Genomic DNA, 1,113,218 nt, shown 5'->3' with positions numbered 1-1,113,218 from the left:
ACTCCTCAGGAAATGAAGCCAGAGTCTCAGAACTGGCCACCCACTTCAGGATGATCATGGGAGTTGCAGTTCCAGGCATAAAGGAAATCAGAACGTGTTGACCTGTGTCATCTCCAGAAACACCCACTCCCACTTTCTGCATTGGAGGCTATAGCTGAACACAAAGCTAGGCACTTAACACAAAGAACACGAAGCTAGGCACTTAAGAGTTGGCCATCAATTTTCAGGATGATCATTGGAGCTGCAGTGCCCAAATGAAGGGCATCAGAACATTTGGGCCAGATAATCTCTTGCTGGGTGACCTTGGGCCAGGCCTACCTCACACAGTTGTTGTGTGAATAAAATGGCAGGGGGGAGAATTATGCTAGCCACTTGGGGTTCCCATTGCAGGGAAAGGTGGGGTATAATATCTTGTTATTAATTTAACTTGGGCTACAGTTCACAAAAACGGATGGTCGCTCTTGCTGTTCTTCATCTGTTATTGCTGCAGCCGTTTTGGCAGGAGGCAGAACTGCTCATTCAGTATTTTAACTACCATTAAATACTGCTAGCGATGGAGTTAGCACGTGGAGCGAGCAGAGGCAGATCCCCTTGTACAAAATAAAACATGATCCCAGTTTCCAGTCCCCACTCCCATCTGCAATCGGGGGGTATTAAGGTGTATTAAGAAGGTACATGAAGCACTCTTGAGTTTTCAGAAAAGGCAACATATAGACACTTCTGCTATGTATTGCTATCACCACGTCATCACCATGGGGTTAGCTGGAAAGTGTTAACACTTTTTATACATGCCCTTTTTAAGCAAAGAAACCCCAAATTATGTATTTTTTATATCTGTCATATATTGTCACCTGCTGGGAACAAGGCAAACTACCACAGGACTTTCGCGATGCAATCATCATCACTCTACACAAGAACAAAGGGGAAAAGTCAGACTGCTCCAACTACTGGGGGATAACCCTGCTCTCCATCGCAGGCAAAATCCTTGCCAGAATACTCCTGAACAGACTGGTGCCCACCATTGCAGAAGAACTCCTCCCAGAGAGCCAGTGCGGCTTCAGAGCTAACAGGAGCACCACCGACATGGTATTTGTTCTCAGGCAGCTCCAAGAGAAATGCAGGGAACAGAACAAGGGTCTATATGTGACTTTTGTGTTGACCTTACCAAAGCTTTTGATACCGTTAGCAGGAAAGGCCTGTGGCAAATCTTGGAACGTTTAGGATGTCTCCCAAGGTTCCTCAGCATGATCATCCAGCTACATGAAGACCAGCGAGGCCAAGTCAGACACTGCAACGACCTCTCGGAGCCCTTCCCAATAGGCACAGGTGTAAAGCAAGGCTGCGTTCTCGCGCCAACTCTCTTTACGATCTTCTTTAGCATGATGCTCCAAAGAGCCACAGTAGATCTAGATGATGACGATGGTGTCTACATCCGCTATCGCACTGATGGCAGCCTCTTCAACCTGAGGCGACTAAAGGCTCACTCCAAGACAATGGAAAAACTTATCTGAGAGCTACTGTTTGCTGATGATGCTGCACTCGTCTCCCACTCGATTTCTGCTCTGCAGCATATCACATCCTGCTTTGCAGAGGCTGCCAAGCTATTCGGCCTAGAAGTTAGTCTGAAGAAGACAGAAGTTCTCCACCAGCCTGCACCCCAGGAAGATTATCACCCTCCCTGCATCACTGTGGGTGAATCAGTTCTGAAGACAGTTCAGCAGTTCAGCTACCTGGGGTGCATCATCTCCTCAGATGCCAAGATCGACAAGGAGATTGACAACAGGCTGGCAAAGGCAAACCGTGCATTTGGCCGACTGCACAAAAGAGTGTGGAGCAACAGCATCTGAAAAAAGGCACAAAGATCAATGTTTACAAAGCGGTTGTGATGACAACCCTCATCTACGGCTCCGAATCGTGGGTTTTATACCATCATCACCTGCGACTCCTTGACCGCTTTCATCAGCGCTGCCTTCGCACCATCCTCAACATCCACTGGAGTGACTTTGTGACCAACACTGAAGTCCTCAAGAGGGCGGAGGTTACAAGCATCGAGGCACTGCTGTTGAAGACGCAGCTGCACTGGGCAGGGCATATTTCTAGGATGGAAAACCACCGCCTTCCCAAGATTGCTCTGTATGGCGAACTTTCCACTGGCCATCGAAATAGAGGGGCACCAAAGAAGAGGTACAAGGACTCCTTGAAGAAATCCCTTGGCACCTGTCGCATCAACCATCACCAGTGGTCTGACCTAGCCTCAGATCGCAAAGCATGGAGGCACACCATCCACCAGGCCGTCTCTTCCTTTGAGAACGCACACATAGCTGGTCTTGAGGACAAAAGGAGATTGAGGAAGAATCGCACTGCTACAGCACCAACCCCAAATCAGACTTTTCCCTGCAGCCACTGTGGCCGGACCTGCCTGTCCCGCATTGGTCTTGTCAGCCACCAGCGAGCCTGCAGCAGACGTGGACTACTGCACCCTTCTTAAATCTTCGTTCGCGAAGTCAAGCCGAGAGAGAGAGATCTGTCATTAATTATAGAAATACAGCTTAGGATCATGATCCAAAAATCCTTCTCTAAATGATTCGCCCATGATCCAAATATCCTTATAAACTCTTAGGGGCTTGTGCAGGCTAATTTCCTTGTGACCCCTATGGGCTCCGTTCTGCTCATCAGGCACTGGGGAGGGAAGGGGTTAAAATTTACAAATGAATATTTTCAGCATATCTAGAGAATCCCCTCAGTCTGCAGCCATCCCAGCTGTATCTGTGGGTGGCCCCATTTACTGCTTTCCTGAGAGGCACTTGACCATGATCTTTTGTATTACAGGGAATTATGATTATGTTGACAGTGCCCTTTATCTGAGAACTTATTAGCGACTTAAGAGCACAATTGTGTATTATTTCAGACACCTGTTTCTTCCTTTATTGCACTATATGACCAGCGGCAGCCAAAAGTAAACATTTAGGACTTGTCTTCTGCAGTGTTTAACAAATAAGATCAGTTAGGGCACTGTCAAGCCAAAGTTTAAGCTCTTCTAGTATCCCTTTGACTTTAATAACTGCAAGCACATGCTTAACTATTAGATATAATACCATTAGAGATAATAGGACTTAAATATACTTAAACTTTAGCTGAATTGGGCCCTTAAAAAAAAGTTATCCAACTCAGTTGTTACTAGTTTGGGGCCTAATTAACAATGATAACTTTAATAGGTGATGTTCTAAAGAGGAAAGTTTTAGCTTGACAAAAGAACCGGTAACACATTCTATCAGGCCTTGTTAATGCTAGATGGATTTAGTTCTGAGGTGGATTCTCTGCTAGATGCATACATAAAATAAGAAACGGTCTAGACAAGGGAGCTGGGAGCTCTTATTTACCTCTTTTCCAAATGTAAGATTAAAGGGCTGTCCAATGCGACTGAAAGGCAGCAAATTTAAAATGATAAAAGGAAATACTTAACACAATGCATAATTACCATATGGAATTCATTATCCTAAGGTATTGCCAAGGCCAAGAGTTTAGTAGGTTTGAAAAAAGAAGCAGACGTTTATATGGGTATTGAGAACATCTGTGGCTACATTAGACAGGATAAAAAAAAAATTTCAAGGGATATAAAAAATCATCCTGCTTCAAGGCACGGAATAACAACTTACTGATGGTGGGGATTAGGGGGCAACTTCCCTTTCTGTGCAGGTTCTTTGGTAATTGTCCATTCCAGGATTTTATGCACTTTCCTTTGAACTTGAAGCATTTGGTTCCTGGCAGCTGGTAGCAAAGGGATGCTAAATTAGGTGGACCATTGCTCTGGTGTTGGGCTATGCAGTGTTTCTAGCGTGAGATAAGATGTTGAAAGCATTGTCTTAGTGATGAAGATAAACACTGTTGTGCACATGATGATAAAGAACAAGAGAAAACAGTGGCCATCCTCAGATTCCAGTGTGACTCGCTGGTAAATATGCAATAACAATTTTTGCAGTTCCAAAGTGTCCACATGAACACATGCTAGTATTTGTTTGAGTTTATTAGTTACCTATTATTGTTTTCTGAGCTATTTATTTAAAATTATGCGCGTTATTTGCTTTTTTAAAAAAGACGCTGAAATGGAAAGTTTATTGGTGATGTATGCCCAAAATGTCAGGCTGAGATGGTCATGTCCCTATTTGCAGAAACAGTGATTGACATTCAGCTCTGCTCTGGGAGGCAGCTGCTCTCTTGCATATTGTATCAACCTGTGCTGGATTGAACCAGCTCTGACTGTTGTAGGTGAGTACAACAGAGAAGACTGCAGCCAAAAATAATACCCAAAGTGAGGATAACATACTGGTGAATAAGAATGAGAGATCTCAAGGTCATTTGGATGTGGATGGTGGTCATCATTGTAGTAGTACTTTCAACTCAAGTGTTCCAAAGGCTTCACATACAGAAGAAGAAGAAGATGACTATGACGAAGATGACGATGATATTGGATTTATATCCTGCCCTATAATCTCAAAGTCTCAGAGTGGTCACAATCTCCTTTTACCTCCCCCCCCCCCGCCGCCAACAGACACCCTGTGAGGTGGGTGGGGCTGAGAGAGCTCTTACAGCAGCTGTCCTTTCAAGGACAACTCCTACAAGAGGTATGGCTGACCCAAGGCCATTCCAGCAGCTGCAAGTTGAGGAATGGGGAATCAAACCCGTTTCTCCCAGATAAGTGCCTGTGCACTTAAGCACTACACCAAATTGACTCTGGAAATTATTATAATAATAACCTAGATCAGCCTGAGCCCCCCATTGCAGATGTGTGCAGGAGGCACAGAGGCTGAGAGAGTGGTTTGCCTATGGCCATCTAGTGAGCCCATGGTAGAAGGCAAGATTCAGACGAGAAGGCACCATGTTTCATAGCTGTACCAACTCTTATAGGCTTCTAAATGCCATATAATATCAAATACCTTTCTCGGTTTTTATACTGACAGTATTATTTTCTATTCCTGTTTTGTGATTCACAGTATTTAAGTTCCTCCTCAAATCCCTTTAGGGCTAGGATTTTATGTATGTATGTATTTATTTATTTATGGTATTTCTGTCTCACCCTCCACCACAAGTTGGCTCAGGGCAGGTCACAACAGATAGATAATTAATAACAATACATACAATTTAAAATCTGTAAACCCAATGGTATGACACATGATGATGAGCTAAAATGAACAAGGGTCCCTGGTGTAAGCTGTAGTTGTGCCCAAGGCATTTGAAAGTGGGCAAAGTGTTTGCTGGTGGACCAACTTAATAAAGTTCGCAGTGCATTAGTAGGATTAATAGGCAGTCTGTATTGTTGCTTCTTTTCAATAAAAGTTTGTTAATCAGGAAAAAAACAGGCAGAGAAATCCTCAGATTAGATTAAATCATCTTCTCCAGGTTACTAAAAATTAACAGTGTTGCTTCTCAAGATGGCATAACTACAGCTTTCTCATCTTTTCATATGCAAATAACATGGTTCAGTTGAGCCATTTCACACATTTTACAAGCAGGGCTTTTTTTGAGCAGGAACACAGTTCCGGCAGGCTTGGTGTCAGAGGGTGTGGCCTAATATGCAAAAAAGCCCTGTGTGAAACAATGGTGATGTCAGGGGTTGTGGCCTAATATGCAAATGAGTTTCTGCTGTTTACAAGACAAGACAATAATTCCACTACATTGTAGAATGTCCAGTGATAGAGCTGAGGCTGAGGCTGAGCCTATATAAATAGGAGCTAGCTTAATTATCAATAAAACAGATTATCAGGCTGAGAGCAGTTAAAATGGTCGGTATCACATGAACATAAGAGAAGCCATGTTGGATCAGGCCAATGGCCCATCCAGTTCAACACTCTGTATCACACAGTGGCCAAAATACACACACATACACAAAACATACACACTGTGGCAAATAGCCACTGATGGACCTCTGCTCCATATTTTTATCCAATCCCCTCTTGAAGCTGGCTATGCTTGTAGCCACTGCCACCTCCTGTGGCAGTGAATTCCACATGTTAATCACGCTTTGGTTGAAGCAGTACTTCCTTCTATCTGTTTTAACCTGACTGCTCAGCAATTTCATTGAATGCCCACGAGTTCTTGTATTGTGAGAAAGGGAGAAAAGGACTTCTTTCTCTACTTTCTCCATCCCATGCATAATCTTATAAACCTCTATCATGTCACCCCACAGTCGACGTTTCTCCAATCTAAAGAGCCGCAAGCGTTTTAACCTTTCTTCATAGGGAAAATGTTCTAAACCTTTAAGGAACAAGTCTAGCCCCCCCATCCCAATAGTATCTCCAAATCCAGGGCTCTCTCTCCTACTACAAGACAAATTATTTGTTTAAAATATTACCCCCAGCCAATGTTCCCTCTAAGCTGCAGAGGTCTTGTGAGCAAAAATTCTACTTTGTGAGCTACTGGTATTAAAGTTGTGAGCTAATGGCATTAAAGCTGTGAGCTACCGGCATTAAAATTGTGAGCTGCTGCATAAATTACTGTGCTCTGGGGTCAATTTTCCTGAGCTAAGACAAAAATGTGTGAGCTGGAGGTGGAAAAACTGAGAGCTAGCGCACACTCTCAGCTTAGAGGGAACACTGCACCCATGTGTTTGTGGCATCTTACAGTGAAACCCAGCAGTTAAAACCCTATAAACAAAACTGTAATTGGCAGCAAAAGAGCACAGTCAGCAACAAATACAGTAAGCACAAATCCAAAGAGAAATTGAGACACTCCATGAATGCTTGCCCTTTAGCTGCCAATGAATGGAGACCAAAGAGGGAAACATGCAGAGTAGTTGACTCCTCCATTTTAGCTTCAGAACAGTAACCCTGTAAAGTCGGCTAAGCTGAAAGCCTGATGGGCCCAAGATCATCTATTGAGTTTAGGGTTGCCAGCCTCCAGGTGGGGCCTGGAGATTTTTACAACTGATCTCCAGCTGACACAGATCAGCTCCCCTGGAGAAAATGGCTGCTTTGAAGGGTGGACTCTATGGCATTGTGCCATGCTGAGGCACCTCCCCTCCCCAAACCCTGGCCTCTCCTAGATTCACCTCCAAAGTCTCCAGGTATTTCCCAACACAGACCTGGCAACTCTACTTCCCTGGCATAATGGGGATTGGAACCCAGCTGTCTCAGATCCTAATATAGCACTCTAACTAGCACTTTGAATTGGACCTGGAAACAAACTGGTAGCCATTTTAAAACTGTAGGCAATACATCAGCAGTAACAGAATTCAGGGAATAAATGGACAACCTCATCCTGAATAGGTTGTAATGTCCAAACTGTTTTCAGAGGCAGCATCATGGAGAGCTAACTGCTGCAATCTAATCTGGAAGTAATTAGAGTGTAGATTACTGTGGCTAAATCCTGTTTTCCAGGAAAGGGCTGCAGATGGGAAAAGGTGCTACATGCTATAGTGGAGATTTGCCTCTGCATTAGTAAGTTTGGGTCAAATGGCAGCCCCAAAGTAAGAACATTTGCCTTCAAGGGGAGTACTACCCCATCTAGAACAACCCGTCTCCCAATGCACCAGTCATCACCCACATCAACAACTACCACCCTTCTTGCCTGGATTGGGCCTCAGTTTATTAGTTCTCATCCAACCCATTCCCATGTTCAGGCATTGGTTGGAGAGCAGCTTCCTCTCTAGATCCAGGTGGAAAGGAAAGACTGTTATGTGTCATCATAAAAAGGTGGGCATTAATTCCTGTGGGGAGAAAATAGAGCTCCACATGTGTGGCTCTTGTGATAAAATATTTCTTCCACTCCTGACAATGGATGGTTGGCCTGGACAGACAAAATCCTTTGAAAAGGGCTGTAATGAATAGAGAGATGCACTCCACAAAGACCCCTACAATATGCAGCTCTCTTTCAGCATGCAGCCCATCCATCAAAATGGCAGTCATTTTGCTAAATAAAAGTTTATCTAATCTAACCCAGACTGTTATGTGACATATTTACCAAAGATACTTCTGTTAATCTTCACTTTGAAGACAGTACAAGACTTGAAGCATGCTTTAATAACATTCATGCAAGTATGCTCACAGTCATATCTAATAAAACTATTCTAATAAAACTGTGGACTAGACTAGTGTGTATAGTACATACTATCTGCTGCCATAGATATTATCCTATTTATGCAATTTCTGCATTGTTTAATATGCTGTGTTAATGCTTATGCTTGGCGGCCCCAGATTTTAACTTGGTTTTAATTCCCACAATCCTAATTCTATTACACTGCTTACTGGCTAGCCTACCCTACTGACTGTATTGATTTACAGTGGGTAATCTCCCTTGAGTCTCAGTAACAAAGGCAGACTCTAATGTAAATGAACAAACAATATTATTTGGTTTCCTCAACTTTATGAAAAATTATTTCCTCATCATTTTGAATTTCTTGCACTGTTCTTCCAACAACCCTATATGGTTACTAATTTGTATTATTAATTTAGGTTGCCAATTCTCAGTTGGGGGCGGGGGATCCCCTGGTTTGGAGGCCCTCCCCCCATTTCAGGGTTATCAGAAAGCGGCGGGAGGGGAGCTGGACTTCTGGGGTTGGAAAATGCCAAGCTGAACTGCTTCTCAGAAGGGGAGCAGGCTGGAACTTCTGTTCAGGGTAGTGGAAGGCAATCTAATGCTTACTGCCTACTTTTCTCAGTTAGAGATCAGTCCAAGATATGCACAGGAAACTTTGAGATTTACCTTGGCTAAAAGGGAGTCCCGGGGGGGGGGGGCTCCTTTGAGGGATCTCCGGAGATGAGTTGCATTTTCATCATCTGCAGAAGTTTCCAGAGTCATTTATTTGACATAAGCTCAACAGGATCCTAATCTTCTTTGATACTGCTAAACATCTAAAACTATACAAGACCGGTGTTGTTCTGGATAACTACAGAAAAGGTACAGATTGCTATCTTTCATTCTGGGACTAATTAAAGTTAAACAAAATAAAATCAGAAGGTGGGAAATTGAAATCTAGAAAGCTTGGAAGAAGGGGAGAAGGGGCAAAATTTGGACTTTGTAAATTTAAAGGACAGTGCTAAAAAGTGGAAAGGGATTTATTGTTTTGTCTACCTGCAGTTTTGGAGAAAAAGCCCCATTGTCATAGACTTGCAGCTCCCACAGCCAACACAGGAAATACGTCAAGCATCATGAGATCTCTCTACCAGCGAAAACAAGCTTTGGTGGCATGCAAAGCAGGAAGTATCGGATGGAAAAGGGAAATCATTAAAGCAGCCAGCCTACTCTAGGACTATAATATCATAGAAAAACATTGGCGGCCATTACTAGGAGGCTAAAAATTAAATAAATTTTTAAAGTGTTCAGGACGTTAAAAATTGGTGGAGCCGACATAGGTGACGATTATAAGGTAAATATTATTGGACATTACTGCTAATAACTATTTTAGAAGCCTCTAGAGGAAAAAGGAAATTTTTTTTAAGTGAGGCAGAAAGTTGTGGCCACCATTTTGGAAAAAATAAAAACTTTAAAAATTAATATCTTAGCCCAGGAGGTTCTGAGGACAGTGAAATTAGGCTTATTGAAAAGAGCAACCCTCACTCTTTTAAATCTGATAGTTGAAATTTAATTTGGAGAGGTCAAAATTTTCAGTGTTTTTACATGTCAGACCATAAGCAAACCCGTGCAAGGACTGCTTCACTGGAGAAAATGCAGGACCAATTAGATGCAATGGAAGCCAGGATAATGAAAGGGATGAAGGAGATGATAACTGCTTCCAAAAAAGAAATTAGAAAAGATATTGAAGAGCTAAAAAAAGATATAGAGGATCTCAGAAATGAGACTGTGGTGACATAAAAAAAAGTGCAAGAGGTGGAAGGGAGAGTGAAAGTACATGATTCCACCTTGTTAAAAATACAAGAAAAAGTGGCAATTCATGACTGCAAATTGATGGAGACCCAGATACGTCTGAGAGGAGTACCTGAGGATGAAGAAACTGATTTGAAAGAATATATAATAAAAATAATTGCAGAATTTTTGGAGGAAGATCCTGAAGGGACTAGAAACATGTATGACTATATGTATAGAGTGAACTCACTATATGCCAAAAAAATAATCTACCAAGAGATGTGGTTATAAGATATATGACAAAAGAAATGGTGGGAAAAATCATGAATAAAAACTTTGAAAAGGCATTCATAGTGGGAGGCAGCAGAGTAAGAATTATGAAGGGGTTGCCAAGACAAGTGATAAATGACAGAAGAGCATATAAGAAATTGACAGAAAAATTACGGGACAATGAAATGAGGTATAGATGGATAATACCTGAAGGTTTGAGCTTTGAGCTACAAGGAAAAAGGATTACAATTACAAGCACACAGGAACTGCATGGATTTCATGAAGAACATAAAGAATTTGCACCATGATGGATTACAAATTATTATCTTGGAATGTAAATGGACTAAATTCACCACAAAAAAGAAAGGCAACGTTTCATTGGATTAAAAAGCAAAATTGTAATATAGTTTGTTTACAAGAAGTACATATCAAACAAAAGGATTACAATTTTTTATGGAATAAACAATTGAGACTAGAATTTCATTCATTGGCTGAACAGAAGAAAAGGGGAGTGAACAAGAATTGGACCTGAAACTAGTGTTTAAAGATAAAGATGGAAGATTTGTAGTGGTAGAAATAATATTAAATGCAAAAAAAAAACGTTGTTACTGGGACTGTATGCACCAAATGAAGCAAAGGATGCTTTTTAAAAAGACATTATACAACAATTTGATGAAGTGATATATGATCAAGTTTTGATAATGGGGGACTTTAATGGAACAATTAAGAACACACTGGATAGGTCGGGGGGGGGATGATAAGGAAGGAAAATTGCCAAAGTCAGTTTTTGAATTGGTCAAACAAGAAAACTTGGAGGATATATGGAGGAAATTTAATCCTGAAGTGTGGGACTATACCTTTTTTTCAGCAAGACATAAAACTTTTTCCAGAATTGACATGTTGTGGGGTACTAAAGATTTAGGCCTTATAACAAAGAAAATAGAGATTTTACCTAATAATGTGGATTACAAAATTGTCTAAAAAGTCGATAAGATGGAGATTGAATGAAGATTTACTACAGAATAAAGAAATAGTGACATCACTAGAAAATGAAACTGAAGCTTTCTTCCAAATAAACGATAAAGAAGATATAGAATTTCAGATGGTGTGGGATGTTTATAAAGCAGTAATGAGAGGAATATTGATTACATTGAATAATAAAGACAAGAGGGCAAAAGAAAAACAGATGCTGGACATTCAAAATGAAATAAAGAAAAAAAAAGGGAGCTGAGAAAAAGGCCAGGGAAAAAGAAAATTATGAGAGAGATTACAATATTACAAACACAAATGAGAAATTTGTTAAATAACTGGAATGGAATTTGAAAAGATTGCAGCAGAAATCTTTCGAGGGAGCAAATAAACCTGGAAAATATTTGACCTGGCAATTGAAGAAAAAGAGAGAAAGTAAAATTATTAATAAAATTGTGGTGGAGGGAAGAGAGGTGGTAGATCAAGAAGGAATAAAAAGAGAATTATTTAAGTATTATGCCAAATTATTTAAGGGTGTTAAAATAAATAAAGAAAAGATGGATGAGTACTTACAAAAGATTAAAACAGCACCCTTAGCAGAAAATATGGGAAAGGTCTTGAATGATCCAATTGAAAAAATAGAAATATTATAGAATATTATGAAAGACATCCAGAAAAGGAAGTAGCATTATTCTTTGCGGATGCAGAGAAAGCATTTGATAGTGGCAAAATAGAATTGAAAACTACTGAAGAGTTGAATAATAAATATGATTGGTTCCAAATGCAACAAATAAAGAGCTTGGTGAAAAATGATATTAAAACTGAAGGAATAAGAAGAGAGCAAACAGAAATGGAAAAAGTTCTGCTTGGAGACAATGAAAAATTAATTTCAAAATTATATAAATTACTTTTAAAATGGTCTACGGAAGGTGAAGTAGTGAACTCTCAAATGATTAAGTGGGCAATTAATGTAAATAAAGAAATACAGATGGAAACTTGGGAATATTTGTCGAAGAATTCTATAAAGCTTTCGACGTGTCATAGTATTAAAGAGAACTGTTTTAAAATTATGTACAGATGGTATATGACTCCTAAAAAGTTGGCAAAGATGAACAACAAGATGCCAGATAGATGTTGGAAATGTAAAAAACATGAAGGTTCTTTCTACCATGTGTGGTGGACTTGTGAAGGAGCAAAAAAGTATTGGCAGATGATTCAACAAGAAATTTCTAGGATCTTGGGATACGAATTTTAAAAAGTTGCAGAGACTTTTCTGTTGGGATTACAAATGGAAAAATTTCCAAAAGAAGATAGAACTATAATCTGGTACTTGCTTTCAGCTGCTAGGACACTGTATGCGCAGTTGTGGAAGCAAGAAAAAATACCAGAAAAATGGGATTGGATTGTAAAAGTTATGACATGGAGTGAAATGGACAAATTAACAAGAATTTTAAGAGACTATAACTTAGGAGTTTTTAAGATTTTAAATGGAAAAAGTTTAGAAGATATGTCGAAAAAGAGTGAAAAATAAAAGGACATTGGACAATTTTTGATAATGATTACGTTTTAGAAGGAAGAAGAATATTAATCTTTGTTTTTATTAGTTAAGGGTACCTTTAAATGTTAGTATTTTAAGTAAATAACACTGGTGGTGGTCAAGTAACGGGGGACGGGTGGTTAGAAAGTAATATATGGGACACATAAAAAAGAAGTTATTAACGATGCAAGAAATAGATATTGTTACCATATGTTACTAAATAAAATTGTTTTAAACATAAAGAAAGCTGTGGGGGGGAGCTTATATTTGTTATATAGGTATTTGATATCCCTGACATTGCCCTGTGTACAGTGTTAAGGTTATAGTTCAGAGTTTTATGTTAAATATTTATATATTTGAAAAAAATAATAAAAGTTTGAGTTATTAAAAAAAGAAAGCTGAGGGACGGTTTTGAATGTCCATTGGGCATTCCATTATACCCTATGGAGACCGGTCCCCATAGAGTATAATGGAGAATCGAACTATGGGTATTCGGGGCTGTGGGGGAGCTGTGTTTTGAGGAAGAGGCACCACATTTTCAGCATAGCATCTGGTGCCTCTCCTCAAAACAACAACAACCAAGTTACAAAAAGATTGGACCAGGGGGTCCAGTTCTATGAGCCCCAAAAGAAGGTGCCCCACCCTCCATTATTTCCAATTAAAGGAAGGCATTTAAAAGGAGCTCCATCGAAAGGAACTCCCTTTGGAATTCAGTAGTGCTTGTCACAACCTTGCTCCTGGCTCCACCTCCAAAGTCTCCTGGGTCCACCCGCAAAGTCCCCAGATGTTTCCTGAGCCGGACCTGACAATTCTATTCAGGAATAATGTCTCCTTTTAAAATGATTTGAAATTAAATCTAAATATAATGCAAACATATCTTCAAATTGAACATAACACTCTTATGATAAGCTGCTTTTCTTTGTGTAAAAAACCTAAGGGGAAAATATCTTCATTAGTTATCAGGTAATACAGTTCTATTATGACTCTTGATAAGGGGTGAGGGGAGAGACTGCCAAGTGATCATAGATATCATCTGCTGTTCCATCTGGATGACCTTTCATTCCTATTTTATACCTAAGAACTACCTCATATCTGCAATTGGCTCAGTATCGTAGTTATAAATTACACAGACATTTACTTTTCTCCTCCTGAAGAATACTGATTTGTTCAGTAAAACTACCAGCCTTTGCTTCTGGTTGAGACCATGTTGTCATCTTCTACTGTGGAGAGAAGCCAAGGCAGTTATATGAAAAGAGGGAAAAGGGCAACTGGAGTGGAAAGGACAATGGGAAAGAAGTAGTGCTCAAAACAACGCTTGGTTTTGAAAGTTTATCATATCTGCATGTTGTAAAAGATGATCCTGCTTGGGATCATGGCCACTATAAACTATTGAAAAATGGAAACTGTCGTTTTCCCCAAATATAATTGTTATTATTTTTTTGCATTCAAATATAACATTTAGAACTTAACAAAGACATTTCCACAACACAATATGTTGTACATATGTGAGGCAAAATGAATTTGGACCATATAGACTTCAATGTTCCTAGTACATACAGGTTCAGTTATATATCAACCAAAAAGCATAAAATGAAACCGTACAAATAAAGGTTAACAGGATCCTACTAAAGAGATATAACTACTGTTTTAGGAATTTCATTTTGTTCCATTTGGTATTGCAGAATTGGGAACCAGACTGCCATAAAGTTTGATGATGAAGTTGGATGTTCAATATAATATTATCTGTTATCTTAGACGTAATATGGGCATCCCACATTTTTTGTATATGCCAAAGCATCAAGTCAAGAAGTAGCTCTGACTTCTACCACGTGGCAACTGCTGTTTGGACAAAGTGTTACTACAAAAAATCAGGTTTGGGGAAAAATTCTTTATGGCCAAACTGTCATTTTCTAAAACAGTAAAATAACTGTAAATAACATTAAGAAATCTACACTTATGTTGGTAACCTACACTGCATAAATTGCACAAAATTTTTATTCTACTCTATATTAATTCCTTGCTATGGTTATAGCAGCTGATAAGCTATGTACACCTAAATTATATGGGAAACTTTCCTTATAAATTAGTGATTCAAATTAGCATTTTGGAAACTTAAATTTCTGGTCTTCAGCACCATAGAGGCAAGGTAATAGTGCAAGTTGGACCTCCATATTGATAATAAGAGGCATCATGCTCAAGTAACTGAAGAGCGGAGGAATGGAGCTAAGGAATGTAAGATGGCTGAAATGATAGTTGGAAAGTAACTGTTCAACACTACATGAAAGGGGAAGAACTGAGAACTGTTCTGTCTCCCCAATATATACCCATCTCTGTCTCTGTTTGTCCGATTGACAGGTCATTAATATTTATAAGGTGCTAGTCTCAAAATCCTGTCCCTTTCCACAGCGTTCCACACTTTAACCTAACCCAGAAAATTACTAACGATGAAGATGTGTGTAGCAGAGCTGGCTGCGTTCTCAGTGATTCCCCTGGGGTTCTATGGGACAAAGCTCATGTGATGGGGGCAAAATCTGCCTGCCATCTCTGATTCTGAGCAACTGGCTCCTGCTAATCGGAATCCTATGTGTAGCATGGCAGTTCAATGCATGAGCTGTGAGCTGGTCCAAATATTAGGCCATCTCTGTGCAGTCTTACAAAGTCAGTCTCTTATGTATTGATTTACTCTTTTTACTCTCTCTTTTTTTAAACACCCACCCCGCTTTCTGCTTTGGAGGCTGTAACTGTTCCCCCGGCAGGCACAATTCAGCAGAACATAAAGGGAGGCATTTAACAGTTGGCCATCCAGAGGGGATGGGCATACCTTGCTTAGGGTGACAGTACTTTGAACCAGCCATGGAAAACAGGCAATGCCAGGCACTGTTAGAGTTGCCAGGTCCAATTAAATAAATATCTGGGGACTTTGGAGGTGGAGCCAGGAGACTTTGGAGGTGGAGCCAGGAGCAAGGTTGTGACAAGCATAATTGAACTCCAAAGGGAGTTCTGGCCATCACATTTAAAGGGACCGCACACCTTTTAAATGCCTTCTCTCCACTGTAAATAATGAATGATGGGGGCACCTTCTTTTGGTGCTCATAGAATTGGACCTCCTAGTCCAATCTTTTTGAAACTTGGATGGTCTTTTGAGGAGAGGCATTGAATGCTACACTGCAAATTTGGTGCCTCTGCCTCAAAAAAAACAGCCCCCCAAAGCCCCAGATACCCAGGGATCGATTCTCCATTATACCCTATGGCAATCAGTCTCCATAGGGAATAATAGAGTGCCCAGCAGACATCTTCCTCCCCACCTCTTGCTTTCTGATGACCCTGAAGTGGGAGGAGGGCCTCCAAACCAGGGGATCCCCTGCCCCCACCTGGGAACTGTCAGTTTGTCTCTGACCACAGCTTCTGGGTGGGAAGAGTTCTTTATCTCATTCTCAAGGACTGGAAGCTTAAATCAGTTTAAGGAAACAGAGAGTGAAGTTTTGAAGAGCAGACTTGCCCCTCCACTTCTGCCTGAGACTAGGGGGGTACTGATTGATGGGACTATGAGGAATGGGTTAGGAAAAAGAGGGGTCTAAGGATGAGGAGGGTACTCTCTGTTCTCTTCTTTCTCCCCTCCCCCTATCAAAATGAATCTGAAAAGCAATTGTCTTTTCCACGTTGGACTTTAGGAGTGGTGTGTCTTACAGTAACACAAAGTTATTTATTTACTTCATTTATATTCCTCCTTGCTTTCTCCCCAGTTGTGACCCAAGGAAGCTACGGAATAACTGCTCCAATCACTCTCCAAAGTCAAAATAGTTCTGGGGAAGGGAAAAGGTATTTACTGTTACTGTTAAATAAAGTAGTTTTGTTAAGTAACAGTAAGTATAAATGAAAAGTGGAAAACTTAAAGGGATTTAGGATTGATTGTATTTGGCTGATTCATGAGGAAATGGGATTTAACTCTGGTACTGTGGGGAAGAAGAGTGACTAATCCATTTAATCATTCCCAGACTTTTCCTGGAATAGTCTGTGAAAGAGCAGCAGGAAATCCAGGTCTTGCTCTCCGGCTCAACAATTCATACTGGCACTATATTGGACTGCATATTGTTGCTAATTTGTAATCTCGATACAAGGGGACTTCTCTCCCTCATTCACTAGCTCTTGAAAAAATATGTTACCGTATACATATGCAATGTAATTCACATTTGAGTTAATGGGATTTGCATGCAATCCTGTATACACGTATTTCAGAACAAGTTTCCTATTGAAATAAAAGGGACTTATGAGTAAGCATGCATTAGATGGAACTGTAAGCATTAGATGGAACTGTAAACAAGAGGAGCGTATTTCTTTGCCTCTCAGCTTTTTAACCTTCCTCCTGATTTCTTGTCCTGTTGTTTCCTTTCCAGGAAAGAAGCTGCAGATTTTGAGAAGACTGACAATTGTAAAATAAGAGCCCCTGTGTTGATCTCCTACGACCTGTCCCTTGGGTTAGAGAGATCAGAAGATGCTTCTGGGGGGAAACAAAAACTGATTTATTTTTCTATTTTGGGGGGTGGGGTGGTGGTGGAATCCATACCTTTTGGTTACCACCTTTTGTTACACTAAGCATAAGGATGTGAGCTGAAGTGCCCAATTCACCTTCTAATTTAAAAGTGATGGTCACTAAATGATGGGGCATGGCTCCTTCCACCTTCTCCCTGGAAAGGCTCTTTGAAGATGATACCAGCCTGTGATGTGAACAAGCAATAATGTGTAATTACTCTTCCTCTGAAAACCTAAATCAGAGCTTCTCCTGGGCAGTGCAGGATTAAACTCTGTGGAGGCCTCTAGGCAGTCAACATTGGGGGGTGGGTTGCACATTATCTCAGAGTCTGAGCATTCCCCCCACCACCCGCAGCTCCTGCTGCAGCCTGCAGGCACCTTCTCAAAAGCCCCTTTGACAAAGCTGCGGGGGAGAGGCAGAGAGAGGCAAACTTGATGACAATGGCAGCAACCGCACCAGGCAAGTTGGGCAAAGAGTGGCTCAGTTGCTGGCTGCGTGTGTAGGCTGGGAGGGCTGCAAGCAGGCAGACAGCTGCGGGGGGGAGCCAGCCCAGGGCCCCTAAAGGTGTGGGGACCCATAGGCCAGTGCCTACTTGGCCTGTTTGTTAATCCGGCCCTGCTCCTGGGGATGAGAAAGGGTAGTAGAATGGGCCCTGACAGAGCTGGATGAAAAGATCTAAACCTGGGGTTTTGAGGGCTGGATCTGACATAAATGAGACCTTGTTGGGCCGGGCCAAGTTGGGGTGGGACCGTGCCTTGTTGGGTTGGGCCAAGCCATACCGCGCCAGTCCATGTGTGTACTTCTTTGATTAGGTAGCAGAGATATAAATTTTATAAAGAGCACAGACAAACCCAAATATATATATTTAAAAACTTAAAACATGCTTAAAACGTTAGCACTCATTAGTTTTAAAGATGCTTTCTTTGTATTTCTCCCCTGGGATCCAGGGAACTGGGCAAAGGAAGCTGTGGCTCTTTCCTTCCTTCTCCAGGGGACTGGTGTGTGGGGGGGAAGGAGCCTCAGCTAATAGAAGGAAGAGAGGCTGGGCTCAGTAGCAATTGAGAGAGCCTGGCAAAGCAAGCTATTCCTCCCCCCCTTCCTCCCCAAGGGAGGCGCCTCAGACACTGGAGAAAACAGAGGTTTTGCTCTGTAGCACCTGTGCAATTGAGCAAGCCTTGCAAAGCAAGCTGTGATGCAGAAGGAAGCAAGATATAGGGAGAAAGAAGCAGATGACAGCCAGTTGCTTGGGGGCCTGATAGGAGCCCTCCAGGGGCCTGATTTGGCCCCTGAACTGCATGTTTGACACCCCTGATCTAAACCTTCGAGTTATCCTTTCACTATATTTCTGCCAACAATAACACTGGTTATTCCCTTTCTCAGAAGATGCTTGTATACAGGGCTTTTTTGTAGCAGGAACTCCTTTGCATATTAGACCACACACCCCTGATGTAGCCAATCCTCCTGGAGCTTACAGTAGGCCCTGTACTAAGAGCCCTGTTAGCTCCAGGAGAATTGGCTACATCAGGGGTGTGTGGTCTAATATGCAAACGAGTTCCTGCTACAAAAAAAGCCCTGATATATATGATATATATCAGTGGAATGTGTAGACTTCTTGTGAGGTCTAAAGGTTTCTTGGGGAACAGATGGAGTCAGGAGTTCTTGCTATTCGCCATTGCATAGCAAGGCTGGACTTCCTCGGTGGTCTCCATCCAAGTACTAACCAGAGCCAACCCTGCTTAGCTTTTGAGATCTGAGGAGACTGGACTAGCCTGGACTATCCATGTCAGGTCCTCTATGGTAGGTAGTCAGGCAGGTAGATAAAGAGAGGGGGGAGTGGGTGGGAAATAAGAGGAAACTAGCAGGAGACATCTCTGGGATACCTGCAGCAGTAGCCAGTTTCCAAAGAGCTGTGAGAAGTCAGCTGCCCCTGCTAGACTTCCTTCTTGCTCTACTTGCATGTGCCGAAGTGAAGGCCCCCTACTAGGTTCAGGGTTATTAATTCCATTATTATTCCATTATTAATTCCATTTGATGTTTAAGTTGCATTGTATTGCTGTGGCACCCGAGGTGGTGTTGCCACTTGGCTAGTTCTGAGCTGTGCTGGCGGAACGTCTCTGAGTGGCAACAGTCCTACATTAACATCCAAATACATTTTCAGTGCAAATGAGCGTTGGGCTCTTTCCCTGTGGAAATGCAAATGAGTGTTGGGCTCTTACCCTGTGGGGAGGCAGGGCAGACCAGTGCATCAACTTGAGGTACCAATTTGCTGTGATCTTATTAAGTCTTATAAAATGCTTTTGAGGCCTCCTGTCTAAACACCCAGACAGGAGGCCTCACAGGAAAACCCGAAGATAGTTTCAGGCCATGATGCGATAGATGACAGCCCTTCACGCTCTGTCATAACTACAGCAGAACAGTAGGGTGTCGTCTTTTCCTGTGTGTGCTGCGTTCCAATTGATGAGATCTGAAGCTAAAGGCTTGCTTGTTTATGGCATTGCTTGCTATGCAGCCTACGGGTCACGTGGCAAATAACTGCTTTGGAAATTCTGGCATCTCTTCCAGTGACAGCAGCTAAGGGAGCCTTAAATATCTGGATTGAAGTATAGCTAGAGAATTCCATTGTATCCTTGTCCCCAGAGCAAAAGAGTGGCATTTGTGCCTTTTCTGTTCACCCGCTGCCTGTTTTTCTCATACTAGCAGTACTCTCCAGTGGAAAAAGAGACACATCTGCTACCTTTCTCAGTGTTTGTAGCCTTCGGTGTCTCAGCTCTTCCTCATCCCGGTGTCCTACAAATTATGGTCAGGGTCGAACACTCAAATGCCTTCTGTGCGTCCAGGCACTCCAAAATGCTGTACAAAGAGAAACTGAATTCTGTGACCTGTATAAATTATGCTCATTGGATACATTTGCATAAATCAATATTTTTTGTGATCACCTCCCCAAGGCCAGTTTAAAGAGAAAAAGCCCTCATGGCTTGTTTTCAATTAAAAATGTGTCTTGGTTGAATTAAGAATCCTACATCTCATCTCATCTAGATAAGTGTACAAAAGCATCAATTTTTTTGGGGGGGGGGGTTATCAAGTAACAGCTGACTTATGGAGTCATGTGACTCATGTGACCTTATGGAGTTTTCAAGGCAAGACATGTTCAGAGGTGGTTTTGCCATTGTCTGCCTCTGTGTTACAGCCCTGGACTTCCTTGGAGGTCTTCCAGCCAAATACTAACCAGGGGCTGACCCTGCTTAGCTTCTGAGATCTGATGGAACTGGACTAAGCTACTATCCGGGTCAGAGCACAAACATAGAACAATGCTTGAGTCCAGTGGCACTTTTACAACCAACAGAGTTTTATTCAAGGTATAAGATTTCATGTGCATGCACGCACATGAAAGCTTATGCCCAGAATTAAACTTTGTCTTAAAGGTGCCACTGGACTCAAGCTTTGTCCTGTTGCTTCAGACCAGGAGTGGCTAAACTGAGGCTTGGGAGCCACATGTAGCACATGTGGCTCCTGGAGGTCGAGAAGGAACTTAATGCAGGCTTACTCTCAAGTAAGCATGTTTAGCATTGGGACCTCAGTCAGCCTCGGAGTGCTGACCCCATAGGTAGGCGACTATTTCTGCTGTGTGTGAAGCAGGGAAGGAGGGGAAAATAGGCAGGTTTGCAAGCTCTTCTCATCCACCACAGAGGTCTCCAGGAGATCTAGAGCAGGGAAGGATAGCTCAAGAGCGCCACTGGAAAGAGGAACAGAATTAAAGAGGGTGGCGCAGAGTTCCCCCTTAGTTTCCTAGTTCTTGTAGGAGCTGTATTTACTAACCTTGACATCAAGGCAAAGTAGGCTTCCCAACCCTCCCGCCCTGGCGGGGGACCCCAGGATTTCCACCCTCTTCCCCTGCTCCCCAAAAAAACGGAAGCGGGGGGAGGGGGGAAACGGCGCCAGGGAGCATGGCGAGCTGCCCGATCATGGAGCGGGTGAGGCCGCCGCGCCACAGCCACCCCCTCCCCGCCCACCGCAGCTGCTCCTCCGAGATGAGCCCAGGCTGAGCCCATCTCGGAGGAGCAGGCAAAACCAGAAAAGGGGAGGGTGAGGCAGGCCAGGAGCATGGCGAGCTGCGAATCCGGGCCCTTCTAGGACCCGGACTTGCGGCTTGCCACACCCCCGGCCCACCTCCAGCCCCCCCTCCGCTTCCACCCCAGAGGCGGAGCGGGCGAGGCTGCCGCGCCGCTGCCGCCTCTTCTCTGCTCGCTGTGGCTGCTCATCCGAGATGGGCTCAGGCTGAGCCCATCTCGGAGGAGCAGCCACGGCGAGCGGAGAAGAGGCGGCAGCTGTGGGGCAGCTCGCCACGCTCCCCGGCGCCGTTTCCCCCTCCCCCCTAGCTCCACCCCAGTGTCTCCTGGCTCCACCCCCAAAGTCCCCAGATATTTCTGGGGTTGGACTTGGCAACCCTAAGGCAAAGAGAGATGCATAATGATGCAGACTTCCACTGGTGCCAAAAATAATTCCCTAACCTTTCCCTATGCTGTTCTTCTGGGAATTGTTATTCCCAGCCAGAAACTTATTTGCATATTTGGCCATACCTCCTGACACCAAGCCAGCTGGAACTGTATTCCTATGCGTTCCTGTTTAAAAAAAAAAAAAAAAAGCCCTGTTCCCAGCTTTTGTTTTTAAAAGAACTCCCCTTTTAGCATGATCGTGTTGTAAAGTGCATACATATGTATTTTATCTTTCTGTGCTAAGAGAGTATTAAACGTTTTAATAAAGGTGTGTGTAACATTTGTTCATGTCTTGCGACTCTCAGACATCTCATGTTTATTCTGTGTCACTCTTATGCTAAACAAGTTTGGCCATCCCTGCTTCACAGCAACCCACCTGAATTTGCTTTTCCATTATTAGGTATATCTTTGCATTAAGTAGTTGTAAGCTTGATACAGAAATGTATAAAAGTGGAAATACAACATTTTTTTTTTGCTGGTATCCAACCAGTGTAAGTTGGCTGCTTCTGCTTCAGTTACAGAAGGTTTGAGTGTTGTGTTGGTATGAGTGAACTGGTGCCAACATGCTAAATAGTGTATCAGAAGGCAACCTATTATGTATTTATTTATTGCTTCAAAAGGGATATTGAGGTGGTTACATCATGCAGTTAGTCCCAGTCCTGGAAACGTCTTGTGTTTTGGATGCACCCAGCCAGTTAGTTGGTGGTCTCCAAAAGGAGCGTCTGTATCTGTTCTATCAAGAGACTTGAACGGTTGTGGAATAAGTACCGTGCAGAGTAGCAAAGATTGGAGTTTGAAAGATCTTACTCCCTTCTAGCCTTCTTGAAAGTAGATGTGAAAGATATACCTCACACTCAAAGAAGTGTTCTTCAGAGACCATCTCCTGGGAAGAATGCAGACATACCACCTATGCCCTGTCAATAAGATTCTGCTTTCAGTTCTATCATTTGTGGGTTAGCATCTGGTACCCCCATTTTTCAAGTTGTTCCTCCAGAGCTATAAATACCAATAAAGGGAGTTTTGACTCTAAAAGCTTATTCCCTGGAAATCTTGGTACATATGAAGCTGTCATACTGAATCAGACCCTCGCTCCATCAAAGTCAGTATTGTCTACTCAGACTGGCAGCGGCTTTCCAGGGTCTCAAGCTGAGGTTTTTAACGCCTACTTGCCTGGACCCTTTTTAGTTGGAGATGCCAGGGATTGAACCTGGGACCTTCTGCTTACCAAGCAAATGCTCTACCACTGAGCCACCGTCCCTCCCCATGGTAATCTTTAAAGTGCTACTGAACTCAAATTTTGCCTTAATTTTTTTATCCTTAATACAGATATAACTTTCATTCCAAAGTCTTGCTCTCCAAGGCAGATACTACATTACATTGATCTTGGTCCACTTGAAGAGAGATGCAAGGGTCACACTCAGGACCGGTGCTGGGTTTGCTGGCACCCTAGGCTGGGAGGGTGGGAGCTGCCCCCTCCCAGTTGATTTAAATTGCCTCTGCCCTTCCTGCACCTGGGAAAGATCCCACAATCAGCTGATCAGTGGAGCCTTTAAATCATCCAGGAGGCCAGTGTCTGCTGCTGGGCGCTCTCCCAATCATGAGTAGTACCAGCAGAAGCAGCCAGGCCAGCTCCCCCTCCATTTAACGAGCCTGCCAACCAGCATCTTTAAATCACACAGGAAGGGTAGTGGATGCTTCCTGCTGCTCTTCCCGTGCAGTTTTAATTGCCTGGGAGGGAGGGGACAGCCTTTAAGCTGTGGTGGAAGTGCTTGAAGGCCACCCCTGCCAGCAACATGATCAGGAGTGCACCCAGGAGCAGGCATGGGTCTCCCAGGTGATTTAAAGGCCCTAAAAATTAGCTGATCTTTCCTGGGCACCAGAAGGGCAGCAGCTGCTCCTGGGTGCCCTCCTGCATGATTTAAATTGCCTGAAAGGAAGGGGGCAACCTTCACTCTCCCAGGAGGCAGTACCCCCCCCAGGGCCACACCCTAGGTGACAGCCTAAGGTTGCCTAGAGGGGACATCAGCCCTGGTCACACTATGGGTCATACTTGCAATGTCAAATATTATCCAGGATTTGGACAGTCCAAAGTCTTCAAAGGAGATATCTCACTGTATTGTATTTTGTTTTTTCCTTCCTTCCCTCCCCGTTAAAAACTATCCTTGGAACAGGTGAGGAGATCAAGCTGGTGTTCCAATGCAATGAGCCCTGAAAGTGTGTGCCAAAATCCATTCTGATCTCTCCATATATTTACTGCATTACTTATTGACAGAATGCCACAGCCCCATTAAACTAGTGGCTTCACTTCACTCAAAAGAGACAACCGAAAAAGGTGGCATATGACCCAAGTGCTGAATACTTAACTTGAAACAATTTTCTCCAGGCTGGATTGGCCAGGGATTCTGGAGGGGTCCCCCCCTCATCTTCTGGGCATGGAGCAAGGGTCACTGGAGGTGTGGGGAGGGGAGAGGTATTTGTGAAGTTCCTGCATTGTGCAGAGGGTTGGAGGTCCCTTCCAACTCTGTGATTCTATATTTCTAACTATGGCTGATCAACCATGCAAAAGACTGTGGATTTGAGTCCCATCGGAGGTGAATACCTGTGGCCTTGTAAATGGTCTTGGCTAGGAGTGAGGTAGCATTGCTGAAGCAAGATAAATTCCTCCAAAGGAGACCGCTGGGAGCCCCATGCAAACTGTTCCTTACTGAGCTCCAAAGAGGAGTCTGAGTACAAATAAAAATTAATATGCTCAGTCAATTCATCTTTCTCCCCGTACACCAAACTGGGACAGGCCAAAGGAGAGTATCTGATGCTTGTAAAGGTCTTTAAGTGCCAAAGGGGTTTGGCAGACTATTTCAGACAGAATTCCATCTATTTGGCATTCTTGGTATTTGTTGATTCCACCCCCCTCCCACCCCCCAATTGCAAATGGTGTTTTTGCATCAGCTCTGTGCAGAGGCTATAGCACAAAAACTACTGACCGTAAGTAGCTTCGGTAGCAGGCTCCTACTTAGCATATCTTTTATTCAGAGGCTTGGCCCACAGAAAAAAGTTGCGGATTTAAGCCTCCCTTTTCTCCGCCTGCTTGTCCATCCCTTATTAATTAACTCTTCAGTTTGTGGTCTTTTCCCAGCATGCTTGCCGTACCGCTCCTTTAAGTCAGAGAGACAAAACCAGCTGCAGCCCCAAGGTGGTCTCCGACTGTTACAATCTGTGCTCCTTTCTGGCAGTTATTTAGTACCCCTTTTAGGTTGTTCTCCCCACCCCTGCCTTTTCCTTTGTCTCATTTTTTTCTATTGGGGGGGGGGGAAGCCCATCTAGATTTTCCCCTAGAGTTCCCTTACTCTGTGTCATTACTTCAACCTGCGAGATCAGCAAGGATCCCTGCTTATAGAGCCTTAGGATCTGTGGTGGGAACAAAAAGAAAATAACAATCTAGCTAATCAATTCAGAAAATCATTTGGGTGGCAACCCCACTGACAGCCTATTTTCTTCCTTTCCACTTAGATATCAGACCGGCTGAGAAGGGCTCTGGGGAACAAGGGGAGGCATCGAGAGCTGCTTCTCTGTAAGCACATATGTGTCTTTCATCAGCTGGGCTCAGGGAATAACCACTAGCTGGAGTGATGGAGGGGGAAGCGAGAGCATCTTTGGAACAGATAGGCTAAAGCGGTGCCTTTCATTCTGATGAGAGGGACCTCTGCCCAACAGAGGTGGCAATTTTAGCTGGGCGATAACGTTATGCTGCTAATAATATACCTACCTGCTGTTGTAGAGAAGGGAAGAGAACTGAATGGCAAATATATACTAGCTTGAGTCAATGTTTGGAATTTTGAATACGGGAGCACTGAAAAGGAGCAAGGCTGCAGCGCTCAGTTCCTTTAGAATAAGCCACACAGTGATAAGGTTGACTTCAGTGTAAATCAAACCACTGAGGATTCCCCACCTTATGGAATGGCCTGCCAGAGGAGGTCAGGAAAGGTCCCATTCTCCTGGTTTTCTGCAAAAGGTGCAAAACTGACATTTAAGAAGGCTTTTCTGCGCAGAGGCAATTGAGTTACGCTGTACTAAACAATTCACAAAGTGACTTGGATAAATTATTAGGGACTGTGATCCATACTGCTGTATATAGATTGGTGAAACTAGGATCCAACCAGTGTTCCCTAGAAGCTGAGTCAGTGTGAGCTAGCTCAGTTTTTTTAGCCTCCAACTCACACATTTTTGTCTCAGCTCAGGAAAAATGGCCGCAGAGCAAACTAATTTTATGCAGTAGCTCACAACTTTAATGCCAGTAGCTCACAACATAGAATTTTTTGCTCACTAGACTCCACAGCTTAAGAGGGAGTATTGGATCCTATTGTGTTATTTTTACACATTTAATGTGCCATGGTAATTCTTATGCTCTGTTTCAGTTCTGTTTTTAGATTACTGGTTGTTTCTCTATAACCCTAATTCCTATTGCACTGTTAATTGAATGTGTCACCCTGTGGGTTGTATTGACTCTATTGTAATCTGCCTTAAATCCAAATGAGAAAGGTGGACTATAAATAATGTAAGCAAACAAATAAACAATAAATACATGATGCTACTACTAGTACGCTACTACTAATAAATTCAGGCATGTTAATGGGAACAAGACTGGATCTATAGCAGCTTCTCTCCATCACATTCTTCTGCTTCGAAAGGGACATGTACTCCCCACCCCCCACCCCCGTAAAAGGAATCTGGTATTGCCGTTCAGAGACTCCTTTAGAGTTTAAATCCTCTTTTGACGTATGAAAGCATTAGGCCGCACATCAGAATGTCAGGATGCTGCAGCCCGTGGGAACAAGCAACCCCCGTCACATCTGGAAAACCTTGTGCGTGGCATTAATTGCTCCCTCTGGAGACCAGGAGGCTATATGCAGACGAGGTCATCCTTTGGCTGACTGACAGGGAAGTGTCAAGTTTATATGGGCTAAGCCTTTTCTGCTATCCAGGGATGAGATGATTAATGTGTTATTCTAAAGATATTAGGCGCTTAGTGCTCTGCTGCTTGCGAGCGCCATTTGTCTCAACGAGGGGTTTTGCTCTGCAAAGTAGTTTGAGGATCAAGCTGGCCATCTGGTGTTAAAAAACCATTCTGCTAAAAACTTAATCCTGCCAGTGTGCTACAGGAATGAAAGGCGTTATAGGTTTCAGCTAGTTTAATAGCTCCTCTTCCCAGGGAACCTTGGGAATTGTAGTTCCGTGAGACTAATGGAGGATTCATTAAGCAGTTTCCATAATTGTTTGGAGAATACCAGGACAATTAAAGTAGAGTAGAAAAATCGTGTGCTGTAGATATGCCCTAACTTCCAAAGATCATTGCAAGCTTTAAACTCTTGTTTCTTTTTTACTTCCAAGTCAACTTATGGTTACACTGTAGGGTTCTCAAGGCAAGAGATGTTCAGAGGTGGTTTGCCATTGCCTGGCTTTGCATGACAGCCAGGCCTGTAGCTGGGGGGAGGGCTGCCCCAACTTCCTGTAAAGGCTCCCCGAGCCAGCAGAGCAGAACAGGAGGGTGAGAGGCGTAGGGTTGCCAAGTCCAATTCAAGAAATATCTGGGGACTTTGGGGGTGGAGCCAGGAGACTTTGGGGTAGGGCCAGGAGACATGGGGGCGGAGCCAGGAGCAAGGGTGTGACAAGCATAATTGAACTCCAAGGGAGTTCTGGCCGTCATATTTAAAGGGACAGCACACCTTTTAAAATGCCTTCCTTCCATAGAAAATAATGAAGGATAGGGGCACCTTCTTTTGGGGCTCATAGAATTGGACCCCCTGGTCCAATCCTTTTGAAACTTAGGAGGTATTTTGGGGAGAGGCACTAGATGCTATACTGAAAATTTGGCGCCTCTACCTCAAAAAACAGCCCCCCCTCAGAGCCCCCAATACCCGCAGATCAATTCCCCATCATTCCCTATGGGAATCATTTATGGAGGTGCATAATGGCTGTGGGGGTGGGGCTTCCCCCACTGGCCAGCTGGCTGGGGGAGGGGGGAAGCCTGTAAAACCGGGGGATCCCTCGCTGGGACCTGGGGATTGGGAAGCCTAGAGAGGCGGACACAGCAGGTCTTTGTATACTTGCTGTCGGTTGGCTGTGAACACAGGAAGGCCCAGCCTGCAGCCTCCACTCCTCACTCTTGTCCACTACCATTACAGCCTGCCTGCCTTCCCTCGGCAGCCACACCATCATGCTCTGCCTCGCCTAGCCTCAGCATCCCAACCTGCCTGCCTACCCTTAGTGTGCTGCTTGAAGGTAAGGTTGCCAAGTCCAATTCAAGAAATATCTGGGGACTTTGGGGGTGGAGCCAGGAACAAGGGTGTGACAAACATAATTGAACTCCAAAGGAGTTCTGGCCATCACATTTAAAAGGCCATCACATTTAAAAGGACAACACCTTCCTTCCATAGGAAATAATGAAGCATACAGGCACCTTCTTTTGGGGCTCATAGAATTGGACCCCCTGATCCAATCATTTCGAAACTTGGGGGGTATTTTGGGGAGAGGCACTAGATTCTATACTGAAAATTTTTGGTTCCTCTACCTCAAAGAGCAGTCCCCCCCCCAGAGTTCCCGATACCCGCAGATCAATTCCCCATTATTCCCTATGGGAATCATTCTCCATAGGGAATAAGAGTGCCCAGTAGACATCCCCCCTCCCTCCCGCTTTCTGATGACCCTAAAGCGGGGGAGAGCCTCCAAACCTGGGGATTGACAACCCTCTCTCTCAAACACACACACTTACTGGGTCTGGTTCCTTCACAAGGACATCTGAAAAGAACGGGCTACGCTGCTCCCTCTCTCACACACACATACACTCTTAATTGCTCTGAAACGAAAGCAAAACAAATGAGGGACTGTGCTGCTGACCCTTCCCCATGAAGTACTTCCTGCTTCCTTATTTAAAGGCGCACACACAAACACACACACATTTTGAAAGGGACCTGTTTGCAGGTTTCTAAAGCTGCCAGAGATCTAGAGGTGCGTGGTGGCTGTGGGGGTGGGGCTTCTCCCACTGGCCAGCTGGCTGGGGGCAGGGGAAGCCTGTAAAACTGGGGGATCCCCCGCTGGGACCTGGGGATTGGGAAGCCTACTTGAAGGGCACTTAGTGTAATTACTACTGATCAAAGCCACCAAGTAACACACTTCTTACAGTTTGCAAATATATATTACACAGATTGTGCCCGATGTTCACACTGAGAACAATGTTTACACTGAAGCCCAATGTTCACGCTGAAAATGAGAAGCTTAATGCTGTGATTAGAGAATGTAGAACAGGGTTCCTAAACAACTGAGCCATTAAAACTGAAGAAGGAATTGAAACGTCATCAAAATCTAGAGAGACGTCTTTTTAAGAAAGTGGCTGCATTGAAGCTACGTTCCTTAGGAGCACCCACCTTGTGAATTTCAGTTGGACTATTTCCAAGTTTGGACTTATATCTATTCATTTGGGGATGAGTTTTTTTTGGCCCCCTTGGGGTTTCTGTTACTTTAAAAGGCCCTAGCACCGTTGGCCTCTATCAATATTGTATTGTTTATTATGTGTTGTACACAATCCTTGTAATATATTTTTGCAAACTGTAAAACGGTGTATTACTTGGTGGCTTTGATCAGTCTGCCTTCCCTTGGTAGCTGCTGCAGCCACGCCATTGTTCGCTGCCTCACTGGCAGGCCCATCAGCTGCCACACATCCATGTGCCACACACCATCCCAGGCTAGCCCACCTTCCCTCAGTGGCAGCAGCAGCGGCATCATCATCCGCCACTTCAGTGGCCAGTCCCTCAACAGTGTCATGTCCATGTGTTGCCTCGCCAGCCAACCCCTCACCAGTTGTGCGTCTGTGTGCCACCTTGGCCGCTGGCTCCTTCTTGTGTGCAGAGACTTCCACAGCAGAATCCAAGTGCAAAAGAGAGCAGTGTTCTGAACCTTCAGAATCCCTCTTTGGGTGGTGGTGTCACCTGGGAGAGAGAATACCACTCCCCTTCCGGAGGGAGGGAGGAGAGTCAAGCCTTGCAGGGGCAGGTAACCTTAATCAAATTACCTTCAACTGCATCACATTTAATTTAAATTATTAAATTACCTTTAATTTGATTAGCCAGTGCCCCCTCATAAATTTAAATGCCTCCTGTCTAAAATAATACTAGCTATGGGCCTGATAAAGAGCCCCGTGGCGCAGAGTGGTAAAGCTGCAGTACTGCAGTCGGAGCCCTCTGCTCATGGCCTGAGTTCAATCCCAGTGGAAGCTGGCTCAGGTAGCCGGCTCCAGGTTGACTAAGCCTTCCATCCTTCCGAGGTCGGTAAAATGAGTACCCAGCTTGCTGGGGGGAAAGTGTAGATGACTGGGGAAGGCAATGGCAAACCGCCCCATAAAAAATCTGCTGTGAAAATGTTGTGAAAGCAATGTCACCCCAGAGTCGAAAACGACTGGTACTTGCACAGGTGACTACCTTTACCTTTTTTATGGGCCTGATAGCAGCCCGAGACTTCTCTGATGGTAGGGTTGCCAATCCGAGGTTGGGGGCAGGGGATCCCCTGGTTTGGAGGCCCTCCCCCACTTCAGGGTCATCCGAATGCAGAGGGGAGGCAAATGTCTGCTGGGCACTCCATTATAACCCATGGAGATTGGTTTTCATAGTGTATAATGGAGAATCAATCCATGGGATTTGGGGGCTTGGGAGGTGCTTTTTGAGGTAGAGGCACCAAATTTTCAGCATAGCATCTGGTGCCTCTCCTCAAAACACCTCCCCCCCCAAATTTCAAAAAGATTAGGCCAGGGGGTCCAATTCTATGAGCTCCCAAAGAAGGTGCCTCTATCCTTCATTATTTCCAAATGGAGGAAAGACATTTAAAAGGTGTGCGGTCCATTTAAATGTGATGGCCAGAACTCCCTTCAGAGTTAAATTGTGTTTGTCACACCCTTGCTCCTGGCTCCACTCCCCAAAGTCTCCTGACTCTACCCCTGAACTCCCCAGATATTTCTTGAGTTGAACCTGGCAACCCTATTTGGTGGTCACCCATTTAAGTATTTACCAGGGCTGACCCTGCTAAGTTTCCAAGATCTAACAAAATTGGGCTAGTTTGGGCTAACTTAACTAAATGCCTTTCTGCTATCATTTCACAATTGGAGACCATCCTTCCATGAGATGATAGTATTATTCGTCACTGGACTCACTGACTTTCAGGGAAATGAATTTTAGATGCGCATACACACACAAAAAAATTCTGCTGACTTTAACTTTTATTACACATGGTTCTTTATAATATTTGTTAGTCACTAGTTTTTAAAAAATGAATTTATGACTGTAACTCCCCACACCCTATCCAACTGAAGTAAAATTCTCAGAGACTGTATTCCTCATGCAAGGAATCCAGATATCCAGATTTCAGACAGATAGGAGAAAGTATTTTCATTGTACACAATTCTTGTCACCAGAGTAAACAGAGAGAGACATTTGGCCAGCCAAGAAATTAGACTGGTACAAACAACTGGATTAAGGAATCGTTATGTATGAAATGGGCAGTAGTAGGGGAATCAATGGAGTGAGGGGAGCCAAACCCTGCCTTATCCCATGCCTTGGGTCACTCTTACATAAGGCAGGGGTGGCCAACAGTAGCTCTCCAGATTTTTTTTTTTTTTGCCTTCAACTCCCATCAGCCCTAGCCATTGGCCATGCTGGCTGGGGCTGATGGTAGTTGTAGGCAAAAAACATCTGGAGAGCTACCGTTGGCCACCCCTGACATATGGCATTTTTGTCCTGTCCAGGTGCCAGTACTAGAATGAAGCCAAGCAGGAAGGGAAATGCTAAAAGATATAGAGCAGAGAAGGTAATAAAGAGGACAAGAATAGGCTTTAATTTTCCTCACCTGCACATTCCATAGAACCCTCACTCCCCTGCTTTCTGGTCATGTGAACAGGATGTTGCCAGGTTTTCCCCTCATGGCTAATAGCAGCTGGGAACATGGTGTAGGATGGACAGGTTAGCCTTCTCTCAAATTGCCTCCTGCATGTTATTTTTTTAAAGGAAAAGCCACTCCGAAATCTCAGATGCATCCTCAACACCAGTCTCTTAGGTCTCATATGCTTTGCCCTAGTCTTGTCTGTTACAGATTGTGGTGCATTAAGATGGCATGGCAGATGTTGCTTTTTGTGAGGACAGGAAAATGTGTCCTTTGCCTCCATTCTTCCAAGTCCTACCCCATGTAGCCTGCAGCACATGAATTAAAAATTAAAGTTATTTATTAAAATATTTATGGACTGCCTTCCTCCCAACACCAAAGGGGGGGCAAGGTGAGTGCGCTTTTATGCCATCACAAGCAAGTAAAACGTAGGGCTGGCACAGTCTGAGAGAAAACAGTAAGCAAACAGAAACCGCCTTGCTTTATATAGAATCAAAATATATACAGTGAATGTCCTACTGGCTTTGATAGAGCTTTCAGAATTAGGGTGAGAAACAGGTGGCAGCCCTGGGCCTGGTTGATGATCTCATTCCAGCTTCCAGCCACCATTGATGGGACCTTCAGAATACAGTTGCCAAGTCCAGTTCAAGAAATCTGGGGACTTTGGGGGTGGAGCCAGGAGCAAGGGTATGACAAGCATAATTGAACTCCAATGGCAGTTCTGGCCACCACATTTAAAGGGACCACACACTTTTTAAATGCCTTCCTTCCATTTGGAAATAATGAAGGATAGGGGCACCTTCTTTTGCGGCTCATAGAATTGGACCCCCTGGTCTAATCCTTTTGAATATTGGGGGGTATTTTGGGGAGGGGCACTGGATGCTATGCTGAAATTGTGGTGTCTCTACCTCAAAAGACAGCTCCCCCTGAGCCCCAGATACCTGCAGATCAATTCTCCATTATGCCCTATGGGAATCGGTCTCCATAGGGAATAATGGAGTGCCCAGCAGACATTTCCTTCCCTTTTGCATTCTGATGACCCTGAAGTGAGGGAGGGCCTCCAAACTGGGGGATCCCCTGCCCCATACTGGGGATTGGCAATCCTACTTCAGAAGAAGGGTAAGAAGCAACCATACAGCCACTCTTCCAGCATGCTTGGGCCTAGCATTTCCCCTCTTCGCTGAACAATTTGGACTTGACTTTAACTAGCTTTTAATTTATATCGATCCATGTGAGCTATTTTGGGAGTATCCCTGGCTAAAATATAGTGTAACGAGTCAGGAATCTGATTGGTGTAAACAGTAATTGCAAATTATAAATTTACTAGATCATGTCACCTGTTTGATGGCAAGATTTGCATGTAACTGTGGCAACTAGTAAGCGCTGGTTACTTACGTCTCTGAGCTAGTGTATCTTCACTTCTCCCCTTCCCTAGTCTCTCTGAAAGCCTTGAATGGATAACAAGATACCAACAAAAATAACCATGAAGCTTTCCAAAATATTGCTTGTTATGTTTCATGTTCTGAGTTATAACAATAGTATATTAAAGAAAGGTTTTGTTCAGCTAATGTCTGATTGCACGTAACTACACTGAATTACTGATCAGGCTGCCAAAGTGACCAGCTTTTAGATATTCACAAAAACTTCTACAGATCTTATTCCTGCCATTAAAACTATAGTAATATTACAATAAGTGGAATTATATAGTGCAAAGAAAAGCAATAAAGTTTGCATCCCTTAAGAATACTAGGTAGGAGATTGTCGTAGCTTGATCAGAGATTAGACATCCATTTTAAGAAATCACCACTAAAACATTTTAATGTGTTTTATTGTTGGATTTGTATTGTCTTAAGCAAATTAATGTATGACTTTTTAAAAAATTCTGTAAGCCACCCTGAATGATGTTTGCAACAGAAAGGCAGAGTATAAATTCCTAGCTAACTACATTAAAATGCTGCATCTCTGTGTTTTCTAAAGCAAATGTTTCACCCATTCAGACCTTTTAATGTCTTTTTAATGATGAAACATGTCTGACTTTAAATCCTGTGCATTTTTAAATGCCTGTCCAATGTTCCAGTGGACTTGGATGCCGATCATAAAACTCCAAAGTTACTACATTTCATGGCAACAGCATCCGTCTCTTTCTTTTGCATTTCCAAAAGCAACTGGTTGATTCTTGCATTCTAAGACCTTGGAGGAAATTCTGTGATTAGCTTTATGGATTATAATTATTAGTACATCATTTTCTAAATGTTTATTTGAACTCCTTATGGGAGCAAAATTATTTTTATGTCCCTGTTGTGTCTGTGTTGGTTTTTTCCCAGTTTTTCTTGCAGTAATATTGTGTGTGGTGGAACATGGCCTAATTGTGACTATGCTGCCTTTGGGAAACACCTTTATCCTTGGTGTAGCAGAGTGGTTAAATTGTCAAATTGGCCTGGTGAGGAACATAAGAGATAGGGTTGCCAATCCCCAGGTAGGGGCAGGGGATCCCCTGGTTTGGAGGCCCTCCCCCGCTTCAGGGTCATCAGAAAGCGGGGGGGGGGGAGGAAATGAATGCTGGGCACTCCATTATTCCCTATGGAGACTGATTCCCATAGGGCATAATGGAGAATTGATCTGGGGCTCTGGGAGGGCTGTTTTTTGAGATAGAGACACCTAATTTTCAGCATAACATCCAGTACCTCTCCTCAAAATACCCTACAAGTTTCAAAAGGATTGGACCAGGGGGGTCCAATTCTGTGAGCCCCAAAAGAAGGCACCCATATCCTTCATTATTTCCAAATGGTGGGAAAGCATTTTAAAAGTATGCGATCCCTTTAAACGTGGTGGCCAGAACTCCCTTTGGAGTTCAATTATGCTTGTCACACCCTTGCTCCTGGCTCCACCCCCAAAGTCCCCAGATATTTCTTCAATTGAACTTGACAACCCTAATAAGAGAAGCCATGTTGGAACAGACCAATTGCCCACCCAATCCAACACTCTTGTCACACAGTGGCCAAAAAACCAGGTATCATCAGGAGGTCCACCACTGGGGCCGAGACATTAAAAGCCCTTCCACTGTGGCCCCCCAAGCACCAAGAATACTGAGCATCATTGCCCCAGACAGAGAGTTCCATCTATACCCTGTGGCTAATTGCCACAGATGGACCTCTGCTCCATATGTCTATCCAATCCCCTCTTGAAACAGTGCATTAGAACAGGAGCCCCAACCCTTGGGCCATGGACCAGTCCTAGTCCGTGGCCTGTTAGCAACCAGGCAGTGTGTTGTATAATTATTTCATTATATATTACAATGTAATAGAAATAAAGTGCACAATTGTATCATCCTGAAACCATCCTCCCCCCAGCCTGGTCCACTAAACCAGTCCCTGGTGCCAAAAAGATTGGGGACCATTGCATTAGAATCTCTGTCCTGCTTAACTCTGGTCATTAGAAGCCAGCCCAAGCAAAGGACTTCAGACTTTCGGAGGATGATTAGAAGCAAGGAGAACACCATTAAGTGCCTTTGAATGTGTCCTTAGGCGGTCTCAGGATAATGGAGCCGATGATGCTTCCTCCAGACTTTATGTTAATGTGTGTAAAGTACACAACTTATGGCAGGGGTGGCCAAACTGTGGCTTGGGAGCCGCATGTGACTCTTCCACACATATTGTGGGGCTCCTGAAGCCCCCACCCCCGTGTCAGCCAGTTTGGAGAAGGCATTTTTCCTCTTTAAATCACTTATTCAAGCCAAGCCAGCTGGTGGCTTGGAGAATGCATTTAAAATTAAAGTTGCTTTCTTTCAACTTCGTCCTCTCCCATCTATTTGCTTTCCTTCCTTCCTTCCTTCCTTCCTTCCTTCCTTCCTTCCTTCCTTCTCTCAAACATCTGAGGTTTATGTCTTGGGGCTCTCAAACATCTGACATTTATTCTGTATGGCTCTTTCAGTAAGCAAGTTTGGTCATCCCTGGCGACCTTGTAGGGTTTTCAAGGCAAGAAATTAACAGGGGTGGTTTTGCTATTGCTTTCCTATTGCTTAGCAACCCTGGTATTCCCTGGTGGTCTCCCATCCAAATACTGACCAGAAGCTGGCCCTGCTTAGCTTCTGAGGTCTGATGCAATCAGGCTAGCCTGGGTTAGGGCAGGGTGCCAGACTTCGTAGATTCGGGGGGAAAGGGTTGTTGTCAACTCCTTGATATGAAAACTGTGCCCAAATATTCCCTCTAAGCCGGAGGTGGCCAGACTGTGGCTCAGGAGCCACACGTGGCTCTTGAAGCCCCCACCTTCCCATCAGCCAGCTTGTAGAAGGCATTTGTCTCTTTAAATCACTTATCCAAGCCAAGCCAGATGGCAGCTTGGAGAAGACATTTACAGTTGCTTTCTTTCCACATCTCCCTCACCATCTATTTGCCTGCCTGCCTTTGTCTTGCAGCTCTCAAACATCTGACATGTATTATGTGCGGCTTTTACATAAGCAAGTTTGGTCACCCCTGCTCTAAGATGTGGAGTCTCGTGAACAAAAATTCTACTTCATGAAAAGTTGTGAGCTACTGCATAAATCTGTTTGCCCTGGGGTTATTTTTCCTCAGCTAAGACAAAAAAGTGTGAGGCGAAGGCTAAAAAACTGTGAGCTAACTCGCACTAACTCAGCTTAGAGGGAACACTGGCCACAGCTACATCCTCATAGGAAGGGCAGCCCCTGCTGCTTGTCTGCTTAAAGGCACAGGAGGCTGCTAGCAGGACCCTTATTTGCGGCCTAGTCCAAGAGCCGCTGGAATTTCTGGGCGGCTTGAATGCGATCCCTTGGAAGCTGCTCCCGTCTCCCAGTTGTGCTTTGTGGAGCTGCTGCCTGAAAGGTAAGCCTTTGCCATTCTCATTCCATCAAGATTAATGCCGAAGAGGACATGGAGAGGCCAGCCGGAAACCCTTCCTCCAACTCTCTAAACACATTAGGTGGAAGCAAATGAGATTAATCCAAAAAGGAGGCATTTTTCAGTAACGTTGAGATCAGGGGGTAAGACTGAGGGAGAAAGCCGGGCGACCCTCTTTAGCAAAGCGTTCCCGTTCTGTTCTGCTTTCCTTTCTTTTGGGAGGGACGTCGGGCTGTTCCAAGCTCGGAGCCGCTTTGCAGGAGGGAGCAATTGGAAGAAGAAAAAAAAAATCCGCCCCGTTTTAAATTCTGGTCCTTTGAACGGGCCTTTCTCTTCTAGTAAGTCGCCATAAATTCGTTCGTATTTAACAGTGTCACAAGACGCTTTGTTAGGGTGGCCACCAACTGGCTTGATTCAAATGCGAGAGCATGTTTTGTTAATGGAGTGGGGAAGGGCGGGGTTGGAGTTTGTGTCAACCCCGAAGCCGATTATTTTCCACTCCAGCCGAGTTAGAAACTGGCAGGCGGCTCGGCAAGTCCCGGCGGTGCGTCGTGTGCAGTTTTCCTTCAGAAACTGGAGCGGGCCGAGCTTGGGCGGTGGAAGGAGGGGGGAAAAGGCCTGAGCTCCGGGCCAATGGGTGGAGAGAGGGGTGTCGGGTTCGGGAGAGGGGAGGCGGGCTCAGAGGTGGGAGCAGGTGGCGGGTTGTTGATCTGCTCAGCTGTTGGGCCTGGCCCGAACAGCGAGAGACAGACAAAAGCAGCTGAGAGGAGGGGAAGCAAGCAAAAGAGTCTCATTTCCCCCTCTCAGGCTCCTCTCTACCTTCACAGGTTCGTAACCATGGCGAAAGCAGCCGCCGGAGAGCAATTGGCTTGGGGCGCAGACCTCAGGCAGCGCCCCCTGGGGCCTGGTTCTCCAACACGGCCTCTGCAAGGATGTGGGTTGCGCGCCTTCTGGGAGCTGTTGGAGAGAGTCATCTGCTACCCTGCAGGGCGGCTGATGGGCCTTAATGGAGCCACAAGGCAGTTTGGGGTTGTGTTTTTTTTTTGCCGATCCCCGCTCATGCAAGCATGCTGCTGTCTGCCAGCAGGAGCTCTGGCAGCGCGCTGCGGGAGGCGCATGAGTTGCTGTGCATGCAAAATACGGCAGGCCGCGTCCCCTCGGGTGGGACAGCTGTGCCCCCAGCCAGGGCTTGTAGTCAGAAAGCTTTGTGATCTGTCAGTCGAAGGGCTTGGGTGATGCCCTTTGGGGGTTGCCAGCAGGCCAGGGACTCCAGTTCGGGTCAGCGGCCCAAGCCCGTGCCAACTGCAGTTTATCTTTCCAGGACGAAACCGTTCTGGTCCCCAGCCAGGAGCTGCAGTTGATGTTATGAGCATCGTTATTATTGATCCTCCATTAGGTGCATTAACGCCTCCGACTACAGAAGGGGAAAATACCAAGAGGAGGTTTAATTTGCTCAAATGGTTCCAGACAAGGTTAATAGAATTCGTCGATACACATCCATTTGTCTTTCATTTGCAATTTGATGTCATTTCAGAGGGGGAAATTTATACCTGACGGTTTAGGGCATGCACTTTTTTTTTTTTTGCCTGTAATTCCACTAGGCATCAGGGTGAATCAGACAACCACTAGCCAGTTTGGTTATGGCTTGAAAGCTTCTCCTGTGGTACTTCTAGCTACATAGAGAAGTGATTGTATGCTGCATATCCAAATGCCTACAATTGCACTGAAATCTGGATGGGATTATGGAGTTTATTATAGGGTGACATGTAGCATGATTGGAGCTACTGGATGGTTAACTTTAGGCAACTGTGTCATGGGTTATGGATTCACACCACTGCAAATTTCAGAGTACAGAAATCAGGTGATATGATCACCATCTTGAAGGGCTGTCATATAGAGCAGGGTGGCCAAACAGTGGCTTGGGAGCCACATGTGGCTCTTTCATACGCATTGTGTGCAATGTTCCCTCTAAGCTGCAGAGTCTTATGAGCAAAAATTCTACTTTGTGAGTTACTGGTATTAAAGTTGTGAGCTACTGGCATGAAAGTTGTGAGCTACTGCATAAATTAGTGTGCTCTGGGGTCATTTTTCCTGAGTGAAGACAAAAATGTGTGAGGTGGTGGCTAAAAATCTGTGAGCTAGCTCATGCTAATTCAGCTTAGAGGGAACACTGTGTGGCTTTCAAAGCCCCCGTCGGCCAGCTTGGAGAAGGAATTTGTCTCTTTAAATCACTTTGCCAAGCCAGCCAGAGTCTTAGAGAATGCATTTAAAGTTGCTTTCTTTCCACCTCTCCCTCCCCATCTATTTGCCTGCCTGCTCTCAAACATTGGGCATTCATGTCTTGCAGCTCTCAAACATCTGATGTTTATTCTATGTGGTTCTTACATTAAGCAAGTTTGGCTACCCCTGATATGAAGGATGGTGCAGAATTATTTTCTGTTGCCCCAGAAGGTCAGACCAGAACTAATGGTTCGAAATTAAATCAATTGAGTTTCTGGCTCAATATAAGGAAGAACTTCCTGACAGAGCAGTTCCTCAATGGGACAGGCTTCCTCTGGAGGTGGTGGGCTCTCCTTCCTTGGAAGTTTTTAAAAAGAGGCTGGATGACCTTCTGATAGCAATGAAGATCCTGTGAATTAGGCAGATTGTGAGAAGGAGGGTAGGAAGAAGGTGTGTGGGAGAGGTGTTTGTGAAGTTCCTGCATTGTGCAGGGGATTGGACTAGGTGACGCTGGAGATCCCTTCCAACTCTATGATTCTAAAGTGTCTTGCGGCACTCCTCTATAGTGCAATCCTGGGCAGAATGATTTAAGTTTAAGCTTTCAGTCAACTTAGGTGGGAGTGGTAATTTTGTGAAGGATCACACTGGTCATCTTTCACAGCAGTATAATTGGCTATTTATTTATTTTATACTTATTTATAATTTCAATTTATATACCGCCCTTCCCTGAGTTCATAGGTTAACAACAAAAAGTACAATATAAAACCAGATGTAAAGCTATCAAGTTCAAATTAAAGATCATTAGATGGCGTCAAATAAATACAGTATGTATTACTGTTCCGCAGGCAGGAGAAAGCAGTGTAGGGTGGGGGGAGTGAGTGCCAGATAAGGTGGGAACTGTCACTGTCCTCAGCCAGAAGCCTGCCAGAACATCTCTGTCTTACTTGCCCTGCGGAACTGCATAAGGTTCCAACATGGCTTTTCTCTGATCCAACATGGCTTATCATGTTCTTAGGTCCCATAGGGCATGATTGTTATCTTGCAGAGTTCCAACCAGCTAGGAGACAGGGCTGAAAAAGGCCTGGCTCTGGTCGAGGGCAGCCAGATGTCTTTAGGGGTCTCCAGTAGATTATTTTCAGTGGAGCATAGAGCTCTTTGGGGGACATACCAGAGGAAGAAATCCCAAAGATACATAGGTCCCAGCAGAGCTTTTTTTTGTAGCAGGAACTCCTTTGCATATTAGGCCACACACCCCTGATGTAGCCAATCCTCCAAGAGCTTACAATAGGCCCAGGAAGAAGAGCCCGGTAAGCTCTTGGAGGATTGGCTGCATCAGCGGGATGTAGCCTAATATGCAAAGGAGCTCCTGATACAAAAAAAGTCCTGGGTCCCAGACAGCTCAAGGCCTTAAAGGACATTACCAAAACCTTGAACCTGACCCAGTACTTAACTGGGAGCTAATGCAGCTGGCACAGTACAGGCTGAATATATGTAGTCCATGGCAACCCAGTCAGGACCTACGCTGCTGCGTTCTGGACCAGTTGGAGTTCTTGGATCAGACTCAAGGGCAGGCCAGCATAGAGTGAGTTACAGTAATCCAATCTAGAGGTGACTATTGCATGGATTACTGTGGCTAGGTCAGGGCGAGACCGGAAAGTGGCCAGCTACCCAGCTTGGCGCAGCTGGTAGAACACCAGTTTGGCAACATTTATGATCCATGCCTCCATGGATATCCAAGACAACGCCCAAACTCTTGACGGATACCCATGGAATAGCGTTTTGGTGGGACAGGGAGAGTGGCTTGGTGTGCAGCTTTAGCCAGGGCTTTTTTGTAGGAAAAGCCCAGCAGGAACTCATTTGCATATTATGCCACACACCCTGACATCACCATTGTTTAACACAGGGCTTTTTGTGGGGAAAATCCCAGCATGAATTCATTTGCATATTAGGCCACACCCCCTGGCATCACCATTGTTTCACATGGCTTTTTTCATAGGAAAAGCCCAGCAGGAACTTATTTGTGTATTAGGCCACACACCCCTGATGCCAAGCTAGCCAGAACTGCGTTGCTGTGTGTTCCTGCTCAAAAAAATAGCTATTCCACTTAGGGTTGCCAACCTCAAGATGGGGCCTGGAGATCTCTTGGAATTACAGCTGATCTCCAGAGTAGAGAAATCAGTTCCCTTCAGGAAAATGGCTGCTTTGGAGGCTGGACTCTATGGCATTATACTCTGCTGAGGTTCTTTTCCTCCCCAGTCTTCACCATCAGCACCACCCTGATCTTAAGGAATTTCCCAAGCCAGAGCTGGTAGTCCTAATTTGTTAAAATGTTATACTGGCAAGCCTTCTTTTTAATAAATATGCTAAAATTTGGGGGAGGGGCTGGAATACATCATCTTCACATAAATGAACAGAAAGAATGGGAAAATCCATGAAAGGCCTGGAAGATGATTCTTTGCCAATTTTCTTTACCTGCTCAGCTTGTGACCAGCATTTACCACTTCAAGTGTAAAAAGTTCCAACAGCAGTCCCAGGCTTGACGAATGATATAGCAGGGGAGTCTCTGGTTTTAAACCCAGCTTCTAAATATTTAACGTCAGAATAATCAAAGTTACCAAATGGTTTGTGGCACAAGATAGGAGGGAAGGTGTTAGTCCTTGCTGGCGCAAACACAGTTTGCACAGTTGATGCAGCCTGGACGGAGGCAAGTGAAGTATGGGCGAAGGAAGGGAAGGATTGTATTTTATCCAGCAATAAAACATTGCAGGAGATGCAATTTAGCTGCAGCCAAAATGCTACCTTTGGGAAATACCTCTATCTCCTTGGCAGCAGTTGAACGACAGCTGACTTTTTCTGTGTCTGCAAACAGCCCCTTCTCTGAAAGGGCCCTTCCTTTAAGTTTAAGCAATTAACCGCCACACATCTCCCAGAAACTGATCCCTTCCCTGGGACACTCTCTGGCTTGTGCATGCAATCACTTCCCTCAGAAAGGTCACCCAGTAAAACAATGACGGGTTCATGGCCGTGAAATACAGGGCTAGAATGTACTTGCAAGCTTGATGTGATCCAAGACAGCCCGGCCCATGCAGTCTGCAGCTGGCCTCTCTTCTGATTAAGTGAGGCCGCCAACAATGCCTACCAGTCCTGGCAAACATGAAGCTGTCTTGTTTGAGGCAAATTGTAGGGCTGGCCTTGTAGAATTTTCAGCCAGCATCTTTAAATGTTTTTCTGCCAGGCCTGGTTGATAACCATGTTCTTCATAAGAGCCTGTTCTTCAGCACCACTCACTTCCAGCTGTTGTAAACATCTGAGCTTTCCACATTTACATTTTCTGCCATTATCCAGAGAAGTACAGAGCAGGATTGGGAGCCATTAAAATACTGCAAAATTTGGCCTATACATTGAGTTGCTAACTCGGGTTTGGGGAATGCTTGGAGATTAGGGGGTGAGGGCAGGGTTTGGGAAGGGGACGGACTTCCATGGAACATAATGCCCTGTGCAGAGGTGTCAAACTCATTTGGTTGGAGGGCCAGATCTGATACGGATGTCACTTTGTTGGGCTGGCCATGTGTGTCAAAATGTAATGCCAGGTATGGCAGATAAAATCTTTATAAAGGACACAGGAAAACCCAATTCACAATATTTTTTAAAAAAAATACAAACCTGCTTAAAACATTAATGCTTCTACAGTATTTCCTGAAAGCATCTCCCTGCTGCCCACCCTCCCACTGCCACCGCTGATTACACATTAATACTGGGACAGCCTACAAGGACATAATGCACAGCCTCTGCCATCTGGCAGTGAAGGTAAGAAGAAGATGATGAAGAAGATGATGATATTGGATTTCTATCCCGCCCTCCACTCCGAAGAGTCTCAGAGCGGCTCACAATCTCCTTTACCTTCCTCCCCCACAACAGACACCCTGTGAGGTGGGTGGGGCTGAAGGGACTCTCACAGCAGCTGCCCTTTCAAGGACAACCTCTGCCAGAGCTAAGGCTGACCCAAGGCCATGCTAGCAGATGCAAGTGGAGGAGTGGGGAATCAAATTAGGTTCTCCCAGATAAGAGTCCGCACACTTCACCACTACGCCAAACTGGCTCTCCAGTTGCCTGTGGGCTAGATAAGAGTCCCGGACAGGCTGGTTCCAGCCCATAGGCTGTATGTTTGATACCCCCTCAAAGCAGCCATTTCCTCCAGGGGAACTATCCCTGTAGTCTGGATAGTTGTCATTCCAGGAGGTCTCTACCTGGAAGTTGGTAGGCTTACATTAATAGCAGACCTTTTGCTTAGATACCATCATGTCATGAACAGTGTTTCCTCTAAGCTGAGTTAATGTGAGTTAACTCACAGATTTTTATGCTCCAGCACACACGTTTTTGTCTTAGCTCAGGAAGAATCAGTAGCTCACAACTTTAACACCAATAGCTCACAAAGAATTTTTGCTCACAAGACTCTGCAGCTTAGAGGGAGCATTGGTCATGAAACACCTACTTCTCCAGCTGCCTGCTTTTGAAGACATGCAGTACAAATCCCCCCTCTATTTTGTTTTCTTTTTATTTTCATTCCTCAGTTCTTCTTGTGATGCTTTTAAGCATCCAACTTTCCAGTCACTCCTCAATTTTCCAGTTAATCCTCACCCAACTTTCCAGTTACTCCTCAATTGTCTCACCAGCCTCCGGCCTCCACAGTGTCTAAGATTTCATAAGAACATAAGAGAAGCTATGTTGGATCAGGCCAATGGCCCATCCAGTCCAACACTGTCCAACCTCCAAGCTGGACATGGAGATCTCCCAGAATTACAACTGATTTCCAGACTTCAGAGCTCAGTTCCCCTGGAGAAAATGGCTGCTTTGGAGGTGAACTTATGGTTAACCTGTAGGGTTTTCAAGGCAAGAGGTGGTTTGCCACAGCCTGCCTCTGCATAGAGGCCCTGGGCTTCTTCGGTGATCTTACGAGGTCCGATCCTACTTAACTTTCATGACCTGACAATATTGGGTTCCATCCTGGGCCATCCAGGTCAGGGTTAGCATGCTGTAACGCATTTAAAGTATCCAGAGTGATTCACATACATGATCATAGTCAGGGCTTTTTTTTAAGCAGGAACCCACAGGAACACAGTTCTGGCAGGTTTGGTGTAAGGGCATGGTCTAATATGCAAATGAGTTCCTGCTGGGCCTTTTCACCGAAAAAGCCGTATGTGAAACAATGGTTATGTCAGGGGTTGTGACCTAATACGCAGATGAATTCCTGCTGGACTTTTTCTACCAAAAAAGCCCTGATCATAGTTACCCTGCAATAGCCCAATGAGGCAGGGTCAGTATCAGTGTCACTGTGTTGCAGAGGTGTGTGATACAGTTGAGAGAAAAGAGCACACTTTGTATGATGATCATGGATTAGGTTTGTGCTGGAATCCCCTGGTTGATTTGGTAAGCCATGTTCACAAGTTCCAATGAACGTACACTGTACATTGTACAATCCATGTACAGTGTACACTTTATGTTTGTATCTTTATACATGTTTGTAAAGTTGAGTGATTCTCATGCTACATTCAATACATGTATAGCTGAACACCCTGACATGGATGGCCCGGCATAGCCCAGTCTCAAGATCTCAGAAGCTAAGCAGGGGTCAGCCCTGGTTAGTATTTGTATGGCAGACCTCAAGGAATACCAGAGTCATGAAGCAGAGGCAGGCGGGCAATGGCAAACCTCCCTGAATGTCTCTTCTTTTGAAAACCCAGTGTAGTCATTGAAGCAGAAATAATCGTTTTTCTGATACTCCCGTGCTTTCTCCATAATCCAGCGAATGTTGACAATCTGATCTCTAGTTCCTCTACCTCTCCGAATCCCAGCTTGAACTTCTAGTAGTTCCTGATCTACATACATACCTCCCCCTAAATTCACAGGATCTTCATTTCTGTCAGATGGCCATCTAGCGTCTGTTTAAAAACCTCTAAGGAAGGAGAGCCCACCACCTCCCGAGGAAGCCTGTTCCATCGAGGAACCGCTCTAATGGTCAGGAAGTTCTTCCTAATGTTGAGCTGGAAACTCTTGATTTAATTTCATCCCATTGGTTCTGGTCCTCTTTTGCCCTGAGTTGGAACCTGGAGAGGTTAACAGTTTCCTGGGTGGGACAGAGCTGGCCTGTGGCACTTCAGTTGCATGATTTATCAGAGCAAGTCAAAAACTAGGACTGAGAATTTCCAGAGGGGGCTTGTAGATTTCCCAGAATTTATCTTTTAATTTCCTTCACTTACACTTCACCTTTCTCCCAAATCAGACAGGCTTATACTGTTTGCCTCTCTTCCATTTTGTCCTCACAACAATCCTGTGAGGTAAATTAGGCTGAAAGAGTGTAGCTGAGGGATGACATGATAAGAGATTTACAAGATTATGTACAGGATAGAAAAGGTAGAGAAAGAAGTACTGTTCTCCCTTTCTCACAATACGAGAACTCGTGGAGCTTCAATGAAATTGCTGAGCAGTCAGGTTAGAACTATTAAAACGAAGTAGTCCTTCACCCAAAGGGTGATTAACACATGGAATTCACTGCCACAGGAGGTGGTAGCGGCTGCAAGCATAGACAGCTTCAAGTGTGAATTGGATAAACATAAGGAGCAGAGGTCCATCAGTGGCTATTAGCTACTAAAGGAACTCTCTGTCTGGGGCAGTGATGCTCCGTATTCTTGGTGTTTGTGGGGGAGCAACAGCGGAAGAGCTTCTAGTGTCGTGGCCCCACTGGTGGACCTCCTGATGGCACCTGGGTTTTTGGGCCACTGTGTGACACAGAGTGTTGGACTGGATGGGCCATTGACCTGATCCAACATGGCTTCTCTTATGTTCTTAACTGGCCCAAGGCTACCAGTTTCCATGGCAGAGTAAGGATTTGAGCCTGGATCTCCCAACACTCTCACTGCTACACTTCACTGGCTCCCATTAAATTAACCTCCAAGAATTGCAAATAATCTCCAGACTGCGGAGAGAACTCCATGGCATTCTACCCTGTTGAGGTCCCTCCCCTCTCCACACCCCACCTTCCCGAGGCTCCACTCCCAAATCTCCAGGAATTTCCCAACCTGGAGCTGACAACCCTACCCTAGGCAGGATCCTGTAGTTGTTGCCAGAGAGGAAATGCTAGGATTCTGGGAGCGATCCCTGTTGTACAACAAGCAGTGTCTGGAGGAAAAATAGGTTTTCCTCTCCCCCCCTCACTGGGTTGCCAACTCCAGGAAGGGAAATTCCTGGAGATTTCGGGGGTGGGGCCTGAGGAGGGTGGGGTTTGGGTGGAGAGGGAGCTTACGTAGGTATAATGCAATGAAGTTCAACCCACAAAGCAGCCATATTCTTCAGATTAACTGATCTATATTGTCTGGAGATCAGTTGTGATTCCAGGAGGTCTCCAGGCTCTATCTGGAGATTGGAAACCCTGCCACAGGGGCCTATTCATGCTACAGATGTCGGATCAGTTTTATGCCCGTTTAAATATATCCAGAGAGCCAGTTTGGTGTAGTGGTTAAGTGTGCGGACTCTAATCTGGGAGAACCAGGTTGGATTCCCCACTCCTCCACTTGCACCTGCTGGAATGGCCTTGGGTCAGCCATAGCTTTCGTAGGAGTTGTCCTTGAAAGGGCAGCTTCTGGGAGAGCTCTCTTAGCCCCACCTACCTCACAGGGTGTCTGTTGTGTGTGTGGGGGAAGGTAAAGGAGATTGTGACCGTTCTGAGACTCTGAGATTCAGTGTATAGGAAAGGAAAGATCCCCTGTGCAAGCACCAGTCGTTTCCGACTCTGGGGTGATGTTGATTTCACAACGTTTTCACGGCAGACTTTTTATGGGGTGGTTTGCCATTGCCTTCCCCAGTCTTTTACACTTTCTCCCCAGCAAGCTGGGTACCCATTTTACCGACCTCAGAAGGATGGAAGGCTGAGTCAACCTTTGGCTACCTGAATCTAGCTTCTGCCGGAATTGAACTCAGGTCGTGAGCATAAGAACATAAGAGAAGCCATGTTAGATCAGGCCAATGGCCCATCCAGTCCAACACTCTGTGTCACACAGTGGCAAAGAAAAAATTATATGTACACTGTGTATACATATACACACTGTGGCTAATAGCCACTGATAGACCTCTGCTCCATATTTTTATCTAACCCCCTCTTGAAGGTGGCTATGCTTGTGGCCGCCACCACCTCCTGTGGCAGTGAATTCCACATGTTAATCACCCTTTGGGGGAAGAAGTACTTCTTTTTATCCGTTTTAACCTGTCTGCTCAGCAATTTCATCGAATGCCCACGAGTTCTTGTATTGTGAGAAAGGGAGAAAAGTACTTCTTTCTCTACTTTCTCCATCCCATGCATTATCTTGTAAACCTCTATCATGTCACCCCTCAGTCGACGTTTCTCCAAGCTAAAGAGCCCCAAGCGTTTCAACCTTTCTTCATAAGGAAAGTGTTCCAGCCCATTAATCATTCTAGTTGCCCTTTTCTGGACTTTTTCCAATGCTATAATATCCTTTTTGAGGTGCGGCGACCAGAACTGCACACAGTACTCCAAATGAGACCGCACCATTGATTTATACAGGGGCATTATGATACTGGCTGATTTGTTTTCAATTCCCTTCCTAATAATTCCCAGCATGGCGTTGGCCTTTTTTATTGCAAACGCACAGTGTCTTGACATTTTCAGTGAGTTATCTACCACGACCCCAAGATCTCTCTCTTGGTCAGTCTCTGCCAGTTCACACCCCATCAACTTGTATTTGTAGCTGGGATTCTTGGCCTCAATGTGCATTACTTTGCACTTGGCCACATTGAACTGCATCTGCCACGTTGACTCCCACTCACCCAGCCTCAACAGATCCCTTTGGAATTCCTCACAATCCTCTCTGGTTCTCACCACCCTGAACAATTTAGTGTCATCCGCAAACTTGGCCACTTCACTGCTCATTCCCAACTCTAAATCATTTATGAACAAGTTAAAGAGCATGGGACCGAGTACCGAGGCCTGTGGCACCCCACTGCTTACTGTCCTCTACTGCGAAGACTGCCCATTTATACTCACTCTCTGCTTCCTATCACTCAGCCAGTTTTTGATCCACAAGAGGACCTGTCCTTTTACTCCAAGCTTTCTAAGGAGCCTTTGATGATGAACTTTATCAAAAGCTTTCTGGAAGTCAAGGTAAACAACATCTATCGGGTCTCCTTTGTCCACATGTTTGTTCACCCCCTCAAAGAAATGTAACAGGTTAGTGAGGCAAGATCTTCCCTTGCAGAACCCATGCTGAGTCTTCCTCAATAACCCGTGTTCATCAATGTGCCTACTCATTCTGTCCTTGATAATGCTTTCTACCAACTTTCCCGGTATTGAAGTCAGACTGACTGGCCTGTAATTTCCCGGATCTCCTCTGGAACCCTTTTTAAAGATGGGGGTGACATTTGCTACCTTCCAGTCCTCAGGAACGGAGGCAGATTTCAATTAAAGATTACAGATTTTTGTAAAGATTACAGGTTTTTTGGTCATCCAAGGGCCCCACTGCCTCCCTGGCTGGTTTCCTACTTCTAATATATTTGAAGACATTTTTATTGTTGGTCTTTATGTTTTTTGCAATATGCTCCTCATAGTCCCTTTTTTCCTGCCTGATCACAGTCTTGTATTTGATTTGCCACAGCCTGTGTTCCCTTTTATTAATCTCACTTGGACTGGTTTTCCACCGCTTAAAGGAGTCCTTCTTACCTTTTACAGCTTCCATTACTTTGTTTCTTAACCATGCAGGCCTTTTCTTATGCCTGTTTGTGCCTTTCCTAACTTGTGGTATGTATTTTATCTGAGCTTCTAGGATTATAGTTTTAAATAGTCTCCAAGCTTCCCCAAGGGTTTTGACCGTATTTACCTTTCCTTTCAGTTTCCTCCTCACATGCCTCCTCATCCCAGAGAATTTACCCCTTTTAAAGTTAAACGTGGTTGTGACGGCCTTTGTGGGCAACTCCCTATTTATACAAACGGTGAAATCAATAACATCATGGTCACTGCTCCCAAGTGGCGCAAGAAGAAGAAGAAGAAGATATTGGATTTATATCCTGCCCTCCACTCCGAAGAGTCTCAGAGCAGCTCACAATCTCCTTTATCTTCCTCCCCCACAACAGACACCCTGTGAGGTGGGTGGGGCTGGAGAGGGCTCTCACAGCAGCTGCCCTTTCAAGGACAACCTCTGCCAGGGCTATGGCTGACCCAAGGCCACTCCAGCAGGTGCAAGTGGAGGAGTGGGGAATCAAACCCGGTTCTCCCAGATAAGAGTCCGCACACTTAACCACTACACCAAACTGGCAATCACTTTTACGTCTCTCACCAAGTCTTGGGCATTACTTAGGACCAAATCCAGGATCGCCCCACCCCTGGTAGGTTCTGAGACCATCTGCTCCATAGCACAGTCATTGAGAGCATCATGAAACTCAATCTCTTTCTCTCGACCAGAACACATATTGACCCAATCAATCTGCGGGTAGTTAAAATGAGTACTGCTAAAATGAGTACTCTCTGCTAAAATGAGCAGAGAGTTCAGACCACAGTACTGCAGTACTGCTGCTTTACCACTCTGCACCATGGGGCTGCTGGTTATATCTTCTTTTTTTGATCAGGAATGCATAGGAACGCAGTTCTGGCTGGCTTGGCATCAGGGGTGGGGCCTAATATGCACATGAGTTCCTGCTGGGCTTTTTCCACAACCCCGCCCACAGTATATTATGTCTTGTTTGAAAGAACCTTGGGAATTGTAGTCTACTGTGGGTTCTGAGGTTCCTAGTTAGCCCTTCCCCCATCACCAAACTCCTGTTCCCAGAGAGAAGGTAGGATAGATACACTCTGAGGTGGTCTCTGAGTTATACAGTCACTTGCTTTGGAGCGGGAGCCAGGGGGTGGGGTGGGGTGGGATGAATGCATGCCCTTCTGTTCTTACCTTCCACCTTAACCCCAGGATGAAACGCATTTCCCTTTCAAATCAGCGGACCCAGGCAATGGCAGATAGGATGAGCCACTCAAATGTGAAAGCCCCAAGTATGAGGGATTCCAATCTGATTGTTGACTTTGATTGAAATGCAAGGCAGGGGGATTGGGAAGGAAAAGGAGGGGGGGGACTGCTATTCACTCAGCCTCCTCCAGGCCTGGCTGCTCGAGGGCAAGCCCGTCCTGTGAAAGAGGCCTTTGTGTCAACCTCCCCAGGCCCTCTTGTGCCGCATGCCAGCAGGTAGCAATTGTTCAGATCCCTTGAGCAGGGTCAGAGTGGAAGGAGGCAAGAAATGGCTTCTGTGGAAAAATACAACAGGAATGTGCAGAGAGGGGTCTCCTCTATGGCAACAGCCCTGCAATCGCAGCCAGAACAGCTTAACCCACTCTCAAAGGAAATTTCCTCCATTGTTAGCTTCTTCTGGGTGGGGAAGGCTCTTGGTATCTGCTTAAGGGGGAAAAATATAAAGCCAGGACTTGGGATAAGAGAGAGGACAATGGAGCTTATCTAGTTCTGCCTGTTGGCCCGGAGCAAGAAAGGGCATAGTTAAAGTGGGCAGAACCCACCAGATGAAGATGAGTCAATGCAAAGGAATTCCAGAGGGGTTGCTCTGTTTGTCCGTAGCAGCAAAACTGAAGAAGATTTCAGGAGCACCTTGAAGTTTAACAACATGTCAGCAATTAAGGTTGCCAGATCCAGGCTGGGAAACTCCTGGAGATTTGGGGATGGAGCCTGGGGAGAACAGGGACCTCCCTCGGTGGGGTACAGAGACACACCCTCCACCCTCCGGATTATCAGTTTTCCTCAGGGGAACTGATCTCTGTAGTCTGCAGACGAGCTGTAATTCCAGGGGGTCCCAAGGTCCTACCTGGAGGTTGGCATCCCTTAATGGAAATGGGCTTGTAGAAAAAAGAGAAAGGAGCTCTAACTCTTACGTGTTATCTCTCCCCCCCCCCATGCCCCTTTTTGTTGCTTTATATACATTCAGCTCCTTTAGTTGGACACTGTGGATTTGATGAAGTGAGCACTGACTTACAAAGGTTTATGTTGGAATAAATCCCATTAAAGGTGGATTGCATTGAATTCCTGTTCTTTCATATTTCATATTTTTAATACTGTTTTTATTTCAGTGTCCTGTATTTTTGTAATGCAGGTTTGTTTGACAGATTACCTTCTTTAGAGGTGAAATATTTTCTTACTCCTTCACTGTATCAATCCAACATGAAGAGAGAGCCACTGTGGTGTGATGGTCAGAATACTAGACTAGGATCTGGGGGACCTAGGTTTGAATCTCCACCCCACTCCTGCTGGGTGACCTTAGGCCAGGGGTGGCTGAACTGTGGCTCAGGAGCCGCATGTGGCTCTTTCACACATGTTGTGTGGCTCCCAAAGCCCCCAGCACCCCATTGGCCAGCTTGGAGAAGGCATTTGCCTCTTTAAATCACTTATCCAAACCAAGCCAGTTAGCGGCTTGGAGAATGCATTTAAAGTTGCTTTCTTTCCACCTTTACCTCCCTCATCTATTTGCTTTCTTTCAACCTTGTCCTCCCCCATGTTTCCTTCCTCCCTCCAACATCTGACGTTCATGTCTTGTGGCTCTCAAACATCTGATGTTTATTCTATGTGGTTCGTATGTTAAGCAGCTTTGGCCACCCCTCCCTCAGACCAATCACAAGCTCTCAGCCAAACCTACCTCATAGGGTCATTGTGAAGATTAAATGGAGTAGAGCAGTGTGGGCTACTTTGGGTTCCAGTGAGGAATAAAGGCGGGGTATAATAAATTAAAACACTAATCAAATGAGCCACTTTGATAATATAAAGGGTTATATCAATGCATATATGCACACTTCCCTCGAAGAAATACTGCTTCTTTACTCACAGTTCCTGGGAGGCAGGTGATGCACTCACATTTCTGCACCAACAGGAAAGCATTAAGGATATCTATCAATTGTTTCACAGCTTGGATTGCCAACTCTGGTTCTGGAAATGCTTGTAAATATGGGAGTCATGTTTGCAGAGGGTGGAGATCAGAAGAGATGGGATGCCCCAGAATCCACCCAGGGGAACTAATTTCTGTAGTCTGGAGAACAGCTGTAATTCCAGGAGAACACCAGGCCCCAGGAGGAGGCAGGCAGCTGCAGCCCTAAGAAAAGCCACACTTCCTGCTAGGGTTGCCAAACTCCAGGTGGAAGCTGGAGATCTTCTGGGATCACATCTCCTGGTGCCTGAGAAATCAGTTCATCTGGAGAAAATGGCCACTTTGGAAGGTGGACACTGACATATACCCTACTGAAATCCCTCCTCTCCCCAAACCCTGCCCTCCTCAAGTTCCACCTTCAAAATCTTCAGTTACTTCCCAACTTGGAGCTAGCAATGCTACTGATTGCATTGTAAGTACACTCTGTGTGTGTGTGTGTGTGTGAGAGAGAGAGAGAGAGAGAAGTTGCCCAGTTTATCCTAATTTCATGCATGTTTCATGCAACAAGTCCTACTGGATTTAATAGTATTTGCTCCCAGAAAGGAGGATGCATAAGGACTGGAAGCTTTCATTTCTGTTTTCTTTTCCCTTTCCTTGATTGTGCAATGGCCTCAGGTGTGTCCATAAAAACGGGCAATTAAGTATCAAATTTCCATCATGTAACAGGAAGCTGAACCAGCTTGTTTTTTGTATTTGTTCCTTATCAGCAGTGGCAGTTCTGGATCATCAGCCATTCCGTACCTGCCAGCATGTTTGCAGTGACACTGTGATCTCTGGAGAAAGCCTTTGCAGTTGTCTGGAGTGCTCAACTCAAGGAAGGAGCAGTCAACAGTGAGTGAATTGCTAGGGTGTCTTTTCACGAAGCAGACATGCAGTCTATGGCTGTACCTGTAACCAAGCGAGTTTTCCTGGTTTCTTCTGGATTTTCTTCTGGATTAACTTTCCTAAGGTTGTTTGCTGCTGAATCAGGCTAAAATGTAGGAGAGGCAGGAGAAAGTAACAATAGTGAGTTATGTGAATGATAAGAAGGGAGCTCAACTCACCCACAGGTGACATAGGATATTAGACAACCACCTTTATGTCCTTGGTTCTCTCCCATGTGTGGTTTGCACTATCACAGGTTAATATATCTAAATTTGTTATTGAGGGGATTGGTGTTGGGTACTGGAGAGTGGGCTGCTTTAGGGAAACCAAGCTGCAGATTGTCATTTAACTACAAAATTTGGAAGTCTGCAATTGTAAAGCTCTCTGACTTTGGCACTTTTGCACACTAAAGAACACACTTTCAATGCACTTTGCAAATGGATTTTGCTGTGTGAAATGGCAAAATCCACTTGCAAACAGTCACTGAAGTGGATTGAAACTGCATTATTTAGCATATGTCAAAGTACCCTTATATTTAACTTGGTAGGACAATGGCTCAAGTGACCTTATTGATGTTTTGTTATGAATGCTGAGATCCGATGTATATCTGTGGAAAGGTGTGCTTGAAATGCTACCAAATATTCTGAACTATGTGCTGGGTATGCAGGGCGAAAGCTCATGTCCTGTGTGTTGGTCATGCAATAGGAATCCTGTTACTCTTATCTGTTTTGAAAAGTTTAAATCAGGGAGGGACTATTGCTCAGCAGTAGAGCCTCTGCTTGGCGTGCAGAAAGTCCCAGGTTCAAACCCCAGCATCTCCAGTTAAAAGGACTAGGCAGTAGGTGATGTGAAAGACCTCTGCTTGAGACCCTGGAGAGTGGCTGCTGATCTGAGTAGACTTGATAGACCAATGGTGTGCTTTAGTATAAGGCAGCTTTATGTGTTCAAATATCACTTGATCTCAGCCTCTGCTGGAGAATGATAAGAGAGATGTGATTTGGGTGGCCACTTGGACAAATGTTTAAAGAAGAAAGTTTTAGAGCAGAGGTGTCAAACATGTGGCCCAGGGTCCAGATCAGGCCCCCACAGGACTCCTATCAGGCCTGTGAGCAGCTCTGTTTCCTTTCCCCTCTCTCTTGCTTCCTTCTGTGTCGCAGCTTGCTTTGTCGGGCTTGCTGAATTGCACAGGAGCTACAAAACATCTATTTGCTCCATTGGTTGAGGCTCCTCTAGACAAACACATAGCCCTCAGTCTGTGTCATGGTACCTTCACATGAAGCAGCTTATGTACAAGAGCTCACAATGCTAGGGTTCCAATCCCCAGGTGGGGGCAGGGGATCCCCCGGTTTGGAGGCCCTCCCACTACTTCAGGGTCATCAGAAAGTGGGGGGGGGGAGGGAAAGGTCTGCAGGGCGGCACTCCATTATTCCCTATGGAGACTGATTCCCATACGGTATAATGGATAATTGATCTGCAGTTATCTGGGGCTTTGGGGGGGGGCGCTATTTTTTTGAGGTAGAGGCACCAAATTTGCAGCATAGCATCCAATGCCTCTCCTCAAAACACCCTCCAAGTTTCAAAAGGATTGGACAAAGGAGTCCAATTCTATGAGCTCCAAAAGAAGGTGCCCCTCTCCTTCATTATTTCCAATGGAGGGAAGGCATTTAAAAGGCTTACAGTCCCTTTAAATGTGATGGCCAGAACTCCCTCTGGAGTTCAATTATGCTTGCCTTGCTCCTGGCTCCACCCCAATGTCTCCTGGCTCAACCCCTAAAGTCCCCAGATATTTCCTGAATTGGACTTGGCAATCCTACGCAATGCCCAGCCATTTCATGTTTTCCTCTGGGTCTTAGGCTCAAAGCATTGACCATTGGATTTCTGTAATGAATGTCAGTAAAACAAAACTAGGTTTGTAACTTACAGATACACATCTGAACAACACCTGAATAGCATTCGCAAGATTGCTACAGCACATACATTGGCCCTTTTCAGACAGCCTATGCATTCTGTTTTAGTAACTACTCACTAACGGATCATTCTTGCCATTTCAGACAGATTTGCTTTAGTAACTGCCTGCTAACGGAATATATTTACCTGTTCACACAATCCCACTTGTGTCCCGTTAGCAGGACATGACTGAGTCATTATTAATGAAAAGCAGTTTCTTCCGCTATCGAACCCTGCCTCGCCCTTCTGAATTGCTATGCTGAGCTGTGTGAAATGGCCAATTGTCTCCAGATTTTGATGCAATAATTCAGAGCAAGAGGTGTCAGTTATCAGAGACTGTTAAATAGACAAAATATTTCAAGAATGCTAATGTTTTAGGCATGTTTTATTTTAAGTTTTAATCAAATATTTGTGTCTGTCTCTGTCCTTTATGACATTTATATCTCTGCTACCTGGCATTACGTTTTATGACACACGTGGCCCAGCCCGACAAGGTCTCATTTATGTCAGATCTGGCCCTCATAACAAATTAATTCAGCATATCTGTTTTAGAGGGTAGCTGTGTTGATCGGCAGCAGAAGAGCTAGGTTCAATAGCGCCTAAGTGGCTGGCAAGTTTTTTGGGATATAAGCTTTCAACAGTCAAAGTTCCCTTCATCAGATACCTGATGAAGATACCTCAATAATCTTGTTGGTTTCTAAGGTCTAGCTTGAAGAAGAAAGTATTCTTGTCATGACTTCCCACTTAATGTATCTCATGCTGCCACCAGGAATTTAATTCCAGACAGTTTGTTTAACATTCCTAACTGAATTGTGCCCAAGCTCTAAGCAGGGCTGGCCCTAGACTGTCTGGCACCCTAGGCAAGGCTAACCCCCTGCACTAATAATGACATGTGGGGAATGCCCAATTTGGTGCCCTCAGAAGACCAGCAGCCTAGACAATCACCTAGTTTGCCTAGTAGCAGGGCCAGCCCTGGCTCTAAGGCTTTGTCATTGGACTATGTGGCCCTGAGGATGAGACTTATAATTTAATATCATAGGACTCCAGGATAAGATAAAACAACTTAAAACTTTATTTGTACAATAAGCGTATTGGTTTCAAGATGTTTATAGCTTAAACTAACGGGCTGTGAAGTTACCTCTAAGGTAAAGTACCTAGGGGTAGAGATAACAATGAAAAATATTGATTTGTTTAAGAATAATTATGAGAAGTTATGGCGTAGAATAGAGGAAGATGTGCTAAAATGGAACAAGCTCAATTTGTCATTGCTGGGCAGAATAGCTGCAATAAAAATGAATAATGGATGGCCAGCCTGACTGCGTCCCAGGGAACCTGGACCGGGCATTGCAGGCCGTGGCAACCTGGCTTAGGCTGAGTGGGCTGAAGCTGAATCCGACGAAGACAGAGGTCCTTTGCATGGGCCGCGGTGCTCTGGGAGGGGAAATACCTCTCCCGGTTTTTGATGGCGCGCCGCTGAAAGCGGCGCACCAGGTCAAGAGCCTGGGAGTTCTACTGGAGCCTTCACTATCGATGGAGGCCCAGGTAGCTGCCACTGCCAAGTTGGCATTTTTCCACCTGAAGCGGGCAAGGCAGTTGGCTCCTTTCCTAGAGCGCCGGGACCTAGCAACAGTGATCCATGCGACGGTCACCTCAAGATTGGACTACTGTAATGCCCTCTACATGGGGCTGCCTTTGTGTCGAACCCGGAAGCTGCAGCTAGTGCAGAACGCAGCGGCCAGGCTGTTATTAGGACTCCTGAAATGGGAGCATATACAGCCAAGGCTGCGCGAACTGCACTGGCTGCCAGTTATATACCGGGTTCGCTACAAAGTGCTGGTCATTACCTTTAAAGCCCTATATGGCCGAGGACCTGCCCACCTGAAGGACCGTCTCTCCCCATACGAGCCCCAAAGAGCACTGAGGTCAGCAGGGAAGAACAAGCTGACTGTCCCTGGGCCAAGGGAGGCAAAATTACAAACCACACGGGCACGGGCTTTCTCCGTGGCAGCCCCGTGCCTGTGGAATCAACTCCCGGAGGAGGTGCGGGCCCTGCGGAACTTAGATCAATTCCGCAGGGCCTGCAAGACCATCCTCTTTAGGCAGGCCTTCTCAGAATGCTGACAGAGGATGGCTGAACGGAGGATCCAACAAAGTGATTCTTTAATGATTCTTGCCACCATTTAAATATGTAATAGCGCCCGGAACACCTCTGCTGCTGTTAAGCTATAGATTATATATGTTATAGATTATATATGTTGGATTAGTTCTTAAAATGTATTAACTATGTATATTATTAACTATGTATAATTTTAATGCTGTTTTATAATTTTAATGTGTTTTAATCACTGTATTTATATTATGTCTTATTGAATGTTGTTAGCCACCCTGAGCCTGCCCAGGCGGGGAGGGTGGGATACAAATAAAATTTAATTAATAATAATAATAATAATAATAATAATAATAATAATAATAATAATAATAATAATAATAATAATAATATTCTATCTAAGGATAATATATCTGTTTCAAACTATTCCCATTGTGAAAGATGCTAAACAGTTCGATAAATGGCGAAGGAAAATTTCAGAATTTGTGTGGGCTGGGAAGAAACCAAGGATTAAAATGAAAATCTTGACAGATGCAAAAGAGAGAGGTGGATTCCAATTACCAGATTTGAAATTGTATCATGAAGCAGTTTGTTTAGTATGGATGAAAGAATGGATAACGTTGTTGAATAAAAAACTTCTAATGTTGGAAGGCCATGGAAAAAAATTTGGCTGGCATTTATACTTATACTATGGAAAAAAGAAGATGGATGGCCTTTTCTCTCACCATTATATAAGAAGTAATCTACTAAATGTATGGATAAAGTATAAGAAATATGGTGATGAGAGGAGACCTTTGTGGATAGTGCCAGCTGAAGTGATAAAGATAACGGCTAAAACAGCCAAAGAAAAACAGCTATCATACAATCAGCTACTAAAAATACAAAGTGGAAAAATAGAACTGAAAACTGCAGAAGAACTGAGTTACAAGTATGATTGGTTTCAAATGCAACAAATAAAAAGTTTGGTGGAGAATGATATCAAAACTGAAGGAATAAGGAAGGAGCAAACAGAAATGGAAAGAGTTCTGCTTGGAGATAATGAGAAATTAATTTCAAAAGTATACAAATTACTTTTACAATGGTCTACAGAAGATGAAGTAGTGAAATCTCAGATGATAAAATGGGCAATTAATGTAAATAAAGAAATAAAGATGGAATCTTGGGAATATTTGTGGAAAAATTCTATGAAACTCGCAACATGTCATAGTATTAAAGAAAACTGTTTTAAGATGATGTATAGATGGTATATGACTCCAAAAAAATTAGCAAAGATGAACAACAAGATGCCAGACAGGTGTTGGAAATGTAAAAAGCACGAAGGTTCTTTCTACCATATGTGGTGGACTTGTGAAAGGGCTAAAATGTTTTGGCAAATTATTCAGCAAGAGATTTCTAAGATTTTGGGTTATGAATTCAGTAAAGTGGCAGAGACTTTTCTGCTGGGATTACAAATGGAAAAATTTCCAAAAGAAGACAGAACTTTAATATGGTACTTGCTCTCAGCGGCTAGGACATTGTATACGCAGCTGTGGAAGCAAGAAAAAATACCAGAGAAATGGGATTGGATTACAAAAGTTATGTCATGGAGTGAAATGGACAAATTAACAAGAAAATTAAGAGACTATGATTTGGAACTTTTAAAGTTGGAGTGGAAGAAATTCAGAAGATACGTAGAAAAAGAGTGGAAAATAAAAGGACATTGGACAATCTTTGATAATGATTAAGGTTTTTAAAATAAGAATATAACTGTTGGTTGTTGTTTTTTTCTTTAATAGTTAAGCGTACCTTTAATATTTGTTTCCTTTAAGTAAATAACACTGGTGGGGGTCAAGTAACGGGGGGAGGGGTGGGGGAAAAGTAAGATATGGGGTAGAAAGTTTTTTCTTTTACTTTAAGTTTTTATAAGTTGTAGATATAGTTTTGCTACCATATGTTACTAATAAAATTGTTTATTACTAAAAAAAAGATGTTTATAGCTTAATTCTTCAGTGAATAATAATAACTTCTGATGGAGGTGTCACTCTATCTCTTCACAAATTCCTCTCTCTCAAATCCTCTTTTGTCTTCCTAACTCAACTTTCTGACAGCTTTGGTCTCTCTCACACTCCTGACAATATTAGGTTTGGGTTCTCTATCTAGCTCCTAATATGCCCTCTAAAGTATTCTACTTTTCTTTCCTAGAATCTTAAGGCCTTTCACAGCACTAGGATGGGATTCTAATCAGAAGGCTGCTTCTCAGGTGCTGTAAACTGCTGACTGACCATGACTGACTGTTAGGCTTCCCAACCCCCCAGCCCTGGCGGGGGACCCCTGAATTTGCAGCCTCCTCCCCCGCTCTCCAAAAATCTGGAAGCTGGGGGGGGGGGGACTGCGCTTCCCCCTCACAGTGCCCGGCCGCCGCCACCGCAGCAACACCAGCGCCGCCACCACCAGCGCCGCTGGCCCAGGCACAGGCAGCAGCCGCAGCCCGCCACCGCCATCGCTGCCGCTGCGGCCGAGCTACAACCCGCAGCGGCGGGAGCAGCGCACCAACCCCAACCCGCAGCGGCGGGAGCAGCGCAGAGCCTCGTTTCCCCCCCACACTCGGAAGCCCCCCCCACTCAGCGCCGCCGGCCTGGACACAGGCAGCAGCCGCAGCCCGCCACCACCATCGCTGCTGCTACAGCCCGAACTACAACCTGCAGCGGTGGGAGCAGCGCACCAACCCCAACCCACAGCGGCGGGAGCAGCGCGGAGCCTCATTCCCCCCCCCACTCGGAAGCCCCCCCCACTCAGCGCCACCGGCCCAGGCAGCAGCTGCAGCCCGCCACCGCCGCAGCTGCTGCCGCTGCGGCCCGAACTACAACCCGCAGCGGCGGGAGCAGCGCGGAGCCTCATCCCCACCCCCACTCGGAAGCCCACCACCGAGCGGCCAGGCGGGAGGAGGCAGCGGCGCCGACGCGCGGAGAGAAGCGAGGAGGGGAGAGGAGGGGGCGCTGGCCGGACGCCTGCACTGAGGGTCAGGGCGAGTCCCCATTGCAAGCCCGCTGTCAGCTAATTACAAGGGAGTCACCCTCCATAATATAAAACCACCCTCATGTGAATAATCCTTTTAGCCGCTGCAGCAAGACCCTGTTGAAATCTCGGAGGAAGATGTGGCCATGCTGGGGTGTGTGTGGTCATGCTTTCCTGATATCGCAGCAGGAAGAATGAAGAATGTCAATAGCCAGGCAGGAACCATATCAAAGGCTGGCTGTGCCAGTAAAATGACTCCCTGTCAGGCAGCAGCCTGATTGCAGGAGTCGTTTAATCAAGATCTGCTAATCTGGTGAAACCTCAGTTCTGGAGGAGGTATATAACCGGGACAGAGAGACTCTCTCTGTCATCACAACCGCCCAGATCCTTCTCCGTCTTCATTGATTACGCTTGGTGAGTGTTTTTTTCCCTCTAAACCACAACTCGGAACCTCTTAAGGCCCGCCTGCCTCATATAGCGAATTTCATAGCTATTCTGAGACTTTTCATTTTTAGAAGAGATGGGCTAAAAGGGGGACACGATAGAGGTAGGGTTGCCAATCCCCAGGTGGGGGCAGGGGATCCCCTGGTTTGGAGGCCCTCCCCCTGCTTCAGGGTCATCAGAAAGCGGGGGGGGGGGGAGGGAAATATCTGCTGGGAACTTTATTATTCCCTATGGAGATGTATTCCCATAGGAAATAATGGAGAATGGATCTGTGGGTATCTTGGGCTCTGGGGGGGGCTGTTTTTTGAGGTAGAGGCCCCAAATTTGCAGCGTAGTATCTGGTGCCTCTCCCCAAAACACCCTCCAAGTTTCAAAAAGATTGGACAAGGGGGTCCAATTCTATGTGCCCCAAAAGAAGGTACTCCTATCCTTCATTATTTCCTATGGAAGGAAGGCATTTAAAAAGTGTTCAGTCCCTTGAAATGTGATGGCCAGAACTCCCTTTGGAGTTCAGTTATGCTTGCCACACCCTTGTTCCTGGCTCCACCCCAATGTCTCCTGGCTCTGCCCCCAAAGTCCCCAGATATTTCTTGAATTGGACTTGGCAACCCTATATCACTATGAGTTTGTCTTTGTTTTAATTGCATTTTTGGTGGTTTCTTTAATAATATGCAGGATTTTACTGTACATTGTTTTTAGTTTGTTTATTAACTGTTTCAAGCTTTCAGAAAGAGGGTTAACTGTATTAAGCAAAAGGTTGTATTAACCGAAATACCTTTATTAAAAAGTTTATTATAAAAGACACAACAAAAATGGGAGAGTGGTTGAACTGAAAAAAGTGACGGGGAAAGTGCAAAAACAAAATACAAGAAAAAGCACTCAACACAGTCCTCTTTCCCTTTTCCACCTGCCAACTAGCAAATGGTACCTTACAATTTCTGAGCCTGTACAGATTGCAAACCCAATAGACTTATATAAATTCTGAGGTGTAAGGCATTGCACCACAGCTTTCCTTTAGATATTGTGGTTGGTGTATTGTAGTTGGTGTACTTGCCTACTAAGAGGAAGGAATTAAAAGCTACTGAAATCTCTCCCATCATCAATATTATCTAATAATAGTCAACAAGGCCTGATCTGTGGGTACTTATCTAAAGACTGGGGGTCACAAACAGACTATGGACTTTTTTTGCAAACAAAACCATAAAAACAGGTGGTGGTGAGATCACCTCAAACAGAGGAGCATTTGTACATATACACACAATGTACCAAGCAGCAAAGGAGTAGATGGGTAAGCAGAACAGCAAGAGAGGACTGGTGGCAGGATGGCTAGAAGGAAGTAGGTGGAAGGGGAGAAGTGGTGGTTAGGCAGAGCTCAAAGGAGAGTGGTGGGTGGCCAGGCAGAGCACCAAGGAAGGCGGAAGATTGGCAGAATAGTGAGGGGGTTGGCTGACAGAGTGGTGAGGAGGGGATGGCAAGGAGGTCAGAAAAAAGGGGGTCGTGGGTGGGCAAGTAGGAGGTGGAAACAGTGTTGTGTGTCAGCTGCTTTGAACCATGAGGAAAGGAGGGCTATAAACATTTTAAATAAGGGTGAGGGGGAGTTGAGTGTGGAACAAAAAGAGCAGCTGGCAGTGGAAGGAAAGGGTAGTTGGGAAGGTATCAGAAGTCAAAGCAGAAAACAGGGACCAGTGAGGAGGTTTCCCTGTCTCTCACGGGTAAATTTCTGAGCAACACCCACTGATCTCCACAAAGTGGTGCTCCTGGGGGAAAGGTAGGCTTCCCAACCCCCCCGCCCTGGCGGGGGGCTGTCGCATTTGCAGCCTCCTCCCCCGCTCTCCAAAAATCCGGAAGCGAGGGTGGGGAGAGAACATGCGTGTAGGAATCATGTCGTTGTAGAGCTCCTGCAGGTTTAGAAACCTGCAAACAGTTTTTAAAATGTGTGCCCCTTTAAGGCTGCACAGGAAACAGGAAGGGCTTCGTGGGAAAGGGTCAGTAACAGTTTTCATGGAGAACGGCCCCTCCCTTTCTTTTGCTTTCGTTTTCACGGCAAGCAAAGTTCTGCTGGAAGAAGACCAAGTAAGTATTTGTGTGTATGAGAGAGGGAGGGGGCAGGGGATTCCCTGGTATGGAGGCCCTCCCCACCTTTAGAAAGCATGGGGGGGAGGGAAATGTCTACTGGGCACTCTATTATTCCCTATGGAGAACGATTCCCATAGGGAATAATAGGAAATTGATCCGTGGGTATTGGGGGCTCTGGGGGGCTATTTTTTGAGGTAGAGGCACCAAATTTTTAGTATAGCATCTAGTGCCTCTCCCCAAACCCCCCCCCCCAAGTTTCAAAACAATTGGACCAGAGGGTCCAATTCTATGAGCCCTAAAACATGGTGCCCCTATCCTTAATTATTTCCTATGGAAGAAAGACATTTAAAAAGGTGTGCTGTCCCTTTAAATGTGATGGCCAGAACTCCCTTGGAGTTCAATTATGCTTGTCACACCCTTGTTCCTGGCTCCACCCCCAATGTCTCCTGGCTCCACCCCCAAAGTCTCCTGGCTCCGCCCCCAAAGTCCCCAGATTTTTCTTTAATTGGACTTGGCAACCCTACTGACTGTTAACTGCTGTTACTCCACTGAGAGTTCACTGCTGACCTCTGTCTGTCTCTGTCTTTCTCTCCTCCACCACATACTTCTTAGCTCCACCCACACTCTGTCACCAACCAGTCACCTCACTCACTCATTTCCCCTCTTTTACCCCCTTTTCTCTACTGCAGCTTGCCAACAATTAAAGTAACACACATAAATAAATTCAAATCATTACAGTCCTATTCTTGAATTGTTTGTCTTCGGTGAAGAGTATGGAGCTCTGTTCTGCACTGAAAATAATGAAGATTTCATTTTCCTTACCTGGATAACCAAGGCAAGCCTGGTCTTGTTAGATCTCGGAAGCTAAGCAGGGTTGACTCTGGCAAGTACTTGGATGGGAGACCTCCTTGAAATACCAGCAGTTGGGATGGCAAGGGCAGGCTTTATTTAGCCACCTTCCTGAATATCCCCCAGGACCCCAGTAGGGGTCAGTCACCAGAAGTTGACATGACACTCACACATGTGTACACAGACACATGCACATGTAAATACAAAAATAAATCATTTTCATCCTTGTGGTGATGTTTTCCAGCTGTGTCAAAAAAAAGATGCGTCCGGTGACTCAAAGAAGTGGATGGGAGGCAGTCCTCATTTTCAGCTGGGTTTCCCTTTGTGCGTCCCTACCATTGTGGAGCGATCGGGACTCCCTCATTGAAAAGGAGAATGCTCATCGGACTGGGGGCAATCTTGTGCTGGGAAAACATGAGGAACATGTGAACCAGAAGCTCATGCGCCTCAAGAAGGCGGAAGTGGATGAAGCGATGCGCACAGGGCTCTTTCCACCCGGCATGCATTTCTTCAAGGCTAAAGCCCTCATTGATCAGAGTGCTGTGTTCAGCATCTTAAAGCAGATGCCAAAAGGTAAGTATAACTGACCCAGAATTCCTGGGCATATGTGGGTGCTGTGTTCTGGAGGGTCATGATTGCTAGAAGAAATTGTATAAAGAGTTCAGTTAAAAAAAGAGAGAAAAAGGTGCCAAATTGGCTCAACTGGTTATGTGTAGGGCTTTTTTTTGAGCAGGAACACACAGGAACACAGTTCTGGCTGGCTTGGCATCATGGGGTGTGGCCTAATATGCAAATGTATTCCTGAGAAGATATAAGAGATTGTAAGTTGCTCTGAGTCTCTGATTCAGAGAGAAGGGTGGGGTATAAATCTGCAGCCGCCTTCTTCTTCTGTTGGGCTTTGTGCACAAAAAAAAAGCCCTGGTTAGGTGTACATAATGTACCTATCCTTTCAGCTGCATGGGCCTTACTTTCAATTAAGCTTGTGTAACTGGAAGAACATTCAAGCTCAGTAGAAGTGGCAGCTTGCCTACAATTGCTAGAATTTACGATAGAATCCAAGAAGCACCAGACCTGGACGTAAATGTAATGGTGAATGGGACCGTTGGGTCCCAGTTTTCATTCTTCTCTCAGACTTCCTGATTTGATATTCTCATCTTACCTGCATTCATCTAGATCCATGTCTTCTCCAGCCCTCTCTTTCCCATTCTGCCCCCTGCTTCCTTTGGCTTGCTGCCTTCTCCAAAATCCAGTGTGTTTCTCCTTTCATAGCCTGTTGTGTTGTTTTTCTGCTCTGAAACTGATCTGCTTTCCTGCTCTAGGATCACTGAAGTCAACTGCTGCTGAAGCTCCTTTGCCCATCCCATCTCCCCCTAGCATTGCGGAGGCACAGGTGGTCACAAGGCTGGCCCTGTCTGGCACCCTAGGCAAGGCTAACTTCTGGTGCCCCCGCCTCACTGATAATGTCACCAAGTCACATGGGGATGCCCAATCTGGTACCCTCAGAAGGCTGGTGCCCTAGACAATTGCCTAGTTTGCCTAGTGGCAGGGCCAGCCCTGGCTGGTCACTGTCACAGGCTTCATCACCATAGGGCTTTTTTTGTAGAAAAAGCCCAGCAGGGACTCATTTGTATATTAGGCCACTCCCCCTGATGTCACCATTGTTTCACACACGGCTTTTTTTGTAGAAAACGTCCAGCAGGGACTCACTTGTATATTAGGCCACTACCCCTGATGTCACCATTGTTTCACACAGCTTTTTTGTAGAAAAAGCCTAGCAGGGGCTCATTTGTATATTAGGCCACTCCCTCTGATGTCACCATTGTTTCACACAGGGCTTTTTTTGTAGAAAAAGCCCAGCAGGGACTCATTTGTATATTAGGCCATTCCCCCTGATGTCACCATTGTTTCACACAGGGCTTTTTTTGTAGAAGAAGCCCAACAGGGACTAATTTGTATATTAGGCCACTCCCCCTGATGTCACCATTGTTTCACACAGGGCTTTTTTTGTAGAAAAAGCCCAGCATGGACTCATTTGCATATCAGGCCACACCCCCTGATGCCAGGCCAGCCAGAACTGCTCTCCTGTGTGTTCTGCTCAAAAAAAGTCCTGACCACCACCAAACCCCATCATACACTACAAACTAGATAGCTTCAGTTTTTCTAAGTGTTGGTCATATGTGTTGTGTTGGTGTGTGCCATGGTTCCATTTGCTTCTTGCACAGGAGGTGTTTTACACCTACACGACTATGCCATTCTGAGTGCCGAGTGGCTGGTAAAGCATGCCAGCTACCTCCCTGATTGTCATATCTGCTTCTTCCCTTCGGGGGATGTCCGGTTCAAGTTCTCTGAGTCTCGTCCTCTTAAAGAAGTGCTGCCTGGTTGCTCCGACTGGATATTGCTAGAGACCTACCGTCAGAATCTGCCTGATGTGACTGAATTTGATAACAGGTGGGTGAGTGACTGGGATTGTCGTAGGTGAATTGCACTGTTACGGGGCCCATCTTTTTTAGAACAAGAGGATTATTATTGTTGTTGTTAATAATTGTTGTTGTTCACAGCAACAATAATTTATTCTTACTGTTTTCACTATGTGTTCTACAAGTTATTCCCATTTAATCATCTGCTTAGATGTTTATTTAAAACACTTCTATGCTGTGTTTGGTGTAGTGGTTAGTTGCAGGGACTCTTATCTGGGAGAACCGAGTTTGATTCCCCACTCCTCTGCTTGCAGTTGCTGGAATGGCCTTGGGTTGTCCCTATCACAGAGGTTGTCCTTGAAAGGGCAGCTTCTGTGAGAGCTCTCTCAGCCCCAACTATCTCACAGGATGTCTGCTGTGGGGGAGGAAGGTAAAGGAGATTGTAAACTGCTCTGAGACTCTGAGATTCAGAGTGAAGGGCAGGGTATAAATCCAATATCATCTTCTTTCCACCCAAATAGGGCACCCAATGTGGTAAACATCAATACATTGCAACATTAAACTGACATTTGAAATAAAGTATATATAAAATAAATCAATTGAAACATATAAGAAGAGTTGGTTTTATACCCTACCCTTCACTTCCTGGAGTCTCAGAGCGGCTTACAATCTCTTTCCCTTCCTTTCCCCACAACAGACACCCTATGAGGTAGGTGGGGCTGAGAGAGCTCTGAGAGAACTGTGAGGTCACCCAGCCAGTTGCATGTGGAAGAGAGGGGAATCAAACCCAGTTCTTCAAATTAGAGTCACTACACCAAACTGGCTGTCTCACATAAACTCACATATGTTACAGATACATTACTGTAAACATAATCACAACCACTCGGTGAAGGAACCATTATGTCAAAGTTGTAATATAAAAGTAGCAATAGTAGTAGTACTTTATTATTTTTTATGTAATGTGTTTCCCAGGTGGTCAGATTTCCTCACAATGTTTGTACAGCCAGCTTTGTGTAGTGGATAGTGTGCAACTGGGCTTTTTTTTTTTGTAGGAAAAGCCTGGCAGAAACTCATTTGCATATTTGGCCACACACCCCGATTTCACCATTGTTTCACACAGGACTTTTTTGTAGAAAAAGCCTAGCAGGAACTTATTTGCATATTAGGCCACACACCCCAATGTCACCATTGTTTCACACAGAGCTTTTTTTGTAGGAAAAAGCCCAGCAGGAACTCATTTGCATATTAAGCCACACCCTTGACAGCACCATTGTTTCACGCAAAGCTTTTTGTGGGAAAAGCCCAGCAGGAACTCATTTGCATATTAGGTCACACACACCGACGGTGCCATTGTTTCACACAGGGTTTGGGGGTTTTCTAGAAAAAGCCCAGCGGGAACACAGTTGCATATAAAGCCACAGCCCCTGACACCAAGCCAGCCAGAACTGCGTTCCTGCTCAAAAAAAGCCCTGGTGTGCGAGACTATGGGCTGGGAGAACTGGGTTCAGGTTCATCCTGTGCCATGAATCTGGTTGGGAGACGCTGAGCAAATCAGTCAGTCTCAATGTAACCTACTTTATAGGTTTGTTGTGAGGGTAGAACTGAGAAGGGGAGACTGATGGATGCCACTTTAAACCCCCTGGAGGAAAGGTAGGATACCGATATACTAAATAAACAGTGTAGGCACTGGGAATCAATAAAGTCAAAGATATACATGCTCAAATAAACCTTGCATAAAGCGCTTTTGAGCCTCTTTTTTGCCATTTCATACATACATAAATGTGGTTCAAGCAAAGTAGAAGAGAATCATCTTTTAATCACATCTGTGCAAGGTCAAAATCAGTTTTGCAAAGAAACTACTAGAGATGAAAATCAGAGGCAGTAAAATGGTGCCCTCGTCTGGAATCTTCCATCCAAAGCAGTCGCTACAGATTGCTTTATGGCACAGTGTTAGGGGGCTGACTAGTTTAGTCTGCTAAGGCAAAAAAAAAAAATCTATTTTGACTCTCCCTTCTCCCATGTACCTTATTTTTTTCAGTATGAGCATATAATGAGAAAGAAGTGAGAACCAGCAGTTTTGATTACTGTGATGTGTGAATGTTGCTAAATAACTTTACACAAACACTAGGATAACTTTGGCATATAAGAACATAAGAGCCCTGCTGGATCGAACCAGTGGCCAATCTAGTCCAGCATTCTGACTCAACACAGTGGCTAACCAGTTCCTGTAGATGGGCAACAACAGGGCATAGAGGCCAAGCCATTCCTTTTATGTTGCCTTCTTGACTGCCTCTGAATGTGGAGGTTCTGTTCTGTCATCGTGGCTAATAGCCACTGATACACCTATCCTCTCTTATCTATGACTATGGCTATCAATACATCCTCTGGCAGGGAATTAATCACTTCCTGTGAAAATAAATATTTCCTTACTCTTTCCTGGAAGTAAGACCTATAGATTACAGGGCTGAGTAAGATTTACAATTAGTCTTAATTCTGAGTGGAGAAAACATGCTGTGTGCCTGGGCCTTGTACTTAGTATCCCTCCCCACCAGCAAAACATTTCCCCGACTGTAATGGACTTGAAGATATCTTGTAAAGTTCCCACCCTTTAGCCTCCTCTGGTACTTTCTGATAAGTTAAGCAAAAGATGCCTCCCGGTTTCTAGGGTGATGCTTGCTATGTCACCACATAAGCAGTTCTCTTCAGAACAGGTCTGAAATGCCAGTTACTCCTCCACATAAACCAGCACGAAATGCTGCTGCTGTGTGCAGTTCTCTAGCTATGGTTCATTTCCTTTCCATTATGTGGCATTGTTTACGGAGTAGTTTCTTGCACTGGCCTGATCTTTTGTGTGCTAATGTAACGAAAGCCCCCCCATTGTCATGCACAAGAGGGCAGAGTTAAGGTTGCTGTGGAAACCTTAACTCTGAATTCCATGACTGGTGGGCACATAAACCCCCCCACCCTCACCCTGGATGTGGCATGGCTGTCTGATTTGTAGTCTCTTTCCTCACCCTCCCCTATCCCTTTTAATAAAAGTAATAAACAACCAAATGGAGTGAGAAATAACAGCCGCCCAAAGCACAAGAAGGGACTCCTTAGGTAAGATAACAGCAGCTGGCATATTAAACGTGTGGCAAACAGACTCCATTTTGTGGTCTCCCATCCCATCTGCTGACCAGGCCCAACGCTACTTTGTTTTACGAGAATTGGCATCACTGCCTCTTGCAAGCTGTAGGAGAACCATTTTCCTGATGAACAATAAAGATTTCTCGAGAACAAGATAATAAGTATGAATTCAATTCAAGTTCTCACATGTGTAATGATGTGTACTTTTAATTGGCGAGGCTGTGATTAGGCAAGGCACCAAACATCAACTAATCGTTGGACATGGTCACTGTTGTCATAGCGAAGGAATGAGGCCTAGACCCAGAGCGAGTGACTTGATTAAGAGCCCTGACAGAGAGACAGCGCACGCCAGAATGTCACACAGATACAATTTGCATATTTTGTCACAGCTGATGGGCATGTTGTTCTTGTTTTTGACACCGACAGATTCTGGAATGGATGACCCCCAAATGTGAAAGATCTTGTTGTTGCGTCTGTAACAACACTGTAAAATGGGCATGTAAACCAAGAACTTAAATTTAGTTTGGGACTCCCCCCACCCCTCTTAAATATCTGAATCTGTGGTACTTAACTGCTAGCAAAGTATGCTGGCACACGAAAGCTTATACCTTGAATAAAAGTTTTTGGTCTTAAAAGTGCCACTGGATTCTAACTTTATTCTTTTGCTTCAGATCAACATGGCTACACACCTAGATCAAATTATCTCCTGTAATCATTAACAAAAACCAGGAAGCAGGAAAGTTAGAATTACTGGTATGAGCTGTTCATTGTGCCAGCATGAGATACTAGAAAGACAGTTTCTAGTTGGGGCTGCCAGATCCAAGATGGGGCTGCCAGATCCAAAACTCAAAAGCAGCCATCAGAATGCTCAGTTTGAGGACAAATCAGATATAGGGGCCTATCTAACTGGTGTCAAGCTGACGCCATGATGTCACTTCCAGTCTGTGCCAGAAGTGACATGACTGCATTGACACAGCACCAGTTTTCCCCCAGCCCCATGACATTTTCCCCTCACTGCCCTGTCAAGCAGTGGTAGAGAATGGGGGTCTTCAGTGGGAGCTCTCCTGTTATAGCTGAGCTGGGAGACCTGGCCACCCCGATGACACAGGAGAACAGAATAAGACATTAAAAAAGAGTGAGACAAATGCCAAAAAATTTAACAAGCATCTAAATGTGAGGCATCCTTTGAGCTTGAGGCTCATGCCCAATCCCCCCTCCTCGGATTGGCCCTAGCTATGTAATCCGTGTGTGCTTGCTAGGGAATAAGTCCAGGACTTTTTTGAGCAGGAACGCACAGGAATGCAGTTCTGGCTGCCTTGGCTTCAGGGAGTGTGGCTGAATATGCAAATGAGTCCCTGCTGGGATTTTTGTACAAAAAAAGCCCTGAATAAGTCCCTTCAAACTTTATTGTGTTCACTTCTGAATCTTTAAGTGGGGGTAAGTAATAATACCTTTTTGTTTGTACATGGTTGGTCGTACATGAGTGGGAAGAATTTAAACTTTCTGTTTTTTCTGCTTCCAAAGGCAAAAGTAATCCAGCTATTGTGAAACTATAGCTGTCTCTTCTCCCCTCCCTCTTTCTTTCCTCAGTTTGTTGAGGAACCTGACTCTGGTATCAGATGCCCCAGAGGTGACCTATTCATCCCAGGCTTCTATTTGGAGCAGATTTGAAAATGTCTTCATCACAGCCTCTGGTCTTATCTGCTACGCACCTGTGTTCAAGGACTATTTCTATCAGGGTCTGTTGGAGCTCTATGAAGATAACATACAGTATGTGGAGATCCGAGCCATGCTGCCACCGGTAATATGCTGTGGTGTCTCCATTCTTATTTTAAATCATTGATGCCCAGGGCTCTCCTTCTGAGCCTGGGAACTGGTTACAGTTGAAGAAGATATTGGATCTATATAAAAAAGGTAGTCCCCTGTGCAAGCACCAGTTGTTTCTGACACTGGGGTGATGTGCCGCCCTATACTCTGAATCTCAGAATCTCAAAGCAGTCACAATCTCCTTTACCCACACAACTGGGGTGATGTGCCACCCTATTCTCTGAATCTCAGAATCTCAAAGCAGTCACAATCTCCTTTACCTTCCCCCCACCCACACAACAGACACCCTGTGAGGTAGGTGGGGCTGAGAGAGCTCTTTCAGCAGCTGCCCTTTCAAGGACAACTCTTGGGTGAGCTATGGCTGACCCAAGACCATTCCAGCAGCTGCAAGTGGAAGAGTGGAGAATCAAACCCGGTTCTCCCAGATAAGAGTCTGCCCACTTAACCACTACACCAAACTGGCTCCCTCTGGTTGCCAGGTTCCCTCTGGCCATGAATGGGGAATGGGGGTTGGGGCTGCCACAGATCCAGGTTGGGAAACTCCTGGATATTTGGGAGTGGAGTCTGTGGAGGATAGGGGACCTCAGTGAGGTACACTGTCATAGAATCCACTTTTCAAAGCATCCATTCCCTCCAGAGAGATGAGCTGTAATTCCAGGGGATCCCCAGATCCCACCTGGAGGTTGGTGTCCCTATACCAGTACTTGAGAAATCCTTTCAGCTGTGTTAGTCTGCAGTTAATGAAAACTGGCTAAAGTCAGTTTTCTGTATAGACTAATTACTGTGACAATATGATCTTAGAATCATAGAGTTGGAAGGCGCCTCCAGGGTCATCCAGTCCAACCCCCTGCACAATGTAGGAAATTCACAAATACCTCCCCACCACCCCCAGTGACCCCTGCTCCATGCCCAGAAGATGGCAAAAACCTCCAGGATCCTTTCCCAAACTGGCCTGGAGAAAAATTGCTGACTGACCCCAAAGTGGCAATCAGCATTTCCCTGGTCTTGTAAGAAAGGGCCACAAGAATGCAACTCTTCCTACCCTCCCTCTCATGATCTGCCTAATTCACAGGATCTTCATTGCTGTCAGATGGCCATCTAGCCTCTGTTTAAAAACCTTCAAGGAAGGAGAGCCCACCACGTCCGGAGGAAGCCTGAAGAACTGCTGTCAGGAAGTTCTTCCTAATCTTTAGTTGGAAATTCTTCTGATTTAATTTCTGCCCGTTGGTTCTGGTCCAGCCTTCTGGGACAACAGAAAACAATTCTTCATCATCCTCTATATGACAGCCCTTTCAAGTACTTGCAGATGGTGACCATATCACCTCTCAATTGTCTCCTCTCCAGGCTAAATCTTGCCTGTAGGCTTTGCTCAGACCTTATTCAGATACCACTTAAAACTAATGTGAAGTAGTTAAACCCTTATAAACTGATTCAGTGTTTCTCATCAATTCCATATGTCTTCAAGCCTGATCTACAGTTTGGCCTCAGTTTTTTCTTCATGGTAATGGGGTTTCTGCCTTGGCCAGCAGGGCCTTCTAAGTCTCCTGGCTCCCCCAGGCCCTGTATACCCTACTAGCTGCTTATGCAGCACAATCTGATTACTTGGCAGGATTTATTCCTTCATTTATCTACAATATTTTAGACTAGTTTTCCATAGGGTTGCCAGTCCCCAGGTGGGGGCAGGGGATCCCCTTGTTTGGAGGCCCTCCCCCCGCTTCAGGGTCATCAGAAAGCAGTGTGTGTGGGGGAAGGAAATGTCTGCTAGACACTCCATTATTCCCTATGGAGTCCGATTCCCATAGGGTATAATGATCCATAGGCATCTGGGGCTCTAGGGGGGCTGTTTTTAAATGTGATGGCCAGAACTCCCTTTGGAGTTCAATAGTGCTTGTCATACCCTTACTCCTGGCTCCACCCCCAAAGTCCCTAGATATTTCTTGAATTGGTACTTGGCAACCCTAGTTTTCCAGTGGCCTACAGCGCTACATAATATTTTTTTTTTAAATCAATAAAACAATGTTTGTAAAAGCATCTGCAGAGTGGTGTAGAAGTTAAATTGTCAAGTTCTGATCTGGGAGACCCAGAATCGAATTCCCACCCTGTCATGGAAGCTTATTGAGTAACTTTGGGCCAGTCTCACTCAGCTTAACCCACTTCACAGGGTTGTGTTGAGGATGAAATGGAGAGGAAAATGATCAGAACTGGCAGCCACCTAGCACCCTGTAGAAAATGGAGGCTGGGAATGTGTGAGGGGGAGTGATGGTGCAACTATCTGATATTATTTCTGGGGAAAATCTGGAAGTGACATTTTGTGCCACTCTAGGAATCACCCAAAGCTCTATAGTAAAACCATAGACTTCCCTGTAGTTTCTAGAGTGACATGGTATCACTTCCAGGTTTTACCAGAAGTGATGTCACATCTTCACAGTGACTATGATTTTTTAAAATTAACTTTCTCCTGCTAGCCAGTAGAGTGGTGACAGGAACTTGGGGTTACCAGTAGGACATCTCCCACCATAGTAGGATACCTGGCAACCCTGAAAACAATGTAAGCTGCTTTCGGTCTCCACTGGGGAGAAAAGTAGAGTATAAATGAAACAACTAAATCAGTAAGTGAATAAGTGCTGAGATAAGTAACAAGTAAGCCTTGCAGTGCTTATGGAAAGCTGTCAGAAATGGGCTCATGAGTCACTTGAAAGCCCGGCTTTTCACTGCTACAGATCTAATTTCTTGCAGTGAGGGCATATGAAACTGGGCTTGAGCACTTGACTGCAACAGGCAGCTGATCTAATACATGCCATGGCCCTGGGCCAGATTCTTTTAGGGCAGAGGAGAACACAGGATGGCTCACAGAGCTCCTGTATCAGTGCAGTTTTGATGAAACACCCCTTTTCATTTGTTGCTATCACTGCAATTTCAAAATGATAATGACCTTCTGATCTAGTACAACACTTCCCCCATTCCTTAGAAGTTTAATTTATTTGCTTTCTCTTGTCTCCTAACCCTGAGGAGGAGTTTGCTTTCTAATCTTACTAATTTGTCATTTATTTAGAACATTGATCCACTGCCTTTTTTAAATGCCTGAGGCAGCTTACAACAGTTGCCTTTTCCTGCAGCTGGCAAGGGGGTGGGGAATGCTTAATGAAAAGATAATCCATCAGGAATGTCTCCTGCCCAAACCCCAGTGAAATGGAGACAACCTGTTCTTTCACAAGCCCTACGAATTTCAATAGAAGGTGCATAGAAGTTCCTAGTGGGTGACCCTGGTTCTCCTTACCTGCCTTTCCACTTGGCCTTACCTTTGTGCTTGTTCTGTCTACAGGTTTATGAATTGGATGGGACGGAACATGACAAGAGCTGGTCTGTGGCTGCCTATCAAGAGGTGGCGGAGAGGTTTACCAAGGATCACCCTGATTTTGTCGGTGCAAAGATTATATATTCGGCACACAGGTAAGGGATGTTTAGATAGGTGTGCCAGAGAGGATGAGCCTGTATGTAGGTTGAAATCAATCAGACATTATTGTTGAAAGCCTAGGCCATTGAACAGAAAGGGGAAGATAAATTCAAGAAGATTATTTTAAACACTGAGAACCGAACCAGCTGGGCTGGGAGACAGCTACTGGGAAGATTAGTGTTTGGGGGGAGGCGGTTTGCCTTTCCTAAACTGCTAAACTACTGGGGAGCATTAACTGAGGTTGCTTTGTGAGAGGGCAGAGTTTGAGGGTGAGTGGGTGCTTGTAGGCTGCTGGAGAGTGAGTGTTTTTGTCTGAGTCTGTTTCGGTCTTTTGTCTGGTGGTCTGTGTTCATTGAGCACAGCCCCTGTTTGCTTGGGGCTGATGGCAGGCCCCACCCTCTGGAGTTGCCACTGGGAGGTGGGGACTGTGGGCCTCTGAACTGCAGGGTTCCTCCTAAGCAGAGGGTCTTAGCCTGAGGATCAGGTCTGAGGACCATGCATCATCTATAGAATCATAGTGTTGGAAGGGACCTCTGGGGTCCTCTAGTCCAGCCCGCTGCACAATACAGAAACTTCACAAATGCCTCCCCCCCACACACAAATACATCCCCCCTGACCCCTGCTCTTTGCCCAGAAGATAGCAGAAACCTCCAGGATCCCTTGCCAAAGGGGCCTGGAGAAAAAATGCTGACTGATCCCAAAGTGTCAGTTTCATGAACAGGAGCAAACAATGGGGTAGAAATCTTTTAACTATTTTCCTCTCAGATATTCAGTATCTCAGCTATAAGGGGTTCCCCCCCCTTTACTTTACAGTCCAATATTGTCTATGGTAGAAGAGTTAAAGCTCTTCTGAGGAGTAAATCTATCAATACGCAAAAGACAAATGTCATACTGTAGTAGGATTTAAAATAGTCTGTGCACAGAGCATCCAGGCAGCATAGAGCGGTAGTTAGTGTTGGACTAGAATCTGCGAGACCCAGGTTTGAATCTCGACTCATGCCATGAAAGCTTGCTGGGTGACCTTGGGCCAGTCACACGCTCAACCTAATCTACTTCACAGGGTTGATTTGAAGATAAAATAGTGGTGAGGAGAAAGATGTAAGTCTCCTTGGGTCCGCACTGGGGAGCGAGGTGGGATAGAATGGGGAAGAAAATAGCTTTGAGTTTAGCAGCATTCTTACATTTATATCTTGCTCTTCCATCAAGAATCTCTGGGTGGCATTCGGAGTTCTCTTTTCCCTGTTTCATCCTTATAACAAAGCTGCGAGAAAGTGACTCTCCGGAGGTCACCAGGTGAAATTTATGGTCAAGTGGGAATCTGAACACAGCTCCGCCTGGTCATAATCTGATACTCACACCATCCCTGACTCTCTTGTTAGTCTGCTTTTGTAATGACCTAACAAAAAACATTAACAGATGCCCCATCTTTATTACATAATTTGATGACTGGGTTTCCAATCACTGAACATGAGAAATAATATAAAATTTCTGTTTTTCTAAGCACGCTGTTTTAACAAGAGCCTTTTAGCTAATGAATTTTTACACACAGCATCCCTTTCCCCAGCTATTGATTCAGGATTTGCAGACAGGATTTGCAAACAATTCCTGACATTAACAGTCCCAGATGGAAGCAGTGACTACCAGTATTTTCCCTCTTGATAATTTTCTTTTTCTGTTCATTTTCAGAAACCTGAACATTTCCCAGATTAAAGAAGATGTGTATACAGCCATGGCACTCAGGGCCAGATTCCCAGACACTGTGGCAGGCTTTGACCTGGTAATCTCCTGTATTTCTGAGCTGGATTCATATTTTATGTGGGAAGAATTACCGGGTGTGAGAACATGAGCCAGTTTAGTATAGTGGTTAGGAGTGTGGACTCTAATCTTGGAGAACTGGGTTTGATTCCCCGCTCCACCACATGCAGCTGCTGGTGTGACCTTGGGTCAGTCTCTCAGAGCTGTTCTGCTCAAGATCAGTTCTCCAAAGAGCTTTCTCGGCCCCACCTACCTCACCGGATATCTGTTGTGGGGAGGGGGAGGGACAGGAGATTGTAAGACGCTCTGAGATTCCGAGTGAAGGGTAGGGCATAAATCTGATCTCTTCTTCTTCTTGGTGAGTTGTAAGGCATACTTGGGCTGCAGTCCTTTCACATGAAAGCATAAATGGCATGTAAGATAACTTTGATTGCATGGCAGAGTGTCTAGCAAAATTTGGAATAGAATATAATGGATGCAGCATCCTAAATAGCCCTGACTAGTCTGATCTTGCCAGAGCTTGGAAGCTAAGCTGGGTCAGTCATGGTTTATACTTGAATGGGAGACCACCTAGAACAGGGGTGGTTTATACCTCCCAAATTGCTAGAGTGTCCGGGAAAAGCCATAGAGTTTTCCCGGAAACACCTAGAGCGGCCAGCAAGCGACCAGCGCGATGACACCACTTCTGGGTGACATCATCGCATCTCACGTGCAACGAGTCCCCCACTGGAAGCCACAGGGGACTTGGGAACCCTAAATGGCACACAGTTACGAAGTATAATGGATGCATGACACTCATTGGTAACCCTTTCTACTAATGTTTAGGAAGTGAGAAACAGAGTTTGGAATCTGAGGGTCATCCAGGGCCATAACCTAAGCATCACCCCCCTCCGAAAAGCCACATCATAGTACGTGCCAGCAGTTGTAACCAAAGTACACCATGGCTGCCATCACGCACACTAAATAATGCATTTTCAATCTACTTTCCAACTGTATTTTGCCAGTTCACACAGTAAAATCCAGGAAAGTGCACTGAAAAGTGCATGATTTAGTGTGTGGGTGATCGCAGCCTGTGACAAATGTGCTAGCAAAACATGACAGTGGCCTAATTCACATGGAAAAAACTAACTGAGATTAATAGAACTTGCTTCCATCTAAACATGGTTTGGCTCAAGCTGCCTGTGATTCTTCAGCAAGTTTTCCTGTGCTCACCTCATTTAATTTCTTAGGCTGCATCTGACAAATTAGGTTCTGGACCCCAGAGCTGATGTAACAAAAGTGCATTACTTGTGCAGCTCTGACTTAGATAGCCCAGGCAAGTTGAATCTCGTTGGATCTCTGAAGCTAAACAAGGGTTGACTGTGGTTGGTACTCGGATGGGAGACTTCCTTGGAATACCAGCAGCCGGGAGGGGAGGGGCAGGATTTATTCAGCCACTTCCCTGAATATCCTCCAGGCCCTCGGTAGGGGTCAGTCATCAGAGGTCACCATGACTTTCAGGCGCAGACACACACACACAAATATATACAAAATTACCAAAAAAGATATGACTTGTGCAGCCTATTCCTGTTCATGCTTAAAAATGTATAGGATTGAAGATTTTTCAATATTGCTGGTCTTTGTTGTTATTTGCTACAAAAAGGGAAGCATTCTGAAAGCTGAGTCTAGTGATTTAAGGGTAACTGTCTCCTGCCCAGGCTATCCAGCATACCAGTTAAGATCCGCCTCTATAACCCTGCTCTCTACCAGTTAAGCATACCAGTTAAGTTCTGCTCTCTACAGCCTGAGGTTAGGTGGGGGGCAACTAGAGACAGGGTAATTTCTGTAGTGGCATCTTGCCTTTGGAACACCCTTCCCCTCGAGGCTCCTTTAGCACTTGCTTTCCTTTCATTTAGGCATCCTTTTAGCCAGGCTTTTAATGAGGAGCTTTATCTTAACAACTAATAGGCTGCTTCTTTTTTATGGATACTTTTTATTCTGCTTGTGTTTTAATTGTTTTCATTTTAATATTGTGTTTTTAATGGTAAGCTGCCTTGAGCAGGACTGTGAAGAGGTTTGCATAGAAATATCCTACGTAAATAAAACCACCACATTCATATTATCTGTAGGGCTCTTTGAGCTGATCTAGAACCTGTTCAGGAGAAGAGGAGATTTTGTGCATCCCACATTGTGATTGTTACTGAAATAAATGATGTAATAATATCAGGAATTCTATGAAGATTGTCCCAGCAGAGCTACAGTTAGGGCTTTAAAAAAAAGTTTTTGTTTTTATTTTTTTAAGCAGGAACGCAGTTCCGGCTGGCTTTGCACCAGGGGGTGTGGCCTAATATGCAAATGAGTTCCTGCTGGGCTTTTCCACAAAAAGCCCTGTGTGAGACAGTGGTGCTGTCAGGGGGTGTGGCCTAATATGCAAGTGTAGCCTAATATGCAAATGAGTTCCTGCTGGGCTTTTTCGCAATAAAGCCCTGTGTGAAACAATGGTGCTGTCAGGGGTGTGGCCTATTATGCAAATGAGTTCCTCCTGGGCTTTTTCAACTAAAAAAGCCCTGGCTACAGTTATGTAACAAGTCTGCTTAACCCCATTGCCATTTTGACAAAACCACACTTTCAATTCCCTACCTCGAAAGTATGGTTCCCTATATATATCCTTATGTTACCAAGTATCTTGCAGGAAGTGTGTGTGTGTATTTAATAAAAGTAAGCTGCTACCATTACTTTAGCGCAAATCTTTTATTTAATTTTTAATCTTTCCTTTTCTTTTCAGGTTGGCTGGGAGGATGGTGGAAAATCCCTTTGGGAACTAAAGGAAGCCCTGACCATTCCACAGTCTCTAGGAAAGAATTTGCCATACTTCTTCCATGCTGGTGAAACTGGTGCGTAAGAAGATGTTACACTGCTGATTGAGGGACAACAGATAGGAGAGGAAGGCTGTATTTATGGGGTCATATCTAAGTGAGTAAACCTTGAGCTGGCTACCTGAACCCAGCTTCCACCAGGATTGAACTCAGGTCGTGAGCAGAGAGCTTGGACTGCAGTACTGCAGTTTTATGTAAAAATGAGAAAGCTGCCTCCTTGTATTAATCTGGCAAGGAGAATTTGGTGGCCATCAGGCACTGGGTGAAATGCCAGCTCTGTGGAACAATCAGGAAGGCAGAGCAGAAAGGAGTGTTTTGTTGAAGCTGCTGCTCTTGCCACAGTTATAGAAGAGACAGTCCCAGAATGCTTATTGGTCAGGAAGACTTGAAGGATATTTGTAGCACAGTCATTTGCACAACAGGAAAATGTTCCCAGGGTCTTGCAGGCCAGCTTCTATGGACAGATATTTCTGCCTTTTTTAAAAAACTAAGATGTATCTGAAGACATGATACGGAGTGCAAGATTCAAGTCCAGTAGCACCTTAAAGACCAACAAGATTGCTTGCACAAGACTAAATGGCATTCTCTTCATCCAGTGGGGTGCTTAGTTGACTGATCTTTGCAGCCATCTTTGCAGAGCAATAATGCAATGACCTGTGTGGTTCAACAATGGTAGCATCACTATTAATTGAATCTGTTTCCCTTAGCACCTCACTAATGACAGCTTGAAGTATAATTGGCGTTATCTGTCAGCTTCTGTGGAGGCTTCTCTGTTTTGTAAAAAATTGTGTGTCTGCGATCTGTTCTCATGTTATCCCTCCTGAACCCCCACCTTACTGAAATTTTGGGACAGAAAGGTGTCTAAAGACTTATTTAGAATATTTATACCCTGCAGTCTTTGTCATTATACTTTGTCAAAAAGGCTGCTTCTGTCACAGTCTGTGTGCCTCATCTGCATGCGCATTTCTAGAATGCTTTGCCATAGTAGGTTTGGGGCCAGTACTACAATCCATCTGTGTAGCAGGCAAGTGCTCCCCAAGGACTCTGGTAAACTTCAGCTCAAATGTCACTGTGCTTTCAGTTTTTACAAAGATGTGAGAGAGGAGCTGCGCAGAAGATTGCTGGGGATTCAGGAACATGGTAGTTAGGTTTGTGTAGTAGTGGCGGCATAAGCTGTGAGGTTGAACTGAGGTGCAGTTATTGCTAATTGAAAACTTTTCCAATCTAGCCACTGATAGTAATTCTGTCAGTCCCTGCAGAAGGACTTTCCTCTTAACAGCAAACACCAGAAAAAGTGGTATTCTCAGGATTTTGTTGGGTAGGGAGGAGTTGATTTTGATGTTCAGTGGGTCCGAGATTCCTTGATGGATCTTGAGCTTTGTGTGAAGCCGGTCTTTGTAATACCTCTTCTGATACCCATTTGCCTCAGTTTATTGGAGTGCGGAGTAGCAAATGCCATTATTCATTTTAAAAACAGAATGCTATTTCATTGCACTCACATCTGCTCACAAAAATTAAAAATACATTGTGGTCTAACAGCTAAACGTGCCTCTCCCTTGTGCAGATCAATAAGTATGTATGGCACACAGAACTATGATACATGGGGCCAGAGCTTTTTTTGTAGCAGGAACGCCTTTGCATATTAGGCCACATACTACTGATGTAGCCAATCCTTCAGGAGCTTACAGTAGACCCTGTAAGAAAAGCCCTATAAGCTCTTGGAGGATTGGCTACATCAGGGGTGTGTGGCCTAATATGCAAAGGAGTTCCTGTTACAAAAAAAAAAAGCCCTGGATGGGGGAACTTCTTAAGGGGGGGGAAGGGAAAATGGGACAATTGGTGCTCAGAATTGCCCAAGACTACCTTTGCAAGATCTCAGATGGCATTTTAGGTTGTCTCTCCACACTCCAAAAGTTTTCTGTGGAATATGCTGACTGGCTTAGAGAAGTAAGAGACAGCAAGGATACAGAAGTAAAGGCAACATGGGGAGGAGGGTGGGAGGAGAGGAGGAGGAGAGGGTTTGTCCCTCCCCATGAGTCCTCACTATTTCGTATTATAGAAAACCAAGCATAAAAGGTCATAACAAGACTACATAACCAGAGTTCCAGGTTGGCAATAAATAACAGAAGCCACAGCCCTTGGTCATAATCCTAGTTTAAAAAACCCTTTGAAAGAGGACTGTCTTATGTGCAGTGGTGGTCTGGCCATTTAATTTGCAGGGAGATTTCCCAGTGGGCTACTGTTCCAGGGAGCTACTGGCAGCCAGGAGCTAGCAGACCTGAGCTGCAGCAACCCTGCCTGATCCTCAGCCTGAACCTCCCCCCTCCTCACCCCCATAGTCCATGGCAGTTATTGTCAGTTCACCGACTGTCTCCTTTTGCACTGCTTCCAGTTTTTTGGGGGAGGGTGATACAGCGGACAAACTCATGCTTATTGCTGGCCCCACTGAGTTGAGTGGCTCTGTGGTGTGAGCTTGTAGCACAGCAGGGGCTACTCAGTTTGACTCTCTAGGGCCATTTTTCACTTCCTGGTCTGCTCCTGCTTACATGGTTTTCAAAATCTAGAGCAGAGGCGGCCAAACTGACTTAAAGTAAGAGCCACATAGAATAAACATCAGATGTTTGAGAGCCACAAGACATGAACATCAGATTTTTTAGAGCTGCCAGGAAGGAAAGAAGATAGATGGAGAGGGGGGAGGGAGACATGGAAAGAAAGCTACTTTAAATTTAAATGCATTCTCCAAGCTGCTGGCTGGCTTGGCTTGGAGAAGTGATTTAAAGAGAGAAATGCCTTCTCCAAGCCAGCCAGTGGGGTGGTGAGAATTTCAAGAACCACACAATATGTATGAAAGAGCCACCTGTGGCTCTGTTGATCTCTTCCATAAAGCCACAGCTGAAAAAGCATGGATAGAGAGAATGTTTTTAAAGGTGAATCTCCACCTGGAGTGTATAATTATGAATTCAGGAATGCAGTTGGGAACCCATGTCCTGACTCATGGACTGGTTTTTTTTGGTACTTTTGTGTGTGTGTGTGTACCTAGAAGTCATGGTGACTGGGGGCCTGGAGGATATTCAGAGAGGGGGCTGAATAAAGCCTACCCCTGCCCTCCCAACCTCTGGTATTCCAAGGAGCTCTCCCATCCAAGTACTTACTAGAGATGACTCTGCTTAACTTCCAAGATCCGACAAGGTCAGGCTTGCCTGGGCTATCCAGGTCAGGGCTCTGACTCACTGATTTTGTTTCACGTATTTCAGCCCTCAGATGAAGCGTTGTAGGGCCAAACTGAATGTGAAGGCATCCACAGGATCAACCTGGGGGTGGTGCCATCTTTTAAATCCTAATGTGGGCCTTTTAAAATGCTGCCAGGGCCAAACCCTGAAATCTTGTTCACCCCCCTCCCCCTTCACACTTTTTCAACTGCTAGAACAGCTTGCCATCCTGTGGCCATTTTGGGACTTAAATCAAGGGTACTTGGTCCCACTGCACTGCCCCCAGAGTGTTCAGGACTTATGTTCAAGATAGAATACATTTGGCAGACTGGGTTGGATCCAAGCAGCTTTTCCTCTTGTAAGAAAGGAAGAAGGGGTTTCTCTTGTACCTAACACAATGCAGGGGACTTTTGGATCTGTGTGGAGAAAAGCCCAAGTGGGACTTAGGCTACAGTAAGGGGAGGATCCAGTGAGACTGAGTAAAAAGGCTGCCTGAATCCAACCTGTATGAATTTGAGACTATATCTGTGTCCCATTTTGTGATTGTGTACTAACGTAGCTGCTCTTTGTATCACTCAGACTGGGAGGGCACTCCTGCAGATAACGATGTCTTCGATGCTGTGCTGTTGAACACCAGCCGGATTGGCCATGGGTTTGCCCTTGCCAAGCACCCAGTTGCCAGGAAGTTGACTCTGAAGATGGATATTCCAGTAGAAATCTGCCCCATCTCTAACCAGGTACAGCTCAAACAAAAGGCTCAGCCTTGGAAATTTTTTCATTGCCATATGAGCAGGGCTCATTTTGTAGCAGGAGCTCATTTTCATATTAGGCCAATCCTCCAAGAGTTTACAGTAGGCCCTGTACTAACAGCCCTGTAAACTTTTGGAGGATTGGCTACATCAGGGGTGTGTGGCATAATATGCAATGAAGCTCCTGTTACAAAATGAGCCCTCCATATGAGACTTATATATCTGCAGTGAAAAATGAGCATGTAAACAGAGCCGGCACCAGGCTATAAGGTGCCCCAGGCAAGGCCCCATCCCGTCCCCTGGTCTCCCACCCCCACCTGTGGGCAAAGTGCACACCCCATGCTCTGGTCTTCTCCCCCCACCCCCCACAGGGGTGTCTGAGAGGTGGGGCGAAGCTCTCTTCCTTGATGTGCCCTGGTGCAGCCTAGCTGCATGCATTGTGATCCGGACGCATGCACACCACCTTTGCCTCTGCTGCCCCCTCCCGGATGACTTAAAACACGCAGGAGGATGCAGGTGAAAGTGCCCGCTAATCAGCTGATCAGCAGAACCTTTATCTGTGAGCAGGAAAGGCAGTGGCTCTCCCTTCCTTGCTCACTCCCTCCACCTGTCACCCGGGTGGTGGTACCTAATTTGCTGCCCTCCCAGGCCACACCTATAGGCAACTGCCTAAGTTCACCTAATGGACACACTGGCCCTGCATGCGAAGAATTACAAGAGTCAGGTGTCAGGATTACGGGCAGGGGTTGTAGGTCAGAGGGCTTGCCATTTGGGGTATTTTAAGGATGGTATGTATCAGCAATGACAAACCATCTTTGTTAGTCTCTTGACTTGAAAACCCTTTGAGGTTGCCATAAGTTAACTACTGTAACTTGACAGTAGTTTAGTTTGCATACCTGTACATGTATCTGTGCAAACTCCTGGAAGAAAGGCTGAAAGAAGGAGGGAACCTGAGGAAGCAGACAGCCTCACAGATTGAGTTGAGGGGGTCTTTATTGCCTGCAGGCGAACAAGGACATCCCCAAGAAGTGAGTGATATTAATTTGTATTCTTTTGAAAGTTGTTATCAGTGCAGTATTTGGGTTTTCATAGAGTAAGGGCAACAGAACAAAGGGAAGCAGTGAAGAGTAAGAAGAGTTTTTGGCTGGGCTGAAAGTTCTGAAGAGGAAGCCTGCAACCCATTGCTCACTTATTGGGAATAAACTCCCAGAACTCTGTAAGACATATTTATGTGGAAATTAGTTCCATTGAACTCAGTGAGACTTCCTTCCACATACATAGGTTGCATAATTGTGTGTCATTTTGCTTGGATTGTGCTTTTTGCCCACAGCCACAGGAGGCTTAAAACAAGAACATTTTCAAACGGTTTCCAAATTCTCTGCTATTTATGTGTGGAGGTTGTAAAGTCCTGATTATATAATGCAAATGTTGAATACAGTGTGACTGTGTTTTACCAGTGTTTTGTTATCTCTTCTTTAAGGTCCTGCAGTTAGTATCTGATCTGAGAAACCACCCTGCTGCTGTTCTGATGTCAGAAGGCCACCGTATCGTGGTGGGTTCGGATGATCCATCAGTCTTTGGAGCAAAGGGCGTGTCCTATGACTTCTATGAAACGTTTATGGGCATAGGAGGGATGTCTGCTGATCTGAGGACTTTGAAACAACTGGCCCTCAACTCACTAACGTAAGTGTTGTACTTCCTATACACTGGCATGCTTGGACTTTTTTTGCCTACCTGGGCAGTCTCCTTTATACTTCATGGGTTAAAGATCCAGATCTGAAAGTCATGTCCCATTCTATACTTGAAAACCTGTCCTTTCTGCAAAGCTACATGCTAAACTTTGCATCAAGGGAGTCCCTTTGACTTCTCTACACAGAGTGATTAAAATGTGGAATTTAATGTAATGGTGGCCACAGGAATAAACAGCTTTAAAAGGGGATTAGGTAGATTCGTTAGATCTATCAGTGGCTACTAATTATGGCGACTGAAGGGAACCTCCATGTTGAGAGGCATGGAGGGCAACATCAGGGGAAGGTTTCAGCCTCTATGCCCTGTTGTTGGCCCTCCGGAGGAACTGATTGGACACTGTGTAAGACAGGATGCTGGACTAGATGGACCATTGGTCTGATCTAGCAGGGCTCTTCTTATGTTCTTTTCTGAAGGAGATTGTATAATATCCCATTGCTGGAAATTAAGCAATGGTACATAATGGTATATTTAATTCTAGCTGGAGAAGCATTTCCTTTCTGTGCGTCAATCTGGAATGATATTCATGATGAACAGCACTGGGGAAGGATTTGGAAGGATAATGGTCTGTTAGGAGAGGGATTGAGGAGTTGCTGGAGAACCCTAGAAGTTGAAATTCTGGTGCCAGAGGAAGTTCCAGCTTGAAATCTAGTCTGAAGTCCAGCTCTGCAAAAGCTCTGGCTTACAGCTTGCAGTCTGAATCTGTAGATTATGGGCATTTATTTTTGGAAACTGTTGCCCTAAATATTTACATCTTTACATGCAAGATTCCAACGTTATTTAAAGTAAGGCTGAACATGGCATACTTGGGAGCAAGCTTCACTGAATTTAGAAGGGCTTACTTCTAAAGACATATACAGGATTAGTCAATGTATTTGCTTAGAATCAGCATGGTAAGAATACTGCCAGGTCTGCAGCTTATGGATTTGTCCAGCTGTGTTAAGAACATAAAAGAACATAAGAGAAGCCATGTTGGATCAGGCCAATGGCCCATCCAGTCCAACAGGTGCTATCAGGAGGTCCAGGTGCTATCAGGAGGTCCACCAGCTGATCTGAGGCCCGAACTCCAGAGTACCTCCAACTGTTGCCCCCCAGGCACCAAAAATACAGTGCATCACTATCTCAGACAGAGGTTCCACACAGGGCTCATTTTGTTGCAGGAACTGCTTTACATATTAGTCCACACCTCCCTGATGTAGCCATCCTTCAAGAGCTTACAGTAGGCCCTGTACTAAGAGCCCTGTAAGCTCTTGGAGGATTGGCCATGTCGGGGTGTGTGTGTGTGTGGCTGAATATGCAAAGGAGTTCCTGCTACAAAATGAGCCCTGGCTTCCATCTATACCTTGTGGCAAATAGCCACTGATTCACCTCTGCTCCATATGTTTATGATCTAGAGAATCTCTCCTGTTACATACCTCAGAGTCTGAACATCTCAAGTAGGGTGAGATATTGTTTTGCTGGCAAAACAATTCCCAGACAATTCATATCTCTTGGCCTCCTGTTTCCTTTACCACCTCATATTCATGCAGATTTCTTTGAACTGCAGTGCACTCAGTTCAGTGTTGAAGCAGTTCAGGGTGAGAGATGGGACTATGCATATACTGTTGTTATAATCAGAGGTAAACTATAGAGACAGCATTTAAAAACTGACTCTGTATGTGCATGCTTACTCAGAAATAGGTCCCATTGATGACAGGATTTCAGTCCTCAGCACTTTAATCTGGGAGGGAGTGAGTCTCATGAATTCTGTGGAACTTACTTCCTAGGTTGCATATACCTTCCTTGCAACACAAAGAATGAATTGTTTGCTTTTCATTTCCTGCTCTCCTCTGACTTTTGACCTGGTCATTCAGCTCCCCAAGCACCTTTCTTTAGCTTCCCTTCTCTGACGCAGCCTCTTTTCCTCTTCACAGACACAGCTCCTTGCTACCCGATGAGAGAGCCAAGGCACTGGAGATCTGGCAAAAAAAGTGGGACAAATTCATTGTTCTTCTTTCTGACCCTGTTCCAAAGGAACTATAGGAAATAACGTCTTCTCTCTTGAAGCCCATAACAAGCTGGAGTTAGAGACACAGCAGCTGGACTGCGATCACATGCACTAAATAATGCATTTTCAGTTGCGTTTCAGTGTACTTTCCAACTGGATTTTGCCAGTTCGCACAGTAAAATCCAGTTGGAAAGTGGATTGAAAGTGCATTAATTAGTGTGTAAGATAGACATGCCCAGGACTTTTTTTGTAGGAGGATCTCCTTTGCATATTAGGACACACACCCCTGATGTAGCCAGTCCTCCAAGAGCTTACAGTAGGCCCTGTAAGAAGAACCCTGTAAGCTCTTGGAGGATTGGCTACATCAGGAGGTGTGGCCTAATATGCAAAGAAGTTCCTGCTACAAAAAAAGCCCTGGACGTGCCCTACATTTGTTGATTTCAATACACTTAGGCGAGCCTAACTCTGCATAAGGCTGAGCTGGAAGTGTATTGGCAATGCTTAAAGAAACCTCAAAAGCCAGCATATCCAGTGATTGGGCTGGGTCTTCAATAAAAAGGTAAAGGTAGTCCCCTGTGCAAGCACCAGCCGTTTTTGACTCTGGGGTGACGTTGCTTTCACAACATTTTCATGGCAGACTTTTTACAGGGTGGTTTGCCATTGCCTTCCCCAGTCATCGACACTTTCCCCCCAGCAAGCTGGGTACTCATTTTACCGACCTCGGAAGGATGGAAGGCTGAGTCAGCCTGGAGCCGGATACCTGAACCAGCTTCCGCTGGGATCAAACTCAGTTCGTGAGCAGAGGGCTCCGACTGCAGTACTGCACCTTTACCACTCTGTGCCATGGGGCTCTATTGGGTCTTCAATACGGTGCTCTGTTTTTTTGCCTCTTCCTATGTCTTGCAGAAATAGAACAAACTATGCAAATCAAGCACATAAGGGCACATTTCCATCATTTGCATTGCTTATACCAATCACAGATATTTTTTTCCTGGTGTAAAATTTACATACAGGAAGCTACATTAATGGCTGGTTTCAAACTGTGAAATTGACCCAATATTATCCGGTAGGGAAAAAACCCACTTGAGTTTGGTCCATTTCTGGCCTATCAGACAACAGCCACAGAAGGGACAGGATCCCAGCAGCGGTCCATGGTTGGCCATTCACACTGCTAGCAGGCTCAACCACGGACTCCCTGTGGAATGGGCTGTTTGTTTGTTTTTTTTAAAAGTCCCCTGTGTGTGCATCCAAGCAGAGAAGCGCACAAGCGCTTCTCTAATTGGGGTTAGGAAAAGAAAAACCTATCGTGCTGGAAATGGCTTGGCGCGATCACACAGCTCTTCCGCTTATGAGTCACCCTGGGGCATTTAGACAGCAGCCAATTATGCGACCTAGATCCAATTCAGGGGGATGCTACCGGGAAAATCCAGGTAGCTTTTTAATGCAGATAGGAGGCGTCTGGAGATGGGGTGAGAACGCGTGCCGCTCGGAGGGCAGACATGCTTGTGTGATTGTGCAGCTTTAATCCGACTGGGAGGCAGGGCTGGGTCGGGCCAAATCTCCTGTGTGAAACCACCCATACTGAGACAGACCATTGGTCTATCAAGGTCAGTATTTTCTGTTATGACTGGCCATGGATCTCTTGGGGCTTCAAGAAGAGCTATTTGATATTACCTCCATGTACCATGGCTCAGTGGTACAGTATGGTCTGCTTTGCATGCAGAAGGTCTCAAGGTCAATCCCCGGCATCTTTAGTTACAAAGGCTCAGGTAGGAGATAATATGAAAGACCTCTACCTGAGCAATTTAACTAGAGAAGCTGGGGATTAACCTCTGGACCTTCTGCATGTGAAGCAGACCATACTGTACCACTGAGCCATGGTCCCCTCTCATAAATCTATATTTCCTTTGTATAGAATGTTTATTGTTTCAATGTACAGGTCTCAGGTCATTGTGAGAAGTGCTGTCCCCCAATTAAAGAAACTTTTATCTATTTGTCATGTGATTATTGATTAAACCTATATACATTTGCACATGAATACAGCAGTTGTTTTGAAGAAGGTAAAAAAGCATTCTGCCTTTGTTTATGGGTGATGCATGCACTTGTTTAAGCAGAGACAGTCCTCGGAGAAACCTCTTGTTACCTGTGGGTTTTGTATGTACTGCTACTAAAGATAATGAACTTGAAAATATGCTGCCCTTATAATGGGGGGCATTCTTTTATCCAAAGATTTTATATCAACCCTGTCCTGGATAGCCCAGGCAAGCCCATTCTCATCAAATCTCAGAAGCTCAGCAGGGTCAACTGCAGTTAGTACTTGGATGGGAGACCTCCTTGGAATACCAGCAGTTGGGAGGACAGGGCAGGCTCTACTCAGCCACCTCTCTGAATATCCTCCAAGCCCTCAGTAGGGGTCAGTCACCAGAGGTCACCAAGACTTCCAGGTGCAGACACACACAGACAATTTTTTTAAAAAAAGATTTAAAATCAATTTAACTAATTAACCTGCTGTGCTAGAAGTAGGCATCTTTTTTGGCCTGACTGCTGAATGACATGCAAAGTCTACCTGGGCGTTTTACTGAAGCCTTCACTATCAATGGAGGCCCAGATAACAGCCACTGCCAAGTCAGCATTTTTCCATCTGAGGCGGGCGAGGCAGTTGGCTCCTTTCCTAGAGCGTCAGGACCTAGCAATGGTGATCCATGCGACGGTCACCTCAAGACTGGACTACTGTAACGCTCTCTACATGGGGCTGCCTCTGTGCCAGACCCGGAAGTTACAGCTAGTGCAGAATGCGGCGGCCAGGCTGCTACTTGGTCTCCCAAGATGGGAGCATATACGGCCGGGGCTGCGCGGACTGCACTGGCTGCCGATTGTATACCGGATCCAGTACAAAGTGCTGGTCATTACCTTTAAAGCCCTATATGGCCAAGGACCGACTTACCTGAGGGACCGTCTCTCCCCATATGAGCCCCAGGGAGCACTGAGGTCAGTAGGAAAAAACAGACTGACTATCCCTGGGCCAAAAGAAGTTAAACTTCAAAACACCCGCACTCGGGCCTTTTCCGCCGCGGCCCCACACCTCTGGAATCAGCTCCCAGAGGAAGTACGGGCCCTGCGGAACTTAGACCAGTTCCGCAGGGCCTGCAAGACTACCCTCTTTAAACAGGCGTTTATCAATGACTGAATTATGGGTGCACAACAAAGGAAACGCCAAAATGGTCTGGTCTAGGGATCCACCACCACTACACCATCTGACAGACATAGCGTCAAACAATAATGTTTACTGCCAGACTTAATAGTGTTAGATTTAGAAATGTTTTAATTTATTATTTATTTTAATTTTTATTTATTACATTTGATTTATATCCCGCCCTCTCCGCAAGCGGACTCATTGATTGGTTTTAATGTGATTTTAATGTTTTAATGTGATTTTAATGTCTTATTATTGTATTGTTCACTTTTAAATGTTGTTAGCCGCCCTGAGCCTGCTTCGGCGGGGGAGGGCGGGATACAAATAAAATTTTACCTTACCTTACCTTACCTTACCTTACCTCTCAAGGTGCTCCTGTGCCAACAAACAGAAGTGAGAGAGAGAGATAATGGTTGCACTGGCTACAGGGAACTGAGGGGGAGTGATAGTAGCAACTGCTTCTTCATTGAGGTGATGGCACTGCATAAGTGGGCACGGCATTCTCTGTCCCCAGCTCCAGATGTGAACAGCTGGAACAGCAACACTGCTTGCCCATGCAGTACATTGGCAGTATAGCTTCTAAGATCTGATGAGATTGGGTTCGTTTGGGCTATCCAGGTCAGGGCTTGGAGTTTCAGGGTTTAAGGTTTCAAAAGTCAAAGCTCCCTTTGTCAGAAAACTTATACAGTATTTTGAAACTCTTGTTGGTCTTTAAGGTGCTACTAGACCAGGGGTGGCCAAACTTGCTTAATGTAAGAGTCACATAAAATAAACATCAGATGTTTGAGAGTTGCAAGACATGAATGTCAGATGTTTGAGAGCTGCAAGGCAGGCAGGCAGGCAGGAAAGCAAGTAGGGGGAGGACAGGGTGGCGGGGGCTTTGAGAGCCACATGTGGCTCCCAAGCTACAGTTTGGCCACCCCTGTACTAGGCTCAAGTCTATAACAGATCAACATGGCTGCCCTCTGAAACTATATTCTCAGTGGAGAATTTCCCCACATTTGTGGAATTCTCTTCCTATTTGTTTAATTTGGTTTTATATCCTGTATTAATGGTTTTATATCCTGTATTAATTTGGTTTTATATCCTGTACTCCCCATAATGCGGGTTCAGGGCGAGTCACAGCAAAGGAACAAGTTTAAAATTAAAACAATTTAAATTTAAAACAGCACATAACCATCTATGGTGCCCACAAATGACTTCCACTGGGCAGGGTGAAACAGATTAATACTGCCCAATTCACCAGATGCCAAGATGGTTCTTGAGGACCATTCATCCAGCCAGTGTAGACAGGGGAGACCAAAATCTTCAAATGTCTACCACCTCACCAAAGGCCTGATGGAACAGCTCCATCTTGCAGGCCATCCAGAATTGCACTAGATTAAAAATGTATCAAGTTCTGAGCATCTCCTGGTGTCTTCATGATGGCTTGTAAAACAACGCATTCCATTTTATGTAGATGTTTTGCAATTTGTATTTCACCCATTTTATAAGCGTTGTTAACTTAACCTTGAGACTGAAAGGATAAAAATCTAAAATAAACGGCAACAGAGATTGTTAACGATGCCATTTGGATCCAGTGGCTAAACTTCAAAGCAAAAATTGCCAGTATCAATGAGATTTGCATGGGCAAAGGGAAACTGCATAGTCTGTTGGCCTTCACAACATGACACTTTCCTTTAAAAAAATCCTGTTCCTTTCTAAAATAACTGTTGCATACACCAGTGAGCAGAATCCATTAATATAAAAATTAAAATAGCTATGACTTGACCTTGAAAACTTGAAACAGTTTTGATCATATGCATTTTTTTTCATATAAGCTGACAAATTCCATGTTGTTAGCGGTGGAGGTTCTTACACAGATTCGTTTTCACAGAAACAAGGATAGCAAGCTACACCAGTCAATAAGATTTGTGAAATAATCTGTGAGCAGCATTATAGACATAACTGGCAGGACAATATAGTTAGGATGACTAAGTCCTAAGCATCCTTGAACCTGAAATTCATACTAGTACCAAACCTGTATAATGGAATCTCGGTTTCTTTGGAGTTATTTTTATTATAATATTGTGTCTGTAAAGATTTATGTAATCATAGCATGTTTGCAAAGATGCTTCCGGCTATGAGTTGCAATTCAATACTGTATACAATTTCAATTTCAATACTTCCTCTCCAGAAAATGACATCATACATAAGTCATGGTGGTATCTGTAATACCCAGTGATTATGACATAATAGCCCTGTCTGTTAAATCACTATGACTTGCATCCAATCAGAAAGTGTCATGCAAATTAACCATGGAGGTTGGGAAGAAGAATGGTTGATTTCACATTGCAGAATAGCATGGAAGGGCAGAATGAATTAAGCCATGAGGTAAGGTGGCAAACACAACTTCAGTGGCATACAGGAATGGACAGAGAATCGGTAGTTTTAATGGAGAGTTGGATGAATGACATTGGGTAAACAGCCATGGCTCTTAACCGGACATACGCTATTGCCCCCAGTACATAACAACATTATCATCAGTTTGGTGTAGTCATTAAGTGTGTGGACTCTTATCTGGGAGAACTGGGTTTGATTCCCCATTTCTCCATTTTCAGCTGCTGGAATGGCCTTGGGTCAGCCATAGCTCTTGTCCAGTTGCCCTTGAAAGGGCAACTTCTGTGAGAGGTCTCTCAGCCACACCCACCTCACAGGGTGTCTGTTGAAGGAGAGGAAGATAAAGGAGATTGTGAGCCACTCTGAGATTTGGAGTGGAGGGCAGGATATAAATCCAATATCATCATCTTCAAATTCCCCCTCCCCAGTTTATTATAATATATGCCACCTTTCCCACAGACCACCATGACTCAAGGCAGCAAAAAAACAAAAACAAACCCTTACCTGCAGGTGTCAGACAAGTAAAACTTGAAACAGACAAGGGGAAAGAAAGCTGTACAACTTTCTCGCAAAATGACGTGAGTCATATGAAATTAAATTGCAACAAACAAACCCATACCTTGCCTGAAGGAAGGCTTTATATTAGTTAGGGAAAGAAGACAGCATGGGGTCTCTTTGGGGAGGGCTTTCTATAAAGTTGGAGCTGCTCCTGAAATAGGGTTGCCAGGTGCCCCCCTGCCCGTTGGTGAGGGGGTGGGGGGAAGGGTTGCCAGCTCCAGATCGGGAAACTCCTGGAGATTTGGGGACGAAGCCTGCACAGGGCAGGGACTCACCTCATTGGAGCACAATGCCATAGACCCCATCCTCCAAAGCTTCCATTTTCTCCAGGGAAACTGATCTCTGTAGTCTGGAGATGAGCTGTAATTCCCCAGTCTTTTTTTAAACCTTCTCTATCCCATGTTTAATTTTGTAAACCTCTGTCCTGTCACCCCTCAATCATTTCTCCAGGTCAAAAAGTCCTAACCCAGGGGCATCAAACTCATTTATTATGAGGGCCAGATCTGACATGAATGTGACCTTGTCGGGCCAGGCCATGAGCATCATAAAATGTAATGCCAGGAAGCAGAGAGATAAACTTTATAAAGGTCATAGACGAACACAATTAAAGATTTTTTTAAAAAACTTAAAACATGCTTTAAAACAGCGCTTATTGGTCTTAAAGGTGCTTTCTTTGTATCTCTCCCATATGATCCAGGAAGCTGCGCAAAGGAAGCCCTGGCTCTTTCCCTCCTTCCTTCCCCAGGGGACTAGAAAGGGAGGGGGTGCCTCAGCCAACGGAAGAGAGGCTTGGCTTAGTAGCTCTGCTGTGCTATTGAGAGATCCTGGCAAAGAAAGCTATCCCTCCCTCCTTTCCTTCTCAAGGGAGGAGCCTCAACCAATGGAGAAAATAGACTCTAAGCTGTGATGCAGAAGGAAGCAAGAGAGGGAGAAGGAAGCAGACAACAGCCAGTTACTTGGGGCCTGATAGGAGCCCTTTGAGAGCCTGATTCGGCTCCTGGGCCACATGTTTGACACCCCTGCCCTAACCTCTTTACCCTTTCTTGATAGGGAAAGCATTCCATCCCCTTAATCATCTTAATTGCCCTTTTTCGGCACCTTTTTCAATACCATAATATTTTTAAGGTATGGTGACCAGAACTGTACACAATACCTCAAATGGGGCAGCACCATAGATCTATATAGGGGCATTGTGATACTGGCTGATTCGTTTTCAATCCCCTTTCCTAATAATTCCCAGCCTAGCCTTTGCCTTTTTTTTTATTGCAGTCATGCACTGAGTCAACATCTTCTGTGAGCTTTCTACCATGACTACAAGATCTCTCTCCTGGCCAGTTACTGCTAGTTTGGACGCCATCAACATATATTTCCACTTGGGATTTTTGGCTCTGGTGTGCATAACTTTGCAGATGCCCATGTTGAACCTCATTTGCCTTGTTGATGTCCACTCGCCCAGCCTCAACAGATCCCACTTGTGCACCGTATAGTCCTCCCTGGTTCTCAGTGCCCTGAACAAGTTTGTGTCATCTGCAAACTTAGCCACGTCACTACTCACTCCCAACTCCAGATCATTAATGAAAAAGTTAAAAAGCATCGGACCTAGTACCGAGCTGTGCAGTACCCCACTGCTTACCACTTTCCACTGTGAAAATGGCCCATTTATACTCACTCTCTGTTTCTTGTTAACCAGTTTTTCATCCACAAGAGGACCTGTCCTCTTATCCCATGACTGCTGAGTTTACTTAGGAGCCTATGATGAGGAACTTTATCAAAAGCTTTCTGGAAGCCTAGGTAAACAACATCTACCGGGTCACCCTTGTCCACATGTTTATTCATCCCCTCAAAGAACTCTAAAAGGTTAATGAGAGAAGATCATTCCTCACAGAATCCATACTGATTCTCCCTCAATAGCTTTCATTCATCAATGTACCTACTAATTCTATTTTTAATAACTTATTTCTTACCTGATATCAACATTAGACTTACTGGCCTGTACTTAGGGGTTACATTAGCCACCTTCCAGTTCTCAGGAATGGAGGCAGATTTCAGTGATAGATTCCATATTTTTGTCAGGAGATCTACAAGTTTACATTTTAAAAAATGTGTGTGTCTGCACTTGGAAGTCTTCTGGTGACTGACCTCTGCTGGAAGCCTGGAGGATATTCAGAGAGGCGGCTGAATAAAGCCTACCCTCTCCTCCAACCACTGGTATTTCAAGGAGGTCTCCCATCCAAAGACTTGCCAGAGTCAACCCTGCTTAGCTTCTGAGATCTGATGAGATTGGGCTTGCCTGGGCTATCCAGGTCAGGACTATAAGTTCACATTTAAGTTCTTCCAGGACTCTTGGATGTATGCCATCTGGGCCTGGTGATTTCTCAGTTTTTAATCTGTCTACCAAGTCATAGGACCTCTTCTCTCATCACCTCAATCTGATTTAAGTTTTTCAAACCTCTCTTGAAATCGGTGGTTCTGGAGTGGGCAATCATCTCCTATCTACCATAGCGAAGGCAGAGCACTTTTACACACACTAAATAACAAACTTTCAATCCGCTTTAAATGGCAAGATCTGCTTGCAAATGGTTGCTGAAGTAGACTGAAACGGCATTATTTAACATGTATAAAATATGAAATATCACAGAGGCAAAAATGCATTCAGCTTTCTCTGTCGTCATATGCTGATTCTTCCACTCCTTTCATCCTTTGAGCCCAGCCTAGCAATTGGAGCTGTAAGTGTAGAGCTGCACAAACAAAGATGGAGCCTTGCCAGTTAGCCTGTTAGGAGAGAGAGTGGATGGGCAAATGTTCCCTCCTGTGCTGCTCTCCTTTCTCTGCCATACAGTTTATTGATGGGATTTTAGTCCACAGCCCTGGCCCAGCTGCTACCACTGTGTGTTTTTGTAAAGTGCTTTCAAGTTGCAGACAACGTATGGCGACCCCAGAGGGTTTTCAAGGCAAATGATTCCACAGAGGTGGTTTGCCATTGCCTTCCTCTGCAGAGTCTGTCTTGGTGGGCCCCCATCCGAGATCCAAACCTACGTAGCTTCCAAAATCTAGCGTTGCTTGCTCTGTGTTGAGAACTACCCTGAAATGTTGGGGTGGAGCCTGGGGAAGGCGAGGTTTGGAGAGAGAATGGACTTTAGCAGAGTACAGTGCCATAGAGTCCACCCTCCAAAGCAGCCATTTTCTCCAGGGGAACTGAACTTTGTAATCCAGAGCTCAAGTGTAATAGTGGGAGATTTCCAGGTGCCACCTGGAGGCTGGCAACCTGAGACCTGATGATCCATACTATCCTGTACTATACTGTTTCACTACATGGTGGGCATGGGCCAGAGGGAATTGACCTCCTGACCCAGCAAAGTGTTTATTCCTTCTGATTTTTCTATGAGGTTTTGTGTCCCTTACTGTTCTTGTAATCTCAAGGCACTTTGTCCCTGATAGCCCCTAATTTCAGAGACAGCAGGATTGAGCAGTATAAAGTTAAACTGCCCAGTGGGCTTTGCCTGCCAGGGTGTATTAAGCCACTCCAAGACAGCAGATTGCCCGAAAGCGTTATTGTCTCGGCTGCGTTTTCAAAATGATACCGTGCCTCCCCGGGTCAGCTTGTTTTTTGAAAATAAATAAATACAATCTCCTTCCCCCCAGCATTACAGGGAGGCAATTCGATGCTCAGGTATAGACTTGCTTGTGATTTGTGTGTGCTCCTCCGAATGCAATCACTCCAGGGAGAATGATGCTCCTTCTCTCGATAGCCCCGACCTCCATTACCGAAAAGGCTGAACTCCACATTAGTCATGTGGAGTAATGGGAATGAAATCAACCTGACCCTGCTAGTGAAGTAGAGCCTCTCTCCCTCTGGTGTTTCTTCAAACATCAAAAGAGCTGTTCCAGCTCAGCATTTTAGGAGCCTGAAAGGACAGTTACCCCATGCCAATTCCATTTCTTTTTATTGATGGGATCCGTGGGCAGTAAATGCTCGCGACAGCCTGCGCCGGAATTGAAGGCTTTTGTAACGGCAAGGGAAATGTGCATCTTGATGGGGTTACCAGCTCTTGCGATGATCTTAATATCATAGTCTTTTCATAGTTTTATGGCCTGGAATTTGCAGAGGCACAGATAAAACCTCCTTGCCATAAAAGTAGGGAATTGTGGCCATCAAATAACAATAAAAAGAACCATACTGCTATGGAAGTTTAAAAAAAACAATCTAAGGTTTGCATGTGTAAGTTTTGTTCTTTAGTTTGGATATTTGGGACCAGGCCTTGAATTCAGCAGGAGCTTATAGAAGTACAGCTCCTGAACCTTTCTGAGGGTTCCTCCTCCTCCTCCCTACCTTCCTATCTTGTCCATTGAATAGTAGGTGCAGCTGCATAACAATCCCTGGATGAGCTCCACCACCTATTTTTCTACAAGATGACCCCTGTTTGGGACTTCATACGGGATATTACACTGCTCAGTGTTTTTAGAATTTTTAGATGCACCATCTCTCTCTGCAGTGGAAACTTTAAAATCTAGGCCACAGTTCTCCCAATTAGAGTTGACAACTCCAGTTGGGAAATTACTGGAGTTTTGGGGATACAACCTGAGGGCAGCAGGGTTTGGGGAAGAGAGGGATCTCATCCGGTATAATGCCATAGAGTCCCTCCCCCTCCAAAGCAGCCATTTTCTCCAAAGGAGTTTTAGGAGTTTTTTTTACCCTCCAAGAACAGAAATTAATACTGACATCCTAAGAAAAGTTATCCCCTTTTAATTCCATTTAAACCAATGGGCTTTGAAAGATGTAACCCTTTTTAGTATGGCACTGTAAAAGTGGTGCATTTATTTATTTATTTATTTGTTACCTGAAAATCTGGCAAATCAAATTTTGTTGTAACTAGCTTTCAGTTCCTATTTTTTTGGGGGGGGGGAATTGGGGGGGGAATGGAATGTCTATTTCAAAAACAGCTATTAAAATAATTTTAATGTATTTAATCAGAAAAAAACCCTTGCATTTAATATATAAATACTGTGGCTGTTTTTCTGTTCTCCCCCCCAGACATTATATTTATTTAGCATTCACTATGTCCTTTATATGGTAAATGGAGGGAAGACAGCACGATATAGCCTGATCTTGTCAGATCTTGGAAGCTAAGCAGGGTCAGTACTTGAATGAGAGACCACCAAGGAAGACTTGTCAAGAGGAAGGGGCAAACCACCTCTGCTTCTCACTTGCCTTCAAAACCTCTGGCTGGGATGGCCATAAGTTGGTTGCAACTTGACAGCACTTTGTGCACACACGAAACACGAACATAGATTAATTAATTATTGTATGGCACTGTGAGTAGTATAGCCAGGAGATCCTAAGATTGTCTGGCAGCCAGAAGTTCTAGCTCTGTTAGTGTAGGGGTCCCCAACCCCAGGCCATGGACCAGTACAGCAACCAGGCCATGAGTTGTATAATTATTTCATTATATATGTAGTAGTAGTAATAATAATAACATTGGATTTATATCCTGCCCTCCACTCTGAATCTCAGAGTGGCACACAATCTCCTTTATCTTCCTCCCCCACAACAGAAGACACCCTGTGAGGTGGGTGGGGCGGAGAGAGCTCTCACAGAAGCTGCCTTTTCAAGGACAACTCTGTGAGAGCTATGGCTGACCCAAGACCGTTCCAGCAGCTGTAAGTGGAGTGGGGCATCAACCACGGTTCTCCCAGATAAGAGACCATACACTTAACCACACACTTAGTCAACCTCCAAAATAAAGTGCACAATTGTATCATCCCAAAACCATGCCCCCACTACCCTGGTCCATGGAAAAATTGTCTTCCACAAAACTGGTCCCTGGGGCCAAAAAGCTTGGGGTCCACTGTGCACCACCACTAGGTGGCGAACTAGATTTGTTTTTAAGGCAAGAGACATTTCAGAGTTCCAGAGTTGGTTTGCCATTGCCTGGCTCCATTCCATGACCCTGGTACTCCTTAGAGGTCGCCTGTACAATACTAGCATGGGCCAACCCTGCTTAGCTTCCAAGATGTGACAAGACTGGGCTAGCCTACGGTATCCAGGTCAGGGCAAGTGAAGAGATGTGCTGGTGGAATGGGTGCATTGAGTTTTGTTTAACTTAGTGTCAGGGTATGTTTGTGAGCACTTTAAAGTGCTGAGTTCAGCATGAATTCACTCGTTCTATTCTTGCAGTACAAAAGTGACCTCTTCTGGCAGACTAGAAAAATACTGAATATCTGGATTTGAATCAGGTAGAGACAGCTGTCCAGCTGGCATGCATTCACACTAGGGCAAAGCTGGTATAAAACCAGAAAGCAGCATCAAACATGTGACATCAATTGTGTTGTGTCCTGTGTGCTTGTGCAGTAAGGAACAGTAACCAAGCCTGACTTGAGAGAGCAAATTTGGTGTCGTGGTTAAGTGCGCGGACTCTTATCTGGGAGAACCGGGTTTGATTCCCCACTTCTTCACATGCACTTGCTGATGTGCCCAGGGATAGAATTCTAGCAGGAGCTCCTTTGCATATTAGGCCACATATCCCTGATGTAGCCAATCCTCCAAGAGCTTACAAGGCTCTTAGTACAGGGCCTACTGTAAGCTCTTGGAGGATTGGCTACATCAGGGGTGTGTGGCCTAATATGCAAAGAGCTCCTGCTAGAATTCCACCCCTGGATGTGACCTTGAGTCAGTCACACGTTCTCGCAGAGCTGTTCCTCTCAAGAGCAGTTTCTGTCAGTTCCACCTACCTCACATGGGTTGAGGGGAGGGAAAAGGAAAGGAGATTGTGAGCTGCTCTGAGGCTCCTTTGGGTAATGAAGGGCAGGGTATAAATCCAATCTCCTCCTCCTCACATGCACAATGCACATATTTTCAAACAGACTTTCCCCATTTTCCTGTTTTTAGCTATACACATGAAACATTTTATCTAAATACTGTAGCATGTAAATCAGCCTTTTAAAAATGTGTTATCAGGGCCCATAATCCCACTAGCTCAACCCGAAGTTCCCTTAAAGACAAGATAAAGTTGTTTTGGAACAACAAAGCCCTCTTTACCGCAGATGATCTCCCTTTCAGCCCTAAGTCGGAACATTTTGGGAACTGTAGGAGGCCTATAAATATGGCCATAATAAGGGGAATAAGCTTATAACTCAATGCCATGGGAAAACAATTCAAGACATTTCACTAGGAACTATAGGTAGGTTTAAGACCAGTGTTCCCTCTATGCTGAGATAGTGTGAGCTAGCCCACAGTTTTTTTAACCTTTAATTTTTGTCTTAGCTGAGGAAGGATGGCCCCAGAGCAAACTGATTTATGCAATAGCCAAATGGCTCGCTCACAGTTTTAATGCCAGTAGCTCACAAAGTAGAATTTTTGCTCAAAAGACTCCAATCTTAGAAACAACATTGTTTAAGACTAACCAATATCCCAGGCTAACTTGATATCATCAGAACTTGGAAGCTCAGCAGAGTCAGCCCTGATTAGTACTTGGATGGGAGACCACCAAGGAAGTCCAGAGTTGCTAGGCAGAGGCAAGCAATGACAAACCCCACCTCTGAATGTCTCTTGCCTTGAAAACCTATAGGGTCACTGTAAGTTGGCAGTTACACTTTCCACCTTCTCTCTCTCTCGGCTTGACTTCGTGAACGAAGATTTAAGAAGGGTGCAGTAGTCCATGTCTGCTGCAGGCTCGCTGGTGGCTGACAAGACCAATGTGGGACAGGCAGATCCGGCCACAGTGGCTGCAGGGAAAAGTCTGATTTGGGGTTGGTGCTGTAGCAGTGCGATTCTTCCTCAATCTCCTTTTGTCCTCAAGACCAGCTATGCGTGCGTTCTCAAAGGAAGAGACAGCCTGGTGGATGGTGTGCCTCCATGCTTTGCGATCTGAGGCTAGGTCAGACCACTGGTGATGGTTGATGCGACAGGTGCCAAGGGATTTCTTCAAGGAGTCCTTGTACCTCTTCTTTGGTGCCCCTCTATTTCGATGGCCGGTGGAGCCCACTTTATTTGAATCCCAGGAAAGTTTTTGCCACAACAAATGTTAGTCTTTAAGATGCCTCTAGACTCCGCTGGTTTCTTTTGTTGCTCTGCAATAAAACAGTACATTCAAGTTCACTAACACTTTAGAGACCAACAAACCTCTTGGTATTTCCCAAGCCAGAGCTGGCAACCTGAGGTATAAATTTTCAAGAATATTCCTCCTTTCACCATTTGGTTAAAAGGTAAAGGTAGTCCCCTGTGCAAGCACCAGTTGTTTTCGACTCTGGGGTGACATTGCTTTCACAACTTTTTACGGGGTGGTTTGCCATTGCCTTCCCCAGTCATCTACACTTTCCCCCCAGCAAGCTGGGTACTCATTTTACCAACCTCAGAAGGAAGGCTGAGTCAACCTCAAGCTGGCTACCTGAACCAGCTTTCGCTGGGATCAAACTCAGGTCGTGAGCAGAGGGCTCCACTGCAGTACTGCAGCTTTACCACTCTGTGCCATGGGGCATTCAAGAATATTCCTCCCTTCACTATTTGGTTACCCCAATCTAATTCTTACAGGGATCTAGTCTCAGAATATCTTCATTATGACCAAAAGGAACCCCCCCTGTAAAACAGTGAGTGAGCAAGCTTTTGAGTTTCACAGAATTCTTCCTGAAGCTGGTGGTAGAAGGGGAATAAAAGATGTCATTGGGGTTGATCCCTCTCTTAAAAAAAAGGAACTTCTGAAGAATTTTGATACTAGTGACCCCCCCCTTAAGACCAACAAAGATCTAAGCTGTAAAACTAGAACGAAACTTTGTTGGTTTTTAAAGCTGCCACATGGGCTCAAAACTTTGTTCTGTTCAGACCTCATTTTGGACAGGAGCTGACAGAAGTGGAGCTCTGGAAGCTCTTCTTTCTTTCTTTCTTTCTTTCTTTCTTTCTTTCTTTCTTTCTTTCTTTCTTTCTTTCTTTCTTTCTTTCTTTCTTTCCTTCCTTCCTTCCTTCCTTCCTTTCTTTCTTTCTTTCTTTCTTTCTTTCTTTCTTTCTTTCTTTCTTTCTTTCTTTCTTTCTTTCTTTCTTTCTTTCTTTCTTTCTTTCTTTCTTTCTTTCTTTCTTTCTTTCCCCCCACTTGCTTCTGGGCTCCATTGTTCAACCCCCCCTGTGAGAATTTTGCTGAACTCTAACATTTGACAAACTTTCTAATATCCACCCCCCCCCCTAAAAAAATGGAGAAATAACCAAAACATATCAAGCAGACAGGTGGAAATCTTCATCATGCCACTGAGGCCGCATAAAGGTAAAGATAGTCCACTGTGTAAGCACCAGTAGTTTCTGATTCTGGGGTGGCATTAAATCACGTTTTCATGGCAGCCTTTAGAGGGTGAAGAAGAAGAATTGCAGATTTATACCCCGCCCTTCTCTCTGAATCAGAGACTCAGAGTGGCTTACAATCTCCCATATCTTCTCCCCCCACAACAGACACCCTGTGAGGTGGGTGGGGCGGAGAGGGCTCTCACAGCAGCTGCCCTTTCAAGGACAACCCCTGTGATAGGGACAACCCAAGGCCATTCCAGCAGGTGCAAGTGGAGGAATGGGGAATCAAACCCGGTTCTCTCAGATAAGAGTCCGCACACTTAACCACTACACCAAACTGGCTACACTACACCAAAGGGTGGTTTGCCATTGCCTTCCCCAGTCATCTGCACTTTACCTCCAGCAAGCTGACTACTCCTTTTACCAACCTTGGAAGGATGGAAGGCTGAGTCAACTTTGAGCCAGCTACCTGAACCCAGCTTCCACCGGGATCAAACTCAGGTTGTGAGCAGAGCTTGGACTGCAGTACTGCAGCTTACCACTCTGTGCCACAGGGCTCTACATAGGCCGCATATGAGAAAGTAATTTTAAAAGCATGATGGGACAATATTCCGTCTAAGCTGTGGAATCTTGTGAGCAAAAATTCTGCTTTGTGAGCTACTGGCAATTTGACTGCTGCATAAATTAGTTTGCTCTGTGGCCATCCTTCTTGAGTTATGACCAGGGATATTTTTCTAGAAAAAGCCAAGCAGGCACTCATTTGCATATTAGGCTACACTCCCTGGCATCACCATTGTTTTGCACAGGGCTTTTTTGGTAGAAAAAGGCTGGCTGGAGCTCATTTGCATATTAGGCCACACTCCTGATGCTGAGCCAGCCGGAACTGCGTTCCTGTGCGTTCCTGCTTTTAAAAGCCCTGGTTAAAACTAAAATGTGTGAGTTGAAGGCTAAAAAAACGGTGAGCTAGCTCACACTAACTCAGCTTAGAGGGAACACTGGATGAGAGTAAGATTTTATTATGGCAACTATAAGAAGCATTTTAAAGTAGATGCTGAGCTGATGTAATTTATTCCACCTTCCGGTGATGTCACGGGTGTGTGTGGCATATGCAAATGAGTTGTGCTAATGATCTCCGGCACCTCTTTTTCTACTAACTGACCCCTGGTTCTGTTCCTTCAGATCATCACAGCTACCCACAGTGAATCTATCTTCTGAAGAAGAATTCTGTGCAACTGTAAAGCTTCCTTCACCTTTCTAAAAAAAAAATAACTCTTGGCGTGAATAATAGCCGGATCTGGTGAATCGTCCTCAAAGATAGTTTTGCTTTAAAAAAAGAAAGAAAGAAAACTAGGCTTGCTGGGAATTGTAGTTCCTTTCACCCCCCACGCACGCACCTCCCCAGCTCCATCAAGCCATGTGACTTCCAGATTTGGGTCTGTGATTGGCCGAACGGGGTGGGGGGAATATGGGGCGGGCATAGAGCCACTGCCGGTATTGGAAGAGCCGCTGCAGGCAGGCGGATGGCTGTGCGCTGCCTGCTCAATGAGAGCAGAGCAGCGCTGCAGAGATGGTTGCCCGAACTTGGGGGACGAAGCGGGACTAACTTCAGCCGCCTCCACGGGGTTGCCAGCTGCAGCCGCCCTGCGCGGAGGGCCTCTGGGGAGACCCGGGTGAGGGAAGCCGTCTGCACTTTTGCTCTCTTCCGTCGCTTGGCAATTTAATCCTGCCATTTCCTCCTTGGCCTGCGGAGGTTCTCCTGCCCCACTGATCTCCTGTCGCCCGGGGCTTCCTCCCCACCCCCTATTCTGTACGGAAGGCGGAGAGAAAGCGCATTGCTAATCTGCAAAATGCCGTATGCTGGGCCGGTTTGTGCAGGGGATTCCGAAGTTGGATGGAGGCTGGGCGCGAAACAATCCAGACTGATGGCAGTGGGCCATGTTGCTGAATGTTCTAGGACAGGGCTGAATTTGTTGCCATCAGAATGACTTTTTGTGGCATCTTAAGGGGATGTGGATTGGCAATGGCATCATGAACTTTGGTGACAGGCCATGCCCTTGGAGGCTTGTTTCTCTCTGAAAGGGCACAAAACTCATATTGATTTTTTTGGGGAGGGTGGGATGTAACTCGAAATAATAGGTTGTATGAGCTTGGGTTATTAGCAGTGTTCCCTCTAAGCTGTGGAGTCTTGTGAGCAGAAATTCTACTTCGTGAGCTACTACATAAATTAGTTTGCTCTGGGGCCATTTTTCCTGAGCTAAGACAAAAAATGTGTGATCCAGAGGCTAAAAAACTGTGAGATAGCTCATGCTAATTCAGCTTTGCTTGTTCATTTTCCAAACAGGATTTTGTTTGGCTACTTGGCTTTTCCTTATTCCAGTCCCCCCCCACCCAAACATCTGATTCCTGTAATATTCTCTCTCCCCTGCCCCCCAGTTCTGCCCTGATGTACTTTATCATTACACCCCTTTGTCCTTCCAGTCCCTCAGAAAAGATATAAGGCCTAATCTATGGCAAGCACAGCTACCAGTGAACTCTGACTGTTAAATGTGGGCCCTGCGTTTAGTATGCCTGTGTGTGTGCCTGTACCATATGCCAAAGCAATCCAGGAATGGCTACTTGCCCTTTTGGACAGCTTGGAAGGTTTTAGGGCCCTGAAGAACAAGACTACATGGACCTTTGCTCTGATAAGGGCTTGATAATTTACCTGTCTTGGCAGTTTCTTTCCCTGGCAACTTCCAGTATACTGTTACTTTAGTTTAATAGGTTCAGGTGGGTAGCCAAAGTCTGAGTCCAATGGCACCTTTTAGACCAGCAAAGTTTAATTCTGGATATAAGTGTCCATTCCCAGAATTAAATTTTGTCTTAAAAGTGCCATGACTAGACTCAGACTTCGTTCTAAGGTCTTAGTCAGCTTAGACTGGAGTAACTGTATAGGATTAGTGCATTAGGTGAAGACCAGTGTTCCCGCTAAGCTGAGTTGGTGTGAGCTAGCCCACAGTTTTTTAGCCTCTGGCTCACACATTTTTGTATTAGCTCAGGAAAAATGGCCCCAGAGCAAACTAATCTATTCAGTAGCTCATAACCGTAATGCTAATAGCTCACAAAGTAGAATTTTTGCTCACAAGACCCCACAGCTTAGAGGGAACGTTGGTGAAGAGCCTTCTGAGTAGGTATGGTGCAGTGCTTAGGGTGTTGTGTTAAGGCCTGGGAGACCCAAGTTTGAATCCCCACTCTTCCATGGAAGAGCTTTCTGGTGACCTTGGACCAGTTAGGCACTTAATCTTCTTCACATGGTTGTTGTGAGAATAAAATGGAGAAGGGACTGATGTAAACTGCTTTGGATCCTTATTGGGGAGAAAGGTGGGGCCTAAACAAAGTAAATAAATGAATCTCTGTTCTGTCTCTAACCAAGCTTTCACTTTCTGATGGAATCTTGTCTGACCAAGCCAAGTAGGGAATATGCAATTTCTTGGTGTGCCACAACTGAAATAAACTACAGGTCTGTGCTGTAAGACCAAATCTGACATATATAATATCTAATTTGAGATTTATTATCTTAATTTACACTCCCCCCTTTATTCCACACTGGTTAGTCGCCCCCCCCCCCTTCTCTAAGAAGACATCAGTCTCTCCGCAAGAGAGCCGGTAGGGTGGTTAAGAGTGTCAGAACCAGATTTGGGATACCAGATTTGAATCCCCTTTCATGCTTTGGAAACTTGCTAGATGACCTGGGGCCAGTGATACACACTCAGTCCAGTCTTTCTCTCAGGGTGCAGTCATACCACAGGCTTGGCCATGCCTCTGATTTCTCCGGAACTGGAGAAATACGATCACACACACCACCCTAATCCCGCCTCACCCCATAGTTGAGTGATCAGACTGCTGCTGCACAGTCACCGCAGAGAGGTTGGGCAGGCAACTTTGTTTTTAAAAAAGTCTGCTTTTCGCATGCGCATAACCACTTACCATTGGGCAAGTATGCAGTTGTGTGCACATTGCTAACAGTGAAAAAATGGCAGCTGGGGGCCTCCCAAGTGGCTCAAATGCACTAGGAGTGATCAGATGTCTCCCCATCTATTTGTTTTCCTCCCTCCCTTCCTGTATTGCAGCTCTCAAACATCTGATGTTCATGTCTTGCGGCTCTCAAACATCTGACACTTATTCTGTGTGGCTGTTATGTTAAGCAGGTTTAATCACTCCTGGTTAAGAGTTTCATCTGCATAGAGTTTTCTCCTTTTGTAATCTCCTTCTTCCAAGAAGAATGTTACTGAGTTCTTGTTTACCCTAAATGCTGTCTTGCAGTTCTTCCCACCATCCCTGTAAAATCATATTTGAGGGTCATGCATCTTTCACCTGAGCCGGGCCTTCTCAATGGCTACCCTGAAGTTATAGGATTACTGATATCAGGAGGTTTGGGAATCCCTGGCCTTTAGAAAGCAGAGTAAAGTCTACTTGTCTGGCAGGGCTTTGGGGCAATTTGTACTATTAGTTTCCTGCTTTCAGGTTTCAGGGGATGTTCTTGTGAACTGCCTTGAGATGGTATGGAAAATGGAGTGGAAATGGTTTTGAATAAAAAAGAATGGAAAGTGTCCACTCCTTTGTTTCGTTGCCTTACTAAAGGTCATTTTTCCTCCGCCTTAACATACCTCAGTGGTAGTATTTCATGGTCTAATTTCCTTAAATCTTTCTCCATCATAGACTTCCTCTCCCACTTTTGGGTTCCTCTTTGATATCGATGGAGTGCTTCTCCGGGGACAGTACGTGATTCCTGCCGCCAAGAAAGCCTTCCGGAAACTCATAGATTCCACGGGCCAGTTTTGTGTGCCAGTTGCGTTTGTCACCAATGCTGGGAACTGTTCTCGGGATGGCAAGGCCAAAGAACTGTCCAGTGCTCTGGGATTTAAGGTAGGGAGACTGTTTGTGTTACTCTAGGCCACTGCTGTGGAAGATCTAAGCTGTAAGACTAGAATTCTACAGTTGCTCTTAAAAAAAAAATGTGTGGGATCCTCACAAAAGGAAAACGCTAGTTGTTCAAGCTTAGAGCCTTTCTGTGCAGTTAGATTTTAGTACAGATACAAAAACAGTTTCTATCAAGCTTGTCATGCAGAATCCAGATGTTTTCAAGGGAAGCGCTTCTGCAGTGAATATGCCACTTTTCTTGTCTCTCAATAGCCTGTATCTTAAAGAAATATGTGGTTCTTCTCATAACGCACACACATCATTATTGTGATTACCGCGTGTGGCAAAAAGCTCTTCCATTAGCAGAACAGATTCAGGTGGGTAGCTGTGTTGGTCTAGCAACAGAAGAAAGTCTGAGTCCAGCAGCACCTTTAAGACCAACAAAGTTGAATTCTGAGTATCAGCTTTCGTGTGTATCTGATGAAGCATGCATGCACACACAATCTTATACCCAGAATTCAACTTTGTTAGTCTTAAAGGTTTCCCGTCCAAATACTGGACTCAGACTTTGTTCTGTTAGCAGAATAGTTGAATACAATCCATTGTATGTGATACCATTCACATATGAAGGTGCTTTGGCAATTGACTGGGAACCAGTTTGCTATAGCGATTAGCAGGGGTGGAATTCCGGCAGGAGCTCCTTTGCATATTAGGCCACACCCCCTGATGTAGCCAATCCTCCAAGAGCTTACAAGACTCTTTTTTGTAAGCTCCAGGAGGATTGGTTACATCAGAGGTGTGTGGCCTAATATGCAAAGGAGCTCCTGCTAGAAATCTACTCCTGGCGATTAGAGTGTCAGCCTAGGATCTGTCTTGAAAGCTTGTTGTGTGACCTTGAGCCAATCACACACTTAAAGCCTAAGCTTACTCCTGGGATTGTTGTTGGGATAATATGGAGGAGAGGGGAAGGATATAAGCCATTTTGAGTCCCCATTGTGATAGTGTAATGCAGTGGTCCTCAACCTTCTTGGTACCGGGGAATGGCACCAGAGCTGGCCCACCCATCGCAGCCCCAGGGACCAAATTCAGCCCTGCACCATGCTGCTGTGCAGACTTACCACCCCACCCCCCAGTGCTGTGCAGCCTTCCCCCCTTTCCCTTCCCCTCCCCTTGTGGCGCCGCGCAGCCTTGCTGCTCCCCCCCATGCTGTGCAGCCTCACTCCCCCCCCTCACGGCGCCTCCTCCATCTTCCGTTGTTACAATTTTAAGGCTGGGAAAGGAGCGGTGAAGCGCCGCCTTCCCCGGCAAGGGCAGCACCACTTCTTTAGTGGGTCACCCGCCGCTGCTGCGGAGGTATTCTGAGCTGATCGGTGGTGGTGGTGGTGGTGGGGGTGTCAGCCTTTAAAGAGCCGGGGAAGGCGGCGCTTCACTACCTCTTTCCTGGCCTTAAAACTGTAACAACAGAGGATTCAGGAGGCACCGCGAGGGGGGAGCGGGGGGCGAGGCTGTGCGGTGCTGCAGGGGATGGCCAGTCTTCACAGCTCAGTTGAGAACAGGCCACAGCCCAGTAGTGGTCCGCGGTCCGGGGGTTGAGGACCCCTGGTGTAATGTAATGATCCCCACTCCACATGCAGCTGCTGGGTGACTTTGGGTCAGTCACAGTTCTTTCAGAGCTGTCTGTCAAGCATTAGCCCTACCTTCCTCAGGGTGTCTGTTGTGGGGAGAGAAAGGGAAGAGATTGTAAGCTGCTCTGAGACTCCAAGTGAAGGAAAAGGAAAGGAAAAGTCCCCTGTGCAAGCACCAGTCGTTTCCGACTCTGGGGTGATGTTGCTTTCACAACGTTTTCATGGCAGACTTTTTACAGGATGCTTTGCCATTGCCTTCCCCAGTCTTTTACACTTTCCCTCCAGCAAGCTGGGTACTCATTTTACTGACCTTGGAAGGATGGAAGGCTGAGTCAACCAAATGAAGAGCAGGGTATAAATCCACTCTGAGACTCCCAAGTGAAGGATAGGGTATAAATCCAATCCCTTCTTCTTGGATATCTGTCTCTAAAGATATTAGCTATTTCTGGGTTGAGCCATTTCAATCACCATGTGATTATATTTGTAATGGAATTACTGAGGGACTGCATTCCCCATCTTCCCTGACTCTGACCTCAGTAACAGTTGTCTTTTTTCCTGAGAGGAGGAGACCGAGCAAAGAAGAAGGGAGGGAAAGGAGAGAGGAGAGGTTTGATGGGAAAACTGCAGGAGATACAGGCCTTTGAGAGCCACAAGGACCCCAGTTCTGCTGAAACAGATAATTTGGACTTCTCCCGTCAGACTGAAGTCCCAGTAGAGACTTACTATGTTAACCATGCTAGCATAGTCCCGGAAAGAAGGGCCTGGCACCGAGGAGAGCATTGCTGCAGCTTACCTGGCAAACATAAAAGGCCTAGTTAAATAAGTCTTTGGAACCCAGTTATTACTCTCCACCCCTTCTCAGTGGAAGCTTCCCTGTTTGCTTACCTCATTAAAGTTCCTTTGTTGCTGCTGTTGACTACACGTCCCTACAGTGGCTGGAACCCACCAGGGTTGGTAATAGAAGCACCACCCTTCAAGAGCCTTATGCACTTGCCCCAAAACTTATTTGACCAGGCACACTACGAAATTGTACCGGTATTATATTTTCATAATGTGAAATTGCCACTGATTGCACATCAAGCGGCATATACAGAGCACTGGTATCAAAGCATCATTTTGAGCACAGCCATTGACATGTTCATGAATGTGTAATGAGCCGCTTTGCGTTTTGCATGTGAACTTGACTGTACTCGGCAGTGGATTGTGTGTGTTTGTGCATCACTCATTCAGTAACATTTCTGAACTTCAGTGGGCAGCTGTGCTCAGGCAAAAATGGAAACACCGCCAGATTATATGTTGACACGTGCCTAGCAATGTTCCCTCTGAGCTGCAGAGTCTTGCAAGCAAAAATTCTAATTTGTGAGCTACTGATATTAAAGTTATGAGCTCCTACATAAATTATTGTGCTCTGGGGTCATCCTTCCTGAGCTAAGACAAAAATGTGTTACCTGGAGGCTATAAATCTGTGAGCTAGCTCATGCTAACTCAACTTAGAGGCAACACTGGTGCCTAGCCAGGTTGACTTCCGAGCTACCTTTCTGGATGTAAAATCTGAGTGAAGAACAGGTTTTGAGTATTCTTGTGGGAATTAGTCATCTGAATGTCACCCAGGTCTGTCTTGTTGAGGATCCGGAGAGTGCAGCTGGGGTTTTTGCATGAGGGAAAGGAGGACACTCGACTTGCTGACTTCTTCTCTCTTTCAGATTTCTCCCGAACGGGTGATCCTCTGCCACAGCCCTTTGCGCCTATTCCGCAAGTTCCATGACAAGTGCATGCTGGTATGCGGCCAGGGCCCTGTGGCACAGAATGCCAGGGAGTATCCTTTGCTGCTTTAAAAAAATGTCTTCATAAACGTACTTTTTGCCTTGTCACATCTGACTTATGGCGGGATTTCCAAGGCAAAGACTTCAGAGTTTGTCTGCTGTTGCCTTCCTATGCTTAGCGACCCTGGTGTTCCGCAGTGGTCTCCCATCCAAATACTTACCAAGACTGACCCTGCTTAGCTCCTGAGATCAGGCAAGTGTGAAATCATAGATCAGTCATCAGTGTTGCAGCAGATATAAGGCTTGGCCTGTTACTGTACTTACTGAACTATTATCATCGTAGAAGGCATCCTCAGAAGCAGAAGTGTATAATAAAACAGATGTGGACTAAGAGTGAGACAACCGGGGCTCATTGAGTGACTTGGGCCTAGTGATGACCTTGGCGGTTACTACATCACAGAGTTGTTGCAATGGGATAACACTAGATATGTTGTTCTGAGCTCCCCAGAGAAACAGTTAGGTATAACTGTGAGAACTGACAAAGATTTTATTCTGAGAAATGACTGACTGGATCAAAACCTGTCAAGATAATGCAAAAACCTAAAGATGCTTCCCCAGGCCACCTGCATCTTGGCTTCTCTTGAAGAGTTTATATTAATTTTTGTTAAAGTTCTCAAGAGTGGCTTTTCACATGAAGCTGTCTTGCATTGAATCAGACCCTTGGTCCATCAAGGTCAGTACTGTCTACTCAGACTGGCAGCGGCTCTCCAGGGTGTAAGGCAGAAGTTTTTCACAGCACCTATTGCCAGATCTTTTAACTGGAGATGTCGGGGATTGGACCTGGGTCCTACTGCGTGCCACAGCCCTTCCCCCCTCCACTTCATCCTCACAACAGCAACCTTACGAGGGAAGGTTAGGCTGAGAGATTATGATCCGCCCAAGGTCACCTGGCAGGCTTCTGTGGTAGAGTAGGGGATCTGAATCCAGTTGTCCCAGCATGGTATAATGGTTAAGAGCAATGGAGTCTAATCTGGAGAACCGAGCTCGATTTGAATCTCCTCCAGATGAAACCAGCTGGGTGACCTTGGGTCAGTCACAGCTCTCTCAGCCCAAAAGATGTCTAGCTCGCCACCTAATGGTGCATAATTCTAAAAGAGCTAGTACTCCAGGCAGCCAGACAATTTTAGGATCTCCTGGCTATACCATGCGCAATGCCATATGATAATTGTTCCAGATGCTCATCCAACACTTTAACCACTTCACCACACCAGCCTTCAGAGGCACTGATTGATTGGGGTATTATAGAATAAGCACTTGGGCTTTCTCATAGGAATACGGAAATGTTAATAGTACATCCATGTGACTTAGTTGAAACGTACCTGCACATGGTGTCCAATCATCACCAGAAAAATGAAAGGCAGATTCTAGAAAACTCTGAATTCTACATTTCTCCTATTGGGCATGAAGTGAATCCCGCTGTAGAAAGGTTATTCGCATAGTTTCTAAAGAGATAAAATTTGATACACATGTAGGCTAATACCTCCTAGGTATATTCAGGTAGGTAGCTGTGTTGATGTGAAGCAACAGAACAAAGTTTGAATCCAGTGGCACCTTTAAGACCCATAAAGTGCACACAAAAGCTTACACCATGAATAAGACTTTGTGGATCTTAAAGGTGACACTGGACACAAACTTTATTCTGCCCCCTACACATGTATGTTATTAGAAAAGCATAAAATTCACAACAGAGAACTATAATCCAGCATTGAGCCAGTTGTGATAGGGAATGGTGGTTTGTGGTGGCTCTGTTATCCCTTCACACAGTGGAATCAGATTAGGGAGAGTCAGGACTTATTTTTGTAGAAAAAGCCCAGCAGGGACTCATCTGAATATTAGGCCACAACCCCTAGCATCAAGCCAGCTGGAACTGCGTTCCTGGGTGTTCCTGCTCAAAAAAGGGAAATGTATGTGTATTTCCAGTAGCAGTGAGGAATGTAATTGAATTGACTAGTGTAATCTCGCTATACTTTCTGTGCTGTCTTTGACTGTCTATGAGAAGTGGCCTTTTAGAAGATGTGATGGCAGTCTCAGAGTAGAGGTTTTTATGGGTTTCTGCTACAAGGTGTTTTAGTTTCTGAATATTTCTCTTAGCCCAAAGAGCAGGTTGTTTTCTTCCTTGACTATCTGAAATAGCCTGGGATTCCAGCACGTCATCACCATTGAAGATGTAAGGAAGGCGTTTCCTTTGCTTGATATGGTTGATCAAAGCCTAAGGCCAAAAGTACTGGCAAGTATCAATCTAACTGCAATATCCATGTACTTGTGACCACTGTGGGGCATCTTGCTGACTTGGTAGGATTAAGTATTCTACTGGCTATTTTTAGCTGGTCTATTTTGCTGTTAGGGTCCATCACAGGAAATGCTTCCATTATCATCTTCATCTATATGCCGAGAACTATAATGAGTGAAATCTTTGTCCCAGGTGCCCTTGGTTTCTACAGTCCTGCATACCAGAAAGTCAAAGTCACTAGTAAGCAGAGTAAAGAAAAAAATCCTCTTCCAAAGACTCTTTAGATTCCTTACAAAACCCATTTTCCCTAGGACTTTCACTTGGATAGCAAGTATTACGGCTTACTCTCAAAAAATCTTGGCCTATTCTCTTGGATGCTGTGAAATGACAAGCTTTTTCCTCTCTCTCCTTCCTTTCACCAGCCTCCTCCCACCACCGATTTCCCCACCATAGAGGGTAAGTGACTGTTTGTCGTCTTTGAATTTTCTTTTCGGTACAAGCTAGTGGAACAGGTTCTGTGTGAAATCAGCCAGTATGGATGGTCCTTGTGAAATCATCACCTTTCTCTTTGGGAGGAATTGTATGTATTAGCTGTATGAATTGCTCCAAACCAGTGTTTTCTACAGTAGAAGAAGAGGGAAGAAGACTGCAGGTTTATACCCCGCCCTTCTCTCTGAATCAGAGACTCAGAGTGGCTTGCAATCTCCTATACTCCCCCCATAACAGACACCCTGTGAGGTGGGTGGGGCTGAGAGAGCTCTCACAGCAGCTGCCCTTTCAAGGACAACTCCGGTGATAGCTATGGCTAACCCAAAGTAATTCCAGCAGCAGTAAGTGGAGGAGTGGGGAATCAAACTCGGTTCTCCCAGATAAGAGTCCGCACACTTAACCACTACACCAAACTGGCCGCATACTTAACCACTACACCAAACTGGCACCAAAGGAAGCAGTTGGGGGGGCACAATAGGTAGTTAACACACTTGCCCCTGGTTTTCTATTGAAAACCCTTGTGATTATTCTGTCCCCCCCAATCAGAGTTTTCATATTTTGGAGCCCAGTTGAGGGGTAGAGATATTTACAGGGGAGAACTGGCAAGTAAATGAAAGGTTACACACACACTTTCTTTCTTCTTATTATCTCTGGCAAACACCCTACAGTAGGAGAATATCCCTTGGTATATTTTTGCCTTTCCTTGCAAATATCTACAGCCCCATCTGAGGTGTTACATACATGGGTTAATTTGTATCCTTGACTGGAGTGTCCTCAATACAACCAATGGTATAGAACCATTTATAAGAGAGCCAGTTCGGTGTAGTGGTTAAGTGCGCCGACTCTTATCTGGGAGAACTGGGTTTGATTCCTCACTCTTCCACTTGCAGCTGCTGGAATGGCCTTGGGTTAGTGATAGCTCTTGTAGGAGTTGTTCTTGAAAAGGGCACAGCTTCTGTGAGAGCTCACTCAGCCCCACCTACCTCACAGGGTGTGAGGGGAAGAAGATAAAAGAAATTGTAAGCCGCTGAGACTCTGATCCAGAGAGAAGGGCAGGGTATAAATCTGTGGTCATCTTCTTCTTCTATAAAGAAGCTCCTATGAAATGTTGGATTACCAAACTGATGGATGTATTTTGACAGCCCAAATGATTGTGGCAAGTTTATGAGAACTGGAGCCGCCTGAACAATGTGAATGCAAATATTAGCCCCTTTTCCAAGAGAAGCACGCTGTTATTCTGTAATGCAAAACACCTTGTTCTAAAAATTCTCTGTATTTTTAATATACATTTTAGGGGTAATCCTGTTTGGGGAGCCAATTCGGTGGGAAACGTGTCTGCAGCTGATTATTGACGTGATCCTCAGCAATGGGAATCCAGGGGTTGAGCTCTCATCTGTGCCATACCCACATCTGCCTATTCTGGCCTGCAACATGGATCTCTTGTGGATGGCAGAAGCCAAAATGCCAAGGTGACATAAATGTTCTGGGGGGGGGGGGGCGGGGGTCTCCATCCTTTCAAATCTAGAACAGATTCATGGAGGATAGGCCTATCCATAGCTACTAGCCTTGGTGATTCAATGAAACCTTCGCATTCAGAGGCCTCTGAATCTCAGAACCAGGTGGCAACATCAGCAGGAGGTCTCAGTCTCTATGCCTAGTTGTTGGCCCTCCAGAGGAACTGGTTGGCTACTGTGTGAGACAGGATGCTGGACTAGATGGACCATTGGTCTGATCCAGCGGGGCTTTCCTTTTAGAATCATAGAGTTGGAAGGGACCTCCAGGGTCATCTAGTCCAACCCCCTGCATAATGCAGGAAACTCACAAATACCTCCCCCTAAATTCACAGGGTTCTTAATCCCTTTCTCAGGTGCTGATACATGTTGCTTAGATTGCTGAAATCGGCACTGATTCCCAACTAGCCTTATGCCGCTCTTACTCCTCTTCTCTGTGGGGTTTCTGTCGGATTTCACACTATCTGCCCCGGGGCTGCAACTCATTCCGCTTCTTTCGCACAGCAAACAAGATCCTCTAAAAACCAGTTTCTGTTTGCCGTGCAAAAAAGGTGAAGGGAGTTGCAGCAGTATGAAATCTGATGGAAGCCACCCGGAGAAAAGGAGCAAGAGAGTGGCATAAGGCTAGTGGGGAATTGGTGTGGGTTTGAAAGCAAGATGTAGAATTGGCTTGACCCAATGTGGTGGCTTCTTGCATAGGTTCCTGTGCACAAGCTATGGTTTTCAGACTGCCACCTGTTGGCTGTTCCCCCTCTCAGGGTGGCTGTGTCAACAAGGCTATATGACAGGTGGCAAGTTCTTGTGTTCCAATGAGGTATATAATGCCAGTGATGGTCTTTCCTGGTCAGATTCGGCCACGGCACTTTCCTTGTGTGCCTGGAGAGCATCTACAAGAAAATGACGGGCAAGGAGCTGAAGTACGAGGCCCTGATTGGCAAGCCCAGCACCGTCACTTACCGCTACGCTGAACACGTTATCAAGCGGCAGATGGAGAGTTGTGGCTGGAAGTCCCCTCTGCGCCATCTGTATGCTGTTGGGTAAGCAACCTCTTTTTCTGGAGTAAGAAAGAGGAAAATTTTGACCGTAGTTGCTGAGCGTATACCTTCTTGGGTGGTTCAGGCTAGTCTGATCTCATCAGATCGAAGGAAGGAAAGCAGAGCTGGCTGAGTATGTGGATGGGAGACCACTAAGGAAGTCCAGGATTGCTATGCAAAAGCAGGCAATGACAAACCATCTCTGTTCATCTCTTGCCTCGAAAACCCCTTGAGGGGTTGTCGTATGTTGATGCAACTTGATGACATCTTCCACTCTCCCCTTGGAGCCAGTTTGGTATAGTGGTTAAGAGTGGCAGACTCTAGTCTGGAGAACTGGGTTTGATTCCCCACTCCTCCACATGCAGCTGCTGGGTGACTTTGGGCCAGTCACAGTTGTCTCATCTGTTCTCTCGAGCAGATCTCAGAGCGCTCTCAGTACCATCTACCTCGCAGGGTGTCTGTTGTGGGGAGAGGAAGTGAAAGAGAAACCCTAAAATAAAACATGCTTAAAGTATTAGCACTCTTGCAATTCTGTGGTATCAAAGCAAGCTCACCCTCCCCCAAAAGAGGAGCCTCAGTTAATGAAGAAAATAGAGGCTTTGCTCTGTAGCTCCTGTGCGATTGAGAAGACTGCAGATTTATACCCCGCCCTTCTCTCTGAATCAGAGACTCAGAGTGGTTTATAGTCTCCTAAATCTTCTCCCCCCCACAAGACACCCTGTATGGTGGGGCTGAGAGGGCTCTCACAGCAGCTGCCCTTTCAAGAACAACTCCTGCGATAGGTATGGATAATCCAAGGCCATTCCAGCAGCTGTAAGTGGAGGAGTGGGGAATCAAACCCGGTTCTCCCAGACAAGAGTCCGCACTCTTAATCACTACACCAAACTGGCTGTCCTGACAAAGCAATCTGTGATTCAGAAGGAAGTAAGAGAAAGGGAGAAGGAAGCAGACTTGCTTGCGGGCCTGATAGGAGCCCTCCAGGGGCTTGATCCGGCCCACAGGCTGCATGTTTGACACTCCTACCTTAATCTCAATTCCCCCAACCCTCACATTCCTTTTGTCCTTTTTATTTACTCTGTGATTGGCTACTCACAGGGACAACCCAATGGCTGATGTTTACGGGGCAAACCTCTACAACCGTTACCTCCAAGCTCAGGCTGAAGTAAATGTGACTGCGATGGCTGCTGATCCCAAGGTCGAGGAATGCCCCAAGGTGAAGAAAGATCCCGCTGTCTCGCTCAGCTGTGTGCCAAGCTGCCAGTCTATTCTGGTCTGCACTGGGGTCTACAATCACCGTGGAGATGTGCCGGCTGACTGTAAGATGAGCACGATGGAGACGGTATTCCACGGGCACCGGGACTTCCACTTTGACCCCAGCCTGGTAGAGGCTTCTCACGTTGTTCGTGACGTGGATGATGCAATCGAACTTGTCTTTCAGAAAGAGAACTGGAAAAGGGAGTGACGCGCGCCTGCTGTTTGCAACTCACTTGGAGATGCAAGGGTAGAGCTCAGTTAATTCTTTAACCCAAGCCAAAGTAAAAGAAGATTCTCCACTTTTGTTTTTTGTTTTTGGTGGGATTGTAAAAAACGAAAAAAGCAAAACCTGAGCCCTGACCCTAATCTTAGTGAATGAGGGATTCATTAGGGCACATATATAACCTGATTTGAAATCCTGGCATCAGTTACCACCAGATTAAAACCACAGTTTTTTGCTAGGTAACCTGATGTTTCCCACCCTGAGCCTTGTGGTGCAGGGGAGGGTGGGGTAAAGTAAAATAAATAATAAATAGGATGGGTTCAGCAGTAGAAGGGATTAGTCTGTCTGGGTTCAAGGGCAAAGCCATTGCTCCTTGTGGGTTTTTCATATCTTGTTCCCAAGTACAGTCAACCGACCACAGTCCTGTGAACCCAATTTCAGGGGGAAATTGACTTCTTTACCTAAAGACAGTGTGAGATTTTGGTGCCATTTCTACAACACATCTAAATGTAACATAGTTTTTCTTTACCAGAGCTATCAAGTCCTTCCAGAAGGACTGCTTCCATTTTGGGGTCTCTCTGTTCCAGAAGTGCCTGTGGGTACTTGTAGTGCGCAAGTACTCAACGTGTTTGAAGAACTGATTTATGAAACATCTTGTACCTGAAAGCCCAGTAGAGAACCTCTCACTAGAGTAGAACAAGCCATGGGGAGGATCCCCTCCGTCCCCTACACCTTGCCCATCAGCTGTCTGGCTTGCGTTTCTCTGCAGGGCCCAGCTAAACTCTCAGGGGACAAGAAATTTCACTTGCCTCTTCCTGCCCACTCTGCCCACCCCACACTCAGTTGTTTATTTGCCAGAATCCAGTCCTTCTCTCCTACCTTTCCTCCCAGTTGTCCACCTGCAATGCTGCCACTTTGGAGGCAGTGACAGTAGGGGTTCCCATAGTGGAATCTCATTCCTCTTTCTCACCTGCAGCCTTGGTGCCTTCTGTGTGCATTTCTCCAGGTTGCTACCTGCATTGCTCACCTGCTTCTGTGCCTCTAGCGCTCCTTTCTCAGCTGCAGGGAGGCGGGCTCTAATTCCTTCTCCCTCACCTGCACCGGTGCTAGGACACAGGTTTGCAAAAGACTCTTGGCCCTGATCTGCTGATTTAAGTATTGCAAAAGGGAGCCATGTTGAGGATTAGATACATTGATTCTGCTTCGGTGAACAAAGTGAAAGCAGGATAGCTGTTAGGCATCATAAGCCTGCCCTCATGGCTGGCTGCCCCTCAACCTCTTATCTTGTCTTCCCTGAACCATTTATCTTGAATTATTGCCAGCTGTGTGCGTCATTGTCCCTTCTGTTCTTTGGGAAACTGTGCGTCTTGGCAGTACTGAACTTAGTGTGCAAGCACTGGACTGCTAGAGGTCTGTCTGGCAAAAACCATCATTATTCATCCTAAATTGCCCATTTCAAGAGTTGGGGGGGGGGGGAAGACACCCATTAAATCCTAAAATAAATGGATTTAGTCTCTTCCGAATACTAATGTGTATGTGTGAGCCTGCTTTGCACCTTTTTCCCCAAATGGCAATATTAAGTCTGTCCAAAGCAATCCTTTCTCTTTGAAGTAATTGAATTCTGGCCGGGTCTGCAGTAATTCCTGATGGTGTTCTAGTGTTCTTTTGTTTAGGGCAGTGTGGGTACTTTGACAGTTTCCTTTAGAAATGATGGGTCTGGACCCAGAATCATGCATGTGTAGCAGTGATCAGATACAAGTTTACTGAATTGGCTAACGAGGAGATACTTCTGTTCCTTATTAATATATAAGCAGTGCCCCAAGTTCTCACCATGGGTATGTAACATATCCTCTCTTTCTTATATCTGTATAACACATTAAATGTTGTTGGTTGACATGGGAGATTGGGGAGGCAGAGATACTGTACAGTTAGAAACTGTACCTTTTAGGTTTGACTTGTGAAAGGACTAATGTATCTTTAAGGTCTGGCGGGTATGGAGTGTTAACTTCCTATTTTACAATGTTGACCTGACTAATGTTGTAGTAAATAAAAACATTTCTTGTGCTCTTTTCTGGGCAGGAAATCCTGTTGAAGCTGCTGGTAAAGGCTTGTTCTATACCTATACTAGTAATAAGGCTTGTTGTGAGGGAAAATACAACAGGTGCTAGAAATTTTCTGTGGGTGAGTTTCATGGCCTGGGGGGGGGGGGGCTGGGGAGGGAATGGAAAGATAGAGAGAGGCAAGGTATGTTAAGAAGGCATCTGTTTGGAAGGGAAATGAAGAAAGTGGCGAAATGTGGGGTAGGTTATCAAAGAAAGGGTATCTTGAGAAAGAAGAGATGGAGGGCAAAAGAGATAGGGGTAGATTTCAGACCAGTCACAGGCTGAAAGTCTGACTGGTCTAAAATCACCCAGTCAATCTCCACAGTAGGAACCTGGGTCTGGCAGATCCTGCCCTGAAGCGCTGCCTGGCTGGTTCCCAATATTAACACTGAATTGTAACACAAAGCTGATAACTTCGAAGAAAATAGAAATACTCCTGAGGAAAACTTTTGATGAAATAAGCCTACATCCAGGTGTTTATTGGACGGACTTTTCTTTGTAATCTTGTAAAGTTGTACTTCTTTGTAATGTGTTCAAAAGAATTTATATGACTTTTTAAAATGTTTTACTAAATGTTGTTAGCCAATATCACAGGGGTGGTTTTCTTCCTGAACAAGAGCAAGCAGCCAGGCGTAGTTAAGTCATACCAGTCAGGTGGCGTCAAGTCACCCAGAGGGTCCTGCCAGGCTTAGGGTAGGAAACCTCCATGTAGAGGCTAAAGATTTCCTGGTATCACAACTGAACTCCAGACAACCAGTCTCTCCCCTTGGAGAAGATAACTATTTTGGAGGGTGGACTCTACGGAATTATATTTAGCTGGGACCTTTCCCCTCCCCAAAGTCTGGCTTCTGTAAACTCCACCACAAAATCTCCAGGAATTTCCCACTAACCTAGAACTGGCAGCCCTAGTCAGTACTATCCCCAATGAGTTCTCCCTCAAAGGCCAAACAAGGCCTTTTACTGACAGAACCAAGCTTGGCTGTAGGTTGCCAGGTCCAACTCAGAAAATACCTGAGGACTTTGGGGGTGGAGCCAGGAGACTTTCCCATTCTGCCCCTCCAATAAATAAAAACACAGCAATACAGTTCCCCTGAATACAGTCTTTAGTGCAGTTCCCCTGAATACAGCAGTTGACTGCACTTCCACTAAATGAAAGTAAACACATACACACTCCCACACTCACAGAGCAGCCAAAATCAGTTTGCAAGCACACACTTTTGTGATCTCACTGGAGCAATGTACTCACTGTGGTAATTTAGTCACTGGAACTGCTGAATGTAACCATCTGCTGCATTTCAACCAATTTCTTCAGACTAACAGGAACATGAAAGCAGAGCAGCTCTGCTCGCATCTCTTCCTTTTACACAATAACCAGGAAGACCCAGGAGCCCTCAGTCAATCAAGGGAGGCTTTCTCTCCTCTGCAAAGCAATGCCACAATCCTCAGTCAATGGAACACAACAGACCTTGAGTAGCAGTTGATGCAGTGGACACCACAGCCAATGGGAGAGCAGGAAAGTGCCAATACTATAGGGCTTTTATATATATATAAAAAAAGTTATATAGTTAATTTTATACAGGAGAACTAGCAGTTAGTATGTTGGGCTTGAAGCCAGGGAGAGCTGGGTTCAAATCAGCAGTTGGCTGTGAATCTCACTGGGTGGCCTTGGGGTAGCCATTCTATTTCAGCCTAGCCTACTCCACATGACGATTTTGAGAATAAAATTAGCAATGGGAGATCCACAGGTGCTGTCTTAGCTCAGTGTTGGGCTAAAAATGTAGTACTGGGAAATAATGTGTGGCCTGGGAATTTGCCAGGTCTGAGACCATACCCCATACAGGCTTTTCTGTATATTTGCATTTGGGGGTGTGGTACAGTGCCATTCAATGAAATGTTAGTGCACTGTATATTGTACTGCACAGGAGATGGGCAAAGGTGTCTCTCCAAAGAAGCAGCATTATACCTTGTGCATAGAGAGAATTTATGTTGCACTTACATCCAAGTGCTGTGTAAGAATAGACCAATTGGATATTTGTACCTGCCGGCAGGCTTTCAAAGACAGAGAAGTAGAGAGGTGGAAAAATAGATAGCAGGGACACATCAGGGTCTTGAATAAAGGCAGGAAGCTTTTGACACATAACACAAAAATTTGTTTTCAAATGTTCTTTAAAGACTGAGAAGGAAGGGGTTGTATGAATAGCAGGCAAAACAGAATTCCATGGAGAAGGGGTGCACATTTAGATGTGATGCTGGTTTTTTGCTCCAAAAGTTCAAATCAGGGCTCCTGGGCTATTTCGTGTTGGAAAACACTGGGGGGAGAAAGCACATTTAAACCTCACCTCTGTACTATAGTCCTAATTGGAACTGAGCTTGTGTATGATTTAAAACAAATGCTGCGGGCTTTGTTCCTGAAACTCAATGAGCCTCGGACAAAGGAAAAGGGTAAGAAAGGTTCCTTAGGTTAGAAAGTGGCAGAAAATGAGAAATACAGTAAATGTGGGCAGAAGTATGCAAACGAAGTTTTGAAAGTGAATGCTTGCTGAGAAAAGGAAATCGGTGGAGAAAAATGGTGAGTTGAAGCTGGAAGAACAAAGAGATGGGAAAACTGGAAGACCACAGTGAAGTGCATTACTGCTAAGTGTCGAGTGAATTAAAATAATCCCTAGTTACCACATTGGCTTCCTTTCCTTTGTGACAGTGATTTGAGTTTACTGCAGTTCTTACCATCATAGATATGTCATCCATCCTTCCACTTTCTAACCTAGAAATATGTTCTTCTCCTACTCAAGTGGTAATTGGTGCCTGCGCACACTCTGAACAGCATCAAATCGTCTTACTCTTCCTTTTGTGCTCCTTCTGAAGCTGCCAATTCCTGACAGCTCTAGCAAGATGTAATTAGGGCTTTCAGCTTTATTTTTAAGCCTTCCTCCCCCTCAAATCTTCCAGCCTTCTGTTTTTCTTGACAAACCATTTGTGTGTGTGGTTTTTTTCATCTATTTCATTGCCCCTTGCTTCTTCAAGCAACTTGGGGACGCTTGCTTAACATCTGATTGATTTAAAAACGGTCTTGCTTTGTTCTGAAATTTTACCAACAAGGAAGATTATCTGAGTTTGCCCTTGAAGATCCGACTTGGGTAAAAGATTCCAGTGTGCTTTACTGATTCTAATTGATGATGACTTAGAGGGCAGGAAGCCTCTAGGCACCCTTTGAGCATGCCTGGACCTAGCCCAAGCTCCGAATCCTTTCTCTAAGTACCATTTGTACTGAATTTTAATATATATATATTTAAAATTCCCATAACCTGCTTTTTTCATTCAGTTTTGGCTCCTCAGCAGGATCAATAAAGTAATTTAGAGTTAAGCAATATTACTGAATTATTCCTGTAATCCAAGTCACTGCTTGTTGGCTCAAGATCTGGCCCTGAAAGAATAAGCAGGACTTAATTTAAGTCAGGCACTCTGCCGGCCTTGGGTTTAGAACCTGTTTTTAATGTCAAGATTCAGCTCTACAAGTGCATGAAATAACACAGAGGATGGAACTTCTGAGAATGTGCAGACTGCCTTTTGTTCCCTCTCTGATTACAACTGGTCTGCACACTGCTCTGATGGAGGGGTGGAGGTGTTCCTAGACCAGATGGTATGGCTTCTTGGTAGATGTGAGCACTATGGCCCCTTAGTGTTAGAAACCAAGCGCTGAAAATTATACAAACAGGAGTTCTAAGAAGCATTCAGCCCTGACCTGGATAGCCTAGGCTAGCCAGATCTCAGAAGCTAAGCAGGGTCAGCCCTGATTAGTATTTGGATGGGAGACCACTAACGAATACCAGGGTTAGATCCAGGTGGGCAGCTGTGTTGTTCTGAAGCAATAGAACAAAGTTGGAGTCCAGTAGCACCTTTAAGGCAAACAAAATGGCTAGCCACCCCATAAAAAGTCTATAAAAATGTCATGATGCGACCTCACCCCAGAGTTGGAAACGACCTTTACCTTTAAGCTTTTTGTGTGCTAAAAGCACACTTCATCAGATAATGAAATGGGGTACAGTTAGCAGTGCTCCATACAAAGTTAGTATAAAGTTAGAATCCAATGGCAAACCACCTCTGAATGTGTCTTTGCCTTGAAGATGGCTGCAATGTGACAGCAAAAAGAAAAAAAGCATTCGAGCTTTACAGCTAATTTTTTTGTCTTCCTGTCTTATTTCCTTTGATCATATTACATTATTAGAAGTAGGTAACTGCATGTTTCGATTTTACAGATAAGCATCCTGCTCCAGTAACAGGTCATAGTACAGAAGCAGGCGTTCACACTAACAGCAGTCATGTTTACAGATGTATGTTCTCATTTTGGCACTCATCCAGGCCATGCCTGATAATACAAATCCTCCCAAGGCAGGGGGCACTGGTTATGTGCAAGTTCCTGTGCAAAAATTAGGGCTGAACTAAAGCCAAGGATTTGCCCAAAGACATCCATGACCAAAGAAAGAATGTTCCTCTCTCTCCCCTCTCTACAATATAGTAAATACTCAGGCCTACTTTAGAAATCTGTGGAACGCACAGCCTGATCCAAGGTGCCCCCTTGAGCTCTGTAGGTCTTAATCCGAAGTATGTATGTGTCAAGATTGCAATGTTTAAGGTATGTTTGGTCCCAAGTGTGCTTTGAACATTTAACATGTGCTAATTATACTTGGTATTATCTGCTGTGATATGTGCTGTTCATGTACACGGTGCACTATACTGTGGGCCAGCTATCCCAACAGTGAGCGCATTTGTTAATTTATATCCTCCCTTTTCACCAGTTGTGTTTCAAGGCAACTTAATAACAGACACAAACCACACATAGCCATTAATATATATATTTTTAAAAATGTTCTGAAACAGAGCACAGAAGTAAATCCAGTAAAAAAGCAGAGATACTTACAAAAGCAGGTTCACAACTTGACGATACTCTTGAATCTGTGCCGACAAATGATGTTCAAAGCATCATGCATGGCATGTAGCATCTTTACTCAACGTCACAGTTTGCGAACCAGCTGCGGCTTTCCCCTGAAAATGTCCATAGTTGTCCAGTGTGCTAATTCTATTTAGGTTAGACTACCGCAATATGTTCCACAAGAGGTTGCCCCTGAAGATTATTTGAAAATCTCAATTGATTCAGAATGCCTCTCTAAGATTACTACATGGCATAAATTGTAGAGAATGCATCATGCTATCTTGGGTGGGGGGGAGAAACTCTCTAGGGCAGGGGTCCCCAACCCCCAGGCTATGGACCAGTACCAGTCTGTAGCCTGTTAGCAACCAGGCTGTGAGTTAATTATTTCATTATATATTACAATGTAGTAATAATAATAAGACATTGGATTTATATCCTGCCCTCCACTCCGAATTTCAGAGTCTCAGAGCAGCTCACAATCTCCTTTACCTTCCTCCCCCACAACAGAAACCCTGTAAGGTGGGTGGGGCTGAGAGAGCTCTTACAACAGCTGCCCTTTCAATGACAACATAGCTCCTGCGAGAGCTATTGCTAACCCAAAGCCATTCTAGCGGCTGCAAGTGGAGGAGGAGTGGGTAACCAAATTCAGTTCTCCCAGATAAGAATCTGCACACTCAGCCACCACACCAAACTAATAGAAATAAAGTGCACAATTGTATCATCCCTAAACCATTCCCCCACCTGGTCCGTGGGAAAATTGTCTTCCACAAAACCGGTCCCTGGTGCCAAAAAGGTTGGGGACCGCTGCACTACGGCCTTTTCTGCTGTGGCACCTCATATTTGGAATTTTCACCTGTGTCATTGTTTTACCTGCTTTTGAGTTTGTAAGCAAAGACATTTTCATTTTTCTGGGCATCTGGTGATGCTTGCTGTATGCTTCGTACTACTGGGATCAGACCTTCTGCTCACCAGTAGCACTCCTGTTTTGTCAGGATTAAACTTGTTTGTTAGTCTGCCCCCACCCCAAAATTGCCTACAGACACTGGTTCAACCTCCCTGGGATCATCTGGAGGTGTGAGATAGAGCGGAGATTCAGCTGAGTATTGGAGACAGCCCAGCCCAGTTTTTTGGGTGACCTACTCTAGAGGTTTTATGCAGATTTTAAAGAGCATGGGGACAAACAGGAACCTTGTGGCACCCCATAGGTCAGGGGTGGCCAAACGTGCTTAATGTAAGAGCCACACAGAATAAACATCAGATGCTTGAGAGCTGCAAGGAAGGAAGGAAGATGGGGAGGGAGGGAGATGTGGAAAGAAAGCAACTTTAAATGCATTCTCCAAGCTGCCTGGATGATCCAGTGCCTTGAGAAGTGATTCAAAGAGAGAAATACCTTCTCCAAGCCGGCCAGTGGGGGCTTTAAGAGCCACACAATATGTGTGAAAGAACCACAGTTTGGCCACCCCTGCCATATATCAAAGGGCTAAGCAGCAATCCCCTAGTCACTACCTTCTGAACCTTACCTTCCAGGTAGGACTGAACCACCACAGAATGGTGACTCCCAATCCCAGCCCTGATAGGTGGTGCCAGGGATCGTCTTGTAGAAAAATAGGTAGTGGAGCTCATTAGCATATGCGCCCCCCCCAGCCAAAAGCAACCCGATGCAAGAAAGGAGAGCCCTGGGCGAGCAAAGCCTGCTTGGGTTGGCTAGAGATCCAGTCAGCCCAAGCAGGCCTCGCTCACCTGGGGCTCTCCTGGGTCACCCCCCTCCAGTCAAGCCACATAATCACATAAGTGGAGAAAGGGTAGCGTGGGCTTCGCCAAGGGTTAATGAGGGCTGCTGGGTGGCTGGCTGGCTCTCCGTTCTCCTAATCCAGGGATTGTTATGCAGTTGTACCTACTATTCAGTGGACAAGGTAGGTGGGGAGGAAGAGGGGGAACCCAGAAAGATTCAGGAGCTGTGGTCCTGTGAGCTCCTGCAGAATCTGAGGTCTGGGTGGTGCAGAGAGAAGCACAGCATTCCATGATCGATGGCATCAAAAGCTGCTGAGAGATCCAGGGGAAGCCCGAGTTGTACTACCTCTGTCATCACCCTCTCTATTAGGCAATTTTCAATTCTTGCTTCTGCTCTTGTTCATTCTGCTACTAATTTGGTATTTATTGCTTTTGGGGGGGAGGGTTTTTTTTTAATTTTTACCATGAAGTTTTGGTTGAAAGAGGATAGAAATGCCTTCAAATAATAAATGGGTCACCAACCCCCATGCAGAGCGGCTGCAGCAACAGCGAGTAGCAGAGCGTCTGTGAAATGAGGATGAACGTGTGCCAAAGCTGATGTCATTGCATTACGAATCTTTGCCTGCACCACAAAACTTGGCCTCTCTTGCTTTCCCTGTAGCCCACTGGGCTGCCCGATTAAGAAACAGCCCCTCCTTGCCAGCTCCGTTTCCTGCAGCACATGATGCTTTCTGAGCGAGGCCAGAGGCCGTTAGGAATCAGCTCATGGAAGAAGTCTCACAAAGCCGTTATCTACACCAGAAGAATCTACAAGGTGTTCTAGTGAAGGGTCCTATAACACAAGCACAAAGCTCTGTTTCTAAGTTCTTGAGACAGCATTCCTTTTCTCTATAGTCCTTCCCTTTTAGCTGAAGCTCAGCGCCATGGCCTCGTGCCTTTGGCAATGAAGCTTCTTGATGCTTTCAGTGCAATTGGGCTCCCCTGCAGAATCATAGAGTTGGAAGGGACCTCCAGGGCCATCTAGTCCAACCCCCTGCATAATGCAGGAAATTCATAAATACCTCCCGCTAAATTCACAGGATCTTCATTGCTGTCAGATGGCCATTTAGCCTCTGTTCAAAAATCTCCAAGGAAAGAGAGCCTTTGTGCTCAGTCTTGTTCTATGAGAGCCAGTTTGGTGTAGTGGTTAAGTGTGTGGACTCTTATCTGGGAGAGCCAGGTTTGATTCCCTGCTCCTCCACATGCACCTGCTGATGTGACCTTGGGACAGCCACAATTTTTTTCAGAGTTGTTTCTGTCAAGAGCCCTCTCAGCCCCACCCACCTCACAGGGTGTCTGTTGTGGGGGAAGGAGATAAAGGAGATTGTAAGCCGCTCTGAGTCTCTGATTCAGAGAGAAGGGTGGGGTATAAATCTGCAGTCTTCTTCTTCTTAAATAGGGTTGGCCCTGGCTAGAATTTGGATGGGATTCCAATAAGGAATAACAGGGCTGTGATGCAGAAGCAGCAATGACTACCTCTGAATGTCTGTTGGCTTGAAAAGCCCTATGGGGGAGTCACTGTAAATCATCTGTGATTTGATGTGAAATGCACACACACACACACTTACAAACAGGGTCACATATGCAGTTCAAATGTATTTTGTAGACTTTGTGAGGGGAATCCCCTGAATATTGCAAACCAGAGGGCAGGCTCGGATCTACTCTGGTTTTGGGGCTGAAGTTCGACTATAATTGAGGAGGGTTCCATTCCACTCTGTAAGTGGCACATAGTCTGATGAGGAGAATGAAGTTGTAAAGTGTGTTTTGGACACAACAGGGAGAAAGGTAGGGTATAATTATCACCTATAAATGCCACATGGTGCTGCCAATGGTGTGATCTGGCACTTAACCACAAAGTTCAGGGCTTGTTCACTCAACAGGCTCATTCAGCATGCCCAGATCCATTCGTATGAATGGATGCAATTCCTTTTCCTCAAAGGGTACTCAGACACTTGTGATATGGTTGTTGCAACGACTTAGATTTAGAGATGTGGTCAAATTAAGATGTGATCTGAAGCCCCAGTTGATTTCCTGGCAGTCCAGGGCAAAAAGTGCCTCATCTACAGGGTCACAGTTACTATATTCTGCAGTAATTGATCCTCGGTGGCCCTGAATGCCTGTGGAAACGAGCTAGGTTAGAGCTGATGTTCAGTGATCTTTTTAAAAGGCACTTTCCGTTTTAAATAGCCTCTCATGAGTTTTTTTAGTAGCAAACTTTTTATAGTCTGCATTCAGGGCTGGTCCTGCCACTAGGCAATTGCCTAGGGCGCCGGCCTTCTAAGGGTGCCGAATTGGGCACTCCCCATGTGAGTCAGTGATGTTATCATTGCGGGGTGTGTGTGTGTGTGCATGCGTGCCAGAGGTTAGCCTTGCCTAGGGTGCTAGACAGTGTAAGGCCAGCCCTGTCTGCATTTTGTAAGGTGATGTAACTGTTCTCAGCAGGGCTTTTTTTTTTAAAAGCAGGAATGCACAGGAACACAGTTCCGGCTTTTTCTACAAAAAGCCCAGTGTGAAACAATGGTGATATCAGAGGGTATGGCCTAATATACAAATTAGTTCCTGCTGGGCTTTTCTGTAAAGAGGCCTCTGAGAAACAATGGTGATACCAGGGGTGTGTTGCCTAATATGTAAATGAGTTCCTGCTGGGCTTTTTCCTACAAAAAAGCCGAGTTTGAAACAATGGTGATATCAGAGGGTGTGGCCTAATATGCAAATGAGTTTCTGCTGAGCCTTTTCTACAAAAAGCTCTCTGAAACAATGGTGATATAAGGGGTGTGTGGCCTAATGTGCAAATAAGTTCCTGCTGGGCTTTTTCCTACAAAAAAAGCCCTGGCTCTCAGAATGACTGTGAAGCCCCCAAGGGCTTTGTGCAATTATTTCATATAAAACACAATCTCCTGTAACTGAAGGGGGGCTACCGATATCCTTCCCGCACAAAAGTGGGTCAAGGCAAAAGGGGGCTCCTCTCTCCCCGACAGCCTCTGGTGATTAGAGGATATTGGGGGGGGGGGGGGGCGGCGTAATTAATCCTTTTAAGGGCAGGCGCTTCAGCTGGCCTCCTTGAAGGTAGACCGGAGAGCCGGCGAGGCGCTCGCCTAGGCAACAGCAGCCGCTTCCCCCAGTCAGATCCGTGACTCATCTGCTGCTGCTGTTCCCAGCCGCCCACCCAGTTGCCATGAAGCGAGATGCGAGGGGGTGGGCGATCCAGAGGCAGCTGCTGCTGCTCCCAGGTATCCGCCTGACAAAGCGGGGCCCTCCTTCCCCGCCGCCGCCTGCTTTCCCCGCACTCGGCGCAGCAGCGAACCCAGCAACAGCAGCAGCAGCAGGCTCGGCCGGGACACGCGCGCCCCCTCGGCCGCCTCTCCGGGCCCACCTACCCAGCAGCAGCAGCCGATCCTCCGCTCTCGGCCAGGATCCGCGCGGGGGTTTCTCTTCGGTCCGCCCAGATCGCGCCCCCCGCGCAGGCACCACCCCTCCTCCGCCCGCCCCCTCGCCGCCTCCTCCTCCTGGGCTTTGTCCGGCCGGCTCCGCTCTCCTCCCTCGCCGCCCCCCAGATCCGCTCCGGGTTTGCGCCGCTCCCGACGCCAGGCAGCAGCAGGGGAGATCCAGGCCGGGTCTGGGCTTTCGCTCAGCCCCCTCCTCCCCACCTCCTCTGCCCCTCCCCGGCGCCTCCATCGCGCGGCGCTCGGCGGGGCTGGCTTGAGCCGGGCAGGCTGCTCGCTGGGGGGCCCCGGCTGGCCGGCCGGCCGGTGGTCGCGGGGGGCAGGAGGACGACAATGCACCGGGCGGTCTCCAGCCAGCGCTCGGTCTCCTCCTCCTCGGGCTCCTTCCAGGCTCCTCCGCCGCCTCCCCCCGCCGCCGCGGACCTGCAGCCCCTCTTCCTGGGCGGCGGCGGCGGCGTCAGCAGCAGCGGCACCCCCAGCAGCAGCAGCAGCTCGAGCGGCGGCACCCGACGGGGCAGGCGGGGCTCGGTGTCCAGCTCGGCCTCCTCCAGCCGCAGCCGGAGCAGCACCAGCGAGGAGGAGGAGGAGGAGGAGGAAGGCGAGGAAGCCAAGCCCCTGGTGCCGGCCGCCGCCCCCCCGCCGCCGCCCGCCGCCTGCGCCTCGCCGCCCTCCAGCAGCAGCCCCTCCTCCGGCTGCAGTATGACTGCCGGCGAGCTGTACGGGGCGCCGCTGGGCGGGCCGGGGGCGGCCGTCGGGGGGCTGCTGGGGGCGGCGGGCGGCGGCTCCCCCCGCTGGGGCTACAAGGCGCTCTCCCTGGTGCTGCTGCTGGGCCAGGGCGCCCTGCTCGACCTCTACCTGATCGCCGTCACCGACCTCTACTGGTGCAGCTGGATCGCCACCGACCTGGTGCTGGCCGCCGGCTGGGGGATCTTCTTCTGCCGCAACAGCCGCGCCCGCCGCCGCCTCCAGCGGCCGCCCGGAGCAGCCGGAGGAAGCCACCCGCCGGCGCCGCCGCCTCCGCCTCCCTTGCACCCCCTGCTGGGCCACCCGGCGCCCGGGGGCAGGTGCGGCGGCGCCAAGGCAGGGGGCGCTCCGCGGGGCGGGGACTTCGCCTACGCCCACTTGGCCTGGCTCATCTACGCCATCGCCTTCACGCCCAAGGCGGCGCTCATCCTGGGCACGTCCATCCTGGAGCTGGTGGAGCTGCGCCTGCCGCTGGGCGCCACCGGCTTCCGTGTCACGTTGGCCCTCTCGGCGCCGCTCCTCTACTGCCTCCTGCGCGCCATCGGCACCGAGGGCCCCGGCCAGCTCCTCCTGCCGCCCCCCCAGCACCGCGCCGCCGCCGCCTTCCTGGCCACCTGCTTGGACCTCCTCGACAGCTTCACCCTCCTCGAGCTGCTCCTCCTGCAGCCCGGCCGGCCGCCACTGACCCTGCCGCCGCCCCTCCGCTACCTGCTCATCGCCGTCTACTTCCTCTGCCTCGCCTCGCCCGTCCTGTGGCTCTACGAGCTCAGCGCCCCCCGGCCGCCCGGCGCCGCCCGCCTGGCCCTCCACTGGCTCCTGCCCGCCGGCCTCCTGGACGCGCCGCTGCTGGCCCTGCGCTGCCTCCTGCTCGTGCGCTACCAGCAGCCCCTCTCCGTCTTCGCGCTCAAGAACCTCTTCTTCCTCGCCTGCCGCGCCCTCGAGGCCCTCGAGGCCTGCTGCCTCCTCCACGCCTCCGCCGGCTGCGGGAAGGCCAAGCGCGCCCCCGCCCCCTCCGCCGGAGCCGGGCCCGGCCAGCTCAGCCACTGCGCCTCCGACAACGACATGGGGCCCCACGGCTATGTCAACACCCTGGCCGTCACGGCGCAGAGCTGAGGGCCGGACCCCGGGGGTGGGTGGATTTGGGGCCCGGGCTTAAGCCGGTCGCTTGCCCCTGGAGGCCTGGCCCTGCAGCCGCCGCTTGACCTTCTTCCTTGCCCCCCCCCCCTTCCTGCTTTATTTTAGGGATAGCTCCAGGTTGGTTCCTATTTATAATTCTCCTGTTTCCTACATGATTCTCCCCTGAGTCCAGTTTCTCGGACTGATCTCTCCCTCCCCCCCCCCCCACACACCAGACCCCAAACTTATATTTCCTTGTGGGTCAATTGCAGGGGGCATCTCTAATCTGGATGGGGGTTTTGCCCATTTTGCCCAAACCCAGAGATCTCTGTCCTCTTTATAGAGCCACCAGATCCCCTTTCTGCTCCTTGCCCATGGTGTTGTTTGACTAACCTCTGCTGAACAGTTGGTATCAGGGCCAGCACTAGACTGCCTGGCACCCTAGGCAAGATTATCTTCTGCCTCTCCTGCCCTGATAATGTCACTGAGTCACATGGGGCACCCAATTTGGTACCCCAGAAGGCCGGCGCCCTAGGCAATTGCCCCTGGCTGGTACCTTAGCCAAATATCATCTATAGAATCCAGGAGTGGGTGCAGAGAGCTGCTGGAAGCTGACTCCAGCCTTGGAGGAATGGGGTTTCCCTGGCAAAGTCAGAAATGGTCCCCAAAGGGGCAGGTACTGACTCTCTTATGCCCGCACTGTTCTAGTTCTGTGGTACCAACCATATTGGAAGGGCAATGGAAGTCTACATTTTGCATCATAGTCTTTGCATTTTCACTGCTGCCCTTTGCCTTAACCCCTTCCCATCTTCCCCTAGACCCCATTCATTGTATAAAGTTGTATTTGTTTTCAGTTTGTGGCAGGCTGTTGTAAGTCAAAAAGGTGAACCAGGACCACACCTGATTTCAGAGATGCTGTGGCATCCATCCTTCCCAAACCGTTCAGTGGACTCAAGTCAGGACAGGATCCCCTTCTCCTGCCAACTGGTTGAGCTCCCCTGCCACAGACCAGGCCTTGTACTTTTCATGTCCTGCTTCCTAAATCCCAAATTCTCGTAATTCACTGCTACCGCTTTGCCTTCTTTCCCATTGTTGTGTGGGACTGTAGGAAGATGAAGTGCCTAACTGCACTCTGTTCAGCATATTCCTGAGCTGGTTTGATCCAGAGCAGAGAGGAGGTACAAACATCTTCCTCCACCTTTTCAGCCTTGGTCAGGTATCTCTCTTTGGCCTGAGGTGCCTCCTATTACCACCACCACTGCCTATAGGGTGAGGGTGGGGGACAGCTATCTTCTCGAACAGAATCCCACTAGAACTCTCACTTGCCTGCTCTTCTACCTGTTCTGTGTTCTCTCTTGGGCTGCTTCTAGCATAATAGAAAGGAGCTCAGCCCAACTCAGTGCGGTACTTCTATGCTGGTGCTAAGTTGGGCCTATTTCTTGCTGAAGTGGTAAATTTAGGTCTGGGCTGACTACAACACACAGACACACACACACTCAGTACACAATCAGTATATCCAAAGGGGAGGGATGGTGGCTCAGTGGTAGAGCATCTGCTGGGTAAGCAGAAGGTCCCAGGTTCAATCCCCGGCATCTCCAACTAAAAAGGGTTCAGGCAAGTAGGCATGAAAAACCTCAGCTTGAGACCCTGGAGAGCCGCTGCCAGTCTGAGCAGACAATGACTTTGATGGACCGAGGGTCTGATTCAGTATAAGGCAGCTTCATATGTTCACACACACAAGACTTAGATGGTTTTTGCATAGAAAACAGCAAGGAATACTTTTAGCCTCCTTTCTGGCAGACATTCTGTAAATGGGTTTTTTGTTTGTAGCATTGTGTCATGTTAAAACCTTCAGTCTGTACAGCCCTCATTTACCATCTTGGTGAGAAAAAAGTCTTGGCCATTTAAAAAAAATAATCTGTGCCTCTGCTTAGCATTGTTGCTCATGGTGCCACATCTGTGCCAGCTGTTAAAACCAAGGGCGCTGTTTTGCTCAGCCGTTCTCCCTTCCTAAGCTCCTTCAGGTAGCTACTTGGAGGAAAACACCATACAAAGGATCAACACCCCTTAGCAAGAAGAAATATGTCAGCAGCTGCCTCTTTGCAGGAAATGGCATGTTGGCAACCTGCTATCTCCAATGCTTTTAAAAGTCCAGGCCTGTTTTATAAGATCACAAAAATTTCAGCTGCTCTCCTCTTCTTTTTAGCAATGTCACTGGGGTCCCCTCTGGGTTTCAGTTTGTATTTAGCACATGTCTGCTGGACACCAATGCAGTTTTAGGCCCACATAATACTCGACAGTTTCTAGTGGTGGTGATTTAGGAAGAGACTGTGCTGGCAGCGATTGCCACATGTTAGGCCATGGATTGTGTGACTCTCACCCCTGTCAGCAAGGATTCACATTTAATCCTCCTCTACTTTGTTAAAAAAAACCTGCAACAGTTACCATATGTTTCCTGGTTGAGAACACCCTCATGACAAAGTTTTTGGGACTATAGTAGTGGTATCTGGAATCTTAAGAAGAAAGGGCCCATCTTTTTTCTTTGCTGAAAATTTCTACCTCTGTGTTTAAACCTCGTTGCATTAGGTGCGGACTTTGTGCAAACGGGACATGGATGCCTGATTTTTATCTTGAGAAGGGCCTTTAAAAGCCCTTCTTGACTGAGACATATAACTCACTGGTGACAACAGGGTGTATCAACAATCTCCACTGGCCGGGGGCTCTAGTTTTCTCCAAGGTAGACTTGCATGATTTAAGACATCGGTGCTCTGTTTTGAGGACAGCCTTCCCTTGCTTTGTGAGGTCCACAGCGATTGACTTAGAGGCCAATGGGCTTTCCCCCTGGAACGAACAAGGCAAAACGAAAGACTGCTCGCCCCGTTCTCTTGTTCTTTGATATTTATTTATTGGTGGTGCGTGGTATGTGCTGTGTGTTGATATGGAATGAAAACTGGCAGAGAGGCTGCATTAGAAAAGGTCTCGAGCAACAGCTTGGGTTTCTTGACAACCTCCAATCCTGTTCCCATATGGCAGTTTTCTTTCTTGTGGCTGCATGAAGCTACACAAATGTAACTGTGTGTGGGGGGGAGGGGGGACATGCTCTTTGTGACCAACTTCAGTTATCTCTCCCCCAACCCAAACTTAAAGCTGTACCAGTAAAGGCCAATTATAAAGCCAGGGGTTTATTTGGTTGAAAAAGTCTAGCAGGAACTCATTTGCATATTAGGCTACACCTCAACACCAACATTGCTCCACACAGGGCTTTTGTGTAGGAATAGCCCAGCAGGAATTCATTTGCATATTTGGCCACACCTCCTGACACCAAGCCAGCTGGAACTGTGTTCCTGCTAAAAGCAAAAAAAACCCAGAAAAAGCCCTTTGTAGAGCTGAACCAGTAATTCATGACCGCAAGATCAACCTCTGCCCAGTTTTGCTTTTAAATTTTGTTTTTAAAAACGGCAGCTCTGAAGACTCAGCTGTTGGGTTAGGCATGCTCCCATGGCATGACTTGTTTCCAAGATACCCAAGCAGGAAAGGGGAACAGAATGCAAGCTGATCAGTGTATCCAAAGCCTGTTCTGGAATGGGGTGCTCCTGGGGAACTCTCTGCCCCTGCCTTGTACACAACACATTCCTCCTCTAATTGAAACTACTTTATGGGGAAGGGGTGGTCTAAAATGCAGAGCAAGAAGCCAGTCCTCAGGCACAGCTGTCCACTGCTGTTTACATTCTGCCTTTCCTTTCTGTACTCGGCCCGGGGAAGTGGGATTTTTTAAACTGAGCATGAAACTCAATTCCTGGAGAAACTAGCCAAAGCTGGAGTTTCTCTGAGCTACTTGCTTGTGGACTGCAAGCCAGCTGAGAGCTGTGGTTGAAGTAAAGACCAGGATTTAACTTTCTCTGCAGCACTGTCTGCTTTCACAGCAGAGCTTTCTGAAGGTTGATGATGTGATATTGTGGCCAGGGGCCTTCCTCTCTGTAACTTCTATTTGTCTGGACAATCTTGGTGCTGTGAGTGACTGTGATTGTAAAACTAAGTACTGTGGACTCTGCCCTCTCCCTTCTGTGCTCTGAGATACTTTTTTTCGGGGTGGGGGGATGCTAGTTTCCTACCAGAGAGAAAGAATATTTTGTTGCTTCCTCCCAAAGAGGGAATCCTCATTGAAAACAGACTGCTCCTCAGGAACAAAAAAAGCCCATAAGCCATTACAAGGATTATTTATATTTTAGACAGGCAACTGTACACCCACTTTTAGTATATAGCGGATTCTCTGCAAGATAGAATACTGCTGCCGTAAGTGGATAGAAAGGCAAGCTTGCCTACCATGAACACTGGGCAGTGGCAGAACAGGTTAGAAACAGATCAAGATGGGTAGCCATGTTTGTCTGTAGCCATAGAAACGAGAAAGAACATAAGAGAAGCCATGTTGGATCAGGCCAATGGCCCATCCAGTCCAACACTCTGCATCAAACAGTAGCCAAAAGAACCAGGCACCATCAGGAGGAGGTCCATCAGTGGGGCCAGGACACTAGAAGCCCTCCCACTGTTGCACTCCCCAAGCACCAAGAATAGGATTTTCGGCCCCAATGTGCATTACTTTGCACTGGGTCATGTTGAACCTCATTTGCCATGTTGATGCCCGCTTGCCCAGCCTTGATATCCCTTTGGAGTGCCTCACAATCCTCTCTGGTTCTTACCATCCAAAGAGTCTTAAAGCACCTTAAAGACTAACAAAATCTGAAGTGAGCAGCGACTCACAAAAGCTCACACCCTGCCATAAATTTGCTTAGTCTTTAGAGGTGCTACTGGACTCTTGCTCTTTTCTACAGGTTAGAAAAGGAATTTGCAGAACTTCCTTAAGAGATAAAGAAATCAATGAACGCAGTCCACCCGTGCAATTAAAGTTAGATTTGATGGAGGCACATAACTAACTCTTTAGCCTTATCTAGAAGCGAGTCACCTTCAAATCCCTAAGTGGATAAGAGGGAAACACGAACAAATGAGTGTTATGCAAGGAAGTCTCCTGCCTGCACCATTACTGGGGCTATATATCGAAAACCTTAGAAAAGTAAGTGTGGGGCAGGAGAGGGGATGAAAATAACACTTCCCCTGCATATTGCAGACAGCTGGGTGGAGGATTGCTCTAAGAAGGCTCTACTGCTACAAAGCAGGAACCAGCTGGCTTTGAAGACAGCTGGTATTATTAACCTGCAGCATCAATAATGTGAATATTTCATGAATGATGATTTATCAACATTGTGCAAAGAAGTACATTTCCTTCATAAAAATTTCCATTCACATTTAGTTTTGAATACATGAAGCTGCCTTCAACTGAATCAGACCGCTGATCCATCTAAGTATTGCCTACTCAGACCAGCAGCCGCTCTCCATAGTCTCAGGCAGAGGTCTTTCACAGCCTGGTCCTTTTATAGCGGAGGTGCCGGGGATTGAACCTGGGATCTTCTGCATGCCAAACATGCCCCGCCACTGAGCCACAGCTCTAATTAGGTCCTAATTTCCCTAAGTTTTGAACACAATGTCAGTAGTAACTCTTGGGTTAACTGTCTCAAGCCCCACAGATTTCCCCCTTGTTATTCAGCTGCGCTAGCATTAATGGAATAATTACTGACCTCTATTTAGGTATGCAAGTTCTTCCCCATCGTTTTGCTATTCACAAGAGCTTTCACTTCTTAGAGCAAGTTATTAATTTTTAGAGGAAGCAGCTATAAATGGAGCAGGACTCAGGGGCATGAGCAGTTAGGAAAGAACAGGGTAAGGAAACCTAGCATCCCTCCCAAGTTAACAGAGCATATATTTTTTTGAAAAATCAAGATTTTGGTCATAAAAATAAAAATGAGTAACAACTTTTTATCTTGACATGTTTTATTACCTTTTGGGAAAGAAAATCAGGTGAGTGATACGATTTCTGCAACTAAGAAAACCTCTTCTCCCACATACTTTTTTTTTCTGCTCAAAAAGGTCACTGGTAACCAGGGCTTTTTTTGTAGCAGGAACTCTGTTTTGCATATTAAGCCACACACCCCTGATGCAGCCAGTCCTCAAAGATCTTACAATAAGCCCTGTAAGCTCTTGGAGGATTGGTTACATCAGGGGTATGCAAAGGAGTTCCTGTCAGAAAAAAAGCCCTTCCAGTAACCAACCTGCTTTTATATCTGTGGGGAACCTTTGTAAGCACTTGTGGAAGGGGGAGCAGGCTGAGAGGTGATCTTCTCAAGAACAAGGCACTGAACTAATCCATCTACTGCCTGCCATCTTTCTCCTAAAGATGAACTTCTCTCCCCCATGATAAGAACCCCTGCCCCTTCACTCTCACCCTCGGAGCACAGAGGGGGGGGGTAGACAATTAGGAAGGAGGGTGGTTCCTCAGCCCAGGAACTGTAGCAGGGGGACAGCTGGTGAGTCGGAGCCCTGAACTCACCAGACACCACCCCAGCCAGGGAAAGGTGCAGACTCCCACTAAAAGTGACTGTGGTCACTAGCTGAGCCCCACTGCCTGGCTGCTGCAGGAGGACAGGTGCCTCAGAAGGCCCTGAAGCACCAGCACTGTTCCCAGCGCTCCTCCTCTCTCTGCCTAATTGCCCAGTGCCAAGTAACAAGAGCTGTGTATGAGCTAGAGGTATATATCCATTCTGTTCCCATTGAGCAGAATGGGAGCTTTCTTATTGGCAGCCAGAGCTGCCTGTCAAGCTTTGGAGGGCTATTACAGGTGTTTCCAGACTGCGGAAGTCCATCCCCTGCCCCCGTTGCCTTGACAATTCATCAGCACCAGCCTGTCTAGCTCATGTACCCGTGCCTCAAACCTCACAAACATACATGGAAAAAATGGTGGTCCATGTGAGATGCGACCTCATGAACTAAGGTCTCACGAACTGGTTCGTGGTGAGGCTTGTGCTCATCCCTAGACGCAATCTGATTGTCATTCTGGGCTATCTTTGCTTGACAATCCTCACACTTTTTGAAAAGAACCATCCTACTGATTCTGTAGGTAAGAATTTTGAAGTTCATTGAAAACCTCACTGGAATTCATATTTGAGGCCTTGAAATGCTTGCACTGCCTCTGTCACTTGAGCCTTTGGGTAGGAAAGACAGAGGGAAGGAGCAGCACACCTGGAGCCTAGAAACTTCTTTAATATCTTGGAAGCGTATCTCTGTGACAGAAGACACAACGATGTGTCTCTACAAACAGTGCCTGTGGAATACCAGTCTCAGCTTTACTGAGTCACTGCCATTCCCTCCAAGCATGATGTATTCTGGGTAGAAATGCTGTATTCAAGGCTAACACTTTGGCAACCATTCATTCACCTTCCAGTGAGCAAATACAACTGTACATTATTTTCCTTGCAAGGAAAAAGAAACACATAAAAGTAGAAAAAACCAATAAGTGTAGACTAACTAGCATACAGCATACCAAAATTACTCTCTGTACTTACAAATATTTAACAAAAAGAGCTAGAGAAGTGCTTACAAAATACATTGTTGCATAATCAAAAGCTATTAACAGCTGCCAGTGGAAGAGGCAGAGAAACACTTCAGGTTTGCTGCATAAACCTATGGGACAAGCACCAAGTGTGCTAATATTTTATTCAAACACAGTGTAATTTCCAAGCCAAAAGACCAGTGGGGCAAGGAGAATGTAATGAAATACATTCTTCTCCCAAATCACACCATGGGAGCTGCTGCTCAGTAAGCTTGTATTGAATTTGTCAACGATGTGCATGAAGTCCAAGTAACCTTTCAGCTTCTTATAAGCAGTGATTAATCAACTTTGGAAGTCCATCTCAAGGAGATGTGAAGAACCTACTTTGGTCAAGGGCAGTCCACAATATGGCTTTGCCAAAAAAGAGTGCAATACATTATATTAAGCTGTATCAGATCCATCATCAGTTCCCATCTACATCCAGCTTTCCTTTGTGTGTGTGTGCCTGTGTGCATGCATGGAAATCATGGTGATTTCCGGCAACCCCTACTGAGGCATGGAGGACATTCAGAGAAGTGGCTTGATACAGGCTGCCTCTGCCTTCTGGGTCCTGGTATACGAAGGAAGTCTCTCACCCCAAGTACTTGCCAAGGGTGGCCCTGCTTAGCTTCTGACATTGGGCTTGAATTCAGCAATGTTTGAAAGACTAGCTAAGTGGCTAGAAAGTTAATCCCCCTCTTCTTGTACTGCTCAACTGTTCCCTCTCATCTGCCTGCATCCCTGGCCAAGTCAGCATCCCGGTGCACAGCACACATTACACAATGAACAAAAGGCACCCCCATTGTAAAAAAACCCCTAGGTGCTTGTAGAAGACTGCTTAAGCAATCTGAATTATTCTTCAACTACAACTTGATTATGAAGTCTGCCAAATTCAGTCCCTGGAAAAATCCTTAACTCGGGCTGGAGACAGAAAATTAAGTACTGCAGTACTTAAAATGAAACTGAACAATTACTCCATGCAGGACTTCAGATTGATACAGGAGTGTTTTACCTTATTGATCCTAAACTGAAATAACCCAGAGTTCAAGTGCTTCCTGGGGAACAAGACTCAACATCTGTCTTGAAGGACTTTTCTTACAACAATCGATTATTTGTTACTACATGGACTAAGCCAGCTGCAATATCCACAGTTCTTGCATTCTACCATCAGTGCAGGATCAGACCATCTAGTTCAGCATCCTGTCTCAGAAAGTGACCAGCCAACTGCTTTGGAGGGTCAACAAACAGAGCCAGCCTCATGGGTTCTACCTCTGCCCCACTGAATGTTCTTGTGCTCCCAAGTGGCAGTGTGCCATGTCAATTTATCTGCATAAATCTATATGTAAGATTGTTCGCCATTCACAGATAGATTGAGGGAACGTGAGATATTCTAGAAGATGCTGTCAATAAAACGTGTGGATGAGTTCAGCGCCACTGCCAGAAGGCTGCTATTCATCAGATGTGTCCATCAGACTTCACACACAAAACGTGTGCTATAAAGACACCTACCCAAAGCTGCCTGAGGGAGCCAGGAATGTTTGCATTCTTAACCTATAGCCAAAACCACAAATCCTGGTCAGCAACCTCTAGAGAGCACCCATTCTCCCTGCTTTGCAGCTCCAACAGGAGTTCTGCTGAATGTCCTGGAAAAACAGCTGCTGCTGAAGACTCTTCAGGCTGTCCAAGACATCTGGAGAGATATGCTCAGCATCTCTGTGGCTTTCCTGATCTTTTCCCTCCTCCTCCTCCTCCTCCTCTTCTTCAACAGGGCCATCTGAAGGCAAAGGAGAACATCTGGAAATGTAACCCTGGTCCGATTGCATTGACTGCCTCTGATCTTTGCGCATATCCTCGAAAACCAGGGGTGGCTCTTGTTCATTAACAACTTCCTGGCTGATAGGCGGTTCTGAAAACACAACGCTTTGGTGATAGAGAGAAAACATTAGTCCCTCCAGCTGTTGCCTTACATCATCTGGTAGGGGCTGGGCATTGGAGGATAGTTCTTCTTGAAGAACAACACTGTTCCTCCTTGGCATGCTCATCTCCAGCATTGGGTCTCCTCCTTCCAGCCAATCTTCGCTGGTCAACAGCTGATGGCTGATCACCTCTCTTTCTTCTGCAAGATCAACTAGCTCTACTACCTGGACTGGAGAAGTCTCGTCTTTTGCAGGAATGATCAGGGTTTGGAATGCCGGATGTTCTTGTGGAAGAAGCTGGGGAAGCAGCTTACAGGTTCCAAGCTCATCTTCATTGATGCAGAGGTTGACCAGGCAACAGCTGTTGGGCTCAGGCTCCCGTGGGAGTAGTTGCCGTTTCAAAATCCCCCCCCTGTCCAGCGTTAAATCCTCACAAAGCTCCCCATTCAGAGACTGCAGGTCATCCTCTCCCTCACAGCTAGTGTTTTCTTTTTCGAACCAATCAGGGTGCTCGACCTGCCATTCCTTGAACCTCTGCACAGCTTCTTTCAGTTTCCTGCCGCTCTGGCTTTCGGCAAACTTTTCAGCAGAGATCTCTGGAATCTGATGGACCCGCCCTGGCTCAAACTTCTCCATATCCTGAATCAGGAAGTAAACTTCTTCAAACTTGTCCATCAGCTGGTACTTGGAGGTGACGTTGAAGGGGTCTGGGATATCCCTTTCGTTGCTTATGCCCTCGAAATAGCAGACCAGGTATGTGCCGAAGCAAGCTGGCTGCTTGAAGTCTGGCAGGATCAGATTCAGAGCGGGAGTGAACATGTCTCCCATGGGCAGCAGGTTATCCTGTCTGAGAGAGACAGACCCTTCCTTATGCCCGAGCATGGCTTGCCACTTGGCTTGCGTACCTCGAGAACACAAGATAATGATCTTGGAGGAGTGGGCTTCCATTTCGTGCTTTTGGCGGGTGAGCCAGCGCATGGCTCCCACCTTGGAAATCTCATGATCCTCCAGCAGGTCCAAGACCGCCTCAGTTCCACACTCCGTGAACATGAACTGAGCAAACTTGATCACAATGTCGACATAGAGCTTGTGATCGGCAGAGTACACAATCCAAACCTTGCTGGGCTTCAGGAGTGGGGCGGGCTGTGACATGTGCAGCAGATCTGGAAAATGGGAGATATTACAAAACCTCATTAGGGTCACTGCACTCCATATATGGCAAACAAGGGAAGAAAGGGACAAGTACGTCAGGTAAGGTATAGCTTAACACAGGTTAAACCAACCACATTTAGTAGTTAAGAGGATGACCCTCCACATCTCAGTTCATTCACACATTGGTTTAAGATCAACAAGGATAGCAGAGATAATATTTGTTCCAGGAACAGAGGGAATCCTACGGTTGCATAACAGGCAGTGTGTTTTGAGGCCACTAAGCAGTAAAAAAAACCCCCTTTATTAAGAGGCTAAATAAAACCAGAATGGGGAGTGCAGAAGGTAGGGGTCTTCCAGAAAGCAAGACTGTGTTTCTCCCTCCCTAGCTCTCTCACACACTCATATGGAGAGGCCTGGCTCCAGCATCTTTGTTCTGCAAGTGATTCTCTCCAGTGGTAGAAAGATGCTCCTCTGCCACACAGCATGCTCCTCTGATGTTAGGCATTCCCAATAGGCCAGTGGTGTTCAAGTGGCTCCAGGAGAAAAGCATGTGTGGAGCAAAGCCACAGTCCAAGTCATAGTCTCCAGCCCTGGGTTTCCTTTTATATTCACCTTGCAAAAATATTCCAAATGCCTCAAATCTATGAAACGAACTACCCTTCCAAGTTCATGTTCGGCGCAAAATCATGTACTGCCTGTTATTTAACAGCATTATATCCAACATAGAATAAAGCAGTATTTTAATCCCTCTAGTGCTAGAGATATTCCTAAACCTTTAGGACACAGCAGTATCCTTTCTACTGCAATCCAGGAAACTCTGCTACTTTTTTGTACTAAAAATTAAGTGCCCAGCAGTGCAACCCAATGCAGTTACTCCAGTCTAAGTCTACTGCTCTCTACAGACCAAGACTGGAGTAACTCTACACTATTATGAAATGGCACACCCTAAGCAGGGTTACTTTGAAGTCAGTGGATATAACATTACTTAAGATTGTGCTGAAAGCTTAACTGATTACTGATTAGTTTTAAAAAAAAGTTTTCTTGAAGAACAAAATTACAGACCAAAAAGAACAAAATTACAGCCAGGCCCATCTTCATTATATCAGTGGAAACCCAGCATTTCCCACAACTTTGTTTCATGATGTAAAGAGTCGCAGGTGCCCATAATATTTCACAACCTTGCTGAAAAGTAATAAAGGATACAAGACCTCACAGCTCTTGATAGCTCTCTGGTTTTAGAAACTTAACCTTGCCCCCATTCTGATAATTTAACCCAGGGTCCTAGACTGTAAAACTGAACTAGAGAGGCAAAATTCCCTTACCATGGTGTGCACCATCATCACTACTTGTTCCAGAAAGTGGTCCTGGGCAGGGAAAAAACAAAATAAGGAGAACATTTAATCTTGATCTAGGAATGACAATTTTGTTGAAGGCTATGAGGTGTTAGCAGTTCTAGGACCCAGCAGCCAGCCAGCCAGCCAGCCATCAGCTGAATTGTTTGAGAGGTGAGCTTGGAGGAGTGGAACGAAGAAATGATGAGCAATTTATCACTCAGTTTGTTCTCAGTGCCAAAGTCTTTGTCCTTGCTCTCCTTCAAGCTTCCCTGACCTTGAAAACATGCACAAGGCTCCTGTAATGTATGTTTCTTTATGCAATGTAAGTAACCACTCAAGTACCCTGGATTTAAGCCCAGGGAATAAAACGGACAATTAATATGGAGGTAGTAAGGCAGAGAGGTAGATTACTTCAAAAATTTGAGGAACTAGAGACTTGGAACATACAGTAAAGAATCAGATCTAGCATATCATTCTGGCAAAAAGACCGGACTATTCTCACTGCAAATGCATTGGAATGCTGATCTATCTTAAAGGTTCATTGTGAAGATACCAAGATAGACTGAGTTTTGTTGAACAATGAATAATAGATAATGGGGTTTAAGATAGTTTTGGACCAAGTAAGGAATTCCAGTTGCTCACTTTACACCAAACTACTGCAGAAAGCTGAGTACCCAACAACAGGCTGTTCTATGGTTATGCGTGTAAATGACAAGGTGACTGACCCTCCCTGCCCCGTTTTTAGCACGCTTCATACCTTTATATCTCCGAGCATGGCAAAAAACCCAAGCAACGATAGTCCCGACTACTAAAAAGCAGACAAGAGTGCTGCACCAGGACACCCATACTGAAGAATCTGCAACACGGGAAGATATTTTCATCACTGTATTTATCAAACAATGACATTCTGACAAAAATGGTTCAGAACGAATGGGGAGGGAGCACCTTCACTCAAAGCGCAAGCTGGGATCCAGTTAAATAACATATGTCATCAGTGTAAATAAAACTATGTGGGCTAGCAGATTTTAAAAAGAAGGGCTGGATAAATATCCAGGGCTGCTAGTTTCTGTATCAACATGAAGTTTTCAGGGTTTTTTTGTAAACAATACTTTCTCCCACGATCTCTCTTCTCTCAGTCTGCGTTGAACTAGACTAGCTTAGGTCTGTGATCTTTTTCCTTATATGGTTTATTCCTCCACTCTGGCTATTACTTGAAATTGTTCCCTGTATGAACAGCGAACTGCTATGCTTCAAGACCCTGACCGGGTTCAGACATGCATGAAACCCTAGTTAACAAACCTTAGATTATTTATAACGAGTTGTCTGAACTCTGTTGTCTAGCTACATGTAGTCAGTTGGGCTTTCTTATACAATCCCAAGGTCTCCCCCCCACCCCCCCTGTCAAGTCACAGCTGATTTATGGTGAGTGATGCTGTGAGGATTTCAAGGCAAGAGACATTCTGAAGTGGTTTGCCGTTGCCTGCCTCTGCGTTGCAACCCTGGACTTCCTTGGTGGTCTCCCATCCAAATACTAAACAGGGCCAACCCTGTTAAGCCTCTGAGATCTGATGAGACTGAGCTAGCCTGGCCCATCCAGGTAAGGACAAAGCTGGTTTAACCCACCAGTTACTCTTTCACATTAAATACAGGCATGGAATCCTGCCCAACCCCCAGCTTGTCACTTGATTAGCCTAGGAAAAGTGCCTTACAAAGCCTCCTCAAAAACTTAAAATACAGCATGTTGCCATAGGTGGTGTTTTTAATCCGTGCTCATCTGACAGGCACAGAAACACTGGCATACTGCATCCCAAGGGCAGCTCGAAGCATTCTCCTCCTCCCCAAAGGACCCTTCTCCTGTGACATTCTACAGGTCAGGCAGGTTTCCAGAGGCAGCACAACACTACAGCAGTCTGCCTTGACGCTAAGGTGGGCAAACAGTGACACAGATGTGGGAGAGCATGCAGCATCTTCTGTCTATGCAATACGGACCTCCCCAGATGTGCCTTGAAGCTGCTAGGTATGAAGCAGGTTGCAGAAACAGCCTCTGCCACTTGCTTCAGTGCCAATGAAAATGGCATGGGAGTGAGCAAGGAACATTCCTCCTTAAGTCATCCATGGAGTAAACTGCTTCTCTCTCCAGTCCTGCCTTGCCACTATCATAGTGCAAGGCATGCTCTGGAGCCTGCATGTGGAATGAGGATGCAACCATGGGATGAAATCTGTGGGTAAGTAGGTGGGTTCTTGAAAGTACGGGCAAAATTGTACATGCCTGATGTTCTGGTCTGAGGAAAGGGTTAATGTGAAAAGCTTTAACAATAAGGCCTTGTGGGATTTCAGCTTCTCTCTGCCTTCATAGTGTCAGCCCTCAATGATAAATGACTTGTTGACACAGTAAAGCCTTTGCCTTCGGCTGGTGTTTTAATGCAGGTAGGCTTCTGAACAGAAGGCTGGAGAAAATGGAACCAGAATTTGTTGAAACAAACCAGGACTGATCAAGTGGAATCCTGGTTTCACAAACTACAGTTAAAACAGGCCACATTTTTGTGCTATGCCGGTTCAGATGTAACCATGGTCCAATCAAACAAACTATGGTTAGTGTGAACGCATGAATGCGGGCCACTCCACTAACTATGGTTAGTGCGGTGACATTAAAACAAGATCTGAACAATGACTTTAAGCGGGTTTAATTCAACCACAGTTACGTTTCATCAATGGTTTATGTGTGACGTATGGCTTGTTCCCTGGTACCATTCTTCCAGTAACACAAGCTGGGATGCTGGCACTGGCAGAGGCAGACTGGGATCTCAGTGACTGCTTGCAAGAGAAATGCCAGTTCCACAAGTTAACCCAGGTTAAAATAAACCATGGCTTTGCGTTATGCGAAATTAACCCAAGTCTCCACACTACAAAACAATTTCTGCTACTCTTGTGAACAGAAAGGGATTTCTGCCTCATTTCAATTATTTTGAGGCAGCTGCTTACGTGACTCTTGGGCTAAAGCTTCATCTTTTAGAGGCAGGTGTCTGTGCCAGTCCTCCAGATATTCCATGTTTCCTTGGTGCCCAGTTTCTTTCCCACATTTATTGTTTTGCTACCTGACGTTACTTTAACATTTATGTACATAAAAACTGTGCACTTTAGCCAGGACAGTGCAGTTCTTAAAGAGGTTCTGCCTCTGGTGGGCCTTTAAATAGAAGTGATAGCCATCCTCTGGCTGTACGAGCTTAAACAAAAGTCGTACCAGTTGTAGGCATTCCGTCATCATTTTTTGTAGGGAGGAAAGCAGGTGGAGGACATGGGATGGAAGCAAAATGCCTTCGACAATCTGTGCCACAAGCAGCAAAGAATGGCTGGATCTGAATGCAAAAGAAAGGAGAGGACAACTTTAGCAGTTACTCTGATTTGATCCCCAGTTAACCTGATGCAAGTTCTGAAACCAGAGCAGAAATTGCTGGCTTGTGTCTCCAGCATGACAACTTTTACTAGGAAGGTCACCAAGGGTATGTTCTTTGTTCAGGATCCCTCAAGTTAGAAACCATTCCATTTTTTTCCTTTTCAAATTTAAGCAATGCCCAGAAATGACACTAAATGTAGAGCACCATTTCAGGTTATACTGTGGAAGAGGACAAAGGGGAAGGATGGTGGCTCAGGGGTAGAGCATCTGCTTGGTAAGCAGAAGGTCCCAGGTTCAATCCCCGGCATCTCCAACTAAAAAGAGTCCAGGCAAATGGGTGCGAAAAATCTTAGCTTGAGACCCTGGAGAGCCGCTGCCAGTCTGAGTAGACAATACTGACTTTGATGGACCCAGGAGGGTCTGATTCAGTAGAAAGCAGCTTCATATGTTCAAAGCTTCCACTGGTCATAGCAAAAATTTTAAGACACGTTTAAGATGAAATCGCAATCTGCACTTTCGTTGTGACAATTTTTTATGCCTCATAACCAGAAATAAGATGCTTTTGAGCAATAATTACACACGTCTGAAGCAGGGGGTTTTTTTGGAGCAGGAACTTCCTTGCAGGTCAAAATACCCCCGATGTAGCCAATCCTCCTGGAGCTTACAGTAGAAGAATTGGATTTATATTGGAATATTGGATTTCTATCCTGCCCTCCACTCTGAATCTCAGAGCAACTCACAATCTCCTTTATCTTCCTCCCCCACAACAGACACCCTGTGAGGTGGGTGGGGCTGAGAAAGCTTTCACAGCAGTTGCCCTTTCAAGGACAACTCTTGCAAAAGCTATGCCTGACCCAAGGCCATTCCAGCAGCTGTAAGTGGAGGAGTTGGGAATCAAACTTGGTTCTCCCACATAAGAGTCTGCACACTAAACCACTACAACAAACTGGCTCTGTACTAGTAGTCCCTGTACTAAGAGCCCTGTAAGCTCTTGGAGGACTGGCTACATCAGGGATGTGTGGCCTAATATGCAAATGAGTTCTGGCTACCAAAAAAGCCCTGGTCTGAAGCAGAAAATGAGAGGAGATCCAATGCTGCCATTCATAAATGGTGCCCCTGAAACCAAATGATGCATTCCAGTGCTTTCATATTAAGCTTTCACTCCGCTGAGTGACTTACAGGTAACTAAAAGAGATTAAACAAAGAAAAAAAAGGAAGAGAAATTCCTTTGAATTATTGTACATTAAGGAAACAACCCATCGCAAGACAAACAAACCAAGCAAAACAGGAAAATACAGATCTTTAATCAGATAACCATTGTGATCCTTGCCACACTTAACCTGATATAACGGGGCAGATCATGGTTCTTCTAGCCCCTTTGTGGTTCTCCAGCCTTTCTGCTTAGAAACGGATATAGTATGATGATCATTCACATGAACTCTCCCCCATCCTTCATTTGAAGAAATGCATCAGGCAACCTACCTCCACTTTGTATGAGCAACAAGCCTTCAAGTTTCTCTCTATTTCTATGGTGACATTCAGCCGCGGCTGCAGCTCTTCCTGCAGAAGCCAGGTTGAAAAAGAGTATGAGATTAAACCAGAAGACAGCCCATACAGTGGCACTAAAGAAAAATGATGGATAATGTGAAAACACCGCTGACATTCCTACAGGTGCTTTGTGAGTTCAAGTGGGTTTAGGAACAGAAACGGGGGCCTAGCGCAGAGGACAAGTAGAATTTATTACAAACGCTATGACAAGAACAAATAGAGAGTCTAGTGATGCCTTTAAGACAGTATTTTATCCCAACGTAAGCTTTTTTGGACTGTAGCCCACTTCTGCAGATATAGTAAGTGGCTCCTCACTATGCAGTAATTGCACTGAAAGAAGAGGGCTCTAGTCCCTGAAAGCTTACATTGGGATAAAACAAGTGTTAATTCTTAAAGTGCCACATGATTTTTTTTTTAATACAACAGGCTAAATGGGTGTGGTTCTGGAATTCTGACAGAAATAGTGTACCAACAGCCCCAAACCCAAAACTCCTTAAAAATGCATTCATGAGTGCGAGTTCAGCATCAGGTAAGGACATCAAGGCACTGTACATTATCCTTCCCAGTTTTGGGGTCAGATCCCATCTTTAATCTTAAGTGCTTTAAATGACAAAACCAGTCATGACAGTAGAAAGCCAGCAGGAGGCTGGGGGCTACCCAATACTTTGCAGAGAGTGCCACATGTATCGTTATCTGGCCACAGGCCAAGTTTGTGGGTGTGAGTTCAATGCATAGCATCCTTAGCTCTCAGCAGCCAGGTTTGTTCCTTTAAGGTCTCCTCACTGCGGGAAGGGGGGAGAGAGAGAGGTATTTGGATGAGACCTTAAGGTACCTGCTGTTTTGTTCCCATGCCAACAGCTTCTCTGCTGCTGCAGAGACTGAGGTAGAAGGGCATCAGGCTGAGGAGGGGGGAAATGATTCCTTAGAAGGGACTCTTTCCCCATATGACAAGCAGATATCCTTGCATATTGAGGATACTCTCTAGGGCTGGGGAAGGGCAGGAGACTCCATCATGTAGCAAAAAGGGAGATGTTCAAGTATGTGCTCTGATACAGACACTGAAAAGCAGCTCTCAGTAGCACTAATAACTAGAAATTTATTCATTAATTTATGATACTTATGGCCAACCTTTCTCACTGGGACTCAAGGTAGAAAGCGAGTCAATACAATCAACAAGATGGGATTAAGGTGGCATTTAAGCTGTGAGGACTGGAGCCCACGTTCTGATGGCAACCCCAAGTGATTGATTACCTCTGAGATCTCTTTTGTGCTTGTCTTGCATTCCTTTTCATCTTGAAAACTGATCACACGGATGCAATACCTGGCTGGATCCAGTGCTGGGTTAAAGCTCACCACAACAGAATCATCACCTAGGCTTGTCCCTTCAATGTCTGGCTCCCACAGGCTACCTATATGTAAACAAAACCATTACAAACGCCTGAATATAAAAAATGAGTTTAATTTTACTCTTAGTTGAAAGATCATGAAACAGCCTACAAAGATTAAAATATAATGATGGAATAAAACTAATAATAAAAATCCTAGCATAAAATCTACCAAACAAAACAGTCATCTCTGCAAATCAGCACTGCAGGGCTGTAAACGTCCAACAAAAAAAGAGTGGTGAGATAAATCACAAGAAATAGCCATTAAAACTACTATTACTGTAACAAGGAACATCTCAGTGGACTGCTAAGTCATTTTCTACATGTCAAACTGTAAATGACCACCACTTGTGATGAAATACTACCTATTTGCAGACATGGAGCAGTCATTTTCATGGCAGGATTCGTGCAACCTGCAACAAAAAGCGACTTGTTAGAAGAGTTGCGCTTATTCATGGAAAAGATATGGGAGAATAAGTAGTAATGCCTAGCAAGAAGAGATCAGACAAGGATTGTCAACACATTAAGGGTCTGATGGAAGTAGGGAGCCTCTAAGATACCTGTGAGGACCAAAAAAGCAGTGGCTAGATCTGAAGCTTGGTTTGGCAATAAAACTGCAAATTTTCTACTAAAAGACAACTACAGTGAGTGAGCTAGGTTACTCAGGTCTGCCTCCATCCTATTATGCAAAACATTTATATGAAGGATTTTAATGAAAGGGAGCTAATGGATAAAAATGGGAGAAATGAACAGTGGTTCAGTCAATAATGGCCAGTTTACACACCAACTGAATAAGAACATTGCAAGATTTGCCCCCCCCCCTTTAATAGATTAGGCACTGTATGTTACCTAAACCATGAAATAACATAACAGATCACTGAGGCTAAAGATCTCCTCCAGATTAATATCAAGATGAGCAATCAAATACTTTAGTTTAGCAAAAAGCTACTAATACCACGGTTCTAAAAGATCACTTGAAACAGGTCCTGTTGGTTTGGGATTGAGATGTGGCCAGAGATGCAGAAACCTGAATGCCCACTGGCATCTAGAATCCAGCAATGGTAAGGAAAAAGAGACTCTGACCTCATAAGTTTTTCTTTCCTTGACAATCCCAGACTGCATAGAATCCTTCCAATGCAATTAATGGCTAGTATCAAAGCTGCACAGGATTAGGAAGGGTGCACAGATGGTAGACAGGGAGGGAGACTATCTATGAATCAGTGGCAGTAGCACTGCCAGTGGCAGCTTCATATTCCCACTGAGGGACTGGATCTGTGAAGTCCTCACATATAAGGTACCAGCAGAAGTCACTCATGGTGACTCACCATAGAGCTCAAATTATATTGTATGTGACCAGAGCATCTGAGGAAAAAAGCCAGGGCTGCATTTAGACACTGCAGCTTTTATTGTTTTTATGCTGCCATGGTTTTTATTGTTGCTATTATTTCATTCTTGACCAGAATTTTATGCTGTGGATTTGTACTGCCATTAATGTTTTGTTACAGACTCCATCGATGACTATGTTTATGAATGCAGGATATAAAATGTTACTTTAAAAAAACAAAAAGAAAACAGGGCAAAATTTACTCAGGTAACTTTTCTTTGAAAACAAAGAGTAAAAATTACTCAGGTACCTTACCAAATTGTTAGTGGTCCAAAACTGCATCCCTTTCTTCAGCTATGAACTCTTCAATGTCTTGACTATTGTAACATCTCTTTTCTTATTCTTCCCATTTCATACTCAACTTTTTCTGTATCTGAGAAGTACCTTCACACACACTTGCCTCTCAGCCTTCCTGTCCTACAAGTTACTTCTCCAGTCCCATCCTTCTCAGGCTTCTTTCATATTTACCTCTGAGCAAGATCTGTCTTAACACTTTCTGTGTTTAAGCTGCAGGTGCTATACAAGTAATAGAATACTGGTATCTTCATCCAGGAACATCTGAGTCTAAGCCCTATTCTACAGTGTATCAGCTTGTAAAATAAGTCTACAGCAACAAATGTCACCATCATCATTACAAGAAGAGTTCTTACCTGGTACTGTATATGACTGGTTTCTGTAATTTTGGTCACCATCAGTGCTTAATTTGGGCAGGTGATGGACAGTGACTTGGTATCTCTGACCTGGCTGCACCACAAAATGATTGAAAGAGAAATTCCACTGAAAGACACAAGCATACATATCATAAGAACATAAGAGAAGCCATGTTGGATCAGGCCAATGGCCCATCCAGTCCAACTCTCTGTGTCACACAGTGGCCAAAGAAACCCAGACGCCATCAGACTTTTACATTCAATCTCACCCTGTTTCCCTCCTCTTTACAGCCCCTATGCCAATGGCTTTGCATGCACAGGCACAATGATCATCAGCTGAGCACTGGTGATTGAAGAGGACCCCCCTTTCTCCATTAGCAGAGAAGCTGGTTGGATCAAGTCTATACAAAATGGGGCTCTTTCATATATTCTTAAATGCATCTGTACACTGTTGATTTCCTGCTACATTAGGCCCATGACAGCAAAACAAATTCACAAAGAGGATAGGGGAAGAGGCAGTTAGTGAGCAGCCACATATAGGGATTAATCTTTTTAGATCCGCTTAGACTGACACTGATTTCTCCCTGTCCCATTCCATTCTTCCCATGCAGGGCAGAGCATCCTCTTCCATTGTACTTACCTAGGTCCCACATGCTTCTCTAAATGAATCCTACAAATACATCTCTTCTACAGTCTTTACCAAAAGCAATGCTATGGGAATCCAACAATCTTCCCTGCTATTTCATTTTAATTACAAGACAGCTGAAAAAGCCTCATTTTGCTCCCCGCAATAGAAAAAAGGGACACTTTTGCTGACTAGCAGTGTAATATATTGCTGTTATTGAAACCCAGTTGTCTTTGCAAGTACTTTTTAAAAGGGCTGCCGCTGACCTAATGCTCTGTCTGTCTGTATAGCTCTCCCTTTCTACTTCTGTAAACAGACCACCAACTGAGATAAGGGTAATGGTGGGGAAAAGGATTCAAGGAGGAGAGAGAAAATACAAATTCTGCAGCATGTTCTGATGAAACTACTTGTGCAGTTTTATGCATGTTTTTGATATTGTAAATACATGTCTTAGTTTTGATTTTTTTTTAAAAAGAGTGAATACTGGGAGAAGGTGGAAAAATAGTTTTAAAAAATGTAATATTTTCTATTCTCACTTACCGGACGTCCATCATCTGGTCTGACTTGGTCTAAAAGGTTGTTCTGAAAATCGAACTGAACACAGACATGCCGGTTACTGGTCACCTGCAGTACATTTAACTCTGCTCCTTGAAGGATTCGAATACTTCCTGGTTGTAGTGGGGAGGCAGAAAGAAAATAGAATGGAGGTAATTTTCAGAGAAAGATAGAACCAAGTGGGCAGCTGTGTTGGTCTGAAGCAGTTGAACAAAGCAGGAGTCAAAATGCACCTTTAAGACCAACCAAGCTTTATTCAGAACGTAAGCTTTCGTGCGCTAAAAACACACTTCTTCAGACGAGGGGATCAGGTATAGTATAGTATAGTATAGTATAGTATAGTATAGTATAGTATAGTATAGTATAGTATAGTATAGTATAGTATAGTATAGTATAGTATAGTATAGTATAGTATACTATATCTGATCCCCTCGTCTGAAGAAGTGTGTTTTTAGCGCACGAAAGCTTACGTTCTGAATAAAGCTTGGTTGGTCTTAAAGGTGCATTTTGACTCCTGCTTTTTTCAAAGAAAGAATTTGTTTTTTCCTTCTCACCTGTATGGAGAGGAGAAAAGCATTCATACTGCAGCCTCAGCCCATGGCAAAGTTAAACAAAGGGGGGGCAGGCTCAGTTTCTCAAGTGTGACTGCTTTAAAATGCAGAACAGCCCCCTCCCCCCCAAAAAACCCCTTTGCTTTTACCCTATGAAAAGATGCATGCTTAGCTTGCAGCTAGGAATCAGTTTATTCTGGGTCTTGGTATTGGTATCATGCAACCATGCTGCCCACAAACCCATCTCATGAGCAGTTGCTGTTACGAATAATGTGCCAATGAATAGTACTATTCAGACAGCAGAGACTTAGCACAACTCTTCCTAACCCAAAATTGACCTGCTCAAATCTTAGCAATGTTGAAGATTGAAACAGATACCATGGATAGCACCACAGGAGATAGGATCTTTGTTCTTGTTTTACGTCTGCTAGCCATTAGTTAAGCAGCAAGGACTGCAAGGCTCTTAGCGAAAGGAATCATAAGAGATGTCTAGAAAGGAGTGGGAAGAACTGAAACACCTGACCCATCACAGAAAATGTCTGTCACCCATTTACCAGAACACCAGATATTACATTTTATCACAGCCATCCTCTAAGAAACATGGGGTGGTATACAAGGGTCTCCCTCTTTTTGTCATAAAAACCCTTTGAAGAAGGCGGTTGGACTAGATGACCAACTCTATGCGTCTAAGGCTGGGCTGAGAGAATGATTGCGTAAGGCGTTTCCCAATGGCAGGGTCGTGACCCCTGCCAGACTAAAGCTGTCCTATAGGAACAAAACATGAAAATATACTGTGCTTAGCAGCAGCTAAATTATGAAAACTTCCTTGCTTCTATAGTGAAGATACTTGGTCAATATATACAGCTTGCTGTGGATCAGAGAGGATGTTTTGCTTGCAGAAAGTTTAAGGGAAGTTAGATAAGGCGCTTCTTTAGCAATAATGTGGCAAGCCAAATGTGTCATTAGGAACTTAGCACTGAACTCTGTCTATCTTTGAATTCCATCCTGAACACCAGATATTACATTTTATCACAGCCATCCTCTAAGAAACATGGGGTGGTATACATGGGTCTCCCTATTTTTGTCATAAAAACCCTTTGAAGAAGGCAGTTGGACTAGATGACCAACTCTATGCGTCTAAGGCTGGGCTGAGAGAATGATTGCGTAAGGCGTTTCCCAATGGCAGGGTCGTGACCCGACACCGGGCAACACAGACCTCAATGCCGGGTCACGGGGCCTTCTGTTGAATTCCACCCTGGCTGGTGGAAGTCAGGGGACACAGCTGCACTTGCATGGGGGCCTCCTGACTTCCCCCTGGCCAGCAGAAATTTCATGTTTTCCCAGGCTGCCATTTCATGGTTTCGTTTCTTTCTCTTTCTGTCAGTCAGTCTTTTCCCATCTTCCTTCCTTTTTTCTTTTTCTTTCTTTCTTCCTTCATTCCCCCCCCCTCTCTCTGTCTGAGTCATTCTTTTCCCCTGCCTCCTTCCTTCCTAATCTGAGTAGACCAGCAAGGGGTGGGGAGGAGAAGCTTGAAATGTCCTGCCATTTCATGTTTTCCCAGGCTGAGAACATTTTATATTTTTATTAGTTTTCTGCTGTGTGATTCTTGTGATTTTTCTTGATGTTTTATTTTTAAAACTGCATTGCAAAATCCCACTATTCTCCTACATTTCCCAAACAAAATTTTGCAAGAGTTTTAAGCATGTTTGTGCATCATTTCCTGTCTCCCAGCTCCACCCCCAAGGTCTCCTGGCTCCACCACCAAATTTTAGTGGGCCATGAAGGAGAAGTGTAAAAATAACCGGGCCACAAGGGGAAAAGTTTGGGAAACCCTGGGCAAAGCACAATTCTTGTCTCCCCTCAAGGGTTAATGTATATAATAACAGGCCAGGTTCTTCCTAATTAACTATTTTGGCCTGCCGGGCACCTTGTCAGTTCCAAGGCCAGAGCCCTTGGCATCTCACCAGAATGCATTCTTAGTGGTGGGAGGTGGGAAGACAAGAAGTGGTGATGTAAGACTCTGGAAAATTCTCCTGGAGACATGCCACCATCACCTGACTTGAGGGGTCAGAAATATAATTGCAATATCCCTCCAGGGGCTGAGATTTTTTGAACTGTAGGTCTGGCTCTATACTTGGCAATTTGCTGCAACTGTAGACTATGATGTTTAGAGGCCTTCACTTGAATGCAAGGTTTGTGCTACGTAACAAGATTCTTTAACAGTGTTAGGTAGTTAAAGCTAGCTTTATTGTTTTGTGTCCTGTGCGGTTTTTGGTAGTTTGTTGGTTATATTCATATTGACTTGTCTATTCTTCCAATAAACTTTATTTTAAAAAAAATTCAGTCTGATTACTTGTGTGCTCTTGCCCTGGGAACTCACGGGGTCAGTCTGCTGACATCCTTGACAGATCGACTCAACGTCACACACATAGCAGACTTGAACCTGGCGCTCTCTGGTCTTCTATCACACACTGGATCTCTCCAAGCAACAAAGAAGCTTGGACATTCTGAACAAGGCTTTGATGCCCAAGAGTACCTCTTGGTTTTGATAACTATGCAGGCATCTAGTTTCACTATCGATAAATTGCAGATTAACTATTCTTGACTTGCAGTTAGATATACTTGTTTTTGACCCAAAGTGTGACACAGCTGCATAATCTTATTTTTGTTGTTTTGAAGAACGGTCATCAGTGTTTTGATGCACCACTTCAGTAGGGTCAACAGCTTCTTTAAATGCCTGGCTTTCAAGCTATTTATTAAACTGCTCTTACTTACCATCAGTTGCCACCTTCCACTGTATATTCAGCACAGGAAGCAGTTCTCCCCCCTCACCAGGGAGAACCTCTGCACGGACATCAAGAGATCTTGGAGCTGAGGGAGTCCATTGTGAACCCACAAGCCAGGTCTTATCCAAGCAGCTACCTACCAATTAAACCAAACTTTAACGTTAATTATACCCCATTTCTAAGAGGGCAACTGAAACACTTGATCAGAACTGAGAGCTGACAGCCTCACCCCAATGTAGTACACCACAGGAAGCTATCTAAAAAACTCCAAGTAAAAAATATAGTATGGAAAAGACTGGGTTGAAACACCTTACCAATACACTATTTTCAACATGAAGGAAATGTTTATTTGTGTGAAACACAGCATTCAAAAATAGCATTTTGCTCTTTCTGAAAAGGTTCATTGCATCTACAGAAATGCAGGTCCAGGAAAAAAGCCAGAAAACTTTGGAACAAAAACTGGTTCAACAGGAAAAATTAAAAGTTTGGGGGTGCCCAAGAAAAAAACCCCATGGGTATTAAATACTTTCTTTTTTTGAATGAGTGGTTTTAAAGGGAAGCTATATTTACTCAAAATTTGTAAAAATCTACAACGGGGTTCCCAAGCTTTTGGAGCCTGTGGGTACCTCTGGAATTCTGACATGGTGTGGTGGGTACAGCCACAAAATGGTTGCCACAGTAGGTGGAGCCAGCCACAAAACAGCTACAGCAGTTTACCTTCTGTCATATGTTGTGCCTTTGTGCTTGGGTGGCAGCTGCTTCCAAAGCAATGTTTTAAAATGCCGTCAATCAAATCTCCAATGGCCAATCAGAAGCCTTAGTGGGCAAAAGCCCCACTAGACTACACTGACTTTCTAAAAACACTTGGTGGGCACCATGGCACCCATGGGCACCACAGAAGAGGTAGTCAAACTTGCTTAACGTGAGAGCCGCACAGAATAAACATCAGGTATTTGAGAGCCGCAAGACATGAATATTACATACACGTCTTCATTAAAACTCGTAATATTTTCTTCGTATATAAAGTTAAAATACATATGTATGCACTTTACAATATGACCATGATAGGAGACTTAAAAAAAACAACTGGGAATAACAGTCCCCATAAAACCAGCATATGGAATGGTTAAGGAATTATTTCTTAACACCACATGTACCATATAAATCCCTGAGAAGAAAACACACATGTACCATATAAGTCACTAACCACTGTTTGCATTATTATGCGTTTCTTTTTCTTGACACCAAGGTTAGTAAATACAGCTCCTACCAGAGCTATGAAACTAAGGAGGGAACCCTCCCTCAGCTCTTGCATTTTCTTTCCTCACTCTTGGTCTCCAGACGACCTCTGCGGTGGTGAAGAGCTTGCAAGCCTACCTATTTCCCCCTTATTCCCTACTCCACACATGACAGATATAGTCACTTACCTATGGGGTCAGTACTCAGAGTATGACTGAGGTCCCAATACTAAACATGCTTACTTAGGTAGGTTCCTCCTTGACCTCCAGGAGCCACACAATATGCATGAAAGAGCTGCATGTGGCTCCCAAGCCACAGTTTAGCCATCTCTGCCTTATAGGAACAAGCGATTAGGTTGCGTCAGACACGCTCCAAACAGAGAATGGACCTTACTGGATTTTAGCCCACCATATTCCTAACATTCAGAACAACAGATGATACTTTAAAACACCCCTTATCTTCCGACTTATTCTCATGCCATCATCTGCCTTCCATGCCTACCTCAGATATGCAAGCTCTATGTCAAAGTAGTTAGGTTGATAGACTAAAGGCATAGCATAAGACTCCTGCTCTAAAATGAATGAGATAAAGGCAAATTAAAAAAGACACTTACTGTTTCTCACAATGCAGTGCAGACCCTGCAGGAAAGAGAACAACCATGTCACTGAGCAGAACCAATGCTTACTCACACTTGAAGCAGCTACACTGAGACAGCATAATGCAGTTAACAAGCTACATTATGTTCATCACAAGAACAAACTTCTGAAGTCCTTTAGCTTGCTCATACCCTGGAGCCTGGGTCCAATAACAAAAGGTCCAGGGTCTGGTGAGAAAGTGATGCTTGCAATGTCCTAATTGGATGAAACAAGATGTAGTTTGTCCTCTTGTTTACAAAGCAGGATTAAACTGTCTTGCAATCCAGGCAAGAGAACAAACCAAATGCTGTTTCTTGGAAGCTGGGACACCTTCAATATCTGAGACACATGCAAAGGGGAAAAGGAGGAGACACGCTAACTCGAGGAATTCATGAGACAAAGCACTGATGTGTGTACTGGCTTAGCAACCCTTTTTTCCTCCACAGCTGCCCTTGTTATGCACCTGGATTTACTCACATGCCAATAAACAAGTCATTGCAAAATTGCTTGTTTTGAAGAAGGGTCCAGTGATTTCATGCTTATAGTAGAAGAAGGCTCTGGAGGCAAAGCAACTACAAAAAGGGTGACTTGGAATGCCCTTCTTATGCACCTGGATTTACCTGTGTGCCTGTGAAGAAGTCTGATATCATGCCAACTTGGGAAAGAATTAGAATCGGCACTGGCACTGGGCCAAAGCTTCAGAACTCAGTTGCTCAACTGAGGATTCTGGTTTGCATTCTGATGGATGAGATTTTAGGATCTGGGCTTCGCACTGGTTTGAGCCCAAGATCCTGTCTGTGATATGATAGTTCCTCCATTCAATCCAAAGGAGACACTTTCAGCCCAAGTAACAAGCTCAAGTGGATACCTTAGACCAGGGGTGTCAAAATCTACAGCATGCAGGCTGGAACCAGTCCTCCCAGGCTTTTAATCTGGTTCTATGAGTGGGGTTCTCTTTTCTTCCCCTTCCTGCCCATCCTCTCTGTTCTGAGCTTGAGCTGCCTCCAAGTATAGGGAGCAGAGGGCTGGGTGCCTCCAAGAGCAGAAAGCAGAGAGAGGGGCCGTCAAACTTCCCAGCCTCAGCTCCAGTCTTTGTAGTTCTCCTCATAGGTAGGATGGGAGGGGGGTTCTTTCTGCTGTGATCTTTGTGCTTCCTTTTTTATTTTAAAAATTGCTTTGCAAAATCCCACTCTTCCCCCATCTTTCCAATTTAGGCAGGCACCTTTTGAGGGCAGGGGAGGCGATGGTTGGGACCAGCAATGGTTAAAATATAGAGCTCTGCAAACTCAAGGAACTCCAGTTTTGCAGGAAATCTTAGTTTAACACCCCGCCATCCCATGAGGACCTGCAATGGAATAAAAGCAGAACAAGGGCTGAAGACAAAATATTATCTGAAACCACCCTGGGGGAAAAAAAACCCAAAGCCCAAGTCCCTGAGGAGCCACAGCCACTCTGAGTAGACTGGGTGGGGGGGAGTTTGCAATACTCAGCCCATTTCATGTCTCCCCCCTCGGTCTTAGGCTTAGGCCATTTATATTTTTGAGAGTGGGTGGGGGTTGGGACCAACCACAGTTAATACAGTGTTCAGATAAGAGTCCGCACACTTAACCACTACACCAAACTGGCTCTCCTTTAAAAAGCAGTAGACCCTGGTAATTAGCATCATGAATACAGTGGGAAGGCAATAAGTAAAATAAGTGGAGTCAGGCAGGGGCATGAGCTGCCAGGCATGATGGCACAAAATCTAAGCTACACCTGAGTAGCAGGACAACTCCCCAGTAAACTAATGGGTGAAACTCTCCGAACATGCAGCTGTATGTTTTCTAGCAGTTGTCCTAGTGCCTTACAAAAAAACTGCTCCCCAGGATACTTTCCCCTCCACTGGGACCTGATCCCTTACATAGTAAGGTGAGCTCTTGGGCTCATAATAAGGAGAACCAGTTTGGTGTAGTGGTTAAGTGCACGGACTCTTATCTGGGAGAACCAGGTTTGATTCCCCATTCCTCCACTTGCAGCTGCTGGAATGTCCTTCAGTCAGCCAAAGCTCTCGTAGGAGTTGTCCTTGAAAGGGCAGCTTTTGTGAGAGCCCTCTCAGTCCCACCCACCTCACAGGGTGTCTGTTGCGGGGGGGCGGGGAGGTAAAGAGATTGTGAGCCACTCTGAGATTCAGAGTATAGGGTGGGATATAAATCCAATATCATCATCATCATCTTCTGAGTGAGCTTTTACTCCCAAGCATGCTGTGTAGGTATCTGGGTAACAGGATTGAAGCGCTCATGATTCCATCTTGTGTTGTCTGTTAAAAATGTGTCTACTGAAAGGGGGGGGGGTAATAGAGCCCCTACCTGCAGAGTTCCCAGAAGTGTGGTAAGCACAGGACTCCTGCTAGCACTCTTCAACTGCATAGGATGCTGTACTTCTTTTGTTCCTTTCCTTGCCCTGTTTGGTGCCATGTATTGGTAGATTTCCACAGCATGCTAACATGGGTGCTTTGTCAACAGACTTCTCTTTGATGAAGGAGCATCAATAGTGTCAGCACAAGTGTTCCCTCTAAGCTGTGTGCCGCTCTGCAGCAACCGGGAGCCACACAGGGTCTTGTACTACCCATTGCCCATTTTAAGATTACAGTAGTTATATTCTGCTCAGGATATGAACTGCTATTTTGCTCAGTGGCGGGGGGGGGGGGAGGAATTAGAGGGAATGCTGCTGTGGTTATGTTCTCAGCTCACAAGAGGTGGGTCTTAAAAATCCATTTAAAGACAGGATCCAATTTACTTATCTCATGGTAAACATAGCACTTGAATACTCAATGAGAATACTATAGTGTAAAGCAATCAATGAACAACTTTACTACTATATTTCCAAGACGTTCCTCTGAGGAGTTCTGTGAACCTTAAATAGGGTTCCCACACACTATTCATATCCAGGCAATTTATGAGTCTGGACCTCTTTAGCATCAGAAGCTGCACTGCACCATTTTTCTTCAGGAACTTTATGACACAACAGAACAGAAAACCTGAAGACTCTAAGGCGACAAATGATGCAGAGATCACCATGAATGTTTACTTCAAAATAAATGAATCAGAAAGTATCTAATCTCTTTCTACTATCCAAGTTCCTAGTAACTTATTTTTAGTTCATCAAGATGGTAATTTAACCTTTAATCACACAACGGAAACAGCCAGATGACAGAAGCAATAACCAAGAGCATACGTTCTCATGCAACTAATTAATTGTAATTGAGCTTGTGCAGGAGAACTTCCATAGAGATCGTGCCCTGTATAACTAGCAGCTATGTCAAAGCTTAAATTGCTATTGTTAAGATGCCAGAGTAATCTGTGTAATTGTATCATTTATTGAAGAAAAAAGGTCAACTGTAATGTGCATATTTTCATATCAACGTTCTGAACAAGTGCCAAAACACAATGATGAGAGGTTGTTGTAATGAAACATTTGATTGCTCATTCATTTATATGATGATTCACATATCTAGAATGTACCTTAAAACCAAAGTGGGGGAGGGCGAGATATAAATACATTTTTTATCTTCCAGATCAATCTATTGTTGACCTAAAAGTGGCAGTCCTCAAACAGAGAAGCTTCAAGGGGAGATAACAAAGTAAGATTGCTGAATTTGCATTAATGTACAAGTTCAAAATAATGCATTCCACCCCCACCCCCGCCCCGGGCTGATAATAAGAAGTTTATTTCACTACAGATGCTGATTTTCTACCCCCAAGTATTCCCCCTCTGCTCCAGTCAAGCTGATTACAATATGCACTGTCTCTCTCCGAGTTCCTACTCTGTAATACCCTTCCCACTTTATGACTAAGATACCTGAAGGATTCATCAATTTCCATTCTAACATATCTGATGAAGGGAGCTTTGATTCTCAAGAAAGCTTATACTCAAAAAACCTTGTTCTCTTAGGTGTTACTGGACTGGAATCTAGCTGTTCTACTGTAGACCAACACAGCTACCTTCTGAAATTATCTTTGGATCTAGTTCTAAACATGGTGTTGGAGTACAGATCAAAACATTAACACAGTGGGATAATGTATAGATAGGGGAGATTTTTTTACAAACCTTGGGTAATCCCAAGCAACGGTACACAGACTGCAGTTTCCATTCCAAGAAACCCTGATAAACAATGATGCAGAAGATGGCAGCAGTCAGGGAGTAGGAGAAGAAAAAGAACGTTGGAGGTGAGTTGAGGAAGGAAAAAGGTGGCAAGGCCAAACTGTGGTGCTGGAAGGGAGAAAGAGTGGGAGATACTGGGGAAGAAAAGAAAGTAAAAGTAATTTTAGGAAGATGGAATTTCTGTTCTTATTTATCCCCACAGGTGCCCTGGCATATATACTTTATTCCAAACTTTTTCGGTAATAAACAATTTTTATTAGTAACATATGGTAGCAAAACTATATCCACATCTTATAAAGACTTAAAAAAGAGAAATTCTTCTACCCCATATCTTACTTTTCCCCCACCCCTCCCCCGTTAGTTGACCCCCGCCAGTGTTATTTACTTAAAAAAATCAAATATTAAAGGTACCTTTAACTATTAAAAAACCAAAAATTATACTTTTGTTTTAAAAAGAAAGAAAAACTTAATCATTATCAAAAATTGTCCAATGTCCTTTTATTTTCCACTCTTTTTCTATGTATCTGAGCCGCCCTGAGCCACTTGTGGGAAGGGCGGGGTATAAATCTTAAATAAATAAATAAATAAATAAAATATCTTCTGAACTTCTTCCACTCCAACTTAAAAAGCTCCAAATCATAGTCTCTTAATTTTCTTGTTAATTTGTCCATTTCACTCCATGACATAACTTTTATAATCCAGCCCCATTTCTCTGGTATTTTTTCTTGCTTCCACAGCTGAGCATACAATGTCCTAGCAGCTGAGAGCAAGTACCATATTAAAGTTCTATCTTCTTTTGGAAATTTTTCCATTTGTAATCCCAGCAGAAAAGTCTCTGCAACTTTGTTAAATTCATATCCCAAAATCTTAGAAATATCTTGCTGAATCATTTGCCAAAACATTTTAGCTCTTTCACAAGTCCACCACATATGGTAGAAAGAACCTTCATGCTTTTTACATTTCCAACATGTGTCTGGCATCTTGTTGTTCATCTTTGCTAATTTTTTTGGAGTCATGTACCATCTATACATCATCTTAAAACAGTTTTCTTTAATACTTTGACATGTTGCGAGTTTCATATATTCCACAAATATTCCCAAGATTCCATCTTTATTTCTTTATTTACATTAATTGCCCATTTTATCATTTGAGATTTCACTACATCTTCTGTAGACCATTGTAAAAGTAATTTGTATACTTTTGAAATTAATTTCTCATTATCTCCGAGCAGAACTCTTTCCATTTCACCTTATTTCAAACTTGATCCCAGGATTTAGATCTACATAGGAGGACTGGAGATGTTTCTACAGATCTCAGGGGAACTCCTAGCCTTGCAGAAAAAATCAGGACGGGGAGGAGGGACTGCATGGCTAACAATTCACTTTCCAAACACTTAAAGTACCACCTGTGCATGTTTGACAGCACTGAGGGATAGAAGCTCCAGGTGGCATTTTGGGTTGTCAGACCAGTGTCTTATAAGGTATAGGGGAAAGGGGAAGAATAAAGAAAGAACAGAAGAAAGAATTACAACAAAAGGTAAATGGGTGAAGAGCAGAGAAAGAATGGAGGAAAAGAAATAACATGAAGCTGTGGAGGGGCATGAGAGAGCTAGAAAGAAAGAAATCCAAGTGGGTAGATGAGGGAGAAAAATGAGGAAGGTAGGTTAACAGAATGGCAAGGAGCATACAAGAAGGAAGAGAAGTCAGGGCTAGTGGGGGAAGGAGGGTTTTTTCCCCTCTGCCGTGACTTTACCTTTAGGGGTTAGATAGATGTTCAGGCTGTCACAGAAAACACTCTTTAACCACCAAGACTGGTTGCACAGATGGAAACAGCTTCATCTTTACCATCACTCTCAGGGGTTAGAAAGTGGTAGGTGTGAGCCTGTTTTGAAGGCCACACTCTTCAGAAGCCCCGTGGATGGCTGGAAGAAATATGTTGCTCTTGGTTTACCTGAGGACAGCTGCAAAGGTGAGATGATTCTCTCCTCTGCAACCATCCTTGGGCAGCAAAAAATATCCAATCTGCTATTCACAGCTGCTGCTGCTTCTACCCAAAACTATGAGAGGAAAGTGTCCATACTGGATAAATATCAAGTGTTTTATTCCTTTAGTATCCATTATGGTCAGCAGTAAAAAAATTACAATTCCACATTGACAGACACTTGCTGTGCCCTGCCCCAACATCCTTAAATTGTCAGCACGGTTTGCCTTCGACCATTTATATTATCGACTGCGGTTTTAGCAAAAATTACAAAAAGGAAACTACTGTCACAGAGGCTGTTTTGCAACAGTTATCCTTGTGCAACACTGCATAAGCTGCTGTTCTTGGTTGGTTGGGACAGGTGCCAACAGCAAGCTGTTCTTTTGTCTGTGAAGCCAATTCTAACGAAAACACAGTGAAGCAGGAGATTTAAACTCAAGCTTGTATGTTTACTGGCAATGTTAGTTCATAGTAACTGCTTTTCTCCTCTTTCTCCTTCGCCTTCGGTTAACCTCAATGAAATAATTTAACTGAACTTATGCTCGCGGAGCGAACTACTTAAGGCTAAAGGATTTAGAAGGGTAGAAGATTTGTTAATACTAGATAAGTTAAAACCATTACATGAATTTCAAGAAGTCGTAGGAATACAATACTGGCTTAAGGCTACAGGATTGTATACTAAAGTTAAGAAGGAAGTGGAGAAGAGTAACTTAAATGAAGAAGAACCTATGGAAAAGTTTTATAAATTAATGGGTAAAACAAAAAAAGGATTAGTAGGCATCCTATATAGGAGCATGAACTTAGGTAACGAAGGAGCAATAAGCTACCTTCAACGGTCATGGAGTTTAGAAGGCCAAATAACGAAACGAACAGGGGAGAAGATAATGGAAGGTTTAAAAAAAGTTAAGATACACAAGGTTAGAGAAATGGAATTGAAATTTTTCACTAAATGGTATAGAACTCCGGCTACTTTAGCCAATATGTTTCCTGGGTTGAGCCCTAAGTGTTGGCACTGTAAGAAAGAAAAGGGATGGTATTCCCACATGTGGTGGGAGTGTCCTGAGGCCAAGAAACTATGGGATATGGTAGTGGGAATGATAAAGAAATTCTTTCAGGTAGAGCCGAGAATTAACTTTGAACTAATGCAGATGAGTTTATTAGGGAATGAAAAAATAGGGAAGAACAACCAACATTTACTAAAAGCAATGATATCAGCGGGTAAAGCGGTAATAGCGGCAGGATGGAAGGATAAAAGTAAATGGAAGGAAAGTACTTGGCATAACTATCTCTTTGATTTTGTCCAGTCAGATATAGCCGCTATAATGTTGCAAGAAGAATCATGGGAAGAAAGAAGATCAAAAATTAAAGAAAAGTGGCTGACGTATCTGAAATGGGCGAAGGAAGAAAGGAGAGTGGACATTCAGTGGAAGCTTTGAGTCCTTTGTCCCTGGCTGGAAGAAGAAAAGGATGAATAGACTAAGGGGGGTGGGTTGGGGGTAAATGTAAAATGGATATCAGAAACCATGTAGAGAAACGGATAATGTATTAATAATAAAAATATACATATTAAAAAAAACTGAACTTATGCTCGCTATCAAAATGCTTCAGAATCAATAGGCATATTGAGCAAATTAATGCATAACAAAGCTAGCTGTGTACGTTATTTGAATGGTTTACCTTGAGGGCAACATTTTGTTTTTGTAGATAACAGCCCTGAAAATGATATAGGCTACTACAAGTAAATTGTTCAGTAAGAACTGCATGGGCCAAGTATCAATATAATCAACAACAAAGTCTCTAGTCTCCAAACATAAAATCAAATATGTGCCATCTTTTATTGAGCAATCCACTGAGGCGACTGTTCAATGTTAGAATCATAGAATCGGAAGGGACCTCCAAGGTCATATAGTCCACCCTCCTGCACAATGCAGGAAATCCACAAGTACCTCCCCCCTACACACATACCCAGTGTGACTCCTGCTCCAAGTTCAAAAGATGGCAAAAAAACAAAAACAAAACCCTCTCCAGGATCCCTGGCAAAATTGGCCTGAAGAAAAATGGCTGCCTGACCCCAAAGTGGCAATCAGCATTTCCCTAGGCGTGTAAGAAAGGGCCACAAGAAGTAAGTACAACCCTTTCTGCATTCCTTCTCATGATCTGCCTAATTCACAGAATCAGCATTACTGGCAGATGGCCATCTAGTCTCTGTTTAAGGGCCTCCAAGGAAGGAGAGCCCACCATCTCCTGAAGAAGCCTGTTCCACTGAGGAACCGCTCTGTCAGGAAGTTCTTCCTAATGTTGATCCGGAAACTCTTGTGATTTAATTTCAACCCATTGGTTCGGGTCTGACCTTCTGGGGCCACAGAAACAACTCTGCACAATCCTCTATATGACAGCTCTTCAAGTACTCTTTGTCATCTCCTCTCCAGGTTTAGGGCAGATTACATCATTAAAATTCTAACAATAGGCTGATTTTAAAATCTGCAATACAATAAGATAACAAAACAATAATAAGATGGCATTTTAACAAAATCAAATTATGTCTCTGGTCATTTTACAATAAAGGAAGGTACGATACAATATAATGGGTCTATATAATGTCTAAGGTCATAAGAACATAAGAGAAGCCATGTTGGATCAGGCCATTGGCCCATCCAGTCCAACACTCTGTGTCACACAGTGGCAAAAATTTTTTATACATACACACACACTGTGGCTAATAGCCACTGATGGACCTCTGCTCCATATTTTTATCTAAACCCCTGTTGAAGGTGGCTATGCTTGTGGCCGCCACCACCTCCTGTGGCAGTGAATTCCACATGTTAATCACCCTTTGTGTGAAGAAGTACTTCCTTTTATCCGTTTTAACCTGGCTGCTCAGCAATTTCATCAAATGCCCACGAGTTCTTGTATTGTGAGAAAGGGAGAAAAGTACTTCTTTCTCTACTTTCTCCATCCCATGCATTATCTTGTAAACCTCTATCATGTCACCCCGCAGTCGACAATTCTCCAAGCTAAAGAGTCCCAAGCGTTTCAACCTTTCTTCATAGGGAAAGTGTTCCAGCCCTTTAATCGTTCTAGTTGCCCTTTTCTGGACTTTCTCCAATGCTATAATATCCTTTTTGAGGTGTGGCGACCAGAACTGCACACAGTACTCCAAATGAGACCGCACCATCGATTTATACAGGGGCATTACGATACTGGCTGATTTGTTTTCAATTCCCTTCCTAATAATTCCCAGCATGGCGTTGGCCTTTTTTATTGCAATTGCATACTATCTTGACATTTTCAGTGAGTTATCTACCACGACCCCAAGATCTCTCTCTTGGTCAGTCTCTGCCAGTTCACACCCCATCAACTTGTATTTGTAGCTGGGATTCTTGGCCCCAATGTGCATTACTTTGCACTTGGCCACATTGAACCGCATCTGCCACGTTGACGCCCACTCACCCAGCCTCAACAGATCCCTTTGGAGTTCCTCACAATCCTCTCTGGTTCTCACCACCTTGAACAATTTAGTGTCATCCGCAAACTTGGCCACTTCACTGCTCACTCCCAACTCTAAATCATTTATGAACAAGTTAAAGAGTACGGGACCCAGTACCGAGCCCTGCAGCACCCCACTGCTTACCGTCCTCCACTGCGAAGACTGCCCATTTATACTCACTCTCTGCTTCCTATTACTCAGCCAGTTTTTGATCCACAAGAGGACCTGTCCTTTTACTCCATGACTCTCAAGCTTTCTAAGGAGTATTTGATGAGGAACTTTATCAAAAGCTTTCTGGAAGTCAAGGTAAACAACATCTATCGGGTCTCCTTTGTCCACCCCCTCAAAGAAATGCAACAGGTTAGTGAGGCAAGATCTTCCCTTGCAGAACCCATGCTGAGTCTTCCTCAATAACCCGTGTTCATCAATGTGCCTACTCATTCTGTCCTTGATAATGGTTTCTACCAACTTTCCCGGTATTGAAGTCAGACTGACAGGCCTGTAATTTCCCGGATCTCCTCTGGAACCCTTTTTAAAGATGGGGGTGACATTTGCTACCTTCCAGTCCTCAGGAACGGAGGCAGATTTCAATGAAAGATTACAGATTTTTGTTAGAAGATCCACAAGTTCAATTTTGAGTTCTTTCAGAACTCTCGGATGTATGCCATCCGGACCCGGTGACATTAGTTTTTAATTTGTCTATCAGTTGTAGGAACTCCTCTTTTGTCATCTCAATCTGACTCAGGTCTTTCAACACCCCTTCCAAAATTAGTGGTTCTGGGGCGGGCAAAAAGTTCTCGTCTTCCACAGTGAAGACGGAGGCAAAAAATTCATTCAGCTTCTCAGCCATCTCCCTATCCTCTTTCAGTAATCCTTTTATCCCATGGTCATCCAAGGGCCCCACTGCCTCCCTGGCTGGTTTCCTACTTCTAATATATTTGAAGAAATTTTTATTGTTGGTCTTTATGTTTTTTGCAATATGCTCCTCATAGTCCCTTTTTGCCTGCCTGATCATAGTCTTGCATTTGATTTGCCACAGCCTGTGTTCCCTCTTACTAATCTCACTTGGACTGGTTTTCCACCGCTTAAAGGAGTCCCTCTTACCTTTTACAGCTTCCATTACTTTGTTTGTTAACCATGCAGGCCTTTTCTTATGCCTGTTTGTGCCTTTCCTAACTTGTGGTATGTATTTTATCTGAGCTTCTAGGATTATAGTTTTAAATAGTCTCCAAGCTTCCCCAAGGGTTTTGACCGTATTTACCTTTCCTTTCAGTTTCCTCCTCACATGCCTCCTCATCTCAGTGTATTTACCCCTTTTAAAGTTAAACGCGGTTGTGGCGGTCTTTTTGGGCAACTCCCTGTTTATACAAACGGTGAAATCAACAACATTATGGTCACTGCTCCCAAGCGGCGCAATCACTTTTACATCTCTCACCAAGTCTTGGGCATTACTTAGGACTAAATCCAGGATCGCCCCACCCCTGGTAGGTTCTGAGACCATCTGCTCCATAGCACAGTCATTGAGAGCATCTAGAAACTCAGTCTCTTTCTCTCTACCAGAACACATATTGACCCAATCAATCTGCGGGTAGTTAAAATCACCTATTACGACACAGTTTTTACGTTTAGCCGCTATCTTTAAGCCTTCCATCATATTATAATCGTCCTCTCTCTTTTGATTTGGTGGGCGATAACAAACTCCCATAGTTAAATTTCCTTTTGGGCCCTCTTATTTCAACCCAAAGCATTTCTAAAAGTGAATCTAATTCTCTGACCTCAGTCTTACTGGACCGTATATCCTCTCTGACATACAGAGCCACCCCACCATACAGAGCCACCCTGCCAGTATTACTTCAAATTAGACTGGTGGGCCATTTAAGCAGGACCTTTCAAATTTTCCTCATAGGACTCAGTCCTCACTATCTTCATTGCCTTCCTTTGGACACCTTCCAGCTTGTCTATATCCTTCTTGAATAGTGGTACCCAAAACTGAACACAATATTCTAGGTGAGGTCTAACCAAAGCAGAATATAGCAACACCTTCACTTTGCTTGATCTGGACATTCTTGAAGTTAAAAATTCAGGACTCTAACATACCCCCCCCCCAAAAAAAAAGAACATGTCACCTGGATGACTCCAGAAACACTGATACTGAGGACCAGCACTCAAAAACCACTTCAGTTTCCATGTAGCACTGTAGGGCCAACCAAACCACCACAAAGCAGTATGCAAGATTTAAAGTTTTTCAGAACTCTACATCATGCAAGCTATTAAAAAAAAAAAAGAGGGAGGAAACACGTTTCTCATCATCTTTTGTCTATATTGTTTGTAGAACGCAGATATTATTACAATAAAGTGATGGAGCTGGTCACTCAGGTTGTATTAACATTTGACTTTAACTAAATTTGGTAAACTTACTAGGGAAGGGGGAAGAAACCCCATGAGCATAGTTTGCTCCATTGACTCTTTAGCTAGTGCATGAACTACAATCAATCTTCAGTTTTGTTCATTATGACTAATACTTTCCCCTTGTGCTTGCAGTCTTCTAAAGGACCTGCGTGTTTCCTTCGGAACTAGTGAGATATTTGATCAAGAAATGGTCTCCATATTTTATATTAGAGGCTGCCATGATTTCATTTTTTTTGCCTCAGAAGCCCCAAGGTACAATCTTGATACCAAGTTCACCCATAATCTATTATTTGAATCTACTTAATATTCAACCGAATATAGACAAGGGGCCTTAAGATCAGGGCCTGAAGCATCTCCCACCACCCCTTTTTTTAAGCATTCAGCCTGATGAGGTCTTGAATACTTGAAGGCCTATACATTGTTCTTCCATGTTTAGATCCAAATATTTCCTCATACAAATCCCTTTAGTTGGAGTTACAAAGTAATGCTGATTATCTTAACCAAATTTACTGAATTTGCAAACTTGTCAAAGTGTATCCAGTTTGAATTGACAGTGATATGCAACACAAAACAAGGGAAGAAGGTGAAACCAGCAAACAGAATAATAAACCAGTGCAGTGTTGCAAACTGACAGTAGTTGTACACCACCACACAGGATATTGCATTGCTGAAATTGCTCCAGCCTGTGTAACTGCAAGTAGCGCAATTTTTCTGTGAAAGTCAGATGTTGAGAAAAAAGATGCAGAAGTGGCTGGCTGGCAGAAGGATGCCATTTTATCAAAGTTGTCAAAACAATGGATTGCAGTATGGAGAATCCAAATCACGAATACACTGCTTTCAGGCACAACAACACAACAATAAGAGTAATTTAGTGATAGCCAGTCATACACAAAACTCAAATTCCAAATACACATTCCTAATTATGGATACACAGATTCCAGAAATGAATTCCAAATATATTAATACATGGACAACGGTGGGTTGATCCAAAGTGCACAGTTTCAAATCTTCATCAGGTCCAAGATGAATGGATAAATATATAATCTTGGTATCACTTTGAAATGGGACCTGGACTCCAGAGAACTTACAGTCTTAATAATTGTTATCACTTTTGGAGTGGGGCCAAAGCAGGCTCCAAAGAGCTTGTTATCTTATAAACAAGCACTTGTGTTTGTATGCGAATCACCACAAAAATTCACACGTAGCCGAAGCCTACGCTAATTACATAGGGAACGATGACAACATTTATGTCATTTTATCAAAGTCAGCAGGTCTAGAGACTGCCTGCATTGGTATGATCTTGAAAACTAAGCAGGGTCGGCCCTGGTTGGTAATTGGATGGGAGACCACCAAGGAATTCTAGGGTCACAATGCAGAGGCAGGCAATGGTAAACCCACCTCTGCTAGTCTCTTGCCCTGAAAATTCTACAGGGTCACTGAAAGGTAGCTATGACTTGACAGCACTTTACACACACACACACACACACACACTATTTTTGGGGGGGGAGGAGCAAAGACACTATAGAGAATGCTGCCAGAGCACCAACCTTTCACCCACAAGATGGAACATTAAGAAACGAAACAGATTAGTCTGACTGAGTTGTCACTATCGATAAGTATGCAAAGTTCAGGTACATGGAACACAACAGCCAGAACAGGGGGATTACAAATATAATATTTAGCCTGCTGCCCAAAGAAAAATAAGGTAAGTGCCAGCTGAGCCTCAGAGAGGAAGACATTCCAAGGTACTACTGAAAAAAAAGCCCACCCTCTGCTCACTACCCACTTCATCTATGAAGATGCAAACACGGATCTGATAGGCTGCAGGCTTGACTGCAGGACATTTAGAACTTTAAAGTTGACAACCAGCACTTTAATGTTGTGTCTGCAAACAGTCGGAAATACAGTACATATTTTTCAGCACAGGAATGATATGACCCCTGTATTCAGTCTTCAAAAACCTCACTGCTCGAATTACCAAACAATTTTTAAAGCCAGCTGAACATAAAAGCACATTTCAGTAATCTAACCTGGATGTGATCAGAGAGCAGACTGCTATGGCCGAAGCACACTTTTCAAGGAAGGGCTGCAGGTAGCTTATTCAGCAAAGGTGGTAAAAGGTGTCGCACAGGAAACCTGAGCCTCCTGCAGCGGGACAAGATCCAGCAGCACCTTCAAGCAACACATTTGCTCCTCCTAGGAGAGTACAACCTCTTCCAGGGCATGCTGGCTTTTCAGTCTTCAAGCAGTTTGTCACTGATTAACAGCACTTCAGATACCTGTGGACTGAGCTTGTTTATTGGTCCTCATCTCTTCCATTAACTTCTCCAAGTATTTATGCAGGGCTTCCACAGACCCATCCAACTCAGTTAAATAGAAAATAGAGCTGGATGTCATCTGTATATTGGTGGATGGGTGGTGCCAAAATTCTTAAGGGTAACAGGTTGGTCAAGAACAAAACCTCAAAATGCTGGAGAGTGAATTCTCATAACCCAGGGTACAGTGCTACCACCAGTCTCCTTTTACTAAGCCACCAGCCAAGGGACTGAATCTCCAGCACTCCCAGATCTAAATCAAGTAGTCAGCTTTGCAAGGTGAGATACTTGCAAGCTGAATTCCAAAACAATTACTCTGGTAGTTGTAGCCAATAGGCCTAAAGTACTGAATTTTGATTTAAGTCCCCAAACCTAAGAATATGACAAAATAATATTTTACTACAGGAATGTGCAGAGATAACATAAGGGCAGTGAATAACAAGGATAAAACAATAAAAGCTAAATATCTAACCTAAGGCACTACTACAAGCATTGGTTCTGTAATCCAGATGTTACTTGACCAGACTGAGTCCAACAGAGTTTCAACCCCCAAGACAGGTGCCCAACACTCCTTCTAAGCTGTGGAGTCCTGTGAGTAAAAATTCTACTTCATGGGCTACTGCCATTAAAATGGTGAGTGAGTGATTTGGCTACTGCATAAATTAGTTTGCTCTTGGGCATCCTTCCTGAGCTGAGACAAAAATATGTGAGACAGAATCTAAAAAACTGTGAGCTAGCTCACACTAACTCAGCTTAGAGAGAACACTGCAAGTGTTCCAGCCAGCAAAGTCCAACCCAGTCCAAAATTCAGAGATGACCCAAAGACAGATATGATCTAGACAAAGGGAAAAACCTATTTTATTTATTGGAATTCTATTCCACCCTCCCCAAATGGACTAGAATGAAGGTTTCATTCATTATCTGTACTGGTATGATTCTAATTGACCAATCAAATGTATTGCTATGCAGATCACCTTAACCCAGGGGTGTCGAACTCATTTGTTATGAAGGATGGATTTGACATAAATGAGACCTTGTTAGGCCAGGCCATGTGTGTCATAAAATGTAATGCCAGATAGCGACATATAAACTTTGTAAAGGGCACAAATGCAATTAATTTTTTTTATTTAAAATAAAACATGCTTAAAACATTAGCATGCTTGCAATATTTTGTTTTACAGTCTCTGATAAATGCAGGGTAGATAAAAATCAAGATTTTTTAAAAATGGTTTTTTAAAATTTAAATCAGATTTTTAAAATTTAAATCAATTTTTAAAATAAAATGCTTTTTGAGGAAAATATATTATCATCCAAATGTTATTCCACCATGAAATAAGGATTAGTTTTTAATTCTGAAGCATAAGGCTGTATATTCATGCAATGTTTAAATTTTTGGTAATATATTCTATTAATCCATTCGAAACTTAAGTGTGAGGAGGGAGGAGCAAGCAGTAAAAATGAAAGTCAAACTTTTTGAGCAGAATACTCCACAAGATGGGAAACTACTAAGGAAGTCCAGGGGTTGCAACACGGCCAGGCATCTATCTATAATGTGTTTCTAATAGTATTAAAAATCAATATTTTCATATAACTGTAAAACTAATATGAACAGTAGTTATTCTAAAAATGAAATCTTCATCTAATTGTGAATATTAAGGTTATACCAGCAAAAATGAGGAAAGGAAGGGGAGGGAAGGAAAACAGTAGAAAATTGATTTAAATTAAGTCTTACTGACTAGTGATTTAAATCAATTTGATTTAAATCAAACCCACTTTGGATAAATGTCACCTCTTGCTATGAATTATTGCATCAAAAACTGCAGACAATGTGCTGTACCAGTCTTGAACATGCTGTTCAGGTGTGCACATCTGTAAGTTGCAAACCTACTTTTGATTCATTGACATTCATTACAGAGATCTCACGGTCAATGCTTTGAGCCTAAGACCCAGAGGAAAACATGAAAAAGCTGGGCATTGTGAGCTTTTGTACAGAAGTTGCTTCATGTGCTAGTCAAGAACATGTGAAGGCGTTATGGCATAGACTGAGGGCTATATGCTTTAATTTTTCTGCAACAGGGGGATATGATGGAACGTTACACAACATTATAGCATTAACGCCACAGGGCTGAGCAGCAACCCCCCCAGCGTCACATTCTGGAATTCACCAGTCAAGTAAGAAGAGAACCACTTTAGCACAATATTCCCCACTCCCAACTCAACCAGCCTAGAAAGGATGCATGGAGCCAGAGAAACGGGGTTTAAAAGAAGAGTTTGGATTCGTATTCCGCCCTTCACTACCCAAGTGAAGGAGTCTCAGAGCGGCTTACAATCTCCTTCCCCTAACAGACATCCTGTAAGGTAGGTGGGGCTGAGAGCTCTCTCCCAGAACTTGTGGTTGACTCAAGGTCACATCAACAGGTGTATGTGGAGGAGTGGAGAATCAAACCCTGTTCTCTCAGATAAGAATCAGTGCACTTAACCACTACACCAAACTGACTCTCTATAAAAGGTCTGTCCTGTGCTTTTTAAGATTAGTACCCTGATGTATGCCAGTGAGTCTGGTTGGACACCTGTGTGGAGTATACTGGGCCATCTGGTCCTGAAACAGCTAGAGTCTTCTCTCATCTCCATGCTAAACCCTCCCCACATAGTTCCTGCACTGGGATTGTCAGCAACAATAAGAAGTTGGGGCCGATTAGATGTTGCAGCTGGAACAGGGGACTGTAAACAGTTGGGGGATTTCCTTTTCCTCAGTGCAATTTTTACTGCTCCAAAATACTCCACCAATCTTTTCCTTCTCTTCAGCTACCCATTTTAGGAAAGGAAAGGTCCCTTGTGCAAGCACCAGTCGTTTCTGACTCTGGGGTGATGTTGCTTTCACAATGTTTTCACAGCAGACTTTTTACGGAGTGGTTTTGCCATTGTCATCTACGCTTTCTCCCCAGCAAGCTGGGTACTCATTTTACTGACCTCAGAAGGATGGAAGGCTGAGTCAACCTCGAACTGGCTACCTGAAAACTCAGCTTCCACCAGGGATCGAACTCAGGTCGTGAGCAGAGCTTAGGACTGCAGTACTGCAGCTTTAACACTCTGCGCCACGGGGCTCTTGAGGGGCCCATTTTAAACCATTGCTAAATAACTGCAAAATGCCATGGCTCCTAAAAAGCCAGAGATGTGATGGTGGGGGAGGGAAGGAAGACATGCAGTAGCTCCCACCAACATATTCTCAATGGAGAAAAACCTTGAAATGTGGGGAACTACCAGAAAAATTCCCATTAGCTACTTTACTTTCTCTTTTGTAATGAGTGAAATGTTTTCAAGGCAATAATTTATTCAAATAATGTACTATGATGCCATGTAAGACACTGTATCATCAATAAGATTGCCAATCGCCAGCTGGGAGCAAGGCATCATCTGGTTTGGAGAACCCCACATCAGTGTTATCAGAAAGTGCTGTGGGGGGCGAAGAATGTTCGTTGAGCACGCCATTATTTCCTATGGAGACCGGTCCCCATAGGGTATAATGAAGAATTGATCTGTGGGTATCTGGGGGGCTTTTCTTGAGGTAGAGGAACCAAATTTTCAGCATAGCATCTGGTGCCTCTCAAAAACCCTGCCACATTTCAAAAAGATTGCACAATGGGTCCAATGCTCTGAGCCCCAAAAGAAGGTGCCCCTATCTCCCAGAATTTCCAATTATGGGTAGGCATTTAAAGGAATGCGGTTCCTTTAAATGTGATGGCTGGAACTCTCTTCACAGCTTAATCTTGCTTGGCACACCTTGTTCCACCCCCAAAGTCCCCAGATATTTCTTGAGTTGGACACGGTAACTGTATTAGAGAATGACAATTCCTATGCATCCTGTAGGCTTATACATTTTGAAAAATATATTTTTTTGCTTAAATGTGTTCATAATTAATATGCTATGTGTATGATAATGCACTATGGAATAATTCAATGTTTTTACTATGTATCTATCCAACTACACTGACAGCCCTAAGTGTAACTGTGTGGAATTAGTTTCAGGCAGGTAGGCATGTTGGCCTGCAGTAGAAGGACAAGATCCAAGTCCAGTAGCACTTAATGACCAACAAGATTTCCACGGTATAAACTTTCAAGAGCCAAAGATTTCTTCACCAGAGAGGAATGAATGGAGATTTGTCTTTTGAAAGCTTACACCTTGTAAATCTTGGTGGTCCTTAAATGCTACCAGACTCAAATTTTGCTGTATGAAATTTTATTAGCTGGAAAGAAACACTTCCTTTTATTTATTATGAGGTCTTTTTCGATTTTCAACTTAGTATATAGGGGCTGAGGTAAGAAAAGTGTCAGCAATTTGGATGAATTTGCAGTTTTGCTTATGACTAAGGCAATTATACCTCTAAATTTCAAAATATAGCAAACAGTGCAATTTAATATGCTGACCAATGTATAAAATGCGTATTTCTTAATAACATATTTGAATTTCCCTCAAAATGGAGGAAAATTTGTTCTTTTCTTACAACTTCAAAGTTTCTGGAGATTTTTACAACTTTATTCTCAGACATCAGCAGGCTTCTGTGTCTTTTCAGAATTTTCAGGTTAATGTTTTCAGATACCTAAGGAGTCCTTCAAAGCATGCATAAATCTCAATTTTGCTTGTAAATGGCCCCATTTCACTGCCTTCTTGAAAGACCTGAATCATGGAGTTTGCTACTAGAAGAAACAAAACTGGGGTCCACAAGGAAGTTAGGAGGGGGAGAAAAAAGAGAAACACAGTTTGATAGTTCCCTTACACCTCCAGGATTCTATTACTTCTCAGGCCAGGGCCTGAACAGGCTATCTGCCCATCTTCCTCCCCCCGCCCCTGCTTACCACCTCTTACATCCTACATCTCCTAGACCACGCTCAATCTTCTTAAATCTTTTAAAAAATGTTTTTCTCCTCCACGTGTTAAGTTTTCAATCATATTTTTCTACGTATGTAGGGAGCCCTTCAAGTATACCCCTACCTTATCTACAGATAGCCTGTTTTTGCTAGTTTCAGACTGCTGTCAAGTCACTCACTTTATAACTAGATATAAGAAGCTAAGCTCAAAAAGGAAAAAGGGAAGGAAAGAATGTGGAAACCTCACTATGTAAAACTCCACAAATAGGATTCTATAAACTCTAAGGTGTTTGAGCAGGCTCTCCCCTGTCCCTTTCCACTTTAACTCTCAACATCCTGTACTCCTGGAGCATATTCAGTGCTTGGCAGGCCAATTTTGAAGGTCCCCCCTCCTTTTAACGGTTAGGAACTTGGCACTGTAACCCCAACTGCACAGCTTTTATCATCCACGTGGTGTCCACCTGTGATAATATTTTTAGATTTATTCTAAGAATTTACAAGGAAGCCTAGAACTTTCAGAGCACTTCAAACATACATGATCTTGTAGCCCCACTAACAACTCCATAAAATAGGCTAATACTAATATCCTTGCATTAGTGGCTCTGAAAAACAATTCCTTTGACGCTTCTCCTGTTAGTTTTGGGGAGAAACAAGGACTTCCTGACAGGTAGTCTCCAAACCACTGCTACACGACCCTCCAGCAACCGAAGCCAGGAAGCTTCTCCAGTTAGTTTGGGGGAGAGAAAAGGACTTCCTGACAGGTAGTCTCCAAAGCACTGCTACTCAACCCTCCAGCAACCGAAGCCAGGAAGCTTCTCCAGTTAGTTTGGGGGAGAGAAAAGGACTTCCTGACAGGTAGTCTCCAAAGCACTGCTACTCAACCCTCCAGCAACCGAAGCCAGGAAGCTTCTCCAGTTAGTTTGGGGGAGAGAAAAGGACTTCCTGACAGGTAGTCTCCAAAGCACTGCTACACGACCCTCCAGCAACTGAAGCCAGGAAGCTTCTCCAGTTAGTTTGGGGGAGAGAAAAGGACTTCCTGACAGGTAGTCTCCAAAGCACTGCTACACGACCCTCCAGCAACCGAAGCCAGGAAGCTTCTCCAGTTAGTTTGGGGGAGAGAAAAGGACTTCCTGACAGGTAGTCTCCAAAGCACTGCTACACGACCCTCCAGCAACCGAAGACAGGAAGCTTCTCCAGTTAGTTTGGGAGAGAAAAAAGAACTTCCTGACAGGTAGTCTCCAAACACTGCTACTCGACCCTCCAGCAACCGAAGACAGGAAGAGGTTCCTCAAAACTCACCGTCTGAGAGCAGTTGAAAGGCGGCTGGGTGTTCAGAAGCCTCAGCCCCGCCAAGACGGGCACCCATCCCCAAAGAAGTACAAGGCACAGCGGGGCAATCACCCCCATCCCGCCGACGGCTGCCACTTCTCTCGCTCGAGGCCACCAGCCGCGCTGCCTCACCCGCCGACGGCTTCCGGGAACAAACCTGGAAGAAGGCGAGGGGCGTGGCTTCACGAAACCCACCTGAGGAGGAGCATAAGGGAAGGAGGCGGGTCTTTAGGGAGAAGAGCGGGGCGGGGCCGAAAGAGGAGGTGGGCGGAGCAGACACTAGAACGGCGGGAACCATCTTTTTTTTTTTTTTTTACCTGACGGAAAGAGGAGTGGGCGGGGTTTCGAGGGCGCAGATCACTCAAGGACTTCTTGACAAACCTTTGACGGGGAAAGGCGGTAAGGGGGTGTGGTCAAGTAACGTTAACGGTTCTTCTGATGCGAAAATTGACAGTTGGGGAGCTCTTGAGGCGCACGCTCGATTGTTCCTTTTCGCGCTCGCGCCTTTTCAGGGACTGGCTAATATTTGCTTTCACCTGGACGCCCCATCCCCCCTTTCCCGCCTTTTATTGTGTGGCGGTAGGTGGCGTCTCTTAAAATATATGCGAGTCAGCCATACATATCTACCCCCAGTTGACTTCTTTTAGAGAAGTCGCTTGCTCAGATTGGGTCCCCTTCCTCCTCACGCCTGTTAGCGAGCAAGAGAGTTGACTTTCTTTCTTAAACTCCGCATTGTCTTGGAGCCAAGTCAAAAGCACATAATCATTTAGTATTTTTGAAAGTTGAGGGATGGGGTGGGCTGTGAAGAGCTGTTTCGCACGGACTACTTAAAGGACACGGCAAAGACTGTTAACGATAGGACGTTTTGGTAATCGTTAATCTATAGGGCCGCCATAAATCGAAAACGATTTGACCGCAGTTAACAAATATGCATTTGTAGGACCGAGACTGTGCACGTTTACTCGACTTGTGCTCAGTTAAATTAAACTCTTAAGTAAAAGCACGGACCTGTGCTCCCCATTGTTCCCTCTAAGTTGCAGAGTCTTGTGACTTGTAAGCAAAAATTCTACATTGTGAGCTACTGTCATTAAAGTTGTGAGCTACTGCATAAATTAGTATGCGTTGGGGCCATCCTTCCTAAGCTAAGACAAAAATGTGTGAGCTGGAGGCTAAAAATCTGTGAGCTAGCTCACACTAACTCACCTTAGAGGGAACTGTCTCCCACCCACTGTGTAACCTATCATTGTTGTGAAAATAAACTGGAGGAGGAGAGAGCGATTTTGTAACCTGTTCTGGGTCCTAAATGGGAAGAAAAGGGCATAAATATCCAAATAAAATTTTATCCTAAGGTTTTGTGTAAATTGGGATTAGAAATGGGCTCCAAGCAAGCTTGGCTGAGGAAAGTGCACTGGAGGGTTTTAAGATTAAAGATGTATTGGTTTGCCCTCCTCTGCTTATGAGCAGCAACACAGGACTTTCTTGGTGGTCTCCCTTCCAAATTCTAACTAGGGCTGACTGTCCTTAACAGTTAAGATCTCAGAGATCAGGTTAGCCTAGCTTAGGGGTGGCCAAATTTGCTTAACGTGAGAGCCACATAGAATAAACATTGGATATTTGAGAGCTACAAAACAGCAAGGAAGGAAAGGAAATAGATGAGGAGAGGGAGTTGGAAAGGAAGCAACTTTAAATGCATTCTCCAAGTCGCTGGCTGGCTTAAAGCAAAGTGGTTTAAAGCGATGGTGTAAGGAGGAAGGGTTTAAGTTTGTTAGGCACTGGGATGCTTTCTGGAACAAGCCGGAGCTGTACAAAAGAGACGGTCTCCACTTGTCTCCGGATGGAACCAGGCTGCTGGCGCTTAAAATCAAAAAGGTGGCAGAGCAGTTTTTAAACTAAATCTTGGGGGAAAGCCGACAGGAGATGGAATGTCTCTGGTTCGGGAGGACTCGTCTCAAAGAGATGAAGGGTTGGCTTCTATTTTTCTACCGAGTAACGGATCAGAGTTGTCCACTGTGATGGTGACAAACAGTATGGACTGTCTGCTAGAGTCTCGAGGCGGCAGGAGAGAAGTGGCGGGCCTAGCTTGCTTGGGAAATTATAAATGTTTGTATGCAAATGCTAGAAGTGTCCGAAGTAAAATTGGTGAATTGGAATGTTTAGTGTTGGGAGAAAACATAGACATTGTGGGAATTTCAGAAACTTGGTGGAATGAGGAGAATCAGTGGGACACGGTGATTCCTGGATATAAGTTATATCGGAAGGATAGGGAGGGAAGGGTTGGAGGTGGGGTGGCTCTGTATGTCAGAGAGGATATACGGTCCAGTAAGACTGAGGTCAGAGAATTAGATTCCCTTTTAGAAATGCTTTGGGTTGAAATAGAGGGCCCAAAAGGAAATTTAACTATGGGAGTTTGTTATCGCCCACCAAATCAAAAGAGAGAGGACGATTATAATATGATGGAGGGATTAAAGATAGCGGCTAAACGTAAAAACTGTGTCGTAATAGGTGATTTTAACTACCCGCAGATTGATTGGGTCAATATGTGTTCTGGTCGAGAGAAAGAGATTGAGTTTCTTGATGCTCTCAATGACTGTGCTATGGAGCAGATGGTCTCAGAACCTACCAGGGGTGGGGCGATCCTGGATCTGGTCCTAAGTAATGCCCAAGACTTGGTGAGAGACGTAAAAGTGATTGCGCCGCTTGGGAACAGTGACCATAATGTTATTGATTTCACCATTTGTATAAATAGGGAGTTGCCCAAAAAGACCGCCACAACCACATTTAACTTTAAAAGGGGTAAATTCTCTGAGATGAGGAGGCATGTGAGGAGGAAACTGAAAGGAAAGGTAAATACGGTCAAAACCCTTGGGGAAGCTTGGAGACTATTTAAAACTATAATCCTAGAAGCTCAGATAAAATACATACCACAAGTTAGGAAAGGCACAAACAGGTATAAGAAGAGGCCAGCATGGTTAACAAACAAAGTAATGGAAGCTGTAAAAGGTAAGAAGGACTCCTTTAAGCGGTGGAAAACCAGTCCAAGTGAGATTAATAAAAGGGAACACAGGCAGTGGCAAATCAAATGCAAGACTGTGATCAGGCAGGCAAAAAGGGACTATGAGGAGCATATTGCAAAAAACATAAAGACCAACAATAAAACTTTCTTCAAATATATTAGAAGTAGGAAACCAGCCAGGGAGGCAGTGGGGCCCTTGGATGACCATGGGGTAAAAGGATTACTGAAGGAGGATGGGGAAATGGCTGAGAAGCTGAATGCATTTTTTGCCTCCGTCTTCACCGTGGAAGATGAGAAGTGTTTGCCCACCCCAGAACCACTAATATTGGAAGGGGTGTTGAAAGACCTGAGTCAGATTGAGGTGACAAAAGAGGAGGTCCTACAACTAATAGACAAATTAAAAACTAATAAGTCACCGGGTCCGGATGGCATACATCCGAGAGTTCTGAAAGAACTCAAAGTTGAACTTGTGGATCTTCTAACAAAAATCTGTAATCTTTCATTGAAATCTGCCTCCGTTCCTGAGGACTGGAAGGTAGCAAATGTCACCCCCATCTTTAAAAAGGGTTCCAGAGGAGATCCGGGAAATTACAGGCCAGTCAGTCTGACTTCAATACCGGGAAAGTTGGTAGAAACCATTATCAAGGACAGAATGAGTAGGCACATTGATGAACACGGGTTATTGAGGAAGACTCAGCATGGGTTCTGCAAGGGAAGATCTTGCCTCACTAACCTGTTGCATTTCTTTGAGGGGGTGAACAAACATGTGGACAAAGGAGACCCGATAGATGTTGTTTACCTTGACTTCCAGAAAGCTTTTGATAAAGTTCCTCATCAAAGGCTTCTTAGAAAGCTTGAGAGTCATGGAGTAAAAGGACAGGTCCTCTTGTGGATCAAAAACTGGCTGAGTAATAGGAAGCAGAGAGTGAGTATAAATGGGCAGTCTTCGCAGTGGAGGACGGTAAGCAGTGGGGTGCCGCAGGGCTCGGTACTGGGTCCCATCCTCTTTAACTTGTTCATAAATGATTTAGAGTTGGGAGTGAGCAGTGAAGTGGCCAAATTTGCGGATGACACTAAATTGTTCAGGGTGGTGAGAACCAGAGAGGATTGTGAGGAACTCCAAAGGGATCTGTTGAGGCTGGGTGAGTGGGCGTCAACGTGGCAGATGCAGTTCAATGTGGCCAAGTGCAAAGTAATGCACATTGGGGCCAAGAATCCCAGCTACAAATACAAGTTGATGGGGTGTGAACTGGCAGAGACAGACCAAGAGAGAGATCTTGGGGTCGTGGTAGATAATTCACTGAAAATGTCAAGACAGTGTGCGTTTGCAATAAAAAAGGCCAACGCCATGCTGGGAATTATTAGGAAGGGAATTGAAAACAAATCAGCCAGTATCATAATGCCTCTGTATAAATCGATGGTGCGGTCTCATTTGGAGTACTGTGTGCAGTTCTGGTCGCCGCACCTCAAAAAGGATATTATAGCATTGGAGAAAGTTCAGAAAAGGGCAACTAAAATGATTAAAGGGCTGGAACACCTTCCCTATGAAGAAAGGTTGAAACGCTTAGGGCTCTTTAGCTTGGAGAAACGTCGACTGAGGGGTGACATGATGGAAGTTTACAAGATAATGCATGGGATGGAGAAAGTAGAGAAAGAAGTACTTTTCTCCCTTTCTCACAATACAAGAACTCGTGGGCATTCGATGAAATTGCTGAGCAGACAGGTTAAAACGGATAAAAGGAAGTACTTCTTCACCCAAAGGGTGATTAACATGTGGAATTCACTGCCACAGGAGGTGGTGGCGTCCACAAGCATAGCCACCTTCAAGAAGGGGTTAGATAAAAATATGGAGCAGAGGTCCATCAGTGGCTATTAGCCACAGTGTGTGTGTGTGTGTGTGTATATATATATTTATATATATATTTGGCCGCTGTGTGACACAGAATGTTGGACTGGATGGGCCATTGGCCTGATCTAACATGGCTTCTCTTATGTTCTTATGTTCTTATGATGAATGCCTTCTCCAAGCCAGCAGTAGGGGTTTGGGGAGCCACAGAATAGGTGCATTCACATTACGCTAAGTAATACATTTTACATCCGGATTTTTACTGTGTAAGAATAGCAAATATAAAATGCATTATCTAGTGTAATGTGAGCACACCAAATATGTGTAAAAGAGCCACATATGGCTCCCGAACCACAGTTTGGCCACCCCTCGCCTTGCCCATCTAGGTCAGGGCTGCAACTATGAGGAATGCACGCCTCCTCTGTAGATTCTTAGCTTAGGTTTGCCGTTCTTACTAATGAAAAACATGGCAATAATTATTACATGACTTTTTAACATGCTTATATGAAATGATTTATACAGCAACTCACCTATTATTTCAGAAAAAGATTCACAAGAAACTATTAAAGAGCCTCTTTCTAATTGGAACACACCCTTCTCCTTTCTGTTGATTTTTAATAGGGTGGCTGTATAAATCTATTTTCATTTCATATAAACTGGGCTTTGTTTTGGGGGGAACACGGTGGAATGGAGTTCCAGAACATCTTCGTGGAAACAAAATCCTCAAAAAAGTTTAAAAGTTCATTATGGACACCTGTGCATTTCTCCTTCATTTCCCTTTTGAGAATTCCGGCACCTCTTTCCAGAAAAAAAGCCCTGCATATCAACATGCTAAAAGACATGTAATGGAAAAGTCATGGAATGATTAAGCCCCTCCCTTTCATGGATTTAGTCTGTCTTTTAAAAAATAAGCAGGGAAAATCTGTTCATGGATTTTCAGCTTCACATCTGCTTAGGCCACACAGCTGTTTTCTTGGTAATCCTTCATGTGTCAGACGGTTCTTCCTTCACTTGTGGTGGGCCTTCTGTTCTTTCTTTGCTGCTGCTGTGCTTAAGCAGTAGATGCTTGTTCAACAATGTGTCATTGGAAAATAAAAACTCCAACTCATCACAAAGTTCTATAGTATGTGGCTTGTAAACTATGTTGTAGTGTTGATGTCTGCAAGTCTCTATTGAAAGCAAATAGGTAAACACAGCTTCAGATATTTTACCCTATATGGTACCTGGTTAGTCTTAAAGGTGTCAGTTGCTTTCTTTTTAAACTTTGCTACAGCATGTGAACACAGCTACTAATTTGAAATTATTATGGAAGGCGCTGCATTTTGTTCTGGTTTGGGTGTGGCTGTCATTGGTTAGACTGCATTTTATGATAATTCTAATCTCACTTGTTTCTGTATTGAAGGGTAGGGTTGCCAATCCCCAGGTGGGGGCAGGGGATCCCCCGGTTTGGAAGCCCTCCCCCCGCTTCAGGGTCGTCAGAAAGCGGGGGGAGGGAAATGTCTGCTGGGAACGCTGTTATTCTCTATGGAGATTTATTCCCATAGAAAATAATGGAGAATTGATCCACGGGTATCTGGGGCTCTTGGGGGGCTATTTTTTGAGGTAGAGGTACCAAATTTTCAGTATAGCATCTAGTGCCTCTCCTCAAAATACCCATCAAGTTTCAAAAAGATTGGACCAGGGGGTCCAATTCTATGAGCCCCAAAAGAAGGTGCCCCTATCCTTCATTATTTCCTTTGGAAGGAAGGAATTGAAAAGGTGTGCCATCCCTTTAAATGTGATGGCCAGAACTCCCTTTGGAGTTCAATTATGCTTGTCACAGTCTTGATCTTGGCTCCACCCCCAATGTCTCCTGGCTCCACCCCAAAGTCTCCTGGCTCCACCCCCAAAGTCTCCTGGCTCCACCCCCCAAGTCCCCAGATATTTCTTGAATTGGACTTGGCAACCCTATTGAAGGGGGACCCCTGAATAATTAATGAATACCCCTATAATAATGAATAAAAGCATGCTTATGCCTTCAGAAGAGAATGTCTGATGCAATGTTTGAGGCAGCTGTCCGTTAGAGGCCAGATAGTCTCAGTGGGTGCGGATTCAAGGTTGTAAAGTAGATAACAAAGAGGCCTCAGAGAAGCTTCTTGCAAGAGCTGATAACATATGGAGACAGAAGGCAGAAGGAGAGCAAGGGGATGGGGGATGTTGAGTTAGATAAGCCTGGGGACCTGCCTGCTTGTTTTGGGGTGTGAATAAAAATGGTCTGAAGGAGAATAACTTTAACTTAGTCATATTGGGCCGATGGCTGGCTAAGTTCTGCCTTGAAATCAAAGTAAAATTTGTTTCAACACAGCAATATGCGGACCTCGTTAATTCTCTGCTTCAGTATCTTTCAGATCTGCATCTGTCTATTGTTGTTTGTTCATATGGCTTAAAGCTAATGGGCGCTTCTAGGAGATGCACTGGTTAGTTGCACGGTGTACCTTATTAAATAATACTGGGCTCAAAAAGACTTCTGGAACAAAATGTGCAAATTTGTATTTGTCCTGCACTGCAACTCATTTTATACTATAAATAGCAATTAAAGTTCTCAAAAGTTATGTATATTAATTTTTGCATGTATATCACTTTGGCAGCACATATACTAAAATTGGACTGTTAAAGAGAAAATTAGCATGGTCCCTGCGCAAGGATGACATGCAAATTCATGAAGTGTTCTATATTTTTTCTGACACTAAATTGCAAGAATATAACATCCAAAGGAAAAGAAGCGTACCCTTGGAGATCAGTGTGGTAATACTTAATAAGCCTGCTAATAAGATAACAGTAGACATTGACCTATGAGATAGTTCCACATTCCCAGCCTCATCACTTAAAATTTTATCTTGGAGCATTGCAGGTTGGGAATGGAATAACTCACAGCATGAAGTGATTTTCTATCCTCAGCCCATATATTGCTTCTAGAAGAGACCTGAGTTAAGGGGATTTTTGGAGCTAAGGGCTTTCATTCATTCTGTCTTCCTGCTGTGGGTTCTGTGGGGTAGCCTAGGGCTTGCCTTGTCTGCCTGATTGCTGAATCCCTGGACTTAAAAGTAACTCAGATGGAACCCATGGGAATTAATGCTATGGTTCTATATTTGGAAGTTTCTTTTTCTCTAATATGATGATTACAAATGCCTGTTTTCCTCCCAGTTTAACTCCTGGAGATTTGGATGAAGTATAGTTCAGTTTTTATATATAGCTGGAGTATGTGAGGAATAATTCCAGGAGATGCTAGATCAAATTATGTGAGGAGGGGTGGTAATAAATCCAAATGGTAAAACAAAAAAGATTTGGTTTGATGTAGAGTGCAAAAACAACAGGAGGCAAGTCAGGAAAGGCTACTATAAGTTAAGAAATCAAATAATTCTGCTATGCGAAGAATATGTCTTAATTCGAAGTGTAGACATAGGAACCTTCTTAGGCACAAGAAGTATCATGGTGTCTGGCAATCTTGGGCTGATCTGATTCAGGCATCCACCAGTAAGGATATGATCCTTTTGGTGGATTGTTAACAGGCCATTAGCTCCAAGGAAACAAAATGTGGATAATTGTATTTTCTGCAAGAAATGGGTGGAACAATTTATGTCTTTACACATGGTTGATGCATCTTCCCTATCATTGACTATTGAGGCTATGTTGGACTATAAAGACAGAGATATTACGTGGTTCCAAGTTATAGAAGCTCACATCTTGAACCTCATTGCTGGTTTAAAGGCAGGGAAGGAGGCAGGGCCGGATTGGATATCACCCAGCTTAATTAAGGATTTTGCCTATTGGTGGTCCCCAAATTTGACATACTTGTTTCAGACCACTGATTATTCTCAACAACTTCCTGTGACCTGGCAGGAGGCGCTATAGTGGTCCTATTTATAAAAAGAAGGGAATAAACTTGACCCAAAGCTATAAGCTTGTCATCTTTAGTCAAGCAATTTACTTAGTAAGTTGAAAACTTAGATTTGGAATATCTGTTGGGAATTGGATTTCAAAGAGTATGTCAACAACTGACCATTGTGTGGCCTTGCACATACGGCTGAGAAATATACTAGACCCAAACAGGGTAGGTTAAATGTTGCTTTTTCTCTTCATTTAACAAGAGTTTATCTAATGAAAGGTAATTAAACGTCTTATGACTAACTCTTTCATTTCAAATATGGTATAGTTATCTCCTCACGTTATCATATTTTGAATAGTTTTAATTTCTCAAATTTCTGTAACTGCAAGTTTCTACCTTTTTATCACAGGGACTGAGGACATTCTGATCTACACATGGTACTCCTTCACAAACACAGATCTCCTTTTACTTCAGTGGAAGAAACAGGTTTGTTCACAAAGAAATGTGCATGCAGAGGTATCCCACCAATAAATGGTAAAACCTTGTTGACTTGTTCCAAATGCATGTTCGAACTCCTACAAAGCTCTGGATTGGGGATCTGTAGAGCAGCCCTCCATTTTTATGCTGATACTTACATCAATAGTTTTTTTATTGGAAACCATGTTTCTGAAACATTTATTTTGGTGTTTCTTCCTACAACATATCTATCTGCATCAAGGAGGGTCTATGAATGAGTGAAATTTTCAGATTCAGTTCTGAACTCAGCCTCTAGCACCTCCAGTTAAAAAGGTGTTTAGATCACTGGGAAGTACATCCATTAAACCGTGGAGAATTATTGTAAATCAAGATAAACTATACTGGATTAAGGAGACTCCTAGTCTGATTCAATATAATGCTGTTTGCATTCAGTGAAATGTTGATGTTAACACTGCTTGGTGTAACATGATTTTGTGACTTGGTGGTAAGTATGCCCCATTCTGAGCTTGTATGTGTTGGCTTGTTCCAAATGCATGTTCGAACTCCCACAAAGCTCTTAGGATTGGGCTGTTTTAGTCAGTTGACCAGCAACTTTTTACTACTAAGTGGGCAAATTATAGCTGGGATCCTAAATATATCTTGCATTGATGAGAGTGCAATTGGAAGTCCACTGCAGGCATATATTAAGTAATGTATCGCTATATTGTGGCAGGAAAACTGGCCTGTTGCATCAGGTGTCAAGAGGAGCGGATAAGTATAAACAGAATTAGGATAAACCAATCTAGACATTGTTAAAAAATTTATTAGCAATTTTTAAAATAACATAATTCCTCAGTTAAAAATGCGATCATACAGGAATATACATTTGTCTCACACCAAGGCAATTCTCTAGCTCATTTGTAGACCATTCACTCTGTTTATTTAAAATATGTGAGAAGGTGAGACTGGTTTTTTCACCTGTGGCAGGCTTGCATTATAGTTACAAACTGTACAGCTGTAATTTTACAAGGGCAATTAGGTCATCATGATTTCAGTAGATTTATTAGAACTGGGCCTAAAACTGGACCTGCTAAATGCTTATGTCTGGGAATGCTTTTAAGAAAGGTAATAGTATTATCACGGTTTGGGGAGGAGGAAAATGTGGAAGAGGAATTTACCTTTTGGCTGACTTGCACCTTTGAGTGTTCAGTTAATTAATAGCTCCAAGCAATGGGAGAGAAGTTTATATGCAAAAATCTTAATCATATCAAATAATTTATACTTGATAGCTCAAGGAAATAAAATTGAAGGGTGGATCTTGAAAGATGTGCAGGGCCCATCTTGTACTAGTATGAAGGGAAGCGCAGGTGCTCAGATTTTGTGGGGATTAGCCGACCATTTGTTCAATGGTGTAAGGATAGACATAATTATGCTTTGTTTGTAAGGATCTGTTCCTGCAGTCTATGATTGCTGAGATCAGTGAGAACATAGATTAAATCATTCTGTTTCAAACTCTACATTATCTTGGATTTTGAGCGGAATTACAATGTAAACTCTTTGTTCCTTGATTTGCTAAATTTCACCCCTTTTTATATACATATTGAAGGAAGGCACAGTGTAACCTCATTCATCCAGACACCTTAAAGTCATCAGACCTGTCTGCAGTAGAGGCATCTTTGACATAGAAATAGCATTGTAAAACATAGAAGTATCTATTGGTAAGGGAATATAACATGCTCTTAGAAGATTGTTGATGTGGAAGCGCTGGGTAATTGAGGTTATAAGCATAGCATCTCTTGTGTGTGTATTTCAGTGAGATATTAACTCAACCATGATACCTTGAAATCTTGTCATATTTACAGGGTTTGGGAACCTCTTTAAACATTAGTGCTGCAAGAGGTTTAGCAGCCAATTGTATATCTCTAGAAAACTTCTAAAAGTATATAATTAGTTGAGGAGCTAAATGGTCAAGGGATTAATGTGGTATTTAATAAGTTGCCTCCAGCAGACATTTCCCAGATAACAGCTATGTTATTTGTAGCAGCAAATAGACAAAAAATGGTGTCACATTAAAGACTAACTTGTGTGATATGGAACACACTTTTGAAGCAGAACACCTGTGTGTTCTGGAGAGAGATGAGGAGAGTGACAGAAGATCTAGGGAGTATGCTCTAGAGGCAGGTTAAGGAAATGGAATCAAATAGATGGTGGGCTGAAAAAACTGAGGGAACCATGGGTGGTGATTAGGGTTATCAGGTCCCCCCCTCCCTGCCACTGGTGGGAGATGGGGTGTAGGGTTGCTAGATCTAAGTTGGGAAACTCCTGGAGATTTGGAAGTGGAACCTGTGGAGGACAGGGACCTCTGTGAGGTACCCGCCAAAGCATCAGTTTCTCCAGAGGAACTGATCTCTGTAGGCTGGAAATAAAGATGTAATTCTGGGGCATCCTTAAAAAGTGGGATTGAAGCACAATGTCACGGGGGATTTGGGAACAGACACTGTACAGTATTGGCAGGGAAGGACTAGGGAATAGTGGGCCAGGGAACTATGGGTTAGCTAAGAGCTTCTTTTCCTTTAAGAGTTGCATAGAATGGGAATTATGTCAGAGCCTTGTGGCCCTAAAAGGTGTCATGATGACTGTTAGCAGTAAAGGAAAATTTTTCTCTGCATTATAAAGGAGATTGATGGGGGGGTTACTGTTAATGTCAAGAGCTCTTTTAAGTAACAGGTGATTATGGGTCTGATACATGCCTATAGCAACTTGATCATTAACTTTCTATTCTTGAGATGGGAGGTTCTCTGTTTCTTCAGGTTCTTTTACTCTAAAGCCCAACATAGATAAGCAGTCTCCATTCAAAGTGGGGCAGCAGGAGATTCATATAAGAGTACAAGGAAAGTATTGCATTCAAATATACACTGTCACAAACTGAGATGCAATAAGATGATCAGAGACTGTTCCCGCTTAATCACAGCTTCTGACAGTGTGCAATTTATTTTCTGCCTTTCTTTCATGGAACTGAAGGCCACATACCTGAGTTCTCAGGAGAGCTCATATTCAGGCACTTACCATACCCAGACCTCAGCAAAGTTGCTTTGTCACATGCCTTCAGATCATATCTCAGGACATTTAGCCACAGTATGTGTTCCAAATGTATACAGCACAATCCTCCAAGACTTTCTCTTATATGACTCCCAAGACATTTCTATGGGCTTTGATAACATAAAGTTTTGACAGACTATGACCATTGTCCTCAGTAACCACCATTCAGGATACAGATCAAGATGGATAGCTGTGCTAGTCTGTCTGTAGCAGCAGAAAAGAGCAAGACAGAGTCCAGTAGTATCTTAAAGACTAACAAAATTTGTGGCTGGGTATGAACTTTGATGAGTCACTGCCCTGAAGAACTGAGCAGTGACTCTTGAAAGCTTATCCTCTGCCACAAATTTTGTTAATCTTTAAGATGCTATTGTTCTTTTCCACCATTCAGGATATTAGACTGAAAACATCCTCATAAAAACATTCCATAGTGACATCAGTAAGGGTGGCTTATAATACCCAGTAGTAAAGTGGCTTACCCCCATGGCTAATTCTCCCAAACAGCAAAATCAGGTAACCCATAGCCAAGGAGGATAAGGACCCACAGTGTATATACATCCTTGGGAGGTCCACCCCTCTTTTTTGGTCATCAAGTCACAGCTGACTTGTTTTCAAGGCAAGAGACATTCAGAGGTGGTTTGTCATTGCCTGCCTCTGTGTAGTGCCCCTGGTAATCCTTGGTCTCCCATCCAAATACCAGCCAGGGCTGACTCTGCTTAGCTTCTGAGATCTGGCGATATGAGTCTATCCTAGGTTATCTGGGTCAGGACATGTGGTTCTCTAGGCAAAAAAAAAATATGGAACAGGATATTGGGAATTATTAAGAGTCCTGACACTGCAACAGATACCATGGAGGGGATTAGCCCAACAGGATGAATTTCTCCCCTTTCAACAAGGGGGGCGGAATCTCCCAGGTAGCCCAGTCAGTGTAAATTTCCCTCTTCGGTTATATTGCCCAGGTTGGGAGGTTGGCTTCACAGGCAGCTCTGAAATCTCCCCCTACCAATCAATAATGTGGTAGTTCTCAGGTTCAGGGCTCACTGTGTAGCATACTGTCTGATTGAATGTGGGTGGGTGAAGCTGTCATCCCCACATTGTATTGGCCAGGTTTGAAGCTGGCTGAGTAACTTGTTTTGTGATATTCATAAGTAAAAGTATGGTAGCTACGCAGCCAGCAACCAACTATCCCTCTACAAGTTTGCAGCTAGTGATTCAGTGTGGGGGAAACAAGAATTGACTCTTTACCTGAGCTCTGGTTGCCCACCCTATTTTATTGTTCATTTCAATGAGCTGAGAAACTGAATTTCCCCATCTTTGCAGCCCTAATGTGTATGGCACTATTTTCTACATTGTTTCATTGTGTAGCTACTTCCTTCTTAGGGGCCAGTCCAATTATTTCCAGCTGTTCCATTTTAATTGTACCAATTTCATTTCATTTTGAATCTGTATAATATCAAAAACTTCTTAGTCAAAATTGTTATTAGTAAAATAGAAGTTAGTGCCCAAATGATTTGTTATTGTCTTGTATACATGGCATAATTATTTTTGTATAAATGCTGTCATCACATTTTTTCTTTCTTTCTGCAATTGGGGTTGGATGGTTTGGCAGATGTTAACAGTTTGGTACTCTAACTGATGGCTGTTATGCCTGATTAACCTACATATCAGAAATGGTAATATATGCAATAATTCTTGCTTTGTATTGTAAAGCCATAACTTACCCTAGAATTTCTGCTAGAGAATAATCAGCCACAACTATTCATTCATCTAACCTTGTTATTTCATGCTTAAGACATGTTATATGTTAAAACTATAATGAGTAATAATACAGTTAGATGTAAAATCTTACAGAATATGGTTTAAATGTGACTCCTCCTTTAGGTGATGTTTTTGTTTTTGTTTTAAAATGTTTATTAAACACAAAGAGAAACATTTCAGCAGCTCTGGTCAGATAGTGAACTGTGTTCTTGCTTGAAAAATTGTCCCCCTGATGTTCAAATCGTATTTTCATGTTAAGTACAAATGTTTCACAGAATGATCTCAAACTCTCAGTCAGAAAAAGACACAGCAGCCTGGCTGAGACTCATACATCTGTTATATTGGCATCAGTCTAAAGAAAGCAATGATACATTGCTTTGGAAATTATCAAGAAATGTAAAAAAGAAATGCATTTGCCCTTTTTTGTTGTCGTCATCATTGTTGTCATAGTTATCAAAGGGGTGGGGCTAGGGTTAGGGTTAGAAAACAAAGCAGAAATAGATGCGGTCCTGTACATAGTGCTCCTTTGGCTGTTTCTTCAGACTTCGATGCAGTGCGGGGTAGGGGTAATAAAACAGGTTGGATCCCTTGCAGTAGCAGCAACAACTGCATCATGGAAACCATCAACATCTTCATTGTATGTGTTCACCTGAAGAGGCTGACAATGCAGAAAAGTTCTGTGGCTAAGGGAACGCCAACTCTGGATCATCAATCCCATTCCCCCATCCTTTCAACCACACAGAATAAGGATGGAAAAGAAAAATGCATCCATTATGAGTGGAGTAATGGCCAAAGGTAATGGGGGAAGATGGAGGTCTTGGTATTTGCAAGAAATGTCTTTACTCTGCAGTGTAGACTGTTGTTGAACTGCAGAAGTGGATAAACTCAAGGAGTAAAGTTTCCCCCACCCCTTCTAGCAAACAAAGTCTTTAGCGTCAGTAGAGCTTCCATCTGCAATGCAGTGATTGTATCCAGCATGCAAGCCCAACACAAAGGAAAAAGAAATGATATTTGATCAAACCTCTCTCTCCCCCCCACTTTACTTAATATGCTTTGGACTCTGCCCCACTTGAAGGAGGCAGTAGCTCTTTGCTCATACCCGTTCAGTCTCTCTTTCTGTGTATGGGTCCAGTAGCACCTTTAACACCAACAATGTTTAATTCTGGGTATTGTTGTCTTGTTGCCACTGGACTCAAACTTTGTTCTGTTGCTTCAGATCAACATGACTACCCACTTAAATCTACCTGTGTATGTTTGTGTTACAGCCACTTGAAATAAAATGGCAATCACCCACTACTGCACTGGCACCAGCAAGGTTTAACCAGTCTGTTGACTTCTCAGTAACAAACAGGTACATTTGAGTCCACAGTGTCATTAAACAATGTATGCTGATAACAGTTTGTTTTGACAACTGTCTTGTGTGATTTCCAATAGAATAGTACTCATTATTGAAGGAAGTGATGTCATCTAATGTCTGAAGAAACTTCTTCCTCAATCACAGACTGAAATATGAAACTAATACCTCAAATGCCCAATGTAATAGCAGAAGAACCTACTTCGAATAAATCACTCCTGTTCAGTGGCATTGAGCATTCATGGTTCTAACTGTTTCTATAAAAACAAAAAGTGCCCAGTATCTCCTGAAATTGTTTATTTACTAACTGTAGAGACTTCTATAGATGTCCATTTGTTTTGATAGAAATTACAGCACCAGTATAGACTTTAAAAGAAAGCATTAAGTCTAGTTGGTGTTTATATGTTCTAGTTCATGTAAGAATTTATATAAATAAGCCATCAGGTACATTAATAGGAATGCATGGAGAGTATGCATGGATGGACAGCATGAATAGAATGGAATACACTGTCTCATCAGTATGTGTAGTCTCCAAGCGATGCTGGAAAGTGAGTGCAAATTGACCATGTAGTTCATAATTATTCAATCAATATATATAATATCTCCATGGAGACTATGAATTCTGCTGCAGTAATTAAAAAATCTCAGATGAATTCAAATCCTGTAATATCCTATTGACTGGGCAGTGTACAACATTCCTTACTTATACTGTCACTTTGAGCCAACTAGATGTTTGCTTCTTTCAAGAATGGGGTCCCTGGACCAAACTCAAATTCCTCATAGCCACACAGCAGCTGTGAGGAATGGCTGTTAAAAAATAAAGCAGACCCTGTTTGGTCTTGGAATGCTGCTGTGGCAGGAGGCAGGACTTCCACACCAAAACAGTACTGGGAGGGGGAGTTGTATGTTTAAGTGCTATCAAGTCGCTTCCAGCTTATGGCAACCTGATGAATCCATTACCTCCTGAACATCCTATCATTAACAGCTTTGCTTAGGTGTTGCAAACTGAAATCTGTAGCTTTCTTGATTGAGTCCATCCATCTCGTGTTGGGTATTCCTTTTTCCTGCTGCCTTCAGCAATTCCTGGCATTATTGTAATACTTCCCTATTTTTGTTGCACATGTAAATAACTTCCCCCAGCATGGTCTCGACATTAAAAATGGCTGGGGGCATTTAGGAGCCATGCCAAAATGGGCTTTGCTTTATTTTTTAATAGCCATTCCCCATAGTTGCATTGAAGCTGAGCCCAAGTTGCATCTGGGAAACCCAGACTGAACTCTTTTAAAAAGCTAATATCTAGTTTGGCTCCTTCTGGTTCATGCTTTCATGTAAATGCTCAGTCACATCCCAACAACTTTATGACAAAGCAGCATGGTACTTAAATGACTGAGTGCATGAAAGACCTTTTCTCTGGCTCACATACTACAAGAAATACAATAGTACCACATACAGCCAGTTAACCCCTGATTTTATAGCACATAGAGAATGTCTGCAAGGGAATGTGTAACAGTCAGTACCTTGAACAACTGTGGTAAGGCGGTAACCTTACAAACGTGTGTCAGGTACCACTGTAACTCTAAATTTATCCTCCTGCAGTGTTTTCATGACCAGTGAAAAATAAATGCTATGAACTGTTTTTTTCTTGCATTTGGAATGTATTCTTATGGCAAGAGTGGGGATTCTAGTCCACTTTAGGACTAGTTCACACATCCATGTACACTACTTGATGGGATTCCTTGGTTTTTTGGGGGATGGGTGGGTTGGGGGAAGGTGCTTTGTGCTGAAGAGAGACACTACCTGGGCTTTGGTAGCAGGAACTCATTTGCATATTAGGCTACACCCCCTGATATAGCCAATCCTCCAAGAGCTTACAGGGCTCTTCTTACAGGGCCTACTGTAAGCTCCAGGAAGATTGGCTTCACCAGGGGTATATGCAAAGGAGTTCCTGCTACCAAAAAAGCCCTGGACACTACCATTAGTGGAATAGATCTGTGGGATTGATGAGCTCTTAGTTGCCACTTAAGAGCTCAGAGATGACTGTATTAACTGACTGAATCAAAATGATTTGGGCCCTAAACTGACATTACTTGAGCGTGATGTGAAAACAACTACAGCACAATTTCCCCCCAAACAACATGGGATGATGTGCAAGGAGCCCATAAAGCATTAATTCCTCACCTGCATTGTTTCTCCCAAAACTAGGGTAACCCTGGCATCAGAAGGAACCACATGGTTGACTCCTCCTACTTGGCTTGGGAATTCAGACATTATCTTCATACCAGAGGAAGAACTCATATTGTAGCTACTGCTACTTTGCAAAGGTAACATTAGAAAGGTCCTTTTGTGTTTTTGACAATGTAGGTGTGACTCAAGAAATATCTGGGGTCTTTGGGGGTGGAGCAAATGTGTGACAAGCACGATTGAACTCCGAGGGTTGTTCTGGCCATCACTTTTAAAGGGACCACATGCCTTTTAAATGGCTTCTCTTCTTTGAAAATAATGGATAGGGGCACCTTCTTTTGGGACTCATAGAATTGGACCCACTAGTTCAATCTTTTTTAAACTTGGGGTGTGTTTTGAGGACAGGCACAGGAAGCTATGCTGAAAATTTGGTGCCTGTACCTCAAAAACAACCTCCCGCAGAGCCCCAGATACCCATAGATCAATTCTCCTATGGGAATCAGTCTCCATAGGGTATAATGGAGTGCCCAGCAGACATTCCCCTACCCGTGCTTTCTAATAACACTAAAGCAGGGAGAGGGCCTCCAAATGGGTGGGGAGATCCCTAGCCCCCAACTGGGGATTGGCAACCCTATGATAATGTGAGGGTATATGAAAGTTGTATCAGTAAAGTTTGAGCAGTTTGCTTTTTTTGTGTGGGTATTTGTTTTTATTCAGTTTTTATTTCTTGTGCAATTGTATTTGTTTTTTAAATAAGCCACATTGTCCCATGGATTGAGAAAAAATGGAATATAATAGTTTAAATAAATATTGAGTGATTATGGGTCATGTACACCTGGTGCTACAGATAGTATGATGAACCTATAGGTGAGAACTGGCCTATGCTGATTATGAATACAAAGATTGCTATTTTAGAGTAATTAAATCATAGTGAAAGTACATGATCCAGTGAATGCAAGCCTAGGAATGGAGTTACAAATATATCTAATTTTCTAAAACCAAGAGAAGCAAAGCAAAAAAAGTTATTTTATGTGTAACTGGTCTTGTTTTATTCAGTTTTGAAATGTGAAGTATAAACAACAGCATAATTCTCTGCAAGTCTGTCAGTTATTATGGATTTTTCTTGTATGTGTGATTTGCATTTTTCTTTTCAAAGTATTAGTTAACCGGAGGGCATAATTCTTGACTAATTTTACATTAGAGCCTTACAGCCTTGATACAATGTTGTGGCTCTCTGTTGCTAAAATCTATGCGATTTGGGAGTAAGACTCCCAGTTCCAGCGCAGGACACGTTAGTGGCTACAATCCATCATAGAATCAAATTTGCTCATGACAGTTGATGGCAAAAGTGCAGTTAGTTCTGTATTGGATTGTCTCTTTTTTAAAGTTATAGACAGATATAAATAGACGTTTTACTTGCTGATAAGTATGGGACATACAAGTATGAGTACTCAGCTTGCTGGGGGTAAAGTGTAGATTACTGAGGAAGGCAATGGCAAATCGCCCCATAAAAAGTCTGCTGTGAAAACGTCGTGATGCGACGTCACTTCAGAGTCGGAAACGACTGGTGCTTGCACAGGGGATTACCTTTACCTTTTTAAGTATGGGAAAAATATTAATAGAGATTTCAGAGCTGCAACAAGTAATGATCTGTTATTTTCCTGGCACCTTCCCCCCCCCCCCCAGATGCTTTGTAAGGTCCCCCCCCCCCCGGTATGACACAATCCAGAATGCAGAAAACTTATAGGGCACCATCGGAGTTTTTAAATAATTTGCTTTGTTGGTTTTAACTTATATATTGTTTTAATACATGTTGTACATCACCCAGAGCCTGGTGTGAGCTGGGATGGGGCGATTAATCAAGTTTAAGAAATAATAACAACTATAATAACAACAGTGAACATCTCCATTGGAGCTGCTGCAGCAAAAGTTGGTGTGCAGGATTAGAGTGATAGATCAGGTATATAAACTCTCCCCCCCCTAAACTTGAGAGGATTCTGCCTGACACTCAAGATGCTGGGCGCCTATAATATGATATATAAACCAACTGACTTCAGAACAGTTTTTAAAAGTTCATTTGAAAAGATTCCATTGTAAATGGTTTCTTATCTGTGGCGTGTAGGAATATTAAACGTTGGATGGGGAGCCCAACTGGACAGGTAGCTCAATATAAGCTGAAGCCATATGTATTCTATCCAAAGAATCCCCAGCAAATATCCATTTATCTTAATATATTTTTAAAATGAATTTTCATAGCCTCCACAGACATTTTAATCCTACACAGTTGTCATACTCGTGTTGGTTTTCACCCACTGTAATGTAAATCTAACTTTCCCTGTCTCTGCTGAAATGTACTATATTTACATGTGCATCCCTTCCTGGCTTGTGAAATCTCTACACAACATGGTGCTTTGTGCATGATTCCTAGGACTGAATTAAGCTTCTGGGGCTGCCCATGGGCTTCCTGTTGTTGAAATGCAAACTATGGGCATAACCCTAATTGCGAGTAGCACTCTCTGTTACAACACCTTTGTTTGGGGCTGGTTGTAATCCAGTCCCTTCCCCTTCTCCAACAGATGATTGCAGCACTCAGAGATTACCAGTCATAATCAGTTTGTAGCTGGTGGCAGCTATATTCAGATATGGGGTGATTTGTGGATATTGCATTGCTGACTGTATATATTTCTGGATTTGGGCCATAGTAAACAATTGCCACCTGGTTTTGTTGTACAGTCAACATGTGCCTTTTCACTTCATTAGCCATTTTTCTCTGTAGCCTCATGGTATCTTCAGTGGCTCTTTGCATTAGTTACAATTTTGTAAAGCTTCTCCAATTTGTGAATATCCCTGTAAAGTGGTTCTAAAAATGACAATTACTTCCAGTATATTTTATACATTTTTGCCAACCATGTAGTCTGCAATGATACTTGCCTTTAGCCATATTATAAAAATATATATTTTTTTAAATTTTCCATAATATTTAAATATTTCTCAGCATACTACCTTTTTGTGAGTTCTTCTGCATGCATCTTATACTTGTATATCTGGCTCTTTTTTCCTATGAACAACATATCTGTTTTAGATTTAATTTTATTTTTATTATCAGTTTACCTCTCCAATTTATCTGGATTGTTTAACAATGCTTTGTCTATTCTCTAAAGCATCTATAGTACCATCTGCAAATTTCATGTGGCAGAAGCATATCTCTGAACTATGACTAGCTCCTAAAGGCATCTTAATTTAATAGTTCTTTCCTGTTTTGGTGTCAATATGTTAATTAATTCACTCTATTAGGAATTTTTGTCCATACTAGAGGAAATCAGATATCCCCCTCAGTCTTTCCTAGAGTTGCTGATGCCAGCTCAGTTTACAGAGACAGATCTACCTGACTATCCTGGCATGTGGACTTTGCCACCTTTTATTGAGGAAAGAAACTGTGCAAAGGAGTGGAAATCTGGATAAAAATTCCCAGTGCCAGAAAGCAAGATGCTCTTCCCATCTCAAGTCATTGTCGTGCATGTTAAGGGGAGTGCAGAAAAAGGAAAGTGAACACAAGATATGCAAAATCAGTCAACGTTCAACCTGTCAGTGGGTTACAGAATAGTTACTTAACACCAGGTACACTTTGTTCATTGTACAAATTAAAAAAAATAATGAAAAAAATTTAGAATCCCATTTGCCCCAACCACACGTAAAAAAGCACTTAAAAGTTCAAAGGTAAAGCTTGGCACACTCCAAATACGAAATGATTTACTTTACATGCAGCAAAATATGCAAGAATTGTTATTTTCCCCTTAAACAAACTTAATTCATTATATTCGCTTGGCACAATTGCAATTCATTTTAAAAAAATAGTTCAAAAATACTGAAACTGACCTGAATTCAAGTATTACGGTTTCTTCAACAGAAACATTATCAATGCAATAAAACATCACACGGAATATATTGAAACGTAGCTCCTTCTCACTTTTTTTGTATGTTTAATCCCCTTGGGTTTTTTTCTATACAATTTTAATGCCAACACAATTCACAAATTGTATTCAAAATCAATATTATTGCATTGTTTTTGCATATCTTGTGGAACAGAAAATGCAAAGAGTTACTGATTCCCCTTTCAGAAGCAGAGACAGTGGGTTTTTTTGTTTTTGTTTTTTTTGCACTCAAATGACCCCAGATACAGTTCTCCTGCAGTTATAACCAGGAAGTGAAGAACTGTATGCACTTACACACTTTCAGGCGTGCATTCGCTCTCTCACTCAGTCCTGCTCACTCGCTCACTCACCCGTAAATAACCTAGCATTAAAAAGAATCCAAATCGATCATTCATATGTGCAAGACTATATCAAGTGCATTGCCTACTATCTTTAAATTATAAAACAACAACAAAAAAGGAGTTTCCCATTATTTCAAATAAAATTACAAATTCTGGTGTACATAATGGTTGGCAAAACTCTTCTAATATCATTATTAGCTTCTACCAAATTTCAATGGAGGAAAACAAAATTTTAAATAGTACAACGTAATCAAACCAATTTTAAACATTTGCAAAGGTGAAAAATTAAAATAAAATAAAAGGTATGTGATTACAAAACTTTTTGTAAACACTTCCTTTACCCCTCTCCCTCAAAAAATAAAATACAATAAAACAAAAGTATTCAAAAATAAAAATTGGAACATGCTTTCAAGAAAATATCAAACGGCAAAAACAAGGAGAGATCTACATAAGCCCATCACCACCTCTCTTCGAAATGGGCGGGTTGCCTGAACTCCGATTTGGCAGAGCTGGTTTCCTGCTCTTTGAGCAGCTGGCCCAGCAGACTGCCTGAGCTCTGATTGGTTGGCAGGAAGACTGCCTGAGCTCTGATTGGTTGGCAGAGAAAACTGCCTGGGAGTCTCTGCATTTCTATCAACAAACATCTGCAATATTGCCACCTGCATCTCCTGTACCCTTAGAGCTTCTGCTTCCTCCTCCTCAGCAAAGTGCAGGGATCCACAGCAGAAGTCTACTATTCCACTTGCAGATCAAAAGGGCCTTGGCTTTATGGAGACGTTGAGGCTCATACAGAATATGTGCAAAATGATTTTTTTGTACAAGCAAAGTTGAAAGACACCCGTTTGATGCAGTGTCCTTTTGACTAAAGTCATCCGCAGGAAGCTGAGGTTTTCCTTCATATTCAGGAAGCAGCCGTTGTTCCTTGTGCAGGGACTGAAAGGAGGAGGGTGCTCACTCTCCTCTTTCTCCTTCATGGACACATGCTGGGGTTGTATATTCACTCTTGAAAAGCTCTTTTACACCACCCAACTCTGCGACTCGTCCCAACAGAAACGAATGAAGAACGCTGTTCTGGTTACTCCAGGTCACGAGAACAGTGAGGCACTTCTGAAACAAACCCATTAGGAACATTGAAACAAATTAAAAAACCAGCATTACTTTCAGCCTTGGCAACTACAGGCTGCTGATATAAATCCTGCTGTCCTTAGACTCCTCTTGACTTTTTTTACAATCTGGGTTCTGGGCTGCTGCTTCTTCCTCTCCCATACAGTCCTGCCCTGAGTCCCTGCAGTTAACAAAAGGCAAGAGTTTGCCATTGGGGCTTGGCTTGCTGTTACCATTGAGAATATTGTCTGCAGCATTCTCCATTTCTTCTATCGTCAATTCACAGGCATCCGCTAACTCTTGGGTCGTGACCTCAATGAACTTTGGATCTTGAGCAAACTGCACCAGTCCTTCGGAAATCAAGACCTTTAAGGAGCCAGGAGATCAGATGGGGGAAAAAGGGTGGAAATTGATATTAGCATCACTTGTTATAGCCAGGGACAAAACAAGATCAGTGAAGTTCCCTTAGCAGTAACAGTAGGTGCGATCAGATGAACAGTTTGGCCTGCTATAGCTGCCCTTCCCCTCCAGATTAAGTGGGCATGATCACACGAGCACACCTGGCCCCTATGCCCCACTTCTTTGTACCTTCCACTAAAATGACTGCCACGTGGGTTAAATAGCCACCATCTGATTCAAGTGGCTTCCCCGGTGAAGTGCTTCCATGGCGGGTTCCCAGCCATCTGATCACCCTGACTTGCCATCGAAATACGAGTGATATGCTTGTTCCATTCCATTTCCAGCATGTCTTCCCCACCCCCACTCTGACGCGTTCTTCAGTGCCCCCATGGAACCAACCAGGAGCGCTTGTGCACTTGTCTGCTTCTGTGCACACATAGCAAGAATTTGGAAAGAAAACACCCAACCCAACTGTGGGCCCGTGTTTATGGCGTGTTAGTGATGTGGATGACCAACCATGGGCCTGCAGTGCTGTGATGCTGGCTTAGCAGCGGCTGTCTGATCAATGCAAAGTAGGGCAAAATCAAGCGGCCTTTTAAAAGCCGAGATCCTGCTACAGCAACCTTCTTGTCTGATTACACCCAATGTGTATGAGTGTGGTGGTGGTTTTGTGCTTTACCATAAAATTACCATCATCTTTCATCCTTTTCCTTAACACCCCCCCCCCCCCGGGATAGTCATACTGGTTAGAGGACTCTTATTTTGATCCTTTTACTTCCTGTCTTCTGTCCTTTAGTTCCTGACAATTGTCCTTTAGAAATGCCCCATATCCACTACCCTTACAAATGCAATTTTATGATTATATGTCTGCCAAGGCAACACATAGTTCTGCACTTAAAATCAGTACTTCTCCCTCAATGCCATTAACACATTCTAACCAATCTCCTAGCTTCAGAACAGACAATGTAGTTTACTTAATAGCCCTAACAATATTAAACCACTTTGTTGCATACTGTAATTATTGCTATAGATGGTAGCCGATAAAGCTATTGCTTTAGGGAATTTTCTAGTTAAAGCAATCCTAGTTTGGGAAGAAGGGGCTACAATAGCAGGAAAATTAAGAAACCATGGGTGCAATAGAGTTGTTGTAGCATGGTGAAGTATACTACAACATAGAAAGTCCCAAGTTTAAATCTTACCTCTGCCATGAATGCACTAGTTGGCCTAAGTCAAGCCACTCTATCAGGCTTATCTGTAATATGTGGATAATTATACTTACCTTAAATGGTTGTTGCAAGGAGTCCCATGAGATGATGAATGTGAAACCATTTGAATAATTGATGATGCCATACTATTTTGTTAAATATGCATTTTCACAATCCCATCTTTGTACTGGGATTACTATAATTGTCATTACTACTGTTAGCATTACAACTATTACTGACATCACATTTAAACTGTGGAATCCCTCCCCCAGGAGATTCATCTGTCTCCCTCTGTCATTGCTTTCTGTCAATCAGTGCAAGACTTTTTTTGTTTCATCTACAATATCTTAGTGAGCCTTCATGTTTGTTTTAATTGCTGTGTGTTCCCTTTAAGCTGAATTAGTGTGAGCTAGCTCACAGTTTTTTTACCCTCTGGCTCACACATTTTTGCCTTAGCTCAGGAAGGATAACCCCAAACTAATTTATGCAGTAGCCAAATCGCTCGCTCACAACTTTAATGCCAGTAGCTCACAAAGTAGAATTTTGGTTCACAAGACTCTGCAGCTCAGTGGGAGCATTTAAGTAATTTTTTTAACAAGTTGATTTTTAAATGACTTTTTAAAAATATTCTCTGCCTTGAGGGCCCTAAATGGATGAAAAGCCAAAATGCAAACATTTTAAATAAATGCATACATAAAAACTCACCGCTTCTACAAGGCTGTTAGCGCTGCCATGAAATTGTCTCCTGCACTCTGTAGTCTGGCTGGGAACTGTGAGGGAGACTGGCCTCACTTTTCGAGTGCTGCTAGAGCGAGTGCCATCCGAATATAAGGAGCTGCCCTGTACTGATGGGAAGCTACTATTGAGTTTCTCATTAGATTCCTCTCCATCACTCTGTAAGGTTTTAATAGGCTGCTGTGGCCAGCTTTCTGTACATGGTGTAGTGAGGGGTGTGGCACATGATCGAGAGGCTCTCACAGGCGAATGGCGTCTTTGAAGAAGAGGACTCATACCTGTAACTGCTAGTGCCTATAAGGGAGAAACAGAAGATGGGAAATGACAGTGGCTTCAGGGTCAACATAATATGGAAGAGAAGTTGTTTGTTTGCTACGTACGTCTTAAGAGAAGAACACAGGTGTAGCTCTTTTTGAGAGAGAATTCTAGAGATATGTACCAATAACTGATAAAGCTTTGCTAGAGGCAGTCATTGAAATGCACCTTTAGAAAGATGGAACATGAAGCATGCCCCACCCTAAAGATTTCAACAGATGCAGATGTTCATATGTGTGGAGACAATCCTCAGGTATAATGGCCCTATACTATAGTATATAGGACATTGAAAGTAAATAACCAACGAACCTGGGAGCTAATTAACAGCCAGTGCAGCTGAGCAAAGACAGGTGCAGTTTTATGCAGGAGAATACAAGCAGGTATGCTCCTGGTGCCCATCTCCAGTTAGCAGATGTACACCAGATTACATATTGGCTTCAGTTTCCTAACCAACTTCAAATTTAATACTAAGCAGAGAGCAGTAGAGGTACTGCAACCATAAGATTAGAATAGCATGAGTGACAATGACATTTCCAGGAAAGAGCTGGACAGGATAATTGATACACTGGAACTTCTGACCATGACTGCCATCTGCTAACTAACTGGAGCTGTGTTCAGAATGCTACAGGTTCTCTAGCTCAGGGGTCCCCAACACCCAGGCTGTGGGCCAGTTTCCAAGTGGGCCGTGCAGCCGCCTGCCCACTCCCCGCGCAGCCTCATCGTCCCCCATTTATACCACTTTAAGGCCGGGGAAGGTGCCATGAAGTGCCTTCCAGGCCAACCTCCCCCGCCCCCTGCTGATCAGCTGATCCAACCAGTGGGGAAAACTGTGGCAGCGGCGGCAAGCACCACTGAAACAGCTGCACTGCCGGTTTTCCCGGCTGATTGGGTCAGCTGAGCGGCAGGGTGGGGAGGTCGGTATGGAAGGCGCTTCACCTTCCTTGGCCTTAAAGTGGTAAAAACAGGTGGCGGTGAGGCTGCGCGGGGGTGGGCAGCAAGGCTGCGGGGGGCGAGGCAGAGGAGGAAATGGGGGGGAGGAGGTGCCATGGGGCGGGCGGGGGGCAGCTGCCGGCTCTGGAGCCGTGGGGCTGGTCCCTCGGACTAAAAAGGTTGGGGGCCACTGCTCTAGCTGACCATTCAAGAGAAGTAACATCCCGTTGCTAGATGCTTAGTATAGAAGACATCTCACCTGCTGATGTACCAAATGCAAAGGTAGTACTGTCTTTTGTGGGCCTACTGCACTTGGATTTTTCTGTCTTTTTAGACATTCCAGGTGAAAGGATGCTCTTCGATCTGAAAAACCAAATGCACAGAAGTATGAGGGTGAAACGATAAAACAGGTTAGAAGACCTTCCCAGACCATAGACTGATGCCCTGTCTTTCACACTGGTCCAATGTGACATAATCTCCAGCCCTGGTTTGCCTCATACTGCTAATATAAGAACAATGCATTTGCAAGGAAAAATGGCTAAATGACAGGGAACATTCAGTTCTTTACTCACCTGCCCCATTTGCCTAGAAATGCCTCCCTGGTCTATATGATATTTTAGCCCATTCTTACAAGATACAAACAAAATATGTCCTTTAATAAATAAACAGCAATTGTTACAAAACAATCATAATCATAATGTGTCAAACACTCCTAACATCAATGAACTATTTGTGAGTACTTTCACTGAATAATCTAGTGGACTGATTAATTAGCATTACAACCCTAAACTGAATTACACCTTAGAAAGGTCTAACTCTTTAGGATGACACTGTACGCTATGGTTAGTAAACCCTTTAGCTTGGGTTACTATATCTCTTTTGTATTTACTGGTATTTTTAAAATTACTGTTTCCCCCATCTTTTTAGTTTATTGAAAGTAAGTATTGGTTGGACATCTATTGAGTTATTTATACCCCACCTTTCTCCACAATGGGGACCCAAAGTGGTTTAAATCATCCTCTGTTTTTTCCTCACAAAAGCCCTTGGGGTTGGCCAGGCTAAGGGTAATGGGAATTTGAATTTGAGCTTCCCAGACCATAGACTGATGGTCTTTCACACTGGTCCAATGTGACACTGACTATTTTATCTGCATTTCTAATATATTAATTCTGTGGACTTAATGAAGCTGCAAGATCTATATGTATGGTTTTCATATACTTTTTGACATTGGAATAAGTTATACTGTAGTTTCTGATGTATTGAATCACTGATGAAGACAATTTGTTAAACACTGTGCTTGGGCTTCTGCTTTAGCATATTAGCAGTATTTTACATGTTGTAATTATTATTGTTCTGCAATACTTATACCAATGCAGAAAACAAATATACCAATGCAGAAAAAATAGACAATCACCAACATTAGCAGATTAGCAGCAAGCCTTGTCAGGGGTAAATAATTAATGTCCTCTGGAATAAACAATTTTTGCATTGCATTAGAAGGCCAATAACAATGGGGTAAGGTAAACTTCTATGGGAAGGAAGTTTGTCTGGGGTAAGATATCTACATGGAAGAACCAATAGGTTCAAGATGGGTTAAGCATCTTCCCTGACAACTGTCCTTTAGAAATGCCCCATATCCACATTATCCTCACAAATGCAATTTTAGGATTATATGTCTGCCAAGGCAACATGTAGTTCTGCATTTAAAATCAGTTTAAAGATTCTGGGATAGAGGTCAGATTATCTTAATGCAGGGACAGATCTATTAGTGTAGCTATTGCTGAAGTGTCTGGACCAATGTTCCCTCTAAGCTGCAGAGTCTTGTGAGCAAAAATTCTACTTTGTGAGCTACTGGCATTAAAGTTGTGAGCTACTGCAACAATTATTGTGCTCTGGGGTCATCCTTCCTGAGCTAAGACAAAAATCTGTGATCTGGAGGCTAAAAATCTGTGAGCTAGCTCACGCTAACTCAGCTTAGAGGGAACGCTGGTCTGGACTGTACCATTTCATATCATAAATGATAGAATGTTTGTCTATTACAAAAAATGCATTCCACATAGAAAATGTGATGCTAGGGAGCAGATTTCTAGCTTCTCTATCTAGTCCTCTACAGGTAGGAACTTTTTTTTTAAAGGAAGGATTCATCATGTGTGTCCCCACCTGTAGTCTGAATTGGTACAGTCTAGACATTTGTATCTGTGAAAATTAGGCCAACCCTGCATTGAGCAAAGGTTTTTAATCAGTAGCAAGGCTAATCATCACTACAGATGCAGAGTATTTTTCAAATAATCACGTCAGATTGATAGACCCACAGTGTTCTCACCATCACACACAGTTTCAAAGCCATAGTAAAAATAAGTAGGCATATAAGCTCCTTAGTAGCTTTTTGAAGGAAGAAAATAAAGCACAAAAAGCAAATCTTGCAGAATTTAATGATATGTGCCAGGGCATGACATGCTAGGAATATTACTTAGTGATGAGGAACGCAAGAATCCCCGCTTTGGAGAGTGTCTGGTATCTTCCCCTTTGCTGTTTTCAGGAGGAGTTAGCTGTCTGTGTTCATCGTCTTGGTATGAGAGCCTATAATGGAAAAAGAGTCTTTTAAAACAAAGAGGTTTATATTAGCTAGCCCTGCCTTACAACTTGATCCCTGATTGGAGGGAAGGCATTGCTCCCCCCTCCCCTACCTGATAGAGTTTCTGTTACCAAGCTATCTATCCAAGAAAGACTTCTGTGAACTGAGTTCTCACCTTTTTCTTTAAATAACTGCTTGTGTGGGCTTGATTCAGATAGGGACTGCAGTGTGAGAAAAGGGGTTCAAGCCTTCCCTCACTGTGGTGTTTTCCCAGCCTGAAATGGCCCCAAGAAGCTTCAGTTGGGCCAAACATCCAGGTATCCATATCCATATCTGTGTGTTTCTCCAACAGGGCAAATATGAGATCTACAGAGCTGTTTCAGGTTGAGAAAATAGCATGTATATGAGGGCTGATTCTTCCCTTTCCTACAGCTACAGTCATGATCCAAATTGGATCCCATTGTGCATAAATTTAAAGTGGGAAAACCAACTGAAAACCCTGTTCCTTGAATTTCTAGATCAGGGGTGGCCAAACTGCAGCTTGGGAGCCATATGTGGTTCTTTCACATATATTGTGTGGCTCTTGAAGCCCCCACTGCCCCATCGGTTAGCTTGGAGAAGGCATTTAAAGTTAAAGTTGCTTTATTTCCCCTTTCCCGTCCCCCATCTATCCTTCCTTCCTTCCTTCCTTCCTTCCTTCCTTCCTTCCTTCCTTCCTTCCTTCCTTCCTTCCTTCCTTCCTTCCTTCCTTCCTTCCTTCCTTCCTTCCTTCCTTCCTTCCTTCCTTCCTTCCTCCCTCCCTCCCTCCCTCCCTCCCTCCCTCCCTCCCACATCTAACGTTCATGTCTTGCAGCTCTTAAACATCTGACGTTCATTCTATTTGGCTCTTATGTCAAGCAAGTTTGGCCACCCCTGTTCTAGATCATCTTTTAGTGTATAAGTAGAGGGCAAGTTTGCAACACTTTACTCCCCCCATATTAGTGAATGACAGCCATATGGAACAAAGTAAACCTGTCCCCTATGTATGGTGATTCCAGTATTTGTAGTTAGATGCAGGTTTTGCTCCCTCTGTTTTCCAGATAGCAGCCTATATTTTATCTCATAATAGGATGTCTTGATATAATATTGGATTGAAGCACATTTGCTTTCTTATTACAGGAATATGCATGCTCATGCACTTGGATTGAAGCACATTTGCTTTCTCATTATAGGGTTGTTACAGTATTCTATGCTAACCTGCTTATTTATGACTCCATGTGGTCACTATCAACCTATGTCTGCATTGCAGCTATTCCAAGCTTTGTGTAGGAGTATCCATAGCAAAATAATGTGGCACGTGATGTGACAGTATTTTCGATAGTACTAGTATGACTCAACACTTTCCAGAAGTCTGGACACTACTGGGCAAGTGAATTCACCTTACCAGACAAACAGTGAAGTCACACATCAAATTGAGTTATCCCTGTGATCCTTCAAGCCATGCACAGTCCAAAATAATGTATTGTAACTGTCAGAGTTTTTGACAATCACCCTGTTTTCAGTCTCAAGCAGATGGTGAAACCAGTAAGTTTACTGATGTGCTGAGAAGCTATTTATTTATTTACTTAGTTTATATCCTACCTTTTTCCTCAATGGAGACCAAAAGTGGTTTACACAGTTCCCCTTGTCTCCATTTTATCCTTGCAACCACCTTGTGAGATAGGTTAGGCTGAGGGTACATCATGACTGCCCCCAGGCCACCCAGTTAAGTTTTCAAGTTAGAGTGTGGATTCTAGCCTGAGTCTCCCCAGGTTTTATTGATGCACTGATAAGCTTTGTTGTTCCGTCACACAGTCGACTCCGACTCTCCACAACCCCATGGACAAAGTCACACCAGGCCCTCCTGTCTTCCACCATCCTCCGAAGTCTGCTGAAATTTGTGTGTTACATCAGTAACACTGTCCAGCCATCTCATCTTTTGCCGTCCCCTTCTTTTTTTGCCTTCGGTCTTTTCCAGCATCAGGATCTTCTCCAGTGAGTGCTCCCTTCTCATTTGGTGGCCAAATTTGAGTATTTGAGCTTCAGCATCTGACCTTCCAGGGAACAGTCAGGGTTGATTTCCCTTAGGACTGACTGATTTGATCTTCTTGCAGTCCAAGGGACTCTCAAGATTCTTCTCCAGCACCACAGCTCGAAAGCACCTATTCTTCTGCGCTCGGCCTTTCTTATGGTCCAGTTCTCACAGCCATACATTACTACTGGGAATACCATCGCTTTGACTATACGGACTTTTGTTGGCAGGGTGATGTCTCTACTTTTTATTATACTGCCCAGGTTCGCCATAGCTGTCCTCCCAAGGAGCAAACATATTTTGATTTCATGGCTACAGTCACCATCTGCAGTGATCTTGGAGCCCAGAAATGTGAAGTCTGTCACTACTTCCATGTCCTCCCCTTCTATTTGCCAAGTTGTGATGGGGCCAGATGCCATGATCTTAGTTTTTTTGATGTTGAGTTTTAAGCCTACTTTTGTGCTCTCCTCTTTCACCCTCAACAAGAGGTTCTTTAGGTCCTCTTCACTTTCTGCCATTAGAGTAGTTTCATCTGCATATCTGAGGTTGTTGATGTTTTTCCCGGCAATCTTAATTCCAGCTTGTGCTTCATTCAGGCCAGCATTCTGCATATGTACTTTATATTAAATAAGCAGGGTGACAATATACATCCCTGTTGAACTCCTTTTCTTATTCTAAACCAATCAGTTGTTCCATATCCTGTTCTGACAGTTGCTTCTTTATACAGGTTTCTCAGGAGGCATGTGAGGTGGTCTGGTACTTCCATCTCTTTAAGGACTTGCCACAGTTTGTTGTGATCCACACAATCAAAGGCTTTAGCATAGTCAATGAAGCAGAAATAGACGTTTTTCTGATACTCCCATGCTTTCTCCATAATCCATCAAATGTTGGCAATTTGATCCTCTACTTCTTCGAAACCCAGCTTGAACTTCTGTAGTTCCCGATCGACATACTGCTGAAGCCTAGCTTGTAGGATCTTTAACATGACCTTGCTGGCATGTGAAATGAGTGCAATGGTGCAGTAGTTTGAACGTTCCTTGGTATTACCCGTCTTTGGGATTGGAATATAAACTGACCTTTTCCAAGTCTGCGGTCACTGTTGTGTTTTCCAAATTTGTTGACATAATGTGTGCATCACTTTAACAGCATCATCTTTTAGGACTCTGAATAGCTCAACTGGGATACCATCATCTCCGCTCGCTTTGTTGTTAGTAATGTTTTCTAAAGCCCATTTGACTTCACACTCCAGGATGTCTGGCTCAAGGTCATTGATTTCACTGTGATGGTTGTCCGGGACATTGAAATCCTTCTTGTATAATTCTTCTGTGTATTCTTGCCACCTCTTCGTGATCTCTTCTGCTTCTGTTAGGTCCCTACCATTTTTTCCCTTTATCATGGCCATCTTTGCACGAAACGTTCCCTTGATTTCTCCAATTTTCTTGAACAGATTTCTTGTCCTTCCCATTCTATTATTTTTCTCTATTGCTTTGCATTGTTCCTTCAGGAAGGTCTCCTTATCTCTCCTTGGTGTTCTCTGGAAATCTGCATTCAGTTGGGTGAATCTTTCCTTTTCACCTTTGCCTTTCGCTTTCCTTCTTTCCTCAGCTATTTGTAAAGCCTCATCAGACAGCCACTTTGCTTTCTTGCATTTCTTTTTCTTTGGGATGGTGCTGATTGATGCCTTCTGTACAATGTCATGAACCTCCGTCCATAGTTCTTCAGGCACTCTATCAACTCTAGTTCCTTAAACCTATTCTTCACCTCCACTGTATAGTCACAAGGGATGTGATTAAGGTCAAACCTGAATGGCCTAATGGCTTCCCCAGTTTTCTTCAGTTTAAGCCTGAATTTTGCCATGAGTAGCTCATGATCTGAGCCGCAGTCAGCTCCAGGTCTTGTTTTTGCTGACTGTAAGGAGCTTCTCCATCTTTGATTGCAGAGTATATAATCAATCTGATTTCTCTGTTGCCCATCAGGTGATGTCCACGTGTAGAGTTGCCTTTTAGGTTGCTGGAAGAGGGTGTTCACTATGACCAGCTTGTTCTCTTGACAAAACTCTATTAGCCTTTGCCCGGCTTCATTTTGTTATCCAAGGCCAAACTTGTCAGCTGTTCCGGTCACCTTTTGACTTCCTACTTTGGCATTCCAGTCCCCTATGATGAGAAGGACAACTTTTTTTTGGTGTTAATTCTAGAAGGTGTTGTAGATCTTCATAGAACTGGTCCACTTCAGCCTCTTCTGCATCAGTGGTTGGGGCATAGACTTGGATTACTGTGATATTGAATGGTTTGCCTTGGATACGGACCGAGATCATTCTGTCATTTTTGAGATTGTATCCCATTACTGCCTCCCTCACTCTCTTGATAACTATAAAGGCCACACTATTTCTTCTAAGGAACTCTTGACCACAATAATAGATGTAGTGATCCTCTGAGTTAAATTCCTGTCCATTTTAGTTCACTGATTCGCAAGATGTCGATGTTCAGTCTTGCCATCTCTTGTCTGACCACATCTAGCTTACCTTGATTCATAGATCTACCCATACACATTGAGAGGGCTCTAAGAGCCACACATTGCACAAGTTTGGTCTGGATAGAAGTGAAGCCAGTGTAATCATAGCCTCATTCCTTGACTTTGAATTTGTTGAAGCTATGAGAAACACAAATACTTCCATCTCAACATTGCTTTGCTTCAGCACTGAAATACTCACATTTCGGGAGACAGCAGGCTTGGTTCACTGCAGTATTCCACTTCTTCATTCAGTTGCTCATCATACATTTCTTCTTCCTGAGAAGGCTCCTCCTCACAAACAATAGCCACCTGGCTGTCTCTAGAACAGGACCTAATGAACAAAAGGAAAATCACCGTTTAGAAGTTATGAGGAATATTTGGAGATGCTATAATGGATGCTGTATTCTGTATATAATAATGCTTTGCTTTGGGTCATAGGGAATCTCTGGAACACGATTATGCAGTGTTTAAACTGACAAAAAGATATTATGCTGTTCTTTCATATAGCCCCTTCAATGTGTAATGCTGAAGCTAATATGGGCATTTGGGGACTGGGGCAAAAGAAGCACTTTGAGCTTCATGTAACCCATGCCTGTGAAACTGCTGTCCCAGAAAAACTGACATCTCTTCTTGAAGGCACTCTGAAATGACAGCTATTTTAACCATAGCTGCAATATACAACACTGGTAACCTCTACAGTAGCACCCAGGAAAAACAAACTTGAGATATAAACCAAATGAACAATTAAATATCCCCTCACATTGTTATGTGGGAATTATGTAGCTATAAGATTTTTCTTGGTCACTGGTATAAAAAGATGTAACTAGCAATTACTTATCTACAGCAACGATCAACTGTATCTTATACCCATAAGCTAAAGCTGTCTCCTACTCATATTGCTTTATTTTGAATTAAAATGAAATGGTGCCACTCCTTTGTTGTACTAGATTATAACCATTCTTAGAAGAAGGGGGAAATCATCCTTGCAGGACTTTTTTTGTAGCAGGAACTCCTTTGCATATTAGGCCACATACCCCTGATGTAGCCAATCCTCCAAGAGCTTACAGTAGGCCCTGTAATAACAGCGCTGTAAGCTCTTGGAGGATTGGCTACATCATGGGGGTATAGCCTAATATGCAAAGGAGTTCCTGCTACAAAAAAAGCCCTGCATCCCTGTTAGGGCCACACTATGCTTTTTGTGAGAAATCTATGATTTATCTCCCAACAGAAACATGCTGCAGGAGGCCGTCACTTGGGTTTCCACATTGGGAGGAAATGTTTAATTCTTTTCCCCCAGTGCTTTTGCCTGATTAAAATTGTCCCAGTCCCAAGCTACTATTTGACCCTAGACGGAACAATGCAGTTACTTATTTTCAACTTCAAGGCAAAGAGCAATCTGGGTAAGACGGTGGGGCATGGATACTGATTGGGAAAACAACAGGGGGGAAATGATTAACTCCTTTCACCCATAACTACTGCACTGAACAAATATTATTTATTTATTTAGATATTTCTATGCCACCTCTTCAGAGTTCTGTTTGATGCTGCTTCCAATTAAAACAACACAAAAAGCACTGGGAAATACCTTCTGAATTAGTTAAAACAGGGTCCCCAGTGTGTTATCTGTGGGCATCGTGGTGCCTGCCAGCAACATTCTTGGCACCCACCAAATGTTTTTAAAAAGTGGGTGGGGGGTCAGGAGAGACCACAGGAGATCTGTTTGTTGTGCTGATTTAAAAGCTGGTTCAGCAACAGCTGCCACCACAACAGCACAAGGTTCTTCACTGTGTTACTGTGTGTATGCAAGAAAATATATTTTTAAAAATATGTTCACATAAAAAGGCCTGTTAATAATAATAATAATTGCAGATTTATACCCCACTCTTCTCTCTGAATCAGAGACTCGGAGTGGCTTACAATCTCCTTTATTTTCTTCCCCCACAACAGACACCCTGTGAGGTGGGTGGGGCTGAAAGAGCTTTCACAGAAAGAGCTGCACCTACAAGAGCTGCGGCTGACCCAAGGCCATTCCAGCAGCTGCAAGTGGAGGAGTGGGGAATCAAACCCGGTTCTCCCAGATAAGAGTCCACGCACTTAACCACTACACCAAACTGGCTCTCACTACACTAAACAGAGCTTCTGTCTGAAATGCTGGAAGAATTCTTATTAGAATTATGCATGACCTCATTCCATGACATTCTGTGATTGGTTCTGCCATCTGTGGCAGCCAGTTTTGTGGTTGTGCCCATGATTCTGCATCAGAATTCCAGAGGTTCCTGCAGGCTTTACAAGGTCAGGGATCCCTGAGTTAAAAGGTGACTGAAACACACTCTGGGTAACTAATACATGCTTGTAAATTTGCACCCTACATTAGAGCAAATTCTTCATTAGTCTGTCTAATAGACTGAAATGATTTCCCCCTCTTAACAGGCCTCAGTGCTGAGAAAAGAGCGGTTTAATGTTAACAATCTAATATTAACATAATCTAAGGATAATGCAGCAAGAAGCACCTACCGCCCCAGTGCTTCATAGTAATGTGTCCTAGTTCACAAGGCAGCATGGGAAAGAGAAGAAGACAGCATCAGAATTATAGATTACTATGAAAGGAGATAACAAATAAAGCAGATGTGATATATTGTTGAAGGCTTTCATGTCCGGAGTTCATTAGTTGTTGTAGATTTTCAGGGCTCTATGTCTTGGTCTTGGCACTGTGAGACCTAACGTTTCACCAGCAACTGTGAGTGGCATCCTCAGAGGTATAACCCAGAAAACTGGAGTTCTCTCTGGGTCACAATGACTAAACAGTTGTGATATTGGCATAGCAATGGAAAAACCCTGTTTAGACGGCACATGTTTATTGTCTCTTAAAAGACAGCATATTGTTTTGTCCAAACAAATTTTACTGCTATAGGCCAATTTAATTCTCAGCCTGAGGACAGCAATGGTTGCTGACCCCCTGATGCAGTGTCCAGAAATCTGGAATAGCAGCATTTTAATATGATGCCATTGGGGGTTGTATTGTAATCTGTTTTTAGTAAACTGGTTTTATTGGTTTAATGTATGTATTTTTCTTTGCTATTGTACATCTCCTAGAGCATGGCACTGGCTGGGATGGGTTAATTCATCAGTCATATAAATAACAATAATATGGATGTGAACTGATGTAAATTGCTATGAAACGCACCAAAAGTATACCCCAAAGAAGGGGAGGAAAACACATCAATAAACCTCTCTCTCTCTCTGTGTATATACACACACACATACTTTTGCGGCAAAAGTTTTGCCCAAAGCAATAGAATCATTCCCATCCATTACATACATCAATGTGAAAAACATGTGTTGAGACCTCAGAGGATCTGTACACAGTGGACATTTTTGAGTAAATATGCATAGTGTTGGGCCAACAGCCTCCTCTATCATGAGGAAACTTGCCCTTACCTGGATATCCCAGGCTAACCTGGGTTCATCAGATCTTGAAAGCTAAGCATGGTCAGCCCAGGTTAGTACTTGGATGGGAGACCTCCAAGGAAGTCCCAGGTTGCTATGCAGAGGCAGGCAATGGCAAACCACCTCTGTTCATCTGTTGCCTTGAAAATCAGCTGTGACTTGATGGCACTTTCCACCACCATATATGTATATGGTGGATTATGTGTCTAATAAGTTTTTACACATTTGTTCTATAACGATCCTATCGCAGTGGTTAAAATGTTGGACTAGGATCTGGGACACTCAAGTCTCTCATTTCCCCTTTGCCGTGGAATCCTACTGGGTGACCTTGGGCCAGTCTCTCTCTTTCTCTGCCTAACCTATCTCATAGTTACCGTAACGATAAAATGGAGATGGAGAAAATTATGTTATAAGCCATTTGGATCCTCCCTGGGAAGAAAATGGGGGTATATGGATACATAAAGAAAACAATGATGCTGTATGAATGATAAATATTAGGACTTCTGCTACCACCAACGCCCTTTACCTTCTGCAGCCAAGCTTCCACGGGGGTTCCCGGATTCGTGCAGAGGGTGACAAAGGAGTGCTGTGGCCTTCTACAGTGCTGACAGTGCTGGGATACCTTGGTGGGCTGGGGAAGCGGCTGAGGGCAGTGTTGTTGGCATTGTTGATGTTAGCATTGGAGCCTGATGAGGAGTAACTGCTTGGAGTGAAGGTGGAATCCACAAGCTTCTCATGGGAGGGGGATTCTGTGTCTCCCTGGTTGTTGCTAGATTTGTTGATGTGCAAAGGGCGCTGAGTGGTGAATGTCTGAGGAAATGAACTTCTTCCATCACTCTGGTAGTAGCTGACATGATTTCCAAACAGCCCACCAGCTCTCTGCGAGTAAAATAAAAAACATATTCTTAGTGAATGGAGCAACGGCCAATTCAAATTTGATTGTTTCCCGCACAAGAGTGTAGTGTTGTTTGAAGTGAAATATGGTTTATTTACAGCTGTTGCCTTACAATTAGGCTAAAAATATGGAATTCTGAATAACCACCCTTTAAAGTGCTTAATTAACTCATGTATAGAAACATTCATCAGAAAGAACACAAAAAAGCATGAAGGAGAGAAAACTGGGACATGGAGATTCAGAACTCCATTAGAGAATCCAGAACTCCAAATGCCTAGCCAAAAAGGTGTAAGACAGAGAAGATCTCATCCATTTCTTGTTGTACAGATCCTTGTTGAGCTGACAAGAAAGATGTATTTCTCTCTAAATCTCCTGGGACCTTCTACATGCCAAGCAAATGTTCTACCACTGAGCTACTGCCCCTCCCCAAACATTGGGTCTTCCTATATTTCTCTGTGATGCATTAGTATGACTTGCAATGGAAAGGTTCAAATCTTAGATAAAATCCAATCTATCTATTATTCTCTTTCACATTGTCGCTGCTCTGTATAAATTAAAATTCCAAAATTAGGATAATAAGCGGCAGACTGGTGAATAATCATATGATGGAGGAACTGTTTGGATGTTTCTTCCACTAAAATTTTGTAATCTTTCAAAAGCCTGAGCAGGCTAATACCCCATTTTCCCCCTTTAATTAATGTTCAACTGCCTATCAAGCCATTTTTTCTCTCTCTTCAGAGGTTAATTTATAATCCTCTCCCCTGCATACCTGATAAGTCCCCTGAATATGTAGAAAGCCATCCTTGTCCATTGATGGCTTGGAGGTGCTCCTGTCATGATTGAAACAAGCCATTAAGTTTACTATTATATATTGTGACTGTGTTGAATCATAACGTGTTTTTCCATAGGTCTCATATGTTGCAAAATTAATCAGTCATCATTAATAAACACATATTTGTGATTCAATTTTGATACACTGTGATTCTTTCATCCCATAAGTGAAAAGAGGTAACAGAAAAAGCACTTACTCTGAAGATATCATCCTCAGAGGCAGCAGAAACGGCTTCTTTCATGGCCTTGTCTAACTCTTCTTCAGCGGTCAAGTCTCCAGAGATAGCCCGTCGGATCTCTGGCCCAATGTCATGTAACGTACGCAGACCAGCCTGGAAAATAATGCAGTTCAGCACACTGGCAGGTAAGAAAAATAGAGGTGACGGTTTAAAAATATTTCACAGATCTATGCTTTGAACTCACTGTCTTCTAATGAGACTGAATGTTTTAGTATTGAAGTGAAGATTTAGATCAAGTTCCTGGACCATTTATTGCCAATTGAAAATTTTGCTTCTCAACATTATTTCTGTTGATCTTTGTTTCCTAATTAACTAACTCCCCACCCCAGAACTGTAAAGGGGAGAAAAGTGGGATAAAAATATTTTAAATAATTATCGCTTAACTACTAAGCTGTTTCATAGAATCATAGAGTTGGAAGGGACCTCCAGGGTCATCTAGTCCAACTCCCTGCACAATGCAGGAAACTCACAAATACCTTCCCCTAAATTCACAGGATCTTCATTGCTGTCAGATGGCCATCTAGCCTCTATTTAAAAACCTCCACGGAAGGAGAGCCCACCACCTCCCGAGGAAGCCTGTTCCACCGAGGAACTGCTCTAACTGTCAGGAAGTTCTTCCTAATGTTGAGCCAGAAACTCTTTTGATTTAATTTCAACCCATTGGTTCTGGTCCTACCTTCTGGGGCCACAGAAAACAATTCCATACCATTCTCTATATCAGGGGTGGCCAACGGTAGCTATCCAGATGTTTTTGCCTACAACTCCCATGGCCAATGGCTGGGGCTGATGGGAGTCGTAGGCAAAAAACATCTGGAGAACTACTGTTGGCCACCCTTGCTCTATATGACAGCCCTTCAAGTACTTGAAGATGGTGATCATATCACCTGTCAGCTGCCTTCCCTCCAGGCTAAACATCCCCAGCTCCTTCAACCTTTCCTCATAGAACAATCTCCAGACCTCTCACCATCTTCATCACCCTCCTCTGAACCCATTCCAGCTTGTCTGTATTCTTAAAATGTGGTGCTCAAATGTGGTTCTTGAGAGAGTCTCTGCATTGTAAAAACTCAGTTCCCTTAATACTGCCTAGCACTGAAGAGAAAGATACTCAAGAGGACTCATTGATCACAGTGATACTTAAGTATACATTTTTCTGGACTTTTCCAGGGTTAAACCACTTAACCCATTGCAGTAGCATCATATTCCAGTCATGCTGGGGTCTAATTTGGGTGCGCGGACATTGGTTACTTGGGCAGAATATGAAAATATTCTTATTCACTGTAACTGCGACGGTACACTATAGTCATGTAATCTTTTCTTCAGGGAAATATCAGAAGAGAAATTCACCAAATACGTATCAGCCACAAAATAATATTTTAATTGCATCGTTTATCTTTATTGTATAGTGACATTCAGAGATAGTGAATGACAACAAAATAGTTTAACCACTACAGCAAACTGGCTCTCACTGCACCAAAATGTGCTTAGGTTTGAAGGATCATCTTTAACCAGTTTATGATCTTGAATTTTATCCTACCTGGTCACTCCTTAGTAAAAAACTGTTTCTTTTTTCCTACCCAAAGCAAAGATCTGACCACACATACCCATGATCTGTTCTTGGAGTGGACATATAAATGACAGCAATACACTGAGGCTCTAGGAAACCCCAGAAACCTGTGAAAAATTGAGCACTGTCCCTTCTGAAACCCAGTGCAACTAAGAAAAAGCACATAAAAGGGTAGCTGACATAGCTGTACTGCAGTTACTGTTTGTGTGCGTGTGATGGAAAGAGTGGGTGAGTGATAGAGAATGGTGTTTTGTTTGTGAATTGTTAGAATGGATCTTGTACCTGTCTTTGGCAACTCCTCATAACTGTTTGCCCTGTTCACAGAATGAGAATCCCAGGTTTACATCTTTCAAAGGACAATAAAAAAATACAAGTGAATGGAGTGATACAGTGTTACAATGCTAACCAATATGTAAAAGGTCTACTTTATGTTTTCATATATATGGCCTTTACTCTGAGTGTCCATTTCTTACCTGGAGGGAAAGTGCATTTCGCTGTGAAGGTTTACCAACAAGGCCCTGTTCTTTGCGTTTCTTGAATTTCCGGAAATACTCTTGGATTAGGAATGTGGCATAGAACTTTCCAACTGTTACCTCATCATCTAGGTAGGGACATTTTGGAAAAAAGCAAACAGGAAGCTGAAAACAGTTATCATGTCCAGCTGATAAACAGATATTTAGGCAGCAAAGTTCAGCTGAGCAATAAAGGTTAAGGTAGCTTCTCATCTTCTGTCTTGGGGATCACAGAACAAATTACAGATTGTTCTTATAAGCATAGATGGCTTCAAGAGGGGATTGGATAAACATACAGAGCAGAGGTCCAACAGTGGCTATTAGCCACAAGGTATAGACAGAACTCTCTGTCTGGGGCAGTGATGCTCTGTATTCTTGGTGCTGGGGGGTGGAAACAGTGGGAGGGCTTCTAGTGTCCTAGCACCACTGATGGATCCCCTGACGGCACCTGTTTTTTGGGCCATTATGTGACACAGAGTGTTGGACTGGATGGGCCATTGGCCTGATCCAACATGGCTTTTCTTAAGTTATTGTCAGTAGGACTAAAGAGACAGTTGAAAAACAGGCACACTCACCACCTGCTGGGGGGACAACCTGATCCAGAAGCTTCATACTGGTACGTTTCCAGATTTTCTTAATGATTGCACGCAGCTCTTCATTGGCTTGCTCCAAGTTACCTGCCAAAGGAAATGGTATCCAGAGGAGTAATTAGAGGAATGCCAGTTATTATGCAACACAGAAATATGCCCAGTTAGGTGCAGCTACTTAAAACAAGAAAGATAAATAAAGAAATGCATATCTCCATGATCAACAAGAAGGCACTGCAAGAGAGAATGAGTTAATAGAACTGAAGTGGTTTGAATATATTCTTCATGCAGATAAACAGAAAGCAGCAAAATATAATACAAGGCATACTAAGCTGCCAATGCATATGAAGTTGCCCCAAGTAAATTGCCTCCTGATGCACTGGGGTAATTTAAGGGATGCCTACTCCCAAAGGTTCCAAAGATTTTTGGCAAGCCTGCATGCCTGCATTTTTGGATATCTTCTTTGAGCCTTCTTTCTCGTGGCACCTCAGCTTTGGAATCCCTTCACCGCAGCCTGGCACTAAGCCTGCTGAGGTTTAATTACCAAAGGACATCTTTCTTTTCTCCCTGGGCATTTTATTAATAAAGATACGTTAGGGGGATTTTTTGCTCCATGACACATTTTTTTGCTCCTTGTTTTATTGTTAGATTTTACAGTCAGCAGAGAATCCTGAGGAATCTTGCCAACAGTGGCTCCATATAAAATTATAAAATAACAACAGCAGAGAGACAGTCAGCAGAAGGAAGAGTGTGTTGGAGGCAGTGAGCCCCAGAGGTTCCAGAGAGTAAAAAATGGACAGACCATAGCATTGGGAGAAGAACTGAGTATCATTAGCTCTCCTCTAGACCACAGGAGAATACAACTTTCTCTGAGGAGACTCCACCTTGAAGAAAACATCTGTGAACAACCCCAACATCCACAAATAGACAGCTGACAGGCACCAGTGTCCCTATGCATGAATCTAAGTATATTCAAAACCATAAATTCCCATTCTTTAACCCTGCAGGATAAGGAATGTCAGGCTTCAGCTAGGATGGGAGCTGTACCCTCTGAGTGCTGATTTTTTTTTCTTTTAAGACAGCTATTTCATATATTTTGGGTTGCTTGCATTGCTTTTATCTGGAGCTTTTTTAAACTATGTTGTATAATTGTATAGTTCTCCTATTTCCTATTCTTACACTGTTACTTTGTCTGTTGTTATTTTAAAGTATTGTTGAAATTTTGGGAAGCCTTCTCAAACATTTTGGGATTGAAAAAGTAAGGTAAAAAGAATTTATACAAACAAATAAGTAAATAGTGACAATTTACTGTTCTGGTTCTATCAGACAGTTAATGCCATGGTTTTAGTGTACATTCGTCCATTTATATTGCTCATTGTTTTAATTATGTTGTGAACTGCTTTGGACTTTCTTGATGGAATGTCAGATATCAGTAACTGAAAGTTTGTGCTTTAAAATAATTCACAATTGAAAAAAATTATAGATCTGCACCCTACCCAATCCTCAGTTTCTCATTGGGAAGAAAATTTAATGAAAACAAAAATAAAACTGTCAGATGTTTAAAATAAAAAAGATATTGTTAAAAATGGTACCCAGCCCCTCTTAGATCTTTGATCACTAGATGCTTGCTCAGGTGTAAAGGTTTGAGTAAGCATTTTGGTTGATGTTCAAGTCAGGTGATCCTCAGAACTAAAAATTAGATTCTGACATGTTGACAAGTCTGACTTTGAAAAGCAAACTTTTCATTTTAATATTGAACCCAGGATTGAAGATTGCAAAATAAGAATTCTGAACCCTATTACAGGTAAGTTTTCTTCTGTCTGACCTAATGCCCCACATGTGCGATTTAGAAACATGTCAGATATTTCAGGCATTTATCTTACCTTCTGTTTTAATCCTCAGTGCTGTTCTGACCAGTGCAAAGAGAGTGGCATTAAACATGACAGTCCCATCACTATTCAGTGGCATATTCATGGAGACAAGGCGCTATCAGGGAAGGAAAAGATAAGAACATAAGAGAAGCCATGTTAGATCAGGCCAATGGCCCATCCAGTCCAACACTCTGTGTCACACAGTGGCCAAAAAAAATTATATATATATATACACACACACAAACACACACACACACACACTGTGGCTAATAGCCACTGATGGACCTCTGCTCCATATTTTTATCTAAACCCCTCTTGAAGGTGGCTATGCTTGTGGCCGCCACCACCTCCTGTGGCAGTGAATTCCACATGTTAATCACCCTTTGGGTGAAGAAGTACTTCCTTTTATCCGTTTTAACCTGTCTGCTCAGCAATTTCATCGAATGCCCATGAGTTCTTGTATTGTGAGAAAGGGAGAAAAGTACTGCTTTCTCTACTTTCTCCATCCCATGCATTATCTTGTAAACCTCTATCATGTCACCCCGAAGGCAACGTTTCTCCAAGCTAAAGAGCCCCAAGCGTTTCAACCTTTCTTCATAGGGAAAGTATTCCAGCCCTTTAATCATTCTAGTTGCCCTTTTCTGGACTTTCTCCAATGCTATAATATCCTGATAGATAGAAAATACGATAATTGTTACCAAATTAATTATATTAATGAGCTTCTTTCTCACATCAGTTTCAAAACTTCATTTCTCAGTTTTTTCTTTAGGAAATTAAGAATCTGTCCAATTCAGCAAACTGCCTCTAGAAGGTACTCCAGGACAACAAATGATCCAAATAGACATTATTGAAGTTTCTTGTACTTGGCTTCTAGAATTACTACCTTTGAATATTTTGTCCCTTGAACCCTTTTTCCCCTGGCATAAATGGCCTGATCACCTTTTATTAATAGCAGCATTGATGCTACACAAGGAGATCCGTGACAAGATTGGGGTGTTTCCCTCTCCCTTCCTGTCACATTCACACAGACAATGTCACATGAACGCTCACACTTCAGCTTCTGTTCCATTCCCTGAGTCTAGATTTCAGAGCACCCTGTTAGCTGCTAACTTTTTTGTGATCTCAGTACATCACTAATGATGGATGCAGAAACTACAATTTGGAAACTTCTGGAGCTGGGATTTGGACATGCATTGCCAGTCCATCTGACTCCGAAGGACTTGCTTTGTCTTTCTCCTTTCTTCAGTACCCTAGTGATAGTAGGTCTTAGCTTTCTACCATAGCACTTTAAAAAAGATCTCATCTGGGAAGTTCTCTTTGAAGAGGACTAAGAAGAGGTTCTGTTCTCAGTCATCAGTAAAACCCCTGCAGAAAAAATGCCACCAAGTGCAGCAAACCACTTCAATACTGATAGTCTATGCAGCAATGTCTGCATCACCAGTGTCAACACCAGTGCCACCAGTCTTGTTGGCTCCCACCACCATACTATAAGAATTTATCCTAGAAGTCATTCCACTTTGGTAATGATGGTTCCGGAGACTTCACCAATCCCAGCACAGAGATTACAAAGAAGTAAAAACAGTACCTGTAATTGTTCTTCAAGCAGATGTCATGGACCAGAGTATGGACTACTCATTAGGTGAAGAGGCCAAAATACCAGAGGAGGCAGCTGGGCAGCTACTACTACCACAGAAGGAGGGAGCTGAGAAAGCTCCAGGAGCCTCTTTTAATGTGCAGGAGGAGCCCCAATGCTCTGAGTCAGCATACTCATGCTGGTGTACAGCCCTGCCTTTTGTTTTGGACTTGGATCCTGAACCCTCCACCCAGAGCCCACTGCTGAATCAGAGGTCTCTTATCCATCAACTCCTCAAGCCTCTCAAAGCTCTGAACTACCTCATCCCCCATCACAACACTCACCACTGGAACTGGGCACAGCACTTTTAACTACTGGCAGCCTGCTCCAGGAGGGGAAGGGCCTGTATCTCTGTGCCCACAAATATTTAAGGCCTCCTTTCACCTTCAGTTTTTGCTGGAACAATATCTGTGCCACATTGTTGGCTCCAGTTGCAGTAATTTGGTTCCAGGACCTCAGCTTTGTACAGCATAGTGGTCATTTGTGCATTCACATGAGACCCGCTTTTAACATTGATCTGGCATACTTCTATGTTTTGGAAGGAAATGAATGAGAAAAGTGTCAGTCCTGGTTTGAAGGCATGCTTTTTTGGGAAGGAGACCTTTCATGCCTAAATCCTAGCTTTTGACTTTTCTGAATCATTGCTCTATGCAGGTGTCAGGCTGCTTTGAACCATAAGGAAAGGAAAGTTAAGGTTTTAACAAAATAAATAAGGCCATCAGTTTGAATGAAAAACACTTCCAGGTTTTCCTTACAGCCTACCCTCCCAACACACACACACACACATGGGGGGGAATAAGGTGAAACTGGGGCATAGCAGCTGAGGGATCTGCCCCAAAAGTTCCTATCCAGATTGATATCAGCATTAAAGAGCTAAAAACTGCTGGTAAGGCAACAGTTATCAGTCACACGTGCTAAATAATGCAGTTTCAATCCACTTCAGTGAATGTTTGCAAGTGGATTTTGCCATTTCACCAGTAAAATTCAGTTGCAGAGTACATTGAAAGTGGATTGAAAGCATGCTATTTAGTGTGTGTGAAAACACCTTTTTGTTCCAACCCTTAAACACCAGTTGCAATTGATCTCTAATTCCACAGAGGGAGCCATGTTAGTCTGTTGTAGCCAAATTGAACAGGAGTTCAGTGACATCTTAAATTAGGCTAACATACTAGTATAAATTTTGTTACTTTTTAAGGAGCTACCAGACCCACCTTGAGCCCATTTTTGGGAAGAGAGGGATAGAAATCTAAAATAATAATTAAGAAATAAAAAAATGTTATCAAAAGGCTTTTTAGTAGGGGCTTATGCTTGGAACAAGTGATAACTCTGAAAACGCATACTAAATTCTTTTTTGCAAATCTCTTAGCAAAACGTTTGGGAAGTACCGCCTTACTTTACAAGCCACTCGGTGAGGACAGAGCTTGCCAAAGCCCAGTGGAGGCTGTATCCGGCGCAGAAGTGTCACCACATCTAGGTGTTTGATACGTCCCCTATGAAAGTGCAAAAATAACTTGTCACATAGAGTGTAAAATACACTGTATTAAATAATCTGAATTTCGAACAAGCCACTGATGACTGTGTTCCTATATGGGCTAGACTGCCTCCATTACTATGGCTGCGATCACACACACTAAATAATGCACTTTCAATCCACTTTCAGTGCACTTTCCAACTGGATTTGACGGTGTGAACTTGCAAAATCCAGTTGGAAAGTGCATTGAAAGTGGATTGAAAGTGCATTACTTAGTGTGTGTGATCACAGCCTATATCTGCAGGTTGCTTGTAGCTGTTCTCAGCTCTAACTGCTAGTTTCTTATAGCTTCAGCCACTAGCAAAAATATCTCAGATGTGCAGTCCTGTTAGCAGAAGGGTGAAAGCCATGTAGTTTGTTCTCCCTGGGTTTGATTCTGTGCACCACACTTTAGAAGTCAGCAACAAATGGTTGGGCGGGGGTCTGGAAAAAATTCCTTGTGAAGAAAAATGAAAAGAACTGAATATGTTTAGCTAGGAGAAGAGAAGATGGAAGGGAACGTGACCATCTGAAGGGCTGTCACATGAAAGAAGGCAAAGACTTGCTTTCTGTGGCTACAGAAGGCCAGATTAAGTTTAATGGGTTTAAATTACAGGAGGGTAGATTTTGGTTGAAGAAATTTCCTGTGAGGTGAGGATGACTTACCAATTGTTTGGGGAACCCCCCCCCCCTTTTCTCAGTGTGATCCCAAGCCATGGATTTAAGTATCTGCAGATGGGGCCATGTTTATGAAATGTACACTTAAGTAACTATGGGCCTAGTATCAGGATGGTAAGCTTTGGGAAAAGCTAGGGCAGTGTGCAATTTTTTCTCTAAATCATATTTCTGCGAACTTACTTAGCTTCAGGATCATATTCAGCCCAAATACGTTTAAATTCATCCAAATGATGAGGTCCAAGAATTGACCAGTCCCGTGTCAGGTAGTCAAAGTTATCCATGATAACAGCTACAAAAAGATTAATGATCTACAAACAAGAATGGAAATATTAATGGAGAGAAAGCATTTCATGCCAGAATCCTCTATGCTTCAAAACCCTTTTCATGCCAAATTCTGAGTTTTTGACTCCAGAAATCTGTTGTTTATTTGAACATGGTAACACATAACTGGATATTATCAAGAATCCAGCCTCATTAAAGAAACCAATCTGCAGCTCTGTAAACTTGGTGGTGTTGGAAGAGCTGTCAAGTCATGGCCAATTCATGGTGATGAACTTAAAGAGATGAGCAGAGGTGGTTTCCCATTGCCTGAATGTTCATAGCAACCCTGGACTTCAGGGTCAACCCTATTTAGATTCCAAGATCAGGCTAGTCTGGATAATCCAGGTCAGGACGGTATACAACTACATTTTATAAACTTGCTCCCTTTAGTGCACAACAGTAGTTATATCAGGCAGAGATGCTTTTATACTCAACAGTGGTAAGCTAGGTGAGCCAGTGTGGTGTAGTGATTAAGAGCAATAAGACTTTAATCAGGAGAACCGGGTTCGATTCTGCACTCCTCCACATGAAGCTAGCTGGGTGACCTTGAGTCAGTCACAGCTCTTTCAGAGTTCTCTCAGCTCCCCAAATAAGTGTAGCTTGCCATCTATGCTAAATGGCATAATGCTAAAAGAGCTAGAATTTCAGCCTGCCAGACAAACTTAGGATCTCCTGGCTATACCTACACACAATGCCATACAATGGTGATGATGATGATTAGGTCCAGCTGATCAAGTCATCTGATGTATTACAAACCCATTCAGTTTATTTTTTATACGTTTGGGCACTTCCTTTATGTTTGTTTTCCTGTGCTAGATTGAAAAATTTGGATGAAATAACAGCAGACATCCAGTAAGATCACAAAAGTGTGGGCTTGCAAACTGCTTATTTTGGCTGCTTTGTGAGTGTGTGTGTGTTCACTTTTATTTAGTGGAAATGCAACTGCTGGGGACCCCTTTGAAGGCAAAAAAGAGGACAAGGAAATGAAGACTGTATTCAGGGGAACTGCACTGCTGTATATTTACTTATTTATTTAGGGAATGGGAAAGTCTCTTGGCTCTACCCCAAAAGTCCCCAGATATTTCCTGAGTTGGAACTGGCAACCCTACTGGGAGCCACATGGGGCATGTTGCTGGCAGCCAGGAGTTGGGCTGCATGGCCACTGCCAGGCCCTGCGGGGCTCCTAGAATGCACTGTTACTGCTGGGCCCAGCGGGGGCAGTAGCTGTGCTGTGCAGCCACACTGGGGCAAGTGGTGGTAGTGCAGCCCAGGAACCCCAGTGATCCTGGCAGCAGCCATGCAGCCTAGGAGCCCAGTGGGGTATGCTGCTAACAGCAGTGAAGCCTTTGCGTTGCACTGGGTTCAGAATGAAAATGGCAGGGGGAAGTCTCCACTGGCTTGCTCGGAGCAGCTTTGAGTAAGCCAACAGAGACTACACCCCCCCCCCCCACTCCAGGTGAGCCTGCACGGTCTTCTCCCCAGCTCTCCAGCGAGCTGCAGAGAACTTGTGTATGTGTGTGTGGGGAAGACTGTGCTAGTTCACCCGGAGCAACTCTTGGAGAGGCACAGAAAGCTGCCAGGCAGCCTGGGGCTCCACTCTGGGGTCAGTGAGAAAGTAGGGAGGAGATGGGATTCCCCCCCAAGCCTCTCATGAGCCCCCACTTGTCTATGCATATTCTCAGTCCATACAGAATATACTTAAGTTTTCAGAGTGTTTTCCAGATGTTAGATTTCAAATTTTTCCCAGAACATCCTTCAGTAAAAATTGCTGCTAATAAGTTTCAGAAAATTTTGGTTAAGTGTTGTGACAAAATTGGAGTCTTGGTGTAGCTCTATGGTCTTTAGAGAAAAGACTCAAACTCATCTGTATTGTTACCATAAATGGATGACAAGCTATCCCTCTAGAAACAAATGTGTTGAATTTCAACCTCAGCAGTTGATTACTCATAAGAAATCTCCTTTGGACAGTGTATGCCATTTTGGAGCAACTACATTTTTCCATGCATGAAGGAGTTAATTCCACTTTAAAGGCCAGCATATATAGCTGCTGACAGATACTCACCAGAAAGGCACAAAGCATGTAGAAACTAATGAAATAAAAGATGGCAAAGCTGCTTCCACAGGAATACACCTCTTCGGCAGAGCTGTTTGTTTCCAAGGAATCATCGTCACACTTCTTATTCGGGAGGCACGCCAGCATGATCTCCTGCCATGCTTCACCAGTAGCACACCTAGTGAAAAAGAAGTTGATAAGAAAGAAGAAATAAATGAATAATTACAAGTGAATATTTCAGATAACCAGGGCTTTTTTGTAGCAGGAGCTCCTTTGCATATTAGGCCACACACCCTGATGTAGCCAATCCTCCTGGAGCTTACAGTAGGTCCTCTAATAACAGCCTTGTAAGCTCTTGGAGGATTGGCTACATAAGAGGGGTGTGGCCTAATATGCAAAGGAATTCCTGCTACAAAAAAGCCCTGCAGATAACAAATGGCGAGGCAGTTGCTTTTGCTTCACTGCCTAATGAGAGCTAGCAAAACACATCCCTGTTCAAGAGCAGCCACAGCATTCTCTCTTGGAGGTGGAGGATGTTCTGGGTGATTGATGTATGATTCTTCGCATGTGATCTGGGGGTCTTCCTGCCTCCAGTGGTTGTGGTGAGAATCTCCAGGGCTTGGATTTTGGAAAAGGATGCCCTTCGTGACATCAATCTGACCCATCAATCTAAATTCTCGGTCTGGTATCCCCAGTGCAAGAAAAATAAACCCTTCTAGCTGCCTTTCAGATGCCCATTTAAGAAAGGCATTTACTCAAGTCTGATTCCAAACCATGCCATCTTTGTACCTACAGGGCAGATTTCTAAAAATACCTGTAGACCAGTGTTTTTGCTTCTATGGTATCAACCAGACAGAAGATATTGCCCATTGTATTCTAGTCTGTCCACTCTATCGGCCCATTCGAAATAAATTGCTGAGTCAATTTCTCACAAAGTTTAGCTCAGAAGAGGAATGTATAAAATTTTTATTGGCCGATGCCATTCCGGACATCACCTTTAAGGTGGCTACTTTCATCTTTCTAGCAATAAAAATAAGGAAGAAGTTGATTATAGCCATCCATCCAAGAATTTGGTCCAAGTTATAGTTTCATCTTTCTAGCAATAAAAATAAGGAAGAAGTTGATTATAGCCGTCCATCCAAGAATTTGGTCCAAGTTATAGTCTTACTCTGTCATTCTGTTTTGTATGTTTTAAATTCTGTTCATAGTTTTGTATTTTGCTATGCATTTTTAATGATTTTTAATGGCTAGAAGCAAATTGTATATTCTGGGTTTTTTTTCAGCCTGTGGCTGAAACAATAAAATACTTTGGCTTTGACTCCAAGGCTTGTTTTGAGCAGGAACGCTTGGCATTGGGGATGTGGCCTAATATGCAAATGCATTCCTGCTGGGCTTTTTCTACCAAAAAAGCCTTGGGAATCTCCATTAGGTGAGTTTATTTCCTGCATCAATTAGAAAAACACAGTGTTTGTAGGAATTGTGGTTAAACTTTGCTTTCAGTGTATTTTCTGAATTCTTTCTGTCTTGTTTTCTCACCTGCTTGGATGTGGGTACCCTTAAAAAATAAAGAAAAAGGAGCCTTGCAGCTCACTCTGTTGCTTATCCTTGCCACCTATATAAGGTGAGGTAAAGAAAGTATTGTTGTGAGCTGCCCTGAGCCCTGCATGCTGTGAAAGGTAGGGTATAGATTTAAACAGTAAATAAACAAATTCTTTGCTTGGACTTTGGTAAAGCCTACTCAGGCCCGTAGCCAGGGGCCATGAGGGGGTAGGGGGTTGTGGGGGTGAGAGCAAGAAACAGGAGAGTCTGGGAGCCACCCCTCTCCCTCTCCTCCTGAGCATTTAAACTCACACAGGAAGGGCACCCAGGAGCTGCCCCTCTGGTGTGAGATTTAAAGGACCCATCAATCAGCTGATTGCAGGCCCTTTAAATAGCACGGAAGGCCAGTGGCTGCTCCTGTGTGTTTTGGAGGATGCAGAAGCAAATGCGGAATTTATGAGGATGCTGGATTTAATTGAGTTGGACTTTTGATATCATGTGGATACCTATGTGAGGAAAGAATGACTTCATGATTACAGTATTTCATATAAATACTTTATTTAAATTATTTACCAAAAACGTTCTTACTTTTGTACTTGAATCATTGACACTTCTTTCTAAAATAATACAGAAATATATTTTGATGACAATTTATTGAATTTTTAATTTAATTGAATTGAATTTTTTATTCAATAAAATTTATTGAATTTTTTTATTGAATTTTTTTGGCATGGTGTGGTTGTTTTTCATTGTTGATTTTGTATCCACTGTGGTCCCCGTATGTTTGTCTTGCCTTTGTTCTGGATGGTCAGTGTCACAGTACTTCTGAGCGCTTTCCAGTCACTAGTGGCTTTGGCAATGCCATCCCCAACCTTTTCAGGAGACAAACTCAGGGGCCCACTTTTAGGAGCCAGAGCAGAAGTTGCACCAACTTTACTTCTGGTGCATCTCAAATACATGACTTGAATCTTGTCAGGGTCTAACTTGGGCAGTATGGCATCGGAAGGAAGGCTGGGCTAAGCACCAGGAAGGATGGAGGTGAATACAGAGAGCAACGAAGTCTCCCTCTTGTCATAAAAAAGGCAAGAGGTCCTTGCTGCCACCATCTCAAGTGATACAACCTCTAACAAAGGAAAAAGCTCAACCCCTAACAAGTCTGTTTCTGGGTTTGTTTAGAAAAAAAAATGGCAGCAAGACAAGCAGCTGTGGATCTTATATTCATGGCAGTGCTCGATGATAGCCTTTATAGATTATTTTCCCTGGGCAAGAGCCCATGCCAGTTCTGTACATTGAATGCCCTTGACCTTTCATGAGGATATGTGTATTTGCAAGATCTGTATCCAGATTCCTCTTCAAATTAAGCACAGTACACACTGGTGGACTGCCACAACTTTGTTAAACAGGAGGAAGTTATTCCAGATTCCTTCAGTCATTCAAGTGACCACCAGTGCAACTCTTCAAGGATGTATTTCACTGCCAGGAATTGCCAATGAATGGTCTGTGGACTTTTACTGATGAACTCAACAGCATAAATGGGCTGAAGATGAGAGCTGCTGATCATCTGGTGCTCATGAGCTTCTGATCCCACCATCCCATCTTGATATGGATAGATAACATGACAGCCAATTAAATGTCAATTGACAAGACAGGACCAAATCCAGGAAACTCTTATCAGGAAGTATTAACCCCTCTAACCTGGACAGGAAAATACTTATTTTTCCTATTAGCAGAACATATTCAGAAAATAGGCAATTAGGAAACAGACTGGAGTGCTTTCTGAAAGCTCATCTTGAAGAAATCACCAACAGATTTAGCATGCTTCTAGTGGACCTTTTAACATGGGAGTGATATTAAATTCCATGGAAGTTGAGTGAAGACTTTTCTCTTTCTTAAGGTACAAAGACCCTAATGTTATCTTAGAAGAGCATCTACTGATCGGGGGTGGGGGGAGGGGTGGGCTCCCTCTTGGGTATCCTGCCCCCCCAGGGAAAGTGTATGCGCAATACATAGCCTCTCCTCTCCCGGTGTAGTGAATGACGCGTGGTCACTGTCCGGCTATGCCTGGCAGATGGTCACTGCAATGGCCTCTCCTGCATTACTGCATCCGTGGCAACACCTTCCCGCTGGTCCCCCCCGTTTCTCACAGAGTTTGCCACGTCATGGTGCGACCGAATGTCGGGCGGTATAACCGGATGGGCAGGCTGGGCTCACCAACCTCGCCAGCCAAGAGAAGGAAAACTCTAACATCAAACCCGGGCAGATAGAGCTCGTTAATGTAACACCTACCACCTGGAGGACTCGCTGCCGGCGTCCCGGTTTACTGGGCCATGGCAGATGACCCCAAGGTGAAAGGGTGAGGCCAGTACCGCGCACACTGTGCTTCACCTAAAAATTCCTCTGCGCAGGCCTGAAGGGCATATCCACATCCACAACCCACAACACACCAAGTCCTGCAGCGATGGGCAAGGGGCGAAACGGCAGGTGGAAGATGCCACTGGAAGCCACAGTCCCGATCCTGCATGTAGGCGGTTCAGGGTATTGGTCGCCTGATGCTGACCCGGAGACGAAAGCATTTTTCAGCAGCACCCTGAACGACCAAGCAGTCTTATCTAGGGACAGCACTGCTTGCTCCACACGGAGAGGGGCCTAGAAAAGGTGGCCTAAACAAAGCTCGTCTCCCCCACCCCAGTTGGCTAGCCGCGGTCAACGGGCATCCTTACTTGCGGTCAAAAAATAACAACAAAGAAAAGGCATGCACCTGCCTCACGAAGTGTGCAAAGACTAAAGCTTGCGTGTTGGAACATCAGAACCATGCTTGACACAGTAAACAGTGGTCGCCCTGAACGACGCTCTGCTCTAGTTGCCCACGAACTTCTCAGGTTGAATATTGACATAGCAGCTCTCAGTGAGGACCGTTTCCCTGAGGAAGGTAGTCTTCAAGAACATGGTGCTGGCTATACCCTCTACTGGTCGGGTAAGTCAAAGGCTGAGAGCTGCCTTTCTGGCGTTGGCTTCATGGTCAGGAACTCCATTGCCTCCAAAATCAAAAACCTGCCAACAGGCCACTCAGATCGCATCATGTCCATGCGCCTCCCACTTCAAAACAAGCAACATGCAACACTCTTCAGTGTGTATGCCCCAACCCTTCAAGCAGATCCTGCAGAAAAGAACAAGTTCTATGCTGATCTACGCAACCTCGTACGGAAGACCCCTACAGAGGACAAGGTGATCATCCTTGGCGACTTCAATGCCAGAGTAGGTAAAGACTCGGAAGCCTGGAAAGGAGTACTTGGCAAACACGGCATTGGCAACTGCAATGATAACGGGTGCCTCCTGCTAGAATTCTGCACGGAGCATCAACTCACCATCACCAACTATCTTTCAGCAGAAGAACAGCCTGAAGACAACCTGGATGCACCCACGGTCCAAGCACTGGCACCTTATCGACTACATTCTGGTGCGCCAGAGAGACCTTCGAGATGTCTTACACACCCGAGTAATGCCCAGTGCGGAATGTCATACGGATCATCGTCTTGTACGCTGCAATCTCCGTCTTCACTTTAAACCCACAGCCAGGAGAGGAGGTATCCCTCGGAGGAAGCTTCAGGTTGGCAGCCTTCAGTCAGCCGAAGTTAAAGCTGCCTTCCAGGCAAAACTCCAGTCAAGAATTGAGGACTCCAGTTGCCCCACAGACCCTTCTCCAGAAGCACTCTGGGAACACCTAAAAACTACCATCCCGTCGATCTCTGAAGAAGTCCTCGGGTTCTCCACAAGGAAGAACAAGGACTGGTTTGATGAGAACAATCAAGAGATTCAAAAATTACTAGAGAAAAAGAGATCTGCCTACCAAGCACATCTTGCTCAGCCCTCCTGTCCCGGGAAAAAAGCAATCTTTCGCGCTGCATGTAGCAACCTCCAGCGCAAGCTTCAAGACATTCAAAACGAGTGGTGGACCAAGCTTGCAGAGAGAACCCAGCTGTGTGCAGACACTGGTGATTTAAGAGGGTTCTACGAAGCCCTGAAGGCAGTATATGGCCCATCGTATCAGGCTCAGAGTCCCTTGTGTAGTGCAGACGGCCAAGTGCTCCTCACAGACAAGGCATCCATACTGAACCGGTGGTTGGAGTATTTTCAGGTTCTCTTCAGTGCCAACCGCGTAGTTCAAGATTCAGCAATCCACCTCACCCCACTTCAACCAGTGAAAACAGAGTTGGATGTGATCCCCACCCTAGAAGAGACTGTTAAAGCCATCAAACAACTGAAAAGTGGCAAGGCAGTGGGAGTTGATGGAATCCCACCAGAGATCTGGAAGCATGGGGGCACAGTACTACATAGCACACTTCACAAAGTACTTGTCACCTGCTGGGAACAAGGCAAACTACCACAGGACTTTCGCAATGCAATCATCATCACTCTACACAAGAACAAAGGGGAAAAGTCAGACTGCTCCAACTACCGGGGGATAACCCTGCTCTCCATCGCAGGCAAAATCCTTGCCAGAATACTCCTGAACAGACTGGTGCCCACCATTGCAGAAGAACTCCTCCCAGAGAGCCAGTGCAGCTTCAGAGCTAACAGGAGCACCACCGACATAGTATTTGTTCTCAGGCAGCTCCAAGAGAAATGCAGGGAACAGAACAAGGGTCTATATGTGACTTTTGTCGACCTTACCAAAGCTTTCGATACCGTTAACAGGAAAGGCCTGTGGCAAATCTTGGAACGTTTAGGATGTCCCCCAAGGTTCCTCAGCATGATCATCCAGCTACACGAAGACCCGCGAGGCCAAGTCAGACACTGCAACGACCTCTCGGAGCCCTTCCCAATAGGCACAGGTGTAAAGCAAGGCTGCGTTCTCGCGCCAACTCTCTTTACAATCTTCTTTAGCATGATGCTTCAAAGAGCCGCAGTAGATCTAGATGATGACGATGGTGTCTACATCCGCTATCGCACCGATGGCAGCCTGTTCAACCTGAGGCGACTAAAGGCTCACTCCAAGACAATGGAAAAACTTATCCGCGAGCTACTGTTTGCTGATGATGCTGCACTCGTCTCCCACTCGGTATCAGCTCTGCAGCATATGACGTCCTGCTTTGCAGAGGCTGCCAAGCTATTCGGCATAGAAGTTAGTCTGAAGAAGACAGAAGTTCTCCACCAGCCTGCACCCCAGGAAGATTATCACCCTCCCTGCATCACTGTGGGTGAATCAGTTCTGAAGACAGTCGAGCAGTTCAGCTACCTGGGGTGCATCATCTCCTCAGATGCCAAGATCGACAAGGAGATTGACAACAGGCTGGCAAAGGCAAACCGTGCCTTTGGCCGACTGCACAAAAGAGTGTGGAGCAACAAGCATCTGAAAAAAGGCACAAAGATCAATGTTTACAAAGCAGTTGTGATGACAACCCTCATCTATGGCTCCGAATCGTGGGTTTTATACCGTCATCACCTGCGACTCCTTGAGCGCTTTCATCAGCGCTGCCTTCGCACCATCCTCAACATCCACTGGAGTGACTTTGTGACCAACACTGAAGTCCTCAAGAGGGCGGAGGTTACAAGCATCGAGGCACTGCTGTTGAAGACGCAGCTGCGCTGGGCAGGGCATATTTCTAGGATGGAAAACCACCGCCTTCCCAAGATTGCTCTGTATGGCGAACTTTCCACCGGCCATCGAAATAGAGGGGCACCAAAGAAGAGGTACAAGGACTCCTTGAAGAAATCCCTTGGCACCTGTCGCATCAACCATCGCCAGTGGTCTGACCTAGCCTCAGATCGCAAAGCATGGAGGCACACCATCCACCAGGCTGTCTCTTCCTTTGAGAATGCACGCATAGCTGGTCTTGAGGACAAAAGGAGATTGAGGAAGAATCGCACTGCTACAGCACCAACCCCAAATCAGACTTTCCCCTGCAGCCACTGTGGCCGGATCTGCCTGTCCCGCATTGGTCTTGTCAGCCACCAGCGAGCCTGCAGCAGACGTGGACTACTGCACCCTTCTTAAATCTTCGTTCGCGAAGTCAAGCCGAGAGAGATCTACTGATCACATTTATGATGCAACTTGGAGAACTTTTATAATGCTGGTGCTGGAAACACACCTTCAACCCATTAACAGCATCAGTACCTCAGATCCTATGATTTCTACAGTTGGTGGCTAATGAGGATCTTTGTAAACTGCTGCCTTGACAATGATATCATCAGCAAAGGGGGTGTATATCTAGACGATTTCATAACAAGTGCTTTCTTGGGGGGGTTTCTTTGCTACATATTCCTTTAACACAGATTCCCAACTTAGACGTTCCATGTAGTGCTACAAGCCCTCATCTTCTTCCTTTTAAGCCAATCAGAGAAATCTCTCCCAGGTTCCTTTCATTTCAGATGCTGTTTCTTGTGGCAAGGGACTTTGGAATTGGGAGCTCTATCTGTCAACATCTCTCTACTTCACTAAGAAAGGATAATGAACCACCTTAGATTCCTCATGTTTATACTGCCTTTCAGAAGAGTTACTTATGCCACCCTTCTGTCCTAAAACACAGCAGTAATGGTAGAACAACTGGTACACTCTTCAGGGGTAGACAAACTTACTTAACACAAAATCCCCAGAAAAATATTAGATGTTTGAGAGCTGCAAGACATGAACATCAGATGTTTCAGAGCCACAAGATGGAAGGAAGGAAGGAAGGAAGGAAGGAAGGAAGGAAGGAAGGAAGGAAGGAAGGAAGGAAGGAAGGAAGGAAGGAAAAATATGGGGGAGGGAGAGGTGGAAAGAAAGCAACTTGAACTTTAAATGTATTTTCCAAGCTGCCGGTGGACTTGTCTTAGAGAAGTGATTTAAAGAGACAAATGCCTTCTCCAAGCTGGCCAATGAGGTATTGGGGGCTGATTGGAGTGGTGGAGGCTTCGAGAGCCATCCAGAATGTGTGAAAGAGCCACATGTAGCTCCCAAGCCACAGTTTGGCCACCCCTGCTCTGGATGTTTGCAGAACACTCACAATAACAGGTTGAGTCCCCACAAGAGACCAGAGTCCTTGTCCTTTCCAAGGAAAGGGGGTTTCTAAATCCAGGACTGTAATTTCTAGAATGAGTGTATGGAGATTAAACATTTCTGTCTAACTCTTTTCCTTTGGTTCCTCTTCATCTGTCATGTTTTTTCTCTTGCATAGTTCATTTTCCCCCTAGACTTCAGCATTGGAAATCTTGAACTGAGATCCCCCCCCCCCCCTTCAGAGACTGGAAGTTGGAAATTCACTTTGCCTCCAGATCAGATGAGAGGATCCTCTATTAATCAGTAAGTTTTTCTCAGGGAAGTTAAAGTAGTATGCCTTGCGGAGTGATTTTTCAGCAGGGAAGCAAGGGTTATATAGCCCTTCTCCCCCTTCAACTTGCTGCTTTAATGGCTGCATTTTGTAAAACATATTACACAGTGGATCATGAAATTAATCTAAATATAGAATATATTATAGACCATGAATAACTCCCTCAAAACACACTGGAACAGAATTATATGATACATAGTACAAGGCCCACCTGAAAAGCAGCAGCACTGCTTGAGGGAAAGTCTGAAAGTTGTTGTTTCGGTTGATTTCTGTAGTATCATTCATGGCAATTTTACCAAACACCTAGTCAGAGAAAGAAGAATGTTATGGGGGCAACAGTTAAGGAGAAAAAGAGAGAAAGGTGGTCATGTACAGTAACAAATTTGAAAGAAGTTCCCATTTTGCAAGTTGGAATGAAAAGTGGGTTTTGATATTTAGATACTGAATTCAATTGTTTCATTATGTATGCATTTGGTTGATTTTCTGTAACTTGACTTTTCCTTTTATTGGAGTAAATATTTTTATTTTATGGACATTTCTAATATTGGGTCAGAATCACACTTATTTCTAATTTGCTTGCCAAAGTTTTCCAAATCCCTGAAGTTTTGTATCATCCATAAACTCCAGCTGTAGATACTATAATTCTTCAAGGTATGTGCAAAGAAGACACATGTGAAACCAATTTACCCATGTTTAAATATGCAAATGAAAAGTATTCTGATACTGTTAATACACATACAACTTTTTCTGAGTAAAATGCATAAAATCAACATCTTGAGATGGATCGACAGTCCTTAACAGTGCAATCCTAAACAGTTATATTTTTTCTAAATTAACTAATTCAATGGGCTTAGAAAATGTGTTTAGGACTCCACCATTAAATCTGTCTCAGCACCCCTTGAACACTCCCCTCCCCTCCCATGTACCTTGTTGTGAGATTCTTTTCTTAAAGTTTACTTGGTGATATCAGAATCTTTGGTTGGGCTCTGTACATGCACCAGGATCCAGAAAAGGCTGCTGAGAGCTCTGGCTGCTGTGTAAATATTGATAGTACCCCCTTTTAAAAGCACAAAGTACTGGAATGTTCTACAAGATTCAGGGTGGGAAAATGGCATTCAAAAGGATGTTGTTCAAAGTTTGTTGCTTTATGAGTCCTCTGGAATTCTCCAGTCTCAGACTCCCCCACTCACGAGTTAATAACGACAGCCACAGCTGTTCTGAGGGGGCGCTGGGAGTTACCATTTCAGGAGGACAGATTAAATGCTCTAAGGCAGGCCATATTTTTCATCTCAGGAAACATGACTATAAGGCAAGCGTTCCACATGGGAAGGTCTCTTTTGTCCTTTTAAACTCTCCATATAGCAGACAAAATGATGGGCAATGGCTAGGCTAAAATCAGTATTTTGCTTCTCATCAGCAAACCAAATGTGCAGATATGTAGAAAATGACAAAGAGAGATTCTTTCTTTGAGTACATTTGCTAAACCTTCAGATGAGAAGATTCCACCTATAATTATCAATTTACCTTTTTCTACATGGCTACATAAGCTGGCAAAGCTTAAACACTGCAGTGCTTCATAACACAGACGGTAGTTCAAACAGAATCTCCTTTTTTAGTTCAACTGGGACCATTTCCTCACGAGTCTGAACCTTTGCATCAGTGTTCTTAAATAATCAAAGTTTGTAAAACTTTATGTACAACTTTTTGCCTCCCCAGGAATGGATCCAAATTTAGCTACTCTGTGTTTTCTGAATCCACTTTTTCTGTGATTTTTTTCCCTTTGGATCTGAACTCAGTTTTCCAGCAAGAAATTTTGTTTTATACCACCCTTTTGTGTCATTTGTGTTGCATGTCTGCTCCCCTTCCTACCCTCCCACCCCCCTCAGGTTGTCCCTGAGCAATCCACTATTTTTAAAGCATAACACTGGTTGTATTACGATGCAATTATTTTCCATTATTATATAGCAATGTTAAAACATTGGGACAACATAGGCAGTGAGGTTTCATGTAGTCTTTTCTGAGCAAATTGCCCCCCCCTTTTTTTTGGCCTTATGAGTCCTTTTTTTTGGCTGGTAGGTTTTGACACCACAGCCCACACAGTTGTATTGTGTCTTCATTCCTCAATAGCTCCCAATGTGGTTGTTTTTACAGGGTTATGATGTTATAACATTACTGCATATGCAAAAAAAGGAGCTTTTGTCACTGACAAAATACATGAGGACACATAGCATGCTTCAAAATTACTGAATAACACTGCTATGAATTGGTGTATCCAGTTCCACGATGACCAGCCATTTCCTTAGTTGGCGACCAAGGAGAAGCAGGGGACTTTTGAAATGGCAGCAGCCATGCTGTTCCTCATGCTACATCCAGACTTTCTTTAAAACAGTGTTATGATGTTATGACACTGCTGCATATGCACAAAAAAAGAGGTCCCAATGCTGACTAAGTACATGTGGACATATTAAGTGTGCTTCATAATTACTGACTAAACACTGTTACGAACTGGTGTATCCAGTCTGACGATCATGAAAGGGACACTATTTGCATTCAGATTTTGTGGGAATCTTCACTGGCCATTTCCTTAGTCAGTGACTAAAAGAGGAGCAAGGGACCTTTGAAATGGCAGCAACCATGCTGTTCCACATGATACAACCAGCCTTTTTAAAAACAGTGTTATGGCGTTATAACTGCACATGCTTGTACTGCATATGTGCACAAAAAAGGAGGTCCCATTGCATTTAGCATGCTTCATAATTATTGAATAACACTGTTATGAATTGGTGTAACCAGTTTGATGATCATGAAAGAAATACTATTTTCATTAGGATTTTATGAGAATCTTCACTGGCCATTTCCTTAGCTGGTGACTAAGGCGGAACAGGAAACCTTTGAAATGGCGGCAAATATGCTGTCTCCCACGATACATCCAGCCTTCTTTTTTACAATGTTATGGTATCATAACACTACTGCATATGCAAAGAAAAAAGGAGGTTCCATCGTTGAAAACCCCTTTTCAAAGGAAGTGCAGAATGCATGGGGAGGGTTGGATCTGAATTCAAGAAAAAAAATTCCCCAAATTAAATGCCCTTTTGCTGGAGGAGTTATGCAAAGTTGGAGCATCAGCAGGGGATTCAGCTTGCTGCGAAACAGCAGCAATGCTTGCAGAAAAGGTCTAGGAAACTCTCTAGTCATTGTCAGTTTTGTTGCACTCAAAATGATTTAAAAATCTTGCATCAAATAGATTTAAGCATATGTTTTAGATGTTGCTCATTGTGAAGGATACTTAGTTAGCCAAACCCTACTTTTCCATGAGAGGCTGAGAAGGTGGGACTTTGCAAAACCAAAGAAGGTAGAATAAGGGATGTAACAACATCAACAACAATATCTTTCATTTAGTGTGAGATACAGTTGCCTAAGCCTTTCTTAATTATTATTTCTTCCTTCATTATGACAAACAGGAAACGAGTTGAGGTGGAGATAAGCAAAAAATGCCCCTTTCCAACTTAGGCTGGTTTACCAACTGTGGCTGTTCATTGAAAACAGTGGATGTGGCCTTGCTCACAGATCAAGACTAGACTACTGTAACACATTTTATATGGGGATGCCTTTAAGAGTGGTTCAGAAACTGCAACCAGTGTAAAATGTGGCAGCCAGAATCCTGAGTGCTTATGGGATGGCCAGTCCTTGAGATCTTTGGGAGATAGCCTTCTCTGTGGTTTGCCTGCGTCGAAGGGAAGGCTGGTGGGTATGTAAGAAAGAGAATTATCTATGGTTCCCCCTAGTTCTGGAACTCCCTCCCCTTGGATTATCCACTCATGGATGGCCTTCTGATGATTGGTTAAAGCAGTTATTTTTCAGTGGCTTTTTTTGGTGGGGGTGGTGGCAAACAAACCCTCTCCTCCAAATTTAATGATTTTTGGTCAAGTTTTTTTTTGTGTGTGTGATTTGTTTTTGCTGTTCTTTTTATTATGACTATTATTTCCAGGGCTTTACAATTAGATTTGGATTAACTGTGAGACACATTTTAAACTGCTGCTGTCTTCTTGGTGTGTTTTATTCATTTCTTATTTTGTTTTTGTTATCTTTGTTTTTGTTATTTTATTTTTCTTCTCTAAGCTGCCCTGAATTCTCTTCACTATATAAATGATAAAAGGCAGCAGTACATATACCCTGAAGGGCCACCCAGGAGCTTTGTGATGGTGGCTAAGACATGGACTAGAAAACCAGCACAAGGGAAAGGATTCAATACTCAATCTCTAGGGACTGCTTTCTTTATCCAGTTCAGGGGTTCTCACTCCTGCTTGATTTTTGTTGTTGTTGTTGTTTTAAAATGGCAGGAGATTCTGATTACAGTTCTCCTGCATCATCATGTCTAGTTTGTCTCTTTAGAAGTGACAAAGATGCACAATGTTTTTTAACCTTTACCATTTGTGATTCATTGATTTCCCCGATATATGGAAAGAGAAAGAAGAGCTGGTTTTTATACTTTGCTTTTCTTTGTCACAAGGGGTCTCAAAGCAGCTCATAATGGCCTTCCCTCTTCCCCCCCCCCCAAACATGCATCTTGTGTGGTTGGTGGGGCTGAGAGAGTGCTGAGAAAACTGTGACTAGTCCAAGGTCACCCAGCAGGCTTCATGTGGAGGAGCTCTTGGTTTTCCAGACTTGGTTCTCCAGATTAGACCTGGTTCTCCAGATTAGAATCTGTTAACCACTACATCATGCTGGAAAAATGATTTCCTCCCCTAAAAGACAATGTTCAGCATTTAATTGGAACAGTTGTATAGTTTGTATATAATCAACTACCATTTCCAACTATCAAAAATATAAAAAGTGTCTGGCTGGTTTTGTGCTAGTTGTTTCATCTGAAATTGCCATGATTAATGCATTCTTTTTTTAAAATCCAAATGATCCCATAGTCAATCCTGTATATAAGGCTGAGATGGAACGTGTATCCTGTATATATAGCATCTGTGCCTTTAAGAAAAGAATGCCCTTGCAGTGGCCATTTTAGGGGAAGCCAGGCAATAGTATTGCCAGCCTTCAAGCCTTAGCTTCTGTCAATGAAAGGCAGGAGGAGGGAGTCAAGGCTGTTTCCAGGACTATTTTGGCCTCTGAGAGAGGACTGATTGAGGCCAGGGCTGACAGCAACCACTGGGCAATTTGATACCATACAACTTGCATGACTCACCCAAGACTGGCTGCTTGCAACTGTGGAGATGCAGCCACCCAACAAAAGTCACTGTGGTATAATAGTTAGAGTTCTATACTAGGATCTGGGAGACCCAAGGTCAAATCACTGCTCTGTCATGGAAGCTCACTGGGTTACCTTGGGCCAGTTACACATTCTCAGCTTATCCTACCCCACAGGGATTGAGAAGATAAAATAGAAGAAAGGAAAATGATGTAAACGCATTTGGTTTCCCACTGGGGAGAAAGGCAGAGAATATATGTAATAAATAGCTGAATATGGGAAGCAGATTAAAAAGTCGGTTTATTAATGGATAGGAAGAAGGAAGCAGGGAAAGAGTTGGATATGAGGATTATCAGGAGGAGAGAAAGAGGAAATAGTGTGGGAAGGGGAATACATGGGAAAGTGAAGTGCCCTCCTCATCCTTGCAGGTTCTCTACTACACAGCTATGCCCAGTGGCCAGCACTATGCAACTGGACTAGGGTTGCCAATCCCCAGGTGGGGGCAGGGGATCCCCTGGTTTGGAGACCCTCCCCCCGCTTCAGGGTCGTCAGAAAGCGGGGGGAGGGGGGGAAATGTCTGCTGGGAACTCTATTATTCCCTATGGAGATTTATTCCTATAGAAAATCATGGAGAATTGATCTGCGGGTATCTGGGGCTCTGGAGGGGCTGTTTTGGGGTAGAGGCACCAAATTTTCAGTATAGCATCTAGTGCCTCTCTCCAAAATACCCCCCAGGTTTCAAAAAGATTGGACCAGGGGGTCTAATTTTATGAGCCCCAAAAGAAGGTGCCCCTGTCCTTCATTATTTCCTATGGAAGGAAGGAATTGAAAAGGTGTGCTGTCCCTTTAAATGTGATGGCCAGAACTCCCTTTGGAGTTCAATTATGCTTGTCACAGCCTTGATCTTGGCTCCACCCCTAATGTCTCCTGGCTCCACCCCCAAAGTCTCCTGGCTCCATCCCCGAAGTCCCCAGATATTTCTTGAATTGGACTTGGCAACCCTAAACTGGACCATAGTTTTCTTTTGTAGAGGCTGCCAGGAGGAGGGAAGAAAAGAAAGCTGAAAATGAGGGGGAGGAACAGGTAATGGGAGGATGGCTGGTGGGTGGGAAGAAGAGAAAGAAGCAGGAAAAGGGGAGAGACTTTGGGGGGGGGAGGGGAAATGAGCTGTCCCCTGCAAGTCTCTGGGGGTCCCCTACATGTAGTTAATATGAACACTAGATTCTTACCAACACAGTGAGTTTAATATCTTTTCTAATAGCACCTCATGTTATTTTTGTGCAGCTTGAAACTAACTGTGACACTAGTTTCTGGGCATCATCATATATACATTTGTATGAGAAAACATTAAAACTGGAAAGACACCTACCTGCATCCCGATCACAGCATAGATAAAAAACAGCATCACTATTAAAAGGGCCACATAGGGGAGAGCCTGGAGGAAAACCAAAAATAGATCATGGTACATCGCTTCATAAGACAGCTGTGTAGCTTGGGTTAGTCCCATTAGTTCCTATATTAATAAAAGAATGTGAAGACGAAGTAGAGGCTACAGTTGACCTTGCCTCTTACATGTGGCAAAGCAAATATGTACCGGTGCATTTATGCTTCAACTTTCAAGCAAATTTTGCCACATCTGAAAACATGTACATCTCATCCATGGAGAGGTGTGGCCCATACCACTTCCTTTAGGGAGAGGTACGAGTTCCCTTTGGGGCATCACAACATGCAACAGAAAGTGAAACCATGGCTGCACTTGTGCTTCTTACCACACTTAACAAGTACAAACAAGAAGCTGTTGTCATGTATTCATTTTGCCACTAGGTACCTCTACCAACCCATCTTTGATTTTGCCAGACCAACCCAGGTTCCATCAAAGAAAATCATACTGTTTCAATTCCATCTTTGCTCAGGCTTGCTTTATATTTTTATTTTCCTGACATGCATTAATGTATCAGAAAAAGCAATGTGTGAAGTGACCCTTATAGAGTGGACTTAACATTAATAGAATTGATTTGGACAGATATAAACATTGTCAAGCATGGTGAAATACTACATGAGGTAAGGTGTAGTAACAAGTTATTTCAAGTACAATAAACATATTAGTATCGTCTTAATATCTTGTTGATCGATGTGCTTATGATTTCAAGGTTTTCTTTCACAATGATCAGCTGTATCAGAACATCAATCATCATAAAAAACCTTTCCTGGTTTAAAATGAGGTGTGTCGGGCATTGTGTTTGATTAGCTGTCAGAAAGTCCAAGTGGATTCTAAACATCATTTCCTATTTATTCACAGTAGTTATAACACATTTTAGAAATAAGAAGTTAAATTGTGATGCCTGTCTAGTGCAGGATTATGGAAACAATTTTGTTACCAGGTCATTCATTATACTTAATATAACTTTTTGGGAAAGCTGATTGTATTAATTCACCCATGTTTTTTTGAGATTCAGTACATTTCTGTCACCTGATTCCAATAAGTGATAGACTGTATGGTCATATTAATGTTTTTGAACAAATTGCAAAAATGTAGCTTGCTGAAACCACAGTGCTAAGAAACGCCATCATTCAGACAACCAAGCTGGACTAGTTTCCTATCACTTAATTACTGCAGAAACAATAATATTATTTTCTGTGAGTACTTAATCCCTGTAAGTTTGTCTCTTTCTGACAGCTGGCTCTTGGTCATATTTCTTTATGATCTTGAACCTGGGCATATGTGTCTATATTAAAAATAATCAAAAATAGGATAGAACTAAGGAGCTAGTGGCCGCTAGTGACTTAGAAAGAGGTGCAGGGACAATAGAACTGGGAAGACAGATACAAACGTCTGGTGTGCTAAGCGCCTCAGTAGATCTGAGTTTGACAATGGATTGCTTACTGAGCAATAAGCCCAAGTCTTATTTAGCTTGTCAGTTTGGGATCCCTTTTCAACCTTCTATCAGGTAACCCTGAAGACTGCTAACAACTGCATCATTTTAGAAGAACAATTAACTGCATCATTTTAGAAGAACAATTAACCGTTGTTCCTTGGATGATCTAGTGTCATCCATGGGGCATTTTGTTCTTGTGGTCATAGGAATAGCTTTAAAGCCCCAGTGTAAGTGATTAGTAGTTAACATGTAGTCATGAATAAGGGATTGGACGTGTTGGTGTATCTGGACAGTCTATAGTGGCAAAAAACATTTAACTCTCCAGTAAGAGGAGACAGTATTAGTCAGCAGGATGATCTGAAGGTGGGTGGGGGAAATAGTTCATCACCTTGCAAAAGTATGGCTGTGAAATATCTTACAGAAGTATAATGAAATCTCTTTTTTTCTTAACTGTTTATCTGAGATGGATTTGAATATCTGATTCAGAATCCATTACTCAGAACTTGGGAAGAATGTATGAATTCCAGAAATCAACCTGCCCATTTTACAAAAATCTATTTACCAGAGTTGGACTTTTGAAATCTTCTTCACACACCTCCCCCCACCCCCGCCCCAGCATTCCCTACTCTTGGGCTACCAATGCATGGAAACAGTCTTCACTGGTTGTGAACCATTCCAGGATCATTGTATATCACTATATAAATGTGTAATTTATGTAGATCCAAATGCAGGGCTTTTTTTTTCTGGAAAAAGAGGTGCTGGAACTCTCAAGAGGGAAATGAAAGAGAAACATATTGGTACTCCTCATGAATTTTTAAACATTTTTTTGGACAATTCTGTTTCCACAAAGAGGTTCCAGAATGTCATTCTGCCACATTCCTCCAGGAAAAAAAGGCCTGAATGCGAGGCAGCAAAAAACACCAGCTTTGTCCCATGGCATAGCCACATAAAGAGGAATGGAAGAACAAAAGAATACCTGGAAAGACTTGATGAAGGTCCAAAGCAGCGTGCGGATGCCCTCCCCTCGGCTCAAGAGCTTCACCAGACGCATCACACGGAAGAGTCGGAAAAAGGTGATTGAGATGCGAGAGTTTTCCTCTGCGTTCTGGAACCATTTGGCACAGAGGGCAGTAGTTACAACAGCAGATGACGAACACAGACTCCGGGCCACAGAAAATGCTACTTCACAGGAAGAGCTCACTGCACTGTTCCCCTGCCTTATAGAATTTCTAATCTTCAGCTAGCCTTGGAAGTTCAGATAGATGAAGGCAAAGCTAATCGTACTTTCTTCCAGGACTATTCCCTAAACTGTTTCTTTCCTAATTGCTCAGAAATTCTCCTTGGTTTTCCAGGGGTGACATCCAAGATTTTATTCTCTTGATCTTAACAAGAAATATTTGCCAGAAGCTTGATAGTATGAGGCACATTTTTTCCCCTATGGCTATGGGTGAGAAGTCATAATTGACTGCAAGAAAGAAAAGAGTTACTTTTGTTTGGAATGGCTTGGTCTGAACTTCAGAAGCTGATCCATAATGTAATCCAGTCACAAGCTTAAAGTTTGAGTTCAGTGGCACCTTTGAGACCAACCAAGTTTTATTTAAGGTATGAGCTTTCATACCTTAAGTAAAACTGTGTTGGACTTAAAGGTGCCACTGAACTCAAACTTTGTTCTACTGCTTTAGACCAACATGGCTACCCAACTTGGAAGAAGTTTAAATGGTTAAATGGACACTGATGTGAGGTGTCCAAGGAGACCCTCCCCATTTTGTCTATCCATTATTCTCCTAGCTGTTGCTTGGACATAGCATAAAACGGAAGGAGAAAACAGCAAGGCGCATCATCTCTTATAGCAACTACACTTTAGCACAATATTACTTTGCCCTGAGGCCATTTTGACTTCCAGTGGTATGACAGCTATGGAAACTCTACCACTCTCCTAACTGATGATTTGGCTTTAATGTACAAGCTGCCTGAAGTACAATCCAACTGGTTCATTGATTTAAGTGGGTGGAATCACAACCATAGCCTTTATCTTCACAAAGCACACCTTTCTATTTATTCTATTTGGCCAAGAAACAGCAAGATGGGTGTCTGAAGGCCATCTGGTCTTCCTGTGAACATTTTTTTGCCAGCATTCAAAGATTTTTTTCTTGTGCATGCAAAGGCTTACGTGTGCCCACTGGGACTCCTCCCCCTACAGCAGTTCAGCATGCCACATGGAAGGATATTGGTAATTCATTTAAGAGCAATTTATCAGGTACGTAAAGGTGTCAGGGGGACAGGCAATGGAAGCTTTACTGCTCACATGGAGCTGAGCGCCATTACTTGAAACTCAGCTGCTAAATTTCAGCAGAATCAGCGACTATAGAAACACCTGCGTCCCGCTGCCTGGTTAGTGACAGACATCCTAAGGCATAAGTGGAAGGAGAAAGCAGTCTCACCTAGGAGACAGCCAGTATGTCTTTAGTAAGCAAGGGCAAAACAACAAGAAGCAGTTAATAGAAATTGAGGTGGGACGGGATGGAGGGGGGCTTACTACTAATTCTAAGACAATTGCTCTTTCATGGAGTAATACATAGAAGTGCAGATGCATGAAAAATGGTGTGAGTTTTTTTAAGCAACAAAATATTTCACATGTATTCTTCCATGTGTTCCTCTCTGAAAATACTGGTTTTATAGCATTTAAGCTTTGAGTGAAGTATCCATGATATACTTAACCTACATTGCTGGAGGAACAGCAGTTGTGCCAAAACCTTGCTTCCAAACAGTGGTTTCTTTTCAATAAATCCTGCACTACACAAACTAAGCCAGGCAAAAAAGATTTCTTCAGGATTGGACATTTGTGTTTGTGTGGCTTTGTACTGTATGTTCACTTACTTTCACTGTCCTCAATTATATTTCTCATGACCCCCTAGGTATTTCCCACAGCCTGTGCAGTGCCCTTATAAAACAGTTATTTTTGGCCTGATTGCTACTGTTTAATGGTCCCTTGAGTTTAAAACGGGAGGGGGGGAGGGGAGGAGAGAGAAACCCTATCAGCCTCTTCTGTTCTCACAATTCATGCCTTGTCTTTTAATGTTTGCCTCTACCATACTATTCCCTATGGGACCTGCAGCTAATTCCAACATTCCTTGTGCTGCACTCCCGCCAGGACAAGAGTTTCTTGAACTTGAGTGGGATCAGCTGGTTTGCCTTGGTTTGAAAAGACTTTCTGCCAAGCAGATTGTTGCAGTATGCATTCTGGGAAACTGAGCCACTAAACTATGCTCAAGATCCAGGATTGTTCCTTCTGGATTGTTCCTGCCAGTACTATGTTCTTCCTACTAGATGCGGGAGGAAGCACAGTGAAACACCATAGGATGGAATTGTGTTTTCCCTTCTGGATAAACAATTGTGTTCCTCTTCCACTGCTGCAAAGTCAAGAGTTTAATACTAAATAGTAAAGTAGTAAGTGACAAGGAAACAGTGCAGATCACCCCTTCACCCCAAACACAAACACATCAATCTAAACTACTCACCACTGTGTATATTAAGAGAGAACAGACCTTTTGATTTCCTGTTAAGAGCTCAAAATTAGCACTTCTTCCTTTTACTTATTTTGAGACCCATGTAATAGAAGGCAGTTTTCGGTATTCTTTTTCCTCTATTTTTATTTATTTATGTAAAATAAATGTTTTTACTTTTAAAAGAGTATATTTTAAGATACCAGGTACTCATGTTATGCCTCCACGTCAAGTCTGCTTTTATGTAACCAGGGCTTTTTTTTTTTTTAAGCAGGAATGCACAGGAACATAGATCTGGCTGGCTTGGTGTCAGGTGGGGTGGCCTAATATGCAAATGAGCTCCTGCAGGGCTTTTTCTACAAAAAAAGCCCTGTATATAATACACTTGTTTTCAGCTGGATTGTGATCCAATGTTTGCAAAACTCAATGTAGAACTTTAATTATGTTCTGTATTCAATTCTGCAGCCACTGGTGGAAGGGAATGCTTTCCTGTCAAAGGGCAGTACAAATTCAGTGTGAACCCAAAGGAATGCTATGATATCCTGTGCCCTAGGCAATGCTGATGGCCTCTTCTTGTTGTTTTTCAGCATATTCAACTTCTAGATTCTTAAAAACTCAAGGCCAGGAAAAGTGGCGTCTTCTGAACTTATTGAACAAACCCAAGACACAGTGCAGAACTGGGGCTGGGGGGAAAGTGCTATTTTTCAAAAGTCATCAGAAACCATTAGGTGCCGTGTTCTACTGGAGAAAGTTTTCCTTCCAGACGTTTCGTTCTCAGCTGCGGAGAACATCCTCAGTGGCGTTGCAGCCACTCAATGCACAGCAGCCAAGAAGGTCAGAACGCCTGCTCCGGCTGCAATGCCACTGATGTTCTCCGCAGCTGAGAATGAAACGTCTGGAAGGAAAACTTTCTCCAGTAGAACACGGCACTTGAGCCTGAAAGATTCTACAAACCCTAATGATACCAGCCGTGAAAACCTGAAATCTTTGATATCATCAGAAACCCCTCCTTCAAAGTCCCAATACTCACTCTGACACAGGAAGATCTATGCCACATAACTATTTACTCACTAGCTAATTTCAGGATTGAAATTGTGGAGTTTTACATCATGCAATATGTATTAAGGAGAACATCTGCATTACTGTATCCATAGAATTACTGCACAACCAGTGTGGGCCCACAATAGTCACGGGGGGGGGGGGGGTTCTTTCCCCACTTTCTTCCCAGGCTGAGGGCTGCCCTGGACTAAGTGGCTGCACTGCTGCTGGTGGTAGGCCTAGCATGACTCCCAGATTGTGCTGCTGCTGGCAGCAAGCCCAGAGTGGCTCCTGGGTATGCCCCACATGGCTTCCAGGCTGTGCCACTGCCACTGGGTCCAGCTGGGCTCCCATGCTGTGCCAGTGGCAGGCCAAACAAGACTCCTAATGGGAGGCCACGAAAGGCTGTACCGCCGTCACAGGGCCCAACAGGATGTCTGGGCTGTGGTGCTGTCAGCAGCATGCTCTTTCTGGCTCCCAGGCTGTGTGGCCACTGTCTCCTGGCCCAGCACAACTCGGGGACTGCAGCAACTGATCAGAGAATGCTGCTGTGCTTTCGGGGGGATTTAAACCCAAGCATTTTTTTTAAAAATCTGGGTAGTCCCTTAAGTTTGCAGAAAAATATCTTTAGCCTCCATGTGGCCCTGATCCATGGATTTAACTTAACGTTCCTTCTGGTGCCCTACCAGTACTACTGTGTTTTTCCTACTAGATGCGGGAGGAAGCACAGTGAAACACCATGGGATGGAATTGTGTTTTCCCTTCTGGATAAACAATTGTGTTCCTAGGGGGAAATACCTAAGGGGTCCACAGATGAAGGCCACACATGGCTAATAGTATATAGATGCAGGTGCTTTGAAAAAAAGAGGCATGGAAAATAATCTAACAGCTTCCAATTGATATTAATCTTAGTCCATTAACAAGAATACTACGGGGTGATTATAACCCAAATCATAATTTGTGATTAATAAACCCTATATGCATTGATTTGTATATAGCACATACTCTCTTCATATTCTGTTTGAGCATGTAGGGGTCTCCATTGCATGTCCAAGTTTTTCTGTACAAAATCATGAATTGTGCAGTGATTTGTTTTTAATGGAAGTCACTTTTTTATGCCAACCCAGTCACCTCAAAGAGCTCGTATCTAACAAACAAGAAATCTGAAAAGGACTCTGGTTCTCTCTTGATAATAAATTCATTAGAAGGTAGGACAACAGTTAATTTTACTTGAAGAAAAGCTCGAGGATGCACAAGAAATACAGATCATGTGCGTGTGGTCAACAGCTCACGTGAACACCAGACTCGACAAACGGAGACACAATATGGTAGCTTCATGCAGAGTTAACTAGGCTAGGATTGGAGACAGAAACCCGTGGGCAGGGTAGAGAGTGAATAAGGAGTGTATTAGGAGATTAAGGAGTGTATTACAGACGAAGCTGGGAGGGTGTTCTCTTAGATCTTACCATAGAGGAAGAGCATTGGGTATGTTCAGCTGGCTTTAAAGAAAGGCAGACAGAGATAAGCTGTAATAAGTCTCCATCGAAGTAGGCTATAACTTGGATGAGATAGGAACAACAAAACACCACAGCAAGAGGGGAAAAGAAAGAGGGGAATGGACTACACAATAGAAAATAGGTTGATTCCCTAGAATGCAATGGATCAAGCTCAACCCTGGTGAAAGAGATGGTGTACCCAAGTTGGACTTAGCAGAACTCACTCTCCCATATAAATTTATAATGGATATGAGTTTGACCCATTGTCTTTTGAATGTATAGACAACTTGGGGTAGACTGAGAAGTGGTCTTGGCAGATAAGCAGTTTAGTTATTGTATTTATTTCCTGATATACTTGGTCCTTAAGACTACACATCTGGAACCATTTACTTGCAATAGTTACATGAAAAAATGCACAGAGAGCATTTTTCTAGTCATTGTACATTCACTATTTGACTACTAGGATTTCAAATGATAATTTTTTAAAAAAGTTCTTTACTAATTATCTTTCTCAATTTTCAGTGGAATGATTTCCAAGAGTATGAAAAGAGTTAACTTAGAGTACACTGCAACAAACACAACACAACTGAAGCAGACTTATAGAGGAACAGCTGATGGTGAAAGCATAATACATAAAGAGTTGCCTTCAACAGAGACAGACCAATGACCAAGCTAATCCTATGGGTTCCCTCTCCCCTTGCTTGTTAGTGACGTTCCAAAACCTCAGCCAGTATTTCCCAGATAGGCAGCTATTGACCATTTAACTGAAGAGAACTAAACCCAGGATCTTACACATGATGTGGTCTCTGCTGTTCTTTCACAGCATTCAGATGAACATTTGTTAGATACTCCATCTGATGCATGCTAATGCATGCTAAACCAGACACTAAAATTGATGGTGGGTATTTATACATAATAGCTGTTTTCCTTTGAAAGGGTACAATCCAATGCAGACACAGGTTGATAAGAACAAGATAATGGCTTCCTCCTGACCATGTCTTTACCAGTTTCATATTAGTCCTAGAAATGAGCAATAGGAAGCAATACTTATGGTACTTGGGCAATGTTTCAGCAACATGTATAAAGCACTTTTTTTTGTTAGAAGTCATGCAAGTGCATTGGCTTTGCTAATGCTGAGTTGTTTCTCAGACAACGTCAGCGTGGGGAATGCTGGGAGATTCTTACACTTGTATTGTTTGCTATTTCAAAAGGACCTTGTAGTTTTGGATGTCCCCTGACATGTAAAAAAAATACAAAGGAAATCTTTGTGCTCTCTGGAAAATGTATTAAATATTGAAACATTAACCACTCAGAAGTATCTTTCCTGTTTGGACTCTGCCCCTAGTAGCTGCCAGGAATTCAGCAAAGGTTATTAAAATATTGCTATAATGGACACAAGTAATGCAGAGCTGCTATGGACATTTCATTGTACCACTGAGAACTGGTAACCATGTCCCATACACCTAAGGGCTCACTTAAAATTACTTTACTTTAAGACCATAAGAATTGCCTTCCTTGATCAAATCAAAAGCCCAAGGGCTTGACGGAAATAGCCATGTCCTTCTTGTCTATCACTAGCAATGATACAATTCTGCTGAAATTGTGGCTAGTAGGTATCATTTTATCTGGCCTCCATCAGTTTGCCTAATCCTTTTTCAAAACCACCCAGATCCTTATCAGCTGATCCCTGAAAAGATTTATATATACACATGGACGTGCAAACTTATAGTACTATAAATAGGCATGACAAATTTATATAAGAGCATTGTGATACTTCCTATTTCATTTGTAATAACAGTTTTCTTCAATGCATGCCAACTGGTTGGTAGGGAAGGGAGAAACATACCCAGCCAACATATGTTGATGATGTTTGTGTTCTATGTATAGTCCAAAAGACAGACATGGCAAACTTCTGCCTCATAATTTCAAGAACCAAAAGGTTGGACATTTTCCCCTCCCCAAACCTTAAGGAATGAGTAGTGAAAAGTAGTTGAAGATAGATAATGCCTGGTAAGAATGGATTGTACTGCACCTACATTAGTATATAGATGAGTCCACTAGTAGTGATACAACTAAAATATCTTGATAGGAGTTGTGAGTTGGTAACAGCGTTGTTTAACTCTGGACTTCTGAGAAAAAAATATCTTCTTCTGAGGGCACTGAGAGCTGCTTAAAAGGTGAGTGCCATGTTCCATGCATTCTGATTCTGTATTTTCTGACAGAGTCAATAAAATAATCTTTTGTTCAGCTGCATATGAGAAACGGGGAAACCACTTGCTAAAATTTTAGGAGTGTACATTTAGATTTCCTGAACCAAAATATACATGAAGTTTGCTGTGTCAGATCAGGCTGGTGATATCTGGAATGATCCAAAACACTCCCCAAATTCTAGGAGTAGTGAAAATGTTATTTCCTAGAATTTCAGGAGTTGAGAAGGACGGGAAGGGAGAGAAAGAAAGTGCCTGGTAAATTGCTGTTTGGTGGTAAGAACATAAGAGAAGCTATGTTGGATCTACTCCCCATGGCCCTCTGAATTTTAAAAGTACAGTTTCTTAAACTACAATAAGCACTGTCTGGGAATATGGGCTCATCCAAATATTTCTGAGTTCCAAATGAGTCTAGAGGAGAAGAAAGGAGATATCTCAAAATATTTTAAAGACTGAAATAGATTGAAGCATCAGTGTTATGATAATGGTATCTTTTAGTAACGCAGAGGTCCCTAGCCTTTTTGTACTGGTGAGTGTCTCTGAAAGTCTGACACACGGTGGTGGGGAAGCCACAAAACGGCCACTACAGAAGACAGCCAACTACAAAATGGCAGGGAGTGAGGCTATGCATAACTCTTCTGGCCCTGTTTAATGGGATACCTTTTAAAATATCTTCTTGTATACATGCAGCTTACCTTCAGTAATGCAGTGAAGATCCTTGTGCTGTGATGGCAGCTGCTCACAAAGCAACATTTAAAAACAACAACCAGGTCTCCAGTGACTAAGGAGAAGCCTTGCTGGGCAAAAGATTCATCTGGCCCCACCCACTTTCATGAAACACATGATAAGTGTCGAGAAAGTTGTTTGTGAGCACCATGGCGAGGACCCTTGTACTCAGGGCCTTTTTTTAAGCAGGAACACACAGGAGCGCAGTTCCAGCTTGCTTAGTATCGGGGTGTGTGGCCTAATATGCAAATGAGTTCCTGCTGGGCCTTTTCTACAAAAAAGCCCCAATGGTGATGTCAGGGTGTGTGGCCCAATATACAAATGAGTTCCTGCTGGGCTTTTTCTACAAAAAGTTGTGAGACAATGGTGATGCCAGGGGGTGTGTCCTAATATGCAAATGAGTTCCTGCTGTGTTCTTCCCACAAAAAAGCCCTTGTGTGAAACAATGGTGATGGCAGGCGTGTGGCCTAATATGTAAATGAGTTCCTTTGGGCCTTTTCTATAAAAAAGCCCTGCTTGTACTAATGTCTTATGGGTCTTGTGGAACACTGACCCTACTGGGAAAGGATTTTCGCTATCTTTCCTAGCATAAGGGAACTACAAATGCTCACTGATTGTAAATAGTCACACAAGTTCTGAACTAAAGCATAAATCCGATACAAATGGGCAATGTAATTCTCTCGAAGTGAAACATAGGTGGCTGATCGTGGCATATATGAATCCAAATGCTTCATGGCTTCAGCAGCTATGGGAGCAGTTCAGCAGCTGTAGTAGGCTGTATTGTCCTTTCTGTAAATGAATCTGTGGCTCAGAGAATGCAAACGGAATCTTAATTCAGAACAAGAAACCCACTGTCCTGTTTCTGTTAGAGACAGGAATCCTGATTTGTAAATAATCCAGGGTTTTGTTTTGTTTGGGATTACGTTATAGTGAACCAAAAGTAAGCCATGTCTCTGCCCCCTTGCTATTTTTGATACTGGTCCAAAACATAATAAGGACCAGGGCTTTTTTTGTAGCAGGAACTTCTTTGCATATTAGGCCACACTCCCTTGATGCAGCCAATCCTCCAAGAGCTTACAGGGCTCTTAGTACAGGGCCTTCTGTAAACTCCAGGAGGATTGGCTACAGCAGGGGTGTGTGGCCTAATATGTAAACGAGCTCCTGCTAGAAAAAAAAGACTGATAAAGACTGTTAGGAGATGTAAAGACAATTTGTTATCAGCCACAAGGTATTTAAATTAATTTCTGGTGTTTTTCTTCTTGCTGCCCTTTCATGCTAATTTCTGCCATGGCTGGTTTTACACCATGGCTGTTCTCTGCAAGCCAATAATCACTGCTTATAGAGTCAGAGTGGGAGATCCACATTTCAATATGTTCTGCTTTATTATGATTATTCCCAGATATTTCCATTTCGAGTGGGTCAGTTCTGATCATGACTCTGCTTAATAGCATTCTCTCAAGTCACATTTTCCCTAGCCACAAATCACAGCAAATGAGCACCTGGGAAAAGCAAGAAGGTAACTCAGAATGGGAGAAGACTAAATTGCTTACGACATTGTCTCCAACCGGAATTGCTGCTCTAACTGCATGTATGAAGGATGGCAACTATACTGCAACTGACAAGTGTGGAACTGACCCATGTTTCATCATCTTCATTTGAGCTGATCCCTGGAACTCTTCTTTGCAGATTCAGGCATTCATGTTCTGTCTTGCAAATTCTACACCTTAAGTTCAGATTCTGAACCTGAAGCCCAGATGCTATAAATATTAGCTTTGATTAATGCATCTTGAGTAATGACCTTTTTTGCCTTCCACATAGTGAGCTCCAATTTTTGTACTGCCACTAAGAGCCAGCACAGATACTACTGTGGCAATCTTACTTATGCAAACAACTATTTGTAAAAGTACTAATGTAACATGGGGGAAAGGGATTCATAGAAGATAACTGCTTTTTCTCTATGGTGGCTGGGAAAAAAATGTGTTTTTTGAATCAGAGGAGAGGAACAATGGCCATTTCCATGTTATGCTGCTTACACGACATACTGCTTGTGTGATCAGTTGCCTGCGTGAGTACCCAGTTGTTGCAAAGACTGTGGTAAGTGTTAAGTTCTAGTCCTGAATCAGATTCTTGTCTCGTGTATTTCTCCAGAGATGAAGCTTTGTTCTGATTCTTTTAGCATGGTCCTTTAGTTTGTCTTTTTTACTGTGCTCTTAGAAAACCACATTCCACTTTAATCTGGAATCTGGCCATTGATAGTAAATGCTGTATGTCTGCTGTATGGACACTAAAAATAGAGCCCCAACGAAGAAAGAATGAGCAAATACCTTAAAGAATTAGCATACCACCATATACTTAGTGGTCAGAAGAAACCATGGAATTCACATACACAAACATAATAGCTTATTATGCTACCCTGAAAGATCAAGAGGAAGACGTATCAGATGCAGGATTACTTTCCTAACAAAACCTCTCTGTGAACAGCACCATTAATCAAGTATACAATTAATCGAGATCACCAGAATTGTAAGAAATTGATTAGAATTTGTAGAAGCAGCAGCAGATATCTACAGCTGAAAAAAGAAGAAATTGGATTTATACCCCGCCCTTCACTCTGAATCTCAGAGTGGCTCACAATCTCCTTTCTCTTCCTCCCCCACAACACACACCCTGTGAGGTGGGTGGGACTGAGAGGACTCTCACAGCAGCTGCCCTTTCAAGGACAACTGTGTGAGAGCTATGGTTGACCCAAGGCCATTCCAGCAGCTGCAAGTGGAGTGGGGAATCCCAGATGATGAAGAAGAAGATATTGGATTTATATCCCACCCTCCACTCCGAAGAGTCTCAGAGCGGCTCACAATCTCCTTTATCTCCCTCCCCCACAACAGACACCCTGTGAGGTGGGTGGGGCTGGAGAGGGCTCTCACAGCAGCTGCCCTTTCAAGGACAACCAGAGCTATGGCTGACCCAAGGCCATGCTAGCAGGTGCAAGTGGAGGAGTGGGGAATCAAACCTGGTTCTCCCAGATAAGAGTCCATGCACTTAACCACTACACCAAACTGGCTCTCGTTTGGGAGAGAAAGACAGAGGAGGAAAGGCAAGAAAAAAGTGGCTTGAAAACTGAATGATGGCAAACATATTGGGTGAATGTTCAAGGAAAAAAAGTACTGTAAAGTGAACTCTACCCATACTCAGCAAAAGGCATAACAAATAATGTAAAGTTAACAAGTGAGGGCCAGGATCTGCTTTTTAAAGCACTATAGGGGCCTAAGAAGCTCAGGAGCACAGCATGGGAGGAGGGGACTTCTGTCTTTTACCCAACACCATTTTTCTGACATGAAACTGCTTCAGGGGGCATTTTTGAAGCAGCACATGTAGTATTCATGATGCACACAAACCCCAATGAACCAAATGACACCTTAGGCCATTGAGGCTTGGGAAAACGGCACAGGGAGAAAGCAACCTCCTTCCCCCACCCCGAAATATCACAGTCTCAAGCCAAATCAGGTACTTGTGATGTTTTAAAAATGAGTTTTCTGCAGCTACTGTGTGGCCGCAGGGGAAATAAGTGTGGTTCAGAAAACTTGTACCTGACTTGGTTAAAAATATTGTGTCTAGTTAGTACCACAGTATTGAAGCCTCAAACAATTAACCATGATAGGTATTACGCTTCATTGAGAAGAATTTCAAAATTTGCTCATGTGAAAAAAATATCTCCGAGTTAGTATGTTTGAGTGGGTAGAGTGTTGTACTGCAATTGGGGAGACCTATTTTTATATGCCAAGTTGCAACAAAGCTTATTGGGTTACCTTGGCCCACTCATTTCCTTTCATCCTTATCTACCTCACATGGTTGTTTGGAGGATACTGTGGAGATAAGGATGAATATATGACACCCTAAGCTACTGGAAAGGTAGAATAAAAATACACTAAATGAAAAATGCTACTTTGCTTTCTCAAACATTTTAAGAACTTAAAAACACTATGATGCATACTTCTATAGACTATCACAGAGATTAACATGCCTTATCAACTAAAACTGTTAAAGAAGTTCATGTCTCCTGTATAACGTAGACCTTTGCCATGATCACAGCAGAACATTCAGAGAGAAGAATGATAGGTCTAAAGATATAGAACCAAGAATTCTGAGCTTGGAAACATGCTTGGGGGAAAAAAATCTGCTATCACAGAAATAGCACTTAGCATGTTGATTCAGTGAGATACCATCAACTAAAGAGAAAGTCAAGCTTCTTCAAAGCACTGAAGTAAACAGCAGCAGGAAGCACAAGAACCACCATGCATTAGTTCTCTGTGCTACCCCTGTGAACGTTGCAGGGGCACACCGAAGACTGACTTTTTGGAGGAATGCTCAGAAGATGTGCAGGCCACTAAAGAGTGACTGACATGAAGCAACAAATTACTGATGATATCCAAAGTGAGTTGACTGAAATTATGGTTGAAAGACTCCAATGTGACAGCATTAAAGGTGTGGCATGAGTTCTTTTTTTGGGGGGGGGGGGGATCCATCACCAATGGGAGAACAGATGTGACTGGAGATGAGCTGTTTACATTGCATCTGCATTGGTTAGAAAACGAAACACTGAACATCGGAGAAGAGTACCTTTGCCTTTACAACCCTAAAGTTTATAGGCTCTTCGCTGCTATGAAAGTTCCACTGGACTTGCTTTCTTCGGTTTGCATAGGCGCTACTTCAGTAGGGCACCTAACATTTATGGGTGCTTCTCCGCCTTCAAAAAAAGATCACCAATATTTAACTTGGTTTACATAGAGTAAGCGACCACTCACTAGGTTTGGCTGGTGAAGCGCTAAGTCCTCTAAAAGATGTATCAAACATGACTTTTTACTTGGTAATACTACTATGCCAACACTGTTCTTCCTACAGTCATTAAAAATGCTGAAGGGATGAAGAAACAGAGAAGAGGAAGAGATTGGATTTAGATCCCACCCTTCACTCAGAGTCTCAGAATGGCTTACGTTCAATCTCCTTTTCCTTCCTCTCCCCACAACAGATACACTGTTATTTAGGTGGGGCTGAGAGAGATGTGTAAACTGAACAGCCTTTGTTTCCAACACACTGGGCTGTTAAGAGTGAAGTCCATACAGAGGCTCCCAGTAGTAATGTGAAAGCTGGACCACAAGGCCGAGTGCAGTAGAATAGATGCTTTTGAGCTGTGGTGCTGGAGAAGAATCTTGAGAGTCCCTTGGACTGCAAGAAGATCAAATCAGTCAGTCCTAAGGGAAATCAACCCTGACTGTTCCCTGGAAGGTCAGATGCTGAAGCTCAAATACTCAAATTTGGCCACCAAATGAGAAGGGAGCACTCACTGGAGAAGATCCTGATGCTGGGAAAGACCGAAGGCAAAAGAAGATGGGGACGGCAAAAGATGAGATGGCTGGACAATGTTACTGATGTAACTAACATGAATTTGAGCAGACTTCGGAGGATGGTGGAAGACAGGAGAGCCTGGCGTGACTTTGTCCATGGTGTCGCAAAGAGTCGGACTCGACTGTGTGACTGAACAACAACAAAAGCAATGCTCCATGTAATCCTGGAATATCCAAAAATGTTATAAGAAGCTGGACAAGTATGAGCCTCAAATGCAAAGGGTTAGAAAACAGCCAGTCCTTTTGATACTACAAAAGCAGCAACACTGCCAGTGGTCCAGAAAGGATTTTGTTGTTTGCATAACTTCTTGAACTTGATTGCCTAACATCTGAAGTCAAACATCAGTTCAATCAGCCTGATGTGGACCAGCTACTTAAACTGGAAAGCACTTCAGTCCTTGCTGCCTGTGGAAATCAACACAGAAGAGCTCAGAAATGCTCTTCGTGTTTTGCAGCTGTGACTTTGAACAGGTTTCTTGCATAGCTGTTACTCCTTCTGACTGCTGAAATAACAAGTTGAAGACATCTCAGAATCACTAAAAGAGTTTGAGAGAGTCTGGAATCTTCTAGACCAGGGGTGGCCAAACTGTGGCTCAGGAGCCACACGTGGCTCTTTTGCACATGTTGTGTGGCTCTCGAAGCTCCCATCACCCCATCAGCCAGCTTGGAGAATGCATTTGTTTCTTTAAATCATTTATCCAAGCCAAGCCAGCCAGTGGCTTGGTGAATGCATTTAAAGTTGAAGTTGCTTTCTTTCCACCTCTCTCTCCCTCCCCCATCTATTTGTCTTCCTTCCTTCCTGTCTTGCAGCTCTCAATCATTTGACATTCCTGACCTGTGGCTCTCAAACATCTTACATTTATTCTATGCGGCTCTTATGTTAAGCTAGTTTGGCCACTCCTGTTCTAGACCAAGGCACTGTGTTGGTACCACTCTCATACCTGCATCAGCAGCATCAGGAGAATGCTGTTTCAGAGCACTGAGGAAAGTGAAGACATACCTGTGTAGCTGCAGGATGCAGAATCACCTTGAACATCTTCTCCTGTATGCCCACAAGAAGCATGTGCGTGTGTGTGTGTGTGTGAAACTGGCCAAATCTCTTTTGAACACCATGGTGAAACAATTCTCCACTACATCTGCTGAATGCACAGCCATCTTTGGCCAACAAAATATTCATGGTTTATTATTATTAAGTATAATAAAAATTCATATGATATCAGTGTTATAAATAGGGCAATGCTAACATTTCCTGTACAGTACTATTTTTTACAAAAAGATAGCTAAATTGTAAAAAACTGTCTATATTTACAGATTCTGTCTGAAGTTTCAATAATAAAAGCTTGCAGCTTTCTATAAAAGAACTTACTTGAATTCTTCCTTTTTTTCTCTGAAGCAAATAATATGATATAGCTGAAGTATGCAATGAATGCTGAATTATCCATAAGAATTATGTAATTTTTAATTTGATCGGTTCCTGATTCTTAGGGTTTTTTATTTATTTGTGGAAAATCATGTTAAGTATATTGAATAAATATGCAAATATACAAACTCCTGCAAAGGAGTTAAAGTTCATGATGCTCCAAATGGCCACCTTAAGCTCCCCTCCCCCCTTACAACATTTTTGGGATTCCCAGATCTCCCTGCCCCTTTTGGCCCTCTAAACAGATCCCGAGTGCAATCTTAATGGGACCAGGACCTCACACATACCAGTACTTACTGCTGGACTGGATGGGAGTTTGTAGATGCCAGAAACAGCATGTGCTACACCCAGGGCTTTTTTTTGGTAGCAGGAACTCTTTTGCATATTAGGCCACACCCCCTGATGTAGCCAATCCTCCAAGAGCTTACAGGGCTGTTAGTACAGGGCCTACTGTAAGCTCCAGAAGGATTGGCTACATCAGGGAGGTGTGTGGCCTAATATGCAATTAGGCCTGCTACAAAAAAAGCCCTGGCTACACCTATCTGCATTTGCAGTTCCTCATTCAAGAGCTGATATGTAGCTTCAACATACATATCTTTAGTTGCATCAGGGCAAACCTCCAATACATGAGAAGCGATTTATTCATGTTTACAATCTCATGCTATTTTGAATGTATTATTAATATATAAGGTAATTTATATACTCAGTGAGACCTGAAACTATTCATTCTATGTTAGTTTCCAACACATTTCAGGAAGCTCTAAATGCTGAGGCACTAATTAGCATCGTTCATATATACAGCATTTATTTGACTAGCATACATTTACAGACTATAATCTCACAATTTCAAGTGCCAAACTAATTATAATGGAAAGCCAAATGCTTCAATCTGTTTATGCTAATGACTTCTTGCAGTATTACATATTGATTAGGTTATGAACGATTCACGTTCTATACAGAGAGAGAGCTCTATTCTAAATTGAATTTCAGAAGGCGTTATAGAAATATAGAATATAGACATAGGATTTCTTATTTTACAGAATGAATGTTAATAATTCTACTCATTAGATAGTGGCAATAAGGCCACAGTACTGGAGATCACAGCTTTGGAAGAAATGAAGTTTTCAACCTTGTTGGCAGGCATTACTCTCAGGGGTTTTTTTAAAAACAGGAACACACAGACACACAATTCTGGCTGACTTGGTATGTCCTAATATGCAAATACATTCCTGCTGGGGTGTTTCTACAAAAAATGATATTGAGGGTGTGGCCTAATATGCAAATGAGTTCCAGCTGGGCTTTTTCTACCCCAAAACCCCAGCCCTGATCGCTCTCTCAGTCACTCTATGGACTGGATTTTAACTTCCACAAAATGAAGGAGTTCTTGGAAGTGGATTTTCCTCACCCCCTCTTTCTCCCCAGCAACTCCCTGCATTCCCTTCAAAGCAGCTGCTGAAGACTGAAGGGGCTTCCTGAACAACATACTATGTGACATGAGGCTGCAACAGACTGGGGTAATCAGGTTTAACCTTCTCACCCCCCATTGCAAGAGCCAGAAACTTTTTGAGCTGCGCTGTTTTTCACTAATAAGATGGCTGTGGGACTTGGTTTTTGTTTTTAGAGGGTTCAAAACATGGATTGAAGAAATGCCTTTTGGGGACATATACATGTGGTTCTGCAAGGACCTGAAAGAACTTCAGACAGACAATCTTATCTATAGCCGACAGAAGCATGAAGCTGCTAAAGACAGCTATCAATATCCTTAGCGTTCCTTAGACCAAGATTTTATGGAGCTGAAAGACACACTCAAAAGTTTAAATGTGACCAGGTATCTGAATGCGTGATGGGCAAAGTACAACAGGAAGTAAGACAACTGGAGCACTTATTTCATTGGTCATCAGCATCTCATTAAAGAATTTTAGCCAACTGTTTTCATCCCCTAGTAAATTCATAAACACTTGGCCTTCTCCTTAAGGGCATTATATTAATAGCATGGCAAGAAGTATAACAGAAATAACACTTGACTGTTGTACCAATGTAGATTTTGATGTCTATACAGAATAACGAGTGGTGAAAAAGCAGATGTGGTTGGTATAAAAATTTGCTCAAATTCCATTGTTCAGGGAAGCAGAAAGATCCTTTGAAGCCACAGTGGAAAGATCACTTAAGGAACATTTAACATTAGGAATCATTTAAAGAATTACTGAAATAAAACTGCAAGTATCACAATGCCATTATTGTCCCTATCATATTTCTATTTTAGAATACTGTCAGGTCAGCTCTTTTAATAAAGGTACCATGTGTATGAAGGAGAGGAAACCACATGATAGAGGTGTTGTAAATAACGACCCGTGAGAGAAGATTATTTCCTGACAATTTACTAGAATTTAGACTCGGACACAAAGAACTACTTCTTCATAGAGTGGATAATTATCTGAGGAATTTATTCCTGAAAAATGTGATGACAGCATCTGCTCTATAATGCTTCAAAAGAGGATTAAATGAATTCATAGAAGATAGTCCCATGATCACTACATATGGAACCCCCATGTTTATTCCTAGGGAACAATTATCAGGGCATGGTTGTTTCCATGATACCTCATTTGTGAGCCTTATAGACAGGGGTGGAATTCTAGTAGGACCTCCTTCGCATATTAGGCCACACACCCCTGATGCAGCCAATCCTCCAAGAGCTTAAAAGGCTCTTTTTTGTAAGCTCTTGGAAGATTGGCTACATAAGGAGGGTGTGACCTAATATGCAAAGGAGCTCCTGCTAGAATTCCACCCCTGCTTCTAGGAGTATGCTACTGTTAGAAAAAGAATGCTCAGCTAAGTAGACTGGTTTGATCTGGAAAAGCACTTCTTATGTCCTTACACAGAAGAGCCAATTGCGATATTTCAGGAGTTTCCTTGGCGAGAGAAACATCCTTAGATATATAGGAAATAGAATTCATCTTCTAATGTCCTAGATTCCCTAGAAAGAGGTCTTGTGCAATCACTATCTAGTAGTAATAAGACCAGCATTGTTTTATATTTTGATCAGATTCAAATTCAGTGTGTGTTAATGTACAATTCCTAGTGAGAAAAAAATAATTTACTGGAGGGTAGTTTTTATTTGACAACTGTCACAAAACATTTAATTCTTGTTCTGTGTATTTTGACTTCCTATCTAATTAGGAAGCAATTTAGGGCCAACCTAGAGACATTACAAGGCAGATAGGGGTAGCAATTCCCTCTTTTAAAAAAATTAATGAAAAGCAATAATTCATGGCTGTGAGTTTGATCAGAGGAATGGAAGACAAAGTGGCTGAAAACATTTTTCCTCAGGCTGTTTTTTTTTGGGGGGGGGGGCGTTGCTCAGAGTTGCATCTTCTGGCTGCTTTTCATCTTTTCCATCACTGGCATAAAAGAAACTGGCAGACTATTTTTCAATGAGAAAAACAGCTGGAGGGGAAACGGTTAAATAGTCCCCCCCTACCATGCTACCAATCAAACGTAAAGCCTTTCAGAGCTGTTTTCATTTAAAAGGAAAAGGCTGAGAATCTATTACAAACATCTGCTGTTGTGGTAAGAGGTCTGTGACTGTGTGACTGACCTCCTGACTTTTTTGGGGGGGGGGGTTGCTTTTTTTTTTTTTTACCCATTTGCTGCAGGCTAAGGAGGTTGTAAACTTGACTGCATCAGCAATTTTTAAAGAGTGAGTGCTTTACACCTTTCCCTGTAGGATATTCTTTAATGTTCGGAATCCCTCTTCTCAACTTCTTTCCCATCCATAGGAGGGAAATGTAAAAATATGTGTGGACTTCTACACCTTGGTAGATTTTTCACCTTCATGGGTAGAAAGCTAGAGAGAGAGAGAGAGAGAGCAGGAAAGCGTTAAGCATCTCCCAGTCCAATGCCACCGCAGTAGCCTGTTCCTGCCTTTCTGTGGATGTTGTGATCTCTCTCTCTCTCTCTTGCTGTCATGTTGCAGCTGACTCATGGTGACTTGCCTTTGCTTAGAGACCCCGGTATTCCTTGGAGGTCTCCCATTCAAATACTAACCAGGTCTCATCATATTTAGCTTCAGAGATCTGACAAGATCAGGCGAGCTGGGCTATCCAGGTCAGGGCATGATCTATACTGGGACTGGTTAATCAAGAACCTTATTTATATGTATCAGTGTACAAACTGGTTCATTATGATGAGTGACCAAGCATCTTTGTTTTGCTCTATAAGCATAAGGGAAGGCTGTTTTGGTGCTGTTTCCCCTCTCTTGTGGGTTGGAGGGTCTGTAGGTAGGGCAGCCTGAAGCAGAATGTTAGAACAAAGTAGGGATGCCAATCTCCAGGTGGAACCTGGGGATCCCCAGGAATTCCAGGTCACCTCTGTACTACAGAAATCAGTCCCCTGGAGAAACTGGATGCTTCAGAGTTTGGACCCTATGGCATTGTACCCCATTGAGGTCCTTGTCCTCCCCATACTCCATCCTCAAATCTCTAAGAGTTTGCCAGCCTGGATCTGGCAACCCTCCCCCCCATCCCCTGTTGCTGGGTAGGGGAGACTTGGCAACCCTAGAACAAAGATTTTTAGTTTACACAAAATTATTTTCCATGATCCTGAGGAAAACAATAACCTCATATCCACGGAAAGATCCATTCAGCAGCTAGTCCATTAAGGCCTATGTAAACACGGAGATGTGAATGGAGGAGTACACCCAGATGTCCATCTAAATGTACATCAGTTAGGCATGCACTGCAGTGGGCTGTTTCTCTCCATAAGAAGATCCCTTGCTTGTTCTAACAAACAGGGTCTAAGTGACTGATTCCACAAGGTGTTTAACACAGGAAGGCAAATTTCACCCAATATAAGTGGTCTTGTTTTCCTATTAAAGTGAAATAGCAGTTAATTAGTTTTATGGCACAAGTTATCGCAGCTAGGAACACTGAAGCAGTGGGAGCGAAACTTCAGCTTTTAACACACACTATAAATGTCTAAGCTGCCGCTGCCAACCAGTTGGCCCTGGTAGGGAGGCGATATAAAGAATGCACATCTGTATTGCACCCTGTCCCCTCCCTATTTCAACAGCCATTCTGTTGGCATGCAACTAATATTATAATGGGCACATACGTACCACATAGTTATCAGCTAACAATCATGTTCTTTTAGTTTCTTTATGGTTGTAATGATTTTAGTATCATACTATATTTTCTCCCTCATAGTGCGTTTTTGTTGTTGTTCAAAGCTCAGGAGAACCTGACCTACAAGCTAGTTAAACTGCAGTGTTTAAAATTACAAATCATTTTAAGGGCATGCCTAATCAGTGAAAACCCAAGCATGCCAGATGAACTGCATCGTTGCTCGAAAATTACTCCCCCTCTTCTGAACCACCTACCCCATATAATCTGTACCAGAGCTTTTTTTGAGCAGGAACGCACAGGAACACAGCTCTGGCTGGCTCAATGCCAGGGGGTGTGGCCTAATATGCAAATGAGTTCCCACTGGGCTCTTTATAGAGAAAAGCCCCGTGTAAAAACAACAGTGACATCAGGGGGTGTGGCATAATATGCAAATAAGTTCCTGCTGGGCTTTTTCTACCAAAAAAGCCCTAATCCATACCATTTATTAGAAATTGTTATGTCATCATCTAGAATAAAATAAATTTTAAAAATGCTGTTTGTGAAAAGAGCATGCATGAGTAATTTCCACAAAATTATAATTTCACTTTTATGTATGTTTATAATCAGTGGCATGGGATTAGAGGGGTTTGTGGCTGCATATTGCTACTCGTTAGTTTTAGTTAACACAGATTGTAGGAAGGGGTCTGCAGGAAAGTCAGCATCATTCACTGTACCTGATTCTAAAAAAATTAATTTCTTGCAGTTGCCTGTATCTCATAGACTACTACTATGGGAATGCTGAATTGTGATTTTAAAAAAAGAAAAGAATGAAAAGCTGTCTGTCACAACACTGTTTCCCTTCTCCGATCTTTATCATGTTCCTATCCTTATCACACCAGGGACATTGTTGTAAATGAGATACTAAGTAACACTTTTCCATTTTTAGCCCTACAAGAAAAGAAAAACAAAAGAAAATAAAACAAAACAAAACCAGAAAAGGAAAGGAAACATCGTCATTTTTGAGCCATGTTATAATCATATTGTATGCCTAAAAGCTGCAGTCTTTTAAGTTTGCATTTCATGTTATATTTTCAGACGATATGGATGCACTGCTCAAGAGTTGCATCTGTTTCCAAAGACTAAAACTGAAATATTAGAGACAGTGTTCTTTCCTACAGAATTGATCCTAGCAGAAACTATAGACTTTGCAGTTTACATTTTATTGTGTCTTCAGATATAGGCCTTTGGCTTTTGAGGTCACAGGAATATCCAATATACATAGTATTTCTCCCACAGAGAAAACATGAATTCTTAAACCAAATGAGAGATTGTGTATGTTTAAGCTTACATGTATGCAAAATTAGAACAACTTCCTGATTGGAACTGACAAATTTAAAAATAAACTAAATTTAGGCTAGTTTTATAGCTATGTGGCACATTAAGGATCAATTCACACTTTCGTTTTTGGTATTTCACATTTTGATGCCATCTCCAGTTGATTTTTCCCCTTCATTTAACGTTGCCAAACATTATTCTTCCTGTGATCTGCATATTCAGGATCAGCTACCATGGTGTACTCTACAAAGTTATGGCACTGAATTAGAAAAACCTGGATTCATCCCTATTCAGATGTGTAGATCATTGAGTGATCTTGAGCTGCTCATTCTCTCAGCTGAATCTATCTCAGATTCTGCTTTCTGAGAGAATTTATTCTCTCAACCGAAGCTATCTCGAATCTATCTAATATAATGAGGGCACGGATTCATGTATAACATGTTGAGTTTCTCGGAGAAGTGTTGAATACAAATGGAGTAAAAATTTCAGAACTTCTAATGTCAGAGGGAATTCAGAAGAAATTTTCATTACATAACAATGACAGAAAAGAGCCACCTCATGATGACCGTAAGAATCATGTCTGTTAGTTTGAGAATAGCAGCATAAAGGAAAACAAGATTCTAACATGGAAGGTTTTCCCACTCACTAAAAATGATTTGATTAAATGGTTTGCCAAACCCTTTGTTCAAAAGTCTGTTTAAAGATTGCTATTTTTTGTAACAAAGGTTAGTTCCAGTGATTTATCATCTTTTCATAATTATTGTCAGAGCTGTGTATACTCGTTCCTTAAAAAAATCATTTGTCCAACAAAAACTGAATTCTGTGACCTGTATAAATTGTATAAATTAAGCAAGTTCACATATTTTCTTATGTTTCATAACTGAATCTTCTTCTGGTAGCCTTGGAGACAGGCAAAGAGTTACATAGGTGCTGAAATCCTACTCAGATCCCCTTGGTACTTCACCAAGCATTGTCCACATACTGTCAAGCTTTTATTTATTTACTTTATTTATAGTCTGCTTTTTTGCTGAGGCTCAAAGTGGTTTGCAGGACAATGTTAAGCCTTGAGGGCTGGAAATGTGCTCTTAAAAAAATAAAAGCTTAAATTCTTGGGATACTGAATTCGGCACAACACCAGTCAGTCCCTGTGCATAAGCAGTTCATTTGGAGAATACACACAGCTCCGATCATTGGTTAAATCATACGATGAGTAAGTTCTCCATAAATAACTCTCCCAATAAAACCTCCAAAACGATGCAAAAATTAACATGCACACACAAACACAAATATAGATAAATATCAGAATACATAAAACGGTTAAGATGGGCAACACTGAGGGTGGGATAAAACAGGATGTCAGAAGAAGCTGCTATGCTTCCCGTGCCCTTTGCCAGCTATCAATTGGAAGACTTTGCTGTCCACACACAAGTCTTGCACAACTGGGAAGAAACCTGCTTCCCCCCTCATTCTGAATGTTGCCTGTGGAACACTGATATTCTAAAGAAATCACAAGTCTGTAGAAAACAAAGTTTTGTTTCCAATATCAGCAGAATAGCAAAGGGCTGGAAAGTTTAAATGATAAGACAGAGAGGGACACAGGTGCAGAGAGACTCACACAGCAACACAGAAGGATGTAGAGTGAAGCAAAGGTGAAGGCTATGTGTATGCCGTCCTTCCACCAATCTTTGTTCTATTATAAGGTTGAACTTATTTTAGATCATCATCCTCAAACCACTGATATAAGACTGAAGCTCCAGGACAGAATTGCTAGGCAAACAATCTTGCATAAGTGAGTCAAGTATCACACCCCCGAGAAGCATAAACGTGTTTCAAAATCAGTTTATGCCTAGCACCTCAACTACATATCCATTTTGATGAAAATATGTCCTGATGAGTCCAACAGAAGAACTTACTTCCAAGTAAATCTCCTTTGAACTGTAACCTCAACCCCACTCAACAGAGGTGCCAGAATCACTGAGATTTTGAAAACCGTATGCAGCATCTTCCAGTCCTCTCTTGCCATTTTGCCCTGCCCCTGTAGGGACCGGAATCACAGATCTCTGCTTTCAGACATATTTGATTGCTGCTGAAAATTGGCAATGTAGAGGTTTGGCTGGACTAGGAGGACAAAAGTTGGGAATGGAGAAAGGGTAAATAGGGTTAAAGTGAAGGTGTGCCATTGCGGATTAAAGGGAGATTGGGATATCTGAGACAATACAAACAGAGGCATGCCATTCATATGGAGCCTACTGGAGTTAATATTTAGACTTTTTTTTTTTAAAGAGAGAAAGCTTCTTTGCCTGGCTCAACACCAAATGACTTTTAGTGAGAACAAACGTAAAAAATCACCAAGGCCTGCAGATAGGTTCTAAAAGGTATGCTGTCTCTCAGTTCTAACTGATTAATGCCTCAGAGCCTTCTGAGATCAAAATTCCCATAAGTTCTTCCTTGGGACATATGTGATTAAATGAAGACCTGAGCCATCCATAGGCAGAGCTGTCTCTTGGAAATGACTCCATGGTTGTGTGGCAGCTGTTACAATCAAGGAGATTAACTTTAGGAAGCTGCAGTTTTACCTGTGGGAAGCCCAGATAAAAAACTACATGTTCCCAAGGGTTAGGGATGGTTTAGGGTACATGCCACAGAGAAAATTTTTCAATTCTGAAGGCCCTTGGAGTCATATGACCCCAACCAGCCTGATGATAGGTCATAAGATTCTGATAATTTGAACATCAAACCCAGTGTTTTGGATGCATAGCAGGAAATTTGATTTCCTCAGTATCAGACACAGAGCAAGTGGATGTTACTGGATTTTTTCTTGAGGAGGGTACAAAGCAGGTCTACTTGTGAGATAAGTCTGAATAATCACATCTGGAGCCTGGGGTACCATTACATCGGCATATATCCCGCTTCTCTATAGTATTGCCAGTAATTATCCAGGTACTTTATTCATACAGAGCATGACATTAATTCTCTCTGGCTTCTTTTACAGCACAGATGGTTGCATCCTAAATTATGTCTTCCAAATAATTCACTGAAACTTTAGAACTGAATATACGATATTCCTTCATCTCTTTCAGTGTACACAGGCACACTCAGACATTCAGTCACTTCCATGGTAAAACATGGACAAATGCTTATGACCCAGGCATTCCTGCCTAGGAGAGAAGCCCTGGAAAGACCTTATGTGCTCACAGCCATTGACACATGAGAAAGACCACTTTCAAGCTCCTTGATCAGAACACAGAACATAGACAAACATTGCTAGCCATGCACAGGCAGGCGAAAGAAACTCCACTTGCCTTTAATACCACATATAATAAAAATGCTTTTATAATCACTGACACCCACACCTGTGTGCAAATAGGGACACACAGTCCTCTCCACATCTCTGTATATCTTCATCTTGGTTGATGAAGAGCAGAGCACCTCTCCTGTTCACAGTTCCTGATTTGCCACACATATCCCACCAAGTAAATGTGTAACCCTGTAACATTGAAATGTGTAGCAAATGACGATTCAGATGCCACAGATACTGACAAAGAAAAGGATAACAGGCGCAAGGCCCAATAACAGTTGGAGGGCTATTGGCTGGTTTCTTTGATGGAATACTTGGGAGGGGGGCAGGTATAGTCTGTTAGGAACATTATCAGAGGCTGACAGCTTGCCTGCCTTTCCCCATTATTGTACACGTAAAGGTACAGCGCACATCGAACTATAATCTCTCTAGAAAACAGTAATGAGAGCTTTCCATCACCACCCAGAAGGTGTGGTGATTTATCACCATGCATAAGCAAGAAGTAAGATCAATTACCCATAAATATGGAAAATCAGTTGTTCTCATCTAAGCCTCTGTTACAAAAATCTCCTCTTTCAGTTCTGACAAATTTTTCTCTCAGATGTTACATTCAAAAGATCAAAGGTACACATCTCTAAGTCCTTTAGATGGGAATGGTATAGGACTAAGTATCTTGCATCTTTGTTCGTGTAGGAATTCTAGCAGGAGCTCCTTTGCATATTAGGCCACACCCCCTGATGTAGCCAATCCTCCAAGAGTTTACAAGGCTCTTTTTTGTAAGCTCCTGGAGGATTGGCTACATCAGGGGGTGTGGCCTAATATGCAAAGGAGCTATACTTATAGGACTAAGTATCTTGCATCTTTGTTCGTGTAGGTATTCAGAAATTCAGAAAAAGAAGTAGGGATCTGTTCCTTATTTTACCAGTAATTATTCTGAGAAAATCAGAGACTGAAAAGAAACCAATTAAGGTTTTCAGTTTATAGTCAGTCTTTACATGTTCCAACATTATACTCACAATTACTAGTGAAATAAAGTCTGTCTTTTGAGGCTTTACAGTCTAAGGTTGCCAAGTCCAGTTCAAGAAATATCAGGGGACTTTGGGGGTGGAGCCAGGAGACTTTGGGGGTGGAGCCAGGAGCAAGGTTGTGACAAGCATAATTGAACAAAGGGAGTTCTGGCCATCCCATTTAAAGGGACTGCACAGCTTTTAAACGCCTTCCCTCCACTGGAAATAATGAAGGATAGGGGCACCTTCTTCTTATAGAATTGAACCCCCTGGTCCAATATTTTTGAAACTTAGGGGGGGTGTTCTAAGGAGAGGCACTGGATACTATATGGAAATTATGGTGCCTCTACCTCCAAAAACAGCCCCCCCCAGAGCCCCAGATACTCACAGATCTATTTCCCATTATATTCCATGGGAATTGGTCTTCATAGCGAATAATGAAACGCCTAGCAGACATTCCCCCCCCCCCCGCTTTCAAATGACCCTGAAGCGGGGGGAGGGCCTCCAAACCGGAGGATCCCCTTCCCCCACCTGGGGATTGGTAACCCTGCTTTACACATTTTGGGGCTTTAAGCATCACACATTTATGAAACCATGGGATTATCTGTACTGGGTTCATGCAGAGTGGAAAACTGGTCATTGATGGCTGCATCCCCCCTTCCCCGCAACCAATATGCTGTTCAGTGGCAAAGAGGAAGAGTGTTGTGACAATCTGCAGAGAAGCATATCCTTTGGCTCGGCCTAGAAATGGTCTGTTTGCAGAAGTGCCCTAGCTGTGAGCACACAGGTAGGCCAATAAAAGCCTCCCATAAAATATGCTTCAAAGAAGGCTACAGAGCCTTTCAGATTTCATTTCAGGGAAGTCAGGACTGAAGGCAGAGCAGCAGCAACATTTGAAATATTCATTTCAAATCAACATCTGTAACTGGGACTAGTTTTTTCCTTACAGATTGCTTTGATGTTGACCGCTCATCTGTCTGTCAGCCTATTCCGTGTTACCAGAATTCAAAACAGTAAACAGGCATGAAACTGATTCTGTAGATTTAAAAATCTGAAGAACTGGCTGCATGTAATCAGATGCAGGAAAGTAAAGTGAAACCAGCAAACCAACAGCAAAACTTTAATTAATTTGAAGTGAGGGAAATGTAAGAACAAGTCTAGCTAGTGCTAAGGAGTCTAACAGATTGTGTACCACTCAGAGGCGGAATTCTAGCAGGAGCTCCTTTGCATATTAGGCCACACCCCCTGATGTAGCCAATCCTCCAAGAGTTTACAAGGCTCTTTTTTGTAAGCTCCTGGAGGATTGGCTACATCAGGGGGTGTGGTCTAATATGCAAAGGAGCTAGAGTTCCATCCCTTGGTACCACTGCTAATAAATATGGGATAGGCTTGAAAACCAGCCGGCTCAAAAGGGAACATGGCAGAAATGACGCCATGGCTTCTTATCAAAAAAATCCCAGTGCCAGACATTTAAACTGAAATGATGTTTGATGTGCCCAGCCCTTGATGTGAGACTTATATCACTTTAGTGTTGAATGGTGCAGCTGAAAGGACACACCTGGCAGTGATTTCTACACTTGACTAAAGATACCTACGTCTCGAAAGTGGCACAGCATAACTTAGTGCAGGATTAGTTCTTACACAATGCGAGGGCTTCAGTGGGAGCTTGTGTGAGTATGGGTTCATTAAGAAGGTAGGCGTAGGAGTAGTCCCATGTGTTCACACCTTTGTAGTGCCATGCACAGGGTAACAAGGCCATGCCAATAATTATGCACATGCATGAGTCATGCAACAGACACATGCATCCCCGATTCTACTGCAAGCAGAGATACATGCCAAGATACTTAGGCACTTGGGTGTATGCATCCACACACAAGCTCAGTTACGCTTTTAAGGCTTGTGCACACATTATCTACCCCCAAGAGATGTCACCTTTCCCATGAAGTTCCCCCCAGTGGATTCTCACTTACCTCTAATGAATTAGCTCTAGGCACTGCTTAGAGCTAGCCTGCCGCTACCTAGAGGTAAACAAAGCAGTTACCCTCTTGGCACAGCAACCAAGGGGTAAAAGTTAATGTGTGCACAAGCCCTAAGAGATATATCTCCACTCAGATATATAGAGACATGTGTGCCTGGGTACATGGGCTCATATTCCCTGAGACATCCTGAAAGTACAAGTGAGAGAAATGTACTAAAATCACATCCACATCCATCACAAACCAACAATCCACGCATGGACAAATTCACACAGCGAACTGAGATCTAAACATATGTGGTTGTGATAATAAACACATTCATTCGTTCGTTCGTTCGTCCGTCTGTCCGTCCATTCATTCATTCATTCATTCATTCATTCATTCATTCTCTTTCTCTCTCTCTCTCTCTCTCTCTCACACACACACACACACACACCTATTAGTCGGATTTTCTATCACAATTTTACCCTGCAGTCTGCAGTCTGAAAGCATTCTGAGCTTAAAACGAACACACATTATACACTTCTTACAGTAACTGGAACCCTTTGTATGTTCCGAAGGAAAACAAGTTGGATTTCTTTGAGCTTTTGCAAACAGCTTTCTAAAACACTGATTTCCTCTTCAAACACTTCCTTTGTACTGTCCCGGTCTAATATACTCAGCACTGCACAATATCTCCCTATAATGGAAAGTGAGTCTTGCTGCTAGGGACAGCCCAATGAGATCCAGCTGCTTGCTACCCTTAAACGACAGCTATCTCATGAAAGCCAGTGTGATGGTTAGAATTTCAGACTAGGATCCAAGAGGCTGTTCAATAGACTCTGCTTTGAATACTTTGAAGGAGACTGGCTTCAGCACCAAAAAAGGGCAGTCCACACAGCCCCCCAAAATGTTTACTAAAAAGGTTACCTATCGGCTCTGCTTCAGAATCAGATTGAAGCATCAAAAGGTATAATTAACACTCTTTGCACATTCAGCAATGAAACTGTTGTTGTTTGAAAACGGAAGGGGGGGGTGTTGCATTCTCTGAGAATTTACACATAAAGCCGAGTTATCAGTGCCCTCCCACATATATCATCAGGAAGCTTTGTTTGCATTTTATTTTATTTTCCAAAAAGATTGTCGGCATTATTAGTTTTCTAATGGCGGAAGATCCTTTATAGCATTTATTTCTCACCTCTCCTGTAAGGAGAACAGGGCAATCTGCCGTCTAAGTACTGGCCAGTCTTGTTTTACTTCATGGATGGATTAGACCAGTACCTTCAGACTATTCTCTGGACTCCTTCTTTGGTGGATTATCAATATATATCATTCTCAATATGATCCTATCGGTAAATACGTAAATCTGGGGATTGGGGACATGGACAGGCAAGGATTATCTTTCTGCAAACCTAAGAACAGCCCAAGGTTTGCAGGAAAATCTGAAATTTTAAAGCACATGTACACTCCCCAGCCAGTAATAGAAGCAGTGCTTATAGCTTTAAGAAAGTAATGTCCTCAGTGGCTGTGCTGGGCAACCCTACAGTGTTGCCAGCAGGTTCCAGCCTTGGTTTCTGTCAGTAAAAGGAAGGTGGAGGGCAGGGCTTTTTTTTTGGTAGCAGGAACTCCTTTGCATATTAGGCCACACCCTTCTTTCATAGCCAATCCTGCATGAGCTTACAGGGCTCTTAGTACAGGGCCTACCATAAGCTCTAGGACAGAGGTAGGGAACATTGGCTCTCCAGATATTTTTTGCCTACAACTCCCATCAGCCCCAGCCAGCATGGCCAATGGCTGGGGCTGATGGGAGTTGTAGGCAAAAAACATCTGGAGAGCCAACGTTCCCTACCCCTGCTCTAGGAGGATTGGCTACATCAGGGGTGTGTGGCCTAATATGCAAAGGAGCTCCTGCTACAAAAGAAAGCCCTAGTGGAGGGGCAGAGACCTTTCCAGGATCGTTTTGGCCTTTGAAGGAGAACTCATCAGAGCAAGGCTTGGAAGCAACTGTGAGGTGACCTGCATGGCTCGCTGAGATCTAGCTGCTTGCTACCCTTAAACAACAGCTACCCCATGAAAGCCAGTGTGGTTAGAATTTCAGACTAGGTTCCAAGGGGCTGGGGTTTGAAGCCCCACTTTGCTGTGGAAGTTCACAGGGTGATGTTGTGTCAGTTATGCATTCTCAGCCTCACAGGATTGCAGTGAAGATAAAATAGAGGAGAGGAGAATGATGTAAGCTGCTTTGGGTGAGGTCCCCATTGTGCAGAAAGGTGGGATATAAATAAAATAATAAATATAGCTGAAAATGGGTTGCAGATAAAGGTAGGCTGGTGACAAGCAAAAAAGAAAGCAGAGAAAGGTGAGGACACAGGCATTGCCAGAAGGAGAGAAAGGGGAAATAGTGAGGGGAGAGGATACAGGGGGGAATGAGGTGCCTCTGAGAGTCCTCACTGGTTCTTACCATACAATTGAGCCTGTGTGGCAGCTGGCACAATGCAACCAGGCCATCAGTTTCTCAAGTAGAAGCTGCCAGGGGAAGAAAAGGTGTGAACGCTAAAGATGGGAACAGATGGAGGTGGGTTGGCTAGTGAGTGAGGAAAGGAGGAAGCAGGAAAAGGGGAGAGACTATGGGGGCATTCAAGGAAAGGAAAGAGGAAACAGTGGTGAATAGAACAATGAGATGACCCTTGCAACACCTTGCAGAACAATGAGATGACCCTTACAACACCTTGCTAGTTAGTATATCTAACTCTCAAATGGCTCCATCTGTGGATATTTAAATCTAGAAATTGGGGCCATGAACAGACTAGATATCTTTCTATAGACCTAAGCACAGTCCCAGGTTTGGAGAAAAATCTGAAATTTTAAAAAGGGGGGTTAACCCCTCCAAATGATAAAAATGGTGTCTGTAGCTTTAAGAAACAGATGCCCTCAATGGCTGTTGCTAGGCAACCACAGCAGTATTGCCACCCTTCAAGCTGTGGTTTCTGTCTGTAAAAGATGGGGGGAGGGCCCTTTCCAGGGATGTTTTGGCCTTTAGGGAAAGAGTCATATGGGCCAGGTGGCGGCAACTGCCAGGGACCTGCTGCCACAAGTATGACTCACCCAGTGCTGGCTGATGGCTACTGTTCAACAGTAAGCCACCCCACAAAAGCCAATGTGGTGCAGTGGTTAGATTTTCAAGTTAGCATCTGGGAGATCTATGTTCAAATCTCTACTATGCTGTGGAAGCTCACTGGGTGACTTTGGGCCAGTCAAGCGCTCTCACTGTAAAATATCTTACAAAGTTTTTGTGAGGATAAAATTGAAGAGTGGAGAAGGATGTAACCTGTTTTGGATCTCCACTGTGAACAAAGCCAGGATATAAATGAAAAATAAATAAATATAGTTGAAGACGAGGGCGGCAGATAAAAGGTAGGCTGTGGTTGGTAGGTAGAAGGAGAGAAGGATGCAAGGAATAGAGAGATGTGGGGGCTGCCAGTAGGAGGAAAGAGGAAATAGTGTGAGGAGGGAGAAATAGGAGAAAGTGAGGTGCCTCCTGCAGGTTCCCCATTGCTAACTGTGCCCAGGCCAATGTAAGGCACCATGGAGCTGGGCCTGTCCCAGCACTCAAAATCATATGAAATTTTCCCAGGGAGAGGCCGTCAGGGAACAGGGAAGGAGAAAAGTGTGGGGATGGGATAAGGGGAGAAGTAAGGTTCCCCTGCAAATCCTTGCAGGTTTCCCACTGTCCAACTGAGCCTGGCTCAGCCAGAACTGCACAACTGGACCAGAGTTCAACTGAGAAGAGGTTGTAGGGTTCTCAGCCTCCCACCGGGGGGGGGTTCCCTGATTTTGGGGCCTCCAACCCGCTACCACGGAACCGCACCCTGAAGAGCACTGGCATGCCGCAATGTGCCCAGTGAGATGACATCACCCGGAAGTGACATTATCATGCTGGATGCATCATGGAGGGGGGGAAACACTCTAGCATTTTTTGGGGGGGGGGGGGGACTCTAAGACCTGGCAACCCTAAGAGGTTGTCATGGCAAGGAAAAGCTGAAGACCAGAATGGGGACAGATAAAAGTAGTTGGCTGGTTAGTCAAAAGGAGAGAAGGAAGCTGGAAAAGTATGCTTTGTGATCTGCGTTTTTTTGTAGGACTGCAGCACTCTTTATATTTCTCAAATTCAGATGTAGGGTTAGTTCCAGACTAAATTTTTCAATGGCAGAATGGAACTTTCCCGTTTTCTCCCTCCTGGGGGATAGAGTAAAGTTGCCAAGTCCAATTCAATAAACATCTGAAGAAGAAGAAGAATTGCACATTTATACCCTGCCCTTCTCTCTGAATCAGAGACTCGGAGCGGCTTACAATCTCCTAAATCTTCTCCCCCCACAACAGACACCCTGTGAGGTGGGTGGGGCTGAGAGGGCTCTCACAGCAGCTGCCCTTTCAAGGACAACCTCTGCCAGAGCTATGGCTGACCCAAGGCCATTCCAGCAGGTGCAAGTGGAGGAGTGGGGAATCAAACCCGCTTCTTCCAGATAAGAGTCCACGCACTTAACCATACACCAAACTGGCTCTCGGGGACTTTTGGGTGTGGAGCCAAGAGACATTGGGGGTGGAGCCAGGAGCAAGGGTGTGACAAGCATAACTGAACTCCAAAGGGAGTTCTGGCCATCACATTTAAAGCGACCACACACATTTTCAATGCCTTTCCTGCATTTGAAATAATGAAGGATAGGGACACCTTCTTTTGGGGCTCATAGAATTGGTCCAATCTTTTTGAAACTTGAAGGGTCTTTTGAGGAGAGGCATTCAATGCTATGCTGCAAATTGGTGCATTTACCTTAAAAAACAGCTCCCCCCAGAGCCCCAGATACCCCAGGATCAATTCTCCATTATACCCTATGAGAATCGATCTCCATAGAGAATAACGGAGTGCCCAGCAGTCATCCCCCCTTGCTTTCTGATGACCCTGAAGCAGGGGGAGGGCCTCCAAACCAGGGGATCCCCTGCCCCCACCTGGGGATTGGCAGCCCTAGGACAGAGGCAGGGCCAGCCCTGCCAACGAGGCAAAGTAGATGATTGCCTCTAGGGTGCTGGCCTTCTGGGGGTGCCAAATTGGGCACCACCCATGTGACTTGATGATGTTATCCGTGCAGGGGGGGGGGTTTCCAGAGGTTAGCCTTGCCTAAGGTGCCAGACAGTCTAGGGCTAGCCCTGGACAGAGGACCCTGATGAATATCATGGGGGAGGGGTTGCAGGAAGAAAAAAGAATGAGCAGAAATCCCCATTTAGTTTGGATCTAGCCATTAGCGTTTAAGGAAACTGAAGATGCTAGTTATTTCAAAAGAAACAGCATCATAGCTTGTGCCTGCTTATTGGTACACCAAAATATCAACCAGATACACAGCTTCCAGTCAGCATTGGAAGGTAACTGGGGACCAGATAGAGGGAGTTGAAGATAGTTTGGAATGATGAGGCTTTATCTTTACCTTTAGCTTTGTATTCAGGGAACAGATGTAATACCATCATGCATGTGGTGTAAGTTTGAAGGGCTTTTTTTGTAGCAGCAACTCTTTTGCATATTAGACCACACACTCCTGATGTAGCCAATCCTCCAAGAGTTTACAGTAGGCCTCATACTAAGCTCTTGGAGGATTGGCAACATCAGGGAGGTGTAGCCTAATATGCAAAGGAGTTCCTGATATAAAAAAGCCCTGCGAGTATGTGTTGTGAGCGCCAATGTAACACCAGTAGCGATGATAAACGAATCTTGAATGACTGGCCTATAGTTTGTATGTTGGTATATTGCTGTTTTATTATATTGTCTTGTTTTTAAGTTGAATTGTTGATTTTAAAATGTTGTTAGTCACCCTGAGCCCGTAAGGGGAGGGCGGGATATAAATTTAATGAAATATTTAATAAATAAATAAATTGTTGTGGCCAGGTTTTCATGTGAAGAAGTAATAGATTATGCTGCTGAACCTAAGGTGAAAGAAACTATCTGAACTTCATGAGGAATCCGTCTTTTAGAATTATGTCTCCATTCACGAAACATGTAGGATTTTCCTTTAGCTACGCCAAGACTCGCTCTTCCTCGATTATAACCTTGTCAGCCAACTTCCCCTGGCCTCAGAATGGACGGCTCCCATTGTAAGCACTTACATTCCAGAATTCATATATCATTTTAGTTCCTCCTCCCCTCCCCTCTAAAGTAACGTTTTGGTCCTCCAAATCTAAAATAAATCCAGCCCGTGACATATAAAGACAGACAGACAGACACAAGTAAACACACAAACACACACACTAGAAGCAACTAAAATAAATATCTTTGCGTTTGCCTATACTTGCCTTGTATTGCTTTGGCAACTAAGCACTTCCCAGGCAAGTTATAATATCTGCATGGCAAAGTTCCAGATGGATTTTACAGAGTGTTCCTGTTCAGAGCATCCATCACCTTCCACATCAAAATAGCTCAAGCCGAAGAGGGGTTCACTCTCATTATGGAACAGACCTGAGTGCTCTTAGTTGCTCCCAATGCAACCTAAAGAGGCCTAGCTGTTACGGATCAGGATGCTGGTGCATGATTCTTGGTGTTGTGCAGGGCTTTTTTTGTAGCAGGAATGCCTTTGCATATTAGGCCATGCCTCCCTAATATAGCCAGTCCCCCAAGAGCTTACAGTAGGCCCTGTAAGCTCTTGGAGGATTGGCTACATCAGGGGTGTGTGGCCTAATATGCAAAGGAGTTCCAGCTACAAAAAAAAGCCCTGGGTGTTGGTATCCAGTTAAAATCTATTTCGCGTAGAGCTTGTGGGGACTTTTCATCCTCCCTCACCTCCCATCTCCTCCTGGTTAGTTGATGCAAAACAAGTCAGCAACACAGGCATACAAGGCAGATTTGATCAGATCTTCAAACGGTGAGCAAAGCAATAAAGCGCCCATAATGGGAAGGGCAAAAGGGGGATGCGTCTGATCAACAAACTGTTTTTGTTTTATCTGGGAAGATGGAACTTTTCCAGTGTGCGGCTACTAATGCCTGTCTACTGGGGTGATGGTTTGCATATCAAATGCCGCAAGCAGCGAGGGTATTTTGCTTTACGAGACAAATCAACATACAGTACCATCCATTCTCTTATTCAACAGGGTTATAAGTGCAAGAGGATTTCAAACAATTCAGAACAAATTCCATCCTTAACTGATTTTCAATTATCAGTGCATCAGATATTGTGCAAAAAAAAATTAAAAAGAAAAAAAATCAAAACCAATTAATTTCTTAGTAACAAATGTTAGGAATTAATAGCAAAGTTTAAAAAGAGAAGATTTAAACATGCCAGATAATAAAAAGACATGTGCAGAAATCTATAGGGACTGTATAGTAGGAGGGTAATCTTTAGAGGAGATTCAGAGAACCATTATTAATGACGTTTGTAAAATTTGTGAGATCTTCTGTGCAGGAAAGAATAGCCCCAGCTAACTTTTTGGATTAGGCTCAATACCAATTGAGAACTCCAAATGCTGGTTTGGTTGGTCTGCCCCAGGATGCTGATGAATTCAGAGGGTTTCTGGTGTTTCTTGGGGACTTCTTGGTGAGCAAAGTCCTGCTATAGTCCTACATGACATGTGGAATGAAGAGCTGACCCGACTGTGGAGACAAGTGCTCTGGACCACACTTTTGCCAAGTTCAGAATGCCCCTTGGTTTACCAGGGAGGTTGGGCAATGAGGTGATTGGGCAAACCATTCGAGCAAAACTCAAAGTGACTGCAACCAAACAAAGATGAGATTACAGTACTATGTCTACTCTATGGTAATGATGGCAGTAAATCGAGCTCACCAGTCAGCTACCACTGCATCTGTGTAATCTGGAAGAACTTTTCTGGGTTGTGAGAAAGCTCTTATCTTGGATCTCCAAGGATGCAGAACCATAAATGTACAGGCCCCACTGTTTCTTTTGTGAGGCATTTTGCAGATTAATTTGCAGACACAATTGCTCACATCTGCCACAACTTAGATATCATGGTTTGCTCAGTTCAATCTCAGGATGCCATTGGAGTGCAGTCTGGTCCTAGCTGTATGGATGGTTTTCAGATGGTGAAGTGTGATGAAGTGGATGGCCCACAATGTCTACTGCCGATCCTGGCTGTTGGTGTCAAGGCATATAGGGCTGGTCAAGTGCACCTGGGAGGTAATAAACATATCTTTGCTGGAGAGTATAATACTGACTGCTTTGAAAGATGAAATAATATCTCTCCTTGGACCCCAGTGAACTAAATAACGATTGACTGGTTGCTAGCATGCCATTCTTGGGCAAGGTGCTCAACAGGGGTGGAATTCTAGCAGGAGCTCATTTGCATATTAGGCCTTGATGTAGCCAATCCTCCAAGAGCTTACAAGGCTCTTTTTTGTAAGCTCTTGGAGGATTGGCTGCATCAGAGGTGTGTGGCCTAATATGCAGAAGAGCTCCTGCTGGAATTCCACCCCTGGTGCTCAAGAAGGTAGAGGCTGTGCAGCTTTAGGAAGAGGTGGAGCAGGTGCATTAGTTAGACCCATCACAATCTAGATTCAGGTCTGGGTTTAGGATGGAAATTGGTGACCCTGACCAACAATCAGGGCTTTTTTTTTTTTTTTTTTTTTTTAGCAGGAACGCACAGGAACAATTCCGGCTGGCTTGGCCTAATATGCAAATGAGTTCCTGTTGGGCTTTTTCTACCAAAAAAGCCCTGCCAACAATTGTCACACAAATGACACTCAGCTCTATTTCTCCTTAACAGCTGAGATGAGTGGGACTGGGGAAGTATTGAATAGGTGCCTGGAGACGGTTAACAGGATGGATGAGGGTCAATAAACTAAATCTCATTCCTAACAAGACTGGATTGCTGCTGGTCAATGACGAAGCTGATCAAGGACTGAGCAATCAAGCCTGTTCTTCAGGGGGTTGCCCTTGTCCTGAAGAAGCAGGTTGGCACTTTGGAAGTGCTGCTGGATCCTGGTCTGTGGTTGGAGGCTCAGGTCTTCTCCATGGTATGAATTGTGTTTTATCAACTTCAGGTGATACATCAGCTTCAAAAGTTTCTTGAGAAGTGTGATCAGGCCATAGTGATCCATGGTTCTTTCCTATAAGGCCCAAATGGTTTGAAGTCAGGGCCTCTGAAGAAGTGCTTCCTCAGCCTGTCAGCTGAGACCACCTCCCAAGACCTGGTGCCTGTGACCCTGACTACAGCTGTAAGGGAGGTGGTGACCAGAGACAGGGTTTTTCCAGCACCAGACCCAAACATTACTTTTTTATCCAGGCCTTTCACTAAGAGATGTATCTTCTTAATTATTCTTATAATCTGCTTCTAGTTTTAAGGCAATTAAGACAATCAAGCTGCTAAATGTTTTATGCAGTGGGCTTTTATGTGATTTATACTTCTAGTTCTTATTGGCTGGATTTTAATGTATAATTTTAATGTAACTGTATGCTTATATGGTTTTAATGTATTTTGTGAGCTGACTTGAGCATGTCTCTAAAGAGACAGTATATAAATGTTTTAAATAAATAAATGAACAAGTAAAATATTTTAACGGGTCCTAATAATAAGGAATTACATGGCTGTAGTTTTGGGAATATTTTCCTATATGTCAACACGGCCACCTATAAGCTCTGAGCTATAAACTCAGGAGCAGAACTGGGAAATAAAGCTTTATAAAGAGCAGTTGGAGAGGATGTAGAACCAGTGGTTGACACTGTCACCTTTCACTGGTACATGAATGCCTCTTATAAAGAGAAAGGGGAATGTCCCATCAGCCCCCTCTCCCCCGCTATCCCTTACAATTCCTCAGTATGGTGAAAGCTGACAAGAGCAATCAAGTGTTGGATGGTGTTCATTAGGAAGTGAATTGGATATTAGGTCCATATGCATTTTGGATAGCTTTTTTTTTTTTGCAGTACTGGTTTTTTAAAGTGAGAGGAAGGTTAATGGAGCAATAAATTATATCAGTCGATATGATATATTAAAAGCATAGAACATAGGCAGATTTTTGAGATTTTGGGTGTCTATGTTTGGGGGAAACCTGGGCCTAGCAGAGAATGTTCCACACGTGGCTCCTGCTATTCCTCCTCGAAAGAGTTGCCCTATAGATCTCTGTGAAGTGACAAGTGTCCCAGTGCTGTGGGAAGTCTCATAAAACTTCGAGGAGTTAATTTTTGCAGCTTTCTAGGACACAGATGTGCTTTTTGGGTGCTCACTCCACATAGTTCTCATTGACTTTCCTACTATACAGTTTTTAACTCATGCCAGGCTGGTTATGGGGGAAAGAAAATGATGCAACAATCAGAAAATCCTCAAAGTTGTTCCAAAAGTTAAAAAAACAAGCAAAAACAAAAAAGAAATCAGAACAACTGAATAAAGCAATCCTTAAAAAAAAACTTTAAATAAAAAGGGGGGGAGAAGAAGGGAAGAGAATAAAAAAGAAGAGATTAAAATAACCGGAAGAGACAAATGAATGTTAAGAGCAGGCACATTCATGGACAGACGCCAGCTACTTACGTTCACCTCGGTGATTGCTATATCAACAATGCTACCCACAACAATCAAGGCGTCAAATGTATTCCATGCATCACAGAAATAGTGCTGCATGTGGCAGAGAAGCCGAGGGAAAAGAGAAAGAAAGAAACAAAGAGGAGGAGAGAAAGAGAAGAAAAAAAAGGAGAGATATAAAAATAAAGAAAAACAAAAACAAAAAAAAGCGTGAAAGAGGGAGAGAAGAGAAAAAATAAGAAAAGAAAGAGGTTACGTGGGCATATTAAAGAGATTCTTACCACTCTACAGTACTGGCTGCTCAAACCTCTGTAACGTGATGGAGGGTATCAACAAAAGCCTGGTTAGTTAAGAAAGTTACACTCAAACATGTCTATTTTTTGTCTTTTGAGGGGAAAAAAAGCATGTCACCCTAACTCTGCATTTTCACCAGTCACAGCTGTGACGAGTGAAAAAGGAGGCATTATAGCCCCCCTCTTTTCTTTTTTTCCCCTGGGAGAAGGACGACGGCAAGTTCAATAAAAGCATGACTAGAGGGAAGAAAACATAAACCAGAACGAAAAAGGAGGAAACAGGAGGAGGAAGAATAGAAGGAAGATTTGGTGGCGTCCTAGGGAGGGTAGAGTAATACTCACATTAGTTTCACTGAGAATGACGTCTATAATGCTGCCAATTACGATGAGGAAGTCAAAAACATTCCAAGGATCACTAAAGTAACCCTACATAAGGAAAGGGCAGGCAGGATGGGGATTAAAAAGGTACGTTAGACAGACAAAAACAGTTCAAACCGGCATTAGAATCACTGCCCTGGTACCACCAAATGGCTTCAGATAATAGCTAAGGGCTGGGCTTTGTCCCACAAAAGTTGGCATCATTCAAACAAGCAATCCCATGGAAATCAAGGGGATTGGATGTTTATGTTAGTGTCAGGACTATCTGTGTGAGTGCCAACTGCAGGATGGCATGGCCGGTTCTGAACGGTGCCAAAAAAGCCCTTCGCTGTAGTCAATATTGCCATCATCCCCTGCCCAGTCATTTTTCTTCTGTCAGGGAGGGTTATATATTTACTTTGTTTTCAACTGTGGTATAACTAAAAGCGCAGGACTAATGGTGGTAGAACTAAAAGTGCCGCTTTAGTTTCACAGCCTGAGAAGAGAGAGATAAGCCATCGTTTTGTTTTTTTAAACCGGGGCAGTATTCTGATGAGATTCAAGGTTGATTTGCACTGAGCTGTCGTAGCACGGGAGATGTATTCCTTCTGGTGTGATCCTAGCGACTGGAAATTTGCACTAGAAAGGAACTATATATTATATCTACCTCAGAGTAAGTTTGGATGTGGAGATTTTATTTTTTAAAGATTTCTTTCGCGTCATCAATGTTCTACTCTTCCTGCATCAGATCTGCAACGTGATATGCAAATCCCCATGGAGCTCTGTTTACACGCAGGGCAAAGAGGATATTTTCCTATGATCACTGCTGGCATGGGAATGTTGGGCAATGAACTCTGAGGGGCTCACTGGCTGGGCATCACACACAGAAAACAGACCTGCTCCCTGCATTTTATAGACACAGTTTTACAAAAGTTCCATCCAGTGAAAGTAGTGTTCCCTATGTGGGGATGAGGTGAAAGGCAGCAAAAGCTTGGGCCAGTATTATCATCAATGTTCCCTCTAAGCTGTGGAGTCTTGTGAGTCAAAATTCTACTTTGTGAGCTACTGGCATTAAAGCTGTGAGCTCCTGCATAAATTATTGTGCCTTGGGGCCATTTTTCCTGAGCTAAGACAAAAATGTGCGAGCCAGAGGCTAAAAATCTGTGAGCTAACTCACATTAACAGCTTAGAGGGAACACTGATTATAAAACAGGGTTTTTTTTGTAGCAGGAACTCCTTTGCATATTAGGTCACGTCCCATGATGTAGCTAATCCTTCTGAAGCTGACAGTAGGCCCTGTGCTAAGAGCCCTGTATGCTCTTGGAGGCTTGGCTACATCAGGAGTGTGTGGCCTAAAAGTCAAAGGAGTTCCTGCTACAAAAAAAGCCCTAAAAATAAACTCACACTAGCATGCACAAGAGGTAAGGGCAGTACTGAGCAAATAAAAGACCTACTAATTATGTTAAAGAGGGCCATCCTTACCAACAGCTGATAAGCTAAGCTTTCAGGAAGGCTGTTTCCCAACCAATTTTTAACATTTCCCAATTAAATGGATAATCAGAGTTGCCATCTTTTAACCAGCTGCTTTATGTTATATAATGAATGTGAGTTTCAACTATTAGTTAATATGCTGATCTCCTCTATTGTTGATGCAAATTAAAAATAAGATTTGTCTTGTCTTTTAGTTGATTAAAATCATACATTTTGCAAATTATTTTCAAGACAATAAAGCATGGCCTGCAAAAAGGTTTTTCCCCTTCCATATCCTGCTCTAAAATTATCCTCACTTTTTCTGTAATCTTAAGAAACAGTACACACCCAGGTCTTTGGTGTTTACAGAAGTTTGGGTCCATCTGACTTTCATATTTCTCCAGCTGTGGACTATTTTCAGAGAGTCTGAACCCAAGTGGCACAGTGATCACTATTCTTAGCACTGGGAAGATCAGGTCATGGGTAAAGTATGAGTTTTAGTTCCCAGGAAACTTTGCAGGAAGAAAGATGACAGGCGGGGAGGATGAACACTAGATTCCATCAGAAAGATATGGTTTAGGAATCAAAAAAGAGAAATGGCCATATAACCCATAGCTGGGCCAGATACTGAGAATTCCCTTCTGAACTTTGCAGTGTGGTCCAGATATGGCTCTCTGAACTTGAAAACGTTGTTTAATTTATATTCAGGGCTTTTTTTTTGAGCAGGAACTCACGGGAACGCAGTCCCGGCTGGCTTGGTGTGGCCTAATAAGCAAATGAGTTCCTGCTGGGCTTTTTCTACAAAAAAGAGCCCCGTTTATATTTGATAACATTTGGAGGAGTTGTTAGTGTGTCTTTTGGGGCAGAAAAAAAGAAACAGAGCATGGAGTTCAGAAAGAAGCAAGATGAATTTCTGAAATACACAAGGGATGTTTCCATGCATAACATGGAACATAGGATTACTGTAAAAGTGGACACTTAAAACGGGATGAGGGGCAGACTTTCATTTGTTATCCCACTGATAGAGAGCTTGGTGCATTGGGAAAGGAAGAAAGAGTGCAGGAAATCAAAACTGGGGAATATCAGCCAACGCCATCCCTACAAAATTCGCGGTAAACATAAAAATGAGGGTCACGATGATCTCCAGCAAATCTAGGAATCAGGTGGACCTGGAATAAATCTGTAATTAGAGACTTACAGCATTGGGAAAGGAGAAAAATGCAGATTAAAAAGGAAAAAAGCACAGATTTCTTGAGTAATAATACAGCATCTTATATGGGTTGCATACAGACTGGCAAGATTGTGTTCATAACAAGGAACTGAGCATCTTATTCATGGAACCTTTATGTTTCAGTGAAGTTAGGGAAGCTGTTCCTATTACCAGTAGACTGGCTGACTCATGGAACGTGCCTGTCTGAACATTTCAGTCTTCATGGCAACTACCCAAAGTTTCTAAGGCTGTGTACTAACTATAACTTTCTATGGCCTTGAAGGTCAGTATTTTGCATTCTGCCATGAGCACTTGTCAAATTAGTTTTATAAGGTTTCATAGCACTTCGAGCCGTATCCTGGACATCACAAAACTAGACACTGAAAGCATGACAAATATGGTCCATTTTAAGTATGACTGTCAGTGCAATTGTAAGCAAAGTTTCACCCTTCTAAACCCAGTGACTTCAATGAACTTGGGCCCAAACTAGACGTTAACAATGGCCAGGGGTTCGACCCAAGGCTGCCAATTCTATTTAGAAAAGAATCTGGCTACTTAAAATGCCACAGAAGCTCAAGGCATTTTTCTCTAATTCCTCTCTAAAGTTGCATCAACTGGTTTGGCTTTTATAAGTGTTTAACCCGTCTGAGGATTGCAATTCCTGAATATTATTTTGACATCACCCATGTTACTCTACCTTAGAACAGTTTTGAAGGTGTTTTTAAATTTACATGAAAAGACGGTTGTTATGTTTACTCATGTAACCCATTAAACTGGAAAAAAACCCCTAAAAAGTTTTTATTGGGAGAGAAATTTAACAGAGTACATCTTGTGCTGAGATAATTTTGCCAGATTTCCTTTTCATGACCAACTAGGATTCTCAGTTAAGCCCACTAAGTAGTTGGCTAACCAGTGGGCCAAATTTTATTTTCAAGGGAGCACTGAAGTAAATGTACCAATTCTAGCCTGAGTTTATAATAATGAATTCACTAGGGTCACACAATTGTGTTCCATTTGAATCATTGACTATTTGGCCAGGGATAGCAATTGGAATAAGATTGTACCCAAAGAGGTGGAATATGAGAAAGGTAGATACTCTGTGGAGATGGTGTTTAAAACCAAAGACAAAACATAATTTACATAGCAAGACTTGCATATTCTGCCATACCAGGATCTCATTTTTATACCCAGTTTGTCTAAGTTGCTTCCTGAATGTTCATGGAGGTAATCTATGCCTAGCATGGCAGTTACCAGATAGTTCCATGCAGGGGTGGAATTCTAGCAGAAGCTTATTTGTGTATTAGGCCACACACCCCTGATGTAGCCAATCCTCCAGAGCTTACAAAAAAGAGCCTTGTAAGCTCTTGGAGGATTGGCTACATCAGGGGTATATGCCCTAGTATGCAAAGGAGAATTCCACCCCTGACATTTTTGTTGAACTGTCTGTTTCACAATTGAGGGGGCTCGAAACTCAGTCCCTCAAAGAACTAATACATAACTTTTTATTATTATTATTACCTTTATATCTACCTTTCTTCTATCATGGAACTCAAGGCAGCATTCACAGAGCTCCTGGGATGTCTCCCATCCAGGAACTGACAAATCCCAAACCCATTTCAGGCCATACCTTGGGTTCCCTTGAAGGCAACGCCATGACCAATCTAGAAGTCACATTTTTTCCTATTCATCTGATCATAAATATGAATCTTTAACAGCTTTGCCACTTTCCTTAACCATCTACCTGACATTTCAAGTAAAACTAAAAATTTTTAGTTTTTAGGATTTTAAACACCCCTCCCCCAACTTTGCTATCAATACCTCTTTAAAATAAAACAAGCTTTTGAAATTGTAATAATTTGGTATTCAGTACAGGTCAAAGATACAATGTAGCCCAGTAGTTTCTTAAATCTGATGAGCTTCACCTGTTAAAAAATCCTTCCTTAAAAAGCCACCCTTTTTTGTATAATGTTTTTGGGTTGGTTTAGAGAAGGCAAAATGAGCACAGACGTAGAAAAAGAACCAGGCTCTAATGTGGAAATTGCTTGCTAGACCCACAGTGAGCTGTTTTAAACCACACCAGTTGTTGCAAACATGGCTCATGAGGGGGGAAAGCTCTTTGAGGAAGGAGTTTTCAGTCTGAAAAAGAGAATGCACTTTCCCACCAGAAAATTCCTTATGTTGTTTGTTTTCCTCCCAGGAGAATGTTAGAGACGGTCTGTCAGGGAGCTGAATTGATGACACCATTTATTTTTGCAACCAAAAAGTTCAGAGCACAACACCAAACTTTCGGAGACCTTTTGCTTTCACGTCAGAGGTACGGCTATGTTATTATTCTGTTGAAGTCCCTCAAGGAATTATTCACAACATTCTGATGGGAATTTCTTTAGGGCATACAATAACCTGAACACTTCTAAAGGAGGAGGACAGGAGGCTGAATAGTTTCCCATGAAGTACAGCTTGGTCCCACAATTAACAGTATAATTTTTTTCCCAGTGAAAGAGGACAATTGTGACTCATCCCATGATCGATTAGTTAATAAAATCACCAATCGTAAACGTGCAGTAGCTGCCTGGCGTGGAATCTCATTTGTGCAAGGAAAGCATGTGACTCTAGCTGTTCCTAGGGTACCTGCCAATCAGCTCTCAGTGTCCATGCCTGCTGAGATCAACTAGCAAGAAGCCCAAGTTAGTTTCAACACTAATGGAGCCACTGTGCTCTCTGGAGACCACAGATTCTACATTCCGTGAAACTGAGCTTGTGTATGATGTCAGGCAAGCCTTGTTAAAGCAAGGGACATTACCCACTGGAGTCTATTTGAAGGTCTAAGCACAGACCCCCTCAGGAATCACATTAAGGACCAATCTGCAGGAGAAAGCAATCAATATGTTCAAGCAGCAACCATATTCAAACAGCAGCCTTCTGTATACGGATCCTGTGGATGAAGAGCATTGGTTCAAGCTAGGCTATGACCCTGAGACTCTACCTCAATAGTAATTATTTCCAGGGCTTTTTTTTCTGTAGCAGGAACGCCTTTGCATATTAGGCCACACACCCCTGATGTAGCCAATCCTCCTGGAGCTTACAGTAGGCCCTGTAAAAAGGGTCCTGTAAGCTCTTGCAGAATTGGCTACCTGTGGGGTATGTGGCCTAATATGCAAAGGAGTTCCTGCTACAAAAAAGCCCTGATTATTCCATTATCCATTCCCTATTTGGCTTACACAACAGAGACACAAAAGGTCTGCCAAGGCTGAGGAGAGTTTATCAGAGGGATCTGTTTTTAATGTTGGCTTGCTCATGCTGGACTTAAGTAAAAGAATGATTTCCGCTGCCAAGGATGCTTTCACATGAAGACTGCTTGCAAGTGGATTTTGCTATTCTTACACAATAAAAACCCAGTTGCAAACTGCATTATTTAGTGTGTGTGAACACCCCCTCCCTCTGTCCAGGAATATGAGGCACTGTTAAAGCAAATACTTGGACAGCTTATGCAAACACCAGCTTTTCCTAGCAATTCAGCAAACATATCAACCCCTACAATCTAGGACTGCAGTTCTAGATCAGAGCACATTATTTCCAAGCAGACTTGACCCATGATTACTCTCAGATCAGTTTTACACTAAGGCTTGTTCCAGGAAGAGCCTTTTTGCCCCTGGGGCTTCTCTACATTTTTGCATAAACTGCCGCAGAGCTGCGAGTTGGCATGCTGCTTTTCCACAGCAAGCAGAAACACTTGTCAGAGGATCTCGCTTGCTGTGGAATAGCAGCGTGCCAACTTGCAGCTCCGGGGCAACTTGTGTAAAAATAGAGAGATGTTCCGATAGCAAAAGGGCTCTCCACCCAGAACAAGCCTAGTGCAAAATCAGTCTCAGTTTGTGGCTGCTGTCATGGGCAAGAAACAAACTGATGTGGTTTCCCATTGCCTGCCTCTATCCCCTCAGTATATAAATACTGTTGCAAGCATCCCACACTCTGCCTCATCATGGTCATTCTGCTCCTCATGTTGACAAGGTTCTTGATCAAACCACCACTGCCATCACCCCTAATGTATAGGTTGTGTCAAAATTCCCTCAGTCACTATGGCTCTAGTCACCGACAGACCTATCCTCCTGCTGGCAACCTGTTTCAAAGTTGGGTTGGCATGGCTACCAGTTCACCTTCAAGATAGTAAGGAGGGAGGGGAGGAAATGGTGTGGCCTTCCTCCAAGTAAGTCTGTTTTGATTCAGAACAAGGGAGGCGGAAATGAAGGATGTGTCCAGCCAGACTGTGCAACAATTTGGTAGGGCTAAAACTCCTCCCCTCATAAGAAGATCCCTATTGGATCAGACCAGTGCTCCACCTAGTCCAGGATCCTGTCTCACACAGTGACCAAACAGTTCCACTGGAGGGCCAAGAACAGGTCGTGAGGCTGAGGCCTTTTCCTGAAGTTGCCTCCTGGTTCTGGGATTCAGAAGATTAGTACCTCTAAATGTGAAGGTTCCCCTCAGTCACCATGGCTCTAGTCACCGACAGTCCTAGCCTCCATGACTCTATCAAATCCCCTTTTAAAGCTGTTGTTCCTGAGGCCATCACTACATCCTCTGGCAGTGAATTCCACATGTTAATCACTCTTCTGTGTAAATAAGTATTTCCTGTTGTCCATCTTGAACCTACTGCACATCAGCTTCATTGGATGCCTAGAGTTTTAGTATTTTGGGAGAGGGAGAAAAAATTCTGTTTGTCAACTCTCTCTACCCCGTACTTAATTTTATAAACCACTATTATGTCCCCCCTTACTAATTTATTTTCCAAACTGGGAAGTCCCAGACTCTTCAGCCTATCCTCATAGGGAAGGTGCTCTAACCCCCTAATCATCTTGGTTGCCCTTTTCTGTAATTTTTCCACCCCTGCAATGTCCTTTTGGAGTTAAATATGGAGTGGAGAGGAGGATGCATCTTGAGAGTACAGTGCTTGGAAAATATGCAGCTCCATGAAACTAGCTTTCAAAACAAGTTACGGTTTTTATTCTTCAAGCCACAATTCATGTGGGAAACTGACGGTGCAGGGGTCTGAGTGGCTCAAAGCCACATGGAATTCATGGAAGATGTGGGACTTTGAGCCCACCAAAGTACAATTCTCTAATTGAATTAAATAAATAAATAGCCACTGCACAATGTAGGCATCACATTCATACATCTCCATACATGAGAACTGAGCTAGTATGTTTTTATCATGGTATAAGACACCACATTTTGAATTTCAAACAATTATAAGAAATCCAGCAAGAAGCAGGCTCAATTCATTTTTTTTTTATGTTAAGGAATTTCCACATCATTTGAACAACAGTGGAGACTCCATACAAATTGAGGCCTGCTTTATAACATGCAAATCCTAAAAGTTAATCTAGTTCTGCACTTGGTGCGCAAGCCGTTAAAGCTACATGTTTGCAGGACAACTTTATGCAGATATAAGTAAGAAGGGGTACAGTCCTCACTGTTGCAGAAGTAGGCTGTCATTCCTATGGTGATATGGATGTAAGCACCTGAACGATTATGTTGGTTAGAATCATAGAGTTGGAAGGGACTTCCAGGGTCATCTAATCCAACCCCCTGCACAATGAAGGAAATTCACAAATATCTCCCCCCACACCCACATTGACACCTGCTTCATGCTCAGAAGATGGCAAAAAAAAAAAAAAAGCCTCCAGAAGCCCTGGCCAAACTGGCCTAGAGAAAAATTGCTGCCTGACCCCCAAAGTGGCAAACAGCATTTCTCTGGACATGTAAGAAAGAGCCAAAAAGAAGTAAGCACTGATGCAGCCCTTCCTGCCCTCCTTCTCATGATCTGCCTAAGTTCACAGAATCAGCATTGGTGTCAGACGGCCATTTAGCCTCTGTTTAAAAACCTCCAAAAAAGGAGAGCCCACCACCTCCCAAGGAAGCCTGTTCCACTGAGGAAATGTTCTAACTGTAAGGAAGAAGTTCTTCATAATGTTTAGGCAAAACTCTTTTGATTTAATTTCAACCCTCTAGTTCTGGTCTGACCTTCTGGGGCCACAGAAATAGCTCTGCACAATCCTCTATATAACAGCCCTTCAAGTACTTGAAGATGGCTATCATATCACCTCTCATTCGTCTTCTCTCCAGGTTAAGCATACCCAGCCTTTCCTTGTATGACTTTGCCTCTAGACCCCTCACCATCTTTCATTCCCTCTTCTGGATATGTTCCAACTTGTCTATATCCTTCTTAAATTGTGGTGCCCAGAACTGAACACAATACTCCAAGTGAGGTCTAATCAGAGCAGAGTAAAGCAATACTATCACTTTACATGATCTGGACACTATACTTCTGTTGATGCAGTCCAAAATTATATTTGCCTTTTTAGCTGCCGCATCACACTGCTGACTCATATTCAGTATATAGTCCACTAAGACTCCTAGATCATTTTTGCACATACTACTGGCAAGACAAGTCACCCCCATCCTATAACGATGCATTAGATTTTTCTACTTACATTCTGAACTTGATGATTGTTGATGTACTGGATCAGTCTAGTTACTTCTGAGCATTTAACACATGTGGGATGTTTAACATTTTAACACATTTAACACATGTCGGGTCCAGAAAAGGGCGATGAAGATGGTGAGGGGTCTGGAGACAAAGTCCTATGAAGAAAGGTTGAAGGAGCTGGGCATGTTTAGCCTGGAGAGAAGGCGGCTGAGAGGTGATATGATCACCATCTTCAAGTACTTGAAGAGCTGTCATAGAGAATGGGGTGGAATTGTTTTCTGTGGCCCCAGAAGATAGGAACAGAAGCAATGGGTTGAAATTAAATCAAAAGAGTTTCTGGCTCAACATTAGGAAGAACTTCCTGACCGTGACAGCGGTTCCTCAGTGGAACGGGCTTCCTTAGGAGGTGGTGGGCTCTCCTTCCTTGGAGGTTTTTAAACAGAGGCTGGATGGCCATCTGACAACAATGAAGATCCTGTGAATTTAGGGGGAGGTATTTGTGAGTTTTCTGCGTTGTGCTTGGAGTTGGACTAGATGACCCTGGAGGTCCCTTCCAACTCTATGATTCTATGATTCTGTGGTTATATGTGGGGGATGTTATAAAGGAAATCTCCTATTTGGACTCTTCTGTGATCTCTAGCAGGAATCCCTAGAATGTTTAGTTTTACAGATCTGTTGCAGGTGAAAGTTATGCGCTCTTGTTCCTAAATTTCATTTTCCTCATGCGTACAGAAGTGGTATTGACTCCCTGATCTGCAAAAACCTGAAAAAAATGTCGCCTATGCACTGAGTTTTACACAAGCAATCTGTTCAAAGAGAAAATCTGAAGGAGGAGTGTATTAGGATTTAACAGCATCTTACACTTTCCAAAAGCAGTGGGCTGTGCTAAGGAACCACCAGCTGGATACTCAAAACATTTATTCTAATTGTATCTGAGCACTGATGTGTGAAGAAGAGGGCTGTGAAACTCAGAAGCTTGCATCCAGTAATTTAATTAGTAGTTAGAAGACTGGAAAGTCCAAGTGGGAGGCAAAGAAGCCCACTCAAACTTAGCTGACAATTTGTATGAGCTGAGCTGCTTAATATTACTATGCTATATTTACATTTCCAGGATGAGATACCCTTTGGAACAGCCCCTGGCTATGGCACTCATTTCTGAGCTTTTGCTGAAGAATGTCTCTTTGGAGAGTGGCACAGCAGAGAAGCAATCTTGCCTCCTAGCAAAGAGAATTATACTGAATCACCCTTATGCGAGCGCTTCAGTTTCAGCATATGATTCATCATTGTGCCCAAGAGAATAAAATATATGAATCTTGTGGAATGCTACTGAGTATCAACAGCAACTGACACCAAGCAGAGAAAATGAATGTTCTGTTAAGGTTACAAACAAAATTTAGCAATAACAGCAGCCACAGTTAGAATTGTCTAATAGAAGAAAGAAGAGCACTGAAGGGCAAATCTGACTTGGGATCGTTGCAGATGGCAGGAAAAAACAGCACACTGTTTATCAGCTCCCACTTTGTTGATGGGTTAATCTGGAGAATAAAACAGCCACTACAGTTTGACTATGTCGTGGATTTATGCGGTGGTCCTTAGAGAACCGTTCACATGCTGCAGTATTCAATGTAATGCTTATGAGGTCAAGGAAATAAGATCCCAACTCTGGTGTGTCCCAAAGGCACACATTTTCTTCCGTGTTACGCTTTTTAATTTTCTTACATGCATTTCTTTCGTACACAATAAAACACTTTTCTTTGCTTATCCAAAAAGGAAGCAATACCATAATTTCATAGTGACATTCATACTTGCTTGGAGAGAATTATCTATTACATCTGCTTCTCTCTGATTCACATAGGTTTTTCTTTCCTGATACACAGATTAGAGATCCACTGAGAGCAGGGCTTTTTTTGAGCAGGAACGCACAGGAATGCAGTTCCAGCTGGCTTGGCATTGGGGGATGTGGCCTAATATGCTGATGAGTTTCTGCAGGACTTTTTCGACAATGGTGATGTCAGGGGGTGTGGCCTAATAAGCAAATGAGTTCCTGCTGGTTTTTTTCTACAAAAAAAAGCTCTGACTGAGAGTATATGGATGTTTCCCTTAATGGTTTGTTACAAGTATCCAACCATTGAACCTTTAGCAAATTACAACCTGAGATCTAACAGAAGCTGAGTAGCTTTATGGATCAAAGGCAAAATACAGAACCTTTGGCTCTGTGTTTAATGGTGTAATCAGGGCTTTTTTTTGTAGCAGGAACTCCTTTGCATATTAGGCCACACACCCCTGATGTAGCCAATCTTCCAAGAGCTTACAGGGTGTACTGTAAGCTCCAGGAGGATTGGCTACATCAGGGATGTGTGGCCTAATATCCAAAGGAGTTCCTGTTACAAAAAAAGCCCTGAGGAAAATAATATTATACGTTTAATGGTGACTATGTGGCTGATGTTCAGCCAACAGTATACATCAACATTCACTGAGGAGAAGCAAGGGGAATTTGGAGGGGGGGGTATTCATCTCAGTTCTATTCCTGACTAAACCCTACTGAAACTCCTGGACATGCATGCATGGTTCATTCTGAATTTTCATACTCATAGTAAGAGCTTGCACAGATGTGGGGTTTCCCACTGAGGCAAGAAGTACCTTTTCTCCAACCCTATTCCCTTTCTGTGTAGCTGCCGTTCCTGCAGACATAGTTGTGAATGAGACCCCAGCATACCATCCCACTGGGCTTTTTAACACCATGTGAATAAATTTCTATGTTAAACAATTAAGTGTAATAGCTAATCTAGTGCTTCCCACACCGCTGCATTATGCACAGCCATATCATTTTTTAAGAAATTATAAATCATTATGACATTGTTAAAACCTTCAAGTGCTAGTCTAGAAAATAAATCTGTCACAACATTGCAAGAACACACAAATTCCCTGGAAATGATTGCTATGCAGGCAAGAGTCCCTTTTTAGTGACACTCCTGCCCACGTTTTTCATATTGCATTCCCTCTGCCAGATTACTTGCCAGTCTGGTGTGAGACTAGTTAGTTACATAGCACAGCCCTTTCTAGAAGAAAAAAGTTCCACTCTTTTTCATTCATTGTGCACTACCGTGGGGGAGGACATATTTCAAACAACTCAGAGGTCTGAAAGGCAACAACCTTTTTTTTTTCCTGTTGACAAACATGGAACCACTCTACAACTGTGAACCTCCCCCACTCAGTCACCTTGCTCAAGAATATAACATTTGAGACTGGCTGATAGTTAATGAAATCTCCTAGGTAGGCTTCTTTAGTAGTGAATGCACCATAAGAACATAAGAGAAGCCATGTTGGATCAGGCCAATGGCCCATCCAGTCCAACACTCTGTGTCACACAGTGGCCAAAAAAATTATTATATACACATACATACATACACACACACACACACACTGTGGCTAATAGCCACTGATGGACCTCTGCTCCATATTTTTATCTAACCTCCTCTTGAAGCTGGCTATGCTTGTAGCCGCCACCACCTCCTGTGGCAGTGAATTCCACATGTTAATCACCCTTTGGGTGAAGAAGTACTTCTTTTTATCCGTTTTAACCCGACTGCTCAGCAATTTCATCGAATGCCCATGAGTTCTTGTATTGTGAGAAAGGGAGAAAAGTACTTCTTTCTCTCCTTTCTCCATCCCATGCATAATCTTGTAAACCTCTATCATGTCACCCCGCAGTCGACGTTTCTCCAAGCTAAAGAGCCCCAAGCGTTTTAACCTTTCTTCATAGGGAAAGTGTTCCAACCCTTTAATCATTCTAGTTGCTCTTTTCTGGACTTTTTCCAATGCTATAATATCCTTTTTGAGGTGCGGTGACCAGAATTGTACACAGTACTCCAAATGAGACCGCACCATCGATTTATACAGGGGCATTATGATACTGGCTGATTTGTTTTCAATTCCCTTCCTAATAATTCCCACCATGGCGTTGGCCTTTTTTTATTGCAATTGCATACTATCTTGACATTTTCAGTGAGTTATCTACCACAATCCCAAGATCTCTCTCTTGGTCAGTCTCTGCCAGTTCACACCCCATCAACTTGTATTTGTAGCTGGGATTCTTGGCCCCAATGTGCATTACTTTGCACTTGGCCACACTGAACCTCATCTGCCACGTTGACGCCCACTCACCCAGCCTCAACAGATCCCTTTGGAATGCCTTACAATCCTCTCTGGTTCTCACCACCCTGAACAATTTAGTGTCATCCGCAAACTTGGCCACTTCACTGCTTACTCCCAACTCCAAATCATTTATGAACAAGTTAAAGAGCATAGGACCCAGTACTGAGCCCTGCGGCACCCCACTGCTTACTGTCCTCCACTGCAAAGACTGCCCATTTATACTCACTCTCTGCTTCCTATTAATTAGCCAGTTTTTGATCCGCAAGAGGACCGGTCCTTTTACTCCATGACGCTCGAGCTTACTAAGGAGCCTTTGATGAGGAACTTTATCAAAAGCTTTCTGGAAGTCAAGGTAAACAACATTTATAGGGTCTCTTTTGTCCACATGTTTGTTCACCCCCTCAAAGAAATGTAACAGGTTAGTGAGGCAAGATCTTCCCTTACAGAACCCATGCTGAGTCTTCCTCAATAACTCGTGTTCATCAATGTGCCTACTCATTCTTTCCTTGATAATGGTTTCTACCAACTTTCCCGGTATTGAAGTCAGACTGACTGGCCTGTAATTTCCCGGATCTCCTCTGGAACCCTTTTTAAAGATGGGGGTGACAATTGCTACCTTCCAGTCCTCAGGAACAGAGGCAGATTTCAATGAAAGATTACATATTTTTGTCAGAAGATCCACAAGTTCAACTTTGAGTTCTTTCAGAACTCTTGGATGTATGCCATCCGGACCTGGTGACTTATTAGTTTTTAATTTGTCTATCAGTTGTAGGACCTCCTCTCGTCACCTCAATCTGACTCAGGTCTTTCAACACCCCTTCCAAAATAAGTGGTTCTGGAGCAGGCAAACACTTCTCATCTTCCACAGTGAAGATGGAGACAAAAAATGCATTCAGCTTCTCAGCCATTTCCCTATCCTCCTTCAGTAATCCTTTTTCCCCTTGGTCATCCAAGGGCCCCACTGCCTCCCTGGCTGGTTTCCTGCTTCTAATATATTTGAAGAAATTTTTATTGTTGGTCTTTATGTTTTTTGCAATATGCTCCTCATAGTCCCTTTTTGCCTGCCTGATCACAGTCTTGCATTTGATTTGCCACAGCCTGTGTTCCCTTTTATTAATCTCACTTGGACTAGCTTTCCACCGCTTAAAGGAGTCCTTCTTACCTTTTACAGCTTCCATTACTTTGTTTGTTAACCATGCAGGCCTTTTCTTATACCTGTTTGTGCCTTTCCTAACTTGTGGTATATATTTTAACTAAGCTTCTAGGACTGTAGTTTTAAATAGCCTCCAAGCTTCTCCAAGGGTTTTGACTGTATTTACCTTTCCTTTCAGTTTCCTCTTCACATGCCTCCTCATCTCAGAGAATTTACCCCTTTTAAAGTTAAACGTGGTTGTGCTGGTCTTTTGGGGCAACTCTCTATTTATACAAATGGTGAAATCAATAACGTTATGGTCACTGCTCCCAAGTGATGCGTTCACTTTTACATCTCTCACCAAGTCTTCGGCATTGACCTGTTTTAAGGGGGTAACCACCACCCCTCTCTCAAGGAGACATTAATTATACCTCACACCCAGTCAGCCACCCCCCAACAGATTTAGAAAAGACAAGAGCCATACAAGCAGGTGGTAGGCCCCAAACATCCAAGGATTCTCTCCACATCATCAGACTGAATAAACTGAAAAGTACCCTAAACAATTGGACAAGTTGGCACCCTGGTACCATCTTACTCTGTCTCTGCTAATGTAGAGTCCAAGTTGGTATGGATGTGAGCGATTTTATCTGCGTAATAAATAAGAAGACATTGAATTTATATCCTGCCCTCCACTCAGAATTTCAGAGCAGCTCACAATCTCCTTTATCTTCCTCCCCCACAACAGACACCCTGTGAGGTGGGTGGGGCTGAGAGGACTCTCACAGCAGCTGCCCTTTCAAGGACAACCTCTGCCAGTGCTATGGCTGACCCAAGGCCATGCCAGCAGGTGCAAGTGGATGAGTGGGGAATCAAACTCGGTTCTCCCAGATAAGAGTCCGCACACTTAACCACTACACCAAACTGGCTCTCTTAAGCAAAAGTAGGCGACTTCCCACAGACCATACCCCTGCAGGCTCTGAACAACCAGAGCAGCATCACTGGCCTACAATGTATGGACACAATGGTGGCAGAAAATAATTGTTTCTTTGCTTCCATCACCACCACAGAATACACTTTAAAACGAGGTTTAGCCCATGTATTACCGAATTCATCTAAAGTTTTCCTTCACTGTTATGATAGCTATTTCCCTGGTCTTTCCATCCCTCAGTAAACCAAGGGGATATCTGGATGCTAATACCTGAGAGAGGGCACCAGGAGCAATTGTGTCAACTTCCTGTGTCATTTCTTCATTCTAGGAGTCAACAGGGCATCAGCAGGATCACCAGCCATATCAACAAGAATATCCCCTACGACCATCAGGAAGCCATTTGGATCCATCACACTCTGGAGCAGATCATTTTAAAAGATTGCCCACTCCTGCAAGCTCTTGGTATCCTTGTAGTTCTAAACCTGAGCAAACAGTATTCTGTTCATGACGACCAAGGAGCCATCATTAATTCCTCCATCCTCAAATGACATTCATTCCGACCATAACAAAATACCAGATCAAGAGCATAAACTAAAGAGGGTGTAGGACCACTTATAACCTATGTCATGGAGGCCCTGAAATCCTGAGCTATACCTCAGAATGAACGTTGAAGTCCCCCAGGACAGCAAGGCCATCTCTATCAGCTCCCCCAGTCTAGCAAGGCCATCTCTATCAGCTCAGGCAGGGAGACTGTTGGGCAGAGGAGTGGGCAGCACATCAACAGAATCCAGATCCTGTTTCCCAGTCCCAAATTAGGTACACAGCTTCACAACTCAAAGTGTCTTGGATGGGGCACCACACTAGGGGGTTAGAGTCCTTATAGGTTACAGAAAGGGCTTTTTTGTAGCAGGAGCTCCTTTGCATATTAGGCCACACACCCCTGATGTAACCAATCCTCTGGGAGCCTCTTACAGTAGGCCCTGTAAGAAGAGCCTTGAAAGCTCTTGGAGCTTTCTACGAAAAAGGCCCTGGGTTACAGCAACACTATCTCCCCACCTGCCAGACTTGTGCTGATGGAACACTGCGGGTGGAATTCAGAGAGGTTAAGCATCCCACCTGCCAAGTCTCAGTGATACCCAAGATACAGATATAGTCCATCAACCTGAAAAATTCACATAACATAGCAACGTGAACACATTAATGCCAGAACTATGTAGTCATATCAATTGCCTATCCCATCACTACTTTCTCTTTACTGCTTCCTCTTTAGTCCTCTTTACTGCTTTTTATATGCTGGCCATCAACTTCTGAACCTTCAAAGTTCTGTTGCCAACAAGCTCTGCCAGCCACGTAATTCTTATCCCTTGCAGTTCTGTGCACTGTTTTTCCTGTTTCTCTTCCCCAATCTCATGCCCCTTGTGCCCTGCTCAAGCCTCAGTCCTTCATTAGGGTCAAACCCAAAAATGAAAAAAGAAGAAATAAGCCTAACCCCAAACGAATTGAATTAAGTATCAAAAGGTTAAGAAAATATAAACATACAGGTCAAATAATTGATTTTTAAATTGATTAACAGTATTACTTGGCCTGTATTTTTATGTTTTCTTAACCTTCATTAGGGTCATCACAGGAGACCAACTGCTGATACATGAGTTTTCTTAACAAACGGATTTCTGGCAGATACAACTTTGTCATTAAGTGGTATGATAATTTCCTGTACGTTGTGTGTGTGCATGTTTTTGTTTTTTGCTTTCTTCTGGGATCCCATTTCAGTGTTTTCCCCCTATTTCCCCATTTCCTATATATTCAGCATTCTATTTTATTAAAGCGTTTTATTAAAAATATTGCGTTTCTCTGCTGTAGAAAAACTTGTTCATTTTATCTTCATTACTCAAGCACAGCCTTCTTTCTCAGTCTCTGTTACTGTAATGACTCCCTTTCATGAGCGTTTCAGAGTCTATTTTCAGTGCCTTCACTATTTAGCAGACAACAAGCATATTGGAGGCAATGAGATAATCAGCACACATGCCATATGTTGTAAACTAGCCTTCAAGATCTCAAGCTATACCATCCAAAACCTAAAATGCATTTTGCAAGTCCAAAATGTAGAGAATAATTTGCAGGAACACCCTGTCAAAATGGGAAGAGCATAGCAGGGCCCACTTTTGCTCTGTGCCAGCCCCACTGGGCCTGGGCTGGCCCAGAGGATCATGGATACAGCAGTGGCTGGCTGTACACTGTGCAGTCCTGAGCATGGTGTGACCAGTCAGTAGGGGCATGGGTGTGAAGGTACCCAGCTACCCACTGTGCCGTATAGAAAAAAAGGGGGCTCCCTGAGTTTAAGCAAAACTATAATAGAAGAAATGTCAGGGTGAAATTGTACTATCAAAACATTTATTACAAGAAAATATTTGGGTGATAGGAAGAACCTTGTGGCCTCTACTTTTAAGTTCCTGTGTGCACTCTGATTTATTTTTCTGTGAACTGTTTGGATTCATTTTAGTGCAAACTGTTTGGGAAAAGAGGTTATGTTAAAGTGCCTGCATGCACTCTTGTGTTTTTTATTGCAGTCTGTCTATAGGTAGAGGTTTTGGAATACTAAAGTGCCTGTGTGCACACTTCTATTTTTCATCATAGACTGTTTTAGAAGTAGAGTCTACTTAGAAGTAGAGGCCACAAGATTTTTCCTATCACCCATTTTTTTTCTTGTAATAAATGTTTTGATAGTACAGTTTCACCCTGACATTTCTTCCATTATAGTTTCCAACTGTGCCAGCCGGGGTGCAGGACATCTGGCACAAGGTAGCACAGTGGTGCCTCCTTTCTCTCCAGCCAGCTCTTCAGCCTTCCATTAGGTAAGGAAGTGTGGTGACAGGATGAGCATGACTTTGGGAGGGGCCCTTTTCCAGAGCTGTTTTGGCCTCCCAGTTCCAGTAAAATTTCTGTTTATGTATATTTGAAAACCACATTGATGGTAAAGGCGATTCCTAGCTTAAATATAAGCTGATGTTCAGGAACGCCCAGTTTTGCTCCAGTATAATACAAACAGATTTGCAAATTTAGAGCAGAAACAGATAGAATCATAGAATCACAGAGTTGGAAGGGACCCCCAGGGTCATCTGGTCCAACCCCCTGCACAATGCAGGAAATTCACAAATACCTCCCCCTAATTCTAGTGGAACTAGTAGATACTAGTAGAACTCTTTCACCTGGCTGTGCTTAATGGGCTCCTGGTATCTTTGGTGAACTGTATTTTTCTCTAACCGAGGTACTGTCTTTGTTGCACAAATCCATACCTCTAGGAGCTGATCGACCCAACCATGTTTGAGGAAGAGAAATCACTCTGAGGTGACATTTCCCTTTCACATTTATGTGGAATACTGGTCTTGGAAAGAATCTGCACTCATTAAAATTCCATGTCCTGAAAAAAAAACACACTTTGGTTGCAAGATCCTGCTTTGAGAGTGTTTTAATTTTACAGTGTTGGGTGTATTTTCAGAAGATCATTTTTCACCTGATGGCTACTGATGGAAAACGTCATCTTAGGGTGGCTCTTCCACCTCAAATATGTCATTTGAGAACAGTGGAGTGTCATTCAGCTCTAGAGTAAATGCCATGATGAATCAAACGGGATGCGTTTCTAGAAAACATGGCTTTCCAGTCTCTATGCTCCATTCAAGAACAAAAGGCTCCTCCAAGCACAGATTGAGACTCCAGTCCAGACAACATCTGCTCATATCCACCCCTTGAGTGGAAGATGGGAGTGGGGGGGATATCAATAGGTCTATTATGTATTTTCATTTCCTCCTGTCCTCCCTTTTGATACTGTAAGTGTAGAGTGAACAAATGATCAAGTGCTCCTACCTTGGGTTTGAAGGCAATTAATTTCAGGACCATCTCAACGGTGAAGAGGCCGGTGAACAGCATGTTGAGGATGTTCATGGCTTCCTTGAAGAGGCAGCTCTGGCCATAGTGCTGAAAAACGAACATTCCATTTGGCACTCAGGTTTTTTGGGCTCATCTTACTTTTTTCTTTTGTAAAGAGCCTCTCCTCCCCCCGTTTCTTTATGCGTTCCTTCTTTTTAATGAATTGGGTTTTTAAAAACAATTATTTGTTTATGCATTCCTTCTTTTTAATGAATTAGTTTTTTTAAAAAAGGGTTTCCCCTGTGGATCTCTGCATAGCTTTGAAATGCCTTCCCATGCCGATTTCCTATGTATGGCATTAGAATGGCCTCTTCAGAAGCCTGAGAAGCTTGCATTTCTAGCCTTCATGCTTTTCAAGGCCCAAAATACAGCAGAGTACAGGTTTCCAGCAATCGTGAGCACACAGTATTCATATTACTCATTTCAAGTTTACAAAACACTTCAGTTGTTCACAACGGTTAATAAGTTAGGAGTGTTTTTGGTTCTTTGTTTTGCCACCGAGTCACAGTTGACTTCTGGCCATGCCATAGGGTTTTCAAAGCAAGAGATGATCCGGGGTGGTTTGCCATTGTCTGCCTCCATGTCATGACCCTGGTGTTCCTTGGTGGCCTCCCATCCAAATAATGGCCAGGGCTGACTCTGCTTAGCTTCTGTGATCCGGCTAAACTGAGCTATGCAGGTCAGATCAGGGGAATACCAGTTCTCAGAAGAAGAAGGAGATGATGATATTGGATTTATATCCTGCCCTTCACTCAGAGTCTCAGAGCGGCTCACAATCTCCTTTACCTTCCTCCCCCACAACAGACACCCTGTGAGGTGGGTGGGGCTGAAGGGACTCTCACAGCAGCTGCCCTTTCAAGGACAACCTCTGCCAGAGCTATGGCTGACCCAAGGCCATTCCAGCAAGTGAAAGTGGAGGAGTGGGGAATCAAACCTGGTTCTCCCAGATAAGAGTCCGCACACTTAACCACTACACCAAACTGGCTCTCGCACCCCTGATCACCTGCCACATCCCTGATCATACTACCGCACCTGATCACCTAATTCTCCATAATTATACATCTAACAAATAATTCTATACACATTTTTAGCCCTCCCAAATGTCGTAATCAGAATACAAAGTGACTGTGCACTGTTGCCACAGATGTTCAAGTGCCTTTTCCATCCACAGTTCCAGTCCTTGAGAAACAAGCAACGTTTTGTATTATAACCAGAGAGCAATGCCCAGTGAGTTCCCTTCTCATTCCTGACCTACCTGCATGGCCAGGCAGATGGTATTCAGCAGGATGAGGATGAACATCAGGTATTCAAAATAGGTGGAGTTCACCACATACCAAACTTTGTACTGGTACTTGTTTTTGGGGATGTACCTTCGCAGGGGGCGGGCCTTCAGAGCGTATTCTACACACTGCCGCTGTAAATAAATTAAAAAAAAAACCAGATGCTCCATTTGTTTTTTAAAAATTCCCCAGCAATTTGTCAAGTGTGGTATTTTTTCAGTCTGAATTTTTCGAACTGTTGACACTTTCAGAGGATGGTGGAAGACAGGAGGGCCTGGCGTGACTTGGTCTATGGCATCACAAAGAGTTGGACTCGACTGTGTGACTGAACAACAAAAAATAACCCACCAAGAAGTGTGTTTGTGGATCAAGGAAGAGCAGCGCTACTTAACAATAACAAATACTCTTAAGGCATTTTAAAGATTAACAACATCATTATGGAATAGGTTTTTTTTTGGACTAGGCCACAAAAACGTGTCTCAATATATCAGTCAGTCTTTAGAGCATTATGAGACTGCAACAAACTTAACATAGCTACCCCTCTGGAATTTGTCACAAATAACAGGGAAGATCGTTAACATTTATACATGGTGTTTCATGTCTTCCCAAGTGCTTTGCCAACAGTTCTATAATCAGTATTTTTATCTCTACAGCATGTGTGTTGGTGTGCATACAAAGCAAATAATATCTTCTCTAATGACATTCAGTGGTTCTGTGGCTGTGTGAAGATTCTTCTGTTTAGAGCTAACACCCAGAGTCACTATTCTTCTAGTGTGCACAGCATTCTGTATCCATCACTAACAATAAAGAGTCAAGTATTTTCCTGGGGACAGGAAAGGTTTCCTAAGTCACCCACTTAAATAACTTGCCCTCCTCAATTTACTCTGAATAGCTTGTTACAGTTGAAAAATCAAGAAAAGAAGGAGAAGAGATTGAATTTATACCCTGCCCTTCATCAGAGTTTCAGAGAGGCTTACAATCTCCTTTCCCTTCCTCCCCACAACAGACATTCTGTGAGGTAGATGGGGCTGAGAGAGCTCTCAGAGAACTACTCTTGAGATAGCAGCTCTTTCTAGAAGACTGACCCAAGGTCGCTCAGCAGGTGCATGTGGAGAAGTGGGGAATCAAACCCAGTTCTTCGAGATTAGAGTCCACGCACTTAACTACTACATCAAGCTGGCTCTTAAGAGAATTTGTAAGCAGCTGCTGCAGAAAGTTGAATGCATCATGATTCAAGGACTCAGCAGATGCCTTCTTGAGAATAGGGGAGATTTGAAAGGGCAGCACTGACCTCACAGGCATCAAGTCTTTTAGGCTAAATGATAAAACATTGAAAAGGTTAAACCTTGATAGATTGAACGATGAAACCCTGAAAAGCAAATTGGGTTTATATAAATTGTTGGGTTTCAGGAAACCTTTGCATTTAGCAACACTTATTCTGTGAGCCACAGAACTGCTACTGTCTTCCAGAAAGATATTTGCTAGAAAGAAGGACAACAAAGAACCTGCCAGTTCTCCAACTGCTTGTGTATCCCTCCTGTCTTCCGCTCAGCCTGCCAGCCAAACACTCCACAAGGAAAGTTATGCACTCTGAGAAATTCATGCAACCCCAAAGACATTAGCCTATTTGCAGAGATCTAATATCAGAATTTAGGCTCACATGTGAGCCACTAACAAGAAACTAGCTGCATTTAGATATCACAGACATACCATAATCAGGGCTTTTTTTGTAGCAGGAACTCCATTGAATTTAGGCCACACACCCCTGATATAACCAATCCTCCAAGAGCTTACAGGGCTCTTCCTACAGGGCCTACTGTAAGCTCTTGGAGGATTGGCTACTTCAGGGGTGTGTGGCCTAATATGCAAAGGAGTTCCTGCTACAAAAAGCCCTGACTGTAATTAAACCAACGTCTCAGCATAGCTGGTGCTCATATGTTCCTCTTGCTCTTCTCAACTCATTCCTTTCAAGGGCGGTGCTTGGTTGAAAATGTCCTGGTTTAATTAAGCTGCAGCTGTATGAACGAGTTTGAGTGTGTGTGAGGGGGAAACAAATTTCAATTGGCCAAGGTACCTGCATTCAGGTGCTTTGGCAAACTGGAGTTTGACTGGAAGAAGGAAGAGGTGGCAAGGAGTGAGGAGAGCCCATGAGCACAGCAAACAAGCTCCGTCTGTGCCCAATGTCAACCAACTGCTGTTTAAGTACTGTTTGTCATGATGTCCAAACCCAACCATTTGTTTTACTTGCGAGAGAAATTCTTCCAAAGGCCTTTGGACCACCGGATGCACTTTGTTCCTCCAGTCCCATCGTGAAGCTGTGATGTTACCTGGTTCTTGTCCAGCTCACAGTTCTTGTACTCCTGTTCTCCTTGCTCCTGAAAAGTGACGATGACGAAACCAACGAAGATGTTCATCATGAAGAAAGCGATGATGATGATGTAGATAATGAAGAAAATGGAAATCTCCACCCTGTGGTTATAGATGGGTCCCACATCTTCCAGATGGGAATCAATAGATCGATACAGCAGTCTAGAAAAAGGAGAGAATCCCAAGACAGACACTAAGGGCACTTCCAGGCAGCCCTACCTCAGGGGATTGGGAACATTGCTCTAAGGGGTTTTTCAGTTCACACTGGACCCTGCTAGTCCACAAGACTCACAGTGTTCAATGCAAGATTTGTGTGATCTGCACAGTCTTTGTCACCAGCTCACTGTAATAAGCATGGAGGTAATTCAGGAAACTGTAGGGGCCACTGCCTTTCTTTAGGATACTCATAAAATTGCCAATGAAACCTGCAGTACTCAACTGGAAGCAAAGCTCATTGGCATGTATCGTACCACTCTGCACTGCAGAAGAGCTGCTTCAGTTGGAGAGAAGCTCCTTTTGCTAGAAGAAGGCTACAAACTTCACTAAGTGGACTGGCTGGATACAAGCCACTGAACAAGTATGAGATTATTAATGCACTGAAGCAGGGGTGGAATTCTAGCAGGAGCTCCTTTGCATATTAGGCCACCCCCCTCCAGATATAGCCAATCCTCCAATAGCTTACAAGGCTCTTTTTTGTAAGCTCTCAGAGGATTGGCTACATCAGGGGTGTGTGGCCTAACATGCAAAGGAGCTCCTCCTAGAATTCCACCCATGCACTGAAGCAATTGCAAAAGTAGCTTAACATGCCAGTTTCTATGCTGGGGTGGGGGAACTTTGATTTCACCAAATAAAAAATGGTTCTGTGAATTAGCTTTACACACTCACTCTGGCCAGCCTTCAAAGGTTGAAACGGTGAAGAGGGCCATCATGGCAGTAAGGACGTTGTCAAAATCAAATTTGCTATTCTCCCAGTATCGCTTGTGGACCATTGGTTGGGAGACCTCCCCATCCTTGTAAGTAATAAATTTCCCCCTGTTCCGAGAAAAAAGATAGGGGCGGGGGGGAGGAAATGAGATAATTAAGTTTTTGGCATCTTGACTGGTCCATGGGAACATGTGCAGGTGGTCTGGCCACATATAGAGAACTCACTTGCACTCTGCCTCTGTTTGTTTGGAGCTATCACTGCAGCTGTACAATTTGCCCTGGAAGAAGATGAAAACAGGAATGTTTAGATTGTTTAATTATGGATACCACATTTTTTAAAATAGTGCCTGATGAAGAAATAATGTGTTTTGTGTTTCCTTCACCCATTGACATTTAAATAGATGTGAAATGACTGCCCCCAGTCCAAAACCTTTCCTTACTTCTATATTGCTCTCCATCTGATTTCTGCACAAAGTTGGGCGCAGGTAACACAACAGGGCAGAGGCAGGGGCAGGAAGGCAACAATGTGTTGTTGTGAGAAAAAATTGTACTACATGAGTGAAAAAAACCTATTGCATAAATTAGTTTTTTAATAAGATTATTTCCATAACCTTGTAAAAATCTCAGAATGAATTCTTTTAAACTATATTTTAAGGACATTTTAAACATTATAAGAGAAAACAGAATCAAGTCAAATTTCATAACAGAAAATGTCCTCTATTGAGGTAGCCAAGGCCTCCAGAGAATAGGTCCACCCTTCCCCTTCCCATATACTGGTAGACCTGGCCTTTGGAGAACAGATCTACCCAGCCCATATTGGTCTATATTGGTCGACCTGGCCTCAGACCACCACCCTGTGTTGAGCCTTAGAAAACATGCCAGCACTTGGGGGTGGGGGTGGGGAAAGACACTTGCAGTTGTGAAATATGTGAAATATGACAAATTTACAGGTCGATTACAGAGGTGGAGCAATCACTTTCAGACCCCAGCCTAACCTAACAAACAGGAAGTTGCTGAAATGTTACCAACCTGCCCAAACTATTTATTTATTCAAGTATTTGTACCCCACTTTTGCTGTGACTCAAGGCAGCTTACAAATCATACTGAAAAGCATAATAGGAGTGTGCAAAACAAATAGATTATTTTCGTGCTCCATTATAGCCCTTGGGGACCATTACAGTCAATGGGCCCAACAGGCTATATTGGATCTGGGAGCATCTGGGGCTCAGAGGGGGGGCTGTTTTTTTAAGTGAAGGCACCAAATTTGCAACATAGCTGCTGGCGCCTCTTCTCAAACCCCACCCCCGAGTCTCAAAAAGACTGGACCAGGAGAGGAAAAAAAATTTCAATGGAGGGGAAAAAAAATATTATGAGCTGGAAGCTAAAATTTTATCTGCCAGTGCCCCATAGCACAGCTTAGAGGGAACACCATTTGAAATGACATTTTCTGCTTTCAGTAGATCTTTATGAAGTTAATGAGTTAATTACCTGAGCAGTCGGGTTAGAACTGATAGAAGGAAGTACTTCTTCATCCCAAGGGTGATTAACACATGGAATTCACTACCACAGGTGGTGGTGGCAGCTACAAGCGTAGATAACTTCAAGAAGGGATTGGATAAGCATATGGAGCAGAGGTCCATCAGCGGCTATTTAGCCATAGCATATTGTTGGAACTCTCTGTCTGGGGTAGTGATGCTCTATATTCTTGGTGCTTGGGCGGGGTGGGGCGGGGGGGGCAACAGTTGGAGGGCTTCTAGTATCCTGGCCCCATTGATGGACATCCTGATGGCACCTGGTTTTTTTGGCCACTGTGTGACACAGAGTGTTGGACTGGATGGGCCATTGGCCTGATCCAAGTGGCTTACATTCTCCGTTCCCTTCTCCTCCCCACAACAGAAACCCTGTGAGGTAGGTGGGGCTGAGTGAGCTCTGACAGAAACTGCTCTTGAGCAGAACAGCTCTGAAAGAGTTGACTGACCCAAGGTCACTCCAGCAGTTGCATGTGGAGGAGTGGGGACTCAAACCTGGTTCACTTAATCACTATACCAAACTGTCTCTAAATATGACCGCATTGTCTAAATATATAGTAGTCTAAATATGGCTGCATTATGGATCTTTATAGGGCGGTGACATCCTCTGTCTATTTCCAGTCCTTTTCCTAATAACCCCTAGCATGAATTTACCCTTATTACTGTTATTTAACATTGAATCAATATTTTCATTAAGCTATCCACCATGACCCCAAAAACTTTTTTCTGATATGTCACTAACAGTTTGGGACCCATCAGTGAATGTTTAGTTATGATTTTTCACTGTAATGTGCATCACTTTATATTTTATCCAATTGAATTCCATTTGCTGGGTTGCTGCCAACCCATCCAGTTTGGAGAGATCCTTTTGAAGGTCTTCATAATCTGGTTCTCATCATCCAGAATAATCTGGTGTCATTACAAACTTGGCCACCTCACTGCTCATTCCAAATCATTTATGAACAAATAACACCAATCCCAACCCTTATGGAACCCACTGCTTACTTCCCACCTTCACAATAACTGTCTAGCTTTTACTCTCTGTTTCTGTAATTTCAGCAGTTTCTAATCTACAATAAATTCCATTCTCTTATCCCATGACTGTTCAGCAAACTAGATACCTGGAACAGTCTTGTTTTGAGATGTTTTACCACTTTTCCCAATGCCTTTTTTGCAGCTATCCTCAGCTTTTTCTCCAAGTAACATCTCACGGGTCAACAATCCTGTCAGATCTGCAGGTATCCAAGATGTTGGCATATATTGTGCAGACTCTTGCAGACACAATTCAATGCTCCCCTTGTTTCCACATGGCCACTTCTGCTGTAGCAGCTGATACTAGTCGCTTTCTTCTTACACATAAGAAAGGCTGCTTGTATCAGAGGCAGTGTATCATAAGCAAATGTTTCCAGGCTGGAGATGTCCAAGGGAGCCTTCTTGTTGCTCATGAAGTACCCACAGTGATAGCTATTGTCAGGGGTGAAATTCTAGCAGGAGCTCCTTTGCATATTAGGCCACACACCCCTGATGTAGCCAATCCTCTAAGAGCTTACAAAAAAGAGCCTTGTAAGCTCTTGGAGAATTGGCTACATCAGGGGTAGAATTCTACCCCTGGCTGTTGTCATCTTGGATACATGAGTGTTTGACTAGGAATGTGGGCCCATGTGATCCAAAGTGGCAGTGCTCATAGTGTACACTCTTCATGACAGCAACTTCAATACTTCTTAGAGAAAGTGTCATTTGAAACGTGGTCAAAATGTTCAAGATAGTTGCCAAAAATGGAAGCACAAAACAAAGAGGAAACTGAAAACTAATTTCCATTCAGCCTTAATTCTGAAGCACATCCAGAATGTTGATTAGCTTTGCAGAGTTTATGGCAAATAAACCAGTCATTTTAACACTTCTGTTTTATTCGGCTAAGAGCGGTGCTTCAGGCAATTCTTCATAATCCTTTTTCTCTATGATTCTCAAATAATTTCTGCATGTGTAGTGTGGAATAGTGGCTACAGAACTGGATTAGAATCTGGGAGACCCAGGCTCAAATCCTCACTGTGCCATGAAGCTGACTGGGTGACCTTAGGCCAGTCACTATCTCTCAGTGTGAGTTACCTCACAGGGATGTTATGAGAGTAAAATAGACAGGGGTGGTCAACAGGGCTTTTTTTGAGCAGGAACACACAGGAACGCAGTTCCGGCTGGCTTGGCTCCAGGGGGAGTGGCTTAATATGCAAATGAGTTAGTGCTGGGCTTTTTCTACAGAAAAAGCCCTGGCGGTCAATATATACACCGAGTTTAAAAAGGGAAAAATAAGTGAGGAAGAAGTAAGAAACACATTCCATGGCTTTACCTTGAACAACTGAACTCCAATGCAGGCAAACATGAACTGCAACAATGTGGTGACAATCACAATGTTCCCAATAGTCCGGATGGCTACAAACACACACTGGACAACATGCTGCAAACAGAAGTTGAGAGAGAGTCAGCAGAGGGATTATTTAAACTTCCCAGGGTTTGACACAAATAAACAAACAAATTGCAATAATCCTGTCAGATTGCAATTGTTGTGGGGGAGGAAGATAAAGGAGATTGTGAGCCTCTCTGAGACTGAGATTCGGAGTGGAGGGTGGGATATAAATCCAATATCATCATCATCATCATCATCATCATCATCATCATCATCATCATCATCATCATCAATATTTTCTTCTTCAATTTTCCTCTAGGAATGGAAAACTCTTATTGCCTGTATAGAATGTTTGTGTAAATAAACAGTCCAGAGACTTATCAGAACCAATGTTAACCCACAGCTGTCTCACAATAGCTGGGGTATTTCCAGTTTTCTTGAATCCTCATCAAGTTTTTAAGCCTTGCTCTCGGGGAGAAAAAAAATGAATGACACAACATACCCTAAGGCAGTTGTAACTAAACCTTTTAGTAACCGGATCTGACAACAATATGCCACCTTTGTCTAGATCAGGAATGGCCAACAGGCACCTCAGATCCACTAAGTGATTTTGAATGTGAAAACCGTTTGGTGGGAGAAAAGCCTATTCTCTGCTTGTCATGCTGACTTTCCTAATCCACAGTGCCAGGGTGCCTGCTTAGTATATAGAGATGCCTTCAGATACACACATGGCTTACGCTACATTATCCAAGACAAAGTCAGTAGGCAACATTCCAAGACAAAGTTGTGTAAGTGGGTCTGGGCAAATCCTTACTTTCACCCCTGGCTCACTTGGGCCAAGGGCAGGTTTAATCCTCATCCAAATGATGCCCCCCTTCTATTTTCTACTGTGTAAATGAATAGCTTGTCCTGCAGTCTTACAGATAAAAATACTGCACTGCACTTGAGAACTGCATCACTCTTGAGGGTATAATCAGTCTTCACCAACAGTCAGCGCTGGACCAACGAGTAACACAAAGATGTGCTATGCCCCACCCCAGGCCCTACACACCCATCATAATGGAAAGTGCTTTGCTGGTATATCACCAAAGGGTGATTAACAGATGGAATTCATGGCCACAGGAGGTGGTGGCGGCTGCAAGCATAGGCAGCTTCAAGAGGGGATTAGATAAACATATGGAGCAGAGGTTCATCAGTGGCTATTAGCCACAGCATATTGTTGGAACTCTCTGTCTGGGGCAGTGATGCTCTGTATTCTTGGTGCTTGGGGAGGCCACAGTGGGAGGGCTTCCAGTGTCCTGACCCCACTAAAGGACCTCTTGATGGTGCGCTTTTTTTTTTTGCCACTGTGTGACACAGAGTGTTGGACTGGATGGGCCATTGGCATGATCCAACATGGCTTCTCTTATGTTCTTAATATGTAACTATGTAGCTCAGGAGATCTGGACAGCCAAACAGAATGGAAGGTATATTAATTCCTCCATTTGCCCTAAAGAACCCATGTAAAATCACAGGAAATTAGCACATTGGCTGCAATAGATTTGTGAGATTCCCTCTAACCTTCAGTCCTTTGGCTCTGTTGATGGCCCTCAGTGGTCGGAGCACTCGCAAGACTCGCAGTATCTTCACTACATTGATGGCACTAGACCTAGGAAAGAATAGCAACAGCGGATCAGGTTTTACAGTCCACGTGGGAACAATCTAAAGACTGAAAATTGTCTTTGTTCCCCAAAAAAGTCAAATGTGCATTATACCTGCTAGGTGGTAAAACAGGCTTACTTATGGTTGAGCAGGAATTTGAACCCAGATCTTGCCCATACAAGTCCACCCTCCCCTTTTCAGTACACTAGTTCTGTTGTAGTTCTTCAGATAAAAGTCTGAAAACCATGAACAATTTCAGCAGAAGTCTCTTTAGTTCTGTAGTACTTCTATTGTCATACTTGATGTTATAGCATAACCATGAAACATATGTCCATTATACTCTCTACAATCTGTGCAATTAATATTGTGGGCAGGGCTCTTTTTTTGTAGCAGGAACTCCTTTGAGTATTAGGCCACACACCCCTGATGTAGCCAATCCTCCAAGAGCTTACAGGGTTCTTAGTACAGAGCCTAGTATAAGCTCCAAGATGATTGGTTACATCAGGGGTGTATAACTTAATCTACAAAGGAGTTCCTGCTACAAAAAAACCCCGATTGTGGGGTTGGGGAAATATATAAAGAAAAAAGGAAAGGTCCCCTGTGCAAGCACCAGTCATTTCTGATTCTGGGGTGATGTCGCATCACAACATTTTCACGGCAGACTTTTTATGGGGTCGTTTGCCATTGCCTTCCCCAGTCAGCTACACTTTTCCCCCCAGCAAACTGGGTACTCATTTTACCAACCTCAGAAGGATGGAAGGCTGAGTTAACCTCGAGCCGGTTACCTGAACACAGCTTCTGCCAGGATCAAACTCAGGTCATGAGCTTTACCACTGCAGCTTTACCACTCTGAGCCACAGGGAAATATATACTTTTGTACAATTATGATGTGATACCTTCTGAGACTGGCAATAGAGACCTTATTCGTTTTACTGTTGCAGCTGTACCTTGGCTAGCCATTGACAGACGGCACTGTTCACATTTGCATTCCCTCGTATTTTTTGACATTTATATTGTTTTAAACTTATGCCTTAATTTTGCACTTAATGAAGTCTTTTCCCATTGAATAGTCCATTACTTGAGAAAGCACTTTCATGAGTAAGAGAGAGAGAGTGGAAGGAGCTGTTACCTGCTTTGCTGCTGAACTGAATACTGAAATATGTTGATGAAGAAGGAAGAAGAGAGAGCTTCCTCGGACATGATGCCAAATGCAGTGTGGATACATGACAAAAACGGCGCCAAATGGCAATCAGCAGAAGATAGTCTTAACAATGATGCAACAAAACTCATGCTGTTTTAGAGAAAGGAATTCATGATACAAAAACTGCAAAAGGCAAAACCATCAGAAATACCAATCACACTCTTTGGTGCTTCTTCAATAATAATTATTGCTATACATGATCGTAACACAATTGAGTTGTTGTTACAAACCAAACACCTTTTTACAGTTTTCAATATACTGCTTCCGGGCTGCAAAATCCAATATAAAATAGCATTGAAATCTTACAGTTAGCATAAAGAATGCTTCTGGGCACTTTGTAGACTTCAGTGCTATTTTATATTGGATTTTGCAGCTTGGAAACTGTAGACTGAAAGCTGTAAAAGATTTTTGGGTTGTAACCACCAACTCAGTTGTGTTATGGTCATATAAAGCAATAATTATTATTGAAGAAACACCAAATAGTGTGATTAGTATTTCTGAATTTCTGATGGTTTCCCCTTTTGCAGCTTTTGTATTGTGAATTCCATATATGCTAAGGGCCCCCTTAACTATTGTTTCAGAGAAAGGAGCATTTCAGCTAATTCTCTAGTGACTTATGTCTTTAAAGTGTTTCACTGAAGACCCATTATGTTTTCCTTGCATCCTCCTCAGGACCATATTTGCAGATATGCATTGCAAAGTGTGTGCTGGGAAGTTATTTTTCAGACATGAACAGGCTTGATTTGGATCAGGACCACGGTGTGTGAGGAGAAAAGGACTTCTGACTCCCCCACATAATTTCCTCACTTTGAAATGACCACGGGCAGCTGATGCTAGACTCCTTGGAGAAACCACGTATACTCATTCACAGGACTTTTTTTTGTAGCAGGAGCTCCTTTGCATATGAGGCCACACACCCCTCATGTAGCCTATCTTCCAAGAGCTTACAGGGCTCTTAGTATAGGGCCTACTGTAAGCTCCAGAAGGACTGGCTACATCAGGGGTGTGTGGCCTAATATGCAAAGGAGCTCCTGCTACAAAAAATGCCCTGCTCATTCAAGTTTCCTAAAAGAGACAAATATCAGCTCCCTTGGTCTATTTTAGGTTAGAAAAATAGTGTAGGGGTGGGAGGCATAAACTTCCTTTCCCCTTGTGCCACACTTTCCATCTGAATCAGGTTTATGTGTTCCTGGAAGTTAAGTTCCCAACAGAACTCACAACTGTTGTCTGACTGCACAGACTCAAGGAGGACACGAAGAAAACCTAATGTAGCTTGGACCCCAACCTATCGCTTGTTTCTGCCAAGTGCTAGGCACTCCAAATCTCACCATGGATTAAGCCTCTGATGCATCACAACACGTGACTTGCCATGATGATTTCTTGATCAATGTGGAGATAAAGAAGTTCTTCCTTCTCTTGCCTCTACCTCTTCTTAAATCACATCTGCTTGTTGCCTTGCTTACCCCAGTTTCCATGTCCATTACACCTGGTTGACTGATTTTTTTCCCCTTTTGGTATTTTTGTATTTGTGTGTGTGTTTGTATGCATGTGTGTGTGTGTGTGCTTACCTAGAAGTCATGGCTTACATCTGGTGACCTCTACTGGGGAATGGAGGACATTCAGAGAAGTGGCTTGATATAACCTGCCTCTGCCTCTCAGCCCTATATTTGTTTTTTATCTAATTTGTAATAAATACCTGCAGGCCACGGGTTTGTTTGTTTTTTTGTAGAAAAAAACCTAGCAGGAACTCATTTGCATTTTAGGTCACACCCCCAACATCACCATTGTTTCACACAGAACTTTTTAATAGAAAAGGCCCAGCAGTAACTAATTTGCATACACCCCTGACACCAAGCCAGTTAAAACTGCGTTCCTGTGCAAGGAACTTGTGCATTCCTTCTAAAAAAAAGCCCTTAATACATATATTTTTTTATATTTGATAATTTATGTTATATGTTTTTAGTTGATAGTATTTGGCCCTTATATTTGTGGTATCTTAGTTTCTTAATTCATCTTGCTTGGGTTAAGTTTTTCTTTCCTTCTTTATGTTCCCGATTCCTTGGAGGCCTCATGAACTGAAAGTCATCTTTATGACTAAGACCCAACTGCTCTCCTGAGATTAAACCAGTCCATCTGTAGTGCCTAAATTGTGGCAGATGCAACCAATGTTATTTGCAAAATACATTGAAAAGGAATCACAGGAGGCTCTTATGTTTCCTGGATTGACATCCTCTGGGACTTGAGACAAAAGCCCCTTTGCAACCAGGAAAGGCTCCACTGGGTAGCAGTGTGCAGACACAAGGGTGGAAGAAAAGTGAATTTGCTTGGCTGCCATCACTGCCTCAGAGTAGCCACAATAATGTGCTGTCCCCTGGGTTGGTTGCATTTGCTTTGAGTCTTTCTCCACTTTGCTTTGAGTTTTTCTCCAGCCAAGTGCTTTGCCTCCTTTGGGCCACCTCAAACCAGTTCTTCTGCTGCCATTCCTGAAGAATGAGAGCATCCCCTGGGGGCTACAGGCCTGGGTTTGCATCCTGGTGGTTATTTCAGTAGCCAGTGGTGAGGTCTCCTTTGCAAGCTCTGTCTGAGCGGCCCTGCTGGAACATTGGCAGCAGGCACCTCTGCAGTATTGGGCATTCCCTGGTCCCTCTGGTCCTCCATGAACTCCTTCCCTGAGGACCCAGAATTGAAGTCACTAGGTTGGGCAGAGGAGGTCATGGCAGAGCCCATTTTGGTGTAGTGTTTAAGTGCACGGACTATTATCTGGGAGAATTGGGTTTGATTCCCCAATCCCCACTCCTCCACTTGCACCTGCTGATGTGACCTTGGGTTCTCTCAAGGCTGTTCTGCTCAAGAGCAGTTCTGTCAGAGCTCTCTCAGCCCCATCTACCACACAGGGTGTCTGTTGTGGGGGAGGAAGGTAAAGGAGATTGTAAGCCACTCTGAGATTCAGAGTCTCAGAGTGAAGGGTGGAATATAAATCCAATACCTTCTTCTTATCCCCCAGGCAATTTAATATTATTTATTCTATTTGAAGCAATTGGGAGAGGTATGGGTTGTGATGTTACCAATATGCAGATGGTATCCAGCTCTGTCTTTTCCACTTAATTCTAAGAATGCTGTTAATGTTCTGAACTGGTGCTTGGAGTCTGTAATAGGTTGGATGAGGGCAAAGAATAGGGTTGCCAAGTCCCCTCCACTTTGTGTGTGTACGACGCAATGACGTCACCCAGAAATGATGTCATCATGCCGGCGACAGCACTCGTGGCCACTCTAGGCATTTCCGGGAAAGCTCTATCGTTTTCCAGGATGCTCTAGCCATTTGGGAGGGAAATACTCTATGGTACCTGTTGTACCATAGAGTTTTCTCTCCCAAATGGCTACAGCGTCCAGGAAAACCATAGAGTTTCCCCAGAAATGACTAGAGCGGCCACTGCGCACTGGTGCCAGGGTGATGACATCACTTCCGGGTGAAGTCATCACATCGTCAACGTCGGGGGAGGTTCCCCCCGCTGGCCCAATGTCAGCTGGCGGGTTGGGAACCTCCTGGGTGGGGGAACCCCCGTCCGGACTGGGGGCTTGGCAGCCCTAGTAAAGAAGCTAAAACTTAATCCTGACAAGACAGGTTCTCTGGGTTAACAGAAAGGCAGACCAGGGATTTCAGATCTCCCTTGTCTCTGATGGGGTTATACTCCCCTTGAAAAGTTCGCAGCCTGCGAGTGTTGCTTGACAAAGCAGTCACCTTAGAAAACCAGGTGGCTCCTATGGTTCAGACAACTCAGTTTGGGCAGACAAAGTACAATCTGATACAGGAGAACTGGAAGGGGAAAACCATCAGATGCATCTGTGCAGGAGGTAGTTATGGCACTGTTTATTGTACGCATTCACTGTTTTAACCACATTCTTTTCTAATTTCTATAATCCAGCCTTTGTACTCCTTATATCGTGTCTTATACTATTTTTATTGCATGGTTTTTTAAATTTATATTCCCATTTTATTATAATGTTTATTATATTTCTTATGCTGTTCCTATTGCATTGCTAAATTTTATAAGCCACTGATGGTGCGTTCACACTACACTAAATACTGTGTTTTGCAACTGGATTTTTACTATGTAAGAATAGTAAAAATCCAGATGCAAAATGCATTTTTAGTGTAGTGTGAACGCATCCACAGTCTCAGCAAGAAAGGCGGCATAAAAATAAATAAATAGCACTAAGCAGCAACATCAAACTAAATGATACAGCAGACATGGCCTCCTCCTTCCTCCCAGGAAATTTCCACATCCCTTGTGGACAACAGATTTTTCCCAGCTGAAAATGGCTCACTCACTGGATCCCAAAGGAGATGAGAGAAACGCTAACCACCAGCAGGTCCAGGATGTTGAAGTAGTTCCTGCAGAAGGATCCTTTGTGAAGGAAAGCCCCGTAAGCTGTCATCTGCAAATAATCACATGAAGACACAAACAAACTTCCTCGTTAACGCATGTCCAGGAATCTCCACTCACAGCAAGCTTAGGGAGGGGGGTGATAGAACATGGAGCTGAAGAATGTAGATATTTTATTCCAAAGTCTCACAGAAATTAGATGCAAGGAAGAGGTAGTTAAGATAGCTTTCAAATGGGGGGGGGGGGGACCAAGGAAAAGTTGCAAACTAGTCCCCAGCCCATTTAAGGAATAGCTGTTGATTTGCGATCTAAAGTATCTCTTTTCCTTTTGAGATACAATTTACAGAAAATGCAAAGAGCATGCATTGTAACAGTGTAGGTGTTTCAGATTATTTTACAGACATTGGTTTTTATCATCTTTTAGTGGGTGCTTTTCTCACAAGCTCTTTCACTACTGAGATAATGTAATTGGCTCTAGTATCTTCTTTGATGTGACTGATGAGGCCCAAATTTAACAACATGATTTGTGCTGCTGTTAATGAAGGGTAGTCTGAAGTCCGCTCTTTCATTCCTAGGTTATCAGCACATAGCTTGACAGGTCCAAGAAACAGCCTCACACCTGCCGTTTATTTATTTAAAAAGCTTCTAGCCCAGAGATCCTGCAAATTTTGATTTTTGAATTTGTTTGGCAGATGTGGCAAAATGAAAGGACTTTTCTTTTTCTTTACAGAGGCAACAAAAAGAAACCAACGTATGAAAGCATTCCCTGCAACAGGGACTTCAGCATGCCTCCTTACATATAAATAAATACATTATATCTAAGAATTCTACAACACTTGCTGGGATTTGAAGAACAAATCGTCTTTACTATATGGACATATTCCTGCAACCACCTCAGGTCAGGGTACTCTCAAGGCTGGAGAACCCAGTAGTTTTCAGTTAGCTCTATCCGTGGTATTTCTTTTTTCTTTTTAAAATGTGCTGAAGGGAGTGGAGAATAAATTAAATTCATGTCACCAAAAAACCCAAATGACATTAGGAAGAACTAACCATCCATCCATCAGGCAGAAATCAGAAAGGAAGTATAAACTCCACACTTTTGAGCAGAATTTATACAATGGGATATAACTGATTGTGGGGAGGGAGGGTTCTTGCCATAACAAAGGAAGTAAAGATGCCTCTTGGAACTTGCATTTTTGTATGGCAATCTTAAAAGGAAGGAGGAGAAACCATTGAAATTGAATTTGGGGAGGGGTGAGTTGAGTTTCAGTACAGTAGAAGGTAATATTTTTATTCCTGCTGAAGGAAACTGATGTGTAATCTCGTAGTAACTTTTCTACTAAGCTCGTGAAACCCCTGGAAAATTAATAAAAATATTCTCACTTGTAGCACTCTGTGAACTCAAAGACACTCATTAATGCTCATCCAGTACTTGTGGGAGAGGTAACATGGTTGAAGAATGAATGCATTTCGGGCTATTATGTTTTCTTTTTAGTTAACTGTGATTGTACAGTCAGTACCAACATAGTGATTCTGTTTATAGGAGGGGACACTATGGTGAACAGTACCTATGAGGGAGGGGCACAAACTGGGAAAACGGAAGTTTGTGAAGGTTTATGGGGTCCCATGAACCACAAACCTTTCCATTTAACAAACCAGTTCAAGGGTCATGGTTTGTGATGTGGCACAGCTTACAAAAGCCATTTAAGGGGTTCCCTTTAAATGGCTTGTGCAAGCTGTGCAGCAGTGGTGGCACAACTTGCAAGTGAAGTCAGAAGGCATGGCTTGCAAAAGACATTTAAAGGGATCCCTTTAAATGGTTTTTGCAAGCCACATAGTGGCAGCATGACTCACAAGTGAACTCAGAAGGCATTTAAATGCCTTCTGAGTTCACTTGCTAAGTTGCGCAGCCATGGCAGTGTGGCTTGGAGAAGGCATTTAAAGAGACCGCAGTCTCTTTATATGTCAGGGATCCCTTTAAATGGTTTTTGTAAGCCCCACTGCCACTGCTGTGGTGCGCCTTGCAATTTAAATGCCTTCTGAATTCACTTGTTAAGTTGTGCTGCAGCAGTGTGTCAGCTGACATGAACCATACAAACCTCTCAAAGCCATCTGGGAGTTTCCTGAGAGGTTCGTGAACCACAAATCAGGCTTAGTTTGTGATGAATTTTGGTTCATAATTTGGTTTGTGTCCATTCCTAGCGTCAACAGAAAAGTGCCAAGGCATAATCACCCCATGAAGAATGATTCCTTGGATTTCCTTCACCTCAGTTTACATTTGCCCTTCACAGTTACACCTGTAACATATCCACATGATAGATAAAATTGTTCCTAGAAAAATATCTCTAAGGGATTTTACTTATATGTTTAGAAATTGCTCCTGGTTCCACAGATGTTAAATGAGGCTTAAAATATACTATCAGTAGTCTAAACAGATGTATTCAAAAGGAATTTTACAGCTTGGAACACACTGGTTGCTGCCCGAATGGTTTTCTTTCTGGTATGCTATTTGTAAATTATGTTCAAATCTGTGTAAATTTACATGCTAATGGGCTACAGATGTAGCTTGAAGGGCAAATCCATGTTCGTTATGCCATAAGAACGTTGCCTTTGAAGCAGCAGAAAGCCGGATGTATGGGTGATATCATCTGCCATTCCCAAGGCTTAGTAGAAAAGAAACTCCACAAAGAACAAACTTTTTGCATAAAGCCAAAGTTATCCTTGGTTATCCAAGTTGCCTTTGCTGATCACTGTTTCAAATATCAGACTATTATTTTCAGAAAATATGTACCATGAAGAAGAGCCTATTTTAATTTTGTCTGCTATCAAAATGTTATAGCATGCTATTGTGTAGCCACTTGGGTGGGATATTTCCTGGGGAAATCACACAGGTGTAATTATGACTATAGGGGTAGGAGGAGAACATGGACTTTGGGAAGGGGAGAATGTTGAGTTCTGGGTCCTGTAGAAAGCAGGCACTACTGCTGAGCTCCAGCTCCTTAATTTGACCAGTGTGTACTAAAGATTTGGGCTGAAGGATAGTCTCATAAAGGGATTGCTGGCAGAAACTGCTGAAGAGCTCTTTTCTCTAAGTTAAAAGTCGCACACCCAGGTAGGATCAGAACATTACTAAGCACAGAGAGGAGTCTTTGGAGCAATGTATGGGAGACTGGTTAACATGACTAATTAATGGAGGTGTTTGCTCTACTACACCTGGTGTGCACAGAGTCCTTGGGAAAGCTCATGGGAAATTCCCTCTCCCACCTTTTCTAGCGGATCTGTCTGGATGAAAGCAAGAGTTCTACCCAGATTGCATTCCATTCTCTGCCATTGATTCTAAATACACTGGCATTTCTTTTGGTTACTTCAAAGATCTACATGTTACATGCAAATATGTGTATTGAAATAGGCAGGGGTGGAATTCTAGCAGGAGCTCATTTGCATATTAGGCCACACCCCCTGATGTAGCCAATCCTCCAAGAGTTTACAAAAAAAAGGCTTGTAAGCTCTTGGGAGGATTGGCTACATCAGGGGTGTGTGGCCTAATATAAAAGGAGCTCCTGCTAGAATCCCACCCCTAGAAATAGGTATTTCTTCTGGGAAAACAGCTTTGGGAAGAGTCGGATATCAGCAATGAATCACTGAAAAGGAGAATCAGAAGAGAATCAGGGAGTTTTTAGCTGCTGCAACTCCCGCCTCTCCTCTGCAGCCCCCACCAACAGGATTCTCTACAAGTTTTTGAAAGCCATTTTCCCCAAAAGACATAATGGGAATAAGATTGGGAAATACCTGGAGATTTGAAGCTGGGGGAGGGTGGGGTTTGGGAAGGCCCAGGATATCCTGCCATAGAGCCAAGCCTTCCAAAGGAGCCATTTTCTCCAGGGGTCATCTGGAAATTTTCTTGGTTGTCTGGAGATCAATTGTTATGGTGGGAGATCTCCAGATGCCACCTGGAGGCTGGCAACCCAAAATGTTGCCTTCAGTAACTAGCACTGTAGACTAGTTAGGTTTAAGTCCAGGAGCACCTTAGAGATCAGAAAGACTTTTGGGGAGCATGAGCTTTCGAGAGTCCAAGCTCCCTTCATCAGATCTGGCTCTCAAAAGCTTGCTCCCCAAAAATCTTATTGGTTGCTACCCCTTTGAAACTAGAATTGTAAACTGTCCCTCTGGTCATTCTATGATAACTATGGAAATCTCGTGAGCTGCCAAGCTGAACCACATCCACCAGCCAAATATTGCAGCTTGACAGGCACTTGGTAACTCCCCTGTTTTTGTAGTTCCAGGCACAGAGCATTAACAAATGTATTGGCCCCTTTTCGGGTTACTTCGATTGGCAACATTCAGCTAAATGTGCTAAGAAGTGCGGGCCTGCTCCTACCTGGACTGCAAAAGAACCAGACAAAATAGTGAAGACAACATATGAACCGTGGAGAAGGAAAAAGGCTATCTGGGGTCATTCTCTTTCTCCTACGAGATTTCATATAATTAAGTTCCAGCTAATTTGGGGCACGTTCTACATAGCAAAAACTCGCTACAAAAATAAATTATTTTTAGGAAGTTAAAAAGGTATTGCATCTTGAAATGGGGGGGGGGGCATTGAGCTCTAAAGCATATGCCTTTTCTTGAGCTTCCTATCTTCTCTGATTTGATACTCTTTCATGGCAGAGAACCTAACAATTGCAGAAACCAATGGGATTTTAATCCTGAAGGGAAGGGTGGAATTCTCGCAGGAGCTCCTTTGCATATTAGGCCACACACCCCGATGTAGCCAATCCTTCAAGAGCTTACAAGGCTCTTTTTTTGTAAGCTCTTGGAGGATTGGCTACATCAGGGGTGTGTGGCCTAATATGCAAAGGAGCTCCTGCTAGAATTCCACCCCTGCTGAAGTTGGATGATTTTTAAAGACAGACACAGTCACTACTGAGCTATAAAGAGTACCCTGTCTCTGGAGATAACACTGTGGGTTTCAAGTGGTACAAAAGGCAAAGAGAAAGTGAAAGAGAGAAGTGCATTGCTCAGATTGGTTACCTTAAGAATAATTTCTAATGTAAAGATACTAGTGAAGACATAATCTGCATTGCCTAGGATCTGAAAAATAAGCACAATTGGGTTAGTGATTACTCAGCGTGACTGAGACACATACAAGTGTGTGTGTTAGCGACAGACAGCAGCAGAGGACTAGTGAGCTCATGAGTGAGAGGAGAATGGAAGAGAAGATGGGGGCTTTACCTTTAGAGCAATTTCAATGGTGAAAATGACAGTAAAAAATATATCAAAATAATAGAGGATCTGCAAAACAAAAGGGAATGGGGGGGGGAAGGGAGGGAGACCCGTGAGTGATCACTGTCAGAGCAAGTCACAGTTTGAAATCAAAAAGCACAGCTGTTTCATCTGGAAGGGTGAGGAGGAGGGTGTAAGCGGGGGGGGGGGGGACTTTGCAGCGACATCGAGGTGAAGGCAATGGTTAGGCTACGAGCAGCACATTTAAATAGCATCTTTCTTCATTTACTATTGCACCCCACACATTTTCATGACAAGACCAGTGTTTCCCTCTTAACCAAAAGACATTTTTCAGCATTGCCCAAATTAAACTCCAGATCCCCCCCAATATATTAACTTCTAGTAGAAAATGTGCAACTTTTTGTCCTAGAACTGTCCCCACTTCAAGTTTGTTGCAGTTGTCTCTTGTAACAGGAGAAAAATCTGACTTCAAAAGATAGTACAGCAGCTGCTATTCAATCGCAAGAACAGTACTGCAAGGCCCTGTACTAAGAACAAGAACAGTCTACCTTATACTCAGAGCTTTTTTTTCTGGGAGAACATGGTGAAACAGAGTTCCAGAATCTCTTTGTGGAAACAAAATTCTCAAAAAAAAGTTTAAAAGTTAATAAGGGGTACTCGTGTGTTTCCTTCATTTCCCTGTTGAGAGTTGCAGCTCTTTTCCCAGAAAAAAAGCTCTATTTATACTTAACCACACTTTCCAGCACAAAGCAGCACAATAGCCGTCAAAAGAATTCTGTGTTGCTGAAAAGAGATAGCCAGGGATTTGTGTCTGTAGCTTCTTTTCTTTAAGTAATGATGCAATCATAAGCATATGCAGGCCTTTTTTTTGTTGCAGCAGCTCGTTTGCATATTAGGCCACACACCCCTGATGTAGCCAATCCTCCTGGAGCTTACAGTAGGCCCTGTACTATGAGCCCTGTAACCTCTTCGATGATTGGCAACATCAGGGATGTGTGGCCTAATATGCAAAGGAGTTCCTGCTACGAAAAAACCTTGCATATACTTGCTTGAAAGTCAGCCTGTTCAAATTGGTGGGACTTTCTTGCAAGTGAACATGGCTATGAGGCTTATTGTGAGTCCTACTGAAACGACCAGGAATTGTGCCATTAGCTTAACTGTAGCCAGTGTTTGACCATACACAAATGAGATGCCGAAACAACTCTGTATTAGCAATCAAATTCTCTGTTCGCTGAGCACTGTTAACTACACTGTTAGAAGTACAATTTGTGATTGTGTTCCTCTTGGCTTACCTCCACCGTTAGTTTGATTACTCCTCACAGAGTTATAGTCTCTAAGGGAAGAGCAGAAATCTCCTCCTTTCACAAAATGAAAAGCCAATTGAACCGAACATATGTAAAGGTACATTAGAGAGCAATCATTAACCAAAGCAGGAAGGAAGCTTGTGTCACCCAATTGATCCTTCCTTCCAGCTTTAAGCTTTATGGTAAGCATTCAGTGCCAATGCAATTAAAGATGACTGGGCTGGGCTTCTCCTTAGCACAGTGCCACTGAAGTCTGAAAGTACTTTATGCCGCTCAGTGGAATTGCTCTTAATTATGCCATCTGAGTCAGATCAAAAGCTACCCTGTATTGCTCATTTCCTGAAACTGACAATGTGAATAATTTACGTTGAACGTAACGTTGTGCGGCCTGGAGCACTGACCAAATTAACCTACAGATCACTCCTATACAGGGTCACTGAAATTACCAGCACACTTAAAAATAATTTGAGGATGGCAGCCAAGTGAATGTGATGATTTGTAACTTCAACAATGTGCATGGCCAGGTCTTTTTTTGTAGCAGGAACTCCTTTGCATATTAGGTCACACCTACCTGATGTAGCCAATCCTCCTTGAGCTTTCAGTAGGCTCAGTAGGCCCTGGAAGCTCTTGGAGGATTGTGTGGCCTAATATGCAAAGGAGTTCCTGCTACAAAAAAGCCCTGTGCATGGCACTTCCAAGGACAAGAACCTTTCTAGTGAAACTTCAGTCTAGTGTTCTATACTGCTTTAAGAAGGTTTTTTGGGGGTATGTGTGTGTTTGTGTTATTGTTTTGATTTAGGAATCTGATTGTTCTATTAATGGAACTCCATGAGTGACATTCAACAGCGATATCAAACAGCTGTGCCCATAACCAGAGATCGCAGAGAGACTGGTTTAACACTGGTTATGTTGGATTTGCAGCTGTTTTCTATCCCCAGAGCAGCATGAGGATGCCAAAGTGTCTGGGATGGCAATCTAGGTGAAAAACAGCTCGGAGCAGGTCTTCCGCATGCAGCGAAGCATGTGCCAGAAGAACACCTGCAGGTAGCAAACCAGATGGCGTGTTGATTCTTATTTAAATCATACTCTGTCAAATTACCATGGGAAAAAAGCCATCCCAAAATGGAATGAAGAGCTGGATAACTTCTTGAATAATGTGGAAGACAATCCAGAGATGCTAGCCCAAGAGGAACAACAAAGGAACCCAGCACAAATGTACCTCCATAGCTTAGAGCTCTCAATAAGGTAGAAAATCTTGTGTCTGGATTGTACCACTTTAGGATCATTTGAACGTGTGAGGTGCTCAACTAATCCTTCACATGAAAAACTTCTTCACGTAGCTTGTCAAGAAGGGTTCTGTATCTTTCTTAATTCAGGGGTGGCCAATGGTAGCTTTCCAGATGTTTTTTGCCTACAACTCCCATCAGCCCCAGCCAGCATGGCCAATGGCTGGGGCTGATGGGAGTTGTAGACAAAAAACATCTGGAGAGCTATCGTTGGCCACCCCTAGAATATACCATTGTACCCCACTATCTGCAGACTGAAACAGTAAAACTGAGACAGGTTGGTGGTGAAAAGTGCTGTAAAGTGACACCTGACTTATGGCGACCCTGTAGGGTTTTCAAGCCAGGATGCTAACAGAGGTGGTTTGCCATTGCCTGCCTCTGTGTAGTAACCCTGGTCTTCCTTGGTGGTCTCCCATCCAAGAAATAACCAGGGCCAACCCAGTTTAGAAGCCAAGATCTGTTGAGATCAGGCTAAGCCTGGGCCATCCAGGTCAGAGGCAAGTCACCACAGTGGAAATTAGGCCTCGAAGAAGCAGAACACACATTCTGGCTTCCAAGAGAGATGCAGAGATTGTTCCCACACTCTCCCTTGCTGAATTCTGAGAGGTTAATAACCACCATGCATAGAGTATGAACTAAAAAAAGAAAAGATCTGGATAACTGCAGCCAGTATTTTTCTACCAACTTCTTAGGGAATGAAGCTTAATTGTACCATAACACCACAGTGAAGTATGGGATACTATCATGAAATCAAGCTGAACTGTACCACTCCAGACTACAGCTGGGGGGTGGAGGAGGGGAATTGTATGTTTCAGTGCTCTCCCACATACGGAAGTCCATGCACATAGCAAACTAAAGGTAAAGGTAGTCCCCTGTGCAAGCACCAGTCGTTTTCGACTCTGGGGTGAAGTTGTATCACGATGTTTTCATGGCAGACTTTTTATGGGGTGGTTTGCCATTGCCTTCCCCAGTCTTCTACATTTCCCCCCCAGCAAGCTGGGTACTCATTTTATCGACCTCGGAAGGATGGAAGGCTGAGTCAACCTCGAGCCGGTTACCTGAACCCAGCTTCCGCTGGGATCGAACTCAGGTCGTGAGCAGAGAGTTTGACTGCAGTACTGCAGCTTTACCACTCTGTGCCACGGGGCTCTTTACTCATAGCAAACTAGTGACCTACAATACTAGTTTCCTAAGTGCAGTTTTTAACAGAGTGGATAATTCAGTTCATTTAATTCTCCTGACTGTGTTGTTTTGCTTGGAAACTGCAAGGAAATGGTTAATTTATAACCATTGTTCTCAAAGACATTTTACAACAGAAAAGTCTTTTTATGTCAATAATAAAGAGCAGGAGCTCCAACTGAGAGGTCCAAATCTATGTTGATGCACACACAGAACTAATAGGCCTGCTGGCTTCCCATTCACTTCACTGGAGAAAATGCCTCTGTGTCCATGTTTCTCTTTGAATTCCATACAGCTGCCTCTTCCACTGAACCATACTGGGCAGGCCACAAATGCAGGATATGTGTGCAGTGAAACTACAGAGTCAGTAGGAGTTTTTCATGAACGGCTACAGTGGCTCAAATGTCACATAACAGGGGTGTCTATCTTCTGTTCACCAGATAGACTGCAAGAAGACTCCTGAAATCTAATAAAATCATTACAGCTTCTACACTGTTTTTTTTTTTTTTAATTTATAAAACTGGTCCATTTGGTGATGTGTGTACAGAGAGCTCATGCTGTGCTATCCGAATGTAAAGTAAAAAAAAAAATGCTTTTCACAAAGCAGAAAAAAAGGAGGAGGCTTTTAAAGAGGCACCTAAATATGCCATGAATTCATATTACAAGGTATGTTTTTCAAGGAAAGATGTTCTTCCTTAGGAGTAACATTTGCTATAAAGGACTGTGCAAAGTTTTCAGGCTCTTTGAAGCAGACCTTCTGATTCTAAAAGAAGCTCAACTGATATGGACTCAAATTCTTTTGTTTAAAATTAACAAAATTAGGCTTTTTTTTCTAATCTCAGGTAAACTGGAATTCCATCAATGATTCGTTGACTGTGAAAAGAACCAGATTCTTCTTTAGATAATTGCAAGTTGCATCCTGTTCATCTATCATGCATAGACAGGTGAGACAGAGTATTTAGCAATGAATCTGGCTTCCTCAAAAGTTAAGCAAACAAGCAATTTCTAGCTCTGGAGGCTGTGTCCAGGCCTATGTTCTGTGGGCATGTCTATATTCCAGATTCAGACAGTCTAAAGTAATTCAGGCCTATGTTCTGTGGGCATGTCTATATTCCAGATTCAGACAGTCTAAAGTAATTCCCACTTCCCAGAGAACATGGAGAACCACACAACCCCTATCTCTATGTCACCCGTTTTTCTTAACTAGCCTTCTGCTATGCAAGCCTTACTGAAATAAGTTCTGAATTTCAGAAGCAGAACAAACCTATACCCAGAAAATATGCAAAAAATGTATTTCAATTGCACACAGAATTCGAGATGCAGATTTCCACAACACCAGAAGTTAAGAATATCTGCACAGAACACTTTTTGGACCAACAGGGATAAAGCAGGCTGGGTTTCCCTAATCTGGCTGCCGAACTTTGTTCTGAACCAGCTTCAGAGGAGCAAGGAAGGGAGGGTGGGAGGCATACTTGATTCCTAACGGAGGAGTGACGGACAGGGTCCTCAGCTGCCAGAGAGATGCTGCTGAGCAAGATGAAAAAGAGGATCAGGTTGGTGAAAATGTTATTGTTAACGATGCGATGGCAGTGGACCCGAAACCTGCAAAGAGAAAGAGAGAAGGGAAAGACACTGTTGGAGACATTGTTGGAGAAAATTAAGACCGTGCCATGTTTGACAGTTCTCTCAGTTTTCAGAGGCCTAATTCATGTTCTACCACTTCAGACTGTAGGTAGGTATAGGGCTTACATGTCTGAATGCTGCTCCGTAGAAAAGAGTTCTCTGCATACAGGAAACTTGCCATGTCAGGCAATGTGGTGAAGACAAGGCTTTAACAGGAATGCTAACTAAAAATCAGCCTGCTTAAAAACTATTTGGATCCACAAGCCTGAGTTATTGGGTGATATTAATAGATCCACCAGCTCTGCAGAGGCCACTAGGAGCCAAAGGCCACTAGGAGAGGCCTCCGCAGAAGCCACTAGGAGTCTTAACCAGATATTGGTCCAGCTATGACCACAGAATCTATAATGGATTCATCAGCCATGTATCACAATTAACCTACTCAGAACAGGTGGGTAGCTGAGCTGGTCTGAAGAAAAAGAACAAAGTTAGAGTCCAGAGGCACCTTTAAGATAAACTTTGTTCTACTCAGAACAAAAATTCATTTGTAGGTTATGACTTGCAACACGTGTAGTGCTAGATACATGGCCGATGGAATTCTTTAGCACCCTAAACACATCAGATATGAGAGCTCATTCTGTTTACGGGAGCAACTGTGTTCTTTTTAGACAACTCTTTGGGTGATAACAGACTGGCACTTTGGGCCGACTCAGAGACGCCTCAGAAATCGACTCGAAAAATCCTTCCAAATGGCAACATCTGCTGCCCGTCCCATCCCGTCCCCACTCTGTCCTCCAGTCTCTGGAGAGCAGCTCAAAAAGCTACCACTTTGGAAGCGGTAGCAAATGTTAAAGTTGTACACCAGTTGCCTCCTTGCCATCTGGAAGTGGAAGGATGCAAGCAAGGTGCCTTGGTGTGTGAAACTGCCAAGCTGCCCAAGCTGCTTCCAGTTCCCTCCCTCCCTCCCTTAAAAACTGCCTGAAGCACTTGAGTGCATGAGCACTTGAGCACTTAACTTGCTGGGGGGGCGGGCAGAAAGAGTGGTTTGGCTTCTGAGGTGTCCTGCTATCTGATCATGCCAAGCCGCCTCCTGGACGGGATAGAGCTGCTTTGCTGGGGTGTGTGTGGGGGCTTTGGGATGGCTCTTTGTGAGCTGCCCCAATTCAGGACGCCTCCTATTCACCCCAAAATGTCTGTCTGTTATCAGCCTTTATTTGCTTAGTGTGCCAAATTGTGATAATCTGCTTACTGGGTAAAATGGGAGGAAGAGTTTGTGCTGTTTTTATTTGATATTTAAATTGTCTTTTATTATTCTCGACTTGGAAAATTTGTACAAGAAAAGCAGATTACAAATTTTCAAAATAAATAAATGCTGATATGGTGGCCATGAAGACCTAATTCCTCAGCTGTCAGCTCTATAAGCCTGAGGTGCTTCAACTTAATGTCCAAGACCTCCTGTGGTCTTATTAGTCCAAGTGACTGCTGTCAGTGTGGTCTGTGCATCAACAGACTCCCCAATCAACCTCATGTGCTGAGAATCAAGAACACTCATTCAGTATGGAATGTACCTTGGATGGAATACACTAAGCAGACGTATATCCTTCTCAATTCATTGATTTAACTGCTAGTAAGGGAGACAATAAAAAACAACCTCACAATCTACCTTTCCTATAATCGTCCAGGACAGAGTACCAGCTAATAAGTGGGCCCACATCGTCCCCTTTGAATTACCCAGCCAGGTCTCTCAAGATCGGCTTCTTCTTCCAGAATGAAATCATGGATGATAGATGTATTTTAAAGTACCGACCTACTATTAAAGAGGAGCAGAGTAAGATTTGGTCGGTAGCTGAAATGACTCTCTGAAGTCTGAGAAGAGAATCAGGAGACAGAAAGATTATTATCAGTATCTTCTTTCTCAGTAACCGAGATCCATCTTACCATTGCTTGGTTCAAACATAAAGGCCAAACAATTGGATTTTATCCTCAAGCCCACATACTCCCTTCTCCATCTGGTTCTCTTCCCTTCATGCACTCTTAATTCCCTCCCTGGTAGGACTTTTTTTGTAGCAGGAACTCCTTTGCATATTAGGCCACACACCCCTGATGTAGCTAATCCTCTTGGAGCTTATAGTAGGCCCTGTACTAAGAACCCTGTAAGCTCTTGGAGGATTGGCTACATCAGGGTGTGTGGCCTAATATGCAAAGGAGTTCCTGCTACAAAAAAAGCCCTGCTCCCAGGTTTTCTGGTCACAGCTAGCCATACTTTGCAGTTATATCTCAGCTGTCAAACAATGGCTTGTTCTTGCCCTCCAAAACAGAATTGGATACAACAGTTTAATGATGGTTTCCAGTTAGGTTACATATTTGGGTGGAAGGGCAAACTAGAGTTTGCTGCAGAATGGAGGGAACTGGAGCATGAACAAAGGGGGGGGGGAGGAGGAATGTATAAGATTCGTTTATGTAATGCCAGACTTTGGTTTGGTGTTATATGTAAGCCAAGTCCATTTCTCTCCTTCCTATGAATTAGACCAAAGAAGGAAATAGCACCAACACTAGATTATTTCAAAAGTGATAGGGAGGGACGGTGGCTCAGTGGTAGAGCAGAAGGTCCCAGCTTCAATCCCGGGCATCTAGGCAAATAGGCGTGAAAAACCTCAGCTTGAGACCCTGAAGAGCCGCTGCCAGTCTGAGTAGACAATATTGACTTTGATGGACCATGGGGGGGTCTGTTTCAGTAGAAGGCAGCTTCATATGTTCATATGGACAGTACTCCTTTCCCTCATACAACTCAAGTGTTAGCCACTACTACTACTGCTACTGCTACTGCTGCTGCTACTACTACGTCTTCTTTTGGGGAAAAAATCATACATTTATGCATTTTCCTAAAATTTGTGGAGTTTTCAAAACAGCATTCATAAATTCCACAGGCCAGAAAAAAATGCCTGCTTTATCAGTCTGCTCCTTTTCCTTGTGGTGGTCCATGGGCCATCTGTTGAACTGACTATCATATGGAGACACCCAATAACCGCAAAGTGTTTGGTGGCCACATCAACTGTCATTTTGGTTGTGCAAAATGAGAACAGAAAATTGCCCCCTAAGGCCTAGAAGTTTAGAACAGACAGTGGTGGACAGAATTCTTAAATTTTAATCTGGGAACTTAATATAGGATATGCATTAACAGAATTATACAATCAAATATTTGGTCATCCAGGCCATCTAGTCCAACCCCTTGCTCAATGCAGGATCAGCTTAGCGCATCCTTGACAAGTGTTTGTCCAGCCACTGCTTAAAGACTGCCAGTGAGGGGAGCTCACCACCTCCCTCAGTAGCTGATTCCACTGCTGAACAACTCTTAACTGTAAAAAAGCTTTTCCTAATATCCAGCCAGTAGCTTCCTGCCCTAAATTTAAACCCATTATTGTGAGTTCTATCCTCTGCAACCAATAGGAACAACTCCCTGCCCTCTTCCTTTAGGTTTTAGTTTTTGGTATCTGTAATTTAATGTCTTGCATAATCGCTCTTTAGGTTGTGTGTAACCTTCATAACCTCACTGATAGAGGTCAGAGAGATCATGCTGGCTCAAAATAATGGCTCCACCCCCTCTAGCAAAGATGCACTGAACTGCCTTGCTATTTTTTGGTTTCCAGAATCTATACAATTTAAAGTCTCTCACATCAATGGCAGTACCATGAACTTCCTACAGTAAATATTTTTCAGATGTTCTGCAAGGAAGAAACTTTCCACTGAACACAGGACACTGCACAAAATCTGTGTTTTCCACAGAAGCAAGCTTTCTCTTCTTCTTTTCACATCTATAGAGCATGCAATGAAACAGCAACCTCAAAATACCTGTTGCTGGGGCTGAAGACGAAAAATGCACTGGCGTCTGGCATTGGCACTGCTTTCTCTTTGAGGTGTAGCTCAGACATTGGGCGTGGACGAGGGCCAACGGGCATCTCAGGCTCTTCTTCTTCTTCCTCTCCTGGAAGGGATAATGTTTAGTTTTTAATACTGTTAATCAAAAGCAGCTTTTTGGATTGCCTCATAGATAACATGAGAATAGTCCTTTTGCATTCCCTGCAAAGGTCTTCAGTGTAGCTCAGAAATGGTGGCCATTCCCTCGTGATGGGGAACAATTTGCATATTAGGCCGTACACCCCTGATGTAGCCAATCCTCCTGGAGCTTACAGTAGGCCCAGTACTAAGAGCCCTGTAAGCTCTTAGAGGATTGGCTACATCAGGGGTGTGTGGACTAATATGAAAAGGAGTTCCTGCTAAAAAAAAAAAAGCCCTGGGAATAAAGATCATGTTTCAGCCAGCATGGAATGAAGAGGATGCAGCTGCATGCTGAACAGACATTAGAGAGTGTGCCTACCTCTGGCTATGTATATTTTTTCTTCTGTATGCCTGAGTAAGTAACAGTGGGCACTGATATTTGTAGCCAAGTTACAGGCTAGGGTCTGATCATGGATCCTCAATGTGATGAGTAGTTTGGATGTGACAAGGAGAAAGGAAATATGGCATAACATAACAGTTTTTAAGGACCACATATAACAAGTAACAAACCACCCCCCCCCCCCAGTTTGACAGCCAAATTACATCCACAGTATAGAACACTAACTCCACACACCAAAACTATCATCAACAAGAAAGATCAAAGAAATTTCCTGAATGGTAAGAGTTAATCAAATCGACCTGACTTCAAAGACAGCATCGGAGCAAGTTCCAAGGCACCACCACTGAGAAGGCACAGTTTCAAGTCATTCCTCCCCAACCGCACAAGTACCATTCCCTCACAGGCCTCACTTTCCGCTTATGATGATGGGGTGGAAAGGATATAGCTGCTTCTTCATATACTCTGACCCAGACTGCTTAGGCCAGGGGTGTCAAATTCATTTGTTATGAAGGCCGGATCTGACATAAATGAGACCTTGTTGGGCCAGCCATGTTGGGTTGGGCCAGGCCTATTTAAGATTAGGAAACTTTATAAAGGACACAAAAACAATTAAATAATTTTTTTTTAAAAAAAACTTAAAACATGCTTAAAACGTTAGCATGTTGGTCTTTAAGATGCTTTCTTTGTATTTCTCCCATGGGATCCAGGGAACTGAGCCAAGGAATCGCTTGCTCTTTCCTTCCTTCCCCTGGGAACCAGGAGGAGGAGAAGCCTAAGCCAATAGAAGGAAGAGAGGCTTGGCTTAGTAGGTCTGCTGTGTGATTGAGAGAGCCTGGCAAAGCAAGCTATCCCTCCTCCACTTCCTCCCCAAGGAAGGAGCCTCAGCCAATGGAGAAAATAGAGGCTTTGCTCTGTAGCTTCTGTGCAATTGAGCAAGCCTGGCAAAGCAAGTTGCGATGCAGAAGGAAGCAAGAGATAGGGAGAAGGAAGCAGATGACAGCCAGTAGCTGAGGTGCATGATAGGAGCCTTCTGAGGGCCTGAAACAAAATTCTAAAAAAAAAAAGTTTAAAAGTTCATGAGGGGCACCTGTGTGTTTCTCCTTCATTTCCCTGTTGAGAGTTCTGGCACCTCTTTTCCCAGAAAAAATGCCCACATTTTCCAGCACAATAACCATCAAAAGAATCCTGTGCTGCTGTAAAGGGATAGTCAGGTATTTGTGTCTCTGTAGCTTCTTTCCTTTAAGTAAAGGTGCAATCATAAGCATACTCAGGCCTTTTTTTTAATAGCAGGAACTCCTTTGCATATTAGGTCACACACCCCTGATGTAGCCAATCCTCCTAGACCTTACAGTAGGCCCAGTACTAAGAGGCCTGTAAGGTCTTGGAGGATTGGCTACATCAGGGGTGTTTGGCCTAATATGCAAAGGAGTTCCTGCTACAAAAAAAGCCCTGCACATGCTTGCTTGAAAGTCAGCCTGTTCAAATTGGTGGGACTTTCTTGCAACTGAACATGGCTATGAGGCTTATTGTGAGTCCTACTGAAATGACCTGGAATTGTGCCATTAGCTTAACTGTAGCCAGTGTTTGACTATACACAAATGAGATGCCGAAACAGCTCTGTATTAGCAATCAAATCCTGCCTGCAGAGGTCACCTGAGCATTCTGAAACAGAGCCACGACCAGAAGAACCCCCAAACTTCAGAGTTCAGGGGTACTGAGACCTTATCTGGGACAAGCCAGCATGGTGTAGTGGTTAGAGTGCTCAACTAGAATCTGGGTTGAATCTAGTTTTGAATTCCCTCTCTGCCATGGAAGCTGGCTGGGTGACCATGGGCCAATTACATGCTCTCAGCCTAACCTGCCTCACAGGGTTGTTGTGAGGATACAATGCAGAAGGGGAGAATGTTTCAAGCCATTTCGGGTTCCCACTGGGGAGAAAAGTAGAGCATCAATGAAATAAATAATGCCCCACCCCAGTCAACCAGATTCCCTCCCCTCGAAAGCTACATTTTACCCGGACTGAATGAAAGGCAGTGTAATTGCAGTTGATGGATGCTGGGAGAAAAAGTCCTGATGCTGGGAAAGACAGAAGGCAAAAGAAGAAGGGGCGGCAAAAGATGAGATGGCTGGACAGCATTGCTGATGTAACTAGCACAAATTTGAGCGGATTTCGGAGGATGGTGGAAGACAGGAGGGCCTGGCGTGACTTGGTCCATGGGGTCGCAAAGAGTCAGACTCAACTGTGCGAATGAACAACAACAAAAACCTATGAGCCCCTTTGAATATGAAGCATCTGGCTGACACAGAGAACTGGGAGATTTCTACCATACTACATGGCTTGTTCTGTAAGCTTTGGTCACTTGGAGTAGAATGTCATTCCAGCACCTTTGCTATCGTGCATCTGTTCTCTAATTGCAGCATGGTTTAGCTGGATTGTGTGGCAAAGTTGTCCCTTCGAAAGAGCAGAGAAAGGGCAGGTGGGCAGAGAGCCTGCCATTTCTTCCATCTCTGTGATTCATGCACCCTGAACAAGATAACACCTGTCCTTGAGTATTTTTCCCTCAGACAAATTAATACCTCACAGAGCATTCCCTCAGGATAGACATTTTTTTTCCCTAACAAGAGACAGAAATAAATTCTTGGAACTGTTGCTTTTTTAGAATTCAGGAGAGAGAGTGAATTAAAGGAGACAGACAAAGCTAAAACTCTTGAGCCAAGTTCTTAAGCAAGAGAGCTTCAGGCACTGTAGAGATCTGTGACTACCCCTCAAGTAAGAAATGCCAAGAAGGGATGCTGGATGGCCTGTGGGGATACAGAGAAGGTTTGAAAGAACACTTTGAGGATTTCAGACACCTGCAAAAGTTTAATGTGACTTTGGGCACAGACCAACAAGAATATATTTAAGAAAAAGTCCACAGATGCCATTTGGATAATTAGTTAAACAGAAAAACTACAAGATGATTCAGAAAATGGCTATAATAGGCTATGGTGTCCTGTCAGTAATCTTCAAAGCAAGATTCTTGCTTTGGACTCTCCTTAATTCCATAGTGACTGCATGTACACCTTTCGTCTATTTTTATTTTTCTTTAAAGGAATTTTTTTTAAAAATTAGATGCTCCAGCTCATCCCTGAATCAAGAATCTAACTGTGAGAACTGCACAAAAAGAAGAAAAGCAGCCCTCTCTGCAATGAGATGGGCCCCTCTCCTTTTCCCTTTAATTCAAGAAATCAGCTCAAAGTAATTTCAGGAGTTTTTTTGTTAAATGCTCAGGCTCAGCCATTTGGGAACACTCCTATGTGTGCACTTCAGGAGGGTCTAGATCAGGGGTGGCCAAACTTGCGTAACGTAAGAGCCACATAAAATAAACCTCAGATGCTTGAGAGCCTCAAGACATGAATGTCAGATATTTGAGAGCTGCAAGGGGAGGGAGGGATGCAAATGGATGAGGGGAGGGAGGAGGGTAGGAGAGGTGGAAAGAAAGCAACTTTAACATTAAATGCATTCTCCAAGCTGCCAGTTGGCTTGGCTAGCAGAAGTGATTAAAAGAGAGAAATACTTTCTCCTAGCCAGCCAACGGGGCAGTGGGGGCTTCAAGAGCCACACAATATGTGTGAAAGAGTTAGATGTGGCTCCCAAGCCACCGTTTGGCCACTCCAGTCTAGATCACATCAAGCCTGAATTCTCCCTAGAAGCTACAACGACTGGATTGAGGCTATTCTACTGTGGTCACATTAGAGAAGACAAGACTCTCCGGAAAAGACAATAATGCTAGGAAAAGTTGATGGCAGTAGAAAAAGAAGACCCAACATGAGATGTATTGACTCAATAAAGAAACCCACAGCCTTCAGTTTGCAAGATCTGTGCTTGAGGTAGACTGTGTGTTCTTGATGAATGAATCACCATCACCACCACCACTTCCTCGGCTGCTGCAGGAGATGCATACAACCGTGTAGCACAAAAAACAACTGTGGATTCTTTAGTTGGATGCAGGAGAAGAGAGGGCAGGGTAGAGTTGTTATTATAATAAGCCCCTGGAGAGCACTGGGATCTGAAGACTTCAAAGGCAGCAAAAGAAGATTAGTAAGAAAACTGGGCCAGAGTGAGCTTATAAAATACTAAGTAAAGGCTACCGATGGACCTGGACCTTCTCAACCCAACCTCATCTTAGTATCTAAGTAATGCACGTAGGTAAGATGAGACTTCAGTAGAAAAAAATCAGCAAGTTAGCAGCAGCCAGCATGCAGAGCTCATCCGTGGCTGCCATGAAGAGATGAAGGCAGCTAAGTAAGATGATTGTCTGCAGTGCCCATGGATTCAAAGTGGTGAATCCAAACATGGGTGATACCAGGGCTTATTTTGTAGCAGGAACTCCTTTGCATATTAGGCCACACCCCTGTGATGTAGCCAGTCTTCCAAAAGCTTACAGTAGGCCCTGTAAGAAGAGCTCTGTAAGCTCTTGGAGGTCTGGCAACATAGGAGGGGTGTGGCCTAATATGCAAAAGAGTTCCTGCTACAAAAAAAGCCCTGGGTGATGCTATGGACCTAAATGTAAGAACTGGCAGATTAAGGGCATGCAGGTAGTTGAAGTAAGCAAGCAGTCAAGGAGGTAAGTGGTCCTGGGCAGTGTGAGAGGGGCTCTATTTAGTTCAACAATAAATTGCTCAAACTAAAAAGCCAGACTAAAATCAAAAGCTCTGGCAGACCAGATGGATCCGCATTGATACTCTGCATTGTCTGAGCTGGTAGTTATGATACCGCTTTCTGGCCATCTTCACTGGAGGCACTGAAATGCACCAGGGCACAACAGAGCAATCCTAAATAGAAGGGGTGGAATTCTAGCAGGAATTCTACCCCTGATGTAGCCAATCCTCCAAGAGCTTACAAGGCTCTTTTTTGTAAGCTCTTGGGGGATTGGTTACATCAGGGGCATGTGGCCTAATATGCAAAGGAGCTCTTGCTAGAATTCCACCTCTGCTAAATAGAGTTATGCACCTAATCCCACTGACTTCCACAGAATTGGAAGGCTGTAGGGTTGCTGTGCAAGTCACCAGCTCCATCCTCTGGCAAACTATCACAGCACCGCAAGGAGAGTTTCAAGAGCCCTGGCATCTTACCCTATAAAATCCAAACACCCAGGACTGAACTAGGGGAAGTAAGCAGAGTGAGGAGCTGTCTATTTGGTTCTAGAACTGAGAACAGAGACTGAGCAAGATCTTCCCAAGATGAGTTTAGATGAGAAAGCCTATCAAAGAGCCAGGGACACTCCTAGCATAAAGTGTTGGAAAGTGCTGTCAATTCTCAGCTGACTTATGGCAACCCTGTCGGGTTTTCAAGGCAAGAGATGAACAGAGGTGGTTTGCTGTTGCCTGCCTTTGTGTAGCAACCCTGGACTTTCTTAGTGGTCTCCCATCCAAGAGCTAACCAGGAATGACCTTGTTTAGCTTCCAAGGTCTGATGCAACCAGGATAGCTGAGATTTTTATGTTTGTTTTTAACTGTTGTGAGCCTGTTAGGGGAGGGCAGGATATAAATTTGATAAAATAAATAAATAAATAAATAAATAAATAACATTTTAATTGACGATCTGGCAATAATTACTGTTTTTGTATGGCTTCCCAGTGACCAGACAAATCCAGATAAGGCTCTCACAGAAATCAGACACACAGCCAATTTATGACTCCAACAGGCCGAACTGAAAAAGATGGGTGGCCATGTTAGTCCGTCTGTAGCAGTAGAAAAGAGAAAGAGTCCAGTAGCACCTCCAAGACTAACAAAATTTGTGGTAGGGTATGAGCTTTCCTGAGTCACTACTTACTTCTTCAGATACTTCAGATTCAGGTATCTGGAAAAGTGAGCAGTGACTCATGGAAGCTCACAACCTACCACAAATTTTGTTAGTCCTGAAGGCACTACTGGACTCTTGTTCTTTCCTACAGGCCAGATTCATTGTGTGTAGTCCTTCTATGTGGTTGAGATGCTGTTCTTTCCTTCGCCCAGCAAAAGAGGGCAGAGCCGCTTCCCCCACTTCTCCCAATGTGTTTAAAGAGAAGAATCCTGCCCCCTCCCCCAGCAGATAATGGTAAAGTTTTCTGAGTGCTGTAGAGTTGTCTGTTGATAAAAATGTTTTTATTATATTTTACTGTTTTATCGTATGTTGTACTCCACCCTGAGACCTACGGGGAATGGGCGGAATAGAAATATACTAAAATAAATAAATAATAAAATAAATAAATAATGTGACAACAAAATCAGTTTTCAAAGACTGGTTGAGTGTGAAGGCTTTTTGAAAGTCAGACTGATGGCACCTGAGGGAGGATCCTTGGCAATAAGTGGTTGAGCCTCAAGAAGAGAAAAAAGCTCAAAACAATTGAGGCAAGATGAGAAATGATGACATCCACAGCAACCTGGCTATAAGAAAAGGCTACTCAAGCAAAAGCAATACTGTGAACAAATAACTACAAATATATTCTGTTATTTCTATTCGATCCCGAACCATTTTCAATTGATACTTATATTATTCTATCTAGGGAAGTCAAAAATTCAAAATTCAACCAATAGTCCAATGCCACCTGAATTTCCCATAAATCCAGTCAATAGTCCAATTGTCATCTGAACTTCCTCAGTGAATTAAAGTGCTTGTGCTGAAAAGATTAGTTCCCATTTATCACCTTCCAATGCGCAGAGCTTGGATTGTTGAAAGGATGCTCCTGTTCCAGCTCAGAGGATGACACGAAGAAGAAGATATTGGATTTATATCCCACCCTACACTCTAAATCTGTCTCAGAGCGGTCACAATCTCCTCTACCTTCCCCCCTCCCACAACAGACACCCTGTGAGGTAGGTGGGGCTGAGAGAACTTTTTATAGCAGCTGGCCTTTCAAGTACAACTCCTGTGAAAACTATGGCTGACCCAAGCCCATTCCAGCAGCTGAAAGTAGAGGAGTGGGGAATCAAACCTGGTTCTCCCCGATAAGACTCTGTGCACTTAACCACTACACCAAACTGGCTCTCATAGCTGACAATTGGACTATTGACTGAATTTATGGGAAATTCAGATGGCAATTGGACTATTGGCTGAATTTTCGATTTCTGACAGCAAGATAAAATAATATAAACTGAAAATTGTTCAAGATTGAATATAAATAACAGAATATATAGTTTAGTAATTTGTTCACGATATGGTTTATTCTCCTCTTCTGTGAATCTCTCCTTTGTTATTATTATAAGAAAAGGCTGGCAGAGCAAAAGCCCACCTGCATGCAGAGACAGCATACGAGGAGAGGTCAGCTGTTGTTCCAGATGGACAGGATGAGAACACATTGCTGACACTCGCGGTACAGCAAGCTTGGATTGCTAATGAGCACAAAGAGCTTATCATGTTCAGTGATCACCGGACAGCTACTAAGCAGACAGCAATAAATGGGAAGTGGCTGGAAAAAAATTATATCCAAATGTACATGGCAAACACCCAGATGTTCCTCAGAAGCAAACATCTTGGGGCCAGACTGCACTTTACCCTGTTACTTCTCTTGGTTGCCCTGTTGCTTTTAACAACAACAACAAAAAAATGGCATTGGCAGGCTGAAAACTGGACCAGAGGACCCGAACCCTTCCCTCAGGCTGCTTTTCAAATTAAAATGCTCCTCTACAATGGGAGAAAAGATACACTCCATATCTTTATTCTTTTAGGTGAAAAAGCAGCTGAGGTGGGGTGGGGATTTTGAGCTGAAAAAATGTCCAGAGAGGAAACGTTTAAACAGCCTTCATGGTTTTTTTCCTGGATCTTCTGAGGCTACTTTTGGTTTTTATAAACAAAAAGGGGTAAAAAAAATAACACGGAACTCAGCATTTGGCCTTTAAACACTCGCTTTGCATGCACAGGCAAATTTAGAAAGTGTTTCAGATACTGTTCATTTTTTCTATAGCACTTTGACAGTCAAAGGTACTTTACAATCCCAATATGATTCATCCTTATATGATTACTTAATATGATTCATCCTTGGACTGTCTCCAATTTCAGAGATGGGAAACCAATGCAGAGAGGTAGGACTTTCTCTAAGGCCAGTCAGTGTGTTTATCACTGAAAATAAATTTGCTTCCAAGCCCCTGGAGTACCCTGGCTCATGAACCTCCTGGATGCATAACGACCATGGCTACAATGGTGGCATCCACACAGTGTTGCAGCACTCTATGGACACTGCCACATGAGGTTTCTTCAAGAATGCGAAAAGCCAAACCCTCTAAGCAGTGGCAGGCACATACAACCAGGGCTTTTTTGTAGCAGGAACTCCTTTGCATATTAGGCCACACACCCCTGATGTAGCCAATCCTCCAAGAGCTTAAAGTAGGCCCTGTACTAAGAGCCCTGTAAGCTCTTGGAGGATTGGCTGCATTGGGGGTGTGTGGCCTAAGATGCAAAGGAGTTCCTGCTAAAAAAAAAAAAGCCCTGCATACAACTCACTACAGACTGGGCATCACCATGTACACAGTGGTTTAAGTGGTCTTCTCATGGCTACCACAAGTCCAGCTGTCTCATTATAGACCCTTAACTGTCAAGGTTCTTTCAACAGAAGGAAAGCCAGCACTGCCTGTCTCAGAGGGGGATGTCTCAGCTCACTAAGGAAGAATCTTCTGTGTTCACACCCAAAACTTTGAAAAATGTTTACTGTCTTTAAGTAGTGATCACATACTTTCTGAGAACTGGAGCTGTCTAAATTTACGCTTGGCAGATATTAGAATAATGAGTAGCCTTAGAGGAGAGCAAATGCTCACAATTTGCGCATTTTCTATCTTGCCTGTATGAAAGGAAGATAGAAGTGAAAATCTGGTATCAGGTTCAGAATTCTTCAGAATCTCAGCTTTCATCTGAATGCGAAACCCCGCCCCCCCCCCAACTTTTTAGCCCCAATGGCTGGAAGGATGTCCAAAGCTAGAGGTGGGCTACTGCGGGATGGTTTCAGGGGTCAGAGACTATAGCTTTAATGCTCTAGATAGATCCTTGCCTATTCCTGTGGCCAGTAGATATGCTATATATTTTATGCAAGCTAAACAGATGAATGTATATTTCCTTAGCATCTCAATGTACATGATTTACTCAGACATCAGAATTTGTGATAATCATAACAATGTTGAGCATGGAGTCTGCAAACTCTAACCCAGGGGTGTCAAATTCATTTGTTTTGAGGGCCAGATCCGACATAGATGAGACCTTGTCAGGCTGGACCATATGTATAATAAAATGTAATGTCAGGTAGCAGAGATATAAACTTTATAAAGGATACAGCCAAACACAATTAAAGATTTTTTTAAAAAAACCCTGAAATAAATACATTTAAAAAATTAGCACTCTTACAATATTTTGTTTATTTAACAGTTTCTGATAACTGACACTTCTTGCTCTGAATTATTGCATCAAAACCTGAAGACAATGTCTGTGCTGTAGCAGTCTTGAGTATGCTGTTCAGGTGTTGTTCAGGTGTGTGTTAGTAAGTTGCAAATCTACTTCTGATTTATTGACATTCATTACAGAAATCTCACAGTCAATGCTTTGATCCTAAGACCCAGGGGAAAACATGAAATGGCTGGGCATTGTGAGCTTTTGCATATAAGTTGCTTCGTGTGCTGTTAAGCCAGTGGAGAAAATAGAGGCTTTGCTCTGTAGCTGCTGTGAGATTGAGCAACTCTGGCAAAGCAAGCTGAGATGCAGAAGGAAGCAAGAGAGAGAGAGAGTGAGAGTGAGAAGGAAGCAGATGACAGTGAGTTGCTTCTGGGACTGACAGGAGCCCACTGGGGGCCTGATCCGGCCCTCAGGCCACACGTTTGACACCCATGCTCTAATCATATAACAAATACAGTGTATTACAATGGGCACATTCACACTACACTAAATAATGTGTTTTGTAATTGGATTTTTGCTATTCTTACACAGTAAAAAAACAGTTGCAAAATATTTTATTTAGTGTAGTGTGAATGGACCCAAATTCCATTGGGTTAAAAATCACAATATTAGTTAGAGTTCTGCCAAACAACATTTCTGATACAACTGCAAAAATCATTTTACTTTTCATAAGAGCTTATAAAAAAGAGTCTTGTAAGCTTTTGGAGGATTGGCTATATCAGGGGTGTGTGGCCTAATATGCAAAGGAGCTCCTGCTAGAATTCCACCCCTGCTACTAGCCTATGACTTTTATCAGTTGACATGGATCTCTCTGTGATGCAGCAGTAGCCACCTGACACATCTCAACCTCAGCCTCTTGTGCTGATGAAAAAAAGATGATGGAAGCGAAGACAGTGAGTTACCTGGCGTTTCCGTGGTAGGATAGGGATTCTTTTCTTCGTTTTCATTAGGCTGATATTCATCTACATTGCTCTGGCAGAAAGAAAAGGAAACATGATAGAGCATTCATTACTTCATTGATCCATTCATTCACAAATATGATCAGCTTCAGGGAAACAGAATGGGATCAAGCAGCAAACCTTGTTAGAAGGCGGAGACTCTCCATCAGCAGTGATCGATTTCAGTTCAATTTTCTCTTCCTTCATCTCCCCCTCTATGGCTGGCTTCTCAGGCTCCTGCTTCTTTTCAGGACTAGCTGTCCTAATAATTCAACAGACGCGGGGAAAGAGCAAATGTTCATGGAATACAAAATAGTGCTTTCCACTGTAAAGAGTATATAACCCACCCTGTCAACAAAGACCTGGTGTTTGTTCTTGGAGCAGCACACCTGCCACCTATCTTCTTTAAACTCTACTTAAACTCACCCCCCCCCCCACTCACCTTGGCTCACAAAAATGGCAACATGCTTTTGTCTGCATCATGCTCATAAAACATCTTGCAAAAAGACAAGAATGCCAACTAGGAACTCTGCTAAGTGTTAATGGCTAAAAAAGGATGGCTTCGTTTCTCCATTTAGGACATGTTTGACAATTTCATTTCAATTGCTATTGCTGTTCTCTTCTCTGGTTACTTTACAGCAATAGCTGGGCCAGCTGAGCTAGTGGCAAGGTTTAAACTATGGGTGAGATCCCACAGGAGATTTGGCCTGACCTAGCCATGCCTCCCCTCTGGATTTAATGTGCAATCACATACACACATCTGCCCCCTTCCCCCTTCGAGTTCCACCTGTACTTCGTCTTAGGACAGGCTGGGCCTGGATTAAATAGCTGCAGGGAACTTCCTGGCAGCAAATCTCTAAAATGCATGCAGGGCGTATTTCCCCATTGTCTGAACAGCTGGGGTGCACAATGCACCTGCCTTGTATGTGCAAGAGCAGTCCTCTTGTGTGTGTACAGTCTGTGCCTCTCCCAGCAGCAGGATGGGGGCGGTGTGGTTGCAGCAGCATGCATCAAAGAGCACTGGCTTCTTCAAAGCTGGGATACTGCCACACCAAATTCCCAGTGTGATCCAATCTATACAATGTTCTAAAACTTTAGCATGCTTCCTGGAGAATTTGATCTCTCCACTGCTCCCAGTTTCACCTCAGGCTGATTGTTTAACAGCTGTTCAACACTGTAACTTCCTTGCACCATCATTTTATACCTATATATTCTAGGCGCTTTTCTGTTTGCTAGAGAGTTTAGGGAGATTTGGAGGATTAATCGTTCTTAGCAACCCAAAAGAAGGCTGGGAACATACAAAGGCAAGTAAAACCAGTAAGGTGAAAGAGTATTTAATAGAAAATTCCTGAATACAGGGGTGGAATTCTAGCAGGAGCTCCTTTGCATATTAGGCCACACACCCCTGATGTAGCCAATCCACCAAGAGCTTACAAAGCTCTTTTTTGTATGCTCTTGGAGGATTGGCTACATAAGGGGTGTGTGGCCTAATATTCAAAGGAGCTCCTGCTAGAATTCCACCCCTGCCTGAATATAATCATGTTTGGAGACAAAGCTCCTTTGCATATATTTCACCAGAAGGAAAGGTAATGTATCTGTTTAACTGCTGAGCAAATTGATGATAGATCACTGAAACAAAATGGGAATTTTCTGCTGGGTACCATTCCATCTGATTCTCTTTGTCTTTAATGATTTTTGCATATTCTTAAGGCAACAGGTGATGGCCCAACAGATAGTACTTCCCAAACCACTTTGGGACACACATCCAGGCTCTAATTTGGGGGTTGAGGGTACTTTATCAGAATTTCTGATCTTTATACTTCAAGTATAGGAATTGTTTCAGCAGTATTAGCCAGTTTACATGGCTGACTACCAGTAATGTTAGCTGTGCTATCTGATCCTCTGAAGACAATAAAATATTCTGCTGAGGGGTACCTACCCTCTCCCCCCCACTATGAATTCAAGCTGGGTTGACAATACCAAACCAAGGGTATAAGAAACTGTCATCTGAACATACTCCTCCTATCTAGAGAGCTAACCCCTTAACACTTCTTTGTATACCACAAACAAAGAGTTTACCTAGCTAGTTTTTTCCTTTCTTTTTCCTCTTCCTCTTCTTTTTGGGCAGATGTCAAGCTCTCAGCATCAGCAAGATTGTCCACAGCAATGGCCAAGAAGACATTCAGTAGGATGTCTGTTTACATATTCCCTTAAAGAAAACAAGTACTGGATAGGGCAAGGGAACTAAGAAAGTTCTAAGCATTTTTGTTAAGTGTATCTGAGACAGGGACACAAACATCTGCTGGGGAGCGACTGCTTTTCAAGGGGATTTTTTCAGTTTGGACTCCAGTGTTAGGAACAGTTTACATAAAGAAAGGCTGTAAAAATGATTTGATTTACCATGGAAAATGGCGATATAACACAAGGAACTGTGCTTGATAGAAGCGTACAAGAGCTTCAGCAGTGATCCCACTAAATTTTGGCTCCTCTTTTGTGGCCCACTGATAAAGCCTTAGCATGTTTAGCGAATGTCAGTTTAGATAAATTGCAAAGAGACATGAAAGTGCTCTGCACTGGGATCACGGACGCAAAGAACATCATTCTAGGACCAGAAGGCCAGTGAAGCAGGCTGTTTCCTTACAGCAACTATTTCAAGGGCAGACATGCAAAACAAAGGCAGGCATTCTAAGGTGACATGTGGATTTTCTTCCCACCTTCAGTTCCTGCCTTCGCATAAGAGCCAGTACCATTCATTTTCAAGCAATGGTCAGAGAGACATCAGATACAAAGTCTGAGGGATCTAAATTAGAGGGAAGGTTAGAGCAGTCTGGTTAATAAAAATACAGGTTCTATGTCTGAGAATGTGATCTGCAGACTAAAAGGGTTGTTGGGTTTAGGTAGCACTACACTTCTATGCTTTGTTGAAGCCTTTGGTTTGAGTCTACCCAGGCCTCAGATTCAGTGGGAGCTCACAGGAGCGCTGCTCCTGAACCTTTCTGACAGTTCCACCTCCTTCTACTCACCTTGTCCATTGAATAGTAGTTGCAGCTGCATAACAATCCCGGGATGAGCTCCACCACCTTTTTTTCTATAAAACAACTCCTGAGTCTACCCATATGCAAATCTGGCTATATGCAATATTGATACTGAAGGGGGGGATTCAGCTTCCCTGGATTATTTTCAAGCACATGTAGGGCTTTTTTTTGTAGCACACACCCCTAATGTAGCCAATCCTCCAGGAGCTTACAGCAGGGTTGGCCAACGGTAGCTCTCCAGATGTTTTTCTGCCTACAACTCCCATCAGCCCCAGCCATTGGCCATGCTGGCTGGGGCTGATGGGAGTTGTAGGCAAAAACTTCTGGAGAACTACCGTTGGCCACGTCTGGCTTACAGGGCTCTCAGTACAGGGCCTACTGTAAGCTCCAGGAGGATTGGCTGCATCAGGGGTGTGTGGCCTCATATGCAAAGGAGTTCCTGCTACAAAAAAAGCCCTGATCACATGTATGAAAAGACCTGCTCATATTTATCAGCCTGTTAGCTGGGCTCACCTGCCACTGAGCAAGTAGTTGAACCACAAAGCTCTAAACCTCATGAACTTAATTCTGGTCATTCTGCCTGAGTGCTTTCAGGACAATGTTGCTAAAGCAGAGTGGCTAAGAAACGGAGTTGTGACCCACAAAATCCCTGGTTAAAATTTTGTTCCTGCCTTGGACTCAGCTGGTACCAAGCTCCTTTTCTTTCAGATTCTGTCTCCCTTTCTGCATGATGAAAATAATAGTACTGATCTGCATAGAATCATAGAGTTGGAAAGGACCTCCAGGGTTATCTGGTACAACCCCCTGTAGAACAATAGAATGCCTACAACACAAATATCCCCAGAAGATGGCAAAAACCATCCCCAGAAGATGGCAAAAACCTCCAGGATCCCTTGCCAAACTGGCCTGGAGAAAAATTGCTGCCTGACCCCAAAGTGTCAATCAGCATTTCCCAAGACATGTAAGAAAGAGCCATGAGAATGAAGCACTGATGCAACCCTTCCTGCCTTCCTTCTAATCATCTGCCTAATTCGCAGAATCAGCATTGCTGTCAAAAGCCATCTATCCTCTTTAAAAACCTCCAAGGAAAGACAGGCTACCGCCTCCTGAGGAAGACTGTTCCACGCGGAACAGCTCTAACCATCAGGAAGTCCTTCCTAATGTTTAGCTGGTAACTCTTTTGATTTAATTTCAACCCGCTGGTTCTGGTCCAACCTTCTGGGGCAACAGCAAACAATTCTGCACCATCATCTATATGACTACATGATTACAGTCTAAGGCAACCTGAAAGAGATGTCATGGATTGCAGAGTATATTCGCCTCACTTCCCTGCCTGGCAACCAGTAACATATGCTGTTTTACATTGCTTCAGAAAAATTGTTTGACCACTGATAACTACAAGGAGTAGGAGGAATCATAGAATCACAGAATCATAGAATAATAGTTGGAAGGGACCTCCAGAGTTATCTAGTCCAACCCCCTGCACAATACAGGAAATTCACAAATACCTCCCCCTAAATTCACAGGATCTGCATTGCTGTCAGATGGCCATCTAGCCTCTGTTTAAAAACCTCCAAGGAAGGAGAAGAAAAGGAAGAAGAAGGAAATGGAAGAAGAAGAGGAAGAGGAGGAGGGGAAGAAAAGGAAGAAGAGTTGGATTTATTACCCTGCTCCAAGTCACCCAGCTGGCTGCATGTGAAGGAGTGGGGAATCAAACCCAGTTCTCTGGATTAGAGTCCACCACTCTTAACCACTGCGTCAAACTGGCTGTAGGTTTATTGCCTACCTAAAACTTCTTAGGATTTAAATTATCTTTAACCAACGGAGCATTGTTATGTATCTTAGATTATAAATCCCCAAAGATAACATTTTTTAGTACAGGGAGTCCTAAAAGGTATTTATTTATTTATTTCTGTGGATTTATGTTCTACCCTTTCCCAAATTGGGTTCAGGGCGGATTCCAACATATCAAACAGTAAAACCAATAATTACACTATTACAATAAAACAGTAAAGCAGTTAAACAATTAAAAACATTAAAAATTAAAACAGTTAAGCCAGTAACTGTGTGGACACTAGATACCAACTATATCAGCCCAATAAAGGTAAAGGTAGCCACCTGTGCAAGCACCAGTCGTTTCCGACTCTGGGGTGACGTTGCATCATGACGTTTTCACGGTAGACTTTTTTTACAGAGCGGTTTGCCATTGCCTTCCCCAGTCATCTACGCTGCCTCCCCAGCAAGCTGGGTACTCATTTTACCGACCTTGGAAGGATGGAAGGCTGTCAACCTTGAGCCAGCTACCTGAACCAAGCTTCCACCAGGATCAAACTCAGGTCACGAGCAGAGAGCTTGGACTGCAGTACTGCAGCTTTACCACTCTGCACCACGGGGAGTCCTAGGAGCTGTGTAAATTACACTTCCCCAAACCGGCTAGGGAGACAAAGATAGGTAAGATTAAAGGATACAGTTTCCACAGATGAAGAGGATGATGAAGTAAATACAGACCAACATTCCTGGAAAAGAGGGGCCGCCATAAGCCATGATTCCATCATACATCACCGAATTCCAGTCCTCCCCAGTCAGGATCTAAATGACATATTCCCACCAATTGGGGGACACAGTGTTAGATGGCACGGAGAAAACCTGCAAAACAACCCTGTCCCCAAAGAGAAACACTGTCCTGATCTCTCTTGCAACAACCCTTCCAAACACTTAAGGGTGTTTCTACACGTGGCAGTCATATTGTCTCTTAGGCTGATTATAGACCGGCACTTTGGGCCGACTCAGAGATGCCTCTGAAGTCAACCCAAAAAATCTGTACAGACAGCAACATCTGCTGGTTGCCCTCCTCCTGTCCTCCAGGTGCCTGAGACCAGATCAAAAAGCTACCACTTCTAAAGTGGTAGCAAATCTTTGAGCCGGCCATCAGTTGCCTCCCTGCTGTCTGGACAGGGAAGGGCGCAAGCAAGGCGACTTGGCGGTGTGGAACTGCCAAGTCGCCCCAAGCCAGTCCCAGGTTTTTTTAAAAAATAAACCATTCAGAGCACTGGAGCGGTTGTGCGCATGAGCGCTTGCCCCCCGAGGAAAAAAAAGGAATCTGGCTTCTGAGGCGCCTTCCTGTGCGGAGGTGCCCAGCCGCCACACAGACAGGATGGGGGTGGCATGTGGGTGACATGCAGAGGCGTTGGGACAGCTCTTTAATGCCTATCTGTTCTCAGCCTTATAGTCACATCTTGTGCTACTTTAGCAATGTGCATGGAGGGACAATCTTGCTTTAAATTTGTCTGTGGATCCCACCAAAAGGTAGATTTCAAGTTTAACTTCAACAGGCTCTTTCAGTCACTTGTGAATGAACACACTGGGGCTGACACATTAGCACCATTACTGCACTTGGAAGCATCCACACTCTCTCTTCATGAAGGCAACCTGAAAGATGATGGGAACGAGAACCACGAGTGGGAAATGCTGCAGTGTGAATATTCATCATGCAGGTGTTTGTGATATCCCCAATGAAAGTGTGATGTTCAAATAACAACTTCTGCCTCACCTGTGAAAACATCCAAAGTGTGGTGGATAGAAGTATTTATGCTGAAAACAACCAGACTGGGGAAATTTGTGTTCTGAGTGAAATCTCACAAAACTCACAGCAATTTCAAGCTGTGTTGTTGCTTTATATTAGGCAGTCAACTGAACTGGAATGAACCGTAACAGTGCATCCAGCATAACATAATGCAATAGCGTAATTTCTTCTTCCCTACAGTGGTGTGCAAACAGGGCTACTAACTTGACCTGAAAATGATTCCACAAAGTAGTTTTCATATTATCCCCAGTGAAGCATAGGAGTTCCACATGTAGAAGGGGGCTTCTAAGTGCAGCTCAATTGTTCATGTTTATCACTCTATTAGTTGACAACTGCATACCAAGATGTGATGTGGGCTGGAAACTGCATGCTCAGACGTGATGTGGATGCTGATCTGCACAACAATGCACACCTGGATGCAAGACATTCACTATAACCTCCATGTGCATTGCACAGCACGGATGGGAGGGAGTGTCTTTCCAAGCGTCCCTATTTCAGGCTACTATGATTTAAGCATGACCAGAATCAGGATCCTGCAGATTCTACTCTCTTTTGGGCTGCGATCACACACACTAAATAATGCACTTTCAATCCACTGGCAAATAATGCAGTTTCAATTTATTGGCAAAATCAAGTTGGAAAGTGCACTGAAAGTGGATTGAAAGTGCATTATTTAGTGCATGTGATTGCAGCCCTAGTATTTTTTTTTTTTAATGAAAGCCAAAATAGCTCATTGGTAAATTTTAATTTCAATTTCTGCTCACAATGACTAGTGTTTGTGTGTGAAGTGCCATCAAGTCACAGCCGATTTATTGTGACCCCAGAGGATTTTCAAGGCAAGTTATTAAGCAGAGGTGGTTTGCTATTGTCTTCCTTTGCAAAGTCTTGTTTATGTTTATATTTAATTTGATTTATACCTGCCCTCCCCGCCGAGGTGGGCTCAGGGCGACTTACATAAAATCATAATATACTATGATTGCAAGCATAAAATCAATAAAACCATTAAACAGTAAAAGTTAAAACAATCTACAGTTGGTGCTAACAAATCAGATGTTACTCATATTCTCAGGATGACAGTTGTTCCAGAATTCTCCTACAGTTGACTGAAGACTTGCTGGAAGAGAGTGGTCTTACAGGCCTTACAGAACTGAGCAAGGTTCTGCAAGGCCCTAACTTCTTCCGGCAATTGATTCCACCAGGAGGGGGCTGCCATTGAAAAAGCCCGATCCCTGGTGGTCGACAGTCTTGCATCTTTCAGCCCGGGGATCACTAGGAGATCTTGAGATCCAGATCTTAGTACTCTCTGGGGAACGTGTTGGGACAGATGGTCTCTCAGGTAAATGGGTCCTTGGCCATATAGGGCTTTAAAGCTAATAACCAGCACCTTGTAACAAATCTGAAACACTATTGGTAGCCAGTGCAGTTCCTTCCTTGTTGGTCCCCCCCATCAAGTACCCACCCTGCTTAGTTTCCAAGATCTGAGAAGATCAGGCTACAGTATATCATTTCACATGCCACAATGGACAATACCAAATGACTAATGAATGACAAGATGGCCTAAAATGGAGTTGTACAGATATTGTTTCAAGTAATCCAGTGAGCAATTCAAATGACTAAATAAAGTATGTGATTGAAGCCTATAAGGACCATATCAATGCATATGGGGAAAAGTCACATAGATGAGTGGTCCCCATGTGACCCATTATCCTGTAAAAATGTAAGCTTGGATACTTCTCTCTGTTGTGTTTGTTTTCCACTTCAAGGCTTTTTTGAGGTAAGAAAGCACTATGGTGGTGTTTCCCAATTGCAGGGTTGGGACCCAGCACCGGGCCATGGAGGGCTCAATGCTGGGCCACAGGGCCTCCCGTCTCCTGGCTGCCCCCCCGCGCCTCCTCCCCTGGTGTCACGCCCCCTGCCTCCTTCTCCCTCCCTTCTCCACCGCTGGTAAATTTCAGGCGTTGCGAAGCTCCCCTGCCCCCCCCCCGCCGACCACCTCCTCGGCAAGGAAAACGGCACTGAGCTAACTCAGCGCTGTGACAGGCCACTGGCACTTCGAAGGGATTGCACCTGGAACGAGCGCGTGGCTAATCCCTCCCCCACACTTCCTTCCCATCCAGGAAGTGTGGGGGAGGGATTAGCCGTGCATCCGTTCCAGGCATGGTCTCTTTGAAGTGCCAGTGGCCTGCCCCAGCGCTGTGTTAGCTTAGCTCTGTTTTCCTCACCGAGGAGGTGGGGGGGCAGGGAGCTTTACAACACCTGAAATTTACCAGCGGTGGAGAAGGGAGGGAGAAGGAGGCACTTGTGCAGAGAGAGTCAGCAGTTTTAAAGGTGAGTTGTTCCCATCCCATTTTTCTTTTCCTTTCCTTTCTTTTCTATTTCTTCTTTTTGCCCCTCCTTTCTTTTACTCTTTCCCTCCTTTTCCTTCCTTCCTTCCTTCCTATTTCCTTTCTCTTTCTTTTTCCTCTATTTGTTTCCAACTCTTTCCCCCTCTCTCCCTCCCTCCCTCCCTCCCTCTCTCTTTCTTTATGTCAGTCTTTTCCCATCTTCTCTCTCTCTCTTTGTCAGTCAGTCTTTCCCCCTGTTTTCCTCTCTCCCTCTCTTTCTGTCAGTCCTTTCTCTTGTCTGCTTCCTTCCTTCCCATTGCTAATCTGATTAGACCTGTGGGGGGATGCCCTGACATTTCAAGTTTTCCCAGCACCGCCATTTCATTTCTCTCTCTCTCTCTTTGTCAGACTTTCCCCCTGTCTCTCTCTCTCTCCTTCCTTCCTTCCTTCCTTCCTTCCTTCCTTCCTTCCTTCCTTCCTTCCTTCCTTCCTTCCTTCCTTCCTTCCTTCCTTCCTTCCTTCCCATTGCTAATCTGAATAGACCTGGAGGGGAGAAGCTTGAAATGCCCTGCTATTTCATGTTTTCCCAGGATGAGAGCATTTTATATTTTTAGTTTTCTGCTGTGTGATCCATGTGCTTTTTCTTGATTTTTTATTTTAAAAATTGAATTGCAAAATCCCACCATTATCCTACCTTTCTTAAACAAAACATTGCAAGAGTTTTAGGCTTGTTTGTACATCATTTCCTGTCTCCTGGCTCCACCCCCAAAGTCTTCTGGCTCCATCTCCAAATTTTAGTGGGCCACAAAGAAGAAGTGTAAAAATAACTGGGCCACGGGGAAAAAAAGTTTGGGAAACCCTGCTCTATGGGGATTATTAAATCAGATGTGACAATCAAATGACAAATTAGACCCGCTTTAAAGGTAAAGGTTGTCCCCTGTGCAAGTACCAGTCGTTTCTGACTCAGAAGAGATGTTGCTTTCACAACATTTTCATGGCAGACTTTTTTATGAAGTGGTTTGCCATTGCCTTCCCCAGTCATTTACACTTTCCCCCCCAGCAAACTGGATACTCATTTTACTGACTTCGGAAGGATTGTGAACAGAGAGTTTGAACTGCAATACTGCAGCTTTACCACTCTGCACCACAGGGCTTTAGGAAGGCCAAGGAGCCACCCACTTTAGGAAGGTTTAAATTCAATTATTTTATAGAATGAATCTTCTCAGAGGTAACCCCTGTTATGGAAACACTTGACCTAAGACAACACCTTGGTCCATCTTTGTCTGCTTTTAGAAGATGTGGCAAGATTTCTTGAAATTCCAACTGGATTTAGTAAATTTTAATTATGATGTTTTACACTGGCATAAAGAGTTTTCTTGACTTTGTTGGGCACTCTTTCAATTGACAGATTTTCTAATAAAACTGAATGCTTTAAAGCCATACCTGGAACACAGTAAGTAGTGACTGGGGAAAGTTGTCAAATGTGCTTCTTCTGGTTTGCATCTCATCAAAGTTAAACTTCCCCCCAAACAGCTGCATCCCTAGGAGGGAGAAGATGATGATGAAGAGGAAGAGGAGCAGCAGTAGAGAGGCAATGGAGCGGACTGAGTTGAGCAGGGATGCCACCAGATTACTCAAGGAGTTCCAGTACCTGGGAAATCAAAAGAAAGAGGGTTATAGTTCCTGTGTCCAGAGAAGATGCTGTATTAGGTTTTGTCTTTGGTCAGGATGCCTGCTGTTTCTAAAATATGCCTATTACAAACAACCTGTCAAGAAATGAATCATTAGGTTGATTATGAATGTACTAGAATATTATGAACAACATAGCGAAGCTAAGATGGCTTGAGTCTTTCTCGATGCAGAAAAAGCATTTGATAATGTAAACTGGCAATTTCTTTTAGAACTAGTGAAAAAGATGAACTTTGAGGTAAAATTTGGAAAATGATGGAGGCAATATATTCCAATCAGAAAGTCAGGATAGTAGTGAATGGTGCATCAACAGATGGTAGTACAGACCTTTGGAAAGGTACTAGACAGGGCTGTTTATTATCCCCTTTGTTGTTCATTTTATATTTGGAAGTATTAAACATAGCAAATCTGGAACAATAAAGATATTAAAGGATTACGAATAAAGGGGGAGGAATACAAGCTACAAGCCTTTGCAGACGACCAGGTATTTATTTTGGAAGACCCCATACATTCTATTGCCACTTTGAAAGAAGAACTGGAGAAATTTGGTAGGGTGGCAGGCCTGAGAATCAATTTAGGAAAAATGAAGATGTTGGTAAAAAAACATTACAAAACAGGAATCTACAGAACTGCAACAACTACCTAAATTTTAAATAGTTAAAAAAATGAAGTATCTGGGGATACATCTTACCAACAGATGCAGTACAATATTTGAGGATAGCTATGGGAAATTATTAAAAGAAACAGAACAAGAAACGAGTAAATGGGGAACTATCTTTTAATGGGCAGAATAGCAGCCTTGAAAATGTCTATTATTCCCAAAGTAATGTATTTATTCCAGGTCATCCCAATTCAATTAAACAAGTATTTTTTTCCAGTCTCTGAACAAATTAACTAGTACTTTGGTATGGCAAGGAAAGAAGGTGAGAATAAAGCGTAAACTTATGCAGGATTCTAAGGTGAAGGGGGAACTAGCCTTACCTTACTGGGAAATTTATTACAATGCAAATGTATTGGTTTGGTTGAAGGATTGGGTTAAATTAGAGAATAAGAGGTTGCTGTTGATTGAAGGACACGATTTAATAATTGGTTGTCACGCATTTATTTGGTATAATATAGAAGGTCACAAATATTTCAAAAATCATTTAATAAGAAAGTCATTGCTTGTAACATGGGAAAAATGATAAGATCAATTTATGATAAGACCCCAAGTTGGGTAGCTCCATTAGAGGCTTCAACGCAACCCCATTTATTAACTCATGAGACCCCTTTCACATATGCAAGCTTCTTGAATAAAGATGGGACTATAAAAACAAATACACAACTGGCAGAGCAGAATATTTCTTTGGATTGGTGGAAAATGGCCCAATTAAAGTCCAGATTTAATAAGGATAAAAAGAAAGGCTTCTATTCAAAAGAATTAGAATTTGATATGCTTCTTTTGAAAATAGACGTAAAACAGATAAGTAAACTATACAGTTATCTCGTACAGTTGGAAATGCAGGATGAGGAGGTAAAGGATGTAATGATAAAATGGGCTGAGAATATAGGACATGCAATTCATCTGGAACAATGGTCACAAATTTGGCAACAAAAATTACAAAACCAGTCTCATTCAAATAAAATATTTATAAAATGAGATACAGGTGGCATATGACTCCAGTAAAGTTATCAAAAATGTTTCCAGGTTTATCTAACAGATGTTGCAAGTGCGAGAGCAACATAGGAACGTATTTTCATGTTTGGTGGACTTGTAACAGAATTAAAAAATTTTGGATGAAGGTTCATGAAATGCTTCAGAAAGTGTTGAAAACCCATTATTCCTTTTAAGCCAGAGTTTTTCCTTTTGAATTTAATAGTGGATAAACGGGGCAAAGCGGAAAAACACTTGATAGTTCATGTTAATACTGCTGCAAGGATTTTGATAGCTCAGAACTGGAAAGGAAGCGATCTGCCAACAACTGATGAGCTAATTGTAAAGGTAATAGACACAGCCAAGATGGACAAGCTTTCCAACTTGTTGAGACCCAAACCTATGAAATACGTGGATAAAAATTGGAAATTTTATGTTTGGTTGATAAAAGTGTAATGACAACAAAAGTTAAATGAAACCATCAGAAAATGAGCAAATGAATAGCATGCTATTGGAATGATACTGTAGCATTTTTTATAATATTATTGTTTATACCCAGAATATGAGTTTGTATATAAGAGAGTGCACAGTGAGGTAGCACTGTTCTCTTCACTCTTGTTAAGTTACATGTTATTGTATGTTTTGGTCTGTGTATATTGTTTGTATTGTCTGTAATGTTATTTTTTTTACACTCTTTGTGAATAAAAATTTAATGGAGAAAAAAAATGAATCATCCACATACTTCCCTGAGATAATGGGACACTACAACAGTTAATGAGCTGCATAAGCCTTCCCCCATTCCTGTACCTCATACACCCAGAAGATTATTACAGCCTCTCCCCCCCAAACCCCTTCCACCAACATGCAGCAATCAGTAGGTGCTGCTTCAGTGACTTACATTCTAACCACCTCACAACAACACTCACAACTGTTCAGAAGAAGACAGAATAGCTCACTTCAGAGATCAGCTCAGGGAAGAGCAACAAGAACAGGTGGGAATACAGTTCTGAAGCAAAGGCAAATTGGCTGAAATTGTGCTTGGTGTACTCATTTTTGGCAGGAAGGGGCCCACACTTTCCAGGAAACTGAGGTAGGAACATCTTAATGTTAATATTGGGGCAATAATATAAGACCTACTTCAAATTTTGTCTTTATCGTATTTACACAGATATTTTTGGACTTCCCACCTCATAAATATTTGTTCCCAGAAAGTGGGATTTCACCATCCAATAAAATTATAGTGTTTATACTGCACTATCTGCTTCTGCCATGTTTATCCAAAGACCAAAATTGGTTTCTATGAATTCAAAGATAACATCACCTTTACTGAGTCCTGAACATTACTCTGGGTTTGAAAATGCTGGAAGAGAGAAGGCACAACTGGTACCTCAGTAGGGTTGCCAGGTCTGACTCAAGAAATATATGGGGACTTTGGGAGTGGAGCCAGGAAACTTTGGGGGTGAAGCCAGGAGCAAGGGTTTGACAAGCATGAGTGAACTCTGGAGCGAGTTCTGGCCACCACATTTAAAGGGACTGCATTCTTTTTAAATGCCTTCCCTTCACTGTAAATAATGAAGGATAGAGGAACCTTCTTTGGGGCTCATAGAATTGGACCCTCTGGTCAAATCTTTTTGAAACTTGGAGGGTGACTCAAATACATGTGTTGTTATTAAAGTTTGTGTATTTTCTGCAATTACATCTTTGTAATGAATGTCAAAGAACAATACTGCATTGGAACATGGAATGTAAGATCTATGAATCAAGGCAAGCTAGATGTGGTCAAACAAGAGATGGCAAGACTGCACATCGACATCTTGGGAATCAGTGAACTAAAATGGACGGGAATGGGTGAATTTAACTCAGAGGATCACTACATCTATTATTGTGGCCAAGAGTTCTGTAGAAGAAATGGTGTGGCCTTTATAGCTAACAAGAGAGTGAGGAAAGCAGTAATGGGATATAATCTCAAAAATGACAGAATGATCTCGGTCCGTATCCAAGGCAAATTATTCAATATCACAGTAATCTAAGTCTATGCCCCAACCACTGATGCAGAAGAGGCTGAAGTGGACCAGTTCTATGAAGATCTACAACACCTTCCAGAATTAACACCAAAAAAAGATGTCCTTCTCATCATAGGGGACTGGAATGCCAAAGTATGAAGTCAAAAGGTGACCGGAACAACTGACAAGTTTGGCCTTGGAGAACAAAATGAAGCCGGGCAAAGGCTAATAGAGTTTTGTCAAGAGAACAAGCTGGTCATAGTGAACACCCTCTTCCAACAACCTAAAAGGCGACTACACGTGGACATCACCTGATGGGCAACACAGAAATCAGATTGATTATATACTCTGCAATCAAAGATGGAGAAGCTCCTTACAGTCAGCAAAAGCAATACCTGGAGCTGACTGCGGCTCAGATCATGAGCTACTCATCGCAAAATTCAGGCGAAAACTGGGGAAGCCATTAGGCCATTCAGGTTTGACCTTAATCACATCCCTTGTGAATATACAGTGGACAGGTGCTGCTCTGAGAACACTTTCTTAGATTTTCCTAGTCATCCTTTCCATCTGGTATTGTACCCCCCCAGCTTGGTCCTTTAGTGGCTTGTTTTAATAGTTGTTTTAATTATTTTGTTTGTTTTGTAATGCGTGAGTTTTAATTATGTTGTTGTAAGCACCCTCCAGCACATCTCTAGAGTGGCAACACGTACATTTTCTCCAATGTGAATAATGGACTGGACCTCAGTGGTAGAATCCACATGAGAGAGGAAGATTTTCCTACAAATGTTAGGTTTCCTTTCTTTTTCCTCGGTAGTGAAGTGGCAGAAGGCAAGAATAACACTAGTTTTAAAACACTAGATGTTCATTCAGGCCTAATCCATGAATGGCATAGTTGTTACTGAGAACGCAAGCAATGTAGAAGTAGAAGTGTACCTCAGGCCATTTGTTGGAAGCAGCTGCCACAAGTGAACATGATTTTAACCACTGAGCCCCTGACGAGGTTGAAACTGAGTTGAACTAAATGGAATGGCCTTCACACAAAAACGGCTTCATGTATTATTCTGCCCAGGGCTTTTTTTGAGCAGGAACGCACAGGAACACAGTTCCAGCTGGCTTGGTATCAGAGGGCATGCCCTAATGTGCAAATGAGTTCCAGCTGGGCTTTTTTTTTTTTTTACCAAAAAAGTCCTGGTTCTACCCTATGCTGTTCAGGGTCTTGGCAGAAAATATACTGCTCTGAGTGAAGGCTCAGGCTCATGTAGCAGAACGTTAGCTTGTCACTGAGGGTATTTCTGCCTGTGAATTCACAGATGACACCCCAGAATGCAATTCACAGGATACATGACAAGATTGTGAAGAAGAGAAAGGAGCTATATGTGGGGAAGGGTGCTGGTTCTGGGAAGGGACCCAGGATCCAGGTGGTTCATTCTGGCCTGATCTCATCAATTCTCAGGAGCTAAGTAGGGTCAGTTTTGGTTAGTATTTGGATGAAAGACCACCAAGGGAGGGCTTCTGTGCAGGCAGCAAACCGCCTCTATGCTTCCTGCCCTGAAAACCCTACAGGGTAACCATAAATCGCTGAGACTTGACAGGACTTTCCACCACCAGTGTGTTATAGTCAGGGCTTTTTTTGAATGGGAACGCACAGGAACACAGTTCCGGCTGGCTTGGCACCAGGGAGTGGCCTAATATGCAAATGAGTTCCTCCTGGGCTTTTTCTACAAAAAAAGCCCTGTGTGAAACAATGGTGATGTCAGGGTGTGTGGCCTAATATGTAAATGAGTTCCCGCTATTAAAAAGCCCTTGTATAATATAGTTATTTGAACTTTAAGCAGGTCTATCAAATGTAAGATCTACAGTTATTCCTTCCACAAAAATTAATGAACCCTTATGACTGTACGTTTTTTCACAGAATCATAGAGTTGGAAGGGACCTCCAGGGTCATCTAGTCCAACCCCCTGCACAATGCAGGAAACTCACAAATACCTCCCCCTAAATTCACAGGAATGAGCCCCATGGCTCAGAGTGGTAAAGCTGCAGTACTGCAGTCTAAGCTCCCTGCTCACGACCTGAGTTTGATCCCAGAGGAAGCTGGGTTCAGGTAGCTGGCTCCAGGTTGACTCAGCCTTCCATTCTTCCGAGGTTGGTAAAATGAGTACCCAGCTTGCTGGGGAGAAAGTGTAGAGGACTGGGGAAGGCAATGGCAAACCACCCCGTAAAAAGTCTGCCGTTAAAACATTGTGAAAGCAACGTCACTCCAGAGTCGGAAACGACTTGTGCTTGCACAGGGGACTACCTTTACCTTTAAATTCACAGGATCCTCATTGCTGTCAGATGGCCATCTAGCCTCTGTTTAAAAACCTCCAAGGAAGGAGAGCCCACCACCTCCTGAGGAAGCCTGTTCCATTGAGGAACTGCTCTAACAGTCAGGAAGTTCTTCCTAATGTTAAGCCGGAAACTCTTTTGATTTAATTTCAACCCATTGGTTCTGGTCCTACCTTCTGGGGCCACAGAATATGATTCCTGGAAAGAAGTGATCATGTGAATATGAAATAGGTGGAGACAGAGAATGGTCAACAGAATATAAAGGCACCTACACATTTTTGGTAGGGGAGAGCACAGAATTCAGAATTGGCTAATCAGGCGCAGGTAGGAAAAGAACAGTAAAACATTTATGACAAATACTATGAAAAGAAAAAAACAGAAAATTCTCCACAAATTATACAGCAAGTAATTAGTGCCCCTGGGTGGCTCTCAAGACATTTGAATTTGCTAAGTAGTTTTGGTTTAAAGATTTTAATTACTCAAAGGCTGACATTTTATGACAGATAGTATTCTCAGGCGATGTGGAATGGTATGGGATAGCCTGATCTCATCAGATCTACAGTTTATCCTTTCCACATAGATTAATGAACCCTCTTCGGGATAGGAAGCAATGTCCTTCATAAAATGCTGACCTACCAACAACAGTTACTTCCTGTCCTGCCGTCAGCTGAATTCCACTGAATTAACTGCACAGGTGATAACAAGAATGACTAGTGTGGAATATTCAATCTGTCAGCATTTCAGCCAATTAGAAAGGTACAGAATGAGGGGAGGGGATGGAGGAGACTTTGGCATTTCCGGCCCTGCTACTAGACAAACTAGGCGATTGCCTAGGTCACCAGCCTTCTGGGGTCGCCACACTGGGTACCTCCATGTGACTCGGTGATGTTATCAGTGGGGAGTGGGGGAGAAGTCAGCCTTGCCTAGGGTGTCAGACAGTCTAGGTCCAGCCCTGGACTTTGGTAACAAGGATATTTACACTAGTTGGACATGGGGACAGCTTTTTTTTTTTAATACTATATGATTTCAAAGGGCAAGCAATGGGAATAAAAAAGGTGGTTAAGATTATGAGAAACTGGATACTGCAAGGGATTATTTGGCTGGAGTGCCTGAAGTTGGTCAACAATGGTGCTGGTAAAGTGATTCTCTAGGACACTGCTGCACACAAGATTTCCCCATAGGAAAGGTGACCTCCACCTTCAAGGGATTTCATTAGTCATCAACAGGAGGAGAGAAATACCTTGTGATTTTAAATATTCTCAGCAGTCGGACACATCTCAGCACTGAGATACCCAGTGGTGACATGATCTTGGTTTCCACCAAGATGGTTTCCAGGATTCCTCCACACACGATAAAACAGTCAAAGCGGTTGAAGAGCGACACAAAATAGGCCTGAAGACCCAGGCTGTACATCTTCAGCAGCATCTCAGCCGTGAAAAGAGCCAGCAGTACCTTATTCGCAGTGTCTCATAAAAAGAAAACAAACAAGTAATGATCATTATAGTGTCACTTGAAGAAAAACAAAATGATAACAAAATGCAAGATTAGTTATTATTCTCTTGGACACACTGCCTAGAATAATTTCTTTTTAGGTACTCTTAACCTCTGTCTTGCTTCTGTTGACTTTTTGCTAATGTTCATAAGAAATTCAAATTTAGTAGACTATTCCCCTGTCTTTGTCCTTATTTTGTTTTAGAATATTTGATGGATTGAATACCATGACTAGGGGTGGAATTCTAGCAGGAGCTCCTTTGCATATAAGGCCACACACCCATGATGTAGCGAATCCTCCAAAAGCTTAACAGGCTCTTTTTTGTAAGCTCTTGGAGGATTGGCTACATCAGGAGGCCAATCCTCCAATATGCAAAGGAGCTCCTGACAAAATTCCACCCCTGACCATGACATTTCTGTTCTAGGCTTTGCTAAAATATAAATCTAAGCCAAAGGAAACATTTATAATTTGTTTTCTAAAACACACAGCAAATGACTAGCACCCCTTTCCCCCCAAATACTCCTAAATGGTGAGACCTGTCTTTCACATTGTCCAGAGGTTACCAGATAGCCAAGAATTATCCTAGATCAGCTTTCCAACTGAATGGTATGCACTGTTTTCAAAATTGCAGGGACACTTTTTTTTTCAAATGAGAGATCGTACCTTCATGATAACATGGGGGAGATGACTCCCTGGGAAGAAGACAACAGTGGGTAGATGACTCCTTGGCCAAGCTGATGGGACATGAGGATATTGATATTATGGATCGGGGAATCTAGCCTCCAAAAAGCTTGACCAGGGACATAAAGGTAAAAGGTAAAGGTAGTTCCCTGTGCAAGCACCAGTCATTTTCGACTCCAGGGTGATGTTGCATCACGACGTTTTCACAGCAGACTTTTTAACGGGGTAGTTTGCTATTGCCTTCCCCAGTTATCTACACTTTCCCCTTAGCAAGCTGGGTACTCATTTTGCTGACCTTGGAAGGATGGAAGGCTGAGTCAACCTTGAGCCAGATACCTGAACCCAGCTTCCACTGGGATCGAACTCAGGTTGTGAGCAGAAAGTTTGGACTGCAATACTGCAGCTTTACCACTCTGCGCCACGGGGCTCCTGATCAGGGACATACAATTCTCCAAGTTCAAGAAGCCGTCAGTTCTTCTTTTAGAATAACACATTCACATTTAACATAAACTTTGACAGCTCCAGAGAGTCTTTGATTTTTAAAAATGCTGACCTGGATGTGCTACTGAATGCACATATAACAGATATTTGCATAACTGTAGTATCTGAACTGTAGTATTGTTCTCTGAGTCCTCATTCACTGCCTTGTAATCTGTATTGTTATCCACAGTTAACCCAAATCTGGGTTAATTGGTTACTCATCTAACCATGTGAAATGGGATGGCAATTACTGGTCCATTAATTTCTGTTTATATTCTCTCTTCCTAATGCTAATTGGCCAGGAAATAACTACAAAGAAAAGGAAAACATACGGAGTGGTTTGAGAAAACACGGTTTCTTTTCATTAGTTACTGGAAGGTTACATATATAAGTATCTGTCAAGACATATATATAATAGTTTCAGCATTATTTCTGGTAGCTTTGCGATCAATTTTTTAAAATTACAATTGGTTTAGCTTATGTCACATGGAATGACATGATTATAATTACATTTAATTATAAAATTACATTTACTCAGGGCTTTTTTTTGTAGCAGGAACTCCTTTGCATATTAGGCTACACCCCCCTGATGTAGCTAATCCTCCTGGAGTTTACAGTAGGCTCTGTACTAAGAACCCTGTAAGATCTTGGAGGATTGGCTACATCATGTGGGTGTGGCCTAATATGCAAAGGAATTCCTGTTAAAAGAAAAGCCCTGCATTTACTCACATTTGTGGCAGAAGGCAAAACAAAAATTGGTAAAGCAGAGTCATGTGCCTTCTCTTACCTTGGACTTCAGTGAGCCACTCTGACTGGTTGTAGTGTTCAGAGGCAATGGTGAGGGTGTTGAGAAACACAAGAAAGATCACTAGCCAGTAGAACACATTGGATTTGACAGCGGCTCGACACTTTCTTCTACAGAATCGATTCCATCTGCGCCAGTAGCGGCTTAAAAAGGAGAAAAGAAAGCCAGAAAATGTGTGCATGTGTGTGTGTGTGTTTCTAAGGGAATTCCAAATGAAACATCTGGGATTAGGACTGCAAAAAGTAGTTAACAAAATCTCCTGAAGTGACATACAACTTCCAGGATGAGATTGGCCCAACTACCTGTATCGAGGTTTTGCAAGGAAGGAGATATGAGAAGGCACAGGGCTCTTTTTGTAGCAGGAGCTTCTTTGCATATTAGGCCACACCTCCCCGATGTAGCCAATCCTCCTGGAACTTACACGGCTCTTCTTACAGGGCCTACTGTAAGCTCTTGGAAGATTGGCTACATCGGGGTGTGTGTGGCCTAATATGCAAAGGAGCTCCTGCTACAAAAAGAGCCTTGAGAAGGCACAGCTGCACCTTTTCAAGAGCAATAACCCAATGATTCTGCCAAATTTAGAGAGTCTTGCTAGATCACTATGAGGTTTTCTTGGAAATATGGGAAAATTATTATTTTTTGTTTAGTGCCACTCATGTTGCATGACACAGTGGCATCACACTGCAATATACACAAATTCATAGCGAGGCACAAGGCATCATAGCATCTGCTAAAACTGCCTCCAGCTTTTTCCTGCCTGATTTTTTTGTTTATTTCACCATTTCTGAGCACCAAGATGTTTTTGTGGGTTGCAAGGGCTATAAAAGCCTACTGTCTCAAACAACATGAACAAGCACATTCCTTTTTTTGTAGGTGCACACACATGTACCTTATGTTTTCATCAGCAGTAGCTTGGGGCTGATGCGTCAAACAGCTCAAGCAAAGCAGGTGTTACGAAGAATGAGAGAAAGAAGCTGTTTCTTATTTCTCTTAATGCATCATATAGAATCTAAGAGAGTATCAAATCACTGGCCCAAATGCCCAGGTTGCTGATTTAGCACTGCAAGATTCAGTTCCTGCAAATGGGCTCTTCAGACTAAAATTTGAAAACCAGGAATGGTTAGGTGCTAGGAGGTTATATCTTGTTTTATCAGCAGCTTCACCTATCTCAAGAGGGAAGGCAGCATGTAACCTAATCTTGTCATATCTCAAAAGCTAAGCAAGGTTGGTACTTGGATGGGAGGCCACCAAGGATGGCTGTGCAGAGGAAGGCAATGCAAACTACCTCTGATTCTCAGCTGCCTTGAAAGTCCCTTGCTGGGATCACTATCAGTTGGCACTTCATGTACACTTGATAGCACTTTACAGAGCATCAAGTTTACACACGCACACAGAGCTATCTCTATGACCTATCTCCATGAATGAATAACTACAGGTCTAATCATTGCCTGAAGAAAAGTCACTGGCAAAGCTGATCCAGTGCTGTTCTTCTGGTACGTAATTGTAACTGTTCAGAACTTCGACACTCACTCAGGTATTGCCCACCAAAAAAAATCCACCTCCTTTGTCCAAAATTATTTTCCATGGCCTTGTTAAAAGGGTTGAGGAACCTAGAGCCAAGGATACTATCTGATGACAAAGTCCATGAGCGCAATGCCATGTTACAACTCACTTTCCTGAAACATACAGCCTTTCCAGAGTGCCACAGTGATTTCTGAGGGTAATTACTAACCACACAAAGTATTTAAAGCTAATTATATATCTCCAAGCCTTCAGAATTTAGCTCGCTTAGCAACCAGTTTCCAAGCAACACTTGGCCCTTGGATAATAAAGCTGATTTTTGGAGGGTGTGTGTGTTGTACAATGCATATGCAAAATTGGATGTAAATCCTGTTTGGCCATTCCCATCTATTACATTTTAATCCAAGGTCAAGCGCACGTCGGCTGCGATCACACAGACACACACACAATAATGCACTTTCAATCCACTTTCAATGCACTTTCCAACAGGATTTTGCCAGTTCATACAGTAAAATCCAGTTGAAAAGAGCATTGAAAGTGGACTGAAAGTGCATGATTTAGCATGTGTATCGTAGTCATCATGTTCTAGGTCATCAAGTCATAAAATAATATATTATGAACATTATGTGGATTGTATAGCAAAATCTGAGATAGATCTATGCTTTTTCCACTTTAAAAAAAGGGTAAATGTAGTCCCCTGTGCAAGCACCGGTCACTTCCAACTCTGGGGTGACATTGCATCACAATGTTTTCATAGCAGACTTTTTGTTGTGTCTGGCATTTGTCCCCGAAGGTACAGCACAGCACGCCTGTGGGAGGTGCCTGGAAGGGATAAACACAGCCCGCCTATGATGATCAGTGGCGGGAAGTTTAATGGGCCAGGATTGGACCTGACCAGGAAGAAAGTTGTTCCGAGAAATGTATATAACAGGGGACCTGGCCCCGCCATGTTGTCTTTGTGATGTACTCGCTAATAAAGCATGTTGCCATCTGAACGTCTCCGACCTCTCATTCTTGCCCCACATAGCAGCCCTGGCCGAACCCCTACACAGACTCCTAGATAAGGGCGCCCCATGGGTCTGGGGAAAAAAGCAGGCCGTGGGCTTCCAGGCGGTCAAGGACATCTTGGTTTCAAATGAGGTACTTCACCATTTTGAGTCCCTCCCCATGATTATAGCCTGTGATGCTTCCCCTTACGAAGTGGGCACCGTCCTGGGCCACCAACTCCTGGATGGGAGAGAGGTCCCCGTGGCCTATTACTCTTGGACTCTGAACCAGGCTGAGTGCAAATACGACCAAATAGACAAGGAGGCATTGGCAATCGTGGCAGGCATATACAAATTCAATGACTACCTGTATGGTAGGCACTTCACGATTGCCACAGACCACAAGCCATTGCTCGGCCTACTTGCCCCAGACTACAAGACGCCTCAGATCCTGTCGCAGTGCGTCCTGCAGTGGAACAAGTTCCTCAACTCCTACACCAACAAGCTAGTCTACTGCCCCAGCAAGGCAATGGACCACGCAGATGCCCTCAGCCGCCTTCCGCTGCTGGATATGGACCCTGATCTGGCCCCGGCCCACCACGTGATGCTTCTGGAGTCTCTACCAGAGTGGCCCCTCCACACCACTGAGGTAGCCAGGTCCACAGGTAGAGACCGCATCCTTGCATGCGTTTCGAACTGGGTGGGGAGGGGTTGGCCCACGGGCAAATTGGACACTGAATTCAAGCCTTTTGTTTCCCACCAGGAGGAACTCTCCTTACACAAAGGGTGTATTCTGTGGGGATACAGAGTGGTGGTCCTTCCCCCACTCTGGAAGCAAGTACTCTAAGCCTTGCACAAGACGCACCCTGGGATAGTGCGTATGAAAGCTCTGGTGTGGAGCTATGTATGGTGGCCAGGGATGGATGAAGAAATAAAGGGGTGGGTTAGGAGGTGCCCGCCCTGCCAAGAGTCCCGGCCAACTCTGTCCAGCGCCCCCGTTCACCGCTGGGAATCCAATTGGGTGCCGTAGTCCTGGCTACACTTAGATTTTGTGGGGCCATACCAGGGGCAAATATTCTTTATCTTGGAGGATGCTTACAGGAAGTGGCTGGAGGTCATCCCAGTTGCTTCCACCTCCACCATGGCCTCAGTCAGAGCCTTACAGAGGGTTTTTTGCACCCACGGGATCCCTGATATAGTAGTGACAGACAACGGCACCACTTTTATATCCCGGGAGTTCCAGGAATTCCTGGATAGGTACCTCATCTGCCACATACAGTCCGCTCCCTTTCACTCTGCAACTGACGGCCAAGCGGAGTGCATGGTTCACACAACCAAGGAGGCCCTGGGTCGCATAGTTCAAGGGGATTGGGACCACCAACTGTCCACCTTCCTACTTGGGAACAGGATCAACCCTAACCCGGCTACGGGCATAAGCCCCGCTGAGTTACTCATGGGCAGGAGATTAACCACCCGGCTCGATAGGCTACATCCTGACTGGGCCCTGGACCTCTGCAGCTCCCCCAAGACCAGGGAGGCCACTAAGGGGTTCTTTCTGGGGGATCTGGTCTATGCCAAGAACTTTGCAAGCGGGCCGGAGTGGATACCAGTGCTGTGACTCACCGAGTCCTGCTCATACGAGGTCGTGTCGGAAGGGGAGCAGCTCCTCTGCAGACACATAGACCAACTTCACCGCCGCATCCTACTGGAGGAACTGGCAGGGCCAGGCGGAGTGAGGAATGGGGAGAGCACGGGACTACCACAAAAAGCGACCCTGCTGGGCTCGCCGGGTTCGCTGATGGAGGAGCCTTACAGGGACAGGGAGGGGGAGATACATCCGCAGGCTCGAGACAATGCTCTGCTGACCGCGCCCCAAAGTGAGGAATCAGCGGTTACAGAACCCCAGGCAGCAGCTCCAGATCCCCAGATTGAACCTTGGTGGTCGCACAGAGAGCGGCGGCTGCCCGCTCATTTGAAAGACTATGTATCTTGAACTAGGGGGGGGAGGAGTGTTGTGTCTGGCGTTCGTCCCAGAAGGTACAGCACAGCGTGCCTGTGGGTGGTGTCTGGAAGGGACGAATACAGCCTGCCTATGATGATCAGTGGCGGGAAGTTTAACTGGCCAAGATTGGACCTGACCAGGAAGAAGGCTGTTCCGGGAAATGTATATAACAAGGGACCCAGCCCCGCCATGTTTTCTTTGTGATGTACTCGCTAATAAAGCATGTTGCCATCTGAACGTCTCCGACCTCAGTACATTACACTTTTTTATTGGGTGGTTTGCCATTGCCTTTCCCAGTAATCTACACTTTCCCCCCAGCAAGCTGGGTACTCATTTTACCAACCTCAGAAGGATGAATGGCTGAGAAAACCTTGAGCCGGCTACAGCAGATAAGAACTTATAGCATTCTTTAATGCATAAACAGCTGAAAATATATGGTACCCCTACCATGGATTCCTAACTACATGGTCCATTCTGATGTCTATTTTCTTCCCACAGCTTCATGTTTTTATAGCTATGTCAAAGAGAATGCCATACAGAAGGTGGTCTTGTCAACAAATCATTATTAAAATTTCCCTTTAACAAACAATAAGCAGTTGATGGATCTTGCAAAAATGGTAAAGGGAATATTCAACCAGCCTATTGATCAACGTATTTAGTTAGCAGCTTACTATGGCTAGTGATGACTATTTGTAACATCAAAGGGATACATGGGACCAGGGAGTTTTTTTGCAGCAGGAACCTCTATGCATATTAGGCTACACCTTTCTAATGTAGTCAGTCCTCCAAATGTTTACAGGGCTCTTCTTGCAGGACCTACTGTAAGCTCCAGGAGGGTTGGCTATATCAGGGGGGTGTAGCCTAATATGCAAAGGAGTTCCTGCTATAAGAAAAGCCCTGCATGGAACATTCACATAAACACCAAGGGTTAACAAATTTTAAGATGTTACTTACCTAAACTTAGATTTAGAGATCCGATGTCTGAAAGAGAAAATTTACCACATGCTATAATTCTCTAGGTTCCAATTAACAACCGAGAAGCAAGATTCTATACGGATGCTATTTTCTATTAGAGCTCTATTCCAATCATGGCTAAAATAAATGGTAATAAAACAGCTTAAATTCATTACTTTGATATAAGTAGTTCATAGACTACTATTTTGGCTGTAATGCAAGACAGGAATTGAGGAGGGGGCACTTGTCAGTGGAAGAACACCTGCTATACATAGAAAATATCCCAATCTTTAGCATCACCAGCTTAAAGGATCTCAGAGTGAAAGTAATGGGAAAGAACCTTCTACACCAAAGACCACAAAGACCTACTGCCATTCAAAGGAGGCAATTGCAAATTAGAGATAAAGACTAGATATATTAACTGGCGTAAGGAAACTTGTTTTCCTGAAGACTCATTCTCTGTCTAGGGCATACGTCTTGCGGCAGTCCCGTTTTCCTGAAGACTCATTCTCTGTCAGGTAAGGAAGAGCCACAAATGGACACCACCATTAAAGTCAAATTGCCCACAAAGAATGCATTTCTTCTGTGGCCTTAGAACCACAGAATAACCAAGTCAGAGGCCAACACCTGCTTACAGTGTGCCTAATAATTTCAGACATAAAATTATGCAACATCAGGGTATCTACAGTGGATTAGGCATAATAGCCTCTATCTGATAAGAGTCTATCATGTTCTAGTTGTGCCTCAGATGGAGATGCCCACCCCTGTTCACATTTAAAAAACACATCCTGTGATTCAATGGATCCTGAATCATGGATTATTATATGGGCGGATGTCTTGGTGAACATATGCATCCACATCAGTCATCTCAGTTCAGAAACTTGCTGTGGAATACATGTTTGTAAAATGGTAAGTAGTAATGTAATCCAGTGGCAGCTTTAAGACCAACCAAGTTTTGTTCAAGGTATGAGCTTTCGGGTGCATGCACACTTCCTCAGATGCATTGAAAATACAGCTACGGAGGGACTGGGCACACACATGAAAGTTCATACCTTGAATAAAACTTTATTGGTCTTAAAGATGCCACTGAACTCTTAACTTTGTTCTACTGCTTCAGACCAACATGGCTGCCCACCTGGATCTATCTTCATGTCATGTCACTGAAATTTGTATTTCCATGGTCTGGAACGTGGACTCCAGCAACATAAGTGTTTTAAATGTGAGGCAAACAATACAGTCCCTCAGCTCATTTCCTGGCAATTACTATGGTGGCGGCGGCAGCAGCAGCTGCTCTAGTGATACTGAAAGAAATTTAATTATCTTTCTCCCCTTCTTGGTTCCTGGAATGCTGTTTAAGAACCCTTGGTAATGGAGTTTCCCTAATGGAGGAGGTGGAAATGAGAGTAGGGAGAGAGAGAGAGAGACCCTCCACCTTTAATGCTGATGTGGTAGCAGCTAATATCACACAAGGGCGTGTGTGCGAGGAAGGGGTTTGGGATGTCATGGTGATTGGAAGAAGAGTTGGATTTATACCCTGCCCTTCACTACCCAAAAGAGTCTCAGAGTGGCTTACAATTGCCTTCTCTTCTTCTCCCTGCAACAGATACCCTGTGAGGTCGGTGAGGCTGAGAGAGCTGTGACTGGCCCAAGGTGAACCAGCAGGCTGCATGTGAAGGAGTGGGGAATCAAACCCCGTTCTCCAGATTAGAGTCTGCTACTCTTAACCACTACACCACAGCTGAATTCTAGCATGACATCCAACCTGGCTAGTAACCGGCTCAGAATAAACCAGGTTTTGAATGAATTGACTCAGTCTATTTACATACAGAGGGGGAGTGAAAATCCTACTCTCAGTTCCCATCTTTTAGTGCTGTTTGGCTAAGTACAGTGCACAGTGAATTAAGAGACTGTAACTGACAGAGCTTTTTTTGAGCAGGAACACACAGGAACGCAGTTCCAGCTGGCTTGGCATCAGGGGTGTGGCCTAATATGCAAATGACTTCCTGCCTGGTTTTTCTACAAAAAAGCCCTGTGTGAAACAGTGGTGATGTCAGGGGATGTGGCCTAATATTCAAATGAGTTCCTGCTGGGCTTTTTCTACAAAAAAGCCCTGATAATTGATATGGTAGTGGCCTTGAAGGAAGTGGAAAAGGCATCTTATAACGTACTTTGTGAGGAGAAAAGAATCCAGTGGGACCAAAACTAGTCATTTTCTTTAACAGCAGCAAAAGTCCAGTGTGTATCCGCACACTGCAGTAGAAGACAGATGGTTGAAAATTAAGAGGTCTCACCAAATTTATCACTGCCTAAAGCATGTTAGAACTTTAAACTGGATGCGGTTAACAAAATTAAAATTAAATTCCATTGAGTGAATTTCAATGATACTTCTTTGCCATTCACTAAAGGGACTGAGTGGCGTTTTGAAGAACATTTTAGTTAATTAAGTTAACAGATGTGGCAGTTGTTCCAATCATCATGCATGTGATAATTGTCTCTCTGGTATATTCAGAACTGCATCTAAGTAACTCCACTGCTCCAACAGGTTACTTAATAATTCCCCTAGTCCTTTGCTATTTCACATCTGTTGGCTCAACATCCTTCACTGGCTGAAATCACTTGGATACAGTTAGCATCAGTCACAAGAGCAGTGACATATTCACTCAGCAGTTTTGGTTATTCAGCACTTTCCTGGACTTACACTCCAGTGTATACTGACAATGCAATTGATTCCCCTCGTATTGGTATTCTGTTCATAAAGCAGGCAGGAATAGCATAGCTGGTGCCCAACCAGAAACAAACCATTTTATGTGCTTTTCTTTGTCGTTTGCAAACTACCTTAATACTTTAAGCACACTACAGTCTTTGTTCTCCAGGCAGAAATTTGGGCTGGTTGAAAACAACAAGGGAAAGGAAGAAAGCTACCCAAATATTCAAAGCAATATCGGTTATGCAATATAACCAGGGCTTTTTTTGAGCAGGAATGCACAGGAATGCAGTTCCGGCTGGCTTGGCATCAGGGGGTGTGGCCTAACATGCAAATGAGTTCCAGCTGTGCTTTTTCCTGTGTGAAACAATGGCGTCATCAGAGTGTGTGTCCTAATATGCAAATGAGTTTCCTACAAAAAAGCCCTGAATATAATCATTCTGTATTCCTCAATTATTTCTTTTCCATATTTATCTGCAGGTGGAATTAGAATGGAAGTTTCACAATAAGGTGCTATATTTCACATAAAAATCTGTCCCTACCGGCAAAATCCTACTATATATGTAAACCTTCTTCAATAAAGGTCTTCTTTCCCTCTACAATTTCCTCTTTGTCTTAGTCTTTTCAGGGTAATTAATTACTTCCTACACCATAAAGTCAACACCATTTTTAATTTTATCATTAGTTAGCATTCTAACACTATTACAAAATGCTTATCATGACAATAAAAGGGTCAGTGCCTTGACTTACTGAATGGTAAAAAAAAATTTACTCTCAAGTTCCCTCTCCCAGAAAGAGTGGATAATCAAGCATTTATTCATTAGTGTAGATGTAGAAGAAAACAGGAATGTCTGGAGAAAACCGAATTAATCACACAGGAAGGAGAAGAAAGGCAAGAACTTATTAAAGGGGCAGCAGTCCAGAGAATCCTCAACTGTGTTTTAACTATCCATATGGGACAGGTTGGTACTGCATGTAAAGTAGGAAAAACATCACAACAAATGAAGTCTTTAAAAAGGTAATAAAACACAGAAATCATCATCTGGAGGATCTCTGCAAACTGCGTGAACAACTGATGGCACATTGAATAGTTTATGCAGAACTCACCCCATATTTATTGAAAAGTCCACCAAATCTAAATATCATTTGCACCTGAAGCTCTTTGACAACAACATGTGTAGATTACTAGTAGATTCTTAGTGAGGGGACTTTTTGCAAAACGTTGAAGAAGAACCTTTGAGCTTTGAGTACATTATGGTAGCCACAGGGCTTTTTCTGCAGCAGGAACTCCTTTGCATATTAGGCCGCATACCCTTGATGTAACCAATCCTCCTGGAGCTTACAGGGTTCTTATCCAAGGCTTACTGTAAGCTCCAGGAGGATTGGCTACATCAGGGCCTAATATGTAGAGTTCCTGCTACAAAGAAAAGCCCTGAGTAGCCATAACTGATTTTGGTGAAACAATAGGACTGGGATAATTTCTGAGAAACCAGAGGATTTTCACCATTCCATGAGAACTTTTGAATCTAGATGCTTCCCAAACTGGTTTCAGTCATAAACATGGGACCCAAACAGCCTTGGGTTGCCCTGGTGGAGGACCTGTCACAGGAGATCAAAAGGGGCAGTGCAGCTCTTGTTGATTCTACTGGGCCTTTCAGCAGCATTCAATACCATCAACCATGGTATCCTTCTAGACTGCCTTTTAGAGTTGGGACTGAAGGACTGCTGCTCAGCTCCTGCGTCTTTCACCTATAGAATAACACAGGGTTCTGCTATTTTTTTGTTATTATTTTTAATGCAGTTCAAGTTGCACAATTAAAAAGTTAACAAAATTTGAAACAAAGTAGGAGTTGTGTACCTTTAAGACCAACAACATTTTATTCAGAATATAAGCTTTCGTGTGCTCCAAGCACACTTCATCAGATGAGGAAACGATTTGAAACGTTTGATTTCCTCCATTTTGTTGTTAAGCTATTTTTTGGTGGTTGTGTTGTTGGTACTTCAGAATATGTAATTTTTGTCTTTGGATTATGTAGCTTTGTTGTTTTAAGCCCAATGATAATTGTAATTTGTATATTTTTAATTTAAAAAGGACAGAATTCTTAAAGCTCACGGCTACAGGCAAAACCCTTCATACAGTCAGTTTCTGCCAAACAACAAGAAATGAGATTACATCCAAGGGTTCCTTCCTTCCTTCCCATCCATCCATCCATCCATCCATCCATCCATCCATCCATCCATCCATCCATCCATCCATCCATAGTATTCCTGGGACTCCCAATCTCATTTGCTGCTGTTACTTGAAATTGTTCAACCAAAATTTGTATGCTTGGCATAATTTACTCAAGCTGGAGATTTTGGCATGATTTAGCATAGAATTCCTGAACCTTTGGATGTGACCCATAGGACAGGTATCCACAGCAATAATGTCAAAGACCGAGCTGGGGATATTTAGGGAAAGGCAGGTTTGGGCAGGATAACACAGGAGCCAAACTGTGCATACTGAAAAGTGAGTTTGGCACTGGAAGAAACGATAGAACCTTCACAAAAGCAAAGTCCTCCTTTCAAATGTGCTTTTGTTTTTAAATTCCAGCAGGTACCAAATGTCACACAGACCAGTAATCACCTCCTTTCTTTGCCAGACTTTGACAATGAATGTTCTAAGGGGCTACAGAAATTCTTCCTCCAGCCAGAATAACATAACTGTCCAGGGAAATACTCTGACAGTTTGGTGGCTGTTGCTGAGAGAGCAATTTCATTATTTACCATATTTCCAGGATGCAGCAGTTGCAAGTGTATAGCTCTCCCCATCCCTCCCCGGGTTTTATTGTTTTGAGTTTCCTCTCTGGAAATCAGGCTGATTGTCCTCTCTACAAGCAGAAATTCTGGGCAGAGCCAAATCTCCAAAAATGGATCCATTCAATTTAACTGATCATTTTAGCCCATTAATCCTTGTTGGTTCAATAGCTTCAGCCCTGTAATTTTGGCCTCTTTGAACAGGATGTTTCAGCAAAGCGATTCCACTCAGACAGAAAACTATGACTTGGATGCTAATTTTTCCCAGAGTGACACCAGCTGAGTTGACCTTAACTCTAGGAATGTTCTTAATTCCAGAAGTCTGAGACAACTATGGTGAGACATGATAGCGGTTTTTGAAATTATGCATGGGGTAGAGAGAACTGACAAAGAGAAATTTTCTCGCTCTCCCAAGTTACCAAAACTCAAGGGTACCCAATGAAGCTGATGGGCAATAGATGCATGAAGGACAAAAGGAAATACTTTATATTGAGAGTGATTAAAATGTGGAATTTGAATTTGGTGCCAAAGGATGTAGTGATGGCCACAGGAATAGGCAGCTTTAAAAGGAGATTAGATAGATTCATGGAGAATTGGTCTATCAGTGGCTATGAGCCTATAATACAGCTGGTTCTTAGGCATGGATGAGGCGAGCTGGTACTGATAACAAGCTCTTTATTGGGTACAGCATGGTAGATGGCTGCACTAACAAGACTGGAGAACTGTCCAATGGGGCCTTAACTACATACAGTACTGGGATCCCACGCTAGCACGTTATTGGGTCATTCGAACCAGTAGGGGGCCTGTGATTGGAGCAGGGCAGTCTGGATTTGGACCCTACTGGCCATTGTTCCTAAGTCCCCAAGCTCAGTCTTTCAGGCTCCAATGAGCCAGGCAGGAACACCATAAATAACACATTGACTCACATACATAACAGAGCCATAGTGTCTGAGAGGAACCTCTGAATCCCCACGCCAGAAAGCAACATCAGGAGAAGGTCTTGGCCTCTATGCCCTGTGACTGGCCCTACAGAGGAACTGTTTGGCCACTGTGTAAGACCGGATGCTGAACTAGATGGACTACTGGCCTGATCCATTAGGGTTCTTCATATGTTCTTATGCTTGATATCATAATATATTTTGTTCACTAACCTTCTCTCAGCTGCAAAAAAAATAACATTTTTCACATAGCTGTCTGCAAAGACTCCAAGGTTCTTGTCTGTCAGATCCCTGGTGCACCTCTCTTGCTAATTTACACCCAGGATAGAAGTGAATCAGACTTCTGTTTTGATAAATGGGATTAAAGTCCTCCCAGGCAAATCAAAATGACTCATGCTTAATTTATTTTCCAAAATCCTTTCTGGTGTCCTTAACGCTGCTAGTACTTTAGGGTAGCATTTCTCCCCTCCATTTGGATTTGGAAATACAAGAAAAGTAAATATTCAATGCTTGTGATTGCACTGAAAAGCAAATAAAATAGAATGTAACTCTGTGGAGGTGGTCAAACCCCAGAAGCTATCCTACTTTCCCAAAGAGACACTTAACAAAAACACTTTGGAAAAGTAGCTTTGCTGTTATTAAGCCAGTCTAAATTTTCATTTTCACAGCACTTCATGCAAGAACGAAACAGAACAGACAGTGATTTGAAACTGCCACTCAAAAAATTATTTTCCCTGCTCAATTTCTTTAGAAAGCGAATGGGCCATTATCATAGGAACACACATGCAACAGCAAAAGGAAGCTTCAGAAGCAACCTTTGGTTTGGAAAAATCCCAGGACGGAAAATAGTGTCCTTAATGAGGTGCTGGAAGCCCGGCTGTGATCTGTTTTGCCTGGCAAAAAGTGTATGTTCTGTGATGGGCAGGGCTTTGGGGGGGGGGGGGAAGCCCAACAGAAACTCATTTGCATATTAGGCCCCACCCCCTGACATCACCATTGTTTCACACAAGGCTTTTTTGTAGCAAAAACCCAGCAGAAACTCATTTGCATATTAGGCCACACCCCTGGCACCAAGTAGGGTTGCCAAGTCCAATTCAAGAAGTAGCTGGGGACTTTGGGGGTGGAGCTAGGAGACTTTGGGGGTGGAGCCAGGAGACATTGGGGGCAGAGCCAGGAACAAGGGTGTGACAAGCATAATTGAACTCCAACAAGGGAGTTCCAGCCATCACATTTAAAGGGACAGCACACCTTTTTAAATGTCTTTCTTCCATAGGAAATAATGAAGGATAGGGGCACCTTCTTTTGGGGCTCATAGAACTGGATCCCCTGGTCCAATCGTTTTGAAACTTGGAGGGTATTTTGGGGAGAGGCACTAGATACTATACTGAAAATCTGGTGCCTCTACCTCAAAAAATAGCTCCCCCAGAGCCCCTGAAACCTCCAGATCAATTCCCCATTATACCCTATGAGAAATATTCCACATAGGGAATAATGAAGACGTTTCCCTCTCCTCCACACCCCCCCCACACTTTTCGCAAATCCGATGTAGGGGACTGGCTCTCTAGTCACCAGCCAGCTTCTTCACAGCAACAAAGACACAGACACAGAAAGTTGAAGCCTTTCACCACCTCCGGAGGTGCAAAGGCACATAGTCCTTTGGGGCGGGGCAGGAAGCAGCCTGGGAAAGCTCCGGCTGCTGTGATGGAGCTGGGTGGGAAGGGGAGGGGCAAGGAGAAGCTGCTGTGATCCGAGGTGAGAAGGGAAGGGAAGGGAGGAGGAGGAGCATCAGGGATCGGTGGGAAGGGGAGAGGAGAAGCTGCTGGGATCTAGGCTGCGTGGGAAGGGCTGCCATTCCCCTCGCTTTCTGGATTTTTGCCGAGCGGGGGGAGGAGGCTCCAAATTGGGGGTCCCCCGCCCAGGCGGGGGATTTGGGAAGCCTAGCACCAAGCCAGCTGAAACTGTGTTCCTGTGCGTTCCTGCTAAAAAAAAAAAAGCCCTGGTGATGGAACATTTGAGGAAACTTAATGACCACCTTTGTCCATATCTCGGCACTATATTATGGGACACAGTGGTTAGTGCTGGACAAGGAGCTGGGAGAACCAGGATCAAATCCCCACATTGGCATGGAAGTTTGCTGGATGACCTTGGGCCAGTCACACTCTCTCGTTCTAACACACTTCACAGGTTCTTATGAGGATAAAATAAGCCACTGTGGGTCCCAACTGGGGAGAAAGGCAGGATATAAAGGAAGTAAATAAATAGTAAGTACCAGGGCTTTTTTTGTAGAAAAAGTCCAGACGGAACTTATTTGTATATAAGGCCACACCCCCTGACACCAAGCCAGCCAGAACTGCATTCCTGTGTGTTCCTCCTCAAAAAACGCCCAGGTAAGTACAGTAGAGAGCACTGCTAGGCCCATCATATGTAGGACATTAGAAGGAAATGAATCTTGCATTATATAAGCCACTGAACCAACAGGTACTTTGGCAATATTTTGGAGAGAAAAAATGTCTCTAGTCAGACTAAGGCTGCTTTCCTAGACATATTTACTAACAAACTGCTGCCATCTCCCCCCAATTCAATCTATCAATACCATTTATTGGGAATACTTAGTATTGAACCCAAACTGGATTAATTTCTGAGCATACAGGTTTAGGACTGCACTATAAAGCTAGCATTCTAGGGAAAGATTGCTCTAATCTTATACATCAAATCCTCCGTTAATTGTGCAAAGATTTGTTTATGCCACTGGATCTCTCCGTTCTTTAAAACATTAATGTAACTAATGCACATCTCCAGATAATTCCTACTGCTAAGAACCAGATCAGATGCAACACAGAGTTCAATTTTCTGTTTTTTTCCAATGAAGGATGCAATAATTAGCAGGAGGGAAGAGACTCTGCTCTTAAGCTAAATCTTCCCTTCCTGCTGTTTGTCTGCTAAATATCTGTGTCACTCCCTCCAGCTATTCTTCTTCCCTACAGAACTTGGATCTATGGTCATGGATGGGAGAGCAGTTTGTGCGGGAAGTAAATTTTAGCAGACTAACGGTAACAGAGGGGATTGACATTTTCTGCATTCTTCCTCCCCTCAAAAAAAAAATCATGACAGAAAACAGACACAGAACTCCATGAGACCTATTATCCAAACTAGATATGATACAGGAGATCCAAGACTGGGATCTGTCACATTAAAAAAACCTTTCAGAACAGCTGTTGGAGACCTTCGAATCAGGTCAGGAAAAAAAGCACAGATGGGCTGATAACACAGGCAGTTTGTGCAGACTCAGAGATGCCTCAGAAGCTGACCTGAAAAATCCTTCCAAACATGAACATCTGCCACCCGTCCCCATCCCATACTCACCCTGTCCTCTGGTATCCTCAGAGCGGCTCAAAAAGCTACCACTGTCAAAGTGGTTGCAAATTTTTGAGCCGCAAGCTAGTCACCTCTTCAGTGTCTGGATACGCCAGCGAACAAGCAAGGAGGATTGATGGTGTGAACTCACCAAGCCACCCCAAGCCACGTCCAGCTTTTTAAAACAAAAAACTGCCCAGAGTGCATGTGTGTGGCAACGCACATGACCACTCAAATGTATGGGGGAAAAAACAAACCGAGTGATGGGGATGGTGCATGACAGCCGTCTAATTGTGCCCGTGTTGCCCCGTGGACGGGATGGGAACAGCTTGTAGGGGAGTGTGTTGATGGTTCGTGATGCCTCTTTCTGAGCCGGCCTGATTTGGGATGCCACCCAGTCGCCCCAAACTGCCCGTCTGTTATCAGCAATGAATAGCCTTTTCTGTGCCATTTCCACACTCCCAGCCCCTATTCACTTTGTGGAGAATAGTCACAAGTACTATAGAGGCTGATTTAGGTAAGGAAATGAAGAAGGGTTAAACACAGTACTCATTTTTTGACCCAGTTTGTGGGCCCTGCACAGTTTCTATGAATTTTAAAAAGTGATACAACTAATCCTGAATCTTCCTTGCCAGGTCTTCATTGAGTTTCAGTTGGGGTCCACACAATTCCCTTCAGCCATGGTGGCCTCAGAAAGAACTGTGTGTGCTTCCATAGATCTTTTAAGACTATTTCTGTTACTTTATAAAATGTGGTGCTGGGGCTTTGATTTGAAGGGGAAGACAAGACCAGGAGAAAGAGGCTATAATTCTTCTCCTATAAGGCATTTTCCTACTGAAAGAACCTGTCCCATGCATCCACATCTGCTACAAAAAAACTTATATGTACTGTTACATGTGCCCCAATAGAGGACCCATTAGATTTGCAAATTTCAGTGGCAATATGGTCCATGGGGAAAGCTTTTAAATGCTTTTCTTCACCCACATCACTCTTGGCTGCACTTGTATTTTGTAAACAAGAACACTTTCATCAATTTTCAAATAATCCCTTAACTATTCCAAACCCATATTTTCTAATTGAACTTGCAGTCCTCTAGTTAACATTGATTCCCCGCCCCTTTCCCTGATTCTTGATTCCTGCTTCTTTTGTCTCTTACTTATTTCCATTTGTTCTGTCTCACAACTGCTTCCCTAGTTTCCTATGAGCCAATGTTATATTTATAAACAGGAGAAGAAGATGAAGATGAAGAAGGTATTGGATTTATATCCCGCCCTCCACTCCGAAGAGCCTCAGAGTGGCTCACAATCTCCTTTACCTTCCTCCCCCACAACAGACACCCTGTGAGGTGGGTGGGGCTGGAGAGGGCTCTCACAGCAGCTGCCCTTTCAAGGACAACCTCTGCCAGAGCTATGGCGGACCCAAGGCCATGCTAGCAGGTGCAAGTGGAGGAGTGGGGAATCAAACCCGGTTCTCCCAGATAAGAGTCCGCACACTTAACCACTACACCAAACTGGCTCTCCTCTAAACAGGAGGGGTTTTTTGTAGCAGGAACTCCTCTGCATATTATGCCACGTCCCCCTGATGTAGCCAATCCTCCAAGAGCTTACAGCTCTTAGTACTGGGCCTACTGTAAGCTCCAGGAAGATTGGCTACATCAGGGGTGTGTGGCCTAATATGCAAAGGAGTTCCTGCTACAAAAAATGCTCTGTTTATGAGACATGTCTGCCATGTATATTCTGGCATCTGCCAAGGTGCGAAGGAGAGAGAAGGGTCTGCAAAGACCTGGGAGCAGAAGTCACAGCACATGTCCCCCACATATCCCTCCATTTTCCAAGAAAGGCTCTTTCTTTTCATGCTTTACAGGTTCATTAGAAGGTGCCAATGTAGGTGACACATATGAATTGACGTTCAATGTACCCTTAGGATATTATGTGGGGAATTATGCTTTTGAGAACAACTTTGGTGCATCCAGCTCAGATGATCTCTGAAAGAACCAGGGGTTGTTTTGTAGAAAAATAAGTGGCGGAGATCATTAGCATAACATTAGCATATGCTCCCCCCCAGCCAAAAGCAACTCGATGAAAGAAAGGAAAGCCCCAGGTGAGCGAGGCCTGCTTGGGCTGGCTAGAGATCCAGCTAGCCCAAGCAGGCTTCATTCGCCTGAGGTTCTCCTGGACCACCCCCTTCTTCCACAGTCAAAAGGCTAGCGAGCCACCTGCCTCCCAAAATCACATAAGAAATGGAGAAAGGGTGATGTGGGCTTCTCCAGGGGTTAATGAGGGCTGCTGGGGGCATGGCAAAGCCCCTAGTGGCTGGCTGGCTGCCTGCTCTTTTAATCCAGGGATTGTTATGCAGCTGCACCTACTATTCGAAGGACAAGGTAGGTGGGAAGGAAGAGGGGGAACTGTCAGAAAGGTTTAGGAGCTGTGCTCCTGTGAGCTCCTGCTGAATCTGAGGCCCGGAAAGAACCCTGTCGGGAACTTCTTCTCAGGGCATTCTCTAGAGGTAAGTATCACATACAATTCTTCTCACTTCTGTAAATATGGATGTCAGATTTCTTTTCTTTAATGGGGAGGAATGGGAATTGGAAATATGCAGAGTGCTGATGCTCACTTCCTGGTGCAAGAAATATTCATAATTCACTATGTGAAACTCTGATGTTCTCAAACAAGGGAACACCTTATTCCAAATGTCCGCTCGTTCAGAAGAAGGTGTCTCTGGCAAAGCTACCTGCGAAACAAATCCTTAAAGTTTATTCCTTTATATTTGACAAAACACAGAAAACACACACATATATGGATAAACTCACGCCAGCCGTGCTCCGCAGTTTTCTCCCTCAATATCACCTCCTGCCACATTATCAGTGTTGACAGATTCTGTTTCACTGGTGGGCATGCTCACTGCAAGAGTCAGAGGGAAGAAAAGAACAGAATGTTGGTGATTAGTCTGCAATACGTTAGAAGTTGGTGGTACTAGCTTAGCAAAAAGGCACAGGTTAATAATGAAGAGCGAAACTGCAGATCTTGGACTTGGCACAATTTGGATAAAAATCTCAGGGGAGCTCTTGGGTAAGCACCTACCGTCAAATTCACTTGCACTGCATAGGGAGAGCCTTATTTCATATAGCCCTATTTCATAAAACTATGTAGAAAAGGAGTGGAATTGGGTGCTTCCACATTGTGACTCTTTGCATGTGAATTTTGCTATGCTTACACAGTAAAAATCCAGTTGCAAAGTATGTTATTTAGTGTGTATGAACACGCCATTTGATTTTGTAAGTCTCTATGCAATCAAAATTATTTCCATATATACCCTCATACTGAGGGTATGCCTACCCATGACTTTTGCATCATATGTATGGAACAATTAACATGGTTAGGCTGCATCTCACCCTGTGTCCCTTTCCTACTTCTGAGGTTACTTTAGCAATACAATTAGGGCTGCCAAGCCCCCAGTCCGGGAGGGGGTTCCCCCACCTGGGAGGTTCCCAATCCGCCGGCCCACATTGGGCTGGCAGGGGGAACTTCCCCTGACATTGTCAGCGCGATGACATCACCCAGAAGTGACATCATCACGCCGGTGACTTCACATCGTGGCCACTCTAGGTGTTTCCGGTAAAACTCGATGGTTTTCCCAGAAGCTCTAGCTATTTGGGAGGGAAAATTCTATGGTACAATAGGTACCATAGAATAGGTACCATAGAGTTTTCCCCCTCCCAAATGGCTAGAGCATCCAGGAAAACCACAGTTTTTTCCTGGAAACGCCTAGAGTGGCCACAAGCACTGGCATGATGATGTCATTTCTGGGTGACATCATTGCATCAAGCGTACGCGAAAGTCCCCCGCCGGGCAACGTTGGGGACTTGGCAACCCTAAATACAGTTGTTGCCCCATTTAACAAATAGTCAAAGCGATGATATTCCCAGTAGTAATGTATGGCTGTGAGAGCTGCACCATAAGGAAGGCTGAGTGCAGAAGAATAGATGCTTTTGAGCTGTGGTGCTGGGGAAGAATCTTGAGACTCCCTTGGACTGCAAGAAGATCCAATCAGTCAGTCCTAAGGGAAATCAACCCAGACTGTTCCCTGGAAGGTCAGATGCTGAAGCTGATGCTCAGTAACTTTGGCCACCAAGTGAGAAGGGAGCACTCCCTGGAGAAGATCCTGATGCTGGGAAAGACAGAAGGCAAAAGATGAAGGGGACGGCAAAAGATGAGATGGCTGGACAGCATCACTGATGTAACAAACATAAATTTGAGCGGACTTTGGAGGATGGTGGAGGACAGGAGGGAGTGGCGTGACTTTGTCCATGGGGTCGCAAAGAGTTGGACTCGACTGTGCGACTGAACGACAATTTTCATGTGATATCACATAATGAGTTCTGAAATTTTAGGGGAGCCCTTACCCTGGCTATCATTCTACAGCTATTCCATGATTATCAGAGTCTTGTATAAAGCAATGTTGAATAGATGCATTCCCTGAGCTATTTCCCCTAAATCATACATAAAATATTTTCTTGCTTTTTCTTACACTGCATACCACTCGTTACTTCCTACTCCCCCTCAAGACCTTTTTCAATTCAGCAAAATTATTGGTGAGTTTTTGTGTATAACTGTCTCTGTGAATATTCAGAGGTCTTAGAAAAATTCCTGATGCAAAGAATAACTCACAGACCAGACACAAAGCAGCATGCATGGCAGATACTATGGACAGAGCCAAACCGGGGCATTGAAGGAGAACCAGAAACAAACCCAAACAAAAGTGATCATGAAAAACTGCAACACTTTGGCAACCTCATCTTTGTATTTTGGTATGTAAAAAGCCAGAGACAAATAGAATGCCAAACTGGTATGCTGAGTATTTGGGTTAAGTGTATCCTTGCATCGTGTGGCATATGATAAAGCAAGTGGTGTGACTCATTCACAGGGCACCCAGCAATTCAGCCTACATCTACCATACCATCAGTCTGTTCACTTTTGGCAGCTTTGTAGTAGTAAGTTGAATAAAGATTGACTTCCATGCTGGGCACTTGGTGTAACCATTATGCATGCCACTCGACCAAGTCACACGTCAACAATTGTGGGAAGAAGGCAAATGGGGAAAAGATATTTTGCTTTTGTTTCTGTTCTATACTTGTTAATTTGAGCAGGGCAGGCAATGTCTGCATGCATTCTCGATCACAATTAGGGTGCAGAGAACAAGAGCAAAACCAAAAGGGTATGGAATAGATTCATATAAAACTATTGAGAAGCTAGGATGCAGATACACATGACAGTGGTTTTGGAGCAACACGAAGCAATGCTTCAACTTTTATCATCTGGCCAGTCATCAGCCAACCTATGATAAGCCCCCCTTCCCTTGAGCTCATCTATATATCCAATAGCCAAGTTTGGTCCCTACCTGCAGATAACTAGATCCGCAGATCGGGGCCAGACCAATGCTAAAAAGATTTTTCTGCAAACTTGAGGGACCCCGTAAGTTTGCAGAAAAATCTGAAAATTTAATAAAAATATATTGGGGGGGGGGGGGTTAAACTGGTCCCCATTTTTTTTAAAAAGCATTGTCTGAGCATGCACAGACAATACTCTTACCAGTATAGTTGGCTGTGTCTGCTGCAAGGAGCCGCTCCAGGCCTGGCTGCTGTGGTGGAGGACCCCTGGAGAAGCTCTGATTTGCCATGACAGAGGACAAACTCTGGGCCCGGGTCATGTGCTGCTCCAGTCCCAGCTGCAAAGCAGGGGGCATTGGGGGCTGCTCCAGGCCCTGCTACCATGGCAGAGGACAAGCTCTGGCCATGGCCACTGCAGTGGAAGATGCTGGGGGCTGCTCTAGTCCTAGCTGCAGGGGTGGAATTCTAGCAGGAGCTCCTTTGTACATTAGGCCACACACCCAATGTAGCCAATCCTCCAAGAGCTTACAAGGCTCTTTTTTGTAAGCTCTTGGAGGACTGGCTACATCAGAGGTGTGTGGCCTAAAATGCAAAGGAGCTCCTGCTAGAATTCCACCCCTGCCTAGCTGTCATGGCGGAGGACACTGGGAGCTGCTCCAGGCCCAGCTGCCACAATAGAGGATACCAGGAGAGACTTCCAGGTCCAACCTCTGCTGCCAATCTCAAAGGTGGGTGGTGGGGTACAGAGGCACTGCCAGGTGATAGAGGGAGATGGGACCCCCCCCCCCGACAAGTCTCATCAACAGTTTAGGCTGGGGAGGGGAAAATGGGGGACCTGCACTGGGATTGCTGGGAGTAGTCAGAGCTGCATTAGAAGTGATGGTGGGATGGAGATGCGGCAGGCCTGGCAAAGGAGACAGGGCTCAGGCAGTGTGGGGCTCAGGCAGTGGGGGCAGGGGGGAAATGGTGGTTCCAAGCTCGCTTTCAGTGGAGGTGATGGATGGGAGGTGTGGTGGACTCTCTGAGAAGAGCAGTGATGGAAGGAAGGAGTCATCGTGGGTTCCCACTTGTGATATTCTATTGACCACTTCGCTATATACCCACCATAATGTAGATCAATGAATCCCACAGTGGCTGTTCTAGAATACATGAATAAGCTTCACTATGCTATATTGTGTATTATCATACTTTGTATTAGCTGCATGGGAGAGTGCCAAAGGAAATTACCTCATGAAGAAGTAATGGAGAAAATATAGCCCGAGTGCACTTAGTTCTATTTACGGAATCCTCAAGAAAGAGAAGCAAATCCTACAGCCAAGTGAATTACTGCAGGACACTTGACTATGCTTTGAAATTTAAAGTCTGTTGTTAAATACCGCATGGAAAGTAAATCATGCTAACCCAGCAGATTATATTCTTGCACTATTATTCCCTGGAGTTTCTCTTCCAGAATCTAAGACAAATGAAAATTTTCATTAAGTTGCTCTTTAAAGTAGACTGAAAGCTTCAAGGCTTTAATTCTCCTGTGCCATAAGGATAGGGAACGGATAGTAAGCCAGGGGTACAGCCAGCCCCCAAAGCTACCCTGTGTGCCCCCAAGTGTAGCACCTGATTCCAAAACTTCATCATCCCTTTCAGTACCTGTGGCACACTAGGAAAGACACAGGTCTTTACGTTATGCCCAGAAGAAAAGCAAGAAAGAATTCTTTCCAATTTTTCGGTTTGTATTAAAGCAAGCCAGTGGATAGAAACAACACGGCTAGCCCTTGGACTGTAGCTCAATTCAAAATATGGCTGCTTTGAAAAGTAGGTGCTAACCAGGGTCCTGTAAAGACCTCAGACTTTACATTATAAACACTGCACATTTATTTACAGTCTGTTACCTAAAGCTCCAAGTGAATTCAGAGCTCTATTGTGCCAGGTGATTTCAGTGATTTATGCTGGTGATGGGGTTAGTTCACCTGAGTAAAGCAAAAGCAAAATGATGCCTTGTGCTTCAACTAGTTCAGAATTTCACCCATCATCTCATTCTCCAAAAGACTGCAAAGTTATATTAAAAATGCTAGACGAAAATAAACCAGAAGATAGGAGGGAAGCAAATATATAGGACACACAGGCATTTTGCTCCAGTACTGGGGAATAACAGAGAAGCTGAATTAGAGAACAAGGTGGAAAGGTTGGTAATAATAATTGTATGTCATGTTACTGTTATTCCATTTGCTCGTGTGTGGTTGTCTGTGTGACAGAAGGGCCTTCAAGACTGAACCTTCATTGTCATTAAATCCAATTTGCTCTATAATAAAATTCTTATCCGTTTAAAGCACTCCCAACAGGTATTCATTCAACCTCACCTTAATTGCTGACATACAGTGACATCACTATGTTCCAAGCTGTAGGTTCAACATTTGTATGCTAGATAGGCTGTCATCAATCCATTCAGCATTAAACAGCTCCCAGTTCATTGGGTTGGCAACATCAGTGGTGACTGGCCATAATCATATCACTGCCTTGCACAGCACTGGTATTCTCCATTCTACTGAATTCAGTCTGAATCTTTAGTGCTGCTAGTTAAGCTAACCTCCAAGCTAACCCCTTCCCACTTTTCTGATCTCTAAGGACACACAGTGTCTTATCTTAACCCACAACGGAATGACTGCTCCAGGGTAATGCAATGAGGCTGGACGGATGATCTGGAAGATCCCCAAACTATACGTTATACAAGCCACACAACAGATACAAGATTTCACAGCATGGCCTATATTAAGAGCTGAAAAGATACGTGTCACCAAATCTGAATTATTTAAATAAGAAACCATCCAGGATGGATTCATACAATTGCCTTATTGCACAACAGGTGTTATGTGCAGGGCTGTCAGCTTTTCTTTCTGGTGTAAGTTTTGGGAAGTCTAATGTTTTACTTGGAAATGTTTTACTTGGAAAACACTCTTGTTAAACATTCTTATTGACCACTTGCCTAAAATAGAAGTGAGTAAACAACAACAAACAAACAAAGCAAACTGAATTTTTTCCTGGGCCCATTCTGATGATCAAATCCCATTGCCTTCATTTTGTGAAATTTAATGAATGATTATATTTTTGATTATCTTGATTAGCAGAATTAAGCCGTCTTTGTCTTTGGCTAATATGGCATAAGCCCTGACTACAGCAGATAAGGCTTCCCTGATGCCAATGTTTTTGACAAGATATATGTATAGAAGCATGGAAGAGCCCCTTGTGTCAGGGGAAGTGCCTCTGTTAGCAGAAGGGATCCACAGGATCCAGTTCTTGGGATGAAATTTACCAAGTGCTACTGTTCCATAACCACCATTGATTTCCCTGGGAGCTGTCTGGGATGGGAAGGCGGTGCATGCAAACATAATCAAACTGAAAGCATACTGCATAGCAGAAAGGCCTGGTGGATTACATCAACAGATGGGATTCTCTCTCTCTCCACAATGTGTGGTGCTAATACCTCTAAATTCATTCATTTCTTCCCCCCCTCTCCTTTATTTCCTGTTAGTGTGAATGATCTTTCATTTTAGAACAGATAAACATCTGGAAATGCTCTATCTGGCAATTACACACACAATTTTTAAAATACTACACATAGGCTCATAAAAGTTACCCAAGGAATAATGAAATATCATCTTGGTACAGATAAAACAAAGTGATCCTATGGTTAGCATTCTAGCATATGGCTGTTTGAGGGACACAGAACAGAATTAATAAGGAACATAATCAGATTTTGATAGAGCATTTTGGAGACCTATTGAAGCTTGGCAACTTGGGACAGGAATGCAGAAGAGATAAGTGGGAACTATCACCTTAAACACAAGTGTACAATGCTACAGAAGCAATAGAAAGAGACATATACATGCACCAACATACTGTACAGATACCACACAGAAACACATATGTACACATAAACAGATGGGCACAAGAGTACATTGGAACATTACCATGAGGTTCTGAGGAGTGACTAAACCAAGCAAACTTTCCTTTCTTCTTATCAGGCAAGCCAGCTGGAGTGTTTCCTTTCACAGACAAGATGGTCAAGAACCAGGAACAAGACATCAACAGAGAACATGCAGCCCGGGACAGTCAAAAGAAAAAGAAACAAGGAACTCAGCTTACATGTAAGACAGCCACCTCATATCTTTCATCATGGGAATTAAGAATGCAAGATGAAAACAAAGGCACATGGAAGAATGAAACATTACAACAGTTACACTGGCAGAGAATCAGATGATCTGTCTTCCAGTGTTCCACTGGTCCTTACACCTGAACCCACAAAATTCCAGGAACATCACACCATTGAGCTGGACACACAGATGCACCAAGTGAGCAAATTCCCAACTCTGTAGTGACTGTCCATAGTTCTAAAAGCAGACTTGTTTACATAGTGCCCCACTGAAGACATATCTACACTTTTAACTGTATTGGTTTTATACCAGTTACCGTCATGATTTCCCCCACAGAATTCTGTGCTTGCAGACAAGAGGATTCAACAATGCTGCTTTCCTTAACTCGCCTTCTGCTTGAAGAGTAACCCTACCTAGCTGGTCCCTGAAGAAGGAAACCGGAAGAACAACACAGAGGCAAACCACGATAGAATCATTAGGGGTAAAAGAAAATAAATCAAATACATTGGTGCAAATATTGCTGTGAGTCTTGTTATTTTTTTGGCCTCCAGAACATGTGAAGCTGCCATGTAACAAATAAGGATCGGGTCTATCTAACACTCTATTCTGACTAGCAATGGCTCTCTTTCAGTTGTTCTGTGCAGATCTTCGATTTTTGATTGCTTTTTAAAATGTGAATTTCTACAACGTGTTGTGCTTTTACATTATGAGATGCCCTGTGCATGTTTGAAGGGGGCTATGAATGTATAAGCGCTTGCGGCCGCTCTGGGCATTTCCGGAAAAAACTCTATAGTTTTCCTGGATGCTTTAGCCATTTGGGAGGGGAAAAGACTCTATGGTACCTATTGTACCACAGAGTTTCCCCTCCTTAATGGCAAGAGTGTCCAGGAAAACCATAGTTTTCCCGGAATTGCCTAGAGCAGCCGCTGTTGCCATCGTGATGGCATCATTCTGGATGATGTCATCACACCGATGATGATGGGGGAGGTGCCCCCCACCAGCCCAATGTGGGCTGGCGGGCTGGGAACCTCCCAGGCAGGGGAATCCCTGCCCTGACCGGGGGCTTAGCAGCCCTAACAAGCAAGCAAAAATTTGTTCTTTGATTGGCATGTTTCACCAGCAAAGTCACTGTGGAGGGTGGAAAACCAGTTATTGCTCAACTGTTACTAGCTATTTCTTTTTGAGAAATTACAAAAAAAGAATACAAATATTAGCATCTCTGCTATCACAGCTACAGCTACATTTTGGGAACAGAGGCAGGGAATTCTGCACATCAGTTGTAAAATACTATAATTTTTTTTGAGTTCTGGAAAACATCTAGCAGGTGTCGTGAACTCAAGCACTACAAGCCAAAAGGCAGCTACACGTGACATTTGGTGGACCTCATGTGGATCACAGATGAGCCCAGGAAGTGAACTGAACAGTGTGTAGCTTTGACATTCAGAAATGGATTCTTTCTGTCAACAAAGGAGAAGAAAAAAAAGTACATATCAGTCTATTGTGCACAGGAAGAAGAGAGCAAACCTGGCATTATTTTTCTACCCTGGATACAGAAGTTTAGTTCACGGCTGTGCTAAAATATTGCTGCCTTTCTGCAAATGTATTTGGTTTCCAGCTGGGCTCAGCTATTTACAGTGGCATTTAGGAATCAGAACACCCCATTTCTTTTAGGCATACACATGGTGTGGCCATTCTATTGGATAGTAGGAATCTTGTCAGGTTTCATAAATTTTACTTGACCAGCTGACCAGATGGGGAAAATGCAAGAGGAATTCAGATAGTGGGAAAACTACTTCCTTAACATAGATTATCCAATATTTAAACCAATACTGGATGCTAAAAAATATGCTTGTCACAAGTAAATGAGTGTGCTGCTGTCTTCCAGGTAATTTGCCAAATAAAGGGTGATAACAGATGGATGTTTTAAGCTGCCCTGGGGATGGGAGGAAGGCAGATCAAAAAAGTGTGTCCACAAAGGCACATCTGCCTGCCGTCCCTGTCCCGACTGCAGCCCACCAAGGGCCGGATCAAAGCCGCCTCAGAAAAGCACCACTTACAAAGTGGTGCCTAATTTCCTAGGCGGCTTTGAGGCACTTCCCTGGCCAACTGGAAGGCGGAGCGACCAACAGGCACACGAGCGCTCTGGAAGCTCCTCCAGGGCGCACACAGCCCATTCCTGTTCAGAGAGCATGCCGTGTGCTGTCTGGAGGCTTTCAGTCTGCTCCTTTTCCAGCCGGCTCTCTTTGGGGCAGCTTGATGCCACCCTGACCCAGCCATCTGTAATCACCCAAAGACAGGGCCAGATCTAAGGGGGGCAGAGGGGGGTGCTTGCCCCGGGAGCCGATGGAGGGGGGGCACCAAATTGGGAATGGAGTCCATTGTATTCTATGGGACCATAAGACAGAATGGCCCATAAGGGGGTATCATTTTTTTATTTGCCCCCCCCCCCCTCAAAAAACATGTAGATCTGGTCCTGCCCAAAGTTTCCACCATATTTTTATCTGCAGTGTCAGCTTTGGGGCAAGCATTCTCTCTCCTGAAATTCTGAAAGCAAATTTTATTGTAGAGAATGTTCTTAACTTCCTAACTTAAGCACTACTACACAGTAATTCTATGACATTAATCCAACAGGTTGACCTAAGAGGCTTTACTTAGCATCCTGCATCACCTGATCTGAAGAAGGTGGCTACCCAGGATAGGGTCCTTTCTGTGGTGGCACCTCTACCTTCAGAATGCCTTCCCCTCTGCTGCATACCTAGCACCTGACTTTCTTCATTTCACAAGCCAGGCTAAGACAATCTAAGCTTTTTATCAGGGAGATTCTCTCCTCCCTCCCTCATATTGTTCTTGGCTTTTATGTTGTTTTCAGATGTTTTAAAATGCTGTATGCTGTTTTGTAATCAATTGTGTGTGTTTTTAATGGGTTTTGTCTGTATGTTCTTGTAAGCTGCCTTGAAAGCTTATGTTAAAAAGCTGCTTCAAGAGCTTATGCTAAGAGGCAGGATATAAATGTTTAAAATAAAATTAAATCACTCCTCCAACTACTTTTAATTTGATGAGATAAGCAAAAATGGTATAAAGCTGGCCACAGCTATCCTGTTAAAGGCAGCTTCCCTGTGTCAGAAGTGTGTAGTAATGGTGTATTTCTTTTTTAAAAAATCTATTACAATTTATTTATATTTATTTATTATACATATAGAGCCCCATGGCGCAGAGTGATAAAGCTGCAGTACTGCAGTCAGAACTCTCTGCTCACAACCTGAGTTCGATCCCAGTGGAAGCTGGTTCAGGTAGCTGGCTCAGGTTGACTCAGCCTCCATCCTTCTGAGGTCGGTAAAATGAGTACCCAGCTTGCTGGGGGTGGGGGGGGGAGTGTAGAGGACTAGGGAAGGCAATGGCAAACGACCCTGTAAAAAGTCTGCCTTGAAAACGTGAAAGCAACGTCACCCCAGAGTCAGAAACGACTGGTGCTTGCACAGGGGACTACCTGTACCTTTTTTTATTATACATATGCCTCGTTCTTTTAAGGAATACAGAAGAGCCTCCTCATAGTTCCATTTTATGGGATCCACTCCTGTTCGGATTCAGCAACAGGGCTTTTTTATATGTCTTCAGAACATTATCTAGGGCCGCTGACATCCTTAGCAGCATGGCACCTCCCGTCTCAGTCATGCTAGGCAAAATCTTGCAGTGGTAACTCTGCCTCCCCATTCTCCAAACTTGGTTACCAATCTTTAGGTGGGGCCTGGTGTGTCCCCAAAATTACAACTGCTTCCCAGACTAGAGCTCAGTTCTCTGACAGAAATGGCAGCTTCAGAGAGTGGGCCTCTTCCCAATCACCATGAATTCTAGGGTTGCCCGGTTTGTGTTGGAAAATACCTGGAAATTTTGGGTGTAGATCTGGGAGAGGGTGGGTTTTGAGGAGCAGAGGGAGCCTTAGCAGGGTACAATGCCATAGAGTCCACCCTTTAAAGCAGACATTTTCTCCAGAACAGCTCTCTAGGTCCCACCTGGCAACCCTAAATGCAGAAGTTGGCACTCTTACTTCAAGCTCACGTCCTGGTACAGCATCACAGAATAGTAGTACTCCTCCTTCCTGGCTTTGTCACTTGCCCACAGGAGATGCGACTTCATTTATATATGAATGAAGCCTGCACAAGGCTTTTTTGCAGCAGGAACTCCTTTGCATATTAAGCTACACACCCCTGATGTAGCCAATCCTCCAACAGCTTACAGGGCTCTTAATACAGGGCCTACTGTAAGCTCCAGGAGGCTTGGCTACATTAGGGGATGTGGCCTAATATGCAAAGGAGTTCCTGCTACAAAAAAAAGCCCTGCTTCTGCATTCCTAAAGTGAGGCCATCATCAGCCAGCTACAAGATCTCAAGTAAACATTTCCCCCTCTGTTACTCAGGAGAGTAGCTGTTTTCCTGGTCCCAGCAAAATGACAATGCTACTGTCGCTGCTCACATGTTGCACTACAATGAAGCTCTGTACACCATGGAGCTGGGAAATAAATTTACTTACCAAATGATCCTTGCAATGTAACTCCTCATTTTCAGTTGTCAAGCGGCCTCCTTAAATCTAGTTCAACTCTCCAAGCAGCTTTTCTGCTACAAGATTCCCCGTTTTCATCTCAGGACCACAATTTCATGAATGGGTTTATGAGCATCTTTGAAAGAACCAGTGGTCTTTTATTTTACGGTAGGTACTCAGTTTAATGAGTACCTAACAGGTATCCACCTTTTTTTTCATTGCCTTGGTTTATGGGAATGCTGGCTTCACTCGTCTTTCCTTTTAACTTAAAAATGAAATGATACGTTCATTCTGCTGCATTTAACAGCAGAGTATTGTACTGCCCTGGAAATAATCAATGGTTTTATTTGCAAAAAGTACACAAAAACCTGTGACTCTCTCTGTTTGCCTTTCCTACTTTTCTTGTGGTTATTAGAATATATATTGATAGTATGAAACTAATGCTGTAACCTGGAAACTTGAATTGGCAATTTCCCTAGAATTTCTTTCTTGCAAAATGACAAACTAAGGAAGAGATTTATGAGGTTATAACCTCTATTTTGCTAGCACAAGTTGATCTATCCCCCAAATAGTCTTTACAATGCAGAATTAATTTATGGAACCAATCATTGCAAGATTTCCTAGTCCACATTGGCTTTTTAAAAGAACAGACAAATGCGCTAGATCCAGCAATGGATATTATCCATGACAACTAACAAAGGAACTTCTCTTTATTCCTCCTAATACCAGTTGCTGGGTACAACAATGCAGATAGCTTTTTCTATCCTATAATTCCCTGCTTGTTAGTTAGTTGGTCACTGCTGAAGACAGAAGCAAGGCAATATTCAGGGCTTTTTTGGAGCAGGAACACAGTTCCTGCTGGCTTGCTGCCGGGGGTGTGGCCTAATATGCAAATGAGTTCCTGCTGGGCTTTTTCTACAAAAAAACCCTGCGTGAATCAATAGCGACATCAGGGGTATGGCCTAATATGCAAATGAGTTCCTGCTGGGCTTTTTCTACAAAAAAAGCCCTGCTTATATTCTTACATTGTCTCTCATTTTCTCAGATCATACCTTGTGGCACCCAGCTACTTTAAAGAATGAGGATATGTTTGCAGATTTAGTAATACAAGGTTAAAACACATTTCATTTGTAACAAAAAACTCTATGAATTAGAATATGAAAAGAAAGACCTGGAGTGATCCGTACTCAATAGGCTTGTCAGTCCCCAGGTCTGGGCAGGGGATTCTTCAGATATGCAGGCTCTTCCCCACCACCAGCCAGCTGGTTGGTGGGGTGAAGCCCTGCCCCAACAGCCACCATGTGCTTTTAGATCTTAGGTAGGTTCAGAGGCTTGCAACTGCTTCTGTTTTGGATGGGGTGTGTGTGCTTTTAAATCTCAGCAAGACTGAAGCTGTGTGCGTATGGTGTGTGTTTGTATATGAGAGAGAGAGAGAGAGAGAGAGGAAGTGAGAAAGCCCAATCTTTCTGTTCATTTTGCATTCCTTTCAGACGCTGTTTGCATAGAAAAAGAGACAGTAAAGAGTTTACTAGAACCTGAGTATGGGACAGAGGAAAACTCCACCCCCTAGACCTCTCTCTCTGTAAGTTGGCTGAAATACAGCAGATCACTCCATTCAGCAACTCCAGTGAGTAAAGCTATCTATATCATTGTCCCAGGAAGATCACAAAAGTGTGGGCATGCAAACTGTTTATTTTGGCTATTTTGTGAGTGCGTGTGTTTGTGTGAGAAAGTTCACTTTCATGCAGCTGCCATGGAACCAGTGCCGGATTAAACCCCGTGAAGGCCCCTAGGCAGTCAAAATCTCGGGGGGGGGCCCTCACACATTATCTCAGAGTTGGAGCACCTGCCACCCGTGGCCCCCGCTGCAGCCTGCAGGTACCTTCTCAAAAGCCCCTTTGACAAAGCTGGGGGGGGGAGACACAGAGAGGCAAACTTGGCAATGCTGCCAGCAGCAGCCGCACCAAAGAGCAGCTCAGTTGCTGGCTGCTTGTGCAGTGAAAGGGCTGCAAGCGGGGGGGGGGGGGGGGCGGGACGGTGGAATGGGGGGGGGAAGCTGGCCCAGGCCCCCTAAAGGCATGGGTGCCCATCAGCCAGTGCCTACTTTGCCTAACTGTTAATCCGACCCTGCATGGAACCATTTGAATTCAAAAAAGAGGAGGAAATGACTGTATTCAGGGGAACTGCACTGCTGTATTTTTATTTATGTGTTTTTAGGGAATGGGAAAGTCTCCCAGCTCCATCCCCAAAGTCCCCCGATATTTCCTGAGCTGGACCTGGCAACCCTTGTACTGAATTCCCTGCATTTTGCTTCTAGCCATGTTCTTGTAAACTACCTTGAAATCAAAGAGAAGACACATAGTAAAGTGGGCCATTGGTGAGATCCACTATGGAAAGGGAAAAAGTGCTGAGTAAGTTCCAAGCCTGTCAGGCTTTAACTTTGGTCTAAATATGTACTAAAATAGCAGAGGCACTGTGCAGCAGCAATATAACCATGTGTAAACATTTCCTCCTTCCAGTGATCCCAACATATGTTCCCAAGCCCTTCTGATTTATCACCCCCTGAAAGAGAACAAATGAAGGGGAAGGACTGTTTTTATTCCCCAAAAGGCAAATGGAAGCCTAAAGTCTCTAGAGGAGAAAAGACTTCTGCCACAAATGTTGCAGGGTTCTGAATAAAAGGCCAATTAGAACATTCAGTGCAAAATTTGGTAAAGCAGTTCCTGGGATCTGTCATTTCTCATTGCAGGGGGTGGCTGCATATCTGACTGTTTCCCATAAAAAGGAACTGTGCACTATATAAAAACAATGTCTTACAGAGAAAGCTCACTAAATCCTTTTCCTTAACTTGTTAAGCTTTGTGTATGCAGGGAACTTGTGGGGGAAGGGAAGGGGGATAATATGAACATGTAATTTACCATCTGAAATTGGAAATTGTATAATCAAGGAAAAGCGTTACCACTTTATTGGGATATACATGTATTAACTAGCCCAAACTCAGTTCCCAAAGTGCTTGTAACTTCAAGGTTCCACAGCATTATGCTGTTGTTTTTTTTAAATTAAGTTTTCTAAATCAAAACTGTAGGCTCCCTGCTCATTGCCTGGAATAAGAATAAAACACCTTTCAATATCTTAACTACCTGCCAACATAATGCACCGTCTGCTAAATATATTTGTAATGTTGAACAGAGCTCTCCACAGGAGTATTCCTTCAGGCATTTCTGCTAACACAATAGCAAGCCTAATACTAACCATTACATTATCATAAAATCTTATGGGGTGTGGAAATGAGAGACTGTAGGCACAGGCAGTGTTTTTACCTCAGGACCAAGAGGTTAAACAAGGATTCTTCTAGTTAAAGGGCTTTCCTCTTAAAGCAAGTTTTTCAAGCAGGTAATTTTAGCTCTTGCACCTCTTCAGACAGACACTAAAAATGGATAAATTACACCAAATTGAATGGGGCAGGGGAGGGGGGGGACTCAAACATATTTAATGGGATTGAAGCAGTCACTTTTGTAGTTTGCAAATACTTTGGAGAGCATTCATAGAATTGAGGCACAGATAACATTACCTTGAATTAGGCCTTGTGTGGGCAGGTGTTATGCAATCTTCCCTCACGCAGCTGTCAAAGTAAACTAATTTCTAACCTTAAATATCCCTTGCTATTCTGATCTTGGTTTCTCATATATTTTAGTCACCAGGCCTATGTAATCTGGAAGTTTGAAGAGTATATTTACACTGAATGACTTGACTAAGGAAAACAGAAAAACGCTGAATGCCTGCAGTCAAGTCTTTCCCAGATTATTTCAAACTAATATAGGAACATTAGCCTCTTTACTCATCAGCTGTTGGGCACTTGATAGGGTTCCCATCCTCCAGGTAGGACCTGGAGATCTCCCAGAATTGCAAGTCCCTCCCCTCACCAAGCTCCACACTCCCCAGGTTTCACTCCTAAAATCTCCAGGAATTTTCCCACCTAGAGTTGGCAACTGTAGCACTACTACCCTCTTTAGGGTTCTTATTTCCTGCCACCAGGGGTGGGGTTTCACGCAATTTCAGGGCCTCATACCTGCTGCCATAGAACTTGATGGCAGAAGGGGAGCCCTGCCCCCGAAGAGCTTCGGCATGCTCAATGTGCCTGGCATAATGACCTGGAAGTGATGTAATTGTGCCTGGCACTTCACATGGGGGATGCTTTAGCATTTTGGGGGGAAATTATCTCTGATAATATTAGCCAACTCCTAAACCAATTCTTAAGGAAAATATTGAATATTCCCTGTTGTATGTTGAACATCACATACAAGTAGAATGTGGACAGATATCCTTGGAAGCAAGAGCATGGCTTTTTGCCTTCAAACTGAGATTAAAACAGCTCTTTTCTGAAGATGGTTTGTTAGCTGCTTTAAATCAGGATACCTACAGATCAACTTGGATGAAAACCCTGGATGAGAAACTGATGGAAGTCAGAATGTTGATTGATGATATTTTTGAGATGGGCAAAACCAAAGCAATTTCTCTGATCAAAAAACGAGTCCTCAAAATTGACCATGGTAGTTTGAACCTGAGAGCTCACAGAATATGCTTACCCCTATTTTTTTGGCCTATCATCCAAAATCTTTATCTCCCCCTTCCCCCCCGCCCCATGAACTATCTTACCATCCCACATTATTGTAGAGCAATAATTGCAGAACATTAATGCAGAACATTATACCTACAATGGCTTTTTAAGGGAAATTTCTAAATAGGCCCTATACTGATTTGCCCTTGTGGCCTTAACAGGATTTATACATCCTTTCATGCTTGGCTGGAATGCAGATTTTTTTTTGAGGTTATGAGGGATTACTGTTTTAAACTTTTATTCAACCAATTGTTTCTCCATACTCTGGAAACCATGGCTCTTTTGCTCAGTGATAAGGATCCTAAGATCACTCTAGCAATTCCGAAATTTGTCTCTGTCCTTTTAGCCCGCACATAAAAAATAAAGAAATAATAAATGTCTTTGGCTGCTCAAGATTTGTGAATCAATGAGCTTCAAGATTTACCATAGATTTATGAGTTTCAAGATTTACCATAGAGTTTTGCTCAAAAAGAGCATCACCCCCATGACTGGGCCCAAAACTGGAAGCAGACCCTAAAATGTCAAACATCACTTCTGTCTCCCAACAGACGTCAGGAGACCCCTGCTGGCCAGGTAAGTCAAACTGCAATCCTACCCCACAGGCCCAGTCTAGGCTTCCCAACCCTCCCGCCCTGGCGGGGGACCCCAGAATTTCCAGCCTCTTCCCCCGCTCCCCAAAAAAATGGAAGCGGGGGGAGGGGGAAAACGGCGCCAAGGAGCGGCAGGATGGTCTCCTGGTCGGAAAGCCTCAGCCTTCGTAATGGAGGCTCTTCCTTTTTGCTGCGCCGTACATCGCCCAGCCCTGGGATTCCTGGGAAATGCAGTGAGGATGCCGTCGCCGCCTTCCATCGTTGGCCACACCTTCCTGTGAGAGACCCAGAGAAACGAAACTTTGCAGCGGGAGGGCTCTGGTCTTCCAGGGTGGGAGGTGTGATGCCGGCAACCTCTGCGTCCCATTGGCTGAGGCTACTGGTTGTGACTTTCCACCTTTCCGCCCTCCGCAAGCTTCCCGGCCCCGGCGACTGCAGAAGCTGCTGCTCAGGGAAAGGTAAGGCGCGTTGCCTGGTAGCGAAGAAGAAGAAGAAGAAGATATTGGATTTATATCCCGCCCTCCACTCCGAAGAGTCTCAGAGCGGCTGACAATCTCCTTTACCTTCCTTCCCCACAACAGACACCCTGTGAGGTGGGTGGGGCTGGAGAGGGCTCTCACAGCAGCTGCCCTTTCAAGGACAACCTCTGTCAAAGCTATGGCTGAACCAAGGCCATGCCAGCAAGTGCAAGTGGAGGAGTGGGGAATCAAACCCGGTTCTCCCAGATAAGAGTCTGCACACTTAAACACTACACCAAACTGGCTCGAAGAGACCCAGAGGGTGCATGCCAAGGGGAGGGGATGGAGGGGCGACCTGAGCAGTGGTCCAAGCTGTTGAGCCCCGCGCCCCGCTTTTGATACCTCTAGGTGACTGGGTGTGTACGGGGAGCGGGGATTCTCGGCTGACACTGGCTTGCAAGCTGCGAGAGCTGTCGGTATGTCCTCTGCATCTCTTCCTTTCACTCGTGGGAAGCGCCGTGGGCAGCTGAAGGAAAGGGAGGGCAATAGGGTTGCCAATCCCCAGGTGGGGGCAGGGGATCCCCCCAGTTTGGAGGCCCTCCCCCCCTTCAGGGTCATCAGAAAGCGGGGGGAGGGGAGGGGAATGTCTGCTGGGAACTCTGTTATTCCCTATGGAGATTTATTCCCATAGAAAATAATGGAGACTTGATCCGTGGGTATCTAGGGCTCTGGGGGGGCTATTTTTTGAGGTAGAGGCACCAAATTTTCAGTACGACATCTAGTGCCTCTCCCCAAAATATCCCCCAAGTTTCAAAACGATTGGACCAGGGGGTCCAATTCTATGAGCCCCAAAAGGAGGTGCCCATATCCTTCATTATTTCCTATGGAAGGAAGGCATTGAAAAGGTGTGCTGTCCCTTTAAATGTGATGGCCAGAACTCCCTTTGGAGTTCAATTATGCTTGTCACAGCCTTGATCTTGGCTCCACCTCTAATGTCTCCTGGCTCCACCCCCAAAGTCTCCTGGTTCCACCCCCAAAGACCCCAGATATTTCTTAAATTGGACTTGGCAACCCTAGCCCAGTCTCAGCCAAATGACTTCAGTAGTTAATTGATTTTCAACCAACTCTGTTCAGCCATCCAACTGCAATGTCCAGGTTACAGAAGAGAAAGCTGCTTCTGGTTGTTCTTCCAATGGGAGGAAGGGCTGGGTATCATCACCATACTGGTGGCAACTAACCCCAAACCTCCTGATGAGCTCAGTTAGAAAGGAAAGGAAAGGTCCCCTGTGCAAGCACCAGTTGTTTCTGTCGCTTTCACAACGTTTTCACGGCAGACTTTTTACGGGGTGATTTGCCATTGCCTTCCCCAGTCTTTTACACTTTCCCCCCAGCAAGCTGGGTACTCATTTTACCGACCTCGAAAAGATAGAAGGCTGAGTCAACCTTGGGCCGGCTACCTGAATTCAGCTTCCGCCGGAATTGAACTCAGGTCGTGAGCAGAAAGTTCAGTCCCACAGTACTACAGTACTGTTAGAAGGCACATATAAATGTTAAAACAACATTGGGGACAAGACCAATCCCTAGGGTGCTCTACACAGACCAAGGGCCACACAGAAGACCCCCTGCCCCCAAAGAGCACTTTCTGACTGATTACTCCAGGTTTGTTGTTGTGTTTTGCCATCATTTATTTATTTAATTAATTTATACCCCACCTTTCTGTCATTCTCTTCTCATTTATTTTATCCTTATGGCAACCCTGCGAGGTAGGTTAGTATGAGAGAATGTGACTGGCCAAAGGTCATCCCATGATCTTTGATGGCACATGTGGGGATGTGAAACTGGGTCTCCCAGATACTAGTCTAACACACATAACCACTATATCACACTGGTGTCCCAAAACCTGTCTCAAATTAATAAGTCTTTCATATCTCCTTCCTCCTGCTGGTGACCCCCCCTCTCTGCAAGAACTTTTGGATACAAGAATCGGTTCTACTCTGCATTCTGCTAGACAGAATTTACTTTCTCTTGGTAGTAACTATGGGAAAAGACTGAAAAAGAAGAGTGTGTGTGTTTAAGAATATAAGAACATAAGAGAAGCCATGTTAGATCAGGCCAATGGCCCATCCAGTCCAACATTATGTGTCACACAGTGGCCAACAAACCAGGTGCCATCAGGCGGTCCATCAGTGGGGCCAGGATACTAGAAGCCCTCCCACTGTGCCCCCTTCAAGTACCAAGAATACAGAGTATCACTGTCCCAGACAGAGAGTTCCAACAGTATGCTGTGGCTAATAGCCACTGATGGACCTCTGCTCCATATGGTTATCCATTCCCCTCTTGAAGCTGTCTATACTTGTAGCTGCCACCACCTCCTGTGACAGTGAATTCCATGTGTTAATCACCCTTATCAGTTCTAACCTGACTGCTTAGCAATTTCATTGAATGTCCACAAGTTCTTGTATTGTGAGAAAGGGAGAAAAGCACTTTTTTCTCTACCTTCTCTATCCCATGCATAATCTTGTAAACCTCTATCAAATCACCCCTCAGTCGATGTTTCTCCAAAAAACAAAAAGCTTTCTTTTTCTATTTCCATTTTGTTTTATGATCTCAGATTCCCCCAAAGATTAGCAAAGAAGAGAAACAGTGAAAACTGTGGGACAATGAAGCATAGGTTTTGCTGCTGAAGAGAGGCAGTCAATATGTTAATAATGTCATCATTATAAATAAACTTGTTTATTCCCCACCCCCTTCAATGGCCCAATTTCATATATTTTGGAGGCAATCGCATAATTTTGGGACAGCAGTGACATTATCAGTGACTGCTGTCACTATCCTTTATTGCTAATTCTTCCAAACAACAGTAGGCAAATCAATGTAAGAGAAACACCATGGGATAGCTTCTGGAAAGACAAGTGCTAAAGTTTAAGCCTACCTGCAGGTCACAATCTTTGATGTGGAAGCCCAGTTCCTAACCCCAGAAATGATGTAAGAATAGGTTCTCACATATTCTCCAGTCCTATACATTTTTAAGGTGGGGGTTTTCTAGAGTCAGCTGCAAGGCTTTGACAGCTGTGGAAGATGGTAAGTGTTTGCCTGCTCTGGAACCACTTCTATTGGAAGGGGTGTTGAAAGACCTGAGCCAGATTGAGGTGACAAGAAAGGAGGTCCTACAACTGATGGACGAATTAAAAACTAATAAGTCACCAGGTCCGGATGGCATAGATCCAAGAGTTCTGAAAGAACTCAAAATTGAACTTGTGGATCTTCTGACAAAAATATGTAATCTTTCATTGACATCTGCCTCGGTTCCTGAGGACTGGAAGGTAGCAAATGTCACCCCCATCTTTAAAAAGGGTTCCGGAGGAGATCTGGGTAACTCTCTCTCTCGGCTTGACTTTGCAAACGAAGATTTAAGAAAGGTGCAGTAGTCCACGTCTGCTGCACGCTCGCTGGTGGCTGACAAGACCAATGCGGGACAGGCAGGTCCGGCCACAGTGGCTGCAGGGAAAAGTCTGATTTGGGATTGGTGCTGTCGCAGTACGATTCTTCCTCAATCTCCTTTTGTCCTCAAGACCAGCTATGCGTGCGTTCTCAAAAGAAGAGACAGCCTGGTGGATGGTGTGCCTCCATGCTTTGCGATCTGAGGCTAGGTCAGACCACTGGTGATGGTTAATGCAACAGGTACCAAGGGATTTCTTCAAGGAGTCCATGAACCTCTTCTTTGGTGCCCCTCTATTTCGATGGCCGGTGGAAAGTTCGCCATACAGGGCAATCTTAGGAAGGCGGTGGTTTTCCATCCTGGAGATATGCCCTGCCCAGCGCAGCTGCGTCTTCAACCGCAATGCCTCGATGCTTGTAACCTCCGCCCGCTTGAGGACTTCAGTGTTGGTCACAAAGTCACTCCACTGGATGTTGAGGATGGTGCGAAGGCAGCGCTGATGAAAGCGCTCAAGGAGTCGCAGCTGATGACGGTATAATACCCACGATTCAGAGCCGTAGATGAGGGTTGTCATCACAACCGCTTTGTAAACATTGATCTTTGTGCCTTTTTTCAGATGCTTGTTGCTCCACACTCTTTTATGCAGTCGGCCAAATGCACGGTTTGCCTTTGCCAGTCTATTGTCAATCTCCTTGTCGATCTTGGCGTCTGAGGAGATGATGCACCCCAGGTAGCTGAGCTGCTGGACTGTCTTCAAAACTGATTCACCCACAGTGATGCAAGGAGGGTGATAATCTTCCTGGCGTGCAGGCTGGTGGAGAACTTCTGTCTTCTTCAGACTAACTTCTAGGCCAAATAGCTTAGCAGCCTCTGCAAAGCAGGACGTCATATGCTGCAGAGCTGATACCGAGTGGGAGACGAGTGCAGCATCATCAGCAAACAGTAGCTCGCGGATAAGTTTTTCCATTGTCTTGGAGTGGGCCTTTAGTCGCCTCAGGTTGAACAGGCTGCCATCGGTGCGATAGTGGATGTAGACACCATCGTCATCATCTAAATCTACTGCGGCTCTTTGAAGCATCATGCTAAAGAAGATCGTAAAGAGAGTTGGCGCGAGAACGCAGCCTTGCTTTACACCTGTACCTATTGGGAAGGGCTCCGAGAGATCGTTGCAGTGTCTAACTTGGCCTCGCTGGTCTTCATGTAGCTGGATGACCATACTGAGGAACCTTGGGGGACATCCGAAACGTTCCAAGATTTGCCACAGGTCGTTCCTGCTAACGGTATCAAAAGCTTTGGTAAGGTCGACAAAAGTCACATATAGACCCTTGTTCTGTTCCCTGCATTTCTCTTGGAGCTGCCTGAGAACAAATACCATGTCGGTGGTGCTCCTGTTAGGTCTGAAGCCACACTGGCTCTCTGGGAGGAGTTCTTCTGCAATGGTGGGCACCAGTCTGTTCAGGAGTATTCTAGCAAGGATTTTGCCTGCGATGGAGAGCAGGGTTATCCCCCAGTAGTTGGAGCAATCTGACTTTTCCCCTTTGTTCTTATGTAGAGTAATGATGATTGCATCGCGAAAGTCCTGTGGTAGTTTGCCTTGTTCCCAGCAGGTGGCAAGTACTTTGTGAAGTGTGCAATGTAGTACTATGCCCCCATGCTTCCAGATCTCTGGTGGGATTCCATCAACTCCCGCTGCCTTGCCACTTTTCAGTTGCTTGATGGCTTTAACAGTCTCTTCTACGGTGGGGATCTCATCCAACTCTGTTTTCACTGGTTGAAGTGGGGTGAGGTGGATTGCTGAATCTTGAACTACGCGATTGGCACTGAAGAGAACCTGAAAATACTCCGACCACCGGTTCAGTATGGATGCCTTGTCTGTGAGGAGCACTTGGCCGTCTGCACTACGCAAGGGACTCTGACCCTTATATGATGGACCATATACTGCCTTCAGGGCTTCGTAGAACCCTCTTAAATCACCAGTGTCTGCACACAGCTGGGTTCTCTCTGCAAGCTTGGTCCACCACTCGTTCTGAATGTCTCGAAGCTTGCGCTGGAGGTTGCTACATACAGCGCGAAAGGTTGCTTTTTTCCTAGGACAGGAGGGCTGAGCAAGATGTGCTTGGAAGGCAGATCTCTTTTTCGCCAGTAATTCTTGGATCTCTTGATTGTTCTTGTCAAACCAGTCCTTGTTCTTCCTTGTGGAGAACCCGAGGACTTCTTCAGAGGTCAACAGGATGGTAGTTTTTAGGTGTTCCCAGAGTGCTTCTGGAGAAGGATCTGTGAGGTGGCTGGGGTCCTCAATTCTTGTCTGGAGTTTTGCCTGGAAGGCAGCTCTAACTTCGGCTGACTGAAGGCTGCCAACCTGAAACTTCCTCCGGGGGATACCGCCTCTCCTGGGTGTAGATTTAAAGTGAAGACAAAGATTGCAGCGTACAAGACAATGATCCGTATGACATTCTGCACTGGGCATTACTTGGGTGTGTAAGACATCTCGAAGGTCTCTCTGGCGCACCAGAATGTAGTCAATAAGGTGCCAATGCTTGGACCATGGGTGCATCCAGGTTGTCTTTAGACTGTTCTTCTGCTGGAAGATAGTGTTGGTAATGGTGAGCTGATGCTCCGTGCAGAATTCTAGCAGGAGGCGCCCGTTATCATTGCAGCTGCAAATGCCGTGTTTGCCAAGTATTCCTTTCCAGGCTTATGAGTCTTTACCTACTCTGGCATTGAAGTCGCCAAGATAGATATCCTTGTCCTCTGTAGGGGTCTTCCGTACGAGGTTGAGTAGATCAGCATAGAACTTATTCTTTTCTGCAGAATCTGCTTGAAGGGTTGGGGCATACACACTGAAGAGTGTTGCATGCTGCTTGTTTTGAAGAGGGAGGCGCATAGACATGATGCGATCTGAGTGACCTGTTGGCAGGTTTTCGAGTTTAGAGGCAATGGAATTCCTGACCATGAAGCCAATATGCAGCTGCACATACTATTTAATGGACAAGGAGGTGGAACTCTCAGTAGGAGGAGGAACTCTCAGAAAGGTTCAGGAGCTGCACTCTTGTGAACTCCCACTGAATCCAAAGCCTGGTGTTATGCAGGGAAACTAAAATGCAACGGGGGAGGGGGAAACCATATGCTCCCGTTCCAAAAGGATATCTGCCTTTCTCAGGCACTCCTGCAATATCTCTGACAGTGCAGTAAAGCAGCATAACGAAAGTTCAGAAAACTGCTGTGCACTTAATGGCTACAGCATTGAACTGGGTTTCTTTTTTTTAATATTAAAGTAATACAATGCCCATAAATGCCACATTTTAACAGCTCAAATTAAACGGCGAGGCTGCCTATCTGATCCCAGGAAACTCATATCGTTTAATGTGCTCTGTTTTAGAAACTACAGCTCTTTGTACCCAGTTAATCTTCCAAGAACCTATTTACGCAGCCGGGTGTGAGGGGAGTGGAAGATTTTTGAAGTGCTTTGGCCCCTGCTGAAGGGGCTGCTTGAGATGAAATGCATGAGAGCAGGGGAAGCAGGGTTGGTGCTGCTGGGAAAACCTGTAGATGTTCAAGGAAAATGGCGTTTTTGAAGTCAAGATGCTGAGCCCCCAGTCTGCTCTAGGAATACTAAGTTGATTTAGAAAATAGGTGATGAAGTTCCAAGGAGGCCTCTTCCTGCTGCTGTGTGACACCATAGTTTAATGAGGACTTTGGGGAATAAAGATGGACAGGCAGGTAGCTTGAGCACAAGTTTGGGTGGGGGGGGGGCGGGAGACAGACAGAATCCAATCAAACCTGCTTTAGGGTGAATTTGATGGACTGTTCTGTGGCAGTGATGCCAGAGGATAAAATTTTCTTCTCTAATGCTATTACATCTTCTCAGTTTCATTCCACGGATTGCTTCCAAGTGGTTAGAGGCTAGTGATATTTTCATCTTCTTGTAACTGAGGACTTTGTAACCTGATGTGACAATTTTGCTCATTTCATTGAAGACAAAATTGCTTGTATCAGCTCTAACCTTCACTTTCAGACCAAAGTCTAGGCTGGAGGAGCCTTAATCCTCCTCTTGTCTAATGGTGTTGGATGGCAGTTGAGGATATGGGCAGGTACTTCATTCTGTTTGTGCTGATCTCCATCGTATCTAAGGATGGAGGGAATGTTCCCAAGCTTCACCATCATTGGCTTGAAAATGCCCTTGGGAGTTGAGCAGCGCTAGATGTACCCTTAGTTGCCGAAGCGGTACATGGGGGATAAGTCTTAACATTTTCAGACATTGTTTTATGTGCAGGTGATAAGAAACAAGCAGTAACTTGGGCTAAGTCTTGAGCCAGGGAAGGCTTACTCAGAACCCAGGTAGCTGTGGTAGGTTGCTTTATAGCAGGGGTGACCAAACTTGTTTAATGTAAGAGCCACACAGAATAAACATCAAATGTTTGAGAGCCATCAGAAGGAAGGAAGGAAGGAAGGAAGGAAGGAAGGAAGGAAGGAAGGAAGGAAGGAAGGAAGGAAGGAAGGAAGGAAGGAAGGAAGGAAGGGAGGGAAGCAAATAGATGGGTAAGGAGGGAGAAATGGAAAAAAAAGGCAACTTTAACTTTAAATGAATTCTTCAAGCTGCTGGCTGTCTTGGCTTGAAGAAGGGATTTAAAGAGACAAATGCCTTATCCAAGCTGGCAATGGGGCAGTGGGGGCTTTGAAAGTCACACATCTTCGCTGCCCTACCTAATACAATCTTTGCTGCCCTACCTAATTGTGAGTTATGGCATAATTGTTTAATTTTAAACTGTTTTAATTGTTTTAAATTGATTTGATTGTTTTAATGTGTTGGAAGCCGCCCTGAGCCCACTATGGGAAAGGGTGGCCTATAAATCTACGAAAATAAATTAAATAAATAAACAATATGTGTGAAAGAACCACATGTGGCTCCCAAGCCACAGTTTGGCCAGCCCTGATTTATAGCATCAACTTACACTAATTCAGGGATGTATAATGGATGTAGATCAGCCACTAACAAACCCATAAAGATGCCCCGACTTGGATAGCCCAGATGAGCCCAATCTTGTCAGATCTAGGAAGCTAAGCAAGGTTTGCCCCAGCTAGTATTTGGATGGCAGACTTCCAAGGAATGTGACATGGAGGTAGACAATGGCAAACCACCTCTGAATGTCTCTTGCCTAGAACGCCCTACAGGAGGTCACTAAGTCAGCTGTGCCTTGGGGGCACTTTCTACCTCCATATGGATGCCTCATGTCTTTATGTTGGGGGGCGCAAATGTGATGTTAATCAAAAGAAGTACTGTACTAGTTTGACCATTCAACTATTCTCTCATCCTTTTCTTTCTATTTCACTCCCTCTTGATCTTCTCTCTTTTTTCACTGAGGCCTCCCCTTTTAGTACTTTCTTATTTCTTATTATAATTCAGACACTAACTCTGATATGCGGCCAAAACTCTTGTACTTGTCACCACTAGCATATTGTCTCAGTCACTTCTACATAGTTATGAAGGAAGATACATAGATTGCCATTGTTTTTCCAGCTCAGCTACATGAAGAGCTGACTGATTCTGGGCATCAATCCCATTGCAGTGCACTTTTATGATTGAATCCTCTAAAAGAAGGTTTCTTTTACATTCACCTTTGGCCCAGAAGTGTTCCTCAACAGTGAATTAAAGGTTCTAGGAGCAGGAGGTGGAATTGAATGTCTCTCTTGAGAGGATACAACGACTAAAGCCCAAATAGCTGTCCTGCCCCGATATCTGTCACTTGGTACTTTTTATAAATTTATTTTTGTATTTTCCAAAAGATTACCAACCTTTGAAAAAAAATAGAACAACCCCTTTTAAAAAATAACTGCCATGCATAACTCACTTATACAAGAGGCAGATTTCAAAATATGGCCAAAGCGGGCCTCAGATTCAGCAGGAGCTCACAGGAGTGCAGCTCCTGAACCCCTTCTCCTCCCCACCTTGTCCATTGAATAGTAGGTGCAGCTGCACAACAATCCCTGAATGAGCTCCACCACCTATTTTTCTACAAAATGACCCCTGGGCCAAAGCATTATTAAATCATACGCAGCCACTCTAGAGAGCCATGGGGTAATGGCATTTCATTCGTTATCTATTGCACCACTAGTCCTCAACATTTGCATAATTATTGGCACATGTGCAACCACTGGCAGTCTCTGCAGAGTAGAACTTCCCTTCTTCCCTCTCCTGCTGCAACCCACTATGCCCTGAAATTCTGTACCTGGGAGCGCCACAGACCTAAATAGCATAGGGGACAAAGTTGGGGTGTGCAGCAGGGCAGAACTGGCAAAAAATTGTTACCTCCTTTTCCACAAATGTAAATGCCATTCCTTTGAAATAATGGTTTGGTTGGATAATGCTTAAGTGCACAAAGTGAGTTTGAACCATATGTACTACCTCCATGTTATTATGAACCAATGCATTTGGATGGACAAATACAAGACTTGGTGTCTAGCACATGTTATTCATCCAAGTAAACCTTCTCCTTGCCTCTGCACCTTGACTCAGCCATTCAGGGAGTAACGCAAGGCTTTTGCTGAAGCTGGAAGGGTAATCTTGCTAAAAGGTAGAGCTGTTCTACATATAGAGAAGAGACCCAGGCCAGTGGGGGAGGGGGCAGGAGCCCCTCCTCTCTCCATGCTGTGGGTCCCAACTGGGCTCCTGGGGGCTGCCTTTCCCCATAGTTGCTGTGTGATCATGAAGAAAGCAAGTTGGGTATGGGCAGGGCTTTTTTGTAGCAGGAACTGTTTTGCATAATAGGGTACACTAGGGCTGCCAAGCCTCCAGTCCGGGCAGGGGTTCCCCGCCCAAAAGGTTCCCAACCCACTGGCTCACATTGGGCCGGTGGGGGGAACCTCCCCCTATGTCGCCGCCATGATGACTAGAGTTGCCAAGTCCAATTCAAGAAATATCTGGGGATTTTGGAGGTGGAACCAGGAGACTTTGGAGGTGGAGCCAGGAGACAAGAGGGTGGAGCCAGGAGCAAGGGTGTGGCAAGCATAATTGAACTCCAAAGGGAGTCCTGGCCATCGCATTTAAAGGGATTGCATACCTTTTAAATGCCTTCCTTCCATAGGAAATAATGGATAGGGGCACCTTCTTTTGGGGCTCAAAGAATTGGACCCCCTGGTCCAATCTTTCTGAAATTTGGGGGGTATTTTGGGGAGAGGCACTGAATGCTATGCTGAAACTTTGCTGCCTGTACCTCAAAAGCAGCCCCCCCAGAGCCCCAGATACCCACAAATCAATTCTCCATTATTTTCAATGGGAAAACGTCTCCATAGGAAATAATAGAGTCCCCAGCAGACATTTCCCTCCCCTTCCCCCGCTTTCTGATGTCCCTGAAGCGGGGTGAGGGTCTTCAAACCGGGGCATCCCCTGCCCCCACCTGGGGATTGGCAACCCTAGCGATGACGTCATCCAGAGGTGACATCATCACATTGGTGATGTCATGCAGCAGCCACTCTAGGCATTTCCAGGGAAATTCTGTTTTCCCCCGACGCTTTAGCCATTTGGGAGGGAAAACTCTATGGTACAAAGGGTACCATAGAGTTTTCCCCTCCCAAATGGCTAGAGCGCCTGGGAAAATCATAAGAGTTTTCCCAGAAACGCCTAGAGCGGCCACGTGCGACATCACCGGCGTGAAGACGTCACTTCTCGGTGACATCATTGTGTTGTTCCAGAATGCTTGGGACTTGGCAACCCAAGGCCACACCCACCTGATGTAGCCAATCCTCCTGAAATTTATAGTGGGCCCTGTACTAAGAGCCCTGTAAGGTCTTGGAGGATTGGCTACATCACAGGGTTGTGGTCTAATATGCAAAGGAGTTCCTGCTACAAAAAAGCCCTAGAACCAAAATAGTAAAAAAAAAATGTAGTGTGGTTTGAAGTGACCACCAGCTTACATGGACTTACACTGCAAAACAGGCTCAGGCAAGTGCCATACAGAAGTGGGATCAAGAGTAGAGCCTGTATTTCTCAATCCCCATATGAGTACGACCAGAGGAGATGGAAAAAAAATACTCAAACAATGTAATAGTGTATAAGAAATTCTGACAAATTAAATGTACATGAAACACAAGTTAAAGTTTGAGAAAAGAAATTAGTGGGGCCTATAATTAATTAATTTCTGCCTGTCTGGCGGAGCTAATCTAGTTAATTCCTGCTGTACTTCATAAACATAGTCATTTTTAGAGTTCAGAAAATAAATGAAAATTAGTGTCTTAAGAAAGCCCCCGAGATTTAACTCAGTTTTGGAACACAAACGTGCTTGCAATTCAATTAACTCACAGGAAGATGAATGCTTTTCTATACCAACAAAGAACTCCTTCTGGTAGAACATACCCCCTATTACCATAGAATAGCATGACAAATCATGATGTTATTTTGAAGCCATTCAGGTATTTGCACTCTGGTATTACAACCAAACACACTGCTGCATGTTTATTTAAGACTGCAGTACCTTTGCAGTTATTTTACCTTTGCAGTTAACATGATGAAGACTAGACTGGGTGACCAATATACTATACAGTTGGCTGCAGTAACTCACTGCCCCTTTCTTTAAAAAAAAGTCACCAGTCCAGAGGCTCAGCAGCAATTAAATAGAAGCATATTTTAGACCAGGGTTTCAAACTCATTTGTTATGAGGGCCGGATCTGACATAAATGTGACCTTGTCCGGCCAGGCCATGTGCATAATAAAATGTAATGCCAGGTAGCAGAGATATAAACTTTATAAAGAACACAAACTTTTTTTTAAAAAAAACCCTTAAAATAAAACATGCTTGAAGTATTAGCACTCTTGCAATATTGTGGTCAGTATCAAAGCAAGCTCTCCACCCTCCACGCACTTCCTCCCCAAGAGAGGACCCTCAGACAATGGGGAAAACAGAGGTTTTGCTCTATAGCTTCTGTGCAATTGAGAAATCCTGGCAAAGCAAGCTGTGACACAGAAAGAATCAAGAAAGAGGGAGAAGGAAGCAGACTTGCTCATGGGCCTGACAGGAGCCCTCTGGGAGCCTCATCTGGCCTTCAGGCTGCATGTTTGACACCCCTGTTTTAGATTGCATTTACCTCATGAAAGTATAGTCTATGCTTTCATTTCTTAGTTTACAAAAATGTGCTCAATACTTTCCACCCCCCGTTTTTTATAGAGCAAATGTTAACAATGTAGAAAAATGGCAAACTATCTCAACAAGATTTTGTGGTAGTTTCATGGCATGTATGGACATATTTTCTGAGAGTACACCTCATCTTGAACATTCATTCCCAGCTAGGAACACATAAAAAATAGAGGGAAGTTGCTTACTGTTTCGGGGCTTCTCCTCATCCATTCCTTCGTCTTCATTTTCTGGGTCAATATCTTCTGCTTGAGTTATCCAGTCTAGGTACCCTTTCAAGTCCTCCTCCAGCTGCTGTTTCTCCCGCAACTTCTGAAAGTCACCCCGAGCTTTTGCCTTTTCCCTTTCTTTAGAAAACTCCCTGGCAAGAGGGAAGGGATAATAGGATGAGAGCAAAAATAAAAGCAAAATTATTGTGGAAATGTTAAAATCCCGACTATGGTAACTCAGCTACCCATATTGTTTATTTTTAATTCATTTAGTTAATTTTTTTTATCCTGCCCTTCCTCCAAGGAGCTTAGGGTGGTGCACATCAGGGGTGGAATTCTAGCAGGAGCTCCTTTGCATATTAGGCCAGATACCCCTTATGAAGCCAATCCTCCAAGAGCTTATAAAGCTCTCTTTTGTAAGCTCTTGGAGGACTGGCTACATCAGGGGAGTGTGGCCTAATATGCAAAGAAGCTCCTGCTAGAATTCTACCCCTGGTGCACATCACTGTCTTCTCCTCAGTTTTATTCCTCTCAAGAACCCAGAGGTTGAGCTGAAAAAGAGTGTTCAAGGGCACTCAGTGAGCATGCATGTTAGAATGGAGATCTGAACCTGAGTTGCCCAGATCCTAGCCCAACATTCTAACCTGTGCACTATGTGTGTGTGTTATTTGCCATTAAATCACTTCCCATTTATGTTGACCTACAGAACTTTTTTTGTAGCTGGAACTCCTTTGCATATTAGGCTATCGCCCCAATGTAGCCAATGCTCCTGGAGCTTACAGTAGGCTCTGTACTAAGAGCCCCATAAACTCCTGGAGGATTGGCTACATCAAGGGTGTGTGACCTAATATGCAAAGGAGCTTCTGCTACAAAAAAGCCCTGGTGACCTATGTATTAATGACTTTCAAATGTCCTATCATTAATAGCCTTGCTCAGGTCTTGCAAATTGAGGGCTGTGGCTTCCTTTATCAACTCAATCCATCTTGTTGGTTCTTCCTCTTTTCCTGCAGCCTTCCAATTTCCAAGTGTTATTATCTTTTCTAATGAGTGTTGTCTTCTCATGATGTGACCAAACCCGCATCATGCTAGTTTTCAGCATCAAACCACATGAATACATGGATTTGATTATACTGATGTATCTTTAAGACCCTAGCATCTCTTCCTCATACTGTATTGCAAAAAACTTTTGAAATTCAAGGAAGGTGATGAGAATATTATGAACATAACTAGCTAAAGTTTGAGGGCAACACTACCTCTGATATGTCTTAAATGAACTCAAGCTAGCCTCTGAACTGTAAATATATAAGGGCAGTTCCCCCCTCCCCGCCAACTCAAGACAAACTTCCATAGCTACTGTATGTGTTGATATATCTCTCTGTGCACACCTCCGTTATCTGTCATCATTCCAGGTTTTTGCTCCATCTACTCTTAAGAATCTAATAATGAGGACTTTTGAAGAAGAGGATGGCAAAGAGGATTGCATTAAACCCTCAGGAGCAAAAGCCAGTCAGTAAATAAACACCAGGAGAAAGCTTTGCTATAAGGTAGAGAGATACACCAGAGACATGATAAATGTAGAAAAGGCAAAGCTCCTGTTGGACTATGAAGTATGGAAGTGTAAACAAAGATGACTGGTAAGAAATTCAGTCAGAGTAATGATGCCTTTCTCCTTCTAACTACTGCACAAAGACTGATGCATATTTGTGGTTGACTGAATATTGTTAACAGGGTTTTATGAATGGAGACCCACACAGCATAAAGATTAAGTGTTTCACATTTGTTTGATATCTGTACAAGTAGCCTTATCGTTTTAAAAACTGCTGTGCTGTTACTGCTCCCAGTATAGCAATTAGAAAGATGATTTATTACACTAAATAGAATTTATGTTGCTAGTTATATATATATATACAAAATACAGCATCTTTCAGTCTAAATATTCTTGAGCAAGTTAATAAAAGAGGGTTTTTATTTTGTTTCCTCTCTGCTCAAATACCAAGAATGGGGTTTTAATAGTACATATGAAACTTCCTAATACAGGATCAGGTCACTGGTCCATCTAATCAAGTATGGTCTACTCTGCCTGGCAGTGTTTGTCCAAGACCATAGGCAGAGGCTATTTGAGCTCAGTTATGTTGGACTCTCATTCACAATACCTGCATACATACAGTTGTCCTACTACCTTTTCTAACTTGAGTTACAGCATGAAGCCAGGTTACCAGGTCCCCTCACTGGTCTGGTGGGGGGACTTGGGGGGCATTTGGGGGGTGGGGGTTGGCATCACATGATATCCCCAATATGATGACATCACCTGGAAGTGACATCATCATATTTGGGATATTGTGCAGAGGACAGTCTGCTTTTGGGGGAAACTCTATGATTAAATTGGGCTAAAATCATAGAGTTTGCCCCAAAACCACAGCATCTTCTGCACAACATCCCTGATGTGATGATGGCACTTCCAGCTGATGTCACTGTGTCAGGGACATTAGGGGAGGGGTTTCCCCTGCTATCCAGCTGTTCTCTGGTGGGGAGAAGCCCCCCAAACTGGGGGATCCCCTGCTGGAACCTTGGGGCTGGCAACCCTAGCATGAAGAAATTAATTTTGATATGCCACAGTTAGGTATATGAGAACACATTCATGTTTTATGGTACTGTTATCCAATATAAGTGGCAATTGGTCATTTTGTGAGTCTAGCAACTGTTCTCATGTACCTAACTGTGGCATATACAAATGGATTTCTTCATGCTATGGATCATTGGCAAGGCAAAAGTATAAGCCACAATTGTCTAATGTTTATTTAAATGACCATCTGGATTAGGTAATATGCCATAAATCTTATAAAATGTGGTGAAAATTGACTTTTCTCTTTGTTTTATGGTTTATGTAACAAAAATAGTAATGGATAGAGGCATTATTGGTATCAGTTATTTGTAGGGGGAATTTATTAGTTTCAATAGTGTTTTAACATTTGAAACTGGTTAGTTGGTTTACTAGTTATAGATCAAATTAGAAAAAAATATGAAAAACTGGCTTCAGCAATCTTGATGACATAAATAAAACTTAAGCTACCAATAAGAATGGGGTATCATTATCAAAACATAGACCTATATCTTTCAGAAAAACATAAAGATGTCCTGCCACCTTACCTGGTACCAATACGTCAATTTTTGGCTCTTAGCCTATGGACTAATATTAAAAAGGACTATTTCCAAGAGTAATGACATTTATATTTTTGAAAATTCTTTTATCATTCTAAGGATGATGCAATAAAACCATTTCTCAGAACAGTACTTTAAAGTACAGCATCTCTGGGAATATCTGATGACATTTTAGATATTTCTCATTTTTGATGCTAACCTAAATCTCGTCAATACCAATACATTACCAAGAAATCATCTCTAAACAATTCTTGGTTGGTATTGTTGCGCAGAATGAATGTAATTTCCAGCATTTTTACAATGGCCACCAAGTACTGCTCCTTGTTAATTGTCAAACCAAAAAAGTAAATTATCAGTAGGTCTGTTGACTGAACAACTCTTTAATTCATGTAGGCAATGTTCACAGAGCATGTTTGAAATCTGTTGACACAACAGGTGCATTTACACATCCTAAATAACATGCTCTGCAACTGGATTTTTTTAACTGTACAAGAATAGCAAAATCCACATGAAGAAGAAGAAGATATTGGATTTGTATCCCGCCCTCCACTCCAAAGAGTCTCGGAGCAGCTTACAATCTCCTTTACCTTCCTCCCGCACAACAGACACCCTGTGAGGTGGGTGGGGCTGGAGAGGGCTCTCACAGCAGCTGCCCTTTCAAGGACAACCTCTGCCAGAGCTATGGCTGACCCAAGGCCATGCCAGCAGGTGCAAGTGGAGGAGTGGGGAATCAAACCCGGTTCTCCCAGATAAGAGTCTGCACACTTAACCACTACACCAAACGTGCAAACAATCATCATGTGAAAGCACCCAATATTGCAATGAATTTTTACACTGCTAATCCCCAGCCTCTGTCTTTCTAGAGACAATAAGAGGCCACAGGAAATTTCCCTCCATGATTAGTTTGAGTTTCATTATGGAGATATAAAGGGGAGAGGCTCTAGACCAATAAGGAATAATCTTCCGGGACACTCATGCTATCTATAAACTACAACTTGTTCACATTCTCTTTTCTTTTGTTACTGTTTTTTTCCCATTACCTTTGGATATCAGATAATAAGGAGCCTGTGGCCAATGTCTCATTAAAAAGCTTTGAAACTACTCAACCAATTTGCACTAACAAGGTGACTTTGACAGTTGTAGGTTCACTTACATGGTTTGGACTGAATAAGCATAGAGCAGAGACATCAGAATTCAAATGCCAAGGTTTTAAATATTTGGGAGCACTGAGATACTTGATCAAAATACATTAGTCAGTCTGTGACATCACAGCAGTTAAGCCAATGACATCGAAAGCAATCAGACTCCGTTGTGACCTCAGATAAACCACTGACTGCTACAGGATAATCACAGCCATGAGTTGTGATCACAATAAATACATGATTTTCTGTGCCTATGGAAACTGAACAGTTGTATCTCCCACAATACCCTTCAGAGGTCAAACGATGGATGGCTTTCGAAGGCTGGAGTTACCAATTTTATGTGGTTTGCTACCAGGGCTTTTTTTGTAGCAGTAACTCCTTTGCATATTAGGCCACACACCCTTGATGTAGCTGATTCTCTAAGAGCTTGCAGGGCTTTTAGTACGAGCCTACTGTAAGCTCCAGGAGCATTGGCTACATCAGGGGTGTGTGGTTTAATATGCAAAGGAGTTCCTGCTACAAAAAAAGCCCTGTTCGATATTATTATATCATCTCCAACTTAAGTATCCTGCTACTTCCCATTTATGTAATTTAACCAAAACCGGCTGGAGGAACATGTATCTCCACAAGAGAAAGAATGGAGATATGAACTCAGAAGTTCATGTAAATAATAAGCAACAACGATAACTAAAAGCACTGTTCCTGGTACTGCTTACCCGCTAAGTACACCGAGAACCAAGTTAAGTACAAAAAATGACCCTATGATGGTAAGTGTAACAAAATAGATCCAGGGCCAGTCCTTTCCTATGGCATCATTGACCTGGAAGAGTGGAACGATAATTAGTGAGAACAGCATAGTTGCTGGGCATTGCAAGGCTCCAGCGGAAGAGAACTTGGGTCACCAGTGCTGGGGCTCTCCAAATTTGTTCTCAGTCAGCTAGGAAGCAAGCAAAAGGTTTCTCTTCTCCAATCGTTGAGTTGTTTTGGCAAGTGCAGTTCCTGCTTCAGAATCTTATACTGCTGCCACTGGCTTATCCACAAGATTCTCAACTGGAGAACCAAAAATAGAATTGTTAAATGTCCTGTGGGTTTTCTTTTGCAATCATTAAAAGACTCTGGTGACATGGAAGACCCAGTTCTGGAGTCTTGCCCTGCAGCACGAGGAGAGAGAGAAAAAAAGAACACCAAAAAAACCAGCAGCTTACCCGCTCAACACACCAAGAACCAGATTAAGTACGAAAAAGGATCCAAAGATGACCAGACTGACAAAGTACACCCAGGGTAATTCATAGCCCATAGCGTCCTGCATCTGGAAAGATGGAGGATAGTTAGAAGACAGAGACAGAAAGCAGAACTGAATGGGTGAAGAAGACAGAGAGATTTGCAAATAAATGATCTATAGAGTTGGAAAGGTTTGTTTTGTTATTTGACCATTGCTACAGGGAAGGGTTTCAAAACCATACAAAACAAATCATATCCATGATAGCCTAATCAGTTTGAAGGAATGCTACTTATGGACTTGTTTCTTATAGTCACCATGTATATATTCTCAGGTAGCAAAAGAAAACAACAAAACAAGCAAAAACCACCTCCCCCATCTGGCTATCTAAGGAGAATTGGTGATAAATTATACACCCCTGGTACTGTAACTCAGGAAAGCCATTTTGCAAAGAACTAGGAGATTAATATCTGGATGAGTATTTCCCCCTCCCCCAAGTGATTAGAGAGGATCAGGAGAAGAATTTGTATACAAGTAGTTGTAAACTTGTTTTTATGATTTTATTTTTGTAACCAAAAGTTTTCTCTTTTCCTTACTCCATACTTTTTAATAGATTGAAGTCATCAATCTTGTGCGGAGTCAGCTATGTTTTGGTTCATCAGAGGGTTTTAGCCAAATGTTATGTTTGCTGAGGTCCCAAGTAAGAGACCACAATTCAGGAGGAACATAATGTAATGCTTTAATGCTGATGGTCTACTACTGTATACTCTCTACATGTAGGGCATTTTTTTTTTTTAGCAGGAAAGCACAAGAACACAGTTTCAGCTGACCTGGCATCAGGGGTGTGTGGCTTAACATGCAATGAGTTCCTGCTGGGCTTTTTTTTTACAAAAAAGCAATCTGTGAAACAATGGTGACATCAGGGGTGTGGCCTAATATGCAAATTAGTTCCTGCTGGGCTTTTTCTACAAAAAAGCCCTACATGTACCTCTGTAACTATCTGCAAGTTTTTACCATGTTTCCTTCTTCCTTGGGAGCACTGAATTAGAATTGCAGAGATTTTTAAAATGACACTTTCTAACTGACCTCAAAGGCCTTTTGTCCAGGAATTCAGTTTTACTCAGTGTGCTTATTCACTTATTATGTCCAGGAATTCACATTTGCTCAATGTGCTTATTCAGTCATGATTTTCACATTGGATCTGGCTTTACCACATGACATGAAACAATTAATTTAAGATGCAGATTCCAGAGGTGAGCACCAGTCTCCTGCCTTCAAGCTTCATCTTTGGGGAATGAATGGGTGTTATTTTGACATCTGATTTGGTGCCAAGATATCCATGGCTGGCATCATTTCACAGAAAACCTTGTCATCAGAGGTCAGATTGAACCAGGCAGCAATGGAATAAGTTGACTGATCAGGACTTGGTCGCACAACTCTAGAGTGTATAATGGCAACTGACCCAAAGCAAATATATGCCAGCCAAAGCCATTAGGAGCAGTGCATCCTGACACCCTGTGGAAGTTTCAGTGCTATATGAAGATTCTTAGACAGCAAAAGATGATTGTTGACTCTATGAATGTATGTAGCTTTTATATGACCTGAAGAAGAAGAAGAAGATTTTGGATTTATATCCCACCCTATACTCTGAATCTCAGAGTCTCTGAGCGGTCACAATCTCCTCTACCTCCCCCCCCCCCACATCGCAACAAACACCCTGTGAGGTAAGTGGGGCTGAGAGTGCTTTTACAGCAGCTGCCCTTTCAAGGATTTCAGGGATTAACATCTGCTATCAATCACAGAAGATATATTAGAGTGTACTTCCAGGCGATGATAAATATTGCTAACTCCAGGGCTCATAACAAATGAGTTCGACACCCCTGCCTTAGAGGATTGGCTACACCAGGGGTGTGTGGCCTAATATGCAAAGGAGCTCCTGCTACAAAGTGAGCCTTGGCTTACTCTATTATTATTCAGTCCCCACAAAAATTACTGCTGAAACTTGATCTGGCCAGCTCGATCGGAAGTTGGTCTTCTCCAGCCCAAGAAGCACCAGCCCCATCTTCTGCCACCGCTGTTACTCTTGCTCCAAGGACAGGAAGGAAGGTATAACCCTACATAGTACAATCCTATAAAGAATTACTCTAGTGAATCTAATCACCGAACTTTCAGAGGGTTTAGGCTAGAGTATGTTTGCTTAGCGCTACAATGTAAATCTCAAAACCTGACAACAGGAACTGGTTTCAGAATTTGGTTTTGTGATAACAGGCAGAGCCGAGGGTACTAATCTAGTCCGGAGGGCTGATCTTACTACTTGAACTAGTGCAGCAATAACGATCTCCAAGACAGCTGCAATGAAGTCTTGTGTATGTTGTCATCAAGTGAGGAAACACAAGATTATTCTACTATCCTGCCTATCATTTGTAATTCCCACAATGTAAGATTCCAGACATGTGGAGTTGCACCAACATAGCTCCTGTGATTGCTGAGATTCCTCTGACGCTGCATGATTGCCTGGCTCAAGCTAATTTTGTGGAATGCAATAATTCCATCAGATATTGCTATATTGAATGTGCTGTTGTCACTGCTCCACTGAGATAGCAGGCACTGTAATACTTGCGGCGTAATAAGATCAAGCAATCAGATTTTCTTCCTAAGCACATACATTGGAAAATAAGTTCCTTTAACATTACTAATTGTTAACTGCCAAATAAATATGGCTGGGATCAGGTTGCCAATAGACACTCGAATTCACAGCTATCGCAGACACAAACAAGCAAGAAAGCGCTTTATATCTACAGTTTAACGAATGAAAGAAAACACACTGATGCAACACAATTTTATGAGACCAGAGATAAATATCAATCTTTTGCGAAAAATTTGTTTTCATTTAAATTGCTCTGAATCGTGCAATTTTTCTTATATACATTACTTTCCTTTTAATCTTCATTATGAAGTGGTGTAATGCTTGCAGGATAACAAAGTAACAAATGCAGGAATGAATGAGCAACTCAGTGTCTGAGTTTATCATTTCTTCCATTGTTGTTTAGACGGCACTAGGAAAATCTTCCACCCCTTCAAGCAAGGGGACTCTGGCGTACCGAAATAAGCAAAAAACCCTGTTCTTACATTCTTTTCACTCTGGGATTTCCCATCTTTCTCAAAAGCCTAGTTATATCTGACAATAGATCAGCCCCTTTGGTGTTTAGCTCTTTTGTTGTTTTCTGATGCTTGGACTGTGAGATTATATAATTTGTGGTATGACTAATCCAATGTCTAACTTCATGATTGTCTACTGCTACTGCCTAACCTCTGGGGATAGGGGATGAATGCTGTATCTCTTACTAACCTTTAAATAATCACTTAAACGGTAGCCTTTTGTTTTGGAAAACATGACAAAAATGCACAAACTGTGCACTCAACCATAACATATATTCCTTATCTGGATTTATAATCCAGTTTTTTTTTCTGGCTCCACTACACAGGATCCTGGATCATGGTTTATATATACAACACAAGCAGGGGTGGAATTCTTGCAGGAGCTCCTTTGCATATTAGGCCACTCACCCCTGATGTAGTCAATCCTCCAAGAGTTTACAAAAAAGAGCCTAGTAAGCTCTTGGAGGATTGGCTACATCAGGGGTGTGTGGCCTAATATGCAAAGGAGCTTCTGCTAGAATTCCACCCCTGAACACTAGGTATTAGTAACTTTGAACTACAGCTGCAATCTTTGGTTGATTAATTTAAAACTTTGGTTGATTTAAAAGGTGCTGCAATTACAGCTTATTTTAAAAAAAATTGTTTAAAACACAAAAATTGTGGATGGCTGGAGCCATAATTTAACTTCATTTACTGATTTTAAACATTTATGTGCTGCTTTCCTACCCAATACGAGGTCCCTCAAGGTGAATTAGGGTTGCCAACCTTCAGGTGAGGCCTGGAGATCCCTCAGAATTACAACTTACCTCCAAACTACAAGGATCAGTTCCACTAGAGAAACGGCTGCTTTGAGGGGTAGACACCACTTCATATTATGCCCCATTGAAGTGCCTCCCCATCAGTGGTGTAGGGAGGGGGGGTGGGGGGGGAGGGTCGCCCCAGGTCTGGGGGGTCCCCGCATTGCCAAGGGGGGTCCTGCAGGCGCCTTCTCCCCTTGGGCACGCGCCCATCCCGTGCGGAGCCAAGTCGAAGAGGGAAGCCCGGCTGCCCCTCGGGAGACCTGGCCATGCCCACCACCCACCCCCTGCTCTGGTCTTTGGTCTGCCGGCTTGGCTGCCTCATTCCCCTCGGCTGACGCTCGGCGGGAGGTCAATTAATTGTCAGAGGGTGGGCGAGACCGACGCGACTGCTTGGCTTCCAGTCCCTGCCAGAGAGCCCTCTTGGGCAGATATGCTCCCGCGCAGCGCTTGAGGTGTCCCCAAAGCCGGGACAGCTGCGCCTTGAGGAGTGCGACTCCTCGAGAGGAATAAGCCGGAGGGGCACGAAAGGGTGAGTTCCTTTATCGCGCCCTGTTATTTCCCCGGCGGGTTAGGCGGTCAGTCTGTGGGCATCAAGGCGGTGCTTGTTGGAGGTGTCTGCAAAAGCCCAGAGGCTCCACTGGGACCGGGCTGCGTGCCACTAACCAGCCCCACAACTTGTTTTCTACCTGTGCGCTGCCATCGGCTACTTAAAACAAGGCAGGGATTGTAAGTGAACTCCGAACTCTTTCTTGGGCAACGAATTCCAAAAATGCCATCTTGGGGGGGGGGTGCCGCCCCCAAAGTGACACCATTTCCTGTTTCCCCCCACAAGTGGTGGCCATTTTGGGGAAGTTACATCACTTCCTGTTTCCAGCAGGGCTCCCTCGCAAGTGGTGGCCATCTTGCGGAAGTGACATCACCGGAAGTGACATCATATCCTGTTTCTGGCGGCGTGCACACACATAGGGGGGCCCACATAAATCTTGGGCTCCAGGCCTCCAAAGCCCTAGCTACGCCCCTGCTCCCCATAAATCCTTCTGCAAACCCCATCCTCCTTAGACTCCACCCCAAAGATCTCTAGGCATTTCCCAACCCAGAGCTGGTCATCCTAGGCATACATAATTTAAAAATCAAGGAGTTCCCCCCCCTTTATTAGTACTGTTTCATCTTATCTAAATGAATACAACTTTACTCTATTAATAAATTAATCAATTAAAACTCATTCTTGCTTCTGATTTAAAGCAAAAACGTATGAGTTGGAAAACAAGATAGAAGAACAACACTACTGAGGGTGGGAAATATACGGTACTTTAAAAAGACTGAATCAAAATTATCAAAAGATGATGGCTGCCTTTAATTGATAGTGACAGCTCTAAGGTATGGACTGTGATCTAGCAGCAGAAGTAGGGTTGCAAGACCCCCAGCCCAGCCAGGAGATCCCCAGTCTTTGGGGCTCCAATCCACCACCAGCCAACTGGCCAGTAGGAGAAACCCCACCCCCAAACAGGAACATTGTCACGACAATGCTCTGTTTTCTGGACAAACTGTATGGTTTTGTAGCAAAAAACCCCACAGAGGTTTTGCCAAAAACCTAAAGCAGGGATGCCCAAACTTGCTTAACATAAGAGCCACATAGAATAAACATCAGATGTTTGAGAGCTGCAAGACATGAACATCAGATGTTTGAGAGCCACAAGACAGGGAGGGAGGAAGGAAGGCAGGCAGGCAGGCAAATAGATGGGGAGGGAGAGGTGAAAAGAAAGCAATTTTAACTTTAAGTGCATTTTCTAAGCTGCCAGCTGGCTTGGCTTGGCTTGGAAAAGTGATTTAAAGAGACAAATGCCTTCTCCGAGCCAGCCAGTGGTGCAGTAGGGGCTTCAAGAGCCACACAATATGTGTGAAAGAGCCACATGTGGCTCCTGAGCGGCAGTTTGGCCACCCTTGACCTAGAGCATTGCATGTGACATCAGCAACATGATGGTGTCATTTCAGAAGACTCCCAGAGTGGCTCTAGGATCCCACCCCACTGGCAGTGAGGTAGGACCTGGCAACTCTAAGCAGAGGCCTCACAATCTTCTGGAAACTATATATAACCAAATGTGGACTCAGAGGAAAATAGAGGCACCAAATTTTCATCAGGCATCTAGTGACTCTCGCCAAAATACCACTCCCCCAAGTTTCAAAAAGATTGGACTAGTGGGTCCAATTCTATGAGCCCCAAAAGAAAGTGGCCATATCCTTCATTATTCCAAATGGAGGGAAGGCATTTAAAGGAGCACGGTCCCTTTAAATGTGATGGCCAGAACTTCCTTCAGAGTTCAATTGTGCTTGCCACACCCTTGCTCCTGGCTCCACCCCCAAAGTCCCCAGATATTTATTGAGTTGGACTTGGCAACCCTACCTTCATCATGTGGGGCTCAGCCAGGCTGTGCAACCCCCAAAGGGTTGTGGCCCAATCATGCCATTGGCCCCTTTCTCAGTTGTCTTAATGGCCAATCTGTCCCTGTATATAAGGCCCAGTCAGCCTTCTTCTTGGATATCCTACACTCAACCACAGATAGTAAAGGTAGACTTCCCCAACATGTGCTGCTTGACTTGATTTCCTTAACCGTAGCCTTTCTTGCTCCACTACTAAACTTCCTCCATGGACTTGGCTTCCAGTCATTCAGTCTACCATTCTGCCTAGTATTCAACAGACTTGATTGTAGTTCCACTTCTTATCAACCATTTGGCTTCCTGGTGGCCTAAACCCTGTATCCAAATAATAAAGATCTGTATTGCCTCAGTTATAATAGCCGTTTAATGCAACGTGATTATCCGCGTTTAAAAAGTTTTTTTATTTGAATTTTATCTCTGATTTCAAATCAGTCTGAATCATCTGTTTTGAAATTTTATATTGTATTAATGCAAATATTGTAAATGCAAATAATGTAATACTGTAATTTGTATTAATGCAAATAAGGGCTCTATAAATCTGCCTTCAATGAAGCCTGATGTCATACTTTGTATCCTGATTCCTTACGGAATCCCCGCTTTATAAGAGGCCAGGTCCTTTTGTTAAAAAACGAAACAAAGCCCTGCACCATCTCCCTTGTCTCAGTCTGCCCTGCCAAACTATTTTATGCTAGTGTTGATTTTTGTGACCTGTAAAAATTCCTCAATGGAATGACTTTGACCACAGTATTTTTGTCTAGTGGGTCACTTTGGTTGCTAACATAAGCACGTTCTTTTCTAAATCTGGAAAGGATTGCTTTAAATGGAAAAGAATGTTAAAAGTAACACACCTATAATACTCAAAAGACTATTTACACTGCTCTTTCACTGTGAACTCTATAGTACCTTTGAGTCTAAACTAAGGGTGTCAAACATGTGGCCCGGGGGCCAAATCAGGCCCCCAAGCAACTGGCTGTCATCTGCTTCCATCTCCTTCTCTCTTGCTTCTTTCTGCATCACAGCTTCCTTTGCCAGGCTTGCTCAATAGCACAGGAGCAACAGAGCAAAGCCTCTATTTTCTCCATTGGCTGAGGCTCCTCCCTTGGGGAGGAGGGGGAATAATAGTTTGCTTTGCCAGGCTCTCTCAATCGCACCAGCAGAGCTACTGAGCCAAGCCTCTCTTCCGTCTATCGGCTGAGGCTCCTCCCCCTCTTCATCCCCTGGGGAAGGAAAGAAAGAGCCAGAGCTTCTGTTGCCCAGTTCCCTGGATTGTGCAGGAGAGATACAAAGAAAGCACCTTTAAGACCAGTGAATGCTAATGTTTTTAAGCATGTGTTATGTTACGCTTTTAAAAAATCTTTGTGTTTGTCTGTGTCATTTTTAAAGTTTATATCTCCACTACCTGGCATTACATTTTATGACACACATGGCGCAGCCCGACAAGTTCTCATTCACGTCAGATCCAGCCCTCATTAACAAATGAGTTTGACACCCCTGGACTAAGCTGTGTGGTTATATAAAAGTCTTATATTTTGAATGCTTTGGAAATTGGTTTTTAAGCATGAAAATATTCTACAGGGCATCAGATCTCCAAAAATCCCAAGAGTTCATTTCTTTGCAAAATCCAGGGGTTTCCCTTTTTCTGTTTATTTTGTATCTATACTTAGAAGTCTGATGATCATGAAAAAACTGAGCTGCCTGCTTTACTGCACTGCTTCCCTCCCCCAAATCCAGATATTTCTATTTCCCAGTGCTGACAGATGCAATACTCTACCGTGTGTGAAAAGCACAAAAATGCATACTGTGCACTGATTTACATAGTCAATTAAAGCCTTTAAAATAAAGATAATAATAAGTAGTAATATAAGCTGTAAATTCTCCATCCTCTTTAGTACTGGCGTTTTTACATTTCAAGATACAATATAAAAAGCACTGGGGCAGCTATTAGAATAGAGCTTTCTCAAACACATTTTGCAAATTCAGTCCAAAATGGAATATATTGATCAAGTCAGGAGAAAAAAAATAGACTCCCAGTCCCAAGTCTTTCCTTCTTCCTTGATATGGAGCCAGGGCTTTTTTTGAGCAGAAATGCAGTTCCGACTGGCTTGGCATCAGGGGTGTGGCCTAATATGCAAATGAGTTCCTGATGGGCTTTTTCTACAAAAAAGCCCTGTGCGAAACAATGGTGATGTCAGAGGGTGTGGTCTAATATTCAAAAGAGGTCCTGCTGGGCTTTTTCTACAAAACAAGCCCTGTATGGAGCATATAGTAATTGGCATTTACTTAGGTTGGGACAATGACATCTTTGGGGAGCTTCTTATTGCTACGTTGGGTCTCTTGGGCATGAGTTTCAGCTTGAGAAGAAAATGTCAATACCTGTGACTTCCTCCTCTCCAACAAACTATACAGGGAACTGAGCTGTGCTTCGAATGGTACCTACTGTGAAGTGAAAAACCGTTTACCGGCAAGCCTTCAATGAGAAAGCATTCCAGAGACCATCTCCTGCTGTTCTATAGGCCAAATCAGATAAGACTAGTTGGCTCATGACCCACCTATTGCCAACAGAAGAAAAGTTTTTTCATGCTAAGCAATAGGGTCGCCAAGTCCCTCTGCCATTCTGGCAGGGGACTTGTTCTTTGCATGCATGAAGCATGCACAGCACAATGCCATCACCCGGAATTGATGTCATTGCGCTGGCGACATCACGCAGGAACACTCTAGGACTCGCGCTAAAAACTCTATGGCACCATAGGGTTTCACCATAATTCCTAGAGCATCACACCAGAAATGCTTTAGAATTTGCAGTAAAGCTCTATGGTACCATAAAGTTTTCAGCATGAGTCCTAGAGCATCCCCATGCAATGTCCCCAGTGTGATGATGCAACTTCCAGGTGATGTCATCACACTGGGGATGGCATGCGCCAATGGGGCTCATCAGGGTGGGGATCCTCCTGGTGGCCTGCTCCCTGACGGGTTGGGGCCCTCCTGGGTGGGGGATCCCCCATCCCTGGTGGGAGCTTGGCAGTCCTACTAAGCAACCTGATTTGGACTTTCAGCATCATCCAGCTATATACATACGCTTCCAGCGACAATACATGCTTGACAGCAAACATAGGGCAGAAGAAACTTGCAGAACAATCCTAAGCATATCTAGATGGAGGAAAAGCCCCATTTTATTCCCAGGAGAATGTTTTTACACTGGCACCATTGGCCACTGATACTTATATAGGGTTGCCAGGTCCAACTCAAGAAATATCTGGGGACTTTGGGGGTGGAGCCAGCACAAGCACGATTGAACTCTGAAGTGAGTTCTGGCAATCACATTTAAAGGCAAGCACACCTTTTAAATGCCTTCCTTCCATTTGGAAATAATAAAGGATAAGGACACCTTATTTTGGAGCTCACAGAATTGGACCCCCAGTACAATCTTTTTAAAACTTGGGAGGGGGGTGGTGTTTTGAGGAGAGGCACCAGATACTATGCTGAAAATTTGGTGCCTCTAATTCAAAAAAATAGCCCCCTCCAGAGTCCCAGATATCCATGGATCAATTTTCCATTATACCCTATATGAATTGGTCTCCATAGGGTATAATTGAGTGCCCAGCAGACATTTCCCTCCTCCCCTTTCTGATAACCCTGAAGCAGGGGGAGGACCTCTAAACTAAGGGATTCCCTGCCCCTAACTGGGGATTAAGACAGCACAACCAAAGTTATAGTGACCGAATAACTAAGAACGTATTGAAACAAAATCATTCAAATATGTTCAATAGAAGACTAAATAGCAATAACAATTCCCCAAAAGTTTCACAATTCCGTCAAAAGAGTCCCAATGAACAGGTCAACTTGATTATTCCTGCTTCAAACCCCCTTCTAGCATAGGGTTCTGCAACCACATATCTCAACCAAAGGCAAAAGCTCAGAAAAAATATCAGTGTTTCTGATGCATCAATAAATTGCAAAAAGCTGCAATACCCACAAGATTATTTTTCAGTGAGTTCAAAGACTGCACATAGAATTCCCAATGGACAAATGGGACAGAAAGTCTCCAGTAAGATTTCAAAACGGCAAAATGGATTTTGTTTCAATACATTCCTAGTTATTCGGTCTTCTTACACTGTCAGTGCGCACATGTGAAAAACAGAATAGCTATTTTAAAGGCACTGTACCAGGCTCTTGAACTGACTGAAAGACTTTCCGGAAGACCAATTTACAATTATATTTCAATTCTCCTGCACTTTACAATGCATGTATGATTGTGATCTTGGTTTCCCACACTTGGAAAGAAATGGTTTAGGAGCAGGTCTCAGTAATAGCGAAAAGCAGCAGTAGGGAAATGACTGGGGGTGGAGAAGCAAAGTACTAAACAGTGGAATAAAAAGGTCAAGAGAAAAGCAGGAATATGAAAGCCATCCTTCCCAAGCAGGACACTGAACAGATCCCCCCCACCTCCAAATCTCAAGTCAAGACAATGCCTTCTATTATTACACAAGACACAGAGATGCCAGCCTCCAGGTGGGACCTGGAGACCCCCTGGAATATCACCTCATTTCCAGACTCCAGAGAACAGTTCCCCTGGAGAAAATGAATGATATGGAGGGTGAACTCTGTGTCATTCTACCACACAGAGGTCTCTGACCTGCCCATGTTCAATCCCCAAATTTCCAGGATTTTCCCAACTTGAAACTGGCATCCCTACCTCCCATTCCTCGCCAGCAGCCAGGGTGACCCAGCAACCGTTCATGGGCGTTTGTAGTGAAGCTGTGAGAAGCCAGTACCTATTTCATTTCATTTCATTTCATTTCATTTCATTTCAAGAATAGCATATTTACTATGTCCACCAATCACCAATTTGTTTCTTGATCTTTCTTACAGAAGATAACAGTAATTCCTACGGTAGCCCCATAAGCCTAGCATATGCAATAAATGCTAAGGCAGCTACCAAGTTAATACTGAACTGTCCTATCTGGTCTTTGGTCATATGCATGGCTTTTTTTGTAGCAGGAACTCCTTTGCATATTAGGCCACACCTCCCTGATGTAGCCAATCCTCCTGGAGCTTACAGTAGGCCCTGCACTCAGAGCCCTGTAAGCTCTTGGAGGATTGGCTACATCAGGGGTGTGAGGCCTAATATGCAAAGGAGCTCCTGCTACAAAAAAAACCTGGTCACATGGACCCTCAATGTCAGACAACAGACATTTTTAAATAAGAATAAATTAATGAACAAGAGTCTCGGATTTAAATATCTGCCATATCCTGAAATATCTGCCAATTGTCCTATTGGTTCTGAAGAAGCAGGCATCATGGCTCCTCACAGCCACAAAACATAGGCACTCCTCTTCCTTAGATGGGTCATCTTGTTTTGGCAGACAAATGCTTGGAGGTCAGTCAGAGGTGACTAGTTTTTTTTTCTTCCTTGGCTTAAATTCACAGCCAGTGTGACTTTCATCCCCACCCTCCCTCACAAACCGACCTAAAACAAAGCATCAGTTCTTTGGGAGGAAAAAAATAAAATGTACTAGAAGCATGCAGAGAAGTCCCTTCTGAGAAACAGATCATTCCCTTGTGTGGAAAGGCCATGCTAATTCAAGCCTAGGCACTCTTAAGAATAAAGGGTGAGAAAGCACAAACACAGCTGGCGAAAATTGTGGGGTGGTGGTGGTTTTGCATATAGCATTCCCCCCCCCCCCCGCAAAAAAAAACCCTGCAGCAATATCACTGTGTTCCTTATCTGCACAGCACATCTCCCTCAATGAGTTTCAGAGCAGGCTGAGGGGGAGGGATGAGAGAAGCTCACAAAACATGTCAAGGCTGTCAACAAAGTAAATTATATCTATTGCCTGGTTTCTTCCCCAATTTGATTTCCTGACAGGAGTTTCCAGGGCAACTGTGAGCTTCAGTTTCAAGCTTTTTTCACTGTATCTCAGGGGTGCAATTTCAGAGATGCTGGAGTATGGAGGGGACGTTTGCAGGTCAGCATGGCTAAGTCCGCTGCATCAGAGGCAGCTCTGCTAAGTTACCTTCTGTTCCCCTTAGGCTCTTGACTACTGAGTGGCAAGGACATCTCAAATGCGCAAGCGTTGTTCGAAGCAGCAATCCAAGTGGGGTGCTCCAAGATACCTTTAAATATCACTGAGAAAGTTGACACCCCTCTTAGAACTATGTATATTGGGGCGGGGGGAGAGGTTTTGGCCTACCATACAGTGACAGCCAAAAATAGGTAACAAATGTCACCTTTGGTGCAAGTGCTGATTTATTTACAGTGTTCTAAATGCTTTTAGTTTTCTATCAGGCATAAAATCACAAAGTGGCACTTCCTGTCCCCGGAGACTTACCAGAGCTTTGGAAGCAATGAGGTATGGAAAGCCATTTTAATTTGGTTTTGCTTTTGGTGGTGAGAATGGGGCGTTTAGTGCTGTGCTCAGGGCTCATTGCTTTAAAGGATTAGACCGTACAGGATTTGCACTGTTATCATGAACACTGATGATTTAAAACTGGTAATTTTTATTGGATATGTTGCTACACTTGTATCTAAACGACAACACATGTCAAGGATGGAAACATATATATAAAATGGGGGGGGGGGGGTTCCCCTACCACTCATATTTACCCTGCAGCCTTCATTAGTCTGCCGAGTTTTTTTTTTTTTAAAGATGAAAAACTTATAATGAAAGTCCAATAAGAGTCACTTTTTTGCCTACTGTTTGGAGCACTCACTTTGTGGATGTTTGTAGACCGCTGAGTCCTAGAGTTAGGAGGTTTTAAATACAGCAATGAGGGTAGAGTCAAATGAGGGTTTAACATGCTGAAGTCCACTGGTTTATCTGCATGATAGTTCAACTACATATCCAGGCAGACAGCCATCATTTTAAACAGTGCTTTTTTGTAGAAAAAGCCCAGCAGGAGCTTATTTGCATATTAGGCCACACCCCCTGACATCACCAAAGTGTGCTCATGTGGCATTAGCCACATTCTGTGCCCCTGGACTTTCTACATCAGCCTGCTCCCCCCTTCCGCAGCCTCCCCCAAGAAGATGAGGCCAGGAAAGGGGGGGGGCATGGCTGTCTTGGAGCACTGCCAGCATCCCCGCTAGTGGCAATTACCCTCCCTGGTCTCCTCCGCTATCATGGAGGAACCTCAAGCCTCCATCTGGCCTAGGAGCACATAGCTGCCGCAAGGCATGTCAGGCCAGCCGGAGCCCTGGCCAGCCCAGATGGAGCTCTGCTCTGTTGGGCTCCAGCAGAAAGATTTATAGCCTGATGCAATGATTCCTCATGGCTGCAGGGATTATACTGTAGAGCGTTGCTGCTCATTAACCCTTCTCCTTCCATTTAAGCAAAGTAGGCGATTCCCTAAGCACAAAGCAATGCTTTGAACAGCAGCCCTTTCAGTGAAAAGAATAGGGGAGCCTGCAACTCCCAGCTTTATTCCAGGGCACTTGCAATCCTGTATTTAAGTTATGTACAGTTTAATTCTTGCGAAACTTTATTTTAAGTTAATGATCTCTTAATGGTTCACTCTGATCTTACAGTTTTGGGAGGGTTGCTGTGTTGGTCTGCAGCAGAAGAGCTAGATCCTGAATCCAGTAGCACCTTAGAGATCACAAGATTTTGGAGTGTATGTGTTTGAGAATTTGATATCTGATGAAGGGAACTTTGGCGCTCAAAAACTTATGCCCTGAAACTCTTGTTGGTCTGTATGGTCCTACTGGATTCAAATCTGATCTTACATTTATAACAAGTTAGTATAAAATTGATATGAGGAACCTCGGGACTTTTTTTGTAGCAGGAACTTCTTTGCATATTAGGCCACACACCCCTGATGTAGCCAATCCTCCAAGAGCTTACAGGGCTCTTATTACAGGACCTACTGCAAGTTCTTGGAGAACTGGCTACATCAAGGGGGTGTGACCTAATACGCAAAGGAGTTCCTGTTACAAAAAAAGCCCTGAGGAACCTTACGCCACAGTGGGGGATGTATGCACACAAGGCACAGGAAGTAGGAAAGGTCACAAAATGTGGGGCATCAAAAGCCACCAACATTATTTATAAGGTATAAATTCTAAGAATACTGCAGATGTTAAGTACACTTGGGGCACAAGGACAGGTTGTTCATGAAAGCAGCAGAATTTCCTCATGTGGAATACTTTAGCTGTGATTCCTACTAGGAACGGGCATGAACCAGCTCACAGACTAAAGTTCATGATGAATTTGGGCTGGTTCGTGGTTCACAAAATGAAGTTCATGACAGGTCAATCAGCACAAACTTTCCACGAACTTCTATGCGGTTCACAGAGGTTCATGAATGGATATATTTCCAGACAGACTGTCTCCTTTCAGGAAAAATGTTTATCAAACTTCAAAGGCAATGTGAGGTTACCTGTGGGTTTGATGTGTGTAGCTTGCAGGGGTCCATTCTCTACTCCTTTGAACCCACGCCTGACATTTTCCCCAAAAGTGCTTTCCTGGGGGCATCGTTTTGGGGGCATAACTCAGACCCCCTAAGTCCAATCTACACATAACTTTGAGGTCATGTAGAGGGGCATCAAGGGGAGGTTCCCTGTGAGTTTGATGACTCTAGCTTGCACAGAATCTGTTATATGTACTCCCAAACCTCTTGAACCTGTACCTGTCATTTCCCCAGAAAGCATTTTCCTGGGGGCACCTTCGGGGGGGGGGGTATAAATCAAACCCCATAAAGCCAATCCTCACTAAACTTGGGGAGCAGGTTGAGGAGAGTCTTCTGGAGATCCACTGCAAGTTTATTGTCTCTAGAACACCAGGAGCTGTTCTAGTGAGTCATGAACCTCACAAACTGAACCAGTTTGTTTGACACCTAAACATTCATGATGGTTCGTGGCTCATGAACCACGCAGGCCACAAACCATGAACCAAAATGGACCACATTTTTCCAGCTCATGCCCATTCCTAACTTCAACACTAATACCAAATACATTTTGAATTCTGCAATCATAGATGCAATTTCTGGCTTGCCACCCCCAATCTGAAGGCAGTTCTGATGTGTGAAACAGAGAATGGCACACCTCAACATTCTTTCTCCTCTGTGCCTTCCATTTGCTGTGTGGTGGACTGCCAGGCACTGTTATAAGGCAGACTCATCCCGAGAGTTGAGGGACAGAAGTAAAGCTTTGCCGATTTGGACTTTGTAGTAATCAGAGTCTTTTGGATTATTTGTGCATCAAATTTCAGCAATGAGGGAAGCTGAGTAAGAGCTTCATATCCTTAACCACTGAGTGAATCATGCCCAAGTGTCTATATAGATGTCTGGAGACTAGTGCTCTGCCGATAAGCGGTTAGGAAGCAATTGTGCTGCTTCATACATCTGGATTTGCGTGGGGTGCTTCACATGCAAGGGAGATCATTCAATGACAAACTGATAAAAAAAAACATATATTGTAAATCTTGAATGTAAATACCAATCTTTTCTAACATGAACAGAAAGTTAGTATGGAAAGGTTAATATGTTACAGTAAAAGGCAGCTCTGTTGATGCTGTGATTAAGTTGAGCTATTTGTTTAGCAATCACCCTGTCCGTATGCCACAAGCAACAAGCAACATAACAACATGATTTTGAGCATGACTGAACAGAATTTCATCTTCGCTGCCACAATTTGATTTCACGTACATACCCAGTACAGTACATCTGTCCAGCCCTCCATGGTGATGCACTGAAACACAGTTAACATGGCGAAGGCAAAGTTGTCGAAGTTGGTAATGCCATGCTTGGGTCCCTCCCATCCTGGTCTGCATTCGGTGCCGTTCTGACACTGCCGCCCATGTGCTAAGTGAGGTGCACAAGGAGAGGGATCCTCTTCTGCCGGTGTGTCTTGAACAACAAGAGGGTAAGGGGGGGATTATAACATTATTAAAATCTGTGCAGCTGAGTACAGACAATGAAATATTTGCTTGCAGTGACACACTATCGAAAGTCACTAATTTTTATTATTATTATTCAGCTATTTGACTATCCTGTTTACATTTCCTAATGGAAAAGTGGTACATACATTGTTCCCAGGGGATCTCTTAGTACTGCTAAGGGCCAGCCCCATTAGCTTCAACAGATAGATCATTCGTGTTTTACTCTGCTCTGGTAAGATTTCACCTAAAGTATTGTGTTCAGTTCTGGGCATCACAATTTAAGGAGGATATAGACAAGATGGAAAATGTCCAGAGGGTAACAAAGATGGTGAAGACCACAGGCTTAAAAACGGGTTTAATGGTTATCTGGCTGGCCACAGAACCCTGCAAACTACGGTTCTGTTAAAGGAATTTAGGGGTAGCCCTGACAGTTAAAGCACTATACAACATATGCAGGTTTGTAGGCTTATAAATACTGTACTGGTTTCAGGAGTTTGCATTATGAACTTAAGGGGAGGGATGGTGGCTCAGTGATAGAGCATCTGCTTGGTAAGCAGAAGGTCCCAGGTTCAATCCCCGGCATCTCCAAAAAAGGGCTCAGGCAAATAGGTGTGAAAAACCTCAGTTTGAGACCCTGGAGAGCCGCTGCCAGTCTGAGTAGACAATACTGACTTTGATAGACCAAGGGTCTGATTCAGTATAAGGCAGCTTCATATGTCCATATGAACTTGAATTCTCTATTTGAATGAATCAACAGCCTGAATTAATTTATACAGTTCTAATAGAATCCCCTGTTGTGGTTTTGTCCGATTATTTGCTCTTTTGGGGAAGTTCCTAATCTTGGAGGATTATGAGATTCATCCTCGGTAAACACTGGATTTACATGCAGTGTTGGAAAGGAACTGCAATGTTTCTTTACAAACTTATTCCTTTTTCCTTTAAAATATGTGTATGTGTGAGCAGGCCTTGAATGCAGCAGGAGCACACAGGAGTGCAGCTCCTGAACCTTTCTGATGGTCCTCCTCCTCCTCTGTTAAAGGAATTTAGGGGTAGCCTAAATTCAATTGTCCACTGAATCGTAGATGCAGCTGCATAACAATACCTGGATTAGGAGAGCAGGCAGGCAGGCAGCCACAAGGAGCTTTGCCACACCCCGAGCAGCCCTCATTAACCCCTGGAGAAGCCCATGCCACTCTTTCTCTACTTATTTGATTTTGGGTGGTGGGTGGCTTGCTGGCCTTTTGACTGTTCGGGGTGGTGGCCAAGGAAAGCCTCAGGCGAGCAAGGCCTGCTTGGGCTGGCTGGATCTCTAGCCAGTCCAAGCAGGCCCTGCTCGCCCAGGGCTCTCCTTTGTTGTGTTGGGTTGCTTTTGGCTGGTGGTGGGGGCCTCTGGCATATGCTAATGAACTCCACCACCTCTTTTTCTACAGAATGATCCGTCTCTGTGTGTGTATCCATATCTATCTATCTATCTATCTATCTATCTATCTATCTATCTATCTATCTATCTATCTATCTATCTATCTATCTATCATCTATCTGTCTGTCTGTCTGTCTGTCTATTTATCATCTATCTAAACTTTCTACCTTGCCTTTTGAAATAATGTCCAAAACTAATTACAGAGATTGTTGTTTTAGTTTATAATGATGACCTAATAGGTATTTAGTGCGTGTCTATGTATTTTATACTTGTATAACAAAATGGGTTAAGTGGCAGCAAAGAAACTGTTAAAAAAAGAAAGAACATTCAAATAAAACAAATATTAAAACATAAACTAATTTTTTTAAAAAACAACAACAATCAAACGTACTAGTGCATTTCAATTTAAAATAATATTTTTCTGGAAATCTATCCAAATAAAAATGTAATTTCCTGGATAAAGAAAATCCATCCTAAGTGTATCCCATATAGCATCAGGGGTGACATGATAGAGGTTTACAAGATAATGCATGGGATGGAGAAAGTAGAGAAAGAAGTACTTTTCTCCCTTTCTCACAATACGAGAACTCGTGGGCATTCGATGAAATTGCTGAGCAGACAGGTTAAAACGGATAAAAGGAAGTACTTCTTCACCCAAAGGGTGATTAACATGTGGAATTCACTGCCACAGGAGGTGGTGGCGGCCACAAGCATGGCCACCTTCAAGAGGGGGTTAGATAAAAATATGGAGCAGAGGTCCATCAGTGGCTATTAGCCACAGTGTGTATGTGTGTGTGTGTATATATATATATACATATATATATATATATTTGGCCGCTGTGTGACACAGAATGTTGGACTGGATGGGCCATTGGCCTGATCTAACATGGCTTCTCTTATGTTCTTATGTTCTTATCACACACTCAAACATGTTTGTGTGCATGTGTGTGTGTGAAGTGCTATCAAGGCACTTCTGATTTATATCTTCCAAAATGTCCTCTCATTTTATGTGCCTCTATCTGTCAAACCTAAGAGCCCCATGGCACAGAGTGTTAAAGCTGCAGTACTTCAGTCCTAAGCTCTGCTCACAACCTGAGTTCGATTCCCGGTGGAAGCTGGGTTTTCAGGTAGCTGACTCGAGGCTGACTGAGCCTTCAATCCTTCTGAGGTCAGTAAAATGAGTACCCAGCTTGCTGGGGGGAAAGCATAGATGACTGGGGAAGGCAATGGCAAACCACCCCGTAAAAAGTCTGCCGTGAAAACATTGTGAAAGCAACGTCACCCCAGAGTCAGAAATGACTGGTGCTTGCACAGGGGACCTTTCCTTTCCATCTGTCGAACATTTTCTAGTGGGTTCAAATTCCCACTCTTCAAATCCCCCCTCCTCCATGGAAGCTTGCAGAGTGTCCTTAGCAGATCCAACCTTACATGGTTGTGAGAACAAAACAGAGGAGGCAAGAATGATGTAAGCTGCTTTGAGTCCCTATTGGGGAGAAAGGTCAGGCATGAATTAAGTAAACTAACCAATAAATACAATTATCCCAGAGCATTATTGCTAGTAGGAAGGAGTGGGCCTGGAATAAAAACTGTGTATATCCTTGATAAAGCTGAGAGCTGAATCACAGAGAGACCACCAGAGACATCATAAGGAAGACTGGCCAATGGTCAGTAGGGCCAAGACTGGAGTAAGACACTCAGGGTTTAAATGGTACAGTGATTGTGGTCAGAGATGGACCACATAAGCGCTATGTTATAAGCACATTTTGTGTGAACAGAAAACTTCAAAAAGAAAGGCTAGGTTGATGGTCCTGGATCTGCAAAGTTTCACAGAGGGGAAAAGAAACCTATTGGCAGTGCCCAGAAAAGCCATTCATCTTCTCTTACAGGTAAACATAATGCTGTTTTGAGCACATAAAATATTAGTCCTTTCTGAACCAGTAAATAATAAGGAACACATAGTGTGACATTCAGGCTGTATTAAAGTCAATGGCAAACTTTCATTGACTTTACAACATGGCCAAAATTTCACACTTGGGTTCTTCCATGAATCACACTTTTAATTAATCTTAAATCTTCCTGACCTAGTTTGCACTGCTGGATTTTGCAGTCTACTATTTCCCCTGTCTGACGAATGCTTGCAAGCTTAGATGCTCCATTTAATGCAGGTGAATGACCAGCATTTCGGTGAATGCACAATTAATGTTGATTGCCACATTTATTCGGTGGTACCCTGGTGCAAAGGATAAGGCTCCTCATTGGGTATGGGTATGGAAAGTTCAAGTAAGGAACTTAAAAAACCCCATCTTAAATCAAGTTATGTGAAATCCATATAAGAAATCTTTGCAAGATGAAAACTGGAGCCTTGTGGGAATATCCCCGAATATCCCTGAGGAGAAAGAGTTAAAGTTTCATGGCTAGTTATTACAATTTTACTACATTTTCCAAAACAGGCAGGAGAGAACAGGATTCAGTGTCAATTTCCTCTTTTATATTCCTCTGTCATGCAAACAGAACAGGGTCACATCCATTAGTAGCCAGCATTTCCTCGGCTCTGTTGACACTTGGGTCATGTAAAGCAAATATTACACTGGGGGGGGGGGGGAGGGATAAAAGAATGACAGGCCCAGTGGATAATATTCAGTAGTTCTTTTTCCTGCCAGGCATGAAGGAAAACTCTGTTATACAAGTTTCTACTTGGCCAAAGTAGCCACAGTTTGGTGTAGTGCTTAACTGTGCGGACTTGTGTCTCGGAGAACCGGGTTTGATTCCCCACTCCTCCACTTGCACCTGCTGGAATGGCCTTGGGTCAGCCATAGCTATCGCGGGAATTGTCCTTGAAAGGGCAGCTGCTGTGAGAGCCCTCTCAGCCCCACCCACCTCACAGGGTGTCTGTTGTGGGGGGAGAAGATATGGAAGATTGTAAGCCACTCTGAGTCTCTGATTCAGAGAGCAGGGTAGGGTATAAATCTGCAGCCTTCTTTGGTTCTTAAAATAGCAGTATAGCTAGATTAGAAACTAACTCCCCCATTGAGCAAGACTTTATGAAAATTTACAACAGAGAAGTTTGGTGGACTGCACTAACAACACAGGATAGCTGTGGTTTTCAACATTGTGGGCCCTTATTTAGACAACTGACAAAGTCAATGCCATCTTACTGCAGCTGGTGATGGCCTTGGCACTTCACTTCTGCCAATGGCAACAGTCAACAACAGGAATATGATGAAGTCTGCTTAGAACGTACGAAAGCGCATGTTCTGAATAAAACTTAGTTGGTCTTAAAGGTGCAACTTGTCTACTGTTTTGTTCTATTGCTTCAGACCAACATGGCTGCCCACTTGGATCTATCAACAGGAAAATGCTACATGCCACACAATGATTGACTTCTACTGCTATGCTGGTCGAAATAGGGTGCTACAGAAGAGGTAGAGAGGAAGGAGAGAATACTTTTGCTGATTGTCATGTCATTCTCCTCTCCTCCACTTTATTCTCATAATGATCCTGTGAGGTAGGCTAGGCTGAGAGTATGTAACTGATCCAAGATCACCAAGCAAGCTTCCATCTCAGATTGAGGTTTCAAACCCGGACCTCCCAGGTTAGAATGGATAAAAGGAAGTACTTCTTCACTCAAAGGGTGATTAACACATGGAATTCACTGCTACAGGAGGTGGTGGTAGCTACAAGCATAGGCAGCTTCAAGAGAGGATTGGATAAACATATGGAGCAGAGGTCTATTAGTGGCTATTAGCCACAGCGTACTGTTGGAACTCCGTCTGGTTAGACACAGGGCAGTGATGCTCTGTATTCTTGGTGCTTGTGTGTGGGGGAATAGTGCGAAGGCTTCTAGTGTCCTGGCCCCACTGATGGACTTCCTGATGGCGCCTGGCTTTTTTGGCCACTGTGTAGCACAGAGTGTTGGACTGGATGGGCCATTGGCCTGATCCAACATGGCTTCTCTTATGTTCTTATGTTCTCCCAGATCCTAGTCTGACACTCAAACCACTATACTATACTAGAACTCTTTCTTTAAAAATGTAAAAACTATAATGCACAGAGATAAGCTCATATTAAAAATAACATCTGAATTACATTTCTTCCACTTGAGGCTTTCTGCTAGAGAGCAAGTAAAAGCCTAATTATTATTAGCATTCTGTCTGCTTTCATAAACCTAATAGCGAAGTTCAACTGATGTATGGTTACTTAGCCATTGGTATTCCTTTATCCACAAAGTTACATTCCACTTGGCTGCTTTTGCTTTCCTTTAAACTGGGGGAGAAATTATGAGAGCTATAAAAAGCATGAATAAAGAAACAATCCTGTTTCAGGCAGTGAACAAAACAGTGAAATAAAATGAATGAAGAATAGGCTATTGTGAAGAAATTGTAAACTGGCATTCTCAGAGCAATTAATTTCCTTTCCAACTGCTCGCCTTTGCCTTTTCAAGTTGCACAATGTGCTTGTGATCATGGACTACAACTATCTTTATGGTTTTTCTGCACATGGAAGCAGGTACGAATTACAGCCTTCTTCATTAGCCTCTCAGCCAAGCTATTCTAATGCTAGTATAGAAATCTGAATGAAAGACATACACAGCATTAGACCCAACAGAACATATGTCACTCTCACCAAGTGAGCAACTTGTAAAAATATTGGCTCTCTCCAGTGCTACTGGGGGAAGGAGAGACAAGAGGAGCCAATAAGACCAGCAAATAACCTGGGTGTACACACACGCACCCCGTGCTTCCCAACTGGGCATAAAAACTTCTAGGCATGTCCCTGAGAGGTAGACCAATTTCCCAGTCACCTTGTTTTGGTCTCGTTGCTCCTTTTCCCTACAGGGCTGCTATTGGTTTTCACACAAGCTGATCCGAGCTGGTGAGTTGCCCTGCCCCTTTTCAAGTTCCCTTGAAACCGGTTTTCAGAGGATCCTGCCTGCTGTGGAGGGAACTTGAAGAGAGGCAGAGCAACTCACTGGTCCGGGGCAGCTTATGCGAAATTCAGCAGCAGCCCTGTGGAGGAGAGTGAAAGCAGAGTAAATTTAGTGGGAAATTGGTCTCAATGTCAGATGATTTTAGGGAGGGGCTGTGGCTCAGTGGAAGAGCATCTGCTTGGCATGAAGGAGGTCCCAGGTTCAATCCCTGGTATCTCCATTTAAAAGATTTGGTAGTGGGTGATGAGAAAGACCTCTGCCTGAGACCTTGAAGAGCAGCTGCCAGTGTGAGTAGACAACTCTGACTGTGATGGGCCAAGGGTCTGATTCAGTATAAGGCAGTTTTGTGGGTTCATGTGTGTTCAGTTTCTAGGGTTGCCAGCCTCCAGGTGGGGAACAACAACAACTAAGAGAATGAGAAACTGCCAGAATTATTGCGCAAGCAACCTTGTGATGTGAATGTTTCTTTGAGCAGTGGTTCCAGACTAAATCACAACCAGAGGAAGATGTATATTTTTGAAACACGCTATTTACCTAGGAAGCATGTATTTGCATTTGGATTGAACTTTGGTCTGCGGCAGGACTTTGTTTGTAGAAAAGGCCCAGCAGGGACTCATTAGCATATTAGGCCACACCCCCTGGCACCAAGCCAGCCGGAACTGCATTCCTGTGCGTTCCTGCTTTAAAAAAAAAAAAGCCCTGGCCTGCTGAATTGTAGTCCACCTTGTTGAATTATTCTGGAGACTGGTGTGGACTCTTATAGACTTTGGGTTACACTTCAATTCCTGTATTGTATAACTATAGTGTTTATGGACTTCAATGATGCTTGAGTGCTTATGCACAAGATAAAGAGGACTTCAGAGACTAGTAGTTAAATACTTTATTGATTGAAATATAGTTACACAGTGTATTTAGTGTATCCAGGTGGGGCCTGGAGATCTCTTGCTTTTACAACTGATCTCCAGCTGGTAGAGATCAGCTCCTCTGAAGAAAATAGATGCTTTGAAGGGTGGGTTTTATGGCACTGTACCATGCTGAGGCCCCTCCCCTCTCCAAACCTCACCCTCTCCCAAATCCACTCCCAAGTCTCCAGGTATTTTCCAACACAGACTTTGCAACCTTAATTTCTTCCATGTTTTTGAGGCTTGCTATATCCAAAGGTTGTATTCCCTGCCCCCCTTCTGACTGTTCTTATTTATTTATTGGTCTTTTATCCCACCCTCCCTTGCACAGGGCTCAGGGTGGGTTACAACAAAAAAATATGACAATTAAAACAATTCTTTTAACATCTGCAGTTGAGTTGGAGGGTTTTGTTTTTTTTAGATTCTGCGTTGCTGCTTTCTTTCGGGGCTTTTTAAAGAAAAAAATTCACTCTTCCCCTCTGTTAGTGTCCTTCTCTGTGGTGAGATTGCAGCCAGGAACTGTACAGGCCAGGCAAGGAGAAGAGATTCAAGAGTGCTGCATGCACGTCTCCCTTTCTTTTCCCAGCCAAGGGAACTTTAGATCAGAAAACCCATTGGATCATAACTTTCATTAGCTATATCCCAGGCTGGTAATGAAAAGGTCAACTATAGCTCAGGACAAGATGGGTAGTCTATTTGTAGCAATAGAAAAGAGAAGGAGTCCAGTAGCACCTTAAAGACTAACAAAATTAGTGGCAGCTTTTGTGAATCACTGCTCACGTCTTCAGATTTATGGGAGGGTATGAGCCCCATGGTGCAGAGTGGTATGCTGCAGTACTGCAGTCCAAGCTCTGCTCATGACCTGAGTTCAATCCTGGCGGATGCTGGGTTCAGGTAGCTGGCTGAAGGTTGACTCAGCCTTCCATCCTTCCAAGGTCGGTAAAATGAGTACCCAGCTTGCTGGGGTGGAAAGTGTCGATGACTGGGGAAGGCAATGGCAAACCACTCGGTTAAAAAGTTTGCCGTGAAAACGTTGTGAAGCGATGTCACCCCAGAGTCGGAAATGACTGGCGCTTGTACAGGGACTACCTTTACCTTTATGAGATTGTGTGAGTCACTGCTCACTTCTTCAGATCTGTTAGTCTTTAAGGTGCTACTGGACTCTTGCTCTTTTCTACCACTATAGTTCAGGACTTCAGCCTGGGTGAATGGGTTGATCTTGCATGCATTAGCATTAGCAGGACTTGACTCACTGAGCAGGGAGGTATTGATTATATTACACCTATCTTCAACAGGTTTTTTTTTTTTTTGTATGAAGCTGCAGATCAGACCCAGTGCTTGGTGGAAGGTGGAGTTTTAGTTTTATTTTATTTTATTTAGTCAGTTTGTATTCCACTCTTTCCCAAGAATGGGCTCAGGGCGGATAACATCATTTAAAAATAACAATTTAAATTATACAATAAAATAGCAGTATATGGGGCTTTATTTGTAGAAAAAGCCCAGCAGGGACTCATTTGCATATTAGGCCACACTCCTAAAAGTGTGTTCCTGCTCAAAAAAGCTTTGGCAGTATATCAACTGAATTTTAGATGGTGGCATAGTTAATAGATTTGCAACATGCTAAGGTCTGTGACTATAGCTAATAAACGTTAACACAGCAGAGATGGTGTCTTAGCATAGAGGCCAGATGATGGAGTAGGATGCTCGCTGCCTCAACCGAAGGCCTGGCAGAATAGCTTCATTTTACAGGCTCTGAGAAAAGGTAGTAATTTAATGAGGGCCTGGATTTCTATGGGGAGCTGATTTCACCAGGCTGGGGTCAAGTCTGAAAAGGTTGAGACTAGTCAGATGTCCTTCAGACCAGGTACGGTCAGCAGGTGTTGTGAGCTAGATCTTAGTGATCTTCAAGGCACATGTTTCTGTGCAAATTCAATTCTTCTTACCAGGCATCCTGTTCTAGATTATCCACAAGTCAAGGTTTTGTACTTAATGTTGGAATCTCACAACAGAACTGGGATTCTCTTGGTTGCCTAATAGTCTCCTAACAGCCTGCCTAGCAGCCTGCATGCCTGAGCTGACGAAGCTAGTCTCAGTAATGCTTGCTATCAGAAGCAGCTCCAGACTTCACGGGCCATACATAACTGCCATGAGCTGTCTCAAGTAACATCTGGTCCTACATATCTAGCTGGCCATAGTCTTGATTTGATATTTAGTACAGGGGCAGACCTGTCTAATCTGCTTGCAGAGAAAATTGTTGTCACAGCCAGAATTCTACAATAGGCTAAAAAGGTGATAAGAAAATCCTGTTATGCAACCCTTCACTCAGTCTGCCCTATGGAGCTGGACAAATGGCTCCCCTTCCAATCTAGGTTCATATGCTAGAATACCTGTGGAGGTTACCACACTGGTCGATAGAACAACATTTCAGTCCAGTGACACCTTTAAAAACAACAATTAAACCATCCAGCCCAATAAGAAACAGACATCATTTGACCCAGCTCGAACATTCTACTGCAGGGGTGGCCAACAGTAGCTCTCCAGATGTTTTTTGCCTACAACTCCTATCAGCCCCAGACAGCATGGCCAATGGCTGGGGCTGATGGGAGTTGTAGGCAAAAACATCTGGAGAGCTACCATTGGCCACCCCTGTTCTACTGTGACCAGGGATCTTTCTCTTAATAGGACATCAAGCAGTAATAGTTAAATAATGAAACTTACCACTGACTGAATTGGTAGCGCTACCTGCTAACACATTCATATATATTGTTGCTAGATCATAATAGCACCTGACATTGTTTTATGTTTTATATGTTTTTATTTATTTATGATGTACTTTATATTTTTTATGTTATGGTTTATTAATACTGGTTTTTATGACCTTTCAATGTGAGCTGCCCTGAGCCTGCTTCGACAGGGAGGGCGGCATATAAGTCGAATTTAGTGTATGTGCACACAGTGTATCTGAGAAGTATGTATGCATATGAAAGCTTCGCCCAGAATTAAACATTGTTGATCTTTAAGGTGCCACTGGACTCAAACGTTGTTCTTCTGCTTCAGACCAATATGGCTACCCACCTGAATCTAGCACTGGTCTATGTTAAGCAAGACAGTGCTTTGGAGGTTACATAATGGGTAGAACTTTCTGCTGTTAGCAGGGCTTTTTTGTAGCAGGAACTCATTTACATATTAGGCCTCACACCCCTGCTGTAGCCAATCCTCCAAGAGCTTACAGGGCTCTTTGTACATGGCCTACTGTAAGCTCCAGGAGGATTGGCTACATCAGGTTAAAATGCTTGGGGCTCTTTAGTTTGGAGAAATGTTGACTGAGGGGTGACATGATAGAGGTTTACAAGATTATGCATGGGACAGAGAAGGTAGAGAAAGAAGTACTTTTTTCTCTTTCTCACAATATGAGAACTCGAGGACACTCAATGAAATTGCTGAGCAGTTGGGTTAGAACAGATAAAAGGAAGTGCTTCTTCACCCAAAGGGTGATTAATACATGGAATTCACTGCCACAGGAGGTGGCGGTAGCTACAAGCATAGACAGTTTCAAGAGGGGATTGGATAAACATATGGAGCAGAGGTCCATCAGTTGCTATTAGCCACAGCGTATTGTTGGAACTCTGTTTGGGGCAAGTGATGCTCTGTATTCTTGGTGCTTGTGGGGGGGGGGGGCAACAGTTGGAGGACTTCTAGTGTCCTGGCCCCACGGATGGAATTCCTGATGGCACCTGGTTTTTTTGGCCACTGTGTGACACAGAGTGTTAGACTGGATGGGCCATTGGACAGATCCAACACGGCTTTTTAAATGTTCTTATCAGGGGTATGTGGCCTAATATGCAAAGAAGTTCCTGCTACCAAAAAAAAAAAAGCCCTGACTGTTATAGAGCTTTGGGCTCCCAGATCTGGATAGGTTCTTGAGCAAGCAAAATGGGTTAGGTGACAATTACAAGAGCTATCACATTTGGAAGCAGTATTGTTAGAGCACAATACACTTTCAATCTATTCTCCATAGACATCAGGATGTAAACGAATACATGGTGCCGATACAGCAAATCACTTACCTGTTACCCCTAGCAAGTAGCAGGTCTTGTGCATCTTCCCCATGAAGAGCTCGAGCCCAATGATGGCATAGATAATTATGACAAACAGCACCAGCAGGGCAATGTGCAGCAAAGGGACCATGGCCTTGATAATGGAATTTAAAACCACCTGAAGGCCTGAAATGAGAAAGGCAACAAGAGGTTGAAATTGAATCACCTATGAGAAAACAAGCATGAATGGCATATGCTTCTTTTGAATATGTCTTTGGACTCAGGGGTGGAATTCTAGCAGGAGCTCCTTTGCATATTAGGCCACGCACCCCTGAGCTTTGTAAGCTCTTGGAGGATTGGCTACATCAGGAGTGTGTGGCCTAATATGCAAAGGAGCTCCTGCTAGAATTCCACCTGTCTTTGGTATTTGACAGACCGATACTGCAAGCATTACTCCATTTCAAAAAAACAGTGCCTACATGGCTTTACTATTAGAACCTGGTCTACAAATCCAACTTATATGTAAAGAAGCCTTCCATCGTAATAGGCTGTCAGACCCACAACGTGTCCCGTTCCAGATGATCTGCCTGGTGTTGATGTGGTAGGCAGCAGCAGGCTAGGAAGGGGGCATTATTCCATGTTACCAGATGGGAGCAGAAAAGGACTAAGTGGCAAAGAAAGAGAATGCGACAGTGACTCCCAGAGGGGCTCTTTATTTGTTCTTCGGGTAGATGCAATATAGCCCTTTTGTGGGAGGAAGAATTTCCTGACTCCTCCTCATCTGCCACTTGGCAGCCCTTTTTAGGTCTCTCTCCAACATGCATTGTCCAGCCCATTCTTCTGGCCGCAGCTCAGTCGCCCTTTGGCCCTGTTGCCTTACCTCCCAAGGTGCTTGCCACTTCAAACACTCTTAATGCCAACCAGCTTCATCCTAGACAGACACACCCAGCTAGCTTAGAATCATAGAGTTGCAAGGAGTCATAAAGGCCATCTAGTCCAACCCCATGATCAATGCAGGATCAGCCTAGAGCATCCCTGACAAGTGTTTGTTCAGATGCTGCTTAAAGACTGCCAGTGAGAGGGAGCTCACCACTTCTCTAGGTAGTTGATTGCACTGTTGAACAACTTACTGTACAAAAAGTTTATCCTAATATTCAGCCAGTACCTTCCCATCCTTAATTTAAACCCAATTACTGCAAGTCTTCTCTGCTGCCAACAGGAATAGTTCCCTGCCCTCCTTTAAGTGACAGCCCTTCAGATACTCCAGGAGAGCAATCATGTCCCCCTCAATGTCCTCTTTTCCAGACTGAACATTCCCAAGTCCCTCAGCATTTCCTCATAGGGCTTGGTCTCCCGGCCCCCGATAATCCTCATCGCTCCCTCTGTACGGGCTCCATTCTTCCACGTCTCTTGAAGCGAGACCTCCAGAACTGCACACAATACTCCAGGTGCAGCCTGACCAATGCAGTGTATAGAGGGATTATGACATCTTGTGATTTGAATGTTATGTCTCTGCTGATACACCTCAAGACTGTGTTAGCCTTTTTTGTCACTGCATCACACTGGCTGCTCATATTTAACTTACAGTCCACCTTTGATTTCCTTGGTAAGCAAGCCTGCTGGCTTCTCTCAGATAGCCCAATCAGTCCTGACATCCCCTTTATTATCACTGCCAGGAAAGATGTCACAGGGGTTGACCCCACTTCCTAGGGTTGCCAACTCTACATTGGAAATTTCTGGATATTTGGGGAATGGAATCTGGGGGGGGGGCGCTTTGGAGGGATATGATGCCAAAGAGTCCGCCCTCCAAAGCAGCCATTTTCCCCAGCACAATTGGTCTCTGCCGCTTGGAGATCAGTTGTAATTCCAGGAGATCTCAAGGCCCCAGCTGGATGCTGGCAACTCTACCACTTCCCTGTCTTGGATCCAACACATAAGATTGTGTCAGAAATCCCACAGAAGTCTTGAACTGGTAACTCAGAGGGATCCCAGGGATGGTTTCAGCCTGTCCATTATCAACCATGGACATCAAGTGTAACCACAGATGTCTCCTCTTTGCACCAGTAATCAGTACAGTGATACTTCCTGATCTTTACAAAAGTTTCTGGGTCCAGCTTGGTTGTGGATCTAAACAACAAGTAGTGTCTGTTTTTTGCTAGCAGCATGCCTCTATCAAGTTCCTCCTGCTGCCCACAATTGCAAAGGGCCAGGTCTGATGTTGCTTACGATGGTAGATTCTTGTAAGTTTTATGAAGTAAGTTTTTTGTTTGGACACTACAAAAGGGAGCATATTGCTAGTTAATTGAAAAGCAATCTCTTCTGGAATGCAACACAGACATTGCTTTTGCTGGTTCCAGCCAGCCACCTTTAAAGTGCTCCTTCGGGGGCAAATCTGCTTTACACAATGCACAAAGCTACTGTAAATGCACTCATGTTTGCAAAGGTTATAGACAGCCACAGATGGAAGAACTATTGCAATAAACACTGCATTATGTCATTAGGGCAGGCAATGCTACGAGAGGCATCAACTGAAGCTCCTAATAGTCTCAGTAGTAGCCAAGAATCACAAACTCTCTCTCTCTGAAGCTTTTGCTGCAGCTTTTGAACAAGAACTGAATGCCCTCAGTGACTTCAGCTTCTTGTAACTTTTACATAGTTACAACATCCACATTTTGGATAATTTAGTTTTTTAAAGTTTATTTTAAAAATTATGAGAGTTACATGCAACAACTAATGCAAGATATATAATTCTCAGTTTTCTTGTACCTGTATATTACACTCTCTTATAATTTCAGAATTTCAGAATATAATTTCTTATAATTGCATTGAAATACTTTTTGTACAGCCCTAGTTTCAGTTTTGTACATGTTTTGTACAGTTTTGTACCACTCCCTCAGTAAGATTTTCCTTCCCAACAAATTAATAAATCTGTTCAACTGTGGATACAATTTTACTGGGGGGGGGGGAGTCTCTATCATTTCCCACTATATAATTATTGTTCTGATCTACCCACTCCCATCTCCTACGTGTTTTACCTGATTCAGGTAGGTAGCCATGTTGAGCTGAAGCAGTGGAACAAAGTTTGAGTCCAGTGGCACTGTTATTCTGGGTATAAACTTATACTCAAATTTTGTTGTTTGACATGAGCATGCTAAGATAGAGGGCTCGAGCCGGTAGCAGCAGATGAGAGCATGTGTTGATCCATGTTGTAAAGAATTGAGTTGTGGTTCCGTGTAATGTCAGGAGAAAGAGGCTGAAGAAGTACTGATAAGCGAAACCATGAGGATTCCTTTCAAAAGTGGTTCCTTATTCTCTCCATACCTTCATGAGTGGAACACTAACAAACTCAAAGACTCCACCCACATCTTTACTACGTTTACATCTGCTGCTACCGGCTAGAGCCCTGCTCCTAATTTTAAAAATTGCTCTTGAGACATCTTGAGATTACTAATTTGCATTTACTGTAATCACCAAAAACATCACAATGATTACAGTAAACATATTGATCAAGTTAGCTAATGCTTTAATACTTTGGAATAAATAGTACAACCATTTAGATAGTCTGTTCATTAACCAAGCACAGAAGAAGGTTTCCACAGGTGCTTCTGCTGCCTCAACTGTGATATTTGTGGCCAGCTCTTAGAATGAAGTCTGCCACTACAACTAGCTCCAATGCTTTTACAGCACATACACTGTCATCTCTCACTTCCTTATCTTCCCAGTCCTGCCTATATATCCAGAGCAGGCTCTGTGTCACGTTCTCAGGGTGCAAGCAGGCAGGAGTCCAAAGTCAGTCCAAGGTCAAAGTCTATGAAGTCAAGCAGGAGCCAAGTCACTAATGCAGCATCACAAACCAGAATCAGAAGTCAATATCCAAAAGCCAAAAGGTCAGGGTGCCAAGGAAATCAAGCAGGTCAGGACCAGGAATCAGGAAGGACTGTGAATGCAAGTCAGAGAATAGACTTGTTGCTTCCACAAGGTTACCAGGTTCTGGGTGGGAACTATATGGGAGACTCAATCTGCCTGCTCCCTGGGTGGCAGTGACTCTGCTAGAACTCAGGGTTGAGAGATCTGAAGCCTCGATGTGCCTCATGTCTTCGCTCTGAAAGTTCTTTCCAGAGCCTGATTCAAACTCTTGAGATGGGAGGAGGAGAGCTCAGAGGAGATTGATCAACAGCTGACACTGGTGCCTGGAGAGTGATTGATGGGCCAGCTGCTGTTTGTTCAGCTGAGGAACTGGCTGGCAACTCTTCTAGGTCTGTTAACCCTTCCAGCTCCTCCTCGTCAGGGCTCATGACACTCTGCCATTAGGCAAACTAGGCAATTGCCCAGGGCGCTAGCCTTCTGGAGGAGCTGAATTGGACACCCACCCCCATGTGACTTGGTGATGTTATCATTGTGGGAGGGGGACACCAGAAGTTAGCCTTGCCTAGGGTGCCCTGTACGTGTCTACATATTCTGCAGGGGCCTTCCTTTAACTCAGGGGTGGGAAACCTCCATCCCAAGGGCTGTATACGGCCCTCGAGGTCACTTGGTGTGGCCCGTGGGGATTGCTGGGCCAAACCGAGCCATGTGGCAGCCTCCCTGGAACCTGGCTGGCCAGCAAGGATCATGGGGCCCAGCTGTGCTGTGCAGCAGCCTCCCCAGGGCCAGGCAGGGATCACAGGGCCCAGATGTACTGTGCGGCAGCCTTCCTGGGGCCTGGCTGGCCGGGCAGAATTGCTGCAGGGCCTGGAAAAGTTTCTGTCACAGTTCAGTTTGCACTTCATTATCCAAGATGGTGTGGCCTAATATGCTAATGAGTGTGTGACCTAATATGCTAATATTAGGGGATGTGGTCTAATATGCTACTTGATTCCTGCTGGGCTTTTTCTACAAAAAAGCACTGGACCTATGCATTTGCCTAGGTCGGCGGGCTGTGTGTGTATGTGTGTGTGTGTGTGTCAGATTAGGCTCTCCCCACATTTATTTTATTTATTTATTTTATTTATCTATGACTTGTATCCTGCCCTTCCCACATGACTTCAAATAGACAAAACAATTATTTGCATTAATTTTTCTGGCCTGAATCACTCTCCCTTGGCGGAGCACTGTTTTTTAAGTTGATAATTTTTTATGGCCTGCGAATGATGTTATAAAATATCCATATGGCCCTTGGCAGAAAAAAGGTTCCCCACCCTTGCTTCAACTCTTCTCCTTGTGTCTTTAATACTGGGTAATGTAATGGAACTAGTGCCTGACTTTGTTGTATTGCAATGTGCACACAAATGCCTCTACTTGTAGTCTTCACGAGCCCTTCCATCTCCCTCACCTTCTTTCTCCTTTAATTGTTTTATTTATTTATGAAATTTTTACTCTGTGTGCCCCTGCAGGGTTATCAGGGCAACTGACAAATTAAAACATTCACATGAAAACATTATCTTAAAAGCCATTAAAACCGACACACAATCATTACATCATTATCACAAGTTAAAACCAAGTTTAAAACCTTAAAATAAATGCAAAAGATTACAAAGTTAAAACATTAAGAAGAATGGAGGGATTATGTTGCTGTTCCGACTGGAATCCCCTCAGTCTAGGACCTCCTACCCACTCTTGTGGTGTATTATGATGAGTAAACCAAAAAAATCCCATCAATTTAATAATTTTTCTGCTTGATATAATGCCATATGGCGTTTCAAACTGATTCCTGTCATTTGCCCAGCTTAACTACAGAATCAGAAGATGAAGGAAGCTCTGCTCTGACTCTTGAAGCTTATACCCTGAAGATCTTGGTTTCTATGGGGCTTGACTTTTCACATACAGTTCTCCTTAGGTGAGACCCAAATGAGACCATGGCTATTCTGGAACTTGAGTGTCGATATAGCCTGAACTGTAAGCAGAATTGATTGCTCTGTTGACTACACTCTCTCTCTCTCATATCATAATCATATCATAACCCCAGATAACGAATACAATAATACAAACATGTACAAAAAATACTGTTTATAATCTCAGTCTATTTACTATGAAAATACTTCCAATGCATATAAGTTTCACAGAATATATCAAAGTCCTATGCATTTTTTATATTCCATATATATATATTTATTATTTGTGCAGTTTTCAGAGGAGTTTTTGGCACCCTATAAGAGAAGAAAATCTTTAACATTCCTAACCGCCTTTGGACAGCATTCATGGTAAAACCTGAAAAGGACTTTTGTAGTTTTCATTTTTTTGAATATAAACAATACACAGGACTTTGATATATTGGAAATATTTTCATAGTGAATGGACTAAGATGATAAACAATAATTTTTGTAACATTTTGTATTATTGTATTTGTTACCCGAAGTTATGATACTTTTAGTATAGTTCCAGTGTGTTCCTGCATGACCCTCTCATTATTGCTCTGTTGACCAGGCAAAATCAGAAGATGAAAATTCTAATGTCTATACTAGGCAGGGATGGAATTCTAGCTTGAGCTCCTTTGCATATTAGGCCACACACCCCTGATGTAGCCAATCCTCCAAGAGCTTACAAGGTTCTTTTTTGTATGCTCTTGGAGGACTGGCTACATCAGGGGTGTGTGGCCTAATATGCAAAGGAGCTCCTGCTAGAATTCCTGCTAGAATTCCACCCCTGATACTAAGTATAGCCAATTGGGAAGCTACATCCTCATCCCTTCTCCCTGCTGTGCTTACGGTGGACTCAGAGCATACCTGAGGTATTTGAAGGTCTGCCACTTAGAGGAGGGCAGACCTGAAGTATCTGAAGGTCTGTCATTTGGAGAAGGGCAGGCAGCTGTTCCTGTTGGCAGCATAGGGGAGGACTTGCAATAACGGGTTTAAATTAAGGGTGGGGAAGTACTAGCCAGATATGAGGAAAAACGTTTTGACAGTAAGAGTTGCTCAACTGTGGAATCAGCTACCGAGGGAGATGGTGAGTTCCCCCTCATTGGCAGTCTTTAAGTAGTGGCTGGACAAACACTTGTCGGGGATGCTTTAGGCTGATCCTTCACTAAGCATGGGGTTGGACTAGATGGCCCCTTCCAACTCTGTGATTCTATGATCCCTGAGCTAGTTCAGTAGGCTAGCACCTTTAAGGTCCAGGACATGAACTTCTGCTTCAGAATCCCCAACAACTGCTAAGACAATTTAAAAACTCAAGTATATGAGATAGTCTCCCTCTCTCTCTCTCTCTGATATTTTCCGCTTTTATAAGATAGTAGAAATAAATCCAGGAAGTTCTTAGTTTTCAAAGTGTTTTGGAGAATGCATCAATCTTAAATGCAGTCATAACACAGACATCAATCACCCCAAGGGCTTTATTTTCATGATTGATTTAGTATTTATGATCATATTTTCCCTCAGCATTTGAGTGGGTATTAAAGAACACACATAGCCATTTTGCTTCTCAGACGCACAAATGTATATACATTACTCAACGTTCCATTAAAGTACTGAAGTGTACCACAGGGGCACAAGACAGACAATGGCAGCTCACCAGCATGGTCCCCTGAGCGTGCAGATTGGTGGTTGAATGAGTCAAAAGCTATTAAATGGAGACGAAATTGTAGGCAAGACAGCCAGGAACAACTGTTCCCACCAAAAGCTTTATGGGGGTTTCTAAGAAGGTTAATTAGAAAAACAAAACAATCCCTAAGATAATGAGGAAGAGAAATATGATTGCAAAAATCATATGTGAATTGGGATGTTTTGCTAAGACCCAGGAGCCAATGAAGAGAAGAGGGGGCCATGCCAAGGCAAAATAAAGATGAAAAGACACATGGTGCAAAGGAAAGAGGCTTTAATGATTGTATAACCCCTCCGCGTTTTGCATGAAGCTTCGTCAGGGGAATCTTTCGGATTCTTTAAGTTCCGTTCCCATTCCCAAACGTAAAGAATCTGAAAAGCTGCATGTGAAACGTGAAGTGGTTATACAACCATTAAAGGGTCTTTCCTTTGTGCCATTTGTCTTTTCATCTTCGTAAAACCAAGTAGCACAAAGAAATGACGCACAATACTGGTTACAGTGTCAGTCCAGGATCCAGGAAAGTGGGGTTCAGACCCCTACTCTTCCAGGAAGCTTGGGCCAGTCGCACTCTCTTGGCCTAATCTACCTCACAGGGATGTTGTGAGAATAAAATGGGGGAAGAAAGAGCCATGTAGAACACCTTGAACTGCTTGGAGGAAGAGTAGGATAAAAATGAATGTATGTAGAACTACCGGTTCAGGTATTTACAATAGTTCTAAAATGTTACAAGCAGGGCCAGCACCAGCATACTCTGAGGTAGGGCATTTGCCGGGGCCCAAGGCTTCTGGCAGGGCCCACTGCTGTTACGCCCCCTCACTTATTGATAAAGACTCTCCTCCAAGTTATTACTCACTGCCCAGTACTGTTGGGAAAAGGGTTTGCAGGCAGTGGGAGAGCTCCCAAGCAGGCAGGGGAAGGACACACAGGCAGATGGAGGCATGTGGTCAGGGGAAGGAGAAGAAGCACGAAGGACATGTGTATGGCCATGGTGGTGGGCAGAAGAGAGGAAGAGTACCCTTGGAACTCTCTTTCTGTGTGGCCTCTCAGAATAAGGTTGCTAAGTCCCCTGCGTTTTCCCTCCCAAATGGCTAGAACGTCTGGGAAAACCATAGAGTTTTCCTGGAAACACCTAGAGTGGTCGCTGAGCAACATCACCGGTGCGATGATGTCACTTCTGGGTGATGTCATCACACCAGTGACGTACGAAGAGGTTCCCGCTGGTCCAATGTGGGCCAGCAGGTTGGGAACCTCCCAGGCGGGGTAACTCCTGCCTGAGCGCGGGCTTGGCAGCCCTATCTCAGAACCTGGAATTGGCCCTGGTTGCAAGCTTCAACAGTAGCACCTTAAAAATTCATCTGTTTGCAAATACACTGACTTTTTTTTTTTTAACAAGAGAGGGGGAAAGCATCAATGTTCTCAGGATGAATACTCCTTTAGCTCTAAAGCAATACAGCAATAAATACTTCCATTCAAGCATGCTATTAGAAGACATACCTTTAAAAATTTCTAGTCATGTTTTGTTACAAAGGATTATAGCACTTACACGTGACAAGGTGGATCAGGTTAAAAAAATTGGCATAAAAGTGGAAAAATTCTACTTAATTGTATGGGTGAACTGCATATCCTTTATATGGCCGAGATAACCAAGAAGCAGATTTGAAATCTCATCTACCGTGTGTATCATAGAATATTATACACGCATCAAGTCTAAGATGGTCCAAGAGGCACAAGTGAATAGGAAAACTGAGGAAACTGGGCTGTCAAGAATAATTATTTGAATCACTCGGTTTAGTCTTTTGTGATTTTAATACTTTAGGGCTTTAAACAACTTTCAACATTTATTTAAAAGGCTCTTCAACTTTTTTAAAAAAGTAAGAAAGCAAAGAAAAAGAAGGCCATGGCTGCCTGCTATCGGCTGAAATTGACTCCATAAATGTTTAAGTAAGCAAAATGTGTTAACTGCCTTCACAGATCTCACAGACAATAGTACTTATTTACATTGATACCATGTATAAAATATTTATTCTGTGGAAATGTCAGCATTCTTTGGTGATGCTTCTCCAGTACATGGCTCAAACACAAGGAAAATAATGTTATGTAGAAAGGCTGAGGGACTTGGGAATGTTCAGCCTGGAGAAGAGGAGGTGGGGGGGGCATGATTTCTCTCTTGAAGTATTTGAAGGGCTGTCACATAGAGGAGGGCAGGGAGCTGTTTCTGTCGGCAGCAGAGGATAGGACTTGCAATAATGGATTTAAATTAAGGGCAGGAAGGTACTGGCTGGAGATTAGGAAAAATGTTTTGACAGAAAGAGTTGTTTAACAATGGAATCAGCTACCTAGGGAGGTGGTGAGTTCCCTCCTACCGGCATTCTTTAAGCAGCAGCTGGAAAAAAACTTGTCAGGGATGCTTTAAGCTGATCCTGCATTGAGTGAGGGGGGGGGGGGGGTTGGACTAGATGGCCCCTTTCAACTCTGTGATTCTATGTAGAATCCAAATTTTGGAAATCCAAAACAGCTTGTTCTGTCCTCCTGGGCTCACAGGTACTTTTCTATGGCTTCAGGTTCCATTATTGCCACAGAGCTGCATAAGGAAACAGAAATTGAAGTTTGGAGATATGTTTCACAAAGTTGGATACATCATTAGAGACTGTTGTCTATGCTACAGCATATAGCTTGCTGAACACTAAGATCCTACTATGTAATTTTTGCATCATTTGTCATATTAAAAAATGGGAACCAGGCAGGGGTCATTTTGTAGAAAAATATGTGGGGGAGCTCATTAGCATAATTAATTAGCATATGCTACCCCCCCCCGCCAAAAGCAACCTGATGCAAGGAAGGAGAGCCCTGGGCGAGTGAGGCCTGCTTGGAATGGCTAGGGATCCAGCAGCCCAAGCAGGCCTTGCTCACCTGGGGCTCTCCTGGACCGCCCCCACCCCAGTCAAAAGGCCAGCAAGTCACCCGCTGCCCAAAATCACATAAGAAGTGGAGAAAGGGTGGCATGGGCTTCTCCAGGAGTTAATGAGGGCTGCTGGGGGTGTGGCAAAGCTCCTGGTGGCTGGCTGGCTGGCCGCTCTCCTAATCTGGGGATTGTTATGCAGCTGCACCTCTATTCAATGGATAAGGTAGATGGGGAGGAGGTGGGGGGCTGTCAGAAAGGTTCAGGAGCTGTGCTCCTGTGAGCTCCTGCTGAATCTGAGACCTGAAACCAGGTATGCTGGAATATGTTCCTTAGGGGATGAAAAGGACAAATAACTCTAATTGTTTTTTTAAAAAGAAAGTTGTAGGCAATGAAGTACCATTAATGGAAGGATAATAAGACTCCATAGAAACCCCTATAATGGAGGCTGTAGGGTTAAGGTCTAATCGTTTGCAGAAGGCAATCTAAAAAATCCATGACATAAATGAGATTTAAACCTAAACAGAGTTATACTCACCTAAAGCCATTGGTTTCATGGACCTAACAGCATGGGACCTGGGACTGCACCGTTGGCTACTATGCTACACCAGTTCTCTTTATTTGCCACTCATAGCCATGGGCCAAGTTCTGTGAGGAATTATTCCTCCCCCCTTCCATTCTTGTAAATATTAATAAAGTTCAAGTATTTGTTGGCTTAAAGAAAAAAGGTGATTTGAGTGAAGAAACAAATATATTCACACGGTTGTGTTCTGATAAATGGCTCCGTTCCCATAGTTCCATAGGGTTACCCTGATATAAAGATAGAATGCTCTTCTTCACATAACTGCTACTTATTAAAACAGAACTCTTTGGAAGAGGCCTGCTTTTATCCCTCAAGAGTTCTTTTAGGAAGCCCATGAATATCACATCAAGCCCAGGGGTGTTGACCCATTACTAGAAACAGCACTGGGATAGGATTGGCAGCCTCCAAGTCCCAGCAGAGATTTACCCACTTCGGGGGGCTTTAATTCACTGCTGGTCAGCTAGCCAGATGGGGAAACCCCACCCCAAAATAGGGACATTGCTGTGTGACGTCCCCTAATGCAATGATGTAACTTCCTGGTGACATCAGCATGCCAGGGACATGGTGTGGTGACACTCTGGTTTTGGGGCAAACTCTATGGTTTGGAAGGCAAAGAACCATAAGAGTTTTGCCCAAAAACCAGATCGTAGCACATGACGCTGCCAATGTAATGGCATCACTTCCAGGTGATGTCAAGTTGGGAATGTTGTGCGCAAACACTGGAACACCCCCCAAATCCCTCCACTCTGACGGTAAGAAGACCTAACAACCCTACACATTTGGAGTACCTAACTTTAATGTATTTTAGCATGATTGGTATTACAGGAATTTTATATTTGGTTGGATTGGGTTCTTTATTATTGTCATTTCACAAGAAAAACACAATTCCAGGCTTTTCATTTTAGCACCCTTCATTGTTGCACTGAACTGCAGTCTGTAACTAGTCTAGGTAGAAATCACACATCTTTGATTGCAATCCCAGCTGCTTTTTCATTCTGAGCAGGGGAATGGTTGCCATAGTGGAAAGTGGGGTGGGGGTGGGGGGGATTAACTGCCCAGACTCAGTTTAATGCAATTAGAAAATGAAATAGCTAATACAATTAGCTAAGTGAAATAGCTAATACGGTCTTCCACCACAGCTCACAGTATCCTTCTTTAATAATGTAAAATATGGAAATATGGAATTATGGAATTATTTTTTTAATATGACTGTACCACATTGTTTATGGGAAATGCTGGAAGAAGGCTAAAAGTCCAAGCAAAGATGTGTAGATTGTGAAACTTTGGGGAACTGTGCGAACCAGTTAGAGAAAATCAGCATCAAGTGCTTCCCCAAGGCCATGACATGAAAAGAGCTGAGAAAGTCTACAGCTCATGTCCTTAATTAAGCTTCAGTTATTTCCTGCCATTCCTCCCCAAGAAATGGAACACGCACAAAATGGACAGACATCACAATAAACATCAACTGCAAGCAGCTGTACCTGCAAGCAGGGGAGAGATAACCCGCTGTGTCATGCTAGGCTGGAGCCTCTCTTGTTAAAAGGACTTCCACTGCTAGGAAAGGGCCATTTCAGCATAGCAGTCTGTAGCATTTATTAACAAGCAGATTCTCTGAGAGTAAGGGTTTCGATAAGCCTCACCACAAGCAGATCTCTTTGCAAAGAAAGACTGTACCCTTCTGTACCAAACAGCAAGTACCCTTCCATACTGGTGAACCTAGTCATGAGTAGGTGCAGGGTTTTTTTTTTTTGAGCAGGAATGCAGTTCCGGCTGGCTTGGCACCAGGGTGTGTGGCCTAATATGCAAATGAGTTCCTGCTGGACTTTTTCCTACCAAAAATGCCCTGTGTGAAACAATAGTGATGTTGGGGGTGTGGCCTAATATGCAAATTTGTTCCTGAGTAAGTGTACTGATACATTAAGGGAGCTTAAGCATACCTAGACCAATTTCCCACTAGCCTTATGCCGCTCTCAGACTCCTCTTCTCTGCAGGGCTTCTGTGGGATTTCACATTATCTGCCCCGGGGCCGCAACTAGCTTCACTTTTTTCGTGCGGCAAACAGAAGCTGGATTTTAGAGGATCTTGTTTGCTGCGTGAAAGAGGCAGAGTGAGTTGCAGCCCCGGGGAATATATGCAGACTTGGGAACCAAACCTCAACTGGGATCAGCAATCCTGGGAAAATACTAGCTGCATAAAATTACATACTAATAATGTTATTAAAATAAATTAATATTAATTCTAATTTAATTAGCATTAATAACATCAGTACATTTTTCATTTTAGTCATTTGTGGTACATGCTTGGCTTGACCAAATTACAGAACTGGCTCTCCTAATGAATGACATCCTTGCCTTAGCATTTAAATCAGAAACCTTAAATAGTGAAGCAGGCCTCTAACCTAGAGAACTACTGTGTGACCAAGTCTCAGAACTCACACAAGAGCATATAAAACCAGGGAATATAAAGCAAATGGAACAAAGCTTGTATCAACTTTTAGACCTGCCTGATCAACAGTTTCTGGCTGATTCTCATCCAAATCCAGCTTCTCATGGTCCCAGATCTAGCTTTAAACACTGACCTCAAGGACCCTGATGCTAGAGAGCATTCCCTTTTGGTCTACACAACCTTCACAACCCAACAGCCTTGTGCAGCTCTAGATTAAGACATACTGATGCCCTCAAAGAAGTCAACTTCAAGAAGTCCCATGGTAGTGGAAAGGGCCGTCAATTCGCAATTGACTTATGATGACCCTGTAAGGTTTTCAAGCCAGGAGGCAAAACACTGGTGGTTTGCCATTGCTTGCCTTTGTGTAGCAACCCTGGACTTCCTTAGTTGACTCACATCCAAGTACTAACCAGGACTGACCCTGTTTAGCTTCTGAGATATGATGAGATTGAGTTAGCTCCTGGGCCATTCAGGTCATGGCAAAAGGCCCTGTAGCATTATCCCTAAATATATAAAATAAAAATTGCAAATAGTAATTTAGTAATGGGGGGTCTATTTAGAGGCCTCTCTTAACTAAAGGCAGTAAACCAGAGCTCATTTAGCTTAAGCACAAATTCACCTCTACCCTGGTGACAGAGCATTCCCCAAAAGTCCATTATGACCATGGCTTTTTTTGTAGGAAAAAGCCCAGCAGGAACTCATTTGCATATTTGGCCACACCCTTGATGTCACCATTGTTTCACACAGGGATTTTTTGTAGAAAAAAGCCCAACAGGAACTCATTTGCATATTAGGCCACACCCTGATGTCACCATTGTTTCACACAGCTCTCTTTTTTACGAAAAAGCCCAGCAGGAATTCATTTGCATATTAGGCTGCACCCCTGATTTCACCATTGTTTCACACAGGGATTTTTTGTAGAAAAAAGCCCAGCAGGAACTCATTTACATATTAGGCCACACCCCTGATTTTACCATTGTTTCACACAGTTCTCTTTTTTACGAAAAAGCTCAGCAGGAATTCATTTGCATATTAGGCCGCACCCCTGATTTCACCATTGTTTCACACAGGGCTTTTTTGTAGGAAAAAGCCCAGCAGGAACTCATTTGCATATTAGGCCACACCCCCTAAACCAGAATAATTCATCCAAAACTGTGTCCCTGTGAGTTCCTGCTTTAAAAAAAAGCCCTGGTTATGACAGCAGGATTCTGGCCAAATGGCAAGGTTCATAATGGCAGGTGCTGTTTCCTAGCATGTGGAAATTACTGTTTGCAGAGACGGTCAATAACTTCTGGGTTGCTCAAGCCAGCCCAGCTTTACCACCTTTTCTCAGGAACCAGTCTCTCTCCCCCCACCCTCCAGTCCTTCAACTTGTCACTTGCTCAGAGATTTACAGGACATAAAAGGATGACAAATTCAGACAGTGATCTTGCAAATGTAAAAGTGCATCCTGGGATCAGTATATTACGGCATTCTTTATTTTCTGAGAAAATACTTCAAGATTTATTATGGACACATGTTAGCAAAATACGGAAATAGATCTTTCTAAGGGACTCTTGAGATTGCAACTGCTGCTGCTGCTTCTTCACTCACCTTCACTGAAAAATGCTGTAATAATGTGCTGGCTGAACTCCAAAACTTTTTTTACAGGCCAAGCTCACAACAGAACTGCAGTGCATGAGTTTGTGGAAGAATATATCAGGGAAATTCAGGGGCGGGGGGGAAGATGGTTTGCCACCTAGTACAACTATACCACCCACACAAGCCACTTGCAAGTAATGCAATAGCCTCTCAGAACACTTTCGCCTACAATTATTTACTTCGTTGTCTTTCTCATATGTTAACACAACATAAGTGATGAGCATTATAGAACACTGCTTAATAGCATCATTCCTCGTTCCAAACAACTAGCACTGGGCACAATCCAGCCCAAATTAAGCTTTAAAACCCATTAATGGATGATTTAAGAGCATGTTTAAATCTCATTGATTGAAATCAATGGGACCAGAGATTGCTTGACTTTGCCTGGATCATGCCCATTATTTATTATTAGTTGCCAGTAAAGTTTGAGATCAACCTTACAGTGTAACAGTAATTACACATACAAGAATCAATGTCCATTTCAGCATATCCCCAAAAATGCAATTTAATCGATACATTCCTTTCACCTGTGGTCCAATCCATGTGCATCAGACTTCCAGTCCAGACAAACATTTTTTTAAACATAGATTCAGAATCACATCTGTATTTTCCCAACACACAATAATATCAAGATGTGGCATTTCTCCCTCAAAGACAGCATGGGTACCATCTGCTCCCATTTTATTGCTTGCATGCAAATCCAAAATGATAGAGCAGTAACCCCCAAAGGAGTATTATAAAATATGGAGGAGTATGTGTCCTTGTGGACTCTGCCAGCTGATCTGTTCTTATGGACCTTCTGTGCGAACTACAAGAGACCATTCCAGGTGTAGCTCAGGTGCCAGGCCCACAGAGCATGGAGAACAATAAAACTAACGGGAGGCATACTCTGATTTATAGTAGCATCTCTTATTTATTTTCCCTCAACCAAAACACTAAGAACACTGATCGTATCTAAAAGGTGAACCTGATAGGAATCAAAAGTCAAATAATGTTCAGTGATGGGTTTGGGATAGACCAGCTCTGGAAATGTTCACCAAAAGGAGCAATGCTATTATGCCACAGAAATCCTTCCTACAGAATAGAAGACGGCTGTGAAGAAACTCTTACCGTTACCAAATCCTCATCCATAGACAACTAGAGTTCCAGGGAGGAAGGCTCTAGAGGAGGGGTTTCCTGTTTCGTACATTGTTCTGTGGTGAACTGTTCAAGTTCTAACTCTAGAAGCCTGTATACTGATAATATCAACACCTTACATCTGCCAGTTAATATACTGCAGTGCCACATTTAAGTGCCCACTATATGTGATCAAACAGACATGTCCATAATCTTTTAGAATGATCAGCCATCTGGCATCCTTACAGCTGAAGAGCCATGCTTCAGAAATCCCCTGATGGCGAGCAAGCATGGTGTTCTCTCAATCATCTTCCAGCACAAGCGTAGGTATTATGCCTCAATAAACAGATGTCTAATTGATATGTGATGATGATAGCCATTCCTACTGTTTTGTCACCCCTGGTAGATGTGTGCCTAATTTCTGTATAACACACAGCGTTATTAGAAACCTACAAGATGTACTTTTTATTTTGATCATTGTTATTGAATTGGGCAAAGGGAACAAATGGATACAATTTGTAGTATTTTCTTTATTACTGTCTGGCCATAAAAACACAGTAGAAATAAAAAAGCTTTCTGTATATAATCAGATAATCATCTATAAAATCACACTCCTGTACTGGGTATTAATCTGAAATAACTTCCCAGATTCTATACTGCCAACCTAACACCAGTGAAATAACATGTACTGTTTTAAAATGATAATAAATAATAACTTGGGGAGCCCACAAGTACGTCTGCATCCCCTCTCCTCTTGCTCTCCTTCCTCATTTCCTCTCCCCTTTCCAGGTTTCCCAGCCACCAGCCACCCTACCATTTATCTGCCCCCTGTCTTCAGCTATATTTTATTTGCTTTATTTATATCCCAGCTTTCTCCTCAATGGGGACTCCAAGCAGCAAATAGTGCTTTCTGTGCTTCATTTCATAGTCACATAACAACCAGTGAGGGTAGTTTAGAGTGGGACGGTGTGACTGGCCCAACGTCCCTTAGTGAGCTTCCTAGTCTGAAACTGTAACTGCTGCACCACACTGGCTTTCATATGGTGGGCTGCTGGTGAACAGTAGGGCTAGGCCTGCCAGTGGTTGCTGCCATACCTCATCCTGACAACTCCTTCCTCAAAGGCCAAAACAGGCCTGGAAATGGCCCTGCTGCCAGCCTTGGCCTGACAGAAACCAAGGCTGGCAATATAATTATTTCTTAAAGGTATAGATGCTGCTTCTGTTTTTAGGTGTTTTTAATCCCCATTTTTTAAAGATTTCAGTTTTTACTACAATTCTTGAGATATCCTCAGGTTGGTAGAATGACGTGTTTTCCCTATTAATGGTTCCAAGTCTCTAGATTTCAGTATCCACAGATGCGGCCATGCTGAGAATTAGATACATCAATAATATGTTTTTAATGCAAGTTTTATCTCAGCAGTCCTTACACAAACCTTTCCTGCAAATCAGTATTTTTATCTCTATATTACAAACAGACAGATATAATCGCTTGCCTTAGTTACCTTAGTTTATGGCAGAGGCAAGCTTTGATGCGGGCATATTCTGGCTCACATTTCACACTCTTGGCCACTGCAGCTTGGTTCTCACTCTTTAGTCAACTTGAGAGACAGTCCACTAATTCCCAAAAGGAAGTACAGTCAACCCAAAGGCTTCAATGAACGAGATCCCTTGGTTCTCTATGTCTGGATAAAGTGTTGCATTTTAACACTTGCGTGCTTTCTGTGTCAATGTTTGTTTTCTGAGGATGCAGTCTTATGACAATATTTCCCTTTCCAAGATGTTCATGGGAAAGAGAAGAGAAGAGGGGACAAAACAAAACAGTGTTGCTCAGAAACACCCAGAGACTTAATTATGGGAATTTCTTGTTGGAAATTTCTTAAATGGGAATTTCTTGTTGGAAACAGAACACTGGACTAGGGGAACCTTGATCTGATCCAGCAAGACAACATCCTCAGTATGAATTGGCTTTGGATACTGTCAATGATGTTGTGTGATGACATGGCAGCACCACACTTGCAACTAAATGATTTGCTAGGACTTTGTGGTAACTAGAAGATGATATTGGATTTATACCCTTCACTATGAATCTCAGAGTGGCTTACAATCTCTTTTACCTTCTTCTCCCACAACAGACACCCTGTGAGGTAGGTGGGGCTGAGAGAGCTCTCACAGAAGCTGCCCTTTCAAGGACAGCTCTGCAGAAACTATGGCTGACCTAAGGCCATTCCAGCACCTGGGGTTCTTCCAGAATTACAAGTGATCTGAAGCCTACAGAATCAGTTCCCCTTGAGGGGGTTGGACTAGATGACCCTGGAGATACTTTTCAACTTTATGATTCTATGATTCTAAGTGGAGCAGTGGGGAATCAAACCCAGTTCTCCCAGATAAGAGTCCACGTACTTAACCACTACACCAAGTTGGCACTCCCAAGGAATGAAGTACTAACCAAGGAGGGAAAATGGCACCTGGGCTACAGTAGATTGGGCTGAAAACAGGTGCTAAAGAGGATGCGTCACTGCCTCAGTGAATTAAAAATGCTGGCATATGAACATTTCATGCAGCTCTAATTTTAAAAAAATATTCTTAATTAAGAATAGAAGCAGGGACTACTGGAAGGAGCTAAGAAAATTAAAATGTTTGAGTTTTGCCTTGTATACCCAGTTTGTCAGAACCGAAGGAAAGTCTACAGTCTTTGTGGAGAATAAAACTTCAAACAAAAGTACCTCCAACAGGGAACAACTTTGCGTGGCTTTCCTAGATTTTGTCATGGCTTAAATGCAATATTGGAAACCACCCTCACTCTATGTGCATCCCACATTTATGTAGGCTCAATATGATGTACTTATATAAGTAGTTTATGTTTACTTTGAATTTATTCCACACATTAATCAACTGTAATGTGGGTGGAGAAAATTCAACATTTGTTGTTGAAGAACTGAAGTGGTGAAAACTAGAAGAGCATCACTCCCTATAGCAATTAATGAGGAACCTGCTCGCAGATATCTTAGGGATTAAATTGGGGAAGGGCAAATTAGAAGAGGGTTGCTATCTATCTTAATTTGCATGCCCTCTAAACTCTCAAACCAGCCCTGGTAGGGATTACAAATTGCCATTAACCTCATATAGTCAAGGAACTAGCAAAAGGTATCATTCAGATGCTACTCCTTGAGCAGCAAAAGATGAAAGAGTTCCACAGACTGAGTGCGCTTGTTTCCTATTCAATCAAAACAAAAAGCAACTTGGTAAGAACATAAGAGAAACCGTGCTGGAAAAGGCCAATGGCTCAGCCAGTCCAACACTCTCTATCACATACTGGCCAAAACCCAGGTGCCATCAAGAGGGGCCAGAACTCCAGAAGCCCTCCCACTGTATGCCCCTAAGTGCCAAGAATGCAGAGTATCACTGCCCCAGACTCTGTGTTCCATTTATATCTTGTGCCTAACAGCCACTCATGGACTTCTGCTCCATAAGTTTATCCAATCCCCTCTTGATTCTGCCTATGATTGTAGCTGCCACCACTTATTGCAGCAGTGAATTCCATGTGTTAATTACTCTGCATGGATGTGATGCCATAAAGTCCGCCTTCTGAGGCTGCCCTTTCCTCAAGGCGAATTGATTCCATAGGCTTCAGATAACTTGTAATTCTGGAAGAACTCCAGGTCCCATGTGGAGGCTGGTACCCCTACACTTCACTGCAAAATGACTGTTTTGTTGGTGTTGTCTGTTGCAGATAATTTAGCCACATTTGCCCGCTTTGCTCTACTGAATCCTGATCATGTATGACCCAGGTCTTATTTTAAAGAAGGTGGGCTGTTTCATCAGCAAGGTCATAAAGAATAGACAACTAGATTATAAACAGCTGAAAATTCAGCAATGGCACACTGTCCTTTCTGAGACTAGTGTGCCCTTCTCCCTGAAACTTATTAGCACAAACAGACAAGTCTGCTTCAGCACTATACATTTGATGCAAGGTATCATTCATGACGCCTTCATGTTCTGACCATCAAACACCAGTGTCCTCAAACTATATACCTTATTTGTTGTGTTAGTACACCAACAGACCAGGCTATGGAACTACAGCTTTTAGTGTGATGGCAGATATTACAAATGAGCAACAGGGGGTTCACTCTATAATAATATGAACAGCAGAGATCTTTGGCATACCATTGCTGTAGATGAAATATTTCATTTATATAAGAGAGTGAGACAAAGAGAGAGAGACAGAGACAGGCAGAGATAGAGACAGAGACAGAGAGAGACAGTGAGTTCAGGGGAGCCAAGTCTTGCAAACATCTCTGCCAGATGAGTGAGATAATTAGCAGAGTTTCTGTTCTTTCTTTGTTACAGGTATTTAAGTCTGGGTCCAGAGATGCAATCCTTTCAGCAAGAGTCCCTTGGTCCCACCTTAAATGAGCTGGATCTAGGAAATCAAAGTTGTACATTTACCGTAATTTGTTTGTCTAAATAATATTTTTGGAAGTCTTGCAAGCTGCTTTGAGCTGCCAGTAAGAAGAGGGGTATAAATTCTGAAATAAACAAACCACATTCCCATTCAACAGCTAGAGGGAAACCTTGCTCTGTCCCCCTACTATATATTTATTTAGGAATTTTTTTTTAAAAAAAATCAGCTTTCTATTATAAGATACAGAAGAGAGTTTACAATAAATCATTGAACACAATCCAATATTGAATACCAAATGATAAAAGTAGATCAGTGGACAGTGCCTGCTAGGGTGCTTGTTCACCTTCTGGTTCAGCTTATGATACAGGTCTGTTTGTCAGTTGTAAACAGCACAGTTGAACATTTTACAGATTGCTCATTGGTGCTTTCCTACAGCTTTGCCCTCCAGACTCTCTGCAGATGCATCCCCCACTGCCTCCACACATCCTCCTGCAGTTCCCCCCATTCTTACTTTTTTAGAAAACAAATAGTGATTTCACAGTGATTCACAAATATGAGGTACATCTGTAGACGCCAGAATTTTTTGCATTGAATTTGTGATTGCGTCATTGGCTTTATGTTTTTTTAAAAACAGTCCCATTACCATGCATGCCCCTGATGAAGCTCCATTGAGACATGGCTTTGGATTACTGGTCTGCCATTGCTCTTTTTCTCCTCTGGGACATTTCAATTCCATGTGAGCAACAGAAGACAGAGCTTTGCTCTTTAGCATTCAAATTAGCTATTGTGTGGACTATTGATAATATGTACATGTAAACGGCATTGAGGTTTGTTTGTTTGAGTCTGCATCAAGCCAACTGCAACTTGTGCACAGTAAAATCAGGCTTTTGTGTAAGAAATTTTAAGCACTTTATCGAACGTTTTCATAAAATACAGAATACCTTTTGCAGTAATTAGCTGTGAGCTTTTGCTTTTGGTCTTTGCTTATCGGCACGGCTTCCTCTTGTACACTGTGCTCTTGGCCATCATACCTGCATCACACCTTAAAAGGCAGGCCAGGCTGTTTACATCAAAATATCTCAAGCATGCACTGCCTTATTGGAAATGTCGTTATTGGTGGGGGGGGGGGGCAGACCTATCATTTCTTAAGTAGCTGCATAACTTTTGTCCTGCCCTGCAGCAGAGGTGCCTTTGAATGACTGCCTTCCTGCTGAAGGAAGGAATCTACTGAAGCAAGTTTTGCTATGTCCCTGCTGTAGGGTGGAAGCCCTGACATGCTACATATTCAAGAGGAATTAATGTTGTCACTTCCTAACAGGTCATTCTGGGAGGGGGAATAGCCCCCATCAAATGATAGATTGGTTCCTTTCCCTTCCCCTGTTCATCACTCTGCATCCACCTTCCCTACTGCTCTCTCTTGTAGCATTTGATGCTCTAGATATTCCTCAGCTTAGTGGAAGAAGCAGAAAGGTGAAAACGATTAGTAACAAAGCCAGGGCGCCAGCCTTCTGGGAGTGCCGAACTGAGTGCCCCATGTGACTCGGTGATGTCATCAGTGTGAGGGGCACCAGAAGTGAGCCTTGCCTATAGTGCCAGAAAGTCAGGGCCAGCTAGGGTTGCCAAGTCCAATTCAAGAAATATCTGGGGACTTTGGGGGTAGAGCCAGGAGACATTGGGGCGGAGCCAGGAGCAAGGGTGTGACAAGCATAATTGAATGCCAAGGGAGTTCTGGCCATCACATTTAAAGGGACAGCACACCTTTTTAAATCCTTCCATAGGAAATAATGAAGGATAGGGGCACCTTCTTTAGGGGCTCATAAAATTGGACCCCCTGGTCCAATCGTTTTGAAACTTGGGGGGTACTTTGGAAAGAGGCACTAAATGCTATACTGAAAATTTGGTGCTTCTACCTCAAAACACAGCCCCCCCCCAGAGCCCCTGATACCTTCAGATCAATTCCCCATTATACCCTATGAGAATCGATCTCCACATAGGGAATAATGAAGTGCCCAGCAGACATTTCCCTCCCTCCCCCACGTTTCTGGCAGCTCTGAAGCAAGGGATTGGCATCTCTACCCACAAGTTGCTGCCAACTTCTACAAAGTAACACAGACACACCATCCCAAGAGGAAGCCTTTCCAATCGGAGACTGAAGCTTCTAGAGGTGGAAAGTCACATGGTGGCTGTGGGGGCGGGGCTTCCCCCCCTTGGCCAGCTGACTGGGGGGCGGGAAGGAGCCTAGAAAAGCGGAAGAACCCCCGCTGGGACCTGGGGATTGGCAAGCCTAGGGCCAGGCCTGAATGTGGGCCCTCTGAGAATCATTTTAAACTTCTACCAAAACATGCAGCTTTAATAATCATGAGAATGAAGATGATAACATTATCGTACTCTTAGTTTTCACTCTCTTATAAAAAGATTAGCCTTGAGAAAGATAGATTCAGCTGGGTAGCCCTCAGGGCTTTTATTGTAGCAGGAACTCCTTTGCATATTAGGCCACACACCCCTGATGTAGCCAATCCTCCTGGAGCTTATAGTAGGTCCTATACTAAGGCCCTGTACTAAGGCCCTGTAAGCTCTTGGAGGATTGGCTACAATACATCAAGGGAGTGTGGCCTAATATGCAAAACAGTTCCTGCTACAAAAAAAAAGCCCTGGAAGCCCTATTGGTCTGAAGAAGCAGAACACAGTTTGAGTCTGGTGATGCCATTAAGACCAACTTTGTTGCCACTGAACTCAAATGTTATTTAGCCTTGGGGAAGGTTGAGTAATGCTGTTAGCTGATATTCCTCAAATACAAGCCCATGCTATTCTGTGCCCTGGGACACGTTCCTACACAACTGGGGTGGCGGGAGGAGATTAAAAAATGTAAAATAAATAAACACAACGTTTCATCCATTTGCAGAAAAGTACCATGCTGTATTTCCCTGTCTCTGCAGCTTTTGCCCATCTTGACTCTGCATTTCACAAGGGCAAATTACCTGCCTTTCTCCCAGCAGCTACTGTTAATAACTTCCAACTTTATTTAAAAGGAACACTCTCATTGATTATACTGACACAGAACACAACAACAACCGATCAACTCAAATGTATGCAAATTGTTATAAATTGAACTTGGTGGCCATTCCTGAGGACTGGAAGGTAGCAAATATCACCCCCATCTTTAAAAAGGGTTCCAGAGGAGATCTGGGAAATTACAGGCCAGTCAGTCTGACTTCAATACCTGGAAAGTTGGTAGAAACCATTATCAAGGACAGAATGAGTAGGCACATTGATGAACACGGGTTATTGAGGAAGACTCAGCATGGGTTCTGTAAGGGAAGATCTTGCCTCACTAACCTGTTACATTTCTTTGAGGGGGTGAACAAACATGTGGACAAAGGAGACCCGATAGATGTTGTTTACCTTGACTTCCAGAAAGCTTTTGATAAAGTTCCTCATCAAAGGCTCCTTAGAAAGCTTGAGAGTCATGGAGTAAAAGGACAGGAGTAAAAGGATCCTCTTGTGGATCAAAAACTGGCTAATTAATAGGAAGCAGAGAGTGAGTATAAATGGGCAGTCTTCGCTATGGAGGACGGTAAGCAGGGGGGTGCCGCAGGGCTTGGTACTGGGTCCCATGCTCTTTAACTTGTTCATAAATGATTTAGAATTGGGAGTGAGCAGTGAAGTTTGTGGATGACACTAAATTGTTCAGGGTGGTGAGAACCAGAGAGGATTGTGAGGAACTCCAAAGGGATCTGTTGAGGCTGGGTGAGTGGGCGTCAACGTGGCAGATGCAGTTCAGTGTGGCCAAGTGCAAAGTAATGCACATTGGGGCCAAGAATCCCAGCTACAAATATAAGTTGATGGGGTGTGAACTGGCACAGACTGACCAAGAGAGAGATCTTGGGGTCGTGGTAGATAACTCACTGAAAATGTCAAGACAGTGTGCTATTGCAATAAAAAAGGCCAACGCCATGCTGGGAATTATTAGGAAGGGAATTGAAAACAAATCAGCCAGTATCATAATGCCCCTGTATAAATCGATGGTGCGGTCTCATTTGGAGTACTGTGTGCAGTTCTGGTCGCCACACCTCAAAAAGGATATTATAGCATTGGAGAAAGTCCAGAAAAGGGCAACTAGAATGATTAAAGGGCTGGAACACTTTCCCTATGAAGAAAGGTTGAAACACTTGGGACTCTTTAGCTTGGAGAAACGTCGACTGCGGGGTGACATGATAGAGGTTTACAAGATAATGCATGGGATGGAGAAAGTAGAGAAAGAGGTACTTTTCTCCCTTTCTCACAATACAAGAACTCGTGGGCATTCGATGAAATTGCTGAGCAGACAGGTTAAAACGGATAAAAGGAAGTACTTCTTCACCCAAAGGGTGATTAACATGTGGAATTCACTGCCACAGGAGGTGGTGGCGGCCACAAGCATGGCCACCTTCAAGAGGGGTTTAGATAAAAATATGGAGCAGAGGTCCATCAGTGGCTATTAGCCACAGTGTGTGTGTGTGTGTGTGTGTATATATATATATATAATTTTTTTGGCCACTGTGTGACACAGAGTGTTGGACTGGATTGGCCTGATCCAACATGGCTTCTCTTATGTTCTTATGACACAAAGGCAGGCTGGTTTACATCTCATGTGTGTGAAGAATTTTAAACGGTTTTGCTCTGAAAACGCAGTGAGCAGACAGAAACGACACCCCAATGAGATTGTGCAGCCAGGCAGTATTAATTAATTCTAGCAAGAAGCTGATGAAGATGAAATTTAATAAGTTAAATGTGTATTAGTCAGCTTAATGCACGGGTGAACTAGTCTGCCCTTTCCAATCATGACGGGAGAGTTTTGTTTTTGTTTTTTAAAAACAGCATCATTCTCTCCCAGTGTTAAACAACTTCCAAAGCCTCATTTTACCCTCCAATGGTACAATACACAATGAAACTTAAAAAAAGAAACAAAACTTAAAAGAGTTTTACAAATATTATAGTTTTCATAAATTAGAGAAAGAACAATTCTGGTCTGAAATGAAGGATTTGACATTGAAATAATAACATTAGTATCCAGAATGATTAAAGTCGTAGTATGGAATATACATTTTCAGAAAGGACTTTGCAACAATAAGAGATGTCTAGCAATGCAATAAGCTGTCGAGAGGGGCCACTGAAGCATCTTCCTTGGCGACGTTCAAAAGAAGACAAAAAAGGTACCTGTCAGGAATGCTTTACTCTGTTAAAAAGCTATTTTGAAGGCTCCCCCCCTTTTTTTTTTTTGCAAATGCAGCCTTCAGGGTTGCTTTATTAAGGAAGAAAAGAAGAAGAAGAGGAAGAGGTGGAGGAGGAGATTGGATTTATACCCTACCCTTCACTCGGAGTCTCAGAGCAGCTTACAATCTCCTTCCCCTCCCCACAATAGGCACCCTGTGAGGTAGGTGGGACTGAGCGAGTTCTCCACGAACTTGAGAGGAACAGCTCTGAGAGAGTTGTGACCAACCCAAGGTCATACCAGCAGGTGCAGATGGAGGAGTGGGGAATCAAACCCAGTTCTCCCGCGTTAGAGTCTGTGCTCTTAACCAAATCAAACTTAACAGCTACGCCAAACTCATAATAGAACAGCATGGGGTCAGAGTAAGAAAAGCTAACCCTTTCCTCTCCTTTCTTTAATCTCTAGAAAAGCCACCCCTGAGCTGCTCTTAATTGTGCTGGGGAAAACTTATATGTATTTTTGTCCCCAAAAGACATAAAATCAGCTCAGATGTGAGGTTCCCCCCCCCCCCGCAGTGAAAAAAAAATGGCACGGGTTGGGGGGAGGTTAAAATCCCTCACACATCATTCTCTTCCTTGATAAAGCAACCCAAGAGGCTGCATTTGCAAAAGAAAATAGTCTTACTCAAAACTAATATGGGGCAAAAAGAGTATGACAAAGCTGAACCCTAAGGCAACTTTTAAACCACCACAAAGTCTTTGAAAGGGGTCCAACCTTGACAGCATATCAAGAGAGAGGCTTGATACTTCTGCTGAGAACTTGTATGAATGAAAGATAGCTGTGTGGTGGGGGGTTGTGCCATCTCTTCCTACATAACTGGGAAAACCACAGCTAGGAGCACTTTTTGACCAGAAACACACCACAGTGAAAAAAGCTAGGTACCTTTTAATCCTCACACATCCCCCTGTTATAGTTCTGATTAAATTCACAGCTCCTAACCCATGAAGCAGATTATACTTACTAATTGCTAAAACAGAACCAAGACTGTAGAATTTTTCAGTATGTCATCTGATTGTAGTTCTAGTTTTAATCAGGGGTGGAATTCTAGCAGGAGCTCCTTTGCATATTAGGCCACACATCTCTGATGTAGCCAGTCCTCCAAGAGCTTACAAGGCTCTTTTTTGTAAGCGTTTGGAGGATTGGCTACATCAGAGGTGTGTGGCCTAATATGCAAAGGAGCTCCTGCTAGAATTCCACCCCTGGTTTTAATCAATGTTGTGGGATTCTAACGCAGTATTGTTATTAGTTTTTATGTTGTGACCCGCCATGAGCCAACTTGCAGAGAGGTTAGGATAGAAATCAAATTTAATAAATAAACACAGTACACTGCCATTTATTAACCAAAAGAAGACAGATCACTTCTTATGCATCATCTGGCACCATTTTGATAATGCCGCAATTAGTTCTCATCTTGTTCTTTTGTACTCTTACTTCTCAAGAGACATGCAATAGCTTCTAGTATTGTGTTGTGTACATTTGTCCCACTATCTTCTTTGTACGAAGGTTTTGCAACTTTTTTCAAATATCTGCAGAACTCATTTGGATAACAGACAATACTGCACCAAAAGAAGCAAGTGAGCACATTGTGTGAAAACAAAACCACACCCCTGCGACTGTATTCAAAACAATTGACCAGGTCTTCCTCAGCTTCCTGAGGCACAAGAGGGTTATAAAACTGGGTGTCTATCAAAACAGGCATTTAGGCAATGGGAGCGTTTCTTCATCAAGCCAGCCATATGCGAGACTATTAATAAACGTCAACTTCAGAGCCAGCAGCACAGTTGCTGTACTGATTTAATTCATATTAGGCTCATTATAGTGATTACATATTCATTTCATGTTGTTTTAAGCTGAACTATTATCTCTGATCGTTTAAAGATTGCTTGATCACACAACGAGCCCGACGAGAAGCCCCGCTCTTATAAAGCATCCTTGCCTCCGTACCTCACTTTGGACTCTTCTTATTTTTAAAAACGTTTGATGAAACCTGTAATCACAGCCCTTGTGCAACATCTGTCTTACTTCCCACCCTGAAATCAGTTATCATGCCAGGTATGAACATAATTTTACACCTTGCTTTCTGCTGCATCCTCCGCTTGTTAAAGAGACAGACAGTCAGGACCTTGATTACTTACTAGGAACTCCAGATACCAGCCGTAAGGGGCGTAATACTCGGAAAGCCCGAAGTGCTTTGACATCAAATCCAGCGCCTTTGCCTCCTATTGAATTCACTCCATCAGCTTTGGTTGCTTGTTCTAAAATTGCACTAAAAAGCCTGAGAAGGAGGGGCAGAGGGGAAAAAGGAAATATTGTTACTAGACATCTTAAATCTGAGTAAATAACTGTGATTATCACTAGTTTATACATTGCATATCATACATACAGAAGGTGGGAAGAATCTATTCAGCCTTCCAAGTAATGCAGAATGAGAATAAATGAAAACCACTGGGAATTATACCTGTGTGTACACGTTATTTTCATATACAAACTAAAGTGATGGATAACAGCAGCTCTTTAAATGGCACACAAGCACTGGATCACACAAGCTTCAAACTGATTTTATCAACATGACATCCAATGCAAATATCCTTGGCTCTTGGAGTAGGGTTGCCAACTATGGGTGGGGAAATTCCTGGAAATGTGAGAATGCAGCCTAAGGAGGGTGGAGTTTGTAGAGGACTAGAACCTCAGTGTGGTATAATGTCACCAAGTTTGTCTTCCAAAGCTGCCATTGGCTCAAGAGGAACTGATCTTCGTAGTTTGGAAATCAGTTGTAATTTTCAGGCCCAACTTAGAGGTTGGTGACCCTACCATGGACCCCACAAGGACTGTAAATCACATGAGGCTGGATTTAGTGATGTATGCTTAATACATCTGGCCTGAAAATATTTGGAATCCAGACAGATGTTTAAGAATTGCACAAACACCAGTATCCCAATCGAAAATATTTCTATTTTAAAGTGCCAAATTTGGTTGCTGTTTGCTTTAGCAGGTTTCCTGGGCAAAAAGAGGGAGGTTGGAGGCCGTTCTTATAGACAATTGAGATCATGTTAGGCAAAGCTTGCCAGAATGGGTCAGCTGAGATTCTCTAGGTTGTTCTGGGCTTGCCACACTGGTCTGTGGTTCTGCCAGTATTTTCTGGTTTGATGGTGGTTCTGTTGGGCCTGTTGATTCTGTTTGCATTGGAAGGTTTTTGGCCAATGGTTGGTTGCTCTTATGTGTCTGACTCTTCTTTGCCAATAGGAAACAATGGATGGTGGCTGGGGCTACTCCGTTCAGCGCTCCCAGAAGTGGGCCCTTTGAACCAGTTCACTGGAAACTTGGATGATCTTTACTGGATAGGTAAAAAGGTAAAGGTTGTTCTCTGTGCAAGCACTGAGTCATTACCAACCCATGGAGTGATGTCACACCATGATGTTTCCTTGGCAGATTTTTTATGGGCGCGTTTGCCATTGCCTTCCCCAGTCATCTACACTTTACACCCAGCAAGCTGGGTACTCATTTTACCAGTCTTGGAAGGATGGAAGGCTGAGTCAACCTTGAGCCAGCAATCTGAACCCAGCTTCTGCTGGGATCAAACTCAGGCCACGAACAGAGCTTTACTGGACAGGCAGAACTAACTCCACTACATCTGTGGTGTCATTTGCTTGAAAATCAGTCCCTCCAGACCCCCAAAAGGAAACAATGGACCCAAACAATTTCAGAATCCTGAAAAACACAAATCCAAACCAGCAGGGCTTTTTTTTTGCAGAAAAAGCCCAGCATGAACTCATTTGCATATTAGGTCACACCCCAATGTCCCCAGTGTTTCACACAGGGCTTTTTGGTAGAAAACCCCCAACAGAGACTCATTTGCATATTAGGTCACACCCCTGATGCCAAGTCAGCCAGAACTGCATCCCTGTGCGTTTCTGTTCAAAAAAAGCCCTGCAAACCAGTATTTGGGCACAGAATACAAATAATTATGCCCTCTCAGAAATCTGGATTCTAAAAATACTGATTTTTTTTCCTGTTATGGATCCCTAGTTGGATTTAACAAGGCCACAACTTCATTGAAAGAATGGCAGCATAGCTGAATTAAAATCAAGTCTGGACACCTCCTGGTCTCCATTTAAAGTAAGGTACAATCTGCAGACTTTGGGTCTTCCATCAGGCTCTCAATAATCCACCCTCCTTTGTTTTGTAAATGTCCAGTTTGAGGAAGAGTTCCGAAGGACATGAAAGCTTGGAGTCACTGTATGTTGCTATTTCACCCAAACAGAGATCATCATATCATTTCTGAAATTTCTGAAATAATGTAAGGACGCTGAATGGGTATAATTCTGGATCCATGATCCTGATGTGCTCTGAGAGAGAAAACTTGAAAACAAAGACAATGTTTGGGCAATAAAAACCCTAAGATCGTGGCTCTTGTAGGGAAATGCCCAAATTTAAATCTGCGAGGTTCAAAACCATCTTGAGTGTATTATGGCTAAGATCAAGTGTAGGGTTGCCAGGCCAGCTTGGGAAATTCCTGGAGATTTGGGAGCAGTGTTTTTTTTTGGGGGGGGGGGTGAATGTGGAGGGCAGGCTGCTTAGTGGGGATGCAGTGCCACAGAATGCATCCTAGGGTTGCCAGACTGAGGCGGGCATCTGTTGGGAGAGTTTGGGTGGGGCAGAGTCCCACTTTTCTGGTATCACAATGTTACTTTTGGCATGAACAGGAAGTGGCATCAACACATCAGGGTGATGCTACAGCATTTGCCTAGAACAAATGCTAGACCATCACACCGATGCATTGACATCACTTCCAGTTCATGTCAGAAATGACTTCACAACAATGGATTCCTCTCCACCCCAATTTCTCCCACCTCCACCACCCTAGGAAGCACCAGTGTAGACTGTCATCAGGAGGTCACCCACCAAAGTATGATACCTTACAAACCTAGTCTAACCTCTGAAGCTGCCATTTCCTTCAAGGGAACTGTGATCTCTGATCCGGAGATCAGTTGTAATTCTGGGAGAACATCAGGTCCTATCAAGAGGTTGGCCAACCTAGTATAAAATGAAGCTATCATGATTTGTTCAGCTTTTGGCTTCAGCTCTGATGGTGCCAAATGTGTTTTACATCCGGATTTTTGCTATTCTTACACAGTAAAAATCCAGATGTAAAACGCATTATTTAGTGAAGTGTGAATGTGCCATGAGTATAACAACCCAGAAAAAAGTTCCACTGAATTCAGAAGGAACATACTACGGAGTACTCATGTTTAAGACTGCACTAAAACGGTTTGTAGTGATGTCTATAAAATGGAAATAATAATGCCTCAAAATTATGAAAAGCTCCTTGAAAATTCTAAAATGCCTTAGTGATTTATTAGATGAAATGTACAGAGAAATAGTCTTGCTTTATTGTAATTGGATGATTCTTATAAAGACAGGAGACACCAGATCTGGTTTTGAATATTTCCTGCAGTCCAGTCAACGGTCATCAGGAAGATGTTTTGCTTCCTATTCAAATGCTTTTGTCTGCCTGCCAAACATAATCCTCTCACCCAATGTTCCCTCTAAGCTGCAGAGTCTTGTGAGCAAAAATTCTACTTTGTGAGCTACTGGCATTAAAGTTGTGAGCTACTGCATACATTATTGTGCTCTGGGGTCATCCTTCCTGAGCTAAGACAAAAACATGTGAGCTGGAGCTAAAAATCTGTGAGCTAGCTCACGCTAACTCAGCTTAGAGGGAACACTGCTCTCACCAGATGATCAGTGGCTTGTCTGCACAGCAGTCCCATTCCCTTGAGAGAATGGGAAACAGAGTTCACTGCAACAAGTGCTCTCTGATAATGTTGTAAAGATCTGACGTGCTCTTCCACACAAAAACAAAAGTAAAATACCCCATAACCGTGCAGAATATAATGAATTCTGAACCTAGCACCTATGGAAGAAAGCTTGCTAAACTGCAAGTAACACTATTACAGTCAATTTGAAATAGAATAGGGACACTGCCAAAAATTATTTGAAATGCGCTGCTGGAGGAGAGTTTTATGATGCTGTGGCCCACCAAAAAGGTTCTAACTCAAACCAACTCTGAACTCTCCCTAGAACTGAAATGACTAGCCTGAGGCTATTGTACTTTGGTCACGCTATCAGAAGGCAAGAGCCACTGGAAAAGAAAATCATGCTAGGAAAAGTTGAAGGCAGCAGGAAAAGAGGAAGACCTAACATGAGATAGATTAACTCAATAAAGGAAGCCAATAGCCCTCAGCAGGGGTGGAGTTCTAGCAGGAGCTCCTTTGCATATTAGGCTGCATCCCCCTGATGTAGCCAACCCTCTAAGAGCTTACAAAAAAGAGCCTTGTAAACTCTTGGATGATTGGCTACATCAGGGGGTGTGGTCTAGTATGCAAAGGTTGCAATGCAAATCTCTCAGCCAAGGACAAGGAGTTTGAGGTGTTCTATAAATAATCATCACTCTCTTTTCGTTCATTAACTCAAAGCAAACGCCTCCCAGGGAGAAAACAAAACATAGCCCTGAAGGTAAATTTTTTAAAAGGCAAATTAATTAACTTGGGTGACCAGATAAAAAGGAAATGAGCATCCCTGTACCTTTAGTCATCATGGGACAGGAGGTGGCGGCGGCTACAAGCATAGACAGCTTCAAGAGGGGATTGGATAAACATATGGAGCAGAGGTCCATCAGTGGCTATTAGCCACAGCGTATTGTTGGAACTCTCTGTCTGGGGCAAGTGATGCTCTGTATTCTTGGTGCTTGGTGGAGGGGGACCAGTGGGAGGGCTTCTAGTGTCCTGGCCCCACTGATGGACCTCCTGATGGCACCTCGTGACACAGAATGTTGGACTGGATGGACCACTGGCCTGATCCAACATGGCTTCTCTTATGTTCTTATGTAGATTAAGGCATTTGGGCAGGGGCAGAAACTCATGCAAGAGTGAGCAAAATTCCTCCTCATCACAACTGTTAAAAATATAGGAACCTTTTCTTTTTTACAGCAAATTTTGCCATGGCTATTGTTATCTTAGAATAATGAGCTTATTTGGAACATCTAGCTGGCCACTAGCAGTACCAGAGGACTGAGTTAGATGAATCTTCTGTCCATCCCTATTATAGCATTTATTGTGTTTTTATACAAGTCAGAGGCAGTTAACAGTTCAGGAGGGATGTTTTCACAAGTAGCAGTTTCAAGTTATTTTCCCCATGACTTGCCGAAGCCCAGACAGATTTCAATCACAAGTGGTTTGGAAAGTGCCTGCTATCTCCAGTCTGGCCAGGCCCATGCAAAGGTGGGAATCTCTGTGCTGGAGAAAAGCAAGGTGATTTAATTGCCACCCTCAGATTTCTAAAGAATTGCCATGTGAATGATGGGAAATATATGTTCTAAATTGTGTTGGATGACAGGACTGGGACTAAGGGATATAAACTGCAGCAAAGGAGGTTTCATTTAAATTTGAGGAAGAATTTCTTGAGGGTGTGACGTGTTCAACACTGGAACAGTTGTCCTCTTGACATGCTGGATTATTCAATGTTAGAGGTTTTAAAGTATCAATTGGATACCTACTTGACAGGGATATTGTAGTTCCTGCATTGGCAGGGGGCTGAACGAGACCACACTGGTGATCTTGTACAACTCTGAGACTAAATAAGATAGAAGTGAGCGTACGCCCTGTCCTCATCACCTTCCACTCCACAATCCAAGGTTCAGCACCCAGAAATCTATGCTTTACATGGACGAAAGCTTTTCATTCTTCAGTAGGAAGGAAAACAAATCGGAGGGGGAAGTAACATTTTGCTTGGACGTAGCCTGTTGAAAGTTTTCTGTCATATCAGAAAAACAGCTTTCAATCATACTACTAGCAATATTTCTATCTATAGAGCTTTAGGATGTAATCTGAACAAAGAGACCTTTTCTTTAAAACAGGATTTAATGACTGTATCATGAAGAGGCCATTGGCTATTTGAGACTATTAGATCAAGTTTTACCAGAAAGTGCTGGTGTCTGAGTACGAGGAAAGCCACAGTGGTAGATCCACACTGGCATTTACTATTCTTCCCATTGCTTTGTAAGGATTACGTATGCAAACAGCTCTCTTCTTCACCAGATATTACTTGCAGTCCACACATTGCAGATAGGTAGGGCTGTTAGCTCCGAGTTGGGAAATACCTGGAGATTTTGAGGATGGAGCCGGGATGGGGTTTGGTGAGGGGAAGGACTTCAGTGAAGTACAATGCCATAGCATCCACTTTTCAAAGCAGCCATTTTCTTAGGGTAGCCAGGTCTCCTCTATACCCCAGCTGAGGGATTGGGGGGCATTCTGGGGGTGAGCATGGCATTCCAACATGATGAAGTCACCTGGAAATGATATCATCATGTTGGCGCCATTGGAGGTGACACTCTGATTTTTGAACAAAACTCTGTTTTTGTTTTGTTTTGTTTTTTTGCTTCAAAACCATAGATCACTGTGCAACATCCCTCACACAATGATGTCACCTGGAAGTGATATCATTGTCTTGGGGACATTGTGAAATGATGCCATCATTTGGGGGTGGGTTTTTCCCCAGTCCCCAAATGGGAGAAACCCCATTGGCACCTGGGGGCTGGCAACCCTACATGTTCTCCATCACCTGTAGATCAGTTATAATTCCAGGAGATCTCCAGTTACCACCTGGAGGTTGTCAACCCTACAGAGAGGCTCAATGATGACATCACAGCTGTTGCAATAGTTATTTCAGTTATGGCTAGCATGCTCAGCAACACTGGCACTTGCTGAAGCCCAGACAGATTTCAATCAAAAGTAGCAAGGTAAACACATGCTGCCTTCAATCTCGCTAGGCTAGGCCTTAAGCAAAGTGAAAGTATGTCCAACCCTGATCACTTTCCATACATGGAGGTCTGCAAAAAAAATCTGTTGGTGTTCCTATGAGTGAGTAGACACACACAAGTCATAAAAGTCCAAGACTGGGAGTTGATTAATATCCTGCTCTTCAAAAAGCAAAACCCCTACAGTCAATGCAGAATAAGTAAATGGTGCTATGTTCCCCTGAAAGCCCCTGAATTGCAAGCTACTCTTCTTCCTTGACTTCTAAATATTATTTCTTTATTTTAAAATTTGTAATGTTGCCATTCTACCCTGCTGAAGGGCCACCAAGGCAGCCAACAATCAAAAACATTCACGCAACCTTTTTAAAATACATGGTATAAAAACAAGACAAACCACACAGACAGTTAAAACATTTATACAGGAAGGTTGGTCAGCAGGGCTTTTTTTGAAGCAGGAACTCCTTTGCATATTAGGCCATACCCCCTGATGGAGCCAATCCTCCATGAGCTCTTAGTACAGGGTCTGCTATAAGCTCCAGGAGGATTGGCGACATCAGGGGTGTGTGGCCTAATATGCAAATAAGTTCCTGCTACAACAAAAGCTCTGCCGGTCAGTGAGGGAGTGCTAGATGGAACAGGTAAGCCTTCACGCGTTCACTGAGGTAAAATGTAGAGGCAGTCCAAAAACTACTTTATTCACAATTCAGAGTGCACACCTGGGTTGCCAACTTAATCTCTCTCAATGTTCCTTTAAAATTAGATCTACAGCAATTATCAGGTGATGTTAGTTAGCTCCATGTCATGAAAGGTTTCAACTGCCCATTTCTGATTATGAAACCTCTATTAGGGACAGGGCATTTTTTCCCCAAGTGAGCTGACAACCTATAGCACACAATCTCTGAAATTAGTCCATGACATTCACAACTTCATTAAGTTCCATCACAAACAGTCTTGTAATAAATTCACTTCCATTACAAACCCACTGATTCAGGAACGTGTCTGTTTATAATCAGAGACAGAAATTAGGACCATCTGCATTTATAATCAGAGACTGAAGGACTGCCCGCTTCTCCTGTAACCCTACTTGCTTGAAGATGTTGTGTGTCACCTGACACAGCTATCAAATTTGTTTTAATTGCTCTAATTCCATGGCTATTCCAGATTAATGGATACAAAGCAGGAAATCTGATTGTGAACATGTTTACATTATTCTCCTGTAGCCTCCAGCCGACCACTACTAAGTTGCAGGAATCAATCATGCTGTGGCAGTCTTGAGCTTTGATGTGAGAAGCAGAGGTAGTATGGAGAAAACACTCTGAAACTAGAAATCCTGAAATACAAATCAGCCCTGGTAGCATGACAGGGGTAGTATCCAATCAGGAATCATTGTGCTAAACCAAATACCAGATACAACCTCTTTCTTGACCATTCTGTCTGTACATCTTCCTGGTCACTGAACAGGGATGTCAGGCCACTGGGGTGGGATGATGGGCAGAAATGATATCTGGCAATGCTTGAAAACTGAGAGATGTGACATCAACACATTGGGTGATGCTCAGGCTGTTCCCCAAAACTCCTTATCTTGGGGACAGTGAAGACATTTCCTAATGTGCTGACATCACATCCAGGTTTTTGGGGTTACATGCGGATGTGTCATCACACATCACTAGATATCATTTCTGGCCCTGAACCTTTTGCCCACCAATCCCAGAACGAAGATCAGACTTGCAGGAGGCCTCCTGCTACCAGCAGGCAAACTGGTAGGGATGCCAGCCTTCAAGTAGGACCTGGGGATTCCCTGGAATTACAGCTCATCTCCAGACTATAGAGATCTGTTCCCTGGGAGAAAATGGATTATTTGGAGAGTGGGCTCTAAGGCATTGCACCCCCCCTATTGTGCACCTACCCCAGGCACCATCCCCAGATCTCCAGGAATTTCCCAACCTGGATCTGGCAACTCTACTTTCTCATCTCCTGCCGGTGGCCAGTAGGGACCCAGCAACTCTCCAAACTGGCATCCTTCCAGGGCTTTTTTTTGGGGGGGGGGGGTTAGAAAAGCCCAAGAGGAACTCACTTGCATATTAGGCCAAAGCCCCTGACATCACCATTGTTCCACACAGGGCTTTTTTTGTAGAAAAAGCCCAGCAAGAACTCATTTGCGTATTAGGCCACACCCCCTGCCGTCAAGCCAGCCGGAACTGTGTTCCTGTGCATTCCTGCTCAAAAAAGGCTCTGCTTATAACTGAAAGAACTACCATTTGGAACTACCCACACCAGGAGAAAAATGTTTGAGCAGCTGTGAAATGTGCAACCATCGGCAAATTGTATGATTGAAGAGGCCCACTTCCAGCAGGTATTATACTGGAGCCTCCCTCATTCATAATTCCACATAGATTTGCTACTCTAATTATTGCCCCCTTTTATCTCTGAGAAAAAAATGTCTCTTTTTAACTAGCTTTGAAAATTAGCTGCCACTTAATTTACTTTAACCTAACTGAAGCTAATTCTAGGCAAATTATATTAGGAAATGTGGTTTCAGCGCAGGATTGCTTGACTAAGACATTTCCGAGTTCCTTTGAAGAAACAGAAAACACAAATTAATCAAGAAAATGGAGAAATCGACCTAATTAGAAGCAAACCCCAAATCTTATTTTATTTTTTATTTCTAAATCCCAGCCTTTTCTGACCACCTGCTCCTATTCTTCACAAGCTTATTTGCTGTGATCCCGTCTACTGTAGAGTTTTGGAAAGACTGGGATTTCTTTTGGATTGCTTAATTACAAATAGCTCATGGTAGTTTCTCAAGTGACAATTGAAAGGAAGTGGATGAGAAGCAGGCAAATGACCTGTCAAAGCAGTTAATGCAAATGTCTGGCTCTCAAATACTCACATGAATGGAGATTTAATTTTCTTTTCCATTCGAAAGTTGGCAGGGATCTAGGAAATGAACAGATCATTCCACCCCTATTGCCACACCTTTTCAAATATATCTTTGACTTTAAAGGGAGGTACAGCCCCCTACGGCATTCCCAGAATTAACTCTATTAAAATGAATCTCAGTATACAGGAATTAGGTACAGTGATGGAAAACTTTCATAGGCTATGATCACACACTAAACAATGCACTTTCAATGCACTTTCCAACTGGATTGGGCCAGTTCACACAGTAAAATCCAGTTGGAAAGTGAACTGAAAGTGGATCGAAAGTGCATTATTTAGGGTGTGTGATCACAGCCATCGGCTCCCAGCAAAGACTGGAGCGCTCCATGCCAACCTGACCCAACCCAAATAGGTATGCCAGGAGATCTCCTGATTACAGAGACCAGGTCCCCCAGAGAAAATGGCAGCTTTGGAAGGAACTGATCTCTGTAGTCTTGGGCTTGTCTTGAGGAGCCTCAACCAATGGAGAAAATAGAGGCTTTGTAGCTCCTGTGTTATTGAACAAGCCTGACAAAGCAAGCTATGGCATAGAAGGAAGCAAGAGTGAGAGGAGAGGAAGAAGATCCGCTTGCGGGCCTGATAGGAGCCCTCTGGGAGCCTGATTCAGCCCCCAGGATTAGTCACTTGGTATCTTCACACACACTAAATAATGCACTTTGCAACTGGTTTTTTACTATGTAAGAATAGTGAAATCCACTTGCAACCAGTCGCTGTGTGAACACATTCACTGCCTCTCATCCTAACTTACATCAAAGAGTTGTGAGGATAAAATTAAAAAAGAGGAAAATAGGGCTGCCAACAACTTTGAGGGGGGAGGGAATCACCTATCCCTTCAAAAGCCTATTTTATTTTACTTTATTTATTTATTATTTAAAGAAGAAGAATTGCAGATTTATACCCCACCCTTCTCTCTGAATCAGAGACTCAGAGCGGCTTACAATCTTCTATATCTCCTCCCCCCACAACAGACACCTGGCAGAGGTGGGTGGGGCTGAAAGGGCTCTCACAGCAGCTGCTGTTTCAAGGACAACCTCTGCCAGAGCTATGGCTGACCCAAGGCCATTTCAGCAGTTGCAAGTGGAGGAGTGAGAAATCAAACCTGGTTCTCCCAGATAAGAGTCCACACACTTAACCACTATACCAAACTGGCTCTGCCTTTAGTCTGCCTTTCTGCCTTCATATGGGCCACCTAGGGAGATCACCAATTAAAACACGTGCAATCAAATAACATCTTAAAAACCATCACAACCAACAAAAACACATCACGAAAACAATTAAAACTAGAGCTAAAATGCATACACAAATGAACGAACAAAAACAATTAAAATGGTGCAGGAAGGAGGGAGCACTGATGGAACACCAAATGGACCAAAAAAGGCTTCACCGGATGTCAGGAAATGGCAACTGAAGGGGACAGATGAATCTCCCTGAAGAGAGAGTTCCAGGGTTTTGATGCCATGACCAAAAACACTCTCTCCTAATCTCTGGTGAAGGTACCCAAAGCAGACTCTTGGAAGATTGCCATAGTGGTTGGGTAGGTAGATTCATAAGGGAGTAGGTTCCAAACTGTATAGGGCTTTAAACGCCAGTGTAGATGGGCCTATAATGGATCGATACAATTCCTACAATGCACTCCTGTCAACATCCTGGCTGCATCATTCTGCACCAACTGAAGTTTCCAAACACTTTTGAAGGGCAGTCCCATAGAGAGTGCATTGAAATAATCTAGATGTAACCATGACCAGATCTTTTCTGCCCAATAAAGGTTGCAGTGGCTGACTAGTTAAGCCTCCTAGCCACAGCTGTCATCTGCTTATCCAACAACAGGTCTCAGTCCAACAGCATAACAAACTCTGGACTGGTTCATTCAAAGGGAATGAGACCGCATCCTGAAGGGTGACACCTTAAGTCCAGAATCAGACCTCACCAGTACCACTTCCGTTTTGTCAGGATTAAGCTTCAGTTTATTAACCTGCATCTGCCCAAAAACTGACTGCCCACAGGCAACTCAACAGGGCTGCACAGCTTCCCTAGGATCAGCCAGAAGCATGAGATAGAGCTGAGCATCATCTGCATATTGATAAGAACCCAGCCCAAATCTCTAGATGACCTGCCCCAGCAGTTTCAAGCAGATGTTAAGGAGCACAGGGGACAAGATGGAACCTTGTGGAACTCAACAGGCCAAAGGTCAAGGGGCTGAGAAGCAATTGCTTCACTCACTGCCACCTTCTGAAAATCTATCCTCCTGATGGGACTAGAACCACTGCAAACGCAGTGCCTCCTGATCCCCGCCTGGAAAGATGGTCTGCAAGGATACAATGATAAATATTATTGAAAGCTGTGGAGAGGCCCAGGAAAATCAACGAAGTCACTTTCCCTTATGGGCAACCTGGTGGCCCCTGGCTCCCCGGGGACCCCCATAGCGAGCTTGGAAGGACACCTGTTCAGCACAGGCCCGCAGCAGCCTCGAACTCCGGCCTCAGCCTCCCAAGAAACTGGGATTACAGGCACGAGCCATTAAATGCGTTTCCCTCCAAAGTTTTACAAGGGAGATATCATCGAGTCCCTTTAGGCAACAGATTCTGTTCCTGAGGAGCGAATATTCCCGACTCAATTCAGCATATATTGCTTGATTGTTCCTTTTATCATAATCTCCGTAAAGATTTATTTTGCAAGCTTTCTTTCTCCCCTGATTTGTCTATTCTGCCACCCTGTTATTATTTACTGAACGATACTGAGGGGGAAGTTAGCGAGGCTGCGGCAAAATTTTTGGCTGACATCCCTAAATTTAAATCTGACCATGTATGAATGCATCTGTAAGCTCGGTTTCATTTTGATTTTATCTCCAATGTTTAAATTTTTATATTCTGTGTATTTTTATTTGCAACTGTTATGCCATTAAAGGTTTGGTATGGACTGTCACACTCCCTCTGTCCATCTCCCAGCACAGGTCATCCACCAGGGCAACCGAGGTTATTTCGGTGCCATAACCCAGCCTGAAGCACGACTGGAAAGAATTAAACAATTTATGCTATAGTTATACCCTGTGTTTCTCCCCAACATGGACCCAGTTATACACCATCCTCCTCCTCCTCTGTTGACCTGAGCATATAGGACAGACCCAAGGTCACCCAGCAAGCATCCATAGCAGAGGGGTTTTTCAAATTTGGGTCTCCCAGATCCTAGTCTGACACTCTGACCACTGTGCCACACTAGCTCTCAAAGGCTTACCAGTCATTTACCTCCATGCCATGAGAAGCTCCAGCTGCCTACTTCCACACACTAGACCTCTGTAAAAGGGGCAAGACTTTTTTCTCTAGGCTGTTAGCTGCTGTTGGGGAACATTATTTATACTTATCTGAGCTTCTTAGAGGAAGGGTGGATAAAATCGCAGTAACTTTTTCTAGCAGGAGCTTCTCTGCATATTAGGCCATGCCCCCTGGTGTAGCCAATCCTCCTGGAGCTTACAGTAGGCCCTGTACTAAGAGCCCTGTAAGCTCTTGGAGGATGGCTACATCAGGGGGGCATGGCCTAATATGCAAAGGAGCTCCTGTGCATATTCTACAGAACATTTGTCTCGGAATATAATTGCAGTAAGGGACTAGCTGAAGACCCTTCTTAGAGATTTATTCTGTACAGATTCAATATTTTGCAAACAAATGGCAGAAGCACAAAAGTCTGCTACAGGGCAGACTTAGGGTTGCCAAGTCCAATTCAAGAAATATCTGGGGACTTTGGGAGTGGAGCCAGGAGACTTTGGGGGTGGGGCCAGGAGACATTGGGGGTGGAGCCATGAGCAAGGTTGGAGGAAGTACAATTGAACTCCAAAGGGAGTTCTGGCCATCACATTGAAAGGAACTGCACACCTTTTCAATGCCTTCCCTCCATTAGAAATAATGAAGGATAGGGGCACCTTCTTTGGGGGCTCACAGACTTAGCCCTCCTAGTCCAATCCTTTTGAAACTTGGAGGGTGTTTTGAGGAAAGGTATCAGATGCTATACTGCAAATTTGGTGCCTTTACCTCAAAGAACACAACCCCTGAGAGCCCCAGACACCCGCAGATCAATTTTCCATTATTCCCTATGGGAATCATTCTCCAATAGACATCCCCCCCCACTTTCTAAAGCTTTCTAAAGCAGGGGGAGGGCCTCCAAACCGGGGAATTCCCTGCCCCCACCTGGGGATTAGCAACCTTCTCTCTCTCTCTCTCTCTCTCTCTCTCACACACACACACACTTACTGGGTCTGGTTACTTGCTCTGAAAATGAAAGCAAAACAAACGGAAGCTGCTGCTGACCCTTCTCCATGAAGTGCTTCCTGTTTCCTGCTTCCTGCTCAACTTTAAAGGCACACAAACAGCAGAAACACACACATTTTAAAATGGGACCTGTTTGCAGGTTTCTAAATCTGCCGGAGCTCTAGAGCTACATGGTGGCTGTGGGGGCGGGGCTTCCCCGTCAGCCAGCTGGCTGGGGGGCGGGGGGAAGCCTGTAAAACCAGGGGATCCTCCGATGGGACCTGGGGATTCAGAAGCCTAGACTTAATGGCCCCTTCAAAAATGGGAACCCTGTGCTTATCTCCTCATCCTTCTCTTCTAAGGTTCCATCCTTCTCTTCACAAGGTTCCATCTTGGGGGTCAGGCAGCAATTTTTCTCCAGGTAGGCTTCCCAATCCCCACGTCCCAGTGGGGATCCCCCATTTTGACAGGCTTCTCCCCGCCCCCAGCCAGCTGGCCGGCGGGGGGAAGCCCCGCCCCCACAGTCATCCTGTAGTTTTAGAGCTCCTGTGGTTTAGAAATGTGTGCCTTTAAGGCTGAGCAGGAAGCAGGAAGGGCTTCATGGGAAAGGATCAGTAACAGTTTCCTCAGAGAACGGCCCCTCCCTTTCTTTTGCTTTCGTTTTCAGAGTAGGCTTCCCAAACCTCCCGCTCTGGCGGGAGACTTCTGGGTTCGCAGCCTCATTTCCCACTCTTCAAAACTCTGGAAGCGGGGGTGGAGGGGGGGAGAACATACCTTTAGGCTTCATGTTGTAGAGCTCCTGAGCCGTTTGCAAAATGTCTGCCCCTTTAAGGCTGGGCAGGAAGCAGAAAGGGCTTCTGAGAACGGCCCCTCCCTTTCTTTTGCCTTCGTTTTCACAGGAAGTAGAGTTGTCCGGAGGAAGATCTGGTAAGTGTGAGTGTGTGAGAGGGAGGGGCAGGGGATTCCCTAGTTTGGAGGCCCTCCCCCCCTTTAGAAAGCGTGGGGGGGGAGGGAAATGTCTACTAGGCACTCTATTATTCCCTATGGAGAACGATTCCCATAGGGAATAATAGGAAATTGATCCGTGGGTATTGGGGGCTCTGGGGGGGCTATTTTTTGACGTAGAGGCACCAAATTTTTAGTATAGCATCTAGTGCCTCTCCCCAAAGTACCCCCCAAGTTTCAAAACGATTGGACCAGAGGGTCCAATTCTATGAGCCCCAAAATATGGTGCCCCTATCCTTAATTATTTCCTATGGAAGAAAGGCATTTTAAAAGGTGTGCTGTCTCTTTAAATGTGATGGCAAGAACTCCCTTGGAGTTCAATTATGCTTGTCACATCCTTGTTCTTGGCTCCACCCCCAATGTCTCCTGGCTCCACCCCCAAAGTCTCCTGGCTCCACCCCCAAAGTCCCCAGATTTTTCTTTAATTGGACTTGGCAACCCTATTTCAGAGCAAGTAAAGTTCTGCAGGAACAAGACCCAGTAAGTATGTGTGTTTGAAAGAGGGAGGGGCAGGGGATTCCCTGGTTTGGAGGCCCTCCCCCCCCCGCTTTGGAAAGTGTGAGGGGGGAGGGAAATGTCTACTGGGCACTCTATTATTCCCTATGAAGAACGATTCCCATAGGGAATAATGGGGAATTGATCCGCGGGTATTGGGGGCTCTGGGGGGGGCTATTTTTTGAGGTAGATGCACCAATTTTTTAGTATAGCATCTAGTGCCTCTCCCCCAAATACCCCCAAGTTTCAAAACAATTGGACCAGGGGGTCCAATTCTATGAGCCCCAAAAGAAGGTGCCCCTATCCTTCATTATTTCCTATAGAAGAAAGGCATTTGAAAAGGTGTGCTGCCCCTTTAAATGTGATGGCCAGAACTCCCTTGGAGTTCAATTATGCTTGTCACACCCTTGTTCCTAGCTCCACCCCCAATGCCTCCTGGCTCCACCCCCAAAGTCTCCTGGCTCCGCCCCCAAAGTCCCCAGACATTAACATATGCTTATAACTCCCTTCTTATGAAACCACAAGTTTATTTACTTCATTTATAGTAGGCCCATTATATATTGTGGGTGTGGATAAAGATTCAGGAATCTGCGTATGGTGTAACACAAGCAGGCCTATTTCCCTGCCCACCTGCTCAGTGCTTGTCGGGCTACTGAGAACGACAACTGAGGTAGAGGTCTTTACTAAGACAAAGCAATGTTTTTCTGAACACCTGGAAAATACCCTGAATAAACATAAACTTCTCTTGTTTGCATACATGTTTCTCTGTTCTATTGACAGGCAAGAGTGATAATAAGTTCACTGTTAGAAGGAATGATGAAAAGTGATTAATCTTACAGTTCATTTACTGGCTTTAAGAAACACTGAAACTGGGAATCATCACAAAACTCAATTGTTTCAGGTCTAATTTTCATAGTAAGAGCTTTTGACAAGTCACAACTCTCAAACAACTAAAGTAAAATGAAACAATCTTTGCGGCCATAATTCCAGTGGGGTAGTAGCCATATTAATTTAGTGCAGCAAAAACCAGCAGGACTCTCATAGTCCGTCTAAAAGACTAACAGAATTGTATTCCAGTATACATTTTCATGGAATAAAAGTTGTTATTCTTTAAGATGCCACAAGACTGCTGTTTCTTGTGTAGCATATACTGCATCTGCCTGTAGGAAGACAGTGGGGAAGTGAACAGAGTGTACCAAGATCAAAACTCTACCAAGAGAGAGAAAACAGAAATAGAATAGAGTACTGTATATTGAGTGTTGGTTTACACAATGTTGGGTGATAACAAGGAAAAGAAAAGCAATATAGATGCATTAAGATAACGCAAGGTAAAAATCATAGCAGAAAATTATGATTTGGTCGGGATGCGAGAGGGAATTCTTAAAAACTGCAGAATGAGGGGAGATATTTCTGAGCTTCTGGAATCCTGTGTTCCTTGCAAGGTAGAAAGTGCGCGTTACCAGCTCCAGGTTGGGGAATACCTGGAGATTTTTTTCTTCGGAGTGGGGGATGGAGCCTGAGGACAGCAGTGTTTGGGAAGGGGAGGCCATTGAGCTCAAGGCCATTGAGCCATTTTTTGAGTGTAGTGCCTGATTAGAATCTCGTTGGAGACTTTTTGGTCCAGTTGAGATTAAACATTTCCCTGCAGTTTTTGGGAACGCAAGTAAGGGTTCAGTGTAATTGACACTGAACTATGACTTCTTTATCAACAATGTATTATGGGGCACCCTATGACAGAAGAATAATCGAAGCAGGTCTGGTCAAGTCGACTTCCTGTACATCGGGACTCCTTCTTTCAAGAATGTTGATAAATGCTGTCTGTGTTTTTCTCATTGTTAATGATATTATAACATAGTTAATTGGTCACTATAACCTTTTGGTTGTGTTTTTTACTATTGTCCTGAGGTGACCTCTCTCCAGTTCATTATTACCACCTGGAGGCCGGCAATGTTGTGTCTTCATTTCTTCCATCTCTGTTCTCATAGGATTTCACACAGAACCATTGGATTCTGGCCTGCTTCTCGCTGAGGTATAAAGCTGTAGCTAAACTGCATCATTTCAGACTGGAAAAGAAGGATCACCCGGCAACATGTCCCTTCCATGCAAAAAATAAAAATAAAAATCTTTACACAGAAAACAAGTGTGTCCTGGATAATTTTTCCGGTCCAGCTTTCTCTCTGATATATTTGGAAGTTCTTCCTCAGTTGAAACATCTGAAACTGATTAATGTTTCTTTCTTTATTTTAAGAGGTAATGTGCCAAGCACCCAAATAGAGATCAGGGTAGAGACCCATCAGTGTCAGTTTCAATGGAATCTTTTGATTTCTTGACTAGTTGACTAACGTGAGTGTGGTTTTTCATTCTACAAGAATATGAAAGGCATGCATACAATGTAGGCAGGCCGGCCGGCAATGCAGTTGTAAGCAAAATTACAACCTTCTAAGTACACTGACTTCAGTGGACTTAAAAGAAGAGTTGGTTTTTATATCCCACTTTTCTCCACTCTAAGGAGTTTCAAAGCGGTTTACAATCACTTTCCCTTCCTTTCCCCACAACAGGCACCTTGTGAAGTGGGTGGGGCTAAGAGAGTTCTGAGAAAACTATGACTGGCCCAAGGCCACCCGGAAGACTTCACATGGAGGAGTGGGGAATCAAACCCAGTTATCCAGATCAGAGTTCACTGCTCTTAACCACTACACCTTGCTGGCTCTCATTTAAGATTGCACGGCAAGTCAGAAAAGCGTCATCTGCTACATTTCTGCACATCTGCCTTCTGAGGACATTGATTTCCTATCTAAAAAGAGAAAGGTGTCCACAAACTCTTCCTTTGCATCTTACAAAGAGCATTTCCATTCCCAGAAATGGCAATTCGATGCTTCAAGAACAAGAATACACACGCAACACACACAAAGACAACGATACTCACCCTACTACCACAATTATAAAATCTAGTAAATTCCAGCCATTGCGGAGGTAAGCGTTAGGATGAAAGAGAAGTCCATATGCTATTACTTTTAAAAATGCTTCCACTGTAAAAATTATGAGAAAGAGATATTCCACTCGTTCCTGCAGAGAAGACAAAAGAAAACAAGAAATGTTGCAATTAACTCAGTATATCAGGAGAAAATGCAGAAGACCCACACAAAGTTCCTATTTTATTTATAAATAGGATGCACATACAAAGGAGAGCTCTGCCACATCTACAGAAACTTGCCTAAAACTAAACAATGAGCCCACTACAAACATCAAATCTCAGATAAAGGCCAACGTCACACGAACAGTCAATCCTGAAATCAATGGGATTAAATGGGAGTAGCCCAGCATACAATTGCATTCCAAGGCTATGGTCCCATACTTTTCTAGGAGTAACCACCATTGAACATAAGTGGAACAACCCCTGTGTAGACATGCATGGGTTTGTACTTAAAATCTTTTTGCTCCTGTGCATTTCGAATGAGACGTCACAGTGAAAGCCTCCACTCCTTTCCCAGACATTCCATTGGATAAGGAGAAGCCTGAGATACTTCTAGAGATGCAAGCTGTGATGCTGTGCAGGCCTATAGCTACAGGGGGGCCTGTGGGGCTCCTGCCCCCTGACTTCCTGTCAGGTGGCCCCAACTTTCCCCTCCCCCTGCCACTACCACAGAGGCGAAAGCAGAGAGGCTGGGAGCCACCCCTTCCCTCCCCCCACGATTTAAATTGTGCAGGAGCGGTACCCAGAAACAAGGAAGGTCAGGTACCTTAAGTCAGGTGACCTGAGTCATGGCAGCAGCAGCCAGGGAAGGGAACCCACTAGGCGCCCCCCAACTTTTAAAATCCTGGCTATGGGCCTGATGTTGTGTGTTTTAAAGACTAGGGCTGGGTCCAGACCAACAGCTTGGGGCGGCAGCATCCTGGCTCAGAAGAAAGCTGACAAAGTGGAAAGCAACCCCAGGGCAGTCAGATGGTGCATGCCTCGCTGTCATATGAACATACGAAGCTGCCTTCTACTGAATCAGACCCTCGGTCCATCAAAGTCAGTATTGTCTACTCAGACTGGCAGCAGCTCTCCAGGGTCTCAAGCTGAGGTTTTTCATGCCTACTTGCCTGGATCCTTTTTAGTTGGAGATGCCGGGGATTGAACCTGGGTCCTTCTGCTTACCAAGCAGTTGCTCTACCACTGAGCCACGGTCCCTCCCACCATCGTCGGGAGAGGGATGGGCTCCGTATGCTCTGGAGGAGCGGCCAGACCATTCAAGTGCTTGAGAGGTGCTTCCCAGGTGCTCACCAGCCATTCAGGCGGCTGGGAAAGGCAGCATGGAAGCACTTGGGAGATCTGCTACCACTTAGGAAGTGGTGGCTTTTTATGCCACTCTAGAGATGCTGGGGGATGGGGTGAGTATGGGAACGGGATGATTGACAGATGTGCGCATCTGAACTTCTATTTTTAATCCATCTGGAGACTGTCCCTGTGTCGGCTCTAACTGGCCGTCTGGACCCAGCCTATGTCTCATAAATTGAAGCAGGGAAGTTTGGCCAAAAATATTAGTACTCCATTAGTACTTCATTGATGAAAGCTCTATTCTTGGAACTAGGGAATCAATAAATAATATTTTGCGACAAGGGTTTAGCATGCAGGAATATACATTTGCTGCACCCGCTCATTCTCACCTCATCTGTCTTTGAGAGTGAGGCGAGGAGCAGGGGAAGATCTGCACATTACCACATGCTGACAGCAAGGAACAGGGAACTATTGGGTTGCGTTGGATCACTGAAAGGTTAGCCGGCTTCTCTTAATGACACTGCTTTGTGTACCCTACAGATGGTAAGATTAGTGGGGAGAGGTCTCTTGACTACTGAGCAACTGAAGGGAGCATCTGCAGTGAAGTTAAGGCTGCTGAAAAGTCCTGATGTCAAAACAGTGTTATTCACTGGAAAGTCTTGATGTCAAGACACTGTTCAGTGATTCAACCCGGCTCAGTGATCCAACAACTTCGCTAACTGAACACTGCAATTCCTTCCTGCTGAGCAGCATTTCTTCTTCCAGCTGAGCATAGTGATTTTCATCTGCTAGTTGAGAAGAAGCTTCTGGTTCATAAGAATCTTTACTAAAAGGCAGGGACTGTTTATTCTCCATGACTGTAAGTAACAGCTCCTATGCAAGATTTAAAACATCTATTGATTCTCAGGGCTAAACTACACGTGAGTCTTGGGAGTTTCATAATTCACACTCCAGACACACAATCTGGCTATAAAACGCAGCTACTCTTTGTTTTTTTTAATCTGGGAAACACATGCCTGCCAGGGCTTTTTTTTTTTTGTAGATAAAGTGCAGCAGGAACTGCATGTTAGGCCACAGTCCTTGACATTGCCATTGTTTTGCACAGGGCTTTTTTGTAGAAAAAGCCCAGCCAGGACTCATTTGCATATCAGGCCACACCCCCTGACACCAAGCCAGCTGGAACTGCGTTCCTGCTCAAAAAAGCCCTGGTGCTTGCCAACACCTCCTTGGATTGGAGAAAGCTGAGGACACCCCCCCCCCATGCACGAAAGCACCATGGTGCTATGGGAAAACAAGGGGGGGGGGACCACTTCCCCAAAGCAATGGACTCAGGGTAGATAACCCATGTGCAAGGTACCAGAGACAGGTAAAAGCACACACAGAGAGAACACTTTTATTAACTTAGCTTCTATTGTTAGCAAATACATAATCAAAGAGGAAGCCTTTGGTTCCATCAGATTTTCAGCTTGCACAGTGGAATGATATAATCAATAGCTGCTGTATTATGTAACTGCATTCCAGAATATAATTCCATACCTTAGAGCCCTTTGATATGCACATACTATTGCTTTCCTTGGATGGAACAATATAAAGCCAAGAAATCATTGACTTCATTTTATGTTGTGCATAATGTTAAGATTAACATTCTTCTTTAGCGGTTCAATGAAGGCTATCAAAATTCTTCATGTACCAGAAAAAAGCTCCTGGCTACCCAGAACTGCTTGTCCAAGTACATTAATATACTTCACCGTCCATAACAAAGAAATACAATCCTATCTAAATGTCTGTACTTAAAATCACCACAGTTCTAGAATGATTAATTATATGACCTTTTGAAGTCTTTCCAAAGACTATTTTAAAATCAAGAACCATGTCACAAGCCATCTGAACCTTAATTATTCCTGACAGTTGGTTGTTCAACTGGCCGTGGAACCAAAATGGAAGCCTTACTGCAATGAACTTAAGAACATAAGAGAAGCCATGTTGGATCAGGCCAATGGCCCATCCAGTTCAACACTCTGTATCACACAGTGGCCAAAAAACCCAGGTACCATCAGGAGGTCCATCAGTAGGGCCAGGACACTAGAAGCCCTCCCACTGTTGCCCCACCCAAGCACCAAGAATACAACTTAAGTTGTGAAGCTACAATATAATCTTACTAGAGGCTAGGCTGCCAACTCTGGCTTGGAAAATTCCTGGAGATTTAGGGGGTGGAGTTTGAAGAGGGTAGAGTTGGGGGCAGGAAGGGAGCTCTGTGGAGTATCATGCCACAAAGTCCACCCTCCAAAGAAACCATTTTCCTCAGGACAATCAACTTTCATCTCCAGCTTGAGCTTGGAAGCTGACAACCTTTGAAAAAACCAACAAAATTTCCAGGGTGTAAGCAGAGACATCTGATGAAGCAGGCTTTGTCTCTTGAACGCTTATACCCTGGAAATCTTGTTGGTTTTTAGATGGCACTAGACCAGAATTCTTATACTCAGAACCCAGATACAAAAACACATGGCAAAATCATAATCTCTGCATTTGTTCTTTTTTTCGTATCAGTTTAGGTGGAGCTACCAACTTCTTGGAGAACTCCCGAAATTACAACTGATCTCCTGATGACAGAGATCAGTTCCCCTAGGTAAAATTACTGCTTTGGAGGTTGAATTCCATGGAATACCCAGCTAAGCCCCATTCCTGCCTAAACCCCAAAGGCGGGGGATCCTCTGGTTTTGCAGGCTCCTTCCCACCACCAACCAGCTGGCTGGCAGGGGAAGCCCCACTCCAACAGCCATGATGTGCCTTTAGATCTCAGGCAAGTTTAGAAGCTTGCAAATGGCTTGTTTTTCGGAAAGAGGTGTGCCTGTGCCTTTAAATCTCAGTGAAACTGGAACTACATGGGGGCGAGGCAAGTAGGCAGAGCCACCTGTGTGTGTGTGAGAGAGGAAGCGAGAGAGCATAGTCCCTCTGTTGGTTTTACATTCCTCTCAGAAGCTGTTTGCATAGTAAAAGGAATAGTAAAGAGTAGAACCTGATTACAAGATAGAGGAGAACTCCACCCTCTAGACCTCTTTCTCCTTAAATTGTCTGAAACACAGCAGATTGTTACATTTAGCAACTCCAGTGAGCAGTGGCGACTTGCCTGCTAGGCAAATAAGGTATTTGCCTAGGGTGCGGGCCTTAGGGGGGCACCAAATTGGGCCCTCTCTGCCTCCTGGTCAATTGATATCACCCAGGAGGAGAGCTACTCACCCCGCTGTCCCACCACCCTCCTCTGCAGTGCTGTCACCACAGTGCCACCCATATAATATAATATAATATAATATAATATAATATAATATAATATAATATAATATAATAAACTATAATTTGGTACTTGCTTCAGCTGCTAGGACATTATATGCGTAGTTGTGGAAGCAAGAAAAAATACCTGAGAAATGGGATTGGATTGTAAAAGTTATGACATGGAGTGAAATGGACAAATTAACAAGAATTTTAAGAGACTTTGATTTAGAAGTTTTTAAGATGGAGTGGAAAAAGTTCAGAACATATGTAGAAAAAGAGTGGAAAATAAAAGGACATTGGACAATTTTTGATAATGATTAAGTCTTAGAAAAAAGAAGAATATTAATTTTTGGTTTTATTAGTTAAGGGTACCTTTAAACATTAGTACTTTAAGTAAATAACACCGGCGGGGGTTAAGTAACGGGGGGAGGGGTGGGTAGAAAGTAATATATGGGATAGATAAAAGAAGTTATTAATGATGCAAGAAATATAATTTGTTACCATATGTTACCAAATAAAAATTGTTTTAACCAAAAAATCATCACACCGGGACAGTCAGTCCATACAATCCCTAAACTGCCCTACTGTGAGCTCATCTGTAGTACCCTGAAAAGTGTATTGTGAAAAACATAGTTTAAAATGCATGGTATATTGGACATCTTATTATTACGGAATTATTTCACCCTCCAAAAAAAGGGAACATTCACAAAATTTTTAGAGCACTGGCTGCCAGGGTTTCCTGGTCAAGTCTGAGCTGTATTGCCTCCTAGTTAGTCCTGTAAAAGCCACCCATTGTGATGAGCTTGGATCCCTGTTCCATGCATCATTACAATCACAGATTCTGGAGCCATTGCAAATGTTCTGGGGAAGGCAAATCTAGGCTTGGCTCAGCAGAGTGCATGGCAAGCAGAAGTTAATATACCAGTGCTGCCAGCTCAGTCTCTGGCAGCGGAAACTAACCCCAAAACCAAGGCTGTTATAAACAGAGACTCAAAAGGTTGTGTGAAATAAACAGTTACACTCTAGAGCAGGGGTGGCCAACGGTAGCTCTCCAGATGTTTTTTGCCTACAACTCCCATCAGCCCCAGCCATCAGCCATGCTGGCTGGGGCTGATGGGAGTTGTAGGCAAAAAAACATCTGGAGAGCTATCGTTGGCCACCCCTGCTCCAAAGGACAAGTGCTTACAATGAGGGACCACTTGAGCTTTAAAAGTTGGCAACTGAATATACTGATTGCCACATTCAGCTAAGCATGTGCAATATTTTACCTCTTGTGTACTTAGAGGTCAAGCCAGAATAGAAACGCATTATCTTTGCAATCTGAAGCAATCTGTCTTCAGCAGATATAAAGACACGTAACACTGTTCAGGACTACATGTCTATAGTCACCTTTTTTTGCAGAATTCATTTGAATAGACACCATGTTCATGTAAACCTTCTGTAATTAGCCATCTTTTAAACTAGTATTTATGCTCTTCACCAATTATTTACAAAGTGTCTGATATTAGGAATGTCACAAATTATCAATTTAGTTATTTGATGCAATGGCAACTTGTATGATTTAGCACTATAAGTTCATACACAGATTTTTTTTTGTTTTAACTCACAAAATGGGTAATGTAGATTTTCCTTCTCTGGGAAAAGCAGTCTGTAAATGGGAGAAAGCGTGTGATAGAGCTGCCTTACAAAAAAATGGAAGTACATGTCTCTGTGCTTCTGAATTATAGGTTATCAACAAATCCACAACATGAATATCCTTACTTGTGTGAATATGTTGACCTCAGGCCACAGTTAGCATTAATAACTTTGACCTTTAGCACGGCAGATCCAGATGTTTGTACTTATAGGCTTAATTCTATAAAGCAGATGTTGAGACAGATTTGTTGATACTGGGTTATGTCCAAAACACACTTTGTTGCTAAGGAGACATTTCACTTCAGCATACACCAATGCGAGGCAGAATAAAACCCTACGGAGGACTCTTACGTGTTTTCCTTTTATAAACCAGAACACACTGTCACTGCAGAAAATGGAGGACTTCTGTCAGCAAGAGGAATCTTGCTATGGCACCTGCAATCCTGTTACAGACAACTTGTTGCACTCCTAGAAATCTTGTGATCTAACACAGGAGAAGTCACTGATACTTGGTGGGGGTTTTTTAAATGTGGATGTGTGTATGCATACCTGGAAGTCATGGTGACCTTTGGTGACTGACCCCTACTCAGGGCCTGGAGGATATTCAGGGAGCTACCCAGGGCTGGATTAACAATTAGGCCAAGTAGGCACTGGCCTATGGGCCCCCATGCCTTTAGGGACCCCGGGCTGGCTCCCCCCCAATATCCCTCCTGCTTGCAGCCCTCCCAGCCTGCATGCGCAGCCAGCAACTGAGCCGCTCTTTGCCTGACTTGCCTGGTTCGGCTGCTGCGGGCGTCGTCACCAAGTTTGCATCTCTCTATCTTCCCTGCAGCTTTGTCTAAAAGGCTTTTGAGAAAGTGCCTGCAGGCTGCAGTGGGGGCCATGGGTGGTGGGGTGAGTGCTCTGACTCTGAAATAATTTGCAAGGGGCCCCCTTAAATTCTGATTGCCTAGGGGCCTCCACAGGGTTTAATCTGGCACTGGAGCTGGCTGAATAAAGCCTGCCCCCACCTCTTGACTTCTAATATTCCAAGAAGGTCTCCCATTCAAGTACTAACCACAGTTGACCCTGCTTATCTTCCGAGATCTGACAAGATCAGGCCTGCCTGGGATATCCACGGCAGGGCAGGAGAAGTCGCTGTTGTGGGGTGGATAGGTTGATTTTTCATAATCCAATAAATGTCAGGAAATAGGAGTCAGGTGCAAAAGTATTAGTTTCTGAACATTAGGCCTTTTCTTCTGCAGATTAAAGCAACCACCATCACTATTTGCATTTTTCAGTGTTCAAAGCACACTTCACACACACATTACCTTGCTGTAGTGGAGAGCAGTGTGTTCATCCCCACACTAAAGATGCCAGGCCCTGACCTGGATAACCCAGGCTAGCCTAATCTTATCAGATCTTGGTATCTAAGCAGGGTCACCCACGGTTAGTATTTGGATTGGAGACCACAAAGGAATCCCAGAGATGCAACACAGAGACAGGTCATGGCAAACCACCTCTGAACGTCTCTTTCCTTGAAAAACCCATGGGGTTGCTTATAAATCAGCTGTGACTTGACAGCAAAAAACCCAAGTTGTATGGCTGAATCTGAGAGAACCTGCAGCAATCTAGTAAATTCCTGGCAGAGGAGAGATTTGATCCTCCAGATCACCACTCAGTCACATGTCAAATTTTGTTGCCACTGGAGAGTTCCACACCAAATCTGCTTTGCATTTTAATAAACAAAGATAATGATGGTCCAGCAGGTAAGCCTGTTTCTGGGCAATGCTGCTTCAGAGGGGAGGCAGAAGCTCCTACAACTGAACCATTCTCTATCTTTTTTTAAAAAGTCCCTGCACCCAGAAAATTAGCGTGTCAGAGAGAAAGCTATGTTAGAACCCTTCTTTCTGATATGCTAGTTTTTTATATGCAAGGAATGTTTCATATGGAGGCGAATACAATCATTTGTCTCCACTCGCTGTCTGAAGTGGAATAGCCCAGGCACAGATTTATCACCTGAAAAATGGCATATGCCAATGAAACAGTGGCAAATGCCATAGCACTGGTGGGATGCAATGCACGATGGGAAAACAGGATTCCAGCATTGCTGGCTTGGACAGAGGTTTTCATTTGCTCCAAATGAACCTATTAATATAAGTACAAAAGTCTTGTTTCCCAAGAACTTCATCAGATACTGCTACATACTGCATTTGTTGCATGCCATGTCTTTTTTTCACTTGAAGAGGAGATTGACCAGTTCTGCTAGTCTGTACTCAGTACTGAGCCTCTAAACATTTGGAAAGATATATGGCGAACAATAATAAAACTGTTAACATCTGTGGCTTCTAAATGAGAAAGTTGGTTCTCTGGACAGTAATAAATATTTACTTCTATCAGTGTTCAAGCACTTCACATACTTTAGCCCAGTTATCCCTAATCCTGGAGGCAATGGTAAGGGAGACCAGCAAAAGCAACCTCATATTGCAATCTTGGCAGGAGGGAAAGAAGCTGAGAGTTTTGCCTAAGGCAGCCAAGTGCACTTCATAGCTCATGTGAGTTTTGAATGAAAAACTTTTTCATGACCAGAGTAGTAAATCAGGGGTGTCAAACATGTGGCCTGAGGGCCAAATCAGGCCCCCAGAGGGCTCCTGTCAGGCCCCTGAGCAACTGGCTTCTGTCTGCTTCCTTCTCCCTCTCTCTTGTTTCCTTCTGCATCTCAACTTGCTTTGCCAGGCTTGCTCAATCACACAGGAGCTACAGAGTAAAACCTCAATCTTCTCCATTGGTTGAGGCTCCTCTCCTTCCTGGTCCCCTGGGGAGGGAGGGAAAGAGCCCAAGTTTCCTTTGCCCAGTTCCCTGGATCCCATGGGAGAAATACAAAGAACCTTTAAAGGTGCAATTTGATTCCTGCTTTGTTCAACTGCTTCAGACCAACACGGCTGCCCTCTTGGATCTAAAGAACCTTTAAGATCAACAGGTGCTAACTTTCAAGTATGTTTTAAGTTTTTTTAAAACAATCTTTAGTTGTGTTTGTCTGTGTCCTTTAAATAGTTCCTATCTCTGCTAGCTAATCTTAAATAAATACACATACGGCCCGGCCCAACACAGCCCAGCCTGGCCCGACAAGGTCTCATTTATGTCAGATCCGGCCCTCATAACAAATGAGTTTGACACCTCTGAAATCCTTTGAAATCAGTATGTTCATTTCATAATGCCCAGAATATGGAGATATGAATAAATCGTCAGGATCAAACTCCCTGTTGTGAGGTGAGACCAGTCCGACCCAGGCCTCCTTCCCATAGATCAACCTACACAACTTAGACCAGGGGTGGCCAAAGTTGCTTAATGTAAGAGCCACATAGAATAGACATCAGATGTTTGAGAGCTACAAGACATGAACATCAGATGTTTGAGAGTCACAGACAGGAAGGAAAGAAAATAGATGGGGGGAGGGAGAAGGGAGAGAGAGGTAGAAACAAAGCAACTTTAAATGCATTCTCCAAGCCAGCCAATGGGGTGGTAAGGACTTCGAGAGCCACAGTTCGAGAGCCAACAATTCAAGAGCCAACTGTCCCAGCCACAGTTTGGCCACCCTTGACTTAGACCACAGTTTGTCTGACATAGCAAGAAAGAGGAGATGCTCTTCCAAAAAGTGCCCAAGAAATAAATCACTCTGGATACTTCAAGCAAACTTACTCATTACTATACAAGAAGTACAGGAATCATAATATTCAATCAAATGTGATGCAAAGTATACTAGCCATCTAAGTGGTATTGGCTAAAACAAGACAGGAGGAGGAGGAGGAGACACTATGTGAGGTAGGAGAGGTTGAGAGAGTCTGGAGAGAACTGTGACTGACCCAAGGTCACCCAGCTGGCTTCATGTGTAGGAGTGGGGAATCAAATCCAGTTCTCCAGATCACAGTTCACTGCTCTTAACCACTACACCATGCTGGCTCTCATTTAGGACTGCACTGAAAGTCAAAAAAAGCCTCATCTGCTAAATTTTGTATGTCTGTCTTTTGAAGACAATGATTTTATAGAGTCCACTGTTCTGAACCACTATACCACAGAGCTTTTCCAGCAGACTGAAAGGCTTCCTTCCATCAATATAGCAACTAATTCTAATAATGCTGATTGTATTAGAAACAAAACAAGACAAGCGCTCCTGGGAAGCAAAGGGTCTGATGCTCGGGTACACCTAGTTTTTTACACCAACCTTCTGGCAGCTGTTTTATCACAATAGCAGCAGTTAATCATTTCTGTTTGTGTTTTGAACTGCGCCTGTTTAGAGTTTCTGATCCTCAGAAGTGTCCTTCCCTAGATACTCAGGGTGAAAAAGGAAAAAAGGAAAGAGAAAGATAGGGAGACAGAGATATAGAAATGGATTATTAAGGATGCTGGTGGCGTTTGGGTGGGGGGGGTGTGTGTGCAAGAAACTAGGCTTTGGTGGTTCTGCTTCTACTTATGGTGCTGCATAACTACTGCTTGATCACATGGCATGATCTATAGGGGCTACAAGTTTTGCTTCTAATCACCATATTACCCAGGCTTTTAAACATTAAATGATTGAGAGTATGGTAGCCAGAAAAAAAATCATAGAGTTGGAAGGGACCTCTAGGTTCATCTAGTCCAACCCCCTGCACAATGCAGGAAACTCACAAACACCTCCCCCTAAATTCACAGGATCTTCATTGCTGTCAGATGGCCATCTAGCCTCTGTTTAAAAACCTCCAAGGAAGGAGAACCCACCACCTCCCGAGGAAGCCTGTTCCACTAAGGAATTACTCTAACGGTCACAAAGTTCTTCCTAATGTTGAGCCGGAAACTCTTGATTTAATTTCAATCCATTGGTTCTGGTTCTACCTTCCGGGGCCACAGAAAACAATTCCACACCATCCTCTATATGACAGCCCTTCAAATACTTGAAGATGGTGATCATATCACCTCTCAGCCGCCTCCTTTCCAGGCTAAACATCCCCAGCTCCTTCAACCTTTCCTCATAGGACTTGGTCTCCAGACCCCTCACCATCTTTGTTGCCCTCCTCTGCACCCGTTCCAGCTTGTCTATATCCTTCTTAAAATGTGGTGCCCAAAACTGAACACAATACTCCAGGTGAGGTCTTACCAAAGCAGAGTAAAGCGATACCATCACATCACATGATCTGGACACTATACTTCTGTTGATACAGCCCAAAATTGCATGTCTTTTTAGGCACTGCATCACACTGTTGACTCATGTTCAGTGTATGATCCACTAAGACCCCTAGATCCTTTTTGCACATTCTACTGCTAAGACAAGTCTCCCCATCCTATAACCATGCATTGGATTTTTCCTAACTAAATGCAGAACTTTACATTTATCCCTGTTAAAATTCATTTTATTGATTTTAGCCCAGTTTTCCAGCCTGTCAAGGTCATCCTGTATCCTGTTTCTGTCTTCTTCTGTGTTGCAACCCCTGCAAATTTAATAAGCCTTCCCTCTATTCCTTCATCCAAATCATTGATAACACAAGGTCAGGAGCTTGGGGGTACTACTGGAGCCTGCCTTGACAATGGAGGCCCAGATAGCAGCCACTGCTAAATCCACATTCCTTCATCTTAGGCAGGCAAGGCAGTTGGTCCCCTTCCTAGAGCACGGTGACCTGGCAACAGTGATCCATGCAACGGTCACCTCAAGGCTGGTCTACTGTAATGCCCTCTACGTGGGGCTGCCCCTGTGCTGAACCCGGAAGTTGCAGCTAGTGCAGAACGCTGCGGCCTGGCTGTTATTAGGGCTTCCCAGGCGGGAGAACATTCAGCCGGGACTGCGGGAACTGCACTGGCTGCCAATAGTATACCGGGTTCGTTACAAGGTGCTGGTTATTACTTTTAAAGCCCTATATGGCCTAAGACCTATCTACCTTAGGGACTGTCTCTCCCCACATGTTCCCCAGAGAGTACTTAGATCTGGATCACAAAATCTGCTAGTAATCCCTGGGTCAAAGGAGGCCCAACTGAAATCGACCAGAGATAGGGCCTTTTCAATTACAGCCCCCTGCTGGTGAAACAAGTTACTGGACGAAGTGAGGGCCTTGCAGAACCTTGGGCAGTTCGCAAAGGCCTGCAAGACTGTCCTCTTCCGGTTAGCATACAACTGACTAGCATTTAAGAAATTCGGAGGAAGCCCGTAACCATCAGATTAACACCAAATTAATAGACTGTCTCTGTTTCTTCTGTCTGAATTGTTTTAACTACTGTAAATTTTTGAATATGTAGTTTAATAATTAATGTTATTGTTCTATGTTTATATGTTGTAAGCCACCCTGAGCCCGGTGGGGAGGGTGGAATATAAATCAAATAAATAAATAAATAACAAATAAAGATGTTGAACAATACAGGTCCCAGGACAGATCCTTGAGGCACTCCACTTGTCACTCCTCTCCAAGAGGATGAGGAACCATTCACAAGTACTCTTTGGGTGCGATCTGTCAACCAGTTAAAGATCCACCTAACAGTAACAGGATCCAAACCACATTTTACCAACTTGTCAACAAGGATAGTATGTGGAACTTTATCAAAAGCATTCCCCTGATCCAGCAAGGTAATCACTTTCTCAAAAAAAGAGATCAGGTTAGTCTGACATGACTTGTTCTTGAGAAAACCATGTTGGCTCTTAGTAATCACATCCATTCTTTCTAAATGTTCCAGGACCGACTGTTTGATGATTTGTTCTAAAACTTTTCCAGGTATAGACGTCAAGCTGACGGGTCAGTAGTTACCCGGATCATCTTTTTCCCCCTTCTTGAAGATGGGGACAACATTCGCTCGCCTCCAATCTTCCGGCACCTCTCCTGTTCTCCAAGAATTCTCAAAAATAATAGTCAGAGGCTCAGAAATTACATCCGCAAGCTCTTTTAAAACCCTTGGATGCAATTCATCTGGCCCTGAGGATTAGTTTCATTTAAAGAAACTAGGTGTTTATGTACTACCCCTATGCTGATCCTAGGTTGGAACTTCATACCTCCCTTATATGTTCTGTTTTTGCCATGTTGAGCACCATTTCCCTCAGAACAGAGGACTGAGGAAAAGTAGGAATTGAGCAGTTCTGCCCTCTCTTCATTACCCGTTACAATTTCACTTTCTTGCCCTCGCAATGAGCCTACCATGTCCTTGCTCTTTTTCTTACTCTGAACATAAGAAAAGAACCCTTTTTTGTTGTTTTTAGCATCTTTGGCCAGCCTAAGCTCATCCTGAGCTTTAGCTTTCCTAACTTTTTCTCTACAAGCACTGGTGATTTGTTTATATTCATCTTTGGTTATAAGGTCCTCCTTCCAATTCCTAAAGGTGGCTTTTTTATTTCTCAAGTCTTTAGAGAGCTGTTCATGGAGCCACTTCTTTAGGCTTTTTCCATTTTTTTCTTCTCATAGGAATCGTCTGTGATTGCGCTTTCAGTATTTCACTTTTAAGAAACTCCCACCCCTCCTGAATCCCCTTCCTCCTAAGTATTTCTGACCTTGGGGTTTTACCTAGCATAGTTCTAAGTTTATCAAAGTTTGCCTTTCTGAAGTCCAACCTATAAGTTTGACTACATATAGTTTTTCCCTCCCCTAAGACTGTAAATTCCAAAACCACATGGTCACTACTTCCAGGGTGCCTACTATTTCTACTTCTTCAATCAATTCTTCCTTGTTGGTGAGAATCAAATCCAAGGTAGCAGATCCCCTTGTTTCCATCTTCACTTTTATGGAAAAGGAAGTTGTCAGCAAGAAGCTATTTGACTTTTCATTTTTATCAGAGTTGGACTTCCAACAGATGTCTGGGTAATTGAGATCTCCTATGATCACTGTATCCCTTCTCTTGGAGAACTTTGCAATCTGCTGTAGAAGTATCTAATCCAAGTCCTCTGACTGACTTGGTGGTCTATAGCAGACTCCCACAATAATATCATTGCTATTTCTTACTCCTTTTATTTTTACCCAGATACTCTCAACAGAGCTGCCATGCTCAGATTCACATATTTCCTCACAAGTATATACCTCCTTCATATATACTGCTACACCTCCGCCCTTTCTCATTTGCCTGTCCCTTTTAAATAAGTTGTACCCCTGAATCCTAATATTCCAGTTGTGAGTGTCATCCCACCAAGCTTCAGTAAGGCCTATTATGTCATAGTCTCCTTCCTTTATTAGGACTTCCAGTTCCTCCTGTTTGTTCCCATACTCTGCATTAGTGTAGAGACTTCGGAATCCACGTTTTATGCATCCCGAGGTTTTGGTTTCTGTTCAAGCCTGCAAGTTAACATTACCTAGCTTATGCACCACTCTTTGCAAATCTTTAATGTTCTTATCCCCAGTTTCCGACATCATACAAGGCTTTGAATTATTGTCTCACTCCCCCATACAATTTAGTTTAAAGCCCTCCTTATTAGGTTAGCAAGGCTGTTTCCAAACACCCTTTTCCCTGCTGCCATAAGGTGCAAACCATCTCCTGATAGAAGACCACCATCTCCAAAGTGTAAACCATGGTCAAGAAATCCGAATCTTTCCTGACAACACCATCGACGTAGCCAGTCGTTTATTTGAAGTATTCTTCTTTCTCGTCCTAAGCCATGGCCTTCAACAGGAAGCACTGACGATAACACAACCTGTGCGCCCAGCTCCTTCACCTTCTGACCAAGAGCCACATAGTCCTTTCTAATACATTCAGGGCTATGACAGGCAGTATTGTTCATTCCCACGTAGATCAGCACGAAAGCATAGTAATCCATGGGCTTGATAAGTCTTCCAATCCTTTCTGTCACGTGCTGGATGTGTACACCTGGCAGACAGCAGACCTCTCAGGATGACAAGTCCGGTCGGCACACTTTGGGCTCCACCCCTCTGAGCAAGGAGTCTCCAATCACCACCACCTTCCTCTTGCTATATTGGGGAGCAGAAGCTCCAGGCTTCTTATCCACAGGATCCTGAGAAACTTTCTTCAAGCTTTGTGGAGGCTGGGGAAGTAGCCCTTGTTCCAATGGCTCAGAATCAGTTACTGTGGGGAGATCCTGGAACCTATTGCTGAGCATCAGGGGCTCAGAACAACTCCTGATTTTCTTTCTCCTTCGGGTTACATTTTTCCAGGAACCTTCCTCCTGTGTTGGGTCCTCTTCTAATTGCTGAGATACCATTTCCTATCCCTCCTCTTGCCCCTTCAAGAGCGCCTCATACGTTTTGTCAAGGAAATCCTCATCTTCCTTTATACACTGCAGTGTACACAATTGTGCCTCCAGTCCCTGTGTCTTTTCCTCCAGCAGGGCCACTAACTTACACTTGCTGCAAGTGTAATTCGTGCTACTCTCAGGTAGAAATACAAACATCCCACAGTCTTTACACATCACTGCCTCTGCTCTCTCACCAGCCATACTGCTGCAATCCATTTCAAAATTTTCTTTATCTTCACTTCTCTTTAAATTTCACTACCAACTGCCACTTGAAACTACTTTTGAGTAACTACCCACCTTTCTACAGAAACCCTAGGCTAGACCCCCAGGCTAAGAGCTACAGGCCAAGAGCCCTTCGGTTCACGCCAAAGGCTTGCACCTCTGGCAAGGATGAGCCTTGCAAATTAAAGGCTCAAGCCCCCACCCACCTCTGACTCAACAGCCAGAGCAATAGCAGAGGGTGGGGCCAGCAATTACCCCTAGGCAAACAAGCTCTCCTCACTCAGCAACAGCTACACAAAAGACATACAAAAGCAATCAGAAACCCCTCTCCAGCAGGCACCTAGCACTCCTCAGTTACCTCCCACAGAAACCCTAGGTAATGCTCCCCAGCAGTTTTAGAAAAGCAAATCAAGTCTCACTCACCGTACCAGCAGCTTTGTTCTAGAGCCAAACAGCTTCTTCTACTACAGCTGAGCCACTTCTGCCTCTGGCAAGGATGAGCCTTGCAAATTAAAGGCTCAAGGCCCCACCCACCTCTGACGCAACAGACAGAGCAACAGCAGAGGGTGGGGCCAGCAATTACCTCCAGACAAACAAGCTCTCCTCACTCAGCAACAGTTTACCAGAAGCTCTGTTCTGTGGGATGGACAGGCGCCAATGCAGCTCAGCCTAGATAAGTCTGATTTGCTACTAGTCAGGGATAAAGACCATAACAGCAGGTCTATAACTTGAGAATGCTGTTCAGTCCAGGCCTACAAAACTCAGGGTTCTTCCATGGTATGGAGTGCCTTTTACCAGTTTTGTATAGTTCATTTGCCAAACATACACACACACACTAAAGTGGCAATAATGTACTGGAAAAAGAAGAATGGCTAGAATTCTGAGAATTAGCCATATATGGCTTTTCACCTTTTCCTGGAGACCATGAGCAGGATGCTAAAACCCTACCAATAAGTTCAAGACAGTTTAGAGTGGCATCAACCATGTTGTATCAATAATTGGGATGGGATTAAATGAAAATTTCATGTTCATGGATGATGCACTAGGCTACAGCAATGGCCTTCTCAGAAGTGCCTGTCTTAGCCACTGTGGGATACAGAATGCTCAATGAGATGGACCCTTTGTAATAGTCCCTCCTCGCAGTATTTGCTCAGGAAAGATCCTAGCCTTTCTTGACATATTTCTTGGATAAATTTCCACATAAATTGAAAATTTGGTTGCCTGATTTTAATCCCACCTATATGTAAATGGGTAGTCATGCTTTTCGTAGAGACTTAGCTACCCAAGAGACAGCACTATCAGTCAAAACAATTTCTTTAAAAGGGGTCACACACCAGATAGTATGACTATACTATATTCATGTTCTGGAGTCTTGTGCACTAATCACCATAGCAGTGGTGTGTGAAAACCTCATTCACAGATGCTTGGAAGCTTTATCTTTTAAAATATGTTGTTTACATCCTTGTAATAGTTTGCCAGGGTCAGAACAACCATTTTCAGACTCATTGGCTGAGAACAGACGGGCATTTTGGGGCGGCTGGCAGGCGTCCCGAATCAGACCGGCACAAAAAGAGCCGTTCGGGAGCCTCCACACACTCACTCGCAAGCTGCTCGCCTCTGGTCCATCAGGCAGCTCCGCATCTCTGCATGGGAAGGCGACCTGGAAACCAGTTTCCTCTTTGTTCCCCCTTGGGGGAAGCGCTGATACACATGAGCAGTCTCATTGGAATCTTAAAAACAACAACCCGGAAGCAGCTTTGGGAGGCTTGTAAATTCCACACCGCCAAGTCGCCTCACTTGCGCCTCTCCCCTTCCAGGCGGCAGGGAGGTGACTACCGGCCGGCTCAAACATTTGCAACCACTTTCAAAGTAGTTGCTTTTTGAGCTGGATGGAGCAGCCGAAAAGACAGGGTGAGTGCGGGCTGGGGATGCCCAGCAGATGTTTCTGTGTGGAGGGATTATTTGGGCCGACTTCAGAGGTGTCTCTGAGTCGGCCCAAAGTGCTGGTCTGTAATCAGCCATCTAGATGGCCTACCATACCTACGAGTGTTTATAAGGAGAGAATATCAGAGGAATCAATTTAAATCAAAGCTGCCTTGGTACATCTAATAGATCATCATGGAGCATATTGTGTCTCATTCACCTCCTTAAATAACTCAAATGAATTGGCTGCCTCTCATGCTCAGATATCTGGGTTCACTCATGCACTCAAATGAAGTAAGCAGACAAGTCATACAAAGCCATTTTGGCTCAACATTTTTATAAATTAAACTTCAGGCAACAGCTAAAAATAGTAAACATTGTGAAACATGCTGGAGTTAAATTACCTAGGCTGTGAAATGTACAAAAGAAAAACTGCCAGCACCATGAAGGGAATTCTGAAAGTATCCTTAGCCACAGTGGTTTGGGGCACCACATACCTTATATCAGGACTTTTTTTATAGAAAAAGCCCAGAAGGAACTCATTTGCATATTAGTGACATCATCACAACAACACCGCTTTAGTTTTTGGGCAAAACTCTACAGCCAAATTTACCATAGAGTTTTTGTCCCCAAACTAGAGTGTCATCATGTGACATCAGCAGCACCATGATGTCACTTCCGTGTGATGTCATCATGCCACATTTTGGGGCATTTGTGGGTGGGGTTTCCTCCTGCTGACCAGTAGCACAGAAGAGCCTGCAAATGCAGGGGAACCCCCACCCAGACTGGGGGGCTGCGAACCCTAGGAAATTGTGAGCTGGAAGACTATTCATATTTGCATTCTGAGCCACTGACTACCAGCTATGTGTGGCTTTGCCCACTGTACCGCATTCCTTGTCTGATGAAGTGTGCTTAGAGAGCACATGGAAGCTTACGTTCTGAATAAAACTAAGTTGGTCTTAAAGGTGCAACTTGACTCCTATTTTGTTCTACTAACTTCAGACCAACACGGCTGACTACTTGGATCTATTCATGTCCCTGTTTCTTGTGCACTATTGGTCTATTATCTGAGCTTGCCCTCAGGTGGCTTGCCTGGGGGAGGGAAAACAGAACCTATGGTAATGTGTGTTAACAGCTGCAGCTACTGCCTCAACTGGGAAACGGTTCTGTCAAAGTAAGCACCCATTAGAACTTGGATGAGGTAAATGCATGAAGGGGTGTGTTTGTATGTGTGAGAGAGAGCGAGAGAGAGAGGAGGAGGAGGAGGAAGAAGAAGAAGAAAAAGCAGTAACAGTTCAGCGTCTGCAAGAGACATAAGCAGACAAACTTTGCTGGGAGTTAAATGAAATCCACTGAGAGAGCAAAATCTCTTTCTCTTGGGGCAGTGGATTTTCTGCCCTGCAAGAGCACCTCTTTGGACACCATCTGTGCTCAACATGTATAACATGTTAATAAAGCAAATACTACAAATAACCACAAATTCACATGGGTAGCAGTGTTGGTCTGAAGCAGCAGAACAAAGTTTGAGTACAGTGGCACCGTTAAGACCAACTGAATTTTATTCTGGGTATAAGTTTTTGTTTGTGCACATGCTTCTTCAGATACAGATAACCATAACTCTCCAATGTCTTCCTCCAAATAAAACCAAGTCAGGTGCATGCTGTTCCTGTATTTCTTCCTACTTGGAAAAAAAGGTACAAATAGCACTGTTAAGCAACATTTATATACTGCCTTACTGCTAATGTACTCAGCCCTGTTGGCGGCGATTTAAAATCTAAAGGACACATAGGCTCTTTAGGAGGATACTTTTAAAAGTGTTAATGTAGCAATCGCTAGTTTACAAATGTATCTTAGTTACAAGTACTCTTATCAGAGGAGCTCTGATGGAAACTTGATATCAAAACCAAGTTTGCGTCTGTATAATATGTGAAATTATTCATGTTGAGACAAAATGCTTCTGTTAACTGTTACTGTGCCTTCTTCCAATATCTCACAAATATTTACATGGAAGGACAAGAAAACATGCCTCAGTTCATATGTGATTTCTCCAAAGTACTTTATTCTAACGTGTTTTGAAGAAACTAAGGCTCCCAAAGCTCCTGCTTTGACATCATCCTTTGCACTGCTACATCACTTCCAGGAAAAACTGAAAACGATGTGGGGTAATTCATTAATTGCTGGAAACTCTATGGTAAAACCGTAGAATTTCTGGTGATTCCTAGAGCTACCCTTCATCACTTCTGGGTTTTCCCCTAAAGTGACATAGTGATGCAGAGGACACTGCCACCCCCATGACCCCATCCACAAACTTCCCACAAGAAGATATTGTTCATAACTCTCCCAAATACAGGAACTGTTTCAAGGATTCCTTCAGAAATTTGGGCAAATCTGTATTTATTGGTCTCCTGACATTCAGGGGGTCAAGCTTGGAAACCCAGAGGTGACTGGAGATAAGCTTGTGTCCAGGCAGAACCTGGAGACAAGGTGATCATTTTTAAAAGAGTTTCCCAGCTTATCTCATCTACAGAAGTCTGTTCTGCCTTATCTGCCTGATCTGCAGCGGAGAATTACTGCTCCATTTCTCATGCAATTTTCAAAATAGAACCTTGTATTGGTCCCTACCAGTCAGTCACTCCTCCCACATACAAAGAAAAAGCTATTGAAGCTGGATGAACATGCTATGAAAAGCGGCAATCGGAACTTTAAAATGGAGAAGGAAGGCTGGGAATTATTCAGGTTAGCTTCTTCCCAAGAATTTTCATGCTTTCCCCTAGAGACTCTGAGCAGGAAACTAAAACCCTGGATGCATGTACATATATGCTATCAAGTATGTATAATGTGAAGATCCTGTGAATTTGGGGTAGGTATTTGTGGGTTTCCTGCACTGCGCAGGGGGTTGGACTAGATGACCCTGGAGGTCCTTTCCAACTCTATCATTTTATGTTTCTATGTTTCTAATTCACAACCAAATTATGGGGACCCCAGCAAGGGGTTCTGAAGGCAAGTGATAAGCGGAGTTTGCTATTACTTTCCTCTGTAGAATATTCCTTGGTGGTCCTCCATTCAGGTACTGATCCTCCTTAAATTCCTAGATATTAAGAGACTGGGCTCTACCATGCTGTCTTCCCTCCCAAACCCCTATTGCTTTGTGTCAAGTCCTGTGACTTGTTTAGTTTTCAGAGTTACAGGCATCTCAGTGTATTGGCTACTCTAGTTTTTTGTATCCTCTCTATGATTTTCCAAATGCTAGCATTGAAGAACTAGTGCAGGACTAGTTACACAGCTGATCAAGAGCATGAACTGATCCAATCCATCCAGTCCACCAACTTGTTCTTTTAGAAGTCTGTCAATATAATTATAAACAATATAGTAGGTCTATTCCTCTAATACATAGCTAAACTATTCGATTATAATGTGAAGATTCAAGGAGCATAGGCAGAGAGAACTGTAGTTGAGAATGGGCCCCAAGAAACCTTAGTACCAGCATGTTGGAATATGGCACTCCTAATGCAATCAGTGGTGTACTATGGAAGACATAATCAAGAAGAGGGGTTAGCTGAATCAAGAATTAATATTAAAATAGGGATGATTGCATGGGGTTTTGAAATTGTTAATTCCCTTGGATGGAAGACATCCACAACATCAGAGGATGCAAGAGATAAGAACTGCAAAAACTCAAGGGAAATTTTTATGTAGGGATTTGAATGTTTCATAATGGATACAGTTATTGCCTGTAAATATGTATATAATAGCATTTAACTAAATGAGAATTTAAAAAAAAAAAAAAAAGACCTACAGGTAAATGGGAATGCTAATAAGATTTCACTAGAGCATAGGCTCCCAATATGAATTCATATAAGTACAAATTGGGGATAATAAAATATTCTAATCTCTCTCTTTCTGCTAGATGTACTAAATGCCTATTTTTTCACTTTTTAGCCTTGAAAAATTAAAACATAAAAGTGCATGGTTTTAATGTTAGTAATACTGTTGATCAGACAGGCTACATGTCTGTATGTGATTCACAATTTGCTAATTAAATCATATTATTATGTACTGACTAATTTACAGGATCCTTCCTGCCTCATCCACAGACACCTCTACTGTGTAAGCTTTGAATTTATGAGAAATTAGATTTCAAGATCTGAACTGCAGATCATAAACAATCCATGTTAATTGACAATGCTGTAAGCAAGCCAGCAATTATGCTACAGGGTGAAGAGGATACTCACAGCTGGAGAAATTTTCAGAGAGAATTCTGGCAAATTTCCTTAACGATAAACTGAAAGAACAACTTCAGACTAGCAAATGCTTTGGTGAATAGACTGAGATTTCAAAGACCGCTTCTGATGAAGATAAGGTGCTACATTCTGTGTTTTTACCTACACCAGTCTCAAATGCCAACCTGCCCTCTAAGCTACAATCAAACAAGATTATTTTCTCCATGATAAACTGGATATATAAAATGATTTGTTGAATCACTAATTACTTGGGACCAAGAGGAAACTCAAAGGATGATGCCTGAAGGGATCTGACACATCAGGAGCAGGGGAAGAGCAACACCTGTTGGGTTATGGGCAGAGCCCTGAAAGTGAACATATATGAACATATGAAGCTGCCTTATACTGAATTAGACCCTCGGTCCATCAAAGTCAGTATTGTCTACTCAGACTGGCAGCCGCTCTCCAGGGTCTCAAGCTGAGATTTTTCACACCTACTTGACTGGACCCTTTTTAGTTGGAGATGCCGGGGACTGAACCTGGGACCTTCTGCTTACCAAGCAGATGCTCTACCACTGAGCCACTGTCCCTCCCCTAAAGTCATAGACAGAACCTGTGAAGAACTGATTTACTGTTTTTCACACCACAGTACGGTCAACTAGTAAAACTGCATTTTCCTTCCTTTTAACCAGCCTTCCTTCCAAAGTACTCACAGCAGTGTTCATTCTTAGGTAAATTAACCTATTTTGGGTAAGGTCACCCAGTGAGCTTTACAGCAGATGGGAACGTGAATCTGGTCCTTTTCCCTTTTTAAACCTGACAGTGTAACAACTGTATCACACCGGCTCTCACTGTACCACACTGGTTGTACCAGCAAAATAGTGGATGATCGACCAGCCACACATGGTCCCCAAGTCCATATACTGTCTATGTCTAAGACAGGGTTTGCCAGGTCCCCCTCCCCACCAGCTACCACCAGGAGATGGAGGGTAGGGTTGCCAGAGCCAGGTTGGGAAACTCTTAGAGATTTGGGGGTGGAGCCTGGGGAGGATAGGGATCTCAATGAGATATAATGCCACAGAGTCTACCCTCCAAAGCATCCATTTTCTCCAGGGGACCTCATTTCTGTAGTCTGGAGATGACCTGTAATTCAGGGAGATCTCCAGGTCTCACCTGGAGGCTGGCATCCCAAGTCCAAGAACTTAATAAAATAAGCAATGAATTTCCAACGCATACTCACTCTTAAACTGTAACGTACTTGGAAGTGAGAACATTATTCAGTAACTCTCTAGAATGCTAACGCTTCTAACATGTTCAGTCCAAGCCTATGAAATACCAAATAACAGGATCATACTAGAATTTAAGTTAGAGAGCACGAACATAACTTTAAAAATACCCAATTGTTTTTGTGTTTGAGCAGTTCCTGTGGCATAGGAGACTAATAACACACAGGGGAACTGCGCTAGAAGATCTCAGTAACTGATTAGTGATTTGTGTGTGTGTGTGAAAAAAAAACCCTTGAAAAATATCAAGATTCACCATTAAAACACCTTTAAATACTTTCAGTTTGGTGCACATCCCTTGCCTGTGCTGCAAACTACATCTAGTGTAACCCGTGAAATTCTCTGGCTACTTTTATACACCTTCATTTTGTACATTTTAGTTTAGGCTCATCAAAGCTAGTTGTCTTATTGCCAGGGCAAGACCAACACTCTTTTATTACACTGTTATCTCCCAGTCAAACGCACAGTGGTTATTATATTTCAAACTGTTGTCTCCCTGCAATAGATTAAGAGGATCAGACAAATGTAATACCTTTACTTTAATCCCGTTGCTGTAGCAGGTAAAACTGTTATATTTATTGTGCCTCTGGGGCTCTTTAAGGACACTGCGGCCAAAGATGTGAACGTTCTTTTTATTTTTTGTTAAATGCCCATAAGCCATCATTCAAGCAAGTTCTGAAGGCCTTGCTGTTATACCAGTGACTGCAGTGGAATTTATACCTGCAGTAGAACTTACTCAAAACTCTGAAACAGGTAAGAAGAAGGGACTCATGAGGATTCATGGGGGAGGGAGGGGAAATCACATTTCCCTGCCTGCTGCTCCTCTGTATCACAGAAATGCATCATGGATAAATTTCTGTCACCATTTATTACAGGAACATAAAATTAGCAATCTTAGTCTACTACCACATATATTTCCAGTTGAGAGCTACTGCTTTAAAAGTTTAGTCCTTAATTAACTTACAGAACTATAAAATTTATTGGATTCCCTAGGATTAAATTCCCTGGGGTAGTGAAAAGCACACACTCCTCAGGTCTGATCCTTCCTTCCTTCCTTCCCTCCCACAGCTTTCATGGCAGTACAGAGATTTGCACCTGGGTCTCCAAATTCTTAGTCTGACATCTAACCACACCATGCTGGCTACTGGAGGAAAGGCATGAACTACCTTTCAGACACATATTTACATATTGCTGTGTCTTCTGTTGCTTCTCTTTCCCACACGATTGGTCTGCCTTACTCCAATCTCCACATTCAGCAATGAGATTCTGACACATGACGCACAATTTAGACTGTCATTCAACTGGCCTTCAACAGCAAGACCATAAAACAGAGCAATCAGACAAATTTCTTTAATACTAATTAGTTTTTCTTTCTGCAATCATTCCTTTAATAAAAAGTTCAATTACAAGTAATGGATGCCATTAGCTGTGTTGTATTAGAAACTCAGTTTAGCTGGGGATGTCACATGAAAAACAAAAAGAACAGACTAGTATCTCACACTGATGAATAGGGAGAGACAGAATTCATTCCAGATGTAGATAGCTATATAAATATCAGCTGGAATTGGTTTAGCTCACTGCAGTGATATTCTTGTGAGGATTGGCTTGCTGAATACCCCAAATATATGTAAAATTAAGGGTTAATCTAACTAACCTTTTAAATGAGATCCTAGGCTTCTTTTAATCTACAGCAGGGGAGACCAAACTTGTTTAACAAAAGAGACACACAGAATAAATGTCAGATGTTTAAGAGCAGCAAGACATGAACGTCAGATGTTTGAGAGCTACAACGAAGGCCGGCAAATAGATGGAGGAGAGGTGGAAAGAAAGCAACTTTAAATGCATTCTCCAAGCTGGCCAATGAGGTGGTGGGAGCTTCGGGAGCCACACAGTATGTTGAAAGAGCCACATGTGGCTCCCAAGCCACAGTTTGGCCACCCCAATTTACAACAATGAATCTTAAGGGCTCTAAATGAGAATAAGATGGAACAAAGCAACAGGCAGAGGCCAACAACCTAACACGAAACTCTTGTTCACAGGCAATCCAACTGTTGCAGAATACCAGCCCTGAGACAAGATGCCTGGTACCTTGATCAGTCAAGTCAAGGTAGGGCCATCTTCTGGGCTAAACTGAATTAAGCATCTTTTGCAGTTGCATTGACTTGCTTCTCTAGCAGTAACAATGGATCCACTATGACCCCTAGGCTCTTAAACAAGTTAGCAAGGGTCAGCTTAACCCCATCAAAGGTAGGAAGGACACTGTCCTTCAAGATCACCACCTTCCCAACCAGCAGGTGTGACACAAGATCCCTGCTGTTTCACAGAGAACAGGGGAATGACAGTCTCAGATAACGTAGAATATCCCCTGTGGATTAAGGGATCCTAGATTGCATCTTTTGGATTGTATACTTTTTCATTACTGGCCCTTATGTAGCTGGTTAAGCCTGGATGCTTCAAAGTGAAACATTAAATTCTCACTCCATAAGGAAACTTCAGGCTCGCTGCCATGTCTGCACTGGATGCCAAGGAAGTAATGACTGGGACAGTCTTGTCACTATATCCTGTGCAGTTCAGACTGCATGCAGGAATGAAATGAGATGACTATCTTTGCTTCTTTTATAATTTGTAAATTGTCATCGTCATCAATTTCAGTTCAAAAGACAAAGGAAGAAGGTTGGCCCAATCTGGCTCTCCCATTGCCTGTGGTCAGGGTTGACTCTGCCACTAGGCAAACTAGACAATTGCCTAGGGCGCTGGCCTTCTGGGGGCACCAAATTGGGGACCCCCATGTGACTTGCTGATATTATCAGTGCGGGGGGTGGGTGGGGAGTGCTAGGGTACCAAACAGCCTAGGGTACCAGACAGTCTAGGGCTGGCTTGCCTGTGGTGTGCACTGCATCAGTTATTGGCCCATAAACCGCCACGCAAGTTCCAGTGTGTTCCATTGGTTGAGTCTGGTCCTCTCTTCCACCCATTGTCATCTATGAACTCTCTGTGGCATTCGGAAGACAAAGCAGGTGATGGGGAGATTTCAAAGAGACAGGGAACAAAGGTGGTAATGTGACTAGGCAGCAAGGCCTCACCACACCAGAAACATCTTCTCAGAGGCCATGGTGGCTGCCTCTTTCCTGTCACTCCCTCCCTCCCTCCTTCCTCCCCTCAGCTTTGCCCCAGGACCAACAAGGATTGGGCCACTGGGAATGCTGCTAGGCAGTGGCTGTTGCTACGCAACCAAGCTTGGTTCTGTCTGTAAAGAGAGGCCTCAGCTGAATATAATGCCACAGAGTCCACCCTCCAAAGCAGTAATTTCCCTAGGGGGTGGGTGGGAAGCCAGCAAGGGTGGGGGTGAGTGAATATCACGGGCTGGGGGAGTAGTGGAGTGCCAAGGATGTGGGGATGATTGAGAGGAAGAGGTGTGTGTGTGTGTGGGGGGGGGGTTGGTGGTAGTTGGGAGTGGGAAGTTGGGGGGTGGGGGCACTCACTCAGAGTCCCTTTCTAGAGCTTGTTGTACTTTTCCCCATAGTGGGCTTTATCCCTAGTCAGAATATAAAAGCCAAATAGTTCTGTGTAGGGGTGTGAATTCAGTTTATCCAAATTGGGAAAAAACCCTGAAAACTACCTAATATTTTTTTTCAGCCGGTGTATTTATCTAGCTATCTGATATGGTGGAGCCTGAAAAAAATCCATAAAATATTCATTACTGGTCCTTATGTAGCAACAATGAACATATTCAGGATTTTTTGGGGGCTGATGGATAGCTAGTGTTAAAGGGTGTTTAAAGAGACTGCATTCCCTTTAAACACCTCCCAGGTGAAACCACAGCTTGGAGAAACCATTTAAAGGGATTATGAGTCCTTTAAATGCCTTCAGAGTTCAGCCATAACTTTCAAATTTCATTTAAAGGGACTATGTTCCCTTTAATTGCCCTTTTCTTCCACTGGAAACAATGGAGGATGGGGGCACCTTCTTCTGGGGCCCATAGAATTGGACTTTCTGGTCCAATCTTTTTGAAACTTGGGGAGAGGGTTTCAGGAGAGGCACTAGCAGCTATACTGCATATTTGGTGCCTCTGCCTCAAAAAACAGCACCCACAGAGCTCCAGTCACCCCTAGATTGATTCTCCATTATACTCTATAGGGACCATTGGCTATTATGATCCCCATAGGGTATAATGCAGTAAAAAAATTTCAAGAATCCTAAATATCTGGCAAATACCATATCTAAACATTCAAATACAGTATCAGTATTGGATCTTGGCATATTGGTAAATGCTGGGGAGATTTTGCATACACTTTGTTCTGTGCATAAACTTGAAGTATAAATATTACTAAACTTGTCCATTGTGGGGGTATTTCGGAGTGGAAAGTTGTGGGGTGGGGGAATAAAATAAGGTCCATTGTGGGGAAAAATACAACAATCTCTAGAAATAAGCTCTGGGCAAGAGCCTCTCATCCTTACTGTCTTCCCACCCACCCACTCAAGTTAAGGTATTCACTCCCTCTCACCCTCAACTTCCCATCCCACCCCCTCCAACTACCACCCTCCCCAACCACCTCTTCCTCTCAACTACCTCCACATCACTAGCACTCAACTACTCTCCCACCTGTGATATTCAATCACCCTGGTCTTGCTGACTTGTAGCTGGGCCAGCAGTGGGTGGGTGGGGGAGCAGACCCAGCCAATGGAACTTAAGTACAGTTGAGTGGCAGCTGCCAGACCAATGGGTGAGGAGGTGAGCATCATGGGCCAATGGGAGAGTCAGAAAACACCAATATGCATGGGCTTTTATATATATATAGGATGTACAAAGTATACATGTATTTATTGCAAATTCAATAAAAACAAAGATAGGCTGAAGTAATATCCTCATTTCAGAATAAGTTTATATATATATTTGTATATTTGGTAATCTTTTTGCTTCAAGTTTATATACAGAACACTGAGCCCTTATATTCTGATTCCCTTAACCTTTTGGCTCTTAAATCAGTTTCAGTTCAGCTCATCCTATTTTGTGATGCTTTATTTCTTTTTTTTAATGCCAACTTGTGCTATTTATACATTATTTACAGGTCATTTATAAATGACACAAAATAATGTTGCATTCGTTTTAATGCAGAAAATTCAACGCTGAGGAAAGAGAACATAGTTCAGAAATAAGAACATAAGAACAGCCCTGCTGAATCAGACTGATAGTCCATGTAGTTCCTCATCCTGTCTTACACAGTAGCCAATCAGTTCCTTTGGGCAGCCAACAACAGGGCATAGAGGCCTGAGATTCAGAGGTTTAGTGTGTCTGAATGTGGAGGTTCGTCTAAGTCACCATGGCTAGTAGCTATGGATAGATTTATCTTCCATGAATCTATCTAGTCCTTTTTAAACACACATAATCCTTTTTAAACACATTTTCTTTCACAAGGGAGAAAGAAAATAGTAATGGGCATATTTGAAATGAACAACAACTTGATCTTATGTCTAATCTCAAGTACTTGCTCTCAAGCATTCCAGACTGGAAACTTCAAATGCTCCCATGGAATGACCTGGAGTTATTTTATCTTTCCACATTAGGCTGCCTGCAAAAATAATTGGCTCTGCTGTTGCAGTTTTATCGAACTTCCTTCTGTTTCTAAATGCAGGTTATTTGGTTCTATACTTGTCTAGCTGGTACAAGCACTCAACAGCAGCAATTTTGGTGTGTACAGTCTCAGACACATATTCTATTGTACTGGAAGCTGGAAAACCTTCCTCTACAGTAGCTACACTACAAATGCAACATGTATCTGCTGAGCTCTAGATCCAGAAAGCAGCCAGATCCTCCACTGCAAAGCATCCCAGTGCATTGAGAGTTAGGTTCCATGTGCCAGGCAGTGCCCGAGCTTCTCTCTCAATGGAACATTTTAAAAAAGACTCAACTCAATAGTATTAAAGCGCTTATACACTGTTTGACAGAAGGTAACTGCAGGTTTACTCCTATGTTTCCTCTTAACGCACTGAGAGTCCATGACAGTGTACAATACAAAAATTAACCAGCAAATGTAAATCAAAGGCTAGAGACTTAAGCCTGATTTGCAAGGTTGCCTGATCTTCCCTAACCTGTTTAGGCAGTGAGTACATTTTAGCTCACCCGCAGAGCCAGATGGACCCAGAACCGTTCCAAAGGGCTCTACGGGATTCCTGGCCCCCTGGCGATTCCCTGGATGACCTGGTTGAGTCCTGGCATGACAGACTCTCCAGAGCCATCGATGAGATTGCACCTCGGTGTCCTCTGCGCCCTCACTCTAAGCTAGCATCATGGTACAACCTGGAGTTGCGGCAGATGAAACGAGGACACAGACGGCTAGAGAGGCAATGATGGCATACTCAAGATGAAGCAACTAGATCATCTTTATAGAGAGTTTATGAGGTCCTATGAGATGGCAGTCAAAGCCACAAAGAAAACTTACTTTGTGGTCAAGATTGCATCTGCAATTTCGCGCCTGGCACAATTGTTTAACACAACTCGGACCTTTACAACACTGCCACAAGACAGGCCAAATTCTAGGAAATTGAGAGATCGGCTGTGAGGCTTTTGAAAACTTTTCGCAGCGGGGAGGGCGGGGTATAAATAAAAATTTATTATTATTATTATTATTATTATAAAATCTTGTCGCTCCGCCACGACCTTCCCGCCACATTGGAGACAATATGTGAACTTGAGGCCCCGTGCCTGTCTTCTGGTTCTGTTCTGGACCGCTTCAATACACTCAGCCTAGAGGAAGTTGACAGGATCCTCTCTACTGTACGCCCAACAACTTGTGATCTGGACCCTTGCCCCTCCTGGCTAATTAAAGCTTGCCAGAGGGATCTCAAATATTCTATATGGGATATTGTAAATAGATCCCTTGCAGAAGGGCATTTTCCAACACCTCTTAAAGAGGCTGTGGTCCTCCCTCTCCTGAAAAAAAATCAACATTAGACCTGGCCGAATTGGCACATTACTGGCCGGTCTCAAATTTACCGTTTTTGGGTAAAATTACTGAGAGGGCAGTAGCGCTACAGTTGCAGAGCTTTCTGGATGACACTTCCATCCTAGACCCTCACCAGTCCAGCTTCCGCCCAAGTCATGGGACGGAGACAGTGCTGGTCGCCTTGGTGGTTGACCTCCAGCGGCATCTGGATTGAGGCGGCTCAGCGGTACTGATGTTGTTGGACCTATTGGCAGCGTTTAATACGGTTGACCATCGGTTGCTGACTCGCTGTCTCGCAGACGCGGGGATTCAGGGGTTGGCCTTTCAATGGCTTTCCTCCTTCCTTGATGGTCGGGGACAAAGGGTGGCGATTGGGGGTGAATTGTCCCGGAGGCACGTGCTTGACTGCGGGGTGCCTCAGGGGGTGGTGCTCTCCCCGATGTTGTTCAACATCTACATGCACCCCCTTGCCCAGATTGCTCGGAGGTATGGGTTGGGTTGTCACCAGTACGCTGATGACACCCAGCTCTATCTACTGATGGATGGCCGGCCTGACTGTGTCCCAGAAAATTTGGACCTGGCGCTACAAGCTGTGGCTGGATAGCTTAGGCTGAGTAGATTGAAGCTCGATCCAGTGAAGACAGAGGTCCTATGCTTGAGTCGTGAGGGTCTGGGAAGGGAAATTCCCCTAGCGGTGTTTGACAGTGCGCCACTGACAATAGCGCACAAGGTCAAGAGCTTGGGGGTGCTACTGCAGCCTGCCTTGACAATAGAGGCCCAGATAGCAGCCACTGCTAAATCCGTGTTTTTTCCATCTTAGGTGGGCAAAGCAGTTGGTCCCCTTCCTGGAGCGCGGCAACCTGGCAACAGTGATTCATGCAATGGTCACCTCGAGGCTGGACTACTGTAATGCCCTCTACATGGGGCTGCCCTTGTGCTGAACCTGGAAGCTGTAGCTAGTGCCGAACGCAGCCACCCGGCTGTTATTGGGGCTCCCCAGGTGGGAGCACATTCAGCCAGGACTGCGGGAACTGCACTGGCTGCCAATAGTATACCGGATTCGTTACAAGGTGCTAGTTATTACCTTTAAAGCCCTATATGGCCTAGGACCTGCTTACCTTAGGGACCGTCTCTTCCCACATGTTCCCCAGAGAGTACTTAAACTGGGATCACAAAATCTATTAGTAATCTCCGGGCCGAAGGAGGACTGATTGAAATCAACCAGAGACAGGGCCTTCTCAATTGTAGCCCCCTGCTGGTGGAACCAACTGCCAGATGAAATGAGGGCCTTGAGGAACCTTGTGCAGTTCTGCAAGGCCTGCAAGACTATCCTCTTCCGGCTGGCATTCAATTGACTCGGCACCAGTATTTAAAAGAAGTGGAAGAAGGCCGTTGCCACCAGAATAGCACCAACTCAATATTCTGTTTTAACTGCTTTAATCACTGCATATTTATTTTATTACTGAATGTGTAATTTTAATACTTATTAATTTAATTGTTTGTGGGATTTTATGTTGTGGGTCGCCCTGAGCCTGCTTCGGTAGGGAGGGCGGGATATAAATCAAATCAAATAAATAAATAAAACCACTGAACCAAACTACTGAAAATGGCCAAGAAGTCCTTCTTACCACTGCAAATGATTAGTGCTCAGAGGCTGCGATCAGACGGGCACTTTGATCTGCGGTTATGGCTCACAGGGGTGAGGTGGATGCCTAGGGCTGGATTGGGAGGCCAGCAAGAAGGCAGCAGCACCAGCAGCAATAGGCTCAATGTCCAGGAGGAGCTGCCAGTGGCCATGCTGATCAGCGGACCAAGAAAAGCATGGCAAGACTGTGCCAAGCCACCCATGTGATCGCAGTCAGAGTGAATTTTCTTCAACTAGCATGTTTCATTTGTGCCCCAGGATTCATTTCAATCTCCAGTACTTCATCAATAGTTCCTCTAGTTACCAACTAATTTATAAACAAAATGCATTCCCTCCTCCTCTACCACCATCAGTTACCCAGGTCAGCAAGCTGCTTGCTATTTTCTAAGGTTGCAAAATTTGGAGGGGATGTATATACCGGGGTGGCCAAACTGCAGCTCAGGAGACACATGTGGCTTTTTCACACATATTGTGCGGCTCTTGAAATCCCCACTGTGCTATATGCCAGCTTGAAGAAGGCATTTGTCTCTTTAAATCAGTTCTCCGAGTCAAGCCAGCTGGCGGTTTGGAGACTGCATTTAAAGTTAAAGTTGCTTTTTCCCCCCACCTCTCCCACCTCCTCCCTCCCTCCTTTCCTTCCTGTCGTGTGGCTCTCAAACATCTGACATTTACTCTATGAGGCTCTTACATTAAGCAAGTTTGGCCACCCCTGGTATACACTTTGTGCTTCACCATGTCTTCATTTTTATTTTGCATAACCAGCCATTAAAGAGGAGCAATATTTCCAACAGGAAAATATACAAGGCTCTGTTCTTTTTTTAATAATTAAGTTTATGGGTGACAGTAATAAGTTACATTCTGCAGTAATATGCACAGCAGAGAACATTTGGTTTAGGGGATAAAGTAACAGAGACTATGTGAGCTCCTTTTGTATCCTAGGCATGTGTGCTCTTTGTTTCCTGTTTACTCACATTTTTCCAATCAGTGGCTGATCAGGAGTAGGTAAGTCATGAAGTAGGGTTGCCAATCTCCAGGTGGGGACTAGAGATCTCCTGGAATTACAACTGATCTCCTGTGATAGCAATCAGCTCCTCTGGAGGAAATGGCTTCTTTGGAGGATGGACCTTATGGCATTGTACTTTGCTGAGGTCTCTCCTCCTCCAAACCCCATCATCCCCTCCAACCCCTAATCTCCAGGAATTTCCCAACACAAATCTGGCAACCCGTGAAACACCCCCTTTCTCTTTCTCTTTCACTATCAGAGAATAAGAATAGTCTTTGTGCTGAAGACAAAAGCTGAGCCTATGGTCCCCAGCATAGCTAAAGTTCTCCACTATCAGCCAGTTGTGGTGGGCACCTGCTTTATAGAAAATGCTGGCAGGTTTAAAAAGGTAAAGGTAGTCCCCTGTGCAAGCACCAGTCGTTTCTGACTCTGGGGTGATGTCACATCATAACATTTTCATGGCAGACTGTTTACGGGGTGGTTTGCCATTGCCTTCCCCAGTCATCTGCACTTTAGGTACTCATTTTACCTACCTCAGAAGGATGGAAGGCTGAGTCAACCTTGAGCCGGCTACCTGAACCCAGCTTCTGCTGGGATCGAACTCAGGTCACGAGCAGAACTTGGACTGCAATACTGCAGCTTACCACTCTGTGCCACAGGGCTCTTGCTGGCAGGTTTGCCATCTGTTAAAAGGGTTAAGGCATGAAGGATCTTACCACAGTCCATGGAGTTCCACCGCAAAGCCTAACCACTATTCAGTGACTATCTAAATGGTCCAATGAACCAAAAAAGGAGAGAAAAACACCAGCAGCAAATCATAAAAACTAGGAAAGAAAAAGAGAACATTGTCATGATTTAATCGATGAGAAGCACACGCTGTTGTGACACCATAACTAGCTAGATGACAGAAGGGAGTGTAAAAATAGTCCTTCTTCCTCCACATTCCCATGTGTGTCTCTCTCTCTGTCTCTTTCTTCTGTTCTACTCTCCCCTAAGAAACAGTGTGCTGTTCTCACAGATTTCAATGCTAAAGGATGCTGCAGTTGTGGTGTTGATTCGCTGGTGTTCTGTGGAGGTGCTGCTGTGCTGAAATGCAAGGTATTTATGAAGCTCAATAAGACTGCTAGGTACTGGGACATGGGACAACCACTGAAAGACAAACAAGAAAGATAAATGCTTGCCTTGAAGCATCTGTGATATAGGGGGGGAAAGGCTTACTGTGTACTACAAATGACAAAGAATTATTGGAAAATGGATGTCTTTGTTGCTAAACAATGGTGCAGCAAAGACTATCTCTCTCTATTCTAAATTTCCTCTTCCCAAAGCGAATTATCAGTTTTAAAAAAATGCACTGGAGTTTATTTGCAGGGTTTGCAGATAATATATGTAAGTCCCTTTAGTATCTCTTTCAGAGATGCACAGATGAATACTGGTACCATAGAGTGCCATAGAGTTTCCCCCATCCCAAATGGCTAGAGCATCTGGGAAAACCATAGAGTTTTCCCGGAAACGCCTAGAGCAGCCGCGAGCTACGTTGCCAGCACAATGACGTTACTTCTGGGGAACAGAGGGAACTTGGCAACCCTAGAGGTAGGGCTGAGAGAGCTCTGAGAGAACTGCTCTTGAGTGAACAGCTCTGGGAGAACTGTAGCTTGCCCAAGGTCACTCAGCTGGCTGCATGTAGAGTGTGGAATCATACCAGATCAGAGTCCGCGGTTCTTAACCACTGCACCAAACTGACTCCGTTCCGTTGGAAGGAAAGATCAGACTGAAAAGAATGTATGTACAGTTATGTGCAAGAATGTACAATTATGTGATTAACAATTATAGTTTTTGGTTTTACCATAAGATGAAGGACACATGAGTTTGGTAGGTGCTGCCTCTGTAAAGCTCTTTGCATGTCAGCTTTATTTACCAGAGGCATGTTCATAGGTAATTGCTGGCAAGCTGCAACCACGTTTTGGTGATCCTACCAAGGGGTTTCAAAAACAAGTCAGAAACTGAGGTGGCTTGCCATCTGCAGAGTCTTCCTTGGTGATCTTCCATCCAAGTATTACCCTGCTTAATTTCTGAGATCTAATGAAATCAGGCTATACCAGGGGTGGCCAAAGTGTGGCTCGGGAGCCACTTGCGGCTCTTTCACACATATTGTGGGGCTCTCGAAGGTTCCTTTGCCTGACTAGCCGGCTTGGAGAAGGCATCTCTCTCTTTAAATCACTTCTCCAAGCTAAGCCAGCTGGCTGCTTGGAGAATGTATTTAAAGTCACTTTCTTTCTTCCTCTCCCTCCCTCCCTCCATCCTCCCTCCCTTTCTCCCACCTGTATTGCTGCTCACAGACATCTGAGGTTCATGTCTTGCGGCTCTCAGACATCTGACATTTATTCTTCGTGGCTCTTACATTAAGCAAGTTTGACCACCCCTGGGCTATGCCATTTTGCCTTCCATCCCAGCAGGGACATTCATGCACACTAAATGATGTGGTTTGCAACTGGATTTTTACTGTGTCAGAATAGCAAAATCCAGTTGCAAGCAGTCGCCGTGTGAACACACCCATAGACAGAGCAAAAATACAAACAGACAAAGTTGTCTGCTTCTTTAAAAGCAGAGCATTTGAGAATTGAGGTTTTCCCTGAATTAGAGCTTGAACATTATTGCTGTCCCAGCTGACTTGGGGCAGCTGAAAGGCAGGTTTTCAGTGCAGGACAGGGCTTAGAGCATTTGCTTTAGCTGTCAGAAAGCCAAGCTAATAATATTACCCATAGCGATTTGGAAAAACAGCTGAATGTCCTCCTTCAAACACAGCCTGCTGATAACTAGACAAAAGAGGTGGGTTTGGTATAACAGACGTTGTTGAGCTAATTGTTGCTCTTTTCCTTATAATTTTCCACAAGTTGTTTCTTCTGGAACGACTCATTACCTAAGAAAGCGACGTCTGTGCGTATCACAATTCAAGGGATTTTTTGTTGTTGTTGCTTCCCTCCCAGCCTCTCCATCTCTCTTTAGTCTGAATAAACACTTATGTCGTGGTTCAATTAGCTAACTATGAATGTATTCGTGTGTTTCAAGGAAAAACAATCACCATGCTTATCGACTAGCAATTTAGCGAGTTGTTATTTTACGTTGTTTTGGAGAAGTGTATCTATAAATACTGCATTTTTCTAAGTAACATATCTGAAATATCAGCATTGTCAAAGGCTGGTTGTGGCACATCAAATGCTTCCAAAACTGGCTTTAAGAGTACCCTGTTCAAAAACTGCAACATCACTATAATTCACAAAACTAACAACACTAAATGAGATGTTCCTGTTTCATCACAGCAATGATGACAGAGGCCCTTTGTAAGGGTCAGACCTAGCCACCTTTCCCTTCTGGATCCAACAGGTGTGATCACACATACACATCTGCTCCCCACAGCCTGCCCATCCTTACCTTGTTATAGGACAGGCTGGGAATGAAATAAATAGCCACCGGGTACTTCCCGGTAGCAAACTCCTTGCTGCACCTCCATGCATACTGCTCTGTGCATTTCTGGTCATCTAAGCCAGCGGTCCCCAACCTTTTTGACACCAGGGAACGGTTTTGTAGAAGACAATTTTTCCAGGGACTGGGCGGGGGGGGGGGGGAGGGATGGTTTTTGGGTGATACAATTGTGCACTTTATTTCTATTAGTTTGGCATGGTGGTTAAGTGTGCAGACTCTTGTCTGGGTTCGATTCCCTGCTCCTCCACTTGCACCTGCTGGAATGGCCTTGGGTCAGCCATAGCTCTCACAGAGGTTGTCCTTGAAAGGGAAGCTGCTGTGAGAGCCCTCTCAGCCCCACCCACCTCACAGGGTGTCTGTTGTGGGGGAGGAAGGTAAAGGAGATTGTGAGCCGCTCTGAGACACTGAAATCTGGAGTGGAGGGCAGGATATAAATCCAATGTCATTGTCATCGTCTTCTTCTTATTATTATTACTACTACTACTATATAATGAAATGATTATACAAATCACGGCCCAGTTGCTAACAGGCCACGGACTGGTACCGGTCCGCGGCCCAGGGGTTGGGGACCCCTGATCTAAACAGCTGGGGCACACCATGGATGCACTGTGCATGTGCAGGAGCTGTGTGAATTCTCCTCCAGCTCATGCATGGCTGGTGCCTGTCTTGCCAGCCAGGCACACACTGATTACTACAGTACGCCTCAAATTGCACCGGTATTTTCAAAGCCAGGATACTGCCGCAGCAACTTCCTATTGTGAGCATACTCTAAAATTGTCTTTCTGCTCTTGACCAGGCATCCACCGGGGCTTCTGCTGTCTCCTGAAGTAAAAAAGTAAGCTTCAGTCTTTGCCTTCATCTTGTGAGCTACATATGTTGTAAGTCAAGCGCATCATATGATCATGCAGTGGGCAGATTCTTAGCACTTTTTTCCCTCAGAAAGGACGTGGGGGCGAGGGGACAATCACACAATATCACACCGCCATGCAATTGATAATTTGCATGAAGCATCTAGCTCACAATGAAACAGTATCAGGGGTGTCAAACATGTGGCCCGAGGGGTGGATAAGGCCCCTGGAGGGCTCTTATCAGGCCCATGAGCAACTCATTGTCACCAGCTTCCTTCTATTTCTCTTGCTTTCTTCTGCACCACAGCTTGCTTTGCCAGACTTGCTCAATTGCACAAGAGCTACAGTGCAAAGCCTCTTTTTTCTCAATTGGCTGAACAGCACATGAAGCAACTTATGTACAAAAACTCAAATGTCCAGCTATTTCATGTTTCCCCCTCAGTCTTAGGCTCAAAGCATTAACCATGAGATTTCTGTAATGAATGTCAATAAATCAAAAGTAGGTTTGCAACTTACATGCACATACCTGAACAACACCTGAGCAGCATATTCAAGATCGCTACAACATAAACACTGTCTCCAGATTTTGATGCAATAGTTCAGAGCAAGAGGTGTCAGTTATCAGAGACTGTTAAATAAACAAAATATTGCATGATCGCTACTCTTTTAAGCATATTTTTTTAAAAAAATCTTTAATTGTGATTGTATCCTCTATATTGTTTATATTTCCAATGGAAGGAAAGCATTTAAAAGGAGCATGATCCCTTTAAATGTGATGGCCAGAAGTCTCTTCAGAGTTCAATCGTGCTTGTCACAGCCTTGCTCCTGGTTCCACCCCCAAAGCTCCCAGATATTTCCTGAGTTGGATCTGGCAACCCTGTTTCCTTAACAGGACTTAAAGGAGCTAGGGAGGGTAATTTCCAATTGGAGAAATAGCTCAGGGGGGAAATGATGGCGATAACCCCTGATGTTCGTCCCAAGCAACCAGCAGTCGATGTTATAAGAGGTTCCAGGAGAGCAAGGGCAAATGAAACCAAGCTAGAAGAGGTAACTTTTGCACACCCCACTGTGGGGTTTTAAAGATTAACATTCCAGATTATGCTGCCTCTGAAAATGGAGATTCCATTTTTGTTATTAAGTCCAGTAACTGTCCATAGATTTCTCACCTGCATCAGTTTCTTAGTTATAGATACAGATATGCTTAATATAGTTTAAATGAAAAAAAAAATCAAAATCAAAGACTTCTAAGTGGTTGTATTATTATGCACAATTAATACTACATTCTACAAGTAGTTGGTTTTGCATTATTATGCAATAGCAACGCAAAAAGTGCCCCAGCTCTTTCTTGAAAAAAGTTTAATTTAAAGTGAGCTATTTAACAGGCTACTGCTCTAGCCAAATAAGGATTTAAAATGGAGTGTAGCAACTTCTGCAGCACTGAAATGTAACTATCTGTATGGCAGTCTGCCATACACACACGCTGACTCAGGAAGTTAAAGGAGTGCAGGTCAATTAGTGCTGTAGCTGCAATAGCCAACACTGGCAAATATTAAAAAGCCGCCTGAGAAAAGCACCCTCCTTAATTTTTCTCTTATAAATACCCAAGCTCAATAGTGGTATTGGTGATGCCCCATTTTTTAAAAAAAACCATTAGGAACCAGGGCACCAAATGACCAAGGCAAGGACCCAAGGAAAAGCCATGCACATGCAGAAAAGAACAACACACTCAGCTAGAGCTTCTGCACCAAAGCCAAAGAGGCAAGCTGCTTTAAAATGAATAGCTTGTCTCATCAGCATGAGAAGAGCTATATCAGCAGAGCGAACTGTAAAAACAGCAATATGACTCATTACAAATACCCTCCTACATGGCTTTTTCCCCCATTACAAATACTCTCCTATAGGGCTTTCCCCCCTCTTTTTTAAGCAGGAAAGCACAGGAACGCAGTTCTGACTGGCTTGGTGTCGGGGTGGGGGGTGGGCTAATATGCAAATGAGCTCGCACAGAACTTTTTCTACAAAAAGCTTCTGTGTGAAACAATGGTGACATCAGGGGTGTGGCCTAATATGCCAATGAGTTCATGCTGGGCTTTTTCTGCATAAAAAGCCCTGCTCTCCTATAAACCAGATATTTCTAGATTTCAAACACACTTGTCACTGGGGCTTTTTTTGAGCAGGAATGCACAGGAACACAGCTCCAGCTGGCTTGGCATCAGTGGGTGTGACCTAATATGCAAATGAGTTCCTGCTGGGCTTCATCTACAAAAAAGCCCTGATTGAAACAACGGTGATGTCAGGGGGTGTGGCCTAATATGCAAATGACTCCCTGCTGGGCTTTTTCTACAAAAAGGCTCTGCTTGTCACTCTTTTCCATCCAGACGTTTCCATTCCTAAACTTGAAAATCAAAATACCATACCTATTAAACAGCATCATCAACACATAATAGAAATTACACCTCAAGAGATGAAGAGAAGCTGTCTAGGGACTAAGGTATTTAGGTCTTTACAGGTTAAAATAATGACCTGGAATTGTGCCTCACCTTTCCTGTCATACAGGTGCAATAGTTTTACTTTAAATGATTCTTCTTGCCATTTTGTAACCTGATAAAAAACACTACCACATTGTGGCCCAATATATTTTTATGCCCCAAATGGTTACCAAATGATCATCACTTTCAGGTACCTGTCCCTAGAACATAAGAAAAGCCATGTTGGATCAGGCCAATGGCCCATCCAGTCCAACACTCTGTGTCACAAAGTGGCCAAAAAAATTCTATCTATCTATCTATCTATCTATCTATCTATCTATCTATCTATCTATCTATCTATCTATCTATCTATCTATCTATCTATCTATCTATCTATCTATCTCTCTATCTATCTCTCTATCTATCTCTCTCTCTCTCTCTCTCTCTCTCTCCATCCATCCATCCATCCATCCACCCACACACTGTGGCTAATAGCCACTGATGGACCTCTGCTCCCTATTTTGATCCAATCCCTTCTTAAAGGCAGTGGCAGTGAATTCCACATGTTAATCACCCTTTGGGTGAAGAAGTACTTCCTTTTATCCGTTTTAACCTGACTGCTCTGTAGATATTTCTGAGTGCTCAGTATTCCACCACCTGAACAAGTACAAACCAGGTATCGCTGAACTCTGAGTGTGTTCTGCTCATAAATTAATGGCAATTACCACTTTCACTCAGAATAGCAGATCTTTTTGGAATGCCTACACTCGTTCTTATACTGCAGTGGGCTTCCTGCTACAGACAAGGAAGGTGAGATACTTCTTAGATTTCTATCTCACCCTTTCTCCAAGGAGTTCATGGAGCATAGATGGGGTGTAGCCTCCCAACCACTTCATCATCACAACTTGCCTGTAAGAAATTCTATCCTGGTAGGCAGCGACTGGTCCTAGATCACCCAATAAACATGGCTGAACCGATTCCAACATCACCCAAATTGCTTAGTCAAAGCCTAAAAGTATCCTAAGTACCACACTGGCTCAGCGTTCAACCTCCATGTTTAATAGGCATGGTATTTTGATTTTCAAGTTTAGGAATGGAAACGTCTGGATGGAAAAGAGTGACAAGCAGAGCATTTTTGTAGAAAAAGCCCAGCAGGAAGTCATTTGCATATTAGGCCACACCCCCTGACATCACCGTTGTTTCACTCAGGGCTTTTTTGTAGATGAAACCCAACAGGAGCTCATTTGCATATTAGGTCACACCCACTGATGCCAAGCCAGCTGGAGCTGTGTTCCTGTGCACTCCTGCTCAAAAAAAGCCCCAGTGACAAGTGTGTTTGAAATCTAGAAATATCTGGTTTATAGGAGAGCAGGGCTTTTTATGCAAAAAAGGCCAGCAGGAACTCATAACTTTGTTTACAGGTCTTTACTGCCCCTACTGACTTCTGCCCAGTAGGGGCAGTAAAGACCTGTAAACGCAGTTATGAAGGGCACAGCGAATATCATTTCTTTCCAACTGCTTTCTCTAGCCTTACTCTTTCATTCCTACTTTGAAAGAGTAGCTGTGTTAATCTGTTGCAGCACAGTAAAAAATAAAGAGGGACGTCTTTAACACTAACCAAGCATATGCTGGAATAAACTTGGGTTGTCTTAAAGGTACTGTCTGCGGTTGCCAAGTCCAGTTCAAGAAATATTTGGGGACTTTGGGGGTGGAGCCAGGAGACTTTGGGGGTGGAGCCAAGATCAAGGCTGTGACAAGCATAACTGAACTCCAAAGGGAGTTCTGGCCATCATATTTAAAGGCACACCTTTTCAATTCCTTCTTTCCATAGGAAATAATGGATAGGGGCACCTTCTTTTGGGGCTCATAGAATTGGACCCCCTGGTTCAATCTTTTTGAAACTTGGGGGGTATTTTGGGGAGAGGCACTAGATGCTATACTGAAAATATGGTGCATCTACCCCAAAAAACAGCTCCCCCAGAGCCCCAGATACCCATGGATCAATTATCCATGATTTTCTATGGGAATAAATCTCCATAGGGAATAACAGAGTTCCCAGCAGACATTTCCCTCCCCTCCCCCCACTTTCTGATGACCCTGAAGTGGGGGGAGGGCCTCCAAACCAGGGGATCCCCTGCCCCCACCTGGGGATTGGCAACCCTAGTACTGTCACTTTCTGTTGTTCATATGTAGGTCTTTAAAGAGGTGAGTATGCACACAAAAGCTTATACCCAGATTTAAACTCTGTTGCTCTTAAAGGTGCCACTGGACTCCAACTTTGTCCTAAATCCCTATGTTATGTGTCAATTTATTATGGGATATCATGGAGGAAGGACAGCCGTGGCAGCAACAAATTGACTGACCCATTTCTCGATCTATTTAATACCACAAAATTATATATGATTTTGTTTGATTAATGTCTGAAATATATAGCTGGTACATTGTGAACTTTCAGTACAAGTACTCATTTTAAAAAATTCTTTAAAAGACAGTACAAGGCATTTTGCTATGAAGCTGCATCCATTTCAGAGACCGTGTTTTATTTTATTCTGGTTATCGTACCTATGAAATGAAACCAAGAGAACAATTTTGAGCCTTTCCCATAAACCGCAGATATTGTTTTAAAAATGGGGTTTGATCAGGTGAAATCAATGAAAAAGGAAAAGTTACTGGATATTGAATGGCAGTGTAATATCCAGGGATGGAATTCTAGCAGAAGCTCCTTTGCATATTAGGCCACACACCCCTGATGTAGCCAATCCTCCAAGAGCTTACAAGGCTCTTTTTTGTAAGCTCTTGGAGGACTGACTACATTAGGGGTGAGGGCCTAATATGCAAAGGAGCTCCTGCTAGAATTCCACTCCTGGCGATATAAAAAAAAACTCACTAACTTTCCTGGCCTCAGAGAATTCCAGGTATGTTGTCACCCTGGCTGCCTATTTCTCCCAGCTGGAAATTCCAGGCCAACAGAGGGCATTTTCTCTTGCTAGATGGTGAGCACTTGCATCTGCAGTCTTGGAGGAACAATATAGAAAGTGCCTATAGCAGAGAGGTCCTGTCCCTGTGGCACAGGAAAGGCTGAAACAACAGAGCATGTTTTACTCTATTGCCCTTGATAACAAGAAATCCATTCTAAATTTATTCTTCCTTTACTTAGAAGATATCCTGTACACCTGGGACTTGGAGTCTGTCAAAATGTTACTTATAGGCAAAAATCCGCAGGTTACAGCCTTATATTTTGCAGCCGCTTGTAAAATTCACACAGGGCGGCTTACATCAAGATGTACAATAAGTGATAAGATTAAAACAATATTAAAATACTAAAAAATATCAGCTGTAAATCAATATTCTATCCAGATGATGGAAAAATTCATAACCACCAACCCCCTGAGTGACAGGGGTGTAAAATAATGAGGAGGGAAGTGGTGGGGGTATGAGAGTGCCAACAGAACTTCACTGCCTTGCAAGCCCTACAGAAGGGTAGCAAATCCTGTAGGGTGTGGATGTTCTCAAGGCAGAGAGTTCCACCAGGCAGGGGCCAGAGCTGAAAAGGCCTTTGCTCTAGTTGAGGACAAATCTCTCTCATCAGAAGGTTCTTATTGCTAGAACATGATGCTGTTTCAGGGGCATACTGAGAGAGGTGGTTCCAAAGGTATGAGTGTCCCTGACCACTAAGGGCCTTAAAGGTTAAAACCAAAAGCTTGAACCGGATCCAGTGCTCCATGGGGATTATTTAATAATGTAAACAACTTATAATAATTTTGTAATTTTGCATCACCTGACTGTATATCTTGACTAGGTAATTGCTGTTTATTCATTTTATTGTTCTTATGATCCTGCAATTCATGTGTCTATGACTTGCGCTGGTCTAAGACCGTTTTAATAAACTCAGCTCCACCTTTCTCATAAAAAAAACTCTTGGACCATACATCTGACAAAAAAGGCTGAACTAGAAAAAAAATAGGCAATATAAACCTCTAAATGAAAAGCTTCACATTCACTAAAATGGCCTCTTGTTCCATCTGATGAATGGGCTAGCAATGCGTCTGCCTGCTTCTGTCATGAGATCTGGGACTGTAGATTTGAAGATTTTCTTAAGACCCAATCTCTCACATATATTAACAGTGGCAGCTGGGAGTAGAAAGACAAGAAAGAAACCGCACAAATGCAAGCAATTGGGGGTGGGGGACCTCAGCACTACAAGCAGCAGGACCAGCACATGGCTGTTCTATATTTTTGACAGAGACAGAAAGGGGAGCTAGAAACAACAGGATTTTACACAGACTGTCATAATATATAAAGAATATATGTGTAGACCTCCCCTGCTCTCATTTTGGCTGCAATCCTAAGGCCACCCACTGGGAAGTCTTGTTGAACTCTGTAGGACATTTCCAAGTAAACATGTCTTAGGATGACACTGCAAAATTGCAATGACCCAGGCCACTGTACGTACCATCAACCTGAGCTTCCGAGATTCCTTTTGACAGATTCTTTGGTGATTCCTTCCTCTGCACCAAGCAAATGAACCAGAAACAACAGAGTCTGAATCTATATGCTCACAGATTGAATTCACTGGAGAATCTGAGTGGTTGTATATGACTCTGTTGCATTGAAAGTGTGCAAGGAACCAGCAAATGCTTTCTATATAATACAATTGCTGGCTAGTATTCAGCAACCACGAGGCATGGGTTTTCTGAATAAGGATGCTGAATAACTCAGAGGCACCAGCTTGCTCCATTCCCATGGATAGAATATGATTCTGCATCTTTTGAGGCCTCCCTTGTGGCTACAGCTAAAGATCAGTCTTAAAACAGCTGCCCTACAGATCCATTCTAGAGGAGCTTGAGCAACTCCTGCTTCAGCTTAAGCTCTGTGAGCTGGGAGATGACTTTTCATCAGGTACTTTGCCGGTTCACAAGCAGCTCAAGGCTACTTGGCTGGCTACGTTCTTTGTATTCAGAGAGCACCGAGCAGTACAGTGCAATCTGTAGTATTTTATAAAGTTTGGATCCAGTGGCATCTTTAAGTTTCATTCAAAGTATAAGCTTTTGTGTGCAAGCAAACTTCTTCAAGGGTAGTATTTTATATATCTGCAGTCTCACATAGCCCTATTAGAACTGCATTTGTTTCCCTAGACCTGTTGTTGCTGCAAGCTACTCCACAGCCAGTTGTTTAACTGAGCAGACAAGGAATAGTGGTTAGATTGTCAGGCTAGGACTTGGGGCAACCAGGTTGGAATGCATCTGCTATGAACAAGTGAAGCTGCTTTGAAGAGAAGAAAGAAGAAGAAGAAGAAGAAGAAGAAGAAGAAGAAGAAGAAGAAGAAGAAGAAGAAGAAGAAGAAGAAGAAGAAGAAGAAGAAGAAGAAGAAGAAGAAGAAGAAGAAGAAGAAGAAGAAGAAGAAGAAGAAGAAGAAGAAGAAGAAGAAGAAGAAGAAGAAGAAGAAGAAGAAGAAGAGGAGGAGGAGGAGGAGGAGGAGGAGATTGGATTTATACCCCACCCTTCACTCAGAGGCTGGGTACAGGCAGGTGGCTTGGGGCGACAGTTTCCCATCACAGAAGTAAGCCAGGATAGAGTAAAGCGCCCCAGGGGTGGTCAGACAGCACACGGCCTACTGCCAGAATGGGATGGGCCGTGCATTCCCTGGAGAAGCAGTCACATTGCTCAAGCACTTGAACAACATTTCCCTGGTGCTCCCTGGCAGTTCAGATGGCTGGGAAAGGCATCTCAGAAGTGCTTCAGCGATTTGCTCCCACTTAGTAAGTGTTGGCTTTTTAGGATGGCAGAGAGGCACTGGAGGACGAGGTAAGGTTGAGAGCAAGACAGGGCCCAGATGTGCACGTTTGAATGTGCCTTTTTGATTGGGCTACTCCTGTGTTGGCCCAAATTAGCTGTCTGAAAACATCCATAGTCTCAGAGCAGCTTACAATTGCCTTCCTTTCCTCTCCCCACTACAGACACCCTGTGAGGCAGATGGGACTGAGAGAGTTCTAAGAGAACTGTGACTGACCCAAATTCACCCAGCTGGCTACATGTGGAGGACTGGGAATCAAATGGTTCTCCAGATTAAAGTACACCAGTCTTAACCATTACACCATACTGGCTCTCCAGATTATACTGAATCAGACCCCTGGTCCATCAAAGTCCATATTGTCTACTTAGACTGGCAGCAGCTCTCCAGAGTCTTAGACTGAGGTCTTTGATATCACCTGCTGCCTGATCCTTTCAATGGGAGATGCCAGGGATTGAACCTGGGACCTTCTGTTTGCTAAGCAGATGCTCTGCCACTGAACCAGGGTGATCTTGGTCCCATTACATTATTTTGGCCTAACCTACCTCACAGGGTAGTTGCTATGAAGACAAAGTGAAAGAGGGGGAAACAATGCCATAAGCCCGCTGGGTCCCATTGAGGAGAAAAAGCAGGGTATAACTTTGTTATATATAAAATTGTTTTTAAAACTGCACCAACCAGTCAGCCAAATAGTGTTCAGGAAGCCTAAAGTAAAGTGTGTTAGAGTAATATAACCTAGCAGCTACTAGGGCATGTGTGGCAGATCAACACATCCCAGGAATGGCCGTAGCTGGCAAACCAGTCTGACTAAGCTAATAGAACATGCTTCTGCATACCTCAAACACCTTTATCTCAACAAGCAGGGCTGGGTCCAGGAACTTCCCCGCCCAAACTACCCAGTCAATCCCTCAAGGGCTGAATACTGACAACAGCAAGGCTTTTTTTTTTTTTAGCAGGAATGCACAGGAACACAGTTCTGGCTGGCTTGGCATCAGGAGGTGTGGCTTAATGATGCAAATGAGTTCCTGTTGGGCTTTTCTTTTTTTAAAAAAAAACCCGTGTGAAACAATGGTGACATCAGGGGGTGTGGCGTAATATGCAAATGAGTTCCTGGTGGGCTTTTTCTACAAAAAAAGCCCTGGACAACTCTGTACCTTAGTCTCCAGATAATCTATCCCAGGAGTTTCATGTAAATATTAAAAATGGGAGATAAGATGAAACTCTATGGAACCCCATTGTCCAAATATTAGAGATACTTTAAGATACAACTCCATCACAGTCAGAACATAAGGATCCTATAAATGATGGTACAGAAGGCCACTGAGAAATCCAGAAATACGAATGAGGATCCACACCTCCCCCCCCCCCTCAGTGAGTAGCCCAGCAAAGGTCATCTAACAGGGTGACAGAAAGATTTAATCCCCTCACCCATCTGAAAGCCACATCAAGAGGGATCGAGATTTCCACTTAGTAAAGGCCGAGTTCCTTAAATATGAAAAGTCTATAACTCATTTTGAGTATTCGGGTGAAACAAGAAATACATCTCTAGCTTGCAAACAGCATATTTAGGAGGTTAAAATCCAATGTTTCAATTTCATATCCTAACACTTTGCAGAAAACAAGACCTACTAAAATAAGCATATGGTATCATAGATTGTTTAAGTCAGGAGCAGGGCAGAGGGGATTGATTAGGTCCCTTGGCACATGGGAAGCACAAATGAGACTCAAAAGTGAATTAGGCTCAAAATAAATTCACCTTGGCTCAATTGCACATTGTAACAGCATTAGCCTTGAGATATCAATTCCACTTAGCCTTGTCTTAGCTTATAATTGCATCCAGTACATACAACAGCACACATTTCCCTACAAAGTAGGCTCTGGGAACTGATATACCCAATAGTTCACCTGTAAGCCAGCACCTTGTTTACATGCTGGACCACTTGAGAAATAAACCGGAGGTCATTTTTCAGAGAGAGACTTGACATTTGTCTTTTGGAGCTTGTAAACTGATCCTAAATCCAGCTCACGTGGAAAACAGAGGTAGGATTAGTAGCATGACTCAGTATGCTGAAGACCAAACTCATATTTTCTGTGAAGCTGCCTTCTCTTCAATTACTCTCCATATAATTGACAATGCCACCCGTTCATCCTCTTAACCCAGCTTGAAGCCTCAGCTTTATGTTTTATTCCTCCTTCCCTTTTGCTCCCCATGTCATCAAATTGCACCATCTCTTCCTTTATAACACTGAAAATTTGTCCCTTTTCCATCCTTTAAGCTAAAACTCTGTTCTGGTCCCCTGCCATCTTCAATACTGTAACTGTCTTCTCTCTGATTTACCCTTGTCACATTTTAGGGGTTTTTGTAATCTCTGCTCAACATTCCGCAACTAAGGCTATACTGGTTCCCCAACCCCTATTGCACCCAGCATGAACACCTGTCGAGGAAGGAGGAGGAGGAAGAGTAGCAGCAGCAGCCGCCTTGGAGCAGTTTACAATCCCCTTCCGTTTGTTCCACAAATCTGTGGTCCAAATGCCCTGCCCATTCAGCAAAGTCCGGTTGAGAAGGCAGAAAATAAAATTTATTGCAATAGATGGTGGAGCAGAGCTAAGCCATGGCCTGCATACCAAGCTGCTCCACCCCCTTTCAGGGTGGTCGGTACTTTATATAGCCTTGAAGACATGTTGGCAGATGTTGGCATCAGTGTTCCCTCTAAGCTGAGTTAGCATGGGCTAGCTCACAGATTTCTAGCCTCCAGCTCACACATATTTGTCTTAGCTCAGGAAGGATGACCCCAGAGCACAATAATTTATGCAGTAGCTCACAACTTTAATGACAGCAGCTCACAAAGTAGAATTTTTGCTCACAAGACTCTGCAGTTTAGAGGGAACATTGCATACACATAGTAATTAGATGTTACTTAAGCTTGCTTGTGGCCTTCCCAACTAAAGCTGTGTCCCACACCTTCTTCTCCCCACAACAGATACCCTGTAAGGTTGGTGGGGCAGAGAGGTCTGAGAGAACTGTGACTGTCCCAAGGTCACCCAGCAGGCTTCATGTGAATGGAGTCAAACTCCATTCTACAAATTAGAGTCCCCTGGTCTTAACCACAACACCATAGCTGGCTCTCACACTACAGCTGGCTCTCCTGTATATTTCTACCTATATTCTTTACGCCTGCCTTTTGGCATCCCAAGCAGTTACATGTGCTTCTTACTGCCCTTCCTTAAATGGGTATGGCCTTATCCCCAAAATTCCATCTACATGGTGCCCAGGGCTTTTTTTGTACAAAAACCCAGCAGGAACTCATTTCCATAATAGGCCACACCCCCTGATGTCACCATTGTTTCGCATAGGGATTTTTTGTAGAAAAAGCCCAGCAGGAACTCGCTTGCATATTAGGCCACATCCCCAGACACCGAGCCAGCCAGAACTCCGTTCCTGTGCATTCCTGCTCAAAAAAAGGCCTGATGGTGCCGCAACTTTCTTCTTCCATATCCCTCTGCAAAGTCTACCCTTTCTATGAAGACTTTGGCTTAACACCTTAGCCCTACATTGAAGCAAATTCTAAGGTACGCAGTAATGTGTTATATGGGAATCATTGCAGTTTCTCTGCATTTTTTAAAATGGGAAGCAGCAGTGAGAGGCGGTAAATTGGAGCTGTCCTTTCCCTTCCATCTGCTTTTCTATTCACACACACATCATGTCCAAAGATTCTTCTGTCAAAGAAAAAATACTGATAACCAGGGCTTTTTTGGGGCAGGAACGCAGTTCCGGCTGGCTTGGCACAGGGGGGGGTGGCCTAACATGCAAATAAGTTCCTGCTGGCCTGCGTGAAACAATGGTGACATTAGGGGTGTGTGGCCTAATATGCAAATGAGTTGATGCTGGGCTTTTTCTACAAAACAGCCCTGCTGATAACCAGTGTTCCATCTAAGCTGAATTAGCGTGAGTTAGCTCAGAGATTTTTAGCCTCCACCTCACACATTTTTGTTTTAGCTCAGTAAGACCTCAGAGCACAATAATTTATGCATCAACTCACAACTTTAACGCCAGTAGCTCTCAAAGTAGAATTTTTGCTCACAAGTCTCTGCAGCTTAGAGGGAACATTGCTGATAACCATAATTTTCCTCCTGTGCTCAGAAAAGCAGTGGATAGATGGTGAATGAGAAAATGGCTGGAGCAAAAATGGCTAAGCAGCTCTTCTCCACCTACCATTGTCTGCTCCTGAAGGCAGCTTCCTACGTCTGCTTTTCATTTAATAAAATTGTAAGACTAACACGTCTCTCGTGTAATGCCTGGTTTGGCCATAAATAGGCATAACTGTATTTGCAAAGCACATATTTACTTCTTGTTATCCCTAGTTTAATTCCCTGCCATACAGTAAGCGCAATTTGATTTTTCTCCCCCTTCATTTATTTGTAAGGGAGCGATAGTGTATAATGAAAATCCCTTTATAGGATACGTTTCATTAAGCTGATAGAATAACTGGGGTGGAGTTCGATGTCATTTCTGCTTATGACTTGTGCAACTCCAGTGCCCTTGCACATGAAGTGAAAGAATGAAAAGCGGCAAGTGCATACAACAGTAAATTGGTAATTAAATTCTTGTTTACCTAGAAGAGTTATTGCACCTGTATGCACCGCCTGATGACAAGCGAACCTCACTTTGTTAATGGCCTTCGTGCTACTGAGAGGCAGATACAGTTAGCAACAGCAGAAGCTGGGCTGGTGAATTAATGTGAGATCTGCAACTCTGAAAATCTCCTTTTAAAAAGCCTAATGATTAATCAGTTATCTGCTTCCAGAATAAATAACCTCGGGGGTCAGGGCAGGCTGATGAGAAAATGCCTCGATCTCCCTGGAATTAATTAAAGAGGATGAAAGGATTAGGTTAGAAAAGGAAATGCAACACCGTACAGTGTCTGTGTGACTCTTTGATTGAAGCTCCATAGAGCAGCTGCATCCCCACGGAAAACGGATATGCAGGAGTTTTGGGCAGAAATTCTGAAACAGGCAGATCTTCAATGGGAGGCACATTGCTTCAGCAGGCTGTATGAGCTGTATTTGACACAGTTGGGTCACAATGGAGAGGTGTTGCATAGGACACAAATTCTCTGTGATCACAGATATGATTAAAAGAAGGATACGGGGGAGGGGGGGATGCCACCTGTTGCATCATTAGCTTCTTTTGCTTGGATGCTGGAATTTGCTTTCTGAATTAAAACACTCATGGGTACATCTGTTCTGTGACAAAACAACAGAAAAGCTCATCCCCAGGATATCAGTATCACACTTTAAATTCCTCCTCAAAACCATGCTGCTTCCACATCTGTCGCAAGTGTGCACAAGTCACATCCTAAGGTATTAAGCAGCACCACTTGAGTGTGCACTGTGTTACAGGTTGTTGTACATGCCTCATTTCCCTCAGACGGTGAAAAGTTTCCAAGCCACTCTTTGAAGGCTTATTATGATACAGAATGACCACTTTGCGTCAGATTCCTAGGAAGGGATTCTGAACCCCAAAATATTTTTACCTTCTGTCAAATCACAGTTTTGTCTTTGAGATGATATCCTTGAAAATCCATGATTAGATTTGCTGCCACCGTCCCTTTTTTTAAGTAAATAGCAGCCTTGGAAGGCCTCAAGACTAGGACCATGGCCTGGGGAACATAGTTTAATTTTTTTCTCCTGTGCCATTTTTATGACTTCAAATTATCTCCTCTTCTTTAATGCTTTCAAGTCACAGCTGACTTATGGCGACTCCCAGGACTTTTTATGTAGGAAAAAAACCAGCAGGAACTCATTTGCATATTAGGCCCCACCCCAACATCACCATTGCTCCACATAGGGCTTTTTGTACAAAAAGCCCAACAGGAACTCATTTGCATATTAGGTCATACCCCTTGATGTCGAGCCAGCAGGAACTGCATTCCTGTGTGTTCCTGCTGAAAAAAAAAAGCCCTGGAGACTCCATTGGGTTTTCAAGGCAAGAGATGTGTCAAAGGTGGTTTGCTGTTGCCTGCCTCCACATCACAACCCATCCAAATACTAGCCAGGGCTAGCTTCTGAGATCTGATGAGATTAGGCTAGATTGTGCTACCCAGGTCAGGGCAATGATCTCCTAGAAAGCTGCTATTTACCCCTTAGCAGAAACATACAGACTGCCTGTATGTTCCCTCTGCTGAGAAAAACAGTAACTTTGGGTGGACTTTTAAGGGAGAAAAAAACACCCTGCCTTATGACATTCCCAACCAGGTACTGAAACTGAAGCAGCCAGGGATATTTACTTTCAATCTACCTAACAAAAGCATAGTCAGCCTATAATTACAGCCAGAGCCTTTTTTTGTAGAAAAAGCCCAGCAGGAACTCATTTGCATATTAGGTCACACCCTTTGACATCACCAGTTTCACAGAGCTTTTTTGGTATTTATTAATTTGATTTATATCCTGCCCTTCCCATGAAAGCAGGCTCAGTATCACACTCAATATCACTCAGTATCACACTTCAGAGCTTTTTTGATAGAAGAAACCCAGCAGGAACTCATTTGCATATTAGGCCACATCCCTTGACATTGCATATTAGGCCACACCCCTTGACATCACCATTGTTTCACACAGAGCTTTTTTTAAAAGAAAAGGCCCAGCAGGAACTCATTTGCATATTAGGTCGCACCTCTTGACATCACCAGTTTCACACAGAGCTTTTTTTGGTATTTATTTATTTGATTTATATCCCGCCCTCCCCGTGAAAGCAGGCTCAGTATCACACTCAATATCACTCAGTATCACATGTCAGAGCTTTTTTTGCAGAAAAAGTCCAGCAGGAACTCATTAGCATATTAGGCCACACCCCTTGACATCACCATTGTTTCACACAGAGCCCTTTTTTAAAAAAGAAAAAGCCCAGCAGGAACTCATTTGAATATTAGGCCACACTCCTTGACATCACCATTGCACCCCCTGGCACCAAAGCAGCTGGAACTGCGTTCCTCTGTGTTCCTGCTCAAAAAAAGCCCTGATTATAGCACTGTGCAGTCACTTGTACCTTGGTATGGTTCTGCCTGCTGAGGCTTCTCCTCGGAAGGTGAACATGCAGACGCGAGGGGCTGGAGAGAATGTGGGACTGACCGTGCCAGGTCCACAGCACTTTTTCTGCTCAGGAGTAGAAAAGGGGGGGGGCTATGCTGTATCTGGACCTCCATGTTCTAGCCATTCTAGAACCTTCACAGATTCATCTACTCATCCGCTTACAATCACCCTTTCCAGACCAGCAAAGTCAGTTCCTTTTGTCTGCAGTATCTGCCAGCAAAGGACATTTAAGCTGTGTATGCAAATGACAATGATAAATATATCATTTTGCTTATTTGCTGCATTCATATTCTAACTTCTATTCATGACTGGAGGTACGTGCATTGATGATGGTGGTGGTGGTGGTGGTAGAACAGGAGTCCTTATTGCTATATCTTTTTTCCTATTGAGAAGTTATTTTATCTTGCAGGTGGCAATATATTTGCCTCACCTTGAGAGAGACTGCTTCTTAGCTAGCAGGGTTTTTATTCTCATATTGGGAGTTGCTGTTGTCCTATAGGCACCTGGCTGGAAGCAGCAGCTTCTAATTTCCAGGAATGTCTTAAATTATTCATTGAACTTGCAGGCTACGCTTAAGTAATAGCTGCCAGCAGTTCATATAAGTAAATCAATTAAAAACAAACATTACCCTGCAGAGTTGAATCAAAATCCTGGCTGCTTTAAATGGTAATACTATATCACAAGACTACTCCGGGACATTTCAAAAGTGCTACAACCAAATGCACAAATGACTTTTATTTATTTATTTATTGCACTTGTTTGTTTGTTTGTTGAACTTGTATCCCGCCCTCCCCAAACGGGCTTTTTCTTCTGGATTTCATACCTGCAACTATATGGAAGATTCTTTCCCACTATTTATTTATTTTTATTAATTTTATCATATTTATATCCCGCCCTCCCCAAACAGGCTCATCTCACTATGTGAATCTCGCTGTTTGAATAAAGCGTGTGGACGGAGCCAATTTCATGACATTTCCAGCAATTCCTAGAGAGGTGTGATGTCACTTCCATGGAAACCTGGAAATGACATAATGCTGCTGCCCAAAGTCCAATTTTTTTCTCTTCTCACTCCCACCCCCAGCAGGCAAATGGCAGGCTTAGCAAGTCTAGAACAAAGAAGTGTAGTTGTAAGCCAGAAGTCAAACCCAGCACAGCAACATGCATTCTCAATAGCTGAAAGCTAGGCATATTCATATGCAAGTAGGCGGTAAAGTCTGATGCAGCCAGCAGGCAGGTCCAGAGCAGCAACTCTCCAAGAAGCAGACACAGCCAAGCTGAATCTTTGCACAACAAAAAAGGCTGAGGAGCCAGGTCAGAGTCACAGTTTATACAATCCTCTGACTGGCTTCTCTGGTCACAGATCTTTGCTGGGCTAGCCCAGGCTGCAGTTTCTGGAGAGGCCTCTTGTAGAACTCCACAATAAAATTTGAGAGTCCTATTGGGCCTGGTAACACGTGGGAGATGTGGGGGTGGAGACATGAGGGAGTGGCAGCTGGTCTGTAATGGCATGATGTAATGGCATGATATCAGTCTGTAATGGCATGATGTCACTTCTGAGAAAAACCCGGAAGAAACACCACTCCTCTCTAGGCACTGCCACAAATTCTACCGGTTTCTGGATTTGTCCTGGAAGTGACATTGTGTTGTTTGCCCAACAGCCATTTTTTCAATCTTTTTCCCACTGTCACTCCAAGCAGCATCGGAAAACAGGCAGAGGGGGTCCTTCTGATCCCACTGGGGGGCTCACAACTCTTGTCTGGGTCCCACCGGGGATCCTCAGTTGAAAGCCATAGTGCCCTACACATTTCTTGGCTTAATATTCCAGATTTTTTTTTTTTGCATTCCTTCAGCCACAACAAGAAAATTGAAAATTTGAAAAAGGGATTGTTAGTAACTCCTCTCACTTTTACCTCTAATAAACAAGGCTTGTGGGTGGCTGTATTGCTTCAAACACCTATAAAATGTGATTGACTAGGTAAGAGAGGGACATAATAATAGTGTGAACATCACAGGGAGCAAACCCTCTCTCAAATAACGTTCAGCTCTTTTAAAAAGTAATGTCTATCTTCATCCTCTGTTCAGACCTACATGTACCTTAGTGGCTACAAAGACACAGAAAGGAGTATACAAGCAACCAGTGTTCCCTCTAAATTGAGTTCGTGGCCAAAAATCTAAGTTGAGATTTTTGGCCTCCAGCTCACACATTTTTGTCTTAGCTCAGAAAAAACAGCTCCAGAGCAAACTAATATATGTAGTAGCTCACAACTTTAATATTACCAGTAGCTCACAACTTTAATATTACCAGTAGCTCACAACTTTGATGCCAGTAGCTCACAAAGTAGAATTTTTGCTCACAAGACTCTGCAGTTTAGAGGGAACATTGCAGGCAACCCATTTGTCTTTTCTAGAACCAATGCCATGATGGAAAAGGGTATGAAATTTTATTCTAAAATTATTATTGCAAGAGAATGTCAACATGCAGAGAACTATATGGCTCTCTAAAACAGCCTGAACGACTTCACCTATTCTCAAGGAGCACAGATTGCTACTTAGAAGATCTTTGCTTCTGACCTTGGAATGTTTTATGAAATATGTTTTTTCTCCCTTTATCCATCAGACTCCATGGGGGAGCCTTACGAAGAGAAGCAGAAGTTCTGTTTACAAATTAATTCTAAGCCTGCCTAAGCTTCTCAAGCCATTAACACAGTAGGATCCAGAAGTTGAAACTGTTGTGTCACAAACAGGTCAGATGGAAGAATTGCCTGTGATGACATTTCTCAAGGCCAACTTTATTTGGTCAAGGGAATCATTGGGTGGTTTTTGGACAGCTTTGTGAATGGGTCTGGTTGGTTTTGATTTGCAAGGAAGGCCTTGTTGTATAATTCCATCATGCATGCAGAAAGAACAATGCACATCCTGGCAGATCGCAATGTTCCTTTTATAGAAGAAAAAGGAATTTTTCTTCACCTTTAATACCAACGAAGTTTTATTCAAGGTGGGAGCTTTTGTGTGCATGCACACTTCCTCAGACAAAGTTAGACGAAGTCTGCCACTGGACTCACACCTTGAATAAAACTTTGTTGGTTTTAAACATGCCAGTGAACTCAAACTTTGTTCTACTGCTGCAAACCAACATAGTTGTATCTTATTTCAGCAACAATTTCTGTCAGAGACTTGGGCCCAGGATCCACTTGGGTTATTGCTCCTGGTCCCCTGAGTAGAACCCTTGAACAGCTTCCCAGGCCTGCGTCTCCTCGAGGTTAGATGCACACAAGAAAACTAGACCTTTCAAAATATATAAAGGCAGAGTGTTAAAGCTGCAGTACTGCAGTCCCAAGCTCTGCTCACGACCTGTTAGATCCCCGACGGAAGCTGGGTTTTCAGGTAGCCGGCTTGAGGTTGACTCGGCCTTCCATCCTTCCGAGGTCCGTAAAAGGAGTACCCAGCTTGCTGGGGGGAAAGTGTAGATGACTGGGGAAGGCAATGGCAAACCACCCCGTAAAAAGTCTGCCGTGAAAACATTGTGAAAGCAACGTCACCCCAGAGTCGGAAACGACTGGTGCATGCACAGGGCACCTTTCCCTTCCTTATTAAATGGTTAAAAGAATTCACTACACAATACAATCTCATCACTTTAGTATCAAACAAAGAAGCTAACTTTTCTATCTAATATATTATATACTTTAGTATTAGGTAGCAAATCTTCTTGAACCATAAAATCCAAGTGTTCTATATCTAGAAGTCCATCATGATGAAGCATAGCACATAGAACAGGGGTGTTGAACTTATTTGTTATGAGGGCCGGATCTGACATAAAAGAGACCTTATTGGGCCAGGCCATGTTGGGCCAGGCCATGTGTTTTCTTATTTAAGATTAGGTAGCAGAGATATAAACTTTATAAAGGACACAAACACAATTAATTTTTTTTTTAAAAAACTTAAAATAAAACATGCTTAAAACATTAGCACTCGCTGGTTTTAAAGGTGCTTTTTTGTTTCTCCTGTGAGATCCAGGGAACTGGGCAATGGAAGCTCTGTTTTTTTCCATCCTTCCCCAAGGGACCAGGAGGGGGAGGAGCCTCAGCCACTAGAAGGAAGAGAGGCTTGGCTCAGTAGCTCTGCTGTACGATTGAGACAGCCTGGAAAAACAAGTTCTGCCTCCCCGTCCTTCTTCCCTAGGGAGGATCCTCAGCCAATAGAGAAAATAGAGGCTTTGCTCTGTAGCTTCTGTGCGATTGAGCAAGCCTTGCAAAGCAAGCTGTTATGCAGAAGGAAGTAAGAGAATGGAAGAAGGAAGAAGATGACAGCCAGTTGTTTGGGGGCCTGATTTGGCCCCTGGGTGGCATGTTTGACACCCCTGACATAGAGTGATTAAAATGTGGAAGTTGCTGTCTGAGGAAGTAGTGATGGCCACAGAAATAAACAGTTTTAAAATAGGATTTGATAGATTCATGGAGGATAAGTCATGGTGACTGAGGGGAACATAAACATTCAGAGGCACTAAGCCTCTGAATCCCAGAGCTAGAAGGCAACACTGTGGGAAACCTTGGCCTCTATGCCCTGTTGGCTATCCAGTTGGTTGGAACCGGTTAGCCACTGTGTGAGATAGGATGCTGGACTAGATTGACCATTGGTCTGATCCAGCACAGCTCTTCTTATGTTCTTATACCATATCAAAGCATACTAGCATGGTGTTAGTGTGACTCTTTCTGGCCTATACCCTTATTATAGCTTTCTACCCTATGGCGTCAGGTAGTTAAATCAGGGATCTTCTTTTGAGGAACTTTCCAGAAGATATTGGCAACTGCTTCTAATTTTCCCTGCCCATCTGGTTACACAACTGAGCACAGGTTCTCATGATTAACCAACTACCATATTCTTGAATGAGGCCTTGAAAGAGATGAAGATGGTAACTGCAGGAACACAAAGATCACAAACACCAGCAATCCAAACTAGACCTTCTAATATTCATGTTAAGCCATGAGAGAAAATTAGGGTGCTTCACCTCACAATGACCTAACCTCACTGAGGTTCCACTTCTCTTTTTTCAATCTACTTTTTGATGCTACATGGTGTCTATCATTTTAAACTCTAAAAAATATAAGAGCATTACTGTGCCTCCTTTTGGGGCAAAACGAATGAGATGGATTTGCCTTTTAACATTCTGTGAATTTTAATTTTCTCTCTCTCATTCTGTCTGTTTGACTGGAAGAAGAGTTTTTCTCAGCAGAAAACTCGCTGGAAAATGTGAAAGAGAAAACTACTCCCGAGTGTGAATTTTGTGTTTTGTTAGTGGAGTAGTACTTGCTCCTTATCTCATTAGATCTTGGACACAAGTAGGGTTGGCTATGGTTAGTAGTTGGGATGGGAGACCACCAAGGAAGTCCAGTCTTGTTAAACAAAGACAGGCAACAGCAAACCACCTCTGTTCATCTCTTGCCATAGGTTGGCTGAGTCTTGGCAACACTTTCCACCACCATCAGCTCCTATTTGGCCTCAGAAACAGATGAGATGGAGACAACACCTCCAACACAATATGGCTGACTCCAGGGCTTTTTTCGTAGCAGGGACTCCTTTTCATATTAGGCCACACCCTCCTGTGGTAGCCAATCCTCCAAGAGCTTACAGGGCTCTTCTAACAGGGCCTACTGTAAGCTCGAGGAGGACTGGCTACATCAGATGGGTGTGGCTTAATACGCAAAGGAGTTCCTGCTACAAAAAAAGCCCTGACTAATTCATTACAGATTACTTAATTATTTTAGCACTTTCCTGTGTTCCCATGATAGGTGAAACTGGCAACATTCTGGAGGTTGTGTCAGTCTCTTTTTTCAAGTGATAAAATCAAGAGTGGGAGGAGAAGGAGAAGGAGAAGAAGGAGGAGGAGAAGAAGAGGAGGAGGATGCTAAATGTTTACCCAGCCTTTCAATCAGAGTCTCACCAATTTCACACTAGACCTTTAATCCTGGTTTAACTCTGTCCCCAAACTGACATTCTACGCTAGAATCAGAGAAACCAACTCCATGACTCTATGACAGGCTAGAAAACTGGGCTAAACCAATGAAATAAATTTTAACAAAGATAAATGTAAAGTTCTGCATTTAGGTAGGGAAAATCCAATGCATGGTTATAGGATGGGGGAGACTTGTCTTAGCAGTAGTATGTGCAAAAAGGATCTAGGGGTCTTAGTGGATCATACGCTGAACATGAGTCAACAGTGTGATGCGGTGGCTAAAAAGGCAAATGCAATTTTGGGCTGTATCAACAGAAGTACAGTGTCCAGATCACGTGAAGTGATGGTATCACTTTGCTCTGCTCTGGTAAGACCTCACCTGGAGTATTGTGTTCCGTTTTGGGCACCACATTTTAAGAAGGATATAGACAAGCTGGGACGGGTCCAGAGGAGGCCGACGAAGATGGTGAGGGGTCTGGAGACCAAGTCCTATGAAGAAAGGTTGAAGGAGCTGGGGATGTTTAGCCTGGAGAGGAGGTGGCTGAGAGATGATATGATCACCATCTTCTACTTGAAGGGCTGTCATCTAGAGGATGGTGTGGAATTGTTTTCTGTGGCCCCAGAAGGTAGGACCAGAACCAATGGGTTGAAATTAAATCAAAAGAGTTTCTGGCTCAACATTAGGAAGAACTTCCTGACCGTTAGAGTGATTCCTCAGTGGAACAGGCTTCCTTGGGAGGTGGTGGGTTCTCCTTCCTTGGAGGCTTTTAAACAGAGGCTAGATGGCCATCTGACAGCAATGAGGATCCTGTGAATTTAGGGGGAGGTATTTGTGAGTTTCCTGCATTGTGTAGGGTGTTGGACTAGATGACCCTGGAGGTCCCTTCCAAATCTATGATTTTAGTGTAGAATGTCACCTTGGGGACAGGACTAAACCAGGATTAAAAGTCTAGTGTGAAACTGGTCTCAGAGCAGTTTACAATCTCCTTCCCTTCCTCTCCTCACAACAGACACCCTGTGAGGTAGGTGGGGCTGATAAGAGTTCTGAGAGAACTGTGACTGGCTCAAGCTCACCCAGCTGGCTGCATGAGGAGGAGTGGGAAATCAAACCCAGTTCTCCAGGTGAGAGCCTCCCACTCTTAACCACTGCACCAAACTGGCTCTGGAAGAGGAAGCCTTAAATACAGCATTTCTCTGGGCACAATAGGGTGGCCATGTGATCATACTCTCTTCTGGTGTTGCAGTTAATAAATGACAAGATAAAGTGCAAAGGCAGATCTCAGTGCAAGAAGCCAGAAGCAGGCAGTGCTTTGTTATGAGCATGAGCTATAAACCTGCAGCTGCTTCATATGAAGGCACAGCAGAACCTTTATTTTCAAGGCAAGCTGAGACACTGTCTACGACAAAAACAACCCCCAGCTAATATTACATCGTAGGCAATTACTTTAAATTCTAAATATCACTGAATGCAGCAGCAGACTTGCATCAAATAAATAAAAGCCTACGTGCGGTGCACTGATTTCAGCTTTTCTACAGGGGGACATCATGCTGTTTCTCTGTGCCCATTTGTTGCGAGGCAAGAATTAGAGGTCATTGCTGATGAACCCAGGAAAGTGCTAATTGGTCAGAAAAAAAAGGGGAAGATCCTCAAGATAATATTTCCCTGGCTAAGGGAGAGAGAATAAGAACTTGAAAGGGAAAAGGGGAGCTGTTTGAAATGGATGCCCATGTCCAGTCAGCGAGTACCTTGCTCGGAAGAACGTACCTAGAACAACTCACTCACTCATGTGTCACCATTCTGTTGTGATTCTAACCCTACAGGGTTTCGGGATTTATAGTCTCCAAAACATTTGCTCTTAATACACCCACACATTCCTTCCAGGCATGGCTGATTGAGTGTCTTACTGTCTCCAAATCCACAGGAGCAGCAACAGCACAGTTGGCAAAGCAGCTTACCCAGAAAACAAGATACCGAGTGAGGACGCAGAAGTTCTTTTGAAACACAAGGCAACTTCTGCAGTCATGGCAGCTTAGCGATAAGGCTATCTGAGAATGCATCTAAGGTGAACTGTGGGGGATTGTTTCACTTAAAGTCTTAAAAGGAAACAGAGCCAAAAATTCAAGGGGAATGATATGCAATACATCTTTTCAAATACTTAATGCAGGCAGCATCTGTGAAATAAGATCCCTTGGTCATGTTTAATTTGTGGCTGATATTCCCATAGTCTTCTGCAAGGAAACCCTCTGGTTTTTCTGTTATGTTACAGCTGTTCGTATAAGATAAACCTTTGGTTTTTAAAAAGGATTAAAGTTGCCAATAATTGTTTTAAAAAACCCTGTAAAGTGACGTACTAAGGTGGTAACTTCTCCTGAATGAATGTACAAAACAGTCTTTATTCCAGAAGATAGATTTATGTATCAATCAGACAGGAAGCAAAAGCAATTGTTGCTTTTTTTCAGTCAGGATTATAATAGGCAGGGCTTTTGTTGCAGCAGGAACTCCTTTGCATACTAGAAGTTTCCCCCAGATGTAGGCTGGAGCTTACAGTAGGCCCACCCACTAGGCAAAATAGGCATTTGCCTAGGGTGCCAGCAGAGCAGTGGTGATTAATTCGGCCCTCCCCTCTCCCCATGCCCTAGACAAATCCCTAGTTTGCCTCCTCTGTTGCCTGCACACCTTCTTCTCCTCCATCTGACAGCCCCTTCCTCTGTCCGTCCACCCATCTGCCTTCCCCTCCTCCATCACTTGCCCGCCCACCTCTTCCCCATTGCTTGCCTACCTGCCTCTTCCTCTGCCCACACCTTCCCCTCCTCCATTGCTTGCCTGCCCACCTCTTCCCTGTCACTTGCTTGACTGCCTCTTCCTCCATCTGCCCCTTCCTCTCCTCCATCGCTTGCCCACCCACCTCTTTCCCATCGCTTGCCTGCCTGCCTCTTTCTCCATCCACCCCTTCCTCTCATCCATCGCTTGCCCACCCACCTCTTTCCCATCACTTGCCTGCCTGCCTCTTCCTCTGTCCGCCCCTTCCCCTTCTCCGTCACTTGCCCACCTGCCTCTTCTCCGTCGTTTCCTTGCCTGCCTCTTACTCTGCCCACCCCTTCCCTTCCTCCATCAGTTGCCCACCCGCCTCTCCCCATCACTTGCCCGCCTGCCCCTTCTCCTCCTCCGTCACTTGCCCACCCGCCTCCTCCCTGTCACTTGCCCGCCTGCCTCTTCTTCCATCCACCTGCCCCTTCACCTCCTTCAGTTGCCCCCCCACCTCTTCCCCATCGCTTGCCTGCATGCCTTTTCCTCTGCCCGCCCCTTCCCCTCCTCCATCGGTTGCCCCCCCACCTCCTCCCCATTGCTTGCCTGCTGCCAGCCTCTTCCTCTGCCTGCCCCCTTCCCCTCCTCCATTGGTTGCCTGCCTGCCTGCCCCCCCCCACTCTTCCTCCACACCACAGAGGGGGGCGATGGGTGGTGAGTCTCCCTGGGGAGCCACACACCCTAGGGCCGCCCCTGTTTGGATGATTGGCTGCATCAGGGGTGTGTGGCCTAATATGCAAAGGAGTTCCTGCTACAAAAGCCCTAATAATAGGAATACATATGTGAAAAGAAACAGCGAGATTTCAGTCCAGTAGTACTGATCAGTCCAGGATTTCAATCCTGTTAGAGGCTAACAGAATTTTCAGGATGTGAACATTCAAGAGTCAAAACTGTCTTTATCCGATACAAGTAAGAATAGAGATCCCTGAGTCCTTATATCCCAGTCTGAAGGTGGGAGGGTGTTGCAAAGAAAGGAGTCAGGATGCAGAGGTACAATGCAAAATGTAATCAGCTGAATTAGAGCAGGGGGTGGGGGTGGGGGTGGGGGGGATGACTAGGGGCAGAAAATTAGCATATGCATGATAGAAATCCTATGAATCTATTTAGCCCAGGGGTGGGGGGAATGTTCCATTGTTCTGAATTTGTGAATGAACTCAGGTTCATCCGACTCCCCTTGAAACGTCTCTGTTTGTGGACTGCCACTCTTAGATCAGCAAAATAATCTCACCAGGGGTTGTTGTTTTTTTGGGTAGCAGGAAGACACAGGAATGCAGTTCCTGCTGGCTTGGTGTCAGGGGGTATGGCCTAATATGCATATGATTCCTGCAGGGCGTTTTCTACAAAAAAGCCCTGTGTGAAACAATGGTAATGTCAGGGGGTGTGGCCTAATGAGTTCCTGCTGGGTTTTTTTCCTACAAAAAAGTCCTGAATGGCATAGAATCATAGAGTTGGAAGGGGTCTCCAGGGTCATCTAGTCCAACCCCCTGCACAATGCAGGAAATTCACAAATACCACCCCTCCACACACAGCCCCCGGTGACCTCTGCTCCATGCCCAAATGATGGCAAAAAACCTCCAGGCTCCCTTGCCAAACTGGCCTGGAGAAAAAGTGCTTCCTGGCCCCAAATTGGTGATCAGAATTTCCCTGGGTGTGTAAGAAGGGGCCACAAGAACTAAGCACTGATGCAACCCTTCCTGCCCTCCCTTTCATTAGCTGCCTAAGTTTACAGAATCAGCGTTGCTGTCAGATGGCCATCTAAAAGGTAAAGATAGCCCCCTGTGCAAGCACCGAGTTGTTACCAAACCATGGGGTGATGTTCCATCAGGACATTTTCTTGGCAGACTTTTTACAGGGTGGTGTGCCATTGCCTTCCTCACTTTAACCCCCAGCAAGCATACTCATTTTACTGACCTCGGAAGGATGGAAGGCTGAGTCAACCTTGAGCCGGATACCTGAACCCAGCTTCCACCGGGATCGAACTCAGGTTGTGAGTAGAGCTTGGACTGCAGCTTACCATTCTGCGCCATGGGGCTCCAGATGGCCATCTAGCCTCTGTTTAAAAACCTCCAAAGAAGAAGAGCCCACCACCTCCCAAGGAAGCCTGTTTCTAAGATTAAAACTCTGTCCTGGAAGATTAAAATTCTCTCCCACTAGGAGTGCTGTGATTTTTTTTTAAGTCAGAGAAAGCTGCTCTGCAGCGAGTGAGACCTGTAGTTCATGTAGATCAACACCGCCTACCCATCTCTCCAGAGTTCTAGGCAAGCTATTCCCAGCTCTGCTGAGTTGCTCTTTAATGAGATTCTTGAGTTTGAACACCGTGATGTATCGAATATGCACTTTACCACCAAACAATGGTCCTTTACTGAATGAGAACTTAACAGACTGCAAGATGAATTCTCCCCTGAAGTTTACACTTACTGAGCTCAACTGTACACAATAGCTTCACTCCTATAGTTATTTACTATAGATTCTCTAGTTTTTGCATCTACTCTCAAGAGACAAGCAAAAAAAAAATATATATATATATATAATAAAAAGTTGTCCGTCTCCTATAATGACCGGGAAGGAGTTCACATTCAGTAAATTGCTTCCTGCATTGCATGATTGTTGCAAATAAACTGTGCTCAGGGACTCCTCATAATAACGCAGCCTGATGTTGCTCAGTCATGCTTAACAAGAAAGATATTCCTTAGGTGTAACTAGGATCAAAATGAGGGCCAGTGTACTTATATATATATGACATTTTACACCAGCGAGGATTGTCTGGTGTTAATTAGAACCCCAGGAAGAAAGCTATTACTCCCTTTCATTTCCTCCATTGTTCTTGCAGACTATGCAGTTATTTTAAAAAGAACTTGTTATCACCCTGTTGCTCAACAGAAACAAAGTGATGTGTTATAATCACAGAGGTACAAATGCAAATGATTGTGCATTTCCTTTTAACATATAGGAGACAAGTGTAAAAAAGAAAGACACACTTGTTTCACATAGCCTGATTCTCCCCCCTGTTTCTCTTAAATAACTTTTTAATTTACAGAATAGCTGTAGCTACTAAAAGAGAAGGGACAAAGGCTTCCAGAAAATTTATGCAATTCTCTATAGTGTATATCTGAAGAATCAAATCAATCAGATTTTTACTTTCCCATTTGTGTTTAACAAGGTGTACTCATCTGGAACCTGTTGGGCTTCAAAGGGCTATCTCACCTAAATTGTTTTCTGTTACAGAAATAATTCTCTTTGTCTCAAATAATTTTCTCTGTAAATAAAAATCTAAAACATGAGGAAAATAAAGGTAGCTTAAGAATCTCTCATGCCAAATAATGCCAACTCTGTCCTCCTAGGTGCTGTTAATATATGGGGCTTAACGTTAAAATTTTTTTTTTAAAGGTAAAGGTAGTCCCCTGTGCAAGCACCAATCGTTTCTGACTCTGGGGTGACGTTGCTTTCACAACGTTTTCACAGCAGACTTTTTAATAGGGTGATATGCCATTGCCTTCCCCAGTCATCTACACTTTCCCCCCAGCAAGCTGGGTACTCATTTTACTGACATCGGAAGGATGGAATGCTGAGTCAATCTTGAGCCGCCTACCTGAACCCAGTTTCCGCTGGGATCGAACTCAGGTCGTGAGTAGAGCGTTTGCAGACTGCAGTACTGCAGCTTTACCACTCTGCGCCACGGGACAGATTACATGTGGTTAAATTTCAGCAGAGCTGGATTCAGAGCCCAGGTAAATGCCTCAGTACCAATTATTATAACTCAAAGGGCCTAGTAGATTCAGGTGGGTCGCTGCGTTGGTTTGAACTAGCAGAACAAAGTTTTACTTTGTTTTTAGTTTTTATAGTTTTTATATCACTGGCTTCTATTGTCTCTTTTTATTTTAATGCTGTGAGCTGGCCTGAGCCCATTCATGGGGTAGGACAGGATATAAGTTAAATAAATAATACTTTAATATCTGTTAACTATTATGCTGGCTGAACCTACAAACAATTCTTTTTTTCTTTTTAAACAATGAATTTTAGCAAAAAATTTGGGGAAGGGGGTGGGGGCTATTTTAAAATAATATCAGCTCTTCATCTGTTATTTGCTGTGCTTGTTCTAATTGTACAATGACAAAGCATCTATAAATTATCTTGTCACAGAATGTCTGGTAAGAATGATAAAAAGCTGTCATTTTTATTAAAAAGCCACAGCACAACTCTATCACTTCAGCAGCTTCTTCCTGTCTTAATTGCAATGATGGGCATGAATGCAGTAGGGAATTTTCAAAGCTTATACAAAAGAATTGGGGGGCGGGGCACTATAATAAAAGTGGTTGTATTTGCTCTTTGGAAAGTTTCTGGCTAAATAGTTCCTTCAGTTTTTAACAAGACTTCATAGTCCACTTTCTTTTAGAGACAATCAGGGCTTTTTTTTGAGCAGGAATGCACATCAATGCAGTTCTGGCTGGTTTGGCATCAAGGGGTGTTGCCTAATATACCAATGAGTTCCTGCTGGGCTTTTCCTACCAAAAAGCCCTGGTGACAATATTCTGCACAGTTAAAGCAAAGATGCTCTCCACACCATGACTGAAGTGGGCAAAAATCTCTTGTGTTTAGCTCAGGAGCCACATGTGGCCCTCTTACATGAGGCTCTTCTGAGCAGCATTTCCCGACGTGGCACCCACCCCACTTATCAGAAATGTTGGCAAGCCTATTGCCCAGTGGGATTTGTGGATGGCAGGTGGTTTCTCACTCACTACAGAGGGAGGTTCTAACCACCTTGTCTCTTGCAAAATTAGAATTCAACTTTAAGGGCACTCTTGATATAAGGAAGCCAGCCTAATCAAGAATTCCAGAGAACCTAAAAGTCTGCTCATATCTCTAACCTGAAAGCCCTTCCCTTCATTCCCCATATGAAAAGGCTGGCTTCAACAGGGGTTGGAGAGAAGAGGCCACATGCTCAGAATTCCTTTGGTATTTTAAAAAAGGTTATAGTTACACATTTACTACTAATACCTGTATTTTACTGGATGTGTCTTTGGTGAGGTGGCACACAGCACAAACAGTAGTCATGTGGCTCTTCTGGCTGATAGTAATTGTGAATGTGGCTCTCAGTGAGCCATTAAGTGTGGTTTTTTGGAGGGCTCTGTCAAGTCACAGTCCACTTATGGCAGCTCCACAGGGTTTTTAAGGCTAGAGACATTCAGAGGTGGTTTGCCATTGCCTGCCTCCTGGGCTTTTTTTGTAGGAAAAAGTCCAGCAGGAACTCATTTGCATATTAGGCCACACCCCTGATGCCAAACCAGTTGGAACTGCATTCCTGTGCGTCCCTGCTCAAAAAAAGCCCTGCCTGCCTTTATGCAGCAACACTAGACTTCCTTGGTGGTCTCCCATCTAAGTACTAACCAGGGTTGACTCTGCTTAGCTTCCAAGATCTGATGAGATTAGGCTAGCCTGGACTATCCAGGTGAGAGCAAAGAAAGCTGTTGCAACTAACCCTTGTTATACCTCATGGGGTTTTCAAGGCAAGAGAGGAGCAGAGGTTGTTTGCCATTGCCTTCTTCTGCATAAAAGCACCACTATTTCTGGGTGGTCTCCCATCCAAGTACTGACCCTTCTTAGCTTCCAGTCTCTGAAGATATCAAGTTAGTGTTGCTGCAAACAATTGTCATTCATATATTTATAAATCTTTGTATTACTCATTACTCTGATACATCTAATATTATTAGCATAGCATATATAGCACTTTTATTTTATTGGACAGAGAAGTTCAGCGTGCCACCTGGATCACCAGCACTGGATAAAAGCAGACTAACCACTCCATCTTTCTTGGACACAAAAGCAAGTGTTCCAAGACCTCTCACTAATGCGGCAGCGAGTTCCACAAGCTGCCCTTTCAAAAGCTTTCATGGCCATATAACACAATTGAATCAATCCTAGCCCAGAAATTTCTGCACAAGAACTTTTGTAAAAAGCAGTTCTGATGTTGTTCTCATTGTATAGGACTATGTTTAATAACCTTTGGGATCTTTTTTGTGATTATACATTTCCCCACCTGGCCATAACTGATTCATAGTTTCTATTATCAGAAGTTTAAATGAGAATCTGAGTGTTGCTATTTGAGAAGAGCCAGTTTGGGGTTGTGAAATATTAAAATTAATAAGGAATACAGCAAAATGCAATGAGTAAATGCAAAAAACCCTCATTATTCCAATAACTCAGACCAACTTTATTAGCTTGACATTGCATGCTTCAGAAAAACAAAAAATACAATAATAATAATATTAATAATAAAAGGAAAATTCTTAGCCATCAAGTACCAGCATGTAATAATGCATACCACTAAAGGGCATAGTGAAATGAAAATGATCTCTATACTGTGCTACTGTGCAATGCAGAAACTTATTCTGATGCAAAACTATACAATGATGCATTTTTCTGCTGTATGCACAATACTTAGGGGTTTTAGAGGAAGTGAATATGAACAGGCTTTCTGCAACTAGGCAAGTGATTCCTAAACAATATACTGGGCACACTAGTGAACCTTGAGAAAATCAAGACAATGTTATTTTTAAAAATCAAATGCTCCCAAAAGTTATCTACTCAGTGAGGGTGTCAGCTGATGCATCTGAGTGATTTAGGGTTGCCAAGTCTTACCTTTGGCTGCAGTGGGGGGGAGGGACTTCATTTTACGCTGCAATGAAGTTACCTGGAAGTGATATCATTGTGCAGGGCACATCGCATCAGGGGCACTCTAGGCTTCAGGTTTAAACTCTATGGTACCATAGAGTTTTACCCCGAATGCTAGAGTGTCCCTGGTGCGATGTGCCCTGTGCAATGACATCACTTGCATAGGGCATGTCATGTGATGATGGAGCTCTTTGGGGGCAGGGATCCCCCTGGTGGCCCGTTCTGTGCTGGTGGGTTGGGGGTCCCCAAACTGAGGGATCCCCTGCCCCCAGAGGAAGCTTGGCAGCCCTGGAGTGATTTATTGCCCTGGACTTTCCTCATTGCAATCACTTTCCACTGGTAAGGACATTAACTGTTTGTGAACAGGATCACTAGAAAATTCACAGTGCTGTCCTTAACAGTGAAGTCAATGGATTTAGAAAAGTGTAACTCCGCTTAGAAATGAACTGTCAGTCACTCCCATGCCAAATCCTCCTCCGCCCTTTCTAGTAGTCCCCTCCCCCCAATTGCTGTTCTGCTTCCTTAACTGCTTCAGCTTCAGGCATTTAGTCCACGTGTTCATGGATGTGACATGCAGCTGTAGGATTGTGCTCCAGTCCATGAAAGTTTACATCAGAATTAAAACTTACTAGCCTCTAAGATGTCACACTAGTCCTGTTTATAGAATAAAATCTGTTAGTCTTGCAGGTACCAAGAGACTTATTTAGTTATTTTTGCTGCAGCAGACTAACATAGCTACCCCCTCTGGGATTATGACCATAGTATTATGGACTCTTTTCTAATCCTGTCAAGCAAATATTTCTCACCCCTGTGTTACATAAATAACCCTCCCTCCTTGTTTCCTCTGGTATCCGTCATATGCCCACATCACCAGCAAATATTCTACAAAGAGACTGTTCACTGGAGCCAAACAGCTCATGGAAAATCTGCTATCTGCTCTCTTCTTCCTGAGGTGTTACCAATAACAAACAACATGACATCTGCTATGTGTACTTTACTTGTCCTTGATGATGGACAGACAGGCCAGTTATGACAGAACTACAAGATACATCTGACATAATGCCCATCTAGATTAGTTAGCTTTCCTCGTTCCTGATTTGATTGGCTTGTGCCAACCCTAAATCACATCTGGGAGTCTGTCAGTACTCAGTCTCAATTAAAGGAGTGATTTGAGAAATTCAACAAATGGGAGTCAAATGAAAGGACCAGGTGGGTAGTTGTGTTGGTCTGAAGCACTAAAATAAAGTTAGAGAACAGAAGAGAAGAGACTGAATTTATACCCTGCCCTTTGCTAGCCAAAGGAGTCTCAGAGCGGCTTACGGTCTCCTTCCTCTTCCCCTTCCCACAACAGACACCCTGTGAGGTAGGTGGGGCTGAGAGAGCTCTCCCAGAACTGCTCTTGAGCAGAACAGCCTTGAGAGAACTTGTGACTGAACCAAGGTCACATCAGCATGTGTATGTAGAGAAGTGAGGAATCAAACCCGGTTCTCCCAGATAAGAATCCGCACACTTAACCACTACACCAAAGTTAGAGTCTGATGGTACCTTTAAGATCAACAAAGTTTTATTTAGGGTGTGAGCTTTCATGTGCACACAAAAGCTCACACCCTGAATAAAACCTTGTTGGTCTTAACAGTACTGGAGGTCAAATGAGATTGTTATCCTGGCCCATATGGATCCTCTGAATGTAGAGTTGGACAAAACCAGCACTAGGTAAATGAGTCCGCCTGTTCTTTAGGCTGAATCTTCACCTTCCAGATCCAGTACTCTCTAAAGCGACAGAGCACTATGCCTGAGCAAATGTCACCATTTTCAACCGGCTAAGGAAAAAGGGAAGGTGCTTGGCACTAACTGATCTGGACTGGTATTTGCAATGGTTTTCTGATCTCCAGATCATCTGGTCAGAGCTCCTTAAGACATGATATTCTTCAGGAAGACTCGAGACTTGGAAAAAGGTCAATAAGGCCATACATCCCATACATTGCTATTTCTTATGGAGGCTCAGGGAAACAGGGAATTCAATAACCAGGCATCTCCCCCAAACATAGGAACTCATACTAGATAGATAGTATAATACGGGGTGGCCAAACTGTGGCTCGAGAGCCACATGTGGCTCTTTCACACATATTGTATGACACCTGAAGCCACCACCACCCCATCGGCTGGCTTGGAGAAGGCATTTCTCTCTTTAAATCACTTCTCCAAGCTGAGCCAGTGGCTTGGAGAACACATTTAAAGTTAAAATTGCTTTCTTTTCACCTCTCCCTCCCCATCTTCCTTCCTTCCTTCCTTCCTTCCTTCCTTCCTTCCTTCCTTCCTTCCTTCCTTCCTTCCTTCCTTCCTTCCTTCCTTCCTTCCTTCCTTCCTTCCCCCCCTTCCCCCTCATACATCTGACAATTATTCTATGTGGCTCTTACATTAAGCAAGTTTGTCCAACCCTGGTATAATATCAGGATACTGACATTTGCCTCAAAACAGGACTAGCTGACACATTGCAGCCTTGTTGGGTCCGGTGGCATGGGTTTTTTATGATTACAGGAAATGGGGTTTTGTGGCTATGAAGCAAATATGGGGGCAATTGTTGTCCCAGCTGTCTGTGGTAACATCCGTCATGATACCAAGACAGAGCCCAGCAACCCCTAAGTGGTGCTTTACCTTCAGAGGGTTAAGATGCATTCACTGGTGATGATGCTGTACTTGCAGACCTCTCTTTCTTCTGAAATACAAGCCACCCAAGGGAAAAAGGAGATTGAAATTTCTCCCATTCCCAGAGGAACAGATATATATTCATTTAGATCTCTGTAATGCTTAGCACTAAGGCTAAGGTTAAACAATGGTCAGATCGGTTACTTAAAAAAAAAAATCAGACAGTCAGGATGGTTTAAACTCTGTCGGTTACCGTTATCTAGCCATGAGTCAGATGAATGTCCCATGCATTAGCTACTCCAAGAAGAAAAGTGAAAGAGATGCATTGCTATAGGCTGGAACAGACTATGTGATGACAAGGAGACAACTACATTTAAGAGTTGCAAAGACCAAACTAATTATAGCTGAATAGTCCTATAATTATATTCATACCAATTTGGTTCTCTTGAGAACTGCAATACCAGAGCTAGACAGAACTGCTTCTCCACCTCAGTCTATTTCCCACATTTGTTTGCAGCTCTTAACACGCTGGTGGGTGGGTACCAGATAGAACTTTAACTATACAATTTGCCATTCCTGTGTTAAACAATTTTATTTAGTAACATATGGTATTCATATTCAATAAAACATTAATAAACTCATTATCTATCCCATACATTACTATTTCTCATCCTTTCCTCCCCCCCCCCAATATCTTGACTCCCGCCGGTGTAATATTATTTAAAATACTTATAAAAAGAAGGCAACGTTCTCCTTTAAGAATCTTATTATTATTCTTCAAAAAAATGCATATTTCTAATATTACTTAGATATAACTCTAATTTCATTATTATAATTCACATTCATTCTTCATTTTAACATTTTTAACACTTAATTGTTATCAAAAATTGCCCAATGTCCTTTTATTTTCCATTCTTTTTCCATATATCTTCTGAATTTTCCCCACTCCATTTTGAACCCTTCCAACTCATAGTCTTCTAAGATTCTTGTAAGTTTGTCCATTTCACTCCATGACATGACTTTAACAATCCAGTCCCATTTTTTTGGTATTTTATCTTGTTTCCATAACTGCGCATATAATGTCCTAGCAGCTGAAAGCAAGTACCAAATTAAAGTTCTATCTTGCTTTGGAAACTTCTCAATTTGTAATCCCAGTAAAAAATTTGCCACTCCTGATCATACCTTTAGTAAGATTAATTTTAAAAAATCATTATACATTACAGGTCCATGTATCTCTTCCCCACCCCCACCCCCTTCTCACATGAATAAACACCACTACTGATCCTCATGATATAATACCACTAAATCACCCTTTTCCAAGAAGAGAAAGGAAATAGTACTATGGCCAGGGCTTTTTTTGTAGCAGGAACTCCTCTGCATATTAGGCCACACACCCCTGATGTAGCCAATCCTTCAAGAGCTTATAGTAGGCCCTGTAAGAAGAGCCTTGTAAGCTCTTGGAGGATTGGCTACATCAGGGGGTGTAGCCTAATATGCAAAGGAGCTCCTGATACAGAAAAGCCCTGATTATGGCCTGAGGAAACAATCAATTAATAACCATACTATTGACTCATCCAGATATATAGAAAAATATTTCCCAAGGTCATGAACTGAATTATGCCTGCAATTATTAGTACTGTACAAATAAGTAGAGGCTGGACTTCTGCTGGATTCCAGTTTTGCATACAGATTCTCTGAAACCCAACACAGCCTCTCTTATTTACTTTACCAACACAAAGGACAGGCTCACCAAACTGCTCTGGCACAGGAGACCATCATTTGGCATCACACAAAGCATATTTGCTGTAATTAAGTGTGTGAATGAATTTAAGTTGTGAAAATATAGCCCACCCCATCCCACCACCGTGACACTAGAATGCTTTGGGGCAGACTTTTCAGGACTCAGTGATGATTTCACTGCTACTGTAAGGGTATTACATTATTCTATAAATTACATTTCCATTTACTAAAAGCTCAAATCAATTTCAGCAAACAACACAGTTTCATTGAAACCAAAGAACGGGTTAAAGCAATCAGCTTCTGAATACACATCGACTGCTAATCTCGGCTGCCTAGTTAGATGAATGCTAATCACATGAGACAAAACCGGCAAAAACCTCAAAATATACACTGGTTTCATCTGTAAACAAAGTAACAATTTCAGGCAAGGGGGCTCATCTCCAAATAAAAACAAGCATTAGAAATAGGAGAAATGTATATTACAAGTATACTGGGGGGGGGGGGGGGAGGATATCATCAAGTCCCAGCCAATTTATGGTGACCTTGTAGGGCAGGGATGTCAAACATGCAGTTTGGGGGCTGAAGCAGGCTCCCGAAGGGCTCCTATCAGGCCCCAAGCAACTAGCTGTCGTCTTCTTCCTTCTCCCTCTCTCTTGCTTCCTTCTGCATAACAGCTTGTTTGCCAGGCTTGCTCAATTGCACAGGAGCTACAGAGCAAAACCTCTATTTTCTCCATTGGCTGAGGCTCCTCCCTTGGGGAGGAAGGGGGGGAGGAATAGCTTGCTTTGCCAGGCTCTCTCAATCGCACAGCAGAGCTACTGAGCCAAACTTCTCTTCCTTCTATTGCCCCCTCCCCCACCAGTCCCTGGGGAAGGAAGGAAAGAGCCAAAACTTCCTTTGTCCAGTTCCCTGGATCCCATAGGAGAAATACAAAGAAAGCACCTTTAAGATCAATGAGTGCTAACATTTTAAGCATGTTTTATGTTTTTTAAAAATATATATATTTGTGTTTGTCTGTGTTCTTTATAAAATGTATATCTCTGCTACCTAATCTTAAATAGGTACACACATGGCCCGGCCCGACATGGCTTGGCCCAACCTGACATGGCCCAGCCTCTCAAGGTCTCATTTATGTCATAACAAATGAGTTCAGCACCCCTGCTGTAGGGTTTTCAAAGTGAGGTTGTTTGCCATTGCCTGCCTCTGTGTAGCAACCCTGGACTTTCATACTGGTCTCCCACACAAGTACTAACCAGGGCTGATCCTGTTTAGCTTCTGAGACTTGATGAGATCAGATTTGCCAGGGCTATCCAGCTCAGGGTACAAGTACACTGCGATATTCAAAATACTGCAATATTCAAAATTTGCTGACATCATTAATTACAACTGGATTAACTTCATAGCTATGAGAAGAGCTAATAGACTAAGTGAAACTGGCAGAAGCTTCTGGGAAAGTGACCGTGTCATTTTAGAATTTGTGGCCGCAATGGATATGAAAGCTGAGCATAGTTAGATGCATACCCCGGAGACTTTTGGAAAGCCAGTTTCAAAAAGCTCAAGAGAAAAACTGGATAGGATCCCAGGGTATGAAACTTTGCAAGAGAACAGAATTCAAAAGGAATGGGAGATTCTGAAAATTGAAATATTTCTTTTTGTATTTTTAAAATGTGTGTGCACATGTGCACGCACGAACGCACACACATGCACCTGACAGTCATGGCAATCTTTGGTGACTGACCCCTATTGGAGGCTATTCAGAGAGGTGGCTGAATAAAGCCTGCCCCTGCCTCCCAACTGCTGGTATTCCAAGGAGGCCTTCCATCCAAGGGACAAACCAAGGACTAAGGTTGCCATCCTTCTGTGGGGGCTGGAGATTTCCTGGAATTACCACCAATCTCCAGACAACAGAGACAGTTCTCCTTGAGAAAATGACAAATTTGGTGGACTGACTCTGTGGCATTATACCCCGCTGAGATCCCTCCCCTGCCCCCCCCCCCAACCCCACTCTCCCCAGTTCCTGTCCTCAAATCTCCAGGAATCTCCCAGCTTGGAGCTGGCAACCATGCCAAGGATGACTACAAAAGAGAAAGTTGTACCTGGAAGCCTAAAGCTCATAAGCAGCCCGCCCTTGCGGTGGATGCTAAAAACAACAACAAAGGTTTCTCTGGCTATGTTCAGAGCAAGGAGACCAAAGAAGGGATAGGTGGGTTTCTTTGTGAAATCTTAAGAGAGAACTGAGACAAGATGGAACAATTTAACTGCAGTCTCTGGTATTGCAGTTCAGCTACAGCACATCTAGAGGATGGAAACCAGGATCATGAAACATCTAGAAAACAAGTTGCATGAACAAAGGCTCAAAGTGATGGGCATGTTTAACCTGGAGAAGGATGAAGGGAAGACACAAATCAAAAGGGCTGTCACACAGAAAATGGAGCAGAAAATGGAGCATAGAAAATGTTCTCTCTTGCTCCAGTGGGCAAGACTAGAACTAAAGGGTGGAAATTAGAAGAAAGTAGATTTGGACTAAAATATTAAGAGAAAGTTACTAGCAGTACAAGCTGTTCAACAACAGAACAGACTTCGTCAGGAGGAGGAAGTGGACTCTTATTCAGTGAAAGTGTTTAAATAAAGGTTGGATGGCCATCCATTGTGAATGCTGTAGTTCCATATCCCTGAACTGAATACAGAACTGGACCAAATGACCTCCACAGGCATTTCCAACTCTGTGGCTCAAAGACATGCAACTTGACCTACTACTCCATCTGAACTCCAGCATACACACATAGTTCTATTATGTGTGGGATACAGTATTCACTTCAAAGCATTGTGTAGCTCTATGTATTGCTTTTTCTATTGGTCAATAGGGACACATGGACAGGCAGAGCACATTGTCCTTGTTTCCACAAAAGATTTACGGGCATGGGCAAAAAACCCAGCTTGGTGACCTCCTACTCATCTGACAAAGGGAGCTTTGACTCTCAAAAGCTTACATTCCAGAAATCTTGTTGGTATTTAAGGTACTATTGGTCTTGAATCATGCTCTCCTATTCATACACTAACTTGATTCTTCTATGAATTGGTTTTTGTCTTTGATCTACACACTAATCCAGGGTGGCAATACTTGCTTATGTAAGAGCCGCATAGGATAAACATCAGATGTTTAAGAGCTGCGAAGCATGAACAAATATTACACACAGGTCTTTATTAAAACTCTTAATATTTTCCTTGCACAGAAAAATGAAATACATATATATGCACTTTACAACATGACCATGCTAGGAGACTTAAAAAAACAAAACAAAAGCTGGGAATAACAGTCCCCACAAGACCAGCATAGGGAAAGGTTAAGGAATTTTTGCACTGGGTTTTTTGCACTGTTGGGAGAAGAAAACAGACACATACCATATAAATTACTAACCACTGATTACATCATTATGCATCTCTCTTTGCCTTGACACCAAGGTTAGCAAATACAGCTCCTATAAGAGCTATGAAACTAAGGGGGAACCATGTGCTGACCTCTTTGATTCCATCCCTCCTTCCTGTGGCTCCCTCCGCTCTTTCCCCCACCTTCCCCACTTCACACACAGCAGAAATAGTCACTCAGAGGCTGATAGAGGTCCCAATGCTAAGCATGCTCACATGAGAGAACATTAAGTTCTTGCTCAGCCTCCAAGAGCCACACAGTATGTGTGAAAGAGCCTCATGTGGCTCCCGAGCCACAGTTTGGCCACCCCTGCACAAAACTGTTGGCAACTCCTAGGCTGTGCACTTCTTAAAGTATCTTTTCTGCTGGTCCTGACTTTACAGTTACCATTCACACTCCAGTATTTCTACAACTGGCTTCTCAAAACAGCTGCAAATATTGTTTTGATTTAATTCTGTACCTTCAGACACATAAAGCATCATTGAGTTGGGTGGGGTTCATGTCCCCCTTAGCAACCATCTGCTGTTATAAATCCTGATATCTGTAACCAAGTTGTATTTGAAAGCGTCATATTTAGATAACATCCATGCAAACTGCTTTCCAATTAAGCAAAGAACAAATATATATATTTTTGTCTAATGAATGCTGACAGAAATCAAAGCCTACCAAAATATTTATGCTTAAATTGCATGAAAACACTGATCAAAGAACACTGTCAGAAGTCAACACTGTTCATTCGATTTTGGTGACAGTATACCACATGCTAATACACAAAGGATTTCTCAGTCTTAAAAGCTATGTATCATATTTAGATTGAAATGCAAACTTTTCCCCACAGCAATTAGAAACACAGGGTGCCACTTGAACATTAGTTGTAAAGTGAAAAGGCAGAATCAACTCTTGATAAGTTCATAGAGTTAAAGCAATGACTCTGAAACAGAAGGGCAACACAAGGAAGAGAAGAGGATACTGGATATCTACTTATCCGTTTGCCAGTTTGGTGTAGTGGTAAAGTGCATGGACTCTTATCTGGGAGAACAGGGTTTGATTCCCCACTCCTTCACTTGCAGCTGTTGGAATGGCCTTGGGTCAGCCATAGCTCTCGCAGGAGTTGTCCTTGAAAGGGCAGCTTCTGTTTGAGCTTTCTCAGCCCCATCTACCTCACAGGGTGTCTGTTGCGGGGTAGGGAAGTAAAGGAGATTGCAAGCCACTCTGAGATTGATTCAGAGAGACGGGCGAAGTATAAATCTACAGTCTTCTTCTTCTTAATGAGTTATGGAGGATAAACGGGGCATGAGAATGCAAAGGCTGAGCAACTTGATGGTTTTTAGGAAACATGATTGTCACCATTGGGTTAGGAAATTCTTGAAGATTTGGAGGTGGAGACTAGGGAGAGTAGAGTTTTGGGAGAGGAAGAATGTCCACGGGGTATAATGTCCATCTGCCAAAGCAGCCAGGAGATCTGATCTCTGTGGTCTGGAGACAGTTTTGAGTTGGGTGGGGTTGGAGGTTGGCAACCCTCATAGGAGCAGCAAGAGTCAGCAAGAATGAGGACTTCATGCATATTTTTGGTGGGGTGGTGATGGTCAAAGGAGACCAATGACTTTAGAAAGGAGAAATCATTTCATGAAGTTTGAAATTCCATGATACAAAGGTGTCAATGAGATAAGAATCAAGTAGAAATAGGCCCAAAACAGACAGTGGAATTCATTGCAACATTTTACAGCTGATCTTAATTTCTGCATGAGCACCCTGAAATCTGGACAGACAGCATTTACAGAGAATATCCATGCAGTTGTGCTTACAGATCCATACCACTGTGTTGCACACCCTGCTACGCCCACTGACTTCAATGAGCATCAAAGGGTGTAACTCTCTTTAGGACTGCACTGTAAGTATGTATGTATACTTAGATCAAAGATGATAGTTTGCAGATTTACCAGTCTTACACACGGGAAGACAGGCACATTAAATGTGGTTTACATGCATAGCGCAACTATGATGTACACAGAAGGACGAGTTCATGGAATAACAATTCAGCACCTTAAGGATTTCTGTATTTCTAGCCCTTTTAAACACGGACTTGAAAGTATATCCAAATCTCAGAAGCCACAAATTGAGTGGGTTGGATTTTCAGAGATTAATGCCCCACAAAGCGCCTTCCCCCTCACCATAACTAGCTGTAAGCAGAAATAAGACAAACAACTGCTATATGCTCACTAGCTAATTTCTACTGGTGACATAACTAAACATTTCATGGGTAGATTTCATGTTACACTGGCACAGGATTTAAATTTCTTTTAAGTGCAGAGTAAATGGAGCACTGTACTCTATGAGGCCTGCAAAAAAAATAACTTTTGAATTTTGAGAAGAAGATATTAGATTTGTACCTTGCCTTTCACTCAGTCTCAGAATGGCTTACAATCTCCTTCCTTTTCTCTCCCCACAACAGGCATTCTGTGAAATAGGTGGGGCTGAGAGAGCTCTGAGAGAGCTGCTCTTGAGAGAACAGCTCTGAAAAAGCTATGAGAAAACAGCTGCATGTGGACGAGGAGCGGGGAATCAAACCCAGTCCTCCAGATTAGAATCTGCTACTCTTAATCACTACACCAAACTGGTTCTTAACAGATGTTTCAAACATGACTTAACTGTATTACAAACTTATACAGATTTAACAGTCTGGGCTTCCTCCACAGAATTCTGGGGGCTGTAGCTTTGTTGAGGATGCTGAAAAGTGCAGCAATCACTAGCTTTCTCCGAAGAGGTACAGTTTCAAAGCTTCCAAAAAAGATGGAATGACTTGAGTACGTAGATATACTCTAAGCCTAATGATGAAATACTGACAGACTTCACATTCCTGGTATCCAAGATCATTGCAGATGGTGAGTGTAGCCATGAAATTAAAAGACGTTTGTTCCTTGGGAGGACAGCTATGGCGAACCTGGGCAGTATAATAAAAAGTAGAGACATCACTCTGCCAATAAAAGTCCGTATAGTCAAAGCGATGGTGTTTCCAGTAGTAATGTATGGCTGTGAGAGTTGGACCATAAAAAGGCCAAGCGCAAAAGAATAGATGCTTTCGAGCTGTGGTGCTGGAGAAGACTCTTGAGAGTCCCTTGGTCTGCAAGAAGATCAAATCAGTCAGTCCTAAGGGAAATCAACCCTGACTGTTCCGTGGAAGGTCAGATGCTGAAGCTGAAATACTTTGGCCACCAAATGAGAAGGGATAGTGGAAGACAAGAAGGCCTTGCGTGACATGGTCCATGGCATTGCAAAAAGTCAGACTTGACTGTGTGACTGAACAACAATGATTAGTTCTACCATCGTGACTACCAGGGGGTGGCTGGAGATCTCCCAGAATTACAACTGGTTTCAGAGATCAGTTCCCCTGGAGGAAATGGCTGCTTCGGAAGGTGTGGGCATAATGCCATAGAGTCTCCAGGAATTTCCCAACCCAGAGCTGACAGCCTCAGCTATTTAAATCTCCAGGCATGCAGGACATTTGCAGGGCTTTAATGAGGCACTGAATATTCCCATATCTTCATCAAATTACATCAAATTTGTCAGTGATTACAAATGACCTGAAGGGCAAGAGTATCTTTTGTTTTGCTGCAACAGCAGAATAAACTTTAAGGGAGGATTCCTCATCTTTTTCTCAGTTTATGGCAGTACATACCACTGCGAGATTCTCCACTTGGAGAGGGAAGGAAACTGTTCCTCATTAGCTTTACTACTCTTGTGGAAAGACGGAACAGCAGAAGCTTCAAGCACTGAAAAATGTTCCAGATATTTCATGGCATATTAAATTCGAGCCCAGACACAAAGCGAGGATTCTCTCAAAGCAATCAGGAACTCCATTAAGTTATTATTGAAAAGTGCCCGGGAATGACTTGGCATCTGTCTGGAAGTTGGCTTTCTAGCTGGAAGGTTTGCATGAGAGACTTGAAATCATCAGGTACCATATTACTCTAAATACCATTTAAAAGGAAAATGAGAATTACAACAAAAACTGGGATTAGAGAATCCCTTAGCCTTACAAATACTGAAGGAGAAGCTAGACACTCATCTGTGCATGTCTCCACTGTCCTACCTCCCTGCTGCCCCAAACTAGCTGCTCCTTCTATCCCCTTGAAAGCTAAGCAACTTATGGGTAGAATTCTAGTAGGGTAGAATTCTAGTAGGAGCTCCTTTGTATATTAGGCCACACACCCCTGATGTAGCCAATCCTCCAACAGCTTACAAGGCTCTTTTTTTTGTAAGCTCTTGGAGGATTGACAACATCCGGGGTAGGGCCTAATATGCAAAGGAGCTCCTGCTATAATTCCACCCCTGGGATTTATTGATATGTCCAGTTATCAAAAGCCCCGTGGCGCAGAGTGTTAAAGCTGCAGTACTGCAGTCCTAAGCTCTGCTCACGACCTGAGTTCAATCCCTGGTGGAAGCTGGGTTTTCAGGTAACCGGCTCGAGGTTGACTCAGCATTCCATCCTTGAGGTCAGTAAAATGAGTACCCAGCTTGCTGGGGGGAAAGCGTAGATGAATGGGGAAGGAAATGGCAAACTACCCCGTAAAAAGTCTGCTGTGAAAACGTTGTGAAAGCAACATCACCCCAGAGTTGGAAACAACTGCTGCTTGCACAGGGGACCTTTCCTTTCCTTTCCAGTTAGAAAAAGGGAGCATAGAACAAGGATGGCTACATGTGCTGGCCTTTAAGCCTTTAAGGATCCGAAGTGCTAAGACAAGCAGCAGAGTTTGCACCATAGTAGCCTTCCTAGACATGGCAAGTGCCCCTCCCTTGAGTATCTGGTCATATTAGCAAATACCATCACACCATCTCTTTCCAAGGCACAACCTATGCCTTAACAGTAGGCAGTTTGCATGTTTTTAATGGCAGGTTATTACTGTTCGTGCATGACAGCTAATTAACAGAACAAAATGGCAACAATATAGTTGTGTACAGGTAATTGTTGGACATAATTTCTGACATTTGCCGTCACTATTTAAAGTTGCTCAATCTATAACATAGGTTAATAGCTGGCACTCAATCATCACATTGAGAGATATGCAATGTCTCAGATGAAGGTGTAAACAGGGCCGGATCTAGGGCAGAGCAGAGAGGGCACTTGCCCCAGGTGCCGCCGGAGGGAGGCGCCAAATCAAGTACAGAGTCCATTCCATTCTAAGGGCCCATAAGACAGAATGGGCCCATAAGGGGGCATTGTTTTTAAATTTTGCCCCCCCCCTAAAAACAACAACAACAACAACAACATGTAGATCCAGTTCTGGGTGTAAACGATCTTCCTACAGTGACACCTGTCAGTATTTGGCCAGAAGGAATAACAACATGAGGTTTTCCCTCTTCAAATGACAAAACTTCTCTACCTTTTTCAAAATAGTTTTCATTTGGACTACAGCTGAGCCACTGTGTTGCAGAAAGGGTTGCTGACAGGAATGGCACAAGGGTTTTGTATGAAGAGAAATGCAAAGCAGGTTTCATCATACTATACTCAATATATTATTCTGCCCTATGCTAGACAGAAAACATTAGTACTAGAAGAAAACATCATCGTAACTGATATCGTGGATAAATTGCTGTCACCATTTCTTACAAGTATGTAACATGAGCAGTCTTTTTCTATTACTAGTTATATTTTTAAGTAGGAGATACGTCTTCAAAAGTTCATTCCTCAGTTAACTCACAAGGGAATAAGATTTACTGGGTCCCCTGGGATTGAATTCCCTGGAGTGAGGAGTGAACACTCGTCCCCAGGACTGATTTATCCATCCATCCATCCATCCATCCATCCATCCATCCATCCATCCACTACACTACACTTTCCCCCTGCCCTGCCTCCAAAGATCTCAGGGTGACATACATTGGTTTCCCCACCTCCATTTAACACTCACAACAACCCTCTGAGATAGGTAAGGCTGAACAAATGTGACTAGCCCATTTAGATTTTTGGGTAGAAATCAGAAAATCAGCTCTATATCAGAGCTTTTTCAATGAACAACTAGTCCATGACATTTACTCCATGTTGTGGAACAGGGGGCAAGTGAAACACAGCATGGACTAAGATGAGAATGATGTTGGAGTGGTACTCCCTATATTATATAATTTCTTCTCAAAGAACCATCCATCCGCTGCATTAAGCAAGGATGTGAGACATTTGGAGCTCTGCCAGTATAGTCATATCCACAGTATTACATTATGTAGTCAGAAAGATCCTCTTTTTCCAATTCTTGCACAGGGTCTGTTGCTGCCGCATAAGAACATGACAGAAATGTTCCAGGTTACAACACTGAAATGCCAATATGATTCAGTAAAGGCTTGGGGAACATGAGCAGGTATGTTCAATTTTCCTTCCCCCTCTTTGTGATCTTGCCTGGTGTCAGAAATTGTATAGTATACTCCTGGATGCAGCAAACAGTGGTTTTTGTTTTATTTAGATTAACCATCATATTGCTATGTCCATTAATAATGCAATAACATTATGAGTAAGCAGGACTTTTTTTGAGCAGGAACATACAGGAACACAGTTCTGGCTGTCTTGGTGTCAGGGTGTGTGGCCTAATATGCAAATGAATTCCTGCTGGGTTTTTAGTAGAAAAAGCCCAGCAGGAATTCATTTGTATATTAGGCCACACCCCCTGACACCAAGACAGCCAGAACTGTGTTCCTGTGTGAAACAATGGTTATGTCAGGGGGCATGGCCTAATATGCAAATGCGTTCCTGCTGGGCTTTTTCTACAAAAAAAAGAATGCTGTGAGTGAGCAGCAGGTAGGCATTACTGCCAGGAAAATCTGTGCAGCACATATTGAGTATTTCATTAACATATCCCTACTTAGACCTCTATACCATCCTGGATAGAAAGCAAGCCATCAAATTATCAACCACTTATAAAATGGCAATTTGAATACAAAATACTAAACACTAACCAACAGTATTTAGGTTTCCGATCTGGGTCTAGTTATGGGTTACGCTGGTGGATGTTCTGCACCTGGTGTTGGACAGAAGGAGCGAATTCAGTTGATTCCCCTAGACTTTCAACAGTTTTCAAGACCATTAATCATGGTAACCTTCTGGACCACCTTTGTGGGCTGGGACTGGGAGGCACCATTTTGAGGTGGTTCCAGTCTTACCTGCAGGGGTGGAATTCTAGCAGGAGGTCCTTTGCATATCTGTGCAGCACTGTGCAGCGTAAAAACTGTACGCCCTACAACTTGTGATCTTGACCCATGCCTCTCCTGGCTAATTAAATCTTGCCAGAGTGAGCTCAGATATCCTGTACGGGATATCATAAATAGATCCCTCTTGGAAGGCAATTTCCAGCATCCTTGAAAGAGGCCATGGTCCGCCCTCTCTTAAAAAAGAGTACAGCAGATCCGGCCGAATTGGCGAATTACCGACCGGTCTCGAACCTACCATTTTTAGGTAAGGTTATAGAGAGGGCAGTGGCGTTGCAGAGTTTTTTGGATGACACTTCCGCCTTAGACTCCCACCAGTCCGGCTTTCATCCAGGTCATGGGACGGAGACAGTGCTGGTCGCCTTGGTAGATGACCTCCAGCGGCATCTGGATCGAGGCGGCGTGGCGGTGCTGATGTTGTTGGACCTGTCGGCCGCGTTCGACACGGTCGATCATCGGCTACTGGCCTGCCGGCTCGCCGACGCAGGGATTAGGGGGTTGGCCTTACAGTGGCTTTCCTCCTTCCTTGATGGACGGGGACAAAGGGTGGCAATTGGGGGAGAGCGGTCCCGGAGGCACCCACTAGTGTGTGGGGTGCCACAAGGGGCAGTTCTCTCCCCGATGTTGTTTAACATCTACATGCGCCCCCTTGCCCAGATTGCTCGGAGGTTTGGGCTTGGGTGCCATCAATACGCAGATGACACCCAGCTCTATCTACTAATGGACAGCCGACCTGACTCGGTCCCAGAAAACCTGGACCTAGCACTGCAAGCCGTGGCAGGTTGGCTCAGACTGAGCGGGCTGAAGTTGAATCCAACGAAGACAGAGGTCCTTTGCTTGGGTCGCGGTGCCCTGGGAAGGGAAATCCCCTTGCCGGTCTTTGACAGTGTGCTGCTGAAAGCAGCCCATAAGGTCAAGAGCTTGGGGGTTCTTCTGGAGCCTTCATTATCAATGGAGGCACAGATAGCGGCCGCTGCCAAGTCCACGTTCTTTCATCTTCGACAGGTGAAGCAGTTGGCCCCTTTCCTGGAGCGCCGTGACCTAGCAATGGTGATCCATGCTACGGTCACCTCGAGACTGGATTACTGCAACGCCCTCTACATGGGGCTGCCTTTGTGCCGAATTCGGCGGCTGCAGCTGGTGCAAAACGCAGCGGCTAGGCTATTGTTGGGGCTCCCAAGGAGGGAGCACATACAGCCGGGGCTACGCGGACTGCACTGGCTGCCAGTGGTATAACGAGTTCGTTACAAAGTGCTGGTTATCACCTTTAAAGCCCTATATGGTCGAGGACCGGCCTACCTGAGGGACCGTCTCTCCCCATATGAGCCCCAGAGAGCGCTGAGGTCAGCTGGAAAAAAAACCAGCTGAATATCCCTGGGCCAAGAGAGGCCAGATTGAAGGCCACCCGGGATCGGGCCTTCTCTATTGCAGCTCCACTGCTGTGGAATCAACTCCCAGAGGAGGTACGGGCCCTACGATGCTTAGATCAATTCCGTAGGGCCTGTAAGACCCACCTCTTCAAAATAGCCTTCAACTAACGACAAGCTAGGAAGTGCCATTGAAAATGCTTTTAGTTACTGAATTCTATTGAAGATCTAATGTTTATAGCACCATATTGTTAATGTTAATTTTAATATAATCTGTAATTTGTTTTAACCATGATTTTATAAGTATAACTCGATGTATAATGTATTTTTATGCTGTGAGCCGCCCTGAGCCTGCCTTGGCGGGGAGGGCGGGATAGAAATATAAAGTTGTTGTTGTTGTTGTTGTTGTTGTTGTTGTTGTTGTTGTTATTATTATTATTATTATTATTATTATTATTATTATTATTATTATTATTATTATTATTATATTAGGCCACAAACCCCTAATGTAGTTGATCCTCCAAGAGCTTACAAGGCTCTTTTTTGTAAGCTCTTGGAGGATTGGCTACATCAGGGGTGTGTGGCCTAATATGCAAAGGACCTCCTGTTAGAATTCTACCCCGGCTTACCTGGAGGGTAGAAAGTGGTGCTGGGGGACTGCTACTCATGCCCTTGGCCTTTGGCCTGTTGGGTCCCACAAGACTGCAGATGATACACAGCTCTATTTTTTTTGCTTCTGGTCAATCTCAAGCAGCCTGCAGAACCCTGAAGCATGGCCTGTAGGCAGTTTTGGAGTGGATGAGGGCTAATAAACTGAAGATTAACCCTGACAAGATGGAAATGCTACTGGTGAGCAAAAAGTCTGACCCAGGACTTAAGGAGTCACCCATTCTGGGTTGCACTCCTCTTTGAATGAGGAGATATATTCTTTGGGGGTGTTCTAAGGCCCAGGCTAAGTGCTAGATGGCAACCATGGCCATCTGTGTCTTTTACCAGCTTTGACTGGTTAGCCAACTGCAGACTTCCTTGAGTAGAAAAGATTTGGGCACTGTTCCAGTTACAGCTAGATTAGATTACTGTGATGTACTCTGTACAGAGCTGCCCTTGGAAAGTATTCAGAAATATCAACTGGTGCAGAATGCTGCAGCCAGGATGGCAACTGGAGCAGTTTGTAGGGATTATATCACCCCAGTCTTGGGCTATTAACACTGGCTCCCAGTCTGTTTCCAGGCACATTCCCTTTCCTTTCCTTCAATCTGATTAAAACACGTTGACTAAAAGTCTTGAGCAGTCAAAAAACCATCTGTGAAGTAGCAACATCTGGACACAACAATATACCAGTGGGAAAGTTTTGCAACAGCAACTGTAAAGTTAGGGAATCTGTCGGATAAAAGGAGTTTAAATTAGCTTGTGATAAGACAAAGACGAGAAATTATCTAGGTACCATCTTAAAAACCTATTTCTAATATAAAGAGGACAGTCCAATAAAATATGTATTCAAGTACCAATTTTCCCATGAGAGCAATCACAAAGGCAGTCTGAGTAAGGAATCTTTCTTTTAATCTTCCCTTCGTAACAGAATCCGGTTGTACATTCAATCAGGATAGTAAGAAAGCTCTAATTTGGTATAGTTAAATAAAAAGCAAAGGAAGGCACTAGGCAGGGATCTTGGTGAAGGAATACCAAAAAATACAGAAGAACAAACCCTGCAGGAATGAGACCATGCCCTCAAGTAATTCCTTTCTTGGATATTCTTCTTGATATAGGACTTAACAACTGTGGGTTCCAGGCCCTGTCAGGCACATTTCAAGGTATCAAAACCAGCAGAGGTTCAAGCCCTGCGGGACTATAATCAGTTCTGCAGGGCCTGTAAAACTGTCCTTTTTCAAATGGCCTACAAGATTGAATCCTGAAGTGACACCTAGCCATCTGATATATACTGTCTTGTATTATAGCACATTAACTGTTGTGGTTTTAATTAAATTATTTAAATGTATTTTATTGTATAATGTATTTATTGTAATCATGGCACTTTCCATGTCTGTAAGCCGCCCTGAGCCTGCCTCGGCGGGGAGGGCGGGATATAAATAAAAAATTATTATTATTATTACTGGTGCTGACTTTTAAAACCCTACATGGCTTGGGACTAGTATATCTAAAGGACTTCTTCTTATAAATCTACTTGACTGCTACCGTTATCTTTTGAGACTCTGCCTTGGGTGCCTCTTCCTTCTGAGATTAGATGGGTGGCAACCCCAGAGAGGGTCTGCTCAGTTGTGGCACCACAACTCTGAAACTTCTATTGTCATATTCTACCAGCATAGGCAGATTTTTTGTTGTTATTGTTTTGCTGAGTGTTCTCCTAGTGACTGCTCTTTCTTGCCCTGTTTTTAATTGTTGTTTTTATGTAAGTATATTTTATTGTGTTGTATATTTCAACTTGGTTTTAATTGTTGGAATGATGTGCTTTTGTTTGGTTTTAAAGATTTTTTTAAATTATGTTTTTAATGTTATCTCCTTTGGTGGCCTTGACAACTACAAAAAGGTGAGGTATGAATTGTGTTAATTAATTAACTGGTTAATTGATTAAAAGGGCCGTTTCAGGAAAAGAGGAAGAAGTGTCTTACTATCTTGCAGCTTTCCATTAATTGTATTTTACTGTGATGATCTAAAACAATTTAGCATTTCATGATCTAAACAATTTAGCAAAGCCCTGGTGCATATTGCTTCTCTTCCTTCACCATCCTATCCTAAACTTACTGCTCGCAAACATTGTCAAATAATTAAACTATCAGGGTTAAAACTCATATTACGTGGAACAGTACATTGAATAATTCTAGGAGAAGTAAATATGGAACAAAATTTGAGTCCAGTGGCACCTTTAAGACCAACGAAGTTTAATCAAAGTATAAGCTTTTGTGTTCAGGTGCACTTCTTCAGTTACATACAATGGAATAAAATCTCCTCAGATCTACTTACAAGAAAAGAGAAGGTGGGGGGCAACTATTAGGAAGGGCTACTCAGAGCCAAGATGCCCAAGTTCAGCAGCCCCCCACCCTCCCTTTTCCTGTAAGTAGGACTTGAGGAGATTTTATTCCATTGTTTGTATCTGAAGAAGTGTGCTTACCAGGGTTATTTTGGTAGGAAAAGCCCAGGGGGGAACTCATTTACATATTAGGCCACACCCCCTGGCAACACCATTGTTCCACATAGGGTTTTTGCCGAAAAAGCCCAACAGAAACTCATTTGCATATTAGGCCACACCCCCTGACACCAAGCCAGCTGGAACTGCGTTCCTGTTCGTTCCTGCTTTTTAAAAAATGCCCTGGTGCTTACACACAAAAGCTTATATTGTGAATTAAACTCTGTTGGTCTTAAAGGTGCCACTGGACTCAAACTTTGTTCTGCTGCTTCAGATCAACATGGCTCTACCCACTGGAATCTGTCTTCATAGAAATATATATGGTTCCTCAAGGTTTGCTAAGAGGCTAAAAAGTCTGATAAAAGCTGATGATTATTCTTGAGTTCACAACAGCCTATCATCATTAAGAAGAAATGCAGTACTGAATGTCAGAGTCCACTGAAAATGCTCAATAATTTATCAGTCAAAATGTAGAAAAATGAACAGTGCATCCTTGCTTCTGGGATAACATCTGAGTCTTCTTAAAGGGACATTCTCACACAGTTTGGAACAGAATATACTGCCTGCTTCCAAAATAGCATGGGGGAAAAAATGCATACTGCACTTAAATAGTTTGCAAACAGTGGTTTGCCACAGAGGTACATGGGCCCAATCCGAGTTCTTACCAGACCTGTGTTCAAGGCTGCTCTGTGGCTGATAACTTCAACACTGTGATTCTAAATTCACTTGAGCTAGCTGTGAATCATCTGGGTCACAAGAACTCTTTCCCCTTTAGTAGTGTTTCTGATCTATGCATATGCATCCTACTAGGGCTTTTTTAAAATAAAAGGCCCACCAGGAACTCATTTGCATATTAGGCCACACCCCCAATGCCATGCCAGCCAGAACTGCATTCCTGTGCATTCTTGCTCAAAAAAAGTTCTGCATCCAACTTATGAAAGAGTTAACCTATAACTCAAGCATAACCCACTTTAAGCATATTTGAATGCTCAGTGTGTGCGTGCATGCACATGTGTGCTTCAAGTTCAGTTTTAAAAATTCAGGCCTGCAGTCAAATCTGTTATGAATTACTCGAGTAGTTACAATTTGAGGTTTCCTAATACCTCATCATCTTATACTTCTTAGTAATCAACCAATTTTGCAGGCAGAAATTTTTCTTCTGCCCTCTACCCTTTGCTAATACTGTAGCTAGGAACAATAATGGTTGGTTTTTAATGACAGCACATCTAATTCCCTCTTTTGTTGGCTTTGTTTCAGCCCCCTCCCCCTTCTGCCTGCACCCACACACACACCCCTTTAACACCAAACCAGCTGTGAAGTTATGCCACCCCTAATTATGCTGAGCGCTGCCAAAATGGAGGCTCCTCTGTCAAGGGGGACGGCAGCCTGGAGCAGAACATGACAGCATCATCAGTAGGTGGGCACAGTCGAAAAGGCCAGAGTGCTGTCTCTGTGATTACTGTCATCTATCTCAATTCGGGCAGAAAAACAAGCACGTTCCATCTTTGCTCACTTCTCTTTCTCTGCTGCTGCTGCTGCAAGCACATCTCCAAATTCAACATGCACAGAGATGCACATCGCTTTTAGCCGCTTAACTGCTGTCATCTCTAATCAAATACAGGAGACAGTTTACTAAAGCAGTTGTTTTCTAAAAGGCTTGCTGTAAAACACTTCATGAGAAAGCTTTCACTTAAGGGCAGCGTATTAACTAAGTGCAAGACTCACATCCAGTGGCACCTTAAAGGCCAACAACATTTCCAGAGTATAAGGTTTGGAGAGTCAAAGTTTCCTTTGTGTCTGGAAATCTTGTTTGTCCCTAAGGTGCTACTGTTTTTGAATCTAGTTCTTCTACTGCTACCCACCCGTGATTAACTATATGGCAACTAGGATTACCAGGTCTTGCCTGGCTGCCAGAGAGAGATTTTTTTCATGCACACATAGCACACCTGGTACAATGACATCACCCAAAAGTGATGTCATCATGCTGGGCATGTCAGGGGACACTCTAGCACAAGTATGTTCAACAGGTAGATCGTGATCTACCAGTAGATCACGAAGGGGTCAGAGGCAGATCACCAGCCCAACTTGGTCTCATGGTTTGCTGGACAGGTGTTTTTTTTGATGATTGTTTGGTGTGGTGGTATTCGATTATTGGTGCCAGTATGATGAATTCTTATTTTTACTTTTAGAACTGCATGTGTGGTTTTGGCATCATCCAGAGGTTTTCAGTTCCTGTTGATCTTTAATACTTTGGGACAGTGACAGTTTTGGCCCAGATTCAGCCAGTATTAACTTAGCACCCCAGTATAATGAAGATGAGTGTTCCAAAGAAGAGCAAAACCTACCACTTTCATGATGAATGGGAAATGGACTACTTCTTCATCATGGTGAAAGACAAGTGTTGTTGTCTACTTTGTAACGCTGCTGTATCCTTGCCCAAGAAGGGTAATCTGGAGCGTCATTATAAGGCTATGCATAGCAATAAGCTTGATGCTGATTTTCCATCCAAAAGTGAAATTCGTAAACTGAAGCTCAAAGAACTTAAATCTAAATTGGCTGCACAGCAACAGTTGATGGCGAAGCCAAGGTCACATTCGGTCAATGCAACCATGGCATCCTTCAAATTAAGCAGCCCGATCGCAAAGAAATGCAAGCCTTTCAATGAAGGAGAATTTGTAAAAGATTGTTTTCTTGAAGCAGCAGACAATTTTTTTGAAGAATTTAAGAATAAGAAAGAGATCATAGCTGCTGTTCAAGATGTACAATTGTCAAGAAACACCGTCGTGCGGCAAATAGAAAAGATGTGTGGAGACACAACTGAACAATTGTTGGAGAATGTTTCAGTTTGTGTTGCTTTCTCACTCCAACTGGATGAATCTACAGACATAAGAGACATAGTCCAGTTACTAGTCTTTATCCGAATAGTTTTTGAAGACTTCAGTGTTAAAGAAGAACTACTTGAAATGATTTCTTTAAAAGGGAGAACTACCGGTCAGGAAATATTCTGCTCTTTCCATTCTTTTGTGACAAAGTGTAATCTTCCATTGCATAAACTTGTTTCCATCACTACTGATGGAGCAAGAACAATGACAGGTGAGGTTAACAGTTTCATAGGCCTCTATAGACAGCATGACGACTTTCCAGATTTCCTTTCTTACCACTGCATCATTCACCAGCAAGTTTTGGCAAGCAAGAGACTCAATACAAAGACTGTCATGGACATCACTTTCAAAATTGTAAATTCAGTTTGTGGAAGATCACTTCAAAGACGGCTTTTCAATCTTACTCTTGATGAAGGGGCAGCGGAAATCATTTTGCACACAGATGTAAGGTGGCTAAGTGGGCACAAATTTCTGCAAAGATTTTGTGATTTACTGAATGAAATAAGAAGGTTTTTGAAGGAGAGGAGATGACAAAGCAGAGCTGGAAGATGAGGAGTGGTTATGTGATCTGGCATTTCTCGCTGACTTTACAGGCGAACTAAGTGATATGAACATTGAACTACAAGGTAAAAACAAATGCATTGGCGAGATGATGAGTACAGTTTCATCCTATAAGAGCAAATTTGAGCTAATTATGACTGACCTTGCAAACAACAATTTCCTAATACACAGGACCATCTGGGACAATATCCAAATTTTGTTTTTTAGAATGAGAAGTATGTGACAGAAATCTGCTCTGTTATCCAGGAATTTGAAAAAAGATTCTGTGACTTCCAAAGAATTGAAAAAGTTGTGGAGTACTTGTCATACCCATTCAAAGCAGATATGGACATTAAGGAAACTGCAGCTGCTATCAGTAAAAATTACTCATTGAACAAGGCATCTCTTGAAAATGAAATAGTAACCCTTAAAAATGACATTTTTCTCAAGACCCATGCTGAGCAAGAATCGTTTTGGAAGCTAGTGCCTAGAGACAAATTTCCCAACTTGAGAAGATGCAGTGAAGCTGTACACTCGTTTCGGTTCAACTTATCTGTGTGAATCTGTGTTTTCCCATCTGAAAATGACAAAGAGTACACAGCATTCCAATGTGACAGATGAACATCTCCAGGATTCCCTGAGACTGGCCCTCACGGAATATTCACCCAACTTCAAAAAGCTGGTGGATGAAATGCAGGCTCAGACGTCTCACTAATTAGCAAGAGTGAAGTTTTAAAGATTGCGCAAGATCAGCCTGGATCAATACTTGACCTACATTTAACACAAATTACTCAATAAAAGTTAAAGAAAGTTATTAAGACAGTTAAAGAGAGTTATAACAATAAAAATTTAAGAAAAACTGTTCGCAGTTCTTTCTGGATCTTCGTCTCTCTGTTTTGTTTTTGCTTATTTTGCTTACCAGTAAATGACAGAAGGTGCATTATAAATGCCGGGGGGTGGGGGGTGGGGTTGGAACCCAACTTTGGTGGGTTAAAATCTAATTTGAAACTAATTTGAAACTTAATTTTCATGGTGGTAGATCACCAGCACTTTTGTCCAGAAAAAATAGATCACGACCTGTTAGAAGTTGGACATGCCTAGCATTTGGGTAAAAAAATCTGTGGCACCATAGAGTTTGTATCCAAATGCTAGAACATTCCCTGCACAACATGCCCAGTGTGATGATGTCACTTCCGGGTGATTTCATTGCACTGGGCACGTCAGGCGACAATGTAGATCTTTGGGGTTGGCCTCCCCCACCAGCCATCTTTATGCTGGTGGGTTGGAGGCCCTGAAATTGAGGGAAACTCCACTAGGACCAAGGGAATGGGAACTCTAATGGCAATAGATTCCAAGTCATTATTAAATAAACTCTCTAATGTTGACCTTACTCAGGACTCACCTAACACACACGTGTGTATAGCTGCCTGTTTATCTCAAGATAACTGGTCAATGACCATTATGCCCATAGGCTTTAGTTACAGATTATGACATAGTCCTCAATAGTGTCTCTCTCTTCCTCTCTGTGTACGAGAGAGAGAGAGAGAGAGAGAGAGAGAGAGAGAGTTTTTTTTGCCTGACTGAGCCACCAATACAGTCAACTCTCTTATGTTGGTATGATCATGGACTCCTTACTATTTTTATGCCACTTGATGGATTCCTTTATAGATCAGACAATTTGTTTGGTGATAAACTACAAGGCTATCAATTAACACCTGCTAATAATGGCAATGGATTAACATATGGGGGACAGTGACAACTGAGTTGCACCTTCCCCCTCTGTGAGAAATGGCAACCCATATGGTGTCTCCTCATTGATTAAGATCAACTGGAGAGGCCCTGCTCAGCATCCTTACATTTGTCATACTTATGCTCAATAGGGATAAAGCTGGGCCTTCTCTGTTATAACATCCAGTCTGCACAATTCAGTAAAATAGGGGGATAAGGCCCAAACTCTTGCAGCATAGATCCCCCTCGAAAAATTTTGTAAATGCAAAGGAATTTTGCCAAGTATATTTGTTTTTATTTCTACTTAAATTGTTTACTGATTTCATTTGATGGATTTAAAAGATTGTGCATCAACTGAGTGCTGGAACTTGGAAAGGGAACTAAGAAATGGCACAAACAAATCAAATAAATGAATTGATCTATCTTATGAAAGAAAGATGCTTTCCAGCATGTCTAACCTTGCATAAGAGAAATATTAAAATAAAAAAATTAAGGGCTCAATAAAGAGGAAGAGGAGGAGCTTGGATTTACACCCTGCTCTTAGAATAATAGAATCATAGAGTTGGAAGGACCCTCCAGGGTCATCTAGTCCAACCCCCTGCACAATGCAGGAAACTCACAAATACCTCACCCTAAGTTCACAGGATCCTCATTGCTGTCAGACTGCCATCTAGACTCTGTTTAAAAACCTCCAAGGAAGGAGAGCTCACATCCTCATGGAATTCACATGTTGTCTGTTGCTGCTAAGTAACATCACTCATTACCCAAACCCGTATCTCTTTCAGCTAGCAGCCCTCCCATATGGATAGAGGCCAATTTCAATGACATTCACAGTGCTAGTACCAACCATCTGCTGAGGCTACAACGCAACAAGCATCTGCAGTACCTGGTGAGCCTCAAATTGCCATGCTGTGTGGCTCTAAATTTTCTTTTCCTAGCTTGGCTCAGCAGAAGGTATTTGTTGCTTTTGTCCCTTTTATTGTTCTGTTCTGCAAAAACAGGGTGGGGATTGTTATCTCAGGGAGGTGTCAACCTCACTGTGCATTGGTTGGCTGCAGGGGTGGAATTCTAGCAGGAGCTCCTTTGCATATTAGGCCACACACCCCTTAGGTAGCCAATCCTTCAAGAGCTTACAAAAAAGAGCCACGTAAGCTCTTGGAGGATTGGCTACATCAGGGGTGTGTTGCCTAATATGCAAAGGAGCTCCTGCCAGAATTCTGCCCCTGTTTGGCTGCTTCCATGTCTTGCAGACCTGGGGGCCATCACTAGGCTGCTGCTCTACACTTTGTGGGAGTTGCCACTGTTGGTATGGACTCCAGTGCAGTTGCTTTGTTCTCCGCTCCTTACCATTGTAACTTTTTTTTGGTATTTTCTCTACTGAGACAGCATACTGACTAGCCATGCTGGCATAGTATCCGAAATGCACCAACATCCAAGGGATTAGGACTGATCTTCCCTCTAACTAAACTGAGTCATAGCAAATAAACATATTTAATGTCAAATAATTATTAAAATACATTTTAAAAACTATATAATCCACTGAGTTTGTTCAAAAACAAAAGCAGAATTAGTTCGCAACTTGTTTTGTTTTGTTTTTTTGTCGTCAAGTCACAGCTGACGTATGGCGACCCCATGGGGTTTACAAGGCAAGAGAGGTTCAGAGTTGGTTTGCCATTATGGCAAGGCACTGGTTTTCCTTGGTGGTCTCCTAACCATATACTAACTAGGGCCAACCCTGCTTAGCTTCCGAGATCTGACAAAATCAGGCTAGCCTGGACTATCCAGGTCAGAGCAAACTTGCCTTTAAACCACAATTAATGGTTTGGTTTTGAAGGGTTTGAAAAGTTTAATTGCATTATGTTAGAGCAGGGATGGCCAAACTGCAGCTCGGGAACCACATGTGGGTCTTTCATACAAATTGTGTGGCTTTCAAAGTCCCCACCACCCCATCGGCCAGCTTGGAGAAGGCATTTGTCTCTTTAAATCATTTCCCCAAGCCAAGCCAGCCAGAGTCTTAGAGAACGCATTTAAAGTAAATGTTGCTTTCTTTCTACCTCTCCCTCCCCCATCTTCCTTCCTTCCTTCCTTCCTTCCTTCCTTCCTTCCTTCCTTCCTTCCTTCCTCCTTGCGGCTCTCAAACATCTGACATTTATGTTAAGCAAGTTTGGCCACCCCTGTGTTAGAGCTACCATGCCCCAGATGGACCTTTCCACTGCACTGATGACAAACATGCACATACAGCATTGACTTAGGACGGCAGAAACCCAGAATGAAGTTTCTTCTCAACCATGATGAAATTCACCGTATGCCCCAGGGATTTGGCTGTCACCTTACATGGGCAAGGGGGCTGTGAGGATAAAATGAGATAGCCCCACATAGTACGTGGCACATACAGAACACTGGGATCTTTGGAGAATGTTTGCAATACTAAACTGACAAGATACTGGAAGGTAAATATGAAGGAAGGATGGATGGCAGTAAATGAATGTATAGATTGATGCAACAAACTTCTCAATGTTTACAACGGCAATTTTGATTATTGGGCCTCCAGAGAAATATTAGCATTATGGAAATGTATATTATACAGCAATAAATTATACCGGGAATGTTATATGTACTGTATACAGCATTTGCACTGAATAAACAAAAAGAGCACAAGCTGTTCCCTCCAGCTGAGTCAGAGGAGGAGTATCGCTTCTGTTCCACCCTTTACTATTAAGTCTTAGGCTATTAACGTTACTAGTAATAATTAATAGACAAGACTTCCTTTCTTCAAGGAGTCTAGAAGTATATCTTCCAGTATTCACATTAAGCACAAGATAAAAACAAGCTGCTGCTTCTGTCTCCATTAGATTTAAGGTGTGACAAGCCGACCAAATGTTGCTATAGAGACTAAAATCTTCTTTTGCAGTGCCATGGTAACTGACTCCAGTATGTGCTATGAAAAGTCTCCTTCATACCCTATGGCGGAGGACCTTTGTGGGTTCATTTAAAAAATAACCAATTAACTCAGAATTCAGTTAAACTGGTTTCTGTTTAAATAAAGGCAATTTTTGGGCAGACCCTACTAGATCAAAATACTCCCACTCCCTTTACGCTAACAACATTCTCTTTATTATTTTTATCATTTTTTGAGATAAAAAGTTGTTTTCATGTTTTATTAAAAATATAATATAGATATTATTATACCACTTCTACACAAAACAGTTGCTGGAACCATCAAGGTATCTTACCCACTGAGGCCTAAATCCTAATCAATGTGACCTACTCAACGAATATATATATCTATGGCAAACCTAGGCAGTAAAATAAAAAGTAGAGACATCACCCTGCCAACGAAAGTCCATATAGTCAAAGCTATGGTATTCCCAGTAGTAACGTATGGCTGTGAGAGTTGGACGATAAGGAAGGCCGAGCACAGAAGAATAGATGCTTTTGAGCTGTGGTGCTGGAGAAGAATCTTTAGAGTCCCTTGGACTGCACAAGATCAAATCAGTCAGTCCTAAGGGAAATCAACTGTTCCCTAGAAGGTCAGATGCTGAAGCTGAAACTCAAATACTTTGGCCACCAAATGAGAACGGAGCACTCACTGGAGAAGATCCTGATGCTGGGAAAAACAGAAAGCAAAAGAAGAAGGGGATGGTAAAAGATGAGATGGCTGGACAGTGTTACTGGTGTAACTAACATGAATTTGAGTGGACTTCAGAGGATGGTGGAAGACAGAAGGGCCTGGTGTTACTTTGTCCATGGAGTCAGAGTTGGACTTGACTGTGTGACTGAACAACAAATCTCTCTCTCTCTCTGTGGTATACAGAGACATCAAAGGAATGAGACTCAACACAAAATGTCAAATGTTCTCTTTTTAAAATCTAGATGGGTAGCCATATTAGTCTGTCTGTAGCAGTGGAAAAGAGCAAGAGTCCAGTAGCACAAGTGAGCAGTGACTCATTACCCCGCCACAATTTTTGTTAGTCTTAAAGGTGCTACTGGACTCTTACTAAACCATTCTGGTTTTAAAGCAGCAGCATCACCAAACATAGCAGGGTGTGGGATGGGGATGCAGCAGCTGCTAGAAAGCAACATGTAATCACACATGTGTAGTTTTCATTCTCCCACAATTGGACACATTCAAGCTATCTGGATGCAAACCGTCTGTCTAATGTTCTGCTCACTCGATCACTAGCCATAAACAGTGAATGAGTAAAACCCCTGGTTATATACATCTCTGTTTATAATCAAAAGTAGGTGGAAATGGCGTACCCACATTAGGCAGGTAGAAATAGGCCTTTATGATGTACCTCTTCCACTTCCCTCCCTCAGAGCCAAGATTTTCTCTCATTTTTTCTTTCCCTGTCTGATTGAGCCACATCCTCACATCTATCTGTTTTCTTCTTCCCTGAATAAACTATGGCTGTCCCACCCTGTCACAGTCTGACATTGGACTGGAGATTGGTGGCTTTTGTTTCAGTGTTTTCTCAACCCACCAGTATACTTTCTTTGATACTCCATCCACTACTCAAACTGCACTAAACACATCAGTACTCTCCTTGAGCTTTACTGATCCTTCTGGTTTCAAAAGGCAGTCTCTAACCACACCAGACCAGAGATGTCTCCAATGATCAGAGCTATCTCTCTGTTTTAACTGGATAGGGAAATTCTTCTCTCTCTAGAAGATCTATTCCCTTTTCTCGGCCCAAACAGGAGTCATTGCCTAACTACCACTCTTCCTTGCCAACCTCCCCAGTACTCTGTCTGTGTTAAACTGCTCTCAGTCAGGGCACAATTCAGACATTCAGGTCTAAAGTCTCTCTCCATTCAGCTGCTGCAACCAGTTTCATTGGAGCTGCCTATCACTCAAGTCTCTCTGGTTCTGTGAAGAATTAACCCTCCACAATCCTTTGCCTGTCTGTACAGCATTTCAAAGATGTTAAAGTGCAGTCAATCACAGCCTGATAGTGCTCCAAATGCACCCCTCTACATCCTCACATCTAAAGGCATGATTGTCATTCAGTTCAGTGGGTAAAACTAAGAAACTGTATTCTGGGAGAGCACTGTGTTGAAAACAAAACAAGTCTTCTCCTGATCCTGGGTGGTGCAGTCAGTAACATAATACCCCTGTATAAATCTATGGAGCAGCCTCATTGGGAATACTGTATACAATTCTGTTCACTGCACCTCAAAAAAGATATAACATAGGAAAAAGTGCTAAAAGGAGCAACTAAGATGATTAAAGGGATGGGAAACTTTTCCTATGAAGGAAGGTTAAAGAGGTTACGGAGCTTTAGTTCGGGAAAATGAAGACTTAGGGGGTGACATAATAGAGGTTTACAAAATTATGCATGGGATAGAGAAGGCAGAGAAAGAAGTACTTTCCCCCCTTTTGCACAATACAAGAACTTGTGGACACTCAATGAAATTAATGAGCAGTAAGCTTAGAACAGATCAAAGGAAGTATTTCACCTGAAGAGTAATTAACATGTAGAATTAACTGCTGCAGAACTTAGACAGCTTTAAGAGGGGACTGGATAAACATATGGAGCAGAGGTCCATTAGTAGCTATTAGCCACAAGGTTTAGAATGGAACAGTATGTCTGTGGCAGTGATGCTCTGCATTCTTGATACTTGGGAGGCACAGTGGGAGGTCTTCTGGAATTCTGATCCCACTGGTGGACCTCTTAATGACACCTGGGTTTTGGCCACTATGTGACAACAAAATGTTGGTCTGGATGGGTCATTGTCCTGATCCAACATGGCTTCTCTTATGTTCAGTTTCCAGTGACATGAATTCCTCAGTGCCAGCCCTCCCCCAAGGCTTGCACCCTCCACCAGCCAGCTTGCTGCCTGCCCCTCCCCCCCAGCCAGCCCAGGCATACCAGCCAGCCTGGGTGCTCTCTGGTTCTAGAAGGAGATGTTCTACATAATTATTCAGGGTTTCTTTTATGGGGGGGGGGGGTATCCTGAAACAAGATGCTATCTTGTTATAATAAGATACAATCCTTTAAAACAGAAGAGTATTCCACAAAATTAGAAGTATTTGGAGACTGTACTTGTGGGCAAAGCAGACTGGAAATTTAGTGGCATCACATAATACCCGTTTTGATACAAATTGTTCTTTAATGTTAACTGGGTAACAAGAATAGCAGGAGTCAATCTTTTGATGTTCAGTTATCTTAAACATTAACATTAGAAATAACCTACTTGTAGTTCCTTGGGCCTCATTTTACTTCTTTTTTTTTAAAAAAGTGCTTCTACTACCCCGCAAACTGGTGTATCAGTTAGCAGTTTTCCTGAAGCATTAAATATACACAGAGGGAAGAATGGTTAAAGCAATGGAAAGGAACAGCCTGGGTTCTTGCAACAAAGGAAAAGCTTCAAACATTTTGCTGTGTCACAAAACCTCTTGCCTAACTAGATGTTCTCTTGTCACTATGTGAGCCATTAAGCATTTAAAAAAACCCCTCTCATTCTATTTCTACAAAAGAGTGGTTTATAAGCTGGAACATCACCATAAGATTCAAGCCTGGATCTATTAATCAAGTAGATGAGACCACAAGAACTGTATTTAAGGGTTAGATGAACACTAAGCCCCTGTGTTGCAGATTGCTCCTTACTTTGCCCCCCCCCCAAGTCGGTATAAAGAGGCGGACACAATTAGATTGGTAAAAACTATGGGCCACTTTATTAAAATAACACAGCAACGGCAAGGGGAACCGAACTGTGGCCAGGTCAGGGCCAGGGGTCTCCTCAGACCGCTCCCTTGCCTTTTCCAGCGGGTGAGAGACTCGGCCCCCCAGCCAGAGCTGTGTGTCACAGCTCCCGTCAGGCAAGCCCAGCAGGGAGGCTCACACCGGAGGGCCCAGACACCAGACGCGAGTCTCAGCGAAAGGCACCCATCCAATCGAGTCTCCAGGACAGTCTGCATTCACACACCTCGGGCCACACCCAAAGGTTGATCCTGCCAGACCCCTAACTCCCCAAAAGGGGGAGGCTAACCAGTCGTCCTCAGGCCGCATGGTGCAATAAACCCCGTAAAACCAGATGAGGACTGCCGAAAGGGGAGCGGAGGCTTCAGAACAAGCGCTGAAGCCCTGCCCCCTCCAGACGCGCCTAAAAGCATGCCGAAGCCTCTGGTCTCCCTCCGGGGGCGGGGGCAAAATCTCCCCGACAGCCACGCCGCAATGCAGTGGGCTGCCGGAGGCTCTGTTCAACTTATATTGGTCCCCTGACCAGCTGCATCCAGACAGGCACGAGCATAATGCGTGTTTGCTATTATAGGATTCTCCCATTATGCAAAGGGAAGTCCTGCCTCACCGGACTTTAAGAGTTCTTTCAGGAGCTTAACTAACTGAGTGATCCAGTCGATCCAGTAATCCAGTAGATACACACTTGGGTTTACAAAAGACTACTAATGATGTATCTTACCATAGATTCCTCAGTAAGTTCAGCAGTCGTGGGATAAGAGGGCAGGTCAATACTCTTCTTCTAGTGCTTAACACCACATTCAGAGAGATGCTCCAAGTGAATTTGCACTGCCACCTCCCTAAAGTCAGAACAGATTGGAACTATGGAGGATAGTGCTGGAATCTTAGCATGCCAGTTCTGCAGCATGAAGTCCTTGAGGGTGGAAGTTTTAAAACAGCCTGAACTGCAAGCTTTGAAAAGGTCCTGAAAAGGGAATTGGTATGTTTTCCATAACTCTTGCAGTTCAAAAGATAGTCCAAAGTGGAGGAGAAGGATGTCTGACTTTTATACTGTCTGGCACCCAATTCTGGATTATCTTATTCTTCAAAAAGAAATACCTGAAATTGTAACAACTTTACAGTTATGGTAGCAATATAATTGATAAGAATGATAAGTAATATGAACTATGGTAGATTGTATAAATACCACCAATAACTTTAATTTTATTAACTTTTACTTACAAGTATGTATTAATTACCTCTGATCATACTACTGTATATGGAGATATCATTGAAGTGTTCTATGATTATGCATTATAGTTATCTGAAAAGAAATTCAATAAAAACTATGGTTTTTTTTTTAAAAAGGGTGTACTAGGCCACAGTCTGCACACCATTTAACCCATCAGCAAGGCGCTCCTGTTTTCATCCATCCTTATTTGAAACGGAGTCACCTGATCAGAAATCTCCTCCATAATTCACCTCGCCAAGTGCCTGTCCTGTCATTGACTGATCAGATGGCCCAGTTTGTACATGCACATAAACTATGCTGCTGATTGGCTCACCCACGTAGGGACTATTTTCTAGAATCATGGACTAAAAGTGATTGTGTTACTCACAAATCTCAACCTAAAAAAAAATCCAGACTCAAAAAAAGCATTTGCGGTTGCTCAGAATGCATCTCTTGCAACGCTTGAGGCACGCAGGAGCTCTTGCTGCCTTTCATTGATTATGTGATTATGCGTGTATTGCTAGGATTTTTAAAAATGGCGAAGAACCAGAATTGATAGGGATGTAAGTTGTGATGGTTTGATGATGGTGGAGCAATCAGATAGGGAAAATATGTTCATGGCATTTACAGATGGATTTTATTCGCTGTCAAGTCCAGAATTGAATCTGGGCAGGACGGGTTGCCTGCGACTCACAAACCATTCCCAGCTGTTGCTGTCTGGACATGCACTTTAAATCCGACAGGCATCCATGGCTATGTAGGATGTAAATGCATGTCTGATGGCAGCCCTAGACATTTAAGAATGCTTTGCCATGGATTCCTCGTAACATGCAAAGCGGCTCGGCATTGACAGTTTGTGGATTCATGCAAACGTAATGAGATAGTGCATCTGACGGAGCTTCTCATTGAAGAACGAGTCACCGTCATCTTCGCCGGAGTGAGAGGTCACCTGGACAAGCCCAGCAAGATCACCAAGTTTGAGAGCGCTTTCCTCGCCCATGTTCTGAGCCAACATCAGTCCTCCTCTCCACTATCAGGACCAACGGGAAGATCTCTGAACAAGCAGAAGTCAAGCTGAAGGAGATAGTGGCTAACTTCCTGTCTACCTTTGAAGCATAAATCTCTTCTCCAGGCCATCTTTGTCCGTGACTGCTGATAGCCCTCTGGTTCCATTCCCCTCCCCGCCAGAGACTTAAAAAAAGATTTGCGAGTTGACTGTACAGATCTTGAAAAATTAAAGTTCTACATACAGAAAAAGAAAAAAAAAGCAGCTACTTGAGAAAAAACTCTCATGGGGCTGAACCTTTTTGTGCCCAGTAAATGCAGCAGTTGTCCATTAGGAACAAATGGAGACTCGATAAGCTTACGGCCCAGGAATTACCACTTCAAGTGTCACATGAATCCAGCAAATTGTTGCCCAAAACTTTTGAAAACCAGACTTGTGGCACTCAAGGACAGAGACAGAAAGAAGGGCATGAAGGAGACTAATTAAAACACTTCCTCAGCCACATGCTCCATGGCCTAAAAACCTTCAAGCTCCCTACCAAGGGTAATTAAGTTTAGCAGAGAACATGAAAGCCCCCATGAAAGCTTCAAGTGTTATATATGTAAAAAAATCAGGGAGTTTATCCAGAGTTCATTTAAATATGAGGAGGAGTGTTGGGGACACTGGAGGTTTTTTAGCCTGTGTCTTTCAGGATAACATACAAGGGAACAGGCTAGTACTTCTAGCCTGCATTCCTCTTTCAGGTGGAGATAGTTCAAAAGTTTGGAATGCAGCAGAAGGATGCACTAAGTTCAACAAAGCAACCTACAAGCCCTAACTCTGCATCTTGGTTTTAGCTAGGGTGCCCACCTTCCAGGTGGGACCTGGAGATCTCCCACTTTTACAATTGATCTTCAGCTGGCAGAGATCAGCTCCCTCAAACGAGAGCCAGTTTGGTGTAGTGGTTAAGTGTGCAGACTCTTATCTGAGAGAACCGGGTATGATTCCCCATTCCTCCGCTTGCAGCTGCTAGAATGGCCTTGTGTCAGCCATAGCTTTCATAGGAGTTGTCCTTGAAAGGGCAGCTGCTATAAAAAGCTCTCTCAGCCCCACCTACTTCACACGGTGTCTGTTGTGGGGGAGGAAGACAGACCGCTCTGAGACTCTGAGATTCAGACTGGGTGGGATATAAATCCAATATCATCATCCCCTGGAGAAAATGACTGCTTTGAAGGGTGGACTCTATGGCATTGTATCATGCTGAGACCCAGGCCTCGGATTCAGTGGGAGCTCACAGGAGAGCAGCTCCTGATCCTTTCTGAGAGTTCCTCCTCCTCCTTCTGAGAGTTCTACCTCCTTGTCCATTGAATAGTATGTGCAGCTGCATAACAATCCCTGGATGAGCTCCACCACTTATTTTTCTACAAAATGACCCCTGCTGAGGCCCCTCCCCTCCCCAAACCCTGCCCTCTCCCAGCTCCATCCCCAAAGTCTCCAACACAGACCTGGCAACCCTAGTATCACAGCACCTGCCTCACGGTCCCGCTGGGTCACTTCTATGTGCTGTTTAAGGCTACCCCAGCCCCTCTTTCTCCTCAGTTCTTCCTTTAAAACTTTTTCCTCAGGACTATATAACAAAAGAGGTGGGTATGATGGATTTCTCTGTTCTAGTCTCTTCGGGGTTTTTTGCTTTCTTTCAGATGTATAATACAATTCGTAGGGGACCACAGCAGTTTTGTTAGTTTTCCCAAATTATAGGCACCAGAGAACATTAACGTAAACCACAGATATTTATTTTAAACACAAAGTCTTAACTGGGGAAATGGGTGATATATACACGAGCTATAAAGTATCTCACTCAGTTAACAAGTTGCTCAGTTGTTTCAGGCTTTCTAATATATCTTTTCTTTCTCTTAGGTCTCTCAGGTTCACATATAATACACTCTCCAACACTAATATAGGCTGGCCTCTTGGGTATACTATGCCAAGTCTTCAAAGTCAACTGGAGCCTCTACTCCCAGCCCTTCAGACTTCTGGACCCACGTATATTCCCACAACCACCTCTCTAGCTCTTAAGAGATGTATATGTGTCTGTGACCATTCAGGTCTTCACTGTGGCACTCCTTCTTAGTCACACACAGCCCCTTGCTGTTTTTATAGAGCTAGCAGTGAGCTTTTCTTCTCTCCTCAGCCACTGTCTCAGCTCTCTCCAAGACCAACTCTCTCCAGCTCTGTCAGGCACTAACTGACTGCCTCAGCCGTTAGCTGTCAATCTTCCACTGAGAGTTCCGAGCACTCTGGCCCCCACCCTCAGGTCACCTGACGCAGGCTCTATGCATCTTCAGTTTTCTATTTGACCCATACCTTACTGTCACACCTAGTCTCAGCTACTCAGATTCTCAACCTTCCAGACCATTTGATGTTACCATAAAGAACCCCACGGGGGCGGGGGGGGGGGAGCAGAATATATCCTAAGCATTTGACAATGACTCTCCAAGGCAGACAAATACAGCAACTGGTTTCAGAATACAATGAAAGTATGTTCAGACCATTTCCAACACAGTTCAGTTTGATTCATTTCTTGCTGAATCCACCAAATGGCCACATCAGAACTTCTGCAGGAGGGACACAGAAACATCTTGCATTCAGGACATCTCATATGGTTAGCTGTCAAAGCCAATATGCCATTTATTGCAGGAATGATCTCCTCTTCCCCTTTTCCCAACCTTTGACTGCAGCTAAAGACCACCTGGCAGGGCAAGATATCAGATCTAGGTACACTAGCACACTAGTCATGTCTCTGTCCTCAGTCATTTCTCTTACTGCTAGTAAAAGCAGGCAGATAGCTAAGGCTAGGGGTCGTTTTGTAGAAAAATAGGTGGTGGAGCTCATCCAGGGATTGTTATGCAGCTGCACCTACTATTCAATGGACAAGGTGGGGAGGAGAAGGGGGAACTGTCAGAAAGGTGCAGGAGCTGTGCTCCTGTGAGCTTCTGCTGAATTTAAGGCCTGGCTAAAGCTGCATGAATATGTAAATGGAACACCTTCAGGGTAAAACTGGGTGAAAAGGACCTAAGGCATGCTTTGAAGGAACAGATACAGCAACCTTGCTAGCCCTAAGCTTTGACTCTGGTTTCATGTGCCTTTGTGGAAGACCTCCAGCATCTATTCCACCTTGAGTTCCATGACTGAAGAAAGTTAGTTTTCTCTTCTGCTTATAAGTACTTGTAAGTTTGGTGTAGTGGTTAAGTGCACAGACGCTAATCTGGGAGAACTGGGTTTGATTCCCCGCTTCTCCACATGCAGCTGCTGGGTGACCTTGGGTCAACTACAGTTCTCAGCAGACCTGTTCTCTCAAGAGCAGTTCTTTGAAAGCTCTCTCAGTCGCTCCTCTGGCCATACTCTGGCCTCACAGGGTGTCTGTTGTGGGGAGAGGAAGGGAAAGGAGATTGTAAACCCCTCTGAGTGAAGGGTGGGGTATGAATCCAATCTCATCCTCCTCCTCTTCCTCCTCCAGTATGGCCAGAGGCATTTCTGCCCAAGGAGGAATGAGGGAAGATCCTGTCAGCAGCAATGAAATATCATCTGAGCTGAGTCTGTCATCTCCTTTGCTTGTAGGTACTTAAGTCTGAGCATGGCCAGGGGGCATGAGCCCTTGAGCATGAACCAAACTACTTGAACAGGGGGACTTGTGTGAATTTACCTTTGGTGAAGAAAATATTATGGATAGATTAAGGTATCAGAAAATGAAACTAGGGATGGTCTTGGTTGTCAATCTCTGAAGGAGGACTAGAAAATCAAAGAAGTGTTACAAGCTTCAATCAGTTTAACTGGGAGATTAATGAAATTTTAGGTGATTAATTGATGTGGACCAATTGGCAAGGGAAAATTTTAATCAATGAAGTTAAAGCTAAGAGGACACTATTTTTAATGTTCTTTTGGTTTTGTATTACTTTTAAAGGAAATGAACAGGAAAAATATTAAAGATGGCTTTTCCTTCTAACAACAATTAGCAGCTTTTATTAAACTGGAAAATTTTACACATTTTCTTCAGCATCTTAAGAGGCACCCATATTGAGTTTTTCCTAATATGCAAACATACTTAAATTTAATTAGTACACAGATTATTAATCAACTAATACTTACTGAATCAGTTGACACCCCTAGTTCTTCAAAAAAAGCTCAAGAGGCAAATATTAATTGTGGTTTAAGTTATTTGAAGCTCCCCCTATCAAGAGCATCCACGAAAGTTTTCCCTCCTCTCTGGGAGTAATTCCAGTAAAATATGGTAGAAGAAGTATTTAAACTGAGGAGTTCAGACCCATCGTAATCCTGTACTCTCCTTACACATGTTACTGCAGAGAGAATACGGGAAGACACACATAGAAAATAATATTGTACTGCCAACAAACATGCTCAAAAATTTGAGATAATTTACACAAGAAAGCTTGCAAGCCTGCTTTTCTATATCAGAATAAGATATGATGTGCCTGCCTAACACAGCCACACAGCCATAGATTGATTGATTGACAGACAGACAGACAGACAGACAGACAGACAGACAGACAGACAGACAGACAGACAGATAGATAGATAGATAGATAGATAGATAGATGAGAGAAAGAGAGAGCTGTTCTAGTTCAAAAAGCAATCTCTCTCTCACACACAGGCACGGTAGTTGTTTAGTTCCCCCAAATTTAAAAAGACTATCACACTGTCCTGAATACACGGACAGGTTATTTTGCCCGCATTAATTTAACAGCACTGGAGGATGGGTAAATGAGAATGGTGACTCTAGCATACAAAAGCCTAAGACAGGGACCACAGTAAACATGCTGCTGTTGCTATGGCAACACACTCAGAAAGTTTTTCGCTACGTGTTTTAAAATAGCAAGTCAAGAGTGTTTCAGAGCAAGGTGTCCATTAGTGAATCTAGAATTCGTGGACTTTGCTTCAAACAGCAAATGAGAACATTTTGATCACAGATACAAAAAGCAGTAAGAACATGTTTAGACAACACATGAACAAAAGGGGGGGGGGGAGACAGACAGATAGATGGAGAGGAAAATGGGGGAGTGATAAAATTTGGATGCTACTGGAAAATGAAGTATCAGGTGATCAGATGCAGGAATCCATTTCAGAGTTTTTAAAGAGATGCTAAAAATACTCTCAAGAGTAGAGATGCCAAGGCAGCTAGTTAGTCATGAGGGATGGGAAACAAAAGAGAGGAAAATACCAACATGCCATGTAGGAGACAATAAAAAGAGAGGGACAAAAAGAACTCGGGGGTGGACTGGGTACAAAGGGATGAGTATCCATTGCATGATCTGTTGCATGCAGTGAGTTCTGCAGAATCACTGCAGGAAAAGAACCAGGGAAGAATTTTTGAGAAAAACAGAGTAATGGTTCAACCCTCGGAAATGCTCTGTGATTACAAGGACTTCGAAGTTCCATAACAAAGAACCAGTGGCCTGCAAAGTAAAATGAGATAGTCTCTTCCCCATCATTATCTCAGTTTAACCCACTGCAGTAACCATTTGTTTTCAATCCTATAGCCAACCGAATCCATAAAATTCATGACAACAGTCTGGTCACCAAACCAAGAACCCTCCATGCGCTGCGGGAAACCCTCCCACTGCTACCAAGCACTAGATCTGACATGATCAGAAGCAGGGGTGGAATTCTAGCAGGAGCTCCTTTGCATATTAGGCCACACCCCCTTGATGTAGCCAGTCCTCCAAGAGTTTACAAGACTCTTTTTTGGAAGCTCCAGGAGGATTGCCTATATCAGGGGTTTGTGGCCTAATATGCAAAGGAGCTCCTGCTAGAATTCCACCCCTGATCAGAGGCGTGTATTCACTACCTCATCTTGTGCATATAATTTGCAGTTCAGTGACCATGAGACTCATTAGAAAAAGCAATTATGCTTGGATTGGTTAGCAGCAAATGGAAACCAGGTCACCAAAGAACACGGTGGCTAGACACCATAGAAGTTGACACCAGCCTGAGCATGGAACAACTCAAAGAAACAGTACATGATTGGAAAACATGGAGAGAGATGGCCCATAGAATTGCCAAGAGTTGGACATGACTGAATGGTTAATAACAACAACAAGCATTTGAAAGTGTTCCTACTTGACCTAGACATTGGCCATCCTATATATAGAAATCGTTTACATAGCTGGGTTTTCCTTTTTCAGCTTCTTCCCATCAGAGGATTAAATTACATTTAACCAGGAAGTCTATCAAAAAGCAGACACAACTTGCCAAATAATGCTGATTACCGGTTAGGAGCTTACAAATAACTAACAACATTAAAACTTTTATATTTTTTTTCCAGACTGCAAAAAGAACCATCTTCATTGTTAAACTAAATGTTTAATAAGAGATCTGAGCACACGTCAGACCAAAATATAGGGTGAAATATTGGCCAGAAGAATGAATCTGTGCTTTACTAATGAATCTATGGAAATCAAGTCTCATTTTGTGCTCAGGATAATATTTCTCAAAATGTAGAATTAAATAACAGACAGTGATAAATGAAATATTCCCGTCCTTGGAAATAACTCCTCGTTCTTTTTTAATCTTAGAGTTCAACACATGCTTCTGAAAAACCTCCGCTACATTTCTATTGTGAGGCTGAACAACTAGTTGTAATCTCTTTGTTGGAAGAGATTTGGTGTGCTGAAAATGCTGGTTTTTTTCCAGATGTGTAGAAGGATCTAGTATGAGCACTTTAAAAATAAATACCTGTTTCCCACTTCCAGCTAATTTCATTACAACATACAATCCATGTATGGGGGGAAAGGCAGGCTGCCGAATCTGCTGATCAGGAAAGAACAGACAGCCAAATTCCCACAGGATTGCCAAGTCTTCACTGTCAGACCCAGACTGGGAAACTCATGGAGATTTGGGAATGGTCCCTGGGGAGGACAGGCCCAGCTATTGGGTGCTACTCCTTAAAGGAGCCACATGGCTTTACTGGCACTGCTGGCCTTTTGAGCGCTATTGAAGAAGAAGATATTGGATTTATATCCTGCCCTATACTCTGAATCTCAGAGTCTCAAAGTGGTCACAATCTCCTTTACCTTTCCCGCTCCCCCCCAACAGACATCCTGTGAGGTACGTAATGGCTGAGAGAGCTCTTACGGCAGCTGCCCTTTCAAGGACAACTCCTGCGATAGCTATGACTGACTTAAGGTCATTCCAGCAGCTGCAAGTGGAGGAGGGGGGAATCAGATAAAAGCCTGCGCACTTAACCACTACACTTATCTGGGCCAGCCAGCTTCTCCTAGAGGTATACTGGGGGGGGGGGGGGAAGGAGCTGGATGGTAGGTTATTGCCCCCCATCCACTGGCATCAGTAAGTGCAGGAATCGGCTCCCCAACACAAGACATCAATATTAAATCAAGAGCCAGTGTCATGTAGGGTTGCCAGGTCTGATTCCTGAACAATACTCCCTCTAAGCTGTAGAGTTTGGTGAGCAAAAATTCTACTTTGTGAGCTACTGGCATTAAAGTTGTGAGCTACTGCATAAAATCAGTTTGCTGTGGGGCCATCCTTCCTGAGCTCAGACAAAAATGTGTGAGCTGCAGGCTAAAAAACGGTGAGCTAGCTCACACTAACTAAGCTTACAGGGAACATTGCTTAAGAAATATCTGGAGACTTTGGGGGTGGAGCCAGGAGAAACAGTGTGAGAAGCACAACTGAACTCTGAAGGGAGTTCTGGCAATCACATTTTAAGGGACTACATGATTTTTAAATGCCTTCCCTCCCTTTGGAACTGATGAAGGATAGAGGCACCTTCTTTTGGGGTTCATAGAACTGGACCCCCTGGGGGGTGTTTTGAGGAGGGGGTGTGTTTTGAGGAGAGGTACTGGATGCTATGCTGAAAATTTGGTGCCTATATCTCAAAAACAGCTCCCCAGAGCCCCAGATATCCACAGATCAATTCTCCATTATGCCCGATGAGAACTGGTCTCCATAGGGTATAATGGAGTGCCCAGCAGACATTTCCCTCCCCCCCCACTTTCTGATGACCCTGAAGCGGCGGGACAGCCTCCAAACTGGAGGATCCCCTGCCCCCACCTGGAGATTAGGTAACCAACAGAGAATCACAGAAAAATGAAGCAGGAAATAGGTAAAAACCTCCGTGAGAAACCAGACTCAAAAATGTTAAACAAATAATGTAAGTGCTTTATAAATAAAGTATGAATAATATAAAGTTAAATTAATCAAAGAGTACACACAGACCACACCTGCACTCAAGTCTCTTAATGGACGAATCCACGTTGCAAGAGTCATAGAAACAGTTCAGGTCGTGGCAAAGGTAGGTTCTTCTGGAGAGTCCAGTGCTCCAAGATGTCCTCATGAGTACAATGAAGAGATAATCCAGCGTAGCAAGGCATATAAAATGTGACAGGGTTGTACTTGATCCCGTTTCACAGTAAAGCTTCTACCAGCTTCTAAACACGATCATACATCTTACAAAAGAGCAGCGCTTCAGAATTGTTGATGAGAATTCTGAAGCTCTGCTCTTTTGTAAGATGTATGATGATGTTTAGAAGCTGGTAGAAGCTTTACTGTGAAACGGGATCAAGTATGACCCTGCCGCGTTTATGTGTCTTGCTGCGCTGGACTATCTCTTCATTGTACTCGTGAGGACATCTTGGAGTGTTGGACTCCCCAGAAGAACCTACTTTTGCCACAACCTGAACTGTTTCTATGACTCTTTCAACATTGATTCGTCCATTAAGAGACTTGAGTACGGGTGTGGTCTGTGTGTACTCTTTGATTAATTTCACTTTATATTATTCATACTTATTTATTTATAAAGCACTTACATTATTTCTTTAACATTTTTGAGGCTGGTTTCTCACGGAGGTTTTTACCTATTTCCTGCCCCACCTGGAGATTGGCAACCCTTTGTAGTGGTTTGAATGCTGAACCAGGGAAACCTGAGTTTAAATCCCCACCTAGCCATGAAGTTCAATCCATGACCAAAAGCCTAATTAACTTCATAGGGTTTTCGTGGGGGCAAAACTGAGGAAAGAAAAGCAACATATAAGTACACTCAGCTCTCTCAAGGAAAAGTAGGTTAAAAATATGATAGACTGATAGGCAGACAGATATACACCGATCTAGCTTGTTACTGGGTTCACATGCATGCCCTGAGTCTCCTTCTTCCAATTTTCCTTCTTGTGGATAATGGAATGAGTCCCAGCTAGAAACCAATTCTAGCTATCTGAAGCTTACCAGTGAATGTGTTAACCTGAGCTAGTTTCGGCTCCCTTCTACAGAAGTTTAACCCAGGCTTAAAATCTCATGTTGAGAAGGAAAAACTAACCCATTCACCTGCATTAACATATCACAGGTAACTGGAATTAGATTTTAACTAGGATAGTATTCATACAGGAAGGGATGGGAGAGAAAGGAGAAACAAGACATTCACACCAAGCTGACAACGAATGCACGACAGTTTAATGTTGGTTAAATTTGGCATCTGAACACAGGTTATGATGCTACTGATAAGTATTCGGGCACCAATGAAGAATCTATCCAAATAAGCATCACAGCTGAACTTAAATGTATTCCCCAGTAGGATTAGTTTACAAGTCTTAGATGTAAGATTGCAATTAAAATCTCAGCTCAGCCCTGGACTCGTGAGGTGTTTTAGCCCCAGCTTCGTTTCTATGAAAAATGTAAAACAATACCCTACTTCACAAAGATATATTAAGCATAAATAAGGAATATGAAGTATTTTGCTTATTAGAAGAATAGTATAAAGGGTGGGGATAGAATGAAGGTAGCTATGGCGAACCTAGGCAATATAATAAAAAGTAGAGACATCATCCTGCCAACAAAAGTCTGCATTATCAAAGCTATGGTATTCCCCATAGTAATGTGTGGCTGGGAGAGTTTGACCATATGGCTGGGAAAGTTGGACCATAAGGAAGGCTGAGCGCCGAAAAATAGATGCTTTCAAGCTGTGGTGCTGGAGAAGAATCTTGAGGGTCCGTTGGACTGTAAGAAGATCAAATCAGTCAGTCCTAAGCGAAATCAACCCTGACTGTTCCCTGGAAGGTCAGATGCTGAAGCTGAAGCTCAAATACTTTGGCCACCAAATGAGAAGGGAGCACTCACTGGAGAAGATCCTGATGCTGAGAAAGACAGAAGGCAAAAGAAGAAGGGGACAGCAAAAGATGATATGGCTGGACAGCGTTACCGATGTAACTAACACAAATTTGAGCGGAGGATGGCGGAAGACAGGACTGCCTGGCGTGACTTTGCCCATGGTGTCGCAAAGAGTCGGACTCGACTGTGTGACTGAACAACAACAAGAGTTTTAAGGTAAGAAAGGAAACTGAAGGTAGTTTTGAAGAACTATCTACCCTGTTTCCCTGAAAAGAAGACCTACCCAAAAAATAAGCCCTAGCAGGATTTCTATGCATTTGTTAAATATAAGCCCTTCCCTGATAATAAGACCTAGTGATGGGCGTCGCAAAAAATTCAGGATGGAATTCCGGGTCTGGAGAGTTATGACAATGTTCCAGAAGATGATTTAACTGTATTTGAATAAATGTAGATTGTTGTATCATACTTAATAAAAAATAAGACATCCCCTGAAAATAAGCCCTAGTGTGTCTTCTTGAGAAAAAAACAAATATAAGGCAGTGTCTTATTTTCGGGGAAACACGGTATATGTGCTCATCAAGAAAAGGGAGAAAAATGAGAAATGATTTAGAAACTCTGAAACTCAATTGAAACTGAATCTATAGCTTATGAGCAACATTAGAACTCAAGATTCCACCTTTAGAAAATTTATCACACAGAGTTTCTTGTCTTTACCAATTTCAGAGATCTTTACTTTTTTATCATTCAAAGTTCCAGTCAGATGCTTATGGATCAAATGTAAAATTTACAATTCTCTCAGTTTTATTGTTTACAAAGGTTAGTTTTAAAGGGAGAGGCTATGTTAAATATGCAAAAAGATGCCACAGGCAATCCAGAAATAACATACTCTTCTGTTATTTAGGAAAAGATCATTACAGTGAAAACAATAAAAAGTTGCCTGGCCTTTTCAAGAAACAGGCAGAAACACCTCTCTCTGCAGTACCTTTCTACTGCAATTTTCTGTTTCTTGCTGATGTGAAAAATGGTCATCTTCTTGTAAAATGAGAACTGAAGAAGCATTTTACTATGACCTTATTGTCTAAATAAACATACTATTATTATTTTTTCCCGGTTTAGGGAGAAGAGGTAAATAAAAGCACTGTTTTGTAATATTATTTCCACTTTGTTAACTGTAACATCCCTTCATGATCTTGTGAAACTGCTTTACACTGGATCAGACCTTTAGTCTATCTATCAAGGTCAGTATTGACTGCTCTGACTGGCAGCCACTATCCAGGATCTCAAGGAGAGGGCTTTCCCATAATTTGATCCCTGATCCATGAGCCATGGCTACTACATCTAAACCAAATAACTAGGTTTATGGTGTATTTGTCTTGTAGGGTTGCCAGGTCCCCCTAGTACACAGGGGATCCTCTGATTTCTGGCGCTCCCCCCAGTAGCGCCAGCCACCTGGCCTCCAGGGGAGAATTATCCCCAACAGAAATTGGGAAAAAATGTGATATGCCTATGTCACCCGGAAGTGGGGCAGATGCTCTGGTTTTGAGGCAAAATTCTATGGTAGAATTAGCTTCAAACCATAGAGTTCTGCCCAAGAACCAGAGTGTCCCCCCACCCCAGTGTCATCAACATGCCTACGTAACTTCCAGGTGACATAGGAACATCACATTTCCCTCCAACTTCCAGATGACATAGGCATGTCATGTTGTTCTGGGTTCCAGTAAGTTCCCCCCCCACCACCACCACCAATCACCTGCATACACCTCTTAGGGACCTGGCAATTCTAAGGTCTGACTCTTATCTGGTAATTCTTTCCTCAGTAACAGCTGAAAAGTTTAGAAACAGTTGGCAGCTGATGGGAGCTCTCTTTTTCTTAAGATAAAAACAAAATGAGTATATTAAAACAGCTACAAACACTTTACTTAACATAAAAGAAAGCCAGAATCCAGATTTATTTGAATAGTTCTATGACTCTCCCCCTTGCTGTCTTGCTCTGATCTACTTTTCTGAAAAGGCACAGCACAAACATAACATAAGACATGAGGAAATATACCAGTATGGACAAATAGGAGGCTTCAGAAAGCTGCCTTATCAGCATATTCTATAATGCAGACTTTTGCTGGCTTGCAGTTTCAGGGAAGGACAAAAGCCAAATTTTTCTTCTGATTTTCAGTTTCACTTAACTTGACATTTACTGGATTTTTTTTTTAAATTCTCATTGTATGAACCCCCTCCACCAGATTTTTCTATGTTCTACAGAATGGTCTATGGAGACTGAGCAACAAATAAAAGGTCTATTCCCCATTTTCAGAACAATAGAAGCAGGGCAATTGTCTCAAGTAATTCACGTGGCCTTTCACCAACAAAGCAAGAAACGCTGGAAGTGACCTTTAAATAATAGCTGTGCCAGGGAGTGAATTTACACGTAAAACAGCATATGAATTAGTGCAGAGGTTCTCAACCTTTTGTATTTTAATCAATCACTCTGTCAAAGAACCTGGGTACCACTGTGATAGAAACCAAAAGCCCACTTTCAGCAACAAGGGTGTAACAGTCATTGTGTTATTATCAGGGCTCCCCCCCCCCCGGAAAAGCCCAGCAGGAACTCATTCGCATATTAGGCCACACAACCCTGTTGTTTCACACAGGGCTTTTTGATAGAAAAAGTCCAGCAGGAACTCATTTGAATATTAAGCCACACCCTCTGATGCCAAGTCAGCTGAAACTGTGTTCCTGCTCAGAAAAAGCCCTTTTTACTATATTTATCATTTACAGTAAGTTTTAAGCATATAAAGTGTCCAAGGTGACTACTACTATGCCAAAACACATATAATCTTCACACATATATAATCTATGGCAGGCAGGATCAGCAGGAGACAGGACACTTGCAGAGGGATGTGGAAACATCTAGATATGATCACCAATTTAAAAAAAAAAACAAGAAAGGAGAAGTAGCCGGGCACTATCGTTCTTTTGGGAGAATGGAGAAGAAAGGGAAAATAAATTCTATAGTTCAATAGTGAGGTGGGTGTGGAGTTTGACATGCTGAGGAAAAAGCTCAAAGTGATGTCCATTTCCCCTGTATATAGTCTTTAACCATTTGATAACAAGCAATTCATTTCAGTTGCATTTGAACTGGGACTACAATTCTCTTCTATGATTTGCACTGAAAGGGAGTTTCTGTAATAACCAAGCAGAGTTAATTGCTGAAGACCAGCCAAGCGAATTTTTTCTAAGTTATCATGTTCAGGAAATGTTTAATTAAACTCTTATCCACATTACCTATATCTATATTTTCCTGGACACTTCAGACTTACTTAGTTCTCTTAAAACTATACTTATAAGCACACTAATGTTATGGACAAATGCCATATCCTTGACTTGCCCAAGTAACAGATATTCCTCTATTTAGTAACATGGTTTTATTATGAATAAATATTATGAATATTCCTCTATATAGTAACATGGTTTTATTATGAATAAAGTATTTGATGCTTTATAAATACATGTTTACTGTATGAGAGAAATTCTTGGAATGACCAAACACTATTATAATTGAATTAAAACATTTTCAACTTTGCCTATGACTGATGTTCCCTCTAAGCTGAGTTAGTGTGAGCTAGCTCACAGTTTTTTAGCCTCTGGCTCACACATTTTTGTTTCAGCTCAGGAAAAATGGCCATAGAGCAAACTAATTAACGCAGTAGCTCACAACTTTAATGTCAGTAGCTCACAAAGTAGACTTTTTGCTCACAAGACTCCACAGCTTAGAGGGAATGTTGCCTACGACCCATAAATCAGTAAAGTATGTCATTACATCTGATGGTATAATGACTGGCTACTGGATGATGATGATGACAACGACGATGACAATGATACTCATAGACATAGGGTTGCCAACACCAGGTTGGTAAATTCCTGGGAGACCAACCAGCTTTTCAATGTATAAATTTTTGAGTCAAAACTCCATTTGTCAGATGCTCTCTAAATCTTATATACCAAAAATCTAAAGCTTCTGGACTTTAGTCTAGCCCTTCTACGGCAGACCAGTATGTAAGGTTACCAATCTCCAGGTGACACCTGGAGATCTCCTGATATTATAACTAAACTCCAAATGATGAAGATCAGCTCTTCTGGAGAAAATGGTTGCATTGGAAGGTGGACTCTAAGGCATTGTACCCTGCTGAGGTTCTTCCCCTCCCCAAACCCTGTCTTCCCCAGGCTCCACCCCAAAATCCCCAGGTATTTCCCAACCCGGAAGTAGCAACCATTGTCCATTTTGTTGTGGGAACTGTGTTTCCAGGGCTCCTTGTCCATGGAAGAATGCTGCTGCATTCCCAGATGAAGGAAGGGAGTGAAAGAAAGGATACTTTGCTGCTGATGTCCCTCTCCTGCCACTAAGAAAGTAAATTTGGGGGAAGTAAAGAGAAGGGAAAGGGTGACATGATGAACAGCAGGGCTTTTTTGCAGCAGGAACTCCTTTGCCTATTAGGCCACACACCGCTGATGTAGGCAATCCTCCTGGAGCTTACAGTAAGCCCTGTACTAAGAGCCCTGTAAGCTCTTGGAGGATTAGCTGCATCAGAGGTGCGTGGCCTAACATGCAAAGGACTTCCTGCTACAAAAATGCCCTCATAAAGAGTAAGGGTTGTTGGGGTTGGCAAGTGGCAGTAGGAGTTACGGCTGCCAAGTTCCTGGGCCGGGCAGGTGTTCCCTCGCCCCAGAGGTTCCCAACCCACCAGCCTTCGTTGGGCTGGCAAGGGGATCCTCCCCCAATGTCGCCGGTGCGATGATGTCACTCACAGTACCATCACTGCACTGGTGACATCATGCACCGATTGCCCTAGGAGCTTCTGGGAAAACTCTATGGTTTTCCCGGACACTCTAGCACTTTGGGAGGGAAAATTCTATGGTACCTATTGTACCACAGAGTTTTCCCTCCCAAATTGCTAGAGCATCCAGGAAAACCATAGAGTTTTCCCAGAAGCTCCTAGAGTTGCCAGCACATGTCATTGCCGGCACAATGATGTCATTTGCCGGAGGCTGCGGGGGACTTGGCAACCCTAGTAGGAGCCCAAGCAAGCTCAGGTCAATTTACTATTAATCACCACCTGCATTTGAAATGGGACTTTGTCATGGCTAACTTGAGGATCAATATATCAAAGCAGGAAGAATAAAACAATTTTATGAAATAACAGCAAGATAGTACTGATGCGCACAAAAACTGTAACAACACCACAAGTACAACAGATTTCTTATAAATAATTCCACTGTCTGCCCATCAGTTCATCTGTTGCATTTATTAAGTTATTATTTGGCTGAAACCTTGCATACACTTAAGTCAATAAAATTTAAGTAGCCTGCACACAAGACTCCAGCTTTTTGTTCTTACAGGATGCTAACTCTGCACCTCGTGAAGAACTTTAAATGCTGTCGGTGTCTGTTTCTGCTGTCTGCTATAGATAGAAAAGTAGGTAGATGGCTCAGTCAGCACTCCATCTCCAACCAAAGGGTTCTGAATGCTGATTCAGAGGAAAGGGCATAATCCAAAGGTGTGCAAAAACACATGCATATATAGCGCATCAGAGTTATTTTAAAAATTCTGCCTTATTGTTACAGATGGTTGTTGTGTCAGTCTGTAGGAGAAAAATGATTCAGGAGTCCAGTGGCGACTTGAAGGATAAACTTTGTTAATCTTTAATACATAAATTTTGTTATCTTTAAGGTGCCATTGGACAAAGCAAAATGATTTTGGGGTTTGGCAGGTGAACTTATATGTTGGGAACTGAAGAAATCACAAGAGGTTCAGGTTCAGCCATTCTGCTTATTACACCATAGGTAGGGGCACAAACAATGTTCCCCCTAAGCTGAGTTAGTGTGAGCTAGCTTACAGTTTTTTAGCCTCCATTTTAGTCTTAGTTCAGGAAGGATGGCCTCAGAGCAACTTTATGCAATAGCTCACAACTTTAATGCCAGTAGCTCACAAATTAGAATTGTTGCTCACAAGACTCTATAGATTAGAGGGAGCATTGGTCACAAACTAGTGTTATATAAGTGTCAGATTTGCAGTGTTTTTGCCTCACCTTTCAGGATATGTATGTACCACAATTTCACTTTTTACATTTCTTTCTCTCTAGGGAACAAGTTTTATGAATAAAAAGCCTTTCCTGATTGCCTGTAGGCCTCCACTCTGATCTCGCCACATCATTTCACAAATACATTTTAGTCGTAATTTCTATCAATACACTATCTCAGTACATTTGCAAAAATTAAGAGGATCAAAGTGGGGTTTGCCAACCCACAAACAGTATCTCTAACTCATTCTCACTATATCCATCAGCTGTGTTTTGCAGAATAGCTCCTGTATTTAAGCTGAGGGTCTTCAGCGGTACACTTATTTGGGAGTTTGCATCATGCCCACACTGCTCATATAACTAAGCTCCCTGAAACAATACTGGCAGATCAGATCAGAATGCCCTCTCCCTTATCGTAAGTGAAAGTAGCCACAACCACATTTCCAAACTAAGGAAGAGCTGCAATAAACATATGGAGCAGAGGTCCATCAGTGGCTATTAGTCACAGTGTATTGTTGGAATTCTCTGTCTGGGAAACTGATGCTCTGTATTCTTGGTACTTGGTGCTTGGGGGAGGGCAACAGCGGGAGAGCTTCTGGGGTCCTGGCCCCATTGATGGACCTCCTAACGGCACCTGTTTGTTTTGGGGTTTTTGTCACTGTATGACAGAATGTTGGACTGGATGGGCCATTGTCTGATCCAACATGGCTTCTCTTATGTTCTTAATATAATTAATTCAGTGTGGAATGCATCCTTTTCTATATGGATTATGTCTGGAGACCGACCAACATGGGGAACATGGCAGTATTTGCAAAATATGTTTGGATGACAAAATATTATTTATATGTTCTGACATTGGATTGGAGGTCCAGAATACATTTCAGTGTACTGTTTAACAATTATCTTTAAAACAGCTTTCAAATAAAAAGTGAACAGTGGCTCATGAAAGCTCATACCACAAATTTTGCTAGTCTTTACAGGGCTACTGGACACTTTTCTACTTCCAAATAAATGTAACATTGACTTTGCATTTAGTAGGAAGAGGCTCTCTTGCTCCATGGAAACTATTCTACTCATGCATTCCTTCAATTTTCATCTATGGAGCTAATCTATCTTTGTGTTAAACAACAGAGGCAAGCATCCCATTCAAACCACACATTGTGCCATATATTTTATAGGCCTCACTGTAATGTCATCCCCAAGTGGAACATAAAAAGATAATTATAAAGAAGCTAGTATGTACTTGGTGAACAAAACAAGGAATGTTCTAGCAGTAATTTCTTATTATTAACACAATCACAACTGTAGGCTTGGTGGAACCATTCCAGAATAGACTGAGTGGGCTGTAAATTTCTATCTTATCTAATGTGAAAGTCAAGCTGAGTAAATCTGGAAAGCTGAATAACTAAGTTTTGCCGCTTCCAAAAACATATACAAAACATTAAAGTAATCTGGAATAGCATGTCTGATTTTTCTTTAATTTTTACAAATATGTCATTCAATCAGAGCCAATTAAGCAGTTGCTTGGGGTGTCAAACAATCTAGGGGTGCTGCAGGGAAGAAGTGAGAGGCACAGCTTATAGTCTTTTGAAGCAGGCTTATACTATGTGGCCTCCACTTGCTCAAGCTTCTTAAACCCTTTTCACTTACTCTCATTACAGTTGAACATGACATAGGGTTGCTAAGTCCCTCCGCCACTGCAATGGGGGACTCCACTCTCATGCATGGCACCATGATGTCACTTGGAAATGACATTATTGCACTAGGCATGTCGTGCAAGTCATGGTAAAAACTCTACGGTACCGTAGAGTTTTATTGCAAATCCTAGAACGTCCCCAGAACAATGTGCCTGGCTCAATGACATCACTTCCAGGTGAAGTCATCGCACAGGGCATGTCGCATAACAATGGGGCTCCTTGGGGACAGGGATCCCCCCAGCAGCCTGCTCCATGCTGGCAGGTTGGGCCCCTCAAACTGTGGGATCCCCTGCCCCCGGCATGAGCTTGGCAGCCCTAACATGACAGGATCCTTATAATAACTCTCTTTTCATAATTGCTGACGTTAGTTGTGTCAGTCTGTAGGAGAAAAATGATTCAGGAATCCAGTAGCGACTTTTATTTATGTTTATTATTTTATTTTATTTTATTTATGGGATTTATATCCCACCCATCCCACCACAGCAAGCTCAGGGTGGGTAACAACATAAAAACCGATACATTAGTTCAATCAAAATTCTAAAACCCACAAGGATAAATTTTGTTAATCTTTAATACATAAAATCTGTCAGTTTAAGGTGCCATTGGATAGTAGTCTCTTGGAGCAGGCTGCCCTGTTTGTGTCAAACGGAAATGCTCAGTGGGCATCAAGGATATTTAGTGCTCCTTCTGCACTTAAAGGAGGATTTCTGAAGGGGAGGGGAACCAGGCAGGAATATGCCTTGACAAAGAAGGAAGGAGCTGATTACATTACAGAGACAGGCAGGGTCCAGGCATAACATCACCTTGCTGGGATGGAATGGAGTAAGGCTGCCAATCCTCAGTTGGGGGCAGGGGATCCCCTGGTTTGGAGACCTTCCCCTCACTTCAGGGTTATCAGAAAGTGGGATGGGGGGAATGTCTGCTGGGCACTCCATTATTGCCTATGGAGACTGATCTCCATAAGGTATAATGGAGAATTGATCCATATGTATCTATGGATCTGGAGGGGGTGGTTTTTGAGGTAGAGGCACCAAATTTTCAGCATAGCACCTGGTGCCTCTCTTAAAAAAAAAACTCCCAAATTTAAAAAAGATTGGACCAGTCCAATTCTATGAGCCCCAAAAGAATGTGCCCCTATTATTATTTCCAAATGGAAGGAAGGCATTTAAAAGGTGTGCAGTCCCTTTAAATGTGATGGCCAGAACTCCCTTCAGAGTTCAATTGTGCTTGTCACACTGTTTCTCCTGGCTCCACCCCAAAGTCTCCTGGCTCAGGATGACACTAAATTGTTCAGGGTGGTGAGAACCAGAGAGGATTGTGAGGAACTCCAAAGGGATCTGTTGAGGCTGGGTGAGTGGGCGTCAACGTGGCAGATGCGGTTCAATGTGGCCAAGTGCAAAGTAATGCACATTGGGGCTAAGAATCCCAGCTACAAATACAAGTTGATGGGGTGTGAACTGGCAGAGACTGATCAAGAGAGAGATCTTGGGGTCATGATAGATAACTCACTGAAAGTGTCAAGACAGTGTGCGTTTACAATAAAAAAGGCCAATGCCATGCTGGGAATTATTAGGAAGGGAATTGAAAACAAATCAGCCAGTATCATAATGCCCCTGTATAAATCGATGGTGCGGTCTCATTTGGAGTACTGTGTGCAGTTCTGGTCGCCGCACCTCAAAAAGGATATTATAGCTTTAGAGAAGGTGCAGAGAAGGGCAACTAGAATGATTAAAGGGCTGGAGCACTTTCCTTATGAAGAAAGGTTGAAACGCTTGGGACTCTTTAGCTTGGAGAAACGTCGACTGCGGGGTGACATGATAGAGGTTTACAAGATAATGCATGGAATGGAGAAAGTAGAGAAAGAAGTACTTTTCTCCCTTTCTCACAATACAAGAACTCGTGGGCATTCGATGAAATTGCTGAGCAGACAGGTTAAAACGGATAAAAGGAAGTACTTCTTCACCCAAAGGGTGATTAACATGTGGAATTCACTGCCACAGGAGGTGGTGGCGGCCACAAGTATAGCCACCTTCAAGAGGGGTTTAGATAAAAATATGGAGCACAGGTCCATCAGTGGCTATTAGCCACAGTGTATGTGTGTATATAACATTTTTTGCCACTGTGTGACACAGAGTGTTGGACTTGATGGGCCGTTGGCCTGATCCAACATGGCTTCTCTTATGTTCTTATGTTCTCCACCTCCAAAGTCCCCAGATATTTCTTGAGTCAGACCTGGCAACCCTACTGTAGAGGCCCTTCCTGGTCTCTTGCTTGTGACAAGGCTCCTAGCCACATCAGCTTCTTCCCTTCTTGCCTAATCCCCTACCTGAGGAAGTTTTGCATCTCCTGTTCTACAGTGAGCACAAATCACAGCTCACAAGTAGAAGGAAGAGACTAAGACCTTGTTGGCTTCTGGGCAGCAAGCTAGCAGTGGCTGAGTTCCATGTGTGCTGATCTTGTCCTCCTTCCCTTATAGGCATTTAGCCAGGGCAGGGCAGGGCTAGAGGTACAAGCTTTTGGGCAGTAGCCAAAGGGCTTTTAGACTGTGGTTCAAAGTTTGGGGCTTGTGGTTAGCATTTCATCAGCAGCCCAAATATGTTTGTGGTTTCTTTCTTTGTATAGCATTTGTTTGAATTGTTTTGTAATTTTGCTTTTTCCATAAGCCAATTTTTGGGTCCCTTTGGGCTGTGGAGGCAACAAAGATTAGATGATAGGCAGGCAGGCAGGCAGGCAGGCAGGCAGGCAGGCAGACAGACAGACAGACAGACAGACAGACAGACAGACAGACAGACAGACAGACAGACAGACAGACAGACAGACAGACAGACAGACAGACAGACAGATAGATAGATAGATAGATAGATAGATAGATAGATAGATAGATAGATAGATAGATAGTATACAGAACATCCAAGACCCAATCCTTGGTATCTACTGTTAGGGGTTATCAGATGGCAAGACCGGGAAATGATTCTGCCTGATGTCACTCTACCAGGCAAAGTAGATAATAATGGGCTAGATGAACCAATAGTTTGAAAACATAAACATATACTAATAATAATAATAATAAACTTTTATTTATATCCCACCCTTCCCGCCGGAGCAGGCTCAGGGCGGCTAACATGACATGGTATACCATGATTTATAAAACAATTTTAAAATACAATTAATACATACAGTTAAAACAGTTACATTAAATTACAGCTAAAATTAAGTTAAGGTGCTATATTCAGTTGATGTATTTCGATGGCGAGATATCGCTTTCAGGGTTCCTCATATGCTTGCAGAAAGAGAGTGGTTTTGCAAGCCCTGCGGAATTGATTAAAGTCCCGCAGGGCTCGCACTTCCTCCGGCAATTGGTTCCACCAGTGGGGGGCCATTACAGAAAAGGCCTGCTCTCTTGTTACTCTTAGTTTGGCCTCTTTTGGTCCAGGGATCCTTAGAAGGCTTTGAGAACTAGATCTTAGTGCTCTCTGGGGAACGTGTGGGAAGAGGCGGTCCCTAAGGTAGGCAGGGCCTCGGCCATATAGGGCTTTAAAGGTGATAACCAGCACCTTATAGCGAACTCGGAATATAATTGGAAGCCAGTGCAGTTCCTTCAGCCCAGGCCGCACATGTTCCCACCGAGGTAGTCCCAGTAGCAGCCTGGCCGCAGCATTCTGCACTAGCTGCAACTTCCGAGTTCGGCACAAGGGCAGCCCCATGTAGAGGGCATTACAGTAGTCTAGTCTCGAGGTGACCGTTGCATGGATCACTGTTGCTAGGTCGCTACGTTCCAGGAAGGGGGCCAACTGTCTCGCCCTTCTAAGATGGAAGAAGGCGGATTTCGCAGTGGCAGCTATCTGTGCCTCCATTGTCATTTCCCAGTCATTGTCATTTCCATTGTCATTTCCCAGTCTTGCCATATAATGTTTTCTTATATGTTTTCCTGTAAGGCCAATATTGTGTAAATGCCTAACAATTAGGGGTCCCAAATCCCCCGCTAGGCCTGGAGACCCCCGATTTGGAGCCTCCTCCTCCCGCTGGCCATAAAAGGGAAAGCGGGGGGGGGAGGGGGAGAACGGCAGCCCTTCCCACCCAGCCCCGATTGCAGCAGCCAGAGCTCTTCCGTTTTCTCAGGCTGCTTCCCGCCCCCAGTCAGCTGGCCGGTGAAGGGAGGGGAGCCCAGCCACGCCCCCAAAGGACCATGTGCCTTTGCACTTCCGGAGGTGAGTGAGTTCTGTCTCCTGCATCAGATTTCCCAGAAAGGGGGGGGGGGCGGGGGGGAGGGAGGTGGAGAGGGAAACGTCTTCTCATAGGGTATAATGGGGAATTGATCTGGAGGTTTCGGGGGCTCTGGGGGAGCTGTTTTTTGAGGTAGAGGCACCAAATTTTCAATATAGTATCTAGTGCCTCTCCCCAAAGTATCCCCCAAATTTCAAAACGATTGGACCAGGGGGTCCAATTCTATGAGCCCCAAAAGAAGGTGCCCTTATCCTTCATTATTTCCTATGGAAGGAAGACATTTAAAAAGGTGTGCTGTCCCTTTAAATGTGATGGCCAGAACTCTCTTGGAGTTCAATTATGCTTGTCACACTCTTGTTCCTGGCTCCGCCCCAATGTCTCCTGGCTCCACCCCCAAAGTCTCCTGGCTCCACCCCCAAAGTCCCCAGATATTTCTTGAATTGGACTTGGCAACCCTACTAACAATTCATAGCTCAGAAGTCTCCTTTAAAAATTATTTTTAATTCAAACAGAAAAGAAATAGAAAACATAGCAACAGTGATGGCAAGTGTACACATACACATCTAAAAAGATTTATGAATATCTAAATATATGTCCACCAGCAGTTGTCATTTATATGCCAAGCATTCAGATTTTCATAAGGTCCTCAGTCCATTGAACTATGGGAGGCAGGGATTTATCTCTCTAGCTCAGAAGTGGCCTGTTCATGACTCTATATTTTTGTGAGTTTGCTTGCCAAGAATTGCTGGGTTGGGGAGCATGGGAGGTTAGGCTCACACAAAAGACTCTCTTGGGGAAACTAGCCAGATAGGGAAGCTAATGTCCATGTTTAAATAGTTTGACCTATCTGAACTGTAAACCAAAGTATCTGTTTTAACTGTATAATTTGCATACCCTGAAGTGATCTTGTGCTTGATTACAATGATCGTGTATTGCAAGACACTGACAGTGTAATAATAATTAGCATTTATAGAATGTTCCAAAATCTTTCGTACAAATTATTGTTGAAAATCTTATAATACTCATGTAAGGCTGGTTGCCCTGACCTAGATGGCCCAGACAAGCCCCATCTCATCAGAAGTTGGAAGTTAAGCAGGGCTGCCCCCTGTTTAATACTTAGACAGAAGACCACCAAGGTTGCTACACAGAGACAGGCAGCGGCAAACCACCTCTGAAGATCAATATATAAATGATTGGGGAGGGACGGTGGCTCAGTGGTAGAGCATCTGCTTGGGAAGCAGAAGGTCCCAGGTTCAATCCCTGGCATCTCCAGCTAAAAGGGTCCAGGCAAATAGGTGTGAAAAACCTTAGCTTGAGACCCCGGAGAGCCGCTGCCAGTCTGAGTAGACAGTACTGACTTCGATGGACCGAGGGTCTGATTCAGTATAAGGCAGCTTCATATGTTCATATGTAAGATCTCTTGCCTTGAAAACCCTATAGAGCAGAGGTGTCAAACTCATTTGTTATGAGGGCCGGATCTGACATAAATAAGATCTTGTTGGGCTGGGCCGTGTGTGTCATAAAATATAATGCCAGGTAGCAGAGATATAAACTTTAGAAAGGACACAGGCAAACTCAATTAAAGAGTTTTTTTAAACTTAAAACGTTAGCACTCGATCTTAAAGGTGCTTTCTTTGTATTTCTTCCATGGGATCCAGGGAACTGGGCAAAGGAAGCTCAGGCTCTTTCCTTCTTTCCCAGGGGACCATGAGGGGGAGGAGCCTCAGCCAACAGAAGAAAGAGAAGCTTGGCTCAGTAACTCTGCTGTGTGATTGAGAGAGCCTGGCAAAGCAAGCTATTCCTCCCCAAGGGAGGAGCCTCAGCCAATGGAGAAAACAGAAGTTTTGTTCTGTCACTGCTGTGTGACTGAGCAAGCCTGGCAAAGCAAGCTATGATGCAGAAGGAAGCAAGAGAGAGGGAGAAGGAAGCAGACAACAGCCAGTTGTTTGGGGGCCTGATAGGAGCCCTCTGGGGGCCTGATTTGGCCCCCAGGCCACATGTTTGACACCCCTGCTACAGAGTCTCCATAAATCAGCTGCGATTTGATGCCACTTCCCAACACCAAGGCTGGCTATTATTATTATATGAATGCTGCAGATGGGGGACAGAGAAAGGGGCTTGCCTAGTGCGTTCAAGGAACTGGCAAAATTTTGAACTAGAGCTGTCCTGATTCATAGCTTAGTCTCCCTTACCCCTTAAACTGAAGCAGCAGCATGTACTCCTTAGCATGAAAATAACTGCAATCCTAAATAGATTTGCACCCTTGTAAATCCATCGAAGTCAATGGAACTAAAAGGGTATAAGTCTGCTTAGGATAGCACTATGAATATACCATTCAGAGTGAAGTTTTTAAAAGAATAATTATTTAGAGCTGTTCTTGATGGAGACAGCTGACTTGTGTCCAGAACTCCATATGCATGCCTCTGTTGTTGTAAGATTAAAAATAAGATCTGGCTAACCATATCATCATCTGGGATGCTAGCAGCACTAATGTCCTTATTTAGGCTTAGTCAAACATGTACGTCAAATGGGATAAACATGATGATATAATAGCAAACCATAAAGCTGTAGTGTAGGCCAGGGGTGGCCAACGGTAGCTCTCCAGATGTTTTTTGCCTACAGCTCCCATCAGCCCCAGCCACTGCCCATGCTGGCTGGTGCTGATGGGAATTGTAGGAAAAAACATCTGGAGAGCTACTGTTGGCCACCCCTGGTGTAGGCAATAGCAATTTTACCTCTGTATTACTATCTCCAGGGCTTTCATTGTAGAAAAAGCCCAGCAGGAACTCATTTGCATATTAGGCAACACCCCCTATGTCACCATTGTTATAGAAAAAGCCCAGCAGGAACTCATTTGCATATAATGCTACACACCTCACACCAAGCCAGCCGGAACTGCGTTCCTGTCCTTTCCTGCTCAAAAAAAAAAAAATTGACCACCTCCCTCAACAAAAGATTGCTTACTGTACTGACAAGTCTACACAGGAATACTCTAAGTACATAAGAACAATATATAAATGATTAAGCACAAAGCATCCAAACTTCACAGCCTCTCCTGGTTCATATTTATTTGCATCTAGAGGAATATAGATTTGCCAAGGGAATACAGAGTGACTATATTTTTTACAAAAGAAATGTTGAGTAAGAAAGAATGTAAGGGGGGAAACAAGGGTAGAGACTGAGTTGACAACAAAGTGGCATATTTTTAGCAGGCTGAGATGTTCCAGCTGTACCAATTTATCGTTGTTCTGATTAGGGACTTTGGGACATTCTACTGAGGTAACCATGCTCAAGAAGTACAGCTAGGGACTCACTGGGTGAAGGGTATAGCTTTTTCAGTGTCCCATTTGGTACCCTTGGCAGACAGAGGCTCACTGGCAGCTGGCTTCCTCCATTCTCCCCCCCCCCACTTATATAACATGGGTATCCATGTGTTTACTTGCACATGGCTGAAGTTTACCTTTATACCTGCAGCTTACCTGCTTGCAGCCTGCCCTATTACCTATTCAGTAAAAGCTACAGTTTCTTCTTGGTCTAAACTTCTGAGAAATTCTGAGGGAAGCTTGAACAGTTTCTACAAAGAGGGGTCTTGTCAATATATGCAGCATAATGGGCAGCTCATTCTGCCAAGAGATGGCAAAGTGAGCTGTATCATGGTCACTTCCAAGTGGCTCACACAGAGACATCCCTGCCACTAGGCAAACAGGATGATTGCCTAGGGCGCCAACCTTCTGGGGGCACTGAATTGGGTGGCCCCATGTGACTCGGTGATGTTATCAGTGGGGGACACACCAGAAATTAGGTTTGCACTAGGGTCGGCCCTGGGCTCACATGGCTTCTATATGGGTGCTACCAGCATCAAATTTCTTACTGCAACTTCTGTACTATGCAGACATATTTCAAATTAGTGGAACAGATGACAGGTGGAAAACCCACCAAGGAGGAATCTGCAATGCTTTAGCTACAAAAAGAGATCAACTTGAGATGACTTTTCATCAACAAAGAGAGTCAGTTTGGTGTAGAGGTTAAGTGTGTGGACTCTTATCTGGGAGAACCGGGTTTGATCCCCACTCCTCCACTTGCACCTGCTGGAATGGCCTTGGGTCAGCCATAGCTCTGGCAGAGGTTGTCCTTGAAAGGGCAGCTGCTGTGAGATTCCTCTCAGCCCCACCCACCTCACAGGATGTCTGTTGTGGGGGAGGAAGAGAAAGGAGATTGTGAGCCACTCTGAGAGTCTGAGATTCGGAGTGGAGGGCAGGATATAAGAACATAAGAGAAGCCATGTTGGATCAGGCCAATGGCCCATCCAGTCCAACACACTGTGTCACACAGTGGCCAATTTTTTATATATATATATATATATATATATATACACTCACACACACACACACACACACACTGTGGCTAATAGCCACTGATGGACCTGTGCTCCATATTTTTATCTAACCCCCTCTTGAAGCTGGCTATGCTTGTAGCCGCCACCACCCCCTGTGGCAGTGAATTCCACATGTTAATCACCCTTTGGGTGAAGAAGTACCTCCTTTTATCCGTTCTAACCTGACTGCTCAGGAACTTCATCAAAGGCCCATGAGTTCTTGTATTGTGAGAAAGGGAGAAAAGTAATTCTTTCTCTACCTTCTCCATCCCATGCATTATCTTGTAAACCTCTATCATGTCACCCCGCAGTCGACGTTTCTCCAAGCTAAAGAGCCCCAAGCGTTTTAACCTTTCTTCATAGGGAAAGTGTTCCAAACCTTTAATCATTCTAGTTGCCCTTTTCTGCACTTTTTCCAATGCTATAATATCCTTTTTGAGATGCGGTGACCAGAATTACACACAGTATTCCAAATGAGACCACACCATCGATTTATACAGGGGCATTATGATACTGGCTGATTTGTTTTCAATTCCCTTTCTAATAATTTCCAGCATGGCATTGGCCTTTTTTATTGCAATCGCACACTGTCTTGACATTTTCAGTGAGTTATCTACCACGACCCCAAGATCTCTCTCTTGGTCAGTCTCTGCCAGTTCACACCCCATCAACTTGTATTTGTAGCTGGGATTCTTGGCCCCAATGTGCATTTCTTTGCACTTGGCCACATTGAACCGCATCTGCCTCGTTGACGCCAACTCACCCAGCCTCAACAGATCCCTTTGAAGTGCCTCACAATCCTCTCTGGTTCTCACCACCCTGAACAATTTAGTGTCATCTGCAAACTTGGCCACTTCACTGCTTACTCCCAACTCCAAATCATTTATGAACAAGTTAAAGAGCATGGGAGCCAGTACTGAGCACTGCAGCACTCCACTGCTTACTGTCCTCCACTGCAAAGACTGCCCATTTATACTCACTCTCTGCTTCCTATTAATTAGCCAGTTTTTGATCCACAAGAGGACCTGTCCTTTTACTCCATGACTCTCGAGCTTACTAAGGAGCCTTTGATTAGGAACTTTACCAAAAGCTTTCTGGAATTCAAGGAAAACAATATCTATTGGGTCTCCTTTGTCCACATGTTTGTTTACCCCCTCAAAGAACTGTAACAGGTTAGTGAGGCAAGATCTTCCCTTACAGAACCCATGCTGAGTCTTCCTCAATAACTCGTGTTCATCAATGTGCCTACTCATTCTGTCCTTGATAATGGTTTCTACCAACTTTCCCGGTATTGAAGTCAGACTGACTGGCCTGTAATTTCCCGGATCTCCTCTGGAACCCTTTTTAAAGATGGGGGTGACATTTGCTATCTTCCAGTCCTCAGGAACGGAGGCAGATTTCAATGAAAGATTACATATTTTTGTCAGAAGATCCACAAGTTCAACTTTGAGTTCTTTCAGAACTCTTGGATGTATGCCATCTGGACCTGGTGACTTATTAGTTTTTAATTCGTCTATCAGTTGTAGGACTTCCTCTCTTGTCACCTCAATCTGACTCAGGTCTTTCAACACCCCTTCCAATATAAGTGGTTATGGAGCAGGCAAACACTTCTCATCTTCCACAGTGAAGACGGAGGCAAAAAATGCATTCAGCTTCTCAGCCATTTCCCTATCCTGCTTCAGTAATCCTTTTACCCCTTGGTCATCTAAGGGCCCCACTGCCTCCCTGGCTGGTTTCCTGCTTCTAATATATTTGAAGAAATTTTTATTGTTGGTCTTTATGTTTTTTGCAATATGCTCCTCAAAGTCCCTTTTTGCCTGCCTGATCATAGTCTTGCATTTGATTTGCCACAGCCGGTGTTCCCTTTTATTAATCTCATTTGGATTATCTTTCCACTGCTTAAAGGAGTCCTTCTTACCTTTTACAGCTTCCATTACTATGTTTGTTAACCATGCAGGCCTTTTCTTATACCTGTTTGTGCCTTTCCTAACTTGTGGTATATATTTTATCTGAGCTTCTAGGATTACAGTTTTAAATAGCCTCCAAGCTTCCCCAAGGGTTTTGACTGTATTTACCTTTCCTTTCAGTTTCCTTTCACATGCCTCCTCATCTCAGAGAATTTACCCCTTTTAAAGTTAAACGTGGTTGTGCTGGTCTTTTGGGGCAACTCTCTATTTATACAAATGGTGAAATCAATAATCAATATCTTCTTCTTCATCTTAAAAGCCTCTGAAGTTTGAACAAATGCCCTAGCCATGCCATCTTCCATACATAAGTAACTTGTGGTAGACGTTTAAAGATCCATTAATATATGGAGATAACGTAGGTTTGAAAAGAGTCAATACTGGTCAGCGAGCAATTGCAGTAAAGTGAACACAAATGTATTTTGTCAGCAGTTTGAGTTCACTTATAGCTTTTACTTCAATAAAGGGTAAATGTTAGAGCCTTCATTGATCAGGGAAAAGCTAAAATAGGAACATTCACAAGAAGATCATGTGATTCCTTCAAAGGAACACAATCTATGATGCTATGTAATCATGAGATTTTACCTGAGATGAATTTTTGAAGAGTTCCTTCTTGGTCTAAACTTCTGAGAAATTCTGAGGGATGCTTGAACTGTTTCTACAAAGAGGGGTCTTGGCAACATATCCAGCATAATGGCAGCTCACTCTGCCAAAGGATAGGAAAGTGAGCTGCATCATTTCAGATTGCAGGTGGAACAATGTATTTCCAATGCTCCATCATCTGAAAATTCTCTGCAGACACAAGCGAGCACACAAGGGGAGAAAAAGTTCCAATATCACACCTTGTATACTGTTTTAGTTGTCCACAGTTCCTCACCAGCAATCTGAATGAGTACAGCCCACTCCACCATCTCAGTATTCTACAACCTCATTACCACCTAAGAATATAAGAAGAGCCCTGGGGGATCAAACCAGTAATCCATCTAGTCGAGCATAGTGTTTCACACACATCTGAGTGCCATCCGGACAACCTCTTGTCACCAAAATTTGACTCCGTTTTTCAGACCCAATGGGAATGCACCACACATTTTCCACAGTGGAAGCTAAGAAGTTGTTCAGTTTATCTACCACCAACAAACCTTCCTTATGAAAAATTCTCATTATTTTGTCATCCAATAGCCCTCCCCCACCAGTTTAATGCCCATGATCTTGGCACCCACCAAGTGTTTTTAGAAAATAGGTCGGGCTAGGTAGGGCTGTTACCCAGCAGGACTTGTGATTGGCCACTGAAGATATGATGAAGATAGAAGATAGAAGATATTGGATTTATATCCCGCCCTTCACTCCGAAGAGTCTCAGAGCAGCTCACAATCTCCTTTACCTTCCTCCCCCACAACAGACACCCTGTGAGGTGGGTGGGACTGGAGAGGGTTCTCACAGCAGCTGCCCTTTCAAGGACAACCTCTGCCAGAGCTATGGCTGCCCCAAGGCCATTCCAGTAGGTGCAAGTGGAGGAGTGGGGAATCAAACTCGGTTCTCCCACATAAGAGTCCGCACACTTAACCACTACACCAAACTGGCTCTCCAGTGATGCAGTGGTGCAGATTAAAATAACATTCTTTAACTACAGCTGCCACCACGGTGTTTGTTTTATTCTCTCTCACCCCTCTTTCTCAGTGTATTTTTAACCCTCTTCTCCCCTGCACTTGGACTTCCTCTGTTTATGTGGTTCTGCTACCTACGGTAGCCATTTTGTGGTTGCACTCACCACTCTTTGTCAGAATTCTAAAGGTGCCCACAGGCTCAAAAAAGGTTGGGGACCCCTGGATTACAGTTTGTTTTAATTTTTTTAAGCAAACTGCTTCACAAATTTTCTTTTTATAGTCAGTTTACATTTGTTTTGATGGAACCTGTGCTCTTTTCTGTCCACCTCATTTGGATAAATCTCACTCTTTATAAACAAAACTTTTCTGCCTTTTATGGCTTGCTTGACTTGGGCAGCTGTGGGACCTTTTCTAGCCTAAAGTATGCATTCTATCTGGGCTTCGATCAGTGTGGTTTTAAATAGTTTCCAAGGGTCCTGGAGGGATTTCATTCACTTGAGTTTTCCTCCAACTTCCAGTCTCCTCATATTTGTAAACTTTACTCTTTAGAAATCATATGTAACTATTCTGGACCCTCAGGGGCAACTCCACATTGTGGTCACTGTTCCAAGTCAGTGCAACAACTGGTGCAACAACATCTGCATCTCACTACAGGTCTCAAGCTCTACTAATAATCAAGTCACCACCCTCTAATCAGCTCCACGACTGCTCTAATTCACAGGCATGTCAATAAGCTGTGTATCTACAGCACGATTCTAGCACATATTTACATATTTGTTAGTGTGAGGGTAGTTGAAGTCACCCAATATTACAATGTTTTCAACTTTAGTTGCCTCCTTATTTCCCTTTCCATCTCAAAATCAGCTGCATCTACTTAGGAACACTTAGGTCATTGTCTTGCATGTGTAAACCAGGCTGAATTGATAATTTGATCCCAAATATCTGAATTGGTAATTTGATCCCAAGGGTGTATCTGTGTACATCTTGGGAGGGACGGTGGCTCGGTGGTAGAGCATCTGCTTGGTAAGCAGAAGGTCCCAGGTTCAATCCCTGGCATCTCCAAAAAAGGGTCCATGCAAATAGGTATGAAAAACCTCAGCTTGAGACCCTGGAGAGCCGCTGCCAGTCTGAGTAGCCAATACTGACTTTGATGGACCTACGGTCTGATTCAGTATAAGGCAGCTTCATATGTTCATATTACTGCCGCTGCAGTGATAGCATTCCCTCCACAACTTAAGCAATTTTAGAGTGTATTTCCAATAATGTTCCAATGCTAGTTCACACAGACTGACAAAGAATCACAAATTGAATATTAGACCCCTCTCCATAAATACAGTACTTTCTCTTACTTAAGCAACAACCTGGACAACCAGTAGCACACCTAAAATGATGGCTAGCTATATCCATTCAGACCCCTGTAATTAGAAACATTCTTTTAACTCACTGGTAACTGATGTTACTGTGTAAGATGATAAGGCAGCAGGATTTTTAACAGAAGTAAGACTCTGCCAAGTCACAGAAGTCCATGGTTTGTAGGCTCCTCTAGACACAGTGGGATGCAGAAGAAGGTCTTAGATTCAGATACATCCACTACCTCATTTACAGAATGCCATCTGTGACTCGGGGTGTATCTGTGTACATCTGTATGCATATGTGATCTGATTGCACAAACTGTTCGGCCCTTTTTTGTGATGGATGGATCACAATTATGGCCTTACTTTGGAATACACCATGGATGGGGTCTCCATGAGTCAGTTGTTCTCTTGCTCTTTCTCTTCTTAGGGAGTACTCTAAATAGGGAATCACATACTAAAACAAACACTACAGGAGCAACCCACTTGTGAAATGAAAATGCTAAGAAGGAACACTATGTTCTAATGCTATAGAAGTAGGGTTACCAATCTCCAGGTTGTGGGTGGAGATTGCCTGGATTAAAACCGATATGCAGATGATAGAGATCAGCTAACATGGAGAAAATGGTCATTTTGGTGGGTGGACTCTATGGCATTGAAGTCTCTCCCCTCCCCAAACCCTACCTTCCTCAGGCCGTGCTCCCAAAATCTCCAGGTATTTCCCAACCTGAAGCTGGCAACCCTATAAGAAGAGATCAAAGAGAGCCTGTTGCTGAACAAAGTTAGTCACATAAATGATCTTACTGAGGGCATGTGCTAGAAGTACGGCTGGCCCAAAGATTTCTGAAGCCTCAGGCAACTCCTGTCCCTACACTAAGGCAAAGAGGGAAGCTACCACCTACCTCTCTCATCCCCACCCCCACTGCACTGGCACTGCAGTGCAATTGCACCTACTGTGCTTGTCACTATCAGTGCAGAGAGGTAAGGCAAATTAAAGTTAGGAGGCACAGTGACAAGACACACTGATGCAGCGCCTGTCATCTCACTGTGTCCTTCCTACCACACCAAAACACTGTGGCAAGAATCTGCCATCCAGGTAGGGTTGCCAATCCCCAGGTGGGGGCAGGGGATCCCTCGGTTTGGAGGCCCTCCCCCCCCCCCGCTTCAGTGTCGTCAGAAAGTGGGGGGAGTGGAGGGAAATGACTGCTGGGAACTCTGTTATTCCCTATGGAGATTTATTCCCATAGAAAATCATGGAGAATTGATCTGCGGTAGGGTTGCCAAGTCCAATTCAAGAAATCTCTGGGGACTTTGGGGGTGGACCCAGGAGACTTTGGGGGTGGAGCCAGGAGACACTGGGGTGGAGCTAGGAGCAAGGGTGTGACAAGCATCACTGAACCCCAGTGGGAGTTTTGGCCATCGCATTTCAAGGGACGGCACACCTTTTTAAATGTCTTCCTTCCCTCCACCCTCCCCTTCTCTGATTTCACCTCAGAGGCGGAGCGGGCAACGCCACTGCGCTGCTGCCGCCTCTTCTCTGCTTCACCGTAACTGCTCCTCCGAGATGGGCTCAGGCTCTTCTAGCCAGCGTAGTCTTTACTTTCAAAGTTCCACATTGGAACTTTGAAAGTAAAGACTACGCTGGCTAGAAGAAGCATTCAGTTAAAAATGTGCTTTCTTCTGCTGCCAGTTGTATTTGAATGAGCCCATACCATTGTCTGATGAAGTGTGCTTTTAGCTTACAAAAGCTTACACTCACAAGTAAGGGGCAGTGGCTCAATGGTAGAGCATCTGCTTGGGAAGCAGAAGGTCCCAGGTTCAATCCCTGGCATCTCCAAAAAAAGGGTCCAGGCAAATAGGTGTGAAAAACCTCAGCTTGAGACCCTGGAGAGCCGCTGCCAGTCTGAGAAGACAATACTGACTTTGATGGACCAAAGGTCTGATTCAATATAAGGCAGCTTCATATGTTCATATGTTCACAAGGACACCCTCAGATCTGGTTTGGCCCTTAGTTTCACGTGACTGAAATTTTAAGGAATATTTCTACTTCTTTGACTTTTATGTTTTCTATGACAGGACCTTTCCTAATAGTAGAATACAAATGATAACAGACTTCTCTTGTCTAATCTCCAACCAAGAGCAGCCCTTTGCTGAACCTGAGTGAAAGCTCAACTTTACTAAAAGGCTACGATTAGACTACTCTCCACAACTTCTCATGTACCAGAGGAATAGATTGTCACAATGACAAGGTGTTACGACCTAGCTTTTCATTACATAACTAACATCCGAGGGATGAGAATATCAAGAGGCAGGTGCTGTGTCAGTCCTTGTCATATATACAGAGAATACCGTGTGATCATTTTTGGACAAGAATTTCCAAGAGGAAAAACAACAACAAATGATTCTCCCTAAAGGATATGAAGACTTGTATTGATACGTTATGGTTCCTTTTGTACATGTTGTAAAGGTAAAGCATCTTTAAATCTCTGTATCCCTTGATGCTTTGAAGAAGAACAGACTATTCCTGCTTCTCTGACTCATGTATCTCTGGGCAGTCAGACCTTCTGACTCACTAGATAGTCAAAGTTTCAGATTAGGAATACTGCATGGCTGCTAAAAATAGGAAATGTACACCCTAGATTGGAAAAAAAGGACAGAAATAAATGATTCTCCTCAGATTCTGCATGATCAGGAGAACATCTGGCTAAAAATGGAGTAATTATGCTTCTCGAGTTATATTCAGAGGGCTTTCTTCTTTCTGAGATGTGTGAAACTCCCCCTAGGGAAATTTTACTTCTCAAGATATTCTTTTTCTTTTCACTTTTCTGGAAATCCCTACAGTTGCCTCACACAAATGAGGCCCACAAAATTTAGTGGCAATTCTAATCCCAGCAGTAACTGGATCTTTTCCCATTCATTCCTTGTATTATTTATTAATACCTTTATAACATTACTTTGCTGAATAAGAAAAAGTCCATATGGTACAGTATTCTGTCTCTAGCCATGACCAACTAGATTCCTCTAGGAGGCTTACAAGTACTGGGGAAACAGGTTTCTTTTCATGGGCACTGACAATTCTCTCTCTGTGTGGGCAAGTGTGTGTGTGTGGGTGAACCTGGAAGTCATGTCGATCTCTGGTGACTGACCCCTACTGGGGGCATGGAGGATATTCAGAGAGGTGGCTGAAAAAAGCGAGCCCCTGTCCTTCCGACTGCTGTTATTCCAAGGAGGTCTCCTATCCAAGTACTTTAGCTTCCAAGATCTGACAAGATCAGGCTTGCCTGAGCTATCTAGGTCAAGGTGGCACTGACAATTCTAATCCATGGAGATCTCTATAAGACTTTGTAAATTTCCTGATAAACTGAAGGAGGGAAGCAAATAATAGGATTCTGAGACACCGTGAATATTCCTCACTCATTAGTCAACAGCAGTATTGGTAGAATGTTCCTGGTCAAGGATCTTCACAATTCATGTCAGATTTTTAGACATAATCATATCTTCACTGCCCAAAGGAGAGTATAGAAAGAAGGAAAACACAGGAAAACCTATAGCTTAATTCTAGAAAAAGTTCCCTATTTGTAGTTTTAGGAGGCTGTCAGAGATGTGTGATCTATTCATTCCCTAACATCAATGTTTCTCTAGTACACCAGACCACACAGCATTGCACGGGGTTGCCAGCTTCCAGGTGGGGCCTGGATATCTCCTGGAATTACAACTGAAGCCCAAGCTGGAGATCAGTTCTAAAAGCGGGAGATCTCCAGCCCCTACCTGGAGGCTGGCAACACTAGTTGTCTCTATACGAGAATGTTTCTGTTCAAATATTACATTTTATTTTCCTTACTACAGAATTTGTTTGCTACCTTTATCTGTTATTTTTCCCTATCTCTTAGATAATAAAAAATATTGATGTATTTAAGCATTGAGGTCTACTCACAATTTTTCTTAGCAAAAGCTAAGTCATTTGTACTTTTCAATTCCATAAATATAACAAATATTACAATTTTACATGTTAATTAAGTTATAAATGAGACATTTTAGTTATTAGACCAGCAAAATAGGTTTAGGTTTGAAAGGGAAGTAGGTATTGCAAATATTTTAATCTTTTTGCAAAATGTCCCAGGGAAAATGGGGAAGAAGACATGTTTTTCTGCGACTTCAAAATTCTGAGGAATTTGCATCTCTAAGCAGCAGGTAGTTGTATACATGCTCATTGGGGTAACAGACTATTGGTATTGATATTGGTAGACAGGTGGAGATCATAAAGTAAATGAAGTTCAGAAACAGGGGCCAACTTTAAAAGATTGAGAAACACTACTATACATTGCCTATTCTTAATTTACAGAACAATCCTAAACAAATCTACTTAGATGTAAGCCCTATTTTATTCAGTGAGGCTTCCCCCAAGAAAAGTATTTCTATTGCATTGTCAGTGAATTAGGCTACAAAAATATAGCTTTCATGCCTGAATACATTTCAAAACCAATAATTTCTGTGAAATGAATAACACAGTAAAATAGCTGCATTCCGTCATTTCATAATAGGTCTAAACATTCCAATCATTTTTGGTGCTGAAAATAGTGGAGACGCAATACATTAAACACCCATGTCTGGCTATCTGAGATCGCTATTACTATAGCTATTAAACTTTATTTTTGTTGCTGCCAGGATCCTGATGCCTACATTCTGATTGGCCGTTCTGCTAGAATCAGCCAATCAGGAAATGAGGCATTTTGGAAGGAAAAAGAAAGGTCCCCTGTGCAAACACCAGTCATTTCCGACTCTGGGGTGATGTTGCTTTCACAACGTTTTCATGGCAGACTTTTTATAGGGTGGTTTGTCATTGCCTTCCCCAGTCATCTACACTTTCCCCCCAGCAAGCTGGGTACTCATTCTACTGATCTCGGAAGGATGGAAGGCTGAATCAACCTCGAGCCGGCTACCTAAAAACCCAGCTTCCACTGGAGATCGAAATCAGGTCGTGAGCAGTGCTTAGGACTGCAGTACTGCTGCTTTAACACTGCGCCACGGGGCTCTTCAATCAGGAAGCGAGGCATTTTGGAGGGAAATGCAAATGAAGGATCCCAGAGGGTGCAGTGGGATTGGTGAGTGCCTGCCTGAGGGGGTATGGTTTTCTATGTTCTAACTATATATATTTGTTCACTACCAGTCTGTAATTGGGTGACTTTTTCTAAATAAACATATTCTTGTTTTAAAAGAGCTGACTGAGTCCACTTTACTACAGTCTCCCATCTAAATACTAGCCAAGGCTGACACTGCTTAGCTTCTGAGATCTGACAAAATCAGACTAGGTTGGGCTAAACTCAGGGCTTTTTATATAGCAGGAACTCCTTTGCATATTAGGCCACACACACTTGATGTAGCCAATCCTCCTGGAGCTTACAGTAGGTCCTGTACTAAGAGCCCTGTAATGTTTAATACTGTCTAACAGAACTTTATGAGATCCTGCAAGATATAACTCTAATGGAAAAGATTAATAACCCTCTGCAGTGGCAAAATAGAATCAGAACCACTATAAAGCAGAACAAGATCTCTCCAAATGCCCTAGACTGCAAGGATAGTATTTGGTGGTTAGTTAACTCAGCACACAAGTCTGAAGAACATTTATTATGATAAGCAAAGTAGTTTAATAAAGCCTGACAAATAGGCCAAAAATACTCACATCCTCCAATAAAATCAGTGGCTGAGCTCAAGAAATTGCAGCTGAGATCCACAAACATGTCCAATTAAGGATAGTTCAGGAATGGACAGTATCTCTCAAAACAATTTAGACACTGTGAAGGCTTCTTTGGTTTAAAGTGCTATCAAGTCACAGCTGACTTCTGGTGAAAGGCAAGAGACTTTCAGAGGTGGGTTTCCATTGCCTGCCCCCGTGTCAGGCCCTTGGTATTCCTTGGAGGGAGGTCTCCCATCCAAGTACTAGCCAGGGCTGACCTTAGCTTCCAAAATCTGACACAAGATTGGAATTACCTGGGTTATCTAGGTCAAGGCAAAGGCTTCCTTGGGAAGAGTCTAACCTGAAAATAACCCATCTCTTTCAGTTACAGTAAATATTAGGATTAAAGATATTTGTAAAGGTAGTCTCCTGTGTAAGCACCAGTTGTTTCTGACTCTGGGGTGACGTCACATCACAATGTTTTCATGGCAGATTTTTTTTTTTACAGGGTGGTTTGCCATTGCCTTCCCCAGTTATCTACACTTTACCTCCAGCAAGCTGGGTACTCATTTTACCAACCTCAGAAGGATGGAACTGAGTCAACCTTGAGCTGGCTACCTGAACCTAGCTTCTGCTGGGATCGAACTCAGGTCATGAGCAGAGCTTAGACTGCAGTACTGCAGCTTCACCACTCTGCGCCACGGGACTCCTGTTAAATATATTTGTACCTGCTGGGATTTCAGGTAGAGGGAAGGAGGAAAAGGTCTTCCAAGCCAAGCCCTTCCTCTTCGTAGTTCAAAAAGTAAAATATATAATTGAAAGTGTGTGAATGGTTGCAGTATCATCTGTAATGGTGTAAATATCGTGTGGAAAGGACTTTGACTTTGTGTGTTCCTCCTAAAGCTGTGCTCATTCTGTTTTCTGTTTGGAGATCTGACAACTCAGCAGGAATCCTCAAACTGCCTCATTAAGGGAGGTGTTCCAGTCACAGTGGTGACAGGCGATTACCCTGAAAACCATGCAATTCAGGACTTAATGTCTGCGGGATTAATTGACTTTACAAATAGAATGAGATTTAGAGAGTTTGGCATGGGACTACTGAACTCTTGTTTTTGCAACTTGAGGTAGTCATGGAAGCCTGAATCCCACTAAAAATTTCCTGAATCTAATCATGCACTTGCTCCACTTACAAAATATGCAGAATTCTTTTCTGTAGAAGAAGACATTGCAGAAGATACTGGATTATATTCCACCCTCCACTTAGAGTCTCAGAGTGGCTCACAATCTCCTTTATCTCCCTCCCCCACAGCAGACACCCTGTCAGCTGGGTGGGGCTGAGAGGACTCTCACAGCAGCTGCCCTTTCAAGGACAACCTCTGCCAGAGCTATGGCTGACCCAGGGCCATGCCAGCAGCTGCAAGTGGAGGAGTGGGGAATCAAACCCGGTTCTCCTAGATAAGAATCCGCACACTTAACCACTAGACCAAACTGGCTCTCTTCCCTGTGGGCCCTGACTCAAGAATTCCCTGCTTCTGACTGGAAAAAGTTTTACCAAGAAGAGTCAGAATCAATGTTCCCTTTAAGCTGCAGAGTCTTCTATCAAAAATTCTACTTTGTGAGTTACTGGCATTAAAGTTGTGAGCTACTGCATAAATTAGTGTGCTCTGGGGTCATCTTTCCTGAACTAAAACAAAAATGTGTGAGCAGGAGGCTAAAAATCTGTGAGCGAGCTCACACTAACTCAGCTTAGAGGGAACACTGGTCAGAATACAGATAGTACACTGTATGTATTAATGATCATTGTAACATCTGGCGCCCGAGTGGTTTGCTTAAGACTACTGAAATGTTTCCATTTCTGATGTGAGCTGCTACTTAACCTAATGGGATAAGAGCCATTAGGAATAATAATGGACTCCAGTTGATACGCATTTAAAGTTTTACAGCCTGTAATCATATATTTACAATGTTTTATTCTAAATTAAAGGTGTGTTAACCAACAAAACAGCCACTTTCCACTGAAAGGAAAGATTTGCCCACCTGGGCTCTACTAGTGGTTTTATATCATTAAAAACAAAACAAAACAAAGGGCTTACAGATGTCTTTGTTTTGCTTGATGAAGGAAGGTTTTAAAAAGTAGTGCAATGAAGGAACAGAAAGCATGAAAGTGAGAGCTGATATAATGTATTTCACACCATCAGGTGATAAGGATTAAATGATTTTGCCATATAATTATCCTATTGTGGGGATGCCCCCCCCCCGCCCCAACTCTGATCAACCCCTTTCATTTCTCCCATATTCCTGTGTGGTAATAATCAGAGGTGGTACTCAATATGGAAACATACTCCTGTAGGATCTTCTATAAATATGGGATTTATAGGCCCCTAGTGAAGTCCTCCATAGATGCCTTAATTCAAAAATGGTAAATGCTGGCTAGCTGAATGCAGCTTCTGCCAGAATCAACCTGAGTTCAATTTGGCGGAAGCTGGGTTCAGGTAGCCAGCTCAAGGTTGACTCAGCCTTCCATCCTTCTGAGGTCGGTAAAATGAGTACCCAGATTGCTGGGGGTAAAGTGCAGGTGACTGGGGAAGGCAACGCCAAACCACCCTGTAAAAAGCCTGCCAAGAAAACGTCATGACGTGACATCACCCCATGGGCTGGTAATGACTCGGTGCTTGCACAGGGGACTACCTTTACCTTTTTAAAGCTGGAAAAGAGGGACCCTGGAGGTTACATTAAGATACTCAGGTAATATTAAATACCATAGAGTTGTGGCAAATTACTTTAGTATGGAATGATTTTCAGAATCTTGTTAAAAATATTATTTAAAATGTTCAGCATCTAGTCACTGCATTCAAGGGGATGGGAGTCCACAAACTGATGCTTCCTATTTTGGAGTTTTCTCAAGTGCTGCCTTAAAGCTTGGGGGATGACAGAATGTTGTTTCTTATGGAGCAATAACTTAAACCAAGAAAAGAAACCAAAGGCCTGTGAATGAACAACTGAACATGTACAACTCTGGTTCTCTTCCGAAATGCCAATCTGTTTGTAGCATAGGTATGTAGAAAAAGTGGCGTATTCATGACTGATTCATAGTTATTACATAAAAGACTTCTGCTTTTCCAAATGGAAGGACTGAAATTATATACAATGACCTCAGCGAGATTTGATTTGCAGTGTTATTAATAGTGTTACTAATATACCAAGACATGAATGTATTTCATGACACAACAGATACAGCACACTGCATATCGTGAAGTGACAGTTAGGTAGATAGTTTTACACAATTTAGGGAGGAATATATCATAGAATCACTGAGTTGCAAGGGACCTCCAGGGTAGGCTTCCCAACTCTCCCGCCCTGGCGGGGGACCCCCGAATTTTCAGCCTCCTCCCCCGCTCTTAAAAAATCTGGGGGCGGGGGGAGAGAGAACATACCTGTAGGCATCATGTTGTTTTACAGCTTGGGATCCGTTTTTAAAATGTGCCCCTTTAAGGCTGCACAGGAAACAGGAACGGCCCCTCCCTTTCTTTTCCTGTGCAGCCTTGCTTTCGTTTTCACAGCGAGCAAATTCTGCTGGAAGAGACCAAGTACGGTATGAACATATGAACATATGAAGCTGCCTTATACTGAATCAGACCTTTGGTCCATCAAAGCCAGTATTGTCTTCTCAGACTGGCAGTGGCTCTCCAGGGTCTCAAGCTGAGGTTTTTCACACCTATTTGCCTGGACCCTTTTTTGGAGATGCCAGGGATTGAACCTGGGACCTTCTGCTTCCCAAGCAGATGCTCTACCACTGAGCCACCGTCCCTCCCCAACCTCTCATAACCTCTCATAGCAGTATACATAGTTCCTCCCTCTCCTATTTTATGGCTGGTTAAGCTAAGACTGCTCCCAAGTTCATCCTAACAGTTTCACTGCTGAGTGCGGCCTGGAACATGGATCTTCACGTTGCTAGCCACTCTGGCCACAAGTCTCAAAAGGAAAGGGAATAGATAAGTGCAATTATTATAATACAATTTTCTCACAAAAGCATCACAAATTGAGAAATAGTCCTAAAGATCCAAGTATTTGTGTGTGTGTGTGAGAGAGAGGGAGGGGGCAGGGAGGGGGGATTCCCTGGTATGGAGCCCCTCCCCCCCTTTAGAAAGCGTGGGGGGGAGGGAAATGTCTACTAGACACTCTATTATTCCCTATGGAGAACGATCCCCATAGAGAATAATAGGGAATTGATCCATGGGTATTGGGGGCTCTGGGGGGGGGCTATATTTTGAGGTAGAGGCACCAGATTTTTCGTATAGCAGCTAGTGCCTCTCCCCAAAATACCCCCCAAGTTTCAAAAATATTGGACCACAGGGTCCAATTCTATGAGCCCCAAAAGATGGTGCCCCTATCCTTAATTATTTCCTATGGAAGAAAGGCATTTTAAAAAGGCGTGCTGTCCCTTTAAATGTGATGGCCAGAACTCCCTTGGAGTTCAATTATGCTTGTCACATCCTTGTTCCTGGCTCCACCCCCAATGTCTCCTGGCTCCACCCCCAAAGTCTCCTGGCTCCACCCCCAAAGTCCCCAGATTTTTCTTTAATTGGACTTGGCAACCCTACTCCAGGGTCACCTAGTACAACCCCCTGAACAATGCAAGACATTCACAAATACTGCCCCCCCCCCAGTGAAACATGCTTCATGCCCAGAAAATTGCAAAAAACAAACAAACCCTCCAGGATCCCTGGCAGAACTGGCCTAGAGAAAAACTGCTGCCTGATCCCAGAGTTGTGAACAGCATTTCCCTAGGCGTGTAAGAAAGGGCCATGAGAACTAAGCACTGATTCAGCCCTTCCTGTCCTCCTTCCCATGATCTGCCTGAGTTCACAAAATCAGCACTGCTGTCAGTTAGACCGAGAACATTTTGCAGTTGTCTTTCCCAACATAAAATAATACCAGCCTATTTCAGATCATCGTAACATGTCAGGGCAAGGGTTATGATACAGGGAGCTAAAAACTCAATTTTCTGTATAAATGGATATAAATTTCTCCTTCCCTCCCAAAAAACAATAACAGCGTCATAAGGATTCAAACTTGACTTAGTGATCCCTCCTTAGATGCAATTCTTAATTAGTCTGGGCTTCGGTTTCCAACCTAAATGGCTGTATGCAGGGCTTTTTTTTTAACAGGAACACACAGGAATGCAGTTCCAGCTGGCTTGGCATTAGAGGTGTGGCCTAATATGCAAATTAGTTCGTGTTGGATTCCCCCCCCCCTACAAAAAGCCCTGTGTGGAACAATGGTTATGTCAGGGGGTGGGGCCTAATAGGGAAATAAGTTCCTGCTGGGCTATTTTAAAACAAAAACGAAAAAGCCTTCACTGTATGTGTGGATAAACGCCATTTTAGTCAATGTTGGTGCTTCATTGGGAGGGAAAACATGAAACTCCTAAGCAGGCTTTGGCCTAGCCTTCCCCTCACTCCCCCCCTCCCTTCCAGAGCCAAACCAACAACTCTAGGGGGGAAAGTCTCCTAGAGAGGCAGGAAGTTCTTTTGTTCTCTGCATGTGAGTTAGGCAGGAAGAGAAGTCAGTTCTCAGCTAGCGCTCAACGGAGAAGGATGTGAGCCTGGGAGCTCCTGCCTGGGGAAGAGGCCTATTTATGCAGGAAAAGGCCCCCAGGTAGTCAGACCAAGTAAGTCGTCCACAAAACAGGACCAGTTTAGACCAGGGACAATAGGATGCGTTTATAAACACCTTTTCTTTGTCATGCTGTTTGCTGTGCGGGTGCTGTGCTGTGCTAACTTTGTATATGCAACTGTTTTTGTTTTGTTTTTCTTTCCCTTTCTTTTTCTCTTGTAAATAAATATTTTTTTCTGTTTTGAATGCTGGCAGTCAAACTCCGTACCACATAGATCCCCAACCGCCTTAGACCACGCTGCTTTATAAAGGGGGCCCCGGGGAAGGGGGAAGGCATGCAGTTGGATAAGGTGCCAATCCTCCAGGGGTGCCCCAAAGAAGTGCTGAGGTCTCTGTGAAACCCAAGTACAGGGTGGCAGAGGACCTTGAGGCCTGGCCTCATAGCTGGAGAGGGGGATTGGGAGTCCTGTTCCTCTCAATCTGAACCCCTAGACTGAGCAGGTGGTGGCAGCGAGCCCAAGGGGCAGGAGGAGAAATAGCTTCCTCCAGGAGTTGGCGACTCAATAGGGAGCTGACGGGACCGGGTCTGAAGGCAGAATCGGGCCGGTTCCGTCACATTATGTATGGGACAACATTGTTCAAATGTAGTGGCACAACCAGTCCCACAACCAGAAAACATAAAGACTGTCAACATTCAGAAACTGTGCAACATTCAATGTAACCATGCTACGGCTAGACTTCTACTGTGGTACTAATTTATGAGAAGCAGCAATGCAAAACAAGCTTCTGATTTCACTGTAGGTTAAATTTCACTGCTTGGATTTAGCTGTTCATTTGCAAGCAGCTGTTTCTTTGCTGGAGAATATCACTGCAGCTTCCGTTTATCTGGACAATTTCACAAGAGCAACAGCTTGGTTCATAAATTTCATAGCAATTGTCACTTTACTCATCAAGTTTATAGAAGCCTCAGAGAACCGATAATCATATTTCAAACTGGGTGAGAATGGCATTAATTTAGAAGAAACTATTAGAAAAGGTCATTTTATTTATGTTTGTTATTTGCAACTATCTTCCACCTCTACCTTTGCTCAAAGCAACAAAATATAGGCATAGAATCATAGAGTTGGAAGGGACCTTCAAGGTCATCCAGTCCAACCCCATGCACAATGCAGGAAAATGCAGTCTTGGCAGCAACAAATAAAAACAGACTCATCACTTGTAAAAATCAGCTGCTGCCCACAATCAAGGGCACTAGAACTCAGCAAGGGGCTTTAAAAAGCATTTGATCAAAATATTTCAACTTTTCGCTAAAGGCTTGGGTACTTACTAGTTTATCGAACTTGCGCTTTGGGCTATTTTTCAGTTGGAAAATATAAATCGTTATTGAAGTCAATGGAAAAAATTCCTGTTAACCTTTATAGAAGCTGAATAAGTCTAATAGTAATGCAAAGATTTCAGCTCATACCTTTCTGTAGGCCCTCAACATCTTATAAAATGGGCATTCACACTCCAATATCCTTATAATTCTTTCCTTCTTTCTTTGGAATGTTTTGCCATACCAGGTAAATCTACTATACCAAACCATGTTCAATATCCTCCTCAGAGAGGAAAACACAAATATTAAGTAGTGATACTGACAGTGTCCTTTACATCAATGGAGAAAATTAGATTCAGGAAAGGGGAACTAGTAGCTTAAAACTTTTCAGAGTATTCTTTCTTTCTTTGAATGATTTGGTCTGTTGATTCCTTTGTAATCGTGCCCTATAACAGGGAATAATGTTCATGGCCCTTGGTGTTTCAGCTTCTCTTTGGTGTTTAATCACCCACAAAAAATATATTTTATTGCCTCATATACTCTTCAGGCAGGACTGTTATCCCTTAAACACATTTTTAAAATATCCTTTGAAAGACAAAAGGCCAAAATGCTCCACTCTATACTGGATGAACACCGTATAAATTGCTTGTTTACCTGGCTCCAATGAAGAGTTGACCTCCACTTGGACTCCCAGAATTGCTTAGGAAAATCACTTGTTTTGTTAATAAAAGGCTACAAAGATAGAAATGAGAATTTCACTGAAGGAAAATGAGGCTGGTTTTACAAGAGTAGCCTCTTGCTAGATGCCTATCTCCTTTGTGGCTTTCACGCCTAGCTGAATTTCAGAGGCAGCAAGAAAGAACACTAGCTGCTTAGCCAAGCTCTTTTTTGCCCCCTTTCCTAATCGATACACAGCAACCTGTAAATGAAAGCAATACTGGAAAGAAGTTAGTGGGGTGTGTCACAAGATGGCAGTGGATGCCAGAGGAGCCTCCACTGACTGGGCACAAGGCAACAGATGCTCCAGGATAGGACAGGGCACCTCACAAGAAGACAGCAGCAGCCTCATAAAAACCCAGCTGGCGTGGGGCAAGACAAGGAAGGGGTTAAGAGAGCAACAAGGCTCTGAGAAGGGAAGGGTGGAGCTGAGCTTGACCAGCATGGATGGAGCCCCAGGGATCAAAAAGGGCAATGTCAGAAGAAACCAGAGAGGTCAGGAATGCAAGCTGGCTGAGTAAAGCTGAGGTGAGGCAAAGAAGGAAAAAAAGAAAGAGGAACCTAAAGGGTGGGCTGGAGCTTGGGGCAGATAACTGTATCAAATTTGGAGAGGTCTGGTGGAACTGCCCCGTGGCAGAGACACAGCTCAGCCTCTGAGGTCTGAAAGGCAGAAATGGACAGGTGAAGGGAACTGCTTGTGAGGAAGACTGTGTGGACTTCACTGCATCCAATCAAGAGTCAGTTAAGGAACAGCATTGTGTCCAGTGAGTCCCTTCTGACTAATGAAGACAATTATGATGCCCCATTGCCCCTAGGGGAGGACATGGGGATCTGCAGGGCTTTTTTCTGGAGCAGGAGCACAGTTCGGGCTGACTTGGTGCAAATGAATTCCTGCTGGGCTTTCTCTAGAAAAAAGCCCTGTGCAAAGCAATGGTGATGTCAGGGGGTGTGGCCTAATATGGAAAAGAGTTCCTGCTGGGCTTTCTTTTTTTAAAAAAAGCCCTGGTTTGTACTTCGCTTGAATAGCAGGCCCTCATGCTGGTTTGTGATTTTCCCACTGGGGGTGGAAATCGTCCACACCCAGCTCTCCTTTCCTGCCACTGTGGGGGAGAAAAATAATGTTAAAAAATGCTATCAGTGACATGACACCTGGGGTAAAACTGGAAGCTATGCCAGTCCTCTCTAAGAAGTGCTGAAAACTCTATGGATTTACCAGAGATCTTCTTGTGATTCCTAGAGATGTATACATTTTCTTTACTAAAACATATTGTGTTGCTTAGACTTCTAGCTATTGGAGCATGTGAGGCACTTTATGTTACAACATCAAGCTACAATTAGTGTTTTGCTTTTAGAACAAACACAGAAACATCCCAACTCAGCCTTAGTGAGCTTGCAGTGCCATCCTAAGCGTGTCTGCTCAGAATGCCATTCATGTCTATTCAGTGGGGCTCACTTCCAGGAAAGTGTTCTTAAGACTGCAGTGCTGGATACCAATATTGTCCACCCAGACATATTTAGAAACACATGTTAACGGGTGCTTTCAAACGGTGACTCTTTGCAAATGGACTTTGCACACACACAGTAAAAATCCAGTTGCAAAGTGCGTTATTTAGTGTGGGTGAACTCACCCAATGTGTGTGTGCACACGCAGCAAACAAAATCAGATAGGGTTTCCATAACCCAGTATACAACAAGTTCTCTGTTAGGGCCTAAGCAGAAGAGACAGTGTGAGATCCATGATTTGTTAAACCTCCTCTCTCCTCACACAGCCACATCAGTTTGAAACAGGACCCCATATGGTAGACATTAGCCTTTTTAAAACATAGGGAAGAGCCAATCACAGATCTGTTTTGGCCCTTAAGTTAAAGAAAGAAAGGGTTTTAAACTAGCTTTATATTCTAGTCTGGCTGGGTTTTAATATAAACTGTTAAAGACTTTGGGAAACAGAGGGTGGTTCTAATTAATCCCAGCACATGCCTTCTGGTGTTTATGTTCATGTCAAACATGCACAGCTCAAAGTGCAATTCAAATTATTAGAAGCTTCCAGGGCTATAAAATTCTACTTAGGCCACTGGCATCTGCCATCTTCTAACTATAATAGCGAGACAAGAGAGCATTTGTTTTTTTATGAGATAAACTTGTCGTGGTAGAGAAGCAGAAGTGAGAGGGAAGGAATTCATGACATTTTCCCCTTGAAAAATCAAGTATCACCAGTTGGGGGCACGGGATCCCCAGGTTTGGAGGCCCTGCCCCCACTTCAGAGTTATCAGAAAGTGAGGAGAGGGGAAAATATCTGCTGGGCACTCCGTTATATCCTATGGAGACAACTGAGGAGAATCTTTCCCTGTATAATAATTGAAGGCTTCAGCTACTGGTGAATGTTTGTGGTGATTCCCACATAAACACAAGTTCTTGTTATTAAGATTGTAAGCTCTTCGGAGTCCAGTTTGGTCTCGCTTCAGTGATCGCAATGAACAGGACTATAAATTCTCTGGATTCAGTGTATTCATCCTTGAACCTGAGGAGGAAGATTTGAAACAGTACACTGGATTGACCCACCATAGTCTGTACAGACTACTTTATATTTGGAATTTGTACATTATATATTTGTAAACAGATGACTGGCTATTACTTGTTTCTTGTTGTGCCACTGCTCTAAGCAAACATTAATGCAGCTGTAACTGATGTTCATCGAGGAGCTTCTGTGCAGGCACATGTGGGAGTGCTTCTAGAATCTACAGCTGAGTGTTTCCCTTCCCCCTCTGCACAGCATCACTTCAAGCTCCATTCCCACCCCCAAATGATCACGTGATGAGCGGTGGAGGGAGCACTCTTCCCTTAGTCCTCTTTCTGTTACCATGGAGGCTGAGAAGGAGGTGTATGGCCTACAGTGGGAAAGGAAGGAGGGAGGTACACCTGTACAGAAGTGACAGATGGGTGGTTGCCACTGAGGGATGGAGGAAGGGTCCCACTGGTTCCATGGGGGCATAAACCATAGGGAAAACTGCCCCCATTCCAGATGAGAGCTCCATTGTGATGTCTGATAGGTGTTTGTTTCAGAAGTTGAAGTTGGCTTACTTCTGTCCTGGGATGATAAATTCAATCACATCCTTGTCTAAGGATTGGTACTCTTTTGAAGCCATAGATGAGGAAGGAGTATGAGACTGCTCCAATAAAGTGGCTTTGAGGCGACATGCCTGCCCTTCCACTGGTCATGTTCATCACATTGAGCCACGCATGCTGCAATTGTAGCATTTCTTTAAAAGTGCCATCTATATTGTTATTATTAGAAAATGGTAGGAAAAAAAATATAAAGTACATTTAAGAGATATTTGTGAAGCTGTAATATGTTCTCTCTCCACAGTGGAGGAAAAAGGACTGGGGGAAGACTGCTCTCTCCACTCGTCACATGATCATTTGGGCAGAAATGGGGCTTGAAGCTCTGCTGTGCCAAGGGGGGGGAGCACTCAGTGGTGATTCTAGAAACTTGCAGAAAACTCCTCTGAACCAGGCCTGCACAGAAGACACAAAAATGAATGGGATATATTTGTCATAGCTTGTGACGATAGCAACCAAGGAAGAAAGGGCATTTTTACAACACAGGAGTCAATAAACACATGGGACAACTGCTATCCATATAATAGGCTTGGAAAACATCTAGAGGATGCTCAGTTTTCCAGCCTTCTGAAAGACAGACTGCTTTTTCAGATGTCACTGATCTCTGAGTAAATCTACATCCACCTTAATACATTTTGAGTTTCCTTAAGCATCTGTACAAAAATGATCTCCCATAAACAAGGAAGTTTGTAACACAAGTCAGGTTACCTATTCTTTCTATGCAAAGAACTGAGGCTTTACACACACACACAAACAACAACCCAATGAAACATTTAAAAGAGGCAACATTGTCCTCTTAATTTCACCTGAACAAGAAGAAAAAATAGATAATCTATATTTCCTATGACCTCAACTATACTTTTGTGGTACTATTTATTTATTTTCAGAACAATTCTACCCTGCTTATCTCCTCTGAAGAGCACTCAAGGTGGTTACAAATAAAGGCAATCGATCTGATATAACTGAATCAGGTTATGTTTACTTGTCAGCTTTGCAATTTGTTATCTTCCCAAAAAGTTTAGGAATAGTGCTCATAGTAACACAAAGTCTACTTTGTTGGTGACATGTGACAGACGATTCATATAGAAGAAAGAAGGGATTGATTCTTTGTTGAATGTGAAATTTCTTACAACAGTGCAACACCAGCGGAGCCCCTCTTGATTTATGTTTCAAATAGTGCTCATGATAGTGTGCAGCTGAGCTGATCCAGACACTCAGTGGGCATTTGGTACAGTCCTCACAAGTTATATTAACTTTCAGGTACTTGCAGGAGACTACATACTAGAATGCTAAAAACTACCTTTCAGTAGAAAGCTATCATTTGGGGGGGGGGGGGGGAAGTTGGTCAGTTTCCTACCTACACAGGCTGTGTTTATGTAGTCAGTGTTCCTGGGTATTGATACTGTAACGCACAGAAAAAGTGAACAGTTCACAACTGAGTCTATCAAGTTTTAACTCTTGGCAACTTCATGCCTTTTCATCTGGGTGGGAATGCATGGCCTTTGTAAGCTACAACACAAGATCAAGTCGCAATTGTCACCCTTCGTGCATCCACTATGAAAACCTATCCAAAATGCTACCATCTCCTATTTTAGAATGTGGAAGACAGAAACAACATGAACTTAAAAATACCATCCTTTCATATGTGGAGATATTTACTGAATAGTTTATATATAGAGGATAAATCTTATGTAAGATCCAACATGTTCAAGGTGCTAAAAATAGGACTGAATTCATTTTGTCGAGCCTGTTTTGAGACTTATTTCACTCACTTGATGCAGCATTCATTTGTTCATTGGTGGGGAAAGGTAGGTACAGATACTTATGGCTATGTTAGTCCCAGAGAATAAGAGAAACAATATGGACAAAGGCTACCCTTTCAAGTAATTTTTTTATGGTCTAAGAATGGGAAACTGAACTAGTAACTTGGAATAATTATTACATTCTACTGATTGCAAGAGGTGTATTTCCTGTTCAACACTGCATGTATTTTGCACAAGAAAGTTGTAGAATCTGATAGTGGTTATAGAATGCAGCATTCTGAGACTCTCACTGACAAAGAACAAGGTTCTAAGCCACTTTATAACTGATACAATGTAGGCAGCTGTGCCTGGCAAATAGGGTTGTCAAGTCTCCTGTGGCCTCCAGCAGGGGACTTTTTCCATGAGCACACAGCGCAAGTGGCATGATGATATCACTCATAAATGACATAATCGCACCAACAATGGTACCATAGAGTTTTCTTCCCAAATTGCTAGAGCATCCAGGAAAAATCATAGTTTTCCCAGAAGCTCCTAGAGGAGCCGGTGTGTGACATTGCCTGCACAATGACATCACTTATGAGTGATGTCATCGCACTGGCAATGTCAGGAGGGGATCCCCTCACCAACCCACTGCGGGCTGGTGGATTGGGGATCCCCAAAGCAGGAGAACCCCTGCCCTGCCTGGGAGCTTGGCAACCCTGCTGGCAAACCAACTTGGGAACCAGAAACCACACAACTGCCGACTACCATGCAACAACTGCTGCCATTGTCAGGGCAACATCTCTCAGCCAGGGAACAGGATATATTCCTTGACAGAGTTATTATACTCATTCCTACGAGCCATTAGAATGTTGCTGTTTGTGGCATGGGTGCTTGTCCTTGCAGTCTCCGGGCTCTGGGGCTTACCAAAGTTGACATGTCCAAGTACATTCAGTACAGTGGTTTGCAAGTGGACCCTTAATCATTACATATCCGTACTTCAATCATTAGAGAGCCATGGGCATCAGACACTCAGATGGAAGATCTGGATTTTTATGAGGGCTGAGATGATGTTCCAGCCATTAACAGTTAGCAACAAGCAGCATGGCAAGTGACCAGTGCATAGGACAGTGGGTTAGCATCAAATTCTTGTGCCTCTTACTGGAAGAATTGTTCCAGTTGGATAATAAGCATTCTAGCTGTTGGGGGAAATACAGTCTGTAACTACCCATGGTTCAGAGATTGAACACTGTGTGTACTGGCTGAGCTATTTATTTATACTTCCCCACCTAGTGCGTTAAGCAATATGAATTTGTAATCTTTCATTTGCTTCCTCCTAGCAACACATAAAAGACACATTTCATCCCTGCCCAGTGTTTTCTATTCCATTTGGCAAATATTGATTGACTCCCTGCATCCCTGATGACGCACAAACCAATATGGTTCTGCTTTGTCCTGCCTCCTGTACTCTTATCTACAGCATCAGTGATCCCATTCCTAAGCTCATTTCAATTTTGAGAGCGTGTCTGCTTTGCCGGTTAATTTGAGTGCAGTCTGTTGACTATGCAGCTGCCACTCTATAATGCTACAACACTCATGAAGAGTGAGCAATTTTAGGTGACTGCGGAGAGAGTTTTGCTCAGTTCAGTTCTCACTGCAAAGCAATGTTTTTGCAAAGAGGGGCATGTATGTGCTTACACACAGATCGGCATGTATGCAAAGAAATTTAAAATTCAATACTTAATGTTTTCAGAGCTGACGCTGCAGCTGTCTGTACTCCATGCCTGCCGGAACCGGAAATCTCTAAAACTCAATACATTTGTTTAAATTTAAAATATGCATAAGCCTGCCTTTCTTCCAAAAAATGGGCCCCAAAATATGTAACAAAATAAAACTATTTTTTTTTTAAAAAAAAATGAAATTAAAAATAGCCAAACAAGCTTAAATAAATACTATTAATTTGAGAGCCAGTTTGGTATAGTGGCTATATGTGCGAACTCTTATCTGGGAGAACCAGGTTTGATTCCCACTCTTCCACTTACAGCTCCTGGAATGGCCTTCGGTTAGCCGTAGCTATCACAGGAGTTGCCCTTGAAAGGACAGCTGCTGTGAGAGCCCTCTCAGCCCCACCCACCTCACAGGGTGTCTGTTGTGGGGGGGAGAAGATAAGGGAGGTTGTAAGCCGCTCTGAGACTCTGATTCAGAGAGAAAGGTGGGGTATAAATCTGCAGTCTTTTTCTTCTAATTGTAAAACCCCTGCTGTCCTGCCACAGTGTCCTGATCCAAAGGCCCTCTTGGAAAGTTCCGATTTAGGGCCCTAACAAAGCTGTAATAAATGTGAGACCTGCCTGCATTCAACCAGGAGACCATTCCACAGGGTTGGAGCAGCCACTGAAAAAATCTATGATCAGGCAGGATATGAAGTTCCAACCTAGGATCAGCATAGGGGTAGTACATAAACACCTAATTTCTTTAAATGAAACTAAGTCCTCAGGGCCAGATGAATTGCATCCAAGGGTTCTGAAAGAGCTTGCATATGTAATTTCTGAGCCTCTGGTTATTATTTTTGACAATTCTTGGACAACAGGAGAGGTGCCAGAAGATTGGAGGTGGGCGAATGTTGTCCCCATCTTCAAGAAGGGGAAAAAAGATGATCCGGGTAACTACCCACCCATCAGCTTGACATCTATACCTGGAAAAGTTTTAGAAGAAATCATCAAACAGTCGGTCCTGGAACATTTAGAAAGAATGGATATGATTACTAAGAGCCAGCATGGGTTTCTCAAGAACAAGTTATGTCAGACTAATCTGATCTCTATTTGAGAAAGTGACTACCTTGCTGGATCAGGGGAATGCTGTAGACATCGTTTATTTTTATTTCAGTTAAGGCTTTTGATAAGGTTCCACATACTTCCACCCTGTTTAGGCGACGAGTGGATTTACGCTCGCCCACGGAGCCAAAAGGACCCAGAGGCCCTATAGGATCCGATGCCCCCTGGTGGGTTGTTAGATGAGCTTGTGGAGGACTGGCACTCCCAAATCTCCACTACCATCAATGACATCGCCCCCCGGTGCCCTCTTCACTGCCATACCAAAGCAGCTCACTGGTACTCCTTGGACCTGCTAAGGATGAAACGACAGTTTAGACGGTTAGAGCGAGTGTGGCGGCATACTTGTGATGAAGAGTCCAGAACCTCTTATAGAACGTTTATGAAAGTCTCTGAGAAGGCTATGAAGTCTGCTAAGAAAAACTTCTATGCGGCCTCCATAGAGTCTGCAAAGTCGTGCCCAGCTCAATTATTTAGAGTGATTCTGTCTCTGACAACTTTGCCATCAAGCAACCTGTGACAGTAAGGTATGGGTTAACACAAAACCAAGAAAAACTGAAGACGCACACAGCCTGCATCAGGTGACCTGAGGGTGGGGGCCAGAGTGCTCGGAACTCTCAGTGTGAAGATTGTCAGCTAATGGCTGAGGGAGTCAGTTAGTGCCTGACAGAGCCGAAGAGAGTTAGGGCCTGTCAGAGACTGAGAGAGTCAGTTGCCTAACAGAGTCTGAGGGAGACTGCTGAGGGGGCAGTTGATTTGAGAAGGAGCTGGGGCAGTAGCTAAGGAGAGAAGCAAAGCTCACTGCTAGCTCTATCCAAAACAGCAAGGGGCTGTGTGTGACTAAAAGGAAGAGTAACCGTGAAGACCTGAACTGTCACAGACACATATACATCTCTTAAGAACTAGAGAGGTGGTTGAGGGAATATATGTGGGTCTAAAAGTTTGAAGGGCTGGGAGTAGAGGCTCCAGTCGACTTGAGAGACTTGACACATTACACCTGAGGCCAGCCTTTGCTAGTGTTGGCGAGTGTTTATATAGGAACTGTGAACCTGAGAGACGTAAGAAGAGAAAGATATTATAAAGCCTGAAGTTACTGAGCAACTTGTTAACTGCATGAGTTACTTTATAGCCCATGTAAATATCTCCCATATCCCCAGTTTAAGTCTTTGTGTTGAAATAAATATCTGTGGGTTACGTTAAAGTTCTCTGGTGCCTATCATTTGGGAAAACTGTCAAAACTGCTGTGGTCCCCTACGAAGGGCATTATATATCCATCTGAAAACAAATACCCCGAAGAGACTTGTACAGAGAAATCCATCATACCCACCCCTTGAGTTATATAGTCCTGAGGGAAAATTTTTAAAAAGGAAGAATTGAGGAGAAACTGAGGGGCTGGGGTAGCCATGAACAGCTCATAGAAGCGATCCAGTGGGACCGTGAGGCGGGCGCTGTTATAATACCAAAAAGATAGGGAATTGGATATTGGCTCTGAGGCTTTCGCGACATATTTTGCAGATAAAATCTTGACTCTCCATCAGGACCTCCCAGCCACAGTTGACACAGTATGTGAACTGGAAGCCCCTTGGCCATCGGATGGTCCAATACTGGACTGCTTCAGTCGACTCACACTGGAGGATGTAGACAGGATCCTGGCTGTGGTGAAGCCTACCACCTGCCCCCTTGACCCATGTCCATCCTGGCTTGTGAAGGCTTGCCAGGATGATATTGGGTGATATTGTTAACCTGCCCCTGACAAGTGGGACATTCACAGAGATGTTAAAGGAGGCTGTAATTTGGCCGCTCCTGAAAAAACCTTCGCTAGACCTTAGAGTACTAGCTAACTACCACCCAGTTTCGAATCTGCCGTTCCTGGGAAAGGTGGTTGAGATAGTGGTAGTGGAGCAGCTGCAGGTTTTCCTGGATGAAACATCCGCCCTGGACCCATTGCAGTCTGGTTTCCGCCCGGGCCATAGGATAGAGACGGTATTAGTTGCCCTCACAGACGACCTAAGAAGGCATTTGGACCAAGGCAGTTCAGCGCTGCTGATTCTTCTTCACCTATCATCAGCATTTGACACGGTCAACTATGAACTATCGACCCACCACCTCACCATTGCTGGGGTGCAGGGGGTAGCCTTGCAATGCTTTTCCTCCTTCCTCCAGGGACGGGGACAAAGGGTGATGCTTGGCGAGCAGACCTTCCTGCAGCACCCACTTATATGTGGAGTGCCGCAGGGAGCTATTCTCTCGCCCATATTATTTAACATCTATATGGGCCCCTTGCCCAGATTGCCCGAGGTTTTGGACTGGGCTGCTATAAGTATGCTGATGACACCCAGCTCTCTCTGTTCATGGATGGCAGCCCGTCTTCCACCCTGAACAGCTGTTTGAGGTGTTAGGAGCCGTGGCTGGATAGTTAAAGCAGAGTCGACTGAAATTAAATCCAACTAAGACGGAGGTCCTGTACCTGAGTCGAGGGGGGGTAGGTTCATGCATCCAGCTCCCAGCCCTGGCCGGGGCCGTTCTGGTATTGGCCCAACAGGTGAAGAGTCTGGGGGTGATTCTGGATGCCTCCCTCTCCATGGAGGCCCAGATCACAGTGGCTGCTGGGTCTGCCTTTTTCCATCTACAGCAGATCAGGCAGCTAGCACCATACCTATCTCCCCAAGACCTGGCTACAGTGACACATGCAATGGTGACTTCCAGGCTGGGCTAGTGTAACTCGCTCTATGCTGGTCTACCCCTGAAACTGATCCAGAAACTGAAGTGGGTGCAGAATGCGGGAGCTCATCTGCTGACTGCATCACCTGTACGGGTGAACATATGGCAGGCGCTCCGTGACCTGCACTGGCTGCCTATAGAGTACTGGATCCATTTCAAGGTGTTCGTTTTGACTTTTAAGGCCTTGCGCGGCCTGGACCAACATACCTACAGGACCATCTCCTCCCATATACACCCCGGAGGTCACTTCGTTTGGCCTCCCAAGATCTTCTGATAGTCCCCGGCCCAAGAGATGCCCATCATGCCTCTACCAGAGCCAGGACTTTCTTGGTCCTGGCCCCAACCTGGTGGGATCAGCTCCCTATGGAGATCCAGGCTCTACCTGGCTTGCTGGCCTTTTGTAGGGCCTGCAAAATGGAGCTGTTCCACCAGGTCTTTGGATGAGTCAGTGGGCATCTATTTATCGATCAGTTGGCCTCTCCCCTACTGCTCTGCTGCTCTACTGCACTACTGTACTGTGATGCTGTATTGCGGTACTATTTTGTACTATACCACCTTGCTGTCATGTCATCTTGCTGAATCATCTTGCTGCACTTTGATGAATGTTGGAATTTATTTTATTATGATTTTATTGTGATTTTATTTCTATTTGCTGTACTCCGCTCTGAACCCCCAATGGGGGAATGGGCGGAATATAAATAAACAAAATAATAATAATACTCTCCTTGTTGACAAGTTGGTAAAATGTGGTTTGGATCCTGTTACCGTTAGGTGGATCTGTAACTGGTTGACAGATCGCACCCAAAGAGTGCTTGTGAATGGTTCCTCATCCTCTTGGAGAAGAGTGACAAGTAGAGTGCCTCAAGGATCTGTCCTGAGACCTGTTTTGTTCAACATCTTTATAAATGATTTGGATGAAGGAATAGAGGGAATCCTTATTAAATTTGCCAATGATACTAAATTGGGAGGGGTTGCAAACACAGTAGAAGACAGAAACAGGATGACCTTGACAGACTGGGAAACTGGGCTAAAATCAATAAAATGAATTTTAACAGGGGTAAATGTAAAGTTCTACATTTAGGTAGGAAAAATCCAATGCATGGTTATAGGATGGGGGAGATTTATCTTAGCAGTAGTATGTGCGAAAAGAAGAAGAAGAAGATGATATTGGATTTATATCCCGCCCTCCACTCCGAAGAGTCTCAGAGCGGCTCACAATCTCCTTTACGTTCCTCCCCCACAACAAACACCCTGTGAGGTGGGTGGGGCTGGAGAGGGCTCACACAACAGCTGCCCTTTCAAGGACAACCTCTGCCAGAGCTATGGCTGACCCAAGGCCATGCTAGCAAGTGCAAGTGGAGGAGTGGGGAATCAAACCCGGTTCTCCCAGATAAGAGTCCACGCACTTAACCACTACACCCAACTGGCTCTCCCAACAGGATCTAGGGGTCTTAGTGGATCATATGCTGAACATGAGTCAACAGTGTGATGCAGTGGCTAAAAAGGCAAATGCAATTTTGGGCTGTATCAACAGAAGTATAGTGACCAGATCACGTGATGTGATGCTATCACTTTACTCTGCTCTGGTAAGACCTCATCTAGAGTATTGTGTTCAGTTTTGGGCACCACATTTTAAGAATGATATAGACAAGCTGGAACGGGTCCAGAGGAGGGTAACGAAGATGGTAAAGGGTCTGGAGACTGAGTCCTATGAGGAAAGGTTGAAGAAGCTGGGGATATTTAACCTGGAGAGGAGGTGACTGAGAGGTGATATGATCACCATCTTCAAGCACTTGAAGGGCTGTCATATAGAGGATGGCATGGAATTGTTTTCTGTGGCCCCAGAAGGTAGAACCAGAACCAGTGGGTTGCAATTAAATCAAAAGAGTTTCCAGCTCAACATTAGGAAGAAGTTCCTGACAGAGCGATTCCACAGTGGAATAGGCTTCCTTGGGAGGTGGTGGCCTCTCCTTCCTTGGAGGTTTTTAAACAGAGGCTAGATGGCCATCTGACAGCAATGAAGATCCTGTAAATGTAGGGGGAGGTGTTTGTGAGTTTCCTGCATTGTGCAGGGGGTTGGATTAGATGACCCTGGAGGTCCCTTCCAACTCTTCTATGATTCTATTCTAGCTGCAGAAAAACACTGCACAGAGCATGAACAACTCATAAACGATAGATCCAAGTGGGCAGCCGTGTAGGTCTGAAGCAACAGAATAAAGTAAGAGTCCAATAGCACATTTAAGACCAACAAAGTTTTATTCAAGGTATAAGTGTGTACTGCATTGTTCTCATAAACTTTACTTTATTCTCATAAACAATGTTGGTGTAGAGCAGAACTGCCACATAGGCTCACGCCAAGAGAAACAGTCCTACAAGTTATCTAAATAGGAGTCTGTGACCAATTTAGCACTCATCTTACTCCGCCGTCAAGTCTGTCTTCTCCACGGTGTCCTCCCGATTTCCCACTATTTGTGCCGGGGCTGCAGCAAACATCGCAGTTTTCACACAGCAAATGGAAACCACTAAAAACCAGTTTCCGTTTGCTGCATGAAAACTGCAATGTTTCCTGCAGCTCTGATGCAAATAGTGGAAAATCGGGAGGATGCTGCGTGGAGAAGATGAACTTGAGGGCGAAGTAAGGTGAGTGTGAAATCGGTCCCAGAGTATGCTGAAGAGCTGAGGATTTCCACAGTTCATGGGTTTGGATGGCCTTCCTGATGGTTGCCAAATATTTTTGTTCTGCTCCTATAGCCATCCAGAAATGCTGCAAGGCTATTCCCTCTTAAAGCTTCCCTCCCTTGCTAAGCTGCAGCAGGGAAGGTGACATTGGTGGGAGAACAGAAAAGGGTAGGTAGAAGAGGTTGGGGGAATTCCTGAAGATTTAGGGGAGCAGCCTGGGGAGGCTCAGGACCTCAACAGGCTATAATGCCAGAGTCGACCCAGGTCCAGCCCTGCCACTAAGCAAACTAGGTGATTGCCTAGGGCGCTGGCCTTCTGTGCATGCAAGATTGGGTGCCCCCATATGATGGTGATATTATTGGGGGTTGGGGGGGCGGTTGTCAGAAGTTAGCCTTGCCTAAGGTGCCAGACAGCATAGGCTGAGTCCACCCTCCAAAGACACCATTTACTCCAAAGGAACTGATCTCTGTCATCTGGAGATCAGTTGTAATATCCTATCCCCATCTGAGCACTGGCAACCCCGTGCTCTTTAAAAAGTTCAAATCCAGTGACACCTTTAAGACCAGCGAAGTTTTATTCAAAGTAAAAGTTTTCATGTGTATGCACACTTCTTCGGATACATTGAAATGGAAGTTGCCAGTCCATACATGAAGGAAGAGGATGAGTAGCAAATGAGCATACAGCTGAATAAATTTGTTTGACAGATGCAAGGACCAAACTGGAATAAAAAGCTTAATTTGTATGGTCACCATTTGTTTGCGTTTAATTCCGGAAGGAAACATATTGAAGGAAATAAATATATTAAAATCAGAGATTGATGGGCAGATGTATCCTTCATTGTAGAATGCTGTGAGTAATTAACTAGTCTCGCTGGACTCAAACTTTTTCCCCTGTCACTTCAGACCAACATGGCTACCCACCTGAATCTTATCTTCTTTCTTAATGCTGTTGCAGGAGGGAAGGATCTGTGAATTCTGTTTCCACTGGTGCCTAAAATTTCTATCACAGGCTTCCTGAATGTTTTAAAATGATAAAATAATGGAGTGCCATGAGTGGTGCTGACAGTACCTGATACCATAGTGTTGCTGAAACGACTAATAAACTTTGCTCATCCCTTTAGATGGTACCACTGTGAACCACATAAAAGAGCAGGATACAAGTCTGGTAGGCAGATGACAGGCAGAGAGAATATAAGTAAATAATACTGAGCATGTATGTCTAACATACTGGGTTACCTTGGGCCAGTCATATTATCCCAGCCTGACATAAGAACATAAGAGAAGCCATGTTGGATCAGGCCAACGGCCCATCCAGTCCAACACTCTGTGTCACACAGTGGCAAAAAATTTTGTATATACACACACACTGTGGCTAATAGCTACTGATGGACCTGTGCTCCATATTTTTATCTAAACCCCTTGACCTACCTCACAGGGATGTTGGGTGAGTAGAACAGAAGATGGGAGACTGATATATGCTGCCCAGGGCTTTATTTGGGGGGGGGGGGCGGGGAGGGCACAACAGAATGGAGTGGAAACAAAATTCTCAAAAAATGTTTATAAGTTCATGAGGGGCACCCATGCATTTCTCCTTCATTTCCCCCTTGAGAGCTCTGGCATCTCTTTTTCCAGAAAAAAAAGCCCTGATGCTGCCCAAAGCTCCTTGGAGAAACGAAAATGTAGCAAGTCACAGTCACAGAACCTTTATTGGCGTAACAACAACAGTATCAAATCAAGGAGGCAGGAAAAAAAGTGGTTAATTAAACATTCTAAACAGACTTCTCCTCTTATAAGCACTGTAAAGGAAGTTTGCCGTCACTTCGATGATTTCAGCCTTATTTGAGGCTAGTAAACTTACTATCTTGCTTTCATCAGATTTTCCCTCCAGGGATTGCAATATAGGATTCAGATAAGATGCACATAAATCACAGTAGAATCTACAGCATAAAAGTACATGGTCTGTCGTAAGTAAATAAATAAATACTTGAGCAATCCTTACAACGACTACATAAGGCGAAGCCAGAACAATTACATATTACAGAGGGCCCTGACCTGGATAGCCCAGGCAAGCCCGATCTTGGAAGCGAAGCAGGGCTGACCCTGGCAAGTACTTGGATGGGAGCAGGGCTTTTTTTGAGCGGGAACTGAGTTCTGGCTGGCTTGGTGTCAAGGGTATGGCTTAATATGCAAACAAGTTCTTGCTGGGCTTGTTCTATAAAAAAGGTCTGGATGGGAGACCTCCAAGGAATGCCAGGGCCAGGATGCAGGCAAGCAAGCCACCTCTCTGAAAATATCCTAAGCCCCACTAGCAGTTGCCAGAAGTCAGCTATGACTTCCAGGCCTGCACTCACAAATACAAAAAAATCCACCCTCTTTTAAAAACATATTACAGAGAACTGAAACATAGCCTAAGGCACCCCAGCAAGGGGTTTTCAAAGCATGTGAGAACCAGAAGTGGTTTGCCATTGCCTTCCTCTATCTAGAGTCTCCCTTAGCGCTCTCCCATCCAAGGGCCAACTATGCTTAGCTTCTAAGATCTGACACAATCAGGCCATACCACACTGTCTTCCTTACGGCCAGGGCTTTTTTTTTTTAGCAGGAACATACAAGAACGCAGTTCCGGCTGGCTTGGCATCAGGGGGTGTGGCCTAATAAGCAAATGAACTTCTGCTGGGCTTTTTCTACAAAAAAGCCCTATGCTAAACAATGGTGATGTCAGGGGATGTGGCCTAATATGAAAATGAGTTCCTGCTGGGCTTTTTCTATAAAAAAAGGCCCTGCTTATTGCCTTCTAAACTTACTAGAGTTGCCACCTCCGGGTGACCTCCTGGAATTACAACTGATCTCCAGGCGACAGAGAGTAATTCACCTGGAGCAAATGACTGCTTTGGAAGGTGGACTCTACCCCGCTGAAGCCCCTCCTCTTCCCAAATCCCACCTTCCTCAGGCTTCACCCTCTGACTTTCCAGGTATTTCCTAACCCAGAGCTGGCAACCCTAAAATGTACCCCTACTTATTCCCAACTCTCTTTTTTAGAGAGAGACAGAGAAAGATGCTTATGCCATCAGACTTGGCCAAGCCATTCTGACTCTTCACATTTGACATACTTAATGGAACAAATCCTAGAACAGCAAGCTCCCTGAGAGCACTTTGAAAATGCCAAACCCTTAACCTCATTTAATACTAATTGTTAATGTTCACCCTCTTTTGACGTATTATTTCAGACATTTCTAAGTAGGCTAAAGAACATTTAAAAACCCTGCTCTACATATACTGTACAAGACTGTACGTTTCTCTGATCAAATCTTCTAGTGCTTTTAATATTTTAATTGTCCCTAATTGTCTTCCCTCCATGTAACACAGGGGGTCTTTCTCCCAGTTCCAAACTCCTAATGCCACAAAATTATTTTCCAAAACACATTTAGAAAACTGTTCTCTTCGGTTTTTGAAAACAGTGAGAGAAATTGTTCAGCCCACATCAAAACAGGTTGCACAACACGTTACCTAAATCAGCTGTGAAACTGTTACCAAATGGGTCCCCACAACCTTGTACTACATTGGGAAGGTTCGTTTACCCTGAAACTAGTTTATAAAGTATTTTAGTATCCAATCCTGCTGTAATGAAGGTTTGTAGGACTCTGACATAGAGGTGGCATGGGGATTTCAGCAGAGGAAGTGGAAGAACAAAGACACTTTCTAAGGTATTTTGGTCTTAGATCTGAGAAGGGACTCAGGGCAGACAGTAGGCGAAAGCCAAGAAACCAGCAGACCGGCAGGCCAGACAAGACAGAATGGTAGCAGTGATTCCTTTCAGCAACAAGTTTATCTTGCTGAAGGAAAGCAATAGCAACAACAGCAGACCTAGGTGCCTATAAGGGCCCCGTCCACTTCCCTCCCTCAGAGGCAAGATTTTCCCTTCATTTTTCTTTCCCTTTACTGACCAAGCTGCCCGAGTTGTATGTTTTCTTCTTTGTTGAACTCTGGCTGCCCTACCCTGTTACAGTACGATCTTTTAATTGTTGGTTCAGCCCAGAAACCTGACAGAAGAAGCAGGAGCCTGTTTTAACTGAAACAACTGAAGTGGCACTCAAAGTGTTTTGAAATTCAAAAGTAACAAAATATTTTATTTAACAAAGAGGGGGAAAGGTCAGGGGCTGAAAAATTCTGAGGTAAAATCAATACATGCAGAAACTAGTTCTTATGTTTCAGGCAAATGAAAGTTTCTTAAGCTTTTTACAGTTGGTTAAATCTTTATGTTGAGAGGCTTTTGTTCCAGTGTTTCCCCCAAATACTTCAGTACATTTTCTTTGATTATTTAACTGTTTTGGTTTCCAGAAGGCTGGTACACACTTTCCAGTACCCAAACCCCTTCTCTTGAAACACCAGTAATTGTCTTGAGTTTTTAACTGACTCTTAAGGTTTCTACATGCAATTTCTAACCACACCAGACTAGTGATCTCTGCACTCTTAGGTAAATTCTGGATAGGTAAATTCTCTTTGAAGATCTATTCCCTTTCCTTGGCCTGAATGGGAGTCTTCACCTACTTCCCATTTTTCCTTACCAACTTTCCCCCAGTTCTCTGTATGAAACTAAGGCTGAAATCGAAATGAATTCTCCTCAGCATTCAGCTCTAAAAACTCTCTGCTCAGCTGATGCTAATCAATCATATTGCTTGGAACAGTCTGTCATTCAAGGCTCTCTGTTTCTGCAAAGAATTAACCCTTTACAGTTCTTTAACTATTTCTACAGCACTTTCTAAGCTTTTAAAAGTGCAGTCTATCACAGAGCCTTATTAGCAGACAGTAGCATGAAATGGGCTTTCTGATAGCATCTGACTAGCAAGAAAATGCTGGCCTGTGGTGACAGTACACTTGACTGAACTACCTGCAATGCCCTCTGTATGTACACATACACATTTAGGGTTGCCAGCCTCCAGGTGGTGGCTGGAGATTGTCTGTTATTACAACTGATCTCCAGCTGACAGACATTACCTGGACAAAATGGCTGCTTTAGAAGGTGGACTCCATAGCATTATACCCCACTGAAGTCCCTCCCCTCTCCAAATCCTGCCCTCCTTAGGCTCTGCCCACAAAATCTGCAGGTGTTTCCCAACCCAGAGCTGCCCCCAGTGTTGCAGAGAGCAAGGACAAGGAGGGAAGAGGAGACTGGACTTATACCCTGCCCCTCACCTGGAGTCTCAAAGTGGCTTACAATCTCCTTCCCTTCCTCTCCCCACAACAGACACCCTGTGAGGCAGCTGGGGCTGAGAAAGTGACCAACAGGGTTCCTATGTTGAGTCTGTGCAAAATGAAACTGACATTTGGAAAGTCTTTTTCTATGGTCTAAGCCCCTTCATCACTGAAAGCTATTTAAAATTTAATGGTTACTTAAGATTATTTTAGTAATTCCTTGCTTATCTGAGACAGGTCTTCCCCTTCACACCTTTCCCTTCTGAGAAATTACTATCCTAAGTGCTCCATAATACTAAAGAACAGCTCTCTTTCCCTACATGTCCATAGCAAAACTTTCATATTTAAGGTTAACAAGTTTGGAATAATATGTCTAGAATGTATATCTGTGGAGAGTACATATTAGGTACCACATGCCTTTCCCCCCTTTGCTCTTATCTCTCTTCTTCCAGACAAATCTCTTGGGTAAGACCCAGTTCTGTTTCACTCTCATGCAGGTTGACTCTATACCAAATTCCCTATTGGATTATGATAATTTTAAGATAGGTCAGACCTGTTGCCTGTGTTGGTAGTTGACATTGTGTCATGAATAAACTGTCTCGATGCAGCTGCACAACCCACACAGCATGTAGGCTCCTAGATGAATGCAAAATTACAATGCTTTCTTATGAATTATACGAGTGAAGAAGAAGACGTTCTTAAATGAGTTTGAAATTGTCTTAAGGCATCTTTGCTGCATTCCAAGGTATGCTTTCAGGGCAGAAAATGTATTCAAACTTTTCCTATGCACTTAGAATTAAGTATGCGTTTACTATTCATTGACATATATGGTGGGATGGAATCAGAATACAGTGGGATAGAATCAGAGTATGAAATCCCAGGATAACTTAATACTGGCTACAGAAAAATATAAATAAAAATTATTCAACCCAATGCCTTCTATTTAGACCACTCCCTCTTGTCCATTATCAATATGAATTTATGACGGAAAGGAAATTTGCATTCTGACTGAAAATCTAAATATCACTTTTTTCAAATTTATTTTCAGGTGGGCAGTCATTGTTCTCTGTGGTAGCAGCCTCTTAAAGATAAACAACATTTTCCACGGTATAAACTTGAATGAGCCAAAGCTAACTTTGTCAGACACAATGTTGCTTTGACTCATGCAAGCTTACACTCTGGAAATTTTTGTTTGTCTTTAAAGGGCTACTGAAATTAGTCCCCCCCCCCCAAAAAAAAATAAAATTATTATGACCATTTGACTAAATCAGTTAACATCTTGAGTACAAGGAGCATGGCATGTAACAAAATGCTGGATGATTTATAGAATGTTGTTGCCATATTTATCCACTCGGATAAAAACACACAGTTGATTTCTTACCCAAGACTAATCAATCATAACTATAGGTGTTTCTCCAAATAACCTGAGTGATGCTGTTTACCCTGTGAAGTCTATCTCCTTGGTTTATATCATGTCACATATTGACAGACAACTATAACAGGGGTTTTTTTTGTAGCAGGAATTCCTTTGCATATTAGGCTACACCTCCCTGATGTAGCCAATCCTCCAAGAGCTTACAGGGCTCTTAGTACAGGGCTTACTGTAAGCTCCAGGAGGATTGACTACATCAGGGGTGTGTGGCCTAATATGCAAAGGAGTTCCTGCTACAAAAAACCCCCTGACTTTGGATACTTTCACATTTAGCTTAGATTCCTTTGTCACATGATGCAGCACTTATAGATGTAACTAGTATGAACTAACCATTCACTACATTGTGTACATGAAAGCAAGATCTGACTGTTTTATAATGTACCATGTGTTTTTTTTAGGCTGAGCGGCAGTGAATGGGTTTTCCTCAGCCAACACAATACTCCCCCAAATACTTCAGTACATGCCGCTTTCTGTAGCCAGAGGACTTTCCCTGGTGTCTTGGAGGTGCGCACAAATCAAATTTGATAATTTGATAGTCATTTGGAACTCTTTTTGGTGTTTTTGTATATTTTAGGTACACACACACACACCTGGAAATTATGTTGACCTCTGGTGACTGATTCCTACTGTGGGCCTAGAAGATATGCAGAGAGGTAGCCGAATAAAGCCTGCCCCTGCTTCCAAACTAGGTATTTCAAGGAAGTCTCTCTTCCCAGTACTAACCATAGTCAACTAGGGTTGCCAAGTCCAATTCAAGAAATATCTGGGGACTTTGGGGATGGAGCCAGGAGACATTGGGGGCGGAGCCAGGAGCAAGGGTGTGACAAGCATAATTGAACTCCAAGGGAGTTCTGGCCATCACATTTAAAGGGACAGCACACCTTTTTAAATGCCTTCCTTCCATAGGAAATAATGAAGGATAGGGGCACCTTCTTTTGGGGCTCATAGAATTGGACCCCCTGGTCCAATCCCTTTGAGAATTGGGGGGTATTTTGGGAAGAGGCACTAGATGCTATACTGAAAATTTGGTGCCTCTATCTCAAAAAACAGCTCCCCCAGAGCCCTCGATACCTCCAGATCAATTCCCCATTATGCCCTATGAGAATCGATCTCCACAAAGGGAATAATGAAGTGCCCAGCAGACATTTCTCTCCCACCCCCCACCCCATTTCTGGCGACTCTGAAGCGAGGGATTGGCATGTCTACTCATGAGTTGCTGCCAACTTCTTCAAAGTAATACAGACACACCATCCCAAGAGGAAGCCTTTCCAATTGGAGACTGAAGCCTCCGGAGGTGGAAAGTCACATGGTGACTGTGGGGGCGGAGCTTCCCCCCTTGGCCAGCTGACTGGGGGCAGGAAGGAGCCTGGGAAAGCGGAAGAACCCCCACTGGGACCTGGGGATTGGCAAGCCTACAGTCAACCCAGCTTAGCTTCCAAGATCTGATGACAGCAGGCTTGCCTAGATTATCCAGGTCAGGGCAGTCATTTGGAAATTTGATTGTTATTTGGGAATTTGGTAGTCATTTTGAGACCCCAGTAGTTCTAAGCAAGGGCACCAAGTCTCTAGTTTTAGAAAAAGTCCTGTGTTAACCTCCCCAGTGTGTTACTTTCTTTGTGCTCACACTGTGAAGGAAAGTAGCAACTAGGTAATGAATAAGCAGTGTATTCATTAAGCGGCTGGCTGGTAATTCAAGGAAAGGCACAAACCTATTCAACAATAATATAGCACTTCTGTAAAAACTGCCCCCTACCAATATATTTATATAAATTGTTAAACAGATTGAACCTTTCTTTGTGCACTACTGTGATTTCAAACATTCACCAAGAGCACAATACACACTCTTGGAGCAATTTCAAACACCCAGGAAATATCTAGAGATATTCTTGGAGGTGGCTCCATATTTATGAAACTTAATAGTGTCTTTGTTTGAGTACATTTCAGTGTAAAAATTTCTGCATCTGTGCAATCCTAAACAGACTTACATTCCTCAAAATCATTCACTTCACTATGCTAAGAAAGTTTAACTCTGTTTAGGATTGTACTGTTAACCTTCAGTTTCCAAAACTTCTCCTTCCACTATTTCTTTCTTTTAGCAGACAAAATTGGATCACAGACTTTGGCTCAACATCTGTCCCTCTACCATCACAATACATGCAGTTTTGGCTTTTGCTTGCCAAAAATAAGGTATCTGATATTCCAAGCAATTATTCAACCAAGCCATGATATGCTAGTTCAGAATGCTATCTATGCTATTTAGCTTCAGCTCCCTAGTAAAGTTTAATGTTGTTTTATTATGAGCTACGGTAAGATTTTAAATTCCATCAAAAAAGTAGGCACAGGTGATATCTGCAATTTCTCCCTAATCCAAGTTGTGAATTATCTAAGATTTTAGGTTTGTCACCATTTAGCAAAGGTGAGATTCCTGCTTCTGTAGCTCTTACTTATGTGTTTTTCCCCCTCAGTCACTTCTGCCTACATTTTTCATGCCTACTTTAAGATGTATGGCTTAAGTCATTAGCTCTTACGACATCTAATAGTCACTCATTTTTCTAACATATTGGTAGCTGTGATTTTTTCTTCCTCCTCTTTCCTGTATGTTTAGACTCAGTGGTGATAGATGAATAACACAAGCAGCCCTACAATTTTGCAATTTTTTAAAGACACATTAACAAATGAAAATTCCATTATAAAGAGTCTTTCTCCATGTAGCTGGAATTATAGACATAAAAAGCACCCATTCCATCCATGCAATCCCTTTACCCCCAAAAGATCCTGCAGTGTCCAGGAGAATACCATGCTAGAGGTGAAGTTTGAACAAAAACTAGAGAGCCTCCTGCAAGGTAAATATTTATGTACCATGTCAACAAAAGTCAGCTAAAAATTTAACAAGCTTTAGAAAACAACTAAATAACAAAAAGACATGTTTTTGTAACAAGGGCATTTACATATAAGTTTTCATGAACCAGAGTCCACGAAACCATGAACCAGAGTCATGAAAGAGTCAGTTTGGGGTAGTGGTTAAATGCAGAGACTCTTATCTGGGAGAACCAGGTTTGATTCCCCACTCCTCCACTTGCAGCTGCTGGAATGGCCTTGGGTCAGCCATAGCTCTCGCAGAGCTGTCCTTTAAGGGGCAGCTTCTGTGAGATCTCTCTCAGCCCCACCTACTTCACAAGGGTGCCTGTTGTAGGGGAGGAAGGTAAAGGAGATGTAGGGTTGCCAAGTCCCCCGTGGCCTCCAGCAGGGGACTTTATTTCCTTCCCAAATTGCTATAGAGTTTTCCCAGAAGCTTCTAGTGTGGCCAGCGCATGATGAGAACCCCCGCCCCGCCTGGGAGCTTGGCAGCTCTAAAGAGATTGTAAGTCATTCTGGGATTCAGAGTGATGGGTGGGGTATAAATCCAATATCTTCTTCATAGACATGTGGTAGTAACTTATGTTGGCAGGGATAACTAATTAAGTGTTGTCAAGTCACAACAAGTTGCAACGCACCTGGGGTTATCAAGGCAAGAAACGAGCAGAGGTATAGCCATTGCCTTCCTCTGCATAACAACCGTGGCCTTCTTTGGTGGTCCCCTATCCAAATTCTATACATGGCCAACTCTGCTTAGCTTCCAAACTCAGGCTATTCTGGCTGCTAGAGATACATGGGTATAAGTACACTTTTCCAAAGTGGACCCCAAAAACCAAGCAAATCAAGAGATTCAGGCCACAAATCAATGTGTTTTTTTTTAAAAAATTCTAATTACAATGTGTTCAGTCCAGTGATACTGACCAGCAAATACAGATGGCCAGCAAAGTACTCATTCTTCCAAAATGAAGAGCGTACTCTACATTGTTGATTTCATTTTAGATAGCAATACAGTCTGTTCTCAGTGAAGAACAGTCACAGTCCTTATTCAAACCAGGAAAGCAAAATGCTATGTTTAGCATCAGAAGCATACCAGCTCTCTGAGAGTATATAGTTCATGCCAGATTTCCTCCCTGAATCCAAAAGAAAGATATGTTCTCTGAAGGATTGGCTACTATACAATGGAAACCCCACCACCACTTGCTTGTTGCTACAGATATTTCTATAGCCTTCAGTCTGACAATCTCATGCCATTTTTTTTAATGTGGGGGTACATGTTTCATTAGTTAAGCAGAGGAAATATTCATAACATAGGAGAACCCATTCTGGATCAGACCAATGGTCAATCTCAGGGGTGGAATTCTAGCAGGAGCTCCTTTGCATATTAGGCCACACACCCCGATGTAGCCAATCCTCCAAGAGCTTACAAGGCTCTTTTTTACATCACGGGTGTGTGGCCTAATATGCCAAGGAGCTCCTACTAAAATTCCACCCCTGGTTGATCTAATCCAACATCCTGATTCAGACAGTGACCAACTGGATGACCCTAGAAGATCTACAAGCAGGGCAGGGCACAGCCTTCCATTGCTGTTGCCACAAAGTCTTTGTATTCAAGGGGTTCCTGCCTCGGCACAAATGTTCCATTAAGTCATAAAAGTCTATTAAACCAGTGACAGTCATTATATCCTTTGGCAATTCCATATTGGAGGGGCCCCCACAGTATGAGGGAAAACCTTGATGTTTACGGGAGAAAAACAAAGCTCCCCATAAAACTCCAAAGCCAGTTTGCTGCCCTCTTGCAGTCTTGAAATGTTGGCAGCACTGATTAGCATGCAGGCACTAGGGCTGAGCCTGGGAGCCTGGCAGTATGAAAACTAGAGGCTTATCACTTGGGCTGAGGAAAACTGATCTCCTTGAAACTCAGTCTGACACACTCACACCTCGCAGGGGGAATGCTTTGCAATTTAAAAGTCCATGGTGTGAAGGAAGACAACCGGCCATGAAGAAGTAGATTCTGATTCCCCCAACAAGGCACAAACTCTGATGATTTAATAGGGTTTGAATGACTTAAACTCAGGGGATGCACACATCTTGCCATTTTTATCCACTGAAACCAACATAAAACCAAATAATGGTTCCAGAGATAGGCTTGGCAGTCCCCAGGTTCCAGCAGGGGATTCCCTGGTTTTGCAGGCTCCTTCCCACCACCATTCAACTGGCCAGTGAGGGAAAGCCCCACCCCAGCACCATCACGTGCCTTTAAACCTCAGCAGGCTTAGAAGACACTTGCAACTGTCTGTGTTTTGGAACGTGTGTGTGCCTTTAAATCTCAGCAGGAGGAAAGCAGGGGGCAGGGTGAGCAGGCAGTGCCACCAGTGTGTGAAGCTGTGAGAAAGGCAGAGAGCAGAGTCCCTCTGTTTTGCATTTACTTCAGAAGTCGTTTCTCTAGTAAAATGGATAGGAAAAAGGCAGAACCTGATTATGGGATGGAGGAAAACTCCACCCCCTAGGCTGCTTTCCTTTTCTGTCCCTGTCTGAAGAAGCTGGTTGAAATACAGCAGATTGTTACATTCAGCCACTCCCATGAGTAAACTGCCCCAGTGAGATCACAAAAGTGTGGGATTGCAAACTCTGTTTATTTTGGCTGTTTTGTGAGTGTGTATATGTCCCTTAAAAGAGCCATGCTTGGAAATGCTGCCAATGACTGACAAGGGGACTTGTGGGGGTGTGATAAATTTCACTTTCATTTAGTGGAAGTGCAGCTGCCGAAGTAGGCAAAAAAAAGAGGATAAAGAAATGAAGACTGTATTCAGGGGGACTGCACTGCTGTATTATTTATTTATTTAGGAGATGGGAAAGTCTCCCGGCTCCACACCCAAAGTCCCCAAATATTTCCTGAGTTGGACCTGGCAACCCTAGTCATAAGAGAGGCAAGATGCAAGCTCCTATACACATACTTTAACACCAAAGCCATCATGAGGGCTAGATACTCTGAAGCCCCTTCTGTCCCAGATGTTATTTCTCACCTAAGAGTAACCAAAAAACGTAGGAACAAAATACACAAGATGTGGGAGGAAATATTTAAACAGTAATTGGAAGTTTGGATACATAGGAGCAATGCATTTTCAGCAGAGCTTTTAGACCCACATAATGATACAAGGCTGCCTCTGAAGCTACTTTCCATATTTGAATTCTAAAATGAAAATTGCTACAGGCACATACCTTGCTAATATAAGGGCAGGGGAAAACTTCCTAAATGGACAAAAAAGTCAGCAAACGAACAGAATGCCTGAGGGAGTTAAATGTCTCCTGCCTTGAAGGCACTAAAAAAAAAGCTGGAAAGGCATCTATCCATAATAGGCAGGGTGTTAGAGTGGAACAGAAACAAGAGGAGCCAGGCTGTTGCCAGCTCTGTGTTAATTCCTCCCTTTTCCCTCTGGAGTATATGGTACCATCTACTAGCATCTTGATGTCAGCTCACTGTTTCCCCATCCATTTTCCACATCCCTGACTGCTGCTGGAGGGAATAAGACACAGTCAGCATAATGCAGTCAGAATCGCAAAAATGTGGTATTATGCATATCAGAAGAAATGGTATGTTATAGTTTTAATTTAATAATGACTATATAGAAAAGTTAAGCAAGCTATTCATAAAGAATGATGGGAACTTGACACAGTCCGTTTCCCTATTTTTATAAATGTAACATCGCCTAATCTGCATCTGAATGCAGATTTCAATAAACTCATTGCTTCAAATGGGAATTGCATTTGAACAAGCATCTGAATCAACATCCTTGCAAGGGTGGAATTCTAGCAGGAGCTCCTTTGCATATTAGACTACACATCTGTGATGTAGCCAATCCTCCAAGAGCTTACAAGGTTATTTGTTGTAAGCTCTTGGAGGATTGGCTACATCATGGGTGTGTGGCCTAATATGTAAAGGAGCTCCTGCTAGAATTCCACCCCTGCATCCTTGTATATGTTTTGCAGTAACCAGTGACTTGTAATGTGTCAGTTGAAGTGGAGCAAATAAAAAAAATCATACAGAAAAACACTGAGAATAAAACCCCCAGTATAATAGAGCAGGAAAATGAGCATCGATCCAGTTACTATGGCAAAAGCCACCCCCACCCCACCCCCTTCAGAGTGTGGTTAACTGCAGGGGCTCAGTTTACCTTTAGTGGTGTCAAATCTTTCTAGCTATCTGGCACTGTGAAATCATCATTTTTATTACATAAAAGGGCCTTCTTGGCCGTGGCACCAAAACTTTGGAACTCTCTCCCCAGGGTGGTCCACCTGTCTCCCTCTGTTGTCTTCTGCCAGAGGGTGAAGATTTTTGTTGGCATATCTCCATTAACTGTTACTGGACCTCCTCTCTAGTTTTGGTGTGATGAATGTTTATATGTTTTTATTGAAGTAGTTTATGTATACTTTATTTTAAATGTTATTTTAATGTTGAAATGTTTTTGTATTTTAAAGTTCACTGCCCTGGGGGATCCTCTTTGGGAGGAAAGGCAGTACAGAATTTTTATATGAATAAATTCTGAATGGGCCTGTGGCAAGACAGCCTCATTGGTAAGCTAGATGGCTTCTGAGACTGGAGGACAGAGACAACGGGAAGACCTCTGGCAGAGGTCCAAAGCATTAGAGCACAGGGAAAGAAAAAGAAGAGGGCTGGCTGCAAGGGTCCAGCTATATAGCAGGGTGCTTGGGGGCACAGATGGCAACTGCTAGCCTTTGGTGGGGATATCAACAGAAGAAAGGGACGGCAAAAGATGAGATGGCCGGACAGCATTACTGATATATCTAACATGAATCTGAACGGACTTTGGAGGATGGTAGAAGACGGGAGGGCCTGGCATGACTTGGTCCTTAGGGTCGCAAAGAGTCAGACTCGATTGTGAAAGTAAACAACAACAACAAAACATCAGAACTGTAAGAATATATCCTCAACAGGGAGGGGTGACAGGGAGCATCAAGACAAGGCTAAAGGGAATGAAGGGACGATGGTACATTGTTCAGAGGAACCTGAAAAAGGTGACTTGACAGGAGATAGGATTGGAGTGAAGGGAGTGGAGAAGCATCTTGGGGTGTCCACTAGGAAGTGAAGGAACTTCCACCAGGACACGTAGGAGCTATTTTGTACCCACTGAAGATGCGTAAAGCCACAGCATTTTCTTTTGTCCTCTAATGTCCATGTCTGATTTAGCTGCCAGTTCATCCATCACTCTGGGGCAGGGATCAAAAGCTCCTGTCTAGCCTTCTCTGACTAGCCACTCGGATGCTGTTTCACCTGCAGATGCTGGTCCTTGAGACCATGGGTTTTTTTTCCAGATTTAAAAGAAGAAGACTGCAGATTTATATCCCGCCCTTCTCTCTGAATCAGAGACTTAGAGCGGCTTACGATCTCCTATATCTCCCCCCCCACAACAGACACCCTGTGAGGTGGGTGGGGCTGAGAGGGCTCTCACAGCAGCTGCCTTTTCAAGGACAACTCCTGCAATAGCTGTGGCTAACCCACGGCCTTTCCAGCAGCTGCAAGTGGAGGAGTGGGGAATCAAACCCAGTTCCCCCAGATAAGAGACCATACACTTAACCACTACACCAAAATGGCTCCCAGTTTTAATCTGTTGGAATTAAAACATCTCAGATTGCAGGATCTATGGGTGTAACCTAGAGTAGAGGGAAGAAATGCCCGAAGGATTATAAACTGGTTGCATGTGAACCCTTTCAGACATATCTCCAAAATGCCAAATATTACATTAGGCAAATTTAATCACCACAACAATTCAGTACAGCATTAACTGCAGTCTAACAATATTCCAAAGCCATTTTGCTAAGGTAACACAAAACTGAGCAGTGCCTCTTGAATTCCTCTGGCTAGGTAGCTAATGGGAAGTTATTATTTAGTACTGCTAGATCTGGTTTTAGCCAATATATCACTGACCTGCTTTTAAAGTAATTGATTATGATCTGTTGCTTATTACATGCAAAAAACGCTAATCTAATACCGTAACTGTATTATCAAAACCATCATACATACTTTATATTAACCTTCTAGTTTGTTCTGTTATCTTCAAATTGCAAAGCATTCATTCTATCATAATAGCATTGTAGAGTAGACAAAATGCATGTGGAAAGGAAAGAAATCATTTATTTCAAGGCCTAAAAGGAGCCTAAACATCTAATAGTTGACAAAAGGTAGGGGCCCCAATCAGGTGCACATATCTTTGGGTGAATGCACGGAACTCAGGGAGTGGTCAGGGTTAATCAAAATTGCCCTTCACTTGTTCATTACGGATATGTGGAGCCTTTTATCAACTGGAGATGTCAAGATCAGAACTTGGGACCATTTTCATACAAATGATTTAAGCATGATTTAAGTAGGTCCCTCCACTATAAAATGAAGAAACTAAAGAAGAGAAAAAGGTTTAGATATATACACCACCCTTTACTCAGGATCCCAGAGCACCTTACAATCTCCTTGCCTTCCTCTCCTCACAACAGACACCCTGTGAGGTGGGTAAGGCTGAGAGAGCTCCGAGAGAACTGCTCTGAGAGAACTGTAGCTAACCCAAGGTTACCCAGTAGCTGCATGTGGAGGAGTGAGGAATCAAACCCAGTTCTCCAGATTAGAGGCCACCAGTGTTAACCACTACACTGATCTCGCTCTCAGAATGAACAAGCCTTGCATTTAAGGTGATGAGGGGGAGATGAAAGTAAAGTATTACAGGATGGCTTATTCACGCATGGTAGTCATCATTCAATGTTGCTGCAATCAGGTGAAAAATCGCCCTTAGTTTAGCAGCCTTTTACCACCACCTGTCTCAGGCTTGTGCCAAATAGGTTTTAATAACAGGACTATGAGCTGCTGTGGTGAGGTCCATTGAGCTCAACAGAAGTGGACAGCGTACAGATTTAATAAATAGCCATGCAAAATGGATCTCAATCAGACAACTAGAAGGCATCAGAATGCAATTTCTGTCACATCTCAGGAATGCTGGTCCTCCCCTCCTACACATTTCAATATATAGAAGAGTCAAATGTATAAAAACAAAGATATATTCCACAACATGTAACTGCTGATACTTGCTGCAAAATGCTATTCAAGAGTAAGTGTTACCAAGGAGATTTTTCAGACAGGGAGGAAAAGGTGAGAAAACTAGAAGACAGACAAATATTTTATGTTGCTTCTTAGTATTATCTGTCCACGAGAATGCAGTGTGCTTCCCCCCCCCTCCAATAATTCTGCATTAGACACAGAAAAAATTGGTATAACATATTTTTGAATCTTCATATGCATGTCTCAGGCAAAATCCATCTTTTATTATATATTTTACTTGCAAAACTAACCCTAACTCTAAACGAAATTACATCCATTAAAGCAAATTGCTTTTAATAGGATTAGAAGAATGCATTCTTGTTTAGGATTGTGCTGAAAAAGATCAGATGTAAAAACTATAAAATAATACCTTGATTATTCTGATGATATCCAAGAGTTTTAGTCGCATAGTAAAACTTCCATTATCTGAAACATTAAATGCAAAGTGTACGTCTCTTGGGTATCTTTATGTCAAGAGTTTGGAAGGTCACTCAAGTCACAGAAGTGGATGTTTCCATCATGAGAATTGACATAGTTTTTACATCGCATGTTCACTTGCATTCTACCATTCCCCCAAGGAACTCAGGCTTGTCGTGATATTACATATAATCTGGGCTTTTTTTTGTAGAAAAAGCCCAGCAGGAACTCATTTTTTGTAGAAAAAGCTCAGCAGGAACTTGGCAGCTCTGATGCCAAGCCAGCAGGAACTGCTTTCCTGTGCATTCCTGCATATAATGGCCTAGGAGCAATGTTCCTTCTAAGTTGAATTAGTGTGAGTTAGCTCACAGTTTTTTAGCCTCTGGCTCGCACATTTTTGTCTTAGCTCAGGAAAAGTGGCTGCAGAGCAAACTAATTTATGCAATAGCTCACAACTTTAATGCCATTAGTTCACAAAGTAGGATTTTTGCTCACAAGACTCCACAACTTAGAGGGAGTATTGCCTAGGAGGTACATTAAAGGTTGAGTGGTAGTTATTTTCCCAGTGTCCCAGTGAGGTGAACAAGGCTTTGGACGCATGCAAGCCAAGTACTCCTAGGGCTTCATTAGAAAATGAGGACCAAAGAAAATCCTGGTATGATTCATCCCATAACGCTAGCTGCTCTGGGAACCAACTTTAACAGCATTATTATGCATATATAAACCACAACAGCCACCTATGACTTTCCACATGAAGACCTCCACAGGTTTAACTAATTTGCACCAACAAATTCATGCAAAAATGTTATAATGCACAAAAAAAACCCTTAAATAGTTTGATTTAACAAATTGCTTAGGATTTCTCAGGTCTCCCAAGGACTTAACTGATCCAAGGGTGCCTCCCTTTCTGTGACATCAGAGCAGTCAGAAGGGTAGTCAGAGGTACTGTGGTCCTGTCCTAATGTACACAGACTTACAATGACATTACATAACCGCAGATCACCCGCAGATAATCTTGATAATCTTCATCAAGATTACTTGATGAAGGCTTAGAATACACTAGTATAAATGTATTTATTCAGGTGGAAAGCTTGGAATAGCTATGTGTAGAAAAGAGCACCACTGAGAATTTGCAAAAGTCTCAACACTGTAGATTGCTTATCTTCCTCAATTCAGCAAAACTAATCTTCACTACAGAGACCAGTAGGTGGTGCTAGAATTTCTGCTGTCCTTGGCTTGAAAGAAATATTGTAGAAATTATTGAAATCTTAAATGTTCTATAAATTATTTCCTTCCCAATTACCTGACAGTTAGTTATGCAAACTAGTTATCATCCAGCCCCCTTGTCTGTTCTCTATTTGAAGAAGTATTCCTGCTTAAAATACTCCAAGTTACAGGAGCATTTAGAACTCATCCCTAAGAAGAAAAAAGCTGGGAGGGAGGAGCACAATAAAGCAAATCCAAAACAAGAAAGGAAGAACCCTAAGGAAAGCAATTTGTAGCGGTAAACTGAACACTATTGGGATATAGATTGTCAATCTAAGCAAGAAATTATTTAAAGGAGAGTTGCTTTGAAGAAAGGCTTAATACCCAAAACGCACTTGGCTTACCACAACAGTTTTTTTCCTAGCACCAGAATGAAGTTAGAGTCCAGTGGCACCTTTAAGACCAACAGAGTTCTATTCCAGGTATGAACTTCGGTGTGCAAGCACACTTCCTCTTTTTTGTTTCAATTCCTGTTTTGTCTCTGCATATCTTACAACATCTTCATCGTGTTGCATGCTAATTTTTCTGACCAGCCTCTGTCTTTAAGTTAGAATGGTTATCTTCCATTCCTATCTATCTGAGGAAGTGTGCATGCACACAAAAGCTCATACCTTGAATAAAACTTTGCTAGTCTTAAAAGTGTCACTGGACTCTAACTTTGTTCTGTTGTTTCAGACCAACACAGCTACCTGCCTGGATCTATTTCCTAGCACCAGTTAAGGATTCCTTCTTTCCCCTTATTTCTTTAATATGTCTTACCAGCTGCTGAGGCGTTTTTGTGTTTTAATGTATCAACAGCCTGCATTTTTATTATCTACATTTCATAGAATCATAGAGTTGGAAAGGACCTCCAGGGTCATCTAGTCCAACCCCCTGAACAATGCAGGAAACTCACAAACACCTCCCCCTAAATTCACAGGATCTTCATTGCTGTCAGATTTGGTAACCATTTGCTTTCAATCTGAATGCAACAATAATTTTTTTGTTCTTCCTCTCACTTAAAAAAATCAGCAGTGAATTAACAGATACATACTCCTTCAATTTCTCCTAGATGCATTAAATTTGTCACTGACATGTGTTTTGTTGTTCTCCACTTTGAACAAAGAAGACTGCAGTGTAAAAGTACTGTCTTTTTAATGCATACTTTGTTACCCTCTGTAAGACTTCTGACACAAATCTATTCTTCCCAACATTTTTGCAGTAAAATGTTTTAGAGCCAAAACTGCATCATTTGCATAACTTGTTGGGCAGCTCAGAATAAAATGCAATGGATTCACATTATTTTAATCATTTTACTTAGACTCCCAACAGCCAAAACTGTGCAGTTCAAATCAGTCTTTTTTGCATACACTTAACTCTAATAGATAAAGAAATAGTTCTTTCCTTTAAAAACACCCACCAGTAAGTACAATAATAGCATAGGACTATGAAGCTATGCCAGTAATTTGGTTATCCAAGATTTCTTATTTTTCTTCCAATGCCACTGTACTTTCATTGAGGCTGTGTTAAATTTCCACCACCAGAAGTTGAAAATTTCAGAGCCAAAAGTTTCATGAAAACTCCCTCTCGCTTATCTTCTTAGCATGCTGTTCACCACCTGTTCACAACAATGTCCCCTCTTCAACTTACAGTCTCAACAGCATTTTTCAAGAATGAGATATCCATAAGCTGATTTCCCTTCTTTTTCAAGTGGATAAACATTTTTACCTTATTTTGCAGGCCCTCCCCCCCAAAAATCAGTGATATGAAGTGACATTATTTGCAAGGGACAAATAACAGTGCTGGCATAATCTTGGGCAAAAGAGCTAGGTTGCATTAGTTAAAGCTACTATGCACTTGGTTTTTCAAGTCTGATTTGGTCACAAGCATCTCAGCATATATTTTTTAAAAAAACCTGAAGAAAACACTGATTTCTCGTACTAGTTGGAAGTTAGGTTAGTTAAGCTTATTTACAGCAACCTCACTCAGTAAGCCAGACACAGACTCTGAGGAGAAGGTCCAATGTCCCTTGCCTCAGTACCTTATTGACCAAGATAAGGTAACTGTGGAGGATCTATAGAGCTTGGTTAAACCAGCAACCACATTCAGGAAGAAGTTGCTGGGGAAGGGAGCAGAACCTCAAGACCTGAACCTCAAAGCCAGTATCCCAACCTCTCCAAATGCTTAAAAAACACCTGCCCCACCAACTGTCTCAAAAATCACATATACCAAGCTTCGTTTATCAGAATTGCTGGAGGATCTGTCAAGAGGCCACAGACGGCTGTAGGAATCCAAGGCTCTAAGTGCAAGTGTGGGCCCTTTAAGAAAATACTCTATGTTCTAGGAAGATGGGACTTGGATCTTCTGGGTCTGCTCTGCTGCAGAATTCAAGACTCAAGTCAAAGCCCGTTCACATTAGGAGTAAGTTGTCAGGTCAGGAACTGTCCGTGGTTCTGTAGTTAGTTTCATACCAAAAGCAGTGTCCTTCCTAACTCCCTGCTCTACAAATCAAACACATTACGCCTGGTGATTCCATAATGTACATACCATAGAATAATAGAATCATAGAGTTGGAAGAGTCCTCCAAGATCATCTAGTCCAACACCCTGCACAATGCCGGAAATTCACAAATACCTCCCCACACACAAATACACCCCTAGTGACCCCTGATCCATGCCCAGAAGATGGCAAAAAAACCCTCCAGGATCCCTGGCCAAACTGCCCTGGAGAAAAATTGCTTTCTGACCCCAAAGTGGTGATCAGCATTTCCTTGGGCACTTAAGAAAGGGCCACGAGAACTAAGCCTGAACACACTTCCTGCCCTTTCTCTCACAATCTGCTTAAATTCATAGAATCAGAATTGCTGTCAGATGGCCATCCAGCCTCTGCTTAAAAACTTCCAAAGAAGGAGAGCCCACCACCTCATGAGGAAGTTCATTCCACTGGGAAACCATTCTGTCAGGAAGTTCTTCATAATGTTTAGCTGGAAACTCTTTTGATTTAATTTCAACCCATTGGCTCTGGTCAAACCTTCTGGGGCAACAGAAAAAAACTCCATGCCATCCTCTATATGACAGCCGTTCAAATACCTGAAGATGGTATTTGCTTCCATAAGGATGTTGGTTTGCCACATTCCTGGCTAAGACAAAATTAGCATAGGTCATTTTCCCACTGAGCTTACCTCGGGGCGACGTCCCTCTTCACTGCCCAGCGTCTGTGTGGATTTCCCACCAACTGCTCCGAGGAACCAGGAAGTTCCCGACCTTTTGCGTCACAGATGTAAACTGGTTTTTAGCGGTTTACATCTGCGACACAAAAGCCGCAGTACTTCCTGGTTCCTCGGAGCAGCCTCGGAGCAGTTGGTGGGAAATCCGCGCAGACGCTGTGCGGTGAAGAGGGACGTCACTCCGAGGTAAGCTTAGTGGGAAAACGGCCATAGTCTGTTTTCAACTGTGAAATCCTGTTTCAACTTTAAAGAAAACTGAGGACATATATCTGGGAGCACCTAATACTGATCTGTGTGTTCCATAAATATTCAAGACAAGTGAGCCATAGAAAGCCTATTGTTCTGATCCACAAAGAAAACTATGACAGCAATATATATTTCAAGTGCCACATGGTGAGGTGCAAAAAACACTGTCCCTAAGGGCCAAAGTAGTAAGAGCCACATAGATTTATACACTTCTCTACATGTTTATATCTAAAGCAAGGGATTAGGCTTTAAAAACCAGAATGGGACTAAATTTTGCTCCTTTCTCTGACATCTCACTGTGCTTGGTTGCTTTCAGCGCTTTTCTTCTGATCCCGTTCACTTCTGGTATCAACGATGGGCTGGAAAAAATGGCTGAAATCAACCAAGAGCAGCTAGATAAGGGAAGGGGTGTGGTTTATTTATTTAGGGTATTTACACACCTGCCCTTCCCCCACCACAGTCAGGAGCCAAGGCACATGGTACATAAAAGCAATCAGCTATTAAAACATGTACATCACAGATTTCTTCCATTGTGGAAAAGGCAGTATGCATGGTGTTCCTAGAAGTTCTCATGTTAAAGCAGTAGGCAGATGAATCCCCACTTAACTCCAGCAAGGTCGTTGCAGTGTGCTTTCCAACCATACATTAGTCTCCTTGCACCTGAACTCTCAATTTTTGCTTTTAAAAAACCCTCCCCATTTTTAAGATATGCATGTGTGGACATGTGGATCCCCTGTCATGTCTAGCTATGCCTTATTACTAAGGGACTATGTTTAATTTACATACAATGTTTCTCTCTCTCGGCTTGACTTCGCGAACGAAGATTTAAGAAGGGTGCAGTAGTCCACATCTGCTGCAGGTTCGCTGGTGGCTGACAAGACCAATGCGGGACAGGCAGATCCGGCCACAGTGGCTGCAGGGAAAAGTCTGATTTGGGGTTGGTGCTGTAGTAGTGCGATTCTTCCTCAATCTCCTTTTGTCCTCAAGACCAGCTATGCGTGCGTTCTCAAAGGAAGAGACAGCCTGGTGGATGGTGTGCCTCCATGCTTTGCGATCTGAGGCTAGGTCAGACCACTGGTGATGGTTGATGCGACAGGTGCCAAGGGATTTCTTCAAGGAGTCCTTGTACCTCTTCTTTGGCGCCCCTCTATTTCGATGGCCGGTGGAAACAATGTTTATATGTAAATTAATTAATCAAGAAGGATGTGGACAGAATGGAATGGGTGCAGAGAAGAGCGATGAGGATGATCAGGGGCCTGGAGACCAAGCCCTACAAGGAAAGGCTGAGGGACTTGGGATTGTTCAGTCTGGAGAAGAGGAGGTGGAGGGAGGACACAATTACTCTCTATAAGTATTTGAAGGACTGTTACTTAAAGGAGGGCAGGGAGCTGTTCTTGTTGGCAGCAGAGAAGAGGACTCGTAATATTGGGTTTAAATTAAGGCTGGGAAGGTTATCGACTGGATTTAGGAAAAAAACTTTTTTTACAGTAAGAGTTGTTTGACGGTGGAATCAGCTATCGAGGGGGGAGGTGACCTCCCTCTCACTAGCAATCTTTAAGCAGCAGCTAGACAAACACTGGTCAAGGATGTTCTAGGCTAGGGGTGTCAAACATGCAGTTTGGGGGCCAAATCAGGACCCCAGAGGGCTCCTATCAGGCCCCCGAGAAACTGGCTGTCATCTGCTTCCTTCTCTCTATATCTTGCTTCCTTCTGCATAACAGCTTGCTTTGCAAGGCTTGCTCAATTGCACAGGAGCTACAGAGCAAAACCTCTATTTTCCCCATTGGCTGAGGCTCCTCCTCTGGGGAGGAAGGGGGGAAGAATAGCTTGCTTTGCCAGGCTCTCTCAATCGCACAGCAGAGCTACTGAACCAAGCCTCTCTTCCTTCTATGGACTGAGACTCCTCCCCCCCCCAATTCCTGGGGAAGGAAGGAAAGGTTTGCCTAGTTCCCTGGATCCCATGGAAAAAATACAGAGAAAGCACCTTTAAGACAAATGAGTGCTAATATTTTAAGCATGTTTCAAGTTTTTAAAAAATATATTTGTGTTTGTGTTCTTTATAAAAATTATCTCTCTGCTACCTAATCTTAAATAGGTACACACATGGCCCAGCTTGACATGGCCTGGCCAAGGTCTCATTTATGTTAGATCCATTCCTCATAACAAATCAGTTTGACATCCCTACTCCAGACTGATCTAAATGGCCTTTATGGCCCCTTCCAACTCTATGATTCCATGATTCTATATACTCTCATGCACTGTTGATCAGAGAGTTTGTCAGTTCCCAAGTGTCCTGTGACAAGATGCAATATGTTATATACATCCCTCTTTTTGCTGTGCAACAGTATTCTATTTAGCAGCTGGTCCCCCCCCCCCCCACCTCAGTTCTTCATACAAGAGAGTTGCAGGTTTCACGAGGCAGAGGGCTTTTCTTCTCTAATTCATTTCCCCCAAGCAACTCTGATTTCTTTCCATGTAAGGGCCAATGCCATGTTACAAAACACATTCATCTTTGTATATGAACACAGAACAGCATGTGAGAAAACGTAATGTGGGAACTGACCTTTTAACATCTGTGGCTTTTATTGTGAATTTCATGCTTAAAAGGCCTCCTGGTACTTCTATTTATGTTTGGTGCTCAGAAAACTATTATTTGTTTCCTCCATTCTATTCTGTGCACAAGTGTTCTCATTCATATGGGCTACACTATGAATACTAACAACTGAATGATTGTGTCTGCAACAGCCCATGGGAGATGCCATACATCAGTTCTCTACTTGATTTTGTACTATCTTATTGTTCTTACAATGTTAGCAAAAGTATTATTTTTGTTTGTTGCACTGAGGGAACCATGGCCGACAGCTGCAAGGTAGCACTAATATACAGATCCAAACTGAAAATTACAACGTGTACTACAGGGTGATACATGTAGTCAAAGGCAGTTTTTAAATTAAGGTTTTGTTGAGCTCTTATGCTGTGTGTCAAGATGTGGAAATGCCAAGCTGACAATTTGCCAGTCAGACTAAACATGTTTCCATCTGACAAAGGGAGACTGACCAAGTTGGGGGGGAAAGAACTCTTGGCCTTCCTGAAATATAAAACCTTTGAGCAATTACAGAAAATACAATGCCTGCCATATGACTACTGTGTGGCACCATATGAACACTACAGATTATGGAACTATGCCCAGTAAATCAGTTTCCCAAGTAATGAAATTGCAAGACTTGTATAAAAATTCCATGACACCTTATATAAAAAGACTGCCTTGGATAGACAGTAAAATATAAGGCATCGGAGAAAAGCAATGTCATTGGTCTTCATTTTTATTTAAAACCATTAATGCTGCAGTGTTTAAACTTTTTGTTTACCTATCACATCTGGAAAGTTCAGTTATGTTGTGTCTAATTTACCCAGTGTGTACATACAAACATTTAGAGGCCTTGCATTAAATCAGAACAGGGGTCTGTCCAACTAATGGCTGTGACAACTGGCAATAGTTCTCCAGGGTATCTCAAGCAGATGTGTTTTTTCAGATCTGCTACCTGGTCTTTGACTGGGAATCGTGTACTTTTCCACTGAGCCACTTTAGCTGGTGTGAAATAGAGAGAGAGTGCTTTCACGCATGCTAAATAATGCAGTTTCAATCCACTTCAGCCACCATTTGCCAAGTTGATTTTGCCATTTCACACAGCAAAATCCAGTTGTAAAGTACACTAGGGCTATTTTCAGATGGCTAATTTGGGCCGCCACAAGAATTGCCCAGGTCTGGACCAAAAGGCATGGTCAAATGCGTACATTTGGGTCCTGCCCCACTCCTGCCCTTACCTCATTCCCCACCATCACCACGCCACTCCAAAAAGTTACCATGTTGAAAGTGGTAGCAAATTGCCGAAGCATTTCTGGGGTGCCTTTCCTGGCCATCTGAACAGCCAGGGAGTGCCAGGGAAGCGGTGTTCAAGTGCTCAAGCGGTGTGACCGCTCCTCCAGGGCACGTGTGGCCTGTCCCCATTCTGGCAGTGGCTGCGTGCCATCTGGCCACCCCAGGGTGCTTTCCTTTATGCTTTAATTCTGCAATAGGTGGTTGCTGCCCAAAGCTGCCTGTCTCATCATCTCTGAGAATGATGAGTCTGCGTATAGGAGGGAAGTTCATCAGCTGTCCCTCTGGAGTAAAGCAAATAATCTTATTTTTAATGTAAATAAGACAAAGGAAATTATAGTGGATTATAGGAAGAGTAGTCTGGACATTCAGCCGTTGTTTATTGATGGGGTTATGGTAGAACAGGTGACAGAATGGAAGTTTTTGGGAATTACTATGAAACAGGATCTAACATGGGGAGCAAATACTTTAGCTCTAGAGAAAAAGGCCCAGCAACGACTATACTATTTAAGACTCTTAAGATCACAACAACTGTCAGGGAGTCTGCTGGTTGCCTTTTATCGTAGTTCCATTGAGAGCATTTTATCTTATTGCCTCTGCGTGTGGTTTGGGAGCTGCACGGAAGCAGAGAGAAGGGTGCTCCAAAGAGTGATGGCGAGAGCACAGAAGATTTGTGGATGTTCTCTCCCGTCATTGGTGGATCTGTATGATATGGGATGTAGAAGGAAGATACAAATGATCTTAAGGGACCCTTCACATCCGGGTCACTTGCTATTTGAGATTTTACCGTCAGGTAGGCGATATAGAGTGTTGAAGGCAAAGACAAATAGATTCAAGGGCAGCTTCTATCCAAGTGCCGTGGTTAAGCTAAATGCAGGGTTATGAATGGTTATTTGTTTTTAGATGCATTTAAATGGTCTATGTATATGTCCTTTTGTGGGTGTTGATGTGTTGGTATGTTTGTGGAAGAGCACCTCATTTCGTTGCTCTCATTTTCTTTTTTGAGAACAATGACAATAAATCTATCTATCTATCTATCTATCTATCTATCTATCTGTCTGTCTGTCTGTCTGTCTGTCTGTCTGTCTGCCTGCCTGCCTGCCTGCCTGCCTGCCTGCCTGCCTGTATCCAGCCTGGAAGTGGATTAAAAGTGTGCCTGCACATGAAAGCTCATACCTTGAATAAACTTTTGTTGGTCTTAAAGGTACCACTGGACTCAAAAGATTTTGGTGTCCTCACAGTTCCTGACATCTTTCCCCCTTACAGAACTCTAATATATAGAAAAGGATTGATGCAAAGGCTTCATAACTGCTGTCAACATCATGATTTTGTAGGGCTAGTTCAGATGGTTTTTGTTGTTGTTGTTCAGTCGCACAGTCAAGTCTGACTCTTTGCAACCACATAGACAAAGTCACGCCAGGCCCTCCTGTCTTCCACCATCCTCCAAAGTGGATCCACCATCCTGCTCAAATTTATGTTAGTTACATCAGTAACGCTGTTCAGACATCTCATCTTTTGCCGTCCCCTTCTTCTTTTGCCTTTTGTCTTTCCCAGCATCAGGGTCTTCTCCAGGGAGTGCTCCCTTCTCTTTTGGTGGCCAAAGTATTTGAGCTTCAACTTCAGCATCTGACCTTCCAGGAAACAGTTAGGGTTGATTTTGATTAGGACTGAGTGATTTGATCTTCTTGTAGTCCAAGGGACTCTCAAGGTTCTTCTCTAGCACCACAGCTCAAAAGCATCTATTATTATTTCGCTCAGCCTTCCTCATGGTCCAACTCTCACCCCCATACATTACTACTGGGAATACCATTGCTTTGACTATATGGACTTTTGATGGCAGGATGATGTTTCTACTTTTTATTATACCACCTAGGTTTGCCATAGCTGTCCTCACAAGGAGCAAACGTCTTTAAATGTCATGGCTGCAGTCACCATCTGCAGTGATCTTGGATCCCAGGAATGTGAAGTCTGTCACTACTTCCATTTCTTCTCCTTCTATTTGCCAAGGAGTGATGGGGTGGCCCAAACACAATTTTGCCAGACGTGCACAATGATGGTGCCAAATTTTCCGTTTAAAGTGTCATTCATGTGAACCAGAACATCCTGGGGAGGACTGTACAGCTGCCCACTCTCATTTGTAAGAAGTGCAGTAACCACTGTTTACTGGAAATGAGCCATGCCTGCTAACTGTGTAGAGTCATCAAAACAGACCACATAGACAGCAGACAAAATGGCTTCCATTTGGCAGGTGGAACACGTTTGATACAGTAGTTCCCTTTTCTAATAATGCAAGCAAAGACGATATGCTGCAACCCAGTTATGGAGGCAACGTGATGATAGTTAAGATCCCATTATATCTTCTACCATGAGTGCTTTGAGACTCTTGAAGTTCAATTAGCATGATAAAAAAATGCTAAGTGCTGTTAAAGGACAAAAGAAGCCTTAGTCAAGTGCACATTTTGTTATTTTATACAGGGGAAACATCCTTTTATCCCACCCTACACTTCTCAACAACAATTTAACAGCAGAGCACTGCAGCAAGTTTTCCTGCTACAATGACTTTATAACATTTTTGAAAGATGTCTGCAATCTCTTATTATTGCATTATGAAGTATTGTAAATAACTAGCACTGAACGCCCCTTCTTAAGTAAATGAAAAAGAGAACACTTTACTTTCAAAATTGTTACTTATTCACTTGCCTGAAGCGTCAAGAGAAGGGCTGCCACTTAGGATCTGCTTGCAAATCCAAGTCTAAGAACAAAACTAGCTGTTAAAAGAGACACAGAGGAGGGGGTTGTAGCTCAGTGGAGGAGCATCTTGCTTGGCGTGCAAGTTCAGTCCCCAGCATCTCTGGCTAAAGGTATCAGGTAGGAGGTGATGTGAAAGACCCAGGGCCGTAGCCAGGATTTTAAAAGTCAGGGGTCTTTTTTAAAAGGGAGGCACCCTTTCCCATCCATTGCAGGGCTTGCTGCTTCTCAGAAGCTTTCTAGGAAGGGAGCAAAAGCTGGAGGCTATGAAAGTGGCTAAGTCAAGGCAGCCAACCTTAACACTTTGGAGTCAAGAAGGGACTGCACGTGTGCAAACGGGGGGGGGGGGGGGTTCCTTCTATCTCCCTCTCCCCCACCTTTGTAGCCAGCATCCATCCCCCTCTCCCCAGTCCATTCCATACGGCTTCCTCTGCCTCCCACTCCTCCGCTTCCCTCCTCTCCACCTGCTGCTTTTGCTGCCTCAGTGCCCTGTGCCTTGCTCTGCTCTCCCTGCTCTGGCTGTCACTCATGACAAAAACAATGGCTGCACCCTGGAGGGGCCCCTGGGAGTCAGGGGGGGCTCCACCTGGAACTCAGGGGGCAGTGCCCCCACAGGCCCCCCTGTGGCTACAGGCCTGGAAAGACCTCTACCTGAGGCCTCCAAAGAGCTGCTACCAGTCCGAGTAGAGAATACTGAATATCAGGCAGCTTCATGTGTTCGGGTATTCTTGTAAGATTGTGCATGGCATGATGTCCTCCTGAAAAAAAATAACCCTGTTGCTCATACAAGACATTCCAAGATGTTTCAGTCAAAACCCTTAACTGACAAACTTGGTTCACAGATTTTTTTTCCACTTGCGGGGCTGTCAATGAGTCTAGTCAAGTAGTAATCAAGGACAGGCTCTTCTTGGTTGTTCCAAAATCGTGAAACTCCTTCCCTAGGGATCCAAGTAGTCAGTTGTATTGGTCTGTAGTAGTAGAACAAAATAGGAGTCAATTGCACCTTTAAGACCAACTTTGTTTTATTCAGAACATAAGCTTTCATGTGCTCTCTAAGCACACTTCATCAGATGAGGAATCCGTTACAGTGAGCAGAGCCGCACGTAGCTGGTAGTCAGTCTCCTCCTGTTATTGGCAAGCCTATTAGCTCTGGTTCTTAATTTGTTTTATTTTGTTTTTTAATTGTTAGCCACTTTGGTGGCCTTGACTGGCAGAAAGGAGAGATATGAATTTTGTAGATTTGCTTGGAAGCAGGGGGAACCAACCACTGAAATGCCTGCCAACCATTCAAACCTAACAGTGGGATTGTCCCCACCCATCAGCTGTTAGGTTTAAATGGCTTCAAGCCATTAAACTTGACGGTTTCACTCTCCCCTACTTCGAAGTGGGGGAGAAGTGAAACGTATTGAACTTTTCCCGGGTGATCCACCCCCTTTCTCCTAGCCATGGCTGATATAAAGGGGGGGGGTGTCCAAACTGCCCAGTTCAGTTCAGGGCATTTTTTGCTTGGTTTGGGGTTTGGCTTGAAAACTGCTCCAAACCCCAAAATGAACCAGAGTTGTTATGTTCGTGCCCATCCCTAGTTAGCAGAACCCATAATTCCATAAGCAGTTTCACAAGCTAATAAAACACTGTCTGAAACAATACTTTCTTTGTGTCTCACAGGCCTCCTACCAATCGTTCTGGTGTGTCACTCACAGTACGTTGGTGCCACAAACCAAATCAAACTAGTAGCAGCCTTATTCCTTTGACATACATTCTGCCAAAACTTAAAAGAAAGCAACAGTCAGGTGAGTTTTAAAACCAGCTGGGCATCTGGCTTCTTTCTTTCTTTCTATTGTCTTACAAAGGCATTTTCAAAGCGCCCAATTAATTTTAATAACAAATTGAGATCCACATCTCCAAAAATCCCAGCCTGGGATGGGAGTCTGTTTAATTTCATCAGCTTCCTCAGATGTCTTTTCTCATTCAGCTGAATTCTCAAGAAACATTTGTTTGTTTTAATCAGGAAAAATGGTATTAACTGAACATCTACCTCTCTCTCCTCACTCCTACAGCTGCAGCTACAGCGTTAAAGTCCTGTGAGCTTTTTCTCAGATTTAAAATGGATAAGAGGGAAATATTCCTAAAGGATACTGCTTGTGAAGAAAGCTTAAAGTTACCCTTCAGTTTAAATATTAGATGTCAATTCAGTCCTCGCCAAGGACATACAAGGACTTTCATGTAGATGTATTAAGAATCTTCCTCCCTTTTCTCATTCTTTTGAGGTCAGTAGATTGATTACCACATGATTACTATTTAAAAGACATGTAATTGCTAGGCCACTTTGAAATTATGTGCAAACCACTGCTCCAGATGTATGATTTACATGGGGCGCTTTAACCACAACATTGTGCCTACACATAATTAGGGGAGAAACATATATGTTACATATGTGTTTATTTTGTACTTTTACTATATCTTTGGAAACAGCAAATTCTACTGGAATATTCTCCAAATGTTTCCTTTTGCCACTTATGAGTGGAATGCTCAGACTGAACATATTAATTTATCCCTTGTTCTTCTCATAAGAAACTCATGTCAGAATTCTTTGTAGTTGTTTCCTTCTTCCCAAATCTTTCACTTTTCTTTTTAAAGAGATAACTTATATTTTAGATATAGTTTATATATATATATATATATATATATATATATATATATCACCCGGAGCCCTGTGAACTCAGAGGTTGGGCAATCAATAAATTATATATATATATAATTGATTGATTGCCCAACCTCTGAGTTCACAGGGCTCCAGGAGATGTACAACAATAAATAAAATAAAATAAAATATAGACATGATTAATTACAATAAAATCATTAAGGCATAATCTTATTTTACAGTGAGAAAGTGATTCCAGACACCAAATACATGCAAACACTGCCATGTACAAACTGTGCCCTTGTGCATAAATGCCAGTGATGTAGGTACATAAGCACATAACCTTTTGCCAAACAACCTGTGGCATGATAAAGTTTGGGCCTGCACTCACCATTCATAAATTATTTGTTTCAAATACGAAAAGCAATATATGGAAAAGACATGCATATTTAGCAAAATTTACTCAAAGATATTCAAGTTTTCTTCGTAAGCCATAAGGGCTAGAAAATTGATTTTAAAATTGTGCTCCTAACTTATGCATCATGATACCAGCAATGATGGTTTCTGATTAAAATTAATTGGCACCAGGATTTTTCATTGCCATGATTCAATACCTGGCATAGTTATGGCCATATCTTACTATAGATTCTTCTGGCAGGCTTTCTCCCATGTTTGATTTACTTTTAAGAATTAATTGAAACAAATAGGGGGCTCATTATATCATAAATGTTCAGAATTCTCCTCTGCTGTTAGTTTGCATGATGTATCATCTCTGTTCGGTCTATTTAGCCCTTTAGGGGCAAGGGGGAAGCATCTAATGGCTTAAGAACAGTGCCTATTTAAAGCTACTCTTTGGAGCCATGAGAAATTTTCTGGATGATTAAAACTCTGCTTGCAAAATTGTTTTCCTTGGGCTACGTTCAACTTGGATTCTATTTCCATTCCCCTTTTGTAGAAAGGACAGAAAATATCAAGCCTTAAGGCTTGATCAGAGAAAGATCCCCAAATAAAGCTTGTTTAAAATTCCTGTCTCTTTCATTTTGACTCACCCCCCCCCTCCCTATCAACTATCCATTCCTGCCAGCTGTCCTGTATGCACATTTCAGTATACTTCAGATCAGGTGTCATTTTGTAGAAAAATAGGTGGTAGAGCTTATCCAGAGATTGTTACGCAGCTGCACCTACTATTCAATGGACAAGGAGGTGGAACTCTCAGAAGGAGGAGGAGGAACTCTCAGAAAGGTTCAGGAGCTGCGCTCCTGTGAGCTCCCACTGAATCCGAGGCCTGCTTCAGATCAAAGCTGATAACGCAGGCTATAATGACATCTTAAATAATCAACATAATAAACAAATTAAAAGCTGATAGTGCATTCAGTTGTACATATACTAGGTCCCTTTGCTCTTTTCTCTTTCATTGCTGAGGTAATATGATAATTTTGGTAATTAAAACATTAATATGCCACAGAGGAGTAGAGTTAGCAAAACAAATCCATTTGGGGACCTCATCTGAAATCTATCATTGAATACAATTAGAGTAAGGGAATTCTGAAACAAGCTTTAGTATAATGATGAACACATTAAATTAAAGTGAGTTATGCCCAACATCATAAACAGAGCTGACCACTGAAATGTTTAGTTCCTTTCAGTTTGGGTTTAGCTGTGATTAACATTGTTCCCAGTTCATTTCAAGTCTAGCAGCAGACTAAATAAGATATAGATCTCCCAGTGACTTTTGAAGAGCAATTCCAGCTATTCATCAGCCCAATTCAAGTTAGGTATGCATGGGGAGAGAAGATGGGGTTACCCCTTCCTCTCCAGCATGGTTTCAAGCAGGGCTTTTTTGAAACAGGAACTCCTTTGCATATTAGGCCACACACCCCAGTGTAGCCAATCTTCCAAGAGCTTACAGGGCTCTTAGTACAGGGCCTACTGTAAGCTCTGGGAGGATTGGCTACATCAGGAAGATGTGGCCAAATATGTAAAGGAGTTCCTGCTACAAAAAAAGCCCTGTTTTCATGAATCCAAACTCTGCCTCCCCACCCCCTGCTGATACATATGTAGATGCCCTTCTGAAACCTGACATTCAATTCAAATTGACTCCAGATTTTGAATTTTTTTTTGTTTGAAAACAGACTTTCTTAACAGGTATGTCATCCAAATGGAAATAGAGAAACTTTTAAAAGACTTTTCAGAATAAGCCAACTGAGCTATGTAACAATATCATTGAGGCTAAATCAGAGTGAGAGCAATTCCTCATTTAGACATCCTGGATAATGGATCCCCCAGTCTAAGAGTTCCCAAAGTGGGCAGTACCACCCCTTCTTCTCTTTTGGGGATGGAGACAGACAGAGAGAGAGAGAGAGCAACGTTGGACTCCTATGGCAGATTTAAGACCAACAATGCTTTATTCCAGGTATAAGCAGGCCTCAGATTGAGTGGGAGCTCACAGGAGCACAGCTCCTGAACCTTTCTGAGAGTTCCACCTCCTCATTCTGAGAGTTCCACCTCCTTGTCCATTGAATAGTATGTGCAGCTGCATAACAATCCAAGATGAACTCCACCACCTATTTTTCTACAAAACAACCCTGAGTATAAGTTTTTGTGTGCAAGCACACTTCTTTGGAGGGAGGGAGGGAGGGAGGGAGGCAAGGTGGGTGGGTGGAAGAATGGATTCTTCTGACAAGAACAGTGTACATTGAGAAAATTACTTTGACTTATTCTGAAAAGTCTTTAAAAAGTTTTCTCTATTCCTATCCAGATTTATTTTCTTCCAAAAAGACCCTGATTAGGAATCAGAACATTTGTTTTGGTCCTTATATCACGAAGAGTGGTGTGATTTCAGATGCCAGATGATAACATCACACATTGATAATGAGACAGGAAAACTAGCTCTCAGTCTAGTCCAAGAAGATGGATTGTCTCTTGAGCTTCGTTATCAATTGCAATTCAGCAGTTTGGTGTAGTGGTTAAGTGTGCGGACTGTTATCTGGGAGAACTGGGTTTGATTCCCCACTTCTCCACTTGCACCTGCTGGAATGGCCTTGGGTCAGCCACAGCTCTTTCAGGAGCTATCCTTGAAAGGGTAGCTGCTGTGAGAGCCCTCTTGGCCCCATCCACTTTACAAGGTGTCTGTTGTGGAGGGAGAAGACATGGGAGATTGTAAGCCGCTATGAGTCTCTGATTCAGGAAGAAGGGCGGGGTATGAATCTGCAGTCTTCTTCAGTGTCTCTTTCTAATCTCCCTTTGAAATTCCTTTGTAAAAACACTGCTACTCTTAGATCAGGCAACTGAATGTTGTGGTTTCTAATATCAGACTTATGCCTATTTATTCTTTGCATCCTCCTGGATGGAACCGAGACCTAGGTTTCCTGTCTCATTACCAACGCTGGTATCTCCATACCTACTATCCCCCTCTGACATCACGCCTAATCCAATCAAGCCTGCTATTGTCATTCATTTGCTATTGCCATTCGACATCGGAAATCACTTTTATAAAGTTTATATCTCTTGTACCTCATGTTTTATGGCGCGCATGGCCTGGTCCAACGAAGTGACATTTATGTCAGATCTGGTCCTCATGAGTTCAACACCTCTGCATAGAGTTTTGCCCCCAAACAAGAGTGTCGTTGCCAATGTGATGACAACATTTCTGTTGTCAGAGCAAGTTTGGTGTAGTGGTTAAGTGAGCGGACTCTTATCTGGGAGAACAGGGTTTGATTCCCCATTCCTCCACATACAGCTGCTGGAATGGCCTTGGGTCAGCCACAGCTCTGGCAGAGATTGTTATTGAAAGGGCAGCTGCTGTGAGAGCCTTCTCAGCCCCACCCACCTCACAGGGTGTCTGTTGTGGGGGGAGAAGATATAGGCGATTGTAAGCCGCTCTAAGACTCTGATTCAGAGAGAAGGGCGGGGTATAAATCTGCAATTCTTCTTCTTCTGTGTGATGTCAGAACATCAGGCATGTCTCACAGTGATGCTGCTATGTGGGGGTGGGGTTTCCCCTACGGGCCAGCTGGCCCACGGAGGGGAGGAGCGCACAAAAGTGGGGGATCCCCTGCCTAGACCTGGGGAATGGTAAACCTAACTCCAGATTACTAAACATGGTGAGTTAAAACACCTGCTAAGTGACTTTAAACCAAGCATTGTGAAGCTGCTATCACTTCATCAAGTCCATACACTGCATTAAGAATTTACTGAACAGTGAAGTAGTTACTGTGGTATTTAAGCTTTATCAAGATGGTATCACTGGATTAAGTTCAACAATTTTGTTGAGTAAATTAAAATGTTTAATTGGCTTTTGAACAAATGTGCAATTATTTGTTCCTGTTTTGAATTTTATTGTTATTATCTTCCTTCCTGGACCGCACAAACAAAGGGGGGCAAAAAGAGCAGAGCAAACTTGGTCAACTGCAGATACAATCTGGCACCAGAGGTTGGTACATTCCTATCTGAGAAATTTTTTTCATGATCCACTGTGTGTAGGGGGAGGGGAGAATGTCAGGGATTAGATATTTGTAAGCAAGGGGTTTTTTTGTAGCTGGAACTCCTTTGCATATTAGGCAACACACCTCTGATGTAGCCAATCCTCCAAGAGTTTACAGGGCTCTTAGTACAGGGGCCTACTGTAAGCTCCAGGAGTATTGGCTACATCAATGGTTTTTGGCCTAATATGCAAAGAAGTTCCTGCTACAAAAAAAGCCCTGCTTGTATGAAGAACATAATAATGGCAATGCTAATTTAGGTGTGGGGAGTATGATGCTGCTGCCAATATAAAATGGCATGTTTTCTCAGCATAAGGCAATATAGCCTTATTACAGAGACATGCATTTTTAAAAATATATTTTACCAGAAGCTTTTAAAGAAATGGTTTAAGAGACTGACACTTTGGGGAACAATAATAATTTTCCCAGAATGGTGCCAGCACTCAATTATCCCCCCCCCCACTTAAAAATATTTTTTAAGGAAGATGAAGGCACCAGACTTGCCAAGAGGTGGCTTACAAAGTCGGTTTATGAAGAAAAGTAGAGTTACTCCCTTTTTTCTGGCAGGGCCCCCCTGCTGTTAACAGCTGCATGGCACAAAGAAATTCAGCAGCTAAACTTTTTCTTGTCACTGTGTCTCTACATCAGGTAATACTTTAATTGTTGAATTTCAGACTCCAACTATAGCACAGGAGCAATGCTAGACCAAGGTGGCAATTTTTAATCCAGATCTGGAAAGGAAACCGTTCAATCCTATGGGAAAGTACATGATACTTATTTTAAATGTATCATTTCTCAAGCATATAATCAAAGACAAGGACTGTATTTTTCTGATCTTATAGTGCTACAGAACAATACTCCCCCTTTAAGCTGTGGAGTCTTGTGAGGAAAAATTCTACTTTGTGAGCTACTGATATTAAAGTTGTGAACTTTAAATAAATTAGTTTGCTCTGGGGCCATTTTTCCTGAGTTAAGACAAAAAATTGCGAGCCAGAAGCTAAAATACTGTGGGCTAGCTCACACTAACTCAGCTTAGAGGGAACACTGCATGCAACAAAACATGCATTGAAATACAAGATTTAACCAAAGTGCTCCTAAAAGCTGGTTTTGAGTTCATTAGGACAAGCTGCAAAATGAGGAACCACAACCCCTATTTAGTACTATTATCTGTGGAACCTCCATTACTCACTTTCATCAACTGCTGCAGCTCAAAAGGTACATAAAGGGCTAGCGATAACACAGCCCATACATATGATCAATTTATAAGCACCCATAAGCATAAGATTTACAAGCTGATTTTAACAGGATTAAGCATGCTTAATTTTTTTTTTTTGCTTTGTTCTGCTACTGTACTTCTGTTTTTAAAATTAGAATGGAACAGAAACATGAAGGCCTTAAACTACACTTAAAATTGATTGTGAAAACGTTCTTGTGTAGAAAGACACACTTTATTATAAAACTGCTAACTCTAGAAGAAGAGACAGACTAAAAGTGATTCTCAGTTTATAGGATCCACTTCTAAATGTATACTCCTTGGGGAGGGGGCACTTCCAAAATAACTTCACTATTTTCTTCCTCTCCAGCATATAATGCAAAAACCTCAGATCAGTTAACTATTTTACGTATCTTTTTTAATTTTCAGCATTTATAACTACATAGCGCTATTAAGCAATAGGTCTTCTTTCCTGGCCATTTCACACATTATGCAGAAGAAAACTCAAATTTGCCATCAGGCCTCCTTATGTCACTGCTTCCATCCCAGTCTTGCAACCCATTTGTGAGAGAGTTGAAATCCATTTTGGGGTCCTGAGCCAAAGTTTTAGAGCCACTGAGTGAAAAAGAAATACATCTTATTAGATGCCTCTTAATGTTGCATAAACAGCAATCACACTACTGCTGCATAAACTGCTTTGTATATCTTAATTTGCCAAGTCCAATTCAAGAAATATCTGGGGACTTTGGGGGTGGAGCCAGGAGACTTTGGGAGTGAAGCCAGGAGCAAGGTTGTGACAAGCATAACTGAACTCCAAAGGGAGTTCTGGCCATCACAATTAAAGGGACCGCACCACTTTTAAATGCCTTCCCTCCACTGGAAATAATGAAGGATAGGGGCACCTTCTTTTGGGGCTCACAGAATTGGACCCCTTGGTCCAATCTTTTGAAACTTGCCCAGTCCAAGAATGTCATTACTGGATATGAACCATGTTATCACCTGTGGTCACTGTCAGGTCATTAAGTAGACTAATTTGTATTGTACACTAAATTACTTGCTGTTCATACCCGATTGCACCTGTACAGTGAGATACAGCCTTTAAACGACTGATGACAGATTTCATTGCCTGTTTTTATTTATTTTTAGTCAATGGCATTTATTTGAGGGTGCTTTGAGGAGAGCCATTGGATGCTAGCTGAATATTTGGTGCCTCTTCCTCAAAAAACAGCCCCCCCAGAGCCCCAGATACCCATGGATCAATTCTCCATTATACCCTATGGGAACCAATCTCCATAGGGAATAATGGAGTGCCCGGCAGACATTTCTCCCCCACCCCCACTTTCTGATGATTCTAAAGCGGGGGAAGGGCCTCCAAACCAGGGGATCCCTTGCCCCCACCTGGGGATTGGCAACCCTAGTATATCTACATTTTCCAAACCAAACTTGCTAACCATCTATATGACACCACAAGGTTATGGGAAAGTGATACTACAATCACAAGAGGAATCATTTCTTTTAAAAGTTTATTTAAGCACTTTAAGTTCCCATTGATTTTGACTGGAAAGACTTTATCATATTAGGCTGCTATCTGGGGTTGGAATCATTAGGCAGCCACCAGGGGCCACACAAGCTCCCACCAGCCCATGATCTACTATCTGTCAAGATCCCTTGCCATTTTACTGTTTTGCCATCTTGCTGTTCTCTTCTAAAACACCTAGGGAAATGGAAGTATTTAGGCCCTCTGTCTGACCATCAAGGCTATCACTATCTGAGTGTTTTCCTAATGACTATTGTAGTGTGAGAATGTCTGCCATGTAGCAATTTAGTGTTCTGAACTTATCTCAGGCCAGAAAGTTAGGCGCGCATGTAATGGCTAACTGCTTCTATACATATTCACCCACCTGCAAACCGCCTTAATTTCACCACTGGCCTTGCCAGTGGTACTCTTACAATAAGTGTAATCCTGATGAAATGGAGAGTTGCTATTATTGAAGATAGTCATAGACCTGACCCTATCAGCAAAAAGCTAACATCATGTCTGCTGTCTCTGAGAGATGGTGAAGAAGCCTGTGGGATGATTTCCCATTTCCAATGGGAGAAGCTCTGGGAGGAAGCATGTATCTTCCATTACTTCTCCTGCGAAAGTAATGAAACATGTCCCTTTAGCCATCTTAGCTGTAGAATGGAAAGGGTTATCAGAAAGCGGGGTGTGTGTGGAGATTTGAATGTCCACTGGGCACTCCATTATACCCTGTGGAGATTAGTTCCCATACAGTATAATGGATAATTGATCCATGGGTATCTGGGGCTCTGGGGGAGTTGGGTTTTTTTTTTTTTTAGGTAGAGGCACCAAATTTTCAGCATAGCATCTGGTGACTTTCCTCAACTCCACCCCCAAGTTTCAAAAAGACTGGACTAAGGGGTCCAATTCTATGAGCCCCCAAAGAAAGTCCCCCATCCTCCATTATTTCCAAAGAAGGGAAGGCATTTAAAAGGATTGTGGTCCTTTTAAATGTGATGGCCAGAACTCCCTTTGAAGTTCAGTCATGCTTGTCACAACCTTGCTCCTGGCTCCACTCCCAAAGTCTCCTGGCTCCACCCCCAAAATCCCTAGATATTTCCTGAGTTGGACCTGGCAACCCTAACTGAAGATCCTTTTTTCCAGAGGGCCCCATGTAATGGTATCAAATCTTGTAAATGAAAGGCACATAATGATAGATTTACAAGTCTCGCCCGAACTGATTTCAAATCAAGTCCAAAGTCCAACAAACTTTTGGCTTGGCTCATATTCATGCATGATCAGTTCTGTGGATGTCCTGCCAGTCAGTTGCTAGATGAGGTGTTCAAAGATCTATCTGGACACAACTGAGTAAGTTCAGATGTGTCCTGTTAGCACCATTACATAGTTTTGCCACATATACCTTTTCACAGCTGCCAGTCCTGCATTTTTAAAATCAATACAGAGAAAGTGGGGGGTGGGGGGGACAGTTCAAGATTTCGAGTTAAGATTTACTACTTAGGAGACTCCGCGCACCTTCATTGTCTGCCCATGAGACCAACTAATTTTATGATCAATTCTTGCAATCACTTCTCAAATAAATGCCATTGACTAAAAATAAAATAAAATCAGGCAATGAAATCTGTCATCAGTCGTTTAAAGGCTATATCTCACTGTACAGGTGCAATCAGGTATGAACAGCAAGTAATTTAGTGTACAATACCAATTAGTCTACTTAATGACCTGACAGTGACCTCAGGTGATAACATGGTTCATATCCAGTAATGACGTTCTTGGACTGGGCAAAAGTAGCTGTATGTAATCAAGCTAGGTTGAACAAGGAAGCTCACCTGGTGATCCTATGCTGAAGTCCTCGGCACTAACCCTAATAAAGGATCTTCAGTTAGGGTCTATGCTGAAGTCCTCGGCACACCTAATAAATCAGCTTGCTAGTACTATCAAGTGTTCTAGGGTTGCCAATCCCCAGTTAGGGGCAGGGGATCCCCTGGTTTGGTCTTGGAGGCCCTTCCCTGCTTCAGAGATATCTGAAAGTGGGGAGAGGGGGTTGGTGTAATGGTTAAGTGTGCGGACTCTTATCTGGGAGAACTGGGTTTGATTCCCCACTCCTCCACTTGCACCTGCTGGCATGGCCTTGGGTCAGCCGTAGCTCTGGCAGAGGTTGTCCTTGAAAGGGCAGCTGCTGTGAGAGTCCTCTCAACCCCACCCACCTCACAGGGTGTCTGTTGTGGGGGAGGGAGATAAAGGAGATTGTGAGCCGCTCCGAGACTCTTGAGTGGAGGGCGGAATATAAATCCAATGTTCACTGGACATGGAGACTGGTCCCCATAGGATATAATGGAGAATCAATCCATGGGTATCTGGGGCTGGGGGGGGCTGAGTTTTTCTGAAGTAGAGACACCAAATATTCAGCATAGCATCTGGTGCCTCTCTTCAAACTGCCCCCCCCCGTTTAAAAAAGCCCCAAAAGGAGGTGCCCCCATCCTCCATTATTTTCAGTGAAGGGAAGGCATTTAAAAGGAGTGCAATCCCTTTAAATGTGATGGCCAGAACTCCCTTCAGAGTTCAGTTATGCTTGTCACAACCTTGCTCCTGGCTCCTCCCCTCAAAGTCCCCAGATATTTCCTGAATTGGACCTGGCAACCCTAAAGTGTTCCCTTCCTTTCCTAATTACGTCCCCACAAGGCCTCACTTAAATCTTCCATTTTACTCCCCTGCATTGACTATGGCAATAGTGACATCCAAGGGCCAGGTACCCTGAATTCTCCAGGTTGCCTGAGTCATTAATAAGGATGTGAGGCACTCTGGGGGAAAATATATAGCCCAGAATTCCTTGTGCCTGGAATACAGCATAAATAATATAAGTTATTTTCACCTTGCTCTCCTTTCCGTACATATCTCATTTCCTTTCATGTTTAGGAATGGAATATCCAGATTTCCTTCCCAGCATATTGCAACATTTGTAACTATTGAAGCATTGCTCATGTGCAGATTTGCATAAGAAGAGATAAAGGGGCTTGATTGAGGCAAGAGAGGATAATATTATTTAGCTATTCAGGAAATTTTCCATATGTGGAGGAGTCACAGAGAAAGGCATGTGGAAATACTCTAAGAAAAAGCCTGGAAAATCTAGTTCAGGCATAGTTGAGAATAATGGAAAGCGATTTATTTACAGCCTGATTAACACTTTCATTTGTAACCCCTCGGCTTTTTTGGTAGAAAAAGCCCAGCAGGAACTAAGTGGCATATTAGGCCACACCCCTAACATCACTATTGTTTCACATAGGGCTTTTTTGTAGAAAAAGCCCAGCAGGGATATTTGCATATTAGGCCACACCCCCTGACACCAAGCCAGCCAGAACTGCGTTCCTGTGTGTTCCTGCTCAAAAAAAGCCCTGCATAACCCCAAAATGATGCTATTTTGGATCCAAAGGTTGTATCTCCATATTACTTGTATTGGAAAAAATTGTGCTGCTTGCTTTCAGACCCTCCCCCGCCCTCCAGCAAGTATTCCAGTGGCAGCGCTGAAGCAAGATGAGCCTTGCTGGTTACTTGTAGCCACACCATAAATCAAGTACTAATCATTATTAGTCAGCCTGCGTATTAACATTCCCCTGGGGGGGATCTGAATTTCATACACATGTTGAAGTCATTTTGCCCATTGCTTGCTCTCCCATGAGTTAGCAGCTGAAGCATTTTGTAACTGTCAGTGTTTTGACAGCATATGAACATTTAATTATAGGCCATCTCTCCCGAACAGTAAACTTCATTGCCAGCCAGCCACACCAAAGCCAATGTCTCTGCAAGATAGAGATGGAAGAGGTCTCACAAAGCTTTTTATTTATTCTTTCTGCAAACAGCGAGGCACACAAGCAGGTATGGAAGCACAGTTCTGTTTTCTGTTCAGTTCCAAAGTCAATTCCATTCTGAAAAAAGGGAGGCAGTAAAGATTGAAAGCCCTGCAGTCTAAAGGGTGTTATTTATGCCCTTAAGAAGCACATCAAGGCCTGCACTAATGCAAGTTTCTTGTTTCATGTATGCTCCAGATCAGGGCGCTTTTTTTTGCAGTAAAAGCCCAGCAGAAACTCATTTGCATGTTAGACCACTCCCTCTGACATCACCATTGTTCCAGTAACTTATTTGCATATTAGGCCACACCCCCTGGTTCCAAGCCAGCCAGAACTGCGTTCCTGCTCAAAAAAAAGCCTTGCTCCAGATTATGTGCTTCCTGCAGAGAAGGCTAGGTCTTTTGAAACAGGTACCAAAGTGTCCCTTTGGGGTAGAATTCTACCTGAAACAAAGAGAGGGAATTTTAGGGGGAAGTACCTTATAAGTCTGGCACCCTAGACAACTTCTGGTGCCCCCCCTGCACTGATAACGTCACTGGATCACATGGGGGCACCCAATTCAGCGCCCCAGAAGACAAGTGCCCTAGGCAATCACCAAGTTTGCTTAGTGGCAGGGCTGGCCTTGGCATCCAGTTTAATGGGGCTTGGATTAGAGTTGCAATGCAAATGTAGATAAGTATCCATGTGCACTTCTATATGCACACTAACGACAAGAGTGGGTACCTCCTTCTGTATGTCCCATGTTGGAGTAGAGTGCCCATATGTAACAGTTTTAGGCTACAATCCTAAACACATTTACTAGGAAGTAAATTCTGTTGAACCAAGTGGGGCTTTCCTCTGAGCATACATGATTAGGATTGTTTTACATTATCTTTTACATACTTCAGCTGTCTCATACAGTCCCATTCATTCTCAGCAAACATAACCATGAGTTTCAGCAGTAACACATCAAAATCACCCCTTTGCAGATATACTTGTGTGAACCCATATGCATCAAGTGAATGAATTCAACCATGTCAGGACTGGTAAGAACATGCATGAATCCAGCCCAAACTGCAAACCTGACGAGCTGCAAACACTGAAAATTGCCTGCCGATCCTAATAACGAGCACTTCATTCTGAAAGGTGTTTGCAGCCCACACTACAGAGGCCATCTCCACATCCACATGTCCTCTGGCTAAATATAATAATATGCTCATTATGTCACATCTAACTTTTGATTGGCAGTTACCATGTACACATTGTCACATGGCCCTCTTTGTAGGAGCCACGGTGTCACAGCTGCAGTCATCATGTGAGAAAACTGGTCATGTCAAATCAGCCCTCATTACATGTCTTTCTCAAGGGCTGCCAATGGAATATATAAATATGCAGGCAGGGGTGGAATTCTAGCAGGAGCTCCTTTGCATATTAGGCCATGCCCTCTGGTGTAGCCAGTCTTCTAAGAGCTTACAAAAAAGAGCCTTGTAAGCGCTTGGAAGATTGGCTACATCAAGGGTGTGTGGCCTAATATGCAAAGGAGCTCCTGCTAGAATTCCACCCCTGTATACAGGGATGGCTAATGTTATTTAGATCTATCTATTGATGTATCCATCAGACCCCTCATACTTTTATCAACTACCATGCTTTTTTGTCCTCAGCTTTCCACAGGCTCCCTCCCTCCCAACATCTGCAATCTCTTTCCTCCCCCACAGACTACTTTGCTCGAGCCATCTGGATGTCTTTTCTTTGGCTTATTTTTACCTTTCAAGCAGTCTCCAGCACAGGTTGCCACGGGATATGTATCCTAATTATCCCATATAAAGGAAGCAGCCTTGCCTTGTCTGAAGGATCACATACATCTCTACGAACCTACCCAACTGTTATAGTAAGGTTGCCAACTTCCAGGTGGGACTTGGAGATTTCCCAGAATGACAAGTGATCTCCAGACTACAAGGATCAGTTCCTCTAGAGGAACATGTGAACATATGAAGCTGCCTTATACTGAATCAGACCCTTGGTCCATCAAAGTGTGAGCCGCCCTGAGCCACTTGTTGGGAAGGGCGGGATATAAATTATAAAATAAATAAATTAAATAAATAAAGTCAGTATTGTCTACTCAGACTGGCAGTGGATCTCCAGAGTCTCAAGCTGAGGTTTTTCACACCTATTACCTGGACCCTTTTTAGTTGGAGATGCCAGGGATTGAACCTGGGACCTTCTGCTTACCAAGCAGATGCTCTACCACTGAGCCACCATCCCTCCCCTATGCTGCTTTGGAGTGTGCACTCTATGGCATTGTAGATTTGCCAGTCCCCAGGTGGGGGCAGGGGATCCCTTGCTTTTGTGGGCTCTGGGCCACTGGGGGGAAACCCCATCCTCAAACTGACATCCCCGTATAACGTTGGCAACACACTGACATCGCTTCCAGAAGTGACACCATCATCAGGGTGGCGCACTACTTTTGGGGAAAACTCTGTGGTTGTAACCATTTTTACCATAGAGTTTTGCCCAAAAAGCAGAGTGTCACCCTGACATTGCTAATGACGGTTTTTTAAAATTATTACTACAAAATTGCCATTTTTGATAACTTGTTTTTCCCTTATTTTTCTCGCATGCTGTTACTTAATTGATTGATTGACTGGTTTCATTTAAACCCCGCTTTTCTCACCAACAGGGACCTAAAATGGCTCACCTCCATGTTACACTGTCTACATTATTGTTTTCTTTCTGGAAGCTCATCACCAGTGTTCCTTCTAAGCTGAGTTAGCGTGAGCTAGCTCACAGTTTTTTAACCTCCAGCTCACACATTTTTGTCTTAGCTCAGGAAGGATGACCCCAGAGCACAATAATTTATGCTGTAGCTCACAACTTTAATGCCAGTAGCTCACAAAGTAGAATTTTTGCTCACAAGTCTCTGCAGCTTAGAGGGAACATAGCTCATCACACATAGTCTCATGCATGGATAATGTTTTATTTGTTTTTATACCAAATAGAGAGCAGCATTCATCTTTGATTTCTATTCATTATGTGCCATTTTTTAAGAAAAGCCCTTCCAGGAGAAATCTAGGATTTTATCTTCAGGGTAGAGTGAGCAGGATAAAACAGCTCTCTTCCACTGAGAGTCAGGAGCCATTGTTGGTGAGGAGATGAGGCTGCCTAAGTCCCAAATGCCCCCCATTTGTCTCTAAAAGTTCAAAATGCCCCTCAATATTTACAGATCACCCCCTGGGGACCCATATAGCCCCACTAAAAATCACAGTTTAACCAAGTGTGCTGTGGTTTGAACTTGGTATCATGTTTCTTCTCTTATGTTCTTATAGGATTGGATCAACATATGGAGCAGAGGTCCATCAGTGGCTATTAGCTGCAGCATATTGTTGGGACTCTCTGTCTGGGGCAGTGATGCTCTGTATTCTTGGTGCTTGGGGGGGTGCAGTGGAAGGGCTTCCAGTAGCCCTGGCCCCACTGGTGAACCTCCTGATGGCACTTGGTTTTTTTGGCCACTGTGTGACACAGAGTGTTGGACTGGATGGGCCACTGGCCTGATTCAACATGGCTTCTCTTACGTTCTTATGTGTGACACAGAGTGTTGGACTGGATGGGCCATTGGCCTGATCCAACATGGCTTCTCTTATGTTCTTATGTCACATGAAATGGTGATGCTCTACCACTGAGTTCTGGACATACCTACAATGCAGGAAGGTGGGGTACTCTGCCAGTTTGACACAGGCATAAGGCAACTTTGCAGGGTTCTTATGTGCTGCAGCTTTGCACAGAATCCCTGGGAAAAGCCCTAAATGGACCTGCCTTAAACTAACTGAAATTCAAAATTTAGACATAATGCTAAAAGCAGGGCACGTAACTTGGTATTGGATGCTTCCGGTCTCATGCATGAGCCAATCAGCTGTATTTGAGCTTCAGGTTTATTTCATAGTTAAATATTTACTCATTGAAAACAAGTGTTTGAACTACTACTCATGACCCCACTACTGCATTAGTATAAATAGAACTCTTTAGCCGTAAACTCTAATTATCTGCAGCAAAAGTTATAACTATAACAGTAGCAATAGCTGTGCTGACTCAATTTGTGCAAGGGGGTTTGAACTCTGACTGGAAAAAGAATAATGCTTGAACTGACAGGGGGCAAATTGTTCAATTTCATTCACTGCGAAGCAATAAGAACTACCTACCTCTTTGCAAAAGGCCAGGGACAAAGATGCCTCTCGCTTTTACTGAGTTGTAGCAGACATCTCTGCACTTTTTGCTCCAAGAGAGTTTACAGGGCTAAAGCCTGCCTAGAATCCATGCCTTTTGATCTGAATGTCCTTGCCATAATCTTAGAGGGGAGACTTCAATTTACTCAGGGATAATGGAAAGGCATTTTGAATATGCCCAGAGGCACTGTATTTTATTATTATTTTACATGTGCAACAGTTATGCTGTGGAATTGAAAACAGGTCTGGGGACAGAGGGTGGGTACAATCTGGCTCAAATGAAGCTGTAATTCTGTGATACAAATTCCCCTATGTGCAAAATGAGGTTGCTATAATGTTATGGACATCGCTTTCTTTAGAGATCTCAGGCTGCATTCATGAACTCGGATCTGAGTGCAGCCACCATATGACATAAGTGTTAAAAAGAAGGAAAGAAATCCTCAAAGTGATAACCAAGCACCATTCCCCTTGACTGCTGCCCTGCTCCTAGGGTTATCAGCTGACCTCTAGATAAAATATTCTGTCCCTTTAATAGGCACTTAATGGGATGCTATTTATCAGATTGTGATTTATGTTATTTACCTCCATGCCATGGAGAACTTCAACTGCCTATTTCCATACATTATGTCTTTATTAAAGGGACAGGATGTATTTCTCCAAGTCAGCTGGCAGCCTTCCATATACCAGTTTTTACCCAGGAATGATCAAGTAACAGTAAGACTATTCTGACAGATAAGCTTTATCCCACCTACAAAGATTGGAGCTGCATCTTCCCTCTAGGATCCAAAAAGCCAGTACTCATAGTCTGCCTTCCTAATTTTTTCACAGAATGAAACATGCCCAAATGTGGCTAGACACTCCCCAGCCAATTTTTAAAAATAATTTTAAAAAATAATTTCAAGATGTTTCCTTAGTGCTACAAATTAGGGGTGTGTATTTGGTTCAGCTGAACCAAATACAACCCCAAATACCAGCTGATTTGGCTGCATTTGTCACTGAATACAGCTGAATCAGAACCTTTGATGTTATTCAGGCACCAAATACAGCCACCTGAATAAGTATTCAGCAGTATTTGGGGCTCCTGGATAGTGGTGGGAAAGGGGATTTAAAATTAAAAGGTGCACTTACCTCCTTTCCCACTGTTTCTGGGCTTTCCCTGCCTCTTTTTTCACTTCCCTGGGATCGGGGTGGGGAAGGGGACCCAACAGTCAATCACAGCCATGCATTTGCTGGTGTCGCAGCTCAGCAAGTTGGCAACTCATAGAGATTGCTCCAGGAGTTAAAGGGCCAGCAGCCTCAACAACAGTACTTCAGGGCATGGGGGCTTCCCCCACCCTCTGTGATATCTCAGGAATGGGGACACCTGCAAGGCCATAGCCTATGGGACTGGGTAGAGATACAATGAGGTAGGAAAAAAACAAAAACGGCTTTAGCCGGGGAGGGGGCAGGCTGCTGGCACGCGCCTGCTCAGAATTCACAGCAGAAGGTTGGGGAATTGTGGAAGCCCATCAGCCCACCCCAGGGACCTCAAAATCTGAAGGAGAGAGAAGTGGGGAATGGAGAAAGGAGGTGTGATGGACCCACAGCCCTCCTGCGGCCCCTGGGGGTGGAATTAAGGGGGACTTTTTCCATTCAGGAGAGACCCCCTGGGGGTATCAGACCACCCCAGCACCATGGGCCCACTCCCTAAAACTCCCCACAAAAGAACAGAGTGCAGAGACCCCACCCAGAAGTGGGCAGTGCCAAGGAAGACGTTTTTCCCATCATAGAAAACAATGCTTGGGTAGGAGCATCCTCTTTGGGTGCCCCTAAAATTGGACCCCCCTGGTCCACTCTTTTTTAAACTTGAGGGCTACACTGCAAATTTGGTGCCTCTCCCACAAAACCCCTCCCCCCAGACCTCAGACATTACATCCTATGTTCTTGCATTGACTTCAATGGCCCATAGGATATAATGGAGCCATATATTCAGGAATGGCTGAATATCTCCCAAATCAGATTCCAGCACCAAATCTGATATTCAGAGATATTTGGCCCCCCAAATATCTTTGCCCCCAAATACTCTGGAATCCAAATTTTACCAAGGTTTTTTTTTTTGCACAACCCAACTACAAATACCACTTTGGGTAAGGAATAAAATAGCTTGCATGAGGATATGGAGTTTAGGATCCAAAGCTGCAGACTGTTCTCAGGACAGGAGATCTCAATGCCACATTTATTTTTATTTTTTTACATTTTAACTGTTTATTTAAATAATTCAATAAGTATAACATTACTATAATCAATCAATACAGAGTAAAAGAATTACAATTGTTAAACAAAGCATAATTAACAACTGTGCTGTCTAGGGGTCATATACTTATTTATAAATACATATAGTGATTAATATAAGTATTAAATCTCTCCTTTCCAATCAACAAAATATAAAAATTTTGTATTTTTCAGGTACTTTACAATATTCTTTATTAGAGTTTTCAATATATTTGAAAAAAGAAAACCAACACTTTATAAAAGTGGTTTTGCATAGTGGAACTTCTTGTTAGATGTTCTGAGAAGCTAATTTATCAAATACTAGTACATCCCAAATGGCGCATTTAGATATTTGAATGGGGAGGTGTTTTCTCTGTATATCTTGAATCGAAACTATTCAATATAATTACGATTACTAGCACATCTCCATTTTCCCCCTAATACTGAAGGGTCTAGCTAAATTGTGCTTAATTTATTCTTTTAAAAAGTATACACAGAGCTGGAGACCTTGCATTAAACACAGTGGAAGAAAAGTTTCCTTGTACCTTGTCCTTGTTAGGAGAAATGTTCCCTGGAAAAAGATCAGAGAGATTCCAAACGTTCCACCCCCAACATCCAGACCAGACTTGCTTTTTCTCCTACGTAAGACTGATTCAGGGGTGGAGGTGAGGGCCAAAAACTACATTTATCATAGCATTGTAGGTGGGAGGGGAGGACCTGCTGCATACAAAGAAATACAACATGTGATGGGCAGTAAATCAGCGGAGCTCCCTAATGACTCCAAAAAGTTAAATTCCAACTTGATATGGCAAAAGAAAGCAACCCGTAGGAAATCAATAAGAAAAAAAAGAGCATTCTGCCCCCCTCCAAAAAACAAAACAAAGAAAAGTTAGGGGAGCTCAAAGAATTGATGAAGGGTGACTTTAAATTAGCTAACAACTAGTTGATTTGGCGTAGCCTTGAGCCTGCCTATGTCACATGAATTTGTGGTAAGAGCTGATTATTCCAATACTTGGTAAGCAACTGAGAGTGATGTGGGGTGTGTGTGTGTGTTATTCTTTAGTGTGTGTGTGTGCACATGTAAGGAAGAGGCAGTGGAAAGTCAATTGTGGTGAGAGTGCTTGTTTGCAAGGAGCATAACAGTGCTATCTACCCAGCAGGGCATGTGCCACTGTGGCAGTGCCAGTGCCACACACAGGACCTTGGTTCAAATCTGAGAATCTCTTTGAATGACAAATCTCGGGGTGCTTTCTGCAAGAACCACAGCACAGAAACAGTGCATTGAATTCACTGTTGCTAAGCAGCAGAGCCCTGTGCCAACCGAATAGTGACCAGCCCAGTGGCACAACCCTACCAACTACTGCCCAACAGCTGAACCCAGTGCCATTATGGCCTGGGAATATACCAAAAGACGAATGGACACAAATCTGAAATCAAGCTTCATAAAGCTGAGCAACTTGTTTTACTGCAACGTCATTTCAGAAAAAGAATGGAACAGGAGACTGCTGAATTACAACCTTTACACTCATTACAAAACTCAGGGCAATGGAACCCCCAGGCACCCAAAGAGGTTGCCTCCATTCCCTCCATGGCCTCCTACGGTTTTCTAAGACAAACCAATTTCTATGTAAAGTATAAGCTTCTGTGTGCAAGCACACTTCCTCAGATACTTTGCAATAAAAATGCACGTGCCCAAGTTCACACAGTAAATCAGATTTCCTCAAGTATTGCATGCAGGTAAGGGTGGGTTAATTGCCAGAAAGAGCTGAGTACAGTCAAGATGCATAAGTAACAGAGCAATGAACACAGTCAAGATTGGATTAACACATTTGCTGGGACATGTAAATGGCAGCAGATTGACATTCAGATAATAAAGGAGTTTAAAATGTGTGAGAACCAAATTTGAGCCCAGTGACCCCTTTAAGACCAACAAAGTTAAAATTATGTGTATAAACAAGAACTAAGTTACTTAGTTGTGTAGTGAGATGAGAATCCAATATCTCTGTTGGACCCCGGGGGTTCCATTGCCCTAAGTTTTGTAATGATGTAATTGTGCCATAGAGTTTTTACCCAAATAGCTAGAGTGTGCCTAGTGCGATGATGTCACTTCTGGGTGATGACATCGCACTGGACACATCAGGTGTGATGGAACTCTTTGGGGGCGGGGATCCCCCTCACACACACTGGTCAGCTCCAAAACTTGGGGAAACCCCACCCGCAGCAGGAGGCTGAAACACTAATTCTAAAACTGTTTATTTTTCTGTCTTTTGCTATTCCCCTTTCCTTTTAGTGAAGCTTTTCTGTTTGTTACTGAATTTAAAAAATAGGTGCAGAAACGGGAAGGGGGGGGGAGCTTTACAATGATTCTAGGATCAGCACAAATCCTCTCACGTCAGTGTTAGTGGCCTGCACTTAGCTGAAGACAGCAACTGTTTCTAAATTGCAGAAACTGGCAGGTATTATCTCTCTTTTGGCGCTTTTCAAATACAGAGCTGAATAATGCCTTTTCGATTTGGAATATCTGACCCTAGCCTTCACCAGGCAGAAGTATGGAGAGAACAATGACACATCTCAAGGTTGCAACACAAGTAACGCATAACCACCAAAAACTGGGGGGGGGGGCGGCATTTGCAGACATCTGTCCTGGAAGTCCAAAGGTCAAAGTAGATGAAAACAATAACCCTGACACCACTGCCTAGGAGGGCAAGCCGTTGACAGATTTTTGTGTGATTTTAACCAGCTATCCATCATCAGTGGTTTCTTTTTGCTATAAGCAAACTGCAGGTACACAGAAGAGAGTTTTGATGAATTATTTGTAGGGAACTGCATGTCTCTGTAGTAGGAATCTGATACAAGGGACAAGAACTTGTTTATGCAACCATAAAAGGTTATGCGGGGTACCTGTAACATTGAGGAGGGCCAAAAGTACACTTCCTGCCTTTGCCTAAAAACTCCCAACTTTCTTCATCTCTTCTACCCAGCCAGCCATGTTGTAGATAATCTCACACTGGCAACACCCTCCTCACCTTCGACCTATATGTAATGGTTGTTCAGTTCTATTTCCACGTATCTGACAAAGTCTGTGTGCACATGAAGGCTTATACCCTGAATAATACTTTGTTGGTGTTAAAGGTGCCGCTGGACTCAAACTCTATTCTGCTGCTTCAGAAAAACAGCCTGAAACTAGTTGTTTATTATTATGTATCTGGTATTGGGTCCTGTAAACAGCCTTTAAGAAAGATAAGGAATAAATATGGCCCCCTTCTAAGTAGTAGAAGAAGACTCCAGATTTATACCCCGCACTTCTCTCTGAATCAGAGACTCAGAGCGGTTTACAATCTCCTATATCTTCTTCCCCCACAACAGACACCCTGTGAGGTGGGTGGGGCTGAGAGGGCTCTCACAGCAGCTGCCCTTTTAAGGACAACTCCTGTGATAGCTATGGCTGACCCAAGGCCATTCCAGCAGCTGTAAGTGGAGGAGTGGGGAATCAAACCTGGTTCTCCCAGATAAGAGTCCGCACACTTAACCACTACACCAGCAAATACAATAATATTGTAATAACTCCTATATACCCACATGGCTGTACTGTATAGGACTGCCAACCTCCAGGGGGTGGTGCTGGAGATATTGTGGAATTACAACTGACCATCAGACTACAGAGTTCAGCTCCCCTGGAGAAAATGGATGCTTTGGATTATATGGCACTATACCTAACTAAGTCACTCCCCTCCCCAAGCTCCACCCCTTCAGAAATTTTCCATTTGGAATTGACAATGCTACATAATTTAGAAAATATATATAGACAGGGGTTGAATTCTAGTAGGAGTTCCTTTGCATACTATGCCACACACCCCTGATGTAGCCAATCCTCCAAGAGCTTACAAAAAAGAGCCTTGTCAGCTCTTAGAGGATTGGCTACATCAGGGGAGTGTGGCCTAATATGCAAAGGAGCTCCTGCTAGAATTCCACTCCTGGATATAGATATATAGATATAGATATATAAGAAGCCATAATATGTTGTACAGCTGATATTTCCTATTGAGCAATATTCTGACCACTGTGAGATTTGGAACCTGTGGAATTAATCAAGAACTGAAAAATAAAAGAATCTCCAGTTTACGTTAGTGGAAGGTTTGAGTCATTTGGACGAACAACAGACCTCCTCTAATAAGCAGGAAGAGTTGCTTTCACATCAGGTTTCCTTTAGAAATTTGCAGGGGTGGGGAGAGAATAATAATGTATTTTTCTGTCCAAATATGCCTGACAGCAGTCTTGGCACCAATTCGGAATGGGATTAAGATTCCTCTATTTCCTCAGACAAGAACTCCAGCTTCCCTGATCCTTTCCAAGCTACAGCTGATCAAATTACTCAGGAGGTCTGCTATAGCAATAAAAGAAGCCTTCAGGAAGATGAGAAAGACCATTACGATTAATCAGGAAGCCCAGAATTGTTTTTCTGTATGAGGACAAAGATCAGGAAGATGCTACATCTAGGGAATTTACACACAAAAACAAGTCTCTGGATAGGATGGAGGTAAAATGATGGTACAGCAGTGGTATCATATCATGCATTCATTATTGTGAATGTAGAAAGTATTCCTACATGGGAAATCATCAAGTACTCACTCTTCCCTCTTATTTTTTAAAACTGTGGATATGCAGCTCTAACACTGGACAGGGGGGAGTGAACAGGGCTTTTTTGTAGCAGGAACTTCTTTACATATTAGGCTACACACCCCTGATGTAGCCAATCCTCCAAGAGCTTGCAGGGCTCTTAGTACAGGGCCTACTGTAAGCTCTTGGAGGATTGGTTACATGGGGGGGGGGGGTGTTGTCTAATATGTAAAGGAGTTCCTGCTACATACAAAGGGAAAAAAGCCCTGGAACAGACTAAATCAAATTAAGGTAGAAAGCAAGAAAAAGTGAGGGAAAAATTTCACCAGATGGTTAAACAGTGCTATAGAGGATTGAACAACCTTGTGTGCTCACCAGGTGTTTATATTAATACTTTACAATGCTAGATAAGTACACCCCTGGAGTGGTACATCAGGAAGCATTCAAACAAGCATCTTTTTTAAAAAATTAAGTTTTAATTGTTGGTTTAGAAGCAGCCCCGTGGTGCTGAGTGGTAAAGCAGCAGTACTGCAGTACTGTGGTCTGAACTCTCTGCTCACGACCTGAGTTCGCTTCCGGTGGAAGCTGGATTCAGGTAGCCGGCCCAAGGTTGACTCAGCCTTCCATCCTTCCGAGGTCGGTAAAATGAGTACCCAGCTTGCTGGGGAAAAGTGTAAAAGATTGGGGAAGGCAATGGCAAACCACCCCGTAAAATGTCTGCTGTGAAACGACTGGTGCTAGTACAGGGGACCTTTCCTTTCCTTTTCCTTAGAATGGCAGCGAAGGGGGTTTGTTGCCCATACTAGTAATGTCACAGCTACTAGCAAGTAGATGTTCATGACAGTAATATTAATTGCCCAATAGTCAGTTCTCTTAAATGAAAAAGAACTTATAGTGGAGGAAGGATTCCACCCCCCACGGTGACAAATAACAGTTTGCTATGACCTGGAGACCCCAGTCTTGTCAAATCTTGGAAGGTAAGCAGGGTCTAGCCCTGGTTAGCACTTGGATGTGGGAGCACCAAAGAAATCTAGGGTTGGGGGAGGAGGAAGAGGAAAAGGAGCAGGAGGAGAGATTGGATTTATATCTCACCCTTCATTCAGAGTCTCAGAGTGGCTTACAATCTTCTTTCCCTTCCCCTCCCCACGACAGACACCCTGTGAGGTAGGGGGGCTGAGAGAGTTATTTTGAGAACTGCTCTTGAGAAAGCAGCTCTTTCAAGAACTATGACTGACCCAAGGTTACTCAGCAGGTGCATGTAGAAGAGTGGGGAATCAAACCTGGTTCTCCAAGATTAGTTTCTGCGCACTTGACCATTACACCAAACTGGCAGGTAATGGAAACCACATCTGTCTCTTGCCTTGAAAACCTTATGAGGTATCCATAAATCTGCTGCAACTGGATTGCAAAAGAACCCCACAAAAATGTGCCAGCTGTTTTGAAGAAATATGTACTAGTTTGGGAGGAAGAAATCCCCTAAAAAGCCTGACCATTGCTTGCAGAATAAACATAATCTTGAAAAAATCTCCTCACCCCTTTATTATTGGTTTAATAGATCATGCAGATGTAGCAGTAACTCATACAGCAGCATCCCTTTTACGTGGGTGCATCAGATAAAACTGTTGCTTATTGCCTTCAGTATGGGAAACTCAACTGGCACTTCTTTCTATATAACCTGCTCCCTCCCACTCCTCAGTTTAGCATGAAACCCATAAAAAGAAGAGCAGGGAGCAAGACAGAGAAGGGAAATGAAGTCAGAATTCGACAGGCTCCTATCGATAGCAAAATTAAAGAACATAAGAACATAAGAGAAGCCATGTTGGATCAGGCCAATGGTCCATCCAAGTCCAACACTCTGTGTCACACAGTGGCAAAAATAATAATAATATTGTGCTAGATAAACCCAGCAGTTCTTTCTTGGATGAAATATTCTAAATACTGATATATGAAAGAGTACTATATATAAAGGATTATTCACCCACAAAGCACATTTGTGTAATTATTAATATAGCCTGCCATCTGGCACTTTATTGGCTAGAAATCTGGTTGGGAAAGTCTGTTTTGGAGATGTTTATTCCCTGTTTTGGATTTTGTACCTAATAATTAAACCTATAAACCTGGCAACCTCATTATAGACCCTGTTAAATAAAAAGCAATAAAAATAAAATGATAGTTACATGTTTTAAAAGCTAAATTTGTTAGGAGGGATCCCACTATTTTCTGTTCTTCCCAATGAAGACAGTCTATCTGTCCTTAATTCCCAGTCTTTGACCAGTCACCAGTTTACAGTTTGTGGATTTCCTTTTTTTTATTATTCTTCTGGTTTTAGGTATTTTTTTAAAGTTTAACTTTTTTTAGTTGCTTTATGGGCTTATAGGCTGAAGTGTGGGATATGTTTTTCAAAAAGCAGGTTTTAATTAAAAGCATTTATATTCATCCTGGTCTGTTTATCTGCTGATACCCACAGAAAATATTAATAGTTTAGTAAAGCAGACTTGCCTTTGTAAACTCATATTGTTGACTTTTCTTCATCAACACATGTTCTTTGACAAGTTTAACAATTCTAGCTTTAATAATGTGTTTTAATTCAATTATCCCAGAAACTTAGGTTTGACAGGGCCATTTGTTGTCTGAATTCTATTTTTTTTTAAAAAAATGTTGGTCTAAAAGCCACTTTCCTGTCAGCTAATAAAGAGACAGATTTTAATAAGTAATGTGTCTTGGTTAACTGTTCTTCAGTTTCATGCTTTTTTAAAAATTGACTCTTTAAATGTTTGAGTTCTTGAGGAACTGTATCCTCAGATGAAAGTCCTCAGACCTCAATGACCGAGGTCAGACGCACATAAACTGATGAGATGGGCATGGATGAAAGCCAGATGCATGTCGGATTTTATGTGGTTGTCCAAACATCAGCATCTGGCAATGGTCGTTGGCTCGTTCGTGTCCCGAACTGCCACGACTGAGATGCGGACTTTTTTGATAGTACATTAAATCCGGAATAAGAATGCTTCCGACGACTCCCGCACGTACTTTCTATGTTTGAACGCTCCATTGTAGCCAACTCGTCGCAAGCGCACATCCGCTTCCTACGAGAGCCCACTCCAAATGATATCATTGCGCCAGCAATTGTTGATTCAGCCTTCCAACCTTCCGAGGTCGGTAAAATATGTACCCAACTTGCTGGGGGAGGGGGGGAAGTGTAATGACTGGGGAAGGCAATGGCAAACCACCCTGTAAAAGGTCTGCCGTGAAAACTTTGTGAAAGCAGCATTACCCCAGAGTCGAAAACGACTGGTGCTTGCACAGGGGACCTTTCCTAAATGGGGCAGGAGGCAGATTGCCCACCTTTGCTGTCTCCCTGCCAGGGGAGGAAGATGGGGCGGGAGGCAGATTGCCCACCTTTGCCATCTCCCTGCCAGGCGGAGAGACAGCAAAGAGAGTTGCCGTGCTCCTTCCCCCATTTAAACACCATGTTGGGGTGTTTAAATGGGGGGGAGGAAGATCCTCCACGTTTGTTGTCTCCCCGCCAGGCAGAGAGACAGCAAAAAGAACTCCTGGGCTTCCCCTTCCTTTCCAGGTGTTTAAATGGGGGGGGGGGGGAGATCGCCCACCTTTTCTGGCACCTTTAAAAAAAAAAAAGCCAAGCACGATATCTTACGATACTGCGCTTGGGCGAGTGTGGAATGCCATCTCAAAAAATGAGGTCCGGTTGAGACCTCTGATCAACCAACGACGGGACCAACGCTGCTTAGAACTGAAGGATGGAGGGATGTCTGATCAGGAAATTCGTTGTAAAAAAGCTGCAGGGTATAATAGCAACGGGTTAGGGATGGAATTAATGGTGAGTGTGACCACGGCCAATGACTCTTTACTTTTTAATTTGTTGAGTAATTCTCTTTGCTATATCTAATTGGCATAGCTCTGCTGATATTTTAATAGGGGGGGTGTCAGGTTCCCCAGCTTATTTCATTATATTTTTACTAATTTTTATCCTTGTTACATTTTTATTAGGTTTTAATACAGAATTTCATTATTCAGTAATATATTTTACTGTATTACCAAGTTATTACCTGCCGGAAGGCTCTAGGACAAAGTGGAGATAAACGATGCAAACAAAGCTAGATATGAACTGATGTAATTTCTCCAAAATGTCCCTGTCTTTTCTGGGAGCGTCTTTGTCCATTTCATCTTTTCTTAACTTAGCAATCCTGATGGCTATATGATGATGATGATATTGGATTTATATCCTGCCCTCCACTCCGAAGAGTCTCAGAGCAGCTCACAATGTCCTTTACCTTCCTCCCCCACCACAGACACCCTGTGAGGTGGGTGGGGCTGGAGAGGGCTCTCACAGCAGCTGCCCTTTCAAGGACAACCTCTGCCAGAGCTATGGCTGACCCAAGGCCATGCTAGCAGGTGCAAGTGGAGGAGTGGGGAATCAAACCTGGTTCTCCCAGATAAGAGCCCGCACACTTAACCACTACACCAAACTGGCTCTCTTATAGGATTGTCATCCTTTCTCCTGAGGGAAGAGACCTTTTTTTTTTTTGCACCATCAAATACAGCTGATTTATGGCAACCCCACAAGATAAGAGATAATCAGAAGTTGTTCACCATCGCCTGCCTCTGCGAAGCAACCCTGTTCTTTCTTGGTAGTCTTCCATTCAGATACCAACAAAGCCTGACCCTCCATAGTTTCTGAGATCTAGACCAGATCTGGTTAGCCTGATCAGGACTAGTTGTAAAGGAGGAAGACATTTAATGGGTGCTGTTGGTCTCATTATTATGTGCATGAGTGAAAGAGAAGGTAAACCCATAACAGAAATTCTACCACAAATTCTGTTTCCCCAGTCCAAAAGAACATTTTCATGTGGGGGTAGGATTGCCAGACTCCAGGTGGGGCCCAGAGTTCTCCTGCTTTTACAACTGATCTCCAGCTGGCAGAGATCAGCTTCCCCAGAGAAAGTGGTTGTTTTGAAGGGTGGACTCTAGGTCATTGTCCGATGTGGAGGCCCCTTCCCTCCCCAAACCCCACCCTCTCCCAGATCCACCCCAAAATTATCCAGGTATTTTCCAATAAAGACCTAGCAACGCTGCGTGGGGAACTATTGCCAATTGAACATCTGCCTGGTTTTGTGAGAGCACTTCTTTCAGCATTCCCTGTTCACCTTAATCAGAGTCCCAAATGCTATTGTACATGCATTTTCACACACTGTCATGAGGGATTTTTTAAAAAAAATTCTTAAAGCTTCTTTTCTTTTGATTTTCTTCATGCCTTCTGAAAAGTTAATTCTACATCTATAAAGCCCAGTAGTTAAATGGGTCAATGCAACAACACAGCCTCTGACTGTGACCTATTTATCTTTAAATTAAGCAAGGTAAAAAAAAAAAAAAACTGCAAGAGAATAAGCAGCGCCTTCCTAGATTCGATCAGCTATTATTTGATTTAGGCAATTTGTTTCCCATGTATTTTGGCATTTGCTTCCCCACCACCACCTAAAACTGGAACATAGTTTTTGTTTGGACATAACTTTGCCCCACTGGTGGCACTGGCTACCACTACCCAGCTTTTAAGGAAAAGGTACTAGGAAATTCAAGATGATGGTCTGATGGTGCCTTTTGCAGTTGTACTGCAGCCCCTGCCAGTAAGTCTCTTTCTCTTTCTCTCATTCTCTCTCTCTCTCTCTCTCTCTTTTTCCTGCAGACTGCATCTTTTTCATGTAGACCTCTTTGATGAGCATCTGCAGCATTTGGCAACCTCTCATTTGGTGCATTGATGTGGAGTAGAAATATTGGAAGGGCAGGAAGAGGAAAAGGCACTTTACAAATTTCCCAGCTGATGTATTGGTCATGCAGACAAACAGCTCGGAAAGGTTGTGGCAGAGCAGGCGCGGTGAATACAAAACAGTACAGTGAAAGGAAAGGGGGAAAGGAAAGTAGTTGTATCACTGTGTTGTTCTCCCCATGAAATTACATTAATGCTCCAGCCTAGAAGGTGCTCTCCAGTCCCTTGCTGGCTCCTAGCCCTTTCAGTCATTAATCTCCTTAATGCATTGAATGAACTTTAGAATTACAAAACAGGCAGTGGGGCTCTGTCATTCCTCTGACCTATTTTTTTTCCAGGCTTCCTGCAACCTACCAATTGATCATACACATAAGCACACATGTGTGTATGCACGCATGCACACACATGCACACATACTTTCTCAACTATCTTCAGACCTTCCATTGGCACAGAAAAGGGTCACCTTGATAGAAAGGTGATCTCATGACACACAAGGAGTTTCCTTTTGAAACAAGGAATAGGAGATGGGTGGGGGAGACCTAAACCATTTATCAGTACCTTTATTTGGACTACTGAGCCCCATAGCAAAGAGCGTTAAAGCTGCAGTACTCTGCAGTCCTAAGCTCTGCTCACGACCTGAGTTTGATTCTGGCAGAAGCTGGGTTTTCAGGTAGCCGGCTCGAGATTGACTTAGCCTTCCATCCTTCCGAGGTCGGTAAAATGAGTACCCAGCTTGCTGGGGGGAAAGTGTAGATGACTGGGGAAGGCAATGGCAAACCACCCCATTAAAAAGTCTGCCGTGAAAACGTTGTGAAAGTAACGTCACCCCAGAGTCGGAAACGACTGGTGCTTGTACAGGAGACCTTTCCTTATTTGGACTGGAAAGGGGCAGCAGAGATTTTATTATTAAGTGTACACAAAATGGATAAGTGCACAAGAAATGGACATTCTGTGTGTTAGCACAGCAGTCAGAAAAGAAAATTCTAATATAGGGAAGCAGAATCTATTGAGTTCACAAAGCATATCTATTTCGGTGCTTGTGTGGTGACCCGGGAACATCAGGAATGGTTGTATTTATGACTGGAACTTCTTATTAGAATAATTGCATGATGCCCCCTCACAATGCCAACTCTGGCTTGGGAAATTCTTGGATGTTTGGGGGCAATTCCTGGGGAGGAATGAGTGTGGAGAGGGGAGACAGATGTCACAGAGTTCATCCTCTGAAGCTGCCATTTCCTTAAAGGGAATGGAGGGCTGTAGTTGGGAGATAAATTGTAATTCTGGGAGAACACCACCCCCTACTTGGAGGGTGGCAACCCTAATGCTCCCTTCCAAATTTCTCCTCCAAACCCACTTTATCTGAGAAGTATTTCCTTATCTAGTCCCACCTCCAGTCCCACCTCCAGTTTTCATCCTCAACATCAAGCAAGTCCAAGTGCTGAGCTACACATTATCTAGAGATCTGGGCCCTCACCGAATTGTTATCTTTCCGTAGGACCTGTAAAACAGAACTATTCCACCAGGCCTTCGGTTGAGGAGGCGGGCATCCTGCTCCGCTGGTTGTGCCCATGTGGTGATCCATCTCTGCTGTAACATAAATGTATTTTATTTACTATCTTTGGTTCATATAATATGTGCCCAACTGAGCTGCCATTTATAATTTGTATGATCTGTCAAACTGTATTGTCCATATTGATCTGGTTTTAACTGTTGTTTGTATATGGTTTTTAGAATGTTATCTGCCCTGAGCCCATTCTTGGGAAAGGGCAGACTGTAAATTGCCTAAAATAAATAAATAACATAATATAATATATGGTAGATCCATGTGTATCTCCCAATGTATTTCTAAAGATTAAAAACATCTGGGATGGGTCCTGATTTGAATTGGGCCACAGAACTGTGGGATGGGGAGGGGCATTTAATTTATTTTTTGTTATTTATTTTAAAAATTTCAATGCCTTCTCACATCCTGTTCAGAAATCTCCACCTTACCCTAGCTGCCATTATCCTTGGTAAAGGAAAAGGACAAGCACCAATATTCTTTTATACTAGAGCTAATAGCAATTGTGGGGATTTTTATTGGGGAAAAGATGGGCAGAAAAAATTGTTTGCCTTGTCATTTCTCCCTGCACAATGACCCTAATCCAAATTTTAACATGAATTAAGGTTGCCAATTTCCAGGTGCTGGCTGGAGATCTCTTGCTATTACAACTGATCTCCAGGTGACAGAAATCAGTTCACCTAGAGACAATGGCTGCTTTCAGATTTGGACTCTATGACATTATGACCCAAACTACACCTTCCTCAGTCTCCACCCTTAAAATCTCCAGGTATTTCCCAACCCAGAGCTGGCAACCCTATTAAGAATACATTAGGGAAACTGAGCTTCATATATTTATTTATTTATTTATTTTATTACATTAAGCTTATATCCCGCCCTCTCCTTAAGCGGACTCAGGGCGGCTCACAACATTACATTACTACCATTAAAACCAATAAAACATATAAAACATAATTACATATTTAAATTATTTAAAACCATGTGTATCTCCCAATGCATTTCTAAAGATTAAAAACATCTGGGATAGGTCCTGATTTGATATAGTGTGTAGTTCAGACCTAAATACAACTTAACAGCATTTTAACACATTTAATTCCTTCCTAAGTTTTCTTCTGCTATCACACTGTAACAATTCTTATATTGTGAGGCCCCATTTACATTGATGGTATTGTATGCTCATTGAATATAGAGGGGGGAGTGAAATGTTTTTGTACAAATTACTATCTAAAGAATTTTGTTTCCTCATTGCTAAATGCAGAAGTCATATAAGGATTAATATAAAAGTAACTATCAGCTTTAGAAAACATAAATAAACCCTGACTTGGATAGCCCAGGCAAGACCAATCTTGTCAGATCTTGGAAGTTAGGCAGAGTCAACTCTGGCAAGTACTTGGATGGGAGACCTCCTTGGAATACCAAAGCTGGGAGGGCAGGAGCAAGCTTTATTCAGCCACCACTCTGAATATCCTCTAGGCCCCTTGTAGGGGTCAGTCACCAGAGGTCACCATAAGTTCAAGGTGCAGGCAGACACACACACATATACAAATTTTTAAAAAACAAAAAAAGGAGAGAAAACATAAATAAAATGGGGCTGGGGGTATGGAATATGCACAGAGAATTCAGGGTCACAAGCTCCAGCTTGGGAAAATTATGGAGTTCTGAGGGTTGAAAAGGGATCTCAGCAGGGTATAAGGCCATAGATTTCACAATCCAAAGCAAGCATTTCCCCCAGGGGAACAGATCTCTGTAGCCTGGAGATAAGCTGTGATTTTGGGAAATCTCCAGGCTCCACCTGGAGGCTGGCAACTGTAGCAAAGATGTAGGACAACATAAACTGAAATTCTCAAGGACAATGCTCCACAAAAGCCTTGAAAAATGCATCACAGAACATACTATTATTTTGTACAAAAAAGAAACCCAGTGGTCCAAATAAGGAACAATTTAATGTACTTTTATATTTTTGGATATTTTATACCCAGCATGAAGGCTGGTTTGTAGTAGCGGACAAGAAAATCAATTCTTACTCTTTCTGGGTCAACCCAGATATATACCAATTTCATAGAAACATCTTGGTTTCTAGAACAATCATAAAACTAAGTTTTGTGACATCTTAAACATTTAAAGATTTATTGACTGAAATTTATTCTCGGTCAGCAGAAATAGATACATATAGTACAGAAAGAAGAAATAATTGAGGCAATAAAATGCATGAGATATGAGTTGTGACATTTCTAGGCAAAACTCACAAGTATAAGCACAGTGACATCCAGTTGGTGATAGCAAGCCAACCTAGTTATGTTAAGCTATTAAACACCTAGAGTAGATAAGCAAAATGCTGCTTCTTAGTTGTAAAAGTTCTAAGCCAGGGGTGTCAGACTCATTTGTTGTGAGGGCCAAATCTGACATAAATGAGATCTTGTTGGGAGAAGGAAGCAGATGACAGCCAGTTGCTCGCGGGCCTGTTAGGAGCCCTTCAGGGGCCTGATTCGACTCCCAGGTCGCAGATTTGGCACCCCTGTTCTAAGCAACTTAGAACCATGGTATCTAAACCTGCCTGTTCCCATAAAAGTCCTGCTCTTTGTACATTTGCTCTTTGAAATTGAGATTCGGTAGATGTCAGCTACTTTGACCTTTACAGCCCAGGCTAGCCTAATTGCATCAGTTCTCAAAAGCAGGATTGGATCCATTAGGTATTTACATGGAAGACCACCAAAGAAAAAGAAGAGTTGGTTTTTATACTGCCAGGAGTCTCAAAACAGTTTACAATCTCCTTCCCTTCCTCTCCCCACAACAGGCACCTTGTGAGGTGGGTGGGGCTGAGAGAGTTCTTAGATAAACCCAACGTCACCCAGCAAGCTTCATGTGGATGAGTGGGGAATCTAACTTAGTTCTCTAGATTAGAGTTCACCATTCTTAACCACTACACCACATTCAGGGTTCCTATGCAGAGACTGCCAATGGCAAACCACCTCTGTTCACCTTGGAAACCCCATGAGGTCACCATAAGTCGATTGTCAGTTGACGGCGCTTTCTACCACCTGATGTCAATCAGGCAAGGAGCCTTTTTTGTGATGGTGCCTCATTTCTTGAAAATTCTCCTCAGGACTATTTGTGCCACATGAAAACTACTTTATTTTCCGAAATATTCTGGTTAGTGACATCATGGCCTACAAAAACTGTAGCATGAGATGATATACTGTAGAGGTCAGAAGTTTGAGCCAGGGAATCCTTGGTTCAAACCTCAGGTCAGTAATGAGCTCAGCACTGCACAAGCCACTGCTCCCCCCCCCCCCCATGCAGAAATACTTTACAGGCTTTTGTAAAGTTTTCTGGGGAAAAATATGTGTGAAGCCATTTGAAAATGTTAGACAATATTAGTATTCTCTTTACTGCAGTACTCCAGTGGGATTCTTTACAATTTCAGTCATTTGTTGGAAGCAAAGTAGCAAGAACAATGAAGAGCCCCATGGCACTGTAAAGACTAACAAATGTGTTATGCCATAAACTTTTGCAGGCTAAAATCTATTTTTATCACATGAACAAAGTAATATTTTAACTTGGCAAGTAAGTATCTACACGTGGAAAGAGAAAAAGGTCTGTGAATAATAGGGCCAAAGTGGCTATGAAATATAAGCACAAAGAGTAGTATGTCACATTTCAGTACAGAGACCAAATGTATACAAGATACAACCGCAGTGATCCTTTGTCATTTTTCAGTCACTCACCATCTCTAATGGTATCCAACCACCTAGATGCTGTGCAGAGCAGAACTTTCCCCACATAAATACCCTCTTACTGCAACCCATTTTAATAATAGATAGGGCTGGTGTGTAGGAGTAGGCCAGGTAGGTGGCCGCCTAGGGTGCTACATAGTCTACAAGGGCACTACTGGACACCTCCGCCCCGCCACTCTCACCTTCCCAGGTGTGCTTTCCTCAGAGCCCGCCTTCCCTTATCCCTGGCTGGGGCAGGGCCTAGGGCACCCATAACTCTGGTGCTGGCCCTGATAATAGAATCATAGAATTGACTTCCAAGGTCATGTAGTCCAACCCCCTGCACAATGCAAGAAATTCACAAATACCTCCCTTCCATACTCTCAGTGATCCTGGCTCCATGCTCAGAAGATGGCAAAAGAAAAAGAAAAAAGAAGCACTAAGCACCCTAAAGTTTTGTTCCTGGGAATTAGTGGACCACCCAGGGACAGCATAGAGGCAAAGAAAGGAGGGGAAAGAACTGGTGACAAGCTCCCCCCCATCTTTTGCTAACAGAAATTCCGTTCTGTCAGAGGAACTGCATGGCTGGACACTTGCCAATAACACTGAACGCTACAGAACAAAACCCGCACTTGGATAGCCCAAGCTAGCCTGATCTCACCAATTCTCAGAAGCTAAGCAGGAAAGCCCTGGTTAATACCTGAATGGGAGGCCATCAAGGAAAGAGTCGCTACTCAGCAGCAGACAATGGCTAAGGACATCTGCACATCCCTTGCCTTGAAAACTCAACAGGGTTGCCACACGTCAGCTGTGACCTGACAGCAACAACAGCAGAAGTGAGAAATTTATTTTTTTCCCCAGTACAGTTATTTTGTAGAAGTCAATCATTGTGGTTAAGTGATTAAATTCATATTTAAAGGCTAAGTGGAATGTGGTGAGAAAACGAAGCATATGTGTGAACAAATTCTGGAACTGTCTCCAATCCAAGAACAAAGCTTTAGTCAATCATGCACTTATGTGTACCCAGGCTGCTTCACTCATTCTCCTGTTGCCGCCACCAACAGATAATAAATGCTGCAAAAGTCGAAAGGTTAAGGAGAAGACACAATCTCTCTCTCTTGCATCCATCAGACTGGAGACTCTCAGTCTGAAGAGGGTGGTATCTGTGCCCAAAAGGACTGAAAACAATATATGCACAGAAAAAAAGACAACAGCATTACCGTCATGATCCATCCTGATTGATAAGTGATTAGAATGTGGTTGGTCTGAAATGGAATAATCCCCTGAGGGGGTATATATCTTCTCAGTTTTCATGTGGAGAGCTCCTTGTCTAAAACTGTCCTATGCTGGAAGTGAAACAGGTTCCTTGTGGAAATTGTTAGAGGGCTGCTGAATGATGCTGCAGGTCTCAGCTTGATTAGTAGCTGGATGCAGAGTTGGCCCTGCCACAAGGCAAACTAGGTGATTGAATCCATGTGACTCAGTGACTTATCAGTGAGGGGGGGGGGGGCAGAAGTTAGCCTTGCCTAGGGTGCCAGATAGTCTAGGGCCAGCCCGGGTTGGATGGGAAACGGGGAACTATACATAAGCATATTTTCCATGTTTTGTGTTTGTGTGTGTTAGGGTAACCCATCCCTGATAAATTGGCAGGGCTGGGTTAACAATTAGGCCAAGTAGACAGTAGACTATGGGCCCCCTTGCCTTTAGGAGCCCCAGGATGGCTTCTCCACCATCATTTCCTCCCTGCTTGCAGCCCTCCCAGCCTGCACACGCAGCCAGCGGCTGAGCCACTCTTTGCTCGACTTGTCTGGTGCAGCTGATGCTGACATTATGGCCAAGTTTGCCTCTCTGCCTCTCCCCCACAGCTTTGTCAAAGGGGCTTTTGAGAAGGTGCCTGCAGGCTGTAGCAGGGGACTCAGGCAGTGGGGGTCCTGAGATTTTGACTGCCTAGGGGCCTCCACGGGGTTTAATCCAGCCCTGTTTGGTCACCAGTATGTCCTTTGGGAGATAACTTGTTTTCTTTTTTTTAATAGGAGTTAGTCCAGTTATCATTCTTCAAGGTTTAGCTCCCTCCTTAGGCTCTTTAATTCTTACACTTAGAACCTAAGGGCCATCCTGAATAGCCTAGCCTAGCCCAATCCGCCCTGAGCCTGTTTATGGGAAAGGGTGGAATATAAGCCTACTAAATAAATAAATCTTGTCACAGCTCAAAAGCTAAGCAGGATCATCCCTGGCTGGTATTTGGATGAGAGACCTCCAAGGAATACCAGGGTCATGACCTGGAGGCAGGCAATGCCAAACCCCCTCTGAACATCTCTTGCCTTGAAAGCCCCACCGTAGGTCAGCTGTGACTTTACAGCAAAAATTTTAAAAGGCTGGAGAGTGGATGCAAATGGACAGTCCAATCATTATCTGCTGAAGGCATCGTTATGCTTGCTACCTCTGCCACAGCAGGGCAACAAGCAGGTTGGATAGTCTCTGCCCTAAGGGACTAGCAGATCCAATTGGTTTCAAGAATGGTTTGTGGGGTGGGGGGATTTGAAGAGCCTCCCTGACCTCCTTGCATGAAGACAGAGCACACAAAACACAGTGCCCTATGGCAGCACATCACAACAGAAGATCAGTAGTGACAGGACAGCTCTCTTTCAGGGAAATTTATCTGCCATTAGTGATTGTCTCATTGAAGAACCCCAAGGTTTCTTAGAATACATTTGGCAGCAATCTGAAAAAAAACCTACACTGGCATATATTTTGACCCCAAGTCACATTCCAAATGTATTTAGAGGTAGAAAAAATGTCCCATCATCCAAAAATGTAGCGACAGAAGACATTGTGTTGTAAAATATTCGAACAGTCAGAGCCTGAAAACACACCTTTGCACAAGAAAATAATTGATTAATAGTAACATTTACAATGGTAAATTCTGCTGTTGCTCTGGGGTATTTTTCTATCCCATGAATATCTCTCTATGTGGTGACACAGATATTCTATATATTTTTGGAGAGGGCCATACAATATCCAGAAGGTTGGTATTTCTCCCAAGTGCTTAAAAATACTTCCCTGAAGCAGTGTTTTAAGAACATAAGAACATAAGAACATAAGAGAAGCCATGTTGGATCAGGCCAACGGCCCATCAAGTCCAACACTCTGTGTCACACAGTGGCAAAAAATGTTATATACACACATACACTGTGGCTAATAGCCACTGGTGGACCTGTGCTCCATACACTGTGGCTAATAGCCACTGATGGACCTGTGCTCCATATTTTTATCTAAACCCCTCTTGAAGGTGGCTATACTTGTGGCCGCCACCACCTCCTGTGGCAGTGAATTCCACATGTTAATCACCCTTTGGGTGAAGAAGTACTTCCTTTTATCCGTCTTAACCTGTCTGCTCAGCAATTTCATCGAATGCCCACGAGTTCTTGTATTGTGAGAAAGGGAGAAAAGTACTTCTTTCTCTACTTTCTCCATTCCATGCATTATCTTGTAAACCTCTATCATGTCACCCCGCAGTCGACGTTTCTCCAAGCTAAAGAGTCCCAAGCGTTTCAACCTTTCTTCATAGGGAAAGTGCTCCAGCCCTTTAATCATTCTAGTTGCCCTTCTCTGCACCTTCTCTAAAGCTATAATATCCTTTTTGAGGTGCGGCGACCAGAACTGCACACAGTACTCCAAATGAGACCGCACCATCGATTTATACAGGGGCATTATGATACTGGCTGATTTGTTTTCAATTCCCTTCCTAATAATTCCCAGCATGGCATTGGCCTTTTTTATTGCAAACGCACACTGTCTTGACACTTTCAGTGAGTTATCTATCATGACCCCAAGATCTCTCTCTTGATCAGTCTCTGCCAGTTCACACCCCATCAACTTGTATTTGTAGCTGGGATTCTTAGCCCCAATGTGCATTACTTTGCACTTGGCCACATTGAACCGCATCTGCCACGTTGACGCCCACTCACCCAGCCTCAACAGATCCCTTTGGAGTTCCTCACAATCCTCTCTGGTTCTCACCACCCTGAACAATTTAGTGTCATCCGCAAACTTGGCCACTTCACTGCTCACTCCGAACTCTAAATCATTTATGAACAAGTTAAAAAGCATGGGACCCAGTACCGAGCCCTGCGGCACCCCACTGCTTACCGTCCTCCACTGCGAAGACTGCCCATTTATACTCACTCTCTGCTTCCTATTACTCAGCCAGTTTTTGATCCACAAGAGGACCTGTCCTTTTACTCCATGATTCTCAAGCTTTCTAAGGAGCCTTTGATGAGGAACTTTATCAAAAGCTTTCTGGAAGTCAAGGTAAACAACATCTATCGGGTCTCCTTTGTCCACATGTTTGTTCACCCCCTCAAAGAAATGCAACAGGTTAGTGAGGCAAGATCTTCCCTTGCAGAACCCATGCTGAGTCTTCCTCAATAACCCGTGTTCATCAATGTGCCTACTCATTCTGTCCTTGATAATGGTTTCTACCAACTTTCCCGGTATTGAAGTCAGACTGACTGGCCTGTAGTTTCCCGGATCTCCTCTGGAACCTTTTTTAAAGATGGGGGTGACATTTGCTACCTTCCAGTCCTCAGGAATGGAGGCAGATTTCAATGAAAGATTACAGATTTTTGTTAGAAGATCCACAAGTTCAACTTTGAGTTCCTTCAGAACTCTCGGATGTATGCCATCCGGACCCGGTGACTTATTAGTTTTTAATTTGTCTATCAGTTGTAGGACCTCCTCATTTGTCACCTCAATCTGACTCAGGTCTTTCAACACCCCTTCCAAAATTAGTGGTTCTGGGGCGGGCAAAAAGTTCTCGTCTTCTACAGTGAAGACGGAGGCAAAAAATTCATTTAGCTTTTCAGCCATTTCCCTATCCTCCTTCAGTAATCCTTTTACCCCATGGTCATCCAAGGGCCCCACTGCCTCCCTGGCTGGTTTCCTACTTCTAATATATTTGAAGAAAGTTTTATTGTTGGTCTTTATGTTTTTTGCAATATGCTCCTCATAGTCCCTTTTTGCCTGCCTGATCACAGTCTTGCATTTGATTTGCCACAGCCTGTGTTCCCTTTTACTAATCTCACTTGGACTGGTTTTCCACCGCTTAAAGGAGTCCTTCTTACCTTTTACAGCTTCCATTACTTTATTTGTTAACCACGCAGGCCTTTTCTTATGCCTGTTTGTGCCTTTCCTAACTTGTGGTATGTATTTTGTCTGAGCTTCTAGGATTATAGTTTTAAATAGCGTCCAAGCTTTCTCAAGGGTTTTGACCGTATGTACCTTTCCTTTCAGTTTCTTCCTCACATGCCTCCTCATCTCAGTGTATTTACCCCTTTTAAAGTTAAACGTGGTTGTGGTGGTCTTTTTGGACAACTCCCTATTTATACAAACGGTGAAATCAATAACATTATGGTCACTGCTCCCAAGCGGCGCAATCACCTTTACATCTCTCACCAAGTCTTGGGCATTACTTAGGACCAAATCCAGGATCGCCCCACCCCTGGTAGGTTCTGAGACCATCTGCTCCATAGCACAGTCATTGAGAGCATCAAGAAACTCAATCTCTTTCTCTCGACCAGAACACATATTGACCCAATCAATCTGCGGGTAGTTAAAATCACCTATTACAACACAGTTTTTACGTTTAGCCGCTATCTTTAAGCCTTCCATCATATTATAATCGTCCTCTCTCTTTTGATTTGGTGGGCGATAACAAACTCCCATAGTTAAATTTCCTTTTGGGCCCTCTATTTCAACCCAAAGCATTTCTAAAAGTGAATCTAATTCTCTGATCTCAGCCTTACTGGACCGTATATCCTCTCTGACATACAGAGCCACCCCACCTCCAACCCTTCCCTCCCTATCCTTCCGATATAGCTTATATCCAGGAATCACCGTGTCCCACTGATTCTCCTCATTCCACCAAGTTTCTGAAATTCCCACAATGTCTATGTTTTCTCCCAGCACTAAACATTCCAATTCACCAATTTTACTTTGAACACTTCTAGCATTTGCATACAAACATCTATAATTTCCCAGGCGAGCTAGGCCCGCCACCTTCCTCCTGCCGCCTCGAGACACTGGCAGACAGTCCATATTGTTTGTCACCTTCACAGTGGACAACTCCGGTCCGTTACCCGGTAGAAAAATAGCAGCTAACCCTTCATCTCTTTGAGACGAGTCCTCCCGAACCAGAGACATTTCATCTCCTGTCGGCTTTCCCCCAAGATTTAGTTTAAAAAACTGCTCTGCCACCTTTTTGATTTTAAGCGCCAGCAGCCTGGTTCCATCCGGGGACAAGTGGAGACCGTCTCTTTTGTACAGCTCCCGCTTGTTCCAGAAAGCATCCCAGTGCCTAACAAACTTAAACCCTTCCTCCTTACACCATCGTCTCATCCACACATTGAGACTTCTAATGTTTTCTGGGGGGGGGGGAAATTCTTTTTTTTTTTTAAACTCCACATTTAATAGGTTGTCATAAAAAGCATCCCCACAGTCACAATTAATATATTTCCAAAGTTGTTCTGTACCCCAGGTGCTTTATTGTGTACAACCACCACCACCACCCTTCCAAAACACCTGGCTGTACTTGGGGATACTGTTAATTAATGTGCAGGTGAAAATGTCCTAAAAGAAAAAGTTGTAGAGAGCCATTTCCCTACACCCTCCTCCCAGGTCCAATAGGGGTCTGGGAATTTTCCCCTGACTAAGGATCTTGTGTTGAATCCTCCGCTGCAGTGGATTTTGTGCCTTACAAAACACAGAATTTTAGGGCCCTGATTTAAGTAAGTGTCCTCTGCTGCAAAAAGGTTACAAATTTTAGAACCCAAATTCACCTTGTAAAGATATTGGGCAGGTTCCTTTAAAGACAAGAACTATCACCAATGAAAGCATGCATAATTAATATTAATCTCCAGCCAATTTAATAATAATAATAATAATAATAATAATAATAATAATAATAATAATAATAATAATAATAATAATAATAATAAATTTTTATTTATACCCCGCCCTCCCCGCCTAGGCAGGCTCAGGGCGGCTTACAGGACATGGTATAAACCATGTTATAACAATAAAAACAAGACAATACAATTACAAAACAATTAATAAATTAAATATTATTAAATAAATAATCTAAAACCAGTATAACTTAATTGTGCCACAATTTCAATATGTACAAAGATAGCTTGATGTTACTATTTTAGAAAGCTAGTTGGAAGAGGGCGGTTTTACAAGTCCTACGGAACTGATTGAGATCCCGCAGGGCCCGTACCTCCTCCAGTAGCTGGTCCACCATTGGGGTGCCTGTATAGAGAAGGCCTGCTCTAGTTGTTTTTAATTTGGCCTCCTTTAGCCCAGGGATTTCCAGAAGATTTTATGAACTAGATCGCAGTGCTCCCTGGGGAACATATTGGGAGATGCGGTCCCTAAGGTAGGCAGGTCCTCGGCCATATAGGGCTTTAAAGGTAATAACCAGCACCTTGTAACAAACTCGGTACACAATTGGCAGCCAGTGCAGTTCCTGCAGCCTAGGCTGCACGTGTTCCCACCGAGGTAGTCCCATTAACAGTCCGGCTGCTGCATTCTGCACTAGCTGCAGTTTCCGAGTTGTTCCCATCGAGGTAGTCCCATTAACAGTCCGGCTGCTGCATTTTGCACTAGCTGCAGTTTCCAAGTTCGGTACAGGGGCAGCCCCATGTAGAGAGCATTACAGTAGTCTAACCTCGAGGTGACCGTTACATGGATCACTATTGCCAGGTCGCCTCGCTCCAGGAAGGGAGCCAACTGCCTTGCCAAATGTCAATTTAAACATTTTAAGCTGGAAAGAAGGAGCAACAGCTGCTAATACAGAAAAATTTCTTATAGATCAATAATAATTCAGCTCCTGTGATGGCTGGTATACATTTTTCTTTTCTTTTCTCTTTTTAGAGAAAACAGCTCAAGCTAAGTACAGAGTTATCTTCCCCAGCTATTTGCGAACCTTGTAATATCATCCTTTAGATTCGGTTAGCATTGATTCTCAACCAGCAACAATATTTTTTCAACTGATCCAGTAATTTAGTTCTTACTGTCGATTGAGGACAATTCCTGTGAGTAATAAGGTAGCTTTAAGAGAAAAAAATTCCAATAATGCAGTTTTAAGAATGTTCTCTTATCAATGACACCACTAGTCATCCTTGAACTTTTCAAGTCCCCAGGATTTTTGTTTTGAAAGTGTGGAAGGGATTTATGGAAGTGGATGTATTATTTAACAAAAATTGTTCCCTATCTGTACATGGCATTCTTCCAAATTCTAGTCCTGTGTTCAGGTCAATTCTAATTCTAAACACCAGAATGGCTGTTGTGTACTGTAGTGACTGTTGTGTACTGCACTGGCTGTTGTGTACTGCAGTGGTTGTTGTGTACTATAGTGTACTGCTGTACCACAATTATATTGGATCTGGGTTGGGAATTTGTGTGTGTGTGTGTATTTGGTGTAATGGTTAAGTGCACAGACTCTTATCTGAGAGAACCGAGTCTGATTCCTCACTCCTCGACATGCACCTGCTGATATGATCTTGAGTCAGTCACAAGTTCTCGCAGAGCTGTTCCTCTCAAGAGCCGTTTCTGTCAGAGCTCTCTCAGGTCCACTTACCTCACAGGGTATCTGTTATGGGGAGGGGAAGGGAAAGGAGATTGTAAGCCACTCTGAGAGTCCTTTGGGTAGTGAAGGGCAGGGTATAAATACAATCTCTTCTTCTTCTTTCTGTATATATATATATACACATTAAAAAAGAGAGTGACACATTCTCATTGCATATATATATATATATATATATATATATATATATATATATATATATATATATATATATATATATATATATATATATATATGCAATGAGAATGTGTCACTCTCTTTTTTAATGTGAGGGCCTAACCTTGAGTTCTTTTAATTAAGTTACCTAGATTTATTAATCATATCAATTAAGTATACAGAGGCATGATCTAATTTTGCTTTTTCACAAGGGAAGCAGCGCTCACTGGTTCATAAGACTCTGCTCATGGCTTGCTGAAGACCTCTGCAGTTAATTTAAAAAGGCATAAAACCCACTTTAATATAGCACAAAAATGAACTTCAATTAGCCTACAATATAATTTTAAAAATCCTCCTCCCCACAAACATTCTGACTTGACCCTGACCCTCAAAACCCAGCCTTTGTGACTAGGGTTACCAACCTCCAGGTGGCGCCTGAAGATCTCCTGTTATTTCAGTTGCTATCCAGACAACCAAGACCAGTTCCCCTGGAGAAAATACCTGCTTTGGAGGATGGATTCTATAGCATTATATCCTGCTGAGGTCCCTCCCCTCCCCAAACCTCACCTTTCTCAAGCTCCACTTGCAAAATCTCCAGGTATTTCTCAGCCCAGAGCTAGCAACCCTAGACTACCTCAACCTCTGGCTAAGCTCAAAAAGCAAGGCCAAATGCAATAACATAAAGCATATTCCTCAGGAAACCACCTATTACTTCCATCAGCCTTGTGATTAGAGCTCTCTGCTCCAGCTGTCTGTACTGTTCTCTGCACATCTTTCCAGTAGGGTGCTGATTGCCACTTAAATCAATGGAAATTGAGGGTGCTAAGGACTTCCCAGGAGGCTCTTAGAAACAAACCAGCCAGCATTCTTGCAGATTAGAAATAAATTGAAAACATTACCAGGAGTGTCCTTTTCGAACCATTAAAAAGGGATGCTTTTAACAATCAGGACTTACTATTAACCATGTTTCCTTGTCTGAAGAAGTGTGCATGCACACGGAAGCTTACATTCTGAATAAAACCAAGTTGGTCTTAAAGGTGCAATGGACTCCTATTTTGTTCTACTACTTCAGACCAACACAGCTGCCTATTTGGATCTATTAACCATGTTGGAGCCCAAAAGATTGAAATATTCCGTATTACATGCAGTGAGATTGTTATTATCACTAAAAAGGAGATGCCATGCACATGATGTGTTTTGCGTACTACCATGCAAGACAGAAATGTCAGTCTGTGTGCCTAAGAATTTTATGAGCTTCATACACTTTCCTGATGCCCTTTCAGGGATTTTTCAGCATCCATTAGAACAAACAATAAGTAGTAGAGATCTTCCATGAAGATAGATTCAGGCAGGTAGCCGTATTGGTCCGGAGCAACAGAACAGAGTTCAGTGGCACCTTTAAGACCAACGAAGTTTTATTCAAGGTATACGCATTTGCGCGCACACACACACACTTCTTCAGATATAATGAAATGGAAGACAACCATTCAAAATTTATAGACAGTGGCTGATCAGCAAATTAGCATATAACATGATGAAGATATTTTAAGATATGCAGAGACAACATAGGAAGGGGTGAAAAGTTAACCGACTCCCACAATTAGAAAGGATTCACTTACACATTTATCTTCTATTTTGACATATTTATTGCTTCAATGTTGTTCCCCCTTAATTCAATCCATGCAGCTGTTGACCCTATACACTTGTTATTCCGGTTTTGGTCTGCGTATCTTAAAATATCTTCATTTTGTTATATGCTAATTTGCTGTTCAGCCTCTGTCTATAAGTTTGACCGGTTTTCTTCCATTTCATTATATCTAAAGAAGTGTGTGTGCACACACAGCTCATACCTTTAATAAAACTTTTGCTTGTCTTAAAGGTGCCACTGGACTCTTAACATTGTAGTAGAGATCTTCATTTGGCTACAGTATGTCAGAAACAGACAGTGCTCTCCTAAGCACATATACTCATAAACAAGTTCCATTAAAATGAGACTTACTCCCTAGTAAGTGCGCTGAGGATTGCACCCTATCAGTGCAGTCCTATGCAGCATTACTCTTTTTTACTGTTCTAAACTCTGTTTAGGAGTTCATCAACAACTACAAGGAAGCTATCAAAAGCTGCTGATGTGGAAGGATGTATACAGCTGCCTTATAGTGATTCAGACTATTTGGCTCAGTATGGTCTGCTCTGAGTGGCATCAGCTTAAGGTTTGTGGCAGGGGGACTGTCCCTTCTGCTTGAGATTCCGTCAACCAGAGAGAGTGGGAACTGAACCCTGGGAACTTTTGCAAGCTAAGCATATGCTACTGAAATATGACCCATTGGTAGGGTATAATCTAGTGCTGTCAGCATCCAGGTGGGGCCTAGAGAGCTCCCTGTAGTACCAATCTCTAGACTACAGAGCCCAGTTCCCCTGGAGAAAATGGGAAGGTAGATTCTATGGCAATAACCACTGAGGTTCCTGCCCTTCCCAAGCACTACCCCCAAATCTTCAGGAATTTTCAAACTCAGAGTTGGCAATCATAGACCTAAAGTTTTTAGATCAGTGATCGAAAGACAACACAGGGTTTACAGAATTATAAGCCTGAGGTCCAACAGGGCTGGATCTAGGGGGGAGCAGAAAGGCTGCATGCCCCAGGCGCCACCAGAGGGGGGCACCGAATTGGGCATGGTGTCCATTTTATTCTATGGGCCCATAAGATAGAATTTTTTAATTTTGCCCCCCCCCCTCAAATACATGTAGATATCGTCTTGAGGTCCAAACAAAATATAATGATATAACCAGAGAGGATTGTGAGGCACTCCAAAGGGATCTGTTGAGGCTGGGTGAGTGGGCGTCAACGTGGCAGATGAGGTTCAATGTGGCCAAGTGCAAAGTAATGCACATTGGGGCCAAGAATCCCAGCTACAAATACTAGTTGATGGGGTGTGAACTGGCAGAGACTAACCAAGAGAGAGATCTCGGGGTCGTGGTAGATAACTCACTGAAAATGTCAAGACAGTGTGCGTTTGCAATAAAAAAGGCCAATGCCATGCTGGGAATTATTAGGAAGGGAATTGAAAACAAATCAGCCACTATCATAATGCCCCTGTATAAATCGATGGTGCAGTCTCATTTGGAGTACTGTGTGCAATTCTGGTCACCACACCGCAATTCTGGTCACCGCATTGGAAAAAGTGCAGAAAAGGGCAACTAGAATGATTAAAGGGTTGGAACATTTTCCCTATGAAGAAAGGTTAAAACGCTTGGGGCTCTTTAGCTTGGAGAAACGTCGATTGCGGGGTGACATGCTAGAGGTTTACAAGATTATGCATGGGATGGAGAAAGTAGAGAAAGAAGTCCTTTTCTCCCTTTCTCACAATACAAGAACTCGTGGGCATTCAATAAAATTGCTGAGCAGTCAGGTTAAAACAGATAAAAGGAAGTACTTCTTCACCCAAAGGGTGATTAACATGTGGAATTCACTGCCACAGGAGGTGGTGGTAGCTACAAGCATAGACAGCTTCAAGAGGGGATTTGATAAAAATATGTAGCTTCTCTTATATTCTTATATTCTTAATGATGGGAAACTGGTGAACAAATTCCCAGATTTTCTAAAAAACATTGAACTGCAGGTACTTTAAATTTCCATGCAGGTACTTTAAATTCCCCCTCCATACCATATGGTTGGTTATATGTATTTTTCAACTGCAAGGCAAACAGCAGCTGTGGGGAAGGGTAGATGTTTCAGATTGTGAAAATGGCACAAAGGAAAGGATTAGCCATTTGGGACACTTCAAAAAACTCTCAGGATCTGTAAGTATTTTGATGAAAGAATATCCATGATTTTGCATAATTACAGGATATGGTATTGTCTGTAAGAAACACAAGCACACAAAAACAAAGCCTTTTCTTTTTCTGCAGTATGATAAAGGGGCATGTATGTATTTAAGTTGCATTTGATGTGGGTTGTTCTTCCACAATGTAACTTTTTTAGATTGCTAATTGCTAATAGTGCTGCCTTCTGCAAACCTCACTTGAACTACAGAAGCTTATCGAAATAAAGAATCATTGTAATGCATCAACTGAGTTCTACTATTCTGCAAGGTGGGGATGGAGGTGGCCTGCTAAAAGCCAGGTTGCTGGGTCAGGTCCACCGCACCAAAGATATACAAGTCCTACTAAGCCTTGTTACAAAGCATTTTTTCTTCGAATGGGAGATTTCAGTGTCATATCATAACTGCTTTTGACATTCCCTGTGCTGCATAGTGTTGTGGGAATTCAGATTTTTTTTTTTCAAAACCTCAACTTTTGTACTTCTTTGGTTCCTGGTATTTGTAATCAGTGCATTTGATACTATGTCTTATCTGTATCTTTAATGTGCAAAAGGAAATGCTAAAATCAATTTTTTTCTTTAAGAAATGTAATCATTTACATTTTTTAAAAAAGGTTTCAGCAGGAGTCTTATTTTATCTAAGCTGTCTGGCCCACCTGGGATGCTTTATATGTTTTTCAGAATATCAGGCCCTCATGAAGCAGACTAATTGTTAGCCAATCTTCTTCCACCATCTTCTTTCAACAGACCCAGCACCTGTGTGGCTAGCACAAATCAGCAAGTGTGACAAGACATATTGATGTCTCAGTCACAGCTCTATCAAGTCAAGGTTTGATAAATGAATCTCGTTCTCCAGGAGATTTTTATCCAAACCTGCTAGGGTATGCTTCATCTGAGATTCAAAATGATGTGTCAGCTGTTGATCTATAGGGCAAATGAAAGAGTATTCCAGTTCTTTACCACCATATCAGAAGCAGTGTTCCCTCTAAGCTGTTAGTGTGAGCTAGCTCAGTTTGTGAGCCCCCATCTCACAAAATTTTGCCTTAGCTCAGGAAAAATGGCCCCAGAGCAAAGTAATTTATGCAGTAGCTCACAACTTTAATGCTAGTAGCTCACAAAGTAGAATTTTTGCTCACAGTACTCCACAGCTTAGAGGGAACATTGATCAGAAGCAGTATGTATGTTCAGCAGCACCCTCTAGCCAGCTGCTCATGGAGTCAACAATGTTTTATCATTTTACTGGTATTGTTGGCTTTCCAAACCCACTTATATCACACAGCTCTGTGCTTACTTTCTTCAGCTACACCAGCGTAGGGTTGCCAAGTCCAATTAAAGAAAAATCTGGGGACTTTGGGGGCGGTGCCAGGAGACTTTGGGAGTGGAGCCAGGAGACATTGGGGGTGGAGCCAGGAACAAGGATGTGACAAGCATAATTGAACTCCAAGGGAGTTCTGGCCATCACATTTAAAGGGACAGCACACCTTTTTAAATGCCTTTCTTCCATAGGAAATAATTAAGGATGGGGCACCATCTTTTGGGGCTCATAGAATTGGACCCTCTGGTCCAATCGTTTTGAAACTTGGGGGGGTATTTTGGGGAAAGGCACTAGATGCTATACTCAAAATTTGGTGCCTCTACCTCAAAAAATAGCCCCCCCAGAGCCCCCAATACCCACGGATCAATTCCCTATTATTCCCTATGGGAATCGTTCTCCATAGGGAATAATAAGGTGCCCAGTAGACATTTCCCTCCCCCCCCACTTTCTAAAGGGGGGAAGGGCCTCCAAACCAGGGAATCCCCTGCCCCCTCCCTCTCTCTCACACACAAATACTTACTAGATCTTCTTCCTGCAGAACTTTGCTTGCTGTGAAAACGAAAGCAAAAGAAAGGAAGGGGCTGTTCTCCATGGAAACTGTTACTGACCCTTTCCAATTAAGCCCTTCCTGTTTCCTGTTTAGCCTTAAAGAGGCACACATTTTACAAACGGATCAGGAGCTCTACAACATGATGCCTACACGTATGCTCTCCCCCCTCCACCCCCCTGCTTCCGGATTTTTGGAGAGCGGGGGGGGGGGGGAAGGCTGCAAATGCAGGGGTCCCCCGCCAGGGCGGGGGGGGGGTTTGGGAAGCCTACAGCAGCGGCTTTCAGATGGCCAATTTGGGCTGACACAGGAATGGTTCACGTCCGGATCAAAAAGGTCAACCCCCTGCACTCACAAATATCTTCCACACACACACACACATTCAGTGACCCCTGCTCCTTGCCCAGAAGATGGCAAAAATGTACATTCCACCCAGTGCTGGATTGAACCCTGTTGAGGCTCCTAGGCAATTGAAATCTTGGGGAAGCCCTTGCAAATTATCTCGGAGTCTAAGTGCCCGCCCCACTTCCCATGGCCCCCGCTGCAGCCTGCAGGCACCTTCTTAAAAGCCCCTTTCACTAAGCTGCGGGGGAGAGGCAAAGAAAGGCAAACTTGGTGACAATGCCAGCAGTAACTGAACCAGGCAAGTCATAAGAACATTAAAGTAGCCATGTTGGATCAGGCCAATGGCCCATTCATTCCAACACTGTGTGTCACACAGTGGCCAAATTAAAAAAAACAAACCCAAGTGCCATCAGGAGGTTGTGGGGCTAGAAGCCCTTCCACTTTGCCCTCACACACAAGCACCAAGTATACAGAGCATCACTGCCCCAGACAGAGAGTTCCAACAATACGCTGAGGCTAACAGCCACTGATGGACCTCTGCTCCATAGGTTTATCCAATCCCCTCTTGAAGCTGATTACGCTTGTAGCCGCCACCACCTTCTGTGGCAGTGAATTCCACAGGTTAATCACCCTTTGGGTGAAGAAGTACTTCCTTTTAACCGTTCTAAACCAACTGCTCAGCAATTTCACTGCGTGCCCACAAGTTCTTGTATTGTGAGAAAGGGAGAATACTTCTTTCTCTACCTTCTTTATCCCATGCATAATCTTGTTGAGCAAAGAGCAGCTCAGTTGTTGGCTGTGATTGCAGGCTGAGAGGGCTGCAAGCAGGGGGGGAACCATGGGGAATAGTCGGCCTGAGGCCCCTAGAGGTGTGGGGTCCCGTAGGCCAGTGCCTACTTGGCCTAATTGTTAATCCAGCTCTGATCCCACCTTACTCTCACCCTTACCTCATCCTCTGGCACCTCTCTGCCATCCTAAAAAGTGGTAGCAAATCGCAGAAGCGCTTCCAGAGCGCCTTTCCCAGCCATCTGAACAGTCAGCACCAGGGAAGCATCAATCAGGTGCTTGAGCGGTGTGACTACTCCTCCGAGGCACATATGCTGTCTGACCGCCCCTGGGGCACTTTACTCTAGTGCTGGTTCAGCCATATTATCAGTTCAGTCAAACAGACTGGCAAAAGTACGTTACCACAAACCTGATCAAAGGTGATCTATATTAGAATTCCTGCTGACATGCATGGAAATGTGCATCTTCACAAGCCCCATAAATATATTAATATAACAGGGCCATTACTATGAGCCAGTACTAATCTGAAGCATCTGCGGTGCTTTGCAGGAACTAGCACTTCCCATCATCCAGATGGATGCAACTCAGCAGGGTGGTTAGATGGCAGCTGCGTCCCTCTCCTCTGTCCTGCAAAGTCTGTATCTATACCGAAAGCTAAACAGCTATAGACATCACTGAGGCTAAACTGACTGCCAGCTGATAGCAGGGCTGGCTAGGGTTGCCAAGTCCAATTCATGAAATATCTGGGGACTTTGGGGGTGGAGCCAGGAGCAAGATTGTGACAAGCACAATTGAACTCCAAAGGGAGTTCTGGTCATCACAGTTAAAGGGACCGCACACCTTTTAAATGCCTTCCCTCCATTGGAAATGATGAAGGATAGGGGCACCTTCTTTGAGGGCTCATAGAATTGGACTCCCTGGTCCAATCCTTTTGAAATTTGGAGAGTATTTTGGGGAGAGGCACTGAATGCTATGGTGAGGATTTGGTGCCTCTACCTCAAAAACAGCCCCCCCCCAGAGCTCCAGATACCCACAGATCAATTTTCCATTATCCCCTATGGGAATCGATCTCCATAGGGAATTATGGAGTGTCCAGCAGACATTTCCCTCCTCCCCCCTCCCCCGCTTTCTGATGACCCTGAAGTGGGGGGAGGGCTTCCAAACTGGGGGATTCCCTGCCCCCACCTGGGGATTGGCAACCCTAGGGCTGGCCCTAGTTAGTACTTGGATGGGAGATCACCAAGGAAAGTCCAGGGTTGCTACACAGAAACAGGCAATGGCAAACCACCTCTGTCTGTCTCTTTTTTTGACCCAGGCTTAATAGCAATAGTATAATTAACAGACACTCTCACAATCTGACATGTTACTGGGCGTTTTCGCACTGACCTTAATCAGCAGCGACGCCCCTCTTCACCACGCAGGATCGGCGTGGATTTCGCACTAATTGCCACGGAGCACCCGGAAGAGCCGGAAAGTCCCGCGGCTTTTGCGGTGCAAATGGAAACTGGTTTTTGGCGGTTTCCGTTTGCGCCGCAAAAGCCGCGGGACTTTCCGGCTCTTCCAGGTGCTCCGCGGCAATTAGTGCGAAATCCACGCCGATCCTGCGCGGTGAAGAGGGGCTCGCTGCTGATTAAAGTCAGTGCGAAAACAGCCACTGTTTTATTGGTTTCCCACACTAATGCAATCCAGATCAAAGGTTTTCTGAATTTGTTAATTTTACTATTCTGCTATTGCATTTTAACTTTGCACCACTTTGCATTCTAAACCACACAAGCTATATGTAGCTCTGCTTACTGTACTTCATTCCTCGTCTGAAGAAGTGGGCATGCACACGAAAGCTTACATTCTGAATAAAAGTTTGTTGGTCTTAAAGGTACTACTTGATTCCTGCTTTGTCTCTTGCTTTGTGAACTCTACACGGTTGCCGTAAGCTAGCTGTGATGGCACATTCCATCACCACCAATCCTCCCATTTCTCCATGAACCGTACCACTGCAGAATAAAGAGTGGGTGGGACACGGGCAGTGTTCAGGGTGAGATCCACTTAGGTTCAACTGTAGTATTCCATTTTGTCCTTTTGTCATTCCCTGGACTTACAGATGCATGTCCACCATACATCCTTACGTCCAGCAGTATGCTTAAAGTGGCCACAAGATGTATTTTTAGTAGAAAGTTTGTTGTAGTTCATGTGCATATAAAGCCATCCATAGAAAACCTGGCCCAACCCAGTAGGTCTGTTCAGTGTCAGATTAATCCCTGTGGAAGCCCCTAGGCAGTTGAAATCTTGGGAGCCCCCTCACAAATTATCTCAGAGTCTGAGCACCTGCCCCACTGCCAACAGCCCCCATTGCAGCCTGCAGGCACCTTCTCAAAAGCCCCTTTGACAAAGCTGCAGGGGAGGGGCAGAGAGATGCAAATGTGATGACAATGGCAGCAGCAGCCGGACCAAGCAAGTTGGGCAAAGAGCAGCTCAGTTGCTGGCTGTACGTGCAGGTGGGAAGGGCTGCAAGCAGGGGGGGAAACGAGGGAAGGAGCCGGCCCAGGGCCCCTAACGGTGTGGAAGCCCATAAGCCAGTGCCTGCTTGGCCTAATCGTTAATCTGGCTCTGGGTCTGTTGTTTCTAGTGAATACTTAAGATAGCCTGACAGATGTGCTAAGGAACCAACATCTCATGAAAGATGTGAAGGCATTCTATATGGAGGAAAAACATGTCTTAATTTGCATAACTTTTTACAACAGATATTTCTATCAGAAACTTCAGGTTATGCCAGATGGCTACAACAAATTTGTCATGGTATGCAAGTTTTTATAGCTCAAATCATTATTCCTTCCAAAACACTCTAGTTAAAAGTTTTTGAATTACAGAACATATGTATATGTTTTAAACTCGTTACATACTTGGGCTTCCAAGCAAAAAAAAAATAAAAAATAAAATCCTATTATGATTCTAAAATGAGAAATGTCATAGCCTCTGCTACAAGAAATATCTGACCTAAATTTAAAATTTCACTCAGATTCTCAGAATTTTTAAAATTAAAAAACAGATTCTACTAGGGTTTGCCAACATTAGAACAGGCCTCTGCACCTGTGTCAAGTGACAGCAGCTGGATATGAAATGATTAGCAAGTTACCACTGTGCTAACATTCACTTGTTAATTTCTGTATATAGAAATGCCATTAAAACCACATTAAGAAATACCAGTTTAAAATCTGGAAGTCCAAGATTCTATTATAGTACAGTACAATAACTAACTAGAAAGGTCTTGATCAAAAAAATTAAATGAAGCTATTATTTTATTGAACATATGAAGTTTCTTTATGCCAGGAGTTGCCAAGCTTACTTAAGTGCTACACAGAATAAACATCAGATGTTTGAGAGCTGCAAGACATGAATATCAGATGTTTGAATGCAGGCAGGATGATAAGATGAGATGAGGGAGGGAAATGTAGAAAGAAAACAACTTTAACTTTAAATGCATTCTTCAAGCCACCAGCTGATCTGGCTTTGATAAGTGATTTAAAGAGAGAAATGACTTCTCCAAGCTGGCCAATGGAGTGGTGGGGAGTTCAAGAGCCACACAATATGTGTGTTCAAGAGTTCAAGAGCCACACAATATGTGTGAAAGAAGTGGCTTCTAAGCCTCAGTTTGGCCACTCCTGCTTCATTCATCATTCAACATCATTCAGAGCACTGGTTCATCTAGATTACTACTACAGAGTTACTGGCAGCTGCTCTCTCCAGTATCCTTCCTAGGAAGGTCTCTTTCAGCCTTTACTATCTAAGATACTTAACTAAAGATGCCAATGACTGAACTGTGACTACCACTAAGCAATGGCTAATAAATACTAAGTCCAAATTCTAGACTAAACACATTCAGTTTTAATGGTAGTTGTATAAATAACATGGCCATGTGCAATTCTGAGTTGTACAAATGTAAAGTGCCAGGCATAGTATTTCCCTGATTCAACCAAGTGATATTAAAATGATTAAACCAATTTCTTGTCATTAAGGAAAACAGCATGCATAGAGGCATAATGGAAGGCAAAAACTGACCTAGAAATGCCCCTCCCCCTGACAGAGGGGGATGGAAAGAGGGAGAAGGCCACTCCAGTCCTGACCCCCCCCCCCCACTACAGGTAGATGGGAAGAACAAGTAGACTGCAGCTTATGCCCATCAGCACTGGGGGAGGGGGGGTATTCCTGGCTCATTGCTGTAGCAGCTCCCATCTCCCTTCCTTATGTGGGGCAAGCTCCCACATGGTGGGGGCCACCTGCATGCATTAGCAGCAGCTTTTACCAATATCTTGCTCACTTTATGGTCTCTGGGATTGGGCAGCCATGGTGTGGGGCAGACCCCAGGACGCTGACTCATCGGGACTTTACCTGGTAGCCTTAATTACCAGTTTAAGATCCAATTTTTTATTTTATTTTAGATATTTTTAGATATGAGACTTTCACAAACAACTCAACAAGACCTTTATAACTTCTCTCAACCTGTTCAGGCATATGTGAAGGACTCTAGTATAATTCTGAATGCATAGACATCTTGGTTCCTAAGGCAGAAAACTCTATTGTGCTCCTTCTCATGCATTTCAAAAGGGCTTAGGCACAATAATGGTCGACTCTCTGTGTCCCTAAAAAATCTGCCAGCAGTCATTATGTCATCAAAGATTTACAGGGGATAATTAAAATGATTTTCAAGTTGACTTGCGAAAATGTCATTCTCTTGGCTTTTAGATGTTCTCCTTATGTCAGAAAGCAGGAATTTTTATTTAAAGTTCTCACAACTGTGTTGCTGTAATGTGAGATAATTAATTGGCACTCCATAATCCAGGAGATAAATGATGTCTGTATGTCATATCCCAAGTGCAGAAGGACGCAGAACAGATACAATGATCCCAAGTCAAGTGAACAATTGTTGGTCAAAGACAACAGGATTCTCTTGATTTCATGGTAGATCTGTGTTCAAAATCAGGGCCAGTGACAGAGGAGGACTGGGGGGGGGGGTGCAAATTCGAGGGGGCCAAGTTAGCTGGAAGGCCACTGAAGCCAGCCTCATGTTGCATCCAGTGGAAGGTCTTTCCACTTATTTATTGCAGTTCTGGCAGCAGCCACTAGGGTTGCATGGAAGTCTGAGCACAGTAAAAAGTACTCTACTATCGGCTAGACTTCCCTTTCTCCAAAATTGAAGCAAACTTGCCTAATGGATCATGCTAAACTCATCAACTAATTCAGCAATGAAGCAAGACAAGCAACCCTTTTTTCCACACTTTTCTCATTCATTTCTTCTCTCTCCATCCACCGAATTTTTCCATATCCCCACCAACTTTATTTTCACTTCTTGGTCTCAAGACCTCATCCCATCCTGCTTGGCGACAGAATGTATTTAAGTGCAGAACAGTAGCAAACCTTTGTCAATATTATTAACAGAAGGTGGGAGGAGTTAATATTTCCCCATGATCTAAAAAAGCAGTAAAACATGCTTCCCCCTCCCCACACACACCTCCACCCTTTACATACATGGTAATTACTTTAATCTGTTTTGGTGGTTATACACACGAAACAGAAGTTACCACTTCTAGTTCAGGCACTGGGTTGTTAAGCATTATTGTGCTGGTGGAAGATCTAATAGCCCTTTTTAAAGGCTACATTGTTAGATGACAAATTATGTACTCTTTTCAATATAATTTAAAAAATTATGATCAGGGCCGGCCCTAGACAGTCTGGCAACCTAGGCAAGACTAACTTCTGGCACCCTCCATTGCACTGATAACATTACCAAGTCTCATGGGGGGCACTGAATTTGGCATCCACAGAAGGCTGGCGCCCTAGGCAATCACCTAGTTTGCCTAGTGGCACTGCCATCCCTGTTTGTAACAAATTCTATACCCAGTCTTTCTCGCCAATGGGGATCCAAAGCAGTATTGTTCTCCTGTCCTCCATTTTAACCTCACAAAGAGCCTTGTGAGATAGGTCTGACAGAGAGTATATCACTCTCTGAGAGTGTATCACCACCTTCCATGGCAGATTGGGGATCTGAGTAATGGAGTCACATGACAGGTTGCCTAAAAGCTCTCTTATTACATGCTGTCTGTCATGAAGATAACCTGGTTCAGGATGTTCCAGTTACCTTCATTACTGGCACTGTAACCACCATTGTCAATTCTGGAGTTAGTGGCCAGTTTTTGAACATGTAGCATTATTTCCCGAGTTGCCTCTGCCAGAGACCCTCAGCTTCAGTTGCAAACAGAACAGTATGGTAGTGGTTTGTCTCACTTGGGCTAGAATTTTCCCATGCCTTTCAATTTTGGCCATGGAACTCCCACAATCATTCTGAAGCTGGTGGCCAATTTTGAGTCTCCTAGCTTTATTCTTTGATAAATTATGCCTGCCAGTGTGGGGAGGGATGGTGGTTCAGTGGTAGAGCATCTGCTTGGTAAGCAGAAGGTCCCAGGTTCAGTCCCTGGCATCTTCAACTAAAAAGGGTCCCGGCAAGTAGGCATGAAAAACCTCACCTTGAGACCCTGGAGAGCTCCTGCCAGTCTGAGTAGACAATACCGATTTTGATGGACCGAGGGTCTAATTCAGCATAAGGCAGCTTCATATGTTCATATGTATGGTTAAAGTGGAATATAGGAAACCCTAGATCTGGGGAACCTAGGTTCAAATTCTCACTCTGCCATAGATGCTTGCTGTGTCACCTTGGGCCACTCACACACTCTCAGTGTAAGCTCCCAGTTTGGTGTAGTGGTTAAGAGAGCCAGTTTGGTGTAGTGGTTAAGTGCATGGATGCTTATCTGGGAGAACCAGGTTTGATTCCCCACTCCTCCACTTGCACCTGCTGGAATGGCCTTGGGTTTGCCATAGCTCTGGCAGAGGTTGTCCTTGAAAGAGCAGCTGTTGTGAGAGCCCTCTCAGCCCCACCCACCTCACAGGGTGTATATTGTGGGGGGTCTGTTGTGGGGAGGGAAAGGGAAAGGTGATTGTAAGCCGCTCTGAGTCTCTGATTCAGGGAGAAGGGAGGGGTATAAATCTGCAATTTTTCTTCTACCTCACAAGGTTGTGAGGATAAAATGAAGAAGAGAAGAAATAGGATTTATATCCTGCCCTTCACTTGGAGTTCCAGAGTGGCTTTCAATCTCCTTTCCCTCCCCACAACAGACACCCTGCAAGGTAGTTGGGGCTGAGTGCGCTCTGCCAGACACTACTCTTGAGAGAACAGCTCTGAGAGAGTTATGACTGACCTAAAGTCACGCCAGCAGGTGCATATGGAGGAGTGGGGAATGAAACCCAGTTTTCCTAGATAAGAGTCCACGCACTTAACCACTACACCAAACTGGCTCTCAAGAGGAGGAGAGGAGAATGATGTAAGCAGCTTTGGATAGTAAAGGAGGAGAAAGGTGGGACAAAAATTTAGTAAACAAACAAACATGGACAGACAGACCAATTCTTTTATTACTGTAGACTCACGGTAACAGCAAGCCAAATGATTTGTTCATTTTCTTATGATATATGGTTTGGATCGGGGGAGGGGGGTGCAGATGGAATCTCTGTCCTGGAACCCATGGTGGCTCTTGGCAGGCCTGATCAAAATCTGTGTTTTCTTTTGGAGCGTAAGCTATCTTAATAATAGATCCAAGTGGGCAGCCGTGTTGGTCTGAAGCAGTAGAACAAAGCAGGAGTCAATAAGCACCTTTAAGACCAACAAAATTTTATTCAGAATGTAAGCTTTCGTGTGCTAAAAGCACACTTCTTCAGACGAGGGGATAAAGTACAGTCCCCTCGTCTGAAGAAGTGTGCTTTTAGCACATAAAAGCTTACGTTCTGAATAAAACGTTGTTGGTCTTAAAGGTGCTTATTCTCCTTCTTTGTTCAACTATTTTAATAACAGGCATCACATTCTGGATTCTGTATTATCAATATGCACATTTTAGCATACCTGGATATGATCATTACTTACAGCTAAGCCAGTGTAAGTAAGCCTTTGGCTCAGCCAAGCAAAGGCCACACATCACACCATACTGTCCACTTAAGTTATACTAAAACAAACATGTACGGTATTTTATATGAAGGCTTAAACACTACCTCAGGAATGCCTGTATTTGGCAACATTTTGGGGGCAGGGGAGAAGAGCAAAAAGCCTAACACATAACTATTTATCCCCTTGGTCGCAGAAAGATGCACATGACACAGATGGATTAGACAGGAAAGCATGAACACACACACATATGGATTTCTCTTACAGTACCCAGGCAGCTGACACTTTTCATTCATGCTCTTTGCTGCCACCTGCCATTCCAGAAGAGTGAGGCTTAGCATTGATTCAAAGGGGTGCCACATATGGCTGTTTAGCAGACACTGACTAATTACAGTGTTAGCACAGTCTGACAATATGCCAGTATTCCGTGCTCATGCGCAGCGCCAATGTGTCATAAATCAATGTGCTTTCCTTGCCTGGGATTTTAAATATGTGGATAAGCCTACAGAGCTGAAAGAAGATCACATCGATATATTTGCCCCACAGCTCTGCTCTGTTCTCCCCCCCACCCCCACCGTCATTCTGTGATGTGTCTGTCAAAGGTCTGTTGTGAAACAACCCCCTGAACGCCTGTTCTGCTGCAGCCTTACCATCATCAGATACAATTCTCTGACTAAGAAACCAGATGCTTGGCAACTATACAGCTATCCAAAATGGCATCTTGCATTTACTTCTGTTGCAGAGGTGTGATTACCCACTTGACTGTTTGCCTGAAGGAGCGCATGGATCGATGCTGATTTAAAAAGGGAAGCTGCCAGGGCACAGCCACCCAAAATAAGGAACTTCAGCCCAGAAGGTGATAGATGGAGCAGAACAGAAAGCAAGGAAAGTTTCCAAAACATGTTTGCAGTGTTGAGTATTGACCGTTCCTGGGGAAAGCTGATGCTTGACCAAATGCCACTGCAACCAGCTGAAGGACTGACCCAGTCCTACTGGCTTAATGCATATGAGCCTTGAGGCACAAAATGAAATAATTAAAATAATAAAATATAATAAAAATCCTCAAATACAACCAGGAGCAGTACGGCAGATTTTTCTACAAACATGGAGAAGCCTCGGGTTTGCAGGGAAATCTGAACACTGGAAGTGGGATGTAGAAAACCCCAATTAAAAGAAGCAGTGCCTACATAAATGATTGTCCTCTGAGATCTCACAAGACTACACTGAGAAATCCTGGTATCAATATGCATATGTATTTGAATTTTCCATTACAACAATTCTGTTAAAATGCATTTAAAAGGGTTGAAAATTTGTATTTTTTTCTATTGCCCTAATTCTACATAAATAATTTGCTTTTATTCCTTACTGCTATTTAGTGTTAAATAAAAAATTAAAAGTTTATATTTAATATAATTGCGAGGTCTGGCCGGGGGGGATGGCTTAAAGAAAATCTGAATTTTTAACCTCTTATTTCACCTTTCAGTATTTATGGATTCTTAATGTCTTGTCAGTTGAGCAACGGAAGGGCTGAGGGGCACCATTAAGGTGGCCAGGTCCCTCCACTGCTGCAGCGGGGAATTCCTCACATGTGGTGTGGAAACATCACCCAGAAATGCCATCATCGCACTGGGGACACTCTAGGATTTGTAGTAAAACCTCTATGGTACCAGAGTTTTATTGTGAATCCTAGAGTGTCCCTAGCATGATGTGCCTGACACAATGATGTCACTTCTGGATGACAACATCATGCAGGGCATGTCACACGACGACAGGGCCCTTTGGAGACAGGGATCTCCCCAGTGACCTGCTCCATGCTGGCGGGTTGGGGCCCCCCAAACTGGGGGGTCCCTTGCCCCCAGTGGGAGCTTGGCAGCCCTAAACACCATTGTTGAGCTGTGCTTTGGACATTAAGTTGGCCTTAAAACAGTCCTGGTTTGCTTTCATATGAAATTCCTTTTACATCCCTTCAGACTGCAGTGGTATTTGCTATACAGGCAACAAGTATTTTCATATACTGCTGCACCCTTGATTTGCTTTTTCATTTCTCTTGCACGTCTACACCTCTCCTGTACCTGCCCAGATTTTTGCCTGCCAACTATGCTCCTTAGATCTATTCTTGCTCTTACTGCTCTCAGTGCATCTATTTCAGGCAAATCCATGGTTTAGGATGAGCACTAGACTGCTACTTCCCCCCCTTTTGCAATATTAACTGCATTCACTTCATACCCCCATAAGATGAGAGCTAGTAACATTTTCATCTCAAATACAAATGGGTTAAAAATATGAACCAAATCCACAATCCATCTAAGAGTTGGATCCAGGGGATGGTCAGGAGTTCTTTACTCCAGTTGCCAGAGGAAAGGCTTTATTTCAGCAGTGACAGCTAGTGATGAAAACAGGAGCATTACTAAATCAAATAAACAGAGCTCTGAAGGAAGCTTCCTTAGCCTTTTATAGCTTGTGAATAGTTCTGATGAAGCCAAACTCCATCACGTCATATATTTTAGAAAGCTCTCTCTCTCTTCCTCTGTATGAGTCAGGAGCCATGTTATATCCCCTGCCACATGTCTATATTACTGCCATGTATTACTGCCGTGTTTCCTGTTACTCAATTGGATGTCTGGTTAAGAGGGAGTTGAGATGCATTCATTTCTGTCTAATGTTCTTGGGGTGGATAACGGGAGGCCTGTGAATGCTAGGCTGTAACTGTTCGCCTCCTCCTCTTCTCACCACCTGGACCTGAAGGGGGGAAGGCAGCCTCAGAGATAAGACTCTGTGATCTCCCAGGCCTGTCTTGTTTATGTTAATGGGAAACTGTCTTTTCAAGTTTAGCTACAGTTAGAAGGTTTAGGAGGGGGAATAGCCTACAATGTTGGGCTATTTAGGGGGATGTATTCCTAGCAATGCCTCTTAATAGGAGAAGTCCTGCATTTGTGGCATTTCAATAAAGCCTTACCTATAGTTGAATGGTGGAAGACTATCTGAATGTTACTTGGCAAATCTCACAGTGTAGGAGGGCATGTTTAACCAATGTTTTGGGCTGGAATTGTAAGAATAACAGCTTCCACTTTAACGGTGGGCTCTCGGTATAGCATAAACATCAAAGAAAGAATCCCAAGTCACATAATTTTGACCATACGTGAATAAATATTTAGCATTTAGGTTTTGTAGCTATTATCTAACTTTTCCTCCTGACAGGGCATGAAGAAGGTCATTATTATTCCCATTGTATGATATATCCCATTATATATGATATTTATAATAAATGAGTTTCATGAGAAGCCATTTATTTTACAGTTTTCAATAGTGACTGAAAAGAGATTTCAGATTCAGAACTCTTAGGCCCATGAACTCTTAGGCCCATGCATAACCCCCAACCATACTGGTTTATTTTTCAAGGAACAGTGTTTATATTTTTTCCAGTGTTAGGGTTTATATATGGACTTCGCGTTTCAGTTCAGTCAACAGAATATTCTACCAGGCTAGAGAATTCAGCAACTGAGAGGGTATGGGTGTACGCTATGTCCCTGGCACATGAATAGGAATACTTTGTGAACTGAGCCTCTTCCCTTCAATGTCATGCAAACCCTGAGGGCTGCCAAGTTGCAACTCAAAGGCTAATGGGCATACTTAGGGTTGCCAGCCTCCAGGTGGATCCTGGAGATCTCCTGCTTTTACAACTGATCTCCATCTGACAGAGATCAGCTCTCCTAGAGAAAATGTGTTGCTTGAAGGGCACTTGGTGTAATTAGTAGACTGATCAAAGCCACCAAGTAATACACCGTCTTACAGTTTGCAAAAATATATTACAAAGATTGTGTACAACACATAATAAAGAATACAATATTGATAGAGGCCAGCGGTGCTAAGGCCTTTTAAAATAACAGAAACCCCAAGGGGGCAAAAAAAAAAAAAAACAACCCGTCCCCAAATGAATAAATATAAGTCCAAACTTGGAAAATGTCCAACTGAAATTCACAAGGTGGGTGCTCCTAGAAATCACAGCATTAAGCTTCTCATTTTCAATGTGAACATTGAGCTCAATGTGAACATTGAGCTCAATGTGAACATTGAAAATGAGAAGCTTAATGCTGTGATTAGAGAATGTAGAACAGGGTTCCTAAACAATTGAGCTGTTAAAACTTTTTAAGAAAGCAGCTGCATTGAAGCTACGTTTTCTAGGAGCATCCACCTTGTGAATTTCAGTTGGACATTTTCCAAGGTTGGATTTATATTTATTCATTTGGGGATGGGGGGGGGGTTGGCCCCCTTGGGGTTTCTGTTTACTTTAAAGGCCTTAGTACCGCTGGCCTCTATCAATATTGTATTGTTTACTATGTGTTGTACACAATCTTTGTAATATATTTTTGCAAACTGTAAGACGGTGTATTTTCCTGGAGAAAATGGCTGCTTTGAAGGGTGGACTTTATGGCATTGTTTCATGCTAAGGTCCCTCCTCCTACCAGGGCCAGATCTTGGAGGAGCAGAGGGGGGTGCTTACCCCAGGCACTGATGCGGGGGGGGCACCAGATTGGGTATGGAGTCCATTGTATTCTATGGGCCCATAAGAGAATGGGCCCATAAGGGGGTGTCATTTTTTAATTTTGCCCCCTCTCAAAAAACATATAAATCCAGTCCTGCCCCCTACCCAAACCCTATCCTCTCCCAGCTCAACCCCCAAAGTATCCAGGTCTTTTACAAGCCAGATCTGGCAACCTTACTTAAGTTCCCCACAGAAGTGAGAGACAAGCTATAGGTTCTCCTTCCTATTCCCTTCCATTTCTGTTGTATGTTCCTGTTCTGTCTCTTGCAGAAAGTAAACCTCCAAGTTCATAAGAACATAAGAACATAAGAGAAGCCATGTTGGATCAGGCCAATGGCCCATCCAGTCCAACACTCTGTGTCACACATAAGAACGTATATATATACACACACACACACACACACACGTACACTGTGGCTAATAGCCACTGATGGACCTCTGCTCCATATTTTTATCCAATCCCCTCTTGAAGCTGGCTATGCTTGTAGCCGCCACCACCTCCTGTGGCAGTGAATTCCACATGTTAATCACCCTTTGGGTGAAGAAGTACTTCCTTTTATCCGTTTTAAACTGACTGCTCAGCAATTTCATCGAATGCCCACGAGTTCTTGTATTGTGAGAAAGGGAGAAAAGTACTTCTTTCTCTACTTTCTCCATCCCATGTATTATCTTGTAAACCTCTATCATGTCACCCCGCAGGCAACGTTTCTTCAAGCTAAAGAGCCCCAAGTGTTTCAGCCTTTCTTCATAGGGAAAGTGTTCCAGCCCTTTAATCATTCTAGTTGCCCTTTTCTGGACTTTCTCCAATGCTATAATATCCTTTTTGAGGTGTGGCGACCAGAACTGCACACAGTACTGCAAATGAGACCGCACCATCAATTTATACAGGGGCATTATGATACTGGCTGATTTGTTATCAATTCCCTTCCTAATAATTCCCAGCGTGGCATTGGCCTTCTACAGGATTTAGTTCACTATGCCAGCAAAGAGGCAAAGCAGGCAAGGATAAGGATCTTAATACTACAGCATTATTCTCTGGGTTGCAACTGGGCAAAATTATTGTCCCTGCCACTAAGAAATTTATTTTGGCAGCTCAAAAGGCAGAGAGTACACAGAACACATGTACTTAATGCTCTTTAGTTAACCACCTTCTCAGGTGTGGACTAACTGAGCACTAGATACTTAACTATGGAAGATATTCATACATTAACTTCCAAGCCTTTTTGAAAAGTCATCAGATTTCAGTCCTAAAATTGTGTATGGTATTTCATCCATCTGTTTAGCAATTCTATTTGTGTGCATGTTGTAATAACCAAATATGGTTACTGTTCAGATCCTAAATCCTGTAGCCTATAAAAACCACATACACTCATGTCCAAAAAACTCAGCTCCTTCACTGGTTCTTGTCTCCACTGGACACATTCACCACACATCATTTGGCAGATTCATTTCTGATGGATTTATATTATAGTTTGGCTTGGCAATATATCAAAGAGACTCACAGCAGCCATCTTCATTGCTGGTGAGAGGGCATTTCTTTTACAGTTTTCTATGAATGAAAAAGCACTTCTAATCCCAGATGCTATCAGTTTGCTGAGAATAATCTAATCTTTATGTGAGATCAGCTTTGCTTCTGATTTCAATGCATGGCTGTGAATGCTTATCAAACTACAAGCAAAATGATTCATTTTACAAGGCTTCATGCATAATATGTGTGTTTGTGTGTATATATGCAAATGCCCACAGGACACAAAGTGATAAATTTCAAAACCCTCTGAATAAAGCATTTTTCCCCCAGTTATCACCTGTCATCCACACAGTAATCAATCTCTGAATGATTTACAATAGCACTTCAAATCAATGGGCTTTTTAAATAGTGTATATTCATGTCTTATTGAGATATGAACGTTGGTGGTCAGATCAAATCCAACGATGTATCAGAGGCGGCCCTTATTAAGTTGTGGTCTCTTCCCCTCAAAAAGGATCAGACCTATAATGCATTGTTTAGGTTTGTTTTTATGTCTGGATTGAGAATCAATTTCTGATGATTTTACTAAAAAAGTAAAATTAACAGTTAAGCTATACAGAATTGCCAATACTTGCAACCCAATATAGTCTAGCACAGCAAATTAAATCTGCGAATCTTTTCATTGTTGTTTTTTAAATCCAAACACTGGTAGAGCGAGGAACCAGTTGGGGGTCAAGCTTAATAAGGGAGAGCAACTGTTTCTAAAGCCTGGAAATGAGGGTGGGGCTACAGAGGAAGGTCACATACAGTCCATACTGTGTCATGTAGGGACATGAGGGGTGATAACAGACAGGCAGTTGGGAGGCATTCTGAAGTGGGTGGGCTCAAAAAGAGCCGCCCCACAGCCTCCACCTACTCCCCAGTGAAGCGGCTGCATCCCATCTGCCAGGTGCCTCCAGATGCTGAGGTGCCTCAGAAGCTGGACTGCCCTTTTTCCCCCCCAACAAGTTAAGCACTCAAGCACTCCTGTGCTGAAAACAGTTTTTAAGGAGGAAAAAAGGCGGAAGTGGCTTGGGGCAGCTTGGCGCTATCACACAGTCAAGTCACCTCGCATCCACCCTGCCACTTCCAGAGGCCAATGGAGCGACTGGCTGTCAGCTCAGTAATTTGCTACCACTTCAGAAATGGTAGCTTTTTGAGCCAGCCTGCGGAGGCCAGAGGACGAGGTGAGTGTGGGACAAGCGGCAGATGTTTGTGTGTGGAAAGATTTTTTGGGTTGATTTCAGAGCCATCTCTGAGTCGACCCAAAGTGCCAGTCTGTAATCACCCGAGGAGATCTGAGGTTAATGTTAACAACTTGGTCCCTTACCACATGTGAGGAGGCTTAGTAGCTCAAGAAAATGCACTTTGAAAATGATAGGGATGTGTCTGTGTGTTTAACCCTTAATAATAAGAAGAGAAGAAGAAGAAAAGAGATTGGATTTATACCTCACCCTTCACTGGGAGTCTCAGAGCATCTTACAAACTCCTTTCCCTTCCACTCTCCACAATAGACAACCTGTGAGGTAGGTGTGGCTGAGAGAGTTCTTTTGAGAACTGCTCCAGAGAGTAGCTCTTTCAAGAACTGTGACTGACTCAAGGTCATTCAGCAGATAAATTGGAGGAGTGGGGAATCAAACTTGTTCTCCTAGATTAGAGTCAGAGCACTTAACCACTGCACTAAACTGGCTCTCAACATCTACCTGTTCCCATCTAAAATGGGGAGTGGGTCTCTCTAGCCACTTTACATAAATTAGGGTTGCCAAGCCGCCCAATTAAAAAAATATCTGGGGACTTTGGGAGTGGAGCCAGGAGCAAAATTGTGACAAGCATATTTGAACTCCAAAGGGAGTTCTGGCCATCACATTTAAAGGGATCCCATACATTTTAAATGCCTTCCCTCCACTAGAAATAATGGATAGGAGCACCTTCTTTTAGGGCTCATAGAACTGGACCCCCTGGTTCAATCTTTTTGAAACTTGGGAGGGTGTTTTGAGGAGAGTTATTAGATGCTATGGTGAAAATGTGGTGCCTCCACCTCAAGAAACAGCCCCACCAGAGCCCCACATACCAGCTGATCAATTCTCTATTATACCCTATGGGAATTATACCCTCTGATGCTGCAGTCCCAATCTGTACTAGGGTTGCCAAGTTCCCTGAGGCTTCCGGCAGGGGACTTTTTTCTAACATAGAGTTTTCCCTCCCAAATTGCTAGAGCGTTCGGGGAAACCACAGAGTTTCCCTGGAAATGCCTAGAGTGGTCGGCATGTGGCATCCCCAGCACAATGACATCACTTCCGGGTGATGTCATTGCACCGGCAATGTCAGGGGAGGTTCCCCCCCACGCTGGCCCAATGTGGGCCAGCAGGTTGGGAACCTCCAGGGCAGGGGAATCCCCATGTGGCCCAGGAGCTTGGCAGCCCTAATCTGTACTGGGCTCTGCGGTGCTTGGCTAAATTTCCCACAGCTGCTGTGTGGCTGTGGGTAAGGTGAGTCATTCGGGGGGAACCCTAACTCAGTGCCAAATATATCATGTTATTTGGTCCAAATAACATGGATGGAACCATATTTAGCTCCACTTTCCATATCCTTTGTTTTCCCCAAAGTGATGACACCTCATCTTCAGGTCTAGAAATTAGGGACAAGAGCTGCACACCCTACAAGCAGAATTTCCCCCTATACTTTTGTTTTTATAATTGAGGCTTTTGGGAGCGCTTCATCTCCTAGTCCTCAATGAGGGCAATTTTGGGACTCAAGGTGCCATCTGGCATTCACTTGGCCTATGATGAGAGGATTATAGGTTTGAAGGATCCATGCAGTAAATTTCATGAAAACAACTATGAAGTGGGTTTATTTCAGGGGTTTGAATGGCCTGATGTTTTCCTTTTCTTCTGGATCTCTCAATATTACAGTGACAACATTTCTGGAGAGTTGGGGTCTGACAAAACATAACAGTTACAAAGCAATAGAACAAAGCAAGAGCCAAGTTGCACCTTTCAGACCATCGCAGTTTTATTCAGAACGTAAGCTTTCGTGTGCTAGAAGCACACTTCATCAGACAAAAGTGTGGAATGGCAAGAAGTCCTAAATATAGAGAAAGTGGGCAGTGAGTTAGCATGCAGAGTAATGGAAATGTTTTTGAGCAGATTAAAAAAGTCACAAATTGGGGTCTGGTGTTTGTTAGTTTATGTTAACTGGGCACAAACAACAATTAAGTTGGAATAACAGATTGATGTCCATGTACTAAATCCATTACGTATGAAGCACAATAAATGAGAGTCTGTTGTAATGTTAGCTCTGGGTTAAAATGAGGCCATAGATTTCTCAAAGGTTTGATTTAAACATGTAACACATATATAAACATAATTCTAGTTTGCCATTAGAAAAAAAATACATTAAACTATAGTGGAAGATGGGTTAGAATACGTAACGAGTTAAGCAGCCAGTATCCCTATTTGAGTATGTCAGTACAAAAAACATTATTCTGATACACTATTCTAAAAGAGAAATGCATTGGAATACTCCGGATATATAGCTATACTTGGTGAAAGTGGGTTTAGGTGGGTTAGAAAACCAATATCCTTGTTCAGTCCTGTTCAGTTAGTTACAAAGCAAGTTGCTGGTTTGACTAATTCAGACTTATGACATGGAACAGAAAGTTTTTAAACTTCCAGCTATTTTTGACCAGAACAGCACCCGAACCCTACCTACCTAAAGCCCCAGATGGGATCCCTGCCTAGCCAGCAGACCTCCTACTTCCAGGGTCTCTGCACCTTTTAAGCCCGCAGGCACCCTGGGAATTCTCAACAACATGGGATCACAGTTCCTAGTAGACAAACTACAGACAACCAAACACTGCGACATGCTGGCTAACATATTTAGTAAAACCTTTGTCAAAAGTACTTTTATCACAATTCTTACAGAGCTATTTGTCACATTAGAAGGAAAGACAATATTGCAAAAAGAAAAAGTCCATCCAATAAGCACCCAGTTTAGGCTCATTTCGTCAAATTCTTTCTCAAGGATATTCCTGTACACATCAAGGTTATCAGCAGGGCTTTTTTTTTTTGTCCAGCAGGAACTCATTTGCATATTAGACCCCCCCCATGTCACAATTGTTTCACATAGCGCTTTTGTGTAGAAAAGGCCCAGCAGGAACTCATTTGCATAGTAGGCTACACCCCCTGATGCCAGGCCAGCTGGAACTGTGTTCCTGTTCAAAAAAGCCCTAGTTATCAGCCTACTGTTATATTTCAGTATATGTATTAGGAGCAAAACAGTGCTTTTTTTACAGGGCCTACCGTAAGCCCCAGGAGGATTGACTACAGCAGGGGTGTGTGGCCTAAAACGCAAAGGACTTCATGCTACAGAAAAAGCCTGGGAGCAAATCAGTGCTTAACTTCTTCTTAAAACAGATGCGAAAACCTTCTGCTTTTGACTGGTAAATGCTCTCTGCCAGGGCTTTTTTTGCAGAAAAAGCCCAGCAGGAACTCATTCACATATTAAGCCACACCCTCTGACATCACCATTGTTTCACATAGGGCTTTTTTTTTGTAGAAAAAGCCCAGCAGGAACTATTGGTATACTAGGCCACACACCCAGACACTAAGGCAGCTGGAACTGCGTTCCTGCTCAAAAAAAGCTCTGCTCTCTGCAGCCTCTTTGGTTCTTTCAAAATAAACCATGGCAGTTATAACAAGATACAACACAAAGCTGAATGGAAGTAACCCTGGAGGTCCCTTCAGCTCTACGATTCTATGAACTTTAGTTCAATGATGGTACAAAAACAATTGTCCATCAGGGATTCCTAGCACAGACTTCTGAGTCCTTTGGGGAGATGCAATGACTGTTATGTTGGTTTACGCGTGTGGTATAGCTATCCACTAAGCCCATACGCTGCCTGCTTTTTTTGGAAATCTCATTTTTCATTTTTCTGTACCTCTATTATCATTTACCTGAATGTGACAGAGAAAGAAAATCAGAAAAGCTACTTTGTTTCCCTGTGTACATGCTGCTAATTTTATCACTATTTGTCTCCTATCAAATTTAATGAACCAATATGTTTTTAAAAGTATCTTATCTCAATTGTTATTAAGGGATTAAAGTACATGATTGTGATTTCCTTCCCTCTGTTGTAGATTTTCTCCTTATTTCCATTTGTAAAGAAATGAAAAAACAACAACACAGGGCTACAAAATAAAGCAGTTCAGTTTCATAATAAATGTTGATGGGATTTCTTTTCAATTGTGCTTCCTTTGCAATACCAGAGTCTGAAATTTGCCCTATTTTTCCTGTTTTTATTCATCACCAAAATACTCCAGGTTTATTGTAACAATTCAGCTTTTCATAATGAAGACTCCCAAAACATCTGGGAAGTTACTGTTCAGGAGGACTTAACTTTAAGCATATACCTCAGGAAGAAAATCATAGTGTGCCAACATTAAAGTGACAGCAGCAGATTTAAAAAGAAGCAGGCTTGATAGGAATCTAGAAAAAAAGAAGAGTCTTGTGACTCAGGGGTGTCAAACTCATTTGTTATGAGGGCTGGATCTGACATAAATGAGACATTATTGGGCCAGGCTGTGTGTGTCACAAAATGTAATGTCAGATACTAGAGAGATAAACTTTATAAAGGACACAGACAAACACAATTAAAGATGTTTTGAAAACTTAAAAGATGCTTAAAAGATGCTTAAAAGATTAGCACTCTTGCAATATTTTGTTTATTTAACAGTCTCTGATAACTGACACCTCTAGCTCTGAATTATTGCATCAAAATCTGGAAAAAAATGTCTATGGTGTAGCAATCTTGAATATGTTGTTCAGGCGCGCGCGTGTGTAAGTTGAAAACCTACTTTTGATTTATTGACATTCATTACAGAAATCTCATGGTTCGAGTCTAAGATCCAGGGGAAAACATTAAATGGCTGGGCATTGTGAGCTTTTGTAAGCCTGGCAAAGCCAGCTGGGATGCAGAAGAAAGCAAGAGAGAGAGGAGGAAGCAGATGACAGTGAGGTGCTCGCAAGCCTGATAGGAGCCCTTCGGGGGCTTGATCTGTCCCTCGTGCCACATGTTTGACACCCCGGTACTAGTTAAATTTTATTTCAGAATAACCTGTCATTAAACATCATCTCAAATAGTCTTCAAAGTGTCACAAGACAACTCCTGTTTGTTTTTACTGCAGCAGATTAAAATGCCTATACCTTTAGGGAGAAAAGAGGGAGAGCTTTCAAATGCTCGTTTAAGAAGAAGAAGAAGAAGATATTGGATTTATATCCCGCCCTCCACTCCGAAGAGTCTCAGAGCGGCTCACAATCTCCTTTACCTTCCTCCCCCACAACAGACACCCTGTGAGGTGGGTGGGGCTGGAGAGGGCTCTCACAGCAGCTGCCCTTTCAAGGACAACCTCTGCCAGAGCTATGGCTGACCCAAGGCCATTCCAGCAGCTGCAAGTGGAGGAGGGGGGAATCAAACCCGGTTCTCCCAGATTAGAGACTTGAGCCAACAGGACAGGAAAGTCTGATAATGAAGGGGGGGGGGGGATAATACCACAAACAGAACCAGAAAATCAGTACTGGAAGGTGGAAGGATAAAGGTTGCTGAAGATATACGAACTGACCCACTGATAGTACTATGATGCATCTGCAACAAAGAAAATATATAGGTTCATAATTTGAACACTGTGCAGCTGACATAAGCAATTTACAATCTATGGCAGACCAGCTATGTATTACTTGCATGGTGATGTGCATCCAAGCAGTGGGATCCACACCATATGCCAGCGTGTTCATTGTTGCAATTGCTTTGTCACAATCTGAGTCAACTCAAGCACCACCGACATAACAGTTTCATTCTTGGTTTCAGAGACACAAACGGTACATGTTGCATAAATTAAGTCCGTAAGTAATTTTAGTTTCTCATTTACTCTAGGTACCTGTATAAATGATCTGGAGGAGAGCCTTGCCTCCCCAAGTATATTTTGCTAATGATTTTTCAAGCGAACATATCTACAGCAAATGTATGCAGGGTATACAAATCACTGCATGCAAAATCCAGCAAATTATATTGAAATCCATTCCTCCATGGCTAGTTTTCATTATTCAAATGTAGAATCATTGCACAGATCAGAATTTACACTGAGTATAATTAGCAATCACCACAACTGGCTCTTACAAAAATCAGATTTGTCAGGTATATTTTGTGGCCAAGCAGAGGTGAATAAAAATAGTGTGCACCAGCAACCTTTACCCAGTGAGTCAGGTGATGCATACAATAAACAGGCAAAGGTAGGGCTAAATCCTTGGAGACAATATACTTGCAGCTGAGCTACATGAGCAGCATCACTTGACACTGTACTTCCTTACTAACACCAAGTTGAACTACAGAGACAGAACTGCATGCCTGAATGCTCCTTTCAAATAAAAAAGCTCCATGCAAGAGGCCTGTATGCATGCCTTTTTCCCTGAATACCTAGATTCAAGCCCAGTAGCACCTTAAAGACCAACAAGATTTTTGGGGTATCTGATGAAGGAAGCTTTGACTCTTGGAAACTCATACCCTAAACAATCTTGTTTAGTTTAAGGAGTTACTAGACTCAAATCTAGCTCTTCTACTACCACCCTCTGAAACTGTTTTATGAACATACAGCTTTGACTTCACCACACAGTTCCTAGCTTTCTTAGATTTTCAGCACTGCCTATCAGAGAAACGTTCGCCCAATAAGAACTGAAGTCAATTCATCACCATTTATTAATATTAAAGGACTCAGGCATTCAGTGGGCTTTACATCTTTGTTATTGTTTACACTTCTATTGCCTTATATCTGTATTTGTTTCTCCACTCCCAGAGACTATGATTTACTGAAGATCATCAGACATCAAGATTTTATAGTGGCAAATATCCTCATGAGTCATCAGTGTTTGTCTGGAATATGCGTGGACGGCGTGCTCCTGCACACAAAGCATGTGTTTGTTTAGTTGTTTGTTCACTTTGTTTATACTCCACCTTTCTAATTGATGGGGGGATGTGCTAAACTAGCTTACCTTTTTCTCCTCCATTTCATCCTCATAAAAACCCTGTGCAATAAGTAAGTTAGGCTAAAAGCGTGTGCCTGGCAAACAGTTATCCAGCAACCTTCCATGAAAGAGTGGGGATTTGAACTGGGTCTCCAATCATTACCCCATCCTGGCTCTCCAACATACATCATGAGCTATGCTTACTACGAAGGTTGCCAATCCCCAGGTGGGGGCAGGGGATCCCCCAGTTTGGAGGCCCTCCCCCTGCTTCAGGTGCATCAGAAAGAGGGGGTGAGGAGGGAAATGTAAGCTTTTTTGTTGTTGTTCAGTCGCACAGTCGAGTCTGACTCTTTGTGACCCCATGGACAAAGTCACACCAGGCCCTCTTGTCTTCCACCATCCTTCAAAGTCTGCTCAAATTCGTGTTTGTTACATCAGTAACGCTGTCTGCTTGGCACTCCATTATTCCCTATGGAGATCAATTCTCATAGGGTATAATGGGGGGATGCGGAACAACACTTCAGCTTCTGATATTTTTGTCTTGCTCCATGACAACACCTTTAGTGTATTCAATGTACATTTTGTCCTGTTTTTCATTGTATTTCTTATTTTCAAGGTCAGGATTCATATTCATATTCTTTCATTTTTTGAGATAATAGATTATCTAAGTGATAGTGAGAGAAAATGAAGGGGGTGGGTGGGTATGCTATAAACCTTTAACGGGAAGTCATTAATATTAAGAGTATGAGAAAGTGCATGCCATGGTTATGGGGAGAGCTTGTATACTGGATCTGTAATGTACTGGGTTTGGAGACGTTCAACCACTAACATCCTTTATTAATGAACACACAACAAGAAGACAACATGGTGGGGCCAGGTCCCCGCTTATAGGCATGCACCTGGAACAACCCACTCCCAAGGCCAGTCCAATCCCAGACAGTTAAAGTTTGCACCACAGATCTTAATAGGTGGTCAGTAAGTCTGTCCCTAGTCAGATGACCTGCGGTTTCCCACAGTTCTTCTGTTCACACTAGGCAGCGTTGTGTTGGAAATTCAGAGACCGAAATGCAGTACACAACAGGATCTGTGAGTGTGTGGTACACACAGATATATGGTGTGCTCCTTAGAGAAACAAAGCTCACTCTACGGCATCTGGGCAGCCACACTAGCAGTGGTCACCATAAAAGACAGACACATCACTTTCCGTCTCTGGCATAAGGCCTATTCTCAAGAAGGCTTGCAGCTAACACAATTCCTCCAGTGGTGGTTGTTTCAGGTTGGGAACCACCTGCCAATCGCAAGCCTTCCCTGCTATCCTGAAGAAGAAGAGGAGATTGGATTGATATCCTGCTCTTTACTACCCCAAAGGGGTTTCAGAGTGGCTTACAATCTCCTTTCCCTTCCCCTCCCCACAACAGACACCCTTTGAGGCAGGTGGAGCTGAGAGAGCTCTGACAGAAACTGCTCTTGAGAGAACAACTCTGTGAGGACTTGTGACTGACTCAAGGTCACATCAGCAAGTGCATGTGGAGGAGTGGGGAATCAAACCTGGTTCTCCCAGATAAGAGTCCTCACACTACACCAAACTGGCTCTCAACATGGAACAGGTGCCACACTGGGGAATGGTGCTGAAAAGAGCCACAGGTGGGACATCAAAGAGCCACTGAGTATCACCATTTACAGCATCTCCATCAGTGAGATGGTAAGATTACACAGAATGCTGCATATGTAACTTGTTAGCTTGCATTCTGCATCTTGAACGCTAATTTGAGTCCATATATATACTATCATCTCTGCTGTGTTTCTTGTTTGGCAGACCAAATACAGCTATCAGGACTTTAATGTCATAAGATAGGTTTTGACCAAGCCTGTGACCTAAGCCAGTTCTCAGACAGGAATCCAGAATCCACTTGAGCTGTAGTGCTTGGAATGAGCCTAGCTCATACTCTATGGCACCGAGTGCCGTTACAATATCCACATCCAAAATAGCTCTGTATAAATCAGACTCTGACTGCTGGGAATTTGGAAACTCCTCTAGAGGCAGACAAAGAAAGCTGGAGAGAATCATAGGCAAACACTGAAGGAAGCAAGACTCCCTGGTCACCTTCCTCTATTTCTTATTTCCCTCTGCTTCTTATGTCTATAGCACCTGATTGTCTCTAGAGGCTGAGGTAGACTGAGGGAGATTAGTTGCTAAAGGGGAGAGTTAAATATTCGATGCAAGCTTGAGGATATAATGATGTAATGTGTACACAAGTTCTGAGAGGTAGATCACACATGAAAGAGATTAAAATGTGATTAAAATGTACTTGGGCTATAACACTTCACACTGTAGTAGGGGGATTACATGAATGAATGTTCCTCCTCATTAAAAATACATAGAAATAGATAGGAGGGAGAAGAGCCTTCTTCCTGACATGCTAGTTTTCACTATCCATGAAGTTCTTTTCTCAGGGCTTTTTTTGAGCAGAAACACACAGGAATGCAGTTCCAGCTGGCTTGGCATCAGGGGGCGTGGTATAATATGCAAACGAGTTCCTGCATGAAATAATGGTGATGTCAAGGGTGTGACCTAATATGCAAATGAGTTCCTGCTAGGCTTTTTCTACCCAAAAAGCCGTCTTTTCTGTAGTGAAGCATTCAGAAATGTTATCTTTCTCTTGCAGTTTAAAGTAGTAGAGCTTTAATCATATGGTCTGAAACTGGTGTACACTGACCTTAGTCAAACTGAAGGGAAAGGTTCTTTAATTAAACTGGTTTGTGATTAACAGGGCTTTTTTGTAGAAAATGCCCAGCAGGAACTCATTTGCATATTAGGCCACACCCTTAACATCACCATTATTTCGCACAGGGCTTTTTTTGGTAGAAAAAGCAAAGTCCAGCAGAAACTCATTTCTGACACCAAGCCATCATAATATTATATAATGTGTGTTGTCAATGAGTGTATAACCAGCAGTGCTGCATTTTTAAGAACAGGACTGGCTCTATGAGAAAGCATTGTGATGTGAAACTTGTACCAGGAAGTTGACTGACACGTTAAGGACATATCAACCTTTGGAGCCTTCTTTATGGGGATTTGTTTCTTCTACTATTCAGAAGAAAATTGGTCGCCACATGAATTTATGAACTATATTGGTATAGAACCTACTCCTTATGAATTCCAACCTATGTGGCAGCCACCTGCTCCCAGGCCAGGCAGTGTAGCCTAACATCCAAATAAGCTCCTGCTGGGCTTTTTCTACAAAAAAAGACACTGTTTAACATGGATGCAGAATCAACAATATCCTAGGTGGTATGTAAAACACAAAGATAACAGGGTGGTGGGTTAAAAAAAAGGAGACCGTAACTAGGCTCTCTAAAAAGTTACCTAATCCCACATGAACCTAACACATTAAACTCTTCTTTGTGTGCTTCCCAAGGTAAGGCAGGTGGGCCCTGCTGCAGTCTTTTTAATAAGGCCTGCTCATAATTCTCTGCCATCAACACCCATATTATTGCCATCCCTGCTTTCTTGCCCCTCTTACTCTCTAGCCCTGGCTGCCAGTTCTAACATCACTGCACACCACTGAGACATCCAAATTGATGCAGTATACAGTCAATTCTAAATAGCATTCATAATCCTGTCTTGAGCACAGAATATATATCCTGACAAAATGCAAATCAAAAGGTCAAGCTGTTTCCCCCCCCTCTCTGCAGCAGTCTGACAGATGGGAAAGGATCAACGGTCTTACCTGTTTTGTCTTGCTTATTCATTACAACATAGTGACAGCACTGTAGACTTTACATGCAATACAGAAATGACAATTCCATGCAAGGATCAGCATCCAAAATGCTTTAAAATGCATGAAGGATAAAATGTTTAGAAATATAACATTCACATCATACAAAAATGTGAGCCTCAATACTTTCTCATTTTCTTTCTCAGCTCATACACTACCCCTACCCACAAGATTCTGGCCTTAGGTCTCTAGTGGGAAACTAAAATGTACTTATGGCCTGTGATGGCTATGAAGATATATAATAGCTTTGTATCTATATTACAGAGGCAGATAAAACAGACACACAGAGCACTTCACTCATTAACATTTGTGTTGCCATGACAGTAAGCTGTTGCCAGGTAGCCGGGAACAAGGAGAAGAGTGAGAATTAGCAAAGTCTAAAAATAAAACCACTGGCTTTTTTCCCCTTAAAAAACAAACAATAAAATCCACCGCATGTATAGATGGGTAAATGTCAGAGGTCTCCATCATTGCAGGGCTTTTTTTGTAGCAGGAACGCCTTTGCATATTAGGCCACACACCCCTGATGTAGCCAATCCTCCTAGAGTTTACAGGGCTCTTAGTACAAGGTCTACTGTAAGCTCCAGGAGGATTGGCTACATTAGGGGTGTGTGGCCTAATATGCAAAGGAGTTCCTGCTACAAAAAAAAGCCCTAGCTAAAGATCTTTTCCTAACTAGCCCAAACCCATCCCCTCTTTCCAGCCCTCTATGTCCACACCTTCTATGGGGGAATTACATATATGAAGTATCACTAACGACAAGAGTGGCTCAGATATTTTCTAAATTAGCAAAATCAGCAGATAAACAAATCAGGATGGTGCTGAATTAGTGTGACGTTCTGATGATAAAGCTCTTCTTTAGGGGATGCTGGTTAACAATAACCAAGTTGGACTCTTTATGTGCATCAAACCTAATGAAGGAATGATCTAAAATTAATACTAACTCTGCAAAAATAGCAACAGATTAAAAAAAAATAAGCAAGGAGACAGCAATCAAAGATTGAACTGTCTGACTTTCCAACACCAATACTTATAAAATGGATGAGAATAAATTCTTCCACTACCCATTTTGCACAATGGAGATGACTTAGGAGCTAAATTATGGACCTCTGTCTAAAAATCTCCTATTATGAACCAAAAATCACACATTTAAGGAAAGGCCTCCCCCCACCAATTGTAGTTTGGGAAAGGATTTCAGAAACCTGTTAGAAAACCCTAGCTCCGTCACATAATTAGTTTCTCTGCTTCTCAAGAATGATGAAATATCTATTCAACCAGTTTAAGACTAATATGAAAGGAAAGGTTCCCTATGCAAGCACCAGCCGTTTCCGACTCTGAGGTGACATTGCTTTCACAACGTTTTCATGGCAGACTTTTTACGGAGTGGTTTGCCATTGCCTTTCCCAGTCTTTTACACTTCCCCCCCAGCAAGCTGGGTACTCATTTTACCGACCTCGGAAGGATGGAAGGCTGAGTCAACCTTGGGCCGGCTACCTGAATCCAGCTTCCACTGGAATTGCACTCAGGTCGTGAGCAGAGAGTTCAGACGACAGTACTGCAGTACTGCTGCTTTACCACTCTGCGTCATGGGACCACTGATAAGACTAAAATAGTTATGCCCTAACAGTATGAACCATTTTCAGATGGTAAAGGTAACGGTAGTCCCCTGTGCAGGCACTACTCATTTCTGACTCTGGGGTGACATCGCATCATAACATTTTTTGCAGCAGACTTTTTACAGGGTGGTTTGCCATTGCCTTCCCCAGTCATCTACACTTCCCCCCCCCCCCAGCAACCTGAGTCGTTTTACCAACCTCAGAAGGATGGAAGGCTGAGTTAACCTTGAGCCGGCTACCTGAACTCAGCTTCTGCCGGGATTGAACTCAGGTTGGGAGCAGAGAGCTTGGACTGCAGTACTGCAGCTTTACCACTCTGTGCCACAGGGCTCCTATTTTCAGATGAGGTGGGGAGAATTTTGTGGTTTTAGATCAAAGCACACTAACTTGGAAGAAAGTTTAATTGACAACAGCTGTTTATATCTGAAGAAAAACATTATTAAAACTGGTGTATAATTAAAATGTATTGTTTTAAAAAAACCCATTTTCATAATGTGGATAGTTTAACTTCTGCAAAAAGTTCCAAAGTCAAAGAAATTACAGGATAAAGATGTCAAATTACAAGAACTATGCTACATGTTGATCCCTTCAAATACTACATTAGTTTATATCCTAGTGTTACATGGTCAGGATGCACAGAGCAATGGCAAAATAAGACATCAGTTATTTTTGTTTCTTTTAAAAGGAGAAGATGAAGTTTTACTAGCAAGGACCTCCAGAGATTTTTCTGTCCCTGGTAGATTCTTCTTAGAACCCAGTCTCTATGATCAAGAATCCAACTGGCTGGCAAGGAAAGAAGATCCTTCAAGCTTGCTAGCTGCAAGCTAAGAGCAGCTAAATTTAATCTGGACTGAGTTTTTGTTCCTCTCCCTTTTAGGCACTTACCCTGGGCATGGCTAAAGGCATTCCTGACAAAGGAGGAAGTGAGGAAGATTCCTACTAGCTTCTGGCAACAAGCTAGTGTAAGATTCTGCAGTCATTCAGGAATGTGCAGACAGTCTCTTTGAATCAACACAGAATAACTTCACTCAGGAGAAACAAGGTATATAATACAGGGCCTAACCCATGTCTTCCTAGCAGTCTTCTCTCCAGTTTATCCAGTCACCAGTAAAACCTGGGCTGGAGCTACTCGATTCTAGTATCCTAGAACTAATATACAACATGAAACAGATTAAAGAATATTACAATTAGCAGCAGCTGAGTTCCAGACAGGCTATGTTTGTTCACTTTTCCTTGCAGGTTTTGGAAGAGCAGAGGTGCAAGCAAGCAAAAAGGCTCTTAGCTGGTGGCTCACAGGCTGAGGTTGGCAGCTCAGTAGACCGAGACCAGCTGAGAAATGTTTGTGTGTTCTCTTATATATTTAAACAGGTTTGTAATTTGAAGTTTTCTGTAAGAAGGAGAAGAGAAGATATTGGATTTATACCATGCTTTTCACTACCTGAAGGAGTCTCAGAGCGGCTTACAATCTCCTTTCCTGCCCCCTCCCAACAACAGACACCCAGTGAGATAAGTGGAACTGAGAAAGCTCTGACAGAAACTGCTCTTGTGATGAACAGCTCTGTGAGAACTTGTGACTGACTCAAAGTCATATAAGCAGGTGCATGTGAAGAAGTGGGGAATCAAACATAAGGAATCAAAAAAAACATTTGGTCCTTAATACATTTGATTCTTTCAGGGATAAAAGCAGCACAAAAGCACTCCAATCAAGTCAACTGATAAAAATTGTTATCACAATTTGTAATTATTATTTTATTGTAAACCTGTTTGAAGGCCCCCTGTGTCTGAATAGCAATTTGTAAATCTAAATGAACTTTAATTTTTTTTTACTTCAGATTTTTATATGAACATGAAGCATGACACAAAATAACCATCTGAATTTTGCTACTCTTATAATGTTATAAAACAGCTTTTGTGTATCTTGTTCGGTGATCTTCACAACAGCTTCCTCCACACAACCACTTGCTAGAATATTTTCATTTATACTAGTAACATTCAAAAGCACATTTTACTCATCATCTTCTCCAGAGAGTTCCTCCCTCCCAACAGGTAACCCTATCTACCTGTCTGAAGAAACATCAACTCTGTCCTGTTTAGTTTTCTGAGCATCCTGATTGTTGAGGCCCTAGCATTCAGAAAGGCGACTGGATGAAGCCCCCCCCCCCCACATTATAACCCTTGAAATACTCCTCCCCTTGATTCCTCCCAGTCTCAGGAGATCTGTGGTAGATGAATTCCAGTGAACCTCTCCTCCTTAAATATCAAGAAATGAGTAAAGAAATTAAATAAATCAATAAGCACAAGAGATCTTACCCGCTGTTGGGTCCCGTTTTCTGTGCATACGTCAAGTTTGAATTGAAACTGAAATTCAGCATGACCCTTTCCTTTCTGATATTTTGAAAAGAATGCTTCTAGGACATTTGGACGCCAGTCATTCATAGGGTTGCCATAAGTCTGAAGTGACCTGATGGCACATAACATACACACGCATTTCTGCCCTCTGCCCCTGTATATACACCATATTCCAAAAAGCTCACCTTCTCCAGAGTATTTGGGTAGCAGTGGAAGATGTATGCTTTAAAAAGAGAAACATTATGATAAAAAACTTAATGCATGTCTTGATGGAATGGCAATAGATCAAGACAGGTAGCCATGCTAGTCTGTCTGTAGCAATAGAAAAGAGCAAGAGTCCAGTACCACCTTAAAGAGTAACAACATTTGTGGCAAAGAATGAGCATCCGTGAGTCATTGGATCCAAAGAAGTGTCTCACAAAAGCTCACACTGGCTGAGAACAAACGGGCATTCTGGGGCGGTTTGGAGGTGTTCTGAATCCGGACGGCTCAAAAAGAGCCATTCCGGAGCCTCCACATGGTCCCTGGTGATGCGGCCCCATCCCATCTGTGAGGGGACTGGGCGCCACCTCACAGGAAGGCGCCCTTGAAGCCAAATCTCCCTTTTTTCCCTTGGGGGGCAAGCACTCATGCACATGAGCGCTCCAGCACTCTGATTGTTTTCTTAAAGAAAAAAACCCGGGAACTGCTTGGGGTGGCTTGGCAGTTCCACACCGCCAAGTCGCCTCGCTTGTGCCCTTCCCCATCCAGACGGCAGGGAGACAACTGATGGCTGGCTCAAAGATTTGCTTTCACTTTGGAAGTGATAGCTTTCTGAGCTGGTCTCAGGCACCTGGAGGACGGGAGGAGGACGGCTGGCAGATGTTGCCATCTGTAGAGATTTTTTGGGTCGACTTCAGAGGCATCTCTGAGTCGACTCAAAGTGCCAGTCTGTAATCAGCCACCCTGCCACAAATTTTGTTAGACTTTAAGGTGCAAGTGGTCTTTTGCTCTTTTCTGTTGATGAAATGGAAACACTGAGCATACCATTCTTGTTTCCAAACATATGCAGTTGTCCATAAAAATATTAAATTGAAGATTGCTCTAGGAAACAGTTTTCCTTCTCTTCACTGCCCTTCCTGTACCTGTTGACTTTAAGAACCGCTTTAAAAATGCAGGACCCTTTCCTTGTAAAGCTGATCTCTGGCATGTATCACTGAATTTTATACAGCCTGACCTGCCAAGTATCAGATAAGAGTCCTTTAAACAATCATGGCTGGACACACACATTTAAAGCAAACACCACTTAAAATAACTGCCATTTCTGATTTCTGCCTGGAGTCTGATTTTTGTCTGTTCTAGGGCTGAGGCAGGAGGGGGAGTTGAGATTTACGAATAACAGGAATAACTTTAAAAGAAGCTGTAGTCTTGAACGCTAAAAATACCTGATGTTCCTTTTCTCCTTGCTGAATGACCCTTGGGAAATAGAAATATCCATCTAGTAGATGGTTTCCAGAGATGAAATGTTTGCTGAAGTTTAACAAGGGTTATTTTAGACTGCACTTTCCAAATTTTATTTCTAAAACATAATTAGGGCCTCTTTAGCTTCAGCTAAATAACTGCATATATGGCGGTGCCAGTTAGCAACTCCTATAAAGATGTGCAAAAAAGCAAAATGGAATGAATGTTTTTATAAAGACATTCTGTTCTTTGTGTCATACGCAAGACTCCATTTGTCTTCATAGAATATAACTAGTCAGAAGGAAATGACTCCTCTCAATGAGTTTCCCATTGTAGGTTTTTCTCCATTCCCGGTACAGACTAAGAACAGAAAAATCTAAAGTATAAAGATTGTCAGTTCACATTAATTTCTGCCACTGCAGTTTCTTCATTCTTGGCCACCTAATCCATCAGCTGCAATGAGCAAGATAGTGGTTAGGATAGGGGATGGATAACAGAACCAGGAGCAATGGGTGGAAGAAGCCATGTACTGGCTCGCAGGCTCCAAGTATCAAGCGCCAGAGGTCAGGTAAGGCAGGGTCATTTGGGCCAAGGTCAATGGTTCCAGAAGATGGGCAAAACAGAGTCAGTCAGTCCAAGGTCAGTGGATCCAGAAGTCAGGCAAAACAGAGTTGGTCAGTCCAAGGTCAGAGGTCCAGAAGTCAGGGAAGGCAGAGTCAGTACCTTAGCATCTATCATACACATCTATCTATCCACACCTGACAGCCTCTCTTGGCTGGTTTTATAGCCCCATGCCTAAGGATCATCCATCTTTGTCTGTAGCTCTATTCTCAGTCTCTGTCTGCAGCACTCTAAAGGTGCAGGTGATACTGTTGGGCTGAGAATGCCCAACTGAGATACACCTGCTGAATCAGGGCTGGATGGTGTCACTGGCTCTGCACCAGCTGTTGGCTGTGAATCCTAATAAGCCTGCAGCTCATTTTCCTGCTGGTCAGCCAGCTTCTGTTAACTCCAGGCTGGGCTGGCTACACAGGGCTCCTCTTCTCCTGAGGAGGCCTCACTATGGCTGAGCCCTGGCTGACTCATGGCCCCACAGCTGTCTTATCTCCCAACTCAGTGACAGATTTAAAGACATAAGCAACCTGGCTATCCTACACATGTGACCATAACTACCATTAGGAAGAAAAAGAAGAAGAAGAAGAAGAAGAAGAAGAAGAAGAAGAAGAAGAAGAAGAAGAAGAAGAAGAAGAAGAAGAAGAAGAAGAAGAAGAAGAAGAAGAAGAAGAAGAAGAAGAAGAAGAATTGCAGATTTATACCCCGCCCTTCTCCCTGAATCAGAGACTCAGAGCGGCTTACAATCTCCTATATCTTCTCCCCCCACAACAGACACCCTGTGAGGTGGGTGGGGCTGAGAGGGCTCTCACACCAACTGCCCTTTCAAGGACAACCTCTGCCAGAGCTATGGCTGACCCAAGGCCATTCCAGCAGGTGCAAGTGGAATGGGGAATCAAACCCGGTTCTCCCAGATAAGAGTCCACACACTTAACCACTACACCAAACTGGCTCTGGAAGTGAACTGGCAGGATATGTGCAACAATGACAGTAGTTTCTACAATTGTACTAAGTTGGAATTCAATGGTACTTTTAAGACCAACAAAATTTAATTATGGGTTTAAGGAATTGTGTAAGTAATTTTTGGCACCAGCACCACTGCAGCTGGATATGACAGAAGTTTCAACAGGACCCTACTTGCAGAAAGCATTAATCCAGGTTATCCACAGTGGGCAAGTAAATAAACTCTCCACACACTGGGTCAGGGTTCCCCAACCTTCTCGAGCCTCCAGGAACCTTTGGAATTTTGAGAGGAGGTGGTAAGCGCTACTCCAAAATGGCTGCCACAGCCAGGAGGCAAACATGATACCTCCCTCCTGGCTTTGCAAATATCTCAGAAGTGGAATAAAGGAGGAGAAAGAGAAGGGGGAGTATAAAGAACAAAAGTGTAAGGGGGGGCACATACACTGATTAAGGAAAGCCTCAGTGCTTACTAGTATTCCTGATCTCCCAGTGGTTGTTGCTGCTATTTCAGTTGTAGAAGGAAGGAAGGAAGGACAGGCCCTGTCTTACAGTGGCCCTGCCCAGGGCTTTTTCTTGAGCAGGAACACACAGAAATGCACAGGTTGGCTTGGTGTCAGGGGGTGTGGCTTAATATGCAAATGAGTCCCTGCTGGGTTTTTTCTGCAAAAAGTCCTATATATAACAATGGTGCTGTCAGGGGGTGTGGCCTAATATACAAATAAGTTCCTGCTGGGCTTTTTCTAACAAAAAAGCCCTGGCCCTGCCCACCTTCTTAAAAGCTCAGTGGGTGCTAGAGAAAGTTCTGCCACAGGCACCATGTTGGGGGCCCTGCACTTAAGTTCAAGGGCTAGAATCACCACTGAGTTTGTAAGTATGTGATGATACGGTAAACTTCTCTGAGTGCTGTTGAGTTGTCTGTTTTTAAAATGTTTTTACTGTATTTTATTGTTTTATCATATGTTGTACTCTGCCCTGAGCCCTATGGGGAATGGACGGAATAGAAATAAATACTTAAATAAAGTCCAGCTAAGGAGAACATCCAAAAAAGTTCTATCCACGTGCCTCCAGTTCATGTACATCCTCCACACAATCATGCATCTGGAATTGCATGGAGAAAAAAATGGCTAGAAACAGCTGTGCAAACAAGCCCTCAGTCACTATCACAACGGTTTCCTGTGGAGCAAAATTCTATCAGCAAATGAAATAAGTCTGTGCGAACAAATCTTTTATATTCACTGGGCATAAGCCAAAGTCATCCATGAATGCATCTTGCACTCCCACCCTGATCTCCCATTTTATGAGCCTCCATCAAGTGAATAATACTTCAGATCTCTTTCAGATATTTAAGCATTATGTCCCACTAAGAATAAGTGGTAGACAGGACAAAAGCAATCCATCAAATAACTCTGAAGTGCTTTTCTCAGTTTAACTATGTCCTGCCTTTAACGTCACCATCCCAGCCAACAGCAGTCTTGAATTACTAACATCGGCTGCCATTTTGCTTAGAATAACAGTTATTAGCTGCAGTTTTCAAGCAACATTTTAAAGGATAGTTTCATTCAAGTAAATATGTCTCAACAGTGAATGGTTTGAAGATTTTCACCTTTTATATCTGGAAATCTGTCTTAAAATAATTTTCTTTAGCTGCAGATAGGGATAACACCCATGACTGAAAGCAGTTTATATGGATTTTTTAAATCTGCCATGCTACTTGGAATCAGAAGCCCTAGCTGCTTCCATTTGTTCAAATTTCCATTTAGCCTTCTTTGCCAGAGACTCAGAACTACAATGCTGATCTACAAGCATATGGTCAGCAAGTGAATGACCATCTCAAAAGAGGCCAATAGGTCCAAGCATACCACTAGGGAGGCATTTACCCAGGTGTAAACTCAGATCACCTACGAAAGCCAGACATGAAGTGACAAAAATGGACCAAAGTTAGATGTGTCATCCAGATATTTCTGTAACTATAGTGTCACCACCTATTCAATAGTCTTGCTCAAAAAGGGCAAATTAGAGATTGGCCTATATTAATTAATCAACTCTTGGGTGTCCTGCTTTTTCAATAAAGGTCTTATCATTGCCTTCACAAGTTCTTTAGGGGAATTCTCTTGCGCAGTGGAGTTAACAATCCTCCCCGTAATACTATACACAAAGATTTTAGCAACAAGTTCCTTGACATGCAAACATTTCTGTTTTGCTAGTGCTGCATTTAACAAGAATGTATACATTATATTCACTGACACTTTACTGTTTCAGAACAGCCCCAAGTGATCGCTCACACTGTCAATATTAGTCATGTACATGGCACTTTTAACACATGAAGTGAGGACTTCACAATCTTTATTTAGCTCACCCTTCAGCAATCAATTCTGTTTTTAAAAAGGAAGAACAGAAGACGCAGGTACATTGCACTTGTTCACCCTGTTAATTTCACTGCTATGGCAGATCTCAAAAATCCTACGGAATGTTAGTATTTTCAAGTCTCCAAGAATTCTTTGTTAGAGGTACTTAAACCTTTTCATAAGTCAGCTCACCTTCTGCTGGCAGGTTACTGGAACCATCCCAAGGACTGCCTATGACCATCCAATGAGCCCTTGACCAAGTACAGGAATTTGATCCAGATCTATTAATGAGATCAAGAACGCACAGGAACGCAGTTCCGGCTGGCCTGGCATCAGGGGGTGTGGTCTAATATGCAAATGAGTTCCTGTTGGGCTTTTTCTACAAAAAGAGCCTTGAATGAGATCATATCAGATCCCAGTTCAAGCTCACATATTTAACAAAAAGCACATGATGCTGAAACTGCCTTCAAAGTGAAATCTCTTTGCTTGTGCCACTTTGGGCAGCGACTGGCTGACTGCATTTCTTTACTGTGTAAAGAGAGTTTCCTTGACCTTCCACATATCTCCAAAACACAGTTCCTGCAGCCAGCATATTAAATCCCACATTGCCTGTGGCTGATACAAACTATTAAAAGCTACAAGCTGGGATACTGTGCGCTATCAATTGCAAAGGAAGCATTTCTCCTGTTAGATTCCTGTATAAAGACACGTTTAGGTGTAAAATCAGTAATGGGTTTATAAATCTGACATAAAGACAAGAACCGTTTCCACTAAGGAATGTTTATTTTTGAAAACACATCACACAAAAAGAACTGTGGGTGCAGAGAACAAGTTTCCACGATCTCTGCAAGGCAAGTAGAGCATTACAAGCCAGCAATTAAAGTTAATCCCACAGGAAGGGAGTGCCAGTTGAAACCGGCATCCTAAAAAGAGATTTCTCTGCAATGTGGAGGGGACAGAGGAAATCAGAAATAATACCTCTCCTCTTACAGGATGCCTCAACCGGAAGACAAAGCTTTAGTATTCAAGCATAGGTATCTGAGAATATTGCTACTGTTTCTGTGGCTTCAGCTGTTAAAAATGAAAATATCATCTGTTGACCATGTTACTACCCAGGCCTCGGATTTAGTGAGAGCTCACAGGAGCACAGCTCCTGAACCTTTCTGACAGTTCCACCTCCTCCTTCCCACCTTGTCCATTGAATACTAGGTGCAGCTGCATAACAATCCCTGGATGAGCTTCACCACTTATTTTTTCTACAAAACAACTCCTGTTAACTACCAAACCAGATGTTATATTAGATCTTACAGTCCCCATTCACTGAGTTGACAGCAAGCACACCTGATTGCAATGTTACCTGCACAGATGTCCAGCTTCGTTATATACTAGGGATGCTATGGATTTCCTCAGGAAAGAATCTGGCAGTCAAACTGACCTTGTTTGACAAAAATCACACTGTGAGGTGATAAGGGTTATGTTTGGAGTGCATGGAGCAACTTGAACAGTATGTGAACAGGTCTGCTGTCACCTGTTGGTCAAAAGCCAACCTGCAGCTGATTGAGGTATCAGCTAGGAATCAGGTTCTAATCCAGCTTCTGCAAAATAGCTACACACTGGCTGGTACAGATGGGCAGTTTGAAGTGACACAGGGACAGCCCCCAGATGGATTAAAAAAGAACATTTAGATGCAAACATCTGGAGACTATCCTGCTCCCATATACACCCCATCCTCCAGCATCGCTGAAGTGTCTGGAAAAGTTACCACTTCCTAAGTGGATAGATCCAGATGGGCAGCCATGTTGGTCTGAAGCTATAGAACAAAGTTGGAGTCCAGTAGCACTTTTAAGACCAACAACAGAGTGCACACAAAAGCTTGCATTCTGAATAAAACTTTGTTGGTCTTAAAGGTGCTACTGGACTCCAACTATAATATAGTGGGTTCTATACAGTAATGAGGCGAGGTCGTAGTGAACATGGCTCTTTTATTGAATTCAGCATGGTATAGCGCTGCCTACAAAGATTAACTGCTAGGGCCGCAGGCCCCTCTATATATACACATCCAAAGTTCCCACGCTGCCTGTGACTGGACCATTCAAACCAGTCGGGGGCTCTTGATTGGAGCACGGCAGCAGGATTTGGATCCTGCTGCCTATTGTTCCCGAGTTCCCCAAGCTCTGTCCTTCAGGCCTCAGTGAGCCAGGCAAGAACTCCAGCTTATTCTAAGCACATATACAACACCAACTTTGTCTATCACTTCCTAAGTGGTAGCAAATCCCCACGGCACTTCTCTGCACACCAAGATTCTAAGGGAGCCTGATAATCATTTGGGAAACCCATTCAAGAATAAAATGGTGCAACACAGTTTAGATTTAAAGCTAAAAGATCAGCTTCACCTGGTCATGAATTTCAGACATTAACTGCCCCTGAGCACTGCTCACCCAACAGCAAACCTGAGAGCTACAGAGCGTGTGTGGTTACTTCTCTTGCTGTAAATGAGGGAGGGTTCTGGGTAGGCCACTCACCTCTTGACCCTAATTTCACCCTCCACATGCAGAATACTATAAACCATTCTGTCTCTTTGCAGTTTAAAGAATGCTTTGGAGTACTATAAATTAGGATCAGAGGAAATGCTTCCCCAGTGGTACCAATTAATTCCCTCCAGAACTCCTTCAACTCCAATATGCTGCACACAAAAGGACAGTAATGTAGTGTATCAACATCCAAATTTGGATGAGTACCCAAGCATCTGATTTTGCATTATTTCAGCGGGTGGTGCAATTCAAGAGGCATATCTGAAAGCACATTCCCATCCAAATTCTGTATCAACTAATCTCACGTTAGATGCTCAGAGGAACTTGCTGCCAACAGTCTCGCTATGCAATAGGCAATAAAATCACGAGTTCAGTAAAGGAAGATGGAGTGCTGATTAGGTTGCCTCAGCAACAAGGAAGTGTTCCCTTTTCTCTTCCCCCCTTCAGAGTGACAACAGGGCAAGGATTTTGTTTATCTTCAGTAATGTAACAAACCTAATCTTATTGATTAAGCTAGTGATGCTACAAAGCCACTCTGTTCAATAAGGGGTCCTTAATTAACTAAAACATGCACTAAAGCGGAATAATGGCTGAGAACAGGAATGGGAGGGGGAGCATGAAAGGCATTGGCTTTTTCTTGAACTCCCCAAATTGAATATTTTGCATAGAAAATCACTCAAAAACATTGGCACAACACCAGTAAGCATGTTCCAAATAATCTGCTATGATTATTTCCCAACCTGGATGTCCCATGCTAGCCCAATCTAATCAGATCTCAGAAGCTAAGCAAGGTCAGCCTGGGGTAATATTTGGAAGGGTGACCAATGAATACCTGGGTTGTGATGCAAGGAAGGCTATGGCAAACCACCTCTGATACATATCTGGCCTTAAAAATAAGTCTAGCTCAACATCTAATGATGCATAATGCTAAAAGAGCAAGAACTTCTGGCTGCCAGGCAATGTTAGGATCTCCTAGCTATTCTACACACACAATGCCATTTGATGATGTTGATAGTGATGATGATTAATAATAATAATAATACTGTTTCTCTTTGCTACTTAAGAACTTCTTGACAGAAATTTGGTGCCAGTAAAAAGAACAACTGTGACAGACTGTCAAGAGTTAATGACTACCAGAGTCATATATATATATATAAAATAAAACATTAAAAAAACAACTGGGTGGGGCAGCCATAGACAAACAAATAAGAAAAAAAATAGATAAAGGGGCTGCTGCGCAAGAAAGAAGACAGAAGGAAAAATTCCTGCATGTGAGGTAGGAAAGAGGGCAAGACAGCAATAGCAACAAAAATATTAATAGTTCCTGCTTTGGATAATACAAAGAAAGCAGAGAACTCCCCCACCTATTTCCTGCCTTCACGGGTCAAAATTCAGATTGCAACCCCTAAAGAGCAGGAACCTGGCTTTATTTTTGTACATTTCTTAGTAACACCCCATTTACAGTGATGGTGCTGTATGCATATACAGCACAATAATTATCACCACAAGTAAAGCAAGAACGCCATCCTGAAATCATCAAATACAATTTCTCATGTGGACTTTTTCTGTTGTATGACATGACCTGGTCTTGCCTGGTGAAATCAGAGCCTAAGGAGGAGGAAGATCAAGGCTGATCATGCCTCTAGAACCGCACAACCAATTAGAACAAATTGTGAGACTTTTCAGCCCCTGTACATCCTTCGTCCTTCTCTCACAGGTGGATGCAATTTAGAACAGATTTTACATGGGCAGGAAGCCAGATTGCAACGTTTTCATGTCAGACTTTTCAGACTGAATACATAAACGCCTTACAAGTCTCATGAGGCAAAGCTGATTTGCGACTGCGGCTACCAGCTCTGCCACAAGGCTGTTTCACTGAGCACTAAACATCACCATCCTTTACTGTGGATGATCTTCCGTGCAGTGGAATTCAAACGAGTCTTCATTAGCCAAACACATCCATGCTTCAGCTATATTTTTAGATTCTTCTGGCTGTCCTGAAAGTATTATTGGGGTTAAGGGTCAGGCTGGATGCAATGTGGGAGATCTATAAACAGGCTCTCATGTCGTTTTTTTATTTTTAGCTGTTTAGCAGTCCCCTGTGACCGCGGAAGGGGCAACGATGTTTAATCCTTTCCTTCAATGCCATTTTCCCAATCTGCATCAAGACCCCTCCCTGAAACTGCCCAGAGCTCCACTGGGGGCAGGAATGTTACCGACTTCTATTTGTTACTGACTTCAGCAATGTGTAATGGCTGCGCAGGGAGTCCTTAGTTGCCACTTATCTGGCATGTTAACTGTTTCTTTAATTTCATTTGTGACATGCTGGTGGATACAAAGCAGTAGAGAACCCTGTCAGGCTTCGGTGTAAATGATAATGGAAACAGAAATACCAAAAAGCAATACAAAATGTGTAATATTTTAGATAAAGTGATATATCTTCTAACCCAGGGGTGTCGAACTCATTTGGTATGAGGGCTGGTTCAGACATAAATGAGACCTTGTCGGGCCGGGCCATGTTGGGCTAGGTCATGTGTGCATCTATTTAAGATTAGGTGGCGGAGATACAAACTTTATAAAGGACACAAACACAATTAAAGATTGTTTTAAAAACTTAAAAACATGCTTAAAACATTAGCATTCATTGGTCTTAAAGGTGCTTTCTCTACATTTCTCCCATGGGATCCAGGGAACTGGACAAAGGAAGCCCTGGCTTTTTTCTTCCTTCCCCAGGGGACCAGGATGGGGAGGAATCTCAGCCAACAGAAGGAAAAGAGGCTTGGCTCAGTAGCTTTGCTGTGCAATTGAGAGAGCCTGGCAAAGCAAGCTCTCCCTCCCCCCTTCTTCCCCAAGGGAGAAGCCTCAGCCAATGGAGAAAATAGAGGTTTTGCTCTGTAGCTCTGTAGCTCTGTTTCTTTAATTTCATTTGTGACATGCTGGTGGATACAAAGCAGTAGAGAACCCTGTCAGGCTTCGGTGTAAATGATAATGGAAACAGAAATACCAAAAAGCAATACAAAATGTGTAATATTTTAGATAAAGTGATATATCTTCTAACCCAGGGGTGTCGAACTCATTTGGTATGAGGGCTGGTTCAGACATAAATGAGACCTTGTCGGGCCGGGCCATGTTGGGCTAGGTCATGTGTGCATCTATTTAAGATTAGGTGGCGGAGATACAAACTTTATAAAGGACACAAACACAATTAAAGATTGTTTTAAAAACTTAAAAACATGCTTAAAACATTAGCATTCATTGGTCTTAAAGGTGCTTTCTCTACATTTCTCCCATGGGATCCAGGGAACTGGACAAAGGAAGCCCTGGCTTTTTTCTTCCTTCCCCAGGGGACCAGGATGGGGAGGAATCTCAGCCAACAGAAGGAAAAGAGGCTTGGCTCAGTAGCTTTGCTGTGCAATTGAGAGAGCCTGGCAAAGCAAGCTCTCCCTCCCCCCTTCTTCCCCAAGGGAGAAGCCTCAGCCAATGGAGAAAATAGAGGTTTTGCTCTGTAGCTCCTGTGCGATTGAGCAAGCCTTGCAAAGCAAGCTATTATGCAGAAGGAAGCAAGAGAGAGGGATAAGGAAGCAGATGACAGTCAGTTGCTCAGGGGCCTAATAGAAGCCCTCCAGGGGCCTGATTTGGCCCCTTGGTCACATGTTTGACACCCCTGTTCTAATCTCTAATAACAATAAACAATTAGTAAATACATGAATCACAATAGCCAGATTCCCAGGGTTCTGTATAGACGTCTCTTTTAAGTCCTCCTGCTGCGAAGCTCCTTTAGAGTCAGTTTCAATGTGCTTCACTCGAAGCTCATAACAGTCAATAGATATCTGAAGCTGTCAGTTTAAGAAAATATAACAGAAGCTCAAATAAAGAGAGAAAGAGAACTTGCCCTTTCAAGACAGTTTCGATATTCTTCTTCTGCTCAGTCTCTCATCTATAAATTCATTCCTAACGGGGCCACAGAATACAATTGTTGTACATGGATCAACTCACACATTTCAAACTATCTGCACACCACGGCTTTTTGGCAGATACAAAGCAGCTGTGCTGAACAATGAAAACCCAGGCTGTATGAGGACCCCATGTTTGGTTACAGGATTACTGCCTGCAGGCATCTACTGAGTTGCTATCGCATCATATAGCATTGCCATTTGAACCTATGCCCTCTAGATGCAGCAGCAGAACCTAGCAGAACACCTGCTTTGGGGGGAGGGTGCTGTTTCATAAGCATTCCAGCTTGGATCTGTGTGGCCAACCACTAAGGCATGCCAAAGGCTCTTTGCTGGGGGCCTGGAGAGGATTTTGGGAGCGCTGTAAAGCTTTAAATGGGAAGTCAGTGTGGACTAGAATGGAATATACAATATATTCATTAGTTTAGGTTACTTGTTCTGCCCACAGGCTTGTCAGAAGGTGACTGAAACATTTATTTATAGATGTGTGAAAAGCTTGCAGTAGGTGGATGGCCTACAAGCTCCAGTGAGAGAGTGGACATATGGACATATGAAGCTGCCTTATACTGAATCAGACCCTTGGTCCATCAAAGTCAGTATTGTCTACTCAGACTGGCAGCGGCTCTCCAGGGTCTCAAGCTGAGGTTTTTCACACCTATGTGCCTGGACCCTTTTTTGGAGATGCCAGGGATTGATCCTGGGACCTTCTGCTTCCCAAGCAAATGCTCTACCACTAAGCCACCGTCCCTCCCTCCGGTGGAGTGGAGTGGGTTATGGTTTAGAAGGCTTTCATGCAGAGCTGGCCCTGCCACTATGCAAACTAGGCGATTGCCTAGGATGCTGGCCTTCTGGGGGCACCAAATCGGGTGTCCCGCATGTGATTTATCAGTGGGGGATGGCACCAGAAGTTAGCCTTGCCTGGGGTGTCAGATAGTCTCTAGAGCCAGCCCTGCTTTCATGTTTGCATAGGTGCCCCAGGAGGCGCTCAGTCTACTGCTTCTTAGAAAAACACGATGTAGTCCTCATGGGACTTCCCACCTGATTTTAACTGTCAATACTCCTTGTTCCTGATCCTTAGCAGTGCTCCTGCTGAGAACCCAGAACAAGCCCAACAATGATTTAACAGCACAAATGATCTGTTTTTAGAATTTTATTCCAGCAACCTGTTAATACTGTATGAAGACCTGAATGAATGAAAACAAAGGTAATGCAAACAGACCAGATTTTTTAAAAAGAGTTTTAGCCTCCCTGAAGTGAAACTTAAAAATATGGTCTCGTCTATGGGCCAGTGTTCTCTGGTCTGACTTGCAGCAATTTTCTAAGGCTGCATCTACGCATTACTAAATTCTTGGCTTGTTGGGGAGCAACATTAGGACTTTGTATCTTACATGCTGTGTGAGATACAAAGCCTCCCCCCCCACACACACACAAAGCTCCCTCCCCCCCCCCCAGTTTGGGCATTCTCACTTTGGCTACACTGTAAATATTACATTACGTGTGTGGCTACACGCAGGTTTCACATCAGAGTCAACAGTAGGTGCGTGGAACAGTTTGAGAGTGCAAAAACCGTGTGTGTGTGTCTGAAGGAAGCTATGCCTGCTTCTCTCTGAATAACATCTGGATCCCGTAGGATCTAATGCAATTCTGCAGGGCCTGTAAGACAAAGAAGTTCTGCCAGGTGTTTGGTTGAGGAGGAGCAATGGTTTCCATCTATCTGGTGCTCCCTTCCCCCTCCCGAGGCAGTGGTAAAATTGATAGTTAATGCCATCTTATCAGGTTACTATTGTATTTTTATCATACTTCTATTGTTCTAGCTGTTAAATTGATATGACTGTTTTTATTGATGTACACCGCCCTGAGCCCTACCTTGCAGGAGAGGGTGGTTTAAAATATCTAAATAATAATAATAGTGCTGTGATCAAAGACAAAAGACTTTGCATGTATCTAGGAGGCACAAAACTCCCATCACATGTGTGATACAAAGTCCTTGTGTCATTCCCCAACAAACATGAGGAGTTGCAATGTGTAGGTGAACCCTGGAAGTTTATCACAGCGAGTGCCTTTTGAAAAGAAGTATAGATGTTGAGAATTGGACCGACAAAGCATGCTATTATAACCCTTTCTCCTCAGACATTGGCATTCAACACACAAGTGACTTTGAGAGCTCCTGAAATCTTCCACTTGTTTGCAGTACATATTTTAAGAAGCCAAAATCTCAGATCACTTGCTCCAGCTTCTGAAATGTGCATACGCACACTGAGCAATTATTTCCCAACCAAGCAAAAGGCCTCTATATAACAGGATTGTCACCTCTCATTCATTAAGAGTTTCATCTTGCTGAATCCAGTCACCTCAGTAGATTCACTGATCACAAGGTAACAGCCTCATCGCACTGAAAAGGCTTCCTTTCTTCACCTCTAGAAATGCAACAGATACAAAACAGGATAAAACCGGAAAATCTTCACAACTTCAGCCAATCCTTTTGCAGTGACGCATTTCTCAGATCTGTCCTCCCCAGTGACTTGCTCTTTCGGTCTGCTGTACATCTGCTGAAATAAAAGTAGTTATACAAAAAACAGCAAGCGCAAGAGAGCTGCGCGACTGGCCAGATTCTGCTTGCTGTGTGTCCCTTCAGTTGCCAGTGCTACTTAATTAGTGTTCATCACCAGCCCATCAAAAAGATTATCATTTCAAAAGTTAATGCTGTTTCCCATGGCAACCCACATTTATGAAGCTTCATCATTATTACAAGAAAGTAGAAAGGCCAACTGTCATGCCCTGTGAGTATGCAATATATCCACTCATGCCAACTTTTCTTTTTCGCAGTACTGAAGAGAGAGATCGAGACCATAAATTATTTTGGGGGGATAGTCAGTAATGAATTGCCAGAAAGATCACAACTCACCATGGACAAACAAAGCCCATAGAGAGCCACCAGGAGCCAAAGAATCACTAGTATGGATCATCAACCCGGAGAGTTAAACCAGGCAGCCAGTTCAAGTTGCATCAGAAGTTCCAAGAGGTGTTTGGAGCTAGCAGGGAGGTTTTGGTAGGAAAAGCTCTGCAGGAACTCATTTGCATATTAGGCCACACCCCTGATGTTACCATTGTTTCACACATGGCTTTGTATAAAAAGTCCAGAAGGATCTAATTTGCATATTAGGTCACACCCCCTGATGTCAAGCTAGCCGGAACTACATTCCTGTGCGTTCTTGCTAAAAAAAAAAAAAAGCCCTAGGAGCTAGTAACTTGGGAGTAGAACTAGAAAGGCAGGACTGGTCTGCCTGACAGAAGTGGAGCATCTGGCACAATTTGGGCTATAGGCAACAGAGGAAGCTTTATATAGAGAGTTCCAGAGCAATTTGCCCGAAGTCAACTATCATCATAAAACAGAATTCCATTGGCACCTTAAAGACTAACAGCACCATCATTTCATGACAGTCGAACACAAGATCTATACTGTTCAGGGCCAAAAGAGAAGTACCCGGCCAAGAAGGGACAGGGAACAGGCACATAAGAGGGCAGGTGGTAGTCGAATGCTTCAACAGGAGATGTACACAGACAAAGAACTTATGGCTCACTGCTGTTCCTCACTGGGCCTTAATTTCCGGAAGAACAATGTTTCTAAATTCTGCATCCAGTGAGAGTCCCCCAAAATACATACAAGAAACTTCAAGTCTTGCTTACTCTGGCAATACAATGCTGCTAAGGTAAAACACGTTCAAACCATTTTGTAGGGACCAGTCACAGCACTTCATGGTAGAATTAGTTGGAAAGCAATGGCAAAAGATACTTTGCCATTGCTTCTTCTTGAAACCATTCTTCTGCCTCAGAGTGGACAGATAGGGAAGAATTTTTCAGCCATCTAGAATTGACAAAGGCTGCTAAGAGTCTTCAAAGTCCCCCCAAAAAATTTCTTTGGGACCACCATCATAGCACACAGAATCAAACCAATCATCATGCGGAAGCAAATCATATAACTTGCCCAGTTCCATAACTCCTCAGTGTGACACCCAGAATTTTGCACCTATCCCCCAGTTTCCCCTCACAGCAGCCAAGCACACTAATAACATACTTGCCATATTGCTTTGCATTCCTCTTTTCTCTGTCATAATTGAGTCAAGAATCTATAAAAGGCCTTGTCCTGATCTAAGGATATCAAGAAGGATTTCAGTTTATACACCAAAGGAGGGAATTACAAATTTGTGACTCAGCACAGCAAGGAAACCTCACCAACAACAGCGGACCAGAGCTAGTCATGAGTGATTCCAACACACTAATGCTTCTCAGTCATGGCTGCTTGTTGATCTGAATGTTAAAGAGCCTCTGGTGTCACAATCCCTGCAACAGACAACTTTTGCCTGTTCCCTACAACTTGGATCTGATTCTCATTGTCTCAGAACAAACCTGGATATATTTCCCATATATATATATACTTCCTCTTTAAATTTAGGGGGGTTTGTTCTTAACCTTGTAAAACTATGATCCTAACCCTATAAACTCTATTTTGTAAAAAAAAATATAGGTGGCAGAACTCATTAGCATAACTCACCCGCATGTGTTGCCCCACCCCCGCAGCCAAAAGCAACCTGATGCAAGAAAAGAGAGCCCTGGGCGAATGAGGCCTGCTTGGGCTGGCTAGAGATCCAGCCAACCCAAGCAGGCCTTGCTCACCTGAGGCTCTCCTGCCCCCCCCCCTACCAGTCAAAAGACCAGCAAGCCAACTGCTGCCCAAAATCACATAAGAAGTTGAGAAAGGGTGGCTTGGGCTTCTCCAGGGGTTAATGAGGGCTGCTGGGGGTGTGGCAAAGCCCATGGTGGCTGGCTGGCTGCCCGCTCTCCTAATCCAGGGATTGTTATGCAGCTGCACCTATTATTCAATGGACAAGGTAGGTGGGGAAGAAGACAGGGAACCATCAGAAAGGTTCAGGAGCTGTGCTCCTATGAGCTCCTGCTGAATCTGTAGCCTGCCTATAAATAATCTAAACAGAGGTATAGGAATAGATCTTAACATGGAATCGTGTTGTAGATAGGATCTGAGACTGCGATATCAGGTTTCATATTTTACCAGCATAAAGCATCTTGAACAGTAATGATATCCCTCTCATTAGAGCCAGTTTGGTGAGTGGTTAAGTGTGCGGACTCTTATCTGGGAGAACCGGGTTTGATTCCCACTCCTCCACTTGCACCTGCTAGCATGGTCTTGGGTCAGCCATAGCTCTGGCAGAGGTTGTCCTTGAAAGGGCAGCTGCTGTGAGAGCCCTCTCAGCCCCACCCACCTCACAGGGTGTCTGTTGTGGGGGAGGAAGGTAAAGGAGATTGTGAGCCGCTCTGAGACTCTTTGGAGTGGAGGGCGGGATATAAATCCAATATCTTCTTCTTCTTCTTCAATTAAAGAAAAATACTGACATTAGCAAATGCACAAATTAACTGAAAAATAGGTAATCCTCCAATGTCAAAAGAAGAGGGGTAAGCCACAAGCTAGGACAGGAGCACAGACAATATGAAATTTCAGGCCAGTAGACAAGCCTGTATCTCCATAATGAAGCACATGTTGGAGGGGAAGAAGGAAGTTTAGTACAATGACAGCTGAGTCACAAAATACTCAAAGGACTATGCAAAAACCAAATAAAAACAGAATGTACAAATGTACACGGCTATCCCAGCAAAATACAAATATATCAGATTTCATTATGCTTGGGAAATTGCATTACAATGTTATCATGCGATATCTATCACCCTCTGGAAAAAAGAGTGGTTTCTGACTTTCTGGATATGCATTAGTAAAATGTTTTCAATTGCACAAAGGAATACAGCTTCAAAGTGTTCAGAGGTCAGATATGCAAAAATACTGACAACAGTATAAATCTCAGCACCAAACATTAACGCCAAACAATGTTTTCATGTGACATTTCCACTTTCAGGAGAGTCCAGTTCTCTGTCTCAGAAATGTTGAGCATTTGATTTCATTTGCTCTTCCCTTCTCTTTTTCCCCCTTCTAGCAACAAGGCAAAATCCCAGAAGAGAAGAACAGAGGTGTTCCTGCCATTCATACAGCCCGTTTGTCTTGCTTTAAGAGCAATAAGGCTCACAGGCATCTTTGACATATAATGTTGGTGAGTTCCATCAATTCATGTACACCACAGAACTAGGAAGTCTTTGTCTTACAGGAAAGGAAACCACTGGAGTTTTACATTTGAATTAAAATTACATGAATCTGGCTCTTGCAATGGGAATAGTTTCTTACAATGTTCAGGGAAGACAGACCGGAGCAAACTGGTGATACTACTTGCAAATAGAAATAAATGGGTAACACTGCAACCGGCAAAGTGTATGGCCTTGGTTGTAAAGATACAGTCAAAATCCTCTGATGCAAGTTTGGTCAATGAATCATTCACTAGTTTTACCCCAGACAGGAATAGTGATTGAGTGTGTTAAGTGCCAGTTAAGTGCCATCAAGTTGCATCAAGGCAACCCTACAAATTAATGACCTCCAAAATATCCTGTCAACAACAGCCTTGCTCAGGTCTTGCCAACTGAGGGTCCTGGCCTCCTTGATTAAATCAATCCATCTCAGGTTGGGTTGTCCTCATTTCCTGCTGCCTTCAACTTTTCCTAGCATTATTGTCAGATCTAGCCCTAGACTGCAAAGCTTCTGGTGCCCCCCTCTGCACTGATAATGTCACGAAGTAACATGGGGGGGGGGGTGCCCAATTCTGTCCCCCCAGAAGGTTGATGCCCTAGGCAATCTCCGAGTTTGCCTCGTGGCAAGGCCAGCCCTGATTATTGTCTTATCCAGTGACTCAAGTCTGCTCAGAATGTGACCATGATATGATAGCCTCAGCTCAGTTTAGGAACAGTAAGTCATTGTTATTTCTGCTTCTTAGTTATGTGTTAAATGCTCATCTTGTATTTAATATGTTAAAGATTTTATATGATATTGTGATTAACTTTTGTTTTGTTTTGCTGTGGCTTCGAACTAATGCAATAAAACAAACTGAAATGGACATGAATATTACATGAAACTCCACCCCCACTCCACAGCAATCCCAGTAACATCAAGGACATATGCACTAATATTGAAGGTGTTCTTGTTAGTATTGTTTACTTTCAATATTCATTATTTGAAATGGGGTAAGCCTCAAGAGCGCTTGGTAGACATCAATGCAGGTTCATTCGTAAAAATGAACACACATGTCGAGTTAATGTAGATATGAGCACAAATAAATGGATGTGCATACACCTAACGGTCATTTCGGCTTCAGCTTTGAGCTGTGCATAAAATGTACAGACAGAAAGAAAGGATATATATGTTAAATGCATTCTCTCAGATTGAATCAGAATCGACTGATTGTTAAGACCTTCTTTCAAAGCCACAATGACACATGGAAATAAGAGAGCCATATACTCTAGATAGCATCATATTCTCTTTTTCACACACACCCTCCAGGTAAAAATATCTTTTCTTTGATGATGATGATGATGATGATGATGAAGATGGAGGAGGAGGAAGGTGAGACTAAGAGAGCTCTTTTGAAAACTGCTCTTTGATAATTGCCATAAAGATGCTCTAAAATAGCTAGTTTCCTCTCCCAACTGGATCGATTTCATATTAACTTGTCTGGAGAATATTTGCTGCAAATACAGAATCAAACACCTTTCAACACAGAAGAAATAATTTGTGTGAAAATGTCCAGTTTAAATGGGTTTATCTTAACTAACAGTCCACCACAAGAGTAGCCTTTTCTCTCTAATACTATCAAGCATTGAGTTAAAAACAGAACAGTACTGCCCTAGCAGACTAGACATTTTAAGCCACATTTTGAAAGCTTCCTATTTATATAAAACATTTGGACCATGTTCTTTTGATAGTATTATTCAGTTCCATTTAGAGAGTGAGTTATTGTTTTTAATTCCATTTTTAACCTTGAAAAACCTGTTTGTTTGTTTGTTTGTTTTTAAAAGTGAGTTATAGAACAGAAATTACAACAGGCACATAGTAAAGGTTCCTGAGATTCATGGATTTGAAATCATATTTGAGCAACAAATGGTGATCAAGAGCTTCCTGACAGCACAAATATGTCCTATTGCCTGTAAAAATCAGTCACTGGTTTTTACAAAGATTTGTGCGTCTCCAGAATCAGACGTGTTTTTCCTTAAAACACTACTGAAGAGAAGCCTTAAAACAACCATGTGACATGCAAAAGCAGGATGGAAATGCTGGCCCTTGTTCATGTTGCTAGGCACCAAGTGATGTGTAGAGGCCGGTGATGGGCCAGGCGGCTTGAAGGCAGATGCAGATATTTGTCCTAATGAACACAGAATCTCATTAAAATCAAGAGATGGGTTGCATTATTAAGACAGCTTTGTCCGCGTTGCTCAAAATGTTATGTGAGTTTTGGACTCCATTCCTGTCAGGGTCACTGGAATTTAATCTTGTCTGAATTTCATTATGTGTAGATGTCCCTTTCTATAATAATGTGTTGTCATTTTCGAGCACAATGGGATCCATCGTCACTCCTATCTGACGTAGCCTTTAAAAACTCAGCATTTCAAATAAAACATTCTTGCTGGCTCAGTGCTGTAAGGACACAGTGAATGTGCAAATTCATGCTGCACCAAGTGAGGGGAATGAGACAAATTTTGGTGCAAAATTCTTCCTGCTGATGATGGGATCCAAGCCAATCAGGAATCATGTTACATGAGGACTGCCTAGTATCACATAACCAAACAAATGTGTCTATGTGGTGATATCACTAGAGGCACATGACACTCAGTCTGAATAAAGAGGAAGAGAGGGGACACACAGTGGTGTTGAACTCATTTGTTATGAGGGCCAGATCCAGGCCCATAGCTATGGGAAGGGTCAGGGGGAAAGCCCCCCCCTTCCCTATGTAGGGTCCTTCAAACGGGAGGGCCTCCTGGACCAGTGAGAGAGAGAGCGGGAGAGCGGCAGAGAGGGGAGGAAGCGAGAGTGAGAATGGCAGCACGAGAGAGAGGAGGACAATGAGAGCAGTGAGGAAGGTCAACTGATCAACTGCTTCGGAGGACATCAGAAAAGCCTCCTGATTCCTATGCCTGTGTCCTTCGTTGACCAATATTTTGGAAACTCTTCCCTTTTGGAAACTGAGGAGGCCTGGAAGGCACACAGCTCCCCCAAGTCAAATTTCTCCACAGGGGGCCTGAGCTGTTACTTGCAGGTAAACTCTGCTGCCGTCCCCTCAGGATCCTAGCCAGCAAACCCCACTGCTCTCAGCTGTGGGACTTACTCCCAAGGAAATAGGCACAGAACTGCATCCTTTACAAAGCTGCTGCCAATGCCTCGAAGAAGGTTGTTAGCAATTTGGTAAGGAAACACACACACACACCGTCCTCTATGGCAGGGGTGGCCAACGGTAGCTCTCCAGATGTTTTTTGCCTACAACTCCCATCAGCCCCAGCCATTGGCCGTGCTGGCTGGGGCTGGTGGGAGCTGTAGGCAAAAAACATCTGGAGAGCTACCGTTGGCCACCCCTGCTCTATGGCCATTTCAAAGGTGAAAGAGCTTAAACAGCACCCATCTTTTGTGGGCCACCCCAGAATTCTGCCCCAGTCAAATGAACGGGGCTTACTTTCAGGAAAGTGACCCCAGGACTGCATGGTGAGAGGCTCAGTATTCCGCCCTAAAACCTGGGGCACGATCCAGATATGCAGTCCCAATCTGATGCATGCTCCCTCGCAAGACAGGTCCAAGGGCTTCAAACAGCACATTGAATAGGGAGGATTTCAGGGGAAACAAAAACAAACAAGATTATGCATGGAATGGAGAAAATTGAGAAAGAAGTACTTTTCTCTCTTTCTCACAATACAAGAACTCATGGGCATTCAATGAAATTGCTGAGCAGTCAGGTTAAAACGGATAAAAGGAAGTACTTCTTCACCCAAAGGGTGATTAACATGTGGAATTCACTGCTACAGGAGGTGGTGGCAGCTACAAGCATAGCCAGCTTTAAGAGGGGATTGGATAAAAATATGGAGTAGAGGTCCATCAGTGGCTATTAGCCACAGTGTGTGTGTGTGTGTGTGTGTGTGTGTATATATGTGTGTGTGTGTGTGTGTGTATACACACACACACATATTGGCCACCGTGTGACACATAGTGTTGGACTGGATGGGCCACTGGCCTGATCCAACATGGCTTGTCATGTTCTTATGTTCTTAGGTGCTTAATTCTCCAGTGAAACGAAGGGGAATTTGGAAGTGCTTCGTTTTCAATGAATCATGCCCTGTTTCCCCCCTTCTTAAAAGGAAGGAATCTCCCCCCCCCCCGCCCGTCCCCAATTTTATCTGCTGGGCCCCTTTGCCCCAAAATTTCTGGCTACAGGGCTGGCCAGATCTGACATGAGACCTTGCTGGGCTGGGCCATGTGTGTCATAAAATGTAATGCCAGGTAGCGGAGGTATAAATTGTATAAAGGACACAGAGAAACACAATTGTTGTTTTTAAAAAAAATAAAATAAAACATGCTTAAAACATTACCAATCAATCAATCAATCATTTTATTTATATCCCGCCCTCCCCGCCGAAGCAGGCTCAGGGCGGCTAACAACATTAAATCAAATACAGTAAATTATACAATAAGTATTTAAAAGCAATAGCTAGTTTAATTAAAATTCTAAAATTAATAAAATTAATAAAATTAACATTCTGGTTCTATTTCAACAGATGGTGAAAGTCACTTAGGCAAGTCCCTCTATCTTTTCAATCGGTGAAGGCCATCCCAAAGAGGATGGTCTTGCAGGCCCTGCGAAACTGTTCAAAGTCCCGCAGGGCCCGCACTTCTTCCGGGAGCTGGTTCCATAGGTGTGGAGCTACAATAGAGAAGGCCCACATGCGAGTGCTCTGTAGTTTTGCCTCCTTCGGCCCGGGGATGGTCAATTGGTACTTCCCTGATGACCTCAGTGCTCTTTGGGGTTCATATGGGGAAAGACGGTCCCTCAGGTAGGCAGGTCCTCGGCCATATAGGGCTTTAAAGGTAATAACCAGCACTTTGTAACGAATCCGGTATGTAACTGGCAACCAGTGCAGTCTGCGCAGCCCTGGCTGTATGTACTCCCATTTTGGGAGCCCCAATAACAGCCTAGCTGCCGTGTTCTGCACTAGCTGCAGCTTCCGGTTTTGGCACAGAGGCAGCCCCATGTAGAGGACATTACAGTAATCCAGTCTCGAGGTAACCATTGCATGAATCACTGTTGCTAGGTCCCGATGCTCCAGGAAGGGGGCCAACTGCCTTACCCGCCTTAGGTGAAAAAAGGCTGACTTAGCAGTGGCTGCTATCTGGGCCTCCATTGATAATGAAGGCTCCAGTAGAACTCCCAAGCTCTTGACCCAGTGCACTGCTTTCATTACCACTTGTTGGTCTTAAAGATGCTTTCTTTCTATTTTTCCCATGCAATCCAGCCTCTTTCAGTTGCACAGCAGAGCTACTGAGGCAAGCCTCTCTTCCTTCTATTGGCTGAGGCTGCTTCCCTCTTGATCCTCTGGGGAAGGAAGGAAAGAGCCAGAGCTTTCATTGAAGCAAGCTATCCATCCCCCTTTTCTTCCCCAAGGGAGGAGTCTCAGCCAATGGAGAAAATAGAGGCTTTGCTCTGTAGCTCCTGTGCAGTTGAGCAAGCTTGGAAAAGTAAGCTGTGATTCAGAAGGAAACAAGAGAGCAGGAGAAGGAAGCTGATGACAGCCAGTTGCGCTGGGGACTGATAGGAGCCCTCCGGGGGCCTCATTCGGCCCCCAGGCTACATGTTTGACACTGCTGCATTAGCCTATTGGCAGAAACCTCTGGACATTGTTATCTTATCACACTGTGCTGGGGGCTTTCATTGCCTGCTAGTACAAGGCTGTAAAACAACTGGTAGTAATCCAATTGCTTTGGCTACTAGTCAGTGCATTCCTTCTGTCCACCCACCTCAATGGCATGATGCCCTGCTGACGTTCTTCCCCTCCCCAAACCTCATCCTTCCCAAGGCTTCACCCCAAAATCTTTAGGAATTTCCCAACCCAAACCCGGCAACCATATTCATGTCTCTCTGTGCCCTCTCCAGGCACTCAAATAGGGTGCTTTTCAGACAGCAAGAAAATAGGGAAAATCAGCCCCCAACCCCATTTCAGCTCAGCTGTGATGAGTCCAACAAATGTTCCAGCCGAAGCAAGAACAGTCTCCCTCCCCACTCTGTTTTATTTGCTCATCTTATTCCTGAACAACTAACTCTAAACCCAAGGTTGGCAACAGCACCATAAAACAAATTAAAAACAAGTAAACATTAAAACAACAGATTTAAAATACATTAAAACCTCATGAAAATACCACTAGCAGGACAATCAGCTGATTGGCAGGTTCTAACTCACGTAGGAGGGAGAGGGACGGCCCCCAGTCTCTCCAGCTTTCTGCACTCACCCCCATTGGTCCCTCCCCAGTGGTCCCCTCCCCCCATGGCCCTAGCTACAGGGGCTGAGGCCTAGGCTCAGACAGCCCTGGAAATAAGTTATTCCAATAAAATTGCAAGTTGGTTCAAAGACGAAGTGTTTTTATGAAGACAGAACAAACATGCTTTAAGACAGCAGTGCCTCAACAATGAATCAGTGACCGGGATGTCATGCTGTATATCGGGGTAAAAACACCAAGCCAAAGAAACTGTGAAGTGCTGTGCTAGAGCTTAGCATAGAGCCAACAAGCACTAGTCTTTGGCTGCACTTTAGGGAAGCAAACCCAACTGATCTCCATTTCAACAGTCTTCAGAATAATCCATATTTCACAGATACTTACATTCAAGAGGGTCACAAAGAAACATTCATGGTGTCGACCTTTTAAAAAAATCTTTACCACAGTTAAATGTTTCCACTATTGATCCCAACCGTTGCAGTGCATAGAATAAATCATGCAAAAAGTGTTTCCTCTTATGCTGGCATCAACTACAAGCTGCCTGCATTCATCCAATTAATTTTACCTAGTGTGGCCGGAAGTGTGCCAAATCTTCCAAGGAGAAAGATGTACTCATGTCCCTTCTCTGCCAGCTATACAGCTCTCCCAGATAACCGCTTGTGCATGAAGAAAAGATGGAGAAGTCTCTCTGCCTTGATCCACTGCTCCATCAGAACAGAGAGTCTTTGGGGCAGTGACTCACCAAAATATTAAGAGATGACATGGCATTTTTGATCTACTTTGAATCATTCTTCTGTCTGTTTAAGGCTTCCCATCCTGGCTCCTCCTCTCTTTCCACATCAACATTTTGTGATGCAAGTTAGAACAGTGATTTGGTTACTTTGCTGTAAGTTTTCAAGTTCTCCCCTCTTGGGAAAACGAGCATATTCCAGGCTCAGATGTGCAATGGGGTCTCTAACATTCCTTCCACCTATCATGGATTAATTCATTCCACCTTATGGGGTGAGAAATTTCTAGTCACTGAGGTGAGAGATAACATTAAAGTGTCCTTGGGAAGAAATATGCAGTAAGGCAAGGTGTATGTAAAGGAGAGGAAAGGGAGAAGGAAGGCTAAAGATCTTGTCACTTTTTTATGATGAAAACTTTGCTGCTTTAAATCCTGGTGTACAACATACGCTGGAAAGAAATATAAAATGTAGAGGGCAATAACCTCTTATAAAAATTTTCTTTCAATAAGACAAAACAGATAAACAATAGAACTGCTACAAGTCCATGACAACCTTTCACCTTGCAGACATTAAGAGGTTGTGCATTTGCAATATTCTTCATACATTCTTTCGTCCTAGGATATTTTACAAACGGGATGTGGCTTATCTAATTTTTTTATTATTATCATCAAGCCCTTTCCTGTTTGGTTTCTGTTGAATGTTTTTTTTAAAATATTTCATGAAGAAGTTAGTCATAATTCATTGATGATTAGGGTTGTTCCCTGTAAGCTGTGGAGTCTTGTGAGCAAAAATTCTACTTTGTGAGCTATTGCCATTAAAGTTGTGAGCTACTAGCATTAAAATTGTGAGTTACTGCATAAAATAGTTTGCTCTGGGGCCATTTTTCCTGAGCTGAGATAAAAATATGTGAACTGGAGGCTAAAAAACTGTGAGCTAGTTCACACTAACTCAGCTTAGAGGGAACACGTGTTGTCAGGTCCCTGCAACTCACCAGTGGGGAATGGGAGAGAGCTTTCTGGGAGTGGGGCGGGGCTCTGCTTCCAAATAGCAATGTCCCTGATGCAATGACATCACATAGATGTGATGTCACCATGTTGGGGACGCTGTGCAGTGATGCTTTGATTTAAGGGCAAAACTCTATGGTAAAATTACCTTCAAACCATAGAGTTTTGCCCTCAAACCAGAACATCATTGCATCAGAGATGTCACTTTTGGGGGTGGGGTTCCCCTGCCGGCCAGCTAAGCCCCCAAAATCAAGACATCCCCCGCCTGGGGAATGGGAACCCTACTGATGATTTAGCGTCACAGGAAATCCACTGGTATTCATTCTGTGACTTGTCAATATCTCCATTTGCAGTTACTACTAACTAAAACAGCCATGATGTGAGGTTTGCACCACAGGGAGGCTTGCTGCTTACCTATTTCATCCAGCAGCAGCCACCTGCCAGCTGTAAAGCCCCTTGCCCATTTTCCTGAAACACAGTGCAGCTGCCATATTGGAGAACTGAGTTTTTCAAGAGCCACAAGCAACAAGTCAAAGAGCTACATATGGCTCCCCAGCCACCATGTGAATATCACTGCTTAAGATGACTTAAAGACATATATCTTCCTGATTAATTCAGAAAAAAAGCCTTCAATTTAAGGGCAGAATTTGTATATTTGTTATTGTTAGCAATCACTAGTATGAAGCAGCTGCACTCTGAACCACAATTATGGACAAACACACCAGCCTGCAATCTTGAAAAGAGCATTGTCAAATTAATGGTACAATCCTAAACAGTTATACCCCTCTAAATTCTAATATTCTTAAGATTGTATTGTTACACAGTTTGTTTCACTCATCCCTATCCTCTTTTTCCTGACATACTGGTTCTGGGTGGGAAATTTCTATTGAGAATCAAATCCTACTTAACCTTTTATAGCACCAGCTAACAAGTGACAGATTTGTACAATATTAAAATTATCACTGTTACTGGGAAAGAGGAAATTATATGCTTATATCCACTTACACTTCTTCTAAAAGTTTAAGGTGGTCAATGACTAATATCAGGGCCTTTTTTTAGCAGGAACACACAGGAGCGCAGTTCCTGTTGGCTTGGCATCAGGGGGTGTGGCCTAATATGCAAATGAGTTCCTGTTGAATTTTTTTTTTAAACAAAAGCCCTAATATCCGTCTTAGTGTCTGCATGACAGATGTTCATCTATTATATAAACATTTCATGTTTCTTCAGATACCCATTCCATGAATCTAATGTCAAGATGCAATATCTGATTGGTGAAAGATTCCAAACTCTTACATCAAAAACAAATGGAAACTAGAAACTTGCAAAAAAAAAAGAAGATCCGGGTAGTTATTCTGAATCAGTATATGTTTCTACTTCCTTGGTGCCTACACCCCAATAGCAGTTGCTTCTGAATTCCTTAGTCTCATCTGCAATGCTTCTTGCTCCTGCTAATGACAACCTATGCCAATGCATTTATTTCCAGCTGCTATATTTTCCTTCCCTCTGAAATTCATTGGTTTATTATAACAATATGGTAGCAATTGCTTAACCATCCATTCTCATCACACAAGCAGCGTTATTTACATAATTCAGTTGCAAACGCAATAGTTTATACTTGATTTATTTGTTCCAACAGTAGGCAGGACAGGTCTATTGAATCACTCACCAGAAACCTACAACTCCAGGGAGTCAATCAATGTTTTCGCGGGTCTCTCTCTGTCCCATAAATTATAAAAGATTATTAAAACACTGTCAAGTGCCTAATTAGCACCTTTAGTGTTCTTATTAGAACTCAATGGTTTCTCTTTAAACCATTACACTGATGATTATGAAAATGACAGAGGAATTGTTGCGAACCATAAATGAATAAGCTCACAAATTTGGTAAATATGAAATATTCCTCCTTTGACTTCTCCTTCCCCATGTTATGCTGCAAGACCTTCTTTTTAATGACACTAGCCGCCACTTATGCAAATGCAACCGCTAAACAAGGGGTGGCATGCTAAATCAATTTGGCCTATTCCAACAATATGAGCAGAGGCAGGCATGGTGAAACAATTAGCATCTCGCCTATTGCTTTTATTATGATTTATGACTATCTATCTATTTTTCCCTTTTCCATGATTAAAGCCAAAACAAATTGTTTTTCCTGCCTGCATCAGACAAAATTGACTGCTCATTACTAGAATAAATTGAAAATAAAATGTGAAACGATTATTCCAGTTGGGATAGGTTACTATGAAACTAGGGCTAGGCTTAGGAGCCATATTTTCAGTACTACTTGGGGGTCTTATTTCCCCTGAAGTTTGTGTGGCTGCATAAAAACCTTTATTTTACATAATTTGTTCATAGACACGGACAGAAGGAAAACAACAGCTGATAACAGACAGGCAGTTTGGGCCGACTCAGAGACACCTCAGAAACCAACACAAAAAATCTTTCCAAACGCTAACATCTGCCACCCGTCCCCATCCCGTACTCACCTCATTGTCTGGCATCCTCAGAGCAGCTCAAAAAGCGAATGGAAGTGGTAGCAAATTTCAAAGTGGTAGCAAATTCTTGAGCTGCATGACGGTCACTTCTTTGGTGTCTGGACATGCAAGCACACAAGCGAGGCGTCTTGGCAGTGTGAACCCGCCAAACCGCCCCATGCCACTTCTGGCTTTTTTAAAAAAACAAACTGCCCAGAGCGCATGTGCGCATGAGTGTGCATGTGCACATGACCACTAAAAATGTATGGAAAAAAGAAAACCAAACTGCACCAAGGGTGCGCTACAGCCATCTGACCGTGCCATGGTGCCCTGTGGGTAGGATAAGGGCGCCTTGTGCTGGAGCATGTGGACAATTCAGGACGGTTCTTTCTAGGGTGGCCAGACCGTCCCGGTCTCCCGGGACTTTCCCGGTTCTGGCCCCCAATTCCCGGCTCCCGGGCTGGGTATACCGGGACCATTAAGAGGTCCCGGTTTAGCCAGCCAGAGAGCCGGGGGCCGCGCGCCCGGGCGGGGAAGGCGGCGAGTGAGGGAGGGAGCGACCCTGCGCATGCGCAGATCGCCCTGCGCACGCGCAGGGACGCTCCCTCCCTCACTCGCCGCCTTCCCCGCCCGCGCACGGGGCCCGGCGGTGGCGGCGGAGGCCCGGGAGGGCGTCGGAAAGGCCCGCGGTGGTCGCTGGAGGCCCTCCAGCGACCCCCGCGGGCCTTTCCGACGCTTCCCGGGGCTCGAAACCCCCACCCCCCGTCCTCCTCCGCCCGGGAGGGCGTCGGAAAGGCCCGCGGTGGTCGCTGGAGGCCCTCCAGCGACCCCCGTGGGCCTTTCCGACGCTTCCCGGGGCTCGAAACCCCCACCCCCCGTCCTCCTCCGCCCGGGAGGGCGTCGGAAAGGCCCGCGGTGGTCGCTGGAGGCCCTCCAGCGACCCCCGCGGGCCTTTCCGACGCTTCCCGGGGCTCGAAACCCCCACCCCCCGTCCTCCTCCGCCCGGGAGGGCGTCGGAAAGGCCCGCGGGGGTCGCTGGAGGCCCTCCAGCGACCCCCGCGGGCCTTTCCGACGCTTCCCGGGGCTCGAAACCCCCACCCCCCCGTCCTCCTCCGCCCGGGAGGGCGTCGGAAAGGCCCGCGGTTCTTTTGAGGGGTTATAGAGTGTTTCGAGCCCGTCCCTGTGGCATCGGTCCCATCATTGTGGGGCCCAGGGGGCCGGCGCAGCGGCACGCTGAAGCAGCCTGTCGGTCACTTCCAGGTTCCTGTCCTGCATCTCGACCTGTGTTATTAGTGACAGGCTGCTTCGGCGTGCCGCTGCGCCGGCCCCCTGGGTCCCACAACGATGGGACCGATGCCACAGGGACGGGCTCGAAACACTCTATAACCCCTCAAAAGAACAGCAGTCTAGCTCGCTTCCCCCAAGCCCTGCCGCCATAAGCCTCAAGGGGGCTCATTTTGCGGCATCTCCCGGCGGGAGGGTGGCACCCGCACGGGACACATATCAAATGAAAGAGGGGGCGCAGGGCTATCAGAAACAGTCAGCGGAGGGAGTCGGGAGACCACCCCACTGGGGGATCCACACCCCGAAAGTGATGAAGGTGGCGCAGATAGAGCCAACAGAGCCAACAGGACAAAATAAATAGGCTGCATTATGCAGCACAGTTGAGAAAGTGCCTTATCCCATATACTGATGAAGTATATACAGTATTTGAGAACAAAATTGTTTCCGGCGGTTATCACCGGCGGTTTGGGGGATTTTTGGGGACGTCACAGGAAGTGCTGTGAAGTCACTTCCTGTTTCCGGCAGTGGCATTTGGGGAAAATGATGTCATTTGGGGGAAATGATGTCACAGGAAGTGATGTCACTTCCCGTTTCCGGCAGGTGACGCGGGGAAAATGATGTCACAGGAAGTGATGCCACTTCCTGTTTCCGGTGGTGGCATGACGTCACCGGAAGTGACGTCACTTCCTGTTTCCGGCGGCGCGCACACACACCCCTGCCTCCCCCCCCCCGTTGTCCCTGCCTGGCCTTCAGACATTATGGTCACCCTAGTTCTTTCTGAGCCGACCTGATTTGGGATGCCTCCCATCCGTCCCAAACTGCCCGTCTGTTATCAAAAAGAAGAAGAAGATATTGGATTTATATCCCGCCCTCCACTCCGAAGAGTCTCAGAGCGGCTCACAATCTCCTTTACCTTCCTCCCCCACAACAGACACCCTGTGAGGTGGGTGGGGCTGGAGAGGGCTCTCACAGCAGCTGCCCTTTTAAGGACAACCTCTGCCAGAGCTATGGCTGACCCAAGGTCATGCTAGCAGGTGCAAGTGGAGGAGTGGGGAATCAAACCCGGTTCTCCCAGATAAGAGTCCAAGCACTTAACCATTACACCAAACTGGCTCTCCACACCAAACTGGCTCTCCAACATTAGCTTAATTTGTCCATCTTATAATGCAAAGTAGCTCCCGTGTCCTTTCTCTTCTGCACAGAACTATACCGCCCACCTGCTTTTCCCTCCTCATTAGATCAACTATGTATAATATTTAATCATATTAGTTCTTACAGGTTGTATCTCCTTTCACCTCTTCACCCATTAAGTCTGAGGACAGGGCCAGACCATGAATTTATTTCTATACAGCATATGGCTGGTATGTAGGCAATGGATGTAGTACTAGTTAGTATTATTATGCTTTTGTAAGTGGTATCATCAAAAACATTTGAGTCTCCCTAGTTTATTAGTCACATGAGAACACCGTAAATGTGAGAAAGAATTCTTAAGAGAAATTCAATATATCCTGTAGAGGATGTGGGATGTACATTAATATTACAAGGCAGTCAAACACAAAGTGTTTTGAAAGCCTTTTAAGTGTAAAGGTAGGGTAGAAGATTTTGAAACAAATACAAATCAAAACTTGTCAATTAGAGCCTCAAGTGTGGGAGAAAATACACTAAATTAATCTAAGTCTGTTAAAATCATAGTAGGGCATTTCTGAATTCATCCTTTGAATACACCCAATGTATTCAGCTCTGGGCCTAAGTTCTTCCAGTCTACACCATAGATCAGAATAATAAAATCAGGACCAACTTCTGGGCGAAGTCTGGTGGTGCACTTTTGAATATGGTTCCAGCTTTTGGGAGGACAGTTACTCATGCTTCCATTTTAGTGTGAATATACCAAAACAAAAGCAAGGGAAGTTCCTATTGCAGATGCTAAGGCTCCTCCATATGAGGAATGTTATACAGGTCCATTGGACTATCAAGGTCATTATCATCTATTCTGACTTGCAGTGGCTTTCCAGAGGATCAAGGAGAGGTCTTAAGAGGATTGTTCTTTTAAAATTTCCCATCCTTCTATGCCACTGACATTTGAAAGGTCAGACCTCCAGGAAGTGTTTAATGACTCTAGTTTATCTTGGAGATTCTCAAACTCAAGGACTGGCTTTTTCCATTCACATACACAGCATTCAGGTTCCATACATGTAAAAATTACTGGATCTCTTCAAAATATGACGTTCTGAGTACTATGAACATGATTGTATGGCACTGGGGTGGGATGGAGCCTACAACTACTAATTGAGGAGTCCTGGTTTAAGGAACAGTCCTTGAGTTTGAGAATCTCCAAGATAAACTAGAGTCATTAAACACTTCCTGGAGGTCTGACCTTTCAAATGTCAGTGGCATAGAAAGATGGGGAATTTGAAAAGAACAGTCCTCTTAATCAGGGATGAAGGGTATTCCATCACTCCAACCACTGCTATTTAGAACTGACAATATTCTCAAAAGTATGTAACATTTCCCCACTATTTTTCATGAGATACATTCTGCCAGTTTATTCTGACCATAGACATCAAATCACATGCTCAGGGTCCCTCAAACCTGGAGACTTTCCCCAGATGAATGAATTTTTTGTTCATTTTTTTTTTTACCATTTGTTGCAGAAAATCCATGTTTCTTGATATTGATGATGATATTGGATTTATTCCCCACCCTCCACCCTGGATCTCAGAGTCTCTGAGCAGGTCACGATTTCCTTTGCCTTCCTCCAACAACAGACAACCCTGTGAGGTAGGTGGGGCTGAGAGAGCTCTCAAAGAAGTTGCCCTTTCAAGGACAGCTCTGCAAGAGCTATGGCTAACCCAAGGCCATTCCAGCAAGTGGAAGAGTGGGGAACCAAACCTGGTTTAAAATCGACTGTATGCTGGCCAATTCGGAAAAAACTGGGGTTAAGACCCTGTTTAGCCCTGAAATAAATTGGGCAGACTTGAACAAGCCACTGTCCCTCTATCTAATGTGCCCACAACGCTGTAATAAGATTAAAATATTGGGTTGGATCTAATGATAATTTCCACTGAAAGAGGGAACTCCACCACCTCCCTGTATCATTGAAACCAGACCTCCCCCCCCTCCCCCAAGTGCTGTAGTGTACAAGTAATCTCCCAAATTAGAACTACTTAGCTTTCATCCAGGTGTACAGGAACGCATTACTTCACACAGCTTTGGAATCCCATATTTATTTATTCCTACCAAGGAGAATATATATGGGATGATTAAAAAAAATCTGAGATGTCCCTATAAGGACATTTTACTTCATTTTATTTTCCATTTTTATTTTTTGGCAGTCATTAGGATAAAAACAAAGACTAGCATAAATCAAAAGGCAGCCCTCAATAGAACACTGTCCCTGAGCACCTGGCAACCGGCCCAGCTTTTAGAGTCGCTTTGTGACAAGTGGTGTTCTCTTCTCTAGTTGGTATTTATCTGTCCACCTTAAATCTATGGTCTTGTGATAGAAGTGAGGAGATTAGATTGCCTCAAAATACTCATAGACAAAGAGAGAGTCTGTAATATATTGTTTGTGTATACGGAAAGGCACACTGTGACTAATGGAAGCAAACAAGGACTTCGTAAGAATCTCTAAAAGATAAAGCATGCTGTCAAGCTGCTACTCGGGTTCCACCACATGGTTTTTTAGGGCAAGAGATGAGCAGATGTGGTTTGCCATAGTTTCCCTCCACCCCAGTCTTTCTTGCTAGGGCTGCCAAGCCCCCGGTCTGGATAGGGAACCTCCCCCTACATCGCCGGCATGATGACATCACCCAGAAGTGACTCATCAAAATGGTGACCCACATGCAGGGCCATTCTAGGCGTTTCCAGGAAAACTCTATGGTTTTCCTGGATGCTCTAGCCATTTGGGAGGGGAAACTCTGTGGTACAATAGGAGCACGGGACTTGGCAACCCTATTCCTTGCTGATCTCGCATCCAAGTTCTCAACAAGGCCAACTTTACTTAGCTTCACAAGATGATGCTAGTCTGGACTAAAAGGACTACTACAAGAATGCCTAGGTCCCCCTGGATTTGGAACTGGGCTACATGACCAGAATTCTCAGTTTGCTTATGCCGTCCTAAAACCCTTCCCTCTCCCATGCTAGTTTTCTCAAGACAGACAGAGCTCAGGCTATTCCTTTAGCAGCCACAATGTTGTGAGATAGCCTTCCGGAGGGTTTCACAAAGTTTAATTCAAACCAGGAAAAATCCCAAATGTCTAGGTATTTAAAATCTTTTTAGTCCTGCAACCTATCTTGTACTAGCTCCTAAATGTTTGAAACATTCTTTCACTCCCCGCAGACAATTGTGCTGGTGGCTAGATAAGAGAACCTTTCTAACGTTCCATTCATTTCTTTATATTCCAATTATATTAGCAATACAATAGCAAACACTTTCCTCTCTTTTCCTGATCAAAAGAAGAATTCAGAACTGTTTAGTCTTGACAGCTATGTCACATTCTAAAGAGGGCCCTGGTACTAGATTCTCTGGGTTGAGTATAAAGGCACAATGGATTTGGTGTGGGTTCCAGTAGCTGCAGAGAATATAACTTTTCAAGCACACAGGAGCTGATTTGACTCAGGACCAGGCTTCAGATTCAGCAGGAGCTCACAGGAGTGCAGCTCCTGAACCCTTCTGAGGGTTCCCTCTCCTCCTCCCCACCTACCATGTCCATTGAGTAGTAGGTGCAGCTGCATAGCAATCCCTAGATTAGGAGAGGAGCCAGCCAGCCAGCCACCATGGGCTTTACCACACCCCCAGCAGCCCCTCATTAACCCCTGGAGAAGCCCATGTCACCCTTTCTCCACTTCTTATGTGATTTTGCGCTGTGGGTAGCTTGCTGGCCTTTTGACTGGGGGGCAACAGCCCAGGAGAGCCCTAGGTGAGCGAAGCCTCCTTGGGCTAGCTGGATCTCTAGCCAGCCCATGCAATCCTTGCTCATTCAGGGCTCTCCTTTCTTGAGTCAGGTTGCTTTTGGCTGGTGGGGGGATATGCTAATGAGTTATGCTAATGAGCTCCACCATCTATTTTTCTACAAAACGACCCCTGCTCAGGACAACAGTGTAGGGAAAGAGAGGGTTTCCACCTCCCCTACGATACCTTTCCCTGAGCTGAAATAGTCCGGTAAGAAGTTAGTTGCATTAACTGTGGAGCCACACATGTTCAAAATACTTCCCACGCAGTTTCAAAGTTATGCCACTGTGCTGCTTTGGTTCATGCTATTAGGCAAATTTCATATGAAGGAAAAGGGAAAGAAATATTGGGAGGCGATTGCTGCCAGCTGAAAAATCTGATCAGAGCATTTGTTCCCTTCCTATTTACAGGTATAAAGCTTGGGTGTAGCCAGTGTCGCAAGCCATTTGTTGAGAGCTGAGCAGGAAGAGTAACACAGCCTTGAAGGCTCATACTTTGTGGCCTTGGATGAACCAGCCCAATAGATGTCAGACTGATCCAAGTGTAATTTTTCTATGACCACAAGCCATTAGGGGCCAGGGAGAAAAGTCGGGTATAAAGATATCAGTCAGTCAGTGAAGAACTATAGCAGGGGTGGACAAACTGTGACTCAGGAGTCACATGTGACTCTTTCACACATATAGTGTGGGTCCTGGAGGTCGAGGAACAATACAGGCTTACTCTCAAGTAAGTGTGCTTAGCATTGGGACCTCAGTCAGCCTCTGAGTGCTGACCCATAGGTAGGTAACTATTTCCACCATATATGAAGTGAGGAAGGATAGGAAAATAGGCAAGTTTGCAAGCTCTTTTCCTCCACTACAGAGGTCTCCCAGAGACCTAGAGTAGGGAAAGAGAGTGCAAGAGCGGAGGGAGCCACTGGAAGAAGGGACGGAATTAAAGAGGGCAGTGCAGGGTTCCCCCCTCAGTTTCATAGCTCTTGTAGGAGTTGTACTTACTAACCCTGTGTCAAGGCAAAGAGAGATGGAAACAGTGGTCAGTGATTTCTATGGTACATGTGTGTTTCCTTTTCCCACTGGTGCCAAAAAATAATTCCCTAACTTTTCCCTATGCTGTTCTTATGGGGAGTGTTATCCCCGGCTTTTTTTTTAAGTCTCCTTCTAGCATGTTTGCCTTTCTGTGCAAAGAAACTATTAAGAGTTTTCATAAAAATGTGTAATATTTGTTCATGTCTTGTGGCTCTCAAACATCAGACATTCTATATGGGTCTTACCTTAAGCAAGTTTGGCCACCCCTGAACTATAGCCTTCCAGTACCACAAAGCTGGACCTCCGATGCTGCAGCTTTGATTCTTCAGTCAACCTAGTGATCCTATGTCATGCCAAACATAAGCAACAATTATCCTCGCATATCCCTGTGGAACTGAAAACATCACCAAGTCCTACCACTTCTACATATTGGAACCAGCTGCCTCAGCTGTAAGAAAATGACCAACATCTGCTGAGACTAAGTTCCTTCTGAGAAGTTCCACACATATGTTAACCCCTTGAGAGTTATGCTACTTTGTGCTTTGGCCTAATGCCATGGGAAGATCTTGCAGCCATACTGGGCATTGAAGCTGTGTAAAGAAACATTTCTATACAACTTTTAATCTTTTTGTTTTCTTTAAATCATAATGTTTACATTTCTTCTTCTGGATTATTTCTCCACAGTTTTTATATCTACAATTTAAGATTGTGACGCTTTCGGTGATAGCTTTTTTAAATTAAATTGCTGCAATCCATAAATCCAGGGCATTTTTTTTGAGCAGGAACGCACAGGAACACAGTTCCAGGTGGCTTGACATTGGGAGTGTGGCCTAATATGCAAATGAATTCCTGCTGGGCTTTTTCTACAAAAAAAGCCCTGTGTGAAACAATGGTGATGTCAGGGGGAGTGGCCTAGTATGCAAATGAGTTTCTGCTGGGCTTTTTCTACAAATCCATACGGAAGACTTAGTTATAAATAGGGCTTTTCTGTTTTGCTGCTGGCACATCCAAGGAACATCCTTACACTCTGTCGGTCATGATACATCTCCTCCAACTGGCATATGTAACCATAATGCTGCTGTTTGCGCTAATGTAAGAAAATTATTATTACTTTTGTTTTGTTGATAGTTATGTTTTGTGCAATGGTTTCAATCTTTTTTTATTCTATTGTTTGGGGGGGGGGGGGGTTTGCTGTGAGTTGCCTTGAGATTTTTTTTTTTTTGTACAAAGGTAACAAAGAGTTCCAAATAACAACAGTTAAATACAGCACTCCACACACATTCAAAAAGCATAAACTGGCATTCTTAATATGTGGATTGATTCAAAGCAGTGATCTTCCACAAAGGACTGTGGATTGGAAACATCATATCATTCAGTAGCCCCTCTTCAAAGGATTACTCCTTGAAGCAGGGGGTTTTTTTGTAGCAAGAACTCCTTTGCATATTAGGCCACACCCCCAAGATGTATCCAATCCTTCTGTACAAAGAACCCTGTAAGCTCTTGGAGGACTGGCTACATCTGGGGAGTGTGACCTAATATGCTGTCTGCCCACTTCCAGAGTGTGGGGATCCCCTTAAGGGATCTTGGCATGAGGGATGACTGGTGTGCCCAGCCTGGGGGCATGTCCAGTGAATTACCCTCATGCTCAGGTAGCAGGGGAGACCACCTCTGGGCTTCCACCCTAGTGGAATCCCAAACTTGCCATCTCATGGTGGCCAGCAGATCATCGACTGGCAAGCAGGTCAGTCGATGAGTGCGATCCTTACCCCATGCTGTGCCAAGGCTTACTACAGCTATAACCAATAAAATTGTAGTGAAATTTATTCCGCTTTTTCTGAAAATGGTGTGCTCGTATGTTATTTCAACTGAAACTGTAAATCAAACTAAAACATAAGAACATAAGAGAAGCCATGTTGGATCAGACCAATGGCCCATCCAGTTCCACACTCGGTGTCACACAGTGGCCAAAAAAGCCAGGCACCATCAGGAGGCCCATCCCATCATGGCCCTCCCCAAGCACCAAGAATACAGAGCATCACTGCCCCAGACAGAGAGTTCCAACAATATGCTGTGGCTAATAGCCACCGATGGACCTCTGCTCCATATATTTATCCAATCCCCTCTTGAAGCTGTCTATGTGCTGGATGAGAGGAATTTTACCTGGGGTGCCTGCCCCAAGCCCCTCCCCTTGGCACTGGAGCTGCAAGCTTATGCCACAATAAAATTTGTTAGTCTTACAGGTGCTACTGGACTCTTTACTATTTTGCAGCTACAGACTAAAATGGCTAACTCCTCTGGCTCCTTCAAGAATGGGTTTCATGTTACTATAGGTAATTTGGGCAACACAGCATTTCTTTGTATCCTGCACAACATAATGGTCACGATCAGAAAGATGTATTGGCTCATGTTGAAGCACAAGGGGGGGACCAGCCACAATAAACCCCACCAACTGACTGAAACATGTTCTTCAAAATTCATATGGATTCCTGACAATGTAATCTCCACCTGGCTGCCAGAACAGCTCAAGCAATAAGAACAGTGCTGAGAAACAAACATGGACTGCTTTTCATCCACAGCAGTTTGAATGCAACCTGTGGGCTCTCCTTCCATGCAAGTTGGTTCAATAGTTCTGTGGTATCCTTTTTCACTGCAACATTTTCACGTGAAAGCAGAAGGTAAACACAGAACTGTCTGTGCACAGCGCACCAAATTGAACCCAACAGATCTGCTGTATTTCCACAGCAATGGAAATAATTTCTATCATAAACTACTGTGTAGTGTTTTTTTCATATTCACTCTTGCTCTACCCTTTGCCATAAATAAAGTATTTGATATTTTACAAATCAATCCTTTGAACTTTAAGATAGGATTGCTCATATGGTACATATAACCTGAAGGCTCTTTTAGAATAAGGTCTCCAAAGAAAGGTTTTAAATAGAGAAGCTAGATTTATAGCTGCCTGTCAGGGGAAATTAACATTCAGGTCTCCCAAAAAGATCACAGAGCAGTACTGAATGTTACCGAATAACTGAATTCTGTTTCTGCAATAATCACAAATGCTATCCATCCCTCCTTCTATCATCCTGGTTAAAAGCATAGCACGGTGCCTTAAGGGTGTTAGGGATAATGAAACGCTAATATTATGAATCCTTAACAGTATTTTCCCTAACATTTGCTGCAGTCTGATACCAAAATATTACCAGAATTCAGTGATCACCAATTGCTCCTTCTCAGTCTTGCCTTAGATTTGGCAATGAAATCCTAATATTATGGTATGGTGCTGTTAGATAGGTCCTTGCTTACTGGGAACCATCTTCTTAAACCCGGATAGTTCTAGAACCTCTTGGTGACTGTTCAAGTTGCCATAGGTAAGCAATAACTCTTAGTCAAGTGAAAATAAGGGATGTATGAGCACCCTCTGGTTCAGCTTTTGTTTTGCTCATCAAGGAATGTGAGCAAGGAATCAATTTTTCATTGCACAGTTCAATTATTTGTGAGTCACCTGATTCTGTTTATGTATATTCAAACTGTACAGTACAGTGCAACTGACAGCATTTCACACATGCACAGTCTGAGAGGAGTCCTGAGGGAACCCCATAGACCTGTCATCACAGTTCATTATTCCACAGTAGGGAAGGGCATGCACTATGTTTTTGTGGTTCAGTTCATGGCTGAACCATGAACCAAACCATGAGCCCATATGAATAGAGGAGTTGGTTCACAAACTGACCCAATTTGTATCAGTTCATGAGCCATTTAAACCCCTACTTTCTGCTCCCCACTGCTTATTGGGAGGAAACAGAAAACAGGAGTTTAAACAGCTATGAGCTATTTAAAACAAACAGCTGAGCAGTGAAGAACAGTGAAAAGCCATTAGATGCAAAAAGCAATCGTTTAAATGGCTCCAGGCCATCATTAAACGAGCAGAAAGCAGGGGATGAAATGGCTGAGAGCCATTTAAACCACTGCTTTCTGAACCCAGCAAAAAGCTGCAGGGAGTAGAAAGCAGGAGAGTAAATGGTTCCCAGTTATTTAAAGCTATTTTTCATGAAGAGCAGAAAGCAAACCGCCACAAATGGCATCAAAATTCACGAAAGTTTGTGGCGGTTCTTCAATTCGTGAACATTGTTTGTGAACATTGCTTCACAAAACATGAACTGACCAAACTTTGTGACAAACTTTAGTTCAGCCAGTTCATGTCCATCCCTACACCACTTTAAGCTAATTGCTTAAAGATTGAGTTTATCTGTTATGAACGTTGTTTTGCTCATGAATGTTTTTGCACAGCCTTACAGGACTTGTAGTTTCCCCCATCCACCATTATTTAACTACCTAATGCCATGATCCATTTTCTGGGGGAGAATTTACTGTGCATATTTCAAAAGTAGCTGCAAATAGAAGGGAGTGAAACCATAACACAACTACTGCACAGCTATAGAGCTCTTGGCACCTGCTTGAGTCAGTGGGGTAAGGTGATCCAAAGGTCAACGCATGAATGAATGATCACCTGTTGAAAAATGATGTGTTTGTTTGCCAAACCAGGTTTGCCACAAAGTTCCTGGCATCTCTAGTGACAAAGCCTTCCTGAAAATGGAAGCCAGTTCACATGGCTGAAAATACTGAGTTCAGCGCAAAAGGTATCCCATCAAGCAACCAAGCAGCTGCCCATTTTGACTGCTATACAACCAGATTTGTTTTCAGTTACTCACTCCCTTGTGTGTTGAATTTCCATTTGGCAGGGAGCAATTGGATGATTATTTGGTCACATGGAAGCTACAGTGCACTTTGAACCTGCCGTGCAGCCAGGCCCAATTTTAGACTGCTGGTTTAGGTCTTATTTATTGTCATGTGGCATAATATGTGTTAAAGTGTGATAATGAAAACAGAACTTATCAACAGAACATAATCTTGGATCTTTTGCATAAGTTTGCTGTTTAGTATGCAATTCCCTTCTCTTCAAAGTAGGACAGCACTCATAAAAAGTAACCACTACAAAAAAAAGAGTTCTGTATCAGATAAAACAGAATCATAGATTCATAGAGTTGGAAGGGACCTCCACGGTCATCTAGTCCAATGCCCTGTCAATGCAGGAACTACAAAAATACCTCTTCCCCATACACCCTTCTTGCCCTCTTTCTCATTATCTGCCTATATCACAGAATCAGCATTGCTGTCAGATGGCCATCTAGCCTCTATTTAAAAATCTCCAAGAAAGGAAAGCCCATCACCTCCCAAGGAAGTCTGTTCCACCAAGGATCTGCTCTGTCAGGAAGTCCTTCCTAATGTTTAGCTGAAAACTTTTGATTTAATTTCAACCCACTGGTTCTGGTCCAAATTTCTGGGGGCAACAGAAAATAATTCTGCACCATCCTCTATATGACAGCCCTTCAAATACTTGAAGATGGTGATCATATCACCTCTCAATCATCTCCTCTCCAGGCTAAACATCCCCAGCTCCTTCAACCTTTCCTCACAGGACTTGGTCTCCAGACCCCTCACCATTTTCATTGCCCACCTCTGGACACGTTCCAGTTTGTCTATAGTCTTAAATTGTAGTGATCCAAACTGAAGACAATACTCTAGGTGAGGTCTAACCAGAGCAGAGTAAAGCAATATGAATGATCAGGAAACTATACTTCTGCTGATACAGCCCAAAATTGAATGTGCCATTTTAGCTACTGCATCACACTGCTGACTCATGTTCAGTGTGCAGTCCACTAAGACCCCCTAGTTCCTTTTCGCACATACTACTGCCAAGACAAGTCTCCCCCATTCTATAATTATGCATTGGATTTTACCCACCTAAATCTGTCCCTATTAAAATTCATATTATTTGTTTCAGCCCAGTTTTCCAGCCTGTCAAGATCATCCTGTATCCTGCATCTGTCTTCTACCATATTTGCAACCCTTTCCAATTTAGTATCAAATGCAAATTGAAAAAGCATTCCCTCTATTTCAATAATTAAGATGTTGAACAAAACAGTTCCCAGTACAGATCCTTGAGGCACTCCACGTCACTCCTCTCCAAGAGGATGAGGAACCATTCAAAATAGTTCCTTATGAAAATCTGCTTTTATGATAATAAATTAGTTCATCTTTAGATTTCATAGTTCATTGTGCCTTCAATTATCTCTGCCAATGTCACTGGAAATACTTCCACCCAAGAGTAACTGAAGAGATGCTTTTAAAATTTAAGTAGAAATTATAGTATTATATAATTCATTATATTTATTCCTAGTGTGCTATAGTGGATAGAATGTCAGATTTTGATATATGGGTATTAATTCCTAGTCACAGGAGGCAGTGCTGTTAAGTTACTCATTCTTACTTACTTCCTAGGGTTGTTATGAGGATAAAATGGGATAACTGCATGTACACTAGCCTCAGCTCTTTGAAGAACAGACCAGAGATACAAGCGATAAATGTCTACAATACTAATGAAATAATATGTACTAAAGCTCTTCTGTATCAAAGTGCCATACCATGAACATAAAGTAGCTGCCATACTTTGTTTGACCATTGGTCTACAACTGTCTACAATCATTGGCTCTTCAAGCTCTCAGACAGGTATTTCATGGCCATGATACCTCAGGGCTTTTTTTGTAGCAGAAACTCATATTGCATATTAGACCACACACCCCTGATGTAGCCAATCCTCCAAGAGCTTACGAGGTTTTTAGTACAGGGCCTACTGTTATTTTCAAAAGGATTGACTACATCAAGGGTGCATGGCCTAATATGCAAAGAAGTTCCTGTTACAAAAAAAGCCCTGGGTAACTGAGATACTTTTAAATGTCGATTCCAAGGGCTAATCCTGGGATGTCCTTCACATGCTAAGTATGTCTTTCAACACTGATATATGGACCTTGGGAACAGAGCCTACATGCATAAGAACTGGCTGCATGTACGCTGTATTCATGCAATTTGTACCCTTAAAAACGCAGACTGCAGGTTCAGTGTTTTTTAGGGCTTCCATTCTACAAAGACAGGAAAAACAAGCACAGAGAAAAACATACAAAAGGGACATAAAATATAAAATTATGATCACCGGGGACAAAATGTCAAGCATCAAATGACAAATGGGTTGTAAAAGAAAATATTACATCTTTTACAAGAAGTTTTATACATGATTCATTTTAGATATATAGCAACAACTTATAGCTTTTTACCATAATAGCGGTAAATTCCAATATGGACTATTTAAAAAGTATTGGCTCTAAAAGAAAAATGAAATAAGATCTTAGAATGTCATTACAAAAGCCAAGCTAATGCTTTTTTTTTTCTTATCATCATCTTCATTCTAAAAAAATAGTTAAGATACTTTTTGAGCTTTCAGTAGGGAGAGTAAAGATTACAAATAAAGTTTACTATCTGGCAAGTCAGATAAAGACCACAAAATGCAGATGGTCTCCATTTCAGCTCCCTCTGCCTTCCTGCATGCAAGCCCTGTAGCCACTGTGGTACAGTGGCAGCCAAGCAGGAAACTTTCCAAAATCCCAATATTTTCCATCAGTGCAAATTTAACAAGGCAGATCAAGAAAACCAGCTGCAGAGATGCCAACACAACTAACTGGGGAGTCACAGAAATGCTGTAGCTGGAACACAAGCACTGTAGGAAACAGGCATCTGGCCCTTGCAATTGCCAAATATAGTCTGTGTGGCAAAAGGTGTTGACATTGCAGCCAGACGGAACAGAAAGCTTTGATCAGATGCATTTTCAGCAACCACAAGAGGCAACCCAGAAACAGCATTTGAGATGTATGCCTGCTATGTGGGGTCAAGGTGTAATATATCCAAGTCCCAAATTTGGATAGACTCAGGTTGCATATGTACATAACTTAAATAATCTGAAAACAGACACACAGGACAAACATACACAACCCTAGCCCAAAGACAGAGATGGATCTCAGTGATAAGAAGTGGTTGCTTAGCCAAAGCTATGGTCTCATTTTCCTACTGTATCTTTCAGGTTAAACTGAAATGATGGAAAGAAGTTCTTATTAGTTCAGTGAGTCACTCTCATGTATAAAAAGTAAATGCTAATTACTGTCTAAAGTAGGCTCATATCCGATCACTCTGCACACCCAAGTATTTATTTCTTTACATTATTCATACTCTGCCCAAGGAGCCTTCCTCCACCAGAAGAGTTTCTTCTTTTGAAGGAAGAAGAGTTTTTTCCATTGAAGGAAGGCTCACTGGGCTGAAGGAAGGCTCCAAAGATGTCTGAGCAGAGTGGTAGGATTCTGACTAGGGTTGCCAAGTCCAATTCAAGAAATATCAGGAGACTTTGGGGGTGGAGCCAGGAGACATCGGGGCGGAGCCAGGAACAAGGGTGTGACAAGCATAATTGAACTCCAAGGGAGTTCTGGCCATCACATTTAAAGGGACTGCACACCTTTTTAAATGTCTTCCTTCCATAGGAAATAATGAAGGATAGGGGCACCTTCTTTTGGGGCTCATAGAATTGGACCCCATGGTCCAATCGTTTTGAAACTTGGAGGATACTTTGGGGAAAGTCACTAGATACTATACTGAAAATTTGGTGCCTCTACCTCAAAAAACAGCACCCCCAGAGCCCACGAAACCTCCAGATCAATTCCCCATTTTACCCTATGAGAATCGATCTCCACATAGAGAATAATGAAGTACTCAGCAGACTTCCTCCCCCTCCATTTCTGGCAACACTGAAGGGGGATTGGCCTCTCTACTCACGAGTTGCTGCCAACTTCTTCAAATTAACACAGACACCCCATCCCAAGAGAAAGCCTTTCAATCAGCGACTGAAGCCTCCGGAGGTAGAAATGCACATGGTCCTCTGGGGGTGGAGGTCCCCCCCCTCCGCCAGCCAGACTTCCCGAGGAGATGCCTGTGGCAGCTGGAGAGGACGCAAGGACTACGAGTCCCAGCGAAGGGAGGCCGGACTGGAGCGAATAGCAGGCCGGCGGTGGGCGGGTCTTTGTGACCTGGAGGAAGGGAGAAGCCTAAAGCCTGTGAGGGAGGGAGGCAGGCAGGGAAAGAGACACGGCGCCGTTTCCCCACCCCGCTTCCAGATTTTTGGAGAGCGGGGGAGGAGGCTGCTAATCCAGGGGTCCCCCAGCAGGGCGGGGGGGTTGGGAAGCCTAATTCTGACACATATATGATACAGGCCTCAGGCCATAAATGCATTGTGTATCTTCTTACTTGTTCTCTCTCTTTTTCTCTTTTCTGGATTGTTTTTATCTGCACCACCAAATGTTATATGAACATACAGTAAACAGTGTTCATATTCTTGTAGATTCCAATAAAACTGGAATAAACTACTTATGGGGAAACACAGCCGAGATTCTCTAAAAAGGGCCAGATTGTGGCACAGACTCATGAGAGGTCAGAAGGAGGCCTCCCCCACCCTTTGCCTAACAATCAATAATGAGGGAAGCTTTGGGCAACCATGTTGGACAGCCCCATGTAACCAGGGTGGGGCTGGCCTGGTTGTATACTCGGAGTTTTGGCAGGCTCTACACAGTGGTGATGCATAGCCCACCCAGCACTATTTAAACCCATGCTGCCTATGGGTTTGGCAGTGTGATTTATGTTGGATCCCTGCCCACCCTCCTCTTGTTTCAGAGTTTTCTGTGTATGTATACTTTTTGTGTCACAGCTGGTGGTTTTACACATCTGGGCAAATCCTTTTGGAGGAGTTGGGCCTGCGAGTCCACCTTCCCCCCTTTTTGGGGACTCCCTTAAGAGATCTGGGGGTTTGAACCACCACATAATATGTCCAGCTCAGGGGCTGTGGCCAGGCTTTAAATTTCTGACATGGCATGGTAGGTGCAGCCATAAAATGGCTGCTGCAGGAGGCAAAGCCAGCCATAAAATGATTGCCATACCTTTGCTTCAGTGACACAGTGAAGATTTTTGTGCCATGGTGGCAGCTGCTGCCAAAGCAACATTTTAAAAAATCTGTACAGCCAATCAAATCTCCAGTAGCCATTCAGAAGCCTTGTTGGGCAAAAGCCCTGCCTGGCCCCGCCTACTTCCTTAAAAACACATGGGCCAAAAAAAGATGTCAGTGGGCACCATGTTGGGGACTCTGGTGTAAGAGTGCATTCAGAATAACATGTCGTTTTAAATCACCATTTCTGTAAGTGGGAACACGAGTCAGACTTCAAGGGAGAAATGCCAACTTCCTTCCACAGGTCCCTACTTCTTCCTGCTCCATTTTTCATTCTTCCATCAGCTGTCACCACCTTTCTCCCTCTGCTCTTGAAGCACCACTGCATCCTTCCCACCAGACTTCACCTTCCTTCTCAGTCTCCTGCTGCCGCCACCATCTTTCTTGCCACCCCCTTCCTCTCTTTCACCTCCATGTCTACTTTTTCCCCTCCCCAGCATCTCTTCTTGTTTCTCTTTCATCCCTGCTGGAACCTCTCTCTCTTCCTCCCCCTCCCCACTTGACTGTCACCATCAGCTGCTGCCACAGTCTCACACTATAGCATTGCATATGGGGGTTGCTAGGCAACCTTCGAAATGGCAGCTGACATCTCCTGATGAAGCATCATGAGATCTCAACTTCAAAAAATTGGAAGGGGTCAAATACCCATTGGCATTTTATTTCTTTTCGGATTATTCTGCAAACCTGGAGGGCTCTCGCACATATGTGGAAAAATCTCTCCTCTTGGATATGGCCCCACTGTGCAGATTTTTAAAACGGTAGCTAGTTTTATAGGTAAGTCTTTGCTCTGATTCTTCAGAACCAAGGGAAGAAGATGCATGTAGTGATGGGTAAAATGCTGTTTCACATGTACATAATTTTTCCTATACTTTTTGAATTAATGTATAGATCTTGCTGAACATATTGCCTGCAGTACCCATTTAATACCATAGGCCTATATACACTGCTAATGCAGATCAGTTATCTTTTCAACTGACTGTAGAAGTAAACACCAGACATCAAGCTAAGCACACAGCTATGCTCTCTTTGTATTTTATAGGCAATTTGAGATGGGCAGGCAAATAAGCACAGTCTTTTACAGAAACATAACAATTCTATCTTCCTTGTTCCAGCAGGCACAGTTCAGTTTTAAACAAAACAAATGAAACTTCATCCACCTGTAGAGACATATGAATGTGAACACAGAAGATGTACAATGCAGAAGTTAGGCTTCCCAATCCCCAGGTCCCAACGAGGGATTCCCCGATTTTACAGGCTTCCCCCCGCCCCCACCCAGCTGGGGGGAAGCCCCGCCTCCACAGCCACCATGGAGCTCTAGATCTCCGGCAGGTTTAGAAACCTGCAAACAGGTCCATTTCAAAATGTGTGAGTGTCTGTTGAGCAGGAAGTACTTCACGGGAAGGGTCAGCAACACAGTCCCTCAGTTTCTTTTGCTTTCATTTCAGAGGAACTAAGAGTGTGTGTGTGTGTGTGTGTGTGTGTGTGAGAGAGAGAGAGAGAGAGAGAGAGAGAGAGAAAGCGCAATTCTTTTCAGATGTCGTTGTGGAGGAACCAAGCGGTAAGTGTTTATGTGTGTGAGAGAGAGAGGGTTGCCAATCCCCAGGTTTGGAGGCCCTCCCCGCCCCCCCCCCCCGCTTAGGGTCATCAGAAAGCGGCAAGGAGGGGGGAGGGAAATGTCTACTGGGCAATTATTCCCTATGGAGAACGATTCCCATAGGGCAGGGGTAGGGAACGTTGGCTCTCCAGATGTTTTTTTGCCTACAACTTCCATCAGCCCCAGCCAGCATGGCCAATGGCTAGGGCTGATGGGAGTTGTAGGCAAAAAACATCTGGAGAACCAACATTCCCTACCCCTGCCATAGGAAATAATGGGAAATTGATCCATGTGTATTGGGGGCTCTGAGGGGGCTGTTTTTTTAGTTAGAGGCACCATATTTTCAGCATAGCATCTAGTGCCTCTCCCCGAAATACCCCCCAAGTTTCAAAACGATTGGACCAGGGGGTCCAATTCTATGAGCCCCAAAAGAAGGTGCCCTTATCCATTATTTCCTATGAAAGGAAGGCATTTAAAAAGGTGTGCTGTCCTTTTAAATGTGATGGCCAGAACTCTCTTGGAGTTCAACTATGCTTGTCACACCCTTGCTCCTGGTTCTGCCCCCAATGTCTCCTGGCTCCACCCCCAAAGTCTCCCGGCTCCACCCTCAAAGACCCCAGATATTTCTTGAATTGGCAACCCTAGCAGAAGTGCAAGTTTTGTAGGTGACAGAAGGCAAGAGAAGGAAAGCAGAGCTATCAAAGCAGCACAAAGCATTTCATCCCCCTGCTTATCAAAAAGGTACAACAAATAATCAAGGCAAACGAAACCATGTTTTACAAGGCAAATGAAACCATGCTGTGTGCAACGAAACCATGCTAATTTTATTATGTTATTGCCATGGTAAGACACTGACCAGACATGTGCCATTTTGTGACTGCCCAAGCAAACAACATAGAAGCAGGGCTTTTTTTTTAGCAGGAACACACAGGAACGCAGTTCCAGCTGGCTTGGCATCAGGGGTGTGTGGCCTAATATGCAAATGAGTTCCTGCAGGGCTTTTTCTACCAAAAAGTCCTGTCTGAAACTATGGTGTTCTCATGGGCGGGTGGCCTTAATATGCAAATGAGTTCCTGCTGGCCTTTTTCTACAAAAAAAGCCCTGCATAGAAGCATTTTCCTGTCTTAGGCAGCTATGGTTTGGTTATCATGGAGGCCCATTATTTCCATTTTAACATATAATTGCAGGGAAAACAGGCAGCAAGACTGTACCAATTACAGTCCTCTCATGCAGATTGGCTTCAGTTCTTCTCAAACTAGCCCCAGTCTCCTGGCTACAGCAAGACACTATGCATCACTGTTCTTTATACAAGGTCACCGATTTGTGTAGGCTTTCATAATTTGCGAGTTTTCAGTGATGCTTCAGTAGAGTTCATTAGTCCCAAAACAGCTGCACACTTAACATTAGTCTCCATTTGGGTGCATAACAGTTTTTTAAGGTTTTTTTCAAAGGGGATGAAATACGTTTAAAGACTGAAGAAATGTTTCATATTTCTGTTTGAATATTCACCTTATTCACCTTGGCCGTGCTGAAATAAACAGTAATCCCCCAGACCAGCATGGTTTTTACCGAGAGCCACAAAGCATAAGTAACTTTGCACTAGAGTAATGGCATAAACTTTACTGAGACTCCTCTGAATAAGTGTTTTAAGAAATGCAGCTAAAATTTCCCAGGAGAAGCAGAAGCTGTACAAGGACTTAAGTACTTTTAAAAACATTAAGAGATTTCAGGCTTCCTACATTAGCTTCAAAAGACATGTCAGATGAAGTACGAACTAGGCCTCAGAGAGAAAATGTGAGGTGTAAACAGAACTATGTCAAGGTTGATGCATGGTTTAGAGATGCAATGTTTAATTTCTTTCACGTGTTGTTAGACATCTAAAAACCTTCCTACATCGGAATGTTTCAAAAAACGGACATCACACAAGACATATACTGACATGTCTAAGAAAAGGGAGAAACACAAAATAAGGTGCATTCCCTAATCAACAGATTGTTTTACTCCATTGGAAAAAATTATAACCAATTAGAAGCATAGAACGGACTTTCAGGGTCATCTAGTCCAACCCCCTGCACAATGCAGGAAATTTATAAATACCTCCCCCTCCACACACACCCAGTGTAGGGCTGCCATTCCCCAGGTGGGGGCAGGGGATCTCCCAGTTTGGAGGCCCTCCCTCACTTCAGGGTCATCAGAAAGGGGGGGAGGAAAATGTGTGCTGGGGCACTCCATTATTCCCTATGGAGACCTATTCCCATAGGGCATAATGGAAAATTGATTCATGGGTATCTGGGACTCTGGGGGATGTTTTTTGAGGCTGAAGCACCAAATTTTCAGCATAACATCCAGTACCTCTCCTCAAAACACCCTCCAAATTTCAAAAAGATTGGACTGGGTGTCCAATTCTGCGAGCCCCAAAATAAGGTGTCCTTATCCATTATTTCCAATGAAGGGAAGGCATTTAAAAGGTGTGCGGTCCCCTTAAATGTGATGGCCCAAACTCCCTTTGGAGTTCAATTATGCTTGTCACACCCTTGTTCCACCCCAATGTCTCCTGGCTCCATCCCCAAAGTCTCCAGATAGTTCTTGAATTGGACCTGGCAACCCTAACCCAGTGACCTGTGCTCAGAAGATGGCAAAAAGCGTCCAGGATCGCTGGTCAATTTGGCCTGAGATTACCTCAGATGTTCAGTTCATTCTGAAGAATGAAATCCTTAGCAATGCTGTTTGGTTTGTTAAACTGAGGCTGACTGGAAGTGACTATGAACGGTTACCTCCTGTAGCTAAACAACTGAGATGCAAAACAGGAAATGTCTTCTTTATATTTTACCACAGCATTAAGCCACATTTTCTTTCTTAGTATCAAACTTCCCCCCCCCCCGCCTAAACAATACAAGGATAACAGTAACCTACTCGAAAAGGCAGGGGTAAAGATGTATTAACATGTTTGAAGCACTTTAAATAAAAGTATTATTATATTCCAATAACATCTTCCCTAATGTGTCAATTAAGGTTTTTTTTTTTAAAAAAAATCTTGTATTGATTTTCATTCCATATTCTGCAGGAATGAAAGAGTGATTTGAAAAGATGTCTATTGTGTATTTTTAAAAGTACTTTTGAAATCTGAGGTATTAGCTTAATAGAATATACACTTTTTTTTTTTACTTCAGATCTTTTTAAAAGACATTACGCATCATGTAGTGGGTAGTGTGTTTTTTGAAGAAGGTTCTCCATGTCTCTGAAAATCAGGATTGTAGAAGTTGCTATGGCAACCCCCTTTTTTTCCTTTTTGGAATTAAATTGCAAAGTGAATGTGAAGCCAGACATTACCCAAGAGAAGGCTTCCCCTGAGAAGCTGGGCAGATCTAGCTTCCCACAATTGGACTGGCTCTACCTTTCTCTCCTTCCCTTCGAAGTGATACACAGTATGTGCGTATCTAGAAAACAGATCAATATGATTTATCCAGATAATTCTGCAAAGCATGTCCCTGTTGCATAGCTGTCTTTATGCGTCTTCCTGCAAAGCCACTCAGTGCATTGCTGTAACCAGTCCTATGCATAATAGCAAAACTGACATTTTTAAAAGTATGCAGTATATGAGGCTCACAGGATGGGAGCAGTGTTCCCTCTAAGCTGAGTTAGCGTGAGCTAGCTCACAGATTTTTAGCCGCCAGCTCACACATTTTTGTCTTTGCTCAGGAAGCACTAATTTATGCAGTGCCCAGAGCACACTAATTTATGCAGTAGCTCACAACTTTAATGCCAGGAGCTCACAAAGTAGAATTTTTGCTCACAAGACTGCAGCTTAGAGGGAACATTGGACGGGAGGAGCTTTGACACAGTGTGGTTATGACATCACTGACGCTGTTCAGTAGATACTGTTTATTCTTGAACTATGCAGCTACACAGCATTCATAAGCAGCATCCGAGGGGGAAATGGGAAACTATTTTCTTGACAACACACGTTACACTTTGTTTTGATTCTGGATACAGGGAAAGATTTCATGAAGCGCATTTCCTTTTAGAGCAGGAGTTTCCAACATGGTGTTGTGGGCTCCATGGATCCTGCCAACAACTTTCCTGGTATGCATCAAGTGTTTTCAAAAAGTGAGCAAGGCCAGGTGGAGCTTCTGCCCAACACGGTTTCTGACCAGGGTTGCCAAGTCCAATTCAAGAAATATCTGGGGACTTTGGGGGTGGAGCCAGGAGAAAGGTTGTGACAAGCATGACTGAACTCCAAAGGACTTCAAGCCATCACATTTAAAGGGAACCTTTTAAACGCCTTCCCTCCATTGGAAATAATGAAGGGTAGGGGAACCTTCTTTTGGGGCTCATAGAATTGAACCCCCTAGTTCAATCTTTTTGAAACTTGGAGGGTATTTTGGGAAGAGGCACTGGATGCTACACTGAAACTTTGGTGCCTCTACCTCAAAAAACAGCCCCCCTCCAAGCCCCAGATACCCACAGATCAATTCTCCATTATACTCTATGGGAATCAGTCTCCATAGGGAATAATGGAGTGCCCAGCAGACATTTCCCTCTCCCCCACTTCCTGATGACCTTGAAGCAGGGGGAGGCCTCCAAATCGGGGGATCCCCTGCCCTCACCTGCAGATTGGCAACCCTATTTCTGACTGACCACTGGAGATTTGATTGGCTGCACTGTTGTTTTTTTTAAGTTGCTTTGGCCCCACACCACAACAATTTTCTCTGTGTGACTGAAGGTAAACTGTGGCAGTTATCTTGCGGCTGGCTTCACCTCCCGTGGTAGCCATTTTGTGGCTGAACCCACCACACTATGTGAGAATTCCAAAGGTGCAAGCTCAAAAAGGTTGAGATTTGGGAACCTCTGTTTTACAGCAAGCTGCATTTGAGTGTTAACCCTTAGATATTCATAGCTCCGCTTCTAACTCCCATTATTCTCTCAGTTCTATTGCAGCTGGTATCCTCCTTTTGCTCTTAAATTGCCAGTGGACATGTGGCAGCTAGCTCTCTGCCGCAACTGACATCTGCAAACCAGATTTCCTCTTTCTCAGCCTTCCAACTAATGCAGTGTTCTCAATAATCATCAGCAGTCTTTTAATTCTGCAATATTAACCTAAGTTAATACTCCAGTTATTCAACCCAGGAAGCAGCTATATGTCATGCCCTTTTCAGTTTGTATCAAAATGCTGTGAAGTCCCCTTCCACACAAATAATTCCTTAAAAATTGCACGGATCTGCAAAACTATTTTAGCTCTCGATACCTGTCTGGCTTATGTTTGATGATTCTAAGTAGCAAGTGGATATCAATATCTTGGTACCATAACACTGATGGCATTTTGAAGGAAATGATTTCTCTTGATTAAATAAAACGAACTATACACTGTTTGGAGAAATCGCTTTTGAACATGTCATTTGATTTTCAAAATGTGTACAGTGTTATAGTATCACAGGGTCTTAGCCCCAAAGATTTTTTTCATAAGGGGCGATTATAATTAAAAGTCTATTAGAATTAATCAATTGTAATATCTGTTCAAATGTGTTTACAAATATTATCAGCTTGCTGATGCTATTCATCTTAAAATAAAACCCTGTTCCCCTCATCATTAAGAAACTGCCACACTGACAAGTGACAGAACTATTGAGATTCACATTCATCTCCCAGGGTTAATAATACAACAAATTAGAAATGTTTCTTCCAATCTGCTACCTTACTATGACATTTTATTGATTCTGACAGGAGGCCCAAATTAAAGATTCACTATGGATCGCAAAATAAAAATGAGGCTTTAAAAAAAAAAAACCTGCTGTGCCACTTAACATGGGCCCATTTCAAACTCCCTTTATATTCTGTTTTAGTAACTGGTTGCTACTGGATTTTTTCTGTCATTTCAGAGAGACTTGTTTTAGTAACTCACTGCTAGCGGAATTTAGTAACCTGTTCATACAAACCTGCATGCATCAGGTTAGCAAAGCATGGTTGAACTGCTTTTGAGATAAATTGTTTTCTTCCATTTCTACCCCTTTGTTGTGCTTCTGAATTGCTGTGGTGTGCTATTTAAAATGTCCATAGCTCTTCCTACAATACTGCTTCCCCCGACCTTTTTTACCACACAATCTTCCTTAGACTTTTTTTAAAATTCTAAGCTGAAAGCTATAGGGCTAAACCAATATAGCAATTCAGTGCTATAGCAGCACCTTTGAGATGCCTTGACTCACTGAGTCAATGGAGTCAAGGCATCTTAATGATGCTGCTATGCTATATTGGTTTAGCGCTACAGCGCTCAATTCAGAATGTTCAAAAATGTCCAAGGAAGATCACATGGTGGAAAAAGGGTGGGGAGAAAGGTAGCAGTTTGAAATGACCATAGCACTTCAGAGCCAGGTCGTTAACGGATGGAAATCTGCTGTGCGAAACCACTCTCCCTGTTATCATTTCACTTGAAATTGGGCCAACACCTAATAACATTCTGTTTCCAATGGTGATGTGAAAAAGGCCATATACTCCACAGACAATCTTAACTTGTACACAAAAGTACAACCAAACAAAAGCAACTAAGGCTACAGTCCTAAACACATTTAATAGATACACAGTTAAGATCCAATAAACATGCTTCAGAATCATGTTGTATATAAAAAAGATGGGAACATAAATTAACAGTTAAAGAAAAGTTAACTAGTCTTGCCAGCCTCCAGGAGATTTCCCCATTTTATAACTGATTCCCAGCCAGCAGAAATCAGCTCCCCTGTAGAAAATGGCTGCTTTGAAGGGTGGACTCTGTGGCATTGTACCATGCTGAGGCCCCTCCCCCTCCTCAAAACCTGCCCTCTCCCGGATCTACCCCCAAAGTCTCTAGGTATTTTCCAATACAGACCTGACAATCCTAAAATTCATAGTGATTGGAAATTCTGAAGGCCATGGGGAGGAAAAATTGCGTTTCCAAGTTTTTCAGACAAAAATTAAAATTTTGGGAAAAACTGAAATATATGCAATATTTTGTGCATGCAAATATGACCAGGGGAGGGGGAGCACGGCGCAGGGTTCTGCCGGGAGCAGCAGAACCCCTACTGCCAGACCTGTATATATGTCTACAGAATACCCACGTTTTCTTTAAAACATTTCACTCATTCAAAAAGAGAAAATATTTCACAGAAGTTTTTTTCCAGTACTCCCCAAAATTTGCAATTTTCCCACTGTAAAAATTAGGGGGGAGGGAAGGCCTTCGGGAGAAATGTGGAAATAAACATTTTTTTCTGGGCCTTCACATCTCTTGTAACAGTTAATTTTTGCAGCTCCTGTTGACTGCAATCCAGCAAAATGCTTCTTTCACATGCCTATATATTCAAGATGGGTAGCCTTTTTCCACCATATGTATGGTTTACCTGTACACAGCAAGGCTTTCCCATGTTTTACTGTATTGCAAGCTCATCTTCTAAAATCCAGGGGTGATGCAATTTGAGAAGAGGGGGGAAAGCACAGATCTGGATTGCAGCCATAATATTTTACTCCTTGGTTTTTGTAGCAAACTGCTGCACTTAGGAATAGCTACAGGTAATTTGCTCTAGCAAAATGGCTCTTCTGTGCAAGTGCATCTGATTACCATCACTACAGGAGGTACCATTTGTGAAGCTTCTTTCTCTATCACAACCCACCATCTCACCCAGTGTTTTCCAAAAATGAACCAACCACTTGACACTTAACTGACTGGAATTCTATCAGAAGTAACTGTAGCTTCCTTCTACTGTAACAGCAGAATAGACAACCAGTACCTGAGGCAAATCTATTTTACAACAAGGTGAATGCCACAAAAGCCAGTTTGGTGTGGTGGTTAAGTGTGCGGACTCTTATCTGGGAGAACCAGGTTTGATTCCCCACTCCTCCACTTGCACCTGCTAGCATGGCCTTGGGTCAGCCATAGCTCTGGCAGAGGTTGTCCTTGAAAGGACAGCTGCTGTGAGAGCCCTCTTCAGCCCCGCCCACTTCACAGGGTGTCTTTTGTTGGGGAGGAAGATAGATTGTGAGCCACTCTGAGACTCTGAAATTTGGAGTGGAGGGCGGGATATAAATCCAATATCTTCTTCAAAACTGTGATGAGTATGGAAACCCTAACATGAATAACCCAATTACAAAGCATACTCACAACAGTTGTCAGGGCTGGGACAGGGGGAATATCTTGAACTCCTAGGGCCCAGTATAGAAGTTTGAGATGCCAACGTAAAATGCCTTGCTCCTGTTATCCTTATTTCTGTCTTCCTTCCCCTCTTCTCTTCCCCTCTTCAGTTTTGTTTTTAATTTATATCCTGTTTTTTTCTCCAAGTGGGACCCAAAGTGGCTTTTCACATTCACTTTTTCTCCTCCTCTACTTTATCCTCACAACAACAACAACATTGTGAGGTAGGTTAGGCTGACAGATGGCAAAGGGCTCAAAATCTCAGGGATCTCACAGCAAAGTTTCCATGGCAGAGCAAGGATTCAAACTCAGTAATTCCAGGTTTTATTCCAACACTCTAACCAGCATGCCATGCCAACTCTTGACTCCTCTAAATCTCAGTGTTCCCTCTAAGCTGTCGAGTCTCATGAGCAAAATTCTACTTTGTAAACTACTGGCATTAAAGTTGTAAGCAAAAGGCTACTGCATAAATTAGTTTGCTCTGGGGCCATCCTTTCTGAGCTAAGACAAAAATCTGTGAGCTGGAGGCTGAAAAACTGTGAATTGGCTCACACTAACTCAACTTAGAGGGAACACTGATCTCAATTTAGACTACTGAGGCAAGGAACTGCCTTTTGGTTTATGCTTTTATAAAAGTCTGATAGCTGCAACCCTAAAAACCTTTCCTGGGAGTAACCCCCACCGGATAAAACTGGACTGATTTCTGATTAGACTTGCTTAGGAGAGATCCCTATGTGAACGAATGGAATTATTATTATTACATACAGATAGACAGTTGATCGCCACAAAACTAAAAGAAAAAAAGGCTTCTTTTATTTTAGGTGCTCAAGGTGCCCAGTGATTTTCCAAGACAGTCCAAAGGTTTTCACCATTTACTTAAATATAACCCTATTCATATTAGCAATTTGCAGTCTAAAGAGGAAAAAATGAAAGTTTTTAAACATTCTCTGTCTCACCACCTATCTAGAAGCCACTTTTAGTTGCCTCAAGGAACCAAACAAGGAATCATTCACAAGTCTGTTGTAAATAAATAAAATACAGGAAAAGATAACAAGAGTAGAGCATATTAAAAAAAAAATTAGAGCATTTTTCACTAAAAGCGCTTTCAAACCTCTAACACTGCTTGTCTGCATGTGTGAATATTATCATTGTGGGATGGGTGGCAGAAAAGAATGCCTGTTTTAACTGATTTAGCTTTCTGGCCAATGTATATTTCAAAGTCCTGCTATAGACATTGTAAGGGCTTTTTTTCATAGCAGGAACTCCTTTGCATATTAGGTCACAGACCTCTGATGTAGACAGTCCTCCTGAAGCTTACAGTAGATCTTGTACTAAGAGTCCTGTAAGCTCTTGGAGGATTGGCTACATCAGGAGGTGTGGCTTAATATGCAAAGGAGGTCTTGCTACAAAAAAGCCCTTACTTTGTCAACTTGAAGAGGCGCCACAGCAATACCAAAAATGTGTACTGTTTTACTTAGAGAATCCCCATAACTGTAGCTTAGTTAGCTTGTGCATAAATCCAGCTCTGAGCATATCACAAGTTCACATATGTACTTCACCTTATAGTTAAATCCTTGAAATTAGGAATGTGCATGAACCGAACCATGAACTGTGGTTCAAGCATAAACCAGGGTTCAGGAAAATATGCCTCCCATGAATCCTCCATGAACCTCCATGGAGGTTCAGGGATGGCTTGTGCAGGCTCCAAAGGCATTGCCCACCCCTACTTGAAACCTTAAAAATAGCCCTTGAATTTCCTGTCCTTGTTTCTTCTCCCAAAAAAAAACCACAAAGGAAAAAGGCAACAGCTTAAGATTTGTAACACGTAACACAAGATTTATTTTCAAGCCAAATTCTGAAACTTTCCCCCTTCCCCATCAGCTCACTCACTAGGAACTGTTCTATGAAAGTTATTCATCATGGGCCCAATGCCTGAAGAATAGACCTACAGGTCAAGTTGTCTTGTTTTGGAAATACAAGTTATTTTCCTGAAAATCTTCCACCCACACTGCACACCAGTGAATTCCTTTGGCAGTAATCAATAGAATGGCATTGCCTTTCCAGGCTCTGAACAAACTTTAATAACACTGGAAAAGATGCAAAGTGAGATTTTTCACTTTTTTCCATTCATATCAGAGGAGGTCTTGTGTTCTGGCAACTTCTTGAGAAAGGGCAGAGGGAAATATTTTGGTTTGGATTCAACTGGCTTTTCTACTGTTGAAAAAGGGGCAGAAGGGAATATGTGGTGGCTATGAGTTGACCACCAAAAAGCATATGCTGGGTATCATAGGACTGGATCCAACTATTTATTCTGATGGTATGGATTACATTCCAACTCTAAATTATGCTTCCTTTACTTAGCAAAGATAGTCATGCAAAGCCAAAAGTAAATACATTTTGTCCCTTTCCATTCTACAGACAAGCCTGCACTAAACTACTGGCATTACAGTTTTCATTTAGAGAAATAGAACACAGAAAACTTCTGAGGCAAAAAAGGCAGGGGGAACTATTATCTTTCAAACACAAACAGTACTGTGCAACAGGAACACATCCCAAAGCATCTTACACCCTAGTCCCAAAACTGTCCATCAGTCGAAAGGAGGGTCCAATCAATTAAATGATACCTCTTCATAAAGCAGATGTAACAGAAACAGGACTCAAATGAAACAAATAAGCACCTGCAATTAAAAACAGCCTTCAAAACATACACAGGCATTTGTTCGCACACACACAAAAAGCCAAAATTACAAAATCTCAGGTCATATCTACACTACAGATTTTAATTGGTTTAAGTGTCTTCTCTTTTCTCAAGGAATTCTGGGAATTGTAATCTGGCAATGGGGCAGCTAGAGACTTTTAACAAGATTTTCAACTCAGCAGAACACAGTTCTCTCTAAACAGTTTTCTTTGGCAGTGGCTATGATAATTGGCGTAAAATCAACACAGATCTGTTGTGTAGATACATGTTTTTCTGTGATAAAACAGGCACTAATCTAAATAAGCTAGCAATCCAAGACTTCAACAACCTAAAATCAAAACGTCTTTGGTACTGTGTATAACTTTTTTTCCCGACCGCCAACAACCTCTATATAAAGTTCTTCTATAAAGAAGCTCGTAAAGATGTAATGATGCATAGGTAACAAGTAAATAAGCAACATCAAGTACTTACCAGATTAGAATTGGTTGCGTTGGAATCATCTTCTGGAAAGGGGATATAGATAGCTAAGGCCACACAATTGGCAAAAATAGTCAGTAAAATAATAATTTCAAATGGTCTGAGGAATGGAGTTAAGGAAAGTAGTTTAAAAAAAAAAAACAAATCACATACACAAATTACATGGGGGGAAAGATTTAAAAGAATTCTGTTTAAAGAAGACATTCCTAATCCCTCATATTCTGAAGAGAAACATATGCCTTTTAAAGTGCTTTTCAGTCCTCCTAGCCAAGTTTCTTCCTAATATGTCAAAAGCACAGTAGGCCAGTCGCGTGCCAGAGTAAACACAGATTTCTTAAAAGATTTTTTTCTTTATTTAGTTTGAATTTAAAGTTTATTTTCCCCTCTTGGGCTGTGCTGTTATTTAACAGAAAGTTTGCCTCCAATAAATTCTCATACTTCCCTATTGCAATACAGTTTCAACCTGCCTATTATAGCTATCATTTAAGAAAAGATCCCCCACATCTTCTACACGACAGATCTCAATTATTCAACTCTTTTTTCTCATCTTTTGCAAAGCAATTTAAGAGACATGTATTCAAAGAAGCACTAAAAATGTGTAGAAGTTCATTTTTAACCTACAATGACTCTTCATACTATTCTTAGATATGATTATGCACAGATACATGTTTACTTTGTTTATGTCCTTTAAACAATCATTGATAAATAGATAGCTAGAGAGAGAGAGAGGACATGAGCAAAATCAACATTAATTGTTAAAAGAAGCAATTGCTTTTCATAATCCCATACATTAAATATTTCAACACAGGTATATTGGAACATCTGTCTATTTCAATAGAGATGTTTGCTCAAAACAATTTTTTACCACTAATGAAGTATGCAGCTGAAGCTCCCTAAGAACAAATTTCTACTAGCGTTTCTGCGTCTGGCCACTTTTTTTTTTTTTTAGCATTTTGATTGGGTTGGGGGAATAAAAAGCCAGCCAATTTGAGTAAATGCTTACCCACCTACAATATTTCTTTCTACTGTACTTACATTCACCCTATTTAGACTGATGAACATTGCTGAGGTTATCATATATAAACTTTATACTACTCAATACAACAGAACAGTAGAAAAAGGTTAGTTGTCATATGTAAACCACCAGACATTAGTGCACACTGGAAATGCAACTGCATGCTGCCAGCCCCTTGAAGCAGCCCTCTCCCCTTGCCCCCAGATCCAGCAATCATTCACCATGACAGCATGGTCTACTTTACAAAGGCTGTTGCATTAACAACAAACTTACTTTAACCTTGCAACAAGCCACTGCCACTTCACATGGAGCCTTTCCATGTGACTTTGCTCTCATTCCAACCCAATATACCTGTGTTGAAATATTTAATGTATGGGAATATGAAAAGCAATTGTTTCTTTTAACAATTAATGTTGATTTTATTCATGTCTTCTCTCTCTCTCTCTCTCTCTCTCTCTCTCTCTCTCTCTCTCTCTCTCTCTCTCTCTAGCTAGCTATAAGGGTGAGGTTTGGCTTTCTAAACAGCTGGGGAAGTTGCTGAGTATTTCTGAGTTTGTGTGATTGTTTTATTGCTGAAAATTCTGAGTTTGTTGTTGCTGAGGAACTGCTGTTTGTTTGGTTGGAGTGCGCTGAAGGTGATTGTTGCTGATTGATTAGGAGTGGCTGTGTTCCTGAGGCAGACTGAGGCACCACCCTCTTTGCATTATTAAGCTGCGCCTTGCTAGAGGTGCGAGCCTTGGGCACGAGCCGAAGGGCGTGAGCTAAAGGGCTCTTGGCCTGTGGCTCTTAACCTGGGGGCTGTGTAAGGACCAGGAACCCTGATCCCTATTTTCCTTGTGTTCCCAATAAGGTAAGTAGACCCTCCAGAAAGAGAGCCACATAAACAAACAGTATTTAAAAGGGGACTGTATATTTTAAAAAAGCTATCATGAAGGTAGAATGCCAGCAGGGGGGTGGGGGCTTTCCAGTGTTTTGCACTGAGTGTCACATGTATGACCATCTGCCCACAGGACAGAAGTATTGGGTGTGTGCTCAATGCAAGGGGCTCCTGGTCCTCAGAGAACGAGTTTGTACCCTTGAGGCCGAGGTAACTGACCTGGAGAAGCAGAGACAGGCACTTGGAGAAGACTCTCAGGGATGTATTAGATGAGCCCCGCTCTGAACATGGCAGCCCTGTTGCTGCCAGGGAGCATGAGAGACGAGAGGAAACAGGGCACCGTGCTGAGGATAAGGGGAATGAGCCCTCAGAAGGGACCTTTTCTTCAGTTGGTGAGCGGGTATCCTTTCGCGGCAAGGAACCATCCCTGGGCGGGAGAGAGGGGGGGTCTTGGTAGTTGCTGATTCAATCCTTAGGCAAGTAGACAGCTGGGTGGCAAAACCGCGTACTGACCATTTGGTGACTTGCCTACCTGGTGCGAAGGTAGCGGACATTACGCGTGTTGTAGATAGGCTGATAGACAGTGCTGGGGAAGAGTCAGTGGTCGTGGTGCATGTTGGCACCAACAATGTGGGGAAATGCAGTCGTGAGGTCCTGGAGAAAAAATTTAGGCTGCTAGGCGGGAGACTTAAGGCCAGGACCTCCAAGGTAGCCTTCTCAGAAGTGCTACCTGTTCCACGTGCAGGGCTAGAGAGACAGGCACAAATTAGAAGGCTCATGTGTGGATAAGACGATGGTGTAGGGAAGAAGGGTTTAAGTTTGTTAGACACTGGGATACTTTCTGGAACAAGCGGGAGCTGTACAAAAGAGATGGTCTCCACTAGTCTCCAGATGGAACCAGGCTGCTGGTGCTTAAAATCAAAAAGGTGGCAGAGCAGTTTTTAAACTAAATCTTGGGGGAAAGCCGACAGGAGATGAAATGTCTCTAGTTCGGGAGGACTCATCTCAAAGAGATGAAGGGTTAGCTGTTACTTTTCTACCGAGTAATGGATCAGAGTTGTCCACTGAGATGGTGACAAACTGAGATGGTGACAGTATGGACTGTCTGCCAGAGTCTCGAGGCAGCAGGAGGAAGGTTGTGGGCCTCACTTGCCTGGGAAATTACAGATGTTTGTATACAAATACTAGAAGTGTTTGAAGTAAAATTGGTGAGTTGGAATGTTTAGTGTTGGGGGAAAACATAAGACATTGTGCAAATTTCAGAAACTTGGTAGAATGAGAAGAATCAGTGGGACACGGTGATTTCTGGATATGTTATATCGGAAGGATAGGGAGGGAAGGGTTGGAGGTGGGGTGGCTCTGTATGTCAGAGAGAGTATATAGTCTAGTAAGACTGAGTCAGAGAATTAGATTCCCTTCTAGAAATGCTTTGGGTCGAAATAGAGGGCCCAAAAGGAAATTTAACTATGGGAGTTTGTTATCGCCCACCAAATAAAAAGATAGAGGACAATTATAATATGATGGAAGGATTAAAGATAGTGGCTAAACGTAAAAACTGTGCCATAATAGGTGATTTTAACTACCTGCAGATTGATTGGGTCAATATGTGTTCTGGTCGAGAGAAATAGATTGAGTTTCTAGATGCTCTCAATGACTGTGCTATGGAGCAGATGGTCACAGAACCTACCAGGGGTGGGGCAATCCTGGATTTGGTCCTAAGTAATACCCAAGACTTGGTGAGAGATGTAAAAGTGATCGCACCGCTTGGGAGCAGTGACTATAACGTTATTGATTTCACCATTTGTATAAATAGGGAGTTGCCCAAAAAGACCAGCACAACCACGTTTAACTTTAAAAGGGGTAAATTCTCTGAGATGAGGAGGCATGTGAAGAGGAAACTGAAAGGAAAGGTAAATACAGTCAAAACCCTTGGGGAAGCTTGGAAGCTATTTAAAACTACAATCCTAGAAGCTCAGATAAAATATATACCACAAGTTAGGAAAGGCACAAACAGGTATAAGAAAAGGCCTGCATGGTTAACAAACATAGTAATGGAAGCTGTAAAAGGTAAGAAGGACTCCTTTAAGCAGTGGAAAGCCAGTCCAAGTGAGATTAATAAAAGGGATCACAGGCTGTGGCAAATCAAATGCAAGACTGTGATCAGGCAGGCAAAACAGACTATGAGGAGCATATTGCAAAAAACATAAAGACCAACAATAAAAATTTCTTCAAATATATTAGAAGCAGGAAACCAGCCAGGAGGCAGTGGGGCCCTTGGATGATCAAGGGGTAAAAGGATTACTGAAGGAGGATAGGGAAATGGCTGAGAAGCTGAATGCATTTTTTGCCTCCGTCTTCACTGTGGAAGATGAGAAGTGTTTGCCCACTCCAGAACCACTAATTTTGGAAGGAGTGTTGAAATACCTGAGTCAGATTGAGGTGACAAAAGAGGAGGTCCTACAACTGATTGACAAATTAAAAACTGATCAGTCACCAGGTCTGGATGGCAAACATCCAAGGGTTCTGAAAGAACTCAAAGTTGAACTTGTGAATCTTCTAACAAAAATATGTAATCTTTCATTGAAATCTGCCTCTGTTCCTGAGGACTGGAAGGTAGCAAATGTCACCCCCATCTTTAAAAAGGGTTCCAGAGGCCAGTCTGGAATTACAGGCCAGTCAGTCTGACTTCAATACCGGGAAAGTTGGTAGAAACCATTACCAAGGACAGAATGAGTAGGCACATTGATGAACACAAGTTACTGAGGAAGACTCAGCATGGGTTCTGTAAGGGAAGATCTTGCCTCACTAACCTGTTACAGTTCTTTGAGAGGCTGAACAAACATGTGGACAAAGGGGACTCAATAGATGTTGTTTACCTTGACTTCCAGAAAACTTTTGATAAAGTTCCTCATCAAAAGCTCCTTAGAAAGCTCGAGAGTCATGGAGTAAAAGGACAAGTCCTCTTGTGGATCAAAAACTGGCTAATTAATAGGAAGCAGAGAGTGAATATAAATGGGCAGTCTTCACAGTGGAGGACGGTAAGCAGTGGGGTGCCGCAGGGCTCGGTACTGGGTCCCATGCCCTTTAACTTGTTCATTAATAATTTGGAGTTGGGAGTAAGCAGTGAAGTGGCCAAGTTTGCAGATGACACTAAATTGTTCAGGATGGTGAGAACCAGAGAGGATTGTGAGGCACTCCAAAGGGATCTGTTGAGGCTGGGTGAGTTGGCGTCAACGTGGAAGATGAGGTTCAATGTGGCCAAGTGCAAAGTAATGCACATTGGGGCCAAGAATCCCAGCTACAAATACAAATTGATGGGGTGTGAACTGGCAGAGACTGACCAAGAGAGAGATCTTGGGGTCGTGGTAGATAACTCACTGAAAATGTCAAGACAGTGTGCGATTGCAATAAAAAAGGCCAATGCCATGCTGGGAATTATTAAGAAGGAATTGAAAACAAATCAGCCAGTATCATAATGCCCCTATATAAATTGATGGTGCAGTCTCATTTGGAATACTGTGTACAATTCTTGTCACCGCACCTCAAAAAGGATATTATAGCATTGGAAATAAGTCCAGAAAAGGGCAACTAGAATGATTAAAGGGTTGGAACACTTTCCCTATGAAGAAAGGTTAAAACGCTTGAGGCTCTTTAGCTTGGAGAAACGTCAACTGCGGGGTGACATGATAGAGGTTTACAAGATTATGCATGGGATGGAGAAAGTAGAGAAAGAAGTACTTTTCTCCCTTTCTCACAATACAAGAACTCATGGGCATTCAATGAAATTGCTGAGCAGTCAGGTTAAAACGGATAAAAGGAAGTACCGTATTTTTCACACCATAAGGCGCTCCGGATGATAGGACGCACCTTCCTCCTGGGGGGCGATCCGCTGCCGCCGATCCCGGCGCTCTCTCCGTGCCTGCCTGCCTGGCTCCAGCTCTGACGCTTACAGCAAACGCCAGGATCGCTCCCTCTGCCCTCCGATCCCGGTGCTTGCTGTAAGCATCAGAGCTGAAGCCAGGCAGGCAGGCATGGAGGAAGCACCCGCCCCCTCCGCAAACCCATCGCTTTGCGAGCGCCGGCTGTGGAGAGGGCAGCGTGCTTCCCCCCTGCCTGCCTGCCTGGCTCCAGCTCTGACGCTTACAGCAAGTGCCAGGATCGCTCCCTCTGCCCTCCAATCCCGGCGCTTGCTGCAAGCATCAGAGCTGAAGCCAGGCAGGCAGGCATGGAGGAAGCACCCGCCTCTCCGCAAACCCAGCGCTTTGCGAGCGCCGGCTGTGGAGGGGGCAGCGTGCTTCCTCCGTGCCTTTCTGCCTGGCTTCAGCTCTGACGCTTACAGCAAGCGCTGGGATCGGAGGGCAGAGGGAGCGATCCTGGTCCTTGCTGTAAGCGTCAGAGCTGAAGCCAGGCAGGCAGGCAGGGAGGAAGCACGCTGCCCTCTCCACAGCCGGCACTCGCAAAGTGCTGGGTTTGCGGAGGGGGCGGGTGCTTCCTCCGTGCCTGCCTGCCTGGCTTCAGCTCTGATGCTTACAGCAAGCACCGGGATCGGAGGCAGAGGGAGCGATCCTGGCGCTTGCTGTAAGCGTCAGAGCTGGAGCCAGGCAGGCAGGCATGGAGGAAGCGCCAGGATCGGAGGCAGCGGATCCCCCCCCCAGAAGGTAGGTACCGGTACCTTCCCTCCATACGACGCACACACTTTTCCCCCCACTTTTTTTTGGGGGGGGGTGCGTCTTATGGTGATAAAAATACGGTACTTCTTCACTCAAAGGGTGATTATCATGTGGAATTCACTGCCACAGGTGGTGGTGGCGGCTACAAGCATAGTCAGCTTCAAGAGGGGGGTTGGATAAAAATATGGAGCAGAGGTCCATCCGTGGCTATTAGCCACAGTGTGTGTGTATATATATAAGTATGTATGTATATTTTGGTCACTGTGTGACACAGAGTGTTGGTCTGGATGGGCCATTGGCCTGATCCAACATGGCTTCTCTTATGTTCTTATGTGGTTGTGTTTCCAATGGCTCCCATGCAGTAGACTATATGTACAAATTGGAACTGCTATGGTCTAACAGAAGCAGTTGTTGCTCTGTTGGCCTCTGCAAATAAACATATTCAGTCACGTTAGATGAAGTTCTGCTTGCCTATTTCTATGGAAGTTTTAATTTTCACAAAAACTTTCAAAAGCTTCTCTATGTGAAAATGCTGGAAATTTTGTTGTTTACCAGTAAGGTTGGATTACAGATTAGCAAATTTTATAAGTGTAATAGTTGCCTTGCTGGACTATATTACAGATCCAGCTATAGAAATATTACAGATCAGCTACAGAAAGAGGAATTATCATCCAGGCCCAGATGCAAATTTTGTTCCGGTTGTGTTAGACAGCTAGAGCCCGGTTCACAATTGTACAGTGTGCAGCATAAATTGTTATAATGATCAACATTTCTTTTCAACTCATTGTATTTTTTTGTAAATTGGATGATTTTTCAAAGTTTTCCTTATATACAATTCTGAAGGAATTAAAATGGGTTACCTTTCAATATAAATACAATATAAATTGAAATGTACAAGACAAATGGCCAAATTGAGGGAAATAAGAGTAGTGAAAGTTAAGAACTTCACTATGAGCTACTTTGAGAATCCAATAATACATAGTGCATATATACTTAGAGCTCACTGGTATCCACATCAGTATTATGCCAGTAGCATTATTTGCCTTCAGTGTTCAGTAAAAATAAGCAACCATATTCTGGTTCAGTAGTATTGTAGAAATGCTTCTTTAAATACAAAACTGGTATCTGTAAACTCCCACAAAGAAACTTTCAAAAGCATCTCTATGTGAAAATGTTGTAAATTTTGTTGTTTACTAATAGTTTGGATTATGGATTAGCTAATTTTATACGCTAACAGTTGCCTTGCTGGTCTATATTAGAGATCCAGCACTCTGCCTCCAAAAGTGAGTGACCAGATAATCCTAGGAAGTCCACAAGTGGAGGCCAGTGAAACTGTGTGTGTTTTTTCCCTCCAGAACCTGGTAATCGGAACAGCACTGCCTCTGAACATGGCAGCTCCATTCTAATATGGTAGGATTATATAAATTATAGCCGAGTAGCGGCTGCCATTTGTCAGCAGTCAACCAGTGGCGACTCAAATATGCATTATGGCACAGAATTCAGGTATCTGAGGTGAGTCAGTAGCAAGATTTCAACTGTTTCTTTGTTTTCAAAACCATCACAATCCCTCAGAAACTGACTTAACTGCATTGTTCAGTCATTTCCAGATCTCATCAGAGCAACCTTCTGTTTTACAATACATCAATCTGTTCAGCCAGCACTGATCTCATACATTTATCAGCCCTCCACTTGCGTTCACTGCCTAAAGATGCATGGTTGCTGAGATGCCAAGCAAGTAAACCAATATGAGCTTGGCCCCCCGAGTCAGCCATCTATCATGACATGCCAAAAATTCTAAGCATCTGAGTTAGGAAGAATAAGAAATAAAACTAATCAAAGAGGATAAAGAAACCTAGCACCCAAAACCAAGAAGTAGAGGCTTGAGGCCATCTATGAAACCTTTATTGACAAATCCATTTTTAACCTTTCCCCCTGTCTTGAAAACAAAAACGATTTCAACAACATCTAATAGGATTGTGTGATTTGCCTTTTATCCATCTTTGTATTTGTCCCTCCAAGCTTCCTTGGGGACACAGGTTGCTGGAAATTTTACTTCAGGACCATATTAGATGTGAAGGCAGCTGTTTGTTAAAACCTAGCTCTCTTGCAATCACAAAGAAAGCAGGAGGGATTTAGGTGGCAAAAGAGGTATAGAGGAGGCATCTGATTGGCATACATATGGTTCCACGTTCAGTCCCTCACATCTCCAGTTTAAATGATCTAGGTGTAGATCATGTGAAAGACTGCTGCCTGAGGCCCTGGAGGTCAACTGCCAGCCAGAATAGACAACAGTGGTCTTGACAGACCAATGTTTTGACTCACTGTAAGGCAGCTTCATGTATTCATGTTGTTGTTCAGTCACACAGTCAATTTCGACTCTTTGAGACCCCATGGACCAAGTCACACCAGGCCCTCCTGTCTTCCACCATCCTCTGAAGTCCGCTCAAATTCATGTTAGTTACTTCAGCAACACTGTCCAGCCATCTCATCTTTTGCTATCCCCTTCTTCTTTTGCCTTCTCTCTTTCCCTGCATCAGGGTCTTCTCCAGTGAGTGCTCCCTTCTAATTTGGTGGCCAAAGTTATCATGAGGGAACTGAAATTTCTCCTGACTTATCTCCCTGCAGCTCCTCTCTCCAAGCACCATTTTCTCAGTCAAGCTTATTTTTGGTTGAAAAAAGTGTCTGGGCCAAACCATGACAATCCTGTTTTTGTGTTGTGAAAAATAACACTTAGTGATTAGATGGATAGACTAGCATCTGGAAGACCCCAGTTCAAATCCCCACTCTACCAGAAAGGTTTGCTGGATGGTTTTGGACCAGTCACACACACTCAGCCTAATCTCACAGGGTTGCTGTAAAAAGGGAAGGGGGGGGGGGAAGTAGAATCAATTCTAGACAATGCATCGCATAAAATAATGGCCGTGCGGTCTTTGCTTCCAGATGAGCTGGAGAAATTGATCCCCTTTCATCACAGGTGCAAACTGGTATTCCAATTATACCATTTTAGGCAACTAGAATGATTAAAGGGTTGGAACACTTTCCCTATGAAGAAAGGTTAAAACGCTTGAGGCTCTTTAGCTTGGAGAAACGTCAACTGCGGGGTGACATGATAGAGGTTTACAAGATTATGCATGGGATGGAGAAAGTAGAGAAAGAAGTACTTTTCTCCCTTTCTCACAATACAAGAACTCATGGGCATTCAATGAAATTGCTGAGCAGTCAGGTTAAAACGGATAAAAGGAAGTACCGTATTTTTCACACCATAAGGCGCTCCGGATGATAGGACGCACCTTCCTCCTGGGGGGCGATCCGCTGCCGCCGATCCCGGCGCTCTCTCCGTGCCTGCCTGCCTGGCTCCAGCTCTGACGCTTACAGCAAACGCCAGGATCGCTCCCTCTGCCCTCCGATCCCGGTGCTTGCTGTAAGCATCAGAGCTGAAGCCAGGCAGGCAGGCATGGAGGAAGCACCCGCCCCCTCCGCAAACCCATCGCTTTGCGAGCGCCGGCTGTGGAGAGGGCAGCGTGCTTCCCCCCTGCCTGCCTGCCTGGCTCCAGCTCTGACGCTTACAGCAAGTGCCAGGATCGCTCCCTCTGCCCTCCAATCCCGGCGCTTGCTGCAAGCATCAGAGCTGAAGCCAGGCAGGCAGGCATGGAGGAAGCACCCGCCTCTCCGCAAACCCAGCGCTTTGCGAGCGCCGGCTGTGGAGGGGGCAGCGTGCTTCCTCCGTGCCTTTCTGCCTGGCTTCAGCTCTGACGCTTACAGCAAGCGCTGGGATCGGAGGGCAGAGGGAGCGATCCTGGTCCTTGCTGTAAGCGTCAGAGCTGAAGCCAGGCAGGCAGGCAGGGAGGAAGCACGCTGCCCTCTCCACAGCCGGCACTCGCAAAGTGCTGGGTTTGCGGAGGGGGCGGGTGCTTCCTCCGTGCCTGCCTGCCTGGCTTCAGCTCTGATGCTTACAGCAAGCACCGGGATCGGAGGCAGAGGGAGCGATCCTGGCGCTTGCTGTAAGCGTCAGAGCTGGAGCCAGGCAGGCAGGCATGGAGGAAGCGCCAGGATCGGAGGCAGCGGATCCCCCCCCCAGAAGGTAGGTACCGGTACCTTCCCTCCATACGACGCACACACTTTTCCCCCCACTTTTTTTTGGGGGGGGGTGCGTCTTATGGTGATAAAAATACGGTACTTCTTCACTCAAAGGGTGATTATCATGTGGAATTCACTGCCACAGGTGGTGGTGGCGGCTACAAGCATAGTCAGCTTCAAGAGGGGGGTTGGATAAAAATATGGAGCAGAGGTCCATCCGTGGCTATTAGCCACAGTGTGTGTGTATATATATAAGTATGTATGTATATTTTGGTCACTGTGTGACACAGAGTGTTGGTCTGGATGGGCCATTGGCCTGATCCAACATGGCTTCTCTTATGTTCTTATGTGGTTGTGTTTCCAATGGCTCCCATGCAGTAGACTATATGTACAAATTGGAACTGCTATGGTCTAACAGAAGCAGTTGTTGCTCTGTTGGCCTCTGCAAATAAACATATTCAGTCACGTTAGATGAAGTTCTGCTTGCCTATTTCTATGGAAGTTTTAATTTTCACAAAAACTTTCAAAAGCTTCTCTATGTGAAAATGCTGGAAATTTTGTTGTTTACCAGTAAGGTTGGATTACAGATTAGCAAATTTTATAAGTGTAATAGTTGCCTTGCTGGACTATATTACAGATCCAGCTATAGAAATATTACAGATCAGCTACAGAAAGAGGAATTATCATCCAGGCCCAGATGCAAATTTTGTTCCGGTTGTGTTAGACAGCTAGAGCCCGGTTCACAATTGTACAGTGTGCAGCATAAATTGTTATAATGATCAACATTTCTTTTCAACTCATTGTATTTTTTTGTAAATTGGATGATTTTTCAAAGTTTTCCTTATATACAATTCTGAAGGAATTAAAATGGGTTACCTTTCAATATAAATACAATATAAATTGAAATGTACAAGACAAATGGCCAAATTGAGGGAAATAAGAGTAGTGAAAGTTAAGAACTTCACTATGAGCTACTTTGAGAATCCAATAATACATAGTGCATATATACTTAGAGCTCACTGGTATCCACATCAGTATTATGCCAGTAGCATTATTTGCCTTCAGTGTTCAGTAAAAATAAGCAACCATATTCTGGTTCAGTAGTATTGTAGAAATGCTTCTTTAAATACAAAACTGGTATCTGTAAACTCCCACAAAGAAACTTTCAAAAGCATCTCTATGTGAAAATGTTGTAAATTTTGTTGTTTACTAATAGTTTGGATTATGGATTAGCTAATTTTATACGCTAACAGTTGCCTTGCTGGTCTATATTAGAGATCCAGCACTCTGCCTCCAAAAGTGAGTGACCAGATAATCCTAGGAAGTCCACAAGTGGAGGCCAGTGAAACTGTGTGTGTTTTTTCCCTCCAGAACCTGGTAATCGGAACAGCACTGCCTCTGAACATGGCAGCTCCATTCTAATATGGTAGGATTATATAAATTATAGCCGAGTAGCGGCTGCCATTTGTCAGCAGTCAACCAGTGGCGACTCAAATATGCATTATGGCACAGAATTCAGGTATCTGAGGTGAGTCAGTAGCAAGATTTCAACTGTTTCTTTGTTTTCAAAACCATCACAATCCCTCAGAAACTGACTTAACTGCATTGTTCAGTCATTTCCAGATCTCATCAGAGCAACCTTCTGTTTTACAATACATCAATCTGTTCAGCCAGCACTGATCTCATACATTTATCAGCCCTCCACTTGCGTTCACTGCCTAAAGATGCATGGTTGCTGAGATGCCAAGCAAGTAAACCAATATGAGCTTGGCCCCCCGAGTCAGCCATCTATCATGACATGCCAAAAATTCTAAGCATCTGAGTTAGGAAGAATAAGAAATAAAACTAATCAAAGAGGATAAAGAAACCTAGCACCCAAAACCAAGAAGTAGAGGCTTGAGGCCATCTATGAAACCTTTATTGACAAATCCATTTTTAACCTTTCCCCCTGTCTTGAAAACAAAAACGATTTCAACAACATCTAATAGGATTGTGTGATTTGCCTTTTATCCATCTTTGTATTTGTCCCTCCAAGCTTCCTTGGGGACACAGGTTGCTGGAAATTTTACTTCAGGACCATATTAGATGTGAAGGCAGCTGTTTGTTAAAACCTAGCTCTCTTGCAATCACAAAGAAAGCAGGAGGGATTTAGGTGGCAAAAGAGGTATAGAGGAGGCATCTGATTGGCATACATATGGTTCCACGTTCAGTCCCTCACATCTCCAGTTTAAATGATCTAGGTGTAGATCATGTGAAAGACTGCTGCCTGAGGCCCTGGAGGTCAACTGCCAGCCAGAATAGACAACAGTGGTCTTGACAGACCAATGTTTTGACTCACTGTAAGGCAGCTTCATGTATTCATGTTGTTGTTCAGTCACACAGTCAATTTCGACTCTTTGAGACCCCATGGACCAAGTCACACCAGGCCCTCCTGTCTTCCACCATCCTCTGAAGTCCGCTCAAATTCATGTTAGTTACTTCAGCAACACTGTCCAGCCATCTCATCTTTTGCTATCCCCTTCTTCTTTTGCCTTCTCTCTTTCCCTGCATCAGGGTCTTCTCCAGTGAGTGCTCCCTTCTAATTTGGTGGCCAAAGTTATCATGAGGGAACTGAAATTTCTCCTGACTTATCTCCCTGCAGCTCCTCTCTCCAAGCACCATTTTCTCAGTCAAGCTTATTTTTGGTTGAAAAAAGTGTCTGGGCCAAACCATGACAATCCTGTTTTTGTGTTGTGAAAAATAACACTTAGTGATTAGATGGATAGACTAGCATCTGGAAGACCCCAGTTCAAATCCCCACTCTACCAGAAAGGTTTGCTGGATGGTTTTGGACCAGTCACACACACTCAGCCTAATCTCACAGGGTTGCTGTAAAAAGGGAAGGGGGGGGGGGAAGTAGAATCAATTCTAGACAATGCATCGCATAAAATAATGGCCGTGCGGTCTTTGCTTCCAGATGAGCTGGAGAAATTGATCCCCTTTCATCACAGGTGCAAACTGGTATTCCAATTATACCATTTTAGGCAAGAGTAGATCTTTTTTTACTTCAGTGTCCTTAGAAGGACATGACTCTATTTAAGATTGTGCTGTAAGTAGCATAATCAGCAGAGGAAAAGATTCTTCCAAGGCTCTAACCCATAGTTTGTTCCTCACTGCGGTGCACTTCCTGAGACTTGGCTTATGTTTGCTGTTCCCAGCCCTCCTGGTCTACTGCCCAGTGGTCTGGTCTCGATATCTATGAGGACCAGGGCTTTTTTTGTAGCAGGAACTCCTTTGCATATTAGGCTACAGCCCCCTGATGTAGCCAATCCTCCCAAGAGCTTATAGGGCTCTTATTACAGGGCCTACTGTATTACAGGGCCTACTGTAAGCTCTTAGAGGATTGGCTACATCAGGGAAGTGTAGCCTAATATGCAAAGGAGTTCCTGCTACAAAAAAAAAAAGCCTTTGTGAGGACATAATACTGCTCCCCCTCTTTCTGGCATGTGACCATACCATTATGTCATTGCAGTGTAGTGGATCCCATGCTGTCACATAAGGATTAAAGATGGGTTTCTGGTCTCAAAGAGTTGAAGATCAAGTTTTAGTTGTTGTTTTTTTTAAATTCCTCCTTGAGCTATCAGACTAATACACCTATTTATTTTCATTTGTTAGAACTTCCTATCACTCAAACATGCCCCTTCATTCACATCAGTAAAACAAATCTGATCCACACTGAGAACCTAATGGTTTTCGATGTCACTACACCAAAAAGGATATTTCCATTCAACGATACTGATGCATGCCCTCCGGATGGGGTTTTTCAGTGTTAAACACAGCAATGCCCGGGGAGGCCGTGTCGCTGTGGTGGTACCCTGTTTTTTCTGTTTCCCGTACTGCTGCCGCTTCCTCTGCGTCGAGCTGGCGGTAGATATTGTTGCATTGCCGGCAGCACCCATCAATTTGGCCTGCCTGGCAGCATCAATAGCAGCCTGCCAGGAGAGGGCTGCACCTGGAGTAGGGATATGCTCGGGTGCAAGCCCTGCAGCTGCATTGGCATTCATGTTGGCATGAGCAGGACGGGGACTCGCATAGTTGGAACCTGAGAGGGAAAAAAAGGGGGGGAAAGAAATTCAATACATACATTCAATAGAACATGGTTTACAAAAGCCAAGTCCAATAAGCAAAATCGAAAGTTGTTATCTGCATATATAAAAGTTCCTAACAAAGAAAGAGAACAGAAATGTGGTACAATGCATATAAAGACAGGCTGTGTATCAATTACATTTTTAATACTGAGTGGGTGAGGAAATTTGTCTTCTGCCTCACATTCTGGATCCCAATAATACCATTTACTGTTCCACAGGGCTTTTTTTTTTAGCAGGAACGTACAGGAACTCAGTTCCAGCTGGCTTGGTGACAGGGGGCATGGCTTAATGGGCAAATTAGTTCCTGCTGGGCTTTTTTGTAAAAAAAAAAAAAGCCCTGTGTGAAACAATGGTGACATCAGAGTGTCTGTGGCGTAATATGTAACTGAGTTCCTGCTGGGCTTTTTCTACAAAAAAAAGCCTTGCTGTTCCATATAAGCAAAGGGTAGTCCTTTGGGAAGAAGTCAAAGCATTATACTTGGGACAAAGTGCCAGTGGACGGAGCCTGTAACCTGCCCACCACTCCTCACTTTTAGTGGTGTGGCCCCATGAGGGAGCCATGATCATGCACCTCTTTGTACGTTGTTCCTCTAGCACCCTTCCACCATACACGTCACTCGCCTTAAAATTGAGTAGTGCTCTCCCACTGTGCTCAATAAAAGCCCTTAACTTCAGCTCAGCCTTTCGTTTGACAACAAAGATGTGTCGTTCACCTCTCACATGTAAACCACATGTCAGTTTTGTACAATCACAGTTTCAGAACAGTCAACACTGAAAAGTACATTCTTTCCTTCTGCTCATTTGGACGTTTCTCAGCAAATCAAAATTTCATAAAGGTCAGTGTAGCTATTGGTGTTTTCAACGGACAAATCTATTTTAACCCCACCTCAGTCAGAGGGGGGAAAACTCACATAGATACAGTAGCTAAGAAAATTTGTACCCAGAGAAGGCGCATGCAAGTGGGAATATAACCTGGGAAGATAAGTGGCTTTATTACTATATTTTCCCCAATTATACTATTACTATAGCTACCATCAAAAGTCAACAATTCAGCAAGAAAGAAGGTGCATTAAAGCAAAAAATATAAAGATTTTTCTTTTAAAGTCCCTTTGAAAAATTATCACTCCTTTTTTCATGGTATACTGTACTTGTCCTATGGGATTTCAGTCTCTATTGTTACTGCAACAATTATGTAAACAGGGCCTTTTTTGAGCAGGAATGCACAGGGACACCGTTCTGGCTGGCATGGCATCAGGGTGTGTGGCATAATATGCAAATGAATTCCTGCTGGGCATTTTCTACAAAAAAAAAAGCTCTGTATGTAATTATAGATTGAAAGCCCAAAAAATTTGTAAAGAAATGTGTCCCTAAAGATGGGTTATAGTTGAGTAGGTAGATAAATGTTATCTATTGCTTATCTCTATACATGTGCATTCATTTTTTATCCTCTCTTTCAAGTCCTATTAGGCCCAACAGCCTTTGCTTCTTGGTTAGAAAACAAGCAAATGTGTCTGAGATAGGAGTGGGGAATGGTGTAATGGCTAAGTGTCTCAAAGACACTGATAGGATATTTCCCTATGAAGGGCTTTTTTGGTAGCAGGAACTCCTCTGCATATTAGGCCATGCATCTCTGATGTAGCTAATCCTTCAAGAGCCTACAGGGCTCTTAGTACAGGGACTTCTGAAAGCTCCCGGAGGATTGGCTACATCAGAGGTGTATGGCTTAATATGCAAAGGAGTTCCCGCTATAAAAAAAGTCCTGCCCCTATGCAGTTTGTAGAATAAAGTGAGATTAAGACGATTCCCTTTTATGAAAGACTTTTATGAAAGGATGTTCCCCAAACAAAATCTTTTAACTTCCCCTTCCTTCAGCTCATGCTTGACAATCAATTCATGAGGGCAAAGTCAATTAATGGTGTCACAAAGGTATGGGACATACAAAAGTAGCTGCATAACACCTGATTTAAACAGATATGCATATACTAAAAAGATTTTTGCAGCAGTGAATCTCTAGCCTGCTGTTGTGGATAATCTCCTGATCAAACGGCAGGTAATAATCAGGGCCAGCTTACCCACTAGGCAAATTAGGCTTTTGCCTAGGGCACCTGGAGGGGGGCTGCCAAATTGGGCTCACTCTCCCTCCTCCGGGTGCTCAAGGGAGATGCCTAATTCTTCTTTTCCCCCCCAGCCACCCCCCCTTCCCTAGCATAGTGTAGCACCATGCTCCGCCCCCCCCCCCATGCACTCAGAAGAGAACTGCTAGGATAAGCCAGATGAACGCTCAGATGCCCGGGCTGTCAAAGAGGGTAGGGCTTACCCTAGTGGCGATCCTCTGAGCGCAGGTAGGCAGGCGGGTGGAAGGAGCGGGCGGCAGCAGCGGGGGGCAGCAAGCAGGGAGTCTGGCTGGGGCGCCATGCACCCTTGGGCCAGTACAGGTAATAATCTCCTGGCCGAATTAAAGTGCTGCACATTTCTACGTGGCACATTTCTACATGGATAGGGTTCAGTTAAGAAGGAGATCACAATGCAAGAACAATGTTGTGCATACAAAGGACCCAGGTACATGCCTCTTATGGACCCAGGTACATGTCTCTTTGCAACAGACGCAAACCTACACTTTTTCTGATTGCCAGCAGAAGCGCCACTAAAAGTTTTTGTAATGCCGTTAACAACTTAACATACAACTTTGAACTCCAGAGCCAAATAAAACAATGCAGCCAACACATTTTAAGTGCAGGGAAGCCACTACTGATTATACATTTCATCAGTGCAACTCCAATTGTGTTTCTGGAATGCCTTTCATCCCGTTTCTACTACGATGACTTATAATAAAGTCCAACAGAAGAACAAAAAGCATACGTATTCAAGAAATAAGTGCCCTACTTATTTCAGGCAGGGGAAGAATCTATATTATGATTCTATATTTAACTGAAGTTATCCATAGCACAGCTTTGACTTATATTTTTGTGCGTACATGCTGTAATAAAGCTACCCAGACCATTAGGTCAGTGAAATTTCCTCTGTAATGCTACCACTGATATTTTGATGCAATGGCAAGTTCTTTTTGCTAGGTAGGCTCTCATTTATAGGAATCTGGTGCTTATGCATCAACAAGTGCCGTTATACATAAATTGTAATAGATGCATCTCCATTAAATTTAGCAGCCTGAATTAGGGTTGCCAAGTCCGACTCAAGAAATGTCTGGGGATGTTCCCTCTAAACTGCAAAGTCTAGTGAGCAAAAATTCCACGTTGTGAGCTACTGGCATTAAAGTTGTAAGCTACTACATAAATCTTTTTGAAACTTGGAGGGGGATTTAAGAAGAGGCACTACATCCTATGCCAAAAATATGGTGCCTCTACCTCAGAAATACAGCCCCCAAGAGCCCCAGATACCCACAGATCAATTTTCCATTATACTGTATAGGAATCGGTCTCCATAGGGAATACTGGAATGTCCAGCACACATTTCCCTCCCCCCCCACCCGCTTTCTAATGAGCCTGAAGTGGGGGGAGGGCCTCCAAACCGGGGGATCACCTCCCTCCCTCCCTCCCTCCAGGGATTGGAAACCCAACCTTGAATAGACCAACTTAACTTGGGCTCATCAGAACAAAGCAAGGGCAGTCACGGTCAGTACTTCGGTGGGAGACCACCAAGAAAGATTGGGATTTCCATGCAAAGGAATGCCATGACAAACCACTTCTAATTGTCTTGTGCTTCAAAAACCCTGTGGATGGGATCAGCATGAATCAGCTGCAGCTCAACTGCACATTCCTTTTCCATTTCCAAAGGGGACCATCCATGTGCTCTAATTTAATTACTGAGTTGTCAAACTATGCCTGACAACAATTAATACTTACTTTTGCTGCTCATGCCATAAAATGAAAAATATGCGGGACAAAAAGAAGTGGCATACAGTTTACCACTAGGTCCTATGGATGGATTATCTGACTAGCACTCGAAGATATGGAACTAGAAGTGAGCATATTAAGCAGGGCCTTTTTTGCAAGAAAAAGCCCAGCAGGAACTAATCTGCATATAAGGCCACACCCCCTGACATCACCATTGTTTCACACAAGGCTTTTCCGTAGGAAACGCCCAGCAGGAACTCATTTATATATTAGGCCACACACCCCAACACCAAGCCAGCCAGAAATTACGTTCCTGTGCATTCCTGCTCAAAAAAAGCCCTGATATCAATCCTGCCAAAAGTTGCAGCAAGATGGAAAAATTCTAACAATATTTGAAATCCTATATAAATTATGGGATATAGTTAAGCTAACAAACCAACATGCTGGCTAGAACCAGGAGGAATGGAGATGCTGACTAGAACCAGGAGAATGGGGATGTCAGCTTGACGTCTATACCTGGAAAAGTTTTAGAACAAATCATCAGTCGGTCCTGGAACATTTAGAAAGAATGGATGTGATTACTAAGAGCCAGCATGGGTTTTTCAAGAACAAGTCATGTCAGACTAACCTGATCTCTTTTTTTGAGAAAGTGACTACCTTGCTGGATCAGGGGAATGCTCTAGACATTGTTTATCTTGATTTCAGTAAGGCTTTTGATAAGGTTCCACATACTATCCTTGTTGACAAGTTGGTAAAATGTGGTTTGGATCCTGTTACCGTTAGGTGGATCTGTAACCAGGCCTCAGATTCAGTGGGAGCTCACAGGAGCACAGCTCCTGAACCTTTCTGAGAGTTCCACCTCCTCCTTCTGAGAGTGCCACCTCCTTGTCCATTGAATAGTATGTGCAGCTGCATAACAATCCCTGGATGAGCTCCACCACCTATTTTTCTACAAAATGACGCCTGTCTGTAACTGGTTGACAGGAGTGCTTGTGAATGGTTCCTCATCCTCTTGGAGAGGAGTGATCTGTCTTGGGACCAGTTTAGTTCAACATCTTTATCGATTTGGATGAAGGAATAGAGGGAATGCTTATTAAATTTGCCAATGATACTAAATTGGGAGGGGTTGCAAACACAGAAGAAGACAGAAACAGGATACAGGATGACCTTGATAGGCTGGAAAACTGGGCTAAAATCAATAAAATGAATTTTAACAGGAATAAATGTAAAGTTCTGCATTTAGGTAGAAAAAATCCAATGCATTGTTATAGGATGGGGGAGACTTGTCTTAGCAGTATTATGTGCGAAAAGGATCTTGGGGTCTTAGTGGATCATACGCTGAACATGAGTCAACAGTGTTATGCAGTGCCTAAAAAGGCAAATGCGATTTTGGGCTGTATCAACAGAAGTATAGTGTTCAGATCACGTGATGTGATGATAGTGCTTTACTTTGCTCTGGTAAGACTTCACCTGGAGTATTGTGTTCAGTTTTGGGCACCACATTTTAAGAAGGATATAGAAAAGCTGGAACGGGTCCAGAGGAGGGCGACAAAGATGGTGAGGGGTCTGGAGACCAAGTCCTATGAGAAAAGGTTGAAGGAGCTGGGGATGTTTAGCCTGGAGAGGAGGCAGCTGAGAGGTGATATATCACCATCTTCAAGTACTTGAAGGGCTGTCGTATAGAGGATGGTGTGGAATTGTTTTATGTGGCACCGGAAGATAGGACCAGAACCAATGGGTTGATTTTAAATCAAAAGAGTTTCCAGCTCAACATTAGGAAAAACTTCCTGACCGTTAGAGCGATTCCTCAGTGGAACAGGCTTCCTCGGGAGGTGGTGGGCTCTCCTTCCTTGGGGGTTTTTAAACAGAGGCTAGATGGACATCTGACAGAAATGAAGATCCTGTGAATTTAGGGGGAGGTGTTTGTGAGTTTCCTGCATTGTGCAGGGGGTTGGACTAGATGACCCTAGAAGTCCCTTTCAACTCTATGATTCTATGTCAATTAAAAAATTGCTTTTTAAAAAAATAATGGGAGCATTTATAATTTTTTGAACCAATATAGCCATGATCACTGTTCCACCAGGCCTTCAAATGAGGCGGCAGGCATCCCTCTCATTTGGCCCCCCTGCTCTAGTCCCCAGTGCACTGAAGCACCCATTGTCTCCACCTTTGTGGCATTAATAGGCTTTATCTCTAATTGCTGCTATGTTCTGAATTATGCTGTTTCAATTATTTTAATCTACTGTAATTTATTGTAATGAATCTCTGTCTCTGTTGAGATCTGTCCTGAGCCTGTTTGGGGAGGGTGGAATAAAAATTCAATAAATAAGTAAATAAATAAAATAAACCCCTTATCTTCCCCAGGTTTCACCTCCAAACCACCCTGCAGTAGGTAACCCTACCAGTAATAGGCCTATTAGAATGGCTTAAGGGAAGCTTTTCTTGAAGCAGACCATTTGTAAAGGTAAAGGTAGTTTCCTGTGCAAGCACCAGTCGTTTCCAACTCTGGGGTGATGTTGCTTCACGACGTTTTCACAGCAGACTTTTTTACAGGGTGGTTTGCCATTGCCTTTTCCAGTCATCTACACTTTCCCGCCAGCAAGCTGGGTACTAATTTTACCAACCTCGGAAGGATGGAAGGCTGAGTCAACCTCGAGCCGGCTACCTGAACCCAGACTCAGGTCGTGAGCAGAGAGCTCGGACTGCAGTACTGCAGTTTTACCACTCCGCACCATGGGGCTCCTTACATTTATACAACTGTATATAATTTATATACAGGGCCATTTATACAGCTGTATATAATTAATAAACTTTAGGTTAATCCCACATATTGGTATTATTCATCACAACAGAATATACAGAAAAGAACAGACAAAGGACAAGATAATTAGCTATGTAAAACCTCAACAAGATATATGCTTATATACAAATAGAAAGCCATGTATATTAAATATTTCTGGCATCTTTGTGTACGGTATCTGGCATACACATGATTCTTCAAACTAAACAAACTCAAACTTGCAGATTTATTAAATGAAAGAAATCCTCCTCATTCTGCAAATTTAATTTTCAAATTATAAGGTCCCATCCATGTATTAATCTATACAATGTATTTTGTAATTAGATTTCAGAATGCATTGCAAAACTGAACAGCAACATCTTAATAAAAGAGATTTTAAAAAAATAAAAGGATGTCAGTAACTGTGTTTCCTTTCCACCACATTTAAAACAAGGCCTGAATAAGTTTCCTTTTAACCCAGGGTATATAAAGAGGACAGCATTGTAAACTGGGTTATATACAATGCTCTTTTCAGTTCCTGTGGTGTTTTCTGGGATTTGTGGGACAGAAGTAAGTTCACAATAATTAGTCACTTAAGACAAAAATGCTGATAATCCAAATGTTGATTTTCACAAAGAAAGCGAAAAGAGCAAAGAACATGGATATCTGAGAATCCAAATTCATACAATACAAGAAGGGGACCTGCAAGGAACTCATGGGGCAGGACTCCCATCACCTCTTATCCCAAACCCCGAGCACATCTTTTATTCTACCTTACTTTTGAGTGGATGTGTTTAGGTATGCTTCTGCAGTGGCCTGTACCACTCAGTTCAACAAAATCTGAAGCAATCCCTTCCTCTAGCTTAAATGGCTGTTCTGTAGGCCAAAATACAAGTTACATGAGTTTGCAGCAAAGACTAGAAGCTATAACGTAGCTGCAACTTCCTGTTGACAACTAGGATTGCCAATCCCCAGGAAGAGGCAGGGGCTCTCCCATTTGGAGGTCCTCCCCCTGCTTCAGGTCATCAGAAAGCAGGGTGGGGGGAGGGAAATGTCTGCTGGGCACTCCATTATTCCCTATGGATACTGATTCTCATAGGATATAATGAATTATTCTGGGGCTCTGGGGGGCTGTTTTTGGAGGTAGAGGCACCATACTTTCAGCATAGCATCCAGTGCCTCTCCTCAAAACACCCTCCAAGTTTCAAAAAGATTGGACCAGGGGGTCCAATTCTATGAGCTCCCAAAGAAAGTGCCCCTATCCTTCATTGTTTCCAGTGGAGGGAAGGCATTTAAAAGGTGTGCAGTCTGTTTAAATGTGATGGCCAGCACTCCTTTGGAGTTCAATTATACTTATCACAACCTTGCTCCTGGCTTCGCCTCCTATGTCTCGTGGCTCCGCCCCCAAAGTCCCCAAATATTTTGTGAATTGTACTTGGCAACCCTAGTGACAACTCTGTTTAGAAGTACCACAGGGCCGGCCCCAATTCTGATTGGGAGCATGTCATACAAGAAGAAGGGCACCTGCCTTCCCCCTATGCCACTGCCACAAGCTGAAATAGCATCAGGAGGATATTGCTTGCCCCATCAAGAGACTGACTGTGCTCTCAATGCTTGTTCAAGGAAAATTTTTCCAGGAGGAAGTCTTCACATTGTGCTAAACAGATCAGTAGGATATAAGTCGCTGTCCAGAACTTTAGGTTTCTTCTCTCCTCCCTTGCTTTTGATGCAGAATCCAAATTCCAAATAGTACTTTTTAAAACATCCATTCTTGAGAACATTGACAAGTGCAAACACTTGCAGTGCTAATTATAGTTATGTAAAATGTGTATGTGTTGTGTATTTCTTTATTCTAAAGAATGTATATCACACAATCAATTACAGATATAGACATGTAAGCAAATGTAAACCATTTTGATGCTGGTCTTTCTCTTACGAGATTTTTATAATCTATAGAAAGGCCACACAAAGTTCATACTCTGACTTCACAAGATTAGAAGAGAGAAGGATTTTCTTGAGTTCACACAGGATGACCCAGACTGTGTTAGTGAACACTTTTCACTGCAGGGAATATACCATGTACTTGAAAAACACAATTTTCAAATTACAAGACCGAGCCAAAGTTATACCAATCAGCCACTGGCTGAGAAAACAACTTTCCAACAGCTCTGTTTTAGAGTTCTCCTGTCACACACCCTGAAAATTCCATTAGATGCTTTTATCAGTGAACTAGCCCAAATTGTGGTAGACTAGCGGCAATTATATCAGGAAGCTAGATTGCCCTGTAGTTGTGTCGGTATGAACCAGCTGTAATTGTTTCATCATAGCATGTAAGAAAAGCATTCCATTTGTTTGAGCAACAGCTGTCCCTGAGAGGTTGCATTTCTTTTCACCTCAGAAAAAAAGGTGTTGCTTTTGCTTTTCAGTAAAGCATATTTTCAAAGGACAGGTAAAAAGTGAAGGAAAACTCCGTGAAGGAGGCAGAAGAGCTGAGTCATCTTTCATGGAAAAGCTAGCACAGTTTTGCACAGATTGTGCCCTGATTTTCAAAAAGGATTACTAGCCAAACACAGTAATGTCATTTTATGCAGGCAGATTAATTGCAGTACTGTGAGTCAATATACAAGGGGAAAGAGACCAAAGCCAAGAAAGCAACTTGAAAGGAGATTAATATGTGCTGAAGGAAAATGAACAGACTGTCTAGTTCTTCATGGATGTCTGTCTATTTTATAGTATTTATCTGGTTCTAGAAGTAAGTCAAAGAGCACAGATTTGGAGTGGTGGTAAGATTTTAGTTCACGGGGGTAGAAAACCAAGAGACAAATACATGTGATGGTGGAATGGAATCGTATTATTTAAATACTAGGGTTTGTTTGGGGGGGGGCTTGAGTCACAGCTGACTTATGGATACCCCATGGGGTTTTCAAGTAGGGTTGCCAGCCTCCAGGTGGGACCTGGAGATCTCCAGCTGGCAGAGATCAGCTCCCCTGGAGAAAATGGCTGCTTTGAAGGGTCGACCCCATGGCATTGTATCATGCTGAGGCCCCTCCCCTTTCTAAGCCCCACCCTCTCCTGGATCCACCCCCAAACTTTCCAGATATTTTTCAACACAGACTTGGCAACCCTATTTTCAAAACAAGAGATGCTCCGAGGTTGGCTTGCCATTTGTCTGCCTCTGTGTAGTGAGATCCTGTACTTCCTCTGCGGTCTCCCACCCACGTACTAAAGCAGGGCTGAGTCGGCTTAACTGAGATCTGACATGATCAGGCTAGTCTGGGCTATCCAGGTCAGAGGAATGCTTGTTACTCGCCAGGGGACCCTATGTGGTTCTCCCTGGCCATTTCTTCCATCAAAAATACCCCCTCCCTGTTGTTTAAACCCTGGCAGGGGAAAAAACCAGATACCCATATTATGCCTGTATTTTTTCACTGCCAGTCTTAAGGCAACCAGATGGGGGGGGGGATTTTTTTGGGGGGGGGGAGGAAACAGAACTGAGGAAATAAATAAAACCCTCACATACCTCAGTGGTTCAGCCTCAATCCAAATTAGTCTCCAACTCGACCCAGCTGTTTTAAGGAGCAAATATACATCTAGGGTTCCAACAACAGAATTCTATCATTATGTGTAAAGGTAAAGATAGTCCCCTGTACAAGCACCAGTCGTTTCCAACTCTAGGGTGATGTCACATCATGTTTTCACGGCAGACTTTTTATGGGGTGGTTTGCCATTGCCTTCCCCAGACAGCTACACTTTCTCCTCAGCAAGCTGGGGGCTCATTTTACCAACCTCAGAAGGATGGAAGTCGGAGTCAAACTTGAGCCGGCTACCTGAACCCAGCTTCCACCAGGATCGAACTCAAGTCATGAGAGCTCAGACTGCAGTACTACAGCTTTACCACTCTGCACCATGGGGCTCCCTATTATCATGTGTAGTTTGGTCTTAATTCTAAATCCAAGGTAACTGCAGTTAGAATACTTTATGGAAATATACATGGGAAATGTTATATTGAATGCCATATTCATTCTTTATGTAACAAACCAGTGCCCAGCGGTCTTAGTCATAAACAAACTTAGGCACACCATCCCTCTTATTTCCATCCTTGCATAGAAGCCACTGCCGCCAAAAATTTAGCTACTGCCAGGATCAAGATTAGTGAGCCAGGAAGGCATAAAAACAAGGCAACCTTGGAAACTATCACTGATTATCTACAGATCTCTCAAAGAGGCAGTCAACCTACGATCAAAGAAAATATCGGATAATCTATCCAAACAGAGTAATCCTCGGAATCTGCCCACCAAAACATCAAAGGAAAATGCATTTAGCCCACCCAGAAGAAAAACCCTCTGATATTTCTTGACAGTCAGCTGATGAAAATAAAATGGAATGGTAAAAGGGGGCACAATACCAACAAAAGCCATAGAGTCCTTCTGAGAGTCAACTGACAGTCTAATGCCTCCAGCATTCAGTCTAAAGGTAGTTAGTATTCTCAGATGCTGAAGCTGAAGCTCAAATACTTTGGCCACCAAATTAGAAGGGAGCACTCACTGGAGAAGATCCTGATGCTGAGGAAGACAGAAGGCAAAAGAAGAAGGGGACGGCAAAAGTTGAGATGACTGGTCAGCATTACTGATGTAACAAACATGAATTTGAGCAGACTTCGGAGGATGGTGGAAGAAAGGAGGGCCTGGTATGACTTTGTCCCTGGGGTTGCAAAGAGCTGGACTCAACTGTGCGACTGAACAACAACAACAAAAGTCTAGTATTCTATGGGCCACTAGACAGGAGGAACAAAAGGGATGACCAAAACAAACAAACCAGAATGTTTGGATTTAAGATTGGACCACCAATGTGAAATATAAAAATCTGACCATAAAAGAGAAGAAGAAGATATTGGATTTATATCCCACCCTCCACTCTGAATCTCAGCATCTCAGAGCGGCTCACAATCTCCTTTACCTTCCTCCCCACAACAGACACCCTGTGAGGTGGGTGAGGCTGGAGAGGATTCTCACAGCAGCTGCCCTTTCAAGGACAACCTCTGCCAGAGCTATGGCTGACCCAAGGCCATTCCAGCAGGTGCAACTGGAGGAGTGGGGAATCAAACCCGTTTCGCCCAGATAAGAGTCCATGCATTAACCACTACAACAAACTGGCTCTAAAAAGACAACTACTACTAAGGTGTCATGTTTGTTATTGCTTCCATGTAGTTCTAATATTTTCCATGTATATTTCCCTAGGGGAGTAATTTCAGATACACATAGTGATAAATTTGGTCAAATTCCAATATATTTCCTTCTCTATAGGGTATATTCAGAAAATACCTGTGGGATATGTGACTGAGGGATATCATCCTCTGAATGCCTGCCTGCACTTGTAGGAAAACACAAGCCTTGAATAAGCTGCAGCTGTGTTGGAGCTGAAGGAGATCAGAAAACATATTAGCAGTATATCAGTATTAAAATATTTAACCTTTGTGGAATAGTCCTACAAGTATTGATCTGAACATGCAGTGGATGGCGCATTCACTGGATAATGATCCAACAGGGAAGAGGAAAAGCTAGGGTTGCCAATCCCCAAGTGGGGGCAGGGGATCCCCCGGTTTGGAGGGGGCCCCCCACTTCAGGGTCATCAGAGAGCAGGGGGAGGGGAGGGAAATGTCTGCTGGAAACTCTATTATTCCCTACGGAGACTTATTCCCACAGGAAATAATGGAGAATTGATTCGCGGGTATCTGGGGCTCTGGGGGGGGCTATTTTTTGAGGTAGAGGCACCAAATTTTCAATATAGCATCCAGTGCCTCTCCCCAAAATACCCTCCAAATTTCAAAAAGATTGGACCAGGGGGTTGAATTCTATGAGCCCCAAAAGAAGGTGCCCCTATCTTTCATTATTTTTTATGGAAGGAAGGCATTTTAAAAGGTGTGCGGTCCCTTTAAACATGATGGCCAGAACTCCCCTCGGAGTTCAATTATGCTTGTCACACCCTTGCTCCTGGCTCCACCCCCAAAGTCCCCAGATATTTCTTGAATAGGACTTGGCAACCCTAGGAAAGGTATTTGCAAAGAAGTTACTTCCACGGAAGATAAAACCTGCTAATGTGTAACAAATGTGTGGAGGCAAATGTTTAAGGCAAATGTGTGGAAAAGCATATCCTTTTACTTCTCCTCAGCAACAAATTCAGCGAATGAAATCTCACCAGTCACTGCCTGTGAAAACTCCAAGTCTTGAACCAGAAACCTCACAGATTGAGGCTAAGACCTACTTTAATGTCCTACCCATAACTGTCTGTGCTCAAGCCTCAACGCTCTTTTCATGTGCATAAGGGAATGTGTAACACTGAGTACTTCAACCAACAAGTCAATTTCTGGATGGGCAGAAGCTGGTAGGAGGACCAGGAGCCTAGCTTTCAGACCTTGGGCTGCAGCTTCCTATTATTTCTGCTTTCAGCTTCTCTAAACTCTCTAGTCCTACATGTGGATAAAACTTTACATGGCCAGCCACATTTGGTCAGGTCCTGACTCTGTATTTCACACATGCCATAGTTGAGAGGCTTATATTGCTTGTCATCGGTAATATCATGAATCCTATCCAATGGGTAGGTGCTCATGTCACATGTAATCTGGATAGTGCCCCAAAATTGCCGTGGCCTGGCTAGCTGTGAAAAGAATCAAATTTCCCTGTAACGATAGTGTTTCAGTGCTGGGAAAAACACCTGTCACTGAAACTGAAGAATTCCTTTATACAAAGTGTCTGATCCTAAGCAAAGAATGACTATCGGCTTTAATAGGAGAACTGTACAGACATACAGACAACATTGCCTTTGCAAATGTTTCCAGCATGGGGGAACTGATGTATCTCTGCATTCAAACTACTGAACATAACTGATTTCAAACAGAGATTCTTATGTCTGTTTTGCTGTAGATTGTGGTTGTGCTGATCTCATGGGCACCAAATGGTTAATTACTGTGACATCATTGCAAGTATCCTTGTTGTTTTTGCTGCATGGTTCATCATAAATCCCTTTCTTGCTCACTCTGTCACCATAGCAGAAAACGCTCCTCCTGTTTTTGCCAGTTCAGCTATTGCACCACAGCATCTTTTCAGCAATACAGAGGAAAAACAAACCAGTCTCTCCCACTCAAGGCTATCCCCAGGCTGCAACCCCCCCACCCACATCCCATATTATACGGCAAAAGGGTTATCCTCCACTGTTGCCAGGATTAGTAAAACACTTGCAAACCATAGTTCTATTTTTCAGGAAAAGGATCCCAGGTTATTTAAGAATGGAATTTTTGCAGGGTTTTCCTCCCCTGTTTATTCCTACTATAATACCATGTCCCGTAATGAAATCTTGAATTCATTTCAAGTGATCAGTCAAGAATGGCAGATTTATGTGAACAAATGCTGGGAGTATTGATTACTGATAAGGACCTGTCTCTTTTATGAGGCTCCAAGTTTGCGCACATTAGCCACACTAAATAACTACAGGCAGTAACAAATGACTTGGATCTTCAGGCAGTTTATAGAAACAGCTTCAATTAGAAGCCAGCAGCACTCCACAGAAACTAGAAGTGATCTGACTGATTCCACAAGGCAGAATCATTTCTCCAGGCTGCATAGAAGAACTGACAGAATGCTATAAGGAAAGCAAATTAATTGATAACATATATTTGAATTGATCACACTTTTGAGATTTCTTCTCATCCCGAGAGGGCTATTGCTATTTCCAAGACATGGCACTGAATTAGATATTCAATTTACCATGTATTAGTCAACAAACACAGGCTTACAGTCAAATAGTCCACAAAGCCAACAATACCCTTGTTGTGTAGGTCATATCATCCAATCGTAAATGCAGGAATGAGGCTCACCCGACACTAAGCCCGAAGGGATCCAACTACTTCATCCTCACACTCAACATTTGATCAAGAAGTAAGTAAACCTTGCCTGCCACTATAACCATAACCAATTTTGTCCTTTTTAAAATGTGTGTTACAGTTGCTTAATTTCTTTAAACATTTATAATTGTTTGGCCCATTCTGGCCTACCAAAGAAAAGACCGCTCATTTTCTTTAATATGTTTATGTTTGCACAAGTTATGAATAATGATTTGTTTAACTGCTGGAGCTGAACATCACTGACTGAAACATAAAAGGCCACACACTGAACACCACATGTGCACTGGGCTTTTCTGGCCCCTCTTTCCACTGCAGCAATTTATGTTGCCTGAAAAGCCACACTCTTTGAATTCAAAGGAATCTAATTAGAAGTAAAATTTTATTAATCAGATTAGCAGCAAAATAGGGGAGGGGTATACAGTGAGCAGATAAGGCACTCCCCCAGCATATGCCAAGATACATCAGTGTTCCTCCAAGATGTATCAGAAGAAGGAAAAGAGGAAGAGATTGGATACCCAAAGGAGTCTCAGAGCAGCTTACAATCTCCTTTCCCTTTCCCTTCCCACAACAGACACCTTGTAGGGTAGATGGAGATGAGAGAGCTCTGACAGAAACTGCTCTTGAGAGGAACAACTCTGTGAGAACTTGTGACAGACTCAAAGTCACATCAGCGGGTGCATGTGGAGGAGTGGGGAATCAAACCTGGTTCCACCCAGATAAGAGCCTGCACACCTAACCACTACACCAAACTGGCTTTCAGCTGGGTCAGGAGTTAGCCCTCTAAGTCATCCCTGCCTGGGACCCTCCACAGAAAGACAGTGGAAAGTTACATTGTTGAAAACCTTCATGTAGCCCACCATCACCCAAACAAAAGGACAGGACAAGCACCACCTCCCCTCATAGTGCAGTCCTGCCCAAAAGCTCTGGCAGAGCATGGGATGCCAACCACAGCCACAACCAATCACTTCCTCACCAGCCACAGTGAATTCTTCTCCCCTGCACCCAGTAATAGCCCATCAGCACTACATAGCCCAGCCAGGACATAGTTCAAAAGGTAAGGTGAACAACATGATACTCTCAGAGATCTCTGCCTTCAGCTATGGGTGAATGTTTGTAGTAATTCCCATACAAAACACAAGTTCTTGTATATAAGATTGCAAGTTCTTTGGAGCCTGCTTTGGCCCCACTCCAAAAGTGATAACAGTCATTAAGATTGTAAGATTTCTGGAGTCCAGGTTAAAGATCCCATTTCAAAGTGATACCAAGACTATATATTTATCCATTCATCCTTGGACCTGATAAAGATTTGAGAAACAGTGCACTTTGGATCAACCCACCGTTGTCCATGTTTATATGTTTGTATATCTATATATCTGGAATGTATTTTTGGAATCAGTGTGTTTTGTTGTATATGACTGGCTACCACTAAATTACTCTTATTGTTGTTTTGTTGTGCCTGGAGCAGTGTATTTTTGATTTGGATATTGCACTTTGGTGGCAGGAAAGTCACAGAGAGGGAACTTAGCAACGTCCATGCCAAGAGTCTAACATATTTCATGCTTCCCAACTGCTTCTCAGCTGGCTGGCAGAGGAAAAATGGCACCAAGGTGGAGGGACACCACCAGCATCTCAGTGCATCAGTGTGACTTTATGGTTTAACTATAGTATTTTGCTCAAATGCCAGAGCTTCCTGAGGTCTCCTGGTGACATGCTAATGTCACTTCTAGGGAGTATGGAGAGTGACATCAGCATAGCACTGGCAACATCATGTCATTGGCAAGGGTCCCTACACATAAGCTTCCCTGATGATTGCCAGGAAGCTAGGGTTGCCAATCCCCAGTTGGGGACAGGGGATTCCCTAGTTTTGAGGCCCTCCCCCCACTTTAGGGTTACCAGAAAAGGGGGGGGGTTGAATGTCTTCTGGGCCCTCTATTACACTTTATGAAGACTGGTCCCCATAAGGTATAATGAAGAATCAATCTGTGAGTATCCAAGCTCTGGGGGGCTGGGATTTTTTTTTTTTTTTTTTAGGTAAAGGCACCCAATTTTCAGCCTAGCATCTGATACATCTCAAAAAGAACCCCCTCAAGTTTCAAAAAGATTGACTCAAGGGGTTCAATTCTATGAGCCCCAAAAGAAGGTGCCCCCATCCTCCACTATTTCCTATTAAGGGAAGGCATTTAAGAGGAGTGCGGTCCCTTTAAATGTGATGGCCAGGACTCTCTTTGGAGGTCAATCATCCTTGCTCCACTCCCAAAGACCCCATACATTTCCTGAATCAGACCTGGCAACCCTAAAGCTGAGGGTGTACACAGGAAGCTCAGTACTATCAGCTCTTATTGGTAATAGCTACCTAGGATTTTAGGGAGAAAGATCTTTCCCACCACCTGGTACCTAAGATCCTTTAACTAGAGATATCAAGGACTGGACCAGGGCTTTATGTAGGTGAACCCGTGTGTCCTGCCCCTGTGCTACAGTCACTTCTTCACTTCTTTTTTTTTGTAGCAAGAACTCCTTTGCATATTTGGCCACACAGCCCTGATGTGGCCAATTCTCCAAGAGCTTACAGGAATCTTATTACAGGGCCTACTGGAAGCTCCAGGAGGATTGGCTACATCGGGCGGAGTTCCTGCTACAAAAAAAGCCCTGCTTCTTAAATATTTCTACCACTTGGTAGAGTTCTAAAAACGCATAACATAAAACCTCTAGAAGAAACCCAATCTTCAAATAATTTAATATTGATTTAGGTCATTATTTTCAGTTCAATTATTTGCTTGACCCCAAAACTGGATATGCCAGCAAATTGTTCACCAATTACTTCATCAACATAACAGTGCAAATAGTACACCAATTACTACACCAACATAACAACGCAAAGGGGACATCTGCAGAGGTCATCCTATGCGGTTGCGGTATAGTAAGCCAATGCAGGCTTTTAGCACTGAAGTACCAGTTGGCTGAAATTCAAGTGTTCGCCTTCAGCTTAAATATATCATGAATCCAAATGTTAAATCATAAACTCTCTAGGGAAAGATTTATTTTTTATTTCTATAACACTGTGAAAGTTGGGGTATTTTGTTAAATATGAAATACTGGGAGAGTTTTAACAGTTAAAACACAGTTTCAGAAAATATAAAGGCCAAGCTCTCCGTGTAAGCAGAAATTGAGCCATAGCACCAAAACATCTTACCTCAGTATAAATTTTCCAACCAAGTCCTCCACAATATCGCATATACTGGCTATAAAAATCTTTACAACACCTTTTGCAAATAATTAATATAGCATTTACTGTATTATACATTAATTATATTAAACCCAACGTTACAACTGTTACAGCTGTGAATTCAGCCTCTGCAAACTAATGCTATCATGAGGACTGTAATTTTTATATTTTATTATTTGCAGCATAAATGTTCTCTAGTGCTTCAGTAATTTGCATTCAGCTATGTTTTAAAGGGAAAGAATGCAAAACACCAACTATATTGTGGAATAAATATAAAAAAATAGTTACAAAAATTTTTGGACAGCATTTGACTACTATATCTATTGCCCCAAAATGCAAAGCTTTAAAGTACTTTCTCCCTGTATTGATATAATGGTTTGTAAGAGCCTCTTTGTAGAAGTCACCACTGGAATTTCTGAGAACTAAATTTACAATCTGGTGTGTGCTTGTATTGTCTGGACAACTGGCAAACAAAGCTCAGGAATTTCTTCAAATTTAATCATGTGCCCAAAGCAGCCATTTCAGTTGCCTCACCTGAAATACAGTACTACCTAAAAATCAAGTAATACATTTGAAGAAACAGTTGCTAGTTTGGAACACCTTCATGTACACTTTGTTTAATTAAAAAAACTGATCTTTAATGAGTGGACAAATTGTCTATATTACAAATGCAAACTAGTTACTAATCTGTTTCACAGTATTATCACTAGGGTTTTCAGAGCCCCAGCGCAGGCAGGGGTCCCCGCCATCAGGCCCTGCCTCCCAGCCACCAATCAGCTGGCTGGGGGACTTACTTGTAGAAAGAAGTCTTAGGCCACACTGCCAGTATTGCATGGGAAGTAACATCATCATGCCAGCAACTTCCAGGTAACATTCTCGTATTGGGGCAAAACTCTATGGTAGGACGGTTTTACCAGAGAGTTTTTGCCCAAATACCAGAGTGTTACCCAGGAGTTGCTGCATGCTGACATCACTTCCTGTGCAACGCTGGCGATGTGGCCTAGGCCAGCTTCTATCTACTGGATAATCTCCTTCCATCCTAAACTGGTTGCAATAGGGACCTGGCAACACTAATTACCACAAAGGCAAACTAGTTACTAATCTGTTTCACATTATCACTCCAACCAAGGGAGATATTTCTATGAATGACCTAGGAATTAAAACCAATTATGCAAAAGTGTAAATCCTGTGTTAAAAGGAGGTGTGTTTTATTTTCATTTCAAACCTATTTTGAAGAGGGTTCTGTTTTACTTTCATTTCAAAACTATTCTGAAGTGGTTTAACTCTGTAGTATGATTTACCAGAGAAACAATTGATTCAAATGTTATAGTGCTGTAAGCAGCATTTTAACATGCATACACATCATGCGTAATGTTCTAGGGAATAACTGTAACTAGCACTGTTACAGTTTTGTTTTACTTTCATTTCAAAACTATTCTGAAGTGGTTTAACTCTGTAGTATGATTTACCAGAGAAACAATTGATTCAAATGTTATAGTGCTGTAAGCAGCATTTTAACATGCATACACATCATGCGTAATGTTCTAGGGAATAACTGTAACTAGCACTTTATAATCTGTCTGCGGATGATCTGGATCCTAAAATGTCTTTACTAGATGACCAGGCATTCCATAGTTATATGGAATCTCCATATATAGAAGGAAAAGCAGGAATTCAGTGAGGAAGGTACTCTCTCTGGGAGGCCGGTTGAATCCAGTTTAGTTGAGAGAAATAAATTGTCTTATAGACCACTAGCAGAGTCTAACCTGAACTTTAAAAAAAAAAGAACTGATAAATTATCTCCCATTCCAGAACCTGAGGGGAGGGGATATTAGTTGGAACCACAATGAACACAGTTGAACACTAATCAACATTACACTGGTAACAGGTTACTGTTTTATCAGCCTACTCAATTATTATATTGTTTATAAAAGCCTGTATATGGCTAGGTATTAAACATATTTTATCTTGACCTTCCTCCAAGCAATTCAAGATGGTGTAGTAGCCTCCTGCATTTTATTCTCACAGCAGCTTTGTGTGGTAGGTTAGGCTGAGAGAGAAAGAGTACGACAGGGTTGCCAATCCCCTGGTTTAGATGCTCTCCCCCTGCTACAGGGGTATCAGAAAGCGGGTATCAGAAATGGCTGCTGGACACTCCATTACAGGCCTGAATCTACATGTTTTTTAAGGGGGGGCAAAATTAAAAAATGGCACCCCCTTATGGGCCATTCTATCTTATGATCCCATAGAATACAATTGACTCCATACCCAATTTGGCACCCCCACTCTGTCGGCACCCAGGGCAAGCACCCCCATCTGCCCCTGCCGCTAGATCCGGCCCTGCTCCATTATACCCTATGGAGACCAATTCCCATAGGGTATAATGGAGAACTGATCCATGGGTATCTGGGGCTCTTGTGGGGCTGTTTTTTGAGGTAAAGGCACCACATTTTCAGCATAGCATCCAGTGCCTCTCTTCAAAACACCCCCAAGTTTCAAAAAGATTGGACGAGGGGTTCAATTCTATGAGTGCCAAGAGTAGGTGCCCCTAATCTTCATTATTTCCAAATGGATGGAAGGCATTTGAAAGATAAGCGATCCCTTTAAGTGTGATGGCCAGAACTCCCTTCAGAATTCACTCATGTTTATCACATGCTCTCAGCTCCACCCCAAAAGTCCCCAAATATTTATTGAGTCTGACCTGGCAACCCTAAGTATGCATATGACTGGCACAAGGGTCACCCACCAAGAATCTTGCCTGAGATATGTGTTGAGAGCACTTGGAAACCTTTTATTAAAGGTTTTTTTCTTTAACAAATGTACTACAAATTTCCACCTAGCATGCTACAGATTTGCACTCTCCACAGCCCCAAGAACTAACCACTGACTCTTTCCTATTTACTCTTGAGTTGAGAGAAGCAGCAGAAGTACCTCAGGCACCCTCAGGCCCTAAATGAAGCTACATTTTATAAGGTTTTCCTTCAATAAAAATTGCTTAACCTCTGCCAAGGCTGACAGGAATGTCACTAAGTAGATGCATTTAGACCAACAGCTTTTCTTTAAATGTCATTGTATGAGTACAACATTGCACAGAAATGCTAGGCAATAGTTCTTTTTTTGGCGGTTTACATTCCTGCCACCTGTGTGCTTTTCACCCAGAAGTATATGAATAGATTAAAGGTCTAAATTTGATTCCTGGAACAACTTTTACCCCAGGCATCTGGGGATGGTTGGAAAGGAATAGATAGGCCAGAGCAGTGTCTGACTGACCCTCTTCACCGAGTTCTCTCCTCTGCTTTCATATGCTTTACCCACAATGCATCCTGATTTAAACATGATGTTGATGGCTAAAATGAGCTGACCATTTTCTCATGCCAAGAGTCTTTTTAAAATCTACAAACAGGGCTGGCTTTATACTGCTGAGCACATGTTACACAAGTAACAGCACTGCAAGTAAAGTAGTGTAGTTTAAACAAGATGCACAACTTTTCAGATCTTTTTCTTGTCCACCACAATTATATTTAAATCAGGACCTGCTACTGCTCAACTCCCCTCAGGAATGTGAGGAGTAGGAGAGTAAGAGCGCTGTAAGAGGAGAGGATTGGGTAGCTTAATGGCTTTCTCTCTCCAGCCTAGGGTTGCAAACTCTGTTGGGAAATTTCTTGAGGTTTGAAGGTAGAGCCTGAGAAGAGCAGGTATAATGGCATACCAATCTCTCTAATCTGGAGATCGCATGTAACTCCAGGAGACCTCTAGTCCTTCCCTGTAGAGGTTGACCATCTCATTCCAACCACGGTACAGATGAATAAAAGTTACTTATTAAAACATTTTCCATAAACTGGGTCTCAAGTCATCATAAAAGCATTAAACAATACACGTTTAAAAAACCAGCAACAGCAAATTTAGACCAGAGCCTAGCCAGGTGCTTTTCAAAGCAAGAGTGTTAAAAAGACTAATCCAGATAAGACAAAAGCCTAAAAATCTTCTCAGAATCTTGTCTTATTTCCCTTTTAAAACTTTCTGGAGATTGCTCAATAGCAAATGCTTTCTATTTCACTTATCTTTATATTTTGTTTATATTTCAGTTTTCTACTTTTCACATTAGATTTTGTAGATGTTTGTATTGTATTTTATATATATGCATGTTGCACAAATTTAACGTATATTTATATTGTTTTAATACACACAACATCATTTTTACATATAATAGATAAATAACCTATAAAGATTATCAATTAATACTCTTAACAGTGCAATCCTCACTCATTGAGATCAATGGGTTTAGACTGGGATAACTCTTTTTTTAAGACTGCACTGAAATAATGCTGGAGAATGCATACATTTTACACGTGAGGACAGAGAAAATGACATGAAAATTAAAATTATAATTAACTTGAAAGAGAGGTGAAATCAAAACAGGGATTTTCAGGTCAAAATTATCAGGGATAAGAAATTCAAATAATCTGTGCCACCTATCCATCCTTATGTTGCCAAAGAGGCAAAACTGGGGTTTTGCTTGTGTTGCTGCAAAAGACAGAACAAGGAATTATATCTGCATGAACCATGGGTCTATAAAGTAAAAATGAAGACAAACATAACAGAGGAGAAAAAACGCAGCCCAAGCTCATCAATTACCTTCTCCAGCCATATCTGTCTCAAGTTCAGGATACATAGCGAGCTAAACACATAGACTATTGGACTATCCCAGAATACTCCTGAAGCTGTCATCCCTATCACTTACTACTTGATCCTTTTTAAATGGAGAAACTAGGGACTGAACCTCAATTGTCTGTAGTGCTAAAGAAAAGCAAGCTGGTGATTTTTAGCAGCATGGGTGGGGTGCTTAACTCTTTCCCCAACCACCTCCTTTCCATTATAACTCCTCCCTCAGCTGTTACTCCCCACCACTATGGAACCTTTTTACAAGGATGATTCTGGGAAGACCTGCATTCAAAGGTGGAAAACCTAATGGGACTTATTTCAGACAGGGTGCACAATTTATTATTTAAAAATATTTTTTTTTTACATTTAAATTCTGTAATGAGATTTATTTGTATTGTTCACAGATTTCCTTTTCACCAGGGGAGGAAAGCTGTCAGAGATTTATGGTTTTAAGATAGTTTCCGGACTAGGTATTTGCATAACCCCTAGGGTTGCCAATGTCCCAGTTGGGGGCAGGGTTTAGAGGTCCTCTGCCCGCTTTCCTGCCAGAAAGCCAGGAGCGGCAGTATTGAATGTCTGCTCCATTATACCCTATGGAGACTGATTCCCATAGGGTATAATGGAAAATTGATCTGTGGGTATCCGGGGCTCTGGAGGGTTGTTTCTTGAGGTAGAGGCCCCAAATTTTCAGCACAGCATCTAATGCCTCTCCTCAAAAAATTCCTGAAGTTTCAACAAGATTGGATTGGGGGTCCAATTCTATGAGCCCCCCAAAAAGGTGCCCCCATCCTCCACTATTTCCAATGAAGGGAAGGCATTTAAAAGGAGTGCAGTCCCTTTAAACATGATGGCCAGAACCCCCTTTGGAATTCATTCATGCTTGCTCCTGGCTCCACCGCCAAAGTCTCCTGGCTCCACTCCTGAAGTCCCCAGATATTTCCTGAGTTGGACCTGGCAACCTTACCTAACTACCATGAGCCATGTTATAAGGGCACCCTCAGTCAGGAAGTCCCTTTGTGTGAATCTCATTGAAACAAATGAAGGTTACATGAGAACACTATTGTGGACCGTGCCCCACATATTTATGGAAAGAAAAATGAAATTAGCACAATATTCTATAATGATGGGAAGGAATTAAATGAACAGCAAATAATCTAATACAACAGTCTACATAATTCCTGGTGATAATCCAAAACACAAGCACCTTTTATTTCCTTCCAGCCCTCAAAAAGCCACAGTGTCGGGGGGTTTCTGTTACTGCCTAATTATTAAATATAGAAAGCAGATAAATACAAAGATTAGCATCACCAAACTGGTGATGGCTTCCCTAAACACAGCATGATTTTCCAATGCTGAATTTATTGCCTTTCCCACAATCGATACATTTCTTCTGCAAAACAATAATAATCAGGTATTACAAACAAACCAGCAACCAGACAGGCAGTGCCACGATGAAAAGAAGCAGCTGTAACACACCCGAGGTTTCTTTTCTGCTGCCTGTTTCAAGAGACATGGCTCTTGCTTTTCAGAGGGGGAGAAATGTGGTTTTATTTTCAGAATTAGCACAAAATCCAGAATTAATTATTCACTGAACTGGCTCTTGATGCTATGCTTAGCAGTAAAGGCAAATGGCATTCTCACTTACCAGCTAATTTAGCTTTCTGTAGCTCAAGCTGCAACATCGCAGGTGCTGTAATCCCCCTCCTCGCAGGCTTTGATAGGCAAATTAACAGCCAATCACTACCCAGGATTTCCTTTCACTCTAGCGCTCTTCCCTCTGTTCTCATCGACACCTTTATTTTAATATAGACCTTTCCACTTTGTATGGTACCTGTTAGCCTGCTTAGCCCAGCTCAAAACGCAAGGAACATCTCGTCTGAAAGATCTACCTCAGTGGGAGGAAAGCAAGGATTCTTCGATGAATCCACAAAAAACAAACACATCTAACAGGCATGGATGTACTAATATGCCTGATACTAGCAATATTTTCACCAGGCAGTCAGGGAATACTAGGAACTGTGCCAGTTCCTTGTCAGTCATTGTTACCATTAAAAGGGATAAAAAAGGTAAAGGTAGTCCCTGTGCAAGCACCAGTCATTTTCGACTCTGGGGGTGACGTTGCTTTCACAACGTTTTCATGGCAGACTTTTTGCCATTGCCTTCCCCAGTCATCTACACTTTCCTGCAGCAAGCTGGGTACTCATTTTACTGACCTCGGAAGGATGGAAGTCTGAGTCAACCTGCAGCCAGCTAACTGAACCAGCTTCCGCTGGGATCGAAGTCAGGTCGTGAGCAGAGGGCTCCGACTGTAGTACTGCAGCTTTACCACTCTGCGCCATGGTGCTCTTATTAAAAGGGATAGAAGAGCACAATCTGGGTACAGAACAAAAATGCCACAAAAATAGCCATGGGCAAGGCTTTTTTGTAGAAGAAGCCCAGCAGGAACTCATTTGGATATTAGGCCACACCCCCAATGTCACCATTGTTTCACTTGGGGCTTTTTGTAAAAAGCCTGCAAGAACTCATTTGCATATTAGGACATACTCCCTGACACCAAGCCAGTCAGAACTGCGTTCCTGTGCGTTCCTGCTTTAAAAAAAAAAAAGCCCTAGCCATGGGTAGCATGATATGACCATGTCGATCGATGTATCTTACATTAAATACTTTTAAATTCCTTGTGCAGTACTACAGTCACTGTGAAAAGCACCTTAATAAACTGAAGTTTAATTCTGACAAGACAGAAGTGCTACTGGTGAAAAGAAAAAAACCTAGATGGGGTTCTACTCCCCACTGAAGGAACAGATCTGTAGTCTAGGGGTTCTCTTCAACCCAGGCCTACTGCTGGATATAGGCAGATGGCAGCTGTGAGTAGCAGTGCCTTTTACCAGCTTTGATAGGGTTGCCAGGTATTCACATTCTGCCAGCAGGGTAGGAGAGAGGGAGGGTAAATCCATAAAGTTTTGCCCTCAAATCAGAGTGTCCTTCAGAGACCTCAATCCATAGAGTTTTGCCCTCAAACCAGAGTGTTCTGAGTGACAACATCGCACTGGTGACATCAGTTTGGGGGTGAGGTTTCTGCTGGCAGGCAGCAGAAAGGAACATGCAAAATTGGGGGACTGGCAACCTTGAGCTTTGACTGGTTAGACAGATGTGGCCTTTTCTGGGAAGAAAACATGTGGCCACTGCGGTGCATGCCCTGATTATACCTAGATTAGATTACTGCAAAGCTCTATGGGGGGGTGCCCTTGAGAAGTGTTCACAAACCTCAACTGATGCAGGATACTGCTGCCAGGATGTTGACTGCAGGGCTACCAGCTCCAGTTAGAGAAAATCCTGGAGATTTGGGGTTGGATCCAAGGGAGGGAGGGGTTTGAGGAGGGGTTGGACCTAAGCATTGTATAATGCTATAGAATTTGCCCTCCAAAGCAGCCATTTTGTCCATAGGAATTGTTCTCTGTAGTCTCAAGATCAGATTCAATTCCAGGAGATCTCCAGGCCTAACCTGGAAGCTGCAACCCTAACTGGAATTAGCCACAGTAACCATATCACTCCAGTCTTGATCCATCTATGCTGGCTCCCAATTTGTTTCTGGGCATAATTCAATGTGCTCGTGTTGACCTTCAAGCCTTAGGAGCAGCATACCTGAAGGATCACCTAATGCCACACCAACCTATCTGACCACTGCAGTCATTTTATGAGGCCCTGTGTCAGGTGCCCCTGCTTTCTGAGATTAGGCAGGTGTCATAAGAACATAAGAGAAACTATGTTGGATCAGGCTAATGGCCCATCCAGTCCAACGCTCTGTGTCACGCAGTAGCAAAAAAAACCAGGTGCCATCAGGAGGCCCACCAGTGGGGCCAGGGCACTAGAAGCACCCCCACTGCCCCCCCAAGCACCAAGAATACAGAGCATCACTGCCCCAGACAGAGAGTTCCAACAATATGCTGTAGCTAATAGCCACGGATGGACCCCTGCTCCATATGTTTATCCAATCCCCTCTTGAAGCTGGCTATGCTTGTAGCTGCCACCTCCTGTGGCAGTAAATTTCATGTGTTAATCACCTTTTCAGTGAAGTACTTCCTTTTATCCATTCTAACCTGACTGCTCATCAATATGTCAACCTGGGAAAGGCCCTTCTTCATCATAGCACCAAAAATCTGGAACTTTCTCCTCAGAGAGACTTGTCCGTGCCCTTCTGCAGCCATCTTCCACCAGTGTGTAAATACTTTTTTTTGTTAACATTTTGATCCCTCCTTCCTGCCCAGTGTTTCAATCATTGTTTTGCTTTTGTTTTTGCATTAGGCTTCCCAACCCTCCCGCCCTGGTGGGGGACCCCAGGATTTCCACACTCTTCCCCCGCTCCCCAAAAAAACGGAAGCGGGGGGAGGGGGAAACGGCGCCGGGGAGCATGGCGAGCCGCCCGATCCTGGAGCGAGCGAGGCCACCGCGCCACGCCGCTGCCGCCCCCTCCCCACCCACCGCAGCTGCTCCTCCGAGATGGGCCCAGGCTGAGCCCATTTCGGAGAAGCAGGAAAAACCAGAGAAGGGGAGAGCGAGGCAGGCCAGGAGCATGGCGAACTGTGAATCCGGGCCCTTCTAGGACCCGGACTTGTGGCTCGCCACGCTCCCGGCCCGCCTCCACCCCCCCCTCCGCTTCCACCCCAGAGGCGGAGCAGGCGAGGCCGCTGCGCTGCTGCCGCCTCTTCTCCACTCGCCGTGGCTGCTCCTCCGAGATGGGCTCAGCCTGAGCCCATCTCGGAGGAGCAGCCACGGCGAGCGGAGAAGAGGCGGCAGCTGCGGGGCGGCTCGCCACGCTCCCCGGCGCCGTTTCCGCCCCCCCCAGCTCCACCCCAGTGTCTCCTGGCTCCACCCCCAAAGTCTCCTGGCTCCACCCTCAAAGTCCCCAGATATTTCTGGGGTTGGACTTGGCAACCCTATTTTGCATGTATTTTTTAACTTTGGTTTTAATTACCTTAATGATGTTTGTTAGTTTTAATGTGTTTTTCAGATATGTTTTTAACCTGTTAGCAGCCTTGGTGTCCCTGATGAGGCCAAACAGATGAAAAAGAGTTTAATATAATTTTTCAGAATGAGAAAGCACCTATGAAGAGGAAGGAAGAGGGTCAGTTTATATATAGCACATTGTTAGCCATTTGTGTGCAATGTTTCAACATGGGGATAAGCTGATCTCGCTATGTTATTGTTACTACAAATGTTCAGGCAGAAAACTGGAAGAAATTGTCCAGACCATACTGTTCTGTACTGGCTTCCTGCTGCACTTCCAGTCAGAATTCTGAATGCTAGTTATGATACAGATCATAGCAGCTTAGGTCCTGCATACCTTTGGATATTCCTCTCCCTTTTACGAGTCTACAAGATTCCTTCCTTCTTATGTAGACACCCTATTAAAAGTTCTGTTGGTGCATCAAATTGTTCAGCTAGTGCTACACACTCAATTACTATGAAAGGAAGCCATCAGTTTATGTAGATTTCCAAATCTGATTTCCACCAGGAGTTAGTTCTATACTGCAGGGTGCCCAAGAAAGGCTGCAGTGTGCTAATATCATGAGTAGATTCTGTGGTCTGAGACAAAAACTTACAGGCCCTGTGTACATGTATGTACTATCTTAAAAGAAGACTGTATTGCATTGTTGGAGCACAGGGCTTTTTTTTGTAGAAAAAGCCCAACAGGAACTCATTTGCCTATTAGGCCACGCCCCCTGATGCCAAGCCAGCTGGAACTATGTTCCTAATTTTAAAAAAAAGCCCTGTTGTAACATATGAATCTCAGCTCACATATTATATTTGCTCCCTACATGAAGTTAGCGGGAGATGAGCCTGAGATTCACTTTTGTGCCCCACTGATTACAGTATACAAACTGGCGCTGGCCCTTAATTTGAACCTACCAGGCTTCCAAGAAATATAACCTTCTTTGTCTACATGACTGCATTTAGGAGTCAATTTGAAGTTCTCCAGATTTAGCTTATCAGGGAAGTGGGGACTCGCAGACTGAACAACTTGCGAAAGGTTCACCTCACAGCCCTCTCCTCCATATTATATTAAAAGCTAGGAGGAATGCTGGCAGAATCTAGTTTGTATATAACACAGCTAAAAACCCCACAGTGCCAAGTGTATCTGCGCGTGCACACACATTTTTGTCAAGACACTGTTATTTAGAACAATATTCAGCCACCTTCAAACGTTTTCCTCTACAAATATTTAAACCAACGAATTCTCCAGATCTTAAAAGCTTTTATAAACTCAAAGAAACTTAGACAGTTTTAAACATTCATCATCTGATCCAATATCATTTAAAGGATTTATGGACACAATGGTTGTGTCTAGCTAAGCTCAAAAACTGTCAAACAATAGTAAGCTTAATAGGCCAGGCATATTTTCTGGATTCACACACTGGCCCATATAGTTCATAGGATATTGTGTTAGTTATATTATAACCACTAACCAATTAAAGTTCCATTTAAGTCTTTTAACCACTTTATTTAAAAGTAAATACATTTACTTTTTGCCTAACCATCATTAGAGGTTCCTTTTTGAGACTTACTGCAAGAACTGTAACTTAATAAAGGTCCCGTGCAAGGATGATCTGTCATGAGATCATCCAACCAATCTGTCCTTCCTAGCAATCCGATTGGTCAAGAGGGACCAACATGTGTGAGTGCCAATTCAAACCACTGGTAAAGTGCAATGGCGTAAGGGCACATGAGCCAAGGATGGCTTCTCATCCCCAGGAGCTCTTTTGGTAGCAGGACCTCCTTCGCATATTAGGCCACACACCCTTGATGTAGCCAATCCTCCAAGAGCTTACAAGGCTCTTCTTACAGGGCCTACTGTAAGCTCCAGGAGGATTGGCCACATCAGGGAGTGTGGCCTAATATGCAAATAAATTCCTGCTACAAAAAAAGCCCTGCTCATCCCCAGCACATCAAGGCAGAAGGACTGTCTGGGAACCAATCCAAACTCAGCTCAGTGCTAAGCCATCTTTAATTCTATCAGTTCGGGACTCACATATATAAAATGTTTATCTTTTTAAAATAGAACACAAGTATAAAAACAAAAAGGGGAAAGTGCAATCAAACCGGTATTTTGGAAAATCCAGAGAAAAACGAAAGATTGGCAGTTTAGCCCTGTCAGCTTCAATTTTCTACAATTCATCCTCCTAGAAGGGAAGCCATGGAGGTTTGCTCCTGTATAAGTAATCTAATTTGTACACCACCTTGAATATTGCTGTAGAAGGGTTATAACATATCTGCTAGCTTTGTATGCAGAATGAAAGGGAAAGCCATCTCTAAAGCATCTTTGTCCATAAGGAGGAGAGATGCAGTGCATCTTCATGCCCAAATCAGTAGGGGGGTCATTCAGTTTAAGCGTTGCCAGGTTATCAGGGGCAGGATAAGAAGGAGGTGGAAAGACAGAAGGGAAGAAATAAATTTTCCCTACTTCGCCCCCCTTATTGCGGAGATGGCTGCCACTTGCCTACGAAGAGTACTAGTGCTAAGCCCTTTTTCTAGATCAGTCTGAAGAAAAGAGAGGATTACAGCAATCTTAGCTGACATGGGGTCAATTTGTCTCTCCTGACACCATGCCCCAAACACTTGCCAGGTCGTGTTATATACTCTGTTAGTGGAGGCTTTCCATGAAGAAAGCATGGAGTCTGCAACCTCCTTGGGATATCCTAGACTAAATGACTCCTCTCAACCTCTAGACAGTGAGTTTGAGTAACTCCGTACGTGGATGGGATAGGCTCCCTTGGATGAGAAGGTCTGGACAACAGGGTAGCTAGACTCAGCAGGTCCTGAAACCATGCCTGTCTGGGCCAGAACGCCGCCACCACGATTACGTTTGCCCTTAGTTGTCATACTCTGCAGGAATCAGTGCAGAATCTGGAATGGCAGAAAGGCATACAGCAGAGTTGACGGCCAATCCTCATTTAGGACATCTATGCCCATCACTGCCCTGTCTCTTGTTCTGGAGAAATACTTGTCCACCTGGTGATTCTGCGCTGAGGCAAACAGGTCAACTTCTGGAGTCCCGAACCGTTTGCAAATTTGAAGGAAGACTGTCCGATGAAGGTACCACTCTGACTAGGCTATGGACTGGTGACTCAGCCAGTCCGCTATTGTGTTGTCCCAGCTGGCCACATGCATTGCCTTGATAGAAAGAAGATGGCTTTCTGCCCAAAGGAAGAGAAGCTTCGCTTCTGCATGAAGCATCTTGAAGCTGTCATGTTGTCCATTTGGACTAAAATATGTTTCCCTTCTACTTGTCTCGCCGTACTTAGCAAGGCTAAATGAATGGCTCTCAGCTCCAGAAAGTTGATGCTTTTGGCTGATTCCTGAAGGGACCATTTGCCTTGGGTCACTGTACCCGTTAGGTGGGACCCCCAATCAAAGAGACTCATGTCGGTTGTCACTGCCAATCTCTTCAGATCTCTCATCACTTGACCCTTTGTGAAATGGTCGGGGGCCATCCACCAGCGTAGGGCTTGTCTTAGATGTGCGGGAATTGTCAGCATCAGGGGTTTCTTTAGACTGATCTCCCTCTGAAAGGGTTGAAGGAAAATCTGAAGGGGCCGAGTGTGGAAGCGGGCCCACTGCACCACATCCTGGCAGGAAACCAGCATTTCTAGTACTTGTGCTAGACCCATGAGGCTTTCCGTCCTCCTCTTGGACACTCGGCCCAGGAGATTTGCAAGACCTCCCCTCCTGAGAAAGTAAGACTCTATCCCTGAGTGAATCTATCTGTACTCCTAGGTGCGTCAGCACCAGGGAACTCATCTGAGTGTTGATGATGAAACCGTGGGTCAACAAGGTCGCAATGGTTTGTTCCAGATGCAGTCTGGTCTGTTCCTTGGATGGGGCATTTACCAGAATGTCATCCAGGTACGGAAACAGGGACACGCTCTGAGTTCAAAGGACTGCCACCAAGGTCATTAGAACTGAACGGAAGTGCTCGGTACTGAAAATGACATCCGTTGTATGCGAACCTCGGGAACTGCCGATGAAGGGGCAATCGGGATATGAAGATAGGCTTCTGACAGGTTGATCGATGCTAGGAAATCCCCCTGATGGATGGAGGCTAGGATGGATCTTAGGGTTTCCATGCAAAACTTCCTTGTCACGATGCGCCTGTTTACCCACTTCAGGTCCAAGATTCCGCGGACATCCCCGTTCTTCTTTGGAACTACAAAAAACACCAAATAGACTCCCAGAAATTTTTCTAGTCGGGGAACCTTCTCTATCGCTCCTATGTTGATTAGATGGTCGATGGCGAGCAGCAGCAATTGGTGTTTTTCTGGTGACTGAGATCTGGAGACCTCCTGGAAACGGTCTCTGGGGATGGAGTGAAATTCCAGTGACTAGCCATTGGTGACAGTCTCCAATACCCACTTGTCCGACACCAATTGCTGCCACCTGGGAGCGAACCTCTGGAGATGCCCCCCAATCCCCAAGCTGGGAGCCGACTCAGGGTAGTCATGCTGGAGAGTTTTTCTTTGGACCCTTGGAGGGAATATTCTGCCTTCCTGAGAAGGAGGGCCTATTATCTCTATACTTGCGTTGCCATTTCTGTCTGAAAATCTTGTGGGTGTTCTGCCTTGAATCTCTCCTGTTGTCCCGAAAGGGCTGAAATCTGCGTTTGTTCCCATTTTCCCTTCTTCTTATCTTTGTCTTCTATCAGGTATCTGGCGAGCACATCGCCAAACAGGAAACCGCCTTTAAAGGGAACAGCAGCCACCTTGGCTCTGGCTGAAGGGTTGGCGTCCCAACTCCGCAGCCAAATGTTCCTGCAAGTAGTGACACTAGAAGCCATAGCTCTAGCTGAAAGCTGCATTGCCTCCAAGATGGTGTCTGACGTGAAGGCATTGGCTAGGGTGGCTTTCTTCAAACCACCTTTAACATCCTTGGGAAGGTCGTCCCTTTTGGAAAGTTCCGACAGTCAGATATAGGAGGCTCTGCAGAAAAGAGAGGCTGTAGCTGACACTTTAAGAGAATTTGAAGACGCTTCAAAATCTTGACAGGGGGCCTGTTCTATTCTCTTGTTTGAAGGGTCCTTTGGCATCCCGTCTGCATCCATAGGAAGGATAGAGTTTGAAGCCAGGCTGTTGATGGGGTCATCTACCGTAGGCAGTTTCAGTCGTCTGGTGGCCTCAGGAATGAGTAGAATTTGGAGAAGTTAGAAGAAGCAGCCTTGGGTTTAGCAGGATGTTCCCACTCCAACTTGATGATGGTGAAAAAGCCTGCTGGCAGGGGAACCTGAAGAGTCTTGTAGCTGGATTTGGGGATGGTGTCTTCATCTCCCACTGGGAAATCCGCCTCTTCCTCCACCTTGAGCTTAGGTATATATTGAAGCTTAAGAGTCCTGATTACCTTAGGTAAAAGCTGTGAATAAATGTCCTGAGGGAACAGTTTAGAGTGATTAGTAGCAACTGCCTCCTCTTCTTCCTCTGAGAGTTCCCCATCATTTTTGGGTAGGGAATCGTCAGAAGCATCAGAGTCCTCCTCCTGGTCTGAAGGAGCAGGACTCAGGGATTGAGATCCAGCTTGACCCCCTGATCTTGCATGTTTGCAAGGGGTGGGGGACAGCAAGTCTTCTCTATGCTTCTGTTTGGACGCCTTCTTGGACTGGGGTTCAGATGAGGTACTGGCTAGATAAGCATTCTGAACCTCCCTTTTGACCAGCTGCTGGAGCCAAGAAAAAAAAATTGTTTTGGCCCCTTCTCCTGAAAGGAGCACAAACTGGGTGTCTACATTCTCTTCCTGGATAGGGAAGTCAGCCAGGCCTAGATCACAGGTCTCATTTTCCAATACTGTTCCCTTTGGGAAGGAAGAGGGAGTGGCCACCTTGAAAGGCTCAATCTTAAAGTGAAAGAGAGCAGAAAATAGCTGCTTTTCCCGCCTAAAAAGGAGACTGCTGAAAGACTAAAAAGGAGACTGCTCCCGTCTTCCCCTCCCCTAGAAAGCTGAAGGTAAAGGTCCCTTCTTAGGGTTGAAGCCCCTGCAAGCTCAGAGTCCCTTAGAAACATCTCCAAAGGGAAGGGCAGAAAGAGAAAAAAGGGGGGGGGGAAGGGAACCGGTGGGGGCAGACCCAGGTCGACCTCATCACCCCCGCTCCAAGGCCGAATACCCTGGCTTCCTTAAAAGGAAGTTCCTACCAGGCTCCTCCAGAGTGATGCAAGCTGCTGCCAGTGTCTGTTGCTGCCACTGGGCGCCTGGAACATGGCCGCTTCTCCTCCGATGGCTTCCGGCAGTCTAGGAGGGCAGTGCGACGCGGTGTGTCCTCTCCTGGCTCTACCCGGCTCTACTGCCACTCAGCAGGCCCCCAGGATCGCTGAGGTGCCTTTGTCCTATGCACGGGAGCCAGGCGCTGTGATCTGCAGCCTCCCTGCCTGCCGCGGGGCCGCAGATCAGAAGTGGCTCGCTGGCCACGCTGGAAACAACGACAGTGGGGAACTATTCCCCAAAGTCTCCTTCAGCGTGCCGCACACCGCTTGGCATTCAAAGGCCTTTAAAAAAAAAAAAACTCCAGGCAAAAGAGCCTAGAGCTCTGCTGGCATGTCCTGCTCCAATGGCAGGGCCAAACAAACTGGAAGCAGAGGGTCAAGCATCTCCCCTCCAAGTTCAAGTCTGCTGGCCCTGCCCACAGAGAGCAGGAGCTATGATCTCAGAAGTAGAAGGAACGGACCACTCCTGGGACCACTGGAGAACTACCAAATTCATCAGCCTTTCCTCATAGGGAACGTGCTCCAACTTCCTAATTATCTTGAGAGGACACTTTTCTAAACTTTTCTGATCTTTACATCTTCCTATCTTCTTTTTTGAGATATGGTGAAACAGATGAGGGGTTCTTAAATCATGGCCTATGGCAGGGGTAGGGAATGTTGGCTCTCAAGATGTTTTTTTTGCCTACAACCCCCATCAGCCCCAGCCAGCATGGCCAATGGCTGGGGCTGATGGGAGTTGTAGGCAAAAAACATCTGGAGAGCCAACGTTCCCTATCCCTGGCCTATGGTGTACTTTCAGGGAGTTCTGTGAGGATAGATGAAATTCACACCAGTAGCCCTTTAGTTGACATATTGGTTGTCCCCAATGGCCACACAAGGATATAGATTGAACGAAGAAGGAGCAGAATTTATTCTTCAGGTTCTCAATATGACCCATTCAGCTTATTGTTTCCTCTTGAATTGGCTATATACTTCCAAGTCAGGTCTGTATCTTTCACTAGGCAACAGACTCTGGCCTAGAATCACAGAATCATAGAGTTGGAACGGACCTCCAGAGTCATCTAGTCCAACCCCCTGCACAATGCAGGAAACTCACAAATACCTCCCCATAAATTCACAGGATCTTTATTGCTGTCAGATGGCCATCTATCCTCTGTTTAAAAACCTCCAGGAAGGAAAGCCCACCACCTCCTGAGGAAGCCTGTTCCACTGAGGAACTGCTCTGTCAGGAAGTTCTTTCTAATGTTGAGCCAGAAACTCTTCTGATTGAATTTCAACCCACTGGTTCTGGTCCTACCTTCGGGGGCCACAGAAAATAATTCCATACCATCCTTTATATGACAGCCCTTCAAGTACTTGAAGATGGTGATCATACCACCTCTCAGCCTCCTGCTCTCCAGGCTAAACATCCCCAGCTCCTTCAACCTTTCTTCATAGGACTTGGTCTCCAGACCCCTCACCATCTTTGTCGCCCTCCTCTGGACCCGTTCCAGCTTGTCTTTATCCTTCTTAAAATTTGGTGCCCAAAACTGAATACAATACTCCAGGTGAGGTCTTACCAGAGCAGAGAAAAGCCTGTCTTTCTTAACATTGCTGTTTTTCAGTCTACCTGTTTCATTATATCCCTCTCACCTTGCCTGCTTGTTCCTGTCTTTGCTATATGTTTTCCTGATTTCCTGTCTTCACTAAATGTTTTATTATCCTTCCACCCTGCTTTCTGTCTGCATCTGCATTTTTCAGTCCCATCCCCTTCATGACCTGTTCTGGGTTTTTCTCAAGCACTCCATTCAACATCCAGCTCAGTCCTGCTAGAATTCACACTTCAGCTGCCTGCCCTGCACACTCACCTGACTTAAAGCCCAGTACTGGTAGGTCCTCAGGAACATGACAAAAAATAACAGAATGCTCAGCTGATTCCCTATAAAAGCTTCCCCCACCCCCAATATGCAACCATGCTTAGGCACGCACTCAGACGGAGGAATGTAACATGCAAACCGATGGATAACAGACACATCCAGCAGCAATTTTCATGGTAGCATGGCTTAAAAAGTGCTGCCACAGTCAAAGAAATTGCTTCCAGCTGTATTGGCAATCTGCTAGCTCTCATACCATATTTCTCAACACAGACATGTGCACAAGTACAGTCGTATGCAGGAAGGAAAATGTCCAGGTGCAAGAAAATAATACTCTGTGACCCAATGTATTCCTTATGCTCATTAGAACAAAGAAAAATAACAATTATCTTGTTTGGAGGTTAATTGCCATGTGGATCCCAGAAGAACACACACAAAGCAGGTAAAGTGATAATTTTGTATCTCTGCTGTGCCACTTCCTCCCCCCTCCACTCTTCCCACAACAGCCAACACCGGCAAAGACAGCAGAAGAACTTTTCTGAGCATTCATTCCTCTTTCACCTGGCCCAGCAAATTCAGCAAGGGGTGATTTTGAGACCCCCTCCATCCCCCTCAGCACAATCAGTTGGCTTTACTGGCTATCAACTTCTAGTTCTCTCTGGTAGAACCTGACCTCTGCTTGCTTCACTTTCTACTCAAGAAAGATCAACCACCATCGAAGAGGCCAGTATCATCATCATGGTTTTGAGCAGGAACACACAGGAACATAGTTCTGGCTGGCTTGGTGTTGGGGGTGTGGCCTAATATGCAAATGAGTTCCTGCTGGGCTTTTTCTACAAAAAAGCCATCATCATTATCTTGACTGGTTAATTGCCCCATCCTGGCTCACACCAGGCTCTGGACGATGTACAACATACATCTTAAAACAATATATAGTTAAAACCAAGGCCTTTTTGTAGCAGGAATTCCTTTGCATATTAGGCCACACCCCTCTTATGTAGCCAGTCCTTCGAGAGCTTACAGATTGGCTACATCATAAAAACTATGGCTCATAAATATCATAAATATGGCTACACCCCTCTTATGTAGCCAATCCTTCAAGAATTTACAGGGCTCTTATTACAGGGCCTACTGTAAGCTCTTGGAGGATTGGTTACATCAGGGGTGTGTGGTCTAATATGCAAAGGAGTTCTTGCTACAAAAAAAAGCCCTGGTTAAAACTAACATACCAAATCAGATTAAAGTTTACAAAAAACCCAGATAGTGCCCTATGAGTTTTCATTTATATGCTGGACTGCCAGAGCATCATGGGGAGGGAGGGGGTGGGAAAACTTACAAGGTATCTGGGGTGGGTGTGAAAGGGCGATGCCAGCTGATGACAAACCATTGCTGTCCTCAACCAAGAGCCTGGCAGAACATCTCTGCCTTACAGGCCCTGAGAAATTGCAGAAGATCCTGCAGGGCCCTGATGTCATCTGGCAGAGAGTTCTACCAGGTTGAGGCCAGGACCAAAAAGGTCTGGCCCTGATCGAGGACAGCTGGACTTCCCTAGGGCCAGGGGTCACGAGAGAATTGTTACCAGTAGAGCACAATGCTCTTCCTGGAACATAACAGAGGAGATGATCCCACAGATACATTGGTCCCAGACCACTCAAGGCCTTAAAGGTCAAAACAAAAACGTTGAATCTGTATTCCACCAGGAGCCAGTGTAGCTGCACAGCACTGGTTGAATATGTGCCATCAGTGGCATTTCCATCAGGACTCGTGCTGCTGCATTCTGAACGCTCTGGCATTTCCAGGTCAGTCTCAAGGGAAGCCCAGCATAGAGTAAATGACAGTAATCTAGAGGTGACCACTGCATGAATAACTGTAGCTAGGCCAGGGCATGACATACAACAACAATAACCAGGGCTTTTTTTGTAGAAAAAACCCAGCAGGAACTCATCTGAATATCAGGCCACGGCCGCTGACATCACCATTGTTTCACACAGGGCTTTTTTTGTAGAAAAAAGCCCAGCAGGAACTCATTTCCATATTAGGCCACACCCCCTGATGCCAAGCCAGCTGGAACTGCGTTCCTGTGTGTTCCTGCTCAAGAAAAAGCCCTGACAATAACAATAATGTAACTTCAAGTTGCAACCAGCTTATGGCAACCCTCATACAGCTTTCAACACAACAGATCAGCTGAGGAAACTTGCCATTGCTTTCCTTTGCATGGTAACCCTGGTTTTACTTGGGGGTCTTCAATACAAGTACTAATCATGGGCAGTCTGGCTTAGGTTTCAAATTCAGGCTAGCCAGGGCTATTCAGACTGCCAGAGATATAAACTACAGCAAGGTACTGCTACCCCCTAAATAAATGATACTGTTGAAGGGCAGGAATTAATTTTGGAGACTAGCCACACCAGGTAACAGAGCTGATTTTTATGCCTGCCTTTTCTCTACCTTAAGAAGTCTCGAAAACAGGCTTACAGTCTCCATCCCTTCCTCTCCCCATGGCAGGTACTTTGTGAGGTAGCTGGGTCTGAGAGAGCTCAGAGAGAACTGTGACTGGCCCAAGGTCACTCAGCAGGCTTTGTGTGGAGGAGAGGGGAATCAAACCCAGTTCTCCAAGTTACAGAGTCTGCCGCTCTTAACCACTTCACTCTAGAACAGGGGTGCCAAACTTATTTCTTATGAGGGCTGGATCCTGAAATTGTTGGGCCAGGCCATGTGCGTCATAAAATGTAATGCTAGGAGAGGAGAGCTATAAACTTTATAAAGGACACAAACACACGCACTCAGCCTAATCCACCTCACTGGCTTGTTGAGCCTCACCCAACAGAAGGAAGAGAGGCTTGGCTAGGTAGCTCTGCTGTGCAACTGAGGGAGCCTGGCAAAGCTAGCTCTCGTTCCCCCACTTCCTCCTCAAGGTAGGAACTTTGCTCTGTAGCTTCTATGCAATTGAGCAAGCCTGGAAAAGCAAGTTGTGATGCAGAAGGAAGCAAGAGAGGGAGAAGGAAGCAGACAACAGTGAGTTGCATGAGCCTGATAGGAGCCCTCCGGGGGCCTGATTCAGTCCCCGGGCTGCATGTTACACTTGAGTCTGCCATAATGCACATTATCAAGGAAGTGAGGGAGAAAGGCAAGATGAGAGGCTGGATTACAGTCAAAATTAGGTTTAGCTATACCACTGGCGTCCCCTTGAAGAGGGAAGCATGGGAACCAGCTTCCTTTTTCCCTAACATAAAAAGTAATTTTCTCAAAACAAGTGGAATGAATAAGCAGTTCTCATAGGACCAGCTAAATGTTACCAGCCTATTACATTATTTCAAAAACATACACTTTAAATTGTATGTTTCCCTACCTTTTAGAAAACACACTTGCCGATATATTACTATAACCAGATGCTATCCTGCTGCTTCAGTAGCAACAGTGCAAGCAGAGACATTCAGCGTGCTGTGAGGGGGCAAAGCCAGAGAGCTACAACATTCTAAAAACCTCACCGCTCCTCACTACCATCTTTTACTAACACAAGAACCTCTTTTACACACTTGGCCCATGCCATGGGTCTCAGTTTGTTGTAGTGTGATCCTAGCCTGCTGGAGAGTGCTTTCTGAATAGTCTTAACCATGTGAACATGGCCACCCCTTTAAAATAACCCCCCAGTTTAGCCAGTAACTCACCAAAGAGGCTGAAATGTCTACATGTCAGAGTCTAGGTGCAAGTCAAGTCAGAGTCAAGATTCGGTCCAGAAAATCAGTTACTTGTGATGACTTGTTGCTTCCACATCAAGCAGTGTCCCTTGACTGGCTTTTACAGTCATCTGCCGGAAGGTCTTTCTTGTAGTCAACTGCTTGGGAGTAACCCTGCAGCTACTCATCATCAGCAAGCAGTTGACCTTGGGCCAGGAGACATGCACTTTGTCATCTCTCCTGAAGCTCCATTTTAAGCCTTTGTCTCCAGTGTTCAAACTGGAGGGCTGGTAATGACCACTTGGGCTTCATCTGTTGGAACTAGGCTGAAAAGTGCTGGTGGCTCTGCATCAACTGTTAGCTGTGATCTCTGACTAGCCTGCAGCTCATCTTCTTGCTCGCTGCCTTCTGCTGCTTCAGACCTGCCTGCACATGACTCCCCTTCTTCTGAGGAGTCCTTCTCTCCTGACTGACCCACACCACAACAGATGCTTAAGTTTTGGGTTTAGGGATGCCAGCGTCCAAATGGGACCTGGGGATCCCCTGGAAGTACAGCCCATTTCCAGACTACAGAGATCGGTTTCCCTGGAGAAAATGGATGCTTTGGAGTGTGAAAACTATGGCATTGCATTCCACTGAGGTCCCTGTCCTCCCCTGGCTCCATCCCCCAAATCTTCAGGAGTTTCCCAACCTGGATCTGGCAACAGCACCCCACCATCTCCTGCTGGCAGCCAGGGGGAATCTGGCAACCCTAGTTTAATGAGTTTTTAGAAAGCTGTACAAAGAAGACAACGACAACGACATTGGATTTATATTCAGCCCTCCACTCAGAGTCTCAGAGCAGCTCACAATCTCCTTTATTTTCCTCCCCAAAAACAGACACCCTGTGACATGGGTGGGGCTGAGAGGGCTCTCACAACAGCTGCCCTTTCAAGGACAACCTCTGCCAGAGCTATGGCTGACCCAAGGCCATTCCAGCAGCTGCAACTGGAGGAGTGGAGAATCAAACCTGCTTCTCCCAGATAAGAGTTCACACACTTAACCACTACACCAAACTGATTCTCAAAAGAAATGGAGTAAGGCAGATAACCTGCCTTTCCCAGCCACAGTCCCAGGAACCAATGTTCTAGTGGCCAGGTTTATAGTGCTATACCATCCTAAAACGTGTTTACCTTTTAAGAGTGTAACTCAGTTTATGTTGGCAAGACTTTGCCATACACAGCTTAAAGGTGGGCCCAAGATAGTGCAGAAAATATAATTTATAAAGAGGAACTAATTTTAAATTCTTTCTCCCCTCCAATGGCAGCTGGTACTCTTTGGGGCTGGAAGGGTGGAGGTCATGGCAGAACAGCTGGCAGAGGCAGCTAATTCTGGGTTTGTCCCCGTCCTCCTCCCTTACAATGATACAAAAAAAAAAAAAAAGGCACTGCAGTATGGTTGCTTAACACTCAACTGATCTCTATGCAGATACCAGCCTAATACAAGCTCTCGTTCTGCTTCTGTGTTCGCAACAAGAGAAGGAATTCTCAGCACAGGAACCCTGTCATACACCCTCCTTCCCCCAGCACCCAACACACTAATCAGACAAAGATGGATATGAGCACACATCTTGATCCAGAATGCACCAAATCCCTAGCTGAAGAAGTCATTTTCCATGTTGAAGAGCAGCACACAGCAAGGAGGCCTTCAGCCACACATAGAAATCTAATGCCCACTAATGGGTAATTACCTACATACACATTTAATCTAAGTCCTAATATATTCAGTAGGAGTCACTCCCAAGCAAACGTGTATAGGACTGCAGCCTGAAGAAGGTTTGGGCAAGGAAGTTTCTCCAGTTTTTCCTTTTCAACAATTGAAGGAGTTACCTTCTGTATCCATTTTCCTTCCTTGATGAAAACCCTACTCACAGGATTTGTTTCCTGTCACAATTTCTACCAGTCTTCCCCTTCTTCTGTTTCTCAGAGCAGAGGGTTGCCAAGTCTCTGTTGGAAAATAACTGGAAACTTGGGGGATGGATCCAGAAGAGGGTGGGATTTGGGGACGGGCTAAAAAGTACAGTATGTTCTTTTAAAAAGATATGCTCTTAAAGAAAACTGCCTGAAATGTTGAAGAATTACTTTTAGCAGAGATCTTTTGGCAGAGATCAGCTCCCCTGGAAAAAATGGCTGCTTTGAAGGATGGACTCCATGGCATTGGATTGTGCTGAGGCCCCGCCCCTCCCCTCCCCAAACCCCACCCTCTCCCAGATCCACCCCCAAGTCTCCAGGTATTTTCCAACACAAACCTGGCAACCCTATTAACAGCAGCCATTTTGAGATAGTGCCCATTACCAATGGTGCTCACAGGCTCAAAAAGTTTGGCGACTCAGTTCTAGGGAAAACTACTTCATTGTGTGGGCTAATCATATTTTCTTCTGGCTTCACCACAAGGTATAAACTCATGGTATTTTAAGGTCAGGTCACTGGAGACCTGAGTTAAAATCTTTATAGAAATTTGCAAGTTGTAAGCTCAGTGTTAAGAAAGCGTCATCCAATCCGAAGATAAAATCAGTGTTGGTCCCCAAATTCAATAACTTCCAAGCACACTAAGCTATTTTTCTCAATCCTCTTTCTTTCTAACATCTACTAAAACCAAGACAAAAACCTCCATTCTTTTTGGCTTCTAGTTGCAAGCTCGGCTGAGCCATCCAGAAAAGCATTCTATTAGGCAAGACAATCAGGAAAGCTATATATAAAATCTCCCAGCTTCAGCCGAATGTCCCGAATATGCAGGAGCACATGAAAAGTAATGAAGAGCAATCATGCCTGACTTCCCTTCAAATAATAATGAGGAGATCCTGAGCCTGATTATAATATATTGAATGCTGGAAAAGTCTAAACAGAAAGTTTCTAGCACTAAGCTGCAAACTGAGTCCCAAACCAACTCTCAACAAACTTCTTAAATCACTTAGCAGTGCTATCTGTATATATGAGCTGACCTTTTTCTCACAAATCCTAATGTTAAAGACCTTACTGCATCTTAAATAAACATTAAACAAAATGGTATTTATAAACATGCACCAAAGTCAGCACCAACAGCAAGTTGGACTGCTATACATTCTTGAAGAAAATTAGTGCATTATCAAATGAACTTTGCCGCAGTGCTGCATGTAAACCCAAGAAGAAAGCTTTTTCCAGTCCAAACAATGCCCTGGGAATGTAAACTAGTGGTCAGAATTGGGAAACATAAGTGCAAAACACAAACCAAGCCGGAGAGGAGAAAATAAAACAAGAACACTGGCTGGTCTAGTATTCCAGAGGGAAAGAAAATAAAGCTAATTCCACAGCTAAATTCTCAAAGAACCAGTTACATACAACTGCTTAGGTTAGGATTACCATATTTTGAAAAGCTAAACAGAGAATATATTTCCTGACTGACTACTTCAAACATATACTTCTCTTTTTAAATGAGAAGTAATTTCCTCATTTTAAATACCCCTACCATTTAAAAAGGTAAAGGTAGTCCCCTGTGCAAGCACCAGTCGTTTCCGACTCTGGGATGACATTGCATCACGATGTTTTCGCGGCACACTTTTTTTATGGGTGGTTTGCCATTGCCTTCCCAGTCATCTACACTTCCCCCCAGCAAGCTGGGTCCTCGTTTTACTGACCTCGGAAGAATGGAAGGCTGAGTCAACCTGGAGCCGGCTACCTGAACCCAGCTTCTGCTGGGATTCGAACTCAGGTCATGAGCAGAGAGTTTGACTGCAGTACTGCAGCTTTACCACTCTGAGCCATGGTAAAGCTATGATAACTAGGAATATTCCTAACTGAAAAAGAGAACATTTTCATTTTTTAAAAGAGGATGGGCACCAAAAAAGAGGGCATGTGCTCTAAAAAGAGAAAATTTGGTAAACCTAGCTTAGGTATGTGGTCTACATGTAAGAAAGGAAAGGAAAGGTCCCCTGTGCAAGCACCAGTTGTTTCCGACTCTGGGCTGATGTTGCGTTCACAACGTTTTCACGGCAGACTTTTTACAGGTGGTTTGCCATTGCCTTCCCCAGTCTTTTACACTTTCCCCCCAGCAAGCTGGGTAATTTATATGTATACATTTCCAGTTTATTATTTGGCAGCTTTAGGAGGGTGTTGCGATGACAAAATTCTCTTTTACATGTAATACATGTAAAAAATACATGTAAATACATTAATAAAATCCGGGTTTTTTCCATCATCAGTTTTTCTCATTATAAGCAAGAATCTTATGTGAAAGAGTCAGAATAGTTCAGAGGTAGATCCAGCTGCCTAGGAAGGTGGCGAGCTTCCCTGCATTGGCAGTCTTCAAAACGCAGCTGGATGATTATTATTTGTCAGAGATGCTTTAGGCTGATCCTGCGTGGAGCAGGGGGTTGGACTGTATGGCCCCTTCCAGCTCTATGATTCTGTGAACCCTTTTCTTCTTCATTGCACTGCTCAAGCAAGTGGCAGGTTATTTGTGTGAATAGTTGCGCTTGTAATGATGTATACATTGATCCTACACAGTAGAGAAGACTGTGTCATCTACTACCAAAAACCTGGGTTTTTCCAAGTTTAATAGAATAAATTGGTAGACTTTTATTTTTATTCCTAAACATTGCAAAACGAAAAAACAAAAGATAGCAGCTTCATTTTAAATCAGCATCAAATTAATGGGCCATGTTTAAAAAAAAAATGAATACCATGTTATTCTTTGTAAGCCATCTGTTAATAAGGCATTAATTCAGACACTAGTCTTAGCCAAGATAACAACATTCGGAGTGATAAAGTGTTAGCATGGCTTCCAAGCGCTTGCTTGCGTCTTTACTCTCCACACCAAAGAGAATTTTGCCATTGCAACACCCTCCTAAAGCTGCCAAATCATTAACTGGAAAGCAACTGTGACTCATGTGTTGCCCTACAAACCCCAAGAGGGCAGAGTAGGTTATGGGAACAGGGTTTCCATGTGTATATGAAAGCTTCAGGGCAACAGAAGAAAAGAGAGCAAGCCATCAAGATGGCTATTTTTGCTGTGCACAATGGGGGAAATCTTGCCCAGAGAAATACAGAACACCATAGCCCGAGAGCCAAACATGTTCAACTGTACTTAAGAAATACTGTAATCCTTAAAAAGAATATTGGTTTGGTTATTTTACAGCTACCCATTTTATCCTAATTTAGAAGAGGCTCATATCAACAAATACAATTCATTGCTGAGGCAGAAAACCAGAAATTGGGAGTTTGGGGACGCTGAAGATTATATGCTTCGGGACAAAACTGTGTTCAGAGTGACTGATAAAAGACTAAAAGAGCAATTGCTAAGGGAATTGGGGCTGAGTTTACAAAAAAGCAATAGACATCTGCGGTGCCACTGAAGTCACACAAGCACAAATTGAGCTTATGGCTGGGTAACATGGTGACAAGTTTCTGGAAGCAGTGACAAAGGAAAGCACTCTAGGCACCAGAAGCAAACACAAAGCCTCACAGGAGGGTGACAGCAATACTGCCACACAAACAACTTTCCCACGAAGAGTAAGATACATCTAGTTTTACAACAATATGTCACACGTCAAGAAAATTAAATACAGTATTCCACCCCCCCTCCCCATATGAATGGCAACCAACCAAACCACCCAGAGACAAATAACCAGAAATCCTTGGCTGAAGTAGTCTTTCTCAAGGCAGCTGCTTATTCAGCTAGATCAGGGATGTCAAATGTGTGGCCCATGGGATGAATCCAGCCCTGCAGGGCTCCTATCTCCTATCCAGCCTCCTATCTCCTATCCAGCCTATCCAGCCTCTCCTTCTCCTATCCAGCCTTTGAACAATTGCCTCTCTCTCCTGCTTCCTTCTCCGGTTCTGCTACTGCTGCATCGCAGCTTGCTTGGCCAGACTTTCTCAATCGCACAGGAGAAGTAGATAGGCATGCCTCTGTTCTCCGCATTGACTGAGGCTCCTCCCCCTCCTCCTTCTAGGGGGAGGGAGGGAATGAACCAGAGCTTGCTTTCTGGCCAGACTCCCTCAATTCCACAGGCAATGAAGGCAAGCCTTTCATTCCTTTCATTGGTTGAGGCTCCTCTTCTTCCTCCCCTCTTCTTCCTCTTCCTCTTCTTCCTCAACTGCGTCAATCGCAAGGGGGAAATACAAAGCACTTTTAAGACCAACAAAATTATATTCAAGGTAAGAGCTTTTGTGTACCTTGCTACAATATGTGTCTATTTTGTTGGGCTCATTATGCTCTGCATATGTGTGTGTGCGCGTTTTGTTGGGCTCGTTATACCAGGGCTTTCCCGGCTGCATCTAGGTTTGCCTTCTCCTTATCACTGTATTCATGCTCCTGTAATCTAGTCTTTCTTAGTAGGAAAGCAATGTGAACTATTTAGATGAGGAATGTATTTTACATGTATTTTATTGTTGCACATCGCCTAGAGCCCGGCACTAGCCGGGAAGAAGCGATTCAACAACTCAGTTTGGTGGATTAGGCTGAGCGTGTGATAGGCAAGCCTCTGTTCTCTGAATTGGCTGAGGGTCCAGAGCAAGTTCACCCAGCACATTTCCTTTGTTGACTGGGGATTTTGAACCTAGACTTCCCAGATAGCAGGCTGATACTGACCACTATACATGGCTGACTCTCTATTCTTCCACTGCCTCATAGAGATTGCAGTTATTTTTCTGGGAAGACTGCAGTTTTGTAGACAAATACAAAGCCCTCACTCTGGGTCATGATGTCTTCACACAAAACAATTTATGTACAAAAGCTCACAATGCCCAGCCATTTCATGTTTTTCCCTGGGTCCTGGGCTCAGAACACTGGCCATGAGATTTCTGTAATGAATGTCAATAAATCAAAAGTAGGTTTGCAGCTTACAGATACACACCCGAACAGCATACTCAAGATTGCTACAGCATAGACATTTTGATGCAATAATTCAGAGCAAGAGTTATCAGAGATTGTTAAATAAACAAAATATAGCAAGAGTGCTAATGTTTTAAGAATGTTTTTAAAAGTTAAAAAAAATCTTTTATTGTGTTTGTTTATGTCCTTTATAAAGTTTACATCTCTGCTACCTGGCATTACATTTTATGACACACATGGCCCAGCCCGGCAAGGTCTCATTTATGTCAGATCAAGTTCTCATAACAAATGAGTTCAACATCCCTGAAGTAGACGATGTTATTCTGCATAAGGAATATTTTTTTTACAAAGATCAGGCTGGGTGTGTGCAAAGTGCCGTCAAGTTGCAGCCAACATATGAAAACCAAATAGAGTTTTCAACGCAACAGACTAACAGAGGTGGTTTGCCATTGCCTGCCTCTGCTTAGCTTAGTTAAGGCAAAAAGATGGCACTTTGTTTACATGTAAACTGAAGCAACTACAGTGCCCTGACCTGACCTGGATAGTCTAGGCTAGGGTTGCCAGATCTGTGTTGAAAATTACCTGGAGACTTGGGGGGTAGATCCAGGAGAGGGTGGAGTTTGGGGAGGGGAGAGGCCTCAGCATGCAACTACATGTTTACATGTAAACTGAAGCAACTACAATGCCCTGACCTGACCTGGATAGTCCAGGCTAGGGTTGCCGGATCTGTGTTGGAAATTACCTGGAGACTTTGGGGGTAGATCCAGGAGAGGGTGGAGTTTGGGGAGGGGAGAGGCCTCAGCATGCCATAGAGTCCACCCTTCAAAGCAACCATTGTCTCCAGGGGAGCTGATCTCTGCCAGCTGGAAATCAGTGGTAAAAGTGGGAGATCTCCAGGCCCCACATGGAGGCTGGCAACCCTAGCAGGTTAGCCCAATCTCATGAGATCTTGGAAAGAAGCGAGGCCAACCCTGGCGTGCATTTGGCTAGAAGGTCTCCAAGGAATACCAGGGTCATGATGCAGAAGCAGACAATGGCCAAGTTGTATTTTAGTCAATTGGTTTTACTAATCATCATATGAATTTTATTGTTGTACATCATCTAGATGAGGCGATTCATCAGTCTAACAACAACAACAACAATGATCACCACCTCTGGATGTCTCTTGCCAAGAAAACTCCACAGGGTCACCATAAGTCAGCTGTGACTTCATGGCACTTTCCACCACCATTATGCCATACAAAGATACTATCTTGTTGTATTCATGGTGAGTTCAGGATAGAATCCTAAAGGAGAAATCACCCTAGCAACGGTAACACATAGACCCAAAAGATTTTCAATACAAAATCATCCACTATGCCATTGCTAGTTTGCGCACAATTCAAACTATTTGTTTGAATAGCCAGTTTGGTGTAGTGGTTAAGTGTGCAGATTCTTATCTGGGAGAACTGAGTTTGATTCCCCATACCTCCACTTACAACTGCTGGAATGGCCTTGGATTAGCCATAGCTCTGGCAGGAGTTGTCCTTGAAAGAGCAGCTGCTGTGAGAGCCCTCTCAGTCCCACCCACCTCACAGGTTGTCTGTTGTGGGGGGAGAAGATATAAAAGCTGTTCTGAGTCTCTGATTCAGAGAGAAGGGAAGGGTATAAATCTGCAGTCATCTTCTTCTTGTTGTTTGAATTTAGGAAGTGTATGTTGGTACAAAAGGAAAAATTTCCAAAAGGTCTTCTTCTATATTTATTCATTTAAACTATTTGTGCCTTATGTGTCCTGATACCTTGTTTGAGGAGAATAACAATGAAAACAATTAATAAATAATACAAACACAGGATATCTTATTAGTAGCCCTAATAGCCAGAAGTAGCTTGATCTCATCACAGTTACCAAGCTAAGCCTTGGTAACTGGACAGGAGACCACGACAACTGAGGTTACTAATGTAGAGGAGGGCAAGGGCAAACCACCTCTGCTTAGGGTTTCCAACCTCCCACTGGGGGCAGGGTTTTCCCCGATCTTGGGGCCTCCAACCCGCCAGCACAGGATTGGCCGGTGGGGAAGCCCAGCCTCCAAAGAGCTCTGACATGCCTGGCATGATATCACCCAGAAGTGACATCATCAAACCAGGAAGTGTGATGTCACTTCCAGGTGATGTGATCTTGCCACGCATGCCAAGCCAAGTAGGACCTGGCAACCTCACCTCTGCTCATCTCTTGCCTTGAAAATCCTATGTAGGTTCACCATGATGGGATGCTTTACCTTTGATGGTCCAGATCAGCCTGACCTCATCAGATCTTGGGAGGTAAGCAGGGTTGACCCTGATTAGTACTTGAATAGAACCATGGCTTTTTTTGAGCAGGAACAAACAGGAATGCAGTTCTGGCTGGCTCAGCGTCAGGGGTGTGGCCTAATATGCAAATAAGTTCCTGTATGAAACAATGGTGACATCAGGGGTGTGTGGCCTAATATGGATAGAACACCAAGGAAGTTCAGGGCTGCTACACAAAGGCAGGCAACAACAAACCACCTCTGTTCATCTCTTGCCTTAAAAACCCTACAGGGTTGCCAAAAGTCAACTGTGACTTGATGGCACCTTCCACCACCACCATAACAGCACAGAAATGCTGTTACAGAAATGTGTAATGCCTAAACATTAAATAAAGGACTGTACAATTCCTTGAAATTTCCAGGGGACTGGGAGAGTTTTGTAGGGTACATCACATATTCATGTACATAGTACTCATGCCCATAGTACAGGTGTGCATAAATATACCCTTCCCAGTGGTAAACAGAATTAAATATTAACAAACTTTTGGCGAATTATGGAGGTATAGCCAAGTGTTAGCACTTGCCATAGTAAGCAGCTTGGTCATCACTGAGAAGAAAAATGTCAAACTCTGGATTTGTTCATGCCCCAGAAGACTTAGTGACACATTTTGATAGAACTACCAACAGCTGTTCAGGGCCTGGTAACATCAACTTTACTATTCTAGATGAGAAAGATGGATATTGGCAAATTAGACTAGATGGCTGCTAGAGTGCATACTCTCTGTGCAGATGGGAACATCTATCTTTTAGAATTAAATCAGGTATTGAAATTTTTCAGCAAAAGATGTCAGGACTCTCACAGGGGTCCCCACGACAACAATGGATATGTTTATAACCAGCTTCAGCATAGCAGCATGATTGGACCCAGAGAAATGTCACGGAGCACTGCCTGGCAGAGAATATTAAATTAAATCCAAAGAAGAGGCAACTCAGGATCAGAATAGTCAAGTACTTAGGGCCTGTTCTGTCAGAACAAGGAGTCAGTCCTGTGTCATCAAAGGAAATGCACAGCCAGTCTCCAAAAGAGCATTTCAAAGGTTTCTGTGCATGATAAGGTTTCTTGGACAAAATATCCAGACTTAGTGAAGAATCTTTCACACCAAAAGAAGACAGGATGTGTGTGACGAGATCCAGGGCTTTTTCGGTGGCAGCACCGGAACTTTGGAACACCCTTCCAGAAGCCATAAGGGCCCTGCGGGATTTGTCTGCGTTCCGCAGGGCCTGTAAGACCGAACTGTTTAAGCAGGCCTTTGCTGTTTGACTGAAAAAGGGCTGCCACCGGACATCTTATAGAACGCTGGCGATCACAGTCGAGAATTCAATACCGCCTATACTGTACTGAAACAGCGCTATAGAATGGTTTTAAAATTGATATAAGTAAATTATGGTTTTATATGTTTTATTGGATTGATTGTATTTTATGATGTTGTAAGCTGCCCTGAGTCCGCTTGCGGAGGGGGCGGGATATAAATTGAAAGTAATAAATAAATAATAATAAATAAATAATAAATAAGCTTAGACAAGCCCAGAGTATTTGTGAAGCAACACCATGAAACAAGCCAGGTTTAAGCCATGACTATGCTAGGGGAACAACATTCATATAGCAGTGTGGTGTAGTGGCTAGAGTGTCTGGCTAGCATCTGAGAGACCCAGGTTCAAATTACTGCTCTATCATTTAAGTTTGCTGGGTGACCTTGGGCCAGTCACACACTAGCAACCTAACCTACCTCACAAAGTCGCGGTGAGGATCAAATGGAAGAGAGGGGAATGATGTAAACTGCTTTGGACCCCCACTGAGGAGAAAGCCAGAGTACAAATGAAAAATTAACAAAAATAAACATGAAACCACAGATAAGACTACAGGTAGTAAACCAACTTAAAATCATGGTTTCAGATCTTATTTGATAGATTCAAACTAACCCGTTTTTCCCCACATTTTTTTTCCCATCAATTCATGTGTATTTACTAAAAAGGTAAAGGTAGTCCCCTGTGCAAGCACCAGTCATTTCCGACTCTGGGGTGATGTCACATAATGATGTTTTCTTGGCAGACATTTTACGGAGTAGTTTGCCATTGCTTTCCCCAGTCATCTACACTTCCCGCCCTCCCTCGCCCCTCACCCCCAGCAAGCTGGGTACTCATTTTACCGACCTCAGATGGATGGAAGGCTGAGTCAACCTTGAGCCGGCTACCTGAATCATGCTTAATTCCCTGAACATACAATAAACCTGTGTGACTAACAGATTTCCTGCTTTTCACATGTGACATATCTGCCTTGGGTTGTGATTTGTAATGGGCTGATAACTAGGGTGGTTGTATTCCTTGGTGGCTGTGGACAGGAAATATATACCCCACGTAAGGGGATGTACATTTCAGACATGTTATCAAGAACACCCATCCATAGAAAACTTTGAAGGATTGGTGAGGGGGGGGGGAGAACTGTCTGCAGAAGAAGTTCTTTGTGAATTTGAAATGGCCTCTATCTTCAGTCAAGAGTTGTTATAATAATAATAATAATAATAATAATAATAATAATAATAATAATAATAATAATAATAATAATAATAATAATAATAATATTTTATTTTTATATCCCGCCCTCCCCGCCAGGCGGGCTCAGGGCGGCTAACAGACATGGGAGACCCATGATTCACATAAAACAACATAATGGACATGGGAGTCCCATGTAGGGTGACCATAATGTCTGAAGGCCAGGCAGGGACAACGGGGGGGGGGAGGCAGGGGTGTGTGTGCGCGCCGCCGGAAACAGGAAGTGACGTCACTTCCGGTGACGTCATGCCACCACCGGAAACAGGAAGTGGCATCACTTCCTGTGACATCATTTTCCCCGCGTCACCTGCCGGAAACGGGAAGTGACATCACTTCCTGTGACATCATTTCCCCCAAATGACATCATTTTCCCCAAATGCCACTGCCGGAAACAGGAAGTGACTTCACAGCACTTCCTGTGACGTCCCCAAAAATCCCCCAAACCGCCGGTGATAACCGCCGGAAACAATTTTGTTCTCAAATACTGTATATACTTCATCAGTATATGGGATAAGGCACTTTCTCAACTGTGCTGCATAATGCAGCCTATTTATTTTGTCCTGTTGGCTCTGTTGGCTCTATCTGCGCCACCTTCATCACTTTCGGGGTGTGGATCCCCCAGTGGGGTGGTCTCCCGACTCCCTCCGCTGACTGTTTCTGATAGCCCTGCGCCCCCTCTTTCATTTGATATGTGTCCCGTGCGGGTGCCACCCTCCCGCCGGGAGATGCCGCAAAATGAGCCCCCTTGAGGCTTATGGCGGCAGGGCTTGGGGGAAGCGAGCTAGACTGCTGTTCTTTTGAGGGGTTATAGAGTGTTTCGAGCCCGTCCCTGTGGCATCGGTCCCATCGTTGTGGGACCCAGGGGGCCGGCGCAGCGGCACGCCGAAGCAGCCTGTCACTAATAACACAGGTCGAGATGCAGGACAGGAACCTGGAAGTGACCGACAGGCTGCTTCAGCGTGCCGCTGCGCCGGCCCCCTGGGCCCCACAATGATGGGACCGATGCCACAGGGACGGGCTCGAAACACTCTATAACCCCTCAAAAGAACCGCGGGCCTTTCCGACGCCCTCCCGGGCGGAGGAGGACGGGGGGGTGGGGGTTTCGAGCCCCGGGAAGCGTCGGAAAGGCCCGCGGGGGTCGCTGGAGGGCCTCCAGCGACCCCCGCGGGCCTTTCCGACGCCCTCCCGGGCGGAGGAGGACGGGGGGTGGGGGTTTCGAGCCCCGGGAAGCGTCGGAAAGGCCCGCGGGGGTCGCTGGAGGGCCTCCAGCGACCACCGCGGGCCTTTCCGACGCCCTCCCGGGCGGAGGAGGACGGGGGGTGGGGGTTTCGAGCCCCGGGAAGCGTCGGAAAGGCCCACGGGGGTCGCTGGAGGGCCTCCAGCGACCACCGCGGGCCTTTCCGACGCCCTCCCGGGCGGAGGAGGACGGGGGGTGGGGGTTTCGAGCCCCGGGAAGCGTCGGAAAGGCCCGCGGGGGTCGCTGGAGGGCCTCCAGCGACCACCGCGGGCCTTTCCGACGCCCTCCCGGGCCTCCGCCGCCACCGCCGGGCCCCGTGCGCGGGCGGGGAAGGCGGCGAGTGAGGGAGGGAGCGTCCCTGCGCGTGCGCAGGGCGATCTGCGCATGCGCAGGGTCGCTCCCTCCCTCACTCGCCGCCTTCCCCGCCCGGGCGCGCGGCCCCCGGCTCTCTGGCTGGCTAAACCGGGACCTCTTAATGGTCCCGGTATACCCAGCCCGGGAGCCGGGAATTGGGGGCCAGAACCGGGAAAGTCCCGGGAGACCGGGACGGTCTGGCCACCCTAGCATGATTCGCATAAAACAACATAACAATTTAAATATCAATTACAAATAAGTTATTTAAAATAGATAAAACATATAAAATAGGTGCTAAGTGCTGTAATCATGATGTACACAAAATGGCTGGGTGTCTGCTCATTAGTTAATCAGGTTCTATCGCGAAAGCCAACTGAAAGAGAAATGTTTTGCAAGCCCTGCGGAATTGGTTCAGGTCCCGCAGGGCTCGCACCATCTCTGGAAGGTCGTTCCACCAACGAGGGGCTATCACCGAGAGGGGTTATCCCCCTCTTTTAAAACATTTCCTTCCTACTTGTTTATTTACTAGAAACTGAGTCAAGAATGTAAGATTAGCTCAGAACAGAAGCTTATGTAAGCTACAATTTGGCATCTATACTGCATATTCAACACCTTTAAACATCTAGCTCTGAAGCATCCACATAAAGAAGTCAGAACTCTTCATCACTCTTCGCAAGTATGATGATCATGAATGAATGATTGATTGATTTTAAATTTCCCAGAGGCAACTAACGATTTTGTATGCTCATCAGCATGAGGGAGGCTTATTTTTAAAGCTTAGCACTGTCTGAAAATCAGGTCAATTTAAGGTACCATATTAGGATGCAAGACACAATGAAATCAGCATGCAGAGCAGTATCTGCAATTTTGTGCTCTTGGCTAGAAACATGGGGGGGGGCATGAGTGAAAATCATTGGATGTTTTGGAAAAACACATGCCTTTAAGTTAACTTAGAATTGCATTATCTGATAATGTTGTTAATCATTTGCTTTACATGGACTTAAAACCATAGGACATTTGTTTTAAAATGGTGCTGAATTGGAGCTTGAGGGTGTGTTCACACTTCCCTACATAATGTGTTTTGCAACTTGGGATTCTTATGCAGTAAGAATCGAGAATGAAGGGGCCTCGAAAATGAAGGTATGACTTTTGTTTCTTCCTGCTTGCCAAACCAATTTTCCCAAGATGACTGACTGAGATCCTCCTCATTGTCTTCAACTCCAAATACTTCTCCACTATCGGACATTAAGATCATCTCGTGGAACGTGGCTGGTTGGTGGAATAAATCCAAAGATGCTGAATTTATTATCTACCTTAAGAACTTTGATGTGATCTTACTACAAGAGACTTGGTCCCAAAGTCCGATTCATCTTGAAGGTTATAAGTCCTATTCGCTCCCAGCCTTTAGAACCAACTCAAGAGGCCGTTTTCAAATGGGTTTGTCTATATTTGTGTCTCTTCTTCACGAGTCTAGTGTAGTGTGAATGCATCTCAAATGACTGGGCCTGGTTTGTGAGGTTGTAGTCTGTTTTTGATTGCACTTGTTAAAAGACATTGTCTCATCTTATGGAATAGTTGCACAAAAAATAAGGAAATGCAATTAACTAAACAGTGAGGAGGGAAGGAAAGCAGCATGTTATAGCCCAGTCTTGTCAGATCTTGGAAGCTAAGCAGGATCAGTATTGGAAGGGAGACCACCAAGGAAGACTCTGCACAGGAAAGCAATGGCAAACCACTTCTGCTTCTCACTTGCCTTGAAAGACCTCTGCTAGGGTTTCCATACGTTGGCCGTGACTTGACGGCACTTTACACACATGCACAAGCATTGAGGAAATGCCACTGTATATATTTTCAGATGTTCCCTCCTTCAGCCAGCCTACAAGTGCAAGTAGAAATCATGATAACCTTTAACATATAACATGGAAGACCTCAAGGCTGAATGTGCATATTACCATGCACAGGGCTTTTTTTGTAGAAAAAGCCCAGCAGGAACTCACTTGCATATTAGGCCACTCCCCCCAGATATCACCATTGTTTCACACAGTGCTTTTTGTGGGAAAAGCCCAGCAGGAACTCATTTGCATATTAGGCTACTCCCCCTGACACCAAGCAAGCCATGACTGTGTTCCTGCTCAAAAAAATCCCTGATCATGTGCCTTGGCCACAGGATGAACATGCCCAGACATCTTATTCTTCATCATCTGTACATGTGCTAAGGAAAGTTAATTTGACCCAGCTTTCAGAAGAATATTTCCAAGGTCTTCAACACGAATGGTTGAAACAGACCACATATGTAGATACTTCACATATCACAGGGTAAAATTGGTGCACACCAGCATTTTATTTGTTTCCTACTTTTATTCTAATCTGAGTCTTTGCCACAAGTATTGCACAGAAAGTTGGGGTCACTAGAGATCCTTTGGCAAGCCATATCTTGAGTGACCTTGGTGTAGTGAGAGCTTCTCATGGGATTGTTGATAAAGGCTATCATATGGTGATATGGTTTTTCTTGAATAAAGTCATCATTTTTAGAAATAACACAACTGGAAAGGACTGTGGCTCAGTGGCAGAGCATCTGCTTAGCACACAGGTGCCAGGTGAAATGCAGAGTAAGGATCAGGTAGAAAACCATATGAAAGATCTCCACTTGAAATCCTGGAGAGCTGTTACCAATCAGAGTAGACAAGACCTACCTCGATAGTCCAATGGTCTCATTCAGTATAAGGCAGTTTCATGTTCCCATCTGTTTTACAGATGAGCAAAGGGACAGACTGAGTCCATGGCTAAACAGGTTCATAACCCAGCATTAAGCGGTGGCTAAAAAGGCAAATGCAATTTTGGGTTGTATCAAGAGAACTATAGTGTCCAGATCACATGAAGTGATGGTATCACTCTGGTAAGACCTCACTTGGAGTATTGTGTTAAGTTTTCGGCACCATATTTTAAGAAGGATACAGACAAGCTGGGACGGGTCCAGAGGATGGTGACAAAGATGGTGAGGGGTCCGGAGACCAAGTCCTATGAAGAAAGGTTGAAAGAGCTGGGCGTGTTTAGCCTGGAGAGAGGGCGGCTGAGAGGTGATATGATCACCATCTTCAAGAACTTGAAGGGCTGTCATATAGAGGATGGTGTGGAATTGTCTTCTGTGGCCCCGGAAGGTAGGACCAGAACCAGTGGGTTGAAATTAAATCAGAAGAGTTTTCGGCTCAACATTAGGAAGAACTTCCTGACCGTTAAAGCGATTCCTCAGTGGAACAGGCTTCCTTGGGAGGTAGTGGGCTCTCCTTCCTTGGAGGTTTTTAAACAGAGGCTAGATGGCCATCTGACAGCAATGAAGATCCTGTGAATTTATGGGAAGGTATTTGTGAGTTTCCCGCATTGTGAAGGGGGTTGGACTAGATGACCCTGGAGGGCTCTTCCAACTCTATGATTCTAAGCCTCTGGATTTGCAAGGCCCAATATACAACACTATGAATCTGACCTTCTGCTCTCCTCTGGTCAACAGTGCAGAATTTCTAGTATGCTGCAGCAAAGGCATTGCAGTGACCCTGAACTGAAGAACAAATGCAACACATCTCTGGCCTATTACAGCTGCACACAACCTTAGCCTAGTCATGACACAGTTGACCATTCAGTCAACAGGAGTCCTTATAAGCAAGCACTTTTTAGAAGTGCAGCCACCAAACACATAGGAACAGAATATCAAGAAGCACGATGGCTCTTCATTGTGTGTTTTATAGGGATGCCAGCTTCCATGTGGGACCTGGGAATCCCCTGGAATTACAGCTCATCTCTAGACTACAGAGATCAATTCCCCTGAAGAAAACTGAAGCTTTGGAGGGTGGACTCTATGGAATTGTACCCCACTGAGGTCCCTCTCCTCCCCAGCTCAATTTCCCAAGTGCTATAAAGCATGATTTAGCTCATTTTGACGAAATATAATACTTCCCCGGCTTTTTTTTTTATTTAGCATTTTATTCTTGGGTTTCCTGCAATGTGTAATAACTAGATGCAAGAACTGACTCTGATATTGCTCTGTGGATCTCCGCTTTAAATTATGTAATCATATTTTCACATTTTTCTTCTGCAGTTAGAAGAAAAAAGTACAGGCAGCACTGACTGCTAAAGCACACATCCAAGGGCATTTTTAAAAGTGGGGGAACTGGATGGTAAGAAAGAAGCACTGGAGCACTATTATGAGTAAAACGCATGTGCTTGGTTTGCATCGGTGGGGGATGTAACATACAATTTTGAAATATGTTCTTATGTCACTGAAAAACTGTACGTACGTAATTTTTCCTCTGCCACCTTAGCTGCAGTGGATGCACATAAATGCACAGGATGGGCTGTCTAGGTCCTTTCTAAAAATACAAATGGCTGCTTATACAAAATCAAATTCATTGATCCCTACTGAACACACACATATAAACACACATGCACATTTCAACAGAAGAATCATAGCAGTGTCAATAAAGTACTATAGATTTGAAAGGACTGTGATTGACAGGCCTCAAAAATTATGATATGATTCGGGTATGTTCTTCCTATATTGTTTTATTATTTTTGGAAGGTGGGGTTTCATCCCCCCCCCCCTTGACTTCAGTGATCTCCTAGAATGGAGTTTAATCAATTGTAAACAAAATCAGTTCAAGGATTAATTTTATGATTTATTGTAAATTAACTATAACAAACGAGAGTAAGTTTGATAACCCTACAAAGCAAATTTTATGACTTAAATGTATTCTGGATTGATTTTGTATCTTTTATAAGCTTATGATCAATTGGTCTGTGAGCATCAATAAATGAAGATGATAACCCTATAAGTTTATGAAGATACTTTTGAGGGAAGAAATATGAGGATAAATCTTTTAGTTAAATTATGCTCATTATAAAAATAGATTATGTTTATATTGTTATGTTACAAAATTCTTTCTTCACTAAAAGATACTGAAATTTTTTTAAAAAATTATGATATAAAGTAGTAGAAGAAAAGAGATGAGATTTATTCCCTGCCCTTCACTTGGCGTCTCAGAGCGGCTTACAATCTCCTTTCCCTTCCCCTCCCCTCCCCACAACAGACACCCTGTAAGGTAGGTGGAGCTGAGAAAGCTCTGACAGAAACAACTCTTGTGACTGACTCAACATCACATCAGTAGTGCTTGTGGGGGAGTGGAGAATCAAACCCCAGTTCTCCCAGATTAGAGTCCACGTTCTTAACAACTATGCCAAACTAGCTCTATGAGATCATTATGAGAACTAGTCACTAACCTGTATGAAACACTCGGTGTTTGGCAAAGCCAGAAGCAAGCACTTGCAAGAACTTGTGCTGAGCCACATTTTGTGACCCTATTTGAAAATCAATCATAAATTAAATATAATACCTGGACATGCATTTACATTTGACAATATGTTAATGTTCATTTTAAACAAATATAAAGCTGGATTAAATATTAATAAATAAGTGATCCAAAATCCATAAATTCTGTACTTTCATTAACAATGAAAAGCTATGGCAGTGCAATGGATAATTAATCAAATTTAGAGAGACACGGCTATATATAACCAGGCCTCAGATTCAGTGGGAGCTCACAGAGCGCAGCTCCTGAACCTTTCTGAGAGTTCCACCTCCTTGTCCATTGAATAGTATGTGCAGCTGCATAAGAATCCCTGGATGAGCTCCACCACCTATTTTTCTGCAAAATAACCCCTGCATATAACTATTGCAACAAGAAGCTCACATAGCAACACACTGAGCTAATTTCTCCATTTATTATAGTCCCTCTTTCTCACTTGGACTCAAGGCAGATTACACAGAGTGAAGTCATTACAACTGATAGAATTGTCTCAATAAGCAACACAATAGGATTCAGATTTTTAGAACGGATCAGAAATCTAACAACAGAACTGAAGCAAACCAGAAGTGTTAATGTGACATTAAATGATGCAAAAATGAAGTAAGAACTAATAGGATCCTATTTTCAGCAAACAAAACACAGTGGTATATATAGAATTTTCAATCTATACCAGGGTTGGCCAAACTTGCATAAAGTAGGAGCCACATGGAATAAATGTCAGATGTTTGAGAGCCACAAGACATGAATGTAAGATGTCCGAGAGCCGCAAAATGGGAGAGAGGAGAGGTGGAAAGAAAGCAACTTTAAATACCTTCTCCAAGCTTGATGAAGTGATTTAAAGTGAGAAATGCCTTCTCCAAGCAAGCCGATGGGGTGGTGGGGCTTCAAGAGCCACACAATATGTGTGAAAGAGCCACATGTGGCTCCGAAGCCACAGTTTGGCCACCCCTTGTCTATACAGATAGTTCAGGGTTGGACTTTGGCTACTCTTTTGAGGATGATATTATGCAGGTATAGGCCTCAGATGATAACTTGATCTCCAATCAGAATTTCAGCACTAAGGGTCATGCTGAAACCATACAATATGTGTTCACTAATTAGAAAATACTCAAATAAGAGAAAACTAGTTACTGGAAACTGATATATAGCAGTCCTGCATATATTTATTTATTTTTATTTATTTATTTACTTTAAATTTATATGCCGCCCACTCCATGCGGACTCTGGGCGGCTCACAGTCATAGTCATATATCTGGATTAGAGTTGCCAGATCCGACTCAGGAAATATCTGGGGACTTTGGGGGTGGAGCCAGGAGCAAGGTTGTGACAAGCATGATGAACTCCGAAGGGAGTTCTGGTCATCACATTTAAAGGGACCATGCTCCTTTTAAATGCCTTCCCTCCATTGGAAATAATGGAGGGGGGGCACCTTCTTTTGGCAATCCTAAATCCTCTATTCAGGCAAATGTGAGCACTTAAATAACAATCCACATAGCCTGCCACAAACCCACAGAATGGTAAAAATTGCATTCTATCCCATATCATATTTATAAGTTCACACAACCCACAGCGCTTTGATTTAAAATGAGAGCATTTAGCAAGAAGCAGAAAACTGCTTATAAGTTGCCATTGGAAACAGAAGGGTGCAAAATTGATTTTGACTGCTTGTAATGTTTGATTTTACATGAGTTCCAGAACCAGTGAATAATCAAGTGGCACAAAATATGGTGCATTTTTTCTTCAAACCATCTCATGGTGGAAGAGTAAAACTCCCTTTTCTCTCCCTACATGACCTCTTGCCAAATCAGCTACTCTTTAAAAGCTGTGTGATCTCATCTAATTTGACCCTTTTTTGTTATCTTCTTGATGAATAAGCGCTGCATTTGATACAATTTGAAACCTTGGCACAATCTATGATTTTTGTGCAGTCTATCTTTCTATAATTTTATCCTACTTTTCTTCCAAGGAACTCAGGGTAGCATATATAGGAGAGCCCATAACAAACCTGTGAGGGAGGTTAGCCTAGCCCAGGTCTGCTCAGTGGGTTTTATGGCTGAGTAACCATTCTGGTTAACCCCCTGTGTTCTAGCCACTATACCACACTGCCTTTCCTTGCCAGGCTCAGAAAAACTTAATGGCAGAAAACTTGGTGTTGTGAAGTGAGAGGCAAAATCCCCTATATTGTCTAGCAGGACTCCAGCAGGTAGACATCTTGTTCTTCATGCCATTGGTGGAACCATGGAAAGCAGCAATGGAGTCCATCATAAATCATTGACTAACCAGTATACCAAAATTCTTGGGTCAAACACTTCTCCCTGCCTCACCCCCCCCCCCCAAAAAAAAAGATGTACTATCCTGGTCATCTGTCGGATTGCTGATATTAACTGGAGGGAAATTGTTAAATAACATGAAAAGTTAAACAAAGGGAAGGATCTGATACAAGATCTCAGCTAACAACAGAGATCTGGGTCTGAATTCTAAGTAGGTGTAGTGAGTATAAAGGAACGTTTTTGACTGAAATGCAACTAAACCATTTCAGAATGCAAATTTTTAGAAAACAGTTATTGCAAGAACTAATAAAATGCAGAGGAGTAGAACATTTCCCTCATATACTAGTAGCCATAGTCTGTTTGTCCTGCATCTATCAATGCCCTGGGTTGAGGCAGAATTCAGTAATGGATTGTAGAAGATGACTTGACTAAGAAATAACATGGTTCTCATTATGGTACTACAATCCTAAAAAAGGATAAAAGTTACTGCAGATGAATATGCTGAGGTCAATGACTATGTGTTCTGTACCACAAAATACTAAACTAGTTACAGTATGTGGTTTTAGGGCAGACACATTTGCCAGTGATCCACGCCGTTATAATTCTTTTTTACTGTGATTCATCACTTGTTAGGAATGCTATATAAATACCTGAGATAAAATCTTCCCTGCATTGTTAAGGGACAATATGCTTCCTATAAATATCTGACTATATATACTTCCTATAATTATTACCAATTCAGATAGTAGTTCCAGTGTGTTATATAAACTTGTCTAGCTGCCAAATCTGAAATCCCATCTCCAAGGGATGGTGATTAAGCCCTGAACACTGCAGGCACAGGATACTGGCCACTGGGGCTGGTATCACACCAGTGATGTGCTGGTGTGGAAGTCTTAGGACTAAGTTGTAAGGCGGTGTTGTTGAGTCATTAGGACTTATATGCTTACAAGATTGCTGCCTGCGCTCTTCCTGTGATTCATGGCAGTATCAACAACAACAGGCTCTCTGAAGCCTGCCATCTATATACCAAAGTAAAGCTGGTGAGGCATACTTGATTACGGACTTTTCCAGCTCAGAAATCACCTCTGTTCAGGGAATTCTCATGTGATGATCCAGCATCGATGCATGTAGCCACCAGTGTTTCCTCTAAGCTGAGTTAATGTGAGCTAGCTCACAGATTTTTAGCCTCCAGCTCACACATTTTTGTCTTAGCTCCGGGAAAATGGCCCAAGAGCACAATAATTTATGCAGTAGCTCCAGGGCTTTTTTGGAGCAGGAACGCACAGGAACACAGCTCCAGCTGGCTTGGTGTCAGGGGTGTGATTTAATATGCAAATAAGTCCCTGCTGGGCTTTTTCTACAAAAAAAGTCCTGCGTGAACCAATGGTGATGTCAGAGGGTGTGGCCTAATATGCAAATGAGTTTCTGCTGGACCTTTTTCTACAAAAAAAAGCCCTGAGTAGCTCACAACTTTAATGCCAGTAGCTCACAAAATAGAATGTTTGCTCACAAGACTCTGCAGCTTAGAGGGAACTTCGGGAGCCACTATGTATGTGTTGCACACCTGCATGCTGATAAGCTATACACCTGCATAGCTTCTGCAGCTTGTTTATATAGCACTTGAAAAGCTTGTAGGATAGGTATACATTTTGACTTCCATTGTGAGAATGCAGAAGTTACTTTTTAAATCATAAACCAGTGAGGTACAGAAGAGTCCCAGCTGGAAGCATAACATCTGCCTGATCCACAAGATGAACCAAACATCTTCTGGACTGGAAAAGATTGTAGGTATTGGACAGACTAGAGACTGGGAGACTCTTTTTACCAGGACACAACTGCAAATACACACACATGTGTCACTTCTATATTTTGCCCATTCTGGAACATGACCTCATTTTCAACAGAACCCACCGAGACAGCTTAGCTTATCTGAGCAAGGTCTTCTGCAAGTGCCAACCTGCAAATGCGCAAAACAACAACTGCCTGTAGACGTGCCTTCTCTGTTGTGGCCCTCACCATGAAGAATGGCCTGTCTGCAGAGAGCAGCAAGGCATCCACCCTCATGGCTTTCTGAACACTGTGCAAAACTGCATTATTCAAGAGGGCTTCTCTACGCAGGCAATAGACTGCTACTGTACTAAATGAGCCACAAAGAAGCTTGGAAAATGATTAGAAGCTGTAAGTTCTGAAAGCATTCAGAAGTAGATGAACTAATTTCCAAAGTATTCACTGGAAAATTAATCTGTGGCTCAGGGGTAGAGCATTTGCTTGGCATGCAGAAAGTCCCAGGGTCCTCAGCATCTCCAAGTGAGAGTATCAGGGAATTAAAAAAAGGTAAAGGTAGTCCCCTGTGCAAGCACCAGTCATTTCCGACTCTGGGGTGACGTTGCTTTCACAACCTTTTCACGGCAAACTTTTTACAGGGTGGTTTGTCATTGCCTTCCCCAGTAATCTATGCTTTCCCCCCAGCAAGCTGGGTACTCATTTTACCGACCTCAGAAGGATGGAAAGCTGAGTCAATCAGGGAATAGGTGATGTGAAAGACCTCTGCCTGAGACCCTGGAGAGCAGCTGTCAGTCTGAGTAGATCATATTGGCCGGGATGAACCAATGGTTTGATTCAGTATGAGGCAGCTTCCTGAACAAGAATGAAGTGGGGTGGAATGGGGTTAGCCAATGATGTCGTCATACAAGGACTTTTAAGGCCAGAAGAGGACAGTGCCAGCATAGCCCAAGAAGTTCCAACTCCCAAGGCAGATCCAATTTGGACCACACAAGTGGAGTCTGATCTGAGGTTCATCCACAGGGGACAATTCCAAATCCAACAAATCCTACTTAATTACAGAGTTTGCCAGCATTGCTCTCCTAAACCAGTGGTCCTCAACCTTTTTGGCCCTGGGGACCAACCATGGCCCCAGGGCTGGCAGGGTGGCCTCCCCCACACAGTGTTTCCTCCTCCCTCCTTTGCCTTGCTGCCTCCGCCTCCTGTTTTCTTTCCCGTTTTCTCCTCCCTCCTTCGCCTGCCTCCTCCTCCCCATTTCTTCCTCCACTGCTGTAGTCTGCGCAGCCTCGCCACCGCCTCCCCCTCATTTTCACCATTTTAAGGCCAGGGAAGGGGCCGTGAAGTGCCTCCCAGGCAGACACCCCCCTGCCGATCAGCTGATGGGCGGGAAAACTGCAGCAGCAGCCAGTGATACTGTCCTTGTCTCCTTCCCTTCCCTGGCCTTAAAATGGTAAAAATGGGGGGGAGAGGAGGCGCTGGGGGGGGGGGGAAGGCTGCATGGGGGGATGGGGCGGCAAGGCTGCGAGGCCCGTTTCAAACAGGCCCCAGCCAGGGGGTTGGGGACCCCTGTCCTAAACTACTAGACCACTAAAATGTTACTGTTGTCTTTAGAGGGACCTTTCACCATCCCCAAGTACATGTACTGTTCCAGATACATGCCTGAAGGCTGCAAGTGTAGTAGCCTGTGTCTTCTTTTGTTTTATACCTTAGATGAACCAGATTATCAGTCCATCAAGGTCAGTAATGTCTATTCAGACGGGCAGTGGCCCTCCAGTGTCTCAGGCAAGAGGTCTTTCACATCACCTACTGCTTGTTCCTTTTAAATGAAAATGCTGGGGATTGAACCTGGGGACTTTCTGTATGCCAAGCAGATGCTCTACCACTGAGCCTCAGCCCCTTGATGCAAATGCAAATACATTTAAATGACCATGTAATTTACTAGTCTCTGGTGATCAGATCACTAATTGTAAAGAAGACTTGCAGGGCAAAAAAACAGGAAACAAAGCCCCCATTCTACACCATATGCAAACCCCTTCCCATTTCCAAAACTATCATAGAATCACAGAATCATAGTTGGAACGGACCTCCAGGGTCATCTAGTCCAACCCCCTGCACAATGCAGGAAACTCACAAACACCTCCCCCTAAATTTGCAGGATCCTCATTGCTGTCAGATGGCCATCTAGCCTCTGTTTAAAAACCTCCAAGGAAGGAGAGCCCAGCACCTCCCGAGGAAGCCTGTTCCACTGAGGAACTACTCTAACGGTCAAGAACTTCTTCCTAATGTTGACCCAGAAACTTTGTCTCCCTCTCAATTGTACATCATCCTCACCATTCATCACTAACCAGCCTGCTCCCTAAAAGAACCGCTTTCCCCTCTATTTACTTACTCATGCTTTTGGCACACATTCTTAAACATTCTGGCCCATGTATATGAGCTTCAAGCCTTGATGTTATTTATTTGGAAAAATAGGGCACTGCCTATCTAGGGAACCCACTTCTGGCAGTCATACACTTGGGGCACATGGACAATTGCCATAGAACCAGGCCTCGTTTTGGCCAGGGGCTCACAGGAGCGGAGCTCCAGAACCTCTAAATGTTATTGTGCTTTCTTTCTTACCTCCCATACATGCAATTGCTTCTAAACTCATTGTTCAAATCCCCTGTGAGAATTTTGCTGAACTCTAAGATTTGACAAACTTTCTAATATTTTTCCCCACAAAAAAATGGGGAAATAACCAAAACATATAAAGCAGACAGGTGGAAATCTTCACATGCCACTGTGGCCACATAGGAGTAATTTAAAGTATGATAGGAGTAAGGTTTTATTATGACAATTATAATTCAAGAAGCATTTTAAGGTAGATGCTGAGCTGATATAATTTAGTGCACCTTCTGGTCAGAGGTGTGTTGCATATGCAAATGAGTTGTGCTAATGAGCTCCGGCACCTCTTTTTCTATGAAATGACCCCTGCATAGAACTGTACAAGGGCTCCGTGCTGAAGTTGACTTGTATGTCTCAACAGTTAACTCTTCCATCATGGAAACTCCATGGGCACTCTGATTTGAATTAAAGTTCATGTGAAATTAAGAGCTCCATAATGTGAATCATTGCTTTCTCTTTATTGCATGACCTCTGTTGCAATGCATGAGCTCAGCAAGATAATATAAGACATTCAGAATTAGTATTATAGTCAATTATGCACGGAGAGAAAATATAGCCAGCATATCTAGACTCTCTTCCAGAGACAGCTTCTCTGATAGTTACATCATGTGTCTTAAAAGCTTACATTGTCTGACAAACTGGACATGAAATTTGCAGGAGGGAGCATCATATATGTACCAATAAAATATCACATTTTAGAAGGGAGGAGCTGCTAATGCCTGCTTATATCTGAGAAATTGACATGTTTTCCCTTTTTTCTGTTGAATAAGCAATCTAAAATATGATTAGCAATAAAAAGACCGTCTTTCCTTGCAATGCTCCTATCAAGAGATGTTGACCTATGGAATTATCTCATCCTAATCTCACAGGATTGTTGTTAGGATAAAATGGAGGAGGGGAGTATGCTGCCCAGAGGAAAGGAGAAATAAAAATGCACTACATCAGTAAAATAAAGTCCTAATGATTCGCGTAGCTTGGCTGAGGGAAGGGACATCTAGATGGCCTCTGCTAAGAATCTTACACCACTCTGAAACTTGAAATGGCATTGCTGGGTGACGAGTGTTTTGTAATGTTATGTCTTACATTAATATTCCATCCGGACATGCACTCCCAACAGCTTCCCAGTCTGGCTACCTATCAGGTGTACCCCACTTGCTGCAGCAACTCTGCACTATTACCTGCTTCTGAATCATTCACAGGGCTCATCTTGCTGACAAAAAAATCATGTATTAAAATATCTTCTTATTCCAGAGTATGCCATAGCACTTGTCATAACACAAAAACAAATTAATAAGGAATTGTCAGGACATCAAGCGCACGTAGTTATCGAAAGGTGGGTGATTAATTTTTTAAAAAAACTTTACAAAATAATCATTTTGCATATGGCCACATTTGAATCAGTTGTTGCTGCAGTTTAACAAATGCTGAAATTTACTTCAGCTCTTGCGCTGTTCTAAGAGCCTGTTAAAATGTCTGACCTCCTGGGCACATAGCACTACAGAATTTTGGTTGTGTGCATAGGCTGTGTTTTTGAATGCCCCTCTGAGTGCCAAAAAACAAGCAAGCAAGCAAATCTGACTATAAAAAAAGCTGTGTATCAGTTAGGAAACAACACTAAGACCTTTCCCCTAAAGCTGCTAGATTTCCAAATGCAGGGAGATGTTACTTGGAGGAGGCTTTCATACAGCCATCCACTACCTACATTCTGCAGTGGAACAGTATGGAGAGAGCTATACTTAGCACTTGTGAATATCTCAATCAGTACTATGAGGAGGAACCAAGAATATCGACTCCTCTTTTTAAAAGAGAGGACATAATCCTCTTTATTTACTTCATTTATACCCAACCTTGCTCCCCAATGGGGACCCAAAGTGTCTTACATCATTCTCCTCTCCTCCATTTTACCCTATGAAGTAAGTTAGGTTGAGAGTGTGTGACTGGCCCAATATCACCCAGCAAGCTTCCATGGCAGAGTAGAGATTAAAACCTGGGTCTTCTAGATCCTATGCCAGGGGTGGCCAAACTGTGGCTCGGGAGCGACATGTGGCTCTTTCGCACATATTATGTGGCTCTTGAAGCCCCCAGCATGCTGTCAGCCCATTTGCATTTAACATGAAAGTTGCTTTATTTCCACCTCTCCCTCCCTTCTCCCTCCCCCCAACTATCTGCCTTCCTTCCTCCTTTGTGGCTCTCAAACATCTGACATTCGTGTCTTGCAGCTCTCAAACATCTGGCATTTGTTCTATGTAGCTATGTTAAGCAAGTTTGGCCACCCCTGTCCTAGGTCAACACTCTAACCCAGGGATGGGGAACATCTGTCCCGAGGGCCTGGAAAAGTTACTGTCACAGTTCAGGTAAGTTTTCCCCTCATTTCTTTATTTCTCTTTCTTTTAATTTTCTCCACATTTCTTTATTTCCCTTTATTCCCCACTTCCCCCATTTCTTTCCCTTTCTTCCCCCCATTTCATATCCCTTTATTCCCATTTCTTCCCTCCATTTCATTTCCCTTTATTTCCCCTTCTTCCCTCATTTCTTTATTTCTATTTATTTCTCGTTCTCCTCCCATTTATTTTCTTTTATTTCCTTTTATTCCCCCCATTTATTTTCCTTTATTACCCTTTCTTGCTTCCATTTCATTTCCCTTTTTTATCCCAGTTTCTTTCTTTCCCTTTTTTCCTTGCTCTCTCATCCCAGATGGCATGGCCTAACATGCTAAAGAGTGTGTGGCCTAATATGCTAATATTAGGGGATGTGGTCTAATATGCTAATAAGTTCTTGCTGGGCTTTTTCTACAAAAAAGCTCTGGACCTAGGCATTTGCCTAGGGCAGAGGGCTGCATGTGTGTGTGCGCGCCAAATTAGGCTCTCCCTACATGACTTCAAATAGAAAAACAATTATTTGCATTAATTTTGCTGGCCTGAATCGTTCTTCCTTGCCGGAGCACTGTTTTTTAAGTTGATAATTTTGTATGGCCCGAGAATGATGTTATACGTATCCAAATGAGCCTTGGCAGAAAAAAGGTTCCCCACCCCTGCTCTAACCACTACACCACACTGATGTATTGTTCACAGAAATTTCATCAACCTATTTTCAGCATAGCCAGGATCTTTCACTACTTTATTTCACAACTGGTATGGTGATCACCCTTTGTAAGAAAGTCTATGTAAGCAATTACTGAGTGTCATGAAGCTCAATACACTAGTTTGATGTAGCAATTAAGAATGGTGGGCTCTAATCTGAGAGAATCAGGTTGCATTCCTCACTCCTCCACTTGAAGCCAGTTGGGTGACCTTGGGTCAGTCACAGTTCTCTCAGAGCTGTTCTCTCAAGAGCAGTTCTCTCAGAGCTCTCTCATCTCCACCTACCTCACAGGGGGGGTTGTAGTGGGGAGTGGAAGGGAAGGAGATTGTAAATTGAGACTCTGAGTGAAGGGTGGAGTATAAATCCAAATCTTCTTCTTCAAGACACGTTCAGTGCCATCCTAAGAGAATTACACCCTTCTAAGTCTATTTACATCAACACCTCTGCCTAGGAGGGCACTATTAGATGGAACAGCCACCAGAGGAGAAACTCTGCTAGAATCAATTAAAAGAAACCCTTAGACAATTGTCTATTCTAAATGAAGTTTGCATCTCTAAACGGGCAATCTTAAAATTCCTGTAAGGATAGTTGACAGCAGAATGTCCCTGAATAACCCCGTGCAGCGTTGACTGCCACTAACCCATAAATTTTACTTTTTATCCACGACTTCAGAATGAGCACAGATACAGTTGTCGTTTGCTCTACCATGGCTTTAAAAGCAGTCCTATGTAGGATACTTTTGGTTCAAGAAATGGTTTGCTTCTCCTGATGGTTGATTTTTTAAAAAATATATTTCACCTCTTCTACCGTGTTCTACAATGTGGGGGAAATGACCGTAACTCTTTTAGGAGAAACATAAGGTACATAACGCTGCTGCTGCTTGTACGGATACCGAGAGAAGGATTAACACAGCTCCCTCATGCTGCAATCCCCAAGTACTCATAGGTTAGAGTAATATATAGACAACCACCTCCTCTTGTCTGTTCCCTCTTCATCACCTGCTCCTTCCGTTATACTATCAGTTTTTAAATTCCTAAATGCCAGTCTCACGGCTTGGCCTAAGGAACAGTCCACTACAGAGAAACAGAAAGCCATCAAGAGAGCGAATGAACCATCTCCTCAATTCGCTAGCAAAGTTCAAAGGCATACTTGCGGATATATTCAAGACTACACTGCAAAAAAAGAAAAGAGCGTCTTTTGAAAGCACCACCGTTACTTTCTCATTAATATGCCAAAACAGCTTTCGGCAACCCCTCAAGGGGTTTTCAAGGCAAAAGATGAGCAGAGGTGTTTTGCCTTTGTCTTCTCCTGCATAGCAACTTCGGCTTTCTTTGATTGTCTCCCATCCAAGTACTAATATGAACTTATCAGTATATGAAGCTGCCTTAGACTGAAACAGACCCTCGGGTCCATCAAAGTCAGTAATTTCTACTCAAACTGGCAGCGGCTCTCCAGGGTCTCAAGCTGAGGTTTTTCATGCCTACTTGCCTGAACCCTTTTTAGTTGGAGATGCTGGGGTTTGAATCTGGGACCTTCTGTTTTCCAAGCAGATGCTCTACCCACTGAGCCACCATCCCTCTCAGGAGGAATCATAGCTGCCCCTGCATAATGACCAAGCTCAGGCTAATCCGGGCCATTCAGGCGACTACTTTTTCATACCTGATAATAAAGAGAGAGAATAACCAGTTATGACCTGAATATGCAGGACTGTGGGAAGGACCTGTCCTCACCTTCCTAAATGGCAGCACTACTGATACTAGGATCCAGCCTTACAGATCTGAAATACGTCACCGCACGACAAATGTATGTACCCCAATTTAGATGCATAAGTGTTGCTGAGGCTGAGAACATGAACACCAGTTACAAACCAGTACACTTTAAAACTTAGGGACAAGAAGAGTATCTAACGTGTATCGTTTTTGGAGGTATGTGTATGTTTTTCCAGCTAAGAAATAACAAATGCAAAATAATGGGGGGGGGGATGACAAAAAAAGAGAATAAACATGTTCAAATTCACTTTCACCCCAAGTGCTAAACATCTGTGTTGGTGCATCAGTCTGCAACACTGTCAAAATGTCATTGGGACACCGGCACAACATATCATGATAATGATGTCGCAGCAGGTACACCGAACCCAAAGCACTTGCATGCTTGTGCAGCAGGGTTTTAGGACTAGGTTGTAAAAATGTCAGCTCTCAAAATATCAAACTAAAAGCTCACACAATTATAGCAGTGAACAAAGGGGCAGGAGCATGTTACCAAACAATGCAATTCGTATGAGTTCACGCTGTAATGCAGAATAATATACAAGTCAGTGCCAAGGGTACGGACTCTGAAACCCACACTGTTGTTTTTTAGTAATAAAGTTAAGGAAAGGTAGCCTTTGTTCTTGAACTGTTGGCTTATCCTTTGCCAAGGAACGTGTCACTTGCTTTTTAAATCGCACAAAAACAGAAGAGTGTAACCTGACCCCCAAAGTGACCTGTAGTTTCCTGGGCAAATTAGGGAGTTATGTAAAACAGATAAGAAGGTTATTTGGAGATACTGGATGTGGGGAAAGGTCTGATAAGGCATATGTGGGAGGAGAGCCCTCAAGAAGACTTACTTTTGGTAACAGAAGGAACAGGCTAGAATCTGCTCCAGTTACGCAACCTGAACAAAATCAAGGAGCGAACAAAAAAAAACAGTTCAGGTGTTTTAGAAGACATCCATTAACTGCTTAGAGGACCTTGTCCAGGAGGAATCTGGTGTTCATAAAGCGTCGTCTAGGATGAGCGCATATCTTGCTGTCCTTAGCTATTTTCTGGAAAGTAGATATTCTTGGTGGAAATGAGAAGAGGGCCACCGACAATTAAGGCAGATCTGTCATGGTCCTCTTCCCCACAACTGCTGGGAATTATAGTTTGATGTGAGTACTGAGAATTCGACTAGAGCTCCTCTTACAAAACGACTGCTCTCAGGATTTCTTGGAGAGAATGCTTGTTAAACCAGTTTATGTCTGTGGTGCAAAGTTTCCCCCAAAAAACATCTCAACTCCATAGCCCTGTAGCACCACCTTCTGGAAGAGGCAGAACCCACAAAGCACTGCGCATCACTCCATCCCTCACTGCCGTGCCCCAAATTAAGTAACTGGATTGTTTACTTTTCCTACAAACCACCCAAATAACTATCCCCCTCCCTACCACCACAACATAGCCAGGCTCCCCTAACTGCAACATTAAATTACTCCTGAAATTACCGATAGTTGCCAAATGCAAAGGCTTTCTTGCAGGAACGCCTTGTTTAGCAACAAGACTGCAAATCAAAGCCCCCACCCCACCCTGGATTATCTCCCATGGAATTTTACAAGAGCAAAAGATGAGTGATAGATACCCATACAAGGTGGGGTCAAGGCCTACAGGGGTACAAAAGATGCTCATTGCAAAAGTCAGGGCTTTGGGAGTTTGCCCCCTGTCCAACACACACATAACACTAAACAGACATATTCTTAGTGCTAATGATAAATACTTGGATGTTTGTGAAAATATAGTCCAGCATATGAATTGATTAAATGCTAACAAAACTGATGCATTTAAAGACAATCAGCCCAAGCAGCTCCAGACAGCTTTTGTTTTGTGTAGTAGGTCAATGCATGGAAATTGTACTAAGCCCAGCAGATAAAAAGCCATTTTTATGAGTGAGCTATATACACCGTGAAGCAACAGAAAGACAACTCGGTATCGGTAGCTAAGAAAATGTGGCATATAGTAACCACAATAAAATCTCATGTTTAAAATCATATGCCATTCCATTGCATAGGCTGGGTTGACCTCCCCCCCGCCCCCCCAAAAAAAATCCAGTTGCCAAAGTCCAGTAAATAGACTAAGCTCAGAAGGAAGGCGTAGGCAAGACCTCAATGCTGGGTCAAATGCTAAGTTATATCTAAAAACAACCTTTTTTAGGGGCAGCCCAAGGAATAACTTCTCTGTTGACTACTACTAGAAAATATTTTCTGGTCCTCCCCAGGTAGACTTGTCAAATGCAAACAAAAGCCAGTGAATTCTCCCTGTGTTCTGAGCTCTTCCTTTCAACACTTGTACACTAATTACACCCATGCATCCCAGGATTAGTTCACTTTCATTTCTGCCCTTCACTGCCATCACTCCGGACCAATACGTCTGGATTAGGGCTGAGTATCCATAAAATACGTTCCGCGCAAAAGAGGAGGGAAGTGTTGTCAAAGTTGTGACCCTCAAGAGAGAAGGTATGTGTTAAAATAGGGCAGAGTGTCCAAAGGAGATGGCGAGGAGTTTTAAAGGGATGGCAAAAGACATATTTCATGTACCGTTTTTGATGTAACCGTTTTTATTAATTTTACCCTTCTTTGTATGTAAACAAAAAAAAACCCCAAACAAGCGCAGGTCCCCCCCTTCTTCCTTTTCATGTTTTGCCCTTTTGTCTACAACCGAGGAGAATCTGCAGAGAGAAAGAAGAGAGAGGGCAACCTTACTCCACATATATATTATATAATCACTGCAGCTGTTAAGTAGGGAGCTGGAGTCGGGTTGCCATAGCAGTTGGTATATTGCTATGGAGGCTGAGCTTCGGTCCACTTGTCAGTCGCGTTGGCAGCCGCCGAGGAAAGCCACACTCTTGCCTGACAGATACACATGGCTAAAAAAACGGAAAGAGAGCAGCCCGCTTCAGATGCAATAGGACCGAGCTCCCTGCCCCGCTGGGCTCCTTGTCCTGCCTTTTGTTATCTTTCTGTTTGGGATCCTTTCCTAATCTGTACCTCACAGGAGGGCTTTGATCACAGCAACTGATTTTAAAAAAGAAGAAAACTTCCATTCTTGTGGCTGCCACAAGCAAATGTCTCCTGTGTAAAATTTCCCCCTCCACAAAATCCACTTTGGGCATAAGAAGCTGACAGGCTGTGGGGTTTGGAAAGAACGAAACTCCCTGACTCAAAAGCAGGTCTGTCTAGCCTCGAATTCTCTCCTCTGGTCAACCACTTCCACAGAGGCTCAGCACAGACAGGGGGCTCAGCCCCCCCCCCCCAGAACCTCTTTTGTTTTAGGGGGAACCTTTCATACCCTGCTGAGGGATAAGGTGAGGAAAAGTGACAGGGAAGGTAGGGGGCAGCCCTTCCAGCTAGACCAAACCTCTGACCCCTGAAGTGTAAGCACAGACAAGGTAGTGGCCCTGGCAAAGAATTTGGATTGAAAGAGAGAGGATGGAAATCCAGACACACACAAACACACACACCCCACAGCTGTCCTGGGTGGGATCTCTCTGGAGGCAAGGCCAGCCGTGGTTCTGGGGACATGTCTTCAAGCCAGGCAGGTGGCACTGGGACCACCAGGCAGCAGCAACAAGCAGGCCGCTGCAGGGTCCATGGGGTTTTGTATGGACTGGAGGGATACCAAGAGAGTTGCCGAGAGAAAAAGTTGTTAACCTAGCTGACATACTTGGGAAGGCCGCTCCCACCATGTAGCATTTGGTAGGGCAATCACAGAAAACAGGGCCTGCCAGTCCCCCCATTTTAAAAAAAAAGCTAGCCAAAAGGAATTTAACTTTTTTCTGTGTTTAGAGATAAATATACACCACCAGGACAACCCCTCTCTCGGGGAGACAGCACACATGGTGCCCTTCAAGTCATCAGATGAGGACCTCAGAGGTTCTTTCTCTCTGGGCAGGACCTTGATGTGAAAGTAATGACTTTTTCTGGAGGGAATTAATGGTCACAACAGACTTTTCCTTACTGTTCTGGAACTAGCCCACCCTTCCCCTCAGAAACAGCTTAACTGCCTCCACTGCAATCCGCCTTTACCAGTTCAGTTGAAGATAGTGAGGTTTACTTCCAAAATCAACATGCTTAGGATCGGGCTACAAATCCTATAAGGACTGGAGTGAGGGCAAGAAGAAGGGTTGAGAAGATGAACTAAAGGTCCAAAGACACCCCCCACCCCAGGTTATATTTGAGAGGGAAGATGAACCTGGTCTGGAAGAAGCAACCACCGTAGACAAGCAACAACCATGTCCCCAAACTCCTGGGTTAATGTTTTCCAGCTTCTAGGACAGACCCAACTTTGGTCTTGCTTAGTACTATACATTCCGCATAAAGCGTGTGAGGGCTGGGGGTTGAGTGGGAACATATATTTTCTTCCACAGACCCCCACCCTCCACAAGATCGCTGCATCAAATCTCTCCCAATATTATCACCAGTTCTGTCTCTATGGAGGCAGAGCCCTCTCCCACCCTTCCCTCCTGGTTGGCTCCTGTAGCAGCTTGGGTGGGGGGGAGGGGGGATAAAAGGAAAAGAAAGATTATGTTGCTTTTAACAAAAAAAAAAGAAAAGGAAGGGGACAGAAGAGAAAGACACCCTCCATAGGGGGAAACAAGGCTTACCTTGGTGGTTTTCTTCTGGAATGTACATCCTCTTGTTTTCATTGACCATTTAAGATGAGAAACGCGGGGAGGGAGGGAAAAAATGACCCAAACGGAGTCCAAGCTTTTTTTAATTCCTCCAAAACCAAAAAGGGGAAGGGAAAAAAAAATCACGATCGGCTGGAGCAGTTCAAAGAAGAAACCGGAGCTGCCGCGGCGATTAAATCCCCTCGGTCTGGTGGATTACCTGATTCCCATGATTGCATCAAAGCCCAAAACCTGATCCTTTGCACTGCTGCCTCCTTTAGTGGAATCGCAAGGCATCCTCAGAGAACATCCGGGCCCCTGCCAAGAGCCGAGCACAAACACCTCGGGGCTGCTTCTGCCGCTGCTACACCGTCACCACCAAGAAGCCGGGTTCGGTTCTCGCTCGCTCTCTCTCTTTGGATTTATTTGCAGAGATCACCGAGAAAGGAAGGGAGATGGGAGAAAGCGGAGGGAGGGACGGGGAGAAGGGAGGGAAGGGGGGGAGATCAGCATCCCAGAGGGCAATCCTCTGGAGGGCTCAACGTCTCTCTCGCCTCTTTGAGTTCCACCAACTAGAGGAGGAGGGCAAGGAACCCGGGGGGCAGGGGTTGGTTTAAACGACCCAGGCGAGAGATTTCCAAGCCGCCGCTGCTGGCGCTTCTCCTCTTCCGAAGCCAGTTCCGTGCGTGGTGCTGCTGGCAGGGAGCTGTTTCTGCAGCGAGCAAGCGAGGGTGGGAGGGGGAGAGAGAGCGCGCCAGCCCCAGCCCCTCATGCCCTCCCCTCCCTCGGCACAGTCCTTACCCCCTCCCCTCCCTCCCCCCCTTAGACAGACAGCCACCCTGAACACTTCCAGATGTTCCAGCTGGGGCGGCAGCAGCTGGCCCCTCCCCTCGCCGTTCGGAGCCGGCGGACTTGATCTGAAAGTTTAAACGCGGCCGCCTGGCCGGGCTTTTTCTTTTCTCTCCCCGCACTTGGCTGCCTGCGCCCGGGTCGGGTTGCCTTCTGCTTCTGCCGCCGCCGAGGCTGCCGGTGCGGCCGAAACCTTTCGGCAGACGTGACGTCAAGAAGGCGAGCGGGATTCGGCTGGCCCGGGAAAGTGGGGAGGGGGCCTTCGAGCAAATAACAGGGTGGGCTTCTCTAAAAATAAAAAGCATTGGAAGATTCCCCCTCCAACCCAGCAGATCGGCTGTTGCAAGCCCCCTCCCCTTTCTCTTCCCCGCTCCTTTGATCTGTCAATATCCCTCCCTCTTGCAAAAGCTGCAGTTTCCACCACTGACATTCGCCTGTGATCTGCATGTAAAGAAGGGCCATATGATCCCCCCCCCCCGATGTGTGCAAAGCTGGGTTTCTAGAACGGCGTTTATTTTAAAGGAAGGGGGGGCCGGCAGTGGACCCCCCTTCTTCCTCCGCCCCCCCCCCCGATCGCAATAGCAAGAAGGGGTCGTTGGACAGGATCGCTTGCAAAGCCAGCCGCTGAGTGCATGTGCGCGCGCGCAAACACACACACGCCCGCCACTCGCCGAGGCACAGATGTTGAAACAGATTAATCGAGCGGGGATTTTCCAAATCCTCAATAGGCGAGCCAAAGCTCGGGATTGGGAAGGGAAGACGGAGGGAAGATCTCCCCCCCCCCCCCGCGAAGAACCCCGCCTTAAAAAAAAAAAAATCCCCTGCTCTCCGGGCTGCGCCGGTAGGCGTCTCGGTATCTGAGCAGGCGAGGTGATGGCGACGCTGACTTCTTTCCAGTCCCAACCTCATGTGAACCGGAGCCGCCGGCGGGCGTGGCGCCTTCTCGAGGGCTCTCGCAGGGCTGCCATGTTCACACGAGCCGGGCGGGCAGAGTTGGGCCGGAGCGGGCGTGGGGCTCAGCTCTTCTCCCCCAGAAGTGAGCCTGGTCAGTTTTACGGATTGACCTCGAGTGACCATGGAGAGAGGGGTGCGGACGGGCCTGGAGCGCCGCAGGTCCCCCGACCCCAGCACGCTTTGATGCACGCTTGGTGGGGGAATCACAGCAGACTTCTGGCGACCCCCGCGTTTGTCTTGGCAAGAGGCGTTCAGAGGTGGTTTGCCATTGCCGGGCTCCGCGCCGAGACTTCCAAGGAGGTCTCCCGTCCAAATGCTAGCCAGGGCCGCCCCCTCTTTAGCTAACCTGGGCTATTCAGGTGAGGGATTTTTCCTGGCCACTAAATCCTCCGGCACAGTCCACTGAATCCGAGGCTAAACCCAGTGACAACTTGAAGACCAACAAAGTTTAATTCCGGGTATAAGCTTTCCTGTGCATGCCTGCACATTTCTTCAGGTACATGCACGCACCCGAAAGAAGCTTATACCTTACATAAAACTTTGTTGGTCTTCAAGGGGCCGCTGGACTCAAACTGCTGCTTCAAATCACGCAGCGGACACGGCTGCGTATCTGAAGTCAAGCACCAGTTTCGCGCTAGACCTTTAATCCTGGTTTAGACCCTGTCCCCATACTGGCATTCTGCACTGGAATCATAGAATCAGATCCACCAACTCTAGATGAAGGCGTTTGCTTCTGGGCTAATCTGCCACAAACTCCGCGGCGACTTCTTGCGCCCTGATTTGGGGGAAATGATTTCCGGGCTGACCTGCTCGCCCAGTGGCGCGTCTTGCAAATAAAAAAAACAAAAAATGGGCCGGCGGGAGGGAGGTGGCGACAAGACGGGTTGCCCTTTATCTCGCGCGCCGTTTGATCGACTTCCGCCCACGTCTGGCTCTCCTTCGCCTTCAGACCCGGCGTTAGCCTTTTGCGCAACCTCACCCCCACCCCACCCCTTCCTTCCTCGGCGTTCAACTTTTGCTTCGCTCGGCTGAGAAGATTTTCCCCGCCACTGCTTGGCAAGAGGCTGCGGGGAAAGATGGGGGAGAGAGAGAGAAGCGGCGAGAACCGAAGAGTTGATCCTCATCATCGTAATGCCTGAACTTTCCGCCTAGTTGAGTCCTTGCGTGCTGGGCGAAGTTGGCTAGTTGATGTCTCTTGGCCATGAATAATTCAGGGCGGCAGCCATCCCCGTGGGGGGAAGTTTTCAAAGCGCAGCTGCACAGAACAGCCGGAGAGACACAGGCGACAACAGGTTGAGAGGGAGAGCGGCAAGCGCAGGCTACAGGGGAAGGAATTGGCTGGGCCAGACAGGCTGGCTTCCCCCTCCTTCCCCCAAAAGTGACCATGAGCTCCACCGCATTTTGATGCACCTACATCTACTTTTGCAACCATTTTTCAAAGGTCTCTCCTAGTTCTAACCTGCATTGGTATAGATCCAGACAGCGAAGTGTGTAGATCCAGATTCAGTGTTTCTGCTGTTAGTAACTAATTGATTCCAATAGAGTTCCGCAGATGAGCCATATGGGTTTCCCAGTTGTGTAAAAAGGGAGTAAAGTAACAAGGAAATATTCACTGCTTTAATAATAATAATTAATAATAGTAACACTCAGGGGTCGTATTGTAGAAAAATAGGTGGTGGAGCTCATTAGCATGTGGTGCCCCCCCATCCAAAAGCAACCTGATGCAAGAAAGGAGAGCCCTGGGTGAGCAAGGCCTGCTTGGGCTGACTAGGGATCCAGCCAGCTTAAGTAGGCCTCGCTCACCTGGGGCTCTCCTTGGCCGCACCCCCCCCACACACACACACAGTCAAAAGGCCAGCAAGCCACCCACCACCCAAAATCACATAAGTAGTGGAGAAAGGGTGGCGTGGGCTTCAAGGGTTAATGCTGAGAGCATGGCAAAGCCCCTGGTGGCTGGCTGACTGGCGCTCGCCTAATCTGGGGATTGTTATGCAGCTGCATCTCTATTCAATGGATAAGGTAGATGGGGAGGAGGTGGGGGGGCTGTCAGAAAGGTTCAGGAGCTGCACTCCTATGAGCTCTTGCTGAATTCAAGGCCTGGTAATAATAATAGATCCATTTGGGCAGCTGTGTTAGTCTGAAGCAGTAGAAGAAAGCTTGAATTTAGTGCCAAAAGGACAAGGGAGTTCTAGATCGAATTAAGGTGAAATTACTAAACTGAGGCTATTGTACTTTGGCCACTTTATGAGGAGACAAGGAGTCACTGGAAAAGACAGTCATGCTAGGAAAAGTTGAAGGCAGCAGGACGAGAGGGAGATGCAACCCTAAGACGGATTGAGTCATCAAGGAAGCCAGGGCCTTCAGTTTTCAAGACCTGAGCAAGGCTGTTAATGAGAGGATGCTTTGGAGGTCATTAATTCATTTAGTTGCTGTAAATCAGAAACAACTTCATAGCACTTAACACACACACACACATATGCAATAGTAAACACTATGGTCACCAAAGGCTTGGGTGGTTGGTGAAAATCAAAGTCCCCTATCATAATGTTGACCTTGCCACTCATTGACTGATGATCCCAAAGTTCCCTAGCCCCCAGATAGAGCCATAATGGTATAGTGATTAGAGTGGCAGACTAAGATTGGGGAGATCCAGGTTCAAATCTCCACTCAGCCACAGGACCTTGCTGGGCAACCTTGAGTCCAGGCTTCCCAATCCCCAGGTCCCAGAGGGGGATCCCCCGGTTTTACAGGCTTCCCCCCTCCCCCAGCCAGCTGGCCGGCGGGGGAAGCCCCGCCCCCAGAGCCATCATGCACCTCCATGAACGATTCCCATAGGGAATGATGGGGAATTGATCCGCGGGTATCGGGGCCTCGGGTGGGGCTGTTTTTTGAGATAGTGGCACCAAATTCTCAGTATAGCATCTAGTGCCCCTCCCCAAAATACTTCCCAAGTTTCAAAAAGATTGGACCAAGGGGTCCAATTCTATGAGCCCCAAAAGAAGGTGCCCCTATTCTTCATTATTTCCTATGGAAGGAAGGCATTTAAAAAATTGTGCAGTCCCTTTAAATGTGATGGCCAGAACTCCCTTGAAGTTCAATTATGCTTGTCACACCCTTGCTCTCGGCTCTGCCCCCAATGTCTCCTGGCTCCACCCCCAAAGACTCCTGGCTCCACCCCCAAAGTCCCCAGATATTTCTTAAATTGGACTTGGCAACCCTACTTGAGTCAAACTCTTACTTTCAGCCAAACCAACCTCACAGAGGTGTTGTTTGGAGGGATAACTCGGAGGAAAGGAGAACAAGAAGTTACTTGGTGAGAAAATTGGGGTATAAATAACTTTTCTCATAACCATATACACATCAGCTCTCTTATCCCTGTGTGCTGTGTGGGAATCCCACCTACAGCTCCTTTCTCTGGAACTTTCCTTTCTCTTTATAGCTCTGTTTCCGTATGATGTTTCCACTACTCTTCTCCTTCCATTGCCTATTCCGTGCTCCATTTGCAGACCTATATTACATCACTCTTTTTTCCTGCATCTTCCTTCCCTACAGCCTCCTTGCCAGCTTAACTCTCATGTCCCTTCTGCACTTCCTTTCCTGCATAAATGGACCAAATGGGACCATTAACTCTTGGCTTAGGCCCACTGGTGATTGCAATGGATGCTTTCATAACATACCTCTAGGCAGATACCTTCACTTTGTATCCCCAGAAGGCACTGCTGCTCCATACTGGAAAGGCAGTGCACAATCAGACATCTTTACATGGAAAGTCAACTGGGGTCGCTCAATATTGCCATGTGCTGGAAAGACATTACCTTCAGAGCCTTGAGGCAAAAAAATGTTTGCAGCTCCATCACTTTTTGTTCAGGAAGCATTGGCTAAATTTAATTTGCTGTCATCTGTTTTATAGATGTGTTTTTAGTTGATTCTATAATGTACTTTGTTATGCAGCTTTAATGGTTAGTTGCCCCAAGGTGCAGAGTGGTAAGCTGCAGTCCAAGCTGTGCTCACGACCTGAGTTCAATCCCGATGGAAGCTGGGTTCAGGTAACTGGCTCAGGGTTGACTCAGCCTTCTAGCCTTCCAAGGTCGGTAAAATGAGTACTCAGCTTGCTGGGGGTAAAGTGTAAATGACTGGGAATGCAATGGCAAACCACCCCATAAGAAGTCTGCCAAGAAAATGTCCTGATGTGATGTCACCCCATGGGTCAGTAATGACCTGGTGCTTGCACAGGGAACTACCCTGTCTTTAAAATGCAACTTGCTCTTCATTAACTAGCGCCCCCCCCCAAAAAAAAATCCTCAGCATGACAAAAATAATGACATAATATGCTCCTCTTCCTGCCTTTTGGATGTAGATAGGTCCAGTCACTTTCTCTGCAAATGCAATTCTTCATCCTGTTAGGCTGGTATACTTCCATTTGTCTTAAAAACATGAGTCAAGCAAGCCTTCAGATTATGATTCATCAAAAAAGCAGTCCATTGAATCCATGTTTTCCTTTTAGACAGCATTTAAGAGAATACCGGTCATTACTACAAAAGGGTAAGTTACCTTTTAGAACCATTTGCAAGCCCTCTTTTTCATGTTTTTAGTAGGCCATGTGCTCAACAGACAGCAAATTTTTAGAGAGAATTAGTCAAATGTCATCTATCAGCCACCGTAGCACTGCTTATCTGCCAGATCACTTACGTACACAAGCTGTCCCTGCCACCTACAAATCTTTCTCTCCTGTCCTCATGTTTCTTAGCCTGCCAAGTTTCCATCATGGGATACAACTCGGTCCAATTATTGAAAACAAGACTTGGTAGAAAAACAGCTCAGGAAGCAAAAAAATAAAAAAAAAATAAAAAGTTGGCACTAATTACTTTAGCCTAAAGAAATTTTTATCATAAAATTAAGCTGCCTGATTCAGCATTTCTGCTGTTAGTAACTTATTCCAATAAAAGACGTCTGCAGATGAGCCAAATGGGTTTTTCAATTGTGTATTTTAAAAAAGAGTAAACCAGCAAGTAATTATTCACATTATTGGTTTTCCATCTCAAAATTTCATTTGTGGGATGCTAACTGTTATTCCATGCCTAAGGATTTCCTTCATCACAGCATGGGGCTTGGGTGTGATTAAGAGAATATTGTGTTCACAGGATACTCTTCTGAAAGATTTGTAACTTTTCCATATATGTCTCGTTGTTTCATTTAGGTATGGACCAGGAAGGAAAAATACACACAATCTCTCTCTGTGTCTATCCCTCTACCCTTGTTCACATGTTACAAGGAAGGTACATAAATCTTGCATGTACATCTGTTTGTAAGAAAGAGCCAACAACACTCATTCACTTTACAAATGAAACTAGGGATCAGTACCTATTTATTTATTTTCTATTTTATTGGATTTATATCCCGCCCTCCCCGCCAAAGCAGGCTCATTTTTACCTAGAAAAATGCAGTTTCAATAACACATTAATGTGTTGAATGCAGGGCTTTTTTTGTAGCAGGAACTCCATTGCATATTAGACCACACACCCCTGATACAGCCAATAATCCAAGAGCTTAAAGTAGGCCCTGTAATAAAAACCCTGTAAGCTCTTGGAGGATTGGCTACATAACAGGGGTGTGGCCTAATACGCAAAGGAGTTCCTGCTACAAAAAACCCCCTGAATGTAACATAAATATTACTCAGCACACACATACAGAAAAATCAAGTATACACAGTATATGGGTTAGAGTGCCAGCCCCCCTGCTGGAGGCGGGAGAACCTTGTGCCAGGCCCCACCCCCACTGCTGATCAGCTAGACGGTGGTGGAACTTAACAGGAACAGGAGAGAGGCCCAGGCTACATCGCCAGTGATGTCATGTCCAGCATATGCCATATGTGATGTCATTACATCAGCAATGTCACAGTAATGCTCTGGTATTTGGACAAAAACTGTATGGTAGAAGCCATTTTTGCCCTACTATCAGAGTGTCGCTGTGACAGCGAAGTGTGATGATATTCCTTCTGGTACATGTTGTGAGTGATGTCACCACATTGTCAGCAATGTATCCTGGGTGTCCCTCTCACCCCTAGTAAGTCTCCCCATCCCCCACTGCTTGCCAAGAGGACTCTGGCGACCCTAATATGGATTGAACGCATATTCACTGTAACATATCAATAAGGCTGCCTCTCTGGCATTAGCTATTCTTAGTTTGCACTGTAGATCGATATAAATTTTGAGGTATATTAAAAACATAACAGATTTAATGTCAAACTATAACATAAAAGCAAGAAGTAACTATTTGCTGAATGTTTCTCACTACAGATTTTGGGATGAAATAACTGAGGAGCTTCTCAACAAAAAAAAAAGGACAGGATGGAGACTCCAGTAGGGTTGCCAGCAGTGTTCCCTCTAAGCTGAAGAACAAAGTAGGAGTCAAGTTGCACCTTTAGTGTTAGTGTGAGTTAGTGTGAACTGAGTTAGTGTGAGCTAGCTCACAATTTTTTAGCCTCTGGCTCACACATTTTTGTCTCAGCTCAGGAAAAATGGCCCCAGAGCAAACTAATGTATGCAGTAGCTCACAACTTTAATGCCAATAGCTCACAACTTTAATGCCCTTAGCTTGTAAAGTAGAATTTTTGCTCACAAGACTCCACAGCTTAGAGGGAACATTGGTTGCCAGGTCTGTTTTGGAAAATACCTGAAGACTTTGGGGGTGGATCTGGGAGGGGCCTAGGGAGGGGAGGGGCCTCAGCATGGTACAATGCCATAAAGTCTACCCTTCAAAGCAGCCGTTTTCTCCAGGGGAGCTGATCTCTACCAGCTGGAGATCAGTTGTAAAAGCGGGAGATCTCTAAGCCTCCCCTGGAGGCTGGCAACCCTAGGCTCCAAAGAGGAGATCTGAGGTGAAGATGGCCAAGAACTATCTTAGCCACTGGGAGCTCCCTGCCAAGAATGGTGAAGCCCAATCAGCTCTGCTGTCTGCCTCCCTCAATGGCAGCCTCAAAGACTATAGTGGTGGTAGAAAGTACCATCAAGTTGCAGCCATTATGGTCATCCCGTAAGATTTTCAAGACAAGAGATGTTCAGAGGTGGTTTGCCATTGCCTGCCTCCACTTAGCAACCCTGGACTTCATGGTGGTCTCCTATCCAAATACTAACCAGGGCCAACAATAGGCACAATTAATAGGCTACCATTGATCAAGGCAACAAGCACAACCTCCTTGTCATATGAGGCTTCAAAGCCAGATTGTCAAAGATCTAGGCAACACAAGCAAAAGCCAGGTACACTTAAACCTGCCAGCTGGAGATGACTCCATTCAATGCTTTTCTAAGAAATACGGACAATCTGGTAATGGGAAAGGACATTAACAGTGCAAAGTAGTGGGTTCAGACGAGACTGATTTCAGCATTGCTCTTCATTAGCGATGAACACACACACAGCAAACCCCAACTATATACACAGAAACTCCATCCAAAACACACCTCCAGGAATAAACAACCCAATAGAAAAACAGATGCTCAGAACCCTCATTTGCACTGGCTTAACTCTAATGGATATTACCTGATTGGCTGGCTCAGCAAGGGCAGCCAATCTGAATGCAGCTGCAAGGAGCCTCTCAAACAATGGGTCTTCATTTGAAGCTCTCAGTACATACAAACACTGAAGGGTGTTTGAAAGTGGGAATCAAAGGAAGGGGCAAAATTACCATAGATTTGGTAGCCAGTATAATAAGGATACATTCAAATAAGTGTGCATGGGGGCAATTTGTGCTCCAAATCATAATGTGGACCACCTATAATCTACATATTCAGGGTGCTGATCCTTGTTCCATTTGCTGTTAGCCCACAAGAGACTATCAGGACAGACAGCAGAGCTACTCTGATATTGTTAACAGCATGGACTCAAATCTGGGAGAGCTGGGTTTGATTCCCCACTCCTCTGCATGCAGCTGCTGGGTGACCTTGGGTCAGTCACAATTCTCACAGCGCTGTTCTTTCAAGAGCAGTTTCTGTCAGTGCTCTCTCAGCCCCACCCTACCTCACAGGGTGTCTGTTGTGGGGAGGGGAAAGGAAAGGAAAGGAAAGGAAAGGAAAGGAAAGGAAAGGAAAGGAAAGGAAAGGAAAGGAAAGGAGACTGTAAGCCACTCTTAAACTCCAAGTGAGTATAAGGGAATATAAATCCAGTCTCCTCCTCCTCCTCTTCTTCATCTGAATTATTGTGTTTTTAAACTCCACTTTCTCCTGTGTCATTACCACCATCACCTATATGGGTACCAAGTGGATCCACTGTCATGGAAGGACTGGGAAAAGAGGCAATAGAGAGGTCAGAGGAAAATCTGGGGAGAAATATTATAAAGCATTTTAAGCATCTTTAACTTCCTTAAATGCTGTTTTTTCTCATAACAATTTTTCATATGGCTACTGCATATTTTATCTAGTTAGGTCTATTTTTAGGCCCATTTTCACACTCTTTTTGGAAGTTGTGTCTGTGCGTTTTAACTCTGACACTACCAGAGGATTAATGTTTCACAAAAAAAAAAAAAAAAGACATGCTGCACTCTGAGAATCAGATGCTGAATGTGATTAAACTGGGGGGGTTTCCCCCGGGACCAGGGAACAGCCTGCTTGTAAGCATATTGATTTAGAGGTTAAACCCACTGATTTAAATGGAATTGGGCCCAAATGAAACATATTGATTCAGAAGTTAAAATCCACTGATTTAAATAGACACTGTTCCAAATGGAACATGCTTAGAATTGGACTGTACGAGTGAATTCATACATTCATTATGACAGAAGAAGAAGACGAAGAAGAAGATATTGGATTTATATCCCGTCCTCCACTCTGAAGAGTCTCAGAAAGGCTCACAATCTCCTTTACCTTCCTCCCCCACAACAGACACCCTGTGAGGTGGGTGGGGCTGGAGAGGGCTCTCACAGCAGCTGCCCTTTCAAGGACAACCTCTGCCAGAGCTATGGCTGACCCAAGGCCATGCTAGCAGGTGCAAGTGGAGGAGTGGGGAATCAAATCCGGTTCTCCCAGATAAGAGTCCGCACACTTAACCACTACACCAAACCAGGCCTGGCCTATAGATGCAGCACAATGAGGTGGCCATGATTTGGTAGAGTCCTGAAGTAGCAGAATAGAACATCCTCTGCCAATATCAAACAGCCGGTTGGTTCCCCTGTTACTAAAAACCTCCTGCAAGCAGAAAAGTAGCACCACAGGTGGAGTTAGAATCTGTCCCACTGTTGTGCAAACATTTTACATGAAGCGGATTTTTGTCATATGGGGGAGCATTTGAAAGTATTATTTATCTAGGTTCTGAACAACAGGCTCTTTGGGCAAGCCTACTGTGATGAACAGCAGCAATATGCACGCACTCACTCTCATTGGTGGACAGCTTCGAAATGTCAAAGAGAGTTAGGCAGCTGGAAAAGTCAGTTGGGGAGTTGAAAACTGATTAGAGAAGAGATTTGGAGTCTTTTGGAGATGCTCTCTAGGTTGTGATAAAAGCCACAAGGCAGAGTCTAATGCTAAGCCCATGAACTGGGCTTTTAAATATTAGAGACTCTGGTGAGAGACTGCTCTCAGAAGTGAAGAACAGTCTCTGTAGCTGTCAATCAAATAAGCACATCTTGAAGTGGGAAACAGTCCTTTTAGAAATCTTAGTGTCTAAAGGGAGGGAAAGACTGAAAGGCTGGCAGATCAGGCTTTTGAAGAGGGTGCCCACAAGCCCAAGTTACTAGACAGAACAGGCAGATAGTAACAATTGTGCCAAGAGGAAAAGGTCTAATGCAGAGACCTTGGTCTGATACCCATAGGGACAGAGCTTAGTGCACTCAAGTTTGTGGGAAACTGTAAAAGGAAAGTGTTAACCAGAAATATAGTCCAGTCATTAAAAGTTAAACCAGTGACATTTGTGAAACTTTGAGAGAAAATTAAGTAACTTTAAGGAAAACACTGTACCATGTAAAGCCAGCAACCTCAGCAGAAGTTTTGTGTGCAAGTTTACATCTGTTCGATCCTAACCACCTGTATACATCCCAATTCCCCCCCCTACCAGCTTGTTTTAATAAACCAACTTTTGTTTAATTCCTCCCTATGCTATTGAGTCATTTTCTAGAAGGTAAGTCTTGAACACAGAAACAGTGACAGGGGGGTAGATTTTAATGGAGTGCTGGTTAAACCAGTCATGCCCCTTGACACCTACATTACTAGCTATGTTTCAACATCTTACCACCAGTCCTTTTCCAGCACTCCATTCTCTCCTTATAATCAAAGAAGTGCCTTGAAAATGAAGGCGGCTGTTGAATGTGTGCAAAGCTGGAGTGTGGGAAATTCCCTGCAATGGGTAGCAGAGGAGGATCCTGCAACATCTGGATTTGCTGTTTGAAGTGCCTAAGGCTGCAGTCCTCATGATACTCTACTGGGAGCCAGTCCCACTGAATAACATGGGGCTTGCTTCTAAGTAGGCTTGCTTCCAAAGAGAGCAATCCTAAGCAGATCTACTCAGAATCCTACTCAAGTTTATTCAGTGGGCCTTACTCTCAGGAAAATGTTCTTAGAATGGATTTGCCTCTGTGTTAACCAGGCAGGCAGGCGAGCAGTGCAGGCTTATCCCAAATGAAGTAAGGGCTACAGATTCTAATGCCTGCCTCTTGTAGTCAATTTATTATAATATAATATTTTCCCTTTAGAAACCTCAGAGCAGCTCACATGATAAATATGATTATGCATGGGGGCAGTGTTTTCTCTAAGCTGAGTTAGTATGAGCTAGCTCACAGTTTTTTAGCCTCCAATTCACATATTTTTGTCTTAGCTCAGGAAAAATGGTCCCAGAGCAAACTAATTTATGTAGCAGCTCACAACTTTAATGTCACTAACTCACAAAGCAGAATTTTTGCTCACAAGACTCCACAGCTTAGAAGGAGTATTGCATGGTGGTCTGAAGAAAGTGGATAAAGAGAACTTTTTTCCCCCTCTCCCCCCAGACAAGAGAACTATGGGGCACCTAATGAAATTGGTGGGGAGGGCAGGACAAAAAGGAATGCTTTACACAAAATTAACCAGTAGAACTTGCTGCCAGGAGGTACAATGATGGCTGCTGGCTTAGATGACTTTCAAAGAAGGCAAGATTACTTCAGGGAGGAAAGATTTGTTTGCAGCAAGTAACCATGATGGCTGAATGGAACTTCCATGTTTAGAGGCAGAAGTAGAGTTGCCAACCTCCAGGTGGCACCTGGGATCTCTCACCATTACAATTGGTCTCCAGATGACTGAGATCAGCTCACCTGGAGAAAATGGCCTTTTTGGAGGGTGGACTCTCCCCCCCTCAAGCCCTGCTGACCTCAGGCTCCACCTCCAAAGTCTCCAGGTATTTTCCAACTCAGTGGCAACCCTAGGCAGAATATCACTGAATATCAGTTGCAAGAGGGTGGGGCAGGGATAACAGCAGGGGAACCTTTGGCCTTCTGCTGTGGGTATTCTGAGTATCTGGAAACAGTGGAAAATAGGATGATGGATGTTGTGTCCTAGGTTCAAATGGAGAACTGTTACTTTTGGAGGGAAGCTGAACAAGCCAAGCTTGTACTCCACACCAGGGTTCCAGAGAAGGCCTAAGCGTGCCCAATCAGGAGAAGGATTGAAACATAAGTAGCCAATCAACATCTAGGCTCATACTGTACCCTGATAGGCCCTTAGGCCTCTGTAAATAGCCAATCCATGTACATAGTTAAGGTCCAATCAGAAGGGGGCAAGAATTGTATAAAAGGAGCGGGAGGTTTGAATAGAGTTCAGTTGTGTTGGTGTTCCTGAAGTAAAGCTTGCTGAAATCACTCTCCGACTCTGGTCTCTTACTGCACCGACCCCAGTACTTTACACTGGCGACGAAGGTGGGATGCCAGTAAGAACCAGCAACAGAACCAGGAACACGGAAAGGTGGCTAAATCCAAGCCATCTGGGTCCCCACCTCCGCTCTGCGCACACCCCATCTCGCAAGCCGCTCAGACACGCTGCCAAGAATGGAGGCTCCAGCCAACCTCCTGCAGCCCTTTAGCATCGATCACCCCGAGCTGTGGGACTCGTGGGTCGAAGGCTTCCAGTCATACCTGACCTTCCGGAAGATTACAGAGACTACCATGCAGAGAGCTCTGCTTATCAGTACGTGTGGCACGGAGACTGTGGACTTAGCCAGGGCTCTTCTCCAACCCAGGAAGCTCTCAGAGACGCCGGTGGACGACATCATCAGCGCTCTGGAGAAGTATTTCCAGCCCCAGCCAACCAAGCTCACCCGGCACTGGGACTTCCGACAAAGGACACAGAAGGCAAGCGAAACCACGATGGCGTTCTTGACAAGCCTGCGCCGGGTGGCAAGCCGATGCAGTTTCGCAGACCTCAACGAAGCCCTTCTCGACCAGTTTGTATGGGGCTTGAGGGACGAAAAACTAGTACAGAAACTCCTGTCCCTCTCCGAGTGCGACCTAACAAAGGCAATCGATGTGGCCACCAGCTGGGAGAAGGGCAGATCAGCAGGGCCACGGCTGACAAGACAGGCTGCGGCACACCAGATCAACCCTGAACCATCTACAGAGGACTCAGACAAGGACAAAGCTCTACAAACCGGCTATCGTTCAGCAGGAAGGAAGACCACCCATACCCCACAGGGCATGAGACACAAGACACCACCTGCATGTGCAAGCTGCGGGGGCCAGCATGAGCGAAAGACCTGCCGATTCCGGAATGCCACCTGTCGACTCTGCAGCAAGGAAGGCCACATCGCCTGCGCCTGCAGATCCACATCACGAGCACGCGTCCCGCAAAGATCTGCGCACTCCGAAGGCCAGCCAGACTTCGAGACCGACGCTCTCCACGCCCACCAATACCCGGTACAGTACCTACCCTCGCCAGTCAGGCCCTCCAAAATCCGGGTCAATGTAGAGATCGGGGGGGGTGCCCTGCCAAATGGAGGTGGACTCTGGGTCAGCATCATCTATTATAGCGGCAGAGACATTTTTTAAAATCCCCACCAGGCTGAGGCCTCGTCTCAGGGACCCGGGGTTTACCTTAGTGGACTTCCAGAAGAATAAGGTGCCTATCTTGGGAGTGGGCCCGGTCCCAGTCGAATACAAGGGGTTCAAGGGCCAGCTACAAGTGCTAGTGGTCAAGAACCACCTTACAAACCTTTTGGGTCTCGACTGGTTCAAGCCCCTGGGAATAGAGATCAGGGGGGTCAATAAGACTGTCGGAGTGGACTTTAACAAGGTTTGCGAAGAGTTCCAGGCCGTTTTCGATGGCACCTTGGGCTGCTACACGGGTCCCCCGGTTACACTACACCTCGACCCCACAGTGCGGCCTATTAGGCTTAAAGCGCGGTGAGTTCCATTCGCACTCAAGCCTAAAATTGAGGAGGAACTGGATAAACTGATTGCACAGGGAATACTAGAGCCTGTCATCCACGCAGCCTGGGAAACGCCCATCGTGACTCCAGTCAAGCCCAGTGGGGAAGTGCGGATTTGTGCAGACTATAAGTGCACCCTCAACAAGGCTCTTCAGGCCCACGCATACCCTGTGCCCATCGTCAGCCACGTTTTAGCCACCCTAGCCGGCGCAAAAATTTTTGGCAAGTTGGACTTGGCCCAAGCTTACCAACAGCTGCCGGTGGATGAGGCCACGGCCAACGCCCAAACAATTGTGACCCACCAGGGGGCCTTTAGAGTAAAGCGGTTGCAATTTGGCGTGAGTGTGGCTCCGGGGTTGTTCCAGGAACTCATGTACTCTATTTTAAAAGGACTTCCCGGAGTCACTCCATTCTTCGATGATGTGCTGATCGCTGCAGCCTCGCCTGAAGAATTCGCCGCCCGCCTTAGAGGAGTCCTACAATGTTTTGAAACAGCCGGCCTCAAGGTCAAACGGGAGAAGTGCCTCCTGGGCGTGGATCGGGTGGAATTCCTGGGGTTCTCCATCGATGCCCAGGGGGTCCACCCCTCCGACGCCAAGCTGCGTGCCATCAGAGATGCTCCAGCGCCCACCAACAAGCAAGAACTCCAGGCCTTCCTCGGCCTCCTAAACTTTTATCATGCTTTTCTCCCCCACAAGGCAGCGGTGGCCGAACCCCTGCACCGGCTTCTAGACAAGAACCGACCCTGGGCGTGGGGCCGCCAGCACGCTAAAGCCTTCCAGGATATCAAGGGCCTCCTGATGTCCAACTCCGTCCTTGCCCATTTCGACGAGACCCTGCCCTTGGTCCTTGCATGCGACGCATCCCCTTATGGCTTGGGGCAGTTCTGGGCCACCGACTCCCTGATGGGACCGAAGTCCCTATCGCGTACTACTCGCGGACCCTCTCGTCGGCGGAGCGGAACTACGCCCAAATCGACAAAGAAGGGTTGGCAGTTGTGGCCGGCGTAAAAAAATTTCATGATTACATCTACGGCCGGCCCTTTACCCTCTATACGGACCACAAACCCCTCTTGGGCCTCTTTGCATCAGACCGGCAGACCCCTCAGGTGTTGTCCCCACGGGTCCTCCGTTGGTCCATTTTTCTAGCCGGCTACACTTACACCCTAGGGCATCGCCCGAGCAAGGCAATGGGCCATGCTGACGCCCTGAGCCGCTTGCCCTTGCCTGACGTGGATCCCGATCCAGCCCCGGCTCATCAGATCCTACTGATGGACATGCTTCCGGACAGGCCATTGCTCGCCCGCGACGTTGCTGCCCGCTCTGCTCGTGATTCAGTCCTCTCCCGTGTCTTGGACTGGGTGGGGAGGGGGTGGCCCAAGGGCTCGACTGGGCCGGAATTTACTCCGTTTGCAGCCCGGAAAGACGAACTATCCACCCACAAAGGCTGCCTACTATGGGGCAACAGAGTCATCATCCCCAAACCCTTGCAAGACCAAGTGCTTAGAGCCCTGCACGAGGCACACCCGGGCATAGTCCGCATGAAGGCTCTCGCACGAAGCTATGTCTGGTGGCCCGGCCTCGATGCAGAAATTGAGGCTTGGGTTAAAAGGTGCCCAACATGCCAGGTGTCAAGGCCTGACCCCCCACGTGGCCCGGTGCAACCATGGGAATCCACCAAAACCCCCTGGTCAAGACTGCATATGGACTTTGCTGGCCCCTTCCATGGGCGGACTCTACTCATACTAGTGGATTCATACTCCAAGTGGTTGGAGGTGGTCCAGGTGCCCTCGCCATCATCGCAGGCAACCATCACGGCTCTGAGGGCCATCTTTGCAACCCACGGGTTGCCGGAGACCATCGTCACCGACAACGGCACAGCATTCACGTCTGCAGTGTTCCAGGACTTCTTAGCCAGGAACCTCATCAGGCACATTCGCTCTGCCTTGTTTCATCCAGCCACCAACGGCCAGGCAGAGCGGATGGTGCGCACAGCAAAGGAGGCCTTGAACCGTCTGGGCCCCTCAGACTGGCCAAAAGACTTGGCGTGTTTCCTAATGGCCTACCGGACCACACCCACCGCCTCCACAGGTCGCAGTCCAGCCGAACTCCTCATGGGCCGCCGCATCACCACCCTGCTGGACAAGCTGCACCCTGACCGAGCCCCAGACAGGCGACCGGCGCCGGAACACCTTAAAGCCCCCAGAGGGTTCTACCCAGGTGAGACAGTGTGGGCACGGAACTATGCCACCACTGGCCCCGCCTGGCTCCCTGGAAAGGTGGACCACGTCACAGGACCGGTCTCCTATGCAGTGACCTTGGAGGGTGGACATCTCCTGAGGCGACACATCGACCAACTCCGTGGTCGCCTGCCTGCCGGGGAGCCAAGGTCAGAGGCTCCAGATCCGGACAACGTAAGTCCCCGTGAGCCTGACACAGAACAGGGTTCCGTGGAGCCCGCTTCGGCCCAGCAGGAGGAGACCCCCGACCGCGCAGCTGAACCCAGGTCTTCCGGGGCCGCCGTCCCAGATGTCTCCAGCTCTGCAGCCGCGGAACCACCAACCGAGTCAGAACGCCCAGTCCCCTCGGAGCTCCGACGCTCGACACGAGACCGCCGCCCTCCGGCATATCTCCAGGACTATGTCACCTGATAGCTGGAACTATGGGGGGAGGGGTGTTGTGTCCTAGGTTCAAATGGAGAACTGTTACTTTTGGAGGGAAGCTGAACAAGCCAAGCTTGTACTCCACACCAGGGTTCCAGAGAAGGCCTAAGCGTGCCCAATCAGGAGAAGGATTGAAACATAAGTAGCCAATCAACATCTAGGCTCATACTGTACCCTGATAGGCCCTTAGGCCTCTGTAAATAGCCAATCCATGTACATAGTTAAGGTCCAATCAGAAGGGGGCAAGAATTGTATAAAAGGAGCGGGAGGTTTGAATAGAGTTCAGTTGTGTTGCTGTTCCTGAAGTAAAGCTTGCTGAAATCACTCTCCGACTCTGGTCTCTTACTGCGCCGACCCCAGTACTTTACAATGGACTAGATGGAAGTTTGTTGTCGCTCTCAGGCCTGTATACTTAGAATCACATAATCATAGAAAGAACCTCCAGGGTCATCTAGTCTAACCCCCTGCATAATGCAGGGATTTCACAAATACCTTCCCCACACACATACATCCCCCAGTGATCCCTGCTCCATCCCCAGAAGATGGCAAAAACCTCCAAGATCCTTGGCCAAACTGACCTGGAGAAAAACTGCTGACTGTCTACTTTTCTTGCACTGCTCATCACATGAAGCTGTCTGTAGAGATATACTGAGGAAGAGCATTGTGAATACAAGGAGACAGTGGTGACCATACTTTTTTTCCTAACAGCACCAGGTGGGATGGGGTTTCCCCTTCAGTGATTGCACCTGGTATTGGAATGGGGGGGGAGATGTTTTTGTCCTTGGAATGAATCTCAGCTGGGCTTAATATAAGTTTCAATATAAGTTAGGAGGGTTATTTTTCTTGGGAAGACTGAAGACAGAAGGAGAAAAAAACCTCAGCTCAGACCAGTGCTGTGCAGCCTGAATCAACCCGCCTCTGATGCTTTCAAGGCAGAAAGGGCTGTGGGTATAATATTCTTTGCTTTATGTTTGTGATTTGTATAACATAAAGCTGTTTCTCCTTTCACCACTAGTTTGGTCATTGCTTCTTGAAATCCTTTCAAGAACTGTTAGCCAAAATGGGCAACAGACTACCTTAGTATAACCCTTGGTTTATTATGTGTCTACTCTTAATGGCTCTCCAGAGTCTCAGGTGGTGGTTTTAAACATCTCTGACAAGAGCACTAGGGTGGTGCAGTGGTTAGGACTAGGCTTGATCCCTCACTCCTCTGCATGCAGTCAGTTGGGTAACCTTGAGCCAGTCACAGTTCTCTCAGAACCAGGGCTTTTCTTGAGCAGGAACACACAGGAACGCAGTTCCGGTTGGCTTGGTGTCAGGGGTGTGTTGCCTAATATGCAAATGAGCTCCTGCTGGGCTTTGCTTTTTCTCCAAAAATCACTGTGTGAAACAATGGTGAGATCAGGGGGTGTGGCCTAACATGCAAATGAGTCACTGCTGGGCTTTTCCTACAAAAAAGCCCTGCTCAGAACTCTCTCAGCCCCACCTGCCTCACAAGGGGCCTGCTGTGGGGAGAAAAAGGGAAGGTGACTGGAAGCTGCTTTGAGAGTCCTAAGGGTAGAGAAAAGCAGGGTATAAAACCCAACTCTTCTTTTTTCCTACAATTGGGTTGTTTAAACAGGAGACAGTGGGGACTGAACCTGGCTGGGTTTCTTGGGATGCAAAGCAGATGCTCTGCTACTAAAACCACATTCTCGCCACAGGCAAGACTGACCCAAGAAACCCTGACTATACAAACCAGATTCTCGCCCCCCCACCCCCCCCCCCTCATGCCATCAATGTTATTTGCAGCCCAAAAGGTTGCTCACTTCTGTCCTAGGCACATTTATTCCTGCCTATCTAACCTCTGAATTTGCTCATTTCAGTGATGTAGAAGTCACTACTGGTGACGTCTTTACCCCCAGGCTCAAAATAAGTTTCAGGGACAGAATCCCCATGCTCAGAGGATATAGGGTTCCCTTAACCCTGCTCAATGAAATATTTCCCCCCTTGTTGTGACAGCACAGAACTTAGCATTTCATCCGCTATACTCCCTCAGGCTTTTCTCTGTGATGCTGCTCCCTAATCAGTATTCTCCCCCTCTGCATTGATGCCACTGATTATTTTTTTCCTGCCTGACCACGTTGTGTTTACTTCAGATGAGTCACATTCTATTGAGTTCAATCCATTTTTCTTAGGCGACGAGATGTGATGGTTTCAATGCTATCATGCAATCTGGAAAAGAGCTGCTTCCCAGTTTCATACAACAGACACGTCTGACTACCAAATGCAAAGTACTGCCCTCACTGACAACCGTAAAAGATTACTGGAATCCACCGTGCCCAATTCTGATTTTTCTGGTGATGATAAAAGCTTTAACGCCTGGGGTCAGAGGAGGGTTCATATTGAGATAACAAAGGAATCTCCTCGTTTTGATGTTCACCTCCCTATAGCAAGAAGAGACTTCCCCTGTCTTTCTCCACAAGGGTAAGGATGGAGAAGGCAGAAATAAACAAAGCAGCACATGAATTCTCAAGATGCAACTTAGCGTTGCTGTTGTTGTTTTGCAACAAATCTTACAGTGACTGCTTGTACTATGAAAATGCATACTTCAGGATTCCCTGACACTAATTGGGGAGACACTTCTCCAAGTACCTTCCTTCAGAGAAGGGGGACTGGCCCAAGTGGTTTGGTTGCCCTGCCTAGCTGCTAACTCCCCTTCTCCCGCTGTTGTGGCCTGGATGCACACAGAGCCACAGGGCGTGTATGGAGCTTGAGCTGTCACGCAGACATGGGTGGACAGGAAGCCAGTGCAGGTTAGGCTGTCATGGTCTGAATGAATAACTTCACCACCATCAATGTGTGCAATGAAATAAGCTGCATATGCCCCAGAGCAGGGCTTTTTTTTTTGTAGAAAAGGCCCAGAAGGAGCCTATTTGCATATTAGGCCACACCCCTTGATGCCACCATTGTTTCACACAGGGCTTTTTTGTAGGAAAAGCCCAGCAGGGATTCATTTGCATATTAGGCCACTCCCCCTGATGCCACCATTGTTTCACACGGCTTTTTTGAGGGAAAAGCCCAGCATGAACTTATTTGCATATTAGGCCACACTCATTGACACCAAGCCAGCTGAACTGCATCTCTGTGCGTTCCTGCTCAGAAAAAGCCCTGCCCCAGAGCATTTTTGTTATTTCACAGCATGTTCCTGAACTAAATACTGATGAACCAGCTCAGATTAAAGCTCTATATAGCACAACAGTCTCTAAACTAGGGTTGCCAAGTCCAATTCAAGAAATATCTGGGGACTTTGGGGGTGGGGCCAGGAGACATTCGGGTGGAGCCAGGAGGATGGGTTTGACAAGCAGAATTGAACACCAAGGGAGTTCTGGCCATCACATTTAAAGGGACAGCACACCTTTTAAAATGCCTTCCTTCCATAGAAAATAATGAAGGATAGGGGCACCTTCCTTTGGGGCTCGTAGAATTGGACCCCCTGGTCCAATACTTTTGAAACTTGGGAGGGTATTTTGGGAAGAGGCACTAGATGCTATACTGAAAATTTGGCACCTCTACCTCAAAACACAGCCCCCCCAGAGCCCCCGATACCTGCGGATCAATTCCCCATCATTCCTTATGGGAATTGTTCATGGAGGTGCATAATGGCTGTGGGGGTGGGGCTTCCCCCCCCCCCGGCCAGCTGGCTGGGGGAGGGGGGAAGCCTGTCAAACCGGAGGATCCCCCGCTGGGACCTGGGGATTGGGAAGCCTACTCTAAACTCCATTCTAGCATCATTTCTACAGTGGGCATTTAAGTCAGTAATCTACAGAAGAGAAGCAGGCCCTGACACCTCCCACCTCTGATGTGCACCTATCAGTGCTGGTTGATGACATCATCAGCCATACCAGAGAGCAACGAGGAAAGCTAGAAGGATCGCCCACAGACCTGCCAGGCCACCCAGAAAGCCCAGAGGAAAGAGGCCCTGACCAACCAGCAATGGGGGAGAAGACCAGGCAGGCCATGCCAGGCAACGACTCAGGTGAGAGCAGGTGAGGGTGGGGAAGACATTGAAGAAGGGTTAGGACTCAATGCAAGACTATAGATTGGTTCAGTCAGAACCAGGGGGGGTGGGGCAGAGGGTGCTTGGCCAGCATAAAAGACAGCTCTGCAACAGCTCTGGGCAGGACCTTGATGTGAAAGTAATGACTTCTGGATAAAATAACAAAGCATTCATTTAGTCAGGGGCGTTTGCATCTGTTGTAACTCCAAGAAATCCTCAGCTCCCACCTGGAGGTTGGCAACCACACTCCCATCTCCTATTTGGAGGCCCAGGATGTTGGGGCACAACAGCTGTAAGGAAGGAAAGAGGTGCCAGTGGAGGACCAGTTTGACACCTGGGCCAACAGGGCTTTTTTATTTTTGAAAAAATCAGTGCTAGACTATTGCTATATTGATATAATGCTGTAACGATGGGTATAGCAGGTTCTCTGAATTCTTAACTTTCATTTGTTAATGACTGTAAGTCTCTAGCCTAGGGGTGTCATATTCGTTTGTTATGAGGGCTGGATCTGACACAAATGACACCTTGTCAGGCTGGGCCATGTATGTCATAAACTGTAATGCCAGGTAGTAGAGATATAAACTTTATAAAAGACACAGACAAACACAATTAAAGATTTTTTTTAAAAAAATAAAATAAAATAAAATATGGGTAAAGTATTCACCCTCTTGCAATATTGTGGTCAGTATCCAAGCAAGCTCGTTCTCTCCACCCCTTCTTCCTCAAGGGAGGAGCCTCAGCCAATGGAGAAAACAGATGCTTTCATCTGTAGCTTTTCTGCAATTGAGAAATCTTGGCAAAGCAAGCTGTGAAACAGAAGGAAGCAAGAGAAAGGGGAAAGGAAGCAGACTTGCTCACAGACCCAATAGGAGCCCTCTAGGGGGGCCTGTTCCAGCCCACAATCTGCATGCTTGACATGCTGCTCTAGCCATTTCCCTTGCAAAGACAGTCTTAGCTCCACAAAGAAAGAGGCTAGAGACTTTCTCTTTTTTAATGAAAGATGAGAATTCAGAGAACCTGCTACAGCTATCGTTACAACCAGTGTTCCCTCTAAGCTGAGTTAGCGTGAGCTAGCTCATAGATTTTTAGCCTCCAGCTCACACATTTTTGTCTTACCTCAGGAAGGATGACCCCAGGGCACACTGATTTATGCAGTAGCTCACAACTTAAATGCCAGTAGTCAACAAAGTAGAATTTTTGCTCACAAGACTCTGCAGCTTAGAGGGAACATTGGTTGCAACACTATATTCACATGGTATCCTTGCGCCATTTTTTAAAAAAGAAAATATGATTCCCTGGGCGGGGGCAGAAATGGCTGCCAAGGGAATGGGGTCAGGGAAAATAACTGCTGTGTAGGCTGAATTTTTCCATCAGGCTTTACTGTGACCCCTCCCAAATCCTCAGAGCAAAGCAGGTTTGTGAAAGTTTTGAGAAATGTCAAGGAATCCCCAGAGATACATGAATGCACCACAATGCTGTCGTGAAGCAGGAGGGGAAACCCCCCCACAAAACCCTGCTGCTTTCCAAAAGCACTGAACTTGGGTTGAGACAGATGACTCCATGTGGTTTGAAATTATATCTGATCCTGAGTCTTTACTTGTATATACATTCTGCTCGATGGGATTTTTTCACTTGAATTACAAATAATTCAAAGTTGAAGTATAAGTCATTTGGGGAAACAAAGATGTCAGACCTGTCCACCACATCACACACACACACGTGTGCACACACACACAGTTATGTATTGACACTAAAGGCTAAATAACCTCCCTGCTTTCTCTGAGGGCCTGGGACTGCAAAAGGGGGTGGTATATGGGCATCATTAAACAGGATAAATTGGCCAGTGAGATGGAGTTAGCTTGGTGCTACAAATTGTGCAGGCTTTTCGTTAAACATTTGTCTTCAGTGTGGCAGCTTTTGGGCTCGGAATGACAAGAAGCAGAAGATTTTGTTTTCACTTGAAGAAATATTTGTCTTTTCAATATTTACGCCTAGAAATCCCAACTAGTGTAACACTGAAAGCCACCCTGTCTGTAATCATTACTCTTACAACATTTGTGCTATTGTATAAATAAACAGGTAGCTCTTTGGGGCAGCTGCAGTAATATGAATGGTGATTTTTGTCATGGGAGCAAGCTGTATTAAATCTGGTGTTCATAGTCCCTTCGACTGCATGCCTGATTCATCAGAATGTCAAGAAGTGTTTCCAACAGGTGACATCCCACCAATGTCGCCCCAGGAGCATTGCTTGTCATCCTTTCTAACTTGCACACTAAAATAAATCACTCATTAAAATAAAATTGTGATAGACTGCTGTACAGCTCCCTTTGTTACCATTTTAAAAACCAACATCAGAACACCACAGGCAAGATCTACACAGTCCCTAATTGGATTGGTTAAATCATGGACTGTAAATCTGTACATTTTATAATGGTGCTCCTCTGAATAATTGTTCTCTAAGGATGTCTGAAGCCTCATTTACCAAGATTTTTTTTTTCTAAAAGTGTTATGGAAGTGTTGGAAGCGTGAAGCAGAAGAGAGCTGTTCTGTCCTGGAAATATAATAAGGCAACTCCCCCACCACCATCATCAATGTTAATATACTGAATAAACTCCAATCTTCTCAAAAATGACCTTTGAAAGTAACAGATGCAGTTTTACGAGTCCACCATATTGTTGGAAAAAAGCAACATTAGAATGACTGTTCGTACCTGTGGGTGGTAATCTTTGTGACATCAAAATTAGCTAGGGCTTAATTTAGATTTTGTCTGCTCTTAACGTTACCAGCAGCCCCAGTGAAAAATATCCAGTTGTTTTAACAGACACTTAGACCTTTTCCACACTGATTATTTATCCTGGGTTCAAAGCTTAGAAAGAAGAGGTTTTCCCCACAGGGTCATGGAAAAGATCACAGGAAAGCCCAAATAGCCACCATGCAGGCAGGAAAGTTTGGATTTTCCCAGCTGTACCCACATGGCAACAATTTTCCCTGTCCTCATCCACATGGAGACTCTTCTACCATTTCCACGGCAGCGGAAGGGCTTTTAAAATCAGCAAGTGAATGCCATTATATAACAATTGAAGTGGGACCCCTGAATAATTAATAAATACCCCTATGATAATGAATGAAAGCATGCTTCTCCCTTCAAAACGAGGCTGTCTGATGCAATGTTTGTTAGAAGCACAGACAGCCTTTGTTAGAACATTGAGTCAGTGAAAACAACGATCCCTCCAAAGAAGGAAAAGCCTCCAGTGTTAGATGCCGATCCCGAAGACCCCTTGGCTAGTCCCCCGCCATATGTTCCAGTATACCCTCTTCTCCCGATGCAGCCAGCTGAAGGAGTTGCTGAGGCAGCAGAAGGAGGTACTAATGGCAAGGATCAAGCGCAGCCAGCTAAGGGCGCTTTAAAATCCTTTGATGAGGAGAGCCAGGAAATAGAGATGAATGAGGGAGCTAGAGCTGGAAAAAGGTGAGCGACACCCCTGCAAACTCTAAATTCGGTTCAGCAGTTGTTTTCAGAGCAACCGTTTTTTGCAACAGCTCCTCGTTACTCCACGCTTGTGTATAATAGTCAGAGATTGGCTGCGAGTTTTAATTCACCTCCTGAGCCTCCCCTGCATACAGAACTCTCATCAAGTACTGAGAAAACTTCCAGTTCTTCTACGGCTTCACCCCCAACTTTTCCAGGTTTTACATCCTGCACAGAGGGCTCACTGCTAGCTCCCCTTCGGGAAGTCCATATCCCTCAACAGCCTGACCCCGGTATTGAGACCCGATACATGTATGTGCCTTTCACTTCAAATGATCTAGTAAACTGGAAAACCCATACTGTTGCATTTTCTGACAATCCTGCCCCAGTGACAAATCTGCTAACCACTATTATGGCTACACATCAGCCAACCTATGCAGACTGTCAGCAGCTTTACTGGCCACAACTGAGGAGAGAAGCCGTATTCTGCATCATGTTCAAAAACATGTAGAGGGAAAAGTTCCTCAGGAAACTGCAGATAGAGAGGAGTGGATAAAGGCCCGTTTTCCTGCAACAGATCCAAATTGGGACCCCAATTCTCAGATTTCCAAAGAGCGTCTACCAGAATACAGGCAGGCAATCTTAGAAGGGATGAAAAAAGCAGGCAAGAACCCCTTTAATATGTCTAAAGTCAGCGAGGTACTCCAGAAAATAGATGAAAGCCCTGGAGCTTTTGCTGAGCACATGATGCAGGCATTCTGAACGTACACTCCATTCGATCCTGAGGCTGCAGAGAACTTGCGCATGGTAAATACAGCTTTTGTTGCTCAATCCTATGCTGACATTTGCAAAAAAGCTTCAGAAGCAAGTTGGCTTTGCTGGCATGAATTTATCCCAACTGTTAGAGATTGCCCAGAAAGTTTATGCCAATCGGGACATAGACCAGAAGCGATAGGCAGAAAGAAAGATGAAAAAGAAGGCTGATTTGTTAGCAGCAGCTTTGACTGGGCAGCCACCTATAAGAGGCAGAGGGGCTGCTCGAGAGCAAGGAATGAATGGCAGAAATCAAAGAATGGTGATGACTAATTTAGATTCAAACCATTGTGCGTTTTGTAAGGATTTGGGGCACTGGAAAGATTCATGCCCGAATCAACCACTCCTCCGCACACAAGAAATTCAAAACACTCCTAGACAGATGACAGGACTGGACTTTAAAGGCTGAGGGAGCAGAGGAGTCAGAGCAAGGGGAAGAGGAAGAGGCCAAGTCCAGAGTGGCAGATATTGGAGAAATGAAGAAGAGCCTGTCCAGGGCTTGGTTGTGTTGGAAGGATGGGATGACTAGGACAGACCGGGCACCAACAGTCCTGACCCTGCGGAGCCCATGGTCACAGTTGATGTTGAGGGTCGGGAGATCGCATTCCTTGTGGATACTGGGGCTGCGCGATCTGTTGTGCCTGATAAGATTGCAAGTGTATTAATATAATTGGAGCTACAGGGCATAAACAATTCAGACCACTTCTAGCCAAACAAACTTGTACAGTAGGAGGCCATGTGGTCCATCACAATTCTGTCCATTTGCCTGATTGTCCAGTGCCGCTGATGGGAAGAGATTTGCTTTCCAAGTTAAGAGCCTAATTGACTTTTGAATCAGAAAGTCAAATGAACTTTGAGCTGCCTTATATAACTTCAGAAGGCAAATTACATTATCAAGGTGTATATGTTTTAGAATGCCCCCAAGAAGAGGAGTGGAGGCTTTACCAGTCAGCTCCTGTAATGGCTATGTCAGAAGTCTGAGTTCAACAAATTCCAGATGCATGGGCAGAAGAGAACTCGCCTGGGCTAGCAGTAAACCATGAGCCTATTAAGGTAGAATTAATCCTAGGGGCCGTTCCAGTCCGAGAACACCAGTACCCAATCCCTAAGAAGGCAGTAGCTGGCATCCAGAAACACCTTGACAGGCCGTAGCTGGCATCCAGAAACACCTTGACAGGCCGTAGCTGGCATCCAGAAACACCTTGACAGGCTTCTTGAATATGGAATTCTTGTACAATTGCAGTCTCCATGGAACAGTCCCCTTTTGCCAGTCCAGAAGCCGGGCACCGATGATTGCAGACCAGTATGATCTGTTAATTCTTGCACACAGACTTTGCATCCTGTAGTTCCAAGCCCATATGTCTTGCTGGAACTTATACCTACCTCAGCCACTTACTTCTCAGTAGTAGATCTCAACGATGCATTCTTTTGTTTAAGACTGGCACCTGAAAGTCAGCCACTGTTTGCCTTCCAGTGAGAAGAAAAAGAGACTGGTAGAAAGCTACAATATACATGGACCCGTTTACCTCAGGGGTTAAAAAATTCGCCCACCCTTTTTGGCAATGCCCTCAGTAAGGACTTGAGCCAGTTTCCAACTGTGCCAGGAGAAGTTGTATGCCTTCAGTACGTTGATGATATTCTGATAGGTGCCAAAGGCTTACAGACTTGCCAAGGTGCCGCTGCTGCCCTGCTAACGCTTCTGACTGAGGCTGGGTATAAAGTGTCTTGGAAGAAAGCTCAGCTATGCCAAGAGACAGTGAAATTTTTAGGTTTCCATATATCCCAGGGCAGATGGCAGCTAGGCAGGGAGTGAAAAGAGACTGTGTGTTCCATTCCTGTGCCCACTACCAGGCGCCAGCTGAGAGAATTCTTAAGAGCAGCAGGGTTCTGCAGAATTTGGCTCCCCAATTTTGCCATAACAGCTAAGCCCTTATACGAAGCCACTAAGGGGGGAGAAAAAGCACCTTTTGAATGGACAGAGCAATGTCAAAATGTCTTTGAAACCTTAAAACACCAGCTCATGCAGTCCCCAGCTCTGGGACTACCTGATACTGACAAACTCTTTACTTTGTATGTGCATGAGCGAGAAGGAATAGCTGCAGGCATTCTAACTCAATTGCTGAGATCCTGGCCCAGACCAGTGGCATATTTGTCTAAGCAATTAGACACTGTAGCAAAAGGGTGGCCCCCCTGTTTGAGCTCAGTAGCGGCTGTCGCAGAACTTGTGAAGGAGGCAGACAAGTTTACCTTTGGAAGTCAACTTGAAGTAAGAATCCCCCACTATGTGTAAACCCTTCTGGAGCACAAAGGGAACTACTGGTTCACCAATGTCCGTATAGTCAGATATCAGGCACTTATGTGTGAAAATCCCAGAGTGACAATAGTGTCTGTGTCAGCTCTGAACCCAGCCTCTTTGTTGCCAACTCCTGATGATGCATTGGAGCATGATTGCTTGGAGGTTATGGAAGAAATATTCTCCAGCCAGCCAGATCTGAAAGATGTCCCATTCTCAGATCCTGATATTGAATATTATACCGATGGGAGTAGCTTTATCCAGGATGGGAAGCGCAGAGCAGGGTATGCAGTAGTCACTCTAGAAACAGTGACAGAAGCAGAACCACTGCCTGTTTCAGTCTCTGCACAGAAAGCTGAGTTAATTGCCCTATCAGAGCACTCCGGTTGGCAGAGGGACTTTAAATATTTACACAGACTCTAAATATGCTTTCATGATGCTGCATGCCCATGGAGCCCTATACAAAGAGAGAGGCTTAATTACTGCGAGTGGCAAAGGAATTAAAAATGGTAAAGAAATTTTGGAATTGATAGAAGCTGTCTGGGTACGCCGGCACATAGCTGTCATCCATTGCCAGGGCCATCAGAAGACCCTAAGTCTGGTAGCAAAAGGAAATCGGAAGACAGATTTAACAGCTAAGGGGACAGCACTAAAGCCTTATCAGGGAAGCACAGAAATTCTGCCTGTTCTTCAAGTTTCCTTAACCAAATGGAGTCCTCGGTATTCACTAGCTGAGGAGCAGTGGGTTCAAACTCAAGGGGCAGTAACCAAATGAAGGGATGGCTGGTATGTTCTCCCCGATGGCAGAATTTATATTCCAAAAGCTGTCACATGGCCATTAATTCAGAATCTGCATGAGGGAACATATTATGGAAAGACTGCACTAGAACACTCTGTGAGTCAGTGGGCATATATTAATCATGTGAGTTCACTGACAGCCCAAGCCTCTGCACAATGTGTTACATGTGCAAAGAATAATCCAAGGTCGGGTCCCACTCAACTCCCAGGGAGTCAGCCAGTGGGTGAAACACCTTTCTCCTCCCTAGTTGTGGATTTCACTGAGATGCCCAAAGCTGGACATTACCGTTACATGCTTGTATTTGTTTGTACGATGTCTGGATGGATTGAAGCTTACCCCACACGCACTGAGGAAGCCTTATTAAAAGACATTGTGACTAAATTTGGTTTACCTGTAATCATCGGGAGCGATAATGGATCATCGTTTATAGAGAAAACTGTACAGAATGTATCTACGTTGCTTGGTATTACCTGGAAATTGCATGCAGCCTACCGCCCACAGAGTTCAGCAAAAGTTGAAAGGGCTAATAGAACTTTGAAGAATGCCTTGTCTAAACTCTGTCAGGAAACCCATTTGCCATGGACTACAATGTTGCCAATTGCATTGTTTCGATTGCACTGTTTGCCACACAAATGACTTCGTCTATCGCCTTTTGAGATCGTTTATGGAAGACCACCCCCCCCTCCCATAGTCCAAGGAGTTCGAGGTGGCCTTTCGCAGTTAGGGAGCTTTATAACTTGTGAGGAACTGCAAGCCTTGGGCAAAGATGTAAAAGAGGTGAATAAGTATGTGTTTGAAACTTTGCCATATCAAATTTATTCTCCTGTACATGCTTACCAGCTGGGGGATAGTGTGTAGGTAAAAAGCTGGAGGGCAAAGACCTTACAGCCTAGGTGGAAGGGCCCATTCACTGTCCTTTTAAGTTCCCCTACAGCCGTCAAGGTACAAGGAGTAGCAGAGTGGATCCATTGGTCACATTTAAAGCGAGCTGCAGATTACTGGAAAGCACAGCCAGTTCCAGGGAAACCATTAACTTTGAAACTTTAGAAAGACCCTACCCGGCCTTATGCCACTCAGTAAAGACTGTTAAAAGTCAACAGCTTGTAGCTGGCTGGTCTACACATGGCCAAAGCTCTGAGGCAGCAGCCTTGCCCCAGCCACACCCGGAAGATGGCTGGTCTACGCATGGCCAAAGCTTGAGGAAGTCTTCTGGAGTCATACAGAGTTAGATATTCCTTTGTATTAGTTTGCTGAACTTCTTGAATTGCTTATTTTTCTGTATTGAATATATTATTACAACAATGCTATTTCGCTATAAGTGTTTGCTGTGGACTTAAAAATCATGCATGCTTCAAAAGCTCTTATTGCTGTGCTTTCTTGCTATATTTTTGCCAGTGTGCCAATGTGCTGCACTCAAGCAGTGAGATGTACTAGATGCTGGGAAGGAAAGGATTCTAAACATATGTTGTGTGTTCATGGAGTCTGCATAAAACCTAACACTCAGATAGTTTTTGTAGAATGTGGAGTGTCTTATTACCAAGCAAAAATAGAATATCCTGGATCAAGCAGGACAATAGCTTTTAGAGGAAGTTTCCACTGCCCGACATCACAGTGGGTATGCTGGCCAGTTGATTTAAAGTCTAACCAGGTGAAAAAGCCCAACCCTAAGCCTAAGCTACCTGTCCAGGAGAATAAGAACATTTTGTATAAGACTGTGTTTAATGATGCTCAGGACAAGAAATTTGTCAATACAGAACCTGGGAGTAATCTTTTTATAGCCTTAGCTGAGCAAATAGCCACCTCCCTAAATATTTCAAACTGTTGGGTGTGCGGAGGTCCACTAATGAGTGAGAGATGGCCTTGGGTTGGCACTGAGGTCTTGCCTTCTGACCTAGTCTGATGGAATAAACCTAGATCAGAGTCAAGGCCAGAAGAGAGAAAGATCTGGGAATTGCAGACACTGGTGAATGAAGAATTAAGCATTTCCTGGGCTGTGCTGTGGACGAATGGAAAGCATGTTGGGCACACTTCATGCCACTGAACTTTGTTAGTCAGCTCCACTAAGGAAAAACCAAAATGGGTAGAGGTGAATGACACTGTTATAGAGGATTTTCAGCCATGGGGAAATGTTAGCAGTATAAATAAATATTTTAATGCTGCTTCAGATTCCTCTGAGCAATGGATGGCTCCTGAAGGGTTATATTGGATCTGTGGTAAAAGGGCTTATACACTCCTGCCCAGAAGATGGCATGGGACTTGCATTATTGGAACAATACGTCCTAGCTTCTTTGCCATTAAATGTTGGTTCTGCTTTGGGAACCCCAGTGTTTAATGATTATGTTAGATCAAAACGTTCCTTGGACATCGGAGGTACACAGTGGGGAGATGAATGGCCCCCACAGCGGATCATTGAATACTTTGGCCCAGCTACTTGGGCACAAGATGAGTCTTGGGGTTATAGAACGCCTGTGTATATGCTTAACTGTATTATTAGATTGCAAGCTGTGGTAGAAATTATTACGAATCAAACAGCCATGGCTTTAGAACTGTTGGCTAGACAGCAGACCCAGATGCGTGCAGCCACATATCAGAACCGTTTGGCTCTGGATTATTTGCTGGCTGAAGAAGGTGGTGTCTGTTGGAAGTTTAATCTTTCAAATTGCTGTCTTAATATAGATGATAATGGAGAGGCTGTGAAGAATATAGCATCTGAAATTCGTAAAATTGCTCATGTACCAGTGCAAACATGGAAAAATTTGGATGCATCATGGTTTGGACAAATTAAGGGAGATTGGAAGTGTATTTTATTCTTAATTGGTATTTCCTAAGGAGGTTTAATGCTATTGCCATGTTTAATTCCTGTTATAAGGTACAGTATTAATAATGCTGTAAAGGCACTTACTCCCTTTGAAAAAAATATCAGCATCTTGTACATGTCTCCAGAGGAAAGGAAACAATATTTCATTAATTTGTGTGATGATGGTCAGACTCTTTCAGACTTAAATAAGCTTTTAGAGGCTGAAGGGGGAGAATAAAGGGGGACCCCTTAATAATTAATAGATACCCCTATAATAATGAATGAAAGCATATTTTTGCCTTCAAAAGGAAGCTGTCTGATGCAATGTTTGTTGGAAGCACAGACAGCCTTCAGTGGGTGTGTGTTCACAGATGTGTATTAGGATAAGACAAAAAGGCCTCATTGAGAAGCTTCTTGCTGGAGCTGATAAAGGAAGGAGACAGGAGGAATGGAAAAGTACTAGAAGGAGTTGCAAGGGGGTGGGGAATGTTGAATCAGATAAACTTGTGAGCCCGCCTGCTAAGCTTGCTTTGTGCTTAAAAAGACGGTCTGAGGATTTGGGGGGGGAGGTTTAGTATTTTGGAGCTATGCTGCTCAACTGGACCCTGCTTTTGGTACCAGAAGTAAAAAACCTTGCTTCATACCAGTAATGTGTGCGGCTCTGTTATTTTCCTGCTACACAATCTGTACATAAACTTTCTGAATTCCCAGCTATCATTTTTTTAAAAATTGTTTTTAGCCCCTTAATTTGCAGAAATATAAGGGGAAAGGCATATTTCTGCAATGAAAAGTACTAGAGATTACTTTTTAAAATATTGGGGGACACATTAAGGGGCTGGGAAGCCTGGGATCCTAAATCCCCTTTCCCAAATTCAAATTTAGTACGTAGGGCTGGCTGGGCACTTCCTTGTCGAGGTGGGGGGGAGTCATAGACAGAAGCTTCGTTCTAAGTTAAGTTTATTATGTTCAAGTAAATCTCAAGTAGAATACAGAAATCCACAGTGGACACACAGACAAATAAGGAATATATTCTGACTACACATCAAGGCTCCTTGGCATTGATGAGGACACAACCATTAGTAAACCAGAGGTATATATCTTTCTTGGACCCAGGCCTCAGATTCAGTGGGAGCTCACAGGAGCATAGCTCCTCAACCTTTCTGAGAGTTCCACCTCCTCCTTCTGAGAGTTCCACCTCCTTGTCCATTGAATAGTATATGTAGCTGTATAACAATCCCTGGATGAGCTCCACCACCTATTTTTCTACAAAACAACCCTTGCTTGGACCTATAGCTGCTGTAAATGTGACTGTCACACGTGCAGGGGACCTGCAAGGACCTTCTACTGGCTGTCACCATTCTGGTTAAGGATCTGTCTGGGAGGGCCCAGAGCACTTACCCAACCTCTGCTTTCCTTCTCAACAAAACACCTTCTATCTGTAACTGAAGAGATGTGAGGACCCAGGCAATACAACAAGAATAAGTTTACTGTTAAGTGCTCAAAAACAAACAAGTGGTTTTAATTATTAGTGCAACAGTGAAAGGTAGAAACATTAAAGGTGATGAGAAGAAAATAATAACCCTGACTTGACTAACTAAATGTTCCCTTCCTCTAATGCCACCAGACTCACCATCCCCTTGGGTGAGGGATCTCTTCCAGCTGCAACCTCTCTCCAGTCCAGCCTTTTCAGAGAGAACCCTTCCCTGGCTGTAGCTAGGTCTTTTACTGTTTCCTCCCAGGTCCCACCCCTTTGGGCAACTCTGAGAAATCTCTCAGAAAGTCAAGGAAGCTGGGTTCTGATACCCTGTCTATTTAAACTGGCCCCACTAACCCTTGGAAAGTATAAACATGTACAGGAAAGGTAAAAAACATGTACAGGGTTATTGATTCCAGAAGGCCACAGTACCAGCAGAGGAGCAAGGCAGGGCAAAAGAGGTCAGTAGTAGGGTTGCCAGGTCTTACCTGGCTGCTGGTGGGGGAACTGTCGTCGTGCACGTGAAGCCTGGGTGGTGTGACAATGTCAACCGGAAGTGATGTAATTGCACTGGGCACGTTGCCCAGGGATGCCCTAGCACAGGGGTGGCCACCTCCAGATGTTTTTTGCCTACAACTCCCATCAGCCCCAGCCATCAGCCATGCTGGCTGGGGCTGATGGGAGTTATAGGCAAAAAACATCTGGAGAGCTACCGTTGGCCACCCCTGCCCTAGCATTTTGGTATGTCAGGCGCTCTTTGGGGGCGGGGCTCCAATGCCAGCCAATCCTGTGCCAGCAAGCTGAAGGACCCAAAATTGGGAGAAACCTTGCCCCCAGCAGGAGGCTGGGGATCCTATCCAGTAGTCTCCTGGGCAGGGCTTTTTTTTTTTTTTGCAGGAACTCCTTTGCATATTAGGTAGCCATATGATGTAGCCAATCCTCCAAGAGCTTACAGAGTTCTTCTTATAGGGCCTACTGTAAGCTCTTGGGGGATTGGTTACATCGGGGTGTGTGGCCTAATATGCAAAGGAGTTCCTGCTACAAAAAAAGCCCTGCTCCTGGGAAACAGAACCAAAGATTCAACTGCAGAAGCTAATTTACTATAGAAATTAAAGTAACAAGTTTAACAGAGGACTGAGGTTCTAATTCTGTGACATTCAGCAAATGGGGTATACAGGTTGTTAAAATATAATAACATTCCTTTTCTGATTTTTTTAAAGTGAAAAAGTCCTAGAGGTACAGGATAAAGTTGCCAGGTCCTCCCTGCCATTCTTTGGCAGCACTGAAAATAAGGAAGGCAAAGAGGCAGCAAAACACACATCACACTACAGAGAGGTACCTTTACAGAGGTTGCACATAAAAGGGTCACAAAGAGAGAAAAAAAATACCAAGTGGCTTGTAAAAAGCAGCACTATGACAGAAGCAGCATTTGAACTCATCTCGGCCCCATTCCTTATTACTCAGTCTTTCCAGTTTGTAAATTTGCACATAAAGATACCAAAATGACCATGTTGCACCCACAGCTAAAAAGAACAAAAACCCTGCACTGAGTCTGCTGAGGTTGCTCTGAATTGCCCACTGCTCTGGGAAAGGAAAGCCAAACATTGCCATTTACTAGACCAGCTTAGGATGTTTAAACCTCAGGCTTCAGTGGTCCATAGAAAACATTCTGGGGCAAAAAATATTGAAAACAAAATAAAATGGTTCACAAACTTCCGCCACCTGGCTGGAAGACAGACAGATGCAGAAGTGTTCACTAACTATCCAAATGGCAAGAAATTGATGCAAAACTTATCTTCCAGTACCAGAAAATATAGGGAGAGGGAGTAATATTAAGTTACAGTAGCTAATGAATCCATATATTTCCAGAATAAATCATTTTAAAACTAGGTCTGAGAAATAAACACTTAGCACAAGAGGAAAATTTACATTCACAGTACAATTTGTATTCTAATGTACTCAGAGATTTTATGATAGTGGTAGAAGTCTGTGGCAATCACTGGATGAACCGCACGGGCATTAGAGAGGTAGGGAGGCAGAACAGTGCCTGGCTATCATTGGCTGAGCTCTACAGAGGGACAAGGCGGACAGAAGAATCTCTGGAGGTCATTGGTTGAGCTCTTCAGATAAGCAGGGTGGGCAGAAGAGCCTCTGGCTGCCATGGCTGAGCTCTTCAGAAGGGCAGGAGAGGCAGAAAGGTTTTAGGGAAGTAAATGGGGTTGCCAGCCTCCAGGTGGGGCCTGGAGATCTGCTTTTACAACTGATCTCCAGCTGGCAAAGATCAGCTCCCCTGGAGAACACAGCTGCTTTGAGGGGTAGATTCAATGGCATTGGACAATGCTAAGGCCCCTCCCCTCCTCAAACCCCTCCCTCTCCTAGATCCACCCCCAAAATCTCCAGGTCTTTTCCAACAAATAGGCGGGCGTAGAAGCTAAGCATATGGCATTGAGAGTGCAATCCCAAATATTTACATCCTTCCAATGCCATTTATTTAAATTGATTTATTGCTAGCTACACAGACACCCCCAGCCGCCAGAAGGGAATGGTGTGTAGGGTTGCCTGATCCAGGTTGGAAAATGCTCGGAGATTTGGGGATGGAGCCTGGGGAGGACAGGGTCTCAGTGGGTTACAGTGCTGTAAAGGCAACTCTCCAAAGCATCCATTTTCTCCAGAGGAACCAACCTCTTTCTGTAGTCTGCAGATGAACTGTAATTCCAGGGGATCCTCAGGTCCCACCTGGAGGCTGGCATCTCTAAAAGGTTTACCTCTGTTTAGGTTTGCACTGCAAGAGAGGAGGACCAAAGAAGCTAGAAAAGAATTGGAGAGGGGATAAAAAAAAAATGATGGGAAAGGGAGGTGGAGCCTGGAGATCTCTGGAATTAACAACTGATATCCAGACTGCAATTCCCATGAAGAAAATGGCTGCTATGGAGAATGGACTCTATGGCATTTTATCCCACTGAAGCCCTCCCATATGCAGTAACTGGCACGTGTATGTGGATCAACATGTTGCATTGTTCAGACCAGTGCCATTCAGATGCATACAACATAGATACAACTGAAAATGAAATGCAGTGAAAGATTTAGATGGAAGTGTATGTTCTATTTGTCTTGCAGTACAGATGGGAATGCATGTAACCCTTCCCCCACTGTCTCAGGTCATTCGTTATATGTGACACCTTATGTGTATATGACAGGCAGAGCTTTTCTTGTAGCAGGAACTGCTTTGCATATTTGGCCACACACCCCGATGTAGTCAATCCTCCAAGAACTTACAGAGCTCTTAGTACTGTAAGCTCCAGGAAGACTGGCTACATCAGGAGTAAAAAGGTAAAGATAGTCTTCTATCTTTAAAATAGATAAAATATCTTTAAAATAAATAAAATAAATTTTATTTATTTTTAAAAATGTATTATCCTTTTCTATTTTAAGACTGCCCAAAAGGCATGCAAAATGAAAACCATACTCTCTGGTTCTTACTCTCATCTGTCCCTGAACGGAACTGACTTACAGCAGGATGAAGAACCAGCAGCTTTCACTTGTGGATAATGAACTGAATGACCCACTCAGCACAAGTGGGAGAGCCGCCGTAAACCCCTGTGGTTGTGTGAATTAACCCTGAGTTGCAGAGTCAACAGCTCCTTGGAGAAAGATCCTCTCCCTCTCAGATGTCATAATGACTTTTTGAGCAGATTCCAATTTCGACAGTTCAGTCCTGGAGAAAATGCCGCTTTTATTTCCAAATTTGAAAAGCAATGACTATGTAGGGTAACATGCAGATGAGCCACAAAGAAAACCATCTTACACTGTAAATGAGGCAGAGAAGAGAAGCTACGTACTATTACTTTATGAAGAAGACACTGTATTCATTGAATTAGGATACAGTATTACCAACTATATCTAACTGACCTCATAATGTTTAAAAAAAACAAATATTAAGAATTCATAGTATATTACAGATGACTAAATTTAAAAACCACCAAGGGTTCTGAGTAAAGGTATAAGAGTAATGATTAAAACATGGAATTTGCTGCCAGAGGGTGTAGTGACGGCCACTGGAATAAACAGCTTTAAGATTCACGGAGGACAAATCTATCAATGGCCACTGCCCATGGTGACTGGGGGGAACCTTCGCATTCAGAAGCACTAAGCCTCTGAATCCTCGGGCCAGGAGGTAACATTAGGGGAAGGTCTCAGCCTCTATGCTCTGGTATTGGCTGTCCAGAGGCACTGTGCGAGACAGGATTCTGGATTAGATGAACCATTGGTCTGATCCTGCAGGGCTCTTCTTATGTTCTTATCTGATGATAGCTAAAGGCAACAAAATGATTTTCTGATTAGGAAGTTATTGACAATGGATATTCAGGTTTCTGCTGAAATTGAGGAGCACTAGATTGCAGAATCTAGTTGAAGTTGCAGAATCTGATTTCTCACTGGAGGAGTCCAGCTTTCCTAGTTATACATTTGCTACATATCAATTTTACTTCCTTTTGCTTGAGATGGGGTGGATGTATACGGTATATATGTTCTTGCTTATCTGTCTTTGTGTTTTGTTCATTACTACACAGAAGTCAATAGCACAGGTCACAGAATACATTTAAATAAATATATTCCCCCCCTGTAGGCATATATGATTTATATTCTCCATTTGTTCTTGTCTGCGATCCAGATATCCTTTTTAATTTGACAATACTGTGCATAGTCTACACAGCCAATGTTTCCAACCTAGAACTGAAAATGAAAAATATAACTTACTGTGAGTGCCGATAATCACATAGTAGAAGTAACATTGCAAGCTTAGGCGCTGTCTATTACATTTTTATCTCAGTCTTCCTCCAAGCACGTCAGTCAGTGGTGTTCACATTGATCTCCCTTTTTCATTCAGTCCACACAACCAGTCCATGAGATAGGGTCAGCTGAGGCAGAGTGACTGGCCCAAGAAGGGCCTGTCTTAGACTCTCTGGCACTCTAGGCAAGACTAACTTCTGGTGCCCCCTCCCCCGCCAGTGATAATGTCGCCTAGTCACATGCAATTCTCCCTCTAGTCTGTGGAGTCTTATGAGCAAAAATTCTACTTTGTGAGCTACTGTCATTAAAGTTGTGAGCTACTGCATAAAATTAGTTTGCTCTGGGGCCATCCTTCCTGAGCTAAGACAAAAATGTGTGAGCTGGAGGCTAAAAACACTCAGTTTCGAGGGAACACTGGTCACATGAGGGGTGCCCAATTTGGTGCCCCCAGAAGGCCGGTGCCCTAGGCAATCACCTAGCTCTGGCCCCAAGTCACCACATAAGCGTTCTGACTGAGCAAGGTTTTGAACCTGGGAGTTCTAAATCTCCCTTCCCTCCACACTTTCTGTTGCATACATAAATTAAGGGATTTATACTCCTGCGTATCTTATTTATGCTTAAATCAACGTTGATAGATTCTGGTGAGCAGCCGTGTTGGTCTGAAGCAGCAGAACAAAGTTTGAGTTCAGTGGCACCTTTAAGACCAACCAAGTTTTATTCAAGGTATATGTTTTCACGTGCATGCACACTTCTTCAGATATAATGAAATGGAAATTACCAGTCCATACCTGTAGGCAGAGGGTGAGCAGTAAATTTGCATAAAGCATAATAAAGATGTTTAACAGATTCAAGGACCAAACAGGAATAACAAACTTAGTTTATAAGGTTACCATTTGCTTGGGTTTAATTCTGGGTGAAGGAAATAGATTGGATCTCGGTTAATTACTCTCAGCATTCCACAATTAAGGATACATCTGCCCATCAATCTCCAATGCTGACATATGCTTGCACATGACCTCCAATTTTGACATATGCTTGCACATGAAAGCGTACACCTTGAATAAAACTTTGTTGGTCTTAAAAGTGCCACTGGACTCAAACTCTGTTCTGCATTTCCTTAGAGTCATCATAGCATGAAATAAAGTGGAGAAGAAATGCTTTATAAATATATACATGTTGAAAAGATTGACAGCTTCCTATTTTGTTCACTCACAATGCTGTCCTAAGCAGTTACATCCATCTAAGTCCATTGACATCTTTGCAGTGTTACAGTTAAAAGTCTACTTGGAAGTGAATCCCATTTTAGTCAATTGAGCTTACTCCTACAAAAGTGTTCCTAGGACTGTCAATGGGGCTACTCAGGAGTCACATTGAAATGTGTGGTTTATGGATCGCATTCTAAAACTCTGCAGCTTGTTTAGTTTACTTAATTATTAAACAATATCTGAGGGTTGGCTATACCCCAATATCAAGGCTCTCGTGCATTTAATGGCTATATAGAATAGAACTGTACTGATGATTGAGAAAGACTCTTGGGCAAAAAGGTTAAGGACTGTAAACCACAGTGTATAATTGGTACTACCTGCTGCTTTAAGTTGGTTCCTGCTATATAATTTATGCATTCTTTAATGTGTCACATTAGTAGTTTTTACTTTGCTTCACCACTGTTTCTGAGAGCCAGTTTGGTGTAGTGGTTAAGTGCACAGACTCTTATCTGGGAGAACCAGGTCTGATTCCCCCACTCCTCCACTTGCAGCTGCTGATGTGACCTTGGGTCAGCCACAAGTTCTCTCAAGGCTGTTCTACTCAAGAGCAATTCTGCGAGAGCTCTCTCAGCCCCACCTTACTTCACAGGGTGTTTTTTGTGTGGAGGGAAGGGGAAACGAGATTTGTAAGCCGCTCTGAGACTCCTTTGGCTAGTGAAGGGCAGGGTATAAATCCAATCTCTTCTCTTCTTCATCTCTGCTTGGATCCAGATTTCTATGAGTCAAATCCTACTGCTTTATCTAGTGCATGTCCCAACCCTCTGATTGTATTGACTTATTCTGTGTGCCTGGAGTCCCAGCAAAAAACATGGACTATAAATAATGTATGTACAATAAATCTCAGTGATTGTGGAGGTGCAGCTTGTCACCTCATGGTGTTCAGAAGACTGAAATGCCACACCTGCCCCAGCTCCTTCACCTACATAAAAGAAGCCATAGTTTTGAAACCATGCCTATCCCTGTATTAAGAAGAAGACTGCAGGTTTATATCCCACTCTTCTCTCTGAATCAGAGTCTCAGAGCGGCTTACAATCTCCTCTATCTTCTTTCTCCACAACAGACACCCTGTGAGGTAGGTGGGGCTGAGAGAGCTCTCCCAGAAGCTGCCCTTTCAAGAACAACTCTTGCGAGAGCCATGGCTGACCCAAAGCCATTCCAGCAGCTGCAAGTGGAGGAGTGGGGAATCAAACCCAGTTCTCCCAGATAAGAGTTCCATTGCTCTAATGCCTTGCAGACTTCTTCAAGGGGCACCAGACTTATACAGGTCTCAGATTTGTAATACAGAAGTGAAGCACAGGGAACTTTTTATGCCCATGTTTTATGCCCATTGTTTTATGCCCATGTTAGGAAAACTTTATTCAATATATTTTGGTATGCCAAGCTCCTCTGAAGAGTGCAGGAGCAAAGAGGGTTAAAAAAAGTTGGTAATCATATCTTCAGTTACCACCCCCTTGTGAGGTAGGCACACTGTCATGGTTACATTGTTATGGCCACTGGGGGGGGACTCGAGCACGGAGATAGTCACTTGCCTAAGGTGACCCACTGGCACAAGGGGTGAGCTGAAATTTTGAATCAAGGTCCAGGTTCAACATTGGCTTCAACAGGCTTCGTATACAAGTTTACCCCTGTCATGGCAAAGCAGAAGGCCATTCCCATGAAAATTAGGCACCCTCATGAAGACAGACACATTAAATTCATGTCATATAAATAATTCAGCTATGTGGTATGTTATAGAGCCCAAAACGGGGAAATTAAGTGCCTTGTCCTCCAAAATGCTAGTGATGCACAATGTTCTAAGCACATATTTTAAGCATAATTAAACATGATAGCTTGTTAGCACAAAATAGTAAATACTGACATAGTTTATAATGGTCCTGGGTTGTTTTTTAAAAACTTTATTTGTCCTTTCATCATTGTCTCCGTTCCTCTTTCCTGTTAAGCCTCCTCTAAAAGCAATTCCAGAAGCACTGCTGGGCAAAAGCCCCAACTGGCCCTGCCCACTTTCTAAAAACACTTGGGGGGCTCTAGCAAAAAGGATCAAGGAGTACCATGGTGCCCACAGGCTCCATGTTGGGAACTCCAAGACTGGGACCGATTCCCCACTAGCCTTATGCCGCTCTCTCCTCTTCTCCGCAGGGCTTCCATCAGATTTCGCACTATCTGCCCCAGGGCTGCAACTCAGTTCGCCTTTTTTGTGGCAAACAGAAACCAGTTTTTAGAGGATCTTTTTTTGCTGCGCGAAAGAGGCAGAGGTAGTTGCAGCCCCAGGGCAGATTGTGTGAAAGCCGACAGAAGCGCCGGGGAGAATAGGAGAGTGAGAGCAGCATAAGGCTAGTGGGGAATCAGTCTTAGAGTTGCCAGCTCCTCCCTTGCTGCTGGCAAAGGGGATCCTGGACCCAGTCCTGGACTCTTCTGCCATGTGCATGCCATAATGATGTCACTCAGAAATGACATCATCACTTTGCTGACATTGTGAACGACACAAAACCATAGAATTTCTCCCAAACTCAAAGCATTGCTTCATGATGTCAGTGACATGATGACATAACTTCCATAGACTCATAGAATCATAGAGTTGGAAGGGACCTCCAGGGTCATCTAGTCCAACCCCCTGCACAATGCAGGAAACTCACAAACACCGCCTAAATTCACAGGATCTTCTTTGCTGTCAGACGGTCATCTAGCCTCTGTTGAAAAACCTCCAAGGAAGGAGAACCCACCACCTCCCAAGGAAGCCTGTTCCACTGAGGAATCACTCTGTCAGGAAGTTCTTCCTAATGTTGAGCCGGAATGTCTTGATTTAATTTCAACACATTGGTTCTGGTCCTACCTTCCAGGGCCAAAGAAAACAATTCCACCCCATCCTCTATATGACAGCCCTTCAAGGACTTGAAGATGGTGATCATATCACCTCTCAGCCATCTCCTCTCCAGGCTAAACATCCTCAGCTCCTTCAACTTTTCCTCATAGGACTTGGTCTCCAGGCCCCTCACCATCTTTGTCGCCCTCCTCTGTACCCGTTCCAGCTTGTCTATATCCTTCTTAAAATGTGGTGCCCAAAACTGAACACATGGGATGTCATCACATCATGGTAGTTGCAGGACAGCATCCCTATTTGGGGGCGAGGTTTCTCATGCAGGCCAGCTGGGGGCCAGCATATTGGGACCCCAAAGACTGGGGGATCCCCTAACTGGACTGCAGGTCTGGCAACCCTATTAAGTCTATCCTATCCTCTGTGCCCCTGCCACAGCAGCAGGAGGAAGCAGTGTGGGAATGATCAGGAATGTGTCCGTAAGCTCCACTCTCATACAGCCTGCTCCGCTTCTGCCCCCTCTGGTTCTGCTCCTTCCTTTTGTGTAGGCCCCTCTGTCACCTGTAGCCCTTCCTTAAAGCCCTTTAAACAGCTTTTCTCTTTTGCTTTTCCCAGTTATGCTGTAGTTTAAAAGGCTAGTGAACAACACCTCATTGCTGCTATGGTACCCTATTCATCATTAGTTAGGGCTAGCCCTACCAGTTTGGTGAGACTATAATCTGGAGAACTGGGTTTGATTCCTCCTCCACCTGCAGCTGCTGGGTGACCTTGGATCAGTCACAGCTCACTCAGAGCTGTTCTCTCAGCAATCTATCAACCCCACTTGCCTCACAGGGTGTCTGTTGTGGGGAGAGGAAAGAAGGAGATTGTAGGCCATTCTGAGACTCTGAGTGAAGGGTGGGGTATAAATCTCATCTCTCCCTCCTCTTCCTCCAAACAGCAGTGTGAGGCAGCTTACTTCAGGCATCAGACTTTGGTAGCGAATTGTAAATTATTTAAGGTAGTTTATTTTTACCATCATGTTAGAGCACTATTTGGACTTTCTGTCTTGAGCAGCAAAATGTCTTGGGATGTCTTTCTGCCACTAAGTTCATTCAGAATGCTGCTCTTTCACTGCTTGGTTACCATGCAGTCTTCTATGCTGATGGACAGGCTGATATACAGCTCTGCCACATTTGCTTGGGCCAGTACCGCAAGGCCTAATATAGATGCAATGCAATAATGGATCCAGAGTATCTCAGGGATTGTTTATCCCTTATGAAACAAACACAAATACATTCAGCCTTAAAATCTATATATGAGGCCTTGCTCAGAGTACCATCTTTTGTTGCCAGTAAATCAGCAGGGCCTTTTCAGTTATTGCCCCAGGAGACCCACAAACAGACTCATAAAGGTTCAGGCTAGCATTGTTAAGAGAAATTATCTTAATTCATCCTTCCTCAGTTTCTCCCTGAACTCCAACAGTCTGGTTTTTTCCCTTCTTCATAGAAATTTGGAGTCTTTCGAATCAATTCAATTTGGATCAACAGAGGAATGTGAAGAGAGGAAGGGCGTATGTGAACACACATGGAGCGTCTCCTCAGACTGACAATGGCTCTCCAGGGTCTCAGGTAGAGGTCTTTTACATCACCTACCACAGGAAGGAAGGTTCTGCAAAATTTCAGAATTTTCACACCGCAGATGGTCGGAAACAGGGCATGCAGTAGCCAGGTCCCTTTTGGCAACTGGTGGGGGTGGGGATTTCCCAATTTTGTAGGCTCCTGCACACTGCCAGCCAGCTGGTCAGTGGGGGGAGCCTCGCCCCCAATAGCAACCACCCGTGGCCACCCCTCTTCTTCCCTTCCTTTCTTCAATGCTCTTTTTAATCATTCAAGTATTTTACTTTTTTAATGCTTACTGCCTTGAGGGCTGTGATTGGGTGAAAAGATAGCATAAACATGGTTCAGATCAGGACTTTTCTTTTTCTTTTTAGCAGGAACGTACAAGAACGCAGTTCTGGCTGGCTTGGAGTCAAGGGTTGTGGCCTAATATGCAAATGAGTTCCTGATGGGCTTTTTCTACAAAAAAAGCCCTGCACAAAACAATAGTGATGTCAGGGGACATGGCCTAATGTGCAAATGAGTTCCTGCTGGGCTTTTGCAACAAAAAAGCCCTAGTTTAAATAAAAGTAAATATAATAAAATATATTTTCAAAAGTGGATTTTTGAAAAGAAATTACATTCCCCATAACAGTGCTAGTCAAAACAGGCCTGAGCCACTTCCAGCTTTTGAGGTCCTTAGACATTTTATGCATAATGTGCATAAAAATAAACTATGAACCTAACTGACAAAAAATTAACAAGTATCTAAATTTTGGCCTTGGACAACAAAAAGGAAAGGGTATTATTCCAGGAGAGGACAAGGTGTCTCCATATTTTAAGATCATGTGTCCTTTAGAAAAAGACAGGTGAATGCTCACACAGCATATGAACATATGAAGCTGCCTTATACTGAATCAGACACTTGATCCATCAAAGTCAGTATTGTCTTCTCAGACTGGCAGCGGCCCTCCAGGGTCTCAAGCTGAGATTTTTCACACCAATTTGCCTGGACCCTTTTGGGGAGATGCCAGGGATTGAACCCAGGACCTTCTGCTTCCCAAGCAGATGCTCTACCACTGAGCCACCGTCCCTCCCCAGCAAAAAAAGAGCCATTGTATTGGCCAGACTTTTACATATAAAATTGCATGGCTGTTTTGCAATTCAAAGGAATCCTATTTTCTCAGGAATATTTCCTTATTGGAGGAGCAAAAGGATGCTGATGCTTGATAGCACATTAGAGTGTCCCAAAACAAAGGGCAAGACATAAATCCTTCCCACAGATACCCAGCTTATCTATTTTTATGATATTTAAAGTGCTCTTATAATTTAACCAGGTTATCTCTCAGTGGAAGGAAATGTCTTCTCAATTAAATGATACGATCACATTTCATGTGTGAAAATCAACTAAAACCTTAGTTTATTTTTTTTCCCCCAGACCATCTGATCTTCTCAGGCACAAACTCTATTTTAATTTTTTTTAAAGCCTTGCTTCTCTAAATGCCTGAGCTTTACCCACCAATAATTCAGTTTACATCTCCAAATTTATGACTGTACCAGGGCCCTGGAAATCTTCAGAATTATCCCACCTGCCAAAAAACATGAACAAAACAAAAAGCCAAAGGACTGCATCATGATCGTTGCTAGCATTTCCCCATGACCAAAGCAGACGGGCCATAAGTCAGAGGACAAGACAAGGTCGCTGGTAAACAGCGGCAAGCTGTGTCTGCTTTTGCAAGTTATGCATAAAAACAGGAACACCAAGCGGACATAATAGATTGGTTTAATATTAACAGGGCCAAAGCAAAAGGGGCGGGCAGCGCACCTATTAGTTAACCAGGGTTGCCAACCTCCAGATGGTAACACAAGAAACAAACACTATGATGTACTGGCTAATAATGTTCAGTGAAACCTTTTTAAGAATCGTATAAAAGGTCCATTCAATTAGCACTGTAGTAATTACAAATAGATACAGGACTGGTTTGCTCTTACATTAATATATCAATCGAGAGCATATTGCCATCGAAAGGAATGGCTGGCTCCTAATATAAATATTGCAGAGAGCATTTTGACAGCAAAATTCAGAAGGCTTTTGCATCTGGTTAGAAGTGCAGGACTGGCTTAAGCTCCTAATATAAATATATACACTTAAGTGGTACTGAGAGGTAAGTCTTAACAACAATCAGCAATATCTTACAAATTATTCATATACAAATTTAAAAATTATCCACTTCCATTCAGCTTTGTGCAGGCCTGTAGCTAACCAGGGGCCCATGGGGCATGGCCCCTGACAGGGGTTTTTTGGGGCCCTCACTAGGGTTGCCAAGTCGTATTCAAGAAATATCTGGGGACTTGGGGGTGGAGCCAGGAGACATTGGGGGTGGAGCCAGGAGCAAGGTTGTGACAAGCATAATCGAATTCCAAAGGGAGCTCTGGCCTTCACATTTAAAGGGACCACACACCTTTTGAATGCCTTCCCTCCATTGGAAATAATGAAGGATGGGGGCACCTTTTTGGGGGGCTCATAGTATTGGACCCCCTGGTCCAATCCTTTTGAATCTTGGAGGGTGTTTTGAGGAGAGGCACAAGGTGCTATGCAGAAAATATGGTACTTCTAACTCAGAAAACAGGCCCCCCAGAGCCCCAGATACCAATTCTCCATTATACCTTATGGGAATCGTTCTCCATAGGGAATAATGCCCAGCAGACATTTCCCTGCCCCCCTGCTTTCTAATGACCCTGAAGCAGAGGAAGGACCTCCAAACCGAGGGATCCCCTGCCCCACCTGGGGATTGGCAACCCTAGCCCTCAGCCCCAGGCTGCCCCTCTCCCTCCTGAGTGATTTAAAATGCATGGGAGGGGTGCCCAGGAGCAGTCACTGCCCCTCCCATACCATTTAAAGGGCCCGCAGATCAGCTGATTGGTGGGGGGTCTACCTTGTGGGAGGGGCAGCAGGAGCAGTCAGCAGCCTCCTGCATTATTTAAAGGACCCTCTCTCCCCCTGCAGCCCATAGCTACAGGTCTGGCTTTGTGCTGCATCTTGTAATTACCATGGTTTATTTCAGGATGAGAGATCTTGAAGAAAATAAAGATATTACAGGGAGCATTAACATTGAATTGTAACAAGAGGTTGATAACTCTGAAGGCAATAGGAAGGAATACTCTTGAGGAAGAAGAAGACTGCAGATTTATGCCCCACCCTTCTCTCTGATTCAGAGTCTCAGAGCGGCTTACAATCTCCTTTATCTTCTTCACCCACAACAGACACCCTGTGAGGTGGGTGGGGCTGAAAGAGCTCTCACAGAAGCTGCCTTTTCAAGGACAACTCCTGCAAGAGCTATAGCTGACCCAGGGCCATTCCAGCAGCTGCAAGTGGAGAAGTGGGGAATCAAACCCAGTTATCTCAGATAAGAGTCTGTACACTTAACAACTACACCAAACTGATCTCAGTGGAAGTTTTTTTTAAGAAAATGAGCCTATATCTGGATGCTGATTGAATGGACCTTTCTTGCAATATTTTCTTGCAAAATGCTTCTCAGCAGGGTATAATGTCATGGAATTCACCATCCAAAGCAGCCACTGTGTGTGGGGGGGCGGGGGGGTGGGACTGGTCTCTGTAGCCTCAAGATCAGTTGTAATTCTGGGAGATCTCCAGACTCTACTTGGAGGCTGGCAATTGTAGGGATATTCTTGGACATAAGGTTGCCGGCTCCAGGTTGGAAAATACCTGGTGATTTGGGGGGGTAGAACTTGAGGACGATGGGAGGAACTTCAGTGGGATATAATGCCATAAAATTCACCTTCCAAATAGCTATTTTCTCCAGGCAAACTGATCTCTGTAAATGGGAGATGACTTGTAATCCCAGGAGAACTCCAGTCACCACCTGGAGGTTGGCAACTCTAGGAGAAATGACCTGGCACCCTCATTCTGCTTACTGTCCTCTGTTCCTCCCTAGGAACATTTGCTATTTCTTGACATGCAAAGGGGCTGATTCAGTCTGCTCTAACCATTTTCAATACTTTGGCTGTCTCAGGCAGTTTTTAGAAAGAGATGAAAGATGGTTTTGTTTTATACAGCTTTTCAGTTATTTAGTAGGACATACAATACTGAAGAGGGATTTTCTGCTGAGCTATTGTTATGAAATGAATTGGTGGCAGATAGGTTCAAAAGCTTGTTTTTAAATATTCGATTATTTAATAATTGAATAAATCATACCCCACCTTTTCCTTGTGGCTCAAGGGTGCCTTACAATTCCAAAACTGAAAACATAAATTGGTCCAAAAAAATGCCTGCATCTTAAGTCCCATTAAAATCTCTTGCAAATAAAATGGCCTTACAATGCCTTCTTTAAACTCAAAAACATAATGCACGCTCCACTGTTACCAGAAATGCTTGGGTCTCCTCTCTTAGATGGGGAAATTAGCAAGAGGGAGACTCCAGTAGAGCAAATTAGAAGCGTGGATCTTATTCATCAATGATACAGAGATCTGGTTTCATAAAGAAAGACTCCAGATTAAATATAATGCTTTACTAGAAAATTATGTAAAAAGGTACAATGACACACAGTCAATACAATACACGCAATCAAGAGGCTACAAAAATAGAGGTGAGAGATAGGGACTTTTAGGGTTCTTATAAAGGTAATACTACCTGTCCAGTTGTGCAGAGGTCTGTTTGGAAATTAAAGATGGAGACATGCACTGCCATCATGCCATGTCTAAGAATCCCCTTGGGGGGGGGGGGGGGACAATCTGTCTGCATGTGCTCAGACTGAACAAAGAAACTGTGTGGCTTGCTCTCATGTTTTATAAGGTTTGGAGGGCTGCAGACCCTCCCAGAGCTAAGATTGCTCCTTAATGGGTGGTGATGGACTTTCCTGGGCACATGAATGAATTCCTAGGTTGAGACAGTTGCTGACTTAGTAATGTTTGTCAGGAAAGGTGATAATGGGCCAGAATGGGTGTTAATGGTTCAAGCAGTTTAGCTGAGATACCCTGAGGAGAAAACATAGGATAGCATAGAAAACAAAGGATTTGTCCAGGTGGCAGATATCGCTATAGGGCAGAGGTGGCCAAAACTTGCTTAACACAAGAGCCGCATAGAATAAATGTCAGATGTTTGAGAGCCGGGAGGGAGGGAGGAAGGAAGGAAGGAAGGAAGGAAGGAAGGAAGGAAGGAAGGAAGGAAGGAAGGAAGGAAGGAAGGAAGGAAGGAAAATAGATGGGGAGGGAGGGGTGGAAAGAAAGCAACTTTAACTTTAAATGTATTCTCCAAGCCACTTGCTGGCTTGAATTGGAGAAGTGATTTAAAGAGACAATTGCCTTCTCCATGCTGGCTCCATGCTGGGGTGGCAAGATCTTAAAAGAACCACAAAATATGTGTGAAAGAGCCGCATGTGGCTCCCGAGCCACAGTTTGACCACCCCTGCTATAGGGTAAACAACAAAAGAATAGGCTGAGTGGCAGTAAGGAAGCAGGAAGATGGCCAATTAATCAGTTGGCCGAGGATTATGACAGTGACAATGCTTACCTGCTGAACCCATAATAATCTCATCATTCAGTTGGGAGGCGGAGAGTAGCCAGACCAGGAGGAAACCTATGTTATAATCAAAGCCAGGCCCCAGCATGTTTCTCTGATATTTTGCAGAAAGAAGGAAGTGTGCTCCCTTGGCCTGTTTTCTGACAAGAATCCATTTTGTTTCCAGAGCTGGGGACCCCATTATTCAGGTGAGGTACCCTATAGAGGCAGGCAGGGTCTCCTACCCACACCGCCCACAGGGCCTACTTCACAAGGTGAGAGCTGCTATGGAGAAGAAACAGGCTGTAGTAAATGTCAAATGGGACAGATACCTTGACATGCACAGGGGCTGATTCAGTCAAGCAAGAGAACAAGAAGGTGGCAGCCACCTGGCACACAGGGATTGATAAATTATTATCAGTCCTGGAAGCACCTGTTTGGTAAATCTCCTTACTGTTCTCGGGAGAGGCAAGATAGAAATGGGTCACATAAGTAAGCAGCTACATCTCTATAGCCCAGGGGTGGCCAAACTTGCTTAATGTGAGAGCCACACAGAATAAACGTCAGATGTTTGAGAGCCACAAGACATGAACATCAGATGTCTGAGAGCAGACAGACAGGAAGGAAAGGGCAAATAGATGGGGAAGAGAGGAAGAGAGAGGTGGAAAGAAAGAGGTGGAAATCTCAGAGTCTCAGAGTGGTCACAATCTCCTCTACCTTCCCCCACCCCCCACAACAAACACCCTGTGAGGTAGGTGGGGCTGAGAGTTCTTTTATAGCAGCTGCCCTTTCAAGGACAGCTTCTATGAAAGCTATGGCTGACCCAAGGCCATCTCAGCAGGTGCAAGTGGAGGAGTGGGGAATCAAACCCGGTTCTCCCAGATAAGAGTCCATGCACTTAAGCACTACACCAAACTGGCTCTATAGAAGAAGACTATAGATTTATATCCCACACTTCTCTCTGAATCAGAATCTCAGAGTAGTTTATAATCTCCTTTTATCTTCTTCCCCCCACAACAGACACCCTATGAGGTAGGTGGGGCTGAGAGAGCGCTCACAGAAGTTATCTTTGGAGAGTGGGGAATCAAACCTGGTTCTCCAAGCTAAGAATCCATGCACTTAACCACTACACCAAACTGGCTCTCTAAAGAGACAAATGCCTTCTCCAGGATGGTCAACGGGGCAGTGGGGGCTTCAGCAGCCACACAATATGTGTGAAAGATCCACATGTGGCTTCCGAGCCACAGTTTGGCCACCCTTGCTATAGCCTCTTCCTCCACTCCAAGTGTTTTTCTCCCAGTTAAATTCATTTTTGAATGAATTTCAAAATGTATACATGTAGCCTGGACGATCAAGGTGGGAAAAGGGGGAAATGCTGCAGGCTTGTGCTCTCATTCCAAAGAACAGAACTCCATCCTCACTTTATATATGACTGGGAACAGACCGAAAGACTTTACACACATTGTATGTGTGCATGGGGGGGTGGGGTGGGGGGTGGGCTCCCTCTGGGAATCCTACCCCCCCAGGGAAAGTGCATGCGCAATACATAGCCTCTCCTCTCCCGGTGTAGTGAACGCCGCGTGGTCACTGTCTGGCTATGCCTGGCAGATGGTCACTGCAATGGCCTCTCCTGCATTACTGCATCCGTAGCAACACCTTCTCGCTGGTCCCCCCCGTTTTCACAGAGTTTGCTACGTCATGGTGCGACCGAATGTCCGGCGGTATAACCGGATGGGCAGGCTGGGCCCACCAACCTCGCCAGCCTAAGAGAAGGAAAACTCTAACATCAAACCCGGGCAGATAGAGCTCGTTAATGTAACATCTACCACCTGGAGGACTCGCTGCCGGCGTCCCGGCTTACTGGGCCATGGCAGATGACCCCCAGGTGAAAGGGTGGAGCCAGTACCGCGCACACTGCGCTTCACCTAAAAAATTCCTCTGCGCAGGCCTGAAGGGCATATCCACACACACAACCCACAACGCATCAAGTCCTGCAGCGATGGGCAAGGGGCGAAACGGCAGGTGGAAGGTGCCACTGGAAGCCGCAGTCCCGATCCTGCATGTAGGCGGTTCAGGATATTGGTCGCCTGATGCTAACCCGGAGACGAAAGCATTTTTCGGCAGCACCCTGAACGACCAAGCAGCCTTATCTAGGGACAGCACTGCTTGCTCCACACGGAGAGGGGCCTAGAAAAGGTGGCCTAAACAAAGCTCGTCTCCCCCACCCCAGTTGGCTAGCCGCGGTCAACGGGCATCCTTACTTGCGGTCGAAAAATAACAACAAAGAAAAGGCATGCACCTGCCTCACAAAGTGTGCAAAGACTAAAGCTTGCGTGTTGGAACATCAGAACCATGCTTGACACAGTAGGCAGTGGTCGCCCTGAACGACGCTCTGCTCTAGTTGCCCACGAACTTCTCAGGTTGAATATCGACATAGCAGCTCTCAGTGAGGTCCGTTTCCCTGAGGAAGGTAGTCTTCAAGAACACGGTGCTGGCTATACCCTCTACTGGTCGGGTAAGTCAAAGGCTGAGAGCCGCCTTTCTGGCGTTGGCTTCATGGTCAGGAACTCCATTGCCTCCAAACTCGAAAACCTGCCAACAGGTCACTCAGATCGCATCATGTCCATGCGCCTCCCACTTCAAAACAAGCAGCATGCAACACTCTTCAGTGTGTATGCCCCAACCCTTCAAGCAGATCCTGCAGAAAAGAACAAGTTCTATGCTGATCTACGCAACCTCGTACGGAAGACCCCTACAGAGGACAAGGTGATCATCCTTGGCGACTTCAATGCCAGAGTAGGTAAAGACTCGGAAGCCTGGAAAGGAGTACTTGGCAAACACGGCATTGGCAACTGCAATGACAACGGGCGCCTCCTGCTAGAATTCTGCATGGAGCACCAGCTCACCATCACCAACACTATCTTCCAGCAGAAGAACAGTCTGAAGACAACCTGGATGCACCCACGGTCCAAGCATTGGCACCTTATCGACTACATTCTGGTGCGCCAGAGAGACCTTCGAGATGTCTTACACACCCGAGTAATGCCCAGCGCAGAATGTCATACGGATCATCGTCTTGTACGCTGCAATCTCCGTCTTCACTTTAAACCCACACCCAGGAGAGGAGGTATCCCTCGGAGGAAGTTTCAGGTTGGCAGCCTCCAGTCAGCCGAAGTTAAAGCTGCCTTCCAGGCAAAACTCCAGTCAAGAATTGAGGACCCCAGTTGCCCCACAGACCCTTCTCCAGAAGCACTCTGGGAACACCTAAAAACTACCGTCCTGCAGATCTCTGAAGAAGTCCTCGGGTTCTCCACAAGGAAGAACAAGGACTGGTTTGATGAGAACAATCAAGAGATCCAAGAATTACTGGCAAAAAAGAGATCTGCCTACCAAGCACATCTTGCTCAGCCCTCCTGTCCTGGGAAAAAAGCAACCTTTCGCGCTGCATGTAGCAACCTCCAGCGCAAGCTTCGAGACATTCAGAACGAGTGGTGGACCAAGCTTGCAGAGAGAACCCAGCTGTGTGCAGACACTGGTGATTTAAGAGGGTTCTACGAAGCCCTGAAGGCAGTATATGGTCCATCATATCAGGCTCAGAGTCCCTTGCATAGTGCAGACGGCCAAGTGCTCCTCACAGACAAGGCATCCATACTGAACCGGTAGTCGGAGTATTTTCAGGTTCTCTTCAGTGCCAACCGCGTAGTTCAAGATTCAGCAATCCACCTCACCCCACTTCAACCGGTGAAAACAGAGTTGGATGAGATCCCCACCCTAGAAGAGACTGTTAAAGCCATCAAGCAACTGAAAAGTGGCAAGGCAGCGGGAGTTGATGGAATTCCACCAGAGATCTGGAAGCATGGGGGCACAGTACTACATAGCTCACTTCACAAAGTACTTGTCACCTGCTGGGAACAAGGCAAATTACCACAGGACTTTCGCGATGCAATCATCATCACCCTATACAAGAACAAAGGGGAAAAGTCAGACTGCTCCAACTACCGGGGGATAACCCTGCTCTCCATCGCAGGCAAAATCCTTGCCAGAATACTCCTGAACAGACTGGTGCCCACCATTGCAGAAGAACTCCTCCCAGAGAGCCAGTGCGGCTTCAGAGCTAACAGGAGCACCACCGACATGGTATTTGTTCTCAGGCAGCTCCAAGAGAAATGCAGGGAACAGAACAAGGCTCTGTATGTGACTTTTGTCGACCTTACCAAAGCTTTCGATACCATTAGCAGGAAAGGCCTGTGGCAAATCTTGGAACGTTTAGGATGTCCCCCAAGGTTCCTCAGCATGATCATCCAGCTACACGAAGACCAGCGAGGCCAAGTCAGACACTGCAACGACCTCTCGGAGCCCTTCCCAATAGGCACAGGTGTAAAGCAAGGCTGCGTTCTCGCGCCAACTCTCTTTACGATCTTCTTTAGCATGATGCTTCAAAGAGCCGCAGTAGATCTAGATGATGACGATGGTGTATACATCCGCTATCGCACCGATGGCAGCCTGTTCAACCTGAGGCGACTAAAGGCACACTCCAAGACAATGGAAAAACTCATCCGAGAGCTACTGTTTGCTGATGATGCTGCACTCGTCTCCCACTCGGCATCAGCTCTGCAGCATATGACGTCCTGCTTTGCAGAGGCTGCCAAGCTATTTGGCCTAGAAGTTAGTCTGAAGAAGACAGAAGTTCTCCACCAGCCTGCACCCCAGGAAGATTATCACCCTCCCTGCATCACTGTGGGTGAATCAGTTCTGAAGACCGTCCAGCAGTTCAGCTACCTGGGGTGCATCATCTCCTCAGATGCCAAGATCGACAAGGAGATTGACAACAGGCTGGCAAAGGCAAACCGTGCCTTTGGCCGACTGCACAAAAGAGTGTGGAGCAACAAGCATCTGAAAAAAGGCACAAAGATCAATGTTTACAAAGCGGTTGTGATGACAACCCTCATCTACGGCTCCGAATCGTGGGTTTTATACCGTCATCACCTGCGACTCCTTGAGCGCTTTCATCAGCGCTGCCTTCGCACCATCCTCAACATCCACTGGAGTGACTTTGTGACCAACACTGAAGTCCTCAAGAGGGCGGAGGTTACCAGCATCGAGGCACTGCTGTTGAAGACGCAGCTGCGCTGGGCAGGGCATATTTCTAGGATGGAAAACCACCGCCTTCCCAAGATTGCCCTGTATGGCGAACTCTCCACCGGCCATCGAAATAGAGGGGCACCAAAGAAGAGGTACAAGGACTCCTTGAAGAAATCCCTTAGCACCTGTCACATCAACCATCACCAGTGGTCTGACCTAGCCTCAGATCGCAAAGCATGGAGGCACACCATCCACCAGGCTGTCTCTTCCTTTGAGAACGCACGCATAGCTGGCCTTGAGGACAAAAGGAGATTGAGGAAGAATCGCACTGCTACAGCACCAACCCCAAATCAGACTTTTCCCTGCAGCCGCTGTGGCCGGACCTGCCTGTCCCACATTGGTCTTGTCAGCCACCAGCGAGCCTGCAGCAAACGTGGGCTATTGCACCCTTCTTAAATCTTCGTTCGCGAAGCCAAGCCGAGAGATGTGTGCATGTACAGAGGGGCGGGGGAGTGAGTTCTTGCCCAATGTTTCCTCCCCAATTGATGTATGCATTCAGCATAAGCCCAAGCATTACAGTATCCTTGACCTGGATAGCTCAGGCTGGCCTAAACTCTTGGATGTTAAGCAGTGTTGGCGCTGGCTAGTATTTGGATGAAGACCACCAAGGAATACCAGGGTTGTGATGTGGAGGCAAGCAATGGCAAACCACCTCTGAACATCTCTTGCCTTGAAAACCCTATGGAGTTGCCATAAGTCAGCTGTGACAACTTGACATAAAAGGTGTGTAGACTACATGTATGTAATTGCATGTACAGCATGATTGCATATACATTTTAGACACTTTCAGAAGTCAGATGGAGTGTACGCACATACATGTAATATGCTCAAGCTTTAACAAATGGGTGTCCACCACCATCAAATTGTGTATAGCACAAGCCGACCATTTTTTACAAAACGGAATAGGTTCTGACTCAGCACATATTTATTTTGTTCTTAAATTTTATTTTCTTTTTAGCCTGGCCAAATATTGTGCTTAGCAACTTAGCCAATAAGGAAATAGATGATTGCCACATTCACAGCATGCTCTGATAGCCACAAGGCCATACTGAGCCTTGGGTAACCGGGCACAATTCCACTGAAATCAGTGGCGATGCAAGGCTACATTAAAGTCTATCACATCCTGTTCTTCTGGTTGAAGTACAAGGTAATTGGACTGGATAGCTGGGGACATAAAACACATGTCACTGGTAATTTTCAAGCCAAATTCTGTCTGGGCCTTGTACTTAAAGTGTCCATCAGAACTCCAGGAGCATGCTACAGGGAAAGAATAATATAAGAGCATATCCTTTCTAATCTGACACCACCTGTTTTACATAACCCTACCTTGTCTACAAGGCTAGAAAACATCAAAGGCTTGAGAAAGATGACAGCCATTTTTTTTCTCAGAAATGAAGTCAGTTTGGAAAAGGGGTCTCTGCTTTCAGTTCCACTCTACATGCTTCCAGTTCCATGACCTCCTTTAGCAAATAGGCTTTGCAGGTTTGTACATCACTTCAAATTCTTATTTGCAGGGGGGCATTTTTTGCAGCAGGAATGCCTTTGCATATTAGGCCACACCCCCTGATGTAGCCAATCCTCCTGGAGCTTACAGTAGACCCTGTAAGAAGAGCCCTGTAAGTTCTTGGAGGATTGGCTACATCAGGGGTGTGTGGTCTAATATGCAAAGGAGTTCCTGCTACAAAAAAGCCCTTGACCAAAGTTGACACTGGGACAAAGGAAAACGGGAGACCAGAGGCTGACAAAAATGCATTCCAGCGCAAGCTCTTTGCGAGTCACAGCTCACTCCATTAGATGTCAATGGGACAAAAGAAATGTAGGCCTGTGCTCTGGACAGACCTCCACCAAACTAATGTCCAGCCAGCAAAATCTTGTTAGGAATGAAGCCCTTGTTCTATTCCTTCTGTCCTTGACACTCTGTTGCTCTCTGCACAGATGAACTCCTCCAAACTAAATGCAGCTTGTTGCAAGCATCAAAATACAATTTGGCGGTAACTTCCACAGAAAGCAAGGCCAAAGAAGTGAATTACTTCGCCCATCATTGAGTTCACTGATCGGGCTGTGAGGCCAGAGTTGGACTGAGCTACAGAAATGGCCCTGGTCGTGCCCAGCTGGGACCCAAACGGCAGCAATAATGAATCCAGTCTCGCCTGCCACCTCCTTTTGTGGCACTGGCTAGCACCAAGCTGAGCAGCTCCAAACCTGGCAATCGGTTATGGCTGCCAACATCTAGCTTGGGGATGGAGATTGCTTGGAATTACAACTGATCTCCATAGAGTTGCCAGGTCTGTGCAGGAAAATACCTGGAGACTTTGCGGATAGATCCAGGAGAGGATGGAATTTGGGGAGGGGAAGGGCCTCAGCATGGTACAATGCCATAGAGTCCACCCTTCAAAGCAGCCATTTTCCTCCAAGGGAGCTGATCTCTGCCAGCTGGAGATGAATTGTAAAAGTGGGAGGTCTTTGGGCCCCACCTGGAGGCTGGCAACCCTAGGACAGAGATGTGCTCCCCTGGAGAAAATAGCTGCTTTGTAGGCTGGACTCTATGGCATTATACAGTGCTGAGATCCCTCCCCTCCCCTCCCCAAGCTCCAACCCGGAAATCTCCAGGAATTTCCCACCACAAAATTGAAAACCCTACTTGGGAAGACAAAGGGCTTTTTTTGTGGCAGAAACTCCTTTGCATATTAGGCCACACACCCCTGATGTAGCCAATCCTCCTGGAGCTTTGGGGGATTGGCTACACCAGGGGGTGTGGCCTAATATGCAAAAGAGTTCCTGTTACAAAAAAAGCCATGGGAGGATGTAAGAGGAAGCCTAAGCAAAACATCACTACTGCTGGTCAAGGTTAAATGGTTCTCTATGACCACAGCCATCCAAGCTCACCCACCAAGTTCAAGGCGGATCCACCCCACTGAACGCTTTAATTGGTCCATTCATCAACTAAAGCTTAATTGATTAATCATTAAGGTCAAATTTTAATTGGTGGGTAGGAGCAGTTGTGGCTCCAGTGTGTTGTTATACCAAGTAATGAAAGGACAAAATTAAAGATTCCTTTTCACATGGAAAAGGCCCAAATCCACACAAGAGTTCAGGGGCCCAGGGCCATGTATATATTAATGACATAACTGTTCGGAATGTATAAGTGATTTTACCCTTCACATTCAGTATCTTTTAAAAAATCTTGAAGTTTTGGTACTTTATCCATTTATTTAAATGTTATTAACTGTTTTTAAAGCACAACAGCTAAATTCTTTAGCTGATTGGCAGTCAGAGCGCAGGTCTACTGCACATGAAGCAAAGTGGGGTAGAAAATTTCTGAGGTGATGGAAAGGGCTGTGCCACTTCAGACTGTAAGCAGGGAAAGCCTTTTGTAAAAAAAAAAATCCTTGTATATGAAAAAAGAATAAACCCCCTTCACCTGCAGTCTGAAGTGGTACAGTTCATTTTACCACCTCAGCATTCCGTCACTTCATTCTGCTGCTTGTCTGCACGGACGTGATGCATGCCTTCATTCTTAATGAGGAAAGCAATTAATAGAAAAATGTTTTGACCCAGCTAACGAAGTGGCCTTGAGTTTCTTAAAGCAACAATACACAAGGATTATTATGCGCTTCCCCAATGCTCCTCTCTAAACCTGAGGTGCTAGCAAATGCATCTTGCCAGTGTTTCCTGCTCCACTTCTGACAGATCCATCAAATTCATACCCAGCTCCAGTAAGGAAGTTTTTACTAGCAACAACTTTTGTTCTGCAAATAGAGCTGCCAGCTCTGGATTGGGAAATACCTGACAATTCGGGAGATGGAGCCTGGGGAGGGTGGGGTTTGGGGAGGGGAGAGACCTCAGATGGGTATAATGCCATAGAGTCCACCGTCCAAAGCAACCATTTTCTCTGGGGGAACAGATCTTGGTTGGCTGGAGATCAGTTATTATAGTGGGAAATCTCCAGGTGCCATCTGGAGGTTGACAACTCTATCTACAAAATGTATAGCAAAATCTTTACTCCACCAGGATGATTTTCACCTGTCTTTTGCTTGACATTCTGTAGTTAAGGATGCTCCCCATGCTGCATTCTCTTCCTTTGTACTGCTTCATCTTTTGCATGTTTACTCAAAAATAAGTCCCATGCATTCAGTATGATGTATAAGATTACAAACTACAAATCTTCATTGGAAATCCTACTGGATTAAATATGATATAATCTCTAGTAAATGTGCTCAGGATTGCTGTCTTGTACACTATCTGTATACACACCTATTTGCATACTAATTATGTTCTACGCTGCTTGCAGTGTCTTATTCCAATCAATCAAAATATTTATTATGGTCAGTGTATTATTTCTAACCTTGCAATCTGGTTTTAACAACAACAACAACAATCTGGGCTCTTTTTAGCAGTAAAGTACAGGTACACAGTTCCAGCTGGCTTGGTGTCAGGGGTGTGGCCTAATATGCAAATTAGTTCCTGCTGAGCTTTTTCTACAAAAAGCCATAACAACAACAATAATAAGTTTTTCATGCTAGTTTACAACATTGTTTTCCCTTTCTCTTTATCTCACACAGCCCACAGCCAGGCAGGTTAAATGGAGAAAGAGTACTGGCCCAAGGTCATCCTACAAGTTTCCAAAACTAAGCTTTGCAGCTGATTTATAAACCTGGCTAAAGACTATGAAGGTTTGTGTACACTATGCTGAACACACCATGCTATGCCATGGTAAATGGGAAAGCTAAATGGGGGGAGGGGGGCAATCTGAGAAAGAGAAGGGAATATAAAGAGTGTGACTTAGTCACAGTTAAGTGATAAAGAAATGTGGTATTTGTATTGGACCGCAATTGTTTATTGTTTGCATAGGAAAGGAAAGATCCCAGGTGCAAGCACCAGTCGTTTCCGACTCTGGGGTGATGTTGCTTTCATGACATTTTAACAGCAGACTTTTTATGGGGTGGTTTGCCATTGCCTTCCCCAGTCTTTTACATAACACTGTCTTTATTTGCACTGTCTTTTAATTGTATTATACTGCCCTTTTGTATTGTTTTTGAGGGGGTGATCCACCTTGAGAAAGGGGAACTACATAAATTAAGAAAGCAAGTCAATGACTGTTGAAAGGAGGGCTGATGTCAGCATCTCCTGAGGTTAGGTGCTGACCCCTACCCACGCACCTTCCCTGCCACCTGTCTGCCTGCCCTTCCCCATCTGTTTGCTTGAAGTGCTCAGCCACCCATGTTGCCAGTTGCCCAACATCATTGGGGACAGTCTTGTGGTGCACAGAGCCGATGCTGTGGTAACCATGGCAGCAGCACTCACAGCTGCCTGATTGGCCAATGCAGTCATGGAAAGGATGTGCAGGTGATGCAGGTAACTGAGTATGAGCAGTAGGAAGGCTTATACTTGGGATAAAGTGGGCAGACAGGTGGGGTGGAAAGATATAGGGGGCAGATGAAGGGCAGATGGAAGCCTCTGGTCACTGCTTCTGAGCAGGGCATCTCAAAAACTGGAACCAACCCTGGTTGGAAGTGAAGCCATTGAGTTCATTAGTATTTACTTCTAATTCAGTGTGCACACGATTACAGCCAGAACTGTAAAAAAACTGAATGTGCATAAAAAGCTGAAGCTCAGTTCTCCTCATTTAAAAAATAACACCCCTATTTATATCCTGTTCTATAAAATCTTTTTTTATTCCATCTTCAACTTTGAAGCCAACAGGCAAAGTAAATAAGGACATTTGGGCTCACATCTCTACATGTCTTTCCTCCTCCATCTGTGAGACTCTGCGCGAGCTGATATGTTCACAGCTGGGGGGAAATGAGGTTCATGGAGTGCGGGGTGATTTATTATTGAAACATGCAGAAATTAGCGCATGAAACAATGCCTGATGTCTCATACAGAACTAGATATGCACGGCATTAGTCTCTCTATCCTTCTCCGCTTATGTTTTTTTAGCAGATCTATCAATTGTGCATCAGGAGAGTTCAGAAAATAATGTTGCCTGCTTGTAGGGGTGCCAACTTTTGTTTAAAAAACCTAAAACTGGAATTACTTTAACAGCAGCCTAACGTGCAGAAATTACACATCTGTTATTTTCCGTATCATACTTATTTCTGTACCAGGTTAGAAGGTCAGAAGAGGGCTTTGAGTTCAAATCCACACTCTGCTGTGATGTAGAATGACCTTGGGCCTGTCATTCAACCCTCAGCATAGCCTACCTTATAGGGTTGTTGTTACGGAGTATTTATGTTATTCTTTATGTTATTTATAGTCTGCCTTTCTTAATGGCACTTAAGGCAGGTTACACAGAGTGAATCGTGACGGGACATCCAATAAACAATGCAATAGGATTTGGGTTGTAGAAATCTAAAAACACAGACTTGAAGCAAAGCATAAGTGTTAACATGACACATTAAATGATGTAAGGTTACACAGTAGGATCCAATTTATAGCAAACTGTACACTTTTCAGTCCCTAATAATTTGTCCAAATAACTTTGTGAATTATTTTGTACAGTGCTATCCTGTTGCCGGCATAGAAAAGCCCTCTTGAATAATTAATTTTTGCATAGTTTGCAGCAGGACTTTTTTTGTAGAAAAAGCCCTGCATGGACTCATTTGCATATTAGGCCACACACCCTTATGGCACCATTGTTCCACACAGGGCTTTTTGTAGAGAAAGTCCAGCAGGAGCTAATTTGCATATTAGGCCACACCCCCTGATGCCAAGCCAGCCGGAACTGCATTCCTGTGCATTCCTGCTTAAAAAAAAAAAAAAAAGCCCTGGTTTGCAGAAAGCTGGGAGAATGAGAACTTTCCTGATCGCCTCAGGCAGGTGATGCCACAAGATGGAGGCCACAAGGGAGAAGGTCCATTGTATAGGCTGTTGTTGGTTTTGCCTGTTTGAAGATTGGTACCTGGAAACTGCTACCTGCCAAAGGATAAAGAGGGGAAAGAGAACCATATACCCATCCCTGAACTCTTCTAAGGAAGGAATGCAGTAGCAGTGTAAATAGACTGTGGATCACAACCAGCAAAACACACAAGCTGGCAGTCCTGTTTTTAGGGCTCCATCTAATTCATCTGTTAAAAATCAGCAGGTAGTTTCCTCCACTGCACACCAAGGCAGATATAAACAAAAACTATCTGCTTAAGTTTGACAAATGTTGGGTACCTGAAGATTTTGTAGAGGAAATTGGATTGGGATCTAGAGACCACAATCTAGAGCTGATGCCTGAAATCTAGAGCACTTTGCCATTATAGGGAGTAACACTTCTCACACCAGTCTCTGGGTGTTTTTACACTGGCAGTTTGCGGCTCTATCTCCGCATTGTAAACTCAGCTTTTACATTACATAACGTTCCCATAATTGTTTCGCATCGTTGCTTCCCAAGGCATTTACATTTGTTTCAGCGAGATGGGTTTCGACACCGCCACAAAAGCATTTTTCTCGAGACTACTTTTGGTCTGGTGTTGCAAACTTGTATTGTAAAAGTCTTCCTGCGTTTTAAAAGACTCCTCCAAAGGCCACCACAAGGTACAGTAATTTGCATGAGAACTGACAGCATTTGAAATTTTTACATATTATTGCTTGCCTCATCTAGTGTTTTTGCAGTGCTGACACGATTTCAAAGCAATCGTATACATTTAACTAAGCACTGGTATTCTGACTGCCCTCTGATCAGAGGCACCCCCCCCCAAAAAAAAAAATTGAAATGCTTGAATGTAAAAGGAAAATAATTAAAGCCAAACAGTGGCAGTATCAAAATTCATTATCAAACTGAATGTAAAAACACCCTCTGTCTCTCTTTTTTCTTTCTCACCCACCCCACTTATGAATTTGTAAGCATTCAAGTTATTCTGTGGACACTTTGGTTTTGTGAGCGGGAAACTCTGCTTGGCACCCCGGAATACTGACAAAGTTCAAGACAAGCACTGATGTAAATGCTGGGTTAGAAGGAGGTGATAGGAGCACAGGGCTGGAGTTTCTCCAGGCACCAAATGACTTGTAACATTACTGCCGAATGGTTGTTCCACTCAGGGCTTTTTTTGTAGAAAAAGTCCAGAAGGAAATCATTTGCATATTAGGCCACACCATCTGACATCTTCATTGCTTCACACAGTTTTTTGTAGAAAAAGCCCAGCTGGAATTTATATGCATATTAGGCCACATCCCCTGATGCCAAGACAGCCAGAACTGCTTTCCTGTGCGTTCCTGCTTAAAAAAAAAAAAAAAAAGCTCTGGTTCCACCATTATTGAATTGTTATGGCTACATGCTGTGATTCTGGATTCCTCTTCTAACCTGCCCTGCTTGCTTGCGAAGAATAAGGTACCAATGGGATTGATTCGGCTGTCTTGTTTCTTTGGCTACATGGCACCTTTACAAAAGAAACCAATGAAAACCTGCTGACAGGGCAGGTCAGCAGTTTTTATTCTGAACAAGTTGAGCATCTCTTACAATTTGCCAGTTTGCCTTTGAAGGTTTCTACCGTTCACTCTGCCGGCATCTCTTGTGATCCTTTGTACCTGCTGCCTGGCCTGAAATCCTGTCCTCTGTCTAAACTTTTAGCCTCCTTGTCTAATTCTGGCAACCCGACATCATCTGCCTTGCTTCTGTCCTGAACCTACTGCCACCGCAGACCTTATCCCTCTAAGGCCTCCTTTACATCTACACCAAGCAACAGGGAACAGCTTTTCTGTGGTGATATTTCATGCTGCCACACTGACTGTCAAGTGAATACCACAAGCAAGCAAGTTAGGTTGATTGAGCTGTCTTTCCCATCCGATTAGTACCTCAGCAACAAGGATGTTAATCTGTGGAGAAAGAACCTCATGAATAGCCCTGTGTATGCATTGGGCTATCTGGGAAATCAAAAAGTAGGATGTCAGTTGTGGGTTGGGAAATACCTGGAGATTTGGGGGGAGGAGAGAGCCTGAAGAAGAAGAAGATATTGGATTTATATCCCACCTTCCACTCTGAATCTCAGAGTCTCCGAGACGTCACAATCTCCTTTACCTTCCCCACACACACAACAGACACCCTGTGAGGTAGGTGGGGCTGAGGGGACTCTCACAGCAGCTACCCTTTCAAGGACAACCTCTGCCAGAGCTATGGCTGACCCAAGGCCATTCCAGCAGGTGCAAGTGGAGGAGTGGGGAATCAAACCCGGTTCTCCCAGATAAGAGTCCACACACTTAATCACTACACCAGACTGGCTCTCGTAATTGTAAGAGAGTGGGGTTTGGGGAAGAGAGGGACATCAGTGTGTGTGGTACCATGCCATAGAGTCTACCCTCTAAAGCAGCCATTTTCTCCAGGGGAACCAGACTCTGTCATCTGGAGAGCAATTGTAAAAATTGGAGCTCTTCAGGCCCAACTTTGAGGTTCGGAGTCTTTCCACAGAGAATAAGGACTCTGGAGACATTTGGGATATCACCACAGAGAATAAACAGGAATCTTGTGGCACTCAGCCGTTTTTATTCTAGCATAAAGTTTTGTGGACTATAGCTAGGCTTGCCAATCCCCAGATCCCAGCGGGAGTTCTTCCGTTTTCCCAGGCTCCTTCCCGCCCCCAGTCAGCTGGCCAGGGGGGGGGGAGCCCTGCCCCCAGAGGACCATGTGCCTTTGCACCTCCGGAGGCTTCAGTCTCCAATTGAAAGGCTTCCTCTTGGGATGGTGTGTCTGTGTTGCTGTGAAGAAGTTGGCAGCAACTCATGAGTAGAGAGGCCAATCTCCTGCTTCAGACTCGCCAGAAACGAGGGGGGGGCATCTGCTGAGCACTTCATTATTCCCTATGTGGAGATCGATTCTCATAGGGTATAATGGGGAATTGATCTGGAGGTTTCGGAGGCTCTCGGGGAGCTGTTTTTTGAGGTAGAAGCACCAAATTTTCAGAATAGCATTTAGTGCCTCTCCCCAAAGTACCCCCCAAGTTTCAAAACAATTGGACTAGGGGGTCCAATTCTATGAGCCCCAAAAGAAGGTGCCCTTATCCTTCATTATTTCCTATAGAAGGAAGACATTTAAAAAGGTGTGCTATCCCTTTAAATGTGATGGCCAGAACTCTCTTGGAGTTCAATTATGCTTGTCACACCCTTGTTTCTGACTCCGCCCCCAATGTCTCCTGGCTGCACCCCCAAAGTCCCCAGATATTTCTTGAATTGGACTTGGCAACCCTAACTATAGCTCATGTTGCCGGATATATTTAGTGGCTCCTCATTAAGCATGCATATAAAGAAAAAACAATTGTAATTAACAGGATCAAAGATTATTAAGAAAAAAAGATTATTAAGAAAAAGCAATTGTAATTAACAGGATCAAAGAACCACGACATGCAGGAAGTACAGGGTGAGATAGAATTATTTAAAATTCAAATGCAATCTAAAGAAAGTAGAAAACATTCATAATAGAAATACTCTGCAATCTCTCTAGTTCTGCTGAACTAAATTTTGCAAATTCAGCACCGTTTCATGCTAGGGTCTCCCTTTAAAGTTCTTTGGCTGGTGATTCTTAGAATGTGTCCCAAGAGACTGAAAAGTTTGCCCTCTGCTTTCTAATATTGCCATTTTAAATAACAGGTTTGTGTACGTGTATTTTTACATAAAACCAAACCTTAAAACAAACCCCAGATCCCAAATCTGTCCCCATAGCCCCTCATATAGTACTATTACAGAACCTATGAACATTTGCATCTTAGGTTCACCCACTTGCGCATCCTGCAATATGACATATGCTATCAGCAATGCCCTTTGGGCTTGCTGCACATTGTAACCAAGTCAATCTCTATGCAAACAAACTTTGTTTCTATTGGTAGTGCTGAAAGCTTTAACTAATAGATTGGTCAACTTGTCATTACTCAGTGGGTTTACTCTCTAGCAACTGTGCATAATACTATAACTTTAATTAAATTGCTAGTGATGTCAAATATTAATTCCCATGGTGTGTGTGTGCATGTGTGTGAATTAAAAGTAAATTTGTTTTTAGATACTATGGAGAAACGCCATTTTGGCTGGTCTTTCCCTGGAGGAGTCTCTCAAACTGGAGGTAGACTTTGGGGCCTAGTCTCTTCCTCCTCCCCCCCTCCCCTCCTGTCTGGGAACAGCAATTCTGAAGAGGCCTCCTAGAGGGACAGGAAGTCTGTCAGGCTGGTCTCCCAGAATGCTGCAAGAAGGTAAACCAGTTCCTGGGCGGGAACTGAATTTTATATTGAAGATTTGAGGCGGTAAAGCCCTTAGTTAAAAGTTGTCAGGGAAAGCTGATGGTCAGTTCAGTTGGAGTTGGAATATAGTCTTGGACGGTATGGTCAGGGCAAGTTGTATATTAGGGAGAGAAGGAGCGTTTTCCTCTACTTTAATTTATGTCTTCACCTTTTTTAAAAAAATGCCTGTATATAGTTGTAAATTTTAAATAAATGTTTTGTCTGTTTAAAAGGTATCCCCTCTGTACCACAGTTTCCCCAACCACCCTAGACCACAGTTGGCAAGGGTGCCAATCCTCCAGGGGTTTCCCAAAGAAGAACTTTGGTCTCTGGGTTAACTAAGTGTTGGGTTGGCAGAGGACCTTGAGGCCAGGCCTCAGAACTGGCAAGGGGGATTGCGAGTCCTGTTCCTCTCAATCAGGAACCCCTAAATTGAGCAGGTGGTGGCAGTGTCCCCTAGTGGTGGGAAGAAGATAAGCTCCCTTCAGGAGTTCGCAACGTAAAAGGGAGTTGATGGGACTGGGTCTGAAGGCAGAATCGGGCTGGTTCCGTCACAGATACTATTTTTGGTTCTGGTGTGTGAATGTAATAAGGAAGGAAACAGAATTATTAAAAATTGTTTTCTAACGATTAGTTGTAATTAGACATTTAATAAATAATGTCCCACATGATTCAGTATCTGAAGTGACTCTTTTATTGAAATTATATATGTAAATTGAATTAATTCACCAATTAAATAGTTAAAAAGCAGATGATGGATTAACTAACAAACCTTTGATCTGTCGGTAGTTCTCAGAATATCTGGCTTTTGTTAAAGTTATCATGGTATTATATATAAGTAGCCAAAGTGCTTTGACTTTTGGGATCAGAAAAGGCTATCTGGTGGACTGAGTTTAAGGTTAACTTACAAAAGCTCATATATCATTGATGAACAACATATGAATATTTTACTTCTATTGTTGGGACTCATCTGATGGCAACAACACAAACGGATTTTATTTTATGTTTTTGCTTAGTGAAGAGTTACCACAGGGCAATATAAGAACAGCCTCTCTCATGATTTCCAGTAATGAATCCAGGGAGAAACAATAGATAAATAACACTGAAAGAGTTTTTCTTATTTTTTTTTAAAGTTTGAAAATATAAATTATCAGCTCAGAGGATCAGAAGCACAGCGGGCGAACGGGGTACCTGCAGGCGTCTGACCCCCTCCCAGGGTGACCCAATTAGTTGAACTGTTATTTCTCAGGAAGCCGCTGTTTTCCTCCGGTCCTCTGGATGAACAAATGTCCTACTTTATGATGATGGCCTTCCCTCTGAAAGCGACATACTCTGCCCCTTAGACAGGCAGGAAATGTTCAGCAGCAGGCATCTGTTTTCATCCATTTGCCAGTCATGCCACTGTTTCACATCCCTCGCCTGGCCATTTATTTTTCACATGGCCCTGTCTGTATAGCCACAGAGACGTGTATGTACAGAGAATACAGGCAGTTGATCATGTGGGTAGCTTGCTTGCTTAAGTGGGAAAGGCAGCAACACAGATGACTGCAGCTAGTTTTGTAGTTTATTATTGTTGCACTGCCCTCCTTCTAGGGTTGCCAACCCTCAGTTGGGGGCAGAGGGTCCTCTGGTTTGGAGGCCCTCCCCCACCTCAAGATCATCAGAAAGTGGGGGGGGGCAGAATGTCCACTCAGCACCCCATTATACCCTATGGAGACTAGTCTCCATAGGGTATAATGAAGAATTCATTTGTGGGTATCGGGCTTGCGGGGAGACTGTTTCTTGAGGTAGAGGCACCAAATTTTCAGCATAGCATCTGGTGCCTCTCTTCACCCCTCCCCCAAGTTTCAAAAATATTGGGCCAGGGGGTCCAATTCTATAAGCCCACCAAAAGATTTTCCCCTCCTCCATTATTTCCAACAAAGGGAAGGTATTTAAAAGAAGTGCAGTACCTTTAAATGTGATAGGCAGAGCTCCCTTCAGAGTTCAATTGTGCTTGTCACAACCTTGCTCCTGGCTCCACCCCCAAAGTCCCCAGATATTTCCTGAGCTGGACCTGGCAACCCAACCTCCTTCGGTCACTCGGGGGTGAAAATATCAGTGTTCTACTTATCCCACCATGTATTTAGGGCCGGCATTCTTCAGGTGTGCGCCTGGATCTCCTGCTTTTACAACTGTTCTCCAGATTACAGACTGTTTATTCTCTATGGTGATATCTCAGATGTCACCAGGATACTTATGCTCTGTGATAGGGTTTGCCAATCTCTAAGTGGGGCCTGGAGGTCTCTGATATTTGCAACTGATTTTCAGATGACAGAGACCAGTTCCATCTGGAGAAAATAGGTGTTTTGGGGGGTGGACTCTTGTACATTGCTGAGGTCCCTCCTCTACCCTCTTCAGGATCCACCCCCAAAATCTCCAGGTATTTTAGAGTTCCCAATCCCCTGATGGGGGTGGGGTTTTCCTGCTCCAATCTGCTGCCACAGAGCTGGCTGTGGAAGAGCCCCACACCTGAAGATCTCTGGCACATCTAATGTGCCCAGCACGATGATGTCACCCGGAGATGATGTCTTCACACTGGGCAAGTCATGAGGGGGATGCTCTAGTCTATCATTTTTTTGGGAGGGGACTCTATGGTCACTCTATGGTAAACAGTTCCTCAATATGGCACCCACCCCCCATGTTTCAAGAGTCTGGTCTAGGCCCATGCCTGTTGGAGCTTGTGGATGGCAGAGGGTTCCCATCTTGAAACATCCATTGCTAAGGAATGGGTAAGCTGAGGCGCAGGCCTCACTGCCAGGAGCGGAAGTCAGTGTGGCTCTTTTGTTTGATGGTAATTGCTAAAGTGGTTCTCTGTGAGCTCTGTGCATACTTATAAGTAGATTTATATTTCCATTTTAACAGTGCCTCCATTGTACGAACATCAGGACCAGGGGTCCTATGACCCTGGAGCGGTGCCATCTTCCTTCCACAGTGCCAAACGCAAATCAATACTTGCTGCAATGTTCTGCATCTTTTCTTTTCTATGATACACTTTTTTAGAAGGGTACACATTTTTTGAAGGGTAGCTAGATTTGAGTCCAGCAGCAGCACTCTAGAGATCAAGAAGATTTTCAGGGTGTAAGCTTTCAGGGGTCAACGCTCCCTGTGTCTGATACAAGGGGGCTTTGACCCCTGAAAACTTATACCCCAGAAATCTTGTGGATCTTCAGGCCTCATTTTGGGCAGGAGTTCACAGGAGTGACGCTCCGGAACCTCTAAATTTTGTTGTGCTCTTTCTTTCTTAAACCCCCTTCAGTAATTGCTTCTGGGCTCCATTGTTCAAACCCCCTGTGAGAATTTTGCTGAACTCTAAGATGTGACAAACTTTCTAATATTTTTCTCCACAAGAAATGGGGAAAATAGCCAAAACATAAAACAGACGGATGGAAATCTTCCTCATGCCACTGTGGCCACATAGGAGAAAGTCATTTAAAAAGTATAAGGTTTTATTATGACAACTCCAATTCAAGAAGCATTTTAAGGAAGATGCTGAGCTGATATAATTTAGTACACCTGGTGATGTCAGGTTTATGCAGTCCACTGGTGGACCTCCTGATGGCACTTGGTTTTTTTGGCCACTGTGTGACACAAAGTGTTGGACTGGATGGGCCATTGGCCTGATCCAACATGGCTTCTCTTATGTTCTTATGGTATATGCAAATGAGTTGTGCTAATGAGCTCTGGCACCTCTTTTTCTATGAAATGACCCCTGTTGATCTCTGAAGTGCTATGTTAGGCTGGAATCTAGCTGTTCTGCTGTAGACCAACATGACTATCCTCTCCTCCGAAACTTTTTGAGATGGGGTAACCAGAATGATGCACTGCATTCCAAATGCACCCTTTCGTTAAAGTTTTCAAAGTCATCTCAAGCCTACCTCCCAGTATGTTGACATTTCCTTTCTCCACTCAGCAGACAACTTGAGTAAAAATGCATTGCTAGTAATACAAGTTTAAACACTGCCTTGTTTAAGCAAAGGTCCCTGAGGAAGATCAAGTGCTCAGAAAATTTCTACAGTAGATTTGAAAGAACGCTGAATACATTTCAGGAATTTGTTCCCATCCAGGCACCTTCCCTTTTGGTGAGCGTGTGGCCATAATTTTTTATTCCATATTTTGGGCTGTTGCCCATTCATGTTCCTGGACAGTTTACAGTGCAATCCTAAACAGACTTTCACCCTTCTCAGCTGTTGACTTCAGTGAATTTAGAAGGGCATAACTCTGCTTAATATTGCACTGTTGGTTACAATATTGTTATTATGAACATAGTCTATATTTTCTGGAAAGGAAGAACTGTTTGTTCAAGCAAACTTGGCAGACATTACTGAGAGCATTGTTTACAAAAATATGTACAAGCAGGGAGAGGTATTGCAGTAATGGCAAGGTTTTTGAAAAAAACATACCAGTGAGCAATGTTCCTTCTAAGCTGCAGAGTCTTGTGAGCAAAAATTCTACTTTGTGAACTGGTATTAAAGTTGATAGATCCAAGTGTGCAGCCATTTTGGTCTGAAGCAATAGAACAAATAAGTAAAATAAATAAAAATAAGAGTGGGTTGTTGTTGGGGGGGTTTTGCAACTCACTGGCAGCGTTCCCTCTAAGCTGAGTTAGCGTGAGCTCGCTCACAGATTTTTAGCCTCCAGCTCACACATTTTAGTCCTAGCTCAGGAAGGATGACACCAGAGCACACTAATTTATGCAGTAGCTCACAACTTTAATACCAAGTAGGAGTCAAGTGCACTTTTAAGACCAACAAAGTTTTATTCAGAACGTAAGCTTTTGTGTGCTCTAAGCACACTTCATCGGATCAGGAATCAGGCACAGTAAGCAGGGCTATATATAGCTGCCTACCACTGTTTACCAGCCCCCCAACAACAACCCACTCTTATTTTTATTTATTTTACTTACTTATTTAAAACATTTCTATGTACCAGAATCAGACCATTCTTCTAACCACTAAGTGTTGTTTGATATGTTTGGCATATACTAAGTCATGCAGTTCCTAATACAATGGCATGTAAGTCTTTGGAAAATGGAGTGGCAAGGTTCCACTTTCCACCTCATTTGCACAACAGACCCTTCTTTTGGTCCTTGTCTTGGCCACAGAGTCTGCTGATGCCCAGGAACAAAATTTCAGGAAGTTCAGCGAGCTGCAGCAGGAGACGAAAGTCGGCAGGGCCGGCCCTGCTGCTAAGCAAACTAGGTGATTGCCTAGGGTGCTGGCTTTCTGGGGGCACCCCCACATGACTCGGTGATGCTATCAGTGCGGGGGGGGGGAGTTAGCCTTGCCTAGGGTGTCAGACTGTCCAGGGCCAGCCCTGGAAGCAGGAAAGATATGATAACTGAAATAAATGTTGTTACTTATCCACCATAATACAATTGTTATGGTCAATAGCGTAATTAAGATAAATCTACCAACTACCCTGTATACTTGTTTTGTCCCTCCATGAAGAGTTGGACTGAACTGTGCAAAGGATGGCAGTTCTGACTTAGATGGCCCAGGCTAGCCCGACCTGGGGCAGCTAAGCAGGGGCGACCCTGGTTAGTATTTGGACAAGAGACCACCAAGAAAAAGAAGACTGCAGATTTATACCCCGCCCTTCTCTCTGAATCAGTCTCCTATATCTCCTTCCCCCTGTGAGGTGGGTGGGGCTGAGAGGGCTCTCACAGGAGCTGCCCTTTCAAGGACAACTCCTGTGAGAGCTATGGCTGACCCAAGGCCATTCCAGCAGCTGCAAGTGGACTACACCAAAACTGGCTCTCAAGGAAGTCCAGGATTGTTATGCAGAGGCAGGCAATGGCAAACCACTTCTGAATGTCTCTTGCCTTGAAAACCCTACAGGGTTGCCCTAAGTCAGCTGTGACTTAACAGTTCTTTCTGCCACCAAAAGTTGGCAACTTCACTAAGTTTGGTTAGAAATCTGGCTTGTACCCTATTGAGATTCTGTGAACTTCAGCTGAAATCCACCTGCAAGCAACGCAACTTGAACTAGACAGCCTAACTTTTATGGAGGCACGTGAATAATTCATACAAGTGAAACGTCAAGCACGGAACACCCACAAACATGTACAAACAGGGCTTTTTTGACAGAAAAAGCCCAGCAGTAACTCATTTGCATATTAGGCCACACCCCCTGGCATCACCATTGTTTTATACTGGCTTTCATTGTAAAGTGAGCTGAGCTTTTTTGTAGGAAAAGCCCAGCAAGAACTCATTTGAATATTAGGCCATACCCCTTGACATCATCATTGTTTTAAACGGGGCTTTCATTGTAAAGTGAGCTGAGATTTTTTTTGTAGGAAAAGTCCAGCAGGAACTTATTTGAATATTAGGCCACACCCCCTGACATCAAGCCAGCCAGAACTCTGTTCCTGTGCATTCCTGCCCAAAAAAGCCCTGCTTACAAAGCAAGGTGTGTTGTGATCTGTGGAAAAGCACACAGCAGGTGTCAGTGAGCCTGTCCCTTTCCCCTCTTAGAAAAGGAACACAATCAGATGAGAATTACTGAATCTGGGGAAGTACCCTAACCCGGATGGTTCAGGATAGCCTGTTCTTATTGGATCTCAGAAGCCAGGCAGGGTGAGCCCTGGATAGTTCTTGGATGGGCAACCCCCAAGGAAATCCAGTGCAGAAGCAGGGGCAGGCAATGACCATGCAGAGGCAGGCAATGACAAACCACTTCAGTCTATCTTTTGCTGTGAAAAGCCCATGGAGGAATCACCATGAGCCCATTGCGACTTGATGGCCCTTAACACAGAGAGGTGGGAGAACAGCAGAGAGAGGGAGGATTCTGTGACTTCTTTTCCACCTGAAATTGCACACTAGTTAGGGTTTCCTTATTCCAAGGAATTGTTCTGTGGAAAAGAAGAATTGTAATATAAGTGCAGAACTCTAATTTTATGTTACAAGGATGGCAAATTCTGATAAAGTCCTGGTAACATACGTAAGACTCTAATTTTATGTTACAAGGATGGCAAATTCTGATAAAGTCCTGGTAACATACGTAAGACGTCTTTTTCCTATGGTCTCACAACGTGGGCCTTATTTTAGACCTCTTTGGGTGGCAGCTCTGCCCCCACCTGACCCTGCTTTACAGATGTTTGGTGGTGATTCACATCTGAAACTCAGCACTGCTGCCATCATGAGCGGTTTCTGCCTTAAATAATGCAAGCTAGCTTCAGGCTACCTCACTCAGCATTGGTTAGGTAAGCCAGCTGTGGACAAAGGCTCTTGTTGCTTGTTTCCTGTACCAAAAGATGTGGACTTATAACCATTTAGGCACTTTGCATATTCCATGCTGTACAATCCCCACAAAGGCCTCATAATAATTATCATAGTGCAGTTTCAGAGAGAAGAGATCTGAACCTGAACATACAGTTCCTTGAATTCTCCTGAAGATCTGCGCTAGTAAGAGCTGGTTTTACTAAATTAGCAAATTAGAAGATGAATCAGCATTAAAGTGCTTTGGTAGATGTTGATATCCCCCCTCCAATTCATCAGCCAGGGGGGCTATCATAGCTACTAGTCACAAAAGTGTGGGAGAATTGCCAACACTGTTCCCTCTAAGCTGAGTTAGTGTGAGCTATCTCACAGTTTTGTATCCTTCGGCTCACACATTTTTGTCTTGGCTCAGGAAAAATGGCCCCAGAGAAAATTAATTTATGTAGTAACTCACAACTTTAATGCCAGTAGCTCACAAAGTAGATTTTTTTTTTTTTTTTGCTTACAAGACTCTACAGCTTAGGGGCAGGGCTTTTTTAAACAGAAAAGGCCCAGCAGGAACTCATTTGCATATTAGGCCACACCCTGATGTCACAATTGTTTCACACAACGGGAAAAGCCCAGCAGGAACTCATTTGCATATTAGGCCACACCCCCTTACACCAACCCAGCCGGAACTGCATTCCTGTGCATTCTTGCTCAAAAAAAGCCCTGCTTAGAGGAGACACTGATTGCCACAGATATTGTTTGAATAAGTATTCATAAGACTGGATAGCTTTATCTATAGTCCTTTTTAATCTGAAATTAGAAATAGGAATCTCATGCCACTGATGATACTCTAAAAAGTGATGCTGCATAAACCAAGTTTTATTGTGTCAATTTGGAACTAGGGAAAAAAGAAAAGTGCATCACCAAGATATAAAAAAATTAGTTGGGTTTTTTTCCCCTTTAGTAAAAAGTTCAGGGTTTTTATGGCTTACGAAATGAGCAAAAGTTAGCATTTAACTAAATGGTTTATGTGCCTCTCCTTATTGTATAATGACTCCTGGCTCAGATGTGAAATTGATAAAAGCATAGGAGTTGGCAGGCTTAGAGGAATCTTCCTTCAAACAGAGCAAAATGAATTTGGTAAATGAAGGTCAGAGTCTAGAAGAAAAGTCATTTCGTTCATTTTGAATAGCCATAATAACAATATATTTAACAAAATGCCAAAGTAGATCAGACTACAGAAAGGACTGTTTCTTGTCTACTTTAGGTTCTAGATCAATGTAGTTTTGTGCTTCCACCTGAGAGAAGGTAGCAGCTACAAGTATAACAGCTAATGTCACCCCCTAGCTCCTAATGGAATGAGCCAGGAAGTCTAGGTGCAGAAGGGTGCAGAACAGTGGCGTCAAACTCATTTCTTATGAGGGCCAGATCCAACATAAATAAGCCATTGTCAGGCTGGGCCATGTGTGTCATAAAATGTAATGCTAGGAATCAAAGATATAAACTTTATCGAGGACACAGACAAACACAAAGATTTTGAAAAAAAAACTTAAAAGATGCTTAAAAGATTAGCACTCCTGCAATATTTTGTTTATTTAACCATCTCTGATAACTGATACCTCTTACTCTAAATTATTGCATCAAAATCTAGAGACAATGTCTGTGCTGTAGCAATCTTGAGTATGCTGTTCAGATGTTGTTTGGGTGTGTGCCTGTAAGCTGCAAACCTGCTTTTGATTTATTGACATTCATTATAGAAATCTCATGGTCAATGCTTTGAGCCTAAGACCCAGGGGAAAATATGAAATGGCTGGGCCTTGTGAGTATTTGTACACAAGTTGCTTCATATGCTGCCGGTCAGCCAATGGAGAAAATAGAGGTTTTGCTCTAGAACTCCTGTGTGATTGAGAAAGCCTGGCAAAGCAAACTGTGATGCAAAAGCAAGCAAGCAAGAGAGAGAGAAGGAAGCAGATGACAGTGAGTTGCTTGTGGGCTTGATAGGAGCTCTCCCTTGGGCCACACATTTGACACCTCTGGTAGAATATGTGGAAAGCAGAGGAGGGAAGCAAGACTTCCCTGCCGGGAGACTCAAACCTCAATCATAGGCTCTTAACACCTTGTTTGAGGGCTGTGTTATCTAGTGGGGCAAGAGCCTTGTGGCGCAGAGTGTTAAAGCCGGTGGAAGCTGGGTTTTCAGGTAGCCGGCTCAAGGTTGACTCAGCCTTCCATCCTTCCGAGGTCAGTAAAATGAGTACCCAGTTTGATGGGGGGAAAGTGTAGATGACTGGGGAAGGCAATGGCAAACCACCCTGTAAAAAGTCTGCCATGAAAACGGTGTGAAAGCAACATCACCCCAGAGTCGGAAATGACTGGTGCTTTCCTTTCCTATCTAATGGGGAGTTCATTTGGAACCCACATCTTGGAAGCCTGTCCACATGGAGGTCAGCTGGAGACTTCTTGGTCCACCAACAAGAGGAAAGAGATGGACTTTGAGGGTGGCAAGCTGTGAAAGATGGGAAAGTTAATTGTTTGGACTTTAAAAGATCATTGTTCTGTTGTGTTATTATGTTTTTGTTACTTGGTATGATGTTAAATGAAAAGTAAAAAGAGTTTATTCTCTTTCAATGATTGCAAGATTAATTCTGAGTTCTGCCCTGTAGAGCCCACTAACTGAAATTACACTAACTCATCAGAGTTTTAAAAGTTGGATTTACCGGTCTTGACCTTCAAGACCCTAACAGGGGTGTCAAACATGTGGCTTGGGGAGGTGCACACATGGCTGGGCCCGGCCCGGTCTGACATGGCCCTGCCCAACCTGACATAGCCTGGCCCAACAAGGTCTCATTTATATCAGATCCGGCCCCCATAACAAATGAGTTCAACATCCTTGCCCTATATAGTTTGCAGCTCTAGCACTAAGGGGAGCGAGCGGCCGTGGTGGGCACCTAAATCAAAAGTTTAGCTATGGCTAACCCAAGGCCATTCCAGCAGCCGCAAGTGGAGGAGTGGGGAATCAAACCTGGTTCTCCCTGATAAGAGTCCACACACTTAACCATAACCACTACACCAAACTGGCTCTCAGGAGAGGACTTTCTCAGTTGCAGCACTAAAACTCTGACTCTCTCCCCAGAACCATTTGTCTGTCTCTTTCTTTTGTCACCTTCTCCTAGTGTTTCATGTGGCACTCTCTCAGTGATCCCGGCTTCCTGCCCCCATGTTTTAATTGTTTTTAAGTCTTTGTGTATATTTTAGAGGAGAAGGAGGCGGTTGGACCAGAATCAATGAGTTGAAACTAAATCAAAAGAGTTTTTGGCTAAACATTAAGAACTTCCTGACAGTTACAGCAGTTCCTCACTGGAACAGGCTTCCTTGGGAGGTGGTGGGCTCTCCTTCAGAGACATTTAAACACAGGCTAGATGGCCATCTGACAGCAATGCTGATTCTGTGAACTTAGGCCCATCGTGAGAGGGAGGGCAGGAAGGGTTGCATCAGTGCTTAGTTTTTGTGGCTCCTTCTTACACATCCAGGGAAATGCTGATTGCCACTTTGGGGTCAGGAAGCAATTTTTTTCCAGGCCAGTTTGGAGGAGGTTTTTGCCATCTTCTGGGCATGAAACAGGGGTCATGGGGGGAGGGGGGGAGGTATTTGTGAATTTCCTGCATTGTGCAGGGGGTTGGGCTAGAATGATCCTGGAGGTCCCTTTCAGCTCTATGGTGGTGGAGGAGGAGGTTTTAATACTCCACCATAAGGAGTCTCAAAGTACCTTACAATCACATTTCCTGCCTCTTCCCACAACAGGCACCTTGTGAGGGACTCTGTGAGAGAGTTCTGACAGAACAGTGGCTGGCCCAAGGTCAGCTGCTCTTAACCACTACACTACACTGGCTCTCTCGTTTTAATTACATATTATTGTAATTTTTTATGTATTTATTTGTAGTCTACCTTTCTCACTGAGACACATTGCAGATTACGTAATGTAAGTAAAATACAGTTAACAGGATGGGACATCCAATGAGCAGTGAGATGAGCTTTGGACTGCTGAAATCTAAAACAGCTGAAACAAAACCAAAACAACGCATTTAAACAACGTTAAATGGTGTAGAAACTAGGTAGTTGGGCCAGGTTTTAAAATGTGCTTTTATTATGTTTGTTTTCATATGTTAGCTGGCTTAGTGATCCTTGAGAGGGCAGAAAGGCAGGATCTAAATTTTGCAAAAGAAACTATAAACAAGTAATGTCTTGATGTGACCCCTCCTCCTGACCCTCTTTACTTGATGTCTTCATAAATAACAAGCCACCAGCAGTGCAAACCTGAGAATCCTGCCCTGGGAGAAAGCTCCAGGATTCAGAGCACACCCAACTCCAAGTCATATATGTTGTATAAGCCTGTTGTATAAGGCTTCCCAGAGTCTTGCAAGATTGCTCGATTGCAAGATTGCTTCTTTCCTATAAAAGCAGAATTCCGGGCATGAGAGTTTGAAAACTAGCATATGCAGTCTGCCAAGCTTTTTTTAGGAACGCCCTGGGGAGTAGCTACTAAAGGTAGTAACAGTTGCTGTAGATCCAGAGTTTGATTGTTTTTAAGCTACGGGCCAAGTAATCAAGTGGCACTTTGGGAAAATGAAGGGAAAAAGCAGACTCCTTAACTGATGTGACTTTCATCCTGGAGATGTTGTCATTGGTGTGTTGTCAAGCAATAGAAGTTAAAGTTTGCTACATTTCTTGCCTTTACCCCCGGATCGGAGTGTATCAATGCCAGGCAGCTGGCAGGTGAGTCAGGAAACCGCTGCCCCCAATTGTCCCTGATCATACACAGCCTCTCCCAGGTGTGTGGGACACACTTTAGCTACGATGATACCTAAAAACAATGCTTCATCATCCCACAGCTGCGTACGTTCTCATGGGAGACACAGGAACAGCCATAAAATATATTTTAATGTGTTTACTGATCGTTTTCTCCTCTTCTCCAAAATCCTGGTGCTGAAAGCAAATTACATGCTATTACTGCAGTTCTCCTCCCCCCTCCCAGTTCACTTAGGCGTGCCTGCCTTTCTGATTTTCAGCAAATGCTTCAAGATTGAATTATTCGAGACAACATTTGAAGGTATTTAAGCTGAAGAGCCAGATGACTGTGGTTGTTATTGATTTTCTTTTCATGGTTTTGTTTTATTCCTTTTCTTTTCTTGCATTGTGGCTATAATCTGTGTTGTATACCGCCTAGAGTCTCTTCCTTGAAGAAAAGCTGGGTAGAAATTAGAGTTGCCAACTCAGAAAATTCCTGGAGATTTGGGGGTGGAGCCTGGTAAGTAGGGTTGCCAAGTCCAATTCAAGAAATATCTGGGGACTTTGGGAGTGGAGCCAGGAGACATGAGGGGTGGAGCCAAGATCAAGGCTGTGACAAGCATAATTGAACTCCAAAGGGAGTTCTGGCAATCACATTTAAAGGGACGGCACACCTTTTCAATTCCATCCTTCCATAGGAAATAATGAAGAATAGGGGTACCTTCTTTTGGGGCTCATAGAATTGGACCCCCTGGTCCAATCTTTTTGAAACTTGGGGGGTGTTTTGTAGAGAGGCACTAGGTGCTATACTGAAAATTTGGTGCCACTACCCCAAAAAACAGCCCCCCCCCGAGCCCCAGATACACGCAGATCAATTCTCCATGATTTTCTATGGGAATAAATCTCCATGGGGAATAATAGAGTTCCCAGCAGACATTTCCCTCCCCTCCCCCTGCTTTCTGACGACCCTGAAGCGGGGGGAGGGCCTCCGAACCGGGGGATCCCCTGCCTCCACCTGGGGATTGGCAACCCTACTGGGAAGGTGGAGTTGGGGAAGAGTGGGGTGTAATGACAAAAAGGCCTCTCTCCAAAGCAGCCATTTTCTCTTTGTCATCTAGAGATCAGCTATAATTCTGGGAGACTTCCAGGCTCCACCTGGAGGTTGGCAAGCCTAATAAGCACTGGTATCACCAGGTAAGGTGTAGTGTGGGAGGGTCCAGATGAGAGAGTTACACGTTTGTTTTTTACTTTTAAGGCCATTAGCAGTCAGGGATCTACATACCTCCGGGATTTAGGATTGCCAGGTCCAACTCTGGGGATTTTGGAGGTTGGGCCAGGAGACATTGGAGGTGGAGCCAGGAGCAAGGGTGTGACAAGCACAATCACATTTAAAGGGATCACGCTCCTTTTAAATGCCTACCCTCTATTAGGAATAATGAAGGATTGGGGCACCTTCTTTTGGAGCTCATAGAATTGGACCCCCTGGTCCAATCTTTTTGAAACTTGGTGGATTTTTTGAGGAGAGGTACCAGATGCTATGCTGAAAATGTGGTGCCTCTGCCCCCAGGGCCCCAGATACCCACAGATCAATTTTCCATTATACCCTACGGGAATTGGTCTTTATAGGGAATAATGGAGTGCCCAGCAGAGATTTCCCTTCCCCTCCCTGCTTTCTGATGACCCTGAAGCCTAACCCTAGGCAGCCTGTGACATGTATTATTTCCTGATATGTTTTAGGTATTTTAATGCTGGTTTTTAATTAGAACTGTTTATTGTATTTGTTCTGTTGTAAGCAGCCTTGAGCCCTGCCTGCAGGGAAGGGCAGCCTAATAAATCTAATTAAATGAATGAATGAATAAAAATTATTGATAAAGAATCAGAACGAGCATTTTAAAGAAATGAAACATATTTTATTTTACCCTGTTCTTGTCTGAATGTCTGATACGTGTGTTTTATATTTCTCATCTGAACACTTTAAACTATTCACTGTTTCATCTAAGAATAGATGCAATTAAGACAATAAGAAGGTTGTAAGAAGACCTTTGTGTAATGTTCTACACCAGGCAGCAAAAGCCACAAGCATGGCCACTTTCATATCAATGACCAGCGGCGTCACTGGGGCGGGGCCAAGGGGGCCATTGGCTCTCCCCCAGAGCATTCTCATTGGCCCCCCTCTCCCCCTTGTGCAAGCGTCGACGGCCGCCTCTAGTTGCTGCCCGCCCGGAGCCCGCGCCTGGAGCAGTGAGTCACCCATGGAGTCGGAGGAGAGGGGGAAGGCGCTGGGACGCGGCTGAGTCTCTGCTTCAGACCAACACGGCTGCCCACCCGGATCTACCAAGACATGCTTATTTATTTATGAAGCTGCTGGCCTCAAAGCCCACTACCCCCCCCCCCCCGGTATTTTTTTCTCCCGCTTTGCCGCAGAGCCCTGTATTGCTCGGCAGCTTGGCGTCCCTAGTATCGGATCCAGGTTTTTAAAAGGATCCCACCCCGCTGGGTTTTGCAGCACTCGGCCCCGAAAACAACCATTCTCTCTGCCGAGGGGCGCGCCAAGCGAAGCTGGAGAGAGAGACAGACAGGCAGACCCACGTCGCGGAACAGCAGCCTGTTGCAAAGGAGGGCGCGCAGAACTTTGAACCAAAAGGCGCAGCCAGGGGCTACTTACCCACCACCGGGTTGCAAGATGCACCTCTCGCGCACTTGGCCCCAGGGTGCAACCCACCCTAGTGATGCCTCTGTCAATGACCCAATAGTGAACTTCCGCTGAATCACAACTGCCAAAACCAGACATTTAGTTCTTTTAGAACCTACTGTTTTTAATAGATTTACAACCTGATCTTATAAATGTTCATTTAATTCCTTTATCACAAATATTTACCCCAGTAGTCTTTAGATAAAGCTTCCAGAATGGCTAACATAAAATCAAATCAACAAATAAAAAAATCACAATAAATTACCAACAAAACATTACAATGTATATTAGCTTTCAAAACTTACAATTGCTAGCAGCAAAATCAATGCCAGTAACATAAAAATCAATTGCAAACACAAAGGAGAAAAGAGGAGGGGAAGCCGGAAAAATCAACAAATGACTCGAGTAAAGCTGAATGGTCTTCCTGTGGGACGTTAGACTGGAAAGACACAATAGCATAGGAAAGGGCATTCAAAAGTCAAGGGACCACTACTGAAAATTGTTTACATGGAAGCCATTTCCACTCTGTTCAGTGCAGTATAGGTGTGTTTCAAGTGCCAAGTTGCAACTGAACCTACTCAGTAGGGTTTTCAAGGCAAAAGACTAACAGAGGTAGTCTGCAATCGCCTTCCTCTGCATTGCAGCCCTGGACTTTCTTGGTGGTCTCCCATCTGAATACTAAGCCAGGCCAACCTTGTTTACATTAAGTCAATATAATGTTGAAGAGAGAGTCAGTTTTGTGTAGTGGTTAAGTGCGTGGACTCTTATCTGGGAGAACCGGGTTTGATTCCCCACTCCTCCACTTGCACCTGCTGGAATGGGCTTGGGTTAGCCATAGCTCTTGCAGAGGTTGTCCTTGAAAGGGCAGCTGCTGTGAGAACCCTCTCAGCCCCACCCACCTCACAGGGTGTCTGTTGTGGGGGAGGAAGTTAAAGGAGATTGTGAGCTGCTCTAAGACTCTTGAGTGGAGGGTGGAATATAAATCCAATGTCGTCTTCTTCTTCTTCTTGCTTAACTCCTGAGATCTGAACAGATCAGGCTAGCCTGGACCAGTTCAGGGCTCAGTGCAGTTTACTCTCAAGAAACAGTGCATGGCATTGCAGCTTTAATATTCTGCCACTGAAGTCAATAGAATGTTAAAGAAAAAAAAAGATGAAGCTTGGCTAGATTTCAGGATATGATCTGTAAAACTCACAAGAATGTTTAGTTATGATTTGAGGTTACTGTCATATGCATCTGAGAGCTTTTCAAAAAATGTGGTCGAGGGAAGTGGGGGATATACTTGTTTTTAAGTGAAAGGTATCTGAGATCAAGTGGCTTGTGTTGGAACTAATCACAGAAAAAAGCCCCACACCTTAACTCTGACCAGAAAGCAGTTGCGCAACAGGGCAGTACTCTTGTGTTTTTGCTTTGAGGTACTTTATGGTACACTTTTATGCCATCTTTTTGAAGGAGAATGGCCCCAGACAGGAAGGTTGGCGCAAAAGGGGCACACTTAGCTTCAAGAGTGCTTAAAATACGTTTCTTTTTCTACTTACATGCAGGGCTTTTTTTGTAGCAGGAACTCCTTCGCACATTAGGTCACATACCCCTGATGTAGCCAATCCTCCAAGAGTATACACGGCTCTTCTTACAGGGCCTACTGTAAGCTCCTGGAGGATTGGCTACATCAGGGGTGTGTGGCCTAATTTGCAAAGGAGTTCCTACTATAACAAAAGCCCTGCTTACGTGACTTCCCAAGGTTGTGTCCCCTCCTCCCTCTTCCTCCTACACTGCCTAAGTTATGAGGGCCAGATCTGACATAAATGAGACCTTGTTGGGCCAGGCTAAGTCAGGTTGGACAGGGCCATGTCAGACCGGGCCTTGCGTGTACCTATTTAAGATAAGGTAGCAGAAATATAAACTTTATAAAAGACACAACACAATTAAAGGTTTTTTTAAACCTTAAAACATGCATAAACATTAGCGTTCATTGGTCTTAAAGGTGCTTTCTTTGTATTTCTCCCAGGGGATCCAGGGAATTGGGCAAAGGAAGCTCTGGCTCTTTTCCTCCCTCCCCAGGGGACCAGGAGGGGGAGGAGCTTCAGCCTATAAAAGGAAGAGAGGCTTGGCTAGCAGCTCTGTTGTGCCATTGAGAGAGCCTGGTAAAGCAAGCTCTGCCTCCCCCCTTTCACTCCAAGGGAGGAGCCTAAGCAAATGGAGAAAATTGAGGTTTTGCTCTGTCACTTCTGTGCATTTTAACAAACCTTGCAAAGCAAGCTGTTATGCAGAAGGAAGCAAGAGAGGGAGCAAAGGAAGCAATTGACAGCCAGTTGCTTGGGGGCTTGATTAGGCCCCTAGGCCGCATGTTTGACACCCCTGACCTAAGGAAACCCTTTGGGATGTCAGGCATCTTTCCAGGGCTGTTATCAGGACTTCTGCAAGAGAGCCAGTATCCCCTGAATGGGAGCCATTAAAGAGCAGCATACTGTAATCAGTTTTTTTAAAAGCACATGCATGAGAGGGAGTGTCTTGGATCTTCCACCTCCTGCATCACATCGCTGTTCCCCACCACCTCTCAGGCATAGCCGGGAACAGCATGGTAGGCGTGGACTCTGCAGGCTCTTGTTCTTCCCTGACCCCAGATGGGACAGAAGGCAGGTGTTAGTTTAACAGTCTGAATGGCCTTTGGAGCGTGGCTGCTCAGAGCAGTAAAATTTACAGTGCACCAAGTGTGAGGTTTTGGCTGGAAGTACTGCAGTAACTTCAGCTGCATGAGGAACTCCAAAATGCCTTTCAAGTTGGAATCCATGCATTGCTTGACTATAAGCTACCATTGATATTGGAGGTGACCGCCATGTACCATCTGCCAATGCTTTCAAAGTCAAGATTTTTTTTAAAACCAAGTGGCGTTCTACATACGCAAATAGGACTATAGCACATAGTTGAGAAATGTGTCCTAGCCTGCTTGTGACTCTTCAGACTCCTTTATGCTTTTACCTAGGCCTCTTCTTTAGGGTCCAGCATTCAATTCCATGAGCCATACAGCTGCCAGCCTCCAGATGGTTACAACCAGAGTGACACTGTGAAACTATGATAGAAATATTGCAGCAATCTTCAATAAATATTTGTAACCACATCCAAGAAGTCTCAGTTGTCTTAATATTGTAACCAGGCCTCAGATTCAGCAGGAGCTCACTGGAACACAGCTCCTGAACCTTTCTGACAGCTCCCTCTCCTCCTCCCCACCTACCTTGTCCATTGAATAGTAGGTGCAGCTGCATAACAATCCCTGGATTAGGAGAGTGGGCAGCCAGCCACCAGGGGCTTTGCCATGCCCCCAGCAGCCCTCATTAACCCCTGGAGAAGCCCATGCCACCCTTTCTCCACTTCTTAAGTAATTTTGGGCAGAGGGTGGCTTGCTGGCCTTTTGACTGGGGGGGGTGGCCCAGGAGAGCCCCAGGTGAGTGAGGCCTGCTTGGGCTGACTGGATCTCTAGCCAGTCCAAGCAGGTCTTGCTCACCTGGGGCTCTCCTTTTTTGCATTGGATTGTTTTTAGCTGGGTGCTGACGAGTTATGCCAATGAGCTCCACCACCTATTTTCCTACAAAACGACCCCTGATTATAACATCATCAAAGTACAGTCTGCAGATTCAACAATTCAGTTCATAAAGTTCATAGAAAAGCCACAGTGCTTCTTTCGTCTTATTCCTATTAAAGCACTTGTGCTGAGAAAGTTAATAAAGTGGAGAGCCAGTTTGGTGTAGTGGTTAAGTGTGCAGACTCTTATCTGGGAGAACCGGGTTTGTTTCCCCACTCCTCCACTTGCACCTGCTAGCATGGCCTTGGGTCAGCCATAGCTCTGGCAGAGGTTGTCCTTGAAAGGGCAGCTGCTGTGAGAGCCCTCTCCAGCCCCACCCACCTCACAGGGTGTCTGTTGTGGGGGAGGAAGGTAAAGGAGATTGTGAGCCGCTCTGAGACTCTTCGGAGTGGAGGGTGGGATATAAATCCAATATCTTCTTTTTCTAATCATTCGTCCCCAAAGTCATCAGTTGTCCCTGAATAAAGTTTCGTTAGCAAAGCAAACCTGCAAAGGCTTGGAGTGTTAGCAGTGGTACAAAACTTACCATTGGATTTTCCAGAGTAATCATTAGGAACTACACATAAGAAATGTGTTACGTGTACAGGATTGGATAGAATAGAAACATAGGACACCATTAAGTCCCCTCTTTGAGAAAGATTTTGGAAATGGAATTCAAAGCTGGCAAGCTCCGTTGCAAGTGGTGTGGAGGTGTCCTTTTAACAATCCAAGCCTGGATTTTTCAAATTGGAAATGTTCAAGATTGAATGAACATTAATTTTCTCATAGGGTTGCCAGGTCCAACTTTGGAAATATCTGGGGACTTTGGAGTGGAGCTGGGAGACTTTCCCATTCCCTAAAGATAAATAAATAAAAATACAGCAGTGCAGTTCCCCTGAATAAAGTCTTCATTTCTTCCTCTTTTTTGCATTCAAATGGTTCCACAGCACTGCACTTCGACTAAAATGAAAATGAACTTACACACACACACACAGTCACAAAGCAGCCAAAATAAACAGTTTGCATGCCCACACTTTTGTGATCTCCCTGGGGCAATACTATAGATAGTTTACTCACTGGAGTTGCTGAATGGAACAATCTGCTGTATTTCAACCAAATGGAGAGAGAGGTCTACAGGTCGAGTTTTCCTCTATCCCATACTCAGGTTCTAGTTAACCCTTTTACTATGCAAACAGCTTCCGAAAGGAATGCAAAACGAACAGAGGGATTGGGCTCTCTGGCTTCCTCTCTCCCATACCCAGGTGGCTTGTGTTACTGGCCCTCCTGCAGCTTCAGTTTTACTGAGATTTAAAGGCACGCACACACCTTCCAAAACAGAAGCAGTTGCTAGCTGTTGGGGTGGAGCTTCCCCCACCCTCCAGCTGGCTGGTGCAGTGAGCTAGATTTTTGAATCTGGAGACTCTTTGATGATATTATAATATTAAGACAATTGAGAATTCTTGGATGCGGTTATAAATATTTATTGAAGATTTTTGCCATATATGTATCTTAGTAATTTTTTCATGGTGTAACTTACTGTTCCATGAATCTCTTCTTGGTTGTAACCAAGGCTTTTTTATAGAAAAAGCCCAGCAGGAGATCATTTGCATATTAGGCCACACCCCCTGATGCCAAGTCAGCCGGAACTGCGTTCCAGTGTGTTCCTGCTAAAAAAAAGGAAGAAAGAAAAAAGCCCTTGTAACCTCCAGGTAGTGGCCAGAGATCTGGGATTACAATTGATCTCCAGGTGATAAAGATTAATTCACCTGGAGAAAATGGCTGCTTTGGAAGATGGACTCTATGGCATTGTACCCCATTGAAGTCCCTCCCCAAGCCCTGCCCTCCTCAGGCGCCACCCCAAAAATCTCCATGTACCTCCCAGCCCAGAGTTTGCAACCTTAGCCATGTAAGTCAAAAAGAAAGAAGTAATTTTAGAAAATCATTGGTTCTTTAGTCGCTTCCAACCCTTTGCAGGTTTGCTTTGCTAATGACACTTTATTTGGGGGCAACTAATGACCTCTGACACTTTACAGTTGCCGCTACATGATTGGCCGTTTTGTCCTTTGGTCTCCTCAGACCATTTGTGAAACATGGGTGGGAGGCTGGGAGATACCTTGGGCACGCTATAGCAGGCTTACTTAACTGTATCATGCAATCCAAGATGCTACATCATAGATTTCTCACGTTGCATCTGGTACGTTAACTTTGCTACTCCTGTTGTACTATATCACAACACTGCAATCCTGTGTATGTTCACTCAGAAGAAAACCACTGCGTTCAATAGGACATACTCCCAGGTAAGTGTGTAAAGGATTGCAGCCTAAATGTTCCTCTTAGACAGCTTTGAATTGCTCTTCTACTCAGAACCATTTCCATGGCAACCAAGTTCATCATGCTTCTGTGGCAGGGTATTGTGGGACTTGGTATATTAGTGTATCCATTTTTAAAACTGAAACCCGATAAAACAAACCATCTATTTGCTTGAGTTAGGGACGCTTGTCGCATTCTGTTTTCTTCCATGTTCTGAAAACATTCAAGTGGGGAAGCTGCTAACAAGGGACACGGAGGCATGCATCTTTTTCGGGGAGGACTGGTTAGAAAGATACCGCATGTCATAGATTCCCTGCAAAACTCCAGAGACTTCCTTTCCTCACGTCTCATCTGCTGCCAATTACAAGGAGGCATGTCTGCAGCCAAATTCTCCTTGCTTCAAAGCACACATAGTAAAAAGAGAGCGAAACACTGGAAGGAGATCTTAAGACACGCACAATTTCCCATACAGTACTTTGTTGTATTTGTTTGTAACTAGGGGTGTGCATTCGGTTCGGCCGAATCAAAGAAACCCCCGAATCACCCCTGATTCGGAAGTATACGGCGCTGTATACTTCCAAATCCATTTTGAAGCCATTATACCGGAGCCGTATACGGCTCCCCGTATACTTCCGAATAGATATTCGGAAGTATACGGAACTCCATGGAAAAGGTGGGAAAGGAGCTTCTGCAGCCTCAGGGAAGCTGCTTGCCTCCTTTCCTGCCTTTGGAAGCCTTTTCCCGCCTTTCCCATAGCTTCCCTGGGATCAGGGAGGGAGTGGGAAGGGGAGAGGAGCCCCAGCAGCCAATCCAAAGCATGCATGTGCAAAATGCATTACAAATGCATGCTTTGCAGAGCTGTTGTGTAGCTGATGGCTGGGCTAATTCCCCAGCCATCAGCAACATTGTTGTTCTTTTGTTTACTTGGGTATCCAAGTAAACAGTGTTCTCTGGCCAATCACAGAGCAGTGGTATTTTTTGAAACTGCTCTGTGTAGGGCCAGATAACTTTTTAAAGGAATCTGCCTGGCTGGACTCCATTTCATTGCTGCTGTGTTGGTGTGTTGGTTGTGAGAGAGATTGTGCTGCACTGGTCCTTGGCCTCAGCTGCTGCTGCTGCTGCTCTCTCTCAGCCTTGCCTGACCTGCTAGGAGAAGAGAAGATGTCTAAGGTAAGGCAGTCTTGGGGTTCTTGTTTTTATTTTAAGTAGTAAAAGGACTTTTTAAGACTCAGAGTCCCTTTACTTATCCAGATTTGGATGGGTGAGAACTGGGTAGATTATTTGGGGTTAGGGTTAGGGGGTTCTGCTGGGGGTGGGGGCCTGGGGTGGGTTTTTTTTTGCCAATTTGTCCATATCTTACTTTAGTAAGAGGACTTTTAAAAGTGCAGTGTCCTTTTACTTTTCCTGATTTGGGTGGCTTGGATTTCTTGGGGTTAGGGTGAAGCTTTTTTGGGGGGGAGGGGTTGGTAAAGTTCCTGTATTGTTAAAAGTCAAGGGTTTTTTTACTGTTTTAAAAGGATTCTGTGTTTGATTTGTTGCTGCTGTGTTGTGCTGCTGTTGTTCATTTTCTCTTCTGGTTCCGGTTCTTGTGGAGGGGGGAGCTGTTTGGCCTAATTTTCATTGTTAAAAGGGGTCACTTTTTTAACAGTTGTTTCTCAGTGGTCTGTTTGGATCTGTCCACCGCTTCTCTTCTTTGAGAGTTGTGTTGTTTGGGGCAGGGCTGGAGAGCTGGCATCTGTAGATTGTGTATTCTGTGGCAGGGAAGCTGGCACCTGGGTGAGAGACCCAGAACCAGCAGGCTTGTTGTGCTTGGCCAGCTCTCCCCATGTTGTTTGGGGCAGGGCTGGAGAGCTGGCATCTGGGTTTGCTGTAGCCAGGTCTACAGAGCAGACTTTGAGCAGATTGTGTTTTGTGTGGCAGTAACATTAGCAACTGGGTTTATATTGGTTCCTGGCCAGCAGGGTTCATAGAGTAGATAGATGAATGTAGCGCATTTGGGTCCTAAAGAGATTCTGTGGTGTGAAGTTAGGTTTAGCTTTGGGTGCCCCTGGAATGGGACTCCCTGGCCCAATCTTTTTGGGACTTGGGGTTTTTGTAGGGGAGAGTCCCCTGCGGGTTCCCTGCAGTTTTGGGGCCCCTGCCTCAAATCCCTTGCCCCCTAGTAGCCTCTAATTATGACCTATGTTGCCTTTGATTTCAATGGTATAATGGTGGGATAGGGGCACCCTCTTTGGGTGCCCCTGGAATGGGACCCCCTGGCCCAATCTTTTTGGGATCTGGAGGGTTTGTAGGGGAGAGTCCTCTGCAGGTTCCCTGCAAATTTGGGGGCTCTCCCTCAAACCTCCTCCCCTCCAGATGGCTTCCAATATACCCTATTTTGCCATTGATTTCAATGGCCATAGGGTATAATGGAGCCGTATATTTGGTAATAGCCATGCATCTACCGTATATGCGGCTATTCTGAGTAACGGTACTCAGAAATACACGCTATTCCGAATTTTTTGGCTCCATGTATTTCCAAATCCGTATATATTTTTTTTTGCACACCCCTATTCGTAACCACCCCATGCACCAGCCTAGTATTACTCCAATTTACCAATGTGACTACAGAGTCTGTGGGTGGATGTGTGTTCATTACATAACACCTGTGTCATCAACAGGCAACTTCTCTCTGTGTGTACAGGAATGAGTTATCACATATTGGCCACTATGGACAGAACTCTCCCCCCACCCCATTCTTGAGATCAACTTGCAAACTACTGCTTAATCCAGATAATTCACATATTGGGCTGATAGTTATCCAGGGCCAAGAGAGCCATAAGCGAACCATCTCACAGTGCAAGGTTGCCACCTCTGACTTGGAAAGTTCCTGGAGGTTGGGGGGGGGGTAGATCCTGGGGAGGCTGCCGTTTGGGGAGAGGACAGGTCTGTGCTGTGATGGGAGGTCACACAGGCCACCTTCTTCAGTTGCCATTTTCTACAAGGGTACTCGTCTCTCTGGTCTGGAGATGAGTTGTAATTCCAGGAGAACTCCAGTCCTTTAAAAAAAAGTATACATGTATACTGAGCTTTTTGTGTAGAAGAAGCTCAGCAGGAACTCATTTGCATATTAGGCCACACACCCCTTACATCACCATTGTTTTCTACAAAAAGCCCAGTAGGGACTCATTTGCCATGTTGGATCAGGCCAATGGCCCATCCAGTCCAACACTCTGTCACACAGTGGCCAAAAAAAAACCCAAGTACCATCAGGAGGTCCACCAGGTCCATTATTTTGGAGAAAATGGCTGCTTTGGAAGGAGAACTCTATGGTTTTATACTCGTATGAAGTCATTCCCCTCCCCAAATCCAGCCCTACTCAAGCTTCACCCCTGCCCCCAAATCTCCAGGTATTTCCCAACTCAGAGATGGCAACCCTAGTGACAGTGTATTCTGATTGTTTTCATTCTGTTATATCCATTGAAACCCCCCCCCACACACACACACACACATTGTAAAGGAATCAATAGATGTTGATGAGAAGGTCCCAAACCATTTGCCCCTGAAACCCCTAAATTATTCTGCCCCTGAAACTCCTAAGTTTGGTGTAGTATTGTGTGTGCGGTTAAGTGTGGTGTAGTGGTTAAGTGTGTGGACTCTTATCTGGGAGAACCGGGTTTGATTCCCCACTCCTCCACTAGCAGCTGCTGGAATGGCCCTGGGTCAGCCATAACTCTCACAGGAATTGTCCTTGAAAGGGGAGCTCCTGTAAAAGCTTTCTCAGCCCCACCTACCTCACAGGGTGTCTGTTGTGGGGAAGGAAGATAAAGGAGATTGTGAGCTGCTCTGAGACTTGGAGTGGAGGGCGGGATATAAATCCAATATCATCATCATCATCATCATCATCATCATCATCATCATCATCATCATCATCATCATCAATTATTCTTCAGTCAAGACACCAGAGGCTCTCTGCATTTTCAGCTAAAGTTGTTTTTTGCAAGATTAAATTGCAGTGATAATGAAACTCAACAGGGTTGGCAGGGTGCCAGGGAGCAGCCCCCCCCCCAAAAAAAATGGTGGGGGAGAGAAGCCATGTGCACTTTAGGTGGGTGTCTCTCCTTAGGAAATCCTTGTGTCTGGCTGCAGCCATCAGGCAGGGTGATGTGCCTGCAAAAATTCCATCTGACAGTAAACATATCAAAGTCACAGTCTCCCTTGAAAATTACAAAGAAAAAAAACCAGACAGCAGAGAAGTGACTGACAAACACTCCAGAGGCGCTCAAAGCACACCAGGGAAAACAAATTCACACAAATAGATTAAGCGGAGACTTTTGCTGTCAGATGCCTGTTGAAAATTGCCAACTGTTAAGATCCTTAGTTCTTAATTTTTTAAAAAAAGAATCTTTTTGTAAGTGTTCAGTTCTCCCATGGATTGCTCACTGAGGTCCAGTACACTTTGTATGTGATATTTTCTGACACAAATGTGCCCAGGCATAGAGGGAAAAGCTGTAAACACAAGTATTTCTTATGCCTCATTAACTCATGCATGGAATGTGTAGTAGGCAGTACCAGATATGTGCACACATGGCAATAATGGTGTACATGTACATGTAAAGTGCCGTCAAGTCATAGCTGACTTATGGCGGCCCCATGGAGTTTTTAAGGCAAGAGATATTCAGAGGTGGTTTGCCGTTGCCTGACTCTACATAGTGACTTCAAGGAGGGCTTCCTTCCATGTACTAGCCAGGGCCAACCTTGCTTAGCTGTTGTTGAGATTGTCATCTTGGATATAGGCTGCAATTATGTCCCTGGAGGAATTATTTTAATGTGTTTTAATATTAGATTAATTTCATCTGATTGTATTTGATTTTGATGAAAGCTGCCCTGAGACCTGCTCACAGGGAAAGGTGACCTAGCAGAAGGAAGGAAGGAAGGAAGGAAGGAAGGAAGGAAGGAAGGAAGGAAGGAAGGAAGGAAGGAAGGAAGGAAGGAAGGAAGGAAGGAAGGAAGGAAGGACTTTCTTGAGCAGAAATGCACAGGAACACAGTTCTGGCTGGCTTGGTGTAAAGGGTGTGGCCTAGTACGCAAATGAGTTCCTGCTGGGCTTTCTCTACAACAAAAGCCCTGTGTGAAACAATGGTGACATCAGGGGTGTGACCTAATATGCAAATGAGTTCCTGCTCGGCTTTTTCTGCAAAAAAAGCTCCAGATAGCTAGCTAGCTATATGAGACAAACAGACAGACAGACAGATAGATAGATGAGAGAGAGCGCTCGCTTGAACCAAGTTTAACTTGTGTTGAAAGTGCCATGAAGTCCTAGCCAACTTATGGTGACCCCATAGGGCTTTCAAGGCAAGAGACATTCAGAGGTGGTTTACCATTGCCTGCCTCTGCATAGCAACTCTTGACTTCCTTGGTGGTCTCCCATCCAATACCAACCAGGTCCAACACAGTTTAGCTTCTGAGATGTGATGTCAGGACAATGGTATATGTAGACCATGTAATTTTGTCTTTTATATTATTTAGGGGAAATGTCACCTGTGGCAGTACCCTTAAATGCTAGCTAGGATCAAATTCTGGGACAGAGCTATGGATTGTGTGGAATGTGTTGGATGGCTGAAGGGGTAGTTCTGGAGTACATCTGTTAAGAATTCAAGTTGAGGATCACATTTTTAGTGCTTCTTCCTGTGCAATATGCTTCTTGTATGCAGTCATTCTCAGCTATGCTAATTTACCTATTTACTGAACGCAAGGAACTTTTTATGTGCGGAGCAGATAAAAAAAAATATGACTTCCCAAAGTACAACGTGATACAATTCAGACATTTATTCCTTTAGTCTACCATCTGTATAATGTCGAGAATAATGTGAGAGCACATTAATGTACTGTATAACAGGAAATGTGTTAGACACCCATGTAAGAGTGTACCTCAGCCAATCACAGTGCCATGGCACATGTATTCATTTCAAAAGCTGTTGTATGCATGCATGAATTATACTTTTAGATATACACATAAAACATTCATGTATGCAAATAAAAATGTGTGAGGAAAACCTCAAGCCATTCTGCCACTTTTTGATCCCTGAAGGACTCAAACGGATCACAGTTTGCAGAGAGAGAAAAAAACGCGTAGTGCAAATCACCTAGTTTGAGTAAATCACTATTATTTGGGAGCCAGGGTTGTCAACACCCTGACCTGGATATCCCAGGCTAGTCTAATCTCATCAGATCTTAGCAGCTAAGCAGAATTGATCCTGGTTAGTATCTGGATGGGAGACCACGAATGAAGATTAGGGATGCTACACAGAAGTAGGCAATGGTGAATCATCTCTCAGTGCCTCTTGCCTTGAAAACCCTACAGGGTTGCCATAACTCAATTGTGACTAGACAGCAAAAAAGGGGAGTGTTGTGTATCTGGACTCAGTAGAGGACTGAATTCGGTGTTCCTGCCTGGCTCATTGGAGCCATATGAACGGAGCTTGGGGACTTGGGAACAATGGGCAGCAGGATCCAAATCTCTGCTGCCCTACACCAATCACAAGCCCCCGCCGCTTTGGTTGCAGGGCTTTTTTTGTAGCAGGAACTCCTTTGCATATTAGGCCACACCCCCTGATGTAGCCAATCCTCCTGGAGCTTACAGTAGGCCTTGTAAGAAGAGCCCTGTAAACTCTTGGAGGATTGGCTACATCAGGAGTGTGTGGCCTAATATGCAAAGGAGTTCCTGCTACAAAAAAAGTCCTTATGTCATTTATTTATTTATTTATTCGATTTATATCCCGCCCTCCCCACCGAGGCGGGCTCAGGGCGGCTTACATGTTAGAAGGATACTGCCATAGTTGGTAGAAATTTTTATACAATTCGTTTTCAAAAGTAGATCTGCTCCCCCTCAGTCTCCTCTCCCTTGTCCCTGAGCAACAAGGGAGAAGAACAAGCCTGAATCTGTGAAAAGAAAACAGAGGGTTTGCAACGTGCCCCTTATCAGTATTCATGGCAAATACACATTTATGAATCACTGTTGCAATACTCACCAAGATGCAAGGAAATGTCTATTGTCAACTTGAAAAGGAAGTCAAGCTTTTAGAAAGATAGACTATTGGTATTTTTAGTAAGGCTCCAATTGAGTAAAGATTGTTTTGCTTGGTTTAGGGTGCTGCTTTGATTGACTAATAATTGAGGGAAGGGAGCTATGGGAGCATGGTTGTTTTAGGTTCCCAACTCTAGCTTGGGAAATTCATGGAGATTTGGGGATGGTGGAGCCTGGTAGGGATGTCAGACCTACTGCTATAACAAGAGACCTCCCTAGGGTTCCCAGTTTCAACTCAAGAAATATCTGGGGACTTTGGGGGTGGAGCCAGGAGACTCTGGGTTGGAGTCAGGAGCAAGGGTGTGACAAGTACAATGGAACTCTGAAGGGAGTTCTGGCAATCACATTTAAAGGGACCACATGCCTTTTAAATGCCTTCCCTTCATTTGGAAATAATGAATAGGAGCACCTTCTTCGGGGGTTCCTAGAGTTGGACCCCGTGGTCCAATCTTTTTTAAACTTGGGGGGTGTTTTGAGTAGAGGCATCAGATGCAATGCTTAAAATTTGGTGCCCCTACCTCAAAAAAACAGCCCCCCAGATACACATAGATCAATTCTTCATTATACACTATGGGAATTGGTCTCCATAGAGTATAATGGAATGACCAACAGATATTTCCCTCTGTCCCCCCCCACTTTCTGATGACCCTGAAGTGGGGGGAGGGCCTCCAAACCATGGGATTCTCTGCTCCCACCTGGGATTGGCAACCTTAGTCCCGCCATCCCTGCTGTTTGCCTGCCAGCATCTCAGATGGGTGGTGGTGGGGAATGGAGCACATGCCATTAATGCTGCAGCACACTGATGTAATTCCCACAACCTGAAAGTGATATAGTAGACACTCTATCACAGGGGTGTCAAACATGCAGCCAGAGGATCAGACCAGGCCCCTGTAGGGGTCCTATCAGACCCACGAGCAAATCAAAAGTACGTTTGCAACTTACAGATGTACACCTGAACAGCATACTCAAGATTGTTACAGCACAGACATCGTCTCTGTTTTTGATGCAATAATTCAGAACAAAATATGTCAGTTATCAGAAACTGTTAAATAAACAAAATATTGCAAGAGTGATAATGTTTTAAGCATGTTTTATTTTAAGTTTTAAAACAATTTTAATTGTTTTTGTCTGTGTTTGCTACCCAGCATTACATTTTATGACACACATGGCCTGGCCTAAAAGGTCTCATTTATGTCACATCCGGCCCTCATAACAAATGAGTTCGATATCTCTGCTCTAGCATTTGCAAAAACTCTAGTCTATGGCAAAACCATACATGTTTTCGCAAATGCTAGAGTGTCTAAAGACATCATTTTGGGGGTTTTGTTGGAAGTGGTGTCATCATGCCAACATGATGCTGGCATGCCAGGCACTGTCCCCAAATTTCTCCTGGCAGTTGCTAGCTGCAGCATGAAGAAGAAGATGATATTGGATATATATCCTGCCCTTTACTCTGAATCTCAGTGTCTCAGAGTGGTCACAACCTCCTTTACCTCCCCCCCTCCCACCACAACAGGCACCCTGTGAGGTAGATGGGGCCAAGAGAGCTCTTACAGCAGCTGCCCTTTCAAGGGCAACTCCTACGAGAGCTATGGCTGACCCAAGGCCATTTCAGCAGGTGCATGTGGAGAAGTGGGGAATCAAACCCAGTTCTCCCAGATAAGAGTCTGTGCACTTAACCACTACATCAAACTTAACCACTTCATCAAACATGACAACCCTGGGGAGTATAAACTTTAGGAAGAGGAGGGACTGCTACCACAAGGTCGGCCCTCTGAAACTGCAATTTCCTCAAAGGGAACTGATTAGTGGAGATCAGTTGTAATTCTAGAAGATTTCCATGCTTCTCTTTGGCAGTTGTGTAAATAAAAAAACCGCTAAGAGACATCATAAATTTTAAACAAGACAGTGTAATGTAAAGGTCAGTGGTGTTCGGACAAAGCTTGCACATAGAACTTCAAATAGAAAAGAGCATGTAGCAAAAAAACATTAACAGAAGACAGTTCAAAAGCAGTCTTTCCAATCACAAAGGAGAGACAATATCCCAGTATTTAGTTCATGGAACTAAAAGAAGCCCTTCCAAAGATGTCTGTTCTAGATATCAAGACGTTTCATCCGTCTTTCTTCAGTTTGGAGGCTTATTTATCTCTGGGACCCAATCTTTACAATACATTCACAGGAGACCAACAAGGTTCAGAACATGCCTGTAAGATTTCCAGGTTTTCTTTGGCAGTTGGCAGTCCTACAGATTGTAGCCATAGGAATCTTTCTAAATCAAAGCTGCAAAAATGTTTTCCATCTCCTCACTAAAGGCTTGCTGCTCCAGCGAGTAAATTCTTAGGATAGTGGGGCTTATCCATTGCTGTGGCCACAAAGCATCGCTAAATTGGATGTCTTTATGGCACTGTGACAGAATAAAGGAAAAAACAATTTGCTTCATAAATACACTCCCCCCCCCGCCCCCCACCATGGGTCCACGATAATCAAGGGAGCAAGAAAGGCTACTTCGAAAAGTTTGAATTCTTCAAAAATGGCACCACACACAAGCCAATTTTTTAATTGGTTGCTTCACTGGCTTCAAGGATCATTAATCAATCCAGCAACTGGCATATGGCCCACAGAATCAAGCCAAGTGGTGCTGTATTGTAAAAAAGAGGATAATAGTCTAGTTTGTCCAGAAACCAGGAGTCCCACAAAAACGGGGAAGGGGAAGCAAGCTTGCTCTTTTTTTAGCCAATGCCCACACTTCCTACAAAAGGCTCCCTCCATGTTTTGAAAACTGTAGTTGTAGGACCCTGGTGAGTTTGAACAACTCTTTGGCAAGAGTTGACAGGCCAGAGTCCTACTCCAAAAGGAGCCTGTCCAATTTCCATTACCAAAGATACTGCATGTCTACACCCCAACTTTGTCCTTGAGGTGGAGAGTTAAAAGGGGACAAAGACGGAACCAGGTTTGTCTCAAAGCCCAACAGTTGCTGATCCCTAGGGCTGCCAACTCCAGGTTGGGAAATTCCTGGAGATTTGGAGGTGGAACTACAGTCGCTAGCCAGTGATCGATTAAACCCTGTGGAGGCCCCTAGGCAGTCAAAATCTCAGGGGCCCTCTTGCAAATTATCTTGGAATTGGATTGCCTGCCCCGCCGCCCAGCCTGCAGGCAGTTTCCCAAAAGCCCCTTTGACAAAACTGTGGGGGAGAGGCAAAGAAAGGCAGATTTGGCAACAACACCAGCAGCAGCCACACCAAACAAGTTGGACAAAGAGTGGTTCAGTTGCTGGCTGTGCATGGCTGCAAGCTGGAGGGAAAATGGGGGGAAAGCCAGCCCAGGGCCTCTAAAGGCGTGGGGGCCCACAGGCCAGTGCCTACTTGGCCTAATTGTTAATCCAGCCCTGTTGTTAGTCTTTGGTTAGGAAATACCTGGAGATTTGGGGGGCAGAGCCTGAAGAGGGATGGGTTAGGGGAGGGGAGGGGAGGGATCTCAGCATGGGACAATGCCATAGAGTCCACTCTCCAAAGCAACCATTTTTCTCCAGGGGAGCTGATCTCTGTCACCTGGAGATCACTTGTAAAAACTGGAGATCTCCAAGTCCCACCTGGAGGCTGGCAACCCTAGTAGGGTTTGGGAAGAGGAGAAACCTCAGTGGGATATAATACCATAGAGTCCAAGGGCTTTCTTCAGGGCAACTAATTGCTGTAGGCTGAAGATTAGATGTAATTCTAGGAGATCTCCAGGCACCACCTGGAGTAATTTAGGATGTCTCAAAACCATTCTCATCAAGTTACATGCTCTCCATTTCTCTGTAGGCAGGGTGTGCATGAATTGGTTCCATTGAAAGTTCTATAGGCAGGGTGTACATGAATTGGTTCCATTGAAAGGAGAATACACTGACTTCCAATGATGGGTTTAAATTAAGGGCAGGAAGAACGGTTGCCAGGTCTGTGTTGGAAAATACCTGGAGACTTTGGGGGTGGATCCAGGAGATGGCAGGCTTTAGGGAGAGGTGGGTGCCTCAGCATGGTACAATGCCATAGAGTCTCCCTTTCAATGCAGCCATTTTTTTTCCAAGGGAACTAATCTCTGCCAGCTGGAGATCAGTTGTAAATGTGGGAGATCTCCAGGCCTCACCTGGAGGCTGGCAACCCTAGCTATGGGGGAACCCCTGACATAAATGATGTCCATTTGAATGTACTCGCCACCAATATTCCCTCTAAGCTGCAGAACCTTGTGAGGAAAAATTTGTGAGCTGCTGGTATAAGTTGTGAGCTACCGCATAAATTATTGTGCTCTGGAGTCAATTTTCCTGAGCTAAAACAAAAATGTGTGAGCTGGAGGCTAAAAATCTGTGAGCTAGCTCATGCTAACTCAGCTTAGAGGGAACACTGCTCACCACATACAGTTAGGTTTCCACTACCAGAACATCATAAGAACCTAATGAATCAAGCACAGTAGCAAGACTAATCTTCTCTCATGAATTTTTTGCCTACATGTATCCCTTTGGCACTTGAAATAGATGTAATATTTCTTTCTCCATTTTTTTGTCTGAATTCTTGACTAGTGCGGCTTCATTTTATCTGAAGACATAGTGGTCTTCATGCATTTTTTATATGCTACACTTCTTTTACAAGGCCAGATGGTGAGGGTTATGTGGAAAAACCCTACCATCCAAGAACCAGAGAGCAAGCAAAAAAAAAAAAACCACGCAAAATTAATTTTGTTCAAAAAGACAGCGCAATATCCAGGAAGATAGAAAAGGTTCAGAAAAATTCCAGCTGAAAAGGAATTTTACAACCAGCGTTTTCTTGGGATCTGAGTTCCACTGCATCACTAGTAGCACTCAGCAGCTGCAGAAGTATGTTTGTTCCGGGAGGCCCTTTTGCAGCAATGTTATGTAATAAGGTGATGAACCGCAATCACAGAAGGATATAGATGCTTTCACAGAAAGCTACAATACTTTGCATTGCAAGCTCCTCAGTCCATTGCAAGAAATAGAGGAGGAGGAGAGTGGATTTCGACCATGGCCTTCACTCAGAGTCTCAGTTTACAACCTCCTTCCCTTCTCCTCCCCACAACAGACACCCTGTGAGGTAGGTGGGGCTAAGAGAGAACTCTGAGAGAACTGCTCTTGAGAGAACAGCTCTGAAAGAAGTTGACTGACCAAGGTCACCCAACAGCTTCATGTGGAGGAGGGGGGAATCAAACCCAGTCTTCCCAGACTGGAGTCCTCTGCTTTCAACCACTAAACCAAACTGGATCATTTGTTGCTGAGAGAGTCAAAAAGTAACTACGGTATTTCTTTTATTGTTATCCCACTCTTCCTGCAAGGCATTCAAGGCAGCAGAGGTAGTTCCACTTTCACGCCATACCCTGTAGGGTTGGTTAGCATCTGACTCAAGGGTCACTTAAGAGAGAGTGAAAGTTTGAACTCAGGACTCCATGGCAGGGTGGTCACCAGCCCCACCCCACCCCGGCCATTAGCAAGGGATGGGAGGTAGAATTGCTAGACCGAGCTTGGGAAACTCCTGGAGATTTGGAAGTGGAGCCTGGGAGGATAGGGACCTCAGTGGGGTCCAGTGCCATGAAGTCCTCCCTCCAAAGCATCCATTTTCTCCAAGGGAATGGATCTCTCTAGTCTGGAGATGGACTGTAATTCCAGGGAATCCCCCCCTGCCATCCTACATGGAGGCTAGTATCCCTACTCGATGGTTCCAGTGCAACACTCTAACTACCACACCAACTGAGCATGGTTCCAGGTTTTGATATGCTCTGAGCAAGAGAGTATAACTGGGACCCCTTTCCACTTTGAATTCCTGTTGGGAAGAAAGACGGGGTCTGGGACCTGTCATTCCAGTCCTCCTACTACTCCCAGGGGCTTTCATTCCACTCTGGTACCTGTCATTCCAGACCCAGAACACTTCCGCTACTCCCAGGGGTCGTCATTCCACTCTGGGACTTGTCATTCCAGTCCTAGATAACTTCTCCTACTCCCAGGGGCTTTCATTCCACTCCGGGACCTGTCATTCCAGACCCAGAACACTTCCACTGTTCCTAGGGGCCATCATTCCACTCTGGGATTTGTCGTTTCGATCCTAGATAATGTCTCCTACTCCCAGGGGCTGTAATTCCACTTTGGGAGCTGTTATTCCACACCCAGAACACTTCTGCTACTCCCGGGGGTCTGTCATTGAAAGTGGTTTGAGGGATGCGTTGTTTCCTATGTGATATTAACAACATAAAAGCATGAAGCTGACTGATACTAAATCAGACCAATGGTCTGTCACAATCTGTATTGTCTAAGACTGGCAGTGGCTCTCCAGGATCTCAGGCAAAGAGGTCTTTCATATCATCTACTACCAGATCCTTTAACTGGAAATGCTGGGAACTGACTTTGAGACCTTCTGCATGGCAAGCAGATACTCTGCCACTGAGCCCTTCTCTCCAACACTTTGATTTCCATGTAAGTGCAGAATAAACAAGGAAAGGCCTCCCACAGGACGTTTCTTGTAGAAAAAGCCCAGCAGGGACTCATTTACAAATTAGGCCACACTCCCTGACACCAAGCCTGCCGGAAATGTGTTCCTGTACGTTCCTGCTCAAAAAAAGGCCTGGCTTTCCCTATTCATTGCTCTCTAAGCTTTGTGGTTTGTCACCAGATCTGCTGCTCATACATATGAGAGTACAAAAAGCTGCAACCGTATACTCATTCTTCAGTCTTTCTTCTTCTTCTTCTTTGAGACATTTTGCATGCCAAGAAGATGCTCTGCAACTGAGCCATGGCCCCTCTTCTAGAAAACCCAACAGTGTGGTGTCTGGCAGATTTTATGTACCCTCCCTTGTTTTTTAAATGAGGCACACTGTTGTTGTGGAGTGCATGGAGGTCATGCAACACCCAGAGAAAAACAAATGAAAACAGCATTATTGTGCATTATTGTGAGTGAGATATTAGTAATGGGCTGAATAACCATTCATGTAGTACAATAGATAAACAGATACCCTTTGCAGAATTAAAAAAAAAATCTTTTAAAAAGTCCTAAAACCATGGGTTTATGTACCTTTGTAATCAATGATGTTGTGCCATTTTTCAACTAAGTGCCTGTGACAATTGTACCATTATCATGGTTGTGCTGTGCTGAGGTTCATGCACAACCTGAAGTGGCACAAAACCCTGAAGAAATGGTTTGACAGTAACCAGAGTGCAATAAACAACGATAACAGCCACAGTCAGAATAATCATGCAACAAAGACTCTGCACTTGGAAGCTGGCAAGCAGCTTTTTTGAGATGGAGATAAAGTTTAAACATTATTTGTGATCCGTCCAAACTTTCACTGGGTATGCACAAATGCTTACATTAACTTAAAACAGTTCATTGGATCATAGCCAGCATGTATCCTGCAGATCTATAGGGGTCTTTCTATACTTTTTGAAAACAGAATATTACTGTGTCTTGCTAAGTGGATTCAGGTGGGGGTAGCCATGTTAGACTGAAGCAGTAGAACAAACTTGAGTCCAGTGGCACCTTAAGACCAACAAATAAATAAAATAGATATAAATAAATATGGGAGGTAAACTTCATTGGTCTTAAAGGTGCCACTGGACTCAAACTTTGTTTTGGTAGTAGAATTATATCCTTCTAAGTCCACTGAAGTCAATGGGTGTAGAACAGAGGTGGCCAAACTGTGGCTCGAGAGCCACATGTGGCTCTCTCACACATATTGTGTGGCTTTCGAAGCCCCCACTGCCCCATCAGCTGTCTTGGAGAAGGCATTTGTCTCTTTAAACCACTTCTCCAAGCCAGCCGGCAGCTTAGAGAATGCATGTAAAATTAGAGTTGCTTTCTTTCCACTTCCACCTCCCCATCTATTTTCCTGCCTTCCTCCCTTCCTCAAATGTCTGTCATTCATGTCTTGCGGCTCACAAACATCTGAATTTTTTTCTGCGGCTCTTACATTAAGTATGATTGGCCAATGGCCACCCCTGGTGTAGAAAGATGTAACTCTGTTTTTTGATGGCTTAAGGTCTACTAGAAACTGCAGCACAATCCTTACACCTTCTAAGACTATTGATTTCAACTTATTTAGAAAGGTGTAGCTTGTTTTAGGATTGCACAGTTATTGCTGCTCAATAACTGCAACACTGTAGCTTCACCCATTATCATTGTCATTATATGACATAATTCGTTACCAGTTTAATTCAAGTGGCAGAAAGAGAGGGAAAGGGAAGGACCTTCAGTGACCCATCCAGAATTATCTTTCATCTCGCTTTTCAAGAGATTGAGGACACCCTCTATGTGCAGTCACAAACAAGGAGCAAAAATCAGGCTCTAACTGAACACCTGATGGATTTGTCATAGGTGACTGATAGGCAGTGCTTGGCATGGTATAGTTAAGCTGTTCAGTCCTGTAGGTATCATTATAATCAGGGGTGGAATTCTAGTAAGAGGTCCTTTATTAGGCCACACACACCCCTGATGTAGCCAATCCTCCAAGAGCTTACAAAAAAGAGCCTTGTAAGCTCTTGTGGATTGGCTACATCAGGGGTGTGTGGCCTAATATGCAAAGGAGCTCCTGCTAGAATTCCACCCCTGATTATAATCACTACTAGGGCTTTTTTAAAAGAAAAGGCCCAGCAGGAACTCATTTGCATATTAGACTACACCCCTGACATCACCACCGTTTCACAAAAAAGCCCATAAGGAACTTATTTGCATATTAGGCCACACACCTCGATGCCAAACCAGCCGGAACTGCGTTCCTGTGCATTCCTGCTAAAAAAAAAAAAAAGCAGCCCTGATCACTACAATGGTCTTTTGTGATTCTTATTCTTTGGGTCCTTCATGGACAAAACTTCATATAATAAATATAAATTACAACAGCATTATGGCAGTTTATGGTGAATGTAGTCATCATATAAACAGCAAGAGGCTTTGTCTAACAGAAGTACACAAAAGCAGTAAGTAGAAGTTTTTGACAAGCAGGACTGCAGCATGCATAGTAGCATTTAAAAAAAAGAAGCCAGAACAGTTGGGAACATTCCACTAGAGGGCACCCTTACACGTATGCATGCAAATAATCTAATGTATATATTCCCTCTGAATTCCTCCCCCCACCCCATCTGGAGGAATGGCTGCTCAATAACTGCAGTACTGTAGCTTCACCCATTATCATTGTCATTACATGACATAATGACATTAACTGTTTGATTAAAGTGACAGAAAAAGAGGGAAAGGGAAGGACATTCAGTCTGCAAGGTGATCACAAGCAGCATCAGGGAATCAGTCCATTTTAAACCTGTCACATGCCCAGATGTAGGTTGAAATAAACCCCACAAATCTATGACAGTCATTTAGTTAGTTGTTTCACTGGCCATTTTACACAGTGCAGCACACAATGCACTGTGTAAAATGCACTGGACAAAACAACCAAATGAACACTTTTCTTCATTCTAAGGCTACCCAAGCTGGCTATTTCCAATCAAGATCTACAAACAGGGAGTCCAGTAAGTACTAGGTGTTTGATACAGGCAGGGTTTGAGTACTGTTCCTCTCAAAAACAGTTAAAAGTCAAGTATCTATTTTTCTTCTTCTGTGTATACAAGTCTGAAGAAGAAGATATTGGATTTATATCCTGCCTATACTCTGAATCTCAGAGCAGTCAGTCACAATCTCCTTTACCTTCTTCCCCACAATAGACACCCTGTGAGGTATGTGGGGCTGAGAGAGCTCTCCCAGAAGCTGCCCTTTCAAAGACAACTCCTGCGATAGCTATGGCTGACCCAAGGCCATTCCAGCAGCTGCAAGTGGAGGAGTGGGGAATCAAACCAGGTTCTCCCAGATAAGAGTCCATGCACTTAACCACTACACCAAACTGGATCTCTATCAAAGGTATTGAGTTTTAAGATTCAGCGCTCTTCTCAGTGTTAAGCTCTGAACAGGATTGGGGAAAAACCCAGTCACTTTTACCAGTTCACCAAATTTATTATTGTGTGTGTGTGTGTGGGTGGGTGTTCCCCTTGGATTCCTGTGTGTCTACCTTCTGTATTATAATCTTCCTGAGGAACATATGATTGCAGGAAGTGCCATCAAGTCACAGTCCATTAATGGCAATCTCATAGGGTTTTCAGTTCAAGAGACAAACCGAGGTGGTTTGCCATTCCCTGCGTCTCTGTGGCAGCTAGGGATGCCAGCCTCCAAGTGGGAACTGGGGATCCCCTGGAATTACACCTCATCTCCACACTGCAGAGATCCCTTCCCCTGGAAAAAATGGATGCTTTGGAGGGTGGACTCCACCCTCCACCCTCCCGAGGTCCCTGTCCTCCCCAGGCTCCATCCCCAGATCTTCAGGAGATTCACAAACTGGAACTTGCAATCCTACCCCGCCCCCCCCCCCCACACACACACACTCATTTCCCTGCTGGTGGCAACCCTAGCGGTGGCCTTAGATTTCCTTGGTTGTCTCCCATCTAAGTTCGAACCAGGGGCAATGCTTAGTTTCTGAGCTATCCATGTTATATAAACATAGGTCCAGCTACCCTAATTATTATGTTATTTGGCTCTGTGAGGATGTGGTCCAAAGATAATATATCCACTGTATCAATTTGACATTTCTTTTATTATTATAATTATATTTTGATTACACAAAGTTATATATGATTACATCAACATACATCACTGTTGTGTCTTGCATTTCAGTCCTGAAATTACAACACAGCAGACGCTACGGAGGTGACCAGTGGAAGTCCACTGGTCCCCGGATGTAGCTCTGCAAATATGCCCCGCCAATCAAGATCTGTGGTGGGCAGTTTAACTGGCCAGGATTGGACCTGGCCAGACTGAGGGTTGTTCCGGGGTATGTATATAATTGGGACCCGGCCCGTGTTGTTTTGCCTTGTGATGTACTTGCTAATAAAGCATGTTGCCTTCAACACGGCTCGTCACTCAGTACATTACAATCACCGTCCATAAAACCATTAAAAATCTGTCTACATAAATTTAATAAATAAATAAAATTGTTATGCACAGGGTTGGAAGTTATGATTTCTTGCTCTAATAAATATGTAATTATAGGAAACCATAATTCTATAACTTTCTTTTCATATAATAAAGGTGAAACATTAAAGGTGGACTATGCAAGTTTACTGAGGATAAAATAATCCCAAAGTTTACTCCCCCCGTTTTCAATAAGTGGAGTCATAGTATTTTTCCAATTGTATGCCAAAAGAGTCTTAGTGATAGACAATAGGATTGGAATAATTTCTCTATGGCTGCAATCACACACACTAAATAATGCACTTTCAATGCATTTTTCAACTGGATTTCACTGTGTGAACTGGCAAAATCTAGTTGGAAAGTGCATTATTTAGTCTCCTTTCTATTCCAATATGCAACCAGTTGTCTAACAGGAGTACTTCCGGGTCTAGAGGTAAGTTAATGTGCAGTATTGACATTTTTCAAAGTCATCAGTCCTAACGAGGTTGGCAACCCTATTTTCTCCAGGTAAACCAATCTCTGTAGCCTGGAGATCAGTTATAATCCCAGGAAATCTCCAGCCACCACCTGGAGGTTGGCAACCCAAGCCAGGTATGATGCCATACAGTCCGCTTTCCAAAGCAGCCATTTTCTCCAAGGGATCTCTATAACCTGGGAATCAGGCAGCATTCTGGGAGATCTCCAGCCATCACCCGGAGACTGGCAACTGTGCATTACATCATGCCCCTTTGACAAACTGCTTAGAAAAGAAAGTTGCTTTGGCAGATTCTACTAATATAGTTAAGCTGCCAATTCAGTGTGGAAATATATCTGATGCAGCAGGAGGGTTTAAGCCAGCACTGAGTCCACCTACGGTGATTTTATCAACTTACTTCACAAGTACTTAAATCATCAGAGATTGTGTGTGTGTTTGACTTCTTCCTCTGTTGTCATGTCAGTGATTATATTGTCATCATCAGAACAATATACCAGTTGTTTTGTGATATATATTTTTACACACGTTCTTGATTTATTTTGCAAAAGGCAGGAAACCTATGTTGAGTGGGCAAGCTTGGTGCCTTGTTTCTGAGTAAGTCACGTATCTTTTACTCTTCACATCCCCTCACTTATTTTGAACGCGGCACCAGCGAGGAACTGGAGAGCAGCAGGCCATTGCACTGGGAGCTGACCCGTTGCCCCTAGCAACCGCTCCTCGCTCTCTCGACTCGTTGTTCGATTACGACGACTGACTCCTTCCCGCTTTCCCGCTCCGCGGTGAGTACGGGGAAAGGAGGCAGGCCCGCCCCATCTTCCCTTTCGGCTGTGGATTAGCCATGCCTGCCCCAATCTCGAGTGTTGTTTTTCTCCGAGGCAAGATGGCTGCGGCGGTGGCTGGGGCCGCCCCACTGGGCAAGGGGCTGGACATCAGCCTGGCGGCTCTGCAGCGACACGACCCCTATATCAGCAGTATCCTGGACGTGGCCAGCCAGGTGGCGCTCTACACATTTGGGCACCGAGCCAACGAGTGGGTGCGTGATCGAGTGTCATCCCGGGGTGGTAGTGGGGGTGCTGGAGAAATGGGAGAGGATGCAATAATGTCGCTGCCTCTTTAAATTAGGGACGTCATTCCCTTGCCGTAAATTTTGTAGTGCAGGGGCATATTGGGAAAAAACAACATCATCCTTCAAGTGTACGTGTAAATGGTACATCCTGGTGATCTCGGTTGGAGTCTCTTGCAGTGTTCCTTCTAAGCTGATTTCGTGTGAGCTAGCTCACAATTTTTTAGCCTCTAGCTCACACATTTTTGCCTCAGTTCAGGAAAAATGGCCCCAGAGCAAACTAATTTATGCAGTAGCTCACATCCCTAATGCCAGTAGCTCACAATTTTAATGAGAGTAAGCTCACAAAGTAGAATTTTTGCTCACAAGACTCCACAGCTTAGAGGGAATATTGGTCTCTTTCTGTGCTCTTTAATTTGATCTTCTGCACCTGCGCTTTACTAGAGATATGCAGCTAGAGTCCTAACAAGTGGGTTGTATGTATATCCCCCGCCCCACTTACCTTCAACTACAGCCAAGAATTTTAAAGAAATTGAACTTCTTGGAAGGAAGGGAGTTTCATGTCCAGGTGTGCAAGAAAGTACTGCTCTGTTCAGAGAACACACTGACATACAATGGGATTGAGATCAGCCTCATAAATTCACATGTTCCTTTACTGTGAACGCTCATGCAGTCCATGCACAGTGTGCAAATGATTTTTCTTTGTGAGTTGGGCAGTTGCTATGTTACATTCAACATATGTACAGCAAAGTATTCAATGTGTACATCATATTTTTTTTTCAGATGCTGGTTGTAGAGTTACCAAACTAAGGGTCCAGAGTTCTGGAATTAGAGCTGACTTCCAGATTGCAGTGATTAGTTCCCCTGGAGGAAACGGCAACTTCTGGATCAGTTGTAATTCTGGAAGAACCCCTTCCTCTACCTGGAGCTTGATAACCATCAAATTTGGCCTCTGCTAATGCACTTTCTAAGTTTTCTTCTAATTTGCTCCCAGCTTTCCCAAACCTGATTAGATATGATCTGTTTGGAGCAGTCACAGGCCAAACACATTTGGATGAGAAAGTGTGCATTATTAAGGACCTGCCCACATCAGCACCATGTTACTTGTCTCTGTCTCCTGGATCTATCATCTCCTCCACTACAACTGCAGAGCTTTAAAAAGCAGTGATTGTTATATTAGTATTTAAATAATTGGTTTAAGCAAGCAAAGAGCCCCCCCAGTGGCATAGGGGAAAGTGACAGTAACCTTGGGCTAAGGCAAGAGAAATGTGCAGAAAATTCCATGCGAAAGCACTGTTATCACTGCAATAACAGCGAGAGCTATATAGAAAACTGTTGCCTTTTTGATGCAGCCTGATACCAACAGGTACTCACTGCCATTGTTCTAGAACAAAGTAGGAGTCCGGTAGCACCTTTTAAGACCAACAACATTTTATTCAGAATGTAAGCTTTCGTGTGCATGCACACTTCTTCAGACGAGGAATGAGGTACAGTGAGCAGATATAGCTGGTGGGCAGTGGTTTAGAATGCAAAGCGGTACAAAGTTAAAATCCAATGACAGAATAGTAAAATTAACAAATTAAGAAAACCTTTGATCTGGGTAGCATTAGTGTGGGAAACCAATAAAACAAGTAACATGTCAGAATGTGAGATGTCTGTTAATTATTCTATTGCTAGTAAGCCTGGGCCAAAATGAGGGCATTTCCTTCTCAGAAGTTTTTCATGTCCAACTAATTCACCTTTTAACATGTACCATGCATGTAAACATCATTCTAGTTTGCCATTAGAAAATAAAATGCATTAAAATATAGTAGAAGATGAGTTTAGTATATGTAATGAGATAAACAGCCAATATCCCTTATTTGAGTATGTCAATACAAAAAACGTTATTCTGATACACTACTCTAAAAGAGAAATTACATTGGAATACTGTGGATATATAGCTATACTTGGTGAAAGTGGGTTTAGCATATGTAAGGAGATAAGAAACCAATATCCCTGTTCAGTCCTGGGGAGGTGTTTGTCCCAAGTTTCATAATAATTTGTAATTCAGCAATTTCCCTATCCATTCTGTTCTTGAAGTTCCTTTGTATTAAAACAGCAACTTTGAGGTCACCCATTGAATGGTCTGGAAGGTTAAAGTGTTTCCCCACAGGTTTCTCAGTTTTGTAATTCTGATTGTTCTGGTAAAGTTTTGTTCTATCTGCCTTACTTTCTACTGTCCAGCATAAATGAAACATCCTGTCAAGCTCAGTTCTGTGTACTCTGACTGTCATGGACTTTCTGGGATCTTGGGCAATGCTTCCTCGAAGCTGTGGATTCTTGTGAGCAGCAATTCTACTTCGTGAGCTACTGGCGTTAAAGTTGTGAGCTGCTGCATGAATTAGTTTGCTCTGGGAGCATCCTTCCTGAGCCAAGACAAAAATGTGTGAGCCAGAGGCGAAAAAACTGTGAGCTAGCTCACACTATCTCAGCTTAGAGGGAACACTGGTCTTGGGGACAGAATTTCCTTTCCTAATATCAGCTAGCGGAAATCTTTTTAAGTAGAGATGCCAATTGTTTGTGGCACCTTCTGCATGCAAAACATGTGCTTTGCCACTGTTTATTCAAGACGCTGTTTCCGTTGCCTGGGCTAGTATTTCTTTGGCATGAGTCACATTATTTTGCTGTCTCAATATGCAGATACCTCTGAGGCTAATGGAGCACATCTCCGGCCCTGCCTTTCCTGCTTTTCAGTGTCCAGTTGTGTTTCATGTATCTGAGGCATGCCATTTTGCAGTACTTTGTGGATTGTCAAATCTGTGAACAAAAGCTCCACATTAAATTGAAAATATGGAGCAGTTTTGAATCTCTCACTGGTCTAGAGTGATGTATTGATCAGTTGCTGCAGGGTGATGTCATTTGTTGTGGCAGGAATTTACAGAAGCTGCACATTTTTCTGATACCGGACAGCTTTTTTTATCGGTTGACACAGATAATGTCAAATTCATCATCATTTTCTTTATCAGTCCTGTCAAATATCATGGTAGGGTAATGTGCCTGTTACTGCTAGATCTTTTCCTGGCTTTTTGCAATAGTAAGAGAATATAGCTATAGCTATATAAAAGAATCTCTAGATCCTTGAAGGAACATCTGAAAGGCTTTTTCTTAGCTATAGCCATGGTTTGATATTTTCTAGGAAGACTTGTAGGCTTACTGCGTGGGAGTTGTCAAACTTGGCATGAATTTTTCCACAAACCTCACCATTTCTCTAATCGCTTTTTGGAATCTCTGTTTATCTTTTTTGGCAGAGTCTATATGTGAGGTAGAGGCCAACAGAATAATTGATTATACATCATTTCATAGTTAGTTTTTCATCTAAAATCTAAATCTGCTTTGTCCTGAATTCTGAATTTTCATTTTTGCTTGTTTAGTTTTACATCTGCTGTGTGGGCCCTTTCCAGAACAATTCAGTTAGGTTACATTTTTCTACTGTTTTTATCCATTCACAAACATCATCACTCTGTAGTTAGGTACCTTCAGTACCCTGTTCTCTGCAAGATCTCAGCTGATACTCTAATCCAAAAGGTATCTTGCAAAAGTTAACTTTTTTTTTTTTTTTGCGTTCCTGGTGCTATTTTAGGTTCTACTCAGCTCAAATTGAACTTGCTTTAACCGTCGACCGCCAAAAAGACACCTAAGTGGGCTCTAGATCAGGGGTGTTAAACATGCGACCCGGGGGCCAAATCAGGCTTCCGTAGGGCTCCTATCAGGCCCCTGAGCAACTGGCTGTCAACTGCTTCCTTCTCCCTCTCTCTTGCTTCCTTCTGGATAACCGCTTGCTTTGCCAGGCTTGCTCAATCGCACAGGAGCAACAGAGCAAAACTCTATTTTCTCCACTGGCTGAGACTCCTCCTTTAGGGAGGAAGGGGAGGAGGGCTGACTTGTTTTGCCAAGCTCTCTCAAACGCCCAGCATAACTACTGAGCCAAGCCTCTCTTCTTTCTATTGGCTAAGTCTCCTTCCCCTCCTGATCCTCTGGGGTAGGAAGGAAAGAGCCAGAGCTTCCTTTGCCCATTTCCCTGGATCCCATGGGAGAAATACAAAGAAAGCACCTTTAAGACCAATGAGTGCTAATGTTCCAAGCATGTTTTAAGCTTTTTTTAAAAAAAAATCTTTAATTGTGTTTGTCTGTGTCCTTTATAAAGTTTATATCACTGCTACCTGATCTTAAGTAGGTGCACACATGGCCCAACCTGACATGGCCCGGCCTAACAAGGTCTTATTAATGTCAGATTTGGCCCTCATAACAAATGAATTTCACCCCTGCTCTAGATTAAATCAAACATAAACTCTCCCAAGAAGCTAAACTGAGGCTATCGTATTTTGGTCGCATTATGAGAAGGCAAGAGTCACTGGAAAAGACAATCATGCTAGGAAAAGTTGGAAGGCAGAAGGAAAAGAGGAAGACCCAACACTGAGATGGAATGACTCGATAAGAGAAGCCACGACCCTCAGTGTGGCACACCTGAGCAAGGCTGTTAATGAAAGGACAGTTTGGAGGTCATTAATTCATATGATTGCTATAAGACGGAAACGACTTGACAGCATTTAACACACACATGAAAACTAACGTAATCCCTGGCACTTTCCTTCTCCGGGGAAGTAGAAGTCCCCTATCAGTCTAGAGACTTCCATAGTCTACAGTGTGTGTCAAACCAGCAAGGCCTACAGAGCTGCTGTCGTCTTTTTGTTAATATTTGTACCTTTATGCCTATAAAATATTTCCGCCATAATCACAATACTTAATGATTTTCACTGCTTGCTTGTGATTGTCATTCACTCTGTGCATTTATTTGATTTTAGGAGAAGACTGACGTAGAAGGGACACTGTTTGTTTATACCAGGTGAGATAAAATATTTTAAGGTTAAACCTTTACAGTCATGTCATATCTATGTGGAGGTGGAATTGAAGCAACTGAAGCTCTGTTTGGTACTGAATTAAAGGATTTCCAGAATGTGAGAAATGTAAGTTTTCGAGTAACATGAAACTGTTAATTAGGTATGGGTGATTTACGCGGAACTCTGAGAAGGTACTCAATTCGATATTAACATGATACATAACAGAATATGACCAAGAAATTTATCCCCCTTGATTGACAGATTTCTGACTACTGTTACTAGAGGAGTTATGTTGCACAATCCAGTCAGGATAAATTACAGTTCAAAACAGGTGGAAACATTCTTTCGGCAAAGTGAGAAAGACTTATTTAAGGGCAGGCCTCAGATTTAGTGGGCGCTCACAGGAGCACAGCTCCTGAACCTTTCTGAGAGTTCCACCTCCTTGTCCATTGAATAGTATTTGCAGCTGCATAACAATCCCTGGATAAGCTCCACCACCTATTTTTCTACACAATGACCGCTGTTTAAGGGTAAGCTTTCATGACAGTCAGAGCTTGCTTTGTCAGCTCCATGTCCTTGTCAACAACACCTTTCTGATCCTATCTAGGACAAAAAGGTTATTCGCCATGCAAAAAAAAGGAAAAAAGGTCACAAATTTGCCGTAAAATTAGTAACATTCAGAAACTGGCCTGAGCCCATCTCAGTCTAGTAGGACATTGTTCTATTGACATGAAAGTCTCAGCTATTCAACAAATGATCTTCAGAGGTTCATTGAGAAACCGCTGTATTCAAATTTCCCCCTGGATTTGACTGTGTCAATGGGGGATTAACCATTCTTGGCTGCTGCAAGTGTTAAAAAACCAAGTAGGTGATCCTGTTACCACAGACAATACCTCCTTTTACTCCCCAGTGTTTCCAGGTGTTTGTCCCCCCCCCCTTTTCCTGTCCCATGTATATATTCTACAAAATAAGAATCAGTGTCATGCATCTGGCAAAATGAGTTCTAAGCCCGTAAAAATCTGTGCTTTGATAATTAAATCCTACAGTAATAATAACAATTATTAATAATTAAATAATAAACAGTAAGATTAATTAATAATTAGTTTATGCATTAATAATCAATACAGTATACATCAATACATAATTAGTGTATAAAAGGACTGTAAGAATTCTTTTCGTGTTCTTTGGTGTAGCAGATTAATACAGCTCTGCCACTATCAGCAAAGAATCCTGATATAAAGTTTCCCCCCGTAAATGTTTATGAAATTATTGCCTCTTTTGAACTTCTTAAATCTTCTGCATTTCCCCCCCCCCAAACCCCCTCCCCCCCAATTTGATATAACTATCCAATTTCTAACTGTTCTGTGTGCCTCTTCTTTCCCGGTTCTACATCCTGCTGTCCTACTTCAACCTCACTCTCTATCACCATTTCTTCCTCCTGTTTTCTATTCCTTTCCATCCCTGCTTGAGAAACACTGAGACTTCTCAGACATAATGTCAAACCATTGTTTGGCACTACATGACTTAATTCCATGACTTCATCTGAACCAAACAAAGCTGCTTCCCCTCCAAAGAAGAATTGCTCACCATAATATGAAGCTGATTTGTACTGCTGATTTGGAAGGGAAGCAAGAGCAAAGCCCTGGTTTGCTGGAAGGGGTGTTTGAATAAGCAGATCAAGCCAAACCAGGGATAAGCAAATCAAGCCAAACCCCAGCATTTTTGAGCCTGTGGGCACCTTTGAAATTCTGGCAGAGGGTGATAGGTGCAACCACAAAACGACTGACTGAATAGGTAGAACCCACCACAAAATAGATGCGGTGGGAGTGGGAGCCACACACACAGAGGAAGCCCCAGCACAGGGGAGAATGGAAGTAATTGATGGAATACGCTCAGGAAGAGGAGTGAGGGAGACTAAAACCAACATGGTGGTGGCAGCTGCCACTCAAACTATCAGATCTCCAATGGCAAATCAGAAGTCCTGCTGGGCAATATGCCACATATTTTCTAAAAACACTTGGTGGGCACCAGGACAGGTGTAGATAGGTGCCATGATGCCCACAGGCACTGCATTGGGGGACCCCTGAACTAAACTATGGCTTGGCTTTCTATCTCAACTGTCCCATTTTGTTCATTGAAAGTGATTGGCTTCATTTCTGTCTTACTTATAAGAGAAAAGGAACAGCAGGTGCTGATTTGAAGAAGCTGAAGGTAATACTGACCAGGGGGACCTTAGTAATGTAATTTAATTCTCCGCATGAATTAGGCTGATAAATGCTCTGTTTAAAATACAATTTAATGTTTACCTTTTACAACAGAGTGCCTCAGTGACAGATTGATGTCTTATTCAGCAATCATGTTTGCCCTGTTGAACATATAAACGGTGTGCATGGTTACAGCCCTGCATCTTCTTGTCTCTCTGGTTAATGTTCATCGAAGCAAACAGCACTGTCATGGCAAAAGCGGAATTCAGTCAGAATAGGAGTGGCTTTGCATGTTTCTGTTCAACCGGCAGGCAGGTGCGTGTGTAAATGGAGATAACTCTTTTATTTGCAGTAGCGTCTGGAGAACACATCTGCCTGAAATGCTGCAAATGACAATGCAGATAGAGGCATACTGTATCTCCCTGCATTCCTGTCTGCATGATGGGAAGTCCCTGATAGTGCCCAAATGTGTAAAAGCTCTGTGGGCCTAAGCAGTACTGCTTATTTAGGGTAAGGGGCCATGCATATCTGCGCTTTAGCTACTTCTTGGGAAGGGATATGGAAAGCATTTGCAGTTTGCTTACGTTGCCCTCCAGTTTAGATGTTATTCCTTATTTTTTTTGTCCCAGTTTGGATAAACCAATCTAGGTTTCATTTTTTTGTGTTGCTGGAGCCTTTTTCAAAGTCATCCCCCCGCCCCGAAGTGCAGAGATCTGAAATTATGCCTCTTCCAATAAAAATAATTTATTATTTTCTATTTATAACCCACCATTCCCTCAAGGGGCTCAGGGCGGGTAACAGCAATCAATAAATATACAGAGTTGAAATTAAGTTCTCAGTCCAACAAAAAAAAAATCTGAAAAAGCTGATAAAAATAAAAACATGACAATCTCATTAATCGTATTTGTTCAAACATCATTCTGGCCCAGAGGAGTTTGACGTATATTTAATTCATACCTCGCCCTAACCCACAAGTGGGCTCAGGGTGGCTGTCTCTCTCCTTCTCTCTATATATATTAGGGGTATTTGTGAAGTTCTTGTACTGTGCAGGGGGTTGGACTAGATGACCCTGGAGGTTCCTTCCAATTGTGTGATTCTTTTTTATATATACACACACATACAGAGAGAGAGAGAATAGTGATCTGTCAATTACCAATTTAAAAAATAATGGAAAAGCCCCATGGTGATGGGTGGTGAGTGGGGGTGGCAGCCATGGGGGACTGAGGCAGGGAAAATGGCAGCAATGTGAGTGGGACTGGGAAAGGTCTGGACTTTCATGTTTACACAACATGCTCCCCCTAGTTTTGCTGCCATTCCCTCCAAAAAGATGGTTTCCCAAAAGCAGGTTTTGGAATGCTCACAGGAAAGCTAAGGGCAAGCTGGAAACTGAATGAGAACATCTCTATGTTGTGTGAAAGGGTGGGGGGAAATCCACTTCCTAGCATCCAGATACCCTGTGTGGAAATGGCCTTACAGCTTCTAACTGAACCATTTTCAGTCTAACCCAGATATGTTATTATCCACTTGTTTGGCTGCTTTTGGTGAGTAAGAGTTGCCCTTTCCTCTGCTTTGGAAATATAAATGTGAAGAAGCATTTATTATGACTTCATCTATACTGTCTTTCTCCTCCATGGGAACCCAAGGTGGCTTACAACATTCTCCTCTCCTCTGTTTTATCCTCACAACAACCCTGTGAGGTAAGTCTGTTGACCTGTGAGATCTGTTAGGCTGAGAAAGTATGACTGGCCCATACTTAGCAAGCTTCCATGGTACAAATGGGGATTCGAACCTGGGTCTCCCAGATACTAATCCAACACTCTTAGTCACTACACCACACTATCTCAGTAAGCTTTACAACAGCCCTGTGAGGAAGGCCACTATCAGTAACCTTATATTGCAGATGGGCAACCTGAGGCTACCTGCAGTGCTGTCCTAAGCAGACTTACACCTTTATAAGTCCACTGAAGTCAGTATGCTTATAAGGACATAACTCTGCTTAGGATGGCATTGCTGGTGATTTTGTGGCTGAGATGAAATATGAACTGGGGACTTTCTGGTTCAGAGGACAGTTGCTTAGTCCCTAGCAGTCTTCTCTCTCTGTCATGTCAGCAGTAAAATCTTTGAGTCATTTATTTAAAGCATTTTAGCTGCCTTTCTTTACGGAGCTCAAGGTGGCTTGCAACATAGATAAAATAAAGTAGAAAACATAAAAACCAAATTTAAAATCACTGTTTGGGACTACTAGTCAATTCATCCAAATGAGTTCCTAAATAAAAGTGCCTTCACCTGTCCCCCAAAGATCGAAAGTGAGGGGGGCAGGCAGGCTTTCCCAGGGGGTTTGCTTCATTATTTACTTATTATTTAATAATTTAGATTTAAATATCACCCTTCTCTGAGTTCACAGAGATCAAGGCAGTTAACAACAGAAGACTATACAATTTTTTTATAAAGTTAAAATTTAAAATAGCTAAAACATCAGATGACAGCAAATAAAAATCAGCCCCGAGGTCACTAAAAAAAAGTACAAGGAATAGTGATAAAAGAGTATTTTCCTGCTAATAAAGCTATTCTGTCAGGTATTTGGGTGAGGCTGTGGATGTCAAATACTAAATACCATCTGGCCCCTTCCATTATCTTCTGTCATCATTTATAAGGTCGACTGAGGATATGAGATGACAGCAGGGCATTTACCATCTCTTGTACAAAATGCTATCGAGACACCATTGCCTGAATGCCATCTTTTCAGGGTGATAGTTTTACACATTGTAATGTTTAATTTTATTGTTTTAATCTAATGTTGTAACCCGCCCTGAGCCCATTTGTGGGAAGGGCGGGAGATAATTGAATAAAGTAAATGAATAAATACTTGTGGCAAAAAATATTTGGATAATTTTACTTTATAGTGATTTTTTAAAATAACCCACTGTTGTTGAAAATTGCAGGGGAAATAAATGTGGTTTAGGAAGGGGAAGATAATAGATATTGGTGGGAAGAGCAGAGCTTTTGCATGGGGATGGGCAGGGAACGATGGTTTTTCAAATGAGAGGGTCCAGTTCAAGAAGGGCTTTAAAGATGAGCACTAATACCTTGAATTAGGCCCAGAAACTCATAGGCAGCCAGTGAAGGGACCTCAGAATAAGAATGATATGTTCCTGTTGGCCAGTGTCAGGTAACAGACAAACTGTGGCATTTTGCATCAGCTGCAGCTTTTGGATTGCCTTCAATGGCAGCCCCATGAAGAGTGTTTTACAGTAATCTAGCCTTGAAGTTACTGAAGTGTGAATTAGTGTGGCCAGAACAGATGTCTGCAAATAGGAATCTACTGATCCCTAGTTAATCAACTGATGAAATATAGTCCACCAAAGTTGTTATTAAGAAAAAAATTCAATGAATGTTCAAATAGTTTAACTACCGAAACAGCAATAATAGCCATGTTGGATGTAGTAACAAAGTGTGGTTTGTTGTCTTGCCTGTGAGCAGAGTTCTAAACCACAGTGTAGGCAAAAGTGTATACCATTGTTTGCTGTTTGTTTGTTTATTTATTTATTTTAGTATATTTCTATTCTGCTCATTTCCCATAGAGCTCAGGGTGGAGTACAACATATGATAAAACAATAAAATGGAATAAAAACATTTTATAAACAGACAACTCAACAGCACTCAGAAAATAAACCATAATCACATATTGCCCAGCCTGGTCATCTCACATCATGATATCCCATGAGATGGCAGATATTATTCTGTTGGATAGCACAGGTGACAGTGCTGGCAGGGGAGGCCAACCAGATCAAGAATAGATGCCTGCAGCTTCAACTAAAAGCCTGGCGGAACAGCTCCGTTTTACAGGCCCTACAGAAGGCTAATAAGCCAGGTAGGGCCCGGATCTCTGTAGGGAGCTGATTCCACCAGGCTGGGCCAGGTCTGAAAAAGCCCTGGCCCTAGCTGAGGCAAGGCGGGCGTCTCTTGGGCTGGGGATGGCCAACAGGTGTTGGGAGGCCAAACGTAACGACCTCCCGGGCATACATGGAAGGAGACAGTCCCGCAGGTATGTTGGTTGCATCCAATTCCCATGAAGCGATAAAGTATGATTTATTAAGAATGAGGAAGTCTTCTGCTGTGAAGCTACTAACACAGAGAACAGGGAAGGGGTGTGTGCAAGTCCAGGGATTTACAAGGCTTGTTTTTGATCTGTCATTATGTCAGAAGGCAGCCATTGATTAAAAAAGTGCATTTATTCCTCTTAATAAAAACTAGTTTAGAAATCATTGTTTGATTGAATTCCACTTACTTGTAATGCCTGAAAGCCTGTGGTCCAACAAACCTGGGTTTGTTGGTTGGTGCTAAATCAGGATTTCAAACTAGGGTTTATAGTGGTTTATTCCAATTTAATTCAAACTCTCAGGGCTTTTTTTGGAGCAGGAACACAGTTCTGACTGGCTTGGCATCAGGGGTGTGACCCAATATGCAAATGAGTTCCTGCTGAGCTTTTTCTCCAAAAAAAGCCCTGGAAACATTTTTTTAGAGCAGCCCTGTCCCTTGTCACTATCCAGGCACAGAGACGGCAGGACAGGGATTTCCTCCCTTCAGAGAGACTGATGAGAAGCACAAAGCAGTCAAATTGAGGTTTATGCACTTAACGAGGGTTTATTACTGAGTGCTGGTAAGCTAAGGAGTTTGTTGCGTAGGCATTAACTGTTATGAATGAAGCATAATAAAGGGATAGTGGCAATCTTTATTTTATTTACTCGTGTACTTCTACGCCAATAAAGGTATTTAGAATTTGGAATCTGACTTGTGTACTTACTTTATTTATACCCTTCCTTTCACCCCCGTGGAGAGAACATTGTTCTCCTTTCCTCCCTTTTTGTCATCACAACAACCCTATGAGGTTGGTTAGGCTGAGGGAGTGTGACTGGCCCAAGGTTACCCAGCAAGCTTCCATGGCAGAGTGGGGATTTGAACCTGGAGTTCCCACATCCTAGTCCAGTACTCTGTCCTCTACACTACACTGACTCTTCTCTGTGTGGCAACCCAAAAAAGATATCCAAGTATTTTCTCAGGCTTTTGGAAGTTCCATTTCCACAACATGACAGTAGTGTGTATACAACAGTATTTTTGAGTATTATAAGCTAATGCTGGAGATTTTTTAATTGGCTGAATTTTTCTTGCTTTGATAATTTTCAGATCAGCTTCACCAAAATATGGTTTCACCATTATGAATAGGCTGAGCATGGAGAATCGTACTGAGCCAATAACTAAAGATCTAGATTTCCAGTTGCAGGACCCTTTCCTACTTTACAGAAATGCCAGATGTGAGTATTTTTATTATGTGTTGATTCGTTTTTTAAAGTAAAATTGTATTTCCTGTTGATTAGTCTTGAAATAGTGTTATTATTATTTCTAGGGATAAGGCCCATTGTGAAGAAAAATATAGTGGGCTCCCCCACCTTTGCTATCTTCCCAACCACTCCCCCCCCCACCTTAAGGGGAGCTGATCTCTGCCATCTGGAGAGCAGTTGTAATTCTGAGTGATCTCCAGCCCTCACCTGGAGATCAGCAACAGTGGTTCTCCAAGAGGAAGTGGCTGGGGGAAGGAGAATAAAGGAGGGAACCCTGTGATGTAGGTGAGGCTGGAAGTGTGTAATTGGTCTGAAATCACCCAGTCAGCTTCTACAGCAAGAACCTGGGTCTGGCAGACCCTGCTCTGAAGCCCTAACTCCTATGCAGTCTCCAAACTCCACCACAGAATCTCCCAGGATTTCTCACCAACCTGGAACTGGCAGCCCTAGTCAGGACTGGCCCCAATGAATTCTCCCTCAAAGACCTTTAGTGATACCTTTCAGAACGATGCTTTCTCTCTGATAACATTTCCTTCAGTCTCTCTCTTTCTCTCAGTTTCCCTCCCTATCTCTCTCTCTTTCTCTGTATCTGGCCTACTGTAACAGGACACCATCCCCCCCATCCCAGAGGAGGATATGGAAAAGTCCTCAGTCAATTGAGGGAGTCCTCAAGCAATTGAGAGAAAGCGTTCCCTCCTCCTCCCTCCCTCATCCAATCATGGGAAGGCTTTTCTATGGCTCTTTCCCTCCTCCACCATCCCTCAGCCAATCAAGGGAAGGCTTTATTTCTCTCCTCTACAAAGCAGTGCAACAGGGAGCTTAGCTAATGGGAGAGTAGGAAGAGGCAGCAACTGCCAGAACCAAAGTTGGTTGCCTGTTACTGAAAGAATCAGCTTAGCTGGCTAGCAACAACCACTCAGGAGGGAGAGAGGAGCAGAGTCAACCATTGAATTTTCCCTCAAAGGCCAAAATAGGTCTTGAAAGGGCCTCCCCCACAGGCTTCTACTGAAAGAACCAAGCTTGGTTGCTTTTTACTGAGAGAAGCAAGAATAGTTGCCTAGCAACAGCCATTGCCTAGCAGTTTCCTCAGAGGGCCAATCCTCATCTGCCCTGGGGCCAGCAGTGAGTGGGGGAGAGCAGAGTCAGCAAATGAGACTCAAGAGTAGTTGATTGATGGTTTGACGAGCCAAAGATTGATACACCACAATCCTACCCAGTTCCAACGAATGAGGGAGCTCTAATTTGCCAAGATGAAAGGGGAATTATATATAAAAGTTGTTGTTGTTTTCATTTCCATCAATCTACTTCTCTTGGATTAAGATTTCCCCCTCCTGCCTTAACCATCACCAGAATGTAATAGTGAAGGAGAATGTGAACACTGACCTTAAGCACAGGTCACTCTAGGTAATTCCTATTGAACCAGGAACTAAAACCACATGACAGGAAGACATACAGGATTTGGCTCAAATGAAACCTTGTCTGCATAGCTTCATTGATCTTTCTAACTTGATTTGTTGCTGTTAGTTAGTCTGATAACTTTGATACGTTTTCCCTTGTGCATGTGTTGCTGCCTTGAATAAATCTTGATGTTTCTTCCAGGATTTCTAAGATTATGGCCAGTGAGAGCAAAATCGGTGCTATGATTGACAAAGAACAGGACGTAGCAAATTCCTTCCCCTTCCCTTCCTTAGTCAATCCAGTATACTGTACCAGGTTCTTTATTGCTTCTTCAACACCTGATGAGCCTGGGCAATATGCTAAACATAACCACACAAAGCTCATCAATATTTTTATCTGCTTTTTATCTGTCTTCTCTAGATTTGTTTGTACTGGGCTGTGAAAGGTTGCTAAGAGGGCATTTCATTACAGCAAGAAAGGGGATCACAGATTAGGAAATGCAATGCAGTCTCCATAAATACTTTCTAATGTGGGTTTGTTCACCCTCATGTTGGATTTATTGGGGGGAGGTGTGAGGGGTTAAATATTTAACATTTGGGGGTGGAGCCATTAGCCCTAACCTGGATAGCCTAGGCTAGCCTTATCTCATCAGAACTAAGCAGGGTTGGCCTTGACTAGGGTTGCCAGACCCCTACTGAGGTGGGGGAACCTCAGCGTTTGTGGGGTGTTTCCCTGCTGCTGGCCAGCGGGTGGGAAATTCCAGCCCCAACTGATCCAAAAGGTAATGTAATAATGGCACCTGGACATGGTGTCATCATGGCACTGACGTTGTGTGGCGATGCTCTATTTTTTTAGCAGAACTCTATGGTAAAATCAGCTACAAACCATACAGTTTTGCCCCAAAACTACAGCATTATTCCCCCCATCCCCGCCACTGGCAACATGACATCATTTCCAGGTAGATGATCCCAAAATGGACCCAGGATTTCCTTGCCGGTTGCCAGGTCCTAGTATTTGGATGGGAGACCTGTGAGGAATACCAGGATTGTGATGTGGAGGCAGGCAATGGTAAACCAGCTCTGAATGTCTCCTGCTTTGAAAACCTCACGGGGTCACCACACGTCAGCTGCACTTTCCACCACCATGGCCTAGTGATAGAACATGCACAAGGTCCCAGGTTCAATCCCTAGCATCTCCAGTTAAGATGATCAGGCAGTAGGTGACATGAAAAGCCTCTGTTTGAGAGTCTGGAGAGCTGTTGCCAGTCAGAGTTGAGAAGAATGACCTTGATAGACCAGTGGTCTGATTCAGTATACCAGAGCTTCATGTGTTCAAACTACATTAGAAGAAGAAGAAGAAGAAGAAGAAGAAGAAGAAGAAGAAGAAGAAGAAGAAGAAGAAGAAGAACTGCAGATTTATACCCCACCCTTCTCCCTGAAATGAGACTCAGAGCAGCTTACAATCTCCTATATCTTCTCCCCCCACAACAGACACCCTGTGAGGTGGGTGGGGCTGAGAGGGCTCTCACAGCAGCTGCCCTTTCAAGGACAACCTCTGCCAGAATTATGGCTGACTCAAGGCCATTCCAGCAGCTGCAAGTGGAGGAGTGGGGAATCAAACCCGGTTCTCCCAGATAAGAATCCACGCACTTAACCACTACGTCAAACTGGCTCATTATACCGCCTTACACTGATCAAGCTGCATTATACTGCTTTACACTGAATCAGACCAGTGATCTGTCAGAGTCACTATTCTCTGCTCTGACTGACAGAGGCTCTCAAGGGTTTGAGGTAGAGCAGGGGTGGCCAATGGTAGCTCTCCAGATGTTTTTTGCCTACAACTCCCATCAGCCCCAGCCAGCATGGACAATGGCTGGGGCTGATGGGAGTTGTGGCAAAAACATCTGGATAGCTACTGTTGGCCACCCCTGGGGTAGAGGAATGTTATGTTATTCTTCAAACTGGAAATGTCATGAATTAAACCTGAGACCTTCTGCATGCAAAGCAGACACTTTACCACTGAACCACAGCCCCCTTCCTCTTCACGTGATATTTCCATATTTCCTTTTAATGAATGATTTTTCCTCTCAAATTCAAATCTTTAGTCAAAAGCAGCTCCATTGTTGGGGCAAACATTTCATTCTCCCCCCTTCTGCAATCAAGAGTAGATTCAATAATAGCTATTTGCTTGGTCTAGCCAACCACAGGCTAAAAGTAAAATTAGTGCTTACTGAAAGAAAATTACCTTTTTCAGTGCTTTTATTAAATTGGCTAGTACTTAAGTTACTCAAATAACTATAAACTGTTTTCTATTATATATTATTTTGAGTAACTCATTTTCTGAATACATTTTAATGCTGGCTAAGCTGCCTGGTTGCTATTCTGTATAATATAAAAATGAGCACTTGTGTTTAAACACAATCTCAGCTGTAAGAGAATTTTGAAATTCAAGTAGAAAGAATGATCAACTAAATAAAATCCGTTAAGTATGTTGATAACCACAGTGTTCTGTTAAACAATATTTGAAAGCAGCTTGACTTCATGGTATGCGTACGTCAATAGCTACCCAAGGAAACTAAAATGATTATTTTTAACATGAAGGGAGTTTTGCTTTTGGGAGGCAAAACATTCTGTATTTCAGAATGGGTCACTAGTATAATTTCTCTGCACAGGAAATCTCCTTCACCCCACTGATTCAAACAGCATGATTTTATTGGGCGAATTGTGTTATGGAATTGTTGGGTTTGAATATCGCAGACCTGTAGGTTGCTTTTAAGGGAAGCCTTTCTGCATCATTCGCCCAGGAATCTGTGTACATTTGCCACATTTGAAAATCCTATGGGGTCATCTTAAGCAGCAGCAAGTAGATGGCAGTCTGCACCACCAGGTACATAATTAAATTAAGTTACTTTGGTTGTAGCTAGAATAGAGGTCTAAAACCAGTTGGTTTGCTAGAGAGTCAAAGGTTTGAGAAGAAACTTAGCATAGGAAACAGTCTTTACCTAGACTTCTAAAGATCTTTTGGCAAAGAAGGTAGAGAAAGAAGTACTTTTCTCCCTTTCTCACAATACGAGAGCTGGTGGACATTCAATGAAATTGCTGAGCAGTCGGGTTAGAACGGATAAAAGGAAGTACTTCTTCACCCAGAGGGTGATTAACATGGAATTGACTGCCACAGGAGGTGGTGGCGGTTACAAGCATAGACAGCTTCAAGAGGGGATTGAATAAACATATGGAGCAGAGGCCTATCAGTGGCTATTAGCCGCAGCATATTATTGGAACTCTCTGTCTGGGGCAGTGATGCTTTGTATTCTTGGTACTTGGTGGGGGACACAGTGGGAGGGATTCTAGTATCCTGGCCCCATTGGTAGACCTCCTGATGGTGCCTGGGGGGGTTTTTTGGCCACTGTGTGACACAGAGTGTTGGACTGGATGGGCCATTGGCCATTGGCCTGATCCCAATAATTCTCTTATGTTCTTATGTTCCTGATCAAAGGCTCGAAAGTAAACTCATCAGTCAAGGGATAAGAGGACAAGTCCTCTTGTGGATCAAAAACTGGTTAATTGACAGAAAGCAGTGAGTGAATATAATTGGGCAGTTTTCACAGTGGAAGGCGGTAAGCAGTGGGGTACCGCAGGGCTTGGTACTAGGTCTGGTGCTTTTTAATTTGTTCATTAATGATTTGAAATTAAGAGTAAACAGTGAAGTGGCTAAGTTCACAGATGATCCTCAGGGTGGTGAAAACCAGTGAGGATTGTGAGACTCTCCAGAAGGATCTGTTGAGGATGGACCAATGGACATCATCATGGCAAATGAGGTTCAATGTGGGCAAGTGAGCACAGCCAAAAATCTCTACTCCAAATACATGTTGATGGGGTCCAAACTGGCAGTAACTGGCCAGGAGAGAGATCTTGGAGTCATGGTAAATAATGCACTGAAAATGTTGACTCAGTGTGCAACTGCAATTTAAAAAAGCAATGCTGGTGCTTATTTGGAAGAGAATTGAAAACAAGTCAGCCAGTAATGCCCCTGTATAAATCAATGGTGCAGCCTCATTTGGGATACTTTGTGCAGTTGTGGTCACAGCACTTCAAAAAAGATATTACAGCATTGGAAAAGGTATAAAAAAGGGGCAACTAAAATTATTAACAGGACGGAATACTTTCCCTATGAAGAAAGGTTAAAGAGGTTAGGGCTCCTTAGCTTGGAGAAATGACAATTGAGGGGTGACATGACAGAGATTTACAAAATAATGCGTAGGATAGAGAAGGTAGAGAAAGAAGTACTTTTCTCCCTTTCTCACATATGAACATATGAAGCTGCCTTATACTGAATCAGACCTTTGGTCCATCAAAGTCAGTATTGTCTTCTCAGACTGGCAGCGGCTCTCCAGGGTCTCAAGCTGAGGTTTTTCACACCTATTTGCCTGGACCCTTTTTTGGAGATGCCAGGGATTGAACCTGGGACCTTCTGCTTCCCAAGCAGATGCTCTACCACTGAGCCACCGTCCCTCCCCTGATCACAATACAAGAACTCATGGGCACTCAATGAAATTGATGAGCAGTAGGTTTAGAACAAATAAAAGGAATTACTTCTTTACCCAAAGAGTAATTAACACATAGAGTTCACTGCCACTGGAAATGGTAGTGGCTACAAGCATAGACAGCTTCAAGGGGAGTTGGATAAACATATGGAGCAGAGATTCATCAGTGGCTATTAGCCACAAGGTTTAAAATGGAACACTCTGTCTGGGGTAATGATGCTTTGTATTCTTGGTGCTTCAGGGGGCACAGTGGGAGGGCTTCTGTAGTTCTGGCCCCATTGATGAACCTCCTGATGACACCTGGGTTTTGGCCACAGTGTGACGCAGAGTGTTGAACCGTATGGGCCATTGGCCTGATCCAACATGGTTTCTCTTATGTTCTTAGGAAACAGCTCTACATAGCTCATAAAGCCTGCACTCTGTCTTTATATATTAAATGCATCTATTAGGCATTCAGGATTAATAAAGCTGAGCCAGCACACCTGTCAAGCCCAACCTTATTGACTCCAACGCTTATGACTGATCCAGTGTAGCTGCCACAAATCTGGCATATTTATATACAGAATAGCTAGATGACTTAATTCATGGCTTGGAACTGATGTGATGCATTTATTCTTTTCTTGTTTGATCCTTGTTTTCAGCCTGTTTCCCTCTACAAGACTCCTATACCATTCTCAGGAGACACAGGACTGAATAATGTTAATAGATGAAAAGACTCTTTTTAAGCAGAAATTTGTACAGTCTGCATACACAGCCTTTAACTCCAGCAGTCGTCATCTTCTTCTTTTTTTAGACAAAGCTGTATATTGAGATAAATGCCAAAATCAGTGTACATAAAGCATGTGTCATGTCTGTATCACAGTATCCTTTGCAGTAAATTCGTTGTTGCCGACAGTAGCTATCAAATGAATTAGCCTTCATGGAGAAGGGCTGTAACTCAGTGGCAGCCACATGCTTTGCATGCAGAAGGCCCCAAGTTCAACACCCAGCATGTCTGGGTAAAGTATCCCAAATAGCAGGGCTTAGAAGCAGGGGTCATTTTGTAGAAAAATAGGTGGTGTAGCTCATCCAGAGATTGTTATGCAGCTGCACCTACTATTCAGTAAGCAAGGTGGGAAGGAGGAGGGGGAACCCTCAGAAAGGTTCAGGGGCTGTGCTCCTCTGAGCTCCTGCTGAATCCGAGGCCAGCTTAGAAGTATTTTCTGGGGAGCTGTAGACACAGTATTGAGCTAGATGAACCAATAGGTTTGGCTCTGTAAGCTTTGGCGTTTGTGCTGTTTGGATTTTTCTTGCAGAATTCTTCATATTTTTCATAACTGATGAGCTGCATACCTCCCTTTTTCTCTTGCAGAAGTGTGTTGTTGTTGTTCAGTCGCACAGTCGAGTCTGACTGTTCGCGACCCCATGGACCACATCATACCAGGCCCTTCTATCTTCCACCATCCTCCTAAGTTATCTCAAATTCATGTTCATTGCATCGATAGCACTGTTTAACTATCTAATTTCAATAGGCTGTTAACCTGTAATTCTGTCCTGTAGTGGGTTCAGTGTACATCGGGGTTAATGTTCAATATTATATCAGAGTAAAACTATGCAGAGTGAGAAGAGAGGGGCTCAAGTGCCTAAGATAACAATGCTATGTGGGCTGGCAACGGCTGCTGCTGATTTTGCTTTGAATGGTTCTCCAGTATGGGAAGAGTGTTATAATTAAGGTTGCCAAGTCTGAGTTGGGAAATAGCTGGAGATTTGGTGGGGTGGGGTTTGGGGAGAGGAGGGGAGAGACCACAGCTATGGGTAATGCCATATAGACCACTCTCCAAAGCAGCTGTTTTCTCTTGGGGAACTCATCTTGATTGTCTGGAGATCAGCTGTAATAGCGGGAGATTTTTGGATGCCACCTGGAGTTTGGCAGTCCCCGTTGTAATGGATACTGTTTGAGCTTTCTGGTGTCAGTGGAATTTCAGAAAGCAATTAGTGCATCATGTAATACGGTACCAGAGAGTCCCATTTATGGAGTTTCGACACAAGTAACACACTAGTCTTTCGGCAACGAACATGCAGATAGCACACTGTCAACGGTGGGGAGTCTGGATATCTTTTCAAGATAAGATGGACCATACTTGAAGGAAAACGTATTAGTGGAAGGTGAGGACAGATAAAAAAGGAAGGATTTCAAGTGGGTATATCCTCCTGTTCCATCCCACTACAGTATACCCTTTAACGGAGGCTGTGTATTCTAATTGTGCGAAAACAGGCAAAAACCGTCAAGATGTTTAACCGTGTGTGTGTGCGTATTCAGAATCCCTAAATGCGAGAGACCAGAAAACAAAAACTGCATACACATCTGTCTTGCTACCGCAATCTGAAACTGCAGTCCTCTGCCAAATCCCTCATGATTAGGTGTTGCTGATTTCAGAGAGGCTCTAAAAATACACGTAAGGGGGTTCACAATTGCAGCCTTGAAGCTGGTTTGAAGGAAGAAGGGCCTCAGCTCCGGCAGCTCCCAAAATAACAGCCAAGCTACTTTGTGGCAGTGAAAAATACCGACTACTGAACAATTGGCATGGCGCTAAGAAAGTTAGGTCTTATGGTAATTAAAGAATTTAAAGCATATATACAAAGTTGACTCTGAACCCTAGTAAGGGTTCTCTTTGCCAGCATTTATTTTAGTATACCCTTTCCAGCTCTGGCAGCCTATTTGAAAGCGATAACTTTTCTCCTTAAATATACTAAATGGAAGTGCCTTAATATTAATTAGGTGCTTGAAATACTTGCTGAAACTGCATATCTCATTTGGAATTCTCAGTTCTATAAATCTTTTTCTCTTATAGTTAGAAACCAGATTTTTGTAATACTTTACCTGCAGTTCCCCCCCTCTCCAATTTTTGCTAATCTTTTCTCAGATGCCACAATATACTAGTGTTCCCGTTTTTATTAGAACAGTTGTGTGTACATCTCATAGCCTTGGGTCCTTACCTCCTGGTGGAATGTAGAAGCAACTGAGCTGGGTTTCATGGATCACCTTGCCCGTATACTTCACACTGGGTTCCGCTGCCAGGTGCGTAGGGAGAGGACGATATGCCGAAGTTGCTTGCCGAACAATTGTCTGGAACATCCTGTTCTTCCAAAGAACATTGCAGAACTCAGATTAAAATAGCAGAACTCTTGCTTGTCAGGTGCACCGCAGCTTTAAAAGGAATTGAGCCTAATAGCCAGGGGAGGCAGTAAACGTCTGTAACTGAACCCTAAAAGGGTGAACTTTTTAGGAAACTTATTTCTTACTGCCTTGAAGTCCAAGCGGCAGCTCTTTCATTGCCCTTTCCCTTTTCTGTTCTTCCTCAGAGTCTTTTTCTTGCTGTCTCTGCCTTGTGTTTGCTCAGAAGCTCTCTCCGCCCCCAATAGTTTTACAGGAAAACTTGGATTGAGCAGTGAAGATAATGGGCTCCATCTGCCTGTCAGTTCATCACCTCCCTGAGTCATGGAGGTCTCTGGTTTTCATTCATCACCACCCCCACAAGTTTCTGATAACGTCCCTTTATGTTTGGCGGAAGACGGGCTTCCAGAGGGGTGCTAGGACCGATGGCCTTCACCCAGCCTGAAAACTTCTTTTCCAAAGACACGAAGCATATATATATTTTTAACGAGGACCTATTCAGTATTGTTACAAACTGGCATTAGATATATGGCAGCTTAGATCACGCAATGCATATTTAGACTCCTTTATGTGTATGCCGTGTGATTCCTTTTTAAAGCGTCTGTTCTGGTGAAAGGGCTGAAAGCAAGCTTCAGATATTTTTCCAGCAATTAAAAAAAAAATAAAGTGCAGGATAGCATCCCCTTAAAAGGAAAGGAATGCAGTCTACCCTTTAACTATGCAACCTTTCCAGTGAAATTAATCTAAGATTGTAAATGGCTCCATAAACTGATCTCAGAGGATGGGTGAAAATACTGATTCGTGTGTGTGTGTTTGCGCTCCTCGAATTATAAATCATTCAGAAGCAGCATGTGTCAGTGACTGTGTGGCTTTTGCTTTATGTTCAAGTTTTATGCGAAACATTAATAAATTTAATCTTCAGAACTTAGATCTGATTAGTGTCTTGTTCAGCCAGGAGGCTGTCTTCCTGTAAATGTGCATTCCTAACTAGTGTCAAATGCTACCCTAGTGCTCAAGATACTGCTGAAGATCCAAGTTACTTCCATTATTAATGCATTTGATTAAAGTGTGGCTTTGTCTTTCTAAGACTATGATCGTGTTGTCGTTTGGATCATCATTTCTGTTTAATGCGAGCAGCCGGGACTCAATTAGACAAGATAAACACTGTTACGCAGACTTATACATCTTCCTACTTCAAATCGGAAGTCAAAGCAGATTTTCCGGATTAAAGAACGATTTCTGCTCTGTCTTAAATACTAATCCATAACTTGTCATGAGGAGAATGTCGCTCCAGTTTTGCACACGTTACCTTTGTACAGGTAACACTGATCCAGCTAAATGTACGCATGCCCAATTAGGAATCACATAGGACTTCCTTGTAATAGGCTGTGTTGGTGGACTTGACACTTTGTGGAAAGATGAAAGCCTGATCAAAATGTTCACTTTTGTTGTTCATTTGAATAGTGCGCAATGTTAGGAGTTTTGCAGTGCTGAGATGAGAAATGCCGCCACCTTAGTCTGGTCAAAGAGTAACTGCAAGGAAATTGGCAACATTCACCAAAGTTGCTTCCTTGTACCAACTGACTAGAGTAGAGTAGGTGATATATGAGCCTGCTTTAGTGGGGAGGGCCAATGAATAAATAAATAAATACCTACCTTGACTCATGAACACACGAAGCTGCCTTATACTGAATCAGACCACTGGTCCATCAAAATCAGTATTGTCTACTAAGACTGGCAGCAGCTGTCCAAGGTCTCAGGCTGAGGTCTTTCACATCACGTATTGCCTGGTCCTTTTAACTGGTGATGCTGGGGATTGAACCTGAGATCTTCTGTATGCCAAACAGAGGCTCTGCCACTAAGCTACAGCTTTTCCCTAAAGGGCTATAAAGGCTTTTGGTTTAGGCTTCCTTCCTGCTTTGGGCAATAAAGCTCATGCTGTCTGCAGCAAACTTTCACCTTTGCCTTGCTCATAAGAACATAAGAGAAGCCATGTTGGATCAGGCCAATGGCCCATCCAGCCCAACACTCTGTGTTACAAAGTGGCAAAAATTTTTATATATACACACACACTGTGGCTAATAGCCACTGATGGACCTCTGCTCCATATTTTTATCCAAACTCCTCTTGAAGGTGGCCATGCTTGTGGCCGCCACCACCTCCTGTGGCAGTGAATTCCACATGTTAATCACCGTTTGGGTGAAGAAGTACTTCCTTTTATCTGTTTTAACTTGGCTGCTCAGCAATTTCATCGAATGCCCACGAGTTCTTGTATTGTGAGAAAGGGAGAAAAGTACTTCTTTCTCTACTTTCTCCATCCCATGCATTATCTTGTAAACCTCTATCATGTCACCCCGCAGTCGACGTTTCTCCAAGCTAAAGAGTCCCAAGCGTTTCAACCTTTCTTCATAGGGAAAGTGTTCCAGCCCTTTAATCATTCTTGTTGCCCTTTTCTGGACTTTCTCCAATGCTATAATATCCTTTTTGAGGTGCGGCGACCAGAACTGCACACAGTACTCCAAATGAGACCGCACCATCGATTTATACAGGGGCATTATGATACTGGCTGATTTGTTTTCAATTCCCTTCCTAATAATTCCCAGCATGGCGTTGGCCTTTTTTATTGCAAACGCACACTGTCTTGACATTTTCAGTGAGTTATCTACCACGACCCCGAGATCTCTCTCTTGGTCAGTCTCTGCCAGTTCACACCCCATCAACTTGTATTGGTAGCTGGGATTCTTGGCCCCAATGTGCATTACTTTGCACTTGGCCACATTGAACCGCATCTGCCACGTTGACGCCCACTCACCCAGCCTCAACAGATCCTTTTGGAGTTCCTCACAATCCTCTCTGGTTCTCACCACCCTGAACAATTTAGTGTCATCCGCAAACTTGGCCACTTCACTGCTCACTCCCAACTCTAAATCATTTATGAACAAGTTAAAGAGCATGGGACCCAGTACCGAGCCCTGCTCTTTAACTTGTTCATAAATGATTTAGAGTTGGAAGTGAGCAGTGAAGTGGCCAAGTTTGCGGATGACACTAAATTGTTCAGAGTGGTGAGAACCAGAGAGGATTGCACAACATTCTGGTCCAAAGCACATCATTTGGTCATAGGATGAAGAACCCCCTGCGTTCTGCTCTGTGTTCCGTGCAGATTTTGTGGAGTGCCCAATTCTAGTTCTTTCTTGAGTTAAATCATGTCCATTGCAGTTATATTTCCAGATGTCTCCAATCTTGTTTACCATAAGCAGGAGGGGTGTCATGATTTGTTCTGACTTTTAAAAAATCGGTTGGAGCCTTATTTTTATCCTTTTAGCATGCTGGAGGAAATGAGAAGACTTAATATATAGTACATTTTAAAAAAAGTTTCTGGTAGGAGATTTTAAGTTATATAGCAGAAATCTTATCACTGGCAGCTCTGTCATTTCAGAAAGTTTTGCGCAGATGGTAATCACTCTGCATTTTGGATGTTTTTGCGTCATGCTATTTCATGACCTGTCATTATTTTACAATTAGGGGTGATGGGGCTGAGGCATGGTGGGCTGCCTACGGCTATCTAATGACTCCCGGGCTGAAGACTTCCTGTTCCCAAGTAAGAATCTTAAAAGCTGTGCTACCCTCATTCTCTTTCTGCTGTTTTAATTAACAGTTGTTGGTTCAGCAAAAAGAGGAGGGCCAGAGTTATTGAGAATGGTGTTACAGCCATGATACAATCTGTTTGGACAGCTAGGAAACAAGATACGTTCTGCCCTTTTCCAAGGAATCATTTGAGCAACCGTGTAGGGTACAGATCATCCAAGTAACTTTCTGATTAGTCCATGCAACCCAAAATCTGTCCCTTCATTTAATAATAATAATAATAATAAAATTTTATTTATACCCCGCCCTCCCCACCGAGGCAGGCTCAGGGCGGCTTACAGAGTGTGGCAAAAGCCATATTAAACAATAAAACAATTGTACATTTCTGTACCATTTAAAATTTACCATTAAATTTACATAATAAAAATCTAAAATCAATCTAAAATAATCTTATCTTATTGCTAACTCGGTTGTTGATGTTATTGATGGCATGATGTTCATTTCAGGTTTCATCTTGGAAGGCTAGCCGGAAGAGGGCGGTTTTGCACGCCCCACGGAATTGGCTAATGTCCCGTAGGGCCCGCACCTCTTCCGGCAGCTGGTTCCACCACTGGGGTGCTTTTACAGAGAAGGCCTGTTCTCTGGTTATTTTTAGTTTGGCCTCCTTTGGCCCAGGTACTTCCAGAAGATTTTGTGAGCTGGATCGCAGTGCTCTCTGGGGAACGTATGGAGAGAGGCGGTCCCTAAGGTAAACAGGTCCTCGGCCATATAGGGCTTTAAAGGTAATAACCAGCACCTCGTAACGAACTCGGTAAATAACTGGCAGCCAATGCAGCTCCCGCAGCCCAGCCTGCACATGTTCCCACCGAGGTAGGCCCAATAGCAGTCTGGCTCCTGCATTCTGCACTAGCGGCAGCTTCCGGGTTCGGCACAGGGGCAGCCCCATGTAGAGGGCATTACAGTAGTCTAGCCTCGAGGTGACCGTTGCATGGATCACTGTTGCCAGGTCATTGCGCTCCAGGAAGGGAGCCAACTGCCTCGCCTGCCTAAGATAGAAAAAGGCGGATTTGGCAGTGGCTGCTATCTGGGCCTCCATTGTCAAGGAAGACTCCAGTAGCACTCCCAAGCTCCTGACTCTGCGCACTGGTATCAGTGACGCACCGTCAAAAGCACCGTCAAAATTTAAAGAAGTATGCCTGCATACGAAAGCTTACATTCTGAATAAAACTTTGTTGGTCTTAAAGGTGCAACTTGACTCCTACTTTGTTCTACTGCTTCAGATCAACACAACTGCCCACTTGGATCTATCTACAAAATCTAGGGTGTTGTTTGGGAACTAGTGGATCTCCCCACCTTGTGCCATTTCCATCTGTCAATAGGTCCTCATGCAGCATTTCCCCCAAACTAAGCCATTTTTGCTGGAAATAGCCCTAAGATGGGAGAGGCTTTTAAAAACACTTGGTGTACTCAGTAGTACAAAGTTACTTCCTGTGAGATGTAGTTTTCAGTCTGCTCAGTTCAGTTTAGTCCTTTTGACATCCGGGAAGATACTAGACATGAAGCAGTGTAAGTATATCAGAGCTTTAGCCTAATACAATGAACTATGTGTGCAGTTGGGGCCTAATCAACCATGATAGGCAACAGCTTGTGAACAAAAATGGTTTTAACAAGAAACCACTGAGTATACATGCCATGCTTGATCGCTTGGTTTTGAACCATGTGATGCCAAACTGCAATATGGTGTTCAAAGACACCCAAGCCAGTACACAGTAGTATATATATTATTCGTTGTTCACTGAAGTAGCAACGTGAGGAACTTCTCACAGTGGTAAAACCCAAGAAAAACAGCACAATGAAATGCAAAACTAAAATTCCCTTTAAAAAGGTAAAAAAGTAAGTTAACAGGCCGTTGTTTTTTAACATAGGGAATTCAGCACATTTCATATAGTTGCATTTGTCTCAGATATTAAAGGTCCTGGTTTTTGAAGAAAAATGCCGAAAACATCCTTGTGTTACAGATCTGGAATTAAACACCACTTTCAGTTTCAGATGTTTTAAAATTGCAATTAAAAAAAAAACTTTCAGGAGAATAGATTTTTTTCTTCTAAGGGAAAAGGGCTTGTTCAAACAGAGGAAACAGATTGTCTAAATCAGGGGTATCAAACCTGCAGTTTGGGGGCCGAATCAGGCCTCCAGAGGGCTCCTATCAGGCCCCCGAGCAACTGGCTGCTTCCTTCTCCCTATATCTTGCTTCCTTCTGCATCACAGCTTGCTTTGCAAGGGTTGCTCAATTGCACAGGAGCTACAGAACAAAACCTTTATTATATCCATTGATTGAGGCTCCTCTCTTGGGGAAGGAAGGAAAGAGCCAGAGCTTCCTTTGCCCAGTTCCCATGGGAGAAATACAAATAAAGCACCTTTAAAACCAATGAGTGCTAACGTTTTAAGCATGTTTTAAGTTTTTTAAAAAATATATATTTGTGTCTGTGTTCTTTATAAAATTTATATCTCTGCTACCTAATTTTAAATAGATACAGACATGGCCCGACCTGATATGGCACAGCCCAACCAGACGAGGCCTGGCCCAACAAGGTCTTTTTTATGTCAGATCCGGCCCTCATATAAAATGAGTTTGACACCCTTTGTCTAAATAATCTAAAGAAAGTTTGGTAAGATCAGTAAAATGAAATGCACTCATGGTCAGTGATGACAGGATAAAGAACTCTTCTAGATAAAGCAGTTCCTCTAGCTGAGTATTGGTAGAAATTAGCAGCAGGACTTGCGTGAGAAGGCGACTGTACTGCATTCCATGATGTTTCACTATTGTTGTTATATTCAATTTATATCCTGCTCTCCCCCACTAATGTAGGACTCAGAGCAGGTTCCAACACATAATAAATTAAACGTATATAAGATTAAAATATATCAAGTTTAAAACAATTTCAGCAATACAATTTCTAAGATGGTCCTTGCAATTTCTATACTGCTGCCCCAGGGAGAGAGAGAAGGGGAGAGAGAGGTAACAGATCTCTCTGGATGGGAGTTCTGACCTCTTCCATATGCTTGGCAGTTTATCTGTCTTATAGGCCCTGCGGCGTTGTACCAAATGCAGCGCTCCTTCCATTCCATTTTCATCTCATGAAAAGCCTGTACTTCACTTAAATTTGCTGCGACTCATCTGAACAAAGCCTCACACTGCCTTTTCCTTTCCCTCTTGGCCTTCCTTAACCAACTCGATGTCATCCTTACTGCGAGATGTTCCTAAAGAAAGTTTTTAATTACAAATATTAGCTGTTGCGACAATATACACATTAAGTCCTGGAACTGGGCTGTTTACAATTCCATATTTGGGTATAGCATCTGTTCCTCACTCCCAGATTTGACGCTTATAAGATTTTTCAGAGTGTGCGGGGATACAGCCACACAAATCCAGCATCTATGAAAGAAAAGGAAGAATATCAAAAATTGAGTTGCAGTTCTCAGGTGCAGGAAGTTCATAGTAAGCACCAACAAAACAAAAAAGTTAGTACAAAGATAGGGGGTAAAACTCTTCTCATTTTTAGATAGCGCATTTTCAGTTGTGATTTCATTCATGCACAGCATATGGTTTTCTGCTGAACTACAGCCTCTTTGAGAACCATGAGTTTGTATCTTCACATTTCCTTGTAATTTCACCCTGGATTATTCATTCTTGTAAGTGAGCCCCATATAGACCCTAGAGAAATTTGGGCAGTGTAAACTAGCACTCTGATATATATATATATATATTTTTAGTTTATGTGCATGTATGTGTGTGTGCGCAGACCTGGAAGTCATGGCAACCTCTGATGACTGACCCCTATTGGGGACCTGGAGGATATTCAGAGAGGTGACTGAATAAAGCCTGCCCCTACCCTATTGACTTCTGGTATTCCAAAGAGATCTCCCATCCAAGTACTTGCCAGAGTTGACCTTGCTTAGCTTCCAGGATCTGACAAAATTGGGCTTGCCTAGGCTATCCAGGTCAGGGCAACAATTATTTTTAATGATATGAGTAGCAGGAGGTGGTTAATAATACTCTTGAATTGTAGTCATGCCTCCTTTGTGTTCAGAAGCTGCTGTTCAGATTAGCATAGACTTGATCATCTCATTTAGGTTTGTCTCTTCCACTGTGATGCCTGTGGGTGCTGTGGTGCCCTCTAACACCTTTCTTGGTCTCATCAGTTGTTTTTAGAAAGTGGGCGGGGCCAGGTGGGGCTTTTGCCCAGCAAGGCTTCCGATTGGCCATTGGAAATTTAATTGGCTGTGAAGATTTTTTAAAATGTTGCTGCTCGTGAGATCCCAGTAGGGTTGCCAGGCCCAGGTTGGGAAACTTCTGGAGATTTGGGGGTGGAGCCTGGAGAGGACAGAGACCTCAGTGGAGTACAATGCCATACAGTCCACCCTCCAATGCATCCTTTTTCTCCAAGGGAACTGATCTCTGTAGCCTGGAGGTGAACTGCAATTCTGGGGGATCCTCATGGCCCACCTGGCATTCCTAATCCTCACTGTGTAATTGAAGGTAAGCTGCAGTGGCCATTTTTAGTTGGCCTTGCTTCCTGTGGCAGCCATTTTGTGGCCGCGCGGACTACACTGTGTCAGAATTCAAGACGTGCCTGTAGGCTCAAAAGAACTTGGGGACCCCACCTCCATCTCATGTGAGTGAAAGTAGTGGCTGTCCTGTTCCTCTACTATTAGTCATCTTTTGTGAAGCAGAAAAGAGGTTGCTAACCTCCAGGTGGGGCCTGGAGATCTCCTTTTACAACTGATCTCCAGCTGGTATAGATCAGCTCCCCTGGAAAAAATGGCTGACTTGAAGGGTGGACTGTATTGCATTGTACTATGCTGAGTCCCCTCCCCTCCCTAAACCCCACCATCTGGATCCATCCCAAAGTCTCCAGGTATTTTCCAGCACAGACCTGGCAATGCTACTATTTCCACATTTTGTTTGAAAATACATAATTTAGGTCCTACAATCATTGTCATTACCCTGTTCAGTAGATTCTGTATTAAACGTTGCTGAAGTAGGGTTTGTTGAGTTGTGTAATATTACCATGCTTCAAGGTTTAATTTCCTTTTTTTCCCCTCTATAAAATGTAGACATATTTGCACAATCTAAAGTAACAGTGCTTTTTGAATTATGTGTACAGGAATTCTGGAGCTATTACAACCTATTGTGTTAAATGCTTTATTTAGACAAGTAATATCAAATCCTTGAGGCTATTAGAAAACGCGTTACAAAAATGGGTAAAGCATTTTAAACATTGCTGCTATTTGCCTTTTTAGAATGAGGACTACTTTTTTCACATGTTCCAAGCCTCTCGCTTAGAGTTACAGCGCAATTCCAAAACAGAGTTAAACCCTTTTAAATGCACTGAAGTCAGTGGGCTTTGAAGAATGTAACTCTGTTTAGAAAAGATCTGTTAATAGATTCTCATACCAAGAGTCAATATTCAGTTTCCAGTGGACTGCAGAAACACTAGAAAAATAACCAATAATAAAAAATGTGCATTGGATCTTATGGATCTATAGCTCTGTAGTTACTTCCCTTAATGCAAGATACTCTTCTGCTAGTTTTTCCTTGTGTTGTGTAACGGAAGAGTGCAAGAACCTGTTAATGGACTCCCATTTTCATTGGGGAAGGAGAGAAGCTGGTTTACCAGTTGCATCAAGAAAGAGAGACAATTGTCTTATTTATTTAACTTCAGTCCCAAATGTAAGAATCATATAAGAATCTATTATACAGCATACAAAATTAATCAAATTAATTAAATACCCAATTAGAGTTCACTGTGGTTTTATACAGGATGTGTCCTGGTTATTTTGTCACGTCCCATAACACAGGGTGACATTCCAGAACAAGGAACAGGAATAAATTCAGACCCTAAGTACCTTTTCCTATCCATAGGAGCCAATGTAACTGTCAACAAACTCTATTGTGAGCATCTGACATACATTCCTAATATGCACAACGAAGCTCAGTCCTGTCTTTTGGAGTCGAGAAGGTCAAGGGAAGCTGAGTTAAGCCATGTTGACTCAGAGAGTCAAGGCTGACTTAGGGGCTGTTCAGACACACAGTATAATCCGTTGTCGCTGCTGTTTCATACCAGATTAAAAGTGGCTGATTAGACAGCAACATCTGCCTCCCGGTATTAACTTGTAGTAGCGCCCCCCCCCCAGTCATTCTTGGAACAGGAGTATTTTGTTACCTTCTCCTTTGTGGTGGTTTTTGAGTTCTCTGGTTTTACCTCATAGTTTCCCCATTTGGATAGTTCTTGACCAACTTCCAGATGTCTGAAGGCTATCCAGGAGCAAAAGGAGCCTCAGATATCCGGTTTACAGTCGCCATTTTTTTTTACTACTTAGCGATATGCGCATAACTGCATAACCACATAATGTTTTAATGTATGAGCATATGCGCATAATGCACGCATGTGCATGGCATGTGAATGTGCATAACACGCACATGTGCATGACATGCGCATAATGTGCATATAGGTGGAGGAAAAAACTGCATGGTGCCGTCATGTGGACAGCAGAAGACGGTTTCACCGCGGAGTGATTTAAATTGCAGTATGGCAGTCTGATCGATACTATCCGGAACAAAGATATTTGGAACAGAACCGGTCAGTTTAACACGGACTCAACATGCTGTGTGAACAGGGCCTTAGCGTCCCAAAAAGCTAGGTTCTGATACCCAATCTATTTAGAATCCGAAAGTATATAAAAATTCCAAAAGTCATGTGAGGTGGATGACATGTGCAGTGTTATCTGTATCAGGAAGGTCACATCACCAGAAATGTCCTAAAGACTGTTGGGGAACAATTATAGAGGATAATTTACTATAGGAATTGAAATAGCATAAGCTTCACAGAGAACTGTCGTTCAATCCAGCCTCAATTCCGCAACACCTTGCAAGGAATTTAACAGAAGGCAAAATAGGTCTATCAGACAATACAGGTGCCCTGAAAAGCTCCCTTTATATAGGTAGATAAGACGTTGCTTATTCATACAAAACTTTAAACTAGAGTTTAGCAACCAAGGTAGAAATTACGTAGTTTACAGCTGTTGATTTCAAAAAGACAGGACTTTTGGATGAGGCCAAAGGGTAAAAACAAGGACAAGCAGAATTTTGGTTGATCAAGGTGGAACTGGGAAGGAATCTGGAATTCAAGGTTGCAGCGTAATCAGGGCTGGTGCAATAGGGATGGATCCTGGTAGAAAATTGCGTTTACTAGCATTTCAGTCTACAGTTTTGATTACCTAATTATAGTTTTCTGATCAGACTGTGGTTGACAACCAGTGGCTATGAAGTGCATCAAAAGGGCTGTTCAGTAGGTGCAGAATGGGAAGTCCTAATCCAGATGGGAGCAGGGCCATTGCATCACTTGTATGGTGGAGAAAATTTGAGAGGGGGCAGCTGCAGTCATCTGTTGTTAAAAAAAATGGAAAAGGAACTTCACTGCACCTTAACAACTTGTAACAATCTTTTGTAGGCTAGAGAATGCACAGTCAGGAAGCCTCAGTTTGTAGGTATACACACAAGGAGAGGGAAAATTCTAGAAAGTGGAATTAATAGGCCATGAAATTCAATAAATACAATGTGTGACTTTTCTACACAAGTGACCACTTATAACAACTCTAGACGATAATGTCTTTTCCATGGTTACAATAAACAGAGGCTGTGAGTGTGCCAATCTTGTTTGCTTTTGAATTTTGCATAGAAATATATCAGAAACTATAACTGATGGCATTTGAACTCTGCTTTTTTGTGCTCCCCCCTCCACCCCCAGTTTATTTATCTGCTGGCTGGAGTTTTCATTTCATGTATCTGGTGAGTTCTAGCCCATGAAAGCTTGTGGTACAATAAACACTTTAAACATGTAGGAAAGGATGGTTGGAGAATCAGGTTAAGTAAAAATGTAACTGTTTAAGGCCACACAAAGTAAAAAGCAAAATACTTTGACCTTCATTTGGTAAGAGTAACACCATGCTGAGAATGGTTCATGGTTTGTGTTTAATGTATATTTTCAGTGTCCATTTATGGAATTTGGTTTTATGATAAGGAAGAATGCCAAAGAATTGCAGAGCTCATGAAAAAGTAAGTACTAATGGGCAAAGAAAGCCTTGGCAGATTTTATTTTTTTGTATTGTGGATTTTATGCATATCACTGAATTATTGTAGTGATTTCTTTAATGTTAACTCCTTTTATTATGAAATTATCAGAACAGATAGTCTGGGAGAATATTAAAGCTGCAAGTTAATTAACATATTCTTTCAGTCCAAATGTATTTTAGCATGTTTTCATTATATTTATTTATTTTCCATTGGGGAAGAGGCTTTTCTCTTCTTTTCATTGCTAAGATAATTTGACTGTGAGAGGGAAATCCAATGCAAATATTGATCAGTAGCAAATTTTTATCTATTGTACATTTTTCCGGTGTTAATTTTCGTCTGCTTTTGATCTCCCTTGCCTCCCAAAACAAAAAAAGTACAAACTTATTTTCTAAAATAGGATTTAATTAACCTCATTATCAATATTGTCTGTCAAAAAATGGGTACATTTAATAAAACTACAGTTAACCAATTAGAGCTGGATGGTTAGTGTGGTAAAGACATTTGCAAAAGGCATCGTTCCCATAGTTACACCAAGAGTAACTGCTTTAAAGCAGCTACAGTTAAAATGAAATGTTGAATGGAGGGAGAGTTCCAGCAATCGGAATTCCTTTGGATGTGGTTATCCTGATAGATCAACCCTGGTGGTTTAAATACTCGGATAGGCACCCACATTGGGTTGATGTAAGTAGGGTCATGTGGCCTAGTCAGGCCACCACAGACAATCGAGTAACTGTAATTGTGCCCTGTTTTCCTGTTGTCCTCTGCATCCATTGTCAGTTTGTGCCATGCAGGTGATTTGCACTGCAAGATTAATCGGTGAGAAAAGGGAATAAAGCAGTGGTACATATGTGCTGGGTTTATGCGTCTGCCCACAATCCCCAGAATTTTATGTGGGAGTTAAAGTTGCCAGAGCATAGAAATTGGACCAGCTCTCTTTTATTTTTATGTCCCAATGTGAGAGCTGTGAGGACAGCCCAAGATTTACTTCCCATTTTAGGCGCTGGTCGGGGAGTTTTGTATTAACCTGCCTGGAAGAGGATCAGAGAATGGGAGCCTCCCCCAAATTAAGCTTAAGCTGCTGGGAAAGAGAGGAGAAACTTCACTCCAGGCAAATCAGAGCTCCCCTACTTCCATGCTGGTTGGAGAGAGGCTGTGGCTCAGTGGTAGAGCATCTGCGTGGCATGCAGAAGGTCCCGTAATTCTTGGCATATCCAGCTAAAAGGATCCAGCTTAATTCCTGGCATCCCCAGCTTAAATTCCTGGCATCCCCAGCTAAAAGGATCTGGTGCTAGGTGATGTGATAGACCTTCACTTGAGACCCTGAAGAACTGCTGATGGGCAGAGTACACAGTACTGATTTTGATGGACCAATGGTCTGATTCAGTATACTTCCTGTGTGTTCCTGTCTTCAAAGTCCCCTGTGCACTGAGTGATTCTTCTCCCTCACTTCTCAAGCAGACTGCAGCTTTCCTCTCCTCAATTTGGTTAAGTTGGATCTCCAAGCTCCTGCCTCCCGGTTTGAAGAACACAGGGAGCCCTAATCAACCAGTGTGGGGTTGAAAAGCTGCCTGTTCCACATTATGAGAGGACACAGAGACCACAGATAGTACTGTTTTTCAGAAGGTAGCCATGTTGGTCTCCAGTACAATAGCTAGATTCAAGTCCAGTAGCACCTGAGACACCAACAAGATTTTTCATGGTATAAGCTTTCAAGAGCCAAAGTTGACAAAAGGAGCTTATACCCTGAAAGTCTTGTTAATAACTAAAGTGCTGCTGGACTCAAATCTAGTGGATAATGTTATATGTTCCCAATAAATGTACAGGCACCAGTTTGGTTTGAAAATGGAATCCTTCCATTTTCCTCTCTCCGTGAGGTTTGAGAGACATAGAGAATGCAAGGAGGACCTCCCTCCTTTCCTCCTAATTGTAGAAGTGAATTGCTTCAGAAATTGTAACCTCCCCCTTGGATCTACTTGATCTGTGCCCTGTTTCCAAGTTGTCAGCCAGATGCCGTGGAAATCTTGCAAGCAGGATATGAAAGCGGTGGTGCTCTCCCATTGGTTTCTCCAGAATCTAGAATTCAAAGGGATGCTCCCACTGAACCTGCAGGTTTTATTTAATTATCATGTCTACCAACTATTCGTTGACCTTTCTTTCAAGATTTCATGTGGCTCTTGAAAAAAGAAAAGCAATCCACACTTAACAGCTATCATTACATCTTGAGAGCCAGTTTGGTGTGGTGGTTAAGTATGCCAACTCTTATCTGGGGAACCGGGTTTGATTCCCCACTCCTTCACATGCACCTCCTCTCAAGAGCAGTTTCTGTCAGAACTCTCTCAGCCTCACCTATCTCACAGGGTGCATGTTGTGGAGAGGAAAAGGGAAAGGAGATTGTAAGGTATTCTGAATGAAGGGGGGGGGGGTATAAATCCAACCTCCTCCTCCATCTCCTTGTTGTAGTGATTTTTGGTAATGACATGAACTTCCTTTAATCTACCATGAATGTTTGGCCAATCCACAATCTCTGCATTGACCACTATGATGAGTTCCAAGGACAGAGGAGGGCTGCCTTATGTAGACTGTATAATAGCAGTTCTCTGTTGCTGTGAATGATACATTGGGACCAAGATGTAGTTCCTACAAGAATTTAGGAAAAAATAAGATGCCATCTCTAAGAAGCCTGTGTTCCTGGCAGTTTTTAATTTTAACCAGCTTGCTCTGCAGTTGCTGGTAATTAAACTTCTTTCAGACTGCTAATTTAGTTCAGTAAAGACTAGTTTGCTGAAGATGTGTGCTACTGTAAACCGTGTTTAATGGATTATAATAACAGCATTTCATCTGGTTAAAACTACGCTGTTGTTCAGCCAAGTGACTGTGTGTGTTAGAATTCACAGCAGTTTGCAGTAATTATAAAACAGCTGGGGCGGGAAATTGGTCATTTACTAGCAGTTAAAAACTTATTTGTGTGTGTGTGCCACCGTTCCCCCCACTCCAGCATAAAATGAGCTACAATTTAATGTTCCTTCTGGCCATAGGAGCTGTGCCTGTGTTGGGGAAATTCAAGTCAATGGGCCAGCATGTGCAGAATTGGAGACAGCACATTATCTATGTTAATCGAACCTTAGTTTTTAACATAAGATAGAACAAACGACAGAGAGAGGGAGAGGAAACCTGAAGCCCTTCTTAATGTCTTAATACTTAGAAGCAATTGTGAGTTAACCTTTTTTTAAAATTTCTTTTCTGCCTTCACCCCTCATTTCTAGTTTAACTCAGCAAGAGCAACTGAAAGCACAGCAGGGGACTGGCATAGGAATTTCTCCAGTAAGCTTGAATTCGGGTGAAAGCAAGGAGGTGGATATCTTACGGATGCTCACCAAAGCCAAAGATGAATATACCAAGGTGAGGCTTTCTCAGCTTCAAACAATTCCGCGCTTTCTGTTTTCAGCTTTCTGCCTTTCTACTGTGTAAGCTGCAGCGATGGCTTAATATACAGCTGTGTGTAAAATGTCAGCTGCATCGTTGGAATAACACACAAGTAATGACACCAATCTGGAGAACCTGGTGTTGTCTGCAGATGTGGAATGAGGGGAGCCAACACCGGAAGCTGGATAATTGAAGGGCCAACTTTATTTTCGTTGCTTAAGAGGGAACTGCAGTGCGCACAGGTAAAAAAATCCCCATCCCCAGAGCTAATTGCAGTGTGAACTAATTGCAGAGGCTTCCTCTATTCTGTGCATCCCTAATCTTACAGGAGAGGCCATCCTGGCTCCAAGTCCTGAGCCGTCATGTTGGTACAGCACATCGTTCTCCTTGCCAAGCCTTCTTTAGTGCTCAAGGGGGGCATGCCTGTCCAGTCCCCCAGTCAAGAGCTCTATGGGTCAAGGAGCATAGAATCATAGGGTTGGAAGGGACCTAACCACCAGGGTCATCTAGTTCAACTTCCTGCACAGTGCAGGAACTTCACAAATACCTCCCCCCCCACACACAAACACATCCCCAGTGACCCCTGCTCCATGCCTAGGAGATGGCAAAACCTATAGGATCCCTGGCCAAACTGGCCTGGAGAAAAATTGCTGACTGATCCCAAAGTGGCAACCAGCATTTTCCTGGGCCACAAGAACTAAGCACTGATGCAACCCTTCCTGCCCTCCTTCTGGTGATCTGCCTAAGCTCACAGAATCAGCATTGCTGTCAGATGGCCATCTAACTGTTTAAAAACCTCCAAGGAAGGAGAGCCCACCACCTCCCAAGGAAGCCTGTTCCACAGAGGAACCACTCTTAATAGTCAGGAAGGTCTTCCTAATGTTGAGCCAGAAACTCTTCTGATTTAATTTCAACCCTTTGGTTCTGTTCCAACCTTCTGGGACAACATAACACAACCCCACTCCATCCTCTATATGACAGCCCTTCAAGTACTTGAAGATGGTGATCATATCACCTCTCAGTCGTCTCCTCTCCTAGTGTCCCAGGTCCATGAAGGTGTTGAGGCTCCAGACTTCTGGTCTGAGGAATTAACTCTCTTCCAAACTGTAGCTTCTGGGTGAACACCTGAGTTGTACTGTGTACCCTGAAAGCAGCATTTTCCCACACTGCCTATTCACTCCTGCCAACTATATCACTTTCAGAGTAGAGTAAGTGAACAGAAAACCCAGCTTGCTGCCAATTGCACTAGAAGGGCAAAAATTACTACCCAGCACCCAAAGGGTTGACCAGCTTGCACCTGCTGTGAAATGGAGGGAGGGAGAGTGGATGTCTCCTCCATTTGCTGTGGCCAAAGATTGAGGGCTAGCCTGAAGTAGGTCCATATATGCCCTTTCCATGTGCCGTCCACATGTCCTGTGTCAGGCCCCTGGTGTGATTCTTGGCTGTCTCTCCCCTCTCACCACCCAGCAGCCGAGCCACATCCCCTTCTCTCCACTTTATTGGGGGGGAGCATCCTTTGTGAAACTGAAACCATTTGCCCCCATTCCCAGACCGCATCCTTGTATAAAGCATTCCTTATACCTTTTTTTTGTGGGAGGGGGAGGATTTTAAATGTTCATTGGGTTGCAGCATAGATGTGAAAGTGCAGCTGTGGTTTTAGATAGGCAGCAAGAAGGCCAGCTGCATGTGCTGATTTCCTTTTATCAGAATGTCAGAAGTATTTTATGAAATCAAACTGAGCCTCATCTTTTCCAGCATTCTGTTTCCAACAGCAGAGTAGTGTGGGATCATCTAACACATTGTTATAGTGTAACGTTATACATCTTTGATGGCATCTGCGTGGTATTTCAAGGGTTTGCTAAATACCCAAGTACATTTTGGCGAATGACACTGGAGTTTGTATCGAACAAGACGAAAAGTTAGCTTGTTATCAAACAAGGTAAAAAGTTAGCTGATGATGTCAAATCAATGGAAAGGAATTTTGTAGTGTTACATCAACCATCATCTGAGGCACGTAAAGAGGCATCTTGCATGTGTGTTAAGAGGAATTTTCCTAGTAAAGACTATGTTGAAGTTTGCTCCTAATCTTATGCCAGCAATTTTAAGAAAGAAGATTACCTAGAATATACGATTGATTCATCCCTGCATAGGATTAATTCCACAGGAGGGGGGTAGGGGGAAAGAATGCTATTACATAAGAATAATAATAAGAGCACTGCTGGATCAGATCAGTGGTCTATCTAGTCCAGCATCTTTTCTCACACAGCAGCCAGCCAATTTCCCTGGAAATCCTAGAATGAACATAGAAGCCAAGGCCTTCCTCTGATATTTCTGTCAGATTCCCTGACAAGTGGGTCAGAGTGTCAGATGATTGTGCTGTACTGAGATGTTCATTCATATTCAATCATTCCTATTTCTTTGCACTATATTGCACCCCTGTATTAAACCCCTCAATACCTGGATTGTATAATCATTTTCTCCCTTGCTTATCCATTTGTGCTTGCTTTGGCATTTCACTTGCTGGTAACTTTTCACAAGATTTGCAGGCGGAAGGCTTCGGCAGTGGAACTATTATCTGGTAGCTGTGGTAACATCTGGCTCTGGCCAAACGACCTTGAGCACCCGGAGGAGACTCTGTGTTATACACCTAATCCTGGGAACTTTAACGGACAGGGGCTGGCTTTAGCTTTGTACACCTTTTTAGCTTGGCATATTATTGGTACTGTTTATAAATTACCCCGTTTGCGGCAATGGCTTCGTAGCATGAAGGTCCATTGCTTCTGACCATTTTCATATGGACTGAGTTGACTGGGATTAGTAACTGGCAAAACCTCACAGTTCCCTCCAGGCACTGGTGCTCAGAAGTTTATGGCCTCTGAACATGGAGGTTCCATTTAGTCACCATGACTAGTAGCCACTGATAGACCTGTGTTTCAAAAATCTATCTAATCTCCTCTTAAGGATGTTTGGCCATCACAACATCCCCTGGCAATGAATTCCACATTTTTAATCATTCTATGTATAAATAAGTTTTTTTAAAAAAAAATCAGTCTAAACAAAGTAAACCAATATAACATGTCATTTATTTAAACTATTTCTACCCTTTCTTATCTCTGCAAACTCAGGGTAGTTAATGAAACAGCAAAAGATGGAAGGACCGCCTTTCTTCTGAAGTGATGCCATTGAGAAATGTGCAGTTTGTGAGAACTGGGCCATAGAATCAGCCATCCTATTCAGTAGTTTCTTGTGTATTCTAGTAGTGTGTCATTCAGTGGCAAAAATATGACAGATGCTAAGGATTGAAGTCTTGGTGGAAACCATCTGTTCATGTCCCAGTCCTATACGCCTGCATTCATTGGGCTTTGTCAGGGCTTTTTTTGTAGCAGGAACTCCTTTGCATATGAGATCACACACCCCTGATGCAGCCAATCCTCCAGGAGCTTACAGTAGGCTCTGTAATAAGAGCCCTGTAAGCTCTTGGAGGATTGGCTAATATGCAAAGGATTTCCTGCTACAAAAAAAGCCCTGGGCTTTGTTACATTGAGATTGGAAATCCCAGAACAAGTCTTAATTACCATGGGGGTGGGCATGGGGAGAGCTACCCACTGTACCTCAGTGACACTATGCACTAGTACAGGGGTGGCCAAACTATGGTTCAGGAGCCACATGTGGCTCTTTCATACATATTGTGGCTCCCAAAGCCCTCACCACCCTGTCGGCTGGCTTGGAGAAGGCGTTTGTCCCTTTAAATCACTCCGCCAATCCAAGGCAGCCAGTGGCTTGGAGAATGCATTTAAAGTTAGCTGCTTTCTTTCCACCTCTCCCTCCTTCCTGTCGTGTGGCTCTCAAACATTTGACATTCATGCCTTGCGGCTCTCAAAACATCTGATGTTTATTCTTTGTGGCTCTTCTGCTGAGCAAGTTTGGCCACCCATGCAATAGTAGGACATGCGTTTCAGTGTGCACCCAAAACAACCTTCATTTAATGTTCATTGCAGAGGTTCCATGTTTGTGCTTCTGTTGTGCTCTGCGATAGGCACCGAGGGAGAAATGTATGTGTACCTGAAGCGAGGATGCACTTCTACTTCCATGATAGGCTTTTCAGCCCAGTGAGAAGTATGGCGGGCAGCTGCCAAAAAGCAAAGGTCTGAAGGAACTAGGCAATTTGAACATGGTGACCTTTTTGGTCCTTCAAGTGTTAACGGTTCTATACAGTGCTTGTTACCTAAAGCTGTTCATTTGGAATTGGATCATACCTGCTAAAAAGAAATTCTGTACTCTGTAAGAATTAGGGTTGTTGACTCATTTACACTTTTAGTCACCCTATACTGGTGACTAAACCTGCTGGTGATCCTGGGCCCAAAAGATGTCCGGCTGTCCTCAACCAGAGCCAGGGCCTTCTCAACCCTGGCTCCCGCCTGGTAGAACCCTCTGCCTGGAGACATCCATGCTTTCGGGGCCTTATACAATTCTGCAAGGTGTGCAAAACAGAGATGTTCCACCAGGCTTAAAGTTGAGGAGAGCAATGTTTTTTCCATCTCATCAGGTCCACGATCCCACCCCTTGGAAAAAGGCGATCACATGAAGAACACTATCTAAGATTAGGGTTACTGGTTTTAAGTGATTTTATTGGTAACTGATTGATTGTCTGGTTTTGCATTACTTAACTTATCTTCTGTGATGTTTTCAACTAAATTGTACATTAAATGTTATGTACACTGCCTTGAGCCCTTTGCGGGAGAGCAGTTTAGAAATTCAAATAACAACAACAACATTTATTTATTTGACTTATATCCCGCCCTCCCCTGCAAGTGAGCTCAGTTTGGTGTAGTGGTTAAGTGTGCGGACTCTTATCTGGGAGAACCGGGTTTGATTCTCCACTCCTCCACTTGCACCTGCTGGAATGGCCTGGGTTAGCCATAGCTCTCATAGGAGTTGTCCTTGAAAGGGCAGCTTCTGTGAGAGCCATCTCTGCACAACCCACCTCACAGGGTGTCTGTTGTGGGAGGAGAAGATATAGGACAGGGGTGGCCAATGGTCGCTCTCTAGATGTTTTTTTTGCCTACAACTCCCATTAGCCCCAGCCAGCATGGCCAATGGCTGGGGCTGATGGGAGTTGTAGGCAAAAAACATCTGGAGAGCTACCGTTGGCCACCCCTGATATAGGAGATGGTAAACCTCTCTGAGTCTGTGGTTCAGAGAGAAGGGCGGGGTATAAATCTGCAGTCGTCGTCGTCTTCTTCTTCTTCTTCTTCTTCTTCTTCTTCTTCTTCTTCTTCTTCTTCTTCTTCTTCTTCTTCTTCTTCTTCTTCTTCTTCTTCTTCTTCTTCTTCTTCTTCTATAAAATACATATAATTGAAACATTAAACACAATAATATAAATTAATAGGTAACTATAGATTACTAATCAGATCCAAGATGATATTTTGGGACCTCAGTGCCTCCTGAGGAATCTGTCCTATTGCCTAGTAAGCAGGGCTGGTCAGTAGACCATGCATGTAGTGAGGGCAGGGGAGTCTGAGATGGATTGGATGTAAATAAATACATAAAATAAATATAATAAATATAACTCCTAGCGTGGACCCAGAGAGTGTAAAACAAGAAACTGTGATTTTCCACAAATCATTAACAATCATTTCAGACATGTGCAAGAGAAAGAAGAGGAAGCAGGGATCATCTGAAGGAACCCAAGTTCTAGTCTTATTCTTGTGGTAGCAAACCATGGTTTCCTGTTCTGTCTGACCAAGCTGGAGAAAGCCAGTGAATTAGAGCAGTGACTGCTGTGTGCTGTTCACTTCATATTAGAATCCATATAACTAATTTGAATAGCAGTCACTGTTGAAAGAATCCATGAATCATTGGCTGTACAAGAATACTGATGTCTCCTCAAATAATTAAGTGATTGATAGTTGCATTACAGAGAGGCTTAGTTATCTCCATTTTTATGATACAGCTTATTGTATGGAAGAACATGCACATACTCAAGTGATCTGCTTTCTTCTGTGCCTATTACTTAAGAAATTTGTTTGCAAATAATATATTTGAAGGATGAGTCAGTCCACTCCTTCTGCCTTAGTCCCCCACCTATATTTCTTTATCATAATTGGTTGCCAAGGAAATATTGCATCATGGAACATTTTCTCTTCAGTAGCAATATGAGGGGAAAGGAATTGCTGTCCTCTCAACGCTGGAGATCAGGTACACTAAACCGAATGGAGGCCATGCCTATTTCAGTCTCCTTCCTATCATATGCTATGTGCTTCAGGGCCAATGGCCTCAAAATAGCCATCTTACTTTCTGCCATTCTATGAGTCAAGGCTTATTTGTGCAGGAATCAGCTTGTCTGTCTGGCTTATTCTCTCTTCTTGTTCTTTGTCACTTGACATTAGCAAGAAACAAACTCCTTTAGTCTTTTAGCTGTACTAAGAGCATGGGGGGGTCCATTTTTGTTGACCATTGGTTAGCCTCCAAGAGTTTAAAAATAATAAAGCATCCTCAAAAATCAATGAACATTCTATAGATATAAAAGCCCTTTCACCTTGGCAAAATGGAGCTCTTCCATTGACTGGGGGTGTGCTGCATCAACCTTTGGCCCATCGAACCATCAATCTAGAGCACTTGCATGCCATTGGTTGAGTCCATTTCTCTCTTCCTCCTGAGTGGCTGTTGCTAGCCAGCCTAGCCAATTCTGTCAGTAAAAGGCAGCGAACCTTGGTTCTGGCAGTTTCTGGCTCACCCTACTCTCCCATTGGCTGAGCTGCCTGTCGCACTGCTTCACAGAGGAGAGAAACAGAGCCTTCCCTCAATTGCCTGAGGGAGGGAAAGAGCCAGAGAAAGCTTTTCCTTGATTGGTTGAGGGAGGAGGATGAAAACAGCCAGACAAAGCTTTCTCTTGATTTGCTGAGGGCTCCTCCCTACCCTCCTCTGGAAGGAAAACAGCTAGAGATGGGGGGAATGATGTCCTGTAGCAGCAGACCAGAGAGAGAGACAGACAGAGATTGAAGTCCTATGCTTAAGACCAACAGTGTTAATAGAGAGAGAGTGTGTTGGTTTGAAAGGTATCACTGAAGACTCTGAGGGAGAACTCATTGGGGCCAGTCCTAACTAGGGCTACTAGTTCCAAGTTGGTGGGAAATTCCTGGAGATTCTGTGGTGGAATTTGAGGGGGGCATAGCAGTTAGGGCTTCAGAGTGGGGTCTGTCAGACCCAGGGTTTTGCTGTAGAAGCTGACTGGGTGTTTTCGGACCAATTACAGACTTTCAGCCTAACCTGCCTTACAGGGTTATGCAGATCATAGGAGGGAGAGGAGAATGATGTAAGCTGCTTTGGTCCCCACCACTGTGGAGAGAGACTGTCCTTTCCCAAGTCAGAGAGGCAGATAAAGGGAAAGAGATAGGAATTTCCTAACCTGGAGATTTAAGTGGTGGAACCTGGAGAGGGTGGGGTTTGGGGAGGGTTGGGACCTCAGACAGATACAATGCCATAGACTGTGCCCTCCAAACCAGCCATTTCCTCCTCAGGAACCACGGTTGCCAATCTCCAGGTGATGTCTGGGGATCACTTAGAAGTACAACTGCTCTCCAAATGGCAGAGATCAACTCCCCCTGAGGTGGAGTTAACACTGAACTTTCTAGGGTCTGGGATTATACCTTGGACCTCTTGGGTCTGACCTCAGGACCACAATGTTATTGGCTTAAAATGTTTAACAGGTTGTATTAAATTCAGCAGTCTAAAAAAAATATTTTAATGAAAGTAATTGGAAATTCATGGGTGGCAGGCAACATTCTGGAAGAAGATGCTTCCTCCTTTCTCACAGGCAAAAGTCTGGGGGCCATCATCATCCTGGCAACACATGAAGCTGGGCAGGTCATAGAATCCTAGAGCTGGAACGGACCACCAATGTCATCTAGTCCAACCCCCTGCACAATGCAGGAAATTCACAAATACCTCCCCCACCCCCACACACACACCCAGTGACCCCTGCTCCATGCCCAGATGGTGGCAAAAACCTCCAGGATCCCTGAACTAAACTGGCCTGGAGAAAAATTGCTGCCTGACCCCAAAGTGGCAATCAGCATTTCCTTGGGTGTGTTAAGAAGGGGCCACGAGAACTAAGCACTGATGCAACTCTTCCTGCCCTCCCTCTCATGATCTGTCTAAGAGTGTGTCCTCTCTCGGTGTCCTTTGACAAATAGCAGTCACCTCTCAAAGCCTATTCTGATAATGTAAGGCTTGCTATAATTGAAGCAGCCGCTGAGGCTAGCCTGATCTCATTAGATTTCAGAAGCTAAGCAAGGTTGGCCGTGGGGTGGATGGGTAGGCCCTGGGAAGTATGAATGCCAATCTCCAGGTGGGACCTGGGGATCCCCTAGAATTACAGCTTATCTCCAGACTACAGAGATCAGCTTCTCTGGGGAAAATGGATTCTTTGTAGGGTGGACTCTGTGGCGCTGTACCCCACTGAGGTCCTTGCCCTCCTCAGGCTCTATCACCAAATCACCAAGAGTTTCCCAGGCTTGATCTGGCAACCCTACCCCACACACCACACTAGCACCTTCCTCCACCTCCAGCCTTGCTACAGATGCAAGCTAGTTCTTGAGCATTCTACTATCTTTGGCCAGGCTTCAGTTTGTACCCAAAGTACAGCATATTCCACCAGCAGCCATGCTGAGGAGCAACAACCTAAGCAAGCTCCGGGATGAACTCTCTAGAGAAGAAGAAGATGATGATGATAATACTGGATTTATATCCCACCCTATACTCTGAATCTCAGAGCGGTTACAATCTCCTTTACCTTCCCTCCTCCCGCCCACAACAGACACTCTGTGAGGTAGGTGGGGCTGAGAGAGCTCTCCCAGAAACTGCCCTTTCAAGGACAACTCCTACGAAAGCTATGGCTGACCTAAGGCCATTCCAGCAGCTGCAAGTGGAGGAGTGGGGAATCAAGCCTGGTTCTCCCAGATAAGAGTCCAGGCACTTAACCACTACACCAAACTGGCTGTCTTTGTGCGGTAGGGAGTGGGAACCCAGTAAAGGAACTGAGCTCTTTGCCATTTCACTATTTCGGCCCCCTGCCCCGAGTCAATTTGTCAATATGTTGTTTGCTTTAATTTTAACTGTATAATGATGATAGAGCACTAAGGAAATGTTGCTTTTATCCACCCCTTCGCTTGTTTTTAATCTCAAGTGTTATTTTGTGTGTGTGTGTGTGCATTGCAGTGTAAGACATGCTCAGAGCCGAAACAAATAACCAGCTCTTCCGCCATATACGACAACCCCAACTTGATCAAACCAATCCCAGTGAAGCCCAGCGATACGCAGCACCAGTGCTTACCTCAACAAGTCCAGGTACGCTGTTCGCATGTGCACTCCTGACTGATGCTCCTGCTGGCGTCGAGGGCTGATGTGATTTGAGTATCAGTGAGAAAGCCAGCCTATAAATGAAGTTAATAATACTAATAATAAAAAATCAGAAAGATCGTTCCCTATCTCTCCTCTTGGGTGGAATTAGGTGTTTTAATTCCCACTCCTGTGCCCAGAATATGTAGTTTGATTCCCCACTCCTCCACTCCTCTTCATCACAATGTGTATTATCCCTCGTGCCTCCTTCAAATTAAGGCAAAGGTCGGGTTGCAGGGGTCACATGCCATGATGATGTCGTTTTCATTTCATAACTTTATAGGCAGAAGGGGGCGGGGTTCAGTGCTGCTTCAAGAAACAAACCCTTGACACCTAGTTCATAAAATGGCATGTGAGCCAGTGTGGGATAGTGTTGGACTAGTATCTGGGAGACCCAGGTTCGAATCCCCACCTGTGCTGTGGAAACTCGCTGGATGACCTTTGGCCAGTCACACTTTCTCAGCCTACCTTACAAAATTGTTGTGAGGGATAAAATGGAGGAGAGGAGACAGATGTTAGTCTGGTTTGGGTCCCCACAGGGGAAAAAGGTGAAGTATAAATTCAGTAAATCAGTGGTCATTAGGAGACGGACAGAACAGTATTGCTCACCACTAAAACAGCAGCTACTGTATTTCATACACAATGGACAAATAATTTTTCTGCAATGCACTATATGTGGGGCTGCCCTCAAAGAGTGTTTAGAAGCTTCAACTAGTGCAGAATGCTGCAGTCAGGAGCAGTTTGTGGAATTAAAGAATTGGAAGGGAGTTCCAGGGAAATCTAGTCCAGCCCCCTGCACAATGCAGGAAATTGACAAGTACCTCCCCCCACACCCCCAGTGACCCCTGCTCCATGTCCAGAAGATGACAAATATGCAAAGCACTACAACACTATATTTGCTATACATATACTATACATGCAAAGCCATGTAACTAAGTTCAGGGGCATAAGGTATCAGTTGGATGGAAATCAGACTGCCTTATGATCAATAGACAGCTTCAAGAGGGGATTAGATAAACATATGGAGCAGAGGTCCATCAGTGGCTGTTAGTCGCAGTGTATTGTTGGAACTCTCTGTCTGGGGCAGTGATGCTCTGTATTCTTGGTGCTTGGGGAGAGGGGAGCAACAGTGGGAGGGCTTCTAGTGTCCTGGCCCCACTGATGGACCTCCTTATGGCACCTGGTTTTTTTGGCCACTGTGTGACACAGAGTGTTGGACTGGATGGGCCATTAGCCTGATCCAGCATGGCTTCTCTTATGTTCTTATGCGCTTAATATAGAAAATAACATCTCTTTGGTAAGCTAGGATGATGGGATTCAAATAAACTAGTGAGAATTAAAAACTAAACTGGGATCCTGTACCATGATCTTAGCCATATAGGTAGGTGTTCAATATCATTGTCACTTCTGATTTACGACACCCCTATGAATTAATGACCTCCAAAATGTACTATCTTTAACAGCCTTGCACAGGTCTTGCAAACTGAGGGCTGTGGCTTCCTTTACTTAGTCAATCCATCTCATTTTGGGTCTTCCTCTTTTCCTATTGGCTTCAGCTTTTCCCAGAATTATTGTCTTTTTCAGTAAGTCTTGTCTTATAATAATGTGATAGCCCAAGCTGGGCCACTTTAGTTTCTAGGGAGAGTTCAGGCTTGATTTGATCTGGAACTCACTGATTTGTCTTTTGGGCAGTCCACAGTATCCATAAAACTCCTCCAACACCATGTTTCAAATGAATTAACTTTCTTCCTGTCAGCTTTATTCATTGACCAACTTCCACAACTGTACATAGTAGTGGAGAATATTATAGTATGAATTATCTTGGTCAGAGGTGGAATTTTAGCAGGAGCTCCTTTGCATATTAGGCCACATACCCCTGATGTAGCCAATCCTCCAAGAGCTTACAAAAAAGAGCCTTGTAAGCTCTTGGAGGATTGGCTACATCAGGGAGGTGTGCCCTAATATGCAAAGGAGCTCCTGCTAGAATTCCACTTGGTTTTGGTAGCCAGCAACACTTCCTTACACTTAAGGATCTTTGCTGGCTCCTTCATGGTTACCTTTCCCAGTTTCAAACTCCTGATTTCTTGGTTGCAGTCTCCCTTTTGGTTCATGATGGAGCCAAGAAATAGAAATTTCAGCTTTTTCATTGTCAATGTTAAAACTGTGTAATTCCATCATAGGCATGTGTACTCAGACATAAATCCTGCTTGCTTCTGTAAAACTTAGTATCAAGTGCTTGGAACTGCAATATTAGTCGGTCCTTTAGATGTTTCCAAATGGTGCCAGACAGGCCGATTCATATTTTTTGTTCTAATTTAGCAATATTACCAGAAACCTGTTGATGGATAATATATACCTAATGATTTCAGCATTAAATTCTACCCTTTATCCTCTTCTCACAAGACTGGACACAAGGTTAATGGCTACAACAGTAGATATTTTTAGAAAATTGAATATTTCTGACTTCAGAAGGCTAAAATCAGTTAACCATTGTGTGGAAGACATCGACTTGTTTTTCAGGTTTTTATGAGGTTTGATTGAATTGATCTCTCTGTACAAAACAACTGAAATAATTTGACCTCAAACCATGTAGAGCATGACTACCACAACCCTATTAGATGATCTGGCCACTATTCTTGGGATATTAAGAGCATCACACAAGGGCAGCAAATCTGTAGTCAGCCTTCTAGATCTCATGGTTACTACTATTCATGTGTGACGTGTTACCATTCACATAACTGAGCTTAAAAAAGTGTCCCTTACAAAGACCCTCCAGTCCTTCTTGAAATACTTTTACCTTTAATGGGCTTTGTTATGATTTTCAAAGGGTAAATTCAGAATCATCACACATGTTCAAAGCAGCCAGGTGTGAGAGATTAGAGGCAGAAAGTCAAATATGCAATTTAAGAAGCAGTTTACAATCTACTATATCAGTTATTAGCAGAAGATTGTGGTAGCCCACTGAACCAAAGGTTGGTCTGCAGAAGACCACCTAATACCTTCTCCCTGCTAGGACTGTAGCAAGTACCATAACAAGGTGGGTCTCAGTCTGCCCCAACAAGATGCATGTTCTTTAAGGAAGAACGCATGTTTGGAATGACTTGACACATTCAGTTACGAATTAACTATTAACAGATCCCGAGTATGTGCTTGCAATAAAGTTAAAAAATATCACCAGATTGTAGAAATCCTAGCAACATTGCTTTTAAAAAGCAGACCGCATGATACTGAAGTCAAACCACCCCTGCAATATTTTTAGGAACCAAAACAGAGCACTTTCTCTCCATCTATGCAAAAGACACTAGCAAGCTGTTCAAATGAGGCTTCGTAACCCACTTTGTAGTGTCATTGTTCATTTGGTAGGAGAGATTTGCAAACAGATGGGCAAGCATTCCTGTATTCAGACCCATAGAGTCACTTATCTTGAACTTTTGACTCTCTCCCTCAACCCCCTACCCCCCAACCCATATATAGATAGGTAGATAGATACTATACGTTAAACAAAACATAGTAAAAATAAGTTATACAAAAGAAACTGTGTATCAGCCTGAAAGAGAAGTTGCTCACACTGAAAGAAGGGGACAGAGACCTGTGTTAATTGTGATCAATACTTAGTTCTCATGGCCCTTTCTTACATGCCAGGGAAATGCCATTCACCACTTTGGGGTCAGGTAGCAATTTTTCTCCAGGCCATTTATGCCAGGGATCCTGGAGGGTTTTTTTTTTTTTTTTACCATCTTCTGGGCGTGAAGCAGGGTTCATTGGGGTGTGTGGGGGAAGGTATTCGTGAATTTCCTGCATCGTGCCGGGGGTTGGTCTAGATGACCTTGAAGGTCCCTTCCAACTCTATGATCTGATGATCAAGAAGATTCCCCAGGGAGCCATGCTGTACAGTAGCATCCCATGCATAAGCAAGCAGTCATTTATGGTGAAACGTGAATTAAATGAAAGCTTATTAATTTAGATCACAAGTGGTCATAGGAGTTAGCCATGGTTCAGGTCTTTGGAATCTGTAGGTTTTGGCATGCCTAACTCTATGCTAGACTTGAGCTTTTAAACAGTTTGCTTCTTGTTTCTACCTGTGAGCTTAAATTTAGCTAAAACATTAGATTCAACATAGTCCATTTGCAGACTATTATTTTCATTCAAATATATTGTTGTATCAGAACTGAGGGGTTTCTTCTTTGTTATTCTTGGATTGTTCATTCTTTTACACTTCTAAAGATGCATCCCTTGATTACATATGTACAGTAAGGCTGGAAGCAGATGCTGTTTTCCTATCCCATGTCCCCTACCCATTCCTTTCCCCCCTGGTCAGGATTCAAAGAATCATAGAGTTGGAAGGGATTTCCAGGGCCATCTAGTCCAATCCCCTGCACAATGCAGGAAATTCACAAATACCTCCCCCTACATTCACAGGATCCATATTGCTTTCAGATGGCCATCTAGCCTCTGCTTAAAAACCTCCAAGAAAGGAGAGCCCATCACCTCCTGAGGAAGCCTGTCCCACTGAGGAACCACTCTAACCGTCAGGAAGTTCTTCCTAATGCTGAGGCAGGAACTCTTTTGATATAATTTCAACCCATTGGTTCTAGTTCTACCTTCTGGGGCCACAGAAAACAATTCTGCACCATCCTCTACGTGACAGCCCTTCAAGTACTTGAAGATGGTGGTCATATCACTTCTCAGCTTCCGTTGGTGATCATATCACCTTCCCGTCTTCCATTTCCATCACCAGTGAAAAGACTGTGGCACTGCCTATTCTTTGCTGTAAGGAGATCTCCCTGCATTGGGAAGTTCAGTTCTGAGTGCTTCATAAACTGTTTTTCCAAATAAGGAAACTTTTAGCGATCCTTCTGGGAGAAATGGTATTCTAACTTGTACTTTGATGTAGTTTTGCCTTTATTTATGACTTAAAATGGTGTTGTGTTTAAATCTTCTTATCCTTTTCTCTTCCTCCTCCCCCAGAATGTAGACCCTGAACCACAGCACTTGTCCCTAACCACACTCTTTGGGAAGCAAGAAAAACCCAGCACACACCAAGATACCTCAGAGCATTCGCAGAAACAGTACCAAGAGAACTTTCCCCTGAGGCAAGGAGTTGTGCGCTCTCTGTCTTATGAAGAACCCAGCAGGCATTCGCCTACAGCAGAGAAGCAGCTTTGCCCGGCCATTCAAAAGCTCATGGTCCGTGGGGCAGAGCTTCACCCCGTCTCTGAACTTCCTGAGAGCCGCCAGTGTGAAAACGGCAACCCTCACGCCACGGGGGAGGTTTTCACCGGACTCTTTCAGCCCATGGCTTCTCACAGTATTAGAACATCCCATCCGGTTCAGGACCCGAATGGCACTCGGAGCCTGTTACACCACCTGCAGGGCCAGTCGGGACAGATGACCAAGATGGACGCCGTTCCGGCAAGCTCGGCTCCATCCATCTTCAGCAGCGCTCCTGTTGCCTCCTCAGCAGCCCAGGTAAACAGCATAACTCAGCCACCTCTCATGTATTTCAATGGCGTCCTCCGAGGCCAGACTGTGGGCCCTCCAGCCCTTGGTAAAGAACAATCCAAACTTCCTGGGCAGACGCTTCCTCTTTCAGGGAACCAGTCCAGCACTGCTGGAGTAATTTCACCACAAGTATTGTTAAAAAAGCTCCAGATAGTGCAGCAGGAGCAGCAGTTGCATGTATCCAGCAGGCCGACTTTGGCAGCTAAGTTTCCCGTGGTTACTCAGAGCACCACGTCTGTGAAACCTTTGGACTCCTGGATGGACAAGGCTTCCAATGCAGAAAAGCAGACCCCTCTTTTTCAGGTAAACCAATAATAGTTTTGACAGAATTAGGATCTGAGAATCTTGACCCACAGCTGTTTGTTGTTCTGTTTCTAGCGTTCAAAACAAAAGACGCTTCTTCTTCCACTTCCATTTGGACGTAATGGGCTCCCTCCTGGCTCATGCCCAGTAATTGTCTCTCTTCTGCTGGCCTCAGTCCCTTAGGTGGCTTACGTGATAGCCTGTCATGCATGCACAAAGGCACAGATGCTACTGCTTCCCCTTGAGAGTTCTCAGTTTAGGAAATAGAGAGCATCAGCCTCATGCATCAGGTCTGCATACACACAGCTGCTCCAATATGTGGTCCCAATTTCTGTGGGCATAAGGGTTTCCTCATGCTCTTCAATCCCAGTGGAAGTTCTGTATGCACATCTGTTTTAGGCATGACACTGCCGCTCCTGCTCTGGTGGGGAGGGGTAGCTCTGTGTGCACACTAGAGATTCCTTGGACCAGTTGTTTTAAAATTAAGATGTTGACAAATTGGGTAATATCCTTCATGTGATAGGACATAGTCCTGGTCTTTGGACACTGTGTGCCGACCAACTCATAGGAAGTTATATGTGATTTGGGTGATACATGAACACAAATCTATATCAGGGGTGGCCAAACTTGTTTAGCGTAAGAGCCACATAGAATAAGCATCAGATGTTTGAGAGCCGCAAGACATGAATGTCAGACAGATGTTTGAGAGCAGGAAGGAAGGAAGGCAAATTGATTGGGGGGGAGGGAGAGGTGGAAAGAAAGCCACTTTAAATGCATTCTCCAAGCTGCTGGTTGGCTTGGTGAAATGATTTAAAGAGAGAAATGCCTTTTCCAAGCCAGCTGATGGGGTGGTGGGGGCCTTGAGAGCCACACAATATGTATGAAAGAGCCACATATGGCTCCAGAGCCGGGGTTTGGCCACTCCTGCTATATGTGGTTCACCCAATATTGGCAAACTCTTCTCTCTCAAAATGCATAGATGAAAAGTAAGAATTGGGTGAAACGTGCATGCCAGGATCACATTATTCCCAGAGTGGCAATTGTGCTCCCCAGAACTACGTCCCATTGCATGTCTGTTGTTGCTCTATTTATCAGCTTCTGCATGAGCTGTGGCAGTAAGGAAAGCTGCAGTAGGGACTGGCAGTGGTGGTAAAACATGCAGAGTCCGCACATCTACTTAACACTACCGACAGATAGGGCCTAGCAACACATTACGCTTTCACAAGGGACATCTCTGGCTGAGATGGAGGGGCACGTTCTGAAGTCCTGTACTTCCCAGAGGAGAGAAAGGGCTTAGACCATCCCCCTTCACAATTTTCCTGACCTGAAACAGTTAGAGGGGGGTGTTGTTTGTCTTGTGGGAGGGCTGCATGTGTACTGATGAGTTATATATTAAGTTCCCACAATAAGTGACTGGTACAGCCCCCCCCCCCCCACGGGCTGTTTCAGGTTGCGGGAAATAAGGGAAGGGGTATTTAAGTCTCCTCTTTCAATGTACCATGGTTCTGGTTTAGATTAGACCCACATGTGCCTGGGGAGCTTGGAACTTCCAGACACACCTCTCCATCCAACTGGGGCTCACCCTTGGGGAAAATGTGTAGTGGATGCCTTAGTGATGCCATACAAATTCAGACTTCACCAGGTTGAGATAAATGGAATACAGTTTTGTTTTGTCACTGATTAATTCCAGTTTGTTTCTTAAGAACACTTCTATAAAAGCATTTCAAAAGCATACAGTATTCACCCAACTCCGAAGTTTGTCTGCCTAATAATTTTCAAGAATCTCCCAGTAGAGCCAGAAGGTTTCATGCAGCTGGGAGGGACAGCTCAGTCTTTTCTTTTCTTTAGTATTTTGTATATATTTTAGGGTGTGTGTGTGAGAGAGAGAGAGAGAGAGTGTCTGCACCTGGAAGTCATGGCGACATCTGGTGACTGACCCCTACTGGGGGCCTGGGGGATATTCAGTGAGATGGCTGTATAGAACCTGCCCCTGTCCCCTTGACTGGGTATTTCAAGAACCCTCCATCGAAGAGTCAACCCTGTGTAGCTTCTGAGATCTGATGAGGTTGGGCTTGCCTGGGCTATCCAAGTCAGGACTGGCCTTTTCATGCCACCTGCCATTCCTCAAGCCCTCCCTCTCAGACAGCAGCCAAACAGCCATTAAAACTGGAAATTGAACCGACAGTTAATCTATATCATTTGAACTAATAGAGCATGTGGAGGGGGAGACAAGAGATGTCAAAACAAGAAAAGTTGGAATTCATGACTCACTGTCCCTGCATTTGTAGAATAAGAGAAAGTTGATGCGGATGACATTTGGATTAAAATGAGATGGAAAAACAACAGTTCTGGACAGAATTGGATAATGACTTCGTGATATGAAATTTTAATAAGATTGCTGGTTATCCATGGCATGGACAGCAAAGCTTTTATATACAAAGGAATTGTGGTTGTTACATAACCAGCAAAACATCCATCAGTAAGACAGAGAAGGGGGCCCACATATCGTAGGCAGTGTTCCCTCTAAACTGAGTTAGTGTGAGCTAGCTCACAATTTTTAAGCCTCTGGCTCACACATTTTTGTCTTCGCTCATGAAAAATGGCCCCAGAGTGCAATAATTTATGCAGTAGCTCACGACTTTAATGCCAGTAGCTCACAAAGTATAATTTTTGCTCACAAGACTCCACGGCTGAAGAGGGAGCTTTGATTGTAGGTATCTCGTGGGGCACAGTGGGTTCTGTTTTCTGCTCAGATACACATTTCACCCCATAAGGAGTTCCCACTCAGTGGAGGATGGGCTGCCTGGTGCCCCGAGTGTTGTCCCTGTCACAGAAGTGTTGCCAGGTGCCATACTTTTCCCCTGTAGAAACTCAATGGGAGCCATTCATTTATTCCAGGAAAGGAATAGTACCTGAAAGGCAGTGAAATATAGTTTTTCTTGAGGAACTGACTCTCATTGACTTCTGTGGGGGAAAGTGTTGCCTCTAGGGACCTCAGGGTCTTATAGCTTTTGACCTCTCCAGCGATCCTGTTCATTGCAGCCTGCTCCATAGAACTGCATGGGTATCGCTAGCAACTGAGCCTGCATCTCTGTAGCGCTGCCAAGAGCTCCATTTCTTGGTTGTACTTGAAGTGCGACGTCAAAGCAAGGTTATCAGACTCAACTGGATCAGCGATTCAGTCCCCCACCCAGAAGACGCCTGAGGGGTCACACTCAAACCTCACCCCCAGAAAGCTACCTGTTTTGATGGTGGCAGTAGTAGAAACCAGTAGCTAATGCCTGTGGTCTGCCAACCTTGGTGTGCCATCTTTCCATGTCTTTTTTCCTTGTATGCTTTCACCTGCATGACTGCTGCTCACAGTGACTCGTTCCTCCCCCTCCCCAGACTGAGCACCCTCCTGAACCTCCAGACTCCCCACTATCTAAGGCCTCTCCACTCATACTGCTGCTTGCCTTCCAAAATCCTTTTATGTCCCGGAATTGTTTCCCCTTCTTGTCACCCACGCCTTCTTTTCCATTGACTGCCCACATTCACCTCCCTCAGCCTCCTCACTGCAAATACAAGCCAGTTGCAGATATTTGCATTCCAGTCTACTCTTCCCTGTACACTCTCCTCTGTGCCCTGTGCCTTCCGCAGGTATTGATTCCTGCACTGCTTATTTAGAAATATGATCCTGAAACCTGCAGGGTCAGGCACTGCTCAGTCACTTCCATTGCGTAGACCAGGGGTGGCCAAACTGTTGCTCGGGAGCCACATGTGGCTCTTTCACACATATTGTGTGGCTCTAAAAGCCCTCACCATCCTGTCTGCTGTCTTGGAGAAGGCATTTCTCTCTTTACATCGCTTCACCATGCCAAGCCAGCCGGTGGCATGGAGAATGCATTTGAAGTTAAAGTTGCTTCTCCTTCCTCCGTCTATTTGCCTTCCTGCCTTCCTTCCTTCCATCCTCCCTCCCTCCTTTGCAACTCTCAGACATCTGACATTCATGTCTTGCGGCTCTCAGACAACTGGCATTTATTCTTTGTGGCTCTCGTGTTAATCAAGTTTGACCACCCCTGGAGTAGACTATGTAATTAGGTTATCAGGTGATTAATTCTGAACTGAAGAACTTCTGACTGCAAGCTTACCGAATCTGAACTTCAGATACTTGATTTGTGCACTTAGCCAAGGTGGTGCAATGGTTGGAGTGTTGGGCTAGGAGCTGAGAGACCCCCGTTTGAATCCCCATTCTTGCCCAGAAGCTCAGGGGGTGACCTTGGACCAGTGACTCTCTCTCTGCCTAAACTACTTCACAGGGTGGTTATTTTGGGAATGGAATACAGGAGGGGAGAATGTTTCTGTAAGCTGCTCTGTGAGGTCTGCAAGATGGGCATATTTCTGAGACTGACCAATTTCCCACTCACCTTGTTTTGGTCTCGTTACTCCTTTTCCCTGCGGGGCTGCTGCTGGATTTCGCACCAGCTGCCCTGAGCCAGCGAGTTGCCTCGCCCCTTTTCAAGTTCCCTCTGCAGCAGACAGAAACCGGTTTTCAGAAGCTGCTGCCTGCTGAGGAGGGAACTTGAAGAGAGGTGGAGCAACTCACTGGTTCAGAGCAGTTTGTGTGAAATCCAACAGGAGCCCCGCGGAGAAGAGGAGAGTGAGAGCAGCGTAAGTTAGTGGGAAATCGGCTTGTGCTGCAGAGTACGTTCAGACAGCTGACCGCTCCCTCGCTGCCCTAGCTCAGGACAAACATTTCAGTCCAATCGATTTGGCTCAGCCGCACGGGTAGATGCTCAGGCACACCGAATCAAAGCAAGTCTTGACAATAAACCCATCCAAAAGTCTGTTCCCTCTCGTTGTTTATCTTTCGATGCTGCATCTGCTCCCGCTGACTGAACAAGGACGAGGGAGCAGTTTTCCTGAGGTCTGCCAGACGGGACCTGCCTCCTAGATGACATCTTGAAGACAAAAGGAGGTGCTGCGCTAATGTATATTAAAGGATCTGTTCGTACATTCCTTTGTAAGTGGAATCTGCCATTTGCACTTCCTCGGCAATAGACAAGACACATTACAGACCTAGTTTCAAATTGGCTCGGGATGCCTCTCCATATGGCCCAAGAGCTCTAATCTGCTGCGTGGGGCTCAGTGGAGAGGAAATACTTGTTACCAAAACAATTAGCAAAAGCAGAACACAGTTGTACTTGGATGGACCCAGCAAAGAGGCGAGGCTGAGCTAGTCGCAGGCAATCCAAGAGAGCAGACCCTGGCAGGGCGTTTCAGACCTGGCAGCCTCGCATGAGTGTTTTAGGGCACATCCGCAGATACAAGAAAGGAATTGCCAAGGAAGGTGTAAAAATGCAGCTAGAAGAGGACTAGAAAAGGAACTTAGAAAATTTGTTGTTGTTGTAAAGATATGCTACGGCAAAACTGCAATTTTCACTAAGTGGAGATTCGATGACTAGGTTGCTGAAAGAAATGGTGAAATCTCCAGTGCGTGTATGAATACACATTTATATTAACTATGAAGGCAGTGCTCTGATCAGTTCTTAAATCCAGGACCAGACCAACTTGCTAATCAGGACCAGACCAACTCTCCCTCGGAAAAGTGGTCACCAAGCAGGTTTTTCATGGTTTTGCAACAGCATTGATGATGATTAAGTTGAGGGAGCACAAAATGCCCTAGCTGGAAAAGTGCACCCCTCCACTGCAAGGCAAGGGAAACCAACCTCAGATAGAGGTTCTCTATCTGAGCCGGGGTGGTCCAGGGGGAGAGATCCCTCTGCTGGCTCTTGATGGGGTGTCACTAATCCCGGCCCCCAAGATCAAGAGCTTGGGTGTGCTCCTGGAGTCCTCTCTTACAATGGAGGCCCAGGTAGCAGCCACTACTACCGATCTGCCTTTTTTTATCTTCGGCGGGTGCGGCAGTTGGCCCCCTTCCTGGAGCGCAACGACTTAGCACTGGTGATCCATGCTACGGTCACCTCAAGAATAGATCACTGTAATGCTCTCTACATGGGGCTACCCTTGGCGCTGACCCGGAAACTACAGCTAGTGCAGAACGCTGCAGCGCGGCTGCTAATGGGGCTCCCCCGGTGGGAGCATATTCGGCCAGTGCTGAGAGAGCTGCACTGGCTACCTATTGTGTTCCGAGTCCATTTCAAGGTGTTGGTATTGACCTTTAAAACCCTTTGTGGTCAGGGGCCTGTCTACCTGCGGAACCGCCTTTTCCCACATGTTCCCCGGAGAGCACTGCGTTCAGGGACAAAAAATCTGTTGTCCATCCCTGGACCAGGGGAGGCTAGGTTGCGGCAGACGCGAGCTAGGGCCTTCTCGGTGGCAGCGCCAGAATTGTGGAATACTCTCCCAGATGCCATAAGGGCCCTGCGGGATCTTTCTACTTTCCGCAGGGCCTGTAAGACCGAACTGTTTCGACAGGCCTTTGAGACCTAACCTAATTTGGGAGAGAGCTGCCACTCTACACCGTTACAGAGTACCATGATCACCATTTACATTTATATCTACGTTAAATTATATTATAGTGATACAGCACCAAAAATGCAATGGAATGTTTTAAATGTTTAAGAGTTTTAAATAATTTTAAATTGTAGTTTTTTATTGGTTAAATTGTAAAAATGTATGTTGTTAGCTGCCCTGAGTCCGCTTGCGGAGCGGGCAGGATAGAAATTTAAAGTAATAAATAAATAATAAACCATCTGCCCTGCAGATATGGTGTAGAGACAGTGTAGTGTAGTTGTTAAGAGCAGTGGGGTCTAATCTAGAGAACCAGGTTTGATTCCTCACTCCTTCTCTTCCAGCAGCCAGCTTGGATGATCTTGGGTCAGTCACAGATCTCAGAGCTCCTCAGCCTCACCTGCCTCACAGGGTGTGGGAAGAGGAAGGGAAGGAGATTGTAAGCTGCTACAAGACTCCTTCAGGTAGTGAAGAGCAGGGTATAAAACCAGCTCCTCCTCCTCCTCTTCCTACCTCGTTCTTTTTTTCCTTCCTCCTCTTTCTCTTCCTCCACCACGTCAACACCTGGGGCCAGCCAGACTCAAGTGCCCTAGAGAGGCATGTTTCCCAGGGGCTTCTACTGCAGCACTGTTTAGATCTGGAGGGGGGAGCCTCTTTATCTGGGGGGTGGGACATGAATTGCAGCAGTGGAATCAGGTTGGGAAGATTGACTATTTTGCACTCTTCATAAGCTTCAAAGTTTTCTATTAGAAAGCTTGGGAAATGTGTCCATTTGGACAAGCTGATGTGAGTGTATCCATTGCTGTTGCCATCAGAGGTATTTAACTCCTGCCTCTCCTCCCAGGAGCTGAGAGCAGCATGGCTTGAATCCAGAGAACTGCTTGCCCAGTGGAGCTATTTGCCCGCCTTCCCATTGCAGCCCCTTGCATCTGCCCAAAGCCTTGCGGTTGGGGGAATCAAAGATACCCAGGGCTTTTTTTGTAGCAGGAATTTCTTTGCGTATTAGGCCGCACACCCCTGATGTAGTCAATCCTCCTGGAGCTTACAGCAGACTCTCTATTAAGAGCCCTGTAAGCTCTTGGAGGATTGGCTACATCAAGGGTGTGTGGCCTAATATGCAAAGGAGCTCGTGCTACAAAAAAAGCCCCGAAGATACCCCTCCTCTTGTGCCAGTGGGAGTCAAGCTCCCTAGTAGGAGTTAAGCAAACTCTAACATATTTGCCTCTGAACCAGCCTCAGAGGAGCTGAGTAGATTGTTATTCCATGCCCAATTCTAAACAGTTGGACTTCTCAGAACCCCATCATGCCACAGGGAACATCGTAGGGTTCCAAGTGGCCCTGCCCAATTTACTTGTTGCTGCTTCTGAAGATTCCCTCTTGCCTCAGGTTATTCACCTGTGGGAAATGTAGTTTCTGCTACTCCTGCTATTAGGTGTCTTGGGACACTATATTTTTCAACACATACCAGGTGTCTTGGATGCTGTGCGTCTGGGAAGTCTAGGAGAAGGGAACAGGAAGAAGAGGGAGGAAGGAATCCTTTCCACCTTGCAGCCAGTTAGCCATCCATGCTCCCTCTGAGCAAGTGAGCTGCTGGAGAGGGGCTGAGAAGAAAAAAGGGGAAGAAATTTCCCTCTGGTTCCGATGTGGAATGTGAGCTAGGAAATAATTCTGGGGCTGTAATGTTTGCTTCACTTCAAAGAGGAGGAGGAGGAACTGCTGAATCTTGCTCTCGGATCCAAAGGTCTGTGACCTCCCGAGGCCTCTGTAGCACCTTCCACTTACATAAGGAGCTATTGGGATTCAAACCCTGTGTGGTTTAGGTGAGGGCATGAGTCTCAGGGCCAGTTTTGTGTGAGATCCAGTTTGGTGCAGTGGTTAAGTGTGCAGACTCTTATCTGGGCGAACCGAGTTTGATTCCCTACTTCTTCACATGGACCTAGTGCTGTGACCTTGAGTCAGTCACAAGTTCTCAAAGAGCTGTTCCTCTCAAGAGCCATTTCTGTCAGAGCTCTGTCAGTCCCACCTACCTCCCAGGGTGTCTGTTGTGGGGAGGGGAAGGAAAAGGCGATTGTAAGCCACTTCGGGTAGTAAAGGGCGGGGTATAAGTACAGCCTCCTCCTCCTTCCTTCCTTCTTCCGTCTGCTTAGCATTCTGGATGTTCCAGCTTCAGCCTCTAGCATCTCCAGCTAAAGGATCTGTCAGTACGTGATATGAAAGACCTCTGCCCGAGACTGAAAAGCCGCAACAGTCTCAGTAGACAGTATTGATTCAGTGTCTGGTTCAGGGTAAGGGAGCTTCATATGTTCATGTGGTTAATGTCACATGGGCAACAAAGCACCCTTCAAACTACTTTCTTTTCTCTTTAAAACTTTAAAACAAAATTTGTGGCAGGGGATGAGATACCTGAAGAAGTGAGCAGTGACTCATGAAAGCTCATCCCCTGCCACAAATTTTAGAACAAAGCAAGAGTCCAGTCGCACCTTTAAGACCAGCACACTTTTATTCAGAATGTAAGCTTTCGTGTGCATGCACACTTCTTCAGACGAGGAATGAGGTACAGTGAGCAGAGCTACATATAGCTAGTGGGGTGTAGAATGCAAAGCGGTACAAAGTTGAAATCCAATAGCAGAATAGTAAAATTAACAAATGCAGAAAACCTTTGATCCGAGTTGCATTTTTGTGGGTAACGAATAAAACAGTAACAAATTTTGTTACTCCTTATGGTACTACTGGACTCTTGCTCTTTTTTACTACTACAGGCAGACTTAACGTGGCTACTCATCTTGATCTAAGTGTAATTAAGACAGTTGGGGTGGGTGGGTTTTTCCACCATTTGTGCCTCAGAGCTTAGATAAATGGCCTCCCAGACTATATATGCTGGCTTCCCTTTCCTTTCAGTGCACAGCATCTCCACAGGCTGGAAAGATTCGCTGTGGATGAATGAGATTTAGAGAGCGAAGTGTGCTCTTAGGTCTCCGGCTGCCATGATGTGGTTGGTCACAGGCAGCCTGCTCTCCAGAACGGGCCACGGTTCATCAGGCATGGCTGCCATCCAACTGTAATATTTGCAGGCCACGTGCAGTTCACCCTGGCCTTAGGTAAAGTGAATTAATGCTCTCTAATAAATTGTACTGCTTAACAAATGCGGATCAGCGCCAGGTAGATTCAGCAACTTGGATCTTTAATGCACCTTCTTCTTTTCCTCTTGGCCTCCATTCATTTAATTAAACGTGAAGAGTCTTGGACTCTGTGAGTGAGCGCATTAGAGCAGCAACCTTTCGCTTATGCATAGCACCAGCCTTGCTTCACTCCCCAGTGTGTTATTGCCGGGCAAATATTTGCTTCTGTAAACATGTCTCATGGAAGAGCTGAAGGGCAAATGTTAGGGTGAGGAGAGTGAATCCCTTCGCCTAGAGAGGATGTTTTGCCTGGAATGAACACTGTAATTAAGATAGCCAGGACACAGAGTCAATGTTCTCTTCGTCCACTGATGAATAGCATCAAATGTGAGTATTTTAAAATACGGCTATGTAATTTAGAATGAAATTCTTGAGCTAGTATAAATTAGTGTTAAACCCAGTATAAAAGCAGGGCTGTGCATATGCCATGAGTCAGAAGATAATAAACAACACAGAGTTCGGTTTCCAGGTTTTCTTTTTTAAAATAGCACGTTTCTAGTCCATATGCCTGCGGACAGCTTTGGAGTTCTGACACAGGGCGCTGGGCACAACCTCAAAATGGCTGCCACAGGAGGCGGAGCCAACAAAAAATGTCAGGGAATAATAGTAACTGTTCAGTATTGCATGCAGAAGCTGTGCAGGATATTGAACATATTGTTAAAAACGTTTTTGCTTTTGCTTACTCACAGCTGTTGTGGCAGCCAGTGTCAAAACAGTGTCTTTTAAAATCTGCAAAGCCAATCAGATTCCCATTAGCCAGGCAGAATCCTTGCTGAGCAGAAGCCTCACCTGGCCCCACCCATTTTCTAAAAACAGTTTGGCATTAAGAAAGGTGTTGGTGAGTGCTGCAGTACCCATGGGCATGTCAGAGAGCCTGCTTAGTGTAGTATAGTGTAGTGGTTAAGAGTGGTAGACTCTAATCTGGAGAGCTGGGGTTGATTCCCCACCCCTCCTCCACATGAAGCCAGCTGAGTGACCTTGGGTCAGTCAGAGTTCTCTAAGACAGTGGTCCCCAACCTTTTTGGCATCAGGGACTGGTTTTGTGGAAGACAGTTTTGGTGGGGGTGGTTTTGGGATGATGCAATTGTGCACTTTCTTTCTATTGGTTTGGTGTGGTACTTAAGCATGCGGACTCTTATCTAGGAGAATCAGGTTTAATTTCCCACTCCTCCACTTGCAGTTATTGGAATGGCCTTGGGTGAGCCATAGCTCTCGCAGTATTGTCCTTGAAAGGGCAGCTTCTGTTTGAGCTCTCTCAGCCCCACCAACCTCACAGGGTGTCTGTTGTGGGAGAGGAAGGTAAAGGAGATTGTTAGCCACTCTGAGACTCTGAAATTGGGGGTGAGGGCAGGATATAAATCCAAAGTCATCTTATTGTTATTATTATTACTACATTGTAGTATATAATGAAATAATTATACAACTCATGGCCCCGTTGCTAACAGGCCACGGACTGGTACTGGTCCATGGCCCAGGGGTTGGGGTCCCCTGCTCTAAGAGCTCTCTCAGCTGCACCTACCTCACAGGGTGTCTGTTGTGGAGAGAGGAAGGCAAGGAGGGTGTTTAAGCCAAACGGAGGGTGTTTTTACATTCAGTTTGATCCAGAGTTTTAGAGTTTTCAAATTGCCTGCCACTGTTCTGCTTTAATTATTATCCTTTTACATTTAAGCGTTTCAGTTTTGGGGGGTGGGGTGTCTCTGATCAGAGGGCAGCCGGAATACCAGTGCTTAGTTAAATGTATACGATTGCTTGGAAATCAAGTCAACACTGCAAAAACAATACAAATTTAAATCACTAGATGAGGCAAGCAATGATATGTAAAAATTTCAAGTACTGTTAGTTCTCATGCAAATTACTGCACCTTGTGGTGGCTTTTGGAGGAGTCTTTTAAAACGCAGGAAAACTTTTACAATACGATTTTGAAACACCCGTAGAGAAGACCAGACCAAAACTAGTCTCGAGAAAAAAAATTTGTGGGGGCGTCGAAACCCATCTCACTGAAACAAATGTAAATGCCTCGGGAAGCAACGATGCGAAACAGTTATGGGAACGTTATGTAATGTGAAAGGTGAGTTTGCAATGCAGAGATAGTCGCAAACTGCCAGTGTAAAAACACCCTGAGACTCCTTCAAGTAATGTTGCCTTCTTCTTCTACCTCCTCCTCTTCCTTGCAAGTATGTGGGAATGTCTGCAGACATCTTGTAGAGTTGCTTGGGGATGAGACTCGAGTGCCTCACATAGTTTATTCCTCCCCTGGTGGCTAACAAAGTAGTACCCCAAAAAACACAAGGTAAGAAAAACCTCAGCTTGGCATGATGTGGATAGGTTTCTGTAACAGGAGAAACTGGATTTATACTCTGCCCTTCACTCAGAGCCTTAGAGCGGCTTACAATTTCCTTCCCTTCCCCTCCCCACAACAGACACCCTGTGAGGTAGGTGGGGCTGAGAGAGCTCCGAAAGAATTGTGACTGGCCCAAGGTCAGCCAGCTGGCTTTTATGTGGAAGAATGGGGAATCAAACCAGTTTCTCCAGATTAGAGTCGTCTGCTCTTAACCACTACACCACGCTGGCTCTTGAATTCTGGTTGCCTAAAGCACAACATTTTAGGAGGGAGTGCACACACCCCTGCCTAAGAAGTTCACAGCCACAGCTGGGTTTTTGGCGCAATCATAGCTTTTCATGCTTGGGCAGATTCCACCACCCCCCCAGTCCAAACCTGCCAATGCCGCCAACAGTTGGCCACTTCATTCCAATAAATTCATGAAGTTCCACCTCATGGCCTGGCTACTGCTCTTTGGCTCCAGACCTTCAGTTCTTCCTCCTGCCAGATTGCAACGCTGCAGTGAAAGGAGATGCTGCAACTGGCAGCGTTTCACTTTTGGGGCTTCAACAGCAAACCGGCTTTTGGCACACGGGACTGCCATCATCACATCTCACAAAGCCCTCCAAAAAATGCTGTTTTCTCCAAGCTTTTCAGACTGTGACTTTAAAAAACAAAAATCCCTAACATGAATTATCATTTTCAACACCTTTGCTGTATGACCAGGGCTAAGCCGAGCAGGAAGCAGTGCATCTTCTGTTGAACTCAGGGCAATGCTATGCCTTACCCTAAACATGAGTTGGCCACCCAAAATGGCCATTTAACTCAATCCTGTTTTTGAAGTTACTCGATGCTCTCTTAGGGTTGCCAGCCTCCAGGTGGCCCATGGAGATCTCCCGCTATTATAAGGCAGCTAGCGCCATATGTATCCCCCCAGGACCTGGCTACAGTGATCCATGCAATGGTCACTTCCAGACTAGACTACTGTAACTTGCTCTATACTGGCTTACCTTTGAGACTGATCCAGAAACTGCAGCGGATGCAGAATGCGGCAGCTCGCCTGCTGACTGCACTGGCTGCCCATTGAGTACCAGATCCACTTCAAGGTTTTGGTTTTAACGTTTAAAGCCTTACGCAGCATTGGACCAACATACCTGCGGGACCATCTCCTTCCATGTATGCCCAGGAGGTCGTTATGTTCGGCCTCCCAACATCTGTTGGCCGTCCCCAGCCCAAGAGACGCCTGCCTTGCCAGGGCTTTTTCAGTCCTGGCCCAACCTGGTGGAATCAGCTCCCTACAGAGATCCGGGCCCTACCTGGCTTATTAGCCTTCCGTAGGGCCTGTAAAACGGAGCTGTTCCACCAGGCTTTTAGTTGAGGTTGCGGGCGTCTATTCTTGATCTGGTTGATCTCCCCTATTGGCACTGTCACCTGTGCTATAAATTGGAATATCATCTGCCATCTCTATGAGATATCATGATGTGAGACAGCCAGGCTGGGCAATATGGGATGATATGGTAAACTTCTCTGAGTGGTGTTGAGTTGTCTATTTAGAAAATGTTTTTTTATTGTATTTTACTGTTTTATCATGTGTTGTACTTCACCTTGAGCCCTACGGGGAATGGGCGGAATAGAAATATACTAAAATAAATAAATAAAATAAAAATAAATATTACAGTGGATTTCCAGATGACCAAGATCAGTTCCCCTGGAGAAAAGGCTGGTTTGGAGGGTGGACTGTGTGGCAATATACCCTCCTGAGGTCCCTCCCCAGGTTCCACCCCCCCTCCCACAAATCTCCAGGTGTTTCCCAACCCAGAGCTGGCAACCTTATGCTCCCTTGTTTTTTTAGGAAAAAGAGGGCTTAGAGTGAGAGTACAGCAGTTCTGTTATCTTGCCTTCTCTGGGTTTCCTGCCCTGGCCCAAAGAGCCACCAAGTGAAGCATTCTCTCCTTCCCCTGGATTCTTACTCCTCGAATCCTTGCATGAATATATGCAGATGATCTCCAGAAAATTTGGGTATCCTGAATTAACTTTTCTCCAGTTAATTTGGTTCCTTAGAACGGGACTGTCCTTGCCGTCTTCATGACCATGCTAGTCCTACAGGACCAACCCTAAATCAGACTTTTCCCTGCAGCCGCTGTGGCCGGACCTGCCTGTCCCACATTGGTCTTGTCAGCCACCAGCGAGCCTGCAGCAAACGTGGACTATTGCACCCTTCTTAAATCTTCGTTCGTTCGCGAAGCCAAGCCGAGAGAGAGAGAGAGAGTCTTTCCTGGGCATCACATCCAAGCAGAAGAGGATGCCACGATCCCAGAGCTTCGCTGCTGCAAGGGCTGGCACCTGCCTGGTGTGAGCAAAGCCTGGTTTTCCGTCAGGGAAGCTGGCTGCTTTCCATCCCCATGGTTTGGATACAGGTGAAATTATTCAGCGGCAGAATGGAGGTTCCCTTCCTTCTACTGCACTCCACTGATCTCCATTGAACGTGCTGCTCCTGGTGGTGAGGGGGCTCCGTGGAGTGACCGGAGGAGGAGGAGTCTGCAGCAGGAAGGGGAGATCAGCAGAAACTGGATCTAACCCTGTGCCTGTATCTAACGCCAAAGTCCACATGTGATAAAATTGAAACTATCAAACATATGATTATGGAGTGCCCTCTGTTTAATGAAATGAAGGCTAGTTTGATCACCCCTTTACTTAGAAAAGTGGAATTGCTGAGTATGTGAGCCCAGGTGTCGTGGTTGCTGTCGGATACAAATGATCGTGTCACCCTCTCCGTGGCGAAATTCAAGGACGCAGTAATCGAGTACAAGAGAAATAATACTGAGTAAGGGCTTTAAAAATAATTTTTGATTCTAACTTCTGCTTAAGGCAATAGCTGTATAAGCAGTACTAGATAGAGAGATAATGCCAAGGTCAGTCTAGAGCAATCTAGGATTTCTTTCCATGTGTGTGTGGGTCTGTTGAATGTAAGAACATAAGAGCATAAGAGAAGCCATGTTGGATCAGGCTAGTGGCCCATCCAGTCCAACACTCTGTGTCACACAGTGGCCAAAAAACCCAGGTGCCATCAGGAGGTCCATCAATGGGGCCAGGACACTAGGAGCCCTCACATTGTTGTCCCCACCCCCCAGCACTAAGAGCATCACTGCCCCAGACAGAGAGTTCCAACAATGTGCTGTGGCTAATAGCCCCTGATGGATCTCTGCTCCACTTTGATCCAATCCCCTCTTGAAGCCATCTGTGCTTGTAGCTGCCACCACCTCCTGGGGCAGTGAATTCCATGTGTTAGTCACCCTTTTGGTGAAGAATGTAAACTGTAATTAAAAGTAGCATTATGTTTCCTTGTGTGCAAGCAGGTCATCTCACCGCAGCGCATTCCTGCTACTGTGACTCCATCACTGCTGATGTCCCCGATGGTGTTCACTCAGTCAGCCCCAGCCCCACCGAAGCCCAGCGAAAGCGGGTGGCTGCCTGTCGGGAACCAAGAATCGGCTTCTGCTTCGACTAACCTCCTCTTGCCTGTGCAGAACCCGGAGCCTTCTGTTGTGAACAGCACACCACTGACAAAGCTGCAGCTGCAGGAAACGTTGCTACATCTGATCCAGGTGAAGTAACCCATAACTTTTTTTTTTTCCTCTGCCTAGGACTTGTCTCACTTGAGATCTCTGACAATTGAGAGCCAGTAGCAGGTTGGACTAGGATCTAGGTGGCCACACTGTCAGCCTAAGCCACTGTTTATTTACTTCATGTATATCCCAGAGGACCCTAAATAGGGTTTTTGCCTTCTCCATTTTACCCTGATGACCAAGTTCTGTTGTAAATTCGGTTGAGAGCGTGTGACTGGCCCAAGATCACCTAGCAAGCTTCCATGGTGTAATGGGGATTCAAACCTGAGTCTCCAGCTGCTACACCACCCTGACTCTCACAAGCTCGCAACTCATGCTGTTGTGAGGATAAAGTAGAGGAGGGGGGAATGCTGGAAGCCATTTTGGATCTACTGTGGCTAATCTGCGCAAAGGAATCTCTCTCTCTCTCATATCTATATATCTAATCTAACCATCCATCCATCTGCAAGCCTGATGAACAAGACTGCAGATAAATTCAGGGTGAAATGTCAGCAGTAAGCATAATTTAGTGTGGGTATGAATGTCTGCCAGTGGCCCATGAGTATACATTCCCTTTCCCCCCTACAAAACCGTATCTCCATACTTCTACTGGCGGTCTAAAGGGACCCGTCCTCATTGAGAGAAAGAAAACCTCTTTGGGCATCAGCATCAGGGAAGGGCCTTGGCCTCTACACCCTCTAACCCCCCCTTAACATGATACAGTTGCCCCTCTCTCCATATACTCCACATATTGCTTCTTTGGGGGGGGGAGTTAAACTGTCCCAGATATTTACATGTAGGGAAATTACCTTTCCAGAGGCTTTGCAAGACAAGAATGCCACTATTTTGTCTTGCAAAAACTGTTGAAATAAATGAGGATAACAAATGTGCCCCAAACCACTTCATGAGTTTCACAGGTGAACAGGTGCTCGAATCAAGGGTCCTCAGATCCAGAAACATCACCGGTTCAAGATGATTCAGATGACCATATACAGCAAAGTGTTCAAAAGCAAACCTCCCCCCCCCCCCCCCCCCATTATCCAGTGGTGTGAATTTGGGCCTTTTGTTTTGTTTCAGAATGATGACAACTTCCTGAACATCATCTATGATGCCTACCTTGGCAGAGTGAGAAAAGCAGCTCTGAAAAAGCCCATGTGAAACCCACGTCTTAATTAACGATTTGTGATGTTTGGCACTTGCCTTTTTAAAACAAAAACAGCAGTCAAGCAAAACAAGTGGTCTTTGGCTTTCTGCATACCTTTAAGTGATGCTCATTGGCAAGTACAGGCTGTACTAAGAAAATGAGTAAGTGGGAGCTGATTGTGCCTTCTGGGGGGGTGGGGAGAGACTGTCACTGCGAAAAGACAAGTGTAAATGAAAAGACATGCTTACAATGTCCCCCCCCCCCTTACATAGGCCAACTTTTAGAAAGACCGACACTTTCTATTTGGGCCTCTCACCCTGGATTTTGACACTTACAAAGTATTAATTGCCAGAGTGTTTTTAATGAGATCTTTGACCAGAGGTGGCAAGAATGCTATTGCGCAGCACGATTTTACAGGAAACGGTGCTGATTGATGACCAGTAGATGGCAATCTAGGACTGTTGTTTAGATCATGCAACTGTTCTGGGAACTCTGCTTGGAGATGGAGGATAGCTGAAAACGAAATGGCAGAATTGCCCATGACGTAGTCCCTTCAGCCCACTGGAACACCATCTCTGTTTACATTTGAAACCTGTTTTATCAGAGACGGTGGCCGGGCAGAAGTAATTGAGTGATGACACCACGTGCTTTCATATCATCTGTGGCTTAGGGAAGAACACCACTTGTGCACACCAAGAGTATGACAGGACTCAGTGCACCTGTTTCTTTCGTAGAAGGATGTGTCAGGTTTTTTTTCCTCCACTGTGTTTTGTGGAAGCACATTTGCTATTTAAAAACACAGGGAAGAGAGGTAGCCAATCCAGAAAAAGTTAGGTACATAGACAATGGCATTAATGTTGGCACCCTTAAGATCGCTTTGATCTCTGCAAGACACCCCCCCTCACCTCCCGTTATCTCCAGTCTGCTAAATATGAAAAAAGTCAACTTTCAAACTCTTTTTTTAAAGGGAAAAAAAAAACCAAGCTCCTTTTATAAGCATATATTTTTCTATTTTGTGATCAATATGTTCATAGAAGCCAGCGGATGAAAAAAATGTAACTCTCAGAAATCAGTACTTTTACTTCTAGCTGCTCTTGCCTTCTGATGTAGATGTAGGCTAGTACCAAGCCACAGTACTTCAGTGTGCTTCTAGGGGACAGCTGCGTAGTTTTTAACATTCTTGTTAAAAGTAGAGAGAAGGATAAATAGTTTTCATTTTCATTGTGCTGTTCCATGAGCAGATGGACAATGGTTTTAACAATGTATTTGTAAAAAAAAAAAATTAAAAAAATTGGATTATACAGACTGTGCCTTGGATTCATTTTATTACTACAGGGATGAACGATTCAAGACTCAAGAGATGCTTTTTGGAGTTTATGGCTTTTAAGATCTGGATTTAACTTGCCACAAACACACTTAAGATGGGAGGACAGCACAAGGCGTTCCTTATACTAATACCCAGCAGTTTAGAATCACATGAGACGGCAGCCACTTGGAAGCGTGTGACATTTGTTTTCTTTAGATTTTGTCAAACAGAATTATCTGGCTGCTTTGTCACGGCAGATTATTTGTCTGTGGAGAATTGCAGCTGCTCGACACCCCCTAGAAGAAGAAAGGAAAAAAATACATGCAAAGAGGAATATTCTTTTCTCCAGGTATAATTTGGGTTGCTGATTTTCTCTTCCTAGCTGCTCTGGTGCTGGGAAGGATAGCTGCCAAACAATACAAGTACAACATTGGGGGATGTCAGAAATACAAGCACTTCAGCCAGAAGCAACTATCAGAGGTGCTTCAGCTAGGTTTGCCATTTGAAGGCAGGGGATCCCCAGGTTTGGAGCCCCTCCCCGCACTCTGGGCTATCAGGGGAGAATGGCTGCTGGGTGCTCCATTATACCCTATGGAGACCAGTCCCCATAGGGCAGGGGTGGCCAATGGTAGCTCTCCAGATGCTTTTTTCCCTCTACAGCTCCCATCAGCCCCTGCCAGCATGGCCAATGGCTGGGGCTGATGGGAGTTGTAGGCAAAAAATTTCTGGAGCGCTACCGTTGGCCTGTGGCCACCCCTGCCATAGGGTATGATGGAGAATAAATCCGTGGGTATCTTAGGCTCGGGGGAGGGGGGCTGTTTTTTGAGGTAGAAGCACCAAACTTTCAGCATAGCTGCTACTGCCTCTCTTCAACCCCCTCCCTCAAAAAAATTGGACAAATGAGCCCCAAAAGAAGGCGCACCCCATCCTCTATTATTTCCACCAGGAGGAAGGCATTTAAAAGGAGCGCAGTTCTTTAAATGCAATGGCCAGCTCATCTGGAACTTGCTTCTTTCCTCCCCTCTCCTGAAGACTGGTAAGTCCCCTGCCATCTTTTCAGCCTCACCTGGCAACCCTAGCAGGTGATCCACAAGCTCTTATATCAGGGCTTGTAGCAGGAACCCCTTAACATATTAGGCTACACACCCTGATGTAGCCAAGTCTCCTGGAGCTTACAGTAGGCCGTGTAAGCTTTTGGAGGACTGGCTACATCAAAGGGGTGTGGCCTAATATGCAAAGGAGTTCCTGCTCAAAAAAAGACCTGTCTTGTATGATGCTATCCCCCTGATACAATTGACAGCAATCTGGTGGCATGAAGTGAGATCAGATGACAGGTTTTGCTGTTTGTTCTGAAAGGGACAATTCACCACCTTTTCTTTGTTTGATGTCTTAGTCTTACCATAAGTTTCATATTTGATATCACTGCTCTATGTTGCATTCCTCACAAGGCTGTGTACATATTAGATTGAACTTGGATAATAGTACCAAAATGTCAGTGAAGAATTAGAAGTATATGATCTCCGATTATCCAGTTTCTTGCTAAAATTTGCAATTCAAATATTTTTCTTTAAGACATCCTGACAGGGTCATCTGATAGTCATTCACATTTCAGATTCTTATGCAGAGTTGTATGCCTTCATATGGAGTTTACTTTATTTTGACTGATGCAATATCTGTCAGGTCATCATCCTGTTTCTCTAATCTCAATATGTGGATTCTGGGCTTTGGGCTGCGGCATTTGGAGTCAGAAAGCTGAGAGCAAAATTCTAATTTGCCCAGAACTCTACTTCAAGTTGAATGTTAAGGATCAAAACAAAACAGAAAAACAAACTGGTGGGCGGGAGAAAAATGCTTCTGGAAATGATAGAAAGGGTCCAGGGCATATTGTTTGCAACAGTCTTGAGAAGGAAAGCAGGAAGCATTAGGCAGATTACGTTAGATTAGATGGTTTTAAGTGCAAAATAGATTTCCAGTTGCACCAACAAACTACTGAGGCAGGAAATAAAATATGGTTTTATAAAATATGGTATGACAAGTAGGAAACCTGCCAGGACTTGCAGGGAGAGGCATCTCATTTCCCCTGTATCCTCCTCACACCCTTTCCTCATTCCCTCCTCCTGTAGCCCCCGTAGTCACCTCCCTTTTCCTGCTCCCTTCTCTCCTTCCATCTAACAGCCAACCTGCCTTTAGCTGTCCCCTGCCGCCAAACAGTCTTTATTTATTTATTTTATAATTTCTATCCCGCCCTTCCCAACAAGTGGCTCAGGGCGGCTCACAGCACAAATACCACATAAATACAATTCAAGCTTAAAAAGTTAAAATAATTAATACATTTAAAATTTTTAAAACATTTAAAGCATTTAAACCATTAAATATTTAAGACATTTATTTACCTTTAAATATTTATTTACCTTTCCTTCTATTCCTCCTCCTGGCAGCTTCTACCCAGGAAAAGTCTGGCCAAGTTACAAAAATCATATGTTGAACCTGGGTTGTGGGCAGCCTGTTGCATATAGGCAAGTTGTGTGGGTTTTAAGTTTTTGTCAGGCATGGCCCTGACAACTTCTCTGTAGTGCCAACACAGAAGAACTCCAAAGGAGGATTAGGGATGGTGTGGTCAGGAGACCCTAACTCCAGTAACTGGAAAGTTGGTGGGCTGTAAATTATCTACAGGATTACTTAGAAGCACAGAAAGAGTTGGAAGGGACCTCTAGGGTCATCTAGTCCAACCTCCTGCACAATGCAGGAAGTTCACAAATACCTCCCCCTAAATTCACAGGATCCTCATTGCTGTCTGATGGCCACCTAGCCTCTGTTTAAAAACCTCCAAGGAGGGAGAGTCCACCACCTCCTGAGGAAGCCTGTTCCACTGAGGAACTGCTCTAACGGTCAAGAAGTTCTCTCTAATGTTGAGCCGGAAACTCTTTTGATTTAATTTCAGCCCACTGGTTCTGGTTCCTACCTTCCAGGGCCACAGAAAACAATTCCATACCATCCTCTAGATGACAGCCCTTCAAGTACTTGAAGATGGTGATCATATCACCTCTCATCCGCCTCCTTTCCAGGCTAAACATACCAAGCTCCTTCACCCTTTCATCATAGGACTTGGTCTCCAGACCCCTCACCGTCTTCCTTGCTCACCTCTTGTCCCATTTAGCCGTTCAGCCTTCCTAATTAAAGGGTAAGTGCCAAAGGCAGGCATTAGCCCCAAGCTAGCATGACCAGAGTTCCCTCTAAGTTTAGTGTGAGCTAGTTCACAGTTTTTTAGCCTCCAGTTCACACATTTTTGTCTTAGCTCAGGAAGGATGGCTCCAGAGCACACTAATTTATGCAGTAGCTCACAACTTTAATGCCACTAGCTCACTAAGTAGAATTTTTGCTCACGAGACTCCACAGCTTAGAGGGAACATTGAGCATGACCCTGTGGACTGCCAGGTGTGACTAGTTCTGGAAGGCTGCACTTAACAAGTGGAGGGAAGTAGAAAGAAGGAAGAGGCAGCCAGTGGGCTTCCCCAGAGAACAGGAGGTGTTGTGGAACCAGGTTCAGGGGCACTGCCATTGCTGCAGGAAGCCCCCAGTGACTAGGACAGACTTAAAAGACTGCTGTCTTTTTATTGGGGACTGGTTTTCCCCCTTAAGTAAAGCCTGTTCATGTTACAATATCTCCCCATCTGTGAGCTTTTTTAATTATCCACATCCCTTAAAGGACCCTTGCCTCAGGCGTAATGCTCTTACATGGGAGATTCTAGGGCTGCTTTGACCTCTTAATCCATCCCTTCTCTTCCCTCATGACTTTGCATGGAAGGCCTCATTGTGGTTGTCTATCAACCCTCAAAATGGCCCCTGACCTGTCAGTGGGCATTTTTTTATTAATGCTACAGCTGTTGCTTTTATTATTTTGAAGAGTTTTAATATCTATCTAATCTTAGGGTTCAGATTTTCCTGCAAATCTGGGACTGTCTTCAGGTTTGTGAAGAAGAAATGGCTCCAAATTCAGCACATTTTTAATCAACACTGTATTCAGGGCTTTTTTTGTAGCAGGAATTCCTTTGCATATTAGGCCACTCACCCCTGATGTAACCAGTCCTCCTGGAGCTTACAGTAGGCCCTCTACTAAGAGCCCTGTAAGCTCTCGGAGGCTTGGCTACATCAGAGGTGTGTGGCCTAATATGCAAAGGACGTCCTGCTACAAAAAAAGCCCTGGCTCCATTGGCTGGCTTGGAATTAGATATAATGATGCTTTTTTAATGCAACTATTAGCAGCATGCAAATACAGATTTTCCCCCACCCTTAATGTCCCAACATAGCTACCCACAATTTTTGTCTACATCCTGATACCCACTTGCCCCAGGATTTAAGTGCTGTCTCAAGTTTTTAATCTGTAAAGTAATTATATATATTTTTTAAGAACTGCAAACTTATGAAATCTTGTGTAAAGCAGATAAGCAGGACAATCCATCTGTAAGTGGATGGCAACATGATAGCCAGCAGAAGGTAAGAGACTACATTGATCCTTCAACTGGCATGCCTGGTCCAGTCATCCAGGATGTGCATACTATTGCTTCAAGGTGATAGGGGAATTTGGGGAGGGATATTTATCAAACAACCTGTAACCTTGTTAGAAAATAGCAGCTTTGAAGCTGCTGTAGCCATAAGCAGTCAAAACAACATGGTGGGGCAGGTAGGAGGGGCTTCTTTGGGGGAGACAGGGCTTTTTTTGTAGCAGGAACTCCTTTGCATGTTAGGCCACTCACCCCTGATGTAGCCAATCCTCCTGGAGCTTACAGTAGGTTATGTACTAAGAGCCCTGTAAGCTCTTGGAAGATTGGCTACATCAGGGGTGTCTAGCCTAATATGCAAAGAAGTTCCTGCTACAAAAAAAGCCCTGGGGAGACATGCCAGGTTGGGCATAAGGATTGCTCCCTGCAGCCACTAATCCAGAAGGTGAGTCATACCAGAGAAGTCTGAAGGATCCAAGTGCGTTTAGCCAAAAGAAAAGAAGATTAAATGTTGGTCTTTGTCAAGCACCTTGCTTCTCTCCATCTTGGTGACACAGAAGCATTAAGGTCACCTGAGAGCATCTTGGCTTCTGTATGCCAGTCTGTGTGCCAGTTTTGAACAGACATAGGCAGCCACCTTCCCAGCAGCTTCCCCTGTGGGATTTACATTTCCTAGAGTCCCATCAAATGACATTTTCATTAGCACTGTGAAGCAAAGTCCTTGGGTTGGTAGTCAAGAGTCTGAAGTAAGCCATTGTGGCAACTATGATTTGGCAATTATTTTACATACTATCGTCATTATGCATGTTCAGTTTGCTTTTTAACTGAGGGTACGCACTGATCCCTTGAGAAGGACAATCATGCAAATCCAGGCAAACAACCACTTGAAAGCATTTCATAAACAAGAAGGGGGGAAACTCCTCAAATACTTGCTCCTTCATTGCTAACCACCCTCAGCTGCCTGAAGGTCTTTTGCTTTCTCCACACAACCCCAGAACTGTCTCCCCAAAACACCTGTAATAGGCTGTCTCCTTCACTTGCTTCCTTTGCAAAACCCCATCTTCGTCCTGACTCATCTGGCACAACCCTTCTCCCTTACCAAAATGAAGCACCTGTCGATGGAATGAACATTATTCCCTTGTTACTCCCTGCCTCCACCTCTCTCCCCTCTTTTATTGTCTCTCTTGTCTCAAAATGTTTAGATTGTAAATGCCTCAGGACTTATCTCCTACTCTATAATGCACCAGCCACGTTGACAGTGCCATATGAATAAATCAAAAGCTACTTTCCTGTTTCTTTCATCTTCTTGTTTGCTGGTACAGATCCCCATAAAAGAGACACTAAACAGGTTTAAAAGGAAATGAAGAAACTATGACAGATGAGAGGAGCAGATAAGCCCCTAGCAGCTCTTGTGAGAAAAGAATCATGCAAGTAGAACTTCTCAATTTCTCAGATACTTATTGGCAAAGGATTAATAAGACCATAGAGGAGACATGGATTTTTAAAAAGGAAATGGCAATCCTGTGTTCATTTATGTGGGCACAAGTTTCACTGCTTACTTCCAAATAATTATGTACAAGATCAGGTGGGAAATCTACAATCCAAAGTATATTTATGTGAGAGTAAGTCCTATCAGTACTGCAATGCAAACTCTGCTCACAACCTGAGTTTGATCCCAACAGAAGCTGGGTTCAGGTAGCTGGCTCAAGGTTGACTCAGCCTTCCATCCTTCCGAGGTCAGTAAAATGAGTACCTAGCTTGTTGGGGGGAAAGTGTAACTGGCTGGGGAAGGCTATGGCAAACCACCCTGAAAAAGTCTGCCATGAAAATGTCATGATGCAACATCACCCCAGAGTCAGAAATTACTCTGCTTGCACAGGGGACTACCTTTTTTTTTTTTACTGTTAAAGTTCTATTGAGCCACCAAATGAGAAGGGAGCATTTACTGGAGAAGACCCTGATGCTGGGAAAGATTGAAGGTAAAAGAAGAAGGGGATGGCAAAGAATGAGATAGTTAGATAGTGTTATCGATGCAATGAACATGAATTTGAGCAAAGTTAGGAGGAGGATGGATGACAGAGGGGCCTGACATGATGTGGTCCATGGGGTCACCAAGAGTCAGAACTGTGTGACTGAACAACAACAACATCCTATTGACAACACTGGGGCTTCAGAGTAAGGATGCATATGACTGAGTGGTTCGACTGCCATCTTGGTACGACATTCTCATGATGGCACATGCTCAATCCCGGCATCTCTGGTGAAAAGAATCAGATAGTAGTGATACAAAATGCCCCATACCTGTGACCCTAGAGAGCCATTACAAGTCAAAGAAGAAGAAGATGATATTGGATTTATATCCCGCCCTCCACTCCGAATCTCAGAGTCTCAGAGTGGCTCACAATCTCCTTTATCTTCCTCCCCCACAACAGGCATCCTGTGAGGTGGGTGGGGCTGAGAGGGCTCTCACAGCAGCTGCCCTTTCAAGGACAACCTCTGCCAGAGCTATGGCTGACCCATGGCCATTCCAGCAGGTGCAAGTGGAGGAGCGGGGAATCAAACCCGGTCCTCCCAGATAAGAGTCCGCACACTTAACCACTACACCAAACTGGCAAGCAATACCAATCTTGATAGACCAATGGATTACTCACTGTAATCACCATACGTTTCCTGTTTACCTCCAGATTGATTTGTGGCCAAGCAGACTCCAGAGTACTGCTGAGGATTGCAGGAAACCTGCTGAAACTGAGACACACACACCCCCTCTCTCTCACACTTTGTCTCTCTGCATCCTCATAACATTGCAAACCCTTGCAGAGCTGCCGTAAAATAATCGCTGGAACATAATCCTCTAATACCCTCGCATGACTATGAAATGAAACCCAGAGACCTCAACTCTCCAGAGGTAGGCATACACAGCGCAATCCTAAAGAGGGTTACTCCAGTCTAAGCACATTCATTTCAATTAGCTTAGACTGGAGTAACTCTCGTTAGGATTGCACTGAAATATTGTTTTCTGTTCAGGCAAAACTAAGGTATGTTAATCATGGGTGTTTACAAGATACTATGTATGTTGTCAAACATATTGTGTTATAACAACTTTCATCCACCCCTGAAGTTCAGGATGGAAACAGTAATCACGTCTTGTATTCATCCTCTCAACAATGCTAAAAATTACACTATTGGGGTATATAATTCTAGGCACTCTGCTTAGCGAAACTTGAAGCCTTCTCCCAACTTAAGTTTGAGTCCATCCATCAGCTGAAGAAGACCGTCTTCAGTTTGAATGGTCCTTCCTTCGGTGGAAGAGCCTCTCAAGTTTATAGAAGGCTTTGAATGGAAACAGGCTGGAGGAGTTTTCAATAAAGATAGCACTTTTAATAGTGTTCTGATTTAATACAAGATACATTCATGAGCCCCATGGTGCAGAATGGTAAGCCGCAGTACTGCAGTCCAAGCTCTACGCATGACCTGAGTTCGATCCCGGCAGAAGTTGGGTTCAGGTAGCGGCTTAAGGTTGACTCAGCCTTCCATCCTTCCTAGGTCAGTAAAATTAGTATCCAGCTTGCCGGGGGTAAAGTGTAGCTGACTGGAGAAGGCAATGACAAACCATTCCATAACAAAAAGTCTGCCAAGAAAACATTGTGATGTGATGTCACCCAATGGGTCAGTAATGACTCAGTGCTTGCACAGGGGACTACCTTTACTTTTTCTTACATTCATGGCACATGTTAACTGTTGGGGCAGGGCTTTTCCCCACCGGCCAGCTGTCTAGTGGCGGGAAGGAGACTGTAAAACCCACTGGGACCTGGGGACTGGCAAGCTTAGTGAGTAGTCACCTTTTTAATGAATAGAAATAATTATCACGTTGAGCCAAGATTGTGATACGGAACCAGAATTACAAATATTTGAGAAGGGTGCTAGAATCTTACTCCAACCAGAGACATTACTCTTAAAGAGTTTGATAACAATAAACTCAGGGCCTAGGAGAGAAATTCTAACAACAAATTAATAATCTTTGCTACTTATTCTAGCCAGATTATGCTATAAATTTCCCAATACACCTGCTATCAATTTATTGTGACTTCTTCTGGCCAGACATCAACCTGTCACTGCCTTTGATGCCATTTCTCTCTTTTACTGGAGTCAGTTTTATTTATAACTCATTGCAGTGTCTTACATTTTTAATATTTTATTGTTTTAATACCTTGTTATAAAAGTGCTTCCCCTCTCCCTTTTTGTTACGGCCGCTGGCTGCAACAAAACAGACAAACCTGAATTTATGTACAGAAGAAGATGAATAGAAGCTATGTAAATTATGCAGGCGAGAACTCTCTGCAGGATAAGGACTGTCTGTTTTTCAGCCATCATCACATTTCTCCTTGATTTATTTCCCATTCTGTACTGAATGCAGGCTCTGAAAGACAAACAGAGAAGATCAGCACCCAGAGCTTTTTGTAACTCTTCAGAGCAGCAGTGTTCCATCAAGATTATTGGTGCGCAAGCTGAACTTGTGCCAGTGTCTCCCCACTGTCTGTTCAAGTATCTTGGCTCCTCTTCAGATATAAAGTGGCTTAGAAGCTGTCAGAATGTAATATCCATTCAGTAAAACACACCAGGGGAGACAGGTAATGTTTTCTGTCCTCATGGATTTTCAGACTTAGCAAGGAGAGCGGTTCCTAATTTTCAGTCCATGTCAGGAGAGAGAAAAGATCCTCGGAGACCATACCAATTAATCACAATATTGCCCAAATGAGCTGAGCTAAAGTCATCATGCTGACACAGAGCTGCTGTTGTAGGGATTCCTGTGCTCTTAGGCATTTAGATGCACATCTGAATTAGCGTGAAGGATTCCCCAAGGTCACAAATGCTAGGGCTCTGTCTAAAACTTCAGAAGAATTCATGTTCACTTCACTCTTCAGTGTCGTTATCGCTAAACAAAAAGTAGGCTTTTGAACAATGCACAGGAAATTATTTTGGACAGCAGCAGGATTCACTCCCAGAATAAAATTATGGTAGTTTCTTGAGTTTGGGCATTTGATTCATGGTGAATTGATGTGTAGCTTGGAGAGTAGGAAACAAATATACTTGTTTAATTTTTTGACACATGGTTGGAACAATCAGTCTAGTACATCAAGAAGCCATGAAGGCAGTACTGTCTTGGACTCTGTGAAATGCCCCACCAGATCACTCAAGTCTGGTAATTCCATTTTAACGAAGCAGTAGAGAAAGGCATCTGCCAAAGTAATAGTTTATTTTTATGGCATTTCTGTCAGCTTCTTCTCTTCAAGAAGAAGAGGAGATTGTATTTATACCCCACCCTTTCTACCCAAGAGAAGTTCTAGCTATAATTAAACAAATCAAAACTAAAATGGCTACTAGGCATTACTTTTTTTCCTGTTGAACTCTTTAAGTTAGACCCAATATGGTGGGCAGAATTATTAGTGCCCTTATTCACAAAAAGCAACCAAACTGGAGTAATTCCTGAAAGCTGGACATTGGCATTATAAGAAGGGGATAAGAATGGATCCCTCCAATTATAGGCCAATTAGCCTGCTTCCTATATTGAACAATATATATGCTACCTTCTTAATGAATAAATTAAAATAATGGATGGAAGAATAGAACACAAGAGCAGCTCGGCTTTTGGAAATGCTGTAAATGTATCCAACATTGATTCTATCAACCCTTATTAATAAATACGTCAAAACTAACAAAGAATCTATATTTGCTGCCTTTGTTGATCTTCAAACAGCTTTTGATTCAGTATCCCATACTCGTTTATGGGACATGTTGAACTCCACTTCTATTTCTGAGTGGCTATTGAGAACTTATACACTGTGAATATTCTACAGTTAAAAACTTTTAATATGAATTCTCCAGGATTACTAAGAATCGAAAAAGGTTTATGGCAAGGTTGTGTCCTAGCCCAACACTTATCCAATTTATAGATAAATAGCTTCTTCCCAAATCTGCAAGATGATCCTCAAGTACCATACTTAGCAAATTCCTCTACCAATGCTTTTATATGCTGAGGATTTCGTTCTCCTCAGACAAATCCTGATTGGCTTGAAGAAACTCATAAACCATTTCTGTGTATTTAGTGCTCAAGAGTTGTTGACAATTTATTTTGCCAAAACAAAGGTCCTGAGATTCTCTAAGTCAAGGTGCTTGAAGGAGCATCCCTAGCAAATTTATGGAGAAAGTGTTGAAGAAATTAGACAGTTCAAATGTTTCAGTGTTATGCTTAGTTATGATTTATCCTGGAACTCCCATTTAAATTCTATCATACAAAAGATCCAGATGACATTAACTGCTCTCAAGAAATTATTTTATACTAAAGGTGGCCAACTTATCCCACTTTTATTAAAGTTATATAAGATCATAATTTTTCTCAAATTACTCTAGGTTACTTCAATCTGGGTCAATGGACCACTGGATCCTCTTGATAAGCTCCAGAAACCTTTCTTCCATAAGATCCTTTCCCTTCTTCCCAGTGTACTTTCAGCCATGGTGCGACTAGAACTTGGACTCCCTCAGATTTCAACAATATCATGATACCATGCTATCAAGTTCAGATTATCACTTCATGAATCTAATGCTCCACCATCCTTATTGCAATTAGTTACAGCTGACTCCTGGCTGGGAACTTAGCTTCACCCAATTGACTCAAAGCCTGCCTGCAGCAAACGTGGACTATTGCACCCTTCTTAAATCTTCGTTCGCGAAGCCAAGCCGAGAGAGAGAGAGAGAGAGAGAGAAAATACAGGGACTAATTGGGGGGGGGGGGAATTAACTGTAAATTAACTGTAAAAATTAACTCTAAAATTAACTGTAAAAATATTGGGTTATCCTAAGTCTCTAAGCTGACAGGAAATGCTTCCTTGTTTACTTTTATGTATCTTTTCAGAAAATGCTTGAGTTGTCTAAATACTTATTTTTTTCCAACAGTTCAAAAATATTGCTTCTCTTTCCTGTTAGATACAACATGTTACCTTCTGCTGAGATGCAGGGCTGTTTTAGCAGAACCTTCCCCCCACCCCACCCCACTCCAAGAAATGCTTCTGTACTTATTGTAAATGTCAAGTTGACTAAATTGTCCATATCCTTTTTAGTTGCCTCTGTTATATCTCAATTTGTAACCAATATAGTACTCCCTGGACTGATTGTCTACAGAATATTTCAGAATAACAGAAACTAAAGATTTTACTGTCAGGCAAGATAACAAGTGCACATGTGATTTAGCCATGTTTATTTATGCAGTTACAAATTACTTACAAAATACTTCAAAGCATGGTTTGTAGGCTGTTAAGTTACAGGGAAAGGAAAAGAATCTGGGACTTTCTATTTGTGAAGCATGTACTCTGCAAGTAAGCAAAGGCCTCTCCTCCAATAACTAAAAGCCCAGGATGAGAAAATCTATGTGAATTTCTTCCTCCAAAACATGCCTGTTAAGCATAGAAGAAAGCAAGAGAGTCTGTGCTTTATGAAAGCTGGCAGGTGACTTAATTAATGTGGGCTTTGGCTGAAAGATAAGAATTGTAAGCAGAGGTCAAGAGGAAAGACTGCTGACATGCTCTTTCCTGTTTGCATGCTTTGTTCCCAGTCAACAGCCATTAACAAGAATCCAACCTCACTCTTGACGGATAGCAACATACATCCAGTGTATTATCCAGCAATGTTGTAGGACAATCTGAGGTTCTATAATCATAATCTATTGTGGACCTGAAGTTGCTGGCTCAACCAGTTCCACAATGGGTTATCAATCAAGTGCCAATGATTAGCAATCTGGCCAATCAATCAATAAAACTTGTAAAACAGCAGCATAGCAAACACAATAAACAACTTTAGCAGGGGAAGATTGTGCCTATAATTTCAGTAAAACTATTTCACCAGGGATAATCCAAAGTAAAGCAAAAATTCCTGGAGATCTGGGGGAAAGCCTGGGGAGGGCAGAGTTTTGGGAGATCAAGAACCTCAGCAGGGTATAATGCCATAGAGTCCACCCTTCATACCAGCCATCTTATCCAGAGGAACCCTATAAATACAAGTTGATGGGGTGTGAACTGGCAGAGACTGACCAAGAGAGAGATCTTGGGGTAGTGGTAGATAACTCACTGAAAATGTCGAGATAGTGTGCGATTGCAATAAAAAAAAGGCCAACACTATGCTGGGAATTATTAGGAAGGGAAAACAAATCAGCCAGTATCATAATGCCCCTGTATAAATTGATGGTGCAGCCTCATTTGGAATACTGTGTACAATTCTAGTCACCACACCTCAAAAAAGATAACATTGCAGCAACAAGTTCTCTGAATTCCCAACTTCCATTTTTAAAGTTAGCCCATTTCATTGTGGAAATATAAGGGAAAGGGAGATATCTGCACCAAAGGGGGATAGAGACTTCTTTCTATAATGAAAGCTGGGAGCTCAGAGGGCCTGACACACATTGTTATAATGTTATAGTGATAAAACAATATTCAGTTACCAATTTTTTGAAAGCTGGAAATGTCCTTGCTGTGTGGAGTTTGGGTGGGGAATGGCTGCAGTTGGGGGATATTGGAAGGAAATTATGGCCACATGACTGCAGCAGCAATGGAGAAATTACATTTCAGTTAGACCTCACCTAGAGTATTGTGTTCAGTTTTGGGCACCACAATTTGAGAAGGACATAGACAAGCTCAAATATATTCAGAGGAGGGCAATGAAGATGGTAAGGGGTCTAGATACCAAGTTCTATGAGGAAAGGTTGGAGGAGCTGGTTATGTTTAGCCTGGAGAGGAGACGAGTGAGAGGTGATATGATCACCATCTTCAAGTATGTGAAGGGCTGTCATAAAGAGGATGGTGCAGAATTGTTTTCTGTTGCCCCAGAAGGTTGGACCAGAACCAGCGGATTGAAATTAAAAGAGTTTTCAGCTAAACATCAGGAATAACTTGACAGAGCAGTTCTTCAGTGGCTTCCTCAGGAGGTGGTGGGATCTCCTTCCTTGGAGGTTTTTAAACAGAGGCCAGATGGCCATCTGACAGCAGTGCTGATTCTGTGCATTAGGCAGATCATGAGATGGAGGTTAGGAAGGGTGTGTGTGGGGAGGTATTTGTGAAGTTCCTGCATTGTGCAGGGGGTTGAACTAGATGACCCTGGAGGTCCCTCCCAACTGTATGATTCTACATATCCCTGTGTGGAAAAAACTGTCTCTGACAGCTTTGGTGTAGCCAGCTGTGGTGTAGTGGTTAAGAGCAGCGAACTCTAAACTGGAGAACCAGGTTTGATTCCCCTTCCTCCACAGGAATGCTGCTGGATGGTGACTTTCAGCCAGTCATAGTTCTCTCTGGACTTTCTCTGCCCCACCTACCTCACAAGGCGCCTGTTGAGGGAAGAGAACTCCTTCAAGACTCCTTTGGATAGTGAAAAGCAGGATAGAAAAAAGCACTTCTTGTTGTTGTTCTTCATCTTCTTCATTGTCATCTTCTTCGTCATCATCTTCTTCTTGTTGTTATCAAGGCTGAATTGACAAACTGCTTCCAAGATTCTTCTTTGCTCATGGTTAAAATTATGATAAGCCCAACTCAAATAGGGCAGGATAGAAGGGTAATCTGGCCATATTCTTCAAGAGTTCAACAGGAACAATTTATAAATGCATGTTGTCCCAAATGTGTGCATATGGCAGATTGGGCAGCCTACAAACAACAAGGATTACAGTGTCAAATAAATAACTTCCAGGACTATAGTGTAAAGAAATAACTCCAAGACAAAAAATGATATTAATGTGATTTCCCACTTAATGGGAGTGGCGGCCAGATTCTCAAGCACAGTAAAACCTAGAAGTCTGCTTATTTGGTCAGCGTACTTACCATCATATATAATCATGTATTCTGCATAAACCTTTGTGTGAATCAGTTTGCAGCAAGTTGCAACAAGTGAACAGTTCCAGGCAGTGACTCCAGAGCATCCCTAGACCTTTCTTGGTCAATCTGTAAGGATGGGGGAGAGGAAGCAGTGACATCAGAGGTAGGAGAATCCAGACCCTGAATAACTTAGCTGAAGGCTTAACTGGATCTACAACCCACTAATTTGACTTTTTGGTGGTCTGCAGTATCCATAAAACTTGCCTTCAACACCACATTTAAAATGAGCTCATAGTCATAGTAACTTAAAAAAAAAAAGGTCATAGTAACTTAAATAAAAACCCCATAAGACAGAAATTTGCTTGAAAACTCGTGTCACAAATTAAAAGCTTGTTTCTAGGAAAGCTCTTTGGTGGGAGTGAAACAATGCTCCAGGTAACTTTAGTTACAGGTGAGATAGTACATCCACTGGCAAAACTCTTGCTACATTCTCTATAGATCAGAATGGAGAATCACCTGCTTTGTTTTAATTCTTCCTTAGCTAACAACACCCTTGTATGCTCTCTTCAGTGGTCTGCTTTGCTGCTACCACTTCCATGGAATAAACATTAATCTCTTTCTCACTCTTTTCCAAATGCATTCTCCCTCAGCCATCGAATTCCTTTTTAGTTATGTTGACATGAAGAGAAAGAGATTACGTTTAGCCCTTTGCATGGCTGTTAGATAAGGAAAGCAAATCATTCCACAAGGGGGGGAGGGAAACTCTTTTATAGCAGGAGGCAAAGCTGCCATTTACCCATCTTTAAAAAAAATTAAACATCTGCTCTCACCATTTCTTTTTTGTATTTTATTTTAATCTAGTTAATGATGGGAAAACGCTTTTTTTGCTCCCTATATTTTGTAAGCTCTGTGCTCATGGCATCTGTCCCCCCCCTCCCGTTTCTTGCTCTAGGCTTTCTGCTGTTGTGACTAAGAATAACAGAGGATATTTGGTGTTTAAAATGCCTGCTTTATCTCTTTAGGCACACCTAAATTTAGATGTGAGTAGGCTTTTTTAGAGGGACAGGGAAGCACCTGCCAATGGGCATTCATTAGGGTGGACTCTGTGAGACTTGTTCCATAAACATGAGTAGAACTAGTCCATTTATTACAAAACAGAACTACTCCATTTATTTGTAAAAAGAAAAAGAGAAAGGCGAAAAAGAAGCTTAACATGAGCCCAGGAGGACATTGGCGGTTACTGATAATATAGTAGGGAAAGCCTATCCCACAACAGAGGTTGCCATGACTTCCAGGCATGGGCACACGCACACATGTACATGTACATGCACACAAATAAAATGGGGGGGCATGTTTTAACTTTAGGGTTGCCAGCCTTGAGGTGGCACCTGAAGATCTTCTGCAATTACAATTACAATTTATCTCCAGATGACCAAGATCAATTCGCGGCAGGGTTCTTTTTCTAGCAGGAGCTCCTCTGCATATTAGGCCATGCTCCTCTGATGTAGCCAATCCTTCTGGAGATTACAGTAAGCCCTGTACTAAGAGCCCTCTAAGCTCTTGAAGGATTGGCTACATAAGGGGATGTGGCCTAATATGCAGAAGAGCCCTGAGTTCGCCTAAAGAAAATGGCTGCTTTGGAAGGCAGGCTCTAGGCTTCTCAATCCCCAGGTCCCAGCGGGGGATCCCCCGTTTTGACAGGCTTCTCCCCCTCCCAGCCAGCTGGCCGGTGGGGGAAGCCCCGCCCCCACAGTCATCCTGTAGTTTTAGAGCTCCTGAAGGTTTAGAAACCTGCAAAGTTTTTAAAATGTGTGCCTTTAAGGCTGAGCAGGAAGTAGGAAACAGGAAGGGCTTCATGGGAAAGGATCAGTAACAGTTTCCTCAGAGCAAGCAGGAATATTCTGCAGGAACAAGACCCAGTAAGTATTTGTGTGTGAGAGAGAGGGAGGGGGCAGGGGATTCCCTGGTTTGGAGGCCCTTCTCCCGCTTTAGAAAGTGTGGGGGGGAGGGAAATGTCTACTGGGCACTCTATTATTCCCTATGGAGAACGATTCCCATAGGGAATAATGGGGAATTGACCCGTGGGTATTGGGGGCTCGGGGGGGGTATTTTTTGAGGTAGAGGCACCAAATTTTTAGTATAGCATCTAGTTCCTCTCCTTAAAATACCCCCCCAAGTTTCAAAACGATTGGACCAGGGGGTCCAATTCTATGAGCCCCAAAATATGGTGCCCCTAGCCTTCATTATTTCCTATGGAAGGAAGGCATTTGAAAAGGTGTGCTGCCCCTTTAAATGTGATGGCCAGAACTTCCATGGAGTTCAATTATGCTTGTCACACCCTTGTTCCTGGCTCCACCCCAATGTCTCCTGGCTCCACCCCCAAAGTCTCCTGGCTCCGCCCCCAAAGTCCCCAGATATTTCTTGAATTGGACTTGGCAACCCTAGCAGGCTCTATGGCATTATATCCTGCTGAGATCCCTCACCAAACTACACCCTCCTCAGGCTCTACCTGCCAAATCTCCAGTTCTCTCCCAACCTGGAACTGGAAACCCCTGAACTTCCTAGAAACAGACATGATGTAAGCGGTGGATTAGAACTTGCCCTCATTCTCCACAAGTAGCCATATGCTTGCTCTTGCTGCCAAATAATGACTAAAGCTGCAACTTCAGTGTGTGTGTGTGTTAAGTGCCATCAAGTTGCAGCCAACTTGTGGCAACATCAGCAAGGTGCTTTCAAGGCAAGTGAGAAGCAGAGGTGATTTGCCATTGCCTTCCTCTGCAGGGTCTTTGGAGCTCTCCCTTCCAAGTAGATTTCAGTTTACTGAAGTGGAAATGCGTCCATTCTCACCACACTTAGTAGAAGTGAACGTTGAAGATTCCAAACTGAGAGTGGGGGTAAGGGACTATTTAAGAATGCTGTTAAGAGTAGTGTCCCAGCTAAAACGAAGTGACAAAACCAAAAGAACCCCCCCCCCCCAAAAAAAAAAACCCTTACAATCATCTGGAGGAAACTCTTTCTATTGAGATTTTCACTCTGCAGATGATAAGTGGGCATTGGTGTAGCAATTAAGTAGTTTTAGAATCTTTTCTTGCAGTAGTCTTAGTAACAAGTGGGGGACCCACAAAGACTTCCTGGGATCATCTCAGTTCCCCTCCCTCACTTTTCCCCTCCCTGGAAAGCTCCCCATAGTCCCCCATTTTCCAACTTCTTTCTACCTTTTCCACCCACTAACCAACCACCTCTACCCATCCCCTTGTGATCAGTTTTCTTTTTTTCCCTCCTTTTGGCAGCCTCTACCCAGGAAAACTATGGCCCAGATGTGTGGTGCCAGCCACCAAACTGGGTATAGTCGCATGGTGGGAAACCAACAATGATATACAGAGTCACTTCTTTTCCTCTGTATTCCCTTCCCCATCCTATTTCCCTATCCTATTTCCTCTTCCTGTCTTCCTAACAACCTCAATATCCTCTGCTTTCTTCTCTCCCACCCATCCACCACAATGCACCTTTTAGCTGTCCCATCTTCAGCTATATTTATTGCTTCATTTATACCTTGCCTTTTTCCACAATGGGAGCCCAAAGCAGTTTACATCACTCCCCTTTTCTCTAGTTTAGTCTCACAACAACACTATTGAAAATGTTTACCTGACCCAGAGTCATCCTGTAAGCTTCTACAACAGCATGGTAATAACATCGAGACTGTAGCACCAAACTAATTTGCTGGTTTTTAAATTTGATGGTTTTAATTAGATGGTTTTAATGTAATAATACATATAATTGTACTGTAATATATAATTGTTATGTAACCAGTGTACTTTTACTATTGTATTATTGTAATGTTTGCATTTTATATTATGTTATGCAAGCTGCCCTGAGCCTGCTTCGGCGGGGAGGGCGGGATATAAATTAAATATTATTATTAATATTATTTTGAATTTGGGTCTCCCAGATCCTAATCTAAAACTCTGCAAGATCCTAATCTAAAACTACTACACCACACTGACTTTTGTGGGATGGCTGAAAACTAGGCAGCATCCAGGCCTGGTAAAGTCTTGCAAACCTCATGGTATCAAGTAATCTGATGGTTGCTGGTAATCCTGGCCCTGATGAGTCCTTCCTCAAAGGCCATAATAGCTGTGGAAAGGGCACTGCCTCCTCTCATTGCCTTTTAATGACACAAACCAAGGACGAAACCAGAGGGCAGTACTGTGTGGTTGCTTAGCAACAGCAATTGAGAGCAGGTCTGTGTTGGAGAATACCTGGAGACTTTGGGGGGTGGATCCAGGAGAAGATGGGTTTGGGGGAAGGGAGGAGCCTCGTGTATAATGAGACATATGGTCCAGCATAAGCTTTTGTATAGAGCTTGTATCCTTAACGATGTGATGGAAGTAACACTTTAGTCCCGTGCCTGAAGAAAAGTGACATTGAAACAGGAATTGAAACACCGGCTGTCCGCCTGCACATACATATCATATTTTCATGGGATTTATGAAGATGCAAAATCACTACATGGATTGGAAACACTGATAGCTACAGGAAGACTAGAGACTTTATAGGAGTACTGTGAATGGTATTCAGTAATATTATTCAGTAATAATAATGGTATTCAGTAAAAAATACTGAGTATTCTTGATGTGAATAGTATTTTTACAGTTTGCCTGTTCCTGATCTAATAAACATTGTATATTTTTATTAGGGTTTGTAGAATCTTTCTTATATTTTAGTTATTTTGGGTTAACAGTTAACTTTAGGTTTGCAGTGTCAGTTTCCTGTGTGACCTCTCCCATTGTATAATGTTCCCACTTGGAGGCTAGCAATCCTAGCATTTGCTTCTTAAAGCTATAGGTGCTACTTCTATTATTTTGTAGATTTTAACACCCCCCCCCCCTTTTTAATTTAGATTTCAAATTTTTCTACAAAGTTGGGAGAAATTTTTCTACTAAGTTGGGAGAACCAGCTTGACTGTTAATAGCTCTTGTCTCCAGACTGAAGTATCCACTGATTTTGGCCATGAACTGGCAAGCTAGAGCTTTCTACAAACCTGGAAAAAATGCATCAGGTTTGCAGAAAAATCATGTCTATATATATTTCGTTCTCCAGATATCGATTAAATTAAATTCATCCACAATTTTTAGGAAAGACATGGGTAACAGATTTCGAGATTTCTTCACTTTGGTGCTGTCATATTTTTTTATCTTTGGTTGCATCTAAGATCGCATTGTAATCCCCTACAATGCAAAATTTTCCGGAGTCGTGTTCAAGCAGTTTTGAGTAGAATTCTTCCTGAGCGTTGTTCGGTGCATAGATATTACCAAAGGTTATTTTTTCCCCTTTTATTTCTAATTCTATGAGTACAATTCTGCCTGACTCGTCACTGTATAGTATCTTGGATTTCAGATTTTTTTTGTACATAAATGGCAACTCCCCTTTTTTTTCCCGAGGCACAGGAGTAATAAAGTTGACCAAGTTTCTTGTTTTGCAAAACTATATATATTTCAAAGGCAAAGCTACTGCTTGCTGGAGGGGGTGCTCCTGAGCACAAGACAGTTGAGACCTTAGACATCAGTCCAAAAGAGCAGTCCTATGAGTATTACAATAAGCATGGATGGGAGCTCAACTGATAAACAGAGCCTGGTGATAACTCTGGCATTGTGAGAGACTTTTTAAAAGTGTGTGTCCAATTATCTTACTTGTAACAGATTTTTTGTTTTTTTGTTTTTAAAAAAGAGCTTGATAGGAGAGAAGGACCAATAAATCAATCCTGCTCATAATTTTGAAAACACCGGCCACTATTGATGATGGTGGGGGGACTGGAAAACAAAATCTACACTGATAAACTGGAAAGCTGGAGTGAGGAAGAAAGAATGGATGGATTGGTAAATGTTGTAGATAAAATTGCTTTTACTTGTGCTGAGGTAATTTGGGCAGGCAGACCTGATAAACTGTGCCACTTATTAATAGATAGAGAAGCAGAAATTTTTTTTGCCTCAGAAAACACAATCTTCCCCTTCCTTCACCCACCCCCCCTCACCTCACTATTTAAACCCCCTCTTCCCATGTTCATTCTGTTTCTCCTTGTGTTTCAGGGAGGAAATTGGGGGCTGGGATTATATTACTTTGTAAAACATCAGGTATGTAATATTTGAATCTGCCCTGAGTAAGAACAATTTCTTGCTCAATGGATAAAGCCTGTAAAACTTTCTGAATGAGACTTAGTTTGATTCAGTGGCAGTTCCTCTGAGAGGAAAATTTCTATTAGAAACGATTTCCATAGCACCCCTGTGCCTCTTCAAGACGCAGTGACAAGTTGAGTAATATCTGCTTGGCATTGTACAGAATTCCTTTTCATTGTTACCTGCATTCAGTTGGGTTTTTCTTTGTTTCTAAGATATTCAGAGACTGACTAATAATTGCAGTTGGTCTTCAAGGTGCCACTGGATTCAAACTTTGTTCAATTGCAGAGATATTTAGACATGCACCCATTTAATTAAGCATACTCTAAATCCTTTTCTATTATTTCCCTCTCTATTTTTTTTTTTTTGCTGTATTTCTGTTCCGCATGATATTTTCGATTCCTCTTATGTCTGAATTTCATTAACAGGCCTTTCCCCTTCTCTCTTCCAAAAGACTGATGAGGAACCTAAACAAGAGGGATATCACATTGATGGCTGTGTTCCCTCCCGCATTGCTTCCTGAGAACGCAGCCTCCTGCTGTGGACTCTTCCATTCAACCTTTCAGACAGCCTTTAAAGCACAAAGCAGGGCTCCTGTGCAGGCCATTTTTTAAAATTAATTTTCCTCTGGACTGTAAATGAGCTAGCGTGAGTAGAGAAATGAGCAAAATGGGTCCCATCTTTTGTGCATCTGGAAAGGGACAGCTCAAAATAACAATGTGTTGGAGTTGCAGAAAAGTAGCCACATTTGTCTGTTGTACCAGGAATGATGAAAGATCCCTTTAGTGCCTAAAGACCATTTTTGTAAACTACTTGGAAAAACCCAGGGTTTTTTCTTTAGTGACATGTGGACTTTCTCTTTGCAATGTGATGACCTTCTATTGTTCTGGTCTAAGGTCTTTCTCTCAGGATACAAGTACAATAATCGAATGCAAAGAGTGATTCACTAACAACAAAGCATCTACACCAAACGCTGGCATGGAGGAATTAATACAATTAATATTGTAATAATATACAATATACAAATATTAATACAATTAATACAACTTCTCTGCTCCTAAATCCAACTGCACAGCCCCTGCCTAGAGATGGTAGAAAGACCCACCACTTTGGACATAGAAACGTCAGAAGAGCCCTGCTGTGTCATACCAGTCATGTCTAGTCCAGCATCCTGTCTCACATAGTGGCCAACCAGTTCCTCTGGGGTTCCAACATGAGAACTGGCTGGCCAGTGTGTAAGACTGTGAAGGATGGGGCTTTTACCACTTTTACCTGATTGCCAGCTTTTCTTAATTTTGCTCGATACACATATTTTGATAGAATCATAGAGTTGGAAGGGATCTCTAGGGTCATCTAGTCCAACCTCCTGCACTATGCAGGAAACTCACAAACACTTCCCCCTAAATTCACAGAATCTTCATTGCTGTCAGGTGGCCATCTAGCCTCTGTTGAAAAACCTCCAAGGAAGGAGAGCCCAGCACATTCCGAGGAAGCCTGTTCCACTGAGGAATCGCTCTAACCATCAGAAAGTTCTTCCTAATGTTGAGCCGGAAACTCTTTTGATTTAATTTCAACCCATTGGTTCTGGTCCTACCTTCTGGGGCCACAGAAAACAATTCCACACCATCCTCTATATGAGAGCCCTTCAAGTACTTGAAGATGGTGATCATATCACCTCTCAGCCGCCTCCTCTCCAGGCTAAACATCCCCAGCTCCTTCAGCCTTTCCTCATAGGACTTGGTCTCCAGACCCCTCACCATCTTCGTCGCCCTCCTCTGGACCTGTTCCAGCTTGTCTATATCCTTCTTAAAATGTGGTGCCCAAAACTGAACACAATACTCCAGGTGAGGTCTTACTAGAGCAGAGTAAAGCGATACCATCACATCACATGATCTGGACACTATACTTCTGTTGATACAGCCCAAAATTGCATTTGCCTTTTTAGCCACCGCATCACACTGTTGACTCATGTTCAGCATATGATCCACTGAGTCCCCTAGATCCTTTTTGCACATACTACTGCTAAGGCAAGTCTCCCCCATCCTATAACCATGCATTGGATTTTTCCTACCTAAATGCAGAACTTTACATTTATCCCTGTTAAAATTCATTTTATTGATTTTAACCCAGTTTTCCAGCCTGTCAAGGTCATCCTGTATCCTGTTTCTGTCTTCTTCTGTGTTTGCAACCCCTCCCAATTTAGTATCATCTGCAAATTTAATAAGCATTCCCTCTATTCTTTCATCCAAATAATTGATAAAGATGTTGAACAATACAGGTCCCAGGACAGATCCTTGAGGCACTTCACTTGTCACTCCTCTCCAAGAGGATGAAGAACCATTCACAAACACTCTTTGGGTGCGATCTGTCAACCAGTTACAGCCACCTAACGGTAACAGGATCCAAACCACATTTTACCAACTTGTAAACAAGGATAGTATGTGGAACTTTATCAAAAGCCTTACTGAAATCAAGATAAACGATGTCTACAGCATTCCGCTGATCCAGCAAAGTAGTCACTTTCTCAAAAAAAGAGATCAGGTTAGTCTGACATGACTTGTTCTTGAGAAAACCATGTAATCACATCCATTCTTTCTAAATGTTCCAGGACCAACTGTTTGATGATTTGTTCTAAAACTTTTCCAGGTATAGACGTCAAGCTGACAGGTCAGTAGTTACCCGGATCATCTTTTTTTGCCTTCTTGAAGATGGGGACAACATTCGCCCACCTCCAATCTTCCGACACCTCTCCTGTTCTCCAAGAATTCTCAAAAATAATAGCCAGAGGCTCAGAAATTACATCCACAAGCTCTTTTAGAACCCTTGGATGCAATTCATCTGGCCTTGAGGACTTAGTTTCATTTAAAGAAACTAGGTGTTTATGTACTACCCCTATGCTAATCCTAGGTTGGAACTTCATACCCTCCTTATATGTTCTGTTTTTGCCATGTTGAGCACCGTTTCCCTTGGAAGAGAACAGTGAGGAAAAGTAGGAATTGAGCAGTTCCGCCCTCTCTTCATTACCTGTTACAATTTTACTTTCTTGCCCTCGCAATGGGCCTACTGTGTCCTTGTTCTTTTTCTTACTCTGAACATAAGAAAAGAATCCTTTTTTGTTGTTTTTGGCATCTTTGGCCAGCCTAAGCTCATACCGAGCTTTAGCTTTCCTAACTTTTTCTCTACAAGCACTGGTGATTTGTTTATATTCATCTTTGGTTATAAGGCCCTCCTTCCAATTCCTAAAGGAGGCTTTTTTATTTCTCAAGTTTTTAGAGAGCTGTTTATGGAACCACTTTGGCTTCTTTAGGCTTTTTCCATTTTTTCTTCTCATAGGAATTGTCTGTGATTGCGCTTTCAGTATTTCGCTTTTAAGAAACTCCCACCCCTCCTGAACCCCCTTCCTCCTAAGTATCTCTCACCATGGGATTTTACTCAGCATAGTTCTAAGTTTATCAAAGTTTGCCTTTCTGAAGTCCAACCTATAAGTCTGACTATGTATAGCTTTCCCCTTCCCTAAGACGGTAAATTCCAAAATCACATGGTCACTACTGCCCAGGGGGATCACTATTTCTACTTCTTCAATCAATTTGTCCTTGTTGGTGAGAATCAAATCCAAGATAACAGATCCCCTTGTTTCCGTCTTCACTTTCTGGAAAAGGGAGTTGTCAGCAAGACAAGTCAGGAATCTATTTGACTTTTCATTGTTAGCAGAGTTGGACTTCCAACATGTCTGGGTAATTGAAATCTCCCATGATCACTGTATCCCTTCTCTTGGAGAACTTTGCAATCTAGAAGTATTTCATCCAAATCCTCTGACTGACTTGGTGGTCTATAGGAGTCCCCAACAAAAATATCACTGTTATTTCTTACTCCTTTTATTTTTACCCAGAGACTCTCAACTGAGCTGCCATGCTCAGATACACATATTTCCTCACAAGCATATACCTCCTTCACATATACTGCTACGCCTCCGCCCTTTCTCATTTGCCTGTCCCTTTAAAATAAGTTGTACCCCGAATCCTAATATTCCAGTTGTGAGTGTGATCCCACCAAGTTTCAGTAAGGCCTATTATGTCATAGTCTCCTTCCTTTATTAGGACTTCCGGTTCCTCCTGTTTGTTTCCCATACTCTGTGCATTAGTGTAGAGACATCAGAATCCACGTTTTATCCATCCCGAAGGTTTGGTTTCCGTACAAGCCTGCAAGTTAACATTACCTAGCGTATGCACCACTCTTTGCAAATCTTTAATGTTCTTATCCCCAGTTTCCGGCATCATATGAAGCTTTGAATTATTGTCTCGCTCCCCCATACTATTTAGTTTAAAGCCCTCCTTATTAGATTAGCAAGGCTGTTACCAAACACCCTTTTCCCTACTGTCGTAAGGTGCAAACCATCTCCCAATAGAAGACCATCTCAAAAGCGTAAGCCATGGTCCAGAAATCCGAATCTTTCCTGACAACACCATTGATGTAGCCAGTCGTTTCTTTAAAGTATTCTTTTTTCTCGTCCTAAGCCACGGCCTTCAACGGGAAGCACTGATGAGAACACAACTTGTGCGCCCAGCTCCTTTAGCTTCTGACCAAAAGCCATATAGTCTTTTCTAATACGTTCAGGGCTATGACGGGCAGTATCGTTCGTTCCCATGTGGATCAGCACAAAAGGATAATAATAATAATAATAATAATAATAATAATAATAATAATAATAATAATAATAATAATAATAATAATAATAATAATAATAATAATAATAAAATTTTTTATTTATATCCCGCCCTCCCCGCCTAGGCAGGCTCAGGGCGGCTAACAACAGTTCAATAAAATTATACAATATACAATATACAATATAAGGTGATTTAAAACAACATTTAAATTATACATTAATTTAAAACAACAATCTAAAACCAGTTCCAAATGTCTAGGATAGTAATCTGTGGGCTTGATAAGTCTTCCAATCCTTTCTGTCACGTGCTGGATGTGTGCACCCAGCAGACAGCAGACCTCTTGGGATGACAAGTCCGGTCGGCACACTTTGGACTCCACCCCTCTGAGCAAGGAGTCTCCAATCACCACCACTTTTCTCTTCCTAAATTGGGGAGCAGAAGCTCCAGGCTTCTTATCCACAGGATCCTGAGAAACTTTCTTCAAACTTCATGGAGGCTGGGGAAGTAGCCCTTGTTCCAATGGAACTTATTGCTGAGCAACAGGGGCTCAGAACATCTCCTGATTTTCTTTCTCCTTCGGGTTACATTTTTCCAGGAACCTTCCTCCTGTGTTGGGTCCTCTTCTAATTGCTGAGATATCGTTTCCTCTCCCTTCTCTTGTCCTTTCAAGAGCACCTCATACGTTTTGTCAAGAAAATCCTCATCTTCCTTTATACACTGCAGTGTGGACAATTGTGCCTCCAGTCCCTGTGTCTTTTCCTCCAGCAGGGCCACTAACTTACACTTGCTGCAGGTGTAATTCGTCCTACTCTCAGGTAGAAATACAAACATCCCACAGTCTTTACACGTCACTGCCTCTGCTCCCTCACCAGCCATACTGCTGCAATCCATTTCAAAATTTTCTTTATCTTCACTTCTCTTTAAATCTCACTACCAACTGCCACTTGAAACTACTTTTGAGTAACTATCCACCTTTCTACAGAACCCCTAGGCTAGACCCCCAGGGTAAGAGCTACAGGCCAAGAGCCTCTGGCAAGGATGAGCCTTGCAAGGTAGAGGCTCAAGCCCCCACCCACCTCTGACTCAACAGCCAGAGCAGCAGCAGAGGGTGGGGCCAGCAATTACCCCCAGGCAAACAAGCTCTCCTCACTCAGCAACAGCTACACAAAAGCAATCAGAAACCCCTCTCCAGCAGGCACCAAGCACTCCACAGTTACCTCCCACAGCAACCCTAGGTAATGCTCCCCAGCAGTTTTAGAAAAGCAAATCAAGTCTCACTCATCTTACCAGCAGCTCTGTTCTAGATGCAAACAGCTTCTTCTACTGCAGCTGAGCCATTTTGGTGGAACAGTGTTTTCCTCCAAGATCAGTTGCTGCAGTAGAGATTTCTGACCTACCCACCCCCATTTGTTGAAACAAGCTCTTGCAGTATGAGTGGTGTCAAGAGGGGACCGAGTAGCATCTCAAGTCTTGTAATAATAGTGGCATCAATAATGGATGCCTTGATTATTTGGGTTTTGAATTGTCATGCTGTTTTATATTGCTTATGATGACTTTACAGTTTGTAATATCCTTTGGGTCCTGTGTTCCAGGAGAAAAGCAGATACATATTCTAAAATAAATAAAACACACTCGGCCTTTCCTCTGCATCTTAGGAACTTGCCATGTGTGAAAGTTAAACTAGTCGACACAAGCGTTTTAGCAAGTTGAACATTTTGCTTTCATTGATGTGCTGTAGTGTTGCCATAAACTGGTGCATTTGTAATACTTGCTACTGCAAGTAGTTCTGGGGTGAGCTGGGTGGGCATGAATAACATTTTACTCAGTAGGAAAATATTGTGGGTTTGGTACTAAGAAAGTATAAGGTCCCTGCCATAGAAGCACTGCCTTCAGGAAAAATGTTTGGATCTCCCACAAAATATAAGTAGCAGTGTAGAGTGGTAAGCTGCAGAAGTGCATTCCAAGCTCTCTGCTCACAACCTGGAGGCCCAGATAGCAGGCGCTGCCAAGTCAGCCTTTTTTCATCTGAGGCGGGCAAGGCAGTTGGCCCCCTTCCTGGAGCGTCGGGACCTGGCAACAGTGATCCACGCAACGGTCACCTCGAGACTGGATTACTGTAATGCCCTCTACATGGGGCTGCCTTTGTGCCGAACCCGGAAGCTGCAGCTAGTGCAGATCGCGGCTGCCAGACTGTTGCTGGGGCTCCCAAAGTGGGAGCACATACAGCCGGGGCTGCGTGAACTGCACTGGCTGCCAGTTGTATACCGGATTCGCTACAAAGTGCTGGTTATTACCTTTAAAGCCCTATATGGCCGAGGACCTGCCTACCTTAGGGACCGCCTCTCCCCGTATGAACCCCAGAGAGCACTGAGGTCAGCAGGGAAGAACCTGCTGACTATCCCTGGCCCAAAGGAGGTAAGACTCCAGAGTACCCGTACTCGGGCCTTCTCAGTTTTGGCCCCACAGCTGTGGAATCAACTCCCAGAGGAAATGCGGACCCTGCGGGACATTGAACAATTCCGCAGGGCCTGCAAAACCATCCTGTTCCAAATAGCCTTCACCAGCTGATACTACTAAATTGCCAAGTAAACTTGCCGATGAATAGCACTAAATGTATTAATGTTTTTAGAATTTTATGGATTTTAATTTGTCTTCAAATGTTATTTATTATATAATGTATGTATTGAATTTTATGCTGTTAGCCGCCCTGAGCCGCTTGGTCGGGGAGGGCGGGATACAAATAAAATGTGACTGACTGACTGACTGAACCTGAGATCGATCCTGGCAGAAGCTGGGTTCAGGTAGCCAGCTCAAGGTTGACTCAGCCTTCCATCCTTCTGAGGTCGATAAAATGAGTACCCAGCTTGCTGGAGGTAAAGTGTAGATGACTGGGGAAGGCAATGGCAAACCACCCCATAAAAAGTCTGCTGTGAAAACATTGTGATGTGGTGTCACCCCAGAGTCGGAAATGATTGGTGTTTGCACAGGGGACTACCTTTTTTTTTTTTTTTTTAGTGGTGTAGGTATTGGAGGACCTGGCAAAGCCAGGATCAGCCCTCCCTCTGTCATGAAACTTGCTTGATGACTTTCAGCCAGTCCCCCCCTCCCCTTTCAGCCAAACCTATCTCACAGGGTTGTGAAAATAAAATGGAGTAGAGGAGAACAATAGGTACCACCCTGAGCTCCTTGGACAAAGGGTGAGATAAAAATGCACTCAATAATAAACTTGCACATTTGTTGCACTAAATTATTCATCCAAAATGCCTTTATGTAGGCATATAAGCAACAGCACTGATCTTATTTGTTGAAGTGAGTGATTCAGCATGCTGAGACATTGGAGGGGGGCGCTACATCACTCTAAGTGTATAGTTATTCCCTCCTTGAATGGGACGCCTCTCTTTATCTTAACCAGGGAGCTCCCTCTGACCTTCCTCTGTCTCACTTTGTCCTCTCACTCTCTACACATGGCCTTCCATGGAGACACATGTCTCTGTCCTGTAGAAGCAGCACCCACATACTCCATACACATGATGCCGGATTAGCTGGCTGGCTGTGATAGAGAAAGTGAACTGGATCCACTTGAACAGATGTAAGTTTGTATCTTTTTTGCAACAAACTTCTTGGGAGATTTATTTACTGACTCAGTATCATGCTTCCATGTCTGAGCAAACCAAATACCCCAATATTACCAGGGGGCATTTTTGCAGCTGCTGGGCTAAGAGATGAGTAAAGGGGGGATTCCATCTTCAGCTTCTTGAAAGGTCTAAGGGTTGTAGTGTTTGGCTCTGGTCACAGCTTAGGTAACCAGCACTGGGCTGCTGCTGCTGCTGCTGCTTCTTCCCCTAGCAAGGGGCTTCAAGGCAAGTGAAATGCGGATATGGTTTGCCTTTGTCTTCCTAGCAGGGGTCATTTTGTAGAAAAATAGGTGGTGGAGCTCATCCAGGGATTGTTATGCAGCTGCACCTACTACTCAATGGGCAAGGTAGGTAGGTGGGGAGGAGGAGGGGGAACCCTCAGAAAGGTTCTTTCTGCGCTCCTGTGAGCTGCTGAATTCAAGACCTGTTTCCTAGGCAGCGTCTTCCTTGGTGGTCTCCCATGCAAGTACTGACCCTGTTTAGCTTCCCAGATCTGCAGAGTTCAGGTGATACCATGCTGCCTTCCCAAAATGCCTTTACAGTAGAATAAAGCAAGCAATACTGAACACGGCATTATAGAACAATAAAACCAGACGGCCAGTTTGGAGCAGCTTGCAGCTGCCCCAAAGAGAACCAGCTGGAAATAGAGAGCCCTGGAGCTTCCAGACAGCGCTTGGGGAAAGGGGCAGGCTGTGGGCACCTGGGGAGCATCTGGAATGCTCACACGTCCCGTTTCCAGCTCCCCGGGTGCTCTTCAGGTGCTCTCCAGCCTTCCAGACAACCTGGAGCCACCTCGGAGTCGCCCCAGTGAAAAGGCACCACTTTTGAAGTGGTGCCTTTTTGAGCCAGGTGGATCAGCCCA

At 43.7% G+C, this 1,113,218-nt stretch overlaps 7 protein-coding genes and 1 non-coding gene across 11 annotated transcripts; 5 read left to right on the top strand and 3 right to left on the bottom strand.

The window, feature by feature from the left end:
- The first annotated feature begins 63,102 nt into the window (after nucleotides 1–63,102).
- Nucleotides 63,103–86,055, top strand: ADA2 (adenosine deaminase 2). Its single transcript, XM_060244599.1, has 9 exons — nucleotides 63,103–63,415; nucleotides 65,065–65,290; nucleotides 69,979–70,189; nucleotides 73,538–73,665; nucleotides 75,356–75,446; nucleotides 78,189–78,297; nucleotides 82,068–82,225; nucleotides 83,718–83,920; nucleotides 85,897–86,055. The coding sequence occupies exons 1-9, from the start codon at nucleotides 63,103–63,105 to the stop codon at nucleotides 86,003–86,005; spliced, it is 1,548 nt and encodes a 515-aa protein (XP_060100582.1). The 3' UTR covers nucleotides 86,006–86,055.
- A 16,771-nt stretch (nucleotides 86,056–102,826) lies between these two features.
- Nucleotides 102,827–118,523, top strand: HDHD5 (haloacid dehalogenase like hydrolase domain containing 5). The gene is made up of 8 exons (XM_060245782.1): nucleotides 102,827–103,035; nucleotides 106,064–106,270; nucleotides 109,593–109,705; nucleotides 111,846–111,939; nucleotides 112,365–112,398; nucleotides 113,726–113,900; nucleotides 114,791–114,979; nucleotides 116,072–118,523. Exons 1-8 carry the CDS (start codon nucleotides 102,886–102,888, stop codon nucleotides 116,436–116,438), a joined length of 1,329 nt encoding a protein of 442 aa, XP_060101765.1. The 5' UTR covers nucleotides 102,827–102,885; the 3' UTR covers nucleotides 116,439–118,523.
- Nucleotides 118,524–128,989: 10,466 nt separating this feature from the next.
- Nucleotides 128,990–130,553, top strand: TMEM121B (transmembrane protein 121B). Its single transcript, XM_060244445.1, is given in 3 exon segments — nucleotides 128,990–130,395; nucleotides 130,397–130,461; nucleotides 130,464–130,553. Coding segments are annotated over 3 exon segments (1,521 nt in total). The 5' UTR covers nucleotides 128,990–129,028; the 3' UTR covers nucleotide 130,553.
- A 5,867-nt stretch (nucleotides 130,554–136,420) lies between these two features.
- Nucleotides 136,421–177,859, bottom strand: IL17RA (interleukin 17 receptor A). The gene is made up of 12 exons (XM_060245781.1): nucleotides 177,683–177,859; nucleotides 157,165–157,189; nucleotides 155,302–155,448; nucleotides 151,961–152,088; nucleotides 150,796–150,922; nucleotides 149,127–149,174; nucleotides 148,628–148,785; nucleotides 147,311–147,388; nucleotides 145,676–145,790; nucleotides 143,192–143,290; nucleotides 142,423–142,464; nucleotides 136,421–141,111 (listed from the first exon to the last, which is right to left on the bottom strand). Exons 1-12 carry the CDS (start codon nucleotides 177,788–177,790, stop codon nucleotides 139,619–139,621), a joined length of 2,568 nt encoding a protein of 855 aa, XP_060101764.1. The 5' UTR covers nucleotides 177,791–177,859; the 3' UTR covers nucleotides 136,421–139,618.
- A 7,322-nt stretch (nucleotides 177,860–185,181) lies between these two features.
- Nucleotides 185,182–185,289, top strand: LOC132576724 (U6 spliceosomal RNA). Its single transcript, XR_009555776.1, has one exon. It is a non-coding gene; the product is annotated as a U6 spliceosomal RNA (small nuclear RNA).
- Nucleotides 185,290–198,838: 13,549 nt separating this feature from the next.
- Nucleotides 198,839–820,211, bottom strand: LOC132575754 (voltage-dependent L-type calcium channel subunit alpha-1C-like). Its single transcript, XM_060244444.1, has 48 exons — nucleotides 820,165–820,211; nucleotides 818,871–818,976; nucleotides 491,619–491,758; nucleotides 473,335–473,474; nucleotides 445,378–445,533; nucleotides 433,833–434,029; nucleotides 417,781–417,884; nucleotides 412,254–412,426; nucleotides 389,117–389,191; nucleotides 382,581–382,671; nucleotides 369,980–370,006; nucleotides 364,499–364,659; nucleotides 362,299–362,524; nucleotides 354,852–355,059; nucleotides 349,970–350,090; nucleotides 346,546–346,660; nucleotides 344,608–344,728; nucleotides 344,431–344,500; nucleotides 333,585–333,717; nucleotides 329,588–329,717; nucleotides 324,134–324,193; nucleotides 319,051–319,157; nucleotides 313,439–313,526; nucleotides 311,822–311,929; nucleotides 308,174–308,226; nucleotides 307,910–308,056; nucleotides 306,985–307,186; nucleotides 304,633–304,791; nucleotides 303,315–303,425; nucleotides 283,431–283,514; nucleotides 250,443–250,475; nucleotides 245,412–245,540; nucleotides 242,929–242,994; nucleotides 236,577–236,668; nucleotides 227,529–227,697; nucleotides 225,326–225,453; nucleotides 224,351–224,447; nucleotides 221,337–221,439; nucleotides 219,442–219,543; nucleotides 218,828–218,955; nucleotides 216,749–216,883; nucleotides 215,352–215,704; nucleotides 213,893–213,919; nucleotides 211,578–211,709; nucleotides 206,713–206,822; nucleotides 204,502–204,605; nucleotides 202,968–203,291; nucleotides 198,839–201,024 (listed from the first exon to the last, which is right to left on the bottom strand). The coding sequence occupies exons 1-48, from the start codon at nucleotides 820,209–820,211 to the stop codon at nucleotides 200,728–200,730; spliced, it is 6,189 nt and encodes a 2,062-aa protein (XP_060100427.1). The 3' UTR covers nucleotides 198,839–200,727.
- Nucleotides 820,212–833,237: 13,026 nt separating this feature from the next.
- LOC132575753 (voltage-dependent L-type calcium channel subunit alpha-1C-like) lies at nucleotides 833,238–907,805 on the bottom strand. The gene is made up of 2 exons (XM_060244443.1): nucleotides 907,677–907,805; nucleotides 833,238–833,596 (listed from the first exon to the last, which is right to left on the bottom strand). The coding sequence occupies exons 1-2, from the start codon at nucleotides 907,723–907,725 to the stop codon at nucleotides 833,238–833,240; spliced, it is 408 nt and encodes a 135-aa protein (XP_060100426.1). The 5' UTR covers nucleotides 907,726–907,805.
- A 105,612-nt stretch (nucleotides 907,806–1,013,417) lies between these two features.
- DCP1B (decapping mRNA 1B) lies at nucleotides 1,013,418–1,083,532 on the top strand. Of its 4 annotated transcripts, none has more exons than XM_060245784.1 (9): nucleotides 1,013,418–1,013,633; nucleotides 1,018,508–1,018,548; nucleotides 1,025,932–1,026,059; nucleotides 1,046,819–1,046,885; nucleotides 1,050,167–1,050,302; nucleotides 1,059,546–1,059,674; nucleotides 1,064,694–1,065,530; nucleotides 1,080,839–1,081,087; nucleotides 1,082,165–1,083,532. In XM_060245784.1, the coding sequence occupies exons 1-9, from the start codon at nucleotides 1,013,439–1,013,441 to the stop codon at nucleotides 1,082,243–1,082,245; spliced, it is 1,863 nt and encodes a 620-aa protein (XP_060101767.1). In that variant the 5' UTR covers nucleotides 1,013,418–1,013,438; the 3' UTR covers nucleotides 1,082,246–1,083,532. The 4 variants fall into 4 exon arrangements, with proteins under 4 accessions (XP_060101767.1, XP_060101766.1, XP_060101768.1 ...); XM_060245783.1 differs by having other exon boundaries at nucleotides 1,013,438–1,013,633; nucleotides 1,080,836–1,081,087; XM_060245785.1 differs by having other exon boundaries at nucleotides 1,013,440–1,013,633; nucleotides 1,064,694–1,065,194; nucleotides 1,080,836–1,081,087.
- Nucleotides 1,083,533–1,113,218: the final 29,686 nt, after the last annotated feature.

Source organism: Heteronotia binoei, chromosome 8 (genome assembly GCF_032191835.1).
Source record: "Heteronotia binoei isolate CCM8104 ecotype False Entrance Well chromosome 8, APGP_CSIRO_Hbin_v1, whole genome shotgun sequence".
In the NCBI taxonomy this organism is placed as follows: domain Eukaryota; kingdom Metazoa; phylum Chordata; class Lepidosauria; order Squamata; family Gekkonidae; genus Heteronotia; species Heteronotia binoei.
The sequence above is the reverse complement of the archived record's forward strand: the minus strand, read 5'-3'. Positions and strand labels throughout refer to the sequence as shown.

What these genes read in the sequence shown, in the direction of transcription:
- LOC132575754 (XM_060244444.1), bottom strand. Translation starts at nt 820,211, where the DNA reads ATGGAAAGGCTCCATGTGAAGTGGCAGTGGCTTGTTGCAAGGTTAAA. An exon ending in CACTACTTACTGTGTTCCAG is followed by an intron (nt 350,091 to 354,851) that starts GTATGGCTTTAA and finishes TATGTCATTTAG; the next exon opens with ATCCTGACTGGGGAGGACTG. An exon ending in CTTGCGTTCCTCATCACTAA is followed by an intron (nt 204,606 to 206,712) that starts GTAATATTCCTA and finishes TTGGTTTTTCAG; the next exon opens with ATCGAAGAGCATCCTTTCAC.
- IL17RA (XM_060245781.1), bottom strand. Translation starts at nt 177,790, where the DNA reads ATGGGGGTGATTGCCCCGCTGTGCCTTGTACTTCTTTGGGGATGGGTG. An exon ending in GTGGAAGGTGGCAACTGATG is followed by an intron (nt 152,089 to 155,301) that starts GTAAGTAAGAGC and finishes CACTACAACCAG; the next exon opens with GAAGTATTCGAATCCTTCAA. An exon ending in GCACAAAAGAGATCTCAGAG is followed by an intron (nt 147,389 to 148,627) that starts GTAATCAATCAC and finishes TGGCTTCTGCAG; the next exon opens with GAAGAGCTGCAGCCGCGGCT.
- DCP1B (XM_060245783.1), top strand. Translation starts at nt 1,013,439, where the DNA reads ATGCCTGCCCCAATCTCGAGTGTTGTTTTTCTCCGAGGCAAGATGGCT. An exon ending in ACACTGTTTGTTTATACCAG is followed by an intron (nt 1,018,549 to 1,025,931) that starts GTGAGATAAAAT and finishes GATAATTTTCAG; the next exon opens with ATCAGCTTCACCAAAATATG. An exon ending in GCTTACCTCAACAAGTCCAG is followed by an intron (nt 1,059,675 to 1,064,693) that starts GTACGCTGTTCG and finishes CTCCTCCCCCAG; the next exon opens with AATGTAGACCCTGAACCACA.
- LOC132575753 (XM_060244443.1), bottom strand. Translation starts at nt 907,725, where the DNA reads ATGGTCAATGAAAACAAGAGGATGTACATTCCAGAAGAAAACCACCAA. An exon ending in TCCAGAAGAAAACCACCAAG is followed by an intron (nt 833,597 to 907,676) that starts GTAAGCCTTGTT and finishes TTTCCCTCTCAG; the next exon opens with GTTCCAACTATGCGAGTCCC.
- ADA2 (XM_060244599.1), top strand. Translation starts at nt 63,103, where the DNA reads ATGCGTCCGGTGACTCAAAGAAGTGGATGGGAGGCAGTCCTCATTTTC. An exon ending in CTTCCATGCTGGTGAAACTG is followed by an intron (nt 78,298 to 82,067) that starts GTGCGTAAGAAG and finishes TGTATCACTCAG; the next exon opens with ACTGGGAGGGCACTCCTGCA. An exon ending in TCTGCCCCATCTCTAACCAG is followed by an intron (nt 82,226 to 83,717) that starts GTACAGCTCAAA and finishes CTCTTCTTTAAG; the next exon opens with GTCCTGCAGTTAGTATCTGA.
- HDHD5 (XM_060245782.1), top strand. Translation starts at nt 102,886, where the DNA reads ATGGCTGTGCGCTGCCTGCTCAATGAGAGCAGAGCAGCGCTGCAGAGA. An exon ending in GCAGAAGCCAAAATGCCAAG is followed by an intron (nt 113,901 to 114,790) that starts GTGACATAAATG and finishes TTTCCTGGTCAG; the next exon opens with ATTCGGCCACGGCACTTTCC. An exon ending in CGCCATCTGTATGCTGTTGG is followed by an intron (nt 114,980 to 116,071) that starts GTAAGCAACCTC and finishes GGCTACTCACAG; the next exon opens with GGACAACCCAATGGCTGATG.